The 1,153,433-nt window shown below is 38.9% G+C and overlaps 1 protein-coding gene, 2 long non-coding RNA genes and 3 pseudogenes across 4 annotated transcripts; 4 read left to right on the forward strand and 2 right to left on the reverse strand.

Moving 5' to 3' along the window:
• Positions 1–74,148: 74,148 nt before the first annotated feature.
• On the forward strand, positions 74,149–960,640 carry ADGRB3 (adhesion G protein-coupled receptor B3). 2 transcript variants are annotated; one of them, XM_024996868.2, is made up of 32 exons: positions 74,149–74,677; positions 76,115–76,280; positions 77,340–78,111; positions 416,321–416,431; positions 422,231–422,392; positions 428,659–428,823; positions 447,614–447,778; positions 448,251–448,415; positions 465,044–465,145; positions 465,482–465,588; positions 495,418–495,612; positions 515,482–515,550; positions 520,743–520,851; positions 557,922–558,071; positions 558,876–558,951; positions 579,936–580,038; positions 592,782–592,825; positions 790,360–790,486; positions 792,103–792,206; positions 796,493–796,595; positions 894,805–894,955; positions 897,560–897,629; positions 900,495–900,561; positions 903,075–903,160; positions 910,402–910,500; positions 910,818–910,989; positions 924,251–924,346; positions 926,116–926,155; positions 931,258–931,901; positions 942,869–942,904; positions 952,927–953,031; positions 959,859–960,640. In XM_024996868.2, the coding sequence occupies exons 3-32, from the start codon at positions 77,355–77,357 to the stop codon at positions 960,045–960,047; spliced, it is 4,569 nt and encodes a 1,522-aa protein (XP_024852636.1). In that variant the 5' UTR covers positions 74,149–74,677; positions 76,115–76,280; positions 77,340–77,354; the 3' UTR covers positions 960,048–960,640. The 2 variants fall into 2 exon arrangements, with proteins under 2 accessions (XP_024852636.1, XP_024852637.1); XM_024996869.2 differs by lacking the exon at positions 910,402–910,500 and having other exon boundaries at positions 74,369–74,677.
• Positions 147,587–159,719, reverse strand: LOC104969495 (uncharacterized). The gene is made up of 3 exons (XR_808609.4): positions 159,050–159,719; positions 153,890–154,061; positions 147,587–150,282 (listed from the first exon to the last, which is right to left on the reverse strand). It is a non-coding gene; the product is annotated as an uncharacterized lncRNA (long non-coding RNA).
• Positions 212,435–223,969, forward strand: LOC132346190 (cAMP-dependent protein kinase type I-alpha regulatory subunit-like; annotated as a pseudogene).
• LOC132346191 (large ribosomal subunit protein uL16-like) lies at positions 236,073–248,997 on the forward strand (annotated as a pseudogene).
• Positions 404,913–406,526, forward strand: LOC107132748 (elongation factor 1-alpha 1-like; annotated as a pseudogene).
• Positions 894,816–904,204, reverse strand: LOC132346192 (uncharacterized). The gene is made up of 3 exons (XR_009495947.1): positions 903,956–904,204; positions 901,445–901,546; positions 894,816–894,901 (listed from the first exon to the last, which is right to left on the reverse strand). It is a non-coding gene; the product is annotated as an uncharacterized lncRNA (long non-coding RNA).
• Positions 960,641–1,153,433: the final 192,793 nt, after the last annotated feature.

The following is a 1,153,433-nucleotide window of genomic DNA, read 5'->3' on the forward strand; positions in this document are numbered from 1 at the left end:
TGTGGGATTCACAAAGTAAAGGTCGAGTTCATCATAGCCTCACAAGCAGGAAAGGAAGACTTTAGGAAAAATAGAGATGAAAAGTAACAGAGGTGGGACTTGCCTGTTGGTCCAGTGGTTAACACTGAGCTTTCACTGCAGGGTTGTGAGTTTGATCCCTGTTCAGGGAACTAAGATCCCATATGCTTGCAGCATGGCCAAGAAATAAAAAGTAAATTAATTAATTAATTAAAACACAAAACAGTAACAGAGTCTGCTACTACCACTCACAAAAGGACCATGATATTAAAATGTTTAAAGAAAAAAAAAGTGAAAAGTTTACAAAGAAAACAAGTAAACTTTGGAATATTACATCAAGAAAAGAATTTACACAAAAAGCAGAATTGTAACAAACGTGTTAATGAAAGCTAAATGCGTAATGAAAGCATAACATAGATAGTCCTCTACTCATTGAACAACACACAACAAAACATAGATAGAAAACTGTTAGAAAAAAAAAAAATACTATATTTGAGAGGAATGCCCTTAGTGTATAAAACTAAAAATCCAGTAATCATTCTATGAGAGATCTAGTAGAAATATGAAGAAAAATAGGACTATAAGCAAAGTGAAAGTCATTCAGTCGTGTCTGACTCTTTGTGACACCATGGACTGTAGCCCTATACAACATAACAAATAAGGAAAAATGTTGATATATATATATATATTGATCTTCCCAAATATAAAATATGTCTTTAATTTTTCCACAAAACGTTATCAGAAAAATGGTTATAAACAGGAATACAAACAGCCTCAAATATAGTTTTTCCAAAACGTAAACTATATTTGTTAGAATTAAACGTTAATAACAAATATTTGCAGTTTATAAATTCACACACTTGAAAATTTTAAAATTCTCCTGAATTATAGGACTAGATAAGAAGATTCCTTTTAACTCCAAGTTTCCAGGGCTTTATAGATTGAAAAAATACTCTGATGAGTATATTATTAAGTTAATAAGGCCTAGTATTTTTAAATTAAGTGAAAGTATTTTTATTCATGTTTAAAATTAATAACCAATTTAATAAAGATGTTAAACACATATTTTGGATTTAATAAATCTCCTATAATCAATTGTGTATTGTATAAGCCCAACTTGTTTTATTCTAAACCATATTTTCTAATACATAAAAGAACCTATTTCTCCATATTAAATTTGTTTCAAAAATTGATGTTGACTAGAAGGTACCACACATGATGAAAAGGTAAATCAAATAAGATAAGAAAGATAAAGCCAATGTGACTATATCCTAATTGAGTTTTACATTAATGCTTAACTCAGATGAGAATGATAAAAAAAGTTATCTAGTCTTATCTTCACATCTAACACATTTAATCTTCCCTCTTAGATACTGAAGCTATGTTTCTCTCAGATATCTCTAAATTCCTAAATACAACCAATTTGACAAATGAACATGGCAAACCCTGTAACTACTAGAGGGCAGTAAAGTCTTGTTATGTGCCCAGAAGGATCGCCAGTACAATCAGTCCCTTGCAAAACCCACATGGGGTGACTGTATGATGCAACTTTCAGCTTTGTTTTCTGCCAAGTAGTAAGGTCCGAGAAATCAGTGTGGCTCTAATATTTGCACTTTAAACAAACTCAGTCATGTGATGCATCCCAATCGATAAACACTAATTAGCAAGTCAACCTTTGTAATTAGGTTACAAGTTGGTTAAAGTGATGTATTTCTTTTACATATCAGATATTAGCACTCTTCCTATAAAATTCTCTACTTAAATTGTTTTAGGACTTTAAAAAAAGTCATTTCAAATTTAAACAATTGTCTCATTTAAGATGTCATGGCAAATATTTACTATAAAATCATGTATCCAACAAACTTTTCAACATTTAAGTATTTATTGGAAAAAAATAGCCAGAACATACTTTTGGTGCTCTGAGGAATAAATATATATAAATGATATAGTTGCCTAGCAACACTCCCCAAAAAGGAAGATGAGAAATTTTGTATACTGTTTAGCCATTTTTAAAAAATGTTATTCCTGTCGTGCAGCATATTAGATCAGGCCGCCTTGTGAACAGGATTTTAACAGTGAGGAGATGTGACTGTGTTTAAGATTCCTTTTTCCAGTCACTAGTTCATTGTCAGCGGCAGCTACAGAGCAGCTTTATGTGCATTCAGAGACCGCCAGGAAATTAGTTCTGCATGACTGAGTCAGCACTGTAGCTCAGAGAACCAGGATCACCCATTTCTTTAAGCAATTGTTTATTCCTTGTTGTGATAACAATATTAAATATTATAGTTCTGGTTTACAGAATAGTCACACCATCCTATTTCATGTAAAAATTTAGCTGCCCCTTAAAGAGTGGCCCATACTATAGACTTCACTCAAGCTTAAATATAACTTGTCGAGTGCTTCTTTGTTTCCTGTTTCATTCCTAAGTCCTGGATGGTTGTTAATAGCTGATTTAGTGTCTTCAAATCTTCTTCTAAACTCTATGAGGCAAAGAAGCAAAATGTCAGTAAAATGAATTCAGAGAAAATGAACATCTAAAACCAGCAAAAGCTAAAATTAAACTGATATTTAAAATTAAGGCAAATGTTTTTGTTTCTATGGTTTTCACGGAAAAAAAATAGCATGGCATTAAGATTTTCCTCTCTGGACTAATTAGTCAGTAGGCTGCATCCCAAAGTAAATGTATACCATTAAATGTACTGCATTCCTGCCCATTCCTGTTCACCCAATCCCTTCCAAGTTTCCATCCAAATCACTCTCCAGCTCATTCCCTCTGTAACAAGGCAATACAAAACCTTCCTAGACCCAGTCCCACAGATCCGTCACTATTTCCTAATTAAGTTCTAAGTTGTTTATCCAAATAAGGCTTGGGACTTCCATGGCCGTCTGGTGGTTAAGGGCCCCCATTTTCACAGCAGGGGACACAAATTCAATCCTGATCAGGGAATGAAGATCACACCTAAGAACAAATAAATACATAAGGCTTTCCCATATTCTTGAAGATTGAGTAGGAATATTTTCATCATTATTACACATTTTGTATATGCCAGCATGAAAATAATTTCTATTTCTTTGATATATTTCTTAATCATATATTTTAAAAATATGGTATATAGTCTCAAAATATTATACACCCCCACAGGTACACATACATTCACACATGACTTTTTGAGTTTGGGCAGATTATCCTTGCCTGAATGTCACAGTATAACCTATTCAGAATTTAAGGCCTAAGAGTTTTCTGGGGGAATGTCTAGATATTTTAAGGCAGGATTCCTATTTTCTGTTCCTTGGTGTATACCGTATCTGTGCATGAAACTATAATCTAGAACATGGAAAAGAACTTCAATTCCACAGAAACTTGTTAGATGCTCACTCTATAACTTGAACTTTGCAATGATGAATACATGACCCAGTTCTTAACCTGATCTTTTCTCCTTTAACAACATGAAAGATATCTACCCATCTGTTACAATTTTTGGTTGAAAATATTAGATAAGATTATGTCAAATAAAATCAGCTTGTAGAATTTTGTAACAGCAAGAGCAGAACAGAATTTCTTCATAATAATATTTTTAAAATTGATCAAATTCCATTTTATGATGGAATGACAGGCTTCCTAATGCAGGAGAATCAAAACATGTCATATGTTGATTCTGTCTGGTCACTAACGCTAGCAAAAAAAAATGGGAAATCTGGTTACCTGAAACAGTTTGCTCTGACGTCAGAAATGGGATAGTCTCGGGAATAAATACTAACACATTAGCCCAAGAAGGATAGAAAAGTATTTCACTAGAATCAGTTGTTTAATTTGAGCTTTATAAAAGGCAGAGTAGCACAGAGTTATTCTGTAGCAATCATGAGACAAGTTGCAGCAAATACCAAACTAAGAAACTGAGAGAGTTTAGTTCAGTTCAGTTCAGTCATTCAGTCGTGTCCGACTCTTTGCGATCCCATGAATTGCAGCACGCCAGGCCTCTCTGTCCATCACCAACTCCCGGAGTTCACTCACACTCACATCCATCGAGTCAGTGATGCCATCCAGCCATCTCATCCTCTGTCGTCCCCTTCTCCTCCTGCCACCAATCCCTCTCAGCATCAGAGTCTTTTCCAATGAGTCAACTCTTCGCATGAGGTGACCAAAGTACTGGAGTTTCAGCTTTAGCATCATTCCTTCCAAAGAAATCCCAGGAATGATCTCCTTCAGAATGGACTGGTTGGATCTCCTTGCAGTCCAAGGGACTCTCAAGAGTCTTATCAAACACCACACTTCAAAAGCATCAGCTTCGGCACTCAGCCTTCTTCACAGTCCAACTCTCACATCCATACATGACCACTGGAAAAACCATAGCCTTGACTAGCCGGACCTTTGTTGGCAAAGTAATGTCTCTGCTTTTGAATATGCTGTCTAGGTTGGTCATAACTTTCCTTACAAGGAGTAAGCGTCTTTTAATTTCATGGCTGAAGTCACCATCTGCAGTGATTTTGGAGCCCAAATAAAAACAAAGTCTGACACTGTTTCCACTGTTTCCCCATCTATTTACTTTGAAGTGATGGGACCGGATGCCATGATCTTCATTTTCTGAATGTTGAGCTTTAAGCCAACTTTTTCACTCTCCACTTTCACTTTCATCAAGAGGCTTTTTAGTTCCTCTTCACTTTCTGCCATAAGGGTGGTGTCATCTGCATATCTGAGGTTATTGATGTTTCTCCCAGCAATCTTGATTCCAGCTTGTGTTTCTTCCAGTCCAGCATTTCTCATGATGCATAGAAGTTAAATAAGCAGGGTGACAATATACAGCCTTGACGTACTCCTTTTCCTATTTGGAACCAGTCTGTGGTTCCATGTCCAGTTCTAATTGTTGCTTCCTGACCTGCATACAGATTTCTCAAGAGGTAGGTCAGGTGGTCTGGTATTTCCATCTCTTTCAGAATTTCCCACAGTTTATTGTGATCCACACAGTCAAAGGCTTTAGCATAGTCAATGGCACAGTCAATAAAGAGAGAGTTTAGTATGCAACAATTAAAGTCACACCTGGAGACCAGGACACAAGAAAGGAGTAAAACCAATGCCAATAGGTTTTAGCAATGTGTGCTACTTTCTAAAGAGCTGATTCCTAATTTTTGGTTCTTGTTCTGAGAGTCCCTTAAAGCCTCTCTCCCAAATCTGCAAGAGAAGTTAAATTTTGAATAACTAAAGGGTGTCACAATTCATTTAGGAAAAATAATAAATTTTTTCACAAATATTACAGCTACCAGCCCATGCTAAGTCACTTCAGTCATGTCCGACTCTGTGCGACCCCATAGATGGCAGCCCACCAGGCTCCCCCGTCCCTGGGATTCTCCAGGCAAGAACACTGGCATGGGCTGCCATTTCCTTCTCCAATGCACGAAAGTGGAAAGTAAAAGTGAAGTCACTCAGTTGTGTCCGACTCTTAGCGACCCGATGGACTGCAGCCTACCAGGCTCCTCTGCCCATGGGAGTTTCCAGGCAAGAGTACTGGAGTGCTACCAGCCCATAGAAGAAACCAATTTAGAAAAATACCAATAGGTTGAATCCTCAGGGTTGTGAAGATAGTGTTAGGCTGTGTAAAAAGAAATAATTACAATCCATACCATTCCATATTTTGCCTAGAAAATATGAACATGAATGTAAAAATGAAAAGTGCAGGTAGAGGAGGGAATACTTCTGATGCTCTGTAACTCCTAAGACATGCATAGGTGACCCACAAAAGTCATCAGGGATGCCTTTAACTGGTAAGCACCAGTAGCCTGCACAAGGACTAGTCTGAGGGGGTGACTGTGGGCTGAAGTCCACCCTCGTTCAGCTCTTGAAGTCATGGGGCTGTGTTGGCCTGAAAGGAAGGGACACCTTTTTAATATATATTTTGTTCACCTCTGATGAGTCAGTGGAAGTATAATCCTTTGTTCACTCATGGAAAACACTGTTAATTTGTGTTTTCTTGGCACTTCCTGCCATTGCATAATAAACAGATACCAGTACTTTGTACTAAGGAACATCTTACATGTTTGCTGGCATTTACTATAAGAAAAGAAAGCACTGGTATTTCAGAGCAATCATAAAATGAGTTTTTGTCTTTTTGTAATTTAATTATTATATTCTTTTCACATAGATATTTTAAAAATTGTAAAGCAAAATCTCTATTTAGTTAACTCTGCTCTAACATAAATTTTAAAAAATTGTGTCTTTCTAACCATAAAAAATTGTTTCTATTTCATACCTTTATACATATGAAAATACTTTGATCTTTGCCTTTTAAAAGTTAATATTTTAATTTTTTAAAAAGTTATAAGAATGAAGATATTCATAATAGCTACAAAGTTTTATTTTCTGGGTGATATTTACTTAATTCTTGGAAAAGAAAAGTATCAATTAATGCATGCAGTTACATATCACCCACCAGTTGATACACTGAACACAAGGCATTATGCTAAGAACTGTTCAAAATTTAAACCTTAAAGTAACTCTAAGCCCATTAGATGCTGACAATCTGTCACCACAAGTAATCTCTACAAGGCAACAGTGTGACAAGACTTGCAAACATGTATTTACTTTCTAAAAACATAATCCCAATTATAAGATTTTAGAGCTCTGCTGAGAATGTAACAGTTCTAGAGATAAGAAGATGGGTATTTTATTGGGAGAATGGAAAAGGAAATGGTATAGGTAGTCTGCACAGGTGGGTAGATGTTTAAGAGTTGGAATTCTTAAAGAGAGAAGAGAAAATAAAAGATGAAAAAGTGAAGAGAAAATTAATCTTCACCTACAAAAGTAGGCCAGAAAGAAAAAAAAGGAAAATTGCTCTCTTTCTCACTTGATTGTCATTTTTAAATTTATTTATTTTTAAATGGAAGATAATCACTCCACGATATTGTATTGGCTCCTGACACAGACCAACAGGAATCAGTCACAGGACTACATATGTCCCTTCCCTCTTGAACGTCCTCCCCACCTCCCACCCCATCCCACCCCTCTAGGTTGTCACAGAGCACTGGATTTGAGCTCCCTGCATCACACAGCAAATTCCCACTGGCTATGTAATTTCACATAGGGTAATGTATATGCTTCAATGCTGCTCCCACCCTCTCCTTCCCCTGCCGTGTCCCCAAGTCTTCTCTATGTCAGTGTTTCCATTGCTACCCTGCAGATAGGTTCATCAGCAGCATGCTTCAAGATTCCATATATATGTTAGTATACAATGTTCATTGTTCACTTTTTTATTTACTTCACCCTGTATAATAGGCTCCAGTTTCATCCACCTTATTAAAACTGACTCAAATGTGTTATTTTTAATGGCTGAGTAACATTCCATTGTATATTTGTACCACAACTTCTTTATCCATTCATCTGTTGATAGACATATAGGCTGCTTCCATCTCCTAGCTATTGTAAATAGTGCCAAGATGAACACAGGGGTACGTGTCTTTTTCAATTATGGTTTTCTCAGGGTGTATGTCAAGCAGTGGTATTGGTGGGTGGTCATATGGTAGTTTTATTCCCAGTCTTTTAAGACATCTCCATGCTGTTCTCCATAGTGGCTGTAACAATTTACATTCCCACCAACAGTGCAAGAGGGTTCACTTTTCTCCACAACATCTTCAGCATTTATTGTTTGTAGATTTTTTGATGATGGCCATTCTGACCCATGTAAAGTGATACCTTACTGAAGTTTTGATTTCCATTTCTTTAATAATGAATAATGTTGAGCATCTTTTCATGTATTAGCCATCTGTATATCTTCTTTGGAGAAATGTCTATTTAGTTCTTCTGCCTACTTTTTGATTGGGTTGTTTGTTTTTCTTTTATTTAGCTGCATGAGCTGCTTGAATATTTTGGAGATTAACCCTTTGTCAGTTGTTTCATTTGCTAATATTTTCTCCCATTCTGAGGGTTGTCTTTCACCTTGTTCATAGTTTCCTTCATTGTGCAAAAGCTTTTAAGTTTAATTAGGTCCCATTTGTTTATTTTTCTATTTTATTTCCATTACTCTACGAGGTAGGTCATAGAGGATCTTCCTGTGATTTATGTAAAAGAGTGTTCTGCCTAAGTTTTCCTCTAAGAGTTTTATTATTTTTGGTCTTACAGTTAGATCTTTAATCTATTTTGAGTTTATTTTTGTGTATGATGCTAGTTCTAGTTTCATTCTTTTATGTGTCATTTTAACCTAATTGTTTCATTTCTAATCATTGCTCTCCACCAACATTTGTTAGAGGAAGGATCCACAGATATGGCTGATTTCCACTTTTATCCTGATCCTTCACTGTGCTTTGACTGAGGTGCCCACACAGACTTGACCAGCACTCAGGGACTCAGTCCTGCATCTCCTGTCTCTCTAGGGGCAAGACCTATTGATGGGACAATGCCTTGCCCAGTGTTACCTTCTGATTCTGACGATGGTCATTCCAGCCTTCAGATGACTTTCTTCAGAATGTAGGATGAAGAAGTCCACAAAATACTGTTCATAAAAGCAGTGAAATCTCACAGTGACAAAATCCCCATGAGCTGAGACCTCTAGGAAACTGTGTGTTTGTGAGAGCCTGTGTCTTGGCTCAGAACCATTCCTGTGGACCTTCCTGCCTCTTACAATATCGCACAATACAGTACTCTCTGTGTAGTAGCACAGTGCATATATTGCAGCTTCCTTAACAGCAGGAAAGCACAAACAAATATACAAGCAGGAAATGTACTGAAAAATTATGAACATATGAGACCATTTGGTCACTGCTAACTAAACAATGACAACAAAAACTAGACAGTATATAGATGTCACATGTTTGCTATTGTTTACTGGATAAGTCATGTTGGACTCTTTTGTGACCCCATGGACTGTAGCTTCCCAGGCTCCTCTGTCCTTGGACTTTCCCAGGCGAGAAAACCAGAGTGGGTTGCCATTTCCTTTTTCAGGAGATCTTGACCAGGGATCAACTCCATCTGTCCTGCATTGCAGGTGGACTTTTAACCACAGAGCCATCAGGGATGCCCATTGATGTTATACACTTATACATAAAAGCAGTGATTAACTAAATGGACAACTGCCATTTGAGGTGTGTTGAAAGTATATGCAATCAACAGAGGAATGGAAACAAAAGAAGATGTGATAACATACATACCATGGAATATTACTCAACCATAAAAAGAAATGAAATTGGGTCATTTGTGGAGATGTGGATGGACCTAGAGACTGTCATACAGTGTCAGAGAAAAGAACATACATACAATATATATATATATATATATACATATATATACATACACATATATATACAATATACATACAAAATATATACAATATGCATACTAATTAATGTGTATATTGTTGCATATATGCAGAATCTGAAAAAAATGGTATAGATTATCTTATTTACAAGTAGAAATAGAGACACAGACTACAGAACAGATGTATGGATACTAAGGAAGTGAAGAAGGCTTAGATGAGTTGGGACATTGGGATTGACATGTATACACTACTATGTATAAAATACATAACAATGAGAACCTACTATATAGCACGGGGACTCTTTCAAAAAAAGTCTTTTTTGAATTTGAAGTCTTATTTGAATTTGGTCAAAAAGAAATTAGTGGATTCAGTTATAGAATTTACCTGTCTAAAGACTATGTATTTTTTTAAATTTTATTTTTAAACTTTACAATATTGTATTGGTTTTGCCAAATATCAACATGAATCCGCCACAGGTATACATGTGTTCCCCATCTGAACCCTCCTCCCTCCTCCCTCCCCATACCATCCCTCTGGGTCATCCCAGTGCACCAGCCCCAAGCATCCAGTATCGTGCATCGAACCTGGACTGGAGACTCGTTTCATACATGATATTATACATGTTTCAATGCCATTCTCCCAAATCTTCCTACCCTCTCCCTCTCCCACAGAGTCCATAAGACTGTTCTATACATCAGTGTCTCTTTTGCTGTCTCGTATACAGGGTTATTGTTACCATCTTTCTAAATTCCATATATATGTGTTAGTATACTGTATTGGTGTTTTTCTTTCTGGCTTACTTCACTCTGTATAATAGGCTCCAGTTTCATCCATCTCATTAGAACTGATTCACAATGGAGTATTACTCAGCCATTAAAAAGACTATGTATTTTGGTAGGTCAGCTATGTATCTGTGCTTCATGAACAGTTATTTACTTTCTTGATTTATGTTTGTACACATTTATTACTTCAAATTGGAAATTTGGTTTTATAGATCTATAACAATAGAAACAAAAAAAATTACAATATAAATGAAGAATTTTAACAGATCTTCAATTGTGTAAGATTCTTAAAAGTTTCATGTTGATGTTTGACAGAAAATAGCAAACTTCTGTAAAGCAATTATCCTTCAATAAAAAATAAATAAATTTAAATACAAAAAATGTAAAAAAAACAAAAAAGGTTTTAGTTACATCTCCATCTTGACAGACCATAACTCATGTAGTTTATCCGTATTTTCTGGAACTAGGGACCCTATCCAGATCATGAGTTTCTTAGTTGTTTTTTTCCCCTCTTTAAGGTTTTCTAAATGTTCCAAATAAAAACTTTCCTTTCCCCAGCAGAGTCTTGATATTCCATCTGGAAATTCCTGTGAGTTTTCATCATTCACTGAATAAACTGTGGAAATAATTTTTTGTTTTGTCTTTGTAAGGGCACTAACAGATATGTGATAGACTCATAACCCATGAAGGTAATGGTGTGAAACTGCTCCAATGGGCTAGAAAACTAGAGATCACACTTCAACCCATATCTCTTGATGCTCACAAATGATATACTTTTTCTATTAGAGAGTAAAACTGTCTCTCAATGAATATTCCTTAGTTCACGCAAAAGAAACTAAGAATTTTGAAATTTTATATAAAAAAAAACCTTTTCAGTGTAACACTTTGTATGCAAAACTATTCAAATCTAAACATTGGGTGATGATAAACAAATCAGTGTTTATTCCAATCATAAAGTTTTCAGATGATGATCATAATAGCACTAGTTTAATACTTAAAAAGTCTCACTAGCACAATGCAATGTGTTTTATATATATTTCAACCCCTGTACCCCCAAACAAGCCAGCAAGGTTAGATTATCTACAGTGTCTCTATTTTAGATAACCTATAACATTACAATGTTTAAGTATCTTGCTCCAGATTGACTCAAAGTATTCCTCCTGATGAAATCTTATTTTGAATTGTATAATGTCTTTATATCACTTTTTAATGCCTTCATTGTAACTTTATTCTACTTGAAGCAAGTCTGATCATTGCTTCAATAAGCATGGACTTATTCCTTATACAACAAGAAATTGCCACCTTTTAAAATTACAAAATATTTTGACTTATGAGTATTGAATCAACTTTATTTTATGAGAGTTTAGCTGAAAACACTTACATGACAAACTCCACAGTGGATGTTTTCTGCATATCCAGGGAAAATCTGATTTCTTTCTCCCACTAGCAATTATAATTTAGTGCTTTATTTTCAAATTACTGTATCCAATAACTGCAATATTTCTTCTTGTTTTCAAACAGCCACATTTTGCTTTTAATTATTTATTTTCTAAGAGCTATCCTAGTAGCTATAATATCTGTGATCAAACTACTCTTTCACTCTCCCATGAGGTGGATTGCAGGCGCATATTGTATATATCAAAAAATTGCAGACTAGAAGAACACAACATACAGCATTTCTTTATGAGCCAGAACAATTCCAAGCAAGCGGGGATATTACAGTACATCTCTGTTTTTGTAGAGTCAGCTCTGAATATTTATTGGAAGGACTGATGCTGAAGGTGAAACTCCAATACTTTGGCCACCTGATGTGAAGAACTGACTCATTGAAAAAACCCTGACGCTGGGAAAGATTGAAGGCAGGAGGAGAAGGGGACGACAGAGGATGGGGTGGTTGGATGGTATCACAGACTTGATGGGCGTGAGTTTGAGCAAGCTCTGGGAGTTGGTGATGGACAGGGAAGCCTGTAGTGCTGCAGTCCATGGGGTCGCAAAGAGTCAAACATGACTGAGCAACTGAACTAATTACTCAAAGACTAACGTTAGTCTTTGCAGAGTTAAAAATATAAAGGCACTGACAATGCTTGAAACAAATGACAAAAAAGATGACTAGTTCAAAACTAAAAGTCCTTTACTGAAACAAATTCTTGTACTGTCACTTAGAGAAAAAGAAAGGAGAAAAAATTAATTAAAACTGGGGTGGGAGGGAGTAAGTATACAAAAGAATGGGTGAGAGAAGAAAAGATACTCTGTAAAGTGAATAAATTATTAGTAGAACATACATACTACTTCCTTAACCCTACATCAAGATCCAAAAAAAGTGTAGAAAGAAAGAAAAAAGGCATGAGAGGTTGTAGGGGTGATTAAGGAGCCTTTGTATGAAGCCTATATTTTTCAGCTACTAACTCTTGCTATGTCAAGAGAATAAGCAACTCAAATGTCTGGATGAGAAACGTTTGTAAAGTCAGTTACATAATAACAAGAACCATGTTTTTGAGTGAGACAAATCCGGGTTTGAAATGTTGACAACACTATCTCATAAATTATTTAAGCCTTCTGAAACCAATTTTCTTATCTTAAAATGGAGATGATAATATCTGCCTCCAGAATGATGTTGCAGATTGAATGATTAAATAGAAAGTGCCAAGGAAATTATAGTACAAAGGAACAGTGAAGCAAAGCTAGGATCCCTCACCATCTTGCTCCCCATGAGACAACCAATCCATCCTTTGCTGAAGAATTTTTTTCCCTGTGTTTACATCCCCTATGATAAGATACCAACTCTGATTTACTCTGCCCTTTCATAGGACTTTAGCCAGTATCCACTCATCGGCATAGAATAAATAAATAGAAGGAGTGAGAAGCATTAGAGTAAATCTATCTGATACACTTGAGTCATTGTAACTATTAGGATTTGAGGGAGATCTCCTAACATGACTTGCTGCAATATGTGAGGACAATACAAGCAGGTGACCAGGTGCGCTTCTGATGGTGATGTCAAGCAGGAGGTTTGAGATACCGCTGAGTGGACGACTCGGAGACAAGTTGAGGATTAGGAGTAAAGGCAAAAGGGGAAGCATGGCCACAAGTAGTCTGCGGTCATGGAAACAAAGTCAGGAATGAGTGTTTAATTGTTACTGTAATAATACGTGGTGGCTGCTGCTGCTAAGTCGCTTCAGTCGTGTCCGACTCTGTGCGACCCCATAGACGGCAGCCCACCAGGCTCCTCCTTCCCTGGGACTCTCCAGGCAAGAACGCTGGAGTGGATTGTCATGTCCTTCTCCAACGCATGAAAGTGAAAAGTGAAAGTGAAGTCGCTCAGTCGTGTCCGACTCTTCGTGACCCCATGGACTACAGCCTACCAGGCTCCTCCGTCCATCAGATTTTCCAAGCAAGAGTACTGGAGTGGGTTGCCATTGCCTTCTCCTAATACGTGGCAACACTGCAATTATAGAATTATACATACCATTACTCCCTCCAAAGGTGGATATTGTTTTTTGGGGTGGACAAACATCCATCATTGCTCCCAGGCCAAAAGCCAAAATGTGTGCATGAATGAACTATTTCTACACTAAAAACAAGGTCATGCATATCTATGGTTACCAGACATTAGAACATAAAAAGACAAGAAAAGGCAGAAATGAAAAATGCATACAGAAGAACGCATTTTAAATGATAATTTTAAAGGAGGAAAGGACAGTCAAAACTTAGAAATTCTGCTTTAAAACTACAGAGATTATTTGTAAGGCTGAGTGGCACATTCTATCTATAATGTTTAAATAAAGATTCATTTTTATCTCAGCAACACAACCTAGGAACTCTACATTTTGCTTTAGCCTATGCAGAACTGTGAAGAAAAGAGACGCTCCTCTCAAGTTTTCATTCTTAATTTGCATCTGAGTAATCAGTTCTTCTTTTTACTTCCTACCAAAATTTGGCCTTGTGATAAACAAATGTTGCTGAAATCCACCTAAGATGTCAGTCCTTAAGCAGCTTTGAGTTAAGGAGCAGGGCTCAGAGTCTGTTTTATTTCAAGTTTCTAGAAGAAGAGCTCAAGGCTGAGATTCCTATGCCAAAGATGGATGTCTCAAGGGCATGTTCTCAGAAGAGTGTGAATGCAGCTGCGTTAGGAAAGGGAAGAAGAGAAGTTGAGGGTGTGATTTCAGGGGAAGCCGATCCCACACATTTCACTGCAGAGTCTCTCTCCCTAAAGCAAGGGCTTTTGCAGCCCAGCACAGTCAGAAAACTTCCAGTCTCTTAACAAGTGCGTGTGTGCGTGCTAAGTTGCTTCAGTCTTCTCTGACTCTTTGCGACCCTATGGACCATAGCCCGCCAGGCTCCTCTGTCCATGGGATTTTCCCAGCAAGAATACTGGAGTGGGGTGTTGTGCCCTCCTCCAGGGGATCTTCCCCCTAGTAAGTAAGGCAGCTCCAGAGAAGGTTGCAGAAAGTAGAGCCCTTAGCAGCCCTTACAGCTGCAGTTAAAAGGGATCCTCAAGAATTCTGGGTTAGACACCAACAGTGTCATTGAGAGCCATTATGAAAATCATCTAAAATGTTATCAAAAGGGATCCTTATATAAATCTCCAAAAAATTAAAGTGATATAAGTTTTGAGAGACTTGGAAGTGAAGGAGAGCATGGGTGAGGGAGAAGCAGCATCTTTTCTGTATCCCTGAAGGCGTATTTACAGATTTTAACCCTGATTCCTCATCAATACAACAGTGCTATTTACTGAATACCTAGACGTCCAAACAAAAGGTGAAGTCTGCAGACATACCTTCATGGAGTAGTTTTTAGCATATATCTTCATGCAGGTATAGATATTATATCTCTTAAGAAAACAGATATTATTCCTGAACTTCCTAATTATCCTGAGAAACAAATGGAGCTAGTATTTATTAGTATTTCATAAAGAGGCAAACCAAGATTTAGAAAAGACACTGACAAATGCTCGTCACTCAACTCTTAAGTGTTGCTTTCAAAACCTGACCTCACATGGCCACAACTTCCATTTCAAAGCAAGTTTCAACTACCGATGAACCTATTTGTGGGGCAGGAACAGAGAAGCAAACGTAAAGAATAAACTTGTGGACACAGCGGGGGACGAGAGTGTGGAATGAACTGAGAGAGTAGCTTTGATGCATATACACTAGCATGAGTAAAACCAACAGCTAGTGGAAAGCTGCATGTAACACAGGGAGCTCAGCCTCCTGTCTGTGATGGTGGGATGGTGAGGGGAGGGAGGCTCAAGAAGGAGGGGCTATATGTACACATAAAGCTGAATCATGTTGTTGTACAGCAGAAACTAACACATTTAAAAGCAATTTGGACCAACCCACTTCCAAGGAGCCATGGCTGTGCGGGTATAGGAGGGCCTAGAGGAGCTATCCCACGTTGAAGGTCAGGAAGGGAGGCGGTGAGGAGATACCCCTCGTCCAAGGTAAGGAGCAGTGGCTGCGCTTTGCTGGCATAGCCATGAAGAGATACCCCACGCCCAAGGTAAGAGAAACCCAAGTAAGATGGTAGGTGTTGCAAGAGGGCATCAGAGGGCAGACACACTGAAACCATACTCACAGAAAACTAGTCAATCTAATCACACTAGGACCACAGTCTTGTCTAACTCAATGAAACTAAGCCATGCCCTTGGGGCAACCTAAGATGGGCGGGTCATGGTGGAGAAATCTGACAGAATGTGGTCCACTGGAGAAGGGAATGGCAAACCACTTCAGTATTCTTGCCTTGAGAACCCCATGAACAGTACGAAAAGGCAAAATGATAGGATACTGAAAGAGGAACTCCCCATGTCAGTAGGTGCCCAATATGCTACTGGAGATCAGTAGAGACATAACCTCAGAAAGAATGAAGGGATGAAGCCAAAGCAAAAACAATACCCAGCTGTGGATGTGACTGGTGATAGAAGCAAGGTCCGATGCTGTAAAGAGCAATATTGCATAGGAACCTGGAATGTCAGGTCCATGAATCAAGGCAAATTGGAAGTGGTCAAACAAGAGATGGCAAGAGTGAATGTCAACATTCTAGGAATCAGTGAACTAAAATGGACTGGAATGGGTAAATTTAACTCAGATGACCATTACATCTACTACTGCAGGCAGGAATCACTCAGAAGAAATGGAGTAGCCATCATGGTCAACAAAAGAGTCCGAAATGCAGTACTTGGATGCAATCTCAAAAACGACAGAATGATCTATGTTCGTTTCCAAGGCAAACCATTCAGTATTACAGTAATCCAAGTCTATGCCCCAACCAGTAATGCTGAAGAAGCTGAAGTTGACGGTTCTATGAAGACCTATAAGACCTTTTAGAATTAAAACTCAAAAAAGATGTCCTTTTCATTATAGGGGACTGGAAGGCAAAAGTAGGAAGTCAAGAAACTCCTGGAGTAACAGGCAAATTTGGCCTTGGAATACGGAATGAAGCAGGCAAAGACTAATAGAGTTTTGCCAAGAAAATGCACTGATCATAACAAACACCCTTTTCCAACAACACAAGAGAAGACTCTACACATGGACATCACCAGATGGTCAACACCGAAATCAGATTGATTATATTCTTTGCAGCCAAAGATGGAGAAGCTCTATACAGTCAACAAAAACAAGACCAGGAGCTGACTGTGGCTCAGATCATGAAATCGTTATTGCCAAATTCAGACTTAAATTGAAGAAAATAGGGGAAACCACTAGACCATTCAGGTATGACCTAAATCAAATCCCTTATGATTATACAGTGGAAGTGAGAAATAGATTTAAGGGCCTAGATCTGATAGATAGAGTGCCTGATGAATTATGGACAGAGGTTCCTGACATTGTACAGGAGACAGGGATCAAGACCATCCCCATGGAAAAGAAATGCAAAAAAGCAAAATGGCTGTCTGGGGAGGCCTTACAAATAGCTGTGAAAAGAAGAGAAGTGAAAAGCAAAGGAGCAAAGGAAAGATATAAGCATCTGAATGCAGAGTTCCAAAGAACAGCAAGAAGAGCTAAGAAAGCCTTCTTCAGCGATCAATGCAAAGAAATAGAGGAAAACAACAGAATGGGAAAGACTAGAGATCTCTTCAAGAAAATTAGAGATACCAAGGAAACATTTCATGCAAAGATGGGCTCGATAAAGGACAGAAATGGTATGGACCTAACAGAAGAAGATACTAAGAAGAAATGGCAAGAATACACAGAACAACTGTAGAAAAAAGATCTTCATGACCCAGATAATCACGATAGTGTGATCACTGACCTAGAGCCAGACATCCTGGAATGTGAAGTCAAGTGGGCCTTAGAAAACATCACTATGAACAAAGCTAGTGGAGGTGATGGAGTTCCAGTGGAGCTATGTCAAATCCTGAAAGATGATGCTGTGAAAGTGCTGCACTCAAAATGCCAGCAAATTTGGAAAACTTAGCAGTGGCCACAGGACTGGAAAAGGTCAGTTCTCATTCCAATCCCAAAGAAAGGCAATGCCAAAGAATTCTCAAACTACCACACAACTGCACTCATCTCACATGCTAGTAAAGTAATGCTCAAAATTCTCCATGCCAGGCTTCAGCAATACGTGAACTGTGAACTTCCTGATGTTCAAGTTGGTTTTAGAAAAGGCAGAGGAACCAGAGATCAAATTGCCAACATCCGCTGGATCATCAAAAAAGCAAGAGAGTTCCAGAAAAATATCTATTTCTGCTTTATTGACTATGCCAAAGCCTTTGACTGTGTGGATCACAATAAACTGTGGACAATTCTGAAAGAGATGGGAATACCAGATCACCTGACCTGCCTCTTGAGAAATCTGTGTGCAGGTCAGGAAGCCAACAGTTAGAAAAACACAGATGGAAGCCAACAGATGGAAAAACACACTGGTTCCAAATAGGAAAAGGAGTACGTCAAGGCTGTATATTGTCACCCTGTTTATTTAACTTATATGCAGAATACATCATGAGAAACGCTGAATGCAAGAAACACAAGCTGGAATCAAGATTGCCAGGAGAAATAACAATAACCTCAGATATGCAGATGACACCACCCTTATGGCAGAAAATGAAGAGGAACTAAAAAGCCTCTTGATGAAAGTGAAAGTGGAGAGTGAAAAAGTTGGCTTAAAGCTCAACATTCAGAAAACGAAGATCATGGCATCTGGTCCCATCACGTCATGGGAAATAGATGGGGAAACAGTGTCAGACTTCATTTTTTGGGGCTCCAAAATTACTGCAGATGGTGACTGCAGCCATGAAATTAAAAGACACTTACTGCTTGGAAGGAAAGCTATGACCAACCTAGACAGCATATTCAAAAGCAGAGACATTACTTTGCCAACAAAGGTTCATCTAGTCAAGGCTATGGTTTTTCCAGTGGTCACGTATGGATGTGAGAGTTGGACTGTGAAGAAGGCTGAGCGCCGAAGAATTGATGCTTTTGAACTGTGGTGTTGGAGAAGACTCTTGAGAGTCCCTTGGACTGCAAGGAGACCCAACCAGTCCATTCTGAAGGAGATCAGCCCTGGGATTTCTTTGGAAGGAATGATGCTAAAGCTGAAACTCCAGTACTTTGGCCACCTGATGCAAAGAATTGACTCATTGGAAAAGACTCTGATGCTGGGAGGGATTGGTGGCAGAAGGAGAAGGGGACGACAGAGGATGAGATGGCTGGATGGCATCACTGACTCGATGGACGTGAGTGTGAGTGAACTCCGGGAGTTGGTGATGGACAGGGAGGCCTGGTGTGCTGTGGTTCACGGGGTCGCAAAGAGTTGGACACAACTGAGCGACTGAACTGAACTGAACTAAAATACAATAAAATTTTTAAAAAATATGTTCCCTAACCATGCTTCCCTAACGATGCTATTGAAAATACATGTTCTGTTGTCTAAACATATCAAAGTTCATCCTTTCAGATAACACTTTGTAATAACTCTAGTGAAATAAAAAGGCAAAGCACCTAGACTCAAAGGAACAAGATTCATGATCTATATTTTTTTGTCACTTATTACTATATGATCATAGACAATTCATGCTGCAACTTTAGGTCTTCCACTGAAAAATTAAAGTTCAAAATAATACCTTTGCCCCAAGGTTGGTTGGGTTCTATCTGCAAGAGATACAGTATTTGAATGTTGCAAAATACTATAAGCTGTTATTATTATCATCAACATCATATGGAAAAGACCAGGTAATCTCTTGTCAGGGACAGTTATTTCCAGGTAACCATTGCAAAAAGCCCTTACAGCTACTATCTCTCAGGTTTTAAAATTACAAAATAATTTGACTCCAGACCGAGGTCTATATCAGCCAATATCTTGTCCAAGCTAACGACAGCAAAACCCTATACTTCTACCTCCTGGGGTTTAATGCCATTTTAATGTCAGTTACCCACGGAGGCCCAAAGCTTGTGCTGAACTTTCTTAATAACTTTCCCTCCCTCTTTTTGAGGTAAATGCATCATTTCCTGCCTAAGTAGCATAGTTTGATGGTGCCATTTAACTTTATTTTCCTGAAGAAAATCTTCACATTCTACTGTTTCAGTTTCCTGTGACCTCAATTATTTGTCAAAACTAATACAATTATGTAAAGTTTAAAAATAAAATAAAATTTAAAAAAAAAAAAAATAAAAAATAAAATTGTAAATGGAATTTGTATTCACAGTTTCTAGCCATAAAATATAGATACCAATAAAAGTTTTTCTTCAAAGGTTAAAGAATATATTCTGAGGCTTTAGAATGAATAAAACTAGCATCTTTATAATGCACGACTAGTATAAATTCCCTCATGACACTGAATTATAGATTTCAAAGACTAAGTTAGATAGTGCAATAGCGCCTGCTTAATTTCTCAAGCAGAGGATTAAGTTCTAGTTATAGCTGAACGTTTGTAGGTTTTGACTATTTAAACTCAATTTCCCACCCACTGACCCCAACCTCTGATAACCACAAATTTGATCTCATTTTCTAAGAGTTTGTTTCTGGTAGTATAATTGATCTATAACATTGTGTTATAACATAATGATTCTATATTTTTATATATTACAAAATGATCACCACAATAAGTCTAGTTAATATCTGCTGCTGCTGCTGCTAAGTCGCTTCAGTCATGTCCGACTCTGTGTGACCCCATAGACAGCAGCCCACCAGGCTCCGCCGTCCCTGGGATTCTCCAGGCAAGAACACTGGAGTGGGTTGCCATTTCCTTCTCCAATGCATGAAAGTGAAAAGTGAAAGTGGAGTCGCTCAGTCGCGACCCCATGGATTGCAGCCCACCAGGCTCCTCCGTCCATAGGATTTTCCAGGCAAGAGTACTGGAGTGGGTTGCCATTGCCTTCTCCCTGTCACCATAGAAAGATACTAAACGATTATTGACTATATTCCCCACAATGTTCAAATTGTCACATTCACAAGACATTTTAATTTAAATGCAGTATTCTATTAATAAGTAATATAAAGCAACCATATCTTAATTATTTTATCAAAGTAAAATATGTTTTGGCTTAAAAAATTAACAAAAGTAGTAACCAAATATCTGAATATAAGATAGCTGGTAGTAGAAGAAACGGAGAAGACAATGGCACCCCACTCCAGTACCTGGTGCGCTGCAGTCCATGGGGTCGCACAGAGTCTGACACAACTGAGCGTCTTCAATTTCACTTTTCACTTTCATGCATTGGAGAAGGAAATGGCGACCCACTCCAGTGTTCTTGCCTGGAGAATCCCAGGGATGGGGGAGCCTGGTGGCTGCCGTCTATGGGGTCGCACAGAGTCGGACATGACTGAAGCAACTTAGCAGCAGCAGCAGAAGAAGAAGAAAATATATTTCACACACACACGTAGCAATTGGCACTTGAAGAATATGCAGTTTCCCTATTGTTTTCCTTTTTTTTCTGAACTGGACCTAGCAGTGGGCGACCATGTGATAATGCAAATGGATACAGATACCCTAAGTGCCTGCCATCTTAAATTTTATGGTTATGAGTCAAACTGCAGTACAACACATAACTCAGCTTTAATGAAAGAAAGGAAAAAAGAAAGAAAAAAAGAAAGAGAAGCTTTCAGTGAGCTTAAATAATCATTTTGTCACAACATTTTAGTTGGTTGAATTCCCATTGGAGTAATGCCAAATATTGCAACAAAGGGACTAATTCTGTGAAAGATAATTGTTCTACAACGATCTTAAAATATTTAAAAGCTTATGCTACATTCCAAAGAAATGATTCTTCTAAATCAAGCATTTCTTCAAAATAGACAAAGTCACATATCTGCGATGGGAAACAGTTTTTGTTTGTTTTTTTTTACTAACTCTCAGAATTTATCCTTTTTCTGCTCTCCTCGTCCATACTTGAGAGGGAGGATTTAAGAGTGCAGTTACATTCGTGTGTTAAATTCTAAGAATAGCATATAAATATTCTGGTGATATTAAAATCTTTTTTCCTGATACTAGCTTTCCAGACCCCATGCTCATCCTGGTTTGAGGGGCGAATAGCACTGCACATTAGCCTAGAGCGATTCCTTTGATTTAGTTTGAAATCAGCAAGCAGAAAACAACAGGAATTCTATATGAAACTGGGCTTATACTGGTGTAGTAGTATTTTTTTAAGTATCATATCTAACTATGAGACAGAAAAAATAACACATTAGGTCAAACAGAGAATATTCATCTCTGTCCAATTAGTTTCAGCACAGGAGCTTATCTACCTGTGGTCATGGACTTGGGTAATTACTCTTTTTGTTTTTCTGACATTCTATGGTCAAACTATTGAGTGTATTTTGGCCTTGCTAAAGACCAAATTGACTCGTAACAAGAATAGCTTACTGGAACCACTATTTAATGATGTCATTGTTTCCATCACCAAGACACATTTTATCCTGTGAAATATCTGACAAATGTTGCTAATTGCTTTGCAGTTCTGAAGTAAATATCATTATATATTTTGATAATTTCCATAAATCAGTAGGAAAAAAATCATTTCAAATAAGGTAACAACTATTAACTCCTTCAGTTGCCTGGGTAAAATGAGGAAAGCATTAATTGTTCTAAATTGAGTCTAACAACATCCAAAGTAGAGTACCTGCTAAGAAGACACAAGCTGCTTGGTACTCTATGATGAAAGCTCGATGATTTTTTTCTGTGGCCAAGAAATTACTAATAACATTCATCCATCAAATTCTCCTTTAAACAGTGTTCATCACTGAAGAAAGGCAAATGCTCATAGCTATTAGTGGATATTGCCTATCCATGGAGGAAATTCCCCCTTTACTTAAGTAATAATACTGTCATTCTTTCAACTGGGACATGAAAATTTTAAATAATTTATGTACAGAATGCTCAGCATAGAAGTAACAGTCCACTCTGTTTCATACTTCTTTTGGGGGGAAATACAATTTAATATTAATCACAAATCCCTTCTTTAACTTCCTATTGGAGACCAATTCAAAACCTATGCTCAATAACAGTATCTCAATTGCCTTTGTGCAGTATGTTCCCCAGCATACACATTTCAGAAATTGATGTTCCATATATGAACCTTTAGTGATTTTAGAGCACAAAAACATAGGCTGCATGTAAATGTTTTTGAAAGATTGTGGCTTAACAATTCTTCCAAGCAGAATAATTCATATCTTAAAAATTCTTTATATTTAAGGATCCATTCGGGTTTATAAAAGCTATCAGACAATCACCTAGTCACAGCCATTTAATGTAAAGATGTGTTCATGCCACATTGTGTTACTGTAACAACAGAGGAGCTTTCTCTTATTTGGTGGTTTCATATCAATTATTAAGGTTCAATCACACGGTTGGTATGTGGGAGCAGGGCTTATAATTTTGATTAATTTTACTATCTTTTTATGCTTTTTGATTCCCTTCTATCCCTTGCTGCTGCTGCTGCTGCTAAGTCACTTCAGTTGTGTCCGACTCTGTGCGACCCCATAGACGGCAGCCGGCCAGGCTCCCCCGTCCCTGGGATTCTCCAGGCATGAACACTGGAGTGGGTTGCCATTTCCTTCTCCAATGCATGAAAGTGAAACGTTCTATCCCTTACTCTTCCTCAATCTCTCTGCCAAGGTAATCCTTTAATCTATCTGACTATGGTTTCTCAAGATGTATATTGTCATTTTGTGTGCTGCTATTTTTCACTTTCATAAGAGACTTGCTTGTGTGTTGTATAGCTAAGTCTTTCTCAGCTTTTTCACCCTTATCGTCATGGGGACTTTAGATCAGTTGTATCTAACTATGCGTCAAGTACATCTTTTTCACTCCATTAAAACGGAGATACAAGAACCGCTCACAGTTAACTTGGTACACATACACAATCCACCACGGAACTGTATAAAAGTTACTCTGGATCTTATGTTCAGGAAGGTAAATGATGACTAAGCAGTAGCACACTTTTCTCAAAAACAACTGCACCAAACTACAACTCCCCCAGAGCACACAAACACCAAAGGTTTTCATTTTGGGTTAGGCTGAGAGAGTTGTAGTGAAATTACAAGGTTTTTTTAACTTGGATTTATATGATTACAATAACTTTAAAATCTCTTCATAGACTAGTGAAGTTTGGGGTTTACTTTTCTGGTCATTACTTTTTCATAATCATTTGCTCATTTTCTGTTTTGCGTGCTTTCTTCATTTTAATATAAGAATAAATTGTATATTTCAGATATACAATATAATGTTATGTTGTATATAAAAATAACATTATATTTTGTTATGACAGTGTCTTCTTCCATTCTATGATCTGTGTGATGTCTTTCACATCACAAAAATTCTCAATTTTTACATAATTCCAATGGTCTTTTTTTAATATAATGTATGCTTCTGAAGATTGTTTAATATTTTCCCATACATTGACCACAAATATTGCATATATAGATCTTTAAACTATCCAGAGTCTTTTCATGAACAATTTTTCCTATAACATACAGTGTATACAATTTTCTCAAGAGTGGACAGGTATAAAAATGGGAATGCAACATTAAGAAAGTGACTGACAAGAAACTATACTCATGATGGGAAAAACAAGTTGGTGACAGAATAAATTTTTAACAAATTCACCTTCTAAAGAAAGTTTATTTTCAGATTTTTGCAGATGCATTCTAAAACAAAAACAAGGATAAAGACACTCGGCAAAGAACTATATATGAATTCAAACAGATTTCAGCCAGTACCATGTGACAATATTCCACAGAAAGCCGGCTGTTCATTAGAGTTACATATATATTTCTTGGTACTAGCAAGGAATTCAAACACTATGCTTCCCCTTCCACTAGGCTTTCCTATCTCACAGCTTTTAACTGACACGTACACTTAGTATAAAAGAGAAATTAATAATACTATATATATTCCCCTCCAGCAATTTGCTTTTCAAGCCTTTCTCCTAACAGTGAACAAAAATAGATTTTAAAAATTGTTAAATATGTTGACCTGAAACCAATAGACTACCAGATATTTCTCCATTAGGGATGCGTTTATTCATTCAGGATCAGCAGAGAATTGCAGTTCAGGGTCTGCAAACATGGAGTGAAAGTGAAAGTCCAAGACACTCAGTTGTACCTGACTCTCTGATCCCAAGGACTATACAGTCGGTGGAATTCTCCAGGCCAGAATACTGGGGTGGGTAGACGGGCCGTCTCCAGGGGATCTTCCCAACCCAGGGATCAAACCCAGGTCTCCCACATTGCAGGCGGATTCTTTACCAGCTGAGCCACAAGGGAAGCTCCTAATTTGCAAACATGGAGAATCACAAGCAAGTACCCTCAAAAATAGAGAAGAGAATAACTTTATAGACGGGAAAAGAAGCTGGGAGGATACAGTAAACAAAGACTCCTTGGTTTTTCATTGGCTGAGCCCTTGCCAGGAAAGAAGAGGAGCCTTTCTCCTTCCTGTTGGGTTTAGCTATCATCACAGGGTGTGAGAGCTCCCCCTGCTGGTCTCCCAATTCTAATTTAGGTTTCTGTGTATTGGTTTTATTATTTGAGGTTGGAATAATGGGTGAATATCAGTTTATCTCGAAAGGTAATAGACTATATATCTCATCATATTAAGCTTTCAATATTGACACCTAAGAACAACTTAAATTTCTTTAGAATAAAAGGAGCTAATGCTATATATATACAACCACAAACTCTTGATGGCATAAAAAGCAACCATACATCTGAAGATCTATTAATTAATATGCTCAATTTCCGTCCACTTCATTTTTTAAGTTTTTCATGAAGTTGGTTGATTCACAATGTTGTGCCAATCTCTGTTATACAGCAAAGTGATTCAGTTATATATGCATATCTATTCTTTTTAAATACTCTTTCCATATTGTTTATCATGGGATACTGAATATATTCCCCTTTGTTGTCCATTAGGAGCCTGTTCCCTATCCATTCTAAATGTGACAGTTTGCATCAACCAAACTCCCAGTCCATCCCTCTTTCTCCCCACCTCCCCCTTGATGCAGCAGAAAGCTCAGCTTTTCTGTGCACTGGTGTCAAATCAAATATCAGAGCAGAGTTTTAGGTGAAGGTAAAAGGATAGTTTTTTTTTTTTTTTTTTTTGCCAGGCAAAAGGGGACACAGCAAGCTCCTGCTTCAAAAAAAATACTATATGTCCTCAGTTGGAGAGGAGAGTGAGAAGTGATGGTTCGAATAAGTCATGATCAGTTCATGGATGTTCTTCTGATGGGTTGATGGTAAGGTAAATAGGAGTCAGCATCATCAACCTTCACGTTCCAGCTGGTATGGGTTCTGAAAGATGGTGGCAGCATACTATCATTAATCATTAACTTCTCCCACCTGGAGGAGGTTTCAGTATCAGGCTGCGCTATTGTTTCCTGACTGCTCCTCCCTGGTCTCCTATCCCCATCCTTCACCAATTAACAACTGCCTGAATCTCTGTTGGAACTTAGAGAAGGTCATGGAGGCTGAATAAAGCCTGTTTTCTATAATCAAAGGAAAAGGGGACATAGAAGGGCTTTGTGCCCAAGAGCTCCAAAGGGCCTTGCTCGGCATCACTGGCAACCACACACGTCTATTCTCTGTGTCTATGAGTCTGTTTCTGTTTTGTGGATAGGTTCATTTGTGCAAATTTTAGATTCCACATGTAAGTGATATCATTACGTTTGTCTCTCTGACTGCCTTTGTTTGATACGATAATCTCTAGTTGCACCGAGGATCTATGTTAAACTGACTCCACATAGGGGTCTCCTTACGGCTTCTCGATGTCTCCTCCACTCAACATGTTCTCATTCAGAGGCCTGAGATGAAGGGGGCAGTGGTGGAACAGCAAGCCCTATTGTGAGAACACAATCTAAATTTCACATGCATCATGACTACTCTAATCCAATGGTTACAGCAAGTCAGATGGCCAAACCTAGAGTCAAGGGTTACATTCAGCCTACCACGAGGCCAAGAAAAAACACATGGCCAAATACAGTACATACTGAGACAGGAAGTACAGTCTACCCAAAGGGGGAACAGAAGAGAGTCAAAATCTTCTGAATAATCCAGACTATTATAGAAATTCTTAAAGAGATGCCAGACCACCTGACCTGCCTCCTGAGAAATCTGTATGCAGGTCAAGAAGCAACAGTTAGAACTGGACATGGAACAATGGACTGGTTCCAAATTGGGAGAGTATGTCAAAGCTGTATATTGTCACCCTGCTTATTTAACTTATATGCAGAGTACCTAATCAGAAACACTGGGCTGGAGGAAGCACAAGCTGGAATCAATATTGCCAGGAGAAATAGCAATAACCTCATATATGCAGATGACACAACCCTTATAACAGAAAGTAAAGAAGAACTGAAGAGCCTATTGATGAAAATAAAACAGGAGGGTGAAAAAGTTGGCTTAAAGCTCAACATTCAGAAAACTAAGATCATGGCATCTCGTCCCATCACTTCATGGCAAATAGATGGGGAAAAATGGAAACCATGACAGACTTTATTTCCCTGGGCTCCAAAATCACTGCAGATGGTGACTGCAGCCATGAAATTAAAAGGTGCCAGCTCCTTGGATAAAAAGCTATGACAAACCTAGACAGCATATTAGAAAGCAGAGACATAACTCTGCCGACAAAAGTCCATCTAGCCAAAGCTATGGTTTTTCCAGTAGTCATGTATGGATATGAGAGTTGGACCATAAAGAAGACTGAACACTGAAAAATTGATGCTTTTGAACTGTGGTGTTGGAGAAGACTCTTGAGAGCCCCTTGGACAGCAACGAGATCAAATCAGTGCATCCTAAAGGAAATCAGTTCTAAATATTCATGAGAGGGACTGATGACAAAACTGAAGCTCCAATACTTTGGCCACCTGATGAGAAGAACTGACTCATTGGAAAAGACCCTGATGCTGGGAAGGACTGATGGCAGGAGGAGAAGGGGACGACTGAGGATGAAATGGTTGGATGACATCACCAACTCAATGGACATGAGTTTGAGTAAACTCCGGGTGTTGGTGATGGACAGGGAGGCCTGGCGTGCTGCAGTCCATGAGGTCACAAAGATTCAGATATGACTGAGCAGTTGAACTGAACTGAACTGATTATATATATTTTTATTAGAGTATAATTGATGTACAATACTACATCAATTGGGGTTTTCCTAGCAGCTCAGTTTCCAAACCACAACCAGCACTACATGAGTTACAGGCACAACATAGTTAATCATGATTTTTAAAGCTTGTATTCCATTTACAGTTACAACAAAATACTGGTTATATTCTATGTGTTGTACAATAATATGTCCTCATAGTTTATTTATTTATTAACTATTACAGATTTTTTTGAAACAGGTACTCAGAGATTTTATTCTTACATTCTTGCATGGTTAAGCAATGGGAAAAGAAAACACATTTTTATTACTGGTAATTTATAACATGCAACATGGTTCTTTAGCATAAGATAAGGAGCACGGTAATTATGTAGAAGGACCTTGTTTCAAGCTGCTCAGGCTGCCATGACAAAATACCATAAACGGGGTGGCTTAAACAACAGAAATTCATTTTCTCACAGTTCTCGAGGTTGGAAGTCTGAGATAATAACCCGACATTGTCAAGTCCTGCTGAGAGCCCTCACCCTGACATGGGGATGACCGCTCTTTCTCTGTGTCCTCACATGAAATAGGTGAATCAAACTCTCATCTCTTTCTCTTCTTGAAAGGACATTAATCCCATCATGAGGACTGAAGATGAGCACCTCATCTAAACCTAATTATCTTCCAAATACCATCACTTTGGCATTGGACTTGGAAATATGAACATGAACATGAGTCCCCATGCTCTGATCCCTGGAAAGGCCTCAAGCAGTCATATCACAATTGCAATGCACACATCCAGGGCCCATGTTTGCTTGCTATATGCCTTTCATCAGGAAAAAGGGAGTGGGGAAGGAATGCTGGAGAAAAGGCAGATTCCGGGACTGAACTGTGAATGGTGCAAAGTAAGATAAGCCAGAATATCATGCTACTATGCTGAGAGTAAGAGGATATGTCATAAGACAGAAGCCAGCTTGAAGGAGTTTCTATCCAAAAGACTTTGAACATCACAAATAATATTGACAGTAATGAAGCATCATACATGGAATGTGTGTGTGTGCTAACTGAGTCATTAGTGATAGTTAAAAATGCAATGGAAGGGTACGAGAAGAATGATGAATCATCATTGTAGAAGGAAGATGGATTAAAAATTACATTTTGTTATTGGTCAGTTGCTTAGTCTTGTCTGACTCTTTGTGACCCCATGGACTGCAGCATGCCAGGCTTCCCTACACTTCACTATCTCCCAGAATTTGCTCAAACTCATGTCCATTGAGTTGATGATGCCATCCAACTGTCTCATTCTCTGTCCTCTTCTCCTCCTGCCCTCAATCTTTCCCAGCATCAGGGTCTTTTCCAATGAGTAGGCTCTTCACATCAGGTGGCCAAAGTATTGGAGCTTTGGCTTCAGCATCAGTCCTTCCAAAATGCATTCAGGGTTGATTTCCTTTAAGATTGACTAATTTGATCTCCTTGTTGTCCAAGGAACTCTTAAGAGTCTTCTCCAGCACCACAGTTCAAAACCATCAATTCTTTAGCACTCAGTCTTCATTATGGAACAATTCTCTCATCTGTATGTGATTACTGGTAAAACCATAGCTTTAACTATATGAACCTTTCTTGGCAAAGTGATATCTGTTTTTTTAATGCACTGTCTAGTTTTGTAATAGCTTTTATTCCAAGGAGCAAGCATCATTTAATTTCATGACTGCAGTCACCATCCAGAGTGATTTTGGAGCCCATGAAAATAAAGTATATCACCATTTCCACTTTTTTCCCCTTCTATTTGCCATGAAATGATGGGACTGGATGCCATGATCTTCATTTTTTGAATGCTGAGTTTTAAGCCAGCTTTTTCACTCTCCTCTTTCACTGTCATTAAAAGGTTCTTTAGTCCCTTTTAGCTTTCTGCCATTAGGGTGATGTCATCTGCATATGTGAGGTTGCTGATATTTCTCCCAACAATCTTGATTCTAGCTTGTGCTTCATCCAGCCAGGCATTTTGCATGATGTAGTCTACATAGAAGTTAAAGAAACAGGGTGACAATATACAGACTTGACATATTCCTTTCCCAGTTTTAAACCAGTCCATTGTTCCATGTATGGTTCTAACTGTTGTTTCTTGACCTGCATATCAGGAGACATGTAAGGTGGTCTGGTATCCCCAACTTTTTAAGAATTTTCCACACTTTGTTGTGACCCACACAGTTAAAGGCTTTAGTATAGTCAACAAAGCAGTGGTAGATGTTTTTCTGGAATTCCCTTGCTTTTTCTATGATCCAACAGATGTGGCAATTTGATCTTTGGTTCCTTTGCCTTTTCTAAATCCTGCTTATACATCTGGAAGTTCTCATTTCACATATTGCTGAAGCCTAACTTGAAGGATTTTGAGCATTACCTTGCTAGCATGCAAAAATTACCTTTAGAAACCACAAAAATAATAAATGATGTACACAGGATTCATCAGTTGATACTAAAGCCATTATGTGAATGAGTATTGGGAATGAGATTTTCACATAGGTCTGAAAGTTTTTATATTTATATATTACTTGTTAATTAAAAAGTGAAAAGGACACCTTTGTAATGGAAAGCCTTCAAAATTAAAGATTTTCAATACAGAAAGAACACACAAATATTGTGTGCCTCTTGCTGTGATACACTGAGAAGGACACTACATATTTAATGTTATTTTCAAACCAATATTAAATCCAAATGTCCTAATAAGGTACTAATCAGACAAATTCAAATTGAGGGTCATTCTATAAAACAACTGGCCTGAAATGTTATTTTTTTAATGCCAACATCATGAAAGGCATTAAAAAAGGGGATGATAGCTCTTCTAAATAAAAGGAGACTTTACAACTAAAGACAGTGTTTTCAATTTAATTGGATTCTGGATATTTCTGAAGCTAAAAGAATACTGATAGAAAAATGAAAAATTTTCAAAATGAATTGTATGTTAGATGAGTGTGTCAATGTTAAATATTTCTTCTGGTTATTGTGATAGAGTTTCATAACTACAATTCCCATTGTTGCCAAGTATTGTATATCAAGTAAGACAAGTTTTATGAATTATAAACGTCTTGGCAATGTCTGAATATGATCAGTAAACAAGCAATTATTCGGAGCCTATTATGTACCAGGTCAACAATTGCCATGTAGGCATTGTGACAATCTCTGTGACTGACAGCTAAAAGGTTACCTAGGTAGGAAACAATAACCAATTACACACAGATGATATAACTCCCAAAACATCAAGTTTCAAGGTATAGACCTTCTCAAATTTTTTATGTACCTATTAGTTACCAAGGATCTCCTAAAAAGGCACACTCTGATTGCATAGACCTGTAGTAGGGCCTGATAGTCTTTGTTTCTAATTAGTTCTGGCCCTTCGATCACAATTTAAGTAGCCAGTATCGGATGTAAGTTATAGAAGAAAGAAATCTTTAGGAATTAGAGTAACTATCATTGGGTCTCTTAAAAACAAATTATAATTAAAGCTAACAGATTAATTCAATTTCTTTAAAATTCTTTGCCAATACAGTACAACTATTTGAAAAACGCAAAGCAATTTGACTTCCATTACTCATAGTTTGCATTTGTTAAAAGGTAAGAACTTTTAAACAAACAGCAGCCTCTCCTACACTTGCTTGAATTACATCCATTGGTAATATTTTAATGTTTGTAGTTGTATAAATTATTTGAGCTCAATGGTGGTATTTAGGCGTAAAATGTATTTTTTTTCTTTTTTTTAAGAAACCAATTAGAGTAACTAAAGAAGGTTTTGGAGAGGAAATGAATCTTGATAACTCTTTTTCAAAGTGAAGGAGCAGATGGAAAGGTAGAAAGATATTTATATTAGCATTATTAATTTGTTCATTCTTTATATTGTACATCTTCTCAGTAGCCAGCATGTAAAAGACTCTGCAGCAATGAAGACAGTATTTGAATTCATTTTAGCTTCTCTCACAGTTTCCTCTATAGAAGAGGAGCTCAGTGAATATATTTATTACACTCAATTTAATTTATGGCTAAGAAATAGCCAGAAAAAAAGAAATGGAGAGAGAAATTATCATAATGCAGTTATGGGCTGTAAAACGAATAGTCTGACTCAAGAGAAACATAACTGTGCCTGGGAAGATAGGGTGAAGAAAGATTCTGAACATCTTAAAGAAGTAGCAGAAAAGTATACATTTTTTTCTTCTTTTTTGTCACTTTATTTTTTAATTGAAGGATATTTGCTTTATAGAATTTTGTGGTTTTCTGTTATACATTTGATGTAGTTAAATTTCTATGAATAACATTATGAAATAACATTCTAAATATAATTTTTAACAGCAGTTTACCAACAAGAGATCTTGATTGGAGGAGAGTATAGTGGAGGCCTACTGGGAGCTCTTGCATAATCCAGAAAACCATCTCTCCTAATTTATCAATCTTCTCCTGGCTTCAAGATGTTCCTTTGCCAGTTTCTCTTTTGTCTGTATGGTCAGAGGTTGTGTGAGTTACTTTAATAATGCTAGGTCCCTGGTAAAGGTGAGACCCTGGTCATCTCTTCCTTTACTCATATCAAAGTTTTCATAGTCTGTCAGGAAGCATTTAACAGGAGGCTTCCTGTGTGCTGTTTTGGATCTGTCAGGAATTCTCTGTTCCGTATTAATTCCTGAATATTCAGGAATTAAGAAGAGAGGCAAGCCTCTCCCGGGGGCTGAGGAATCCAGGGATTTCCTTCATTACTTTTTCTACATGGTGATAAGTACCCTCTTCCTTCTTATGAACCATATGCTAAAAGCGATTATTTATAACCCTCTCTCTTTCATATGGATGACCTCATGTTTCCTTGATAACTTGTAAGTTTTGATTTTATCTCTGCTGAAAATAGCTATCTTGTAAGACAGTATAAATACCTACACAATGTTGAATAAAACACCTTTGCTCCATCAGAGCTTTGGTCCCCGAGTCTTTCTTTCTCTTTCTTTCTCTCTCTCTCTCAGGCTATTTTTTTGGAGCGCAGAGGCTCTCTGAGTTCACTTTCCTGCCCGGGCTTCTAAGACCCTCTTGAGAAGGTGCCCTGTGCTTTCACACCATCGAGAGGGTGCCTGAGGCCTTTGTGAACACAGCAAGCCCCGTGTTAGGGACTTTATTGGCTTTCTGCAAAAACCAAGGACTATCAACCTCTTTCTCTCACCTTTACTTTCTTATCGGTCAACTCGGGATCACTAGGTTCCGGTCCATTAAAGGACCTCAACAATAGTCACACCCAATTTTTTCTCAACTTTTTACAAAAGTTCTAAAAGTTGCTTTTAAAGCAACTTGATATCAAAGATAAGGCACTATGCTAATTATTTTAATCAGATTATTTCTTAAATCATTGAAAAAGTTCCAGGCCTTGAACGTGGGTCTCCTGCAATGCAGGCAGATTCTTTACCATCTAAGCCACCAGAGAAGCTCCAAAGTTCAATTAGCTAGGAAATTATTGATGTTAGCTTTTTAGTACATGGATGGAGGAGCCTGCTGGGCTGCAGTCCATGGGGTCGCTAAGAGTCGGACACGACTGAGCGACTTCACTTTCACTTTTCACTTTCATGCATTGGAGAAGGAAATGGCAACCCACTCCAGCGTTCTTGCCTGGAGAATCCCAGGGACGGGGGAGCCTGGTGGGCTGCTGTCTATGGAGTCGCACAGAGTCAGACACAACTGAAGTGACTTAGCAGCAGCAGCAGCATGCTAAATTGCTTCAGTTGTTTCCAACTCTTTGCAACCCCATAGATTGTAGCCCGCCAGGCTCAGCGTCCATGGGATTCTTCAGGCAAGAATATTAGAGTTGGTTGCCATTTCCTTTTCCAATGGATCTTCCCAACCCAGGGACTGAGCCTGCATTTCCTGTGTAGCCAGCGTTGTAGGCAGATTTTACCACTGAGCCACCAGGGAAGGTTGTTAGTACAAACATTTAAAAGTCTTTGTATGTTATACTTACTTCTGCTAGTAAATACTATTCCCATGTATATTGTGAATAATTTCTCCCTGCTCATGGCTTGCATTTTCATTTCCTTACTGCTATTGTATTGTTAAGAATACTTTATCCACTATTTTATCTATACCTAATACCAAGGCTATGATTCTTCCAGTGGTCATGTATGGACGTGAGAGTTGGACTGTGAAGAAAGCTGAGCACCGAAGAATTGATGCTTTTGAACTACAGTGTTGGAGAAGACTCTTGAGAGTCCCTTGGACTGCAAGGAGATCCAACCACTCTATTCTGAAGGAGATCAGTCCTGGGTGTTCTTTGGAAGGACTGATGCTAAAGCTAAAACTCCAGTACTTTGGCCACCTTGGGAAGAGTTGACTCATTGGAAAAGACTCTGATGCTGGGAGGGATTGGGGGCAGGAGGAGAAGGGGACGACAGAGGATGAGATGGCTAGATGGCATCACTGACTCGATGGACATGAGTTTGAGTGAACTCCAGGAGTTGGTGATGGACAGGGAGGCCTGATGTGCTGTGATTCATGGGGTCACCAAGAGTCAGACACGACTGAGTGACTGAACTGAACTGAACTGAATAAACTGTTGAAAATTGCCTAGATGTTTTAGAAAAGAGATCCAAAGTGTAATTTGAATCACCAGATTAAATCATATAATATGATTTATATATGTACAAAGTCATAATTATAAGGTTAAGCAATTTAAACACATTGATTCTTCCAAGAGACTCAAGGATATATAAATATTCAAAAATTGAAAATGTGGGATTTTGGTTATCTATTAGGAATCCATGAATAGTGCTGAAAGTATATGATAAGGAGTATTAATTATCCATTATGATGTAACAAATTACCACAAGTTTGGTGGCTTTACAAAACACAAATGTATCATCTCAGTTTCTTTGAATGTGAAGACTGTATACACGTTGGTTACTCTGTTCAGGATCTCGGGAAGCTGTACTGTAACTACAACCCAGGCTGCTACCTTATCTGATGTTCATGGTGCTCATCCAAGCTAACTGGTTGTTACAGAATTCAATGCCTCGCGGCTGTAGGACTGAGGTCCACACTCTTGGATGTCACTCGTGGTTCCTGACACATGACTTTCTCCCCAAGATGCCAGATCATTCACTTAAGGACAACAGAATCTCTTCCTGTTGGAATCTCTCTGACTTCTTCCATCTCTGGCTTCTACACTCTCTTTCAAAGGGCTCATTTGTGTCCAGTTTATCCAGGACAATCTCTTTTCTGATTAACTTAGTTGATTAGAAATCCCAATTTCATCTTCAAGATATTAATACTTTCATCTTGCCCCGTTACCTAATCTAATCATTGGAGTACTTTCTTATTATAACCACAGGTATCACCCACAATCAAAGATTTGGATTATCTTACAGGTAAGTGGAGGAGATGTGCATGCGAGGAGAAAATCAAATAATTAAATAATCAGATTAAAATAAAGATGCACATGTAAAATTCATCCTACTACGGGGAAAATATTCCCTGAATGTAAAAAGAGAAAAAAGGAAAAAAGAGAGAGACAGAAATCACACACACACAAAGAGGACAATAGATTTGTTTATAAAATACATTTGAAATATGTAAATTGAGACTAAAAAGACTTGAAAACTGAGGAAAATATGTTTACATTTATAATTTAATTGTTCATATGGAAACGTCTCTTACAAATTAATTCAAAAAAATAACCTTAGTGGAAAAATGGAATTTTATGAGCAAGAACCTTAACTCATAATACTAGCTGATATTGATATTGATTTTACTCAGCCACATTCTGTGCTAAGTACATGGCAGCAATTAATCTTCACAATGAGCTTATGATAAGATAATATTATTCCTGTTATGAGTTGCTTGCATCCCCTCCAAAAAGATGCTGGAGTGCTAACCCTGGTACTTTGTAATGTAAGTTTTTCTGGAGTTAGGGTCTTTAGAGAGGTAACCAGGTTAAAATGAAGTCATTAATGTGAGCCCTAATTCAATATGTCCAGTGGCATTACAAAATGAAAAAGCTTGATATAGAGGTAGATATACATAGAAGAAAGAATATGTGAAGAGACATTGAGAAGACAGCCATATATAATCCAGAAGAGAGGCCTCAAATGAATCTCCTTCACAACCTTCAAAAGGAATCAATACTGCTGACATTTTGATTTCAAATCTCTAACTTCAGAATTGTGAAAAGATAACTTTCTGTTTATAGGCCATCCAATTTGTGGTACTCTGGTACAGCAGCCTGAACAAAGTAATTCTTGCCTAGAGAATTCCATCAACAGAGGAGCCTGGCAGGCTACAGTCCATGGGGTTGCAAAGAGTCAGACAGCACAGAGTGACTAACACTTTAACTTTCAACAAAGTAATACATAAAAGAAAATATTGACTTTGGTTAACAACATGTCAAAGGAAATATAACCAATGATATCAGGGCTTGGTCTCAAACTCATCTCTCTCTTTGAGGCAGGCTGTATCCTTAACCATTCTACTACACTGAAGATATACAGTCAATACATGTTTAAAATAATTCTTACTAATGACGAAAAGTAAAATTTCTTAAAGAAACCATAATACATCTTACTTGTTTATCAATATAAAAATGTTTTTAGAAACAAATACTGCAGTGGGAGATGGCTTATTGAATTGTTCACTTTTACCAATTGTTATTTGGTATGCAAAGTAAACAAATTCATTTACGACATTTGATAATTTGGCAATATGTACAGAAATAATTACAAATTTTCATCTGTTTCACTCAAAAGGGATTTATCTTAAAATGTTGCTAGAAATGTGCAAAAAGTTTGATCATGGCGATATGGTTTATAGTATCAAAATAGTGGAAACTTTCAAAATTATCAACAATAAGAGAAAGTTTAAATGGATTATGGAGCACTCATATAATGTAATATTACATTGTCATTAAATGTAATCACGAAGATAATGTTTTCTAAAAGCAGCCAAACGCATATTCTTTTTTAAAAAGTTGTTAGACAAAAGTTTCAAATGTCATAACAAGGATTAAGAATGGGACATTAGCAAGATGACAGAACAGTTCTCTACCATCACTTCCCCGCCCCTGAGCAGAGCATCAGTTTTGACAATCATTCACAGATGAGAATGTCTTTCTGGGAGTTCAAGAGTCCAGTGAAGAAGTTCCAATGCATCACTGGAGCAAAAAGTCTGAGACAGAGGATTTGAGTATGGTAGGAAAACAAGTTCACTTTACCCACATCAGTCCTTTCTCCAAGTGTCCTAGGTCAGTGCCAAAAGAGAAGCCCTCTGCCCATGATTTCTCCCGTGGGGAGAAATGAGAATATTTGAGTGAGTGCCTGTAGCAGCACACTGCACAAAGACGCCATTCTTTCTTGCCCTACTCAGAATACTGAGGTGATCTGTAAAATTGAGGGATCAGGAGAAGTTAGAGCAGAGCAACCAGAGTTCAGGACTCATTAAAGCGATGCTCCTCACCAATTCACAATTCTTTTCTATCAGTCTGCTCATGGATTGCTTCCAAGAGCCAGGCCACAAGCCCCTGGGAACAACTTCTACACACTGGCATACATATATCCACAATGCCTCAGTGCTCTGCACGCCTCAGTGCCCTGCACATCTCTTCTACCATGGTCAGGTCCCCCAGCACATACTCCTGAGGACAGCACGTATAAGCTTTTCCAGGCAGCTGGTTAACACACACAGAAAGCCTCCCAACTCTGTGAAACTGGAAGAAGATTCACAAACTTGACCATTTCGAGGCACTGCCCAAGGGAAAACAAACTGGAAGTTCTAAAATCCTCTCACTTTGCAGGATCAAGGGAAGGCCCAAGAGAGAACAAGAAGTGCTGGAGCAGGCATATCCATCGATAAGGCCAAATAAAGCCTCAGAATCACTAGGTGAACCGCCTGAGGCAAGTATTTCTCTTCTAAAGCCAGTTGGTAAAGACTGGAGGACATGACTGCTTCTTTAATCACAAAGACAACAATGCAAGACTCCAGTGAACGTGAAGAGTCAAAGAAACATGACATCACCAAAGGAACAAAATAACTTTATAATAACTGACCTCAAAGAAATGGAGATCTACTAACTGCCTGAGGAAAAATTCAAATTGATTGCTTTAAGGAAGATCTGTGAGCTATAGGATAACACAGATGACTCAATAAAATCAGGAAAACAATACATGAACAAGATGAGAGGTTGAACAAAGAGACAGAAATCTTAAAAAAAAAAATAAGCAGAAAGAAATTCCGAAGCTGAAGAAAACACTGTAAGCAATGAAAAATAAAATAGACCATCACAGAAGACTTTTAGTGTTAGCTGCTCAACTGTGTCCAACTCTGTGATCCCATGGACTGTAGCCCACCAGGCTCCTCTGTCCCTGAAATTCTCCTATTAAGAATACTGGAATGGGTAGCCATTGCTTTTTCCAGGTGATCTTCCCAACCCAGAGATCGAACTTGGATATATGTATATGTATACGTATGTGTGTGTGTGTGTGTGTGTGTGTGTGTATATATATATATATATATATATCGAACTTGGATATATGTATATGTATATATATGTATCCAAGTTATATATATATATATATATACATATCACAGAAGCCTCAAAAGGTGAGGAGGAGATAGAAATGAACAGAAAGATTATGTAAAAAAATGATGGCTGGAAACTTCCCAAATCTGGAGAGAGATATGGTTGTCCAGGTGACTGAAGCTCCTAGGTCCAAAGCAGATTCAATCTAAGGAAGACTTCACAGAGACACATTATAAAAAAAGTACCAAAAATCAGAAAAATAGAGAATTTTGAAAGCAGCAAGGAAAAAGCAACAGCATGTACAAGGGAACCTCCCTAAGGCTACTGATGAGTTTCTCTACAGAAACCTTGCAGGCAAGGACAGAGTGGGCTAACAGATTTAAAGAACTGAAAGAAAAAGTTGCCAACCGAACATATTTTATCTGGCAAATCGAACTTTCAAAAATAAATCCAAGATAAAATTTTCCCAGACAAACAAAAACTGTGGGAGTTCATGACCACTATAGCCACCTTACAAGAAATGCTAAAACGAGTTCGTCAAGGCAAAATCATAACACGTGAGCATTTGAAAGTATAATATACACTTGTAAAAGTAAATGGTCAAATTCAAGTTAATAACATGACAGTAGTATGTAATTACTTAACTCTTGTAACAGGTTAAATATAAAAGTATTGAAAGTAACAATAGCTATGATAGTTTGTTAATGAATACACAATATAAAATGATGCAAATATAATATCAAAACATAACATGGAATGGGGGAAGTAAAAGGGTAGAGGTTTTGTTTGCAATAAAAGTTAAGTTGTGATTGGGTTAAAATAGAGTAGTGTAACAATACGATGTTTTATGTAAACTTCATGGTAACCACAAAGCAAAAGCCAACACTAAATGTACACAAGATAAAGGAATCAAAGCACACTGCTATAGAAAATCATCAAACCACAATGATAGCATAGAAAGAGAAAGTAACTATAAAACAGAAATAAAATAATTAACAAGATAGTAATAACAAGTAATCATCTGTTGGTAAATAGGTAAATAATAAATAATATAAGCTTTAAACATAGATGCATTAAGTTCTCCAATCAAATGATGAAGTGGATGAAAAAAATTCTTTTTAAAAGATTCAACATTATGCTGCCTACAAGAAACTCACTTTAGTTTTAAGGACAAATAGCCTGAAAGTGTAGGGATGGAAAAAGATTTTTCATACAAATGAAATCCAAAAGAAAACAGGTATAACTCTATTTATATCAGGCAAAATAGACTTTAAACATTATAACAAGAGACAAAGAAGATCATTATATAATGAAAAGCAGTCGATTCATCAAAAGAATATAAAAGTTGTAAATATATATGTATCCAACATTGTTATATCTAAATGTATTAAAGAAGCAATAACATTTTTCTTTTAAAATATTATTGGATTATAGTTGCTTTACAATGTTGTGCTAGTTTCTGCTGTGCAGCAAAGTGAATCCCTCATACGTATATACACAGTCCCTCCTTTTTTAATTTCCTTCTCATCTAGGTCACCACAGAGCACTGAGTAGCGTTTCCTGTGCTGCATAGTAGGTTCTCATCAGGTATCTATTTTTTTGTACATAGTAGTGTATATAGTGTATCTATATTGGGCTTCCCAGGTGGCACAGTGGTAAAGAATCCACCTGCCAATGCAGGAGATGTGAGAGATGTTGGTTTGATCCCTGGGCCAGGAAGATCCCATGGGGTGGAAATGGAAACCCACTCCAGTATTCTTTGACTGGAAAATTCCATAGACAGAGGAGCCTAGCAGGATACATGCAGTCCATGCAGTCACAAAGAGTTGGACATGACTGAGTGACTGAGCACACAAAATGTATATATGTCAATTCCAACTTCCCAATTCATCCCACCCTCCCTTCCTCCTTGGTGTCCATATGTTTGTTTTCTACATCTATGTCTCTATTTTCTGCTTTGTAAATAAGCTCATCTGTACCAGTTTTCTAGATTTCACATATATTCATTAACATATATTTGATTTTACTCTTTCTTACTTATGTCAGCCTGTGTGACAGTCTATAGATCCATCCACATCTCTACAAATGACCCAATTTTGTTCCTTTATATGACTAATATTCTACTGTATACATATATATGTGCTACATCTTCTGTATTCATTCCTCTGTCAATGAACATTAAGGTTTCTTCCGTGTCCTGGTGATTGTAAATAGTGCTGCAATAAATATTGGGATATATGTATCTTTTGGAATTATGGTTTTCTCTGGGTATATGCCCAAGAGTGGGATTGCTGCATCATATGGGAGTTCTGTTTTTAGTTTTTTAAGGAAGCTCCATACTGTTCTTTATAGTGGCAGCACCAATCAATATTTCTACGCCCTGTAAGAGGGTTCCCTTTCTCCACACCCTTCCAGCATTTATCGTTTGCAGATTTTTTGATCATGGCCATTATGACATGTGTGAGGTAATATTTGATTTGCATATCTATAATAATTAGGGATGTTGAGCATTTCTCATGTACCTCTTGACCATTTGTAAGTCTTCTATGGAGCAATGTCTATATTTCTACCCCTTTTTTGTTCATTTGTTTTTTGATATTCCGTTCCATGGACTGTTCAGAGGTTAAACCCTTGTCAGTTTTTTCATTTGCAAATATTTTCTCCCTTTCTGAGGGTTGTCTTTTCATCTCATTTAGGGTTTCCTTTGCTGTACAAAAGCTTTTAATATTCATTAGGTCACATTTGCTTATTTTTATTACTCTAGGAGGTGGATCAGAAAGGATCTCACTGCGATTTATGTCAAAGACTGTTCTGCCTATGTTTTTTGCTAAGTTTTATAGTGTCCAGCCTTAAATTTAAGTCTTTAATCCATTTTGAGTTTACTTTTGTGTATGGTGTTGGGAAGTGTTCTAATTTCATTCTTTTATATGTAGCTGTCAAGTTTTCCCAGCACCACTTATTGAAGAGACAGTCTGAAGAAACATTAACATTTCTGAAGGGAGATGTAGATATAAATGTAATAAAAGTAGGAGATTTCAATAACTCATATTTAACAATGAATGGATATTCCAGACAGAAAATCAATTAATAAACACTGGACTTTAAACTTGAGACCAAATGGATCTAACCTACATTTATAGAATATTGTATCCAAAAGCAGCAATATGCAAATTTGTCTCAACTTTACATGGAACTTTCTCTATGATAGATGGATCATATGTTAGGTCACAAACAAATCTTAAGAAATTCAAGAAGATTGAATTAATATCATGTATCTTTCCCAAAAACATTGGTGTGACACTAGAATAAAAGGCAAAAGGGAAATTAGAAAATTCACAAGTATGTAGACATTAAACAGTACAATCCTCAAAAAACAATAGATCAAAGATGAAGTCAAAAGGAAATTTTAAAAATATCTAGAAACAACCAAAATAGAAAAAAACATAAACAAAAAAGAAACACAATATACCAAAAGTTAAGGTATACATTAAAGAGTATCCTAAGAGAAAACATTACAGTAATAAATATCTACATTAATAACACCAAAAATGATGCCAAATAAACAACTTATCTTTACACCTAAAGGACCTATGAAAAGAACATACTAATGCCAAACTTAGCAGAAAGGAGACAACAAATATCAGAGCAGAAACAAATTAAATAGAGGCTAAAAATTAATGTAAATGATTAATGAAATTAAGAACTTGTTTTTTGAAGATATAAACAAAATTGGCAAAACTTTCAGTTCAATTCAGTCATTCAATCATGTCCAACTCTTTGCGACCCCATGGACTCCAGTATACCAGGCTTCCTCTGCACCACCAACTCCCAGAACTTGCTCAAACTCATGTCCATTGAGTCGGTGATGCCATCCAACCATCTCATTCTCTGTTGTCCCCTTCTTCTCCGGATTTCAATCTTTCCCAGCATCAGGGTCTTTTCCAATGAGTCAGTTCTTCACATCAGGTGGCCAAAGTATTGGAGTTTCAGCTTCACCATCAGTACTTCCAATGAATATTCAGAACTGATTTCCATTAGGATTGACTGGTTGGATCTCCTTGCAGTCCAAGGGAAAGACTCTCAAGAGTCTTTTCCAACACCACAGTTCAAAAGAATCAATTCTTTGGTGCTCAACTTTGTTTATAGTCCAGCTGTCACATCCATACATGACTACTGGAAAAATCATAGCTTTCACTAGATGGACCTTTGTTGGCAAAGTAATGTCTCTGCTTTTTAATATGCTCTCTAGGTTGGTCACAGTTTTTCTTCCAAGGAGCAAGTGTTTTTTTAATTTCAAGGCTGCAGTCAGCATCTGCAGTGATTTTGGAGCCCCCTAATATAGAGTCTGCCACTGTTTCCATAGTTACTCATCTATCTGTCACAAAATGATGCAGATGCCAGGATCTTTGTTGAGTTTGAAGCCAGTCTTTTCATTCTCCCCTTTCACTTTCACCAAGAGGCTCTTTAATTCTTCTTCTCTTTCTGGCATAAGGGTGGTGCCATCTGCGTATCTGAGGTTATTGATATTTCTCCAGGTAATCTTGATTCCAGCTTGTGTTTCACCCAGCCTGGCATTTTTCATGATGTACTCTGCATATAAGTTAAATAAGCAAGGTGACAATATAGAGCTTTGACATACTCCTTTCCCAATTTGGAACAAGTCTGTTATTCCGTGTCCAGTTTTAAGTGTTGCTTCTTGACCTACATATAGACTTTTCAGGAGGCAGGGAAGTATCTAGTATTCCCATGTCTTTAAGAATTTCCACAGTTTGTTGTGATTCATACAGCCAAAGGCTTTGGTGCAGTCAATAAGGCAGATGTAGATGTTTTTCTGGAACTCTCTTGCTTTATGATTATCCAACAGATGTTAGCAATTTGATCTCTGGTTCCTTGGCGTTTTCTAAATTAAGCTTGAACATCTGGAAATTCATAGTTCAGATACTGCTGAAGCCTGGCTTGGAGACTTTTGAGCATTACTTTGCTAGCATGTGAGATGAGTGAAATTGTGCAGTAGTTTGAACATTCTTTGGAATTGCCTTTCTTTGGGACTGGAATTAAAACCGACCTTTTCTAGCCCTGTGGCCACTGCTGAATTTTCCAAATTTGCTGGCATATTGATTGTAGCACTTTCACAGCATCATCTTTTAGGATTTGAAATAGCCCAACTGGAATTCCATCACCTCCACTAGCTTTGTTCGTAGTGATGTTTCCTAAGGCCCACTTGACTTTGCATTTCAGGATGTATGGCTCTAGGTGAATGATAACACCATCGTGGTTATCTTGGTCATGAAGATCTTTTTTTTGTATAATTCTTCTGTGTATTCTAGCCGCCTTATCTTAACATCTTCACCTTCTGTTAGGTCCATACCACATCTGTCCTTTATTGTGCCCATCTTTGCAAGAAATATTCCCTTATCTCTAATTTTCTTGAAGAGATCTCTAGTGTTTTCCATTCTTCTGTTTTCCTCTATTTCTTTGCATTAATCACCGAGGAAGGCTTTCTTATCTCTCCTTGCTATTCTTTGGAACTCTGCATTCAAATGGGTATATCCTTCCTTTTCTCCTTTGCCTTTATCTTCTCTTATTTTCTAAGCTATTTGTAAGGCCTCCTCAGACGATCCTTTTGCCTTTTTGCATTTCTTTTCCTTGGGGATTGTCTTGATCCCTGTCTCCTGTACAATGTCATGAACCTGCATCCATAGTTCTTCAGGCACTCTGTCTATCAGATCTAATCCCTTCAATCTATTTGTCACTTCCAGTGTATAATCATAAGGGATTTTATTTAGGTCATGCCTGAATGTTCTAATGGTTTTCCCCTACTTTTTTCAATTTCAGTCAGAATTTTGCAATAAGGAGTTCATGATCTGAGCCACAGTCAGCTCCACGTCTTGTCTTTTTCTGATTGTATAGAGCTTCTCCATCTTTGGCTGCAAAGAGTATAATCAATCTGATTTCAGTATTGACCATCTGGTGATGTCCATGTGTAGAATTTTCTCTTGTGTTGTTGCAAGAGGGTGTTTGGTATGACCAGTGTGTTTTCTTGGCAAAACTCTGCTAGCCTTTGCCCTGCTTCATTTGGTACTCCAAGGCCATATTTGCCTGTTACTCCAGGTATCTCTTGACTTCCTAGTTTTGCTTTCCAGTCCCCTATGATGAAAAGGACATCTTTTTTGGATGTTTGTTCTAGAAGGTCTTGTAGGTCTTCATAGAACCATTGAACTTCAGCTTCTTCAGCATTACTGCTTGGGCAAAATTTAGTGAAACTAATTAAGGGGGAAAAGAGAGAAGAATTAAAATAAAAATGAAGCAGGAGTTACAATAACTGACAATGTATAAATTCCAAGGATTATAAGAGACTACTATGAAAAATTATATGACACAAATTGTATAACCTAGAGAAAAACAGATAAGTTCCTAGGAACATACAACCACAAAGATTGAATCAATAAAAAATTGAGAATATGGACACTCCAATAGGGAGTATGGAAATTAAATCTGTAGTCATAATTCTCCTAACAAAGTAAAAAAGAAAAGCCTAGGACTAGTTGGCTTCACTGGTGAGGTCTACCAAATATTTAAGGAGGAAGTAATATCAATTCTTTTCAAACTCTTCCAAAAAATCTAAAGCAAGGAATATACTGATATTGAAGTCAGCCTAATACACTAAAGAAAAAAAAATTATTAATATCCCTATTTTATATAGATGCAAAAATTGTCAATAAAATACTAAGCAACTGAATTCAACAGAACATTAAAAGGATCATACATCATGATCAAGTGTTATTATCCCTGGACACAAGGATGAATCAATATAATGCAAATCAACAATGTGATCCACCACATTAAGAGAATAAAGGATAGAAATCCTATGATCATATCAAATAATAAAGAAAAGTATTTCACAAAATTCATCATCTTTGAATGATAAAACCTCTCAATAAATTGATTCAAAAGCAGTGCATCTCAACATAATAAAAGACATATGACAACTCACAGATAACATAACACTCAACTGTGAAAAGCTAAAAGCTTTTCCTCTACATTAGCAATAAGGCAAAGATGCTCATTCTTGCCAATTCTACTGAATACAGTACTCAAACTCCTAGCCAGAGTAATCAGACAAGAAATGTAAATAAAGATATCCAAATTATAAAGGAAGATGTAAAATTACTGGTTTGTAGATATGATCTTATATACAGAAAATCTTAAAAATCCAACAAATGAGTTAGAACAAAAAAATAAATTCAGTAATTTGAATGATTCAAAATAAATGTACAAAACTCTGTTGCATTTTAATGTACAACAATGTGCATCAGAGATTTAAAATAATCCAATTTTTAATAGCATTAAAAGGAATAAATATAACCAGGAAGGTGAAAGATCTGTACATTGAAGATTATAAGATGATGAAAGAAACTGAAGACCTCAATATATTGAAAAATATATCATATTCATGGAAGCATTAATCTTGTTAAGTTTATAATACCCCAAAACATCTGCAGATTCAACATACTCCTTATCAAAATCCCAGACATTTTTCACAGAAGCAGAAAAAAAAACCACCCTAAAATTCATATGGAATCAACAGAGACTCTAAAATCCCAAAATGATTTTGAGAAAGAAAGACAAAAATGTAGGCAGCACTCTTTCTGATTTCAAACGTTATTACAAAGCTGTAGTAATCAACACTGTGTGGCAGTGGCATAAAAACAAAACAATAAAAACACAGTCAACCCTGAAACAATGCCGTGACCAGGTGCTTTTTTCTCTCCATGCAACTGAGAATCGAAATATAATTTGTAGTTGGCTCCCAAATATCAGTTCCTCTATCCGCAGTGGACTGCGTAGTACTAAAGAATTTACTATTGGAAAAAACCCACATATAATTGAATTTGCCACAGTTCAAATCTTTGTTTGAAGGCCAACTATAGTCAGATTTAACGTGTCAAATTTTTTCAGTATATCCCACAGGTTATCTTACAAAGAAATAAAACTTAGATACAGTTTTAAATCCCTCTTATCACTATCCTTTACTTTTGGCCTCTTATTCAGAGTTAACCCTTACCTGGAAATTGCTGTTTGTTTTCTGACTGTGCTGTTTACCCTTTACCCTTATTATTCTTTGCTAGGTATTATATGATTTTGAAGTTTTACATAAATTGTTTTATAATGTAATGCTAGTTTCTCCCCTTTATTGCTTTGAAATTCAAAAAGGATATATCTTTACATCACTCACCTTATTAATGTATTTCAAAATATTTTTAAATAAAAATACAAAATATTATACACAGGATGATACAACTGTGTGAAGGTACTTAAATGTACTTACGCATAGGCAACAATGTGAATAATTATAAATACAAATTTTACCATATTTAGTTCTCAATATTTTATTCTTCAAACTGATCATAGTCTTAACAAAAATATGTTTCTTATTAAATGATATATATTATTTGTATACCATATCCATAATATGAACATACAAATTAAGGGACTTATTCATCTGTTAGTATTATGCAAGTGAGAATGGGGTCCAGAACTTTTAGTTTTTGCAAAGGACTTAATTTACAAGCCAAAGTGATTTAAACATATATGAGATCTGTATTGATGTATATTAAATAAAGTGAACTTGGAGCAAAAAATAATAATAATAATAATAATAGAGCATATTAGTCCACTAAAGAGAAAGAAAATATTTGAATAAGTATAACAAAGCAATGGGCTAACACAAAATGTAGCTTATATTTAAGAAAAATGACATTAAAAAATCTGAACTTTATAAATAAGGCAGTAAAATTCTTTAAAATTGTCAAGCCATGCACAGAGATTGGAATAAGAAAGTAAATGTATTTAATTATCATAGTAATTGCTAAAATGATGAAGTGAGTTCTATGACAAAAACTCAGACAGCTATTATTAGCACAGTAAAATCTATCACAATAACCAGAGGAGAGCCTCCAAGTGCTCAAAGAGTTTAAAAAGCAGCTGTTTGACCAGATGGCATCGCAGTGTCCTGGAATCCAGAATATTTCTATTTGTTTGTTTGAAACTTCAGTGTTGGTCTTCAGAGTTCCCTCTGACTCCATCTTCCATCAATAGCCTTCTGTTTGAGTACCTCGTCCCTAAGTTTGGGCTTCTGAAAAGTTGCATTCCCTACGGCAAACATATAACCTCGTACTGCCAGCTCCTGGGCACCGATACACGGGTTATGGAGTATGATTCCTGTTGTCTCGGTTTTCCCCCTCACATCATTTCTCCTCCTTGTAGAGTTCAGATATTTAAGTAATTATACACTGAAATAGCATCTATGTAATCACACCAAATAAAAATATAACTTAAGGCTTTTCACTGTTGAGACAGGTGTTTTAGACTAATAGTCACATGATGTTAAGGAGAAAATAAACCAGGATTTGGATTCAAAGAGTTGGATTTAGATTTGAGTGATTGCACATTTGTTTTCAATTAGATATATAAATTTGTATCATTAGTCAAACTTTGCATTTCAGTTTAGTCATTTATAGTAGGTTGGACAAATTTTTTCTGTAAAGGATCAGAAAGTAAATATTTTAGGTTTTGTGGGCTATTCTTCTCTGTCATGACTATTTAACTCAGTCTTTGTAGCTCCAAAGCAGCCGTTAAAATATGTAAATGATTGGACATGGCTGTTATCCAATTAAATTTTATTTACACAAACAAGTGGCTGGCCATATTTAGCCCACAGCCTGCAGTATGCCAACTCATGACATATGAAATGAGAATAAAAATACCAGTCTTTCACAGGGTTGACATAAATGATTTAATACATGGGAATGTATTCTAACATAGATGTAAATGTCTATACCTTTGCATGATGTTACTATCAATGATTTCACAACCTTAGAATTCATTCTATGAGATACTTGTATAATATGCTGAAACACCATAATATGACACCTAAGAATCCTCTGTCCATGGGGATTCTCCAGGCAAGAATACCACAGTGGGTGGCCACGAAGATCCTCCTCCAGGGGATCTTCCTAACCCAGGGATCAAACCCAGATCTTCCTCAGTAGAGACAGATTCTTTACCTTCTGAGCCACCAGGGAAGCCCCTTCAATCTGTAGCAAATAACTTTACACACTTCCATGAACAACTTGATTCTAAAATCTGTGCTACCGTCAGTTCAGTCACTCGGTCGTGTCTGACTCTGCAAGCCCCTGGGCTGCAGCACGCCAGGCCTCCCTGTCCATCACTAACTCCCAGAGTTTACTCAAATTCATGTCCATTGATTCAATGATGCCATCCAATCATCTCATCCTCTGTCATCCCCTTCTCCTCCTGCTTTCAATCTTCCCAGAATCAGGGTCTTTTCAAATGAGTCAGTTCTTCACATCAGGTGGTCAAAGAATTGGTGTTTCAGCTTCAGCCTCAGTCCTTCCAATGAACATATAGGACTGATTTCCTTTAGGATGGACTGGTTTGATCTCCTTGCTGTCCAAGGGGCTCTAAGAGTGTTCTCCAACACTGCAGTTCAAAAGCATCAGTTCTTTGGCACTCAGCTTTCTTTATAGTCCAATGCTCACATCCATACATGACTATGGAAAAACCATAGCTTTGACTAGATGGACCTTTGTTGGCAAAGTAATGTCTCTGCTTTTTAATATGCTGTCTAGGTTGGTCATAACCTTTCTTCGAAGGAGCAACTGTGTTTTAATTTCATGGCTGCAGTCACCATCTGCTGTGATTTTTGAGCCCGCCCCAAATAAAATTTGTCATTGTTTCCATTGTTTCCCCATCTATTCGCCATGAAGTGATGAGACCAGATGCCATGAACTTAGTTTTCTGAATGTTGAGCTTTAAGCCAACTTTTTCACTCTCCTCTTTCACTTTCATCAGGAGGCTCTTTATTTCTTCTTCACTTTCTGCCATAAGTGTGGTGTCATCTGCATATCTGAGGTTATTGATATTTCTCCTGGTAATCTTGATTCCAGCTTGTGCTTCATCCAGTCCAGCATTTCTGATGATGTAGTCTGCATACAAGTTAAATAAGCATGGTGACAATATACAGCCTTGATGTACTCAAATACTGAAATAAAAATCCTAAATTTAAAAATACTATCTTATATGTAAATTTTTGATGTTTTATCTTTGCAGAGTATATGTCTTAAACATTTGACTGTATTTTATTCAGCTGATTAATGAAAATGGAGGATTATAAAGGAGAGTAAGATTGACGGCATAAAATTAAGGATATATAATATAACCTACTTTATCCTGAATTACCTTAAAGAGATAGAACATTCTGAAATGGATTTCCATTGGGGTAGTAAGAGAGGATGCTATCCATTTAAATGAATTTTAATTCATTCTAAATTATAATTGAAACACAAAGCCCATGAGGTGACCGCATTAAAGAGTCGTTGTTGAGCAAGATAGAGCTTGATGGCAATTTTGCTGTCTGCTTGGGAATGCTGAACAGAGATAATGGGGCTTCTGCTAAAAAATCTGGGAAAGCACATTTTATGGACATCTCTAAGGAGCAGTTACACTAACTGAATTCAATTAAAAATTGGCTTGAAACCAGGCGGATATGAACTTAGCTAAGAGAATAAAGCTATGAGTTAAAAAAAAAAATTTTTTTTTAATCCAAGGCTTGGAGGCAACAGGGAGAGCATTGCACTTATTCATGTGGATGTTATCTAGAATGAGACTGTGTTGTTGGTATAATAGCAAATCTTTTTAATAAGCAAAGACCTTTATGAATTATTTCCAGGTTACTACTTCAAAAGCTAAACTAAGCAACTGACTATGAACCTAGCCAAAGGATTTAGTTAGAATATCACTAAAGTTATTTTCCTTTCTGATGACTATTTGGCAGATGCTAGACTTGCCTGAATCTTCTTCCATGATACCTTTAAAACCACCAATACTTTCTTAAGTTAACCATTTTGATATAATTTATTATCATGATTGATATATTTTTTCTATTTTATTGCTCCCTCTGTTAGCCTTGATAAACACACATACATACATATGCATAAGAAACAGTAATTCATGAAGACTATATCAAGAATATTATAATTCTATAATAAATATTTGAATAGATAATAAGAATCACAGATTATCTTTTTTTCTTAACATGAAACTTACTGCTAAATAATGCTTTGGACATTAAGAACTATGAAATGGAGACTCTGTGAGTGAGTTAGCGAGTGAAAGTCACTCAGTCGTGTCTGACTCTTTGCGACCCCATGGACTTAGTCCATGGACTTCTCCAGGCCTGAATACTGGAGAAGGGTAGCCTTTCCCTTCTCCAGGGGATCTTCCCAACGCAGGGATCAAACCCAGGTTTCCCACATTGCAGGCAGATTCTTTACCAGCTCTCCAGCTCCACAGTTCAAAAGCGTCAATTCTTTGGTGCTCAGCTTTCTTCACAGTCCAACTCTCACATCCATACATGACCACCAGAAAAACCATAGCCTTGACTAGACAGACCTTTGTTGGCAAAGTAATATCTCTGCTTTTCAACATATTATCTAGGTTGGTCATAACTTTCCTTCCAAGGAGTAAGTGTCTTTTAATTTCATGGCTGCAATCACCATCTGCAGTGATTTTGGAGCCCCAGAAAATAAAGTCTGACACTATTTCCACTGTTTCCCTATTTCCCATGAAGTGAAGGGACCAGATGCCATGATCTTAGTTTTCTGAATGTTGAGCTTTAAGCCAACTTTTACACTCTCCTCTTTCACTTTCAACAAGAGGCTTTTTAGTTCCTCTTCACTTTCTGCCATAAGGGTGGTGTCATCTGCATATCTGAGGTTATTGATATTTCTCCCGGCAATCTTGATTCCAGCTTCTGTTTCTTCCAGTCCAGCATTTCTCATGATGTACTCTGCATATAAGTTAAACAAACAGGGTGACAATATACAGCCTTGACGAACTCCTTTTCCTATTTGGAACCAGTCTGTTGTTGCATGTCCAGTTCTAACTGTTGCTTCTTGACCTGCATACAGATTTTTCAAGAGGCAGATCAGGTGGTCTGGTATTCGCATCTCTTTCTGAATTGTCCACAGTGTATTGAGATCCACACAGTCAAAGGCTTTGGCATAGTCAATAAAGCAGAAATAGATGTTTTCTGGAACTCTCTTGCTTCTTCCATGATCCAGAGGATGTTGGCAATTTGATCTCTGGTTCCTCTGCCTTTTCTAAAACCAGCTTGAACATCTGGAAGTTCACAGCTCACATACTGCTAAAGCCTGTCTTGGAGAATTTTGAGCATTACTTTACTAGCGTGTAAGATGAGTGCAATTGTGCAGTAGTTTGAGTATTCTTTGGCATTGCCTTTCTTTGGGATTGGAATGAAAACTGACCTTTTCCAGTCCTGTGGCCACTGCTGAGTTTTCCAAATTTGCTGGCATATTGAGTGCAGCACTTTCACAGCAGCATCTTTCAGGATTTAAAATAGCTCAGATGGAATGCCATCACCTCCACTAGCTTTGTTCATAGTGATGCTTTCTAAGGCCCACTTGACTTCACATTCTAGGATGTCTGGCTCTAGGTGAATGATCACACCACCGTGATTATCTAGGTCATGAAGCTCTTTTTTGTACAGTTCTTCTATGTATTCTTGCCACCTCTTCTTAATATCTTCTGCTTCTGTTAGGTCCATACCATTTCTGTCCTTTATCGAGCCTATCTTTGCATGAAATGTTCCCTTGGTATCTCTAATTTTCTTGAAGAGATCTCTAGTCTTTCCCATTCTGTTGTTTTCCTCTATTTCTTTGCACTGATCACTGAGGAAGACTTTTGTATCTCTCCTTGCTGTTCTTTGGAACTCTATATTGAGATGCTTATATCTTTCCTTTTCTGCTTCCCTTTTCATTTCTCTTCTTTTCATAGCTATTTGTAAGCCCTCCTCAGACAGCCATTTTGCTTTTTTGCATTTCTTCTCCATGGGGATGGTCTTGATCCCTGTTTCCTGTACAATGTCACGAACCTCCGTCCATAGTTCATCAGGCACTCTGTCTATCAGATCTAGGCCCTTAAATCTATTTCTCACTTCCACTGTATAATCATAAGGGATTTGATTTAGGTCATACCTGAATGGTCTAGTGATTTTCCCCACTTTCTTCAATTTAAGTCTGAATTTGGCAATAAGGACTTCATGATCTGAGCCACAGTCAGCTCCCAATCTTGTTTTTGTTGACTATATAGAGCTTTTCCATCTTTGGCTACAAAAAATATAATCAATCTGATTTTGGTGTTGACCATCTGGTGATGTCCACGTGTAGAGTCTTCTCTTGTGTTGTTGGAAGAGAATGTTTGCTATTACCAGTGCGTTCTCTTGGCAAAACTCTATTAGCCTTTGCCTGTTTCATTCCATACTCCAAGGCTCTATCATGTCCAGCTCTTTGCAACCCCATAGACTGTAGCTGGCCAGGCTCCTCTGTCCATGGGGATTCTCCAGGCAAGATACTGGAGTGGGTTTCCATGCCCTCATGAATGTGTAATGTCAAATTGTTTGTTGGGTGGTTTGCGATATATAAACACTTCACAGATGTGATATTGGGTTTTTGAAGTATTCTTTTAAGATATGAGGAGCCATAGAAGACTCCTAATGACATCTACTCTGGCTCTCTGTCTATCATCTGCTTATCATCCATCTGTCTGCATGTATATATATACATATCTATCTACCTGCCACCCATCTCTCATCTCTCTATCCATCACCTGTCTCTCACCTATCACTTTCTCTAGCCATTGTCATAGCAGAGCCTATGGTAACAAAGCTCAAGCTACCTTATTCACCAGATTACTTAAGCCAACTGGCTCTTTCTCGTTTCTAGCAGTTTATTCAAATATTCCCTTCTCATACATAGGTTTCAAGTGTTCTTTTATCTGATAACTATATCTCTTAGATAAATTTATAGCTAAACAAGCTGAGAAAAAGTGGAAATAAAATATCTGTGTTAAAAAGAAAGCATAAATTAAAATACTGAAAATAACAAACAGATGTTTTAGGAATTTAATAAAAAATGAGGTCTGTTAAACCTAAAATCTGTCTCCAGTCCATATTCCAACAGACATGAAACTACAAAGAAGAACAAAAGTCTTCTGCTGCAGTTTATTAGATCTGATATGCTATTCAGATCTCAATGTTAATTTTCTTTAGGTAACAAGGGAGACAACCTGATTCTAAAATTTATATTGCATTTTAGTGAAGCTCTGAAATCTTATGAACTCCACAATCAATGATATAAGAATTTAATGTCATGGTTACATGGTGATTATTTATGGAGAACCCACTCCAGTGTTCTTGCCTAGAGAATCCCAGGGACGGGGGAGCCTGGTGGGCTGCCATCTGTGGGGTCGCACAGAGTCGGACACGACTGAAGCGACTTAGCAGCAACAGCAGTAGCAGCAGCAGAAGGGTAAGAAGTATTTGCCTCACAATTTCTAAAACATTCTTTTCAAAAGTGCCCATGAGTATTTTTTTTATTTTCACATTAAAATAATTGATACATTTAACAATTTTTATCAAAACAAAATATTGGTGGTTATATCAATTAACACTTATACCCAGTAACTGCTTGAAAAGCATCACTATTTAGCAGTACATAACAGTGGGCACTTAACACCATCTAACATCTTCTAAAAGTCATACCTAAAAACAGCTAGAGTTTAATATTAAACTTTAATTCATATAAACTAAGTTTTAAATGATTATTAGAATGTACTTTTTACTGTAAGAACACTATGGAAATTTAATTTTCCAACCACTTGGGTTTTATTATGGAAGCACTCAATTATACTACCAAAGTCACATTCTCTGAAAGTTTTTCATGAGGTTATGAATAGCTTGATATTAGCTGGAAATGCTCATCTCAGACCAGAACTTTACTTTCATACCCGCTTTCAGCAAACTTTTTAATCACATAGATTGAAAAATATAAAAATTTAAAAATATGTCTTGAATCCATTCTTCTGCCACCTTGAAAATTAAGGTTTTATTAAATAATTAAATAATCAGAAATGAAAAGTAGGTTAAGAGTCCAGTATCATTTTCTTACCTGTAGAAGAATTTTAATAGATTTCTTGATATTTTATTTCTCTTATTTTCACAGATATAAAACTAAATTTAAGTTTAAAATGATAACATTGTTCCTGAATTATTATTCATTAGCCAAGTCTGATTATATAAAAATATTCAACATAAATAGGATATATCTGAATGCTGGTTTTATATGTCACTAATAATTAAATGGGCTTCCCAGGTGACTCAGTGGTAAAGAATCCACCTGCCAATTCATGAGACCGAAGAGATGCAGGTTCGATCCCTGGGTTAGGAAGATCCCCAGAGATGGAAATGGCAACCCACTCCAGTATTTCTGCCTAGAGAATTCCATGGACAGAAGAGCCTGGCGGGCTACAGTTTATGGGGTCACAAAGAGTCAGATATGACTGAGCGACTGAGCAAGCACACAGTAACTGAATACTATATCCATGTATGAAGACAGATTTATGTTTAGATATTTAGATCTATGAAACCTAATTTATATCCTATCATACAAGTAATATTTTTGAAAAGAATTTAAATATGTTTAGGATTTATTGATAATAATTCAGATGGCAAAGTTTATTACCTGAATGTTACCATCTCTAGAAAAATAATTCAAATATTTTTCTATATATGGATTTTATTTTGTTTTTCAAGGAAAAAATATATATAGCCAAATAATCTTAAATAATTATATTTTAACAGTGTGATGTTAGCTCAATTTAACTTTTCTCTGTCAAGTGCTTGGAATATTTGATACAACAAGCCCAGCCTATTGTCTAAAAAAATATAACTGAGGACTCATACAATATTCCAATGGGCCCCTTTTCCTGCCTAGTTGGTTTCAGCTCTGGTGTTCTGAGTCTAACCTCTCCTTGGCCCTGAGAACATGAAACTCTTGTTCTCAGACTTATATCACCACTGCTTGACTCAGCATGAGTGCATCAATATAGATGACTCAGAGTTATACAATGTGCTTGGAAATAGTGCTAATCATTACCATTTATTACAATAAGTTAAGTTAGTTAAGTTGCTCAGTCGTGTCGGACTCTTTACGATCCCATGGGCTGTAGCAGGCCTGGCTACTCAGTCCATGGAATTTTTCAGGCAAGGATAATGGAGTGGCTTGCCATTTCTTTCTCCAATTTATTATAATAGTAATTTATTACAATTATATAAGCCATAATTATAATAATTATGTATTCTTATAAATGAAGCCCTTCTCCTTTCCTCCACCATATTTAGCACTTCCCACGTCATCACTAATCTACAAGACAATGATGTGAAATAAGCGGTATTGTTTTAATAACTGATTTTTGAAAATACTAAGATTCAGATGTGCAGTGACTTGCCTGTGCCTAAACAGTCACTAGAAAGCCAAGTCAGAATTCAAACACTGGTCTGTCTCAAAACCTATACTATAGCACTAATGCATTTGGTTATCTTTGCCTTGTAGGTTATAATGATCTTTTTGATAATTTCAAATACAGCAAGTATATTTCAGGAACAAAGACATAATAAATATTCTTCTTAAATGGAAGCATTAAAAATTTATTAGTTTTAAGAATAGCCTTCTTCTACTTCCATGAATTCCATCAACAATTTTAATTAATTTCAAAGTGCACCATCAAAGCTCTCAGAGGTTACAAGATATTTATGCAACTCTCTGTCCAGGCTCAGTTAAAAGGGGTCACCAGATGGCTTCCTGCCATGTGAAGGTTGTCCACTATCCGGAGCTATAATGCAGGTTCCAGGGCAACAAGATAAGCAGTGCCTATATCCTAGCATCAAGTAAGAGAAAATAATATGGTATATTTTTTGTTCAAATAATCTTATATAATGAAAAAAAAAATCTACTTAGCAGAACTGGATGAATAATCATGTTTCACGAATTGAGATATAAATGTCAAAACAGAAATGATTTTGGAAATGGGAAGGAGTAAGAGGCCATGAATAACCATCTTCCCAACTCAACTCGGTTTTCGCCCAGCTGGGTAACGTTGGGCAGTTCACTGTTCAAACCTGTGTCTGTTTCCTCATCTGTAAAGTGAGGACCTTGAGCTATGCTGTTATTTCCCAAATTTGTCTGATCAAGTCAACAGTGGCCACAGGACTGAAAAGGTCAGTCTTCATTCCAATCCCAAAGAAAGGCAATGCCAAGGAAAGTTAAAACCACCACACAATTACACTCTTCACACGCGCTAGCAAAGTAATGCTCAAAATTCTAAGCTAGGCTTCAACAATATGTGATCCAAGAACTTCCAGATGTTCAAGCTGGATTCAGAAAAGGCAGAGGAACCAGAGATCAAATTGCCAACATCCACTGGATCATCAAAAAAGCAAGAGAATTCCAGAAAAACATCTACTTCTGCTTTATTGACTATGTCAAAGCCTTTGATCACAACAAACTGTGGAAAATTCTGAAAGAGATGGGAATACCAGACCACCTGACCTGTCTCCTGAGAAATCTGTATGCAGATCAATAAGCAACAGTTAGAACTGGACATGGAACAACGGACTGGTTCCAAATTGGGAAAGGAGTATGTCAAGGCTGTATACTGTCACTGTGCTTTTTTTAACTTCTATGTAGAGTACGTCATGTGAAATGCTGGGTTGGATGAAGCTCAAGCTTGAATCAAGATTGTGGGAGAAATATCAATAACCTCAGATATGCAGATAACACCACCCTTATGGCAGAAAGTGAAGAGGAACTCAAAAGCTTCTTGATGAAAGTGAAAGAGGAGAGTGAAAAGGTGGGCTTAAAATTCAACATTCAAAAAAAAAAAAATATCATGGCATCTTGTCCCATTGCTTCATGGCAAATAGATGGGGAAACAATGGAAACAGTGACAGACTTTATTTTCTTGGGCTTTGAAATCACTGTGGATGGTGACTGCAGCCATGAAATTAAAAGACACTTGCTCCTTGGAAGAAAAGCTATGACCAATTTAGACAGCATATTAAAAAGCAGAGACATTACTTTGCCAACAAAAGTCTGTCTAGTCAAAACTATGGTTTTTCCAGTAGTCATGTATGGATGTGAGAGTTGGACTATAAAGAAAACAGTTGTGTTAGAGAAGACTCTTGAGTGTCGCTTGAACTGCAAGGAGATCCAACCAGTCCACCCTAAAGGAAATCAATCCTGAATATTCATTGGAAGGACTGATGCTGAAGCTCCATTACATTGGCCACCTGATGAGAAGAACTGACTCACTGCAAAAGATCCTGATGGTGGGAATGATCGAAGACAGGAGAAGGGGATGACAGAGGATGAGACTGTTGGATGGCATTATACTGACTCAATGGACATGAGTTTGAGCAAGCTCCTGGAGTTGGTGATGGACAGGGAGGCCTGGCGTGCTGCAATCCATGGGGTCACAGAAAGTAGAATATGACTGAGTGACTGAGCTGAACTGAACTATCTGATCATAAGAATCACTTGAGTTTGAGGTCAAAAATTTAACTCTGTATAATCTAGAGAATCAGAATCCTTGAGGAAGGGTCTTAGGAATGTACATTTTAATGAAAACCCTCATTGACACTGATGATGGGGCAAGTTTCAGAAATACAGGAGTAAATTGTTTCTGGTGTTGCTTATACTTATGAAAATCCATAATCTATTTTATAATTCCATAGAGTTTTCTGTAGAAAAATGGAGAGTGGATAAACTGAAGGATTTATCGCTGCTAATACTTGTACTTAATCTAGATTCTCTTTATATTTTATAAATTAATTTCTTGAAGAAAACAAAATTGAGACTCAGTATATATTCTGTTGTTACTGGAGTTTCTGACATATGGACAGCATGAAATTTTGAGTAAAATAAAACAGAGTTGAATGTGTGAAGCATCAAATTCTTCCTATGTTTGACATGTTCAATAATTCAGAGGGTAATATACTCAATGAGGATACTTCATTTTTAGCCTATTAGAAAACTTAATATATTGGTAGGAATCTGCATTTTTATATCCTTTTGGAAGATTAAGTTGAGTTTTACTAGTTCTAATTCAGTGTGATTCAAGAAAGGCACAGAGAAAAAAGATTAATAAAATCCATGGTGTGTCTTATTCCCTTTCCTAAAAAGAAAATATGAAGATGCATTTAGATAGCTGATATCATATTCGTATTTTGTTTGTCTTTTTAAGTTGCTGAATAATTCCTTTATAGTTAGTGTTCTAAGGATTAACATGTCACCTGGGTGCCCTGCCTGCAATCTGGAAATTAAACTGCTGAGCAGACTCTGGGATGTAAAGAAATTCTTCCAGATGTTGACACTGAAAGCATCAATTAAGAAGGTTAGGTAGGTTTTGAAAAGAGAATTTTGGAAGGAGTTGTTTACCAATTTTTACCTTAGTAGAGCAACTAAGATCATAGAGAGACAGTGTTGATATGGAAATGGAAGATTTGCCTGAGACTTAAATTCCAAAAGCAAAATCAAAGAACAGCCTAGGTGAGGAAATGCGTTCTCTGTAAGTTGGAACTGTCAAATGCTATACAGTATTAAAATGCAGGTAATGCACAAGAGGTTTCAGTAAACAAATCTCGCTCCAAAAGACACTGAAATTTTTAATAGATCATTTTATCTTCCAGGAAAAATGTTTTTAAAGTATTAAGAAAATTCCAAAAAAGACTTAATGTACAGCACAGGAAACGATACTCAATATTTTGTAATAACCTATAAAGGAAAAGAATCTAAAAGGAATATCTAGATATTACACATATATGTATATGCACAAATGAATCATTACTCTGTACACCTGAAACTAACACAATATTGTAAATCAACAATACTTCAAGAGAAAAGGAAAAATGTATTAAGAAAGTAAATTGGCCCCAGTGGGTAATCTATGTAACTCTGGTTCAGTAAGGCCAAAATTAAATGAGACAGTCAGTTGCATCACTAGGACAAAATAAAATAAAATTTTCTAAGGATGAGAAAAAGATGACCACATAAAGAAAGATAAAAGAAACAAAATGTTCAAATGTGTAATAATAAAAAGTCTGAAGAAGATACTGCCTTCACAGCCCAGAATGCTTAATGATAATAGAGATAGAAGAAAAGCAGCATTATTAAATCTCTTCCTTGATTTTTATCTCCTACTAAAAAGAAAACGATCTTTCACCCTGAAAGTATGGTATGACAATATTTGAGTGAAATGATACTCAAGCAATCAAGAAAATATTCAAAGGACCCTTAAATCCTTTATATTGATTCAAATGTCCTAGTCTAGAAAAATTGCATCACAGTATAAAGAAGGAATAAGTGTTCAAATGAAAGCATTTTCAGTGATTTTTGAAGAATCCTGGAAAGTATTCCTCAGTGATCAATGCAAAGAAATAGAAGAAAATAATAGAATGGGGAAGACTGGAGATCTCTTCAAGAAAATTAGAGATACCAAGGGAACATTTCATGCAAAGATGGGCACAATAAAGGACAGAAATGGTATGGACCTAACAGAAGCAGAAAATATTAAGAAGAGGTGGCAAGAATACACAGAACTGTACAAAAAAGATCTTCATGGCAAATAGATGGGGAAACAATGGAAACAGTGAGAGACTATTTTCTTGAGCTCCAAAATCACTGCAGATGGTGACCACAGCCATGAAATTAAAAGACACTTGCTTCGTCAAAGAAAAGCTATTACCAACCTAGACAGCATATTAAAAAGCAGAGACATTACTTTGCCAACAAAGGTCTGTCTAGCCAAAGCTATGGTTTTCCCAGTAGTCATGTATGGATGTGAGAGTTGGCCTATAAGGAAAGCTGAGATGCTTTTGAACTGTGGTGTTGGAAAAGACTCACGAGAGTCCCTTGGACTGCAAGGAGATCCAACCAGTCCATCCTAAAGGAGATCAGTCCTGGGTGTTCATTGAAAGGACTGATGTTGAAGCTGAAACTCCAATATTTTGGCCACCTGATGAGAAGAGCTGACTCATTGGAAAAGACCCTGATGTTGGGAAAGATTGAAGGCGAGAAGAGAAGGGGACGACAGAGGATGAGATGGTTGGATGGCATCATCGACTGAATAGACATGAGTTTGAATGAGTTCCAGGAGTTGGTGATGGACAGGGAAGCCTGGCTTGCTGCAGTCCACAGGGTCACAAAGAGTTGGACATGACTGAGAGACTGAACTTTACTGAACAGGAAAGTAAAAATAGGCACAGGAAGAATACATCTTTAAATGGTACATATTGACTCTTAAAAGGGAAAAAGAACTAATTCCTAGAAATCATAGTTTAACAAATTCCGTATTGATCCCTGGAAAAATTATAGAATAAATTATTGAATAGGTGATTTGTATAGAAAATAAAATGATGACAAATAGAAACCAACCTAGATATACTAAGAAACAATATTGTTAATCTAAAGGTTACTTCTTAGGATGTTGCAGGAGAGGAATGTCATTAGAATAATGCCTATGCTTGTGACTACAAGATTTTTGGCATAATCTGGCATATTCTTGGAGGAAGGAAAGATAAGCATTGGTCGTTTGGTTAAAAAGCATTCCATAACAACTAAAAGAATGTCAGTTAGTTGGGTGGTGGTGGTGTTTGGTCACTAAGCTGTGTCTGACTCTTTTACAATCCCATGGACTGTAGCCCACCAGTCTCCTCTGTCTATGGAACTTCCCAGGCAATATTTCTGGAATGGGTTGCCATTTTCTTCTCCAGGGGATCTTCCCCATCCAGGGATCAGACCCTAGTCTCCTGTGTAGACAGGCGAATTCTTTACCACTGAGTCATCAGGGAAACCCTAGTTAGTGGACTAGCCAACAAACAATCATCAGGTGATCCTCATCAAAGCATAAGACAATATCCCTTCTTTCCAGAAATTTACATTCTAAAGGGGAGAAGCTTCTAGTGGTATCTTATTGGACACTCTATTTGAACTTGATCAATTTAACACAGTCCACTGACTTGATAAGCACATCAGATGTACAGATGTCACTGAGTGTGGAACGGTGTTGAATGATATTATCCACCCACAAGATGTCAATAAACAGAGTGGGCACCACGTATCACATATTCTTTAACACTCCTTCCACTAAGAGGTGATTAAGCCAAGACATTCCTCTTATCCATCCCCCACACCAGTTCCACAGGCACCTTGAATCCGGGCAGGCTTAGTGACTCTTTTGACTAGTAGAATTACGTTGGATGTAATGTTTTCAGATATAGGCCTTGAGATCCTGGCAGTTTTCTTTTCCTGTCTCAGGTAAGACCCCTGCAATGCTGCCTGGAAGACCGAGCAGCCTTGAGGGGGCCAATGCGAAGAGGCACTGACACCTTCTACCAAGGGCTCCTGCTGAGCCCTGATCTCCAGCCAACACTGAACGCCAGTTACTGAGCGCGCCATCGTGGAAGCAGCGTCTCTCGATACCGGCCAACAGTCCATCCCAGTGGGCACTGCAGGGCCCAGAGGAAAGACTTCCCGCCAGCCAAGCCCTCCTCAGACTGTCTTTATGAGGAAAAGAAGTGACTGTTATTAAGCCACATGTGGGCCCCCCTGCCTTCTCTCTCATAGAAACGCGCACACACATTTTATAAATACTCAATTGTATAAATAAAAACAAACACAAATGCATTGATCAAACTGTCACTTGAATATGAACCAGCAGTATGCAAATTTGCCCTTATCTAAATCATCATTCTTGCTACATATAATCATTGACAAATTTTATTGATTTTACCTCCAAATGTCTCTTCTCTCCATCTTCACTCAACCCACCATTGTCACGAAGTAGCCTCCTAAGTTGATTCCTCATGTCCATTCTTACCCTCCTCAAACTGCTCAAGTTGAGGTGAGAATGAGCTATTAAAAATGTAAACATGAATGACTTACTTCTCTGTTTACAATTCTTCAATCAATATTGCTATCGGATAAACACCTACTGATTTTTACCCTCATGTATATCAACAGCATCAACTGCCATGACCCTTTTCTTTGTTTGTTGTTTGTTTTTCACTCTCCACACTTTTATTTTCTTTTTCTGAACCTGTTCTGCTCCCACCCATCTCAGTGTATTTCCACCGTTTGTTCCCCTTGGCGAAGATGACTAGTCACCTCTCACTGTCCTTCAGCTCTCTGATTAAATGCCACTTCCTCAGAAAACTGTTCTCTGCCCACCAATACCTGATCGTATGCCCCCCTCCACCACCACACGTGCTTCTCACTTTTCAGAATGTGCTTTCTTTTTCCTCTGAGACATTCGATACATTTTCAACATATAATTAAGTGTGGCTAGTTATTCACTGGTTACCTCTACCAACAGAGACAATCATAGCAATGGTGGGACTCTTACCACCTCTGACTCCCAAACATGTTACAACATGCCTTAAGGGGAGTACCTGCTTAGTGATTATGTGTAAAATAGACCAATGATTGACTTGTTTCAGGATCTTTAAAGCCTTCTTCTCTGAAAATGGTAGAACATGAAATATTATTCATCCTGCAACTACAGAGGTTGGTTAAGTAGGTGCTCAGCAAATATTTATTCAATCAAACTGAATAAACAGCCTTATTATACATGGGAAAGTTAAAGTATGGAGCAATTTTTAAAATCAGGGCATCCAAGAAATGTGGCAAACTGAAATAAAGTCAACTGAAAGCAGCCATATAGATGGAGACAAGGCACATGAGAAGTGACTGCAAGAAATAAAGTCCAGGGAAGAAAGAACTCTAGCTGAGCTGTGACACATATATATGTTACACAGCTGTTAAAACAGAAAATACTCCAGTGGGCGCAGCTAATATCAACCTATGGGGTTTATCATGTTGCAAATTCCAACCAACTCATTCGCTTAATAAAGTAAGCCCCTCCATATGAACAATTTTCATTCTAGGAGCATGTTTGTAAGTCCAATCTATTTTTAAGTCCAACAAAGTTAGCCTAGGTACCCAACTAACACAATTGGCTATATAGCACTGTACTGTAGTAGGTTTACAATACTTTTCCCACAAATAACACATAAAAGCAAGTACAAAAAATAAAACATTTTTAATTTGACAGTACAGTACCTTGAAAAGTACAGTAGTACAGTACAACAGCTGTCATACAGGGACTGGCACCCAGTGAACAGGCAAGAAGAGATACCGACTAGAGGAGGGAGAGAAGGAAGGTATTGGAGCTGAAATATCCTCAGCACCAGAAGACGGAGAGCAAACTGCAAATTCACTCACGCCTGAGGTTGATGCACCGGTTCTGGTTCCTTGCTGGATTCAATTCTATCGACTCTCTTGGAAAAAAAAAAAAAAAGAGAGAGAGAGAGAGAGAGAATGATCCAGTAATGCCTGGGTTGTAGCTCCTTTTTTCTTATCATAGGTAACACGGTAGGCCTGGATTGCATTCTGAATGGCTGCTGCAACCTTTCTGTATTATTCTGTGTTCTGACCCTGTGCCTCAAAAACTAACAATACCCCATCAAATAAAGAAAACTATCTTGCCATTTCCTGCATCCTGAATCTCTTCAGTCACCTCTTCTTCCTCCTGTCCCTCTTTATCCTTTCTCTGGGCCTCCAATTTCATGGGGTCTTCATCAGTAAGCTCCTTGTGTGTACAGCAAGGAGTTCAATGAAGTTGTCCTCTTGCAGCTCTCACTGAGGCTGACTCTAACTTCTCGCTGAGGCTCACTGAGTTGCTGAAGACCTCTTTGGACTCCTCACCCACTTTCTCAAATCCATGAAAATCATGAATAACCTGTGGGCAAAGTTTCTTCCAAACCCCATTCACGGTGATGGCCATATCCTCACACCAAGCAATTTTTTTATGACCTTGATAGTTTTTCCAAAATTATCACAATGCTGTTCTTGATTTGTCGCTCACCTTTACTGCCTGACATAGAGTGTGATGTGAATAGTATTTCTTGAAAGTTGCTGTAACTCCCTGGTCCATAGGTGGGATGAGTAACATAGTATTCGGTGGCAAATATACTACTTTGATACTGGGATGAATATTGTCCATGAATGGAGAGTGGCCTGCAGCATTGTTAGGCAACAAAAGAATATTGAATGGGATGTCATTCTTCAAGAAATATTTCTCTACCTCCAGGATAAAGTGCTGGAAAAACAAGTCCTGGAAAATGGCCTGTGTAAACCTGACTTTGGGGTTACTCTTACACACAACAGGAAGAGAGCCCTTGGCTATGTTTTAAGGGCTCTTGGGTTCTCTGAATGATAAACTAAGAGAGGCTTTGGCTTCATATCATGGAAGCATTGCCACCAAGTGACAGAGTTAGCTTATCCTTTGCTGCTTCTAGCCTGGCATCAATGTTTCTTCCTTCTTGATATAACTTTGGTCTGGCATTCTCTTTCAGTATAGTCCTGCCTCATCCACATTAAATGCTTGCTCATGTAAATATGTGCCTTCATTAATAATTTCAGGAAGCATTTCAGGAAATTCCTCTGCAGCTCCCGAATCTGCATTTACCACCTTGCCACTCATTAAACTAAGTGAGATTTCAGCTTCATATCACTGTAAGCATCGCCACCAAACAACAGATTTAGCCTACTCTTTGCTGCTTTATAGCCTGGCATTAACCTCTCCTCTTCCCATTTGGTCGTATCTCATCTATACTAAAAACCTGCTCAGGTAAATATCCACTTTCATCAATAATTTCTTGAAGCAGTTCAGGAAATTCTCAGGCAGCTGCCAAATCCGCACTTGATTCCTCACCCCTGACTTTTACATTGTGAAGGTTGGCTCTATGCTTGAACAGATGAAACCAGCCACAGCTGGCATTAAAAGATGAGCCCTCTGATTCTTTGCTGTGTTTCTTCTTCATGTCTTTGTAAAGTTTTCCGGCTTTCTCTTGAATTGTCATTCAGCTATGTGAGACTCAGTGCTGACGCTGATCCTGCACCTATACACAGAGAAACTTCTCCATCGCCTCCATCACTTTTCCACACTTTTTCAATATTATTGCTGACATCATCAGCACAATAGGCTTCATATGTTCCATAATCTTGTCCTTGTTTTTTAGAATCACTAAACAATTCATGTTATAAGGAGTGACAGCTACCATCTTCTTTGCCTCACCCCACTCTATTATTTTCATTTTTTTTCCATTGTTATCATTTGGCAGTTCTTAACAGTACCAAGTACATACCATTGCTTTTACGCCTGCTTCCAGACATCCTGGGCATGAATTAAAGATGCTATACTACTGTACTTTATGTAGTACTATACAGTAAAATACACAAAATCACATGTGTATTGTCAATACATGACAATATACACCAGCCATATGGATTCACTTATGTGATCTGACATGAGAAGGCATGCTCTTATCTTTGAAAGTTCGAAGTATCATATAGGGAATTCACTGTATCTAGCAATCACTTACTATGTGCCTTGTGCTGTGTTAGGGAAGAGTATACAATCATGGAGTTTGTAGGCTACTAAAAAATCAAAGAACAATTAAATAATTAAGAATTGCTGTTGTTGTTATTCAGTCACCCAGTGGTGTCTGACTCTTTGTGACCCCATGGACTGTAGCACACCAGGCCTCCCTGTCCCTCACCATCTCCCAGAGTTTGCCCAAGTTCATGTTCATTGCATTGGTGATACCATCCAGGCATCTCATCCTCTGACACCCTCTTCTCCTTCCCCTCAATCTTTCCCAGCATCATGAACTTTTCCAATGAGTCATCTGTTCGCATCAGATGACAAAAATACTGAAGCTTCAGCTTCAACATCAGTCCTTCCAGTGAATATTCAGGGTTGATCTCCCTTAAGATTGACTGTTTTGATCTCCTTGATGCCCAAAGGACTTTCAGGAGTCTTCTCCAGCACCACAGTTCGAAGGCATCAATTCTTTGGCATTCTGCCTAAATTAGGAAATACTAAGAAACAGACAAATAAGTATCTTGGAAAGAATATAAAGTAAGAACCCATTGATTGGGTGATTAAAAAAAAAAAAAAAGCTTCTCTAAAGAGATGATTTTCAGATGAAACCTGAAGGATGAGAATAGGACAGGCTAATAAAATTTTGCCATACATCAAGGGATGGGAAGTCCATTCCTTATGCAGGGAGGCTATAAGGAATGGAAAAGCTTGGTGTCTTTGAGACACTGAAAGATTAAGTAGTGTGGGCAGCATAAGTAAGCACGATGAAAGGGAAACAGGAGTCACATGATGTGAGGTCTGTAGGCTGTGATTAAGGGTTTGGACTTATTTAATATATGTACGATGGAAAGCAACTAGGGTTTAAACAAAAAGACTATTTTAAATTATGTTTTAAAAGAACACATTTTGCCTTGAGCATAATTGATTGAAAGTGGATTAATGAAGAATATTTGATAGCAGGTAGAAGCTTACTACAGTCAACTGAGTAAAAATGACATGCTTTGGAAAATAAAAATGTAAGTGAAAGCAGAATTAGTTAGATTTGAGATACATGCCTTTGAAATGTTTTATGGGTTGAATATAGGCTTCCCAGATGGCACAAGGTAAAGAATCTCCCTGCCAATGGAGGAGACACAGATTCAATCCTGTATCAGGAAAATTCCCTGGAGTGGAATGGCAACCGACTTCAGTATTCTTACCTGGAAAATTCCATGGACTGTAGCCTGTCAGGCTCCTCTGCCCATGGGGTTAAACAGAATCTGACACAACTGAGTGACTGAGCATGCACACATGCATGGGTTAATTGCCCCTCAAAATTCATATGCTCTGTAAGACAAGGGAGCTCCCATCCAACCACATCTCTTTATCAATGAAGAATGCAGAAAGTTATCAGAGTTGATGTATTGAACTGAAGTTTTATGTTTTAACGATTAAGTAAAAAATGCAAAATATTCATCAGTTCAGTTCAGTTCAGTCACTCAGTTGTGTCCGACTCTTTGCGACCCCATGAACCACAGCACACCAGGCCTCCCTGTCCATCACCAACTCCCGGAGTCCACCCAAACCTATGTCCACTGAGTCCATGATGCCAGCCAACCATCTCATCCTCTGTCATCCCCTTCTCCTCCTGCCCTCAATCTTTCCCAGCAACATGGTCTTTTCAAATGAGTCAGCTCTTCGCATCAGGTAGCCAAACTATTGGAGTTTCAGCTTCAACATCAGTCCTTCCAATGAACACCCGGGACTGATTTCCTTTAGGATGGACTGGTTGGATCTCCTTGCAGTCCAAGGGACTCTCAAGAGTCTTTTCCAACACCACAGTTCAAGAGTCAATTCTTCAGTGCTCAGCTTTCTTTATAGTCCAACTCTCATATCCATACATGACCACTGGAAAAACCATAGCCTTGACTAGACAGATCTTTAATGACAAAGCAAAATATTCATATGGGGGTGTAATGGGAAAGTCAGCTTACAAGTCTTAAGTTATGATAGAGTAACAGCCCATAGAGTGAGGCCATGTGAACCCAGTGTATATACAGGGACATTAGGGTGCCCAAGGGTGTGGATTTCTTCACCAATGTTCTGCTGCATGGATGCTGGCTCAGGAAGGCAGTTTTACAGTACATTCAGCCAGGAAAATATAAGCAAGAGCTGAAGGTTTTAAATAAATTACTATAGTAATGGGTATGGAATCTATAGGGTTATGCATCAGTTATCTATTGTTACATAACAAGCTATCCCCAAACTTGAAAATGGAAGCAGCAGATACTTGGTGTCTTTTTTTTTAATAAATTAATTTATATATTTTAATTGAAGGCTAATTACTTTACAATATTGTAGTGGTTTTTGCCATACATTGACATGAATCAGCCACGGGCACACATGTGTTCCCCATCAAGAATCCCCCTTATACCTCCTTCCCCATCCCATACCTCAGGGTCATCCCAGTGCACCAGCCCTGAGCACCCTGTCTCATGCATCGAACCTAGACTGGCAATTCATTTCACATATGGTAATATATACGTTTCAACGCTACCCTCTCAAATCATCCCACCCTCGCCTTCTCCCATAGAGTCCAAAAGACTGTTCTTTACATCTGTGTCTCTTTTGCTGTCTCACATATAAGATCATCATTAACATCTCTCTAAATTCCATGTATATGCGTTAGTATACTGTATTGGTGTTTTTCTTTCTGACTTTTTTCACTCTGTATAATAGGCTCCAGTTTCATCCACCTCATTAGAACTGATTCAAATACATTCTTTTTAATAGCTGTGTAATAATGCATTGTGTATATGTACCACAGTTTTCTTATCCATTCATCTGCCAGTGGGCATCCAAGTTGCTTCCATGTCCTGGCTATTATAAATAGTGCTGTGATGAACATTGGGGTACCATGAGGTACCATCTCATGCCAGTCAGGATGGCTGCTATCAAAAAGTCTACAAACAATAAATGCTGGAGAGGGTGTGGAGAAAAAGGAACCCTCTTACACTGTTGGTGGGACTGCAAACTAGTACAGCCACTATGGAGAACAGTGTGGAGATTCCTTCAAAAATTGGAAATAGAACTGCCATACGACCCAGCAATCCCACTGCTGGGTATACACACCGAGGAAACCAGAATTGAACAAGGTATGTGTACCCTGATGTTCATCACACCACTGTTTACAATAGCCAGGACATGGAAGAAACCTAGATGCCCATCAGCAAACAAATGGATAAGAAAGCTGTGGTACATATAGAAAACTATAAAACACTGATAAAAGAAATCAAAGATGACACAAATAGATGGAGAAATATACCATGTTCATGGATTGGAAGAATCAATATAGTGAAAATGAGTATACTACCCAAAGCACTCTATAGATTCGATGTAATCCCTATCAAGCTACCAACAGTATTTTTCAGAGAACTAGAACAAATAATTTCACAGTTTGTATGGAGATACAAAAAACCTCAAATAGCCAAAGCAATCTTTAGAAAGAAGAATGGAACTCGAGGAATCAACCTGCCGGACTTCAGACTGTTCTACAAAGCTACAGTCATCAAGACAGTATGGTACTGGCACAAAGATAGAAAAACAGATCAATGGAACAAAATAGAAAGCCCAGAGATAAATCCACACACCTATGGACACCTTATCTTTGACAAAGGAGGAAAGAATATACAATGGAGGAAAGACAATCTCTTTAACAAGTGCTGGAAAAACTGGTCAACCACTTGTAAAAGAATCAAACTAGAACACTTTCTAACACCATACACAAAAATAAACTCAAAATGGATTAAAGATCTAAATGTAACACTATAAACTCCTAGAGGAAAACAAGGGCAAAACACTCTCTGACATAAATCACAGCAGGATTCTCTATGACTCACCTCCCAGAGTAATGGAAATAAAAGCAAAAATAAACAAACCGGACCTAATTAAACTTAAAAGCTTTTGCACAATGAAGGAAACTATAAGCAAGGTGAAAAGACAGCCTTCAGAATGGGAGAAAATAATAGCAAAATAAGCAACTGACAAAGAATTAATCTCAAAAATATACAAGCAGCTCCTGCAGCTCAATTCCAGAAATATAAATGACCCAATCAAAAATGGGCCAAAGAACTAAACAGAAATTTCTCCAAAGAAGACATACAGATGGCTAACAAACACATGAAAAGATGCTCAACATCACTCATTATCAGAGAAATGCAAATCAAAACCACAATGAGGTAGCATCTCATGCTGGTCAGAATGGCTGCCATCAAAAAGTCTACAAACAATAAACGCTGGAGAGGGTAAGGAGAAAAGGGAACCCTCTTACACTGTTGGTGGGAATGCAAACTAGTACAGCCACTATAGAGAACAGTGTGGAGATTCCTTCAAAAACTGGAAATAGAACTGCCATAGGACACAGCAATCCCACTGCTGGGCATATACATTGAAGAAACCAGAATTGAAAGAGATATGTGTACCCCAATATTCATAACAGCACTGTTTACAATAGCAAGGACATGGAAGCAACCTAGATGTCCATTGGTAGACAAACAGATAAGGAAGTTGTGGTACAGATACACGGTGGAGTATTACTCAGCTATAAAAAAGACCACATTTGAGTCAGTTTTAATGAGGCAGATGAAACTGGAGCCTATTATACAGAGTGAAGTAAGCCAAAAAGAGAAACACCAAAACAGTATATTAATGTATATATGTGGAATTTAGAAAGATGGCATTGATGACCCTATATGCAAGACAGCAAAAAAAAAAAAAAAAAAAAAACCACAGATGTAAAGAACAGACTTTTGGACTCTGGGAGAAGGTGAGGGTGGGATGATATGAGAGAATAACATTGAAACATGTATATCACCATAGGTAAAACAGATGACCAGTGCAAGTTCAAAGCATGAAGCAGGGCACCCAAAGCTGGTGCTCTGGGACAACCCAGAGGGATGGGGTAGGGAGGAGGAGGGACGAGGCTCAGGATAGGGGACACGTGTACACCCATGGCTGATTCATGATGATGTATGGCAAAAACCACCACAATATTGTAAAGTAATTAGCCTTCAATTAAAATAAATTATTTTTAAAAGGCTTTCTTAAATGAAAAATGCAAAGAAATAGAAGAAAATAATAGCATGGAAAAGACTAGAGATCTTTTCAAGAAAATTGGAAATACTAAGGGAAACTTTCATGCAAGGATGAGCACAATAAAGGATAGAAATGGTATGGTCAAAACAGAAGAGGAAGAGATTAAGAAGAGATGGCAAGAATACACCAAAGAACTATACAAAAAAGTTCTTAATGACCCAAATAACCATGACGGTGTGGTGATTCACCTGGAGTTGGACATCCTGGAGTGAAGTCAAGTGGGCTTAGAAAGCATTACTATGAACAAAGCTAGTGGAGGTGATGGAATTCCAGCTGAGCTATTTCAAATCCTACATATGATGCTGTTAATGTGCTCTACTCAATATGTCAGCAAATTTGAAGAACTCAGCAGTGGCCAAGGACGGGAAAAGGTCAGTTTTCATTTCAATCCCAAAGAACGGCAATGTCAAAGAATGTTCACACTGCTGTACAATCGCAGTCATTTCACATGCTAGCAAGATAATGCTCAAAATCCTTCAAGTTAGGCTTTAGATACCAACAATCCTGTGTTCATAGTAATTCTTCCTAAGCCCACTTGACTTCACACTCTAGAATGTCCGGGTATAGGTGAAAGGCCACATCATTGTGGTTATCTGGGTTACTTAAATGAAAATTACTTTATACATTAATCTGGCAGTTTGGAGGCAAGAGTACCATGAGTGCTTGCTCAGTCATGTCTGACTCTGTGACCCCATGCATGGACTGTAGCCCACTAGGCTCCTCTGTCCATGGAATTTTACAGGCAAGAATACTGGAGCGGGTTGCCATTTCCTTCTCCAGGGGATCTTCCCAGCCCAGGGACTGAAACTGTGTCTCTTGTGAAAGGCCACAGGAAGGCTGATGATTATTCTTTGAAACGGTGAATTTAAATTGCATTAAAGTACGAAATAGTCCAGTCTCAAGAGGGAGACAGGATACAGAGTCTCAACTGCTGCGCTCCTTTTTTGGGGTGGGAGCTGGAGTCTGTGTATCAGCAGTGCCGTTGCCTGGTAGAACTCTGCAGACGGGAGCAGGGTGGTTCTCCCTCGGCTTCTCTTGGGACTGTGCTGTGGTCAGGGGCCAGAGACCAGATTTCTCCATGTACCGTTCTTTTTGTGATTCTGGATTCTGACTCCCTGAGCAAATCAGACTAGCCTAGGGTTACTGGAGCCCGCCACTTGCTTGGCATATTTATCATCCACAAATCATCTGCTATAAATATACCTCAGCAGGATGATCATCAGGCCGGCTCTGTAGCCTGCAATTTATGAAGGTTATGGGAAACGGTGTGAAGGGTGAAGTGCTTTATTAAGGGTGGCTTTCTCCCTAACCCAGCCCCGCATTGCTCTGGAATATAAATGACCCTGGGAGTGAGTGCTCCTTTCCCTTCAGGATTAAGCCTTTTTAAATTGTTCCTTTTGGCTGTTATTCTTTTGTCACTGTTGTGAGACCCACAAGATTTTGAAAGAAACGACTAAATCACTATTCAAGATAATGTGAGAAAATGTGAGAAACCTCTAGTTGCAAAGTATATTTAAACCTCACATTGGTTCCTTTTTATGTACAAATCATATGCAACATTCTCCTTTTCTCCATTTATTTTGCATGCCATTAGTCTCTTTATTTTTCGCTTCTGGCAAAATAACAGAATTGACCAAAATGTCTTGCAAGTATCATAATCACAATCTCTGTGGAAGTTGAAATAAATGAAATGTGTGCTGCTTCTTTGTATTGTTAAATGCATTTTTTTTTTAAATTTTAAAAAATGTGTTTGCTGAAGACACAATGTTTTGGATTATGCCCCGGACATAAACCTTATTTTCCTTTCACATTCTCTTAAATGAATAAAAAATATTGAAACGAACCCAAAACGACACAAAACCAAAACGCCACCCAAGCAGCTCTCAGCAGTGAATTTTCCTGGAACACGGTTAAAGTCGGCTGGATGGGGAATGATTAACTGTTTCCCTTACAGAGTGTTATTCTGAACATTTGTCCCAAAAGAAAAAGCCTTAAAGAGGGTCACCCTATTAATATATATTAAGCAGTAAAGGACCAGTTTTAACATTTCAGACAACTCCTGTGAACAGATCGTGGACACCTTTCTGTTTTCACTACAATCCTCTTTTAAAAAACGATGTTCCCGGCTATCCAATCGACCCAGGGGTGAGGAACAACATGAGGAAGAAAAAAAAAAAAAAATGCAGAAGGACAGAAAATGATGGAAATGTGTTTTATTCAACTTCACCTGCCGCTCAAGCAACTCACCCAGAGGAAGACTCCACACGTTGTATGAATTACCCCAGCATGGTCTCTTCCCCTACATCAACGCACTATTTTATCACCTGTTTTGCAAAGCACCAACTGCGTTTACAAGTAGAGGCATACCCGGTAGGCAAATAACCTTTTGCTGCACGTACTGGAAGCTAGTTCATCAAATACTTGTCAGCCAACTGTCCAGGAGGCAAGAACACCAAGGTGGGGAGTGGCAGACATTTACCCCTCTTTCCCTGCTAAATCGAGAATCTGGTCGCTTCTCCTCCTCCAGTCCTTCCCTCCTTGTCACCCCCGTGCCCAAACTGTTACTAGGGAAACTCGAAAAAGAACTGGATGCATTACGAAAACAAAAGTTTCGACCCCATAGGCACGATCCCATCGCCATGCAGAAAGCAACGCAGACGCCCAACCTCGGTCGCCGTATCAGCCAGAACAAGTAAGATGTTAATTGCAGACTCGCAGAGGAAAAAAAAAAAAAAAAACTAGTACTGTTCCTCCCGGGTACGCGCGCCGTTTGCGGGGAGCGAGACCTGCCCCCTCCGCGGTGGGAGATCCATCCCTCCGAGTCCAGGTGCGGAAAAGAAAAGCTGCGACAGGTCGGCGCTAGGGAAAAAAAAGGAGAGAGAAAAGCGACCTAGTGCGGCAGTTTCGCCCCTAGCCCCGGGGGTCGCCTTCCCGCGCTCCTCAGCCCCGGCCTGGCCTCCCTGGGGCGATCAGTCCCCGCCGGCAGCGGCGCTGGGAACTGCAGGTGCACAGACCTCCCAGGCGCAGACAGCCGCGCTCCCGTGAAGTGCGGGCTGGAAGCAGCGGTGACGTGAGGGGCACCGCGGCCCGGGGGTTGGAGCGCCGCCCGCCGTCTCCCCGCGCGCGCCCCTCCCGCCGCCCGCGCCCCACCAGGCCGAGCTCCGTGCGGGCCCCGGGCCGCCTCCGGGCGCACCGCGCTTCACGCGCGCGCCGCCGAGCACACGCGGGGGCCCGGCGCGCGCCTGGGGGGCGCGCGCTCTCTCCGTCGCCGCCGAGCACACGCGGGGCCCGGCGCGCGCCTGGGGGGCCGCGCGTTCCGGCCGCCGCGCGCCCGGGAGAGCGAGCGTCGCGCGCGCACGCCCGACACAGAGCTTTACTATCTGGCTCCCCTCTCGCCTCCCTCCTCGCCCGGCATTCACACGGCTCTCCGACATCACCAGCATCCCCAGCCAAGGCTCTTTTTTTTTTTTTTCTTCCCCCCTCCTCTCCTCAGTACCTGCGGGCTGTGGGGCGGGAGGAGACGGAGGGGCGGGAGGAGAGCGGGGAGAGGGGAAGACAGGAGCCCCAGCCTCCCGAGGCGGCCGCGGGCGCCCGCGGAGTGAACCCGCCGCCCCGGCGCATCGGCCGCGCCGCCGCCTCTGCTCGGCGCGCTTCCTTGGCTTCCTGGCCGATTGCTTTGCTGGGGGGGCAGGTCTGGAAAAACAGCTCCAGTGGCTGTGAAGCCACTTCCTTTTTTTTTTTTTTTTAATTCCTTAGCGTCTGTCTTCGGGGGCTCTCCCCGCTCCCGCCGGCGCCTCGGTGGGAGGTTGGATTCACTTGGCTACGGCGTAGGCTCCGGGTTCCTGGGGGGCTTTTATTCCCCCAGCCCTCCCCTCTTTGATTCTCTCTCCCTCCACCCCCGATCCCCGCGTTCTTTTACTTCTCTTATGTGCGCGTTAAAAAAAAAAAAATCCATCCTGATTTTTTAAGCTTAGCCGGGGAAAGATGGGCTCCGGGGCTCGGGACCGAAGGGGCGTCTCTCCGTCACTGTTGCTGGGACGCGTGCCTGCGCTGCTGCCTTAGGCGCCCCGAGTGTTCCGAGAGGAAGGTAAGGACGGGGGTCCGGGGGTCACCTTCCCTCCGCCAGGGTCAGCCACCAGCTCCCCCCCCCCCCCGGGGTGGGGGAGTTGCGGAGGAAGGATCGGGAAAGGCAAGGCTGTTGCTGGCGGATGGAGGGGCTGCGAGCAGACCTGACGGTCTCCATTGACTTAAACGCCGCAGTTGAAAAGTTAGGCAAGTCTCGTTTTCCAGAGATGTGCTCCGTCAGGAGGGATAGGCTGAGAGACCTGGAACATCTGGCGGTTGTGTGTGATCGGGGTCATTTTGTGGGGGGAAATGTTAGGTTAAAAGGAAGTTAAGATAAGGGGAGGCCGTGGGTCTTCTATTGGGGGAGAAAGAAAAAAAAAAAATCAGTGGAGTGATGGCGCCGTCTATGTTCGACTAAACTAAAGTGTCACCCAGAAAATCAGTTTTGAGGGGAGCTAAACTAAACGCCAGTTTGCCTCTCAGCAGGAGACAAATAAATAAATAAATGGCATCCTTGAATCCTCGGTGGCCGGGTCCCTTACACACCCGCAACCCGGTTCTTTCTTTCTTAAAGAGAAAGATGTAATTGTTGGAAGTGGCCCTGCAGTCGGGGACTGGCGGGGGATGGGGGTGGTGGTGGGGGTGACAGAGTTCGGCGATCCCTTTGTGATTATGTAGAATAAAAGAAGACTCCGTACACGAAGGAGTATACCAGTGATCGAAATAAAGAGCGTTATATTGAGGGGGCTTTCTTGAGCAGGCTCGAAGAGTGAAATCAGAGCCTTTTATCCACTGTTTCTCATCCTTGATGAGCACAGCAATGCAGACATGCACTGTCAAATAGATGGAAGCAAAAGTACCGGGTTTCATTAGGAAAAGAAATACGACCTCTTTTTGAGTTAGTGATTATAAAATGAAGCCCCCTTTCATGGATGGAATTCCTAATTTAGACACTCACTGTCACATTGGCTCTCAACGCCTACACTCTATCCTGAAGAACACTGCGCAGACCTGCATTGCCTGCAAAGTGCTACAGCAGGGGGAAAAAGGGGGGATTATTTCTAGAATTTCCTATAACTTTCCCTATTTTTTAACCTTTACATCCTCTTTGGCTTTATTTTCTCAAGAAGAAAATGCATTATTCATTGAGCTGTATGTTTGAATCCGAGAACACTGTTTTGATAGTCCCAGCAATTCTGATGTTATTTTAAACTGCTGCTATATGGAGATTTAGAATTGGAGTTGTTTTTGCTTATATGAAGACATAGAATTGGAATCATGATCTGGGGATTGCAGATCTGTCTTCAGGGACTTCAAAACTGGATTTTGTGTGCATGCATTGGTGTGTGTTATGCAATGGGGAGGAAGAGGATTTTATCCTTTGGTTCAGAGAGGACCCAGGCAAAGACATGAAAACTCTTAACTATCTATATGTCTGTATGTCTGTCTCTGTTTACAGAACAGTGGAAGAGACTGCAGCCTAAAGACTTTTAAAATTAACTTGGCATCACTTTTCTCAGCTCAAAGGCTAAGCAAAAAAGCAGTGTCATTTATTCTAAGAAATAACTTCTTAAAGGTTAAAGCTGAAAAATATTCAAGTTACTTTTGGATAACAACTTACAGAGGTAAATATAACCAAGAATTACCGTATTATGTAAGACCAGGTTAAAAAAATAGAGGGGGGAAGGAAAAGAGCTTTGGAGCTGTTATTGGAGAGGTAGCAACAATTCAGTAATTGAAATCTGCTAGAAGAGACAATGCTAATTGTAAATGTTAAATTACAGTAGATAACTCTAGGTAAAATAGCCCTAATTAAAAAAAAAAAAAAAGACTGAAACCAGTTCAGTTCCTGTGGTTCTGGGATTATTCACTAGTAACGCCTTTGGAAACAGATACTAATACAATGGTCTACTTTATGTATCCCAGGAGGCATGTCACATTGAAATGACTGCCTTAAATCGTGGTTCTCAATTATGATGTCCGAAAGCTAGTCTTCCTTCTGTATCTGCCCTTTCTCGGGTGATAGTTTACAAATTCTATTAATCTACATGAATGCCTGTAGTTTTGCATAGGAATTTCCCATCAGTTCACATAGTGGCCCCTGCAAAGACTAGTAGGAGCATTTGGGTGATGGTGTTTCAGCTGCAACAAATTATCATTTGTGCTTTTTAAATTGAGGCTATCATTTGTCATACGTGCTTTTCACATTTAAAAGAAAAGAAATAATATGACGACAGCTGTTCCTAGATTATCAGATTTTGTGTGATGTTGTTTACTGCAGGCAGAGAGCTGAGGGGGAGAAAAGGTTTGTCTAGGTTGCTTAAAAATATCTCAAATTAAAATTTAGGTTGTTATATTTAAAAAGCTGAGTTTTCCTCTTCTTTCACTAGAATCATAATGCACTTGAAGGAAATCTTGGTAGATAAGAGCATTCCTATTAGTAATCTATTGAATATTATTTTAAAATTGAATGTAGAGAATTTGGCCATTGCGAAGGGCCACGTGAGGGCGCTGTTCACACAGCAACAGATAGTTTTATGGCATAAAAAAATTACCTGCCCTTTTTAAAAAAGGCTTTTTTACTGAAATCTTGGAAACAGCTGGCTGTAATATTGGAAGGAGTTTCTTTTTATCAATGCGCATAGACTCCTACTTGCATTTTACTTTCATTGCCATTTTTACAGGCCAAATGACATAGGATGAAGGCTGTTCGTAACCTGCTGATTTATATATTTTCCACCTATCTCCTGGTTATGTTTGGATTTAATGCTGCCCAAGACTTCTGGTGTTCAACTTTGGTGAAGGGAGTCATTTATGGATCGTATTCTGTAAGTGAAATGTTTCCCAAAAACTTTACAAACTGCACTTGGACGCTGGAAAATCCAGATCCAACCAAATATAGCATTTACCTGAAATTTTCCAAAAAGGACCTTAGCTGCTCTAACTTTTCCCTCCTGGCTTATCAGTTTGATCATTTTTCCCATGAAAAAATCAAGGATCTTTTAAGAAAGAATCATTCTATAATGCAACTCTGCGAATCCAAGAATGCTTTCGTTTTTCTACAGTATGACAAAAATTTTATTCAAATACGTCGGGTCTTTCCAACCGATTTCCCAGGATTACAGAAAAAAGGGGAAGAAGATCAGAAATCTTTTTTTGAGTTTTTGGTGTTGAACAAGGTGAGCCCGAGCCAGTTTGGTTGCCATGTGTTATGCACTTGGTTGGAGAGCTGCTTAAAGTCAGAAAATGGGAGAACGGAGTCCTGCGGGATCATGTATACAAAGTGCACCTGCCCTCAGCACTTGGGAGAGTGGGGGCTCGACGACCAGGCGCTGGTTTTGTTAAATAACGTGGTGTTGCCCCTGAATGAGCAGACCGAGGGCTGCCTGACCCAAGAGCTGCAAACCACCCAGGTCTGCAATCTTACCAGGGAGGCCAAGCGACCGCCCAAAGAAGGTAAGGTCAGCCGAGAGGGGTGCCTGGGTGGGGGCGGGGGGCGACAGGGCGGAAATGTGCTGTGTCCCACGCCGGCTGGATCCTTGCCACATCCCTGGGTCACCTCTGGTTTGATTTGTGGTCCTCACTGGTCTCTCAAGCTAGTTTCACTTTTCAAGGTTTTAGACGGGTGGCAGGGTGGGGTGGTGCTCAGCAACCTGCCCTTAGATGCCAGTGGGAGTGTTCAGGGGAAAATAGGTGCAAAAATGTGGAGTCAGTTTGATATGGAGGTGGGTGGCTGGGGAGGTGATGCTTTATTGCTTTCTTAGGCTGCAGCCCCTGAGGGAGATGGAGACACTCAGAGACCTGGGAGTGGATCTGTAGGCTTCTTGCTGGGGCTTCAGCCCACTGTCTCATCTGTGGCCCCTTTCTGGGTTGGAACTTGGGGTGTAGCTGAGAGGTGACACAGATTCAATGGCATGTCGATGTGAACCAAATTACTCCCCTACATGGGATGGCAAGGGTGCCCCTCCCCCAGAGACCCATCATTGTGTTAAAGATGCTTTGCACAGTAAGTCCGACACTGGCTCTGTGGTCAACGGAAGCCCACTGGAAGTACCGACTGTAAGGTTACAAATGAACACAGGCAGGTCCTGCAAGACCTGGTACCCTGTTAGCATGACTTTTGGTTCTGTCTTCTTAGTCCCCTCTTGAGCTTGTCAGAGCCGAGCTAGATGGAAAGCCATGCAGCGGAAATGCAGAAGAAAAGGGGAAAGTACAGGAGTGATTTATAGCTTCACCCAGACTAGTGGGGAAGCTGCCCCAGGATCTGAGACTGTGGATTACGTTTAATAAGGCTGGAAAGCTGGCACATTTTGAGAAAACGGCCTTCCCCTTTGGAAGATTAGGGGATGCATTCTGTTCATTTGAGGGCACGGCTGGTATCTAGCCTCTCTTGCTCCCCAACCCTGTACCCAGAGTGCATGTTGAATTTTTATGCAGGAAATGTTTTCTGATTGCCACAAAGATCTCTGTCTGTGGAAAGGGACAGCTAAGCTCCAGTCCCTCCTTGCTCTCCTCCCCCAACAGAAGTTGTCTTTGTGGCCAACATAAAATTGACACGTTGTTGGGAGAATTTTAAGAGTAGCCAAGGTTTTGTAAGGGGGTGGGGGGCAGTGGGGAAAGAGAGAGAAAACGGCTTAACCAGCAAAAAGCCTTGACTTTTCTGCTGAAAGCCTTTTGGGGGATGGGAATTATGGAAGAGGCATGGCACCCGGGGCAAAGAAGCCTTAGAAAATAAATTCAGACTAATGGCGCTGGGAGAAGGGTGAAAAAACCTTTAAGATTTCTACAGGTCAGTGTTTCCCTAACAGCTGTGACTGAAGAAAGCAAAGTGGTTTTAAATTACAGGAGTTCTTTTCTCTAGTAAAAATCCCAGAGAAGCACTTGCAACTGCAGGGATGGTATTTAACACCATTTAAAACCGATTAGTGTCCCTTAGAATAAGAAGCTATAGTACATGAGGAAAGTGTGATGTTGTAAGCTGGCTAATAAGACAATTAACACCAGAATCCAGGTTTTGCTTGTCTGTTCTATTGCTGTTGTAAGAAAATGGAGAAAATTTGTATCTTCAGTGGTTAAAATTTTATCATCAAACTGACTGCTGATGACAGTGGAAAAAGAATCTTGGTATATATACAACCTTTTTTGTGTGTGTGTGTGTGTGAATGGGAGCAAGTGACAAAAACAAAGTTGTTGTGTTCTCATGGAGTATGATTTTTAGAGATTTTGCTAGTCATGATCATGAGGTGTGGGTTAGGAAAGGGCTGAGATTTATAGAAGTTGGACTAGATGGCCATTCGTTTCAGTAAATGACTAAGAGTGATTTTAGACATTAGATGTTTGAATCCTGGGGGAGGCTGTACGCTTCTTTTGGCTAATTAGCTGGTGAAATGAGAAAGAAATGCCTCCATAGAGAAATCAGTGATTGTTTTAAAATTGTTAACATGTTAATAGAGCTGAAGAGGAAAAGTTTATATAATAGGGGAAGAATATGTGCTGTATCAGTAAAATTGCACAGCCTATATCCTTTGTCTTCTAAATTTGTACTCTTGAATTGCTTAGGTGTTCTGAGTCAGAAAGGTAAGGATAAGTCCTGATGACATAATTGTGGCTGATGCATTTGTAAGTAATTCCTATAAAATATGTATATAGTACTCCTTACTTCATTCAAAGAAGACCTTTCAGGCCATGTTACATTGTAGGAAAGGAATGTGAAAATCTGCAGATGCTTAATTTAGTCAAATTATGCAAAAAGTACATTAAATCTTAGTCAATACAAATGATATCTAAAATCTTACTGTTTCGAATAAACTACCACATAATGATATTCACAGGGCTTGAGGGCTATATGTAATAATTACATACAGTGGTGCTACTCATATCTAATTTAATTCCAAAATGTCTTCATTTTATTTGGTAACATGTAATCTCAACTTCTAAAATGGGGTTTTAAAAGTCCCACTTGTATATTACTTTATGATTTCTATTCTCTGTGAAAAGAGAATAAGGGGAATATTTACAAGTTCATCCTCCATGGTTTTTGCCTCCCATTTTATTTGCTGTTATCAGTACTGACTCAGAAGCCTTGAGTAGAAGTATTTTCCAGTGTACTATGTCACAGAGGTGGCACAAATTTGACAGAATGGTCTTTATGCTCAGTAGATACAGTTTCAGAATTTTTAATGTAATGCTGCTAGTGATGGTAAAGATATGCTGAATACTGAATATTTTGTATCTGTCCATTGGAGTTATCATATTTAGTCAGTATTTGAGAAAACTATGGGCTCTCAGCAATGGAATGTCAGTTTTGAGATAGGATTTCTACTAAGATATTTGTTAACAAACATTCATGTACTTAAGAATTTCATAACCAGAAAACAGTAAGAAGACTATTACTGTTTGAAATGACAACACTGACAATTACAGGTGTTATCTTGAATATATTATAAAAGGAAATTGTTAAATGATGCTTCATTAAAGTGTGAAATTTTATTATATTTAAATATTTTCTTATTTAAGATCATATTTCACATATTTGAGGGTGCCATGTGATTATAGAAACTTAGCTGTCATTTCCTAATTTTTATGTTTAATTTTGAAAGTCTAGTAAATTGGCAAAATGGACTCTCTTGATAATAATGTCGTCTTATTTCAGGCAGTTATTAAATAACTTTTTATGTACAGTCTATATACCTGTTTTTAAAAGAAAACTAAAGTAACATTGCTGTTTACCTGGCTTTCAGATGTGAGTAGGGGCAAGACTGGTATTTATTCATGAGGTCTTTAATATTTTTTATAGCTTTCTTTTACCACAGATGATCCTGGACTATATAGCTAAAGTATAAAAGATCACATATGATCTTATTTCTTACTACTTCACTTAAATAATTAAAACAGTTAAGAGAGAGAAATTGCATACCAGGGTGTCTAAATCATGTAATAAGCCTTAATGGAAGCTTTGTTTCCTACTTAACATCAATGGCGCTACTTATGTGCAGGGAGTTGGGATCCCTGTATAGATTCCAGGAAATCTGGACACACACACTTCCTTGTCTTTTCTTTCTGCCCCTGCTAATCCTTGATAATCATCCACCCAAAGGAAGTCTCACCATGTGCCTGTATAAAGTCTAGCCTGTATGTGTGTGTGTGTTTGAACTTGTAGGCACAAATCCAGAGCAATTTGTGTGTCTATTCATTTTCAGGTGTTTTCATTTCTTTCTACTTGTGGGGTTTTTTTGCCTCATCGCTCTTTTAGTCACTTTTCCCTTGCTTCTTTAGCCTCCTGGCTCTTACTTCCTTTGTGAATGCTGTGATCCCACACTGTATCAGGATGTACAGAGATCTCCTGAGTCAGTGGCATCTTGTCAGTTTGTCCTTCCCCTTGGTGGACCCATAGCCCTTTGCACACACTGTACTTCTGTTCCAGCATCTATCATATGGCATTGAAATTTCCATTTATTTTTCTGTCTTCCTCTGCTAGTCTTGTGAGGTCTTCAAGTGTACAAACTTGGTCTTCCAGTTGTCTAGCACAGTCTAAACAGAGCTTCAATAAAGATTGGTTGAAATGAATGTTAAATGAGCTAAACAAAATAAAAAATTTAAGGACTATACCAATAAATTGAGGTTAATACCATTTATAACATTTCCAGTACAATTAAGGTGTTATTTAGCCAGCTCCTTATCTCAAAGTACTGTTTAATAACATTTTTAAAAGCACAAGAAGAATGGAGTCATTGAGAAATAGTGTTAGTTCCATATGCATTTATTATAATAGATTAGTGATAAATATAGCTTTCTATATACAGCTGTCTACAAAAACAGTAGTAAGAAAATTTGCCAATTTTTACCTGTTTTTTTAATTTTCTTCATTTCTATCTACATTTTTTAGCAGTTTTTATCCAGAAATGACATTTTCCAAATCTTTTTTCCACAGTTTGAAGAGAAACATATGCAAAGTCTTTCCAAGAAAGAGGAATATTTGCATGTTGTTTAGAGCTTCTGTTACTTATTCCTGATTATGATCTATATGTATAGTAATAGTAGAATACTACTAAAATTTTAGGCCTGGCCAAGTAACAGGCCCTAATTTTTACTTTTGCCATTTTAGAATTTTGTCAAGCAATTTAGGGAGTGGCTCAGATATGTAGTATTAATGAAAACTCCATTATATGGCAACTTTTTTTGGAGGCAGTAAATTAAAAATATTAACAGAAAAATCTTGTGTACATATGTGTGTCATTCCGACTTCAGTGTTAGTTGCAGATAAACGTGCTACACATTAGTTTTCTTCAAAACCGAGATGGGAATTTCATTTACTTAGATTCCAACTTCATGTATTCCTATACTTCATTTCCTAATAGAAGTGATTTTCTTGTTAAACGAAATACTTTAATAAAATACAGGGTTCCTTAGAGTCAGTTTGACCTGTATTATCTACAAATACAGATCAAGTCATCTGGCCCTTGGATTTGAAATCACAGTTTCTTAAAAAATCAACATTTGTTACTTTTTTGAAATACCATCAGCTGGGTTTGAATCCACACCTTCACCTGAGAACCTGTTCTGTGTCCCCGCTTCCCTTCTTGGGTTGTTAGAAATGCTTATTCCCCAGGGTACCAGAGAACAGGATATGACATTATGTAGTTAAAAAAAAAAAAAATTATCCCAAAAAACTAATGAAATTAATGGCTTGGAATATTTTAGTTCCTGTCAGCTCTGTGGAAACTTTTATCAATTCAATTAACTAATACAGATCAGAGAGGTATTCAATTTTTCTAAGTGTGTCAGTTCATTGAAATGAAAGGTGTGTTTTGGTATGAGATGCCCTTGGGTCCTGAGAGTGACTCAGCCACCTCGTAGCATCCTTGACAAGGGACAGTGCTTCACTGGGCTTGACTGTACTGTAGTGAAGTGCTGAATTAGATGAGATTGCATATGGAAGACACTTGGTCTAATCCTCAAGTTTTGTTAGGCCCTCAATTCAGTTTTTGAAACCTCTATTTTATTCTTATCTTTTGTCTATAAATGATAGATGATTGATAATAACTAATGAAGTAGATTACCATATAATTATTTGAACTTGTTTAGGAATTTAGGGCATTTAACAAAGGGTCATTAGTTGACTGAATGTCTGTTTTGTATTATGTAAAGAAAAGGTCGCATCTGGATACCTTTGTGTTGATGGAGGCATGACTAATACATCAGATAGATCAAGCCAGTGAATGTGAGTCATCCCAGGGCTGGAAAGCTGTCCTCTGGATATCATTGCTGATCCTTTTTAAAGTCTGTAAAATCTAAATGTAAATCAAGGAGTTTCCAAGTGTTTTACTTTTTGCTGCATTATGCAAAGTTAAATTCATGTTTTGAGTTCTGTTTTGAAAAGGAATTATCCTGAAACAATTAAATCTATATTAAATCATTTGGAAAGAAGTAGAACATTTTTGGAATTTTTTTCACTGAATTGTGTTTAGTTGTTATAGACTAATGAGCCCTCAGAGTCCTCCAAAGGCTTACATATTCAGATATTGAAAACAAATGTAAAAATTTGTTAGAACTCATTTGAAGATTCTAATGTTTTCTTAAAGTTGAATTACAGAATGCCAACTATAAGACTGCATAAAATGTTCTGTGTTCAATTAAATGCTAAATGCTCTATTTTCAATTATCTTTCAACTGTCATTCAGGAATTTTGCTCATATGCAGAGAATGACCTAGCTAATACTTATTTATTAAAGGTTAATATATTTCTTCTTATTATTAATAAGATATTCTTAATAAAGTAATATGTTTCTAGTTTGCACAGAAAGTGCCATGAGTAACAAATGCATAGTAAATACATTAGTGTGGAGCTATTTCTCTCAAAAATAATTCCCTGAATAGGAATCTTTTCTGAAATTGGACATGTTTGCTGATATGCATTTTCCCCTTATGACACATCCCTTATGCTTAGAGCGTGTTATAAAATATGAAGGCAAAATGGTTACTGCTTAGTTTCTCCCATATTAAGTGAAATAATTTATCTGCTAACCTAATCTTGGATATTATATTCTCAAATTACTTCTAGACAACAAGATTCTTTAAAGACTGAGAATTGTTTGGGAAAACAGAGCAAACATGTGCATGGAAAAGACATTGAAACACTGATGGAACCAGATTACAGTGTTGAGGATGCAATTTACATGCACTTAGATATAATCAAAAGCATTAAACCAATTGTGGACCTAACCAGAGTCTACCTTGGTGAATTACTTTTTAGCAATGAATGGGTTAAAAAGATAGAAATGGCACACAGAAATATTTGCTTTCCTGGGTCAATGGTATAGAGTATCTATTTCATGACATTTCTACTGGTGTTCTTCCGTTTAAAAATAATTTTTAAAGTTTTGATTAAAAATTTATTAAAAATATCTATACCACATATATAAAGATAATTTGTTCTCTAATAACTATTTTTAAAGAGAAAACTTCAACTACGTATCACTTTTAAGAAAAGAAAGATGTGGAGTGTTTTGTTAAACATTTTATAAATTAAAAGAATGTAAGGAAACCCGACATTGAGAAATTGCTTTCCAGTTCACAGAGGTCTGTGGCACAGATTATTCTACTTGAGCAGTAACTGTGTGAGGCACCTATTATTTGCTCCATCAACATGGGCCGATTATACCTTAAAGACCATGGCTTTCCTTTCTCATCATTTTACTATAGACTGGTCCAAATGAAAAACTACAGAATTTTAGAGCTATGAGTTTCTTTCTGTTTCTGGAACACCTGAATCACAAATTCTCAGATTCATAAGGGCCTCTCAGCATCATCTCGTCCAAATCTTACCTGACTAGAAGAATTCCAATATGCAGATGTATCACGGGAATATTATTTCAACTGAACATAAGTGTTCTTGGAGTTTATATTTAATGCCATTTCTATAATGTAAAAGAGACACGGTCATTTAGGATGGTTGGATAGATCTAATTATTAAAAAAAAAAAATTACCTGGTATCCAGCCAGAACAATAATCAGAGTATATTGCTCTACTACTGAATATAGACTCGTCTTTACAAATCAGAACTTTCATTCATTAGGTTTTTTTTTTTTTTCTATGTGGTATATATTATTTAAACAAATGTGATGTAAATTTCAAAAATCTATTGATTTTCAGTCTAAGCACATTAAGTTTAAAGAGCAGTGTGTTTCAAGTGCAGAGCCTGTCTAGGTTTAGAAAGATGATTTACCAAGGTCTATCTTGGATTTTCGTTTTATTATCATTCTCTAGGGCAATCTGTGTTTTAAAGAAAATAACATGTTCTATTTTTTAGTTACCCCATTGCACATTGAGAAATGCTATTACAGGGGGAAACAGACCAGAACCCACTCCTGTTTTGAAGGTCACAGCCCCTGTAGGTGGGCTTCCCTGGATTCTCTGGAAACCCCTCTCTTCTCTCACTCTTGAGGCCCATGCCCTGATTCTCACCCTAGGACTGTACTCTGTCTCCCTGATTTCTCCAAGCTTTATCCATGCCTTACTCTCTTCTCACATTACTTTACTACAAGACATCGTCTGTTTCTTATTGGGACATTTACTGGTACAGGAGTATGTGATTTTGTTAACTCATTACGTTGAGCTTGGTCTGAAATCGTTCCTTTTAATGTGCTAAGTCTTATGTAATAATTAGCCATTTGCAGAGTTGCAGGTTGGCTAACCCTACTAATTGAAAGGATTGAGCTAGGCTTCCCTGGTGGCTCAGATGGGAAAGAATCCACCTGCAATGCAGGAGACCCGGGATTGTCACTGGTTCCAGAAGATCCCCTGCAGAGGGGAATGGCAACCCCCTCCAGTATTCTTCCCTGGAGAATTCCATGGACAGGGGAGCCTTGAAGGGCTACAATCCATGCGGTCGCAAAGAGTTGGGCATGAGTGAGCAACTTTCACTTCACTTCAAAGAGTTGAGCTAATCAAAGTAAAAACCAATTGGCCATTTTTTAAGAAGCTCAATTGACATGGTTTATTTTACACTTGATCCTAACTCAGGATCAGTATATGTTCATCTTCATAACTACATTGAGTTTAGGAACTCTTCCAATAGTCTTTCTATATGTACATGTTGACTTGTTGACTACTTAGCCTGTTTTAAAATCATGTAACATGTACATTCATATACAATTTTTCAGTGATGATGTGACCACAGAACATTTGAACTGGCCTGGGTATTCGAGGAAAGTTTTGTGAGTTGGTAATTTCAAGGCTCACATATAAAATGTAAAAAGCCCTGGCAGGTTAATATTTAGTTTTCATTTTATATCATTATAATAGTGGAAATATAAAATGAAAAAACAATTTCGGTTGCTAATGTAAGTATCCTTTTGCCTGTTGATTTCATTATACATCTCAAGTACATGTGTCCAACTCTTGATGATTCCATAGACTACAGCCCACCAGGCTCCTCTGTCCATGGAATTTTCCAGGCAAGAATACTGTAGTGGGTTGACATTTCCTACTCCAAGCAAAGACAAAAAAAAAAAAAAAAACAAGACTAATATAGAACTTTATTTTTTTTCTTTCATTTCATTGCAAAAAGAAACCAAGGCAGCTAAGTTTACCCTTATAATTTCATTAAGAAAATTACAGTTTTAACTCTTTCTGTGTTTAGGTTGCCTTTCACGTCACAGAAGAGTCTTGAGAAGGAAAAAGGAAAATAACTTCCAAAGAAACAAACGGACTAACCTTTATTTTTTTCTGACCTTCTGTTGATATACAGCTCTGATTTTTCTGAGTAGGTGATACATAACAAATATTTATTCTACAGTGAATGCTTTTGGAAGTATTTTTTTCTAATGTTGGCTCCTCATACTAATTGTAATGTGGAAAAGAGGGCACCTTGAGAAGATAGAAATCTGTTTACTTTATATAATCTTTCCACATAAATCTGGCAAATTTTCAACGATCTGCTTCTGTATCTGGGCTGAGAGATTTCAGTTTATTTTGGCTTCCCAGAGAGGTCAGCTTCCTTTACAGAAATGTCAGCTTGTGGTCGGCTCTCTTTGGCTGGCCTTGGTTTTTGTAACTTAGAGGGCAAACTATGTATATTTTTAAAGTGGTGCCTGAGATATTAACCAAATGCAGCCTTTTCAATCGGCTTTACTTCCAACTACAATGAAGTAAATGGCCATGAAGCATGGTTGCTGGTTCCATTTGTACCACTGAGAGCATTTTAATTGCCTTCCTTAGCTTGTGATATATTAACAGTCTGTTCTCTTAAAAATGTATGGCTTCCCTTTGTCTAGTGGTTTTCCTGGAATTTTCTTATGACCATATTTTGGTGTCCAGTTGGTGATAAAGGGCATAAGTGAATTCTAGGCAGTAATAAATATTACATAAACTTGCCACTGGTCTCTGCATCCCGAGGGGAGAGAAACCACAGTGATATGGCTGACTAGAAGTTAATCCATTAAGTAGCAAGAACTGATTAATGCAAAAGAAGTAAGTATGTATAGGATATGAATTAATACAGCTTTTTTCCCCCTTAGCAATGGAAATTTTTTCCAAATAAAAAGTCAATATATGAAAAAGTTTATTAAAAATAGGACTTCTTTGGTGAAGTGAGCAGGAAGCCCAGAGCTTGCCTTATCCACCTCCAGAGGTGAACCACCCCCTGTGTGTTTCACACCCCGTCCCCTACTGCCTGTCCTGTGAACACTTTCCTTGGGATCTCTCTTTCCTTGGGGTCAGTTTGTCCTGGGGCTGCATGTCGTGTTTCAGGACTAGTACCTGAATTGTCCATCTTTCTGTCTCATCATCTGGATTCTGAGCCTCTTCGCCTGAAGTTTCCGAACCTGCAAATTCGCTTATTGCAATCATACCTCTTGCTCATAGACTGGAGTTTACCCAGATAAATACGAATATTGTATTAGGATCCTTTTGGATCTTTATCTGATGAATAATTAGAAGCCCTCGTGTTAAATTGTTATAAATGTACTGTTTTTGGGTGTTACTCATTCTGATTCTCTTCCTGATTGTTTAGTTACTCCCCAAACTGTTCAGCTGCAGACTGTCAAACATCTTGAAGTAAACTAAAGTTATCAGGGCATAAAATTTTTTTGGAGGTCCTTTGTTCACCATGTTAGCATCTGTTCTATGGACATGAGTGGACACTGGAGTGTTATTAATGCTCTTCCAGTAGTGTCAGCCTTCCCTCTCTCTGGGCATGGGTCGTGACTGATTTCTGGACCAGCTGTGCCTGGATGGGATCATGTGACTGGTTCTGGCCAATGGGTGGTAAGCAGAAGTGTTACTGCTTGCTTCTGAGTTGGGTTATTTCATTGCTGGAGTAAGATCACCAGAGTGGTCTCTTTGCCTCTGGCAGGGGTACCTGTGCCAGAGAGAAGGGCCTCCCCAGGCAGCTTCTGTCCTTAAACATGTGAGCTGAGACGAGCCCCTTTCTGTGGCCTGAAGGCTGAGCCAGGAAGTTCTTTTTCTGTTTCGAGACACTGGGTATTCAGATTTGTCTTTGTTACTACAGCCTAACCTAGCATATTCTGGCTGATAACAAAATGTCCAGTTATGTAGGATTGGGGGACAGTGGCGTTAACTGATGGTTTTAAAAGGTGACGGGGCACACTGGTGACCTGTTGTGTAATTCAGGTGTGAAGATGTGGTGGCCAGACAGGTCTGTGATATTTTGTGGGGAGGATCTTGCCCACCTGAATATTCTACAGTGTACTCTGGTGTAGCTGAATTTCAATTTATTGTTAACGACACTCTGGACCTCATTTTAAGTATTAATTTATCAATATTTAATTGTCCTAGCCTAATTAAAAGAGTAAATTAATACAGGCATTGTATGTTTAGGCTTCCCTGGCGGCTCAGACGGTACAGTGTCTGCATACAATGCGGGAGACCAGGGTTCAGTCCCTGGGTCGGGAACATCTCCTGGAGAAGGAAATGGCAACCCATTGCAGTGCTCTTGCCTGGAAAATCCCATGGATGGAGGAGCCTGGTAGGCTACAGTCCATGGGGTCACAAAGAATCAGACACGACTGAGCGACTTCACTCACTGTTGTACGTTTAGATAACAAGAGACCATTCTTTTGACATACACTCAAAAGCTACTGGATTTTTATATATGTTCAAACTCACCCAGGTTAGCGAGGGTTCGTGGTCTTTTGCTGAGTCATGATTGTCAAAGAACTGAGTAGCAGACATTCCTTGTGGTCTGGTGGTTCTTACTGACAGGTGAAAACTTGGCCCGTTACCTGCCCTTCACCCTCCCTTCTTTATCTTCATTCCTCCTTCCCCCCTTCCTCTTTTTCTCCTTGGGTACTTCTTTTCCTTCCAGATACATAGGCCATGATATATATGTGTTCACCCAGATCTTGTACTGCAACAATTTGCACAGAATCTGTTATCAATATACATGTAGGTGTTTGTGGTAAACAAATATTTCTATGGGCGTTCAAGGGGAGCTTATAAACACTTAGTAAGCACTGCCTCATTAATCTTAACAATTTTCTTGTGAGGTTAATTATGTAGCGGTAATTAACCTCCCCTGTGAGTAGGTGGGCTTTTGCCATGTTGAGAAGTGTTTTTCCCTTCCAGGAGAGGTGGGAGGGAGCACTGGGCTGCTGTGAACTTTAAACGTGCCTCAGAATGCTACTTCGCAGGAGTGAATGTTGGTAGTACTCGGGAAAATCTTACTATACTGGCCTGAGCCTTGCATTATTTCCCTGACTCTCCTGTCCTCAAGTTTTCATTATAATATGCTCGTTACTTAGACACATTCCAAGACTCCGATGGGGGTATACAGAATACTAAGCAGCTGAGAAGTTTAAAAAAATTGAACACAAATATATTCTTTTTTCCATTTTATATTGTGTTCTGAAGAAAATTTAGGTATGCAGTGAATTATCAATTTTTTTCCCTTTCCCTGTATTTTATATCTGATCTTTGGGACACATACACATACATAGTCACTTATGTATGATCTGTGGCATTAAACACTCACAGGTATTATATGCAATGTGATTTGAAAAGATGAACATTTTTTCAATAGCTTGAGGATATATTCCCTGCTAAACTGTATTTACTAACTAAATATTTACTAGATATAAATCTAACTAGTCTCACTATTGAGAAGATCACAGGAATGGCAAAGAATAAAGATGCTTTTTGCAAGGTAAGCTTTAACATTTAAGTTGATATTTTGAAAATTCACTTGGAGCCTTTTTAATAAATACATTCAGATCAGTATTCTGTGGATCTTCTTAATTATCAGAAATTAATTTTTTTTTTTACTTAGGATTTAAGAGTAAAAATCGTTTGCCAAGCAGGTTTCTAAAAGTTGAAAACAAATGTCAATTCATAAACGTGTACACTTTTCCATTTCTGGGAAATTCACATGTATCATGTCATAACAAATTAACACTTTCAAATTCTCTTTAATCATTGATTATTTTCTTCCTTTGGAACTTGTTCCATATTAGATCCCACACATCTGATGGCCATTAATTTAGATATTTCCTTATAGAGCTTAATATAAAATGAAAATTGCTTCAAGTCAACATTTCATAGTGATTTAAGAGTCAGACTTCCTGGGTTCAAATCTCATTTTCTCAACTTCTAATGGAGAATATTACATATTTCTCTAAACCTCAGTTTCTTTGAGAGATTGAGGTAATTAACATAAAAAATTAACATGATTCCTGGACTGTTTAATAGAGGCTCAATACATATGAACTTCCATTAATTGGATGGTTTTGGAACCCTTTAGAAACCCTGCATAAGCTTTTTCTTTAGTGCAACAAATAAAACTTCGATTTGCAATAAAAAGTAATTCATTTAATTGACCTCCAAGAAACTAAAATGCCTTCTGGGTCATTCAGTCTGGAAAAACGCACTGTATCTTTAACCTTTCTTCCCTCTGAATCTTCACGTTCCTGAGAAAAGTAGTCTGAGTTAAGCTGCCATATCTCTTCTTCTTTCTTCCTCATTTCAGAAATGAATCACTCTGTTCCCCACATCATTTTCCTCTTAAAACAGACTAGCCAGTGATATTCACAGATTGTTTGACAAATGGTTATTGCCCCCAGATGATTTTTCTCTCAAAGGCCCGGGTCTACTCTAAATCAGAATCAGAAAGCGTTATGGACTGTATTTTGTCTGCCTAAGCAGCTTCAACTTCTGGGTATTTTCCTGAAAATATTTTTGTATCTTGGGTGAGTCCTTTCCTCATAACATTATGGTCTAAATGAATTCCCATTTTTTTGGTTAAGTCAAGTTAAAATCTGTATTCTGATTTCTTTCTCACTACTGGCATGCATGTTAAAAATGAAGCAAGCTGTAATTACCTCCTGGCCTGCATTGAATCCCTTTTTTCTTCTGAGCAGAGTCAGATCTCCTAGAAAAATATCTTGCTTGCTGCCTGCTTCTTAACATTTATTCTAAGGCTTACTGTAAGAAAATATCAATAAAATATAAATTCATACTATATTTTTCAAAAGATCATATCTTTTTACTTTCAGTTTTCTGAAACTTTTACTTTTGCCTTTATAAACAACAGAATTAGCAATGTGGCATTAGATACTAATATTTTTAACACTCTAGAATCCTTTGTATTTAGAAGAGCACTTAGAAGACTGAATAACTGCCTTTTGGATGAGATTTGCCATAACTTGAGGCAAGTCAGTCTGAGCTCCAGTTTACTCAGTTATAGAAAATAAAATTGGTTGAGTGAAACTCATAGGATTCTGTGGCAAGTAAAACTGTACCATATATGAAAGCCATTAAGAAAATGAACAGTGGCATCCAAAAATGTTATTGTTATTTATGGTATTAACTTGTAGATTTGATTAAATTCATTAGTTCATTGGCATATGTGCATATGAAATAACGGCCCTGTCCTGCAATAATAAATATCATAGATGGTTGGGTGGATTGTTGGACTTATTTGCAGATGAGACTGATTTGTCCTTGGGAAAACCCTGTTCCCTTGGCTCTTCTTTTTCTTTTCGATGTCAGTGGAAGCAGTGACAATTTGAGCTGCACGTTCAAACCTTTTAGTTTGATTCCCAGCCCTGCCTTCCGCCAGCTTGGTGACCTTTGGCAATTTGCTTCATATATGTAAATCACATTTTCTGTATCTGTGAAAGAGAGATCATCTCTATGCCATTTCTTTTTAAAAAATGTATTCTGTACCAAAAAAAAAAAAAAAAAACAAACCCCACTGTTAAGATAAATGCATGAAAAATGCAGAAGTGGTCAGTTTCTCTTAATGCTGGTTTTTAGGTAATCAAGCTTTAAGTTTTCAGCTGCCCATTGTAAGTTTGAGTTCAATTGTGTTCAGGTCTGGCTTTCCTGTTCTGTAGATGAAGGTCAGAAGTACACTGAATCACTTCATAATAAGCTTTCCACTCCATGTTGGTCAAAGAAATAGTCTGAAAATAAACACATCCTTTCTTCCCTTTTGTGTCAAGAGTTAGCATTGGAGGAGAATGAGTAGATGAATGCTTGCCCAAAACCTTATGCCCAGTGCCAAAAATACTGTGGGAGAAATTGGAGTTTTACAGAACTGCTTATTTTCTCAAGGGGAGAAGGCTACGTGTAAATAAGCAAAGATTTCTATGCCATCAAGTAATTGAAATTAAATGTATTAATCTTTGAGGAATACAAATTAGGTAAATTTTGCATCAAGGTGGATTTTGAAACAGAGTAAAATATGGAAAGAAACATGCGGAGAGAGCTTCATAATTTCTTGAAGTATTTTTGTATCCGTCCTGAAAAGACGGCAGTTTGGAATCTGTTTTCTCTAGGTCACAGCTGGGAATATTTCCAAGGTCAAATGTGATCTGGTAGCCAGACATGCAATTGTTCTGATGGCATCAAATTTACTAGGTAAAATGCCGACTTACAATAATTTATCAACTTGTAAAGAGTTTGGGCAAACCTAATACTTGGTAAACAGTTTTTAAAAACATTCAGTTTTGTGCTTTTGAACAAGTATAGCAAACTGAATCAGTAAAACTATATTCAGATTTTTTAAATGAACCTTAATACAGGTTTAACAAAGTATTTATTTTGACTCAGAGTTTCCTACACCAGGCATAGCACAACCTAACCACTAAATGTAAATTTTTCAGTTAGCCTGACTTCAGTAGGGGGTGTATACTTTAGAAATCCATTAATAGAAAGGTACCGTGCATAATGGATATTTTGAAGAGAATCCAAATGGAACAAAATAGTCCACCAAGCTTATATAATTTTTAACTTTGTTTTTTGTAAATTTTTTAATCTATTTGTGTGTTTATTTTCTAATTATAGTAGTAATGAATACTGTGTGTCCAGTATAATTTTAGATCTCAACTCTTTCAAGGTTCTAAGACTCCTGTGAGATGTGTATTGTTATTACTGCCTCCAGTTTCCAGATGAGGTGTCTGGGACACAGCAGGGCTGACTGAGTGACCTGCCAGGATCACACTGAGAAGGGCAATAGCTGAAATAATCCCTCTTTTAATCCTTACAATATACCTTCACTCTGTGCAGACGAATACAGTCTGACATTTTGAATAATTGCAAAGGTGCTTGACTCTTAGAATCCTTGAATTATAGGATGTTTTTAAAGAGTATAACATTTTATTTTAATTCCTCCAAAGTCCATTTCCTCCTGTGTTTGGGTAGCCTCTGATCTGCTAATGCTGCTAGCCCTCAGACTTTCCCAAGCTGTTGCCTGTGTCAGAGACTCCCTAGTAAAGGAGCTTTCTTCTCCAACCGAGTCCATTATTCACAGAACCCTTCAATCTCAACTCTCTCAGGAAACCTCAAGTGATGAAAATAGGAGTATTGATTTTGTCTTGCTCTGAGACATCCAATGCTTATGAAATCCTTTCTACTCATAAATATACAACTCTGAATGTTTATATTTGCAATCATCGACTCAGTGAACATGAGGTTGAGCGAACTCCAGGGAATAGTAAAGGCTTCCCCACAGGGAAGCCTGGTGGGCTGCAGTCCTTGGAGTTGCAGAGAGTCAGACACGATGAGGGACTGAGCAACAATAAAAATGTTCATTTAGATTTACGTATAATCTGTTTTAATAGTTTTCTATAAAATATGAATTTCTTAGGTTTCAAGTGTATGGTTGGTAAAAACTACAGCTTAATTACCTTGAACTTTACTTAGTACCATATTAACACAATGAGGTGCTTAATCTTTTCTGTAATTATGATCATAGAAGATCAAAATAAAATTAGAATGACAATTATCTTTTTTTGTATAATTTAATGATTTTAAGTTGGGAAGATGTCATTTATATTAGACAAAAATAGGTTATAGTTAGATTAAACGTCTCTAATACTAGAAAATACAGAATATTTATAAAAAAGAAACAAAGGTGAAAAGTTCAATTCCTTGCTCAGAGAATATTTGATCTTTGTCTTTAAATTAATTTTGATATGTTCTTTTGAAATTCTCAACTTTCATATGCTTGGGCATTGAAAATGAATACTATTCTACTAGGAAAAAGAATAAATCCTGATCCAGTCTGACTAAAATCATCCTCTGTGGAATTTTCTTAGCTGTGATAATATTCAAATACTGAAAATCAAGCTGATGCTAACTTTTCCTTCTGAATGGTAGTGATTCAGTGTCTTGGGGATTTAAGAGTTTCTTGAGAGGAAGTAATCAAAATAAAATTATTTTTCTTCTTAAAAAGAACAGCTATTCCATTTATTCTAAAAAGAGGAATTCACAGAGTTTATGTAGGTAAATGTCAGTCACAAAACAAAAAGGAAAAGATAACTGCAAAATAATTCTCTGAAAAGTTCAGACACATCAGAAGATTTAAGGTTGATTTCCATTTTCTTTTCATTTACCTTTTACCATTTATATTTCCCTGAGTTTCTTTCACACTTGTATGTGCTAGGAAAACATATTCCCCCATAACTTTTTATTCTGTTTCTTATTGAATTTTATAATATTATAGTCTTATTACAATATTAATATATCTTAAATCTTGTCAGCTCCAATACTAATTATTTTTATACTACATTATTTCAAAAAATATATTTAAATTACTTCTGAATTCTTATATCATGCAAATTTTGTAGCAGGACTTTAGGTGCATAATTAAAAATATTCTGCTGCTGCTGCTGCTAAGTCGCTTCAGTCATGTCCAACTCTGTGCGAACCCATAGACGGCAGCCCACCAGGCTCCAATGTCCCTGGGATTCTCCAGGCAAGAACACTGGAGTGGGTTGCCATTTCCTTCTCCATTGTATGAAAGTGAAAAGTGAAAGTGAAGTCGTTCAGTCATGTCTGACTCTTAGCGACCTCATGGACTGCAGCCCACCAGGCTCCTCCGTCCATGGGATTTTCCAGGCAAGGGTACTGGAGTGGGGTGCCATTGCCTTCTCTGCAGCATTTGGATAATTTAGCAGATTAAGAAAAAGAATTTAGAAAAACATTTCAGGGCAATTTGCTTGTTTTGAGCATCTGGTTAACAGCTGGAGTAATGAGAGTTAACGCAGCAGTGACCGTCTTTTACACTGATCTCCCATGCACTCACAAACACTAGGAAGTATTAAGTACTATTAATTCCTGCTTCCTTTTGCTATAGGGATTTGCTAAAAAAAAAGGGAAAAGATCCTTGGAGTTTTCCTTCCCTAAAACAATTTTTCAAAAATAAGATTATATGTAGTTTTTATATCATAGTTCACAAGTACGTAATTATTGACATATATATAGTATCTCAAGGTGGTCTGCTGAGTTGAATTATCTTATGTGCAAAATATCTGTTTTGAAACTTTACTTTCTAAGAAGTGTCTCTAGGTAAGGTTCCACATGTATTGAAAAGGGTAAACAGGTACTTACTGCATATATCATGTTCTTGGCCTCGAAATCAGAGCCATGCAATAGAAGTAGGGAGTACACTTAGTATATCACAGATGAGAAGAGTATTTAAGATTTTGCCACTGTTGAGAAGAAGCAAACACTGTAGGAGGTCAGAAAGGAAGGAGCAACATGGCCTTTGGGGATTTTCCTGGCGATGCAGTGGTTGAGATTGTCTTTCCACTTACGGGGGCACAGGTTCAGTCCCTGGATGGGGAGCTTGGGTCCTGCATGCCTGGAATGGAGTGGGTTGCCATTTCCTTCTCCAGGGGATCTTCCTGACTCAGGGATCGAACCCAGGTCTCCTGCATTGCAGGCAGAGTCTTTACTGTCTGAGCCACCAGGGAAGCCCCAAGGCAAAGATGAATCAAAACCAAAAAACAAAAAAATGGTGAAGACTCTATGATCAGTCTGAGAGATTTAAAATGGCATGAGGTGATACATTTTTCAAATAAAGTACCAGAGGGAAAGAAAAGGCTTGACTTTTGATGGTTGTGGCCCTGGGACAGGTTCATAATTTTCAAAGGGGACCTGGTTCAAGTTCAATCACAGTATGGTTCAAAAATGATGAGTCTGTGGTTTTGGCAGATAATTAAATTGGCCTTGTTCTGTGAAAAAGCAATTAGACTTTTATATTGTAGCTCAGTCACTTAATAGCTATGGTATTTACCACATAAATCAAGTAATCAGTTAATCTAAGAAGCTTAGAACGGTTCTTTGCATGTAATTTCTGCTTAATAATTTTGGTGAAAACAGTAAATAATTGGAGAAAGTACTCTAAGTTAATTTTCACAAGAATAATTTATTTCATATTATCAAAATTGGCAATAACTTAGAGAGCCAAGGTCAAGTCTAGAGTCTAGGGCAAGATCAGTGAAAGTCTTCAAGGGTTGCAAGGTGGTGAGAGGTAAAAAATGATGCTAAGGCATAGGTAAAAATAATTTTTGGTGAGGATTTTGAAGTTGTTATCATGGGACATTCATTACAGAAATTATGTTTTTTCCCAAAGCATTTTAAAATCTAATGTTTAAAATCAAAATGGTGCTATGCAAGGCGAAAAGAACTGAGAATAGTCAAAATATATTTCTTTTGTCATTTTTTTAATTTGTTTTTTAATTGGTGGAAAATTACTTTAAAATGCTGCGTGGGTTTCTGCTGTACAACAGTTGGGCAGAAGACCTTAACAGACAGTTCTCCGAAGAAAATATTCAGATGGCCAATAAACACATGAAAAGATACTCAACATCACTAATTATTAGAGAAATGCAAATCAAAATTTCAGTATTTCTTAAACACTATGTTTTAAGGGTCACTGAATTAAGTTAAAGGTTTTATTCTTGTGACACTATATAGAAATTGCAAAAGTACTGTTCAAATAATGTTAGTATGTAAAATCCATTCATTATAGAAAGTTTATCCTACAATGTGTCATATATAAAAATATCATTTTTAGTCTTGTTAAAAGTATATTATGCATAAACATTAATTTTATTACAAGGGAATCATGAAAATAGTGCTTGTTGCCTTTCTTTATTAGCACTTTTTCATAAAGTAAAAAAATCACTATTTTAGATCTACTAGTCACTTTAAGGGGAAAAATGTAAAGAGAAAAAAGTTAACACCTGGGATTCTAAGAATTGGTGTTATTTATATCATGAAAGAAGATGTTACAAGTTTTTTCCCACATATGATATAATCCTGTTTGTCAAACAAGAAATTTTTATTTTGATCATTTTATCAGTTTTCAACAAGTTATTCAAAATAATAAAAAACTAAAATGGATAAGAAAAAATTTAAACAATTTATATTTTCTTTTAACTTACCTCTGTTATTCCAATTTTTCAGAGCTTCATAAATATGAAGTATACTACTTAGATTCTAGGAAATAATTTTAATGATGTTTTTTAATACAATATAGTTTGTATTCATTACATAATTTATACCTAGAACTCTACCATTTCCCCATCAGTTTTGTGTTTTGAAACTCTGTTGAAAGTAGTTCTTGATTTTGGAATCACAATTTTTTTATTTTTAGAAATTAAAAACTTGATTTATCAAAAATTTGCACAGTAAATTATGCATACACGTATATCACATTTTCATATTTGAAGAAATCTTTATATTTTCGGAGTTTTCAATTTGAGGTTGGTAGAATTAAATTATCCAGCCAAACCTATGCAGCTACTCTTATGCTCCTTAAATTGCCTACGTTTGCTAAAATCTGCCAGTAATATCTGTATGTGTTCTGCCTGAGAGTTATTTTTGAAAGACACATTTTGCCTTTAAAGAAGATAGGATTTAGTGTTGCCTGCTTGAAATGTTTTCCTTCTTTCTTTGGAAGTTGTTAAAGGCTTTTGAATAGAAATAATTTTAAAATAGAAATTTCCAGCTATCAATGAGTGCATTGCCTTGATTTCAACCAGAATTAAATATAAAGAGCTGAACTGAGTCCTTGGCCTTCTGCTGTGCCTTCTTCATTTAGAAACTTCAGTATTAAGTGAAAGCCAGATGATTCAAGTGTTGCATTTTAGCATAGCACAGATTGTGATCTTTAGAGTTACATTATCTATATATTACAAGTAATCCAACTAAAACATCTGCACTGTGGCAGTTTCTTTGAAATTTAATTTTCACTAAAAGCATGAGAGTCAATAGGAAAATCACCCTGTCAGCAGAATTTGAACATAGAAGTTCCATTCATGGGATAAAAGGATTATTTGTAAATGGAGCAAAATATGCTGAGTGATATTTGTCATTTTGTTAATGATCAGGGTTCTCATTTGCCCTAATTTATTTTAATTCCCTTAGTGTGTTCTACATTTGAAAAAAAGAATAATCTTAATTACATTTTTTATATTTTACAATATCATCAGTTCATAAAGCTGATGGACCATCATTCTCAAAACTGTATTTATTTGAGCAGTATGAAAATATGTAAGATGTGTTTGGTGTTCAGAATAATATATCTTGTCCTCTTAGTGTTTTCATGTTGCTGCTGCTGCTGCTGCTGAGTCGCTTCAGTCGTGTCCGACTCTGTGAGACCCCATAGACGGCAGCCAACCAGGCTCCCCCGTCCCTGGGATTCTCCAGGCAACAACACTGGAATGAGAAAGTTGAGGCCCAGTGGTTCTGTGTGATAATTAATGTCGGACTCATTGGGCAGAACGCTGGTCTGCACCAGGGCAGTCCGTCTTCACCACTCCACACTTCACTGCCCCCAGATACTTGCTGAAAAGTTTCCTAGGAGGAGGACTAGTGATTGATTTTGGGGGTGGAGAGATTGTGGTTGCAAGCGAGTTATTGGAGCAGCATCAGAATTCACAGTCTTAGTAATTTTATTTTTAATGATTTTATTTAATCCTTAATAATTTTATTTAATTCCTTTTCAATGGTTGGTTGAGGGTCTGTCTTTCATTTTTTTGTGTTCAGATGCCTAGTGTGTGGATCAGATGAGATCATTTAAATCATTGGATCTCACACCAGGCCTCAGCTCAGCCCTCTGTCTCGGCCAGGACCCTCTAGGGAACTCTGTGTCCTGCTGGAGGGTGAGGAGTGAAGTATCACTCTGTCTCTACACTCCCCCACTTCGTGGTATTTGTAGTAGGCTCTCTGTGACTGGTGTTTGGGGTTTATGATGGTTTCTTTGATGAAAATGGAGTCAGTCTTGCCCTGTATATGTGTTTCATTGTGCTCATTGGGTTTCAGGGATTGAGGAAAGGTTTGGAAAAATGCAGCTCTCCTGCAGCCTTTAACTGTAGTCCAAAATATTTTTCTCAGAAGAATTTTCCCCGAATTAAAATTATAATATCTTAGTACAACTTGTATACCTCTGGAGGGAAAAAACAAACGAAAAAACGTAACAGTAGCTATAGCCCAAAACTGCGTTGAGGCTTAGCCAAGAACCATATGCTATAATGGGTTTCCCAGGTGGCTCAGTGGTAAAGAATCTGCCTTCCAATTCAGGAGACGCAGGTTCGATCCCTGGGTCTGGAAGATCCCCTGGAGAAGGGAATGGCTACAGACTCCAGTATTCTTGCCTAGAGAATCCCATGGACAGAGAAAGCTGTTGGGCTGTAGTCCATGGGGTCACAAAGAGTCAGATGTGACCGAGCATGCACACACGTACTCTAATAAATGCACAATAATGTTTAGCTGTCACCATCATCACCATCATTGTGATGATGGTTGGAACTTTTGGGGGCTAACATCATATGTCTGTTTTGTTTGAATTCACTTTAAATTCTGAATCAATTCAAATAAGTAACTGTAAATATTTTGAATGTAATACTTGATGAAATAATTCTAATAGTTCATCTTTAATCTTTGGAGTGGCAGTTAATGTCAATGGATAGATACATGAAGTATATTACATAAAGTGTAATTTGATATTATTATAAGCTGCAGCCATACTGATGTAAATTTATATCACAGAAGCATCAATATATTAGTGTCTAATTTCTGTATTCCCAAGTTTACTGGTTCAATATCTCTTGAAAGTTTATCTAACATTAACAGATGAATAGATGTATTCTAAGGTTTAATATCATTAATAATTATCATTTAATTATTGATAATTTATCTCACAATATATTTATAGGCTTTATTTATTCTCACCTTAAATGAGACACTTCTGTGAGTCTCATGTTCTTTGTTATTGACATGTTTCATAGATGAGTTCTAGAGTCATAGACTAACAGACCTGAATCTGCCTGGAGAAATGTTTTGATGTTTTAGCACAATGTTCAAAGCATTTTTTAGTTTAAATGCCTTCATCAGGGCATGGAGTCATGGTTCTTTTCACACTCAACAGCTTACCTACAGCCGTTTTATACATTTATGTTAGGTGTGTGACCACTGCCAAAATAGAGGTTTTGACTCCTACACCTATATTTTGGAGGTCACTTCCTACTTTAAAGATTTTGTGTATCTATGTGACTGTTCCTCTGTGGTAGAGAAGTGAACAAATAGGTCTTTATTTGTACCCATCTGCCCTGTTTGTTACAATTTTTGGTGGATACTTGTACCTGTCACAATTCTCTTGGGAAGAATAGCTGTTTCTCTTTTGGTCAGGGGCACCAGAAAGTGACATATTATGATTTTGTAAGTGCTCATTATCTTTCAGGCTATAAAGGTATTTCAAGGAAAAGAATGTGTTATTAATTCGCTATAAAAAAGTAACAACTGTAGATTTTATCTTAACATTATTAATTTTGCCATTAGTTATTTTCACTTTTCTTTTAATTTTTGAAGACTTGTGAATGCCAAAACTCTTTTTTGAAGTCCATAAGTATAATTACCCTAAGAAGAATGGTAAAATATCTTGATATAAAAGTCATGGAATTTTGTTAGGCTAAAGGTCAAAATAATGAGGTAATTTAAAAGGAAGTGTGGTTTATACTCTTTGGAAAAGAAGTTGTCATATGCAAATTAATGATCGATTATTTTTAGTATTCTGTAAATGTGAAGCTGACCCACTGCTGTTAGTAGTACTACCTGTAGAATTAAAGAGTGTTTATCTGGTTCTAGTGGATTATTTTATAGTCATTAATTACCTTGTAACAAATGACAGTATTCCGTATAGATATGATTTTTTTATTTTTACTTTGAGGGAAAGGTAATATAACTAAAACAGGAATATCAGACTTGGTTTTGTTAGCTGAGATCAAGTTATAGTTTGATTTATAATTCTAGAATGGCTTAAAAATTACTTAAATGGGGAATTTGTTAAGTTTTACAGTGATTATTTGCTCATTGTATGATGCAAACAAACATTTCATAGTACACATTTAAGGGGAATGTATCAAACTGCTTGGCGATTTCACACTTCTACTGAAATTGAATTTAAATGTGAAAATGCTAATTGATAGATCCTTATCTGCTCAAACAGCAGTGGTACCTCCTCTGTTTAACTCAAGGCAACAAACTCATAAAGCAAACTTCAGAAACTCTGACAATATGAATTTTGCATCTACCAATTGAGCTATGAGGGAAGCCCATGCAACCTTAGAGAATCAAACAATTCTTAGAATTAATATGTCTTCCAAATCAAATTTAAAAGAAATCAACTTGATAAAGAGTCCATTCACAATAGCAACAATAGCAAAATTTCATAATGTAACTACAGACAACCTTAATAAAAGTTTATTAGGAAAATTTGAAGAAAAAGTATACCACTTTGGAGAAAATACAATATTTTAAATGTAAAACTATGCTGTTTTCTTAGGTGATATAACTAAGAATTATGAAAATGTAAATTTTTCCAAAGTCAAATTACTAATCTGCTCGATTTTAAAATGTAAACTTTGCAAATGTTATTCTAATAACATTCTTCTTATTGAAAGAGCTCTGAAGAGAATTTAATTATCATGTAATTGTAAAGTTATAAGTAAAAAGTGTCTGTATTTACCCAACAATTTACATTTATCAGTGATATTTAATATAAAGCTCTAAAACCCTAATGTACTTAGAAATTTAACATTCAGTAAGAGAAGCACTGCCAACAAATACACATTCAATCAAAGATTCAACCTATAGTGTTGGAGGGCTAGGCTATTTGGAAAACTACAAATTTAAAATCTCCCCTCAAATCTTATGCTAATGGAAAAAAATGTATAGATGGAGTAAATAAGTCACTGTGTTAAATGTAAAAAAATAACTTCAAACTTTGTAAGAAAATATTTATATTTAATCTCAGGATATTTAATATTAGAAAACACATAGTAAATGCAAAGAAAATTTTAATAAAATTGGCCACCAAAAACTGAAAAAAAAAGGAAAAGAAAACTAATACATATCAGAATACGTTATAATCAAACTTAAAAGCCAAATTTCCAAATGGGAAAGATATTTTAAATATATAGATTAATGTCTTACTGCATAAGTAGCTCTCTTTTAAATCAAATTCTTGCTTTTCACTCTGCTTGGATAGCATTATTTTAAATTAATATAGAAAAAAAATACTGTAATGACAGAATAAAGGATATGAATAGAAAATAAAAAACTAAATCCTAATGGGCAGTAAATATATAAGAATACTGAACATCACTAGTAATGAATATGACTGATACAGTAATTAGGATGCCATTTAGGATACCAATTTTATAATCTGTCAAAAAAATGTTAAAGAAGATAATACTGATAATAACAGTGAAGTCATAGGTGCCTTTTCTTAGACTACTATTAGTGGAAAATATATAAAAGGGATTTTGGCAGTATGTACCAATAGATTTAAACCAATAATTTGTCATTGTAAGAATTTAGCTGAATTTTCACAGAACTCTTTCTGTAATAGTCTTCTGTATTTTTTATACTTGTCAGTACCTGGAAAAATTCATATGCCCAATAATAAATAGATGATTAATTCAGTTATATTTTATATGAATATGAATATTCAAATTCATGGTTTAGAAAATGTAATAATGGAAAAATGACCCATGATATAATGTTAAGTGAAAAAAGATAGAAAATTGTAACTATGATACCAGAGGTTGGTTTTAAATTATGGCTACATGTATAGACTATATAGAAACACACATAAATGTAGTTGTCTTCTACTAGGATTATGGATCAGTTTCATTTGCTTCCATGTGTTTCGTTTTTTTTTTTTTTTTTTCTTATGAGTACAAAGAGTATAGAAGAAGGTACTGTGTAGTAATGTTAAAACTTTCCAATCCCAGAAGACATACTTTGTTACTGAAATACATATATATTATGATAAAAGTTGCAATAAGTTCAGTTAAATAACTAGCAATTTAAGCATAAATGGCTTGAGAAGTTTCGATGGTTACACAGCTAACCTAAGGGTACAATAGCTCTCTTCAGATGTCTGGGCTGAGTTGGAGGAGGTAAGGTGGCTTTCCTACATCAGCTGATTGACCGCACTTTGACTCTCCCCCGTGTGCCCTCAGTCTCTCGTAGACTGGATCGCATTTCATCACAGCATGATTCTCAAGACCCCAAAAGAGCAATGGGGGAAGCTGAAGCCAAATGCGGCCTCTGTACCCTGCTTCTGCTGCTGCTGCTAAGTCGCTTCAGTCATGTCTGACTCTGTGCGACCCCATAGACGGCAGCCCAAGAGGCTACCCCGTCCCTGGGATTCTCCAGGCAAGAACACTGGAGTAGGTTGCCATTTCCTTCTCCAGTGCATGAAAGTGAAAAGTGAAAGTGAAGTCGCTCAGTCGTGTCCGACTCTTAGCAACCCCATGGACTACAGCCCACCAGGCCCTCTGTCCATGGCATTTTCCAGGCAAGAGTATTGGAGTAAGGTGCCATTGCCTTCTCCTCTGTACCCTGACTCCACATTAAATCTCCAGGACACAGTTTTGGGTAATGAAGTAGAAAAGAGTAGCTTTATTGCTTTACCAGGCAAAGGGGGCCCCGCGGGCTAATGCCCTAAAACTGTGGGTCCCCTCCTGGAGAGGGTATGGAGGAGTTTTATAGCAATGGTCCAAAGAGGAGGGAGTGATCAGCTTATGGACATGGTTCTGATTGGTTAGCAGTGAGGTAAGTTGGAGTCCTCATCCTCAACCTTCTGATTCCAATGGCTCGATGTCTGCATGCTTATGGGGAGCATACAGTTAGCTTCTCCCACCTGGTGGGGGCTTTAGTATCAGTGAAATTGCTCAAAGACATCTTTACATGTAGCCCTTGAGGGGGAACCAGCACCCTGCCGTAGTTCAGTTCAGTCGCTCAGTGGTGTCCGACTCTTTGCAACCGCATGGACTGCAGCACGCCAGGCCTCCCTATCCATCACCAACTCCCAGAGCTTATTCAAACTCAAGTCCATTGCGTCAGTGATGCCGTCTCATCCTCTGTCGTCCCCTTCCCTTCCCACCTTCAATCTTTCCCAGCATCAGGGTCTTTTCCAGTGTGTCAGGTCTTACCATCAGGTGGCCAAAGTATTGGAGTTTCAGCTTCACCATCAGTCCTTCCATTGAATATTCAGAACTGATTTCCTTTAAGATGAACTTGTTTGGTCTTGCAGTCCAAGGAACTCTCAAGGGTCTTCTCCAACATCACAGTTCAAAAGCATCAATTCTTAGGTGCTCAGCTTTCTTTATGGTCCAACTCTCACATCCATACATGACTACTGGAAAAACCATAGCTTTGACTAGACTAACCTTTATTGGCAAAGTAATGTCTCTGATTTTAATATGCTGTCTAGGTTGGTCATAGCTTTTCTTCCAAGGAGCAAGCTTTTAAATTCCTGGCTGCAGCCACCATCTGCAGTGACTTTGCAGCCCATAAAAATCAAGTCTGCCACTGTTTTCTACTGTTTGTCCATCTATTTGCCATGAAGTGATGGGACCGGATGCCATGATCTTAGTTTTCTGAATGTTGAGTTTTAAGGCAACTTTTTCACTCTCCTCTTTTATTTTCATCAAGAAGCTCTTTAGCTTCTCTTCACTTTCTGCCATAAGGGTGGTGGTATCTGCATATCTGAGGTTATTGATATTTCTCCTGGCAATCTTGATTCCAGCTTGTGCTTTATCTAGACCAGCATTTCGCATGATGTACTCTGCCTATAAGTTAAATAAGCAGGGTGACAATATACAGCCTTACGTACTCCTTTCCTAATTTGGAACCAGTCTGTTGTTTGATATCCAGTTCTATCTGCTGCTTCTTGACTTACATACAGATTTCTTAGGAGGCGGGTCAGGTAGTTTGGTATTCCCATCTCTTTAAGAATTTGTTGTTATCCACACAGTCAAAGGCTTTGGTGTAGTCAGTAAAGCAGAAGTAGATGATTTTCTGGAACTCTCTCACTTTTTTGATGGATGTTGGCGATTTGATCTCTGGTTCTTCTGCCTTTTCTAACTCCAGCTTGAACATTTGGAATTCATGATTCATATACTGCTGAATTCTGGCTTGGAGAATTTTGAGCATTTCTTTGCTAGCTTGTGAGATGAGTGCAATTGTGCGGTAGTTTGAACATCCTTTGGCATTGTCTTTCTTTGGGATTGGAATGAAAACTGATCTTTTCCAGTCCTGTGGCCACTTCTGAGTTTTCCAAATTTGTTGGCATATTGAGTGCAGCACTTTCACAGCATCATCTGTTTGAAATAGCTCAACTGGAATTCCATCACCTCCACTAGCTTTGTTGATAGTGATGCTTCCTAAGGCCCACTTGACTTCACATTCCAGGATGTCTGGCTCTAGGTGAGTGATCACACCATTATGGTTATCTGGGTCATGAAGATCTTTTTTCTATAGTTCTTCAGTTTATTCTTGTCACCTCTTCTTAATATCTTCTGCTTCTGCTAGGTCCATCCCATTTCTGTCCTTTATTTTGCCCATTTTTGCATGAAATATTCCCTTGGTATCTCTAATTTTCTTGAAGAGATCTTTAGTCTTTCCCATCCTGTTGTTTTCCTCTATTTCTTTGCATTAATCACGAGGAAGGCTTTCTTATCTCTCCTTTCTATTCTTTGGAACTCTGCATTTAAATGAGTGTAATATTCCTTTTCTCCTTTGCCTTTCACTTGTCTTCTTTTCTCAATTATTTGTAAGGCCTCCTCTGACAACCATTTTGCCTTTTTGCGTTTCTTTTCCATGTGGATGGTCTTGATCACTGCCTCCTGTACAATGTCATGAACCTCCATTCATAGTTCATCAGCACTGTCTATCAGATCTAGTCCCTTAAATCTATTTCTCACTTCTACTGTGTAATCATAAGGGATTTGATTTAGGTCATATCTGAATAGTCTAGTAGTTTTCCCTACTTTATTTAATTTCAGTCTGAATTTTGCAATAAGGAGTTCATGATCTGAGCCACAGTCAGCTCCCAGTCTTTTTTTTTTTTTTTGCTGATTGTGTAGAGCTTCTTCATCATTGGCTGCAAAGAATAATGGCACCCCACTCCAGTACTCTTGCCTGGAAAATCCCATGGATGGAGGAGCCTGGTGGGCTACAGTCCATGAGGTCACTAAGAGTCGGACACGACTGAGCGACTTCACTTTCAGTCTTTGCTTTCATGCATTGGAGAAGGAAATGGCAACCCACTCCAGTGTTCTTGCCTTGAGAATCCCAGGGACAGGGAAGCCTGGATGGGCTGCTGTCTATGGGGTCTCACAGAATCGGACACGACTGAAGCAACTTAGCAGCAGCAGCAGCAGCAGCAAAGAATATAATCAGTCTGATTTCAGAATTAACCATCTGGTGATGTCCATGCGCAGAGAAGGCAATGGCACCCAACTCCAGTACTCTTGCCTGGAAAATCCCATGGACAGAGGAGCCTGGTAGGCCGAAGTCCATGGGGTCGCTAAGAGTCAGGCACGACTGAGTGACTTCGCTTCCACTTTTCACTTTCATGCATTGGAGAAGGAAATGGCAACCCACTCCAGTGTTCTTGCCTGGAGAATCCCAGAGACAGAGGAGCCTGATGGGCTGCCGTCTATGGGGTCACACAGAGTCCAACACAACTGAAGCGACTTGGCAGCAGCAGCAGCAGCAGCAGCAGAAGCAGCAGATGTCCATGTGTAGAGTCTTCTCTTGTGTTGTTGGAAGAGGGTGTTTGCTATGACCATTGTGTTTTCTTGGAAAAACTCTATTAGCCTTTGCCCTGCTTCATTCTGCACTCCAAGTCCAAATTTTCATGTTACATAAGGTAGCTCTTGACTTCTTACTTTTGCATTCCAGTCTGCTATAATGAAAAGGATATCTTTTTTAGGTGTTAGTTCTAGAAGGTCTTGTAGGTCTTCACAGAACCATTCAACTTCAGCTTCTTCAGCATTACTGGTCAGGGCATAGACTTGGATTACTGTGATATTGAATGGTTTGCCTTGGAAATGAACAGAGATCATTCTGTCGTTTCTGAGTTTGCATCCAAGGCTGCGCTATTGTTTCCTTACTGTTCCTCCTTTTGTTTGGCATCCCCTCTGTTCTGTGATTAACAAGTATCTGAGCTTGCCTCTCGGAACTCAGGGGAAGGTCAATAAGGCTGAATGAAGCATATTGCTTATAATCAATAAATTGGGAACACAGAAAGGCTTGTGTGCCCACGACATTTTTATGCCTAGGATTCTAAGAAGCATGTTATTTCTGCCATATTTTATTTGTCAGAATAAGCATCTCATCGTGGGCAGCCCAGATCCATGAGTTAGGGAAACAGATGCTAGATGGGAGAAGCTGCGAGATAGTGTTCCTGTGTTTTTATCACCTGTGCTGTGTGATTTGCTTTGGCCAGTGGGGCGTTGAAAATGCTTGTAATTAGATCTAGCCTCCTGCAAATTTGAGACCATAGGAGACAGTATCCAGCCACGCTGGTGATCCCTCCGGTATTGAGCCTTCCCGGCCATCCCCACCATGGGCTCAGGTGTGTGACCATCCAGCTTAAGCTGGAACTGCCCGAGGTTCAGAAGAATCACACAGATGATCCAAATAATCTTGAGAAATTATAACTGTTTGTGTTTTTAAGCTGATAAATACTGTAGAGCATAAGCTAACTCAAGATAATCCCTTTGGTATGAGTAAGAGAATAGGAATTTACTGAATCAGATATTGGCTCAAAACTGTGCAGCAATTGCTAAAGCCATAATATGAAGCTTGATGCTGTCTCTCAGCAACGACCATTGAGGGACCAGGGCCCTGAAGGCAGATGTTCTCATGGGCATCCTTATCGCAGAGAGCACCTCTCTTTCAAATACTGTATACAGCTGTCTAATAATGTGAAACTAAATCAAACCAAAAACTCTACACATAGAAAAGTCTGAGAAATGTAGATTTTAGTACTCCAGAATCATAGTGCAGGAATTGATATGAGGAAGGTGTGATATTATAATTTATAATAAGAAACGTTCATTTTTTCTTAGACCCAGTTCCTGACACAGAGCTCCTAGTTCAGTTCAGTCCCTCAGTCGTGTCCCAACTCTTTGTGACTCTGGACTGTAGCACACCAAGCTTCCCTGTCTATAACCAACTCCTGGAGCTTATTCAAACTCCTGTCTGTCGACTTGGTGATGCCATCCAGTCATCTCATCCTCTGTCGTCCCCTTCTCCTCCCACCTTCAATCTTTCCCAGCATCAGGGTCTTTTTCAGTGAGTCAGTTCTTCATATCAGGCCAAAGTTTTGGAGTTTCAGTTTCAGCCTCAGTCCTTCCAGTGAATATTCAGGACTGATTTCCTTTAAGATGGACTGGTTGGATCTCCTTGCAGTCCAACAGACTCTCAAGAGTCTTCTCGAACACCACGGTTCAAAAGCATCAATTCTTCTGTGCTCAGCTTTCTTTATATCCCATTCATGCCTCATATCCATACATGACTACTGGAAAAACCATAGCTTTGATTAGATGGACTTTTGTCGGCAAAGTAATGTCTCTGCTTTTTAATGTGCTGTCTAGGTTGGTCATAGCTTTTCTTCCAAGGAGCAAGCATCTTATAATTTCATGGCTGCAGTCACCATGTGCAGTGATTTGGGATCCCTCCAAAATAAAGTCTGCCACTGTTTCCATTGTTTCCCCGTCGTATTTGCCATGAAATGATGGAATCGGATGCCATGATCTTAGTTTTCTGACTATTGAGTTTGAAGCCAACACTTTCACTCTCCTCTTTCACTTTTATCAAGAGGCTCTTTAGTTATTCTTCGCATTCTGCCATAAGGGTGGTATTATCTGCATATCTGAGGTTATTGATATTTCTCCCAGCAATCTTGATGTCAGCATGTGCTTCAACCAGCCTGGCATTTCACGTGATGTACTCTGCATATAAGTTAAATAAGCAGGGTGACAGTATACAGCCTTGATGTACTCCTTTCCCTATTTGGAACCAGTCTTTTGTTCCATGTCTAGTTCCCGCTGTTGCTTCTTGACTTGCATACAGATTTCTCAGGAGGTAGGTCGGGTGGTCTGGTATTCCCATCTCTTTCAGAATTTTCCACAGGTTTTTGTGATCCACACAGTCAAAGGCTTTGGTGTAGTTGATAAAGCAGATGTTTTTCTCAAACTCTCTTGGTTTTGCAGTGATCCAACAGATGTTGGCAATTTGATTCTGGTTCCTCTGCCTTTGCTAAATCCACCTTGAACATCTGGAAGTTCACAGTTCACGTACTGTTGAAGCCTGGCTTGGAGAATTTTGAGCATTACTTTGCTAACATGTGAGATTATTGCAATTATGCATTAGTTTGAGCATTCTTTGGCATTGCCTTTCTTTGAGATTGGAATGAAAACTGACCTTTTTCCAGTCCTGTGGCCACTGCTGAGTTTTCCAAAATTGCTGGCATATTGAGTACAAAACTTTCACAGCATTATCTTTTAGGATTTGAAATAACTCAAGTGGAATTTCATCACCTCCACTAGCTTTGTTTGTTGTGATGCTTCCTAAGGCCCACTGGACTTTGCGTTGCAGGATGCCTGGCTCTTTGTTAGTGATCATACCATTGTTATTATCTCGGTTGTGAAAATCTTTTTTGTATAGTTCTTCTGTGTATTCTTGTCACCTCTTCTTAATATCTTCTGCTTCTGTTAAGTCCCTACCATTCCTGTCCTTTTATTGAGCCCATCTTTGCATGAAATGTTCCCTTGGTATCCCTAATTTTCTTGAAGAGATCTCTAGTCTTTCCCATTCTATTGTTTTCCTCTATTTCTTTGCATTGATAACTGAGGAAGGCTTTTTTATCTCTCCTTGCTATTCTTTGGAACTCTGCATTCTAGTGGGTATCTCTTTCCTTTTCTCCTTTGCCTTTAGCTTCTCTTCTTTTCTTAGCTTTTTATAGGCCTCATCTGACAACCATTTTGCCTTTTTGCATTTCTTTTTCTTGGGAATTGGTATGGCTGTGTAATCTCTTTGGTTCTCTCTCGTTACAACAAAAATTTGAAGTGACGGATGTTAAAGCCCTCGGCGCGTCACAGCTCTCGGACAGTCTGTGTTATAGCTCTCGGGACAGATCAGTTTTATTTAGAAAATAAAGGAAAATACATCCTAGAGGCGTGAGGGTATGCCGATCCAAAGGATATGAAGAGATGAGAGCGAGAGGGGGAGAGAGAGAGAGCGCGAGCGAGCTAGCACGTGTGCTCACTGGAGAGAGATGCCCGGCCCTTTGGCTCTTCTTTTTATATGTCTTTCCCCCCTCTCTGGGCCTGCCTATGTAAATTGGGCTAGCTAGGAGTGCTGTTTGTTCTACCTGAGGTCTTCCCTCAGGTCCTTGGAGTGAGGACCTCCTCACTCCTTCCTTTGTTCTATTTTTGTGGGCTTTTCCCTTCTTTGTCTGTTAGCCACTGCCATTCTGGACTCCTTTTTCCTATTCTAACTGCCCAGCAGGGATGGTCTTGATCCCTGCCTCCTGTACAATGTCAGGAACCTCTATCCATAGTTCTTTAGGCGCTCTGTCTATCAGATCTATTCCCTTAAATCTATTTGTCTCTTTGACTATATAATCATAAGGGATTTGATTTAGGTCATACCTGAATGATCTAGTGGTTTTCCCTACTTTCTTCTATTTAAGTTGAATTTGGCAATAAGAAGTTCATGATCTGAGCCACAGTCAGCTCCCAGTCTTGTTTTTGCGGAGTTTATAGAGCTTTTCCTTGGGCATGAAGAGATATGCAGAGTACATCATGAGAAACGCTGGACTGGAAGAAACACAAGCTGGAATCAAGACTGCCGGGAGAAATATCAATAACCTCAGATATGCAGATGACACCACCCTTATGGCAGAAAGTGAAGAGGAACTCAAAAGCCTCTTGATGAAGGTGAAAGTGGAGAGTGAAAAAGTTGGCTTAAAGCTCAACATTCAGAAAACGAAGATCATGGCATCTGGTCCCATCACTTAATGGGAAATAGATGGGGAAACAGTGGAAACAGTGTCAGACTTTATTTTTCTGGGCTCCAAAATCACTGCAGATGGTGACTGCAGCCATGAAATTAAAAGATGCTTACTCCTTGGAAGGAAAGTTATGACCAACCTAGATGGCATATTCAAAAGCAGAGACATTACTTTGCCAACAAAGGTCCGTCTAGTCAAGGCTATGGTTTTTCCAGTGGTCATGTATGGATGTGAGAGTTGGACTGTGAAGAAGGCTGAGCACCAAAGAATTGATGCTTTTGAACTGTGGTGTTGGAGAAGACTCTTGAGAGTCCCTTGGACTGCAAGGAGATCCAACCAGTCCATTCTGAAGGAGATCAGCCCTGGGATTTCTTTGGAAGGGATGATGCTAAAGCTGAAACTCCAATACTTTGGCCACCTCATGTGAAGAGTTGACTCATTGGAAAAGACTCTGATGCTGGGAGGGATTGGGGGCAAGAGGAGAAGGGGAAGACAGAGGATGAGATGGCTGAATGGCATCACTGACTTGATGGACGTGAGTCTGAGTGAACTCCGGGAGTTGGTGATCAACAGGGAGGCCTGGCGAGCTGCGATTCATGGGGTCGCAAAGAGTCGGACATGACTGAGCGACTGATCTGATTTGATCTGATCTGATAGAGCTTTTCCACCTTTGGCTGCAAAGAATATAATCAATCTGATATTGCTATTGACCAACTGGTGATGTTGCCCTGTAGAGTCTTCTGTTGTGTTGTTAGAGCTCCTAAAACCCTTAGAATTTCTGTGATTAGAGCATGAAAAGATGTTTTTTTATGTTAATTAGATGACTCTTAGGTAACCTGAGGGGGCTGGTTGCCTGGAGAAAGTGTGATTGCAAGATTAGAAGTTTCTGTAGCCAACACCAGCCCCTTCCCCCAAACTCCCGCAGGGAAGATGAATCGCTCCCTGAGGGCAAGAGATTAGTTAATCAGGACTCTGAAGCCTCTTGAGAGAGAACCCCTTGGACAGCAAGGAGATCAAACCAGTAAATGGTAAAGGATATCATTGTTTATAAATGTCCTGAATATTCATTGGAAGGACTGATGCTGAAGCTGAAACTCCAATACTTTGGCCACCTGATGCGAAGAACTGACTCATTTGCAAAGCCCCTGATGCTGGAAAAGATTGAAGGTGGGAGGAGAAGGGGATGACAGAGGATGAGATGGTTGGATGACATCACCAACTCAATGGACATGAGTTTGCGTAAACGCTGGGAGTTGGTGATGGACAGGGAGGCCTGGTGTGCTGCCCTCTATGGGGTTGCAAGGACACGACTGAGCAACTGAACTGAACTGAACTGCGGACTATAGCACAGTAGAGAACCTCTCAGGTAGCTCTGCGGAATTGCTCCATAGAGGGGGTGGAGTTCCTGTGGAGGGGGCAGGGGTGGAAATCAGTGTTACATGTGATTTTGGTGAATAGGGTGCCTGCAGTCAACCACACATTTGGCAGAGGCTTGCTGCTAGTCACAAAGAGCCGATACCATCATTAATGATTTTAGTGCTTTTGTAGACATGAGAAGAGGCAAGAAGTTGGGCTCATAAAATATCCTGAAAATATCTAACTGTCTGAAGACCTTTTCTGCCAGTTTTTCCCAGAGCACAGAGTGCCTTACTCCGGACCTCCTCTCTCAAGTCCTTTCAGATGGTTTTGAAGGTCTGTGACTACAGTGGCCAGTGACTTCCTTCTTTAAGAACTAGATGGGGAGCAACAGTTTTTATCTGGCAGTTACAAACAGTTGGTATTGTCAGAGAAAATTTAACATTTTCTTCTGAAGCCATGATTGCAAAGCACGGGGTAGTGGGGAGTAAGATAAGCTCCATTGTCCTTTGTCTGATATGTTGACATTGCTTCATCTAAGCTTATGTCTCACTGGTAGTCAATTCAAAGAAGATGAGAAAGCAAAGGAGGTAAATAATAAATTATTGCTATGAAATTTAAATTCAGGCTTAAAGCCAGTAGCCAGAATAAAATGTAGTGAAAGAAACAGGTACACAGAAGATTTAAGATAGGCTTTCTAAAGGATCAAAAGCAAGGAAGGAAAAAAATAACTGCAACTGAGTTTAAAATCTAAAAATAGTAGTTAGAGCTGAGAAATAAAGTTGAGGGAAATAAATGCGATAATTCAAAGAAAAAATGAAACCAAAGTGAGGTAAGAGGCTAAAATGTGCCTATAAGATGCAGATAGTAGAGGCCCTGGGTGACGGAGCCCCTTACCTAGCTGGGGGTCCCTGCTTCTCCCTGACGGGAGCTTAGGAAAAGTCCTCTCTCTGTTATTTGGACCCTTTCTAATCACCCAATCCCCAGATATGTAGTGGTTGACAAACTCAGTGTTTCTGAATGTCACTTCTGCTCTTTGATGATTTTCTTTAGTTTTATTTTTTTCTGGTTAGATTTATCCTCATTTAACATGTATATAAAATTATAGAAAGGTCCATTCTCTTATCCAGCTCATCATTTTGTTTACCATTCACCCCCTCCCCAAAGCGCTTTACTTTCTTTGTCCCATTTTATCATTTATATATTTAAAAAAACTTAGTATTTGTTTATTCAAAATGTTTTGACCTACAGAGTACTTTCCTTTAAAATTATCTTCCAACATTTTGTTGTTTGTTTCCCAAAGGAAAGTGTGCCATTTTTATGGATGGTATTTTCTTTCTGGAATGCTAATACAGTAGTGAAACCGTAATAAAGCCAACTCACAGCCGAAGAACTGCGCTTTAAGCACCTACCTATGTTGTGAATCTCTTTCAAGCTACATTATTAGGCACTTGTTTTATTTTCTAATATTCCTGTAGTATTCTGTTCCCACAGAACAGACTGTAAAATCTCCCAGGACAAGTACAGTATCTTACTGCTTTTATGTTCTCCATAGCTCTTGGTACAGTGATGCGTACCATGTGCTTTTTAATGTATATTTGTTGAATTAATTATACATTTCTTCTGTGCATATAAGGAGTCAGGCAGCCAAGGATTTCCAGTCGAGTACTCCTGCGTTTAAATACAAATAGCTTTCTTAAAAGGATACTTTTTAAAAAATTCCGAGAGTCCCTAATTCAATTTGCAGAAAAAATGATGCAGTTACTCAGGACCCAACCATTTCAGAATATTGTTTGTTCTAAGTGAATTTTGCTGTTTGACTCCGGAAATATTAAATAAATCCTATTTAGTGCTCATCATTCCTTTTTTGGCAAAGAGCATACGTAAACAGCAAGTATGCCATACATTAATTTTTGGCAAGAATGTTTTCTTTATATGGCAACATTCTGTCCTTTTATTCAGACATTTGCATTTCTTAAGAGGTTCACAACAGATCAAAAACTGTATATAAAACTGAAAGTCTATTTTTTATATTGCATATAGATTTCTTTTCTTAACTGGTGAAATATTTGCTGTCCTCAGTGCATTTCTACTGGCTTTTGGTTCAATACAAATCTTTGATAACTCTGAGTTTTCTGAAGAATTACTTTCTGAAGTTATTTTCTTCTTGTCACTGCAGACACTAGCTCAGAATTTTTTATGGGATGTCACTTCTTTTCCCTTTTGTGTGTTTTCCCCACCTGAATGTTTCAGTGGAACATTCAGAATTTATTGATATACATAGAGTCATAGGAATTTAAAATGTAATTTCAAGTCATAATAGAGGGGACTACACAAAAAGATGCATCCAAATTTTTTGCTTAGTTATGTGAAAAAAAAAAAAAAAAAGTGATGCCATCAGGTGTATAACACTGAAAAAGTTAACAGTAGTGATGTGTGTGCTCAGTAGCTCAGTCGTGTCTGACTCACTGTGGCCCCATGGACCACCAGGCTCCCCTGTTTGTGGATGATCTTTCATTAATAAAATCATCATGGAAAATGCCATCTTGTCTCTCTAGGTCATGTTGAATCAAAAGAGAGACCAAAGTATCTTTGCCCCTGAATGAGGAACAAAAGCATTGCTTTGCGTTTTCTTCAGCAATTAAAAATATACCCTCATTCATTCACAGGCAGTTAGAATCTTCAGAACACAGGTCAGGGCTGTGCTCACCATGTATTTTGGTTGCTTTGCAGTGTCTCAAAAGTTAGTTTCATGTGGAGCTCTGAATTGTTCATTTTTCTGGAAAAAAAAATCAGAAGATTCAGAATCGCTTAACAGGCATTTCCACCAAGCATTGCTTGGAGCCTCATATCTGCTCCTTGTAGAAATGCCTCCCGCGTTTCATCACAGACTCACTGCTATCCTGGAAGTATAACCAGAAGTCCTGGGCAAGGCCACTACACACTGTAAGCTTTTGGATCTGTGAGCCCTGCTGTAGAACAGGTTAATAACAGGTGTATAGAATGAAAAATGGTGGTTAAAAAAACAGTTGCATTCATTTGGAATTTGGAATGTGGATGTGATCAGAAGAAAATTAGGTAGAGTGAAATATATGACATTGGGGAGTACATCCAGGTTTGGATCATTATTTTCAGGGTTCTTCCCTATTGAGTCTAATAGCCAGTTTCTCATCTACCTTTGTTAACATTTCTCATATGCTTGTACTTTAGTATGATTTTTTAATATTCAGGGTTGTCAGTAGGCTAACAATCTTAACACTCCATTAATTCCAGGATTCAGAAGATCAGAATATGTAAATTAAAACAATAATGCTAATAACAAATAAAACAAACATTATAATTATAATAAAAAACTTCAAAGGATGTTATTTTAAAGTCTCCAGTGACTTACCTGACAGATGTTTTAGTATTATGCACATAAATACAAGTGAATGACTTTTATAACCTCCTTTTCAATTTTATTCCAGTTTATTTATTGTTTAGATTTTCACCTTTTCTATGAATCATCTTGTGAATATTTATGCTGGGATTTCAGTATTCAACTGTATAGAAGGCACTTGCATAAAATTAAATATTTGTTAGATTACTATGAATATGTTTAAGTCTAGACCAAAAAAGAGACTGATAGTATGTTAATTGGATAATGTTTACTGTTGTAATAAATTAAAAAAATAAAAAATAAAAACTTTAAAAAAATAAAATGAACAAAGAAAAACAAACAAACAAACAGACTCCAAAGTTTTAGTAGCTGAACACACTAAAAATTTATTTCTTATTCACAGAACAGTTCAGTGAAGGTGTTCCTGTTTTGTGGGTGGCTTCCTTAGGGCTTCCCTGATGGCTCAGAGGTTAAAGCTTCTGCCTGCAATGCGGGAGACCTGGGTTCGATCCCTGGGTTGGGAAGATCCCCTGGAGAAGGAAATGGCAACCCACTCCAGTATTCTTGCCTGGAGAATCCCATGGACAGAGGAGCCTGGTGGGCTACAGTCCACGGGGTCGCAAAGAGTCGGACACGACTGAGCGACTTCACTCACTCACTTCCTTCAGGAGGTGATATTAGGATTCAGATTCCTTTATTGTGGCTCTGCACCCCATAGGGACATGGAGATTCTTGTACCCAAGCAGAGGAAAGGGAAAGTTTGTAAGTTTGTTATAGACTAGGAGTATCACTTCTGCTTACATTTTTATTGGCAGAAATAGTTACTTCTACCTTTGACTGTTCCTGTAACCTTCTGTTTGAAATCTCATTCTATACTGATCACAGTGGCTCTGATAAGCAAAGAGGTCAACATTATTGAGGAGAAACAAGTAAATAAAAAGCAACTTCAGGACACACTCAAAAGAAAGACATCATCAAAAGAAAAAAAAAACTGAATTCAGTTATTTGTCCTATAAGAAAATATTGAGAACGGTGAATGTTAACATTTAGTTTTCATAGGTATTTTGTTGGTAGATATATTTAGGAGGAAAATATAATGCAAGAAAAGGAGAAATCTTTACATATTTGTCTATCTTTCTTTTAAAGTCTTTATTGAATTTGTTACAGTATTGTTTCTGCCTTTTTATTTTTTGTCTGTGAGACAGGTGGGGTGTTAGCTCCCTGACCAGGGATCAAACCTGCACCCACTGCATTGGAAGGTGAAATTTTTTTTTTTTTAATTTTATTTTATTTTTAAACTTTACAATATTGTATTGGTTTTGCCAAATATCAAAATGAATCCACCACAGGTATACATGTGTTCCCCATCCTGAACCCTCCTCCCTCCTCCCTCCCTGGAAGGTGAAATTTTAACCACTAGACTGCCAGGGAAATTCCTTTTGATTTTCTTTTTAGAAAAGTCTGTTCATGTCCAAAACCCATGGTTTTATATTGGGTTATTTATTTTTGCTTTTGAGTTGTTTGAGTTCCTTATATATTTTGCTTATTGACTCCTTATCAGACATCTTAGTTTGCAGATATTTTCTCCTTTTCATTCTGTCAGTTTGCTTTGCGCTGCAGATTTTTAGGTTGGTGCAATCCCAGTTGCCTATTTTTGCTTTTGCTGCCTGTGTTTTTTAGTGTCATAGCTTAAAAAAAAAAAAAAAATCATTGCCCAGGCAAATGTCAAGAAGCTTTTTCCTTGTATTTTTTTTTCTGTGTTATGGTTTCAGGTCTTATATTTAAGACTATTTATGAGTTGAATTTCTATATAGTGGGAGATAAGAATAAAATTTCATTTTTCGGCAGGTGGCTGTGCAGTTTTCCCAACACTAGTTATTGGAGAGACTATTCTTTCCCTATTTTTCGTTCTTGGCGCCTTGTCTAGGAACAGTTGACTGTAGATGTATGTTGTTATTTCTGGGCTCTATATCCTGGTCCATTGGTCTCTGTCTTTATGCCAGTACCATATTGATTGGATTACTATAGCTGTGTAATGTATTTTGTATCATGCCTCCAGCTCTGTTGTTCCTCAAGATTGCTCTGGCTATTCTGGGTCTTTTGTGGATCCACATGAAGTTGAAGATTGTTTTTTTCTGTTTCTGTAAAGACTGTCATTTAGATTTTGATAAGGATTGCATTGAACCTGTAGACCACCACGTGTAGTATGGACATTTTAACAATACTAATTTTGTAATCCATGAAATGTTCAAACAGTTGAAAGACTAGTACACTGACAATTATAAAATACTAACGAAGGAGTTAAAGAAGACAGGGATAAATGTAAAGACATTAATTTGTTTGTTTCTTATTTAATTCCTTCAAATCTGGTTAAGTTTATTCCTAAATATTTTATGCTTATTGTTCACTACTATGAATGGAACTCGTTTTTAATTTCTTTTTAGATAGTTTGTTGGCAAGGATGTAGAGAAAAGGGAACCTTTTTGCACTGTTAGTAGGAATGTACATTAGTATAGCTATTATGGAAAACAGTACGGCAATTCTTCAGAAAATTAAAGATTAAACTTCCTATAATCCAGCATTCGCAATTCTGGGTATCTATCTAAAGTAAATGAAATTAGTATCTTGAAAAGATATCTGCATCATTATGTTAACTGCAGAAATATGTACAATATCCAGGATATGGAAACAGCCTAAATGTTTGTTGATAGATGAATATATAAGAAAATGTGAGATATATATATATATATATATGTGTGTGTGTGTGTGTGTGTATACTCAGTTGCTTCAGTCATGTCTGATTCTTTGTGACCCAGTGGACTGTAGCCTGCCAAGCTCCTCTGTCCATGGGATTCTACAGGCAAGAATATTGATGTGGGTTGCCATTTCCTTCTCTAGGGGATCTTCCTGACCCCCTGACCCAAGGATCAAACCTGCCTTTCCTGTGCCTCCTGTATTACAGATGAGTTCTTTACCTCTGAGCCACTGGGAAGCCCGCATATATGTATATCAGTTCAGTCGCTCAGTCGTGTCCGACTCTTAGCAACCCCATGAATTGCAGCTGCCAGGCCTCCCTGTCCATTACCAATTCCCAGAGTTCACTCAAATTCACATCCATTGAGTCGGTGATGCCATCCAGCCATCTCATCCTCTGTCATCCCCTTTTCCTCCTGCCCCCAATCCCTCCCAGCATCAGAGTCTTTTCCAATGAATCAACTCTTTGCATGAGGTGGCCAAAGTACTGGAGTTTCCGCTTTAGCATCATTCCTTCCAAAGAACACCCGGGGCTGATCTCCTTTGGAATGGACTGGTTGGATCTCCTTGCAGTCCAAGGGACTCTCAAGGGTCTTCTCCAACACCACAGTTCAAAAGCATCAATTCTTTGGTGCTTAGCTTTATTCACAGTCCAACTCTCACATCCATACATGTATATATTCAGCCTTAAAAAAGAAATAAATCTGCAATAACATGGATGGACTTGGATTTTGCTAAAGGAGATAGACCAAATAGAGACAAATATGTAAGATCTCACACATGAAATCCAAAAAAAAAAAAATATGGAGCATCTAAAAGCAGAGAGCAGAATGCTGGTTGCCAGATTCTAGGAGGTGGAAGTGGGGAGATTTTGGTCCCAGGGTACTATGTTTCGGTTATGTAATCTAAACATCTACTGTGCAGCATAGTAACTGCAGTTATTAATATGATTTTATTTATTTTCTGTGATTTGAAATTTTCTAGGGGGCTTGATCCTGTTTGTTCTCATCGCACACAAAGAATTTGTAACTATGTGAGGTGAAGGCTATGTTAACTATCTTGATGTGGCCATCATTTCACAAGGTATACATATGTGAAACAGTGATTCCCAAGCGGCTCAGTAGTAAAGATCTCACCTACAATGTAGGAGAGACAGGAGACACGGGTTCGATACCTGGAAGGTTTCCTGGAGGAAGAAATGGCAACTCATTCCAGTATTCTTGTTAGGAGAATCCATGAATAGAGGAGCCTGGCAGGTTGCAATCTGTGGGGTTGCAAAGAGCTGGACATGACTGAACACACATGTACACATATATGTACATACACATATATGTATCCATATATGAAAAAGGATATTCTATGCCTTGTGTGCCTGTGTGTTAGTTGCTCAGTCCTGTCTGACTCTGTGCAACCCATGGACTGTAGCCCACCAGGCTTCTCTGTCCGTGGGATTCTCCAGGCAAGAATACTGGAGTGGGTTGCCATGCCCTCCTCCAGGGGATCTTCCCAACCCAGGGATCAAACCCAGGTCTCCTGTATTGGAGGTGGGCTCTTTAGCATCTGAGCCCATTCTATGGGAAGCCCACTCTGTGCCTTAAATATATACACTTTTTATTTTATCAATTATACCACAATAAAGCTGGAAAAAATGAACTGGGAAACAGGAAAGAGAGAACAAAGAAGGAAGGATAGAAGCAGTAAAAATAGACCTCCACAAACCAAGCAGAGAGGAGAATGAAAGGCTGACAGCGGACAGGGTATAGGAAGGGAAGTTCTGGAGCGAGGGCCTGAGCACAGCCTCTGCTGTGTACCGTGGTAACAGGCTGTGGAGCATCCTGGACTGTGGAGATTCTATGTCTGAAACGCAGCCGAGTGCCTCATCTCCTTTCATCCTGAAGTCTTTAGGCCACTCTGAATGGAATCACAAGGCCACCCAACAGGGTAGAAATTAATTTCTAAGCCTGGGGATCTGGAGCCAGGAGGACTGAATGAAATCATTTAAAACTGGTCTCATAGTTAGTTTACCCTTCTCTTGAAGCATACATTCAGATACCTACTAACAGGTGAATACAAGTGAATAACATCAACAAAATATGAATATTTTATATACATATAACTTGTGTATATCTTATGTGGATTTATAGAATTCATATTTATAAAAATATATATAAATAAATAAAACTTGGCAATTAAGCTAGATATTGCTAAATTTATTTTCTATTTCAAAATTGTAGGGTTACCATCGAGAACTCAGAGCTTTTATCCCATAATTTAGATAGAATGTAAGGGATCAGTTTATCAGTAATATATGGACATAGCACACAGAGAGTGATTTCAATACAATGCTTTAAAATCAGCCAAAAAGGAAAGAGATTCTAGTTATGGAATAATGCTCCTGTTTTCTTATTTATTACCTTTGCAACTTTTCTTGCCTACACGTGATAGTTAAATGAGTTACATAGCTGCCCTTGAAATCTCTAAACCATTCCATGAAGTAATGCTATTTCAATCGTTACTGCTTTCTTAATCTGTTATCTAAATAAAGTTAAATTCTGTTCAAATTCTGTGACATTATTTTAACAGAAATTAAATATAAGTTGTCTGGGTGATAAAGTTGGAAACTTATTAGGACATTTTTAAAACTACTTTTTTGTTTTATTTTTTTTTTCTCTAAAACAAATTCTCTTTATGAATTGTGTCACTATTCTAAAACATAAAACTTTTCCAAAATCTTCTGAGATGTAATAAGTTAGTATCTTTAATACATTAGTTAAAGCAAAATTAGTTAATAAAGTTAGGATCTTTTAATAAACTTGAATTTCTAGCTATTCAGCCCTTTTGAAAGATACCTGGATATTTGCATGAAGGGAAAAAAGTTTCTAATCGGGCTGAAATGATCATCATAATCGCTGCTACTAAAGATTCTTTATCAGAGGAGCTTTTAAAGCTGTTTCAATGATTGATTGATTAACTTAATTTCTAAAAGTTCTAATAATATTGGTCATCTGATTTTTCAGATTAGAGGTAATGGAAAACTGTCATGCTAATAATGTCATGTAATGTGGCACGTATTATCTATATAGTATCTGAAATTTTCTAGTCACTCTACAGTTTAGGGCTAATGCTCTTTCCATAATTCTGAAGGGAAAATGAGCCATTCCAGAAGTAAGTGACTTCCTAAATCCCAAAGGTGGTGTCTGGACTTACAACCAAGGATTGTCTGTATCCAGAACCTGAACTCTTCCAATGACACCAGTGTATTCCCTAGTCTGAGAACAATGCTCACGTTACAATACAGTTCATTAGTGCATGGGCAAAATGCTGACGTGAAGTAAGAAATATCTATGGTATACTTGGTATGCATAGTTTTAAAAATGAAGAAATGCATTTCCAAAGGACTTTTTGTAGAAAATATTTTAAGTTGAATGCAATCTGTTGGCACTTAAATGAGAAAATTCCAATTAATTGGGACATTTATATTGATAAAAAAAAAAAGCACATTTCATGACTACTACATGTATAAGCACACTCAAGAACTCTCTCATGTTAAAGAATCTACCTGCCTATGCCAGAGCCACAAGAGATCTGGGTTAGATCCCTGGATTGGAAAGATCCCCTGGAAGAAGAAATGGCAACCCACTCCAATATTCTTGCTGGGATAATCCCATGGGCAGAAGAGCCTGGCAGGCTACAGTCCTTAGGGCTGCAAGAGTTGGACCCAGCTGGGCAGCTGAGCCTGCATAAAAAATAACTACACATTTTATCTACTACTACTACTAATTCACTTCAGTCGTGTCCAACTCTGTGTGACCCCATAGATGGCAGCCCACCAGGCTCCCCCATCCCTGGGATTCTCTAGGCAAGAACACTGGAGTGGGTTGCCATTTCCTTCTCCAATGCATGAAAGTGAAAAATGAAAGTGAAGTCACTCATTCGTGTCCGACTCTTAGTGACCCCATGGACTGCAGCCCAGGAGGCTCCTCCATCCATGGGATTTGCCAGGCAAGAGTACTGGAGTGGGGTGCCATTGCCTTCTCCGACACATTTTATCTAAGTATTTTAAAAAAACTTTCATGTTGTTACTATTCACTCTGTGTTAGTGTGGGTTCTTCAGAGCAACAGCACCATTAGTGTTTGTTTGCTCCTTCTATTATATATACATGTATGTATAGAGAGATTTGTTCTATTATATATTTTCATGTGTGTGTGTGTGTGCACGCGCGCATATGTATAAGGAATTGGTTCATATGGTTCGGAGGTTAAGTCCCAGGATGCATGGTCTACAAGCAGGAGAGCAGATGGTGTAAGTTCCAGTACCAGTCTGAGTCCTAGGGCAGGACAAGACTAGATAGTCAGGCAGAGTGAGATGTACTCTGCCTTTTCTTTCTATTCAGGCTTTCAGTGGATTGGGTGCAGCCCAACAACACTGAGGAGGACCAAGGCTTTTTACTCAATCTGTGTATTCAAATGTTAATCTCACCCAGCTACACCCTCAGGGACACACCCAGAACAATGTTTTTTCAAGTATTTGGTCACTCTGTGGTCTAGTCAAGGTTACACATAAAATTAACCATCAGAAACTTGTAGGAAAATTTGCATCAGGACTGACTTTTGAGTCATTATGGATCTAGTTATAGAACAGTATTAAACACTCAACATAGAAATATACTTAACTAGTTTTCAGAGTAAAGATGGTTACTATTCATCACTGCTTTCAATTAAAAATGACTTTCTCAAGATGTATTATTTCTCTTTTCTCCTTTTTCCCTTTTAAATGTGGTATCAGAGTATTCATTATAGAGCTGGACTAAATTCAGACTGCCCTTTAGGCAGGTTGTTTTGTCTTGTTCAGTCACTAAGTTGTGTCCAACTCTTTGCGACCGCCATGGACTGCAGCAAGCCAGGCTTACATGTTTGCATTATCTCCTGGAGTTTGCTCAAACTCATGTCTTTTTAGTCTGTGATGCGGACTCAATAATTTCGTGATTGCAATCACTGTCCACAGTGATTTTGGAGCCCAAGAAAATAAAGTCTGTCACTGTTTCCATTTTTTCCTCTTCTATTTGCAATGAAATGATAGGACCAGATGTCATGATCTTGGTTTTTTGAATGTTGAGCTATAAGCCAGCTTTTTCACTCTCCTCTTCACCTTCATCACGAGGCTCTTTATCCTCTTTGCTTTCTGCCATTAGGATGGTGTCATCTGCATATCTGAGATTATTGATATTTCCCCCAGCAATCTTGACTCCAGCTTGAGATTCATCCAGCCTGGCATTTCCCATGATGTACTCTGCATATGGAGAAGGCGATGGCACCCCACTCCAGTACTCTTGCCTGAAAAGTCCCATGGACGGAGGAGCATAGTGAATGAAGCAGAAGTAGATACTTTGCTGGAATTCCCTTGCATTTTTCAATGGTTCAACAGATATTGGCAATTTGGTCTCCGATTCCTCTGCCTTTTTAAAATCAGCTTGAACATCTGAAGTTCTCGGTTCGTGTACTGTTGAAACCTAGCTTGAAGGATTGCAGCATTACCTTGCTAGCTTGTGAAATGAGTTCAATTGTACAGTAGTTTGAGCATTCTTTAGCATTACCTGTTTTGGGATTGGAATGAAAACTGACCTTTTCCAGTCCTGTGGCCCTTGCTGAGTTTTCCAAATTTGCTGGCGTATTGAGCGCAGCACTTTAACAGCATCTTCTTTTATAATTTTAAATAACTCAGCTGGAAATCCATCACTTCCACTAGCTTTATTTGTAATGATGATTCCTAAGGCCCACCTGACTTCACTCTCCAGAATGTCTGACTATTGATTAGTGACCACACCACTGTGGTTATCCAGGTCATTAACACTTTTTTTGTATAGTTCTTCTGTGAAATCTTGCCACCTTTGCTTAATCTCTTCTGCTTCTGTTAGGTTCTTGCTGTTTCTATCTTTATTGTGCCCATCCTTGCATGAAATGTTCCCTTGGTATCTCCAGTTTTCTTAAAGAGGTCTCTAGTCTTCCCCATTCTATTGTTTTCCTTGATTGCTTTGCATTGTTCACTTAAGAAGGCTTTCTTATCTCTCCTTGTTATTCTTTGGATCTGTACATTCAGTTGGATATATCTTTCCCTCTCTCCTTTGCCTTTTACTTCTCTTCTTTTCCCAGCTATTTCTTTTTTTTTTTTTTAATTAATTTTATTCTATTCTCAAACTTTACATAATTGTATTAGTTCTGCCAAACATCAAAATGAATCCACCACGGGTATACATGCTATTTCTAAGGCTTCCTCAGACAACCACTTTGCCTTCTTGCATTTCTTGTTCTTGGGGATGGTTTTGGTCATTGTCTTATGTATAGTGTTATGGACCTCCTTCTGTAGTTCTTTATGCATTCTGTCTACCGGATCTAATCCCTGAATCTATTTGCCATCTTCACTATATAATCATAAGGAATTTGATTTAGGTCATACATGACAGACCTAGTGATTCACTGTACTTTCTTCAATTTAAGCCTGAATTTTGCAATAAGTATCTCATGATCTGCCTTTGTAGAGTTTCTCCATCATCAGCTGCAAAGAATATAATCAGTCTGGTTGCGATATTGACCACTTGGTGATGTACATGTGTAGAGTCATCTCCTGTGGAGTTGGAAAATGGTGCTTGCTATGACCAGTGTGTTCTCTTGGCAAAACTCTGTTAGCCTTTGCCCTGCTTCATTTTGTACTCCAAGGCCAAACATGCCTGTTATTCAAGGTATCTCTTGATTTCCTACTGTTTCACTCCATTCGTCCATGATGAAAAGGACATCTTTTTTTTTTTTTTTTTTTGGTGTTAATTCTAGAAGGTCTTGTAGGTCTTCATAGAACCATTCAACTTCAGCTTCTTTTTGTAGGTCTTCATAGAACCATTCAACTTCAGCTTCTTTTTTAGTGTTTGGGCATAGGCTTGGATTACTGTGATGTTGAATGGTTTGCCTTGGAAATAAATCGAGATCATTCTGTTGTGTTTGAGATTCCATCCAAGTACTGCATTTCAGACTCTTTTGTTGACTATGAGGGCTATGACTATCCATTTCTTCTAAGCGATTCTTGCCTACACAAGTGGATAGAATGATCATCTGAATCAAATTTACCCATTGCCATCCATCTTAGTTCACTTGTACCTAAAATGTTGATTTTCACTCTTGCCATCTCCTGCTTGACCATGTCCAATTTACCTTGATTCATAGACTCTAACAGTCCAGGTTCCTATGCAGTGTTGTTCTTTACAGCATCAGACATGCTTACACCACCAGACACATCCACAACTGAGTGTCATTTCTGCTTTGGCCCCTCCACTTCATTCTTTCTGGAGCTATTTCTCCATTCTTCCCCAGTAGCATATTGGCAGTAAGTAATAATAATTATAACAACAACCTTAGCAATCAGACTGCAGTTGGACTAGATACTAGGTTAGTGCACTGTAGAACTTTTTTCCATTTAATACAGGAGAGATTCTATAGCTATCCATTTCAGATTTAGATACTGTCAGATGTTTGCCCTAGTGTGACACGGTATTGAAGTGTTGGGTTCCAGGTAAGGAGGAAACAGGCATGAATAGTAAAGAAGGGCTTTTCGAGGCAGGCAGATCAAATACAAGCAGGTGTCTGGGAGATTTTGCTAGCCCAGCAAGGACAGTTCCTCTGTCAAGGCTTACCATGAAACCAAGGATCCAGGGATGAAACTGCTGGGCACTGTGCTTGGGGAACCAGGTATGGATGGGTGTCTTTCTATTCAGTGTGTGACAGGTAAAGTTCTCTTTCCTGAACCCAGATGTGGTACATATACTCTACTGGCTTTTGACCATCTTTCACAAGAATCTCGTAACAGTGATATTTCAGACACTTGGATGATCAAAGAATACTTAAAGTGTTCAATTAATGCAGCCTGTTATACTCAACATAATCTTATTTTTTGTTTTACTCCAAATTGGGAATATCCTTAAACATAAAACCTATTACATAAATGAAGATAACAATAAGGGTAGCCTGATGATAGAAATTAAGCCTAAGAAAATAAATTCAGAATAATAAATTACTTTAATATTTTTATTTATATTGTTAACTTTCAGTTGTGCCATATACTCTAAATTTAATGTCCACAAACAAAAAGGTAGTATAGAAGCTTTCCATAATATACCAAATAAAGATTCAGAAGTATTAATAAATTTTTTCAAAAAAGAACAAATAGTTATAATTCTTCAACAAATTTATTGATTCTCTGGTTTTAGTGGCATTGGGACATTTTACCATAGAAAGCAGAGGAAGAAACCATTAACAAAATAAAATATATTTGACTCCTCAAGATAAAATATTTTCAGTTCAGTTCAGTTCAGTCACTCAGTCGTGTCCGACTCTTTGCGACCCCATGAATTGCAGCACGCCAGGCCTCCCTGTCCATCACCATCTCCCGGAGTTCACTGAAACTCACGTCCGTCGAGTCGGTAATGCCATCCACCATCTCATCCTCTGTTGTCCCTCTTCCTCCTGCCCCCAATCCCTCCCAGCATCAGAGTCTTTTCCAATGAGTCAACTCTTTGCATGAGGTGGCCAAAGTACTGGAGTTTCAGCTTCAGCATCATTCCTTCCAAAGAACACCCAGGGCTGATCTCCTTTAGAAGGGACTGGTTGGATCTCCTTGCAGTCCAAGGGACTCTCAAGAGGCTTCTCCAACACCACAGTTCAAAAGCATCAATTCTTCAGCACTCAGCTGTCTTCTCAGTCCGACTCTCACATTCATACATGACCACTGGAAAAACCATAGCCTTGACTAGACAGACTTTTGTTGGCAAAGTAATGTCTCTGCTTTTGAATATGCTATCTAGGTTGGTCATAACTTTTCTTCCAAGAAGTAAGCATCTTTTAATTTCATGGTTGCAGTCACCATCTGCAGTGATTTTGGAGCCCCCCCCAAAAAAAGTCTGACACTGTTTCCACTGTTTTCCCATCTATTTCCCATGAAGTGATGAGACCGGATGCCATGATCTTTGTTTTCTGAATGTTGAGCTTTAAGCCAACTTTTTCACTTCCTTCTTTCACTTTCATCAAGAGGCTTTTGAGTTCCTCTTCATTTTCTGCCATAAGGGTGGTGTCATCTGCATATCTGAGGTTATTGATATTTCTCCCGGCAATCTTGATTCCAGCTTGTGCTTCTTCCAGCCCAGTGTTTCTCATGATGTACTCTGCATATAAGTTAAATAAACAGGGTGACAATATACAGCCTTGACGTACTCCTTTTCCTATTTGGAACCAATCTGTTGTTCCATGTCTAGTTCTAACTGTTGCTTCCTGACCTGCATATAGGTTTCTCAAGAGGCAGGTCAGGTGGTCTGGTATTCCCATCTCTTTCAGAATTTTCCACAGTTTATTGTGATCCACACAAAGGCTTTGGCATAGTCAATAAAGCAGAAATAGATGTTTTCCTGGAACTCTCTTGCTTTTTCCATGATCCAGCAGATGTTGGCAATTTGATCTCTGGTTCCTCTGCCTTTTCTAAAACCAGCTTGAACATCTGGAAGTTCACGGTTCATGTATTGCTGAAGCCTGGCTTGGAGAATTTTGAGCATTACTTTACTAGCGTGTGAAATGAGTGCAATTGTGCGGTAGTTTGAGCATTCTTTGGCATTGCCTTTCTTTGGGATTGGAATGAAAAGTGACCTTTTCCAGTCCTGTGGCCACTGTTGAGTTTTCCCAATTTGCTGGTATAGTGAGTGCAGCACTTTTCACAGCATCATCTTTCAGGATTTGAAAGAACTCTAACTGGAATCCCATCACCTCCACTAGCTTTGTTCATAGTGATGCTTTCTAAGGCCCACTTGACTTCACATTCCGTGTATACTAAATACCGTAAATAAAATAAATGACAGGTAACACATGAGTAGCTGATTCAGTGATTTTTGAAAGCCAAATAATTAAATATTTTAAAACAAAACTAATCAACGCTGGTCAGATTATGACTTAGGGTATACACGGCTAAAATTATGTAAGTTGGTTTACCTGTATAGTTTCAAACGAATTGGTTCGTTATTCTTTTTTCCATCATCTGTCTACAAAAATAACATGAGATGCTAGTAAATATTTTTATGATGGCAATATTTATAATAAGCTGTATTAGAAACATAGTCCTCAAACCTTGGGCAATAAATTATGACACGATATGAGGTAATACAGTCATAGAAAAAAATTATTTCAAAAACTTCTACTGACATGGTAAATTCTGTTTGTATAATTGCTATTAAATTTTAGCAAGCAAGTTAACAAAAATACATGTGTATTAAAAACAAGCAGGATAGTGATTATTTTAGATTGTGAAATTATGAGTATTTTTCCTTTACACATTCTATATTTTTAACGATTTCTGCAGTGAGTGTGCATTTCTTTTTATTGAGTAAATATTCATATTAAAAATAATGACTTACTGGGACTTCTCTGGTGGTCCAGTGGTTTAGAATCCACCTTTCAATACAGAGGATGCAGGTTTGATCCCTGGTTGGAAATGGGACGAGTGTTGACTGATCTCATACTATCAAGAAGAGCTGAAAAAATCTAGATTTTTCTGTGACTTTAAAATTTTGCAATATGTGGTGACACAGATGTGGGAGAAATCTAGCTCTGGAATGTGGGTTTGCAGGCTTTGTCTTGTTCTTTTTCCTTGTGTTTTACAATAATTTGTATTCTTCCAGTAGTTCCCTCATAGCTCTCATGTCTGCCTCCAGTTTTCTCTGTCACTCTGGATTTAATGTACTTGGTTTGTCTACCAGTCTGTCTTAGTTATTAATCTGGCTTGTTCTTGAGCCTCTGCAATGACTTTTTGCTTTGCAAATCTTACTTTTAATTACACTGCATTGTTTATTTCAGTTCATTTGAAGTCAGTTAGAAAAAAAGACAAAACTCAATCTGATTTTTTAATAGTAACCTTTTAGCTCAGGGAGAAAACAGGGACAAAAGATGTATATTTTAGACCTCCCAACACTTAAAAAATGCAGAATATGGCCCTTTCTTAAGATTTAATTCTGCATTGTATAATGGGGTCATTGAAATCTGAATTGAGATGTCTGGCCTACTTTTAATGAGGGCTTACTCTTTTAATATAGCCTTTATTAAGAGGGACTTGATTCCATTGGGAGGAAAATGAGAGCAATATGGTATAAATTGCAATTATGAAAGATTGTAATATGAATAAAAGGGTAATTTTTCAGAAAAATTTTGAGGACATGTTTAAAATAGTAGACAATCACACGTAAATAGACTTTCTTTTGGAGTAGAACTGATGCTATATACCATATAATTTAATTTTATGTTAATTCTTGTCATTAAAATAATCATAAAATGTCCTTTTGGAAATAATCTTTCTTTTAAAATAGGAGCCTATACTTTTGTGTATTTTAAAAATAAACAAATATGGAACCAGGGAATGTTTGGATTTGGTCTCACAGTTATGGAGTGGGGTGGGGTGATGTGCTCTGCAAAACAGAGAATGAAAATTTGTCAACAAAGAGATGGTGCTTCAGTCTCCACAAGACTCCTGATTCTCACACTTGCACAGCCTTCTGGGAAACTGAGCAGGAACTGAACCAGCTCAGACAAAAGACCTTCACACACTTGAACATGGAGCTTCAACTCTGGTGGAAAAGCTCGAAGTGCATCTTGTGAACCCCTTTGATTGGACACAAGCTGCAGTGACAGACCACTCATTCAGTGCTTTACTCCTCAGTGAGTTAAGGGAAACCTCTAATGTTACAAATCCAAATAAAAAGGAAGGGAACACAGAAAATGAAGACTTTCAGAGAGCAAAAGAAAGCTTCAGAAAAGCTATAAATTATTATCCTGAGAGAATGGAAGAATATATTGTTTCTCTATAATAATAATTTAAAAAATTGACAAATCTGAAAGTCTCTCAGAAATTAAAGATATGAGAAGCAAAATAGAAGTTCAAATATAAGGCAGTATAAAAATAAGATAATAGAAAGTAGGAAAAGTATAAAGATGGATAGTGAGAACTGAAAGAATCAAAAAGGTATGGGGTCTCTCTGTAAGAAACAATGGTTGATGGAAATTCCAAAAATAGAAAAATATCATGTGCAAAAAATACATAAATAGATAAGTATGTAATTGATTATTAGTTTTTTCAGAAATAAAGAGTACAGGACATGGTATCCAGATTTAGGCCCAATTTCCAAGGACAGTGATTTGAAGGATGTGGGTGATAAGTGCATCATTATTAACTTCTGAACATTGGGAATAAAAGCAAGATTTTAAAAATTTCCAGGGGAAAAAAAAAGCATAACAGAGAAACAACTGGCATATAAACAGTAGAGACAATAGAAAATTCAAGTGTTATTTCATTTTTAGTTAATAAACTATGGTCCACAATCCTGCTCTTCTGGCATATATCTGGAGAAATCTAAAATTCAAAAAGATACTTGCACCCCAGTGTTTATAGCAACACTGTTTACAGTAGCCAATAGACTGGAGCAACCTAGATGTCCACTGACAGATGAATGGATAAAGATGATGTGGTATTTAAATACAGTAGAATGTTACTCAGCCATGAAAAAAGGAATGAAATAATACCATTTGCAGCAACATGGGTGGACCAAAATATTATCACACTAAGCAAAATATGGTGAAAGGGGAGACTAGATAAAGCTGACTTACAACCCAACAGTCAAAAAACTCAGATCGTGGCATCTGGTCCCATCACTTCATGGCAAATAAATGGGGGAAAATGGAAATAGACTATTTTCTTGGGCAAAATCACTGCAGACAGTGACTGCAGCCATGAAATTAAAAGACTTGCTTGATCCTTGGAAGAAAATCTATGACAAACTTAGTCATCACTTTGCTGATAAAGGTGCCTATAGTCAAATCTATGGTTGTTCCAGTCATGCATGGATGTGAGAGTTGGAGCCTAAAGAAGGCTGAGTGCCGAAGATTTGATGCTTTTGAACTGTGGTGTTGGAGAAGACTGTTGAGAGTCCCTTGGACTTCAAGGAGATCCAGCCAGTCAATCCTAAAGGAAGTCAACCCAGAATACTCATTGGAAGGACTGATGTTGAAGCTGAAACTCCAATACTTTGGCCACCTGATGTGAAGAACTGACTCATTGGAAAAGACCCCAATGCTGGGAAAGATTGAAAGCAGGAAGAGAAGGGGTAGACAGAGGACAGGACGGATGGATGACATCACTGACTCGATGGACATGAGTTTAAGCGAACTCCAGGAGATGGTGAAGGACAGGGAAAGCTGGTGTGCTGCAGTCCATGGGGTCGCAGAGACTCAGATACGACTGAGTAACTGAATAACAACGACAAAATAAGTCAGACAGAGAAAGATAAATATCACATGATGGTGTTTATATGTCGAATCTTAAAAATACAAATGAATTTAGCAGAAACAAATCCAGAGACATAGAAAACTAACTTATTGTTATCAAAGGGGATGGGTGTGTGTGTATGAAATAAATTAGGAATTTTGGATTAACAGATACACCTACTATGTACTAATAGATAACCAATAAAGATTCACTGTTTAGCACAGGTAGCTCTACTTAATATTTTGTTTAAGGGAAAAGAATTTGAAAAAAATATGTATGTATAACTGAATCGCTTTTCTGTACACCCTGAACTAACACAACATTGTAAATCAACTATACTTCAATAAAAATAAATTTCTAAAAAAGATTTTAAAAATACATTCAAATAAACAGACAAAGAATTCTTTGTTATCAAGTGAATAAAAGAAGAATGTCACTTCATGGAGACATTCTCAACTGTGTATAAGATAAATTCCTTCAAATTTTTCAAGTGTAATGATTTTCCACTGAGAATTCTGTAGTCAACTAAGTGGTCAATCCCACATAATGCTTGCCTAAAGACACCCTAAGGCCAAGTATTTGAAAGAATTTGCCCTCCAGTATTCTTTCTCAGGAAGTTTCTAAGTGGTATACAGTGAAATGATATGTAAACCAAGAGAAAGGAAGATGTGGGATCCGTAAAATTGGAAATTTGTGGGGAGGTGAAGGGACTTCTGCAGAATTCAGATGTAACTAAAGATATAATTAGGATAGATGATGGTCTTCCTAGGTGGCACAGTGGTAAAGGATCTGCCTGCCAGTGTAGGAGATACAAGAGATGTGGGTTTGATCCCAGAGTTAGGAAGATCCCCTGGAGTAGGAAATGGCAACCTGCTCCAGTATTCTTACCTGGAAAATTCTATGAACAGAGGAGCCCGGAGGGCTACAGTCCATGGAGCTGCATAGAGTCACACACAACTGGGCACACACACATACACACAAGCATAAAGCTGATTTTCAAATAGCTGAGAATCCTGTGTACAAGGTGGAAATCTAACATTTCTGTGCTGCAATTTGCAGAGATAAAAATTTTTTTTAAAATTTTGGATGAAATGGATTATTGTGGAAGATTGTTCTATTTCTCTTTCTGAAGGTCTTCAAATGTAACATATGTCTTCAACCATGTATATTTGTAAAAACACATTGGATATTTATTATATACCACTTTGGCCACCTAATGTGAAGAGCTGAGTCATTGGAAAAGACTCTGATACTGGGAAAGATTGAAGGCGGGAGGAGAAGGGGACGACAGAGGATGAGATGGTTGGATGGCATCACTGACTCAATGGACATGAGTTTGAGTAAGCTCCAGGAGATGGTGAAGGACAGGGAGGCCTGGCGTGCTGCAGTCCATGGGCTTCCAAAGAGTAGGACACGATTGAGCGACTGAAGAACAACAAGGAACAACTGACTGTGTATCTTACCTTTCAGAGGAGAAGATGTTGAATACATATTAATAACTTAAACGTATATTATATAACTAGCAATTTGTTAAGTTCTGTGAGAGAGTGCTATGACTGCTAACAAATGTGCTTTAATATACTTCGATTTCACTTGTAAAATACCTGCAAGTCCCCAAGCATATTTTTCCCCTAAAAACTAGCATTTGTAAAGTGACCTTCTGAGGTGCAGTATTCACCATGGCATGCTAAGTTTAGTGTGTTCTTTTAGTTTAAGAACAGTGTAATTTTTCACCATTCCTGTCAAATACATTAGAAGGAGAAAAAGATAGTTATCTCTGTTTGGCCCTTGAGGAAGTTGAGTCAAGGGGAGATTGAGTAACTTGTCAAAGAAAATTAAGTCAGGAAAGCTGTGGCTCTTTAGATCCAGGCACCAGTCATAGGACCTTGTTGTCAGGCTTGGCTTTTGGATAGAGAAAGAACCTAAGAAATTCAACTGTAGCCCCATTATTTTGCAGATGATAACGTTTACATCAAGGAACTTGCCCGCTATCAGAAAAGTGCAGGAGCTGAATAGGTATGAAGGTGACTTCATCTTAAGGCTTTTGATCTCTTCTGTGACCTTATGCCACGATCAATAAGGTTAATTGTAGATTTCATCTAATTTTTGAAGATTTTACTTTCTCTTTAAATTTAAGTATTCCATTCTGTAAGAGAGAATAATTTTCTCTTCGTCCATCTATCGGGTGTAATTCTTGGTAGTCACCCAAGCCTGAAAAACTCAGTGGAGGTACAGCGCCTAAGATACCTACTCTGAGTCATGATGTTTATCTTTCTACTCCTGCTGGAATTTCTGTTAGAAGGAGGGCACCCACCTCACCCACTCCAGTTTGTTCTTCCCCAAATCCCAGGCTATTTCATATTCATTTAGGCTGACAGCTTAGCTTGTCCTTTGCACTGATTTTTGTTCAATCATAGGCTTCACAGTAAGATTGCAGAAATGCATCTTGTGTTTCTGTCTTGGTTTTCTTTGAGAGCTTGTCCTAAATTTATGTCTCTAATAACTCCCAACAAGTTATTCAAGTGGGTGTTGAATAGAGGGGTGCCCCAAATATAACATTCCATGTTTAATTTCATGGAATTTTTTAACTTAATTTTTCTCTCCTGGGTATTATATATTCATTCTTAAATTTTTTAAAAAATATAATCATTATTACTGATCTGAATTCTGTATTCCTTTATTAATGCACCATTGTGGATTAGACACTAATGCAAGGAAATATATACTTCCTCTTAACAAAAATACACATAATTTTTAATATTAAGAACAGGGACTTCCCTGGTGGTCCAGTGGCTAAGACTCTGAGCTCCCAATGCAGAGGGGCCTGGGTTCAATCCCTGGTCAGGAAACTAGATCCCACATGCTGTGACTAAGACCTGACACAGTCAGATAAATAAATATTAAAAAAAAAATATTAAGAACAATTTAATGTAATTGGTAATCTTAGCTTTACCATGGCAGGGAGAAATAAGAAACAGAACAAAATGGGTTTTGTGGCATCTGCATCCTTAATTAATTTTGAAATCTCTTTAAAAGAAAGACTAAGAAGCTACAGATATGAATGTGAATATTTGAGACAAGGAAACAAATTCATAAGAAAATGCAAATTTGAAAACTGATAAATGCCACAAATGTCATGAAATTTAGAACAATACTTTAATCATTTCAGAAGTTAAATGACTGAGATAGATTGAACACTTTTTCCAAAATTTTTGACTGCATGATTTTTAATCTCCTCTTCATAAGACACTGATTTTATATTTATCCCCCTGAGAAAAATAGAAACTTAATTCAATCTTCCCTCTAGCATGTATTTTATTATTGATAGCCAAGATGAATAAAACATGCAACTTTGCACAACGTCAGACGTGCTGTTTGTAGTACTGCTTCAGGTTTGTGCTCCGAAAACCCTGGGGTTATGATAAATTCTATTTCATACAATTCCCATCCATAAGAGAGTAAGTATGGTTGTTTATCAAGTTTATTGCTGATAGCAGAGAACTTCTGTTTTGACTAGGCATTGATGAGAACCAAATTCTCCACTTAGAGTTTTATAGGCCTGATGATTGGAATAATTTTCCACTGAAGTCATATCATGGTCTGTACAATTCCAAATCTTTTTTCTCCTCCACTACCCACGTCCTTCCATTGCTAGGCACGGTAGGAAATGCTTTTATTGTGATAAAACCTCTGTGTCACAATGCCTAGAAAGTAACCAGTAGGAGGATTCCAGGAATCCATTTCTACCTGAGGAAGGAAATGATAATATATTGATTATTCTGACTGCGTGCATAGATCCCAGAAGACTGAAAGTAAATGAATCCTTTAATTACCTTCATCATAGCTGGATCTCAGATTGCCTGTGGTCATTATATTATCACCCAGTATGATAGAGGCAAGACTGTCTTACCAAGAGACAGTGGTCTTAACTGATTGCCACTGAAGTATCTTATTTATGCAAATTTGACCCATTGGGATCCCATGGACTGTAGCCCTCCCGATTCCTCCATTCATGAAATTTCCCAGGCGAGAATATTGGAGTAGCTTGTCTTTTCCTACTCCAGAGATAGGCAGTAATGATTACATGTTAGTCACAAAATCCTAATTTACAATGGAGAATTGCTGTATAGCATCAGGAACTATACTCAATGTCTTATGTTAATAATAACCTATAATGGAAAAGAATTTGAAGAAGAACTATACGTGCATAACTAATCACTGCTGCTGTATACTTGAAGCTAACACAATATTGTAAATTAACTAAACTTCAATTTAAAGATAATGGAAAAAAAAAAAAAAAAAGATCCTGCAAAGAAAGGGACCCAAAAGCTGAAATTTTCTCTGGCCTCCGAAAGTTTGAAATCAGATTTGCAACCTACCTTTATAAATGGACTGTAGAACCTGATTGGAGTTTATTACTGAAGTCTAAGCTTTTTTCCAGTTTTCCTGGTGGCTCAGATGATAAAGAATATGCCTGCAATGTGGGAGACCTGGGTGTGATCCCTGGGTTGGGAAGATCCCCTGGAGAAAGGAATGATTACCCACTCTAGTATTCTTGCCTGGAAAATTCCATGGACAGAGGAGTCTGGTGGGCTAGAGTCCATGGGGTCACAAAGAGTCAGCCATGACTTAGCAGCTAACACAGAAACACAAGCTTTTTTCCACGATTATGTAATCCTTTTACTGATGATTTCCCATTGTCTTAATTGTTGCTTATTTTCTTCTATCACTTTGTGTGCAGACACAAAAGACACCCTCAGAGTTTTTTCCTGATGCAGTTTAAGGAAGGGAGGTATGGTCAGGGTTCAAGTTAAAGTGCCCAGTCTAGCACGGAGGGAAGTTGTCAACAACCACCCCAGGTCTGGTAGGGTCGATGATGGGAGTCCTAGCCCCAGAGCTTGGGAGGCGGAGGCCCCTAAGGGGGCAAAGGTGGATCACCTAGAACTGGAACCCGGACTTGCAGTCTCCTGTTGCTGCCCCCTGACTGGCTGCTGCAGTGGTCGGGGACCCTGTATGCTGCTGTTCACTGAGTACAAAGAGCAGAGAAGGGCAGGTAATGAAATGTTGGGGGGGACAAACCAGAATTAACCAGCATAGGTACCAAATACCCTACAATAAAGTAAGTCTCGAATAATGCACATTACTATTGGATTACCTGGGTACATGTCTATGTGAATTTTTAATATTACCAATAACTAAGCTCTCTTTACCATAATCGAGGGGCTTCCCACGTGGCCCAGAGTTAAAAAATCAGCCTGTGTGAGTGCAGGAATTCCATCCCTGAGTTGGGAAGATCCCCTAGTGTAGGAAATAGCAACCCAATCCCATATTCTTGCCTGGAAAATTCCATGGACAGAGGAGCCATAGGGTCACACAAGAGTCCGACACAACTGAGCACACACACATGCACACCACTAATTGAAACTCCATGAAAAAGAAAGCAAACTGTTATAGTTTTTATTTGGTTTATTTTGTTGCCTATTCTTTTTTTTTTTTTTTTTTTGATGATGGGGGCTAAAAGAAAAACATATAAAAAATTCATAGGTGGTATTGTTACCCAACCAAATTGGGTCCACTTGCCAGAGTGCCCAGTAAAGCCAGTCTACTGACATGGGCTTGTGGTGAAGGAAAGTGCAGCGTTTATTATAGGGTACCTGAAAAGGAGCTTGGGGTACCTGCTGCTGCTGCTAAGTCGTTTCAGTCGTGTCCAACTCTGTGCGACCCCATAGACGGCAGCCCACCAGGCTCCCCCATCCCTGGGATTCTCCAGACAAGAACACTGGAGTGGGTTGCCATTTCCTTCTCCAGTGCATGAAAGTGAAAAGTGAAAGTGAAGTCGCTCAGTCGTGTCCGACTCTTAGTGACCCCATGGACTGCAGCCCACCAGGCTCCTCCATCCATGGGATTTTCCAGGCAAGAGTACTGGAGTGGGGTGCTGTTGCCTTCTCCGTGGGGTACCTATTGCTCAAAAAATCCAAACTCTCTGATGGGGTTTCGCCAAAGCATATTTACAGGCCAGTTGAAGGAGGCTGGTTGCAGGGTATGTGATCAGCTATGCACAGTTTTCTGACTGTGTGAAGAATGCATATTTATCAAAGGGCGGTGAATTATATTTTAAGCACACAATGAATCCTTGTGCAAACACAGACCCCTGACATCCTCGCCAGCCTTCAGACAGCATTTTGATGGCCTCTTCTCATGTCCTTTGACATTCCTGGTGCTTATACTTACAGCTCCTGCACCATCAGCTTTCCAGGTGGCACAGTGGTAAAGAATCCTTTTGCCAATGCAGGAGATGCTAGAGATGCATGTTTGATCTCTGGGTGGGGAATATCCCTGGAGGAGGAAATGGCAATCCACTCCAGTATTCTTGCCTGGAAAATTCCATGGACAGAGGAACCTGGTGGGCTACAGTCCACAGCATTGCAAATGGTCGGACATGACTGAGGGTCTGACCTGTACCATCGACTTCCTAGAGATCACTCCTGAGTCCTTGTCCAGTGTGTTGATGAGGATGGGCTTTCGTGGGTGTGACAGAAACACCCTTCTCAGCCAGGGAGAGGCGGCCTTGCCTTTCCTCCCTGAGTTCCTGGATAGTGCAATCTGAGAAGTGAATAATTAGTGAGGGTACAAATCTTAGCCTTTATGTGCTACTGAGCTGCTGGGAGCAGTGTGTGGGGCTAACTGCAATTCTGGTGTGTGTGTGGGAGGTTTGTCCCCAAAAGGTTTGGAGATATTATAATGCCCCTTTGTTTGTGTGTTTTTGAAGCATGGAAACATAGCTTAACATATATTTAGGGGCTACAAGTTTCCTCCTCTAAAAATTTAAATCTTGAAAGGACTCCTTTTTGGGTGACATAATAATAGGTTTGCTGCCATCAGAATGAATGTTTGTGCCCACTGCTATGCTTTCCATAAACAAAATAAAATTCCTTTGTGTTTTAAATATACAGAAAAACTTAGAAGAAAAGTTTGCATTTCTAACCCCTGAATAATGTTAAATCATCGGTTCACTTGGGGTTATGGATGATGTAGATCTTTGATTTAGAAAAGCTTCAATTTGATTCACTTGACTGGTTTTCGGACATTGAGTTTGACCCCCAAGCCTAACTTTAATATTATGCGCTTGGATAGGAACTCCCTTGTGTAGGAATAAATACCTTTACACAGATTAAACTATTGATAACTCTATTTGGTATGTAGCATACAATGGGCACCTCAAATATGACAGTTCCCTTCTTTAATATTTTCACCATGTTTGATTATTTTATGTCTGTTTTCCTATTCATTTCATAAAGAAGCCACTCTGTGTTATGCTTTATTTTACTTTTTTCTTTCATCCTACTTGGTTACGTGGTGATCTTTCTTGCAGAACTGATTGTATGAGATCTGCCAGCATTCAGTGGGTATTCTGTGAGAGTTGTTCCACACGTAGATGTATTTTTGAGTATTTTTGGGAGAAGATAACCTCCACGTCCTTCTGTTCCACCATCTTAATCTCCACCTCTGGGTTATACTTTTCTTAACGAAAGGAATAAATTATTCAAACAATTAAAAAGAGTAGCAATAATCCTTTTATGAAATGAAGAGAATATTTTTTTCTAGACAAGTAGGTACTTTAAAAATGCCACATTATTTTACATCTTTTAAGGTCTTGATAAATATTTGCCAAAAATTCTTTTCACTGATTTTCATTCATTTATCATTGCTGTAGACTTTAGGACAAAGTAGATTAAAATACTCATAGGTTTAGATGTAATCATGTGCCCATCTTAGTTGTAGGGGTATCTGTTGAATACTTGAATGGATCTTAAAATGTAATGTGTTGTATAGAGGACATGACTGTTTTTCTTAAATACTGCCTGAATCGTGGTAGTCACTGTGGTGGTTTTCTCATCATGTTTGCTGTCTTCTCTCTGAAAATAGCTGCTGACTTTGCAGGCACCTAAGGCACAGCTGCAGGAACCTTCCAGAGCCTCGGAGCAAGGAACTTGAATTTGGTCAATTGATGGATGAATATTCAGTGTCTTGAGTTTTCTTCCTCTAGGGAAAATTTTAAAATTTATGTGTCTGTGACTCTCAGAAGCTTATATACACTGGTGGAAATTTCGTTACCTCCAACTATCTCAGTTAGTGGACTTCCCAGGCTGAAGACCGTATATTTAAATTTAATGTATTAAATATGCACCCACCCAAGTGTAACGGATTTGAAAAGCATCGATTCTTTGTTACTTTCATATTCAGCAGTCTTAGGTATGATGGCAGTCATTGGAAAGACATTAATATAATTTTCTTAAATTCATATTTCATGTCATTAATAAATTCATAAGTACATATTTTAAATTACAGATTATTTCAGCACATGGAGAGCTATAATAGGGTCTAATGTTAACAGGAAATAATAATAGCAAGCATTTAATAGCAAGCATTTATTAAAATGCCAATTTCTATGTCTGAGAGTGAGTACTATCCTAGGCCTTAATTAAAAGGACCAGAATTTATAAATATCTAAGTAAATTTTGCCCTCATTTAAAATACATATCTGGATTGCTTACAAATTTCAAATGCAGTATCTTTTTCTAACAGATACTAATGAATTCACTGAAAGAAGCTAGATCTTAATGCACAAATGATAGCATAAAGAGGATTGACAAAAAATTGCTATATGTACACAATTACACACCTGTGTATGTACACACTCATATATACTAAATCTATGATGTATTCCAATATTTAGACCACACTATAATTATGAAAGAAAGAGGATTTTAATATTTATTCCTAGAATAATTTCAAATATATTCCCTAGGAAACTTAAAATAGGGTAAACATTTCCTAATGTTTCAAGTAACTATGCAAAATCTCTTGAAATCAGTTTTTTTTAGAGTCCATTAACTTTGATGTCATTTAAAATGCTGTTTACATATGGAATAACTACTTTGATTATTCCCTAGGATGTTAATTTTGTGTTTAGAGTAATGAAATCTGCTTTCTTCCACATTTAAAATTGCAGAGGGAAAAAAAAAAAACGCAAAGAAGAGTACTACTGAAAGCTTGGATATTGAAAAAATGTGATCCATGCTTCTCAAATGCTGTTTATGCTACTAAACTTCTCAAGTGCTTTTTTTTTTTTTTAAAGAAGTTAGGAACTACATTGAAATGTTCCAGATGTTATACCATTTCTGGTTAGAAAATACCTGAAATATGCCAGAGGTTAAAGTTGTGCCGTAGCTACCCAAAAGCCCATGAAATACACATTCATCAGCAATGATCCTTAACTAATGTTGAAATCAAACTAGCAAGTGAAACCTTAGGGATATTTTGCGATGGTTTTTTGAGACCAATATATCTGTTGGAATTTATCAGACATTTCATTGCTCTATGTGTTACTAGAATTTGAAATTGACAGAATTTTGAAACTCAATATCATTGTTTTAAAAAGTTTGCCTTTTCACTCTCATTCCTCCTTTGAGATTTTAGAAAATGATTTTCCTTACTGCAAAGGGGGCTGTAAAGCGAAATGAAAGTGGATGCTACTCGTCCAGAGAGCGTTCCCTCCCTAAAAATGTCAACAATGAAATAATGTTTTCAAAAGGGCTCTTGAGATGACATATCTAAAACCACATACAGAAAAAAAAAAGCTGTTGGTTGGTTCTGTGACTGCTCAGCTTCATGGAATCAATTCAAGGAAATTCAGAAGCTGCAAACAGACAGCATGTTCAATTTTAAAGGTAACTGAGTTTAAGGAAGGAAATAATAGTGGGAAATTGCTGTAGATCAGATTTTTCTTAATAAAAATCTCCACTCTGTTGTGAGTTTAATGGGTGATATAGTTCATTGACCGCATTTTTCCTCATATGTCCCTATAATTCCAACTCTAGGGCTTCAGCTTATGAAAATGAATTGTGTAACAGAGAGAGTAAATGAAATGAATTACCAGGCTTGGGATTTGGCCATCTATTGAAACATACCCTGTATGTCATGAGTCTCATGAGAAGAACATTGCAGTATTTTACGGATAGTCTTCAACATTTAAGAAATTATTGAAAAGACAGTGCTAGAATCTTCCATATTTTATAATATTAATCAGTTAACTAGAACATAGCACAGTCACTCCTGATTCCTTAGGAACAGTTTTGGATTTGATTAAAATTAAGTAATGCATGATACCCTCTATTCTTTAGTGTTTTTTCCAATTATGTATATTGGTTTTTTTATTTTCATGTATATTTGTGCCTGTGAACTGCTAAAATAATTTTTTTTCCATCCTGAACTTATGATATCAGCAGGACTGGATGTTCTATACTAATCGACAAATTAGATGCACATTAATCACCAAGAACACATGGCACCTACCCCCAAATTTGGAAAGCATTCAAAAGTATCATTTGTGAATTTGGCACTGTTGACAAAATGGCCTTTTTTTTTTTTTGGACAAGGCATAATGCCAGGGGCCTGGTGAATTGACGTATTAAATCCTATTTGTAAGGAAGTATGAAGGGTATGAGTATCATTTCTCAACTTGGGTGGTAAGACATATAGACCCATTTGGAATCACCATCAATTAGAATGGCAGAAACCCAACTTCAGTGACTTTTTGATCCAGCCCTTGCCTCTCAGCTCCCTGAGATTTATCCAAGTTTGAGGTAAATGGTGTTAAGATATTGTTATGGAAGTGGGGTGGAGGGAAGATGTGTGTGGGGGCTTATCCGTCTTGTTTTTGGTCCTCTGCCTGCGCACACAGAGGTCTGCTGAGATGGCCGTCACGCCATATGGCCCTCGATTATGTTTCCCATAGATAACCTCAGGGACATGCTGTGTTTGTGTCAGATCAGCCTCTTCAGGTCTGGTGCCCTCTCCCTTTTCATAGTTGGCAGTCATTTGACTGCTCCCAAGCTACATCAGGGAAAGGAAGTACAGCCTTTGTGCTTTTCAAAATCCCGGCAATTGCCTACTTCCGCTGCATCCCTGGATCCCTGAATTGGAAACTTCTTCCTCTCCAGACCATGGTTTCTGCCTTTAGAGAATGCATCAGTCTTGTTAAACTCTCTTCTCCTCAATGTTGTGGGTACATCTGGGACTTCTATGTGCCCATGTGTTTAAACTTTCAAAAATTAAAATCAGGAATACTTGTTTTCTATGTTGGGTTATTTTCCATCTCCTGTTATCAGGCAGCAGGCATAGTATAGTCTGTTGTTCAGTTCAGTTCAGTCACTCAGTCATGTCTGACTCTGCAACCTCGTGGACTGCAGGACTCCAGACCTCCCTGTCCATCACCAACTCCCAGAGTTTACCCAAACTCATGTCCCTTGAGTCGGTGATGCCATCCGACTCAACCATCTCATCCTCTGTCATCCCCTCCTCCTCCCACCCTCAATCTTTCCCAGCATCAGGGTCTTTTCAAATGAGTCAGCTCTTCACATCAGGTGGCCAAAGTACTAGAGTTTCAGCTTCAGCATCAGTCCTTCCAAAGAACACCCAGGACTGATCTCCTTTAGGATGGACTGGTTGGATCTCCCTGCAGTCCAAGGGACTCTCAAGAGTCTTCTCCAACACCGTAGTTCAAAAGCATCAATTCTTCTGCACTCAGGTTTCTTTATAGTTCATACATGACCACTGGGAAAACCATAGCCTTGACTAGACAGACCTTTGTTGGCAAAGTAATGTCTCTGCTTTTTAATATGCCATCGAGGTTGGTCATAACTTTCCTTCCAAGGAGTAAGCGTCTTTTAATTTCATAGTCTGTCATGGTGCTGTCCATTCGATGTGCTCTGATGATCCTCTATCTGAGCCATCCAGTATGGCAGCCCCTGGCTACGTGTGCCTGTTGGTCGCTTGAAGTGTGCCCAGTGTGACTCAGAAACTGAAGTTTTAATTCTGCTTGGTTTTAATTTACAGGTAAATTGCCACATGTGGCCAGTGTCTAGCACAGGTAACTGCTGGAATGTGGAGAAATGACATAGCTTTTAAAGAAATGACTAGATTCCTAAATATCTTGCAGTCCTAAAATCATGTCTGGGACGTGCTATATGGCGTGTCAGATGTGAATTTGACTCATTGCGGCTGAGACTGCTTTTGCAAGAAAACCTTGTCTCTGTCTCTCAGTAGATAGTCACTCCTTGTGCTCCTCTGTCACTGATGGGTGCAGGCGGCTGGGAAGGGGAGCAGATGGGAACAAACCTAAACTTTCAGGGAAAGATCTCTTCTGACTGAATTCCCCATCGTTCATGAGACTCCTTTCCTTTATTTTCTAAGAAGGTTTCAGGATGTGAAAGAAAGCCTACAGATAGGTGTCCTCGGGTTGGGAACGGGTCCCCTGGATTGCATGCAATCTCTGTGTCTCTTGGTCTCCTAGACACTGGGACTGGAGAGGTCTGGTGTCTGGGCACGGCTTACCCCCCACTGCCAAAGTCCACAGCAGCTGGGACTCCCAGTCTGTTCTTGGTGGCTCTCACTGTTGGTCACCTCTGCTAGTCTGAGGGGATCAGACTGCTGGTGTCTTGGTCAGCATTGGTGAAGATCTCTGAGAGTCCAAATAGTCTCTGCATCATTTCCCAGAGTTTTGGATCCTATAGAAGCAAAAAACAGCCTGTAGCACATTAAATGCGGTGGGAGAAGGAGCCGCTGGCTCAGGTGTTCTTGGCATCTACACCTCTGGAATTCCTGTTGTGGCTTCTCTCAGCCCCTACGATATCTGGCTGAGGTCAAAGTGGTGGTCAGTTGATGGGGTCTGTTTATCTAAATCTCCTCTTCTCCTCTGGTGGCTTTCTCTTCGTCTTCCTACCTGGGTAGAACTTCTCTGAAATTCTGTTGTCAGTGGTTGATAGTAACCTGTCATGATCTGAATTAGCCAAGCTTGAGTCTTAATGTTGGGTTCTGCAACAATGTATGGAAAAACCTGAATGAACTTTTTGAGCAACCAATACTCAAAGGGAACTGCTAAAATTTATCATTTTCTCTTTAGGGAAAGCATTTTTTTTTTCTTTTTTCCACAAATTATTGTGTCACTGTGAAATAAGCTGTCTGTTTTTGAAATTAAAAGTAAATAGTTTTTCCTGCATTAGAAAAAGGACATATACAATGATATTAATAATGCAATCTCTGAATTTGTGGTTTGAAATATTTTATACTTTGCTATATTTTGAAGATTGACTTTTGTCACTTTTATATCCTAAAAAAAGAGAAAATCTAAAAGTGAAAGTTATGAAATTTTTTTCACCTCATTTAAAAGTAAAGCACAAACCACAACTGAATTAATGAAACAGGATAAAGAAGCTCCTGGAATTTGATATCTTATTGTTGTGACAAAAAGCAGATCTGAGCTTCATTTTAAAATGTTTAAAATGTTGAGAGTCAAATGTTTCACGTTACATGAAAAATTCTGAATCATAAACATGTAATTTTAGTCCTAATGATTATAAGTAATTAAGGGATAATTTCCAATCTGGCTCCAAAGAGTTGAACATTAAACAGTTTTAGAGATCATAAAGTGTATAGTCCCTTTGTTGAGAAAATTAGCCATTTGTTTGTACATTATAGAAGATTCATATAAAGCACATTTAGCCAAAATGTAGTTAACTGTACTTGAGCTTTAAAGTAAGTCTAGAAAACCCCAGATTGTTTTGAATAATTAAAGGACAGCTCATTCTCCTGTAAATCGGTGCCATCATAGTATGGTGCTTCTTATTTTGGAGAATTATCACCTGTCAGCTTAGTCAGTGGGAGAATAATAAAAAGGCTTCAGATGATGTAAAGAATCCTATGAAGATACACTCTGAGGGACTGAGCATGGGATGGATCAAGCCTGAGATCAAAATGTCCAACCATGATTTTATGTTAAGAAGAATACAGCTTTCAGTACTTAAACCTAAAAATTAATACTATTATTTTTGGTGGGACATCATTTTTACATTTATGTTGACACAGGTAAATTTCATAAAATTGCTGTTTCATTTTAATTAACCAGTTGTTTCATGGTTTATTTCAGAATGGACCTCTGAAAGTAAGGACTCTGTTATTTTTAAAGTTAAAAGATTTTACATAAAATCTGCTTTTTGTCATCTGCAATTGATATTCTTACTTATATTAATTCAGGTGTTAAATGACCAAGTTTTTCTCTTTAAGCATGCAAAATGGTGTTTAGTTACATTATTTGTGCTCTTAAAACACATGAAATGCCCTTCTATGCTGGTTTTCTTTTTTTCCTCTCATTTATCTTAATTTTAGGAGGCTCAGTCCCTCATAATAACATTCTTTGTTGTTGACCCATCTGTGGGTTTTTAAAATTATTATTATTTCTTAAGACTTTTATTTTTAGAGCAGTTTTAGATTTACAACAATTTGTAACAAATGTGCCCCTCTGGTGTGGGATATTCATAAAGGGGGTTATGCCTCTGAGAGAGAGACATGGAAATTTCCTACATTTCTACTGCCCTCAGGGGCATAACCCCCTTTATGAGTATCCCACACCAGAGGGGCACATTTGTTAAAACTGGTGAACCTACTTTGATGCATCATGTTCACCCAAAGTCCATAGTTTAGATTACAGTTCACTCATGGTGTCGTACATTTTTTGCTTAGACAAATGTGTAATGACAAGTATCCATTATTATTGTATCATGGCAATTATTTTTACTGCCCTAATAATCCTCTGTACTTCGTCTGTTCAAGTCTTCCCTGACCAGCCCTGGACATTGTTGTTTTTTTTTTTTGTACTGTCTTCATAGTTTTTCCCTTTCTAGGTGTCATATAATTGGGATTATAGAGCATATAGCCTTTTCTGATTAGCTTCTTTCTCTTAGTATGCATTTAAGTTTGTTTTATGTCTCATTTCTTTTTGTCATTGTTATTGTTTAGTTGCTAAGTCATGTCCGACTCTTTTGTGATCCCACTGACTATAGCCTGCCAGGAGCCTCTGTCCATGGGATTTCCCAGGCAGGAATACTGGAGTGGGTTGCCAGTTTCTTCTCAGGGGATCTTCCCGACTCAGGGATTGAACGCATGTCTCGTGCTCTGCAGGCGGATTCTTTACCGCTGAGCCACCAGTGCAGCCCTCATTGCTTTTTAGCCCTGAATAATATCCCAGTGTCTGGATGGACCACACTTTGTTTATCTGTTTATCTACTGGAGGACATCTTGGGTGCTTCCAAGCTTTGGCAATTAAGAATGAATCTGCTATAAATATCTGTGTGCAGGTTTTTGGATTGGCTCAAAATTTCAGCTCCTTTGGGTAAACACCAAGGAGTAGGATTATTGGACAGTGTGGTGGGACTATATTTAGGTTTTTAAGGAGCTGCCAAAGTGCTCTTCACTGTGGCGATACCATTTGCAGTCCCACCAGTAATGAGTGAGAGTTCCTGTTGCTCCATTCCTCACTAGCATTTGGTGGCGTCACTGTTCTGCATTTTGGCCATTCTAATAAAAGATACTGGTTATTTTATTAATAATTCCAATCATCCTAGTGGACTGACCTAGCTATTTGTTTAACAGACACTTTCATCATTTTCCATATTGCCCTGATTCCCAGACATGTTACTCTTCTTTGCTGTTGAATGTTTTCAAGTTCATGTAATGTGTAATCAGAGGAACTTGAGGTTGAGTTGTGGCTACACCAATTAATATTCAGATAATATTGTGGATGTTGTTTGTAAAGTAAACTTGAGTCTCTTCATCTGTAAAATTGGAATAATACCTACTGTTTAAGGTTATTATAAAGGTCAAATGGGTATATAGATTCACACACACATACATATATATAGATTACTAAGTGCAAGTTGTTATAGCTATTACACTTAAATTATAGTATAATATTATAATGATGACATAATTATAATTGTGTTGTGTTTATAACTAACCAGTGGAAAACTAATTATATTTTAATTTTACTGAATTGCCTTCCAGTGTAGAACAGTTTTGAACTTAAAGCTTTTATGTGATTGGAGGTGAGAAATACTGGAGAGGTCAACAAAACAGAAAAACCTAGTCGTATACAAAGTTGAAATGGGACATTAATCCTTTAAGAATGTGGTAGATTATAATACAAAGAATTGCTATTAATGAGAAAAGACCAATTGTAAAAAAGTTCATTTATACCATGGTGACTTAAATTTTTCACAAGAAATAGAAAACTCTGATTCATAGATAAGATTGTCTTATTAATCATTCTATTTTGTTTAATCATCTTAGATCATTTGTTATTTTATTTTTTCAATCTTCCTGTTTATTTCAATGATATTGAACATCATAGCATGAGATAGACATAGCTCAACATTTTACCTTTCTGAGGGTTAGCAATGGCCACAGGGGCATTAAACCGGTAATATAGAGAGAATGTGGTTATTAATAATGGCATAAAAGTGTGCTGGAGAGAGAGGCTGGTAGGAAAGCAAATAGCATTGGTATTTATTCCAGTCTGTGGATTAGGGAAAGGTCCATGGAGGATACGATGATGTGATCAGCCTTCGTGACTCTGGTAAAACAAAGCAGCAAGACGGACACAGGCATAGGAGTATATCTGGGCACATATATAGTTTGTGCTAAGCTTCCCAGGTGATTTTTATGCCTGTCTAGTGCAGTTCAACGTAGAAATCTCTAACTATTCTGTAGTTTTTTTCCCTCCAGAAGAACAAATGAATATTAACAATATTGTTTTAAAAGAAAAGATTTACCTATAATGAAATAATTTCCTTACACACTGTATTTTGGACCACAAATACTGAAGAATCGAGTTCCATAATATGAATGGACACAAGCTCTTCCCTCTTTAATACAGCTGGGGAAACTTATTCTTTGAATTAATGCTGTACAATTTGCAGACACTTCAGGCTAATTTTAGACTGATGTATCTATTTATGTAAATTATGGCTTGGGAGGGGCTTCCCTTGTGGCTCCGCTAATCTGCCTGCAATGTGGCAGACCTGGGTTTGATCCCTGGGTTGGGAAGATACCTTGGTGAAGGGAAAAGGCTACCCACTCCAGTTTTCTGTCCTGGAGAATGCCATGGACTGGAATTCCAGTACGGTCCATGGTGTTGCAAAGTGTCCAACATGACTGAGCGACTTTCACTTTCACTTTTCTCTCTCTTTTAACCACATCTTGGTTCTGAGTTCTTGATTGGCAGCTCATTTTTTTCCTGTGCTGTAAAAGCCACTTAAATTGGCTGTTCATTATTGTTCTGCCTAAAAAAAAAAAAAAAAAAGGGAAATCATAAGTTTCCCAGATCAAATGCCACAGACACATGACACCAGGAAAATTCACCTGTTCCACTTTCATCCGTTGTCCTAGTCACTCTTTAAAGATAGAGATGGTGTTCCTACACACTTGAGGTTTTTCAGTTCAGTTCAGTTGCTCAGTCGTGTCGGACTCTTTGCGACCCCATGAATTGCAGCACGCCAGGCCTCCCTGTCCATTACCAACTCCCAGAGTTCACCCAAACTCTTGTCCATTGAGTCGGTGATGCCATCCAGCCCAGGTTTTTAGTTTGTGTTAATTTTGTTCCAAACTGGAAGAAACGAAAGAGGCTGGGGAGGATTGATTCTGGTTTGTAAGCAGCTGTAAGTTGTCTTTCAATCTGCACAGTGTACTTTATATATAAGTATTTGAGTACATTTACTTGATTCATCCAATTATTTTTAAACTCCTTAAAGAATTGCTTGTTGAGAGGCAGCCTGTTGTGGGGATACTCAGTCCTTCCACCACTTCCCCCCACAACCCAGCCTAGCACAGGAATGGGCTAGGGAGGGACCTGAGGGCCAAAAGGGAACACTGATGAGCTTCTTTAGAGTTCAGTGTTAAGAGTCCTTTAATATTTCCAACCCATTAATGTGTATGAAGCTGAGAGACTCTAGCTCATCAGCCAAGGTAAAAGTATTAATATCATAAATTTCTCATGTTAATATTTTCGTCTTTTGGAACCACTTAGAGTGGTTTCTGTTTTCCTAACAGTGTTTCTGTTTTGGAAATTGTCTGATGCACTTGGCTGAAATATAAAATATGTAAGAATTCTGGGTACATTTATGTGTAGTTAGAACTGGCATACCATTTGTGTCCTTTTGACCATTATTTCACAGAGTACTTAGAATAGATGATTTTTTAAAAATATGTAAAGTTGAACTTGTAGCAGTATTATTGAAAGTGCCTTATAGTAACACCTGGATTTTAAAATTAATTCAAAGAATTGAATAAATGTAAAAAAGTCATTAGTGGGGATTCCTAGGTGTTTCAGTGGTAAAGAACCCACCTGCCAATGCAGGAGATGCAGTTATAATCCCTGGGTAGGGAAGATCCCCTGGAGAAGGAAATGGCAACCCATTCCAGTATTCTTGCCTAGAAAATCCCATGGACAGAGGAATCTGATAGGCTAGTCCACCGGATGGCAAAGAGTCAGACACAACTAAGCATATATACACACACACAATAAACCATTATGTTTATAATTTGATATTTTCAGTTTATTTTAAAAGGCATAAAAATGATATGGTTTGATAGTTGTTGGGAAAGATTGATAGGGCGTGATATTAATAAAGCAAGTATAGTAATGGTAGAGTTAAGGTACAGCTGCAGCTGTTTACTAGAAAAATCTTTCAAATTTGCTGTATGTTTGAAAAGTTCATGATAAAATTCTAGAAAAAAGTCAAATTTTGTAGATTCCAAACAAGTTCAGTTTTGACACTCAGAATCAATGATTTATGGTTCATAATCAATATTTTGTTCTCCTGGAAGAAAAGCAAAAGTGTTAGTCACTTAGTCATGTCCAACTCTTTGTAACCCCATGGACTGTAGCCCACTAGGCTCCTCTGCCCATGGGACTCTCCAGGCAAGAATACTGGAGTGGGTCACTATTCCCTTCTCCAGGGAGTCTTCCCGACCCAGGGATTGAACCCAGGTGTCCTGCGTGGCAGGCGAATTCTGTACTAAGTCACCAGTAATGCCCCTAATTAGCTAAAAGTTAATAAGAAAAGCATGCTTAAATACAATTTAAACAGTCTTTTTTATACACTACCACTGTTTTGTAGGACTTCAAATAACTGTAACTTTGAAATTTTGGGAGCATCATCATATATTCATCAAGGCCAGATTCATAATTGAAATGTAAGAAATTAACATTATTATTCATTTCACATAATTTCTCAGAGCAATTATGGCTATAACTGAGGACCTTTTTATCCATTCATCTGCTGGTGGACACTTGGGTTGTTTCCATGTTTGACTGTTGTGAATGATGCTGCATGAACATGGAAGTACAAATATCTTTTCACTAACCTGTTTTCATCCCATTTGGTTATATACCCAGAAGTGGTATTGCTGGATCGTAAGGTAGCTTTGTTTTTTTTTTTTTTAAGTTTTAAAATACCAGTCCTCAGTCTTCTAAATGAAATGTTTTATAGTTGCTTGAATTCTTGAAATATTTTATAATATGCATGTGGTACATTTTACAATGTATGAGTTTTATAGTCAGAAAAATTTAAGATATAAAAATGAAGGTGATGAGCACACACTACAGAGAGTTTAAAAATTAGAGGGAAATTGTAGTTCTGTTTAATTTTTTGAGGACTCGCCATACTGTTTTCTGTTTGTCTGCATTTAATTTACAGGTAGTCCCAAATTTTTTTTTAAATAAAATATAAGAAATATACCCCTGGAATACTGAGGTAAGTATGGCATCAAGTATTAAGGCTTATTAACCTCATGTATCATATATCTTTGTTGTTGTAAAAATTTTGCTCTGTTTTTAAATTTGGGGCATTTAGAGAATAATGTTAACCTGATTATCATTCTCAAGTGAGCTTTCAAGAGTTCATTAAAAGTTAAGATGAGAACAGCATGCTCTACGAAGCAGCTATTTTTAACAGAACCAAATTTGAATTCACCTACTTTAAAGCTTTTCACTCTTTTTAGAAAATATTTCCATCAATAATTTTTAGATTATATAAGTCTATTGAGGTCACAGTTTATAGACCCATCTCACAATGATCTGACATTTTTGCATCTTGGCTAAATTCATGAGAACCAAAATTCTTTCTCTTCAAGGGCAGTCCAAATAGAGAAGCAGAGTATATAGGTTTGCTTTAGATAACAAAGAAGCAAACAACCAAAGTCTCAGAATGTTCAGTTAATTGACAGTCCTCAACTGTATATATTTATGCTTTGATTTGCTAAAAATATTTTGCCATGTAGAAGCCTCCCTTTGTGGCAAAGGGCTCCTTTTAAAAGTGAAAGTTTTAAATTCCATTAAAAAATAAAATCCTATACTTGTAACAAGAAGTATACTTTTGTCTTGAATTTAAATGAAAAAAATAAAAACCAGTCACTGAAAGTTGTAACATCTTCTTAGTAATTTAGTGATATCACAGAATATCTTTTACATGTATTTATCAGTACTGGAAATTATTTTTGAGATCACAAATACATTTAAAAATAGTTACTGGGCTATATTTTTGAAATGTTATGGCTGGACCAGATCATGGATCTCTGGCTCCCTTTATCTGGAATGTGCTTGCTTTGTTCTGTGGTACCAGCTTAGAGTCACTTTTTCTTGGTCTGTCTCCTTGTCCTTGAAGGAAACCGTGGCTCATTTATGTTTTTTTTTTTTTTTTTTCTCCCAAGTAAGCACCCTGTAGTGCTTACTACCATGTTGACTCCTGTATTTTCTGCACTAGAACCTAAGCCCGATTTGGGCAGGTATTGTTTTATGCATGGCTCATTGGTCACTGTTTCCAGCCCTCTGAACACAGTAAGTGCTCAGTGACTTGGAATGCCCTCTCGTGTTCCAGAGGGCTGACTTACCCTCTGAAGCCTCCCTCTTCTCCAGGGTCATTTTGATGTCAAGCAGCATTGCAGTGGTCTCGAAAGAGAGAAAACTAGTATCAGGGTCTTCCTCTTTCTTTCTCCATAACATGTGTGTTTATTTGAAGAGCCATGGTGGAGTCTGGGTATATGACTCTACGTCTCTCTGAGTCTTCCAGGAAGCAGATGCATACGTGAAGTTTTCATGGAAGAAAGTTTAAGGAAGGGGTCATTTAGAGGTGGAAAGGGTTGAGTTGACCAACCTGAGATGGGAAGTGCTCACTCAGGGACTAAACTAGTATTAAAAGGGAAAAAAACTGGACAATACTTATGGCAGCAAAACCAGCTGTTATTCAGGAACTGTTGAAATAGAGGAAGAGGGTCCTCAGAACAAAGCTGGATTTAACTCTGAATGCAGCATGGACAATGGGGATTTATTGACCAGGGTGGGGTCAGTTGATGTAATATTACTAAGTGGAGGAAGGGGAATGTTTGGCTCAACTGACCCAACAAGATTTTTCCTGAAGGTGGGCTTGAGTGATCAGGTATCACCTAGGGGATCTAAGGATGAGGAACTTGGTCAGATATCGAGGTGATCAGATACTGAGGATGGGAAATTCTCCGTAAAGTGACTTAGCAGAATCTTTGCTACAATGGACAACACAGACATGGACGTGGAAGTCTAAAAGTCGAGGTCTAGTTGAGGTTTTGGAGGCATCTGGCCGAAGGAAAGCTGTTACCACCTGCAGACCTGAGAGGCAGAGGGAAGGTAATTGCAGGAAGCTGGGGCTTACAGGAGGCAACCACTGCCAGAATTCTGACCCAGTAAGGATGGGAGATTGGGGAGTGGAGAGTAGATAACCCTAGTTGGCCAACCCAACAGGAGGCCAGGCAGCGAGGAAGCCCAGGCATAGAGGTCATTCTCCGGAGTGAAAGCCAAGGAGAGGAGGACACAGGAGACTGGAGGGGTTTGTGGAGACGGATCAGGCATAGTTTGACTGGCTGATGCCCTTAGACAGATTGTTCATTGCCTTGAAAGCTATTTTCTTGTCAATAAAATGTGAACAGTAAGACCTAATTTGTAATTGCAAGGTTGAAAGAAAGAAAATATATAAGACACTTAGCATCAGTTCAGTTCAGTCTCTCAGTCGTGTCCGACTCTTTGCGACCCCATGGACTGCAGCACGCCAGGCCTCCCTGTCCATTACCAACTCCCGGAGTTCACCCAAACCCATGTCCATTGAGTCGGTGATGCTATCCAGCCATCTCATCCTCTGTCGTCCCCTTCTCCTCCTGCCTTCAATCTTTCCCAGCATCAGGGTCTTTTCAAATGAGTCAGCTCTTTGCATCAGGTAGCCAAAGTATTGGAGTTTCAGCTTCAACATCAGTCCTTCCAATGAACACCCAGGACTGATCTCCTTTAGGATGGACTGGTTGGATCTCCTTGCAGTCCAAGGGACTCTCAAGGGTCTTCTCCAACACCACAGTTCAAAAGCATCAATTCTCTGGTGCTCAGCTTTCTTTATAGTCCAACTCTCACTTAGCATAAGTCACTATAATTTCCTTGTTCTTGGTGTTCTGAGCATAGGCATATTTTGAATCTCTGAGCTTCTAAACTTTGAACTTCCCTCTGATTGGAGAGTTACCACATACTTCAAAAATATCAAGAATGGGCTGAAGTTAAAGGTACGGCAGTGTGGTGAACGCAGAAAAACAATTTAATTTGGTGAATTTAAACTTTTGCTTTACCTAGCCCGTGAGAAAGAGATGCTGATTGTGAACAAGGCAGGGGCTCTGTGTGTGTACAGAATAGATGTCCGTCTGTGAGTCTGTGTGGTTGGGGCTTTTGGATGGTGCTCTGAGCCAGGCTCAGGGTGTTCACATCCTGGATCTGCCACTCCTCTGTGACCTTCAGCAAGTTACTTAACATCTCTGTGTGCTTATTTCCACATCTTTGAAAATACGGGTAACGATGTTGTTTGTCATGGAATAAGATAAGATATACAAGTTCTGAGAACCAGTTCTGGGATGTAATAAATATTTATTTGATATTATTATTATTCCACAGATATGTAATTATTTTAATGCATACATGTTGTTATAGATCTACCCGTAAGTAATTCAGTTATAATTAAGCTTGTTTTGAATAAAGGATTTTGCTGACAATAACTATAAACAAATAAAGGTCTCTTTTTGTTTCTATATAGGCTATTTGAACTGATCATCTGATGGATTATATTGACATTAGCCTTGAAACAAAGCTGAAATAGAGTTTAAATTACATCTTTTTGGATTAATTGTGCTCTGTAGATATTTTTCTTCCTAGCATTGCATCTGTATTGTATATCCAAATGCCTTAAGAAACTCCTTTGGTTAAATATTTTTCTGTTAATGTGAAGTAAAATCATTTGTGTATTTATGCATGCATGTGTATATGTATGTATATGTGTGTGTATGTTTATAAGAGATGATATTCAGGTATATATAATTTGTTATTATAAAAAACTACACTCTGAAAATGAGTTTATATTTACCCTTATATCAGTTGTTTCTAGTTTACATGTTCAATTAATATAATCCAGTCAAATAGGCTAAAGATTAAAATATAATTTCATGTAAGTATGAGATGAAGTAATTATACTTATAAATTATTAAGAAATAACCTTTGTTCTTATTCAAAATAAATTTATCAAGTCATTATAATTGTATTAACTAATAAATGGGAGAATAAAGTTGGGTGAGTTAGTTTTAGGAGGACTTCTAGCAATATTACAATCTGTAAGAAATTATTCTGACCCCCACCCCCAGCCCCACTTGCACCCTGGTCAGAGTGATAACACCCAGTCAGTATAAGTTGCTAATTGGCCAGACAAGAAATTCAAGCAAGCTTTTATTGGGACCCCTGCTGCAGCAGTGAGTGAAAGTCACTCAGTCGTGTCTGACTCTTTGCTGTCCCAAGGACTGTAGCCCCCTGGCTCCTCTGTCCATGGAATTCTCCAGGCAAGAATACTGGAGTGGGTAGCCATTCCATGTTCCAGGGTATCCTCCCAACCCAGGGATTGAACCCAGGCCTCCGGCATTGCAAGTGGATTCTTTACCATCTGAGCCACCCAGCAGAAGGGCAGTAAAAATGAGTAGCAGGTTCCCTTGCCTTCACCCCAGGGTGAGGTGAGTGGGTTCCTTATAGGGTGAGGGTAGGAGTGTTTCCAGGGGTCAGTGGTGAGTGCAGAGCCAAATGCATAGTACCCTGCTTTCGCTCCCAATACCCTGATTCTGTCCCCGCTTTTCAGAAGTGACGGATTTTTTTCTTTTTGGACTATTTTGTATCTTGTTGCCCATAATTTGCTGGGACTGCACAAGCGCACAGTTATTTTTAGTCCCTTTTAGTTTCTTTGTGTTCTGTGGACTCAGGAGACTTTGTCCAGGTAGAGCACTGCAGTATCCCCAGTCCCCGGTCCCAGCCTGCCTCAAGAGCACTAGCCTGTTGTGCACACCTAAGAGAAAAACATTCCACCAACATTTCTGAAGGGCTCCGTTCATGGACACGTACAGTCCGTAAAATTAGCAGAAGTCTGGAACATCTCCCAGTGAGTTTTTAAAATACAAAAACTAAAGATACTTCTAATGAAAGAGTTCTGACTTTTGAAAGATCTTAACCACTGACACCTGTGCTGAATATTTTAAAAAATATTTTGAATTATTTCAAGAGTAACTAAAGAAAAGATAATGGCTGACTCTTGATAAATGTCAGATTTGAAGCTTCACTTGTTCTCATTTTTAAAATAGTTTTATCTTACAAAAAATTAAGCAAATGTTTCATAACTGGTGTGTTAACTTCTGAAAGTGAGCTTTTTTTTAAAAGATCTTGGCTCATATCAGTGCCTATTATCAATCTGTACCTAATTTTTTTACTTAATAGCAGCAAGAAAAAACTGTTCTGCCTCACTCAGGGGCACATACACTGCGGCTGGAATGAAAGGAAATGCATTTCTCAGGCACTCCTTGAGTGGGGATTTGTTTAAAATGTAGGTGGTTCTGCTTTAAAGCTCACTGCTCTGAACATTTTGAACCCTTTGCTTCATTAATCGCATTCATTCTGAAATACTTTTCAATTTAAAACAGGAGATAATTGTAATACCTTGAAGCAAATGAGATGTTATTTCAATAATTAAATCCAAAATGAGATGCCAACACATTAGCCCCGCTGCTGTGTCTGCCTGTTAATAGGGACTCGCATTCCCATTGGTCACAGTGATTCCTTTCTTTTCCAGTTGAGGTATATGTACTGCATACTAATTGTATTCTAATGTCTTTTATAAGAGGCAAAATGTGTGTGAAGCCCTATCACACTGTTTTAAATTAATCTAACTTTGCAAAAATTATAATAATTATATGACATGTTGCTTTCATCCCATGCAAATATGCATCAGATTTAAGAAAATAATTTTACATAACAATCAGGTTACTTGAATACTAAGTGCATGCTTTCTCACTAATGAATTTGTTGGTAGAATCAGGAGGCTTTTTATTAGCTTTGTCAAGCTGCAGAAACTTTCAGTGTTTAAAATGGGTCTCAGCATTTCGGCTGAGAGTACACAGCCTATGGACTTGGAGGGTGTGTGGTTGGCTATGCCAAAAGGAGAAAGCATCTATTTTCTCAAAATAGTGTGATATTTTGGAGGGGGTATATCATTTTCATCAGGGACACAGCTCCTATATTAAAATACTAAACTTGGATATGTTGTTTATATCAGACTACATAGGCAAACGGAAGTTTCTGTTTATAGAAGTGACCTAAATATGTGATTTTTCTTAAAGAACTATTAACACTTCTGGTAAATCGGTTTTCCTTTCGGTGAAGATTATTATGCTCTTTGTTTTCTAAGAAGCTAAAAACCACTTAGTTCTTCCTGCCCCTTATTTTAATGCTTGTTTATGCCCTATTATCTCAAATCTTACCTTAGTAATAATGAAAACCATAGTAAAAAATAACTGACACATTAACACTTACTGAATACTTCCTGAGTGATGGACTCTGTGCTTAATGCTTTGGAAGCTTACCGCCCCAGTCCTCACAAAAAAAACACATCAAAGGGATATTCTTATTATCTATATTTTCTAAGCAAAGAACCCAGGGCCAGTGGTGGTGGAGTCACTTACCTGATGTCCTGCAGCAAATGTGCACAGAGCTAGCCTGGCTCCAGGACTCCAGCTGTCAACTTCTCCATCTTCCTGAGCTGACAGGGGCGGGTGGATGCTGAGACAGCAGAATCAAAGATGGAGGTGGTGTTTTTTCAAAAGTGTTTCAAATGTAACCTTTAACCTACACTCTTGTCAGAAGAATCAGAGAACCCTCATCCCCTGCACGCCCTTCTTCTCCCCGATTCTCTTTGTGGATTCCATTTTTTTGCCCCCTGGCTCACCGCGTCCTGCCTGTTCTGTCTGCAGCACCTTTTATCCTGAGTGCTTCTGAGTCTCTGCTCTTGTTACTCCAGTTTGTTTTGAGTGTAGCATTCTAGCGATTAGCGCCATCTGTTATTTGGGTTTATCTGGCTCTTCTCCTGGTGGTGGATGTGCTTTTCCTTTTGTTTAAAGAAGAGTGGAGCTTTTGTTTCCCACGTGTACACCACTGTTACTATGTTTCTAGTTCAAGGCAGAATCTTCTTTCTTGCTGCCACAAGAAATTTGAAGGGCTGGCCTGGGAAGAGTGCTGGTGCACCGCCCTACCCCCGAAGGTGTGTCAGTAGGGATCTTCCCGGAGGCCAGCGGTGCCCATCCTTTTTGGGACCAGGGACTGGTTTCCTAGAAGGCAATTTTTCCAAGGACTGGGGGTGTGGGATGTTTTGGGGATGATTCAAGTACATTACAATATTGTGCTAATGATCTGTGTTTGCAGCCATTGCCTAGCACTAGCATCAACCCCCTCAGATCATCAGGGATTATAGTCTCATAAGGAGTGCACCACCTAGATCCCTCACGTGCCTGTGTGGTTCACAGTAGGGGTTCACACTACTAGGAGAATCTAATGCCTCCGTTGATCTGACAGAAGGCGGACCTCAGGCGGTAATGCAAGAGATGGTGAGCAACTGTATGTGCAGGTGAAGCTTCTCACCCTCACACCTCCGCGGTGGCCCAGTTCCTGACAGGCCCCAGCAGGGGCTGGGGACTCCCGTTGTAGGCCATTGTTTTACAGGAGCTGCTAATGATCAGAGGGCATCCCTGGCTTCCACCTTCCTTTCAGAGCCTTAGATTAGGGGATGGCTCTGCCGGCAGGCTTCCCATCCCTCCCCTACCTTAGGTTCAGCTGGCTGCACTTCGTGGAAATTGAACTCCCAGATGTGTGCACTGATCGTTTTAAATCTTCCTGAGGCCTCACCCCAGGAGAAGGCAATGACGCCTCACTCCAGTGCTCTTGCCTGGAAAATCCCATGGACGGAGGAGCCTGGTAGGCTGCAGTCCATGGGGTCGCTAAGAGTCAGACATGACTGAGCGACTTCACTTTCACTTTTCACTTTCATGCATTGGAGAAGGAAATGGCAAGCCACTCCAGTGTTCTTGCCTGGAGAATCCCAGGGATGGGGGAGCCTGGTGGGCTGCTGTCCATGGGGTCACACAGAGTCGGACACGACTGAAGTGACTTAGCAGCAGCAGCAGAGGCCTCACCCCAGTCTCCTGCAGTAGTTTGCTTTCTGGGACCTCCTTGTCTTTCCTCCTTCCCTTCCATTTCTTGAAATAAACGAAAGACTTTGGTGAGAAAGTTCACTGTTGTCTTTCCTGCTCTCCATTCTGACCCCTCACACTGCTGTGAATTAACCCCAGGATTCTCCATCTGTAGCTGTATATTCTTTGTTTCCCACCCAGGCCAGGTCTCTTCATCTTTGTGAATGAAGACAGTTGATATGATCATTATCTTTCCAGATCCCAGATCCACAACTCAGGGCCTTGTTTCCTTCCTTCCACCAAGGCTGTGAACTGCTTGCATTTCTGTCTCCTTCTTTTACACCTATTCAAGCGTTTTCTTTGTCTTGGACTCCTTTCCCCTCCAGAAGATTGGTAAACTGTTTATAATTTCAAATCCCTCTTTCACCAGGCAGTTTTTTTATAAACAACACAAGATGATTTCTATTTTACATGAGTTTTTATGGTTAGTTCATAGGAAAGCAAACAGAATTTACAAAATTAGTAAATAATGAGTATCATAGAGATGCATACCCTCTGAAGTCTTAATTCAAATTGAAATAAGAGCTAAGTGCGCTTTCTACTATTCCCCACGACTGACTTCCTGCACTGGTGCCTCTGCCAGCCTCTGGTTTTCATCTGGGGCTCAGCCAGCGTAGCAGCAAAGCCAATGAGATTTTGGCTCCAGCAGAATGAGGCTGACCTGGCTGTTGGGTCAGCTGTTAACCCTTCCTGTCCAGAGTGCTTGTGGCCCACTGCTGCTTTCATTCTCTGCAGCCTTTCTGATTAGTTCACAACCATGGCCCTAGTCACTACCCAACTTATATCTGCGCATATATATATCATCATGACATCACCCTAAGAAACATGCTTCTTGTCCCTTATTAGCATGAATGTTCTTTTTTCATGGTGAACTAAATGCTGGGAAAATACCTTACTTAATGAGATAGAGTTGGAAGGAGTGGCTTTTAAGGGAAATGTGATTTCTTGAGAAGGCGTATTTTTTGTTTGTTTTGTTAATTTTTATTTTTCTTTATGTAAGTGTAGTTGTCTTACAATAATACATTAGTTTGGAAAGGTGTAGTTTTTTATAATTGAAATAGAATTGATTTGTACTGTTGTATTAGTTTCTGCTGTACAGCAAAGTGAGTCAGTTATACATATACATACATCCACTCTTTTTTTACCTTCTTTTCCCATGTAGGCCATTACAGAGTATTGCATAGAGTTCCCTGTGCTATACAGGGGCTTCTTGTTTGTTATCTGTTTTATATATAGTAGTGTGTATATGTCTATCCCAGTCTTCCAATTTATTAATAACTTTAATGTGACTATATCGTAAAGATTTTGTCTGTCCTTGGCATAACTATTATGCTATGGAAACAAAAAAAATAACTCCGGGGTAAATGTCCTTTAAAAGTATGAATTAGACTTTCAAAAATAATTGAGGCCAAAATATTTTTAATACATTCATTGACTTTCTAAGTGCACAAGATTTTTTATGAAATAGAAGTCGAACAGAGGCTTAATTTATATGTGGAGTATCATTATTTTGCAACTTGTCGAGTTCAGCAGAGGTTAAAAAAAAATTTTTTTTTTTAAAGGTTTTAAAGAGGTAGCAATTTCTGGTGACTAGTGTTACTGAATTGAACTTGGATCTGCTCATTGGCTGTGTGGCAAGGCATAACATGGAGTTGTGGGGAAGGAAAGTACAGCATCTATTGAAGGGCACCAAGCAAGGAGAAGGACAGACACTGCTCAGTAGACCTGAACTCGCCAATGGGTTTCAGGGAAGGGTTTTTAATGGCAAGATTTGGGACAAGCGTTGCAGGTCTTAGACTTTCTTCAAAGTTATAATTTTTTAAATTGAATTATAGTTAATTCACAGTGTGTTGATTTCAGGTGTACAACAAAATGATTTAGTTATAAATACATATATATGGTATGTATACATATGATACATAAATATATATATATAAAATCTTTTCCAGATTCTTTTCCATTATAGGTTATTATAAGATACTGAATATAGTTTCCTGTGCTCTACAGTAGATCCTTGTTGTTTACCTGTTTTATGTGTATTAATGTTACCTATTAATGTCAAACTCCTAATTTACCCCTCCCCCCACTGCTATACTCTTTGGTAATCATAAATTTGTCGGTTGGTGATGAGGTAACAGGGTGGTGTTTCTGGTTTCAAACAGTCTGGAGTCTTATCTGCTTAGTGTTAACGTGTAATCAGCAACCTCCACCTGGGCTAGGGTCTTCGTTTCTGCAAAGGGACTCAAAGATTTGTCATCGGCAAGGCCTCTTAGGGTCTTGCTCAATTTCAAGGGCACAGCTATATTAGCAATTTTGGTCTTGATCTTCACCACAGGCATTTCAGTAGTTACTATTTAAAATTCATTTTTTAACTCGTACTTTTTTTGCATTTTAATAGCTCTACTTCTAACACTAGAATGCAAATGTGAATTTTTGCCTGGGGCGTATTCTATTTTACCAGTTCAAAATCACTAGGAATCTATATTCTTAATACTAGTACCGTGCATGACTCAGAATTTCAGGAGGAGAAGGAATATAGGGATAAAAATGAGAGGGCATGAAATAGAGTATTGTGAAAATGAGGATGGATAGAGACAAAGAGGTAGAAATATAGGAAGAAGGACTTGGGGAAAAGGAGAACTACAGAGACAAGAAGAAACAGAGAAAAACATGGAAGTTCAGTAAATTGTGATTTTGGTTGTTTAGACTAGTTGAATGGGTTTTGCTTTTTCCGATTTACATGGATAGTAATGAGTCTCAACTTTAATCACTTATTTGGAATAGTCACTTAATAATAGTTAAAAATACCGCTTTCTTCCTTGGAAGCAGTTTGCCAGCTTTAACTTTCAGAGTTCAAAATTTTTATGTTTTTAAATTAAATGTTATTGAATACTGATGGGTTTTGCTGAAGAATGAGAAAAAAATTTTTATGAATTAGTTTTGGAACTTTATAGATTTTGGTTATTGTATGAACTTAAATACCTTTGGGTTTCAAACACTGGCAGAATTTTTTTTTTAATTGTTCTTGTTTTTGGATTATTAAGGCTACCTTGTACCAAAAATAGCTGAAGGTTATATTTTGAATCAGCAGATACTTTGTACTTCTCAGCCTTTTCTTTCAAATCAAATTCAGTTTTACGGTCTAATTATAGATAACATGTGGTGTGAACAGCAATAACAAAACGACACCTTGATGGAAACAGAAAGGCTCAGAGGTAAATGGATTGGGCACTTTTCCACAGTTTTCAATTTTTGTGAACAAATCATTCAGAGAATGTTGTTCTGGGTCATAGAGCCAGATACTGTTCTACCTTCTCCCCCTGAAACACTGTGCCCTCATACCTGGGAGATTCCAGTTCCCTTTCCACTGGGTACCCTGGGAGTTCATGTTTTTTAATTATTAGGTATGTTTTATATGATAACCAGATCATTCCCAGACGGACTCCTGTATGCATTTTGTCCAGAGTGACTGCTCTGTTTCTGCCTTCCTGTCTTTCTATCTCTGCACCTTGTGTGTGTTTGTGTCTCTGTCTCTGACTATCTGTTGCTTTCTGGATCAAATAGAAACTTCTCATCTCTACTTTAGCATTTGCTTTGCCAACTTGACTTCTCCTTTCATTACCCGTTGTGAGTCTTCCATTGCCAGCCTTGTTGTTGAGAGATGGCCTGCTTTTGGCCCTTGTGCTATAAGCTACCAGCAGGCGTCTACAGTTGGAACAGTCCAAGGCTAACAAAGGCAACTGCTTTCTGTCTAGGTGTTCACGTATCTAACCGAAATTGAAGTTAAAATTGGGTTTTTACATCTAGAAAGTTGAAATTCATGTCTCTAATCCCAATAAAATTTGTCTATATCCATTTAATGCATTAAAACTTTTATATTATTATTTGCAGATATATAATATATATTATACATTGAAAATATGAATAATATGTTTTCAGTGGAAGGAACATTATGGAATGATTTCTGCTCATTAGTAGGGCAGTAACTACTTGCTAAGTGATGTCTAAAAGAGTATTCTTTGGTTACATAGAGTCTAAACATTTTGTACTTTTGTTCTTATTTATATTCTGTAAGCAGTTGCTTGGGAACATCTGTAAAATACTTGAGTGCCTGTGTGGTTTTAATCTATACTTAAGGCTCTAATTTCTGATACAGTCCTTCGAATTTGAAAAAGTTATTGTTTATGGTATATTATTTTCAAAAAAATTGAGCATTCATCAGTGCAGTCTAGGCAGCTTTTCTCTTTGATTCCAAAAGACAAGAAGATAGAAGAGAGGCTATATCCAAAACAATAAATAGAATTTCAATTATGGAAAGACCTTTTTGTCTAAAACTTATTAAACATGGTATTTTTCATTCTGTCCAAGTCATGTGGCACTGCTGTCAGTGTTTACACAAAAGTTTTATCACCAGTTGGTGGTTGTGGGATGTGATGCACAGGTGTGCACTAACCACACTTAGGTTCCTTTGTTTATTTTCCCTCGTACACATTCTGGAAAGTAGCAATGAAAAATAATGATCAGATAGGAAAACCCAGCTTGATGGAATGTTCGGTGTACCACAATACAGTTGGCATGTTGAGATATTGTCTGGAGGGTGTTTCAATTTAAAATGTACATGCAATCAGGATAAAGGGGAAAATACTGAAAAGTCTGTAAAATGGCAGGCTTATGGGAGATATATTTTGTAGTTTGATGTATGGCATGTCTGAGGAATAGCAATGAGTTATTTCTAAGCCATGGGGAACTATAAAAACATTGGTTTTTTGAATTTTAAAATGCCTTCTATTATACTGTAGTCAGTGTTTGAAGATATATAGACTTTGGAGTTAGATCTGAATTCTTTTCTGTTTCTTTGACAGTTCCAGCTATGTAATCCTTGGAAAGTAAGTTCTCAGGAATTACAAAATAAGGTTAATATGTAAAATATTATCTGGTTATATTAATAAGCTTAATATGACTCATGTCACATTTGAAATTGTAAGGAATCAAATGAGTTAAAGCATACAAAGTGTATTAGCAAAGTGTACAAAATTTTTATCATTAAACTTATGCGTTAAATAAATGATATTTATTTATGAAAAAAATGCAAGACCTTGAGGCTATTTCTTTCATGGCAAAGAGCAGGTAGGAGGGCAAAGCTGTAAACTGATAAAATAATTGGATGTGCTTTAATATTAATAAACCTTACATCCTCTGCATAGAAATGCATCAGAGACTTGAATGAATTACCAGGAATTGTAAATGTCTCTATAAGCCTCTAGTTGGTAGCTCTGCAGAATTTTTTATCCCAAGTTTGCTTTTCACTGTTTTTTATTTCTGTGTGTGTTTAGTTATATATATGTGTGCAATTTCATTGATTCTTCTTTAAAAATCTTTTTTTAACCTTTCTATTATCTTTAATGGTTGTTTTCCGTTTGCAGTTATTACACAACACTGGCTATATTCTCAGTGTTGTACAGTACATCCTTGAGCCGACTGTATTTTTATCCAGCTTCTGTGCCCATCTATGTAGGGGCGGCCTTGAAGAAGTAAGTTTACTGTTGTTTATCAAGCACCAACAATTTTGAAGACCTTTTCACTTGCTTTTTCTTGCTTAATTCTCACAATCATATTTTGCAGTCGATAATACTGGATTCTATTAAATAATTTAACAACTGAGGGGCTGGAGAAGGTCATGGGACTAATACGTGGTGTACCTGTGCTAGGGCCCTGCCTTTTCTCATGCATAGTCTTTCTGCCACTAATCCTTCCAGATGTATAAAGGAAGGACGGAAGTTTTTGGTAAATGTGTGGCACCTAGTATAACGTATTTTAGGCATTTCCCTCAGCGCTTTACGAGTATAGTGATAAATCTCACCAGGATCCTATAAATCAGCCATTTTATTCCTACTGGTCTCTATTAGGACAGTATTGGCTACATCTGACAAAACAAATGAACTCATGTGTTGTAAAAAAGAAGCTGTTTGACATATTAAGGCATCCAGAAGTAAAAGCAGAAATGACTAATGGTAGACAACGTGGAGATTAAGTACTCTTTCCTGGAATGTGTGTGTTGATGTGTGTGTTTTTTGGGGCTTGTTGACAGTTTAGGCATTATACCTTTATGAGCTCTTAGTGCCAAGCATAATCCCATCAGAATTGGCATTATCTAGATTAAATACAGGAACTCATAGGTACAACTAGGTCAAATGAGTTCAGGGTTACACAAATCATGATTGATAATTAGGGCATTCCAATTTGTCTTTCTGATTTTAAAATCTGTGCTTCTTCCAGTGACTATACCACCATTCTTCTATAACAATGCCTTGGAAACACCTGGAGTTAATCTAGTCATCTGCTTCCATTAAAGTGAAAAGTGAAGTTGCTCAGTTGAGTCTGACTTTTTGCAACCCCATGGACTGTAGCCTACCAGGCTCCTCTGTCCATGGAATTTTCCAGGCAAGAATACTGGAGTGGGTTGCCATTTCCTTCTCTAGGGGATTTTCCCGACCCAGGGATCAAGCCCAGGTCTCCTGCATTGCAGGCAGACGCTTTACCATCTGAGCCACCCTACCAGGGAAGCTTCATTAAGCTGTAGGGTAAATTTTCATTGTTTATTTTGTTTGAATATATAATATGTATTAATATACATGGAGAAGGAATTGGTAACCCACTCCAGTATTCTTGCCCTGAAAATCCCATGGACAGAGGATCCTGATAAGCTACAGTCCATGGGGTCACAAAAAGTTGGATATGACTTAGCAACTAAAACAAACAAACAACAAAAAAACTGAACAGTTCATACATGTACATATACACATAGGGCTTCCCTGATAGCTCAGTTGGTAAAGAATCTACCTGCCATGCAGGAGACCCTGGTTTGATTCCTGGGTCAGGAAGATCTCCTGGAGAAGGGATAGGCTACCCACTCTAGTATTCTTAGGGTTCCCTTGTAGCTCAGCTGGTAAAGAATCCACCTGCAATGCGGGAGATCTGGGTTTGATCCCTGGTTGGGAAGATTCCCCTAGAGAAGGGAAAGGCTACCCACTCCAGTATTCTGGCCTGGAGAATTCTATGGACTGTATAATCCATGGGGTCACAAAGAATCAGACACAACTGAGTGATTTTCACTTTCATACACACACACACATATATGTGTGTGTGTATACATATATATATTCAAAAGTACTGTATATGTAAGTACAGTCTAGTAGATTTGAAATATTATTCTATTTGATCAACTGCTTGAGCGACTTAGTATGTTCATGCTCATGAAAGAATCCCGGAGATATTAAAAATCCCCTTCAATTGTGGACCTGTGTTTTACTGGTCTTATAATGCAGACTGCATTTTCCATATTCATTTGGACATGCTAAAATTAGTGTCACAGCTTAATCTTGGTTTCTTTTCTAGAGGTGTAGTGGAACCACTGTGTACCAGCTCACAGAGCTGGCATTTCTTCCTGACTCCACTTTCAGTGACCTCATACTGGTGGCTTGAAATCACCCACTAGGAATATTTATACCACAGAAATTGGCAGACATTGCAAATCCAAGCTTCCTACTTCCTCACTTCCCAGGAGAACCAGATGTTAAACTTTTTCAAGCTCATCCCTGCTTTTAACTCTTGCTGGGGAGTCCGCTAGACTATTTGGGATGTTTGTGAAGAGTCTGCATCTAAGCAAAACAATTTACCCTCCTGTTTCCTAGAGATAAGCTCTGACTTTTGGAAGTGATTTACTTTCTCTGAGCCTGTAAACTTAAGATTCAAATGTTTTTCTTTATTATAGGATTAATTTTCTCATGTTCTTTATTTCCATGAAGAGACCTGGTGATAGGCTTTATTCACATCTCACTTAGGTGCTTATCTCTCTATGTGGTATATTCAGCAGTTTTCAAGTTCTTCCCATGAATGTTTTGTTTGAAAGGACCTTCTTTTTTAAAAAGTGCCACTGTGTTTTAGAACATATTTATAAATGCTTCAATTTGCCTGAACAGCCTTTCAATAAAGGACCATCTTTAAGGAAAGTTCTTAATTCTGCTGTATCAACAGTTTTAAATGTTAAGTATACATAGCTCCTAAGAAGGTCCTTATAGCAATAGATTTATACATAATTCACTGTATTTTATAATAATTTCAAATTTAGAGCCCCGGTTGCAGATGTTAGTTTCTCCAATTCAAATGAAAGCCTTTGCCTTAAAAATGATCGATTTTAGAATGCTACACCATCATAACAAATTTTGGTCTATAAATGTCTTAAATGTTCAAAATGATTAAAATGAATTTATTTTATAGAAAGTTTTCCTGAGGGGGTAAGATAAAACGAGTTTGAATGTAGATAAGCAAGGTGATGCTTTTACGGAAAAGTGATTCTACTTGGAAGATACCTAGGTCCAAGAGAGCTTTTGTACCAAGAGACGGCCGGAAGAAGTTGTTCTTTTTTTAAGGGATTTGATGGATTTTTATTGATTAGAGAGGTCTTCACATCACTAGCTATCTTTAATGAAGCTATGGAGTTCAACTGTATTTTTCTTACGATTTTGTGAATTAATAAAAAGCATAGTGTATTTCTGCCATGTACGATAAACTCCAGTAATGTTGTGTCGTGTACAATAAGCTCCAAGAATGTTTTATGGAAAAATTCCTTTGGACAAATCAGTTGATCAAGAACATGTGAGTAAGGGATGCAAGCGAGAGTCATTTTAAGGAGTTATTTCAGTTCAGAAAACTGAAACCTGGAACAGGGAATAGCTAAACTATAAAAATTCATCTGTAGAGTGGAGTGATATAGTACACACAGGCTCATGCAGTGAATTGAAATGAGTTAGCTCGAGGAGAGACTTCTTGAAACTCCTTTAAACAGTGAAGAGTAAACTGAATTTCATTGAAGGGAGGATGAAGGCTGGAAACAAGCTCAATAATAATTCTAAGACTCTTCAGCTTGTTTTCAATGTTCAGCCCATGTAAAATGTTAAAATTGTTCAGCCTGTGTTAAATGATTTAGGAATTGCAGTTAAAGATATTTTAATTAACCATGTATGTCAGTGGTTCTCACATGTAAAAAATGTGTCTCAGAATCAGCAGTGCTTGCTCAGAATAGAACTTTCTAAGCAGCACTACAAATCCACTAAATTGACATTTTGGGGGCTTGGGGCCATGACTATAAACTTTAATAAACAACAGAGATGATGCAGCTGAGCCATAGACCACTTAGAGAAATCCTGCTTCCTGTTGATGCTAGGAAAGAACGTCCTGGAATAGTCTTAGACAGCCTGATGGCCTCCTACTAGTATGTGTCCCAGTGCCTCTGTCAGCTCCAGTTACAGTGATCTGCCGCCAACTCATTGAGCAAGTCCTGTGCTGTTAAGCCTTTCTGCAAGTTGTTTCCTCCTCCTGAAATCCCCTTCTCTTCATATTTACTCACTGAGCTCATGTTCATCTTTCAAGACCATTTTGTATCTCCCCTCCTCTGGGAAATCTCCAGTTCATTCAATCAAAATTTGTCTCTCAACTCTAAGTTTCCTAAAGATACTGAACATGCAGTAGCATTTACCACAGTGTATCTTACATCTATATAGAATTGTATACCTATTATGTAAGTGCTTATCCATCAACTGGAGTCAGAGTTGGGAAAATGTGGTCTGTGGGCAATCTAGCCCATGCCTGGTTTATAAATTATATTTTATGAGAACATCAGTTCAGTTCAGTTCAGTCACTCAGTCGTGTCTGACTCTTTGTGACCCCATGAATTCCAGCATGCCAGGCCTCCCTGTCCATCACCAACTCCCGGATTTCATTCAAACTCATGTCCATCAAGTCGGTGATGCCATCTAGCCATCTCATCCTCTGTTGTCCCCTTCTCCTCCTGCCCCCTATCCCTCCCAGCATCAGGGTCTTTTCCAGTGAGTCAACTCTTCGCATGAGGTGGCTAAAGTATTGGAGTTTCAGCTTCAGCATCAGTCCTTCCAATGAACACCCAGGGCTGATCTCCTTCAGAATGGACCGGTGGATCTCCTTGTAGTCCAAGGGACTCTCAAGAGTCTTCTCCAACACCACAGTTCAAAAGCATCAATTCTTCGGTGCTCAGCTTTCTTCAGAGTCCAACTCTCACATCCATACATGACCACTGCAAAAACCATAGCATTGACTAGACGTACCTTTGTTGGCAAAGGAATGTCTCTGCTTTTGAATAAGCTATCTAGGTTGGTCATAACTTTCCTTCCAAGGAGTAAGCATCTTTTCATTTCATGGCTGCAGTCACCATCTGCAGTGATTTTGGAACCCCAAAATTAAAGTCTGACACTGTTTCCACTGTTTCCCTATCTATTTGCCGTGAAGTGATGGGACCAGATGCCATGATCTTCGTTTTCTGAATGTTGAGCTTTAAGCCAACTTTTTAACTCTCCTCTTTCACTTTCATCAAAAGGCTTTTTACTTCCTCTTCACTTTCTGCCAGAAGGGTAGTGTCATCTGCATATCTGAAGTTCCTGATATTTCTCCCAGCAATCTTTATTCCAGCTTGTGCTTCTTCCAGCCCAGCGTTTCTCATGGTGTACTCTGCATATAAGTTAAATAAGCAATGTGACAATATACAGCCTTGACATTCTCCTTTTCCTAGTTGGAACCAGTCTGTTGTTCCATGTCCAGTTCTAACTGTTGCTTCCTGACCTGCATATAGGTTTCTCAAGAGGCAGGTCAGGTGGTCTGGTATTCCCATCTCTTTCAGAATTTTCCACAGTTTATTGTGATCCACACAGTCACACAGCTTGGGCATAGTCAATAAAGCAGAAATAGATGTTTTTCTGGAACTCTCTTGCTTTTTCCATGATCCAGCAGATGTTGGCAATTTGATCTCTCGTTCCTCTGCCTTTTCTAAAACCAGCTTAAACATCTGTAAGTTCACGGTTCACGTATTTCTGAAGCCTGGATTGGAGAATTTTAAGCATCTCTTTACTAGCGTGTGAGATGAGTGCAATTGTGCAGTAGTTTGAGCATTCTTGGGCATTGCCTTTCTTTGGGAACATAGCTGTGCCCATTTGATGGCACATCATTTAAGACAGTAGAGCTGAGTAGTATCAACAGGGGCCAGTGGTCCTCAAAGTCAGGTAGTTACCACATGGTTTCTTAGAGTTTGGCAAACCCAGAGCAAGAATATGTGCTGTATTTGTATATAATACAGAATACTAATTATGTATTAGTGTTTAAGAGAATGTTTTGTAGAAATTTGCTATCCTGTGAGCTGTATAAAGGGTTTCCCAGGTGATTCAATGGTAAAGAATCTTGCCTGCTAATGCAGGAGCCACAGGAGACGTGAGTTCGATCCCTGGGTTGTGAAGATCCCCTGGAGGAGGAAATGACAACCCACTCCAGTATTCTTACTGGGATAATCCATGGGCAGAGGAGGCTGGAGGGCTACAGTCCATGGGGACTCAAAGAGTCAGACACGACTGAGCCACTGAGCATAGACACAGTCTGTATAAAATAATTGGTGAAAAGAATGAAGAAAGAGTTGGAAAATAAATTTATTATGGCAGCAAAGATAATACAGACTTAACGCCTTTTCCCATTCCTGCCTTACTTTGTGTCTGAGTCCCTGTCCTTGGTGTCATTCAGTGCTTCTGTCTCTCTGTGATGTTGGACAGTATTCTTTGTATGTGCTTCAAATTCATAGGCCCAAGTGGCTGTTGAGTACTTGCCATGTGATTAGTGTAACCTAATAACTGAATTTTAATTTAAGTTAATACACAGTTAATATATGATAGCTAGTTGAGGCATAGTGGACCGTGTAGGCAGAGGGAAAACATAGAGGTTTAAAAATAGTCCTGCCCAAAGACAAACTGCCTGCATAAGAGGGAGAGGGAGAGAAGAATTAACTGAAAATCGACAAGATAGCTCTTAAGCCTCTGTTATGATCCCTAGATGTATTTTGGCTACGAATTCTATGATTTGGATATTAAACAAAGAAATTGATTTCAGAAGTTAGACCACCACTCTTACAGATAAAAAGTCTTTAAGTTAGCATTTTTTTTTCTAGGGTTCTTCAGCATTTCCAGAACTGGCATGTTTCAAAGATGAAATGTGCCAAGATAGACACGAAAGAAGGATATTAGAGACACCTAAAGATTCACACATAAATTATATGTGTGAGTTTGTGTGCTTGTGCTAAGATTGCACGCACAGTAACCATAAGGCAAAGTGAGAAGGAGGTGGAGAGGCTGGCCCAGGGCTTGTGTGCATTGTCACTGGTGGTGAAGAAAGGGGGGCTCTCACACGTGTAGTTATCGTCTCTGCACTTGTGTTCACTGAACTTGAATTAAACTTCCCTGTGCCATGAATGCATTTAATGAGAACTGTGTAGGTGTGGAAAAGTACAAATTAAAGGATTGATCAAGCATATGTACCTGTTTCAGAGCCCTGTCCAGCACATGAAGAGAAGGGTGGAAGGGATGCTGTTCCTGATGTTACTTTGGAGAGTAAGCAGGGCAGTCAAACATCCACTGAATATTGTGTTTCACGGGGTTCTTAGAATTGTCATGTCAACCAGTGTAGACAAAGCTCACATTGGAAAAATGAGAATGATGTTTTCCTTTGTAGCAGTCATTTTCATGTCTTGGTCATTATAATATGGCGTTCAAGCTTTCTGAATGTTTTCTCTTCTTCAAATTAGGTGAGGCTTCTACCTGAATTTCCAACTCAATCTTAGTAGGTATCTACAGATGTAGATATACCTATATATAGATCTTTTACGTATTGCTGTTCCGTTCCTCGGTCATATCTGACTCTTTGCCATGCCATGGACTGCAGCACACCAGGCTTCTCTGTCCTTCATTGTCTCCCAGAGTTTGCTCAGACTCGAGTTCTTTGAGTTGATGATGCCATCCAACCACCTCATCCTCTGCCTCCCCTGTCTCCTCCTGCCCTTAATCTTTCCCAGCGTCAGGATCTTTTCCAATGAGTTGGCTTTTCAAATCACATAGCTAAAGTGTTGGAGCTTCAGCTTCAGCATCGGTCCTTCCAATAAATGTTCAGGGTTGATTTCCTTTAGGATTGACTGGTTTGATCTCCTTGCTGTCCAAGGGACTTTCAACAGTCTTCTCCAGCACCACAGTTTGAAAGTACGAGTCTTAGGTGCTCAGCCTTCGTTATAGTTCAGCTCTCACATGTATACATGACTACTCGAAAAACCATAGCTTTGACTGAAACCTTGTAGGCAAAGTAATGTCTCTGCTTTTTAATATGCTGCCTAGGTTCATCATAGCTTTTCTTTCAAGGAGCAAGCGTTTTTTAATTTCATGGCTGCAGTCATTGTCTGAATTGTTTTTTGAACACATTTGTATTTATCTATAACTAAGATCATGGCATCTGGTCCCATCACTTCATGGGAAATAGATGGGGAAACAGTGGCAGACTTTATTTTTGGGGGCTCCAAAATCACTGCAGATGGTGACTGCAACCATGAAATTAAAAGATGCTTGCTCCTTGGAAGAAAAGCTATGACCAACCTAGACAGCATATTAAAAAGCAGAGATACTACTTTGCCAAAAAAAGGTCCATCTAGTCAAGGCTGTGGTTTTTCCAGTAGTCATGTATGGATATGAGAGTTGGACTATAAAGAAAGCTGAGCACTGAAGAATTGATGGTTTTGAACTGTGGTGCTGGAGAATACTCTTGAGAGTCCCTTGGACTGCAAAGAGACCCAACCAGTCCATCCTAAAGGAAATCAGTCCTCGGTGTTCATTGGAAGGACTACTGTTTAAGCTGAAACTCCAATACTTTGGCCACCTGAGTCAGCAAAATGCTGACTCATTGGAAAAGACCCTGATGCTGGGAAAAATCAAAGGCGGGAGGAGAAGGGGACAACAGAGGATGAGATGGTTGGATGGCATCACCAACTCAATGGACATGAGTTTGGGTAAATTCCGAGAGTTGGTGATGGACAGGGAGGCCAGGCGTGCTGCGGTTCATGGGGTCGCAAAGAGTAGGACACAGCTGAGTGACTGAACTGAACTGATAGGTATCTCTATCACTGGGGCTTCCCAGGTGGTAATAGTGGTAAAGAACATGACTGCCAGTGTAGGAGACATAAGAGACATGGGTTCAATCCCTGGTTTGGGAAGATTCCCTGAAGAGGGCATGGCAACCCACTCCAGTATTCTTGCCTGGATAATCCCATTAACAGAGGAGCCTGGCAGGCTACAGTCCATAGGGTCGCAGAGAGTCAGACACAACTAAAGCAACTTCCCATGCAAGCATCTCTTATCATTTAATATGTATATTTAAAATATATGTATGTATGTATGTAAAATAAAGTGCTCTGGTCTCCTCTAAGTCATCCAAGTAAATCAGAAGGGAAGGCCGTACATAAATTGATCCATGAGCTCAAAGAGGTACCATCCCCTAATATTAGGTAAATTCTCCCTTTCCACTGTGAAACTGTTTAAATCAGAAAGAGAAGGACACATTGAATAAACATTTAGAAATATAGATTAAGCATCTCTTTAACTCATCATATTTATTAATGTGACTAACTATGCAATAAAATTTTATTATAATTTCTCCACTCATATTTTATGAAATAGCAATTTTTATATGCATCTTGTGCAGAGCTATGTGTTCGTTATCATCACCCAGGTTATTTTGTGAGTTATATAATGTAGATTGACAATATGATTGCTTCCTACCAAATTATTTGAAATACAGCACTCTTTGGATCTATGTATAATTTCAGTGCAAACCACAGCTATCAATTTGCATAGTGTAGGGATTTAAAAAATTGATCGTGAGATATATGTTCATAGGTACCCAGAATGTTATTACTATTCAAAGATGAAGTTATAGTGCCTTGAATAATGACTTGTGTTAAAATTTTTTCCCTTGTTTAATTTGTTTCTATCAGGTTCTTTCTGTGTTTCAAAGTCACTGCTTGACCTCATTTCAGGTTGGCGTGTGTTCCCAAACAGCTCTTTATTTTGAAAAAATAGTGATTAGAAATTGCCCTGTAATATGAGACAGTGTGTAATGTCTCAAATAGAAATCAATTCTTTCTTTCCTAAAAGATAATATAAGGAGTGACCCCACCTTGTCTATATTTAATTTTTGCATATGATGATGTTCATTCATAAATGAGCCAAGAAAACAAGCAAGCAGTTTTAAAAAGCAAGGAAAAATATCTTAGAAGCCCCAAGAAAGAAATTACTTGCAGAAAAGGCCCATAGGGCACCGTGCTTTTGGGGGGCAACCTGTGGTCTTTGGAGGGCTGTCTATGGTGACATTCATCTGGTGAATTTTTGCCTGTGGCTAAGGCTATACTCAAATAAGAGTGTTTGCAGATATTAAGCTTTCTGTTGTATAAACAACTTCTTTTGTTCAGATTTTATGCTCAACAAGCAAACTTCTAATAATTTGCTTCCCCGTGTAGTTTACTTGTAAAACCATAATATGAAGATGTGACTTGCAGAGAGCTACACTACATGTAGTCAGTCTCTGGATTGCTCCGACCCCATGGTTACCTTCAAGATGTTTTCCCAGCTTCAGCAGCTCTCTCTCCCCTGGCATCTTCCATTGATGTTAATACATTCAGTGAAGTTGCAGCCAAGGTCTGCCAGTCTTGGAGACATCTGACCCCTTTAAGATGACTTTCTATGACTTCTGTTGTATCTGCTCAGTGATGGTTTGACGGTTTAACTCTCAGAAGGCAATGTTATTTCCCAGTTGCACGAGGAGTCTGTAATCTCTGAAGATGAATGATGGTAAGTGGTGGTCTCGCTCAGATAAAAAATTACACAGCACACAGGAAAGTGAAGTCGCTCAGTCGTGTCTGACTCTTTACGACCCCATGGACTGTAACTACCAGGCTCCTCTGTCCAAGGGATTTTCCAGGCAATCCCTGGAGTACTGGAGTGGATTGCCATTTCCTTCTCCAGGGGATCTTCCCGACCCAGGGATCAAACCCAGGTCTTCCACATTGTAGACAGACGCTTTACTGTCTGAGCCACCAGGGAAGTCCTAGCAGTATACTTACACATAAGGAAGTCAAATGTTGTTGGTTTTTTAACTATTCCCAGGAGTGGGGGGCGGGGGTCGCTCACTTTTCATCAGTATATATGGACTGGATATTCCTTGAGCTAAGGTGAAGTGAAAGTGTGAGTCACTCAGTCATGTCCAACTCTTTATGACCCCATGGACTGTAGCCCACCAGGCTCTTCTGTCCATGGAATTTTCCAGTCTAGAATATTGGAGTGGGTTGCCATTCCCTTTTCCAGGGGATCTTTCCAACCCAGAGATTGATCGCAGATCTCTTGCATTGCAGGCAGATTTTTTCCCTCTGAGTCACTAGGGAGGCCATGGATACTCACTGGGGCTAAGACATATATAATTATAGGATTGCTGAGATAGAATATGACATAGTCTTAAGTGTAATTCACCTTACTAATTTATTCCAGGAACTATTTATTGAATACCTATTAAGTGCTAAATGAGGTGCTATATGGTGGATACCAAAAGAAGCCAATTTGCTCACTATCTGAAGCAATGATTCTCAACTGGAGAGCATTTTGCCTCCTAGAAAACAATTGGCAACGTTTGGAGAAATCTTTGAGTGTCACACCTGGGAGAAGTACTGACATTTGTTGTCATCTAGTGCCACTTAAGGATGTGCTAACCATTGTACAATGCAGAGGACAGCCCTCTACATCAAAAAGATATCCAGCCCAGTAGTGCCAAGGTTGAGAAACCTTGACCTGAATGTTAAAATGTAGTTAAGCTTCTGCATGTGAAGTATTCAGGAAATAGTGTAAGTGGAAAGGTTGTTTTTATCAGGTTGATTATTTTATATTTTTCTTACTATGTTCTGGTCCAATAAACACTGAAGTCTTGAAAAATACTTTCAAGAACTGTACAGATGTCCTGGAATCACATTTAAGAAGTTCAGATTTCATATACTGATTCTTTTTAGTCAGCATGGATTCCAAATTTCTGACTAGAAACAGATTTTAACTGCAAAATGAGGACTATGAAATTAAATTAGAGGTTCAGTGGACTTTTATTGACTTTTAGGAATGGCCAAAATATCGGTCAACTGTAGGTCAGTTCTCTAAATCTCAATAGCTCATTGTCCTGGGAAAAACTGTCTAATTTAATAATTCTTGCTCATGGTGAAAACAAGCTTTTCTACTTCCTGGATACCAACACGTCTTTAAACACATACACACGCACAAAATTGTAAATAACTATAAAATTTTGATTTGAACTTTTACATGTCAAAAGAAGAGAACTGATTACTGACTTTGTATGTCCTTTTGTTTTTTAGATTTATGATCATGGCAGATTCAGGCTAGAGCATATAACAAAGATGCACAGATTTTATTTAAAAGGTTAATTTTTTTTTTAACTCGCAGTTTTAAAAACTCACAGTTCTTTATGAGTTCTTAGGAAGAGTCTTTCCAATTTATCTCTATATTTTAACTTTGGTCATTGGGAAGAAACTATCCAGGAACCATTTTCTTTAGTTTATGGAGAAGGTGCCTAGGCAGTTTGTTAGTTGAGGGAGTACACACCACGGTTAGACATGGCCTGTACGCTAGACAGAAATACAGTCATTACAAGTGCTGCCACACAGCCGTGTGCAGCCGCTATACATCCCAGCACTGATGGTGCTACCTTAATGTGTAATAATCTGACTTACTGTTCAGTCACTAAGCTGTATCCAGTTCTTTGCAACCCCATGGACTGCAGCATGCCAGGCTTCCCTGTCCTTCACTCTCTCCCGAGGTTTGCTCAAATTCATGTCCATTGATTCGCTGATGCCATCCAAACATCTCATATGCCATCACTCCCTTCTCCTCTTTCCCTCAATCTTTAGTTTCCATGAATATATTTATATTTGTCAGATCTCCTGGTTGTGCTGCTGGAGTCAGAGAATCATGCCATCAATTGCTTTGGGGAGCTTAAGAAAGCTTCATAGATTAGGAAGGGGTTGGAGTATTCTAGGCAGAGGGATGTGACATTCAAGGAAAGTGTAATAGAATCATGCATCACAATTTCAAGAAGAGTAAAGTTGTGCCCCTCTACCCACTGGAGAAGCAGGAGGAAGCAAAATGGGGGCTCAGTCTAGAATCTGAAGGATGATATAGGATGCATTATCTTTCCAGGTGGCAAAGTGATAAAGAATCTGCCTGCCAACGCAGGAAATGCAAAGAGACACAGGTTCAATTCCTAGGTCCAGAAGATGCTCTGGAGTAGGAAATGGCAACCCACTCGAGTATTCTTGCCTGGAAAATTCCATGGACAGAGGAGCCTGGCAGGCTACAGTCCATGGGGCTGCAAAGAATCGGATGCAACTGAGCGACTGTGCACATACATAGGATGCAGTGAGAGTTTTAGGATTTACTTCATGGAGTTTAGAGTCCTAAATTTTTAAGGCAGTGGGAGTGGCATGATCAGATTTTTGTGTTAGAATGATAATTAAGGAGTTCAGTTGATGGGTTAGACGGGAGAAAAACTAGAATGATAGAAATTATTTAGGGGCTTATTGTAGCTATCCACATGCTGAAGATAAGTACAAAGTCAGGAGACAGTGCCCAGAAGGGGAGTTTTTCAACATTTTTGTCACAAATTGAAAGGAATTGGTGACCGACTAGATGTCAGAACTAAGAACAAGACAACTTGAGAATGATGCCGTAGATTTAGCTTGGGTGATGTGGAGGATGCGAACCAAAGACCTGTTTGCTAGATGGCAGGTTTTCAGTTGTTTGTGCAGCATTGTCTGTGTAGCATCCTAGAGATCAGTCCTGGGTGTTCATTGGAAAGACTGATGTTGAAGCTGAAACTCCAATCCTTTGGACACCTGATGCGAAGGGCTGACTCATTTGAAATGACCCTGATGCTGGGAGAGATTGAGGGCAGGAGGAGAAGGGGATGACAGAGGATAAGATGGTTGGATGGCATCATCGACTCAATGGACATGAGTTTGGGTGAACTCCAGGAGTTGGTGATGGACAGGGAGGCCTGGCGTGCTGCGGTTCATGGGGTTGCAAGGAGTCGGACACGACTGAGCAACTGAACTGAACTGAACTGTGCAGCATTTAGGGGGCAGTTGGGAGGATCTCTTAGGAGAGAGGACAGAGTGAGGGGCTCGGATCTGAGAATCATTAGTATCTCCAGATAGCAGTGCTGATGCTGAGGAGGGGTGAGTCTGTCGCCAGCACAGGGTGAGAAGAGGAAGATTTGACAGAAGTTTAAGGGGAAGGCTGACAGAAAGGACCTGAGAGTCTGAAAGTAAATTAATTAAGGAAATAGATTCCAGGAGTGTTGTCACAGACATCAAGATGGAAATAAAGGAAAACTAGAGGACGAATAGCAGTGCTAAATTTTGCAGAAGTCTAAGAAAATCAAGACTATGACAGAGGCCTATGGTTTTGGCAGCTAGAAGCTATTCATATTATTGACTATAAATATTTCCATAACATCTGTGGGTAAAAGGCAGATTGTTGAGTTAGTGTAAGTGTTAGAGGGATGCTGTCTAGATTAGATTTTCTCTAGTGAGGATCACTGGAGAGGGAAATGGCAACCCACTCCAGTGTTCTTGCCTGGAGAATCCTGTGGATGGAGGAGCCTGGTGGGCTGCTGTCCATGGGGTCGCACAGAGTCGCACACGACTGAAGCGACTTAGCATGCATGCATGCATTGGAGAAGGAAATGGCAACCCACTCCAGTGTTCTTGCCTGGAAAATCCTGTGGATGGAGGAGCCTGGTGGGCTGCCGTCTATGTGGTCGCACAGAGTTGAACACGACTGAAGCGACTTAGCAGCAACAGCAGCAATGAGGATTATTTGCTAGAAAGTTTTTTTCGTTGTTGTCATCTGTGCGAATATTTTTCACCCAAAGGTATGTACACCCACATAAAGACAAAAGAGGGATACAGAAAAAGACTTTATGGATTACCTTATCTACCTATTCAACTTAGAAGGAAATTAGAATGAAAAAGGTTAAGGGTCTTGTCCAGAATGTGCACAGTCAGTTGTAAAACCAATTCTGCAATCATCCTCTTGATTCCTGGTCTGGTATATTATCCATTACTCCGTGAACAGAAAGATAGAGGTCATTTCTATGCAGAGAAAAACAAATGAGCTGTGTCATTGCAGAAATGTTCTGCATGGTTTCCAGCCATCTGTTTTGAAGCTCAGTCTGGACTCCTAGGAATTGAGACTGCTGGGCTGAATTTAGATGGACCGTGTGGACAGGGCAAGGGAACTCTTGTACTTGAGGGGTTTGGCTATTTCAAGATACGGACTATGGAAGATACAAAATCTTTATGAGAAAATTCCTAGAGCTGTGGGATTTTTGAGGACTGCCTTTGACTTCTTGTTGTATATGATTCTGGACTTCTGTGTCTTCTCATTAGACCTGCTGTGCTTTTTATGTGTTAAAAATGGAGCAGAATGCATTGCTTTTAGCAGAAGAAACAGATAAAGCAGAGAGAGCATTGGGGTGGAATTCAGGAAAGCTGAATTCTGACCCCAGGTGTGGTACTTTGTGCCCGTGGACCCTTCACACTCTGTGGGCCTTAGTTATCTTGCTGCACTAGGTCAGCATTTGAAACAGATCTTTTGAAGTCCCTTGAAGACTTGTTTGGTACAACCCACATACCTGTTGGAGTTGTAATCTCTTCAACCAGAAATGCTCCCCCTAGGTTACCTTAGGTCCCGTTGTCATGTATCCAGGTAACGGCCTCTGTAGGGCTTGAGCTTGTGAACCCTGATGTCCAGTCCCCTTTCAGCTTGGATTTTCCATGATTCCTTATTACAGCGTTCAGAGTCCTGGAACTGTTGTCCAGGCTTGCTATTTGTTGCCCAAAATGCCCATAATGACAGAGTTGCAAACTCCTAGCAAACTGATTTAAGACTAGAAATGAAAAATCTTGATAAAGAATATGTGCATGCATGCATACTCAGTAACTTCAGTTGTGTCTGACTCTTTGGGACCCCTTGGACTGTAGCCCTGTAAACTCTTCTGTCCATGGGATTCTCCAGGCAGGAATACTGGAATGGGTGTCCATTCCCTTCTCCAGGGGATCTTCCCGACCCAGGGCTCAAACCTGGTTCTCCTACACTGCAGATGGATTCTTTACCACTGAGCCACTGGGGAAACCCCTGAAAAAAGAACAGATACATTTATTTGAATAACTGAATCATGTTTTGGTACACCTGAAATTAACACAACATTGTAAGTCAACTATACGCCAATAAAATAAAAATTTTAAAAAATCCTTTAGGTTAAAGAAGCATATATCATTTAATATAATTATCAAAGGTCATCAGAACGTTAAATTTGGACTTCCCTGGTTGTCCAGTGATTAAGAATTGGCTTGCCAATTCAAGGGACACAGATTCGTGCCCTCCTCTGGGAAGATTCCATATGCTGCTGCTGGGCAGCTAAGCCCACACTCCACAACTGCTGAAGCTATACACCCTAGATCCCCTGCTCCACAGCAAGGGGAAGCCACTAGAACGAGAAATACATGTTCTGTAGCTGCAGAGTAGTCCCTGCTCACCACAGCTAGAGAAAACCCACTCACAGCAATGAAGACCCGGTGCAGCCAAAGATAGATACATAATTTTTGAAAAAAAAAGAGCATTAAAGGTTATTAAAAAATGGTAACACAATGTAATCAGCAGGATGCTCTTTCCTAGTTGGATTGTTTTTAAAGAGACTTTCCAAATTATTTTCAATACTGTTCCATAAAATTAGGGAAAACAAACAAAAAAGAAGTACAGACAGAAATCTGTGGCGGTACATTGTAATTTAACCCTCTTTTCCCAAAACTCACTTTTTAGGCTAAGGAATGGTTTTTCATTGTAAGGAGTTACTACAATTCTGTGTCTTCTATCATTGGGACTTTCTCAGTTTACTTTTGAAGGGTCATAAGGTTTGTCTTACAAGGAACATTGGAGGTTTTAGTTCTCTAGACATTCCTTGGAAATAAAAAATCTAATGTGAAAAAGCTAGAAATTGATGCTAGGAATGGTTTCTGTGAATTCCCTTAAGTGTACTGCATCCAACTAGTTGACACATCTTTCTTGGTGATAAAATGGTTGTCATTTCAATCAGATGACAAAAAACAATTCTCCAAGTGAAGCTGAGCTCCTTCGCCAAGAGGACTGTTGAACTTTTAATAGTTTCTGAGAATGAAATAATCAGGCATGTATTTGTCAGAAGCTTAATATAAATTTTTTTCTTTTGATTTTATCTGGGCATTTTTATTGAATTTTACTTGATTTGATTTTTCCATCTCTTCTATGAGAATGGCTTTTTGCTTGTAAGTTTCACTCAAATTGACATTTTGATGGTTTAACACATTAATGAAATTTCTAGAAGATAGGCTGTGTTCTTTGAAAAATAAAATATTGACAGAGTACACCAAAGGGACATTTTAAAGTACATTTTGATTTCCTTTGCAGCTTGATAACATATTTGCTGCTGTCTGGTAGCTCCCAGAGCCGTACTTCCCACTCTGTGTCCAGATGATATTGGGTAATATTGTAGTACGTCTTTCTGTATCTGGATTTCTGTATGCAAATTGAGTGCTTGGCTGTCTATGAATACCACAAAGTCCTCCTCTCCCCGTCTAGCAATGTGGGACTGAAAAAAAAAAAAACAAAAAAACCTTTCTGAAACCATGAAGTCATCTTTTTCGCAGCCACTGAATTTCTAGACAATATAGAGTCTACTTTGCTTTTCAAAATATTTTGCTTTGCAAAAACACACAAATGCACAGAGATGAACACTTTCATAGCACTGTGTGCCAGGCATTCTTCTAAATTATGTATGTAATTCATGTCATTTGTTTTCGACAGCATCCCTAGGATATAGGGCCTGTTGTTGCCCCATTTCTCGGGTGAGGAAACTGAAGCTCAAGTTGGCACAGTCAGCAGGAGACAGAGCAGGAGTCAACAGGATCACTCGACCCCAGGGCCCCTGAACCTAATCACTAAACAGTGCTGTGCAGCTCTGACTTAAATGAGCAAAATAGTGTGTAGCTCCCAGTGAGACAAAAGAACTATCAGAAGTTTTTACTGAAACCAGAATTCCACAGTGTACTATTTTTTTTTCTTTTTTCCGTTAATAGACGTTGATGAACCTTTCTCCTTTCCACTAGGGAGAAACATACTAAGCTAAGCCACTCTCAGGTAGGCCAAGAACACATAGAGTAATTCAAACATTAAACTAGAAGTAAATTGAGAACATTTTTGCATTGTAATCAAGTTTTTTTTTTTTTTTTTTTAAAGCATTAATGGGGATATTAGTCTCCCCACGGGAATTCTTGTCCATCCACTTGGTTGCCTTGCCCCGGCCACACCCTTGGATAGCAGAGCTGCCCTGGAAGCTCCCCTTGTTAGAAGCGTTGGTGTTGCTGATGCTCAGTCTAGAGGTCAGTCCCTGGAACCTCTTGGACGAGTCATCCAGAAAATATAATGTCTCTTTGGAAAGTGTCATCTAGAACTTAAAATCCTTTCTAAATGCTCAATTCACCCTAGGAATCAGTATCGAGGTATTGATGAATCCATGAGCTTTTGTTATTTATTGTTAGGACCCTGTTTCTCCTAGGAACCTTGGTCATTTTAAGGAAACATACACCATCGGATTTCTCAACCAAGTAATCTCCAATGCAGAGCGCCCTATCCAGTGCTCGAGATTGGGGTGGACGCTGCAGATGAAAGCTGCATGTGGGGGGGTCTGAGTGACCATCATGAAGCCGAGCCTGGAGGGATGTCTCTGACTTCTGGAGACCCAGGGGCTTCTGTGCTCTGGGGCAGGCAGTGAAGGGCCCTGAGCTAGCTTATGCAGGCATAAGAGTCCCTGAGAATCTATTTCCCACACTGTTTACAGAATCAGGGCCAAAGTTTCCATTATTGTTCAACTGTAGTTCTTGCAATTACTGTTGCTGATATGGTAGCACTTTTCAGAGCAGTTAACATCAGTGCCATGCTGAGGGAAGCATAGTCAGATAATGGCTTTTCTCCTTGCTTTATTGATTCTCCATTTACAAATACACATTTTTTTCCTGTTTATTCTTATAGTATGGATCCCACTTCTAGAAGCCAAAAATCTATTGTGCCAAGTTATGAACTGGTAAAAGCCGTCTCCTTGGCTCTGGGAATATAAAAATGAATAAGAAATTGCCTTTGCCTTAGAGAAGTTTATAGTCTGGTAGCAGAAGGATGCTTGAAGAATAAAGCAATTGGTATTTGGAAATAAGACTGTATTCTATTCCATTTGTTTACTTGTCTCCTTCTGTGATTAAACAGTAAAGTTTGGGGAAATAGGGCCATTGTCTTATTTATCTTTATAAATGACTGGCACTTAAAATCTTTTCAAAGCTGAATCAGGTACATATCTAAATTCTTACATTCAATTAAATGTACAGTAGTAATGTTATACTTAAAAATTTAGTAGCTTTTTAACTGTAAACAATGAATCTTGATCTTGTACAAGTCATTCCCATTCCCTAGACTTCTGGAATGATCCATGATAAGAGGCTGATAACACATCAGGAAAGAGAATGAAATTAATCCCACAAGAGGAGTAGCATTTTGTTTCTATATATATGTCTGTGCTGCTGTATAGAATTTAAACACTCTAATGTCTCTTTCCTTTAGAAATTTGCATTTTAAGATGTTGGTGTTATGACACACATCTAGCACACATCCAATACAGAGGCACTGTGGAGCCAAAAGGAAGAAGGAAACATGGGCATCATTGTTCGTCAGGGTTGAAATGCTGCCCACCACCCAGAGGAATGCTACACACTGTTGCCTCTTGGCTGATGAAGGGCTGTGGCTATGCAGTCCTCTCTCGTTCTCCTGTCTTCTTCCTTTTGGTCCTTGTTGGGCTCTCACCTTTCTAGGAGGAGAGGTGGAAGGGAGGAGGTAATACTCAAGGGTAGATTCCATAATCTTCAACAGCTCAGTTACAAGGGGAAGTAGTAGTAGAAGATGCTAAAACTAATGGATTAAATGGGGCTTTTTAATTATATGTAGCTTTCCTTGATGCATGAGAGTCCTTGTTTTCGTTAGTCATGAGGCTGAGTTAGTTTTTTCCCTATTTGTTAATCCACAGATTGAGACAGCACACTGCTTTGATGTCAGTCACAGACCTGCAGGGTAATGTTCAGAAAGGAAGAAGAAAAATCTTAGTTAGTCACATAAACAAGGGAAAAACAAATCTTTAGGAAGAAATTAAGAAGGAATTAATGGTTTATCTGGATTACAGCCAAGTAAAAAGTAAGTCAGATGTGTTGTTTGAGCAAGTTTAAGAAAGTATCAGAAAGAAATACAAATGATGTAGATAGAAATCCTTCTTCCAAGTCTGCTAAAGATGAAAGAGACTTGATAATAATAGTGATGAAAGGATATACATATAAATAAGTGAATATTTGATTAGTAATCTCATAACTAATCTTTCTTTTTTCTTAAAAGAGTGTTTTCCCATAGATATCTTAATTCTTATGGTACCGACTTACTATCAGTCAACTATTTAGTGATTAAAATCACATGGCTTCACTAGGGTTTACATTATTTCTGTTTGAGTCTTCTATAAGGATTTATGCATTATGCTTCAAGGCAATAGCATCAGCTATAACGTACTTATACTTTAATGCATAACTTAAGTTGCATTTCAAGATGTCAAGATGAGTATAGACCAGTCACACAAAAAGAACTTCTGAAAAAAACAAAAGCCTAAAATTTAAAACTATGACATTACAATGTTATCTACAGTACCAATTCTTTTATTAAGCTTCAAGATCAAAACATAAATGTTTTGAAAAATGATATTCTTCAAGTAAATGTACTTTCTAATAATATGAAGTAACACTAATGATCAAACTCATGATATTTATGAACTTTTTGGCTTACTCATGTTTTAGTCAGAAGCATGTTTATCGCTTGCACTGACATATGCCTAAATTAAGTTGTTTTCATTTATAGTAAAACAATGAATAATATAATTTTAGTCACTTCTACAATGTAAAATTAGATTTAATTCCAAGAATGAAAAAGAAAAGAGATATATTTGGATATTACCAACTTACAGATGTGTGGATCATATTATCACTATATGCAGATATTGATCACTGTTTATAAAAGTAATAGACTTGAATAAATTAAATAGTGTTCATTGACAACTTAAATGCATATCAATATACCTTGCCATATGTGCATGCTGTTGCTGTTGCTGACTCTGTGCGACCCCATAGACAGCAGCCCACCAGGCTCCCCCGTCCCTGGGATTCTCCAGGCAAGAACACGAGTGGGTTGCCATTTCCTTCTCCAGTGCATGAAAGTGAAAAGTGAAAGTGAAGTCGCTCAGTCGTGTCCAACTCTTAGTGACCCACCAGGCTCCTCCGTCCATGGGATTCTCCAGGCAAGAGTACTGGAGTGGGGTGCCATTGCCTTCACCGATATGTGCATATATACTCATATCTATTCTGTACTTTCAAGTTGTTTTCTAAGACTTTATTTTTTAATAGTGTAAAAAAACATGCAGTACGAACTTCATGGTTATATTTAGCTTATCTCCTTATAGATGTATTTTGTAAATCAATTAATATGAGTATTAGGCCTTATAATAGTGAAATAATTCCTTATTACATAATTGATAATTTAAAAACAATTTACTAGTTTTAAAATTTTAATTGTTTTAAAGTATTTAAACACTGAACTATTTTTAAAGGAAGTTGTTTTGAGTTTTAACAATTAAATGAAATTCAGAGATGAATAAATACCGTCCTATCACATGTGGTGTGGGACTGGAGAGACAATGTGTGACAAGCAGACGGAGAAGAGGTCTGCAGGACTGGGGTCAGGGGGTCCAGGAGGATTCACAGTGTGTCTCTGAGTGGACGGGGTTCAGGCTGGAGTGCAGGAGCTCTGTGGGGGACAGGGCTGAAGCAGAGGCGAGATTCCACCCTCGTATCAGAGTCTTGGGGAACCTGGGCTGCCACCATATTGGGCTTCGCATGGTCCGTGGTGAGTCCCAGGCAAAGGTCTTACTTGAAAGAGCCCGGGGGAGTTCCTTGGTGGTACAGTGGATGGAACTCTGCCTGCCAACGCAGCGGATGTGGGTTCGATCCTTGGTCCAGGAAGATTCTGCATGCAGAGCACCTAAAAGCCCTTGTGTCACAACTGCTAAGCCTGTGTGCCACAACCAGTGAGGCCCACCTGCCCTGGAGCCCTTGCTCCACAACAGAAGCCACCACAATGAGAAGCTCATGCACCGTGAGGAAGAGTAGCCTCTGCTCACTGCATCTAGAGAAAGCCTGTGGGTAGTGACGAAGACCCAGTGAAACCAAGAATAAATAAATAGCCCAGATGTTTTTAATGTGCCATCAGGGTTAAGGAAAAGAATTGATAGTTTTCCAACTTTGGAGAGCATCAAAATCAGCCGGAGTAAAAGTTACAGGACCCCACCCCAGTGTTTCTGATCGGACCTGGGACTGGACCAAATTTATGTTTCTGATATCATCTCAGAAATACATGACTTGCTGTTAGTCTGGGTCCATAGTCTGAGAACCACTACTCGCCACCCTTATGAGAATTTTGCTTTGAAGGTGCGAGAGTGCTAATCAGTCAACAGAGAGGGAACTTTCTCAAATCCTTCATGGAAGAAGTGTATGTGCGTGCACGCTCAGTGGCTAAGTCATGTTCGACTCTTTGGGACCCCTGCAGACTGCAGTCTACCAGGCTCTTCTACCAATGGGATTTTCATGGAAGAAGGGGAGATCACAAATAGATATATAAATATGAACTTGAAAATAAAATGAGGTTCATAGAAATATTTAGTACCAGAAAACTAATTAAATAAGTTGTAGAGTGGGCAGAAGTTTCTCACAGGACTTGAGAAAGAAAGGACTATTAACGACAGCTTGTATCAGACGGATGTAGAATACAAATGGAGAGGACTAAAGAGGATGTCTTTAGTCCCTCTTCTTCCAGTGTGCTTCAGAGTGTTTCATTTTTAAACATTTCTTTCCCATTTTTGCTTTTTGAGCTCTGCGAACCTACAGATTATCTTCTGTCAAGTTCTTACTACCTATTCATAGCTAGGTATTCATATTGAAATTTAGCATCTTTCCCCTTTATCCTGACTGGAGTTTACTCATGCTGGGGATACCTTTGGAGAAAGTAATACTTAGCAAGGCTATAACTTATCAAGAATACCAAAGAAGTTAATGGTAATGGAGTTCTGAGGTTTTTGAAAATTCAGAGGGCAAAAGATCAAAATGCGTTGAGTGCTAGAGGTTCTGCCTGTTATCCAAAGATGTGGTTTCAGTCTTGTGAAAGGGAAATCACTCAGCCATGTCCAGCTCTTTGCGACCCTGTGGGCTGTAGCCTACCAGGCTACTCCGTCCACGGGATTCTCCAGGCAAGACTACTGGAGTGGGTTGCCATTTCCTTCTCCAGGGGATCTTCCCAACCCAGGGATCGAACCGAGGTCTCCTGCCTTGCAGGCAGATGCTTTACCCTCTGAGCCAACAGGGAAGCTTTGGGGATGTGCAAAAGGAGTAGATACAAGAAGACACTGAATTTGATATGAAATTTTGAAAGCACCATATGGATATTTAAATGCATATCAGGGTGATGGTAATGTAGAAGAAAAACGTGGATTCTATAAGAACATTCTGTAAGAACACTGAGGAGTGTCCCAGATACTGGAGGATGGTAATTAAAAATGGGAACAGGTGGATGTATACAGAGGACAAGGACATTCCGTGGAGAGGAGGCTCCTCAGCAGTCTACCCAGAGGCATGTTTATCACTGAAAGACCACCAGGGAAGACTGAGGAGGACGCTGGATTGCCCTTTTAACAAGACTTTTGGAAGAATAGTCAGCTTTTCAACTTGGAAATGTTTATAGGAATGATTTAGGAAGGAGAGTCCAGGATTTGGTTCAGATTAGGTCTGTTGATCAGGCCACATGAGAGGCCTCCTACTTCTTACCCTATTGATGGAGTTTAACCTGGGCTTCTTCTGGGACATCTGATACTTGACTGAGTGAAATGAAGTGATAAAATACAGAACTCACACAAGGTCAATACTGCTATGAAAATGGCTAATGCTAATGCTAAAGCTCAAGAAAAATCTCAAAAACTGTGATGATTATCTCACTGCCCACGGTACTCCTAATTACTGTTCTTAGTTTCCCATTGCAGGTAAAAACTGGAAAAAAAAAAAAAATCTGTATATCTGCATCCTCAATCTTGTTGACTCCTCACCTCATTCACAATAATGTGCTTAAACCATCTGGGACTCATTTCAGGTACTAAAAATTCATGGAGATTTTTTCTGCCTCATGGTCTTTACTGTTCTCTTTGCTTTGGATACCGTCGACTTCACCTCTTGCCTGAGACTGATGTATCTACCTAGGGTCACTGGTTATGAGCTCCATAACCATCTCTGTAACACACAACATACCTGGGAATATCTGCTCTGTTTTTTTTTTCACTTCTAGCCTGATACTTTCAGGAAATAATCTCTTCTATCTAATTTACTGCTCTACATGTCATGTTTAGTACACACATAGCATGTGATACAAAGTTACTTGAAAGAATGAATTCTAGAATTGAGGTTATTAATTAAACTATAAAATATATATAGTTAAATCTAAGATGTGTCTGACATGAAAAAAATAGGCTTACCCCAGTTTCTAAAAGCCTGCTGAGAATATCTAACACAATTTTGCTTTTCTATGACGGAGGGTACAATGACGATTTGTTAGCATCTGAGAAATTGATTAAATTGCCTTACAGTTATAGGTTGTGTAAAGGACAGGGAAGCCTGGCATGCTGCAGTGCATGGGATAGCAAAAAGTTGGATACGATTTGATGACTGAACAACAAATGTATATGATAGAGAAGAAAACAGGTAAACATAAGTTTACAAATTAAAAATAGAAATACATCTATTAATGTGGAAAGTACTGAGAAGGTTGTGATGGTTGAACAGTGTGATTTTGTCTATATTAAAATATATTGGAAAAAAATAAAGTACATTGGAAACTAAATTTTAGCTTAATTGAATTGATTATATAGAGTTTTTTCTTAACATGTTAAGCTTTGAAATTATGTAACAAAATTGGGAAGGAAAAATTCCACCTTCAAATTTATTCTCTGGGAAGGTTTCTAGCCTGGATACTAAGGGTTATCCTATCACCATGCCTTGCTTGAAACAGCTATTCAATGGAGGCTTAAGGCATTAGACTGGATTTAATTTATGGAGAAAAAGAACTAGATATTGCATAATCCCATATTAGGGGCAAACTCTGGAAACCTGTTTTTTGTCCTTCTGTCTTAAAATAGATGAATGCTTCAGTTTTGATGAAAGCATTTAAGTGAAAAGATTTAAAAATTTTTATAATAAAATGGCTACTGAATTCTCCTTTTCCTCTAAAAATATTTTACTACAATTATTGGCATTGAAATTTTTATTATGGATGGAGAATGCTTTGACTTTAAATAGCTTATCAATGTTTTATAACAAAATGAAACTAATTATATTTGATATCATGATAATAATGATTGCAAGAGTGATTATTGTCCTTATTATCAGTAACAGGAAGTTGAAAAATAATTAATAAAATTTTATAATATAGATCACTTTGAATATCTCCATGAAAATAAAAATATATTAAACTATGTTCATTTGAAAAGTAGTCCCAGAACCCAAAATCACTTACTGCTAATAGTTGTTGTATTGTCTGTCAGTCTGTCTTTTTAAAAGTATACTTGAGTTAGTCATGTATAGCATTTTAATGTCTCATATCTTTATATAAGAATATTTCCCTCAATAAGACATAATGGGCTTTCTTCTATGTAATAGGAAATGCTACATGTGGTTATGATACTCTAGCCTGTGAATACATCATAATTTGTTTAACTTAAAAAAAAATTACTGATGTTTTCCAACATTTCTTTATAATGTAACAATGACTGTTTCTATGCTTAAATCTTTATGTAAGTCTCAAGTTATTATTGGGAGAAGGCAATGGCACCCCACTCCAGTACTCTTGCCTGGAAAATCCCATGGACGGAGGAGCCTGATGGGCTGCAGTCCATGGGGTCACTAGGAGTTGGGGACGACTGAGTAACTTCACTTCCACTTTTCACTTTCATGCATTGGAGAAGGATATGGCAACCCACTCCAGTGTTCTTGCCTGGAGAATCCCAAGGACAGGAGAACCTGATGGGCTGCCGTCTATGGGGTTGCATACAGTCGGATACGACTAACGTGACTTAGCAGCAGCAGCAGCAAGTTATTATTCGGAGAAGGCAAAGGCACCCCACTCCAGTACTCTTGCCTGGAAAATCCCATGGACGGAGGAGCCTGGTAGGCTGCAGTCCATGGGATCACTAAGAGTCGGACACGACTGAGTGACTTCACTGTCTCTTTTCACTTTCATGTACTGGAGAAAGAAATGGTAACCCACTCCAGAGTTCTTGCCTGGAGAATCCCAGAGACGGGGGAGCCTGGTGGGCTGCCATCTATGTGGTCACACAGAGTCGGACACGACTGAAGCAACTTAGCAGCAGCAGCAGCAGCAGTTTATTATTGTTCATAACTGGAATTACTGTATTAGGAGTTATGAATAAAGTAGAAGAGTTGTTTCAAATAGGAACCAGCTCCCCCCATCCTTCATAGCACTGAGTATTTTGTAGCTTGTTTTTTAGTAGAAAAATACTATCAATACTATTTTTATCTATTTTATTATTAGTGATGTTCCATGTTTTCCCTATGTTTAAAAGTCAGTTGTATACTTTTTCACCAGGAAGAGAAAGTAAAAAAAAAAAAAAAAAAAGAATTAATAAACTTGTTTAAATTTGTATCCATCAAAACAAAAAGTACCTAGGAGTAAACTTAACTGAGGATTCCAGCTTGTGCTTCATCCAGCCCAGCCTTTCTCATGATGTCCTCTGCATATAAATTAAATAAGCAGGGTGATAATATACAGCTTTGACGTACTCCTTTCCCTATTTGGAACCAGTCTGTTGTTCCATGTCCAGTTCCAGCTATTGCTTCCTGACGTGCATACAGATTTATCAGGAGGCAGGTCAGGTGGTCTTGGGTTCCCATCTCTTTCAGAATTTTCCACTGGTTGTTGTGATCCACACAGTCAAAGGCTTTGCTGTAGTCAGTAAAGCAGAAATAGATGTTTTTCTGGAACTCTTTTGTTTTTTTGATGATCCAACTATTGTTGGGCAATTTGATCTCTGGTTCCTCTGCCTTATCTAAATCCATCTTGAACATCTGCAAGTTCACAGTTCAAGTACTGTTGAAGCCTGGCTTAGAGAATTTTGAGCATTACTTTGCTAGTGTGTGAGACGAGTGCAATTGTGCGGTAGTTTGAGCATTCTTTGGCATTGCCTTTCTTTGGGATTGGAATGAAAACTCACCTTTTCCAGTCCTATGGCCATTACTGAGTTTTCCAAATTTGCTGGCATACTCCGTGCAGCACTTTCACAGCATCATCTTTTAGGATTTGAAATAGCTCATGTGGGGTTCCATCACCTCCACTAGCTTTCTTTGTTGTGAGGGTTCCTAAGACCCACTCAACTTCCCATTCTAGGATATTTGGCTCTAGGTGAGTGATCACACCATCGTGATTATCTGGGTCATGAAGATCTTTTTTGTACAGTTCTTCTGTGTATTCTTGCCACCTCTTCTTAGTATCTTCTGCTTCTGTTAGGCCCATACCATTTCAGTCCTTTATCGAGCCCATCTTTGCATGAAATATTTCCTTGGTGTCTCTAATTTTCTTGAAGAGATCTCTAGTCTTTCCCGTTCTATTGTTTTCCTCTATTTCTTTGCACTGATCACTGAGAAAGGCTTTCTTGTGTCTCCCTCCTGTTCTTTGGATCTCTGCGTTCAAATGGGTACATCTTTCCTTTTCTCCTTTGTCTTTAACTTCTCTTCTTTTCTCAGCTATTTGTAAGGCCTCCTCAGACAACCATTTTGTCTTCTTTTCTTGGGGATGGTCTTGATCACTGTGTCTTGTACAGTGTCATGAACCTCCATCCGTAGTTCTTCAGGCACTCTGTCTATCAGAGCTAATCTGGCGTAAGATGGCAGAGTAGAAGGACGTGTGCTCATCTTCTCCTGAAAGAACTCCAAACCTACAACTCACTGCTGAACAACCATCTCTGTAGAATGTTGGATCCCACCGAAAAAAGATACCCCACATCCAAGGGCAAAGGAGAAGCCCCAGCAAGATTGTAGGAGGGGCAAAATCGCATTTAGATTCAAACCCTTTACCTGCCACAGATGCTCAGAAGGCTCAAACCAACCTTGTGTGCATAAGGACCCAGAGGCCCCACAGAGACTGAGCCAGAACTGTGTCTGAGTGTCTCCTGTGGGTTTACAGGTCAGCAATGGCCTGCCACAGGGGCAGGGGCTCTGGGTGCAGTAGACCTGGGTATGACATAAGCCCTCTTGGCTGCCATTAACCCCACCATACAGCTGCCAGAACTTACACAGGATGGGGAAACAGACTCTTGGATGGCACAAACAAAACCTTGTGTGCACCAGGACCCAGGAGAAAGGAACAGTGACCCAACAAGAGATGGACCCAGACTTGCCTGTGCGTGTCCAGGAGTCTCTGGTGGAGGCATGGGTGGCTGGTGGCTTGCTGCAGGGTTGGGGACACCGAGTGCCCCAGTGCATGCATGAGACCTTTTCAAGGAGGTTATCTTCATTACCATTACCTTTACGAACTACCATTATCTTCCTTACCTCCACCATAGTTTGGCCTCAGGTCAAACAACAGGGAGGGAACACAGGCCCACCCATCAACAGAAAATTGGATTAAGACCCAGATTCCCCCTCAGTCTCTCCCATCAGGAAGTTTCCATAAGCCTCTTATCCTTATCCATTAGAGGCCAGAGAGAATAAAAACCATAGTCACAGAAAACTAATGGATCTGATCACATGGACCACAGCCTTGTCTTAACTCAATGAAGCTATGATCATGCCCTTGTGTCTAGGGGCACCCAAGACAAACAGGTCATGGTGGAGAATTCTAAAAAAATGTGGTCCACTGGAGAAGGGAATGGCAAACCACTTCAGTATTCTTGCCTAGAGAACCCCATGAACAGTATAGAAATGTAAAAATATATAGCAGTGAAAGATGAGCCCCCCAGGTTGGTAGGTGCCCAATATGCTACTGGAGATCAGTGGAGAATTAACTCCAGAAAGAATGAAGAAACAGAGCCAAAGCAAAAACAACAGCCAGTTGTAGATGTAACTGATGATAGAAGTAAAGTCCAATGCTATAAAGAACAATATTGCATAGGAACCTGGAACGTGAGGTCCATGAGTCTAGGCAAATTGGAACTGTTCAAACAGGAGATGGCAAGAGTGAATGTTGGCATTTTAGGAATCAGTGAAGTAAAATGGACTGGAGTGGGTGAATTTAACTCAGATGACCATTATATCTACTACTGTGGGCAGGAATCCCTTAGAAGAAATGGAGTAGCCATCATAGTCAACAGAAGAGTCCGAAATGCAGTACTTGGATGCAATCTCAAAAACGACCGAAGGATCTCTGTTCGTTTCCAAGGCAAACCATTCAATATCCCAGTAATCCAAGCCTATGCCCCAACCAGTAATGCTGAAGAAGCTGAAGTTGAATGGTTCTATGAAGACCTACAAGACCTTTTAGAACTAACACCCAAAAAAGATGTCCTTTTCAGTATAGGGGACTGGAATGCAAAAGTAGGAAGTCAAGAAACACCTGGTGTAACAGGCAAATTTGGCCTTGGGATACAGAATGAAGCAGGGCAAAGGCTAATAGCATTTTGCCAAGAGAATGCACTGGTCATAGCAAACACCCTCTTCCAACAACACAAGAGAAGACTCTACACATGAACATCACCAGATGGTCAATACCAAAATCAGATTGATTATATTCTTTGCAGCCAAAGATAGGGAAGCTCTATACAGTCAGCAAAAACAAGACTGAGAGCTGACTGTAGCTTAGATCATGAAATCCTTATTGCCAAATTCAGACTGAAATTGAAGAAAGTAGGGAAAACCATGAGACCATTCAGGTATGACCTAAATCATATCCCTTAGGATTATACAGTAGATGTGACAGATAGATTTTGGGGTAGATGGTTATGAAATGGCAAGTGTAAAAACATGAAATAAGAGGATTGATGGTGATTTGAAGGGGAGTCAGCATGGCAATGGCACCCCACTCCAGTACTCTTGCCTGGAAAATTCCATGGGTGGAGGAGCCTGGTGTCCATGAGGTCGAGAAGAGTTGGACACGACTGAGCAACTTCACTTTCATTTTTCACTTTCATGCATTGGAGAAGGAAATGGCAAATCACTCCAGTGTTCTTGCCTGGAGAATCCCAGGGACGGGGGAGCCTGGTGGGCTGCCATCTATGGGGTCGCACAGAGTCGGACATGACTGAAGCAACTTAGCAGCAGCAGCAGCAGCAGCAGCAGCAGCTGCGTGGCGTGTATGACCTGAGTAGGGGAGGGAGTTGTCACAGGTGGAGTCTGAGTAATGAGTCCAGGACTTGTATCATCTTGCAGGTCCCGGTAGTGGGCCAGTAGAATGTGAATTCTCCAAGTATTTTGTGCAGAGAAGTGATGTAATCTGACAAACATTTTAATTGCATTGGCCCCTGAGCTAAGAACAGTTGAAGGACCACAGTGGAAGCCAAGAGACCAGCTGGAAAACTATTCCCATAACCCAGGACAGAACATGGTGATGGACTGAATGAGAGCAATAACTGTGGTAATAAGACATGGTGGAGACAGTGGGACGTTACGAGAGACTGACTATATTTAAAAGCAAAAGCCAGCAATTTCCTGAATGCTCAATATGGAATATAGAGGAAAGAGAGTAACCCATGAGGAAGGGCCTGAGGACTTTGGGATGAGCAGCTGTGAGAATGAAGTTGACCTTAATGAGATAAGGAAGCCCAGTCTTTGCAAGAAGATTCTATTTGGTTTGGGTCATAATAAATCTGGGAAACACATTTCACATTGTCTGTGTATAACAGAGGTCCCTGTGTACACTAGTCTGGAGTTTCACAAAGGTCCAAGTAGAGATGAAAATGTGGAAGTTGTCAGTGAATAAGTTCAGTCGCTCAGTCGTGTCCGACTCTTTGCAACCCCATGGACTACAGCACACCAGGCTTCCCTGACCATCACCAATTCCCAGAGTTTACTCAAACTCATGTCCATCGAGTCGGGAATGCCATCCAACCATCTCATCCTCTGTAATCCCCTTCTCCCACCTTCAATCTTTCCCAGCATCAGGGTCTTTTCAAATGAGTCAGTTCTTTGCATCCTGTGGCCAAAGTATTGGAGTTTCAGCTTTAGCATCAGTCCTTCCAATGAATACTCAGGACTGATTTCCTTTAGGATGCACTTGTTGGATCTCCTTGTAGTCCAAGGGACTCTCAATAGTCTTCTTCAACACCACAGTTTAAAAGCAGCAATTCTTTGGCACTCAGCTTTTTTTATAGTCCAACTCTCACATCTATACATGACTACTGGAAAAACCATAGCTTTGACTAGATGGACCTTTGTTGGCAAAGTAATGTCTCTGCTTTTTAATATGCTGTCTAGATTGGTCATTCTTCCAAGGAGCAAGCATCTTTTAATTTCTTGGCTGCAGTCACCACCTGCAGTGATTTTGGAGCCCAAAAAATAAAGTCTCTCACTGTTTCCATTGTTTCCCCTTCTATTTGCCATGAAGTGATGGGACCAGATGCCATGATCTTAGTTTTCTGAATGTTGAGCTTTAAGCCAACTTTTTCACTGTCCTCATTCACTTTTATCAATAGGCTCTTTAGTTCCTCTTTGTTTCTGCCATAAGGGTGGTGTCATCTGCATATCTGAGGTTATTGATATTTCTCCCGGCAATCTTGATTCTAGCTTGTACTTCATCCAGCCCAGCATTTTGCATGATGTACTCTGTATATAAGTTAAATAAGCAGGGTGACAGTATAGATGTACTCTGTATATAAGTTAAATAAGCAGGGTGACAGTGTACAGCCTTGACGTACTCCTTTTCCAATTTGGAACCAATCCATTTTTCCCTGTCCTATTCTAATGCTTACTTCTTGACCTGTATACAGGTTTCTCAGCAGGCAGGTAAGGTGGTCTGATACTCCTTCCCATCTCTTTAAGAATTTTCCACAGTTTGTTGTGATCCACACAGTCAAAGACTTTAGCATAGTCAGTGAAGCAGAAGTAGATGTTTTTCTGGAATTCTCTTGCTTTTACTGTGATTCAAGGGATGCTGGCAATTTGATCTCTGATTACTCTGCCTTTTCTAAATCCAGCTTGACTATCTGCATGTTCTCAGATCACATACTGTTGAAGCCTAGCTTGGAGAATTTTGAACATTACTTTGCTAGCATGTGAGATGAGTGCAATTTTGCAGGAGTTTGAACATTCTTTGACATTACCATGGCAATGCTGTTGCCATTGTCAGTGCATAGTTAAGATTAAAATTTAAAATGTAATTGTGTGGTGTTAAGAAGAAAATGACTCTAAATAGAGAAGAGCTGTGAGAACTATGAGCTGGGTCTGTCCAACGTTAACATTTGGAGATATTGCGAGGATACAGCCAAGGAGACAGGAAGTCTTCCTAAGATAGAAAACTAAGTGTGTACTGTGCTGTACTCAATCAAGAAAGAGAAAGGAATACAATGTACACCATGATTAATATCATTAACACTGTTGTATGTTGTATGTGAAAGTTTTTAATAGAGTAAATGACAAGTAAAATATAATTTTTGTTTAATTTCATATCTTTATGAGATGATGGATGGTCACTAAACTTATTGGGATAATCATTTCATGATCTATTTAAGTCAAATCATTATGCAGTACACCTTTACACAGTGTTATATATGTCAACTCTATCTCAGTAAAACCCAAAGAAAAAGTACTAAAAATATTACTTGAGCAGCATGAAACCATTCATGGGTGCTTTAGGTTCCAAGAAAATGGTGACGAACAAGACATAAATTATTGGCAGTAAACAGGCTGTGCGCCTCCATGGGGAAAAGAAAGAGAAGACCAGGGAATGGATGTGAGGTAACATTTCACATTCTGCTGTTGGTCAGTAAAATGAGGACAGTGACCAATGACCAGCGTTATGCTGGTCAATGAGGACCTCACTAAGTGTTTTTCTCTACCATGCAATTTTTTTAACCAAAGTGATTATTTAATATGTAGATTTTGTAATAGATAAAGAGGAAATGTTTTAACAATTATTTGTTACTTCATTCCTTTCAGGAAAAAATGAAATTTCTCTTTACAACCCAAGTATTACCTTACAATTAGGTGATTATCAGTTCAGTTCAGTTGCTCAGTTGTGCCGACTCTTTGCAACCCCACAGACCACAGCATGCCAGGCCTCCTGTCCATCACCAATTCCTGGAGTCTACCCAAACTCATGTCCATCAAGTCAGGGATGCCATCCAACCATCTCATCCTCTGTCATCCCCTTCTCCTCCTGCCTTCAATCTTTCCCAGCATCAGGGTCTTTTCAAATGAGTCAGTTCTTTGCATCAGGTGGCTGAAGTACTGGAGTTTCAGCTTCAGCACCAGTCCTTCCAATGAACACCAAGGACTGATCTCCTTTAGGATGGACTGGTTGGATCTCCTTGCAGTCCAAGGGACTCTCAAGAGTCTTCTCCAGCACCACCTTTCAAAAGCATCAATTCTTCAGTGCTCAGCCTTCTTCACAGTCCAACTCTCACATCCATACATGACCACAGGAAAAACCATGGCCTTGACTAGACGGACCTTTGTTGGCAAAGTAATGTCTCTGCTTTTGAATATGCTGTCTGGGTTGGTCATAACTTTCCTTCCAAGGAGTAAGCATCTTTTAAATTTCATGGCTGTTGTCACAATTTGCAGTGATTTTGGATCCCCCAAAAATAAATGCAGCCACTGTTTCCCCATCTATTTGCCATGAAGTGATGGGACCAGTTGCCATGATATTAGTTTTCTGAATGTTAAGCTTTAAGCCAACTTTTTCACTCTCCTCTTTCACTTTCATCAAGATGCTCTCTAGTTCTTCTTCACTTTCTGCCATAGGAGTGCTTATAGTATAGGTGATTATAGTAATTAAAAAAAATTGATTCAACTTGTAAGTGAATCCCAAATATTGTTTCTCCTTTTCAAATGTTACATAGCCAGTATATGCAACAGGAAGCGCCTTTATGACGTCTGGGGTGACACCCCTGAAAATGTCCCTTTTTCCTTCTTTGTTGCATATATTTTGAATGAGATGAATCATAGAAGGACAGAAATCTCCACTACCTGAGTGGATTAGCTTGAAGAATGAATAGGAAGAGAGTGATTGGAAGAACCAACTCCTTCTGGGCATTTTGTTGGGAAGGGACACTGAGCTAGATATTGGCAAAATATGTACCGTCATGCAGAAGTTTTGTTGTGATTTGTTTTTAAGGTGGGAGAAAGTTGAGCATGCTTTAGTATGCTGATCAGATTTTTCCTTAGAGAACAGTTTGGTGATATAATGAGTTAAGAGGATAAAAGCTTATTTTTAAATAGATGAGAGGAGAATGTATCCTGGTGTACAACTGGGGAGCCCTTCTTCAGTTAGGAGCTTGCAGGAGATGAAAGAACCCGAGTCTGTAGGTATGTGTGTATGTCGATGGTAGATACACAGATAAGAGCTGTTGGACTCTTTTTTGCTTATTTATAATTTGTGATTATAAACTCAGCTGCAAGTGAGGCAGGGAGATGTTGAAGTTCTAGGAAAAAAAGACATGATATGGTTTGTTGTCTGGGGATGTGAATTGTCCTTAACTCTGACTTATTTTTAAAAAATCATAGGACTAAAATACATAACATATGTTAACATATTCAAATTGTAGGTTAATTATTAATAGATCTCATGCCATACCTTGTTATTTGTTGGAGAGTTTAAAATATCAGTGGTCATTTTGTTTTGTTATATCCCCTGCTTGGTTTTAAATACAGTAATTCTCCTACATACGAACCTTCAAGTTCAGACTTTCAGAGATGAGAACATGCATTTGCATGTCTAATCATGTAAATTAGTTCACGTCTCTGGCATGCATTGTCACGTGTGTGTGCATCCTTTATAAGTGGCTGTGCTTTTGTGTACTTTATTGTGTATTACTGTATAGAGTACAATAGTACAGTATCTTTATTTCAAGCCCAGGATGTATGCAAGCAAGTGTAAAAGCAATGGTGATGTAGCTGGTACTGCTAAGAAGCTCTTGGAAACAAAAGTGAAAATGATTGAGAGAGTGTGAAACAAAAGATGGTAGTTGTTGCTTGTTCTTATAACATGAATCAGTCAACCACTGGCAAGATTCTAAAGAACAAGGACACAATCATGGAACATGTGAAGTCTGCTGCGCCAATGATGTTCACAATAATATAAAAGAAGCTTGGAGAAGTGACAGAAGAGATGGAGAAACTTTTCAGTGCATAGATGCAGGGTCAGCATCAGTCTCCAGTCCTACTCAGCTTAATGCTGATTCAAGAGAAATCTGAAAGCCTTCATGAAGACTTGAAGAAGAAACACGGTGAAGCATCAGAGCATCTTTTAATGCCAGCCATGGCTGGTTTCATCGGTTCAAGGCCAGGGCCAGCCTTCACAATGTAAAGGTAAATGGCAAGGCAGCGAGTGCAGATTTGGTAGCTGCCAGAGAGCGTCCTGAAACGCTTTGAGAAATTGCTGATGAAGGCACATATTTACCTGAGCAGGTTTCTAATGTGGCTGAGACAGGACTGTACTGGAAGAAGATACCAGACCGCTTACATCAGTAAGGAGGTAAAGTTGACGCCAGGCTGAAAACAGCAAAGGGTATGCTAACTGTATAGTTTAGTGACAAGGCTTCCACAATGTGAATCTGAAGCCTCTTTTAGTTTATCATTCAGAGAATCCAGGAGCCCTGAAAACATAGCCAAGGGCTCTCTTCTTGTTGTGGCAGAGTCACCCCAAAGCCGGGGTTATAAGAGCCATTTCCAGGATTTGTTTTTCTACCACTTTATCTTTAAGGTAGAGAAGGACTGCTTGGAGAAGGACACCCTGTTCAACACCGCTTTGCTGCTCAACGGTGCTCCGGGCTATCCCCCATCCATGGATGACTCATGCAAACGTCACAGCAGTGCGTCCGCCACAGAATACTATATTGCCTATCCAACCTGTGGTCCAGGGAGTTACAGTGACTTTGGAGATATATTATTCATGCCATGCTTTTTGTCAGGCAGTAAAGGTGAGTGATGAATCAGGAGCAACTTTGCAACAGCTTTGGAAGGGCTATGGGCTTCCCTGTGGCTCAGATGGTAAAGCGTCTGCATGCAATGCAGGAGACGTGGGTTTGATCCCTGGGTCGGGAAGATCCCGTGGAGAAGGCAATGGCAACCCACTCCAGTACTCTTGTCTGGAAAATCCCATGGTCAGAGGAACCTGATGGGTTACAGTCCATGGGGTCGCAAAGAGTCGGACGTGACTAAGTGGCTTTCACTTTCACTTGGAAGGACTATCACAACTACGAGGTGATAAAAACATTAACTTTGCTTGGCATCAGGTTATGGCCATCACCATGAATGGGGTTTGGGAGAAGCTTTGTCTGCAGTTTGTGCACGATTTTTGTGGATTTGAGAAGGTGGGTGAGGAGGCCAAAGAGGTCTTGAGCAACTCATGGAGCCTCAGCGAGAAGCTGGAGCCAGAACTGCAAGAGGAAGACTTCCCTGATCTCCTTCCTGTGCACCCAAGGAGCTTACTGATGAAGACCTGATGGAATTGGAGGCCCAGAGAAAAAATGAAGGGAGACAGGAGGAAGAAGAAGTGAGTGAAGAACTGAAGAGATTCAGGATGCAGGAAATGGCAGGGGGTGTTCTTTACTTGAAGAGGTGCTGTTAGTTTTTGAGGCAATGGACCTGAACACAGAACAGTACACGAAGGTCACAACAGCTGTGTCATCTATGACAAGGACAAAAAGAGCTGCTACCCAGGCATCATTGGATCATTTTTGCCAAAGGTTAGATAGAATTGAATCCAGCAAGGAACCAGAACTTGTGCTATCAATGTCAGGCATGAGTTGAATTGCAGCTTGCAATCGTAGTTGACAATCCTTCAGCTCTACCATCTCCCACTTCCTCTCCCTTCTTCAGTCGGTATCTCTTCTTGCCTGTTCACTCGATACCAGTCCCTGTATGCCAGCTGTTGTACTGTACTACTGTACTTTTCAAGGTGTGTACTGTAAGATTAAAAATATTTTATTTATTTATTTATTTATTTTTTAATGTATTAATTGTGTGAAAAGTGTTACAAACCTATTACAGTACAGTACTATTTAGCTGGTTGTGCTAGTTGGATACCTAGTCTAACTTTGTTGGACATGGGAACCAATTGGGTCTAGAAATGTGCTCTCGGAATAAAACACTTTTGTATGTAGGAGACTTACTATAGTTTTCTTTACTTTTATTCAACTTTTTGGACTACTGATAGCCAAAGTTTGTAGCTTGTTAAGGGAGATGCTGATTTAACATTTTCAAGTGAACAACAATATTCATCTACACAAGTACAACCATAGGAGACGAATTCCAATATCCAGGAGTAGGAGATCCTCACGCAGCTTGCTAACATCTCCATTTTATCAGATGTTGTACACTTGATGGGGCACGGATAATGGTTTCTGTTTCTACTGCTTTCTGCTGATCAATAAAGAATTCTTTTCAAAACAGATCTCAAGGTATATTGTAGTGAGTGGGAGTCTGTGCTACTTAAAATTATGTTGTTGTTTAGTCCCCAGGTTGTGCCCGACTGTTCATGACCCCACAGACTCTAGCACACCAGGCTTCCCTTTCCTCACCATCTCCTGGAGTTTTCCCAAGTTCGTGTCCATTGTATTGGTGATGCCATCCAACCATCTTATCCTCTCTTGCCATCTTCTCCTTTTGCCTTGAATCTTCCCTGGCATCACAGTCTTCTCCAGTGAGGTGGCTGTTCGCATCAGGTGGCCAAAGTATTGGAGCTTCAACATCAGTCCTTCGATGAATATTCAGGGTTATAGTTATATACAGTGTTAAATGTTTGGGCCAGCTTTTCACAGGGCTCTGGGTACACAAATCCGTAAAGTGATAAACAGAAAACAAATAGCAACAACAAACAAACATAAGCATTCTTATAATAGTTAGATAATAAAGACACCTTAAAAATCAACTTCTGTATGTTAAACCCAAACTCCTAATATATACACACTACTGTAAATCAGATAACCAACAAGGACTTACTGTATAGCATAGAGAAATCTACTCAATATTTTGTAATAATCTATAATGGGAAAGAATCTGAAAAAATTTCTATATATGTATGTATAACTGAATCACTCTGCTGTACACTGAGATGGTAAAGAAACTGTCTGCAGTAGAGGAGACCCGGGTTTGATCTCTGGGTTGGGAAGAGTCCCTGGAGAAGCGAATGACTACCCACTCCAGTATTCTTGCCTGGGAAATCCCATGGACAGAGGAGCCTGGCAGGCTATAGTCTGGAGTCGCAAAAAGTCAGACATGACTGAGTGACTAACACATTATAAATCAAGTATACCTCAATAAAAACATAAACAAAAACAAACAGGAAAAAAGAGATAAACTATCTTTTGAAGAAAGATGAAGAAGATCAATTAATGATGACCTAAAATAAAATAGTAAAATCTATAAAAAATCAACTTTTACCATTAACCTCAGGGAACCGTGGTCTTGTATGGACCCCAATGTCGGTGTCCATTTTTACATGAGCTTTTGTTTTAAAACCATGTATGCGATAGTTGCAGTGTTATCCTTTTACAAGATCATGTGTTATTAAAATGTACTAGTTACTTGTGTCTGTGAAGAACAGAAGTAATTTTTTTTAATATATAAAATTTAATTTGGAACACAACCTTGTCTTCCATTTCTCTTACACTCTTAACGAAGAGTGAGTTCTACAGTTCTACAGAACCTGAAGCATAGTTGGAGAGTATGCTGGTTGTTTTTTAGCCTTCCCAATCCATCAGGCAGCAATGATCTGAAGTTTAGCTGAAGGAATTGGAGAGCTGAACTGAATTGTCAGCAAAAATGAACTATTTTGGTTTTCTGAGAAATACTATTTTTATCTACATGATGCAGATTATGAAACTGAGGCAGAGGAGATAAAGGCAGCTTCACAAGGTCACACAGGTCACACAGCTAGCATGGAGTGGTGCTGGCATTTGAACACAAGCAGCCTGGCCTTCCTACACAGCATGGCATGTCCCTTTTTTGAAACCAGATCAAAAGGGCTACTGCAGCAAATTGGCTTCTTGAGGGAGCATTGTGAATTCATGTTGCTAATTCCTCAGAGCCTAAATATATTTGCTTTTGTTGCTGCTGCTGCTAAGTCACTTCAGCTGTGTCTGACTCTGTGCAACCCCGTAGACGGCAGCCCACGAGGCTCCTCTGCCCCTGGGATTCTCCAGGCAAGAACACTGCAATGGGCTGCCATTTCCTTCTCCAATGCACACATGCACACCTAGTCACTTCAGTCGTGTCCGACTGTACGTGACCTGGTAGACAGCAGCCCACCAGGCTCCTCCGTCCACAGGATTCTCTTGGCAAGAATACTGGAGTGGGTTGCCATGTCCTTCTCCTTCTGATGAAATGCTCTTTAAAAATCTTTCCCATCTTCTTTCCATTCTTTTCCTTATGGTATTTTACCTAAGTGTGTAAACTCTCCCATCATCATTCATGGGTGATACTGCTTTGGTAAGCAGGGCAACATGAAAAAGTTCATAAAGATTTTAAACAGATTCCTTTGTTGAAAGTTTAGTGACAGGGCTGAATACACATATATCTTGTATGAAGAATTTCACCTAACATGTGAAGAAAATAACACAGTAACACTGTCTCTGAAATAGGAGTTAAAAGTCAGTGATTTCTTTCCCTACTGTTGGCTTGCAACAGGCTTTTGGAGAAATCCTAGAAAATAAATTCCTTGGGTGTTTTTTTCCCAGTCTTAACACAGATCATTGCTAATGAGCAGCTTCTTCATGATGTAAAAGGGCTTCAGAGCCTTCCAATCGCAGGTGATATACATGTAACAATGAATCTGATGGTTTTCCTGCCTCTTCTGGGACCTGACTCTGACAGAGGGAGAAGAGAAAAATAAAAATACTATCTGTACACTTCCTTCTCAGAAATAGGGTTTCTTGTTTGAAAATTGAGTTGGTATAATGGAAATAACATAGGAAGAGGGGAACTGTTGTTTACTGTTGGAATTAGCATTAAGCATAGAATTTCAGATTTGCAAGATGAAAAAGTTCTAGAGCAGTTTCACAACCATGTGAATATACTTAACACTGCTGAACTGCATACTTAATAGAAGTTAAGATGGTCCATTCTGTGCTGTGTGTTTCTTAACCACATAAAAAATTGTACTCAATACTCTGTTATAACTTAAATGGGAAAAGAATTTGAAAAAGAATTGATACATATATATGTATAACTGAATCACTTTCTTGTATACCTGAAACTCACACAACATTGTGAATCAACTATACTCCAATATAAATTTTTAAAAAGATATCTTGGTTGCATCCAAGTTCTGATGATTATGAATAAAGCTGTTATAAACATCAAAAAAAGATAAAATATTTTTGTGAAGTTGAAAAAAATAAACTTTAAAAATCAGTATGTATTTGTATCCTACAGGATTTTTGTAAATCATATACATATATATATATATGTCATTTTTATATATGTGTATAAATACTTGTACATTTATATATACACATACACACATATATGTATATATACACCTATATATCTTACATCATATACTTATATCTCTGTATATTTTGAAATGAATTTAGAAAATCCCTATATATTATGTAAATATATAATATGAATATGTATATATGCAAATATACACACGTGAATATATAAATACAAACATATACACATGTGAATATATATATACACACAAATATACACACATGTGAATATATATATATACATAAATATATACATATACACACACATTTATCTAGTTAGTCTTTTCTTCCCAGTGAGAGTTTATTATTTCTTTGTGTTGCAGCTGGCCTTTTGCACTTGACAATATAATACAGCTCTCCTTCTATGTCTGTTTATTACAGTTTGTAAGAAAGATGATATTGATGATAGTGATGTCAGTTACTGACAGCATAGCATTTGTCAATCATTCCTCTAGTGATGGGTATATTTATTGTAAAGTCTTATTGTAGTCAACAATTCAGTACAAATTTTCTTACTGATGCATTCCTGTAAGGTGATTTTCAATCACAGATATGTATATTTATAATTTTTTTCTTTTTTTTTTAAAAAAAAGAAGTACTAAAAATTAACCTCCAAAAAACCTGAGAATATTTGGTATAACCTTGCCAATGTTGGATAATATCAATAAATAGTTAAATGAAACATAATGTAAATGTTTCCTAATGTAATTTTTAATGTATCATATGATTTGTGTATTATCTGGATACCTCTTGTTCATTTCCAACTTATGCCTTTTTATTATGATTGTTCAGTTCAGTTCAGTCGCTCAGTCCTGTCCGACTCTGTGACCCCATGGACTGCAGCACACCAGACCTCTCTGTCCAGCACCAACTCCTGGAGTTTACTCAAACTCATGTCCATTGAGTTGGTGATGCCATCCAACCATTTCATCCTCTGTCGTCCCCTTCTCCTCCCGCCTTCAATCTTTCCCAGCATCAGGGTATTTTCCAGGGACTCAGTTCTTCACATCAGGTGGCCAAAGTATTGGAGTTTCAGCTTCAGCATCAGTCCTTCCAGTGAACACCCAGGACTGATTCCTTTAGGATGGACTGGTTGGGTCTCCTTGCAGTCCAAGGGACTCTCAAGGGTCTTCTCCAACACCACAGTTCAAAAGCATCAATTCTTCGGTGCTCAGCTTTCTTTATAGTCCAACTCTTATATCCATACATGACCACTGGAAAAACCGTAGCCTTGACTAGACGGAGCTTTGTTAGCAAAGTAACGTCTCTGCTTTTTAATATGCTTTCTAGGTTGGTCGTAACCTTTCTTCTAAGGAGTAAGTGTCTTTTAATTTCATGGCTTCAGTCACCATCTGTAGTGATTTTGGAGCCCCCCAAAAATAGTCTCTCACTGTTTTCCATTGTTTCCCCATCTATTTCCCATGAAGTGATGGGACCAGATGCCATGATCTTAGTTTTCTGTACGTTGAGTTTTAAGCCAGCTTTTTCACTCTCCTCTTTCAGTTTCATCAAGATGCTCTTTAGTTCTTCTTTGCTTTTTGCCATAAGGGTGGTGTCATCTGAATATCTGAGGTTATTGATATTTCTCCTTGCAATCTTGATTCCAGTTTGTGCTTCATCCAGTCCAAGGGACTCTGAATTATGATAGTTACTGTCTCTTTATTAGTTTATAGGAACCCTTTATGTAACTTTATCTAGAAATGTTTATGGAAATGCTTGTGATCTTTATATAATCAATGAAATTGGAGTTTGCTTAATGGGACATGTGATACTCAGTTGTAATTAGAATTCTTTTTCTGGTATCTTAATACAGCTCACCCTACAGGGTCTTGGGACATGGATGTTTTCTCAGTGGCCCTCAGCCACTTTCTTTTGTGTGAAAATGTGCTCCCTTTTCACTCTTCCATTTCTAGTAGAGCATTTTATTATTTATCCCTGGGCTTTCTTCTATTTCCATTTGATTTCTTTAGTAATGTTTTTTTGACTTTCTCTAATCATTTTAAACACATTTTAATTTTATTTAATACCTTTGAAGATAATTTGACTTTCACATCCTCTAATATTCCACTCCATGCTGTTAGCCCAGTGGTCCAGTTGTTTTTCCCCATGGATTACTGAGCTTGCTCTGTCATTGGGCTGTTGTGTCTATTGGACAGAATATATGGGTCGTGAAAGCAGCAGGCTCCGAGTCATCTCACAGCGGCCATAAGTCACTGTCTTGTTACAGCAGCATGTACTAGGGTGGCTTACACAGGGCTCAGCTGGTCAGGACAGGAGGCAGGGAGGCCCATGGAAACAGGACATTAAATTACCTTCTGTGAATTAAATTATCCAGTCATATGTGATGCATGAATTTATATATTAATCTGTATTTTATATATGAAAAAATGCTTTTGGTGTAAAATAGCCTATTTAACTGAAGACTCTGGCCATGTGGACAGAAAATAGTCTTATGAGAATGTGAGCCTCTCCTTTGCTTCTCAGGGTAATGAATCATCCATACATGTGCAGTGAGCAGCAAAAGTAGTGAAGTCACTCAAAGGCAAGCATTTATATAACATGCATATTCAAGGCAGAGTTTGTGGTAATGGAGCAATTCATTAAGAATGTGTTGCTGCCTGATGACATGCTTTTTAATCAGTTGTTATTTTCATTCATTTGAACCTATGCATTTTCAAGTGACAGAAGGACTTTCCTAGAATCGACTCAGAAACTGATACACCATTTCCATATACTTTAGCATAATTCATCTAAGTACTATAAATGGAACCATTTTAGCCAATGGCATTTGCACATTTGGCAGTAGTCAGAGTAGGTAAGAATGTCAATTTTTAAAAAAATAAACGTGTGTAATGAAAGAATCTGTGAATAGTTCATGGGAGATTGTGAAACCTAGAAATAAAATTATCTAGCTGAGCGTTTTCTTGGCAACGAAATGCCCACAGTATTCAGATTATCATTTGGTAAAAATTGTCATTAGCAGTATTAGCATTTCGTTGGCAATACTGCATGCAAATTAGTCTAGTATTGTAACGTTGAATAAAATTGGTTGCAAATACGTGTATCATGATTAAGTTTTATGTCTGTGTGAATCTGTCCAGTAACACTGGACAGGCTGGCTGTCAGGAAAAAAGAAATACTGCTAACATTTGCAGCAATAGTACTTGCATAGTTGCAGAATATAAAGCATTCCAAGTCAAATTTTGTGACTACTGAAAAATAAGTCAGAATAGTCAACTTAGGGTAAAGCCTTTGATACCTGGTGTATGGTATTTCTAAACATCTGTAAGGATATTGATAAACATATATGATGGTATAGTAATATAAGCTTCTGAAGCACAATCATTTTCATAAACAATGAAACTTTATCAAAATTAAAGAATTGACTATAATAGTGTGCTCTAATTCTTGACTAATTGGTAACCCAATTAACAGACATAAAATATCTGTGGTAGCTAGAATATTTGATTGAATTTCCATTTTATGCCATGCTACTCACTGAAAAAAATTACATTAAAATTTCAGCATATGTATTATGAAACTGGCTTTACTGAAATTCAGCAATTAACATTGCTGCCATAAACATCACTATCCACATGTTTTGTGGTAAGAATAAAAACCATTGCTCTAAAAGGAAGTAGGGAGTTTCTGAATATTTTATATTGAAGTTCATATTAAACAAGGGTCTTTCATTAAATACGGAGGCTTGTGATCACTGAATTGCTATAAAAGGTTTTATATGTTTCTGAACTATACAATATTGAGTACACAGCTTCAGCACACGTGACTGAGGATCAGAGGAATTAGTGGAAGAAGGTCAATCAAAATAGGGCATATGTGTTATTTATTGCCACAAGAAGAATGCCTTTGCTTTCTTTGTTTTTTTTTCTTTTTGTTTTCTTTTCTTTGTTTGCTGCTGTTGTTGTTTAGCAGCTAAGTTGTGTCCCTCTCTTTTATAACCTGCCAGGCTTCTTTGTCCATGGCATTTCCCAGGCAAGAATGCTGGAGTGGGTTGCCATTTCCTTCTCCAGGGGATCTTCCCAACCCAGGGATCATACCCAAGTTTCCTGCATTGGCAGGCAGTTTCTTTACCACTGAGTCACCAGGAAAAACCCATTCCCATTGTTTACAGCCTATAAATAAATGAATGCATAGATTACATTAACCTTTATTTGTCTGTGTTATCAGATATAGTTCTTCTGTGTATTTGCACTGTAGCAGATATGTATGAACAGATACCTTGTCAATTAATTTTTAATTTTGTCTCTGCATAGAACTTTGGCCATAGCATTTTTTTCCTCTCTGGCATTTAACAATTTTCTTTGTTCTGGGAGACTTCCATTCACCTCTGCCTTTCTTTTTATAACCTGTTTTGTTAGTTTGGACCCATATTTAAAGAACCCTTGGAGTGTGTTTGCCTTGAAATATTTATAATGGATAATATAGGGATCTTGCAATCAGAATGCTGTATGGTATCTGTAAATAAATCATGAGGATGATTCATTGAGGCCTTCTTTCAGTGTATTTTCTTACCCACCATTGACAAAGGGAGAGACTGGTGGTGCAGGAGCTGACTAAAGGGAGGTATGGGTTGGTGGATGATGTGATAACATGGGCCAGAAAAATGTACAGTTTCAAAGCATGTAACTCAAGTTGTAGCCTTCAGCCTTTAGTGCCCGAACAGCCACTGTCTAAATTGCAGCAGGCCTGGCTGCAGGAAGTGGGGCCTTTATCAGGCTCCATTCCCCATGTATTTCTGGAAATTGGAGTTCTACCCTATCCCACCCATCTGCACTGGGTTACTGAGAGCTGACCCTTTCTTCTGGAAGCTTCTCTTGCCCCTCATGTTCAGCCTCTCTCTCCCGGGTGGCTGTTTCTCTCCTGGACAGCTTTCTCACCAAGCCCATGACTCAGTGCATAGCTGAATCCTAGCTCTGCTGTCTCACGTGACTTCCAGAAAGTGCCACATGGGCAAGAATGACTCCAACTCCAGGCTACATATCGCTGCTCTCAGGCTGCATAGGACAAGACTTGTCCCTTGCTGGGCACTCCTTGCTGAGTCTTCTTATATTTCAGAGGCCAGTTCATCCTCTGTCGATAAGACTGTCCTTACCCAGGTTGCCCCCAGTTTGTGCACACCCCGACCCCATGCCCACCCCCTGCTGCATTGACCTTAATCTGCCAAGCCTAAGCAGAGGAAAATAAGTCCCCATCTCACTTCCCTTTTGCCCAGTCACAGCTCTGCCTCCAAGTTAAATAAAATAAAATGATAAAACGGCAGACATGTAAATTCATGGAGAAAGGAAGAAACTTATTTAAAACATATTATTATGCAAAATGCCTGTCTCCTAGGTATTATAACACATTTACATAACCAAAAGGCTTATTAAAATTTCCCCCATATCAAGGAAGCATTTTGCAGTGAAATCATTTAAAGTACAACCTGTAGAGAAGTAGGAAAAGCTGATAGTTTTAAAAAGAAAAATACATCCTATCCGTAGTCCCCCATCTGTTTGCACTATGTGTGTGCTGAGTCCTTCAGTCATGTCCAGCTGTTTGCGACTCTATAGACCGTGGTCCGCCAGGCTCCTCCCACCATGGGATTCTCCAGGCAAGAATACCAGAGTGGGTTGCCATTTCCTTCTCCTGCAGATCTTCCTGAAACAGGGATCGAACCCACCTCTCTTATGTCTCCTGCATTGGCAGGAGGATTCTTTACCACATCTGTTTGTAGCTATTGTCAAAATTGGAGCCCATTCACTGCTAGAAAAAATCTGTTTCAAGTGCAGAGAGAATTTAAGGGAAAAGAGATATTGCAATTATTTTTTTAAGTAATATATATTCTATTATTGGGATTCCCTGGTGGCTCAGAGTGTAAAGCATCTGCCTGCAATGCGGGAGACCCGGGTTCGATCCCTGGGTTGGGAAGATCCCCTGGGGAAGGAAATGGCAACCCACTCCAGTACTCTTGCCCAGAAAATTCCATGGATGGAGGAGCCTGGTGGGCTACAGTCCATGGGGTCACAGAGTTGGACATGACTGTCTTCACATTCTATTATTAAGTATTGCTAATAAGTATATAAGTATGTATTAAGTGTATATTTATTGAGTACAAACTTTGTGTATGACACCACTGTAAATCCTCTGTGTGTGTAACATAAAGGCCCTAAGGATGTGATGTAGCGACATGAATAACTGGGTGCTAATTATGTATTTCCTATAATTCTGTGTTAATTCAATTATCATTAGCTGACTATTCATCTCACATCAGCCTATGCCAGAGAGCATAGAAAATTAATATTTATAACAAAAGTTCTAGCTTTCAGGAACCTATGTAATTGGATAAAAATGTGTACATGAAAAATTAAGGTGATCTGTAGGTAATATATAAATAAATCACAAGCTATGCATTATAAGTATTATAAGAAATTAAAACTGGCATAGGGAATTAACTTAATTAGGAATTTTAAGAGTTGACTTAGCCCAAAAAGGTTTTTTTGGCTAAAAAGGTTTTTTGGAATTTTAAGAATTGACTTAGCCTAAAAAAGGCTTTTCAGTTATAGTAGATTATTCCTGATATAGGAAGGTATAGGGAGTCTCAGAATATACAGTCTAAATAAAGAGAAATATATGAAATGGGAAGATAGGTCCAGTTGTCTGGCGCTCTTGAGCTTTGCAGGTCAAGTTCAAGATGCACCTCTGATGTTTTTGCCCCAAGAGTCAAGCATATGCTATACATGTGTGATTTACTGGTCTTGACTGATTAAATTATAGTGCAATGAGTAAATCTGGTATATACCTGCAAAACCTTTTAGTGATGGGAGAAACAAGAAGCCAATTAATAAACAATATTCATGCACCATCCATGATTTATGGGGAGAACAGAATCCATACACACAAATATCAATGATGCTCACCAAGTGGAGACAGGACGAGAGGGTGCTCCGCTGGCCACCGCCAGGACGGAAGAGAGCCCTGGCTCCTGGTGGCACCTCTGCTGAGGAGGAGCGCAGCTCCTGGGAACGTGAACTCTACGACCAGAAGCACACATCTAGGCCCTGTTCAAAGAGTCCATCATGTAGCTGTGCACTGCACGGCCCGAGAGGCCATGACATTCCTCAGGGAATACTTTGAGAGGTTGGAGAAGAAGGAGGCAAAACGGATCCAGAATCTGCAGAAAGCAAGCTCTTGTGCAGACTGAAGGAAGGATGAAGTCTCTCTCCCTCCAACCAACCCAGCGATGAGGGGCTGGGGGCAACAAGGTGCCATCTACGCTGAGGTCTACACTAAGCAAGATGCCACATCCTATGTTAGGAAGGTTGGACCAGAAGGTTACAAGACAATGACTGCTTTAGCTAAAGCTGTTGAAAAGAATGTGCTCTCTGCACATCTTGATGATAGTGAGAGAAGCAATCATTTTGATGCCGTGTTTCCAGTTTCCTTTATTGCTGGAGAGATTGTCATTCAGCAAGGTCGTGAAAGGAATAACTTCTTTGTGATTGATCAAGGAGAAATGGAAGTCTGTGTCAACAGTGAATGGGCAACCAGTGTCGGGGAAGGAAGGAGTGTTGGGGAAATTGCTTCGATCATGGAGCACCTAGAGCAGCTACCTTCAAGGCCCAGACAGATGTGAAGTTGTGGGGCATCGCCCCAAGACAACTCTAGAAGGATCCTATCGGGAAGTGTGCGAAGAAAGCTGAAGATGTATGAGGAGTCTTTTAGCAAGGGATCTATTTTAGCATTTCTGGACAAGTGGAAACATCTCAGGGTAGCTGATGCCATGGAACTGGTCCAGACTGAAGACAGCCAGAAGACTGGTGCAGGGAGAACCAGAAAAGTTCTTCTTTGTTTTAGAGGGTTCAGCTGCTATGCTGAGCCATCGGTCAGAAAATGGAGAATTTGTTGAAGTGGGAAGATTGTTTTGGCGAAATTGCTCTGCTGATGAGTTGTTCACCTGCTGCCACCCTGGATGCGTGTGGCTTGTTGAAGCGTGTCAGGCTGGACCTGCAGAGGTTGGAATGTGTTCTCAGCCTGAGTTCGGACGTGCTCAAGTGAAACCGCCAGCAGCACAGCAGTTTTGTGTCCCTGTCTGTCTGAAGTCTGCCTCCTGTGCCTCCCTGCCTGCCTCTCCCCATCCAGATTCTTAATGCAGATGGGCTCTGTCCCACTTTGCAGGGACAGGTGGCCTCTGGTATTGCAGCTTCTTGGTTTCCATTAAAGTTGGATTTACAGCACGGTTTTTATTTGGGAACATTAACTGAGTGTGCCTACAAAGTAAAATAAATAGGATGAGTTCTTTAGAGTCTTTGCCGTTCCTGCATCTCTGTGTGCAGAGTTAGTATCCACCCTGGGCCCTGCCGTCGACGCTTTCTGGTGAGATCAGACCCTGCACCACATGGGTTACCATAGACCCATGATGTAATAGTGCAGGATCTTTAAAGTGACTGAAGTTTCATATTATCATAAGCATATTTTAGACTGTGGCCATATATATGGCCATATTTGTACTTCTTTGTAGAATAAATGATGTCTCATTAAGCTCTGAGAATTAGGAAAAACACATGTAGAAAAATTTTAGCATAGTAGAAAGACATCTGCCTGTGTTTAAGGGCAGAAAAATGTGCAGTTTTTCTAATTATCAGATGGATATGACATGTTTGCTTTTTTTTTAACAAGAATTTTTATTTGTCAAACTAATTTGCCTGGTTTTGTTTTTATCTTGTTCTTAATGTTTCCTCTCCAATTCTAAAAGCATTTAAGGTGTGGCTGTCTATTCCTGTCTTTTGCTTTTCACACCAGATCATAAGCTGCAAATATTGGGTTCTGATTTAACTACATCTGACTCAGCTCATAAATTCTGATTACACCTGCATTTATCTAGTTAGTGCCAAATATCGATCATCAGATGCTGGACTCAGAATAAGAATTTGAGGTTTGCACTCTTGGTAGTTAACTTAGAGCTTTTGGTTAGTGTACATCCTTCAGTTGACTCTGGGATAATAATCTCATATGCTTTTTAAGCACTGATCCAGGAGCCAGGGTTTGCTGGGGAGAAACAGACAAAATGTGATAACAGAGAAAGGGAGGTGGGATTGCTAAAGGGAAATACGACAGGTGGACAGAGATCAGTGTTGGGGACTTTGTCCCCTAAATTCACTGGGGCAGGAGATTGGGGGAGAAGTTTTTACTTTGTTTTAACCTCCCCCTATCTTTTTACATCAACTAGGATTTATGGTGGGTTGGGGGCTCAGCTGGTAAAGAATCTGCCTGCAATGCAGGAGACCTGGGTTCGATCCTTGGGTTGGGAAGATCACCTGGAGAAGTATACCGGAGTATCCACTCCAGTATTCTGGCCTGGAGAGTTCCATGGACTGTATTGTCCATGGGGTCCCAAAGAGTTGGATGTGACTGAGCGACTTTCACTTTCACTTTCAGAATATGTCTGTGTTTCAAATTGGTCTAAAAGGCCATCCTGCTGAAAAGTTCTGCTTTCTTATCTACCATTTTATTTCTCTGGAAAACTTTTTATTGGGTAAACTTGTGTTTTGAGTCTTAACTGTATTTCAGTATTTCCCAGCCTTATCAACATTACATTAGTCTTTGTGCACCAATGATTTCCGTTTATTAGTGTTATTTTTAGACGAATGTCACAGTTCCATAATTTAGGCACTTTTATTTGCATTGTGGGGGGCTGCCCAGGTGGCTCAGAGATTAAAGCATCTGCCCACAATGCGGGAGACCTGGGTTTGATCCTTGGGTCAGGAAGATCCCCCTGGAGAAGGAAATGGCAACCCATTCTGGTATTCTTGCCTGGAGAATTCCAAAGAGAGAGGATACAGTCCACGGGGTCTCAAAGACTTGGACATGACTGAGCGACTGACACTAATGCTTTTGTATAATGTGTAGGGTTATATTTGGAAGTGACTGCAAGTGTTTTTTTCCATCTGTATGCAACTGACTCTGATTATTAATCTCCTCTCCTTACCCTTTCCCAGGTAACTTAAATCACAGATTTGAACAGATTTTTTTCACAGATTTGAACAATTTTTAGGTTATACTAAGTTTGGAGTTTTTTGCTCAGACACTCAGTCATGTCCAACTCTTTGCAACCCTGTGGACTGTAGCTCACCAGTCTCCTCTGTCATGGGATTTCTCAGGCAAGAATACTGGAGTGGGTTGCCATTTCCCAGGGGCTGAATCTGCATTTCTTAGTCTCCTGTACTGAGCTTCCCTGATAGCTCACACAGCAAAGTGTCTGCCTGCAATGCGGGAGACCTGGGTTTGATCCCCAGATCGGGAAGATCCTCTGGAGAAGGAAATGACAACCTACTCCAGTACTCTTGCCTGGAAAATTCCATGGATGGTGGAGCTGGGTAGGCTACAGTCCATCAGATTGCAAAGAGTTGGACAGGATTGAGAAACTTCACTGACTATATTGGCAGCAAATAGTTTACTACTAGCACCACCTCAAACTACCACACAATTGCACTCATCTCACACGCTAGTAAAGTCGTGCTCAAAATTCTCCAAGCCAGGCTTCAGCAATATGTGAACCGTGAACTTCCTGATGTTCAAGCTGGTTTTAGAAAAGGCAGAGGAACCAGAGATCAAATTGCCAACATCCGCTGGATCATGGAAAAAGCAAGAGTTCCAGAAAAACATCTATTTCTGCTTTATTGACTATGCCAAAGCCTTTGACTGTGTGGATCACAATAAACTGTGGAAAATTCTGAAAGAGATGGGAATACCAGACCACCTGACCTGCCTCTTGAGAAACCTGTATGCAGGTCAGGAAGCAACAATTAGAACTGGACATGGAACAGACTGGTTCCAAATAGGAAAAGGAGTATGTCAAGGCTGTGTATGGTCACCCTGCTTATTTAACTTATATGCAGAGTACATCATGAGAAACGCTGGGCTGGAGGAAGCACAAGCTGGAATCAAGATTGCCAGGAGAAATATTAATAACCTCAGATATGCAGATAACACCACCCTTATGGCAGAAAGTGAAGAGAAACTAAAGAGCCTCTTGATGAAAGTGAAAGAGGAGAGTTGAAAAGTTGGCTTAAAGCTCAATATTCAGAAAACGAAGATCATGGCATCTGGTCCCATCACTTCATGGGAAATAGATGGGGAAACAGTGCAAACAGTGTCAGACTTCATTTTTTTGGGCTCCAAAATCACGGCAGATGGTGACTGAAGCCATGAAATTAAAAGACACTTACTCCTTGGAAGGAAAGTTAGATAATAGCATATTCAAAAGCAGAGACATTACTTTGCCAACAAAGGTCTGTCTAGTTATGGCTGTGGTTTTTCCTGTGGTCATGTATGGATGTGAGAGTTGGACTGTGAAGAAAGCTGAGCGCCAAAAAATTGATGCTTTTAAACTGTGGAGTAGGAGAAGACTCTTGAGAGTCCCTTGGACTGCAAGAAGATCCAACCAGTCCATCCTAAAGGAGATCAGTCATGGGTGTTCATTGGAAGGAATGATGCTGAAGCTGAAACTCCAATACTTTGGCCACCTCATGCAGAGTTGACTCATTGGAAAAGACTCTGATGCTGGGAGGGATTGGAGGCAGGAGAAGGGGACGACAGAGGATGAGATGGCTGGATGGCATCACTGACTTGATGGATGTGAGTCTGAGTGAACTCCAGGAGTTGGTGATGGACAGGGAGGCCTGGCATGCTGCAATTCATGGGGTTGCAAAGAGTCGGACACAACTGAGTAACTGAACTGAACTGAGCACCACCTAGGAAGCCCAAGTTTGGAGTATAAATCTGGTGAAAATATTTTATTTACCTTTTGGTGTAGGGTAGAAAGCTACCTTATTACAAATTTTTTACTTTTCAAAATAATCTGTACTAAATGAGGATATTGTGATCTGTGTTTTACTTTCATTACTTTTTATATTTAAAAAATTAAAAATAAAAATTATTTTCTTATTAACTTAAAGTTTGATTTGATCTTTGCTTATATAGTAAAATTGTACTTAACTAAATTGTTTACAATGCCACCAACTTCCACAATTTGACATATTATGTTATCGTGATCATGATATTTAGATACATACAGTGCTGTTTAAACGAGTTTTGCTCTTAAGTTATTTGGCTTTGCCGTTTACTCCCTTGTAGTTTTAATCTAAGAAAATTTAGATATGAATTTAAAATGATCACATTTAAAGCTTTATCTTAGTGCAGTTTGAGTATGCATGAGAGATTACAATTGGCATCGTTTGTCTCAGCAGATATTTAAGGCTTTAGAAGTCATTATTTCTGGCCTGCTAAGTGAGTTTATGAGATCTACTTCTCTAGAAATTACAGTGGACAAAGGACCATTTTGTATTGTTTCCTGGCTACTCATCTGATTACACTGTGCGTGCTAATACACTCTCTTCTTTTTGTTATCGATTGTCTTAACAGTAGGTCAAGTAATAAAAAAGATTAAATAAGCAGATATGTATATTTAAAATATAAATAAAGAAAAAAAATCAGTCTAAAAAATAATCTCAGTAACCAACTGAAAGTAGGAGAGTGAATGTGAAGTTGTTTTTTCCTAACTGGGTGCGTTTTTAAGGTAGTATGTCATGGACAAAAGCAAAGCTTCCTGGTGCTGATTGGAGGGGCTGGCGTATCCCTAAGGCAACATATCAAATTTGGTTGGAGGTCTTAGAAGAGTACCAAGTTGGAACTTTTGGTTAGACTCTCAGGCAAGTTTTAAAAGCACAAGGTCATTTAAAAATGAGATTTAGAAATTAAATCACTTTAAATAGAAGGACTTTGGTATCCCGAGAAGGTATATTATTTGAGGTAACGGATGAAAATATGAAGTGAATATAAATCCAGAGGAGGTGTGAATTCTATAAAAGAGCAAGTCCCTAGAGGGAAAGCTTAGTGTCACATTGTGGTTTGGGTCCGTGACTTAGGAAGCAAGCTTTACTTTTCTCTGAAAGTCAGAGGTTAAAACCAGGGATAAAACATTACAAACTGCTTTCAGGTACAATTCATATTTGATCTTCATGTTAATCATGACTAAGGCAAAACAAACACTATTATCCCCGTGTTGGATTAGGAAATGCAGACATTTTTCATCTTCCCTGCCAGCCCTCTGCATAGCGGAAAAGAATCTTAAGGACCAAGAAGTCGGGGGTCAAGGGGCAGGGAATCTAAATTAAAGGTGATGACGGAGACCAGCTCTAACTGAGAAGGTAGGAGAAAGGGCTTGCCCTGCTGCTCCTTCTCACGGCAGGCTCTGCACAGGTCTGTACCATCCCCAGAGCTCCGTGTTTGGACTCACCACCCATGCTCCGTGTTTTGTCTTCTCTTCTTGGCACTTAACATAGTACTTTTCAGATGGTTCACAAATTTTTATGAATATGCAGTATTTTTACCAAGTCCAAGCTCCTACTGCTTGCCACACAACAGGCCAATAAATCGAGAGAGGAGTTATTGGGCCAAGAAATAGTGACTTTATTCAGACAGTCAGCAGACTGAGGAGACAGTGGACTAATATCCCAAAGAACGGTCTTCCCTGGCTGTGGATGCTAGTTGTTGCTTTTGTTTTGTTTTGTTTCTAATAGAACAAAGAGGTGGGAGGTAAGGAGGCAAAGCAAAAACAAGGTGGTAAGTGGTGGCGAATGTTTGCTGATTCCTGCTGACTCCAGAGGGGAAGTGTTAATTTCTTTTCTGCAGCCATTCACAGGTGGGCCTGGTCAGAATGTTTGCTGTGAGCTAAACAAAGATATTTAGGTTAATGCTCATTGCATAGGAGGCAGGGTTCCTGGAGGTAGCCCATTATGTATGCTTTAAGCTATAGACAACCTGCCTTTAGTGATTAACTTATAGTGAAAACAACAGAACACAAAGGTTAAAATAAAAGAAACAGACCCAACATGGAGTCAGATTTGTTCTTCCTTATTATGCAGTCTGCAAAGGGGGCCTGAGGAGTAAGAAGTGTATGAAATAGAAAATATGGGTCCTGAGCTCCAATAGCTCATAAGGAAATCTAAAGGAGACCCTCATCTAGGAGGGAGCTTCCGTGTGGAATGTTATGTGCTGGGAATAGGAGGAGGGCAGTTAGACAAACCAGCACTTGGGAAGTTTCATGACTGTAGACATGTAACACGTATGGGTGTTCACTGTGGGTGCAGAGCACTGATCTGTTTTCTTGATGGAAGGGCTGGGAGCCTGGATGAGAAACGAGGGCTGACCTCTCAGGCTGACATCACTAACGAGAACCTCCAGCCGCACAGATGAGGCCTTGAAGGTGTCACAGGACACGAGACAAGTCGGTGTGACAGCATCAAAGGTGCAGTCCTCAGAAGACAGGATGTGCATGCATTCAGGAGTTCATGTGTGCCGTGTGACTGCACATGCTTGTGGAACAGACCTACACGTTCCTTTGCATCTGATACAAGGTGCAGAGCTGGCTTGTGGGCACTAATGAGAGTGGATCTGAGGGCGGAGGGTCCTTAAGTGGACAAGTGAGTGGACAGCAAGTTCAAGCACATTGTGAGGATAGAGGGGGAGATTTCCTCGAGTTGTTCGCTGATATGATTATGTGTAAAGATGTACAAAATCACTGCAGGTGGTGACTGCAGCCATGAAATTAAAAGACGCTTACTCCTTGGAAGGAAAGTTATGACGAACCTAGATAGCATATTCAAAAGCAGAGATACTACGTTGCCAACAAAGGTCTGTCTAGTCATGGCTGTGGTTTTTCCAGTGGTCATGTATGGATGTGAGAGCTGGACTGTGAAGAAAGCTGAGTGCTGAAGAATTGATGCTTTTGAACTGTGGTGTTGGAGAAGACTCTTGAGAATCCCTTGGACTGCAAGGAGATCCAACCAGTCCATTCTGAAGGAGATCAGTCCTGGGTGTTCATTGAAAGGACTGATGCTGAAACTCCACTACTTTGGCCACCTCATGCGAAGAGTTGACTCATTGGAGAAGACTCTGATGCTGGGAGAGATTGGGGGCAGGAGGAGAAGGGGACGACAGGATGAGATGGCTGGATGGCATCACCGACTCGATGGACATGAGTCTGAGTGAACTCTGGGAGTTGGTGATGGACAGGGAGGCCTGGCATGCTGCAATTCACGGGGTCGCAAAGAGTCGGACACGACTGAGCGACTGAACTGAACTATGTACAAACACACTAACGGTTACAAAGGGGAAGTGAGGGGTAAATTAGGAGTTTGGGATTAACATATACACACTGTTATATATAAAATAGATAAATAATGAGGTCCTACTGATTAGAACGGGGAACCATATTCAATATCTTGTAATAACCTATAATGGAAAAGAATCTGAAAAAGAATAGATACATAGATATATATAACTGAATATCCCGGGTCTGGAAGATCCCCTGGAGGAGGAAATGGCAACCCAGTCCAGTATTCTTGCCTGGAAAATCCCGTGTGCAGAGGAGCCGGCCAGGCTACAGTCCATGGGGTCGCAAAGAGAGACTGAGAGACTGAGCACGCCTGTGCATAACTGAATCATGTTGCTGTGCACTGAAACTAGCAGGACACTGTAAATCAACTGTACTTCAATAAAATAAAATGAATTTAAAAATAATAAATAGATGCACATTATGGAAAAAATAAAAAAAAAAAAAACTGTGAAGGAAGGAGCAAGACAAATAAGACAGCGAATGTCCTGCCTTTGATGAGTTTCCCTGAAATGCGCCCTGGGGAGGGGGTTTGGCCAGTGTGTGGCAACTTGGGCCTCAGCAAACAGGAAGGATGTCTGTATTTTTTGATCTTGGAGAGAAGGGTGAGAAACCATAGGGTCACTGACTCAAATGGGGGGATTCTAGGAATGAGCTCACGATAGATGTGATGGTCCATCTCGGTCTCTCTTGGAGAATTAAATGCCGGGGTCCCCTGCCCTCACCTGCCCAGGATGCACAGACCTGAAAGGAGAAGGAAACGTCAGCAGGCAGCCCCGTGGGAGGTGGCCATTTGAAGATGAAAAAAGATGGCTGGAGTCTGAAGGGAACACAGAGCAGCCCAGATAAAGCTGAGCGCGCGGGAATTGAAGGAAGGAGGCAGAAACCACAAGAGTAAGAGGAGATTCAAAATCTTTATGATAGAAGAGAGGAGAGCAGGGGCTAAGCGCTTTGCTTGTCTGGAAGTGGGAAGGTTGCAGCCACAGGGGAAGTGTTTTTTCTGAAGAATTAACTGAGGGCATTTGCTTTGGAACATTGCCTCTTAAGACGTCCTGTTTTCTGATAAATGGTGTTTTGTTGTTTGTGTCAACCTTCTGCTGTAGACATCGTCCCTTTATTTAAATTTCCACTAAAATAAAATGCTTTTCGTATGTGAGCACATTCAAGGAAGGTAATTCTCAGGTAGGGTAAAAACCCCTCTACCTTTTCCCAGGCCCTGTTAGAAAGAGATTTTAGAAAACACTGATAGATGTGTGTTCCAAGTCTAGAGTTCTGGTTGATGGGCATGCTGGCTAACTCAGCTCTGGAAAATCTCTTCAGGTCAAATTAAGGGTAGGGGACAGAGTATTCCTGCTGAGGAGACAGCTGTATATAACTTTCATTTAAATGCCACCAATGAAAAAATTGCCCTGGTATAATTTAAAGCATTTGGTTAAGGGGAGAGTTACTTTATAATTAAATAACGCTGCTTCCTTCCTATCTACCCCATGGGTATGAGAGTTAAGAACTAAAACAATTTAATAGGATAATATTTCAAGTGCATACAGAGCACTTGCAGTCCAGGGGGAACAGTGGCCACAGAGGCAGCACCAAAAGCTGGGCTTGTGGAAGCAGGCGAATGCTCAGGTATGGACACAAAATGGGAACTCAGTGCTCAGGCTCATTGTTTAGGAAATCTGTTTGCTGGAGTGATGGTGGGTTGCATATTTACAAAACAGAAATAGACTCAGAGACATGGAAAGCAAACTTATGGTTCCTAAAAGGAAAAGGTGGGAGGGATAAATTAGGGGTTTGGGATTAATGTATACACACTGCTATATATAAAATAGATAATCAACAAGGATCTGCTATATAGCATGGGAATGCCACTCAATATCTTGTAATAACCTATCACAGAAAATAATCTACAAAATAATATGTGTGTGTATATATATATATATTGTTCAGTCTATGGATTCATTATTTTATACATATATATATATATATATATATGTATAAAATCTGGCTCAGATGGTAAAAAATATGCCTGCAGTGCAGAAGACCCAGATTCGATACTTGGGTTGAAAAGATCCCTTGGAGAAAGAAGTGGCAACCCACTCCAGTATTCTTGCCTGGAGAACCCTATAGACAGAGGAACCTTGTGGGCTATAGTCTTTGAGGTTGCAAAGAGTTGGACACAACTGAGAGACTAAAACACACATACACACACACATATATAAAGTGAAGTGAAAGTTGCTCAGTCGTGTCCGACTCGTTGTGACCCCATGGACTGTACAGTCCGTGTAATTCTCCAGGCCAGAATACTGGAGTGGGTAGCCTTTCCTTTCTCCAGGGGATCTTCCCAACCCAGGGATCAAACCCAGGTCTCCTGCATTGCAGGCAGATTCATTACTAGCTGAGCCACAAGAGAAGCCTATATATATATATATATATATATATATATATATATATATATATATATATATATATATACATACACACACACACATATATATATATATATTTATAAAACACATAAACTGAAATTTATTTTGCTATACACCTGAAACTAACACAACATTGTGAATCAACTATATTTCAATAAAAATAATTTAAAGTCTTTAAAAAAAAGGAAATCTGTTCGTTAGGATGTCGTGAAGGTGCTTGCTTTCCGGCAGGCCATATTCAGTACCAGACAAACCTCTCCAGGTCTGCACGGGCTACCCACGCTGCCCAGAAACCAGATGGGAGCTCAGGACAGTCTTGTTTCTCACACGTTTGTATCTAATGCTGGAAGAAGTTGCTACAAGGAACACTGACTGTTTATTCCCAAACCCCAGTCTTCTAATAGTTGCACACACACTGCTTCTGCGCGGAGGACACTTTTACTTTCAGGAGTGATTATGATTGTTTGGGTACAGTGTTCCTTGCAGTGTGATAATGGACATTTAATCACAGAACATGTGCTTTCCGTTTTGAGCTCCATTTCTCACGCCTGGGGCTGTCATTCTGTCCCCAGGATGGCTGGGACACACCTCCTGGCTCTTCTCCCGTCTTCATGCCTTCTGCACACTCCCGGATCCCTGCTACCCTGTGCTTTTAGAAACAACAAAGTGTTGAGAATGCCGTCAGCGCCCCTCCAATTTGGTCATAGATCTGTGTGTAGTCATCCTTCCCTGCCTTTCTGTTCTGTATCAGAAGGAGCACAACCTCTTCCAGAGCAGAATCTCAACCAGGACCCTGACCTGCCCAGATGTGTGAGCATCACCCGATTCCCCCATCATTGTGTTTTGTTCACCCTCTTCATCTTTGTATGGACTCTCTGTTTGTCTGTACTTTAAAAAAAAAAAATCATTCTTGGGCATTCTCTATTTGCTAAGTGGAACCTCTGAAGTTAGTGTCTGAATCTTGATATTTCCTGATCTCCATCTATTGATCTGACTGATTCTTAATCTAAGATTCTTTATCTACCTGACCACTGATTTGAAAATAAAATACCTAGAGTTTCTAAATCCTTGGGTTTCACCAGCTTATCTACCAGTGCTTTTATTCACATGCAGTTTCATTTCTCTAATTCTGTGCCCCTTCATTTCCCTATATGCTCCTCAAGTTTCAGCCTCGCTTTTTACAGCTCTTTTTCTGCGAACTCTAAAGATGCTTGAGAATTTCCTATTATAATAAGCAAAACCAAAAAAAAAAAAGAAAGAAAGAACTTTCTTTTAGTCTTGCTTTCAAGTCCCTCAAAATAATACCACGTCTCCTTATCTCTTGGAACTACTTGGAATCTTATCACCATTTTAGTCACGTACAGTCTGGTTGCCATGGTTACCACTCATGGCTATGCTCTCTGGTATTACCACTGACCTCTAAAGTTACTGATTTTGTTATTTGTTTACAATATTTATGCTACTGGCTGCTTGATTTCACTTGCAGCTTTGATGAGAAACTCCTTATTATGTGTTCCTGGTAATGTGTCCCTCTCCTAGCACTAACAGAAAATATCCTGGTGAAAGATTACATATGTGGGCTGTGGAGCTTTGCAGACTCACCTTTCCATTCTGGCCTCTGATTATACATGAATGTGACCCAAGGAGAGCTATTTAATTATTCTAAGGCTCATTCGTTCACGTAGCAGAGAAAAATTGTCCTTGCAAAATTGCTATCAAGATTAGAGGTAATGGATATTAACTCTTAGCAAGTTCTTGATACACATGAAGCACTCAGTAACTAGTCAGTCCAGGCATCGCCAGCAGCAGCAGCATCCCAGCATCCCTGTCAAACCACTATCATCACCACTGGCATTTTCAGCACCTTAGTTATTGGAGCACCAGTTTTCTCTCTTTCACTCGTTATCCCTTGTTTGCTGACAGGTGTCCACTTACAGGAACACAACTGTAACAAAATCAGTACTGAGAACTAATTTCATTGTATCACTTTTATTGTTAAAAAACTTTCAGTTGTAACTTATTTCCTCATACTGAATGAATGATTAAGTGTTCCTTCCATTGTGTGTATTCAGAACTGTTTTGAGCTTTATGACATACATGTTAGTTTGCTTGTGGGATTATGAGTCACTTATTTGTCTGTTTGAACACCCCTCTGCTGCTGCTGCTGTGTCGCTCCAGTTGTGGCCAACTCTGTGCAACCCCATAGACGGCAGCCCACCAGACTCCCCTGTCCCGGGGATTCTCCAGGCAAGAACACTGGAGTGGGTTGCCATCCCCTTCTCCAATGCATCAAAGTGAAAAGTGAAAGTGAAGTCGTTCAGTCGTGTCCGACTCTTCGTGAGTCCATGGACTGCAGCCTACCAGGCTCCTCCGCCCATGGGATTTTCCAGGCAAGAGTACTGGAGTGGGTTGCCATTGCCTTCTCCGGAACACCCCTCTACTAATCCTAAAAGCTGCTTAGGGTAACTACATTGATTCATTCATTTTGAGTTTCAACCAGTTTTTTTATCTCAAATGAGTGATTTCTGAGACTGACAGTTTTATATATACATACCTGCAAACATGCATAATTTCAAAGTTATTTAAATATACTAGGTACCCAGAATATGAAATCCTATGCTGTGAGCTGTTATGGCTTACAAAGCCAGAAAGATTATTCAGTTGAGAGAGGCTTCCCATGATAAAGTGTCAGCCTACCTTGACGTTTTCCTTACCAGCTGAGAAAATAACTAAATTACACACAATCTGGGTAATTTAAATATGTGTTTTTTTGATGGCTTGTGCCCTATTATTATTTATAATTATATAGAGTATATATCTATTCAATAAAAGCATTTATTTTCCATATATCTGAGACAAAATGAAAATGTAATCAATATATTCCAAAATATTTAATTTTCTATTTATTTATGAGTAGAAAAGATTTATATTATTACTCTGAACTTTTTTAAGATATTCTATTCAGTTCTTAAAAGATAATTCACCTATCTTTGCCTAAAAAAACATGTGCTCCTCATTAACTAGCGTTCTTGGCAAATCCTTTTTCTCCATTGTCTGTATTAGTTACAGTCTGGCCTCTTTTTATTTTTAGTGTAGTGTGTGAAACATTTGGCCACTGCTTTCCTTATTCCAGATTACTTTTACATTTCACTTTTGATGTGGCCTAATGTTATGTAAATGGTCCTTATAAAGTCTTTAAATCAAATTGATTCTTTTGTGTACAAGATATTTCCAAAATGCATATCCAGTATTTCTTAAACTCAAATACAGTTCAAACATAGATTATTGTATTAACAAAAATTTTCTCCATATGTAAAAACTTTTCTTTCCAGAAAAGTCAAAGAAACGAGGTCAATTGAGAGGTAAAAGACAAGGGTTATAGTTGAAGAAAATGAATGTTAATAGCACAAATTATTTCATTATATTACCATATATTATAAAATTTAGCCCAAGAAAATCCCATGAATGCTTGTTCATTAATTAAAGTAATGTCTTAATTTTTAAAAAAATTATTCCTTTACTACACTATGTGTACCATTGATTTCCTTCTAGTCAATGTCTTTTTAAGTTGGAAAATTCAATTTAATTATGTAATTAGCTAGTTAGTTCCATTTTTTTTTTATTAAATCTTGATTAAAAGCATAGGGCATAAGCAGAAGCAAGCAATTCAGTATACCTGAATATCATAATTTTTGTTTTTCTCAGTGTTTCATAATGAAGTCATTCATTAGTTGTAAATGATCCTGGCTCCATATGCCATCAAAGTTGAAGGGAAAAAATTAGGTATTTTAGTTATTTCTGAGAATGACTCTCTTTCTGACTCTCTCTCTCACTCTCTCACACACACACACACACACCTCAAGGACATTTTTCCCCTTGGGATGGTTGTCATATGCTTCAGTAATGGAGATTAAATTCCTAGTAGTTAGTTGGATAAATCTTTTCCTAACAGAGAAACTAAAATTCATTAAAAACTAATTAGGAATGTATAGGAGGTTAATTTTACATGTTCAGCCTTATTAGAATGAGATAAGTAATTCATAAAATATCAAAGGATTGCTTTCAAGAGAACTAAATAAAATGACACTACCAAGTATTGTTGCCTAAAAAAAAAAAAAATAATAGAAACTATAAAAGCAAGTCAAGGCAAACCTTCAGTCCAACTCATCTTACTTTTTGTCAGAAGGAAAACCACAAACATAACATACCCACAGCTCTATTAAATAGTGGCTTCTGGCAAAGAGTCTGTGAAGTAGCAGCTGCAGTGCAGGTGGGCTTGACTTTTTTATTGATTGCATTCCAGCGAGAGAAGACTGTGCCATTTGCCGTGATATTCCCCTCGTAAGACCTAACTGGGTATGAAATCTAACAGGATTTGGTGTCCGATTGGAGCCCGTGCGCTGATGCTGTAAGAGCAGCATATTCAGTTCCCTGAATACATTTGCCAGTTGCAGTTAGATGTATAATATAGAGGGGAAGCAAGGGAAACTATTCAAATGCTCTCATTTTTCTTTTTGCCAAACATAATTTTTAAAGTATATCAGCTTTTTTTTTTCACCTTGACTTCTAGCTAAATAGCTTGGGCTATTTCCATGTTGGGAAAAAAGAAGTCAGTTCACCAGGTTTCCTTTCCAGCAACCTCCCCCAGCGTTCTGGCTCCTGCCCGGTGGTCCTGAGGTTACTGCTCAGGGCAGCAAGTTCTGGGGAGGTTCCTGCAGCCAGCTCAGCTCCATGCCCTTCAGGGCAGGGCTCCCCTCCTCCCAGTTGGATTTGTGATTTTACACAGACACCGTAAACTTCCCTATTCAGTTCCATCTTTTGACTCAACCAGGACTTAGTTGGCACCTCCTGGGGGCAGGCTCTGTCTGCCCACAGTCTCTGGTGCTGGCTCCCTTGGGCCTGAATTGGACTCTGCATCCACTGATGTATCGTCTCCACATCTCCTGTGGTCTGGGCAGTCCTTCAGTATCCCTGGCAGCCCCTCTGAGTACCTGCAGGGGCGTTGCTTGGTTTTCTTTTCTTTTTTTTTAATTTTAGTTTTTATTTTATATTGAAGTATGGACAGAAGAGTACCTGGCAGGCTAGAGTCCAGGGGGTCGTCAAAGAGTTGGACACAACTTAGCGACTAAGTAACAACTGAGAAAGTGAAAGTCACTTAGTTGTGTCTGACTCTTAGTGACCCCCATGGACTGTAGCCCGCCAGGCTCCTCTGTCCATGGGATTCTCCAGGCCAGAATACTGGAGTGGGTAGCAAGTTCCCTTCTCCAGGGGATCTTCCCAACCCAGGATTGACCCCAGGTCTCCCACACTATCAGTGGTTTCCTTACCAGCTGAGCCACCAGGGAAGCCCAAGAATACTGGAGTGGGCAGCCTATCCCTTCTCCAGCAGATCTTCCCGACCCAGGAATCGAACCCGGGTCTCCTGCATTGCAGGCGGCTTCTTTACCAACTGAACTACCAGAGAAGCACAACAACAACAATAGCATAATGGGTTTACAATGTTGCCATTAGCTTCAGGGTACAGCAAAGGGATTCAGTTATGCATATAGATATATCCATTCTTTTCCAGATTCTTTTCCCATATAGATTATTAGAGAATATTGAGTAGGTGTTTTTTCAAGGCGTCCACAGCGTTACTAAGCTTCTGTGATCACATTGTGTATGGTTCAGCCATACATTTTCTGTTTTATTTTGTATATTAATTAATTAATTTTAATTGGAGGCTAATTACACTATTATACTGGTTTTTACCATACAGGGCACTCAAAGCTGGTGCACTGGGACAACCCTGAGGGATGGGATGGGGCGGGAGGTGGGAGAGTTCAGGATGGGGGACACATGTACACCCATGGCTGATTCATGTCAATGTATGGTCTGTTTTATTGTATAGACTGCAGTTGGTGTTAAGTAGCCTGTTTATTTTCTCCTTAATCTTCTTTTAGGTTCTGTTTTCTGGTGGGTGATCCAACTTGTCTTTCCTCAGATTAAGTCTTAAGTTTTTTAAATATGAAACTGCTAATCTATTTTACTGTCAGATTTTTCTCCTTATCATCATACTTGCCTGTCTTCCAAAATAGTAATGGAAAGATGGGAAATGTTTTTATGAGACCAGCTAGATAATATGTACGGAGAAGGCAATGGCACCCCACTCCAGTACTTTTGCCTACAAAATCCCATGGATGGAGGAGCCTGGTGGGCTGCAGTCCATGGGGTCGTTAAGAGTTGGGGACGACTGAGTAACTTCACTTCCACTTTTCACTTTCATGCATTGGAGAAGGATATGGCAACCCACTACAGTGTTCTTGCCTGGAGAATCCCAAGGACAGGAGAACCTGATGGGCTGCCGTCTATGGGGTCGCTAAGAGTCGGACATGACTGAGCCACTTCCTTTTCACTTTTCACTTTCATGCACTGGAGAAGGAAATGTCAACCCACTCCAGTGTTCTTGCCTGGAGAATCCCAGGGATGAGGAAGCCTGGTGGGCTGCCATCTATGGGGTCGCACAGAGTCGGACACGACTGAAGCGACTTAGCAGCAGCAGCAGCAGATAATATGTAAGTCAAGTTTGTGGTTACCTGAGAAGTACTGTATATGAACATTTTATTGCCTAATACTTTTGTATAAAAATGACCTATTTATTTCTTTGTTTTTCTGAAGTAGAGGTGATTTGCAGTTTTGTATAATTTCTACTATGCAGCAGAGTATTTGATTCAGGTATACGTACATATACACTCCTTTTCATGTTCTTTTTCATTATGGTTTTTCACGGGATGTTGCAGATAGTTCCCTGTGCTATAGAGTAAGGCCTTGTTGTTTATCCATTCTGTATATACTAGTGTGCATCCACTAATCACAGACTCCCAATCCAGCTCACCCACTCCTCTCCCCGTGGCAGCCACACGTCTGTTTTCTGTGCCTGTGAGCCTGTTTCCGTTTCAAAGATGAGTTCATTTGTGTCATATTTTAGATTCCACATGTGAGTGATGTGCAATATATCAAGTGGTATTTAAAGAAGGACAGATTTTTATTCTCATCATTCATCCAGTGATTTAAGCCATAGCACCACATTTAAAATCCACTTTAAGCTAAACTATGCAAATCTATTTAAATATCATAGAGAGATTTACCATGTCCCTTGCTGGTTAAACTGAGTGTTGTACGACTATCACTGCTCTCCAGACTACCCCGTTTTTGTGTGTGTGCTTAGTCGCTCCGTTGTGTTTGACTCTTTGTGACTCCATAGGCTGCATCCCACCAGGATTCTCTATCTACGGACTTTTCCAGGCAAGGATTCTGGAGGGGGTTGCCATTTCCTTCTCCAGGGGATCTTCCTGACCCAGGAAATCTGTGTGTCCCGAGTCTCCTGCACTGATGGTTGTATTTTTACCACTGCGCCTCCTGGGAAGCCGAACCCTACATATTATTGCAGCATTTTTATCTTTGCCCTCTTTCCCATTCTCCTCTCCTTTTTCTTTTTAATAACCTTCTCTCTACTTTTTTGCCATTCTTCCTTTTCTCTGTTTTTTTTTAGATTTATTTTTTAAGAACTTGTAAAAGTAACCTTGAAGTTTATATGGAAGAACAAACAAGTGAGAAATACATCTATGTTTTGTTTTAAAAAAAAAAGTAATAATAAGCAACTTGATCTCAGTGCTAAAACCTACTATGGCACAATAATTAAATTGGTATTATACAGATGAAGCCTAAGCTTCCGTCAAAATAAATCCACCGCATCATAAGCCCAAGTATGAGTACACATATAACAATAGACGTGGCCCCAAAATTGATGAATCAATGAATTGCTTAATAAGTAGGACTGGTAAATAACTATTTGAAAAGTAAACAGAAGTAAAAAAAAAAAGGTAAGAATGTATTTTAACCTTTCACCTAAACAAGAAAGCAATTAAATAAATTATAAACATATTTGCATATATTTAAAATGCAATATTATAAATGAAGTTAAATGATATTATCATATGATCACTGATACTTGGAATCCAAATAAAATGATCAAATAATTTGACTTACAGATATAAATAATAAAATAAGAATTATATTAACAATAATGATAGCACCTGTCCTTTTCTGAAACCTTATCAGAGTGTCAGAAACTATAATAAGTGGTTTACTTGTAATATCACATTTAATCCTCTGTGACTGTCACATTACAGTCTCTGTGTTTTCCAGGAGAGGGACACAGATCTTAGATTTCAGGTAACTCACTAAATTCTGTCATAATTTAAACTTTAGCCTAACTTTTTATGTTTCTATAAAACACTCCTGTATGTAGCTATTTAGGTTGTTTTACTTTATTAATATTATGACACTCAGATGAACTTTTTGATACACACACACAAACACATGTTTAAGAGAGTAATCTGCATTTAACTGTTGTATTTTAATGATTCATAGAAATGAACTACTTATTTTATTCTTTTGTGTCATATTGGTAGACTTTTATATTGCTTTTTTATGTTCCTTATTACAAAGAAACATTTTCATGTACCCACCTGTTAAGGATTTCTTCCTGCTGCAAGAATTACTGGATGTTGGGGATGCACATTTTAAATGTTAATGAGATTTTATTAGCAGTGATAGCAAGTATTTATGTCATATTTTTGGTTTTAATAGAAGTGCACCTGAGGATTGATTACTAAGGATCATTTCATGTTATTTACTTGTTTTGGAAAAAAAAAGTTATTTTTCCTTAGTTGTCTCTCTTCCTTTTTTAAAATAATATTTTTAGATATGAGCAGAAATTGGGCTTTATAAAATTTATGTGTATAATTGTTCTCCCATACAATTCTTATAATCAATATTTAATGTTCTTGCAAAGGCTTGCCTGCAAAATATCTTTCAGTTTTATTGAATAAAGTTCTAGAGCAAGTAAAAGTTAAAACATGTCAGCGTTTTAGAGAAAATCAAGATTCAGTTAGAAAAAAAGAAATACAAAATATGATAACTGAGCTGTAACATTGTAGGATGCCAAACAGATTAAGACCATTATTCAAAATGAAAAATAGTAAAGAAATATATATGACTCCTGACAAACAAGAATCAGAAAGGAAGATGATTTTACTAAGAGCAGGCAAAGCAGCAGCACTGGAAAAGGTCGAAGTAATCTTGCATGCTTCCTCAAGGAAGATGTAAGAAGCAAGGTGCTAGAGATGGAATCCCCTTAAAAACTTCCTTTAAAATTATGTTCCGAGACTTCCCTGGTTGTCCAGTGGTTAAGACTCTGTGCTTTCAATTCAGAAAGCATGGGTTATATCCCTGGTTGCGGAAGTAAGATGCCATATGCTGCACAGCATGGCCAAAACAATAAATAAAATTCTATTCCATTCTTTGCTTTAATAATGTTTTCCTGTATCAGAAAAAAAAAAAAGTTCTCTAAATAAATCCTGATGGGATTTTGATTAGAATAGAGTTCATTGATTAATTCATTTTTAAATATGTCAACATATTGCAATGCCTAATTTAACCATGTCTCCCTTTATTTTCTTAAATTTCCTTTCCAAAATGTATCACAGTTTGGTAAACTTTATCCCATTTTATTTTACAAAATTTTACTCCTCAACATTTCTCTACTAAAATTTCTATTTGATGAATGCTGGTTTAATGGAACACTACTAAATTTCACATGCTGACCTGATATCCAGCAACTTTTGAACTTTCTTATTCATTCTAAGAGTTTTTAGATTCTCTGGGCTCATATAATGATCATCAATTTAGTTCAGTTCAGTTGCTCAGCCGCGTCTGACTCTTTGTGACCCCATGAATCGCAGTACGCCAGGCCTCCCTGTCCATCACCAACTCCCGGAGTTCACTCAAACTCACATCCATCGAGTCAGTGATGCCATCCAGCCATCTCATCCTCTGTCGTCCCCTTGTCTTCCTGCCCCCAATCCCTCCCAGCATCAGAATCTTTTCCAATGAGTCAACTCTTCCCATGAGGTGGCCAAAGTATTGGAGTTTCAGCTTTAGCATCATTGCTTCCAAAGAACACCCAGGGCTGATCTCCTTTAGGATGGACTGGTTGGATCTCCTCGGAGTCCAAGGGACTCTCAAGAGTCTTCTCCAACACTACAGTTCAAAAGCATCAATTCTTAGGCGCTCAGCTTTCTTCACAGTCCAACTCTCACATCCTTACATGACCACTGGAAAAACCATAGCCTTGACTAGACGGACCTTTGTAGGCAAAGTAATGTCTCTGATTTTGAATATGCTATCTAGGTTGGTCATAAATTTTCTTCCAAGGAGTAAGCGTCTTTTAAATTTCATGGTTGTAATCACCATCTGCAGTGATTTTGGAGCCCAAAAAATAAAGTCTCACACTATTTCCACTGTTTCCCATCTATTTGCCATGAAGTGATGGGACCAGATGCCATGATCTTCATTTTCTGAATGTTGAGCTTTAAGCCAACTTTTTCACTCTCCTCTTTCACTTTCATCAAGAGGCTTTTGAGTTCCTCTTCACTTTCTGCCATAAGGGTGGTATCATCTGCATATCTGAGGTTATTGATATTTTTCCCGGCAATCTTGATTCCAGCTAGTGCTTCTTTCAGCCCAGCGTTTCTCATGATGTACTCTGCACAGAAGTTAAATAAGCAGGGTGACAATATACAGCCTTGACATACTCCTTTTCCTATTTGGAACCAGTCTGTTGTTCCATGTCCAGTTGTAACTGTTGCTTCCTGACCTGCATACAGGTTTCTCAAGAGGCAGGTCAGGTGATCTGGTATTCCATCTCTTTCAGAATTTTCTACAGTTTATTGTGATCCACACAGTCAAAGGCTTAATATATGTTTTCTGTAGAACATGTCAGTTTTGACTCTGCTCTGTGATTCTCATACCTTTTCTTTACTTTCGCCATAGTTTTGTCTTTCTGAGAGGGAGCTCTAGGACAGTGTTGAACAGCAGAAGTGATACCAGGCACTCATGCATTTATTCTTACTGAATACTAGTAAAGTTATACCAGTCAGAGATGATCTTTACTTTAGATTTGTCTTCTTGAGGAAGAGGGAGAACTATCTTTCATAGACTAAGGAAGTAACTTTCTACTCCTAGTTTTTTTTATGGTGCTTTTAGTCATGAATAGGCATTGCTGCTGCTGCTGCTGCTGCTAAGTCACTTCAGTCGTGTCTGACTCTGTGAGACCCCATAGACGGCAGCCCATCAGGCTCTGCTGTCCCTGAGATTCTCCAGGCAAGAACACTGGCGTGGGTTACCATTTCCTTCTCCAGTGCATTAAAGTGAAAAGTGAAAGTGAAGTCACTCAGTCGTGTCCAACTGTTCGCGACCCCATGGACCCCCAACTGTTCGCAGCCTACCAGGCTTCTCCGTCCATGGGATTTTCCAGGCAAGAGTACTGGAGTGGGGTGCCATTGCCTTCTCCAATGAATAGGCATTAAGGTTTATCAATTATATTTTCTTCATCTGTTTACTTTGATCATATCATTTATGTGATGAAATAACATTGGTAGATTTTCTAAATTTGGAGCATTATTGAAAAAAACTTTCTTGTCTATGATATATAAATATTTTAAATATATGACTGCAGTCGAAGGTTGGGTCAATCATGCTGCACAGTTCACGGTGTGTTATCAGTATCAACCCCTGCAAGGTTCTTGACCTTTTTAATTCATCTTTATAAGTTTGACAAGCTTATAATTTTCTTTACATGAGATGCCTTATATCATCCTAAGATCAAGTTATAGTAGTTTCATACATTTTGATAATATTGGATTTTTTCTATATTATGGAACAATGTGTATAAGGATTATCTGTTGAAATTACAGAAAAATAATTTTTGCAAAATGATTCTGGATGAGACACCTATTTTTATTCTTTGGTCAATTTCGGTAATTTGTGTATTTCTAAATATTAAGAAATTTCTAGAAACATATTGTTTCACTCATGTTTTCAAACATAGTGAATATTTTAATGATAACTTACATATTTTAAAATAAAAAGTTTATATAGAGACATATCTATTTTACACTTTTATATTATATGAGCTATTATGTTATTTTTGTTCAATTTTGTTAGATATATTTTGGGTTCTACTTCAAAATACAGGAAATTATTTTTATTGACCATATCAATTGTGTATGTTTTTGTTTTGTTTTCAGGTTCTATTTCATTTAATTACTTTTTCCCTCAGTCGTTTCTCTTCCTTACATGTCTTGTATTCTTTTAGATCTTATTCTATTGAATGCTCAGATTATTTATTTTCAGTTTTTTATGTTTTCTATTAAATGAGTTTTTGGCTAAACCTTTTCCTGGGGTTACTGTACTAGCTGCTTCCTATGTAGTATGAACTTTTCACAGGAGTATACACATATTGAGCACTGTTTTACAGAGTCTGCACCAGTTCATACACAATAGTTCTACGTATAGAAATGCATGGATTTTTGGTACTGCATTACTTCTAGACCTGGAATTATGGATTGGATAGACAATTTGCCACCTAATGAACAAAAATAACATTATTTTCCTTTGATGCAATTTCTAAGCCTTAGAAAAAGCTATTTTGAACATAATTGTATACTTACTTGATTTATGTTTTCTTGATTGTTTTAACGAACCATTTCCCTTAAAGACTACTGTTAACAAGTCCATGAAAGGATCCCAATCAGTAGTCATTTAAAAAATATTTTTATTATTTCTTGTCCAACTTCTCTTTAGATATTTCACTACTAGCTACAACCACTAATCCTACTTGAACAATCTCCAAAAGAGGTATATCAATAGAAAGTTGTCTATAGAAAAAAGTTATAGTTTATTCATGATGCAAATATGCAGTACTGTGAGTCATAAATACATAAATCAGCCACTGATGGAGAGATCAACTTGATGAAATCTGATTAAGGAACAATAATTCATTCATAACGCACTGGTTTATAATCCATGGTTCCCAACATAAATAGCTTCTCTAGGTTTCTCATGGACACTCTGACTACACATGGTCGTATTTTCCAATGCTGGATGAATTGCATTCTCTCTAATAGTCTATATTTTCTGAAACTCTAGGCTTTCTTTAAAATAAGTGCTTTATTAAAGGTTATTTATTTTTAGCTCCTTAATTGTATGTTTCTAGAAGCATAAATTATTTTACATCACTGATGTCAAAATAATCAATATGTTGGCCCATCTTTTAAGTTTTATGAATTAGAATAAATAACATTACAATACTGATTTAGCTACACTTTGGGAAGTTGCAGCTTAAAAGATTTTCAGGGGAAAAGTTGTGCATGATCTTTCCCTTTAAAATAATAGTGTAATAAAACTTTTTGTTGAAAAAATCTGCGGTTCTTTAAATTAAAAATTATTAAACTTAAAAATGTATACTATGCACCTGTATGATAAAAATCATGACTGTTACATTTTGTTTGTTAAGGTTATTTTCTAGGTTTTGACAATAAAGAAAAGGAACTGAAATTGTAAAGTGTTAGTAGATACAGCAGTTCCACTGTGAGGCTTAGGTTACGTTTTGAGGGAGGGGTGTTCCTATACCCTTCTGAGGTCTTTTGGCTAATCTAATAATCAGATTGACATAGATGGATTAAAGGGAGAAAAACGAATTTAATTTGTGTAAATGTGGAGGCCCTATAGGTAAGGGAGCTAAGGAGTGAATGCATCAGGTTGTTAATGTACCTTTTTCGACGAAGAATCAAGTAGTTCTGAATATTTGACGAAACTAAGAGGTCTTCCTTGGGATAGCAGATAAATGAAGAGGTAACACCGTTTGTTCAGACAGCTTTCAGGACCTTGAGTCCCCTCTCTCTGTCAATAAGGATGCCCTCCATCCACGGCCAAAGGTAGGGCACCTTCCCATGGGGGCTTTGTTTCCTGCTCTCATGGGGACAAAGGAGGGCCAGAGTGTTCTTTTTGTTCCAGCTGGCTCTCCTTTAATCTTGATTCAAAATAATCAATATGCCACTTTGGCACATTTGGGGGCAGCCTGTCCCGATCTGCAGCACATGTAACCTTGGACAAGAGAATCTGTATTAAAATATCATGCTTGGTGTATTTCATAATCTCTGCCTCACACTAAAACTCCTTTTTCTAGAGATAAAGCTGAATTTATCCTATAATACAGACAAAGCCTGTTTTATTATCTTTTAAAATAGTGTGTTTTTTACATGTTGAAGAAACCTTCACAACCCCGCATTTAGCAAGTCTGTCAGCACCGGTTTTCCAATAGCATCGTCTCACTTTGCATCTTTGTTGCATATTGGTAATTCTCATATTTCCAACATTTTTATTATTGGTTATGGCGATCCGTGATCAGTGATTCTTGTTGTTACTATGGTAATTGTTTTAGGGCATAACAATCTGTACCCATGTAAGATGGTGAATTTAAATGATAAACATCATGCCTGTTGTGACTGCTCCACTGACTATTTCCTGTCTCTCTCCCTGTCCTTGGGATACAACAATATTGTATTAGGACAATTAATCACCCTACAAGTGTTTAGTTGAGAGCAAGAGTCGCATGTCTGTCACTTTAAATCAAAAGCTAGAAATGATTCAGCTTAGTGAGGAAGACATGTTGTAAGCCAAGACTGGCCAAGAGCTACGCAGACCTCTTGTGCCAAACAGTTAGCCAAGTTTTGAATGTAAAGAAAAAGTCTTAAAGGAAGTTAAAAGTGTAACCCTAATGGACACACAAAGGATAAGAAAGCAAATTACCTTATTGCCAATATGGAGAAAGGTTTAGTGGTCTGGTTAGAAGATCAAATCAGCTACAACATTCCCTTAAGCCTAATCCAGAGCAAACTCTTTTTAATTCTATGAAGTCTAAGAGAGCTGAGGAAGTTGCAAAAGAAAAGTCTGAAGGTAGCAGAGGTCAGTTCCTAAGGCTGAAGGAAGGAAGCCATCTCCATAACACAGAAGTGTAAGGTGAAACAGCAAGTCACCCAGGAGATCTAGCTAAGATCATAAATGGAGGTGGTGACCCCAAACAACAGATTTTCTGTTTAGATGAAACAGTCTGATATTGGAAGGTGACGCCATCTAAAACTTTCATAGCGGGAGAAGAGAAGACACTGCCTAGCTTCAAAGCTTCAAAGAATAGGCTGACTCTCTTGTCAGGAGCTAATGCAGCTGGTATTTTAAGTTGAAGCCAGTGTTCACTCACCAATTCTGAAAATTCTGGGGCCCTTGAGAACTATGCCAACTCTACTCTGCCTGAACTCTGTTAATGTAACAAGTCTTCATGACAACACATCTGTTTACAATGTGGATTACTGAATATTTTAAGGCCACTGCTGAGACCTACTGCCCAGGAAAAAGATTCCTTTCAAAATGTTGCTGCTCATTGACAATGTACCTGGTCCCCAGGAGCTCCAACGGAGATGGACGAGAGGAATGTTTTCATGCTTGGAAACACAACATATATTCTATAGCCCATGGATCAAGGAGTCATTTTGACTTTCAGATTATGTTAAATAATGCATGTTTAAGGCTATAGCTACCTTAGACGGTGATTCCTCTAATATATTTGGGTAAAATCAATTGAAAACATTCTGGAAAGGATTCACCATTCTAGGTGCCATTAAAAAACATTTGTGATTCACAGGAAGAGGTCCAAATATCAACATTAACAGGGACTTCAGATTGATTTCAGTCCTCATGGATGACTCCCCTCATGGATGAGGGGTCCAAAGCTTCGTGGAGGAAGTCACTGAAGGTGTCATGGAAATGGAAAAAAACTAGAGTTAGAAGTGGAGCCTGAGGTGTTGACTAAATTGCTGCAATTTCATGGTAAAACTTCAACATTTGAGCAGTTGCTTCTTATGGATGAGCACAGAAAATGATTCCTAGTGAAGATGCTGTAAAGATTGCTGAAATGACAGCAAAGAATTTAGAATATTGCATCAATTTAGTTGATAAAGCATTGCCAGGGTTTGAGAGGATTGACTTCAAGGAACTTCTCCTGTATGTAAAATGCTATCAAACAGCACTGCTTGCTACAGAGAAATTCCTGAAAGGAAAAGATGCCGCAAACTTCATCACTGTCTCAGTTTAAGGAATTGTTGCAGCCATCCCACCATTCAGCATCCAGCCACCCTGATTGGTCAGCAGTCATCAACCTCAGGGCAAGACCCTGCACCAGCAACAAGATTGCAACTTGGTGAAGTCTCAGATGATGGTTAGCATTTTTTAGCAATAAAATACTTTAGCATTTGTATGCACAAAATACTTTAACATTTGGTATGCACATTGTCTTTTAGACATAATGCACACTTAATAGACTACAGCATAATGTAAGCATAAGTTTTATATGTACTGGGAAACCAAAAATTCACTGTGATTCACATTATTGCAATATCCACCGTATTGCAGTAGTGAGGAACCACTCCCCCAGTATCGCTGCTGCTGCTGCTGCTGCTGCTGCTAAGTCGCTTCAGTCCTGTCCGACTCTGTGCGACCCCATAGACGGCAGCCCACTAGGCTCCTCTGTCCCTGAGATTCTCCAGGCAAGAATACTGGAGTGGGGTGCCATTTCCTTCTCCAATGCATGAAAGTGAAAAGTGAAAGTGATGTCTCTCAGTCGTGTCCGACTCTTAGGGACCCCATGGACTGCAGCCCACCAGCCTCCTCCATTCATGGGATTTTCCAGGCAAAGAGTACTGGAGTGGGGTGCCATTGGCTAAGGTGTGCTTTTTCCCTTCCGCATGTTGCTGAAGATCTGGTGTCGCCATGGGCCGCCGCCCCGCCCGATGTTACTGGTACTGTAAGAACAAGTTGTACCCAAAGTCCCGCTTCTGCCGAGGTGTCCCTGATGCTGAGATCCGCATCTTCGAATTGGGGCATAAGAAGGCCGAACTGGATGAGTTCCCACTCTGTGGCCCACGGCGTCCGATGCGCATGAGCAGCTCTCCTCTGAAGCCCTGGAGGTTGCCCATATCTGTGCCATCCGTACATGGCGAAAAGCGGTGGTAAAGACGGTTTTCACATCCAACTGTGGCTCCACCTCTTCCAGGTTATCGGCATCAACAGGATGTTGCCTTGTGCTAGAGTTGATAGACTCCAGACAGATACGCGCAGTGTCTTTGGAAAGCCCCTGAGCACAGTGGCCAGGGTCCACATTGGCCAAATGATAATGCCCGCCTGCACCAGGCTGCAGAACAAAGATCATGTGATCCAAGCCCTCCGCCGGGCCGAGTTCAAGTTCCCGGGGCGCCAGAAGATCCACATCTGAGGATTTACTCAGTTTAATACAGATTAGTTTGAAAACATGGTGACAGAAAAGCTGCTCCTCCTGGTTGGCTGTGGGGTCAGATACATCCCTAATCATGGTCCCCTGGACAGATGCCGGCCCTGCATGCAGGAGAGCATCAGCACTGTCCCCTCCGTAATCATGCTCACCAATAAATGCTGTTTCCTGTCCAAATTTTTTTGGACAGGAAATAGCATTTCAAACATTGTTATCAGAACTTCATTTCCTAAACACTGCAAGAAAAAAATACTGTTATGTGTTATTTGTTTTCATAAAATTTAGAACTTAATTTTGAATATTTAATACTTTCAAGAACAATAAACTGAGATTATACTAGATCAAAATTCATATCAATATATTTCAAATGTATTGTGAACCTCCATGTTAGAGTACTTAATGTAGACTGAAATGTCTTTTATAAGTTTAATTATGCCATATATCAAGTGAATTTGTTTTGCAGCCACCCCACCCTTCAGCAGCCAACCACCCTGATTGGTCAGCAGTCATCAACCTCAGGGCAAGATCCTGCTCCAGCAATAAGATTGGAACTTGGTGAAGGCTCAGATGATGGTTAGCATTTTTTAGCAATAAAATGCTTTAACATTCATATGCACATCGTCTTTCAGACATAATGCACACTTAATAGACTACAGCATAATGTAGGGTTAGGGTTAGGGTTATATATATGTATATATATAAGGTGTGCTATATAGAAGAATGAGTAAAAATTTACCAAATAGACAAGAAAAGACAGATATTGCAAAAAGGCTGTCTTTATTATGATATTTGCTTTATTGTGGTGGTCAAGAACTGAGCCTGCACTAAATCTCTAAGGTATGCCTGTATTTCAGTTTATTTCTTAGCGACTGTGTGTAAATCTCCTTTAGTTTAGAGAAGATGAAGAAGAAAGATGTGTATTCATTGTCAGAACTTAAAAAGCATTTTTTCAAATAAAATATCTACAAGCACAAATGTCAATTTTTTGTTCCTATTCTGAATGCAACCCTTTGTTTATAAAACAAATTCACTTGATATATGGCATAATTAAACTTATAAAAGACATTTCAGTCTACATTAAGTACTCTAACATGGAGGTTCATAATATATTTGAAATATATTGATATGAATTTTGATCTAGTATAATCTCAGTTTATTGTTCTTGAAAGTATTAAATATTCAAAATTAAGTTCTAAATTTTATGAAAACAAATAACACATAACAGTATTTTTTTCTTGCTGTGTTTAGGAAATGAAGTTCTGATAACAGTGTTTGAAATAGATTTTATTAAAGAAATATAAAAGTATAGCTATCCATCAGGTAAGAAGTAATTTCTGAACTCTGTGTATTCTAAGTCTGGTTGCGGGAAGCCGAGAATTCACCCTTGAGAAAATGCCTAAAATTTTTAATGACTTCCTATTGAAATTAACTGAAGCTCATTCATTAAAAATATGGCATGGCATTTCTTTGTGCATTCAGTATTTTGAATTACTCTGGCTGTCTTCATTGTGAACAGACAACTACTGTCTTTATCATCCAAACAGAATGAGAAAAAGAAATCTGCATATTTTGTTTTCTGCTGTTTTATACACAAACCTCAGTAATTGGATTCTGAGACTTCATTCCCATTTTTATCCCAGGCTCTTATTGATTCTTTGGCCAGTAAGACAGGCACTCTGGAAGGAATACATTAAGGGAACAGCAACACTCACTGTCTGATAAGTGGTTGCCAGAATCACTGATATTGTATCACTTAGGTGATGCATGTCTCTGTCTCAGGTTCTAAGGTTGGGAGTGTGTAGACCCTCCTCTAATCACTCTATGCGTTATCTTTTGCCTTTCTGCCTCTCATTAGCATCTGCAATCTAGAATGTGTGCCAGAAAAAAAAAAAAAGGAACTAAAATTTTGATAGAACAGTTGGCAAACTTTATATATATTTTTTTACTTGATTCATAACTGCTAATACCACACCCATAAGCAATCTAGATGGAATAAGTAATTGTTTTCTCAGTGAGAGAACCTGTTACTCAGATGGGCTGTTGGTAATTGACAAGGAAGACTCATGTTTTGCTCTTCTGTTACTCAGACTTGCCCTCCTTGTTTTTCAAAAAGAATTTTGTTTTGGTCATTATTCACCTTAGTTTCTCAGAATTAACGTGTATTTGAAGATTATTCTAATGAAAATTCAGAAGACATTGGTTTATTTCTATGACATTGAACACATCAAATTTATGTAAATAGCTCAGAATTTTTTTTAAAATGCAAAGACATTTCTCCTCTATAAAATAAAAAAATAAATTCAAGTTTGAAAAATGCCATAATAACCTTGTGTAGACTATAATTCAAATAGTTTAAATTAGGGTTGAAGATGTTGAAGGAAACATGTAAATATGAAAGTATTAATTTTACCATAAGAGTAAGTTAGGCAATGAAGTTGATAGGCTGAATTCTAAGAATCGAGTGACATAGACTGCCAAGCAGCTTTTTAAAAAAGGCCCTCAAAGGGAGCAGCTATTAATTTATTTCTGGTTGGTGAATATGTGATATATATGAATATAATATGAGTATTTAATTAAAATTGTTTTGAATTATAAATAATCCTATCTTCATAAAATTATAAAACATCTTTAGAAAAAGAGTAAAATTCATTCACACCATTTTGAAAGTATAATGTAACATTATTCTTTGGGTCTCGTTTTATGATAACTAGAAAAATACTTACCAAATATCACCAACCTGTTAGTTGCTAATAAGAGAAAACTGAGTTCAGAGAAGTTGAGATGAGACGTGAGCCTACTGCTGGAACCTGCATACCGTGACCCCTGAGGACGGGTGTGGGGTGGGGGCCTCGGGGAGTCTTTCCTGAAGGCAGAGACGCCCAGCTTCATATCCTTGACTCATTGCTTTTACACTGGGGACTTCATTCAGCAAACATTTTTGCACGACTTCCTTATTAGGCACTGAAAAGCTAAATTGCCCCTGTTGGTGGTCATCTTACCATTGCTCTGCATTTGGAGAGGTGATCGTGCGGCTCGGCTGGAACAGCGCATTTCTTTCTCTTAGTCCACAGATGCCGAGTGAAAGCTCTTTTACACTGATCAAGTGAAGAACACGGCCATGAGCAGATTGTAATGAATTATCTTAAATATTTAACTTATACTTTTGCTATGTAAACTTTTACTTTAATTATCGAACTGTTTCAGTTTCCACATATCACATTTTGGTGACTTCAAAAACAGAATAAGCAGAGTGTGGAAAATATTTTCCCTTAAGGGATTGAAAAGTGAGCAGTCATAAAAATCAAATAACCAAGGTCTGTGTATGATTTGATTGAATTCACCATTTATTGAACATCTGTAACATGCTAAGACCATGCTGAGTATTGACGGATATATAAGTAAGACATGTGCCTATGCTTATATGTAGATTACATTCTAAACATTTATTTAAATCATTGGAATTAATGATTTAAATAAATGATTCATTTAAAAAGATTTAACTCAGAAATGGTCCGTATAAAGGTCCATATAATCAAAGCTATGGTTTTTCCAGTGGTTATGTATGGATGTGAGAGTTGGACCATAAAGAAGGCTGAGTGCTGAAGAATTGATACTTTTGAACTATGGTGTTGGAGAAGACTCTTGAGAGTCCCTTGGACTGCAAGGAGATCCAACCAGTCCATTCTGAAGGAGATCAGCCCTGGGATTTCTTTGGAAGGAATGATGCTGAAGCTGAAGTTCCAATACTTTGGCCACCTGATCCAAAGTGCCAGCTCATTGGAAAAGATCCTGATGCTGGGGAAGATAGAAGGCAGGAGGAGAAAGGCATGACAGAGGATGAGATGGTTGGATGGCATCACTGATTCAACGGACGTGAGTTTGAGCAAGCTTCGGGAGATGGTGAAGGACAGGGAAGCCTGGCGTGCTGCAGCCCATGAGGTTGCAAAGAGTCAGACATAACTGAGCGACTGAACAACAACTCAAAAAATAAAGAGATTTGTCATATATTTAAAGAGATTTAAATACAGCAGCTATTGTATTTTAATGCCTCTTGTGATAATAGCCATGTGCATCCATTCATCCAGAAAGTGTTGAGTGCCTACACTGGGTCTGAGTTCTGAGAATACAACAGTGAATGAAACAAAGTACAGGGACCGTACATTCTAACAAGGAGAGACAGATAAGGAGCAAGTAAACAGATTATTCATATCATGTAGTTTCCAGTGCCATGAAGCGAAATTTAATAGCAAAAGGAGATGGGGATGGTATGCTCTTGGTGTGCTTGGCTAGATAACATATGTAGGGAAGGGGTCTCCAAGCCCTTCAGCATCTGACTGGCAGGCAAAGGGAAGGTTGAAGCACAGACAAAAGTAAATGGAACTTGAAAGAGAAGAGGTTGTTTCGCAGGCACCGTGGATCAGATTGCCTGGGATCCTAAGTGCTTGGGTATAGAGTGTGGCCCTTCCGAGGGCCTGGAAAGTCTCTAACAGCTCTGCTTTTGCTCGCTTCTATTTATAAGTGGAGGGTTCCTGTGAGGAGAGCTCTACCAAGAAATGGAAAGTGTTCCATTTCACTTTGTGGGAGAAATCAGAGTTGTGAAAGCCCACTGAGGTGGATCAGTTAGGAGGGTGTAGTGACTCCCCAGGCAGTTGAGTAGTAAGGCCGTCACGGAGAGGGCTGAAACTGAGAGTCTCGCAGCTGGGTGTGTGCACAAGGGCACCGGAAGTGCGTCTGAGGTTTTGAGCCTGAACACAGGAAGGGGTTGTGAAACCATCAGGGGACTTTTGGAAAGTGGACACCGGAGCAGGTTTCTGGAAACGTGACAGATCATTTTCAGTGCAGATTTTTGAGGTAGTGATATGGCTCTTAACTTGAGGTACACAGGAATCCCTTGCAATTATGGGCTGGATTTTGTGAGAAAGTGTGGAATTCAGGATGCAAATTTGGAATTGAAGACGCTCAGCATAAAAAGAAATAGCTGGGACATGTGATTAAAAAAAAAAAGGAACAAAAGTGCCAGTAATGATTTACCATACAAGCAATCAATTCTGAGAGAAGCTATTGTGTCAGTTACTCTAATGGGAAAAGTCAAGACATTTAAAATATTAGAATAAAACTAAGGCAGCTCAGGGTAGTGTAGGCAAAGATAGCCCTATATTAGTAATTGTAATTACAGGCAAGACATAAGTAGCTATTCGTAGTTTATTAAAATTTGCATAAATTGTCTCATTCTTTCCACAATAGCAAGCTGTGGGTTCAGTATGACTTCTCATTTACCCGAGAAGGAAATTGAGGTTTGAAGAAACGGACCAATTTTCCCAAAGTTTCCCAGTTCATATGTGGCGGAGTTAGGACTTGTCCTCACACAACTGATGTCATTCTAAACACTGCCAGCTTCCTGAATTAGAACATATCAGCTAAACCAATACCAACCTGTCCAGTTCACAAACCTTGATAGAAGCCAGTATTAGTGCATAGTGAGGTAGCTTATTTCATTGATGTGTTCATTCATTCAACAAGCATTTGTTGAATATCCATGCTTTGGGCAGTGTACTAACTCTAGAGGTTTGAAAGCGTGTAAGATAGAAATTAAGATAGAAAGATAGAAATTAATCCTTTCCTGGTCTGCTTGGTGTTCAGTGAAATGTTCCGAGGAGTAAACAGGCAGTTATAAGGACTGTGTGGTCAGTTCTTTCCTGGAAAGTCCATGGTGCTTGTGAGTACTCATGAATAACCTGGAGCCCAGATTTGGAGGGTCAGGGAAGATTTCTCAGGGAAGGGGATATTGTTATAGAGCCAAATTTGGGTCCACTCTCCCGTGCACAATAAAGCCAGTCTACTGACACTGGGTTGTAGTGAAGAAAGTGTGGCATTTATTGCAGGCACCCAGCAAGGAGAACAGACAGCTAGTTCTCCAAACACCTGGATTCCCAGTTGGGCTTCCAGGAAGCATTTTAAAGGCCAAGTGAGGGAAGGGGTTGCAGGATATATATGATCTGCTCATGCCCAGCTGATGGTTGGTTGATGGTGAGGTAACAGAGTGGGGTCACAGGGGTTAACATCATCAGTCCTCTGGCTCTAACAAGTAGGGGGGCTACATGCTCCTGGTCAAGAAATTAAGTTCTTCTGTTTGGTGGGGGTCTTTGCATTTGTAAAACTTCTCAGAGGTGTGCATCAGACACTTTTATCTGTTTATTTGATAGAGGAGCTAAAGCAGGAGTTATGGGGGAGGAATCTGTCCTGGGAAGGCTCTGTGGGGTCCTGCTGGGTTAGACAGTGTCTAACCAGTGTCTTGTGGGCTGCCGTCTGTGGGTTCGCACAGTCGGACGCGACTGAAGCGACTTAGCAGCAGCAGCAGCAACCAGTGTCTTGGACAGCTGAGACCAGAAGTGTGATGTGACGAGTTGGGTTTATTAAAGAAGCAGCAAGACATAAAGATGGGAAGCCTAAGAGGGCTTAGGAACCTAAAGGGTTGGATGGTGAGCTGTCCACATGTGAACTCAAAGAGATAAGAAGGGAAGACAAAGTGGTGCCTTGACACCTAAACTACAGGTAAATTTATAAAACTGTATGTGATGGGTTCTCTCTAAAGAGAACTGAATGGTGTCTAATACATTTCAGGTTTCTTTTTTTTTTAAGTTTGTGAAGCCTATTGTTAAATTTTAACTTTTCTGGAAAATGACCTTGTATGAAATAAGGTATTCCTGAATAAGCGAGGTGTCCCTGTGATACCTTGTATTATCATCTGCTAAGTCATAGGTCATAAAAAAAGTAACCGAAGAAGGGTAGGGAACAGGACGAGAATTGGATTCAGAATTGTAATGATCTGCCTCTGTATTTTAATGCCTTTTTTCAGCAGATCAATATTGAACCTTCTGCTTTGTCACATTTCCTTTTTCTTGCGGGGTGGGGAGGCTGTAAAATCACTGAAGTTTTGATTAAACATCCTTGGTGTCAGTATTCTCAGGATCCCTTCCTGGAACAGGTGAATTTAGCTGTAACAACCTCAGATGGAATTAATTTCCCCCAATTTTGCTTTTGTAGTTATTTTGTAGCAGGTTTTTGGATGCTTTTAATTACAGGAAAAGGATTATGGAGACAGGACATGCAGTGGAATGTGGCCTTTTAACGTTGATTGCTATTTTCTTTTCCAATGATTATTCTGTTCAGAAAAAGGTCATGCTTCCAGGACACATTTGTTTCTCAGAAACGTTTCTGAAGATGTGAAATATAATAGGCATCCTGGGAATGTATCCCAATTGGCTCCCCAAATATGTTGTTTTGAAACATTTTTCACCCATGTGAAAGTTACGACAGCAACATTTTATCAACAAGTGTATTTATCATAGCAGTAAACACAATTCTAGGAGAAACCTGTTCAGGATTCAACAAATATATTCAGGCCCCTAAGCAAAATCCTGCTCTATAAATATGCCCTCCTCTTGTAAGGTTTTGGGAAGAGGAATTCTGGAAAGGAGCATATTTTTTATTTTGTAGGCAAGAGACATTTCAGTTTTTTAAGAGAGTAATTGGGCAGGAGACAGGGAAGTCTAGGGGGTGGGAAAGAAAGGCTCATGACTAACACGGCCTTGCCTGTAAAGCGGGACTAAGAACCTTTCTTATGAGGATTAAATGAGATAAATCCCACAAACCCTTATCCATGCCTCTCACAAGCTAATTGCTCAGGGGGAAGAAAAAATGTTTTTTTTTTTTTTTGCCTTCCTTCATCCATTTAAGCTCCAGCCTGCATTTTCTAGAGGCTTCTGACGTGGGGTGGGGGAGGGGGGTGAGGGAAGAGCAATAGGAGCCGAAAAGAGTGGGGACTGGCGGGGCTTTCGCGCCTTTCTGCATGTGTGTGACCTAAGGGGACACTACCCCGCTCCTGGGGCACAGACTGAGGCTGACCCTGCACCTCACAGGCCGTTTACGGGCCCCGGCCGCCGCAGGCCCCTGGAGAGGGCCACGGGGCGTGCTGGCCGACAGTGCCGGCCTTCCAGAAGCAGCAGTGAGCGTAAGGCCGGGCCTGCGGTCCTCTGCACACAGTGGCAGGAAGCCCCTGAACCTCATCCTCATCCTCATCCTCAGGCCCGAGATTAAACGACTTACTGTGTGTAAAGTACTCAGGACAGTTGCTGCCATGATGTGGGAACCGTTTCAAATAAAATAACAGTCACTGATCAAGGCTTGTCCCTGATGTCATCCATGACGGCAAAGATAGCAAGGCTCCTTTCTGTGCATCTCCTTGCTTTTTATCCACCCTGGTCACGGATTTCTCTCCTTAAGACACCGCTAATTATGACATAGACTTGGGGAGCTTCCTCTTCTGTTAACCTTAGTTCATTTTGAGCTAAGGCACCCTGGCCACCAAAATAATTTTTTTTTTCTTTTCTTCTTTTCCTTAAAAGAAACATCTAGCTGATTTATTATAAAAATGTTTTATTCATGTAGCATTTATTTAATAATAGATTTAGGTTTTTTTTTTTTTTTTTTTTTTAGTGGTGTGATAAATAAGAATTTGGAAATTAGGGTGGAATTGTAATGTCACTCCAGCATGACTGAGGCTCCCTTACATGCTTTAAGTACATGGTGAGCACAGGTTCAGTTAGGAGCCAGATGTTGGGCCAAACACAGACTCTGTTACCTTGATAGCTTATGCTTATCACACTACCTGCATTTATTGGCCATTTCACTGCTAATAGTCCCTCAATTTTAATTGGATACAAAAAATAAGGAGGTGAGGGACTAAGAAATGCCACTTTATTCCTGGCCGTAAAATCTAATAAGAGCCTTAGTGCAAAAAGTCCTGGTATAAACAAAAAAATGCTTTGCAAAATTAAGTCAGTGCTGCTCTTCTTAACCCTCTACTACAAATAAGTGAGAAGGGGTTAAATGTAATGATTTTTGAAAGTAGGCTATAGTTTCACCTGCCTGGAGTGGCTGACAAATAGATGACAGATGGGAACGCAAGCCATGGATGGAGTGGTTGACCTTTCTGGCTTCTTTTAAGCCCTTGATTCCAGAATTTGAATGCATAGATTCACATGCATTTATTCAGAAATATGTGCACCCAGACTACTTTCTGCTAAATGCAGACTCCCACTCTTAAACATTGGAGAGAGAAAGAAGCCTGTTAACTGACATTTGCAATTTCAGGATGGCACCGTGTGGGAGAAGGAACTGCCAATCATTTCTGCCAACATCACTCTGGAGGGGAGTCTAAAGGAAGCTAGCTTGGTCCAATTAAAAGAAGCAGTTATGAGTAATGGAAAGTAAACAAATCTAAGGAGAATGATACTGCTGATTATAATGGCTCCTCACAATGAAAGGCTGGAGTCTGTTGGGTAGAACTTTTGTTTCTAAAGCTATTCATCTACTTTGATTTTATTGAAGATTTTTATAGGAAATAATCAAAAAGAAATCATTAAGCTTCATTTCATAACTAAGTAAAACTCACAGTAGTGGAAAAATTAAAAGCTCTCTACAGAGCCTTAATTAGGTCAATTTTCTACAGGGCCTTTGGGTTAGGAAAAATATATAAAATGTTACATTGTGACCCATTTAGCTACTTGATTATAGATAATCTTTCCAAACAGCCAGCAGACCTACATTTTCTTTTGTTAAGATTGAATCTTTAGTATGTGAAATTTGCTTTTGTGATATGATGTAATTCAATTGTCATAAATGTAGGCTTTGATAAGCTTTGTTTTAATGCCTTCTGTATGTGCAGGGCAGATTAAACCATGCACTGTAATGGTGCACAAAAGTGTGTGTTGTCTCCAAAAACATAGTGGTAGAGTACTTTTACCATTGCTCATAGAGTTTGTGTTAAATTAATTAGCTTTAGTTCACTTGTGCAATGATGCAAATTACAAGTATCTGTAGAAATTAACATTTTGGTTGTTAATAACCTAAACAGAGAAATATGCCTGACTCAAAGTTCTGGGAGAAATATAAAAATACTTCTTTTTCCAAACAATTTCCCTCTCTAAATATCTCTACGCTTGGATCCTACAAGATAAATGTATATTAGGAAACGAAAGTACAAACTTATATTACCTACCACTGATAAACAGAATAAATAAATAATCCATGATAAGAGGCATAAGATCAAGGGAAAAGTGTTTCTGGACACGTGAAAAAATGGTGGCAAATGGCTACAAAAAGGAAACACAAACTTCTTTAATACTGGAAAGCTGCTGGTGGGAACAAAAGGAATAGGGAACAATTAAATAATCTCTTCCGGAAGTAAGAAAATGACTAAAGATAAGCATGATATGTTAACACCGATCCACAGAAAAGATTTTGAACCATCTGTCACAGGGGTTTACAGCTGACTTCAAGCTAAGAGTAGATGAAGATCCAGAAGACTCATGCACAGAAATGGATAATAGTTTGCTTCAAAAATACCCAATTGGAAGCTGAGGCTAAACATTGATTTAGCTGATGTCCATAGCATCCTGAAAAATGCTATCTTGATAAACAGGGTAATGCCAGACCACCTGGATCCAGTCAGCTTAGCATATCGTGAAGGCAACACACCCAGAGAGCCTGTCGGGTCCAGTGCCATGTTCAGTTTCTGCAGGTAGAAGCTGCGAGCGTGAGCCTGCCCATTCTTATCTGTGGAGCTGGCCCTTTAGCCCGTCATGGACATCACATCAGGCATTCTGAAGTAGATGCTATTTCATTAGCATCACTTACTGCCAGAGAGTGACACGGTCTTGGAGCAGAGCCAGGCTTCTGGCACGAGAGATGCGTTCGCTTCTGGACTGGATTCCCCAGGAATGGATGAGAACTGTCTTGTGCGGTCCTTGGTAAAGGTTGCTGTGAGAGACAGATGGAAAGGTTTCATTCACCCATGTGGCTGGGTAAAACTAGATTTTTTTAAAGAATCCCTTTATCACCACAGAAAGATAATTCCTTGCTGCTTGCTCATACGTGTGCCGGCGTTCTAACTTAGCGCTATGCAATATGTCGTCATAACACTTTCCAAAGGAAAAAGTTGAACCAGTTTGTAGCTATGAAGCAGAGGTATATTTAGGATACTAACCAAATCCAGATAGTGACTATAAGAACGTATTCTATGTTTCGTGGGTTTTGTTTTCAACTCTGTGTCATGTACCAGAAGTTTAGGTTAGTCATCAAAATATTTTTAATTCGGGGAATTCGCATGGTTTGCTTTTGTATTTTTACAGATCACTTGTGATGAGTTTGTACAAAACACCTACACTTCATTTTGTACTGAACCAAACTGTATACTTGTCAGTATTTCCCATCACAGAAAATACCAGAATTGCATACTTCTGTATCCAAAATACAACCACCACCACCATCACCCCCCCTTTTCCCTGATGCGGGACTGCCATCTGGTGGAACACAGAAGGCACTTCTGGTTTGGACTTTGTCAAAACTGTGTGATCATGATTGTTCAGGTTTCCAAAGAAAGAAAGAAAGAACCTGAAGTCACTCAGTGGTGTCTGACTCGTTGTGACCCCATGGACTGTAACCTACCAGGCTCCTCCGTCCATGGGATTTTCCAGTCAAGAGTACTGGAGTGGGTTGCCATTTCCTTCTCCAGGGCATCTTCCCAACCCAGGGATCGAACCCTGGTCTCCCGCATTGTAGGCAGACGCTTTACCATCTGAACCACCAGGCAAGTCTTAAGGACTGGCATAAAAAATGGGAGCCTTCCAATGTAGATGAGCCTGCAGTGAAGAAAGGAGACAGTGGTACAGATGAGAGCAGCTGAAACTATCTCTGAGGGCCTCAGTGGCTATGGTGGGGGCATGGGGACTGGTGAGAAGAGATCACATGCTCAACTTTACTATCAAGATTTTTAAAAATTTTTCTATATTGATCCACACACAGTGCATGTGGAAATACATTATATATGTGTTTGTGTGTTCGACAAGGCAAAGGCAATCCCAGTAGAAGCAAAGCACGCTTAAAGCTAGATAGAACAAAGTTACCTACTCCCTTTTCCCTTCCCACAAACATGCACCCCCCCCCCCGCCACCAAGGCCCACTCCCCGGAATCCCCACATTGGCCATGTGATGCTGCCTGAGCAACAGGGGGTCTCTGAAGCCGTGGAGGGTTCCCTTCTAGATGTGCATCCCACTGACTCTCAGGGATAATGTAGACATCGCACAAGAATTGCACTGACACATGGTGGAGGGCCAGGGGAGGGAATCCTCGACAGCACACGGCACACCCATCTTACACTAAAATCAGGATCTCTCATCAGGGCGGAGAAAGCGGAGACAGGGCCCAGGTATTTCTGAATAATAGGTCTACCTCCTACTGCCTAGTTTTCAGGAAGCAAACGGCATCTTGTGTGCCAAGCACTGTAACAAATACATCTGAGCTAATCACAGATACTAAACATAGAGTACTTGAGATAAAAAGGTTCCCAGCCAGACGGCAGCAACGATGCTGGATGTGGTGAACCCTCTGCAACTCTGTATCTGAGGAAGGGGATGAGAGGGAAACTGCTGGCTTCTCACTCTCCCTGCTTCTTGCCCAAGCTGTGCTGTGTGAGAAAGTAACATTTGGAAGGAGATAAAGCCCCAGGACAGACACTTTCATATCCTGTAGAGCAGTTTTCCCGAAGAGTATGGTTGTTTCTTTGAAAGTAATGTCTTTGAGGTTGAAGGGTTTCATTGTACAAAGAAAAGGATGCTGTAGCTTTTTCATCTGGAGGAAAGTCAGGATGGTTGTAAGAAATCACGTCACCATGTTTCCCATCGGAGCCGGACTCCAGGAATCCTTCCCAGTGACTGCGGGCATCTCTGGACCCAGGGCGGACCCTCCCTAAGAGTCTGTCCCCAAACATCCACATGGTTGAGAATGGAGCGGTGCTATTTGTCCAGATATTTTATTTTCCTAGGCCTCAAACAAATCTTCTGTATGAACCAAGAGGTAAATATCAGTGGGAAATGGTCAGAGCCTCACGTTTGACTGATAGGTTGGTGGTCTGTTTGACATTTTGAGAAGTGAGTTAGGGTATTTGGTGACAGGTTGTCCTTGGTTGTTCCTGGGGGAAGTGAGTAAACTTCAAACACAGGAGTTTAAATTACTTGAACCCCATGGCCAACTGAAGGATGGTTCATTAAAGAAGGTAGGACGTCTCCCGAATGATAAAAGACCTAAGGAGGAAAATGTGACAAAGTACCATGCTTAATGACTTGATGGTATGTGTTTGTGGAGTGATTCGAAAAATGCATAAGTAGCTTGGTTGTGTAGCAGAGTAAGAACTATATTTCTAATTTCATCCAGATAGTCCTTTTAATGCTGCAAACTTTGCACTTCAGATTTTAATGGATTTTTTCTTGTGTGATACTTTCCCCTTGGCATACAAAGAAGCTTAAACACACACACACACACAAACTTTTTATTTTGAATTAAATAGTTTTGGTTTTAAAAGAAGCTTTAAAAATAGTACAGAGTTCCAAGCTCCTTTAGTGATGACATCTTATATAATCAGAATATATTACCAAAACAAGGACAGTGACATTGGTACACTGCCATTAACTACAGACTTCATTTAGATTTCAGACTTATGCAGTTTAGAAAACATTATTTAGCATGTCTTAATGATTGTTTTTTAAATTATTTTATTGTGTTTCAGATAGCTGCTTAAACTAATATACCTTGGTTCAGAACTCAAAACTTTGCTTGAAAGCTGGACTTCCTGAGCAAATCTTTCCTATCTGCATTTATGTTTTGCCTTTGTTCTTGTGTTGTTCTCAAATAAGCAGATACTGTAACCTGACATTGCCTGAATTCTTGTGGAGTTTAATGAGATTGCTCATCTGCAAAATTAAGACTTGGAGCAAATCTCTAAGGTGGCTGTCTTCCAAATAATTCCTTGTCTTCCGCAAAACCATGGTTTTCACTGTTTCTATCAGTGTCTTCTGACTTATGAGCTCATAGGAGTTCTGCTATGCCAAACGCAGTTATCTCTTGGACTGCATCCTCCCCTTTATTCAACTGTGCAAATTATAAGCATGATGTCATTGGAAGCCACCAGTATCATTTGGAACATTGCCGCTATAGATCAGTGAAGCTAAGTTTTTCCTTTGCAACTGAAAACATCAAGAGCAAAATGTTACATTTGTGCAACGATTGATAGTTTCAGAATACTTTCATGGGCAGCCTTTTCCTGGATCCCACACAAGGACCTTGTGAAATAGGCTGAGTAAATATTTTATTATTTCCACTTAAGCTTTGTGGGCCCCTGAGACTAAATATCAGATCCATTCAGAAAAAAAAAAAAAAACTGGGTTCAGTTAGGAAGACATATATGTGCCACATAAATCAATAGAGGAAATTTAATATGGAGCATTTAAAATAGGATAGCTAAAATTAGATGGGAGAGCAACAAGAACACGAGGGGAAAGCGAAGCAAACAGGTTGGCAGGCACCAGAGACTGTCTGCCTTCCCTGCAGTGGCTAAAAGCCGAGATGGGGTAGCTGGTCCCAGGAAGCAGAGGTACTTTGTTAGACCATTGTCTCCCACCAGCCAAGATTGCTGCTGTGCTCAGTCGTTCCATTGTGTCTGAATCTTTGCAGATCCTATGGACCGTAGCCCACTAAGCTCCTCTGTTCATGGAATTCATGAGCAAGAATACTGGAGTAGGTTGCCATTTCCTACCCCAGGGGATCTTCCCGACCCAGGGATTGAACCCGTAACTCCTGCCATTCTCAGGTGGATTCTTTCCCACTGCACCACCCGGGAAGCTCAAGCTCAGCCGAAGCCTAAAGGCTGGTGAGGAAGGGAAATGGAGTTTCACACCCACAGGAATTCTAAGTGGAAGAAAGGAAGTGTGGGGAGCTGATCTCAGAGCACACGGGCCAAATAGTATTGGGCAGGTGTACTCATTCGTAAACAGAAACACCACATGTTGGCATGTTGCTCAGCTTGAAGGTCAGCAGTGAAGTGCACGTTATCTCTGCAGGGAAGAAATGGTTCCGTTTTGTAAGGGAGGGGGCACCGTATAAACAACAACTATCCTTATTCCTGCTGCCAACTTGTATTTACTATCCAGTTGTATTTACTATCCAACTTGTATTTACTACCCACTGAGTACCACTTATGTGCCAGGAACGATAATTAACTATTGAAATGCAGTTCCTTGTTTAACCCTTTGGGTTGTACTTATTATTCCCATTTTACAGATGATAAGACTGAGGCTTCCAGAGGTCAGATGCATTACTGAGGGTCACAACACAGCATAGCTGACATTCTGATCCAAACCTTCTAAACCTAAAATCCATGCTCCTTGGCCTACGCTACATTGCCTCCCTAAGTGTGATAAAATCAACTTCTAGGATTTTGTCTATGTTCAAGGTATAGGGTAGGTGCCAAAGAATAAGTGACCAGTTTGTCCCAGGGGGCAGGGGAGACTTCATAGGAGGCAGTGCACTCAAGTTGAACTTGGAGGGTTTCTCCAGGGGGACCAAGAGGCAGGGGCAGTCAGAGGCAGGGAGGGATGTTAGCCCCTGGCCCACTTTGCTTTAGATCTCCCCTGCCTGCAGTTAGGTGGCTGTTATGACATGTTCATATAATGCGTAGTCATTGTTCTGGCACTGGGTGAATGTCAGAGGAAATCCTGGAAAGACAGACTTGAGCCTAAGTGTTAGGCTAGTCAAGTAGAAATGCCACCAGCTCCATCTGACCACTGACTGTTCATTCCTCTCAATCATTGGAAATAGATGTTCTTGATAAGGTGTTGGTGATATTTGAATAGGCTTCTGCTAAGTGCTTGGTTGGGCTCTTTATTAACTTTGTTCAAAACTGAATTATCCCTCATTATTCTGTTATAATTATGCCATGTATTTATTTAAAGAAATTAAATTTCCATATAACTCCTCCAATTTTTCTGGGTATTGATTTCCTTTTATATCCACATACACATTTATTACTTCTCAGTAATGGACTTTGTGATGGATTTAATTTTTTTTCCTTTGGCAATTGTCTACATCTCAGAAATGTCACTTGTCAAGGATATCAATTTCTTCAGCAAATAGAAAGCTATTGAATACTTTTATATGAGCTTTAAACTTAGCTTCACCTGGTTTCCATTATGTTGCAAGGTGCTTTAGAGGTAGAAATGCATTTCTGGCCTGCTCACTACCACATGAGAAAAATGATTTTCCTAGCTTCTTTGATTTACTTCCTTGTAGGCACTCATTTGAGTTATACATCATCTATGTTATAATGTAGGCAGCTTCATATCAGCAAAGCAGAGAGAATTCTTAGTATTGAAATAGTGCATGTCCTTTTCTTGTTTTTTTTTTCCACAGAATTTAATAGTGTCCATTTTATTTATTTGAATGTCAAAGTTCTCTAGATATTAATAGCTGCCACATATTGTGATTAAAGTTGTTTAGGTGAGCAGAGAATGGAAGTGGCTGGATTTAATTATGGTCAATAACCACAGTTCTGGGGAATGCAAGACATTCTGATTCTCTTATACCCTCATCAGCACTATTTATTTAGTGAAATAATTCAGTATTAATGAGCTTATATTGGAATTGACTTGGCTCAGATGGTAAAGAATCTGCCTGCAATGCCAAGGACCGGGGTTCAGTTTCTGGGTCTGGAAGATCTCCTACACAAGGGAATGGCTACCCCCTCCAGTATTCTTGCCTGGAGAAGTCCATGGACAGAGGAGCAACAGTCCATGGGGTTGCAAAGAGTGGGACATGTCTGAGCAGCTAAGTCTTTCACTTTCACTTTTCATGCCTGATAAAAGGGAAAAAAAGAAAAACCTTGGCTCCTTAAATGACAGCTTATATCTCTACTGTCCCAGTTTCCTTGGTAATAGCTTCATCAAATGTTCAGTAGGCTTTACTTAAAGGAAAGAGTTAAAATTGTCAGTGTCATGATTCTAAAATGAACTTTCATTTCTGTCTTTTCCACGCTGTGTTCATATGCATATATATTCACAGAGTGATTCGTGACTGTGCAGGTAACAATTAGAAAGTGTTGCTTGGGGCTAGTGCACTGGGATGACCCAGAGGGATGGTATGGGGAGGGAGGAGGGAGGAGGGTTCAGGATGGGGAACACATGTATACCTGTGGTGGATTCATTTTGATGTTTGGCAAAACTAATACAATTATGTAAAGTTTAAAAATAAAATAAAATTTAAAAAAAAAAAAATAAAAGAATGGGACTAATGCTATATTAGCTGTGAATAAAGCCTGTTTTAGTGACTGCTAAAATAAAAAAAAAAAAAAAAAAGAAAGTGTTGATTTAAAAAGAGTGAAAATTCTGTGTACAAATTATAAATATATGCATATGAGTATGATGAATATTTACAATATAAAATATAAAGAAAGCTAGTTGATGCTCTGTTTTCCTTTTTTCATTCCTTTGTTTGATGTTGTTTCTATGGAAATTGCCTTAGAATTTAATTTCCTACTGGGAAAGACTGAATGCCATATAGTATAGACAGAGCCTCTGAGTTAGAAGACGAGCTGGCTGACTTTAAATGAGGAAACTGTGCCTCATTTTCCACATAAGAGTGTAATCACATTTATGACCTAAAATGGTTTTTTGAAGGTAAATATATATATATATATATTTTTATATTTAAAAAATGTGAGACTTTGATGAACAAAATATTCACATTACATTTTGGATTTTTTTAATATAGTTTAAACCACATCAATTAGAAGTCACTTAAATGTGATAATATAAGCCAAGGGTATTAAAATAATGTTTGTCAGCAAATCCAAATTATGGTTTGGAAAGCCAGAAAGACAAGTTCTAGGAATGAAAATCAAGAGTCCAAAGTCTGAAAAGTCAATGCAAAAGGGCTAGAAAAGCGGTCCACTGGAGCAGGGCCAGCATAACCTGTAGCTTGGCCAGAGAAAGAACCTGTGTTAAGAAAGAATTTGGTCTCTAGGCCCATCAGGTCCCTGCAAATACTGTCGTACAGAGTGAAGTAAATCAGAAAGAGAAAAGCAAATGTCGTATATTAATGTGTATGTGTGAAATCTAGAGGAATGGTATAGGTGATCTCATTTACAAAGCAGAAATAGAGGCCATGCATATGAACACCAAAGAAGGAAGGGGGTGGCGTAAGCTGGGAGAGCAGGGCTGACACATATACACTGCTCGGTATGAAATAGAAAACTGGTAAGGACCTGCTGTAGAGCACGGGGGACTCTACTCAATGCTCTGCGGTGACTTAGATGGGAAGAAAATCTAAAAATAGAAGGCATATATGTACACGTATAGCTGATTCTCTTTACTGTACAGTAGAAACTAACACAACCTTGGCTCAGACAGTAAAGCAACTATGCTCCAATTAAAAAAAAGAGAATTTGGTAGAAAGATGAACACTGTTTTCCTATTTTATCACCTCTAGACTTTAGAGTCTTGAGTAAAAGTGTTATATGGAGTATTCTGGAGTTTGAGTAAACATTATTTTACTAAAAAAAATTTTTTAAGGTAAGCGTATTTGTGAGAACCAGTGACTTTGTTCTACACTCTATAACACCTTGGCTGTTGGTGTGTTTTTTATTAATTTATTTTAATTGGAGGCTAATTACTTTACAATATTGTGTTGTTTTTGCCTTGCATTGACATGAATCAGCCATGGGTGTACATGTGTTCCCCATCCTGAACCCCTCTCCCACCTCCCTTCCCATCCCATCCCTCAGGGTCAGCCCAGAGCACTAGCTCTGAGCACCCTGTCTCATGCATCAAACCTGCACTGGCAATCTATTTCATATATGATAATATACATGGTTCAATGCTACTCTCTCAAATCATCCCACCCTTGCCTTCTCCCAGAGAGTCCAAAAGACTGTTCTTTACATCTGTGTCTTTTTAACTGTCTTGCATATTGGGTCATTGTTACCATCTTTCTAAATTCCATATATATGCGTTAGTATACTGTATTGGTGTTTTTCTTTCTGGCTTACTTCACTCTGTATAATAGGGTCCAGTTTCATCCACCTCATTAGAACTGATTCAAATGTATTCTTTTTAATGGCTGAGTAATACTCCATTGTGTATATGTACCACAGCTTTCTTATCCATTCTGATGGATGGACATCTAGGTTGCTGATGGACATCTAGGTTGCTTCCATGTCCTGGCTATTGTAAACAGTGCTGCAATGAATATTGGGGTATACGTGCCTCTTTAAATTCTGGTTTCCTTGGTGTATATGCCCAGCAGTGGGATTGCTGGATCATAAGGCAGTTCTATTTCCAGTTTTTTAAGGAATCTCCACACTGTTCTCCATAGTGGCTGTACTAGTTTGCATTCTCACCAACAGTGTAAGAGGGCTCCCTTTTCTCCGCACCCTCTCCAGCATTTATTGTTTGTAGACTTTTTGATGGCAGCCATTCTGACAGGCGTGAGATGGTAACTCATTGTGGTTTTGATTTTCATCTCTCTGATAATGAGTGATGCCGAGCTTGTTTTCATGTGCTTGTTAGCCATCTGTATGTCTTCTTTGGAGAAATGTGCTGATTGGCTGTGACTCTGTCTGCCCCCTTCTCTTCCTCTCTTCCTGAGAAGAGGGTGGACTTTGGCTTTGCTCATGATCCTTACAGTGGCCAGTGTGGCCCCTGTCCTGGGAGCTAGGATGCCCGGGATTGCTTCGGGGCTCTCAGTGCTAAGTTACAGTAAGTGCCTAGTCTCTTGTTTAATGGTGTAGAACCTGAGTAACCCTTGGTTTTCTTTCTCTGTGAGCTACACAGTGACGCTGTCCATAGTTCTGAAGCCCTCCACCCTCCCATATGAATTCTCCCATGTCTGTATCTGTGATGTCCTGGCAGCTTGGCTTCATTTGTTCTGCACAGTCAACATTTCCTCTCACTGTTTAAACCCCCTCAGCAGAAGCAGTTTACTGTAAACGTGTCTCACATTGAGCAGAAACAATGACACTTACATTCCGATGACACATTTTCTATCAACAATAAACAGCTCTTCCCTGTGCCCCTCCCCCTCCCCCTCGTGATAGCTGAGATGTATTCCAGGTGGAACGTCTCTGCTCCCTGTTCAGCTATATGCCTCCTTGTTATTTAGGAGCTAAATGGGCCCCGTGAAGCTGCAAGACCGGGATGAGGGAAGAAGGAGGAGATGCCATCATGTAATCCGTTGTGGGGCCCCATTGGCTCTTACCCTGGTTGATGGCTGCAGTCCTGCTCCAGGTACACTCTCCCCTACCTCATTAAGTAGAGTACTTATCACCCAGAGTGCTCACATTCAGAGAGCTGAGCAAAGGCCTGGGCTCCCCACTTCCTGACAAGGTCACTACCCACAGGCCGAGGAGACCCAGGAAAGAAACCCTCAGCAATGCAGTCATTTACTTCCAGGGAATGTATTTATTCCTGGTCATTTTAGGTAGTGACTGCTTTTCTTTTGTTTATTTTTCTGCCTCATTTTTCGTGATCAAGCATTTGAAATTATTTCTGGTAAATTTGTCCATGGAAAAAAAAATTGGCTTTATGATTCAATTCATTTTGGGATCCTTGTTAAATCTAAAAGAAGATCTCACGGGCACACAGCTGTGACAGAACAGAGGGAGGCGGTTGGAGCCTGCCTCGTGGGTCTTCCAGGCTCTTACTGCCCCTGCCGGCATCCCAGCCCCATAGGAGTTTAGGGTTTTGATCTTTAAAATTCGCTGTCTGTTGTTATAAATCTAGCAACCCACAGATCACACATCGTGTCTACATTCAGTGTTTTGCTAAGTAAAATTAGTCGGTATCTTTTGTATTCTGTGTGTGTGTGTGTCTATTTTTACATACTACAATTGACCCCTGAACAACATGGGTTTGGACTACATGGGTCCACTTCTAAGTGGATTTTTTTAAATAGCAAAGACGGCACTGCTACACAGGGTTGATTGAGTGCTGGGATGTGTAACCGTGGATACGGAGGAACCATGTATACAGAGGGCTGACTATATTTATATTCGGATTTTTGGCTACATGAAAGATGAGCACCACTAACCCCGGTGTTGTTCAAGGGTCAACTCTATTTACAACCATAGGTTGTTCCTTTATCTCCATAGTCCAGTGTGAATTGCTTTCTTAGCTCTATGCATGAATTTATTCTTAGGACAGTCATAATTTTCTTCAAGGTTATACTCTGTCCTTTAAAATTTAATTGGATACAAATATCACCCTTTTACCCACCAGTTTGTATTAGTTACAATCTCACTCATCATTGAAAACAGTCTTTCATGTTTTAAATCTGGAAACTGTTTGTAGTTTGTGTGTTATTTACTACCTTTGCATTCAGGACAGAGTGAATTTTTCCACTGCTGCTTTCTCAAGATGCGTGTAAACCTGTGTCATTCGGATTCTGTGTTAAAAAATCACAGTATGGGAATTGTATGTGAGAAGCAGTATTTCAGCTCAAATGTCCTGTTTTTTACTTTATCCAATATAACCAATCCAACATTGGAGGTCCTCCATGGTAAAAATCGCTTATGTATATTAGCAGATTTTATGTATCATTTAAATTTGGAAATGATTCAAAGCTCTAGCCAGAGTGAATAGGTGAATCAAAGTATAGTCCCTTAAGGGAGAGCTGTGTGATATTAATTCGTGTTTTGATACTATGTGTGTATTTATAGTAACATATAAACATAGATCAATGAAAATAAGAATTATGAAAGCTGTAGAGTCATTTTGAAATGCAAGCATTTATGTTTTACTCTTCTGCAGAATGAGATGCTACCTGGGAAAGAAACTGATGCTGTGGTAATAGCTCCAGCACATTGAGCTCAGAGCACATAGCAGTTTATATGCTCATCTATTTAATATTCACAACAACCCTGTAAAGCGAGTACTGTTCTTATTCCCACTTTACATATGAGGTAAGCCCTAAAGAAATTAAGTATTTCACCCAAGATACGGCAGTTAGCACATCCACCACCCAGTTGTCTATTTTAGTGGCTTTATTTCCTTTGTAGTTTTGAAGGCAGTGAGAGTTACAGTGAAGAACTATATGCCTGTTACGAATGTAAGGAAGTTCAGGAAGACCCTGAATCAGGGATTGGAAGCCCTGTCCAATAGATGCTCCTCCCGAAGAGGTCTGTGTGCAGGAAGGATCACAGAGGTGTTGGAGACCCATCACTTAAATCCAGCTTGAGTAAATCCTGTATTTGAGTGTTAACTCTGCTCAGATAATTTAAACGTTTAATACCAGGCACTGTTGGAGTCCTTAGATGGCATAATATTATATATCTTCCTTCAATTTCCATATGTCAACAAGAACATGCTCAATTGATTTTTCTGGGGAAGGTTATAAACTTTTCATAAAGTTTATGAAAAATATCATAAACTTTATTATTCTTGACCATCATTATTTTTGCCAACTTTGTAATTATGTAAAATATAGACTAAAGTCAAAAGTACCCAGGTGAAGCCAAGTGGCTAGGCCTTTCAGTAACATTTCCATGAACGTGAAAGTGAACATGCGTGTAGCATTGAGAACCTCAGTCCCTAAACCATCAGGTGAGCTCAGGGATGTTCACTGTTACCTGGGCTTTCGTGCACGTGCCCTGGGGACTCATCACTTCCACAGTCTTGACTTGTAACTGGTGTGGTGGGACTTACAACATCTTAAGACTTGTAACTGGTCCGTGGCATTTTGAAAAAAGAGAGATAAAAATAGGAAGTTAAAGTCTTCTTTTATAAACTAAAGGCAAATGAAATAGTCCTGAAGGAAAAAACATATGTATCTTGAGATAAAACACAGTATGTAGTATAGAAAGGCACAGAATGCTAAGGTAAATGAGATAGATTCCTTTAAAATACAGATCGATAAGACATTCTAGAAGCTAGAGGATGCTCTGAGAAACAGGAGCTGTTATATATTTCTTAAAATAATCAGCTGCAAGTATACAGTGATAGAAATGCAAATCTTAAGGTGCTCTTAGCTAGCTAGAGGTTAAATCAATGTTTTTCTTCAAATCAAAACATCAGAATTTTTCCTCAGTCAATTTTAATTTTTAAAGGTTGAATATTTATGGGGAATCTAAAAGCTGAAATTGTCGTAAGTCCTTGGGAAAAGGTTAAGCTAAGGAATAAGTAAACAGAAGATGCTTGTGAGTGAGCTTGAAGGTGTCCAAGAACACCTTGAATTAAAATGCAAAGCATCTGAAGAGAAAGTCTGTCTCTTTCTTTAGATTTCGAATAGAGTCCAAAAACTGTTAATAATTATTGCTTAAGAACAGTATTTTTTTCCCCTTTTTACCTGGCTGTGAACTAGACTGGCTTGAAGTCTTCATATTCAATGTGTGTTGATGATTTTATATAAAGTTGTAATCATGGGCTCCTAGAATTTCAGGTTCCATTTTTGTGAATCACTTCTGCTTTTGCTGCCAAGTGAAAATAAGCCTATGCTTAAGAATCATGCTTGTGAAAGGAGAAAAAAGCTTTTGAGCCAGGTAGATTTGTGTTCAGAACTTCCCCTTGCTACTTGGTTAGATTTCATAAGTTTTTGAATCTCATCATTCCTTACTTGTAATAATGATGATTATGTAGCATAAGGTCTGTCTAGTCAAAGCTATGGTTTTTCCAGTAGTCGTGTATGGATGTAAGAGTTGGACCATAAATAAGGCTGAGCACTGAAGAACTGATAATTTCAAGTTGTGGTGTGGGAGAAGACTCTTGAGATTGGATTGCAAGGAGATCAAACCAGTCAATCCTAAAGGAAATCAACCCTGAATATTCATTGAAAGGAATGTTGCTGAAACTGAAGCTCCAATACTTTGACCACCTGATGTGGAGAGCTGACTCATTGCAAAGACCCTAATGCTGGGAAAGATTGAGAGCAAGAGGAGAAGAGGGCAGCTGAGGATGAGATGGTTGGATGGCATCACTGACTCAATAGACATGAATTTGAGCAAATTCTGGGAGACAGTGGAGGACCTAGGAGCTGGTGTGCTCCGTACAGTCCATGGAGTTGCAAAGAGTTGGACAAAACTTAGTGACTGAACATATATGTATTCCCAGGTGGCACAATGGTAAAGAATCCATCTGCCAGTGCAGGAGATACAAGAGACACAGGTTCTATCCTTGGGTGGAGAAGATCCTCTGGAGTAGGAAATGGTATCCCACTCCAGTATTCTTACCTGGGAAATTCCGTGGATAGAGGAACCTAACAGGCTGCAGTCCAGGGGGTTGCAAAAAGTCAGACAACGACTGAAGGACTGAGCGTGCGTGCACACACACACACACAAACACGTGTATTTGTTCAGTCACCAAATTGTGTCTGATTCTTCATGACCCCATGGACTGCAGCACGCCAGGCTTCTCTGTCCCTCACCGTCTCCCAGAGTTTGCCCAAGTTCATGTCCATTGCATTGGAATATATATATATACAGACATACACATACATATATGTGTATACACACACACACACACACACACACACACTCATATATATATATGATACCATTTGGCATCCAGACAGAACTTCATTTCAGTCCAAGATATGCCATATTCCATTCTGTGTTTTACCATTTATCAGAATATTCTTTTTTTATACTCTATTGACTGGAGTCTGCAGAAATATCATTTGCCTCCAGTGTTGTTGTTGTTGAAGCACTGCATTCTTAGATTGCAAGTCTAGATCCTCTTCTGCCTGACAGCTGCTCCACTCTTTCCTCATATTCTGGGGTACAAGTGTTCCCATTTTCTTTCCTCTTCTTTCGAGGTGTCTAGATTTGTCCACTGTCTTTAGTCATTTTGCCACCAGTCTTTCCAAGTGATTTCTGGGAATGCCCTGTTTTCTCCAAAAGCCTAGCTGAAGCACTTTCTGAATGTGGATCTTCTGGGAATATGCTTGGCCCGTCTTGGAGGTTCACTCCATCCGTCTCTGCTTTCTCGGTGACAGTCCTACTATTATGGCCCCGATTCAGAGAACCGTGAAATGAAATGTTTGCTTCTATATCTTCTGATACAGTCAGTCCAGGCAATACCTTTGCCCATTTATAACAACTTAGGCATAATTCTTTTTGGAAATAAAATAAAGTAGAATGAGTTTGCCAGACCACAGGGTGCAGTTTCTTAGGTGCTTATAAACAGGTAGCCTCTGTGGAGAAAATTATTACAGGAGAACAAAACAGACACATTTTATGTATGCTCGTGTCCTGCTGTACGTTCTTCTTTGTAAACTACGAGAAAGGAATCTCACAGGTGATAAGAGCTACTTAAAAATATTTTCAGAGACACAAAGAGTATTTGTCTCCCTAATTTTCAAGGGTTTTTAGGGGATATATTCTATACCGAGAATGTCTGCCTGTCCTTATCTGAAGGCCTGTCTGGCAGCTGGAGTGAGACATTCTTAGAAAGGAATGAGCCGTGATGATGGCCGCTTATATCTGTCATTCCTGACTCCATTCTCTCCACACACGTGGCTTGGCTGTCTAGCATCTTCAAACACTGAGATAGAAGCTTCTGGTTATGGGGAGGAGGAGACAGATGTACAAACAGGCACATTGGGGAAAACAAACCACATTTAGAACCATTCCGTCCTTCCTAGAGCTGCAAGGGGAAGCTCTGTGGGGCTGCTCTCCCTTTGAGTCTCAGAAGGTGGAGATTGGCGTCAGGATACCATTTTCAGCAGAAGGAAAAAAGGGCGTCCTGCTGCTTCCAAAACATGGAAGCCATCCATCCACTGGTGGGAGGGCACCGGGTCCAGCTGTAAAACCCCTAGGAATCACATTCCTTTTCGACAGGTGTGGGGGTAGAGGTTCTGAGTGGTGGGCTTGACTTCTGTTTGTGAAGTCACTGACCTTGAGCTCAAGACTTCCAGGTCCTGCACTCGTGATATGGTCATCTCACTGGGTGTTCCTACCACTGTGGCTTCTAGGGGCAGGCGGCCCTCCTTTGGCCAAAGATGTTCCTAACATGTGTATTTCTCTTCAGTCTTGTTCCTTTCATCTCCGTTGGACTGTAGGCCTTAAGCTGAGAGCTGAAACCATATAATAGCATTTGATTTATCAGTGAGCCACTTAAAAGCATTTCGATTTGATGGGTTCTAACCTGTCACCAGTGGAGGTACCTCTGTGTTTTCTGTGCCCATCAGGCTTCCTTCCACCTACTCATCCTTTCTCAGTGTGACATTGCCATTGTTCCCTTTCTAGTTGTAAGCAGTTCTCTACAAGATGAACTTTTAAGATTAAAGAACATCTTTCCTGCTGCCCCTTCCTCAGCGACAGACTTGCTTTTCAAGTCAAGGCTGAACATTTTAAATAAAATTTAAAATAAACTCATTAAAATGGATGGTTTATTGAAAAACTGAACCTATACATGATATAAATTTTGCAGAAGTATATTTTCATTACATTTGGCAAATATGCATGCATTCACAAGCTTTCTATGCTTTGAGTCCGTTCTGTCTTCATGTAGAGGATTAAAAGATGAATAAAACATTGTCCCCACCCTCGAAGGACTCTGAGATGGGTAGGGAAACCAAATATTTAAGCTAGTGAATTGGAACCCTGAATGCAGAGTGCAGCAGTGGGAACACATTCAAAATGCAGAGAGGATGCTGATGAGACGGTGACTCAGCCTGGAGAGGAAGGAGAAGCTTCCTGGGGAAAGGAACTCAAAATTATGCTTTCAAAACTTTGAGCAAAGGAGTTTTTTAGGAGGAGCAAATTATTCTGAATAGGATCTTCCCAGCAGAAAGACATCTTGTAAAGATGTTGATGAGTGATGACAGGAGTGGATAAAGAAGATGTGGTATCTATATACAATGGAATATTACTCAGCCATAAAAAGGGAAAATGTGCCACTTGCAGAAACATGGATGGACCTAGATATTATCATACTAAATGAAGTAAGCCAGACAGAGAAAGACAGATACCATATGGTATCACTTATATGTAGATGCTTATATGCGGACCTGTCAAAAATTAAAGAAATATATATTGAACATTTAAATTTTATAGACAATATTATTAGGTATTGATCCAATACATAATATAAGCTTTTTTTAAAGGAGATAAATATAATAGGACTAATTAAGCAATTATCACCATGGATGGAGACAGAAAACATACTAAGTCAGAGAGGACGAGTATTGTATGATATCACTTATACGTAAAATCTAAGAAATGGGACAGCGATAGACTCACAGACACAGAAAACAAATCTACAGTTACTAAAGGGAAAAGGGATAAGAGAAAGGATAAATTAGGATATCCTAGCAGGAAGAATCCTGTGGACCGAGGAGCTTGGTGGGCTGCTGTCCATGGGGTTGCACAGAGTCGGACATGAATGAAGCGACTTAGCATGCATGCGTGCATTGGAGAAGGAAATGGCAACTCACTCCAGTGTTCTTGCCTGGAGAATCCCAGGGACGGGGGAGCCTGGTGGGCTGCCATCTATGGGGTCGCACAGAGTCGGACACGACTGAAGCGACTTAGCAGCAGCAGCAGCAGGAAATGGGATGAACAGATACAAACTACTATACATAAAACAAGTAAGTAACAAGAATTTACTGTGTGACACAGGAAATAATATTCAGTATCTTGTAATAACGTATAATGGAAAATAATCTGAAATTTTATTTGTGTGTGTGTGTGTATATATATATATATATATATATATATATAAGCTTCTCTGGTAGCTCAACTGGTAAAGAATCCACCTGTAATGCAGGAGACCCCAGTTCAATTCCTGGGTCAGGAAGTTCAGCTAGAGAAGGGATAGACTACCCACTCCAGTATTCTTGGACTTCCTTGGTGGCTCAGATGGTAAAGAATCTGCCTACAATGCAGGAAACCTGGTTTGATCCCTGGGTTGGGAAGATCCCCTGGAGAAGGGAATGGCTAGCCACTCCAGCATTCTGGCCTGGAGAAAGAAGTCCATGGACAGAGGAGCTTGGTGAGCTACTGTCTGTGGGGTTGCAAAGAGTTGGATGCAACTGAGCAGCTTTCACATGTGTGAAAGCTGCTTAGTTGCAACTATACACACACACACACACACACACACACACACACACAACAATCACTTTGCTATATGCCTGAAACTAACAATGCATTGTAAATCTACTATACTTAAATAAAAAAAAATTACATTGATGGGTGAAATGCCATAAATTGGTCAGGAATGGTTAAGTGCATTAGCCTTAAACTCCAACTGTGAAAGGACAACAGGCAGAGGTAGGGTCCTAGCAAGGCTGAGTGAACATCTTATATACCCACCTGACTGCTTTAACCTTACCCTCTGGGCTGTGGGAAGACAGGAGGGTTTAAGGCAAGAAAGGTAATTGAACAAACTTACATAATAGGGGCTTCCCAGGTGGCGCAGTCATAAAGAATCCTCCTACCAATGCAGGAGATGCAAGAGATGCAGGTTCGATCCCTGGGTCAGGAAGATCCCTGGAGTAGGAAATGGCGGCCCATGCCAGCATTCTTGCCTGGAAAATGCCATGGACAGAGGATCCTGGCAGGCTACAGTCCATGAGGTCTCAAAGAGTTGAACACGACTGAGTGATTAAGCACAGCACAAATGGAGGGGAAAGATGTGCCATTTTACATAAGGGAGACGAATTCAGACAGGGGTCCTCAACCCTGGGTTGTGGACCAGCAGTCGTCCTTGGTCTGTTAGGAACCAGGCCACATAGCGGGAGATGAGCCCTGGGCTAGCAAGAGAAGCTTTATCTGCTGCTCCCATTGTTGGCATTACTGTCTGAACCGCCACCCTGACCCCATCCTTGGAAAGAGTGTCTTCCACAAAGCCAATCCCTGCTGCCAAAATGGGTGGGGATCACTGAGTTAGGGAATGGTTATAAAATCCCAAAGCAGATAATAAAATATAAAACTCAAATACACATAAACTTCCAGCACAGCCACCATTCCACTAAGGCAGTGCTGTGGAGAAGGGAGAAGAAAAGTATTTAGGAAGAAAAATCTCCAGAAACTAGTGGCTCTTTGGATTTGAATAGTGAGAAAGACAGAGCCCAAGATTACTTTCAGGTTTCTGGTCCTGGAGGAAGACTAGGAAGTGGTACCACTCACCAAGACAGGGGGTGCGGAGTGAAGCAGTTGTAGAGGGAATAATTACCCGTGAATAAAACAAATACATCAAGTGTTTACTAAATGCTAGCGTTGCTATGTGCTGTTCATATAAAAAAAAATAATGAAAAGGCAAATTTCCTATTCTTAGTTTACAATCTGTAGACAAAACAGGTAGTGTGCAAAAAGAGTGTGTCATGTAATTCCAGGTGGTGGTTAGTGCCATAGAGAAATCTAAAGCAGGTGAGCCAATAGCAGCTGTAGGCTGGGAAGGCTGTTACAACAGTCTATGTGCAAGATGGTTAGAAAATCACTAAATACCTTCTCTCCATGGTGGTGGTATTTAATTGGAGAAATGTAGGAAGCAGAAAACAGCATGAAGGTCTGGAAGAGAGCACAGTGACTCCAAGCCCTGGGGAGCAGGACTGATTTCATCAGACTGTGGAGACAGCCAGTGTGGGGAACGGGTAAGCAGGTTTCAGAGAGGAAGTGGTCTTGCTGTCGAGAACAGTTGGGATTTTATGTCATTTGAAATGAAACCCTGAAGAGTTTGGCCATCAGAGTGACAAGATCTGAATTATGTCTTCAAAATATCAAGCTGTTGAGCACAGAGAACGGATAGTCGGAAGGTAATGTAGACGCAGAGAGAAAAGTTAGGAAGCGGTTTCAGCAGCTCAGGAGGATATCATGATGTCTTGGACTAGGGGGATGGTGAGCATTTGAGGAGTCTTTAGGTTCCGTATGTATTTCAGTGCATGGCTGTATGGATGGATAAGTTCCAATGTGAGGAAAAGGACCATTCGAGGAGGAATGCTAGATGGTTGAACTCAGCAGTTAAGGTGTGGGAAGAGTTTTGGCGGAATATGGAAGAGAGAAATGAGCAGTTCATTTTGGGGCCTGTGAAATCTGGGGTGCCTTTGGACATTCATGGAGAGATGTCGGGTCCATGGTTGGAACATGACACCAGGAGTGTTGAGCGAGTCCCAACTGTATGTGTGAACTTGTGAATCATCAGCCTGGATGTGAATGGAATCTTCTGGACTGGAGGACAGAGGGTGGAAGAGGGCGGGGGAAGTGAGCCTGGAAGCACACAGAAGTCAGAGAAGGTGCTGGCAGTGGGGGGTGGGGAGAAACACAGAGAGGATTGAGGCGTCTTACTGATGAATTTCAGTGATGAGAATATCACGGGAAAGAGGGTATGGATCAGTTATATCAATTGCTACTGACAGGTCAGATAATTAAATCTTGAGTTCCTGCAGAATTTTAAAAATTAGCTGAACTCTGCCTTTGAATGAGCTAGTTTAAAAATTTGTAATTATGATAGCATATATGCACTACTATATATAAACAGGTATATATCAAGACAGGGAACTATAGTCAATGTCTTGTAGTAACCTATAATAGAAAATAATCTGAAGAAGAATATGTGTGTGTGTATAAACATATATATATATATATATATATCTATCTCCTGACCCTGCTGTACACTTGAAACTAATATAACACTGTAAATTAACTATTACTTGGTAACTTAATAATAAAATAAGAAGTCATTTGGCTCTTTGGAGAAGGCAATGGCACCCCACTCCAGTACTCTTGCCTGTAAAATTCCATGGATAGAGGAACCTGGTGGGCTGCAATCCATGGGGTCGCTAAGAGTCAGACACGAGTTCATTTTTACTTTTCACTTTCATGCATTGGAGAAGGAAATGGCAACCCACTCCAGTGTTCTTGCTTGGAGAATCCCAGGGACAGGGGAGCCTGGTGGGCTGCCGTCTATGGGGTCGCACAGAGTCGGACACGACTGAAGGGACTTAGCAGCAGTAGCAGCATTTGGCTCTTACCCAAGAATATTTGGGAGAGTATTCCCTTGCTTTCCTGTGTCCTTACCATAGCTGTTTTGTGTTTGGTTTTCATTTTTAAGTTTAGAATTTCTCTTAGAAAAAATTATCACAGAAGATGTTAAAAATGAAAAAAAAAAACTACTTAAGAACAGTGCATGTAAAATTATTATACAAAAAGAAGAGTATCATTGATCCAGATGTGTACAAACCTCTGTGTTCGGAGCACAGGAAAGAGGGAAATGTGTCTAACAGGCAACTGGTGGGTAAGAAGGAGCAAGCAGCCGACTTCAGAGCACAGGGCTCCTGGGACCACGGAGACCTGCCTCCACTTCACCAGCTGCCTGGTGCAAACACTTGATTCTGAGACAGAAGGACTCTCTGTGCTACTGAGATAATAGCCAGAGTTCCTTTTGCTTTTCTTCAGCTCCCGCATGTGCTAAGTTGGGCTTCCCAGGTGGCCCTAATGGTAAAGAACCTGCCTGCCAAATGCAGGAGACATAAATGACGTGGGTTCCATCCCTGGGTCGGGAAGATCCCCTGGAGGAGGGCATGGCAACCCACTCCAGTGTTCTTGCCTGGAGAATCCCATGAACAGAGGAGCCTGGCGGGCTGTGGTCCATATTTTACTTGCTGTTACCCGTGTGCACGATGGTAAATCTCAGTCACCTTTGTCCTGTGTTATTTCTGGGCATTCAGAGAACATGAGTTCATCAGGTACTCTCTCCTTTACAGAAATGTTTCTCTCCCCTGCTTAGAGTCATGCTTTTCCCTGGAGGCTGTGTTAGCATCACTGTTCTTCAGTTTAGGACTTCAAACAGACTTCAGATTCAACAGAGTGTGTCTGTCCTGCCCTCCTCATGTTTGACCTCCCCAGTACCTCTCTGCCAAGAGCACAGTACTGGCGCCTTCCTTGTTAAGCCAAAGAAAGAGGTGCACATGGCATGGATAAATCCACTCTTCTCCAGTCCCCCTCGCCTGACAAATCTGTCCAGACATGTCTGAACTACAGCAGATAGAAAATGAAGCAGATAGGAAAAACAAATATGAATAGTATCTTCTCTTCTTAGGTAAGAAAAAGAAATAATCCAACTTATTTATCTTTCACTTGAAGAAATTGAAATCCAATAATGTTAACTGATGCATCTAAAGACACAAAGCCGAATTTTCTAGAACTCAGACATGTATCCAAGTTTCCAAACCTTGGGCTATTTCCTTTTCCAATAAAGCAAAAACACACAAATATACACAGAAATACCACAGTAATTGAATTTTGAATACGGTCTAACTGTTTCCATTGAGTAGATCGATTAATTTTACTGTACTCCTGGAAACAAGAGAACTATTTGGGAGACAAACATGGTGATAATTGGATGTATCATACTGCAGACTCAGAAAGAGAAGGACAATAATGCTTGGCTAATTTCTCTTTATGTTTCAAACTTCAAATTGTATCAACTTGTAATGGAGAAGCAATAGTTTTGAATAGATTTGCTTAGAGGATGGGAGACAATAAATATTGAAAAGGAGTATAAAATCTTGAATTTCTGAAGTTCATGAATCTTGTGTAGGGTAGCAGAGTATCACAATAATCATAGAGATGTGTATTTACAGAAACAACTGGTTAGGCGAAATATAAATCTAACTGAACTAATCATTTGGTTAAGGAATCAACTTTGTACAGATAATGTTAGAGATTTTCAAATTTATTTGTGTAAATAGCTGGGGACTAGATTTTGCTGCTAGGTGGTTATAAACTCGATCTCCACCAATCCTATCTGGGTTCCACATTCCTACTAGAGTTACCTTTTAAAAATCCTTTGTTTAACCAGTCCCTTTATGTAAAACTTTGTCCCTGTTTGCCGCAGAATGAATGTCAAACTTCTTTATATGGCATTAAAGAAGTCAGGGTCCTCTCCGTCTAACTGGACTTACCTTTCTAATGGTGTCACTGGCCCCTGTTACTCAGGTTTTTTCCTAGCCAAATCCTTTTCTTCTTTCTTTATATTATTCTACTACCTACCTTTCATTCACAGGTATGCCTGTTAATAGCTGCCTCCAAGTTATTTCGCATGTGTACACCGCACGCTTGCCTCCCGCCTCTCTTTCTCTTTCTCTCTCCTGTTGGAATGCTCTTCTAATTCGTCTTGACCAGCTGAAAGCCTCTGACGCCAAACACTCCTATCAGATGTCAACTTACCTGAGACTCCAGTGACTCCTTCTGGCCCCCGTTATAATTCGTCGACTCTTATTCACAGGACTTGCAGGTTATTCAGCTCTCCCTTTCCCTGTCCAAGCTTGCATTCTGCTTTCATTCTCTAAAGCGGCTGTTTCACAGGTACCACCTTTTTCAGCCCTGCTGCCCTGATGGCTCGTTCAGTGGACGACTCACTGAGAAACCCGCTGTGAGACGCGAGCCCCACTAACCTGTACCTGTGCCCAGCAGGTCCACGCACGCCTTCGCGCCGGTTCCCTCCTGCACTTCGCGGTGTCCCCTTCCAGATCACTGGCCTGTGCTCCCCCCGCACCCCTTTCCTTGTCCGGGACGTGGCCCTTTACTCTCCCATACCTTTGTACCTTCTTACCATTGGCCTCTTCTGTCAACCTGCACTATCCTGGTTTTTATTTTTGTTCATTTCAAACCACAGTGTTTCCGCCTGTTTCAGCTTCTTTCTCAAACAACTGCAGTGTTGCTTAGTACTTGCTTTTTATTTGATTACAAGTGTGTGGGAATACTAGTGGGTATCTATGAAAGTGAGAGTCACTCAGTCGTGTCCGAGTCTTTGCGACCCCATGGTCTACACAGTCCATTGAATTCTCCAGGCCAGGATACTGGAGTGGGCAGCCTTTCCCTCCTCCAGGGGATCTTCGCAACCCAGGGATCGAACCCAGGTCTCCCACACTGCAGGCAGATTCTTTACCAGCTGAGCCACAAGGGAAGCCCAAGAATCCTGGAGTGGGCATCTGTGACACCCCATCAGTTCTGTGTGTTCCTCCAGTCCACGCACTCGGACGTCAGTCACCCTGTACAGCTGCCATGCTTCTGAAGTCCAAACCCATGGCCTTTCTGACTTTGTTATCACTCTCTGCACATTTCGCCAACATTCTTTCATGAAATAGTACCCTCTTCCGGTTTGAAGAATATGGATTATCCACTCTCCTCTCCTACTTTTCTGATTTTTTTTCCTGTTTGTTAGGAGCTGAAAATATAGTTGGACACGCCATTCCTGAACTATCAGGTCCCGATTACCTACATAATGAATATCCTGGACTTTCTTAATCTTAATACAATCTAACTTTTGCACAGCCTTTTAGAACCACACCAGAAGGCTTCCAAAATATCACACACACTCATACCTTCCGGCCTTGGATAATGCTGTTGCTCTCTGTGTAGAATGCTGTTTCACACTTTTCAACTTGAGAAAGTCATGCTTATCTTGCAAATTATCTCCCAAATGTCACTCCCACTGTACCACCTGCCTTCTCTAATTATTACGTGGAAAATTAGTAACTGCCTCTGTTGCTTTTACACTTTTTAATGTGCATTACAAATTTTCGATAATAGTACATGTCTCATATTGAAAGTATTTTTAAAACTTTCTCTTTCCTATCATGCTATTTCCTCAGGTTAGGGTCTGTATTTACCTTTACATTCACAATGCTTAGCACACTGTAAGTGGTCACTAAATATTGATTTATTTAATGATAGTTTGTCTTCAATCAGAGCTCTTTGGTGAGGACAATTTTGCCATATTCCTCCAATTACGTATCTCTATAAAATAAATTGATGAAAGAGATTGGATAAAAAATAGTTTTTCTACAATTTAAGTGGTGAATTTGAAGTAATTAGGGACAAAGTGTTTGTTGTAATGACAACAACAGAATTAAATATTTTAAATTAGTATTTTAAAATATAATTTCTAAATTTTTAGTTTACAGTCCAATCATTCAAGTTCAGTTAATATTAACTGTAGCTCTTGTGTTTTTTTTTTTTTTTTTCCATCTTTCATGATTTACCTCTGACTATTCTCTGGTTTGTCATGTTCTGTTAAAATGTGTAGACCATAGTTCTGAAAAATGCCAGCTTAAAATGAATTTATACTGACTGTGTACTCTACAGAACAGAATGTGAACATTTTAGAAACTCTTACTCTCTCCCAAATGTTGATCATTCACCTGATAGCTATTTCTTTTCTCAGTGTAATTTTATTGGATTTACTGAATTAAATTGTCTTGTAATGATGGGACTGAATGGTTAAGAAAGCCTAATATGGGGCAACTTCCATCTTATTTTACCTTAACCCATGAAAGGGAAACTCCCACATTCTGAAATTCTCGCCTACTGCATCCTAGAGACCAGAGATAAAAGTTCAGATTATCTGTAGCCACTGAGGAGGTGTTTGGAGCTTACCTTCACCAACCAGGTCACATCTCAACTGCAGAAACCAAGTCTTACGTGACTGCATAAGGCAGTTACGTGCCAGAGCTCAGCAGAGGGGCTGTGATTATAGATGTGAATGAATGAATGATGATCATGGTAATTATTTTACCCACTTACATTCATTACATTTCCTATGTAGTTTTAGAATGTTTGCAAAATCAGTGTTCATGATTTGCTGAAATTAAAGTATTAAAGTTAAGATGGATTATTTTTTAACTCCTGAGGATTTGTTTTTGTCTTTAAACAAAAAATGCAGACCTTGTGGCATTTCCTTTAAGCATAATATGAATAAAATGTCCTCATGATTACAGTTGTTAACTTTCATCTGAACGCTTTGACTTATGTAATCACAGCCCATGTTCTTCTTCTTAGTCAGTAAGGACCTTACCTGTTTATCAGAGTTTCAGAATAATTAGGTTCTCAATGTATGAACTTAAGGATAGACATTTCATATTATAGATTATGTCTGGATTTATGCATCTGAGTTCAGATTTTTTAAAAAACTATTATACTAGTAACATTTAAAATATTAAGAAAAAGCCCTTACAATTTCAGAACCTATAAATCATTGGTATTACCTTTCAATAACACTACATTGTAATCTTAGCATATATACGGATTAGTGTTCTGTGTATTAATATATTGCCAAACAGAATTGTCTGCATTGTCAGAATCTTTTATATTATTATTCTAGTGGTTACACAGTAGTAACTGCTGCTGCTGCTAAGTCGCTTCAGTCGTGTCCGACTCTGTACGACCACATAGACAGCAGCCCACTAGGCTCCTCTGTCCCTGGGATTCTCCAGGCAAGAATACTGGAGTGGGTTGCCATTTCCTTCTCCAATTTATGAAAGTGAAAAGTGAAAGTGAAGTCGCTCAGTCGTGCCCAACTCTTAGCGACCCCATGGACTGCAGCCTACCAGGCTCCTCCGTCCATGGGATTTTCCAGGCAAGAGTACTGGAGTGGGTTGCCATTGCCTTCTCCGACATGGTAGTCTAGAGATCTGATATTCTAAAATTTACATAATATTCTCATTACTGTTTACTTACAAAATATTCAGGTTTATTGTAGAATTATAAATCAGCAAGCAACCTGAATTAAGAAGAAAAAGTACTTAGAATTTCACTTCCTGTAGACAATCACAATTAATATATTAGAATATATTTTGAATATTATATTTATATATCTAGTTAGTTTATTAAATATTCATACAAACAGGCACATAAATTTATATTATCTGTGTATTTTTTAATGTGACTATATAATATATAATAAGAATATACAAGTTATAATCAGAAATCTTATTGATAGTATATTATGACCAATTTTGCACTTATAAATCACAGTTATCTGCATAGTATTTCCTTTTTGGAATATGTTATTATACACTTAGAATATACTTTGTTGCATTGCAGTGGTTAAGTATCCATATCATTATGCAGTTGTCTTATTAGTTATTTAAAATAAATTCTAATATAGTTAAAGGTATGCATATTTTAAGGCTTTACTATCTGCACCAGAAAGGATTAAGAAAAGGTTATGTGAAGTTATATTTCTGACATCAAAGATGTAACACAGCTTAGCCTTTTTGAACATTTTAAAAGAACTCTTCTAGCATGAACTGTTAAATTTGCTTACACATGTTACAAAATATCTCAAATAAAACCCAGTTTTAGTTGTATATAAGGTTAGATAATGGTTATATTGGACTTTTTCTTACCAAATTGAAATAAATATTAATTTCTCTTAACACAACAGTGATTAGTGATGTAGTCTCTGCCATTTGAGCATAAATTCCGCAATAAAAATAAAGACATAGTAACCATGCCCAGGTAGTATTATCTCAGTTATCCATAAGCTGTAGACAGAGTTTTTCCAAATTAATTTTTAAACCTGTATTTCACTTAAGTAAGGACTCAGAAATAGTGAAACGTTTTAAAAAAAGCAACTAGAGCTTTTTGTCTAGGACACTGTGCCACTTTATAAGTGGAACCACTTACACAGCTCGGTGAGTTAAATGTATCATTAATTAATAGTTGAAAGAATTTCCAGGACTGAGAGTGAAAAAAACATATAAGTATGTAAATTTCAGCTTGCATTTCCTTTAACACCTAGTCATGAAAACTTTGTTGTACCTTAAGAAAGCTCTAAAATATTTGTAAAATTATTTCAGTAAGAATATTTCAAGGTCAGTTGGATCTGATTTTCTTTTCATCTCTGAGAAAAATGAAGCCATTACAGTTTTTTTAATTTAATAAAATTAAATCAGGCTTCCAGGGATTCCAGTATGGTAGTTTCTGACCTGGCATTTAGAAGTGTCAAAAGTCCAGCCAGATCAATCAAAGGGAGCAGTGCTTGTTTTGGTGATGTCATCTGTCACCTTGTCAGCTGGACACAAAGTCGAAATTGGGCTTCTGTTTCAGATAATACCTCTGAAGCTGGTTTCAGTCCCACGGCACTGTTATGTATATACGTCTGGCAAGAGAAAACCACCTTACTTCTCAAAACTTTTTGCTTGCTATCCCTAACTGTACATTGGCTACACTTAAGATTTTTTTTTTTAATCCATTTTCAATACTAGCAGATGGTTTCTTTCTTTTTTTTTTTTTCTTTCTCTGAACTGTTGCCCCAAAATACTGTATACTAGGAATGGATAAAATGGGATATATCAAGTTAGACTCCAGGTTCAATATTTGTATATTTCATAATTTCCCTCAGAATGCCTCACCATCCTTAGATACTCTACTAGGTAACTCACATAAAGTGCATTTTGTATACATTCAATGTGGATATCAGCTGGAAGGAAGAGGGCAGAGGAAAGGGCAAAAAGGAGGAAAGAGAAAAGACAAGGGGAGAGAGGAATAGAATGAATGCATAATGAATAAAAGAAGGTTCTTGCATAGCAGTTGTAGAGAATCAGCTACAGCAGTTTTTTTTTTTTTTTTTCCAAGTGTGGTTGGAGGACCACCTGCAACTGGGCTTGTTAGAAGCAGAGCTTCCTGAATGCTGGTTCATATCTGCAAAGTCAGCTCCCCTTGGGATGGGACTCAAGGACCTGTATTTTCCAGGAGCACCAAAGATGATCTTGTGCCCTCTAGAGTTTGAAATCTGTTGCACTAAAGTGTAAATAAAGTTAATTGAAAATTCTGACCTGTAACCTGATTTAGAAAGATGATATTGGCTTAGAAAAACTAGTCATATATTATGACTTGTTCTCAAGCATTAAGAACAGTGTAAATGCACAGAACCTGCTAAGAAAATAAATGTTCCATGGGGAATGCGTTGGAAAGCAGAAACTGATGAGCACTTATTCACCCTATATTGTTCACTCCTGTTAGAAGGCTCATCCTTGAAATGCAAGCAGGAGCATATTAGGATAGAATGACTATTTACCTACAGAGTGTTTTTCTTTCAAGTGAACCTAAATGATAAGTATAATTAATGTTTAAGTAACACAATAATTAAGGTGTAGGTATCTGAATTGCTGAAGCATACAAATTATTTGAAGAATTTGAATACCAAATGCTGTTTGCATGCCAACATGTTTACTATAAATCTATTGATGGTGAAATATAATTTGCCCAGGCAAATATTATAAATATCATCTAAATAACAGTTAGTGCTGATTGGTCATTGCTAATATGGATTTTTAAATTACAATATATTTGAGGGAATATTTTAATTATAACTTCTGACAACATAAGCTTATTTCTTTATACACTTTAAAAGTTTTTTTTCTCATCTAAGAAAAAAATAGCATAAAAAAATGAGAAATGAATTCACAGCCCCAAAGGTCAAATGCTAATTTTGGGTTTCCTTCATTTAAAAATAAATATTCCCAATATCAGTGTCAAAACTATTGATTATTAGTGAAAAATACATTTCCTATGGTGTTCTTTTTGACTTGTACATTTTAATCTCTGTTAAAAACATATTAGTCTCTGCTGCTTTTCCCTCCAATGTTTGAACCTGAATCACAACACAAGGATATTATGCAAATCAAGACAATTCTTTCCACAGCTCTGAAAATTTAATGTCAAAAAATACATATTTTAGCATACATAATTTAGTGAAAAGTTCATTTTTATCTTTTATGCAAAAGTGCTCTAAGCTTTGGAGTAAGAGAATTTTGTGGGTTCCTGGTTTTACCACATTTTTTTAGGAGTGTTTACTTCCTCATGGATGTCTAAAGATGTTAGCATCTGACTTTTTTTTCCCTGGAATTGTACCAGTTTCATTTTCATTCTGTTGTTATTGTTATTATTACCTCATGTTGGCGCATAAATGGAAAATTACTCAAAGGATCAGTGGTTGACATGCACCTAACTCCTGACCGATAATGCAGACTGTGCTTCCTGGGAGGAGTGAGCCATGTCATGCCCTTAGGGTAGGATGGAGTAATGTTGTCTGTAACTCAGCTTGTCCCATAAATGCTTCTGAAAACTATCACACTGTCAAAAACACCAGCCCATTTAGAATCACTGCCCTGAACACCACCAGCAATGACAAGACCTTTAGTTACTTACGGTGGACCCCTCCCGAACAAAACAGGCGCTCATCCCAAAATGACTGGGTTCTGCTTCGTGGGGCAGGTGGGGCTGTGAGAGTGGGGAGACTCATTTCTGGGTCACACTGTCACTAATGTTTTGATTCTGAGAAACGGGACGGATCTTGCCAGGCCTCCGTTTCCTCATTTTAGGGAAAGTGGTTTGAGATAGACAATTTTGAGAATTTTTCTTGGTTGCACAATACACCTGAGTTGATAAGAAAAGTGCAAAGTATGTGGTGGTGAGATAAACAATGATTAGATCATAATTAGGTTAAATGTGAATAAAAATTAAGAAAAGATAGAAAAATGTTATGAACATCTAAATATGAAACATGTTGGGGTAGAAAGAAAAGAGATAAGAGTGAGAACAATAGGAAAATGTATCACCAGAGTGTCTTTAAAAGTATAAAATGATAGACAGTGTTTGCTAGAGGGATCACGTTAATAAAAAAGAATAGCAGTGTATTTCTCCAAGCTTGTATGCAAGTAGATAGAAGACTAATGGAATGATATTTTAAAGTGTGTTTTTCAACACATACGCTTTAGGAATTTTAACTGTGTTTTTTAAAGTTATTTAACAAAAATAGCAATGTGGATTCATTTTGTATTTTCTCACCCTTTCTTTTTTATGGAAGTTATATTCAATATTAAAAACAAATTTCCAAAATCAATTAAAAACAAACAACTCCACTTAACCTCACATGGTCAATAATTTTTTTGATGTCAGAATATTCTGCTATATCCAATCTTGATACAATTTAACATCTAATTCTACTTCCATTCTTTTGAACTACACTCATATCTGTAAGATAACAATGATAAGAAAATTTTAATTCCTAGGCACTTGCATTTTCTGTGTGTTGGAAACCATTTGAGTTTTCTACATCTGTGTGTAAACAAACCAAAGTACTAAGTTTATGTATGGCATAAATCATGTGGATTTGACTAAGGCTTGTATTTCATGTTTTTTTATTATAAAACTTAAAAGTTTTTACTCTTATATCTCTCCATCATGCCAAATCAATTATTTTTTTTAGCAGTTACTTGTAAGCAGTTACTTACATCAGAATGGACCAGGTACTTTTCAAGATGTTGTGGGAGAAGTGTGATATGCTACAGATACAGAAATCGATGATGATGACAGACAGAATCACACATACACAAAGTAAAAAGAAAGGGAAAGTCACTCAGTCGTGTCCAACTCTTTGTGACCCGTGGGACTATGCAGTCCATGGAATTCTCCAGGCCAGAATCCTGGAGTGAGTAGTTGTTCCCTTCTCCAGGGGATCTTCCCAACCCAGCGAGTGAACCCAGGTCTCCTTCATTGCAGGTGGATTCTTTACCAGCTGAGCCACAAGGGGAGCCCATACACAAGACTGATCTGTTATTAAACATATAAATATTTTTGAGTGAGTGAGTCAATAAATAAGAATTTAGTGAAGATGGAATCATTTTCAGTTGTACTAAATAAAATATTTAATGGCAAAATTAGAAGTATTTGGCCAGTCAAACCTGGGATTTGAACAGGTGCCAAGAGCTGCAAAGGGAAAGGCATGAATAAAAGTAGGAGTATGCAATGTGTTAAGTGGGTTGAGGGCAAGAGGGGAAATGGATGACAGAAGATGAAATGGTTAGATAGCATCACTGACTCAATGGACATGCATTTGAGCAAACTCTGGGAGATAGTGGAGGACAGGGAAACATGGCATGCTGCAGTTCATGTGGTCGCAAAGAGTCGGACACAACAACTCAGAGTGGTTTGGGAGACACGGAGGAGATTAGCAAACGAACCTGGCTATTGCAGTGACCTCGTATGAGGGACGGTATATGTGTCTGGGACCGAGGTAGAAAAAGCCTTAAATGCCAGCTTAGTAGACTTGAAATTTATCCTGTGGGCAGAAGAAAGCCTTAGGGATAATAGAAATATTTACATTATTAAATATGATGAAGGTAGATTAGTCTGCCTGAATTCTTATTTCTGAATATCTATACAAGTCAGTGCCCTGTGTAGCACACGAAGGCTTATTCACATCACAAAGAGTCATTTGTTGGGTACTTAACGGTGAACGTTGCCTGCACCAAGGCACATACAACGATTGCTCCCCAGTGTTCTTTAAGAATTGAGCCTGCAGAATCTAAAGGTTCTTAGCGTCCTGAATACAGCACACAACATTTGTACACGCTGGGCTAAATTGTGCTATGTAGTGTCAGCTAAATATGTTAATCACAGTTATAATTAGGCTTCCAAAAATACCAGATAGTGGACCTAATATCACCTTGTAGCAGGTATATAGGCTCACATTAACCTAGCACATGAAGGAACCAGATGCTGGAAAGAATTTGACTTGCCATGAATTCAGTTCTGTTCAGTCGCTCAGTTGTGTCCGACTCTCTGTGACCCCATTGACCACAGCACGCCAGGCCTCCCTGTCCATCACCAACTCCTGGAGTTCACTCAAACTCATGTCCTTCGCGTCAGTGATGCCATCCAACCATCTCATCCTCTGTTGTCCCTTTCTCCTCCTGCCTTCAGTCTTTCCCAGCAGCAGGGTCTTTTCAAATGAGTCAGCTCTTTGCATCAGGTGGCCGAAGTATTGGCGTTTCAGCTTCAACATCAGTCCTTCCAATGAACATTCAGGACTGATTTCCTTTAGGATGGACTGGTTGGATCTCCTTGTAGTCCAAGGGACTTTCAAGAGTCTTCTCTAGCACCACAGTTCAAAATCAATTCCTCTGTGCTCAGCTTTCTTTATGGTCCAACTCTCACGTCCATACACGACCACTGGAAAAACCAGGGATGCTTTGTTTTATACCCTTTAGCCAACCCTTCAGTGTTACTCAGATGCTTTAAGTGTTCAATACAGAATTTAAGTCAGGACTGAAATTTCGATTCTTACTTTCTGTCTTTATTGTCTTCACAAACTAGATACTGAATCTCAAAAGATGAACCTTATATAGTTTGAAGCTTTATATAAGCTAATTATAGCATTGGCATTATTAGCCAACAGGCTAAATTTGTCAGTCAACTGAAATAGTCTAATTTTTTTGAAAAAGTAAAACAGCATTCTGTCTAATTTAATTGAGTTAGGAGATGCTTCTTATCAACTTCCCAAAATAAATATATATTTTCTTAGTGTACTTTTTGTTAATCCACAAAAAATATTAGTGCTTTCCACTTTCAATTTTCATGATACCCACATGTAACTTATGTGAGAATATATGCGTGTGTCATCCTTGCTTAAGATAATGGTTCCTTGAACACTCTTCTTGCATTATGAAACTCAGCCAAAGAAAATAATCACTGCCCTTAAACTTTTTTGCATATATAATTGCACAAAATAGACATATGTTAAAGATACACAGCCAAAAATCTTCCACAAAACTTTAATATTGCTTTACATATTTCCAAAAAATTGTAAGAATTTGGTTGATATATGTTATATCTGATGCTTTTTTAAAATGTCATAATATTACACATATTTATCACACTCACATTGATAGATTTATTTACCAGACTCAGAATTATTTTATGTAGTTTCTTTTAGTGCAGTATTAAGCTTTAAGCTGCAAATTATTCTCCTCAGAATAAAGAACTTCTAAAATCTTTTGCAGTTTCTCGGAAGTAGTAATGGTCCAATATGTCATAATTTTAAACTGTAAAAGTACTTTGGAACAAAATATTTTTAAAAAGAATATGATAATAAGAGGCAATTGCCTTTTGACATTACAATTTTTAAAAGTTAAGAAGCCTTTAAAGTAGGATCTATTCATGGTATTTCAGCTTCCTTTCCTATTTTTTGGAGCATATGTGCTTTTAGTTTTAAACTAGTTGTGATAAAACTGTGTGTCTTGAAAGGAAACCCTCAACAGTGTAGGCAGACAGGGGGAGGTGTCTTCCAACATCTTTTCTTCTTATTTTAGCTTTGAAAGTTCCTGAAGAACAAGGATCCATCCCTGGAAGAAGGCAAAGATCAAGTAATATTAAATGCAGTGCACACAGCCTCTTCATGAAAATATAGAAATTAGTTGATACAGGAAAATAAATGCTATTAATTGATTTTAAATTAGCAAACAAAGTTAAATTGACTTGGAATAACTAATTTAAGCACTCTTGAATATATTGAGATATATTTAAATTTGAAATAAACCTAGAAATATTTAGTTTAAAATAAGTATCCAACGCTTATTGGAATAAAAGTTATGATTATTTATTATTATGAAAATGATTAAGAATCTGCACTGAGTTATGACACTGTTAAATGGGGAGTTATTAGAAAACATAACAGTATTAATATCTAATTATATAAAATTGATTTGCAATTAGCTCTACAGGAGTGCAAAAGTAATTCCTGTAGTATTAATGACAACCAGATTAAAGAGGAAAGCTCTTTTTTTCTCCTAATTAGTTTGGTTTGCAAATTCTTATTGATGACACAAATACATCATTTATTTTCCTCTCAATGGGTATGGATTCCAAGCTACCTTTTCTATTGCAAGAAAGTTTCAGTTGTTTCTCCCTTGTTGGCCTTGAAGTTATTCATGAATTGCACAAAGGCTACAGTGAATGAGAAAACGAAAACAGACCCAAACCTAAATCCAGAAATGTTTGTAAGTTGCTTCTGACAGCGCTGACACTGCCTGTACCCGCTTTAGTCCTGTGTCCAATGCCCTTCCCTGTAGGCTGCCTTCCGGGGCTTGGGCATCAGCTCCAGCTCCCTGCAAGAGCACCCAGCCCACATCCCTCAGCCAGGCCTGCAGGCTTCTCACGATGCCCATGGCCCCGCCTAAACTGAAAGCTCTGTTGAATACCATCCTTCCATGTCCTTCTAGAGTTCTTGTTGGCAGCTCATTCCTCCGCTGTGAATTCACCAAGTGCTCTCCTCTCAAATATTATTGAGAAATACACAGAGGTGATTTCCTAACCCAAAGAGACTCGTTACGATAACTCCTGTAATTGTCACAACATACTTTTTATATCTTTTATAAAATATCCTTGTGTTCCATACATTCCTCCCTGCTAGACTAAACATTTCTGAACAGCAAAAACCTGTTTTCCTCATCTCTGTGTTCCTCGGAGGCTAACCCCACAGGAGCCCCAGGCTCTTGGCCACTGTGAACATTTTATATATATTTGTTGAATAAATGAGTGGAAGAAAAGACTCAGTAACTATCTTGATATAAATGCCAAGGATTTGTTTATTTAATCAACCATGAGATAACAAATGGTGAAAAGGTATTTATTCTTTCTACTTGCCCTTGTATGTGTAAGACCTGCGATGCTGTATTTCACCTTTGTTTCCTTTAAGGCATTACTTTTATTTTTCTAGCTAGTTTTTTCTCGCTATGCATCTCCAGCTGGTACCACTGTATAGTATAAAAAGAGTGTTGAATGTAGGCTGCTGCTGGAATGTGAAATGAAGACTGTTGAGTTAAAGCATACAAGTCTTGTGTGTAGAAAATATCTAGCAAAACACCTAGCAACACTCAAAATACCTCTGCAAAATGGGTCTTCTAATAATCCTTAAGATGGTTACAAGTTTCAGGTAAAATATTTATGCCAAGTTTCTGGGGTAGTGTCTAGCACCTGTGGGAAGCTTTCAGTGAACTAGCTGTGCACCATACTCTAGGTCTCCTTGGTTATCCCTTTTATACACGTGCGTGCATACTCGGTCCTGCCTGCGTCTTTGCGACCCTGTGGACTGAAGCCTGCCAGGCTCCTCTGTTCATGGGATTTTCCAGGCAAGAGTACTGGAGTGGTTTGCTCTTCCCTACTCCAGGAGATCTTCCCGACCCAGGGATCGAACCTGCGTCTCCTGCCTTGGTGGGTTCTTTACCTACTGTGCCACCTGGGAAGCCCCGTGTTATACGTAGGAGTTTGTATGTGTCAATTCCAATCTCCCAATTCATCCTGAATGCCTTCCCACCCCACCTTGGTATCCACATGTTTGTTCTCTACATCTCTGTCTCTATTTCCACTTTGAAAATAGGTTCATCTGTACCATTTTTTAGATTCCGAATATATGAATTAATATATATTTTATTTTCCCTTTCTGACTTACATCACTCTGTTTAACAGTCATTAAGTCCATCCATGTCTCTGCAAATGCAGTACAATTTGATTCCTTTTTATGGCTGCATAATAAAAGAGGGGTTATATGTATATATATATATGTGTGTATATATATATATATATATATATAGTTGATTCACATTGTTATACAACAGGAACTAACACAACATTGTGAAGAAAAATATACTTAAATAAAAACTTTAAAAAATAAAATTGTAGCTATGATTGTATTTCAAGCCAAGTGCATTTGTGAGTAGCAGAGAGTCAATTAAAAAGAGCTTATGATAGAACTTTGAAAAAAAAAAAAAGAATAATCTGGTTTCACCAGTTTTGTTGCCATCTCTACACAGAAGAACTGTACAAAAAAGATCTTCACAACCTAGGTAATCACGATGGTGTGATCACTGACCTAGAGCCAGACATCCTGGAATGTGAAGTCAAGTGGGCCTTAGAAAAAGCATCACTACGAACAAAGCTAGTGGAGGCGATGGAGTTCCAGTTGAGCTGTTTCAAATCCTGAAAGATAATGCTGTGAAAGTGCTGCACTCAATATGCCAGCAAATTTGGAAAACTCAGCAGTGGCCACAGGACTGGAAAAGGTCAGTTTTCATTCTAATCCCAAAGAAAGGTAATGCCAAAGAATGCTTAAACTACCGCACAATTGCACTCATCTCACACGCTAAAAAAGTAATGCTCAAAATTCTCCAAGCCAGGCTTCAGCAATGTGTGAACTGTGAACTTCCTGATGTTCAAGCTGGTTTTAGAAAAGGCAGAGGAACCAGAGATCAAATTGCCAACATCCACTGGATCATGGAAAAAGCAAGAGAGTTCCAAAAAACATCTATTTCTGCTTTATTGACTATGCCAAAGCCTTTGACTATGTGGATCACAATAAACTATGGAAAATTCTGAAAGAGATGGAAATACCAGACCACCTGACCTGCTTCTTGAGAAATCTGTATGCAGGTCAGGAAGCAACAGTTAGAACTGGACATGGAACAACAGACTGGTTCCAAATGGGAAAAGGCGTACGTCAAGGCTGTATATTGTCACCCTGCTTATTTAACTTACATGCAGAGTACATCATGAGAAACGCTGGACTGGAAGAAACACAAGCTGGAATCAAGATTGCCGGGAGAAATATCAATAATCTCAGATATGCAGATGACACCACCCTTATGGCAGAAAGTGAAGAGGAACTAAAAAGCCTCTTGATGAAAGTGGAGAGTGAAAAAGTTGGCTTAAAGCTCAACATTCAGAAAACGAAGATCATGGCATCCGGTCACATCACTTTATGGGAAATAGATGGGGAAACAGTGGAAACAGTATCAGACTTTATTTTTTTGGGCTGCAAAATAACTGCAGATGGTGACTGCAGCCATGAAATTAAAAGACACTTACTCCTTGGAAGGAAAGTTATGACTAACCTAGATAGCATATTGAAAAGCAGAGACATTCCTTTGCCAACAAAGGTTCGTCTAGTCAAGGCTATGGTTTTTCCAGTGGTCATGTGTGGATGTGAGAGTTGGACTGTGAAGAAGGCTGAGCGCCGAAGAATTGATGCTTTTGAACTGTGGTGTTGGAGAAGACTCTTGAGAGTCCCTTGGACTGCAAGGAGATCCAACCAGTCCATTTTGAAGGAGATCAGCCCTGGGATTTCTTTGGAAGGAATGATGCTAAAGCTGAAACTCCAGTACTTTGGCCACCTCATGCGAAGAGTTTACTCATTGGAAAAGACTCTGATGCTGGGAGGGATTGGGGGCAGGAGGAGAAGGGGACGACAAAGGATGAGATGGCTGGATGGCATCACTGACTCGATGGACGGGGGTCTGGGTGAACTCTGGGAGTTGGTGATGGACAGGGAGGCCTGGCGTGCTGCGATTCATGGGGTCGAGAAGAGTCGGACATGACTGCGCGACTGAACTGAACTGAACTGAACTGAACTGAACTGATGTGCTTATTTGGAGAAGGAAATGGCAACCTACTCCAGTGTCCTTTCGTGGAGAATCCACATGGATGGAGGAGCCTGGTGGGCTACCGTCTCTGGGGTTGCAAAAGAATTGGACACAACTGAGCGACTCAACAACAACCACCTGCTTATTACTGCAGAATGACTGTGGTGCTTGTCATTGAAATGTTTAGCATCATGATTTTATCTTTGGCTGGAGGTGAAAGGTGGTAGAAAAGAAAGTGAGTAACTGAGTTACTATTTTTTTGAGGAATCGAGTTGCTTTTCTACTAGCAACTGCGGCCCATTCCTCCTCCTTTGCTAAGTTTGGAGAGAAGGGCAAAGAATAGAACAAAGACTTTAGAGGGAGAAGAATGCAAATCTCAGGTCTGGTTCCCTGGGCCCTCAGCCTCTCCATCTGCACACCCTGGCTGCAGTGTGAGTGGAATTCCACACAAACCGCTTACTGGTTCACACATTTAATGTCACCAATGTTTTACGTAAAATCAGAAGCTGGTGCCCACTTCCCCGAATGAGAGGTGAAGGAGCGGGGGACACATAAACACCAAGACTTACGCACCCAGCACCCAGCATGGCACGGGGCAGGCGCTCCAGTGTTTCTCCCTCCTCTTTCCTCTCCCTGACCCTCTGCCCAAGCTGCGGTGATCTATGAATACACTACTGGAGAAATGAAACAGCTTGCTTTGGTGGGGAAGACTAAGGAGGAGAATTTAGAATTTGTGTAACTAGCCTGAAACCTTTTTTGGGAGAAGAAAACAAGTTCAAGTCCTGGCTTTCTCCCCCTAGCTCTGTGACCTTGGACCCTCAGATTTTTTTGGACCTCATTTTCTTCCCATAAAATGTCAGTTTACTAGTTGCAACTCTCATCATCTACCATTCCAGAATAAACAAACTGCTAGTCTTTGTATCCCCAACTGATAGACCCAAAGAAATGTTACACTATTTTGCCAAAACAAAATTTTGAAAGATGGAAAATTCGAGGACGAGAAGGTCTCTCCATTCTTTATTTAATCTTCCAGACTTTCTCTCTTTCAGATTCTTAAAGAAAGCCAGCTCTGCTAGGAAAGATGTATTTCAAATAAATCAACAGTGTTTCTATAAAAGTTTGATAAGTACATGTTTCAGTATATAAAACATTTGACTTAAAAGGAACAAAGCACATGGCAGATGCTTCTTTATCCTGGAATTTCACAGCTGTCATCTGTTACAGTAATGATGGTTGAATGAGTAGAGTATTGTTTATTTCACTAAAGAAATTATCCAGCCTTCAGAATATAAAGACTTCTTTCATTTTTCTCACCTTGATGTCTGAAAGCAATGGGACATACCTTGCTTCATGTGTAACTAGCTGCTTATTGTCAATTACATGCGCATGTCCATGGCACTCACCCACTCCTTTAAATCTGGCTTTCGCCAGCTTCACTCCATTGAAACCGATCATCCCCACTGCCACAGCCCTCTGGCTGCCTGAATGCTGCTTCTGCCGCTTCTCCTCCGTGTCTGCACTCCTGGCCTCCTTCCACTCAGCACACACAAACTTTCTCCTCTGCACACTGTGCACTTCCTCTCCACTCCTTGTCTCCTTTGTTACCCTGCCTTTCTCTTTCTTGCAATCAGATTGCATCCTCAGATGACTGCTCTCTCGATAACCTTCCTTCTTGGTATATTCACTCACGCCCATAAATTGAGTTTAGCCAGTCCCTCTAGGGCAATGTCTTCTGAATATCTACATGCAGTACTGACATCTCCCGTGTCTAAATAGCTGCTTCTGGGGATCTCTGCCAGGATGTACCACTGGACACCTCAACGCCCAAAGTCCCAATGCAAAACTCACTATATCCCCATAGAAATTGATTTCTCCTTCCTTTTTTTTACTTTGGCAATAGATAACAGCTTTGAAGTTACAAAGCAAACCTTACTTTCTCATTCCCTTTTGCTTCTTGTTTGCTTTGTGCTATGGAATTTTCCTCTTTGACTGGTTTTCAAAGTAATTACTTGTTTTTCCCCCCTGATGTTGCCTTCCATCTTTTATTATGTTTAGCCTGAGCTGTTGTAATAAAAACCGTTATAATTGGTTCCACATCATCTCTTTTCCTATCCTGGGCCATTCTGCATCTCTGCTAGGCTAGAAGATTCAGATTGATTGTATAATTTTCCTTCAGAGTAGCTTCCATGACCTTCTGCTTTGACTAGCATTCAAGGCCCTACACAGAAAAGCTGATCTACCTTGTACCCACTACTTGCCTTCATGTTGACTTAATTTAACCCAGTTACTTTTATTGTAGCTCTATATATCTCGACTTGTATCATTTTTCTCTCTTATAAAACTTCAAATACCTTAAGAGGTTGTAGTGAATGCTCTATAAATATTAATTGAACAAATAAATAATTGACTCTTCTAGTTATTTTTTTTTACCCCATCTTATGGCATCTATGTTATAGTGCTTTCAGATCAGATCAGATCAGTTGCTCAGTCGTGTCCAACTCTTTGCGACCCCATGAATCGCAGCACGCCAGGCCTCCCTGTCCATCACCAAGTCCCAGAGTTCACTGAGACTCACGTCCAATGAGTCAGTGATGCCATCCAGCCATCTCATCCTCTGTCGTCCCCTTCTCCTCTTGCCCCCAATCCCTCCCAGCATCACAGTCTTTTCCAATGAGTCAACTCTTCGCATGAGGTGGCCAAAGTACTGGAGTTTCAGCTTTAGCATCATTCCTTCCAAAGAAATCCCAGGGCTGATCTCCTTCAGAATGGACTGGTTGGATCTCCTTGCAGTCCAAGGGACTCTAAAGAGTCTTCTCCAACACCACAGTTCAAAAGCATCGGTTCTTAGGCGCTCAGCTTTCTTCACAGTCCAACTCTCACATCCATACATGACCACTGGAAAAACCATAGCCTTGACTAGACGAACCTTTGTTGGCAAAGGAATGTCTCTGCTTTTGAATATGCTGTCTAGGTTGGTCATAAGTTTCCTTCCAAGGAGTAAGAGTCTTTTAATTTCATGGCTGCAGTCACCATCTGTAGTGATTTTGGAGCCCCCCAAAATAAATTCTGACACTGTTTCCACTGTTTCCCCATCTATTTCCCATGAAGTGATGGGACCGGATGCCATGATCTTCGTTTTCTGAATGTTGAGCTTTAAGCCAACTTTTTCACTCTCCACTTTCATCAAGAGGCTTTTTAGTTCCTCCTCACTTTCTGCCATAAGGGTGGTGTCATCTGCATATCTGAGGTTACTGATATTTCTCCCGGCAATCTTGATTCCAGCTTGTGTTTCTTCCAGTCTAGCGTTTCTCATGATGTACTCTGCGTGTAAGTTAAATAAACAGGGTGACAACATACAGCCTTGACGAACTCCTTTTCCTCTTTGGAACCAGTCTGTTGTTCCATGTCCAGTTCTAACTGTTGCTTCCTGACATGCATACAGATTTCTCAAGAGGCAGATCAAGTGGTCTGGTATTCCCATCTCTTCCAGGATTTTCCACAGTTTATTGTGATCCACACAGTCAAAGGCTTTATGCTGTGTTTATTTGTTTTTGTTTTTTTAAATTTTATTATTATTATTATTATTATTATTATTACTTTACAATATTGTATTGGTTTTGCCATACATCAACATGAATCCACCATGGGTATACACGTGTTCCCCATCCTGAACCCCTCTCCTACCTCCCTCCCCATACCATCCCTCTGGGTCATCCCAGTGCACCAGCCCCAAGCTTCCTGTATCCTGCATCGAACCTGGACTGGCAATTCGTTTCTTATAAGATATTATACATGTTTTAATGCCATTCTCCCAGATCTGTGTTTATTTTTGTATTTATTTCATCCCCCCTTCAGTAGGTAAGCACCAAAAAGTCAGAGACTACATTTTACTTATTTTTCTAACCTTGCAATGGTTAGCCCAGTATAAAATGCTCTGAAATATTTATTAAATTGACTAAGCAATATTCATGCAAAACTTAGAATAAGGCTTAGAATAATAGATAAAATGTTATTACTTACATAAAATATTAGTCAATACTGTTGTCATATATTGGAAGTGGCCTCATTTTGGAGCTTGATATACATTTTTGATGGCATGAGTTAATGACCTCATCTGTTTACTATTTGTCTCTATAAAAATTTATTGTGATTGTTGTTCTTCAGTCTCTCTTTGAGACTCCATGGCCTGCAGCATGCCAGGCTCCCCTTTCCTTCTCTATCTCCTGGAGTTTGCTCAGATTCATGTCCATTGAGTCAGTGATGCTATCTAACCATGTCATCCTCTGTCATTCCCTTCTCCTCCTGCCTTCAATCTTTCCCAACATCAGGATCTTTCCCAGTGAGTCACTTCTTCGCATCAGGTGAAGAAAATATTTGAGCTTCAGTATCAGCCCATCCAAAGATTATTCAGGGGTGATCTCCTTTAGGATGGACTGGTCTGAGCTCCTTGCAGTCCAAGGGACTCTCAAGAGTCTTCTCCAACACCACAGTTCAAAGGCATCAATTTTTCAGTGCTCAGCCTTCTTCACGGTCCAACTATCACATCCATACATGACTATTGGAAAATCCATAGCTTTGGCTCTATGGATCTTTGTTAGCAAGTGATGTCTCTGCTTTTTAATACACTAAGTTTGTCATAACTTTTCTTCCAAGGAGCAAGCATCTTTTAATTTCATGGTTGCAGTCACCATCAGCAGTGATTTTGGAGCCCAAGAAAATAAAGTTCGTCACTATTTCCACTTTTCCCCCTTTTTTTGCCATGAAGTGATGGGACCAGATGCCATGATCTTAGTTTTCTGAATGTTGGGCTTTAACCCAACTTTTTCCTCTCTTCTATCACCTTCATCAACAGGCTCTTTAGTTCCTCTTGACTTGCTGCCGTTAGAGTGGTGTCATCTGCATATCTGAGGTAGTTGATTTTTCTCCCCTCAGTGTTGATTCCAGCTTGTGCTTCATCCAGCCCAGCATTCCACTGATGTACTCTGCATATAAGTTAAATAAGCAGGGTGACAGTATACAGCCTTGTCATACTTCTTTCCTGATTTTGAACCAGTCTGTTGTTCTATGTCGGTTCTAACTGTTGCTTCTTGACCTGCATACAGGTTTCTCAGGAGACAGGTCAGATGGTCTGGTATTCCCAGCTCTTTAAGAATTGTCTACAGTTTGTTGTGATCCACAAAGTCAAAGGCTTTGGCATAGTCAATGAAGTGGAAGTAGATGTTTTTCCTGGAATTTTCTTGCTTTCTCTGTGATCCAATGAATGTTGTCAATTTGATCTCTGGTTCCTTTGCCTTTTCTAAACCCAGCTTGTACATCTGGAAGTTCTTGGAAGCCCTTGTGTGGTTGATATGAACTATATATATATATATATATATATATATATATATAATCTGCTTCTTATTTTTAAAATCTTGATAAAATCCACTATTGTATAAATTGAGAAATCTTAGGCTAAGATTGATAATTTTAGTAAACTCAATTGATGGCAAAGCTGCAGTGTTTTATCTAAACTTTTGTTGCATTCATGAAATTATTTATAAATTTGTGACATGTATGTTATTAAGAAGCAAAATAATCTAGTTCCATAATGCAATTGGGTAATTGGAAAGATATTGGTATTACTAGTTAAAATGAAGATTGTACTTTGTATATGTGTCTTATACTCTTAAGACAAATATTAACCCATTTAATATTTTACCGCAATCCTAGATGCTCAGAACTATTATTGTTCATGTTAACAGATAGAGAACTCATAAGTACCAGGAGTTCATGTTAATTGTTCAACTTTAGAGAACTCGGGAATCTACCAAGTGTAACTTCAGATTCTGTGCTGTTAGGAAGTCGCTCTCCTGGGTCTGCCTAGGGATGTATGTGCCTGTGAGATGAGGAAAAGCACCGCTGATGGCCATAAGGAAATGAAGAGATGAGAGGCTGATCTCAAGTGTGTTCCTAATATATTAGGCACAATTTAACAGACAGCTTTTTATGTAACCAATTTCATCATCCCCAAATCTATGAATAATAAAGTTAAGGAGAAGGATAAAAAGAGAAGTTAGGGGTAAAAGAAATAATTATTTATAATTTGATGTATACAATTCTAGAATTTGTCAGGACACAGTGGCCATCAGCAGCCTGGTGAGATCTTTCTGATATTAGAGGATCTGGCTCCTTTTTGAGTACTTCCTTCTTTTCTGACATTTTGTTCCATTTGAAATACCTACTGTTTGCTATATTTGAGGTGCATTGTCAAATAAGAATAGTTTAAAATCTGTCTTCAAATAGAGTTATTGTGTCCTCTGAAAAGTAATATTCCTATTGTTTAGCAGTTTTTTCTTGTTAAAATTCAAAAGCTGCCATGCAAGGTCCATTTGATCTCTATTTGAACCAGATCCCCAAGGATGTGCCAAAGGAATAGCTTGTCATAGATAAACACAATTTTAACAGGTTCTGTGTAAAGTTTCAGTTTTAGAGCCTTGGACTGTACCTTAAGAAGCTCTATAAGTGATTTTGAGAAATATAAATTGTCATCCAAGCATTTTATGAGGCATTTCATTTTAGACCCTGAATTAAATGACCTTCTGCTCACTGGAGTTAGTAATAATTCAAAGAGGCTATGTTTCCACTAAGTGAAGAGTCTTTGGAAGCATCATTTCCTTTTACATTGGACAGGAAAGCTGTATTGGTTTCCAAGCTAAAGAATAAGTCATTCCACTTCTAGGAATCTGACTGGAAGAAATAAACATTAAGCACAAAATGTTTTAGACGCCAAAGTGATTGCTACTCTTAGATAATTCACGGCAACTAAAGAGGTTTCCTGAGGGGCAGAGGCAGGCAGGTTTCATTCGTCTGCTCGGTGGAATATCATGGAGCCACTAAAAAGCACTCTTAACGTTCATTGAAAGGTTTAGAGCACAAAATTCAATATGATCATGATTCTGAAAACCTGGGCATAGAGAAAAATGGAACAAGTCAAGAAGTACGGGTACTTTTCATACGTTTTTACACTTGGAAGTATTACTTTTATGCTGGAAAAGAAGATGGAAGAAGAATTTACCTCAAAAATATTACAGCAGTTCTCCTGCCTCTCTATTCCATGATTTATTTAAGCCGTCAGATGCTGAGGTAATATGGAAGGAAACATGTTTACCTTCTATGTTCTTGTTCTCTGTTTTTTTAAAGGCCTTCATTATAAATAATGATGGACATTTTTTTCTCTCATGGATATTATTTCCAGTTGTTTATGGGATGCTTTTTCTAAGAACTAGTCATATTTTGGTTAATAACCATGTCAGTGACTAGCAATCTTCATGTAAAACCATTCATGCTTGATGTTCTCTGTTTGATGATGTGAGGAAAAATTTGAAAAGATGTTTTGAATAAGGGGTCATGTCATAAAATAAGAAATGAATTTCTTTAACTAAGTCACCGTTGCTTCTATCATTAGAAGTTCCAAATGAGTTTCTCTTACTGGTAAACTTTCTTGGGTTTTATATTTTAAAAAACTCATAATGATTCCCTCATTGTTATATGACAATTTAGTGTGGTATTTGATTTTGTTATTTTCTTGGAAAAAAAGATTTTACTCCACTATCTTTAGATTTCTATCGTTTCTTTCTTGTCTAATAGTTATTCCTTCATAGGATTTTTTTTTACAGTTTTTTCCCTTTGTCCTAGTGTGTCAAAGTTTTAGCCTAGATGTGGAATTCTTTATAATTGTCTGACTTGCTGTGGACTTGAGTCTTCCTACATTTGAGGTTTCATGTCTTTCATTGTTTATGAGACTTTCATCCATTTTCACTTTGACTATGTCCCATCTTTCCTTGTACCAACCTTTGTGAAAGTCATACTAGAGCTGGGCAGGACGTACCTGTTCTCCATGTCTCCTAACCTTTCTTTATATTTCCATTTCTTTTGGTCTCTTCGAAGAATTCTGAGTTGCATCTTTAACTTCATTTCTAGTTCACTACTTTTCATATCATGATTAACCTACAGTTTACACCGTTCTCTGCATCCATCCAGTCCATTCTAAAGGAGATCAGCCCTGGGTGTTCTTTGGAAGGAACGATGCTAAAGCTGAAACTCCAGTACTTTGGCCACCTCATGTGAAGAGTTGACTCTTTGGAAAAGACTCTGATGCTGGGAGGGATTGGAGGCAGGAGGGAAAGGGGATGACAGAGGATGAAATGGCTGGATGGCATCACTGACTCCATGGACGTGGGTTTGGGTCAACTCTGGGAGTTGGTGATGGACAGGGAGGCCTGGCGTGCTGCAATTCATGGAGTCGCAAAGAGTCGGACATGACTGAGCGACTGAACTGAACTGCATCTTTATTTCAATGGCAGTTTTTCCTTTCTATAACTTTCTTTAAAGTCACCTTTATTGAGATATAATTTATATCAAATAAACTTGACAGATTTCAAGTATACAGTTATATATACATATATATTTATATATATATAAACATAATGAAAATCATTTTCATTGCTTATTTTTGTGTTTTTTTCTAACATTTTTCTGATGGCATCTTATTACCTTCACATATTTCATTCATTGTTTTGTGTGTTTTGCTTTTAAATGTGTTTTTTTAAGCAGTTTTTCCCCAATTAAAAATAAATTTTAAAATGTCCAGGTGATTGGTAAGTTAGTGCATATAACATATATTTAAGTGTATGTAACAGATATTTGAATAGTACTTCTGTATTAAGCCCTGGTCCAAGTATGTTACAAATATTAACTCACCCTCTTAATATTAGATGTATTTGTTTTGTGATGGACATCCAGTTGGTGCTATAGTCTGAACCTCTTGTGACCTAATTATGGTCAGATATTTATTTGGTTGTTTTTGATGAATTATGCTCATGGTGGCTTTACTGCTTGTGCACTGTGAGTATATAATTTTGCACATTTTCTCTGGTCAGTTGTCTGACATTTGCTGTGGAAGTGGTCTTTGAGGGATAGTTTACATTTTTTTTTTTTCCCTAGGCACTCCACAGGTATCCAAGATCACTTTAGAGTTCACATTGTGTAATACTTCAGATATCTATACAATATAGGATTTTCATATATATAATACAGGATTTTCAAATATATAAGGAAATACATACATATGTAATATATATTATAAGCAATAAAATAGAATAATGAAATTAATACATTTTTCACTCCCCATAGGTTAAGAAGCAGAATGACCACCACTTACAGTAACTTCTCAGCACTAACACTTCACACTGGTGGTGTTTCCTCCCTGTGTTTGTGCCAGCAGTTTTTCTCGCACAAGGAAATCTTTCATCTGTTTACATGTTCAGCAGGTAGTTACTGAATGCCCACTGTGTTCCAGATATGATCCTATGTGTTCCAAGCTCAGAAATTGAGCAAAGACATAGTGAGAAGATCTGCTGGGGTCCTTATAGTGCCCACATGGCAGTGGTGGCTTTACTGGAGCGAGCGGTGGAGGTGGAGAGGAGGGGCCAGCTTCTGGAGCTGTTTTTAAGGCACAGGGTACAGGATTGAAACTGAGCAGGCCCCGTGTTAGAAGGAAGCCCAGGAGACAGGTGTCCTGGAAGCGAGGGCAGTGGTGCATTGACAAGTGAACAAGCAGCTGAGGGTGTGACCTGACCTTAGTGTTCGAGCTGGAGGGGTGTTCCAGGCTGATCGCTGTGAGTGCAAGAGAGGAGAAGAAAGATTCTTTTAACAGAGCAAAACATGGGACCATTAGCTAGAGAGGGAAGTGGGGGTGAAAAAGGGTATTGCTTAGGTGGTGAAAATTCAGGTGGCATGTTTGTAGATGGAGAAAAGTGGAGAGAGAGAAAAATCGATGGTGCAGGAGAGAGCAGACACTTCCAGGACTCTGATCAGGAGTATACAGGAAGGTGTGGATACAGCACAGCCTGAGTGGAGGAGCCTGTGCTCAGGACCCAGAGTTTACATGGATGTTTGTTCCAAGGCATTTCACGGATGGATCCTTTGCTCATATAATCTATAATATTGTCAGAAACGGACATGTATTTTCACGAATGTAATGCGTCCTCTTTGAAGCCCTCCGTGTACTCCAGCCTCCTTCTCTGTTGTCCAACCACAGTGACCTTTCAGTCCCTGAGAGCCTCCTACTCGCCATGAACCTTGGCATGTCAGTTACATCTGCCTGCAAGGGCACCCACTCCAAGGCTTCATTCAGATCTTCAGAGCACTTTACGCAGATATAACCTTCTATGCAGTCCTGGGCTCATTGATTAACAACAGCCTTTACCATGAGGCTTTAATCCCATGAGGCTGGACCACATCTCTTAAAATGTTTAAAAAGCATAAGTGTATATTAAGTAGCAAACAGTGACATTTGTTATTTATTAGCAAGTATAGTATGAATGAAATACATTTTTGTTTTTTAAAAATGTACTTAATTTAGTCTGTTTTTTAACTTATACAAAGTACATGAGGCAGGTGCTTCCTGCTATTCAGTTTGGCTGCCTAGGAGGTATACAGATTAAGCTCATTATATTCATAATTGTACTTAGTTCTGAGCTTCCTGGATAACATATTTTAATGAGTAAAATGCAGTCTTAATAAGCCAGCAAGTTGTTTTACACTGGAAGAAGATGTTCCACCACTTTGTTCAAAGAAGAAAGAAAAGCATGCACCCTGCAAAAGTTATTTAGACATCCAAAAGTAAGCTTCAATTTAAGAACTTTTAATTGTGCTTCTGCAACTTAGAGATAGCCCTGCCTTAAATATGTAGAATGTTTTCCAACTGAAATAAAGCATTCACTGGCCTGTAAAAGTACACCTTTAGTGGAGTATGTTGATTCTGAGCTTAAAGTGTGTGCTGGCCTGCGGGAGCAAGTGGTTGAAAACGTGTTTATATTTAAACAAAAATTAAATCAGTGGCTTCACATTGATTCAAATGATATACAAACAACAAAATGAGGAATAAAACAGTGTAGCTAAAAGATTTTACTGATACCCCAAAATCAGGAGAATTTCAACAATAACTAAAACCTTAAGTGTTAAGTGAAGTCGCTCAGTCGTGTCCGACTCTTTGCGACCCCATGGACTTTAGCCTGCCAGGCTCCTCCGTCCATAGGATTTTCGAGGCAAGATACTGGAGTGCTGTTTCCTTCTCCAAGGGATCTTCCCAACCCAGGAATCAAACCCAGGTCTCCTGCATTGTAGGCAGATGCTTTTACCGTCTGAGCCACGAGGGAAGTCAGGAATCAAATAATAGTGTGGGTTCCGAGGCTTGCTCCTTGTGTGGTTATCAACAGAGGGTTAGACAGTACTCTTGCCTGGAAAATCCCATGGACACAGAAGTCTGGTAGGCTGCAGTCCATGGGGTCGCTAAGGGTCGAACACAACTGAAGCGACTTCACTTTCACTTTTCACTTTCATGCATTGGAGAAGGAAATGGCAGCCCACTCCGGTGTTCTTGCCTGGAGAATCCCAGGGACGGGGGATCCTGGTGGGCTGCCATCTCTGGGGTCGCACAGAGTTGGACACGACTGAAACGACTTAGCAGCAGCAGCAGCAGACAGTCAGACCTAATTCTGCAGCTGAAGTGGGGGCTGCACTGGTCTTCTCCGTGAGCTCACTGTGTGACTGGAGTTTGAGTTTACAAGATAGAAAGGGAAATTAAAAGTATTGAGTTCCACAGAAAGAGATTGCCTACTAGCTTAGCTGTATAACTTTTTAAAAATGAAGGATACCATGAACAAAATGAAAAGGACAACCTATTGAATGGGAGAAGCTATTTGTAAATATGACTGATATTTGGGATTATGATGCAACATATATAGATAGCTCATACAACTCAACATAAAAAAAGGAACTCACAGTTTATTTTAAAACGGGCAGAAGAACTGAATAGATCCTTTTCCAAGGAGGAATGTAGATGGTCAACAGGCAAATGAAAAGATTCTCAACATCACTAATCATCAGAGGAATGCAAATGAAAACCACAGTGAGCTATTAGCTCACATCTGTCAACATGGCTGTTATCAAAAAAACCCACACGTGTTGGCTCTGTGGATCTGGAGAACATAGAACTCCTATATGCTGTTGGTGGTATTGGTGTATCTGCTATGGAAAACAGTATGGAGGTTTCTCAAAAAATGGAAAATATAATTAACATATGATCTATCAATCCCATGCCCGAGTATATATCTGAATAAAACAAATACACTAAGTTGTAAAGATACAGACACCACAGTGTTTGTGGTAGCACTATGTACAACTGTCAAGGTATAGAAACAACCTAATTTCCATTAATAGGTGGGTGGATAAAGAAGATGCAGTATATATATGCAATAAAATATTCAACCATAAAAGAGAATTAAACAACACAGATGAACTTGGAGGGCATTATGCCCAGTAAAGTATTAATAAGTCACACAGAAAAAGGCAACTACTGTAGGATGCCATATATGTATAGAATCAAAAAGACAGGGCAAACTAAAGTGAAAGTCATTCAGTCATGTCCAACTCTTTGGGACTTCATAGACTATACACACCATGGAACTGTCCAGGCCGGAATACTGGAGTGGGTTGCCATGTTCTCCTCCAGGGAATCTTCCCACCATGGGGATTGACCCAGGTCTCTCGCATTGCAGGTGGATTCTTTACCATCTGAGTCACCAGGGAAGCCCAGAAATGCTGGAGTGGGTAGCCAATCCCTTCTCTACTAGATCTTTTCAGCCCAGGAATCGAACCAGGGTATCCTGCATTGCAGGCAGATTCTTTACCAGGTGAGCTACCAAGGAAGCAAAGCACTACAGAATTTAGACAGTCTTTCATTCAGTTAAAAAATGTTCCATCCCTAAATATGCAGCCCCAGGGTCCATGCTATCCCTTTCATTGATCCCTCACATAGCCTGCGTCTCAGGTAGAACAGGGAAGCTTTAATCCACGTTCCTTTTAAATAACTGCTCTAGTGTTGTTGTGGTGGTACCCAAGCAAAATTCAGTCCTGTCAGTTTCTGGCATATAAAATGAGTAGAGAAATGTATGACAAAAAGTCAAGAGAATGAAGGACTTGAGATAGGGTGAGGTGTTATATAAATTTAATACAATTCTATATTATTTTAGCATTAATAGAGGGAGGGGAGGAAAATTTGGTATTCTCCTTCAGTTCAGTTCAGTCGCTCAGTCATGTCCGATTCTTTGCAACCCCCTGGACTGGAGCACTATAGGCTTCCCTGTCCATCAACAACTCCGGAGTTTACTCAAACTCATGTCCATTGAGTCATTGATGCCATCCAACCATCTCATCCTCTGTCGTCCCCTTCTCCTCCTGCCTTCAATCTTTCCCAGCATTGGGGTCTTTTCAATGAGTCAGCTCTTTGCATGAGGTGGCCAAAGTATTGGAGGTTCAGCTTCAGCATCAGTCCTTCCAATGAACACCCAGGACTGATCTCCTTTAGGATGGACTGGTTGGATCTCCTTGCAGCCCAAGGGACTCTCAAGAGTCTTCTCCAACACCACAGTTCAAAAGCATCAATTCTTTGGCACTCAGCTTTCTTTTTTTTTTTTTTTTTAAATTTTATTTTATTTTGAAACTTTACATAATTGTATTAGTTTTGCCAAATATCAAAATGAATCTGCCACAGGTATACATGTGTTCCCCATCCTGGTCCCTCCCCCCTCCTCCCTCCCCATACCATCCCTCTGGGCCATCCCAGTGCACCAGCCCCAAGCATCCAGTATCGTGCGTCGAACCTGGACTGGCATCTCATTTCATACATGATATTTTACATGTTTCAATGTCATTCTCCCAAATCTTCCCACCCTCTCCCTCTCCCACAGAGTCCATAAGACTGATCTATACATCAGTGTCTCTTTTGCTGTCTCATAGCTTTCTTTATACTTCAACTCTCACATCCATACATGACTACTGGAAAAACTATAGCTTTGACTAGATGGACTTTATTGACAAAGTAATGTCTTTGCTTTTTAATAAGCTGTCTAGGTTGGTCATAACTTTCCTTCCAAGGAGTAAGCGTCTTTTAATTTCATGGCTACAGTCACCATCTGCAGTGATTTTGAAACCCCCCAAAATAAAGTCTGTCACTGTTTCCACTGTTTCCACATCTATTTGCCATGAAGTGATGGGACCAGTATTCTCCTTAATTTAGAACTAATTTAATATTTTAGAAAGAACATAAAAAAGACATGTCTACTTTCAAAAATGTATTAATTTTGTTCATTTGAGTGTTTTGGTGTGCCATGTGCTGGTTGCATTCTTTGACCTGTGTTGATTCAAAGTGAAGAATATCAACATGCCAAAATCATCATGCTTAGCAGTGCCTTCTTGTTAGAAGTTAATAAGTTGTGAGGAAGAGAAAATGCTAATTATTCAACGTGCATTTGTAGAACTGTATTAGTATCTAGTGTCCTGTGTTTGGGCTTCCCAGGTGGCACTAGTGGTAAATAACCTACCTGCCAATGCAGGAGACATAAGAGACAGGGCTTCAATCCCTGGGAAGATCCCCTTGAGCAGGAAATGGCAACCCCCTCCAGTATTCTTGCCTGGAGAGTCCCATGGACAGAGGAGCCTGGTGTGCTACAGTCCAAGTGTCCGAAAGAGTTGGATGTGACTGAATCAACTTAGCATGTCCTGTTTTTGATGAATATAAAACAGAAAGCATTTTTTATTGACAAATAAATACACTTAGTAACTTCAGGCACTTATTTTTTGGGGTCTGCTTTTGAATTGAAGTATAGTCAAAAGAGCTTACTTAGAAGTCAGATTTTTCAGGTTTTTATTAATTTTACCACATTCATATCTAAATGACTATCTCAAAACAGAAGTACTATTTTGCACATTGATTAGAGCAAGTTCTAAATGAAATTTGCTATTATTAGAAGATGAATTAATCTCATATGAAATAGAACATAATGACAAGAATGAATATTTGAAATAGTTACATCTGCTCTTTAGATATACTGAGTTTACAAAATTATCCATAGTGAGTATAATTATACCTTGATTAAGAAGCACAATAAACTACTAAGATCTTACTATCACAGCAGATGTAGTAAGAGCTGTCTGAACTTTCACCTTTGAACAGATTAGTGATATATGAGTCTGGTTTGAAGAAAAGTTTTGATTTCTTGTGAATCATAATTATGTCATAACCAGAGCCAGTTAACAGTCTCCGTTAACAAGTATTACTTTTGACGTTTTAAGATCTATGATGGTATAAGACCTGGAAATACCTTGCCTTTTCCTTTCCAGTGGGCAATGCTAGATAAAGGGGGGAAAAGCAGAAATACTCAAAGTAAGAAAAGGTTCATATTCATATTTGGAACTGATAATGGCAGCCAAATTTTTCTGTAACCTAGATCTTTCAATTCTATCCACAGAGGCAATGTCTGAAAGCAATCTATATTAATAGAACTTGGACTTCCTGTTCCAGCTTTCACATCTAGATGTTACTTGCTTTTAGAGACAACAGTGATGTCTTTTAGTTTGAATTAAAGCAACTGGTGTATAAAAATTTGGAAAAGCAAAGTGAATTCCATTCTTGAACTTTCTGTAATTTCATTGACAATTTTTATCCCTCAGTTCAGTTCAGTTTTTTTTTTTAATTAATTTTATTTTATTTTTAAACTTCACATAATTGTATTAGTTTTGCCAAATATCAAAATGAATCCGCCACAGGTATACATGTGTTCCCCATCCTGATCCCTCCTCCCACCTCCCTCCCCATACCATCCCTCTGGGTCGTCCCAGTGCACCAGCCCCAAGCATCCAGTATCATGCATCGAACCTAGACTGGCATCTCATTTCATACATGATATTTTATATGTTTCAATGCCATTCTCCCAAATCTTCCCACCCTCTCCCTCTCCCACAGAGTCCATAAGACTGTTCTATACATCAGTGTCTCTTTTGCTGTCTCGTACACAGGGTTATTGTTACCATCTTTCTAAATTCCATATATATGCGTTAGTATACTGTATTGGTGTTTTTCCTTCTGGCTTACTTCACTCTGTATAATAGGCTCCAGTTTCATCCACCTCATTAGAATTGATTCAAATGAATTCTTTTTAATGGCTGAGTAATACTCCATTGTGTATATGTACCACTGCTTTCTTATCCATTCATCTGCTGATGGACATCTAGGTTGCTTCCATGTCCTGGCTATTATAAACAGTGCTGTGATGAACATTGGGGTACACGTGTCTCTTTCCCTTCTGGTTTCCTCAGTGTGTATGCCCAGCAGTGGGATTGCTGGATTATAAGGCAGTTCTATTTCCAGTTTTTTAAGGAATCTCCACACTGTTCTCCATAGTGGCTGTACTAGTTTGCATTCCCACCAAGAGTGTAAGAGGATTCCCTTTTCTCCACACCCTCTCCAGCATTTATTATTTGTAGACTTTTGGATCGCAGCCATTCTGACTGGTGTGAAATGGTACCTCATAGTGGTCTTGATTTGCATTTCTCTGGTAATGAGTGATGTTGAGCATCTTTTCATGTGTTTGTTAGCCATCTGTATGTCTTCTTTGGAGAAATGTCTATTTAGATCTTTGGCCCATTTTTTGATTGGGTCATTTATTCTTCTGGAGTTGAGCTGTAGGAGTTGCTTGTATATTTTTGAGATTAGTTGTTTGTCGGTTGCTTCATTTGCTATTATTTTCTCCCATTCTGAAGGCTGTCTTTTCACCTTGCTAATAGTTTCCTTTGATGTGCAGAAGCTTTTAAGGTTAATTAGGTCCCATTTGTTTATTTTTGCTTTTATTTCCAATATTCTGGGAGGTGGGTCATAGAGGATCCTGCTGTGATGAATGTCAGAGAGTGTTTTGCCTATGTTCTCCTCTAGGAGTTTTATAGTTTCTGGTCTTACATTGAGATCTTTAATCCATTTTGAGTTTATTTTTGTGTATGGTGTTAGAAAGTGTTCTAGTTTCATTCTTTTACAAGCGGTTGACCAGATTTCCCAGCACCACTTGTTAAAGAGATTGTCTTTAATCCATTGTATATTCTTGCCTCCTTTGTCAAAGATAAGGTGTCCATATGTGCGTGGATTTATCTCTGGGCTTTCTATTTTGTTCCATTGATCAGTTCAGTTGCTCAGTCGTGTCCGACTCTTTGCGACCCCATGAGTTGCAGCATGCCAGGCCTCCCTGTCCATCACCAACTCCTGGAGTTTACTCAAACTTATGTCCATCGAGTTGGTGATGCCATCAAGCCATCTCATCCTCTGTCGTCCCCTTCTCCTCCTGCCCCCAATCCCTCCCAGCATCAGAGTCTTTTCCAGTGAGTCAACTCTTCGCGTGAGGTGGCCAAAGTACTGGAGTTTCAGCTTTAGCATCATTCCTTCCAAAGAACATCCAGGACCGATCTCCTTTAGAATGGACTGGTTGGATCTCCTTTTTGTGCCTAGGTGGCCAGTAATGATATACTTGAAAATACCATAGTCCTGAAAATGTCAGTAATGGACTGCCCAATCAAAAAAGGAGTATAGAGAAAGGACACACTTGGGAAAGTTGTAGAGACATGATAAGAACCACAGTGATGAACCAGCTGTGAGCATAGAGAGCAAAAATGGCACAGTGACCCCAAGGCTGCTTTCTCATTGAGGTGAATGATGAATGTTAAAATGGACAAGACAGAAGGAAAGCCTTGTTTCAGTGATTTTAGACGAGTTGACTTTGAAGCATTGCAAATTTGTGTGGAATATTTAGGTGAAAGGTCATTGAGCAGTTGAGAGCATGAGGGCAGAACCCAAGAGAGAGGACTGGGTTGTATTCATTAGATTACTCAAAACTATGATTTTCTGTCTATGGGACACAGCAGTCTGTCTTGTTAAGCTTTCAGAGTCCTTAAATAAGGTAATGAGTGAGATCTCCTGGAGACAGCCCATGGGGCTCTGGGGAGAAGATGGTCAAGTGTGCATCCCTGGGAAAGCTTTTAGTTGAGAAAGTCATCCAATGGTGGGAAGAGGACCAGGAGAGATGAAGTTGGGAAGTCAAGGGGGGATAGTGTTGAGAAGAGGGAAAAAGTCAAATGAAACGAAAAGTTGTACTTCAAAAATTAGGAAAAAATAACCTATACTTAAACTAATTATGTTGTAAATTATGTCCCCTGCCCCAAAGGAACTAGAAAAGGCAATGGCACCCCATTCCAGTACTCTTGCCTGGAAAATCCCATGGACGGAGGAGCCTGGTAGGCTGCAGTCAATGGGGTCGCTAAAAGTCGGACACAACTGAGCGACTTCACTTTGACTTTTCACTTTCATGCATTGAAGGAGGAAATGGCAACCCACTGCAATGTTCTTGCCTGGAGAATCCCATGGACAGAAGAGCCTGGTGGGCTGCCGTCTATGGGGTCTCACAGAGTCGGACACGACTGAAGCGACTTAGCAGCAGCAGCAGCCCCAAAGGAATATTTCCAACCATCCATCATTAGAATGCCAAGGCCTCTTACAGATCACTTTTGACTGTTCCTACTGTGATCTAAGCCCAGATGGACTGGAGAGTCAGTGATGACATTGCTAACAGGATCATGGGCAGTGACTGAATATGAACTTTGTGGCTACCTTTTCCTTGTTGGTGGCCTAATATTAAGGAGTTTAAATCAGAGCCTTTAATTTTAGTAACTTGTGCATACTTTAAAGTGTATAGTCTAAATTGGACTTAGTATCCAATGCTTGCTCCTTGCAAGAAAAACTATGAAAAACCTAGGCAACATATTAAAAAGCAGAGATATCAGTTTGCCAACAAAGGTCCATATAGGTAAAGCTTTGGTTTTTCCAGTAGTCATGTATGGATGTGACAGTTGGATCATAATGAAGGCTGAGCACCGAAGAATTGATGCTTTTGAACTGTGGTTCTGGAGAAGACTTTTGAGAGTCCCTTGGGTAGCAAGGAAGTCAAACCAGTCAGTCCTAAAGGAAATCTACCCTGAATGTTTCCCAGGTGATGCTGATGGTAAAGAACCTGCCTGCCAGTGCAGGAGACATAAGAGACCTGGGTTCAATCCCTGAGTTGGGAAGATCCCCTGGAAGACATCATGGCAACCCACTCCAGTATTCTTGCTTGGAAAATTCTGTGGACAGAGGAGACTGGCGGGTTATGATCTATAATGTGGGAACTGGACATGGAACAATGGAAAGTTCAAAATTGGGAAGGGAGTATGTCAAGGCTGTATATTGTCACCCTGCTTATTTAACTTATATGCAGAGTACATCATGGGAAATGCTGGGCTGGAGGAAGCACAAGCTGGAATCAAGATTGCCTGGAGAAATATCAATAACCTCAGATATGCAGATGAAACCACCCTTATGGCAGAAAGTGGAGAGGAACTAAAGTAAAGAGCCTATTGATGAAGGTGAAAGAGGAGAGTGAAAAAGCGGGCTTAAAACCTAGCATTTAAAAAACAAAGATCATGGTATCTAGTCCCATCACTTCATGGCAAGTAGATGGGGAAACAGTGGAAACAGTGTCAATCTTTATTTTCTTGGGCTCCAAAATCAATGTGGATGGCGACTGCAGATGTGAAATTAAAAGATGCTGGCTCCTTGGAAGAAAAGTTAGGAACAACCTAGACAGCATATTAAAAAGAAGAGACATTACTTTGCTGACAAAGATCTGTCTAGTCAAAGTGTGGTTTTTCCAGTAGTCATGTATGGATGTGAGAATTGGGCCATAAAGAAGGTTGAGTGCCAAAGAATTGATGCTTTTGAACTGTGGTGTTGGAGAAGACTCTTGAAAGTCCCTTGGACAGCAAGGAGATCCAACCAGTCAGTACTACAGGAAACCACTCCTGAATATTCATTGGAAGGACTAATTATGAAGCTGAAACTCCAATACTTTGGCCACCTGATGCAAAGAGTTGACTCATTTAAAAAGACCCTGATGCTGGAAAGATAGAAGCCAGGAGGAGAAGGCGACGACAGAGGATGAGATGGTTGGATGGCATCACCGACTTAATGAACATGGGTTTGAGCAAACTGTATGAGATGGTGAAGGACAGGGAGGCCTGGTGTGCTGTAGTCCATGGGGTCACAAAGAGTCAGACATGACTGAATGACTGAACAACAACAGAACCAATAGGATTGAATAGAATTAACATTAGAACCCTGAAAGTTATTTGTCCTAACAGTATTTGTAAAAAAAAAAAAAAAAGACTGAGGACATTCAGAAAGTATTTTATTTTATTTTAAAAATACTTATTTGTTTGGCTCTGCCAGGTCTTAGTTGAGGCATGTGGCATCTAGTTCCCTGACCAGGGATAGAACCCAGGCCCCCTACATTAGGAGTACAGAGTCTTAGACCACCAGGGAAGTCCCCAAAAAGCATTTTAAAATAATGGCGTTACATCTAAATCCAAGTGAATTATTAAAATAACTATTTATGATTCATGAATAAAGTATAAAAACATCAATAAATTATAATTGATTAAGCTACCATTTATTTAAAAGTCACTATCATTACAGTGTTTAATAAATATGCATAATATTTATACTTTATTTTGTAATCATTTAGGTATTTTACTTCTTCAGCCAATCTTTAATTTCCATGGTAAGAGGAGTCTTCTGACTCATCTCTGAGTTTCCCACATTGCTTTGCCTCCACACCCAAAGTCCAAAATTAGAGATACAGTAAAATATTTCTCAATGTATCATATCAACAAAATATCAGTACACATTAGTTACCTAATTGAATAAGATTAAGTTTTGCTCCTGAAACAGCAAATGAATTTAAAACGAAGCACAGTGAATGTTTTACAGTTTTAAAAATTAGCTTCTTCATTTTTCTTGTTACAACTTTGCCTAGTGATTCGATTGGTTAAAATGGTACTAATGCGACCAACCTAAGGTTTGAGTTCTGTGTGAAACTTTAACTCTTTGCTCAGAGACACAAATTAAGTCTTAGCCATGGTCATATTTGCATTATTGATTAAAAATAAAGGGGCAGTGCGTGGATAGAAGTGGAGAGACTATTTACAAATCCATTTATATAGCTGGAAAATGAATTCAAAGAATGCTGTCTTTTTGGTCAGTAGCACATTTGTTCTGAGGAGCAGCACCTTATCTTTGTTCTGCCTGATATCTGGATTTCCTGTATTGACAATCCTCCAGTATTGACCTGCTAGCATCTGCTTGCCATGTACCTTCCTGGGTACGGTTTCCAGCAGAGTGCTCAAAATTCATTCAGCCCACACCTAAGGAATATAAAGATGTCTCCTTATATTCCTTAAAACTTATAAAAATGTAAGTTTTAAGACGTGACTTTTAAAAAAGCATGTTTATTTCAAAGGCTTTTAATTTTAAACCAAAATAGCCATCTCCATTATGTACAGGAAAGGGTATATGTAGGCAATATAAAAATCTAAGATACTGTAATGTTTCTTGATCCAGTTCTATGTAACATTTCATGATGAATTAGTAAAAAAAATTTCAATTATTTTAAAAATGAAACAAGTTGATAGAATGCAAAACTTTTTATTAAAAATAATGTTAAGGAAGTGTACATAAACTAAAAAATTTAATGAGTATGGGGACAAAAACTTGAAAATATTATAGTTATTAAGTTTATTTTATTGGTATTTGAAGGCCTTTTACTGCCAAAGGATTACGATATATCAAGTCATTCACAGTGTGGTTTTGATCAAGTTCAAAAGTTGAAATCTAAGCATTGGACTAAAGTATTATTATATTTATGTTTTCAAGTAGATAAAAGAAAAATATTCATTATTATTTTAGCTAGTTAAGCATTTTTACATGAAAATGTATTTGAACTCAAAATTTTTATCATCTCTATTTTCCTGAAATCAGTATATCACTATGTAAATATTATTTAACTTACTAAAACAGAAGTTTATTAATATTATTGCAAATTTATTAAAAACGAAAAAATAACTAGTTTTTTGACAATTACTCTGCTAAAAGATTCATAACTTACACATGATTTAATTCTGGTATAGTTGGAAGAAAAGATATAGTTATTACATCAAAAACTTAAAGCAATTTTTTTTCTGGAATTATAAATTATTTTTAAAAATGAGAAAAAATGTTAATTTATTTGGTATTATAAGCAGTCAAGAGGGAAGACCTTTTCCTTTGCACCCGAGTGTAAGCTTCATGTGGGCACGATTTTTATCTTTTTTGATCTCTGCAGTACCCTCATCACCAAGGAAAGTGCTTATATACAAGCATTTAGTAAGAATCAATGAATAAATACAAACGACTCGGACAATCTGGGAACTGTCTCCTTTTTATAAATTAATATAATTGTGCCATACAAAGAAAAGTAACACGTAAACAGAGACTAATAAACGCTATCATTCTGTGCAGCTCTGTCTAGCTCCCTTCTGTAGCATACCCAGTCACAGGCTCTCACAGCAGGCTCTGACGTCCCCGGGTTCTGCTGCCTTTCATTCATAATGTAAAGGGGTCAGATTTCAACCAGGCTGAGGTGCAGATCAACACAAATAACCAACCCTGTATGAATAATCACGTGAACTTCAAAGTCTCTGGATTTGGGGCAAATAAATGGCACTGTGCTTAAGAGTTTGTGTTTGTCTATACATGAAATTTACTTTTAAAAATCAATAATACAAAGGTTTCAGGGTAGTCTGATGGTTCCATTCTGTAACTAGTGTATCTGATTTCAAAAGTTATAAAACACAGCACATTAAAAAAAATAGCCACCTTGCGTGGAGGAACAGAAATCTAGAGGATTGCAGCCAAGTTGAACTCCTTCAGGAGAATACTTCAGCCAGTGTTTCTGTGGTCTTTTATTTTCTGAGTTAAGTTTGCTGAATTTATTCATGGATACTCCATCTGTTCAGTGCGGAGGGACCGTAGAAGGATATATTTATGGGTGGCCTCTTGCTTCAATCTGATGAGTCACTAAAGCAAGAAAGTACTAACATCACGTCCGGAATCAGAAGGGCTTGTGAAATACTGTTTATAAAATGAAGTTCAAGATTCTGTTTTGAAGATCTGGGTCAGACCTCAAGCCTTTAAGATTTGGAGAAATCGGGCATAAATGTTATTTTTTCCCTCAAACTAAGCATTACTGTATGGTTAGATTGAAAATATTTCAGTTGAAAAAACCAACATCTAGGCCATATAAGGTTTTAAAAATATATTTATTTATATAATTTCAACCCTCAGAATATTTAGCATACCTAAAAGAAACTTCAAAAATTTTTGTCAACACTAGTTACAGAATGATATCATCAGACTACCTTACACCTTTTATATTTTTTATTTTTAAAAGTAAATTTTATGTTTAGATATACGTAAAATACTATGACCTTATACCAAGGGACTTCAAGATAAGATGCTTGCTGTTGGGTCTGCTAAAGTAAGGTGAGGTATGAGATGTTTTCCATGTACCTACGTGCTGCTTTCTGGGGACAGGGCTGGATCTTGCCAGGCTGCACAGAGCAGGCAGAAACACTGACTTACTATCACTGTCTGACACTAATTTTCTGATTCATCTTGAATTGATATCACTGGAATCAACTTAGGATGTTGCTTGGTGATTTGAAGTGATTGATCTTCCCATGGAGCTTATTTTTAGATAAAATATATGCAAATGATGTGCAGTGCTTCTTTGTTCTCTTATTTTCATAAGAAAGAAATGTGTGTTGTGTTTCTTTTTCAATTATCATAGGAAAAAAATAACTATCCTAAATGTAAATGAAAATTGTCTAAATGAGCTATTAAGAAACCAAATTACACCCCACATAGCATGAGGTATAATCCTATTACCATTTTTTTCTTTTTACTCTGGCTCTTCCAGCTCAAATTTTGTCTCCTGTTCTTTTTTTTCTTCTCTCCCATGTATTAGAGAGGTCATAAACTTCTGCGATTTCTTGGATTTCAAGGAGTCTTTTATAGTTTTTTTGTTTATTTTACAGCATAAGTTTCCTGCCATAGCTTCTTCATCTGTCTTTAGTTTTTCATGTCCTTTTCTTTGTTTTTCTTGTGGCATTTGTAAAATTTGATTTTGGTTGAGATCAATTTTCTTCTCAAATATTTCTCATCATTTGGTGGAGGTTTTTTCTTTTCTCCAGCCCAGCAATTTTGTAGTTATTGCGGTGGGGGAGGTGGGCTGGTGGGATATTATTAGCTCCTTCCTGCCGGGGCTGCACCTCTCCAGCCCCCACTGTGCAGGGAGAGCTCTCTGCTCTTGGCTAGTGGCGCTGTGGGCAGGCTCCCAGTGAGTCATTACATATCGCCCGTCCGGGGCATCTCACCTTGCTTTTCGCTAATGCACCGAAACACAGGTGCAGAGGTGACTTTTCTCCTCTGTGTGACCAGTCGAAGGCCTTCCTTGTGTTGGGAACTTGGGGTGTTGGAGTTGGCACAGATGAGTGTCTTCCCATCTGTGATGAGGGCTCAGGGATTTCCCTCCTATGTGTCTACCCACCTCTGTCTCCTCTCCAGATGAGGGATGCTGGGCTGGCCTGCGGGCTCTATGCTGTCTGAGAGCTGCAGGAGCAGGGACTCACTCTACCTCTTCCTTGGACCTGGACCAGTTTTTACTTCTCCAATTTGCTGCTCATCTTCCTAGATTGTGGTTCAGGACTGTGGCCATTTTCTAGCTTCACCAAGACACGTTTTTCTTGCCTGTATTTGTGTTCTTGTTGGTTTGTTTCAGAAAGCAGAGCCTTACTTCTTCATCTTTAACTGGACATTCCAGGTTACATTCACACATCGGGCCCTTGGCAATTCTTAGGAGTTACTTGCTGTAGGTGCTGATAGCTGTTTAGCCTCCTGGGGAAGAATTATTTTTCTCAGTCTCTTTTAAAGAATAACAATTAACAATGCATAATCTCTTTCCTCATCTCCATAGACCTTATTTCAAGAGTAAAATGTCTGTGAAAGAGGATGTGTGGAGTGAGTGAACACACAGATTTGCTGTGTTTAATTTCAATGTTCGTTTTCATTTGATTGTGAACTCGGGGTGTTCAAAGTCCATGTGTCTTAGAAAAAGGAAGCTTCTTTGTGAGGACCCTAATGTAGAGAACTTGAAAAAGTGTTTAGCTTTCCTCTCTGCAACTCTGCACTCACCAATCCAGCCACTGACCCTGCCACCTCACCAGCTCTTTCCTGCTCAGACCTTTGGACAGGAAGCAAATGCATGACTTCCTAGAATCATACACACCAGAAAACAGGAATGAGATGATAAACAAAAAGAGCTTTGTTCTGTAACTAACTTGCTGGCTATGAAGCTTTCCTGGGGTGTGGGAATTAATTACCAGTCTTGATTCTTAGGACCACTCCTTTTGTCATGTGATGCACCATGAGATGTGTGAGCATTAAAGAATGAATAAAGATGCTAATAAGTCAAACTATAATTTAAGCACCAAAGGTTGTAGAAGTCAGTAATAGTTGATATATTTTTGCCTTAAATTAACTTTTATATAATTAATCATTTTATATATAGCATGTGTATGCTATTTGTTGCAACTATTCGAATATTTTATGAAATAATATGGTAGAATTAATCTGTAATTTGTACAATGTAAGGTAGATAAGTGCCAGAATTTCTTTGAAGTGCATGTCCTTTAAAGATAGAAGGGTAACAATAAAAAGTTTCATTTGCTCTTCTTGAAGACTTGAAATAGGCTAAAAACTGAGTCATATCATTCGGGGATCGCTTATGGTCCTAGCCCAGGAAATAAATATGAGCTTAAAGATAGCCTTCCACAGCGGGATTATGCTCTTTCTCATTCGAAAAATTGCTTCGGTGACCTGGAGTCTGTTGCATGGCTTCTGAAGGCCCAGCTTTGTCTGAGTGGATTTTTCATTTAGAGCCACTCTTGCACTAGGACTCCCACTCATGCTCTTTAAGGAGGATGCTGCTGTCTGAGGATTTAACCAGGTTTAATAGCTATTTGTTTGGAGAAGGAAATGGCAACCCACTCCAGTATTCTTGCCTGGAGAATCCCAGGGACAGAGGAGCCTGATGGGCTGCCGTCTATGGGGTCGCACAGAGTCGGACACAACTGAAGTGACTTAACAGTAGCTATTTGTAGTAGCAACTACCAAACGGTATCTCAAGCTAACCTGTTGGATCTCCCGTCCATGTTAACCTCCAAGGCCATTCTGACAGTCATTGCTTTCATTCTGGATTTTGAATTTTCAAAACCTGTATTTTCACTTTTGTGTGAAAAAAAAAATTAGAGGGAAAAAGAAGCAGTCAGAAAAAGATGCATATATACAGAGAAATGCCAACCTGCATTATGAACTATGATAGGTAAAGGGATGCCAGGGTCTCTGCAGACTGTTACCCGTATGTCAGTCAGTCCGTCAGCCTGTCAGTCCGTAGATGCTGCAGTAAACCTGGTTTTCAGAACCTTCGTGTGTTATCAGGCTCATTTCCCCCAGTCCCCTCAAAACAGAGAAAGTGACGCCAGCTCTGTCGTGACAATTTCTTGTCAGAACGAGCAGCCTGCTCCATTCCTGGTCCCGTCTCTCCTTGTAGCTCATCTGTTTACCACACAAGATGCAGAAATGTAGTTCTGGGGGGCATATGCAGCAATTGGAGAAGGAAATGGCAACCTACTCCAGGATCCTTGCCTAGAAAATTCCACGGACAGAGGATCCTGGTGGGCTGTAGTCCATGGGGTTGCAAAGAGTCGGACACTACTGAGCGACTAACATAACACATAATGCATCAATTTGCCTCACTTTCTTTTTTGCTCTTAACAAAGTATTGAAGGAAACAAACATTAACAGCAACTTTAATTCCTGAACTCAACTGGATTTACTTCATTGTTCCCATTTCTCATTCCACCATTACCTCCTTTGGCAAATACTACCTATTCAGATTGGTTTTAACAGCAAACAACAATGTATTTCTTTGATTTGGTAAACTGTTTTGTTAAGAAAATTGTAGCATAGCCAAATGAGCTACTGAAATAGCTCATTCATTAAATAGGAATCAGGGTCCTAATTTTAGCGTCCTAGATCTGTTACTTATATGCTGACTTTTATGTAATTGGTTTCACCTCTCTACATCTGTTATCTTTTTTTTAATTTTATTTTTTAACTTTACAATATTGTGTTGGTTTTGCCATATATCAACATGAATCCGCCACAGGTATACACGTGTTCCCCATCCTGAACCCTCCTCCCTCCTCCCTCCCCGTACTATCCCTCTGGGTCGTCCCAGTGCACCAGCCCCAAACATCCAGTGTCATGCATCGAACCTGTTATCTTGATAAGCGAAGTGGAAAAGATGCTTCAACCAATTTAAAGGGCTATTTGGTGACGATTTCATGGGTTTGTGTGTGCTTGCTTTTTTAACCATACTATATTCTGAAATCTGTTTGAAACAGCTTAGAGAGATGTATAGAATTTGAACAGATAATTGTAACAAAAGTGTTAGTCACTCAGTTGTGTCCACCTCTTTGCGACCACATGGACTGTAGTCTGCCCGGTGCCTCTGTCCTTGGAATTCTCCAAACAAGAATATTGGAGTGGATTGCCATTTCCTTCTCCAGTGGATCTTCCCGACCCAGGGACTGAACCTGGTTCTCAGGCATTGCAAACAGACTCTTTACCATCTGAGCCATGCCTACGGAACAAAAATAAGTCAAGGTAAAGACTAGCATAAAAGTGGGTCTAAACGTACTGTCGGTTCTGAGAAGTCAACAGAAAAGGAAAGCGTAAATGGACACATGATCTCAGAGTCTCTCTCTCCCTTGCTGTGACGAGTTGTGAACAGAGTGGTGCAAATTAGAAATATGATCTTTATATCCATCTTATGATAGAAATACAAGACCCTCTTATGTCATTTTCTCATAGGAATTAGTCATCACCCTGCTTCTCAGGAACGTCGGGTGAAGTTGTATATATTAATCTGCCATCATTCCACCTTAGCACATTTGTGCCAAGTTTATCTGAAACCATGAACTTCAGAATGTATAGCTTCTTATATGGTAACTTGATTATGTAGCATGTCAGAGGCAGTGCCATCTAAAAGGTCAAATTTACCATTTATATGTGAACAGCAGTTACTGTCCTGAGGATGTTTGCTCTGTCATTCTTCCCAGTACCCAGGGATATAACTTTTGATGAGCTAATTTTAGACAGATGCTTCTAGAAGAAAGTTCGAATCCTTGTAGAATAAAGTTCGAATTTCCTGTTGGTGGTGTAGACTTTGTCTAGTAGTAGGCTTGCAATCCTGTTCCAAATTGGCCACTTTTAAAGCATGTGAAATCAAGAGGCATAACTGAAATGTAAAAGACAAGTTCAACAGGAACCAGAGGATGACATTTGCAAAAGAGAAGAAGAAAGAAGATAAGAAAAGAGGTATTAACAAAGTAAAAATTTAAGAACTTGAGTCAACTGAGAAATTAAGTCCAAAAAAGATCTCAAAATAAAATAGTTTTTAAAAATGAAAGAGCTAAAATTTAATAACTGTATTGTAAAATTAAATGATTTTGAACAGAATTGAAAAACATTTATACATTAAAAAGGACTAGGGCAATTAAAACATAAAACAACACAGTGATAACTATTAAAAAAACAACATTTTTAAAAAGCAATAAAGAGAGGTAAAAGGAAAAGCATAAATCTTCCAGGCTGGATATTCACTCCCCAGGGTCTCTTGACTTTATCTTGCTCTTTAGTAAATACTATATGAACAAAGGAATGTTATTATTCCCATTAACAACAACAAATACTTTCATCTAAAAAAAGGATGGAAAATGCTAATTTTTACTCTTAAGAAGTACTAACTAGGAAGACAGGTAGAAAGTCAAGTTTAACTCTTAAGAGTAAAAAGTCATAGAAACAACATAATGGCTACTGTTTTGCATTAATCCAAGCAACTAGCTGCCAAAGATGCCATTTTTATTTTTAAAGGGTCTTTTCTTTCTGACTCAAAACATTTTTTCTACCATGTTTTACATAATTCTACTAAAATATGCTTGTTTTTGTGGTTTATAGACTCACAGTTTTGAAATCAACAGGGAAAAGGAAAATTCTGAGGAATAAAATAATGTTAAAATGCTTTCGTTTGTTTTGCTGAAATTTATTTCACCCTAATAGTTATTACTCTTTCCATGATCAATGCTACCAAAATTTAATAAAATATAACAATTATTACACATACAATAACATTAAAAAGCTTTTTCTGAGTGATATTAGCATCCTGTGCATTGTCTGTTGAATTTTGAACATTGATTCTTCAAAGGCTAACCCAATTCTTTATGTATTTTCCTGGTAAATAAAAAGGCCATAACCTGACTTAATCTTTTTAGATGTAAAACAGAAGATTGTTCTCTAAGGTTGATTAATTTCTTAAAATATTAATGCTCTGTCAGGCTTGTTGTGGTGAATGAAATGTTTGAGTTTTTATCAGGCAGTTTTTGAAAAGGAATGATACTTGCTTTCATGTTTTGTAGGTGAAAAATGGTTCTTGAATCATGAAAAAGGGCTTTTGGAAAACATCAATGTCCTTAAATTAAATCTTTCCCAGTGGAGGTACTTTATGACATATTCTTGTTAATATCATTTTAGAATCTGTGTCTGGGGATTTTGCAGTAGAGTCTAAGGAATGACCAGAATACAGGCACTGGCAGCTAAATTGCACAGTTAAATTCAGACTTACAGTTTTTACAATGGTTTGATAAAATTTCAAATGATTTCTTCCTTAGAAGAGGAAATATCAAGGGATGAGTAGCTAAGCTGTAAACACATAGGGATTAAGCACCCACATTATCCAAGTCAAACCTGTCACTGATCTTCCATTAGGAGTCAGCTGCTGAAAATTAGCTGACATATTTGCTTCCATTTTTTAAAGAAAAAAAAGTTTGTTTTTGGCCATAATTATACATGCTTAAAGAATACAACCAATACTGAAAATCAAAGATGAAAAATTAAATTATACCACTCTAAAATAATCATTTTTAACATGAACTGACCACCAGCTCATCTTTCAATTCACCAGTTTCCTCTCTGTGCCAGAAATACAGCCAAACATCTGGGTGCATGGGTGATGGATAGATGGATAAAAACATGGAAATATTTTTATAACATGGGAAGCCTAGTATAAATAGTTTTTTAAGTTAAAAACTCAACTTTAGTTTCATTTAAGTTTCATAGAAGAAAAATACACTGATATGATATTGAAGGAAAATTTTAGTGTTCAGTAGATGATTCTGTGAACACTAAAATTTTTCTTCAATTTCATATCAGTGTATTTTTCTTCTATGAAACTCAAATGAAACTAAAGTTGAGTTTTTAACTTAAAAAACTATTTATACTAGGCTTCCCATGTTATAAAAATATTTCCATGTTTTTATCCATCTATCCATCCACCCATGCACCCAGATTCTGTGGAGAAGGCAATGGCAACACACTCCAGTGCTCTTGCCTGGAAAATCCCATGGATGGAGGAGCCTGGTGGGTTGTAGTTCATGGGGTCGCTAGGAGTTGGACACGACTGAGCGACTTCACTTTCACTTTTCACTTTCATGCATTGGAGAAGGCAATAGCAACCCACTCCAGTACTCTTGCCTGGAGAATCCCGGGGATGGGGGAGCCTGGTCGGCTGCTGTCTATGGGGTTGCACAGAGTCGGACACGACTGAAGCGCCTTAGCAGCAGCAGCAGCAGATGATTCTGTTGCAGGAACGGGGGACCCCCTTCCACGGCCCGAAATTGGGCTCTTGTCTAATACTTGAAATGAATTGTCTGAGGAGACACACGAGCTGACAAAGCAAAAGGCTTTATTGGGAAAGGACGCCTGGGTGGAGAGCAGGAGGGTAATCCAGGAGAATAGCTCTGCCATATGGCTTGCAGTCTTGGGTTTTATGGTGACAGGATTAGTCTCCTGGTTGTCTTTAGCCAGTCATTCTGACTCAGAGTCCTTCCTGGTGGGGCAGGCCTTGTTCAGCCAAGATGGACACCAGAGAGGAGGATTCTGGGAGGTGGTTGGACATGTGGTGTCTCCTTTTGACCTTTCTTGAACTCTTCTGGTTGGCGGAGGCTTATTAGTTCCCTGTTCCTTACCAGGACTACCTGTCATAAAGCAACTCATGCAAATGGCTGTGGGGTCTATCCAGGGTGGGCAGTTTCAGTCAGTGTGCTTCCCTTAACAATTCTACACTACAGTGTAGTACCAGTTAAAATATCCCTGTAAGGTTAAAGAGAGGGGGCAGAGGGAGTGGAGAGGAGGTCAGGGAAGGAGGAAAAGGCAAAGGAGAAGACAGGAGAGAAGGCAAAAGGAAGTGTACCCTTTTTAAGGTAGAGTCATTGTTTCCAAACTGTTGGGTTGGTCAAAAAGTGTGTTTGGGATTTTGCGTGAGCTGTTAAAGAAAACCTGAACAAACTTTTTGGCCAATCCAATATCTACTTCCATTTTAACTTTCTCAATGCTGTATTAAAAGATCAATCTATTCCCACTTGTTTTAACAAGGCATATTAACATATATATATACATATGTTAACAAGCATATAGCAGGTCGTTTTTACCTTTTTCATCTTTCGTTCCATAACCTCAGATCCATGGAGTGATCTGCGTGTAACTGGATTCGTTTCCCTCACCAGTACTTTTCCCATAGGTTTCCAGTTCTTCGCTGTTAATTTTCATTTATCTCCTAATTGGAAAAATTAATGGTCTACCTTTTATTGTCTGTTTCTTTTTTGCTTTCTCAACAAGGGCTTCTGAGCATGGCATTATCTCAATGTTTTCCCATTTAAGAATAGTGTCTGCCTACTGCCTATGCGATTTCCCTGGTGGCTCAGATGGTAAAGCATCTGTCTACAATGTGGGAGACCTGGGTTTGAGCCCTGGGTTGGGAAGATCTCCTGGAGAAGGAAATGGCAATCCACTCCAGTACTATTGCCTGGAAAATCCCGTGGACAGAGGATCCTGGTAGGCTACAGTCCATGGGGTCACAAAGAGTCACACACAACTGAGTGACTTAACTTTCACTGCCTTTTTACATAAATAATATTGTTACTGGTTATAGAATTCTCAGGTTTCACTTTTGTTACCCTAGAACATTGTAGACATTGCTTTACTACCTCTTGCATTGAAAGTTGGAAATATTTGCTGCCAGCATGAGGTTTAATAAGAAATTATTTAAGGGTGAATACAGGACTGTAGAGTCAGTCAGTTGACTGGGCCATGCTTTGGCCTTGACTATTCTGTATTAAATTTATTTGAAAGACAGTGTATTCTTTAATGTATAGATTCACTTCTTCATGGAAGGGACTATTTTATATTGCAGATTTGCTAAAATGCATGTTCTCTTGCATTGTGGGCATCTGGGCTTCCCTGGTGGTTCAAATGATAAAGAATCTGTCTGCAGTACAGGAGACCTGGGTTCTACCCGTGGGTTGGGAAGATCCCCTGGAGAAGGGAATGACAACCTACTATAGTATTCTTGCCTGGAGAATTCCATAGATAGGGGAGCCTGGTGGGCTACAGACCATGGGGTTGAAGAGTTGGACACCACTGAGCCATTAACACTTCCACTTTTTCAGTACTACACAAACATTGATCTTTATGTAAAATTCCCTTGCGAGTATAGTCTTGCTTCCATATTTGTTTTACTTTAATCATTTTAATTCCTTGCATTAAAAAAAGTCAGCATTCGCTATATAAACCTCATTGTTTCCTAAATATCAATTATTTGATCTTTAATCAGTTTTATTTCTACTGTTCTTAAGTTGTGTGTATTGTTATGTAGTGGTGGAATTGTGATTCTCGAATTGTATGATCAAGCTTTTTATAGACATTTAAATCTTATGTAGTCCATTCATCTCATCTTTGAGCTCATTTTTGCAGAATTCTCATTCTCAATGTTATTTTATATCATGAGATAATTATGAGGAATTTCATTTTGTTCCATGAGTTATTTTTCTTTGTTGTTACAAACTTGGTCCTTCTGTCTTTATTTGCCATATTGGGAATTCTACAGAGATGTTCTCTGCTCTGATAAAATATGTAGGACATGTTTACTCTCTTCCTACTATATCTGACTTCAGTTAAGTTTTCTTTCAGAGCTGCAGATCAAGGGCTATACCTTTGGTTTTCTTATCCCCTTATTTTAGTTATATGTATTTTAAAATTTTAAAAATATATATTCAATTTTAAAGATTGCTTCTCATTTGCAGTTACAACAAAATATTAGGTATATTCCCCATGCTGTACAATATATCCTTAAGCTCATCTTACACACAATAGCTTGTGACTCACACTTCCCCACTTCTGTATTGTGGTAACCACTGGTAATCCACTGATAAGCATCATTTTGTTCTCTGTGAGTCTGTCATCTTTTGTTGTTGTTTTATTCACTAGATTACAGTATTATTCCATTGTGTAAATATACAACTTCTTCCTTATCCATTCATCTGTTGATGGGTACTCAGGTTCTTTCCATACCTTCACAATTTTACGTAATGTTGCTTTGAACATAGGGGTGCATGTTTTTTGTTTTTGCTTTTTTTTTTCTAATTAGTTCTTTTTTTAAGACTACATTCTCAGAAGTAAAATTGCTAAGTCATATGGTAGTTTATTTTTAGTGTTTTGAGAAACCTACATGTTGTTTTTCACAATGGTTGTGCCAATTTACATTCCTACCAATAATGTAGGAAATTCCCTTTTCTACTCATCCTTGCTGACATTTTTGTGTGTGTGTGTTTTTTGTTTGTTTGTTTGATGACAGCCATTATGATAGGTGTGAGGTAATATTTCATTGTGGTTTTGATTTGCATTTCCCTGATAATTAGCATATGCCTGTTGATTTCATATGCCTGGTGGCCATCTGCATTTCCTCTTTGGAAAAATGTCTGTTCAGTTCTTCAGCCCATTTTTATTGGATTGTTTGGGTTTTTTGGATGCTGAATTATATGAGCTGTTCATATATTTTGGATATCAACCCATTATCAGTCATATCATTTGCAAATATTTTCTCCCATTCAGTAGGTTGTCTTTCCATTGTTTCAATGCTTTCCTTTGGTGTACAAAAGCTTTCAAGTTTAATTGGTTTAATTAGTTTCAAGTTTAATTCCTGCTTTTCTTTTCTTTTTTTGGAGTGAAAAGAATAACTTTGTTTTTATTTTTTCATTAATTATTTTATTTTAATTGGAGGGTAATTACTTTACATTATCATGATTTTTGCCATTCATCAGCCACAGGTATACATGTGTCCCCTAATCCTGAACCCTACTCCCGCTTCCCTCCTCACTCTATCCCTCTGGGTTTACTTTAGGAGATGGATCCAAAAAATATTGCTGCTATTTATTGCAAAGGGTATTCTGCCTGTTTTTCTCTAGGAGTTTTATAGTCTCACATTTAGGTCTTTAATTCATTTTTAATTTATTGTTGTACATGGTGTTAGAGAGTGTTCTAATTTCATTTTTACATGTAACTCTCCAGCTTTTTCAGTACCACTTACTGAAGAGACTGTCGTTTCTTTATATGTATTCTTGCCTTCTTTAATCTATTGAAAAATAGGCTAATTTTTAAAACCTGAGGTAATGACAGAGTGAGTGGAAGTGGGAGGGTGAGATGAGGTGGCCCACAGTCTTTGTTAGATTTTCTCTCCATCTGAAATGTTGTCAGTTATTCAGTATGGACTCACTATATCTAACTATGAATGAGGGCATATATGATTTTCAAAAAGTTAATCCTTGGACTTAAATCATCCCTCCAATAATTTCATACCTTCCAGAATCTTCACTTCTACTCCACTTTTCTAACTGTTAGTCGCTCAGTTGTGTTTGACTCTGTGACCCTATGGACTGTAGCCCACCAGGCTCCTCCGACCATGGGATTCTCCAGACAAGAATACTGGAGTGGGTTGCCATTCCCTTCTCCACCAGTCTTTCCAACCCAGGGATAGAACCCTGGTCTCCTGCATGGCAGGCAGATTCTTTACCTTTTGAGCTACAGGGTAGTCCTGAAGGGATGGCAGTTCAAGTTTGCTTCTCTGCAGATTAAGCACGTTTAGATCAAGGGTGTGTGTGACTCAGTGGTGACTCAGAGGCAGAGGAAGGTACCAGTGCTGATATCAGAACGACTCTCCAGAGGGCTTGTGCAGGGCTCATCTTACTCTTTCTCTCTCTCCCCACTGCCTTCTTCACCCCTTCCTTGTTTTCTTCATCTAAGCGTTCTCTCTCTCTCTGTTTTGCTTGCTAATTTTTGAAGATTATTGTATTATGTTGGCCTAGTTTCTTGTCTGGGTATGTTGGTTATTTTTTTCTTTGTATGACCCTTTGTTGTTCAATATTTGGTTTTGGTGAAGGGAATTCTAAAACTGAAGTTATTTTAGTGCTCTTAACCTTGAGGTCCCTATTTAGTATTTAATGTTTTGCAATACATCGTCAAATGATTCTCGCAACACCACATGTGATTTTTAATGGTCATTATATTTCAGAGACAATTATGCTACACAGACTGTGGCATTTTAAAATACCTGCCAGCTTCCCTGGCGTCTCAGTGGTAAAGAATCCACCTGCCAATACAGGAGACATGGGTTTGAACCCTGGTCCAGGAAGATCCCACATGCCATGGAGCAGCTAAGGCTGTGTGTCCTAACTATTGATCCTGTGCTCTACAGCCAAGGAACCACGTGTCACAACTACAGAAGCCAGAGAAGTCTGCACACCGAATGAAGGGTAGCCCCTGCTCACCACAACTAGTGAAAAGCCCACACGCAGCTACAAAGACCCAGCACAGCCAAAAATAAACTAATAGATAATTTTAAATAATAAGTAAAACACCTTGCATTAAAAAAAATAGTCCTTCATTAATGACAGGTTTATCATAGCGTATGTGGGTGATCCTCAAATATATGTTTGAATTTTTTTCCTCTGATAGGCAGGTAAAATGACTTTGCAGAGTTTCAGCATAGTACATACAAGTTGTACGAAATATGACTTTCATGGAGACAGTTTATACTCTTCTTAGTATTGTTGACTGATTCATAAAAACATAAGCTATTTATTTGCATTGTACAATGACCAAGTTTTCTTTTCTTACCTGAGCGAGGCAGAGCACATATATAAAATCTCTATTTATTATTCATTTTAACATTGATTATTATAATCTATTACAGTAGATTTTTAAGTCCTTTAGCATTAAGCCAGTGGTTACTATTCTACTTTTTAAATAAACTGATGGTTTGTATTTCTTGTTTTTTAAAAAAATGAAATTAAAAATCATATTCAAAGATCAGGGACTTACAAAAATGTTCCAATCACAAGTGTCTAGATTTATCAGCTATTTTGTTACAGCCTTAAACTCTATATTTGAAAAATCATATTTGTACTTCATGTGTATTATATTTAGTTAGTAAGGACTCTACAGATAAAAGTACTTTGTACAGGGATCTAGGAGTCTTTTAAGTAGTTAAATTAGTATATGTTGAACACATTAAGTTAGCCTAATATAGAAAATGAGATGGCTGGATGGCATCACTGACTCGATGGACGTGAGTCTGAGTGAACTCCGGGAGTTGGTGATGGACAGGGAGGCCTGGCGTGCTGCGATTCATGGGGTCGCAAAGAGTCAGACATGACTGAGTGACTGAACTGAACTGAACTGAATATAGAAAAATAGAATTACGGTAATGGATCTCTGATTAAAATGCTCAAATTATTTTATATTATTGGTAGAAAACTCTGTCAGTGTATACCCAATAACTTGTGTGTCTTTAAAGAGTTGTTGACAAAATGAGTTGTTGATAAACATTTGAGTTGTTGACAAAAAACTCATTAAGGTCATCTGAAATTGTTTTCTTTCAGAGGTAAATAAATGCATTTTGACTTGATTGGACATGTTCATCTAAAAAAAGATCCACCTTTTAGGATTTATGTCAACATCATTAGTGGCATCTTTTTAATGGTCTCCCTCTGCAAAAAAATGCTACCGAAGCATGATCTCGTGTCTTTTAAGTGCTAATTTTTTCTTTAACTAAAGCCTTGTAGCTTTCACTGATGCACATGGTGACAATGCAGACTGTCAGAGATGGGAGAACTAATTTAGCTGGAAATGAATTAATACCATCCTCCTCTCCCGTTAATTTTGTTAAAATTGTGTCTCAAGTAGAAAATGTTGGCTCTGAGTATGGAATAATGAGTTGCTTCTTAGACTCAATTGAGTAAAATGCCAGGAATGGAAACCATGTTACCTTTGTGACTAGAATATTAAATGAGGCACTGTGTGTAATCACTCAGCAACAAAAACGTCCTCAGTGCAGATGGGATCAGTTTGACCAGGATCAGTATTTACGTTCATCCCTGAAATCATGTATCCTTTGCTTTCTCTACCTTCTAGAGCCCAGATATTTTTTTCTCCTGAAACTGTAATTCATTAGTGTATATAATTTATCTTTACCCATGGGTAAACTTTTAATCTTTGCTGCAATCATGACAAGCCAAAGCAGAACAAATTATGATATATCTTTGTACAGTAATTTCTGACAGAATCACCCAGAGTAAATAAAAAGAAAAATGCATTTGGGAAAAATGCAATTAACTTATGTTATAATTGAGTAGAGATTTCATAACCTGTATTGTTTTCAGGTTTTGAATACCAATATTTTGAATACCAATATTTAATATTGGTATTAAATTTGAAATAAATTAGGGGTTTCATTCAATTGTTGGCAAAACACTCTATAACATTTTTCATTCTGTAGTGATTTTTATCTTTGTAAGTAAAAATACAAGCTGGATTTTGTTATTGGAGAAACAAAGAAATCAAGATGTTATTACACAGAGAAACATGCGGGCAGTGGGGACACTAACTAAAATCTGAAATATTTCTTTTAATATTTTGAGTAAAGAAACGTAATTAATAGCTCTGTGAGGAGAACAGCACTGCTATATTCTATGTTTGGGAATGTTCTCAGTATTTGTGAACCTGGAATCTGTTTTATGTCTTTATTTAACACTAACTGAAGAGATTGTTCTAACTTGGATTTGCAAAATACAAGGTAAATGACGTGAGAATGACTGAAATTACACGTGGAACATAATGTGTACAGTTTATTAGAGAGTTCACTGAAACATGAATAAGAATAGCATAGATTACAGACAGTAAAGCTGTGATGTTTACTTTCAGTCTTGCTGAAATCCTTAACCACGCGTGTGCAGAGGGAATTTTCTTCAACCTCATCCTTTACAGACCTTTTATTAATCATCCTGATTCTTAATTCTGTACCATCTGCTCGTTTCTTGCTGTGTTTGTTTTGTAGTGATCTATATAAGGACAGCTACTTCTTCCTATCAAGACGCATTCTAAAGGTTTTCTGTCCTGGTATGATGAAAGAGTCTATGGACACACACTCTGTCAACAGTCCCGCTATAGCACTTATTGTTATTGTTTCTTTCTCTTGAGCGATCTCTGCAGACCTCTGCCCGTGGCTGCTAGTTTTCTGGAAATAGATTTTTTGTCTATTTAGCTTTCATTTTTGCAAGTTCAAGAACTCAGTTTGTAGAGCTGGGCTGGGTGGTGCAGAGAGGATTCGCCCATCAGGAACTATTTTCACCCTGGCAAAGGGTTTGGCTATGCAGAAAAGTAATGTACTGTCTGTGCTAGGCTTTTGCAGATTTAGAGTCTCAACTGCCACCTCTTATCTGCTGTATATTCAACTTCTTTTGCTCCAGCTTTGAAGCTGGGGCGCATTTCTCTCTCTGTTGGTTGCTTTGCCTTTCTGATCTGAGCGTGACCCAGTTTCTGCCCTCCACCATCACATTCCCACAGATGCAGACTCAGGCTCTCCCCAGCTGGATGCATTTCTCCTTCAGGGCAGGATATCCGAGGAGGGCATCCTGGCTCTTGCTGAACTTGCCCTGGGAACCACTCCCTGTACCCTCCACCTGCATGTAGCTTCTCACTTCTCCTGTCTCTACCTGGGGAGCTAGACCCAAGCAGGGCAGCTTGGGTATAGAAGTTACCTGCTTCCAAACTTATTTTGACATAAAAACTTCCCTTGAGTCCCATGTCTTTTGCTTTGTGTTTCATAATTATTTCCTTTAAGAAAGTTTAGGTTTTCTGTTTAACTCTTTGACTCCTGCCTTTTAGTAGATACAAACTCTGAACATTTTTAAATATCTATAACCAAGGTGATTATGGACTAGGCTGTTTAAAGACAATAAGAACTCTAATTTTGAATACTTATAAGTAGCAGATATATGATCTCTTAGGTCGCTCAGTGGTAAAGAATCTGCCTTCTATGCAGGAGACATGGGTTTGATCCCTGAGTTGGGAAGGTCTTCTGCAGGAGAAAATGGCAACCCACTCCGGTATTCTTACCTGGGAAATCCCATGGACAGAGGAGCCTGGTGGACTACAGTCCATGGGGTCACAAGAGTTGGACACGACTTAGAGACTAAGCCCCCACTGCCAAAGAGCAGATATAGCTTTATGTGTCTTCAAATAGCTTCATGGCTACTATCTGAATGAGAGTCTGCCAGAACATAGGATGTGTGACCATAAAATTAAAATTTCAATACTTAAGTATAAAAGAAAAACAAAAAATAAAAAAAATCTGACAACTAAAAGCATTTATAATTTCTAGTTTAAAGCCTTTATATTATTAATGATTTCTTAAAATAAATGTACTATGCTAAAAGTGTATTGCCTTTCTATATGAGATGATCAGACATTTTTATTCTCCAATATGCACCATTATTAAACAAAATAATTTTGTAAGAGGGTGTTACATGATGACAAACTATTCTGCAAAGAGCAATGGAAAAATGATAACATTATAGGTTTCATTGTTTTACTAAATATTAAAAATGTACTTTATTAGTAACAAATATACAATGTTTCTTCAATATGGAGTATAGTTGATTGTTGATTAACAATGTTGTAATTATTTCAGCTGGACAGCAAAGGGACTCAGCCAACCTATACATGCATCTATTCTTCCCTAACCTTCCTTCCCATCCAGACTGCCACATAACATTGAGCAGAGTTCCCTATGCAGAGCACTGTTATTTTTGAACATACCATAGCACTGTAATTTTATTTCATTTTTTGAATGGCTAAAAAGGCTTCTTACTATAAGATAAGAGTGGGGTTCCCAGGGTATGTCTATGGCTGAGAAATAAAGCTCAGCATGTCAGTTGCTACTATTTCCTTTCCCCTGGTTTCTTTCAATGCCACCTCTTTAGATTTGGGAGTTTTACCTGATTTCTGTAGTTGGAACTTGACCTCTGGTAGCAAGGACTTAGCAAATGTAGAACCTAAGGAGCACTGATATTTCCTTCCATTGATGATAAGTCCATGGTCCATCTCTTTGCCAGGGTTCAACACAGAGCTAAAAGCTGGGACGCGGGAGCCTGTTTGTTTTGGAGAGCTCTGTCCACCAGGTGGTAAAACCTGTATGGGAATTTCAGGAAACAGAGCCTCGAATCAATCCAGTCAATGGACAGCCTCTGCCCGGAGCATGGCAAAGTGCTCCTCCACTGTGTAGCTTCACTCTGAACCAGAAGTCACGGCAAGGAGCCACACCCACCCTGTGGCCCGGCCTGACTCTGCGGGTTAGGGTTCTGATTTACATCTCTGAGAAATGTGGGTTTTAGGTTTCAGAAGAAGACCAGTCCATCCTAAAGGAGATCAGCCCTGGGTGTTCATTGGAAGGACTGATGCTGAAGCTGAGACTCCAGTACTTTGGCCACCTGATGTGAAGAGCTGACTCATTTGAAAAGACCCTGATGCTGGGAGGGATTGAGGGCAGGAAGAGAAGGGGGCGACAGAGGATGACGTGGCTGGGTGGCATCACTGACTCAATGGACATGAGTTTGGATGGACTCTGGGAGTTGGTGATGGACAGGGAGGCCTGGCGTGCTGCGGTTCGTGGGGTCACAAAGAGTCGGACACGACTGAGCGACTGAACTGAACTGAGAGCTTACTCTTCCATATCAAAAGCAAAACTCTCTGTTAATGCTCAAATATGACTTGATTTACAGGTTTGTAAGAAATTTCCACCTTTATATCAGGACAAAGTTTTACTACGGGTTTTAGAATGTTTGGCAAAAAAGTTACAGACAAACGAGCCTAATGGGAAATTATAAAATAAGAAAGACATTTAAAATGTTTCTGCTTGTCCAGTCAATGGATGCTTCCCAACATAGTTTGGAAGCTATTGTTCTATGCATTTCTCTCTTAAATCCCTATGAAGTGAAGAAGTGAAGTTGCTCAGTTGTCTCCGACTCTTTGTGACTCCATAGACTGCAGCCTACCAGGTGCCTCTGTCCATGGGATTTTTCAGGCAAGAATACTGGAGTGGGTTGCCATTTCCTTCTCCAGGAGATCTTCCCAACATAGGGATAAACCCAGGTCTCCCATGTTGTAGGCAGACGCTTTACTGTCTGAGACACCAGGGAAGTATAAATCCCCACAGGGGATGAATTTTTCCCTAGAAACCCACAGTAACCAGCCTCCTGCTAGTTACTCCCTGTGTGGCCCCCTCTTCAGTGAATCAGGACTGATTTGTGTGACCAATTAAATAAAGCAGAAATGACACTATATAATTGCCCAGGTGGTGCTAATGGTAAAGAGCCTTCCTGCCAATGCAGGAGACATAAGAAATCCGAGTTTGATCCCTGGGTCAGGAAGATTCCCTGCAGGAGGCATGGCAACTCACTCCAGTATTCTTGCCTGGAGAATCCCATGGACAGAGGAGCATGGCAGACTACAGTCCATAGGATCCCAAAGAATCAGACATAACTGAAGCCACTTAGCATACATGCTTGCATTTAGCCTGTTCAGTTCAGTCCAGTCACTCAGTCGTGTCCAACTCTTTGCGACCCCGTGAATCGGAGCACTCCAGGCCTCCTTGTCCATTGCCAACTCCCGGAGCTTACCCAAACTCACGTCCATCGAGTCGGTGATGCCATCCAGCCATCTCATCCTCCGTCGTCCCCTTCTCCTCCTGCCCCCAATCCCTCCCAGCATCAGGGTCTTTTCCAATGAGTCAACTCTTCACATGAGGTGGCCAAAGTATTGGAGTTTCAGCTTCAGCATCAGTCCTTCCAAAGAACACCCAGGACTGATCTCCTTTAGGATGGACTGGTTGGATCTCCTTGCAGCCCAAGGGACTCTCAAGAGTCTTCTCCAATACCATAGTTCAAAAGAGTCAATTCTTCGGTGCTCAGCTTTCTTCACAGTCCAACTCTCAAATCCATACATGACTACTGGAAAAACCATAGCATTGACTAGACAGACCTTTGTTGGCAAAGTAATGTCTCTGTAGACACCATGAATGAAATGGGAACAGTCAGTGTTTCATCCTGGTATTCAATAATATTGTGTATTATCCTGTACCAATAATAACAACTCAGGAGAAAGCAGATGAAACTGAGCAAGACCCTGTGTATTTACTGGCCAGCAAGCAGTACTAACTCTTTAGCAACATAACCTCCTTTCATTTTTAGCATGATTCCATGAAGACAGTATTATCACAACTCACAGCAGGGGGTTGGGGGGAGTGGGACACCAATGATAGAGAGATTGAGTAACTTGCTGCACATCATGGAAAGCATCAACAGGTGCCCGTGTCTGCCCCAGCTACCTTAGCCAAGCTCACCTGGCTTCTATGTGTTAAATTTCCCTCCCCATATTTCATCTCATCAAGAGACTCTTGATGAAGGTGAAAGAGGAGAGTGAAAAAGCTGGTTTAGAACTCAATATTAAAAAAATTAAGATCACGGCATCCCATCCCATCACTTCATGGCAAATCAAAGGGAAGGGGGAAAAATAGAAGCAGTGACAGACTTCATTTTCTTGGGCTCCAAAATCACTGTGGACAGTGACTGTAAACATGAAATTAAAAGACCCTTGCTCCTTGGAAGAAAAGCTATGCAAAATAGACAGCATAATAAAAAGCAGAAGCATTACTTTGCTAACATAGGTGCATATAGTCAAAACTATGGTTTTTCCAGTAGTCATGTATGGATGTGAGAATTGGACCATTAGAAGGCTGAGTGCCGAAGAATTGATGCTTTTGAACTGTGGTATTGGAGAAGACTCTTGAGAGTCCCTTGGACTACAAGGATACCCAACAAGTCAATCTTAAAGGAAATCAACTCTGAATATTCATTGGAAGGACTGATGCTGAAACCGAAGCTCCAATAGTTTGGCCACTTGAGCTGAAGAGCTGACTCATTGGAAAAGACTTTGATGATGGGAAAGATTGAAGGCAGGAGGAGAAGGGGGCGACAGACAATGAGATTGTTGGATGGCATATTTGACTCAGTGCACATGAGTTTGAGCAAACTCCTAGAAATAGTGGTGAACGGGGAAGCCTGGAGTACTACAGTCCATGGGGTCACAAAGAGTCAGACATGACTTGAGTGACTGAACAACAACCACTTTCCTTTATTTTTGCCTTTATTTTAAAGTGAAGTGAAAGTTTAAGTCACTCAGTCGTGTCTGACTCTTTGCAACCCCATGGACTATACATTCCATGGAATTCTCCAGGCCAGAATACTGGAGTGGGTAGCCTTTCCCTGCTCCGGGGATCTTCCCAACCCAAGGATCAAACCCAGGTCCCCTGAATCACAGGTGGATTCTTTACCAGCTGAGCCACAAAGGAAGTTTAAAAGACCTGTGGCAGATTCATTTTGATATATGGCAAAACCAATACAATATTGTAAAGTTAAATAAAATAAAATTTAAAAAAATTTAAAAAATAAATAAAGATAAAAAAAAAAAGACAAACATTTAAAATAAGCTTGTTCAGACAATAAGCATCCTTCTCCCTCCCCTTATCATTAAGGCCACCACTTCTTGGATGATCCACTCAGTGTTTACCTTCAAGTCTTTGTAGGGCATATTTGCATTGCTTCCTCTTGATTTGCAGGTTTAGAAATGATTTTGTAACTTTTCACTATAGAAGATTAGGATAGGTACCCTTTCCCTGCTTCATCATGAATGTGCACCCTCCCAAAATTCTTTATAGGATGGGTCATAATTCTGGTGTAGGTTAGTGTTAAATGTATACATTATTATGAGTATGTAGAAGCTGTTTACAGTGTGATTACTTTTCCTTATATTCACTACTTTTTGCCTTCCCTGAAGTTAATAATTATATAATTTTCATTTTTATTGCAATTTTGAAATTGTAAGTTTGGTGCATATTTTCTACCATTTTAATCTCCAAGTGTCTCCCAGTTGTCTACATTTTCCCACAAGACATTCTATAATGGACGTGCAAATAAATTAGTCCTTTTCTTTTCATTAATTGACACACTGTATTTGCCACCTATTTGGATTTTCAGAGAGATTTTATATACTCATAAATCCAATTTTATCAGTTTGGATGAGAAGAAATGATCACATGTATTCACTGAAAAGAAATGCATTAATAGAAATTCTCTCTTAGGTTAATGTAAAAAGATGTTTGCTATTAAAACTACCTTATATTTATAAAGTAAGAATGGTCTGTAATGTTTCTCATTGCATATTGACAAGTGTAAGGTAACTGAATATTTTAGCAATTAGAATAAGTTATAATGTCATTTTGGGGTAAAATGAATATATCTATTATAATGATTATGAATCCTAGTTACTGACATTCAATATAATTTTTAATCTTCCTTAAGTGTAATGCAATTAATTTACAATCTCAAGCATTTAAAAAAATCTCTATGTCCAAAAACATAAACATAAATGTGATGAACACATTTAAGAATGTACACAGGGACACATTAAGGTGAAATGCTCAGATGGAGAATGAACTTTTCTGAATAACTGAGTTTTTGAAATGCCTGATTATTGTTGTCTGTAAGCACAGAAATTAGCTTAACTGAGCCACTCCAAAACTGTATCATATTCAGCCCTGCCTTCTATAAAATAGCCCAGCCTTTTTTGAAAGTTCATAATGAACTTCATTAATCATTTTTCTTAATTACATTTACTTTCAGGCTACCAATGCTCATTATAATTCAGTAATTCTTCCTTTTTCATCTCCTGTTCTTTCTCACAATTGGTTGCTTCTCTTGAATTGTGGGCTTTATTCCATATCATCAAAATTATTTGGTCAGATTAAAAGCCAGTAGTATGGATATAAGGGCTCTAGTGTGAATAAAAGCTTAGTACCAGGGCTTGTAATACTTATTTGGACTGCCCAGAATTTATGGTTACTTAGTCCCTAAATACGATTTTATCTGTGTCTAGTTAACTTTGTTGTAAAAGTGGTGTATGTGTGTAGCAACTATCGGTTGCTACTTGGCCCCTAGACGCTGTCTCCTTCTACCGTAGTAGAACCTTCAGCTGAGCCCTGGCTACCAGGAAGGGACAGCCATGCACCTTAATTCTGGGCAAAGATGTGAAGGGAGAGGGTACCGTTTTCAGCCTTAAAGCAAGCTGCGTGCTTTTCTGCTTCTGTCTGCCCAGCTGCTTGGAACTCACAACTCCCCCACCGACGAGGAGAGTATGAGAGTCACACCATCCCTAAGGATAGTGGAGCAGAAAGCTGACAAAGATACCCCAAACTAAGGGCAAAGTATATGTCGTCTTTTTTCTTTAAGCCACTATTAGTTGGAGTCTTTTTGTGCTTCTGTTCGTAATCCTAATTAGTGCAACTGAAGGGTTAAGTGTGTAAAGATGGCTTCTCTGCTCAAGCTACTGGCCGGTTCATCTGTTCTGAGTGAAAACGCAGGAGATTTTATTTCAGTCTCATCTGCTCAGGCCCTGAGGTTTGAAACATTAGTTTTCTGAAGATAGTTGGTTGTCATTAGCTTATTAATTCGCTAGATGATAAATAAAGCAGGCACTGCGTGAATGAAGTGCTGTTTAGAGCAAGACTATTTTTCTTAGTCTTCTTAGGCTCTGACTCCAGTTGAAAAAGTAAACCTATACCCTAAGTTCTTTTTGATATTTGGCCTGTTGAATGATTCAAAGGACTGACAGATTGGCCTGCCTCCCATGAACCTTGGTCTGCAAAGTTACCTGTACCTCTGGTTTCAGCTGCCTCTTCAGATTTTGATTAAAAACTAGAACACAACAGAATACAGTAAAATAGAATGGAATAGAATAGAAGAGAGACCCAAAGTAACCTGACTCTTGCTGAAATCCCAGTTTCTAGAGACACTTAACCCAGCAGGAAATTAAAAATAAAATAAGTGGTTTTAAGTTCTTTAATCTTTTTAATTGCCCTCAGACCCTTTCCTGGCCCCTAACAACGTTTTGGAGATGTTGCTAGCTTTTCCTGTGAATTTGGTAATTAAAAGCGTGGTTCAGTTCTCAAACTTAAGTTTCATTTCTTTTCTTTCCGAAGCACAAACTTGGGCCCGACTGAGGAGCCTGGAGTGTTGTGGAAGGGATGGGCCTGGCTTTTCTTAGCCCATCTCACTCTGAGAGTTCACCTGCTCCTTGATGGGAGGAAACAGTGCTGGTGTCTTTTGGGAAGGTCCTGCAGGGCCTTCCTGCAGCTCAATTCCCTGGTGAGGCAGGGCGAGAGCCTTCTGGAACGTGACCCCACACCCCTCGTGGGGCACTGTCGCCCTCCAGCCACAGAGGCACCTGCATCCAGGGGATCAAGGCTCGTCCCGAGCGGGCTGCCAGCCAAGGACCCCGGTCCTTGACCTTCCGTGTCCACACGGACCATGGGCACCTTCCTTTGCCAGATGCTGAGCGTGACAGTCCTGCCCGTCCTGCCCCCTCCACTCACCCTACCTGCTGTCTCCCTCTGGTTTTCTTTTGTCCAAAGGGTCTGAGTCAGACGAGTAAATCTGGCCAGATTTGCTGGTCAGACAACAGCTACCTCCTCTCCACCGTGACTCCTTAGCAATAGCACCAGCTTTTCACAGGACCTCCCCACAGGCATTCCACCTCCCTTCTTCCCCTCTGTTTCCAGAATTGGGACAGGCGGGGTCCTGTTATCTCCCCCAGCTCCAGGCCCTCTCTTCAGAGAGAGGAGTTCCTCCCAGGTTTGGCACTGGTCGCCCTTCCCATGCTGTTGCTTCTAGGATGAGGTTCCTCTGTGGGGACCACATATCATTTTATGCAGAATATAATTTGTAAGCCAAAACCACAGAATTGGCTTCAGCAGTTATTCAGTAGCTTCACAACACACATTTAAAATACATGTTTATTTTCCCTTGCTCCCCAAATGCCTGCTTTGAAGGGAGCATAAAGTGCTGCTATGTTTAGGTTTATTTTAGAAAATCTAGTTAAGGAATTGTCATAACCTTGATAACTACTATTATCATTCTCTGAGATGTTTTGAATAAATATTATGATACACATTTGTGCAATATTTCTGTGTCGGCATATGCCAGATGTGAGATGACATGCAGCTTTGCAATCCAAAAATACAAACTCCTGGAAGGGCAGTAACCGCGAAGTGTTTTATATTCTGAATTTAACTATGGAGACAAGACTGGCAGATAGTGGGGGGTGTATGTGTGTGTGTGTGAGCACGCACGCATGCGTGCACATGCACACACATTTTAACTTCATCTCAGCATCCCATCCAGCTCTAAAACTCTTATGTTTTGGCTTTCCTGATGCCTCTCAAAGCAAAATGAATCATTTCCAGAAGATTCCAATGTAATGAGTTTAACCTCAAAGATTTTATCCTTCTCAGCAGTCAACTGGAAGCTAAAGCACATCAGAGAGAAGCTAATCACAAGATGCTTACATTTCAATTATTCTGCATTTATCATTGCAATTACTAATTCCATCTATCATTTCCTTGCTAAATATAGGAGTAGGAAAAACACCCTCACATTCATAGTCATTTCAGAAATGTGAGTAGCCTATAGTTGACATATAGAGTTCTTTATATATTTATCATTTTAACTATGATTAAAACTACAGTTAAAATTATTCAGAGAGATTTTCTGCAGTAGAAATTTTAAGGAGTACCCTTGGTTGCTTTTGAGTATGCCATATGCATACTTCAAATTTAGAGTGATAATTATATCTATAGAAGCTTAAATTTTCTAGACTGGAAACAAGGAGAGAAATCATGCAGGAAAATCAAAGATCAAATTGAGCATTTATGATGCACAGAGTAAAAGCTGACAGTAAAACCTAGTAAACAATGTTTGTATAGTCAAGTCAGCTAAATCATTCAATTTATGGATTCAATATAAAAGCAAAAGTTACATTTCTAATATACAGAAAATAGGAAAAAACATCTATGTTTTCAATTTATTTAGAGTTCTGAAATCACTCTTGCATATGGAAAATCATAAAGAGCTATTTTAAAATCCAGTTTTATGTAAGAGACATATACAGAGCTTTGAAAAAAAAAACAACAACAATATTCTTGTGCCGTATAAGGCAAGCCCATCTTCCTTGATGTAAGTACCCACAGGACTTTTACTGTATACATCCTGTGTCTGAAACCAGTGGTATCATTGCCTTGAGTTTCCCATGAGAAATAACCATTAAATATACCACCAAATGGTATCGTAGAGGGGGTTTGGGGGACTGACTCTGTGAAAAACCAACGGGTGACTCATAGGCAGCTTTCAACAGTAGCTGTGCTTGAGGGAGGGGATACATGTATACTCATGGCTGAGTCACATTGCTGTATGGCAGAAACCAACACAACGCTGTAAAGCAGTTATCCTCCAATTAAAAATAAATTTAAAAACCTTTTAAATATTTGGAAATTTCACATAGAAATCTTGATTCTCAGCTTGTTTTGAAAAGTCAAAACCAGCATGAAAACACAATGGGCTTGTGTAGCCATCCGGTGAAGCTGAGTCCACAGCTGAGCCCTGTCGGGGGATGTGTTCCCGTCAGGTTTACACAGTCCCTGTTATCCCCCTAACCTTGCAAACAGTAAATTCCAATATTGGGTACGTGTGCAACCATATCAGACTTATGTCATACTCAGTGGGACTCCACATTACCCTCTGGTCAGATTAGGTTTTATCACCCCGACATCTACCTGGAAGCAAGACGGAACATTTTTGTGGAGTAAATAGTACTTCGCTTGAGTTCATCTGTTTCTTCTTTTGACAAGGCCTGTGTCTTCCCATGGAGAAGGAAATGGCAACCCACCCCAATATTCTTGCCTGGAGAATTCTTTGGACAGAGGAGCCCAGTGGGCTACAGCCCATGGGGTCACAAAGAGTCAGACACAAATGAACGACTAAGCATGTGTCTTCCTAAGATCATCTCTGATGCCTAAATTTGCGCTAAGGTTTTATATAACAAATTATTTTCAATGATTATAAGTAATTTTTATAATTTTAATTACATTTGATAAATTCATTTTCTCTTCCTGTACTTTCCATATAAATAAAAGCTGTGTAAACCAAAGAGATAAATTAGGAATTTAGGATTAACATATATACACTACTATTTGTAAAACAGATTAAGAGTGACCTACTGTGTAGCACAGGGAACTGTATTCAGTCTACTACAACCTATACTGAAAAAGGATCTGAAAAGGAATTTATATATGTATATATATATATAACTGAATCACTATGCTGTGTACCTGAAACTGACATGACATTGTAAATCAACTGCAAAAAGTGGTTTTAAAAAGCTATAAATATCCTTACGTATGAGGCTCTGACACTTGGATAGTGGTTGGAAAGCTTACTATAATTCAGATAAGGCAATATGTACTGTATTTGTAGCAGTCAGTGCCTCCTGTCAGGTTGCAGGAAATGAGGGCCTCTTTGAAGCTAAGTGCATGCCAGGCTTAGGTACCATTTGTTGCCTGTGGAAATACTGGGAGCTAACTTAGCCACCTGTTACATACTTTAAATGATGCAATAGCTAAGTTGAATTACTGACAGGAAAAAAAATGGGGAAGGTGAAAACAATTGTCAGAAAGGTACGGTTTGAACAGAAGAAACAACTAGAAAAGGGATTAAAAAAAAATAAGTATATGAGATGAGCAAGAAATAGAAGAGCAATCAATTCTTTGCATCAAAAGTCTGTCATAATTTTTAAGCTTCATTTTTTTTATTCACCTACATATAGCTTTCCAAGTGTCCAGATTAGGCTTTGTTAGTGTTTACTGTTTTGAATACATCAAAAGTTTTGGTCACATTGAGGATGGATTCTTTATTAATTTGGTGGTTTAATTTTGTCATTGAATTAAGGATATACTTCTTGAAATTGAAAAAAAAAATAACTGTAGTCAAGCTGTGGTTTATGTGGCTATATTTGCTCTGTAACCCAAATATGGGTTGTAACCCAAAATATGACTTCCAATGGACTTTGTGATGCTTAGCTGCTCTGAACAAGAAAGACACATTGGTTCTGAATTGGTGACCCATTTGGAGACATTTTGCCAAGTTCCAGGACCACAGTTAGAATTTTAATGTATTTGATTCTTGACTGAGGAAGCTCAAATATTCTAGAATCAATTCACAACACACACAAACACAAGCACTACATATATATATATATATATATATATATATAATGAAAATTATATTGATATATGTATATATTCCTAAAGAAAGGGAATTAGGAGAGAAATGTATTGAGTATTTGGGTGTTTGGACTCATAAATGCACTTACCTAATGGCCACAGACTGATCCTTCTCTAGTTTCAACAAACCCACGACCACATGTTTCTCTGTGTCCTTAGCTCCTGGAAGACATGAAGGATTTTGGGAAATGGCATTGCTGGAAATCAAAAGAACTGAGTTAGCCCTTTACAAATGAAGAGTTTGCAGTGACTAAAATTATGAAAAATCCTTCAAGATGTCTTAAAATATATAGTATTAATATCTAGTATGATAAATGCATTAGCTTTGTTTAATTCTGAACCAGTCTCAGCAAAGAAAATGGATGCAAATCATTTCTGAAGAGCAGGTGAACACAGTCTGATTTAGGTTTGGCTACTCTGTGTAAGATTGTAGTTTGGATTACAGCTGTATTTCATGTGTTTTTCTCCCGGAAAGCTAATGAAAATCCTGTGGATGTAATGCCATTAATCCCTGGAGAAGAAATAACTGGGGCAACATTTAGGATAACAGATGTGGGTGCTGTAAGTACCAGTGATAAGACAAGAGTCAGTTCATCAGCAGGAAGGATTAAATAAGTGAAGCTGAGAAATGGGGCAGGCGGGTTCTGTCTGCCCTGAGGGCAATGTCATGATAACCCAATGCTTTCAGTTGTTATTTTCAATAACATTGAAGTAATAATACGGAAGATTTGACCTTCAATCTTTAACTCTAAATCCCAGCAGTGAAAAGCGTAAGATCTTACAAGATCTAAGTTTTTTCACCAAAGAAGCAGCATTCATAAAATATTCACTGTTAGGAAGGGGAGTGTGAAGGAGTCATAACTTCCTGATACTAGGAAATTTATTAAATATTCAAAATGCTGTATTACATTTCTCTAAAAAGTATTTAATAAAATTTAGCATGTATTCTTTCTTCATTCCAAGCTCATTAACATAACTCAGAAAATCCTAGATATTAAATGAAAGCTTAAATTATATTGGTTATTCAGCAGTATAAATGTAATGATTCCAGACTGAAGATCTCTGGGTGCTAACATACCACTCATCACAGTAGGTACAACTCTTGAGATTTCACTTTCAGAAATGCTGCCTGTGCATATGTTTTATGTCAGGTGACATTATTGTTAATGTCAGGGCTTTCTAATAGGATGGGATAATATTCTGTTTTATGTAGGTGCTTTTGACAAGAATGAAAATGTATGAACTCACATAAATATTACTACTGTAACTGTTTTCTTAAAACATAACCTTCTGGGAAATAACATGTTACAACCTTATGACATATTATTGCTCTTTCAGGTAGCACTCAAGTTTCTAAGCTTGACTCATGACTATAAATTTTTCAAATCTATGAGTTATGGATTATGGATTATTTCAATGTAGACTCTTAAATATGCTTTTTAAAATTCCTACCTCATGGAGCAGTTAGTCCGGATTACACCCAGCCTCTTAGAAAGTTAATAATAAATAAAAATTTGTCTGTGCCCTGAATTAGCTTTCTGTGCATTGGTATGTTAAGCTTCATATTTAGGCAAACTTGGAAATGTTCTTTATGTACCTAAAACAAAAACAACATGATTTTAGGAAGATTGAGAAGGCCAGTATTAATATTTTAGTCACATATATGTATACAGCCAGATCCTAGCAGAATTCCATACATGAGATTCAAATGAAGTCACAGTCCATTAATTATTAACATGATGACTATGTTATGTTACTAACATAACATTGATAAATATGTATTAAATAGCTTTTAGTGACTTTCATGGAATTTTTCATTAAATTGTTCAATTAATCAGTCCATCCATGCAACTGTGTCATGGCTTGGTGATCATGATTCACAGAGTACATGGGCTCTTCAGAAATGTGAATTAAAGAGTCATGAATAAAGTATGTTGATGATTGAACATTATTTTTAGTGGAGCCAGGGTGTTCGCTGAGAACAGTCTTGGTCCCATGATGCCTCATGTTGCCAGTAAGAGCCTGGGTGTTAGAATGGCTGGTCCTGAGGCAGAGCAGTGCCGTGATGACAAGTATCAATGTGGATACAGATGTTTTTTCTCCTTTCTCCAAAGCAAAACTGTTACCAAAAAAAATGGGCCTTAGCTCTCTTTCTTATCAGTACTTGCTTAAATCAGGTGACACTTTTGTTAGAGTTCAATGGGAAGCTTGAAAATGAGCCATTGCTCTTAAAACAAGTGGTTTCCCCCAGCTGATGACATGTTTTAGGACCACATCTAGCAGCAAGGGCACAGTCCACTTAGAACTATGAGAAAGAGCCCCCGTTTCCAGACATTCTTCTTCCTAATATATGCCTGTTATTTATTCAGATCTTATTTTGTTTCAGTCATTCTGCTGACACGACCTTCCTGTGGGTTACGGTATTATTATTGCTGTTTTAAGAATTAAGGAAATTGAGTATTTTGTTGGGATAACAGAAAAGAGGGATTTGAGTCTATGCCTTCTGGGTTTCAAAGGGTTAAAGTATTTTAGGTATTAGCTCTGTTGATACTATTTTAATCACGTTTAAGAAAAATTAGCTTATTTCAAGTAAATTATTTTGACGTCAATAAGTGAAAATTTTTCTGAGACTATTTTATTAGGCAAGCAATTATAATTTTTAAAAGAATAAAAATAGGAAGGGGGGAAATAAGAAAGTTTGCTAATAATGTATGTCATGTTTGCCCAAGAAAAGTGCAAGCACTATTATTGTCCATATGCTGTATGTGGAAAGTAATTTATCAATGTTTTCCATTAATATTCAGTGCTAAAGCATAAGCTCAACTGAAGCTTAGTAAAAGTTATTTTGGATACAAATTTTATATTTGAAAATTATCTCCATCCATATATGATATAGTTAAAAACTTAATTATTAAATATAAACAGTATATTTATTTATCCAATCAATCAATAAATGTGTATGGAGTGTACCAGAGCTTAGAGATTGAATGAACCAAGTGGACAGTCTCTGCCTTCAAGGAGCTTCCTGTCTCACGATGGCTGTCACATTCACACAATGACTCACAGCTAAAAAGACATCCAACCGAAAGGTGACCTGCTCTTTGGTGTCTTATTCCCTTGGTGCAGTCTGCAGAGCATTCTTTATGAGTTCTGAAGCTGAACGTATTATTCTACCAGGAGATGATCAATCCTTGATAAATAAACTTGTCTTAACTAAACTCATAAGACAGAGATATAAAAGCCAAAACAATATTTTATTGATTTCTAAAGGTGACTCTAGGTAATATCTTCATAGGTAGTGCCTGGGACTTGAAATTATTGGAGAAGATTTTGGTAAATAATCATACCAAATGTTTTTGATGGTGTCAACGGTTGTATATTAATATCACCAATCTATTGCTAGAATACATTTTTGCTAGCCAAAATTTTCCAGATAATGTTAGTCCTTATGAGAAATCATGAATAAACACTGCAAAATGTTTATTTAGCTTTGTTGTTTATTTTCATGTTTGATATAATTTAATTGTAAGTTTACACAATTTATTTTTCTAGGTTTTATTGAGTTATAATTGACATATACCGTTGTGTAAGAATACTGTGTTGTATTATCATTCTTCTTGTGGATTACCAAAAGCACCATTATAAAAACATTCCATAGGTTAACAGTTAAATTTCAGTACTGTCTTTCTCTGGATGTCAGCTGGGTTTGACCTGGGCATTCGTATTCTGCAAAATGTTTTCAGAGTGTCTTCAATATTTTTGCATATGGCTAAGGTTGCTTTTTATTGATGATTTTAACTAGTTTGCAAAAATGAATTTTTCTGACCTTTTCTGAAAATCTGAAATATCAATTTGTAACCGGCACCAGTAATGGGTCTCATTTATTTATAATGTAACCTTACATGTTTAATCAGAAAACATACTTCAAACTTTTTCATTTGTAAAATGACTTGCAAAGCATTAATTTTTAGTAGTAGTAGTAGTAGTAGTAATACTGTTTTGGTACATATTTAAGTCATTCTTTAAAATATTTTTTTCCTTTTTTTGGTAAGGCCATTGATAAAATACTCATTAATTAGTTAATATTTGACTTCTATATTTCTCTTCAGAAGCATTCATATAGATACATGTATGTGTAAGTTGGTACTTGGATATAATGAAGTGATTGGATTTCTGTGTATCTTAGGTAAAGAAAGATACTTTTTTGATTTCCAGACATTATTAGGCTGTGCCCAATTTTAACCTTTAGGTGGCAGCATTTGAGAACAGTTATATGTCTACATAGAAAGTTGCCACCATTGAGAAAAATATATTGAAGCATAATACATAAATTCAAAAGAAAGGATTAGGGATTCATTTATTATTTAAATTTTATTATTACTTAAAATTTATTATTTATTTAGATTCAAGACAATCCCTAAACAAGCCATAGCATAATCTCATAATTTGGAGATAAAAAAATATTTCCTGTCCACATAAGACTATTTTATCCCCATAAAAAGCCCTTCATTTTTTTTTTTAACTGATCTTCACTGATCATGATTTCATTGAAGGCAGCGGAGGGAAGGTGTTTCCACATGGAGATTCCTAAGTGGCCTTTGTTCCCAGCATAGCCCCAGTTTTAATGAATTTTACCTCATTACATGTATCTGAATATTCCTTCTGAAGAATTGAAGATAAAATGATATTTCCTTCCTTGCAATTCATTGGTTGACAAGCATTTTACATTGATATATAGTAAGAGAGGGACGGGGAAAATATAGTTTACAACTAATTTATAACAGTTCTTGTCATAGACCATCTTAGCTGTTAACTAGAATTATCATCACAAAGATAAATTGTTTTGCAAGATTGATAACTCAGTTAATCTATCACTCTAAACTTCCTTTCTTTTTAAAAAATTTGGATCAAGTAGTTTTATTTCACAATTCAAGTACCTGATCAAGATCAGAAGATCAAGATCAGAAGAAATGGCTATGATATTTAGTGGAATTTCAGTGTCTAATTTCACATAGGATCATGTCAACTGTTCCACGATAGCTATAATTCTCATTGCTATAACTTCTCATTATATTAAAACTCGAAATTTCTTTTATTTTACTCCTTTTAGATTTTAATATATTCAAGAGAATTTTTTAGAGTAACTTTTTTTTTTAATTTTAATTTTTTTAACACCAAAAACATTTTGTATTGGGGTATAGCCAATTAATAGTGTTGTGGTAGTTTCAGGCAAACAGGGAAGGGACTCAACCATAGATACACATGTATCCAGTCTCCACCAAAGCCCCTTCCCACCCAGGCTGGCACATAACATTGAACAGAGTTCTATGTACTATACAGTAGGTCTTTGTTGATTATCCATTTTAAATACAGCAGTGTGGACATGACCTACCCCAAATCCCTAACTATCCTTTGCCCCCAGCACCATAAATTTATTTTGTAAGTCTGTGAGTCTTTTTCTGGATTTTAAGTAAGTTCATTTGTATTCTTTATTTTCAGATTCCACTCATAAAGCATGTCATATATTTCTCCTTCTCTGCCCGACTTACTTCACTCAGTATGACTCTCTCTAGGTTCATCCATGACACTGCAGATGCATTGTTTCATTCATTTTAATGCCTGAGTAGTATTTCACTGTATGAATCTACCATATTGTCTTTATCCATTCCTCTGTAGAGTAACTTTTTAAATAATAGTTTTATATTCTTTGATCCTTGTGCTTATTTGAAAATGTTTCAATATTTTTATCCTAATTTAAGTTCAGAGGATTTTAAGTGCCTATTCTATTATAAGAGAGAGATAAAATTTCAAGGAACTTAATTAAAACTGTGTTTATATACAGCTGCCTGGTACAGAAGATTAAATAATGTGTATCTGTTTATTTTGTCTGTCTAAAAAAATTAAGTAATTTTGCCGAGGGTGTAGTGTTTGCAGTGATTTTGATGGATTGTTGAAAATTGCAAAAAAAAGTTACCTAGAATTATATAAAAATTTATAGACATAAGATAAACTATAGGAAGTCTTTCATGTTTTAGATTTTTTTTTTTTTCTGTGCTATTTATATTAAAGAAACTTTGGAAGATAACTAAAGAAGCAGATGTAGGATAATGGATAATCCTTTAATTACTTTTATGAGATGTTTGTAGTCTTGATAAATCCAGGGTACAAAAGTGTATAAATGTATGTATTCTGTGACCACCTCAGTTTTAGTCAGAATTCTTTCATTTGCATGAGTTACTTAAAATGGCTTCAACAAGAGAGAGGATTTGTTTATTTACTGACTGGGGCCAGTGCTCAGAAATCGGACTCTCCCTTCTCTCTCCTCTGATTGCCATTTGATTGGCTTCATTCTTAGTGAATCTCTTCCAGTTGGTGACAAAGCAGTTTTCCACCACTCTGGCTGGCATCCCTGGCAGAAAACACCCAAGCGTGCTTCTTCCCAGTGACCTCAGTGAAAGTTCCAGGGAGGTTTTCATTGTCTCAGCCTGAGATTCATTCCCATCCCTGAGCTTACCATTACCAGCAAGAAGTCTCTGATGGATGGGCCAGGATCCCAGGCCTCCATCCACTCCACAACCCGAGGAGGACAGTTAGCATCAGTGTTACCCAGACGACATGGACTAAAGCAGGAGTAAATTCGTTCCCCAGAGGAAATAGGAGAATTTTCACCTGGAGAATGGGTGTATAGGGGTATATATTGTATATAGCAGAGAAGTAAAAAAGTAGGTGTCTACCACGGCACCTATAAAATGAAATAACAGACTCTTTTATACCATCAGAGAGACAGAGACAGAGATGAGAGAGAGCCCTTCATTATGATCACATAGCCAGTATAAAAATCAAATATTGATGACTAAAGCCAGCTCCAAAAGCAAGACAGTTAGCTGAAGTCAAGCATAATTAGAGTACAATGCATGTTTGTATATATCATGCTATATTACTAAAATGCACAAATCTTAATAAAGTTCCACTGTACTTATATTAAACTTATGATTAGCAGTTTGTGGCAATTTTAACTAAATTTAATTGTTTAATTAAATTTAACAATTTAATATCTATTGGCATGCTAAAAGTTATGGTTCAGAATACTATTTTAAAAAATGTATACTCTGAGAATTCCATGCAAGTATTAATATAATTATTGTAAAAGGGGCATGATGGCAGAAGACCAGATCAGATCAGATCAGTAGCTCAGCCATGTCCGACTCTTTGCGACCCCATAAAATCACAGCACGCCAGGCCTCTCTGTCCATCACCAACTCCCGGAGTTCACTCAGACTCACGTCCATCGAGTCAGTGATGCCATCCAGCCATCTCATCCTCTGTCATCCCTTTGTCTTCCTGCCCCCAATCCCTCCCAGCATCAGAGTCTTTTCCAATGAGTCAACTCTTCGCATGAGGTGGCCAAAGTACTGGAGTTTCAGCTTTAGTATCATTCCTTCCAAAGAAATCCCAGAGCTGATCTCCTTCAGAATGGACTGGTTGGATCTCCTTGCAGTCCAAGGGATTCTCAAGAGTCTTCTCCAACACCACAGTTCAAAAGCATCAATTCTTCGGTGCTCAGCCTTCTTCACAGTCCAACTCTCACATCCATACATGACCACTGGAAAAACCATAGCCTTGACTAGACGAACCTTTGTTGGAAAAGGAATGTCTCTGCTTTTGAATATGCTATCTAGGTTGGTCATAACTTTCCTTCCAAAGAGTAAGTGTCTTTCAATTTCATGGCTGCAGTCACCGTCTGTAGTGATTTTGGAGCCCAGAAGAATAAAGTCTGACACTGTTTCCACTGTTTCCCCATCTATTTCCCATGAAGTGGTGGGACCGGATGCCATGATCTTCGTTTTCTGAATGTTGAGCTTTAAGCCAACTTTTTCACTCTCCACCTTCACTTTCATCAAGAGGCTTTTGAGTTCCTCTTCACTTTCTGCCATAAGGGTGGTGTCATCTGCATATCTGAGGTTATTGATATTTCTCCCGGCAATGGCAGAAGATAATATCCTCTAAATTGGTGAGGCTTAAAGTACAGTATTCAAATTCACTTTCATCTCCTTTAACTGTAATTGCTGTAGAGCTACATACAGTGTTTAGATTAAAACTCAGTTTCCTATTCAGCAAGATGGGATATAATAATGCAAGAATATATAGATAAAGATTAAATAAGATATGAGTTCAAAAAACTTATACACTGAACATTTTCCTTAATGGTAGTGACAGAGTTAACAGTTTTATGATAAAGTATATAAAAATTATTAGACTCACCTTTTAGAGTTTAAATCAGTTTAAAAAACAAAATTTTATATATGTATAATTAATATGTGTGTGTGCTAAGTCACTTCAGTTGTGTCTGACTCTGTGACCCTAATGGATTGAAGTTTACCAGGCTTCTCTGTCTATAGCATTCTCCAGGCAAGAATACTGGAGTGGATTGCCATTTCCTTCTCTAGGGGATCTTCCCAGGGATCGAACTCGTGTCTCTTATGTCTCCTGCATTGGCAGGTGGGTTATTTACCACTAATGCCTAATTATACATATATAAAATTAAGGACAGTAAAATTAATACTTAATAACAGTAAAATTAAGATCCAGTATATTCTTGAAATGTAAACCTGTCAGAACCTTTTTGGACTCATCTAAATTAAACAGTTTCTTTTTTGTAGCTGACTTGTTTAAAGTCAAGATTAGAAAGCAGCAGGTAAATAGATAGCCAATGGGAATTTGCTGTGTGGCTCAGGAAACTCAAACAGGGGCTCTGTATCAACCTAGAGGGGTGGGATGAGAGGGAGAGGGGGAGGTTCAAAAGGGAGGGGATATATGTATACCTATGGCTGATTCATGTTGAGGTTTGATGGAAAACGACAGAATTTTCTGTAAAGCAATTATCCTTCAATTAAAAAATAAATAATTTTTTTTAGAAAAGAAGAAGAGAGCAACAGGCAGAGTGGTGGAGAGAGGGGAAGAAGAGAAATTACATAGGGACACTACTGATGGGTGAACTTCTTACTCAGGGACCTCCGCATTCAGTCACTTGCTTCCTGTCATTATATTTCTGTCTCTATTTTCCAAATGTTAAAAGAACCTTGTGTCAATAGCCTTTGGTTTTCTGATGTACTTTAGAAATTTATGTGCTAAGAAATATCAGCAGGAAGATACTTCTTTCCTTAAAATGTGATCTGACTGGTAAAAATCTGTACTATACACTATGTAAATAGATAACAAGTCAATTGCAAACCAACTGAATGTGCAAATCTTAGTGCTGGTTCTGAAATCTCTTCAGACTAGTCATCATGATTTCAAAGTTTGTCTCAAAATTTGCAAGAGTCATGTGTTTATCAAAACTGACATATGAAACTCTAGTGAATGTTGAATTCTCATGCTTTAGGTATACTTCCTTTTTAGAGTTTTTGGTTCTTTACTGTTTCTAGCTTACTGTTTCATTTAAATTTCCTACATGCTAACTTTGGGTGATTGAAATAAAATTACAGTATATATAAAACAATTATTAGAAGAATAAATCAGAGAGTCAGTCTTTAAATGTGCATCTTTTCTGAATACAAACTGTGATCAGGCCTTGAAAAATTATAGCTCAGGCACCATCCGAGTCATCTTGGGATACTAGTTAATTCTTATGTTCAATAAAATTTAGGCCAATTGAGCCAAAGCGGACAGTGAGGCTTTTCACGTTTCCCACTGGCATGCTGACCCAGGCCAGTTGAATTCAAAGCATGTCTACATGACAGCATCACAGATTGTGAGATGCAAACTAGTTCCTATAAAACGGCCATGTACAGTTGTTGCACATTCATAACAGTAGTCAGCTATGATCAGACTGCTTGGAACTATATAAAGAGGAGATATTTCTAAGTCATGGGATATTGTTATATAACCAAAAGGTTTAGTACGCCAGAGGTCCTGACTTTTGACCTCCAGATTTACACGGCCGCTCCCTGGGATTAAGAGGAGGATATGACTGGGTTCTGGCTGGGACATTGACTCAGAAGGATGGGCCACCCCCACTGATAACAACTCCTGCAACTGAATTGAGTCTTGGCCGTAAGTTGTAGTGTTAAGATGGCCTGCATCATCCCTTCTTGTTTCTTGTACTATTACATAATGTTATCACTTTAAAAAGAGGACATTGAAAGTCAGTTTTTTCCCTTAAATTTCTTAAAAAAATTTATACAGTCAAAGCTTCCATTGCATTAAATTATCTTTGTTGCTACCCCATCCTCCAAAGCCACTCTTCCCACGCTATCTAACAACACTGTCATTTCAGGCTTGCTAGATAGATACCCTATCATGAGGGAAACACACTCTGCTAATTCATACTAGCTACCAAATCAATGCTTTTTGAAGAGTGTGCATTGTATAAAGAAGAAATTTAAAGAAGGCACCAGAAGGGACTTTGCAATTCAGAGAGAAGGCAGGGCATTTTTTACAGTATATTTACAGGAAAATGAAAGTCAAAAGAGCCATCATCCTCTGGAAAAATCTAATATTAGTTCATGCATATATTTATTCAACAAATATTGGCTACCTGTAATATTCTAGGCATTGTTGTTGATCTTTTTATTTTTAATCATAAAAATTTAGATCTTACCTTAAAAGGTAAAAAGACAAAGGACTATAAAGCTAATCAATAGTTCAATACTATCTTTGTCAAGTTTGTGAGACATTAACAAGAAGATGCATCAAAATACTAGTGGTGGTTATCTCTGAGGGGTTGATGATGAAAAGCAATTAATATTTTCTTACTTTATGCTTTTGTGTTCTTCCAGTTGTCTGCAATGAACACAGAATGTTTTGAAATTTCATTTAAATTAGAGAAAAATAAATGTAATTAATAATGAAAATAATTTTTTAAATAATGAAAAAAGACGTCTTTGTTGCTTATTTTCCTAACTTTTATTGGTTAGAAAATATGAGGAGTATCTGATTTCCCATTTTCATCAGGAAGGGCACTGATAGGGCTTGTAAGCTGGCACCCTACTGCCTGGGGACTGAGTTGGGGGAAAGTTGCCCACACTACTGTGGCCTCAGCTTTTAAAAGTTCTTTAAAAGGAGTCCTAAAAAGTATGCATTGGATATTTTTACATATTCGTTGTCAAATCCACAGTTTTATGACTAAAAAATACAAATTCTACCTCCTTGCTCTCTTTTCTCTACATGGCAGGGTGATTTCTCTCAAAAACCAACCTGGTTATCATTATTAAAATTATTAGATTTACCTTCTAGTAAATATGACCTTTTAGGAAAGAATTACCTATGTTAATTACCTAAATTACCTTCGTATTCGTGAAGATGCCTTTATTTCAATGATACTACCCAATATTCATGATTTCTATTGTTTTTGTGAAGATACATCAGAAGACACATACATTTGGCTTTTAATATCGGCTCCTTGTTTGTAGAACAAGTGTGTGCTATAGTGTGTACTGCAAGGCCCATCCTTACAGCCTCAGCTGAGATCTCATCTCTCCACTCAAATCCTGTTCCTTTGCATTCTGTTAGTTCCACTAATACAGCATCCTATCATTTGCACTAAGCACCCCACCTTTACCTGTCAAGGTCTTTCACGTTCACCAGGGTTCAACTTGCCATGATGCCTGCCTTGAGAAACGTATCCCTGACATCCCACAGTTCATGTATCAGAGCACCTAACACATATTATTCCAATTTCTCTGTTACTTCTTGGCAACATTTAGCAGTAGCAGTTACCAAGTCCAAAATTGTTCTTTTTGCACACAACAGGCCAATAAATCTGGAGATCAGTTGTAGGGCCTAGGAATAGCCAGAAGACCAAGGAGATGGTGGACTAGTGTCCCAAAGAACCAAATTACCCAGGTTAATTCACTCTTCTATTATACTACAAGGGGCTGGGAGTGGGTAGGCAGTAGCTGGTTATTGCAAACTTCTTGGTGTAGGAATCCTTTGTTCTTGCGATTGTCCCTGTAGGTCAGGCCACAATGTTCCTGTAAACAAACCTCCAAGACAAATATTATTCTCTGTTCTGAAACATTTTATCTTTATATGAATGGAAAAGTATTATACCTTTAAAGGTCAGAGCCTTAAGAATGGGCTATCCTTATGATCCAGCAATCCCACTGCTGGGCATACACACTGAGGAAACCAGAAGGGAAAGAGACACGTGTACCCCAATGTTCATCGCAGCACTGTTTATAATAGCCAGGACATGGAAGCAACCTAGATGTCCATCAGCAGATGAATGGATAAGAAAGCTGTGGTACATATACACAATAGTGTATTACTCAGCCATTAAAAAGAATTCATTTGAATCAGTTCTAATGAGGTGGATGAAACTGGAGCCTATTATACAGAGTGAAGTAAGCCAGAAGGAAAAACACCAATACAGTATACTAACGCATATATATGGAATTTAGAAAGATGATAACAATAACCCTGTGTACGAGACAGCAAAAGAGACACTGATGTATGGAACAGTCTTATGGACTCTGTGGGAGAGGGAGAGGGTGGGAAGATTTGGGAGAATGGCATTGAAACATGTAAAATATCATGTATGAAACGAGATGCCAGTCCAGGTTCAATGCATGATACTGGATGCTTGGGGCTAGTGCACTGGGACGACCCAGAGGGATGGTATGGGGAGGGAGGAGGGAGGAAGGTTCAGGATGGGGAGCACATGTATACCTGTGATGGATTCATTTTGATATTTGGCAAAACTAATACAATTATGTAAAGTTTAAAAATAAAATAAAAGAAAATAAAAAAAAAAGAAAAACTAAAAAAAAAAAGAATGGGCTATCCTGTGTATTTCAGGCTATAGGCAACATTCTTTTACAAAAGGTGCAGCGGTCAGGCAATAGAGTGCAAGGGTTAAAGTAAAAGGAACAGATCGAATATGGAGTCAGATTTGTTCTTCCCTATAACAGCTCCTTGAGGGCAAGGACAATGTTTGTTTTGTTCAGTGATTTGCACATTTGGGCACCAAGTAAGTGGTTGGCTAGTATATGTTGAATGGTGAACAATGACTCCTTCAGGAAATACTTCCTAAGTGAGCCTGGGTCCATAAGGCTCTATTCTATGACACATTTCTTTTCTTCATGAAGTTTTCCAGTTAGTGTGCCTAAGTGTTTGGGGATAAGTCATGACATAAATCTTATTAAAAGGCAACACTGCAGTCTGAACAAAGGGCTAGAAGATTTTAGTCTCAAAGGTTAGAGGTCATGGAATCTCTTGGAGATTAGAGTTCATTGTGGAACATTCTGATTTGTTTTGGAAAGTAGCACTCTTTTTTGATAGATAGGTTTTAATTAGCAATTTTGATAAATGAATAAAACAAGGATTTGCTTCCTTTATCTTGGTGTTTCAGTTTAAAATGGTAAAAATGATTATCATCTTCATCTGCTCCATCCTGGAATAAACAAAATATTTGATGTATATTTTTAAGTGTTACTATAATTATGGTTTTTATTTCACTAGACAAGTTACATCCTGATTTTATGTATGCAGGTCTGTGATTATGATAATCCATTCATAATTGCTTGTGTGAAATCTATGAATCCTTTTCCGTACACTATTGTATCCTCTTAAGTGTTGATAAACTGGATCCATTAAAAATCTTTAATGTTCTCTTACAGGTTATTTGACTTTGACTTAGAAATGTTACATTCCCATTAATTTCATAAATATTCCTCTAATGCTGTTTCTAAACCTGGGACATAATATGGATCTTATTTCCCAGAAAATTATGGATATTATCAGTAATTGCTCCATTACCACAAGGGAAAAGTATATTTAGATTGTAGAGTCCTGAGGTGTTTCAGAAAAATCTTTTGAAGTAGTGATTCAATATAGGTAATGCATGTAGTTTGCATGCAAATAATAGTTATTATTCTTTCATGTGTAACATTTAAGCCACAGGATACTGAAGTCTCATTTCCTGTTGGGAGTTTTCCATGTAAATGCGGTGCTGTTCTTCCATCTGAACAGCTGTAGGTTTCCATTTTATTGTATAAAATGAGCAGTAGAATGCTAATGCTGTGTTGTGATTTTAAAAAAATAGATTATTTCCAGCCTTAAAAGAATGTTGCCCTTCTTTCACATTGCATCACCTTATTCTATTCTGTGATAATATCCTTTATGTTCTCTCTCTGAATTGAATTTTCTCTGTAGATGGGCTTACCCCCTCTTTTCAGTGATCTGTAGGCTTCTCCCTTATCCTGTGACATAAGGAACTTCAATTATGCTTTTTGTTGTTATTCAGTCACAAAGTTGTGTCTGACTGTCTGCGATCCCATGGACCTCATGGACTATGCTAGTTTGTACAAATTACATCAGATGTTTTCTGTGGCAATATAGATTTCCTCCTCTTCATTGCTTTTACTGTAAACGTGTTTAAACAACACCTAAAAAGACTTTTTGAAATAATGGAATACCAAAGAGGCCCCCAAAATTTATTTCCTTGAAAGATTAATTTGGTAAGAAAGAATATAGTCCCATTAACTATTGCTTCTACTACTGGTTTTGTGAGTTAGGTGTGAAGAACCAGCCTTCAGAGCAGGAAAAATGTTCAGGATGGTAAATGTATCTTTCTGAGATGCTCCAAAACTGTTCATATAGAAAGGCATATGTGAGGAATCATTATCCTTAATTCTTACTTGACCATGTTATAATGTTTATCTTTATTTCAGGCAAATGATTAAAAGAAAGATCAAAACCCTTCTTCTCCAAGTAATAAGGGATAAAGAAATTAGATACGCTATAACCTGTACTTCTGATAAGCTGTCCCCAAGCTGCTTTCTAGAAGAATCACCATAGTATACAGATGGAAATAACTGATATCCATGATATCTTTAAAGATATCTTTAAAAATGTAGACATTTCATTTTTAAAAAATTGTTTTTGATTGGAGGATAATTACTTTACAGTATTGTGCTGGTTTCTGCCATATACCAACATGACCCAGCCATTGATATATGTATGTCCCCTCTCTCTTGAATCTCTCTCCCACCCCTCTAGCTTATCACAGAGCACTGGATTTGAGTTCCCTGTGTCATACAGTAAATTTCCATTGGCTGTCTCATATTACCTATAGTAATGTGTGTTTCCGTAGCACAGACATTGCATTTATTTAATTGCATTAGAATTAATGAGGCTTGTATTCAAATAAGAAGTCAAGCAAACTGCTTCGATCCATGTTCTGTCAATGGATATTTGTTCAGTGAGGTATTGAGAGAGTGGCAGAATTCAAAGAGGATTTGACTGGAACTCAAGTGCTGCATTTGAATCTCTTACTCAGTCTGGTTTTCATGGTCTCCAAAGTTCATCTAAGTCTAAGGCAGATGTAATTTTAGGAATCACACTAGCCTTTTCTATCCTCTGAGTACTTCCTTCCTGCCAGCGACCTTGCTGGGTGCAGGGATGAAGCAGTGGACAAGACAGACACAATTTCTGTGCTATGGGGCCCGGGATCCAGGAAGAGACACAGCACAGCGTCACAGAAATGAGCCGCTGCATGGACATTGCGACCAGTGCCACAGGGATGTCCTGAGACAATAGTGGGGTGACCCGAACTTGAGTGAGAGTTGGCACTTTCTCTGACAGCATAGAAATCTGAGCAATGAGACACCGCAGGGGGTAGAGGGAAGCAGAACCAGGCTCCAGGCAGAGCGGTGAAATCACCTAGAGATCCAGGACCTAGTCTGTGTCTAAGAAGACGAGTCTGTGGAGAGAGGACAGAGAGTATGTCATGGGATGGCTAAGGCCAGCTTAAGGCTTTCATTAAGTACAGGGGCAGCCCGAGAGGAACAGAGACGCTGGTGGTTTGCTTTGTGAAGATACGCCTTTTTGAAAAGGTGGGGTTCTCAAGGACATCCTTTCAGATGTGAAGAATTTAATCATCTGAAGATGTTTTTTCAAAGGCTTCCTTTCCCACCTGGGACTCCTCATACCCTATGTGAAGACCACTGTGCTGATCTCAGAGGGTTTGCAATCTCATTGAATAGAAAAGACTGGAACTTAGGGAATGGTAATTAATCATAACCAATTTAAAGCACAATTCAGGACAAGCATAGAGGAAGTATAATATGCAAGCCATGTACAATGCCTTAGTCAATTGAGCAGATAATGATGCCTCAGAGGCCTGCAGTGGTCAGGCATTTCTTTTGGGATCTTGAAAAACAGAATTTGAATGATATGAGTGGAGGACTTAGGACATCTCAGAGCTAATAGTAGTGGAGATTATAGAAGGGGGAATCAGAAGACGTTTTGAGATCACTGCAATTTGATGAAATAATCAGAAGTCAGGCAGTTTGACTGCAAATCATATCAAGTCATGACACAGATCACAGGACCCCTTGTAGGCTTTGGAGCAGGAGATGCTAAAATCAAATTGGTCAAAAGGATTCAGTGAAAACCTTAACAAATAGATTGGAAGGAAAAAATTGTCATCACATTTAGAAGCCTGGAGTCAGAATCCTGGCCTGCGTCAATAAAGCTTGAAGTGATGAATATGAAAATGGAAAGTAAGGAGAATTTTTGACAGATCAAATGAAAGTAACAATACAAGATGAGACAGGACTGGATAATTGTTTGGATATGGAACTCAGGGGAAAGTGAGGAGTCCAAGAAAGCAAAAATCTGCACCTTGTAAATTTGGGGAACGGTTTTGTCACTGTTTAACCCACTGGAGTGTTGGACACAATCTAGTTCAGTAAGTTAAGCAGAGCAGTGCTGTCCAATAAGATATAGAGCTTACCCATCACCTAGACACGTGGTCCAGTCCTAGCCTGCACCGCCACCCGATTGTGAGGATGGTAGGGAAGAGCCCTTGTACTGCTGCTGCTGTCAAATCCGGGTGTTCAGCCTCGCTAGTGTTAGTGGCTGGTGTCTACCTGCTTGGCGTCGTTGCCTGACAGTCTCTCTGCTTAACTAATGCTTTTCATAAACCAGAAGGACTGTGCTCATTGCTTAGTGGCTGTACTTGGTCCTCCATATGGTTTTCTCCCATTGGACATGGCTTAGGCCATGATAACCCTTAAGTGTGATAACCTTTCTCTTCCTGGAAAGTAAAATGGACCACTGGTCAGAAATATGGACTGTGTCACATACACACTGTCATTTCTCCTTTAGTAATAGCTTTCCAAAATCATAGTTGGAACTATCCACAGTTCCTTTCCAAACAATGAGTTTAACAGTTCATTGTTTAACATACTGTCTCCAACCAAAATATCTTGTTTATTTTTTAGGCAATTTTTCAAAGTGCCTTTAAATTTATTCTTTAAAAATTCATCCAGATTAAGCAAACTGAAACAGGAAAAAGAAATAGAATTGAAATCAGCTATCATCATACCATCCAGACATAACCACTGATTTGGGTTAGCTTATAGCTTCTGAATGCACATAAAATATCTTTTATTACAGAAATGTGATCATATTTTTTGTATTGAAAATGTAGTATTTGTATCTACTGTTGTGTGACCTGCTTTTCTCAAATCAAAATTAGCTGTTGAATGTCTTTTCAGTGAATAAATTGTAAGCATCATCATTCCTATAACCTGTGTTAAATTTTATTTCAGTACATTTCTAGTATGTTTTACATGGTTCTTAATATATTCTACTGTAAATGTTATCATAAAATGTTTACATACTCACATATAGAGAAAGGCACATGTATAGATACATATATATATATGTATATATATACACACACGTGTGCATGTATTCACACACTTGTCTGATTATTTCTTTGGAGTAAATTTCTAAAGAATATGCTACTTCAAAGTTGTACAATTTTAAGTCTTATCATACATATTTTCAAACTGTCTTACAGAAGTCATAATCCCCTGGGTAGAATATGTAAGTACTGATTTCCTCACTCTTTCAACAATAAAACCATAAGGAGTCTATTAGCTGAATAAATATATCTCAGGGTTTTAAGTTGCATTTGTAAGTTATTTGTAGGTGAGCATTATATTCTTCTGTTCATTGGTCATTAGTATTATTCCTTTTTGAACTGCCTGTTCTTATTCTTTGCCCATTTTCCACAAGAGTTAAAACCAATTTCTTAAATGTTTTTATGAGCATCAGCCAACACAACTAGCTTTAAAAGATTACTTAAATAATTAGATTTTTATTTCTATTCTTTTATTGCAAAAGAATGATTTTGTATTTTCCAGGTGTTAAGCACCTGGTATTGTTTAACATCAGTAGCTCTCATTTTCCTAAGCTCTTTATTCAATGTATGTTTTAATTAAAATGAAAAATGTGATATTTCCAACATATCTTATGTAGTTTATTTTACCATTCTCTTATGGGGATTGTCGTCACAAAAACACCTCAAACATATCAACAGAGATTTTTATGTAAAAGCCAAAATTTAAGTGGTAGCCCTGCACTGCCACTGAAGGTAGAACTTATATTCACCAGTATTTGAACAGCCAGCATAATGTGGAAAACTTCCAAGTTAGTTAGCGTGAGTAATCATAGAAATTGAAATCTTTGCTCCCCTACCTGGTGGGTGACAAGAACTAAGTTTTCCCTTTTCTCTCTGGCCCCCCTTTCCAAGAGCTCTGCTTCCTGCAGGACAGAAGAGGGCCTTTCTGTCTCTTACACAGAACTGTAGTTTCTTAAAGAAAATGTGTCCTGGTTAAAACTGAAGCTGTAGGTGGAAATTTGGGGGTAGAGGAACAGTGTGAGATTGACAGTGGGAGATCAGAATTTGATGGTGTTCGGGAACCAGTGAGGTGCAAAAAGAGGAGACAGAATAAGGGGTAGGAAGAAAATACTTTTGCAAAGCATGCATAACCACACTTCTCAAGTATGTGCAGGAGATTTGTGACAAAAGGAGGCTTGTTGTTGTTTACTCTCTCAGTTGTGTCTGACTCTTTGCGACCCCCATGGACTGCAGCATGCCAGGATTCCCTGTCCTTCACCATCTCCTAGAGTTTGTGCAAACTCATGTCCATTGAGTCGATGATGCCATCCAACCATCTCATCCTCTGTTGCCCTCTTCTCCTCCTTCTCTCAGTGTTTCTAAGCATCAGAGTCTTTACCAATGAGTTGGCTCTTTGCATCAAGTGGACAAAATATTAGAACTTCAGCATCAGTCCTTCTAATGAATATCCAGGTTTGATTTCCTTTAGGATGGGCTGGTTTGATCTTCTTGCAGTCCGAGGGACTCTCAAGAGTCTTCTCCAGCACCATAGTTTGAAAGCATCGGTTCTTCGGCGCTCAGCCTCATTTATGGTCCACCTCTCACATCTGTACATGGCCACTGGGAAAACCACAGCTTGGACTCTACAGACTTCTGTCGGCAAAGAGATATTTCTTCTTTTTAACATGCTAAGTTTTCCATAGCTTTTCTTCTAGTTCTTTTAATTTCATGGCTGCAGTCACTGTCCACAGTGATTTTGGAGTCTAAGAAAATAAAGTCTGTCACTGTTTCCATTTTTCCTGCATCAATTTGCCATAAAGTGATGGGACCAGATGCCATGATCTTAGCTTTTTGAGTGTTGAATTTTAAGCTAGCTTTTTCACTCTCCTCTTTCACCTTCATCAAAAAGCTCTTTACTTCCTCTTCACTTTCTGTCATTAGGGTGTTTGTCATCTGCGTATCTGAGGTTATTGATATTCCTCCTAGCACTCCTGATTTTGGCTTGTGTTTCATCCAGCCTGGCATTTCATATGATGTACTCTGAAGTGAAGTGAAGTGAAGTGAAAGTCTCTCAGTCACGTCCGACGCTTTGCAACCCCATAGACTATGCAGTCCATGGAATTCTCCAGGCCAGAATACTGGAGTGTATAGCCTGTCCCTTCTCCAGGGGATCTTCCAAACCCATGAATCGAACCCAGGTCTCCCGCATTGCAGGTGGATTCTTTACCATCTGAGCCACAAGGGAAGCCCAAGAATACTGGAGTGGGTAGCCTATCCCTTCTCCAGCGGATCTTCCTGACCCAGGAATCGAACCGGGGTCACTTGCATTACAGGTGGATTCTTTACCAACTGAGATATCAGGAATGTACTCTGAATGTAAGTTAAATAAGCAGGGTGACAATATACAGCCTTGACTTATTAATGCAGTTTAATAATTGTTTTCATGTGTTAATAAGATATGGTAATAGTATAAAATGATCCACTCAATAATTAACAGTTTAATCCATTCAGGAACATAGATTTCCTGATTATGGAACAGGTAGAAATCATGTAGATTTGCACTGTCCAAAGATTAAATCATTTTGTTCTCCTTATTTATTCAGTTTGTGTTTGTCAGGTGTCAAACACACATTTTGGCTGTCAGATACATGATAAAGAATAAAGCTTCTGACCTCTACCTGCATTCTAAGTGGAAAGTCAGTAACAAGCAGACTGATAAATTGTTACAAAAGATAATGAAGGGTGATGATAAGAGCTGTGAAGAAAAATTTACACAGTAAGGAGTTAGAGAGGAACTGAGGTTCTTAGTATTGTGTGGACGTCAGTGATGGTCACTTGGAGGAACTGGCAGTGGAGCTCGTCCTGGGAGGACTCTGCAGGTTTCTGGATTGAAGAGCATCGAAGTCTGAGTGAAGAGCACATGGGGAGGTGTGGAAACAGGAGTGTGCATGTTCAGAGATTGGAAACTTTTTATTACTCCCTTAATTTCTTATCAAATTAATGTTTCACATTTAACTTGAAATCCATTAATGGGCCCAAATGAATAAATATAAAGTAGTAAACATAAAAATTATATTCAATAATGTATGTTCTTTTAGGTATATATATATTTTAATGTTAGAAATGACTAAAGGAAAGACTGGTAAGGTAGATATCAGGAGAAGATATGCTTAAATAGGATAGGCAAAATAGTGGGACAAAAGTAGGATTAGTGTATAAATTTTAACAAAAATGCTTTGGTGACATGACTAATGACCTGTAGTGACTAAATAAATCAACATTATTCTGCTTATCCAAATATTGAAATTGAGACTTTATTTCAACTTCATATTTTGATTTCCATGCCTAATTTAAGTTATAATAACAACAAAAAGTAGCATATTGGAACAATAAGTCTTATAAAGTTGTATCCACATTGGATTCCTGGATTTTGATGGACAGTTAATTGACCTGAGACTATGAGTTTATCCAGTAGTACCGAACAGAACCAGGTATATGATATCTGCCTTCGAGTCTATACTTTGGTGCTCCAGCTGTCAACAAATAAATATCCCTAGCATCTAAATGAGCAGTGCTGATGGCATTAATAGTATTTGCAAGATTAACCTAACATCATGGAGCAAACTTCCCATATTCTTTTGTATCTATCTGTCAGTCTGTCCATCTGTCTACATGTGTGTGCATGCATGCTCAGTCATGCAGGACTCTTTGCTACCCCATGGACTCCTCTAGCTCCTCTGTCTATGGAATTTTCCAGGGAAGAATACCAGAGCAGGTTGCCATTTCCTACCAAGGGGATCTTCCTGACCCAGGGATTGAACCCGCAACCCTGGCATCTCCTGCATTGGCAGGTGGATTCTTTACCACTAGCACCAGCTGGGAAGCTCATTTACACATGACCATCAGCTAATTATGAATTTCAAAATTGTCCAAGTGAATTCTTTGAAGGAATATGCAAATAATAAAACTTCAGTGATATTTTCTGTATGTGTTACGATGTAAATGATGAAGGTATTTGTTCTTTAAATCCTTTCTTTCAGTAAAGTCCTAAGGAAACAATAAGACACTTGGTTCATCAAGATGTCAGCATATCTTGATGCATATCAGTGCTGCTTATCGACACTATACTTGAGCAATTTTTACAAGGATGTTAGACTTTTTTGATACCGGTATAAACCAAGGCAGAGTATTGCTTGAGAGCCACAATGAAATATGAATGTGGAGGTGTGTGTATATTCTACTTAATTCTGTGCAATGGGTGCTAGATGTTGCCTCAGATATGTCTACACTATTCTTGAGCTTAGAAATTATCAAACATAGTATATTAATAAACTCTGTAATGGTGAGTGAAAATTTTTAAATTCAAGAAAAAGACATTAAAATTTTACTGGAGATTAAACAGAGTAAATATCAGGTTTTTAATCTAAAGAATGAATTCAGAGAGCAAGTAGCATTTGTTATACGATGGATCTTAAAGGCGAGTTTGGATAGTCATAAGTGGAGGGGAGATGTTCAGTGGATAGAAAAGGGATTGAGTGAATGGAGTCTGAGGGTGGAATGCAGGGGACAAGTTCCTGCAACAGGAAACAAGCTGTTGAAAAGAGGTCAAAACAGTAGTAAAATTGGAAATCTAACATTATTTTCAAAGCTGTACTGGAAGAAGAGTATGTATCTTTGAGCAAGGAGTTCTTTTAATTCAAGAAGATTAATCTTCCAATGCTGATTTGTAATGAATTTTATTAGGGAAATTTTAAATTAGCCCAGGCAGCAATTAATTAGGCAATATTGGAAATGAGAAGTATGTAAGAGAAATCATGAAAGTAGATTATGTATGATTGAATGGCTGCCTGAGAAAGGGATGCAGAACACTTGCATCTGGTGACTAGGAAATTGGTAGTGCCATTAATAAAATAGATCAGGAGGAGTTAGTAGTCATGGGGAAAAATATGATTATGGACATCTTTCCAAGTGGCTCAGTGGTAAAGAATCCACCTGCCAATATAGGAGACCCAGGTTCGATGCCTGGGTCAGGAAGATATCCTTTAGAAGGAAATGGCAACCCACTCCAATATTCTTGCCTGGAAGATCCCATGGACAGAGGAGCCTGCCAGGCTACAGTCCACGGGGTGCCAAAGACTTGGACATGACTTAGCAACTAAACAACAGCAAATGGACATCTTGAATTTACACTGCCATCATAGAAGCTCTAGGAAGCTCACAATAGGCTGTTGGAAAGCTGTGTCTGGAACAGAGAAGAGAAGAGGAAAGAGCTGATGAGGCAGGAGGCATAGGAAGGGGCATGGAAGTGGAAGAGTGGGGAAGTAGGGAGTGAGGTGGGGACTTCCAGAGGGATCTTACCACCGGCAGGTTCCATGGAAGGTGGAGAGCTGAGGATGGAGCCTGGGAAGACGTGGATGCAGTCCCCGAATGTCACTGCCCAGAGAAGGTCCTGCAGTCATGGGAGTGTTCTCCATCTGTGCCGTCCAGGTTGGTGGCCAGCATGTGCCAAATGAGGACCCGAGCTTTAAATCTTAGTTTAGTTCATTCAGTCGCTCAGTCGTGTCCAACTCTGCAATCCCATGGACTGCAGCATGCCAGGCCTCCCTGTCCATCACTAACTCCAAGGAGCTTACTCAAACACATGTCCATTGAGACAGTGATACCACCCAACCATCTCATCCTCTGTCTCCCCCTTCTCCTTCTGCCTTCAACCTTTACCAGCATCAGGGTCTTTTCCAATGAGTCAGTTCTTAGCATCAGGTGACCAAAGTATTGGAATTTCAACTTCAGCATCAGTCCTTCCAATGAATATTCAGGACTGATTTCCTTTAGGATGGACTGGCTGGATCTCCTTGCAGTCCAAGGGACTCTCAAGAGTCTTCCCCAACACCACAGTTCAAAAGCATCAGTTCTTTGGTGCTCAGCTTTCTTTATAGTCCAACTCTGACATCCATACATGACTACTGGAAAAACCATAGCTTTGATTAGACAGACCTTTGTTGGCAAAGAAGTCTCTGCTTTTTAATAAACTGTCTAGGTTGGTCATAACTTTTCTTACAAGGAGTAACTGTCTTTTAATTTCATGGCTGCAGTCACCATCTGCAGTGATTTTGGAGCCCCCCAAAATAAAGTCTGACACTGTTTGCACTGTTTCCCCATCTATTTCCCATGAAGTGATGGGACTGGATCTCATGATCTTTGTTTTCTGAATGTTGAGCTTTAAGCCAACTTTTTCACTCTCCTCTTTCACTTTCATCAAGAGGCTTTTTAGTTCTTCACTTTCTGCCATAAGGGTGGTGTCATCTGCATATCTGAGGTATGCAGGTATTGATATTTCTCCCAGCAATCTTGGTTTCAGCTTGTGCTTCATCCAGCCTGGCATTTCTCATGATGTACTCTGCAGAGAAGTTAAATAAGCAGAGTGACAATATACAGCCTTGACGTACGCCTTTTCCTATTTGGAACTAGTCTGTTGTTCCATGTCCAGTTCTAACTGTTGCTTCTTGACTTGCATACAGATTTCTCAGGAGACGGGTCAGGTAGTCTGGTATTCCCATCTCTTGAAGAATTTTCCACAGTTTATTGTGATCCACAGTCAAAGGCTTTGGCATAGTCAATAAAGCAGTAGTATATGTTTTTCTGGAACTCTCTTGCTTTTTCGATGATCCAGTGAATTTAGTTTCAGTTAGTTTAAACTTAAGTATAACAGCCACATGTGGTTGATGGTTGCTGCATTGATAAGTATTTCTGAGGCTTCTCCCCCACTATTGTCTCACTGCAATCACATTTCCACTCAGCCACCAAGTGACACTCCAAATATATAAAGTGTAATGTGTCCTTTCCCTGCTTAAAATTCCCCAAAGGCTCTTCAGTGTCTGGAGTAAGATCCAAGCTACTGCATCATGGCTGCAAGGAGAAATCTATGATTTCGGCTTCCTCGCCAAAGCCCCAACCCCATCAGCTCTCTGGCGCAGATTGAAACTTTCCAGGCCTGGCCTGTGTTCTCATTTCTCGAATGCCTACCCCTTCCTCATCCTCCATTTCCTCCTGTCCTTTCTGGTGTCACTTCTCGGTATTTCAGGTCTCTACGTAGGTGTTACTTCCTTTATGCCACTGGTCAAAATTGGTATTCAATAATCTATATATTCGGAGAAGGCAATGGCACCCCACTCCAGTACTCTTGCCTGGAAAATCCCATGGATGGAGGAGCCTAGAAGGCTGCAGTCCATGGAGTCGCTGAGGGTCAGACACGACTGAGCGACTTCACTTTCACTTTTCACTTTGATGCATTGGAGAAGGGGATGGCAACCCACTCCAGTGTTCTTGCCTGGAGAATCCCAGGGACGGGGAGCCTGGTGGGCTGCCGTCAATGGGATCGCACAGAGTCGGACACGACTGAAGTGATTTAGCAGCAGTAGCAATCTATATATTTCCCTCACCCTCCTCACTGGACTATAAACTCTGAGGGCAGATGTTCTGTTTCTCAAACCTCTCAGAACACCTGGCACATAGTGTGTGTGCAACAAATATTGGACCATTGTTGATCAAGTACCGACAAGGATTGCCTGACAAAGACTATGCAACTGCAAGCAAGTTTCTGTAAATAACTTCTTGTTGCTGTGGAATGAGCCCATCTCGGCAGACAAATGCTCAGAGCAACTTACACAGACAGTTTGTTAAATTGTGTACCTGTAAAGTCCATTAAAAAGAAGAAACTAAGATAATAATGTATTGAATGATACAATTTGAGTAGTACTTCATGTCGAATAAGATGGTATATTCATAAAAGCCTCAAGTCTGGAATTCCCAGCCTCTCAGTTTCTTCCTACCCCAGAGGAAGATTTTATTTCTTAGCTACCCCTCCAATGCCTATTTCTGATCTATTCTTTAGACATCTACGATCCTTGAAAGCACTTCTACATTTTCTCAGGGTATTTTTTTTTTTAATTTGTCAGTAATAATGGAAGGTAGACATTGCTTTTATTACCAATTAGAAAACAAAATGAAATAAAACCTTTGGGTCCCAGATTGGCAGTTTGTTAGAGAAAGATCTGTTTTGGCTTGAAAATGCATGAGAAATAAGGACCAATTTATCGCTCAGACAAGAGTTGTTTACCTTCATTGTATGAGTGAAATAAAGTGCTACCCTGTTGAACTGCTTCTACTACTTAAGTAACCAGAGAATTATACTGTTAATAAAATTTTATTTCACTAGGAATGAAATTGATGGTACATTTTTTCTGTTTTTAAAGACCTTTGTCTAAGTCAAATGTAAAGAAATTATGTATATGAAAGCTAGTATTTTTCCTTAGTACTTAAAATGATGGTTCATATCTATGGATTTAAAAGAAGAAGAAATCCCCCTCCAGGGCAAGCAGCTCTTCCCTACCCCCCACCTGTTATGCTTCCTGTTTCATTGCTATGAATGTTTTAAAAATACAAAAGGAAAAGGACAGTGAAAGAAGAAGGAAATAAAGGAGAAAACAGAAGTTTAACTGAATATGCTAGTATGAACATTTTATCTCAAAAGAATATGTTTACTGAATTCTAATTTTATTTCCAAATCTAAGTTAAAAGTTAAATCCTGTGTATTTAATTTTTATGCTGATGTGTAGTGTTTATAAATAGGGAAGTCTCTGGGAAATAAAGTTGGATTTAAAAAACGCCTTCTAATTCTAACTTTGTGTGCATGCAAAGTTGATTAGGTGCTCAGTCATGTGCACCTCTTTGCGACCCTTTGAACTGTGACCTGCCAGTCTGTGTCCATGGGATTTTTCAGGCAAGAATACTGGAATGGGTTGCCATTTCCTTCTCCAGGAGATTTTCCCAACCCTGGAATGGAACCTGTGTCTCCTGTGTGTCCTGCAGTGTAGGTGGATTCCTTACCCACTGAGACATCAGAACTCTATTCAAAAACTTAAATATCTTCCTTCATCTGAAACTTAGACCCACACCCAAATAGGTAACTCCAGAAGTTTGAAAAGCATACAATTTTGTTTGAAAAGCATAAAATTTCCTTATATTGGTATAAACAATATACCAAACTGAACTGACAGTTCAGTTCAGTCTGTCTGACTGTTTGTGACCCCATGGACTGCAGCACGCCAGGCCTCCCTGTCCATCGCCAACTCCCAGAGTTTACCCAAACCCATGTCCATTGAATCGGTGATGCCATCCAACCATCTCATCCTCTGTCAACCCCTTCTCCTCCTGCCCACAATCTTTCTCAGCATCAGGGTCTTTTCAAATGAGTCAGTTCTTTGCATCAGGTATTGCGATGCGAAATACCAAAGTATTGGAGTTTCAGCCTCAGCATCATTCCTTCCAATGAACACCCAGGACTGGTCTCCTTTAGGATGGACTGGTTGGATCTCCTTGCAGTCCAAGGGACTCTCAAGAGTCTTTGCTAATACCACAGTTCAAAAGCATCAATTCTTTGGCACTTAGCTTTCTTCATAGTCCAACTCTCACATCCATACATGACTACTGGAAAAACCATAGCTTTGACTAGATGGACCTGTGTTGGCAAAGTAATGTTTCTTTTTAATATGCTGTCTAGGTTGGTCATAAGTTTTCTTCCAAGGATCAAGCGTCTTTAAGTATAAATAAAATATGTGATTTTTAAATGACATATTTTAGTAATATAAAATTAAGCCTAAGTATAAAAAATATTCCAATAAACGTGTCCCCAAATTGAAGACACTCTTATGAATAATATTGTAAAATAGCCTTTCATTTGAAATCTTTTTCTAATTCCTTCATTTTCCCCGTGGATTTAACATAGTTACTGCATGACCCATTACTTACCAGGTAGTGCCTATTAAATTAGATAATCATGAAACTTCCCCCCATAGGAATATGGTACATTTTGGTAATGTCCTACATTAAAAAATGAAAGCAAAATGGGTCTCTGTTTTAGAATTCTGAATGATAACTTGGGACATAAAAATGGGACATACTTTATGAGCTTCGTAATATTTTTCTGATGTAACAGTTAACTTCTAGAATGTCTCTTCTGGGGAAGGATTCTCTGTGCTGCATGAGTTACAAATTTTGTATCATTATTTTCTTGCTACAGTGTGCCTCCTTAGGTAGAGAATTTGAGTAAATAAAAGGCAGATGACTTTCAAGTGGTGAGAATTACAACATGAGCCCTCAAAAGACTCATGTGTTTCCTTTATCTTCCTCCCTTGCCCAAAGGGGCATGTCAGAAAGTAGATAATTACCTTGTGAACTCATGTTATATACACAGATGGATTGGTTAGTATGAAAAAATTGCATTAATAGCTTGTGAAATGCAGATGAGGTAATTATTTAGATCACTCCATCAAAACACTAACTCATTCTGATCTCAAAAATTTAAATGAGTCTGAGGAACATGTGGTGTACCCCAGTCATTTTGGCATAAACATTTCACTTCAAATCATAAGAGTTAAAATAGAAGCTTAATTTGTTACTTCAAATAGCAATTAATTCAACTGCTATGTGAATTAACATGCTTCTTATTTCAGTGTTTTATTGTGTAAATAATTAGATGGAAGTCCATCATCATTTGGTGAATCCTAACGGAGTTCATCTTTAGTTTATCAAAAAGGATCATTTTGGAAATAAACAACAACACTGTTGTCAAACCCTGGGTCTCATAGGTAAAGGGAGTTAGTGGGAAAAATAACTGAAGTGACATTAAACATAGTTTTTAAACACAGGAAACAAAAACTCTAGAAGATATTCCCTTCTGAAACATACAATAATCATTAGCATAATAGTCCTTTCCCAGATGTAGCTGTACTTACATCCCCGTTTTCTTAATTCAGAAAATATTTCATTGACTTCACAAGCTGATTCTGCTGAGACTGATTTTCTTCCTAAGTTCAATATGTGCAGACTACACTTCCTGTTTAAATATTTGTAATTAGTCACACTGATTTGAAATATAATGTCTTTTGCATTTGAACTTTTCTTTGTTTTATTTTTGCAAGTTCTATGGAATGTGTATTTAGTGTCCAGGATTTTGCAAATTTTTGTGATGTTTAAGAAGGCATCTTTATTAGTCTGGGGTTCTAGAATGTACCAGAAGGATGAAATTGAACAAATCTGTCTGTGATCTACCCCATAGATCTGCCATGTGTTCTATAGGAGGGGAGGAGTGTTTGTTGCACTAGGTCATTTAAGAGGATTAAACTGAATTTCTCATATAGAAAATACTCCATTTCTCTAAACATTTATCAAGTCTTAAGATATTGGTAGAGAATGAATGTATTACACAGTATGCCAGATATTCAGATTACTGTTTCGCAGTATCTCCTGGTGAATAGAGTAACCAAGAAACTTGTTACAACCACAACATATCCAAGACCCACAGCAGGTAAGTGAGATCTGAACACATTGGGGGTGGAGTGGTAGCCAGGAATGTTGTGATGCCATTTCTTTGCTGAATGGTCATCAGTGTATATATTCTTGAAGAAACAGTTTATATTATAATAAAACTGTACTACATTAGCAGACAAAAAAAAAGCTATATAAAGAATCAAAATAATACCTTTAAAAACAAAATATGTCATCTGTTATTAAAGGGAATTTATGGAGTTGAGCCAGAGAAGGTGATGGCACCCCGCTCCAGGACTCTTGCCTGGAAAATCCCATGGATGGAGGAGCCTGGTAGGCTGCAGTCCATGGGGTCGCAAAGAGTTGGACACGACTAAGTGACTTCACTTTCACTTTTCACTTTCATGCATTAGAGAAGGAAATGGCAACCCACTCCCTTGTTCTTGCCTGGAGAATCCCAGGGATGGGGGAGCCTGATGGCCTGCTGTCTATGGGGTTGCACAGAGTTGGACACAACTGAAGCGACTTAGCAGCTTAGCATGGAGTTGAGAAAAATGAAAACAGCAGTAAATCTTTATATGGGCAGCAGTTTCAGAGGGAACTTAAAGTTCTGGTATAAAGATACGAGTCAGAAATAAGATTAGGACAGCCTTTCTGTGGATTGAAAAGATTAATGGAACTGGAAGCTTCTTTTAAGGGGAACATAAAGTCCTAATGATGGGTAAGAGAAGGATAAGGATTCAGGTTCAAGTAACCCTTGAAAGCTATAATTCCCTTAGAAATGGTTGACCTGGCAGCTAATAATCACAAAGGGTTTTGAAAAATATATGAAAGAACTGGAGAATTTAAAATTGTTTTTTAAAGTACTTTATATCTTGATATGCACTTTATAGAAGGAAGACCAGATGAAAAATCCACATTACCCTGGGACCATGGTCAGAGATTACCATAAAATGATGTAGAAAATTCTCTTTTCAAAAATTCTTTATGTGTATGTATAAAATATTTACATATTTTATATTTTAATGGATAAAATATGCAAATTAATATGATATATAACAGTAAGCCGGTGGCATTAATAAAATAAATCCAGACAATTCATTGGCCTTTAAAGAAAAAGACTGTCCATAGAGATCAGAGAGAGAAAGAAACAAAGAAACTACTTTTTAAACAGTTGCAATTCTAAAGTTATGGAGCAAGCAGAAAATTATGACATGAATTTCCCTTTAGTCAAGAACCAATTCTTCTCTTTTTAATTGACTATAACTTCTCCCAGCTGTCATCCTGCCTTAATTAATCCTACTTGCAAAGGTAAAATCTTGTAGGTGTGAAGTTTTGCAGACACAAACCTATTTCTTGCGTGGAAAGCATAAAATATATGGGGAAAGGAGATAATCAGTAAAGGGAATGATAACGTATATGAAGATTGAATATCTGATGTTTTATTAAGAATTTTAAAGAAAAATGATGTTCTAAATTGTCACCTGATCCCATCTGATCATCAGAGATAAAAATACCTGTCTGCTGGGCTAGGCACCTTGGTTTTGTTGCTGCCCTCAACAATAAGGAAAACGGTTTCTAACACATGATTTGTGGAATCAGAGCCAATAGCTTTAAATAAACAAATGAACAAGGCAAAAAAAATGATTTAACTGAAAGTCAGTAAATCTCCTGGTCCCCTGGCCTCACCCAGCTTCTGCTACAGGTACCTCACCTAGATTCCCAGATCAACCTTTGACTTAAATTTTTCTCCCAGCTTCTTTGACGTTTTAGATTTTAATCTCAGCTCTGCTTTTCCCAGGTTAGGACACATTTAGCAATAAGCCCACCAAGTGATCTCAACTGGTGTGTGTTGCTGGTGGAAGCATGGTTAAATACTGTAAAGAAAGGATTGCAGAGGAAAAGGAGTGAAGATAATGTCATTGGACACATTGGCACTTGATATTTAACATATCTACTACAAGAAATTTAGAGAAACACATTATAGCAAAGTCCCAGAGTATTTGTTTTGAGAGAAAAGTTACTTTGGGCTCTTATTTTAAAAAGAGTAACGATAACCCTGTATGAGATAGCAGAAGAGGCACAGATGTACAGAACAGTCTTTTGGACTCTGTGGGAGAGGGAGAGGGTGGGATAATTTGGGAGAATGGCATTGAAACATGCATAATATCATATATGAAATGAATCGCCAGTCCAGGTTCCATGCAGGATACAGGATGCTTGGGGCTGGTGCACTGGGATGACCCAGAGGGATGGTACGAGGAGGGAGGGGGGTTCAGGATGGGGAACACGTGTACACCTGTGGCGGATTCATGTTGATGTATGGCAAAACCAATACAATATTGTAAAGTAATAAAGCCTCCAATTAAAATAAATAAATTTATTTAAAAAATAAAAATAAAAAGAGTAGAGCTAGAGTGTGACTCCCTACTCCTTAGGTGTGGATGGCACATAGTGATTTTCTTCCAGAGCACAGTATGAAAAGCAGAGGGGAATAACTTCGTGATGGAGATGAAGAACTAGTCAGCACTGCCCCAGACGGTGGCCACGGTCAGTTCCAGCAGTGACCAGGCACTTTCATGGCCTGGACCCTTGGTATGATGTTTTGAGAATGGTGCTTCACCTCCGACCTTCCTCCCCAAGTTCTGTAACTCCAGTCTAATTGTAAGAAAAATATCAGGCAAATGCTAATTGAGAAGCATTCTATAAAATACCTGACAAGAACTCTTCAGAGCTGTTAATGTCATCAACAACAAGGAAAGTCTGTGAAACTATCTTAACAACAGGACCCTTAGGAGATTTGACGTATAAAACAAATGTGGTGTCCTGGTTAGGATTTTGGGACAGATGTTAAAAAAGACGTTAAAAATCTAAGGCAATCTGAGAAACATGGACTTATTAATGATGTTATAGACAGACTAATAATGTTATAGATAATGTATTAATAACAACATCGGTTTACTAGTGGTCCCAGATGTGCCATAGTAATGAAAGATTTTAATGGCAGAGCAAACTGGGTCTGTGGGGGTAAGAACCCTGTGTTCTGTCTCCCCAACTTTTCTGTAAAAATAAGACTACTCTAAAAATATTTATTTAAGAAATTAGTTGACAGTTACCTACAACTTAATATTAAAAGCCTTTTGGAAAAAAAAAATTGTGTGCAGCAAAATTCCCTAGATAAATGCATCTGCCATTCTTATATCATTAGGAAGCAAACTGTAGGCCAAATGTAAAAAAAAAAAAAAAAAAGTAAAATGTAAATGTAAAAAAAATTAAATATAACAATAATAGGATCAAATATGTCTCAGAAAAATATTTTCCTAAATTTAAATCTGTTACAAGGGCTTCCCTGGTGGCTCAGTTGGTAAAGAATGCACCTGCAATGCAAGAGCCCTGGGTTTGATCCCCTGGTTGGGAACATCCCTTGGAGAAGGGCATGGTAACCCACTCCAGTATTCTTGCCTGGAGAATCCCCATGACCAGAGGAGCCTGGCGGGCTACAGTCCAGGGGATTGCAAAGATTGGACAGGACTGAGCAACTAAGCACAGGGCAACACATGATCTTAGAAAGGAGAAGTTATAAATGATTCCCTTTTAAATGAATTGTATGTTTATATTTTATAATTATATAGTTGTAAGTATAATTTATATATTTATAATTTAATTTTTGTGAAAAATTCTATTTTTAAACCTTTGACTAAAAAATGTGAAACATTTGTAACACTATTTAAAATACACTGTTTAAAGACTCCAGTGAATTAATAATTTTAAATCAAGAGTTCAACAGATGACTTAGAAGACATGAACACTATGCTGAGGGTAAACAGCAAAAAATGAAACTTGATATTTTGTCTTGAAAGTAATAAAGGAAATGTAAAAGGTGAAACATTGAACACAGTGCCTGGCATACAATGGTTTGGTCAATTTTAAAAATGTATAATAATTACCAATAAGAAGGCAGTAAAATGAATATGCTCATGTATTGTTTGGTGGCAGTGAAAAAACTTGATGGTAGTGTGAAAATAATAACTCAAAGTCATTAGCTATTACCTTCAGCCCTGTAATCCCGTTTCTGAGGATGTTCTTAAGTGTATTTGATACTTACTGCTATATAACCAGAAGTACAAGTCAAGTGAGATCCACAGATCATGGCTAAATTCTTGACTAGGTTATCAGGGACTTGGGAGAAATGTACCTGAAAAATTGATCACAACGTCAGGGGAAGAGGTACATGGATAGACCTCTCAAAATAGACGAGTCTGAAGATATGTGTTTCTCACTGCAAGGCTCACTAAAGGGTGAACTCAGAGGAGATGAATTTTAATAAAGAAGTGGATAGAATGGCTCGTTCTGTGAACTTCAGTCTCCATCCCCAGCCATTCCTTTCCTTGCCAAAGTGCCTTATGACTAAAGTGGCCACGGTGACAAGGAATGAGGTTGTGCGTGGGCTCAGCAACATGGGCCTCCACACACTAACAGTGTGTGCACCTGGCTGCCAGCAGTAGAGACCAGCGCTGAGGCTACAATGTGCCAGGATTCCTCAGAAGGATTACCAGTGGAAACACATCCATCATGGAAGAGGCAGCACTTATTGTTCCTAGAACAGACACAAGGCTCCTGCCAACACTGTCATCTGTGGATTTATTTATTTGTTTATCCACTGTTACATGCAGAAGGAAATGACAGTATTCTAGACTGGAAAATCCCATGGACAGAGGAATCTGGCGGGCTACAGTCCATGATATGGCAAGAGTTGGGCTTGACTTAGCGACTAAACCACCACCACCACCATCCACTGCTATGACATTCCAAAGGACAAAACTTGGAAGGCAAGTCACAAAAGGCAATGCAGTGTATTGAATTAGAATGATAGTATTATGGTTAAGTGCTTTTTTTTCCTTCACAAATATTTAACATTTTAAAAATATTTTAAATATTTTATAAAATGAGAGAAGTGGTACCATATTGATAATGCATGCATGCTAAGTCATTTAAGTCTTGTCTGACCCTCTAAGACCCTATGGACTGCAGCCCGCCAGGCTCCTCTGTCCCCGGGGTTCCCTAGGCAAGAATACTGGAGTGGGTTGGCATGCTTTCCTCCAGGGGATCTTCCCGACCCAGGGGTTGAACCTGTGTCTCTTTGCCTCCTGCATTGGCAAGTGGGTTCTTTACCACTAGCCACCACCTGGGAAGCCCACTCTATTGATAATATTTAATATTAGCTTGAAGGAACTGCCAGCCCACTCCAGTAGTCTTGTCTGGAAAATACCATGGACGGAGGAGCCTGGTAGGCTACAGTCCATTGAGTTGCAAAGAGTCAAACATGACTGAGCAACTTCACTTTCCTTTATATGTCCTAAGGGTAAGAAACATATTATCCTTAATGCATGAGTTTAGCATAAGAACTGTCATAAAGTGGACATGATGGAGTAAAGATGATTCTCAACACACCTTTTATCTCCCATGGTATCAGGATTTTAGTAACTTATCCTGGTGTATATAGAATCCATATTTTGTACCACATGTTTTCTATCTATATTGTGAAGCCAGTCTCCAAGTAATTAGGCGTTATTCATTTTGCCACCTCTGATTCAAAATGACAGGAAGAGCCACGTGTACTTTGGATATTTTATTTTATTCACTGAATAGTGTGTCTATTATTATACCAAAAACTGTACTGACAACAGAGAGTTTATTCCCTCAACCTCTGTAGAACACTAAATCAAACCATCTGTAGTAATTATTTTTCTGTCTAGAATATGATTGTTAACATATGGCAGTGTCAAATTATTTTAATTTATCTTTTGTTAAGCAAGAAATAAATAGCATGTCATGTCTTAAGTAGCCTAGAGACTCTTTGTTTTATTCACTGTGAAAAAGTCAAATAATTTTGCCCACTGTCCTTCTACATACTACACCAGAAAAAAATTCAGAAATGTCCCTAAACTTACATGTAGAATAAAATAAAGAAAAAGTTAGCAAATAAGATGCTGTTGATTGACTTTCAGCACCAAATTGTGATTTATATACTTGTTTGTATGATAATATTGAAAAAAACAATGAAAAATCCTAGAATCTTGCTTAGGTAAGGCATCAGATGGACTCACTATATTATTTGCTATAAATGTGAAAGAAATTCCAAATATAATTATATGCTTCTTTTCCCATATGGCTGATGAACTGAAGAAACGTTCCACCTAGTGATCTTGGTGCTGGAACTCTCAACCTCTGTGTGACTGAGTATAATGAAGGACTTAGACAACATGATTTCAGTCTCTCTGACCGCATTATTTTTTATTTCCTTGGGCTACAAAATCACTGCAGACAGTGACTGCAACCATTAAATTAAAAGACACAAACTCTTTGGAAGGAAAACTATGACGAACCTAGACAATGAATTAAAAAGCAGAGACATCACTTTGCCAACAAAGGTCCATCTAGTCAAAGCTATGGTTTTTCCAGTAGACATGTATGGATGTGAGAGTTGGACCATAAAGAAGACTGAGCACCAAATAAATGATGCTTTTGAATCGTGGTGTTGGAGAAGACTTGAGTCCTTTGGACTGCAAGGAGATCAAACCAGTCCATCCTAAAGGAAATCAATGTTGAATATTCATTGGAAGGACTGATGCTGAGGCTGAAGTTCCAATACTTTGGCCACCTGATGTGAAGAACTGACTAATTTGAAAAGACCCTGATGCTGAGAAAGATTGAGAGCAGGAGGAAAATAGGGTAAAAAAGGATGAGATGGTTGGATAGCATCACTGATGAATGGACGTGAGTTTGATCAAACTCCAGGAGATAATGAAGGACAGGGAAGCCTGGCATCCTGCAGTCCATGGGGTCACAAAGATTCAGACACGACTTAGCAACTGAACGACAACAACTGGCCTCGTGTAATATGCTTTCAGTGTACTTTTACATTGTTTAATATCAGGGAGTAGTCCTTTGCAAGATCTCTGCTGCCTGTGGAGGCTCTCTGAATATGGAATGTAGAAACAAGCATCAATCCATATGGGGCTTCCCAGGTGGCATTAGTGGGAAAGAATCCGCCTGCCAATGCAGGAGATGTAAGAGACATGCATTTGGTCCCTGGGTTGGGAAGATCCCCTGGAGGAGGGCATGGCAACCCACTGCAGTATTTTTGCCTGGAGAGTCCCATGGGCAGAGGAGCCTGGCAGGGTACAGTCCATAGGGTCTCAAAGAGTTGAACACGACTGAAGCAGCTTTTGTATAGCACATCAATCCATATGTTCTGATATGTATTTATGATTATACAGTTTTTAAATTTGGACTTCTTTATAAATTCAGGGCATATAATTTAATCTGGGATAAAGATTAAGAAAAACTAATTGGCCCATGATTTCCAATTCTGACGAGCTTCCTATAAATAGGCCCAGTGATCCAACATTAAAATGGTCTTTGTGGAAAGGAGATAAATTGTCTGGGGAAAGAACAACTTTCGAAGTAACAGTCAGTGGTAAAAGATGACAGTACATAACAGATCTAATATTCTGAAGTTAAACAGCTTCAAGGTTATAATAGAATGATGATGACATTTAAGAGTACTGTGTCTCTAAATATCTTATTACTTAAAATTGAGAAATAGCCAAGATGGTCTATGTTGTAATGAACAGCTATCATAAAAGTACTGAACACATGTCTTTTTATTAATTTTTAATTGGAGGATAATTTTATTAGAAATTTATAATATTTTCTTGGTTTATAATATTTTTATATTATTGTTTTAAAATACTTTATAATATTTTTTGGCTTTATAGTATTTTGTTGGTTTTTGCCATACAACAGTGGGAACTGCCCGTGAGTATACTTATATCCCTTCCCTCTTGAGCCTCCCTTCCACCCCACCCCATCCTACCCTTCTAGGTCATCACAGTGTACCAGGCTGAGCTCCTTGTGTTAGACAGCAGCTTCCTGCTAGCAATCTGTTTTACACATGGTAATGTATATATTTCAGTGCTACTCTCTCAATTTGTTCCATCCTCTCCTTCCCCTGCTGTGTCTGCAAATCCGTTCTCTACATCTGCATCTCCATTCCTGCCCTGCAAGAAGTTTCATCAGTGCCATTTAAAAAGACTCCATATATATGCATTAACATACAATATTTGTTTTTCTCTATCTGACTTACTTCACTCTGCATAACAGGCTCTAGATTCATCCAGCTCAGTTCAACTGACTCAAATTCATTTCTTTTTATGGCTGAGTAATAGTCCACTGTATAAATGTACCACATCTTCTTTACCCATTTATCTGTTGATGGTTGCTTCCATGTCTTAGTAAATAGTGTTGCAATGAACATTGGGGTACATGTGCATTTTTAAATTACTGTTTTCTCAGAGTGTATGCCAAGTAGGGGGATTGCTGGGTCACATGGTAGTTTTATTCCTAGCTTTTTAAGGAATCTCCTTACTGTTTTTCATCTTCAGTTCAGTTCAGTCACTCAGTCACGTCCGACTCTTCGTGACCCCATGAATCGCAGCACGCCAGGCCTCCCTGTCCATCACCAACTCCCGGAGATCACTGAGACTCACGTCCATGGAGTCAGTGATGCCATCCAGCCATCTCATCCTCTGTCGTCCACTTCTCCTCCTGCCCCCAATCCCTCCCAGCATCAGAGTCTTTTCCAATGAATCAACTCTTAGCATGAGGTGGCCAAAGTACTGGAGTTTTAGCTTCAGCATCATTCCCTCCAAAGAAATCCCAGGGCTGATCTCCTTCAGAATGGACTGGTTGGATCTCCTTGCAGTCCAAGGGACTCTCAAGAGTCTTCTCCAACATCACAGTTCAAAAGCATCAATTCTTCGGCGCTCAGCCTTCTTCACAGTCCAACTCTCACATCCATACATGACCACAGGAAAAACCATAGCCTTGACTAGACAGACCTTTGTTGGCAAAGTAATGTCTCTGCTTTTGAATATGCTATCTAGGTTGGTCATAACTTTCCTTCCAAGGAGTAAGTGTCTTTTAATTTCAAGGCTGCAGTCACCATCTGTGGTGATTTTGGAGCCAAAAAATAAATTCTGACACTGTTTCCAACTGTTTCCCCATCTATTTCCCATGAAGTGATGGGACCAGATGCCATGATCTTCGTTTTCTGAATGTTGAGTTTTAAGCCAATTTTTTCACTCTCCTTTTTCACTTTCATCAAGAGACTTTTTAGTTACTCTTCACTTTCTGCCATAAGGATGGTGTCATCTGCATATCTGAGGTTATTGATATTTCTCCCGGCAATCTTGATTCCAGCTTGTACTTCTTCCAGTCCACCGTTTCTCATGATGTACTCTGCATGTAAGTTAAATAAGCAGGGTGATAATCATGGTTGTATCAATTTACATTCCCACCAACAGTGCAAGAGGGTTCCCTTTTCTCCACATCCTCTCCAGCATTTATTTTTGTAGATTTTTTGATGATGGCTATTCTGACCTGTGTAAAGTGATACCTCAATTGTAGTTTTGACTTGCATTTCTCTAATAATGAGTGATGAGCGTTTTTTCATGTTTTTGTTGGTTATCTGTATGTTTTCTTTTTTTTTTTTTTTTTTTTTTTTTTTTTTTTTTTTTTTTTTTAATTTTATTTTATTTTTAAACTTTACATAATTGTATTAGTTTTGCCAAACATCAAAATGAATCCACCACAGGTATACATGTGTTCTTTGTATAATGAGTGGATCAGATCAGATCAGATCAGTTGCTCAGTCATGTCCGACTCTTTGTGACCCCATGAATTGCAGCACGCCAGGCCTCCCTGTCCATCACCAACTCCCGGAGTTCACTCAGACTCACGTCCATCCAGTCAGTGATGCCATCCAGCCATCTCATCCTCTGTCATCCCCTTCTCCTCTTGCCCTCAATCCCTCCCAGCATCAGAGTCTTTTCCAATGAGTCAACTCTTCACATGAGGTGGCCAAAATACTGGAGTTTCAGCTTTAGCATCATTCCTTCCAAAGAAATCCCAGGGCTGATCTCCTTCAGAATGGACTGGTTGGATCTCCTTGCAGTCCAAGGGACTCTCAAGAGTCTTCTCCAACATCACAGTTCAAAAGCATCAATTCTTCGGCGCTCAGCCTTCTTCACAGTCCAACTCTCACATCCATACATGACCACAGGAAAAACCATAGCCTTGACTAGACAGACCTTTGTTGGCAAAGTAATGTCTCTGCTTTTGAATATGCTATCTAGGTTGGTCATAACTTTCCTTCCAAGGAGTAAGTGTCTTTTAATTTCATGGCTGCAGTCACCATCTGCAGTGATTTTGGAGCCCAGAAAAACAAGAGTGCCAATTTGATCTTCATATTTTAAAAACATTATAACCTATCCAACACATACTTATTTGCTTCATTATGTATTTATTATTCTAGAGATCAGACTTAATCATTATAAAAGAATTAACCACCCAATGCCTACTAGTATTTTTTAATGGAAGTCCTACTTAATTAAGATACCTGCAAGTATAGGGCTGCTATCTGAAACTTGATAAAATGATAATACTGCCTATAATACTGATAACAATTACAATAATTATAACACCCTAGAAGCCATAACTAAATCTCACTCAGTTATTCAATCTGAAGAAATTCTAGTAATCTCCCAAGGCCCTTTTGATGAATCAAACCAAATAATTTAGTTACAGCTTTTAGCACAAGTTGGTATCAAGATTTCTGGGAGAAATATCAATAACCTCAGATATACAGATGACACCACCCTTACGGCAGAAAGTGAAGAAGAACTAAAGAGCCTCTTGATGAAAGTGAAAGAGGAGAGTGAAAAAGTTGGCTTAAAGCTCAACATTCAGAAAACGAAGATCATGGCATCTGGTCCCATCATTTCATGGCAAATAGATGGGGAAACAGTGGAAACAGTGTTTGACTTTATTTTGGGGGGGCTCCAGAATCACTGCAGATGGTGACTGCAGCCATGAAATTAAAAGACACTTACTCCTTGGAAGAGAAAGTTATGACCAACCCAGATAGCATATTAAAAAGCAGAGACATTACTTTATCAACAAAGGTCCATCTAATCAAGGTTATGGTTTTTCCAGTGGTCATGTATGGATGTGAGAGTTGGACTGTGAAGAAAGCTGAGCTCAGAAGAATGGATGCTTTTGAAGTGTGGTGTTGGAGAAGACTCTTGAGAGTCCCTTGGACTGCAAGGAGATCCAACCAGTCCATCCTAAAGGAGATCAGTCCTGGGTGTTCATTGGAAGGACTGATGTTGAGGCTGAAACTCCAATACTTTGGCCACCTCGTGAGAAGATTTGACTCATTGGAAAAGACCCTGATGCTGGGAAAGATTGAGGGCAGGAGGAGAAGGGGACAACAGACGAGGAGATGGTCATATGGCATCACGGACTCAATGGACATGGTTTTGGGTGGACTCCGGGAGTTGGTGATGGACTGGGAGGCCTGGCATGCTGCAGTTCATGGAGTCGCAAAGAGTCGGACACAACTGAGCAACTGAACTGAACTGAACTACCAGGTTCAGTCTGAAAGGCAGGCATTAGGTTTGAGTTATAAAATGGAATAGCCACATCATATGTAGGTATGAGATTTCAGGTCTAGATGCTAACATGTTAAAAAAATAATTTTTTTATGTAAACTTGTTTTAAAATGTGTTAATTTCTGTGTATAGCAAAGTAATTCATATATTCTTATATATATATGAATTATTGACATGGGTGAGCGACTGAGTACATGCACCTAGTAGCTACAGTCATGTCCAACTCTTTGGGACTCTATGGACTAATAGCTCTCTAGGCTCCTCTGTCCATGGGGATTCTCCAGGCAAAAATACTGGAATGAATTGCCCTGCCCTCCTCCAAGGGATCTTCCTGACCCAGGGGTCGAACCGCGTATCTTATGTCTCCTGCTACATTGTCAGGCGGGTTCTTTACCACTAGTGCTACATAGTGTGTATATATATATATATATATATATAGTTATGGTTGTTGTTCGGTCGCTAAGTCCTCTCTGCTTCTTTGAAACCCCATGAACTGCCCTATGCCAGTCTTCCCTGTCCTTCACTATCTCCCAGAATTTGCTGAAACTCGTATCCATTGAGTTAGTGACGCCATTCGACCATCTCATTCTCTGACGCCCCCTTCTCCTCTTGCCCTCAATATTTCCCAGCATCAGGGTGTTTTCCATCGAGTCAGCTCTTTGCATCAGTTAGCCGAAGGACTGGAGCTTCAGCATCAGTCCTTCCAATGAATATTCAGGGTTGATTTCCTTTAGAACTGACTGGTTTGATCTCCTTGCAGTCCAAGGACTCTCTCATCAGTTCTTCAGCTTGCAGCTTTATGGTTTAACTCTCACATCCATATGTGACTACTGGAAAAACCATAGCCTTGACTAGACGGACCTTTGTGGGCAAAGTGATGTCTCTGCTTTTTAATACACTGTCTAGGTTTTCTGTAGCTATTCTTCCAAGGAGCAAGCGTCTTTTAATTTCTTGGCTGCAGTTACTGTCCTCATTGATTTTGAGGGCCACATAAATGAAATCTGACACTGTTTCCACTTTTTCCCATCTGTTTGCTATGAAGTGATAGAACTGGATGTTGTGATCTTTGTTTCTTGAGTGTTGTGGTTTAATCCAGCTTTTTCACTTTCCTCTTTGATCTTCATCAACTTGATGAAGTTTCTGCCTCTTCACTTTCTGCCATTAAAGCTGTGTCATCTGCAAATTAGAGGTTGATATTTTTCCTGGCAATCCATTCCAGCTTGTGATTTATCTAGCCCAGTGTTTTGCACAATGTGTTCTGCATATAAGTTAAATAAGCAAAGTGACAATATACAGCCTTGACATACTCCTTTCCCAATTTTGAACCTGTCTATTATTCCATGTAAGGTTCTAACTGTTGTCCTGCATATAGGTTTCTCAGGAGGCAGGTAAGGTGGTCTGGTATTCCCATCTCATTAAGAATATTCCACAGTTCTTTGTGATCCACACAGTCAAAGGCTTTAGCATGGTCAATGAAACAGAAGCAGATGATTTTTTGAAATGCCTTTGCTTTTTCTGTGATCCAGCATATGTTGGCAATATGGTCTCTGGTTCCTCTGCCTTTTCTAAATCAAGCTTATACATTTTTGAAGTTCTTGGTTCAAGTATTATTGAAGCCTAGCTTGAAGGATTTAGTGTATAATCTTGCTAGCATGTGAAATAAGTGCAGTTGTGTAGTAATTTAATATATATATAATATGTGTGTATATATGCACATACATGTATTCTTTTTCATTATGGCTTATAACAGGTTACTGAATATAGTTTCCTGTGCTATACAGTAAGACCTTGCTGTTTCCATTCTATACACTACTATGTACTACTCTACATCTGCTAATCCCATACTCCCAATCCATCCTTCCCACAACCCCCTTCCCTTTGGCAATCACAAGTTCTAACAGGTAAAATTAATTAGTGAAACTGGTAAGAAAGAAGAAAGGCATTTAGGAACTGCTAGAGACATTAGGCTTAAAGCTCAACATTCAGAAAACTAAGATCATGGCATCTGGTCCCATCACTTCATGGGAAATAGATGTGGAAACAGTGAAAACAGTGTCAGACTTTATTTTGGGGGGCTCCAAAATCACTACACATGGTGATTGCAGCCATGAAGTTAAAAGACACTTACTCCTTGGAAGGAAAGTTATGACCAACCTAGATAGCATATTCAAAAGCAGAGACATTACTTTGCCCACAAAGGTCCGTCTAGTCAAGGCTATGGTTTTTCCAGTGGTCATGTATGGATGTGAGAGTTGGACTGTGAAGAAAGCTGAGCGCCAAAGAATTGATGCCTTTGAACTGTGGTGTTGGAGAAGACTCTTGAGAGTCCCTTGGACTGCAAGGAGATCCAACCAGTCCATTCTGAAGGAGATCAGTCCTGGGTGTTTTTGGAAGCAATGATCCTGAAGCTGAAACTCCAGTACTTTGGCCGCCACATGCGAAGAGTTCACTCATTGGAAAAGACTCTGATGCTAGGAGGGATAGGGGGCAGGAGGAGAAGGGGACGACAGAGGATGAGATGGCTGGATGGCATCATCGACTCAATGGACATGAGTCTGAGTGAACTCTGGGGGTTGGTGATGGACAGGGAGGCCTGGCGTGCTGCGATTTACGGGGTCACAAAGAGTCGGACATGGCTGAGTCACTGAACTGAACTGAACTGAGAGACACTAGGGACTGGAAAAGGCTATATTTAGTCTAAAGATTTTCTTTTTTCATAGAACAAGGTTTAATTGCCAGATATCAGATGTATAGGTAGAAGTCAGAAATACAGATTTCATGTGAAATTGTTAAGGCATGTTTTAAACCAAACAAAATCATTTTGTAAACAGTGTGTGGTGCTGATAAATGATTTTCAGGAGCCAATGATTCTTTGGATGTAGAGATGGGCTGCAGAATCACCAGGCACTTGTTACAAATCCTTGTTCCTGGGGCTCCCCAACATAAATTCAATAGATTTGACTTAGGCACTGAGAGGCATTTAAAAAACTATAACAGATATTTCACTGGCAATGTAACCTTTTAAAAACATGGTGTAAGTTTATTTCTTCTAAACATTTGAAAATGAAAGGAGATAGAGCAAAATTTAAGTCGTAGGACGTTTTAGACAGATATGCTGGGAGTGTCACATTCTTCTATGTGAGCTCACGTTTCTGGTTTAGTGATTTCAGTATCACACAATCTCTGATAAAGCACATATCAACCTAGTTTAATTAAACATTAAGAAAAGTACCCACAGGGAACTCTACTCAATATTTTATAAAAGAATCTAAAAAAGAGTGGCTATATGTGTATGTTTGATTCACTTTGCTGTAATTTGAAATTATCAGAATATTGTAGTCAACTGTACTCCACTAAAAATGTTTTAAAAGTGCCAAAATAGGCATGAAAATATTCATTTTGAAAATCATATTTTGCAAAGAACTGTGTGAGGATGTCCATATAAGTACACCTATGCTAGAAACAAAATAATGTGTGTAACCACGTCTGTGGAAGTGACACAGGGCTCAGTGGAACCAGAATTTCTTTCTACTTTCACTGGAGAAATGAGTTGGTCTCACTGGAAAGAAATACCCACATCATTGGTGAAATGAGGGGAGTGATGTAGAAATGAAGAGTGAATCTGCACCATGGCCTCCTTGTCTGAGAACCTCCCTCTTCAGTTAAGTTCCCTAAAGCTCAGCTTTTAGATGTTTCCTGTATGTACCTACAGTCCAGAGCCACCTCCAGCTTACAATTAATTGCCTGTGAGGTGCTCAATGTCCCATTCTTTTATGCAGATTTACAAAGATTAGAACCTTTCTGAGTTTTCCTGTACTTGACCTTTTTTTACGTAATCCGTGGACTGTTTTTCAAAAGCTGTTCAGTGACAGTTTTTAAATGCTATTATCCTAGTGAATCATTGAATATTAGTATTTTTTTTGTAAAATTTTTATTGTAACATTTATTGTAAAAACCCCAACAGTACAAGAATATATTGATCACATACCTTGATATTTCTCCATCTGATCTCGATACAAAGAAGTCACCAATGTAACAGTTGGTGTGATTCTTTAGAGACATTTATACGTGCTCACAAGCACACACACGAGTGCACTCAGGTTTTAGTGAAGTTTTGAATAAATGGAATCAGGTGCAAATTATCTGACACTATTCACTTCACAGTGTACTTTGGAGGTCCTTCCAAGTCCATACACATGCATCTACTAAATGGTTCATGGCTTGCAGAATAGTCTGTATTTTAGCTGAATCCTAATTTCACCCTTGCTTACTGATGGACATTTAGGATGTTTTCATGGAAAAACTTCCAACCATGGGTGTCCAAAACCCCTCTGTTGTGATTTTCTGTTTTGTCCATTTCTCTCACAATTCTCTTTCAAATACTGAAAGTAGTCCTCAGAGTCATCTCTTCTTCAAGCCTACAACCTGATGAAGTGTTGTGATTTCCATCGCTTCAGTGATGTTAGGACACTTAAGAACGTAGATCTTTCTTTTCTTCTAGTTTAAAGTAAGGCATGTTTATCACATTGTTGATGTTACATGAGAATTGAATTTTGCTCCATTTGTGAAGAGGGACATGACCACGGTGTGTAGCTGCCAACTTTAGCTCATACTGGTTGACAGTGTAATGAAGAAGAATGTATGTTTAGGTTGTTGTTGCTGTTTCCTATATCTTAGTTATTAAAATCTGGCCAGTGTACTGCATCATTATACTTTATAATTATATCTTTAGTAATAGTCCCAAATAATAGGTCCATGCCATGTTGTGTTTTTAGAGCTCCATTCCTAAAAGTGGACAGCATATGATTTAGGATACTAATAAGGGCCCCTCTTACTAGTCCTTGTGTGCTCAGTCGCTTCAGTTTTGTCTGACTCTGTGACCCTGTGAACTGTACCTTGTGAGGCTCCTCTGTCTGTAAGATTTTCCTGGCAAGAACACTGAAGTGGGTTGCCTTGCCCTCCTCCAGGGGATCTATCTGAACCAGCAATCGAACCTGTGTTTCCTGTGTCTCCTGCATTGCAGGCAGATTCTTTACTGCTGAACCACCAGGGAAACCCTTGTTAGTCCTTGCTGCTAAGTCACTTCAGTCGTGTCTGACTCTGTGCGACCCCATAGACGGCAGTCCACCAGGCTCCCCCGTCCCTGGGATTCTCCAGGCAAGAACACTGGAGTGGGTTGCCATTTCCTTCTCCAATGCATGAAGGTGAAAAGTGAAAGTGAAGTCGCTCAGTCGTGTCCGACTCTTAGCAACCCCATGGACTGCAGCCTACTAGGCTCCTCCGTCTGTGGGATTTTCCAGGCAAGAGTACTGGGGTGGGTTGCCATCGCCTTCTCCGTTGTTAGTCCTTAAGCTTGTGTTATTAATGCTACTCTTACCCTTTCTGACAGCTGACCTAAACTCCACAAAGCCTCTTCCCAAGACTTTGACATTAAGAATAATGAATAAGTTCATCCTGTTTCTTACTCCATGAGATCTCATAATTTACTGTCCATAAGGATTGAGCAAAAACACTTCCTTTATTATGGACTTAAGCTGTAAGGCTACTTGGGAATGGATACGTTTGTAGCAAAATATGCTGTGATCTCTTTTAATCACTAAGCAGTGAGGCCTCCAGCAGGCTTCTTGTTCTGCTTGGCTGGTCAAGCAAATAATTACAGGTGTCCCACTTCAGAGACACCTGCTGCAGGCTGGTCCATGACCTCCATCCCCCACGTCATCACTGCTCAGCTCAGAGAGGGATGGAGAGCCTCCCCGTGGCTCCTGGCTTCACAGCAGTTCTTTGATTGTCTTCAATCTGGAAATGAGTTTTATAAATTAGGTTAAAAAGTTTCCCAAATATTCAGACTCTATTCTTTCCTCTGGCTGTTGTCCCAATTTCTTCCTTTCTTTTCACGGTTATAGAAGGCACAAACTTGACCAGTCTCCATTTTCTCCCTACCTACCCTCCTTAAATACATGAATTTAGTTTTCCTCTGTATATTCTAGAGAAATTGTGCTGAAAGCAAATTTTTTTCAAATGCTCTCTTCCTGACTTTTAGAAATAACATACAGTCATTGTGGATCACTTGGAAAAGACAGTTGATTATGAAGATACACAAAAATTGTTTATAATGTCACAGAGTAGATATAGGCATATTTTTGTCCTTGGGGTTTTTTGTTTAAGTTTTTTGTTTGTTTGTTTTTGTACTGTGCTTATAAATATAGCAAGATCATTTTCCTTTGCCACTAAAATTTCTTGGAAATAGTTTTTACTTGCTACATTAATTTCATTAATTACTAATTCCTTAGTTTCTAATTGCTCAGTTTTAGAAATTAACAAAAATTTGATCATAATGTTTGACAACATCTCCAATATTTTTGATCAGGTATATTCAGAAAAATGGGATTTCCCAGTCAATACACAATATTGACAGTATTAATGTTCCTGATAAAAATTGCCACATTGCTAAAGACAAAGGTAGAAATAATTTGGATTCCAATAGCATTCTTTGAGTGCTCATTTTGTGAAATGAGCTTTTAAAAGGATTGTCTAACATTTAATTTTTGCTAATCTAATACATTAAAATAACTTTTTGTTCTTACAGTTTATTGTATCTAGGTTGCTAATGGAGTCAGCATGTGTATTAGTTATTATCATTTTTTGTCTGTTAATTGTGTATTCATATAATAGCACCACAATTATGTTCACTGGTTTGTTGCCAAACCTTAGGTTATATTGATTATGTTTATGATAAACAAAATATTGTGTTCAGAAAGTCTTTTACAATAAAATCTATTATGTCCATGTATATTTGCCTTTGTAATCTCCACTTTATCTTTTTCCTCCCTTTTTCTTACCTCCATTCTCTTCATCCTTCCACTTAACTCTGAGATATTAGGCATGTCTATTCATCTTTATAAGCCTCTCAGGAATAATATACAGAGGGTAATTGTAAGGAATAAATATGTCATATTATCATACTATGAAGCACTATGTCTAGCACACTCTATAATTCTGATTGACGTTTGTAGTTTTGTTTCAGATAGCCTCTGCATATTTATTGTTAAATTAACTACTTGGGTTATAATTTATTTTTAGTATATTTTAAAAAATATTTCTACTTTATTATTTTTATTGTAGTAAGGCTATTTATTATTTTGGATATTTTTATCACATATGCAGACATAATGAAATCTTATTAATTCTACTAGTTTTAAAATTGGTCTTTCTAGGTAAAGAATTTTGTCTGCAAATAAAGACAGTTTTTTTTCCCATTATTTTGTGGTGTATAAATGTTTTGAGTCTAGTTGTGCTGATTCTATTAATACTTCCAAACCAGTGCAAAAAAGCAGAGACATTACTTGGCCAACAAAGGTCTGTCAAGTCAAGGCTGTGGTTTTCCCTGTGGTCATGTATGGATGTGAGAGTTGGACTGTGAAGAAAGCTGAGCGCTGAAGAATTGACGCTTTTGAACTGTGGTGTTGGAGAAGACTCTTAGACCACAAGGAGATCCAACCAGTCCATTCTAAAGGAGATTAGTCCTGGGTGTTCATTGGAAGGACTGATGTTGAAGCTGGAACTCCAACACTTTGGCCACCTGATGCGAAGAGCTGACTCATTTGAAAAGACCCTGATGCTGGGAAAGGTTGAGGGCAGGAGGAAAAGGGGACAACAGAGGATGAGATGGTTAGATGGCATCACCGACTCGATGGACATAGGTTTGGGTGAACTCTGGGAGTTGGTGATGGACAGGGAGGCCTGGGGTACTGCCTTTCATGGGGTCGGAAAGAGTCGGACACAACTGAGCGATTAAACTGAACTGAATGCAAAGTAGTCATTGTTATTATAAGCATCCTTGTTTTGTGCTTTTTACTTATGAGGGTGTCTCTAGAGTCTCATTTCTAAGTATGACGGAACAATTGACTTGATGTTTTTTTAGTTATTTTTCCTTATCTGAAGACTCTCAGTTTTGACTGAAATAGCACAACAAAACAAAACCACACTATGTGAGAGCTGTGAGCTTTAGTTCTATTCAGGGACCTTACTGAGGACTATAGCCTGGGAGACAGCTGGTCAATAACTTAGAGGAGCTGTTCCTCCAGAGCTAAGGGGAGAGACCAGTGTCTATATGATCTTGGAGAAGAAGGCACGTGAAGCCAAGCATACATCACAGGGAAGGATTAGTGCTGGCCATGCTGCTGATGCTGCTGCTGAGTTGCTTCAGTCGTGTCTGACTCTGTGCGACCCCCATAGACGGCAGCCCACCAGGCTCCCCAGTCCCTGGGATTTTCCAGGCAAGAACACTGGAATGGGTTGCCATTTCCTTCTCCAATGCATAAAAGTGAAGAATGAAAGTGAAAAGCGAAAGTGAAGTCGCTCAGTCGTGTCTGACCCTTAGTGATCCCATGGACTGCAGCCCACCAGGCTCCTCTGTCCATGGGATTTTCCAGGCAAGAGGACTGGAGTGGGGTGCCATCGCCTTCTCCGACTGCTGGCCATGAGTAACAGGTATCTCAGTTAATAGTTTCAGTGCTCCTCTAGGTATCAGAAGATGCAAGCCTAGGGCTCACCTGATTTTTTTCCTGAGAAATACATCCTAACTATCTAGGGGTCTGTTTTTTCAAAGTACAGAGAACCTCATCTGTTTTTTATCCTGAATTCCTTTCCAGGTGCACTGTGTCACTGCCTTGGTGACATTAGCCAACTGCCTTGGCTAATGACTTGATCATTGGAGAACTGGAGGGTGGGCAACAGTCTTTGTTTTATACTAGTTTTAAAAGAATTTTAATTACAAGAAGTTGATGAATTTTAGGCTTTTCTAGATCTGTTTCAGTTATACGTTTTCTCAAATGTTTTCCAACATTGATGCATAATTAATTCTTCAAATGGACCCTACCCAGTTATGAGAGATTTTTCCACTCATGTACCATTAATTTCATCCTAGTGTTTTATTTAGGGTTTTCACATAAATTATTTTGCTTCACACTTTTTATTTTTAACCATATTTGTTATATGTTACTACCTTTGTTACCCTAACTTTATAAAACAAATTAGATAGTTTTAAATGTTTTGCAAGTTCTGTAACATTTTGTCTATATTAGGAAATAATTTCGTTATAAAAATTTAAAAGCTACCTCTTCCCATTGTATATGAAGCTGGTCCTTATTGGCATATAGTCCTTTAACAACATTTTCTGTCCTCCTTGTTTATTGGACAATTAAACATTTTTCCTGCTTCTTGAATTAACATTGCTAAATTTTTCTGAAAATTATTAATTTCAATGAAATTGTAATGTTAATATTTACAAATATCATAGTCTCCTTAATATTAAAACCAATGTTAGTTATCTCTTCCCCTTTTAATTTATTCATATTTTATTTATTCACTGCATTCATTAGAATCACAAAAAGAGATTGAGTTTCTATTATTGATCAGTATTCAATTCTAATATTTCTGTTTCTTATCAAGTTATTTTTCTTTTACCTTTTTTGGAAATTATTTGATTCTTAAAGATCACCAGTGATTATCTAATATTCAAATCCAGTAACCTTCTCAACTCCCTTTCATTAATTGAAGGCTGGGCTTCCCTGGATGAAACACCCTCTTAAGTTCTGTCTCCTTTCGCTGTTTCTCATAATCTTATTTCAATGTTCCACTTTCCTCTTCCAAACCCCAATGTGGGTTCTCTCCAAAAGCAGCTTCTGGTCCTTCTTTGCTTTGTAGACCTCACCCAACCTTTATCACAGCAAAAAGTCAATAAACCTATATCCTCATATTGACTTCCTTAGTTCATCTGCTAGCATTTCCACTAAGAAGTTTCACTCTCACCTTAAGCTCAAAGTGAAGTCATAAAATTCTCAGAAGTACTTCCGTGTTGTGACTTCCTGATTGCTGACTGTACCATTTCCATTCCTTCTAAATCTTATCCTTAAACCCTGAGGTTATCCAGATCCTCATTCCCCTCCTTCAGCTGCAAAATCTAATACACTCTGCATTTGTGGTTGATGTGGTCTCTAGAAGCATCTTCCACTGGTACTTCCTCCTCTTTATCTGAGAGCACCCAGCTGATAAGAGAGCCTGATGATTTAAGTGAATGTCCAATCAGGAGAGGTTTCAGTCACCCCTAAATTTATTAGTGACTCTCCAGAGGCCTCTTTTTCTCCTTTTGGAAAAAAAAAATTGTCAATACTCTTACCTTGGGATGACTTTCAATTGTAAATCTGTCCTTGTGTCTGTGGGAGATATTGGAGATTTTAATTCAGTGAATGTATTCTCAACAGTGAAATCTTTGCACTGTTAATTTGCCTCTGGTACAAGTTCTCAAGAAAACCTCATACCATCTTATTACACATGCCTCTCCCCAAAAGAGCATTTAAAATTTGGAAATAATGGTGGTAAGAATTTTTTGGTGGTGGAATAGGGATAAACATAATATTTTTTCTGACATCTTTATCATAATGAACTTGAATTGCTTTTACTCAGGGGATGGATACTGTGCCCTCTGTTTTAGTTTAATACTTTAGAGAAAAAAACACAGGCTTTGAACATAGTCACACCTGATTTTGAATGACCACTCTGTATAGTGCAAGTGATACTATTACATTATCATTTGATTTCTCATCTCTACATGGGTGAGGGGGTCATAATTCTTAAATATAAAAGAGGTAACAAATTCCATCTTTCCACCAAAGGGTAGTGACATAGTAAATGCCAAAGAAATGTAGGTATCCTCATTTAAGCACCAGAGAAAGAAAACATTGACACATGTATGTGGACTCTGAAGTTAATTTCATATAATCATTTTATGGTAACTGTGTTAATGTATTTATTGATATCACTTACTGGCTGGTCTTAGGGTAGGACCAAAATGCTTCTGTCTACAGTTTTCCAGACAATCTGTTCCAGGAAGCCTGAAGATTACCTTTTATGGAAGCAGTAGGAGATTTTGACCTCAAAACCTGTGGTCAAGACAGTCAACCATGAAGCTACTTTAAATCTGTAAGGCAGTAAATTCACTGAGATTCTCTGGATACCAGCAAAACGTGTTCTCCATCTTCAGAGGAGGCTGCAAGAGAAGGTGGTTTATGTTGATTCAGTGAAGTTTCCAAACCTAATTCAGCAGTGTTACAAAAGTGGCATGAGAATTGATGGAGAATTTCTACTTAATCTGAGGATTTAACTTCACTAATTTCAATGGTGTTTGCAAAAAAAAAAAAAAAAAAGGTTTATGGCTAGTAATTACTTTTTTAGCTGGTGATGTCTTTTCATTTGCAAATGTGTTTCTGGGAATGTTTGAATGTTGGCTTTTTGGAAAATGGCTTTATTTGCTGCACAAAGGTCATTCTTAAATGTCAAACATCATTTGGTAGTTGTTCATGTTTCATGTTTTTTAATGTCTGAAAGAATATTTTTTTCAGACTTGTTTTTGAGGTTAACCTAGTGTTTTGAGGTAGTGGGAAATTCTGGTTCTCTGAAACCATAGGGTATGAAAAGAACATAGAGCATTGTCACAAGTGAAAAATCAAGTTCTTGTGTGGCTCAGTCCTGACCTTTACAAGTGATTAACAGATTGCTTGTCTGGTAAAAGAGTTCAGTTCTTTCTCAGCCATTTACTAAGAAGAATTGAGTACTGTTGTGAGAATTTAATTCTTGTATTAAAATTGGAGTCAGAAAAACTTTACAGTCTGTAGAGGAACCAAAACTAAAGCCTTTCCACTCTCAGTAACTTAAAGATTGAATATATAAATTCCTCTCATTTTTTAATGTGCCTCTTCCAGAGTGAATCTAATGTGGCCTAGTACTCACACTTCTAAATTCTTCATTGAAAATATAAATGCTTCTCTTTATTCATACTTAAAAAAGAAAATTTTGTTAGACACAAATTAAAATGACTAATATTGTGAAGGGTGAAAATTTTAGGAAAGGAGCAGTATGATATGTTACTTACTATTAAAATATTTCCATTATCCAAACATGTTAATGACACTATAAGATTACACTTTTGGGGAGGCATCTTAATATTAATTCACAAAGTGAAACTGTTAATTTGACATATTTTCCTTCCCATGGTGTATCATGGAAAATCCACAAAGCAATTGGAAGGGATCTGCAGCTGAGATTATAAAAGCTCTGAGCAAACATTAGCCTGATTATGTATTCCACCATGATTAACACCATGAAACCACATATTCCAACTTAGGAAAATAAGCCATTCAAAGTGCAAGGATATCAAATTAATTTTAAGTTAGAAAGGGTTTATATTAACTATATGGCCTTATACTTGAGAGCCTGCTGTGGTCATCGATTATATGTGACTTTTTTAATCCCAGACCCCAAACACCTTCAACTGTATAATGATGGACAAGTCAAGTAATCTCTTGATACTTCATCATTTCAATATCTAAAAGGGAACTAGAACTTAACTCATGATAGCACTTAAATAGAGTAGCTAACTTGTTGGAAAGAATTTGAACAATATGGCAGAATGATCTGATGTGGATGGACCCCAGCCCTAATGAAAACTCATAGAAATGCTGAATAAATGTGGGATAACAAACATGAGCCATCCTGAAAAAAAAAAAAATATATATATATATATATATATATATATATATATATAGGTATCCATAAAATACAGCAGCAATAATAAAAAGACAAAAGTGAGGTATAGGGTCAGTTGGCGCTTTTGAGTGTTTTGGGTCATTATAAGCTCTAGATGGTTAAGAATTTATGACTTCAATGTTGCTGCATGGAGAGGAGAGTATGCTCAGCCAGCATAGGCTCGGGGAAAAAAAAAACAACTGTGTAAAGCTGGAGGCCTCACTGAATTCCCTTTTCTATCAAAGGGAGTTTAGAGAAATTTTATTCAATAGCTGCAGGAAAGAGTGAGAAAGAAGCTTGCCTTCCTCAAGAGCCTTGGTGGGAAGAAAAAAGGTACCTCCACCCCAACAAAAGAAGCAAACACTAGCACAGGCCATGCAAGTATATGATGCATGGTTTTGTGATATATCAACCTACAGCCAAGAAATTTATGGCTGTGAAGGATATTTTTACAGTGAGGATTATATGAGTTTCATGGAGGGGGAAAGTGCTGTGCAAGATGAGCCCTCAGTAGAAATAACACAGAATCATACAAAATAAAATACAGGAGAAAGCAAAAACCATGCAGGAGAATCAGCAGATGTAATGCAAGGAGCACACTCTGAATGAGAAAACACACAAGCAAAATCTTTAAATAGGCCACAAAACAGATATGTTTAAAGTGATTTTTCTAAAAGAATAGAAATAATAAAGAAGAAATACAGAGCAACATAACAGAAAATAGATTTAGAGGATGTCACCCAGAGCGCAGTAAGATTAAGATCATGATACTCAATAATAATAGCTTTCTCTCCTTTCTCTGTTTTTCCTCTCTGTCAACATTGCAACATACTTTGCAGTCACTTACAAGGCACATGATACAGTGATGGACAAGACAGAAAAGACTCCTAGTCTTATGAAGCTCACATTTTAGTGGATTGTTGGATACAGTTATTAAACAAAACAGAAACAAACACAATACAGATAATGATAAGTTCAGTGAAGAATTAAAATCAGGTCTTAGAGAATGACTGTATTTGTATTTGGTGATCAAGGAGAACCTCTTGGAAAATGGTGAGATTTTAACTAAGAATTACAAACTGGAAAAGGTCAGTTTTCATTCCAATCACAAACAAAGGCAGTGCCAAAGAATGTTCAAACATTCTACTATTCTGTATGACTCTACTGCACAATTGCACTCATCTCACACGCTAGCAAAGTGATGCTCAAAGTTTTCCAAGCCAGGCTTCAACAATGTGTGAACCATGAACTTCCAGATGTTAAGCTGGATTTGGAAAAGGTAGAGGAACCAGAGATCAGATTGCCAACATCAGTTGGATCATTGAAAAAGTGAGAGAATTTCAGAAAAACATCTACTACTGACTTACTGACTATGACAAAGCCTTTATTGTATGGATCATAACACACTGTGGAAAATTCTTCAAGAGACTGGAATATCAGACCACCTGACCTGCCTCCTGAGAAATCTGTATGCCAGTCAAGAAGCAACAATTAGAACTGGAGGTTAGAAAAAGAAGTTAGAACTGGACATGGAAAAACAGACTGGTTCCAAATCGGGAAAGGAGTATGTCAAGGCTGTATATTGTCACCCTGTTTATTTAACTTATATGCAGAATATATCATGTGAAATGCTGGGCTGGATGAAGCACAAAATGGAATCAAGATTGCTGGAAGAAATATCAATAACCTCAGATATGCACAGGACGCCACTCTTATGGCAGAAAGCGAAGAAGAACTAAAAAGCCTCTTAATGAAAATGAAAGAGGAGAGTGAAAAAGCTGACTTAAAAACTCAACATTCAAAAAATGAAGATCTTGGCATCCAGTCCTATCACTTCATGGTAAATAGATGGGGAAACTATGGTAATAGTGACAGACTTTGTTTTTTTTTGGTCTCCAAAATCACTGCAGATGAAATTAAGCCATGAAATTAAGAGATGCTTGCTCCTTGGAAGAAAAGCTATGATGAATCTAGACAGCATATTAAAAAGCAGAGGCATTACTTTGCTGACAAAGGTCCATCTAGTCAAAGCTATGGTTTTCCAGTAGTCATGTATGGATGATGAGAATTGGACTATAAAGAAAACTGAGTGCCAAATAATTGACGCTTTTGAAGTGTGGTGTTAGAGAAGACTCTTGAGAGTCCCTTGGACTGCAAGGAGATCCAACCAGTCCATTCTAAAGGAAATCAGTCCTGAATATTCATTGGAAGGACTGATGCTAAAGCTGAAACTCCAAAACTTTGGCCACCTGATGTGAAGAACTGACTCACTGAAAAAGATCCTGATGCTGGAAAAGGTTGAAGGCAGGAGGAGAAGAGGGTGACAGAGGATGAGATGGTTGAGTGGCATCATCGACTCCATGGACATGAGTTTGAACAAGCTCTCGGAGTTTGTGATGGACAGGGAAGCCTGGCATGCTGCAGTCCATGGGTTTGCAAAGAGTTGGACACGACTGAGTGACTGAACTGAACTGAAGAATGACAAGAATGAAACAACCATGAAAAGATCAGAAAAGTTTCCCAATTAAAGAAATCAGTATATGTTTTAGGCAATAAAAGGTCAATATGGCTGGAACATGGTTAATCATAGGGAGAAGAATGTGAGATGGTTTTTTGAGATGTAGGCTGGGCAGATTACACAGGCCTATTAGTAAGACCCAGAGTAAGGAGTTTAGATATTATTCTAAGAGTTGGAAAGATATGAAATGAACTTAGAGAGGAGGTTTACATTATCTGTTTTACCTTTTAAAAGGTCTGCCTTTCTGCCATGAGGAGACTGCATGGTGAGCAGAAGTGGCGGTGGAGAAGAGGCAGTTAGACAGTCATTGCAATGGTCCCAGTGCGAGAAGCTAGTCGGATGTGTACCTGTGTGGTGATGGTGGCGCTCAAGAGACCTTGACAAGTTTGGAACATGGTTTGGATGGACACAGGACAGTTGAAAAATTGACAGAATACATGACGTTTCACATGTTTCAATGCCATTCTCCCAAATCTTCCTACCCTCTCCCTCTCCCACAGAGTCCATAAGACTGTTCTATACATCAGTGTCTCTTTTGCTGTCTCGTATACAGGGTTATCGTTACCATCTTTCTAAATTCCATATATATGCGTTAGTATACTGTATTGGTGTTTTTCCTTCTGGCTTACTTCACTCTGTATAATAGGCTCCAGTTTCATCCACCTCATTAGAACTGATTCAAATGTATTCTTTTTAATGGCTGAGTAATACTCCATTGTGTATATGTACCACAGCTTTCTTATCCATTCATCTGCTGATGGGCATCTTGTTGCGGAATGGGGAGAATCATAGATTCTAGGAATCAGAGATACATTCCTGTAGAGAACTGACTAGTCACACCACTAGTTAAGCTCCTCTGCTAGTCAACACTTTGGTACTTCATGTGGACACTCACTCCTTTTTATGGACTCTGAGTTGTCAGAAAATTCTTCCTATGGATTTGACCCTTTCCCCTGTATTCTTTCTTATTTGTTCACTTATTTTTAATCCTTCTGCACATGGATTTACAAATATTCAAAGAAAATCACTGTTTCTTCCTGAATTTTTTCCCAAGTTAAGTATACACAGTTTTTTTTTTTAATTATTATAAGAATCTATTTTTATCACATTTGGAGCCCTATAGTTCTATAGTGAAGTTAGATGGTTTCTCTTCTCTAAAGCACCTTATCCATTAGTTCTCTAAAGCACCTTATCCATTAGGCACTCAAAATTTATTTCCAAAATGAGACTATAATTTTTGAGAAAATTCTCACTGTTTTTTGACACTCTGAGCACTATTCTTTCCACATATTATACTTTACCAGTATTTCCCTTTTAAAAACACTAATGGCCACATCTGAATATAAAGTGGACCAAAAGTTCTGAATTCTATACTTTAAAAAATGCAACAAAAGTTTAAATTGAGATTTGGCACAGCTATTTTACAATGTTGACTCATCAGACTTTAGTCATCAAAAACCCCAGTATATTCACTTTAAAATAACTTGTTACGCCAGGTGTATGCCAGCCTAGAAGACATATCCTGATATAGACTTCTGGCAAAGGAATAATAACTTATATAATACATAGATTTGAAGAGATATTATAATTAATTGGAAAACATTTAAAAACTTAAAGCTACAGCACTAAGATGACATTGTTTTTCCTTCTGAGAAGCAAAATTTTAATTACATCTCCCACTTAAGTCTTGTTGGAGCAGTTTGCAATAATTAGCTAATCAGAACTATTGTGCTCTGTGAAGGTTGGGGTCAGGGAAGAAGAAAAAGCCCAAAACCAAAATCAGAAAGAATTTAGCACATAAGAGATGCCATCCTTAATTCCCTTTGCCAATCCTTGGCCACTTGGCCACTTAGCCACCAGTTCAGTAGAACCCAGCAATGACTAGTAAATAACTTTAGATTCCCTTCTATATCAGGGTGGTGTTTGCATTTGGTACAGAAAGTACAAAATCAGCTGAGAGACTGTGTATAATGGATATTATAGCATGAGCCATATATAAGAGCCCAATATAAGAATGTCAGGTTGTAATCCTAAAGTTACCATCAATATGTTTCCAAATTCTCCATCCTTTCAAATGCTAGCTTTAGTGTAATTTTTAAGCAAACACGTGGCTTGATCTTCTGCCTAATTTGCAGCTATAAATTTATTATACTCTCGATATCCCGAGGGATGTTTTGAGGGAGGGGTTATGTGTGTTCCTGCCTGTTCAATCTTAGATGTATTTAGGCCATTGCTTTGTATTTTGTAGGTGGGGCTGTTCTTTATTCTGCCCCTTGCCAACCTCAGTGTGAAATCAATCTTTAATTTCTGTAACACCTCTTTTTAAATATTACAAATATAAGGTATATGCTTTTAATAAAAGTTAGTTGTAGTGTAGAAGGATTTTATTTCACAGTATATACCTTTATACTTAAATATCACTGTTATTAAAATTGCTTCTGATATTATTTCCATGTGGAATCTCACAGTTTCCTCCTGCGGTCTCAGTTTTCAAGCATTTTCTGGATGGTTCTCCCCTTACTCTTTAATCCTCTTTTTAACCTCACCTCCTTCCTCTGTTTTACTCAGGAAGCCTCACCTTGTCTCCCTGGGAGCCTCAGTAAAGTTCAAATTATTACTTGTTAATATGCAAACTAATCTCTCTCTTTTATCACTGTCAGTTTTCCAGATTTCACCTTAGGGCTTATCTTTACGTAATCAAACTGGTTCATCAAGAAATTTTTGATAACTCTAAGAAAATTTTCTGCATTATTTCTAGTCAACTTTTATTTTATTTTGCTCTTTATTTATTCATGAATGATTTATCCTGAGCACCATACGTTTATTTAAAAATAAATTTGGAATGCATGTCTAGGACCAGCTCTCACCAAGGTGGTAATAAGCTTGTTTTCATATATCCTAACTGTATCACTATAACTAGGAGGCACTATAGTGTGGGTGGCCTCAAGATGTAGATCAGCCTACAGGAGTGGGAGACTGATGGTTGTTTTTCCAAAAGTGATACCAGAGTCTGTAGGAATGGGTGGAATTTCTCAAGGAGAGAATGTTGAGGGGAAGACTTAGCTTTAGAGGATGAAGATTCACTAAGGCAGTGAAGGAAACAAAGCAGTCAGGAGGAGGAATAAAATCAAATCGTCAGCTTTGCAAACCAAGGGGGATGAACATTTTAGGAAAAGTTGTGCGATGGGGCAGAGTGGGAGGGTGTCAAATGCTGGAGGAATCAAGATGAATGTGACAGTTTCTGAGGCAATTGCCTTTCCAGAAAGCGGTTTCATTCAGGGAAGGAGGCTTGAAGTCAGATTGCCTGACATTATTGGACGAGGGGAGAGTGGAGAATCAGAGGACACTCTTTTGAAAGGTTTATGTAAGTAGGAGAGAGAATTCTTCAGAGAATGACATGGAAAGTAATATGGTTTGCACTTAACTTTAATAGTCAGAAGTCAGGATTCAGTTTTCTCAGAGGATGCTCTTAAGGGATACAGAGAGGCTGGAATGCAAGCAAAGGGCAGCTTGCAGCACCTTCAAACCTCCACACCAGATATGGACAGAAACCAAGAAAAGGGGAAGTTGGCTTAAGAGAGAATTGCTGAGTATGCTCAGTTAAAGGGCTGGTCCTTGTATGGAAAGGGAACAGAGTTCCAAGTAAGCTGAGTGAGAAAGACCCATATCTAGACATGCACTGGTAAAATTTCAGAACTCCAATGATAAAAGGAAAAATCTCCAAAGAAACTTCCAGAAAGAAAAGCAGATTCTCTTGTATGTGTTACTGTCTTAGTCGTGTCCAACTCTTTGCGACCCCGTGGACTGTAGCCCACCAGGCTCCTCTGTCCATGGAATTCTCCAGGCGAGAGTACTAGAGTGGGGTGCCATTTTACCAGTAGACATCTCACAGGCGACAATGGATACCCGCATTCTGTGTACAAGTTATCGTCAGTGTTCACTGAGGAAAAGCGATACTCAACCTCGGGAATTCCTGGTGCTCCAGTGGTTAGGATTTGGTGCTTTTCACTTCCAGGGTCCGGGTTCAATCCCTGCCTCAGGAACTAAGATAAAAATCCTTGACCTTAAGTTTCTAGGTCTAGTAAAACCAGCATTCAAATGTGACAGCCAGATGGGTCAATGTTAGACCATTCTCTGTTAAAAGAGGTACTTGAACAGAATTAAGCAAATCTAAGAAAGGAAATCAACACAGAAACTGATACTGAGAGTTAGATTAAGTTGAGACTAATGAGAGTTAGATTAAGTTGAGACTAATAGTCAAGTCTAATTATTGAAGAATGATGTACAATAATTTGAAAATGAATATGGAAAATAATGATACATGAGTATCAAGACAGAGGAGCATGGATGACACATTAAAATTCTTGTCTTGGTTTGGGAAAGAGTACAAACACTAATTAACTATAGATATTGATTTAAAGCTTTATTTAAGTACATGTGATAAAATTGGTGAACACCAATAATTTAAGGATATCTAAATAAAAACTATTACAGTGAAAATTGCTATCAATCCAAAAGAATTAAATAGGGGGAAAATGAAAAAACAAGAAAATTTGCTAAGTAAAAAATTTAAGATATAAGAAATAAGTCCAGTATTATGATAAATATGATAAATTAAGATGATTTTATTTCCTACTAAAAGGAAGAGGATCAATGTGATTTTTAAAATACAGCTATACATGTTTTATGTAAGATATATGCTTAAAGCAAAATGATACTGAAGAGTAGAAAACATATGGAAAAAGATGTAGCAGACAAAGGTGTTAACAAAGCAGCAGTAACAGTATTAATATCAAGCAAAATTGGACAAGGAGAAGCACTACTCAGGTTGAAGAGAGATGTATGTTGAGAGATAGTAGACCAAAAAAAATCTAACATTTTCCCTCCCTGAACTATGAGTTGTGAAGTATTTTGGGGAGGGGAGGTGACATCAAAACTGTGTCTATGGCTCCTTCCTCTGAGAGCAAACCTTTGATGGCTGCATAAATGTAAATGTATGACCCCGTGAAAATAGAGAGGCATGCTATAATGAAGCTATATTTATGTCTTCTTGGGTAGTTTACAAAAATAAAAGCATTTAAGAGGTATAATATAACAATAGTGAATGGAATGAGGAAACAAGCATTTTCGCATAGTGCACATAAAGACTAGATCCATGTATAACAAAATCAATTAAAATTGAAAGGAAAGAAAGCTCTGGGATAATAGAAGAGAAGCCAAGGAGACCACAGCATGATTTTGGACATGGTAACCTGGCTTTTGTGTCGAGTTTTCATCTCAGTGATCTCTTAATCATCCTCCATCAAATGATACGGATGAAATATTACTTAAATTCCCTTTATCTGCAGCAGTTTATGAATGAAACAATGATTTTAAAAGTTATGAATCTGACTAATGTATTTTTGACCACTTATAATGAAGCTGTCCAAGGACTGGCTAATAAATTTAATATTTATGTAAGACTTATAAGCCTTGTATCTCATACTAGGAATAACTATAAAATTTTCTCTCACAAAAACAAATTCTTGTCTGTTAAGTTCATGTCTGTGTATCACCAGTGTCTAGAGTCCTGACTGGATTATAATAAGTGCAAATTTAATGTTTATTAAATGAATGGAATGTATTAGTGCTCAGAAGCCTTTGAAAACATATTGTCTTCTAAAGAAAAAAAAAAAAATCCCTCTCCAATGAGGATGCTGGCTACAGCTTTCCAAACTGCATAATCTGAAGCCTCACATGCAAAGTAAACCTTGCTTTAGTGCTCAGACATTCATCCAGGGAGAAAGGAGAAGCCCCAACAAGACTGTGGGAGGGGTGAAATCAGGTATCCAGTCAAACCCCATACGCACCAGAGACACTTGGAGGGCTCAACAAAACCTTGTATGCACCAGGACCCAGGGACCCCATAAGAGACTGAGCCAGACCTGCCTTTGAGTGTCTCCTGTGGAGGCACAGGTCAGCAGTGGCCTGCCACAGGGACAGGGGCTCTGGCTGCAGCAGACCTGGGAGGTGTGGCGTGTGGCCTAAGTCCTCCTGGAGGAGGTTGCCATTAGCCCCACTTTAGAGTGACCAAGCAGATGACCCACAAACTGAAGAACAATTGTACCAGAGAAGTTCTCACACTGTTGTGAAAGTTCTAGGGCCCACAACAGATTTCCCAACCTGGGGATCTGGCAAAGGGACTGAGAACCCCCAGGGAATTTGACTTTGAAGGCCAATGGGATTTGATTACAGAAGTCCTACAGGACTGCTGCTGCTGCTGCTAAGTCGAGTCCGACTCTGTGCGACCCCATAGACGGCAGCCCAACAGGCTCCTCCATCCATGGGATTCTCCAGGCAAGAGTACTGGAGTGGGGTGCCATTGCCTTCTCCACGTGCAGGACTGGGGAAGCAGAATCTTGGAAAGCACAAACAAAACCTTGTGTGCACCAGGACCCAGGAGAAAGGAGCAGTGACCCCACAAGAGACTGAGCCAGACTTGCCTGTGAGCATCCAGGAGTCTGTGGCAGAGGTGTGGGTCAACAGTGGGATACTGTGGGGTCAGGGGTACTTAATACAACAGTCCTGGTCTAAGTCCTTTCGAAGGAGCTGCCATTACCACCATTACCTCTACCATAGTTTGGCCTGAGGCCAAACTACAAGAAGGGAACACAGCCCCACCCATCAACAGAAAATTGGATTAAAGATTTATTGAGCATGGCCCTGCTCATCAGAGCAAGACCCAGATTCCCCCACAGCCAGTACCTCCTATCAGGAAGCTTCCACAAGTCTCTTATACTTATCCATCAAAGGGCAGATGAATGGAAACCACAGTTACAGAAAATTAACCAAACTGATCACTTGGATCACAGCCTTGTCTAACTCAATGAAACCATGAGCCTCACTGTATAAGGCCACCCAAGATGGATGGGTCATGGTGGAGAGTTCTGACAAAATGTGGTCCACTGGAGAAGGGAATGGCAAACCATTTAAGTATTCTTTCTTTAAGAACACTGTGGACAGTATGAAAAGGCAAAAAGTTATCAAATGGAAAGATGAACTCCCCAGGACAGTAGGTGCCCAATATGCTACTGGAGAAGAGTGGAGAAATAGCTCCAGAAAGAAGGAAGGGGCTGAGTCAAAGCAAGAACAGAGCCCAGTTGTGGATGTGACTGAAGATGGAAGTAAAGTCTGATGCTGTAAAGAACAATATTGCATAGGAACCTGGAATGTTAGGTCCATGAGTCAAGGTAAGTTGGAGGTGGTCGAACAGGAGATGGCAAGAGTGAACATTGACACTTTAGGTATCAATGAACTAAAACGGAGTGGAATGGGCGAATTTAATTCAGATGACCATTATATCTACTACTGTGGGCAAGAAGCCTTTAGAAGAAAAGGAGTAGCCATCATAGTCAGCAAAAGAGTCTGAAATGCAATACTTCGGTGCAATCTGCAAAACGACAGAATGATCTCTGTTTGATTCCAAGGCAAACCATTCAGTATCACAGTAATCCAAGTCTATGCCCCAACTACTAATGCTGAAGAAACTGAAGGTGAAAGGTTCTATGAAGAACTAGAAGACCTTCTAGAACTAACACCAAAAAAGATGTCCTGTTCATCCTAGGGCACTGGAATACAAAAGTAGGAAGTCAAGAGATACCTGGAGAAACTAGCAAGTTTGACCTTGGAGTACAGAATGAATCAGGGCAAAGGGTAACAGAATTTTGCCAAGAGAACACACTGCACATAGCAAACACCTCTTCCAACAACACAAGAGATGACTCTACACATGGACATCATCAGATGGTCAATACCAAAATCAGGTTGATTATATCATTTGCAGCCAAAGATGGAGAAGCTGTACAGTCAGAAAAAACAAGACTGGAAGCTGACTTGGCTCAGATCATGAACTGCTTATTGCAAAATTCAGACTTAAATGAAGAAATTAGGGAAAACCACTGGACCAATTCAGGTATGACCTAAACCAAATCCCTTAATGATTATACAGTGGAAGTGAGAAATAGATTCAAGGGATTAGATCTGATAGACAGAGTGTGCCTAAAGAACTATGGACAGAGGTTTGTGGCATTGTACAGGAGGCAGTGATCAAGACCATGCATAAGAAAAAGAAAGGCAAAAAAGCAAAATGGTTGTCTGAGGAGGCCTACAAATAGCTGTGAAAAGAAAAGAAGTGAAAGGCAAAGGACAAAAGGAACTATATACCCATTTGAATGCAGAGTTCCAAAAAATAGCAAGGAGAGAGAAGAGAGCCTTCCTCAGTGATCAATGCAAAGAAATAGAGGAAAACAATAGAATGGGAAAGACTAGAGATCACTTCAAGAAAATGAGAGATACCAAGGGAACATTTCATGTAAAGATGAGCACAAAAAAGTACAGAAATGGTATGGCGCTAACAGAAGCAGAAGATATTAAGAAGAGGTGCTAAGAATACACAGAAGAACTATAGAAAAAAGATCTTCACGACCCAGATAATCATGATGGTGTGATCACTCACCTAGAGCCAGACTTCTTTGCAAAGTCAAGTGGGCCTTAGGAAGCATCACTACGAACAAAGCTAGTGGACGTGATGGAATTCCAGTGGAGCTATTCCAAATCCTGAAAGATGATGCTGTGAAAGTGCTGCACTCAATATGCCAGCAAATTTGGAAAACTCAACAGTGGTCACGGGACTGGAAAAGGTCAGTTTTCATTCCAATCACAAAGAAAGGCAATGCCAAAGAACGCTCAAACTACTGCACAATTGCACTCATCTCACAAAGTAGCAAAGTAATGCTCAAAATTCTCCAAGCCAGGCTTAAACAATACATGAACCATGAACCTCCAGATGTTCAAGCTGGTTTTAGAAAAGGCAGAGGAACCAGAGACCAACAACCAGAGACCAGGAACCAAATTGCCAACATCTGCTGGATCATCGAAAAAGCAATAGAGTTCCAAAGAAACATCTATTTCTGCTTTGTTGACTATGCCAAAGCCTTTGACTCTGTGGATCACAATAAATTGTGGAAAATTCTGAAAGAGATGGGAATACCAGACCACCTGATCTGCCTCTTGAGAAAACTGTATGCAGATCAAGAAGCAGCTGTTAGAACTGGACATGAAACAAAAGACTGGTTCCAAATAAGGAAAGGAGTACATCAAGGCTATATATTGTCACCCTGCTTATTTAACTTATATACAGGGTACATCATGAGAAATGCTGGACTGGAAGAAGCACAAGCTGGAATCAAGATTGCTGGGAGAAATATCAATAACCTCAGATATGCAGATGACACCACCCTTATGGCATAAAGTGAAGAAGAACTAAACAGCCTCTTGATAAAAGTGAAAGGGGCAGGTGAAAAAGTTGGCTTAAAACTCAACATTCAGAAAACTAAGATCATGGCATCCAGTCCCATCCCCTCATGGCAAATAGATGAGAAACAATGGAAACAGTGACAGACTTTATTTTCTTGGGCTCCAAAATCACTGCAGATGGTGATTGCAGCCATGAAATTAAAAGATGCTTGCTTCTTGGAAGAAAATCTATGACCAACCTAGACAGCATATTAAAAAGCAGAGATACTACTTTGCCAACAGTGGTCTGTCTAGTCAAGGCTATGGTTTTTCCAGTAGTCATGTATGGATGTGAGAGTTGGACCATAAAGAAAGCTGAGTGCCAAAGAATTGATGCTTTTGAACTGTGGTATTGGAGAAGACTCTTGAGAGTCCCTTGGACTGCAAGGAGATCCAACCAGTCCATCCTAAAGGAAATCAGTCCTGAATCTTCACTGGAAGAACTGATGCTGAAGCTGAAGCTTCAATACTTTGGTCACCTTATGCAAAGAATTGACTAATTAGAAAAGTCCTGCTTTTTCGCAATGGGTTTGCCACCAGGACACAGGTGTCGTGAAAACCACCATTAAACCTAAGCCAAAATGGGAAAGGAGAAGACCCACATCAACATCGTTGTCATTGGGCACATAGATTCAGGGAGGTCTACCACGACTGGCCATCTGATCTACAAATGTGGCGGGATCGACAAGAGAACAATTGAGAAGTTCGAGAAGGAGGCTGCTGAGCTGGGAAAGGGCTCCTTCAAATATGCCTGGGTCTTGGGCAAACTTCAAGCTGAACGTGAGCGTGGTATCACCATTGATATCTCCTGGTGGAAATTTGAGACCAGCAAGTACTATGTTACCATCATTGATGCCCCAGGACACAGAGACTTCATCAAAAACATGATTACAGGCACATCCCAGGCTGACTGTGCTGTCCTGATTGTTGCTGCTGGTGTTGGTAAATTTGAAGCCGGCATCTCCAAGAACGGGCAGACCCGTGAGCATGCCCTTCTGGCTTCCACCCTGGGTGTGAAACAACTATTGATGGCGTTAACAAAATGGATTCCACTGAGCCACCCTATAGCCAGAAGAGATATGAGGAAATTGTTAAGGAAGTCAGCACCTACATTAAGAAAATCGGCTACAACCCCGACACAGTAACATCTGTGCCAGTTTCTGGCTGGAATGGTGACAACACGCTGGAGCCAAGTGCTAATATGCCATGGTTCAAGGGATGGAAAGTCACCCGTGAGGACGGCAATGCCAGTGGAACCACCCTGCTTGAAGCTCTGGATTGCATCCTGCCACCAACTCACCCAACTGACGAACCCTTGCGTTTGCCTCTCCAGGATGTCTATAAAATTGGTGGTATTGGTACTGTCCCTGTGGGTCGTGTGGAGACTGGTGTTCTCAAACCTGGCATGGTGGTCATCTTTGCTCCCGTCAATGTAACAACTGAAGTGAAGTCTGTAGAAATGCACCATGAAGCATTGAGTGAAGCCCTTCCTGGGGACAATGTGGGCTTCAATGTCGAGAACGTGTTTATGGAAGATGTCCGTCGTGGCAGTGTGGCTGGTGACAGCAAAAATGACCCACCCGTGGAAGCTGCTGGCTTCACAGCTCAGGTGATTATTTTGAACCATCCAGGCCAAATCAGTGCTGGATATGCACCTGTGCTGGATTGTCACACAGCTCACATTGCTTGCAAGTTTGCTGAGCTGAAGGAGAAGATTGATCGTCGTTTTGGGAAAAAGCTGGAAGATGGCCCTAATTTCTTGAAATTTGGTGATACTGCCATCGTTGATATGGTTCCTGGCAAGCCCGTGTGTGTCGAGAGCTTCTCTGATTATCCTCCCCTGGGCCGTTTTGCTGTGCATGACATGAGACAGACAGTCGCTGTGGGTGTCATCAAAGCAGTGGACAAGAAGGCAGCTGAAGCTGGCAAGGTCACCAAGTCTGCCCAGAAAGCTCAGAAGGCTAAATGAGTATTATCCCCAATACCTGCCACCCCAGTCTTAATCAGTGGTGGAAGAACGGTCTCAGAACTGTTTGTCTCAATTGGCCATTTAAGTTTAAGAGTAAAAGACTGATTAATGATAACAATGCATCGTAAAACCTTCAGAAGGAAAGGAGAATGTTTTTGTGGACCATATGTTTTGTGTGTGGCAGTTTAAGTTATTTTTAAAATCAGTACTTTTTAATGAAAACAACTTGACCAAAAACCTGTCACAGAATTTGAGACCCATTAAAAAAGTTTAATGAGAAAAAAAAAAAGAAAAGTCCCTGACGTTGGGAAAGATTGAATTCAGGAGAAGGGGACAACAGAGGATGAGATGGTTGAATGGCTTTACCGACTTGATTTACATGAATTTCAGCAAACTCTGGGAGATGGTGAGGAAGAGAGAAGCCTGGTGTCCTGGAGTCCATGGGGTTGCAAATAGTCAGATAAGACTGAGCCATTGAACCTCATTCACCCAGGGACCTGTTCTGTTACAGTCCAGGATTTTTGACTTCCTTAAAGGAATTTGTTAGAGGCCAGACAAGAAATTCAGGCAAACTTTATGGGGGCCCCTGCTGAGTCAGAGGGTTGGGAAAAGAAACAACAGTTTCCCTGCTTGCTCAGAAGGCGGGTCGGGGAGTCAGCTTTTTCCTTATATGGGGTGAGGGAAGGGGTGTGTAGAGGAGTCCACCCACAGAGGGGCTTAGGTGCTTTGCCCACCCCTTAGGTGCTGCTGAGTGCAGGGGCATATATGGTACCCTGCTTTTGCTTCTGATACCTGGTTTTTGCTCCAGTCTCTTCAAAAGTGGCAGTTGGGTTTTTCCACCTCTTTGTATCTTTGGGGTCCAGAATTTGCCTTAAATGTGCATGCACACAGTTACTTTTAGTCCCATACAGTTTCTTTGTGTTTTGTTACCCAAGAGAGGTGCATCCAGGTGTAGCATTGCAGCAAAGCATTCCAGGCCCCAGGCTTGTCTCCATTCCACACTGAGTGACTTGAGCAAAGGTATAGAAGCAGCTACAGCTCCATGTTTTCCTTAGACTCTGGGGCCTGTTTTTTCTGAGCACCCCAGGCAAACTTGGCACAGCCTCTAGGCCTCTGGGTCTGCTGAGAGATGGCCCACAGGTCCATTTGCCAACTTTTGACCTGAGAAAATGATGCAGTTTTAGTGCTTCAGAAGACCTCAGAAACCTGTTCTAGAATCCCCTTTTGCAAGAGGAGGAAGCAGGTTAAGAGAAGCTCAGGTGTGATGCTTAACAGAAGCTGCTTCTGCTGGTTGACCATTCACTTGTCCACTGCGACATTAAGTTGCAGCTTCCACCTGAGTTTCAGTGGTCTTCCTTCTCTGGAAGTATATGAAGCACTTCTTTGATGCTGCAAATTGTTTTTAGTTCTCTTTTTGAATGCCTCTTGGGCTTCAATACTGATAAGGACAACCTATGGAAACAAGTTTGAATATATGTTAATTGATTATAAGGATAGTTTTTATCCTAGAAAAATTCTGAAAATATCATTCACATGTGTTCACATATCCCTTAAAAATAAGCTGTGTTAAGGGATTAGTAAAGATAGTATTATATTATTTTTAGAAATAATTATAAACACTCTATGTACATCTTAATCATTTTCATTAAATAAGTCAGTTTTATTATTTCGGTAACTATGTATACAATAATGCTTTAAACTAAAATGTAATAAAATGTAGAACTATAGCAGTAGATAAATGGTAAAACGTGAATAGAACTATTTACTTAAAAAATAGATTATGTAGGAACAAAATAGGTCAAAAAGTGTAAATGTCAGAGGAAATGCTCTTTTCTTACTTCCAGATACAACCTTGAGATCATGTGAATCAAGTGAATGTAATTAAGTGCAATAAAGATGTTTCTGAATTATCAGTGCTTATGAAAAAAAAAAAAAAAACAGTCATTTCATGGAATACCCACTATGTATATATATTGAACTGTTTTGGTCAAACAACCACTTACCTAATCTTTTAACTTTCAGTTGTAATGTTGAATGCACTAATTCTTTTCATGGAGTATCTTATTAAATTATTTCTTTCAGTAAATATGCATAGGGTGATATTTCTTTCAGTTAAACTATTCTGTGCTCTACTGTTAGAGTGGGCTTCCCTGGTAGCTCAGCAGTAAAGAACCCTCCCACAGTGCAGGAGACGCAGGAGACTCGGTGGTTGGATACCTCAGTTGGGAAGGTCCCCTGGGGGAGGGAATGACAACCTACTCCAATAATCTTCCCTGGAGAATCCTGTGGACAGACGAGCCTGGCAGGCTGTAGTCCATAGGGTGGCAAAGAGTCGGACACGACTGAAGCGACTGATCACACATGCACGTATATTGTCATAGTAAATGAGATTGAACTTCAGCAAGTTGATAAGTCCCAAATGGATATGAGCTTTAATTAAAAAATCATAAAAGGGAGGAGGGAGGAAGGTTCAGGATGGGGAACACATGTATACCTGTGGCAGATTCATTTTGATATATGGCAAAACCAATACAATATTGTAAAGTTAAATAAAATAAAATTTAAAAAAAAGAAAAACCATAAAAAAATCTTAAAGGTTCTTAAACATTTTAAACAAATACATAATATATAGATTATATAATATGTATAATATATAAGTATGTACATAAAGGTAGCATCTATCAAAAATATTATACTAAAATGTGTGACTTTTATAAACATAAACTTTTCTATAAAACACTTTTCCTGTAAGCTTTTGGAGCATTGAAATGCACTCTAATTGCCGATGATTTGGACCCCAAAGATGTACTCAGCCTGCAGTAAGCTGGGGCTGGCCAGCGTTCTGTGTGTCCTTCTGGTTCTTATCTAATGGGGGTACCCCATCTATCTGCTCCTCTACCCTTAGGAGCTGCCAGAAACCTGTCCGTCGAACCTGACCCTCTGCCCAATCACAGATGGTTGTATGTGGACAATTGCAGCCACTCTTCATAGTTTATGCTGCCTCTAATTCTTTTTCCCTACAGTCTGCTCTCCATTCTTCAGTTACCATAATCTACCTAAATGCAAATCAAACCATGATTTCTCACTCATTGCCTCTAAAATCCTACAAGAGTTTCTCGTTTTATTAGATAGAGATACTTTCCAGGGTTCTTCATAAGGCCCGAAAAAGGCTTTCTGTGTGCCTGATTCCCTGTCATGTCAGAGAGGTTGGCAGAAAGCCAGTCAGCCCTGTTATTGTTAGGAAAATACAGAAATGGTTCATCCAGGGACAGCCCAGTTCACTTTCTTTTCATTCAGATTCCCTAAGATCTTATTGGGTCACATTAGCAATAAGATTCATTTTACCGTATGAGGGGTTTAGTTCCCTACAAAGGTGCTGGAACTCACAGCATAGCATCTTATTTTGCCACTGCTGTGCTAAAATGTTAAATTCTGATGCAGGTCAACAAGAAGAGATGAATACTACTAGTTTGATATTGGAAGTAGAATTGCTTTTATTATTTATGTGTTTCTATATTTATTTTAAGCCTTACTATGGCTCAGATGGTAAAGAGTCTCCCTGCAATGCGGGAGACCCGGATTCTATCCCTGGATCGGGAAGATCCCACTGGAGAGGGAAATGGCAGTCCACTCCAGGATTCTTGCCTGGAAAACCCTGTGGATGGAGGAGCCTGGCAGGCTACAGTCAATGGAGTCACAAAGAGTCAAACACAGCTGAGCAACTAACACACACACTATATTTATTTTACTCATCTCCAACAAATATTTTTCAAGCAAATCACTCCTGATAGTTTATAAAAATTCAACTTATCTTAGAAAGAGATGAGATCATAAAATGCAATTGGATAATATATACTAACTAAATATTAACAAATAATTCCGACATTGATGATTTCTTACATGGAATTGTGTACCCAATTTACTAACATTTCCCAGAAGTCAGAGTTAGTATAAAAATAATGATGCAAAGGTTTATACCCCAAATGTCCTGGAATCATTCTAGATAAGATGCTTTATAATATAATTTTTGAATACATGTTTGAGAAGAGATTTAAAAAATCTATTATTATATGTAATTATTTTTCAAAGCTTGTATTTGGAAATACAGTAAATTAAAATATATCATTGTTGTCTAAGTATCGATACTAAATATATTTGACAATTGTTTCTATAAAATAGTTTGGGTTTTGTAATTTAAAAACTTAAAACACCTGATCATTTTTAGTTTTTCTATGGACATACTAACAGCATACCCTTTGATTATACTATCTTTTATCCAATTTAGAAGTGCTGTAAAATCACCCATTTACTTAACAGAGAAATGGCCAATGTTGAAAAGTATCATTTCTGTGGTAGTATTTTCAAAAGCAAGATTCTATTTTTATAATAAACAGCATCTTGGTTCCTATAACCAAGTATCTGATTATGGCAATGAAACCAAGAAGTAATTTGAAGGAAAGGATATCAAGTAATCTTTTAATTTTTAATAATGGATTGCTCAGATTTCTAGTGTTTCTTAATAGAAATTAATTTATTTTAGACATTAGCGTTAATTTTGTGATCCTCTAAAAATGTATTTTACTTAAATATTTCCTGATATTTATTATGTAATGGTCATTCTTGAATTAATTCTTTGGAAATTGTCATTTATTCACTTAGTCTATTCCTGTTTGGTTCTTTGGGGAAATTAAAGTATTAGTATGTTTAAAATTGGGGCTTCCCCGATGACTCAGTGATGACTGAGTGATGACTCACTGACTCAGTGATGACTCCTGCAGTGTAGGAGAGGCAGGAGATATGGATTCAATCCTTGGGTCAGAAAGATCCCCTGGAGGAGGAAGTAGCAATCCACAGGAGTATTCTTACCTGAAAAATCCTATGGTCAGAGGACCCTCTCGGGCTATACAGTCCAAAGGGTTGCACACAATAGGACTCGACTGAGTGACTGAACAACAACATTTATAACTAACAGTAAAAGGTTTTTCGTAACCGGTGTCCTTTAGAATTTCAACTAATGATGCCTAATCTTAAAATTCCTTGTTTCCAATGGTTCATGTAAGTTCTAGAAATGTCTTTGATGATACAGACTACAAAAGATAATAGTCTTTTCCTCAATCATCTATTTGTTTCCATAAATCACCTGCTTGTACAAGCACTCAACAAATACTTGGTGAGGGAGAGAATTCAATTTTTAAGTCTAATCACATTAAATGTTTTTAAAAAAAATCTCAGAAAACAGAAGGATATTATAATGACTGATAATCTGGCTCCTTGTCACTACCTAGAGAACTCCAAGCAATCTTATGCACACAAAAGAATTTGCATGAAAAAGAACTCTGCCAACTCTATTTCCAATAAGTGTAAAAATAATAAATTCAATAACATGTAAGTGTAGCTAATTACTTCAATTAAGATAAGTAATTTATGTACTTGAAAGGCTCAGGCCATGTTTAGTGGCTTTTCTTGGGTGTGAAAGTATCAGAGACTATTTCTTACTTATCTTTGTAATTTTAATACTTAACATAGTAAATAATTGACAAAAATTAAGTGGTATTTTAAAACATTAAGCTTTGTTTTAGGACACTGAGATTTAAATCCTAAATAAAATAGTACTTTAATTATTTTCATAACTTGAGTATATTTATACATTAAAATATATAGTAAATGCTGTTGACAAAAGAAATGTTGACCGTCATAATCATGCATACCTAACATTTAAGTACTTTATAAGAATTTTATTTTTCACCCATTGAACTGTTCACCAAAGAATATTAGAGAAATGATTTTCAGCATCTAAAAATTTGCATTTTGAAGAAGCAATTCATAGAATAAAATTTATTTATAGAATAAATGTTGAACCCTAGCTATGCAAAGCAGGAGGTGATTTTAAATCTCATAAGGTGTACTTCCTTCTCATAGAAGTTTATAATCTAGTTGGGGGAATAAGGCACCTAATCTAATAATTGAAAATCCATTATTGACATAAAACAGACAGAAGCTAAGGCATACGGAAGCTGATGCTGATTGGTTGGTTAGTTCATGGTGGTGGTGCCATTGGGGGTGGGACTTGCAGTGGCTTTGTTGCAGGCATGCCTGGAGAAAAAGATGTTTCAGGTGAGGAAATTAAGAGAAAGGGTGTATTGGCCTGACTATTTCCATGACCAAAAGTCGTGCAATGGGGTGTAGCATAAAAGTACAGCATAACTTTGAGAGTTTCTTGAGAAGCAATAGTGAGCTAGAATAGTTTCTGTGGAAAGGTGAGCGAAAGCTATCTGACAACATGAAGTTAATATTTATATTGCAAGCTAGATGGCAGTAACAACTGTTATCAAATAATCTGATGTTCTACTTGTCCATACATTGAAGAATAAACACATGGTAAAATAATGAATTATGTGTGTGTTAACTTATTGATGATTTCACTTTATTATAACCCTTGATTTCCAGAAAAAAATTCATAACTGAAAATTGAACACCAAGAGTCAGTTTACGAGTGTATTTGTTTCTTAGTCATCTACTTATAAGTCCTGGGTGGGGGAATAAAAGACATAAAACTATATTTAAAGCAACAAATTTGTATCTAACTTCCAGAGGCTACTGCTTTTTTTTGAAGTGCAGCGAAAGAGTTTGTATGAGAAAATGTGCCTAAACATGGAAGCCATATGAGTTTTATACATGAACACAGTTGTTTATTGACCCCTTCATTGATAGTATCAGTATAAAGATATAGGAAATAACCCTGTATTTTCATAAGCCATATACCATATGTATATACACAATATTATGCTATACATGACTTCATCTGATTCCATAACTTGCTTTTCATTGCTTTCACCAAAGCAGATCATCTTTTTATTTGGCTATGCTATTTTCTCATGTAACTAATGTAGTATATGACCTTTGAATCATTTGAATATGGATCAACAATCATGAAGAACTTACTTATTCAGAAAGTATAACACTCTAAAGGTTTACCTTCTCTCATACTCACCAAGTAAGAGAATAATAGCAAACATAATAGCTTGTTATTTTTAAAGTTTGGATGATTTAATTGGCCTTTATTTTCATAAGAAGTCAAGAAGATAATATCATCTTGAAAGAGAATACCGATATTTGAAAGTATCCCATTGTGAGATATGGATGGAGCCATAACGTTTGTTGTTAAACCTCACCATTGATAATAACACTTAAACAAAGATGTTTATTTTTTTGCAAACACTCGGCACATAAACATTAGCAAGAGAAAGTCATTTAATTAGATAAGAGTTTACAAATGTCACTTACAAATTGGGATTATTTTAGGTCTGAAACAGTCAGTCTAGAACATTAAAAAAAATACCACCATAGTGTTGCTTTTCCATCTGAGAAAAATAAATAAATGGCTAACATGTCATCTGTCTTATAAGGAATTTGGTTACATCAATACTTCTTAATAGTTTTAATTTTTAAAGTAATTTTAGATAAGTTGTTTTGATGGCAATAATAAAAATTTCATTTAAAGTTTTGGTTGTATAAAAATTATGTAATAATGTCCATATATGATTGAAGACTTTTTTAAATACTATGACCCATGATAAGGCATCAGCACTAATATTTTATAACATTGGTGATTAATAAGTAGAAGTGACTAGATTGAAGAATATAGAAATCTAATTTGTAGTATAAATATATTCAGGAGACTTCAATTACATTCCAGCTAATAATATGACATATTCACTGAAATAACTAATGCCTATTTTAAAAAAATAAGTAAACTCATGTTTAAACTTCAGAATTATTAAAAATTGAATATGATACTTTTAAAATGATCTCAGCAGTGTCAGCTTATATCCTCAGACTCCTAAATTTCAGCATCATCGTCCCTGTACAGTAAACTGTTTTTTCTTAGAAAACAAATTGCAGGCTATTATCATACTGCCACTGAGTTGAAGAATTGCCTTTTCTAAAGCAGGTAATAAAGTTACCTAGTAGTTAGGATGTTGTAGGCATGGGATAATTTCTTTCGCTGTCCTTCACTCTACGGGTGCCCAAACTGCCTTAGTCTAGGTGTCCGAGCCTCCAGATTATTTTCGTGAACCTGTACTCTGATTCAGATGCCCTAAGTGAAAGACACACACACATACACAATTTAAATGATAAATTCAAGGGGACAGAAGGTAAAGCATACTGTTAATAAAAATTACTACTCCATTTCCTTTGCTATTTCAGATCCAGAGAAATTTCAGTTATATATAATATTTTAAAATATTGGGTAGTGCATGAATCTAGATATAAATTTTCAAAGTAGTCACTTTCCAAAATCATTAAATGATATGTGATTAGATGCTTCTTATTAGTAGAATGAAGCATGATTTAGGCAGAACCTACAGTGCACATAAACAAATGCACTGAAAGGTCATTGGCAGCAATGGGAAACAGTGATGGATTTTACAAGATTCAACCAACTGACTTTTTATGAAAATTTCAGTTTCCTGCCTTGGATTCTATCTAAACTGACAAAAACACACATTTAAATTTCTCAAATTTCTCATGGGATGTTCACTTGTGTAGAGTGTCTGGCAAGGATTTCTGATAAATCAATCTGTCAGGTGCCATACTTTTAATATTTATGAGGAAAGCTGCCAGGCTGGACAAAACACATGCTAATGTTTTCTCTTCACACAAAAGATCAGAGCTGTGCATACAAAAATGCACTGCTTAATTGCACAAAGTACACCGTAGTATTTTAGCAGAAGATTATTTAAAGATGGATGGGAAAAGCCAAAACAATAAGCTGGTGAAATTACCCATTCCTAAATGTTGACATTATTAGTTCTAGCAATAGAGCTGCACAATCATTAGAACGTATTTTACCCAATCATCTGTGTCATGTAGAAAAGACCTGGTCTTAAAGGCCCAGCAATTTTCTTGTAACATTGAGCACCACTGACCTCTGGCCTTCAGCAATGCCCTCCCAACACCTGCACTCCGGTGAGCCAGAACAAAACATGCCATTCATGAGGCTTTGTTTTTATTAAAATTATTTTTAGTGGCTCAGCGGTAAAGAATCTGCCTGCCAATGCAGGAGACGCCCGTTCAATCCCTGGGTCAGGAAGATCCCACGGTGGGGGGAAATAGCAACCCACTCCAGTATTCTTGACTGGGAATATCCCATGGACAGAGGAGCCTGGAAGGCTACAAAAATTATTTTATAGTAGCAGTGAAAAGTATGGAACTCTTACAGAGTTCTAAGTGTATAGATTAAAAATATATATTATGTGGAATCTATTCTTTTGTTCAGCTTATTTTTTTCTCTCCCCCATCTGTCTCTGAGTTATGCCCAGATTTTTCTTCCTTTCTTAGGAGGTATACATTGAAAGGATTGAATGAAAAAACCTGGAGTCATTCTCATTCTTAAACATAACGTTTAAAAGTGCTTAGAAAAGAAATGAAGAATTATGTGGGGACAAGGCAGGAGAAGATGAGAATTATTTAAGCTACCATTTTCTATAATCTTTGGAGGACACCAAGGTCAACTTCATCTTTGGAAAAACAGTTCATCAAGTGAATGTTTGCCGTAGGTGAGCTAGGTTACAGGATTACTCACTCCACAAGAAAGTGCTGAAAAAACCTGTGGGGGTGATCACTCTTCGGCAAAGCAGCAACCGCTTTGCAGTCAGGATTCTCTGAAGAACAAGTTAGCACTGTGGTTGTATTTTTTCTGATGCATTGCTTCAAAACATGATCAGACAAGAATACACTACTTCTGTTGATTAAGCTGACTTAAAACCCAATGTTTCATTTCACTGACTGTTATTATTGTCTCTTGAAATCTTGCTCTTGTTTATAGATTTTTTTTTGACTGGAGTTTAGAAATATTCCAAGCAGATGAGCCTAGAAAATTTAGAATCATGGAATGAATCAGTAACTTCTAGATCTGTGTAGGAACATATTGCATGAGACAGTGATGTGATTTGTGAGAAATGTCTACACACGAGCTTTCATATACCTTTATTCTGTCTTTAGAATTTGGAATGATGGGAGATCATACAATTAAAAGTCAGCGACCTCGATCTGTTCATGAAAAAAGGGTCCCTCAGGAACAAGCTGATGCTGCTAAATTTATGGCACAAACTGGTAATACGTTAGTTACATTTTTCTATTTATTGTTGTTAATTTAATGAAACCACTGCATGTTTTCATAATCTTTTGCTGCACATTTGTCAGTTTTTGGAGCTGATATTTTTTTTGAGCCATTTTTTTTTTTTTGTCACCAGTTAAAGTCCATAAATGAAGTAGCTGTGAATTGAAAGTGCACAAAAATGTATAAGATTTATTTTGCTTTCAGCGTGAGACATTTAGGATTTACATATTATTACTTATGTTAATTAACTAATTAAAATGTATTATTAAACTTTTACAGAAAGTCAACAAAGTTATTTCATCAACAAATGATTATTTTGACTTTTCAGAATTAAAACTTGAAGTAGGACTTTAGATGATGAAATTTAATGTTTAATATGTTTAATATTTTTTTCAAATGTCTTGCATCATCTAACTATTAATTGATTGTTAAAATGTATAGCAATTAGAAATTTTTTTAGAATTTAATATTTTTAATTTGAAGAGTTTTCTTATATGAGCTAAATAATAAAAAGTTGACAGTCTTTATTCATAGCTGTAAAACACTCCTAGTAATTTAATATCAATAGAATAACTTTTTTGGTTTATAACATTTTAATTTTAAATAAATCAGATTATTCTTAAATACATCCCCTCCAAATATAGATACATTCCTCTTTTGGCTCATCATAATAAGTGGGCTATAGTTCCACCTCTTTGTACTGCATGTAGAATGTTCTTAGATGAAAATATGACTAAACTGTATTGTGACTATTTTCAGCCATCACTTTTATTTCAGGAAATTGCAAACTAACAGTTTTATCTATGTCTTCACAAAGTCTTATATGTCCCAATCTAGACGATGTGTTTTACTATTTTTACAGAAGTTTCAAGTACATGATCAACTTTTGACATAACATTCAGAGAAATTTTGATGAAATTCTCTTGAAAAATGAATATGCCCTTTAGTTCATATATTCTTCAGATAATTTTATTCAGAACACTGGATTTGTATCTACAGCTTAAAAACTGCAAATATTCTTAATGAATTGTGCTCTTAGTAATGGGTTAGTAGTCGTAGACTTGAATATATTAGTGGCAAATAGGTCAATGAATTCTCAGAACAGAAAGAACATTTAGAATAAATTCTACAATTAAGAACATATTTTTAGCTTTGTAAAACTACATGTTACAGCCAAATCCAGAAATGAAGAAAGTTTGCTTATCTGGATTGCTTTTTGTGTAGCTTCTTGTTTAAGAAGAGCTTATTTATGTTTTTACTGTTTGATTGTGCAAAAGCAAAAGTGCATGACTAGGTTTTGGCAAATTTTCAAATTTCTAAATGTATTTTTCTCCCTTACAGGGATCAACAATTCAACTACTGACCAGAGATTAGGGAGTGTTTGTCTCTAAATAAAGCATAGAGCATGGGCTGACTACTCAGCCTTCTAAGATTAGAGGTGTCTTGACTTTTTGCAAAAGAAGTGGCAGACACTGGCTTACTAAAATTCCTAAAACTATGGTCACTTATTAATAAAATGAAGAACCATAGTTTTAATTTTCCAAGAATGTAGCACAAGTTTTTTATATAAACTTAATTTTTGGATTTGCCTGACACATACCAAGAGAATTCAGAGTTTTCAGCCAAAAACCTTTTTGCAAAGTCAAATCACAAGGAACATTATGTTTTCTTAGTGATTTATTACTAATTTCTGTTTTAATTTACTCATTATTTTCCAAGCATTGTTTTGTATCTACTATATAGTAACACATGATTTGGTAAAATAGATGAAATGCTTATTAAATAGATACATGAAGAGCTTTAAAACTGTTTCTCCATGCTGTGAACAATAAGTTGGAAATGTCAATAAACTTCAGAATTAAACTTCTGAAAATATTGATGAAATGCTTGATTTGATAGCTAGTATATATTTCTAATTTCATTTTAATCCAAAGATAAGCAACTATAAATACAGGTATAAGACTGATTTTAAGTTTAAATTACTATAATACTGATAAAAGACTAGAAAACTGCATTTTAGTTTTTAAAATGCATAATTTGACACTCACAGTTGTAAAGCTAAACGGAGAGGGTTTTTTCCCCTTAAATATTTTTTGAGTTATACTTTCTCTAGATGTTTAGGTAGTTGGAATAAATACAGCTGAGTATCACACAATAAAATTTTATGAAAGTTAACTTTTATTTATAAAACATCTATTTCACCAAATAAAACTTTTCTATTTATAAAACAAAATAAATGAGTGTTACATATAAACAATGATAATCATTTGCTAACATTAATTTAAAAACAAAGAATAATAAAATAGATGTAAAGCTGAATAATAAAATACAATATATTTGTATATTAGTCCTGAGGGAAAACAAAGCAGCAGCTATCAGACCTTAAAATTTAAGAGTTCCTTTCAAAATGAGTAACCTGGCCTCTTCAACCAGTCTGATCAGTCAACCCTTTTTATGAAATAATAATTAAGTGGCAATTTTTTTAGAAGAGTAATATTTAGTAAGGTTGTATTACTTTATCAAACTAACTCGATCATTTTAGTCAATTAGGTAATTGAGATAGGTTAGTTTGGGCATACATGTACAATGTTCGAATGAAATGAAATGCTGTGATAAGATATATAGACATCTAAATTAAATGCCAACAAAATGGCTTAAGCCATTTTAATTATACTCACTGATGCTTTTTTAACGTCATAGTTATAAAATGATCTTATAAAAATGTTTAGGAAACTAGTCTTTTATTCCAGTGGAGAAAATAGAATACATTAATACGTTGCATGTTATTTAAGACAGAAAAATAAAATTGTAAATATATTTCTAATTTCATAATTTTTACATACTAGCAACATTTTATATTAATCTTTTGTTTATAGCTTAAAATGCACTCATACATTATCTCATTTAATTCTCACAAATAGGTTTTGAGGTAGATATGTTACACATCTGACTGAGAGATTCAGAAAAATAAAGTAACTTTCTCCAGGTCTCAGAGCTAATATGCATTAGATTTCCATCAAACACAGGTCTTCTGACTCTACGTGCAGTGCTTTCTAGTTTCCTTTCATGTTTTATGTCAGAATAAAGGGCCTTAAAAGTTCCGTAGATACTGAATCCTTCTACACCATGTGTAATGTGCCTTCAGTTACAAGTTAAGGAACCAAATTATAGTAGTTTGTGCTCTCTCCAAAGACACATATATTAAAAAGAGTATACATTGTGTTATACTTTACTATTTTAATATCAGTGCATTTTTTATAAAATAATTTTGCTGGAAAGTGTTTCTCACAAAGCCCCAAGACTAGAACAGCCTTCATGCCCTTCTGGGATGAGGCCATGGGCAGAATGGAAAATGTAACTACTGCATGGAAGTATTACTTGAAATTATAGATGGAGATATAACAAGGTCATTTTTATAGGTTGACCAATATTTTAATGGCAAGGTTTGATTAGTAATTTGAAAGCCCATATATATGTTTTCCATTTATTTATTTTGGTTTCGATCAGCAAAAGGAACCATCAGTTTGAGAGAGTGAATTAGCCAATTCTGAAGAATAATTATCAGTCCCTCCAACCTAGGCATCACTGTCTAGCTTTTTCAACAACATTGTAGCTTCATACATACAGAAGCAACCTAAATTTTCAATATTTGTACAAAAATGCCCTTAAAAGTAGTTTGTGATCCTGATTCATTGCTCACTTAAATTAAAACATTTTTTCCTGCCATCATAACAATGCAATGCTTTTGTGGAAAAATAGAACTAATTGTATTCATAACTTTTATCATTTACTTATTATAGAATTCACAATGTTCAAAGTTTTCTGGCTTTTAATTAATAATATTCAACCATGATATTTCTACTTCACTTAGTCTTATCATAAACACCAGTTCAACTATCACAAGAAAAAAAAATTTCATTATATTTTCCCCAAATTTAAGTTTAAATTTTGATTACTATATACATATATATGCATGTATATATACATGTGTAGATATTTTTAACCATTGTTATATTATTTGGTTTCTAAAATAATGATTTCAACCTTGATAGAGTATTCTTTAATGTAAATGCATAAACTATTAGTCATAGCTTTAAATATTATTCAAATGTCATTCAATAACATTTTACGGACTAGTAATATATAAATTGGTAGAGGCAAAAAATACTGGAATAATCAAGGGTGGTGATTAGAGTATGACCAAGACAAACATTGATCACAACACTGAAAAGATGTCCTACTTAATATAAACTGTCATCCCAGTTACCACTGTACCCTATGACATACATCCAGTTATAAATGCATTCTATTATTTATACCTCGGGTGCATAATGCAGACCAATATAAGAACAAATGTTTCTACTACATACAAAGTGTGGGTGGTGGACCCATGCTTGTCTGTGACCTAATTGTCCTGGGCCTTGAGATAAGACGCTTACAACAGAATGTAACTAGAACTACTTTATCAAATGCGCGTTTTATTTCAGCTGATTCTCTTTTTCTTGAAAAAAATAACTTCTCAGTGAAGAAATCAGAACATTGAGTTACATTCTGATCCAATCTCCTTCTGTCCTAAAGTCCCCGCCTGTGGATCAGCTGCCTTGAGTTACACTGCAAATCATTTCTAAGTCATTTACTAACCTTTCCACAGAAGGTGGACACATGGATTATCACATTCTATCCTTTGAATTCTATTCCCAAGGCAAATTCTAAGTGAAACCTATAAAATATAAATTGCTCCTTGGTTTATATAATCAGTGATACAAAGCTTTCAGAAACACTTTGCCAAATGATGGAAAAGTACTTTTCAACAAAGTCTAAATTTAACTAGTATCTTCCAGTAGGTAAATGGCCTGACTTTGTATTTGGAGAAAAGCAACTACAACTTTTCCAACCAGTTTTCAAAAATCTATTCTGAACACCATGACCAGAATATAATTATCAATAGGAGCTCTTGGGATTGTCTTAGAAATTCTTGATTTTACATCTCCTTGGGACGTGACTTTGGATAATAATAGAAGGGAGACATAGTTTCAGGGTGATACCTACTCCAAGAAAATTAATGAATTCAGACATTCAATGACTTTTAAAACCCTAGTTTTTAGTAAAAACTAGTTCCAGGTTAAATTAACAGAAATCATAGAGAAATTTTCCTTTATTTCAATTAAAATTCATTTTGAGGAAAATTGTGAGCAGAACATTTTAAAACAAATTATCACAAATGAATAACTGTTATAGGATGAAAAACTAGGAATTGAACTAGGAATAAATTATAGATAAGTGTCAATGTTCAACACAATAAAAATTAGATATGCCCAAACTCCCAGGGCCCTACCTAATTCAGCATTAGAAAGGAGATTATGCAACAAAGAATTGGGGAAGGATGCATCAATATATGCCTGCTCATCAAAGCCAGAGTAAGTTTAGCCATGCATTTTGCTTTCTCTTCCAAGCAAGTACAGAGCCTTAGACTGGTTTGAAAAGAATCGCTCCAACAATCATTCATTCCTTGTTGAAAAACACCGACTGGTCCATTCATAGCATCCATGGCCCAGTGGATTTGTGAAGCAGAGTCTTGCTAACAAGGTTATAGCTAACGTGAACCTTGCATCAGTGTCATAGGATCTCTATTTACATTTCTTTTTCTCTGAAATGTTTTTGTATGGCTTTGATGTACTGTCATGTTTTTACATTGAAATTATCCTTGCATGTCATAATGTCACTGTGGTATAATGCTTACTAGATGAATATTCAAGACGGTATTTCATGTTTGTTTGTTGTCTTGCTCACAGGTGAATCTGGCGTGGAAGAGTGGTCCCAGTGGAGCACATGCTCAGTTACTTGTGGTCAGGGGTCGCAGGTGCGAACCAGAACTTGTGTATCACCTTACGGGACACACTGCAGCGGCCCATTAAGAGAATCAAGGGTTTGCAATAACACTGCCCTCTGTCCAGGTAGTGTTAGCAGCAACTACAACTGTGGATGTTATTGAATTGTGTCATGCTACGCATTTGGAACAATGTGTTATTTTCATATGAACTGGGTATAGACATTTTAATAAGAGTGAATAAGTGTAATTTGTTTTCAGCTGTGAAATTTTATTATGTATGTGCTGCTTTCTGCTTTCAGAGCAGTCAAGCAATTATATAAGTGACTCCCTACCCACTTGAAACTATAAGCTTGATATTTCTGTATCTGTTTCTCATGGTATTTAAGGTTCAAAGTCTTATTTTAAAAGGTGAAAAAGTCCAATTGAATGTTGGATGAACAGTGAAATTTGCCAGCATCCTGGAATGTGATCAGTAGGCACTGTTTAGGCAGTGGTTAATGCAGCAATACAACCTTTAAGGGAGTCAGCTATTTTCCTACCACTTATTTAACCCATCAGAAAAAAAGTGCCCCTGACCAAAGGACTTTCTGTTAGTTTATTTTATTCAAGTGACTGCCCTCATCAAAGCCATCCTCTGCTTTGTAAACTTAAAGTCACTAATGGAAAAAGATGGTCTTCTTTATAGCATAATAGCTTACCCACTTAGGATCCGATTTTTCCATGTTGCTTCATTTTTTGGCAGGCAGTGCATATATGCATATTATGAGCATTTCTTCTTCTCAGAACTCTGACTTTCCTGTAAAATGAGTACCAACAGGATTCTTTCAAGAAGTCCAAAGCACATAATCCTGTGAATCTCCAGGTTTATACTTATGCTCAGCCATCTGACGGATGGGTGATGCAAACTCATTATTCCCTGCAGTTGACAATGGACTTGCATTCACAGCCCATCTAGATCCTCTGGAGTGAGACAGGCACAAGGAAAGGGCTGGGCACTGCGCTGCCTTTCATCTGGTGAAGTGTGCTTAAGGCTTCTGGAGAGTTCCACTTCCAGAGAAGGCTGATTCTGCAGTTGCTAAAAGCAAAAGTACAAAGTGGGTGGCCCAGGGCAGGGATAGTCCGGATTTCCCAGAAGGGGCAAGGGCAACCCATTCAAAAACAAGTTGGAGGAGGAGTTATTTAATAGGGACAGAGTTTTGATTTGCAGAATGAAAATTTTTTGGAGACTTGTTTCCCAACAATATGGATATACTTAATACTGCTGAATTGTATACTTAGAAAGGATCCGAAGATAAATTTTCCGTTTGGTATATTTTTATCACAATAAAAGGAAAGACACACTGGTAAAAATAAAAAGGGAAGAAAGTGGTGAGCAGTCCTGAAGAAGGAATGCTTTGGTGAGCTGGGAGATCCCTTTGTCAGGGGCTTGGAAGGCACATAGCAGTAGAATTAAAAAATAAACAGTGGGACTTCCCTGGCGATCCAGTGGTTAAGACTCCACATTTCCACTGCAGGGGCCAGTGGATTTGATGCCTGGTCACCGAACTAAAATCCCACAGGCCCCACTATGCAGCCAAAAACAAAAAGTAAAAAATAACTAAACAGAGCAGAACAACAGGAAAAAGAATAGATATATACATAACACACATATATAACTGAACCACTTTGCTGTACACCTGCAACACTGTAAATCAACTCTACTTCAATTAAAAAAAAAAGATAAACAGGGCAGAAATCTATGAGGAATGGCAGGAAAAGAGCAATAATTCCACTAAAAACAAGAAAAGTCAGTGAGCATCAGACTAGATGAGAAGGAACATCAAATGAAAATTACAAAGTGAGGGAAAAATGCTTAAGGAAGTTGTGGATGGGGAAGACAAAAAAAAAAAAAAAGACAAAACAGGAGTCACAGAGCAAAGTGGACTCTAATACACATTAGGCAAGAGCAGAAAAGCAAATAGTAAGGAGATGGGCATTTCTAAATTTTGTAGGTAAAAGGACCTCATGAAAAATGCTAGTGGATTTCTGCTGAGTGTGTGTTAAGTGCACAGTGCACTGTCTGGACTAGTACTTAAATCCGGCCCCTACTTAACAGTGTTTACATTAAGGGCTCTGTACTGGACAAGGAGAGAACTGTCAAGAGAGATTTAGGTTGTACTTGACCTATACACTTACCTTGCCAGCATCCTTTTGAAGAGTCAAGATCCTTTCAATGTACAGGAATAAAATCTAATGGCTAACAGATCCCTAAGTGCAGGTCTGAGTGGGGCTGAGGAGTTCCCCACAGTTCTCTGTTCAGAGCTTACTTTCCAGATACTAGCCATAAACACTCACCTGGTTGGCAAATGAAAACCTCCATCTTCCTGCCAGACGATGTTGATTCACCCATCCCTGGGCATGGAGACCATCTGTCGTGGGACCAGCATGTTCTCCCTTTCACTCTGTGTCTCAGGTCCAGAAAACAATAATATTCTATGATGGTCAAGTTTGTCCTCATTTTCTTAAACCTCCTACCGTGATGCCTACTGAAGAAGTACATGCTAATTATTGGTTCCTCTTCACCTCCACATACATAGAGGTTTGTCTGTCTAAATAGTAAGGATGATAAGAAATCTGTATCTTTTAATCATCTAACCACTGTTATAGTTCTGATATTGAATCAAAGATCTTGACAAGAGTTTTGTTGATTTCTTTTTAATTTTCCAAACATGAAGAATAACTTAGCAACTTTATTATTTTTTGAATGTACAATAATTATCCCACTACAGGAAACTGATACATTTCAGATGGTGATTGTGCTTGTTATGAAATATTTTGTGTTCAACATTTTGTTCACTTATTTGCCATGCTGGTAAATATGTATGTCTTTATACAACATACAATGAAAACACTAAAAAAAAAAAAAAGATGAATTTAAAATCTGAGATAGTACTTTGAATAGTGTAAATATTTTTTCTGAAATAATAGCTTATTCCCAAGAAGAAAGTTACCTCAGAAATAAATAACCTACTTGTCACCCTGTGTATAAAGAAGTGCATTTGCCATTTAGTTAATGAAAATGACACACAGAAAAATTGAATGTTAAATGTCACTTTTCACAAAATGTATGGAATGATAGAACTAGAGCTTATATTTATTTGTGCTATTAAAGGTTAATCAATAGTGTTATATATTAGTTACCATTCACCCATATTATTCACATTTAAAGAGTTTTTTAAAATTAAACTGCATAATAATTTGTTATTTCTAATATGAATCCTAAAATATCCAGCCTTTTACAAAATTTTTGCCTTGACATCATAGTTTCTTAGAAACTTTTATTGCTTAGAGAAGAAAATGCTAGAGATAAACAGAAAGTAAATTGAGAAAATTAGAGAGCTATGTGAGATTGTGTATGTACTGACCTGGTTTTGGCAACCCACTCCAATTTCTTGACTGGAAAATCCCATGGATGGAGGAGCCTGGTGGGCTACAGTCCATGAGGTAGCAAAGAGTCAAATATGACTGGGCAACTTTCTTTCTTTTTTCTGACTTACAGTTTTATGATCTCTTCCAGGGTTTCTGAAACCTTGGTACTATCAACATTTTGATGTGGATAAATCTTTATTGTGGGGAGCTGGCCTGAAGGTGCAGGGATGTCTGGCAGCATCCCTGACGCCTACCCTTCAGATGCCAGGAGACTTCCTTCTTCCCCTGAGGCTGTGACAACCAAATATGTCTCTGATGTTCCCAGATGTTCCCTGGGGAGGCAATGTTGCCTCTGGTTGAGAACTACTAATCTACTCTATATGTACTGCAGTATTTTAGAATAAATGTTTATTTAGGCTAAGGAGTGGTTTTGAATTTTTTTTAAGGTCATATTTTCATATCCATTTATTTTCTTAAGAAAAAAAAAGAAAACTTTCACTTAGAGTTATCTTATACATCCCAATCTAAATTACAACATAATTTGTATACTTATTTCAAAATCTGGTAGTAATATAATTTGCATATTGTATATTCTTCATTTCATCTCTAGATAGAATAGAGATGAAATAGAAATATTACAGCTGGTATCTAAAGAGGAAACTATAAAAATAGATTGATTTGATTTGCATCTAGGCATATTTTTCAAATGCACTAGATCACTTTTCATACTTTTCTAAAAAGAAAAGTTTATATAATGAATTCCCATTAAAATTAAAATATTTAACCTTTATCCTAAATCTTATGAAGAGAATGTATAAAATTTATAAAAAAAAAATTGTGCCCTAATTTCCTAATTCAATAGTATCATAAAAATTATTGATAATTTTATGTCCTTTTCAAATAAAAAGTATTTTTGCTTTTTAAAAATGATGTGGAGGAGTCACGAAATTTCACCATGAAACAATAAAGACTTAAAAAGTAGGAGGTAAGATTACTTTTCAGAGGATTCTAGCTTCATAATTTAACTAAGTCATCAAGATTAATTAACATTTCAGTAAGATTTTGGAGAAAAACCTGGCAGTTTAGCAGCTTTTTCTTCTGAGATTGTTCACTGCTTTTGGAACAATGCAGTTTGATAGAAGAGAAAACGAACAGAACGAGAAATAAAAATACTATATAGCCTATTAACATCTTATACAGAAAATAAAGGAGAAATGGTGTTTTTTAAATGGAGAAACTTGATAACTAAACATAAATGCAAAAATTGTTTAAAGGTATGCATTTTACATAACTAAATGTTTGTATATGTTACTTTAAAATATTTTGCTATAATTAATCATATATTCCCATATGTAAATATAGGTATTTGTATATTTTTTTCCTTAGACTTTAAATATAAACTTACTATTTATTCTTATGCCAATATATACAAATTATTTTTGGTGTTCCTAAACTTAAATGGGAAAAATACATATTAATTTCTCTCTCTCTTTTTCTATACAGTGTGTTTGAAATATATTTGCCAGCTAGTTTCACAGTATCTTAAAGAATATTTCATTGACTATTGCCTAAATTTGGCTAATTTTTCCAATAGTTGAACACATTTTCACAAGTTGGGGCAAATAAATAGTATAAATAGAAGAGACTGCCTTATAATTAAGGGTATTGTATCTGTGTTTTTAAAATAACTTGGTCAGCAGATACGTGAAGAAGATTCTAGATGTACTATATTTACTTGAATAACTCTTCTGTTACTTCTACTTGCCCTGACCAATGTTGAAAAGAAAATGAGCATCTTTTTTTTGTTGTTGTTATTTAAGTATAAATTTCTACTCCCCCTACTCATGTCTGTAGGTGTTATATCAAGCATTTGCTCATGGACTTCCAAGAGTAAGATAGAGTTTCAATATCAAGACAAGAACTTTTGACCAGAAGAGCACATTTTGCCTGGTTTATTTTGATTTGTATTATCCATGGGGTGGATATAATACATGTATTATCCATGGAGTGCTACTGCTTACTGCCCCAAATGTTAAAAACTGGGATGGAACTGGTGATTTGACAGTTCAAGAAAGGGACCTAAACTTTTAACCCTAATGGCCTTTTGGCAAAAGTTATCAATATTTATGTGAAGTGTTTATTATGGAGGAACACAAATTATGTTAGTATTTCCAGTCAAGTTTGAATTCATCATGATGGCATATTTGAAGTACTGATGTATTGATAGTTATATGAAGCATAATCTTAATTAAATCATTTGTTTTTTCAAGAAGTTTTACTTAGTAGGAGAATTACCAGTGTCATTTAGTTATTAGAAGAGGAAAGGTGTCTTCTGGTTTCCTGGCTATTAGAAATAGGTCTTCATATTTGCCCCTCATGTTAAACCTAGGGAAAGAGGGGACTCTTAGCAAATAAATAGAAATTTGAAATTTACCTCTTATTCAAAAAACAGTGACTTTAAACACCCACAGATTTTAAATGGCAAAAATACATTTTATAAAATGTGAAGTCTGTTTAAAATATGTACCTTCAATGCTCTGACATCAAAAAATTTATTAATCAAATTTATTAATCCTGAAACTTTTTAAATGTTGAAAAAATTAAGTTGACCCTCTCTATTTAAACTCAGCTTTAACTCCAGAAGGTTACTCTAAGAAATTTAGTTAGTTTTACATAGATGTGAAGTAACTCATGACTGTTTTACCATGACATAGAGAGGTACATTTCCATTAAAAAAAAATAATAAACTATATGACATAAGTAATTGTTCAAATACAAAGGTACATGCAAGTTTATATTATTTTAATGATTTTTGAGTTAACTTACATCTTGTGGCAAATAAGAGTAATTCAAATGAATTTTTAAAATACCTTCATACTTGTCTATTTGATGAGTTTTTTTTTCTTAGTTATGTATTTAAAAAAGTAATCTTTGACTTTGCGTCTCGGTTTCTGTTGTTGAAGCTTCTTTGCTTTATTGCAGTCCATGGAGTCTGGGAGGAGTGGTCTCCGTGGAGTCTGTGCTCATTCACCTGTGGTCGAGGCCAGAGAACCAGAACGCGGTCGTGCACTCCGCCCCAGTATGGGGGGAGGCCGTGCGAAGGGCCGGAGACACATCATAAGCCATGTAATATCGCCCTCTGCCCAGGTGAGCCTGTTCTGCATTTGGTGAGCTTTGTGTTTCTGATCTTTGTATATGGTCCCCAGTATACCTAAGAGATTTTAAGAGTACAACCTTCATTTAGCCGCATTGGAAAATGAGCCTTTTCTTTATTGATTCTTGCTTAAATAAAGCCAGCTACCTTCCTTGATTCTATTGTATGCAGTTGTATATATTAATATTTCATTAATTTTGAAGTATTAATAATTAATACTGTGTACCAGGGGATGCTTACCTTTATTGAAATTCTATAAATATGCATATTAATGATTCCCACTAAGACTTTTATCCTACACATGGATTTCTCTCCTGGAAAAATTATAAGACTTCCCAAAGACTTGAATGGACTGTTGCTTCCACATTGTAAATAGAGAGTCTGGTGTAGAGATGGCCCTTCAATAAGAGGATTATAGACATTTGCTAGAAAATCAGACTTTCTGCATTCACTGCTAGATATTCAAAATGGTTAGATCATAAGTGATATATAATCCTGATATGATTATGAGGACTGTAAAATCTGTTCTTCAAGTGTATTTACATTTTTTTCTTTTCCTTTAAAATGTTTCAATTCTGTTTTACCTTTTGATAATTTCCACCATTGCTCCAGAGAAAAGTCTTCCTAATGCTGTTATTTAGGATGCTGAAACATTCACACATAAAACAAATACCTACAAAATGAAAACGACTGATCTCTAGCTTGAAGGGGTTTGCAATTTATGGGAGAAAATGAACACAAACAATGATAGAATCTCCCAGGAAAGCAAAGATACTTCTTAGAAGAAGACACAGGTATGAGTAGCAAATGGAAAAGTCTAACAAAAATGTGCAGACCAGTATTAATAAGCAGCATCTTCCGTTTGGGAGAGTTTCTCACTGACCCATGCACTCACATATTCTCCATGCAATAAACAGCTGGGATCCCAGTAGTGAACTCCAGACACATTACTTAACTCACATTGAGTCCCATTTGCCCTCTAAATTCCCCACATTAATATCTTATCTTATAATACAATGTTTTAAAGTTCTTCTGGAAATTTTAAGAATCTAAAATATCTGAGGACTATGAAAAACACTCAAAATGCAGAGAAGAAACAGTCATCTAACAAGCTTAATTGTACTCTTTTAATTCGGACGAAGACTAGGGTTCCTACACTTGGGAGTATACATGTAAATATGTAGCAGTTATACTGAGTAATATACTTTTTACTTTTAGAATTTTATGAATCCTATGAATTGCGAATATAACTGTATGATTCAGTATTCAGGTATTATGAATACTAAGGTGTCAAAATCATGATTCCTTATTTTCAAATCATTCCCAGAAAATCTATTTAAGTTCTTTTGTCTATCTCTATGTAAATATACAGATAGGCACACCAGACATATGCATGTATATTTATGCTCTGACTTTTCCCCAAAGATTTAACTTATGCACATTTTAGAATTTTTTTCTAACAACTAAGCTGTGATATTTACAGGTAGTCAGAGTTCACTCATTTTTCTATGGAATGTGAAAAAAATAGACAACACTTGGAAGTAAAGAATAATAGCTAACTATGGAATATCTTTGGATATATTTGTTTTTAATTAATTCTTTACCTCAGTTGATCCCCATAAGTACAAAGATAAAATGGCACCGATCAATAAAAGGTTGTCAGCCGGGTTTTTCATAGTCCATTTTCCATTAATTTATCTAGACATGAAAAGCTTAGATATGAGTACACAGAGCTGCTAAGTTGTTAGAATTCAGATAAGAAAATGCATTTTTCTAAGCTGATCCAGTTATGACTTAGAGGTGTTCAGTCATAATTCCACAGATGGTAGCTTTGCCCCACTGGCTCCTCTGCAGGAACATACACCATGTATCACTCACGTAGTAACCATGTGTGTTTTCAAGCTACTAGTGTTTTACCTGTATTATACTATCACTGAAATCACTCTAAGATCATTACAGTTGGATATCCAGACATATAAGAAGAAGTAGAACTAATTATGACTAATTTCAGGGATCTTCACTGAATATAAAGCATTATTAACTATCAACTAGATGTAAAACACTGCTGAGAATAATGTAGAATCCCTGATCTCTAGAAATTTGCAGTCTCTTCTGAGAATTTAGAAACACGCATGTGAAAAATGAAAGTGAAAGTCACGCAGTCATGTCTGACTCTTTGCCACCCCACTATACAGTCCATGAAATTCTCCAGGCCAGAATACTGGAGAGCCCCTTCTCCAGGGGATCTTCCCAACCCAGGGATTGAACCAAGGTCTCCTGCATTACAGGTGGATTCTTTATCAACTGAGCCACAAGGGAAACCCAGGCATGTGAAAAATAGAATGCAATTCTGAAAAACACAAATAAATGCTCTAGTCTTAATAAAAGATAGCAATTTGAATATTAAGTGATTTCAACCTACATTTCTTATAGCCATCCTACCTGAGATTCCTAAGATATCCTCTTAAAGAAAAAAACCATTATAAGAAATGTGACCGTGATGAAGAGTGTGGGTAAGACCCACACTTGGTTCTCCTTGGTTAGGCTGACATGGGCCACAGAGCAGAAGAAAGCAGGGGAAACATTCACAACAAAAAATTGCGTCTCTGGTCACCACTTCTGCAAGATTTGATCGTGCAAGTTCTGATCATGGGCAGTGATGTTTTAGTGTAGGGTCATGTGAGAACAGCCTCCCAGCTTTTAAGAAACACATTTTGCTCTGTATATTTCTGGCCGACTGCCCCCAGCCAACACCAGTCACTGTTTAGATATAGTACACAAATCAGTTACTAATGACTCAAACTAGGAAATACCAGATCTAACTTTTCCTTCCTTCCTTCTCTCCTCGTATGGCAAGGAGGCAAGTGATTTACCTTTGCTCAAAAGGAATGGGAGAAAGTTGGACATTGACTAAGGAAAGTATCAGATAAGAATAGGATGTCATGTATTATCAGTAGGAAATCAAGATTGCTGGGAGAAATATCAATAACCTCAGATATGCAGATGACACCACCCTATGACAGAAAGCAAAGAACTAAAGAGCCTCTTGATGAAGCTGAAAGAGGAGAGTGAAAAGTTGGCTTACAACTCAACATTCAGAAAACTAACATCATGGTACCCAGTCCCATCACTTTATGGCAAATAGATGGGGAAACAATGGAAACAGTGGCTGACTTTATTTTTGGGGCTCCAAAATCACTGTAGATGGTGACTGCAGCCATGAAATTGAAAGATGCTTGCTCTTTGGAAGAAAAATTATGACCAACCTAGACAGCATATTAAAAAGCTGAGACATTACTTTGCCAACAAAGGTCCATCTAGTCAAAGCTATGGTTTTTCTAGTAGTCATGTATGGATGTGAGAGGTGAACTATAAAGAAAGCTGAGCGCTGAAGAACTGATGCTTTTGAACTGTGGTGTTGGAGAAGACTCTTCAGAGTCCCTTGGACTGCAAGGAGACCCAACCAGTCCATCATAAAGGAAATCAATCTTGAATATTCATTGGAAAGACTGATGCTGAAGCTGAAACTCCTATACTTTGGCCACCTAATTTTGAAGAACTAACTCATTGGAAAAGACTCTGATGCTGTGAAAGACTGAAGGCAGGAGGAGAAGGGGATGACAGAGGATGAGATGATTGGATGGCATCACCGACCCTATGGACATGAGTTTGAGTAAGCTCCAGGAATTGCTGATGGCCAAGGAAGCCTGGCATACTGCAGTCCATGGGGTCACAAAGAATCAGACACGACTGAGTGACTGAACTGAACTGATCAGAATTTGCATAGATCAAACACATTTCATCATTTAGTGTGAACAACACTCTTCATTCCTACATAGCATCCACTTCATTATGGGGATGATATGTGTTTCTTCCTGGTGGAGGACACAGTAACCCACTCCAGTATTCTTGCCTGGAGAACATGGACAGAGGAGCCTGGTGGGCTACAATCCATAGGGTCGCAGAGTCAGACACAACTGAAGTGACTTAGCACAGCAAATGTGTTTCTTCGGGGCTTCCCAGGCGGTGCAAGTGGTAAAGAACCCACCTGCTAGTGCAGGAGACATAAGAAACATAGGTTTGATCCCTGGCTTGGGAAGATATCCTGGATGAGGGCATGGCAACCCACTCCAGTTTCTGGCGTGGAGAATCCCCATAGATAGAGGAGCCTCTTTTCTCATCTACAGTACCAATCACGTGTCATACTATGGAAGGATGTATGTATGTATCTGTGTGTCCAGTGGTCTTTGTGATCTGTTTCTATTACCTCACCATACCCAGAATTTCTGGAAGTCCAACCTGTGCTTTCTGTTTTCTCTGAATTTTCATTGCAGTCACTAATTGAGCATCAAGTTCACAATGATATTAGTTGATACATTTGACAACAAAGAAGTGCTCTTGTATTTCCTGTTTATCTCTCTGTGCAACTTTATTCCTGGTTGTATCCAATTATTAAGTGGATTCTTTCCACCTATACATATCCAAATTTCTAATGCTCATCCAGATGTTTTGTAGGGCATTTCTGTTCTTACTTAAAAATACATTAATGTGTTGTAGTGGAAAGATCTTTGGTTTTTGCAAGCGAAAACATATTTGAATTTAGATATCACATTTCACATCTGTGTTGCTCCTCTGGTCTTAGTTTCTTCAGCTGCACATTGAGGACAGAATAGTAACACCCTCTTCATGAGAAGGCCACATGAGATGCTTTAAAGGAGAGAACTTGGTAGTTAACAAACTAGCAAATGCTGTTAATAAATATTAGTAGTATTATCATGTCAGTGCGCTCCAGTGAGAGTCCATCAGGATGACACTTGTCGTTGAACAAGTTGGGTTTGTCACTCTCCACAGTGAGGGGGAATTAACATAGGGAACTGCAGGGCATCTTAGTAAGAGGGTGTTGTTGTTGCAGTTTAGTCACCAAGTCCTGTCCAACTCTTTTGCGATCCCATAGACTGTAGCCCACCAGGCTCCTCTGTCCATGGGATTTCCCAGGCAAGAGTACTGGAGTGGGTTACCATTTCCTTCTCCAGGGGATCTTCCTGACCCAGGGATCAAACCCAAGTCTCCTGCATTGGCTGAGAGATTCTTTACCTCTGAGGTACCAGGGAAGCCCAAGAGGGTATTAGGAAAGACTTAACCAATGGTTTGGGCTTGTGGTGGGTGATTTCACAGAAAGTTTATTAAAGTAGGACTTTGCTTCACACTTGATGGTGTCAGGGTGAGAGGGGCAACTCTAGGATTTAGTATCTTAGTAAATATCTAGGACAAGTGAAGACCAGCTGAGTTGGTGTGTCACTCAGCTGAGAGAGGAGAACGCACCTCCTCTCTCAGAATGTGTGTTCTGAGAATTGTGTGTTCCACTGGGACCTGTCTTTGTCCCTGAAGTGGTTTTGGTTTACTTCATTTTGATCACAGTCTCCAAGTGACCTTGTCTGGTATTCATGTGCTGCGATGGTTTTAGGTCCAACAAGAGATAACACATCATTATGACACCAGGGAGGCTGCCAATAGCACTGAAGTTTGGCTAAGTTCGTCAGGCCCCTGCCTGGGTGTCCCCTAGATGGTGACCCCTCCTCCATGGTGACTTCAGAGGTTTCTGTTGTTAGTGATTTTGATTAATATTCATCTGGAGAAAATTAACAGACATTATGAAATGTTTGCATTTCCCAGGTAGGCCCTCCCTTAACATTATATAGATGTGTATCTGCAAAATAAAATCTACCTTATCTTTTCCAAAATTAAATTATTTGGGGAAAATAAATGTTTAAGTGTTTACTTCAAAGTCTCAAGGTTCATTATAATTTCTTTCATAGTATTTGGCTTTATATTAATAGTAATAATTATTTCCCTTTGTCCAAAGTTGAAGACTGGAGGAACAAGTGATTCAAGTTTGGCCCTACTTGTTTCTGTCTTAACAATTCTCCTTCTGATATATATTTATGAAGTAGAGGACAAATAATATCGAAGATAGGCAGGGGTAAATAATATGTAAGTGACAGATGGGAGACTGAAATAAGGAATTATTGACAAGTTTTCATTTATCTATAAGAACTATGTCTGAATGAATGAATATGGTTCAGTAGTCTGGAATCCACAAGACATGGATGAAGGTTTCATCCCAGTCCTTAATTGTAAATATTTACTTTGGCAACTTCTTCCTCTTTTCTGTTCCCCACTTTCATTTGTAAAGTAGAGCCAGTATTCATTACCCTTCATATTTTAGGAATGTTCTATGAGTATAAAATAACAAAGTTGAGGGTATTTATCATGATTTAGAAAGGACTGTCCATGGTGTCGCTAAGAGTCGGGAACGACTGAGCGACTTGACTTTCACTTTTCACTTTCACGCATTGGAGAAGGAAATGGCAACCCACTCCAGTGTTCTTGTCTGGAGAATCCCACAGGTGGGGAAGCCTGGTGGGCTGCCGTCTCTGGGGTTGCACAGAGTCGGACACGACTGAAGCGACTTAGCAGTAGCAGCAGCATTACTTGAAAAGTGAGGGATTTGGTGAAATAAACTCAGGATATTATGATAGTTTTTGAGCTTTGCTTCTTATGGACAGTCTTAACCAGATACTCAAAAGAGATTCTTTGGGCAGGATTTTTCTAAGAAGTAGGTACGTAAGTGTCAGTCTATGGGACTGAGCAGTCCTGCATTTGAGAAATCCATTCCTTAGGATCCAGAACCTTTCTAGAGAGATCTGATTTGGTTGTACTTTCCAGATACATTTGCAGACTCTTATAAACTCCAAGAAGAAAGAAAGAACCACCCGATGGTAGGTCCTGAGGAATGGAGCTGGACCCAAATGTCTGTTACCATGAGCACGAGGCTTCAGTCTCCTGCGGTGCTAGTATTTTCATTCTTCAGCATCTGTGAGAGGGTGACCTCCCACTGTCCCTCTGCAGGGAGCTCCTGGGGAGACAGTGAGTGGAAAGGTGCGGAGACTTGGCCCTATCTGACTCAGGACCTGAGAGGTCCCTGATCTCTCAGCATGAGGATGTTATAATTTACAACACAAATGATACCTCATTAACCTGGTCTTTAATTAATTTGTAGTTTATAATCTTAACCTTCTGGTCTATTATGTGGTGATTGTATTCATTTTGTGTCATTTCAGATGTTTAAGCACTATTCTGGTGATGTTTCGGTGCTTAGCTTATGAAATTTTTTAAAAAAATCATTATGTCTGTGTTAATTCTGGATTGTTTTCATTTACTATTTAATATTTTTCTCATTTAAACTTTATCTTAACTTAATCTTACTTTTTTAAATCCTTACTCTTACCATGATAATTTGGTAAGACTATCCTTAATTCTATTTTTTTAAAGCATATTTCATTTTGATGTCTCCTCTCTTGTCATTTATATAAAAATGGCAGATAGGAAACATAAGTTTAAGCTCTTCAACATATGGTTCTTCCATATTTCAGTCTTGTATTCCAAAGGAGTCTTTCCCATTTTCTGGGTAACTTTCAATTCAATAAAAATCAAGGCTCTCCAACTTTGCCATTCCTAAGTCAGATAGCCTAAAAGGCAGCTTTTGTCCCCCAACTCTTCCCTATCAGTAACTTAATCAGCCAGCAATAATCAACCCAGAACAGTTGTTGAAATGATGGTTTTCGTGTCCAAAATACTCATGACTTTAACTTGTGTTTATTGTTATCCAACCAGTTCTAGAATGTCACTAGTTATTCTCAAGATGAGAAAATAGACTGAAGCATAGTATTTTCATTAACATGTATCATAGTCACTGGGAACTATATTCAATATCCTTGAATAAACCATAATGGAAAAGAATATAATAAAGTATGTATATCTGTGTATAACTGAATCACTTTGGTGTAAGAAGAAAGCACAACAGTTAAATCAATTGTGCTTCAATAAAAATTTTAAAGTTATAAAGTAAAATAAAATATATCATAGGAACTAACTCCCTGCATATGGGAGACAGATTTTTCTTCCAAGTGAACACAACTGCAGAAGGAAGCTTATATAACAAAGTAAAACCCAGGAATCTAACAATTTAAACATGGTAATTTTAATTTTTCTGTGTCCAGAAAATGTCTCATGTGTCACATTACTGAAAAAAAAAACTTTGTGTCTGCAGAGTGGCTCTGTTTTATAAGGAAGTACTGCTGTGAAGGTAGGACTGGCTGATCTTAGCATCTTCCCAGATTTAAAATATGGCCTCCCATTCTCCATCCTTAGATGCCTCTGTGCAATGGTTCACAGGTGATAGGCATTTGGAGTTTTTAAATTGAAAAATGACAATGAAAAAGCCCAACTGCAAATGCTGATGATAGAAATGAAGAGAAAATGAAAAGCCCAAGAAAATGTTGGCTCTTCACAGAAGAAATTATGCCTTATAATGTGATGTCAAATGGTGTTCCATGAAAGAAAAAATAAGAAGAAAAGAGGGAGGGAGGAAATTTGGGAGAGACAACTTTAAACAAAGTTTATTCAATGCAGGATTCCCTGGGTTATGTCTATAATGGCACTGCAGGTTCAACATGTTCCAGATAAACATTTTTATTTCAGGGCTATATGCCTGCTGACCTGTTTGAAAGTTCCTCTAACCCAGTTCAGTAACAGGTCCTACCATTTACCCCTGTCTGGGCTGTAGTCTAGTCCACTAACATCTGCCACACCAATTCCTGCCCCTGTGCAACCCAGTCTGCACAAATCCACAAAATAGAAGGGCTCAAATATGAATGACGCCACGTCTCTTCACAACTATCAAGTCCTCTCGTGGCGTTTCAGCTTTTTGGTCCTGTACCTGCTGGACCCCCCAAGATCTGTCTTCTGTTGCCCTCAGGACCCACCTCCTGCTGTGTCGCCCTCTTCATGAGCCCCAGACTCATCTCTTTCCTGAAATGCACAAAGCCTTCCTGCCCCCAACCCCACCTTGGGTGGAGCCCTCCATGGAGCTCAGGTCTCTGGCTCCTCCTAGTGATGGGAACTCAGCTCTTCTGTGGTCATTCTGCCTTCAGAACTCTTCCGGATGAGACTGTTGTTTCTCCTTTGTTTCCTTGTTTACCGTCATCTGTCTCCACCACAGCCGCTCAGACTGTGGGTTACAGGAGGGCAGAGCGTAGTGCGTCTTCATCAGCACAGTTGTCCATGAGTCTAGGAGAAGGAGGCCAGTCACAGTGTGGATTCTTTTTTTTTTTTTTTTTGGTCCAACTTTTTTTTTTTTTTTTTAAACTTTACATAATTGTATTAGTTTTGCCAAATATCGAAATGAATCCGCCACAGGTATACATGTGTTCCCCATCCTGAACCCTCCTCCCTCCTCCCTCCCCACACCATCCCTCTGGGTCGTCCCAGTGCACTAGCCCCAAGCATCCAGTATTGTGCACAGTGTGGATTCTAAGGAGGGCATCCACAGCCTGCAAGATCAGTTTTGGAATGTCTGCATGCATGCCTGCGTGCTAAGTCGCTTCAGGCATGTCTGACTCTATGCGACCCCGTGGACTGCAGTCCACCAGGCTCCTCTGTCCATAGGATTCTGCAGGCAAGAATACTAGAGTAGGTTCCCATTTCCTTCTCCAGGGGATCCGCCCCATCCAGGGATTGAACCCAGGCCACTGTGTCTCCTGCATTGGCAGGTGGATTTTGGACCATGAGTGCCAGCTTGGAAGCCTGTTTTGGATTGTTTCAGTTCAGTTCAGTTGCTCAGTCGTGTCTGACTCTTTGCAACCCAATGAATCTCAGCACGCCAGGCCTTCCTGTCCATCACCAACCCCGGAGTTCACCCAGACTCATGTGCATCGAGTTGGTGATACCATCCAGCCATCTCATCCTCTATTGTCCCCTTCTCCTCCTGCCCCCAATCCCTCCCAGCATCAGAGTCTTTTCCAATGAGTCAACTCTTCGCATGAGGTGGCCAAAGTATTGGAGTTTCAGCCTCAGCATCAGCCCTTCCAATGAACACCCAGGACTGGTCTCCTTTAGGGTGGACTGGGTGGATCTCCTTGCAGTCCAAGGGACTCGCAAGAATCTTCTCCAGCACCGCAGTTCAAAAGCATAAATTCTTTGGTGCTCAGCTTTCTCCACAGTCCAACTCTCACATCCATACATGACCACTGGAAAAACCATAGCCTTGACTAGACAGACCTTAGCGGGCAAAGTAATGTCTCTGCTTTTGAATATGCTATCTAGGTTGGTCATAACTTTCCTTCCAAGGAGTAAGTGTCTTTTAATTTCTTTGCTGCAATCACCATCTGCAGTGATTTTGGAGCCCCAAAAAATAAAGTCTGACTCTGTTTCCACTGTTTCCCCATCCATTTCCCATGAAGTGATGCGACCGGATGCCATGATCTTCGTTTTCTGAATGTTGAGCTTTAAGCCAACTTTTTCACTCTCCACTTTCACTTTCATCAAGAGGCTTTTTAGTTCCTCTTCACTTTCTGCCATAAGGGTGGTGTCATCTGCATATCTGAGGTTATTGATATTTCTCCCAGCAATCTTGATTCCAGCTTGTGTTTCTTCCAGCCCAGCGTTTCTCATGATGTACTCTGCATATAAATTAAATAAGCAGGATGACAATATGCAGCCTTGACGTACTCCTTTTCCTGTTCGGAACCAGTCTGTTGGATTATTTACATTTCCCCAAATCATCAGGAAGACTTTTCTGACAGAACGACAAGATCCTAATTAGGTTGCAATAGGCACAGATTTTTGAGAAGGAAATGGCAACCCACTCCAGTGTTCTTGCCTGGAGAATCCTGTGGGCAGGGGAAAATGATGGGCTGCTGTCCATGGGGTCACACAGAGTTGGACATGACTGAAGCGACTTGCAGCAGCAGCAGCAAGCACAGATTTCTAGAAAGAAAGCTTTGAGGTGTTTTCACACTCATGGGTTTGCAGAGTCTGGGGTTGTCCCTGTAAGTGTGTAGGACAGTCCCACCTGAGTAGGTGGAGATGGGGTGGGGAGTGCTTTGATGGTCTCTGGTCTGAGCTCGCCCGGGTGAAGAGCAAACCTAAATGCAGCTGGGAGAGGCAGCATCAGCCCTGCTTCGGATTCTCCAGCAAGCATCAGATAAGAAGAAAAAAGTCTCTTCGTGGCTTGTGTGGTACTTAGCTAAGTGGTTATGAAACAAAAACCTAAGGTGTATCATATGATAATTGGTTTTCAAGTATCTCACCATTTATCCCTGAAGTGTAATGTACAGGTCGGATTGGGAAATGCTTAAATGTCCAAAACAGAGCTCTTAATTTCCACCTCTCAGAAACCAACTTTTTTTTTTCATTTAGTGAAATAACACTACCATTTCAGAAAGACGTTTCTTTTTTTCTTCTTGGTTCAGATATTTTCATGATATTGTGATACTCTTTTCTTAAAAAAAGTTTTATTGGAGTATAGTTGATTTAGTTTACTTCAGGAGTACAGCAAGTAGTTCAGTTATATGTACATATGTACCAGTGTTTTTTCAGATTCTTCCGTCTTGTCCGTTATTATTGTGGTTGTTGTTTCCTCACTAAGTCATGCCCAACTCTTTTGTGACCCTGTGAACTGTAGCCTGCCAGGCTCCTCTGACCATGGGATTTCCCAGGCAAGAAAACTGAAGCAGGTTGCCATTTCCTACTCCAGGACATCTTCCTGACTCAGAGAACTAACCCACATTGTGTCTCATGTCTCCTGCATTGGCAGACAGATTCATACCACTGTGCCACCAGGAGAGTATAGTTTCCTTTGCTATACAGTAGGTACTTCTTGCTTATCTGTTTTATATATAATAGTTCAGTTCAGTCGCTCAGTCGTGTCTGACTCTTTGCGACCCCATGAATCCCAGCACGCCAGGCCTCCCTGTCCATCACCAACTCCCGGAGTTCACTCAGACTCACGTCCATCGAGTCAGTGATGCCATCCAGCCATCTCATCCTCTGTCGTCCCCTTCTCCTCCTGCCCCCAATCCCTCCCAGCATCAGAGTCTTTTCCAAGGAGTCAACTCTTCCCATGAGGTGGCCAAAGTAGTGGAGTTTCAGCTTTAGCATCATTCCTTCCAAAGATATCTCAGGGCTAATCTCCTTCAGAATGGACTGGTTGGATCTCCTTGCAGTCCAAGGGACTCTCAAGAGTCTTCTCCAACACCACAGTTCAAAAGCATCAATTCTTCGGCGCTCAGCTTTCTTTATAGTCCAACTCTCACATCCATACATGACCACTGGAAAACCATAGCTTTGCCTATATGGACCTTTATCAGCAAAGTCATGTCTCTGCTTTTTAACACACTGACTAGGTTTGTCATTGCTTTTCTTCCAAGGAGTTTGTGTCTTTAATGGCTGCAATCACCATCTGCAGTGATTTTGGAGGACAAGAAAATAAATAAAGTCTGTCACTGTTTGCATTGTTTCCCCATCTATTTGCCGTGAAGTGATAGGACTGGATTCCAGATTCCATGATCTTCATTTTTTGAATGCTGAGTTTTAAGCCAGCTTTTTCACTCTCTTCTTTTACCTTCATCAAGGGGTTCTTTAGTTCCTCTTCACTTTCTGCCATAAGGGTGGTGTCATCTGCATATGTGAGGTTATTGATATTTCTCCCGCCAATCTTGATTCCAACTTGTGCTTCATCCATCCTGGCATTTTGCATGATGTACTCTACATATAAGGTAAATGAGCAGGGTGACAATATAAGCCTTGACATACTTCTTTCCCAATTTTGAACCAGTCCATTTTTCCATGTACAGTTGTAATTGTTGCTTCTTGACCTGCACACAGGAGACAGGTAAGGTGGTCTGGTATTCCTATCTCTAAGAAATTCCTCAGTTTGTTGTGATCTACACAGTCAAAGATTTTAGCATTGTGAATGAAGCAGATTTTTTTTTTTTAATTCTCTAGCTTTTTTGGTGATCCAACAGATATTTGCAATTTGATCTCTGGTTCCTCTTCCTTTTCTAAATCTAGCTTGTACATCTAGAAGTTCTCAATTCAAATACTGTTTAAGCCTAACTTGAAGGATTTTGAGCATTCCTTTGCTAGCCAGTGAAATGGGTGCAATTGTGCAGTAGTTTAAACATTCTTTGGCATTGCCCTTCTTTGGAATTGGAATGAAAAGTGACCTTTTCCGCCACCTTAGAACATAATCAATGATTTTTTTTTTTAATTCCAAGATGACAAAATAAATGTTCCACACTTGACACTAAAAGAAATTCTTTTGTATACAATTGGTCAATTATCTAATTCTTTAAATTAAATTCACATACCCCTCTCTTTCTAACTTCTTAATTGTCCATTTTCCCACTGGAAATGGGAATTTGACTTAACACACTATATAACACATTAAGGGAATATTGGTCTTTTCTTCTTTTTAAGAAAGTATATAATCAGTTACTTTGTCACAGCCATTCTGTCATAATGGACAGGGAATATTCACAAAAAGAGACTTCTAGTTCTCAGTGTAAAATAAAACATCGAAAACTTACACTTGATACATTTTCATTATTATTTGTTTTCTGTAACTGACTTATAAACAAAACTTCCTGTAAAGTGTATGTTTTGCTGATGTTTATAGTGGTGTCAAAGTTCAAAATTCCCTCAAATATCTAATTTAACTCGTTCTTGAACTCCAGCCACAACATAAAATGTGTACTTTTACAGAAAGACTGAGATAATATTACAAATGTATGGATTAAAAATGTTTAAAAAAAATTTTACAATGATTATGCAGTCTTTCAGAAAAACTTCTCATGAGCAAAACACTTCACAAATAATCTGTTTTTCTAATACGTCTAATATGTCTTCAGCAAGATACTTTCTCTCCTCACCCATAATATAGCCCCCTGCTGAATTATCTACTCTTTGTCTATCTCACTCATTCCTAAATGTACATCTTCTTAGCTGTAGACACTTACCCTCTCTTCTTTGTAGTGAGTGTACAACTGTTACATTCCTAAAAACTACTAAATTTTTTACTTTAAAGCAGAATTCTTAAGGATAGCAGATATTCCTTTATTCTAGTCACTTAGCACTAAACTGATTGGTATCACTTAATTCATCTTTGTTTCTGTGTTGCTTTCTGAATGTTCTCAGTAAGTTGAATACCTGTACATTTTTTGGCCAAATAGGTGGTATCTACAGTGCAGGTATGAATCTTATTTTTTAAAAACCTCTCTCCTCTGAATGCAGACTTAATAAGTGTTATCTTAGAAAAGCAAACTTCTGAAATGGAAAACACACTCATCTTCAAAGCCAGCATCTAGAGGAAATGGATTCACTAGACTTCTTTTTTGTCTGGCAAATGGATTATATAGTCAATAAGACTGTGTCAGGTGCTAAAAGTGAGATGCTTAATGACATGAATGGGATGATTAAATTGGCCTTTTATGATTTTTTAAATCACACAGTACCACTAGATACATATTAAATAACTTTCTTTTTAATAGCTCCCTGCACAATCTGAAATTAGGTTGAAAGTACTCATTCCTATTCTGCCAGGGTGGGTCTTCACAGAAGCATTAGTTTATAACTTCGGATTTATGAAATAGATGAAAAGCAATGGAATGACATTGGAAAAAAGTGGACAGTAATATCCTGGTGCATTTTTAACACTTATATGCTAGTTATTGCCTTCAGGTAAATATTTTGCCTGGTTCCTTTGCTCACTTTTCATTTGTGGCCTATGGGATTATACCTTTATGAACGCTTCTCCTTTGTCTAAACCATCCAAATCTTACCATAGTAGTCTAACACAGTTACCCCCTAGTAGATGTGATGAGTTTTCTGAGTGTTTTTATTGTTGTGTTAAATTGGTATTGCTTTTCATTATTTATTTACTTATTTGTGTGCATAGAGTAATTCCTTTGGTGAGTTCTAAAAGATTTTTGAGGGGTTGGAATTCAAATTCTAGTATTTCTTGTAACACCTATCAGTGTCTGGTGACTGAAAGATTCTCAGTAGTCATTTGAATTAGTGAATAAATAAATGCATCTCAATTTGAACTTCCAAAGAAAGGCTCAGCCATCTGTATTCTATCCCAGCCTGGACACCTGGGTAGTCCCCTTGGCCCTCTCTCTGCTCAGGGCCCTTCCCTCGCGTCCCTGATCTCCCCAGGATGCCACCCTGGCAGGTTTCCTCCTCCAGCTCAGACCCTCCTCTGCTTTCCTGCACCAGATACGATCCGAGTCCCGTTGAAATTCTCCAATGGCTGCTTAACGATCGGAGCAAAGAGCTAAAATCCTTAACATGGTTACAAAAAGTTTGAAATCTGGCCCCTGTCTCTTCCCTGACCTCCCTGGTAGTTATTCACCTGGCTGTCTGGGTGATGCTCACAATGCCCCTTATTCAGTCCCGCCTAGCACCTCTGTATCTTCATGGAATAAGCGCTTTCTTAGGGACTTCCTATTATCCTTCAAGTGCACTTGAAAACTTGCTTTGTCAGGGAAGACTCCCAAGACCCTGAAAACTCTTGTCTCACTCTGTCTTGAAATCATCCTTTGCAGCAATGCTATAGAATTAACTTATATGGCATGTAACTAACTGTTCAACTTGTTCTGGGGAGTCCTTTTCTAAAATATGAGCTCTGTAATTATCATTATTTATTATATTCATTGCTACCTGTCCCCATCTCCAAAATCAAGGTCTTGTCTTTTTAAGTGGTCAATAAATATATTTGAAGAAATAAATCAATAAATGAAATAATAGACACATAAAAGTAAATAGAAATGAAGAATGAGGTAATAGTTGTTTTGAGGGTAATAGCATCTAATTGGATTCATGTAGAGTGTCTTGGTTGGCCTTCATCTTCAAGGTTGGTTTCACCTTCTATAGGCACACCTCAGAAATATCACAGGTTCAGTTCGAGATCACCTCAATAAAGGGAATATCACAATCAAGTAAGTCATACCAATTTTTTGGTTCCCCAGTGCACCTAAAAATTATGTTTACATTATACTGTATTCTCTTAAGTGTGTCATAATAACATTATGTCTTAAAAACAATGTACGTACCTTAATTTTAAAATACTTTATTGCTAAAAAATGCCAACCACCATCTGAGCCTTCAGGAAATTGTAATCTTTTTGTTGGTAGAGGGTCTTGCCCACATGTTGGTGGCTCCTGACTGGTCAAGGTGGTTGTTGTTGAGGGCTCAGATGGAAGTGGATTTCTTAAAATGAGACAGAAAAGTTCCCACGTTGGCTGATTCTTCATTTCATGAAATATTTTTCTGTAGCATGTAATCCTGTTTGATAGCATTTTGCCTATAATAAAACTACATTCAAGATTGATGTCAGTCCTCTCAAACTTCTATTCTGCTTTATCAACTTCGTTTATGTCATATTCTAAATCCTTTGTTGTCATTCAATAATCTTCACAGCATCTTCACCAGGAGTAGATTCCACTTCAAGAAACTTTCTTTACTTATATATAACAACTAGTTCCTCAACCCTGCAAATTTTATCATGAAATTGCAGTAATTCAGTCACATCTTGGGAGAAGGCAATGGAAACCCACTCCAGTATTCTTGCCTGGAAAATCCCATGGACAGAGGAGCCTGGTAGGCTGCAGTCCATGGGGTCGCTAAGAGTTGGACATGACTGAGCGACTTCCCTTTCACTTTTCACTTTCATGCATTGGAGAAGGAAATGGAAACCCGCTCCAGTGTTCTTGCCTGGAGAATCCCAGGGACAGGGGAGCCTAATGGGCTGCCGTCTATGGGGTCGCACAGAGTCGGACACGGCTGAAGCAACTTAGCAGTAGCAGCAGCAGTCACATCTTAATGCTCCACGTATAATTCCAATTCTCTTGCTGTTTCCACATCTGCAGTTACTTCCTCCACTTAAGTCTCAAACCCCTTCAAGTCAATGAAGATTGCAGTCAGTTTCCTGTAAACTTCTGTTAGTGTTTGGAGCACTTCCTGTGAATCATGAATATTCTTAATGGCATCTAGAATCGTGAATCCTTTCCAGAAGGTTTCTTCTTCACTGCCCAGATCCATCAGAGGAATCACTATATCTGGTGCCTATAGGCTTACAAAATGTGTTTCTTAAATAATAGGACTTAAAGGTCAAAATATCTCCTTGATCTCCATCCATAAGAATGGACATTATGTTAGCGGGCATGAAAAAGCAACATTAGTCTCATTGTCTCCATCAGAGTTCTTGGGTAACCAAGTGCATTGTCAATAAGCAGTAATGTTTTGAAAAAAATTCTTTTTTCTGAGCAGTAGGTCAACAGTGGGCTTAAAATATTCAGTAAACCATGTTGTAAACAGATGTCCTGTCATGCAGGCTTTGTTGTTCCATTAATAGAACACAGAGAGAGAAGATTTAGCATACTTTAAGGGCCCTAGGATTTTCAGAATGGTGAATGAGAACTGGCTTCAAGTTTAAAGCTACATTAGCCCCTAACAAGAGTGTCAGCATGTCCTTTGAAGTATTGAATCTGGGCATTTACTTCTCCTCTCCAAATATGAAAGTCTTAGACAGCATCTTCTTCCAGTCAAAGGCTATTTGTATACAGTGAAAATCTGTTGTTTAGGGTAGCCACCCTCATGAATTATCTGAGCCACATCTTCTGGATAACTAGCTTCAGCTTCTACATCAGCACTTGTTGCTGCACCTTGCACTTTGATGTTAGGGAGACAGCTTCTTTACTTCAACTTCATGAGCCCGTCTCTGCCGGCTTCAGACTTTTCATCTGCAGCTTCCTCACCTCTCTCAGCCCTCATAGAATGGAAGGGAGTTTGGGCTTCCCTGGTGGCTCAGAGGGTAAAGTGTCTGCCTGCAATGTGGGAGACCTGGGTTCAATCCCAGGATCGGGACGATCCCCTGGAGAAGGAAATGGCAACCCACTCCAGTACTCTCGCCTGGAAAATTCCATGGACAAAGGAGCCTGGTAGGCTACAGTCCAAGGGGTCACAGAGAGTCAGACACGACTGGGCAACTTCACTTCAGGGCCCTGTTATGTCTGGATGAGACTTCTGCATATGGGAATGGTATGGTGGTGTGGATCTTCTCTCCAGACCAGTCAAACTTTCTCTGTATAAGCAGGAAGGCTTTGTTCATTCCAGTGTGCACAAGAGTAGCACATTTAATTTCCTTTAAGAGTTTCCTTTACATCCGCAACTTGGCTGACTGTCACGAGGTCTGACTTTTGGCCTGCCTCAGCTTTCAACACACCTTCCTTACTGAGCTTATTAATTTCTGGGATTTGATTTCAAGTGAGAAATGTATGACTCTTCCTTTCACTTGAATGCTTAGAGGCCTTTGAAAGTGAAAGTGAAGTCACTCAGTCGTGTCCAACTCTTTGCGACCCCGTGGACTGTAGCCTACCAGGCTCCTCCGTCCATGGGATCCTCCAGGCAAGAGTACTGGAGTGGGTTGCCATTTCCTTCTGCAAATTGGCCTGATTTCATTACTGTTGGGTCTCAGAGAATAGGGAGACTCAAAGAGAGGGAGAGAGATGAGGGATCAGCTGCCGGGTGGAGCAGTCAGAACACATTCAAAACACTTATCTGTTGAGTTCCCTGTCTTGTATGTGCCTGGTGCCCCAAGGCAGTGACAACATTCACATCAAAGATCACTGATCATAGACCACCATAACAAATATAATAATCATAAAAAGTTTGAATTATTGTCAGAGTTACTAAAAATGTGGCACAGGAAGCAAATGTCGTTGGAAAAAGGGCACTGATACACTTGCTGTACACAAGGTCACTAAAGAATTTAATTTGTCACAAGTGCAGCATCTGAAAAATGCAGTAAAGACCTGTGTCTACTTTGTGTACAGCCTTGTCTCCTGGAAACCTCCTCATACCATCTCTGCTTCTGCCTTGCAGTCGATGGACAGTGGCAGGAGTGGAGCTCCTGGAGCCAGTGCTCGGCGACCTGCTCGAATGGGACCCAGCAGAGGAGCCGGCTGTGCACTGCAGCTGCACACGGGGGCTCGGAGTGCAGGGGGCCTTGGGCAGAGAGCAGAGAGTGTTACAACCCCGAGTGCACAGGTGAGGCCTGAGGATTGCATTTTAAGGATGCCTGCCATTAAGTTCTGTGACAGAGCCATGCAGGACAGTCATGGGATAAACGATCATTATACATTTCTACTCAATGAAGCCAATTGTACCAAAACTCATTCTACTGTATGTTGTATTAAGAAGGCAACAAAATTCAGCAGCTTCTTAAATTAGATGAAATTAATTAGATTATACTAAATATTGATGTAAATCGATGAAGTCTAGAGCTGCACTTGTACTCTTTTAAAACTCAGTGTCCATTTGTCCAGATCCTGACAAACCTATAGAAGCTTCTGTTCATCACAGTGCTCTAAATTTGGCCAGAAAGTCAAATATTTGTGTATACGTTATTTGTGGTGGTAGACTAATGAAAACTGAACAATCGTGGTCCTCAGATTTTTGAATACCTAAAGCGGTTAGCACTGCACTTCTGCTGTTGACCATGGTGGTGTGTTTCTTTCAGCCAATGGGCAGTGGAATCAATGGGGTCATTGGAGTGGCTGCTCCAGGTCCTGTGATGGAGGCTGGGAGAGAAGGATGAGGACCTGCCAGGGCGCGGCCGTGACCGGGCAGCCTTGCGAAGGGACAGGCGAGGAAGTGCGAAGATGCAGTGAGCAGCGCTGTCCTGGTGAGTGCGCTCAGTGTCCCCGGGGACATACACTGGTCCCTCAAAAAAAAAAAAAAAAGATGAAAAATATTGCCGTTGGTTAAAGATAATGTTTCCTCAGTTAAAGTATTGGTGTTGATAAATGGTGATTCCCTTCTTTCCCTAATGTATGAAGTTTCCTCTGTTTCTGTGTCATAGACTGTTTTCTGTATGTTTTTAAATTGTTTGCTGCAAAATGAGTAGGCATATTGAACAATAACATGGGTAGACATGTTTAAAATTACTAATAGTTTGGGGTATCATTTTTGTAACTATCTTTATGAAATATTGTTTACTGAGAGAACAAGTTGCCTTAGATTATTTAGTAGAAAATAGATACGTGAGAAAATACAAATATAAGACTGAAACTCAGAAACTTGTAAATTTCACTGTTAATCCTCCTGATGTGTGACCTTGGACACCTCGGTTTACCTGCCCCATTCTCACTGTGAAAGGAAATCCCTATGAGGAACTCACTTTAAAATGACAGCATCAGGTCTTAATTCATAGAGAAAACCTGGAAGTATTGCTACATTAGAGGATTTTACACATAAGCATAGCATACAGGAAAGGTCAGAAATTGACCATATTATCAATCACATATATCTGAAAGTTCATGTGGAACAGAGACTCTTTCCTATGAGTGTGTATATTTCATAAAACACTGTTAATACTCAAGACTCAATAAATAAGTGAAAATTAGGATTTTAGAATGATATCATTGGCAAAATTTTGTAAACATGACAGAAAAGCTAATAGCATGGAATTTTAAGATTTCATTGCTGTGTATAAAACTCTGAACTTAGAGATTCGAAGACCCAATTAGAGTTGATGTTGCCATTGTTAATTGTGGGCAAGCTCGCCAACTCTGGCTGTCTGGTCCTGCTGAGTGTGATGACTGCACCTGTTTGAGATTTCTTTTCAGACAACTATGGATTTCTGTCTCTTATCTAACATGACTACTTCAATTTAGAAAAAACTCAATGAATTCTAAGAGTTATCTGGGATCAAAACTTTCTTTTTCTCCATATTTAGAATTCTAAAGACTTTTCATGGTTCAGAGATAATAGCAACAGAAACTAGACTCTGAGGGCAACAATAAGTCAGTTGTGTTCTTTGTAGAGCTTTAAAAAATCTAAAATTAGTTTTGTTCATTCTTAAAGCCATATGAATCCTGAATGATAAGAAGTAACCAGCATGGAGGATTCTGTTGAGAAGGATATCTACACAAATTAGCACTGTGAAATTTCTCCTGTGCGTCATAAAAATTAAGAAGCATTAAACAAAGGCATTTATTTTGCCCTGGGAGAAATTTCACTGGAACAGTAAGCATAATTAAATAAGACCCTTTTTAATATTTGAAGTTATCTAAACTAGTCTGAGCATGCCAAGGTTCTTAACCAGTCCTTTAACACTGACTTTCATCTGCAAATACAGATAGAAGATGGTGCTGCTTGTAACCAGATTTATAAAGATTGCCACCTGCTGTTTGGAAAACATTTTACATACCTATTTACAAAAAAAGATATTACACCTTGTTTGCTAGGCTTATTTGCTGGCTTTCATGATTTCGGGGAGATTGAAAAATTATATAAAAATGTAAACACTTTTTAGATTATATAAATATATACTTTTGACATTAACCTTGATACTTTCATTTTTCTCTATTCAAAACTATGATTTAAATCATCTCCAAGTATGTAACTAACATTTTTTAATTAAAATGAATTATTGAGTTAGCTAAACAGTTCACAAATTAATGCTTGTACAGGGGTAAAAAGATAATCATATGGACCAAGCTTTTGAAAATATATCCTTATCTTTCACCTTCATACAAATCACACTGTCCATTAACATGGGACTATAATGTGACTAATTTCAACAATACTTCTGCCTCTGTATAGAAATTTTATCAAAATAAAAGTAGGTTTCTTTTATTATTTATCCTTTAACTTTTCCATGCACATCAATGTCATCTCCAGATTATTTTTTTCAAAAAGGCAGGGATAATAAATAACTTAGTTTTCCACAGTGGACTTTATTTATACGATATACTGGCTTTTCAACTCAGAGCAGTTGTTTCTGTATGGTCAGTATATATTCCTTTTATAATTAGGAGCCTAGGTTTTCTAATTTCTTCCACTAGATTGCTCCTAATTTGCACACTGGCAATATAAATTGAGAAAGCTTTCAAATTATCTTAACAGTTGCTAAGTCATTTTTTCTCGTTTTGTCAAAGCTGAAGGTTTCTCTTGAAATAATTTGATTTTTCTAGTGCTATTTATAGTATTGTTCATTCTTAATTTTATTCATCTTGCTGGAAACAAATTAGTATTTATTTTTATGCTTAACTTAATTTGGATACAAAACAAATTAATCAAGTTTGCCAAGAGACCCTCTGTTGTCAAGAAAGTAAAGTATAATATATGCACATCTCTGGGTAATTAATGAAAATAACGATTAATTATCTGGATTTAATCAAAAGTTCTTATGACATCTACTAAAAATGGAAAATATGAAATATTTTCCTAACAAGATTAGGATATTTCTTTCCTGGTAAATAGATAAACAAAAAGTATTAAAAAGAGCATCATCAATGTCCCTGTCTTCATAAGAAAGAGAACGAGAAAACTATTATTATTTTAAAAACTACTGCTAGTTAAGAAATAAAAGAGCTACAGGGGAGATAATTAAGTTGCCCAAATTTTAAATTGATCAAACTCACCAAATAATGATTTTACTGATCTCAGTCTCGTTATATACCCAAGCTTTTTGGCTTAAACTAGTGGAATAATTTTGTTATATTGCTACAATGTGAAAACGTACTATTTTTAGTCTTTTGTTTGGTTGTTTTTTTCTCCCCCAATTTTCCCCTGGATTCACCTGTGTTAGCCTAGGCTTCACAAGGCCTCTCTGCTCTGTTCCAGGGAAGGGCTTGCTCTACCCAGAGCCCAGTTCTAGGATCCATGAATCTTTAGTCAGTGGTTGCTAAATTGGAACTTGGAACCTGCCATTCACAGGCAGATGTTACACTTAATTTATATACAAAATGTTCTTCTTGGAGTCACCATTGCTTTGTCTACAAATGATGAGCAAAGCTTGCAGGTGGAATGTGCTGAGAAAATCTTTGTAATAGCAACTTAAACAGAGATGGAGCAGTTATTGTGATTCTGAACTCTAGATATTCAGAGCCACTTATTTGGTTTCTGACTAACTTTCTTTTAGTAGGAAGAAAATATCACCATACTTGCATTTTTTGAGTTTTTATTTTCTCTGAGTGCCTCTCTGAATTGTCCAGAGCTGTGCTCCTCAAACTTTAGTTGACAAATCCCTTTTAAAATTGCATCAAGCATGATACAAGATGCTCGGGGCTGATGCACTAGGATGACCCAGAGGGATGGTATGGGGAGGGAGGTGGGAGGGGGTTTCAGGATGGGGAACACGTGTACACCTGTGGTGGATTCATGTCAATATATGGCAAACCAATACAATATTGTAAAGTAATTAGACTCCAATTAAAATAAATAAATTTATATTAAAACAAAAAAAGAAAAACAGAAATTCTTAAAAAAAAATTGCATCAAAAAACACTTAGTAATAAACCTGACCTAGGAGGTGAAAAAATATGCTAAGAACTATAAAATATTAATAAAGGAAATTGCAGATGATTCAAAGAAATGGAAAGATATCCCATGCTCTTAGACTGGAAGAATTAATATTGTTAAATGACCATACTACCCAAAGCGCTCTATAGATTTAATGCATTCCTATCAAATTACCATGGCATTTTTTCACAGGACTAGAACAAATAATCCTAAAATGTATATGGGACTTTAAAAGACCCAGAATTGCCAAAGCAATCCTGAGTAAAAATTTAAAAACAGGTGGCATAACCCTCCTAGAATTCAGATAATACTACAAGTCCACAGTAATCAAAACAACATGATATAGACACAAAAACAGACATATGGATCAATGGAACAGAATAGAGAGCCTGGAAATAAACCCATACACCTATGGACAATTAGTATTCAACAAAGGAGGCAAGGGCTTAATTTCAAAAATGTTCAAACAGCTTATACAACTCAATAACAAAAAAATACAACCCAATCAGAAAATGAGCAGAAGACTTAAATAGATGTTTCTTCAAAGAAGACATACAGATGGCCAGCAGGCATATGACAAGATGCTCAACATCACTAATTATTAAAGAAATGCAAATCAAAGCTACAGTGAGATACCACCTTACACCAAAATGGCCATAGTTAAAAATACTATTACTAAAAATAACAAATGGTGGAGAGGGTGTGAAGAAGGGAGGACCCTTCCACATTGTTGGTGGGAATGTAAATTGGTGCACCCACTGTGGAAAACAGTACAGAGGTTCCTCAAAACAAATAAAAATAGAGCTACCACATGATCCAGCAATCCTACTCCTGTGCATATATCCAAACAAAGCTATAATTCAAAAAGATACATGCACCTCAAACTTTAGTGGACAGAATAATCACCCAGAGAGTTTGTTAAGATGGAGATTCATGGGCCGGTCCTGTCCCAAGGTTCTGATTCAGTAGGTCTGGTCTAGGCCTGGGAATCTGCATTTCTAACAAGCTCCCAGGTGTTGGTGGCAATGCTGCGGATGACCCAGTAGGCTGCACTGGCCTTGAGTATAAGTAAGTAAATACAAGTGACAAAACTAGCAAAGAATGGAAAATGGTTCTCACCCTCAGCCACACTGTTGCAAGTTGCAATATCCCCTTAATAAGATTGCAGGATTTTATTGTATTCACACTTCGTAAGTAAGGAGGGATTATTTCTGAAATCTGCTCATAACAAAAATACAGGTAATGCATTTCACATTCCCTTACCCAACTCTTGTTTCAACCAAAATAAAAGAGAAACATAGGGCAATTAGCCAGCTGTTGTGGACAAGGAAGAATGGTTTATGCAGAGCACATGGTTGTACAGTCCTGGTGCAGGAAGAACTGGGGTGTCACCGGAACCCGTTTGAGGTGAATTGTGTGCCTCAAGGACACATATCCTCTGTAGCAGAGGTGCTTTTTCACTGCCTGTCTCCATGCTCAGAGCTACTCTGTGCACACACATACAGCTGTGTAATATCTGGATCAGGGAAGTATCAGGAAGGAGGATGGAGTCTGGCCTCATATCGACTTACATTCTCCTCCATTCCCAGGGGGAGGACTGGGGATTAATTAATCACTATCAATACAAATATTGTGTCCTTGTTAGAGACAAGTTTAACAAGTTAAAAAGTCAGACTTCTAAGTGGTATAGGCTGAAAGAGCTGTTTGATGGACTGAGGTCTACTACCTCCTCACAGAGCGATTTCTCTCAGCCTTATTTTCCCCATGATCACAGAGACGAAAATAACTGCAGCCACTTTGAAGGTTGTTATGAGAGTTATTTGAATTAAAAATATTTAATGCACTTGGAAGACTGCCTGATTCATAGGGGTGTGTAAATATTGCTGTTGTCACGGTGTATCAGCTTGAGACTGATAATAGTCATTCTCCATATAAGGAAGGCTCTTAAGAAACATATTTGATAAATACCCATCTTCTTCCCTCATACCTTAGCAGCACCATGAAGTCTTCATATGTGTTGGTTCCGCTGCTGAATTAGAGCAGTGTGAGCACAAAGGCAGAATCGATCTCATTTACCTCTGCACCCCCAGGATAGGGGGTTCCTGAAACATTAGAGTTAGAGAGTTGGCAGCAAGTCAGATTTGAAATGTGGGGTCATGCATCATGCATATTTTTTCTTCTGTTTTCTGCATGCAGCTCTGCAGTGTAGAATCAATTTCTCTTTAATGCTGAAATTCTAGCATAAGTGGGGAAAACTAATTTTCCACATCAAATTGATTTAAGTCCTGTATAATTTTTGCTATTTTTAAGAGACAGAAAATCAGTTTGAATAGACAGATTAACAGCTAATCACTAGGTAATTGCTACCTTGTTTTAAGGGAGCATGCTAACTGTGTACTTGTGCCTTCAAGTACAGTTGTATCTTACAGATGGGTTTTTATATCTTTACACTAGTGAGAGTAAACAGTGGGATTTTTCAGCTGATAAAACGGAGTCGTGGTTCCATTTTGCTGAGGCATAAAAAAGCAAATGGTTCACATTGCTACACAATAATATGTTTTTTATTTTGAGCACAGAACCGTGGCCTGAACTAATTATATATCTCATAATTTACAAAATGCACACAGGTAGCATTAAACAGAAAAAAAAAATAACACAAATCTCTATTTCCAGCTTTTCTTTCTCTCCTGCACTTTAGTTTAATGCACCAGCCAGCTTTTTGATGCCAGGATGTGCTTAGGTAACTCCACATCAAAACTATTTTCAGCATCTCTCCTAAGCCGCATCCTCCCTGTGTTCTGTAACTCAGGGCAGAGCACACCAGACATTCTTCCCGGAAACCCGAGTTCCATCTTTGCTCTCTCTCTTGTCCTCACCTCCCACATGAGCTGTGGAGCAGAGCCTGCCATCCTCCTAAGGGGGTTGGAATCCACCCACTTCCCTGGCCACTTCCTGTGATCCCCCAGCCCTACTTCCCTGGTTACCCCATTTCAATTGTCACAGGCGTGCCTGACTTCAGTGTCTCTCTCCCTCGACCCACTCTCCAAACTGCCTGGACGGCTTTCAAAACATGACAATACGTGTCCCTCCCCTTAAATTCAAAGCCCTCTTTTAGCTCTTCATCTCACCCTGTCCCCCTCCTGCAGTAACCCCTCTCTGACCATCCCCAGTTCTCCTTGCCATCCTGAAAGGTTCCCCAAGATTTGGATGGGCCAGGCTCTTCCTTCCCCGCTGATCCTGCTGCACAGGGTTCCCGAGGACTTCCCCATCCTCACTGGCTGGCACTTCCTTGTCCTTCACACTTCCACTTGATCATCCTTCAGGAAGTCCTCCCCTGATGTGCTCCTAGAGCAGCCCAGACTCCCCAAATCATAGTGGGCGCCCAGCTGCATTGCAGTTTCTCGCTCTTCACTATCATGGAGTTGAGAAGCCCTGACTGTTCTTGTTTGGTTTTGTGTGTGTGCAGTATTTATCAAGGAGACTGGGGCATGATAGAGGCTCAAATATTTATAGAATGAATGAGTTCCATACCTGCCACTGAGGCGACCCCAGAAAGATTCTCACTCTTGGGAACTTCATCAACCTAAGATGGAAGAAAAATAAAATGTCATTTTACTGTCTACACTGTTCTGCTTTAGGTATGAGCCGCAATATAACTATTTTCTGAACTAATTTTTTTTAAAGATTTAATCTTCAAAGATGTCAAATAACTTTTGATGAAATATTTAAAACAGCTGAGGGATTCGACATTCCTTCTAAAAAGCTGAGAATCCTGGACCAGTTTGCAACTTTGAATCTCTGATTCCCCTGGCATCTTCCTTTCTTATCACTTGTGTACTGAGTAGAAACTCAGTACAAAAAGCATGATGAATGCTAAGCTTCATGAATTTGCAGGGCAGAGAACAAAGTTTGTTGACTTCTCTGGGTTTATAAAGTTACTGTGATTTTTTTTTTTGTTTTTGAATTGGCTGAAGTACCCCCTTGTGATTGTCATAGGCAAATGGGAATTAGTACTTACTTGAGTGGTGTGGTTGGAAAAATAGCTTTTTAATCAGCTTTTTCTTTAACCAGTTAGACTATATGCAGATCATATCAGAGGATTCTGAATAGGGTCCCCGGGACTCTTACCAAGTCAGGCACAGCCATACAAGATCAATTTTTGTAATTATCCAGTACCATGGAAACCCATTTTGGCTAATTTTTAGGAAAAGTGTAGTAACTAACTGCTCACTCTTATTGGTTCTAAATGAAATTTATTATTTACTACTGACCTATTTCACACACACACATACACAGAGTCCTCAGTACTTTGCAAAATCATCTGTATTCTCTGTCATCTTAGGCACTGGAGTAATGGGAAAATAGACCTTTTGAGCATATTTGGTAGCTTTGGGTTAAAAATACCTGTGTGTGTGTAGTCGTGAAAGTGAAAGTCGATCAGTAGTTTCCGACTCTTTGTGACCCCATGGACTACAGAGTCCATGGAATTCTCCAGGCCAGAATACTGGAGTGGGTAGCCTTTCCCTTCTCCAGGGGATCGTCCCAACCCAGGGATCGAACCCAGATCTCCTGCTTTGCAGGCAGATTGTTTACCAGCTGAGCCACAAGAGAAGCCCAAGAATACTGGAGTGGGTAGCCTATCCCTACTCCAGCGGATCTTCCAGACCCAGGAATCAAACTGGGGTCCCCTGCATTGCAGGCGGATTCTTTACCAACTGAGCTACCAGGGAGTAGTTTTCCACTATCTTTTAGCAGACCTGTAAATGCTATGTGTCCTAAGGATGAAACAAAAATCCTTTTCCTCATGGTGCTCACATTCTACCAGGAGGAGGCAAAAAATAATATATAAAGCAGAAAATCATGCAGATGTATGTGGTTAGGAGTGTCTTGAAGAACACAAGGGCAGAGGAAGGACTGGATATGTAGGGCAGGCAGGCAGGCTGTCTCTGAGAAGACAGGTTACAGAGGAGCTTGAAGGCAGTGGAGAGGAGCCAGGAGGAGGTTTAGGGAAGGAAGCTGGGCGGTGTCCTGGGCAGAAAGAAGAGGTGCACAGGCTCTAGAGTGGGGTCCTCCTGAAGTGGAGAAGTCTCCAGGGGGCAGTGAGAGTGGAAGCGGAGGAGCTGAAGAAGGAGCAAGGCTGTAGAGCCTTGTAACTGATGCTCCTTAAATCGCTCAGTGTTGCACTTTTATGGAGAGAAGTTTCCCCCAAGTAATGTACCTTTTTAAAAAATTGAGCACTGATCCTAGCCCACCTTGATTTTGAACTTCATCAGTTCCAGGTGTGAGCTGGGTAACTGTTTCACCCTGTTGGCCCACTCTTGCCATCTAGTGGGGAAAGTGAAAGTCTTCAGGCAAGAATACTGGAGTGGGTAGCCTTTCCCTTCTCCAGGGGATCTTCCCAACCGAGGGATCGAACCCAGGTCTCTCACTTTGCAGGCAGATTCTTTACCATCTGAGCTATCGGTGGGTACTTGTAATTGCCAGATTTTCTTACTCCCAAGGTGGACTGGGGCAGGACGCTCTTGGGAATAACAATGGATGTGAGAAACTTTCAGAAACCTTACCTGGAAATGAAGAAATCAGGGTGCAGATGGCTCTATCATTGACTTATGTCAAGACTGAATCAGGAAAGAAAACTGAAAGCTATAGCATCAAGTTTCATGAAATGTATTTCAAATTTCATCAATGGAACAGATGAAAATTTGGGTTTGAAAATAGTAAAAAGGTATAAGTGAAGTGAAAGATTACAAAGGAAGAGTTAATTAGGTGATGTTGAGCAGAAGCTGGGTATATAGATAAGCAAAAAGAATAGTCAAACGTCATGATAATGTTAGATTGATCACTGCTATAGCTTTCTTAAAATAGATGCATTCTGTGCATTTTAACACATAATTTTCCTTTTCATGTTCTATAGTAGTTTGGGTTGACATTTACAGAAACACAATTATCATCTGTTACTGTATTGTCCAGGATGGTAGATATTAAAATTTTAACTTACATTAATAAAAATTAGATATATTTAAAACTCAGTTCTCAGTCTTACTTGCCAAACTCCAAGTGCTCAGTGGCCACATTGACTAGAAGCCACCATACTGGACAGTGAAATTCTCCTTTATCATTGCGGAAAGTTCTACTGTATGACACTAGTCTTATATTGTTTCCTCAGTAAAACTGATTTACTCAACAAACATATTTTGAATCTTTACTACATGCTAGACATCATAACAGTTCATTACAGCAGGTGAAAGATAAATAAAACATAATTAGTCTCCTGAAAGGCAAAATTTTGGAGTTGAGAAGGTTTACAAATGTAACCAGATGCTTTCCGTCCATTGTGAGAAGAGCTATAATACTTGCACATCCAGTGATTGAGGTACTGAGGAGGCTTCCCAGAGGATCCACAGTTTAAGATGTGTTTTAAAGATAAACAGGAATATTAACAAAAATCAAGGAGGGACGTGAGTATTTTAAGTGGAGGATATAGCTTCTGCAAAGTCAAGGAAATGTGAATTTGTATGGAGTATCTGGAGGATTACGATTCTATGTGGCTGGCTGGTTCATGGGAGAATAAATATGAATTGCAATTGGAGAATGGGTTAGGGCTTGCTGGAAGGGCCTTTTCTGTCACAGCCAGAACAGTTATTTTTATCCTGTCAGATGACTGGAAAACCATGGAAAATTTCATGCAGCACGTTATGGGATTACTCTCTATTTTAGAGATTACTTTATTGATGTGGTATAAAAATTGGATTGAACATTCATGTCAATGTATGGCAAAAACTACTACAATAGTATAAAGTAAATAGCCTCCAATTAAAATGAATTTTAAAAAAAAGAAAAAAAATTGCATTGAAGAGGAAAGATGCTAAAGAATAGAAGCACTTTATATCCTGCATCTTACATGTAATAAATACATCTATATTTGGAATAAAAAATAAATTCACCTCTCTGAGCATGTTTTCCCATTTGATCAATGCAGCTAATAGTCTCTATCCTATAAAGTTGTTGAGGAAATTAAATGAGTCCATTCATGTAAGACGGTTAGTAAGGGCTCAATAATGTTACTGTTATTAATAGTTTGAAATTGTCTAAGGAAAGCTTTTAACATAAGGAAAATGTAAGGGGTCGATTATTCTGCAAAAATGCAGTGAATGAGACAGGGAGAAAGAATGGTACAAATGCTTGAGAGAAAAGAGCCTTCTAACATCTTAAAGAAAGTGTTTCCAGGTAGGAGGGAGATGTCAAAGGAACAAGTGCCATGCATAAGGTTCTGAGAGTGATGACCAAGGTGAGTGTGTTGGGTTTGGCTGTTAGGAGATCATTGGTGGGTGAGGACAGGGCATTTATGAATATGGGGCTGGTGAAGGTTGGATCAACGGCTAAACCACCCAAACAAAGATTCCATGACTCAGAGACAGATGCCTGCGGGTTTTAATGAGAATCTAGATTATATATATATGTTATACACACACATATAAACTCAATATGAGGGAGATTATTAAGGTAGCAGAGAAGATGTGCATGAGTCTGAGTTCCAGAATCAGTCCTGCTGATACCTCTACCAGTCCCATCACTTAGACAAGCCTCTTCTTTGGGGGCCTTGGTGCCCCAACCATAAAGAACAAGGAGATAGATTAGGTGCTCTTCAGTGTAACTCTCAGTTCTAAATGCCCACATTTAAACCACTCATCTCAGTGAATTATTATTTCAAGAAAGTATTATTTCAAGATGACAAATAAAGTGCATTCTTAATCTACTAACAACTCTAATAGGTCCTAACGATCTCCTAAACTCCGAAGTAGAATTAGTATCTAGATTCAGTTCAGTTCAGTCACTCAGTCGTGTCTGACTGTCTGCGACCCCATGAACCGCAGCATGCCAGACCTCCCTGTCCATCACCAACTCCCAGAGTCCACCCAAACCCATGTCCATCGAGTCAGTGATGCCATCCAACCATCTTATCCTCTGCCGGCCCCTTCTCCTCCTACTCTCAATCTTTCCCAGCACCAAGGTCTTTTCAAATGAGTCAGCTGTTCACATTAGGTGGCCAAAGTATTGGAGTTTCAGCGTCAACATCAGTCCCACCAATGAACACCCAGGACTGATCTCCCTTAGGATGGACTGGTTGGATCTCCTTGCAGTTCAAGGGACTCTCAAGAGTCTTCTCCAACACCACGGTTCAAAACATCAATTCTTCAGTGCTGTTTTCTTTGCAGTCCAACTCGCACATCTATACATGACCACTGGAAAAACCATAGCCTTGACTAGATGGACCTTTGTTGACAAAGTAATGTCTCTGCTTTTTAATATGCTGTCTAGGTTGGTCATAACTTTCCTTCCAGAGAGTAAGCGTTTTTTAATTTCATGGCTGCAGTCACCATCTGCAGTGATTTTGGAGCCCAAAAAAATAAAGTCAGCCACTCTTTCCCCATCTGTTTGCCATGAAGTGATGGGACCAGATGCCATGGATGGTCTTAGTTTCTGAATGTTGAGCTTTAAGCCAAATTTTTCACTCTCCACTTTGACTTTCATCAAGAGGCTTTTGAGTTCCTCTTCACTTTCTGCCATAAGGGTGGTGTCATCTGCATATCTGAGGTTATTGATATTTCTCCCAGCAATCTTGATTCCAGCTTGTGCTTCCTCCAGTCCAGCATTTCTCATGATGTACTCTGCATATAAGTTAAATAAGCAGGGTGATAATATACAGCCTTGACGAACTCCTTTTCCTATTTGGAACCAGTCTGTTGTTCCATGTCCAGTTCTAACCGTTACTTCCTGACCTGCATACAGTTTTCTCAATAGTTTATTGTGAATGACTTATATAGTATATTGTCCCCAGAACAAGAAATTTCTCACAGGTATCGCACTCATATATAGGCATTCATGTATTCATTCAACATTGGACGCCATCTCTGTGCCAGACACACCTTTATGTGTAAGATAGAAAGGACCTAACATCCCAGGCAAGTTGTGAGGATAAATATATGAACATATAAATGTCAGTGCTGTGTGGGAGCAGAACAGTAGGTGTGTCTGGAAAAGTGGCAATTGCTCTTTCTAGGAGTAAGGTGTCAGGTTTAGTACAACATATGCTTTTTTTCTTTCACAGATTCTATCATTTCTAGTATGCATCTGTTATTCTTGAAATTCCCTTTATCTTTCTTGGCTTAGTAATCAAATTGAGCTTTTGAAGGAAAAGAAAATAATTCATTTATTTTTATATGATGTAGTGTGATTGCCATTATTGCTCTTATATGAAGAAAAACAAAGTTATATGTTTTGTCCTTTATGTTTATTTACTGTTGACACCTACAGTTAATAATTCTGATATGACTTTCAGTTTATTAGAAATCATTTTATTTTGTAACATCCCAGAACTTTATGAATAATGATGAATATTGGAAAGACTATTTATACATCTGAATATGATATAATGTTCAGTTTTTAGGTGTATTGCGGATACTCTTCATGACAGTAATTGTCCCGCTGTTCACACCGTTCACTGAACTCACAGTAGGCAAGGCGCGAGCTAAGAGGCTGGAAGAAAATGCGAGGAACTGTAGGAACTGCAGACACATTTATTCTCTCCCAGCTGGAATAGCAGCCTTAGCAACAGACATAACATAATACAACATAACCACACAGAACCCTTCCGGGCTTTTCTAGGTGAAGCATATACAGGTGAACATAAAGTAGCTCGTGACCAAGTGGTAACTCGTGATGCACATGCGCAGTGCTTTAAGCGAGCTCAGCTGTAGCCTAAACCTCCTGACGCACATGCGCACTGCTATAAAGGCTCTCAGCGGTTATAAATGGATCTCATTATAAAACATGGGGCAAAAGAGCCTGACCACACCATCTTGGCTTATTTGCCCTCTCCCCACAGTCCACCTCTTTAAGCTCCCTCACCTTACATTCTACATGCAGTCCATCTTCTGTGATATTCCCTTGGTGAGTGACACTGACCCTTGGATTTACCTCTTGGAGCAGCATTAGCTACAACAACAAACAGTTACATCCCCAATACATAGCAAAACCCAATGCCAGGTATCGCCTGGAACTCATGTTGTAGTCCTTGCCCTCATGGGGCTAGAAAACCACCTACCATATGTGGAGTGCCTTTATCTTGCCTGGCCAAGTCCAGTCCACCATCTGTCCTTGTGAAATTGCAGGAACGCCTCCAAAGGGGCAACTCTACCCCATGGGTTTTTTTTATTAAGGACTCAGAAAACCCCACAGGCGCCAGGCCTACCACTTCGAGGAGGGCATTCACAGCTCACCCACAAGATTCCAAATGCTTTCACAGTGTTGTAAATCTGCAAGAGTGTCAGAGGTTAGTAGCACATCATGGACACAGCCTTTATACACTGTTGTGGGGAGAGACTTTCCAGCCTCTTAGCTCACGCCTTGCTTTCAGCAGTGTGAACAGAGCGACAGTTGGCGGCCCCAACAGGATTAGCGATAGAGCTGTTCTACTGAATCTACAGCATGGAACACACAGCCTAAATTTACATTATACACCATAGGACACAGCCCTTAAGGTATGCCTCGGCACAAATCAGCCCACGTTGGCATCTGCATACCTGATGGAAGCCCTGCTAGCTCAGGCCCCCTTCAGGGTCTTCACACTTGCAAAATGGCGTCTGGCACGCCATCCCTCTACTGCTCCCAACCTAGCCACTATGGAGGTCACCTCGTAGATGGGACCCCCCACACAGGGTGCAGGAACAGCAGTCAGGGATCCAGAAGTGGTCAGCGGGCACTGTTCAAAATGGCGTCTGGCATGCCATCCCTCTTCTCCCAAGCTAGTCACCATAGAGTTCACCTCATAGATGGGGCGCCCCACACAGGCTGCGGGAATAGCAGTCAGGGATCCAGAAGAGGTAAATGGGCACTGTTCAAATGGCGTCTGGAGTGCCGCCAGTAAAACGCTCATCATCTGGACCTCAGGCATCTGGGTTACATATCCACTGCCTCATGCCCAGGTTTCTCACCACTTGGGTCAACACGGCATAGTTACACCGTTTACTTCCGGTATGCTGGGGCTCTCCCACGTTCACCCACAAGGTGCAGATGGCAGTGTTAATCCATTCCATGAGGGTGTGCACTAGGTTAGGTGCCCCCTGCGTGAGCCGCGAGCCGCCTAGCATTCTGCTGTCTCGACGAGGGGTGAATGGTGATAGATGCCAGCCATTCTGCCCCATCCCCAGAACACAGGATACTGTCCACCTGTGTCCCAACGTCTCAAGAGCCATACTGCCAAGGGTTCCCCTCGCCTTTGCCGAAATGGTGTACCAAGTCGACCAACTCCGCCTGAGTATATGGTCAGTATGTTGTGAACTCAGTCACATCTGGGGCCCCTTGAGGATGCCCACCCCGGGCCATAGGCTGCTCATGTTTCACCTTCTGCTGCACAACAGGCCTTGTTGCCAAGTGGGATCCATGGTCTCATAGCATTAATTATCACCATCACTTTACCGCCTTGCTGTCAGAGATGCTGGGTTCTTCAGGGCCACCAGGTTCTTGCTCTAACGCCAATATATGTTGCTCTAGTTCTTCCAAGTGACTGCACATTGCACACCGATGCAGCCTCATGGGGAGTACTATCCATATTCACCTGCAGGGTAGTCAAGAAAATGTGTCCCACGGTGCCAGCAGCAGCCTTTGCTGCCTTGTTCACCTTTTCAGTGCTATCCGGTGAACTGTCCACTGCCTCCCAGTCTTCTACTGGAACCCATGCCGAAAGGATCGTGGCCACATGGTAGACATGCTAAGTGGGGGCTGCTGGCTCCCTCCAGCCAGTGGAGTCTCCAGCTCTTCTACCTGCTGGATATCCTGCCGCCTCTTCTGTGGAGCCTCAGGCTCCTCTTCCAGCTGGGTTTCCTGTTGACTACATCAATTGTATTGTTGATCCTGTTCATGACATCATCTCACTGTTCACACTGTTCACTGAACCCATGGTAGGCAAGACGTGAGCTAAGAGGCTGGAAGAAAATGCGAGGATCCATAGGAACTGCAGACACGTTTATTCTCTCCTGACTGACACGACAGCCACAGCAGCAGACATACATAACACAGCATAACCACACACAACCCTTCTGGGCTTTTCCAGGTGAAGCATATACAGGCAAACCTCACAAAGTAGCCCGTGACTGAGCGGGTAACTCGTGACGTGCATGGGCAGTGCTATAAAGGAGCTCAACTGTTACATAGTCATTATTTACAAAACGTGGAGTGAGAGAGCCTGAGCACGCCATCTTGGTTAGTTTGCTCTCTTCCCTACAATCAGATCAGATCAGATCAGATCAGTCGCTCAGTCGTGTCTGACTCTTTGCGACCCCATGAATCCCAGCACGCCAGGCCTCCCTGTCCATCACCAACTCCCGGAGTTCACTCAGACTCATGTCCATCAAGTCAGTGATCCCACCCAGCCATCTCATCCTCTGTCGTCCCCTTCTCCTCCTGCCCCCAATCCTTTCCAGCATCAGAGTCTTTTCCAATGAGTCAACTCTTTGCATGAGGTGGCCAAAGTACTGGAGTTTCAGCTTTACTATCATTCCTTCCAAAGAAATCCCAGGGCTGATCTCCTTTAGAATGGACTGGTTGGATCTCCTTGCAGTCTAAGGGACTCTCAAGAGTCTTCTCCAACACCACAGTTCAAAAGCATCAATTCTTCAGCGCTCAGCCTTCTTCACAGTCCAACTCTCACATCCATACATGACCACAGGAAAAACCATAGCCTTGACTAGTCAAATGACTTTTTTTTTTTTTTTTTAAGCCTAAGCTTTCTTTGGAAAGTGCTTTTTTCCTGTGAGGATTTTGTAGGGAATGAAATGAAGGCTAGTGGTGTTTTGTTTCTGAAGACATCTCTAACATTTCAATAAACACCACACTTAAATTAAGAGAGCTCTCTTCAGTCAGAGAGCTGCATTTCAGGATTGTTTATTGCCAGCATTTAAAAAATAAACACCACGGGTGTTAAAGTCCCTTTGTTTTAAATTGCAGCACCTTATGAAATATGCCCAGAGGATTATCTGATGTCGATGGTGTGGAAGAGGACTCCGGCAGGCGACTTTGCCTTCAATCAGTGCCCAATGAATGCCACAGGTAATATAGGATGACCCTCAAACCCAGACAATGACCACCCACCAACAGCAGCCTGCTGTGTTCTTCTGTTGTGTTTTGTCCTATATCTAAAACTAAGTCTGTCTAATAAGCAGTTAATAAAGCAATTTTAGTAAAGGATTTCCTAAGTGGAGCCTATGAAGAGATCTGGAAAATTTTGCTGATTCAATGGTTTCTCAGTGTGAGTAATATGCATTGTGAAAATAATCAAAGGAACAATCTACTTGCATGTTTAGAGCGTGAAAATGTACAAACCCAGGTTTTCAGCCTGCCTCCAAGCCTCCCTGTCGTAAAGCTCTCTGTTTTTGTGACTCGCAGGCACCGCTAGCAGACGCTGCTCGCTCAGTCTTCACGGAGTGGCCTTCTGGGAACAGCCGAGCTTTGCAAGATGCATATCAAATGAGTACAGACACTTGCAGCATTCAGTAGGTGCAAAGCCAGCTTTAGTACTTGCTCTGTTTAATTCCTGTTAATGATCTCTGTGTGAGAGTTTAGTCTGCTGCTATATAGTCAAATTGATAAAATCTCTGAAAATAACACCTGAAGTAAAAAAGTCTGTGCTAAAAAGCTAACTTTTATAAATCAGTGCTAAACTGTTGTATTTCAAGGGTTTGGGATTTTATGGATCCTGCTTGGATCCTGCTATTTAAATGAATAGATTCCTTGTCTATTGGGGAAAAAGTCCTGAATAAAATCTGTTACTTGGGTTTATCTATATGAGTTAAACTATATATCATGACTGGCACAAATCAGTTACCTAGTGCATAAGACTTATTTCAAAATACCATACATTTTAAAATTAAAATTAAATTCTTTAATATTTTAGTACTCAGGAAATAATAAAGCTGTGTCATATAGGTATCAAAAATTTCACTGCATTTTGACATTAAGACACCAAAAACAAAACAAAAAGACAGTGTTATTTTATCAGAGAAAATTGGTTGCTCACAAAAGATGACATGGGACAAATTTCCAGAAATAGCCCCTCTCCTCCCACACATCATTGAATTATTCAGAATATGCTGTATGAATATTTTGAGCACAGTTAAGTGTTGCTAGGTTTTTTACTAGTGCAAGTCATTGTCATTTTCGGAGACTGTTGTCATTCAGCCTGACAGTCGAGAAAGCTTCCTATGTGAACACACATTACGGGGCTCAGAACCAAGTACAAGGTGGAGCCTTGGAGAACCCAACATTGGAGGGGTGCTGTGCAGTTAAGAGCCCTGAAGTTTTGTTGTGCTTATATTTTCTTTCATTTTCTTACTGTTGTTCACAAGTAAACATAATTTAAAAAAACCAAAAACTAAAGAACGTTCTCATTCGTGGATGGAGAAATAGCTTGTAGAACCCTTGTTAATGAAGTGAATGTATTTGACTCATTATCAGAAAACCAAAAAAGCACATTTTTAAGATATCTGAAAACCAAATGCTGTTTAGTATGTTTACTTTCCAAATCAATAATCAAACTGATGATTTATTTGGCTACCTAGAGCCTTATTTCTGTTGTTGTGTGTATATACATTTATGTATACACCTATTATGTATACACCTACATGGGCTTCCCTGGTGGCTCGGATGGTAAAGAATTTGCCTGCAATGTGGGAGACCTAGGTTCAGTTCCTGGGTTGGGAAGATCCCCTGGAGGAGGGCATGGTAACCCACTCCTGTATTCTTGCCTGGAGAATCCTCATGGATAGAGGAGCCAGGCGGGCTACAGTACATGGGGTTGTAAAGAGTCAAACATGACTGAGCCACTAAGCACAGCACACATATGTGTATATACATACATGATATTATATATATACACATTAATACAATTATACACAAATACATATATTTAATAATATATACTTATGTGCATATAAGTATTTGGTGATATTCAACCTCACTGAGCTTTACTTGTGTCAAAATTAAAATGTTTCAGAATTAAGTATAACCAAGGACTTTCTTATGAATTTAATTTTTTTTAATTTTATTTTATTTTTAAACTTTATAATATTGTATTGGTTCTGCCATATATCGAAATGAATCCCCACAGGCATACATCCTGTTCCCCATCCTGAGCCCTCCTCCATCCTCCCTCCCCATACCATCCCTCTGGGTCATCCCAGTGCACCAGCCCCAAGCATCCAGTATCGTGCATCGAATCTGGACTGGCAACTCGTTTCATATACGATATTATACATATTTCAATGCCATTCTCCCAAATCATCCTACCCTCTCCCTCTCCCACAGAGTCCAAAAGACTCTTCTATACATCGGTGTCTCTTTTGCTGTCTCGTGGGTTATCATTACCATCTTTTTAAATTCCATATATATGTGTTAGTATACTATATTGGTGTTTTTCTTTCTGGCTTACTTCACTCTGTATAATAGGCTCCAGTTTCATCCACCTTATTAGAACTGATTCAAATGTATTCTTTTTAATGTCTGAATGATACTCCATTGTGTATATGTACCACAGCTTTCTTATCCATTCATCTGCTGATGGACATCTAGGGTGCTTCCATGTCCTGGCTATTATAAACAGTGCTGCAATGAACACTGGGGTACACGTGTCTCTTTCAATTCTGGTTTCCTCAGTGTGTATGCCCAGCAGTGGGATTGCTGGATCATAAGGCAGTTCTATTTCCATTTTTTTAAGGAATCTCCACACTGTTCTCCATAGTGGCTGTACTAGTTTGCATTCCCACCAACAGTGTAAGAGGGTTCCCTTTTCTCCACATCCTCTCCCGCATTTATTGCTTGTAGACTTTTGGATCGCAGCCATTCTGACTGGCGTGAAATGGTACCTCATAGTGGTTTTGATTTGCATTTCTCTGATAATGAGTGATGTTGAGCATCTTTTCATGTGTTTGTTAGCCATCTGTATGTCTTCTTTGGAGAAATGTCTATTTAGTTCTTTGGCCTATTTTTTGATTGGGTCATTTATTTTTCTGGAATTGAGCTGTAGGAGTTGCTTATATATTTTTGAGATTAGTTGTTTGTCGGTTGCTTCATTTGCTATTATTTTCTCCCATTCTGAAGGCTGTCTTTTCACCTTGCTTATAGTTTCCTTTGTTGTGCAGAAGCTTTTAAGTTTAATTAGGTCCCATTTGTTTATTTTTGCTTTTATTTCCAATATTCTGGGAGGTGGGTCGTAGAGGATCCTGCTGTGATGTATGTCGGAGAGTGTTTTGCCTATGTTCTCCTCTAGGAGTTTTATAGTTTCTGGTCTTACATTTAGATCTTCAATCCATTTTGAGTTTATTTTTGTGTATGGTGTTAGAAAGTGGTCTAGTTTCATTCTTTTACAAGCGGTTGACCAGTTTTCCCAGCACCACTTGTTAAAGAGATTGTCTTTAATCCATTGTATATTCTTGCCTCCTTTGTCAAAGATAAGGTGTCCATATGTGCATGGATTAATCTCCGGGCTTTCTATTTTGTTCCATTGATCTATATTTCTGTCTTTGTGCCAGTACCATATTGTCTTGATGACTATGGCTTTGTAGTAGAGCCTAAAGTCAGGCAGGTTGATTCCTCCAGTTCCATTCTTCTTTCTCAGGATAGCTTTGGCTATTCGAGGTTTTTTGTATTTCCATACAAATTGTGAATTTAATTTTAAATGAATTTTATTTTCTCATAATTTTAGACATGATACTTTGTCTACTTAATCTTAATATTCATGTTTAGTTCTTATTTATTCTTGGTAATAAATGAGAATAATTGTATTGATTAAGTAAATCGTAGATCAAGCCTTATAAATTTGTTAAGAATGAATAATATCACTTGGTGTAAAATGTTTGCTTTTTAAATTCATCATTTTATATAATAATACTTAAATGTACTTGCCTTCTGTGAGTGCAGGTCATCTGCTAATGGAGAGAAATAGAAACTCACTGTGAAATAGGAGAGATGGTCTCATGTTGTGAGTCACGTAGAAATCATTCAGTTAGTGATTGGACAGCCCATGTGTCTGTGCCCTTGCTCACTTGCAGGCAGAAATCAAGTGCATGCTTTTGCAGAATAAGAAATAGCCTCAGGGCATTCAGCTCCCACAGACGACCAAAGCAAACTGCGCTGGGCACTTTCACAGATTAATTCCAGTCCCCACCACCGTCTGCAATATGGGCATCCCTGCCTTAGTCACATGGAAAGAAATTGAAGATCCTGGGAGCAGTCCAGCTAAGTGAGGCAAGAGTGAAAGCTGCATCCCAGGTGTAATTGTTCCAAAGCTTAACCTTCTTTCTGGAAGTCATGCTCCCTTCTGAGTCTTTGATTTGAAATCCTCTGCCCTAGAATCTGGTGCTATAGGCACCATTTTCTGATTGCATGTCCTTTGGAAAAGTCATGTGATCTCACTCAAGTCTTGGTTTGCTATGCAAGATGAAATTGATAGCATCGTCTTAGCATCTCTGGAGGTTTTGAGTAAGAGTAGATGAAATACTGTATGTGAGATGTTTGCAATGTGCTATGTAACTATGAGGTATTAATATCTACAGGTACAGAAAATGCGTTGAGTTAAAAAAATTAAGAGTAAAATTTTAGAGCTTAAGTTAACTTGAAATGTACATGTGAAAAAATTCTGGACAAATACAGATGAATGGATAGATAGAAAGGCAGGCAGGTGGATAATTGAATGGATAGATAGGTGGATAGGATTGATGTTATATGTATTTTTGCACATGAATTTGGTTTATATGCACATACAGAAACACACATACAGTTATACATGCATACAAACACTCATCTAGTACTTGCCTGGGGACCATGGTCTTCTCCTTTACAAATTCAGGGAAGTATAGCATTGAAGGATGCCTTAAAGAGTGTTTACCTAATACGTGGAGCTCATCATATGTACTCTCAAAGGTCATTTGGAGATGGGAATTAAATCCTTTTCTTTGCATGCTTGTACGCTTATGGCTTCACATACTTTGAGTAACAAAGCTACGTAGTACTTCAATGTAGAATAGTTCTAATTCCCCAAACTTCTGAAATTACTTTTGATGATTCTGCACCTTCTCTTCTAGTAGAGTTTGTTGGTTCACAATTTAATGTCCTATTTCTCTTGGGGTGTTTAATTTCTTGCTGCTCTACATCTGTGAAACTCATTAAATGTTAATTGTCACCCACTGCAGAAACTTATTTAAAATAAGTAGACCTGTATTTTCCAACTTTTCACATATAGATCACAATATATGTACACATACATAGATTACAATATTTTATGTACCTATTTTATAAAGTTATATGAAGACTAAGTTTGAAATGACATATTGTCAACAAACATTAGTTGAGTGCATTCTTTGACCTCTTATAAACCAGTTGAGGTAAAAAGGGATCATTAATTAGTTAAATATAGGAACTTACTCATCTGTCATATTGAACATTTATTGAATTCTTTGAGGACAGAAATCATTTCTATTAAGCTTTATTTTTCTAGTGTTCAACAGAGTGCTAAATGTGTTCTAGATATTCCATAAATGACTGCACCTTTTCTTATCAGAAAGGGGATGTGCCAGCTGGAGAGTTCTAAGAAGGTGATACACAAAATTTCATGTTTGTGAATTTTAACCACATGAAATTAATAGGATTATCCCTCACCTGCAATTTTCCTAGTCCAAAACCATCTAGAAATGTGGAGGGCTTTACAATTTTACTTTATGAAATAATTTGGTCATTGAAGAAGAATTTCAATAAGCTCAACTTCATGAAGTCTTTTGGAAACTTTGTAAGATACAAAACTGAACACTGTGATCCAAGTGCTGCTTATTAAAAAAGTGACAAATGAACACATTTTAAAAAGTGAGAATAAAGGAATAGAGTGTTTAATGTAGTGGGAGTTTTGTACAATTCAGGGTTTTTTTTTCCATATTGTAATATTTAATTTCATACTCTGGGATATTTTTTGAATTTTTTGAATTTATACCCAGCAAGAAAGAAATAACTTCAGAACCTATTGAGAACTAGGTACAGGGGCCAGGGACATTAAGAATACATTAAGTTTTTTTTTTAAACTTATTAAATGATTTGGAGAAAATGGGTGATATTGTGGGCTAAGTGGGCCAGTTCCCCACCCCCCAAATTAAACAGATCGTTTAGTCTTTCTTACAACTGAACAATCAAGATGACTCTTTCTCTCTCTTCCTCTCTATTTCTCTCTCTCATTCTCTCCCTCTCACTCTGTTTTATTCACATTCGAGTTCATACTTACACACCTGAAATGGCAGATGACATAGAACTAGCAGCTCTAGAACAAAAGGAGTTGAATCAGACATGCCAATGCCATCTCATAAATTCATCAGGCAGAAAAGTCACTTCTTCCATGGAGAGGAGTGTGTGATGGGGGACTGAAAAAGCTCACAGATATTCCTCTATATTCACAGAAATGGAAAGAATTGGTATAAATGTTTCCTTTAAAGTCATTCTGCCTTATAACCTCTGCTTTCTATTTTTCAAGCTGTCATTTAACAGTGAATAAATACAGAGGCTGGAGCAATAATCTGTCTAGTCACGAAAAGGTTGACTTTGTGGGAAGGGATGTCAAGGATCTTGATTTGTGGTTTAAGGACTTTGTTTATTCTGTTTTGCTCTACATTTATGACTGTTTATTAGGAGAGAGAGAATGATGGAGATGGATGGAATGGGAAGTCAGGGGAGATAGAGCACGACAGAGGCAGGGAGGCTGAGGGGGAGAATGGACTTGCTGGATCTCGAGGGTCCAGTGGAAGGAAGGTGGGAGATTCACCCAACAGTGCTGACACTCTGTTCACTAGTCCCTCAGTTTATTACACACGATAAGCACACAACACAGAGTTGTGAAAACAGAAGTTCAGTTCAGTCGCTCAGTTGTGTCCAAATCTTTGTGAACCACGGACTGCGGCCTGCCAAGCTTCCCTGTGATCACCAACTCCTGGAGCTTGCACAGACTCATGTTCATTGAGTGGTTGATGCCATCCAACCATCTCATCCTCTGTTGTTCCCTTCTCCTCCTGCCTTCAATCTTTCCCAGCATCAGGGTCTTTCAGATGAGTCAGCTCTTCACATCAGGTGGCCAAAGTATTAGAGTTTCAGCATCAGTCCCACCAATGAACACCCAGGACTGATCTCCTTTAGGATGGACTGGTTGGATCTCCTTGCAGTCCGAGGTACTCTAAAAAGTCTTCTTCAACACCACAGTTCAAAAGCATCAATTCTTCGGCCCTCAGCTTTCCTGATAGTCCGACTCTCACATCCATACATGACTACTGGAAAAACCATAGCTTTGATTAGACAGACCTTTGTTGGCAAAGTAATGTCTCTGCTTTTTAATATGCTGTCATTTAACAGTGAGTAAATACAGGTTTGTCATAGCTTTTCTTCCAAGAAGCAAGTGTATTTTAATTTCATGGCTGCAGTCAGCATCTTCAGTGATTTTGGAGCCCAAGAAAATAAAGTCTGTCACCCTTTCCATTGTTTCCCCATCTATTTGCTATGAAGTGATGGGACCACATGCCATGATCTTCATTTTTTTTTTTTCAATGTTCATCAAAGATCATTTATTTCATAAAGGGGTAATTTTTTACCCCTGGGATATCATATTAATAAATAGAGGGATAATATTTTCCTGAAGTACTGATCTTCATTTTTTGAATGTTGAGTTTTAAGTCAGCTTTTTCACTCTCTTTCACTGTCATCAAGAGGCTCTTTACTTCCTCCTCACTTTCTGCCATAAGGGTGGTGTCATCTGCATATCTGAAATTATTTGTATTTCTCCCAGCAATCTTGATTCCAGTTTGTGCTTCATCCAGCTTGGCATTTCTCATGATGTATTCTGCATAGAAGTTAAATAAGCAGGGTGACGGTATACAGCCTTACGTACTCCTTTCCCAATTTGGAACCAGTCTGTTTTCCATGTCTGGTTTTAACTGTTGCTTCTAGACCTGTATACATATTTCTCAGGACGGAGGTATGGTGGTCTGGTATTACCATCTCTTGAAGAATTTCCACAGTTTGTTGTGATCCACACAGTCAACAGCTTTAGCGTAGTCAGTGAAGTGGAAGTAGATGTTTTTCTGGAACTCTCTTGCTTTTTTGATGATCCAGCGGATGTTGGCAATTTGATCTCTGGTTCCTCTGCCTTTTCCAAATCTTGAACATCTGGAATTTCTCGGTTCACATACCGTTGAAGCCTGGCTTGGAGAATTTTGAGCATTACTTTGCTAGAATGTGAGATGAGTGCAATTGTGCAGGAGTTTGAACATTCTTTGGCATTGCCTTTCTTTGGGATTGGAATGAAAACTGACCTTTTCCAGTCCTGTGGCCACTGCTGAGTTTTCCAAATTTGCTGGCATATTGAGTGCAGCACCATCATCTTTTAGGATTTGAAATAGCTCACCTGGAGTTCCATCACCTCCACTGGCTTTGTTCGTAGTGATGCTTCCTAAGGCCCACTTGACTTCACGTTCCAGGATGTCTGGCTCTAGGTGAGTGATCACACCATCGTTTTTCTTGCCACTCTTCTTAATATCTTCTGCTTCTGTTAGGTCCATACCATTTCTGTCCTTTATTGAGCCCATTTCTTGAAGTGTCTTTAGTCTTTACCATTCTGTTGTTTTACTCTATTTCTTTGCATTGATCACTGAGGAAGGCTTTCTTATTTCTCCTTGCTACTCTTTGGAACTCTGCATTCAGGTGGATATATCTTTCCTTTTCTCTTTTGCCTTTAGTGTCTCTTCTTTTCTCATCTATTTGTAAGGCCTCCTCAGACAACCATTTTGCCTTTTGGCATTTCTCCTTTTGGGGATGGTTTTGGTCACTGCCTCCTGTACAATGTCACAAACTTCCGTGTCTGTCTATCAGATCTAATCCCTTGAATCTATTTGTTACTTCCACTTTATAATCGTAAGGGATTTGGTTTGGGTCATACCTGAATGGTCTCCCGGTTTACCCTATCTTCTTCAATTTAAGTCTGAATTTGGCAATAAGGAGTTCATTGTCTGGGCCATAGTCAGCTTCTGGTCTTGTTTTTGCTCATTTTTGGAGCTTCTCCATCTTCAGCTGCAAAGAATGTATTCAGTCTGATTTTGGTTTTTACCATCTGGTGATGTTCATTTTTAGAGTCTTGTGTTGTTGGGAGAGGGTGTTTGCTATGACCAGTGCATTATCTTGGCAAAACTCTGTTAGTCTTTGCCCTGCTTCATTTTGTACTTCAAGACCAAAAACTTGCCTGTTAGTCCAGAAATCTCTTGGGTTCCTGCTTTCACATCCAGTCCACTATGATGAAAAGGACATCCATTTTTTATGTTAGTTCTAGAAGGTCTTTTAGGTCTTCTTAGAACCATTCAGCTTCTTCAGCATTAGTGCTTGGGGCGTAGACTTGGATTACTGTGATATTGAATGGTTTGCCTTGGAAACAGACATCATTCTGTCGTTTTTGATAATGCACCCAAATAGTGCATTTTTGGCTGTTTTGTTGATTATGAGGGCTACTCCATTTCTTCTAAGAGATTCTTCCTCACAGTAGTAGATGTAATGGTCATCTGAATTAAATTGTGCCCATTCTGGTCCATTTTAGTCCACTAATTCCTCAAATGTGAAAATAGAAAGGGGGTAACAAATCTCTCCTGGAAAAGTCCACGAAGAAGGCAATGATCTCTGGTCTGGCACAGGTCTTGGACAGTGTGAATTGGGAGTCACTGTGAATTGGAAGTTGCCATCTGCCCAGCAGGAACATCTCTCAGGTCCTCGACGGAAGAGTGTTAATTCACATCACTCAACTTAGTGGACTCCTTTTTTTTATTTTAATTTTTACCATGTTGTGTTGATTTCTGCCATACAGCTCAAAACAGCCATAATTATGCATCCATCCCCTCCCTCCAGAGCCTCCCTCCCCTCCCCTTCTTCCATCCCTTCAGCTCATCACAGAGTGCTAGTCTGGGCTCCCTGTGCTACACCGCAACTTCTCACCAGCTATGCCTATTAAATCTGATAGTGTATGTACGTATGTATGTTGATGCTACTCTCTCCATTCGTCCCACTCTTTCCCTCCACACTGTGTTCAAAAGTCTGTTCTCTGCATCTGTGTCTCCATTCCTTCCCTGAAAATAGGTTCATCAATACCATTTTTCTAGATTCCATATGTATGTGTTAATATCTTATATTTGTTTTTAGTGGTCTCTTTTTAAGGAGTATTGGTTACTCCAGGAAAAGGGGTCTTGCCAGTTGCTCCCTCTCTTCCAGTGAAGTACATTACCCATTAATCTTCTGATGTAAAGTAACAGTCTTTATCACTCCAAGATGATCACAGTCCTGTAGAGGACGTTTCAAAACTACTAGTGTAGAAGTTCACACTGGCCACTGATTCATTTTGAGCTTCTCATCATGTCTTTTTTGTTGTTGTTCTTATGGTTTATTTTATTACACAATTAATCTACTGCATTTGCACAGTATTTGCATAAATTAGTAACTATTTATGATCATCTTTTGCTCCACTGAGTCTTTTTTTTTAAATTTTATTTTATTTTTAAACTTTACAATATTGTATTGGTTTTGCCAAATATCGAAATGAATCCGCCACAGGTATACATGTGTTCCCCATCCTGAACTCTCCTCCCTCCTCCCTCCCCATACCATTCCTTGGTAGCTTGAATCCTTCCATTTCATAGAAGCTGAGTAGGAGTCATAATACAAAAGAAATCACATCATAACATTTGCTTTATATAAATATATTTTCCCTGCCTTCCAGGTGAATTTTGCTCCATTGCAACACAACTTCTTACATATCACACTTTGTTGGTTACCACCTCATTGCACAAATATCCATAACATTGCCTAAAAAAGAACAATACATTTTATGACTACAGCTTATTTACAGTAAAAGAAGAAAACACTAGGTACCATAGTTTTGTTTACATTTGCTTATTTTTTTTTTTTTGAGTGAGTAATTTTGGGACAAATAACCTCATGCTATTGTCTAGCCTGGAGAAGGCAATGGCAACCCACTCCAGTACTCTGTCCTGGAAGATCGGCTGCAGTCCATGGGGTCGTGAAGAGTCAGACATGACTGAGTGACTTCACTTTCACTTTTCACTTTCATGCATTGGAGAAGGAAATGGCAACCCACTCCAGTGTTCTTGCCTGGAGAATCCCAGGGACGGGGGAGCCTGGTGGGCTGCTGTCTATGGGGTCACACAGAGTCGGACACAACTGAAGCAACTTAGCAGCAGTAGCAGCATGGTCTAGCCAACCAGGGGAACTAGCCTGATTTTAATTTTTGAATATTCACTAATTAAATAAAGGTGAGTGAGCCTGAGAGAACAAGAATTTGTTCTGCCAGTATTTTGTTTTGTTTTGTTTGCAGTATTATGTGGCTGGAACACAGCAAACAATGGGGGTAATTCTGGGGGAAGTTAGATCAATAGCTTTTTAATCCTGGCTGAACATTGCAACCATGTGGGAGTTCTTAAAAAAATACCAATGGGAAGTTCACTCAAGGCCAATAACATGGAGTTATTACCAGTCTACAGAATACACTCAGTAGCTGTATGTTATTATTATTACTAATTACATTAATTTGGCATTCATATAAATGTATTTCTATTTACATGTATAAAAAATGGATGTTCACATTATTTCTCTCCTTTTAAGTACTCAGGACATAGCATGTGACTGCCTTTCTATTTTTGATGCCAAGTTTCAAGAAGTTTCAAGTTTCTGCCAAGTTTGTCGGAGTCCTCACTTCCAGAGCTCAGATAATTATTGCATAATCCAACAATGCCAAGGAAAAGTTGAAAAACATTCCTACCTTTAAAATGGACAGAAGGCTTTTAATTTTATTCAAGGCCACATGTTAAGGTTTTGTTATCTGAGTTCAACTTCACAATCCCAAAATTTTTAACATGAGATCTTGAATAAAATTATGAGTTTCCTGAGTGTTCATCAAATGATAATAGTTAACATTTATTGAATGGTATCTGCCCTGAGGGAGCTGACTGGAAAAAAAAAATCAGAAGGAAGATGTTAATTAAATCTTGTTATTTTAAGCAATTCATATGTCAAAGTTTACAATGTATTTCAAGGACAAGATAGAGAATATTTTAGGCTTTGTATTCCATATGGTCTCTGTTCTAAATACTCAACTCTGGTTTTGTAGCATAAGAACAACCATAGACAATTAGTGAACGTGGCTAAGTTCCAGTAAAACTCTTACAAAAACAGGCAATGTGCTGGCTTTGGCCCACAGGCTGTATGTAGTTCACTAACTCCTGGTCTGTAGTATACATTTTAAGTTTTTTATTTTTCTTTTGTAACATTTCAATTCTATGAGAATTCTCCATCAAAGGATAGACAGATTTTATTTTTTCTTCTTTTCTTCTCTATTTTTAAAAGATTTTAACCAATCATTTTACATTTCTTATCAGCAAAATCTATTATTTGAATAATCTGTGAAGGCCTTGTTTTATTTCATCAGTCATATAGTCTGTCATATCTAATCATTTTTTATTAAATCTCAGGCATTGTGTAAAACAAATGTAGGATTTGGGGACAATATTGAGGTCAACCAAAAAGCATTCCTGTTTTCTTTGGTTATTCAAATATAATGAGGAACTGAAATTTTAATGCAGCCAAGGATTGATCTGGGTCAAGAAGTTTCTCAGTTTTCTTAAGACTGTATCCCCTTAGTCTCGTTTCTCCACTGTGTGTGTTATATACTTTAGACAGAGAGCTTATGTGTGGCCATCCCATCAGCCCTGAGAAACTGTAGAAGATTCAGCTCTACCCTTCAGAGGGTCCAAGCTTTCTGTCCAGGCAACTTCAAATGCATCAGATATCATGAGTGGAGACAACTGGTTGCTTAAAGCTGGACTCCTTCTTCAGATCTAGGGGAAAAAGGCATACTTAAGGATGGAGAAAACTACAGTCCACCTTTTAAAAGTGTTTATCCTTACTCCTCAGCTCCCTACACATTCCAAAGATACAGCAAATGTTTCATTGGGAAAAATCCCAGTTAGACTTTTTAGGGGCCCTCCAATTCCCATTATAGCGCTCCAGCCCTGAGCAATCAAAAAGCATTAGTTTCTTTTCTACCCTACAGAGCCTCTGCCTGGGCTGCACCTGCCCCTCATTTCTTGCCAAAATTTAGCAGAGATTCCAAAGTGGGGAGAAAACTGGCTGAAATTGTTTTCCTATCTCAAAAAGGATCTCTTCTTTCTGGAAATGTAACTTATCTCTTCCATAACTTTCTGAAGCTCTAAAGAAAATGATTTTTATAATCTATCAATATTTTTTTCTAGTTATAGTGGCAAATACATTGGCCGTACAGGAATATACACTCTGTATATATTCTATACTCTACTAAAATAATAATTTGTCACTGTATTATATTAATAAAATATAAAAATATTTTAGGCACATATGATAGTGTTTCCTAGGAAATAGTAAGGGAGTATATTAAATAGATGTATAATTAAATATATCTAAAGTTATACTTTATTTCCTCTTTTCTAAAAACTTATAACATATTACTGATCATATCTATAAATCCCAGGAGAATTTGAAGCTTCGTCCCAGTTATGAATTTAGTGGCTTGATGAAGAAATGTTAGAGTTAGTCTTTAGGGATTGAAATCTACTGACTTGAAATTTATCCACGGAATGATTTAGTAGAATAAACCTGTACAGAACAGCCTGTTTAGGCTGATGCCAAAGGAAAATATTGTAAAGGAAAGCCTACTCTATTATTTGTCCATCCATCCATTCAACTACCCAATAAGTTATTCTACAAATACACATTGAACTTTATTGAGGTGCAGCACAGTGTAAGGATGCAACATGAGTGTGACACACACAACAAATACAAAATAAAGTAGACCAGAAAAGAGAGAAAATGATTCCAAACGACAAGATGTCAGGAACTGAACTTAACCAAGTGCCAACATAGGGAATAAAGTTTGGGGACTGACTGGGATAAGAAAGGCGTTATGTATCATTGAGAAAATGACATTACAACTGTGACTTGAAAGATGAGGTAGATTCAGATATACTAAGAGTGCAGAGAATGAGTTTTTCAGGGCATGAGCATATTCTACTGCGGACAGTGTCCATGGAATTTTCTAGACAATACTGGAGTTCCAGTCTCCTATTCCAAGGCATCTTCCCGACCCAGGGATCGAACCTGTATCTCTTCCCTCTCCTGCATTGGCAGGTGGACTCTTTACCAGTGTGCCACCTGGGCAGCCCTCTGTTGAGAATAGCACGTGGGAAAACCTTGAGGTCTTTAAGGAAGTGGAACTTGATCCAGTAGCCAGCGGTAGTGAGCAAGAAGAGAGTGCCATGAGATGAAGTTGGAGAACTAGGTAGGGAAAAAATTATTTTTTTCTATGCCTTAAAGACCTTTGCTGAGAGTATGGATTTTATTCTAAGGGCAGTGGAAGCCATTGACAGTAAGGAGGGATGTGATTCAATAATGAAAGAGGGTCGTAGGGCTCTTGAAGATAGGCTGAAGGAGCAGGACGGCAAGCTATGGAGCTCACTGCAAAATCCAGAAGAGTGAGGATGGTGCCCTTTATTAAGGCTGAGTGAGCACATGCAACTGACGCTGTGTCCTTTTCTGAAACGAGAAGGCAGGGTGATAAACCTTATGGATAGTTTGAAACAAGTAGGTTTAGGGGTTGCCACAGGTTACATGAAGAACTCAGGGTACAGCTGGCCAGAAGAGACGTGACTTTTCTCCAGCAAACTTGAGTTTCTGGGATTCAAGTGCAGTGAATGCTTGTGGTAGAACTAACATGTTTTCCCAAAACTGCAAGTAGAAGCAGCACCTGGGAGCTTGTTAGAAATACAGACTCTTAGACCCGCACTTTGTACCAGACCCGCACTTTGAAAATTTGCCTTTGTGATTCATATAAACATTAAAATTTAAGATGCACTGTAGTAGATTTTGCCTAGGGTTGCAGTTGTAGTAGATGAATTCAGAGAAGTGAGTTCTGGCTGGCTCTGTACCATCGCAAGACATGCTATGTGAAGTGATCCCTAGAAGCACATGGAAGGATCGTACTTCTTCACTCCCTTGAAGTTAGGCATACACATGTGACTAGTTCCAGCCAACTGCTTGTATGTGGAGGTGCCTTTGTTATTCCAGGCCTGAGAATGTCCTTGCCAGTGCAAACTCCTTCATCCTCTGTCATGCCAAGCCCTGGAGTGACTAGGATAAACAGAGCCTCTCTGATGATCTGAGTTGAGTATGTAGTGTGACTGAGAAATAGATTGCTTTGCTTTTAGGCACTGAGGTTTTGGAGTTGTTGTCACAGCATAACCTGTCCCATTCTGACTCATGCAGTGTCTCTAGAACTAGGAAACTCCAGTAACAGAAACAGAATTGAAAAAGCCTCCAGGAAGGAAGATCAGTTACTGCCCTGCGTCCCACTGGGCAGGTCTCTGAAAGTCTAGGTCCCCGCCTGTGACCGCTAAAGTGCTTTCAGCTCATGCACAGGCCCTAGTGCTAGCTCAGAATATAATAATCATTCTAGATTTGTTTGGTGTTAAGAAATTTCACCTACCAGTAGCCTTTGCCCAGGAATGGTGCTTCTTCATTTTCACTAGAAATTAAGACTATTAATTTTTTTTTTCACAAGTAGATAAGTTTATTGTACTCTTATTCTTACTTTGTAAATGTCCAGGTTTTATGGAGTAATAAAAGCCTCTTGATGAAAGTGAAAGAGGAGAGTGAAAAAGTTGGCTTAAAGCTCAACATCCAGAAAACGAAGATCATGGCATCTGGTCCCATCACTTCATGGGAAATAGATGGGGAAACAGTGGAAACAGTGTCAGAGTGTATTTTGGGGGGCTTCAAAATCACTGCAGATGGTGATTGCAGCCATGAAATTAAAAGATGCTTACTCCTTGGAAGGAAAGTTATGACCAACCTAGATAGCATATTCAAAAGCAGAGACATTACTTTGCCCACAAAGGTCCATCTAGTCAAGGCTATGGTTTTTCCAGTGGTCATGTATGATGTGAGAGTTGGACTATGAAGAAAGCTGAGCACCGAAGAATTGATGCTTTTGAACTGTGGTGTTGGAGAAGACTCTTGAGAGTCCCTTGGACTGCAGGGAGATCTAACCAATCCATTCTAAAGGAGATCAGTCCTGGGTGTTCTTTGGAAGGAAAGATGCTAAAGCTAAAACTCCAGTACTTTGGCCACCTCATGCGAAGAGTTGACTCATTGGAAAAGACTCTGATGCTGGGAGGGATTGGGGGCAGGAGAAGAAGGGGATGACAGAGGATGAGATGGCTGGATGGCATCACCGACTCTATGGACGTGAGTCTGAGTGAACTCCGGGAGTTGGTGCTGGACAGGGAGGCCTGGCTTGCTGCAATTCATGGGGTCGCAAAGAGTCGGGCATGACTGAGTGACTGAACTGAACTGAACTGAGGCAATGGATATATACCTGGCTCCGTTTTCAAGACTCAGTTTGTTCTCATAATAGTACCTTGCAATCTTCAAATTCATGGCATCTTCTCTCTCATTTCAGAAATTCCTGGGGCAAGAAATTGGGGTCAAATACTGTCCATCCTGAGTTCTGGGCAGTACATTTTTAATTTATGCAGGGAAATATTTAGCTAAATCTCCCCATCATGTTGTCATTAAACAATTTTCTCTTAAAATTTGAACTCCTAGGCCTAAGATGATTATGTGTTTTTGTATCAAATATAGAGCAACTTAAGAAGTATTCACATAACTAAAACAAAAGAGCTGCCCTCTTTTTTATGCAGGATGATCTCTATCTTTCCTGGAGACATCAGATAGATCTGTAAACCACTTAAGACCACCATCTAGGGAGTGATTTTTGTCTTAAAAGTGGGCAGTTATGAACTGAAGCAAAAAGTACATATTTAGACCGTTGCTTTAGGAAAAGAAGTTTCTTCTATAATTATCTTTTAATTGAAGCCACTTAGAGCTGCAAAAACCTTTAATATACCTTACAGATGGACTGTAGGAGTTGATGCTGAAAATAATATATAAATATATGATTTTAAAGTGTGTCATTTGCACAGAGCAACTACGATAAACCTTTTTTTAGGATTCACACAATAGAGGCAACTGTGACTGCCAGAAGGAGGCATAAAGTGAAAAGAATAAGGTTATTTCAGGAACACAGCTACTCCTTAAACCATGACCCTCATCACATCTCTCTACATAAATAGCAAGGAGGCTTAATCCAGAACTATAAAAAGCTACCGTCTTTAGACTTCAGGTTTTTTGTTTGTATGTTTTCCCTTCACTGCTGCTCTTGTCAACACTATTAAATGTGAATGACACAGAAACTTTTAAGGATTGTCCTTTGGAGCAAAATTGTACACAAAGTACTGCAATGTGTGCAGATATAATCACTGATAATAGTAACTTTATAAGAAATGTTAAAATTATAGCTATTTCTAAACTACTTCTGTGACTAAATGAAGAGAATTGAAAAATACAGGCCAAGGGAAATGAAGCCTTCATGTACCCATGTGGGCTCTTTCTCTCCACTTGAATAAAACTACAAACATCTTTCATGAGTTGAGTTGAGTTCGGTCGCTCAGTCATGTCCGACTCTCTGCAACCCCAGGGACTTCAGCACGCCAGGCCTCCCTGTCCATCACCAACTCCCAGAGTTTATCCAAACTCATGTCTATTGATTCAGTCGGTGATGCCATCCAACCATCTCATCCTCTGTTGCCCCTTCTAATAACACCTTCAATCTTTCCCAGCATCAGTGTCTTTTCCAATGAGTCAGTTCTTCACATCAGGTGGCCAATTTATTGGAGTTTCAGCTTCAGCATCAGTCCTTCCAATGAATATTCAGGACTGATCTCCTTTAGCATGGACTGCTTGGATCTCCTTGCAGTCCAAGGGACTCTCAAGAGTCTTCTCCAACTCCACAGTTCAAGAACATCAATTCTTCAGCGCTCAGCTTTCTTTATAGTCCAACGCTCACATCCATACATGACTACTGGAAAAACCATAGCCTTGACTAGATAGACCTTTGTTGTCAAAGCAATATCTCTACTTTTAAATATGCTGTCTAGGTTAGTCATAACTTTCCTCCAAGGAGCAAGCATCTTTTAATTTCATGGCTGCAGTCAGCATCTGCAATGATTTTGGAGCCCCAAAAAATAAAGTCTGACACTGTTTCCATTGTTTCCCCATCTATTTGCCATGAAGTGATGGGACCGGATGCCATGATCTTAGTTTTCTGAATGTTGAGTTTTAAGCCAACTTTTTCACTCTCTACTTTCACTTTCATCAAGAGGCTCTTTAGTTCTTCACTTTCTGCCATAAGGGTGGTGTCATCTGCATATCTGAGATTATTGATATTTCTCCCAGTAACCTTGATTCCAGCTTGTGCTTCATCCAATCTGGCATTTCTCATGATGTACTGTGCATAGAAGTTAAATAAGCAGGGTGACAGTATACAGCCTTGACATACTCCTTTTCCTTTTTGGAACCAGTCTGTTCCATGTCCAGTTCTAACTGTTGCTTCTTGACCTGCATACAGATTTCTCAGGAGGCAAGTCAAGTGGTCTGGTATTCCCATCTCTTGAAGAATTTTCTAGAGTTTTTGTGGTCCACACAGTCAAGGGCTTTGGCATAGCCAATAAAACAGAAGTTGATGTTTCTCTGGAATTCTATTGCTTGTTCGATGATCCAATGGATGTTTGCAATTTGTTCTCTGTTTCCCCTGCCGTTTCTAAATCCAGCTTGAACATCTGGAAGTTCACCATTCATGTACTGTTGAAGCCTGGCTTGGAGAATTTTGGGCATTACTTTACTAGCATGTGAGATTAGTGCAATGGTGTGGTAGTTTGAGCATTCTTTGGCGTTGCCTTTTTTGGGATTGGAATGAAAACTGACCTTTTCCAGTCCTAAGGCCACTGCTGAGTTTTCCAATTTTGCTGGCATATTGAGTGCAGCACTTTCACAGCATCATCTTTTAGGATTTGAAATAGCTCAACTGGAATTCCATCACCTCCACTAGCTTTGTTCATAGTGATGCTTCCTAAGGCCCACTTGACTTCTCATTCCTGGATGTCTGGCTCTAGGTGAGTAATCACACCAGTCACATACAATCACAATGACCCAATGATTATCTGGGTCATTAAGTTCTTTTTTGTACAGTTCTTCTGTATATTCTTGCCACCTCTTCTTAATATCTTCTGCTTCTGTTAGGTCCATACCATTTCTGTCCTTTATTAGGCACATCTTTGCATGAAATGTTCCCATGGTTCTCTAATTTTCTTAAAGAGATCTCTAGTCTTTCCTGTTCTATTGTTTTCCTCTACTTCTTCGCATTGATCACTGAGGAAGGCTTTGTCTCCCCTTGCTATTCTTTGGAACTCTGCATTCAAATGACTGTATCTTTCCTTTTCTCCTTTGCCTTTCCTGTCTCTTCTTTCCTCAGCTGTTTGTAAGGCCTCCTCAGACAGCCACTTTGGCTTTATGAATTTCCTTTTCTTAGGGATGGTCTTAATCACTGCCTCCTGTACAATATCACAAACCTCTGTCCATAGTTCTTCAGGCACTCTGTCTATCAGATCTAATCCCTTGAATCTATTTGCCACTTCCACTATATAATCTTAAGGGATTTGATTAAGGACATACCTGAATGGTCTAGTGGTTTTCCCTACTTTCTTCAGTTTAAGTCTGAATTTGGCAATAAGGAGTTCATGATCTGAGCCACAGTCAGCTCCCGGTCTTGTTTTTGCTGACTGTATAGAGCTTCTCCATCTTTGGCTGCAAAGAATATAATCAGTCTGATTTCAGTATTGACCATCTGGTGATGTATATGTGTAGAGTCTTCTCTTGTGTTGTTGGAAGAGGGTGTTTGCTATGACCAGTGCATTCTCTTGGCAAAACTGTATTAGCCTTTGCCCGGCTTCACTCTGTACTCCAAGGCCAAATTTGCCTGTTACTCCAGGTATTTCTTGACTTCCTACTTTTGCATTCCAGTCCCCAGTAATGAAAATGTCATCTTTTTTGGGTGTTAGTTCTAGAAGGCCTTTTAGGTTTTCATAGGACTGTTCAAATTCAGCTTCTTCAGCATTACTTGTCGAGGCATAGACTTGCATTACTTTGATATTAAATGGTTTGCCTAGGAAAAGAACAGAGATCATTTTGTCATTTTTGAGATTGCATCCAAGTACTGCCTTTCAGACTCTTGCTGACAATGATGGCTACTCCATTTCTTCTAAGGGGTTCCTGCCTACAGTAGTAGATATAATGGTCATCTGAGTTAAATTCACCCATTCTAGTCCATCTTAGTTTGCTGATTCATAGAATGCCGACGTTCACTCTTGCCATCTCCTGTTTGCTGCTGCTGCTAAGTCACTTCAGTCGTGTCTGACTCTGTGCGACCCCATAGACCGCAGCCCACCAGACTCCCCCGTCCCTGGGATTCTCCAGGCAAGAACACTGGAGTGGGTTGCCATTTCCTTCTCCAATGCAAGAAAGTGAAAAGTGAAAGTGAAGTCGCTCAGTCATGTACGACTGTTTGCGACCCCATGGACTGCAGCCTACCAGGCTCCTCTGTCCATGGGATTTTCCAGGCAAGAGTACTGGAGTGGGGCACCATCACCTTCTCCAATCTTCTGTTTGACCACTTCCAATTTGCCTTGATTCATGGACCTAACATTCCAGGTTCCTATGCAAGATTGCTCTTTACAGCATCAGACCTTGCTTCCATCACCATTCCCAACCACAACTGGGTGTTGATTTTGCTTTGCCTCTGTCTCTTCATTCTTTCTGGAGTTGTTTCTCCACTGATCTCCAGTAGCATATTCGGCACCTACCAACCTGAGGAGTTCATCTTTCAGTGTCCTATCTTTTTGCCTTTTCATACTGTTCATGGGGTTCTCAAGGCACGAGTACTGAAGTGGTTTGCCATTCCCTTCTCCAGTGGACCACGTTTTATCAGAACTCTCCACCATGACCTTTCAGTCTTGGGTGGCCCTACCTGGCATGGTTCACTGAGTTAGACAAGGTTGTGGTCTATGTGATCAGATTGGTTAGTTTTCTGTGATTGTGGTTTTCATTCTGTCTGCCCTCTGATGGAGAAGGATAAGAGACTTAGGGAAGCTTTTGATGGGAGGGACTAATTGAGGGGAAAATTGGGTCTTGTTCTAATGGGTGGGGCCAGGCTGAGAAAATCTTTAATCCAATTTTCTGTTAAAGGGTGGGGCTGTGTTCCCTCCCTGTTATTTGACCTAAGGCCAAACTATGGTGGAGATAATGAGGATAATGGTGACTTCATTCAGAAGGTCCCAGTCAGTGCCCCCAACCCTGCACCAGGCCACCGCAGCCCACGCCTCCACTGGAGACTGCTGGATACTCACAGGCAAGTCTGGGTCAGTCTCTTGTGGGGTCACTGCTCCTTTCTCCTGGGTCCTGGTGCACAAAGTTCTGTTGGTGCCCTCCAGGAGTCTGTTTCCCAGTCCTGTGTAAGTTCTGGTGGCTCTATGGCAGGGTTAATGGCGACCTCCTCCATCAGGTGGATTATGCCATACCCACGTCTGCGGCACCCAGATCCCCTGCCCCTGCAGCAGACCACTGCTGACCTGTATCTCCTCAAAAGACACTCAGACATAGTCTGTCTCAGTCTCTGTGTGATCTCTGGGTCCTGGTGCACACAAGCTATGTTTGAGCCCTCTGAGTGTCTCTGGCAGGTGTGGGGTTTGATCCTAACGTGATTTCGCCCCTCCTACCATCTTGCTGGGGCTTCTCCTTTGCCCTTGGATGTGGGGTATCTCCTCAAAGGCACTCCAGTGCCACGCAGGTGCTGCTCCAGCACCATGCAGCTGCCACTCCAATATCTATAAAATCTTTTATAGAGATTGGTAAATGACTTTAGGAACACCTCCACACTGCATTTCAAATTAACGACCACTACTTAATAATTGACAGCATCTCAGCAGCCTGGAAAGTTGCTTGCCAAGCCTCTTTATTTTTATATTCTTTTTTCATATGAAAAAGATTTAGTGTCAAAACAAGCATGTTTGAGGATAACTTCTAAATATTAAAGCATTTTAACAGTTTCTAACAAAAGTGTTGTATAAAACCTGAGTTAATGTGTAATGGTTAAGTGTATGGACCCTGGAATCCAACTGCCTAAGCTCAAATCTTGGGACAGTTTACGAGCTGTGTGTTCCTCAGGAAGGCATCTCACCACAGCATGTCTGTGTTAAATATGGGTAATTACAGCACCTCCAATTGTTTTAAAACTCAAATGAGATAAATCAGGTAAAATGCTTAGTCCCATGTTTGCCATAAAATAGGCACTTAATAAATGCTATTATATTTTGTGGTAATTGTTGCTATTATTTTTCAAAAGGTTTCCAACTGTAGAAATTTAATAACTGTAGAAATTTAAAATTTGCCTACTTATATTAATTGAATAGCTCTTAAAAGGCAGTTCTGTCAGGAAATGTAAATGTTCCCTAATTATCACATACTTCTTTGTTTTGAATAATCATGGACAGCTATGTTTTTACATTGTCTACTTTTGAAGATCACAGTTACAGAAGGAAAAAAGAAAATTCTTCTATGGTTTTGGTTTCATTTAACAAGCACTTTGAGAAGATACCTTTGTGCCTCAGACAATGTGCTGGAAATTACAGGGTAAACAAATTGAAAAAGAAACTACAGGCCCTTTGGAGTTTACAGTCTAATAGAATGGATGAGATAAGAACACAAACACTATAATATTGTAAGATAGAGCAAGATCACTTCTATGAGGTTTGAAAGTACAGATCATATCATGATTGCAGTTATCTGAAAAGAATTCAGGAAGGAGAAAAGAAAGATAACAAATTAACAAAAGGATTTGGAGAAAACATTTAAAGTCATAGAAGCACATAATTCAGGGAGTAACAGCAGAATCCCTGGGCTTTCTTTGGGAATGGTGAGTAGTTTATTCTATTTGGCATTAGGGACCCACGGCAGTAGAGGAACAGTGGGGTAGACCAACATAATACTTCACAGATCATGCTGAGGTTCTGCATAAACTACATCAAGACTGTTTTTAAAAGGTGCATGATAACTGAGCTCAAAAGAAAGACAGAAATATTTAGATATCAGGAGTGAAGGAAAAGAAGAAATGAATGCGAGAGTCATAGGAGGAAGTTAATACTTCCTGGGAGCAGCCTGGGAGGATTTCTGATTATGCATGAGTCCTGGGTACTGGAAGTTGAGTTTCTAAAGCTTTGTTAGATCTGGTGACAAGAGCACCTTCCACATGAGTCATGGCCTGCACAAGGCTAAGTTGTGGAACAAGCTGAACCAAGCTCCCTGCAACAAGCTGGCACTATCTTGACTGCTCTGGCTTCATGGATGAAACAAACTCTATAGGTCTATGATGGGTCTAAAAAAATTAAGTTTATACAAGATTTTAGGAAGAAGAGGGAAGAAATTACCTTTCAGAAACTGAAAGGCTAGCTGAACTATAAATAGAAGGAATTAACATGGAGATTAACATAAAGTGATACAGTATCATTGAATTGCCTGAGGCCCTCACCCTCAGGCTAGTCCCTAACAACTCTTTCACAAACCAACAGCATGAAGGTCCTGAAAGATAAACACACCTCAATGAATATGAGTTGACAATAATTTCAAATATCATGAGGGAGAGTTAGCAAACACAAGAATCAAGGGAATCAGTGATGCAAGTAGAAATATTAGAAAATATGAAAGAAATGATCATGTATTTGTTGAAAATAATTTGAGCAATAAAAGAACAGAAGGCACAGTTAAAAAATGCAACACTGTGAAAAAAATGATCTAGAACTTCTATAAGTGGAAAATAATGTCACTGAAACGAATGAGCAGAATAAAGAACCAGTTAGATATAGTTGAAGAAAGAATTAGTGATTAGAAGTTAGTTTGGAAAAAGATCACGCAGAAGCCAGAATAGATACAGAAATGAAAAGAGTGATAGAGAACTTAGAAAAATAAGAGTAAAATGAGACAGTTTAGTGTACATTTAATAGAAATGTATATAATGTAACGGAAATGTGATCCAGAAGTAGAGTACATAGAGATGCATTATGAATTAGTACTTAAGAATTTTCCAATGTGGAAGACAGATAATATATTCGGATTTAAAAGAATTGTGAATAAATATATGCAAGTCCATAGTAACTTAATCTGTATTGTGCTAAAAACAAAATGAAAAATACTAAAAACTACCATTAAGAAAAGACTGGTAATCTACAAAAGATCAACTGTGTAACTTGCAACGAGAGAGACACGGAATCACATTATAAAAATGCTAAAAGGGAAATAAAAACATTCTCACATAAAAGATCAATTGAAAATGAGTATAATTTTTATATAAAGTACATCAGAGATTGAATGAGTTACCATTCATAGAACCTTAATAAACGATTAGAAAAAAGGAAAATATGCTCTGAAAGAAGAAGAGAATTAAAGAATAGGTGGTTGAGAAGCAGTAGTGAATAAATAGATTAAATATATTGCTGGTTTTAAAAGTCAACAATAATAAAAGTAAAGACTAGTATGAAGAGTTCAAAATTAAAGTGGATTGAATTATTAATGAGCAATAAAGATGTAAAGACTGAAACGATAACTCACTGGATAGAAATAATAGATTAGGGTTGGATGAATAAACTGAGACAGATAAAAGATTGGAATTGTTGGTTAGGATTATGTTTGTTTGGCCTTGTAAGTTAAATAATAAAGGGCATATTTGATTTAATATGAAAATGGATGGATTTTTTGGTGGACTTTTTTTTTTTTTTCCCCCAGAAGAGAAGCAACTTGTTCAGAGATGTGAAAGGTAGGATAATTAGCTTGGGGAAAGACTCACTCAGTTAAACCAGTTAGGAGAGTATTGTTAAGAGTGTGATGATAGGCCTTGAAGCCTGTACCAGATTCCATCTTGCCCACAGGTAAGAGGGATGGATATAAGAAACATAACATAGCTAGTATTTAGAGAAGTTAGAAATTGAAGATAAGAAGGGAAAACAGTCGCTGTATCCATTTTTAATCTCTTTGTATTAGCCCACCCTAGCAACTGAAGATATTTGGTTGTTTTAGCAGATAAATCAATGATTCATTAATTTGTTTGTTTTGGGCTCTGCTGGATCTTTCTTGCTGTACAGACTTTGCTCTCTAGTTAAGGCAAGTGGAGGCTGATCTCTAGTCATGGTGTGAGAGCCTCTCATCATGGCGGCTCCTCTTTGCTGTGGAGCAGGGATTCCAGGGCACATGGGCTTCAGTCGTTGGAGCAGGTGGGCTCAGTAGTTGCGGCTCCTGGATTCTAGCGCACAGACTTAGTGGTTGCTGTGAATCATGTGGGATCTTCCCGGATCAGGGACCTGACCCATGTCTCCCGCATTGGCAGGCAGATTCTTTACCACTGAGCCAACTGGGAAGCCCTTGGACGACATTTAAATCCAGGTTTGATGATTCCAACTGTTCTTTAAACCTAGTGTGCTCCTAAGATTTTCAGAGAGAATGCTTAGAAGGTAATCGTTGAGTTTAATTTTCAGCTTAAAGAATTGTGGGATTCAAGTCAAATTTCATACTTCTGATTTTGATTTTGAAGACAAACAAAGATTAGTTCAAAGGAAATAGCAAGATGAGGGGTGTGTGTGTGTGTGTTTCTCAGTTATGTTTGACTCTTGCGACCCTATGGACTGTAGCCCACCAAATTCCTCTGTCCATGGGATTCTCCAGGCAAAAATACTGGGGTAGGTTGCCATGCCTTTCTCCAAACAAGATAAGTTATTGGTATATAAATAAGGTACCAAAGTCAGGCTATATTTTGAGAGAAGGAAAGACTGGAAAAGAATGAAGACTGAAGAATGGGTGGGATTCAAAATCATTGAGGTTTAACCAAAGGATTATATCATGGAGATGAGAACAGAAGATGCAAATGAGGAACAGTATGAAACAAAGAAAGATGAGGTGAGCAAACCCACTTTGAACTCTATTTCTTCATGATCCAGAAAAGAGAAAAAAGTCCAGGAGATAAACATGGATTCATCACTCTGGAAAAAAGTGGTGAAAGGGTAGGCCCGAGGTAGGAACTCTTGTGTTATGGAAGGAAGGTCAAGAAACTGTAATTGTTTTTCACCTAAATACATTCTGAATGTGTCTTACCCAAATACCCTTTATATCCTTTAAAAACGCTACCAGTAGCCTATGCTACTGGGTACCAATATTACAAGGTATTTGTTCTGAATGCCTTCCATATATAGACAATGCCAGGAAGGATGCTAATTAGTATCAGTTGTGAGAGCTGGTTTGTGGTCTGGTCATCTGTCTCAAAGATCAAGACTGAGAACAGCTCATTCTACATAAGCCTGCTAAGCAGCTGTCAGCTGGCAATGACTAATTTCTACTGACTGGGCCAAATTTGGTGCTGACCCAGACATGAAAGTCTGCCTTTCCTAGCTCTGATTAGTTGAGACATCCGAAGCTCTCTCTATTATTTTTATTGCAAACAGAAAACATGTCTGAATGGTGCATTCCCCAAGATTCAAGTCAATGTTGTGATGCTTTTGTCTGAGGGGAAGGATGCATTATGTCCATATGAATCACACTCTCACCAGTATAGGTGCTCATGCTCAGTTGCTCAGCCGTGTCTGACTCTTTGTGCCTCCATGGACCATAGTCCACCAGGCTCCTCCATGAATGTAGCTTTCTAGGCAAGAATACTGGGGTGGGTTGCCATTTCCTCCTCCAGGGCATAGGAGGGGATTGACAAAATAATAGATGGGCAGCTGAGTTGAATAGTCAGATGTTTACCTTGGCAATCATTGCTACCCCACGTTCCTAGTGGAGAACTGTCTAAGTGTTCCTTGGCTTTGAGCATCTCAGCTGTGATTTGTACTGCGAGCACCAAACTGAGAACTGAGGTCTGCAAAATTATTTAGGGTAGACTTTATTAACTTCATTTTTCTTTACCATTTCACACTGTACCTACTGAAGCAGATACTTTTGAGTCCAAGAGCTGCACTGTCTCTGCAGGTCAGGGAGTTTATTTATCTTATGCTCTCTGATACCAGTGTTTTCTATGGACTATGCTGTGGGACAGCTTAGGACAACTTTCCAAGTGTGCCTAACTTAATCCCATAGAAATTAAAACACACTTGGTGCTTGGAAGAAAAGCTATGACAAACCTAGATAGCATATTAAAAAACAGAGATATCCATTTGCCAAAGAAGGTCCATCTAGTCAAAGCTATGGTTTTTCCAGTAGTCATATACAGACGTGAGAATTAAACCATGAAGAAGGCTGAGTACCAAAGAATTGATGCATTTGAATTGTGATGCTGGAGAGACTCTTGAGAGTTCCTGGGACTGTAAGGAGTTCAAACTAGTCAATCATAAAGGAAAACAACCCTGAATATTCATTAAAAGGACTGATGCTAAAACTGAAGCTCCAGGACTTTTGCCAACTCATTGGGAAAAATCAAAACCTGATGCTGGGGAAAATGAAGGTAAAAGGAGAAGAGGGCAGCAGAAGATGAGATGGTTAGACAGCATCCTGGACTCAATGGGCATGAATTTGAGGAAACTTCTGGAGATAGTAGAAGACAGAGAAGCCTGGCGTGCTACGGTCCATGGGGTCACAAAGAGTTAGACACAACTTAGCGGTTGAACAACAACTTAATCCCAAAAACTTAATGAGCTTAGGAGGAATCATTCAATAATTCATTTACTAATTTGTCCAACATATTAAGTCCACTAGGTACTGAGAGTATAACTGTAAACATAATACACAAGAATCTCTTCTTTCACATGGCTTCTGTTCTAATGTGGGAAGCAGAAAAATAAATGAGACATAAGATCTCAATGAGACATTAGATCTAGCACAATGGTAGGCTAAGGTTAAGCACAAAGAAGGTAAGATATTTTTTGAAAAGCTAAATTAATACCTAAGTAAAAAGAAAAAAAGGTAAGATAATTGAGAATGATAAGGATGCCTTTTAGATAGGAAGTCAGGTAAGACTTCTGTGAGGAAATGACAAGAACACATGTGGATCTCTGTGGGAAGACTGTTCCAGACAAAAGGAAAAGCAGGGTGAAGACCCTGAGACAAGCATGTACTTAAAATTGAGGACGATGAAAAAGACCAGAGTGACCAGAACACAGTGAATCAGAGGACAAGTGTGAGTCTCCAGGAACTAGATCTCTTAGGCATGCAGATCACGATGAACTAGCTGCTTTTCTGTATGCTATAGCTGTGCTGACTATGGAGGCTTGTGTGGGTTTATTTTAATTAAAAATATATATGTTTTTAAAACTTGAAACCGTATAGGCATATTTTTCAAGACTGAGAAGAGACATGACAAACTGAGTCTCCGATGACTTCAATTATATAAATAGTAAGTTGAAATGTTTAAATAAAAACCTAGGCAACCCTGGCTTTAAAGCCCATTCTATCGTATTCCATCATAAAGATATAGTCGGAATATCATAGCTGAGTTCACTCTAGCATACTTTTATTGTTCTATATTCTAAGGCTATGAACAAGGCAGAAAGCCTACCCTTAAAGTTCAGAAAGACTACTGGGACAGAAGACATATAAGCAAATTATTATATTTAATTCAGTGTGATAGAGTAGCTGATGGATGTATGAGTTAAGACCACACAGAAGGAGCTGATTAACTCAGTTCAGATATTTAGAAGAACCAGGACTATCTGAGTGGTAAAAAAAAAAAAAAGAGAGAGAGAGAGAGGAATGGGTGGCATATCCAGTGCAAACAATATGACATTATGGCACACGTAACCTGAATAGAAAATTTCTGAGTTATCACTAGTTTAGAGGCAGGCCTGGAGTTCAACCTGGTAGCACATATCTTCATAGTACCCCAGTCTGCTTCTACTGGGGGATCAGCGTTCTTTCTGATTGGCCAACACAGTGTCTGCATCTTAGATTAAGTATCACTCCATAACGACGAGCATTGAGACCACAGAGATAAGCAACTGCTGGATCATTGCTGGACCATCCATTCTCTGGGTCAGGTGTTGATGGCTGGCACTGAGGGGAGACCAGGAGAGGAATAAGAAAATGGGAAGAAATAAACTCCATTAACATGTTATGTTTTTAATGTAACACAAATAACAGAGCATGTCTCTGAAGATTTTTATTTTCCCAAAATATGTTTAGAGTTTTAGAGGCTAAGGAAAATTTAAATGTCTGAAGTGTCAAGGAAGCACCTAAAAATGCATTTTAAAGAAAATTCCTAACTCCAAAATTAATTCAGATTGATTGCTGTACCTCAAAGGATTTGTTAACACTTTTCTTAATGGGAAATTGATGGTTATAGTATTATACTTGAACCTTTCTAGGCCAGTCTTTCTCTGCTGTGTTAGTTCCTAAGTATTTCATGATCTTTTGATAAGTTAACGTTATCACAAATTTAGCAATGGGATGATAAAGATTAACCTTCTATTAAATAAGTAAACATATACCTTGCTATGAGTGTATCCTTGCTAGTGTATCTATTAAATAAGTAAATTTATCCTTGCTATACTTTTACTGTAACATTCTTCCGTGTGATAAGATGCTTTTCTTCCCTTGGACTGGATGATAAGCAAATATGAAAACTGACAGTGTATTTCTCTGGTCATCAAACTAATTTAAGTCTTGCACCTCAATGATTCATTCTGCTGCTGAAAACCTAGCTGAGAGATTTTTATTTTGTTGTTGTTTATTCCTTTTTAAAATAAAGCTAAATTAATCTAGTGTTCAGTCATGTTCATCATAGTAGACTTCTAAAGTTTAACTAAATGTCTATCTTAAGCTAAATGTTATTGTGAAAACTTTTTTTGCTGCTACATAAAGATGTGTTTACTTTAAGAAGTAAGGCAAAAGTCATTAAACTCAGCTTCTTAAATACAAAAGGATATTTTGACGTGTTTATAGTCTCCCGTCTCTGCTCACACCTCAGTGAACAACCTCCCATGTTTACCATGTGCAAAGCTATTTTTTGTTTTTATTTCAGTTAAAACCCTAAATTAATACATGCTTCCTGCGAAACGCTAAATTATGTTTTCTGAAAACTAGAAAAGGCAAGTCCATCAAGCCTGCCAAAATGTGGACACAGATTCTGGCAGTTTTTCCTTGCTAGGGTGGGAAACATTCAACTTAGTTTTGAAACCTTCCCAAGGTTTGCAGTGCTATTGGAAAGTCAGCTCTTTAGTTTTAAACACATTTGTCTGATGAAGCTATGTGGGGAAACAGTAATGAAGATTCTGATGTTTATTCTGTTCTGTTGACCATCACAGATCAAAGAACACCTTGCAAAGGGGCAAAGAATGCTGGCGGGTGATGGGATGTCCCAGGTCACCAAGACACTGCTGGATTTAACTCAGAGGAAAAACTTCTATGCAGGCGATCTTCTGATGTCGGTTGAAATCCTCAGGAATGTGACCAACACCTTTAAAAGGGCAAGTTACATCCCTGCCTCTGATGGCGTCCAGGTAAGGGAGGCAATTCCATGAAGGAATACCAAGTGACCTTGGGATCACTTATGGGCCTGAGAAGCTGGTACAGCCACCTTGGAGGATTCCTGGTCTGGAGCGGGGTGTGCTCCCTCCTGTTGGGGAAGAATCCAAGCTGTGTGCGGTATGAGCTGTGGAAGTGACCCCAATTCCTTAGTCATTCTACCCTTCAGTGTCCCCAACAAACATAATGCACCTCAAGGAGAGAGCGAGTAAGAATGTGTGTGAAGTGATTTGAGCCATCGGCTAAAAGACACTATAGTAAATTCAAGGTTGTAGCATGGATCTTTTATTCCCACACTTAATAACACCATCTTGCCATAGGAGACTATTAAAAGTACATTAAGCATAATGAAAGCACATTGACTATAGCATGCAAAGAAGACATGGTTTAAGTTTTGTTCGGAGTTTTGTTATTAGAAGGGGGAAGGCCATACTTAATTTTGTGGAATTATTGCCTGAAAATGCCGGGCGAGTAGAGAATTGTCCTGGATAGGAAAATAAGTTCAGTAACTCCTCAACAGCCTGTTTGTCTTGTTATGGCAAACTTCTAGAACGGCATGATTTTTTTCCCATAGTACAGTTTAAGTACTCATCCAATTTTAGAATTGTCTTTGCCATTAAGACCAAGCTTGTTGAATGGCAAACAAAGCATATTTGATGCAACACTAGTTTGGATTTCAGCTTAAGTTTTCTTGTGCTGTAGGCTAGATGTACTCCTGCCAAGAATACTGAGTTGGTTTTTGAGTTAGTTTTTGTGTTTCCAGCATAATGTTCTTCTGTATCTCTGCATGAAGTTCATTAACATAAAAGTTTGGCAAAACTCCCACATCAGGTAATTTTCTTTCAGCCCACTCTTCCTTTGGGAGTTTTATTTGCATTTCACTTAGAAAATGCAGAGGGTGGGCTTTTTCAGGGATTTTGTTTGTTGTTTTGCTTTGTTTTGCTTTGTTTTGACCAGAGATTGAAGGGAAAGAGGAATAGAATGCTTTTTGGTATCACGGAATTATTCATAAATAATACCTGTGCCCTAATTTGTATAGAGATTCATATAGTACTTAAATTATATAAATATTCTGTTCATAGTAGCTGCAATAAGAATTAGAGGGGCTGTGGTATATATAATATTATATTACCTGTGTCCAGGAATACATTTCTAACTGTAAAAATGCATTACAGGGAGGAAGAGTAGAAGATACTGTCATTTGAACATTTCGATTCTTTTTTTTTTTTTGGCTGCACTGCAGTGCTTGCAGGAACTTAGTTCCACGACCAAAGATTAAACCCAGGCCCCTGCAGTGAAAGTACTTGTTCCTAACACACTGGACTAACAGGGAACTCCCAAAACTTTTATTACTTTGTTGTTATTCGGTGGCTAAGTCATGGACTGGAGCACACCAGGCTTCCCTGTCCTTAACTGTCTCCCAGAGTTTGCTCAAACTCATGTCCATTGAGTCAGTGATGCCATCCAACCATCTCATCCTCTGTTGCCCCCTTCTTCTCCTGCTCTCAATCTTTCCCAGCATCAGGGTCTTTTCCAATGAGATGCAGTTTGATCCCTGGGTCAGGAAGATCTGGAGAAAGCAATGGCTACCCATTCTACTATTGTTGTCTGGAGAATTCCATGGACAGAGGAGGCTGGCGGGCTACAGTTCATGGGGTTGCATAGAGTCAGACATGACTAATCAATTAACACTTTACTGCTTTACAAAGAATGAAAGTTTTCCAGTTTTAATAATGTAATAAAGTAAGCCAAGTACAACTTTTCTCCTTAGTTCTGAAATACTTCTATCCATTAGCGTTTACATTGTAAAAATTACATGTGAACTCCTTCACGTAAGGTACAAGTTGTTATTTCAAAACACGTCAGATTCTTGTATTTACAAAGGAAACATCAGGCAGAAAGCTGTACTCATTGAGCTCTTGGGCCTCTCTGTACTGTCAAGAATGTAGGACTTTAAGGTTTTAATCGTACTTAAATTACAATTACTAGGTTGTGTTGGGGTCATGTTGTGAATGAACTTCTCATTGGAGGGCACGGACTCCGTGAATGATTAGTGTAACCAGAGGCTTTGTCATGGACATCAGCTGGTTTGACTTAAATAGAGCAATGTGATTGTGTTATTTTATCTTGATCAGAAACACCTTGCTGATTTTCTGTCCTACTCGGTAGTTAGTCCTCGGCATGCACACAAAATCTCAGCAGGTGCTGTTCTGGTCATTTCTCACATAAAGGAGCTGCATTTTTCTACTCTGCTGTCTTGACTGGTGTCTTTCCAGGGACCTGGAAGCCTTCTTCTTCTGGAAGTCCTTCTTCATCTCTGCCTGTCCCACTCCAGGTGAAGTTGCTGCAAGTCTTTCTGAAGGCCAGTCCTGCAAGCCCCAGACTTGATCTGAAAATGACCTTTCTCATCTCTAAAATCCCAGGGGACTTTGCACCTCTTTTATTCTACCTTCCACAAACCATTTTGCACAAACCTTTTGGATGTATTTGTTGTCTTTACTTGATGACAGCCTTACCCAGCACCTCTAAGCCTTTACTCCCTGGGGCTCAGGGCACTTGTGATTGGCTGGGCTCATCAGACTTCATATGACGTAAACTAAATTCATCGTAAGTGCCATGTTCTCTTGCATTTTCACCTTGGTAGAATTACTGGTCCTTAGGCTGCTCCTGTAATATCATCTGGACTTTTCCCTTCTCTTCCTTTCCTTATGGGCAGCCGATCCTGTGCCTCTTCCATCTGTCTTTCCTGTTTTCCCACTGCTGTATCCTAACTTTGCCTTCTTTCAGTGACCCCAGCCTGCATTAGTTCCATGGCCTTTTTCCTTCCATACTCCCTCAGATCTCTCCCTACATCCCTACTCATCATGTCCGCTGTCCTGGTTGTTTAGTTGCTAGGTCAGGTCCGACTCTTTGCCACTCCGTGGAATGTAGCCGGCTAGGCTCCTCTGTCCATAGAATTTCCCAGGCAAGAATACTGGAGTGGGTTGCCGTTTCCTTCTCCAGGGATCTTCTCAACCCACAGATTGAACCTGAATCTCCTGCATTGGCAGGCGGATTCTTTTCTGCAGATCCACCAGGGTAGCCCCATTGGCTATCCTAGGATGGCCATGATTATGTCATGATTAAGTCAGAACCCTTCACCTGGGCTCCAAGGTTGCCTGAAAGACAACCCAAAGCCTGTGTCTTGCCTTCTAGTGTATCCACGGTACCTGGATAACCTATCTCTCCAGCCATGAGCATGGACCACTCTCTCCCTTCACAAGTTCAGTTCAGATCAGATCAGTCGCTCAGTCGTGTCTGACTCTTTGCGACCCTATGAATTGCAGCACGCCAGGCCTCCCTGTCCATCACCAACTCCCGGAGTTCATTCAAACTCACGTCCATTGAGTCGGTGATGCCATCCAGCCATCTCATCCTCTGTCATCCCCTTCTCCTCCTGCCCCCAATCCCTCCCAGTATCAGAGTCTTTTCCAATGAGTCAACTCTTCACATGAGGTGGCCAAAGTACTGGAGTTTCAGCTTTAGCATCATTCCTTCCAAAGAACATCCAGGGCTGATCTCCTTCAGAATGGACAGGTTGGATCTCCTTGCAGTCCAAGGGACTCTCAAGAGTCTTCTCCAACACCACAGTTCAAAAGCATCAATTCTTCGGTGCTCAGCTTTCTTCACAGTCCAACTCTCACATCCATACATGACCACTGGAAAAACCATAGCCTTGACTAGATGGACCTGACCTAGAGCTAAATCAAGCACTTCCTGCCTCCTGGATGTGCTGTGTTTCTTGGCTCCAGGCCTTAGCTTTCTGTTTGCTTTCAGACTGGCTTAGTGTCTCTCCATCTTCTAAATTAATCTCTCAGTACTCAGCCTCTGCATGCCAGAAACACGTTTCCTCCTGTATCTCTTTACATCCTGAGTTATTAGCAGTCATGTGTGAATCTTTGCAAAAGAAAAAATAGTCCTGATCAATCTTTGGATCCTAGCCTAGCTCCAAGTCCCCCTCATCCGAATAGGATTTAGCAGATTCTTTACTATACAATGTGTGTAACAAATATTTGTTGAATTCACAGCAAAATTAATAATTATATAGACACCACTGAATTTTTATCCTTTTTTTTTTAACTGGGGAAAGAGCGAAGACCAAAGAGATGTTAAGTAAAACTGTTTAGAGAGAATACGTTCTTTTAAGTGTAGTTCTGTGCAAGGCTTTTTATGTGTAATGCCTGCTGCTGCTGCTGCTGCTAAGTTGCTTCAGTCGTGTCCAACTCTGTGCGACCCCATAGACGGCAGCCCACCAGGCTCCCCCATCCCTGGGATTCTCCAGGCAAGAACACTGGAGTGGGTTGCCGTTTCCTTCTCCAATGCATGAAAGTGAAAAGTGAAAGCGAAGTCGCTCAGTCGTGTCCGACCCTCGACCCTCAGCGAACCCATGGACTGCAGCCTTCCAGGCTCCTCCATCCATGGCATTTTCTAGGCAAGAGTACTGGAGTTGGGTGCCGTTGCCTTCTCCGTGTAAAATGCCTAGTTAATGCTAGATTCAGTAAAAGAGTAACACATTGATCAATCTTCTATCTCCATTGATACATTGATGAAAGTGAGATAGAATAGCCACAGTCTGTTGAAATTAGGGGAAAAATAAGGTGTGCCTTTATTTCTTGGAAGTATAGAGCATAGTAGTAGTTTTATTTTGGGTATCTGGTTAGTATAAAATTATTCCAAAAGCCTTTTCCCTTCAGGCATATTCTTTCCAAACCCTGGGGTTTGGCCTTATGTCCATATTTCCGCTCTTATTGGTTCTCTGCTGTAGTTTGGTCTTCCTGTTTCTAATCTGATGCAGATTCCTTCAAGATGCAGATCAAAAAGCATTTCTAGTCCAAAAATCTTCTCTTCAGATCTCAGGCAGAATTCAGTGTTTTCCTAATTGTCTTGCCTTTTGAAACCTTGTAAATACCCAATGGACAGAGAATCCTGGCAGGCTACAGTCCATTGGGTCACAAAGAATCTTTTTGTTGGTACTAAGATACAACTTAGTGCCGAAAAAACAACAAAGTACTCCTATTAGAGCAGGTGTTTCACATAACAGTGAAATTATTTGTTTCCAGGCCTCTTTTCAGCAGTAAATTTTAAACTTGTTGAGAAGACAATTAGGTCCCTGGGGCTTAATCTGGCACTGGGAGCATAGTAGACATGCAAATATTTGTTCAAGTAATTAGTGAATGTGAATAATATAGTAATATTTGAGGAATTTGCTTTACAAAAAGAAAAGTACCCTAAGCCTCCAATTAAGAGAAAGAAAGAAAAAAAGAGATTTATCCGTTTACTTGTTTTTTCACCCCTGGGATAATTCATACCGAGTTGCATAATCAGTGGAAGTTGAGTTTACACCACCCACGCCTGGAACTATGGAACTTACAAAGTTGAATCAGACATGCAAATTGAAATTTGTCCAATAATTATGTTGATGTTTTCAGACACATTGCTTAATCTTTATGTACCTTATTTCTTCATATCTAAAGAATAAATAGTAGTAGAGTCTATTCCATTAATCATGGCAGTTATATTCTATAAGTGAAAGAATACTGAATCATTTACTAGCCGGGAAAATACAGGATGGATTCCTACAAGAATCTGGTAGTATAATTTAATCAACCAATTAATACATGACTTTGTTTGACTTATTTATGTATATATAACAATATGTATGTTATTATCATATATTCATTATTATATATTTGTTTATATAAAACATTATTATTGTTACATATCATGCTTGAACAAAGCTTACCTAATACATATATTTTCTCTCTAAGGCATACCAGAGCTTTCTTGAATTTAGGAATGCTAGATAATCCTCCAACACTATGCTGGGTGCCATTTTCAACAGTGATATTACCATCAAAAAGCACAAAATATATGGGGGAAAAAAACCTGGGCATTAAATCGACCATGAAACACACTTGTTTACAGTATGTGGGCTGCATGGTCCTGTGACCTGAGCGGGGTGCATGTACATGGGGTGACTCAAACTCACCACGCTATGCATGTTCTTGAAGCTATGAACTTTGATTTGTGAGTTAGAAGTTAATTTTAGTGAGTAATTGAACTTGCAAATATGAAATCCATGAATAACGAAGCCCAGTGATATCTGTTTTTCAGGGTTGTTGAGAGGCTTAGAAAAAATGCAGATTATACATGTAACAACCCATTTGTGAATCATGTGGCAGATAGCAGGTTCTCTGTAATGCCATTAGTACTGGTGTTGTAGCTCTTAACGCCTTGCTCTCAGGCTGCTTACAATATTTCTAAAGGAAAAGATAATTTAGGAATGAGGCTAGGCCAGTAATGAGGAAGAGAGATTACAGTGTCTCCCTTCCAGGAGCTCTCAAAACATAGAGTCTGAACTGCAGCAATAAAAAAAGAACCTTAGGCTTTGAGATAGAATTTGGAGAAGAAAGCTAGGGCAGAAACAATCATCAAACTCCAGTAAAAGGTGTAAAAATTGGGACTCCCCTGGCAGTCCAGTGGTTAAGACTCAATGCTTCGAATGCAGGTGACATGGGTTGAATCCCTCATATGGGCACCAAGATCCCACTAGCCACAGGGTGTGGCCAAAAAGTTTATTAAAAAAAAAGAAAAAAGAAAAGACATAGTAATGGTATGCATGTGACACATTCAAAAGACCAAGTTTTGTAAAAAATGAGATTCATACTGGAAAACATCGGTCATAAAGGCAGGAGAACCGAGGTTAGAGAAGAGTTTGGATGTGATTCTCTATAAACAAAGTACTAAACCTGAGTGCTGTTTCTGAAAGGTGGTCTGGCTGAGGTAGAGAAGGGGGATCCGTGAGTCGAGGAAGACTTGGCCACATCACTGATTTAGAGGTTCGGAGAAAAGAAGGCAAGCATGTTTCAGCAATAGTGGATCAGAAAAGGAGGCAAGATCCGCTTAATGGAATGAAAGGCAGGCCTCTGAGATGGCTTATCATTGGAAGTAAAGAAAGAAAAATTGGAAAAAATACACACATGGAGTATCCACAGAGACTCCTCATGTACAATGGCCCTCAAACTTGATGAATATGAGGACTTGTCTCTTTTCAAGCATCTTTTAGTTCCCTGATGAAACTTCTGTTGGCCCAACTCAGTGTTTTCCAAATGTTTTTGACTGTGACCGACTGTAAGACACACAGTTAACATCAATATATAGCTGAAAAATAGACTTTTACAAAACATTTACCTATTCTGTAGGTAATGCACTCTTGCATTTTCTGTTCTTGTCTATCATGTTATGAAACGTTGATTAGGACCCTCAAACAGGTTCCCCGCTCAATGTTTGAAAATCATTTGTTTGCCTGACATACTCCTGAGGCTTGAAAATTCATTTTTCCAATAACTTAGATTAAATAGGAGGCCGAAAACTTCCACTTCCAATTTGTTTCTTAAATGCAAACCATCTTCTTAGGAAAATTCTCAGAATTAGGAGGTCAAGAAATCACATCAAGGGCTCCCTTGATGACTCAGTGGTAAAGACGCTGCCTGTCAGTGCAGGGGATAGGGTTCATCCCTGGTCCAGAAGACACCACATACTGCAGAGCAACTAACCCATGCTCTAGAGCCTGAGAGCTGCAACTCCTGAGCCCAAGCAGCAGAGAACAAGAGAAGAAATCTGTGCTTCACAACAGGGGAAGCCGCCACAATGGAAAGCTGAAGTCCACACACCGCAATGAAGAGTAGCCCCTCCTCACTGCACCTAGAAAAAGCCCCAGTGCGGCACGGAAGATCCAACACAACAAAAAGAAAGAAATTAAATTCTCAATAGAGCTGATGATTTTGGATAAGGTAAGCATCTTCTCTCCTAAAACACTTGATGAGAAAGAAGGTACGTTGGATCTTTCTCATGTACCCATCAAGAAGTAGGCGAGGATCCTTAAGTAGCATTTCTGTTCTGCTTTCATTTCCCTTTTGTTTTCTGTGTACAAAAGAGTGGATTGACAGATGGGGATGCATCTATGACTGTGATCATCCAAGGCCCTCATGTAATGATTAGCCTAATTTTCTTGACCAAATACAATCTAGTAAGTACTCTTTCAGAGAAGGCAACCAGGAGGATTAATAATTTCCTGTAATTAATTAATAACTACAATATTTCCTATAGTTAATTATTTCCTATAATTAATAATAATAATAATTAGTATAAATTAATAATTTCCTGGGGATGTAGGGAAGTAGTAGAGGATGATGACTCAGAGAGCTTGCTCTGTAGGCAGAGTCCTGAGCTTCTGGTCATGGCTCTTCTACTTGTCCCCTGTCTGATGCTGGACAGGTGACTGGATGCTGGTACCCATGTATAGTGCTGATGTGAGGGTTAAATTACTGTCTAAAAGTTACATAGCACCTCACTTCGGTTCAGTTCAGTCGCTCAGTCATGTCTGACTCTTTGTGACCCCATGGACTGCAGCACACCAAGCCTCCCTGTCCAACTCCCGGAGTTTACTCAAACTCGTGTCCATCCAGTTGGTGATAGCATCCAACCATCTCATCCTCTGTTGTCCCCTTCTTCTCCTGCCTTCAGTCTTTCCCAGCATCGGGGTCTTTTCAGATGAGTCAGTTCTTCACATCAGGTGGCCAAAGTATTGGAGTTTCAGCTTCAACATCAGTCCTTCCAGTGAATCTTCAGGACTGATTTCCTTTAGGATGGACTGGTTGGATCTCCTTGCAGTCCAAGGGACTCTCAAGAGTCTTCTCCAACACCACAGTTGAAAAGCATCAATGCTTCAGCACTCAGCTTTCTTTATAGTCCAACTCTCACAACCATACATGACTACTGGAAAAACCATAGCCTTGACTAGACAGACCTTGTTGGCAAAGTTAACGTCTCTGCTTTTTAATATGCTGTCTAGATTGGTCATAACTTTTCTCCCAAAGAGTTAGCATCTTTTAATTTCGCACATGGCACACAGTAAAAGGTCAAGAAACCTGCCGACCCTTATGATTGGGGAAGGTGAGATTCTGACGGAGCAAACACCTGAAGCATCTCTGGACCACACGTGTCTGCTGCTGCTGCAGACGTATATTTTGCTGTCTCTCCTGGGAACAAAGGAAGGTCAGGTGTTCCTCACAGCACTACCTAAGCAAGAATGGGTAACTGGATTTTTTTCTTTTCTTTCCCTACTCTTAACACAGGAGAAAGGCAGGGAATATGTCAAGAAGCATGGGAGTCTGACAAGAAGAATTAGTCCGAAAGGCTGACACCACAAGACCATTTCATAGTTAACCAGCAAGTGGATGAGAGGATGGCTTGAATCAGTAGCCAGGATTCCTGGCCCTGTGAGAGCCAGTTTGAGTCCAGCTGACAATCAGTCTGAGTCACAACAGATGCTGTTTTCAATGCTTGAAGCCTGAAAAGGTTCCCTATTTTTTCTCCAGGGTAGAGAGAAGTTATGCAACTCAAAGCTATCTCTAGATAGTGTTGAGGGTGTTCCCCTGTTATAAAGAAGGAAAGAAGAAATTCAGTGCTGAATACCTGCCTTCAGTGAGGGAGATATTAAGGAACGCATCTTGCTTCACCCATCAACACGAGTAAAACCTACTGTGCACAGAATTTGGGAGATGGCTGCAAGCTGAGAGGAACTCAGGAAAGTTGGGTGTTTGTGGAATGCCACTTATCAACTGGTACCTGTCATGTGGTATACATGAACGGCTTTGGTGGAGCTCAAGAAAAAATGATGAGGCATCTGATAAGCAGTCTTGCCCTTTTGGAACCCCTCGTTATTTCCTTCAGATGCAAGAAAACATTGGCATTTGCACAAGCACAGTGTACAGATAGTCTTTTCTTGTGGTTTCATTTATTATCAAATTTTCCTCTTAAGAAATTATCAGGGAATGTGTCAGGTCACGGGGCTACCGTAATAAATACCATGAACTGGGTGTTGCATCGTGGTTCTGCAGCAACAGAAGTGTGTTGCATCGCAGTTCTGCAGGCTGGAAGGCCAGGGTCAGGGTGTGGGCACGTGTGCTTCCCCGAGGCCTCTCTCCTCAGCGTGTAGTGGCTGCCTTTTCCCTGTGGCCTCCCAGGGCTCTCGTCCCTGCGTGCATCGCCCCTGATGTTGCTGTGTGTTCTCAGTGCCTCTTCTCACAAGCATGCCTGTCAGGCTGGGTCAGGACCCAACCTTATTTTCACTTAATCACCTGTTCAAAGGCCCTGTCTTCAAATACAGTTGCCTTCTGACGTTTGGAGGGTTGAAAGCTTCAGGGTAAGGATCAGGAGGCAGACCAGTTTGAGCCCACCACAGGGAATCTTGCAGGACTGGGAGAGTTCCCGTTTAGGCCAGAGAGGTGTGTGCCATGCATCCTCCCAGGTGACCAAGACGGCAGCCTGAAGTCTCTCTGGATGCTTGCCTTGCTGCAGGCTTGGCCTGTCTCATCTGGATCAGTTTCCCCAGGGAAGAGTCTTCTCTCCTTCCCCGCCTCCTCTGTCACCTCCCTCACCTGGTCCTCTTCCTGTCTGCTTTATCTCCAGTGTTTGCACCCTGATTTTATCCCATTTGGCTCTATGCCTGGTAATTTTATTTTTCTGCGAAAGGCTCCAGATTTCCACTAGGGCTCAGGACACACAGATTCTGAGCTTTAGGCTTATGGGGTGGTGGAGGCTGGACACGTGCTCTGAGCTCCACCCTGGAGCCTGAGCTCCGCTGCAGCGGAGCTGCCAGCTGGCCCAGGCACGCCCCGCAGGGTCTGCCGTGTGTGCGTGGGGCTGCCGTGTGTGCGTGGGGCTGCCGTGTGCACATGGGGCTGCCCGTCCTTGAGGGGCCTGAGCCTGGGCCTGGCATTGCTGCCGTCTGCCTCCTAGGCACCTCTCCCCCTGATTAAGAGGGTATCACCAGCATCGCCCCATTGCCTTGTACCCTGATTAAGGGGGGCATCACCAGCATCGCCACATTGCCTTGTCCCCTGATTAAGGGGGGCATCGCCACATTGCCTCGTCCCCTGATTAAGGGGGCATCACCAGCATCGCCACATCGCCTTGTCCCCCTAATGAAGCCACCGCCCCCGGCCTTCGTGGACGACACAGGCTCCTTCCGGGACCCCTCATTTTCTTTCTCACTTTCCTGTCCCCTGTTTGCCACTGTTAGATTTTGTGTTTTCCTGAAACTTGTGTGACAAGACTCTGGTGGGATCTGGGCCCCTCTGAACTAACCCCTGCCTCTCTCGCATCCTGTATTAACAGTCTTCCTCCTCCACCCCTCAGCTCCTACTGAAGGTCGCACGGCTGCGTCTGCTTCCCTTCTGTCTCTTGAACGCCTCAGGTTGCCCGCCTGCCTGTCGTTTCCCGGCACCGTCCTGAGCCTGCCCCTGGTCGATGGCCCCTTCCTCACCCCGTTTTCAGCTCACACCTCATCTCCTCAGAAAGGTCTTTCCTACTGGCTCTTCAACCTAATGCAGACTTTCACATGCACACACATACAGACACTGTACACACACATCCAACCATGTGTACACATACACATTCATACACACAGACACACATATACACAAACACCCACACATGCACACTCATATACACACACAGACAACATATACACAAACATCCACACATACACACTCATACACACAGACACACATATACACACATATACACAAACACCCACACATACTCATACACACTCATGTACACATACTCATACACACACAGACACACATATACACAAATACCCACACATCCACATTCACAGACACACATGCACACAAACACCCACACTTACACACTCCTATACACAGAGACACACATATACACAAACACCCACACATTCACATTCACAGACACACATATACACAAACACCCACACATACACACTCATACACATACTAACGCACACATACAGGCACACATATACACAAACACCCACGCATCCACATTCACAGACACACATATACACAAACACCCACACATACACACTTTTATACACAAACATCCACACATAAACACTCATACACAGAGACACACATATACACAAACACCCACACATACACATTCATACACACACAGATACACATATATACATTTATACACAAAAACCCACACATACACACCAGGTGGTGCTAGAGGTAAAGAACCCGGCTGCCAGTGCAGAAGACAGAAGAGACACGGGTTCAGTCCCTGAGTCAGGAAGATCCCCTGGAGGAGGAAATGGCAACCCACTCCAGCATTCTTGCCTGGAGACTCCCACGAACACAGGAGTCTGAGTGGTTACAGTCCATGGACTCACAAAAGAGTCAGAAACATGGAGGCGACTTAGCACAGCACACGCCCTCACCATCCACACACACATACACACATGTACGTAAGCATGCACACGCATACCCCTCCCCGGCCCAGTGACTCCCTGGCCCCATACACTACTTTATTTTTGTATCATCGCCTTAAGTCATGTTTTAGATGATTACTTACTCCTAAGTTTACTTTCCTTACACAGTACCGTGTAAGGTCCACGAGGGCAGGACCTGTGAGTGTCTTGCTCACTGTTGTTTTCCCAGCACTCAGAATTGGGACAAGTACATAGCAGGTATGCAGGAAGTATTCTGGAAAAAGCACATGCACTTCTGCTTCACAAGTGTCCCCTGCGTCTTTCCGCACGCCCATCCCACGTCCATTGTCCCCTTACACCCTCATAGCCTCTCCCTTGGGCTATAAACTCTCCCAGGGACATTCCTCTCTCCAGCCTTCTTACTCCCCAAAGCCCCGGCTTTGCTACCTGCAGTGGATTTTTCTCTCTCTCCTGATGCCCTTCTGCTGCTAAACAAGGCAGCTCTCACTCCACCAGGGATGGGCAATGATGTAGTGTGGGGTGAGGCCTACAGTATTGGACAAAGAGCAAGCTGTGTGTGAGAGAGGTGGCTCCTTCCTGGGAAAGAATCAGGGCCACACATCCTCTTCTGTATTCGCCAGGTGACTGGATCTCTGCATGCCGCCATATTCTCTTCCATCATGTGGAATGCTGGTGCCCATGTATAGTGCTGATGTGAGGGTTAAATCACTGTCTAAAAGTTATATAGCACCTCAGTTCAGTTCAGTCGCTCAGTCGTGTCTGACTCTTTGTGACCCCATGGACTGCAGCACACCAGGCCTCCCTGTCCATCACCAACTCCGGGAGTTTACTCAAACTCATGTCCATCGAGTCGGTGATGGCATCCAACCATCTCATCCTGTGTCGTCCCCTTCTTCTCCTGCCTTCAATCTTTCCCAGCATCAGGATCTTTTCAGATGAGCCAGTTCTTAGCATCAGGTAGCCAAAGTATTGGAGTTTCAGCTTCAACATCAGTCCTTCCAATGAATGTTCAGGACTGATTTCCTTTAGGATGGACTGGTTGGGTCTCCTTGCAGTTGAAGGGACTCTCAGGAGTCTTCTCCAACACCACAGTCCAAAAGCATCAATGCTTCAGCACTCAGCTTTCTTTATAGTCCAACTCTCACATCCATACATGACTACTGGAAAAACCATAGCTTTGACTAGACAGACCTTTGTTGGCAAAGTAATGTCTCTGCTTATTAATATGCTGTCTAGGTTGGTCATAACTTTTCTTAAGTGTCTTTTAATTTCATGGCTGCAGTCACCATCTGCAGTGATTTTGGAGCCCAAAAGTGGGTGTCTGTGCTCATGATGGCCTTGAGACTTAAAATGACATTTTCAAAGAATTTGTATAGTTGATTTACAATATTGTGTTAGTTTCAGGTATACAGCAAAGTGATTCAATTATACATACATACTTACTCATTTTTTTTCAGATTCTTTTCCCTTGTAGATTATTACAGGATATTGACTAGAACTCCCTCTGCTATACAGTAGGTCCTTGTTGGTTATCCAGGGATTGAACCTGAGTCTCCTACATTGCAGGCAGATTCTTTACCCTCTGAGCCACAAGAGAAGCCCAGCTTATAAATAGTAGTGTGTAGGTGTTTTTTTGTTAATGCGTACATGTGAAATCTAGAAAAATGATATAGATGATCTCATTTGCAAAGGAGAAATAGAGATATAGCTGTAGAAAATAAACTTATGGATACCAAGTGGGAGGTGGGAAGAATTGGGAGATCGGGATTGACATATATATAATATTGATATTATGGATAAAATAAACTAATGAGAACAGACTGTATAGCACAGGGAGCTCTAGTCAGTGCTCTGTTGTAACTTAAATTGGAAGGGAATACAAGGAAGGGGGTATATATGTATATGTGTGGGTGATTCACTCTGTTGTACAGCAGAAATTAACACAACATTTTAAAGCAACTATGTTCCAAGAAAAATTAATTTTAAAATGCCATTGAAATAGGAAGAGTTTGGTCCTATATTTAATCAGGAAAACCAGCTTCCTTACTTGAAAAACTAAGCACTCTTATCTCCTTCCCTGGACATACAAACATACAAGAGCCCTGTGTATAGAGCAGAGGACGGTGTTGAAAAGGAGGCAGCACATTGGGGAAGGGACCATTTATCCACGATCTTTATTCCACCAGTGCTCATCCCAGGGTCTTCTACATAGTAGGAATGAAGCCAGTCAAGTTGAAATATTTGAGTATTTATATTTTCCTATGCCTTGTGCTGTATGCTAGGGGCATGAGAGTGAGCAAAATAGAAATAATCTGAACTAAATGATAGGCTGGTCAAGAAAGAGCCCTACACCGATCATCACATAAATGCATCATAATTAAGAAATGTGATAAACCACACAAAAAACCTACACAGTACAATTGCAGCCCATCATGTTTGCTGCCCTGTATGTGGTGCTTATGACTGCTTGCTGCCTGCCTGACGTTAGGGTAAAGGAGCTCTTACCTGTTTCTGGGTGAGCTCATGGTGGTTTTGCTGGGGTGCTCATGCCTGGCTGCAGAGACTGTCATACTGATTCTCCAGGTTTTGGGGAACACCAGCTCACAGAACAGAGAATAAGGAGCCCTTCTAGTAGATAGGACCCCTTCCTTCACATCACATTCTTGTAGGTGATTACTTCCATATACTGGCTATTTCCTTCTTCCATGAATTTTTTGCCAGTCATGAAGGATGACAGTACTGGTAAGTGAAAGATAAAAATGGTCACTAATCAGAAATAAATAAATAAATAAAGAGTCTATGCAGACCTCATGTGCTTTAGGGGGTGGTGGTCATCTGAAAGCATTTTTGAGGAAATGGCATGTAAATCTATGTGTGGAGGGCAAGGGAAAAGAAAAAAGAAAAAAACGGCTCTTTGAATAAACAAACAGAAAAATGGTTGAAGAAAGGGAGCCACATTGTTTGGATCCAGAAGCTGGGTAGAATCGTGTTTGAGATGCTCTGAGTAGTCTGCTGAGCCTGGAGTAGAGAGAGTTGGGGGCAGGATAGCTCAAGAGGGGGTGAAGAGGCAGGAAGGGGCTGGATCACACTTGACCTGCATCTGCTGTCTGGACTGGGGATACACGACTATCCTGAGGTGTTTATCTCAATCCTAGTGGAGTGTCCCTGTGTCCCTGCTTGTCTTTGAAGCTTTCCTTACAATCCCCTTATATTTCTAGTCGGATCACCACAATCCATGAAAGCATTCCATTCTTCTAACTAACTCTTACTCCTTGGGGCCTGTCTCTGCATCTTGGTGCCCAGGCATTTGCTGCTGGATTGAAGGGAGGAGAACATGCTTCCTGTGGCTCAGATATCTCAGATTAGGAGCCTCATCTATAGCTCTCTTTCTCTAACGAATTCAGTTAAAGGCATGTGCTGAGATGTGCCTCAGTATATTTATAGAAAATCATAGATTGTCCCTAAGAAATTTGTCAAGTGGAAGCCAGACAGGCACAGAGCAAAGAATTTGTTAGTTACTGCTTTCCATGAAAGTGAGTGTCCTTTTAGTCTCCTGTGGCTAAACCTAGGACTTGCACTTTGAATGTGGCAGGGACATTGGCGCTTCTCTTTGTGACGTGCATTCCTTGTGCTGATTTTCAGAATACTTCCTGCCCAGGACAAGCAGAGTCCTGCCTCCTGAACTCAGTGCCCACGCTGTTTGGCACAGGGCCTGCCACGCAGCAGGTGTCTCACCATCACAGCTCTGAAACCCCTCCCAGGGGAGAGCAGGAAGGAGAGTTTTCTGCTGAACAAATCACGGGCCATAATGTGGCTGTAAATACAAATCACGCAGCCAGTCATAAAAATGATAGCACCAAGGGAATAAAATCATAAAGCTTCCATATATCGAGAACTTAGCTTGTGTCCGATTACTGTGTGGAGAACGAGCTCTGAGCTTCACAAGCGCTCTCCCCAGCAGCTGTTGGCATCCCTGCCTTACAGAGAAGGCAAGTGGTGGTGGGCCACATAAGCCCACAACCACACAAATAATATAAGTAATGGGGGTATTTTAAACTAGGTCAGCTAGTTCAAGCTCCAAACTCAGACTCTGCCAAGGACTCTCAATTTTCAAATTGGTGTAAGTCATTGAGATCAGAGCTTGATCAAAACCAAACAGAAACCCACTGTCGGACGAAGTTCCGGGGCTAAGAGACTTGATCCATAATTCATCAAAAGAGTGATCTGACCACAGTTAGCAGCGCTCCTAAAAAAACTACAAGGAGTGCATCTGCTGCTGTGGAAGTTTCTTTATATTTTTCTCAAAAATTCAATTCAGTGACCTAAATGTTATGAGTCCCCTCTTCAGAATTCTGTTCTGTTTGGTTTTGCCTTGTTCTCTCACACTGGTCTTTAGCAGAGGTCAAGGTGAATTGATGTATTGAAATACATTTTTCCATATTTATTTTTTTAATTAAGGTATACTTGATTTATAATGTTGTGTTGGTTTGTGCTGTACAACAACATGAATCAGCCGTAAATAATTAAGTAAGTGTTAGTCGCTTAGTCATGCCCAACTCTTTGCGACCCCATGGACTGCAGCCCACCAGCTCCTCTGTCCATGAGATTTTCCAGGCAAGGATGCTGGAGTGGGTTGCCATTTCCTTCTCCAGGGGATCTTCCCAACTCAGGGATCGAACCTGTGTCTCCTGCACTGCAGGCAGATTCTTTACCGACTGAGCTACAAGAATCCTCCATATGTGTACATATATCCCCACTATTATGGACTTCCCTTCACTTCCCTTTCCCACCCATCTAGGTCATCACAGAGCTCAGAGTTGATTCCTGTATTAGACAGCAGGTTCCCACTTGCTGTTTTATATTTTACACCTGGTAGTGTATATATGTCAACACCACTCTCTCAACTCATTCTCCCTTTCCCTTCCTGCATTCACATATCCATTCTCTATGTCTGTCTCTCCCCAATTTTCCAGATTCCATACATATACCTCTTCCCCAGTGTCTGTGAGACAGATTAGAGCAGGGTCAACTCCAAGGAATGATGCTTGAGTCTTGGAGAAATGCAGGTATACTGACTTTATAACTCTGTTATTTCGTATTAACCACCTGCTGTGAAAAAGGCATTGCATGTGAGGAAGATACACTAAGAAACAGGAAAAGTCCAGTATCCCCATAAATGCCTACCCATCCCCTCACCTGGGATGTTCTGACTTAGCCCCTGTGACCTTAGCTGCTGCTGCTGCTGCTGCTGCTGCTGCTGCTAAGTCGATTCAGTCGTGTTCGACTCTGTGCGACCCCATAGACGGCAGCCCACCAGGCTCCTCAGTCCCTGGGATTCTCCAGGCAAGAACACTGGAGTGGGTTGCCATTTCCTTCTACAATGCATGAAAGTGAAAAGTCCTGTGACCTGCATGGCCCCACAACTGGCCATTTCCAAACCTAAGCCACAGGAAGATGGAATGAGAGCTTTATTCTGTGCTATTTCTCCTCGCCGATAGAGTCAAGTACTATTTACTGGCCTTGGAGAGTGGTCCAACAGCCTTTCATAGACTCTCTGCTTGCTTGAACGTATATTTTAAAAATCTGTGTTTTTTACATTATGCTCTCTGGTGATTTTGAAAAACCTAACTCTGGATGTATCATTTTGATCAAGGAATCACGTGTGCTCGCACTGGCCTTGGCGTACATCACGGAGTCGCTGACCCTCTGTTAGTAAAACACGCTCTGTGAAATGCTTTCCCAGAAATGGAGATGCATTTGCACAAATTGCTTCCCATTCGCGTGGCACCCTCGTTAGGAGCGGCATGAATTTTGTGTGAGAGCTGGCAGGGGCTCGGTCGTGGACCTCAGCTCTGCTCACTGGTGTGAACAGGGATACAGTCTGCAACTTTTGTCTCATTAGCATCACATCCCCTGCTGAGTTCACCAGCCACAGGCAATCTGAGAACTCTGAAGGTTAATTCTTTCTGCTCCTATGTAGAGTTACAGCTCAATGGACAAAGCTCTTAAAATGTTATCACTCCAACCAGGACATTTTAAGTGGAAAAAATAGCTGGTAGTACAAAAAGGTTAAATGAATTAGAAAACCAGTCTCACACAGCCTTGCCCGTTGTTTTTTTTTTTTTTTTTTTTCTTTCCCCAGAGTTGCATAAAATATTCTGTAACTTTTATTGAGGCTGTGACTCAAAACATGTTTCAACCATGTGATTGCCAGGAACTATTAAAATAAATAGCACAAATAGGGCAATTAAATATAGATACTAACAGATTCAGAGCACAGGAGGAAATGGAGCAGCTTTGTTTTCCTTCTAAAAACACCCAGGTCAATTAATTTAGAATTCGAATAAAGGCCTGTTTTGAAAAGCCAGCTGGAGAGGGAGGAGGGCTAAGGAGGTAAAAAAGTTCTGGCTCTCACCCCCCACCCCACAAAGGGAGACCTGCCCCAAGCGAATGTATTGAGTGGATCAGTGAGGCAGTGTTCCTGCTAACTCCAGGCAGACTAGTTGGAAGAGGTGGGCTCCAAGGACAGCAGCGGGGACCACCATCCGTGTCGCTTTACACAGACGTCGCAGGTTCACTGTACACTTCCTGGGCCTCCCGTGACCCCTGTCACTGGCACCCTGGGTTTCCTCTCCTGGCCCCTGTGTTTTGAGGACAGAGAGAGGATGAGAGGACGGGGAGGTCCATCCTTGGTAACCACCCCTTGTGTAGGTGCCAGGCATTAACACCACCCATGTGGGTGTATGACACAGAAAGTGAACCCTGCAAGGTGCCTGCCTGCCTGGAAAGGGGACGCTGAAACTGGCGGTGAGCACTCCCAGGACACAGTGCTGTCAGTGGGTTTCCAATGGGTCATCAGGGACGTGGGGAAGGGCAAAGATTTGGAACATCCCCAGGACCACGTGACCATTCCTTTCTTGGTTCTGACTTGCTGCAAGGGACAGGGGAATCAAAAGCAAGGATTTGAAAATAGCCAAGATTTACTGAGTGCTTGTTGAAAAGTTGCATGCCATCTTTACAATATGTAGTTGTAACCGTTAAAATAATATAGCCAGCAAAAAGGGCAGAGCCCGGGTCCACCGAGGAAGGCTTCACTCATCAGCTGTGCCTTCACTGTCATGCCCTTCGACACAGCCATGTGAGAGGCGAACGTGGGTCCCAGGGAAGTGGGCCACTTGAATAAGACACACACGGGGCTGTCTTACAGGTGCTCGCAAAGAGGGCTTCTTTGTAAGGAATAATCATATGGTGGCATGAGACAGCAGAATCAGGGACAAATGACTGTGAGAGAAAAGAACTGTTGTACCTATTCTGCTATCTTCCGAGGTGGATATATATGTAGGAAGGTCACTGGAAATCCCAGGATCTTGAGGGATCCTCAGAGATCTTCCAGGATAGTATGTTGGTATCATCGAGCAATATGGCAGTGTTTAGACCTTCAGCGCATTATCAGTCCAAATAGATGTTGTCAGCAAGTATGCTCCCTCATGTAACATTAAATCTTTTTTTCTAATTTAATTTACAGAACTTCTTTCAAATAGTTAGCAACCTTCTCGATGAAGACAACAAGGAAAAATGGGAAGATGCACAGCAGGTAAGACCAGGTTATTTCAGAACTTAAAGTGAAAGTGGCTAAATCAAGCTTCTTAATCTGTGAAAAAAGGAACGGCTTGCTATTCCAAGAGCATAAAATGAAAAATTTAAGTCATTCTAGATTATTTCATACTAAATTTAGAGAAAACAAGTAAGCTCCTTTATCATGACAATCTATGGAATAAATGATATTTAAAATGTGAAAAAATGGTGTAGGTTTAATATCTAACTTTAAGGTATTAACAGATAATGACTATGCAGCTCAGCCATCATTTTCTTTCCTGTCTACAGACTATAGGGAAAAACAACAAATCTAAAAGGAGATATTGCAAACTAAACTGTGGGGTACTAACTAGTTACATCATTTGTATTTACTGCAATGTTACGTGTAATCTGAATTATGTATACAGATGTCTGTTTTGATTCAATGCCAAGAGTTGTAAAAATGAATTCTTAGTAAAAAAAAAAATGTATTCTGCTTTTTTCTCTTTCTGCTAAGCGTTAAACTGTAGCAAATAGCCTTACTGGTTTAGTTATTATTTTTAATATAAATTTATTTATTTTAATTGGAGGCTAATTACTTTACAATATTGTATTGGTTTTGCCATACATCAACATGAATTCGCCACGGGTGTACATGTGTTCCTCATCCTGAACCACCCTCCCACCTTCCTCACCATAACATCCCTCTGGGTCATCCCGGTGCACCAGCCCCGAGCATCCTGTATCATGCATCAAACCTGGACTGGCGATTCATTTCACATATGATATTATACGTGTTTCGATGCCATTCTCCCAAATCATCCCACCCTCTCCCTCTCCCACAGAGTCAAAAAGACTGTTCTATACATATGTGTCTCTTTTGCTATCTCGCATACAGGGTTATTGTTACCATCTTTCTAGTTATTATTTGAAAAATGCCATTTGTGCCATACTGACTGACGCGTGGTTAATAATATTTTTTCTTAAACACAAAAAAAGTGGGTTAGAAGTTAACAAAGGGAGAATAAGCATATTTTTATAAACCCTGTGGAAATTTAACTTAACTGAATGTTAAATGGCTTTAAGTTTTCTTTTGATACTTGATCCTTGTTAAAAAATCCAAGACAGCAGTGCAGTATTGAAACTGAGAGTATTTACTGAGGTTCAGGGAGCTCCTCTTCTCTCTGCTCTTCCTTTTGTGATCATGCTCTGGGCCTTCAGCAGTAAAGCTCACTATGTCTGTTATCATAGGAACTCTAAAAATAGTCCCGCATGGTCCACCTCATTATCAGGTACACGTGCTGTGCTTCTGGCTATAGCAAGAAAAAAATAAAAAAATCACTGCTTAGTCTAAGACCCTAAATCTATCTTTTCCTACTACTTTGAATTATATACTTGCCCTTGGCTTCCTTCTAGAGGAGAACCTCCTTCACTCACTGTGAGAAAACGGTGTCTCTCAGTAGAACACACTGCAAAGGCTGAGTGCATCAGAATTCTGGTCACTATTCACTATGGATATATTTAGATCAAATGAATACTACCCTATTTAAAACAAGACTATAATTCATCAGATGGTATTATTTACTATGAGATCCCAACTTGAACAATCAGTGAACATTGGCAGAACTTTTTGTCAATGGAAAATCCTACATTCATAATCTCCCTATTTACTTGTGATTGTGAGTTAGCTATATTCTTATCTTTTAAATATATTTTCAGTAGTTATTATCTTTAATGCTTCTTTGAAACAACTATTTGAAATAAATCAACTATTTTGTAGCAGTGTTGTCATAAATGTACCCACGTAATAAAAGACTCTTCAGGTTTTTGACACTAAGGGTGAACTCTTTGAAAATAAGAGCTGTTTAAAATCTACAGAGAGAATCGTTTATCTATTTTAGAGGAATAGCTCAATAAAACATAGGTCTGGGTGCACCTGGAAAACTAGCAGCATAAAATGGTGAATATTGAAGTCAGAAGGGTTTTGCCATCAAGAATTCACACTTTTGGACAACAAACTGTCATTCCAGAATTTTTTTATGGCACATCAGCCCCAGTTATGAAGGACCAAATTATGTTTCGCTAAAGCATCCTACCAAAACCACAGTATATGTGTTAGTCACGCAGTCATGTCCAACTCTTTGCGCTGTAACCTGCAAGGCTCCTCTGTCTATGAATTCTCCAGACAAGAATATTGGAGTGGCTTGCTATTCCCTTCTCCAGGGGATCTTCACAACCAAGGGATCGAACCTACATCTCTTTCATGCAGGTGGATTCTTTACTATCTGAGCCACCAGGGAAGCCCAAAATCTCAGGATCCTAAAGTAGGGGAAAAAGGCTGCATTTCACATAGCACTGTTTTATAGACTAAGATCGTAGTTGGAATGGACGGGTCATTTTCAATCATAATATTGTGACTGGCATTTCTTAGTTATACTGAAAGCTCGTGTGTCTCTACAGGAGTGTGCAAACTGTGACCATTGGTCCAAATCCAGCCTGACACCTATTTTGTAAATAGTTTGGGAGCATAGTCACAGGATCTATGGCCGCTCTGGTACAGCAAGGACACAGCTGGGTGTTGGAACAACAGACACCCCATGAGCCACAGAGCTATTCTCTGACCCTTTACGGAAAAAAAAAAAAATATATATATATATATATATATATATATCAGCCCTTGTTCTATGATATTTGAAATCTGCTTGGAAAATATAAACAAAACAAAATCTGCTACAAACAAAATCTGCCTCCACCCTAGAAAACCTCTCCCCAAAGGTAGATGACAAAGAAAGCAGTTTTATTACTGAACAGGCATTAAGCCAGAATGTGGTGTGTATCACTGACAGTTCACTAAGAGATATAGAGTAACTTCACCCTTTCAAACATCCAAACAGGATGCAAGTCATTACACTCTGTCCTCAAGATAAACAGTAACTAGTTCTTGCTTAAGAGGACTTGATAACACCATTTGTCACAGGCAGTTCATCCTAAATTCACTTGATAATTGGGATTACCATCTTGTTACTTAATTGACTTAAAAAAAAAAAAAAAATGCTTCCCTGGTGGCTCAGAGGTTAAAGCGTCTGCCTGCAATGCGGGAGACCTGGGTTCGATCCCTGGGTCGGGAAGGTCCCCTGGAGAAGGAAATGGCAACCCACTCCAGTATTCTTGCCTGGAGAATCCCATGGACGGAGGAGCCTGGTAGGCTACAGTCCACGGGATCACACAGAGTTGGACACGACTGAGCGACTTCACTTCACTTCTTCAAAGAAAAAATAAGCTCTTGTATCTTAATGCCTGCAGACAGTTTTGCAACTCTGAATTAGGATCCTCCCCACCCCCGACAGCAATGCAAGATAGAGTCCTGCCTTCCTTGATGACCACTTTCCACTGAGAGACATCCCTGGTTCTTTAAGTTGGGAAGAAGCTATTTAGCTTTCAAAAATGTTTACATACATTTCAAAGAAGACATAGAGAGGATTTAACAGTTACTTATTTTCTTATAATCCAGTGCTTTTGGCCATCTGAGGTAAAGAGCTGACCCACTGGAAAAGATCCTGATGCTGGGAAACACTGAAGGCAAAGAAGAGGGCAACAGAGGATGAGATGGTTAGATAGCAGCACGGATTCAATGGACATGAACTTGATCAAGCCCCGGGAAATAGTAAAGGACAGGGAAGCCTGGTGTGCTGCAGCCCATGGGGTTGCAAAGTGTCAGACACAATTTAGCAACTGAACAACATTTTCTAAAGTAAATGCCCCTAAGAAAAGGGAGGGGAGCAAGGGGTTAATTACAGAGGGAGTCTCTTCTCTATTTTCAACAGGGAGAATTAAGCCTCTTCTATTTAATGTGTATTTACACATATTACACATACTCATAGACACATACACCTACACAAAAACAGAAGGAAAAATACAGTAGCAGGAGGAAGTTTGGAGTTGATGGAAATGTCCTGTACATTTTTGGAATGAACTGTCAAAATTCATAGTTTATGACTAACTGTAGGAATGAAATAGCATTTCTCCCCAAATCTTTCCATAATTAAAAAAATTACAGCTATCTATGGCATACATTTTGAACTATCAGCCATTGTTCTTGTCCTCAGCTATATGTAAGTCTATGATGCATTTGAAGTGTCTGATTTTTGGATTGGTGCAGCCACAGCTCCTGTAAAATATACATACAGTTCTACTGGCCACCCTGCCCAACATGTCTTTCTGCTAATCAGAGTATGTCCTCCCCTTCTGCACAAGCTTTTGCAAATAGGAAGCCACTAAGACTCTCTAATCCACTTAACTTTTTTATGGCTAGAAGCTGCAGTGAAGCTGAATGACTAAAAGAAATGAACCTAACTTCAAAAGACTTTCTGCTTTAATATGGTTATATAATGAGGGCTGAATTCTTCAGCATGATGGGTTACACATGCTAAAATTCATGTGTCTTTTTAAATGGACCTCACATTCCACTCGTTATGAGCTATTGCCAGAATCAGGTCATCTGTTAGCAAACACACATCTGTTTCCAGTGTTGTGAAGTGTCTGGTGTTGGGTATCTTGTGTATGTACATGTAAGATGCCTACACTAGAGCTGTTTTTATCTTGCAAGTATTGCCAACATTATTATTGATACAGTAGCTATTATAATTATTAGAAATGTGTCTCTCCCAAGATAGTTATTTTGCAGTGAATGTCACAGTATGTAAATATTTATGATATTGATAATTCTTTTTTTTTTCTCTCAGTGTTCATCATGTAGATCCTAAGTAAAAAAAAAAAAAGAAAAGAAAATGTAAAAAGCCCTCAAATTTCAGTGGTTGTTCTATGTTGTAATTAAGTGAGGAAAGGAGCCCATCAAAAGTGAAGACATGCTACTTCTAAGTGTACAATGTGTTAGGTTTCTGAGTCTCTTAGATTTATGAAGTGTCAATCATGGTATCATATCATCTCCAGAGTTCTTGCTGTGTGATGTTTGTTATCATTCTCAACTACTAGTGCAAGAAATACAAATATTAGATGGTTTAAAATATTAATAAATAAAATTAATAAACATAAATTTAAGAAGTAAACAAAAATTACAGCTTTGCTAGTTGTAGAAACATGTTCAAATAAATCAGAGCTGATTTATTATTTCATTGTGTCATTTTTTAACTCATTATGTTTTCTGTTATGTAGATTTGTTTTATTCCATCTAACCTTTGCTTATTTTTGTAGATTTATCCAGGCTCGATAGAGTTAATGCAGGTGATTGAAGATTTTATACACATTGTTGGAATGGGGATGATGGACTTTCAGAATTCATACTTAATGACTGGAAATGTAGGTAAGAAATAGGATGTTTTCCCAAAATCTTACTGAAATTTAAAAAAATCATTGCAGGTATCTGAGCCATATGTTTCTAAGTGTCATATCCAGTGCTCATATCTTTGAGTATTGTGGCTAATGTATTATGGATACTTCGTGTCTGGTTTTTCGATGGGCCAAACAACATGTGTGTTATACCCACATACACACACACACACTTGCACGTGTATGTGTGTATGTATACATTTACATAGGCCTACTTGTATTTATCTGCACAGAAATATACCAAGCATTTATTACTGTCCAATCTCATGTTGAAAATATACAGTATATGCTATGTGATTATATAAAAAATAAACCTTCGTGGGCTTCTGAACACTGTTCTCAAAGATGCGGAGCCACTTTCTTGCTAAGTGTCCCAAGGGAGTGCTCAGTCTCCATGGGGGTGGGACGACATTTGAGAGACCTTTAGGGGTCATTATCACGGTGCTGCTGCCGCTGAAGTTTTCTTGAGTGAGTCCTTGGACACCGTGTGTCTCTCGGATCCCTCTGTAGTAGATCCGTAATGTTAGCATAGGTGAAACGGAAGCGTCTTTCCTTCTTTAGCCGCCTGTAACACTGTCTCTCATAAGGGGACATTACACAGAGAAGCAAAGCCACAGGTCCGTTGGCTGCTGTTGCCTCCAGCAGTTATGTTAACTGAATGGCATATTTCTCTTTGTGGTTAAAAGAAAAACTGCAAGAACAAAGAAATATTCTTCCTAAATAGTATATGCATTGAGCAAATACAGGTTTATAGTTCTGTTTCTTTTTTTTGTAATTGGAGACTAATTACTTTACAATATTGTAGTGGGTTTTTTTTTTTTTTTTTTTAACTTTAAAATATTGTATTGGTTTTGCCATATATCAACATGAATCTGCCACAGGTATACACATGTTCCCCATCCTGAACCCTCCTCCCTCCTCTCTCCCCATACCATCCCTCTGGGTCGTCCCAGTGCACCAGCCCCAAGCATCCAGTATTGTACATGGAACCTGGATTGGAGGGAGAGGGTGGGATGATTTGGGAGAATGGCATTTAAACATGAAGTGGTTTTTGCCATACACTGACATGAATCAGCCATGGGAGAACATGTGTTCCTCATCCTGAGCGCCCCACCCACCTTCCTCCCCATCCCATCCCTCTGGGTCATCCCAGTGCACCAGCCCTGGGCACCCTGTCTCATGCATCAAACCTGGACTGGCAGTCTGTTTCACATATGATAATTTACATGTTTCAGTGCTATTCTCTCAAATCATCCCACCCTCGCCTTCTCCCACAGAGTCCGAAAGACTGTTCTATACATTTGTGTCTCCTTTGCTGTCTTTCATATAGGGTTATCATTACCATCTTTCTAAATTCCATATATATGCGTTAGTATACTGTATTGATGTTTTTCCTTCTGGCTTACTTCACTCTGTATAATCGGCTCCAGTTTCATCCACCTCATTAGAACTGATTCAAATGTATTCTTTTTAATGGCTGAGTAATATTCCATTGTGTATATGTACCACAGCTTTCTTATCCATTTGTCTACTGGTGGACATCTAAGTTGCTTCCCTGTCCTGGCTATTGTAAAGATTCCTTAAAAAACTGGAAATAGAACTGCCATATGACCCAGCAATCCCACTGCTGGGCATATACATAGAGGAAACCAGAATTGAAAGAGACACGTGTACCCAAGTGTTCATCGCAGCACTGTTTACAGTTTTGTTTCTTTAAAGATTCCTCTCATGATGTTACTGGGACTCTCGTTTTCTTTCATTTGTCATGTTTTTGCAGTCTTCACATAAAGACCCTTAACTGTAGGTAATGATGAGCTTAAATCCAGATATCTTACCTCACATTCGTATTTACAGGCTATGTAAGTTTTAGTTTGCAGATCAGAAAGAGGCCTAACTTGGTAGAGGGATTAACCAGGGGAGTTCAACTGTTATAGAACATAACTTCCTTATGGTTATGGTGTGGTGGTTCATTCTATACTTGAGTCCTTTAGAACTACAGGGACTCATTTGACTCTGAGATATCATCCAGCAGGGTAGCCTCAACTTGTAACAGGTAATGGATGGCTGACTACCGGGAGTATTCTTCAGTTGATAAGAACCTGTGTACTGGAGTACTCAAAGGTCTGGAGAGGGTTCCCTGCCCTTAGGCCATCTTTATGCAGCTCGAGGTCTTATGAGTTAGAAAGAAACTGAAAGTGTTAGTTGCTCAGTCGCGCCCGACTCTGCGATACCTTGGACTGTAGCCCACCAGGTTCCTCTGTCCATAGGATTTTCCAGGCAAGAGTACTGGAGTGGGTTGACATTTCCTCCTCCAGGGGATCCTCCCGACCCTGGAATCGAACCTGGGCTTAGACTTATGTCTTCTGAGTTAGACTTATGTCTTAGTCCACTTCCTGGAGGTGGTGGAGACCCCAGACTTCTCCCCAGTGTGCATGTCTAGCATCTTGTTCTGGTTCAGGGATGAAGGGAGCAGTCTTTGCTATGGGCAATGAGAAAAAAAAAAATGACTGAAAATAGTATCTTTTCAGTAGGACGGATTCAGAAATCAGAGAAAATTCAAATTAAATATCCATTCAAATTTGTCTGGGCAAAGAGAGGAAAGGTAATGTCTCTGGGGAAAGGGGGTGCCATGTTGGGCTGTGAATTTGGGGCAAATGAAAGGAAAACCCTTGAGAGATTTTGGGGTTGCTGATCACTCAAGATGGAACCACTCATCTAAGGGACTATGAATTTTGAGGGGAGGAAGGAACCAGGAAGTGTGCTATGCAAAATTGGACAATTTGCAAAATAATTTACAAAGGAAAAAAAAAAAACTAAAGGGTAAAAGCAAAGAGCTATTGTTTTCTTGATTTTTGTAAATGTTAACATCTAATTCTAAAATGCATTACTGGCTAAAAGTTTCGGATCAAAACATGGCACCGATTCAGAATGTGTTTGGAAGAAAACTTTAAAAAACAGAGCCAGTCTCAGAGTGTAGTAACTAGGCTGTTTGAATAGTAGCATGTCAAATTCCCTGTGTTACTTGTATTATTTACAACAAAAATTCCAAAAATAGACATCAATTGCAGATGTTTATTCCTCTTTACCTTTCTTTTGACTTCCCAAATAGATTTTTGAAAACTATGTGTATTTTTTTTTATTAAAATTAAGCTTTACCTAGATTCACCTACTTCCTTTATAATTATTAAAGAAGTATATTAAGCATGGTAACTCAAAGCAGTTTAATGTTGCAAATAAAACCAATATCGTCCTATATTGCCTTCAGCCTTGTGTAAGGACAGTGTGGTTGTCTGGCCTTCTGCTCGCTTATGCAGCACTGACTGTCCGTATAAGAAAAGGTTATGTCCTGTGCATAAATATCCCCCAGTTATTACACTAGCCAGAAGAGATTTTATTCATTATTATTGTTCCAAATACTAGCACAGGAACTCACTTACTGTTGTTTGATGACCAGAAGAAGGTTATCCTCAATAATATTTAAGATTTTTCCAAAGAATATCCATATATTAGTGAGAATTCTCCAGAGAAACAGAATCAGTAGGATGTATATAGATACATGGAAATTGATTTATCTGGGGAGACTGGTTCATGCAATTTTAGAGGTTGAGAAGTTCTGAGATCTTTCTATGCAAGCTGGAGGCCAGGAAAGATGACGGTGTTGTTCTAGTCCAAACCTGAAGGCTTGAGAGCCAAGAAAGCCAATGGTGTAAGTCCCAGTTTGAATTTAGAGACCTGGGAATCAGGAGTGCTGGATTCTAAGGGTAAGAGATGATGAATGTCCCCGCTTAAACAGAAAGCACATTCTCCCTTCCTCTGCCTTTTTGTTCTATTCAGGACCTCAGTGGATGGTATGATGCCCACCTGCATTGGTAAGGGAGATCTATACTTAGTCTGCTGATTCAAATACTAGTCTGTTTAAGAAATACACTCACAGACACACCTAGAAATGTTGTTTGACCAGCCACCTGGGCATCCCTTATCCCAGTCAAGTTGACACATAAAATTAGCCATCACAACCCAGTTATATCAAGCTGGAGGATACCAATAATAATTACTTACTATTCATATTCTTCATGTTATCATATTTGATACTAGTATATATATAAAACATGACTATACTGTCTTGTCAGGTATGTCCAATGTTTTAGGACAAGGACACCCAGAGAGAATAATTTGCAGTGACAAATTGTGAAATGTGTGAGTTAGCATTCATTTTATATCCTAAGTCCAAATATTAGTTATCCAACATGGAACTTACACATACATGCCTGCAGGCCTCCAAACACACACACAGCATGTTAGTGAAAAATAAAGTAGTAACTAATAAAGTTTGCTATTCCTTCTGGCTATTCTTGTTTAGTGTGTTAGAGTAAGACTCCACAAAGAATTTTAAAAGATCATCATGTTTTCAGAGATTACAATTTTTTTTAAATAAAGCCAGTATGCACAGCCTCCTCACTTTTCCGGGAATAGAGATAAACTCTTGAGAAAAAAAAAAAAAGAGTTGAATAACCACATATAAAAGAAAGACCATATGATTAAGAGTCTCAGAACCTTGCTGATAGCTTAGTTTATTTCAAGTTTAAATATAGGTTCAGTATTTCTGTTTTTCCTGGTTCCTGGTTTAGGTAGAATGGTTTAGGAGCAGAGATGGTGGTGTTAGGATCACATACATAGCAAATGGAATAGCTGAGATGATGAAAAAGAAGCTCTGAAAGAAACTAGCAGGGTGGAGCCGATACTGCCTGTGGGAGCAACACTTGTTTATCAGGATAAAATTTCCTGCAATCGATTAAGATGGCAGGAAAATGACTGACATGTCTTAGAAAGATTTAGACTTTCTTCGGAAATAATTCACATGAAAACTTTTGAAGCTCCTTTTATCTGAAAAGTGTCCCTACCTGTATCAATGTTTGATAACTGAGATGCTCTTACATGCTAAAAGTCTATGAACTTTTTCGTATAAATGTAGCATGTTCATTGTGGGAGGGAACAGGTCCATTGCCCTGATCACTTTCTCAAAAGACTTGTGACCTCAAGAAGTTTATTAACATAAGACTTGGGAAAAATATTCTATGAACAAAGATGTTAAACAAGCCAATGAATTTATAAGATAATTGAATATTTTTTGTATGTTTTGTGTGAGTATGACATTCAAATAGACAAATGATAAGTTGTAGTGAATAAAATTTAGTGAGCACATAGTAAACACTATTAAATAGCTTATATAATTACTGAATAAATCAATGAATATGAAACATTGATGTCAACAGAGAGACTTAAATTTCAGTATGCCTTAGTTTATCAAACTGTTGTATTCTAAATATACTGTATATGTTCTAAATATACTGAATAGGAAGTGATTGACTTTTTTTGAGTAAAAGTCTGAATTTTTAAATATATTTTTAAAAATATTGTCAGTTACCTCAGTGTGGCTATATCTTACTGTTATTTGCATTAAAGTTATTTTTGGTCAAGAAAAATATGCCTTGAAGAGTTTAAACTGACTTCTTACCCTTTCTCTTCAAACATTTTCTCCTCTCTTCCTTTCAGCCCCATGTTTCATCACTTTCCTGAAATGCCTCTCAGAAAACCTTCTGGAATCTCCCTATTGTCAAATCAAACCTCTTCTCATACTTCAGCCTCAGGTCCCCTGTGACTTGTTAACCATTCTCTCTTGAAACTGTCCATTCTTTTAGCATTTGCATATTTATTATAGTAGAAAATAGAATTTGGGGATGAAAGTCAAACTCATGACTCAAAACTATTTAGAATTCTTGGAGGCAGTAGCATAAAGCCAGTCACTGAGCAGGAGATGTGACGTTGTTTGCAGTCCCAGACAGAACAGGGCATGTGCAGTCTCACCTGACCAGAGTGAGAGGGCAAGTGTATGCATTCCAGCTGCTCTCAGTTCAGTTCAGCCACTCAGCCGTGTCCGACTCTTTGCGCCCCCATGAATCGCAGCATGCCAGGCCTCCCTGTCCACCACCAACTCCCAGAGTTCAGCCAAATCCATGTCCATCGAGTCAGTGATGCCATGCAGCCATCTCATCCTCTGTCGTCCCCTTCTCCTCCTGCCCCCAATCCCTCCCAGCATCAGATTCTTTTCCAATGAGTCAAGTCTTTGCATGAGGTGGCCAAAGTATTGGAGTTTCAGTTTCAGCATCAGTCCTTCCAGTGAACACCCAAGACTGATCTCCTTTAGGATAGACTGGTTGGATCTCCTTGCAGTCCAAGGGACTCTCAAGAGTCTTCTCCAACACCACAGTTCAAAAGCATCAATTCTTTGATGCTCAGCTTTCTTCACAGTCCAACTCTCACATCCATACGTGGCCACTGGAAAAACCATAGCCTTGACTAGATGGACCTTTGTGGGCAAAGTAATGTCTCTGCTTTTGAATATGCTATCTAGGTTGGTCATAACTTTCCTTCCAAGGAGTAAGCGTCTTTTAATTTCATGGCTGTAATCACCATCTGCAGTGATTTTGGAGCCCCCCAAAATAAAGTCTGACACTGTTTCCACTGTTTCCCCATCTATTTGCCATGAAGTGGTGGGACCGGATGCCATGATCTTAGTTTTCTGAATGTTGAGCTTTAAGCCAATGTTTTCATTCTCCTCTTCCACTTTCATCAAGAGGCTCTTTAGTTCCTCTTCCCTTTCTGCATGCTCTAGATTTGCATAAAGTCACTGCAGAATGTTTTATAGTTTTCTGTTATATTTTTAGTCATTTCCATAACCACTTCAAGGAACACCTTGTGTTTGCCTTATTTATTGGTAAGAATACCCTATTCTTTAGAAATTGCTTGTTTTAATTTTGGACTTAAAACCTGAATTGTGGTCACCAAACTGAATTCAATAATCAGTGATGTGAGGCATGCTGCGGTCTACTGACTGTGTTCAATTAAAAACAATAAGAATTTATCTCTTAAGCAAAGCCTTTCCTCAGTGATTCACGTCATTAAAATGTATGAATGATCTTACAAGGATATTGCAGTCTAGTTGTGCACCTAAAAGGATTTCATAGATGAATAAAATACCACGTATACATTGGTATGTGGTGTCATGTAAACCAAACATTACAGAGATTCATTCCTGGAGATGCTGTTCCATGCAAAGAACTGGAAATTTTTCTTAAGAAAGAATCATTTAGAGTACACTGTGAAGGATGGCTGGATTGTTGACAGGGCAGCAGTCGGAGGGACAGTGAGTGGCAAGGAGGTGGTGACATTCCAGAATGTTCTTCTAGCAAAAACAGAATAGAGTTCTCAAAGTTGAGATAGCGTTTATAGGCTAAGTAGTCTATTTTGATAAAGACGCCCATTTACAGAAGTGAAAGAAATGAGACTAAGTTGGAGAGGCATGCTGAGACCTGGTGTAAGACAGTTTCTGGTTCTGAAGAGCGTAGGGAGCTCCTTAGGCTTGGCCAGATGCGAGAGTTGTGCCCCGGAGAGACACCAGTTACATCAGCAATAGAATTTGTTGAAATTGAGAATGACTTGAAGACTAGAAGGTTTTTTATAATATATTTTAAAATAATATTTTATAATATCTACATGCAGGAGATAATTAAGAGTTGGTGATAGAAAAGAACCCAAAACATGGTCACCAGTTTGAGACTCTGAAGGTAGAAACAATGGCATTCCATAACTGAACAAGGTGTCATAAAGAAGGAAGGAACTGGGATCTTATTCATTCAACAAGTATCTGAGAGCGTCTTTCACATATTAATGTTTAAATGCAAATGTACCTCTCCAGTGAAAAATAAAATGTGGTCTTGTTACCAGTTTTAGGAGGGTCAAAGAGGATCCTCCTTTGTCGATGTTAGCTCTTGGTAAGAACGCAAAGAATCTGAGGTCTTACATGTGGCAAAAACAAGTTTATTAAGGAAAGAAGAGAAAGAACACCTCAAGGGAGAGGTAGGCCAAGCCAAGACAGGCACTGGCTTCAGAAGGATGAGGTATGGGGGTTTTCAAGAGAGGGCTTTTACATATTCATCTAGGCAGGTGTGGACTGACCGTTTGGATTGACAGTTGCAAGCTACATAACAACAGGCTCTATTGTGCATGCTTTTCCCATAATTCAGTCTGTTATATAAGGTATATGTATATATAGAATATTTATGAATGCTTAATGGGCTCCTGGCTGTCCAAGGTCACTGGAGAACACAGCAGCGATCAAGGGCACACGTCCAGATGTTGGAGAAGCCCCTGTGGTTAGATTGTATCCATTGTGTGCCTAGGGCGCCTGTGCCTGAGTTGGAACAGTCTCTGGTTATTTTGTAGCGTATCTGTGAGCTCTCCTGGGCTGCACTGGGACCTGTCTGAGATGGGGTTTAAAGATCAGCTTGAATCTGCAAGGCTACCCCTCCTTGCTCATGCCTAACTTTCTACTTAACAGTCTTAGGCTTTGGTAGAGAAGTAATAGTTATGATATACGCTTGGTAGTCAACTGCAGAGAAGTGATAGTTGAGGCCAAAGAAGCTTTTTCAATTCTCAGAACAGAAAGAGGGTAAGAAGGAAGGTGATGCCTGTGTGTGCGTGTGTGTGCTGAGTTGCTTCAGGCATGGCCGACTCTTCGCAACCCTATGGAGAGTAGGCCTTGGTCCTACTTGGTCCATGGGATTCTCCAGAAAAGCAGTACTACTGACTATGTGTGGTGATGGATGTTAACTATACTTGTTGTGGTCATCATTTCACTAAATATAAAAATATTGAATCATTATGTTGTGCACTTGAAACTAATGTTATATTTCAATTATATCCAAATAAAAAAAATATCTCTATGTATGACTATGGAGAGATCTCTAGAATATATTCTCACCTGGAAAAGTAGGTATAGTAATAAACCAGGTTAAGAAATATACTATATGGTCAGATAAGATTTACACATTATACTGGAAGGAAATCATGTAAGTTATTGAACAGCAATCAATGTCAACAGGGAAAATAAAAAACCAAAGAATGGTTGCTGGTGTCAGAATAAGAATAGTCAGAGACAGACAGTATAAAATGTTCCAGAATAAGACAGTAGAAAATCAATGTCATGTAATTAATAGGAGACAGAGAACATGTCAAAATGAATACTGTAGTTAATATGAATTACTAATAAAGTTCAGAACAGTAGACTTAAGAAACATCTTGCATGATAGCTGATGGTGTAACATAAAAGTTTTATAGGAAAAGTGCATGCCCAATGAACAAGATCTATATTTCCAAGCTCTTTAGCTTGGAAATGGATTCACCCTTAACATTCTGATACAATTATCTCTAAGGATTTACTTTGCACAGATCAATGTTGCTTACTGCTGTCTCACAGCTGTTCCTTCAAAACTATTCAAAGTTGGTAATATCAAATAAAAAAGGAATATTATTAGGCTAAAAAAGTTTCAAAATATATCTTATAATTATTAGCTTTAATAAGGAATTTCAGAAGTCACTCCTATATACACCCTGCTGCTGCTGCTGAGTCGCTTCAGTCGTGTCCGACTCTGTGCGACCCCATGGACGGCAGCCCACCAGGATCCCCTGTCCCTGGGATTCTCCAGGCAAGAACACTGGAGTAGGTTGCCATTTCCTTCTTCAATGCATGAAAGTGAAAAGTGAAAGTGAAGTCGCTCAGTCGTGTCCGACTCCTAGCCACCCCATGGACTGCAGCCTATCAGGCTTCTCCATCCATAGGATTTTCCAGGCAAGAGTACTGGAGTGGGGTGCCATCATCTTCTCCGATATACACCCTAAGACATAGAATATTCTGGAAAGTATAGTTTCCATTTTCCCTTGTTAATCCAGTAAGGCCAATGCCTTTAAAATATTAACGTTAAAACACTTTTCTTTGCCAAGCTAGATATTGCTGTCTGTTCTTGGTTTAGAAATATAAGACACTGGGCTTTTCATAATGAACATTCACACTTGATATTTTCTGGAATCGAATCCAAATTCAATCTCAAGAATGGCATAATACAATTTTGGCATCTCCTTTCTCTCCACAACGCTGTCTCATCAACATCACATCTATGTTCCTTCTTACACTCACAGGTAAGTTTAATCATTTCTTTAGTAGAATATCTTGTTCTTCCATTGAGAAACCTACCTTCAGTCTGATGATGTAATTATAAAAATAAAGTGGCTTCTCTTTCTAGGTTTATTTTCCTATCCCTGCTTCCATTCATTGTTTGTACATCTCCATCACTTGCTTAGCTTTCTTTCTTTGAAAAAAACAGACGCCTGTAGTCAGTTGACATCAAGCCTGAAAAATACATAATTTAACATCTTTTTGGTTGTTTATCTGTAGCACCTGATGTTGGTTAAGTCAGCGAGACTTGAGTCTGAAAGCGTCAGATTCTACCTCATCTGCCTGGCTCACTATACTTTTTCCTGCTAGACATGTGAAGCATGTGGTATGTGTTTCTTTAGGTCAGAAAGAACAAACTAAAAATACTTGTCTTTTTTTTTTTAATGATACTAACACACCAGTTTCCTTGGGAAAATAGATAGTTCAAACATTGTTTTTAAAACTATGGTTTGGAACGCTATGCAGCATTGAGTTCTTTGAATAATTTCTTGTTTAGTAGGAATTACCTTATTGCATTTTCTATGACCAATTATTCCAAATGGTTGGCGGTGAGTGTCTGGGGAGGCTGCTGAGAAAAGGTCATACCTGATGCTTCTAGTGGCAGGAAAGACCTACTCCTCCTGGGGATATCATGCTCTCCTTTCAACCCAACTGAAACCCCTTCAGATGCTCTCTAGTGTCAGTATACTAGTCTGGTAATAACTCGTGGATGTAATTGGTGTTAAGAGAGCGTCAGGTTCTGTTCTAGGTTCTGGGGATTTCTCAGTGAACAGACCAGATGAAGCTGTTGTTCTGTGGAACCTGTGTTTTGTAGCAGAGACAGAGGTCAATCAAGCACCATCTAACATGCCCAGTGATACTAAGTGATATGAAGACAAGTAAAAGGGGAGAGCGGAGGGGGTGGATGGTGGAGAAGTGCTAATTGAACAGAGATGCCCTGAGTGTGTGAGACATGGTGACCTGTGGTGACAGACTTTTCCAGCAGAAGCAATAAGTACAGAGGCCCTGATGTGTCCTTGTGCTCGACATCTGAGAGGCCTGAAGGAGGCCAGTGATGGTGGGGTGGCTGACAGAGGGGCCGTGGAGGAGCTGAAGTCAGAAAGGGGCTGAGGACCAGACCATTGGAGGGCTTTTGACTGTAAGTCTGAACTAGATGCAAAACCACTGAAGAATCTGAGCCGAAAAACCAGACCAGATTGATGCCTGTCCTGAAAGGACCCTTCTGACTTATGGAGACAGTCGAGGTTATGAATGGACATGTGGAGATGGGAGGGTAATTATTGTAATAGGCCAGGCAAGAGAGCTCTATGGTTTGGACCCAATGCCAGTGGAAATAACACAAGAAGTCAGATGCTGGAGGTATTTCAATGGTTGATCTAAATGTCCTGACAGTTAGGGTGTGAAAGAGACAGTCAAGGAAATGTCTCCATTATGTCTCCAAGAACCCAACAACAAAAATAAGACAAGTTGATTTCCAAATCTGTATACTATAAACAAACATCTAAAACTTACTTCAGTGACCATGTAAATGTCTCTACAGTTTAGGATCCAAAAAAAAATTGTTTGGTTTATTTTTTCCTAAATCCTTTTCATTTTATAGTTGACATATAACATTGTATCAGTTATAGGTATACAACATAATGATTTGATATATGTATTATGAAATGATTAAGATAATCATTTCAGTTAACATTCATGACCACAGTTGCAATTTGTGTGTGTGTGTGAGATGAGAACTTTTAGGATCCACTCTCTTAGCAAATTTACATATATAATAGAGGTTGTTTAGTCACCATGCTGTTTCTTTTTTACGTACTCTTGCTTCCTGAGGCCGACACAAATACTTGCCCTTACAGCTTAAGGCAGCTTTACCCGTTGAAGCCATCAGTATTCTGTCATTGTTACAACCTCTGAATCCTTGGTCAAAATCTAGAATGAAACTGTTCCTTAAGATGACTTTTTAAAGCTGTCAGATTGAGTTGCCAGTTAACATATTTAATAAATTCCACCTTTCCTACCATTTTTGTATTTTTCTCTTTATAAAGTCATGGGAGCTCAAGAATGAAAGAACACTTATGAATCAACTAAGTCCAGCCATAAACTTGTCAGTCCATCTTCAAGTACTTTGTAATTTTTTAAAATTTTTTGGAATATAAAAAATAAGTAGGTTTATTATCTGAGTTGGAAAGGTCTTTGCAAGGCACTTTTTTTCTCTCCAATTAAAAAAATATTATTTTCTACTAGTAATACTGTCATAATTATAACCCTGGACCTTAACACAGAAAACTCTTACCATGTGATTGTGTTTCAAATTAACAGTAGATCTATATTCTTTTATAAGTTAACTGGGGTTAAAATAGTTATCAGATCAGATCAGATCAGATCAGTCTCTCAGTCGTGTCTGACTCTTTGCGACCCCATGAATCGCAGCACGCCAGGCCTCCCTGTCCAGCACCAACTCCCAGAGTTTACTGAGACTCACGTCCATCGAGTCAGTGATGCCATCCAGCCATCTCACCCTCTGTCGTCCCCTTCTCCTCCTGCCCCCAATCCCTCCCAGCATCAGGGTGTTTTCCAGTGAGTCAACTCTTCACATGAGGTGGCCAAAGTACTGGAGTTTCAGCTTCAGCATCATTCCCTCCAAAGAAATCCCAGGGCTGATCTCCTTCAGAATGGACTGGTTGGATCTCCTTGCAGTCCAAGGGACTCTCAAGAGTCTTATCCAACACCACAGTTCAAAGGCATCAATTCTTCAGTGCTCAGCCTTCTTCATAGTCCAACTCGAACATCCATACATGACCACAGGAAAAACCATAGCCTTGACTAGATGGACCTTTGTTGGCAAAGTAATGTCTCTGCTTTTGAATATGCTGTCTAGGTTGGACATAACTTTCCTTCCAAGGAGTAAGCGTCTTTTAATTTCATGGCTGCAGTCACCATCTGCAGTGATTTTGGAGCCCAGAAAAATAAAGTCTGACACTGCTTCCCCATCTATTTGCCATGAGGTGGTGGGACCGGATGCCGTGATCTGCGTTTTCTGAACATATAATAATAGTCACATAGTTGCAGGTCTATCTGTCTGTTTATCCGTTTTGTACATCCATACTCATGAAGTCATTTTAAAATAATGCTTCTTGTCCCTGAGAAAACTCAAGCTAGAAAACCTTGTTAATAACTATTCTTTCTCATTTCAAGTAACCCAGATATCCTAACGTTTTCTCCAGTGTCCCTGTGCTGTGCCAGCTCTTCGCTCTCATCCTAACTACTGCTGCTAAGTCACTTCAGTCGTGTCCGACTCTGTGTGACCACACAGACGGCAGCCCACTAGGGTTACCCCCGTCCCTGGGATTCTCCAGGCAAGAACACTGGAGTGGGTTGCCATTTCCTTCTCCAATGCATGAAAGGGAAAAGTGAAAGTGAAGTCGCTCAGTCATGTCCAACTCTCAGCGACCCCATGGACTACAGCCTACCAGGCTCCTCCGTCCATGGGATTTTCCAGGCAAGAGTACTGGAGTGGGGTGCCATTGCCTTCTCAGGAATCCTAACTACTGCCATGCTATAAATCTCTCATGCGGTCTCCTGATCTTAATAGCATTTGTTACTTAATAGCCTTTTTTACAAAAGTAACACTTGCTGTTCAGTGGCTAAGTCCTGTGCAGCTCTTTGCGACACCATGGACTGCAACACGAAAGGCTTCTCTGTCCTTCACTCTCTGCCTTAGTTTGCTCAAACTCATGTCCATTGAGTTGGTGATGCCATCCAACCATCTCATCCTCTGTCACCCCTTCTCCTCCTGCCTTCAATCTTTCCCAGCATCAGGGTCCTTTCCAATGAGTCAGCTCTTCATATCAGGTGGCCAAAGTATTGGAGCTTCCGCTTCAGCATCAGTCCTTCCAGTGTATATTCACGGTTGATTTCCTTTGATTGACTCCTTTCCTTTAAGATTGACTCTTTGATCTCCTTGTTGTCCAAGGGACTCTCAAGAGTCTTCTCCAACACCACAATTCAAAAGTATCAATTCTTTAGTGCTCAGCTTTCTTTATATTACAACTCTCATATCCATGCATGACTACTGGAAAAACCATAGCTTTTACTATATGGGCTTTTGTCGTAGAAGTGATGTCTCTGCTTTTTAATACACTGTCTCAGTTTGTCATACCTATTCTTTATCTTGGTTTAATTTACCATTAAGAAAGAATAGAATCTTTTCTATTATGGATGATATTGAATATAGCTACCTGTGATATATAGTAGGACCTTGCTGTTTATCCATCCTATATATGATAGTTTGTATGTACTAATCCCAAACTCCCAAACCATCCCTTCCCTACTCCAAAAGACTATTAACAAGAATGTATATGAAACGAATCACCAGTCCAGGTTCGATGCACGATACTGGATGCTTGGGGCTGGTGCACTGGGACGACACAGAGAGATGGTACGGGGAGGGAGGAGGGAGGAAGGTTCAGGATGGGGAACACGTGTATACCTGTGGCAGATTCATGTTGATACATGGCAAAACCAATACAATATTTTAAAGTTAAAAAAAAAAAAGAATGTATATATTCAAAAAGAAAGAATAGAGAGTCAGCATGTTGCTACTTTGGCATGTCTCCTTTCATATAATACCTTATATATACATTATGTGACCACATATTTTAATGAAAACTCCCTAGCCATAAAGCGACTGTTATTCTAAGGAACTCTTTTCAGTGGTGCCATTTGAGTACAATACATAGGAAAATGTTTTTGTTTGTTTGTTTCTACTTTTATTCCTCAGGCTTTCCAGGAAATGTTTTGGTAAAGCATCCTTAGTATTAGAGTGTTTGCCAAATTAACTCTTTCACAAATGCTCCCAATGCAACCTTGCTGCCAGAGCGTTAAGGGCACCCACGCAGTGTGATCTCATCAGTGCTTCCTGTTCAGAGTGGATGCATTTTTATCCCTTGGCATCTTAGTAATTGAAAGTTAAGGATTGGTTGGATTATGTTGCTCAGCCAACCACGTTCTAACCTTCTTCTCTTATATAAAGAACTTCACTGTAGCCTTTGATATGACTCTAGGGGAATCTTACTCATAGAGTCTCTATTACACATCAAAGTAAAATGAGCTCTAATGTTTGTATTCTTTTATTGTATCGTTTTTCATATATTTCTATTTTATTAGAAAATTCAAAATTGTTTTTCTGACCAATTGCACATTTTAAAGGATGCTTGAATAATGCTTTTTTTCTGAATCTTTTATAACATATCTTGGCTGGGGAAAAATTCGTAAGCTTATTTGTCATTCATTCATTCTCCATCCCTTCAGTAACTGTCCAGGAGAGAATGCCCAGATAAAGACCAAATCTTTGGCCTAGTCCTGTCATTTCTTTTGGATTTTTGTATGTACTGGGAAAATGCTCATTGTCTGAAAAAATCTAATGAGGTCACACAAAGCTCAGTTGGAAATGTACAACGTATAGGATCACAGGGATGCTCAGCAGTGTAGAAGCAGGAACAGGAAAAGCAGAGGACAAACTGGCTTCTAGCATCACTGTGTGTGTCTGTGAAAGAAGAGTTTAAAGCTTAAAGGATGGTTTGTGTTATATATTAGATTTCACATGTGACATCATGCAATATTTGTTTTGTCTGACTTTGCTTAGTGTGATCATCTCTAATAGAAAATATGAATATATAAGTGTAAATTTATGTATATACATATATATGCATACATATATATGTAGAACTGAGTCACTTTATTGTACAGAAGAAATTAATACAGCATTGTAAATCAACTATACTTCAATAAATTCTGTCTTAAAAAAGTTGAAAGTATGAAAGGCATGTTACAGGAATGATGAAGAAGTGTTTCCTAGGGCTACATCTTTGTCTATTAGACACGGATGGTAAAAGCTGCCCTGAGATAGAAAGCCACAGTTTCAGAAATTAAGATATCTGGTGAGAACGAGACTGAGATTTCTTGGGTTTCACACGTGTTGGCACATAGACCTAACCACAGACATTCTGGATTTGAATTTTAACTGTTCTCGGTAAGGAACATGAGTTTTAGCAGAAAAGTTGCTGTCCCTTTTGTGGCCTCTGGAAGCTGTGAAGAGCTTTGCCCAAAGGGATCAGTGCTTTGCTTCAGTCTATCAGCTGGACATCAAGGGGAAGATTCCAGTCAGGGAAGGGCTTTCAGATTAGCACAGGCCCATGCTGGAGACGGAATCGCTTCCTAGTGCCCTGAGACACTGCCTCTAAAAGAGGGACATGTGCACACTGCTGTATGTAAAATAGGTAACCAACAAGGACCTGCTGTAGAGCACAGGGAACTCTGCTCAACATTCGGCAATAACTAAATGGGAAAGAATTTGAAAAAGAATATATATAATGATGCTGGAATGATAGGACTTCTCAATCTGACTTCATTCTTCTGTTTGAAACAGTAACGTCAGAGTCTGATAGGCTCATTTATAGACTGGACTAGAAATAGAAAACCTAAAGCTAACTAAAAGCAACATTTGTGTATGTCTGGTCTCTATTGGTTTATGCAGTAAGGATTTGGAATCACTAAATTTGTCACACACAGGCCATCTTTCTTATTTTGCTGTTCAACTGAATTAGAAGGATGTTACTATGAGTTTGTGTGAATATGAAAAACAGTCCTATTTTAACTGTCTCTGTGGAAATAATTGCTTATCTCTATGGCAATACTGGTTTGCCTCTACAACAATAACCAGTGAAAAGAAGTGCTAATTCCTTTTATCATTTAAAATTTTTTTTCTTTTTATGGTTTCACCTTTGCAAATATTTTACTTGATCAGACCAAGAATTATTTACTAAATTGTTCCTCGTCTCCATTGTTTCCTTCACTGAATTCCAGAAATATAAGTAAAAATGTTGTCATCTGAGTCTGACAGAAAACTCTAACCCAAATTAAAGACTGATGCTCTTTATTTCAGTGAATGCTGGGATGCTATTTTGTACCTAGAAAGACTTGCTGGCTTTGGAGCCTGACCAGCTGCAAATGTTGGCTGTGTTACAATTAGCTGAACTTCTCTGTGCCATTTCATCTCCAAACCCCTCAGGGTGCTCCTTTCAAAAGTAGAAGTAACGGTCTCTTTCCTGAAGAGTTACAGTAAAAATTAAAGATATGTAGATATAGACACAGATACACACACATCTATATATATACATATATGTACACACACATATATACACATCATCTGGCTGATGGAATGTGGGACTTTGGTTAGGTCACTCCATTCCCATAGGCACAGTCTTCCCTTCTAGGGAGCTTCTAAAGTTCCTACCTACTCTCTCTTTTTTTTTTTTTTAATTTATTTTTATTTAAAGGATAATTGCTCTACAACCTATTTACTCTTTAAGACTCTATGTTTTTGATTGTTGTTCTGTTTGCTTTATGAACACGTTTTGGAATATAATTGCTTAACAGTGTTGTGTTAGTTCCTTTAAGAACTAAATCTGCCATATGACCCAGCAACCTCACTGCTTGGGCATATACCCTCAGAGAGCCACAGTACATAAGCACACATGTACCCCGGTGTTCATTGCATACTACTTACAATAGCCAGGACGCGAAAACAACCTAAATGTCCACTGAGAGATGAATGGTTGTAGTTGTTTTTAATCTCAAGAGTACATATACTGTTTATTTCACAAGGCAACCAGATCCTATATTTACAGGTTTATGCAATAACTAAATCTGGAAAGTCACTAGAGTTGTGTCTGTGTGTTTGGAAGTGCGTTAGTTCCAGGGCTGTCTTCTGTAGTAGGATGCCACTAATGATCCACAAACATTTCAGTGGTACTTGCACTTCGCTATCTTAAGAAGCTCCTCTCTTCCATGTATTTATTTCTCATTAGTCAAATCCTAGCTCTTGTAAATGATTTAGAGAGGCAAATCTCTTCAGCTTTAATTTTATAATTTCTGTCCCTTAACATGTAATACGTCACCTGTTGTTTGCAAAAATGTATAAACCAACTCTGTAGATGCATTAAATAATTCTGCAGTGTTAAATCCTCCTGCATTCATAAGTGAATTAGTTCTCATTTATTCTTAAATGATATCTTTGAATAGTCAAAAACTACTTTTTTGCATTAGTTATTCACTTAAATTTTTCATGTGAAGAACTTTAACTTTAGAAATGTAAGTAATGACATGTGGCTAGTTTAATGTGTTCCCTTTAATTTTATCTTCTGTTTTTGTGTGTGGCTTATGAATATGAGAGAGCAGATGTGAAGGAATGTGCTTGTGTGTATATGTTCTAAGATATTCTGAGCTTAGGAGAAAATTAGTGTTTTTTTCCTTTAAAGTTACATCAAACACTAAAGATACTTTTAAAAAAAAGTTACACTGACTTGAAAATGCAATAGTCACAGGCTTTGAAAACCTTTCTATGCTGAACAGTATTTTGTTCAAATTGTAGCTGATAACCACAAAGTAGGATGTTATAATAGGGACTTAACAATTCATAAAGGAATGATTTATAGTGGACAATAGCTTATATATCCAAATATATGTTCTAAAATGAAATAAAGTTGATACATAGAAATTATTAAAAGGGAAATATAGTTAAGATGAAGACACTTACACATTTTCTTTGCCACTACAAAACATTTTAATTATCAACTTTGATATCCATTTGAGTTACTTTATTATTTTTAGAATTATGAACCTTCCTCCTTTTGAAGCATCTGGTCTTCATTATTTGAGAACATTAATCTCTACCTCCTTTTTTTCTAGACAATCTCCGTTTGCGTTCCCCAGACTCATTGCCTAATTAATTCTCTTTTAAATTTCCCTAACTCCTTCATTTTTTTTTCTTTTACATTCCCTAAAATACATTAGTGTTTATTAAAGAGGATAATCATCCTTAAAACTTATTCTAAGACTCCTTAATATTTCAAAAATATCATAGTGTATTAAAGTATATAATATTTACTTCTAAAATATCTATTAATTGCAAAGTAAATATATTATTGAGCAGTATAATTTAGACTGCATAGGTGAAGCAAAACTGTAATTGGTTTGTATGCTGTTTTTAATAACATAGATTATTGTAGTGAAATAGAGCACTCAGTCTCAGAGTGTACATTTTTATTTGTGCATGCATGCAAATGGGGAATAAAAGTACATTGTTGTTTAGGGATTATTTTTGGGTTTTTGATTTCACGATCCAAAAACCAAAATGTTTTTTTGGAGCTTGAAGAGAAAGAAATGATGTTCACAAATATAGAACTTATGTATTCATTTAAAAAGAAATAACTTTAATGGAGTATATTGGTGTACAACATTATATTAGTTTCAAATGTACATCAAAGTGATTCAGTTACACATATATATATAACATACATATGCTTTATATATATATATATATATATGCACACATTGTAAATATGTATATTCCCATCAACAGTGTAGGAGGGTTCCCTTTTCTCCACAGCCTTTCCAGCATTTATTGTAGTTTCTTTCTATATAAGAGTTATTTTCTTCTAAAATTTTGGATCTTCCACAGTATTTTACACAAGGTACAGAATGGTTGAAGTGAAGGATAGAAGGAAATTGGCATATGTCATGTCCTACCGTGTATAAAAAATGAGCTGTCTTTGGCTTTGCTTGATCTTAGCCAAAAGGTTGCTATGTGATAACTCTCTTTGGCTTAATCCTCATGAAAGGTTATTTATTTTTTACAGATGGTCAAAAGCAAGAGCAATTAAATGACTTGCCAAAGATCACAAAGTAATTGGAAAACCATGTGTATTTGTCTTCACAGCCCAAAGATATCACATTAAACTCCAGTGCATGCTAGTGAGCCTTTGGAACACCTCATTCATTAAAAACATGGAGAGTTGTGTCAAAACTACTAGATGTTATGATCCTGGTACACAGCAGTAAAATGGAAACTTCCTTTCCTTTTGGAGCTTATAGTCTACTGTGGGAGGCAGATAATATATGAATCAATGTAAAACTGAATAGTATTTACCTGTTAATGTGCTGTGTGTTCAGTTTTGTCCAACTCTTTGCCATCCCATGGACTGTAGCCGACCAGGCTCCCCTGTCCATGGAATTCCCCAGGCAAGAATACTGGAGTGGGTTGCTATTTCCTTCTCCAGGTTACCTGTTAATAGAGCCATAAAAAATAAATAAGTTATATTGCCGGGAGCCATCTCCCGGCATATTGCATATCGAGTGCAGCACTTTCACAGCATAATCTTTCAGGATCTGGAATAGCTCAACTGGAATTCTATCACTGCAGGGAGCCAGCGTGAGGAACTCCGCCCATGGCAAAGGTCATGAGGAAGGAGGCTTGGCATACGCAAAGGCAGGATCGAGCCTCAGGAGTCCCCCTGGAAATTGTCGAGCATCTACCCCCAAAACCAGAGTCTGCCTACTTTCCGCTTTGTGCTCTCACCTACACCTCTGACTTTACAGGGGGCTGTCCCCCACTACCTCTCTCTGAAAAAAAGAGTTAACTTACAGCTCCAGTTAATAAAGTTCCTGGGTGTGATAGTGTTTCAACCTACAGACTCCTTTGGAAATCCTCTAGCCTGCCTGAATAGGTTTTTCCGGCCACATGTGATTACTCAGAGCCTCCCAACTGTGAGAGGCATGAGATGTTCTAAACTGCCTAAATACAGATTCCTTTGAGCAGTTAAAAGATTGATTAGAAATTGTATTGGTGAAGGGTTTTTCACTTGTTGGGCCAATGTTTGCTGCTAAGTCTCCATATCCCTTACCTGCTGTGTCCCTGGCAGTGTATTGATTAATATAATTGGTGTAAGTAGTAGCTTTAATGTTTGTAACCTGGGACCCTTGAGTTAACTCTTCTTCTTGTTATAGCCACCACACCTTTGGCCTATAGGAATGCAACTTTAATGCTTTTGGAGGGTGGCGCTTGACTAATCACCTTTAGAGAAAAATAAGTTTTCTGAAGAAAGAGTCTTAAAATGTTAACAGGCCTCCAGGCCAGAATATGATGCAAATCACCTAAACTTTTGCATATGATAAGTTTGCAGGAAGAAAGCCTGACTTACTGCATGACTCTACCCCTTCCCCCATTATCCTCTATGCATAACTTAAGGTATAAAAACTACTTTGGAAAATAAAGTGCGGGCCTTGTTCATGGAAACTTGGTCTCCCCATGTCGTTCTTTCTCTCACCTTCTGGCTGAATTATTCAGCCTCTTTTCTCCCCTGAATTTCCTCACTGATCTATCCTTTTTTCAGCCTCTTTTCTCCACTGAATTTCCTCACTGAGCTATCCTTATTTCAGCCTCTTTTCTCCACTGAATTTCCTCACTGAGCTATCCTTATTTAACCACTCTTTATATCCTTAATTAACGTTTAATTAAGCAGTTGTTTCCTGATCCTCGCCGACGCCGTCCCCTCTTCAAATTCCCTGGATCCACCGGGGCTGGACCCCGGCATTATATGATAGAGAGCAAATGGGGGAGTTGAACCTCTTTAGATGGGGTGGTTCAGGTAGACTGAGCTAAGGAAAGCACAATTTAGCAGAGATTCAAGGATAAGAGTAGAAAGAATCTTCTAGGTGGAGAGGAAGAGCCCTGTGGTGGAGAGGAAAAACAGTGTGCAGCCAACCAGGGGGAGCAGTGGATGGTGCTTTAGTCATGACTCACAAACAGGCAGGCACCAGCTACATGAAGACCTTCGGGTAGGTGTGGGTTTACTCTAAAAGCACTGGGAGCCATTACTCCCAGTATGAGAACAACACGGTCTCATTTACATTTTTCTTTCTTTTAAAAAAATTCTATTTATTTTAGTTGGAGGCTAAATATGTTAAAATATTACAATTTTTAGTGGGTTTTGCCATACACTGACATGAATCAGCCACGGGTGCATATGTGTCCTCCATCCTAAACCCCGTCCCTCTGGGTTGTCCCAGTGCACCGGCTTTGAGTGCCCTGCTTCATGTATCAAACTTGGACTGGTCATGTGTTTCACATATAATATACATGTTTCAATGCTATTCTCTCAAATCATCCCACCCTCACCTTCTCCCACAGAGTCCAAAAGACTGTTCTATACATCAGTGTCTCTTTTGCTGTCTCGCATATAGGGTTATCATTACCATCTTTCTAAATTCCATATATATGCATTAGTATACTGTATTGGTGTTTTTCTTTCTGAGTTACTTAACTCTGTTTAATAGGCTCCAGTTTCATCCACCTCATTAGAACAGATTCAAATGCATTCTTTTTAACAGCTGAGTAATATTCCATTGTGTATATGTACCACAGCTTTCTTATCCATTCATCTGCTGATGGACATCTAAGTTGCTTCCATGTCCGGGCTATTATAAACAGTGCTGCAATGAACATTGGGATACATGTGTCTCTTTCATTTCTGGTTTCCTCAGTATGTATGCCCAGCATTGGGATTGCTGTCTCCTATGGCAGTTCTAATTCCAGTTTTTGAAGGAATCTCCACACTGTTCTCCAAAGTAGCTGTACTAGTTTGCATTCCCACCAACATTGCAAGATGGCTCCCTTTTCTCTGCACCCTCTCCAGCATTTATTGTTTGTAGACTTTTTTTTTCTTTTTTTTTTTTTAATTTTATTTTATTTTTAAACTTTACATAATAGAAGTCATTCTGTCCTGCGTGAGATGGTACTTCATTGTGGTTTTGATTTGCATTTCTCTGATAATGAGTGATGTTGAGCATCTTTTCATGTGTTTGTTAGCCATCTGTTTGTCTTCTTTGGAGAAATGTCTGTTTAGTTCTTTGGCCCATTTTTTGATTCAGTTCAGTTCAGTTCAGTTCAGTCACTCAGTCGCGTCTGACTCCTTGTGACCCCATGAATTGCAGCACGCCAAGCCTCCCTGTCCATCACCAACTCCCAGAGTTCCCTCAGACTCATGTCCATCGAGTCAGTGATGCCATCCAGCCATCTCATCCTCTGTCATCCCCTTCTCCTCCTGCACCCAATCCCTCCCAGATCAAAGTCTTTTCCAGTGAGTCAACTCTTCACATGAGGTGGCCAAAGTACTGGAGTTTCAGCTTCAGCATCATTCCTTCCAAAGAAATCCCAGGGCTAATCTCCTTCAGAATGGACTGGTTGGATCTCCTTGCAGTCCAAGGGACTCTCAAGAGTCCTCTCCAACACCACAGTTCAAAAGCATCAATTCTTCAGCACTCAGCTTTCTTCACAGTCCAACTCTCACATCCTTACATGACCACTGGAAAAACCATAGCCTTGACTAGACAGATCTTTGTTGGCAAAGTAATGTCTCTGCTTTTGAATATGCTATCTAGGTTGGTCATAACTTTCCTTCCAAGGAGTAAGTGTCTTTTAATTTCATGGCTGCAGTCACCATCTGCAGTGATTTTGGAGCCCCCAAAAATAAAGTCTGACACTGTTTCCACTGTTTCCCCATCTATTTCCCATGAAGTGGTGGGACCGGATGCCATGATCTTCGTTTTCTGAATGTTGAGCTTTAAGCCAACTTTTTCACTCTCCACTTTTACTTTCATCAAGAGGCTCTTTAGTTCCTCTTCACTTTCTGCCATAAGGGTGGTGTCATCTGCATATCTGAGGATATCTTATTGATATTGATATAAGAAATATCTTATTAATATTTCTCCCGGCAATCCTGATTCCAGCTTTTGATTAGGTCTTTCATTTTTCTAGTATTGAGCTGCATGAGCTGCTTGTATATTTTTGAGATGAATTCTTTGTCAGTTGCTTTGTTTGCTATTACTTTCTCCCATTTCAAAGGCTGTCTTCTCATCTTGCTTATAGTTTCCTTCATTGTGCAAAAGCTTTTAAATTTAATTAGGTCCCATTTGTTTATTATTTTTTTTAGTTCTATTTTTGTTGTTGTTGTTTATTTTTATTTTTTTATTATTTAACTTTACAATATTGTATTGGTTTTGCCATATATCAACATGAATCCACCACAGGAGAGGGTGGGATGATTTGGGAGAATGGCATTGAAACATATATAATACCATTTGTTTATTTTTTATTTCCATTACTCTGAGAGGTGGGTCATAGAGGATCTTGCTGTGATTTATGTCAGAGTGTTTTGCCTCTGTTTTCCTCTAGGAGTTTTATACTTTCTGGTCTATCTTTAATCCATTTTGAGTTTATTTTTGTGCATGGTGTTAGAAAGTGTTCTAGTTTCATTCTTTTACAGGTGGTTGACCAGTTTTCCCAGCACTGCTTGTTAAAGAGATTGTCTTTTCTCCATTGTATATTTTTGCTTCCTTTGTTAAAGATAAGGTGTCCATATGAGCATGGATTTATCTCTGGGTTTTCTATTTTGTTCCATTGATCTATATTTCTGTCTTTGGTCCAGTACCATACTGTCTTGATGACTGTAGCTTTGTAGTATAGTCTGAAGTCAGGCACCTTGATTCCTCCAGTTCCATTCTTCTTTCTCAAGATTGCTTTGACTAGTCGAAGTTTTTTTCCTTACAAATTATGAATTTATTTTTTCTAGTTGTGTGAAAAATTACCATTGGTAGCTTGATAGGGATTGCATTGAATCTATAGATTGCTTTGGTTAGTATACTCATTTTCACTATATTGATTCTTCCAATCCATGAACATGGTATATTTCTCCATCTGTGTCATCTTTGATTTCTTCTGTCAGTGTTTTATGGTTTTCTATATATACATTTTTTGTTTCTTTAGATAGATTTATTCCTAAGTATTTTATTCCCTTATCACAATGGTTATTGGGATAGTTTCCTTAATTTCTCTATTTTCTCATGATTAGTTTATAGGAATGCAAGGGATTCCTGTGTGTTAATTTTATATCCTGCAACTTTACTTTATTCATTGATTAGCTCTAGTAATTTTCTGGTGGTATCTTTAGGCTTTTCTATGTAGATGATCATGTCATCTGCAAACAGTGAGAGTTTTACAGGTGACATTCTGGAGGCTTCAAGAGGGATCTGGAATGGAAACAGAGGGAAGAGAGGTGATAAGACACTTGTTAGAGATAATATTGAGAGGAGGTGTTGCTTTATGGTTTTAGGAAGTGAAGGAAAACTGGAACAACCCTTAGGTTTTTATTTGAATATCTGAGTACCTGGCAGCACCTTCTGTGGAGACGAAATGCTTGGTGGCAGAAAATCTAGAGTTTTGATCCAAAACACTGTTTACGAAATGAAAGAGCCACTATGTTAGTCACATCAGATATTTTTTCTTCTATAGTTAAATACAGTGTTTTCTTACATGACCATTCATTTATGAATTGTCTGTGGCACCTTCCACATCTTACTAGAAGAGTTGGGTAGTTGCAACGTAAGTTTGCTGGCCCTCAAAGCTGAAAATATTTACTTATTTGGCCCTGTCTAAAAAACTGATTAGCTCTGCAGTAGAGCATGGCTGGAACCTATGGTTCTCATTTTTCTAAACCAGTGGTGCTTTTCAATAATCTTTATAAAGGCTTTATCTCCTTATAAAGCCAGTCTGTCATTGTTAAGGGTTTCCCAGGTAGCACTCGTTCTGAAGAACCCAACTGCCAATGTAGGAGACATAAGAGATGCAGGTTCGATCCCTGGGTTGGGAAGATCCCCTCAAGGAAGGCAAGGCAACACACTCCAGTATTCTTGCCTGGAGAATTCCATGGACAGAGGAACCTGGAAGGCTATAGTCCATGGGGTTGCACAGAGTCAGACACGACTGAAGCAACTTATCACACGTCATTATTATTCACAGCTACTTTACTATTGTGGTTTGTTTATTTTTTCTTTTTTTGCTCTCCATTTATTTTTGGTATCTTTCCTTGTTTGCTTCTCTTTACCCTCTAAGAGTGAATCTTTCCTATACACATTGCAGCCTCTTTTCTGCCATCTCCTTGATGTCTGCAGAGAAGCCACCTGACCACCGAAGCTTCCTGTACTTAGGAAAGGTCCCTACCCACTCACCATTCTCCCGAAGATCACTTACTGTTACTGACATTTGGTCTGGTTTTGCTTGTCTGTACCCTGTCTGTCTCTCCTCTGATACCATGCTGGTCACATGAGGGCAGGGGCTTGGATTGTTTTGTTCACTGGTGTATTTCCTTTGCCCAGAACTGTGCTTGGCATGTGATAGATATTCAGTTAATATCTGTTGAATGAATTAATCTGTTCATTGTATTCTCTCTTTGGGGAAACTTATCCATGTTTACATTATCAACTATTACTTCTTACTAGAAGACATCCAGTTCATATCTCCAAGTACTAAATTTGATCATGCTGTAGATCTCAGGTCACTTAGTCCAAAATTTCATTTTCAACCTTTTCTTTGATTACTTGTCTACTTAAACCTTTATACTCTATTAAAAATGTTACTCTTTTTCAAGGGCATTGTAGTTTCCCCACCTTATACCCAGACACTGATGTTCTGATGCTCCTGGACATCTTGGCTCTCTTCCAGGCTTTGAGTCTGCACTGGCTCTTTCTTCTTCCTCTCACTTATGCTCATCCATCAGATCTCAGCTCATGTTCTACCACTTCAAAGAGGCCATCTTTGGCAAACTGATCACATGCCACCTCATCGGTTCTTTCTTTCATACCACCTGTCACACCTCAAATCATCCAAATTGTTTCTTCACTTACCAAATGTGTGTTTCCCACTAGACTGCAAGTTTGTTAAAGGCAAAGACTCAGCATCTCTTGCTCACTTGCTAGTTCCTCAGTGGTGGGACAGTTCCTGGAATACTCTCAGGGCTCAACAGAAGTTTGCTAGAGGAATGAATTTCCAGAGAGAACTCCAGTCCACAATGATCATTCACTTTTGAAGTCTTGGCACTTGGCAATGCTGTTACTGTTCTGGGGATGGATGATTCACTATCTTGGGAAGCCCTGGGATTCTGGACTTCAGTTGCTGTTTCCTGCCTATATGGGTGCCTGATTCTTACTCCCCTAGTAAGGTTTAAATACCCATAGATCTCAAAACAACACATCACACAGGCATACACACACAATGATGCATACACAAGCACGCCTATTTCTCTGCTCTTGGTTTATTATCATCTGAAGGTCCTTCCTCTGCAAGAATACTGCTCTTCATTTCACAGGTTCAGAGAAGAGAGAAAATTTATTTCGTAAAGCATTTTCTTTATCGATTTGGCTTTAAAATTCATGTATACATGCAAAAATTTTCTGCATATCATATTTTATTTTCTATTTATGTTAGGAATGAAATAATGAACTACTTGTGTAGAGAAGATCACCATTTATAAGTGCCTCTTTATAAAAGTACACAAAACATACCCTTTTTAAAAACTGAAATAGAACTGGTATGATCAGCTTAAAATTTCCCTTATTAAATTTTGCATAGCATAGAAAGAAAACGGCAGTCAGAACATGCAATAGTTAACAGAAAAAGTACAGAAATTAAGATGCTTTTACAATATATTTCTTTTTAAAGAAAGATTATAATATTTAATAATAGCTTCTCCAACATTTGTCTATAACAGGGGTAGGCAAACCTTCTCTGTAAAGGGCCAGGTACTAAATATTTAAGGTTTCGTGGACAGTACAGTCTCTGCTATAACTGTCCAAGTGTATTACTGTGGCCTGAGAGCAGCCGTAGGCTCACGTGGATGAATGATGTGGCTGTATCCCAATAAAGCTTAATTTGTGAACACTGAGATTTAAATTTTATTTAATTTTTATGTGCCAAGAAATACGATTCTTCTTTTGATTATTTCAACTACTTAAATGTCTGAAAACTATTTTTAGCTCACAGATCATACACAAATAGGTGCGAGGTCAGATCCAGCCTGTGGGCTGTAGTCTGCCAGCCCCTAGTTAAGAGAGTTCAGCTTGAACAAGGTGATGTGTTTGTCTGGCTGGGGGTGACCATGTGTATCAGCAGGAATACATGCTGAGTAGTAGTATCTGAGAGGAAGCTGAGGGGAGCCTCTGCAGAGATCCCTGAAGTTCAGCCAGAAGTTCAAAAGCAGAAATCAGAAAAGTGCCCTGCAGTGCAGAGACTTCCAGGCTTTGAAATGGCTAATGGATTAAAAAATAGAATCTGAAGCTGATAATGCACAATTAATTTACAAGTTTTTTTTATTTTAATGCCACAAAGGAATATACAAAACGGTTAAAGTTTCAATATATATACAGCAGGTCATTAGAAAGTAGCATGTTGAATACGATCTTTGACTTGCCACTTTCTCAGCTGCCTGTTGAGTTTGTCTATTTCTAAATATCAGAGGGTCCTGCATTCTCTCGTCAAACAAGTCAGTGAACTCTCTAATAGGAAGGATGTTTCTCACCTAAATCTGTGTGTGCTGCTCTGGGATGTGGGGTTGTTACTCCCTGTAGCAGGGATGGTGGAGGCCGAACTGATCGATGCTCTCAGTGCTCAGCACCCTCTCCTTGCAGACGCCCCGCCCACCAGCTCTGTTTCCTAGGAAACGGAAGCTGCAGTCTGCTCCAGGGTTGCCTGTTCTTTCCCCAAGACCCTTAACGCTCCAGTCCCAGCCTTTGGAAAGGAGACAGCATAAATGAGGGAAGTTGGATGGGGAGAAGGGAAACCAAAAAATCTGTCCGTTTGAATGTCTGTTTCCTATAAACACTGTTGAAGAAACCTGAAATGTGATTGTTCATAAAGATATTAGAACATGAAGATTATGATGGATGAATTAAACTATGTGTGTGTATAGTTTATGCTTTTTTGCTAACCACGGTTCTTGCATCCCCTTTTGCTAACCACGGTTCTATAATGATATCTAGTTTTGATCTTCTGTTGGGCAAATAAGATTGTTTTATTTCCTCTAATTGAATCATTATGTCTGTCTTTTGTATTTAGCACAAAAATATTAGAGTAAGGCAAAGTAAATTTGCTGTTATGCGTTAGGTACAAACTGCACCACACAGCGCAAGATCCTGTGCTTCTGAGTAGGCAAGCCGAGATTTGAATCATAATGTGACCACTTAGAGCCCTCTTCCTCATTTAAACTGAAAGCACAGATAATAACAATACGGATACTGATAACACCAGTACCTCTTATGGTTGTTTTAAATATTAAATAGTGTATCATGTTTAAGGCATCTGAGCCAAGTACTATACTAGGAACAGGGCCTAACACAGAGGAACTACATAATAAATATTAATGCATGCTGTATCAGTTAAGGAACAGTGGCAAGTGCCAAGACCATGGCAAGCATGCAATAAAAGTCAGCTGTCCTTCCCTTCTCTCCCAAATACCCTCAGTGTTTTGCAAGCCACTCAGCATTGCCAAAGAAGTATAAAAGCAATGGCTTCTTAAGCTGCTAAGTGCCACAGAAGTCACATTACATTTAGGCTCTGCTCAGCTCCCATGTGCTTGCTATGGGCTCCTGAGCAAAACTGAGTCACGTTCTTTTTTCTTAATTTATTTTATTGAAGTACCATTGATTTTTCAGTCTTGTATTAATTTCTGCCATATAAAAGGTGATCCAGTTATACATATATATATATATACATTTTCTTTTCATATTTTTTCCATTATGGTTGCTACTGATGCTAAGTCACTTCAGTCATGTCTGACTCTGTGCGACCCCACAGACAGCAACCCACCAGGCTCCCCCGTCCCTGGGATTCTCCAGGCAAGAACACTGGAGTGGGTTGCCATTTCCTTCTCCAATGCATGAAAGGGAAAAGTGAAAGTGAAGTTGCTCAGTCGTGTCCGACTCTTAGCAACCCCGTGGACTGCAGCCTACCAGGCTCCTCCGTCCATGGGATTTTCCAGGCAAGAATACTGGAGTGGGATGCCATTGTTGAGTTGCTTTCTAACACACTTAGGCAATGCACCATTCCCTCCGTCCCAAGTATTATGTATGGGACTTTGAAACTGTGCGGGTAACCATCCAGTAATGTTGAGTGATGTTTTCCACAAGCACTTTCATTTGGATAACTGGCCAGTTTTCTAATACTAGTGAGTCAGGATCCAGTTTGTAAGTTGTCCCGTCTTAATTGACATGAAATACAGTGTGAATTTTAAATATATTGGAAGCATCAGTAGTAGAAGGCAGTGAGAAAGACAGCTTTTAGGGCATCCCGTAAAGAGGTTCTGTATGCCCCTCCGCTTGTGTTTAAGATTATGACGTGCCTTCCCTGGGGAGTTTCCTCTACTCATTACAGGACCTGGGTCATTGAATTTAGCACTTAGGTCACTGCCTAAAAGTAGTGCTTTTGAAGTTCTTTGTGCAGGCAATGGCCATGACTGCAACAGAAATACCGAATTTGTCATCCACAACATAGTCATTTCCCTTCTCAATGGAGGAGATAGATTTTTAATGTGACTGATCTTGGGTAACCAAATAACCAGAGAAGGCAGTGCCTTGCCTCTGTCAGAAGCTACTAGAATAAAGGAAAGAAGGAAGGGAGACAGAAAGGGATGAGTGGAGGAGGGAAGGAAGGAAAAGGATGAATTTAAAGGGAACTGTTAGTCACTCCTGAGGTGGTACATTAAAGTTGATGCATTAAAGTACTGAAGAATGACCTGTATTTATTTTAAGTGCACTTCCTGCCTTTGGTCTGAATATATTCGACATTAAGTTTTGACTATGTAATTTCATGCCTAAGGTCACTGAAGGACAACCAAAAAGGAATGTTTAATGCAAAATTCAAATGCTTTATCATCCTATGGATGTACGATGAGGTGGTTCCCTAGTTCCCTTGGAAGTAATTATGAGGAAACCTACTAGAATAGCCAACAGTTCCCTAGGACCACTCGTGCTTCAGGTACTGATTCAGCCCCCAGCTCTCACTGCTTGACATATAGTTATTTCATCCTCCAACATTCCAATGAGATAGATAATATTATTATTCCCATGGTACAGAAGAGGAAATGGAGGCACAGAGGGGTTAGACAATTTGCCCTGGGTCACACAGCATGTAAAATGAACTTGAATTTATCTTCTAAAATGAGACTTTTGAGATAGGTGGTGTTAGGTGATAGGTGGTGTTAATCATAATCGTATAAAATAACAGAAATGAACTGGGACTGGCCCTAAAAGTTCAGGACATCATAGTTAGCCTAAAACACCCAGAATTTGAATCCAGGCCCAGATCCAGAGTCTACACTTACCTGACTCTAGTAAACTGCCCCTTTCCTCCGCTGGCTCTCATTTGCCCATTCTGTTCATTCCTGCAGCCTTTATCTGTGCATTTCAGTCCCTAGCATTTCTTTCCAGGGGCCTTATTTTTTCTCATTGTGTATTTTTTTCAGTTGAACTATAGTTGATTTATAATGTTGTGTTAGTGTCAGGTATACAACCAAGTAATTCATATATGTGTGTGTGTATATATGTATATAATTTTTCAGATTCTTTACCCTTATAGGTCTTTGCTGTTTATCTAGTTCATATATATGTATTTGTGATCCCATGAACTGTTGCCCACCAGACTCTTCTGTCCATGGTATTTTCCTGGCAAGAAACTGGAGTGGGTTGCCATTTCCTCTTCCTAGGGATCCTCCCCCCCCAGGGATCAAACTCATGTCTCCTGTGTCTTCTGTATTGGCAGGCAGAGTCTTTACTATTGAGCCATCTAGGCAGACCCCTGTTTTATATGTTCAGTTCAGTTCAGTTCAGTCACTCAGTCATGTCCGACTCTTTGCAACGCCATGAATTGCAGCAAGCCAAGCCTCCCTGTCCATCACCAACTCCCGGAGTTCACTCAAACTCACGTCCATCGAGTCGGTGATGCCACCCAGCCATCTCATCCTCTATCATCCCCTTCTCCTGCCCCCAATCCCTCCCAGCATCAGAATCTTTTCCAATGAGTCAACTCTTCACATGAGGTGGCCAAAGTACTGCAGTTTGAGCTTCAGCGTCATTCCTTCCAAAGAACACCCAGGACCGATCTCCTTTAGGATGGACTGGTTGGATATCCTTGCAGTCCAAGGGACCCTCAAGAGTCTTCTCCAACACCACAGTTCAAAAGCATCAATTCTTTAGTGCTCAGCTTTCTTCACAGTCCAACTTTCACATCAATACATGACCACTGGAAAAACCATAGCCTTGACCAGACGTACCTTTGTTGGTAAATGCTATCTAGGTTGGTCAAAACTTTCCTTCCAAGGAGTAAGCGTCTTTTAATTTCATGGCTGCAGTTACCATCTGCAGTGATTTTGGAGCCCAGAAAAATAAAGTCTGACACTGTTTCCACTGTTTCCCCATCTATTTCCCATGAAGTGATGGGACTGGATGCCATGATCTTAGTTTTCTAAATGTTGAGCTTTAAGCCAAATTTTCATTCTCCTCTTTCACTTTCATCAAGAGGCTCTTTAGTTCCTCTTCACTTTCTGCCATAAGGGTGGTGGTCATCTGTATCTCTGAGGTTATTGATATTTCTCCCGGCAATCTTGATTCCAGCTTGTGCTTCCTCCAGCCCAGTGTTTCTTATGATGTACTCTGCATATAAGTTAAAGAAGCAGGGTGACAATATACAACCTTGACATACTGCTTTTCCTATTTGGAACCAGTCTGTTGTTCCATGTCCAGTTCTAACTGTTGCTTCCTGACGTGCATATAGGTTTCTCAAGAGGCAGGTCAGGTGGTCTGGTATTCCCATCTCTTTCAGAATTTTCCACAGTTTATTGTGATCCACACAGTCAAAGGCTTTGGCATAGTCAATAAAGCAGAAATAGATGTTTTTCTGGAACTCTCTTGCTTTTTCCATGATCCAGCGGATGTTGGCAATTTGATCTCTGGTTCCTCTGCCTTTTCTAAAACCAGCTTGAACATCTGGAAGTTCACGGTTCACGTATTGCTAAAGCCTGGCTTGGAGAATTTTGAGCATTACTTTACTGGCGTGTGAGATGAGTGCAATTGTGTGGTAGTTTGAGCATTCTTTGGCATTGCCTTTCTTTGGGATTGGAATGAAAACTGACCTTTTCCAGTCCTGTGGCCACTGCTGAGTTTTCCAAATTTGGTGGCATATTGATGTGTATATGTTAAGCCCAAGCTCCTAATTTATTCCTTATTTTTTATCTTATTCATAATGCAGCTGATTCAACTTGTAGTGGACCATACACATTACAAGGATGAATCAGACAGAATCCCCATTGTCCAGGACCTCAGTCAATAAGGACAAAGGGCTAAAACATCATGATTTTTCTCAGGAACAAGTTAGAGGCACCCTGTCTGCTTTGATGAAGCAAAGGAGAACTCAGTGGTTACAAAAAAAAAAAAAAAAACAGAAGAATGACTCATGTGCTTTTAGATCCTTTGTATAAATTCCCTTATGCTTTCTGATGGCCAAAAGTCTATACCAAACCTGAACCCTCTGAGAGCTTGGCCAGTAACAGACATAGTGCTCCCAGAGGGTTTTATGCTGTATTCCAAATGCAGAAGGAAAGCAGTGAACATGCAGAATGAAAGGCAGCTGGGTTTGCTCCAAGGTTTATCCATGGTGAGTCACCTATTTTTGTTACATGAGAAATAAGTTCTAGTGTTGTAATGAAGACACGATACAGTGAATTTAGGCTAATTCTTGGAGCATTCAAGACTCGCCTATGTGTTCAGGGACATTATGTCCTTTGAGATTTTTTTCTAACCACTTTAGTCTTCTGTAAGAAAGATATTTTCTCAGTTTTTGAGGAAAGACACTATATTATTTGAATCCTCACGACTGGATTTTATGCAGCAACTTATGGAAGCAAAGCATGCAGGTTGTGCCCTCACGCTCTGCACTGATGCTCTTTGTCAGCACTAGACACGTATATACTCTAGACATGTCTTAAGACATCATACAATGTCATGTTAATTTCAGGTATACAACACTGTGAGTCAAATATATATTAGTATATACATATATATATATATATCTTTTTCAGATTATTTTCCTTATCAGTTATTATAAAATATTGAATATAGCTCCCTGTGCTATACAGTAGGTCCTTGTAGAGTATCTGTTAGTATTTTATGCCTGTTCATCCCAACTGCCTAGTTTATCCTTCCCCCAACTCTCTCCCCTTTGATAACTGTCACTTTGTTTTCTATGTCGGTGAATCTATTTCTGGTTTGTAAAAGTAAGTTAATTTGTGTTATTTTTTAGAGTCCACATTTAGGTGGTATCATGCAGTATTTGTCTTTGTCTGACTTAATATGATGGTCTTCAGGTCCATCCATGTTGCTGCAATGGCATTATTTTATCCTTTTCTATAGCTGAGTAATATTGCCTTGTACAAATGTACCACGCTTTCTTTATCCATGGGCATATAAGATGTTTCCGGGTCTTGACTGTTGTGAATAGTGCGGCTGTGAACACTGGGGTGCATGTATCTTTTCAAACTATGGTTTTCTCTGGATATATATAAGGCATTTGTTTTTAATCTTACCTCTTTTGAGCTCCCTAGTTCCCTAAAGACTAATTGCATTTAAATTTTACATGAAGGTTTTAGAGAAACTGAGTGAAGAAGGGAAGGAATTGAGGACTGGGTTGGTCCAAGTGTCTGTTACAGGGACTGAAAGCAGGAAAAAATAAAAGCCGTCTTTAAATCATTTTTGTTGTATGGAAATAGGCTTTCTTGTTAATCACGGCACCATCATAAAGAACGACAGTGTCACCTTAAGCATCTTCCTACGTAGGTTTAAGGTAAAAATGTGCACATTTAAATGCTGCCTATTTTAAAGAACTTGTATACTGGTAATTGAGGCTGTATTTGAATCTTGTCAGTCTATGAAGTCATATCTCTTTTTATCATGTATTTATTTAAAATGCCATCTTACTTTATGAACTGCATTTCTATAAAATTAATGCATACATGTTTGTTTTTATACACTTCCTATGTGCATTACTGCACAATTTAAAGGACTTCCTACAGAAGTTAGATAAGTGATTCTAAGTGGTTTTTGTATTCCTTTAGTCTAGAATCAGTAGTCAATTAAATCTATATGGTTGTCATTTAACACCCAGTGTACCTCCAACTGAAGAATGAATGCACTTCATAAAGTGAGATGCATGCATGTATAATTACCTCATTTTTATATATTTAAGAGTAATGTATTGAACCCGCATTTGTTTAGGATAAAGTGATATACAATTGATACAGAATAAGCTTCTTCCATATGACATCTATTTCTCTTTGATTGTTTATTTTTTCTGTTTTATTTTCTTTTCAATGTATATAGAAGCCATAGGAATTAATAGACTTCAGAATCCAACAGTTTATCTCTTGTTTTCCTTTAAAATAGAAACCAGAAATCAGAAAAGGCTTTATTATTTTTCATCAGTTTTTAGACCAACGAAGTGAAATAAATTTCCTCTCAACACCAAGACAACCAAAGTTAGAATCAAGGAATTTGGAAGTAGATGCACTTAGCTTTGCATGTTGAATGAGGCCTGGAAGACCCTTAAGAAAGAGCATGCTGCCAGTGTGCTGATCTGTTCATCTACATGCACTGGAGTGTTTGGACCCTTTAGGACAGATAAACTGGGTTGACTTCTGGAGCATAAAGACTATGTTGTTTGAATTATTAAAGAGACTAAAATAATTAGAGATGCTATCCCAAAATAGCATTTCACATCCATAACAATTTATGTTACCCGGCACCCTTTTCCTTCAACATTTAGTTACAAAATCCTTTTTTAACATTATTATGTCAAATTACAGGCCAAATGAAATTCTATTCTGTTCTGATAATGGATGTGTATAATAGTCTGAAAGAGCTTTCATAAAGTATAGTAATATATAACCAATTTAATTTGCAACTAAGCCAGTGGTGAAGTAATATATTTATACAACTAATATTGTTAAATTCATAATTTTCATTCTCTCTTGTTTAAATTACAAGTTTCTTTCAAATGAAATACATTTATGAGGAGCCTAATGGTTTCTTACTACGGCTTTTCTGTTGTGATAGCTTTTAGGGTTTCCCCACTATCTTTCCATTTAAATCATACATAGGACATCTGAAACTTTAATGTTAAGTCAAGTATGGACCTAAGTAAAATTTACAAATTAAGTAATCATTGAAAATATATATAATCAATAAGTGCTTGAGTATTTACTATCATAGTTTTATTACATATAGTTATATATTGATGTATATATATATATATATATATATATATATATATATATGTATAATAAAATATATATTAAGTCATAGCTCAGTTGGTAAAGAATCTGCCTACCATACAGAAGACCTGGGTTCAATTCCTTGGTTGGGAAGATCCCCTGGAGAAAGAAATGGCAACCCACTCCAGTATTCTTGCCTGAAGAATCCTATGGACAGAGGAGCCTGGCAGGGTCACAAGAGTCAGACACAACTTAGCGACTAAACCACCACCAACAACCAACCAAGGCATTACCAAACATATTATTCATTGAGTAAACACAGAATTCTTTTTTCACATATTTATTACATTTATTACCTTCAATTATGGATGTACATTTTAAGAACTGTTTGTTATTGCTCTTCTACTTGTTAAATAATTCTGCATATTATATTGTCTCTGTGGTTTTGGCATTGGTGCTTGGTTATTTGAATCTGACAGTTCTGTCTCCCAGAGCAATATGCTTGTTTTTCATGTTCATGATACCCAATCCAATCCGTGAAATAATTGTTCCAATGGCAATGTTCAGAGGTGAGCACAGAAAACTTGTTCTGAAGACAAAGTAAAGATTTAAATGAAAATGTCAGTCTGTGAGTTGAGTGTGTTAATCAAAATATTTAACAAAAAATACGGCATGGGCTTCTAACCATTAGAATGGAGGCCCATCCTAAACAACCAGTATGTCTGCACGTTTTGTGCTCTGAATGTGCACCACTGAAGATCATTGTATGATCTCCGCTGAGAGCAACAGAAACCAAATTAATAAGAAAAACAGTCACAGCCTTAATGAGCATCATCTAATATGGAGGAATAAGTATGTATGTTTTATAGCTCTGATAAACATAATTTGGACTAGAAATTTTCTTTTGACTATACTGAAAGGTTTAATTTGGTCAATTTTGATAACACTGAAAGATTTTAGTTAACATCATTACTTCTTTTTTAACAGTGGCTAGCATTCAGAAGCTTCCTGCAGCCTCTGTTCTAACAGACATCAACTTCCCAATGAAAGGAAGGAAGGGGATGGTTGACTGGGCAAGAAACTCAGAAGACAGGGTGGTCATTCCAAAAAGCATCTTCACTCCTGTGTCATCAAAAGGTAAATATGTGAAGCGATTTAGGCCTTGAGCAAAAAATATACGAGTTCAATACTACACTAGCAATTTAGTCTGTAATCATGATCTTAAGGTCATTTTGTTACTATAGAAAACTCAATTTGGTGTCACCTAAAATCTTAATTTACTTGAGTAAAAGATCTATTAAAATGTTAAAAAAAAAAAAATACAAGTGCATATTGTAGACCTGCTGATGACATGGTCAGATTTTCAGTGTTGACAGTCTCACCCCAGTGTAAAGCATGTGGCACACTATTTTAAATTCAGGTATTGAAATAGGTTGTGTTTTCTATTCCATTAAAAATAAATTATTTCTGCCTCACTTAAAAAAATTGATACATAAAACCAAATCTCAGAAAAGAATTGAGTTTTAAGAACATCTTAGGTAGCCTCTTAAACTGAATGACCCTTTTCAGTAGTGACAGTGGGGTCTCAATCCTTACCTTGGAGGTCTGACATTTTAACTGAGAGCTCCAAAGAGCATAGGCTGTCTCCCCACATCACCTGGAATTTAAGCTCTTTTGCTATAACTACAGTCACTTCTTGTCTCAGCTTGAAGGAAGGTTACTTCATGACACAAAACCCACTGAAAACATGTCTTCTGGGTCATGATTAACACATACAGTGTGTGGGCTCAATTGCCCGGCACGGTTAAGAAAGCATTTCTTATTCCTGACTTTGCATTGGTAAATACTGGAATCCCCTTGTAATTAGGAGATTAAAAGTTTTATAGGACATTGTCTTTTTCTTGCTGTTTTGCTAATATGTTTAAATTTTATTCTTTCTAGAATTAGATGAATCATCGGTCTTTGTTCTTGGAGCAGTCCTGTACAAAAACTTAGATCTAATTTTGCCCACTCTGAGGTAAGCTACAAAGTAATAAGCTGTTGTAATCTCTGTAAATTATTCCAGAAATGTGATTATAGCTCATTCTATGAAAATAGTCAAACAAGCTTTGGTAATACAAAGGGCTTTTCTTAAATGAAATAGAAAATACCAATTTAATGAACAGCTTATTAGCATATCATGGCATTGCAAAACAAGTAGGAAAGACAATTTTAGTTCCTGATTATAGCCCTGTAATTCTGACTTGCCTTGACTGAGGGAAAAAACGTAAGAAAAAGAAAACCTCAAGGCTCTATAATAGAATGGGTCATTTTAAAATTAATCTGTCTTCTTGCTTTATTTGTACTTAATGTTACTGTTCACCAGCATGACATGAAATTAAAGCAGTGTCATGATGGCTGAGAACACACGTTTTGTTCACTGGCACAAGATCTCAATTTGCTTCTAAATAAATATCCAATTACAGTTACATTAAGAAAGAATGCTGTTGTTCAATTAGAGGAGTAATTTTGGAAGAAATCCATTGATTTCTTTCCTCCCAGACATTAAAAAGAAACAATTACAAATAGTAATTCTACCAACATTAATTTATTTGTTCTGCTGTCTTAACTGGTTTATCAGATCGGTAAAGAATCCGCCTGCAATGCAGGAGACCCCGGTTTGATTCGTTGGTCTGGAAGATCCGCTGGCGAAGGGATAGCCTACCCACTCCAGTATTCTTGGGCTGCTCTTGTGGCTCAGCTGGTAAAGAATCCACCAGCAATGCGGGAGACCTGGGTTCAATCCCTGGGTTGGGAAGATATCCTGGAGAAGGGAAAGGCTACCCACTCTAGTATTCAAGCCTGGAGAATCCCATGGACTGAGTCGCAAAGAGTTGGACACAACTGAACGAATTTCACTTTCACTTCACTTTCACAGAAAAAAAAGAAAGAAAAACATGGGCTCCCCAGGTGGTGCAGTGGTAAAGAATTCGCCTGCTATGTAGGAGATGCAAGAGACGCGGGCTCAGTCCCTGGGTCAGGAAGATCCCCTGGAGGAGGGCACAGCAACCCACTCCAGTAATCTTGCCTGGACAATCCCCATGGACAGAGGAGCCTGGTGGGCTACAGTCCACGGGGTCGCAAAGAGTCTGACAGGACTCAACTACTGAGCACTTACGTACACGGAAAGCAAGGTGTCCATCTGTCTGGATGATGCTGTCCTCACTCTTGATGATCTGTTTCCTCCAGCAGAGCTCGCAGTGAAGAACTGAGACAAAACTGTATTTTAGTTAAATACAGCCCCAGGGCTGTGAGCACTTCCTCACTCCCATCTGAGTAAAGCGCTAAGTTTTTCAAGGGGAGAGACTGCAAATTGATGTGTACATTATACCAGGGGTATAACAAATGGGCTAATAAATAAAAACAATTAGAGTTCAGTCCAGTAGGAAAAGACCTCCCAAGAAAGAAACAACAGTTGCAGTGACTGCAAGATTATTTGGAGAAAATCTATGTGGAGCAAATTGATAGAGTTGGTGTGTCATCCAAGGGGAGGTTTCAACCACAGAGACAACTCAGAAATCTAGCTTTCTTTAACTCTGTTCCTCTCTGGATGGAAATTGGGCTTCCTGAATTTAGATAGGTTTGTGGTTTGTTTGGTTCTGCTAATACCTTCTCAAAGCTAATTCTTTCACTTTCAGTTTTTCCACGGGTTTTATTAAAACACATTGGTCTGCACAGTTACTCACAGCTAAAACTAATTTGGAGTTACACTGCGTCTATCTCTGTGTATTATATTTATTTGAGAAAGTTAAAAGATACTCAAAGTTAGCCCCTTATTTCCATTGGCAGTTTGTGTAAACCTAATCTTGCAAGAATTCTAGATTAGGCACTAACTCAAAATCAGATGATCTGGGTTTTAATTTCAATTGAACATAACAAGAAATTTATAAGCTTTTCAGTCACTCAGTCATCATCTGCTTCAGTTCAACTTTAAAATAGAAGCACCTTTACGTGCAACATTCATTCTGTTTGCTGCAGAGGGACATAGTGAATGCAAATGAAATACTCAGTGTGTAATGCTTTAGACTGTGAATTAGTTTCACTGCTACGTGTCAAACAGAGCTGCATTATGGTTGATCTTATTTTGAATAACACCATAGAACTCGCTTACCTACACAAAGTCAGATCAGTCTTAATTCACTTCAGTTCAGTCACTCAGTTGTGTCCTACTCTTTGCGACCCCATAAATCACAGCACGCCATGCCTCCCTGTCCATCACCAACTCCAGGAGTTCACTCAGACTCACGTCCATTGAGTTGGTGATGCCGTCCAGCCATCTCATCCTCTGTCATCCCCTTCTCCTCCTGCCCCCAATCCCTCCCAGCATCAAAGTCTTTTCCAATGAGTCAAGTCTTCGCATGAGGTGGCCAAAGTAATGGAGTTTCAACTTCAGCATCATTCCCTCCAAAGAAATCCCAGGGCTGATCACCTTCAGAATGGACTGGTTGGATCTCCTTGCAGTCCAAGGACTCTCAAGAGTCTTCTCCAACACCACAGTTCAAAAGCATCATTTCTTCAGCGCTCAGCTTTCTTCACAGTCCAACTCTCACATCTAAGTTTTAGTCTAAGTTTCATAAATTCACAGAGTGAAGAGAATTGGAAATTTATCTAGGGGTATGAGTTTGAGTGAACTCCAGGAGTTGGTGATGGACAGGGAGGCCTGGGGTGCTGTGGTTCATGGGGTCGCAAAGAGTCAGATACGACTGAGCGACTGAACTGAACTGAGCTGAACTGAATAGGCCTTTTTGTAAAAAAAAAAAACAAAAAAACTTTCAACATTTTTTACATCATGGCAGAAGCAGTGATCACTTGTGGGAGGATTAATGGCTACATTGTGGGCAGTTTAATGCATAAACTGAAAAAGTCCAGAACTGTACTCCATTGGTACGACCTGTGACAGAGATTCAGATTAGCCTCTGGGCAAGTCACTGACTGTGTGTAAATCATTCAGTTGAACTCAAAGGTTCTTTTTAACTTCAAAAATTCCTTGTCTTTATTTCAGTAAAATTGTAGAATTTTAGCATTCTGGCACATTTATTTGAAGTTCTTAATAACCTTTATATAAGAATTGTGACTATGTACACCCACTTACTGCTGCTGCTGCTAAGTCGCTTCAGTTGTGTCCGACTCTGTGCGACCCCATAGACGGCAGCCCACCAGGCTCCGCCGTCCCCGGGATTCTCCAGGCAAGAACACTGGAGTGGGTTGCCATTTCCTTCTCCAACACCCACTTACACTTCCTAAGGATAAAGTAACTAGGTAAACGACTATAGGAAGACAATATTCACCTTTCGCTTCATTAGAAATAATGACCATAGAATGCTTAGGATATAAAGTTTGTTTAAGCACTGTTTGAAAGGTGAAATATTAGCATTTCCTCCTCATTTTCTTTCATTTCACACTGTACAATGATGAACCACTAAGTTTTGTTTGTTTTTTTCTTTCCAAAAAATTGTTTCAGAAAGTCTAGTGAGTAGAAGAAGCCTTTCAGAAGACAAGAGTGATGCCTTTGTTACATAGTCACTCGACAAATATTCACTATGCAACATCCCTCCTCACCCAACTGTCTTAATTCTTTTAAGTCTCCTCTATTCTCAGAACTCCCAGAACAGTGCATTATATTTATTATTATAAATAATAAATGCATAAGAAATGTTTACTGGAATAATTGTCTTTGATAAAATATTCTATATAAAAAGCCAGTTTTTTAAAAATTGAGGTACAAAGAAGTTTAGTGTTTATGCTGCTGTTCAGTCACCCAGTCGTGTCCAAGTCTCGGTAACCCTATGGACTGCAGCACCCAGGCCCCCCGTCCCTCACCATATCCCAGTCGTGTCCAAGTCTCGGTAACCCTATGGACTGCAGCACCCAGGCCCCCCGTCCCTCACCATCTCCCAGTCGTGTCCAAGTCTCTGTAACCCTATGGACTGCAGCACCCAGGCCCCCCGTCCCTCACCATCTCCCAGTCGTGTCCAAGTCTCTGTAACCCTATGGACTGCAGCACCCAGGCCCCCTGTCCCTCACCATCTCCCAGTCGTGTCCAAGTCTCGGTAACCCTATGGACTGCAGCACCCAGGTCCCCCGCACCTCACCATCTCCCAGTCGTGTCCAAGTCTTTGTGACCCCATGGACTGCAGCACCCAGGCCCCCCGTCCCTCACCATCTCCCAGTCGTGTCCAAGTCTCTGTAACCCTATGGACTGCAGCACCCAGGCCCCCCGTCCCTCACCATCTCCCAGTCGTGTCCAAGTCTCTGTAACCCTATGGACTGCAGCACCCAGGCCCCCCGTCCCTCACCATCTCCCAGTCGTGTCCAAGTCTCTGTAACCCTATGGACTGCAGCACCCAGGTCCCCCGCACCTCACCATCTCCCAGTCGTGTCCAAGTCTTTGTGACCCCATGGACTGCAGCACCCAGGCCCCCTGTCCCTCACCATCTCCCAGAGTTTGCCCCAGTTCATGTCCTTTGCATCAGTGATGCCATCCAGCCGTCTCATCCTCTGATGCCTGCTTCTCCTTCTACCCTCAACCTTTTCCAACAGCAGGGTCTTTTCCAGTGAGTCAGCTGTTTGCATCCAATGAGTCGGCTGTTTACACGAAAATATTGGAGCTTCAGTTTCAGCATGAGTCCTTCCAAAGAGTATTCAGGGTTGATCTCCCTTAAGATTGACTCCCTTAAGTTCAAGGGACTTTCAGGAGTCTTTTCCCACACCACAGTTTGAAGGCATCAATTCTTTGGCTTTTTGCCTTCTTTTTATACTATTAAAATATTTTAGGAACAAAGGAATAAAATACATATATTTTGTTGCTTCACTGTAAAATTTGACTATGCGATCTGAATCCAAGAGAAAAAGACATATCTTCTTATTCAACATGAAAATACACAAATTTACTCTGTATGTTTAGTTATTATTTATCAGATATTCATGACACATTTTCTTCTGTGATCATTTTACTAATAATTATCTGTTGAATATTTTGAAGCCAATTTTCCCATACACGGAATAATGTCAGGCTTGCTGTTAAATCTCCAGGAGTTTTGTATTTTAATACAGTATTTTTAAAACAATACTTTGCATAATTGCCCTGGTGCAGACCAAGAACTTGATAATGTTTCGAATAGATATCATTTAGAATTTTGCCTTAATATAAAGATAGCAATAACTGCATGTTGACTCTTTCATTTAGATATTTGTTTTTCCTCTCTTGCCCTAATATACCTTCAACTCTTCTTCAAACTGCAACCTCAATTTTACTGTTGGATTGTTTTTCCTTTTACAATTAAGTGGATTCAGATTGTGACTTTATCTGAAGGAAATGTGCTCTACTCAAGTCCAAACTAAGTGAGGGCTATTCTCAGCCTCCCAGTTGTATTCTTCAGAATAATATCTCACAGTAAAAAGCATAGAGCCAGTGCCACAGGCCCTTTAAAAGTTAGTTCTGTCCACAATCTGATTCTGCCAATAGAGGAACTGAGCCCAAGATGTTGTGTCCTGAAGGTGGGTGGATTCTAATCCATCTCAAGTCTTTGGTTTTCCAAAACCATTATCTTTCACTCTCTTGCTGCCTCTGGATACTCACATATCTATTTCTTTGAGTAGTACAGATTTCTACATTCCTTTGGATACATGTGTATCTTCTGCAGAAAAACTTGAAAGGCCCAGGGGGAGGTAGCCATGCATGGGTACCTCAAAGTGCTAGGGGTCAATTTGGTGGCCCCAGCCAAGGCTATTAACACCAAGGGCTGGACTCTTCCTACCCCTCATGACCACTTTTGAGACTGATCGCTAAAAGCTGACCAGCAAAGGTCAGGGATCCTTTGAGGGTGCTGAGAGCATCCACACAGGCTCTATGCACATTAGGGAACTAATAACCACCCACAGTTCTTACCCTGTTGAGGGTTTAACTGTAGTACATTTTAGTAGGACAATTTGGTAAATCCAGGAGCCTGTAAAAATGCATGATTATCTAATAGAAATTATCTCTAAGGAAGAAAAGTATATCCAAGCATGCATTCAAGCCAAAAAGTTCAAGAAACAGTTGTAATCAACCCATTTTCTAATTCATCTAATAAAGCCAAGTTCCAGCTATATAGGAAAATTACAATACTTTTGAGTATGGGAGTAATGTGTACTTTTCCTCATAGGATGTATAGATGTGCTGTGCTGTGGTTAGTCGCTCAGTCATGTCTGACTCTTTGTGACCCCATAGACTGTAGCTCATGAGGCTCCTCTATCCATGGGATTCTCCAGGCGAGAATACTGGAGTGGGTTGCCATGTCCTCCTCCAGATGGAAGACGTAGTCCTGCTTTAAAAAAAAGAAAAAATGTGCATAAATGAAGCTATTAATATTCATTATAAAGGACCTAATTAAAATTATATGCAAATTACACTATAGTATTAAAGTGCTAGAAAAAATATGGATAAACCAAACTAACTAACATTTTCATTAGCCAGTAACATGAGAACTATTTTTTCAAAAAGGAAAAAAACATTTCAATAATGCAAAATCACATAAATTTGCTGTCAAGTACACCAACATAAAAGATAAATGATGCTAACTTTTATCATATTTAGGAAATAGAGCCCATTTAACTGAACCGAACTGAACTGAGTTCCTAATATTCTAGGAATTAAAAGCAAACAAGAATAGCAATGAACCAGAAAATAGTGTAAATAATAGAAAAACAAAAACATAATCACATTTATACCAATACATCTTGAACGTAATCGATCTGAAATACTGAGTTGCACCAAGAACATGTTTTCTTCAGTTTGAGGACCAGATTTTGAACTTTGCCTCTTCATTCTGAGCTTGCAATGAAATATTGTAGTTTGTAGTAGTCTGTATCTTTTAATAATGTCCTATGGTAAGGACATTAGAAATTAAAATTATCCATGGGGTAACAAATTTATATGGCTAATGCTATAAATTATTGTAATATTACAAAGTCAGTATATTATTTTTTTTTAATGAGTTTAATTTGGGCACACTGTTTTAAAGTTAATTTAAACCTCTGATCCCTTAGCTTCGTTGTGGATCTAGGTGTTACCTAATTTGAAATTGTCATTTGTTTTCCAAGTTCTAAGTTAGCCCAACAACTTTTAGCAGCCATCAGCTGATTTTAGTATTAAGCATAAGTGAGACTATCACACTAAGTAAAATAAGTCAGAGACAAACATCATATGATATCACTTATATTTGGAATATAAAAAAGTGATAGGGATGAACTTATTTAGAAAACAGAAACAGACTTACAGGCATAGAAAACAAATATATAGTAACCAAAGAGGAAAGGGGAAGAGAAATAAATTAGGAGTTTGGGATTAAGACATACGCACTACGTCATATAAAGTAAATAATCAGCAAGGACCTACTATATAACACAGGGAGATATACAATGTACTCTGTACTAATCTATATGGGAAAAGAATCTGAAAATTAATTGGTGTATTTATATGTATAACTGAATCACTGTGCTGTATACCTGACCTAACACAACATTGTAAATGTAGCTATACTTCAATATAAAACTATTTTTTTTTTAAAGTAAATGTATTTAGCTTAATGATTTCGATGCAGTCTCCATTTCCTGGAATATATGAAATCACCTATTTTATTTTGGTTTTATTTTAATTGAAAAGCTCATTTAAAACAATTATGAAAGCTTTCAGGTTAGAAGCTGCACGAACTATACTTTTAAAAATAGAAAGAGGCTACAGTAATTTTAATATGTTTACTGCCGGGGTCCAGCCCCAGTGGATCCAGGGAATTCGAAGCGGGGAAAGCCTCGGCGAGGATCAGGAAACAATTGCTTAATTAAACGTTAATTAAGGATATAAACAGTGGTTGAATAAGGATAGCTCAGTGAGGAAATGCAGTGGAGAAAAGAGGCTGAATAATTCAGCCAGAAGGTGAGAGAAAGAACGACATGGGGAGACCAAGCTTCGGTGAACAAGGCCTGCACTTTATTTTCCAAAGTAGTTTTTATACCTTAAGTTGCGCATAGGGGATAATGGGGGAAGGGGTAGAGTCAGCAATAAGCTAGGCTTTCTTCATATGCAAAGGTTTAGGTGATTTACATCATCTTCTGGCCCGGAGGCCTGTTAACATTTTAAGACCCTTTCTTCAGAAAACTTATTTTTCTCTAAAGGTGATTAGTCAGGCGCCACACTCCAAAAGCATTAGATAAAGTTGCATTCCTATAGGGCAAAGGTGTGGTGGGCTATAACAAGAAAAAGAATTAACTCAAGGGTCCAAGGTTACAAACATTAAAGCTACTGCTTACATTCCTATACACCAATTATATTAATCAATACACTGCCAGGGACACAGTAGGTAAGGGAAACTTAGCAGCAAACATTGGCCCAACAAGTGAAAAACCCTTCACCAATACAATTTCTAATCAATCTTTTAACTGCTCAAAGGAATCTGTATTTAGACAGTTTAGAACATCTCATGCCTCTCACGGTTGGGAGGCTGTGAACAATCACATGTGGCCAGAAGAACCTATTCAGGAGAGAGATGGTGGTGGGGGACAGCCCCCGTAAAGTCAGAGGTGTAGGTGAGAGCACAAAGCAGTAAAGTAGGCAGACTCTGGTTTTGGGGGTAGATGCTCGAGAATTTCCAGGGGGACTCCTGAGGCTCGATCCCACCTTTGCGTATGCCAAGCCTCCTTCCTCATGACCTTTGCCACGGGCGGAGTTCCTCATTAACTCCTTTTTACTGTACCTTATCTGGCTATATGTTATTTGCACAATTAGTTCCACAATCCCTTCTACTGATATTTGTTTTGTAACACTGCATTACATTGTTTTAGTGCTAAGTCACTTCAGTTGTGTCTGACTCTTTGTGACCCCATAGGCTGTAGCCCACCGGGTTCCTCTGTCCATAGGATGCTCCAGGCCAGAATACTGGAGTGGCTTGCCATTCCCTCCTCCAGGGGATCTTCCCGACCCAGGATCAAATCTACCTCTCTTATATATCCTGCATTGGCAGGGGAGTTCTTTACCACTAGTGTCACCTGGAAAGCCCAAAATGTAGTAAAAAACACACAATATTTACCATCTTAACCACTGTAAAGTGTACAGAATAGTAGTGTTGACTCTATGATGCGTATTGTGCAACAGATTTCTAGAATTTTTTCACTTTGCATATTTCTTAAACAGCAACTCCCCTTTGACCTCCTCCTCCTAACCCCTAAAACCATGATTCTACTTTCTGCTTCTGAAAATTTGACTATTTTAGATAACCTTGTATAAGTGAAATCATACAGTATCTGTCTTTTTGTTACTGGCTTATTTCACTTGGCATGATGTCCTCAAAGCTTATCCATGTTGTAAAATAGGACAGAATTTCCTTCTTTTTTAAGACTGGATAATGTTCCATCATCTGTATTAACTTACTTTCTTTATCCATTCATCTGTCAATAGACATTTGGGTTGCCTCCACCTCTTGGCTACTGTGAATAGTAATGCAGTGAACATGGATGTATCAATATCTATTCAGGATCCTGTTTTCAGTTTTTTAGGATATATAACTAGGAGTGGGAGTTCTAGATCATATGGTAATTAAACTTTTGAATTTTGAAGAATCTGTGTACTGTTTTGCATAGGAGCTACACCATTTCACGTTCTCACCAACAGTGCAGAAGGCTTCCAGTTTCTCCACAACCTATTCACCACTTATGATTTTCTGTTTTGTTGACAGTGGCCATCCTAATGGATGTGAAGTGATATTTCCTTGTGATTTTGATTTGCCTCTCCATGATAATTAGTGATGGTTGAGTACCTTTGCATATACTTATTGGCCTTTCACATATAACCTTCATAGAGATAATTAAGTCTCTTTCCATTTCTCAGTCTTATTCTTTGTTTTCACTTTAGAATTTATTTAAATATTCTCAATAATAATCATTTATCATATATATAGCTTCTAAATATTCTGTCTTATTACATACTTGACTTTTCACTCTGACAGTTATTTCCTTTACGATACTATTTTTAAGTCTGGTGTAGTATCATATGTCTATTTTAACTTTTACTGCCTGTACTTTTGGTGTCATATCAGAAATCACTGCTAAATTCAATGTCATAAAGCTCTTCTATGTTTTAATCTAGGAGTTTATTGTTTCAAATTTTATGGTCAGCCTTGTCAAGAATAATTAGTCCATATATGTGAGGGTTTATTTCTAGGCTCTCTATTCTATTCAACTGATGTTTATATGTTCTATCTTCTGTCTTTATGCCAGTGCCATACTGTTTTGACTTACTATAACCTTGTAACATGTTTTGAAATCAAGAAGTATAGTACCTCCAGCTTTCATATTCTTTGTAAAGATTGTTTTGACTATTCAGAATCTTTTCAGATTCCATATGAATTTTAGAATTTTTTTTCTATTTCTACAAAAAGGTCATTAGGATTTTGATATGGGTTGCATTGATCTGTGGATTGCTTTGGGCATTATGGAAATTTTAACAATATTATGTCTTTCTGTTCATAAAAACAGGATGTCTTTCCATTTGCTCCTATCGTCTTTAATTTCTTTCAACAATGTTTTTTGGTTTTCAGCATACAATTCTTCACTTCCTTGGTTAAGTTTATTCCTAAGTATTTTATTCTCTTTGATGCTGTTTCAAATGTGATTGCTTTCCTAATTTCCTTTTAGGATTATTCATTGTGGGTGTTGTTGTTTAGTTTGCTAATTTGTGTCCAACTCTTTTGTGACCCCATAAACTGTAGCCTGCCAGGCTCCTCTGTCCATGGGATTTCCCAGGGAAAAATACTAGAGTGGGTTGCAATTTCCTTCTCCAGGGGATCTTCCCAACCCAGGGATCCTGAATTGGCAGGTGGATTCTTTACCACTAAGATACCAGGAAACCCCCATTGTTAGTGTACATAACTGCAACTGATTTTTGTGTGTTAATTTTACATCTTATACCTTGCTCATGTGTTTATTAGTTCTAAGAGGATTTTTGTGGAATCTTTAGGGTATTCTACATGTTAAGATCATTTCATATGCAAAGTGAGATAAATTTGTTTCTTCCTTTCCAATTTGGTTGCTTTTTGTTTCTTTTACTTGCCTGATTGTTAGGCTATTACAGAACCCCTACCTGTTAACAATTCTAGGTTTAGCTTGAATAGAAGTGACAATATATTGCATGTTTGCTTTCTTCATCAACTTACAGTGAACAATTTTAGTTTTTCACCATTGGGAATGATGTTAGCTGAGGGCTTTTCAAATAGCCTTTATTATGTTGAGGTACATTCCTTCTAAACCATAATTGGGTGAACTTTTTTTTTTTAAGGTTTACATTGATTTTCCTTTTTATTTTTTTTTAATTTTTAAAATTTTTTATTAAATTAATTCATTTACTTTAATTGGAGGCTAATTACTTTATAATACTGTAGTGATTTTGCCATGCATTGACATGAATCAGCCATGGGAAGTACATGTGTTCCCCATCCTGAATCCCCCTCCCACCTCCCACCCCATCTCATCCCTCTGGGTCATCCCAGTGCACCAGCCCCGAGCACCCTGTATCATGCATCGAACCTGGACTGGTGATCTGTTTCACATATGATAATATACATGTTTCAATGCTATTCTCTCAAAACATCTCACCCTCACCTTCTCTCACAGAGTCCAAAAGACTGTTCTATACATCTGTTTCTCTTTTGCTGTCTCACATATAGGGTCATCATTACCATCTTTATAAATTCCATATATATGCATTAGTATACTGTATTGGTGTTTTTCTTTCTAACTTACTTGATTCTGTATAAAAGGCTCCAGTTTCATCCACCTCTAATGAACTGATTCAAATGCATTCTTTTTAATGGCTGAGTAATATTCCATTGTGTATATGTACCAGAGCTTTCTTATCCATTTGTCTGCCAATAAACATCAAGATTGCTTCCATGTCCTGGCTATTATAAACAGTGCTGCGATGAACATTGGGGTACACGTGTCTCTTTCAATTCTGGTTTCCTTGGTGTGTATGCCCAGCATTGGGATTGCTGGGTCATATGGCAGTTCTATTTCCAGTTTTTTATCATGATACAGTATTGAAATTTTCAACTGAATTTTCTGCGTCAGTTGAGATGATCATGTAGTTTTTGTTCTTTCAATTATTGTTGTTGTACGGTCACTCAGTCATGTCCTACTCTGCAATCCCATGGACTGCAGCACACCAGGCTTCCTTTTCCTTCACCATCTCAGAACTTGCTCAAACTCATGTCCATTGAGTTGGTGATGCTGTACAACTATCTCTTCTCTGTCGTCCTTCTCCAGCTGCCCTCAATCTTTCCTAGCATCAGGGTGTTTTCTAATCAGTCAACTCTTTGCATCAGGTGGCTAAAGTACTGGAGCTTCAGTTTCAGCATCAGTCCTTCCAATGAATATTTAGGACTAATTTCCTTTAGGATGGACTGGTTTGATCTCCTGCTTTCCAAGGGACTCTCAAGAGTCTTCTCCAGCACCATAGTTGGAAGGCATCAGTTCTTTCCTCAGCCTTTTTTATTGTCCTGCTCTTACATCCATACATGACTACTGGAAAATCATAGCTTTGACTGTATGGACTTTTGTGGGCCAGATAATGTCTCTGCTTTTTAATATGCTGTCTAGGTTTGTCATAACTTTTCTTCCAAGGACCAAGCATCTTTTAATTTCACAGCTGCAGTCACCATCAACTTGATTTTGAAACCAAAGAAAATAAAGTCTGTCATTGTTTCCATTGTTTCCCCATCTATTTTCCATGAAGTGATGGGACCAGATGCCATGATCCTAGTTTTCTGAATGTTGAGTTTTGAGCCAACTTTTTCACCCTCCTCTTTCACTTTCATCAAGAGGCTCATTAATTCCTCTTCACTTTCTGCCTTAAGGGTGGTATCATCTGCATATCTGAGGTTATGATATTTCTCCTGGAAATCTTGATTCTAGCTTGTGATTCATCCAGCCTGACATTGCTCATGATGTACTCTGCATATAAGTTAAATAAGCAGGGTGATAATATACAGACTTGACATACTCCTTTTGCAATTTTGAACCAGTCCATTGTTCCATATCTGGTTCTAACTGTTGCTTCTTGACCTGCATAAAGATTTCTCAGGAGGTGGGTAAGGTGGGCTGGTGTTCGCATCTGTTTAAGAATTTTCCACAGTTTGTTGTGATCCACACAGTCAAAGGCTTTGGCGTAGTCAGTAGAACAGAAGTTGATATTTTTCTGGAATTCTCTTGTTTTTTTTCTTTGATACAATGGATGTTGGCAATTTGATCTCTGGTTCCTCTGCCTTTTGTAAATCTAGCTTGAACATCTGGAAGTTCTTGGTTCACGTACTGTTGAAGCCTGGCTTGGAGAATTTTGAGCATTACTTTGCTAGCATGTGAGATGAGTGCAATTGTGCAGGAGTTTGAACATTCTTTGGCATTGCCTTTCTTTGGAATTGGAATGAAAACCGCCTTTTTCAAGTTCTGTGGCCACTGCTGAGTTTTCCAGATTTGCTGGCATATTGAGTACAGCACTTTCACAGCATCATCTTTTAGAATTTCAAATAGCTCAGCTGTAATTCTATCACCTCCACTAGCTTTGTTTGTAGTGATGCTTTCTAAGGCCCACTTAATTCACATTCCAGTATGTGTGGCTCTAGGTGTGATTACACCATCATGGAAATCTGGATCATTAAGGTCTCTTTTGTATAGTTCTTCTATGTATTCTTGCTACCTCTTAATATCTTCTGCTTCTGTTAGGTCCATACCATTTCTGTGCTTTATTGTGCCATCTTTGCATGAAATGTTCCCTTGGTATCTCTAATCTCTTTGAAGGGATCTCTAGTCTTTCCCATTCTATTGTTTTTCTCTGTTTCTTTGCATTGATTACGGAGGAAGGCTTTCTTACATCTCCTGCTGTTCTGTGAAACTCTGTATTCAAATGGGTATGTATTTCCTTTTCTCCTTTGCCTTTTGCCCTTCTTCTTTACTCAGCACTTTGTAAGACCTCCTCAAACAACCGTTTTGCCTTTTTTCGTTTCTTTTTCTTGGGAATGGTTTTGATCACAGCCTCTTGTACAGTGTTATGAACATCTGTCCATAGTTCTGTCAGATCTAATCCTTTGAATCTATTTGTCACTTTCACTGTATAATCGAAAGGGATTTGATTTAGGTCATGCCTGAATGGTCTAGTTGTTTTCCCTATTTTCTTCAATTGAAGTCTGAATTTTGTAATAACGAGTTCATGATCTGAGCCACAGTCAGCTCCCAGTCTTATTTTTGCTGACTGTATAGAGCTTCTCCATCCTCAGCTGCAAAGAATATAATCAATCTGATTTCAGTATTGACCATCTGGTGATGTCCATGTGTAGAGTTTTCTCTTGTGTTGTTGGAAGAGGGTGTTTTCTATGACCAGTGCGTTCTCTTGGCAAAACTCTGTTAGCCTTTGGCCTGCTTCGTTTCATACTCCCAACACCAAAGTTACCTGTTACTCCATGTGTCTCTTGACTTTCCTACTTTTGCATTCCAATCCCCTATGATGAAAAGGACATCTTCTTTTGGTGTTAGTTGTAGAAGGTCTTGTAGGTCTTCATAGAACCATTGAACTTCATCTTCTTTGACTTTATTGGTTTGGGCATAGCCTTGTATCACTGTGATGTTGAATGGTTTGCCTTGGAAACAGAGATTATTCTGTCATTTTTGAGACTGCACCCAAATACTGCATTTCAGACTCTTGTTGACTACAAGGGCCACTCCATTTCTTCTAAGGGCTTCTTGCCCACAGTAGTAGATTTAATTTTCATCTGAATTAAATTCACCCATTCTGGTCCATTTTAGTTCACTGATTCCTAAAATGTCGATGTTCACATTTGTCATCTCCTGTTTGACCACTTCCAATGTACCCTGATTCATGGACCTAACATTCCACGTTCCTATGCAATATTGTTCTTTACAGCATCAGACTTTACTTCCATCACCAGTCACATCCACAACTGGGTGTTGTTTTGCTTTGGCTCTGTTTCTTCATTCTTTCTGGTGTTATTTCTCCACTCTTCTCCAGTAGCATATTAGGCACCTACTGACCTGGGGAGTTCCTCTTTCAGTGTCATATCCTTTTACCTTTTCATATTGTTGGGTGAGTGGTTTAATTTCCTCGATTCTGTTGCACTGCAACAAAGATTTGAAATGGTGGACCACTGTTACAGCTTTTTTATGGCTCAGAGCTTTATTCGGCAAACAAAGGATAGTACGTCTCCAAGGCTTGAGGGCGGGTCAACCCCAAAGGAGAGGCCTCAACCTGACTTGGCTCCCTCTGTTATAAGTTTGTTTTTCCTTCCCCTTCTCTTGCTCTATGCAAATTAGGGTTAGCCAGGAAGGGGCTGTGTTTGTTTCATCTGGGTTTTTAATTTCAGTTCATGGATTTTCTTTTGTTCCCTTTTCACATGCTTTTCCCTGTGTCTTTTAGCTACCGCCATTTTGGATTCCTTTTTCCTATTCTAACTACCTACCAATACTGTTCATGGGGTTCTCAAGGGAAGAATACTGAAGTGGTTTGGCATTCCATTCTCGAGTGGACCATGCTTTGTCAGAACTCTCCACCATGACCTGTTCATTTTGGGTGGCCCTACATAGCATGGCTCATAGTTGCTTTGAGTTAGAAATGCCGTGATCGATGTGATCAGTTTGGTTACTTTTCTGTGACTGTGGTTTTCATTCTGTCTGCCCTTTGAAGGATAAGGATAAGAGGCTTGTGGAAACTTCCTGATGGGAGGGACTGGCTATTGGGTAATCTGGGTCTTGCTCTGATCTGGGGTGAGGGGGCGGGGGAGTCATGCTCAGTAAATTTTTAGTCCAATTTTCTGTTGATTGGCAGGGCTGTGTTCCCTACCGGGAGTTAGGCCTGAGACCAAACTATGATAGGTGACCTCCTTCAAAAGGATTTATGCCAGCACTCCCCACAACCCCCAGGACTGTTGTATTCAGGGCCCCTGACCCTATGGCAGGCCACTGTCAGCCCACGCCTCCACCAGAGACTCCTGGATGCTCACAGGCAAGTCTGGCTCAGTCTCTTGTGGGGTCACTGCTCCTTTCTCCTTGGTCCTGGTGCACAGGTTTTATTTGTGCTCTCCAAGAGTCTGTTTCCCCAGTCCTGTGGGAGTTCTATAATCAAATTCCACTGGCCTCCAAAGTCAAATTCCCTGGGGGTTCTCAGTCCCTTGGCCAGATCCCCAGGTTGGGGAATCTGTTGTGGGCCCTAGAACTTTTACAATAGTGTGAGAACTTCTTTTTAGGTACATACATTATAATTGTTATATATCCTCCTGGTGAATTGACCCTTTTATCATTAACTAATGTTCTTTGTCTCTTATTATAGTTTTTGCTTAAAGTCTGTTTTGTCTCTTATAGTTTTTGCTTAAAGTCTGTTTTGTGAATAGAAATATATCCATTCTTGCTCTCTGTTGGTTACCATCTCTAAGGAGTATCATTTTGCATCTTTAACTTCAGCCTGTCTATGACCTTATACCTAAAGTGAGTCTCTTGTAAAGAGCTGCACTGCATTTTGTTCTCACTTTTTACTCTCTTTAAGATATGTTTCATGTACCATCTGCACTTTAAGCCTTTTTAATAATGTGAAGAATAACTTGAGCCTTCTTTGAATAAAGAACTCTACACATTTTAAAATGTTTCAGGTTCTGACTAGCACAAATCTCAAGGACAAGAAAGAACTTTATTACTTTAGTCATGAAATCCATTTAGCGGTAAGATCTGCTTTTCCAGCAGTGAATACAAATGTGAACCCAGCCAGGAGGCATTAGTAGATCACAAAGTCTGACATGACACACGAGGAGCCAGCTATTCACTTACGCAAACTAGAATAAGTTGATGGAATAAATTAATTTTGTACACTGCATATTTTTTAAAAGCAACTATTGAATAATGTGTATTTGCTTGCTTTTCCTTCACTAAATATTTGGATACTGTGATACTGACATTATTTTTTAAAACTTGGTCAAAAGTTTAATATTTTTTTGGTATATTATCAGTGTCATTCAAATATGTGTTATCACTAAAATGTGCCAAACGTAATGTACTCAGGATACATAAATGCTGGATACTAATATTGTCCTCCTTGAACTAAAATCTTATGGGAGGAGACATGCATAGTATCAGTGGATGCTGTGATAGAGCTAGTACATATTAATGACGCAAAGTGAAGGGGGTGCTCACATAAGTGTGATGAGACCATCCAACTGCATAAATACATTAATGCATATCCCTTCCCAAATGTATTCTAAATAAAGTTATTATACATATGAACACATAGTTTCTCTCCCTGCTACACATACACAGTTTAGTTCAGTCGCTCAGTTCTGTCCGACTCTTTGTGACCCCATGAACCGCAGCACGCCAGGCCTCCCTGTCCATCACTAACTCCCAGAGTTTACTCAAACTCATGTCCATTGAGTTGGTGATGTCATCCAATGATCTCAGCCCCTGTTGTCCCCTTCTCCTCCTGCCCTCAATCTTTCCCAGCATCAGAGTCTTTTCAAATGAGTCAGCTCTTCACATCAGGTGGCCAAAGTATTGGAGTTTCAGCTTCAGCATCAGTCCTTCCAATGAACACCCAGGACTGATCTCCTTTAGGATGGACTGGTTGGATCTCCTTGCAGTCCAAGGGACTCACAAGAGTCTTCTTCAACACCACAGTTCAAAAGCATCAATTCTTCGGTGCTCAGCTTTCTTTATAGTCCAACTCTCACATCCATACATGACCACTGGAAAAATCATAGCCTTGACTAGACAGACCTTTGTTGGCAAAGTAATGTCTCTGCTTTTTAATATGCTGTCTAGGTTGGTCATAACTTCCCTTCCAAGGAGCAAGCGGTTTTTAATTTCATGACTGCAGTCAGCATCTGCAGTGATTTTGGAGCCCAAGAAAGTCAAGTCAGCCACTGTTTCTACTGTTTCCCCATCTGTTTGCTATGAAGTGATGGGGCCAGATGCCACGATCTTAGTTTTCTGAATGTTGAGGTCTAATCCAACTTTTCACTCTCTTCTTTCACTTTCATCAAGAGGCTTTTTAGTTCTTCTTCACTTTCTGACATAAGGGTAGTGTCATCTGCATATCTGAGATTATTGATATTTCTCCTGGCAATCTTGAGTCCAGCTTGTGCTTCATCCAGCCCAGCGTTTCTCATGATGTACTCTGCATATAAGTTAACCCTAACACATACACACATACTTACCAAAAACCATAGGTGGAATTAATCTTCTAGGAACCTTCTCCACCAGGCTGATTGAGCAACAGACTAAATACCCTACAGAAGTTAGCTTCTCTAAGCCACTTGGTTCTCTACAGCTCAGTTTCCTGAGGCTAAAATCTCCACAAGCCGAAAGACAAAGAGAACTTCATAAATATCTTGACATTATTTGGAATCCTCACATCTGTATATTCCAATAAATTATTCACTTATACATGTTCTAAAATAATACAGTTTCTGTATAATATCATTTTAACAGTTGTTAAAATTAACATTTTATAATCTTTTGGTTTTATTTATAGCAGGAATACAGGATTATAAACAAGACCAGAATAAAGCAGTAGACTGAATTTGAGTAATGTGTAAATATTTTTGTTTCAGGTAAACTCCCTGAACTGAAATATATTCATTCCTGAGAAGGAAACTTGTGTCTGTGTCCTAGGACTGTCCTGTGGGAGAAATCTCCATATTTTATTTTATTTTTGTTCTTATTGGTGGTGATACCCGAGTATTTTCCCCAACTCCAAGTGTTTTATACACACACACACATGCACACACAGACACACACACAAATATGTATGATGAGATATATATGTATATATTGTTTCTGGGAATCCTGTCAGATCTTCTAATATAATTAATCACCTAGCATCAACTCACAATTAATTCCATCTACTCTCATTTGGTCCCCTGATCACTTCTGCTCATGAAAAAACAGGAAAAAGTCAGTTTGCAAAGGAAGTTTGGCGTTTAGAGCTTGCTTTTATATCCTTCTCAATATATCTTATCTTCAGTTGGCTCATTAATATTAAATGAAATAAATAACAGTGAACCAGCCTTCTTTGTTTGCAAACACACTCCTCTAAAGAATATTAAAAACAATTTTTTTTTTTTTTTTTTTACTATTTGTTGTTAGACTGGATACAATGAAACTTCCTGAGTGTTTAAGAATTTTCTTATTTGACATTGCTAAATACATGAGAGATGGGTTAAAATGTTATCCCACTCAGAATTTGTTTATAGTCTCTCTGCTACTAAATATTCTACTAAATATTCCTCCAAGTGTAGTATACTTGGGTTTTTTTTTCTGGTGAAATCTTGTGGCAAAGATTATCTCATTAGAGAAATGATTTTCACAAAGAATGTGAGGTTCAACATGATTCTACAATATTGGAATTATATGACTTTGATGATACAGACATTTTAGAAAACCATATGGCAGTAACTTAAAAAATTAAACATGCTTTTACCACATGAGCAAGCAATTCTAATCATACTCAAGAATGTGAAAATATGTGTCATCCAGAATGTATGCATACCAGTTATTCATAATAGGCAAATATGGAATAGCTACTCAAAATCATAAAAGCTAAAAATCAGAAGCATCCTAAATGTTGCTCATTGAAATGATGAGTAGATCAGAAATTGCATGTCATGAAATGCTACTTAGCTATAAAGAGAAACAGGATGGATGCATCTCAGAATCATTATGGTATGTGAATTAAATCAAACACACATGTGTATGTACTGTATGATTTTATTTAAATGAAATTCTCAAAAGGCATAATTATAATGACAACCTGTCTGTGGTTTCCTGGAACCATGGAGATGGGAAAGGATCAAGTATAAAGAGTCTTAAGGAAACTGGAGGGTTGTCTGGATTTGCTGGTACAGTTACTGAAAGCTTTTGACTACTGACTTAAAACTGATGAATTTTATTAACTATAAATATTGCCTTAAACAACAAAAAAAGATGGAAAAATTAAGTGAGTTTGTCTTGATACCTGTTATGAGTTCCCCAGAATAGTAAATGATCTATGGAAGAGCAGGTGCTTTATTTCAAATCAAGAAGGAAGGAATATATACATCTTCAAATAGCTCAAATATAATAAAATCTTTAAATTTCTATATAATAGAAGGTGTAAAACACTTTATACCTGTTGGATAAAAACATGTGCAAGAAACATCTGGTTTGGTTTTATAGGTTTATACTTATAGGTATTTTTTTGTAGCTTATAAATATAATTGTTTTGAAAACTTCTTTGTGAGTGAACTATATTGGTGAGATATTTCAAAATGCAAATGTGTTCCTTATATCTAGCATATTGAGATAAAGAAGTGGCCTGAAAATATCTTTTATTGAAATAAATGATGGTCAGTAATTAACAACATTTATTGATATTTAAATTCTACTTGTTTTCATTCTACACTACTTACCAGTCATTCATCTTAATGAATTTTGAAAAAGTTTAAAAAAATGCAAAGACAGCACTTTGCAAGAAAAGTATCTGGTCTCCTGGATAGCAAAACTGTTAAGTCCACCTTGAGATAAATGGATTATATTCATTTAAAGATCGCCTGAAGGTTTGAATTCACAATGCATCTATCTCACAGGTGAATCAGATTTAAGTAATCGAAAGCTTGTCGGTACTATTGCTTTTCTATCTTTCCTGCATTTAAAATGATAACAGTCAGCAATAGCTTTTTCCCTCTAAAGCTTTCTAGTTCCAGGTAGGGTATATTTATAACAAGAAATCAACTATATCTTTCCATGAATACTGCTTCAAGGATCATGTTTTAAATCTGTTCGTGTAGTTTCTATGTCTTTGCCTAGATACATTTATTAAAAGTGTCATCACAACATGTACTGAGCATATGAATTAATATTCCTTTTCAATCCTTTCTCCTTTTAATCATAATTATTCTGTTTCAGAAATTATACTGTCGTCAATTCCAAAATCATCGTGGTCACCATAAGGCCTGAACCCAAAACAACGGATTCATTCCTGGAGATAGAGCTAGCTCATTTGGCTAATGTAAGTATCATTCATTTAGCTTTGAGTTTCTTATAGAATTGACCTTTTAAAGAGGTTAATAGTCATTCTGTGGACTAATAAGACCAGAACACATTTTCTAAACTCTTCAGAGTTGCAAATGAATTTCTCTCTTATGAAGATATGTGTTATATAGAAACAACATGACATATTATCCTATGTTTTTGTTCATAATAGAACTCTCAGTTTCTCCAATATAGTACTTAATAGTTTGTCAGTGCCTACATCTTTATTGGGCTCTAAGCTAGGCAATGGGGGATGTCAAGATGAGAACCAGTCTCGCCACCTGGTGAGAAAGACTACGATGTAAGATGCATGCAGCAGCAGAAGCTACAGACATAATACAAAGGGGAGTGCTGTCCTGCAGGGTACCCCAGGGTTGGAGAGTGGGTGGAGTGGCTTTTTAATGTTCTACACTCAGGATCAGAGGAGGCTCCTTGTAACAAGAATTCATCCAAATGCAAATGAAATTCTTCAGACCTTGTTTAGGCCATAGACGGAAATTTAAACCATATACTTATCCTTTATACATTCACCTCAGATACCTAACTCATTGATTTAAGGGGCAAAGAAGGTGATTCCTATTAAGGCTTTCTTAATTATGCTTTTACAATACTTGTGTTCAAGTAAGACAATCTCCTATGTTGCACATACATAGTTCTTTTTTTTTTATTACTCCTTGCAAATTTTCTATGAACTTGGCTTTTAAGTACGGTTAATGAAAGCACAGAGTGATTGTCATTTTCCCAAAGTGAATGACATAATGGAATTTATTCCCACATCCTTTAGTTATAAAACCTGTACTTTTCCTAGTATTTTATAATTTCTGATATTAAAGAACTCAGATACATTTTATTAAAAAATGACAATCATCTTTCCTATAAACCAGTTTTTAAAAAGCTGTTCTGGCTTCTTAGATTGTTTAATGTAAACCTCACATCTCTCAGCACTGATTTTTAAACATTATGATTAATATTTTAACTATCAGGTCTTTTCGCACTTTTGCCAAAATGTGTCCATACTGGTTCTAACTTTGACAATGTGTCTTATTTCTATTATATGTACTTCTTCATAACTTATAATGGCTCTAATACCACTACTGAACTGAAAACTAAGAGATACTTTCAACATTACTTTTGAATAAGGAAATTGTTCCTTTGCTTGTTCCACATGTATTATAAAATATTTGTTTACATATTTGTTTGTGTATATATTTTTATCATGGTAATGTCTATTGAGTTATAAGCATCGGTGAAGAATATTAAGAGATATTAATTGCCTACATTGCTCCCTTTTTCTTAGGGAGAAAACACTTCTCTAAATGAGCATTCACAAAACTTTCCAAAATAAAGGTTAAATCACTATTGAGAATTCAAAGAACATGTTAATTAAATGGTATTTTTCTCATAAATTGAAGAAAGATTAACTGTAAAATAGTGTTGATAAAACAGTCTCATTATTTCAATTGAATAGAACTGTTTGAAATGAACATATGTAAACTTTTTTCAGTCACACTTTTCTGGCAGCATATTTTGTCAATTCAATTTCAAAGAGATACAGCACATCTAAAAAGTTATTTTCTATGTATGGAAACTAGAGTATATGGTCAATACGTTTTATGAAGCCCTAGCTAGATTCTGGAGTGGCACTGAGTCAGAGTATAAGCAGGATGAGCTGATTACCAAGTGACTGCAAATTGGTTCTTTCAGTGTTTTGACTGAGTTGACCAGATTCCCAAAACAATACTATCCCACCGCCAAAGGCCTGGATCTGAGATAATATAGACAAATCTGTTACACAGAAGGGCTGAGGGAGAAGAGAAGTTTACTCTGGAGAAGAAATGCCTCGGGGCATTCCTGGGTCAGAGCAGCACCCACCTATGTGTGTCCTTGAAGGCCACCTGACTCCAGGCCACACAGTGGAGGTGCTCTTGCTGCTTCATCGCTTGTCTTTCCTTCACTTTATAAATCCCTCCCTCACACACCTCTTCACGCTCTGCTGCTTGAAGTCTCCGTGCCTGTTGTATTTATACTCACCGTGCAGATGAGACTGTCTCAAAGACTTTATTGTTCCCTGAGGGAAGGAATATATGACTGGTTTATTGAATGTCTTATAAAGTATCTTCTGACTTTGTTATATTTTCATTGAAGAGGTAGTCAGAAGAGCCTACGCTAGCATAAAGTATTCTTCACTAAAATGTGAAGAAAAGATGTATCTCAAACATGAAGTTAAAGTGGATTACAGCAAACACAAATTTCATTATAACTATATTGACACAGATACATTATCACTGGTGTTGCCTTCAAAGTTGACCTGTTTCAAATATGACATCTTGCTAATATCAACACTGTCTACTTTCACCTGTTTTCTTATAGCAAATGTATCTGCTGCACTTTACTAAGCTCAGAAGAGAATAATGACTAACAAATTGTATCTGTTCCATATACCATGTGCAGAAAAAGGAAGAATGAAAATTAATAGTTCTAATGAGTCTAGGGAAAAGCCTGTTAGTGTTTGTTTAAAAAAAAAAAAAATGTTTTTTTTTTTTTTGTTGTTGTTTTTTTTAAAAACAGGCTTTTTAACAAATAGCATTTAAAGCATGTTGTGTATAATGAGACCCTTGGGAACTGGTAGGACTAGGTAAAAGAACATAGAATCTTGAAATTGCATACTGTATTCAGCAAAGCCATTTGCAGTTTTAACCAGCTCATAAGTCATTAAAGAGTAAGATACTATTTTTAGTTCAGTTTTCTAGGCTCATGACTTTATTATTATAATTTGCAGAGTCCAGTTTTGTGGTCTTTAGTGCTTGAACGCAGAAATTGCTTCATTATTAGAAATACCAAATTTGCTTTTCTGAGAAAAGTAATTTTGTTTTCCATGTTATATTACTTAAGTATTATTAGACTCCATAATGTGCAAGGAAAGTTAATACATTTATTGAAAGTAATTATTGAGACCTAAATAAGGGGAGTTGAGCGGGTCTGTAAGTACACACATAAGGAAACACACACACACACACATACACCCACCAATAGGATTCCTTGGTCCTGACTGATCTGGGCCTGCTGACTGTCCAAGATATATAACATCCTTATCTTTAAAGATGAGTTTGAAGAACTTTAGTTATCTTGTGCTCTATCAGCTTTGCGAGCCTGTAGTCCCCTTTTTCCAAACAAAATGTCTTAATAGAGTTCCATTTCTGTAGATGGGTAGATTGGCCCACACTAGCCTGCAGTCTCTGCAGTCAGTTTTTCTCTTTCCTTTTCTTTCTTTCCCTGAGTAACAGCTTTCATAGTCTAGGTAGGGTGAACCTGCTATCTTTCAGTATTAAGAAAAATCTACTGGGTTTATTTGTAGTTCTCAAATTGATCATATTTACAAATGATCTCATGGGAATCAGGCTTGTAGGTTTTATTCTCTTTGCCATATTGCTTGAATACTAATAGGATCTACCTAACAAATTAAGGAGTTTGTTTTATGTTTATAAACTAAAATTAGTCATGAGTCATGGCTTTGTAAATCATAGTGGAAAACACAATGGAAAACTAATGAATATGCTTTTTCTATTAAGAAGCATGAGAAACAATAAAGAGAAATCCCCACGTTCGTTAGTGGATATTTTCATGAATAGCACAGGCCAATAACAATCCAAGGAATTAAAAATCACTTGGCAAAGCTTAAAGAATAAGTTCAGTCTATGCGATTGTAATTTCCACAGAAGGATATTTGTATCCCTTTACTTTTTAAGTTACTTTCTACCCTAGCTTGTGTCCAGTTGGAAGAGATTTCTGATGTTTTGCCTGCTCAAAACTCTTGGTAGTTTTAATGGGAGAGTCTTGAAATGCTAACTAGACAAGCAGATTGATGGTTCTGCCAGCGGCTAAAATTGAGATAGAAATTATTCTCTAGCTACAGTTTTTTTGGTTATATCCTAAATTCCTAAACTTGAGTAAGCATGCTTCCCACTTACATCTCAAATTCAGTTTATTTTTATTCATAATACAACATTGTTATTCTTCAAAAAGTTTTAGACTAATTATGCTATTGTTGGAGCAGTTTCAGTTGAGTCAGGCATTTGGGGCGTATGAGTTATAATGGTCCTTGTCGTATCTACTCAGTTATGCTGTTGTAGTGTGACAGCAATCGTAGACAGTATGTAAAAATGGATGTGGTTCTGTTACAACAATATATGATTTACCAAAGTAGGTAGCAAGCCAGATTCAGTCCCTGGACTGCATATATTATCACCCCCTGTATGGTAAAGAGAGTGTGCCCCCACCAGGATGCCCACATCCTAGCCCTCATAACTTGAATATATTATAGGTCAGAAGGGAATTTGCAGATGTGATTAAGGGTAAGAACACTGAGATGGGGCAAATATCCCAAATTATGTGAGTCGGTCTAATTCACATTAACCATTAAAACTGGAAAGCCTTTCCCAGCTATGGTCAGAGAGATGCAAGGTAATAAGGACTCAACCTGCCATCGCTGACTTTGAAGATGAAGGAGTAGGACCGAAAGCCAAGGAATATGGGCAGACTCTAAAAGCTAAAAACAACCCCTGGTTGTCAACAAAGAAGAAAGCACGGACCTCAGTCCTACAACTACAGGAGCTCAATTATGCTGAGACTTGGATGAAGCTAGATGCAGATTCATCCTCATATCCAGAAAGGACTCCAATCCTGTTAGCATTCCAGCCTTGTGAATCTCTTGAGCAGAAATCCAGCTAAGTTCACAAAGACTCCTGACACAGAAAAACTGTGAGATAATAAATTTGTGTTGCTCTATGCTGCTAAGAGTGTTAATTTGTAGTAGCAGCAGTAGAAAACTAATAACCTGTATTTGCATTGGAACATTGCAAAATCAAGTTTTTATTATGAAAATAATATATGTGTGTACCTTAACAGATAAACTACAATAATAATCATATATTTCTCAGTGAAAGTCAGTCAGCAACTACAGATTACATTTCGGCTTGCTGATTATCATGCCAGACAATGAGAATGGCCACTGTAAGCTGGTAGTGGGATGTTAGGGAAAATTGGAGGATGTCAGGAGCAACTCTGACATTTGTAGATGTATTGTGCTCTTAAAGCAGCTGAAGAAATTTCTCTGCTGGCAGCTGATACATTGAAACTGTCCAAAACAGTCCATCCAGCTCTTGTCTCTGCCAGGACCCCATGAAAATACTACTGGGACACAGTGTTACATCGTTTTGGATTTAAAGGAAGAAGGAAAAGCTGTATACTATATCTATACGGAATCTAGTTCACAGTCACATATGAAGAAGACTAAGACATATATGTGGAGACAATGATTTTCTTTGAAAGATATACATGTAAATAATTTCTGATACTGGTTCTACTTTTACTACTTCCTCTATTTCAATAAAAAAAATATGTGTCAGGAAATAATGTACATTCTGTGATTGGTGATATAGCTAAGGAATCAGAGAAGCAAGCTGTTATCACATCCACAAAATCAGTGTCATCTGGGTAATGTGGATTCCTGAGTACCTAGATAGCAGAAGCATGCCCTCCCCATGTACTAACTGAACAGCTGCCAGCTTCTGGAGGACATGACTTGTCCTGATAGAACCATATTCTGCATTTCTCACTTCACTGCCCTATATACCATTCTGCTTTACCTAAAGACAGCTCTTTTCCTTCTTCTTGATTTAGCTAATATTCTCAATGCTTTGCTTTCTATAAAACTCATGCAAATAAATGGAAAAATTCTATGTCTCCATGTCCTTTTAAGCAATAACACAGTGCTGCATTCTCAGTGAAGTTCTTTGGGCTCCAGGTGTATCTCAGCCACCCTATCAAAAAAGGAGAGTTAGACCCAGATATAGATGTTTTTAAGTATCATTTAAAAATACTAAAATATTCTTGAAAACCTTAAGAAGTGTGGAGAACATGCAACAAACGATTTCCTGTTATTAAGCTGCATATTATTTTCAATGGCATCATCCCCTTAGGTGGTGTATTATACTTTCAGGGATTATAAAGATGTTTACTTGTTAAAAGATATACAGAAAGGGCTCCAGAAAGGGCTTCCGCTCACTGATCCGTTTTGGTGACCTGTCAGAGATATGAGTGTGGAAAGATTTACCTCCACTAGAATTCTGCTTCCCTTAGAATGCATTCCTGAGCATTTTAAGATGTCGCTCTTCTCAAGAAGTATTTGAATTATAGGCAAGATATAAACTAGTCTTTGGTGGGTCAGATCAGGTGTTTTGGGAATGTTCTTAGGAATTCCCAAACTTTGTTTGTGCAGTTATTTAACAATTACAATTAAAAGTGGGATGGAAGTGGAGGATAAGCTTAGCAAAATCCAGGTCTTTTTAATGTAATGCCTTTACATATAAAATTTCAGAAATAGAGGCTTTGTAATGTCAGTTGAACAGTCTATCTCCTCTCCATATATACAAGAACTCAACGCGCTCAATCATGGGAAGATGCGACAGAAGAACTTGCCCTGGAACATATGACCCAGAGCCCTGGAAATGTTGGAACAGTGTTAAGAAGGTCACTGCCCTTCTCCACGTCCTTAGAAGCGTTGTCTACAAGCTTGCTTTTCCTCTACAGATGAGAGGACATTTTTGTTTCAAGAGGGCTATGAAAGGTACAGGAAAGTTAAAAGGTTTCCAGATTAGGAATTTACTGTGAAATATGAGATCTAAACATTTGAACACTTCAAAGAAAAGCAGAGTGAAGTAGCCATGTTATCTCTGGTGTGTGTCTGTGTGTGCGTGCATGCATGCATGCTCAGTCGTCACTTCAGTCATGTCCGGCTCTTTTGCAGCCCCCAGTGGACTGTAGCCCATCAGGCTGCTCTGTCCATGAGATTATCCCAGCAAGGATACTGGAGTGGGTTGCTTTTTCCTTTCCAGGGGCTCTTCCTGACCCAGGAATCGAACTGAACCTGTATCTCCTGTGGCTACTGCATTGGCAGGCAGATTCTTTACCACTTGAGCCAGCTGGGAAGCCCCTCTTTTGTGTCCATGATTCTACAAATGTAATGTGGATTAAAAATTATGAGGAGTGGAAGAAGTAGTTGTAAGAATGCCTCCTCCTAGGTTAAGCCCCAATCTCAAAGTTCCTGAAGCCAAAGAACCTACCATTTTAATCAGCATCCCAGGTGATTCTAGAGTAAGTCCAGAGAAAACACCTTGAAAACATTAAGGTAACAAGAACATAATTAAGATTTCATGTGAATTGAATTTATTCAGAACTTAAAAACTCCAAGGAAAACTTGAAGTAACTTGGTCAAAATTCATGTTTATTATGACTATTATCTTTTCTGTAAACAAGCTCCTTCAGGTATTTATTCAAATATCATCTTATTGGTTCAGTTCAGTTCAGTCGCTCAGTCATGTCTGACTCTTTGGAACCCCATGGACTGCAGCACGCCAGGCCTCCCTGTCCATCACCAACTCCCCGAGCTTACTCAAAACTCGTCCATTGAGTCAGTGATGCCATCCAACCATCTCATCCTCTGTTGTCCCCTTCTCCTCCCGCCTTCATTCTTTCCCAGCATCAGGGTCTTTTCAAATGAGTCAACTCTTCGCATCAGGTGGCCAAAGTATTGGAGTTTCAGCTTCAACATTAGTCCTTCCAATGAATATTCAGGACTGATTTCCTTTAGGATGGACTGGTTGGGTCTCCTTGCAGTTCAAGGGACTCCCAAGAGTCTTCTCCAACACCACAGTTCAAAAGCATCAATTCTTTGGCTCTCAGCTTTCTTTATAGTCCAATTCTCACATCCATACATGACTACTGGAAAAACCATAGCCTTGACTAGATGGACCTTTGTTGGCAAGCCTTATTGGTTAAGCCTTCTCAATATACAAAATTGCAATCCATTCACTTCCCAGTCTTTCCTACTCAGTGTAATCTACTTTTCAACACAGCACGTATTGCCCCCTAGCATATTATGTATTTCCTTGGGTTTTTCTTTGTCTCTCTCCCTGCCCCCTTCATTATAGCTAAGTCTGTGAGGCAAAGGCTTTGTTTTGTTCAATGCTGTGTCCCCAGTGCCTCCAAGTTATCTGGAATGTAACAGATATTTGCTAAGCGATTTTTGCATGAGTCGATGAACTTGTTCATCATCTTAGCTCTCTCCTGACTTATTTTTGTGAGAGTGATTTACCATTGTGAGATGTACTGAAAATATTACGTAGGTGAAAAAAAACGACTTGGATGAGAGTTTTCAAAAAGAAAAGGAAGTCATTAATAAATGTCATTCTAGGGTAATTCTACGGGGTAGTGCTAGAAAAGATGTCTAAATTCCCCTTTTTACAAACAAGAAACTAGGGAAGTTATGTAAGACCAAAGGAAAAGAGGACCATGTATGGAAACACATAGACAAAGCCAGTGATGTATTATACTGTTAAATAGATATACAGATAGCCCCTCATTCATGATTTTTCACCTTTTGATGGTGGGATGTGATACGCATTCAGTAGGAACCACACTTAGGATTTTGAATTTCAATCTTTTTCTGGGCTAGAGAAATGCAGTTACTCCCTTGTGATGCTGGGCAGTGGTCCACAGCTCCCAACCAGCCACACAATCGTGAGGGTGGGCAATTGTGATACAGCCATTCTGTACCCATAAAACCATCTTGATTTTACTTTCAGTACAGCAGGCTTTGCATGAGATGATTTTGCCCAAATTTTGGCTAATGTGTTGTGAGCACATTTAAGGTAGACTAGGTTAAGCAATGATGTTCGACAGGTTAGGTGTATGAAATACGTTGTCAATTTAACAGTATTTTCAACTTGCAATGGGTTTATCAGAATGTAACCTGCTCATCATCAGTCAAGGATGCTCTGTATTGATTTGCTTGATGTTGAGACAGAGGAAAGAAGTAAAATAAAATATCAAAGACTATTAAAGATAGTACAAATGATATGTTTAGAACATCTATGGTAACTAGAAAATGTGACCCTTGGTACACTTTTCAAATGCTTGAAACTGGGTGAGTGGTAATGTTTAACTCAACTGTACTGTTCAACTTTACAGTTTTGAATGGAGTCAGGAGACACTTTTTTGGCCAAAAACTTATTTTTAAAGAACAGCATATTCTTTCTAAAAAGTTTTCAAACATATTCAGTCTTAATATTTTAAGTATCAATTATATTGACTGCTCTATAGATTAATTTCTAGTCCATTTAGCTCATTTACCAGACAATCTTTGTTTTTTTAGTTTCATGAATTTCTTAAATCCCCTTCTGTGAGTTAGTTCACAGCCTGTTTTCCCCTTGCTTCTGCCATTATATTATGTTCCTCCGTTCTGTCAAGCTCACCATTTCCTGTTATTGATTTTCCATAAATTCCTCATAACAGATCTTACAGCAGAGTGCCTTTGAGAAAAGTATCTTAAAATTATAACAAATATTTTACAAGTGGTTTCTTGTAGCCAGTTTTTTTTTTTCCATGTATAGAATTCATTCATCATTGATTTTGCTTTGTTTACCATCTCACATTCTTTTTTTTTTTTTTTTTTGGTCTTCATGTTCATAACTTTAATAACCAAATATGCATTCCAATATTTATTCTCTTTTTCTTCCATAGTAATAGCCTCCAATTAAAATAAATAAATTTAAATTTAAAAAAAATTGGGGTGCTATAACCATCTCACATTCTTATTCCTTAAGTTACTGGTCTGTCGAGGTACTAAGATCCTCTAATCTGCTTGTTCTGCATATTTCTGTAAACTTCAGATGTTTATGTAATTGACCTCAGCCCACGGCCCCACAGGGTGACTGTTCTGGAATGAACATTCACAGAGGTGTATCTGTCTTTTGTGTAGGTCCCAGAATGTACAGTAAAAAGCAAGACGGAGCGGTGCATATCAGAACCTATAATATTTCTCATGTGGATTGTTTCTAAATTTTCGAAAGGACAGAGAGAGAGAAAAGCATGAGCTCTAAGCAGTTAGAGTGAGGAAGGTAGGGATGAAACTAAGATTTGACAGAGGTATGGGTAAGAGTAGAAAAGGCATTTCTCACCTTCATACTTTCATCCTAAGTGAAAATTAATTTTCTTAGAGGGGTAAAACAGAAAGAAATATCTAAACAATTAAGCTTATATTCTATTTCTTTTCTAACTTTCTTGTAACCTGTTATGAATTATAATTATGAAATATTAATCCTATCATCAGTATCCTGTGCTGTTTTATATAGAGATTGACCTTAATCTCACTTGTCCATTCCTAAAGAAACAAGCTCAATACAGAGGACCTGTAATTTCAAGGTTTTATGCTTATTGCCTATATCTAGTGTACACACGCCCATGCCCTTCATTGTCATATTCCAAGGATAATTTTTCTATAAATTGCCTTGAGTTCTTTTGAATAGAACTCTAGATATATATAAAATAACTTTATGATACAATATTGTATTTCTGCTGAGGACTTGTTAGGAAGTCAGAAGCTGTGTCAGAATTTCAGGTAAAACTAGAAAGGGTCTCATAGGACAGAGAAAGAAACAAATTTGAGATGCCATCACCTCTTCATTTCATGAACATCTACATATCTCTGCCTCACGTAGTGACTAGATAAGGACCCACTTCTTCCATGGAACTTGCTGTAACACAGGCCATGATGCTCTGTCCATCATTTGTCCCCTAAAAAATAAATTATGACTAGCTATATTTCTTTTGAGCATGTCTCTATTGTTATATGAACATTCCACATGTTCCTCATCAATCTCTATAAGACTATACCCCATTTCAAGGAAGGGAATGTTTTTATGCTCTGAGAGCATGGTTTATAGGTATGAGTGTCTTATTAGAAGAAAGATATCTTAGAGATCTGGTCTATGAGGGATTCTGAAGAATGGTAACAGTGCTAACATATGGGAGTTAGTCAAATCCCAATTAAAATGCTAATAAAATTGGGATCAGTTCAGTTTGGTCACTCAGTCATGTCCGACTCTTTGCGACCCCATGGACTGCAGCACGCCAGGCTTCCCTGTCCATCACCAACTCCTAGAGGTTACTCAAACTCATGTCCATTGAGTTGGTGATGCCATCCAACCAGCTCATCCTCTGTCATCCCCTTCTCCTCCCACCTTCAGTCTTTCACAGCATCAGGGTCTTTTCCATTGAGTCAGTTCTTCACATCAGGAGGCCAAAGTATTGGAGTTTCAGCTTCAGCATCAGTCCTCTCAAGGAATATTCAGGACTGATTTCCTTTAGGATGGACTGGTTGGATTCCTTGCAGTCCAAGGGATAGATTTCACCAACTTTAGAATAATGAGCCAAAGTTTTTTTTTTTTTTTTTCTTTTTCTAATATAATTCTAGAATGAACATAGTGAATAGTACTTAGAGAGGCAATGTTTCCCAAAGAACTTGCCTAGATTTTGAAGATATTGCTTTGCCAGATCTACCCCAGTAATTATCTATTTGAAAACAAGACTGAGGGCAAGTTCATAGCTGGCAATCACTGAAGGAGCTTGTCCACCTGCGGGAAGGTGCCTGTAGTCTGTTTCAGGACTGGAACTTTCACCTGTCTTGGCTTATTCATCATTTTGATATCAGTGACTTGTTGGATGAGCCCATAGATGTGATGCGTCTTCATCCTGCAGTGACCCAAAGTTTAGAAGAAGTAGTGAGTGTGTGGGATGTCAATATCAGGATTTAGAAATCTTTCCTGAGAGAATACAATGTGTCAAGCTCAGGAGAAAACTACCAAAATATCCCATACACTGTTGGTGTGGGTTATTAGGATTAGGCCACCTATACTGGAGAGGCAAAGTTCCGCTTTGTTCTGTGCATGCCGCTCAGGTGGATGTTTTCCTAGGCACACCGTAAAGTAAGCACTCCAGAAGATGAGTGTCATGGAGAATGAGAGAACTTGAAAGCAGCAGAGTATGTTTAATAGAAAAGACAAGAGGATCTGTGGATAGCTAAAGATATCACAGAGAAGAATTACTAGGCTAGTTTCAAAGGGAACGATAAGGCCCCATGAATGTGACAGAAAAACCAAAAGTAAAACATTCCATCAATCAGAGCTCTTCAAAACTGTGTGCCCGGTGGATTATCCAATGTGGAAAACTCATTGTGTCATCCTGAAGGTCATCGTGGCTACTCAGTACATAATTATTAAACTAAATAAAAATTTAGCATGTTTCCCCCATAGCTTTATTAGATGTGGTTCTATAGAACTATGCTCTGTTGGTTAAGAAAATATTGCAAGTCCACAGACTCTCTGGAAATGCTCTTGTCTTTTAGAAGCTACACCCCTGGAAACGGAATAGGACATGGCAAGGAGGGTGCCTAATACAGAATGTTTTACTGTGATTTAACTACTACAAGTATTTCTTAAAGGAAATAATCCAGAAGTTAGTATTTTAGAGAAAAAAATCAAATAGAAATCATAAAAGTATAAACCATGTTGTATATGAAAATAAAGTATAAATATAAAAGTATAGACTGTGTTGTAAATTAAACTTTCATTTATAATTTTAAAAAATGAAATATGGGTTATGATATTTGGAATAGATGTAAGTTTTCTTGAGTAGAATTTCATTAAATGAGCCATTAAAACTATGAGGAAGGACATGCAAATTTTTATGCAAAACAGAGGTGGAATCTTTAAAGTATCTTACTGCGAGACAAGAAATGTGCCATTCCGTTTGCATTTCACGGAATACTTCAGTTTTTTAATACACCTACTCAAGATAATTTATTCTTTTTCTTCTTACTTTTAGGGTACTTTGAATCCCTATTGTGTGTTATGGGATGACTCAAAAACGTAAGTGACAGATGTTTCCTTACATTACTTTGGACTAAATATTCAAAGCACGTTAAGTTATTTCAGCTGCCTTCTAGTCCACAGGAATATGATAAGTTAGTGGGATAGAGTTACACTCATTGAGAAGAGTCTCCTTTTTGAAGGTGCAAGACAGCATGATGAATGTGTTTGTGTGTGTGATGATGCCATCAGGTTATATCCCAAGATAGGACTGCATTACCTCATGTGTAAGGCACATTGCAATGTGAATTCCATGAGGTTTTGAAAAAAGCTCTACTGTTTTAAAATTATAGTAGCTCAAATGCTATTTCAACATTTTGCCCTAGTGATTCTGCTTAGCATTGCAGAATAAAATAGCAATCTCTATGGTCATTTAGCCAATACATTACTTGCATAACCTTGAATCTATTATCAGAGTAATGCAATATTTATATGGCCCTTCAAAGTGTTTTCTTATGAAAATGTTGAGTGACATTTAATTTTCTTTTTCTATATTTTATGAATTCAGGAAGACAAAAGAAAATAATTTCAATAAATAAGGATGAATCATTCTTTCATGTATTGCTTTGTTTGTACAAGTACTTGCAATATATCTGGTCAAAATCATCTTAATCTCATTGGTAATGCTATGAGATTTTAAGGTCTCAAAGAGCAGAAAAATCCATGATTAAGGCTTAATTAGACTCCCATACTTTAAGTACTTGTGTGCATTTTTTTCAGTGTAGTAGCCAGATTATACAATCTTCTTTTTCTTTGTTTTGCATGGAGGAGAAATTAATGTCAATCAATCTCAAAAAGTAGTACCACGTGTATGCTGTCAGTTAACACACCACATTCTATGTATTCTAAGAATTTTCCCAGTGTTCTCCCCGCTTAATTGGATGTGTATTCAGGGTTTTATGATGTTGCTTGTCTCCTATTTGTAGTTATTGGAGAGTTTAGAAGAGGGATGTTCTTAGATTTCTAGGTAAAAAACAAACCTATTGGAAATGTGCTAATTCTTAGGAGAGTGATGCAGGTTAAAATAGTGGGTGAAAAATCAATGATATGAATCATGTTTTTTCTTTCCTTTTTTCTTTTCAGTGGTATGAATCATGTTTGTTTGTTTTTTTTCTTTAGAGTCAGATATTCTAGGATCCTCTTTTCCTAGGAACCTTAGTACATAAAGAGAGTCTCAACTTGCCCTGGTAATAACATGAGTTGGATGCTCTCATTGATGTGATTTTTTTTTTTTTTTTTTTTTTTGCTTTTTAAAACCACATGAAGAAATCTACTGTAGTAAAATTTCTGCAAGATTTCCTCTTTACCAGTAGCCAGAGAAGATGTTCATAGTATATTCTAAGTCACTGTTTAGTATGTTGTATAGCCAAGGGGAATATAAAAGTCTACCAAAAAAAAACTAATTGTTTTCTACTCAAGAAAAGCATGCCATCTTACACACATGATTATAGGCATTTGCATATCTCCATGAATAATAACCAACTTTTGTTTAGTTTCATTATCTTTTTAGTGGATAGAATATGTTTCTATATTGATCCAAGTAGGAGAATGCATTGGTTATTCCAAAAGATCTTTGGGACTTACAGGAATATTATAGAAAACATGGCATTCCCTTATTTTTTGTTTCTCTTGGTTTGTTTTCTCAGTTTTTCTAAGGTGTTAAGTTTAATTTATGGAACTATTGGTGCTTGAGGTCAGCACTGAGTTTACAAATCAATCACATTTTACTTTCTCTAACATCTGCTGACTCTTATCCATCACAAAGAACATGTCTTGGTTTTACAAACCTCAACTTTGTAGTTGTCCTTGAAGAAAACTATTCAGTGAGAGGTGTGTTTAGCTGCCTTTCAAATCATCTTATCTCCAGAGATCAGTGCAGTTCATATTTCCTTGATGTATCTGAAGAATGATCAAAAATCTTTCCTCTGTGACAGAAATTCCATCCTGTCATACTTTTTAACAGACTGCTTCATCATTAAATTGTTTTTCTGGGTGAATTTGAAACAATGAAGGTTAAGACAAATTTTTGTTTGTTTTTTCACATCTGTTCTTCTATTTTGATAATGTTCACATACACAATAGTTTTATCGATGCAGTTATGTTAATTTTGAGTATAAGACACCAAGCATAGTTAATAATGAAGAGATATGGCTCATTTTTTTAATCAGAAAAGCATTGATCTAAATGATGCTTTCAAGACTGCAGTAGCACAGTTGAAATTAGAATTCATTTTTTAAATTTTGGTGTAGTAATCAGATTACCTTAAATTTTTATTAAGAAGTATTTGACATGTAACGTTATGGTAGTATCAGGTATGAAACGTAATGATACCATATTTGTTTACACTGCTAAGTGACCATCATCAAAACTCTAGTTACTATCTGTCAGCAATGTTGTTTTGTTTTTTAGTCACTAAGTAATGTGTGACTCTTTTGTGACCCCATAGAAGGTAGCCCACCAGGCTCCTCTGTCCATGGAATTTCCCAAGCAAGAATACTGGAGTGGGTTGCAATTTCTTTCTCCAGGGGATCTTCCATGCCCAGGAATCGAACCCATGTCTCCTGCTTAGAAATATATTCTTTATCTCCAAGCCATCTGGGAAGCCATCTGTCACCATTATATAGTTGCAAACTTTTTTTTCTTATGATGAGAAAGTGGGATGAAGAAAGTAGGGAAAACCACTAGACCACTCAGGTATGACCTAAATCAAAATCCTTATGATTATACAATGGAAGTGAGAAATAGATTCAAGGGATTAGATCTGATAGACAGAGTGCCTGAAGAACTATGGATGGAGGTTTGTGACATTGTATAGGAGGCAGTTATCAACAACATCCCTAAGAAAAAGAAATGCGAAAAGGCAAAGTGGTTGTCTGAGGAGGCCTTACAAATAGCTGAGAAAAGGAGAAGCTAAAGGCAAAGGAGAAAAGGAAAGATATACCCATTTGAATGCAGAGTTCCAAGGAATAGCAAGGAGAGATAAGAAAGCCTTCCTCAGTGATCAATGCAAAGAAATACAGGAAAACAATAGAATGGGAAAGACCAGAGATCTCCTCAAGAAAATTAGAGACACCAAGGGAACATTTTATGCAAAGATGAGCACAATAAAGGATAGAAATGGTATGGACCTAACAGAAGCAGAAGATATTAAGAAGAGATGGCAAGACTACACAGAAGAACTATACAAAAAATATCTTTATGACCCAGATAACCATGATGCTGTGATCATTCACCTAGATAGAGGCAGACATCCTGGAATGGAAGTCAAGTGGGCCTTAGGAAGCATCACTATGAACAAAGCTAGTGGAGGTGATGGAATTCCATTGAGCTCTTTCAAATTCTAAAAGATGATGCTGTGAAAGTGCTGCACTCAATATGCCAGCAAATTTGGAAAACTCAGCAGTGGCCACAGGACTGGAAAAGGTCAGTTTTCATTCAAATCCCTAAGAAAGGCAATGCCAAAGAATGTTGAAACTACCACTCAATTGCACTCATCCCACACACTAGCAAAGTAATTCTCAAAATCCTCCAAGCCAGGCTTCAACAGTACATGAACCATGAACTTCCAGATGTTCGAGCTGGATTTAGAAAAGGCAGAGGAACCAGAGATCAAATTGCCAACATCTGCTGAATCATCGAAAAAGCAAGAGAGTTCCAAAAAGCATTTACTTTTGCCTTATTGGCTATGCTAAAGCCTTTGACTGTGTGGATCACAACAGACTGGAAAATTCTTAAAGAGATGGGAATACCAGTCCACCTTACCTGCCTCCTGAGAAATCTGTTTTCAGGTCAAGATGCCACAGTTAGAACAGGACGTGAAAAAACAGACTGGTTCCAAATAGGAAAATGAATACGTCAGTGCTGTATAACTCTGCTTATCTAACTTATATGCAGAGTACATCATGCAAAATGCCAGGCTGGATGAAGCACAAGCTGGAATCAAGATTGCTTGGAGAAATATCAATAACCTCAATTACGCAGATGACAACCCCCTTATGGCAGAAAGTAAAGAAGAACTAAAGAGCCTCTTGATGAAAGTGAAAGAGGAGAGTGAAAAAGTTGGCTTAAAACTCATCATTCAGAAAACTAAGATCACAGCATCCGGTCGCATCACTTCATGGCAAATAGATGGGGAAACAATGTAAACAGTGACAGACTGTTTTCTGGGGCTGCAAAATCACTGAAGATGGTGACTACAGCCATGAAATTAAAAGGCACTTGCTTCTTTGTGGCTGACCCAAGGAATAACTTGAAAATACTTTGCTCACATCACAAAAAGGCTTATTTTAGTTACAAAAACGTTTGTTTTTACACTTGTGTGATTAATAATTTGCACATTTTTGGTACTACTCCAAATTTGGATTTTGGGGTATTGAATCTTGTGTTGATGACATTCCCTAGAAAATCCATAAGTCTTCCTTTCATCTGAAGCTATAATATTTATCCTGTTCTCAGCAACACCATTTGTTGCTAACAGGTCTGTGAAATATTATGTTTGTTCTCAGAAAATGTTTTAGAGATTCGTTTTTTTCTTTATTTTATTTCAGTTGATTTATAGTATATTAGTTTCAGTAGTACAGCATAGTGATACAACATTTTGTGACTGTACTCAATTAAAATTGATTCCCTGGTGGCTCAGAGGTTAAAGTGTCTGCCTGGAATGTAGGAGACCCGGGTTCAATCCCTGGGTTGGGAAGATCCCCTAGAGAAGGAAATGGCAACCCACTCCAGTACTATTGCTTGGAGAATCCCATGGAGGGAGGAGCCTGGTCAGCTACAGTCCATGGGGTCAGGAACAGTCGGACACAACTGAACGACTTCACTTTCACTTTCAATTAAAATTTATTATAAAATAATGGCAGTATTTCCCTGTACTGTACAAAATGTTCTTGTTACTTATTATTTTGTACACAATAGTTTGTGTCTCTTAATCTTGTACCCCAATTTTGTAGTCCTCTCATCCCTCTTCTCACTGGTAACTACTAGTTCTCTGTATCTGTGAGTCTCAGTCATATGCATATAATTGGATTTTTTTTTTATATTTCATATATAAATGAAAACAGAGTTGTTTGACTAATTTCACTAAGCATAATGCCTTCTAAGTTCCACTCACATTGTTGCAAATGGCAAATGTCCTTTTTCATGGCTGAGTAATATTTCAGTATTTCATTGTTCACATCTTTATCCATTCATCTGTCAATGAACTTGTTGCAGTTGTTTAGTTGCTAAGTCATGTCCAATTCTTTGCAACCCAAAGGACTGTATCCCACCAGGATCCTCTGTCCATGCAATTTCCCAGGCAAGAATACTGGGGTGGGTTTCCATTTTCTTCTCCAGGGGATCTTCCCAACCCAGGAATCAAACCTGTGTCTCCTACACTGGCAGGCAGACTCTTTACCACTGAACCATCAGGGAGGCCCTTGATGTGTATGTAGGTTGCTTCTATGTCTCAGCTATTATTTATATTGTTGCTATGAACATTTGTGGTGCAAGTATCTTCAAATTAGTATTTGGGGCTTTTTTTTTTTTTTTTTATATATACCTAGGAGTGAAATTGTGGGATCATGTGGTAGTCTTATTTTTAGATTTTGGAGGAACTTCCATACTGTTTTCCATAGTTTCTATACCACCTTACATTTCTACAACAGTGTGCTAGGATTCCCTTTTCTTTACATTCTTACCAGTATTTGTTATTTGTAGACTTTTTGATGATAACCATTTTGAGAGGTGTGAGGTGATGATACCATATTTTAGTTTCGATTTTCATTTTTCTAATAAATAGTGATGTTATGTGCCTGTTGGCCATCTATTTTTTTTTTTTTTAAATGTCTATCCAGGTCTTCTACTCATTTTTAAATTGTTAGCTTTTAAAAATAGAATTGTGTGAGTTATTTATATACTTTAGAAATGGACACCTTATCGGTCACATCACTTGCAAATATGTTCTCCCGTTCCATAGGTTGTCATTTTGTTTTGTCAGTGGTTTCCTTTCCTGTGCAAACACATTTAAGGTTGATTATTAATAGATTACATTTATTTATTTTCCTTTTTGTTTCTTTTTCCTTAGTAGACAGATCAAAAAAAATATTGCTATAATTTATGTCAGAGTGTTATACCTGTGTTCTTTTCCAGGAGTTCTATGGCTTCAGACCTTATAGTTGGGTCTTAATGCATTGTGAGATTATTTTTGTACATAGTATGATAAAATGTTCTAGTTTCATATTTTTACACTTAGCTGTCAGGCTTTCAAAGGAGGAGTTATTGAAGCAACTGTCTTTCCTCCACTGTATATTTTTCATTCTTTTGTTGTGTATTAATTGACCATATGTTCCTGAGTTTGTTTCTTCTGTTCCATTAATCTGCATGTTTATTTTTGTGTAAGTATCAGGCTGTTTTGACTACTGTAGGTTTGTATTATTATCTGAATTCAGGGACCATGATAACTTTAGCTTTGTTGTTTTCTCTCAAGATTCCTTTGGCAATTCAGGATTTTTTTTGTTGTTGTTGTTTAATATGAATTTTAGGATTATTTCTTCTAGTTCTGTGAAAAATTTGATTTTGGTAGGTATGACATTTAATCTGTAGATTTCATTGGATACTGTGGCAATTTTAACAATACTTCCAATCCAAGAACATGAAGTATACTTCCATTTCTTTGTATCATCTTTATTTTCCTTAATCAATATATTGTAGTTTTCAGAGTCTAGGTGCTAAATTTATTTCTTTTTGAGGATAATTTAAATGAAATTATTTTACTGCTTCCTCTTTTAAATAGTTTACTATAGCCTTCTATCCTGCAGCTTTACTGAATTTGTTTATTAATGCTTATAGATTTTTTGGTGGAAACATTAGGGCTTTCTATGTATATCATCATAACATCAGCAAATAGTTGACAGCTTTACCTCTTTTCTTCCAATTTACATGTCTCTTATTTCCTTTTCTTGTCTCATGAAGTAATTAGGATTTCTGGTACTGTGTTAAATAGATATTGTAAGAGTAGGCATCCTTCTCTTATTCCTAATTTTAGGGGAAAGGCTTTTCATCACTGAGTGTTACCTGTGGATTTACCGTAATTTGCCCTTATTATGTTGAGATATGCTCCCTCTATATCCACTCTGAGTTTTTATCATGAATGGATTCTGAAGTTTGTCAAATGATTTTTCTGTGTCCATTGAAATAATCATGTAATTTTTACCCTTCTTTTTGTTGATGTTGTCTATCACATGGGTTAATTTGTGAATATTGAACTGTCCTATGATCCTTGAATAAATCCAAAATTGATCATGGTGTGCCATACTTTTTATATATTGTTGAATTTGGCTTACTAATATTTTGCTTTTACATCTATATTCATTGCAGGTATTACTCTTTAAGTTTCTGCTTTTGTAGTATCTTTGCCTGGTTTTGATATGAAGTGGACGGAGAAGCCTGGTAGGCTGCAGTCCATGGGGTCGCTAAGAGTTGGGCACGACTGAGTGACTTCACTTTCACTGTTCACTTTCATGCATTGGAGAAGGAAATGGCAACCCACTCCAGTATTCTTGCCTGGAGAATCCCAGGGACAGAGGAGCCTAGTGGGCTGCCATCTATGGGGTCGCACAGAGTTGGACACGACTGAAGTGACTTACCAGCAGCAGCAGCAGCATAGAATGAATTGGAGAGTGTTCTGTGCTCTTCAGTTTTTCTGGAATACTTTAAGCAGGATAAGTATTAGTTTTTCTTTATATGTGTGGTAGAATTCACCTGTGAAGATGTCCAGATCTAGATTTTTGTTTGCTGGGAATGTTTTTTTAACTGCAAATTTAATTTCATTATTGGTAATTGGTCTGTGCAAATTGTCTGTTTCTTCTTGTTTCATTCTTGGTAAGTGTTTGTCTCTGGAAATTTGTTCATCCCTTCTATGTTGTCCAATTTGTTGGTGTATGTTCTCATAATTTTTGTATTTTTGTAATATTGGTTACTCTTCCTCTTTTATATCTTACTTTGTTTGATTCCTTTCTCATTTCTTCTTGGTGAGATAGCTAAAAATTTCTCATTTTTTAAATCCTTTTAAGAAACCAACTCTTGGATTCGTTTATTTTTATTTCTTCTTTCTTCTTTTTTGTCTCTATTTTTTTTAATTCTTCTCTGATTCTTAAATTTTTATTCTTTTCTGCTGACTTTGGGCTTTATTTGTTCTTATTTTTCTACTTCTTTTAAGTGGTAGGTTAGGTTATTTATTTGAGGGATTTTTGTTTGTTTCTTGAGGTAGGTGTTTTTGTTTTTTTTTTTTTTTTTTTCTTTTTTGTTTTCTGTCAAATATCAACCTGAATCAGCGATAGGTGTACCTTATGTCCCCTCTCTACTGAACCTCCCTCCTATCTCCCTCCCCATCCCACCCTTCTAGGTTGATACGGAGCCACTGTTTGAGTTCTGAGTTCACACCTTCTTGATATGTGCGTGGTATCAGTGTTCAGTTATGTGATTGATTTTTGAATATTTTTTTTTTTATACATGACATTTCACATGTTTCAATGCCATTCTCCCAAATCTTCCCACCCTCTCCCTCTCCCACAGAGTCCATAAGCCTGTTCTATACATCAGTGTCTCTTTTGCTATCTCGTATACAGGGTTATCGTTACCATCTTTCTAAATTCCATATATATGCGTTAGTATACTGTATTGGTGTTTTTCCTTCTGGCTTACTTCACTCTGTATAATAGGCTCCAGTTTCATCCACCTCATTAGAACTGATTCAAATGTATTCTTTTTAATGGCTGAGTAATACTCCATTGTGTATATGTACCATAGCTTTCTTATCCATTCATCTGCTGATGGACATCTAGGTTGCTTCCATGTCCTGGCTATTATAAACAGTGCTGCGATGAACATTGGGGTACACGTGTCTTTTTCCCTTCTGGTTTCCTCAGTGTGTATGCCCAGCAGTGGGATTGCTGGATCATAAGGCAGTTCTATTTCCAGTTTTTTAAGGAATCTCCACAGTATTCTCCATAGTGGCTGTACTAGTTTGCATTCCCACCAACAGTGTAAGAGGGTTCCCTTTTCTCCACACCCTCTCCAGCATTTATTATTTGTAGACTTTTGGATCGCAGCCATTCTGACTGGTGTGAAATGGTATCTCATAGTGGTTTTGATTTGCATTTCTCTGATAATGAGTGATGTTGAGCATCTTTTCATGTGTTTGTTAGCCATCTGTATGTCTTCTTTGGAGAAATGTCTATTTAGATCTTTGGCCCATTTTTTGATTGGGTCATTTATTTTTCTGGAGTTGAGCTGTAGGAGTTGCTTGTATATTTTTGAGATTAGTTGTTTGTCAGTTGCTTCATTTGCTATTATTTTCTCCCATTCTGAAGGCTGTCTTTTCACCTTGCTAATAGTTTCCTTTGATGTGCAGAAGCTTTTAAGTTTAATTAGGTCCCATTTGTTTATTTTTGCTTTTATTTCCAATATTCTGGGAGGTGGGTCATAGAGGATCCTGCTGTGATGTATGTCAGAGAGTGTTTTGCCTATGTTCTCCTCTAGGAGTTTTATGTTTCTGGTCTTACGTTGAGATCTTTAATCCATTTTGAGTTTATTTTTGTATATGGTGTTAGAAAGTGTTCTAGTTTCATTCTTTTACAAGTGGTTGACCAGATTTCCCAGCACCACTTGTTAAAGAGATTGTCTTTAATCCATTGTATATTCTTGCCTCCTTTGTCAAAGATAAGGTGTCCATATGTGCGTGGATTTATCTCTGGGCTTTCTATTTTGTTCCATTGATCTATATTTCTGTCTTTGTGCCAGTACCATACTGTCTTGATAACTGTGGCTTTGTAGTAGAGCCTGAAGTCAGGTAGGTTGATTCCTCCAGTTCCATTTTTCTTTCTCAAAATCGCTTTGGCTATTTGAGGTTTTTTGTATTTCCATACAAATTGTGAAATTATTTGTTCTAGCTCTGTGAAGAATACTGTTGGTAGCTTGATAGGGATTGCATTGAATCTATAAATTCTTTGGGTAGTATACTCATTTTCACTATATTGATTCTTCCAATCCATGAACATGGTATATTTCTCCATCTATTAGTGTCCTCTTTGATTTCTTTCACCAGTGTTTTATAGTTTTCTATATATAGGTCTTTAGTTTCTTTAGGTAGATATATTCCTAAGTATTTTATTCTTTTCGTTGCAATGGTGAATGGAATTGTTTCCTTAATTTCTCTTTCTGTTTTCTCATTATTAGTGTATAGGAATGCAAGGGATTTCTGTGTGTTGATTTTATATCCTGCAACTTTACTATAATCATTGATTAGTTCTAGTAATTTTCTGGTGGAGTCTTTAGGGTTTTCTATGTAGAGGATCATGTCATCTGCAAATAGTGAGAGTTTTACTTCTTCTTTTCCAATTTGGATTCCTTTTATTTCTTCTTCTGCTCTGATTGCTGTGGCCAAAACTTCCAAAACTATGTTGAATAGTAATGGTGAAAGTGAGCACCCTTGTCTTATTCCTGACTTTAGAGGAAATGCTTTCAATTTTTCACCATTGAGGATAATGTTTGCTGTGGGTTTGTCATATATAGCTTTTATTATGTTGAGGTATGTTCCTTCTATTCCTGTTTTCTGGAGAGTTTTTATCATAAATGGGTGTTGAATTTTGTCAAAGGCTTTCTCTGCATCTATTGAGATAATCATATGGTTTTTGTTTTTCAATTTGTTAATGTGGTGTATTACATTGATTGATTTGCAGATATTGAAGAATCCTTGCATCCCTGGGATAAAGCCCACTTGGTCATGGTGTATGATCTTTTTAATGTGTTGTTGGATTCTGATTGCTAGAATTTTGTTTAGGATTTTTGCATCTATATTCATCAGTGATATTGGCCTGTAGTTTTCTTTTTTTGTGGGATCTTTGTCAGGTTTTGGTATTAGGGTGATGGTGGCCTCATAGAATGAGTTTGGAAGTTTACCTTCCTCTGCAATTTTCTGGAAGAGTTTGAGCAGGATAGGTGTTAGCTCTTGTCTAAACTTTTGGTAGAATTCAGCTGTGAAGCCGTCTGGACCTGGGCTTTTGTTTGCTGGAAGATTTTTGATTACAGTTTCAATTTCCCTGCTTGTGATGGGTCTGTTAAGGTTTTCTATTTCTTCCTGGTCGAGTTTTGGAAAGTTGTACTTTTCTAAGAATTTGTCCATTTCTTCCTCGTTGTCCATTTTATTGGCATATAATTGTTGATAATAGTCTCTTATGATCCTTTGTATTTCTGTGTTGTCTGTTGTGATCTCTCCATTTTCATTTCTAATTTTATTGATTTGATTTTTCTCCCTTTGTTTCTTGATGAGTCTGGCTAATGGTTTATCAATTTTATTTATCCTTTCAAAGAACCAGCTTTTCGCTTTGTTGATTTTTGCTATGGTCTCTTTTGTTTCTTTTGCATTTATTTCTGCTCTAATTTTTAAGATTTCTTTCCTTCTACTAACCCTGGGGTTCTTCATTTCTTCCTTTTCTAGTTGCTTTAGGTGTAGAGTTAGGTTATTTATTTGACTTTTTTCTTGTTTCTTGAGGTGTGCCTGTATTGCTATGAACTTTCCCCTTAGGACTGCTTTTACTGTGTCCCACAGGTTTTGGGTTGTTGTGTTTTCATTTTCATTCATTTCTATGCAAATTTTGATTTCTTTTTTGATTTCTTCTGTGATTTGTTGGTTATTCAGCAGGGTGTTGTTCATCCTCCATATGTTGGAATTTTTAATAGTTTTTCTCCTGTAATTGAGATCTAATCTTACTGCATTGTGGTCAGAAAAGATGCTTGGAATGATTTCTATTTTTTTGAATTTACCAAGGCTAGCTTTATGGCCCAGGATGTGATCTATCCTGGAGAAGGTTCCATGTGCGCTTGAGAAAAAGGTGAAATTCATTGTTTTGGGATGAAATGTCCTATAGATATCAATTAGGTCTAACTGGTCTATTGTATCGTTTAAAGTTTGTGTTTCCTTGTTAATTTTCTGTTTAGTTGATCTATCCATAGGTGTGAGTGGGGTATTAAAGTCTCCCACTATTATTGTGTTATTGTTAATTTCTCCTTTCATACTTGTTAGCATTTGTCTTACATACTGCAGTGCTCCCGTGTTGGGTGCATATATATTTATAATTGTTATATCTTCTTCTTGGATTGATCCTTTGATCATTATGTAGTGACCTTCTTTGTCTCTTTTCACAGCCTTTGTTTTAAAGTCTATTTTATCTGATATGAGTATTGCTACTCCTGCTTTCTTTTGGTCCCTATTTGCATGGAAAATCTTTTTCCAGCCCTTCACTTTCAGTCTGTATGTGTCCCCTGTTTTGAGATGGGTCTCTTGTAGACAACATATGTAGGGGTCTTGTTTTTGTATCCATTCAGCCAGTCTTTGTCTTTTGGTTGGGGCATTCAACCCATTTACGTTTAAGGTAATTACTGATAAGTATGATCCCGTTGCCATTTACTTTATTGTTTGGGGTTCGAATTTATACACCATTTTTGTGTTTCCTGTCTAGAGAATATCCTTTAGTATTTGTTGGAAAGCTGGTTTGGTGGTGCAGAATTCTCTCAGCTTTTGCTTGTCTGAGAAGCTTTTGATTTCTCCTTCATACTTAAATGAGATCCTTGCTGGGTACAATAATCTGGGCTGTAGGTTATTTTCTTTCATCATTTTAAGTATGTCTTGCCATTCCCTCCTGGCTTGAAGAGTTTCTATTGAAAGATCAGCTGTTATCCTTATGGGAATTCCCTTGTGTGTTATTTGTTGTTTTTCCCTTGCTGCTTTTAATATTTGTTCTTTGTGTTTGATCTTTGTTAATTTGATTAATATGTGTCTTGGGGTGTTTCGCCTTGGGTTTATCCTGTTTGGGATTCTCTGGGTTTCTTGGACTTGGGTGATTATTTCCTTCCCCAGTTTAGGGAAGTTTTCAACTATTATCTCCACAAGTATTTTCTCATGGTCTTTCTTTTTGTCTTCTTCTTCTGGAACTCCTATGATTCGAATGTTGTAGCGTTTAATATTGTCCTGGAGGTCTCTGAGATTGTCCTCATTTCTTTTAATTCATTTTTCTTTTATTCTCTCTGATTCATTTATTTCTACCATTCTATCTTCTAATTCACTAATCCTATCTTCTGCCTCTGTTATTCTACTATTTGTTGCCTCCAGAGTGTTTTTAATTTCATTTATTGCATTATTCATTATATATTGACTCTTTTTTATTTCTTCTAGGTCCTTGTTAAACCTTTCTTGCATCTTCTCAATCCTTGTCTCCAAGCTATTTATCTGTGATTCCATTTTAATTTCAAGATTTTGGATCAATTTCACTATCATTATTTGGAATTCTTTATCAGATAGATTCCCTATCTCTTCCTCTTTTGTTTGGTTTGGTGGGCATTTATCCTGTTCCTTTATCTGCTGGCTATTCCTCTGTCTCTTCATCTTGTTTAAATTGCTGAGTTTGGGGTGTCCTTTCTGTATTCTGGCAGTTTGTGGAGTTCTCTTTATTGTGGCTTTTCCTCACTGTGTGTGGGTTTGTACAGGTGGCTTGTCAAGGTTTCCTGGTTAGGGAAGCTTGTGTCGGTGTTCTGATGGGTGGAGCTGTATTTCTTCTCTTTGTTCAGTCGCGCTGTGGGGAGGGAGGGAGGGATGCTGCAAACAAATAACACTGGCGTGCGCTCGCACTGCCTCAGCCACACTGGGTCTGCCCCCGCTCACACTGCTCAGGCTCTAGGTTGTTCCGCCGGGAACAATCTGAGGCTGGCCCTGGGTTGCATGTACCTCCCAGGTCCAAGCCGCTCAGGTTCAGGCATTCGGGTAGTCCTCAGAGGCGCAGACTCAGTTGGGCCTGAGTTTTGTGCTCTTCCCAGGTCCGAGCAGCTCAAGTGATGAGGTGTTTGGTGAGCGCCAATGCTGCGACTTATCGCCTCCCCGCCACTCGGTTATTTGGGTGTAAAACCGGTGCACCTTCTCAGGCAGATGTTAACCGTCCAGACCCCCAAAAAGTTTTAGTTAGCAAAGAAGCCTGCTTACAGTTTTATAGATAATGTCTCTCTGGGGCTGCGATTGCCCGCTTCCGGCTCTGGCTGCCTGTCACCGGAGGGGGAAGGTCTGCAGCCGGCTATCTCTGTTCAATTCTTTGTTCCGTGCGCGGGCCTGGCAGTCTTAGGTTAGGGCTGGCTTTTCGCGTGGTAGATATCCCACAGTCTGGTTTGCTAGCCCAAATTATTTCGCTCAGATAGTGCTCAGGGTATTCAGGCCAGATTCTTACTCTAAGCGATGCAGCCCGCGCTGCGCCTCCCTGCCCAGCCCCCGCTTGCTAATGGCACGTGCAGGCGTCTGCGCTGCTTCTCCGCTGGGGGAGTTACCGTAGGACTCGCAATCTTCGAGTTTTAATTGTTTATTTATTTTTTCTTCCTGTTATGTTGCCCTCTGTGCTTCCAAAGCTCGGCACAGATTCGGCAGTGAGAAGGTTTCCTGGTGTTTGGAAACTTCTCTCTTTTTAAGACTCCCTTCCCGGGACGGAACTCCATCCCTCCCTCTTTTGTCTCTTTTTTTGTCTTTTATATTTTTTCCTACCTCCTTTCGAAGAGTTGGATTGCTTTTCTGGGTGCCTGATGTCCTCTGCCGGCATTCAGAAGTTGTTTTGTGGAATTTACTCGACGTTTAAATGCTGTTTTGATGAATTTGTGGGGGAGAAAGTGTTCTCCCCGTCCTACTCCTCCGCCATCTTGGCTCCTCCCACCTGTTTTTGTTATTTAGTAGCTAAGACATATCTGACTCTTTTGTGACCCTCTGAACTGAAGCCTGCCAGGCTTCTCTATCCATGGGATTTTCCAGACAAGAATACTAGCGTGGATTACCATTTCCTTCTGCATTGGCAGGCAGATTCTTTAGTGCTGAGCTACCAAATAAGCCCCTGAGGAAGGCCAACTATGAAGTTCCCTCTTAGAATTGCTTTTGGGCATGCCATATTTTTGGGAAACCATGTTTCCATTTTCATTTGTCTCTGCATGTTTTCTGATTTCACCTTTGATTTCTTCATTGAACCACTGCTTTTTTAGTAGCATGTTGTTTGATCTCCGTATTTCCATTCTTTCCTACTTTTCTTTCTGTAGTCAAATTCTAGTTTTGTATTATTTTCTTTGGGGAAAAGACACTTAATGTAATTTCTATACACTCTAATTTTTTTGTATAATTATTTTTTATTGAAGGATAATTGCTTTATAGAACTTTGCTGCTTCCTGTCAAACCTCAACATGAATCAGACATAGGTATACCTATATCCCCTCCCTTTTGAACCTCCCCCCATCTCCCTACCCATCCCACCCCTCTAGGTTGATACAGAGCCCCTCTTTGAGTTTCCTGAGCCATACAACAAATTCCCGTTGGCTATCTATTTTACATATGGTAATATGTACTCTTTCCATACATCTCACCCTCCCCTCCCCTCTGCCCGTGTCCATAAGTCTATTCTCTGTGTCTTTTTCTCCACTGTTGCCCTGTAAATAAATTCTTCAGCACCATCTTTCTAGATTCTGTATATATGTGTTAGAATATGGTATTTATCTTTCTCTTTCTGACTCACTTCACTCTGTATAGTTTTTTGAGACTTGTTTCGTGGTCTAACATGGTCTGTTTTGGAGAATATTCCATGTACACTTGAGAAGAATGTGTATGCTGCTGGTTCTGGTTGTAAAGTCCTATACATATCTATTAAGTTCAATTGGTCTGTTGTGTCATTTAAGACCATTGTTACCTTATTGATTTTCTACCTGGATGACCTGTCTGTCCATTGATGGCACTGGGGTGCTAAAGTCCCCTATTTTTATTGTACTATTGTAAATTTCTCTCTTTAAGTCTATTAATATTTGCTTTTTATATTTAGCTGTGCCTGTGTTGTGTGCATATATGCTAATGAATGTAACCTTGTCTTTTATTGATCACTTTATTCTTATATAATGCTCTTCTTTGTCTGTTTTGAGTTTCTAAAAGTATTTTATCTTTATAAGATATGAGTACAGCTATTCTTATTTAAATCATTTCCATTTGCATGAAATACATTTTTCCATCTTCTCACTTTCATCCTGTATATTTCTTCAGATTTCAGGTGAGTCTCTTGTAAGCAGCATATAGATGGGTCTTGTCTTTTTAACCCAATCAACCACCTTATGTATTCTGATTAGAGCAATGTCTGTTGAAATTTATGTAATTATTGGTAACTATTTACGTATCGCCATGTATTACGTGTTTCTGACTATTTTTCTTTTTTCACTGCTCTTTTATTCATTTTAATTTCTTCCTTTATGGATTAATGATTTTCTGTTGTGGTATGCTTTTTTTTTTTTTTTTTTTCTCCTATAGTTCCTGTATATCTATTGTACATTTTTTGATTTGTGGTTACCATGAAGTTCATATATGTTGTCTTATAACTGTATCTACTTGTTTTAAACAGGTAGTCCTTACCTGTCCTTCGAGTTCAAACACATTCTAAAAGATCTACATTTTTAACTCCCTTCCCTCACATTTTGTCTACATGTTTTACTTCTTCATGTTTATCCCTATACTGATTATTATTGTTATAGTTGCTTTTATTCTTTATTTCTATACATCTTTGTACTAGCTTATTTAAGTGGTTGAACCTCAGCCTTTATCATATACTTACTTTTACAGCAGGATTTTTCCTCTCTTATATATATATACATATATATATGTATATATATATTTACTTTGTGCTATAACCTTTTCTTTAGCACTTATAAAAGACCCTTTAACATTTCTTTGAGGTAGGTTTACTATTGATAACAACTTTTAAGTTGTGCTTGAATGAGAGGTATTTTTTTAACACTCCTTCAATTCTAAATGATAATCTTGCTGGGTAAATTATCCTAGGTTACAAGTATTTCCCTTTAAGCAACGCTTTTTGGGTTGCAACATTTTTGAAAAATCAGCTTGTGGCCTTATGGGGGTTACCTTCTGTATGGTTCTTTGTTTTACTCTTCCTGCCTCTATAATTCTCTGTAACTTTTGCCATTTTAATTATGATATGTCTTGATCTGGGCCTGTTGCAGTTTATGCTCTTTGAGACACTCTGTGATTTCTATGCCTGGATATCTGTTTGATTCCTCAGCTCTGGAAAATTTTTACCCATAATTTCATGGAATACATTTTTGGCAGTCACACTCCCACAACCCCCCCCACCCCCGCCCCCCCGCCTGTTGGTCGATCCTCTCCTTCTGGGGCTCCTATAATACAAATATTGGTATGCTTAGTGTTGCCCTCAGTTCAGTCCAGTCGCTCAGTCGTGTCCAACTCTTTGTGACCCCATGAATCATAGCATACCAGGCCTCCCTGTCCAACACCAACTCCCAGAGTTCACGCAAACACACGTCCATTGAGTTGGTGATGCCATCCAGCCATCTCATCCTCTGTTGTCCTCTTTTTCTCCTGCCCCCAATCCCTCCCAGCATCAGAGTCTTTTCCAGTGAGCCAACTCTTCGCATGAAATGGTCAAAGTACTGGAGTTTCAGCTTCAGCATCATTCCTTCCAAACAATGCCCAGGACCAATCTCCTTTAGAATGGACTGGTTGGATCTCCTTGCAGTCCAAGGGACTCTCAAGAGTCTTCTCCAACACCACAGTTCAAAAGCATAAATTCTTCAGCACTCAGCTTACTTCACAGTCCAACTCTCACATCCATACATGACCACTGGAAAAACCATAGCCTTGACTAGATGGACCTTTGTTGGCAAAGTAATATCTCTGCTTTTCAATATGCTATCTAGGTTGGTCATAACTTTTCTTCTAAGGAGTAAGCATCTTTTAATTTCATGGCTGCAGTCACCATCTGCAGTGATTTTGGAGCCCAAAAAAATAAAGTCTGACACTGTTTCCACTGTTTCCCCATCTATTTCCCATGAAATGATGGGACCAGATGCCATGATCTTCCATTTTCTGAATGTTGAGTTGTAAGCCAACTTTTTCATTCTCCTCTTTCACTTTCATCAAGAGGCTTTTGAGTTCCTCTTCACTTTCTGCCATAAAGGCGGTGTCATCTGCATATCTGAGGTTATTGATATTTCTCCCGGCAAACTTGATTCCAGCTTGTGCTTCTTGCAGCCCAGCGTTTCTCATGATGTACTCTGCATATATGTTAAATAAGCTGGGTGACAGTATACAGCCTTGAGGTAATCCTTTTCCTATTTGGAACCAGTCTGTTGTTCGATGTCCAGTTCTAACTGTTGCTTCCTGACCTGCATATAGGTTTCTCAAGAGGCAGGTCAGGTGGTCTGGTATTCCCATCTCTTTCAGAATTTTCCACAAGTTATTGTGATCCACACAGTCAAAGGCTTTGGCATAGTCAATAAAGGAGAAATAGATGTTTTTCTGGAACTCTCTTGCTTTTTCCATGATCCAGTGGATGTTGGCAATTTGATCTCTGGTTCCCTCTGCCTTTTCTAAATTCAGCTTGAACATCTGGAAGTTCAAGGTTCATGTATTGCTGAAGCCTGGCTTGGAGAATTTTGAGCATTACTTTACTAGTGTGTGAGATGAGTGCAATTGTGCGGTAGTTTGAGCATTCTTTGGCATTGCCTTTCTTTGGGATTGGAATGAAAACTGACCTTTTCCAGTCTTCTGGCCACTGCTGAGTTTTCCACATTTGCTGGCATATTGAGTGCAGTACTTTCACAGCATCATCTTTCAGGATTTGAACTAGCTCAACTGGAATTCCATCACCTCCACTAGCTTTGTTCATAGTGATGCTTTCTAAGGCCCACTTGACTTCACATTCCAGGATGTCTGGCTCTAGGTGAGTGATCATACCATTATGATTATCTTGGTCATGAAGATCTTTTTTGTACAGTTCTTCTATGTATTCTTGCCACCTCTTGTTAATATCTTCTGCTTCCGTTAGGTCCATAACATTTCTGTCCTTTTCGAGCCCATCTTTGCATGAAATGTTCCCTTGGTATCTCTAATTTTCTTGAAGAGATCTCTAGTGTTTCCCATTCTATTGTTTTCCTCTATTTCTTTGTATTGATCGCTAAGGAAGGCTTTCTTAACTCTACTTGCTATTCTTTGGAACTCTGCATTCAGATGCTTATATCTTTCCTTTTCTCCTTTGCTTTTCACTTCTCTTCTTTTTACAGCTATTTGTAAGGCCTCCCCAGACAGCCATTGTGCTTTTTTGCATTTCTTTTCCATGGGGATGGTCTTGATCCCTATCTCCTGTACAATGTCACGAACTTTAGTCCATAGTTCATCAGGCACTCTATCTATCAGATCTAGTCCCTTAAATCTATTTCTCACTTTCACTGTATAATCTTAAGGGATTTGATTTAGGTCATACTTGGATGGTCTAGTGGTTTTCCCTACTTTCTTCAATTTAAGTCTGAATTTGGCAATAAGGAGCTCATGATCTGAGCCACAGTCAGCTCCCAGTCTTGTTTTTGCTGACTGTATAGAGCTTCTCCATCTTTGGCTACAAAGAATATAATCAATTTGATTTCAGTGTTGACCACCTGGTGATGTCCATGTGCAGAGTCTTCTCTTGTGTTGTTGGAAAAGGGTGTTTGCTATGACCAGTGTATTCTCTTGGAAAAACTCTATTAGCCTTTGGCCTGCTTCATTCCATTTTTCAAGGCCAAATTTGCCTGTTACTCCAGGTGTTTCTTGACTTCCTATTTTTGCATTCCAGTCCCCTATAAAGAAAAGGACATCTTTTTTGGGAGTTAGTTGTAAAAGGTCTTGTAGGTCTTCATAGAACTGTTCAACTTCAGTTTCTTCAGCATTACTGGTTGGGGCATAGACTTGGATTACTCTGATATTGAATGGTTTGCCTTGGAAATGAACAGAGATCATTCTGTCGTTTTTGAGATTGCATTCAAGTGCTGCATTTCAGACTCTTCTGTTGACTATGATGGCTACTCCATTTCTTCTAAGGGATTCCTGCCCACAGTCGTAGATATAATAGTCATCTGAGTTAAATTCACCCATTCCAGTCCATTTTAGTTCGCTGATTCCTAGAATGTCGACATTCACTCTTGCCATCTCCTGTTTGACTACTTCCAATTTGCCTTGATTCATGAACCTGACATTCCAGGTTCCTATGCAATATTGCTCTTTACAGCATCGGACCTTGCTTCTATCACCAGTCACATCCACAACTGGGTATTGTTGTTGCTTTGGCTCCATCCCTTCATTCTTTCTGGAGTTATTTCTCCACTGATCTCCAGTAGCATATTGGGCCCCTACTTACCTGGGGAGTTCCTCTTTCAGTATCCTATCATTTTGCCTTTTCATACTGTTCATGGGGTTCTCAAGGCAAGAATACTAAAGTGGTTTGCCATTCCCTTGTCCAGTGGACCACATTCTGTCAGCCCTCTCCACCATGACCCGCCCGTCTTGGGTGGCCCCACAGGGCATGGATTAGTTTCATTGAGTTAGACGAGGCTGTGTTCCTAGTGTGATTAGATTGACTAGTTTTCTATGATTATGGTTTCAGTGGACATGGAGTATCTCTTTATGGCTGCTCCAGCAAAGCGCAGCTGTTGCTCCTTACCTTGGATGAGGGGTATCTCCTCACCGCTGCCCCTCCTAACCTTGAATGTGGAGTCTTAGAGGTCCCTTAAACTGTTGTCAGTTATCTTTTCTCTTATTTGGTTCTTATTTGGTGATTCACATCATTATGTCTTCCAGTTCATGTAAGTGTGTTTCTATATTACTTAGTCTGCTAATACTGTCTAATGTGATTTTCATTTTAGTTATCATATTCTTAAGTTCTGATTAGTTCTTGTTCATATTTTCTAGTTCCTTGTTATAATTTCACTGTGTTAATCTATTATTTTCCCTAATTCAGCTATCATTCCTAATGCTTTGAACTCTTCATCTGATAAATTTTTAACTTCTGTGTTCCCTGCCCCCCGCCACCCACTCTCTTCTGTCCCCATCCTGCCTGATTATATAGGAATCTTTCTTACAGCCTTGGTGGTGCAGGAGCCTTTCTGCCAGTTTCAGTAAGAATCGCTCCACATGTAGATGTCTTTTTGATGTGTTCCTGGAAGGTGAGTTCCACACTTTCCTAGTCGCCAATCGTGATCTCCCTCTCCAGAGTTTTAATTGCATGACTTTTCATTGTAACTTATTAATGATTGATAAACAAGTTCATAAATCAATTTATAACTTATTTTCTTGCCTCATAGTTGAAGCCAAAAGCTTTTGTAGACTAGACTTTTACTTCTCTACATTTCAAATTGATTTATTGGAGTTGCAAGCTGCAATAGTCACATCTTGACTGAGACTGACACTGGCTTGTTTTATCTCAAAATCATGTAATTGAAGTGTTCTTCTCTTTTACTTTTGCTATCCTTATTTCTTAATACCCATGAAATCTTTCTCTCTTATTCATATTGTAAGCCATCATTTCATTGATCTCACAGTATGATTCCTAGAAAATATAAAACTAACACTTTAGCCAAATCCCATCATTCCAGGGAGCTTGTTATCCCTGTTCTTGATCTTCAGGTGACAAACATACCTGTGTTGTTAGGGAAACATATACTGTCAGGAAATATACTTTAATAAAGATATGCTAGCTCTTAGAAGTTCAAAGCAATTATATAAAACATTGCTACTATTGGATAACCAACCTTTGTTGTTGTTGTTCAGTCTCCAAGTCATGACCAACTCCATGACCCAGTGGACTGCAGCATGTCAGGCTTCTGTGTCCCTCATCATCTCCCAGAGTTTGCCCAAGTTCGTGTCCATCCAATTGGTGATACCACTGAGCCATCACATCCTCTATCACACTCTTCCTCCTGCCTTCTCAGCGTCAGAGTCTTTTCCATTGAGTCAGCGATTCACATCAGGTGGCCAAAGTATTGGAGCTTCAGCTTCAGCATCAGTCCTTCAAAAGTGTATTCAGGGTTGATTCCTTTAAGATTGACTGGTTTGATCTTGTTTCCAAGGGATACTCAAGAGTCTTCTCCAACACCACAAATTGAAAGCATCAATTCTTCAGTGCTCTACCTTGTTTATTGTCCAACTTTCACGTCTGTACGTCACTACTGGAAAGACCATAGCCTCGACTGTACAGACCTTTGTCAGCAAAGTGATGTCTTTGCTTTTTTAGCACATTGTCTAGGTTTCTCGTAGCTTTCCTGCCTAGAAGTAATTGTCTTCTAATTTCATGGCTGCAGTAACCATCTGCAGTGATTTTACAGCCCAAGAAGAGGAAATCTGTTACTGCTTCCACTTTATCCCTTTCTATTTGCCATGAAGAGATGGGACAGGATGCCATGATCTTAGCTTTTTAAATAGAGTGTTAAACCAGCTTTTTCACTCTCTTCCTTAACCCTCATCAAGAGACTCTTTAGTTCCTCTTCATTTTCTGCCATTAGAATGATATCATCCACATATCTGAGGCTGTTGATATTTCTCCCGGCAATCTTGATTCCAGCTTGTAACTCATCCAGCCCAGCATTTCACAGGATGTATTCTGTGTATAAGTTAAATACACTGGATGACCATAAACAGCCTTGTCATACTTCTTAGTTGTTGTTCCATGTAAGTTGTTCCATGTAAGGTTCTAACTATTGCTTCTTGACCTGCATGCAGGTTTCTCAAGAGACAGGTAAAATGGTCTGGTATTCCCATCTCTTTAAGAGTTTTCCACAGTTTATTATCATCCACAAAGTCAAAGGCTTTAGCATAGTCCTTGAAACAGAGATAGATGTTTACCTAGAATTCCCTTGCTTTTTCTATGATCCAGCGAATGTTGACAATTTGATCTCTGGTTCCTCTGCCTTTTCTAAATCCAGCTTGAACATCTAGAAGTTCTCAGTTCAAGTAATGCTGAAGCCTAGCTTGGAGGATTTTGCATAATCTTACTAACATGGTAGATAAATGCAATTATCTGGTGGCGTGAACATTGGTTAGTACTGCCCTTCCTGGGAACTGTGATGAGGGTTGACCTTTACTAGTCCTGTGGTCACTGCTGGGTTTTCCAAATTTGCTGACATATTGTTTGCAACACTTTAATAGCATCATCTTTTAAGATTTTAAATAGCTCTGCTGGAATTCTGTCACCTCCACTAGCTTAATTGGCATCAGTGCTTCCTAAGCCCCACTTGACTTCACACTCCAGAATGTCTGGCTCTAAATGAGAGACTATTTTTGTGCAGTTCTTCTGTGAATTCTTTCCATCTTTTCTTGATCTCATCTGATTCTAGTAGGTCTTTATTATTTCTGTCCTTTATTGTGCCCATCTTCAGATGAAATGGTCCTTTGATATTTCTAATTTTCTTGAAGAGATCTCTAGTCTTTCTGATTGTCTAAGGAGGCTTTAAAAATAACAGTGGAAAGAAGAGAAGTGAAAAGTAAGGGAGGAAAGGAATAGTATGCCAAACTAAATGCAGAGTTCCAGAAAATAGCAGGAGAGACAAGAAGGCCTTCTTCAACCAACCTTTATCCTCTGAATAATAACTGAATGATAAGGCATAGTTTATGTGCTCTACTCAAATTGCTGTCTTTGAACTGACAGATAGACTTGGGAAAAACTGATAAAGGCAGAACTTAATAATAGCAATGGCTTACAAGTATTATAAGGGAACCAAAGGAAGAACGAAGAGATCTTATTGGAGAAAATTTATAAAATATTTAAGAAAGAAAAGAGATCAATTATACTTCAAAATCCAACCAACAGACAAACAAAATTATACAAGAAAGGCATCAGATTTGTGGTTACCAAAGGCAGGAGTGAAGAGAAGGTGAATTGAATGAAGGCAGTCAAAAGATACAACATTGCCAGTTATAAGGTAAATAAATTCCAGGGATATAATGTAGAATGTGATCAATGTAATTAACATTGCTAGATGTTATTATGAAAGTTGCTAAGAGTTCAAATCCTAAGAGTTCTCATCACAAGGGAAAAATTATTTTCTATTTATTTAGTTTTGTACCTGTATGAGATGATGGGTGTTCACCAGACTTACTGTGATAATTATTTCATGATGTATGAAAGCTAAATGATTATGCTGTACACCTTAAACTTATATAGTGCTGCATGTCAATTGTATGTCAGTAAAACTGGAAGAAAAAAAGAACAGGAACTGCTATGTAAAACAGTAAATGTATGCTCTTCTTGTTATGGTAAAAGGGAAGCATCTTTTACAGACTTGCAGCTATCTAACTGAAACATTTTCTTCAGAAGCAATGAAAAAAAGAAAATCTATTTTCAAAATATTCTGCATACTTACAGTCGTGATTCCAGTACATCAGTACTTCTAGAATTTCTTTTACAATTAACCAGAGACAGGATTTTAAAACTATTTAGCTTCAAGAAGCATTTTTACTCTTTTGAATAGATTTATCTTTGAAAACTAGTTAAAATTTAACTGAGTACCTCATAAAGTCAGTACTTTGGAAAGAAATTACATGAGTATAAAATAAATGTCTGACATTCAGTATTCCAAATTGACTTTGTTATTCACAATTTCTAATATGTCCAATGTAAGTCCTAGGTGTCAGTTTGTTAAATTTTATTGGACAGTGTCTGAGTACATGTCTGCTTCTCTGCAGTTAGAATTGGAAGAAATAGCTAGTTCTGAATGGCGCTTGATGTAATTCTGCCTCAGTTGATATATTCAGGGCCCATATGGATCACCTATAGAAGCAGTTATATTACCAGTGTTTGTGTCTTAAGATGTCCGGATTTCATGGAATTTACCATTTTCTGTTCAGATTCAACGATCAGTTCTCAAGTAAAATAAAACCAATGTGCTTTTTCCCCTTAAATATTCACATGGTAACATAAATAAGATTATTAGATGCTTACATTATCAAAATATGAGTTTTATAAATTAAAATTTAACCAATCTCTAAAAAACTAAATATATTACTGTGGTCAATAACAACCATGCCCAAAGTCATAATAGTTACTGGTGTTCAGATTTATAATTGATTAAGCTTTTGCCTCTGTTCACAAAACACAAATACTATTCTAAAAGCACTGCAAAAAGCAATAGAAAAAGCTTATTTTCTGAGAAACTACCAATATAATTAAAGATTCATTGGTATGAAATTAAGTGATGCTTTCTTTACTTTTGCTTTTCTTAGACTGTACATTACTTTTTGAAGTTCCATGTATCCACAGATGTGTGTTTTTTTATAAACCCATTATAATTTAAAATTATATTTTTCACCTTTATTTAGGGTTTTTTTCCTGTTTCATCCTTTATAATAAAAAAAATTAGAAGGTTTTAAATTACATCATAAGCTCTAAGCAATTTAATCTAGTTTCCTAAAGCATATTTTTGGATTTGTTAGTGTATAAAGTATCATTTTTAACTGATAAAATTTACATGTTTATCTAATACTATTAACAACCCATTATGTCCATTATTGTGAGATGTAAAGTTCAAGATACATTGCATTTGCCTTTAATATGCATTCTGAGGACTAATAAGTTCAGTTCAGTTACTCAGTCATGTCTGAATCTTTGCGACCCCATGGACTGTGGCACACCAGGCTTCCCTGTCCATCACAAACTGCCAAAGCGTGCTCAAACTTGTGTCTGTCAGATCAGTGATGCCACCTAACCATCTAATACTCTGTCATCCCCTTCTCCTCATGCCTTCAGTCTTTCCCAGCATCAGGGTCTTTTCGAAGGAGTCAGTTCTTCACTCAGGTGGCCAAAGTATCAGCTTCAGCATCAGTTCCTCCAATGACTATTCAGAATAATTTCCTTTAGGACTGACCGGTCTGATATCCTTCCAGACCAACAGACTCTCAAGAGTCTTCTCCAACACCAAAGTTCAAAACAATCAATTCTTCAATGCCTAGCCTTCATTATGGTCCAACTCTCACATCCATATATGACTACTAGAAAAACCACAGCTTTGATCTTTGGATCTTTGTCAGCAAAGTAATGTCTCTGCTTTTTAATATGCTGTCTAGGTTGGTCATAAGTTTTCTTCCAAGAAGCAAACATCTTTTAATTTCATAGCTGCAATCACTATCTGCAGTGATTTTGGAGCCCAAGAAAATAAAGTCTGTCACTGTTTCTGTTGTTTCCCCATCTATTTGCCATGAAGTGATGGGACTGGATACCATGATCTTAGTTTTCTGAATGTTGAGTTTTAAGCCAACTTTTTCACTCTCCTCTTTCACTTTCATCAAGAGGCTCTTTAGTTCCTCTTTGCTTTCTGCCAAAAGAGCAGTGTCATCTGCATATCTGAGGTTATTGATATTTCTCCTGGCAATATTGATTCCAGCTTGTGCTTCATCCAGCCCAGCATTTTGCATGATGTACTCTGCATATAAATTAAATAAGCAGGGTGACAATATACAACCTTGACATAATCCTTTTCCTATTTGGAACCAGTCCATTGTTCCATGTCTGGCTTTTACTGTTTCTCTTTGACCTACATACAGATTTCTCAGGAGGTTGCTAAGGTGGTATGGTATTCTCGTCTCTTGAAGAATTTTCCACGGTTTGTTGAGATCCATGCAGTCAAAGGCTTTAGTATGGTCAATGAAGCAGAAGTAGATGCTTTCCTGGAATACTCTTGATTTTCCTATGATCCAACAGATGATGTCCATATGATCTCTGGTTCCCCTGCCTTTTCTAAATGCAGTTTGAACATCTAGAAGTTCTCAGTTCACATAATTTTGAAGCCTAGCTTGAAGAATTTTTTAAAAAATTAATTTATTTATTTTAATTGGAGGCCTATTACTTTATAATATTGTGGTGCTTTTTGCCATACATTCACATGAATCAGCCATGGGTGTACATGTGTCCCCCATCCCAAACCCCTCTCCCACCTCCCTCCCTATCCCATCCCTCTGAGTTTTCCCAGTGCATTGGCTTTTAGTGTCCTGTTTCATGCATAGAACTTGGACTGGTCATCTATTTCACATATGGTAATATACATGTTTCAATGCTATTCTCTCAAATCATCCCACCCTCACCTTCTTCCACAGAGTCCAAAAGTCTGTTCATTATATGTGTCTCTTTAGCTGTCTCACGTATAGAGTCATTGTTACCATCTTTATAAATTCCATATACATGCAGTAGTATACTGTATTGATGTTTCTCTTTCTGATTTACTTCACTCTGTACAATAGGCTCCAGTTTCGTCCACCTCATTAGAATTGACTCAAACGTGTTCTTTTTTTATAGCTGAGTAATATTCCATTCTGTATGTATACCACAACTTTCTTATCCATTCGTCTGCCAATGGACATCTAGGTTGCTTCCATGGCCTGGCTACTGTAAACAGTGCTGCAATGAAGATTAGGGTACATGTGTCTCTTTCAATTCTGGTTTTCTCAGTGTGTATGCCCAGCAGTGGTATTGCTGGGTCGTATGGCAGTTCTACTTCCAGTTTTTTAAGAAATCTCCACACTGTTCTCCATAGTGACTATACTAGTTTTCATTCCCACAGACAGTATAAGAGGGTTACCTTTTCTAGACACCCTTTCCAGTATTTATTGCTTGTAGACTTTTGGATAGCAGTCATTTGACCAGTGTGAGATGGTACCTCATTGGAGTTTTGATTTGGATTTCTCTGATAATGAGTGATGTTGAGCATCTTTTCATGTGTTTATTAGACATCTGTCTGTCTTCTTCAGAGAAAGGTCTGTTTAGTTCTTTGGCCCATTTTTTGATTGGGTATTTCATTTTTCTAGTATTGAGCTGCATGAGCTGCTTGTATATTTTTGAGATGAATTATTTGTCAGTTGCTTTGTTTGCTATTATTTTCTCCCATTTCAAAGGCTGTCTTTTCACCTTGCTTATAGTTTCCTTCATTGTGTAAAAGCTTTTAAGGTTAATTGGTTCCCATTTGTTTATTTTTGCTTTTATTTCCATTACTCTGGGAGGTGGGTCATAGAGGATCTTGCTGTGATTTATGTCAGAGGGTGTTTTGCCTCTGTTTTCCTCTAGGAGTTTTATAGTTTCTGGTCCTACATTTAGATCTTTAATCCATTTTAAGTTTATTTTTGTGTATGGAGATAGAAAGTGTTCTAATTTCATTCTTTTACAGGTGGTTGACCAGTTTTCCCAGCACCACTTGTTAAAGAGATTGTCTTTTCTCCATTGTATATTTTTGCCTGCTTTGTCAAAGATAAGGTGTCCATAGGTGTGTGGATTTATCTCTGGGTTTTCTATTTTGTTCCATTGATCTATATTTCTGTCTTTGTGCCAGTACCATACTGTCTTGTTGACCGTTGCTTTTTAGTGTAATCTGAAGTCAGGCAGCTTGATTCCTCCAGTTCCATTCTTCTTTCTCAAGATTGCTTTGGCTATTTGAGGTTTTTTGTGTTTCCATACAAATTGTGAAATTATATGTTCTAGTTCTGTGAAAAATTACCGTTGGTAGCTGGATAGGGATTGCATTGAATCTGTAGATTGCTTTGGGTTGTATACTCATTTTCACTATATTGATTCTTCTGATCCATGAACATGGTATATTTCTCCATCTATTTGTGTCATCTTTGAATTCTATCAGTGTTTTACAGTTTTCTATCTTTAGGTCTTTTGGTTCTTCAGGTAGATTTATTCCTAAGTATTTTATTCTTTTCATCACAATGGTGAATGAGATTGTTTCCTTTATTGCTTTCTGTTTTCTCATTACTAGTGTATAGGGATGCACGGGATTTCCGTGTGTTAATTTTATATCCTGCAACTCTATTATATTCATTGATTAGTAATTTTCTGGTGGAGTCTTTATGGTTTTCTATGTAGAGAATCATGTCATCTACAAACAGTGCGAGTTTTACTTCTTCTTTCCAATCTGGGTTACTTTTATTTCTTTTTCTTCTCTGACTGCTGTGGCTAAAACTTCCAACACTATGTTGAATAGTAGTGGTGAGAGTGGGCACCCTTGTCTTGTTCCTGACTTGAGGGGAAATGCTTTCAATTTTTCACCATTGAGGATAATGTTTGCTGTGGGTTTATCATATATGGCTTTTATTATGTTGAGATATATCTGTTTTCTGGTGAGTTTTTATCATAAATGGGATTTTGAATTTTGTCAAAGGCTTTCTCTGCATCTATCGAAATAATTATATGGTTTTTATCTTTCAATTTGTTAATGTGCTGTAGCACATTGATTGATTTGCCAATATTGAAGAATTGTTGTATCCCTGGGATAAAGCCCACTTGGTCATGATGTATGATCTTTTTAATATGTTGTTGGATTCTGTTTGATAGAATTTTGTTGAGGATTTTTGCATCTATGTTCATCAGTGATATTGGCCTGTAGTTTTATTTTCTGGGGGCGTCTTTGTCAGGTTTTGGTATTAGGGTGATGGTGGCCTCATAGAATGAGTGTGGGAGTTCACCTTCCTCTGCAATTTTCTGGAAGAGTTTGAGTAGGATAGGTGTTAGCTCTTCTCTAAATTTTTGGTAGAATTCACCTGTGAAACCATCTGTTCCTGGGCTTTTGTTTGTTGGAAGATTTTTTATTACAGTTTCAATTTCCATGCTTGTGACAGGTCTGTTAAGATTTTCTGTTCTTCCTAGTTCTATTTTGGAAGGTTATACCTTTCTAAGAATTTGTCCATTTCTTCCAAGTTGTCCATTTTATTGGCATGTAGTTGATGATAGTAGTCTCTTATGATTCTTTGCATTTGTGTGTTGTCTGTTGTGATTTTTCCATTTTTATTTCTAGTTATGTTCATTTGATTCTTCTCCCTTTTTTTCTTGATGAGTCTGGCTATTGGTTTGTCTATTTTATTTATATTCTCAAAGAACCAGCTTTTAGTCTTTTTTTAATTTTTGCTATAGTCTCCTTTCTTTCTTTTTTTATTTATCCCTGCTCTAATTTTTATGATTTCTTTCCTTCTACTAACCCTTGGGTTCTTCATTTCTTCTTTTTCTAGTTGCTTTAGGTGTAGATTTAGACTATTTATTTGATTTTTCTCTTGTTTCTTGAGGTAAGCTTGTATTGCTATGAACCTTCCCCTTAGCACTGCTTTTACTGAATCCCATAGGTTTTGGGTTGTCCTGTTTTCATTTTCATTTGTTTCTACCCATATTTTTATTTCCTTTTTTATTTCTTCCAAGATTTGTTGGTTATTCAGAAGCGTGTTGTTTAGCCTCCATATGTTTTTATCTTTAATAGTTTTTTTTCCTGTAGTTGACATCTAATCTTACCACATTGTGATCAGCAAAGATGCTTGAAATGATTTTGTTTTTTTTGTATTTACCAAGGCTAGATTTAAAGCCCAAGATGTGATCTATCCTGGAGAATGTTCTCTGTGCACTTGAGAAAAAGGTGAAATTCATTGTTTGGGGGTGAAATGTCTTATAGATATCAATTAGGTCTAACTGGTCCCTTGTATCTTTTAAGGTTTGTGTTTCCTTGCTAATTTCCTGTTTGGTTGATCTATCTATAGGTGTGAGTCGGGTATTAAAGTCTCCCACTATTATTGTGTTATTGTTAATTTCCCCTTTCATACTTGTTAGCATTTGCCTTATGTCCTGAGGTACTCCTATGTTGGGTACATATATATGTATAATTGTTGTATCTTCTTATATTGATCCTTTGATCATTATGTAATGCCCTTCTTTGTCTCTTTTCTCAGCCTTTATTTAAAAGTCTAGTTTATCTGATATGAGTATTGTTACTTCTGCTTTCTTTGGGTCTCCATTTGCATGAAATATCTTTTTCCAGTCCTTCACTTTCAGTCTGTATATGTCCCTTGGTTTGAGGTGAGTCTCTTGTAGATAGCATATACAGGGGTCTTGTTTTTGTATCCATTCAGCCAGTCTTTGTCTTTTGGTTGGATCCTGTTGCCATTTACTTTGTTGTTTTGGATTCAGGTTTATAAATCTTTGCTGTGTTTCCTGTCTAGAGAAGATCCTTTAGCATATGTTGAAGAGCTGATTTGATGGTGCTGAATTCTCTCAGCTTCTGCTTGTCTGTAAAGCTTTTTATTTCTCCTTTATATTTGAATGAGATCCTTGCTTGGTATAGTAATCTGGTTTTTCTCTTTCATCATTTAAGTATGTCCTGCCATTCCCTTCTGGTTGAAGACATTTTATTGAAAGGAGATCCCCTTGTTTGTTATTTGTTGCTTTTCTCTTGCTGCTTTTAATATTTGCTCTTTGTGTTTTATCTTCGTTAGTTTGATTAATTTGTGTACTAGTGTGTTTCACCTTGTAAATGTCCTAAACATTTATCCTGTTTGGGACTCTCTGAGCGTTTTGTACTTGGGTGGCTATCTCCTTCCCCGTTTTAGGGATGTTTTCAACTATTATTGCCTAAAGTATTTTCTCATGCCCTTTCTTTTTGTCTTTTTCTTCTGATTTCTATGATTCAAATGTTGAGGTATTTAACATTGTCTCAGAGGTCTCTGAGGTTGTCCTTATTTCTTTTAATTCTTTTTTCCTCTCTGCTTCATTTATTTCTAGCATTCCATCTTTCACCTCACTTATCCTATCTTCTGCCTCAGTTATTCTTCTGTTGGTTCCCTCCAGAGTGCTTTTGTTCTCACTTACTGCATTATTCATTATTGATTGACTCTTCTTTATTTCTTCTAGGTCCTTGTTAAATATTTCTTGCATCTTCTCAGTCCTTGTCTCTAGTCTATTTATCTGTAACTCCGTTTTGTTTTCAGGATTTTGGGTCATCTGTACTATCATTATTCTGAATTCTTTTTCACGTAGACTCCCTATCTCCTCCTCTTTTTTATGGTTTGCTGGGCATTTATCGTGTTCCTTTACCTGATGAATGTTTCTCTGCCTTTTCATTTTGTTTAGATTGCTGTGTTTAGGGTGCCCTTTCTGTAGGCTGGAACTTCGTAAGCTTGAGGTTCCTCCTTATTGTGGAGCCTGCTCCCTGTGGGTGGGGTTGGACGAGTGACTTGTCAAGGTTTCCTGTTTAGAGGAGCTTGCATCTATGTTCTGGTGGGTGGAACTGGATCTCTTCCTCTGAAGTGCAATGAACTGTCCAGTAGTGAGTTTTGGGGTATCTATGGGTTTGGCATGGCTTTGGGCAGCCCAGTCTTTTTAATGCTCAATTCTGTGTTCCTGCTTTGGTGGAGAATTAGCATGGTATGTCTTGCTCTGGAACTTGTTGGCTCTTGGGTGGAGCTTGGTTTCAGTGTAAGTTTGGAGTTTTTTGAGTGAGCTCTTGACTATTAATGTTCCCTGGAATCAGGAGTTCTCTGATGTTCCCAGACCTTCATCTGGCTTTCAGACTTATTCTTAAAATAGCCTCAAGACTTCTCCATCCGTACAGCACAGATGTTAAAACATCTAGGTTAATGGTGAAACAATTCTCCACAGCCAGGGATACGCAGAGAGGTTCACAGAGTTATATGAAGAAGAGAAGAGGAAGGTGGGAGATAGAGGTGAACAGGAGGAGAAGCTATGCTAAGTCACTTCAGTCATTTCCAACTCTGTGCGACCCCATAGACAGCAGCCCACCAGGCTCCCCCATCCCTAGGATTCTCCAGGCAAGAACACTGGAGTGGGCTGCCATTTCCTTCTCCAATGCATGAAAGTGAAAAGTGAAAGTGAAGTCATTCAGTCATGTCTGACTCTTAGCGACCCCATGCATTGCAGCCTAACAGGCTCCTCCGTCCATGGGATTTTCCAAGCAAGAGGTACTGGAGTGGGGTGCCATTGCCTTCTCTGAGGAGGAGAAGAGGGGGAATCAAAAGGGGAGAGAGCGATTTAGCCAGTTATCAATTCCCTATGTGTTCTCAACAACCCAGAACATGCAGAAAGGTTCACAGAGTTAAGTAGAGAAGAGAAGGGGGAGGGAGGAAATAGAGGTAACCTGGGGGAAGAAGGGAGAGTTAAAAGGCAAGACAGCAATCAAGCCAGTAATATCACCCCTAAGTGAAAATGGATATTGAGGATTAGATTCTTAAAGGTACAAAATTGATAACAAATACCAAAAAGCAAAGATTAAAAATCTAGAGTAGAGGTTAGACTCTCAAAAAAAAAAAAAACTATTAAAAATACAAAACAAAATCGCAAAAATTATAAAATAAATATAGATGAAATTTTCCTTAAAAATAGGGTCTTTTTTTTTTCAAGGTAATAGTAGGTTATAAAAATGAAAATTAAAGGAGTAATAAAGAACTTAAAGTTAAAAATCATTAAAAAGTTTGATAATAGTAAAAATAAACCTAGGAATTTCTCTGGAGCTGTTGTGGGCAGTGTGGGGTCAGTTCGGTTTCATATAGTTCCTTGTTCTAGCTTATACTTGTTCTCAAGGTCTATAGTGAAAGTGACTCAGTCGTGTCTGACTCTTTGTGACCCCATGGACTATACAGTCCATGGAATTCTCCAGATCAGAATACTGGAGTGGGTACCGTTCCCTTCTCCAGGGGATCTTCAAGGTCTATAGGCCCCTTTCAGTGCTTAGTCAATGTTAACTACAGGGTTTTAATCTGTTGCAGCTGTCACTTGCAGAGTGTTTCCCTCTGTTTATTTTGGCTTCCTCTGTTTGCAGGTCTCTTCAGTGTCTAACTTCCACCCTGACACAAGGGGGCGAAGGTGGTCATTTATTTAGGCTCACTTGTTCAGTTGTGTTGTGGGGAGGGAGGAACACTGCAAACAAATATGACTGGCATGTGTGGAGAGTGCTTGCAATTTGTGGACCACCCTGGGTTTGCCCCAGCTCACAGCCGTGTATGCTTTCCAGGGTCTACACTGCTCAGGCTCCAGGGTGCTCTACAGGGCACTGTTGAAAGCAGGCCCTGTGTTTCATGCACTTCCCAGGTCTAAGCTGCTCAGGTTCAGATTCTCAGGTACTCTGCAAGGGCACAGACTCGGTTGGGTGTGCATTTTGTGCCCTTCACAGGTCTGAGCAGCTCAGGTGACTAGGTGCTTGGCAAGTGCACTGTCCCTGGCAGACAGTGGGTCTTAATCACGTCCCTGGTCCTGGCCGCTCGATTTCCTGGGTGCGCCGCTAGAGTACCATCTCAAGTGTGCCAGGTGCCTCCTCTGGGGAGCTAATCTCAGGCTGTGACCCTCCTGGCAGATGTCAGCTGTCCAGGATATCAGGAAGACGTGGTTAGCAACTGGGAGCCTGCTCACAGTTTGGTGGAGGATGCTGGTCTCTGGGGCCGAGATTGCCCTCTGCCTTCCACTCTGGCTGTTGCATGCCAGTTCATGATCTGAGCCACAATCAGCTTGTTTTTGCTGACTGTATAGAGCTTCTCCATCTTTGTCTGCAACGAATATAATCAGTCTGATTTTGGTATTGACCATCTGGTGGTGTTCACATGTAGAGTCGTGTCTCGTGTTGTTGGTAGAGGGTGTTTGCTATGTGCAGTGCATTCTCTTGGCAAAACTCTGTTAGCCTTTGCCCTGGTTCACTTTGTTCTCCAAGACCAAACCTGCCTGTTACTTCCAGGTATCTCTTGACTTCCTACTTTTGCATTCCAGTCACCTGTGATAAAAAGAACATCCTTTTTTTTTTTTTTGGTCTTAGTTCTAGAAGGTCTTTTAGGTCTTCATAGAACCATTCATGGAGAAGGAAATGGCAACCCACTCCAGTACTCTTCCTGGAAAATCCCATGGATGGAGGAGCCTGGTAGGCTGCAGTCCATGGGGTCGCGAAGAGTAGGACACGACTGAGTGACTTCACTTTCACTTTTCACTTTCATGCATTGGAGAAGGAAATGGCAACCTACTCCAGTGTTCTTGCCTGGAGACTCCCAGAGAGGGAGGAGCCTGGTGGGCTGCCGTCTATCTGGTAGCAGAGTTGGACACAACTGAAGCGACTTAGCAGCAGCAGCAGAACCGTTCAACTTCAGCTTCTTCAGCATTAGTGGTTGTGGCATTGACTTGGATTACTGTGATATTGAATGGTTTGTCTTGGAAACAAACAGATCATTCCATTGTTTTTGAAATTGCATCCAAGTACTGCATTTTGGAATCTTTTGACTATGAGGGCTACTCCATTTCTTCTAAGGGGTTCTTGCCCATAGTAGTAGATATAATGGTCATCTGAATTAAATTTGTCCATTTTGGCGAATTAGAAGAGATCTCTAATCTTTCCCATTCCATTGTTTTTCTCTATTTCTTTGCATTGATTACATAGGAAGTCTTTCTTATCTCTCCTTGGTATCCTTTGTAACTCTGCATCCAGATGAGTATGTCTTTCCTTTTCTCCTTTGCCTTTTGCCCTTCTTTACTCAGGTATTTGTAAGGCTTCTTCAGACAACCATTTTGTCTTTTTGCATTTCTTCTCCTTAAGGATACCTTTCATCACTACCTCCTGTACAATGTTATGAACCTCTGCCACAGTTCTTCAGGTATTCTGTCTATCAGGACTGATATTGGGAGTGAAATCACACCACATATTCTTCATTGTAATCCTTGATGCTCTAAAGTGCGGGTTGGCAAAGTATACTGGGGCCTCTCAGGTGGTGCTGGTGGTAAAGAATCCATTTGCCAATTCAGGAGACACAACAGACTTGGGCTGGATCCCTGAGTTAGGAAGATCCTCTCCAGTAGGAAATGGCATCCTTCTCCAGTATTCCTTCCTGGAAAATTCCATGGACAGAGGAGCCAGGTGGACTCAGTCCATTCGGTCACAAAGAGTCAGACACACAACTGAACACGCACAGGACAAGTTCAAGAAAGTATGGCCTGCAGCGTGTAGGATCAACCCAGACTGATAGCCGTTTCAGTATAGTTTTATTGGAACGCAGCCACGTCTGTTTGTTTACATATTGTTTATGGCTGTTTTTGTCTTGCATCTGTTGCCTTGAGTCATTGCAATGGAAATCATGTGGCCCACAAGTCCTAAAATATTTACTATCTAATCCTTTAAAAAAAAAAAAAATTGCCAACTCCTGCCCCCAAAAATGTTCTCCAGCATTTTTCATGTCTTGGCACACATAAAAAATAATTACTCAACACATTGGGACAAACAAATGAAATGTTTGCGAGCTGAGTCAGGTTAAGGTGCCCAAGGGTGAGGGGACCATTACTTTATTAATCCTGGAGAATTCTCCATCATTGTTGATTTCAAATACATATTCACCTATAATGTTTCATTGTATCTAGAGCTTTTGATAATGTTTTTTCCTGTTTTCCTTGTATCAAAACTCTCTTCCTGATCTTCTGCTCTGGTTTCTTTTTTCTCTCAGTAATGTATTTTGGGGAAAAAATTATCTTAACAATTTAGTTTACTATCTCTATCTTCACTTCTGTCTAAATTGTTATTTGTTTATCCACAGAGTTTTGATTTTAAGTTATTGCCATTTTTCATTTCTAGAATTTCCATTTTTATCTTTTAGATTACTTTTTAGATTTTCCTAGCTTATTCAGTTATTTTTAAACTTATGTTTTATTTATTTTAACTTAGTAAGTACAGTTTCATAATTGGTGATTAGTGATTTCTGTATTCGAATTTTCGTGGGTCTATTCTGTTTTTTTTTTTTTTTCTCTTAATTTTTACTCATAGGACCTTATTTCCAAATGTGCTAGGTTATATTATGCTATCTGTTCTTAAAATATTATTTGTGAGGATTGATGCCTATTATTAAGGTATCATCTTCCAAGGATGATTTGTTTTTGCCTCTTCTGAGCACTTGGTGATAATACTAACCAGGATTTCAATTCAGTCTTGAGGTTACCTGATTTATCCAGGTAATGTCAACACAAGCTCCGATTCTACACGAGGGCTGGATCATTGTCACATTTTTTTCCTCATGTATCCCAGCATTTCTATTAGTATTCACATGGAAGGACTGATCTGAAAAAGAACTTATTGCTGGAAATTGGAACTCTAAATCAATGCCTTATCACACCTATAATCCCTGAACAGCTCACCTTATCCCCTTGTATGTTTGTTGGGAAGCACTGCCTGAAGTATTTTCTGTCTGCTCTTGATAACTCTATATTTTCTGCCTCATTATAGCAATTTAATATTTCCTTAGAGTTGAGTATCTAGAGGACTGGAAGTGTGTCTTATTCACCTTTTTAGATTTTATGCATAGAAAAAAAGATTTGCAAATAGTGCTGAGTAAATTCATTAATTAATATGATAAATCTTTCTTGAGACCCTGTTATTTGTTCTGATGCTCAAGGTGCCTGACACATGTATTAGTGAACAGACAAAAATACCTGAATCATGGAACTTAAATGGGAGGATGGGTGAAGTAGGGGGTGATAAGAACATAATCTATAAATAAATTATATAGTGTGTTAAAAGGTAAAAATGTCATGGTGGCTTTTATCAAGATAAGAGAATAGAGCATGTCATTTAATTCAGTTGATTTGTTTCTATTCCTTTGACTTACTCCAAGATGCCACCATTTGTTATATAATATTTATTTAACAAGTTTCCAAGGTAGCACTTCAGCATCTATCCCTGATAGATTGATATTACCTGATAGATATTGATATCTATAGATTGATATCCCTGATAGATATTACCTGAATAGCTGTGATATCGATGAATGTCCTTTCTTCATCTACACTCTGTCTTTGGTCTGAATGTCTGTCCCTCTGGCCCCACCACAGTCGTTATCCCAACTATACATTGTGTAATGCCTTAGAAGCAGTAGACATAAGCTATTAAATTTAAATATTTTCTGAAATTGAAACAGTTGAAAATTTTTCAAAAATTACTAAAGGGGCAGAATCAATTCATTTTATACTTTCCACTAAAATTTAGAAATGAAAAACTCCTTGACTTTATCCATAGGCATTCTGGATCCAAAATATTGCAAATGATTTCTAGATTTACAATTTTCTACAGTCAATTATTTATTATATGAATAATGATCTCAAAAGACTGCAATTGTGTGTGTGTGTGTGCGCAGCAGTTTTATTACAGTACGAAAAGGAACACAGAAAGCTTCTGACACAGACATCAGAAGGGGGTGGAAAGTGCCCCCCCTCGCTAGTCTTTTCAAGGGCTCATATATGCTTTTTTCAGACCCACTCGAAAGACTACAATTTTTGAAGGAAGAATATTGCACAATGCATGTGTGCTCAGTTGCGTCTGACTCTGCGACCCCATGGACTGTAGCCCTCTAGGTTCCTCTGTCCAAGGAATTTTCCAGGCAAGAATACTGAAGTGGGTTGCCATTGCCTACTCCAAATATTGTGCAATATTCCTCTTTAAAGTTCGTTGAAAGTATTATAGCCATGAGGGGCTCTCAGTTTATCTGGAAAGCTGTCTACCTATTTGAGGATATGAAACTGAAAATTAACTTCAACTTTTTAGTCAATAATTTAGGAAAAATATGATAATAAAATTAAATATTTCTAAAACCCAGATGATTAAAAAGTTAAAATGAGCATAATGTTGATTATTGCATAGGATCATGAGAATCAACAGAAAAACTGCTCTAACATGCTTGGCTCGGTAACTTAAATGTGGCAGAAGCTCAGTAAAGTTTTGTGGAGGGGTGGGTGAGCTGTTTGGTCTACTGGTTAGTTAGTGGGCTATTCTGGCAGGGAAGGATAACTATGCATACTCCCATGTCTCAACATTGGGCCTCATGTATCTGGAAAAATAGTCTTTTAAAATGTCAAGATACCTTGGGTAGGATTATAGGACAGAAAGTGAAAAAAAAAAAAAAAAATAGCCTGAATGAAGTAAAACCAAGCAATGCTGCCCAGAGACTTGTCTGTACCATGGAAACTCTCGTTGGTGTTTGTACCTGCTCTGCCCCTTACCCATAGCTCCTTCTTTTCCCAGCCATCCTCACAGTCACTGAAGTCAGTTTTCAAAGTATTTACTTAAACTAAATGTTTTAAAAATCAATAATAGCAAAATTGGTAATTCATCCAACATTTCTCTCCAATTTATACTGCTATTACAGGCCCTGGGATGATTCCAGGAATTACTTTTGACAGGATTTTAAAAATTAGGTTTAAGTATTAGGTTTAAATTAGGTTAAAATATTCCTGGGATTAACAGGGTGCTGGCTGGTAAGGACAGACCACTACTGAACCTCTTTTAATTCACCAATGTCGGTGGTTCTGTTTCTGAAAAGGTCCAGGTTTAAATTACCAGTTATCTGTGTTAGATAATTTTAGAACCCCACTTTTTTCCCAGCTGTTTGCATGACGTAAGCAAAATTTTCCCCAACTTATATATCCTATAAACAACAGGCTGGACATTTCTTAATTTGCTATTTAATTAAAAAAATTTAAGTCTCAGAACTGTTCACTTGTACCATAGTTAGTAATTGTTTGCCAACTTCTGTGTTAAAGACATTCAGTAATTAAAGATAGGTAATGTCATCTCTCCTTAGACCCCATTAACCCAGACACTCAGTATATATCTGTTAATATCTTTAAAATTTTAAAATAATATTCTCTTCCAAATTATCTGAAATATAGGTGTGAGTGAACATTAGGGAATGTGAGATCAAGGTATGGAAAATAATTTTCAGATTTGATAATAAATACACAGTTGTTGATTGAACTGTGGGGAACACTGAGGAGAAACAACAGGATAAGAACATGTGTAGTAGTTATGATTTTCATTAAAAAGTTAAACCTACTCTAATCATTTTTATTTGTTTGATATAATGGACATAAGTATACTTAAGAGGTATAAATCAAGGAACAACTATGACCACAATAGTTTAAAATTTTTATTTGGAGTCAAATTGGAGTTTTTATTGAAGTTGCCTTACCTTGAAAAGACGGAAAACAAAAGAACTCATTTAAAAATATGTGTAAATGTGGCCTATAGAAAGGAAAGCAATTTGGAAATATATAATAGACAAGGTTAATATCTTAAATATAAGATTAAACACTGTATTAGGAATATAAAATACAAAGAAGATTTTCTGGACGCTCTGTGCTTTCTACAAAGCAGCTGTTTTTGTATGTCTTGTTGTTATGTGATCGCTTTTTAACACTGTTTATACTACTGGGCTTTGGCAAGAACTGGACGAGTTTCACTGCCCTGCATTGTCATAAGTGTTATAAGAGCACTCTTCTAAGGGGGCTTACTCAGAAGGCTAAGTCAAAGTGGGTGGTATTGTTCCATCTCACTAGTCGGAGTGGTTGTAGTCTTTAAAAGTGTGGTTTAGGTTACTAGGTTTTATGAAACCATATTTGAGAATCTAGTTAGGTTTTGAAACCCGGTGCTGGGCTTTTTTGGGGTGTAATGGAGAGTGGGAAGAGAAGAATAACAGTAGCATTGAAGGAAGTCTTCCAATAGAGTACATTTTAAACTATTTCCATAAAAAAAAATAAATAAATAAACTATTTCCAGGATCATAGTGGCGACCACTTAGAGAATCACTATCTGTGGATTCCTGTGTGTTTGAAACATGCAACTAAGCAGATTTTAAAGTTTTATTAATCCAGCAGGGCACCCCCCCAACACACACACACAAAAGTGTTCTAGTAGCAAGGAAAATTTTGCACACTGCTGAGCTATTTTACTAGAGACATAATTGTAATGTAACTTGTAGTCTCAATAAAATAATACTTACCAAATTCTACAACCAGTAAGCTCCTTTTGGGGAATCATACACATATATGGGCCCTTTAAAACTTGAAACTTGAGCCTGTACTAAAACTGAAGTCAGAGAACAGGCCTAGTCTTCCTCCATATCTGCTGCCTACAGAGGGAACCTGATTTAGGTTCTTCAGTTTTTGTCAACTTAAAAGTCTCAGGACAAGACAGCTGAGGTAGAATTCTACAAGGTAGAATTTAACGTGACTTTTCTAAATCCATTACCATACACGGTCTCACCTTAGAAACACGTGGAAAATAGACTATCTGGTTTCTAAATAGCTGTTACATACTGAACTGATGCTGGGAAAATAAAACAAACTATGTAAACTGTATAGATAGAGTTGGAAAGCAACTTATGGACAATTAGCCTATGTTGCAGCTAAAGAAATATAACACCTCTGAAATGACCTCAGACCATGCATGAGTGTAGGTCACAGCTGAGCAGCTCTCCTTTGAGTAATCACTGTAATTAAAAGGCATTTATGCCTCAGCTAAATGTAGGTCTGATCCTGACAGATCTTTTCAACCTGCTCTGTGTACAGATGACAAATTCCTGAAAGGTAAGATACCTTTCAAAAACTAAGGACAAGAAAGTACATTTTCTACAGTTTCATTCACTTTCTTAGGAGACCTCGCCTCATCCCTGGTTTCTGAGAATCCCATTATCATACCATTGCAGCTTTTTCAGCACCTAGAACAGTTCCTAGACAGAGAAGGCATTTAACTGAAGTGTTCAATTTTATAGTAAATTTGTGCAGGTTATTCCTTTGTCTAAATAGATATGTTAAACAATGTAAGTTTTATGACATATAAATAATAAAATATTATTTCAGTGTTGATAGATCATCTAGCTCAATATAGCAGTCTTATCTATTCCTAAAAGTTAAAATGTTCTCATTCTTTTTTCCCTTCAAGAGAGAAATGCATTCTCTTTTGCCACAGAAAATACAACACTTTGTATTCAGTGTTCATGGGAAGAATTCATAATTCAGACTCTTATTTTCACACTGCCTTTCAACAACACCTACACCACCCAGAATAATAATGTGCTAAGCTGCTGTGGCTGCAAAGCATTTCAATAAAAGAAGGAAATTATTTTCATAATTACTGATAAGTTCTTAATTTGTTCTGCTAAATGGTAAATCAACCACAGTTGGTGAAAGAAATGATTCTTATGTTTTGATATTACAGGTTTAGAAAAGGAGGCTTACAGTTGTCTTGAAATGCCAGGGAGTGATATGTTCACTTTATGGAGACAAAGGGTTAATTAATGGAAACTCTCTCAAGTCCTAAATATCAAGCATTGTATTGCTCTCTGAAGTTTACAATGCTCAGTTAAGTCATCTGCGATTTCTATTTGAAATTTCATACTTTCTGTTGAAAGTAAGGGATTTAAAAAAAAAAAACAAATAGCACTATAAGATGCTAACAGGACAGAAATCAGTTAAAACTATCATTAAACGTATCAAAAATTATTAACACAGGGTATTTATTGAGATGCACCCTGAACTTAAGCACAATCATTAACTTTATAAAGAAAGTGGAATATTACAGTTTTTTCTGATATATGTCAATTAGGTACTCAATAAATGGACATCAAAAGGAATTTTTGTTGAAAGAATCAATGAATGAACAGTTAGATCATTTTTGTCTGAACCCGTATCTCCCATGCAGTATACCTGGGAATATCGGAAACTTTTCTGAGCCTCTATTGTGAGCATTAATTAAATTAATGATTTACTGACACCTCATTTGTCCTAGTTAAAGATTTATGGTTACTTGAAGAGGCACTTTGCAGTCGTGTTCATTTAAGCTACATCTTTCTAGAATGCACCTCACTTCCTCCTGTCTGCTCAGGGATGTGATCCAGGCTGTGATAGTGCTGAGCCCTAGAGCACTCTCTCTCCCAACATACAGCTTCTCTCCATCTGGACTATGGGATGTGTAGTGGTGTCTCAGACTCTACCCATGAGACACTGGGAGCCCTCCCCGCCCCCCGACCCTGAAGTCGCTCAGTCATGTCCAACTCTTTGCAACTCCATGGACTGTAGCCCACGAGGCTCCTCTGTCCATGGGATTTTCCAAGCAAGAGTACTAGAGTGGATTGCCATTTCCTTCTCCAGGGGATCTTCCCAACCCAGGGATCGAACCCAGGTTTCCAGCATTGGAGGCAGACGCTTTAACCTCTGAGCCACAAGGGGAGCCCTCCACTCCTCGTTAATTGTGATAAACAAAAATATCTCCAATTCAGTTCAGTCTCTCAGTTGTGTCCGACTCTTTGCGACCCCATGGACTGCAGCATGCCAGGCTTCCCTGTCCATCACCAATTCCCGGAGTTTGCTCAAACTCATGTCCATTGAGTCAGTGATGCCATCCAAACATCTCATCCTCTGTCATCCCCTTCTTCTCCCGCCTTCAATCTTTCCCAGCATCAGGGTCTTTACAATGAGTCAGTTTTTTGCATCAGTGTCCAAAGTATAGGAGTTTCTGCTTTAGCATCAGTCCTTCCAATGAATATTCAGGACTGATTTCCTTTAGGGTGGACCAGTTGGATCTCCTTGCAGTCCAAGGGACTCTCAAGAGTCTTCTCCAATACCACAGTTCAAAAGCATCAATTCTTTGACAATCAGCTTTCTTTATAATCCAACTCTCACATCCAGACGTGACTACTGGAAAAACCATAACTTTGACCAGACAGACATTTGTTGGCAAATCAATGTCTCTGCTTTTAAATATGCTGTCTAGGTTGATCATAGCTTTTCTTCCTAGGAGCAAGTGTCTTTTAAATTCATGGCTGCAGTCACTATCTGCAGTGATTTTGGAGCCCCCCAAAATAAAGTCTCTCGCTGTTTCCCTTGTTTCCCCATCTATTTGCCATGAAGTGATGGGACCAGATGCCATGGTCTTAGTTTTCTGAATGTTGAGTTTTAAGCCAGCTTTTTCACTGTCCTCTTTCACCTTCATCCAGAGATTCTTTTAATTCCTCTCTGTTTTCTGCCATAAGGGTGGTGTCATCTGCATATCTGAGGTTATTGATATTTATCTTGGCAATCTTTGTCTCAGCTTTTATTTCATCCAGGCCAGCATTTCTCATGATGTACTCTGCATATAAGTTAAATAAGCAGGGTGACAATATACAGCCTTGACGTACTCCTTTCCCAACTGGAACCAGTCTGTTGTTCCATGTCCAGTTCTAACTCTTGCTTCTTGACCTGCATACAGATTTCTCAGGAGGCAGGTCAGGTGGTCTCGTATTCCCATATCTTTAAGAATTTTCCACTGTTTGTTGTGATCCAGACAGTCAAAGCCTTTGGTGTAGTCAACAAAGCAAAAGTAGATGTTTTTATGGAACTCTTTTGCTTTTTTGATGATCCAGTGGATGTTGGCAATTTGATCTCTGGTTCCTCTGCCTTTTCCTAAATCCAGCTTGAACATCCGGAAGTTCACAGTTTACATACTGTTGATGCCTGGCTTGGAGAATTTTGAGCATTACTTTTCTAGCTTGTGAGATGAGTGCAACTGTGCCGTAGTTTGAGTATTCTTTGGCATTGCCTTTCTTTGGGATTGGAATGAAAACAGAACTTTTCCAGTCCTGTGGCCATTGCTGAGTTTTCTAAATTTCCTGGCATATTGAGTGCAGCACTTTCAGAGCATCATCTTTTAGGATTTGAAATAACTCAACTAGAATCCCATCACCTCCACTGGCTTTGTTTGTAGGGCTACTTCCTAAGGCCCACTTGACTTCACATGTTGCCAAGTGCTCCCAAGGATGGGGAGGTGCAGAATCATTTCTGGTTGAGAACCATTGATATTAGAGAACTTTTGTTAAAAACACAGATTTTGCCCCAACTCATATCTACTGAATCATGTACCCTTCCTTCAAGAAGTTATCATTAGTGATGAAAACAGAAAAGTGAACACATGGATACATTTTTAAGCAGAATTGTGCATACAGAACCTGTAGGATTCTGAGATCCAGGGATGATCTCTCAGAGGGTGTGATGCCTGAATTGTTTCCTGAATTAAGTAGGGAAGTGTTGAGTGAGGAGCAGAGGAAGGAAGTTTACAACACAGAGTCAGCAACATGTATAAGGGTGTGGATGGTGATGTTGGAGCATCCAGCCTCTCAGGGATGCTTGGAGCCTAAGTACAGGAGATAAACAGATCAAGAATTAAGGGTGGTCAGAAAAAGAGAGGGGAGAGCTGTGTTTGCCTTGTGACAGAGTTAGGACTTTTTCTTGAAAGGTACAGAAAATCACACGCAAAAAATGTTTAAACCAGAGAAATATACAAAGAAACCTTCCTTTTTTTTTAAAGTTAGATAGTGATGGAGAAAGAACCTGGACCAGAGGAACCAAGATAGCAGGCAGGAAACTTTTTCAGAGCCCCATAGAACTCCAGGTGAGACAGGAAGGAGTTTGGACAGCAGAAGGGGATGAGGAGGTGTGGACAGGTAGGAGGAGTGCCTGTGACTGAAAACCAACAGGACCTGGTGACCACCTGGACACAGGGCAGAGGGACGGAGAACAGTGGAGGATGCTTCTAAGCTTGGGTCTATGCCTCAGAGGGTCTGAGGGTCTATGCCTCACCTTCTCTCTGAGGACCATTGTTCTCTCATGGAGGGAAGTATAATTGATATGTTTTACTTTGACATCCAAATTGATGATTCTGTCATACTCTAATAATTATTTAAATGATTGTTAAATCATATTATTAAATGATTTAATAAATCATTAAATATAATTAAATGATTTAATAAATAAATCATGTTATTAAATATTAAATTATTTAAATGACCTAATAATTATTTAAATTATTAAAGACGAAGATTTTTCTTTTCAAAACTCTTTTTATTAGTTGTTACTGTGTTTGCTAACAAAGGTGCTAGTACTGGTGTTTATTAGTCTAGACTATGTTCTGATTGAGCATAAACCCCAAATTAGTTAGTAGACTAACTCACAGATGCTAATGTTGAGCATTTGGATGTATAAACCCAAGTTAAGTTGGTACCCAGAAGAGGAAAGATTGAAATACTCAGCAGATACTGAAAGCAATGTACCCTTCTGTGTTTTTAACATGGTTATCAGATGTTGGCTTTCACTATTCCTTCAAATACACTTTCTTTATGATATATCAATCAGATATTCATGGTTGACTATATAGCACATAAGATCATAGTTTCTTTTTTAAGTAAATGGCTTACATACATTGAAAAATCTAAATTTCTAGTCAGATAATGTGGCTTAGGGGCTCTATCTGGATACCTGCCCATTTGCATAGAAATCACCAAAGCCTGGATCTCTCCTGTGTGAGGCAGAAAACTAGAGAATTTCAAGATGCAGGTATCAACACACTTTTAGGAGGGCTTACAATGATGCAGATCCCAAGCCGCCTCTGACATGAGTGAGCTACATGAAGCAAACCAAAGCTGCAGGTGTCTCAGAAGGCATCAGCCCAGCCTTATATTCAGGCTTTTGTTAAGCACAGGGATGTTTCATTACTCATTCCCTCTTTAGTGTGTATGCCTTTGTTCTAATTATCCAAGTCAGAATTAATAAACTCTGTGTTTTTGAATGACCTGTGGTTTTCTGCAGGTTACTTTTCAAATATGGCACTCACTCTGTTCTAACAATCAAGAAAATCTGGATTAAATGCCAAGAATAAGCAGAACAGTAGATGTACTGAATTGGTTTTGCAATTTCTAATTTAAAAAAAAAAAGGCAGTAAGAGGGGGTTCAGGATGGGGAACACATGTTCACTCATGGCAGATTCAAGTCAATGTATGGCAAAACCAGTACAATATTGTAAAGTAAAATTTAAAAAAAAAAAAAAAAAAGGCAGTAAGAGTGCAAAGTTTGGTCATGGAAGGCTTTCAGCAAAGAGTTCTGAATTAAATTTTATGAAGGTTGAGTGTTGCCCTGCAGAAGCACAGGGGCGAGGTCCTTGGGAGGCATGGTTGACAATAGCTTATATGTGACATTGGGGGTTGGGTAGTCATTAAGTTTGCTCAGAGTCACAGCCAACATATTGAACTAGTGAAAACGATGATAGTTAAGATGATCAGTCAGAGAAGACTGATTAATGAGTAAATTTAAAGTCCAGGCTAACAAAATAGGTTTTAGCAGTAAGATTTTTTGTTTACCAAAATGTTTTAATAGCTTTGACTGTCTGGAAAAAAAGTGTCATACTTTAGTATTGTTTTCACTTTTTAGTTAATGAATTCTGGGCTGATGAAAGAAAAAGTGGTTCCCCAAACCTGGCAAACAGATGCCCACTGCAATTTATTACTTTAATATTTCAATAACCTGGGATGGTACACCCTCCACACCCCCATCTCCCCACAAACTTTCCCTTGTTTGTACTGTTATATTGAGTATTTTTTTTTTCCTTTTCTATATGTCCCATATGACACTAGTTGAGACAATTTATTTTTTAATACTGTGTAGACATAGAACCGGAGAAGGCAATGGCACCCCACTCCAGTACTTTCGCCTAGAAAATCCCATGGATGGAGGAGCCTGGTAGGCTGCAGTCCATGGGGTCGCTAGAGTTGGACATGACTGAATGACTTCACTCTCACTTTTCACTTTCATGCATTGGAGAAGGAAATGGCAACCCACTCCAGTGTTCTTGCTTGGAGAATCCCAGGGACGGGGGAGCCTGGTGGGCTGCGCTCTATGGGGTCGCACAGAGTCGGACACGACTGAAGCGACTTAGCAGCAGCAGCAGCAGGAGCAGACATAGAACAGATATAAATAATGAACAATAGTATACAATAAAGATCAGGATACCTAGAACACCTCTAAAGATTATTTTTTAAAAAAATCAACATTTGTATTCATTGTTTTGTCTGACTTTTCTGTGACTGACTGCACCTTTTAGTGGAATTTTCCATTTCTTTCTGGAAATTTGCATTTTTATTTTTTAAAATTACTTTTATTGAAGTATAGGTGATTTACATTGGTTAGTTTCTGTTGTACAGCAGGGAGAATTAGATATTCACTCTTTTTTTAAGATTTCCTTCCCATTAGGTTACCATAAAGCATTGAATAGAGTTCCCTGTGCTATACACTGCTGCTGCTGCTAAGTCACTTCAGTCGTGTCCGACTCTGTGCAACCCCATAGACAGCAGCCCACCAGGCTCCCCCGTCCCTGGGATTCTCCAGGCAAGAACACTGGAGTGGGTTGCCATTTCCTTCTCCAATGCATGAAAGTGAAAAGTGAAAGTGAAGTCGCTCAGTTGTGTCCAACTCTTTGCAACCCCATGGACTGCAGCCCACCAGGCTCCTCCATCCATGGGATTTTCCAGGCAAGCATACTGGGATGGGGTGCCACACAGCTCCTGTCTATTAGTTATCTATTTTAAACATAGTATCAATAGTGTATATATGTTAATCCCAATCTTTTAATTCATTGCACACCCCTTCCCCAACTTGGTAACTTTTAAGTTTGTTTTCTATGTCTGTAACTCTATTTCTGTTTTGCAAATAACTTCATTTGTACCCTTTTTCTAGATTCCACATATAAGCGATATTATATATTTGTCTTCCTTTGTATGGCTTACTTCACTTTATATGATAATCTCTAGCTCCATCCATACTGCTTTGAGTGACATTATTTCATTCCTTTTAATGGCTGAATAATATTTCATTGTATACACGTACCACATCTTCATTGTCTCTGGAACTTTCTAAAGACCTTATCTGAAGTATTTCTAATGTAACAAAATCTAGAAAGTCTGTCTAGGTCATAAGTTAACATCTTAGGCTTCCTAACTTTTCACTGTAAACTGCTATAGTCAGACGTTTAATTTTTTTTTTTTTTTTTTAATGTGACAATGCCTCACATCAGGACATAAAACCAACACAAATCCTGGAGCTCTGTGAGCTTGCTTTAATTTCTGATGATGGTCTTCTGCTCAGAAAAGAGGAGAACTTCTTCTACTTCCGTGGTCATCACCTATTATATCTATTCTATGCATCTATACACACACACAGATTTCCCCTAGACTAAGAGGAGCATTAGCTATTATGGTAACTATTTGATGCCACTAAAATGCTTATAATTTATTAAAACCCTAAATATTAGCTTTCCCACCGCCTTAAGTACATTTAAATCTGATACTTTCCTAAGCTCAAGCCATATAACTTTGCTTATTGTTTGTGCTTAACTTTCTCCTTTGTAAAAATCTTTCTCTGGTCATTTCTGTTCATATGACTTTGTTGTCATAGCTCCTACCCAGTTTTGAAAGTCACTGGTACACTCTGTTCAAACATATTAAATCTCATCTTTGCCATAGAAGAGGGTAATACCTTTCTGATCTCTGTAAGAGCCTCATTTAATCTGAGGGAACCGTTCAGAGACCCAGAGGTTCTGTTCTGTGTTTTAACCACACTGCATTTCAAATGACATGTTTAGTGAAATGCAAGATCTCTCAGGAATCCAAATGGAATTTGCATTGAGTCAAAGAAACTCACAAGCTCTCTCTGTGAACCGTTTGAATTTTTGCAGTATATAAATAATGATGTCCTCAAGTATTAGATTAAAAGAGGACACTAAGAATGCAATTTCACTTTAAAAGCTTTAACTAGTAATAGGAGGTAAATATTACATTCTATTTCCTTTTATCTTTGAGAATGTTGAATAATTTTTAAAGATAGGTCATGTGGGATTCACCACATCATGATATTAGAATATCTATGATTTGGGTTAAGCTCTATAGAATGGTAAAATTAATAAGAATAATATAAATGATTCTGTGGATTTAAACATTTCAAATGAACGACAATATTACTCAATGAACAGCTTTAGGTCAAATGATTTGACTTAAAGAATGCATTTTTTTTTAATAATTGCTAGGTCATGAATGAAATAACTAATGTTTTGCTGAAAACGTTTTGCATTTTTTTCGTGATCCCTAGAATTGTTCAATAAGAAGCATTTCCTATGGAAATCAATGTAATATACCTAACCCATCCTGTCTATGTGCTTGAAACAGTTTGTCCCTGAGATGTAAGTATGTATCTCATAGGCTGCTACATATACTATGAAGTATTTTGAAACTGTTTCCCAGAATTATTTTAATACACAATTACATTCACTGTAGCTAAAAATTATAGTCTTCCCTCCAAAGAACCTAGAAAACAGATTTAAACATTTATGAGTTATTTTGAATGAAGTAGTTGTAATAATCCATATAAAAATAAAAAGCATAATTATGTTAGCAAATGAAACATATTTTGTGGCCTCATTTACACAGCTGGTTCATTTAGGTAAAACAGGTTATTTTCTTGAACTGCCAAATGAATGAATTCTGACTTGAATAAACTACTCCTACTTTCTCAGTTATTTTCCCCCAGCCTTTTATTTTATTCTGTGTTGTTCACACACATGAACCCACAAGTCAAACTTTAATTAAATTAGGAATACAGCTTTACCTGAGTTTTACTACTTTAAGTACCAGAATCATGACTAAAATGAACCACCAAGTTCAAGTGTTATTCACTTGGGACTCTAGGAAAACTGCACAAGAATTTTTTTAAGAATGAGTGAAGCGCATCATGAGATACCTTCCCATCATGAGATACATAATCATACTTATGAGGTATTAGCTTGGGACATTACTGGCTCCCAACAAATAACTATTAGTTTCTTATTTTACTAGATTAAAATCCAAATAAAATTGTACATTATTATGATAAGAACATTAAAGAAAGGATAATTTTCATATAAAATGATAACTTTAAATTGTTAATGAAAAAAGTGAAGTACATTTATTTAGGACAGAAGGTCACTATGCTGTCTTATATTTTTCTCATTTAATCTCATTTCAGTGAAAACTTCATTGGTGCACTTCATTAGGGCACTTCACCAGTGCCCTCGCTAAGAACCAGTTTTGGGGAATCTGTAACTAACTTAATTTTAAATTCCTACATCTATAAAAATATTGTGTGCAGTTTCGATATTAGCATCAATTCCGGAGGTTCACAGCTGAGGGTGTGAAGGTCCACCCAGTGGACCTCTGACAATGTCACACAGGAGTAGGGTGCACTGGCATCTACTTACTGGGTAGAGGACAGAGATGCTGCTGAATACCCTGCAATCCACAAGAGAGTCCCCGATGGGGAAGAATTATCTAGTCTAAAAGGCAATAATGACAGGATTCTGAACCCTTGTTATAGTTTAACTCAAGGTGCTGGTGATACCATAGAGTCAAACTGCCAAAGAGAGTGACAGCTTCTATTCTGGCAGAACCTAAATTTCTTTGCTTTCAGATTCTACTAAAACTTACATCTAGTTCTGATTTCCTTATATCAGTATATGGCAAGTATAGACCTTTAGCAGAAAGTCTCAAGTTTCAGTAAAACTTTCATCCTTAGTTTCCAAGGGTGGCCCTGCTTCTTTCCAACATGTTCCCCAAAAGGGTGACCTTCTTCATTTTTCATTTTGCTGTACTTCCTACCACTTGGTGCTCATTCATTCAGTTCAGTTCAGTTCAGTTGCTCAGTCGTGTCTGACTCTTTGCGACCCCATGAATCACAGCACACCAGGCCTCCCTGTCCATCACCAACTCCCAGAGTTCACCCAGACTCACGTCCATCGAGTCACTGATGCCATCCAGCCATCTCATCCTCTGTCGTCCCCTTTTCCTCCTGCCCCCAATCCCTCCCAGAGTCTTTTCCAATGAGTCAACTCTTTGCAAGAGGTGGCCAAAGTACTGGAGTTTCAGCTTTAGCATCAGTCCTTACAAAGAAATCCCAGGGCTGATCTCCTTCAGAATGGACTGGTTGGATCTCCTTGCAGTCCAAGGGACTCTCAAGAGTCTTCTCCAACACCACACTTCAAAAGCATCAATTCTTCAGTGCTCAGCCTTCTTCACAGTCCAACTCTCACTTCCATACATGACCACAGGAAAAACCATAGCCTTAACTAGAAGGACCTTTGTTGGCAAAGTAATGTCTCTGCTTTTGAATATGCTATCTAGGTTGGTCATAACTTTGCTTCCAAGGAGTAAACATCTTTTAATTTCATGGCTGCAATCACCATCTGCAGTGATTTTCGAGCCCCCAAAAATAAAGTCTGACACTGTTTCCACTGTTTCCCCATGCACTCTGAACACATTTGTGCTTCCAATGGGGATTTGAGATAAAAATACATTTCCTTCATTCCCCCAAGGCAGAAATGCAGTCTTCATAACCATTAGATGCAAGGCCATACTCTGAGTGAGACCATCCAAGGGCTGGTCTGCTTAACTAGTCCTTGCCCAGTATCATGTAAGCTGAACTAAGTAAATCATCAACCACAGAGATCTACACATGACATATGGAATATCTTAGTCCTTTGTTTCTTTATGTGAATATTTGTGGCTCTTGAATTAATATCTATAAAGAACAAGGAAGGAAAAAATGCAGTCATTCCAAATGAAGATAATTCTTCTAGAGTCAATTTTATCAACTTTGTTATTGGATTTAGACACATAAGTCATTTACCTGAATAAATTAAGAAAGAGTATCTCCTATAAAAAAATAAACAACTACTGATCTCCCTCTAGATATCATTTTAACTTTTATTAGAAATAATCATTTGCAGAGGAATATGTGTGGATGATTTTCGCTCCACTGTGGTGCAGAATTCCCTGTAAATCATTCTTTTTACATCTATAATTCTTAAATGTATCTCATATGTTAATGTTTTCCTTCAATCTTTCTTATTTTGGGGGTCGATTGCTTTTGTCCTTTATATTCTGTGAAAAAAACACATATTCATTATTCACTGGAAGGGCTGTAACTGGATGTAGAATAGCTAGAAAATAAAAACAAACAACAAATTTGTTTCAGTCCATAAAGTGTTCACTGAGAAAATAATGTCTTCATAATAAATCTCAAAAAGTTATTTGTATACTGAGGCACGGATAACCTCCAACAAATAACTGTGTATTTTATGCTTCCGCTTATTCTGTTGTACAGTTAAGAGGTATATCCAATTTACTGCAGTGTATATTATGTCCTTTGTACGTGGAGTGATAACCAGAGAAACAGTGATATTCACAGCTATGAATGTCAGCATCTAACATGAATGAAGAAAAATGCCTGCTTTTCTAAACTAATATTGTGTGTGTGTGACTTAGATTCCTAAGTAAAGTTGCTTTCATTTTAAGGAAGGAAGGAAGAGGAAAGAAAGGCAAAAGCTAAATTATCCAATTTTTTAATAACTGGGGAGCTTTTACTCAAATAAAACAGTTGCCTTTCTCCTAAAATAAATGCTTTGTGGTGTATGGGCCAGGGGAACATAAACAGATGTCTCCTTGATTACACTGGTTTCTAATTTCAAGTAACATAAGGCCTTGATACTATTCCAATTGCTTGAACTTTTTCAGAAGATATCTTAAAAATTGGTATCATAATTTCAGAGATAAATACTGTTAAATATCAGAAGACTTTAAGATCAATTTCCTTCTTAGAAAAAGTGTATATTTAATGGAAGGAAAAAAAAGAGAGAGAGAAGGAAGGAGGGAGGAAGAGAGAAGGAGGCTTGTGAAGTCCCAGCTGCAGACCTAGGCGAGCACCCCCAAAGTGTAGAAACCACTGATATGCTCTCAAAGTTGGCGAAGAAGACAGAGTAGTTTCTAAATTCAAAATGAGATTTCATCTCCTACTTTGTTTGGGTAGATTAAGGACAGCTTGGATATGATCACTTTTAACAGTGCCCTTCAAGAAATCTAAAATGCTTACAGCGTGAAAAATTTTACTTGAATAATTTGGTTCACTGAGGGTTATACATATAGGCGTATGGATTATAGCTCTTTACAGCAAAATTAATTTTTGTGTATTTTTTTCTTAAAACAACTTTATTCGCTTGTTTTGAAGTGCAAATGTTGGATACCGTCAGTATCACAAAGGTATGCTACAGAAAAATGGGCTAGAGAGGGAAACACAGGAGTTGGAGGTGAACTGAGCCTTGGGTCTTCATGCTGTTTATAGCTTTCTTTCAACAGATTATGAAAGAATAGACTCAAACTTCTATTTACCATACTTCCAAGAAACATTTATATGGTACTTCCTAGGTGCAGGATACTTTTCTAAATGTTTCTTGTATATAAATATGTTTAATCTCATAAAGCCTGATAAAGTAGTACCATCTCCATTTTATACAATAGAAAATGAAGCACAGAGAATTAAAAAGCCGTTACAATATCACTAAGCTAGTGAGGATAGAATGGGATTTGAACCCAGACAACCTACTCCAGCACGAATATTATATTTTCTCCTGATATACCATATTAAGACTCTCCATCTTGAAAACACTTAAGTACAAAGTTTTCCCAGTCAGTCAACTTGAAGCCTTCCCATTAGCATCATTTAATTTGCTGGAGTGAACTATATAAAGTGATCCCAAACATTAAGAGATGCACCTGTCCTGAAATTTTTACAAATAAGGTTAAATAAGTCAGTATAGTGAGCACCTTAGAATAAACCTCCAAAGATATTACAAATAATGTGTGTTTTTGTATATGTTTCATGTTTTACATGTACATCTGAATTTCCCTGCAAGAAATCCAAACTTGTGTCTATGATGTGTTTTAGGTTTTAAGAAATAGCCATCTGAATACATGGTGTTAGGGATCAGAGGTCTCCGGCTCCATGACTGAGGCCGAGTTCCTGGGCTAACAGGAGCGGAGGGGCTCACCTAAGTATAAGGTGGTATTAAGTTACGGATCACTGAATAGTGGGACGAATAAGGTAGCCTGGTGGAGCCCAAAGGGAAAAGAGAGCTTCTATAATTTTGCACTGATTACTTGGTAGAAAAGACACTACCTGGTGCCACATCTGATTTACGGAACAGATTGGACTGGTAATGAGAGTCCAGATATAGCTGACCTCTTTCAAAGAAACTTGTAACCTTTTTTGATATACTTTGTGTCGGTTCATGAATAAATTATCACTATGCAGTTTTTCATTTTATACTGAAGCTTATTCTTATGTTTAAATGTATTCAAATTTCTCCATAAGAATAGACAACCCATAGAACCCAAAGTGTAATTCATTTCATTCTTCTATTGTTCTTTTCCTCTTGTATTTTTTACTTTAAAAAAAAGCATTATTTATATTGTATATTTGTTCTCATGACAAAAATTCCAACAGGGAAAATATGCTCAGACTGAATTCATTTCCATGGTATTCTCAAAATGGAAATTACAAAGTGCTCAGATATTGTCTTCAAAACAACTAACAAATTAAAAAGCTGCTGACCTCTGTAAGGGAAATGGCCCAATTCATTTTTGAGCATAAAATATGAAATTCAGGTAAACTGATCTTTAGAAGAGTTCAAGTATTTCTGGTATACTAAAATTATATTTCATTCAGTTGAAATAAATAAGTCATAACTATGAAAGTGTTACATTATTTATTGAAATGGAATTTAGATCATGCCAGTATGTCAAGGGAACTTCCCAGTGGCTAAGCAGTAAAGAATCCAACTGCAATGCAGGAGACATGGGTCTGATCCCTGGGTCAGGAAGATCCCCTGGAGGAGGAAATGGCTCCAGTATTCTTACAGGGAAAATCCCATGGACATACGAGCCTGGTGGGCTACATTCCATAGGGTTGCAAAGAGTCAGACACGACAGAGAGACTGAACACACACACACACAGAGTATGTCAAGAGAAGCTAATTTTTGTTAAACAAAGTAGGCATCAAGAAAACTTTTATATAGCTCTGCTTAGATGACTACATTAAACGAGTTATTTTTATAGATTTAATTATACACAACATAACTAGAGTGTGCCCCTTGTCAATCAAGTAAAAAAGCCCTTACCTTCTGTCTCCATAATCACGTTTTCTTAATACATGGTGAAGAAAAAAAAAATCTCATTTAGCAATGAACCCTTGGATATTTACTAATTATGACAAATCTATGGCATTTCTCCAACTTTTAAAAGTGTTTTCTGAGCTCCTAAAATGGATTAAAGATTTTAAAGTCTTTCCTATAGCTGCCATCCTTAGTTCCACCCTATAATGAACTGTGAAAATCATGAAGAAGAAAATTGCATGGATCTTCTTACATTTGCACTCAGAAAAGCTCTTTGTCATCTATAGTTCCAAGTGAACTTCTGAAATGTATTTATAATTACAAAGAAGTGTGTATTAAGGCAGAAGTATTTGTGTTTAACAATCGCCAAGTGGTAACAGGGGGAGAACTTGTGGGCAAACTAATTAACAATTAGGACCTATCTCTCAAGGTGTTCGTGAGTCCTGTTATTAATATTTAAATTACACCTGAAAATGCATGCACTGGATAATAATGTTATGAAATTGAAATTTTTATTTGTATCTGATATTCCCTGAAACTTCATATTTTGTTAAAGGTCTAAGACAGAACATAAATTTTGCTTGTTGTTAAATTTTAGTTTGAGATTTTTTGGTTTGTTTTTATTAGATTTCTTGAAGCCTTTGATATAAAAATCTATGAACATAATAAAATTATTGTGTGAAGAATATTCTTCCCTTTTCTATAATATAATAAAGAAAATACATGGCAACTCCTAACCAAACACATTTGTAATAAGGTACTAAAAGGTAACACTGAAAACATAATATTTATTTCAGTACAACTTCCCTAGTAACTCAATAAGTCAATATATTTTTTTAATCTACCCATTTTCTGGTAATTTACTTTCCTGGAAATTTCTACAAAAATTTATATTTAAACAAGTTATTTATTGCCTGCTCAAAGAATTTTATGCAAATATGTATATTCTGTTTTATTATCCATCCATTTTTATCTAAAAGATATTTTTCTTTTAAAATACCGTCTTCACAGTCTCCTAATTCCTCCCACCCTTCCCCTATCCCCCTTGGTATCCATAATTTGTTCCCTATGTCTGTGTCTCTATTTCTGCTTCGCAAATAGGATCATCTATACCATTTAGATTCCATATATATGCATTAATAATACAATATGGGATTGACATATGTACACTATTGATGCTAGATATAAAGTACATAACTAATGAGAACATACTGTCTAGCACAGGGAACTCTATTTAATGCTCTGTGGTGACCTGAATGAGAAAGAAATCTGCCAAAAAGGAGAAATATGTATATGTATGATGGACTCACTTTGCTGTACAGTAGGAACTAACACAACATTGTAAAGCAACTATACTCCAATACAATTAATTTTAAAAAATGAAAATAAAGTACCTTCTTATTGGGAGAAGCACAATATCACAACAGATGAGTTTTCTATGGTTTTGGTAACATTTGGAAGGTGAATTTGCTTTAATGCTGTGGTTTATAGCAAATGGCTTAAGAACTGATCCTTAAATAAGTGAAGTAGGAAGCCAGTTGATACTAATAGCAGTGATAAATGGACTGGCTGTATGCTGCTCCTGCTAAGTCGCTTCAGTCGTGTCCGACTCTGTGCGACCCCTGAGACGGCAGCCCACCAGGCTCCCCCGTCCCTGGGATTCTCCAGGCAAGAACACTGGAGTGGGTCGCCATTTCCTTCTCCAGTGCATGAAAGTGAAAAGTGAAAGTGAAGTCGCTCAGTCGTGTCGGACTCCTAGCGACCCCATGGACTGCAGCCTACCAGGCTCCTCTGTCCATGGGAGTTTCCAGGCAAGAGTACTGGGAATGGCTGTATAGTTGGTATAATTTCTACACTCTGGATTGCAAGAAATGTCTCACCTAAAGCTCACATCTCCATGTATGTGTCTCAGCATAGTAGCTAAAATAATCTAAGGTTGATTTTACCATCCGTCGGCCTCTTGCCATGAGCTGATTTTCCTTCCTACATGGCAGATCAGTTTGCAGAAAATCATACACTTTTAATATATGTTTTTTCTTCACTAATTTTTTTTCCCTCAGTTGTTAAAATACTATGAAATCAATAAATACAGAATGAAGCAAACTTCAGTAGAGAACATGGAAATAGTCTTGTTTAAGTAAAACACAGGTAACTGTGATTCTAAGAAGGTTTTTTCTTAACCAGGCTATGAGAACCAAACACATCTGTAAAAGTTAAGTTTTGTGTCAAAAATAGCAATAAGCTGAAGGACATTATTTCATAGCAGTATTATCAAATCTGATAATGATTTTGTTTCATTTTTACATATGTTGACGTTGTTTACATTTCACATTTTGGCATTTGCCATGGTCCTCATCACCTGGCTGAGGTGTGCCCATCTAGCCGTGCAGTTTCAGTCATACGGTTGTAAAAAGGTGTAAATTACATTTAATTGGATGGTGGTATGCAGAGCCTGACAGGCGGAGGTAGAGTCATAGTTCTGCCACCTGTTACTTTTATTGGGCCTTATTTTTCCTGTCCCAGCAGCACCAAAAATGTGAGAAAATGCGTTTGTATTTCCCCCTCCCTCCCAAGAGGAAGTCAGTCACTGCTTGAAGGGTATCTAAGTCAGTGAAAGCTTTTGTTCCTCAGTCAGCTTTTTTCAGTTATCGTCGCTGGTCAGATCTATTTGTTCCCCAGGAGAATTCAATGGATTCAGCTGTTTTCCAAAGGCTTTAGTGGTATTCTATATTGGAAAGCCAGAAAAGGGACTTTCCTCGAGGGACTCGGGTAGTTCGAAAGAATCTGCCTGCCCGTGCAGGAGATACAAGAGACGTGGGTTTGGTCCCTCGGTCAGAAAGATCCTCTGGAGCAGGAAAGGCCAATCCTCTCCAATATTTCTTGCTTGGAAAATTCCATAGACAGAGGAGTCTTGTGGGCTATAGTCCATGGGGTTGCGAAGAGTCGGACACAACTGAGCACACACCAGCGTGACTGGAAAACGTTCATCATGAATTATCTGTTCACACTGAACTGTGCAGTAGTATAAGAATGACTGGCATGCCAACGGCCACGGAAAAGAGGAACCGAGTGGTCTGCAGAGCCGAAGGAGGTCACGTCAGGATTTCAGTGTGCTTTGGCAACCCACTCCAGCATTCTTGCCTGGAGAATCCCAGGGACGGAGGAGGGCTGCCGTCTACGGGGTTGCACAGAGTCGGACACGACTGAGGTGACATAGCAGCAGCAGCAGAGTGCCCCAAGAAGGATCCTTACCCTGTATCTGTGGCCTCTGCGTGTGGCCAGGATAAAAACTTCCTATTAGAAAGAAACAAGTGGAAGCAGTTTAGATGCAATCATGTGAACTCATGTGAACATAAATCTGGCCCGATTCTCCAGTCTCTCAAAACTTGTATTACTTCCTCAAGGATCTTCACGCTACTATTATTCATGAATCTGTTCAATAATTACCTTCATCAAAGAATGTCTAAATAAATCTTTGATGCTCTTCATAAATAGCAAAGCAATAGAATATGACTAATCTTTGTTAACCTTCTACAGGAAAATTACATGGTGTCTTGAAGTGTTTTTTTCTTATTAACTAGGCTCTTTAAAATAGTAAAAACCTTAAATACATTTCTGCTTAGGTATGAGTTTTTTAAAAAGCAAGAGTTTTTAAAATCCAGCTTTCTTAAAATTGATGTTTCTTTTTAAAGTACACTGAATGTGTATAAAAAGATCACATTCAAACCTACATTATTTTAGTCTATCACATTAAATATACATTAGAATCCTTGAAAATTATTCACTTAACCAATATTCATTGTATCTAATGTGTGCAAAGCATTATGCAGGAGTAAAAGAGTTTTCCTTCTTACTTACGCCCATCTTAGATTATATTAGCTTTGTCATTGTGAGAAGTGAACCAAGAGTGTGTGGATTACTAGCAGTTACAAAATACATACTTTTTTTTTTTTTAATATCATAGAGCTAAAAAGCATTAGCCGAGGAAGAAGACACTGGCTTGATTGTGTAGACTAAGGTGCAAAAAGTTGGCTTAAAGCTCAGCATTCAGAAAACTAAGATCATGGCATCTGGTCCCATCACTTCATGGCAAATAGATGGAGAAACAGTGGAAACAGTGACAGGCTTTATATTGGGGGGCTCCAAAATCACTGCAGATGGTGACTGCAGCCATGAAATTAAAAGACACTTACTCCTTGGAGGAAAAGTTATGACCAACCTAGACAGTGTATTAAAAAGCAGAGACATTACTTTGCCAAAAGAGGTCCATCTATTCAAGGCTATGGTTTTTCTAGTAGTCATATATGGATGTAAGAGTTGGAGAATAAAGAAAGCTGAGCACCGAAGAACTGAATCTTTTGAACTGTGGTGTTGGAGAAGTCTCTTGAGAGTCCCTTGGACTGCAAGGAGATCCATCCAGTCCATCCTAAAGGAATTCAGTCCTGAATATTCATTGAAAGGACTGATGCTGAAGCTGAAACTCCAATACTTTGGCCACCTGATGCAAAGAACTGACCCATTTGAAAACACCCTGATGCTGGGAAAGATTAAGGGCAGGAGGAGAAGGGGACGACAGAACATCAGATGGTTGGATGGCATCACTGACTCAATGGACATGAGTTTGAATAAACTCCAGGAGTTGGTGATGGACAGAGAGGCCTGGCATGCTGCAGTCCCTGGGATCACAAAGAGTCAGACACGACTGAGCAACTGAACTGAACTGAAATGAACTGAACTTAACTGAAGGAGTAAATCAGTGGAAAAGACTAGGAATCTTAGCTCCAGATCACAGAGGCTGTTATATCTCCTTCTTTTAGGAAGGACTGTAAATGCCAAACCTGGCCAAGAGATTCCCTGACCTTGTGATTCTTATACACCTGAGATTGGGTACAGTGAGTGTAGGAAAACTGAGCATGTACCTAGAGTATCAGATCAGCATGTTAGCATGTGTGGCAGGGACATGAAGTCAAATGAACTTGAGTTCTAATGTGAGCTCCATCTGTAGCTGGTGAACTTCTCATTTTTTTTTGAGTCTTGTATTTGAAATGAGGATATGAAGGTCTCTGCAATGGATTTGAAGAGATGGAAATCAAATAGCATATGCAAAACAACTAAACTTTTGAGAATACAGCATAGAAATGAGAAAGACATGCCCTCAACGTCTGATGTGTGTGTATGAGAGAGAGACTGATGGACAGACAGAGGTGGGAGATTGTGTTAAGGGCAGGGACAGTAAAGACAAGATGAGAGGGGAGAAGAGAATGCAGTGGAGGTCACAATTTAGTTTGGGGAAATCCAAGGGTCTTTTTGAGGACATAAAGTCAAACTGAGGCCTGATGATAGGTAAGAGTTATCCTGGGAGGGATTTGGTAGAGTGCAGGTAGGACTTCAGGCAGGAAAGGGTTTGTTAACCTCAGCAATCAGAGATGCTAGCTGTGTGTGTGGTGGGGATGGAGTGTGGTGGGGAAGAAATTGGGCCTCATTTGGAGCTGATTGCATAATATATGTTCTGAGCTGGGAAACTCAGTAAAGATTAAATGTTGTGGTAGGGGTGCTGTGGGTCATTATGAAGCCACAGGAAACATCTTGGGCACACAGGCTGCACAGCACCTCCTGGTTGGCAGTGTCCAAGGGTGATGGAAGGCCGCTGGAGGGCATTCACTTAGAGGGTGACACATTGGATCTGTGCTTTAATAAAATGACCCACCATAGACGCCTGTGTATAAGATTCTGGGATTTTATTTCTCTTTGCATAAACAAAGTAAGAGCCAGTTTAATGACATGATTTAGCCAAGGATGGATTTCTTCTATTTCATTAATGAAACAGTCAAGAAGAAGAAGTGTCTTTTGTGTTTTAGAGGGGTGGAGAAGTCATTTTCTGCTGACAACTGTTTGGGTATGCTTCCAAAATCAGTGGCCGAAGGCCAGTGAGAATCAATATTGTCTCCAGCCCTACCCATCCCAGCCCCTCAGTTTCCTTTGTATTTCAGTATGTGACTGTGCTAGACATGAGATAACTCAATAAAGTGAATAATAAAGTAGTTACAGCTAATGTTGATTACCAAAAAGCATACTATTGGGTGTCATATTCATTATCTAATTCTCGAATTGTGAGGTAAGTATTATTAGCCTTATTTAACAGAGGAGAACATTGAGCTTTCTCAGGATTAGCTGACTTGCCCAACCAGCAAGGGAAGAGTTGAGCTTCATTCCAGATTGTCTGATGGCAAATTCCCTGCTCCAGTTCCCTGAATTGGGGATGGCAGGTGAGTGACTTTCAGAGGTCTGTTTTGGTGATCTAGTAGGGGAAAGAAGGTGATAAGATTAACTAGTATTTGCTAGGCTTAGTGTACCTGCTGCTGCTGCTGCTGCTAAGACGCTTCAGTCGTGTCCGACTCTGTGCGACCCCATAGACGGCAGCCCAGCAGGCTTCCCCATCCCTGGGATTCTCCAAGCAAGAACACTGGGGTGGGTTGCCATTTCCTTCTCCAGTGCATGAAAGTGAAAAGTGAAAGTGAAAACTTGTACACAGAATCGACCTTAGAAACTAAACTAGATTGGTGTACCTAGTCTAGTTTCTAAGGGCGATTCTGTGTGCGAGTTCGCTGTCTTAAGGTGTTATTGTTACTGTTGTTTAGAATAGCCGTGGTACGTTCAAAATGGAAATGGCACAGTGATACTATGATGGCCTTCTTTTTCAAAAAATCATATGAACTGTTGCTACTTATTTTAGGCTATGGTATGCACTCTAGAATAGCTCCCATGCTAAACAATGAGATTAAAACATTCCACATATTGAGCTGAAGATGGAATATGCCCATATTTTGGATATATATCCCTAGTAGCAGTGAATAATTTATAATGGCCAAGTCAGTCTGTGTTGAAAATGGAAAAAAAGTGATTATAATTTTTTTTAAACTTTATTGATTTACGGGCTTTGAAAGGTTGTTGCTTAACCACGGAAAGACGCTGGGATTCTTGGCCTTCAGAGGAGAAGAATTCAATCTGGAGCCAGAGACAAGGCTTGATCGCTCAGGGCTTTTGTGTAATAAAGCTTTATTAAATTATAAAGGAGATAGAGAAAGCTTCTGACATAGACATCAGAAGAGGGTAGAAAGAGTACCCCCTTGCTAGTGTTAGCAATGGAGTTATATGCTTTCCAATGAATCTAAAGAATGTCTGGAGGTTGTAAAGACCTCACCAGACTTACTCCCATAATTTACATTTTAAGATAACAGGGTTAGCCAGAAGGTTTAATCCAGAGACTGTCCTCAGGCAGGATGCATTATTGTTATATAATCCTAAGGAATGTAGAGGGAAAAAAAGTTTGTCCTTTTTTCCTCCTTGAGAGTTCCAGACCCCTCTCCCCTTGGGGACCCCTAGACTTCTTATCAGCCTGCCTAGGAAATGACTCTCTCAGCTTCCCAGGTGGCTCAGTAGTAAAGAATCTGTCTTCCAATGCTGGAGACACAGGTTTGATCCCTGGGTCGAGAAGAAGGATCCCCTGGAGAAGGAAATGGCAACCCACTCCAGTATTCTTGCCTGAGGAATCCCTTGGACAGAGAAGCCTCGCAGGCTATAGTCCATGAGGTCACAAAAGAGTCGACACAACTTAGCAACTAAACAACAATATAGTTGATTTACAATGTCTTATTTGTAGCAAAGTGACTCAGTCATATATGCTGCTGCTGCTTCAGGACTTCAGTCATGTCTGACTCTGTGCGACCCCATAGACAGCAGCCCACTAGGCTCCTCTGTCCCTGGGATTCTCCAGGCAAGGATACTGGAGTGGGTTGCCATTTCCTTCTCCAATGCATGAAAGTAAAAAATGAAAGGGAAGTCGCTCAGTCATGTCCGACTCTTAGCAACCCCATGGACTGCAGCCTACCAGGCACCTTGTCCATGGGATTTTCCAGGCAAGAGTACTGGGGTGAAGTGCCATTGCCTTCTCCACAGTCATATATATATATATACACACACACCCACACACGCACACACATTATTTTTATTTTCTTTTTCATTATGGTTTGTCACAGAATATTGAACATAGTACCCTGTGCTGTGACTTAGTTAAGTCACCATAATTTACATAGGAAATTGCTATAGAACTTACAATAAAGAAGTTTAAAAATACCTTGTGTTGATGAAATCTTATTATCATAGAATTTATTTTGATACCAAGTATGTAATCATGTCCAGAGAAGGCAATGGCACCCCATTCCAATACACTTGCTTGGAAAATCCCATGGACGGAGGAGCCTGGTGGGCTGCAGTCCATGGGGTCGCTAGGAGTCGGACATGACTGAGCGACTTCCCTTTCACTTTTTACTTTCATGCATTGGAGAAGGAAATGGCAACCCACTCCAGTATCCTTGCCTGGAGAATCCCAGGGACGGGGGAGCCTGGTGGGCTGCTATCTCTGGCGTCACACAGAGTCGGACACGACTGAAGTGACTTAGCATAGCATAGCATAGCATGTAATCATGTCACTAACACTTTTCTTTAAACAACTCTTTCATCCTTATCATTTCCCTTCTTCTTATTAAAATGGTAGAAGATAAGTTTTTAAAGTTACAGTAATTTTAAAACCCCATTTATTTTGTATAATAATACAAAAGCCATCAAAAGTGGTAAACAATAAACATTTACTACCCAATTTTCAGGCCGTTGATAGCACCAGGGGTATACAAAGAAAGCAGAAAAATTAACAACCTTCCTAATGTTGATACTTGTTATCTTCAGTGTACATACGATGAACATTTTGAAATCTTGCTCTTAAGCTTCTCTGTGGAATATGCATCATTAAACTTTCCATTTGTGGGACATTCAACCTCACAGAAATTGAATATATTTAGCAAAATTTTCTTGAAAATACATTATGTTTTTTATCATTATTCAGGGTATCAAATGGATTTGGTTTCTCTTTGATGATTTAATATCTTTAGAAAATAATATTATTTTTAGGAAATAATATTGTAGTATAAAGAGACTCTCTTTTATCAACAAATAGGATGTTCTCCACACAGAAGCATTATTAGAATCATATCTCACTTAGGCACATTACGGTCACTTAGGGACCTTCCAGATACACATGCTGGGGCTAAAATACATTAAGTGCTGCTTTGCTGCCCAGCATGTGCTCTCACTCTTTCTGGGACGAATATCGCACTGTCCTTAGGAAAACCACTCATTCCACCAGATAAAGCCACAGGTTTTGTGTCAGTTTGACCTCATTCCTGACCAAGGCAATGGTATATGCTGACTAGCCTGAATCAAAGCTAACTGACTGATGGGGTGTGGGTATTGGACCGAGCGTTGTTTGTAAAACTGCACCTCGTGGCTTTTTCTGCAACAATGTGCCTCCCTTTTCTGTGACCTGAATAAGATGGAATGGAGCCCAGGTTGCTGCCTGCAACCGTCCTGTGACCTCGGGAAGCCAGCATTGGGATAAAACTGCCATGTAGGAAACAGTATGGAGAAAAGGGAAGAATGTGAGTATATCCTTGGTAACATCGTGAGTGTCTGCCTCAGGCCACCCCTGCACTTTCCATTAACAGTGGATTCTTCAGCTAAATAGCTCAACGTGCTTGACCCTTTGTTTACTCAGTTTGGGTTGAGTTTTCTGTGACATGAAACCAAGATAATTGCAGCTGATGCAGTGAAGAGTTTTTAATGAAAATGGCATTTCACTTCCGGCTTGTGAACAAAAGAAGAAACAGAACCACTGAGCACATAAGAAGCATCAGTTTCAAAACCTGTCTGTGACAGCTTCGATGACAGAGTCACCTTCCACCTGGGTGACCTCTTGGTTTGCACTGGGGAGTGGGTCCCTTGCAGTGGCCACGGAGTAACCAGTTCTAGATCCCAGGGCCTTGGGACTCTCTCAGAACCAGCAGTGATCTCATCGTTTGGCTTGGGTGTCTCCTGATTATAGATGGGCTCTGTGATGTTTAGGAAATAGAGTAAGGTACCAGAACCAACACAATAAAAAGTGCAGGGGTTCAAGCAAGGAAGAAGTTACCTTGTCTGTTCCTAAGAGTCTGTGAATGGGCAGGCAGGCCAGAGCGAGTAGCTGCCTCAGTCCAGGAGTTCACCTGAGGACCACTCCCAAACTGGGGGTACCACTTTGTCGTCCTTGGCTTGCCTTCCGTCTCTGCACCAAAGACCGAAACTCCATTTAACCCAGCAGAATAGCAGAAAGGGAAAGAAAAGAGGTAGATGGTAAACACTTTCCTCTATGGAATGTGATGGAGCTGTTGGTCTGATTGCTTCCTCTCTGACCATCGCATCCCACTGACCAGACCAAAACTCACTCAAAACCACGTGTCCCACCAGGTAGCCATAAGGCTGAGAACTGTAGTCTCTGGCTAAAACCTTCTAGGACTCTAATACTAAAGAAATGAGAGCACTGGTAACAATTTAAGTATGGAGCTCCTTCATATTTTTCCATGTTTCCATAACATTAATACCATAAAATATTCGTCTTATTCATGTACATATCTGTATACCCATATCTATGTGTATATTACATGTATCATGCATTTAGCATTCACATACATATATGCACGCTTCCAGTTACTTCCCAGAGAAATATTTTTCTAATACTTATGTGATTTTACAAACTAACAAAAATTCAAGTTCTAAAAAAGCTAAGATAAGTAAAAGTTATAATTAATAACTGCAATAGAATGCATAACTCCAGTTTCTTTATAATTCTGAGTAAATTAAACGAGAAAGCAAGTTTTCACTTCAATAGATTGTAAATATTTACACAAAATGACTAAATATGTTTACATATTACCTAGTTCTGAAGTTTATATTAACTGTTGCAACATTTCCTGGCATGAAAATGAGAGGGTAAACTTACATGATTAAGGCCATTAGTCAATTATTTTGTTCTGCTAAGTGATGTATTCAAAGTCTTTTTCTGAGCGACAGTGAACTTAGTTTTTATCTGTACAGCTTTTCCTAATATTGTTTTGCAGTCTCAAATAATTCAATGACTGTTACTTTAGATCTGATTTAGATAGTCATTAATCATGTCACCTGAGTCAGCCTGGGTATTGAAATTTATGGAGCAAGGAAGCTCTTTCAAGTGCATCTTAAAACAGACGGTTGCATTACTTGGTCTCATAGGCCCCTAGTATAACACTAGCATATAAATCCTGCAGATTTCTGGTGCCTAGGAGAGTGACGGGCCCAAACAGTGACATTTTGGAAGGAAAAATGGAGCCTCCCAATAACACCTCAACATGGCTTTCTTTTTTTCTTTTTGAACCACTACTCCTTGGGTTCAAGGGATTGTCCCCTGTCCCAGGCTTTGTCCTAAGTATTTCACTTTAATCCTTATGACAGGCTTTGCATGCTTAGTCATGTCTGATGCTTTGCGACCCCATAGTCTGTAGCCTGTGAGGCTCCTCTGTCCATGGAATTCTCCAGGCAAGAATACTGGAGTGGGTTGCCATTTCCTTCTCCAGGATCAACAACCCTTAGGTGAGGACTAGTAGCATCGTTTCACAGGTAGAGACCCTGAGGCTTGGAAAAGTGATGAGCTCATTCAAGACCATGGTTTTGCTCTCCTTTCTCTGGCTCCAAAATCCTTGAATATTACCCAGCTCTTACTACATCTAAGTCAAGGTGGGTGTGGATATGTCAGTCAGGGTTCTCCAGAAGAACAGAACCAATAGGATGTTGACAGATACACTGGAACAGAGAGAGAGACTTCAGGTGTGCGGGGTTTCCTTCAGAAACCACAGGTCCTGTAGAGGGCAGAAGAGGCCCCAGTGGGTGGGGCTGGTTGCTTCTGTGATGAGACCAAACAAGCTATAGGAGGGAACAGGAGAAAACGGGGATTGTGAATCATGGTTTCACTGATTGCGGTAAAAGCTAGAGACGGTTTTTTGTCCCAGGTAGTATGAGGAAGGGGGGGTTTCTGAGAGCTATAGTATTCCTTAGGGGTAACATCTCTAGAGTGAAATAAAGGTATAATGCCATTTGCAGTAACATGGATGAACCTAGGGGCTGTCATAATGAGTGAAGTAGTTCAGATAGGGAAATATCACATGATATTGCTTTCCATCCAGATTCTATCATATGATATGTGTAATCTGAAACTATGGACCTCTGCTCAATACTTTGCAATGACCTATATGAGAAAGGAATGTAAAAAAAGAGGGGGTATAGGTATGACTGATTCACTCTGCTGTACGCCTGAAACTAACACAACATTATAAATCAACTAGACCCCAACAAAATGTAATTTGAAAATAAATGGACAATTAAAGAAACAAACTTTGTTGCCAGGGCAAATAAGCAAACAAATAAGGGAATATGGTTTTCAGAAGACAGCTTTCATTAACAGACAGACGGTTGTTGGGCAGGTGGCAGAACTCCTCGGGCGCATTACGGCAGCAGGCAGGCCGGTTGCTCTAACGTGCCTGGCTGATGTGCAGCTGCATTACTGCTTCAAGGGGCACTGAGGGCCTGGACCTCGACTGATACGCTCCTGGCCAGCTGGCCCTGCACTCCAGCTGGGCTGTGCTGACCTCATAAGTCAAAGCCATTGGTCAAAGCCTCCTCCGCCTCCAACTATTGTTGTTGTTCAGTCACTAAATCGTGTCCTACTCTTTGCAACCCCATGAACTACAGCACACCAGGCTTCCCTGTCCTTCACCATCTCCCAGAGTTTGCTCAAACTCATGTCCATTGTGGCAGTGATACTATCCAACCATCTCATCCTCTGTTTCCTCCTTCTCCTTTTGCCCTCCATCTTTCCGAGCATCAGGGGCTTTTTCAATGAGTTACCTCTTTCCATCAGGTGGCCAAAGTACTGGAGCTTTAGCTTCAGCATCAATGCTTCTAATGATATCAGGGTGATTTCCTTTAGGATTGATTTCTTTGATCTCCTTGCTGTCCAAGGGATTCTCAAGAGTCTTCTCCAACACCACAATTTGAAGCATCGGTTCTTCAGCACTCAATCTTTATGATTCAGCTCTCACATCCATAAACGACTCCTGGAAAAGCCATACCTTTGAATATTTGGACATCTGTTGGCAAAGTGATATCTCTGCTTTTTAAGGCACTGTCTAGGTTTGTCCTAGCTTTTCTTCCTAAGAGCAAATGTCTTCATTTCATGGCTGCAGTCACCAAACACAGTGATTTTGGAGCCCAGGAAAATAAAATCAGTCAGTTTCCACCTTTTCCCCATCTATTTGCTATGAAGTGATGGGACCAGATGCCATGATCTTAGGTTTTTGAATGTTGAGTTTTAAGCCAGCTTTTTCACTCTCCTCCGCCCTCATCAAGAGGTTCTTTAATTCCTCTTTGCTTTCTACCATTAAAGTGGGTATCATCTACATATCTGAGTTTGTTGGTATTTTTCCTAGCAATCTTGATTCCAGCTTGTGCTTCATGCTGCCCGGCATTTAGTATGAGGTACTCTGCATCTAAGTTAAATAAGCAGGGTGACAATATACAGCCTTGACATCCTCTTCCCATTTTTGAACAAGTCCATTGTTCTGTGTCCAGTTCTGACTGTTGTTTCTTGTCCTGCATACAGGTTTCTAAGGAGACAAGTAAGGTGGTCTAGCATTGCCACGTCTTGAAGAATTTTCCAGTTTGTTGTGATCCACACAGTGAAACTCTTTAGTGTAGATGAAAAAGTAGATTTTTTTAAAAATTCCCTTGCCTTTTCTGTGATCTAACAGATTGGCACTTTGATCTCTGATTCCTCTGCCTTTTCTAAATCTCCTTCCTCATTTCCAACTATTATTTGTTTCTTATTCCAAAAGCAATATATATTGTCTGAAAGAACCTGGAAAAAATCCAGACAAAAAATTTCCTGTAGTCCCATCACCTATGCTGATGCACAGTCTCAAAACTTCTAAATTTAGCCAGAATGTTACTATAGATCTGGCTATGGATACAAGGAGAATATAGTTACAAAAATGGATTTGTGCTTTATATACAGTTTTATGCCCTGCTTTCTCAATTATTTGTACCATTAATATAGTTCCATGACAATAGATATATTTCTACAACTGTTGGTAGGGGTGTGTAGAATTCCATTATATTTGTAGTCTCCAGTACTGTTGAACTGTATAATCCCTTGATAAAGTGCAGATATGTTATTCCTCCAGAGCATACATTCCTGATGTTTTTCTGATTCCCAGACCATCAGGCATAGATTAATTTCTCTTTCTGTCTTTAGAAAGCAGGAAAGAGAAAAGATACACCTCTGTCGTCTAAATCATCATCTCTAATAAGTAATATCACAGCCATATTACAGTAAGCCAAACTCTCACTGGCAATATAGGTAATACTTCAGGAATAAACATTAGTTTAAAATTTAATTATCTCAAACAGTTCCAAAATAAGAGTGATAAATCAAGAACAACTTGCTTTTCAGATTTTTTTTTTTTAATTATCATCTCGAGCTTTACGGCAGCAGGCTTCAAACCCAAGACAAGTTTTCAATGCCCTGTAACAGTTGTCTTCCTGTGTCCGAGTATGATGTGTTTCATTGAATTGTATGAAAATTAAGTTCAGGAACTTATGATGTAGTTGTCATGAAAGAGTGCACCGTCCCGTCACGCAGGCCCCTTCACTACTGCCTATTTCAGGAATTACTGATGTCGTCAGTGCAAAGCTGAATCATTCATTTCTAGAATACCTCTCTTGACATGTAAAGATAACAGCATTGTCTGATTGCAACATCCAGATTTTCCTTTCCTATTTTTCTGACTTTTCTACCAATATATGCATTTTACAAAGTCACAGAGTAGCAGGATAATGAATAATCTGGGCCCAAGTCTATGTGATTATAGCAAGAATTACTTTGAACAGGTAGTCAGGGGCACCTGACATCTAGCTGTGGCTTGGTCATCAATCACACTGAGAAAGCAGTTGGCTCCCACTTTCATTATGTGTAAAATGAAACAGTTGAACTAAACGAGCATTGAGAACCTTCCAGGTAGTATGATTCACCCATTTGGAGGCCAGAAGCTTCTTCTGCCTCAAGCACTGGTGACTGAATACTGGACCTGGGATTCTTTTCTGGTCAGAGCCAAACTACCAGGAAACTGTTCACTTTCCCAAGGTTAGCATGTGATATTAAGTGGCTTACTGAATCCACCGGCTGAGTTCCTAGAAGAGATCGTCAAAGACTCAGCACAGAACTTAGCCAGCCATCTGGGTTAAGTGATGCTTCTAATATGATCAAGAAGCTGCCTGCAGGAAAGTCAGACACCAGTCTGTACCACAGACTGCATGCCTGGCACCTGGTGCACTTCTTCCCCTCACTTCTAAATTCAGCCCTCCTATGAGGGCGAGTGACTGATGAAACCTGAGTGACTCTCAGCTCTGCCTGCAGGCCTCTCCGACATGTTTCATTTCAGGTCTCCAGCCGCTGCAGGAGAAGGTATCACCCCAGACTGAAGGATGGATTCGTTGTTTAGGGAGTCAGACTACAGTCCCAGATGTTCTCAATACCTGATTGGTACCAGAAACCCATAGACCACTGTTTTATCAAAAAATATGCCTGAATATGTGGATATACTTATTTTACATGGGAATATATTACCATACAAAGTTTTCAAAGTGATTATGTAATAATCAAGTTTATATTTGGTCTGTCTATAATAAAACTGTTTTTTTGTGACAATATTTTAATGTTGTTTTTGCCTTGAAATGAAGAGCATATGATAAATAGGCCCTAAAGTAATATGAATTGAGCTTTAATTTGCTCATATTTTATTCTGCTCAAAAAGAATTAGAGCTGCTGCTGTAATGGACATATTCTGATACTTTAGATTATAGACTTCTCAAAACTGGCATTTGTTATTAATAGTAGTTTGAGTCTACATACCCCTATACAGATGCCTTTTTGCCAGTTAATCACTGTCACGGGAAAACTCTGATTTACGTAGAAGTCACAAATTATTGATAATTTTATTTTCTCTGTCTAGCTGAGCTAAAAAACTTATTTCAGAGAGAATATTGATGAGGGCTGATTCTAGAGCAGATTGTTGGCATGGAATTTATCAATCTAATGACATGTTAGGTGAATAGGAATTCCTTCCTATTGTGTATAGGAATGTATACACATAGGAATTCCTTCTGAAATTCATTCATTTCATTAAACAATATTTATTTATGCCTGATTCGTGTGAGACCCTAGTCAGGATTTGGAACATAGCGGTAAGCAAGACAGACAAAGATTTCAGTCCTCCCCGAGCACTGACTCTAACACGGGTAGAGAGGCAATAAGAAACCTCATGCACAAGCAGACTGGGTTATAGAAGGCAACACACGATGTGGAGAAGCTAAAAGGGTGGGGGGCAAAGGAGCAGTGGGACACGGGTGGGGATCATGGGGCGGTGAGGTCAGCATAGCCCTCATGGAGATGGCCGAGTGGAGCAGACGCAAAGGCAGTGAGGAAATGTATTCCTGTGGTCATCTGGAGCAGAGCGTTTCAGCCAGGGGGGCCCTGGGATAAAAGGTATTAAGTATGAATGCAGCAGGCTTGCCCAAGCAGAGCAAGGAGCCCCGGGCGGCAGGAGTGCACCTCGGGGAGACCAACCGGAGGCGGGGTTCAGGGACTCTGAAGGCCATGTCATGCAGGGCCTCCCAGGCCATCACAGGGGCTCAGGGCTTGGCTCTGGGAAAATGTCATGGCCTAAAGCACAAGAGTGATATAGACTTCCATTTTAAATGCATCTTGCTGGAGCTACTGTGTTTACAACAGGCTGTGGGTGGTATCAGCAGAGAGGCCAAATGTGAAGCCGTCTCAGTGACCTGGGTGTCCCTATCTGGACGGTAGCAGCAGAAACCATAGGATGTTTGAAAGACTGGATTCACAGTACGTGGGCTGAAGGGGATTCCAGAATGACCTCAGAGGCTGGGGTCAGAAATATGAACCAAAGGCATTGCCATTAAGCAGGATGGAGAAAGTGACACATGGACTGGGTTTGTGGGATGGGAACAGGACCTTGAATCCAGAAGGTGGGAGGTTATGTTTTGTCTACTGCAGTGCTTCTCAAAGTGTGGTCCCTGGACTGGCAGCAGAAGCGTCACCTAGGAACCTGTTAGAGACTCATACTCTTGAACTCCAGCTTAAACCTTCTCAATGGGAGACTTGAGCCGTGGCACTCAGTGGTCTGTGTGATATCCAGCCCTCCAGGAGATTCTGATGCTTTCTCAAGTTTGAGAAACACTGTGTGTTGTTGACAAGGACCCTGCGCCACTGTCACAGAATGGGAACACCATGGGTTCTGAAGTTAGAAGACCTGGGTTAAAATCCCACCTGACTTGGGCAAGATGGTCTCTCCACCTGAGTCTTAATTTCTCTATCACTAAAGGGTAGATCGGAGAAGGCAATGGCACCCCACTCCAGTACTTTTGCCTAGAAAATCCCATGGACAGAGGAGCCTGGTGGGCTGCAGGCCATGGGGTCGCTAGAGTCAGACACGACTGAGCGACTTCACTTTAACTTTTCACTTTCATGCATTGGAGAAGGAAATGGCAACCCACTCCAGTGTTCTTGCCTGGAGAATCCCAGGGACGGGGAAGCCTGTGGGCTGCCATCTGTGGGGTCGCACAGAGTCTGACACGACTGAAGAAACTTAGCAGCAGTAACAGTAAAGGGTAGATGGGCTTCCCTTGTGGCTTAGCTGGTAAACGATCTGTCTGCAAGGCAGGAGACCTGGGTTTGGTCCCTGGGTTGAGAAGATCCCCTGCAGAAGGGCAGGGCTACCCACTCCAGTATTCTGGCCTGGAGAATTCCATGGGGTTGCAAAGAGTCAGACACGACTGAGCGACTTTCACTTCACTTCATTCAAGGGTAGATACTGATATCTGCGCCACTGGATTGCTATCAGAAACCTAATAAAACAAGGTAGGCTAACAACCCTATGCATCTTCAAAGAATTAGGAAGGGAGACAAGAGGCTGGGAATGGGGAGGTATAATTCAGTTCAGTTCAGTTCAGTTCAGTCACTCAGTCATGTCCGACTCTTTGCAATCCCATAAATCGCAGCACACCAGGCCTCCCTGTCCATCACCAACTCCCAGAGTTCACTCAAACTCATGTCCATCGAATCAGTGATGCCATCCAGCCATCTTGTCCTCTGTCGTCCCCTTCTCCTCCTGCCCCCATCCCTCCCAGCATCATAGTCTTTTCCAGTGAGTCAACTCTTCACGTGAGGTGGCCAAAATACTGGAGTTTCAGCTTTAGCATCATTCCTTCCAAAGAAATCCCAGGGCTGATCTCCTTCAGAATGGACTGGTTGGATCTCCTTGCAGTCCAAGGGACTCTCAAGAGTCTTCTCCAACACCACACTTCCAAAGCATCAATTCTTCGGTGCTCAGCCTTCTTCACAGTCCAACTCACATCCATACATGACCACAGGAAAAACCATAGCCTTAACTAGAAGGACCTTTGTTGGCAAAGTAATGTCTCTGCTTTTTAATATGCTATCTAGGTTGGTCATAACTGGTATAGTACTTTTCACTAATATCCTCTTGCTTTCAAGAAGAAATAGTAATGATTACATGGAAGATCAGAATTTTTCTTGAAACTTTGCTAGATTTTAACACTCAAGTAAAAATGATTGCTTAACAAATCTCAGATTGATGATGCTACTTGTGTGACTCAATAGAAAGAAGAATTGGTTGAATTAATATGGGAAGAAAATAGAAGTCTGTATTTTTACTACAAAATAGAAACACCTACTTCAATATGAATTGGCTTCTCTAAGTGTATGTGCTTATCTTTTAGCATCTGTTTACATTTAGTTTGCAAACTTGAGGTTTACTTTTCTACTTTTCTAGACAATGCAGGGTATGACGTCTATGAATTTTACAGAAGTCTTCATATAAATTAAAAATAAAGAGAGATGTAGTCTTGGAACCACTTTTTTCCAGGAAAACTCATTCTTCTTTCATTTTGTTATAAAATACTCAGGTTATCTGCTAAAACCAAGTCTACATGGTGGTAAAGCAATGTTTTAAAGTTTGAAAGACTTGTCATATAGCATGAGTTTTTATATTTGAAGTCACTAACATATGGGATCGCAAAGAGTCGGACACGACTGAGTGACTGAACTGAACTGAACATATTCTTGCCATGGCAGCTGACCAGACTGATTACCGGACAGAAGTGTCACCTCATAGTTGGTTATGCTAATCTTAATTAATCTAGGGTTTTGATTGATGAGCTGTTATGGTCTGCATAGAAATGAATAAATTTTCAGAACATAGACTAACATCACTAGTCTGGGAAATTAAGAATTAACTACCACTTTTTATTTTTATATATTCAGTAGACAGTGAAGGTAATAGATATTAGATAATAGTGTTAAAAAGTTTTGTTTTACACAAGTATAATTTAAGTCAATACTTACCTGCCTGGTTTGGAAACTTTTATTTTCTGCCTCTGGAATTCTCTAATAGTATGCTTGCAATGTGTTCAACATTCATTCAGAAAAAGAATGTTGAACATCTCATGTATCTCTGTTACTGCTCTGGATACCTGGGAGCCCAGCAATGAACTAAACTGGGAACTAAATAGACACACGTCTGGAAGTTATATTCCAGTGTATGCAGGCAGACGATAAGTAAGATCAGTAGGTTTTATAATAGGCTGTATGTGCTGTGTAATACATCCTATGAAGGAAAATTAAACAAGGAGAAGAATATTAATAATAGAGAGGTAAGGCAAAGGTAATTCTACATACAGAGCCTGGGGAAGGAATCTCTGAGAAGGTGACATTTGAGTCTAGACCTCATGGGTGTGAAGGAGTGAGCCTGGTACATATTTGAAGAAGAGACTTCTCAGAGGAGGGACTGCAAAGTCCTGGAATCGGAGCAGATCTCGGAGCAGCAAGTTGGCCAGTATGATCAGAGACGGGGATTGAGATTTCAGAGATGGGGACAAGATGCAAAATATAAAGAGCCCTGTGGGCCTTTGTCAGGTCTGAAATACCTGGTGTGAAATAGGAACTCGAGAGTTTTGGCAGAGGGCTTACACGACCTGGCTTCCATCCAAGGATCTCTTTCTTTTGTATTTTCATTTGACCGAGAACTTGCCTGGAAATAAGCTTCTGGGGTTAAGTCATTCTCCCATAAACTCTGAAGTCACAGTTGCTCCAAACCATGTATCATCACGTGGGAGCTCTGGTTTGTTGTCTTTAGTGGATGAGACTTCCATCTCCCTGTCATGTTTAGCGTTTCTCAGTATCTTTATATTTTACATAGAGTTTGTGCCCAGGTAGGGGTTTTAGTTCTTTTTTTTTCTTTTGGCCTCCAAAAGTTGTTCTCATGTAGCTAAAGATTCTAATCTTTCAATTCTATGAAAATTTCTTGGATTATTTTCTCTTCATTATCTCATCCTTTCTAACATTCCTAAAAAAAAGGATGATGGATTTTCTAGCTCTTCCTATGTCTGCTAACTTTTCTTTGCTATAATTTCCACATATTTATCTGTTTCTACACCACAGACTGCCAGTTAGAATTTTCGTCTTTGTCACTTACTCGCTCTATGACCTTGGGCTAGTTACTTAATCTCCGTGTTGTCTGTGACTCTCCATCTATAACACGAGAATAATAACCATGATACTTGCCTTGTAGGAATGTTGTTTGGTATGAATTAATTCATAGAAAATGATAAATTAATGTTAGCTCTTTATCTTCAGTGTTCGGTAACTTCATTCTATCATTGAGAAGTTCCTGTTATTTTTTTTGAAAAATTCAAGCAATTATGATTTCAATTTGCAAGGATATTTTCTCTCTTTTTGACTCATTCTTTCTACATAGAAGCCTATCCTTTTTCTCTGTATGCAATATGCTATCAAATCCCCCTGGAGAAAACAATTAGAAAAATGGGAAGTTATTTTCTTCCCCAGATTGTTTCTATTTCCTCAAGAGTCTGCCAATCTATGTGTATTCCTTAGTATTTTTTTTTTCATTTTGCCATGAGTTTTCTTCACATGCCTTGAAGTGCTCAGTTGTCAGTCCATATTAATGGAAGTACTCAGTTGTCAGTCCGTATTAATGGAAGAAAGACAAAGGTTTATCTTGTATACAGATATCTGACACAGGGGAATCCTCTGGATAGTCTCCCTTGGCTGGGAAGACTCCTTTCAGGGTGTCCATTACCAGCAGACTGTAGCAGGAAGGCAGGCTTCCTCCAAGGGCCGGGGGAGGACAAGCAGGCAGACCAAGCGAGCAGCTGCCCTCTGACATCCCTCTTGGAGGGGCTCCCTTTCCCTGTTTGAGCCCTCCATCTGCACCACTTGTGGGAACCCAGATTCCCCTTTGCCTCCACTCTGTTCTTGCTCCAGCTTTCAAACCCCGTCTCGGAGCCCTCCCCAGGCAGATCAATCAGTTTCCTTGGGGACTTCTCAGAGGGTAACTAGATCATTCCATGTGTATCTAAATAGGAAGAGGGACCTGACCAGTCCCTCTTGATTTAATTTCTCCTGTGACTCTGAGAGCTGCCCAGAGCATCTCTGAAAACAACAAGGCTCACCTCTTACCTTGAAGGCAGCTGGTTCTGCTGGTTCCCCTTCCAGTCTCATCCCATCTGCACCCGTGGTGTCAGAACTCCTACCTGGACTTCAGGACCTGTGCTCAGAGTATATCTGATGTCATTTCAGTGAATGGGGGAGACCGCACAATGATGAAAAGCTTGCACTGTATCCCACAGTTGGGTACACAAGGCAAGTCCACATCTTTTAACCTGCACTCCGCAGCCTGGGTTTCAGAATCGGGACCGTGAGTGGCAGAGGTCTGCGGCTAACATAGTAGTTTGTAGCACAAGGGGGTCAGATCATCAAGAGCTTCCCTTCCTCCTCTTCCCATACAGTTTGACCTTTCACCTCTAAGATGAGCTTCCCTGATTACACAGTGGGATCTCCAAGCTGAGAACAATAGCGGTTACTTCTTCAGCTCCAAAATCAGAGAACCTTAATCCCCTCAGACCAGACTCCCTTCTTCCACAGGTGAAGTAAGGCAGGGTGGTTTCACTGGAGTTTGTTGCTGTTGCTGCTAAGTCGCTTCAGTCGTATCTGACTCTGTGCGACCACATGGACGGCAGCCCACCAGGCTTACTCATCCCTGGGATTCTCCAGGCAAGAACACTGGAGTGGGTTGCCATTTCCTTCTCCAGTGCATGAAAGTGAAGTCACTCAGTCGTGTCCGACTCTTCGCGACCCCATGGACTGCAGCCTACCAGGCTCCTCCGCCCATGGGATTTCCCAGGCAAGAGTACTGGAGTGGGGTGCCATCTCCTTCTTCTGGAGTTTGCTGCTAGGAAGATATTAATCCTAGGATAGAGCACAGGAAAGTGAGATGGTGTCAGAGGCTGGAGAGAGGAGAAGAAATTTTGAGAACAGTGTGTGAAGAGAAGTGAGACATTTAGTCTTCCCTGTTCCCACCTGTGGATGTGAAATCCTGAAAGCGAATTTCAGGATTTCAACTCAAAGGAAGTTTAGCCACCTATTCCCTGGCTAGAATGGACCTCGCCTGTTAATCCACTCTCCTAACACCACCAGCAGACTGTAGAGAGATGGGAGATACATGAGATCAGGAGACTGTAGATGGTCACTTAGCTGGGTGCCCCAAAGCCATCAAATGAGCCACCCTGGAGTCAGAAGCTGGATGCACTCACAGGGCCAAGGAAATGAGGACTGGCCAACAGAGAAGTGGCCCAAACCAGACTCACAGCCTGTCACCAATTTGTTTATAGGCTCCTTTTGTGAAAACATTCCTTGGACTTTTCTGATACATATTTACATCAAGCTTGAGTAGGAGGAAAGGGAATTTGGGGAGAGACTTGAATGAGAAAGAGATCCTGGAAATGTTTGAATATGACTATATTCACCCGAAGGACACTGTTTTAATCTGTAAGTGACTGAGGAAACTGTAGGGCTGGAGAAAAGACAGGGCCCATGTTAGAGAAAACCAAGAACAATTCTAACATAAACACATAAAGAGTTTCATGTTTACCCATAGCTTAATGTTAACTATATAACTTTTGAGCTCTTCATACCTAGTAATGTACATTATAGTAGGGTGCTTTACAAATATTATCTGATAAAATGCCTAATTTATCACTAAGTAAACAGTAATTATGCTTCAGTGCTAAGAGGTAAAATATTCCACGTGTCTCCCTCTGAGATTGGGTTTAGGTACCACCATGGCGGTTCATCAATGTCCCAGCAACCTCTGAGGCCCAAACGTGGTTATCACACAGACTCATCAAAAGTCACTCACAGCATGCCCAAAGTCATCTGCCTCAGACCTTTACAAACTGAAGAGTAGGTTAGAAACAGATTTCTTCCCATTCTCAATCCTAAATTCCAAAGCTTAAAAGTAGTGTTAAAACATTCACTTCAGACTCACTAAGACACATTTTGTTTATTATTATTTCTGTTTAGACTTCGAATCAGGTTCTGCATTAACGTATTTTAGGCAAATCAGTAAATATGAATTGATTCAGCACTAGAGGGAAAATGATAACACAGTGCTGCTGGTATCATTTCCTGCTTGACATCTTCATATTAACGATTAATCCATGTATTGGCTGACATGAATTTGAAACAAAGCAAATTTTACGACTCTTGCCTTTGAATTGAGTTATTTGTCATTGAAGATGGTATTCCTAAATTGCAATTTTCAAACTGGATTCTTTGCCATCTGTTGTATGAAGAGTGCATGGCGGTCTGCAAATCTCTGATTCAAAATTAGGTGTTTCTATCATGACAGTTCCTAAGCTGTGTTCTATCTCTTTATGAGTCTATTTCTGATCTCTGACTCCTGTTAAAATTGATCCTGTACAAGTCAGTCTGACCCATACACTACATAAAATTGTTTTTGAGGTCTGAAGCCTCAATACCAGATAATGTCTAAATCTGCCATTAAATTTTGCTTTGTGCTATCTGTCCCACAGTAATTACTACCACCTTCATCATCATATTCAAGTCTTGATAGGCAGTGATGCTTTGAAAATGCTAAGAGAAAATGTGTTTTATAAATCACATAGTGTATTTCTTTTGGAAATTAACTACTGATCAGTTCAGTTCAGTCGCTCAGTTGTGTCCAACTCTTTGCCACCCCATGGATTGCAGCCCGCCAGGCCTCCCTGTCAATCACCAACTCCTGGAGTTTACTCAAACTCACGTCCATCAAGTCAGTGATGCCATCCAACCATCTCATCTTCTGTCGTCCCCTTTTCCTCCCACTTTCAGTCTAACTACTGATACTTACACCTAAATGGAAACTTCTATAATTTTTGTTTTCTTCTTTATCCTAAAAGAAAAAACTATGCTGTTTTATATTTATGTCACTTATGTGTGGCTTCCTAGTTTCTCATTCTCGAACGTGAGTAAACTCTGAGTCTTAGACAGTTTCCCAGGTATCTTCAAATACATGAAGTCAGTTATTGTGATCCTTTCTTATTGTGATGGTTATTATGATGGTCTAGTTATTTCTAGGTTTGAAACTACAAATGTAGCTTCTAATCTGGTTTCTACTTAATCACTGTGTGATTTGTGACATATCACTTAGCCTTCTGTGTCTCCGTTCGCTCTGTTATAAAATGGAGGGTATAATATCAACCAATTAATGTGTATTTATATTTTAAAAAGCAACCTTTTTTCCTTTATTTGTTTGCATTACAGATCATATTTTATTCCAGAATATATTAACCTCATATTTAGGTGTGATTTCTTATTCCAAAATTTTTTGATACTGTGAACACCTTGGTATCAGCTTCTACCAACAGAAAAATGTTAAAATTTTGCTCCAGATGTGTTCCAGTGCCTGGGAATTGGCGTGAGGTGAGGGCAAGATTACAGCCAAGGTAACAGTGTTTCTTCTGGCATGGTTTTTCAACACAGGTGCCTTTGAGTGTCTCCTTCATACTCACACCTAAAGAGGCACTAGAGCTGTCTCCCCACAGAAAAAAGAAATCAAATGCTAAGCATCAGCATAATGTGTTCACATATGGACAGATTCTCCATTAGCAAAAAACCCAGGTATTCTGTTTCCAGTGAGACATTGTAGCTAGGCTGCACCCAATCTGTGAAAAGCACAAGCTGCCTGTGAACACTTTGTGTGCTTATTATCAGTATTTAAGACACATCTGCTTATCCTCACTGTCACCTGTCTGCTCCTAAGAAAAAGTATCTGAGGGCTACCCTTTATTTGAAAGTCAAATGTATTTCTGTGTCTTTGCTACATCAATTTTACTTAAAAGACTTAATTCTCCAAAGCCAAAATGACAAAATCCACAGCTTAGAGTCATTTATTAAAATTTAAACCCTTGATTTAAATGAAGAAAGCTGTTAGGGGATCCTGTAGTCCGTGATTTGAAGACAATTATTTATTCTGCAGGGATAATAGTGATAATTTAAAATGTTCCCTCTTTGCCTTTAATAGATAGTAACTATAATCATAGAATTTCTTCTAAAGTCTTTTTCTGCTTTTTGGCAAACTACATAGCAGATATAAACCTACCTCTTCCCCAAAGAGAAAAAAAAAAAGAAAAGCTCCAAGAATCATTGATCCAGGCTTGAAGCCAAGCAATCTATTTTTAGTACTTTCTCAACAAGCCACACAATAAAAATGTAAATGGAATGGAGCTACTTGCTTCTCTCACCTTTTTTCAGTGTGCAAGTTTGATGCTGTTTAAATTGTTTATTTTCAGACTATCTTCAAAGAACGTAGTTCCTCCAGTTTGGGGGCCTTACTGCCCCAGTTTGACATTAATCATAATTCCACAATTCTTACTGCTTTACAATACTCAACTTTCATCAAAAGGAGAAAGGGGCAGCAGAGGATGAGGTGGTTAGATGGCATCACTGACTGACTCAGTGGACATAATTTGAGCAAATTCCAGGCGATAATGACGGACAGGGAAGCCAGGCATACTGCAGTTCATGCGGTCGCAGAGTCAGATGCTACTTAGCAACTCAACAACACAACTTGACATTCATAAAATCTAAGGATAAACTTGAGGTATCTTCCTACTCTGGGTTGCTGTCAATTGGGTCACTTCTAAGTCTCCCCCCACCCCAGTATATTGAAATATACCTGATACATAAGGTCATGTAATTTGAAGATATACAGAGTGTTGATTTGATACAGATATACTGCAATACAATTACCACTGTAGTGTTAGCTAACACCTCCATCACATTGTATAATTACCTTTTTATTGTTATAAGAACATTTTAGATCTAATCTCTCAGCAACTTTCTAGTATATAGTACAGTATTATCTTTAATCGTAATGCTGTGCATAGATCCCCCAGAACGAATTAGTCTTCTAATCAGAAATTTGTACTGTTTGACTAGTATCACCCCATTTCTCTCACCTCCCATCATGGTAACCACCAATCTACTCTCCGTTTATATGAGCTCATCTCTCTTAGATACCAATGATCTCATATAGTATTTCTCTTTCTGTGATTTATTTCACTTAGCATTATGCACTCAAGGGCCATCCATGTTGTCACAAGTGACAGAATTTTGTTATTTCTCATGACTGAATAATACTTTATATCATCTTTATCCATTCTCCTTTTGATGGACACTTAAGTTGCTTCCCTCTCTTGAATAATGATGCAATGAACTTAGAAGACCAGTTCTTTTCTCCATGTAGTGCTTGTTTCAGCCAGCCTCCTCCTAGGCTAGATAATTTAGCTTTCTGGGACATCAGTAGATTATAAATTCCCCATGAACATGAACTACATTTGAATCCTGTGTGTACCAAGAGACTAAAACAGTACACAGAGTATGTGAGGAAAGATAGCGTGTATATGCTGACTGTATGTCAGGTACTGTTCTGCTCTGTTTTCATGCATTAATTTACTTAATCTTCACAACTTAATGAAATAGGTGTTATTATTATTATCATTACAGTTGAGTTAATCTGAAATGTTGTTGTTTAGTCACTAAGTTGAGTCTGACTCTTTGTGACCCCATGGTCTGTAGCCCACCAGACTCCTCCATCCATGGGATTTCCCAGGCAAGCATACTGGAGTGGGTTGCCATTTCCTTCCCCAGGGGATTTTCCCGGCCCAGGGATCGAACCTGAATCTCCTGCACTGACAGACAGATTCTTTACCGCTGAGCCACAAGGGAAGCCCTGATCTGAAATACACTAGGTGATTTGGCCAAAGCCACACAGCTAGTATGTAAGGTAACAAAAATTTGAAACTAGGCAACTCTTGAGTTCTACCTTCTACCTTCTAACTTATACTTCCACTACTTCAACTAGTGGAAGTAGGAATTCAGAGTATATGTGTGCAATTAAATAAACTCCTCTGGAACCTAATAGAACTTTTAATGAAAGTCAAACACTTATGTCCAACTCTTTGTGATTTTATGGACTGTAGCCTGCCCGGTTCCTCTGTCCATGGAATATCCAGGCAAGAATACTGGCATGAGTTGCTATTCCCTTCTCCAGGGGATCTTCCTGGCCCAGGGATGAAACCCAGGTCTCCTGCATTGCAGGCAGATTCTTTACCAGCTGGGCCACTAGATTGTAGATGATGCAGACAGGCTAAAAACAAAAGTGAAAGAGAAAAAGGTAATGTATGGAAGTTGGAGGGTAGCACTGCAAAAAGAATAAGGAGTACTGGGGGATAGGGGAAAGGAATATTGGAAGAAGAGAAAACTAAACAGGAAAAGTGAGAAATCAGTGTCGGTGGGACTGGAACCTCAATTTATTCTTAAACAGCTACACACTTGTTACATTATTGCTACCTGAGTTACACCCACCATAATCGCTCAGACTCCCAATCTTGGCCCCATGTCAGTCAATATCAGACAACAGTTCATGTGAGATGCTAGGAAAATTGTCTCACTGAACAATGGCCTTTTATTATTCACTGAGTCTTTATATTCTATAAAATCAGAAAAAGAAATGTTTGCTAAGGATCCTTTTCAGTGCAGAAACGCAGTCTATCCTCAACTTGAATACCTTTTCCAGACTCTGTCTAAATACAGGGTTCCCTTCCCAGTAAGTGAAGTGAAAGTGAAGTTGCTCAGTCGTGTCCGACTCTTTGCTACCCCATAGACTGTAGCCTACAGGCTTCTCCATCCATGGGATTTTTCAGGCAAGAGTACCAGAGTGGGTTCCCATTTCCTTTTCCAGGGGATCTTCCCAACCCAGGGATTGAACCCTGGTCTCCTGCATTGCAGGCAGACGCTTTACCCTCTGAGCCACCAGGGAAGCCCAGTAAGTAATCTACTCTAATTATGTAACCAGTTTTTGTAGAGATCAGTTGGCCTGAAAGATGATGAGAAATCCCTGGTTATCATTCTTGCTGTGTGTCATCTTGACTACCTGGGCCTGCGGGGTTCACAACTCAAATTTATTCAACGCTCATGTGCCCTCTGACATGCTCACATCACCCACTGACACCAACACCCTGCCAAAGAAGCAGAGGGTGCTTCCTGAATGGGCTTAGTAGATTTAGAAGTGTCCTATACCCTTGACTTCTTTTTCTCCTTCTTTTTATTTCTTTTAGATAATTTGAACCTTTGTAATCCCTTTTTGCCGTACCTCTGGTTTTAGTAATTGTACGTTCTTTTCATTTAATGGTTGCCCATTATTTGTAAATTACAAACTTGATTTAATAGAATCTATTGTGTTCAGTATCTCAGCCCTTTCCCAGAACATTACAAAGACTTGTAATGTTAACTCCTGCCACACGATCCTGACTTACTCATTATTTTTTTCTAGACTTTTATATCTACCTTATGTTTATATGTTCCAAATATAGCCATTGTTATTTTTCTTTTAAAAGTCATGCTTAGTAAAATTACTTACATCTGATTAACAAATTCTTTACTCATTATTTCCTTCTAAATTTACTCCTTCCTTCTGTATCACTTTCTTCTTGAGATACATTCTTCACTAGATATTCCACCAAGAAGACTGAGAGACCTCTCTCCGTCTATTTCTGGAACATGTTTTTATTCTTTGTTCAATAGCAAAAGATACAAGATATAGTTTTTTGCTAATTTTCCCTCAATTTATAATTATATTTTTATGAAAATCTCCAGATGAGAATTAAGAATCATTAAAATAGAAGATATTCTGAGAAGAAGCCATGCATTTCAAGTGTTGGAAGATAGCCGTTAATTATTTCAAAGTTAAAACCTAATGTAAATTAGCTCAAAATCAGAAAAAAGAAGAGTGTTTAACTCAATAGCTTTTCAGCATAAGACATTTAATTAAAAACCATGGCATTATCATGGAGGTCAAATAGTAGAGTACTGAAAGTTAATATTGGAAATTATATTTAAAATAGAGTAGAGAGACGACACTGAATATTCTCATTATGTCTAGCACCAAATGGTATTGAAAAAAGTAGCTTTAAATTTGAATACAAGTTCACAGTGTGTGTAATAGCAATAAGTATAGTGCCATGTGGGTCTTAGCAGTTAAAGCACAAAAATTTAAAATGGGACTATTTGAAAAGTCATTCACACATATGCTTTATTTTTTATTTTATCTTTGAGTGTAGTTGATTTGCGATGTTATGTTAGTTTCAGGTGTACATCAAAGTGATTCACTTATCCATATACATGTATCTATCCTTTCATACATGTATCTATTCTTTTCCCATATAGGTTATTACAGAATATTGAATAGAATTCCCTGTGCTATACAGTAGGCCCTTGTTGTTTATCTATTTTATATATAGTAGTATATATATGTTAATGCCAAACTCCTAATTTAACCCCCTGCACAGCACCTTTCTCCTTTGATAACCATAGAAACCAAATTTGTTTTCTATGTCTGTGAGTCATTTCTGTTTTGTGTATAAGTTAATTCTATATTTTTAAAGATTCTGCATACAGGTGATATCATAGGGTATTTCTCTTTCTCTGTTTGACTTCATAAATTATGATAAGCTCAAGGTCTATCCATGTTGCTACAGATGGCATTGTTTTATTCTTTTTGTGGGTGAGTAATATTCCATCGTATATACGTACCACACCTTCTTTATCCATTCATTTTTTGATGGACAGTTATGTTGTTTCCATATCTTGGCTGTTGTTAATGGTGCTGCAATGATCATTGGGGTGTATGTATCTTTTAATTATATATCCACTTTTGTCTGGGTATATGCCCAGGAGTGTGATTGCTGGATCATATGGCAGGTCTATTTTTAGTTTTCAAAGGAAGCTCCATACTGTTGTCCATAGGGGTTGGACAAGTTTATAGCTCCACTAGCAGTATAGGAGGGTTCTCTTTCCTCCACACCTTCTTCAGTGTTTTTTGTTTGTAGGCTTCTTGGTTATGGTCATTCTGACCACAATGAGGTGAGACCTCATTGTACATTGACTTTGATTTCTGTAGTGATCAGCAATGTAAGCATCTTTTTATGTGCTTTCTAGCCATCTGTATGTCTTCCTTGTAGAAATATCTATTTATAAAATAATCTTGTGCCCATTTTTGATTGGGTTGTTTGTTTTTTCAATATTGAGCTGTATGAACTTCTTTTTATATTTTGGAGGTTAATTCCTTGTCAGTCCCATTATTTGCAAATATTTTCTCCCATTCTGTAAGTTGCCTTTTTGTTTTGTTTATGGTTTTCTTTGCTGTGCAAAGGCTTCCCTGATAGCTCAGGTGCTGTGCAAAAGCTTTTGAGTTTAATTAGGTTCCATTTGTTTATGTTTTTATTTTCATTACTCTAGAAAGTGGATCAAAAAAGATCATGTGATTTATGTCAAACAGTGTTCTGCCTGTATTTTCCTCTAAGAGTTTTATAGCATCTAGCATTATGCTTAGATCTTTAATTCATTTTGAGTTTAGTTCTGTGTTTAGAGTTAGAGAATGTTCTAATGTCATTATTTACATGTAGCTGTGCATTTTTCTAGCACCATTTATTGAAGAGGCTGTCTTTTTTCCAATGCATATTTTTGGCTCCTTTGTCATAGATTAATTGACCATAATTGCATGGCCTTATTTCTAAGCTTTATATTCCTATTCCTTTGCTCAGTAAGTCTCTCTTTGTGCCAGTGCCACACTTTTTTGATTATTGTAGCTTTATAGGGTAGTTTAAAGTCAAGGAGTTTGATTCCTCCAGCTCCATTTTGCTTGTTCAAAACTGCTTTGGGTGTTCGGGGTCTTTTGTATTTCCATACAAATTCTAATATATTTTTCTAAATCTGCCAAAAAACTGGCATTGGTAACCTGATAGGGATTGCATTGAATTAGTAGATTGCCTTGAGTAGTATAGTCATTTTCACAATATTAATTCTTCCGATCCAAGAACATAGTGTATCATCCCATCTGTTTGTGTCATCTTTGATTTCTCTCATTAGAATCTTATAGTTTGTGAAGTACAGGTCTTTTGCCTCCTTTTAGGTAGGTTTATTCCTAGGCATTGGAGAAGGCAATGGCACCCCACTCCAGTACTCTTGCCTGGAAAATCCCATGGAGGGAGGAGCCTGGTAGGCTGCAGTCCATGGTGTCGCTAAGAGTCGGACACGACTGAGCAACTTCCTTTTCACTTTTCACTTTCATGCATTGGAGAAGGAAATGGCAACCCACTCCAGTGTTCTTGCCTGGACAATCCCAGGGACGGGGGAGCCTGGTAGGCTGCCGTCTATGTGATCGCACAGGGTCGGACACGACTGAAGCGACTTAGCAACAGCAGCAGCATTCCTAGGCATAGTTACTTTTGATGTGATGATAAATGGGATTGTTTCCTAATTTCTCTTTCTGATCTTTCATTGTTAGTGTAGAGAAATGCAACAGATTTGTATCTGTTAATTTTGTATCCTACAACTTTACCAGATTCATTGATGAGCTCTAGTAGGTTTCTGGTAGCATCTTTAGAATTTTTATCTATAATATCATGTCATCGAAAACAGTAACAGTTTATTTTCCAATTGGATTTCATTTATTTCTTTTTCTTCTCTGATTGTTGTGGCTAGGACTTTCAAAAGTATCTTGAATAAAAGTGGTGAGAGTGCACATCTTTGTCTTTTTAGTGATCTTAGAGGAAATGATTTCAACATTTCAGCATTGAATATGATGTTAGCTGTGGGTTTGTCATATAGGGCCTTTATTATGTTGAGGTATGCTCCCCCTATACCCACTTTCTGGAGAGTTTTATTCATAAATGGGTGTTGAATTTTGTCAAAGGCTTTTCTGCATTTACTAAGATGATCATATGATTTTTATTCTTCAGTTTGTTAGTGGGGTGTCCTCACATTTATTGATTTGCATATATTGAAGACTCTTTGTATCCCTGGAATAAATCCCACTTGATCAGGGTGTATGATCCTTTTAATGTATCGTTAGATTAGTTTGCTAGTATCATGTTGAGAATTTTTGTGTCTATGTTCATGAATGATATTGGCCTGTAATTTTGTTTATGTGTGTGTGTGGTGATATTGTTTGGTTTTGGTATCAGGGTGATGGTCATCTCATGGATTGAGTTTGAGAGTGTTTTTTCAACTGCAGTGTTTTGGAATTTTTTGAAATTGAGGATAGGTGTTTTGGAACAGAAGGATAGGTGTTAACTCTTCTCTAAATATTTGATAGAATTCAACAGTGAAGCCATCAGGCCCTGAACATTTGTTTGTTGGGAGTTTTAAAATTACAGATTCAAGAGAAAAAGGAACCCTCTTATACTGTTGGTGGGAATGCAAACTAGTACAGCCATTATGGAGAACAGTGTGGAGATTTCTTAAAAAACTGGAAATAGAGCTGCCATATGACCCAGCAATCCCACTGCTGGGCATACACACCGAGGAATCAGAATTGAAAGAGACATGTGTACCCCAGTGTTCATCACTGCACTGTTTACAATAGGTAGGACATGGAAGCAACCTAGATGCCCATTGGCAGCTGAATGGATAAGAAAGCTGTGGTACATATACACAATGGAATATTACTCAGCCATTAAAGAGAATACATTTGAATCAGTTCTAATGAGGTGGATGAAACTGGAGCCTATTATACAGAGTGAAGTAAGTCAGAAAGAAAAACACCAATACAGTATATTAATGCATATATATGAAATTTAGAAAGATGGTAATGATGACCCTATATGTGAGACAGCAAAAGAGACACAGATATAAATAAGAGACTTTTGGACTCTCTAGGAGAAAGCAAGGGAGGGATGATGTGAGAGAATAGCATTGAAACATGTATATTACCATATGTGAAATAGATGACCAGTCCAAGTTTGATGCGTGAAACAGGGCACTCAAAGCCGGTGCACTGGGACAACCCTGAGGGATGGGGTAGGGAGGGAGGTGGTTGGGGGCTTCAGGATGGGGGACACATGTGCACCCGTGGCTGATTCATGTCAATGTATGTCAAAACCACTACAATATTGTAAAGTAACTACCCTCCAATTAAAATAAATTAATTACTTAAAAAAATAAAATCACAGATTCAACTTCAGTACTTGTATTTGGTCTGTTCATATTTTCTATTTCTTTCTGATTCAGTCTTGGGAGATTGTACCTTCAAAAATGTGTTTCTTCTAGTTTGTCCATTTTGTTGGTATATAGTTGCTTTTAGTATCTTTTATGATCCTTTGTATTTCTGTGGTGTCAGATGTAACTTCTCCTTTTTCATATCTGATTTTATTGATTTGAGTCTTCTCACTTTTTGTCTTGATGAATCTCACTAAAGGTCTATCAATTTTATTTCTTTTCAAAGAATCAGCTTTTAGTTTCATTGATCCTTTCTATTTTCTTTATCTCTATTTATTTCTGCTCTGATCTTTATTATTTCTCTCCTTATACTACTAACCTTGGGTTTGCTAGTTCCTTCTCTCCTTGCTTTAAGTGTAAATTTAGGTTGTTTATCTGTGATTTTTCTTAGTTCTTGAGGTAAGACTGTATTGCTAAATATTTCCCTCTGTATCCCATAGGTTTGAGATTGTCATGCTTTCATTTTCATTTGTCTCTAGATACTTTTTAAATTTCTTCTTTTATTTCTTAGATCTCATCAGCTGTTTAGTAGCATATTGTTTAACCTCCACATTTGTGTTTTTTAGTTTTTTTTTTTTTTTCCTTGTAGTTGATTTCTAATCTCATACACAGTGTTGTGTTCAAAAAAGAATTTACCAAGGCTTGTTTTGTGTCCCAGAAAATGGTGAATCCTGGAGAATGTTCCATGTGCACTTAAGAAGAATGTGTATTTTATTGCTTTTGGATGGAATGCTCTATAAATATCAATTAAGTCCATCTGCTGTAATGCGTGATTTAATGCCTGTGTTCCCCGATTGATTTTCTGTCTGAATGATCTGTCCATTGATGAAAGTCCCTCAATATTACTGTGTTACTGATTTTTTCCCTTGTATTGTTATTAGCATTTTCCTTAAATATTAAGGTGATTGTATATTGGGTGCATATATAATTGTTATAGCTCTTTTTTGGATTAATTCTTTGATCATTATGTACTGCCCTTTGTTTCACAAAAGTCTTTACTTTAAAGTCTATTTTGTCTGATATAAGTATTACTACTTCAGCTTTCTTTTGATTTCTCTTTCCATGGAATATCTTTCTCCATGCCCTTACTTTCAGTCTGTATATGTTTCTAGGTCTGAAGTGGGTCTCTGGTAGACAGCACATGAATGGGTTTGTTTTTGTATGCATCCAACAAGTGCATATCTTTTGGGTGGAGCATTTAAGCCATTTACATTTAAGGAAAATATTGATATGTATGTTCCTATTGCCATTTTATTGATTTTGGGGATTTGTTTTTGAAGGTCTTTTTTCTTCCCTTCCTCTTTTTTTTTTTTTTTTTTTTGTTATTTTCTCCTGTGATAGGATGGCTATCTTTAATGTTGAGTTTGTAATCCTTTCTTTTTTTGTATATATCTTTTGTAGATTTTTGGTTTTCAGTTACCATGAAGTTTTGATATAGTATAGTAGTAACTATATATATATATATATACATACACACAAGATTGTTTTAAATTGCTGGTCTGTCTATAGTAACTATACTATACACACACACACACACACAAGATTGCTTTAACTTGCTGCTCTTAATTTTGGATGTATTTTTAATATCCTGCATTTATGCTCTCCTCATGATTGCCAGTTTTGATATCATATTTCTGTGTGGATGATTTCATACCTTTGCTGTATATTTTGATTTTACTTTAAAGATTACAAATTTCCCATCTGTAATCTTATAGTTTCTAGTCACAGCTTTTTATTTTCTACCTAGAGACATTCATTTAGCATTTGTAGTGAAGCTAGTTTGGTGGTGCTGAATTCTCTTAGCTTATGCTTGTCTATAAACCTCTGGTTTCTCCACCGAATCTGAATGAGAGCTTTTCTGAGTAGAGTATTCTTGATGATAGGTTTTTGCCTTTCATCCCTTTGAATATACTGTGCCACTCCCTTCTGGCCTGCAGAGTTTCTGCTGAAAAATCAGTTGATAATGTTATGTGGATTCCCTTTGTGTTATTTGTGGTTTTCCCCTTTTTATTTTTAATATTTTTTCTTTGTCTTTAACTTTTGTCGATTTAATTACCTTAGGTCTCAGTGTGTGCCTCATTGTGTTTATCCTGTTTGGCAGGAGTCTCCAACCCCCAGCCCATGGACCAGTATTGGTCTATGCATTTCTACCTGAACCATCCCCCGTCCCCATCTTTGGAAAAATTGTCTTCCACAAAACTGGTGCCAAAAAGGTTGGGGAGCTTGTGAGTCTTTATGGGACTTTCTGCACTTCCTGGGCTTAGGTGACTGTTTCATTTCCCATGCTACGGAAGTTTCCGGCTATTATCTCTTCAAATATTTTCTCAAGTCCTTTCTCTCAACTCCTTATAAGAGGCCTCTAAAATGTGAATGTTGGTGCTTTTAATGTTGTCCCAGAGGTCTCTTATACTCTCCTCATTTTTTTTTTCATTCTTTTTTCTTTTTCTGTTCTGCAGTAATGGTTTCCACCCTTATGTCTTCCAGCTCACGTATTCATTCTTCAGCCTCATTTATTCTGCTAGTCCTTCTAGAGTATTTTTCATTTCAGTTACTGTATTATTCAGTTTTGTTTGTTCTTTAAATCTTCTCTTGGTCAAATATTTCTTGTATCTTCTCAGTCTGTGGCTCCATTCTTTTTCTGAGACCTTGGATCATCTTTAGTACTACTTTGAATTATTTTTTCAGGAAAATTGCCTATCTCCACTTCACTTGGTTTATTCTTCTTGAGTTTTATCTTGTTCCTTTTTTGGGAACATGTTTCTCTGCCATCTCATTTTTTCTAACATCTGTGTTTGCAAGCTGTGTTCTGCAGGCTGTAGGACTGTAGTTCTTCTTGCTTATGCTGTCTGCCCTCAAGTGAGTGAGTCTGGTCCAGAGGCTTGTGCAGTATTCCTGGTGGAGAGACTGGTGCCTTCCCAGTGGTGGGTAGAACCGGGTTTTGTCCTTCAGTTGGGCAGGGCTATGTAAAGGGGTATGTCTGGAGGTAGCTGTGGGCTCAGGAATACTTTGAGCAGCCCTGAGTTGTTGACAGCTTGGGCTGTGCTTCTCCCTCTTATGTTTGGCCTGAGGCATCACAGCCTTGGAGCCTTCAGGCCACTGGGTTGGGCCAGATCTAGTTTTCAAGAGGGTGGCTTCTAGGAGGACTCATACTAAAGAGCACCAGTACCTCACCACAAGTGTCCTTGTCCCCACCAGTGGGCCGCAGTTGCTTGCCCTCCCCCACCTCCCCAGGAGACCCCCTAGGACCAACAGGTAGGTCAAGCCCAGGTTTCTATAAAATCACTGCCTTTTCCCCCTGGATTTTATTGTGCATAAGACCTTGTGTGTGTCCTCCAAGGGTGGAGTTTTTATTTCCTCCAGTAATGTGGAATTCCTGTGATCAAACCCTACCAGCCTTCCATGCCAAGTACTCTGAGGGGCTCCTCTTCCTGGTGCCAGAGCCCCAGCCTGGGGAGCCTGACGTGGAGCATGGATCTCTAACTCCTTTGGGAGAACCTCTGTAATGTCATTATTTTCCAGCTTCGGGAATGCACACCAGGGGATGTGCAGTTTGGTTATATTGCATATGCCTCTTCTGCTGTCTTCCTGTGGCTTCTTCCTTGTCTTCGGATGTAGAATATCTTTTTGGGTAGGTCCTAGTCTTTTTTTGTCAATGGTTCTTCAGGAGTTAGTTGTGATTTTGGTGTTTTCATGAGAGGAAAGAAAAAGTTGGTTCTCAGTTGTGTCCAAGTGTTTGCTACTCCATGGACTATAGCCCACCAGGCTCCTCTTTCATGAGAAGAGGTGAGCTCAATCCTTCTACTCCACTATTTTATCTCCAACTCATGCATATCCTTCAAATAAACATTCTCCCTACAGACCGTCTTCTCCCTTCACATACTGGTATCACTATTTATGTTCTCTACTCTTCCCTGTATATTCAAGTCCTACTTTCCATTGAGGGGTCAGGCTTAGTCCCACTTGTTCTGAAAACTTTTCCTCATCACCATAAAATTCTATATCTTTTAGAGCACTTGTGGTTTATTCTGGTCACCAGACACTACATTGTTGACAGATAGCTTTGTGAGTCTTATTTGCCAACTGAATTGTGAGAACACAATTGAAATTCAAGACCGTTTTGCTTCTCTTTAACTATCGTGTCTCTTCCTGTGTCATGTCCCACATATGATTTCTATTGCATTTTTTAAAGTATAGTAGTAAACATTAACAACTTTGAAAAGAGAGGACAGGAGGATACAGGTTGATAAAAAGGACATTTTCTGCCCTAATGAACATAGTAAAGTGGCTTCTCTTATTGAGGGGGCATCTCTATATGCATAACTAATATAATGGGAGAATAATTAACTTAAGAGCATATATGAACAGATGGACAATAAGGAAATACAAGCTAGTTATCATAAGAATTTTAAGAGTAGCATTTCCATAGAATACATTTAGTCAGACAAGGTGGATTACATATATTTTAATGTGTATGTTTCTAAATATAAACTGCACCTTTGGCATACAAACAATCCTGTTGACAATGTTGTTTTTGGTTTTCTCGAAAGATCATATTTTTTTTACAGTGTATTCTGAGGGGTATAAATTTCAACACATTGAGAACTTTATTTAAGAGGAGACTTAAAGTACTTAGCAAATTAAAGGGTCATCAACAGATGTCAAAATAGGAACTGCTGCTACTGCTGCTAAGTTGCTTCAGTCGTGTCCGACTCTCTGCAACCCCATAGACGGAAGCCCACCAGGCTCCCCCGTCCCTGGGATTCTCCAGGCAAGCAAAATAGGAAGGAGCTTTGTAAATTCCAAATAAGTAGCAAAACTGGTTATGCTAAGTTAGAGATTTTTTTTGTCCATTATGGGCTTATCTTCTGGTTTCTTCCAGAAGTAGCCTAAGTTATGTAAGTACTATTAAGCAAAAATAACAGCTACATTTTATATGGAGAGGATTTGATAAATTATATCAGGTCTTTTTAAGTGAAGTATATTCAGATTTTTACCTTCTGATATCGATTTCAATAAGGCCCATAAAAATGTCCTTTATCAGCTAATTTAATGCCAGTAAAAGTGTAGTTATTTTTCCAACAATTCTCTTCATTCAACCTAATAAATGTTCTGTCATATTAAGCAAGGAGAAAGAATTAATTTCTACATACAAATTTTGTAAATACAGATTACCTGGTATTTATGTTTCTATGTCATTAAAAAAAAAAAATGTCCTTGCACAGAAAAATCCAGCAAGTTAAAGCATCTTAATTACTAGGAATTTGCAGTATCTTGTGTCTAAATGATACCAAAGGACCAATTTCGAGTCTGACTTGGAAAATTCAGCAACTTGTAGTTTTTGACTTACGGTTATCAAAATCTGCCTCAGGATAAAAAGGCCCATAATAACCAAGAAAAGAGGTGATAGGGACAATTAAGAGAAGAAAAATATGCCAAATGTTGAATTTGGTAAAGTCATAACAGGTTAGTCTGCAGCAATAAACCAAATGTAAAACAGAAAACTTTCCCTCTACAAGAAATTCCCTGTGTAATTGAGATGAAATACAAGGAAATATACCAAGACATAACTTTGATTTAGTCTTCACTGAAGAGGGAAGAAAATCACAGGGAGCAAAACTGAATAATAACTGTGATATGCCTTTCCTAGCATATTCTTTAATGAAAAGAAACAATTTCAGAAATATGCTCTTAGTTAGCATAGTATACATATATGTGTATGTATGCATATATGGAGGCTTCCCTGGTGGCTCAGTGGTAAAGAATCCACCTGCCAAGCTGAAGACACAGGTTTGATCCCTGAGATGGGGAGATCCCTGGAGAAGGAAATGGCACCCCACTACAGTACAATGGCACCCCACTCCAGTACTCCTGCATAGAAAATCCCATGGACGGAGGAGCCTGGTGGGCTGCAGTCCATGGGGTCGCTAAAGAGTCAGACACGACTGAGCAACTTCACTTTCACTTTTCACTTTCATCCATTGAAGGAAATGGCAACCCACTCCAGTGTTCTTGCCTGGAGAATCCCAGGGACAGGGGAGCCTGGTGGGCTGCCGTCTATGGGGTCACACAGAGTCGGACACGACTGAAGTGACTTAGCAGCAGCAGCAGTATTCTTGCCTGGGGAATCCCATGGACAGAGGAGCCTAGAGGTGTTGCAAAGAATCAGACATAACTGAGCATACACAAGGGTTACATATATATTTAAATGTTTGTGTATTGTATCCACATGTGTGCATGTGTGTCTGTATACAAGTGTGTGAATGCATATAAAAATATATCTGCATTATTGTAAATATGATGTAAACTACTGTTGCTATAAAAAAATGACAGTAAGCGCCCTGTGTATGAACAAGTTCAGTTCCAAGAATCCATTTGTAAGCCAATTTGTTCATAAGTCCAATGAAGTTAGCCTAGGTGCCCAATTAACACAATCAGCTATATAGTACCATGTAATAATAGGTTTATGATACTTTTCACACAAATAATATAGTAAAAAACAAACAGAAAACAAATAAACATTTTAAACCTACAGTTCAGCACATCTAGAGCTCAGTTGGTAAAGAATCTGCCTGCAGTGCAGGACACTGGGTTGGGAATACCCCTGGAGAAAGGAAGCAGCGATCCGGTCTAGTGTTCTTGCCTGGAAAATCCCATGGACGGAAGAGCCTGGTGGGCTACTACAGTCCATGGGGTCGCAAGAATGGGACATGACTTAGCAACTAAACCAGCACCACAGTACCTTAAAAAGTACAGCAGTGCCGTACAACAGCTGACATACAAGGGGACGTTCACATTTTTGGAAGTTCACAATTGAAAGTTCATATGAGGGAGACTTACTGTAGAACATAAGAAAAATCATCATGAGTAAAGAATTGTATTTTTCCCCATTCCCATATTCTGTAAGTAACAATCATCATAAAATAATTTCTGGGGAAAAAGACTTATAACCCACGATTGTTGTTGTTCAGTTGCTAAGTCGTGTCCGACTCTTTGCAACCCCATGAACTGGATTATATATCTATAGTTGCCCTCAAATTAGGAATATGTATCTAACATCTAGTTTTCTCTATGAGTGTATCACTTACAATTGCAAATAAGTCCTTCTTTATGTAGTGGCCGGTCCACAGGAAATACTTACAATGCTTTTCACTACAGAATATGCATCCTACTCTTTTGAAAGTAATTTCCTTCTTTTATTTAATATTTAATATTAAACTTTCTGTAGACTTCTATAGGTCAATAAATTTGGAATTCCACAAGCCCATCTATTTTCTTTTAAAAATTCCCTTCATAACTGTATTCCTTTTGGTTTTACCCTACCTACTATCCTTTTCTATCTTCATAATGAAGAATTCTTCAGTCTTTAACTTTTTTGTTTGATTATTTTGGTTCCTCTTTGAATTGTCTTTATTTATTTTAATACCCAGACTACATTTAGAACCTTTAGATTTAGAACCTTTCATTTAGAACTACATTTAGAACTTCAAGTAACAGCCTATTTTGTTTTTATGTAAACCTAGAGGAAATTATTTATCTCTCTACTTTGAATAATGCCCAACTCTTTGTGATGTTTTATGGTTGTATAATAAACATACTATCTAATATGAAAAGATAATATCTTCTGTAGGGCCAGTGATTCCAATTCCTCACAGAACAGATTTCAATTCCTCACTATTAGTTTCCTTCTATTTATATATATATATATGTATGTATATGTATATTTTACACATATATATGGAATCTATAAAAGTGGTACTGAAGAATTTATTTACAGGGCAGCAGTGGAAAAACAGACGTAGAGAATAGACTTATGGACAAGCAGAGAAGGGAGGAGAAGGTGAGATGTATGAAAGAGTAACATGGGAATTTTCATTACCTTATGTAAAATAGATAGCCAATGGGAATTTGCTGTATGTCTCAGGAAACTCAAACAGGGGCTCTGTATCAACCTAGAGGGGTGCGATGGGGAAGGAGAGGGGCTGCTGCTGCTGCTAAGTCGCTTCAGTCGTGTCCGACTCTGTGCAACCCCATAGACGGCAGCCCACCAGGCTCCCCTGTCCCTGGGATTCTCCAGGCAAGAATACTGGAGTGGGTTGCCATTTCCTTCTCCAGTGCATGAAAGTGAAAAGTGAAAGTGAAGTCACTCAGTCGTGCCTGACTCTTATCGACCCCATGGACTGGAGCCTACCAGGCTCCTCCGTCCATGGGATTTTCCAGGCAAGAGTACTGGAGTTGGGTGAGGGGAGGGAAGTTCAAAAGGGATGGGATATATGTGTACCTATGGTCGATTCATGTTGAGGTTTGACAGAAAACAACAAAATTCTGTAAAGCAATTCATTTCAGTTCAGTGGCTCAGTAGTGTTGACAAATGTCTGAATACTTTTCCTTTGTCTCTATACAGACTTGTTTTTCTCTCAGTTATGTTACTCTTTGCCCAGTAAGTTCTATGTAGTAGTTTTATCCTTTTCTAAGACACCATCATTTCATAAAATGCTAAAGTGAATCAATGAACATATATTTCCTCTGGTTAGTTATCTAGTTTATATGATCAGTTATGCTATGGTAAGTTAAAACAAACACACAAATAAATATCAGAGACTTAAAGGAACAGCTTCTCAAATAATAAGCTGTTATTATAATAATAATTCAAATAAAAGAATCCCTTAATTTACCATGGCTCAAACCCAGTAGGGAGAAGGCAATGGCACCCCACTCCAGTACTCTTGCCTGGAAAATCCCATGGGCAGAGGAGCCTGGTAGGCTGCAGTCCATGGGGTCACGAAGGGTTGGACACAACTGAGTGACTTGACTTTCACTTTTCACTTTTATGCGTTGGAGAAGGAAATGGCAACCCACTCCAGTGTTCTTGCCTGGAGAATCCCAGGGACGGGGGAGCCTGGTTGGCTGCCGTCTATGGGGTCGCACAGAGTCAGACATGACTGAAGCAACTTAGCAGCAGCAGCAGACCCAATAGATCCCTTTCCCCTTCTGTTGAAAGTTCATGTGGTGAAGACAAATGAAGAGGCTAACAGGATGACCGTCCTCCAGCCAGTCATGCAGCAACGCAGGGGAGGATGTTTTTCCACCGGCAACGTATCTGCAGAAGCTGCTTTGGTGCAAGAGAAAGTGGAGAATAACAGGGAAGAACAAGCATGGGAGGTTTTAATGACCCAGGCCTGAAAGTGGTACCCACCACTTCTAGGTACATTTTATTGGTGAAAACTGTATCAAACCTAAATAAAGTACACAAACATACAATATACATACAAGTGCACAAACAAAAACAATGATAAATATAATATAAAGTAACATCATAACATGATGTATGAGAGATAATGACAAAATAATGACCATACCCAGCTACAAGGAAGAAGCTAGAAATTTATGGTATACTATGTTCCTTTTACTGAACCAAAGTTGGATTCATTTGCCAGCATGCTCAGTGAAGCCAATCTAGTGATACCAGGTCTTGGTGAAGTAAAGCACAGCATTTTCTGTGGGCACCAGGGACAGAGTGCAGGTAGCTAGTGCTTAAAAGGCTCAAACTCCCCAAAGGCTTTCAAGGAAAGGTTTTTAAAGACAAGGTGAGGCAAACTGTTGTGAGATGTGTGGTCAGCTTTTGGACGTTCTTCTGATTGGTTGGTGGTGAGGTAATCAGGAGTCAACATCATCAACCTTCTATTTCTGGACAGTCTGGGGGCAGTATTCAGTTCATTTCTCCCACCTGATGGAGGTTTCACAATCTGCAAAGCAACTCAAGGACATGGCTCAGAATATCTGTAGCCCTTGAGGAGAAACTAAAGGTCCTTAACTTTGTTCAGTGGCTGAAGCTATTATGATTCTGTCTTAATCTGACTGTTTTCCTTTCTGCACGTCTCACTTCTCTGATTAAATTGATTCTTTGACTAAAGCTTTTCTACAGACAGAAGGCTGGCAGAGGACATGTGGGTGGGAAAGGGGGTCTGTCCTGGGAAGTCCCTATAGGGTCCTAATTGGTTCCATCCCCACGAAGGTGAAAGAAAGAAAGAAAAGCTTTTTGGAAGCTAGCTGGCAGTCTCTGTCACATCTGCTTTGTTCAGCGACACTGTCTCAGCATCAGGAAAGGCGCAGTTGGAAGACACTAGCTGTGGGCACTTTGTGTATAACTACTTCAGGGTTCTCCTTGTGTCTCCATGTGTCTGTGTGTATTCAGCTGCCAACTCCAGAGCTGTTTAGGGCTCAGGTGTAGCTCTCTAATTGTCCTTACCTGGTGCCATAATGGCATCATCATGGCTTACTGAAAAACTTATTCAGTGGCAGCCAGTGTTCACACATAAATGTGCCCAAGTGAGAGTGAGATTTAAAGTTTGCCTTAACGACCCCCCACTTCCACACACTCTTCTACAACTTACTTGATTATTTCATAAGTCCTTTCCTTGGAGAAAAGAGGCTGGCTCTCTGGTGGTTAAAGTGAATTACAGTATACTATGAATTCTTTTTTAACTGATGGTTGCTATTTTTTTTCTTCCTTGAATTCCAAATTAATGAGATTTATTAAAATTAAGTTTATAAAATGCTAAGCTAATGAATTATAATGAGGAATAAGAATATTCTTTTGTAAAGTTGCCATTAAGACTGAAAGAGAGAGCTCTGTGATTAAGTTCACATTGTAATTCAAGTGACTAAGGAAAGCAAAGGTTATAAGAGGCAAAATGTTCACGGAGAAAAATTGCTTTACGCCCATCAGAAGACTCTAGAGGAAAATATTACTTTAATTTAAAATTAACCAGTGCATGGCGCTGTGCAGAACAAGCAGACCTTGATTTGTGAGTTTACAAGTCCAGGAATTTCTACTTGAAAACCGAGCAGTACTGAGAAAGATGACTCATCATGGGACAAGGGCCCCTCGTGTCTCGTGTGGTCATGAAAGCAGGTACCTTACCAGGTTCAGCCTCTCAGAATATCGTGACTGTCATGATTTTGGAACTGTTCAACCCCTTTTTCATGCCTCTTTCACCTCAGCCTCTCCCCACAGCAGATGCTTGGTTTCCCGGGCAGCTGGGCTTCCCCAAGGAGTGTCCTGCAAGCTTCCTCCACTCACCCATGCCCCCTGGCCCCTCGGTCATTGCCCCTCTGCCCGGTGGCAGCACCACAAAGACTTGTTTCTGCGGCAGGTCCAATGCCCAAAATGACAGTGCCATCCACTGACATTAGGCCTGGTCCTTCTGTGCCCTGTTCTTTACTATGTCGAGAGTACCTGCTGACTCGGAATTTCAGGGCATTCTGCTTTCACTGAGGCATTTTATTGTGGGTGTATCTTCATTGTAACTCAGCTATGACCCATCTGTTAGATATGGTCGTCTTGAAGAACTGTTTTGATTTGTAACTTACTTAATGATGAAATGATTTATATTCATAAACTGTATGTGGAAATATGTGAGCAAAGATCATTATAGCTACCATTGTTTACTTTTATGTTCCATTCAGTTATTGAAGTATGTTACCTAAGTTAATCCTCTCAAAAATGGTTTCTGCATTTTTATATTTGTATGCTTGTTTTACAGATGAGAAGACAAGTTTTCAAAGTTGTGTAAGTTGCACAAGCTCACCCAGTACTAACTAAGAGACAAGCCTAGATCACAGGATTGTCTAGGACCAATGCCCATTGTGTTAATAACAACTAGTATATCTTGACTTCAATTACATATTTTCACTTTACTCTCAATATGAAGTGAGCAAACTAGAAATTTTTTATATTTTGAAGGAAACAAAGATCACTTCATCTAAAGCAATTTTTTAACTGAGACCCACAGAAATGAACGGAGAAGGCAATGGCACCCCACTCCAGTACTCTTGCCTGGAAAATCCCATGGATGGAGGACCCTGGTAGGCTGCAGTCCATGGGGTCACTAAGAGTCGGACACGACTGAGCGATTTCACTTTAACTTTTCACTTTCATGCACTAGAGAAGGAAATGGCAACCCACTCCAGTGTTCTTGCCTGGAGAATCCCAGGGATGGGGGAGCCTGGTGGCTGCCATCTATGGGGTCGCACAGAGTCGGAAACAACTGAAGCGACTTAGCAGTAGCAGTAAGCACAGAAATGAAATGCCCCCCTTTTACCAGAAGTCAGCCACACAGCACAGACGAGAACTAGAATGAATATTCTTGCTGCTATGACATGTTACCTCCTGTACTATAACCTAGATGACTCAGTGAATATGCCATTTTAGAATCTGATCTCTTTCAAACCTTGTCCTTTCGGATTCTTAGTGGAAATATTCTTAAGCTTCATAGCAACATACTAATTGGTAATATTATATCATTAATTTTATACTCTGAATTCAAGAGCCTCATAAATAAGATTAAATAGGATAATTCATGAAAATAGTAACTGGACTCAGACTTTTAAGTAGAGCATCGAGGAAAACAAATATGCAATCCTACTTGACCACATCCCAGATTAGAGCATGTACATACTCCAACAGAAAGAGACCCACTGAGAAAGACACTCTCAGCAGAGGCCCCCACAGAAGGGGATGCACCCACACCAAGAACCAGCGCTGCTGCTCATCTGCCTTTGTTGTCATGAGCTAGGAAAGTCTCCAGCTTCCTCCAAGTCAAGACTGATCACTGTGAGCTTTATGAGAATGCTGCTTGTCACTATCAGCAGTGCGCTGAGCAATCTTTTTTTCATCCACAGTGATTGACTTGTGTGATTCTGTCCTTCTGATCAAGGACATTCGTTTTTAAGACAGCTGGCCAGGGTTTGGGATGCATTCTACAGCTGTGACGGGGCCAAGGTACATGCCCACATGGGATGGAACTCACGCTCTCAACTTAATTAGCTTTAAACCTAACACACTGAGCCAAACGGCCATGGAGCATTCCCCAGAAAGCTCTGCACATCTACGCATGCCACTCATTCTTAACTGTAGACAAGACAAATGCACTCTGCACATACAAACCACTGTCATATGTCCTGTAAACAGTTTTTGAGACCAGTCTGAGTTAAGTCCAGGAGAGAAAATGTAGGGATAGATCAATCTAACTTAGATCAATCTAACTATTTGAAATCTCCTCATGGGACATGATCTGATTAAAAACTTTCAATAAGTTAGGAGGTACTTGCCAAAAGCAAGATCAAAGCATAATGTTAGAGAATTCCTTCTCCCCTCAATACTTTGTTACTGTGATTGTTCAGCTTAGGTTGCTGATTCTAAATTCATCGATACTGACCTTCAAATCTTGAGGCTCCTTGAAGCTAAGACACACACCTTCCTGAACCTCTCTCAGACGCTCAGACAGCATATGTGGTCTAATTAGAATTTAGCTTTTGACTGATAACATGTGGGTAAATCTCATCTGCTCTGAGTTTTTATTTCATCGTCTTAAAGGACTCAGGTTTGCTCACAGCTCAGATACCCCAATTTCTCAATTTCTAAAGCTTTACAACTACATTTTCCTTCATCCTGTTTTGAGTTGACAAAGTATCTCACAGACTATTCACTGAAATATTAAGTCTAGTCTGTGCTATGACCCTCAAGGCTGTACATGAACCCCTCTCTGTTATGTCCTCTTCTTCCTGGTTTCCTACTTCTCTCTTCCTTGTTCTCCATGTCTCTCTGGCCTCCTTGGTTCTGCCATGCACACTGGTACCTTCCAGAGCAACCTTTGCCCTGACTGGATGGTTTTCCCTTTGGATGCTGTAGGACCTGCTCTCCCATTTCTGTTAGCAGTTTCTCACACATCACCTTCTCAGGGAGACGTTCTCTGCCACCCTTCGGAAATATGAATCTCTGCCCCAGCACCGGGTCCTTATCTCCCTTCTTTCACTTTCTGTATTCTTCTTACCATTTACTGTCCAAATACTGGATTATTTTTCTTAATTATTTTGTTTATTACTTGTTCCTGCCCTCATGCAAGCTCTATTAGGGGAGGAATTTGTGTCTGTCTTATTAATATTTATAGCTACATTTAAACCAGTGCCTGGTATGGAACAGGTACTCATTAAGTGTTTGCTGAATGAATGAATGCAGCTAATCTCTGTCTAGGGGCCCTTGTTCATATATTTCTGATACTGTGAATGGTTTGGCTAGTTGTTTACATTATGTATTTGGAAGGGCCCAACCAAAGTGAGCAAATTTTCTTTTTCATTTTTAAAGCTGGCCTTCTGGGGTGAGGAGAGAGTAATTGTACTTCTTTTCAAGCTCTAAATCTTATTTTTATGTGTCAAAAATACAGGCATTATTCCACGCTTAATTCTTCAAAATGGATTTATCGGTGGAGCCATTACTTTTTGTAGCTTCCACAGCTACCACCAGAGAGAAATCTTGGAAACATAGAGTTTAAATTCATGTCCCAAATGTGACTCTCCTGAATGCAAATTGAGTGTGAATTTATTAGAAACCATTAGTGGGATAAATGTCCTCCTATTATGTAAATCTGTATCTTTAATCTGAAATGTAGAAAGTGAATTGCTTTCCAGAATACCTGATCTGTGATTCTGTAATTAGGTGAACAGGTGGTTCATTACAGGTGCAGTTAGTGACTTGCCCCTGATCACAAAAACGAATAGCTAATTCTGTATGTCCCAAGTCACTCAGAGAGGAAGTTGTGTTGGCTACACAGTTTTTCAAGCTACAAGTGTTAAGTGCCTGAATTCAGAAGCAGAATTCAGTATTCGTTTTGTTTTATAGATATCAAAGTTGACCCTTCACAACTGAGACACAGTTATTTTCAGTGACACATTTACATTTATTTTATATAGTATTCTACAATAGTATCTACTTTAATATCTAGACAGGTTGTGAGCAAGTAGAGAAATTGAGTTTATGTGTTTAATATTATATTGTAATAACATATGTAAAGTCTTAGTAAATTTTAAAGGGGATCATTTATGTATCTCTGGCTGAACCAAGGGTCCTGGAGTTGCACTGAGACAATTTATGATCACACTTATTTTCTAATATATATTTTAGCTGTAGTTTTGAGGAAAAGACAATAAAACAAATTCAGGTGCTGAGTTTAGAGTCATAATCAACAATATGTAGCCCTAGAAGTGAAATCTGCATACAGAGTCCTCCCAGATACTGAAAGAAGTATGTCTAAAAAATAAAAAACCAAGAAACCCAGCACAGAATTGGATCTTCAATTATAAGCTCTATGAAAAGGTAAAAACTTTACAAAAGCCAGAAAGGGTAGCATAGAGACAGAGATCCACCTGTGGTGGGAGACAGTTGTCCTTCAAGACTCTACCTTCCTCCTGCTTCTATACACAAAACATTGTGGTTCAGGAAATCATATAGGGTATTTTGTCAAGGTTGACAGCAGATGGAATAATATGGAGAAGGGGAAGTTGAGGATTTTTTTTAAAGCCTGAGAAGGAATATAGAAAAGCAGGCTGAAAGGTAAATGGAGGGAACAATCAAGAAGAGAGGAGGTGGCACTTTGCATCCAAAAGTTGTGATTGTCTTTCACAGAAATGGAAAGCTCTTTCAGTGGTGTAGAACACAGTATCTTTGTCCTCAAGAAGGATTAGTCAAGTCATGCCTCTATGAAAATAGGGAAATTTCAAATGGACTCTAACAGACAAATGTCATTTGACTTATCTCAGACCCCCACCCCAAGAAAAGTCCAACGTTGGAGTTTGGTAAGAAGACACATGCACCCCAGTGCTCACAGCCACACCACTCACAACAGCCGAGACATGGAAGCACCCTGTGTCCATCCACAGAAGAGCGGACAGAGAAGGTGTGGTGCATACACACAGTGGAGAATTACTCAGGTTTGAAAAGGGACAGAGAAGCCGTGGTGCCTACACACAGTGGAGAATTACTCAGGCATGAAAAGGGACAGAGAAGCTGTAGTGCATACACACAGTGGAGAATTACTCAGGCATGAAAAGGAATGAAATTGAGTCATTTGTAGAGACATAGATGTCATATAGAATGAAATAACTCAAAGCAAAACAGGTATCGTGTAATAACGCATATATGTGAAATCTAGAAAAATTATATAAATGAACCTATTTGCAGGGCAGTAATGGAGATGCAGGTATGAGAAAAGGCATGTAGACACAGCAGGGGAAGAAGAGAGTGGGATGAATTGAGAGAGCAACATTGACGTATGTCCAGTACCATGTGCAAAATAGATAGCTGGTGGAACCTGGTGTAACGCACAGGAAGCTCAGCTCAGTGCTCTGTGATGACCGAGATGGGTGGGATGGGGGGGCTGAATGGGAGGGAGGCTCAAGGGATAAGGGCTATATGTATTCATAGAGCTGATTCACTCTGTTGTCCAACCAGAACTGACACAGTATTGTAAAGCAGCTATGCTCCAATAAAAAAATAATAATAATAATAAGCTGCAATACAGACATAGTGAAAGTAGGCCTTACCAAATGTTAGTAAAGCAAATTGAGCTGTAATGACCTACTGACGACCCTCACTACTGCATCCACACATCAAAACTGGACTCTTTGTTTATTCGTTGTCTGCCTAATAGATCAATGTTGGGGTTTAAGGACAGTTCCTACTCTCTCTGTGACGGTGAGAGACCTGCATTTATAATCCACAGGCGCAGTAAGACACGTGATTTGACCCGTGGTCTTTGGATTTTGAATCTTTCTTCCATTTCTCCACCATACTATTTTCTCTTTCTCTGGTTCCCCTCTTGCTCCTTAAATAATAAGCAGGCTCCTCAGTGTGGTTTAGGATGCCTTTGTGGTCCAGCGTCAGCTCCATCCTCCTCTCTCTTCCTGCTGCACCTGCCTCAGCCTCCCAGCAGTCAACTAGCTGTTATTTCCACAACAGTCATGCTGACTCACACTTTTCTCCCTGCTGTTCTGTCTGCTGTCAGTGGCTCTCTCCATATACTTTATCTGTTCTTGGCAAATTCAGGTCACACCTTCAGTCTGTCCCTCTGCTTGCTCAGAGCAACTTACATTGTTTTTGTTGTTGTTTAGTCGCTAAGTCATGTCTGACTCTTTTGTGACCCCATGGGCTGTAGCCCACTAGGCTCTGTCCATGGGATTTCCCAGGCAAAATAATGGAGTGGGTTGTCATTTGCTTCTCCAGGGGATCTTTGTGACCCAGGGACCGAACCCACATCACCTGTTTGGCAGGTGGATTCTTTACCACTGAGCCACCTGTGAAGGTTCCAGAGCTTATACCGACCACTAATTTAGCTCACAGCAAGTGGTAAGGAGCTTCTGTGTTATCAGCAGTCTCCAACCTAGAGGGCAGGTCTAAATGTCAAAAGACCCTTCAACTCAATTTCCTGAGGACTCACTTTAGATGCTCATTGTCTGCTAAGCTGGAGTGAACGGTGCACGTGAGCTGACCAACAGTCTCCATCCATCCATCCATTTATCCACTCATTCCAACAACAGGTATTGAATTTCATCGTGTTTATCAAGGCCCTTGCTCCTTGCTGAGATGGCATATTCTTATAAGTAAAGAACGCCTAGTGTAAAGGTTTTAAAATTGTAGTAGCTTTGACAATTTCAAAGTGATAAAGAGAACAGAGAACATTGAAAGTGCATTTCGCTGGCATCTGGTTACTTAAGTAGTTCTGAAACTCTTAATAGTCTTTACAAGTGTTCTAAATCTAGAGCTAATTTATTAAGTTGGATTTGAGAGCTAATTCTCATGTAGCTAATACCCTAATGTGACAAACTGTCTCCTATGGAAGGATGTGTCCAATATATTTAAGAAGAAGGAAGAAAGAAAGCAATTGAATACCTCACTCCTTGGCAGCATTCCCCTTGCAGACACATTCCCCCAAATCCTACCTCCATTAACTTTAAGGCAATAGAAACCTCTACATTTTGGTGCTGGCCACCAGATAGGTGGTGTGGGCTCTTTCTATCTGACAAAATAAAAATAACAGTTCACTATGTTTTGAGTTCAAGAAATCAAATTCCAAAAAAATATAAATTTGACATTAAGCCATCATGTATTAATATCTCAGTGTACATACTTTTTGCCCTGTACCAAGGTACATTATAAATTCTATATTATTATAAAGTTGAAGCCAATAGTATCTTTAAAGGATTGTTCGATGCAGGAGTAAATTGAGTCATCACTAGTAGGGAGTTGAGAGCAGCCATCAGTCCCAATCAGTATAATGCTGGCATTTCATAAGGGAGCCTTTTCTGAAGCACGAAGAGAAGTGAAAGTGTCGCTCAGTCGTGTCTGACTCTTTGCGACCCCATGGACCGTAGCCCGCCAGTCTCCTCTGTCCATTGGATTCTCCAGGCAAGAATACTGGAGTGGGTTGCCATGACCACCTCCGGGGGATCTTCCTGATCCAGGGATCGAACCCTGGTCGCCTGTGTTACAGGCAGATTCTTTACCAGATTCTGAGCCATGGTAGCTAAGTACAAATAATCACAATGAGTTAAAAATTTTTCATAAACCAATCTGTATCTAAAAACTGCAAAACTTTCAACTGCTCTGAGAAGAGAAAGACATAATTAAGATGGAGAATAGTTTTTTCTTCATTCAGAAGCTGCAAATGAGAGAAATGGCATGATAGTAGTTATTTGAATACTGAAATAGGACCAAAACCTCAAGGCAAATTCGTCCTTTTCACTAATTTGGCAATATGACACTATCTATGTCCTTGGGTTTTTTATTAATATTTAATGAAAGTCAAAAATAAACAAAAATATAAAGATAATTTGGGGATACATTCATATTTTTATGTATGTTGATTGATTTAATTTAAAAATATGTAATTGAGAATTTATTCTCAATTAAGTCTCCAAATATTGTAATTATCTTTCACAGTAATGAGAAGCTCCTTTTCAACAAGGTATTATTATTCAAGGTGTTGGTTTAAAAATGGACACTGTCTGTGTCCTCAAGTTAATGAACAAGATGATTTGGGAAAGCTTCTGTGAAGGGAGAGGCAGGATAGCGTGATGCAGAATGGCTGAGTTAGCAGAGAGGCTGGGGGAGAGGGCAGGGCTGAGACAGCAGGTCAGAACAAGCCACTGTGGGTAGTGACACATTAGGTAAGAGAATGGTTTTCTCTGGCATCAGATCATGTGTCTCTAGGACATTGCAAGGGTTTTGGATATTTTCTACAAGCAATGAGAAGTCACATGGGCCCTTTAGCTAAAGGAACAACACGATCAGTTGGTTTTTTTCCTTCTGTGAAGATACTTGTGTGTGTGTGTACTGTGTGCATGTGTGCATTTTTATTATTACTGAAGTATGCTGACTTACGTGTTTCAGGTAGACAACATCGAGGTTCACCATTTTTTAATGTTATACTCCATTTATTGTTACTATAAAATATTGGTGACATTTCTCTATTGAACAATATGTTCCTGTCTCTTATTTATTTTACACACAGTACTTTGTACCTCTTAATTCCCCACCTCTTTACTGCCCTCCCCCATCCTTCCCTACACTGGTAACCACTAGTTTGTGCTCTATGAGTCTATTTCTTTATTATATTCATAAGTTTGTTTTCCTAGGTTCTATATATAAGTGATATCATACAGTATTTGTATTTCTCTCTCTGACTTGTTTCACTTAGAAAAATGCCTTCCAAGTCTATCCATGTTGACCAAATGGCAAAATTGCATACTTTTTTATAGTTGAGTAATGCTGCATTAGCACATCGTCTTTATCCATTCATCTGTTGATAGACACTTAGATTGCTTTGGTATTTTGACTATTGCAAATAGTGCTGCTATGAACATAGGGGTGCATGTATCTTTTCGAATTATGATTCTGTTTGGATACATGCCCTGGAGTGGGACTGCTGGATCACGTGGTGGTTCTGGTTTTATATTTCTGAAACTACTGTTCTCTGTAGTGGCTGTACCAATTTATGTTCCCACCAACAGTGTAGGAGGGTTTCCTATTCTCCACATCATCACCAGCAGGAACTCTTCAGCTAAAGACGCAACATGATAGGTTTAATTTCAAAAGATCCCTTAGGTTGCTGTGTGGACAACAGAGAGACAGAAGTGGAAATATCAGAAAGACCAGTGTTGCTAAGAAACTAAAGGCTGATTTTCAACTTTTGTCAAACTTACTCCTGTTAATAATTGTCAATTCTATTGCTGAATATTTAATAAGGAAGTGATCTTAGAGGTCACGTTTCTTTCCTCACTTTACAAATGAATAAATAAAGCCCAAGAATGTTAGGTGGCACAACTTACTTCCTGATCAAGTTGTGGCATCATCATGTCTATTCGTTATCACTAGATAACCAACGGAGAAGACAGTGGCACCCCACTCCAGTACTCTTGCCTGGAAAATCCCATGGACGGAGGAGCCTGGTGGGCTTCAGTCCATAGGGTCGTGAAGAGTTGGACATGACTGAGCGACTTCACTTTCACTTTTCACCTTCATGCATTGGAGAAGGAAATGGAAACCCACTCCAGTGTTCTTGCCTGGAGATCCCAGGGACGGGGGAGCCTGGTGGGCTGCTGTCTATGGGGTCGCACAGAGTCGAACACGACTGAAGCGACTTAGCAACAGGTAACCAACCTGTCTTCCAGGAGGCCTCAGCTTCAGATCAGAGCAGATACCAGGTCTCCTCCAGCCACTGAGGAAGTAGCCCAACATAGTGGTCAAGTTGCCCACTCTGGGTCCATTCTATTCTTCACATCCTGCCTTGCACTTTTATTAGCTGTGTAAGAGGGGGAAGGTTACTTAACTTTACTGGGCCTCTGTTTCCTTGTCTATAAGCAGAGAGGATAGAAGCAAAACTCTACTTAATAGAGTTGGTATGAAAATTGCATGAGTTGAAATTTATAAAATGCTAAGAACAGTACTTGATATACACTGTTAAATGGTCACAAAAAATATTAAAAGGTAGGCCACAGAAGTACAGATGTGTGAAATATTGCAAGCACCAGGCACCAAGGCCCTGGAGTGCATGGATGTGTAGGAGCTTGTATACTCCCTGAGGGAGTTTGGGAGGGGGTGGGCAGCAAGGAGAGGAAGGGATATTGTACATTGCTCAAAGCAACTACTGTACTTTATGATGCCATTTCTGAGAGAATCCCCTATTGGCTTCCTACCCAGCAGCAATTTCCTTTCCTTTTTTTTTTTTTTTTTGGTGGAGCTCATGTCTAACAACAAAAGCTCAAATGCCATACATGTTCTTTCTCCGATTTCATTTCTGGGTTTGACCATCTGATTCTGGTAAGGGATTGCAGGCAAGAGTGTGTGTGTGTGTAGCTGAGGAGGAGGAGGCTCAAGCTTCTGTTAACAAATTTTCTCTCTGATAAAAAAAGAGACACTGATGTATAGAACAGTCTTTTGGACTCTGGGAGCAGGAGAGGGTTTGTTGATTTGGGAGAATGGCATTGAAACATGTATAATATATATGAAACTAGTCGCCAGTCCAGGTTCGATGCACGATACTGGATGCTTGGGGCTGGTGCACTGGGATGACCCCAAGGGATGGTATGGGGAGGGAGGAGGGAGGAAGGTTCAGGATGGGGAACACGTGTATACCTGTGGTGGATTCATGTTGATATTTGGCAAAACCAATACAATATTGTAAAGTTAAAAAATAAAATATATTTAAAAAATAAAAAAAAGAGAGAAAGATAAATCCTCCTGATAAGATTCTCTTTTCCCATCCATGCATGGTTTTGAATGTTTATGAATTAGGGATCAATGGTTGGAGTGGTGGCAGCCACCTTGTGACCATGAGGAAAGCCCATGTATATCAAAGAATAACTGAAGTCCTGCAATCACTGAACTGCTGAATTCTTCAACCAGAGAACTACCTATATCTGAAGTTATTTCTAAGTGCAATTTATTAACAAATTTCTCTTGTCTGGACCTCTTTCGACTAGTTTTTTTTTTTTTTTTTTTTTTTTTACTTGGAGTAGAATCATCCTGTCTGAAATACTCTCCAAAAGCATTCATTTTTTTCAGCAAATAGTAATTGAACCTCTTTAATGCCATCTTATACTTAATTTTATCATACAAGTAAAATAGGTATGAAGATTTATGATGCTTTTCTTATTCACTATTTAAGTCTATGATTCCTCTGTATTATATTATAAATAATTTGAAGACATGGGTTGTTTTCTTCATTTCTTCCTCCCCTTTCCCTCCATAACACCTAATAAAATTCCTTGGGTACTAAATGATATTGATTAATGTTTATTGAATTGTTTGAATAGCTTTGGATAATTGAATCTGCTTTCTCCCATCTCTAATTCCATATAACCGAAGATGATTAAACCTAGATTGAAAAACACACATTACATTAAGTATTAATTTTCTCACCCTCAGCTAAAGTTCAGTCAAAGAAAGCAATATAAACAAGGCTTGAGCAGTTTCAGGAAGAGAGTAAATAGATGAGTATTGTTCTAATTGAAAGACATTACAACTAAGAATTATGCTTCACTTATAAATAAAGTTTTATAAAAGTAGGGAAAGAAAAAGAAAATTTATTTTGAGTTTACCTTACTAATAAGCTTTTCTTATTGATACCACTCATTGGAGGATCTTATGAGGAAAGAAATATTCCTATCTATAGGTTTTTCAACATTACTAAACTGTCAGGACAGCTTTCTCTGAAAACTGCTTGAAGACATCATTTTTTTTCATTTGCTTCCACTCAGCTTTTTCTCATCTACTTCAAAGTGAACATAAGAGCACTTTCCAGAGTGAGCTGGTTTTCTCCCAACACCAAAGTAAATAATACAGTAATACAGACTATAATATCATTTGATTATCACAATTTTTCAGTCTTTTCGAAGATCTGAATAAGTCAGAACCAAACTCCTAATTCCAGTTTTCTTACATTATTCATCTCCTCTTATTTCTCTCATGCTCCAAGCCCCCTCATCTTGTGAAATTATTCCCTGTTTGCAAGTGAAGGAAACTGAGGAAATATGGCTTTAGTCTAAAGTCTAGAGTTCCAAAATATCCTTTAGTCTTCGACAGAGAATTTGAAATGTAGATGCCCATAAGTAACTATAAATCAACTCCCTCTGATGTATCTCTTTCACTGTTCCTGAAATTCTTTCCATAACTTTTTGACCCACTTTTGTTTCATATCCTAATAAAAGCCTTCCATCATTTAGTAGAACTTAGAGGTTCTAAAGTAAAAATGAATGGCCTTCCTTTACATGCCACCAGCATTTTAACCATGGTCATAATCTTATGTACAGACTATAACTGATTTTTTTAAGTTTTTGTGTTTTATTTTCTTACCTTAAGTCTTAGTAGTGTTGATTATATTTAACAACATGTTCAAAAAAACATGGAATAAAGGCTTATTATATGCCAATTCGGAGAAGGCAATGGCACCCCACTCCAGTACTTTTGCCTGGAAGATCCCGTGGAAGGAGAAGCCCGGTAGGCTGCAGTCCATGGGGTCACTAGAGTTGGACACAACTGAGTGACTTCACTTTCACTTTTCACTTTCATGCATTGGAGAAGGAAATGGCAACCCACTCCAGTGTTCTTGCCTGGAGAATCCCAGGGATGGGTGAGCCTGGTAGGCTGCCATCTATGGGATCGCACAGAGTCGGACACAACTAAAGCGACTTAGCAGCATTAGCATATGCCAGTTATCTGGAATAGAAAGGTGGATATAAATGAACTCCAGCTCGATGGGCTCTTGCTATAGTTGGGGAGAGAAATGAACAAGCAGGTCCAGCTGGTTGCCGAGCAGATAGTAGATGTTTGCTATGTAGATGTCTAGGAAGGACAGGAGGCAGGGAGAAAGGGCTGTATTTGAGTAGACATGTTTGTTTTCAGAGTCCCAAGGATATCATCTGTATTCATTCTCTTAATAACCTCAGCCACTCTTGTGGTTTTAAACACTGTATATTATTAAGTAACAGATGACTACTGGATTTATATCTGTATCATCAATTGTTCCTCTGAATGTCTCTGTATATCTGATTTCTACTCGGACATTTCTTTGGTAGCTACTGTGCTTCACAAATTTCACATTACAAACCCATAGCTTTGAACTTTTCCCTCAAACCTACAATTTACACATTCTCCTCTATGTCAGTAAAAGCCAATTCTATTGTTCAAGTTGCTCAAACCAGAAAAGTTGACCCTTTTTCTTTCCCACTCCATATCAAATCATTTAGTAATTACTATCAGCTGTCTTTAAAATGTATCCAGAATTTGATGATTTCTTATGAATCCCACTGCTGTCATCATGACCCAAGCTTCCATGATCTTTGAAGGACCCAAGCTTCCTTGATCCAGATTACTGAAATAGGTTTCTACCTACTCTGACTGTGCTTCTCGCTTTTGCCCTTATCCGTTAAGTCTCAACACGTCAGCCTAAGTGATCTACTGAACTGTACGTTAAACTGAGCCATCTCCTCTGCTCAACACCCTTCCACAGCCTCCCATCCCAAGCAGAGAAAACCCAGAATTCCTTACAATATGTTATGTGACCCTTCTTGGCGTCTGTCTTTCTCTCTCTGTCCTCCTCTCCTGCTATCTGTTCCTTAAGTCCAGTTGCTCAGGTCTCCTTTGTGTTTTCCCAACGTGGCAGGCATCTCTACCTCAGGACTTTTGCACATGACTTGCTTATTTCTAACCATGGAAATCCTTTACCCACCCAAGCCAGAAAATGCCTCCCTTACCTACATCAGGAATCTGTTCCAATGTTATATTTTAGTATCAGCCTTCCAAGTTATTATTTTTAACACCCTCCCTCCACCACCACCACCAGATCATTTATATACTTTCGCTGATTTACTGTATGCTATTTTAAAATAATCATCCAGAATAACTATTTGTTTTTCACATATTTCCTTTCAGGCTGTCTCCCCCAATACCCAACTAGAATGTAAGCTTTAAAGGAATAATTTTTGTTTGTTGGTTTGTGTACTTTTCTTCCCGTGCTAAATTTATAATATCTGGAATATCTCCAGGCAAACAATAAGCTTTCAATAAACATAAATGAATGAGCACATACTTTGCCATCAAGAGGGAAGGGGCCTCAGGACTTGAGAGAATACAGGAAGCTCACAGAACGGTCAGTGCATGTTCTGGGAGGCTCCATGTGCAAAGGCTACGGTCAGACTCCTGCCGGGTCATCACTCTAAGTTATCCTCGTGATCTTAGGCACGTTACTTTTCTCTATGAAACGTATTTTGCCCATATAAAGGGTCTTGTGGGCTTTGCTAAGGATTTTAGGCTTTCTCCTGTAATGCAGTGGTTCCACATTGAAAGCACATTAGAATCACTTGGAGGACTTGTGAAAACACTGATTGCTGAGCTCTGCCCCCATAACTTTTGGTTCAGTAGGTGTGCAGTAGATCCTTGAATTTGCATATCTAACAAGTGTCAGGATATATTCATTAACTATGGCTGCATGACAAACCATCTCGAAACTGACTGGCTGAAAACAGCAAACGTATATTATCTCAGATTTGTGGATGAAGAATTCAGTGAGGATTGCAATCAAGTGTCAGCTAGTGCTGTGGTCTTATTGGAAAGGAAAGCTTGACTGGATGACTTGCTTTTCTTTCAAGACTTCCTTCTCATTTTGCTTTTTTTTTTTTTTTTTTTTTGCATTTGGACTAAAGTTGCTTTACAATGTTATATTAGCTTCAGGTGTACAATGTAGTGATGCAGTATTTTTGTAGATTGTTATAGGTTATCACAAGCTTCCCAGGTAGTACTAGTGGTGAACAACCTGCCTGCCAATACAGGAGACTTGAGAAACGCAGGTTCAATCCCTGGGTGGGGAAGATCCCCTGGAGGAAGGCAGAGCAAACCACTCCAGTATTCTTGCCAGGAGAATCCGAAGGACAGAGAAGCCTGGCAGGCTATGGTACGTAGTGTTGCAGAAAGTCAGACACGACTAAATTCTGGCACACACACGTAAGTTATTACAAGATAACATGTGCTGTACGGTGTAACCTTGTTGCTTACCTATTTTATACATAGTAGTTTGTATCTGTTTGGAAGTGACAAATAGATTCAAGGGATTAGATCTGATAGACAGAGTGCCTGAAGAACTATGGACAGAGGTTCATGACATTATACAGGAAGCAGTGATCCAGACCATCCCAAAGAAAAAGAAATGCAAAAAGGCAAAATGGTTGTCTGAGGAGGCCTTACAAATAGCTGAGAAAAGAAGAGAAATGAAAGGCTAAGGAGAAAAAAGAAAGGTATATTCATTTGAATGAGAGTTCCAAAGAATAGCAAGGAGAGATAAGAAAGTCTTCTGCAGTAATCATTGTAAAGAAATAGAGAAAAACAATAGAATGGGAAAGACTAGAAATCTCTTCAAGAAAATCAGAGATACCAAGGGAACATTTCATGCAAAGATGGGCACAATAAAGGACAGAAATGGTATGGACTTAACAGAAGCAAAAGATATTAAGAAGAGATGGCAAGAATACACAGAAGAACTGTACAAAAAAGAACTTTATGACCCAGATAATCATGGAGGTGCGATCATTCACCTAGAGCCAGACATCCTGGAATGCAAAGTCAAGTGGGCCTTAGGAAGCATAACTATGAACAAAGCTAGTTGAGGTGATGGAATTCTAGTTGAGCTATTTCAAATCCTGAAAGATGATGCTGTGAAAGTGCTACACTCAATATATCAGCAAATTTGGAAAATTCAGCAGTGGCCACAGGACTGGAAAAGATCAATTTTCATTCCAGTCCCAAAGAAAGGCAATGCCAAAAAATGCTCAAACTACCTCACAATTGCACTCATCTCACACACTAGCAAAGTAATGCTCAAAATTCTCCAAGCCAGGCTTCAACCGGAGAAGGCAATGGCACCCCACTCCAGTACTCTTGACTGGAAAATACCATGGACAGAGGAGCCTGGTAGGCTGCAGTCCGTGGGGTCGCTAAGAGTCGGACACAACTGAGCGACTTCACTTTCACTTTTCACTTTCATGCATTGGGGAAGGAAATGGCAACCCACTCCAGTGTTCTTGCCTGGAGAATCCCAGGGGTGGGAGAGCCTGGTGGGCTGCCGTCTATGGGGTCGCACAGAGTCAGACACGACTGAAGCGACTTAGCAGCAGCAGCAGCAGCAGGCTTCAACAGTATGTGAACTGTGAATTTCCAGATGTTCAAGCTGGATTTAGAAAAGGCAGAGGAACCAGAAATCAAATTGCCAACATCTGCTGGATCATAGAAAAAGCAAGTTCATTTCAGCTCAGTTGCTCAGTCATGTCCGACTCTTTGCAACCCCATGAATCGTAGCACACCCGGTTGTCCATCACCAACCCCTGGAGTTCACCCAAACTCATGTCCATTTAGTCGGTGATGCCATCCAACCATCTCATCCTCTGTCGTCCCCTTCTCCGCCTGCCCTCAATCTTTCGCAGCATCAGGGTGTTTTCAGTTGAGTCAGCTCTTCGCATCAGGTGGCCAAAGTATTGGAGTTTCAGCTTCAACATCAGTCCTTCCAATGAACACCCAGGACTGATCTCCTTTAGGATGGACTGGTTGGATCTCCTTGCAGTCCAAGGGACTCTCAAGAGTCTTCTTCAATACCACAGTTCAAAAGCATCAATTCTTTGGCACTCAGCTTTCATTAGAGTCCAGCTCTCACATCTATACATGACTGCTGGAAAAACAGTAGCCTTTACTAGACAGACTGTTGTTGGCAAAGTAATGTCTCTGCTTTTTAATATGCTGTCTAGGTTGGTCATAACTTTCCTTTCAAAAATTAGCTTCTTTTAATTTCATGGCTGTAGTCACCATCTGAAGTGATTTTGGAGAGTTCCAGAAGAACATCTTCTTCTGTTTTATTGACTATACCAAAGCCTTTGACTGTGGATCACAATAAACTGTGGAAAATTCTTAAAGAGATGGGAATACCAGACCACCTGACCTTCCTCCTAAGAAATCTGTATGCAGGTCAAGAAGCAACAGTTAGAACTTGACGTGGAACAACAGACGGGTTCCAAATCAGGAAAGGAGTACATCAAGGCTGTATATTGTCACCATGCTTATTTAAATTATATGCAGAGTACATCATGAGAAATGCTGGGCTGGAAGAAGCACAGGCTGGAATCAAGATTGCTGGGATAAATATCAATAACCTCAGATATGCAGATGACACCACCCTTATGGCATAAAGTGAAGAAGAACTAAAGAGCCTCTTGATGAAAGTGAAAGAGGAGGGTGAACAAGTTGGCTTAAAACTCTGCATTCAGAAAACTAAGATCATGGCATCTGTTCCCATCATTTCATGGAAAATAGATGGGGAAACAGTAGAAACAGTGACTTTATATTTTGGGACTCCAAAATCACTGCAGATGGTGACTGCAGCCATGAAATGAAAAGTTAATACCAACCTAGCCACCATAATAAAAATCAGAGACATTACTTTGCCAACAAAGGTTCATCTAGTCAAAGGTATGGTTTTTCCAGTAGTCATGTATGGATTTGAGAGTTGGACTATAAATAATGCTGAGCCCTGAAGAATTGATGCTTTTGAAGTGTGGTGTTGGAGAAGACTCTTGAGAGTCCCTTGGATTCCAAGGAGATCCATCCAGACCATCCTAAAGGAAATCAGTCCTGAATATTCATTGGAAGGACTGATGCTGAAGCTGAAACTCTCCAATACTTTGGCCACCTGATGCAAAAAGCTGACTCATTTGAAAAGATCCTGATGCTGGGAATGATTGAAGGCAGGAAGAGAAGGGGATAACAGAGGATGAGATGGTTGGGTGGCCTCACCAACTCTATGGACATAAATTTGAGTAAGCTCCGGAAGTTTGTGATCAACAGGGAGGCCTGGCGTGCTGCAGTCCATGGGGTCGCAAAGAGTCAGACACAACTGAGCGACTGAACTGAACTCAACTGAGTTTGTACCTGTTAACCCTACCCCTAATTTGTCCCTTCTTCTTTCACTCTTCCTTTTGTAACAACAAATTTGTTTTCTCTTTCTGTGAATCTGTTTGTTTTGCTTATACATTATGTATTGTTTAAATCTCCCACTTATAAGTGATATCCAGTATTTGTCTGACTTATTTCACTAAGAATAATACATTATAGGTCTATCTACATTGTTGCAAATAGCAGAATTTCATCCTTTTCATGGTCACGTAACATTCCATTGTTCATTTCTTAACCCATTCACCTGCTGATGGGCAATTAGGTAGCTTCCATGTCTTATCTGCTATAAATAATGCTGGTGTGAACATTGGCGTGCATGTATCTTTTCAAATCAGTGCTTTAATATTTTTGGATATATACTTAGGAGTCAAATTGCTGGATCATGTGGTGTTCTGTTTTTGGTTTTGTTTTGTTTTGTTTTGTTTTGAGGAAACTTTCTATTGTTTTCCATAATGGATGCACCAATTTACATCCTCACCAAGAGTATACAGAGATTCCCTTTTCTCCATGTCTTCTCCAACATTTGTTATTTGTAGACTTTTTGATGATAGCAATTCTGACAGGTGTGAGATCATATCTTACTGTTATTTTCATTTGCATTTCTCTAATAATGAGCAGTGTTGGCCATCTGTATGTCTCCTTTGGAAAAATATCTTTTCTGGGGTCTTAGGCCAATTATTTGATTGCATTGTGCGTTATTTAGATTTCCTTTCATTCTTCATCATGTAGACTCTCCACAGAACACCTCACAGTATGGCAACTGGCTTTCTTCAGAGCCAGCAAATGGGAGAGCAGCCCCAAGGTAAAAGCCACTGTGTTTTCTAACCTAATCTTGGAAGTGGCATCCCGTTATATCCGCCATATTCTGTTTGCTAGAAATAAGTCACTCGATCCAGCCATACTCAGTGGAAGGCTGTGAACACCAGGAGGTGAGAGATTTTGGTGGCCAAGGTGATTATGGTTGTGCTGGTCTAGAGGCAATATTCTAAGAACCATTGCTGTAAATAATTTTAAGCTAGTGAGTGACAGGGAAGCATGCCACGTGACGAAGAGGTGAAGGAAGAGGTGAGACTTCTGAAAGCTACTTCAATAATTTACATGATGAGTTTTATTTGTGTATAATTAACCTTCTTTTTTGTTTTGAAAATTAGCTCTTTTTAATCAACATATTTAATAATTATGCCTCCAAGTTTTGGTCTAAACTTCCTCTATAAATGAGATATTTGAAAACAACTTTCAAGATTATATAAAAAGATTTGTGTGGAGTTATATTCCATTAAGGGTTTCAGTACACTTTTGTCCCCTTATTTACCATTAAGCATGTATTTAAATCTAGAGAGGCTTCAACCTAGACTATCAGAAAAGGTACTTTAAGTTTGACCACTAACAGCATTCCAAGATAAAGGCAATTGATGGTTTTAAATACATAAGTACAGACATTGAACACATCTCTGTCTCTCTGAAAGCTTAGAGTAGGGTGTGAATTAGGAATATATTCAAGGACACAATGACTGTTAAATTTGCTAAGAAAATGGACATAAAAAAGTGGAACAACATTTCATAAAATAAAGGGAAAGTGATTTTAATTTACAAGTAGAAATAAGTGGCTTTCAAAGTGTGAGAAATTCATAAGTAGACTTGAATGTTATTTTAATAACATTATTTTTGCATGGGAATACATGATGTTCTAATTTTTTTTTTTTGAAAGCTCAGCAGTTTGATGAGACTCTGCACCAAGAAACTATCCTATAAGCTGAGGTGAGCAGCCTGCCTCATCCCATCAGTAATGCCCAATGTTGAGACATTCAGTAGTTTCACGGCAGCAGGGGGCAGGTTAGCCCCTCTGGCTGAGGATTCAGTTTCTTTGGCTTGCTTATTTGCTTCAGTCTGTTCTCACCTCCTAGACATTGATTTTGGCTGACATTTAGTTCACCGTGTTCTCAATTTTTTTTTTTTTTTAAACCATCTCCAAAAGAGAGACAGGAGCAGAGACGCCCTAACCATTACCCATCATGTCAGCACAAGACAGGTTCAGGTAATCTGTTCTGCAGACAGCGGCCCGAGCGTAAGGGAGCGTTTTCTTTAGCATTACTTCAGACTTAGCAAAAATAAATAGAAGAGTTAGCTCTTGTCAGAAAATATTTCAAAGACCCGATTTTTTTTTAACCAAGCAACGTTTCTTACCTCCCCTGAAACCAAGTACTCCCCATGTTGCCATGAGATGGATAATTAATGCTCAATAAAGTACAAATGGACATAAGTTTGAAAAGGTCAAGTATTATTCAGAAAATCACCAAGTGAAACCATGCAAACCGTACGAAAAAAATTAAAAGAGGGAGAGACAAGATGCATTTTTTAGTTTGGCCTTATAGATGCTAATCAACTCACTTAGGAAATAGTAGAACCACTCCTGTAAAGCAACCCTAAGCCCAGGTAAGATAGATTCCCATCACCTGAGGGTAGATTAAGGGGCTGGTTGAATTGTAAATATTGCATAACCCTTTCAATAAAAGTGAGAGAGTATTCCATTATTTGAGTAAGTAAGTAAGCTTAAGAGCAAATATTGCATTATTTGAGCCATTTCTAGTTTCACCCCCGATTTCTTCTAATGTTTCCTAAAGTCTAGACCAGTATTTCTAAGTGCTTAATGAGACAACTGACAGGTATGAACGTGTTCCTTCTTCAGTATTACCTGTCTCACTTAAAGGCAGAATCATCCACATGTGGTTGTGAGATCTTTGAGGGTAGAAGTTATGTCTAATTCAGTTCTATATCTCTTATATTTTTTTTCCCCAAAGTAGAAAGGAGGCATGCAGATGTAATCACATATCCAGCCATTGAAATGATTTCATGATATACCTGAAGAAATGAATTCATTATTTTTTTATAACTTGCAAATTTTAGGTTAGGGAAAGATATTTTTCTCAAAGCAAAACACTGCCCCGAAAGGATAGGAAGGCAAGTATGGGCACCAGCTAGGAAGCTTGTGTTGTTGTTGTTGTTCAGTCACTAAATGTCTGATTCTTTGTGACCTCCTGGATTTCAGCACACCAGTCTCCCCTGTCCTTCCCCAACTCCTGGAGTTTGCTCAGAATCATGTCCATTGGGTCAGTGATGCCACTTAACCATCTCATCCTCTGTCCAGAGAAGGCAATGGCACCCCACTCCAGTACTCTTGACTGGAAAATCCCATGGACAGAGGAGCCTGGTAGGCTGCAGTCCATGGGGTTGCTGAGGGTAGGACAGGACTGAGTGACTTCACTTTCACTTTTCACTTTCATGCATTGGAGAAGGAAATGGCAACCCACTCCAGTGTTCTTGCCTGGAGAATCTCAGGGACGGGGGAGCCTGGTGGGCTGCCATCTATGGGGTCGCACAGAGTTGGACATGACTGAAGCGACTTAGCAGCAGCAGCAGCAGCATCCTCTGTCGTCCCCTTCTTCTCTTGCCTTCAATCTTTGCCAGTATCAAGGTCTTTTCAAATAAGTCAGCTCTTTGCATCAGGTAGCTAAAGTATTGGAGCTTCAGATTCAGCATCAGTCCTTCCAATGAATATTCCATGTTGATATCGTTTAGGACTGATTGGTTTGATCAGTCAAACCAAGGGACTCTCAAGAGTCTTCTCCAGCACCACAGTTCAAAAGCATCAATTCTTCAGTTCTGTCTTCTTTATGGTCCAACTTTCACATCTGTACATGATTACTGGAAAAACTATGGTTTTGACTATACAAATCTTCATCAGCAAAGTAATGTCTCTACTTTTGTATATGCTTTCTAGGTTTGCCATAGCTTTCCTTCCAAGGAACAAGTATCTTTTTATTTCATGGCTGAAGCTTCAGTTTGCAGTGACTTTGGAGCCCAAGAAAAGAAAATCTGTGACTGTTTCTACTTTTCTCCCTTCTATGGGCCATAGCTTCATTGAGATTCAAGCCCCATCACCACGATAAGGCTATAATCCATGAAGGGGGGATGTATTTATTGTTGGGAAAGATGGCCCTCAGAACAGGTCACCACACAGGGATAAATTGAGATATTTATTCCATGAAACAGGCATTAATCAAGCATTTCCTGTGGGCAAGTCATTGTTAGAAAACAGAGGATTAAGACATAGTCCCTGAACTCTGGAAATGTCTATCTAAGGGTTAGGCATAGCACCTATCACAGTAATAATTAGGTGATTTTCTGTTGTCTGTTTCTTCTTTTAGTTTCAAAGCTCTGTGAGGACTAGGATCTTCTATTGTAGCAGCTAGCACAGTGACTGGACTATCTAAGGCATTCATAGGTTCTTGCAGAATGGATGCGTCCTTCTAAAACCAAGGGAACTTGGCCATCTTCTCTGGGGCATGCCCACTGTCTCCTCCCACAGGCCCTCATCTCTGCCTGGACCCTTCAGAGGCTCTCACTCATCCCTCAAATCTCTAACCAGACTTCTTCCTCGCTGCCAGTAGAGGGGCCTTTCTAAAACCATGTGTGATCCTGCTTAAAAATCTTAATTTTATCTTCAGCAGGTAACAGTGGTCCTTCACTTTGGTCATGCAAACCCTTTTGAATGCTGATGAAAGCCAAGTATCATTTTCCCACTTAAATGCATTTACAACACAAGACATTGTACCTAATTTCTAGGTGGCTGTGATCTTCCTGAAACCCATCTCCTACACCTGATAGAGGTCTAGGAATTTTACCTTAAGAATTCCAAGATAAAATGCAAACTGTTTAGTAGGACACAAGCTGTTTAGATGTCCCTTCTATGCCATCAGGCACGACCCTCTGCCCCAGCAGTCATACCCCCAAGCTCACCTCGCACACAGCCTTACCATGGTCTCCTAGACTCCACGTGTCTTCCTTGGATTGGTGTTGTCATCTTGTAATCCCTTCACTTATCTGCTAGGCGAACCTTAATCACCCTTCACAAACAAGCTTGCATTTCACCTCTTCCAGGAAGTCTCCTTCAATGGGCCCTAATAAAAGTCATCTCTTGTTTCTTTGAGTTACCTCTGGTCCTTTCACATAGCTCTGCAGTTCCCTGTCTTACTATTATAACTGTCATATTCATAATTATCTTTACTCACATGCCAGTTCTCTAAACTTTAGAAGTATTGCTAATAGTATTCATAATAATGGCTAATATTTATTCCAGGCTTGTAATTGCATAAGGCTCTGTTCTAACAGATTCTTTACTATTTGAGCCACCAGGGAAGCCCTATATATAAATATATAGATGCATACATACATATAACAATTTAAACCTCACAAAAATGTATGAGGTAGGTATTATATGTATGTATATTTTATAGTTGAAAGAAAAACCAGGCACAGAGAAGTTAAATTTTAATTCCTTGAGTCAAGAAGTTTATCTGAAAAGCTTATTAGAATGAACTGAATTAAAAAGCAGTATTAGGGATACCAGCAAATTGCTGAAATGATACTTACAATAGCTGCCATTTGCTGAGTACCAAATACTTTCAGTGCACTTAGAAGTTTACCTTATGTCATCAGTAATATTAATCATCTTTCAGCAAGGCACACTTTAGTTTCTGCCTGTAGCAGTGTGGGGAGAACACCCTCTGTTAACCCTTTGACAGAGTGTTTCCTATGCGATCTGAATATGGAAGAAGTGAACCTTGGGAAGACTAGGAGAGCCTGGTCTGTGGACAAATAATGATGAAAATGGAAGGTTCTGTAGCTTAGAGCTTCACTTGTGTCTGACTCTTTGCAACCCTGTGGACTGTAGCCCGCCAGGCTCCTCTGTCCACGGGATTCTCCAGGCAAGAATACTGGAGTGGGTTGCCATGCCCTCCTCCAGGGGATCTCCCCAGATCAGGGATCCAACCCATGTCTGGTGCATTAGCAGGCAGATGCTTTACCACTGAGTTACCTGGAAAGCCCCTGTGTGTGTGTATACTTGTTATTAAATATTTAATGGAATTATTCATCCACTTCCTTCTTTATGTGCTGTGCTAGGTAGCTTCAGTCATATTGGACTTTACGAGACCCTGTGGACTCTAGCCTGCCAGGTTCCTCTCTCTATGGGATTCTCCAGGCGAGAAGACTGGAGTAGGTTGCCATGCCCTCCTCCAGGGGGTCTTCCTGACCCAGGGATAGAACCCGCCCCTCTTAGGTTTCCTGCATAGGCGAGGGAGTTCTTTAGCACTCTCACCACCTGGTAGCTTGGAGAAGGGATGTTGAATAGGGAAGATCAATTGACCTCTCAGATTCCCACAGTAAAGAGGACCTCGGTGTGCGCACATGGTCTTACTCTGAGCTTTATAGGTTCACAAACTTGAATATTAATACTTCTAGGGGTCATCAGTTTTTAGAAGATTTGTTCAACTTAAAATTCATCACAAACCAATATATTAATACATAAATTAAAGTGATACTTTATTAATTCATCATTCATTCCCTGATGTATACATTCACAAGAAGTTACATCATAACTAAAAAATTACCAGGAGCACATAATTTCCCGACAAATGTTGAGTCCCTCTGTGTGCCACTCACTGCACTGAGGACTACAACAGTGATCAAAAGAGGCAAAGATCTGCGCTCACAGATACTAAATCCTGGGGTTGCATTACATGCTGTATACCTGTTCTTCCATCTGCATTATAGGGACATCCCCATCTTGTGCTGGTGTGATGACAGGGAACCGTCTGGTGAGCAGTACAGTCAGCTCTCAGTCAGCGTTTGCTCCTGACTGCCTGCTCCATCGAGGCTCTGTCACTGATCACAGATCCACGTGAGATTTAAGAAATTCTTTCTTGTCAGTTTACCTATGACAAAGGAGGCAAGAATATACAATGGAAAGGAGACAGTCTTTTCAATAAGTGGTGCTGGGAAAACTGGACAGCTGTGTGTAAGAGAATGAGATTATAGCATTCTCTAACACCATACACAAAAAATGAACTCAAAATGGATTAAAGACCTAAATGTAAGACTGGAAATCATAAAACTCCTAGAGGAAAACATAGGCAATACACTCTTTGACATAAATCAAAGCAGTTTTTTTTTTTTTTTGAGCAGCCTCCTAAAGTAAAGATAAAAGCAAGAGTAAACAAATGGGACCTAATTAAACTTAAAAGCTTTTGCACAGCAAAGGAAACAATCTACAAAATGAAAAGATAATCTACACTCAGGGAGAAAATATTTTCAAACAATTTGACCAATAAAGGATTAATATCTAAAGTGGCTCAGACGTTAAAGAATCTGCCTGTAATGCCGGATACCCAGATTTGATCCCTGGGTCGGGAAGATCCCCTGGAGAAGGGAATGGCAACCCGCTCCAGTATTCTTGCCTGGAAGATTCCATAGACAGAGGAGCCTGGTGGACTAATAGAACATGGGGTCGCAAAGAGGCAGACATGACTGAGCGACTAACTTTCACTTCACCTTCATACATTTCAATATCAGAAAACAACCTAATTAGAAAATTGCAGAAGAGCTGAATAGACATTTATCCAAAGAGGAAATGCAGACAGCCAATAGGCATGTGAAAGGATGCTCAACATTACTAACCATCAGGGAAATGCAGATCAAAACTACAGTGAGACATTACAAGTTGCTGTAAAACAAAGCAAGCTCAACCTGATGCTCTGTGACCCCTAGAGGCGGGGTGTGAGGGGGCGGGAGAGAGGTTCAAGAGGGAGGAGATGTGTGCATACTTACGGCTGATTCATGTTGTTGTACTGCAGAAACCAACACAACATTGTAAACCAATTATCCTCCAATTAAAAATAAATTTTGTACCACAGCTTTCTTATCCATTCATCTGCTGATGGACATCTAGGTTGCTTCCATGTCCTGGTTATTATAAACAGTGCTGCGATGAACATTGGGATACACGTGTCTCTTTCCTTTCTGGTTTCCTCGGTGTGTATGCCCAGCAGTGGGATTGCTGGGTCGTATGGCAGTTCTATTTCCAGTTTTTTAAGGGATCTCCACACTGTTCTCCATAGTGGCTGTACTAGTTTGCATTCCCACCAACAGTGTAAGAGGGTTCCTTTTTCTCCACATCCTCTCCAGCATTTATTGCTTGTAGACTTTTGGATCGCAGCCATTCTGACTGGCGTGAAATGGTACCTCAGTGTGGTTTTAATTTGTATTTCTCTGATAATGAGTGATGTTGAGCATCTTTTCATGTGTTTGTTAGCCATCTATATGTCTTCTTTGGAGAAACGTCTATTTAGTTCTTTTGCCCATTTTTTGGTTGGGTCATTTATTTTTCTGGAATTGAGCTTCAGGAGTTGCTTGTATATTTTTGAGATTAGTTGTTTGTCGCTTGCTTCATTTGCTATTATTTTCTCCCATTCTGAAGGCTGTCTTTTTACCTTGCTTATAGTTTCTTTTGTTGTGCAGAAGCTTTTAATTTTAATTAGATCCCTTTTGTTTATTTTTGCTTTTATTTCCAGTATTCTGGGAGGTGGGTCATAGAGGATCCTGCTGTGATGTATGTTGGAGAGTGTTTTGCCTATGTTCTCCTCTAGGAGTTTTATAGTTTCTGGTCTTATGTTTAGATCTTTAATCCATTTTGAGTTTATTTTTGTATAAGGTGTTAGAAAGTGTTCTAGTTTAATTCTTTTAGAAGTGGTTGACCACTTTTCCCAGCACCACTTGTTAAAGAGATTGTCTTTTCTCCACTGTATATTCTTGCCTCCTTTGTCAAAGATAAGGTGTCCATAGGTGCGTGGGTTTATCTCTGGGCTTTCTATTTTGTTCCATTGATCTATATTTCTGTCTTTGTGCCAGTACCATACTGTCTTGATGAAAGCTGTGGTACATATACACAATGGAGTATTACTCAGCCATTAAAAAGAATACATTTGAATCAGTTCTAATGAGGTGGATGAAAGTGGAGCCAATTATACAGAGTGAAGTAAGCCAGAAAGAAAAACACCAATACAGTGTACTAATGCACATACATGGAATTTAGAAAGATGGTAATGACAACCCTGTATCCAAGACAGCAAAAGAGACACAGATGTATAGAACAGTCTTTTGGACTCTGTGGGAGAGGGAGGGGGCGATAATTTGGGAGAATGGCATTAAAACATGTGTAATATCATATAATAAACAAATCACCAGTCCAGGTTCGATGCAGGATACAGGAAGCTTGGGGCTGGTACACTGGGATGACCCAGAGGGATGGTATTGGGAGGGAGGTGGGAGAGGGGTTCAGGATGGGGAACACGTGTACACCTGTGGCGGATTCATGCTGATGTATGACAAAACCAATACAATATTGTAAAGTAAAAACATAATATAATAAATTTTTTTAATTTAAAAAAATAAATACATTTTAAAAAGAACAGAAATAACAAACATTGACACAAATGTGGAAAAATGGGAATCCTAGTACACTATTGGTGGGAATGTAAATTTATGCAGCCACTGTGGAAAACACTGGAGATTTCTCAAAAAACTAAAAATAGAACTGCCATACAATCCAGCAATTCTACTCTAGGGAATATATCCAAAAAAAAAACAAAACCAAAACAAACACAGTAATTCAGAAAGATTTGTGTACCCCCAATGTAGCATTATTTATTATAGCCAAGATATGGAAGCAAACTAGGTGTCCGTGTGTGTATGTGTGTGTGTGTATATACATATATACACACACACACACACACACACAATGAATATTACCCAGCCACACAAAGAATAAAATTTTGCCATTTGCAACAACGTGGATAGATTTGGAGGTTATTTTGCTAAGTGAAATAAGTTAAAGAAAGACAAATAATGCATGTTATCTCTTACATGTGGAATCTAAAAAATACAACAAACTAGTGAATAAAATACAAAAAAGTAGCAAACTTACAAATACAGAAAACAAAACTAGTAGTTATCAGTGGGGAAAGCAGAAGAGGAGAAGGGAATTAAGAGATATAAAGTACTATGTATGAAATAAGCTATAAGGATATTATAGGGCACAATATGGGGAGTACACTAATATTTTATAATAACTATCAATGAGTAAAACCTTTAAAAATTGTGAATAAGTCCATTGCATACTGAAGGCAATGGCACCCCACTCCAATACTCTTGCATGGAAAATCCCATGGATGGAGGGGCCTGGTGGGCTGCGGTCCATGGGGTTGCTAGGAGTCCGACACAACTGAGCGACTTCACTTTCACTTTTCACTTTCATGCATTGGAGAAGGAAATGGCAACCCACTCCAGTGTTCTTGCCTGGAGAATCCAAGGGACGGGGGAGCCTGGTGGGCTGCCGTCTATGGGGTCGCACAGAGTCAGACACGACTGAAGCGACTTAGCAGCAGCAGCAGCAGCAAGAGTACCGACAAATTGATGCTTTTCAACTGTGGTGTTGGAGAAGACTCTTGAGAGTCCCTTGGACTGCAAGGAGATACAACCAGTCCATCCTAAAGGATATCAGTCCTGAATATTCATTGGAAGGACTGATGCTAAAGTTGAAATTCCAATACTTTGGCCACCTGATGCGAAGAACTGACTCATTGAAAAAGACCCTGATGCTGGGAAAGGTTGAAGGCAGGAGGAGATGGTGAGGACAGAAGATGAGATGGTTGGATGGCATCACCGACTCGATGGACATGAGTTTCAGTAAACTCTGGGAGTTGGTGATGGACAAGGAGGCCTGGCGTTCTGCAGTCCATGGGGTCACAAAGAGTCAGACATGACTGAGCAACTGAACTGAACTGAATACCTGTAACTTGTATAGTGTTATACATCTTGTACATATTGTATAGCTGCATGTCAATAAAATATATATACTAAAAAAAGAAATTCTTTCTTGAGGGATGCTTATTTTAACAATTAGTTTATACTCAAGTCTTGATCTGATGACATTCTCTCTTTTTTTTTTTTGGCATACCTTCTCTGTTCTGTTGCATATTTATTTAGAGTTTAACTGTCAGAGAGGCGGAAACCTTACTTCCTTCTTTCCAAGTTTTTCATACTTGGTTGCTGGGGCTATGCATTACCTACAGAGCAGCTCGAGTACAACTGTGCTCTGTACATGTTTGCAAATTGGCAAATAGATAATTGTGTTTCTAGCTTATAATCAGAGAGAATGAATTGGAAGTGTAGCTTTGGGCCAAGTCAGGAGGATCTGAGGACCAGTATGAGTAGGAACTTCAGTCTGTATTTGGTAGAAAGTCATTGCTGGTTTTAGAAAACAAATGACACAACGCGATACGGATTTTTAGAAGATACCGATTTCAGGACAAAAACTCAGATATACAAGACATACGTTTTCTTTTTCTAAAGCTAATTGTCCTTTCTGTTTCATGCCTCCATCTTTCCAGTGTGTAAAACTCAATCCCAGTTTGTTTAGGATTGTTGACTGTTTTTTTTCCCTGGATTTCTTTCCAAACATCTAGATTTAGTAATTTGGGCTTTTCTGGTTTCCTCTGATTTTAAATAAGCTCTTCCAAGCTAGGAGGAGAATACATCTCCTCAGATTTGTTTGTGAACAGAAGGGACATGGGCCATATTCCTGAAGAAAGTCCAATGCAGTAACCAGAGCCCAGGGTTCTTCTGTCCCAGGAGGTCCAAAGGCTGCACCATGTAAATGCTGGGCAGCCTGGACAGGAGCTGGGCAGAGGGTCTAAGGTGGTCTCCAGAGTTCTTAGTTGCCAGTGCAAGGGGTTGGGGTGCCTAGTACTGACAGGGTTCAAGTTTGAAGCCAACCTCAATGAGGTCCTCACAGCAGCAGAGTTTTTGTTGTGTGCCCAAGAAGGGTCAGAGAAATAACTGGTAGGGAGTTGGATTGGAATCACCTTGCAGTCCAGAGTGCAGGACAATGCATGATCTGCTCGCATTAAAGATTACTTTTATCCCTGGAGCAGGGATGCAAAATCAAGACTCATATTACAAGTCAATTCTTAGAAAATTCTGGAAGTTTGACATTGTCTGTACCTCACTATGTGGCCTGAAACTCTGACTTGATGCACACTTTAGAATCAAATAAACTAAAACCAAGTGACCATCAGGGAAAGATGTTTAATCAATGGAATGTTATAGCACAGTACCAACTAGGAAAGAACAGGGCAAAAGCCAAGTTTGATTTCACCAATTAAAATGCAGTGTCAGACTAAGACGACTATCGTTATCAGAATAATTAAATGTGGAAGTAAAAGCAGAATTCTAGCATGGATGAGCAAAATCTATGGAGATGCAACAAATGAAGTTAAATGACTATTTAATGTTGGGGCATACTAATTACCCAAATTTTCACCATCTGAATACCCAAGTTATGGTGATGATGATAGCGAACCATGGGTTGCTTAAAGGAAAATGTTCCTCAATAAAGTCATGTTCTATGAAATTGGTCCCCATTGAAACAACCTGCCCATTTCACAGCAGCATCTATCTGCACCAGGACAGTCAGATCCTTTTAATAAGTCAGTCTCTCATTGGTTATTACATATTAAATATCTAACTTAAAATTTAATTTTGATGCAAATCAATCACAAACTGAAATTTCAAATTTTGCAAGAACTGATTTCATGAAGTTTTTGTGAGCAAAGTTGCAGAATTGCTTATATCATACCAGAATTATTAACAGAATGTCTTTTGCTCTATCTTAATTTTCTGTTTGAAAAATCAGTCTACAGTGGTTATAAGAAGTGATACATTGATTATAAATTAAATTTATTTAAAAAGCATATCACTAATTATTTTACTGTAAGATAATATCTCAACTTGATGTTTTTGTTTTGTGATATTTAGCATGAAAATTTGATATGTTTCAAAGGAATTCAGTTTCACTGGCTTTTTCTAATATTGTAATGTATACCTACAGTAGTGAATAAACTTCCATCTAAGTTTATGCAGGAAAAAAGACAGTTCTTTTGTAGACATTCTATCCAGGGTACAAATATACCTTAAAAGGAAGGAAATACTATTGTAGGAGAAACAAGATCAGATGGATGGACTGGTAAAAATTGTTCACTTACCATAAATCTTCATTATACAGTTTTACAGCTGACTACTAGAAATGCAGATTCTTTTGAGATGTCACCCACATTTAGCAACTATCTAGGTTTCTTAGGGGCTTCCCTGGTAGCTCAGCTGGTAAAGAGTCTGCCCGCAATGCAGGAGACCCCGGTTCAATTCTTGGGTTGGGAAGATCCCCTGAAGAAGAGAGAGGCTACTCACTCCAGTATTCTGGCCAGGAGAATCCCAGGGACTGCATAGTCTATGGGGTCGCAAAGAGTCAGACTGGACTGAGTGACTTTTGCTTTCAGGTTTCTTGGCATGTACAGTGTGCTCAATGTGTCTACTATAGTTTACCTACCCTTATTTTCTTTGCCTGTTTCTCTTATTTATTTTAAATTTATGTTGTACAATGCTGTAAGCTATCTCAAAACATGTGTGCTATAAATGAAAAAAAAAAAAAAATCAAATACAATAGGTATTAAGGACCTTACCAGTTGTATCTGCTACAAATGGTAGTTTTGAACTTAAATATAAAGATTTGGGGAAAATACAATGAGGATAATATTTTAGAACTATTGGTTTCCAATTTAAAGCTCTGGGAGGTTCAACCTTGTCTAATGCAGTGTGGCTCATGAACTTTTTCCTGGCAGCTATGGCCTGCTTAGATGATAGTTTACAGCCTGACCTTGGGCTGCATCCTTCTCACGGCTTCTATTCTGTCTTAGCAGCCTTGGGGTCCCTGACTGACTAAGTGCAGAAAAATTTAGAATTGGTTAGAAGGCTCTCTGGTGCACTTCTGAAACCTGATAATTCTATGAGAAAGTCAGTTCAAGAAGACCATTCAGGCTTCAGGGAACACAGCAATTTCTAAGTACCATTGATGAGCAAAAGTTGACCCAAAGGAGAAGCTTTGGATGGATTTTCTTTACCTTGCTCTTAAGGGGCCCAGAACATTTTTACTATTATTTTAGACTGAATTGCTTTGAGACACTCAAAAGTAATTTTCCAAATTTTTATAACAAGGCCAAGTATATGATTTCTTTCCCTTGAACCATTTTCAGTCTAAGTGTATGTGAAAAATAGGGCATTTGGCTGAAAATCTGAATCTGTATGCTCCATATAATGTGGATTCTTAACTGCATACTTTTAGCTTTCATAGCAAGTGCTTTTCCTTTAAGCCACATAACTAGTACTTTATCACTTTCAAATCCCTCGAGGCCCTTGCTTTTTGTTAGCATCACTCTCGCCTTTCTTCAAGTGTGGGCTTCCCTCCTGGCTCAGACGGTAAAGAACCTTCCTGTAATGCAGGAGAGCCGGGTTTGATCCCTGGATCGGGGAGATCCCCTAGAGAAGGGAATGGCTACCCACTCCAGTATTAATCCCATGGACAGAGGAGCCTGGCAGGCTACAGTCCACGGGGTCACCAAAAGTCAGCCATGACTGAGCCACTAACACTTTCACTGCTTTTCTTCAAGAGTAGGACTCTCAGTAGCTTCCCTGGTGATTCAGTGGTTAAGAATCCACTTGCCAGTGCAGGGTACATAGATTTGATCCCTGCATACCCCACATGCCGTGGGGCGGCTAAGCGCATGCGTCACAGCTGCCGAGCCCAACCTCTGGAGTTCATGAGCGCAAGTGCGGCAGCCCGTGTGCCTAAGGAAGGGATTAAAGGGGCGATACAAAGGAGAATCCCAGGGACGGGGGAGCCTGGTGGGCTGCCGTCTATGGGGCCGCACAGACTCGGACACGACTGAAGTGACTCAGCAGCAGCAGCAGCAGCAACAAATGTTTAGAAGCCAAACTTTTGCCCGGAAAAGAAAACATGATGTCTATATAGGTGCTGAACCATGTAAACAATCCACTGTAATAGATAGCAAGTGGTGTTCCCTGCCATAACCTGCACAGGTAAATTGGATGGTAGTCAGAGAAAGGGAAGAAAGTTGGAAAGGTATCACAGTACCACTTTCTGGAAGACATGGCCTTGGTGCAAAGAGCTTGAAAAGGGAGTAGGGAGTGGGTTTTAGGTATGGAATTAGAGCCTGTCAGCTGCAAGTAGCTCACGTTTGCTTGAAGGTAGAGGAAGTCCAGGTGGAAGGCTCAAGTAAGACAGGGTCTTAGAAGACAATTGAAAACCTTTTTGATAAATGCTAATTGAAATATAATATGAGCCACCATCACCTGCTCCGTGGACCAGAATCTGAGCAAACTCTGGGAGATATTAAAGGACAGGGGAGCCTGGTGCCCCTGCAGCCCATGGAGTTGCAAAGAGTTGGACACGACTGAGCAACACAACATGAGCCCCCTATGTAACTTAACATTTTCTAGTAACTACATTCAAAAGTAAAATTAATTTTAATTATAACTTTCATTTAACCTAATAGATCTAAACTTGTAATAGTTAACACACAATCAATGTAAAATTTATTGAGGAGATATTTAGTTACATTGTTTTTCACCCTAAGTCTTTGAAAGCCAGTATGTAGCTTACACTCAAAACACATATCAATTCCTGCAATCACATGTGGCTGGTGGCTCTCATATTAAACAATGTAGTTCTTGAGAGGATTTTAATTAATGAGGACAAGAAATAAATATATAAATCGAATAAAAATAAAAGATAACACACATTTTTGCTCATCATGTATATATTGTGTGATATGTTGAGAAATACATGCAGCTTCCAAAATGGCCTGCTCACCGTCTTGTCCTGCTCTGGGTAACTGTTCTCATTGTTCAGCTGCCAGCCACAGTCCATTTGCTTACAGCCTTGGTAATTCAACATCTGGTTCTATAGAAAAGTGCAGAAGACTTAGTCCCATGCTAACGCGTTCAGTCGTTTCCCCTGGATATAGTTGTTGGTTGTGACTGCTGAGGTTGGAGGAGATATTTCCTGGGATGGAGAAGAAAGGCGCTTCCTGTGTCTGTTGAGAAAGCAGCCCGGGTGCATGCCTCGCTCTCTCCCCCCACTCTGTTTCTCTCTCAATGTGAACAACAGGATTTTAAGCAGCTGTGGATAAAACGTAGAGAGAAGCCTTGCTTGCCTCAAGAAGCCTGGTCTAACTCTGTATCCCATGTGAGAGATTGCAACCCTGGATCCAGTTTCTTCTTTTTCGTTAGTTATGGACAAGTTTTGTTTTTTGTTTTTTGTTTTTTTTTCCAGAAGGGAGTGAATTTATTAAGAGCAAAGAGCAGAGATAAAATGGGCCCTGAAAATACAGTCGGCCAACCTCCTGACAGACCAGGGGAAGCTGACCATTTTCATGGGTTAATAGCCAATTTTTATAGTGTCAAGACAAAGAAAATTCAAGCTGGAAGTTTGGTTTTAAGTGACTGGTTGGGACACTATAGGGTATTTACTGCAGTGGTCATCTTAATTGGGAGTCAGGAAGGTTGTTAGTGATGATTAGGGGGCTTTTAGCAAGGTTACAAAGACAAGTTGATGTTTGATTCTGGCACATGGCCACACAGAATTAACACTACATTTCCGGGTCCTCTTTGAAGAGACATGTGACCATGTGACTCAGTTTGGCCAGTGAGCTGCAAGAACGTCCCCTGTGACTTCTTGGAGGTCTCGTACTTCATAGCTTGATTATAGCTGCCTTCTGGACTGTGATGTGCCCTTGAGGTTGGAGGCTGTATGCTGAGGATAGCAGAGCAGAAAGCATGGAGCTTGGGCTCCTGATGCGATCATGGGACCTCCAAATCACTCTTAACTGCCTAAGCCTCCGTATCACTTTTAACCACATTCCTTTTACAGGAGAGGGGATATACATCCATTTTCCTTTAACCACTGATATTTCGAGTCTTTTCCATTATAGGACAGCTCCACCTCTGTTTAGCCATGCCCTTCCTCTGGCGGGCAGCAGTGGCCCACACAAACGTGATCCACTTTGGGGGAAAGAAAGATAATAAGTGAACAAGCTCAAGAGAGACTTAACAGCAGAGAAAGGCTGCTCAGTACAGTTAGGGAGATCTCCATGGGAGCAGTGGTTTGCAGGGCGATGGGGAGCCCACCACAGGAGAGAGAAGACAGCGTAAGAGTGCCTGGAATGCATGGACCATATCTAGTCCTCCAGGTCAGGAAAGCTATTCAGATTCTTTCCTAAGGAAACCAGGAAGCCACTGAGTAATCTTTTAAACAGGAGAATAAGTGATCTAGTTTTTAAATTAACTTTTTATTTACTTATAATTTATACTTTGATGGATCATTTAGTGGATAAGACAGGAGTAAGAAAACTATGTGTAGGAGAAAGTGAAGAATAGCTACATCTTGGACTAAGATGGAAATGGCAGAGATGAAGATGAATACATGTATCTTCTTTTTTTGAGTCTTATTTAATTTTTTTAATGTTTATTTATCTATTTGGCTGTGCCAGCTCTTAACTGAGGCGCATGAGATCTTTGATCTTAGTTATGGCACACGGATCTTCAGTTGCAACATGTGAACTCATAGTGGCTATGTGTGGGATCTAGTTCCCTGACCAAGGACTGAACCTGGGCCCTCTGATTTGGGAGTATGGAGTCTTAGGCATTGGGTTACCAAGGAAAACCCTATTTACTTATTTTTATATTTTTTTTCTTTTATTTTTTTATTGAAATTTAGCTTATTTACAATAATGTGTTAGTTTCAGATGAAAAGGAATGTGATCCAATTATATATATGTAACTATTCTTTTTAGATTTTTTTCCCTTAGAGGTTATTACAAGCTATTGAGTTATAGTTTGAGATATTGTAGTTCCCTTATAAACTACAGGTTACTACAGATACAGTTCCCTGTGCTATCCAGTAGGTCCTTATAGGTTTTCATTTTATATATGGTTTTTTGTCTATATGGGCTTCCCTGGTAGCTCAGCTGGTGAAGAGCCTGCCTGTAGTGCATGAGACCCTGGTTTGATTCCCAGGTGGGGAAGATCCCCTGGAGAAGGAATAGGCTACCCACTCCAGTATTATTGGTTTTCCCTGGTGGCTCAGATGGTAAAGAATCCACCTGCAATGCGGGAGACCTGGGTCCAATCCCTGGGTTGGGAAGATCCCCTGGAGGAGGGCATGGCAATCCACTCCAGTGTTCTTGCCTGGAGAATCCCTGTGGACAGAGGAGCCTGGTGGGCTACAGTCCATGGGGTCGCAAAGACTTGGACACGACTGACTGACTATCACAGCACAGCACAGCATAGTTTGCCTATATAGTAGTGTGCCTATGCTAATCCCACACTCTAATTTATCCACCACCCCTTTGGTAACCATAAGTTTATGGACACATATGTTTTCATACAATGAAAGTATTGGGTAAATGGAAGAGATATTCCAATAGTTCATTAATCTTATAGGATTGATTTTTTTTTTCTAAGTCATTACTATTCATTATTACCTAACAGAGAGTAGGACCTGGAAGGAGCAGCAGAAATACTGAAAAAATAATTGGAAGTAGATTTAAAAAAAGGTCATAGAGTGGAACAGTGTGTGAATCCTCACTACTAGGAGAAAACCTCAGGATGGGGGGCAAATGAAACAATGCTGGGAGCACCCCTGAGGGTTTTGTGGCCAGGAGGAGAAAAGAGGATAAAGCAGAAAGTGCGGGTGGATTGTGGTGTTGGAGAAGACTCTTGAGAATCCCTTGGACTGCAAGGAGATCCAACCAGTCCATCCTAAAGGAGATCAGTCCTGGGTGTTCATTGGAAGGACCGATGCTGAAGCTGAAACTCCAATACTTTGGCCACCTGATGCGAAGAGCTGACTCATTGGAAAAAACCCTGATGCTGGGAAAGATTGAAGACAGGAGGAGAAGGGGACGACAGAGGATAAGATGATTGGGTGGCATCACCGACTCAATGGACATGGGTTTGGGTGGACTCTGGGAGTTGGTGATGGACAGGGAGGCCTTGTGTGCTGCAGCTCATGGGGTCACAAAGAGTCGGACACAACTGAGCGACTGAACTGACTGAACTGAGGGTGGACACGGGAGAAGGGGCATTTGTTCACTTCCATGTTTTATCTAAGCCCTTCTCACAGAAAATACTTTAGCTGGTAGGCTGCAGAATCCAGACAACTGAAGAAAAGGATTTTCTGTCATTTACTGGAAAATAAATAATATGTAAAACTCTCATTATTTTAAATGAAATGGTTCATTTAGGTTTATTGATGTTTTATTTATGATGTATATCCTCCTTCGTTACTCTTCCTTTATAATATATCTCTTTAACAGATAAGACTACATTTTGACAGTCACACAGGTTGAATTCGTAAACTCAGTTTTTGGTTTAAATAACTTTAAGCTTTTAAAGGTATTGAAAATACATTATAAAAATATCTAAGATGCAAAGATGTGTAGAGTTGAAAATACTCTTAATTTCATTATCTAGAGGCTAAATTCCCTCAGAAGTTTTTGAAGAGTTTTATACAATTGAGGGACTTCTCTGGTAGCTCAGCTGGTAAAGAATCTGCCTCCAATTCAGGAGGCCTCAGTTAGATTCCTGGGTCAGGAATATCCCCTGGAGAAGGGATTGGCTACCCACTCCAGTATTCATGGGCTTCCCTGATGACTCAGACAGTAAAGAATCCACCTGCAGTGTGAGAGACCTGGGTTCAATCCCTGGATTGGGAAGATCCCCTGGAGGAGGGAAAGGCTACCCACTCCAGTATTCTTGCCTGGAGACTCCCCACGGACAGAGTAGCCTGGCAGGCTACAGTCCATGGGGTCACAAAGAGTCAGGCATGACTGAGCGACTAAGCACACAGCATATACAAGATCATACCATTTTTTCCTTTACTTCTATTATTATCAAATAAATATACTTTTAATATTTAAATAGTTTACATGTAAATATGGTTTTAAATATTTCAGTAAGGAAATATATTTCACAAAATATTTTAGTTTGAATATTTTAGTAAATATTTTAGTTGAATGGTTATGGCATAATTCTCTTATCACTTCCTAAAACTTGAATATTTAAATTATTTTCAGTCTTTCTCTGTAATAAATAATATTGAGGTGCTAACTTTCTGTATAAACCTCTGTCTTCAAGATTATTTCCTTAGGTTTGATTCGCAAAAGAAGAATTACTGCAAACATGTGGGCTCTGTTAAGCCTCTCCTGGGATTGACTCTGTGTTCTTCCTTCCTTTTTAAGTCTGGCCAATAGAGAATGAATTCTTGTAAACCCTGCTTCTTCCCTGAGCCTCAAGTCAAAGCCACCTCTTTATTTACCTTGCCACAGGTCCAGTAGAGATCTGAAAGACAAGGGTGTCATCATTGTTTAGCTGTCTCTTTTCTCTCCTCCCTAATTCTTCCTTGTCTCACTCAAATCAGTCCTATATGTACACTGATCTCAGACTAACCTTTCTCAGATATGTCTCTGAAACCATTTATCTCTCAAAAAACTCTCAGTGGCTCAGCACCAACTATTTAACTGAATGCAAACACCTCATCCTGACAGTCAAAGGCAGAGGGGCTCCTGGTGGATTTTCCAGTGTTTCTTTCCAGTCTCCTGTATACGTAGGCAGGTTCCGGTCTGTACGTGGAACATGGCCTATACATCATGCTTCTGTCAAGAACTGTAATGCATCCAAGATTCCCTCCCAGTTGCAGAAATAAGGTGGCCTACTATAGCTTCATAAGTGCTGGTGGGCTCCATGAGACTTTGGAAGAGAAACAAAGGAAACCTGACTTTTCAGTGCAGAAAAATTGCGGAGTGTCAGCATTTTGGGGGCTAACTCCTCAAGCCCCACTTCATACGGGTCGGCACAGAGAGTGGGACAGTAAAGGTGGGTTGTGTTCCAGGAGAGGCACCAACCCTGAGCTTAGGAAGCTTCAGTAGTTTACACTGAAGAGGGGGAATCCCCACCCCTTGCTCCAAAGTGGGATTCTGTCTCTATCTTGGAACAGATTCCAGAAAAAATTGCCATCAGTGATTTGCTCCCAATGTATGCAGAAATGTGACAGACATATGGAGAATTGCACTCACCCCCAAAATTTACAGATTCCTCCTTCTGCCTAGGATGCCATCTTCTGACTCATTGTTTTATTAATAATTATCCATCTGTGTGTGTGCTCACTCATGTCTGACTGTGACCCCAGAGACCATAGCCCACCAGGCTTCTCTGTCCATGGAATTTACCAGGCAAGAATACTGGAGTGGATTGCCATTTCCTACTCCAAATTATCCATCTGCAAATATCATTTAAACTATTTCCTTTAAAACTGCCTTCATGTATTCAGAAATATATTTTCCCTCTTTTGAATGTCCAGAGCACTATCTTTGCATCTCTTCTATTTTATTACATGTACATTTTACTATAGTTCTTTAGCCAAGTAGATTTTTATAGTCAAAAATATTGATGATTTCTCTTGTTTAAGGGTATTCTTAGTGGGCATTGTGTTTCCATTAATACCTAGAGAAGATATACAATAAACAATTCAATTCTACAAAATTCCATGATTCCAGTAAGAGGATATTCATGGCAGAAATTGGCTCACAGATTTCCAAACTCAGTAATTTTGACTTGGAAATACAGAAATAATTGTGTTTGGTAGGAAGCAATCCCAGGGGCGGGAGAGCCTGGTGGGCTGACGTCTATGGGGCCACACAGAGTCGGACACAACTGAAGTGACTTAGCAGCAGCAGCAGCAGCAGCAGGGACATAAGATGAAAAGATAGACCCACATGGACACACACATAAGATAAGAGGGGTCTTGAGGCATGTAAGATGGAAATGTGAGCAATTCAAAACCATGAGTAAGCATAAATTATGACATAGAGAAAAATTGCAAAGTAGCATCTGAAGAAACCAGGTATGGAGGGGAGATGAGCATGGAGTTGCATGCAGAAACAGAAATCTAGCCGAGGAAAGCTAAGCTAAGACGCATCTGCTGAGGCTCCTAGGCTACCCTGGATTCTTAGCTATGGACCTTTCGCTTATTTGTGTGATGTTCTTGATTCTTCACTATTTGGGTCACTTTGTCCCAGTTGGCCTGGGACTCTTCAGTTGGCTGAGAGCCATTTCCCCCTTGTTCTTCGCATAAGCACCATTATCCTTTCCATTATCTGAGGCAATCTGCATGGGTCCCTGCTCCTGTCCCTTGAAAGAGCCTAACATAGAAATGAATTGGATATAATGCACCAGTGGTGTGTTGATACATGTCCAACAACTAACTCTTCAGAGAAAAAGGAACTCATTGGTAGCCTTTATCAATTTCCATGGTATAAATACTGCTACCATGACTTCTTTCAAGCTACCAACATAATGTTATGTAACAGCCCAGAATGAGGAAGAGGTGTGCGTGATCAGTTCTCGTGAGCCTGAAGGAGCTGATCCCAGCGCAGCACTGGATCAAACGTTCAACCTTGGCATATAGATCTTGTTCTTCTAATCCTTCATTATAAAATTCAGCTGCCTCTGAGTTATCACTTTAAAACATGACATTTCTGTTACATGAATGTTGCCCTCCCAAATTCCCACTATTTTATACCAATTAATTTATAAGGCAGTTTAAGTTTCCTTTGTATTTCAGGGGATACACAATATGTTTATATTTTTCCATAACCTTGTGCACTCTATTTTTTGCCATAGATTTTGTTTCAGTTTGAAATCACTGAGTGTATTTTGCATTGTTCCATTGTAAAAACTGCTTGACTTACTTTCAAATTGAACGTCTTCAAATGAAACAGGAAAACCTGTAAGTACTTCAGTCTTAAAATTGTCCTACACCATACATGGTGATTTGAAATTATTGTGGTACTTTCCTTTTCATTATAAGTGCCTCTTTATAAGCAGTAGGGACTCTGAACTTATGAAGTAGAAAATAATTTAAAATTATTGGAGTGCTTTGGAGTTTTAGAAGACCTTCATTCTTTCAAATTGGAATTCCAATTTGTGAAGTGCTCCAGTAAGTTTAAATTGCTGAATGCTGTAGACTCAAAATTCTGGTACAGAGCTCCTTACCAAAGAAGTATTATACATTAAAAATCCTTCAGCTACTTCTCAGAGGACACGGTCACATTACTAATTTCTTTTCTTCCTCAATCTGCAATTAAGAACTTACATGATATGTGTGAAAAATAAACATAGATCCAAATTTTAATCTTAAATGTTAACTCACATCCTTAAATTCTGATCCTTTGAGATATAGAGGTTTGTATTTCTGAAATACTACAGGCTTCCCAGGCAGCTCAGAATCTGCTTGCCAATGCAGGAGATGTGGGTTCGTTCCCTGGGTTGGGAAGTTTGCCTGCAGGAGGAAATGGCAAACCCCCCAGTATTCTTGCCTGGGAAACGACAGAGGAGCCTGACGGGCTATCGTCCATGGGGGCCCAAAAGAACTGAACACGACTGAGCACTTGCTGGAGGAGGATGAAACACTATAGATTTGAAGAGATAGGAATGAAAACAAACTTCACAGGTCTGAACAAACTCATTTTATGGAAGTAAACATCCTCATATTATTTCTTGCACCTTATGAATATAGATAATGTAAAAAATTGTGCCTTCCACCCTCCATGCTGCTATGATAAAATTATTATGAAAATTAATTAACATGGCCATCTTGTTCCCGTTGAAATAAAAATAAATTCAATAAAAGCTGGTGCAATAACTCTAGAAAATGTTAGGGTATGTAGACAAAAGGGAGTAATACTATTTTACTCTTCATAAATCAAATAACAATTGAGGCTGCTGGCCGTGACAGTTTGTCCATAAAGAAATGGATGCAGCAGTTTCAAGGCACTCTTGAATCCTAATAACCTTAACAAACCATGATTGAAACCAGTGACTCTGTGTAGGTCCATCCATTACAAAGAAACGGGTCCCTATGCGCCAGCTTTCAGTGTCATGTTCATCATTTGTTTGTATCTGTCCTACGTGCTCTAAGAAACAGGAAAATGAATGTGGCAGTTTGACTTTTCTCATATGACTTGGAAAAATGCAAATGTAATCTTTCTTTCCTCCATCCCAAATAAAAATGACTGTTGCCATCGTAGCTTCCACCACCATCAAGAAAAATTGTAACAAATTAAAAATAATGTACAAGAAAAAAAAAAAAACCTATACCAAATACATCATTAATCCAGTGTACCTTAGTTATACATGGAGTTTTGTAATTTTCTGTCACATATAGAATTTACCATCCTAAAATATTCATCAAGTTCAAAGAAGCATTATTTTTATGTTTAACGTTATAAACTGGCCTGACATTGTTGCCTTACTGGAAGAATTTGACCTTTCAAGATATATTTCTATCTTATTGATTTCTTTTAAAAAAAATGCATACATGGATCTGTAGAAAGGATAAAAAATGCTTTCATATGAACCCAGAAGAACAATTGCTGATGGAAGAGAAAACAATGTAAATGAAAATGTTTTGAGAAATACCCTTGTCATTCTAAATCAACAATTTACATGGGGTGTATTTTTTGGGGTACTTGAAGAATCAGTCAGTCAGTTCAGTTGCTCAGTCATGTCCAACTCTTTGCGACCCCAGGGACTACAGCACGCCAGGCCTCCCTGTCCATTACCAACTCCCGGAGCTTACTCAAATTCATGTCCATCGAGTCGGGGATGCCATCCAACCATCTCATCCTCTGCCTTCCCTTTCTCCTCCTACCTTCAATCTTTCCCAGCATCAGGCTTTTTTCAAATGAGTTAGCTCTTCTCATCAGATAGCCAAAGTATTGGAGTTTCAGCTTCAGCATCAGTCCTTCCAATGAATAGTCAGGACTGATTTCCTTTAGGATGGACTGGTTGGATCTCCTTGAAGTCCAAGGGATTCTCAAGAGTCTTCTCCAACACCACAGTTCAAAAGCATCAATTCTTCAATGCTCAGCTTTCTTTATAGTCCAACTCTCACATCCATACATGACTACTGGAAACACCATAGCTTTGACTAGATGGACCTTTGTGGGCAAAGTAATGTCTCTGCTTGTTAATAAACTGTCTAGGTTGGTCATAACTTTTCTTCCAAGGAGCAAGCATCTTTTAATTTCACGGCTACAGTCACCATCTGCAATGATTTTGGAGCCCAAGAAAATAAAGTCTGTCACTGTTTCCAGTTTCCCCATCTATTTACCATGAAGTGATGGGACCAGATGCCATTGAAGGATACTTGAGATTTAATTTTTAAATGTATGATTTGGAAGTTTTAAATTATTTTCTTCATACACAGTCTAGCAAAAAGATTGTTTTCTGAATCACAGTCATTCTTTTAAATTAAGCACAGGAGCCATTCACACACTACACACTCATAGACTTGAAGCACTCACATTCTCACTTCATTGTTTTATTTTTTAATATTACATAAATTCTCTTATTTTTTCTAAATTGGATTTAGCCCCCAAATGCTTCTTTAGAGGAAAACAACATGTATGGGAAAACAGGGCAAAAAATATATTGTATAGCCATTTTGGAAGTTGGGTGTAATGAAAATTCAAGAATCTATGATTATACTATACATGTAACCTGCCTCATCTAACTCTAGTATTAACAAAATGCAGAACAGAGAAGAATACAGCATGAAAACTCTTCTTATAGATTCACAGATTTTTATTCACTGGTGTATTGTTTGAAAGTTTGGACTGTACCTCTCCTTGGCCACAGGACTGGTAGGAGAGTGTATAAACCCTCCCACGTCATTCATGAAAGAAAAACTGCTATGTAGCTAAGGCATCAGGTTAAACTGATCCAGGAACATTTTCAGCACAGTGCAGAACAGAACATGGTATAATGATACAAGCACCAGAGCCTTCTCTCTCAGAATTTCTCCTTGCGTTTTATCTCCCTCTGTTCTGTCTATACCCCCTGAATAGTGAAGAGTTTCCTGAACTCTTAACTCATTCTTATTGTTTCTTTTACAAGAAGCATATGTTGATCTTATTTCATGAGGCTCTATTTAGGGCTCTATTCCTGTAACTGAAAGAAATAAAATATGTCTGTGCCTTATCTTTCAAAGGCAGAACCTACTTACCATTGACTCTTAGGATGCAAAGAATACAGATGAGTTCTGTATGATCTGAGAAGCAATTAGCATATTGTGAACTCCCAAATGTTAAATGACAGCCCTACACAAGAATCTGGCAGCTGATGCCTTTTGGACTTATATTTCCAAAAAAAATATATATATATATATATATATATATATATATATATATATATATATCTTTGTGTAAGAAATGCCTTTATTAGTAACAAACACATCAAGTCATAATAGCCCAGAAGGACCAAAGTGATCAAACAGAGAAAGGAAATCAGAATACTAGATTTTAAAATACACAGAGTAAATCTCTGTGTGTGTGTGAATGTGCATGCATGTGTGTTGATAAGGGGAGAAGGTAATCACTTAGCCTTGTCAGAGGTTTCTTCTACAGAGGGAGTTGGGGAAAGCCTGTTCAGAAGGATAAAGGAAGCTGGGTGTGATGCTCCATTGGGCATTCAAGTCATTCTTCAAATGAGTGACCTAATAAAACAGCAACAAAACGATTGTCAACTGAAATTACATGACTCATGTAGTATCGACGTTTAGGCAGTCATGTGCCATCAATAACATTTTCATATTGCGACTTCACGTCCCCTTTGAAGCTGATACCTGATGAGTTTGGTTTCCTGGAACTTAGCCAGTTTCAAAGCAGAATGAAAATCACTTTTCACACAAATCAAAGAAGAGCATTGTCTAGGGAGATGTTCTGCGTGTAGGCATTCCCACAAGCCCACCTGTCTATGAAGCTTGCACAGCTTTGCAGAACAGGCTCTTGAGAGGAGAGCACAGCAGATGTGAAAGGGAAAAGCTGTGAGAGACCCGGAATGAGCCAGCCTGGCCGCTCACCAAGCTCCTTGTGCCAGAACAGTGTTGACATCAGCAAAAAGCAAGGAGGCTGGAGGCTGTGGACTCCCTTTAGTTTGGGGTCATTCAGAAAATGAATTGTTCTATGGCTTGTCCAAGTGATGACCAAAGTGCTGGTAAACCAAAGGAACTCAGACTGGTTCTTTTCAACAGTCCTGTTGAGAAGTGATTTCTTTTGTAAGACTCCCGTCTTTCTCTGCGTCTGTTCTCAGGAAGGCTAAGTGATCAATATTGCCTTGTTCTGGCTGTGGCTGCAGAAGGGAGTGAGGTCCAGATTCAGTGAATTATTATTTTCCTAAAACTGTAAGGCTTTTTTTTTTTTTTTCTTGTTTTTTGCTTTCTACCCTGATAGAACAAGGAGCATTCTCCATGAAATGCCTTCTACTATAGATCTCCCTGGTGGTCCAGTGGGTCAGACTCTGCACTTCCACTACAGGGGGCCCAAGTTCAATCCCTGGCTGGGGAACTAAGACTGCATGCTTCAAGGAGTAGCCAAAAAAAAAAAAATGCCTTGTACTCTGGGGATTACTATCCATGAAATATTTGAAGGCCATTTTCATTATGTCTCTCTCCCAGAGTCTCTTTTTATGATTCATGATGTTTCACAACAGGTACATTTTGGGGTGCCATTGTATGTCCAAATCATATTAAAAACAAAAATCGTAAAACTCATTTAAAATTATCTATGTGGTCAAGATTAAGCATTTTTAATTTTTAAAAAAAAATATAACAAAGTTTATTTGAAAGGTGCACTTCTGAATAAACCATTTGCCTCCATTTATCTTTACTGAACTTCACAAATAAGTGAAATTTAATTTTAAATGCTTCTTCATACATAATATAATTAAGTACATATAGTAAGATAAAAATAATATCACAAATGTTCTGTGGTTTTTTATGGTAAAAGGTAAATTGTTGAATTTAATGGGACAGGAATAATGTCTGTATTTTTCCTCATGGTCACTCATGAAATGATGCCCATTGAAGTTAATAGCATTTGTTCTGGAGAACTGTGTGTACTTTTTTTTTTTTTATTTTCAATTAGAGGATAATTGCTTTATAATGTTGTGTTTATTTTTGCCCTGTGTGTACTTTAGAAACACATAGCAATAGAAGAATAAATATAGTTCCACAATGGGGGATAATACAGGAATGCCAGAAACTGTCAAATTTATCAAGAACATCTTTTCTCTCATGAAGTCACAAGACTTGAATAGTTCATTATTGACCACCAGAGGGTCAGTCCCTTTGGGAAATATTCACCTAAAAATTATTGGTCCAACTATGTTTTAATGCTTGCCTTTATACCAGCACTTTTTATGTATAGAATTCTCTCTACTGTTTGTCCACAATGGAGTTGTTTCATATTAAAGATTTTTCATCAGCAATGAAAGATTTCAGGATTTATCTTGACTTAGCACAAGAAAAGTCATAAACATCTATTATTATTGCTTTGTTAGAAATGTTGTGGAATTATTAAAGTGACTAGCACCAGAGTAGCTCATATTAATATTCACATTAATTTCTGTGGAAAAGAATTCTGTCTGGTAAAAATACCATTTTATTCAATATGAGTCTCCCTAGGGAATCTCTCAGAATTATAAATAGACACATCTATTATAATTTAGGCCAATTTCTGCTAAAGTGAGTCAGCAGTTGACCTTAGACTGCTCATCAATAAAATTCTGGTCTCTTTACTTTGTAAGATACATACAACTTATTTAATCTTATTTACTAATGGCATCTAATCCTATTTTAAGATAGAGAGGTCCTTTGCAGAATATAATCATAATAGTGTTTTATATTTGTATGGTGCTTTTTGCATTTACAGAATGTTTTCATATACTTGATTGCATGTAATTCTCTCAACAAATATTGCTACTCCCTTGAAATGAAATACTACTGGCCTCCAAATATTAAGAATTTTATATCTATTTATATAGTCAGTAGTGGTGAAACTAAGACAAGAATCTAGGCTTCCTGCTGCTGCTGCTGCTGCTGCTAAGTCACTTCAGTCGTGTCCGACTCTGTGCGACCCCGTAGATGGCAGCCCACCAGGCTCCCCCGTCCCTGGGATTCTCCAGGCAAGAACACTGGAGTGGGTTGCCATTTCCTAGGCTTCCTACTCCTAGTTAAATGTTTTTTCCACCCCACCTTGTTGCCTGGAAAGTAAGCTCCATGCACTCTTGGGACCACTGTGAGTGAATATTTCCTTATCTAAGTCTATAGTTGGAAACTTAAAACTAGGTTGTGAGGATCAGGGAAGGGCAACTTGACAGGCATGGTCCTGGCATCCTAATAATCCTCAGCTTTCATCTGAGCCTCAGGAATTCTGACCTGCAAGTCCTCTCTCATCTATAGTAGGAAACAGTGAAATGATTCTAAAACTTGAAGTCTTTCAATGATTGGTTTTTCTTATTTCAAAGAAGACCAAGCTGGGTTATCCATTTCTTTGTGTCTGTAGTGCTGATTCTCACTTATGAGATCTTGCTTATATTTTGAAATTTTTTTCTGTTTCCTTCATAGTCATTTATTCATTTTTATTAAAGAGAGATTTTCAAGAGCTTGTTATATTCTGCACTAATGTTGGTAGGACTGAAGCAACTATGAACAAGACAGACATGTTCCCAACCCACTGAGAGCTTTTGTCTACAGATGCTTATAACTTTTCACTGCCAACTGCAAGGTTTTTCTTGCAAATTCATTATTTTGGGGAGGAAACATCCTTGGCTAAGCTATTATTTCCCTGGAACTTAAATGGGGAATTGATGCTAATGATCATCCTTTTTGTTATGTTTCAATATCATGAGTTCAAGCAAACCATGAAGTTAAGCTACCTTAAACTAGATTTCTTCTCACTTTTAAATCAAGACTTGAATTGACTCTTCAAGGTTATTGTGAGACCCATTCTGCCTGCTCCTACCTTCTGCATTCCTTGAATAGGCCATTTGCTCCCCCTGACTCAGCAACCCCACTTCTGTGGCTCCCTCTTCTCCCAGAGTAGGCCAGAGTGTGATGAAGCAGCTTGATGGCAAGATGGGAGGTACATACCAGCAAGAAAAAAAAAAAAAAAAACCTGAAATGAATTAAGTATTCTCTTACTTCATGACCCTTAAACTTTGTTGTCCTGAAAAGGAGAACTTTATGAAGGAATAGCTCAGATGGTGGATGCAGGTGCACTTCGGTATGTGTACTTTTTTCTCAGTTCTGTCTTCTCAGCTCAATCACATACAGCATCAGGAGAGATAGAGACAATTGGAAACAGTGAGATGCTGGTTACCTTTCCTGCCACTGTGAGACCACATGGAAGAGCACCACCCCAAGGGAGCATCCTTTGGAAAAGAGAACCCGAGCTTGGTGGAATATTGGACTGTGGGATACCTGAGCTGGTCCGCAGACCAGCTGTGTGACCTTTGTAAAACTATTTGACCCTTTGGATCTTGCTTTTCTACCCTGGAAATCAAATAATGACCTACTTTGAGCATGTCATAGATTTGTTCTGTAAATTAAGGAATGAGAAGGTCTATGTGAACTACGAAATATAGCATAAATTAAGATGACACTATTTCAGAACTTGACCCATGGGAAACCTGGGTGAAGTCTGGTTGGGAAAAATAAAGCCAGTGAACGAGATCAATCTGTAGTGTGTTCTGGTCCTTTACCCCTGGTGCTCACTGTCCTTCCAGCTCCCAGTACCTCCCTTATCCGTCTCCTCCATCCACTGTATTCATTGCATTTTCAGAATGTTTTCTTCTCCCTGTCTTTCTCTTCCTTCTCACTCTCTCTGTAAATCTTCAAGCCAACAAATTCCACTTTAGAATTTCTCTCCTTCTTGCTTCTCCATTTACCTGAGGACTCGCTATGTGAGTGAAGTCGCTCAGTCATGTCTGACTGTTTGCAACCCCATGGACTGTAGCCCACCAGGCTCCTCCGTCCATGGAATTTTCCAGGCAAGAACACTGGAGTGGGCTGCCATTTCCTCCTCCAGGGGATCTTCCTGACCCAGCGATTGAACTCAGGTCTCCTGCTTTGCAGACAGAGACTTTATTGTCTGAGCCCCCAGGGAAGCCCCGAGGACTTGCTGTAAATGTCTACAAGAGAAGAAATGCGGATTCCCTTTTAATTCTTTGACATATAAGGCATATGACTGATGGTTAAGAAAAGGGAAGGAAGCTTCATCCAAACCCAAGTTTGGTGGGAACGAGCATCTCCATGCAGACCTGCATTGAGAGCGTGGGGCTGCACGTGACAGGACTTGGTACTCCGTCCTGTCTCCCATGGGGACCCAGGGCGATGGGGATGCTGGCTGGGTTGGACCACTGCTGAGGAGGCCTTTCTCTCTGGGCCCGGATGCTGTCACTACATCCTCTCCAGGTGTTCCAGAATGAAGATAGGCAGGCTTTCTTAATACCTATCTGGTTCCTTCTTAGTAAGGGCATGGTTTGGCAGCTTAAGGCAAAGACATGAAGTAGCATTGAGTTCCACCCTCTTGCCCCAAATAGATTTTGGTTGTGTGAGAAGGAGTGTGAGTGTGAGAGGTATTAGCTTCTAGATTTGGTTCTACTTTTTAAGAGCCGGCTTCAGTTCAGTTCAGTCTCTCAGTCATGTCCGACTCTTTGCGACCCCATGAATCGCAGCACGCCAGGCCTCCCTGTCCATCACCAGCTCCTGGAGTTCACTCACACTCACGTCCATCGAGTTGGTGATGCCATCCAGCCATCTCATCCTCTGTCATCCCCTTCTCCTCCTGCCCCCAATCCCTCCCAGCATCAGAGTCTTTTCCAATGAGTCAACTCTTCACATGAGGTGGCCAAAGTACTGGAGTTTCAGCTTTAGCATCATTCCTTCCGAAGAACACCCAGGACTGATCTCCTTCAGAATGATCTGGTTGGATCTCCTTGCAGTCCAAGGGACTCTCAAGAGTCTTCTCCAACACCACAGTTCAAAAGCATCAATTCTTCGGCACTTGGCTTTCTTCACAGTCCATCTCTCGCATCCATACATGACCACTGGAAAAACCATAGCCTTGACTAGATGAACCTTTGTTGGCAAAGTAATGTCTCTGCTTTTGAATATGCTATCTAGGTTGGTCATAACTCTTCTTTCAAAGAGGAAGCATCTTTTAATTTCATGGCTTCAGTAATGGTGATCAACTCTCTTAATCCCTAGGTAGGGTAACCCCTCAACCATACGAGAGGTATTTGGGTGCTCATAAATAGAACTTCACTGTTCTTAGAGTCTGCATGCATGTTGAGTCATTTCAGTCGTGTCCAACTCTTTGTGACCCCATAAACTGTAGCCCTCCAGGCTCCTCTGTCCATGGGATTCTCCAGACAAGAACATTGGAGTGGGTTGCCATTTCCTCCTCCAGGGGATCTTCCAGACCCAGGGATCAAACCTACATCTCTTTACCTCTCTTGCATTGGCAGGCGTATTGTTTATCACTTGTGCCACCTGGGTAGCCCCTCTTAGAGTCTATAGAGCTTGATATTTAAGAGCAGAGCCTCTGGGGCTACACTGCCTGGTTCTGGGACCAACTTGGTGCTTATTTTCTGTGTGACCTTAGGCATTTAGTTTCTCTTATCTCTGAACAGGGAGTTGTAATAATAATACATAATAGCAATCATATAATGAGTAATCGTAATAATGCACTAACAAGATTATGAGACTTTAACATGCTTTTATGTGTAAAGTGCTGGGACCACCACCTGTTAATGTTAAATGTTAGCTGTTAATGTTTCTCATTCATCCGGTGGACAAACGCTTGGATTCCATTGCAGAGATGGGTGCTTCTTTATAGGGAGAACTTGGTGCTGGCAGGCACCTTGGCCCCACTCTGCTTGAGTGGTGGAGAGAGAGACATCTCGATGTCCTAGGAATCAAGGGGCAAGCCTCCCCTCTTATACCTGCTTTTCACTGCATCCTTAGAAACATCCACTGGATCATCAAAAAAATAAGAAAGTTCCAGAAAAACATCTATTCCTGCTTTACTGACTATGCCAAAGCCTTTGACTATGTGGATCACAATAAACTGTGGAAAATTCTGAAAGAGATGGGAATACCAGACCACCTCACCGGCCTCTTGAGAAATCTGTATGCAGGTCAGGAAGCAACAGTTAGAACTGGACATGGAACAACAGACTGGTTCCAAATAGGAAAAGGAGTACATCAAGGCTGTATATTGTCACCCTGCTTATTTAACTTCTATGCAGTGTACATCATAAGAAACACTGGGCTGGAGGAAGCACAAGCTGGAATCAAGATTGCTGGGAGAAATATCAATAACCTCACATGTGCAGATGACACCACCCTTATGGCAGAAAGTGAAGAAGAACTAAAGAGCCTCTTGATGAAAGTGAAAGAGGAGGGTGAACATGTTGGCTTAAAGCTCAACATTCAGAAAACTAAGATCATGGCATCTGGTCCCATCACTTCATGGCAAATAAATGGGGAAACAGTGGAAACAGTGGCTGACTTTATTTTTCTGGGCTCCAAAATCACTGCAGATAGTGACTGCAGCCATGAAATTAAAAGACACTTACTCTTTGGAAGGAAAGTTATGACCAACCTAGATAGCATATTCAAAAGCAGAGACATTACTTTGCCAACAAAGGTCCGTCTAATTAAGGCTATGGTTTTTCCAGTGGTCATGTATGGATGTGAGAGTTGGACTATAAAGAAAGCTAAATGCTGAAGAATTGATGCTTTTGAACTGTGGTGTTGAAGAAGACTCTTGAGAGTCCCTTGGACTGCAAGGAGATCCAACCAGTCCATCCTAAAGGAGATCAGTCCTGGATGTTCATTGGAAGGGGTGATGCTGAAGCTGAAACTCCAATACTTTGGCCACCTCATGCAAAGAGCTGGCTCATTTGAAAAGACCCTGATGCTGGGAAAGACTGAGGACAGGAGGAGAAGGGGACAACAGAGGATGAGATGGTTTGAGGCATTACTGACTCAATGGACATGGGTTTGGGTGGACTCTGGGAGTTGGTGATGGACAGGGAGGCCTAGCATGCTGCAGTTCATGGGGTCGCAAAGAGTCGGACATGACTGAACGACTGAACTGAACTGAACTTGGAAACATCAGACTTTTTCAGTTTTCAGTTTTGTTAGTGGAACCTTTTCAAAACTGTACAAATGGCAAACTGTACTCCTCAAAATTTAAGAGACTGGCTGGTCTTCATACAGCGTGAAGCAGCTGAAAGCCCAGATCTTACCTGTCTTTCTCTCATTCTTCTTTCCACCCCTTCTTCATGCTTCTTGGACCCAGGGAAGTCAGATTTGCACCAATTGGTTTCTGTTTGGAGCAATTAGTGCACAAAGAGATTTTCCATACACAAGGCCAGACAAGGCTGCACTGTGCCAATACTGGCTGAACATACAGTCCCTGTCTTTCTCCCCGGCCTTGACCATTTTTCTAAACACCAGTCTAAACGACTCCCTTTTTTAAATGCTTTGTGAAAGTATAAACATGTCACAGGGTCTTATTTATCTTGAGAAATTTGGAGTTTAGGAAACAGCTATTGATTTCAAAGGAAAAATGAATATTCTTCTGATAAAAGTTGCACACTGCCCAGAGAATCTCAAGTCACTGCTAAACAGAAGTTTCCCTTTTTAGGACACGTATAGTGTAAGCACCAGCATGTAAACTCCTAATTGCGTAGCAAAGATCTTCTCCGTTGCTAATGTTGTGGGAACTAAAGTCCTCACTCTCATTCCAGGTAATAATAGATCCATCATGTCAATCTTCATAAAATGTCACACAGCTTAAGTCTGTTGCTGGTGTTTGTTAGATCCGCCCTCACAGAATGACGCGAGCTGGGTGGCTCAAACATGCGGACACTTGTTTTCTGAGTTCCAGGTGCTGCAAGCCTGAGATCCAGGTGTAAGCAGATTTGGTTCCTCCTCCAGTAGACAGTCCCATCTCTCACTGCCTCTTCTTGTGGCCTTTTCAGTGTGTCCTTCACTCCTCCTGTAAGGCCTCTGCTTCTGTTGGATCAGGGACTCACCATAAGGGCTTCATTTTCACTTAGTCACCTATTGAAAGTCTTTCTTTCCAAATAAAACCCTGAGACACTTGGGTTTGGGACTTCAACATATGAATTTGGAGAGTAAAAGATTCAGTCCATAACATTTGCATGATGGACGAGCAGAGCAAATGAGGTTTCTGTGGTTCCCTTGTTTTTGTTTAAAAAGATACTCTAGATTTACTGTGAGGGTCATTTTGCAATATATACAAATATTGCCATTGCATTGTATCCCTGAGAAAAATATGATATCATAGGTCAATGATACATCAATAAAAACAAATTAACACGATTAAACTAATTAAAGTTTAGGTGGGCATACTATTTTATATTTAGCTGGATAGATTTCCTAGAGGAAAAAAGGGACATGCATAAGAGAGTTCCTCTAGTGAATAGTTAAAACACAAGATTAAGGATTTGTTTGTTTAATTCTTACACAGCTTTAGGTGCCAAGTTCTGTTCTGAGTACCTCACAAACACTAACTCCTGCGAACTATCCCCGATACAGACATGTGAGGTGGTGCCACTGATCAATGACAACCCTCTACATGTAGTAAAATCCAAACATTTTATTTTGGCATATAAAATTCTCATTGTCTGCACCCTAGTCATGGGGAAGGCTTTGCCACAAGCGAAATTCTTCATACATATTTGCTATCCCTTCTGCCTTTTCTCTTTAAAAAAGAGAAATCCTTGGTTTTTCACGAATGGTTATTTTTTATCTAATGAAAGGCAGTAAGGGAGAATGAAAGAGGCACAGACTCTAGGATCAGACGGACCTGCACTTGAATGCAGGCAAATATTTTATCTCTCAGAGCTCCAGTATTTCAACTGCAACAGAGAGACTACTACTGTCCTGCTGGGTTGCTATGAGAACTTGAAATAATTGCTCTTTACCCTCGCTCTTTTGTCATACTGTTAATATTAATACTTTATACACTGGGGTCCTTTGAATGCAAGACAGAAGATAAAAGATGACAATTATGATAGTTGGTCTTGGTGTAAATTGAACTTTTACTGGTCAACTTAATATTAATTCTCTATTTTCATATTCAATGATGGTATTATTCAACTAGTTTATTTGCTACTTTTTCAAATCAAAAATATATTAGCATTTTTATTTTTAAATGTATATATTTTCAGTTCAGTCACTCAGTCATGTCCAACTCTTTGCGACCCCATGGACTGCAGCATGCCAGGCTTCCCTGTCCATCACCAATTCCAGTATTGGTTGTTACATACCAACTCATGTATTTTACAAATGGTTATTGCTTATAATGTTGCATATATATGCATATTACATTGAGTAACTAGATTTAAGTTTGGTCTAAATTTTGAAAGCAATGTGCTTTATTTTTTTAAACTACTTTATTGAGGTATGATTGACATAGACAAAAAACTGCACATATTGAATGTAGACAACTTGATGATTTTGGAGATAAGTATAAACCTTTAAAACCATCACCATAATCCATGCCATAAAAATATCCATCACCTCCAAAAGTTCTTACCAACATCTTATTTATTATTCTTGTGTGTAGAATAAGAGTAGTTAACAGAAGTTCTTTCTTCTTATGAACATTATTCTAAGGATTTTTTTTACACTTGGATTTTTCAGTTACCCACTTATACACTTAAATGAAAAACTTGAATTCTGGGCTTTAGGATAAGAAAATATGCATAAACACATGTATCCTTGGACATGCTATTTCATGGAAAAAGAATAACTGTGGTATATTAGATGCTCAGTGTAAATCTCCACTGATTTTTACAAATTTACATTTCCACTCACCTGCTCTAAATGTAGGACTCCTGATCCTCTTGTCTCATCTAATTGAGGATCCTTAGTTGAGGCACCAAAAAAGTTTGGAGTTAGGTATAAATTAAACCTTCATATTATAATGGCATCAAGTGTGGGTGTTCTATTGACTTGGGTATAATGCCAACCAAAGGTGGGAGGCTAGGCAGTTGAAAGGCTGGGAGGAAATAAGAGAATCCAAAATAAAGAAGGATTCACACAGTATTTTGGAAAGAAATTAATCTCATGTGCACAAAGCCTTTCCTCCCTTTGCTCACATCCACCCACCCCATCTTCCATTGCCTAATTCAAAACTTTCCCCTTCTGATTCCCTAACATTCTTACTCTTCCCTAATCACTGTTTTGTCTTTTCATAGTCTTTTATTCTTATATATTTGTATGAATAGTTGTAAATTTGTCACATAGGATGCTATTTTCTGCTTCCATGTTTCTGAACCTCTTAACAGTGGCATGTACTATAGGTATGCAGTTTATTAATTCATTGCTATCTGACATAACAAATCATTAATTTTAATCAGTCTTCTCCACCAGAGTATAAGCTCTGTAAGAGCAAGGCTTTATCAGTATTGTTCATTGCTATGTCCAGAATCTAGAGAAATGCCTGGAAAAACTGGTTCTCAAGCACCTTCAGGGAACCAGTTACTGTTTAGGGTGCTGGTAACTACAGAGATCAATAAGCTGACAGGGCCCCTACTCCCCTGAGTTTGTATTCTAGTGTAGAAAAATGAGAGTGAACACACACTGTTATTACTTAGTGGTATACAGGAAAAGCGCTTGTAATGGGGTGTGACTTTGTAATGTCGTGATAGGTGGAGTGGTGTTTAGATAAGGCAATGAGGTAGGACTCTGGACTCTGGGAAGAAGTGACTTTTGAGCAGATGCTTGAATGAAGTGAGCACCTGCGCACTGGGGAGTTTACTTCAGCTCTGACAAAGGCACAAGCAACTAACTAGAAAGGCTCTGAAACCGGAATAGATTTGGCTTAAAAGAAAAAATTCAAATAAGAGAGCACCAGGGAAAGTTGTGAGACAAGTCTGGAGTGATTAACAGGGTAGGATTACATAGGGCCTGTTGTCTAGAAGGAGTTTAGATTTTGAGAGTACTTTGAATCCACTGAATGAATGAATAAATACAGTGTGATCCAAGTACATTTACTTTAGAGCAGTTACCAAAATACCACTTTATGCATGCTAATCATACCCTAAAAACGAAAGAAGTCTGATCATTTTATAAGAATCTGGACTCAAGATCTGGACTCATTGGAGCAAATGATGAGAACCCTCAAGCAACTAAGTATGTAACTGAAGACAGATCCAGTGTTGGTTCTGCCAGAATACTAAGGCTACCCATGGATGTGAAGCAGAAATACCCCGGCAGCAATGAGTATGTCAGTAAATATCTCTGCAGGGGAGAGACTTGCACCAAAAACTTTTTTCCTCTCACTTTTTTTTCCATTGATTAGTCCATCTCTGCCAATGCTTGCTTAGGTGCTACATTACTATTCTAGAGAAGAAGATTTCTTAGTAGAGAAACTGCATTCCAAGTATTTTAGCTAAAAGGGAATATATACAGAAGTTAACCACACAGACTCTGGAATCAGCCTGTTTATTAAGTCAGATGAATGGTCTTGGGCAAATTAAATTGTCAATGCCACACTTTCTGCATTGGTGAAAGTTAAAGTGTTGCTCACTCAGTCTTTTCCACCTCTTTGAGACTCCATGGAGTGTAGCCCGCCAGGCTTCTCTGTCCATGAGATTTCCCAGGCAAGAATAACAGAGTGGATTGCCGTTTCCTTCTCCAGGAATCTTCCCGAGTGAGATATGGAACTCAGGTCACCTGCATTGCAGGCGAATTCTTTACCATCTGAACCACCAGCTGGGGATAATAATAGCAAAATATTATTGTGCTGATTAAATAATTCATGTAAAGCCCTTAATAGTGTTCCTGGTATGAGGTTATTGTTCTATAAACATTAACCTTTCTTATTAAAACCAGGAAAAGATAATGTTTTTCCTGATGTTCAGCCTTACCAAGGTAACTCCTCTGATATTCTAAAAGCTAAGTTTGGATCCGAGTCTTTGTAGGAGAGGAAGGATCAGCCTGTTCTCAGGTTCAGTGGTTCGGGACAAAGCATTACCATGATAGAAGCCATGACCATTCTCAGAAACTGTACAGATGACTTGCAGAGTATGTGAAATTATAAAAGCAACTCAAGCTTGGAACCCGAAAATACTGGACTTGGTCCTTATCAGTGACCTGCTTTATTGTTGATCTTGTAAAGGTTATCTGACCTTTCTATTCTCCTTGTTCTTGGCTGTAAAGTGAGGGCAAAAATAACATCTCTCTTGCAAGGCTTTTATATGAAGTCAAAGTGAGCGTTTTCATCAGTGTCCTTGGAAATCTTTATAACCTTATTCAAATGTTAGTTATTTTGTTATTAAAGTGTTTGACCATTTCTATATTGATCAAAAGACAGTTTAAGATGAAAAGGTATATAGCCAATCAGTCCTGGCATTTGCTTTCTTTGTTTTCATTGAAATATAATAGACTTACAATAGTGTACTAGTTTCAGGCATCCAACATAGTGATTCAATATTTTCGTACTTTACAAATGAATATCACAGTAAGTCTAGCTACTGTTTGTCATTATACAAGTTACTACAGTATTACTGACAATATTCCTATGTTTTGACTTATTTGTTTTATAACTGGAAGTTTGTGCCTCTTAATTCATAGCCCACACTCCCTTCCCTTCTGGCAACTATCTGTGTGTTCTCTGTATTTATAAGTTGGTCTCTCTTTTGTTTGTTCGTTGGTTTTGTTCTTTGGGTTTTTTGTTTGTTTGTTTTTTGTTTTTTTTTTTTTTACATTCAACGTAGAAGTGAAATTGTGAAGTAATTGTCACTCTCTGTCTGACTTACTCTACTTAATGTAAGTCCAAACATGTTATCACAACTGGCTAGATTTTATTCTTTTCTACGGCTGAATAATATTATATTGTATATAGGTCACCACGTCTTCATGTTGTCAGAACTGGCAAGATTTTATCCTTTTCTATGGCTGAATAATTTCTATTGCATATAATTTACCACATCTTCATTATCTACTCATCCATCGATGGGCACAATTTTATCTTTTCAAAGAGCCAGCTCTTGGTTTTGTTGATCTTCTCTTTTGTTATCTTATGTCTATTTCATTTATTCTCACTCTGATCTTTATTATTTGTCTCCTTCTACTTTGTTCTCTCTCTGGTTCCATTAGATGGAAGGTGAGGTTATTATTTTTTTTTTTGAGACTTTTCTCATTCCCTGAGGTAAACTTAAATCACTATAAACTTCCTTCTTAACAAGTGCTTTTGCCTTGTCCAATAGATTTTTGATCGTGTTTTCATTTTCATTTGTATTATTTAATTTCTACTTTGATTTCTTCAGTGGCCTCTTGGTTATTTAGCAGCATATTGTTTGGTCTTCGAATGTTTGTTATTTGCACTTTTTTTTTTCCTTAAGTTGATTTCTAGTCTCATGTGGTCAGAAAAGATACCTGATATGATTTCAGTCTTATAGATGTACTGAGCCTTGTGTTCTGGTCTAGAATGTGATGTATCCTGGAGAATGTTCTTGGCGCACTTAAGGAGAATGTATGCTCTCCTGCTTCAGGATAGAATGTTTTATATATATCCATTAAGTTCATGGAGTCTAATGTGTCCTTTAAGGCCAAAGTTTGGTTATTTTCTGTCTGGATGATCTGTCCATTGATGAAAGTGGGGTGTTAAAATCCAATACTATCATTGTGTTGCTGTCAGTTTCTCCCCTTATGTCTGTTAACATTTGCTTTATGCATTTAGGTGTTCCTGTGTTGGCTGCATATCCGTTTACAGTTGTTAAACCTTCTTGTTGGATTGATCCCTTCATCGTTATGCATTGGTCTCTGTTTTCTGTTACAGTGTTTGTTTCTTGTTATAGTCTTTGTTTTAAAGTCTGTTTTGTCTGATATAAAAACTATCGCTACCCCACTTTTCTCTTCATTTTCATTTACATAGAATACCTTTCCCATTTATCCGTTTGTTCACTTTCAGTCTATATGTGTCTTTAGATGTGAAGTAAGTGTCCTGTAAATAGCATATGTGAGTCTTGTTTCTTTATTTATGTAGCAACGCTGTGTATTTTGATTGGAACATTTAGTCCAGTTATATTTAAAGTAATTATCGATAGGTACATACTTACTGTCTTTTTATTCACTTTTTTCTGATGGTTATTGTAGTTTCCTTTGTTCTTTTTTCTTCTCTTTCCTCTTGTGATTTGATTACTATCTTTGTTGTTAATGTTTTGCATCTTTTTGTTTTGTGAATCCCTTTACTACTTATTGAGGGATTGGGGGCAGGAGGAGAAGGGGAGGACAGAGGATGAGATGGCTGGATGGCATCACTGACTCGATGGACGTGAGTCTGAGTGAACTCCGGGAATTGGTGATGGACAGGGAGGCCTGGCGTGCTGCGATTCATGGGGTCGCAAAGAGTCGGACACGACTGAGCAACTGATCTGATCTTACTACTTACTGTGTGTATAGATGATTTTATTACTTTTGTCTTTCTTGCTTTCCTACCAGTTCTGTAAGTGCATGATCTACCACCTTTACTGTACATTTGCTTTTAGCAACTGAAAAATCCTTTCATAATTTTTATATTTCTAGTTGTTATTATTTATTTTCTACTTTGATAAACCCCTTTATAATTTTTTGGTAATGCTGGTTTAGTTGTACTGAATTCTTTTAGCTTCTGTTTTTCTTTCCTTCAAATATGACTGATAGCCTTGCCAGGTAGGGTATTCATGGCTGTGTTTCCTGTTCATCACTTTAAATATATCATGCCACCCTCTTCTGTCCCTTGGACTGCAAGGAGATCCAACCAGTTCATCCTAAAGGAAATGAGTCCTGAATATTCACTGGAAGGACTGATGCCGAAGCTGAAGCTCCAATACTTCAGCCACCTGATGCAAAGAGCTGACTCACTGGAAAAGGCCCTGATGCTGGGGAAGATTGAAGGCAGGAGGAGAAGGGGACGACAGAGGATGAGATGGTTGGGTGGCATCACCGACTCAATGGACATGAGTTTGGGTAAACTCCGGAAGTTGGTGATGGGCAGGGAAGCCTCATGTACTGCAGTCCATGGGGTTGCAAAGAGTTGAACACGACTGAGCAACTGAACTGAACTGCACTCTGTCCTATAAAGTTTCTGCTGAAATGTCAGCTGATAACATTATGGGAGTAGCCTTGTATGTATTAATAACTAGTTACTTTTATCTTTCTGCATTTAATCTTTTTCCTCCTTTAATCTTTATTTTTCATTTTTAATTAATTATAATTAACATTCATAATTAATTGTAGTGTTTCTTCATGTCCTGTTTGGGTTTATCTTATTTGGGGTATTCTTTTCTTCGTGTGACTGGTATTTGTTTCTTTTTCTATGTTAGGATATTTATCAGCTATTATGTTATTAAATAAATTACCTTCTCCTTTCTCTCTTCTTCTTCTGGGATCCCTGTAATGCAAATGTTAGTGTGCTTGAAATGGTCCCAGTGGTCTCTTAAACTATTTTCATTTTTTTCATTCTTTTTTCTTTACTCAATTTATCTTAGATGATTTCCATTACTCTGTCTTCCAGTTAATTCTTCCACTCCTTTGTGTCATCTAATCAACTGTTGATTCCTTCTAGTATATTTTTTATTTCAGTTATTGTATTTTTCAGTCTCTGTTTGGTTATTCTTTATATTTTCTAACTCTCTGTTAAAAATTCTCACTGTATTCATTCATTCTTCTAAGTTTGTTGGGCATCTTTATGATCATTACTTGAACTCTTTATCATGCAGATTACTTATCTCCACTTCACTTAGGTCTTCTGGAGTTTTGTCTTGTTCTTTCCTTCAGAACATGTTACTCTTTCTCCTCATTTTGCCTGATTTTCTGGGTCTATTTCTATGTATGAGGTAGCTTGGTTACATTTCTCAACCTAGAGAAGTGGCCCTTTGGAGGAGACATCTGATGGGGCCCAGAAGCACCCTCCCCTCTGGTTACCAGATCTGTGCTCTAGGGATGCCCCTCATGTTGGCTGCCAGGGCCCTTCTGTTGGTGGTACTGACTACTGTGGGTGCACTGGGAGCCTGGATCTTCCCCTGGCCCAGTTGGTTGCCAGAGCGTCTTGTGCAGTACCTGCCAGCTCACTGATTAATGGGGCTGAGTCTCACGGAAGCTGACTGTAGGGCCAGCGGGGCATGGGCTGGCTCTGGCCTGCTGGAGGGAGTACTATAGACTGATGAGAGGTCTCCAGAATGGTCTTTTCTAGTATCAGTGTCCTCATGCTCCCAGAAAAAGCTCCCAGAAATGACTGCCACTAGGATCGTTGTTTCCAGAAGGAGTCTCTCTTGCCTCCTGGCTTTCAGGAAGGCTCTCCAATGCCAGAGAATGCGTCTGATCCAGGCTTCTTTCAAGCAGTGGAACTTGGGGCATGTGAAATTTTCCTTTTGCCCTTTAAGAGCAGAGTCACAGTTTCCCACCGCCTTCTGGCTCTCTTGAATGTATGCTTCACTGACCTTCAAAGCCTGACGTCCTGGGGCTCCCCTTCCTGGTGCTGGACCTCTGAGCTGGGGAGCCCAGTGGAAGCCTTGAGTCCCTCACTCCTCAGGGCTCTTCACTGTGATTCCCCTCCCACTGGCCAGTCATCTGCTGCCAGGAGCATGAGTCTTGACTACACCATGCCTCCCTCTGCTCCTCCTGCCCTTCTTGTGTTCTTCCTCCTTTATGTCTTTCAGTTCAGTTCAATTCAGCCGCTCAGTCATGTCCGACTCTTTGCGACCCCATGAATCAAGCATGCCAGGCCTCCCTGTCTATCACCAACTCCCGGAGTTCATTCAAACTCATGTCCATCGAGTCGGTGATGCCATCCAGCCATCTCATCCTCTGTCGTCCCCTTCTCCTCCTGCCCCCAGTCCCTCCCAGCATCAGAGTCTTTTCCAATGAGTCAACTCTTCACATGAGGTGGCCAAAGTACTGGAGTTTCAGCTTTAGCATCATTCCTTCCAAAGAAATCCCAGGGCTGATCTCCTTCAGAATGGACTGGTTGGATCTCCTTGCAGTCCAAGGGACTCTCAAGAGTCTTCTCCAACACCACAGTTTAAAAGCATCAATTCTTCGGTGCTCAGCTTTCTTCACAGACCAACTCTCACATCCATACATGATCACTGGAAAAACCATAGCCTTGACTAGACGAACCTTTATTGGCAAAGTAATGTCTCTGCTTTTGAATATGCTATCTAGGTTGGTCATAACTTTTCTTCCAAAGAGTAAGTGTCTTTTAATTTCATGGCTGCAGTCAGCATCTGCAGTGATTTTGGAGCCCCAAAAAATAAAGTCTGACACTGTTTCCACTGTTTCCCCATCTATTTCCCATGAAGTGATGGGACCGGATGCCATGATCTTAGTTTTCTGAATGTTGAGCTTTAAGCCAGCTTTTTCACTCTCCTCATTCACTTTCATCAAGAGGCTTTTTAGTTCCTCTTCGCTTTATGCCATAAGGGTGGTGTCGTCTGCACATATGAGGTTATTGATATTTCTCCTGGCAATCTTGATTCCAGTTTTTGCTTCCTCCAGCCCAGCATTTCTCATGATGTACTCTGCATAGAAGTTATATAAGCAGGGTGTCAATATACAGCCTTGACGTACTCCTTTTCCTATTTGAAACCAGTCTGTTGTTCCATGTCCAGTTCTAACTGTTGCTTCCTGACCTGCATAGAGATTTCTCAAGAGGCAGGTCAGGTGGTCTGGTATTCCCATCTCTTTCTGAATTTTCCATAGTTTATTGTGATCCACACAGTCAAAGGCTTTGGCATAGTCAATAAAGCAGAAATAGATGTTTTTCTGGAACTCTCTTGCTTTTTCCATGATCCAGCGGATGCTGGCAATTTGATCTCTGGTTCTTCTGCCTGTTCTTAAACCAGCTTGAACAGCTGGAAGTTCACGGTTCACATATTGCTGAAGCCTGGCTTGGAGAATTTTGAGCGTTACTTTACTAGCGTGTGAGATAAGTGCAATTGTGCAGTAGTTTGAACATTCTTTGGCATTGCCTTTCTTTGGAATTGGAATGAAAACTGACCTTTTCCAGTCCTGTGGCCATGGGAAATATTTCCTGGTAGTCTTCAGAACCTTCTCATAGAGAATTGTTCTGCAAATAGTTGTAATTTTGGTGTGCCTCTGGGAGGAGATGAGCTTAGGGCCTACTCTGCCGTCTTGGCCTTACCCCCTGGTATTTGCTTTCTGAAATATAAATGAAGTGTTGTTTTTATATTTAAATTGCTAAAACTGGATGTCACCAGTTTTCTGCTCTATGCATACTGCTTTTTTTTTCTTTTTTAACCCAGAAATTAATTTTTAATTAGAAAAATTAAAAGAGAAAACTCACTTGGGCCTGGTATTCTCATGTTCAAAGTGTTGGTTTACAATATGAAGTTTGAAGAAACTGGGAAGGAGAAACCAAGGAATAAGAATGTGCCTGCATTTCATGAAAACAACTATTTTTGTAGTGATCAGTTGAAGACAATCTCTAGATACCCTATCCTTGACATTAGTTTGGCAAGCATGTAGCACAGATGTGGCAGAGAGAACATTAAGGCTAATTTTATAACATCAATCTGTTGTCATCAGTATACAAATGAAGTTAAACCCACGTTGACAGACCAAATTACTAAAGAGAGACATGTGTGGAGTAGAAAGGAGCAGAGGTCTGAGAACAGAAACTCTGATGACACCTGAAAAAAAAAAAAAAAGTTGTGTCACAGTCTAAGCTCCCAAAAAGATGCTAAATGCAATTTTTATCCAATGGAAAATTCTGATTCAAGATAGAATGTTTCTGTTCAAAATGGAAACCTAAGCATCTGTAGAAAAGCAAGTGGCCATTGTGATATAAGAAGAGCAGCTGAAGGTGGATCTATGGCAGCCTCTGAAAGACTGCTTCGCTGTATCTCCTGGGAGATCTCCCAAATCTGCAAGCAGGTGGCTTTGGGAAAACTAGAAGAAGCCAGTTCCTATATGCCCAAAGTGAAATTTTTAAAGTGGTTGGAGATGAAGAAATGGAAGAGAAGTTTTGCTAAGCCAAAGCTAGAACCCAGTACCTGTGTAGTTTCCAAAGGACTGAGAGCATGCTTTCCTATAGTTATTGATTTGTTGAAGAAATGAGAAATATATACATTTGTTTACATGATGTAAGATGACAAAAATGCTTCACAGAGCATGCCTCTTTGTAGCTTTAACACAGAGATCACTGCTTTGCCTCCACTGAGTCTTTCCTTACAGGACTTTGCCCCATAAATCACTCTATTTCTTCACACACTTCCACATTCTTTCCCTCTGAAGAAATACGTGAACAATAAATAGCACCTTCATTGTTTCTCAGTTATTTTAAAACATTTCCCTGGCTCCTCGTGAACTAACACCCCATTTCTGAAAGGGCTTTACTGAGCAGTGTTCCCAAGATGGTCTTATGCCTGCTGCCTTCCCACTGTCCCCACACTGGCTGGATCTCACTTCCTCCTCTGACTCCTTAGAGTGCCCAGCTCCCGGGACCTGGTCTCAGCTGTTTCTTTCTGAACCCTCCTCTGGGACATGTAAGAACTGTTGACTACTGGGCCTTGAAATTCTCTGCTGCCTTTTCCCAGCCTCCTTTGTGTCTGTATCTATGTGTGTGTCTCTTGCCCCATTCGTAGTATTTTGTCTCTGATCTTTCCTCCTCCTTATTTTCTCTGATTGCTGCAATTTTTGTTTTGTTTTGTTTTCTAACTCCTTTAAGTGTCTGTGTTCTGGAGTTCTGTTCTTGGCTTCGTTCTCTTCTATACATCTTTCCTTTATTGATTTAGACTATCAAAAGTAGACCCTTTTACCTTCTTTATATGCTGTGTTCTTAACTCCATCACTGTCAGCATTACCATACTCTTGTCCACTCTGGATTATAGCTACACAGATAACATCAGCTTCAGGTCCCCCTATTCTGTATCTCTCTTTCCGTGAGATTCCTTACATACCAGAATTCCTGCTTGGAGCCTATTCTTTCCCCAAACAGACTATTTCAACCACCTCATAATATTCCCACCTCTCCCAAATCCAATGACTCTATTTCTGTTTTGTAAAGTGGTTCATTTGTATCCTTTTTTGGATTTCATGTATAAGCATTATCATGTGATATTTATCCTTCTTTATCTGGCTTACTTTACTCATGACAACCTCTTGGTTCATCCATGTTGCTGCAAATGGCATAAATTTGTTCTTTTTATGGTTGACTAGTTATGACCAACCTAGATAGCATATTAAAAAGCAGAGACATTAATTTGCCAACAAAGGTCTGTCTATTCAAGGCTATGGTTTTTCCAGTGGTTATGTATGGATGTGAGAATTGGACTATGAAGAAAGCTGAGTGTTGAAGAATTTATATTTTTGAACTGTGGTGTTGGAGAAGACTCTTGAGAGTTCCTTGGACTGCAAGGAGATCCAACCAGTCCATCCTAAAGGAGATCAGTCCTGGGTGTTCATTGGAAGGACTGATGCTGAAGCTGAAACTCCAATACTTGGGCCACCTGATGTGAAGAGCTGACTCATTTGAAAAGACCCAGATGCTGGGAAAGATTGAGGGCAGGAGGAGAAGGGGACGACAGAGAATGAGATGGCTGGATGGCATCACTGACTTGATGGACGTGAGTTTGGGTAAACTCCAGGAGTTGGTGATGGACAGGAAGGCCTCGCATGCTGCACTTTATGGGGTCGCAAAGAGTCGGATACGACTGAGTGACTGAACTGAACTGAATTGATATTCCAATGTATATATGTATCATATTTTTTCTATCCATTACTCTACTGATGAACATTTAGGTTGCTTCCATGCCTTGGCTATTGTAAATAGTTCTGCAATGAACATTGGGGTGCATGTATTTTTTCATATTATGGTTTTCTCCAAGTATGCCCAGGACCAATATGTCTTCTATTGTCTTCTTTTAATTTAAAATTACACAAATGAAGTATCCAGAAATATGACACTACCATCATAATCAAATATCTTTTCCATGTAAAAGGCTGAATTCTATTATATGTTTGTATGTTGTATGTTGTTTTGAATACAAACATATTCTTTGTGTGTTGAACTCTGTTCAGAGTATGCCAGCAGGACATGACTCTGACATTCCAGCCTGGTTTACCAGGATGAGGCCAGGTTCATGAGGGTTCTCTATTCAGAAGTTAAATTTGGGCTTGTTTTGAGGATATATTGCTTATGTTAACTCACATGTTTCATCTAGTGAGGCCATGTTTTATTTATAAATATCCTAATATTTATGGGAAAGCTATCTCATGAAATTGATGCTTTTGAGTCATCTGCTTTTCAATATTAGAAATTCTGAGACTGAACTAATGTCTAATTGCAAAGTTTTCTATAGTTTCTAGGACATATCCCAAGAACTTCCATACTTTTTCCATCTCCTGAAGTGGATTCTGATTTTGTTTTTGTCTTTTGCATCTAGAACAATAACACTTAACCAGTTGCATTATTTCACTTAAGTTCTACAACATTCCAATCCATACTTTCCATTCCATTTATTTATATAGGTAGATAGATAAATCCTTTCTCTGCTTGTCTCAAAATCCTATAAGCCAAAATTTATACTTGCAATATCAATAGACTTTTTATTAGGCAGAGTTGAAAGCATTCTATGTACTGAAATAATAAAGTGAATTTTACTAGTTGAGATTTCATATAATATTTAAAACTAAGGTAGTCTCCAACTGATAGGTAAAGGTTGAGGGCATAGATAGCTGAATTTTTATAAACCCCATTTCTTACAACTAATTGAATTAAGAAAAAGCTACATATGAGAGCAGAGGCATTTGAGAAATCAGATACTTTATTGACAGCCACCAGAAGTACTTACTTGTTTAACTTTGCTGGTTGAAAAAATTATACATTCCACAGAAACCTGAGGTGTTGTAGAAGAAAACCTTTCTCTGGCAGAGCCTGCAGAATGTGATAAAATGCTTTGACGGTATGTTGGAGTTACATGACCTTCAATGAAAATAGCCAAGTAATAAATTAGTCTTCCCAGCTGCTAGTGAATAATCATAACAGCCAATAGTATGTGAAAACTAACACCATGACAGATAGTAATCATGTAATGTAACATATTGATCCCAAGTGCTGAAGGATATGAGTGCAGAGGCCTGAAAGGAGCTCAGTTAAGAAAACATGTATTTCATCAAAAATTTCTTGTGAAATTAGCACTGTGTTATGCAAAGACATTGTGGAAACCGTTTTAAGTCATGCTCTAATCTGGGAGGATACAAGGGCATTGTCTGGTGCCGTGGTTTTACTGTTACTGTCTTTGAGTAGATTTTGAACAACTATACTTTGCTCAACATCATTTATCAGCAAAAGGAGGCATTGTTAGGACTGAGTGGAGACCTTGACTTTAGGGTCAAAACAATGACAGAGCCCTTTCTCTTGTCTTTGCTTTTAGTTTTTTCAATATTCTGTCTTCATCCTTCCCTTTATTCTACCCATGATTAAGTATACTAGGATTGCATACATATTGGGAGTTATAGGAGTTACTGGAGTTGGTGGAAGTCATGTCCTTCTCCTTTGAAACCTCTCAGTGTTGACCAGTCGTCTAAAAGGTGGCCAGTCTTAGAAATGTGGCCTTTAAGTTACTTCAGCAACTAACCCCTGATCACTTCTCCAGGGACAGTGCTTTCTACTTCCAGTGCTTGCATTGTTCTCTAAGACCCCTACCTCCTCATGTCTCACACATCTTTCTTCTAACCTAGCAGTCATATCAGTATTGTTACACACAACTCTGCGTAAACTGAACATTATGCCTCTTCTGAAGACCTGGAAATCTCTTTTGGTGAGATGTATCCATTTCAATCTCATGGTTTAATTGTCTTCAGTTCACTGCCAAAATTTTGTATATGAGAAATTCCAGTGATCCCTCTGGTCTTAGGTACAGAGGCTAAGAGGATTGCTACTAATTTTATATATATGTTGCCTCTGGTGGTTTTTCATTTGAGAAATTTCTCAGTTACCTTTACAATGATTAACGGTTCTGATCGGAGAAACAGAACTCTCATATTTTTTAACATTCCAAAGCTGTGCCCCAAACATATTCAGTTGAAATAAATGGTGTTGGACCAACTGGCTGGCTGACCAGTAGTGCACTGAGAACGAGCCTGTCCTTTATCTTGGATACATTAACTTAAACTTCCAAAGCCTCTCTGCATCTTATCTTGGCTCTCAAGCCTGAATATTCTGTGTGCAATACAAAAGCCCAGAGCCCTCAAAATATTTTCCCTTTCCCATGAGGCAAAAATATTTTCACTGGACATTATATTTTTTAGTTGGCACTTAAATCATATTTTTTTCCTGTAATACTAATGAAAATGGTTAAATTCTTATTTATGAAAAGCTCAAAATATTTAAAGATCTGAACAATGTATTCATAAGAAATTGAGCTATATATATGCATGTATATGTGTATATGTATGATAAATGGATGTCTAGTCAAGGCTATGGTTTTTCCTGTTGTCATGTATGGATGTGAGAGTTGGACTGTGAAGAAAGCTGAGCGCCAAAGAATTGATGCTTTTGAACTGTGGTGTTGGAGAAGACTCTTGAGAGTCCCTTGGACTGCAAGGAGATCCAACCAGTCCATTTTGAAGGAGATCAGCCCTGGGATTTCTTTGGAAGGAATGATGCTAAAGCTGAAACTCCAGTACTTTGGCCACCTCATGTGAAGAGTTTACTCATTGGAAAAGACTGTGATGCTGGGAGGGATTGGGGGCAGGAGGAGAAGGGGACGACAGAGGATGAGATGGCTGGATGGCATCACCGACTCAATGGACGTGAGTCTGAGTGAACTCCGGGAGTTGGTGATGGACAGGGAGGCCTGGCGTGCTGCGATTCATGGGGTCGCAAAGAGTCGGACACGACTGAGCGACTGATCTGATCTGATCTGTGTGCTCTCTGCTGTTGAATTAAGTGTTCTAAGGAAACTGATAAGAACTGGGTTCATGAAATTCATCTGCTTGGTCTATTTTTTTCTCTAGTTTATGTCTATTATTTTTGCAAAACAACTAAAAAATCAGAAGACTTACCCTGCAGTTGCCACCGTTAGTTGTTTTTTCCTTGAGCAAGACTTTTAACCTCCCTGACCCCTAGTTTCTAAGGCTGTAAAATTATGGGATTGTTGTAAATTACCACCAGTTTCTTTTACAGTTCTGGTACTAATGGACAAAGTTAAGAACATCTAAAAGTAGACAGTAAATATCATGTACTTTATAGAATTTTCAATTTCTAAAAATTACGATGTGCTTGTTAACATGTACCTAATATAATATTCAGCAAAATCTAGTATAATAAAGCTGAATTCATTTTATTTTATGTTTTCATATCATATGTTCAAATATTTTCTTCATTTAAAACATCCCTCAAGTTAACGGAAATAATTTGTGTAATTGTTACAGCAAACCCAGCTAGAAATAGGCCTTAATGAAACATCATTGTATAATGGGTGATTGCTTAGTGCACTTACTATAAAAACACTGAATCAAATAGTTAGCTAATGTCCACTCCATGCAAGAAAGCTTTATTTAACTCACACCATCTGGGGTCCTCATTGTTACAACATTTCTCTTCTCTCTAAGATTTTAGGAGGTTCTCAGATGCTCCAGAGGCTCTTCTTGCCTGGGTTCTTACGTAAAATATTTTCAGTAATACAGTCTACCCGTATTTGATATTTTAACTGTTACCCTTGTTCTCCCCTTTTTCTGTGATAAATAGCCAATTTCCTTTTGCGCTGGAACACAATATTAAGGTTTAAAAACAAACAACAACAACAATTCTACATGTCCCAGCCTCACTTTCACCTAAATATGAACACATTCTAGTCAAGAAGACACAAGCAGAAGTGATGTATGTGACTCTGAGGAAATATCCTTCAGGAAAGAGAGAAAATTCTGATTCCACTTATTTTTTCATGCTGACTGCAACAGAGATGGTCTGCTTGGGGCTGGATCAGGCACCTTTGTGTTGAACCAGAGGTCACACATGATGAAGTAATGAAAAAGAAGGGATTGGGGTCCCTGACATAGCCCTGGGTAACCTTCCATCAGTTTGTAAGTGAAAAGGAATATTATCTGGGGTTTTCTGCCAAACCTAATCCTGTAAGTTTATAATATATGTATACATTTTTAGTTCATCTAAGTGCTAGGTACTGCCAAAACATTTTCCTGGATTATGTTATTTAATGTGTAATAACAACCCTGCGAGGTAGGCATATCGTAAACAATGTGATGACTGTGTTAAAGAGGCCAGTCTCACCCACGTAGAAGCCTGGACCCTCTCTGTCAGTGACTGGGTCCCTACCCTGCTCTTGTTGTTGTTAATCGCTCAGTTCAGTTCAGTTCAGTTCAGTCTCTCAGTCATGTCCGACTCTTAGCGACCCCATGAGTCGCAGCACGCCAGGCCTCCCTGTCCATCACCAACTCCCGGAGTTCACTCAGACTCACGTCCATCGAGTCAGTGATGCCATCCAGCCATCTCATCCTCTGTCGTCCCCTTCTCCTCCTGCCCCCAATCCCTCCCAGCATCACAGTCTTTTCCAGTGAGTCAACTCTTCACGTGAGTGGCCAAAGTATTAGAGTTTCAGCTTTAGCATCATTCCTTCCAAAGAAATCCCAGGGCTGATCTCCTTCAGAATGGACTGGTTGGATCTCCTTGCAGTCCAAGGGACTCTCAAGAGTCTTCTCCAACACCACAGTTCAAAAGCATCAATTCTTCAGCGCTCAGCTTTCTTCACAGTCCAACTCTCATATCCATACATGACCACAGGAAAAATCATAGCCTTGACTAGACGGACCTTTGTTGGCAAAGTAATGTCTCTGCTTTTGAATATGCTATCTAGGTTGGTCATAACTTTTCTTCCAAGGAGTAAGCATCTTTTAATTTCATGGCTGCAGTCACCATTTGCAATGATTTTGGAGCCCAGAAAAATAAAGTCTGACACTGTTTCCACTGTTTCCCCATCTATTTCCCATGAAGTGATGGGACTGGATGCCATGATCTTCGTTTTCTGAATGTTGAGCTTTAAGCCAACTTTTTCACTCTCCACTTTCACTTTCATCAAGAGACTTTTGAGTTCCTCTTCACTTTCTGCCATAAGGGTGGTGTCATCTGCATATCTGAGGTTATTGATATTTCTCCTGACAATCTTGATTCCAGCTTGTGTTTCTTCCAGTCCAGCGTTTCTCATGATGTACTCTGCATAGAAGTTAAATAAGCAGGGTGACAATATACAGCCTTGATGTACTCCTTTTCCTATTTGGTGTCCAACCTCTTGCAACCCCATGGACTCCAGCACGCCAGGCTTCCCTGTCCTTCACTATCTCCCAGAGCTTTCTCAAACTCATGTCCATTGAGTCAGTGATGCCATCCAACCCTCTCACCCTCTGTCGTCCCTGTCTCCTCCGGCCTCCAATCTTTCCCAGCATCAGGGTCTTTTCAAATGAGTTGGCACTTTGCATCCGGTGGCCAAAATATTGGAGCTTCTGCTTCAGCATCAGTCCTTCCAATGAATGTTTAGGGTTGATTCCCTTTAGGATTGACTGGTTTGATCTCCTTGCTGTCCAAGGCACTCTCAAAGAGTCTTCTCCAACACCACAATTTGAAAGCATCAATTCTTTGGCACTCAGCCTTCTTTATGGTCCAACTCTCAGATCCATACATGACTATGAAAAACCCATAGATTTGACTAGATGGACCTTTGTCAGCAAAGTGATTTCTCTGCTTTTTAACATGCTCTCTAGGTTTGCCATAGCTTTTCCAAAGAGCACGTGTCTTTTAATTTAATACCCGGCTCTGTATGTATCATTTTAATTTCATACCCGGCTCTGTATGTATCATTATACTAAATATTTATCAATTTATAGTATCATCTTCTTCCTACTCAAATGTATGGTCAGGAATGTTTCTTTGTTCATTACCATATCCTCAGAATCTACAGCTGAGCCTGGAGCAATATTTGTTGCTTATACAAGTACATGACTTTAAAAGCCAAATACTTAGCCACCAAATTATATCACATCCCATCTTGTGATTTTGTGAGACCAATTCTCTATGCATTACAACTTGGCTGCACATGTTACATATCTCAGCATTTTTTGATTTGGGGATACATGTTCAGAAATTACATAATCTAGAGAGATGTATCAAGAGAAGTAGAGAGAAACCCAAGACCATCATTTATTATTCTATTTAGTGGAGTTATTTTTATTCTTAGATATAAGAGAAGTTTAATATTTTTGACTTGTATAAATTCTGATGTAGGAGAACAATTAATTTCTAATATTAACATAGTAAACTTGCATAAAATCAAATAAATTCGAAGTAACCACACTGAGAACAATAAAACATCTTAAAAAGAAAATGAAAACTCATCCTACTTGTTGCTTATTTGCCTGTGAAATGTGCTTGATGTTGGCCTTTTCCAGTATTGCCCTCCAGTTATTTTGCTGAATAGGTGAAAGCATAAATCACATGTAGCTACATTTAAAAATTTAAGTCAATGCATTGAATTCCTCAGCCTGAAATGGAAGAAATGCTAGAGTTTGTATTTAGGAGTAATTCAGACCACACTATTCTGAATTCTCACTTTATGTGGAGCAATGAATTTTTCAAAAAGTGGCCTAACAAGAGAGGGCTAATTTACAACTGTTTCCATAAAAGTTTTATTTGAAGAAGGGGAAAAAGGAAGACTCCCCAGTAGAAATTGAAGCCCTTTTATTCCTCCAAACTAATGAACATTTGTAAAATTACACTCCTTGACTGTGCTTCTCCTTGATTTGTTAGGCAGAATATTTGAAATATTTAATTGGCTAGTTATCCATATTTCAGATCCCATTGCAGACAATGAAAGTACTAGTTTGATAAGAAAACTTAATGATTGGAAAAGAAGAATGGGCAGTGTTTGACTGAGGGTCTTTGCAAGTAACCTTTATCTGCAAGACTGAACCAGTGTTTCATCTTACTGGTTTTAGAAATATCTCATTGACCTGTGGCCCTGAGATGCCTCTTTGCAGCAATAGATCGGTGGTAGGAGGTAGCAGACATTATTTTAGTTTTAAATTTATAAAGGAGAGGAAAAAATTATATTATCTTGTGTAACAGAGTTGACATATAACTTGACAAAAATGTACCTTAGTGTGATGAAATAATGTTCCACTTTAATCCAGGAATCTAATGAGATACCTGAGTAGCTACAAGTTATAGGTAAGCATTGATTTCATAGAGAAATCACTTTATATTGTGATGAATGTGAATATTTAGCACAAGATTAAAATGAACATATGTAAATAAATTAGGCTGTTTGTTCATATCTCCCATTCTCTTTTTAAAAAGCTCTCAAATGCTTACAATTTTCTTCCCTATATACTCATTCTAGGAATGAGAACAGTCCAACAAACCAGAGAGTCATTTTGCTTTTAACTCTCATATTGCATTTACTTATGGGTAACACTGGAGAAGGCAATGGCAGCCCTCTCCAGTTCTCTTGCCTGGAAAATCCCATGGATGGAGGAGCCTGGTAGGCTGCAGTCCATGGGGTCGCTAAGAGTCAGACACGACTGAGTGACTTCACTTTCACTTTTCACTTTCATGCATTGGAGAAGGAAATGGCAACCCACTCCAGTGTTCCTGCCTGGAGAATCCCAGGGACGGGGAAGCCTGGTGGGCTGTGGTCTCTGGGGTCGCACAGAGTCGGACACTACTAAAGTGACTTAGCAGCAGCAGCATGGGTGACATTCCTCTGTCTGGTTTCCAGGAAGCCTTGTTCCAAATTCATCGTTGTGAATGGGAGGCAGGTGTGTGCATTGTTTCACCAACCTTGACTGGCAATCTCTAAACACCTTTACACAAATACAGGATTATTTTTGTGTTTGTTTTTAAAAGTTAACATTTACCATATATTGACTTTGGGATAAAGAAACTGTTTACCTAAAATAAATAGACTGCCAAATATTTCTCCAACAAAGATGAATTTATTCAGGATCAGCAGCATATTGCAATTCAGGGTGTGCCACCACGGTGAGACATATGCAAGTTCCCTCTTGACAAGAGAAAGAAACCCTTTTATAGAGGGAAAAGGAAGGTCGGAGGGCTGGAATGAACAAATCGTCCATGGCTTTGCATTGGCTGAGTCCTTGCCAGGAAAGAAAAGACTTTCTCTTTCCTGTGGGACTCTCATATCATCACAAAGAATGAGAGTTCCTCTTCTAGTCTACCCCTCTATTTAAGTCAGGTTTCAGTTTGTTAATTTTTTATAGCATCGTCAAACAGAACATTCTGTAGCTGCCCAGCATGGTTCCTTACATTTCATGGCATTTTTTGAACAAAAAGTAGTTCATATTGAAAAAAAAGTATTTCATATTTATCATAAGGCTTAATTTAGACCCCATTCCTAGCAAAAGTATAAGATTTGTTGTTTCAGTGGTTTTGAAGTATGTAGTTAATTTCTCAGTATTTACCACTTGATATGTTCCAAGCTATTTATTGTGGCTCCAAGTAGAATGATACAGTTTCTGATACTAAGGACCTGAAAGCTGAGTAGGGGTGAAACAGGCTTCAGTAAACAATGACTGTACAGCATGTGATTTGCTATAAATGCTCTCCAGACGTGGAGGGTCCCAGCATCCTTGAAGTGAGAGGTCAAGGAATGTTCCCAGAGGAGATGTCATCTGACCAACGCAGAGGGGAGAAGGAAGGACAGCATTAGCAAAGACATAGAGACGTGCATGCTCACAGTGGATGTGAAAATCTTCAGTTCCCTTTTTCGTGCCAGTTGTCAGTTGGGGCTAGTATTGCATTGGATTGTTAGCTTGATAATAAATGACCATGTCTTGTACCTGATATGGGTACAAGATCAGGTACTGTTCTCAGCAGCCCTTGAACACTGTCGACAGACTGCTTGACTAGATACTGAGTTCCTCCTGATTCAGATCTATTTTATTTTCATGCTAGGCCAAAGAGACTACGTTTATATTGTTGAGCCATGGATTCTATTCCAGAGCTCCACCCTATTTGTGGAAGGAATTTCTGGCAAAGATCAACCTAAAAAGTGACTGAAACGACAGCCAGATTGGTGACTTGACTTCCAAATCTGTTGAGGTTTAAAATTAAGACAAATACTCTCCGGTGAGCCTTAAGGATGACTGTGGGGCATGCTAGGTGTTAAGAAGGAAATAAGCTTCCTTTCCCTATAAATGTTGCCCTGGAATCATCCATGTTTTAATTTCAAAAAGAGAAGCATACATGTCTCAAAAGAAAGTATATCACCTCAACGATGTTTCTTAATTACAAATGGAAAAAGTGGAGAAATCTGGTAGATGCAACCTGAACCAAGTGATTGGAGTTAACTTCACCAGTAATAAGACCTATATACGTCATGTACTTTTCTGAAGCGGTGTACCAAGTTGGACAAAACATCACTTCTGTGACATTCCTGTCAAAAATGCACAGCCTCAACCTACTGTTTAGAAAATGCACACACATCTAAATTGAGGGACATTCTGAAAAGTCAGTGGGCAGTACTCTCCACAGTGGTCAGGATCACAAAGACAAAGGGTGAGAACGGACACAGACCAAAGACGAGGGAGACAGGATAACTAAATGCAGGGCTGAACCCTGGACGGGATGGCCCATCCCAGGAAGGACACTGGGGTACGAGTGCTGAGTGTTGAATAAGCTTTGCAGACCAGTATGTTCTGGTAGCATAGAAATAGTGCGTTCTAATGTTAATTTCATGATTCAGGTTAATTTCATGTGGTTGTGTCGGATGAACCTGTTAGGCAAAGCTGGGTGAAGGATAAACAGGAATTCTATGGGAAAAAAAGAAGTCTGTGTACTGTTTTGCAACTTTTTATGTCTAAAATTGTTTCAAAATAAAATGCTAAAGAGAGAGAACAAATAAACTATGATCCTTCCCATTTCTTGTTATTCTTAGTCCTGGCTTCAAGGGTTTCCTGGGTGGTTTGGTGGTAAAGAATCTACCTGCAAGTGCAGCAGACACAGGTTCGATCCCTGGGTCAGGAAGATTCCCTGGAGGAGGAAATGGCATGTGTGTGTATGCATGCGTGTGTGTGTGTGTGTGTGTGTGTGGGCATATATATATATATATATATATATATATATATATTGTTCAACTTTTTAACCTTATAAAATGTGCATTGCTTTCAAAAGTTGGGCATTTTCTTTTCAGGAAAATACTGACTAAACTCAAGCTTTTTTTGCTTGAACAAAGGATTATAAAACCTACAAGAGACCTAATATATTCTCTCATTAAACATTTTAAAGACTTATGGAAAAAAAAGTACAAAAAAGCAAAAAATCATAATAGGATTTATTAGTGGTGGTTTTTATTACTGATTTAAAGACCTCCTCCCACAATTAAAACAAAATTTTTGTCATTTCTTATTAGAGGAGACGTGTGGGTAGCTGTCTTTTATAACACACTGAAATAAATTTCTTAGGTCCCAATAATATTCAAGCAGAATGTTGCCTACACATTAATTCTTTTTCACAGTTGACCTAGATTGTTAAAATAAATTTAAATCTCCCGAACTGATTTATCTGTCTTGACTTTCTAGAATACAAAGATTATATGCAAAATATTCTACTGGCAAAGGAGATTATATTAGAAATAAATGTATATTCTGCCCATCATATTTTTAAGCTGTTGCTAAATATTGACCTTCAGTTCAGTTCAGTCACTCAGTCATGTCTGACTCTTTGCAACCCCATGAATTGCAGCATGCCAGGCCTCCCTGTCCATCACCAACTCCCGGAGTTCACTCAGACTCACATCCATCGAGTCAGTGATGCCATCCAGCCATCTCATCCTCCGTCGTCCCCTTCTCCTCCTGCCCCCAATCCCTCCCAGCATCAGAGTATTTTCCAGTGAGTCAACTCTTCGCATGAGGTGGCCAAAGTACTGGAGTTTCAGCCTTAGCATCATTCCTTCCAAAGAACACCCAAGACTGATCTCCTTCAGAATGGACTGGTTGGATCTCCTTGCAGTCCATGGGACTCTCAACAGTCTTCTCCAACACCACAGTTCAAAAGCATCAATTCTTCGGTGCTCAGCTTTCTTCACAGTCCAACTCTCACATCCATACCTGACTACTGGAAAAACCATAGCCTTGACTAGACGGACCTTTGTTGGCAAAGTAATGTCTCTGCTTTTGAATATGCTATCTAGGTTGGTCATAACTTTCCTTCCAAGGAGTAAGCGTCTTTTAATTTCATGGCTGCAGTCACCATCTGCAGTGATTTTGGAGCCCCCCAAAATAAAGTCTGACACTGTTTCCACTGTTTCCCCATCTATTTCCCATGAAGTGGTGGGACCGGATGCCGTGATCTTAGTTTTCTGAATGTTGAGCTTTAAGCCAATTTTTTCACTCTCCTTAAGGTATTATAGTGATTTTGGTGACAGAGTATCTTTCTCATCTTCCCCAAAGTCTTGTAAATGCCTGACAATAGTGGACACTTCATTTAAGTGGATGGATGGATGGGAGGCCTTAGGCCAAAGAATTGGCTTGATTGAGATGCGCTAATGGGTCTAAACAGAACTACTTGACATCCTCAAAGACTACTGCCTGGGTCATTTGCATTTGAATACCCAGAAGTAGTGAGAAAATTTGCTTCCTCTGTTTCAAGATCAAGGTTCCAATCACAAGGCTAAGTGATTTGAAGGGATTTTAACACCTTGTTGAGGGAAGAGCAGGGCTTGTTGGGGTTATGGTGGTGCAGCTCCCCTCCATCATGCAAGCCTGCTGCAGCGGTCCAGAGAGAGGCACAGAGATGAGTGAGCTTTGCCAACACTGTGTGCGATGCCTGGTGAGCCCAGGGCTGCGTGAATGTCCACCATGAAAGACCAGAGGACAGGAAAACCTTGGGATATGGAGTACTCTGAGCAAAGGAATTACAAGCACATATAAACGGAGACCCCTGTGGGTGCCCATTCTGTGTCAATAGAAAAATAACCTAGAAAGCCCTAGAAGGGTTCCACGGAATCCCAAGGTATAAAGAATCTGTGTGGACAGAATAACTAGGAAGAGTCCACCTGAAAGTCCTAAAAGTGACTGTGTTTAGATTTCGGGCCCGGGGGATCACAGGGGCTTTGATGTTTAGTGGTCTTCAGTGGGATGATGGAATCAGCTGTCAGTCAACAGAGAAACTGCAGATCATCAGGTTTAGAGTTGGGACAGCACAGGACAGCCAGCCTCACAAGGAAGCCGCAGCCTGTTTTGTCCTGGAACCAGGAAGGGCCTCATGAAAAGGCCAAAGCATCAAGGAGCAGTCCTTCCTGGAACAAGAGGGATATGTAAATCTTCATATCTCCTTGCAGCCACTCTGGATCCAGTCCAGCCAGCCCTCAGCTTCTCTGAGTCCCAAGTGGCTATAGATACTGTGTCCAAAAGGGTCTTTCCAAAGACTTGGCCCTCATCAACACAGACAAAGCCTCTGAGACTCTGCATGATTTCTGGAGGCAGCCTGCAAAGGCTTGTCAGCAAGGTGTCCAAGGCCAGTCTGCGACAGTGGCTGGTCTCCTCACCCCTACTGTCTTAGAGACATCTGTTCAGTGATTGCAGTTAAAACTTAGGGGAAAAAGTTTCTATGAAGCAATAGAGTGCACACAGAATAAAACTGGGAAAACCCAGCCTTGAACATCTCTTTTTTTTCCTGTCGCTTACTCCTGAATGTGACAGTCATAGATTACCTCCAGCCAGTAACATGGGCTGGTGAGGAGGGCTGTGTGATGCAGCAGGAAGGCAGTGGTTTGTTCACGGTGGCCTGGCAGAAAGACAAAGGAGTCAGGGTGTCACGCAGCATCCGTGAGCTGCATGAATGGATCTCAGCATTGGCCCCGCAGGGCCTTCGATTAGGCTGAAAGAGGCCTGGCAACGTGGGCAATTTGGCGTTAGCATGTTTCCTCCTTTGTGCTGCTGGGTTGATTCAAAAACCAATTTGTTCCTCGTCACAGCTCCCTTGGCCATGGGGTGGGAGAGAGTTCTCTGTCCTTGAGTCTTCCCTGAGGAGTATCTGAAAGTGAGATTTGAATCTGGGAGAATTAAGAGTAATTAATTTTAAAAATTCAAAGGCTAAGCCCTTTTCCCCATGTGCCCCTTTGCAGCTACATAGCTTAGTTAGTTAGTGATAGTCGCTCAGTCGTGTCTGACTCTTTGCGACCCCATGGACTGTAGCCCACCAGGCTCCTCTGTCCATGGGATTCTCCAGGCAAGAATACCGGAGTGGTGGCCATTCCCTTCTCCACAGGATCTTCCTGACCCAGGGATCGAACCCTCATTTCCTGCATACAGGCAGATTCTTTGCCAACTGAGCCACCAGGGAAGCCCTGGAGTACATAGGTATTTAGTTTCAAATAGGGATTCAAGGCCTCTGATAACTAGGAGATGGTCTGAGACACTTCTTTTTGCACTTAACTTCAATATCTTTTGGTGTGCTTATAAAAACCTTATCTCCTTCTAAAAAAAACTCTAGGTCTTTCAAATATTATATTGCAAAAGAAGCAGCCATTGTTAAATTAATATGAACTCTTCTGTCCAAAATGGTCCATAAGTATTTGTCCTTGAATGTTTGAACCCATTAACATCAAGACTGAGTCTTGTACAAATGGGGGTTGCTCTTATTTTAAATAACAGTCCATTCTCAGAATCCATTAGTAATATTTTTCCATCTCTAAAGCCCCATTTGTGCTAACATTCTGTTTATACCGCAGCCCTGGGTAGTTGGCTTCCCGGTGTAGATGGATGAACAAGACTCTATTTAATCTGTATTTTGGCTCTGAGTAGCAGTGAACAGTTCTTATAAGATATGGAAGAAAGTGAACTCAGAAGGATATGAATAAATAAGTTACCATAAGATGTCTGTACTCAGAACCTGAAAGAAATTATACTGAACTCCTGGGATATAGACATGGGATTCCAAAAGCAAGTTCTCCCTCTCCTTCGTCTTCTTCTGGGCTTGACTTTCCATAGAGAATCTGTTGCCTTCAGAGGAGGCTTTGTTTGGCAAGACTGGTAGCAAAAGTAGCCTAATTAAGTGAGGACAACTCTGGAAGGGGAGGAGGTAGCCCTCAGCAGGTACAGTTGGAGTCTACAGGAATTTGCAAGGTCACCCAAAACAGATTTTCTGTACATTTACTAGGTCCTTAAATATTTTCCCAAACCGATTCATGGAATACCATTACTCTTACTTGGAAGTGACAGTATTTCTATCAGCATTTGTCTCATGTGTCCAGAAACCACCTTACTAATGTAAAACTACTGTTCCAGACTGTGTTTATTATACTGTCTAGGGCTGTGTTTGAACCTGTGTCTGTCCCTCTGCATGACCACAGTTAAACCCTAGAACATGAAGATACATATAATGGCCTGAGTTAGAGAAGTTTTAATATAGGTAATTTGTTTCTTTGTTTTAGAATTGCAGTGTTGGAAATTGTACAAAGTGAATTTTATGTGCCATTCTGAGAATGAGCAGTCTTCATACCAGTCTTCCCAACTGCATCCTCAATAGGAACAATTCTGCTTTCCTGGAATCTCCTATGTATCCTAGATAGTTGGCTACAAAAATTGGTAGTTTGTCTTGTGGAGCATTATGTTGAAGTTCTCTTTGGAGAACTTGGAATCTTCTTCTCCAGATGATATTTCTTCAGTGGCAGATACCATGTGACAACTATTCTTCATAAAATCAGTCAACTAAATATGGCAGACATTTCTATACTTTAAGTTTTTATTTATTTATTTAATTTTTAATATCCTTGACTGTGGTTTAAAGGAAAAAAGGAAAGCTAAAGGGTACAATGAACACACCTGGAGTCTGCAACTTGGCTAAAAGATTATGTAACTCATGGGTAAAATGTGCACAGTGTCCTTGGTTTTATGCCTGAATCAGGAAGCAAAATTTAAAGCAGTGGTTGAACTGCTTCGATATCTATGTGCATTATTAACGTTCACATCTTTAGAGATAACTAGAGCTATGCTTTCTTGTCACTAAGAAATAAATGTTAAAATTCCCTGAGATTCTGCAGCCTTTATCTAATAAGAATATTAATATAACAAATATTGTGTTATACGTGTAACATGCATTATAGTTATGGGTCTGCAGTAGTCAGAAATGAGACAGGAAGACAGGAGATGCAACCCGAATTTTATATTAGTGATGTTGTATTAATTATGACAGAGAAGGCTTTCCTATTATAGGCTTCATTTTTCAGATGCTTGAAACTTTCCCACAGGAATTTTTCTCATGACGTTTTTTTGCATAGTAATGAAAACAGGAGATTGGTTTTTAATGTTTTTGAAAGATTTTATCTAGGAGTAAAAGTGTTTTTTTAGAACATTTTTAAGTTACTTTGTATTCTGAAACCTCAAACCAAATAGATTTTTAGTGACCTTCAAACTTATCTCCAATGAAGAATTTTATTGCCTTTCATGTGTGAGGCAAAGTTTGATTTACAAATAATTAAATTACAAGCATCACCCAATGCTTCCTCTTCAAGTTGCCGGGTTTCCAAATAGCAGTTGCCCAGTACACTTTGCAAATGAAGGGAACTGCATTTAGTTGGTCAGTAACTGAAAATTAGCCACTTCTCAAATGTGTGTGGTAGATACAGTTTTTGTACCTATTAAAAAAGAAGCTAAGCTGAAGACTAGTTGTTGGATTCTGACATGGCCCCTTTGAATATAAGTGAGCTCTGCTGACAAAGAAGAGAGCAGTATCAAGCTAAAACAGTGGCCTGTATGATCTACTTTTGTTTAAAAATCTCACAAAGATAGAATCACTGCACCCTCTGAGCTCAACAGATTGAGTTCCACTCAGGGGACAAATGGTTGAGATCCAAAACACGAAAGGTCTCAACTGCTCATTAAAATGTTAATTATGCAATGGAGGGTTCAGGGCTTGTCCTTCAACCATGAATTTTCACATCTCAACCTATTAATGTTAAAGAAACCATAGTACCAGCAGAATCACAGCATAAGAGAAAGATAGTACACACTTATTAAACTATGTGCATTTAAGTATGTATACATTTAAGTATATTTCTTTAAATGCCAATCTTTGGAGAAATGAATTCATGCACTTCTTCCCCTTTATCACCAGTTCACTCACCACACCATTACAGACTCTAACTGGGTTACAGAGTTTTGAAATTTTCTTAACTGGGGGTGCGAGTGGACAGGCTACATGTTTGTCTTCACTTTATACAATGTGTACCTTTCAGTCTCTGCAATCTCTATAACCTATACTCTGCAGAGCACAAAAAAGGCATTAAAGCATTTTATATAAATTTACAAATGAGTGAGGTTAAAGAAGAATTTCATATTCTCTAAATTACAAAAGTCAGTATTTTATGGTGTTTAAATCAGCACTGAAAAAGCCTTAATCTCACCTACCCATGAATTCATAAAATACCATTCTTTCACATTTTATGTCAGAATTTAAAAATCAACTTACATATTAAGCATCATTAAGCACTGAACTTTAAAAAGCCACATTACATGATTCATACAAAGCCACTCCTGCCTCTTTACTGTCCTTTTCGCTTGTGCTATGACCGAGAAATTAAGCACGGGCTTCCATCGCTTCTCTCTGGTCACGTTGACACACAGTCAGGAGTGGTCAGCTTGGCAAATGCCTGGCCAGGTGGGTGATCCAGGATGTTTTGGGAACAACGCTTTCCCTGCGAACTGTGGTCAGAAGTAGAAGTCTTCTATCCTAGCACCCTTTTGTTTTGTGAGGGGTGGGTAATCTATGGCCTTGCACAAAAGAGATCTATCTTCAAATTCCCATAAAGCCAGAATTTTGTAGATATTACTACATTTTTGTAATTTTACACATTCTTCTTCTTGACCATACTTATGAGGGCATTTGTTTTAAATATTCATAATTTCCAGAGAGACTAGTTTCAGTAGGAGGTTTCCATTAATAATTTCTTGGCAGTGTTTAGGAGATAGAAAGATCACATCCTTTGCATTTCATTTAAGGATTTGACATGGCTTCTTTCCCTGGTTGTACATACATATTTTGTCTTGATGTTTCATTAGCCACCCGAGACTTAAAAACAATATGTAATTTAGCTATTGGCTGTGTGATTCTGTAATCACAAAGAGATTTGCTAATTCAGGGTTCTGTTTTCTTAAGGTCTTTACAGTATCAAAAAATTCATGAAAAATCAGATCATATCATCTCTTTTCTTCTTCATAGAGGACGTTAATGACTTTACTTCTTTTAACTTTTGGTCTTCCAAACCAGGACTCTGAAGCCTGGAAATGTTATGACGCCATGACAAGAACAATAATCCTTAATCAATAATCTTGTTCATCTCACGTGACTCCTCTGATATGGTTTTCTTGTTGGTAAAATGATACATGTCCTCATTGTGATGATACAACATTTATATAAAGCGTTTAGCTTTCAGAAAAGTATTTTTGTTCCCATTAATAATGCTTGGGCAATATAACCACTAAATAAATGGCTCAGTGGTAAAGAATCTACCTGCAGTACAGGAGATGCAGGAGACATGGGTTCAATCCCTGGGTCAAGAAGATCCCCTGGAGGAGGGCACAGCAACCCACTCTAGTATTCTTGCTGGGAAGACCCCGAGGACAAAGGAGTCTAGCAAGCTATGGTCCCTGGGGTCACAAAGAGCTGGACACAACTGAAGAGACCGAGGACAAGAATGTCTGTTATCTTCTTTGTTTTCAGCAGCAATCCCCAAAAGGTAGATAGAACATACAATTGTTTAACTTTATCAGTGAGGATCAGTTCAGTTCAGTCGCTCAGTCGTGTCCTACTCTTTGCGACCCCGTGAATCGCAGCACGCCAGGCCTCCCTGTCCATCACCAACTCCCAGAGTACTGAGTCCCAATTTAGGCTAAGAATTTCCTCCAGATAATAAGACTATGGTGGTGCTGAAATCAGAAACCATGATTCCTGTTGCCACATCTGTGACTTTAAAAAACAAAAACAATGCAACTATGAAGGACAAGGACATTGATTTTCCCATTAAGTCTATAAATGATACAGAAGGGAGGAAAACTGGCAAGCTCTTTTGAAACTGGTCATAAGTAAATTCTAAGTGTAATCTTAATTAGAAGGGGAAAAGAACGGATGAAAAGAATATTTACTGAAGCCATTATTACAAAGTTTGGTTTGGTATAAGAACTCATCTCTGTCATCAAGTAGGCATAAAACGTTTGCAGCTTGGTTTTCATTGAGTGAGATTTTTCACTTTAAACACTGCAATGCTGAGATATTGATTTGTTTGTAAAGAATTCAATAGTTGCAAATGAGTGGAATTGGGGGCTGATGCAAAATTAGTGTGTTGGTTGAATAAATGTATGACCAGAAACCAATGGCAACCCACTGTAGTATTCTTGCCTGGAAAATCCCACGGACAGAGGAACCGGGTAGACCACAGTCCATGGGGTCACAAAAAAATCGGACACTACTGAGCAACTTCACTTTCACTTTTCAGGAACCACTTGGTTGAGGTTAACCAATTATTTTCTTAGTTTATATTTTAATCAAATTCAGTTTTTTCAGAGACTAGGTAATTTCATGGACACATGTTTGTACATATTAATAATTTGTTCTGCCACTCCAGTAATTTCTATTTCCCCTCTACTAATATCCAGGTTCCCTAATTGCACGTAATACCATGGGGAAGTAAGCAGAGAAACAGTCCGCCAATATGCAGGGCTCCCTTTCTCAGAGTTCTGAGAATATTGTACCACCCAGATAGTCACTTTGACTATATATATATATATATATATATATATATATATATATATATGTTCAGTGAATTCTCATTTTTTTTTCATTTTTTGTGTAGGCAGTCAATGATGAATCATAATTTTTGATGTATGATTAACCGAATAATTAAAATTTCGGTTTCTTAGAAATGATAATTCTAGTGTTAAAAAAAAGATTTCTAGCTTTGTCCCAGAATTAATGCATCAGAATTTTGAGTGAATTAAGCTCCCACTCATAAGTGGTGCTTCAGTTTCATGTCTCAACTGTAAATTTTTGAGAACTGCTCTTCCAATTTGGATTAACATTGTAGGCATGTGCTCCAGTTTTTAACTTGGAAACCAGCTGACCTGTGACCCAGTGCCAAAAAGCATGACTAGACCAGGTTACAGCCAAACCATGTCATAATTATAATCTCAAATAGAATATGATAAAAAATTTATGTAATATAAATAGCTGCCTTAGATGCTTACTCAGTGATTCTGCTGTGGAATTTTTTTTTTTTTAAACCGGGATTTCCACATATAGAAGACTATTGTACCTTTCACAGTGTTTTATGAACTGTTTTTGGTTGATAATTTGTTAACAGTATGGTGATTTGACTTCAAGGTGCTAGGAACTCTAAGAACTCTCTACACTTATCATCTCATCCCAAAATATGTAGCATAAATTTCCAGGATAAACAGCAGACCTTCACTTGCAAGCGTAGGACTGCATGCTCTCTTATAAGTTGTCTCTTTTTTACTGCATGTTCTGCAAAATAGTAATAACTGGATGTTCTGGCTAAAGCTTCAAGATGACCATTGTAAGTCAGTGGTTAAATATCAATTTGCAAACTCTGCTTTATCACTATAAATCTGGATAGATTATTTATCTAACTTTAGCAAAAGTTTACATAATATTACACCTCCTTGGTAAATAGTGAAAAGTAATAAAACTAAATATTGGTTTATGAGCCCAGTCATTATTAATTCAATTCATTGTGCCATAATGCTACTTTAGTTTAAGAGAAAATATTTATATACTACAAAATGACTTGAGAATAAAAGACTTAGATAATCCATTTAATATTGAAACTCTTATATTCCTGAGTCACACATTAATATGTGTACATATTGAAAGCTATATATATTTTTTTTTTCTTAAAGTTGTCCTTTTAGCTTTCTGGTAAGGGGACTATTTTGGTTCAAATTATAAAAGTACTTACAGATAAATATTCATTTTTTACAAGTAAAGACTATGAAAGAATTAATCTTATGGTAATAATATATTAGCTTCCTCTTATTTCAGATAATTTTTTGAATTACAAAAGAATTTTTTTATTATAGAGGTAATATAGTAATGGGAGAAATACAAAGGTACAAAAAATATAAAGAAGCAATAAATAATACTTATAATTCAATATCCTGAAGCAACTACTGTAATTAATTTGTCAAATATACATTTAGTCTTTTTTATATGTGTATTTTACATATTTGGAACTAATCCTCTGCAAAAAGAAACAAAAGCCATTAGAATCAGGAAAAGAGCAATTTAGATGGATACACAGGACTGCTTTGTGTCCAGATTATCTGAGAACTAGTGGGTAAAGGAACTTATGTTTAAATCTGCTCTATTTTATTTCAGTTATACTCCTGTTTCACGGTTGTACACTCAGTTGTTGCAGATTATATCAGACTAAAAACTGGTTACTAGCCTAGATAAACAGTTTTGTTTTTTGAGGGAGGCAAATATCCAAATACAATGAATTGTTTTGTGATTTTGAGATTAACTCACCCTCAGTGGTTCAAGAAATGTTTATTTTAGAAAGAAATGCAGAAAAAAATCATTTCTAGGAGCTTTCTGCACCCACACCCTAGAATGACTTTGGAAATCTTTTTTAAATTAGTTATAGATAGAACTAAATTGTCTTTTTGCTATTTTAGTAGACATACCATAAATAATTTATCAATAAACTAAAATATATTAAAGCAAGCCCCTTTAAGTTCCATTCAAAATTAGAACTCCATATCCCTCAAATGGCCTCACTCGCTCACTTTTTTCTTCTGTCCATTGCTTCTACTCTCGACTCTTTTTTTTTTTTCTTTTAAATTTGTCTAAACAAATTTTGGGGAAATTTCTGAGGACAAAAAAGGCTTAAAATGATATCAATGAGATTTTATTCTTGAATGTTCTTTCATTTTATTGACAGGAATAATGCTTTTCCCTGTGGAGGTTCAGTAGTTTTGTTTTGTTTTTTTCCTTCTTCCTTTCTAATCCCAACACTGAATCAAATTATGGAACCTCTATTTCAACAAATTGTGGAACGTGTTGGTTCCTGGTGGCTCAAACAGTAAAGAATCCGCCTATAATGTAGGAGACCTGGGTTCAAGTCCCCAGTTGGGAAAATCCCTTGGAGAAGAGAATGACCCACTCCAGTATTCTTTCCTGGAGAATTCCATGGACAGAGGAACCTGGCGGGCTACAGTTCATGGGTTCTCAAATAGTTGGACACGACTGAACGACTATTTCACCGTTGCTACATCCTATCAGAATCATCTCTCAACTGTTAAGGTCTGTGTTGGAAGACATTAGGAGATTTATTCCTGCCTCAAAGTAAAAACATAATTGATAAAATTTTATGTTTATATGTTGACTCGCATGCAATCTTTTTTCTTCTATTGCTAAACTCTTTGATATCACAGGCTTCCTTTTTTAACTTCCAGAAATCTAGTCTCCATCTGAGCCCTCTGCTAAAATCATTCTCTAAAATGTTCTTAATGGCCTCTGTGCCCACAGTGACCATTCTCAACACAATTCTTTTTATTCTCTTAAGTTATTTGCCCTTTCCAGTCACTTTTTCATGAAACCCTTCTCACATGTTTTCTGTGAGATTTTTAAAAATTAATTTAATTAAATTAATTCAGAAGTACAGACATACAGATGATACCACTCTAATGGCAGAAAGAGGAACTAAAGAACCTCTTGATGAGGGTGAAAAAGGAGAGTGAAAAAGCTGGCCTAAAACTCAACATTCAATAAACTAAGATGATGGCATCTGGTCCCATCACTTCATGGCAAATAGATGGGGGAAAAGTGGAAACAGTGAGAGATTTTATTTTCCTGGGCTCCAAAATCACTGCAGACAGTAACTGCAGCCACGAAATTAAAAGACATTTACTGTTTGGAAGAAAAGCTATGATAAACCTAGACAGCATATTACAAAGCAGAGGTATCACTTTCTGACAAAAGGTCCATCTAGTCAAAGTTATGGTTTTTCCAGTAGGCATGGTAAGATGTGAGAGCAGGACCTTAAAGAAGACTGAGTGCCGAAGAATTCATGCTTTTGAACTGTGGTGCTGGAGAAGATTCGTGAGGGACCCTTAGTCAGCAAGGAGCTCAAATGGGTCAATCCTAACAGAAATCAGTCCTGAATATTCATTGAAAGGACTGATGTTGAAGCTGAAGCTCCAGTACTTTGTCCACCTGATGCGAAGAGCCGACTCATTGAGAAAGCTTTAATGCTTGGAAAAAATTGAGGGCAGGAGAAAAAGGGGGCAACAGAGGATGAGATGGTTGGATGGCATCACTGACACAATGGACATGAGTTTGAGCATACTCCAGGAGATTGTGAAATTCAAGGAAGCCTGGCATGCTTCAGTCCATGGGGTCACAACAAATTTGACACAACTTAGTGACTGAACAACAGCAAGGAGTACCATTGCTTTACAGTGTGGTATTAATTTCTGCTGTACAGCAAAGTGAATGAGTTAGACATATACATATGTCCACTCTTTTTTAGATTATTTTCTCATATAGGCCCCTTCAGAGTCTTAAGGAACGAGTTCCCTGTGCTATACAGTAGGTCTTTGTTATCTGTTTCATATACTGTAGTGTGTAAATGTCAACCTGAAATTCCCAATATATTCCTCCCTTTCTCCCCCTTGATAATCTTGTTTGCTTTCTACATCTGTGACTCTATTTCTGTTTTGTAAGTAAGTTTATTTGTACCATTAATATTCCACATACAAGCAATACAGTATGATATTTCTCTTTCTCCATCTGAATCACTTCACTAGTATGATGATCTGAGACTTCAGTTCCCAAAACGGTGCCCTTTCTGAGTATCCCCTTGAATGTTCCTAGCTCAAGCTGTGCACTCCCCTGTCTTCCCCTCGCTGAGAGAACTGAGGGTTGGGAATCTGCTCTGAAGGTATACAGGCTCAGGCTTAGCTCCTGGTGTACATCTGCACCAGCTGGATGGCATTAAGAATGTCACCATCTCTTGGTGACATTTATTTATTTTAAACATATGTAATAAGGACAAAGGTAGGCCTCCATGGTTACGTGGATCCTAGGCAGATGGAGATATCCAGGTACCTTCCAACTGTAGGCTTTTTTCTGTCTCCAGGGTCCTCATGGTCCTGAATGGAGGCACTAAGTCTCTTTGTCAATATTATCAACCTTGATATTTCATTTTAGGTTTTTTTGTAAATGTGTTTAAAGTATCCACCACAGCACCTAACATTGAATAGACACTCAATAAATGTTAGCTGTTATTTTCATTAGCATGATTATTTTTATTTGCCTATTGACTAATTAATGATGACATCTTGCATATTTTAACCTTTCGTTATTAATACATCATGGTGAAGATGTTTATACATATTTATAAGCCAGTAGATTGATTCCCTTAATGGTGTTACTTCCCATACTCCTTTCTATTCTCAGTGCTTCCAGTTTACAAAACAACAAAAAAGATACTACTATACCTTTTTTAATTGTTTTTCTTTTTGCTCTGGATTTGTAAGAGTTCCTTATATATTTTACATATTAACTCCTTATCATTATGTGGCTCAAGAGTATTTTTTCCCATTCCGTTGGCTGCCACTTCACTCTCTTGCTTCCTTTGTTAAGTAGAATTTTTTTTTTTTTTTTTGGTTTATATCATCTACTTGTCATTTTTTTTTGCTTTTGTTGCTTATACTTTGGAAATGGTGGTTGCCAGCAGCTGGGAGAGGAGGAAATGGAGAGTTTCTGTTCTGTGGGGTAAAGTTTCAGTTATCCAAGATAATTATGTGCCAGAGATCTGAGTATGACATTCTGGCTATTGTCAGCTGTGTATTCTGTGCCTCGCATGTCGACTGTTCTTACCACAGTTTTAAAATTAAGTAGGTAAATGAACAGATGCCATTACTGGAAATAAAACTGGTGCTACCATTCTTGCAAATGATATTCAGTCACCCTCAAGAGCAACATATTCTTGATTTTAGTGTGTATTTTATGACAAAATGGCAATGACACTACACCTGCAAAATAATTACCACTGAAGCTCTCAAGCTCCAGAAGGCAAAGTGGAAATCTGTATGGCCATAAAATAATCTAGCACAGTGTTTGAATGTCTTTGAAGATTAATAATATTTGTTGAGAAATGAAGTGATGAGGTCAGAAAGTCCAGCTGCTCTAGGTCAAAATCTACACCAGGTATTCATTCAACAAATATTTATTGAGCACTTGCTATGTGTCAAGCTCTGTTTAGGATCTAAGAAGACAAATGAATGTATAGATATCACTATTCTCTGCAACTTTGCATTCTAGTAAGCAAAGACAGGAAAAAGTGAATTAAAAAGTGCATACATAAATGTGTTAGATGTAGTAAGTGCTACAGGCAAGAGTCGATCAATAATAAGGTCAAGAGCAGGGCATGTAGGAAAGTATTGGGTAACACATCATTTCCTGTATAACAAACCACCTCAAATCTTAGTGGCTTTGTTTCATGTCGTTCGTAATTCCATGATTCAGCTCTTTGACTGAGTTAAGCTGGTTGGTTCTTCTGCAGTTTCATCTGGTGTCACTCACGAGGCTACAGTAGACTAACAGCTCTACTTAGGGGTGGATGACCTAACATGGGCTCACTCGCATACCTGGTGGTTGGTGCTGCTTCACCCTCAGTGGAGCTAGCCTGTGCCACCCCACAGGAAAGCAGACTTTCAGGATGATGAGGCTGGAAACCGTAAGACCTTTTGAGCCCTCAGCTCAAACAGATCACTTTCACTGCATTTTTTCTGACCAATTCAAGCCACAGGCTTACCACGATTCACAGCAAGAGGAAGGAAAACCTCCATCTCTTGATGAGAAGAACTGTATAGGAGTTGAGCTAGTTTTAGCCTACTACAAAGGAGGAGTTACTATGTTAAATTGGATAGTCAGTGACATCTCTGGAAGGATGACATAAAGGCAGAGACCTCTGGGATGTGAGAGAACATCAGCAACATGACAGTCTTTGAGGAATGCATTGTGAGCCCTGAGAATTCACAGCACAAAAATGCCATGGTGAGGAAACAACAAGCTTACAGGCTTTATCTTTCACTCCATGTGAGGTGAGAAGAACCATTGAGAGGATCTTGAACAGAGCAACAAAAGTTCACATATGTGTCAATAGGATCTCTGGTTGCTGTGTTGAAATTGAACTTGAGGGTTCAATAAGGTTCAGCAAGGAAGGAACAGGGAGCCCAATAATAATATTTATCTGGAGAGAAAATGATAGTGCCTTAAATTAGAAGGGCAGTACTGGAAGAATTTTCTGGAACAATTTGTAAAACTAATCAGATAGAAAACATTCTTGGATTGTATAGTCTTCCCAACCAGAAGGTCGACTTTCCTAGGAAAGAAAATGTTAGATTTTTTTTTTTTGTATGTGTCTTCCACTTTGGTATTTGAAAAACACTCACTGGCTAGTGAAGACTTAGGCCTTACTGCTGGATTGAGCATAATCATTGCAGGATGCCAAATCTTTCAGAATTTATCAACAGATGATGTTTAACGACCTTAAGCAAATAGATAAGCCTATTAAGATTCATTGATACTCTTCAGATTGCATTTCTACGATACGCTGAAGGACAGCAGATGATTTAGAGCTAAGACATTCTGTCTGGGTCCAAAAGTATTAAAAATCCATCCCTTGAAATATAAATGATTGTTAAATTAACTGAACAAAAAATTGTCATTAAGTCCTTACTAAGTGAAAAGTGGTAGTTCAGTGATTCAAATTCATACAGGATAGAGTTCTCAAAAGCACTAACATTTTATTGTGGCATGGAGAGTGTTAATTTTATAAATAAAGTAAGGTGAATTTATCAACTAATGTTCTAGTGTTGGACAGAAAGCATGAATAGGCACAGAGAAGTGCTGGGAAGATCTAAGTGTAGGGTGTTCCTGGAACTAGTTCATATCTAGGTGGAACATTCTTCAAGAGATGGGAATATCAGACCACCTGACCTGCTTCCTAAGAAATCTGTGTGCAGATCAAGAAGCAACAGTTAGAACTGGACGTGGAACAACAGACTGGTTCCAAAACGGGAAAGGAGTATGTCAAGGCTGTATATTGTCACTGTGCTTATTTAACTTATATGCAGAGTACATCACGAGAGATGCTGGACTGGATGAAGCAAGCACAAACTGGAATCAAGATTGCCGGGAGAAATATCAATAACCTCAGATATGCAGACGACACCACACTTATGGCAGAAAGTGAAGAAGAACTAAAGAGCCTCTTGAAAGTGAAAGAGGAGAGTGAAAAAGTTGGCTTAAAGCTCAACATTCAGAAAACTAAGATCATGGCATCTGATCCCATCACTTCATGGCAAATAGATGGGGAAACAATGGAAACAGTGAGAGACTTTATTTTAGGGGGCTCCAAAATCACTGCAGATGGTGACTGCGGCCATGAAATTAAAAGATGATTACTCCTTGGAAGAAAAGTTATGACCAACCTAGACAGCATATTCAAAAGCAGAGACATTGCTTTGCCAACAAAGGTCTGTCTAGTCAAAGCTATGGTTTTTCCAGTAGTCATGTACGGATGTGAGAGTTGGACTATAAAGCTGAGTGCCGAAGAATTGATGCTTTTGAACTATGGTGTTGGAGAAGACTCTTGAGAGTCCCTTGGACTGCAAGAAGATCAAACCAGTCAATCCTAAAGGAAATCATTCCTGAGTATTCATTGGAAGGAGTGATGCTGAAGCTGAAACTCCAGTACTTTGGCCACTTGATGCAAAGAACTGACGCCTTGGAAAAGACCCTGATGCTGGGAAAGAGTGAATGCAGGAGGAGAAGGGGACAACAGGGGATGAAATGGTTGGATGTCATCACCGACTCAATGGACATGAGTTTGAGTAAGCTCCAGGAGTTGGTGGACAGGGAAGCCTGGCGTACTGCAGTCCATGGTGTTGAAAAGAGTCAGACATGACTGAGCGATTGAACTGAACTGAGGTGAAACATTGGGATTCTGGTGGTATTTAAGGTGTAGAGGAGTCACTACTCATTTCAGGTTCCTTAGTGGATGATAAGTGCTCTTCCTTCTTGTTGCAAAGTACTCACTCCTAAATTTCATGACAGTGAATGAAATATTAATGTTTTTTGTTGTTTTTATTCATTTTGCAGTAAAAATGATTTATATATGTATGTGTATACTAGTATATAATACTGTATGCAGCCATTATGATAATTTATGAAATCTTAAATCATCTCCTACTGAACCTAAATACAGAAGATATTACTTTTAGAAAGAAAAGGAGCTTATTACTTTTACTTAGTATCATGTTTTCAGTATTTTGAATTTCAACTTTTATATCATCCAAAACTATAAATGACCTCACTAGAGATGAAAGATGCTTTATGTCATGAAAAACTGGTATAAAATAGTGTTTGTGACACATCATAGTATATTTCGCTTAAAAAACAAGATGAACACAACAGTTTTATAATCTGTGTTTAGCTAAATTCATCCACTGATAAATCATACTTGGTAAAAACCACTACACAAGGGCCATGTTATTTGCAAGTGTAGATAACATGACATGCAGACCTTATACTTCATAGGACTGTTCATTAATTCTGTTTTAAAACAGATTACATCTAAAATTTAGTATTGAGAAAAATCTCTAGGAATGAGAAAGACAGCCTTGTGTGTCACTCAGTGCCTTCCACAAGCTTCCTAGATTCACTGCGCTTCACTTTCCTCATCTGTAAAATCTCTAGGAATGAGAAAGACAGCCTTGTGTCTCACTCTGTGCCTTCCACAAGCTTCCTAGATTCACTGCGCTTCACTTTCCTCATCTGTAAAAGTAAGTGTTTGGTGAAAGATCAGGGCTTCTCAACCCTGACTGCACACTAGAATCATCTGGGGAAAAGAAATAATTCCAGGCCCCACCTCAGACTTTAATTTTTAAAGGTCTCCAGATGGCTTTAGTATACAATAAGTGGTGAAAACCAATGGGCTAGGTGATCACTAAGGTTACTTCTCACAAAACTTCCTAATTTTATGATTCATTGTATTCTGGCATAGTAATGGTTGCTAGAGATAACAAATCTCTCAGTATTTCCAATGTCCTGGAAACTAGATTGCCCTTAAAGACTGTTTCTGCTCAAAATTGAGAACATTTCCTTATCTGTACTCCAAAATTTCTGTATTATGAGAATAATTTATACAAAGAGACATATATATATTATTCATTTGAGTGTAGCATATACATTAAAAGTGATACAGATTCACCTAATTCTTAGACATTAATGACCGTTCTGATCGGGAAGCACGTTCCTTCAGTGCACATACATTTTAAGGACAGTGTACTCAGAAGCTATGTATTAATTTTTTCAGTTCAGTTCAGTTCAGTTGCTCAGTTGTGTCTGACTCTTTGCGACCCCATAAATTGAAGCATGCCAGTTGAAGTGATATTGTAGCTATTTTGATTTTGAATAAACTGACTGTCAACATCCTGAGATTTTATAATAAATCTCCTAAAGTGTGTCACTTATTCATGATAAACACTTTACATATTGATATACCATGAAGCAGTATAAACAGTTTATAAAAGACTGATCTGAGAGGAATATTTAGCTGTATTGGTATTTCAAAAGATACAAGTTTGTTTTCTTGACACAGTTTTGAAATGTGTCACTGTGAGTTATTGCTGTCAAGTTTTTTACTAACAACTTTTCATTGGAGTGAATGGATAATCTTTTTCTTTAATTGTAAATGCTAAATAATATAATTGTTTGCTATATTACTTAGTTCTCCCATGAAATCAAGAACCCAACAATGAATTCAGAGCCAAAGAAATATCATATAAACTCTTAGCAAATTGGGAAAGGCCTCAAATAAATAGTAAGCTGGGAAGTAATAGATTTGGGGTCTTGTATTTTCACAGAATTCTGTGCTTGTGAGTATGTATTTTCGAGTACTTGTGACAGGCAGACTCTGTTCTTCTTTTATCCAGCCTAATAATAGGAAGAAGGAAAATAGGTATAGATGACAGCTAATGGCTAACATGGGTGAATGTAGGTGTAGCCAACAAAGAATGTGCTGGTTATATGAAATTTCTGCAGGCCTAGTTATTTTTGAAAACTATTTGAAAAAAAATTAGTGTCCAGAAAAGACACTATGAAAAAAAAAAAGATGTGATTTTTCAGTATCACAATTTTGTGTTTGTTTCTGACGTCCTCGGTCTGTTAGTCTTATTATATCTTTAATGTTCATACATATTTCATTGTATTTGCTTGCCCCATTGATGACAAGGTACACTTAATAACTAAAAATAATTCACAGTTATACCATTAATCATGGCATGCAAATCTCTGAAATTAGAAGAATAATGTGACTGCTGGAATAGTCCACGTGTTTTAAAACCTTGTTCTGTGCAGACTAAGGAAGCCGTTTTGCTTCACATTATCTCTACCACCATAACAGTTTGTTTTATAAGGTCTCCCTGAAATCAATCAGATACATGTGCCATGCTTTCAAAGAATTTTGTACAGTTGGAATAGCTATGAACTGTTTGGAAATACGGTGACATATATGGTTTTTGTAATAATAGTAATGTGTATGCTAGTGATTTTATAATATCAAGAGGTTTTATGAAACAATATAAAATTTAACATCTGATGGCATCACACTTATTATTACCCAACTCTTGGAAGTGACCAAGTATAGAAGTTGCTAGTTACCCCTCACCTATCAAAATTTTCACTCCTACCCATCATCATATTCTGGTGTTCTGCCATCAGATGCATTATTTGTGTTTTATGACTTGTGTTAAACTGAAGAGAACACATCAAACTGTACTCAGTCACTTTTATTATCTTAGTTTAATCAGATAAAGTCAACAAAGGGATAATAATTCCAAAGAAAACTAAGGACAGAGGTTATGTAACCTTAAGAGGGGACCCATCAAAAGGGGCCCAGTGAGATTAGAAACATTTCATGCTTGGGGGGAATGAAAGATTAAAAAATGGAAACCAGTGTCACTTACTTCCCAGTTTTGCCTGGGGCTGGATCAGGTCAGCACTACATCATTGTACAGAGCAAAGTAAATTGACCTACTTTTCTAAAGATGTCATATAAAATTTACATGATCTTCAAAGTATGGCAACATTGTATTGAACATAGACTATATCTGACAGTCAAAGGTTAGTGATAGCTAACATTTTTTGAGTAAACAAGCTTTTGCTACCTAAATATAAACATGCCACTTTGTCTCTTATGAGGCCTTATTTGCAGTAAAGTTTTTTTCCTGGTTAAGACTTTGTTTTGGTTTATTGGTCATAGCTACATAATGTGAAAAGTGTAAGTATTGGACTGCATCTTGAGAGTAGAAATACTGCTTTCCAGGATGAATAAGCTGCTATCCAGGATGAATAATGCAATGTTATGCTTTAAAAATTGTCAGATTCTCTTAAATGTATCATTCTTCTTTAAACTTTAATCTACTGAGATAAACATTTTTTATTTGGCCTTAACTGTTTGTCACAAGAAGATAGACATAAGAGACAGTCAATTATATATATATATGGTTCTATGACATCATGAGAAAGAAAAGAGACCTACCAAATTTTTAACTGACTCATATTAGCTGGCTAATACTTAGAAGTACTCGGGTAAACTTAGTTATAATTTTTATGTGCCTCTTCCCAAATATAGTCTATAGTTTCTCTTTAAAAAAAGTTGTAACTAACAGTATTTTGAGTCATGAATATTAATGATATCAAGTCAATATTAAAATAAAATTAATGAATGTTAAACAGATATTGCATCTAAATACCAAAATAGGGATAGTGTGAATTATATTCTACAACTCAACCTGGAGGTCCAGCTATCACAGTGAAACCTCTGTCATTGAAATAGACTGCATTCGTATTTAGCCCAATAGCTTTAGGCATTCGTAGATATAGAGTAGGTGAAATAAAAAGTACCTTATCAAAATTAACATCAAGCCATGTGTTCTGCTTCTGGAGTTTTAGAGTCATTTTTAACATAGATAGTAACTTGGTTTGAAATTTAAGCACACATATACACACAGGTTTGCTAATCGGAGAGTTTCCATGCCTAAGGGAGGGGAGGTGACAATTGGTGCATTCAGTGTATAACACGTGTAATGATAATCAAGTTGATTGGTTGAACTCCATAGCTTTTTTTTTTTTTTTCTTCCTCTTCTTGTGGAGTAGTTCAGTCGGGGGTGGATTCTCCCCCATCTTTAACCCCCTCAAGAAGGCGTAGGTTGATACCATTTTTATTGTTCTGCTGGGGTGGGAAATAAACCATATGCTTTAGAATTTTGAATGGCTACACCAAAGGGAACATTGAAGCAGGCCCTCTTTCCCCTTTCCTACCAGACTTTGAGGTGGAGTTATTCTGCTATATGTTGTAGCAGACTCCAGGTTAGCTTAACGCTTAATGCCCCACCCCGGGAAGAGAGGTGGGTGGGGATGGGGGGAGCAATGTCAAGGGCTTCAGAGGAGCTCGGGCTGAGTGAAGTGTGGAGTGGGAAGCTTCTGTCTGAGACCCACCCCTCCCCTGGATACCAGGCAAAGGCAATGAGAGTCGGAACCAGCTGATGCCGCTGCTGCTGCTGCTGCTGCTTCCCATTTCCAGGGTGAAATTTTCACAGCAGCTAATTCTAAGGGGAGGGGAAAAAAAAAATCCCTAACCAACAGCGGAGAAGATTCTATCACCCAACACGAGCTATCTAACCTTTTAGGCAGGCTTTTCAGAGAAATCCTCGTTTTAAAAGCCAACATTCACGATCCAAAAATACGGGACGGGAATCAGAGCTGGTATGAAATGTGAAAAGCCTCTTTACACTCTGAGTGTTTGAAACGATCCGATGAGCATAGGAAGTGGCTGCCAGCGCTCTGGCGGCTGCTCGTGCCGCCGCCGCTGCCGCCTTTCCTCGCAGAGGGCTGGACAGAGTCAGTCCCGGTTTCAGCACCTCCGGCGCTGGACAGCTCTCTGCACGCTGCACCGCCGCCCGCCTGCTTCCTCCAAACACTCTCGCTTTGCCTTACTGGAGATGCATCTAAATTACGTCCTATTCAACAACAAGTAGATTTTTTTTTTTCCTTTTTCCTGTACGGGAATTACAGTAGACGATTCTCTCAATTAAACTGCATTTGCTTCTTTACGGAATTGGCCGTCAGGCGTATTTATCCCGATCTTCCCCCCACACTTTGCAGGAACGATTCTTTGGGAACGTGGTCCACCCAGGGATGTAAAACTGTGCTTACCGATGCATCCCATACGAAATGCTTATGTGATCGTCTCTCTACCTTCGCCATTTTGGCTCAGCAACCTAGAGAAATAGTAAGTAACAAAGGGAAAACACGGCTTTAATGCAAAGGCAGGGACGTTGTGGAGAGTGTTTCTCCAGGGAACTGCATTTTAAATGGGGAAATGGAAAATGTTGCAGGGTGGCAAAATTGGGTTCATCTCCTCCTTAGCTACAGTGGCTTGGTGAAATGAATTCTAGTTGGTGTGCTATAACAAAATTCTACTCAATTTTATGTCTTCTAACTTGAAATTTCTGCAGTGTAGTTTTAAGTATGTAGTCCAATCATATTGCTAATATGCTGCAAACTTTCAAATAAAAATAATTGTCAGCTTAACCTTTATTTTAGAACTCGAAATCTGTTCTGGGGGATTTGTAAGGATACTGTTAGTAGTAGAATGAAGACCCCAGACACTATAGCCAAACACATTGCATATCTGCATTGGATATTTTCAGTACAGGTTTTCTGGGATGTCCTTGGGTATTTATTTTTAAAACATTAAATGAAGTTTTTGTGAAAGTATGGACTATCAGAAACTGTAAAATCATTCCTTAGAAGTATATAGGTTTGCAAAACTAGTTTCTGAAACAGGCAGCTATATAAACTGTCTGAAAGAAAAACAATATCCTCATCAAAGGTATTTTGAAAAATTATTTCAGAAATTGAAATGGTAAGATATAATTATTAAGATAAATGTGACTTTCTGTCTAAATCTGGCCTAAATATGCATCACTCTTACTTATTTTGATAACCAAAAATATCTATAAAATTCATTGTACATATCTAAGATTTGGAACACACTTGATCTTAAAGTATATTTCTTTAAACTTCTAATACTAAAAATATGAAAAAACAGTAGATTTTACTAGTTAGTACCATGTTAGTGTCTGAAGAAAGAAATCTCTCAAATCAGTGACTGCTTGTGATCTTTATACATTTTTTAAAAAACATAAGGTTTTACTTTTCAAGGTCATATATTTAGAGAATGATATTGACTGTGAAAATTAACTCTATATTTTGTTCACAGAAAAAAGAATCACAAAATATATTCTAGGTCTTATATCTGAAATTTGATTTTCCTCTATATTCTAGGAGGCCAAGCTACTGAAATTAAATGAGAGGATACTTGACTTAAAGCAAAGTTGTCAAAAGTCAGAAAGTTTGAACATTTTTAAATATCTAGTTACCAGATTTGTATAACATAATGGATTGTAAATAGGAGGATCAAGGTACATTTCGCTAAAAGCACATATTGTAAAATAACTGAACTGTTGTAAGTTGAAGAAAAATGAATACTGCTTCAAATATCAGCTAGAGAAAATTTAACACGTTAATGCTGACCAAGTTGTAACTTCAGTGATTTATTTTAGAAAGCAATAAGTGGGTATATGCCACAATCAAGCACTGAAAACTCTTAAGGCCTTCATTACTTCCCAGTGGGAGAGAGGGAGTAGCTAGAATTAGTCGTTTTAGGGGTTGAGAATATGTGAACAGAGTGGTTACTGGATAATTATCTGGTTACTATAACAACTATATTGGCTATTTTTGAGTGTTAGGATAGTTTGGTTGAGTTTAGAAGTTATTTTAATTTATTTTAAAAATCCTCTTTCTCTCTCTCTTTTTTGTGTGCTTCTTTTGTTTAATCTGCAGATCATGGAATCCTCCAGTACACCTTCAGTTACCCTAATCGTAGGCAGTGGCCTTTCTTGCTTGGCCTTGGTCACCCTAGCAGTTGTCTATGCAGCGTTATGGAGGTATGTAATCAGTTAACACACTTCAAATGGAATGCTGTTATTCAGAGTTAAATCAGAGAATATGATAACTGCTATATGTCTCATGTTTTCTTGATTTACTGAAAAAAGTACCTTTAAAACAGCTATAATTGCTTTGCTTGAACTATAATAAATGAACTCAAAAGTGCTAAGTAAGTGTTTACTTAATTTTCTTCTCTATATTTTCCTATGATAAGAAAATAAGCGAAGCATACACACACACACACTCAATTCAAATGATGGTAGTCTTCAACAAGTTGCTTATCCCCAAGTATTCTTAATACCTAAAATTCAGTCAATGTGTGGTTTATACTTATCCCAACTGCTATTGAGTTTGAGAGTTTAATTGATGCGGTCAAATTAATTTCTCTGTTATAGAAATATGGTCTACAAATTCTTGTTTTAAACACATAAAGTCAATGTGTCCCAGACAATGAGTAAAATCTTCTATAATATTAATATATTAACATAATAAATACCATAAAGCTTTAGAAAAGGTTTCTTGGTTGAATGTTTCCAATAAGTCAGATTTTGACAAACTGATTAAAAGAAGTCAGAAAAAATACATAGACAAGAGGAAGTGATTGAAAAATACTGTTCCATAATATATGAAACTGCATCTGCTTGATATTATGTGAAAATATAGTATTTTCCTAAGATTTTTCTTATTCTATTAATGAGAATATTAGACTTGTAAGGCTTATTATGTCTACTGACATATTGTTAGCTAGTATGTAACAAAACTTCCCAATAAATTTTTAAATGTTAAACATTTTTATATCCATTTTTATTAGTTAAAAATATTCTAAAAACAGTTGCTATATTAATAACTAGATAATTGTATATTATTGTTTGAATACTTGAAATATTAAAATTGCAAAGATTGCCAGCCCTAGTATTTTACTTATCTTTCACTTAATACAAAAAAAAATTCTATCCAAAAATTAATTATAATTTATTAAAGAAAAGTCATTTGATTGACATCTATTTTTCAAAAAAAAGTTTTTTGTTACATTTTTTACTCTTTTGAAGACAAAAGTTAATTGTCCAGGATAGTATATTGTCAAAGATATTAAAATTTTTATGCTTCATACAAAACTAAAGTATGTATACATTCTTGGTCTGTTGGTGTAGATATGTAACAGAAGTTCTGCCTTCCCATGAAGGGTAGTGAAATGCTAAGAAAGACAATCTAATAATCTATGATCAGTCTTATGAAACGAAAGAGATGCTTGGTCTAGGCATAGCATAGTAGACAGTAGAATCCTGGGTTCAGGGCTCAGTCAATCAGGCATTGTCCTGATAATATAAGAGCAAGACAGGCAAAGACTGGAAAGAAGCCTTTCTCTCCCATAGTTGCCTAAAAGGTTCTTCTAAGGAAATGAGGCAGTGTTTACAGGCCAGGATACTAGGTAATGGTATCACAGTTCATCAATAGCATCATAATTCATATTCACTGAGATATTCAGGACTAAGTTCCATTTCTCATTACATGGAGTTCAGTCACCAGTTTCACCTTTTCTTCACACCTCAACACATATGGCTAATGCTAGCACAAACACTGCTGGTGTAAATGATATAAAAAGTTTATCCAAGAAGTATGGGATTAATTAGTCCCTAGTAAAGTTTTCTGTAGTACAGAAAATCCAGGAAAATCACCTATTGTAAGAGTTTTCCAGGAATTACCAGCTGAAAGTATCTACCCAATTTTGACATGACACTTAGAAGTATAAAAGACAGTACCCAGAAACAACATAAATTTGAATTCCTAACAGTTAGTGGCCATCAGCTCATTGTCTACAGGTAGAAGAATTGAAGTAATATTAATAATTTGATAGAAGTTTCAAGATTCAAAAACTATTGATATTAAGTGACTCTTATAGCATGAATGCTCAGGATCCAGCTGCCTTTTTTTTAATTAAGAGATTTATAATTTTTGCTTTCCTAATATATAAAATGTGTGAACATCAGAATTATTTTATATATAATTACTACTTTGAAATGTGTTGATGTCTCACATAGCTTATTAGAAATGTTCATCAAAAAATGAATCCACTGTGACGTTCTCTCCACCTATAAATATATTCTGTGGAGTTATGTTATTACATCAAAGAGCAACTGAGCATGTCTTTCAGCCCATATATTGAAATGATGCATTCACAAATTTTGTTTAAAACATAAAACATTTTTATAAAAAGTTTTCAAAGTTGAGATAACTAATAAAATTTTAAGGCAACAATACTACAAAGGAAATGAAAATGGAAAAACTCTGCAGGTTGGTCAGTCTAGGTCCTTATTACCCTGATTCTTCTATTTACTGACTAAATAATATCAATGAAAACTTTTAAATAACATCTATGTACTTGTGGTGTCATGGAAGCCTTTCATATCACATAAAGGGTCAGTTTGTGCAGTCCTTAAACTTTTTGTGATACATATCCCACCCACAAAATAAGAAGCAACTTAACATTTGATGATGTTTTCAGTATCCCAGTGTGTGGTTTATTATATTTTTAGATATTGATAATGCAGGGACAAGATTAAGCTACTCTTGAGCCCATTTTTATTTTTTAATTGAGAGTCAACTTAGGCTCCTTCTATGTTCTGTGAAGAAAGGAAGTTTCTCTTATGTTAAAAATTGCTTTTTATATTTTATTGTTACTCTTGTTTCTGTTCTGCACTCTTTTCTGAACTATGTGGTGGAATGTAGGGCCTCTGCCTTCATATTCCTCACAGCAGAGAGAAAGAACTTTGATAGATTTTACTTTCTAAAGTGTCTCCTGCTCTCTCGCACCCGCATGTAACCTGCACAGGGAAGCCCATGCCTGCTGTGGACAGTGATTTCATGTTCTAATACAAATCGAACAGTCTCAAATACACAGCAAGAACAAATACATCTTTTTTTTTTTTTTTTAACTGGCACTCAGTGATTTGCCACTGGGTACAGGAAAGCGAAATAGCTACTACCCTGTTAGGGTAAACAGCTGGTAGAATATTTGATTCTGAGCAGTTTTCTCCATGAATTACATTCTTGATGCACTTAAAAATTATGTGACAGACCGTATATAAACTCTTCTTCATAAGGGTAAAATATGGCTGCTGCTAAGTCGCTTCAGTCATGTCAGACTCTGTGCAACCCCATAGACAGCAGCCCACCAGGCTCCCCCGTCCCTGGGATTCTCCAGGCAAGAATACTGGAGTGGGTTGCCATTTCCTTCTCCAATGCATGAAAGTGAAAAGTCAAAGTGAAGTCTCTCAGTCGTGTCCGACTCTTCGCAACCCCATGGACTGCAGCCCACGAGGCTCCTCCGTCCATGGGATTTTCCAGGCAAGAGTACTGGAGTGGGGTGCCAGACGCCAAGTAATTTTCTAGCCTAATGATGAATAATTTGTGGACGGGGTTAGTTTTTAGCAATAAAGATTCCTTTTCTTTTTTCTTGGTTTGGAACAATTACTCAGGAAAAGAAAAATGTTAAGAGTAACAACCTAAGTACTTAAAAAAACTTGAGACAGTGACGTAGTGGATGAAAATATGGTTTCATGAAAGTGAAAGGGATCTTTAGCAATAAAGATTCCTTTTCTTTTTTCTTGATTTCTGGAACAATTACTCAGGAAAAGAAAAATGTAAAGAGTAACAACCTAAGTACTTAAAAAACTTGAGATAATAACGTAGTGGATGCAAATGTGGTTTCATGAAAATAATGGCATCTTTCTAGTAAATGGTGTGGGGCTGGGGGGATATTTCAGAATTTGTGTGGATTTTTTTTCTTTTTGGTTCTAGAGTTTCACCCATTGATGAGTCTGCTGACAATTAGCATATTATATATACATATATAGTAAAAGTTCTTATACTAATTTACATAGTTCAAAGAAATTTTTTATTTCTAGTAAAAAAATTGTGTGGTGATAACAGAGGTACAACTTAGCCTCTGTCAGAAATGCCATGTTGTCTACAGTAAGGTCTAAAGAAAAGAAAATTTAAAGGTCTTTTGGATATCACATGTCACTATAAAATTGAGTTTCAAAGAATAATCTTTCTTTTTTTAAATTAATTTATTTATATTAATTGGAGCCTAATCGTTTTACAATATTGTGGTGGGTTTTGCCATAGTCTTTCTTAAAAATGATTGGTTTTTATATGTTTTCTCATGTAAAGCCTGCAGCTTAGTGTATCTTTTTCTGGATGAGTTCCGCCAATTTGTGTAATAGAGAATTTTTCATCTTTCCTTTGAACTTTAAAGTCGGGCACTCTTTCTCTCTCTGGTTAGGTACATCCGCTCTGAGAGGTCCATAATTCTAATTAACTTCTGCCTGTCTATCATCTCATCCAACATCCTCATCCTGGTTGGACAAACTCAGACACATAATAAGGTATGGTTGGTGATGATTTTGATTCTCTTTCTGTGTTTATGTTGTGACCTAAAGTTGCTTATTGATAATCTAAATGTTTTTTCTTAATAAAATGGGGAATTTCTGACAAAATTATTTTTAAAAGTAAAAATATCTTGTTCTGAATAAAAGTATTATGTATTCCAGTGTAGAAATACATGCTTTTGACTTAATTTCTTGGGGATTGAGAGGCTGTTTATAATAGTAGAAATATGTGTTTATTAAACATTATATCAAAGCTCTATGAGTTCAAAACTTTGAAACATCAAAAGCACGAATTTTTAATTCATTATCCTAATTGTAATAAGATTTCCTGTGTTTTGGCCTAATTGATTAACATTTTGATTCCTAAATTCAGATGTAAATTGCTAACAAGTGTAACATAGCTCTCGAAAATCCACTAAAAAGCTTTTTTAGACAATAATCGAAGAGAACATTAGGTGAAAATGACTCTACATGTTATGCCCTTCAAAAAAATTTAACCAAAAAGTAGTTTTACACTTAAACAGTATTGTAGTTCTTTAACTGAATAATCATTTTCAGCAGAATGTAAAAATGTATGACTTGAGTTAAATAACTGTGTGTTTTGAGGAATGATTGTCAGTCTTTTTACAATATGACTTTGAAATACATTCCAAGAAACCACTAATAGAAATCTTAAATTAAATGGCCATAATCTCAAAGAAATTATGTTGAAAAATGCTTTGATAATATTTGTCAATTTGGGCCTGTTCTTAATTTTTTTCAAATACTAAGGTCAATAATTGAATTTTTTCCCTATACCCTGTTATTCTTGGAACATCCAATATACTTTTCAATTGGTTCTTTTAATATATTAGGTATTTGTAGGACAGATATCAACATCAGAAAATTATAGATAGTTTTATTATTTTACTAAACTTGCACTCCTCAGAATCTGATTCCCACCCAAAGGATCTGATTTTGGGTCTTGAGAGTCCTGGAAAACTACTTAGATGATTCTGATGAAGATTTGTTTTGACCTGTATTCTGTCTGGGCTGCAGGAAGACTGGAAGACAGTGAAGGGTCAGACAAACAAAACAGGGAACAGCAGTAAGCGTCCAGAAAGGGGCCCTGCAGAAGTAAAAGGCGCATCCACCTTTCATGTATCTGAGTGCCTAGGGTTTGTTCCCCCTGCCCCATTTCTTTCCTTTGATGAGATAAGAAAATGCAAAGTTTATTAAAATATATTTCAGGTCTCCCTTCTGACTGTTAAACATAAGTTTGCAAAGAAAGGCACCGGAAAAGGAAAGTCAGACAGAAAGGCCAGAGTGAGGAAGGTGCAGTTGAAACTGAGAGGAGAAAGAAGTGTGAGAAGCAGCCAGCCAAGGGGACGCTGGGCGCCACAGGGCAGTGGGGTGGGCTCAAACTAGCTGGGAAGGAAAGGAGAGAGGGGCAGTGAGGGGGAAGGGTGCGGGTGTGGCGTGGGAGACACCCGCCCCCCAGGGGCCTGGAAGTCAAGTAGGGTGAAAGTCCTCAGTCGTGCCCGACTCTGCGAGTCCATGGAATTCTCCAGGCCAGAATGCTGGAGTGGGTAGCCTTTCCCTTTTCCAGGGGATCCTCCCAACCCAGGGATTGAACCCAGGTCTCCCACATTCCGGGCGGATTCTTTACCAGCTGAGCCACCAGGGAAGCCCAAGAATACTGAGCAGGCAATCATCGCCCACATCACCCCTGTTCTTACTGTTCCCTGAGCAGGATCTTAGAAGAACTCCTATACTTGTTCTCACCTGGTCATAATTCTTTTAACTCTTCATCTTTGAACCTCCCTGCAAAAGGAGAGTTTCCCTCTGAAGCAGAAGTCACCTACTGGATCTGGGCACCAGAAAAAGTTGAGCTAGAGTTAGCTTTAGCTGGTGGTTGAAGTTGGTTTTTTTTCCCCACCAGAGCCTCCCTTTCTGTCATGTTTTACCCTCCAAACACTCTTATTTCCCAACATAATGGTCTTCCTTAGGAAATATGCTGTAAAAACTGTTTTATACTATGTGCCAAAGTTTTTACAAGTTCTGAGCCAAATGGTTTGACTAGTAGAATTTCCCACGAGGTGTTCTACATGTTGTAATGGCTATTGTCTATGTCTTTTGGATCATTGCTGTACAATACATAGACAATGTTGGCCACACATGCCTGCTACCTATCTGATAGTGATATGTTAGTGGCCACTTTAAAATCAGTAAAAATAAATAAGCTAAATCAATTTTAATAATGTGTTTAACTCAGTATATCCAAAAGATAACCATTTTAACATATAAGTAACATTTTTAGATGTTAATACAATATTTTAAAACATTTTTTAATGAAGTGTTCAGAATCTGATTTGTATTTTATACTTATAGTACATCTCAGTTTGAACCCGGTGAATTTCAAGTGCTCAGTGGCTACATGTAGCAAGTGAGTGCTATGTTGGATAGGTCTAAATCATAGTAATACTTAGAAACTAGAGTAGTCTTGAGAAATTCCATTCTACTTGCCCATTTGGGCTTTTCCAGTTTCTCAATGTCCTGTTTTTTGGTTTTTAGTTAGAATGTCTTTTGGATATCTGTGATTATTATAACATCAAAGGCAAAATAAGACAAGTCTAATTTTACTTTTCATTTCTGATTATGCAGCATGACTGACATTGGGCTTGGTTTTAAAAAAAAAAAAGTCAGCATAGTTTTGTTTTTGCAGAATAGGTTCTATGTGGTTTTGGGATCCTGGTGGTTCTGTTCCAGACAGACTGTGCTGACTTCTGCTCCTACAGTTGTTTGTGCTTGTGGGGAGGAGCGGGTGGTAAGTGGTGGTGATGATGAAGAAAATGAAAAATTATGGGGTTTTTTCTCATGCTATGTTAATTTTGCTTTATTAAGTCTGAGTAAATGGTCTTCTTAGCTTAGGATAATCCACTATGGAGTGACTTTGAAAGAAAAATGTAACCCACTAGGATTTTATTCGTAATCACTCTCAACAAAATCAGGTTTCCAGGGGAAATAATTGTATATTTGATTATGATACACGTGCTGAATTCAATTTAATCGACCTCACTTTATTTTTTATGTGAAATAGCAGTTTGTGAAAAGCTATACCTGCTTCACTGTTGTGAGATCAATGATTAAAAAAAAAGAAAACTTGCAAAATGAAATATCTGTATGAACTTATGATCTGTATAAACTTCAAAAGAATATTTTTAAAAAGTAATATATGATCAGTGAGTACAGTGTATTTTTTAGGTTGTGTGTAGGATCCCATCACTGCCCTGGGCATTTTGTAATTGATCAAATTCCTATCTTTTATTTCCCTGATAAGCTCTGACTAATGCTTTACCATTCCATACTTGGAAACATCTGAGAGGATTTCTTGATGAACAGGTTCTTTGGTATTGCCTCTGAGAGGTATCATGGGTAGTTTGTGTTGAAACTGGTATTTGATGCTGAGGTCCAGAATAGTTTTGAAGTGTCAGACTGTGATTTTTCTCTAAATTGCTTTCCGAATTATAATTGATTCAATTATCTCACTACTGAGTATCTCTGCCTTCTTTTGAGTTGGGATAGAAACAAGCTGAAATGATCCATTGTTTAAAATATGATGTATTCAAATCTTTGAACTATAGATTCAATTGCTGGCAGCAGAGAGAGGAATCAAATGCAATTTCTTATATCTCTTCTTAAAATGCAGTGATAAAATGTAATTATAACTGACTTCGTTGTATTTCAGGTTATCTCATAAAATGTCACTGCCCTTTGATTTCTTTGTGCATTTTAAATTTCAACCAGGATGTTCTTTTATCACTCAAATGTTGTTTATTTTTAGAATTTCCTTTGTACTTTAAAGTATGCAAATGTTTTCTGTTGAGCCATGTAGATTATTTTGGACCTAGTATTTTGGAAACATATTTTCAGAGAATAGTTTTTTTATCACAAAAATGTATACCTATCTTTTTCTAGAACACTTTGAGATGATTTATCATATTAACCATTTCATAGCATTCTTTTCGGAGAAGGCAATGGCACCCCACTCCAGTACTTTTGCCTGGAGAATCCCATGAATGGAGGAGCCTGGTAGGCTGCAGTCCATGGGGTCACTAAGAGTCGGACTCGACTGAGTGACTTCACTTTCACTTTTCACTTTCATGCACTGGAGAAGGAAATGGCAACTCACTCCAGTGTTCTTGCCTGGAGAATCCCAGGGACGGGGGAGCCTGGTGGGCTGCCGTCTATGGGGTCGCACAGAGTCGGACACGACTGAAGTGACTTAGCAGCAGCAGCAACATTCTTTTTACTGATGGAAGCCAAAATTAGCAAAATTGTTATTTTGGTTATATAGTAGTGAACACCCAAGAAGATTCTGAGAGAGCTTCTCCCCACAACCAAAAACTCAGTACCAGGTTATAATGAAAGCAAGCCAAGTCTAATTTCAATCAGACAGTCAGGTATTTATTAGATAAACATTTATTAGCAAATCAAGAGCAAAACCTGTTCTGTAAACATAGTGAAATTGTGGGTCTCTGTCATTTTAGATACTTTGATCACATATTATAAGCACACTCCCTTGAGGTGGACAGAGCAACACTCTAGAAGCAGGCATCTGTGCCTTTAGTCAGCATCTTTCCATCAGGAATCCTCCTAACCCAGTGTCTGGACTCAGTACACCTGGGGATAAAACTATGGGCCTCGTCTCTAAAAGGTACAGGATATAGGCACCAATGGAATCTTCCATTCAGTCCATTTAGATTAAGACATGTTTAGCTATAATATCTCATCTGCATATGTCGACTACCTTTATGTTCACCAAAGGGAAGCCACTGATACATCCACCATAATAATTGCCTAGACACTAGTTCATCAGTAAAAATCAATCTTTTGTATTTAGCTCATAATTGAAGTGTTGACTGTGGATAGATCTACCCAAATCAAAAGGTCTTTCAGCTGACTCTGCTAGACTCTGGAGTATGACCCTTTCAAATACAAGGTCAGCTGAACACCTTGTTCTGTGCATTCCTAGACAGCTCCTAGAATTAAAGATTAAAATAATAGGCACCAATATAGTATCATACCAAGAACACCAACGCGTTATAAAATAAATTACAGACATCCTGAATAGACATCCTTATTCTAAAAAATAATAGTTAAATGTAAGAGGGTGAAGATACATACTAACTTTAATCCCAGGAGATCTAGGAGACTTAGCAAAAGTTCTCATTGACAGGTCAAGGGAAACTTCACAAATTATTTCAGATATGCAGACACATCTTTATCACTCTTTGGAAGGAATTTCTCTCATAGTTCTTTATGTTTGGGCCACTGAATTACATAATAAGCCGCGTCTTTTAATTCAGTCTTGCGAAAAATACAAAAACTGTGTTGGAGCAGTTTTTAAAAGTCACAAACTGTACACAGTTTTCTTCCTACATTTGGTGCTTACTTCACCTTTATCAATGTTGTCATATTTTTGTTATATAGTTTGTGTAGAGATAATCAGTAAAACTGAGCCAAACTAGAAGGCTGTGATTATTTTAATGGAAGATGTCTTTGAATTGTCAGAATTGTGTTCTTCTAAAATAAAGTCTTGAATTTTAGCACTTTCATTGGTTGAAGCGCTCCCTAATTCAGCCATTTCTCCCGTGGCCGCCTTTTGCCAGAGACCCACATTCTTCACGCGTTTACTTCCGTGCTTGGCCTCTGAATGTATACGTGTTCAGCTTCTGGGGAGGAATATTGACTGTGTGTTTTCATCCACCAATCTGTCTCTCCTGCTACCCTCTGAAACAGTCTGCCCATCCTTAGGTCAGAGCTCTCCAGGTTTCCCTGGAGACATCCATCTCTTTGGGGTAAAAGTAAAGATCAGGCATTTTAAGCCAGAGGGACCCAAGCACGCTACCTCTCCTGCTTTCTATTTCTGTGATCTTGCGCTCGATACACCTTACCTTCTTCTCAGTATCTCCCTTATGGTATTTCTGTCAAGGTTACATGACAGTATACATGAGGCACTTTGTAAGACTCCTTAAACGGTTGCTGTGATCCTAGTGATGGTGACGATGATGACTCGTGGACATACATCGGAGCTTCATATAGCCTTGTGTCAAATTTTCTGTTCACCACTGAATTCCCCTGTTTTGTCTCCACCCCACACTCAAACACATTATATAGAAATGTATGTGTTTTATACAATATAAACTGTATGTGTTTTCTGTCCTCTCCAACCCAGCTACATGTGTTGGAACTCTTGAGAGTTATCTCCTTCTCCCTCACTTGGTAAATCGAATAAACCAGGCCTGGGCCAGGTGTACCCTCACCTATTTCTCAAATCCAGATGTTTGCCTCCATCAGCTACGAATCACTTTCACTAGTCTACTGCTTCCAGCGTCATTAACCCCACTCTTTACCTTGTAACACAGGTCATGGAGCTAAAAGTGAAATCTGACCACTCCACTCCCTTGGACAAATATTTGTTATTGTCTCACTTACTACAGAAGTGATTTTCAAACTCTGCTGAGACACAAGAAATGAGCATGTTTTATTTATCTATGAAGGTTTCTAGTCACTGATTTTCTTGCATTAATATGTTGGGGCTCAGGAATAAATTGTATTCAGAAATAGCTCTGCAGTTTATCAAACTTGAGAAATGCTAAACATGACCTAGGCTGACCTTTCCATTTTTGCTCTACTTTATTGACTTTTGTTTTATCACAGTAGCAATACCAATCTACTTATAGTTCATCAGAATCATGGAGGTAGCTTATTTCTTGCTTCCCCCCCTACTTGGAACACTGTTACTCCCCTGCACCCCATCCGATTTCCAAAACATCTTCCTCTGACTCGTACTCATCCTTTGATACTCTTCCTCCTGCGGGAAGTCCTTCACTGTCCTCCACAGTTAGGTTCACCAGCTCTGAGACTCTGTGATTCCTGGTGCAAGACTGCTATCTTGTACTCTATTACCTGTTTCCAGCCAGGTTATCCACTTCTTACGGCAAGGCTGGGTTATATTCATTCTTAAATTCACTGACAACGTAGGACCTAAGTACAGCAAATATCTAATAGACCTTTATTGAATGAATGAGTAAATGCATTTATTTGAATTCATCAGTTAGGCTTGTATCTATGGAGCTAATAGCTGCGGTTAGTTTTACGAGGATCAGGGTCCCTGACTCTAGACAGAATCTAGGCCAACATGGTGAACAAGACTATTTTATTAAGGCCCGATTTAAGCTCCAAGTGATTGATGACTTACTTTAAAGGCAATCTGGTTTCTGGGTTTTAGTTAAAGAAACTCTGAAAGCCCACAAATGTGAATATTCTCACTTGAGAAGTCATGTAAAATAATGTTTTCATCCTTCAAAAGAAATGTGCTTTTTCATAATTTCACTCATAGAAGTCACTTCCTGCCAAGAATGTCCCAAATGCCAGTCTATTTTGTCTCAAATTTGTTTGTGATCTCTGTGGCTGAGGTCAAAGCTTCTTATTTAGATTTTTTTAAATCCCATTTATTGACTTGCTATGATGTTTGTAAAAGGATTTGGATGTAGTAAGCTTACATGTGATTCATTTGAGTCCATTTTGAGATATCTTACTCACTCTACCAGGATTCTCCTGGGCTCCTGAAAACCATTAGACCATGGAACTGAAGAGTAGGTTAGTTTCCTGATTTCCTCTGGCTCCTGGCAGTCAGGTTTATTGTATCCTGTTGGTGTGGGGCTCACAGAATGGAGGCAGTGGGATTAGAGAGACTCTCTTGACCCACTTCAACCTTCTTATCCCCTGACTCTATGGTTCCAGTTTTGTGTGTTATGAGCCAAGGATCACATTGTCGAAGTCAACTTCAACACAGAGCAAAAGATCAATGTGAAGAATGGGTTTGGAACAAGCACCGGAGATGAAAGAGGAATAATTTGACAATAAGGAGTGACTCAAATGGTTGCAGTATCAGAAAGCAGATTATCTTGAAGGACAAGGAAGCCAGTTTGGACATTCAATTTGTGTTCTTGGGTCAGTCTCCAGAGCTGGACAAAACTCCCCAAGAAATAATCAGGGAGACTTGTGTGCTGGCAGGGCTTTGGAGAGTGTCAAACATACTCCAGCTATTTCTGCTCATTTATTCTTAGGCAGTTGTACAGAAATATTTTCCAGATAACCTAGAAACTCCTCAGATTGGCCAATCACTGGTGTCTATCCCAGCCATCCCACCTTAGACCTGGCTTTCATGATTTCTAGTTCTAGAATGCTAGAACATTCTTCCTGCTTTGGTCTGCTCACTTAGCCTTTGTTTGTATTAACATATTACTATGCAAAAGTTCCTAAATGTAAAGGAAAAGCAAGCACCCACCCGATTAAGTCTTTCTCCTAACTCTACAGTGGGTCTGTAGGACTCATGAGGTTAACCCCACATTCTGAACATTACACACATTCAGAGCTGCTTCTAGTATGCAAACTGGATTTGTAGGACATAAAAAAGGGCACTCTTTCTGGGCTGATGAGTTATGAAAGCCCTCATGTCTCTCCAGGCTGAGATGGCCTCCAGCAGAGCATCTGGCCTCCTACATCTGCTCTCTGGCCCACTCTGCAGGCCCATTTCTGTGCTTCCCGGAGCATCCTAGCCCATGTGCACTGGACCCATCCTTGCCTCTGTGCTTACTCTTCACTTTGCCTGATAAAACTCCTACCACCCTCTGGAAGTTGGTAAATCATCCTTGTGTAGCCCTGCAACACCTCCATAGCATGTGGTGGAAAGTAAGTGAACATATTAGTCACTCAGTCATGCCTGTCTCTTTGTGCCCAGCTCCTCTGTCCATAGCGTTCTCCAGGCAAAAATACTGGAGTAGTATCCCTTCTCCAGGGCATCTTCCTGACCTACGGATTGAACCCAGGTCTCCTGCACTGCAGGCATATTCTTTACCTTCTGAGTCACCAGGGAAGCCCTAGCATGTGGTATATACATACCTCTGTATTTAGCACCAACAACATTATTCTATAACTTTCATTTACTGATCGACTTTGCCCACTCACCGTGAGACCACTAGTATTAGTACTTGTTTAAACGTGGTATGGAATCAATAAATGTTGAATGAATGAAGCTGTGGCTCTATCTATGAAATGAGGGGTCACATAACAGCAGTAAAGTCACTTGTACATTGGGGGACTTATTTGGAATAATTTCAGCCTAGATCAGTTTTTATGTTTTTGTTGTTTTATGATGAGAGAAAGAGCTTGAGAAAAATACTAAAGGCTTGTTCTGAGACCTTTCTTTGATAAGAGATGATTAGTTGAATCATATTTTAAGGACCTTGTGGCTCAACAGTAGGGCATCTGACTCCAGGTACCCTGGAGTCATCTGTTTTCTGTTCAATTTTTAATTTGTTTTTGATAAATTTGGGTTTTTTGGGTTTTTTTTTTTGTTTGTTTTTGGAGGGGGAGACATATCATGGCTGATAATACTGGGTTGTATATTCTTTTGATATACTAGCCTTGCATACATGGAAAATAAATAATTTGGGAGTTCCCTGACATTCTGAATCTCATCTACTTTTTGGTTTAAAGGTCATATGATTTACAATAAGCAATGCCAAGTTCTCCAGTGATTAGAGCATGGCAAGGCAGTAGGAAAGAGATTGTGATTAAGTCTCAAATAATCTTAGAAATGACTTGGTTCCACATTCCTACAGTGTCCTCTCTCCAAAGAGAGCTAAAATATTTTGCAAAATATTGGGGCAGCTTATAGTACTATGGTTTGCTGTCAATTTTTTTTTTTTTTTTTTTTTGGTGCTTACTTGGAAATTTTTTTTATTTAAGTATGGTTGATATACACCATTAGGAAAGTTTCAAGCATTCAACATACTGATTCACAATTTTTGAAGATTATTCTCCATTTACAGTTATTATAAAATATTGGCTATATTCCCCGTGTGGTATAATGTATCCTTGTAGTTAAGTTTATACATTGCAGTTTGTACCTTCAAGTGCTCTACCCTTTTTTTGCCCCCCGTTCATTCCTTCTCTCTAGTAGTAACCTCTAGTTTGTTTTCTACATCTGTGACTCTGCTTCTATTTTGTTATAGTCATTGGTTTATTTTATTCTTTAGATTCCACATATAAGTGATATCATATAGTATTTGTCTTTCTCTGTGTAACATTTCACTTAGCATAATATGCTAAGTCCATCCATGTTATTGCAAATGGTATTATTTCATTCTTTTTATGGCTTTTTCATTATTTCATTCTTTTGTAATTGTGTGTGTGTAATTATGTGTGTGTGTATAGATATACACACACATATACACATATACATATATATACATATATATATATATATACACACACACTGCATCTTCCTAGGTTAGTCGTCTGTTGACGAGCACTGGGGTTGCTTCCATACCTTGGCTATTAGAAATAGTGCTGCTCTGAACATTGTGGTACTTGTATCTTTTCTCCAGATATGCCCATTGAGTGGAATTGCTGGATCATATGGTAACTCTATTTTTAGTTTTCTGAGGGACCTGTATACTGCTCTGCATAGTGGCTGCAGCAATTTGCATTCCCACCAACCATGTGCAAGGATTCCTTTCCTCCCATCCTTGGCAACATTTGTTATTTATGGTTTTTAAATGATGACCGTAAGTCAGATTTTAACTTGATGCTGAGTTATCTAAGAGAGAATTTGAGATGTTGAATGATTTTCCAAGAGTACGACAAAAGGTTAAAGATTGTCTGTTTTTTATCTCCTAGAATCAAACCAGCAGATGAATAACAAGTTTATCCCAATGTATGATTTTTTCACTTTCCCTCTTCTTGGTACATAACGTGAAATGGTCAGAAATTTGTCTAATGTCAACACGAGAACTGTGTTGTATCTTTATGACTGATAATGTTTATGAGAATTCTGAATACATCCCAAAGTACTAAAAAAATGACCCCTTAAAATGAACCATTTTAAATCACATTCTCACAAAAGTGAAAGTCCCTTGAGATAAGATGATAACAAATTTTTCAGTATTCTGTTATGCTAACTCTGTGTCCAAAGAGAACTCCTTTCATAAATAATTCAGAATCTAATTCAAAGGTTTGTAAGTCTGGAAGGTAAAGGGCCATGTGATAAATATTTGGGACTTTGTGAGCCATGTACCCTCCACCACAACTCTTAGCATAGCTGTTGTAGCTCAAAAACTACATCAACATGTGCATTAGGACATGGATGTGGTGGATTCGGCATGAAGTCATCGTTTGCTGACTGTGGGCAATTTGGGTTTTCTAGAAGCATCTACCGTACAAGTGAATGGAAGAACTACAATGTCAGCTGAGGCTAATCCATTTTTAGGCTGATACTTTTATGTAAAAATGACCTTCAGTTCTGAATCTCCACCTGCAGAACTAGAACAGGAGAGTTTTGACAGTTTTTGAAAAGGTTTCTGCAGAGATAAAGGAGGGGAAAGCACTTTGAATTCCTTCTTTGGAGCAATGACTAAACCCAGAGTTTCTTCACATATGGTGACTATTGGTTACCAGTATATACAAAATTAGAATGAAATGTGAATCAAATCACTCTCAACCAACCAGGACCTTTTATGAATTGAAGAAGCTGAAAGCAGCTAACAGTCGCCCGTGCATCAGGCAACAAAGCTAGCTTTTTGTAAAAGAAAGCTTCTTACAGTACAGCAATAAGTAGTAAAGCCCCTTTTAAAGAGTGTCTCTTATCTGACAGTCTTGGGCATAAAGGTAACAGCTGACGCAGGAAGGAGGGATGGCAGAGTCCAGCTAATCCCACTGAATTCAACCATAAATGGCCTTTTTCACCTCCCAGCCTCTGGTCCTCACTCTAGCCTAAAAATTGAATAATTATTATGTATATTAGATCATAAGCATTACTATAGCAAAACTTAGAACTAAAGCACAAGCACTAATGCCTCTTACCAGAAAAACATGAATGCATTTGAAGATTAAACTTCTTTTGTGATGCTAGTTGGCTCATTTAAAATCTTAAGCCTTAAAAAAATGAATTAGGCATATGACTGAGTTGCATTTAGGTCCTAACTATGAAATTTAAGATTTATGACATTCAAAATGCATAAATTAAAATATTTATAGTTATCTAGGCTGCTAGCAAACTAAAAAATTAAAGTTTCAACTATAATGTAAAGAAGAAATCATTAGCTTAAGCAGTAGAACTGTATGATAAAATGATCATTTTAATAACATAATATTAAATTATATGTGAAATTAAATTTCAATTCGCAAATATTCATGATGAGGACCTGGATATATGTTCTATGTCAAACTATAATACACGTAGTTCTTGCATATCTCTATAGATGTGTCTGTGGTAGATGACCCATAGGACTATAAAGAATTTTGAATGAATCTTATGGGTGTCTATTTTACATTCTTATTGTTAATTAAATTCTATTTGTATTTTAAAATGATTTTTCCTAATAGAAAAGAATGACGTATATTACTTTTACAACATCTAAATTGGTTCTGGTTTTCTGCTTTTTTTACTGAAACAGATACTTACTTTTGTTTCTTTTTATTAAAAATAAAAGCATCTGTTTCTCTGTTTAGAAACTTTTATTATGTATTTTCGTAATTTCTGAAAGAAAGCTACAAAATAAATCCTGTATACCAAAGGAAGAGCACCTTTTGTAAGATGAAATTGCTGTGAAACAAATTCCCTCCAATTTAATGGCCCTACAACAAAGAATTATTTGCCATCCTCCCAGTTTCTGAGTAACAAATTTGGGCATGACGTAAGTGGGCCGGCTTTCCCTGATAGCTCAGTTGGTAAAGAATCTGCCTGCAATGCAGGAGACCCAGTTCAATTCCTGGGTCGGGAATATCCCCTGGAGAAGAGACAGGCCACTCCAGTATTCTGGCCTGGAGAATTCCATCGACTGTATAGTCCATGGGGTCCCAAAGAGTCAGACACGACTAAGTGACTTTCACTTTCACTCAGTGGGCCACTGTGCTCAGCCTCTGTCCTGGGGCTGCAGTCAGACATGAGAGCCTCGGTCATCTGGAGGTTGCCTGGCTGGAGGACATGCTGTGAGTTGGCTCGTCCCTGCAGGTGGAGTGGAAGCTTCCTTCATCCTCAGTCTTCAAGCTCTGTCACACACTGGCTCTGTGTCTTTTGTCCAGTTGCTTAACCGTTCTCCACACACCAGCCTCATGATGTTATAAAGTTGTAGATCAGACTGTGACACTTGTCTGCTTTAAATGCTTTGGCTAAGAAGTGACGCTTCTCTTCCAGTACTGACCCAGTGGCCCGCAGGCCACTCACAGGCCTTCACCTCTGTATACGGGGCCTGCCCTTGCTCTCTTGCCGTCTTGGGGCTGGGTCCCTACCCTTCTCTCGGCCTCTCACTCCTGGACCAGCTGAGCGAACCGACAGAGGGCTACAGCTCACATCTAACCTGTTCAGAGACCTTCCCTAGAATGCCACTCCTCGACCCAGAACACTCTCACGTTTTCTTCTCGCTCATTTATTTTTTTCCTTCACTGTAGTACAGTTGCTCAATGCCCTTTTGAAGGAGCTCATTATTTTTCTTCATCATAATCACTATGACTGGTCATCTTATCTTTCCGTAAGAAGGCAGGGGACATCGTTTACTGTGTAATCAGTGCCAGCATAGCGCCTGCGACACAATAGCAGACACTTCTCGAATGTTCCTCAATGGATGGAAAGGAGGTCTAGCACTCCCTTCTAGAGTTGGGGATGGGACGTTATAGGGATCAAATAAAATGACACCTGAGACAATGTCTGGCAAACAGCGAGCTTTTACTTGAGGTGCAGTGTACATACAGGGGAAGGTACAGTGAATGATGGAATGGGCGTTACTACCGACATGCATCAAGTAAGCAACACCACAGTCAAGACTGGAAACATTCCCCCCACCTGGAACGCTCTCTGCCTGCCTCCAACCACCTCTGCCAGAGGCCGCCATTGGTCTGGTTTCTGTCATCACACCTCAGTTTTGTCTGTTTTGAAAGTTCATGTAAATGGAATCTAAGAATGAGTGCCTTCCATTCAGCCCTTTTCCACTCGTCTCAGTGTCTCTGAGCTGCACGTTGTGTGTGTGAGGAGTTAGTTCTTTTATGTTGCTGAGTGTTATTCCATTGTGTGACTGTACCACGATTTTTTAACCCATTCTCCAATTAAGAGACATTTGGATTATTTCCAGCTTTAGTTTTTTTTTTGTTTTTTTTTAATAAAGCTGCTTTAAATTTCCTATAAAAGCTTACGGACAGACAAGAATTTTCATTTCTCTTGGTTAAATAGCTAGGAATAGAATTGCTGGGTTAAAAAGAAGTAAAGTGTTTTTTTTTTTCAATTTTATTGAAGTATATTTTATTTACAAGGCTGTGTTAATTTCAGGTGTGCAGCAAAGTTAATACATGTATCCATTTTTTCAGATTATTTTCTCATATAGTTTACCACAGAATATTGATAAATTAGAGTTTTCTTTTTTAACAAAACAAAACTGCAGAACAGTTTTTAAAAATTGTTGTACCGTTTCACACTGCACCAGCAGTCACGATAGTTCGTATTCACCCTTGTGAACATTTAAATTTACATCTTAATAAGTAGTAGCTTATTAAGAGCTTTTAGCTCTTTTTCATGTGCTTTTATGCCATTTTAGAGCCACTTCTGTGAAGTCTCTAAGTATTTTCCTTCCTTTTAAAAATTGGATTGTCTTTTTATTATTGCTTTGTATGGAGAAGGCAATGGCACCCCACTCCAGTACTCTTGCCTGGAAAATCCCATGGATGGAGGAGCCTGGCAGGCTGCAGTCCATGGGGTCGCAAAGAGTCGGACACGACTGCATGACTTCACTTTCACTTTTCACTTTCATGCACTGGAGAAGGAAATGGCAACCCACTCCAGTGTTCTTGCCTGGAGAATCCCAGGGACAGGGGAGCCTAGGGTCCCAAGAGTCGGATATGACTGAGCGACTAACATTTTCACCATCACTTCCTGATGGTTCAGACAGTAAAGAATCTGCCTGCAATGCAGGAGACCTGGGTATATTTTTTCACATATATGATAGATATATAGATGCATATTATTTTATCTCAGTCTGTGGCTTGCCTTTGTATTTTACTAATGGCATCTTTTGCTAAGTTAAGTAGCTTTTAATGTTGTAAAGTCTAGTTTATCACATTTTTCTTTCATAGTTATTATTTTGTGAGTATTCTGTAAGAGATCCTTGTTTACTTCTCTAGGTCATAACGATATTCTTCTAAATTATCTTCTATGAACTTTATAGTCATAGCTTTTATATAGGTCTTTGGTACAACAAAATAATGTTTTTGTATTATTTTGTACATATAGGGGTTGGAGTCCAGCTTTATTCTGTATGGATACCCAACTGTCTGGCACCGTCTGTTGAAAGGACTTTTCTTTTCCCTTTGAATTACTTTGGTACCCTTGTAGAAAATAAAATTATAGTAAGTCTGGAAATCAAAGTTTGAGTTCCCGAATTTCATTCCTTTTCAAGATTGTTTGTCTCATCTAGATCCTTTCCTAGATTTGCCTAATCCAGAAACTTTAAATATCCAAATACACTTTAGAATCAACATGTCAATTTCAACAACAACAAAAAAGCTTGTCGTTTTGCTGGCATTGCACTGATGCTACTGGTTAATGTAGGAAAGAACCGGTATCTGCTTTCAATGACTGTTATTAAATTAGTAGCAGTGGGTATGGATTGACTTCATGAGGCAGATTCATTGGGATTTTTTGACCAGTTGGATAGGATGTTGAGAAAGAAATTAGAGTTATAAACTGCAGTTTTGTTTTGGCTCTGATGTAATGTTCCTGTTTCAGCGGGAGAAACATTTGAGAGGAACATAGGTCCATCGGGGGATCTGTGTCCTGCTCTAGGGAAAATATTCTTCTCCAACCAATTTTCCCCTTGCTTTTGTTCTTTAATCCTTCACTCTTTGGGGACTTTTCGCTTGATTACTTCCTACATATGTTTTCTTTAAAATGTGGAGCATTTTCCTTCCAAGATGGCATCTGTTTTCATCAAAACATATGCAATTACAGACTGAATTTATCTTCTTTACATTTCCTGAGCTTGTTAATTACCAGCTTTTGATCTAAGATCAAAAGTTCACAGACCACTTTGTCTTTAGGCATGAAGGCCTGTCTCTTGATACCTTTTATGACTAGGCACAAAAAGTCTTTGCAGAGAATTAGAGAGTGTTCCCCTCCAGCGAGTGAGAGGCACAGTTTTGCACGGGAGCAAAGCAGTTCTCAGATTGAGGGGAAGAAAAGAGCATAATAAACAGAATCGGTGCCAAGCAGACCACCACCTTTCACTTCATTTCCAATGAATGAGAATAAGCTTAAAAATCCAGTAAGTGACTGTTCTGTCTGGAGACCATTGATGTTTTAAATTTCACTGACTGGGTTTTTTATTTGAAGTGTAGGTAATATTTTGCTATCTGACTTCCTTTAAATTGCTCAGCATCCACATATTTGAAAATAGCCACTCTTTCTCTATTAATGCAAACATAATTAATGTTGTTATTCAAAAGGTAAAATAAGACAGTTACCCATGTATCATTAATAGGGCTTGCTCCTTCTTTCCTAATAAAGTGCAACCATGAGTGTGCCTGTTTTTTCCCAAATACTAGAAAGGACCTTGTGGAGTATAAATTGTGTTTTACAATGAGAAAGCCTTTTCTATTTTCCCCTCAGAGGCTGTTTCAGAGATACAAAAATAGGAATATGTAGCATAGCTATTTCTATGTTATCATTTTTCCTTTTGCTTTCTATATGGTCAAGAAAAAGTGATGCATTTTCTTTGATCATTAAATCCTACAGCTAAAAAACTCATAGTTATTTCCCAGATTTTCTTTGTTGAATATTTTTTGTTATTCAATAAGGACATATGTTTTTTTTCCCCTGAAATGTGCGAAGATTCCATCTTGCACTCATTTGCATCAATGGCAGTCCTGCATCCAGCAGTCCTCTCATTTGGGGGTTTATTAACTATTGGTTGTAAGTAAAAAAGAAATGCCATCTGAAGTAAACAAAATACTGTTTACTTATTTTCACGACTTGCAAGCAGTGATAAACTCGATTGAAAACAAATGACAAAAATGCATTCCAAAGATGGGGGAAAAGTTAATTATTTTCCATTTTTGTCTGCTGATTATATTCAAGATTGAGTTGACTGGTCTGCTTTTGTGTCTCCAAAGGAGATGGTGTGATTTTTGTGAGCAAAGTGCATTTTCAGCATGCATTCTCCCCTGGATACCCACGTGTAATTTCTTGTGGTGATAATAGAGCTCAGCTATGCACGTCAATTGTAGAAGGAAATGGCAACCCACTCTAGTGTTCTTGCCTGGAGAATCCCAGGGACCGGGGAGCCTGGTGAGCTGCTGTCTATGGGGTCACACAGAGTCGGACACAACTGAAGTGACTTAGCAGTAGCAGCATGCACATCAAGGGAAAATGAGATTCTTTGGGGATTCACGCAATGCAACTCAAACAGTATCCTTAACGCCTGTTGGCAAATCTATCCATTTGTAGAGATGTGGTGATTAGCTTACAGTGGAGATTGCTGGAGTGTGTTTATGCCTCTTCCTCAGCCTCCAGTCAAGTCCAGCCATGAAGAGTATCCGATCTGAGCCTCCAGGGCCCATTTGTTGGAAAAGCGGAGAATTTGAATGAAATCTCCATAGCTAGCAACATAAAGAAAATGCTCAGACTCCATTTTCAGAAATGGAATTGTATTCACAAGGAAGGAGAGAAAAGAGACAACTACTTCTGCTGGTAGAGAGAATTCTAAGATCAGTAAAGAACTTCTTGAGGATTACAGAACAACTACCAAGTTTCAGAGTTGAAAATATTGTTAATAGAGAAGAGTTTCTTTTTTATATTTTTAAATATAAAGAGTAATCCCATCCAGCCATGCTTATTTCTTATTCTTGGAACTTTAAGGGAACATGAATAAGATATAATTTTGGAGTCCTTTTCATAGAATGCTAGTTAAAGGAACAGGCTTCCCAGGTGGCACTACTGGTAAAGAATCCACCTGCCAATGAAGGAGAAGCAAGAGGCATGAGTTCGATCCCTGGATCTGGAAGATCCTCTGAAGGAGGAAATGGCAACCCACTCCAGTGTTTTTGCTGAGAGAATCCCATGGATAGAGGAGCTGGTGGGCTGTGGTCCATGGGATCGTAAAAGAATCAGACACAACTGAGTCAGAAAAAAAATCAGACACAACTGAGGCTGAGCCACAAAAGGGACAACTTGTCAACATACAGAATGTCTGCATGTTCAATCCACAGGTATATAGAAATGAAAAAGGTTGAGAATTATGCTGTGCTAAGTTATTTCAGTCGTGTCCGACTCTGTGTGACCCCATAGACGGCAGCCCACCAGGCTCCCCCGTCCCTGGGATTCTCCAGGCAAGAACACTGGAGTGGGTTGCCATTTCCTTCTCCAATGCATGAAAGGGAAAAGTGAAAGTGAAGTCGCTCAGTCGTGTCCGACTCTTAGCGACCCCATGGACTGCAGCCTAACAGGCTCCTCCGTCCATGGGATTTTCCAAGCAAGAGTACTGGAGTGGGGTGCCATTGCCTTCTCCGTGAGAATTATGCAGAGTATGAAAATATTAAAGTAAATGCATTCAATAAAGTGAATATTATAAAGTCAATAAAAAATAGGTTACCTTTATATGTCAAAAATATTAGATTTCACAACCATTTTTCAAAGACTAAACAGTATATAGTCCAGGGTCCCAATGTAGAAATTATTAAATTGTCATAATGGGATAAGCATTTAAAAGATGATTTATAAAGGGAAATATGTTTTTTAAACTTTTATATTGAAGTATAGTTGATTAACAGTTATGTTAGTTTCAGATATACAGCAAAGAGATTCGGTTTTATATATCTACACGTATCTATTACTTTCTCAAATTCTTTTCCTTTTTCGGCTATCACAGAATTTTGAGCAGAGTTTCCTGTGCTATGCAGTAAGTCTTCGTTGATTATCCATTTAAAATATACTAGAATGTACATGTCAGTTGCAAAGAACCGAAGTGCGTATATTAGGGAACTACCGAGACAGCAGTGGCGGTCAACTCCGGTGAAGGAGCTCAGGCACTTAGAACCACATGGAGGGTCTTCACTGTCCCTGAATCCTCCCCAGACTTGGCCCTCAAGAATGTCATGAATAGACTGAAAATACCCTGCAGGTGGTTCTGATGAGCATCCTGGTTCAGAATTACTAGTCTCAAGAGTTTGTATAAGAAAGGGGAAAAGTGGGTAAGAAATGCAAAGCTGAAGTTCTGCTGTTAGTACTTCTCCAGTGTTGGTCAATTCTGTGTAATCTTCTACTGACCTCAGCTTTACCATGTGTCAGATAAGGATAAGAATATGTCCCAGCAATGTCATGAAGATTAATATTAACTCTTTGACCTTCCTGGAGAAAACACTAGGTATTAAGACAAAGGAATTTGGCAAAGCCAAAAATATCATAGCATTTCAAATTTGCTTAATAAGAAAGTGAGTCAGTACTTGCACAGAAAATTAATGCAAATTCTAAGCTCCAAGCAAATTAGACTCTACAATAGCTGGGCCTACATGGAGAATAATTTTAAGTAAAAGATAGACGTCTTCAATGACTAACCTTGTTGCAGCCAACTTTGGCAGCCCTCTGACTACATTTATTAATATTTCTCCTGTGCCTGTGTTCAGGGAAATATGTTTAGTTTCACCTTGAAAAGTTTAACAAGAATATATTGGTAGATTTTTCTTCCTACTTATCTGTTTTCAATAATGTCCAAATATGTAAATATTATATACACATATAAATATTATATATGCTTCTGAAATCAGATATAAGAAGGCATTGAATATAGCAGAGAATAAAAATAAGTTCTAGAATTTTTTAAGCTGGGTAATCCTTCGCTTTTAGGTTATGATAATCCATATTTTCCTGACTATAAAATTATAGTTGGCAATTGGAGAAAAGTTAACTAGAAGTTAAAAAAACTTAATCTTTCTAAACTCAAATTCTTGAGAACAGAAACCATCTCTTCCTTGGGATACCTTGTATAAAGTCTATTTTTAAATATAATATTCATGAATGTATGTATGTATGTGTGCTGTACTTTGTGCTGAGTTATAGGATTTTTTTTTTTTCTTCTTGGTAATTATATTACAGAGGGAGAGAGGATGTGAGGGAGGAACATATGAAAAGTTAAACTTAAAAATAAACTTTAAAGTATCTTTTTCTTTTAATACATAGCAAACCAGACTGGATTAGTGCAGATTTGAGGGGAATTGTTTGGTGTTTAAGGGGCTTCCCAGGTGGCTCAGTGATGAAGAATCTGGCTGCCAATGCAGGAGACACAGGTTTGATCCCTGAGTTGGGAAGATTCCTTGGAATAGTAAATGGCAACCCATTCCAGTATTCTTGCCTGGAAAATTCCATAGACAGAGAAGTCTGGTGGGCTATAGTCCATCATGTCTGTGTTTTTATATAGTGAGGCCATTTACCTCCATATGTTTCACCAGGCTTTCTCTAAGGAGTGACCTGACTCATTGGGAGCAGAAATAAGTCTTTTAGCTTTGTCTTACTTAGTATTAGACCTCCTTCCAGACGTCCTTTCACAGTAAGCTTGGCACAGCAAAAAGGGGTCCCAGTCCCAAATCTTAACCCTGTCACTCATCAAGAGATGATCTTAGGCAAGTCTAGCTCATCTCAACAGCAGTTTGCCTAACAGCAAAATGGAAATGTGTGGGTATATGTTTGGTGAAGGTTGGATGGCCAGGATGAAAGCAGGGTTGGACTCTGCTTGGAGGGGTTAAATGGAACCTGCCTTTCATTTCCTTATGGCTCTAAGAGTCTAGGATTCCTGCCTAGAAGCAAAAATGATTTTTTGTCTAACATTTTTATTGTGATTTCTATAAACTCCATCTTAGACTGTTTTATTCATATATTCTAATTTCCCTGTGTCCTGGTATTAAAATGTGGACGTTAGTAGTTGCTATTTCATTTTCCTAACAACTTGGTCATGATATATCAGCATACTAGAGATGAAAATTATTTTATTTCTTATACATCTGAATCAGTTCCTAAATCTAAAATTTATTTAGGAATATTGTCTACCTACATATGGACCAAATCTGCCCTATTCTCTTAAACAAAAATCTTTCCTAATGGTATTTGTCAGTAAATACAGTGAAGGACAAAATTGTATCTTAAAGTCATAGCAGTTCACTTGATTTTGGTGATTTTGCATTATCTTCACATTCTTCTACAACAGACGTTTGTATTTGAATAATAATATGCAGATGCAGTACTGAATAGAAAATTGTCTATTTTTAAAGGAAAATAGTAGCAGCAAAGCTAATCTATAGCTGTGGCCTTTCCTAATGAGTGTTGCTGGGAAACTTTTCAAAACCTTGCAGGGAAATGCATGTTTTTGTAACGCAAAGGTCTCAAGCTGTTAGAACAGATAGAATTTCAGAAATTCCATGAGTTCAGCTTGCATTAGATTTTTTGGTTTTATTCAGTTCATTTCAGTTCAGTCGCTCAGTTGTGTCCAACTCTTTGTGACCCCATGGACTGCAGCATGCCAGGCTTCCCTGTACATCACCAGCACCCAGAGTCTACTCAAACTTATGTCCATAGAGTCGATGATGCCATCCAACCATCTCATCCTCTGTCGTCCCCTTCTCCTCCCATATTCAATCTTTCCCAGCATCAGGGTCTTTTCAAGTGAGTCAGTTCTTCCCATCAGGTAGCCAAAGTAATTGGAGTTTGAGCTTCAGCATGAATCCTTCCAAGGATATTCAGGACTGATTTCCTTTAGTATGAACTGGTTGTATCTCCTTGAGTCCAAGGGACTCTCAAGAGTCTTCTCCAACACTACAGTTCAAGAGCATCAATTCTTTGTTGCTCAGCTTTCTTTATAGTCCAACTCTCAAATCCATACATGACTACTGGAAAAACCAAAGCTTTGACTAGACGGACCTTTTTTGGCAAAGTAATGTCTCTGCTTTTTAATATGCTGTCTAGTTTGGTCAAAATTTTACTACCAAGGAGCAAGTGTCTTTTAATTTCATGGCTGTAGTCAACATCTGCAGTGATTTTGGAGCCCAAAAAAATAAAGTCTCTCACTGTTTCCATTGTTTCCTCATCTATTTGCCATGAAGTGATGGGACCAGATGCCATGGTCTTAGTTTTCTGAATGTTGAGTTTTAAGCCAGGCTTTTCACTCTCCTCTTTCACTTTCATCAAAAGGCTCTTTAGTTCTTTTTCTCTCTCTGCCATAAGTGTGGTTTTGTCTGCATACCTGAGGTTATTGATATTTCTCCCAGAAATCTTGATCCCAGATTGTGCTTCATACAGTCCAACATTTCTCATAATGTACTCTGCATATTAGTTAAATAAGCAGGATGACAGTATACAGCCTTAATGTACTCCTTTCTCAATTTGAAACCAGTTGGTTGTTCCATGTCCAATTGTAACTGTTGCTTCTTGACCTGCATAAAATTTCTCAGGAGGCAGATTAGGTGGTCTGGTATTCCCATCTCTTTAAGAATTTTCCACAGTTTCTTGAGATCCACACATTCAAAGGCTTTGGCATAGTCAGTAAAGCAGAAGTAGATGTTTTTCTGAAGTTTCTGTTGCTTTTTCAATGATCCAACAGATGTTGGCAATTTGATCTCTGGTTCCTCTGCCTTTCTGAATCCAGCTTGAACATCTGGAAGTTCACAGTTCACATAATGTTGATGCATGGCTTGGAGAATTTTGAACATTACTTGCTAGCATGTGAGATGAGTGCAATTTTGCAGTAGTTTGAACATTCTTTGTCATTGCCTTTCTTTGGGATTGAAATGAAAACTGACCTTTTCTAGTCCCTTGGCCACTGCTGAGTTTCCAAATTTGCTGGCATACTGAGTGCAGCACATCCCTTATGATTTGAAATAACTCAACTGGAATTCCATCCCCTCTACTAGCTTTGTTTGTAGTGATGCTTCCTAAGGCCCACTTGTCTTCACATTCCAGGATGTCTGGCTCTAGGTGAGCGTGAGTGATCACACCATCGTGATTTTCTCAGTCATGAAGATCTTTCTTGTCTAGTTCTTCTGTGTATTCTTGCCACCTCTTCTTAATATCTTCTGCTTCTGTTAGGTCCATACCATTTCTCTCCTTTATTGAGCCCATCTTTGCATGAAATGTTCCCTTGGTACCTCTAATTGTCTTGAAGGGATCTCTAGTCTTTCCCATTCTATTGTTTTCCTCTATTTCTTTGCATTGATCACTGAGGAAGGCTTTCTTATCTCTCCTTGCTATTCTTGGGAACTCTGCATTCAAATGGGTATATCTTTCCATTTCTCCTTTGCCTTTCACTTCCCTTCTTTTCACAGCTATTTGTAGGCCTCCTCAGACAGTCATTTTGCCTTTTTTGCATTTCTTTTTCTTGGGGATGGTCTTGATCACTGCCTCCTGTCCAATTCCATGAACCTCCATCCATAATTTTTCAGGTGCTCTATCAGATCTAATCTTTTGAATCTATTTGTCACTTCCACTGTATAATCGTAAGGGATTTGATTTAGGTCATGCCTGAATGGTCTAGTGGTTTTCCCTACTTTCTTCTATTTAAGTCTGAATTTGGCAATAAGGAGTTCATGATCTGAGCCACAGTCAGCTCCTGGTCTTGTTTTTGCTGACTGTATAGAGCTTCTCAATCTTTGGCTGCAAGAATATAATCAATCTGATTTTGGTATTGACCATCTGGTGATGTCCATGTGTAGAGTCTTCTCTTGTGTTTTTGGAAGAGGGTGTTTACTATGACCAGTGCATTCTCTTGACAAAACTGTTAGCATTTGCCCTGCTTCATTCTGTACTCCAAGGCCAAATTTGCCTGTTACTCCAGGTGTTTCTTGACTTCCTACTTTTGCATCCCAGTCCCCTATAATGAAAAGGACATCTTTTTTGAGGTGTTAATTCTAGACGATCTTTCAATCTTCATAGAACTGTTCAACTACAGCTTCTTCAGCATTACTGGTCGAGGCATAGATTTGGATTACTGTGATATTGATTGGTTTGCCTTGGAAACAAACAGAGATCATTCTGTTGTTTTTGAGATTGCATCCAAGTACTGCATTTTGGACTCTTTTTTTTAGGTTATATTAGCAGAAATGAAAAACTTTTAATATATTCCTTTGGAATCAAAGTTCATCTAGAATGAAGAACTATCAGTTGTATGGATCTGAAAATAACTTTGACCTCAAAATATAGATTCAGTGCCTGCTGAATCCATCCATGGACTTCTCTAGGCAAGAATACTGGAGTGGGCTGCCATTCCCTTCTCTAGGGGATCTTCCTGACCCTGGGATTGAACCTGCAATGAGGGTCTCCCTCATTGCAGGCAGATTCTTTATTGTCTGAGCTGCCAGGATAACTCCAACTATTATATAAATAGGCCAATTTCTATATGTTTATTTCATCTTTTAGAAAATTGTGGAGTCTCAGTTAAATCATTCAAATGTTTTATTCAAGAACCTTTTTATACTTCTGTTCAGATGTCATGTAAAATGACAAAACCCTGAAAGAATAAACACATGCATATGTGTGAATCCATGTTTCATGCCATGGAATGATTTTCCAAGTCATTATATATAATGATGTTTTATACTGGTCATTAATGATAGGTTTATATTTCATGCAAGCATGCTAAGTCTGTTCAGTCCTGTCCAACTGTTTGAGACCCTGTGGACTGAAACCTGCCGAGTTCCTCTATCCTGGATTCCCCAGGCAGGAATACTGGAGTGGGTTGCCATGCCTTCCTCCAGGGGATCTTCCTGACTTTGGGATTGAGCCCACGTTTTTTACATCTCTGGCATGGCAAATAGGTTCTTTACCACTAGCATCACCTGGAAAGCCCAGTTTTAGATTATGTAGAATTTATTTGAATCACTAATATTGAAAATTGCCGATGAAGGCCAAAGCATTCTAATAGTTTTTTGAAATTTAATTTATTTAAACTGGAGGATTGCTTTCTAATATTGCATTGGTTTCAAATAAAGGAAGATTTTATAGTACAGTCAAACATGACCAGAATTGAAAGAACCCAAGATTAACTGAGAATTCCTTACGTACATTGGCATTTATTTGTTAGTGTTAGAAAAATATAGTGTCAATGAATGTTTATCACACAATTGAGATTAGAGGGTCTGTATTAATAGATTATAAGCATTTATAGTCAGTGTTAGCATGCCTTGTCTTCAAAGGCATTCCATATCTCCTAGGAATACATAGGGGGAAAAGTAACTTGTAGGAGGAAAGGTAACACAATTTGTTATAGAGGATCAGACATAACCAGTCCTTTCTGGTCGGTAATTATCACACTTTGGATGGGGTCCAAGATACATGAATTCTGGTGAATAGAAGAGAGTGCTCTTCTTTAGAATTTCATTGTGGGTCGTAGAACTACCTTAAAGAAACATGGATAATTTCATTATTGTATTAATTCTTGAATCTTCATTTTATTTCATTTTTTCCCTAGACATATATAAATTTTTGGTACCTTAGAAACCAGAAGTCTTCAGTAGAAAAGATAAGCAGACTTAAAAGCATATGAATGATGAGCTTTGTTTTTTATTTCAAGGAGGAGAACTTTTATATATTTTTTTTTTCATTTTTGTTCTTTTTAATACCAGTTCTTTCCTTACACAAATGATATTCTCTGTGGGTGATCAGGATGTTTTCATGACATGTTCTTTTTAATTGCTTCTAACTATCTTTCCAAAAAAAATTATCACTTATTGGCAGGTCATCAGTTTTTCTCATCAGTCTCACATGAAAATTCCAACAATTGTTTTAAGTAAATCTGAGGCTGTTTTAAGTGTATCTGAGACTTTACACATAGCATTTTCTAAATACACATGTCAAATTTCCCCCAAAGGGAGCCATTTGGTTGACTGAAAAGGTTTCAAGAAGTATAATGAATCTATTTATTAAAAAGTAGAGTCTAAAGTTAGAGTTAATTGCAAGTATCATTTATCTTCAGTGGAAAGTAGCTCTTGGGAAGCTATGGACATCACTTTTCTGGGACTTTCTTCAGTTCACTATAAGACAAGGGAAGGAAGCGGCTCTGTCTTTACGCAGTAATGTGTCACTGATTCAGTGAGTATTCTTTATGCTACTATTGATGCCTGTAGGTGACACAAATCCTCATTCTCATGCATCTGCTGAATTTAAGACTGATGTTATTTAGTTGCTAAGTCATGCCTTGCTCTTGGGAACCACATGGACCCCGGTAGCCTGCCAGGCTTCTCTGTCCATGTGATTTCCCAGGCAAGAATACTGGAGTGGGTTACTATTTCCTTCTCCAGGGGATTTTCCCAACCCTAGGATCAAAACCTGTGTCTCCTGCATTGGCAGACAGATTCTTTACAACTGAGCCACCAGGGAATTTAAGATATTTAAGATAGATATTTAAGGTAGGTATTTAAGATAGATGTGGGCTTCCCTGGTAGCTCAGATGGTAAAGAATCTGCTTGCAATGCGGGAGACCCAGGTTTGAACCCTGGGTCAGGAAGATCCCCTGGAGAAGGGAATGGCAACCCACTCCAGTATTCTTGCCTGGAGAATTCCATGAACAGAGGCTACAGTCCATGGGGTCGCAAAGAGTTGGACACAACTGAGTGACTAACACTTAAGATTGATAATTATGTTTCCAAAAAACTTCAAGTTTTTCTTTCCAAGATCATGATGACGAGAAGGGAGACTTTTGCACAGTGGCCCCTAAAGGACTTTTGCATTTTGACACAGGGTGATCGCATGAGTCCTGGGTTGAGCCAGTTTCTCTTAAGCAGCATTCTCAGGTCCTCTCAGTGCAGCCCGTTCTAGACCCCACACGATCCAGCGGAGATACTTGCTTTGTGGTCGCCTATATGTCAGTCTTGTGTACGTTACCTTTATGTTTAGCTGCTGCTGCTGCTGCTAAGTCGCTTCAGGCGTGTCCAACTCTGTGCGACCCCATAGACGGCAGCGCACCAGGCTCCCCCGTCCCTGGGCTTCTCCAGGCAAGAACATAGTTAAGGCTAAATTCAAGAACTGCAGCCCTCAAAGTTCCAAGTTCATGTTAAAATGTGGACAGGTCACTTGTCTGCTTTTTAATTAATTTGAAGCTTCATGGGAAAGTGAGGTTCCGGGCATATTGAATGGTAAAGGAAGTAGATGTGATGTCTCACAGGAATTTACATACAGTTGCCCATTGAACAATATGGGTTGAACTGCCTGAGTCCACTTATAAAGCAATTTTTTTCAGTAGTAAATAGTGTAGTACTACTCCATGCACAGTCAGATGAACCTGCAGATGAAGAATCCCCAGTATGGAGGAACTGTGCATTCAGAGGGCTGACTGTAAGTTGTATGGAGGTTTGGGGCAGTGAGGCAGCTTAGTACCCCACACTCCCACATCATCAAGGGTTAACTGTAATGCCTTAATAATTAACTTTGCTCAAATCACCGCACTTTACAAATGAGTAAGCAGAGAGGTAGATAGTTGATCAAAGCAAATAATCAGCAACAGAAACAGAAAAAAAAAAAACCTCCTCTTCCTCCATTTGCATGCGGACCAGGTGAACCTCACTTAGATATCTGCTGTGTAAATAAAATATTTCTCCCACTCCATTGATGTCCTTATGTTTCATAGCAGCCAGTTTAACTCTGAAGTCAAAACTGAAGGCTCAGGAACAACATCCTTGGACACAGAAATGTGCTCATCAGGAATGGACATATCATTATTCACTGCTATCGTTATTCGCTGCTTCTCCCCATTTTCTAAATCAAATCTAAGACAGATATTATGCAAAAACTATATCCAATTAAAATTTCTTGGAAAAACCAATTTACAAAGTGAGGAGAAAATCTCTCTAGGGAAATTTATTTTACTTGTAGTACAAAAGTTAAATTACAAGTGGTACATCTGTGATCCATAGACTAAGGAAATTTAGACCTGGAAACCGCCATGGCTATTTCAAGCCCAGCGGGGCTTTGCTTTCGTGCGTTAAAAACTCTCAGTGTGATCAGTCTTAACTTGAACTGTCAGTCTGAAAAATATGTTCTTTCTCACTTCTGTTTTTATTACTGTATCTTCTTAGTATATCTTTCACCTTTTTAATTTTCTGTCCTTCTTTGTCCTAAGACCATCTTTCTCCCTAGACAGGCGTGTCTTCCCTCTTCCCTTTCTTTGGGATTTATACAATAACTTGAATATTTTGCTACAAAACCCATTTGGTGCTACATTCTCTATCGCAGATTGCTGCATGAACTCTTACTAGCATCTTTTCTCTAGATCTTCTCTCAAAAGTGCCTGTTAATGGCAGGCATCACAGCTCGCCTTATACACTCACCAAGCTATCCTGTAGGATATAAAATAACAACAATGGACTGAGATGAGAGTTCTTTCCAACATGAAAACGAAACATCGTTTCCTAGTTGCCAGAAAAATATCCACTTGTTTGTAACCTAGAGGTCCAAAGGCATTCTCAACTTTTTATTCATTTTTTGTGTTCTATTGATGCACTAAATTTCTGGAAATTCAATCGTGAGTTTCAAGAAACATGGTTCCTTTGGTTTCTCTCTTTGTAAGATCACTATCCAAAATATAATTAGCCTTCTTACTCCCTCATTCTCCCTCTTTCTATTTCTTGCTGAAGTCCAAATAATAGCCTTTCAGCAGGAACAAATAAACTGAAACATTGCCTTCCACAGTGGTTCTCAGCTCTGGTTGCTCCTTGGAGTTAACTCACTGAGCTTTCTAAAGCTGGGAGTCCTGGGACTGATCCATGAAGTTGTCTAAATTAGAGCCTGTGGGGCTGAGATCAGGGAATGAGGGCCGTACAAAGCATCACAAGTGTTGCTGCTCTGCAGCCAGGGGGGCACATAGTTTATTAACAGACCCTATAAGGTTACACGCATGATTGACACGGATGGGATAGTCAGTTATCTATAGAGCAGAGAGCCACACATAGCATCCCTCACCACCTACCCAGCCTCCACAAGGAAAATCTTCATTAGCATGACTGAAAATTCTCTCACATTTCATTCCTCCAACAACCCCCATTTTCCAGGTGGAAAAAACTGCCTAACATGATGTATTTCTTTAAAAGAAAATCTGTAAATTTTATTATTAAAATTTAACCTACTTATGAAAACATCTCTACATTTAACCCCGATTTAGATGAATATTACCAAATTACTCGTTCCAAAAATAAATAATTTTGACCAAATGTTTTTAAAACTCCCAAATATGATTTCTCTAGTCCAAGATCTCAAAAAACCTGAGCTTAGTGGTTAATTTTAAAAATAGAAATTGCTCCTAGTCACTTCCTTTCTTTCTGTTTTCTGCAAATGCTATCTCCACATGTGTCCTGAAGCACATTTTCAATTAGCTTAACCCAAATCTGTGATGGACTGAAGTAAACGGATTGCCCTCCCTTTTGGAAATAACCTGCTTTTCTACAGAAGACAAATGACTCCTTCAAGGCAAATACAGCTTGTTTACCCCAGTCCCTGCTTCATTCCATGGCCTATTATTTACATGCTTAGTAACTGAAAAAAATTACATTTAAAAAAAAATGTACATAAAAAAATATTTCAAGTTGCTTTAATTTTTCAAAAAATATATTAAGAAAAAGAGAGTTTACAGAAACAGTTTCTTGAAAGAGTAGTACTTTTATGTCAATAAGTTTTATGTTTATATTTTTCTGCCTGATAATTTCAAAAAGAGAGGAAATTGAAAAGGAAAATATGGTTCAGAGCTACTGACTGACTTGAAATATTTACTGGATAGATAAAGAATATAATTAGATATTTGTGTGTGTCAAAGGGCTGTGAATGGTGTTCCTTGTTTTGTGTTGACTGTAATGGTAAAAAAAAGAAAGCAGAATCTGAGTGTGTTTGCATGTTTGCTTGTTTTTAATTCAAGGGTACTTATTTTCGTTTTTCAGTTCTATGTACTCTTTGCAACAGTGGGGGAACAGCCCAGAGTCTCTGGGAGCATTACTGAGATATAAATGGAACATCCCTCCTTGAGGGCCAGTGCACATTATTTTCTCTGGAGATCTTGGCACAATAGGCTAATCTCTGTCTACAAAAGATTTATTGTGACAGACAGAACGTAAGAGTCATTTGTACTTGTCCAGGTATTAATCTGTTCACCAGTTTCAATGTCACATTTTATTCAACAGCAAGCTAGTCAATAATCTTTTCCCATTAAACTATTTGTAAGAGCCACATTTTATTTATATATGTATACATGCATAAATTATATATAATCATATAACCTGAAATATCAAATAAAATGCTTATTTTATGTAGAAGCCACTGGACACTTAAAAACTATTGCTGTAATAAAATCAATGTTGTTTAACACAATTGAAAACTTGATTTTAGTTCCATTTACTATTCAGTGAGATTTAGGTTAAGCAATTTGCACTAGGTCTGGAACTCAGGTCATCCTGCACTAAGCACTGATGCTCACCGCCTGGCCACCGAGCAGTGAATCTGTCTGCCAGCAGGGTTGGCAGTGTTGCCGTCACCTTTTGATGACTGTAAAATCTTGAGAGTAGCTCTGAGAATTATGGCCTGAGGATAATAATGTTACTTTTGTGTAATGGTTGATTCATCAGTAAATAAATCCTGATTCACTATTGTTGTCTGTTTCTGATTTGTATTAAAATACTCAGGAATGTAGAGTATTTATTTACAAACCAAAAAGCATAATCAAGTCTCTCAATTTGTAAAATATGAAGATGTGAAGATTCCCTTTTTTGAAAATAACTGACCCTGGAAAGCATTTAGAATGTTTTTAGATCGATGTGTGGTTGTGTTATTTTTTTCAACTTTTTGAGTCTTATTAAAAATCAGACAACAAGAATTTGAATAGTCCAGTGATAGCAGTTGGATAAGTAGCTGAAGATTTGTTATATAATTTTCATGTTTTTAAATGTGAGAGTCTATTTTTATATTTTCCTGATGTCCAATTGTAATATTTAAATCCAAGTTCTGAATAGAATTATTTGAAAGCCAAAGTAATGAACGTATCTTAGTTTCTTGAGTGTTGAACTAAGCACCGACAGTCCGCAACTACAGTTTTGAATTTCTATTTGTCCGCTTTAAGATGATGTGAAAGCCATGTGCAATCAGTAGAAACTGTACTTTGCATTTTGATCTTTTCGTGGGCTGGTGCTGTGCAGTCCTGTCATCTCTTACAATGCTGGGCAGCTCCCAGTCAGTCCCAAGATCATGAGGGTGAACAGTTGATTCGCTGACAACCATTATGTACTCAGACAGCTGTTCTGTTTTTCACTTTCAGTACAGTATTCAAAAATCACACAAGATATTTCACACTTTATTATACAATAGGCTTCATGTTAGATGATTTTGCACAGCTATAGGCTGATGTAAGTATCTGAACACAGTGCAAGGTAGGCTAGGCTAAGCTATAATGGCTGGTAGGTGAGGTGGATTAGATGCATTTTGACTTACGGTATTTTCAACTTATGATGGGTTTCTCAGGAGGTAACGCCATCATAAACTGAAGAAGAGCTATACTCTCAAAGAGCCTGCTTCTTTTTGGTTAAGTAGGAAGTCCAAGTCAGGCCCAGTGTATTACATTAAATGGTTATGACATTATATCCAGTTGAATTTATTACTGTTCCTATTAGACTTCTCTCTAAGCCATCACCATTTTGACAAGATGACCCCACAGTTTAGAGCAGCCAGAGGACGGGTTTGCTCTCAGACACCCAGGGCATCATGGGCGTCCATGCCAACTGCTGACATGTCCTGTCCTGGAGGTGCTGTGCTCTTTATTACTCAGTCTTTGTGACCTCTTTTTCTGAGCTCTAAACCAGCTCTTTAGATAGAAACTCTCTGTTGATTTTCTGAGCAATCTATGGAATGATTTAACTTTGCTCTTCCGTCATACGTGATCTCTCTTTGTTCATTAGAGTAAAACCTATTGTTACCTTAACATTAGCGCTGATTTCCCTGCATTGGTGATGGTTTAGTTGCTAAGTCATGTCCCACTCTCATGACCCCATAGCCTGTAGCCTGCCAGGCTCCTTCATGTATCTCATAGGCAAGAATACTGGAGTAGGTTGCCATTTCCTTCTCCAGGGGATCTTCCAGGCCCAGGGATCAAACCCAGGTCTCCTGCATTGTAGGTAGTCTCCTGCATTGCAGGCAGATTTCTTTACCAACTGAGCCACCAGAGAAACCCTTGGACTGGCAGAGGGTCGGCTGGTTAGTTAACAGAGCGCTCTACAGAGCACACAAGGGCTGACATGGTGGGGTTGTCACTGAAGCTGTCTGAGTCTTGATGTTTTCATTTCTAAAAGGAGATGAACAGATGGTCAAAAGGTTCTTTTGGTTCAAATATTTCAAATGTGCAGTTGGTCTGCTACTCCTGCTACTTATAATCATCATCACCATAAGCATTGTTATTACACCCAATATGTATTCAGCATTTACTTTCTGTGACATACGATGCTAAGCATTTTCATAAATCATCACATTCTGTCCTCCAACTATCCATTCAAATAGGTTCTTTCACTGCCCCCCTTTTATAAATAAACATGCTGAAACATACAAACGTTAATAATCTTTCCCAAGGTCATACAGCTGTTCAGACAGAACCAAGTATTAAGCTTAAGTTTGTGGAACTCCAGAAACAGCTGAACAGTTGTCTAGCTACAGCAGAACACCAAGGTGCTGGTTAGATTATACAGAGAAAAATGCAGCATTGAAAATTGTCTTCATCAAATGCAGGTATTCCTTGAGATTTCATTTGAAGAGGATTAAAAAAAAAATATTAAAAAGATCCATCATGTAAAAATGTCTTTAAATGTAAAAAAATTCATCTTAAAAGTGATAGTTGTTCCTGTAATTTGAAATAAGCTGATGTGTACATTTTGACAAAGTAGTTTACACTTATAATCATTCATTCAACATTAGTTATATTTCAAGTGGTTCTCCTTTATCAGAATTTGAATTGCATAAATGCACAGCTATCAAATAGGTTTATATTTCTTTAGCTTGCATTAGCTTTGACATTTCTAAAATAGCCAATACTAGCATTAAATCATTTATATCTCCAAACAAATCCAGAATTTTCATTATTGCTGTGCTTACAGGAATAATCATTTTGTAGTATTGTGTGATTTTTATGGGAAAGGACTAAGAAATGGTCCAAGAAGTAAAATTTATATCACTAAAATGTTTCATTTAGTTACTATATCATATCCTTGGTACTTTACATTTATTAAATAGGATTCTCTATATAATAACTTTCTTCTGAAATTTACAAAGAACTGATGTGTTTTAGAAGCTACATCACACTTCAATGTCCTATAGAATCCTTTCTCTAAATACTAGAAGTAGCATGTAAAATTAAAGGTTTGAGAGCAATTTTGTTAATTAAGGGACAGTATTTTAGAATGCAAAGGTATAAAAGACACTGTTTCTTTTCTATACACCTCGGTTCATCAGAGTTGTATGCTTGATTGTGGCAGCTTTTGGAGTCTGTGATGGGCCTGCTACTCTTAATGAGCACGGTTCCTCCACTGTGGCTGACGTTTTGATATTAGACTTCCAGCAGTGAATTCTTGTCAAAGTTGGGTTTTAGATCACCAGGCTTTTCAGATTAGAATTTCAGGTACATAATGTCAAATACATTCACCAGTTAAATGAATTAATGGTAAAGGAGCACTCTGTTGGCTACACAGCGACAAGAAGAAAGGCTGACACAGAGAAAAGTCTCTTTCTTGGCTTTAGATCAGTTGACAGCAATCTCCTTCAAATGCTAAGTGATCATAAAGGCATGCGTAATTTGCCTTAAATCAGAAAAGCTACAAATTGTGTCATTAATGGAAGAATTCTTCAGTATTGTCGTAAAAACTGAAAGAGCATCCTTTACCCATAAGAGAGGTATTAAATGTGAGAAAGTATTAATATGAAATAAAATTGAATAATAAGGAAAGGGTGATCACAGTAAACATGTGTTTAGATTTGGTTACCATAGGGTAAGAATCAAGGGGGTCAGTTGGTAGACGACCAGATGGCTGTATAAAAAGTATTTTAAAGGTTCTGTCTTTTGTGTTGGGTGACTCGGTCATGAGTACATGCTACATTACTAATACATTCATGAATGCATGGATCAAGGAATGAAAAGAGAGAACCACACAGTGATGAGACTGTTTTGTAGACCACAGATTAAGATTAAGCCAAGAGGTCCAAAAAGTTAAGTAAATTTTTTAATGTATTCATCCAGATTCTTTTTCTGTTTATAAATAATATTTGGGGTAGAATATAAGTCAACAAGATAGCATCAGCTTTCCCTTAATTCTGTAGCAGTATGGCATTTTATTCTGAAATTTAGTTTTCTATTTAAAGCCAAAGCATCATGTAAAATATATTATCTAACTTATTTCAGATCAGAAAGGATGTAAATGAATTCATCTCTCTCCCCCACCATGCCTCTCCCACCCTGTGTCTCTCTCTTCCCCACCCTTCACCCCTTCTCCTTACTATGGCTGAATATCTCTGCTCTGTTTGAAAGCTCAGGTAAATCCACATCCTTCAAATATAGGGATAAAATATTATAATTAGGGTTTCAGATTCATAAGAAAGCCTTTTTGTTTCAGCCTTGTTATTTGGTCTCGCTTTCTTAAATATGAATTCATTCCCCACTTAGCACAGCGTAGTAAGAAAATCCGAATCTTTCCTTGTTTATTAGCAAAATTGCAGCATTTCTTATTGTTGCAGATACCACACATCTCTTTTTATCTGAAAGGTGAAAAGTGACTCACAAAAATATTTCTGAACAAATTAAGAATAAAAAGAAGTAAAGAAAAATCGATATAAACCAAAAGCAATCATGCCCATGTGTGTGCACACATGCGTGGGCATGCATACACACACACACACACACACACACATACACACATACACACACACACATCCTGGCCAGTAGATAGGTACAGGAAAATCTTTTCCAAATAGTTGTAGAAATTTCCATCTGAATTTGGAACATGTGTTGAGAATTATTATTTTAGCTCTCCTTTCTCTCAGGTGCTAAGTGTGCAGAAACAAGTGGATTTACTTCCTGCCCTGGAGGAGACAGGCTGGTCAGCAGATAATTAGGACACAGTATGGCTGTTTTCTAGCTCAAAAGAGAAGATAGGAAGTCAATCTGCATAGCACAAGTGGGAGTGGGGAGGAGATAGACGTTAGGGAACACTCCACGCAGGGCATGGTATCTGGCAAAGGACTCGGCATATCAAAGGGGCTTCCCTGGTGGCTCAGGCTGTAAAGAATTTGCCTGCAATACAGGAGACCTGGGTTCAATCCCCAAGTCAGAAGGATCTCCTGAAGAAAGGAATGGGCTACCCACTCCAGTATTCTTGCCTGGAGAATTTCATAGACAAAGGAGCCTAGAGGGCTACAGTTGATGGGGTGGCAAAGAGTCGGACACAACGGAACGACTAACACTTTCACCCGGTATATATCCATGGCAATTTGCCTGACAAGAAAGAAAGGCAGGGTGGGTAAACAGTAAACACTCCCCAGCATCAAAGTGCAGTCAGGACCCAGAGCGTGTGTTGGAGGGAAGGAGGGGAGCCAGGTTTACATGATCCCTGTGTCGTGGTACATATGTAGGGGAGAAGTGAACTCGAGAGAAACCAAGCTCGCTGCAGTATGTGGCAGGAACTTGAGTCAAGAGAGAGCAGAGACGGGTAAGGAAAGGGTGGCCTGTGCCACAGAAGGTGAGAGATGAGCCCCAGGCTGAGTGGCTAGAGGGGTGGGTACCTGGGGAGCAGAGGAGTGGACGGAAAGATTCACCATCAGCCTGGACCCTCACCTGTTCCCCTGCATCTGGTATAATCTGGGCACAGAACAGATAAATTTCAGTCATTTCATAAGTCAGGTTTCCCCTTTATTATATTCCTGATAATTATTTGCTTTATTACCTTTAAAAAAAATTTTTTTTCCGTCAAAACCCACTTCTGTGCCTCACATGCATAGTCGCTCAGTTGTGTCCAACTCTTTGCAACCCCATGGACTCTAGCCTGCCAGGCTCCTCTGTCCACAAAATCTTGCAGGCAAGAATACCGGAGTGGGTTTCCATGCCCTTCTCCAGGGGATCTTCCCAACCCAGGGATTGAACCCAGGTCTCCTGGATTGCAGGCAGATTCTTTTCCATCTGAGCCACCAGGGTTCTGCTAATTCAAGTTTCAGTTTACCTATGGGAACATGTATAAAACCCATTTACCACATTCAGTTCTCTCTAAAAGAAAAGGAGGCCACTTAGAATTGCAATTTGATTGACCACATCCAGCATGATGAGAAAGGTAAATGCTTGCAGTTTAGAAAATTGGAAAATTTAGTTTCATGTGGGTTTTATTATACACCTGGAAATCCTTCATCTGGGCCATTTGTGTTACCCAAGAATCTGAAGACTCAGGCCAGCAGCTGGGGTCAGTGTGTAGAAGACAGAATTTGGCAGTGAGTGGGTGTAGGGGCAAACAGCCTCAGAAGCCGTTTCTTCCCTTGGTTTTGGTCATTATCTTTGGTGCCCCATTTTGGAAGTGTTGCATGTTAAACACTTAAAAATAATACGATGACTTTCAAGGGTTTTTTGTGTCACTCTGTGCAATCACTAATGCTGAGGAAAATCAAGACAGCCTTGGGTAGTTGTGGAAGGTTTTACAGAGACTTCAGATATGACACGGTTCTGTTTCTGGTGAAGGACAGGGTCATGGTCCATGGACCTTTATCTCCATATGGACTGTGATTATGGAAAACCATGTCTTCCTGGGGTAAATTCACATCACTCACCTACTACCCAGTGACACAGATGATGATGCATTAAATTAGAATAGGAAGGACAGCTCTGGATTCTAAGCTGTGTCTGTGGGAGTCAGCTAGGAGGAGTGATGCTGGTGGGTCTCTTTAGACATTGGAGTAAAATTGTGAATAGAGACATCCCAGGTTCTCAAATTTCTATTTAAACCTAAAGGGAGCTGAAATGGGCATTTTGAGCAAAACAAGGTGAAGGAGATGAAAACATTATCCGTACCCTGAAATGTTCACAGTTCCAAGTTGCATTTTAAAATGTCTTCGAAGAAAGAAACAAAAATCAATGTTTGTGATGCTGGAACACAAACCTTTTACCTCTGGGAAAACTCTCTGGGTTCTAAGCCAAACCAATTTTGTGAGATTTTACCCTTCCATCCCCAGGTCATGCGCAGCTAAATGTTTTTACCTGACTTGCAATGTTCATTCCAAGAAGCAAAGAACTGTGGAGCTAAATCCAACTGGACAGATGAGGTGGCGCTCTGAAAGAAGTCAATCAGGCAAAAGAAAGGGGAATGCTTTTTGCATCATCTTACTGAGCAGGGTTCCCAGGTGGTGCTAGTGGTAAAGAATCTGCCTGCCAATTCAAGTAGATGTAAGAGACCCAGGTTTAATCCCTGGGTCAGGAAGATCCCCTGGAAAAGGAAATGGCAGCCCATTCCAGTATTCTGGATAATCCCATGGACAGAGTAGACTGTCGGGCTGCAGTCCATAGGATCGCACAGTCAGACATGACTGAAGCCACGTAGCACTCACTGAGGAGGGTCTGGAAAGAGCCACAGTAAAACATCAGTGGAACCCTTCACTGAGGAATGAAACCAATTCTTAGAAATGTATCACTGTGCTACTCCTCCCCACTTAGATTCTGCATTCAGTGGACTCCCTAATTAGATCTCACACAGTCCTCTTTGATTTGGAGGAGAGTTGTTCTTCTTGACAGAGAAGGTGAATACTGTGGGCTGTCATGGGCTTATAGAGACTAACCATCCTATGCTTCTAGTAGGCAAGCCAGTGCTGCAGTGTATACCTGGCATGCCAAGAACGTTGAGATCTGACCAATATTGCCTCTTTCCAGAATCCTACTGACCGCTACATGGAATAGATCAAATTCAAAATCCTTGTTCAAAATCTCAAATGTTTCAGATCTTGAGTTGTCGCTACTTTATAGCTTTCTCATCTGTCTTTACTTCAACTGCAATTCTTTAGGGAAAAAATGCTCAGGAGACTTAAATTTGCATGATAAATAAAAAGGGAGAGGGGGAGGAAGCCATATTATTATATAAGTAATGATAATTCCTCGTTGGTCCAGAAATCCCAACAGTAGCCTCTGTGTAGTGTGCTTTTTAAACTTCAGTTTCTTAGGGTTGGGGGAAGGAGGGGAAGGATCTGAGTTTGTGGTCTGTATGATCTAGATACCACTGTGAAACACAGTCAGAAAATCTCTTCCTATAAAATATATGCCATGATACATCCCTTCATTTATCTTTGATATATTGTGGTTAAAGAAGACCTTAAAGATAAAAAATGATAATTGTAAGTCAAATAGTGTCCAGGGCTGGATGAAACTCTACAAAATTCAGCAGATGTGCAGACATTTTATCGGCACATGCGATTATATTAAAATACTTATTTATAGTGACCTCTGAGTGTTTTGAGGTTAATGGAATAATTTCTCCTGAGTTTCAGTGGTCAATGCTTGATGGAGGAAAGAAGAATACAAAAAAAATGAGATAAGCATATTCAATACATATGCTATAAAATTTCTTTTAGTATCATTTCACCAAATCCAAGTAAATAAGTCCTAGCCATTCTTTCTTCCTTTTTACTCGAACTGCAACATCTTCGTGGTAATCAAGTGTTAGTTATGGCCTTTTGCATGGCCCTGAATTGTATTACATTATAAAATATCCCTTCATTCAAATTTTATATCCCACTGAACATTCTCGTAAAGTAAAAATTGTAGACAGAACATAGAAAAAGATAATGGTGATTTGGAAAAGGATTCCCCTAGATTTCTATCGCATCTGGTATTCACCTTATTTCCATAAAATATCTTCATTTATACTTAGGAGGGAGAGTGGACACCATCAGGAAAACTAGAATCATTTTAAGTACGTCCACAAATGACATGAAAAGCTAGAAATTAGCAAAGGGCCAAATGGAGGAGAAGAAAAGAAATAAGCTGTCTTATTAAATCAGGGTTGTGATCAGGTGGCATTCAAAGAAGTTTAAAAAAGAAGCTAGTAAACAACCTCTCAGGCATATATTAGTTCACATTTGAGTTAATCCAAAATAAAAATACTCCAAGGCAGGTGGAGAGGAAGGGAGTATCTGTTAAAGAGGAAGATGGTTGAATTATTGTCAAAGCTTTGTTTTTTTGAATTTTATTGAAGTAGGGTTGATTTACAATGTTGTGTTAATTTCTTCTGTACAGCAAAGTGACTCAGTTATATGACTCAATATATGAATATTATTTTTCATATTTTTCCATATGGTTTATCGCAGGATATGGAATACAGCTCTCCATGCTATACAGTAGGACCTTGTTACTTATCCATCCTATGTATATAGTAGTCTGCGTCTGCTAATCCCCAGCTCCCAGTCCCTCCCTCCCTCACCTTCCTCCCTTGGCAACCACAGGTTTCTGTGGGTTCATTTCTGTTTTGTTGTTGACCATTGTTGCTGTATTTTAGAATCCATATATAAGTGATGCGATATGGTATTTGTCTTTCTCCTCTGACTTACCTCACTTAGTATGACAGTCTCTAGGTCTATCTATGTTACTGCAAACGGCATTATTTCCTTCTTTTTGATGGCTGAGTTATCGTCCATAGTATATCTTCAATAGTATATATATCACAGCTTCTTTATCCACTCATCTGTCAGTGGACATTTAGGTTGCTTCCATGTCTTTGATACTGTGAATAGTGCTTATGAACATAAGGGTGCATGTATCTTTTCAAAGCATAGTTTTGTCTGGATGTATGCCCAGAAGTGGGATTTCTGGATCATATGGCAACTTCATTTTTAGTGTCTTAAGGAACCTCCATAGTGGCTTCACAAATTTATATTTCCACAAACAGTATAGGAGAGTTCCTTTTCTCCACAACTGCCAGTATTTGTTATTTGTAGACATTTTAATAATGACCAAAGTTTTTTTTTTTTTTTCCTCTAAATACATGGCTTGAATTTTTTTTTTATTTTATTTTATTTTTAATTTTTTTTAACATACATCATATTATGTGACCGATTCTATGAAGACCTACAATACCTTCTAGAACTAGCACCAAAAGAAGATGTCCTTTTCATCATAGGAGATTGGAATGCAAAAGTAGGAAGTCAAAAGATACCCAAATGACAGTCAAGTTTTGCCTTGGAGTACAAAATGAAGCAGGGCAACATTTAACAGAACTTTGTAAAGAGATTACACTGGTCATAGCAAACACCCTTTTGCAACAACAGAAGAGACAACTCTACAAATGGACATCCCCAAATGGTGAGCACTAAAATGAGACAGATTATATAATATTCTTGCACATGAAAGTGGAGAAGCTCCACACTCACTGTGGCTCATCATGATTTCCTTTTTGAAATATTCAGGTTTAAATTGAAGAAAATAGGGAAAATTACTAGGACGTTTAGGTATGACCTAAAATAAATTCCTTATGATTATACAGTGGAGGTGACAAATAGATGATTCCAGTAGGCAGAGTGCCTGAAGAACTATGGATGGAGGTTAATAACATTGTATCAGTATCAGTTCAGTAACTCAGTCATGTCTGAATCTTTGTGACTGCATGGACTGCAACATGCCAGGCTTCCCTGTATATCACCAAGTCATGGAGCTTACCCAAACTCATGTCCATTGAGTCAGTGATGTCATGCAACCATCTCATCTGTTGTCCCCTTCTCCTCCTGGCTTCAATCTTTCCCAGCATCAGGATCTTTTCCAAAGAGTTGGCACTTGGCGTCAGGTGGCCAAAGTTTTGGAGCTTCAGCTTCAGCATTGGTCCTTCCAGTGAATATTCAGGACTGATTTCTTTTACGATTGACTGGTTTGAACTCCTTGCAGTCCAAGAGACTCTCAAAAGTCTTCTCCAACACCACAGTTCAAAAACATTAATTCTTCGGTGCTCAGCTTTCTTTATGGTTCAATTCTCACATCCACACATGACTACCGGACACACCTTTGTTGGCAAAGTAATGTCTCTGCTTTTTAATATGCTTTCTAGGTTTGCATTAGCTTTTCTTCTAAGAAGCAAGCTTCTTTTAATTTCATGGCTGAAGTCACCATCTGCAGTGATTTTGGAGCCCAAGAAAATAAAGTCTGTCACTGTTTCCATTGTTTCCCCTTCTATTTGCCATGAAGTGATGGAACTGGATGCCATGATCTTAGTTTTTTGAATGCTGAGTTTTAAGCCAGCTTTTTCACTCTCCTTTCATCAAAAGATTCTTTAGTTCCTCTCCGCTTTCTACCATAAGGGTGGTGTCATCTGCATATCTGAGGTTATTGCTATTTCTCCCGGCAATCTTGATTCCATCTTATGCCTCATCCAACCTGGCATCTCACATGACGTACTCTTCATATAAGTTAAATAAGCAGTCTGTTGTTCCATGTCCAATTCTAACTGTTGTTTCTTGGCATCCATACAGATTTCCCAGGAGGCAGTTCAGGTGGTCTGGTATTCCCATCTCTTTAAGAATTTTCCACAGTTTGTTGTGATCCACACAGTCAAAGTTGTTGGTGTAGACAATAAAGTAGAAGTAAATGTTTTTCTGGAACTCTCTTGCTTTTTTGATGATCCAATGGATGTTGGCCATTGATCTTTTGTTACTCTGCCATTTCTAATTCCAACTTGAACTTCTGGAAGTTCTCAGTTCCCATACTGTTGAAGCTTAGCTTGGATAATTTTGAGCATTAGTTTGCTATCATGTGAGATGAGTGCAATTGTGCAGTAATTTGAACATTCTTTGGCATTGCCTTTCTTTGGGATTGGAATGACAACTGACCTTTTCCAGTCCCGTGGTCACTGCTGAGTTTTCCAAATTTGCTGATATATTGAGTACAGTGTTTGAAGAGCATCATCTTTTAGATTTAAAATAGCTCAGCTGGAATTAGATCACCACCACTAGCTTTGTTTGTAGTGATGCCTCCTAAGGCCCACTTGACTTTGCATTCCAGTATGTCTGGCTCTTGGTGAGTGACCACACTATCGTGGTTATCTGGGTCATCAGTATCTTTTTTATATGGTTCTTCTGTGTTTTCTTGCCACCTCTTCTTAATATCTTCTGCTTCTGTTAGGTCCATACCATTTCTGTCCTTTATTGAGCCCATCTTTGCATGAAATGTTCCCTTGGTATCTCTAATTGTCCTGAAGGGATCTCTAGTCTTTCCCATTCTATTGTTTTCCTTTATTTCTTTGCACTGATCACTGAGGAACGCTTTCTTATCTCTCCTTGCTATTCTTTGGAACTCTGCATTCAAGTGGGTATATTTTTCCTTTTCTACTTTGCCTTTTGCATCTCTTCTTTTGTCATCTATTTGTAAGGCCTCCTCAGACAACCATTTTGCCTTTTTGCATTTCTTTTTCTTGGGGATGGTCTTGATCCCTGCCTCCTGTACATTGTTGTAAACCTCTGCCCATAGTTCTTCAGGCACTAAGAAGTTCCTCAGTGAGTTCTGATGAACACACAGTTCTTCAGACCTAATCTTTTGAATCTATTTGTCACTTCTACTGTATAATCGTAAGGGATTTGATTTAGGTCATACTTGAAAGGTCTAGTGGTTTTCCCTACTTTCTTCAACTAAAGTCTGAATTTTGCAATAGAGTTCATGATCTGAGCAACAGTTAGCTCCCAGTCTTGTTTTTGCTTACTGTATAGAGCTTCATAACATTGTATAGGAGGCAAAACATCCCAAAGAAAATCATCCCAAATAAATAGAAATGCAAGAAGGCAGAGTAATTGTCCATGGTTTCCCAGGTGGCTCAGTGGTAAAGAATTCAGCTTTCAATGAGGAATACACAGGAGACACAGGCTCAATCCCTAGGTCGAGAACATCCCCTGGAGGAGGAATTAGCAACTCACTCCAGTATTCTTTCCTGTAGAATCCCACAGAGGGAAGAGCCTTGCAGGCTACAGTCCTTAGGGTCCCAAAGAATTAGACATGACTAGGACTCACACACTGCTAAAGTGGTTGAGGAGGCTTTACAAATAGCTGAGAAAAGAAGAGAAGCAAAAGATGAGGGAGAAAGGGAAAGATATACTTAACTGAATGCAGAGTTCCAGAAAATAGCAAGGAGAAATAATAGTCTTAAGTGAACAGTGCAAAGAAATTGAGGGAAAAATAGAGTGGAAAAAACTATAGATCTCTTCAGAAAAATTCAAGATATCAAGGGACCATTTCATGCAAATATGGGCACAATAAAGGACAGATACTGTAAGGGCTTAACAGAAGCAGAAGATATTAAGAAGAGGTGGCAAGAAAACACAGAAGAACCATACAAAAAATATGTGAATGACCCAGATAACCACGATGGTGTGATCACTCACCTAGAGCCAGACATCCTGGAGTGCAAAGTCAAATGGGCCTTAAGAAGCATCACTACAAACGAAGCTAGTGTCGGTGATGGAATTCTACCTGAGCTATATCAAATCCTAAAAGATGATGCTGTTCAAGTGCTGCACTCAATATATCAGCAAATTTGAACAACTCAGCAGTGGTCTCATAACTGGAAAAGGTCAGTTATCATTCCAATCCCAAAGAAGGACAATGCCACAGATTGTTCAAATTATCATACAACTGTGTTCACTTTACATGCTAGCAAGATTTTGCTCAAAATCCTTCAAGCTAGGCTTCAGTAGTACCTGAACCTAGAGCTTTTAGATGGACAAGCTGGGTTTAGAAAAGGCAAAGGAACCAGAGATTGAATTGCCAAACATTCATTGGATCATGGAGAAAGCAAGGGAGTTCCAGGAAAATTTCTATGTCTTCTTCATTGATTATGCTGGGGCCTTTGACTGTGTGGATCACAACAAACTGTGGAATATTCTTAAAGGAATGGGGACACCAGAGCACCTTACCTGTCTCATGAGAAACCTGTACGCAGGTCAAGAAGCAACAGTAAGAGCCTTACATTGAAGAACTGACTGGTCCAAAATTGGAAAAGGAGTACAACAAGGCCGTATAGATGCAGAGTCCATCGTGTGAGATGCTGCACTGGATGAGTCACAGGCCAGAATCAAGATTGCCGGAGAAATATCAACAAGCTCAGATAGGCAGATGGTATCACCCTAATGGCAGAAAGTGAAGAGGAACTTAAGAGCCCCTTGAGGAGGATGAAAGAGGAGAGTGAAAAAGCTGACTTGAAACTCAACATTAAATGAAAACTAAGATCATGGCATCTGGTCCCATCCCTTCATGACAAATAGAAGGGGAAAGAGTGGAAGCTGTGACAGATTTTCTTTTCTTGGGCTCTAAAATCACTATGGACGGTGACTGCAGCCATGAAATTAAAAGATGCTTGCTCCTTGGCATGAAAGCTATGACACACCTAGACAGCATTTGTCATAAAAAGAAGAGACATTAAAAACCAGAGACATGACTTTGCTGATGAAGATCCCTGTAGTCAAAGCTATAGTTTTTCAAGTAGTCTTTTCAAGTATGAATGTGAGAATTGGATCATAAAGAAGGCTGAATGCCAAAGAACTGATGGTTTCGAATTGCGGTGTTGGAGAAGACTCTTGAGAGTCCCTTGGACTGCTAGGAGATCAAACCAGTCAATCCTAAAGGAGATCAACCCTGAATATTCATTGGAAGGACTGTTGTTGGAGCTAAGCTCCAATATTTTGGCTATCTAATGCAAAGGGAGGACTTATTGGAAAAACCCTGATGCTGGGAAAGATGAAAGCCAAAGGAGAAGGCAGCAGAGGATGAAATGGTTAGATAGCATCACTGACTCAGTGGACAAGAGTTTGAGCAAACTCCAGGAAATAGTGGAGGGCAGAGGAGCCTGGCGTGCTACAATCTGTGTATGAGGTGGCAAAGCATTGAACATGAGTTAGTGACTGAACAGCAACCACAGATTATATTTAACCTTTCTTCTTCTGGAGCCCATAGAAGACTTTCCAGGATCTTTTTATCAGCCACTAGTGGGGAATCAATAGGGCTCTTCTGAGGATGAATTCATTGCTCATATGCAGATGATGTGAATTAGTTCACCTCACTGCTTTCCCCTCATCATCTATCCGCCTAAGGACCTTCTGGCCTTCTGGCGTCTTCTTATTTATAGGATGCTTTAGGAACACAAAATCATTACTATAGTCTTAAACCCCTGCTCCATCTGTGCACCCAGAATGGATTTTGGAACACTGTTCTTAACTGGTCGCACTGTTCCTCTCGTGAGCTGAATGGATCATTGTCCTTCATGTCCAGTATCGGCATAAACACATTTTATGCACTTATGGAGAGAGAACATCAGATTGTATGGCCTGTCATGGAGCTGGCTCAGTTCAAGTGGGACTGTGGATTTGGAGTGTAAGCTTTTCCAAAGGACTTCATAGGGGTTTGTCACTGTCATCTCAGAAACTGCCACAGTATGAGTTTTGGGTAGGACGGTAGTCGTGCTTTAGACTTGTGGTCTGCTAATGATGACTTCCAGGGGGCTAATGCGCCTCTCACCCATGATTGCCACCATCATCATCCCCATCATTATCATTAGGAAACAGAAGAAATGATGATTAAGAACAAAGCCAGCGGTCTGGCTCACTGGCTGCACCAGTGAGACCTGGGGCAACTTATTGGTCACCCTTTCTGTAGTTTCAGGAGCTGTAAAAAGAAGGTGATTATAGAACTCACCTGTAGTAGTGTTAAGTACTAAATGAAATAATTCAATGAAGTGCTTAAATCATATCTGGAATGTGGCAGGAATTTATTTGATGGATGTTAATGATCACTGTTATGGCTGTTTATCATGTAACATGAATAATGTTCTATCCTTGGAGACATTCATGCTACATTTTACTAGTATCCTGCTCTGCACACACTATGTCATTTTTTCTTATTAAGGGTTGACAAAGCTGTTTTTGAGGGAAAATAAGATGTTTCTTCAAATAATTGGGTTTTGCAATACGAAATTCGTAACCACTTTCACAGAATTCCAATGTCAATGCACCATGCAGACACTGTGGAAAAATGGCTGATGTTTAACATTTTCCAACCCTGTGGAATTCTGGAAAGGCAGTTTTATATATTCATGCATTAAAATTATTCATACCTTATGATCAGTTGCATTTATGATAAAGCAAGTAACTTCACTGTAACTTCTTCATTTCAAGGTCTTAGAAAAGAGTTAACCATCACACATTTGAATTAGTAAACTTTGATAAATTCTTCATGATGCAAAACAGTAGAATATTAGTGATGAATTAATTTGTTTTGACAATTGGTGTATTACACTTCCTGTGTTATCTCATGAATTATGTTCCTTTCATTGTTTGATACCTTGTATTGCTCTTTGGGCTTCCCTGGTGGCTCAGCAGTAAAGAATCTGCCTGCAATACAGGAGGTTCAGGAGATGTGGGTTAGATCCCTGGGTCAGGAAGAGCCCCTGGAGGAAGTCATGTAAAACCCACTCCAGTATTCTTTCCTGGAGAGCCCAAGGACAGAGGAGCCCAGTGGGCTACAGACCATATGGTCGCAGAGCCGGACAGGACCAGGACTGAAATGACTCAGCATGCACACATGCATGCACTGTTCTGTACCTCATCCAATCTTTTTTTTTGCGGAATAGTACTTAGCTAATCATAAGCATAAATTTAATAAATCCTGTATCAACCTTCTTGCATCTATAATTCTTTTGGACTTAAGATATGACAACCAGATTTACAAAAATTAGTAAACATGTGTTCATAGTCAGCTATGAGAGCTAACTCAGCATTCCAGTGAAGAGTGTGGGTTCCAGGTTCAAACTCCTGTATCTTTGCTTTCCTACTCTGATTTGGTCTCAATTTCCTCATCTGTAAAGTAGGGGTACTACTACTGTTTGTCTTAGAGAGTTATTGGAGGATTAAAGATAATCAAAGAGATATATAAAATACCTAGCAGTCCCTGGCATGGAGAAAAGTACTCACTGTATTTAAACTCTCACTAATAGCACATTTAGATATGATCCCAAAGTAAGGAACTTCATGGAATTCTTAGGAAAGAAAATGAAAGCATTTTATTTCAGTGTTCTGATTTTCACAGTCCTATAACAAGAATTCTATTCCAAGAATTCACTTCTCACTTCCCTTCCTTGATTCCTCGATACCTCACATGCCATTTAAAATATATGTGTATATTTATCTAGCTGTTTCTCAAATAATGTCCCCTTGCCTACATTTAAAATTTGACTCTGCTTCTGATCTTTTGGTGTGTGTGTATGTATGTGTATATATATTTATTTATTTATTTATTTCTGTACTTCCAAGGGCAACTGATTTTGAAATTTGTGATAAAAGGGCTTCATCCTGACATTACCGATGTCAATGTTAGTACCTGCTAACATAACCAATTCAGTTGGAATATGAACCCCTTTGACCACATAGTAAAATTGCAATGCCTATAGAATGCAGCCCTCTTAAAGGAAAGATGCTAAGTTTTTCCTGTGCCCAGAATTAAAGGGCAGCATGTGAGGTTGAGAAGGATCTGTTCACTTGCATTAAACTGAAACCACCTTTGTGTCTCATCTTCTTACACTTGGCAGCCAGTACTCCCACTTTGTATCTTGTCCTTCCACAAAACCTCCAAGGAGGAAAAAATATATTAGAGAAAAGCCCCTTGCTGCTTGAGTCACCAGCCTCCCATGGTTGTGGGGTGTCTGTGCCCCTGGTTCCTGGCCAGACCCCCTAGAGATGAGCAGGAGATGCCTTCTTTGGGGCCAGCTGATGGCCAGAGAAGGAGCAGGGGCAAGATGTGGGACTTTTAAAAGTAAGCATTCCTGGTTTTCACTTTGGCTCTCTATTCTGCTTCTGCAGAGCAATAGTCTTCCTTGTAATAGGAGGCCAAGGCCAGATCACCTATGGATCTCAATGGGCAAAGCCACAAAACACTTCACATTTGTAGCTCACAAATCTTAAAGCCTTTCCTGACCTCGCCAGGTAGAACTGACCCTTCAGCTCTCATCTGGGGTCCCATCCCACTGAGGAACCAAAATCAGTGCTGTACAGATGTTCGTTTCTCTGTGTCTTCCTGAGAGGCAGTATTGTGTTACAAAATTGAGGACTCTGGCCTCAGAATGCCTGGTTTTGGATCCCCGGCTCCGTCACCCCTGGCTATGTGACCTTGGGCATGTGTTTTCACCTCTCTAGGCCCAATTACCTTGTCTGTCTATCTATCCATCTGTCTGTCTGTCCGTCCGTCCGTTTACCTATCTACCTATCCATCTACCTATCTCTAATGGGAATAATATCTATCTAATATTAATGTGAAGATGAAATGACTTTATATGTGACAAGCACTTAGAAGAGTGCCTGGCACACAGTAAGTGCCAGCCAAGGATCTGTGTTACTTTCTTGGAAAGCAGCAGATTTTAATCAATCTCTCTCATCCCAAGAAACCAGCATGATGACTGGCACACAATGAGTATCAGACTTGGTTCTCAAAGACAAAGCTATCCGCGAACTCCAAACAGCAAACGCCCCAGCAGGCTTCAACGGCAAAATAAAATTGCATGTTTCTGTGACTACCAGAAAAAAAGCCCAAAATCTATAAGAAAGAAAATGGGGAAAAAACAAAGGGTAGGGGGGAGAAAAAGAATTCTCTGTAAAAAGAAACAGAATCTCAGTGGGATCTCCTTTCTATCAAACTAAAATGTCCTAGTAACTGGCGTATCTGAATCCCCTCCTGAAATACAGCAGCAGGCCAATTAATTAATATGAAGCTCAGTGGAAAGGACAATGCTACCTGGAGAACTAAGCAATTCAGGCAGCCTTGCAGCATTTAATTAAGCTACAGACCAAGGAAGAGCATTGATAGTAATTTAGAGCATCCTCGGCCAGTGAAGCGTGGGCTCCAAGGCAGGCCTTCTCCAGTCTGCTTTTCACTTGTCTGGCGCTCTCTGCTCACCCATAGGGACCAACAGCATCTACTACCAGGCTCTGGTACCCACTTACAAAGGGATATGGGCTTCCCCGGTGGCTCAGAGGTAAAGTATCTGCCTGCCAATGCAGGAAACATGGGTTGGATGCCTGGGACGGGATAATCCCCTGGAGGAGGAAATGGCAACCCACTCCAGTATTCTTGCCTGAGAAATCCCATGGACAGAAGAGCCTAGCAGGCTAATCCATAGGGTCCCAAAGAGTCAGGCATGACTTAGCAATTAAACAACAGTGAACCCACTTTCAGACACATATACTGATTCTCAGAGCGTGAGTGCTTTGACTCGCTTTCCAAGAAACAGGTAATAGAGCATGTGGGGACTAAGGAAGGAAACTGGTAAAAGAGTGTCTTGAAAGTGTGGCACCCACAGTGAATGTGTTGTGGCTGTGAGCACTTCACATAGAAGAGCTGTCACCAGCATGGAGGTGTCTCCCCTCTGCAGACCCCAGAGGCCCAACTCAGGCTGGGAAGGATTCATGCCCCTGTAGGCTTCCTTGGTGGCTCAGTGGTAAAAATCCAGCCTGCCAACGCAGGAGACACAGGAGATGCAGGTTTGATCCCTGGGTCGGGAAAATCCGCTTGAGAAGGAAATGGCAACCCACTCCAGTATACTTTCCTGGAGAATCCCATGGCCAGAGAAGCCTGGTGGGCTACAGTCCAAGGGGTCACAAGAAGTCAGACATGGCTTAGCAACAACAAGCCCCTGTAGCACCTTCTCAGAGTACCCGTGCTGCTCAGCTCCAAGCTCCGCTAAACGGGAACCACCCGTGGCCCTCCAGAATTGCTTTGGATGAGAGAGCAGGTCCAGGGAAGGCCAGATAAAGGGGGCCACAGAGAAAGGCTCATTTTAGGAGAATCCACTCCTTTTTTATTAAAGTGTACAGCAAGCATTCAGTTACACACACACACACACACACACATATACATACGTATATATATTCTTTTTCAGTTTCTTTCCCATTATAGATTACTACAAGATGTTGAGTATAGGTCCCTGTGCTATATAGTAGGTCCTGTTGTTTTCCTCTTTTACGTATAGTAGTGTTTATCTGTTAATCCCAAACTCCTAATTTATCTCCATTTTCTCCTACCATTCCCTTTGGTGACCATAAGTTTGCTTTTGAAATCTGTTTTGATTTCAAAAATGAGTTTCTGTTTTGCAACTATTTTCATTTTTATCATTTTTTAGATTCCACATATAAGAGAGATCGTATGGTATTTGTCTTCCTCTGTCTGATTTACTTCACTTACTAGAATAATCTCTAGGTCCATCCACGTTGCTACAAATGGCATCATTTCACTCTTTTCGTGGCTGAGTAATAGTTGATATGTGCCACATCTTCCTTATCCATTCATCTGTCGATGAACACTTAGGTTGTTTCCATGACTTGGTTCTTGTAAATAGTGCTCCTGTGAAAAATTGAGGTGCGTGTATCTTTTCAAATTATGCTTTTCTCTGGATATATGCCCAGGAATGTGATTGCTAGATCATGTGGTAGCTCTATTTTTAGTTTTTTAAAGAACCTCCATGCTGTCTCCATAGTGGCTGCACCAATTTACATTCCCACCCACAGTGTGGGAGGGTTCCTTTTGGGAGAATCCACTCTTAGACAAATACAAAAGCCTTGCCCTGTGTTGGATGCCAAATAAAGCTACATGATGGAAAGCTATGACCAAGGGTGAAATGTGTTGTGTTCTGCATGGCAGATCATACCCCTGAAACAAAACATAAATTCCCTGATGGTGAGGATAAGCTAGCCTCCTTGTGAATTTATTCAGGTCCCTATCCAGATGTGTTATTGGGAAAAGTAGAGCTCAATAGGGGCTCACTGAGGGGACTTGCCTTCAGCAAGCAGGGCTCACAAGGCGTCAAGGGCAGTTCACAGCATGGATCCACCAAGACCCTGCCTGACCAGGAACTCGGAGACTTAGGATGGCGATCCATCTCTCCCAGCCCCCCAGCAGGGTCCTGCTTCCACTTCCCCTTCAGTTTTCCCAAAAAAAGGGCACCAGATGAGAATCACTTGGAAAAGGGGACAGATGTCAGTATCTGACTTAAAAAGTGGCTTAAACATAGAAATACACCCACTGTTTTAGGAAGCTGTGAGATGCTTGATACTTATTCCCAGAACCAAATAAAGAGATGGTCTTTGTGAGAATAAAAGGATAATAGACATGAGATTCTAGAGCAATGAAAGAGTCCCAGCCTACATAAAGCCTCACATAATATGTAAAAGGATTAACAGTGGGAAAATATGTAAAAGAATTAATAATGGGATTATTGAGGTTTAAACTGCCCAGTATTTATCAGATGACCATAAGCTGCATAAACTAAATCTGACTTTATGAGGTGGAAGCTTTAGTAAGTAATTATGTTAATATTTCCCAACCACTAGATTAGAACCATATAAGAGAGAGAAAATTGAACACAGCACAGTATCTGCCCTTAAGTAGCTTAAAATACAGAACCAAAGTGATATTGCAATTCAAAGCATCTTAAGATACATGGAAGCTGGGTGGTTCAGGTAAAATTCCGTGAGCCAGCAAAGAAAGGGTAGACAAAAAATAAATATATTGAGGTAGATGAATGAGGAAAATGTGCAAAGGAGAAAAACAAGGCAGGAAGAGAGCTATGGTTAGCAGTCTGGTGGCTGTTTCAGACACAGGGTGTCAGAAATGGGACAAAGGGAGATGCACCTGGAAAAATTATTGGAACTTTACTCTCTAGAAGATTGCCAAAGGGACTGGGAGACATATTAAAAGATATATCTTTTTTGCTTTTGCCTGGTAACAGGGTAGTGACACAATTAGAAAATGCTTTGAGCAAGAGATGAGACTGTAATGAAAATCAAGATTGATCTGCCAATGATATCAGTGAAGAGCTGGCAAGTCCTGGTGCTTAGACAATGCATGCTTCAGCCTTCTCTTCAGGGGTCAGAGCATGAATATCATGCCACCCAGCCACTTGTGTAACAACTGCCGTGTCTGTGCAGACAGACAAGGTGCAGCAGGAAGCAGGGCTTCTCCAGCCCACAAGGGAGGACCCGCCAGAGAAGCTGTACCTTGTATTGGTTTCTTATGGTGGAGCCTATATTCAGACAGAGCATGACTGTTTGAATTTGGGCAGGTTACAGAGCTCTTCACACCTCAGTTTCCTTCTGTTCAGAAAGTTTTGCACATTGGTTGGCATATGGAGAAAAGTCAGTAGCTAGCAGCTATGTAGTTCCTACTTGTAGCAGCTATGACTACAAGTAGGAACTATAGACAGTAAATTTACATTGGGTCCATGAATATCCTTTTCAGTAAACCAGTGTTTACTGAACTCTCAGTGTTTACTGCACTCTCCTTAATTTGATACAGATTCCAAGAGATTCTCAGATATCCCAAAGAAGTCTCAATTCAAGTGGGTAAGGCCTTCACGTTTTGAAGTGTGACATTAGTAGACCAAGCAAGCATATTCAGGCAGAGTGGTGTCAAGCAACAGCTGAACTTCACATATATTCCCCTACTAAAATCCAGAGCAGGATACACTTCCTAGAATCTGTAATCTCTTCCCTGAAAAGAAAAATAACAGTGACTCATCAGCTATTGGTTTATTCCACAAAAAGGGGCTCTGGAATGATGATGCTTCTACCCAAGACTACTTTTGCTTCTATTATCCATAGGTGACAAAGAAGCTCTAATCCCCTTTGTTCTTAAGATTTCTCTTTGGAGCCTGTCCAGCAGAGCAGAACTGAAGGTCCATCTGCCCTCTCATGAGCTGGCAGTGCTGGCCTGACATAGAGTCCTGAGATCTCCTTGGCTGCCCTCATTCTGCTCCCACTTTCCACCTCTTTTCTCTGGCCACTGCCTTTAGGCATATAATTTATGCAAAGTCATCATATTTTTCCACTACATGTGTAGTCCAGCTTTTCTTTGCACTCTATTGGGTAATGAAAATAATTGATCCTTGTTGTATTCTTGGTAAAGGTCAGAGAATAGAATCATATCAGCTGACTTGAACTGCTTAACTAGCAGCATCATGATTCCCACCCGGGCAACTTGAGAGGGCTGCAGACTGTCAGAATGAAGACAGCTTACCCAGCTAAGACCCGAGTCGGCATCATATGAAATTGGGCAAAGAGTCCTGGTTATGGCTTTTCAACATCTGTCCCGTTCTCTGAATCTTTCTAAAGGAGAAGAAATTCAAACTGAAGTGGAACTTTCTCTTGGCATTGTGTATCTTGCCTTCAAAAGTAACTTGGGTTTATTTAGATTTATTTGAACTTTGCCACTTAACTTGACTAAAGGGGCTTCCTGAAATGTCTAGTCATGGGTATGTACCAATATTTAGTGTGACTTAGTTTACCCTTAATCATTAAAAACATGGAGAAAAGAAAAAAAGATTATTATTAAGGCTTTGTGATAGGTGTGTAAAACCAATCGAGAGAATGGAGAATTATAAGAAAAACACTAAGGAAATAAAAAGTTGGATTTGATAAATGAAATTGGCAAGAAATTGCTTAGAAAAAAGCATTAAGAATATAGTTACTCGCTGAAAATGAAAAAAAATGATTAAAATTGACAATAAAAAAATTAACACCTTGGGGAGTAATAAAATACTCACAGAAAGTTTTACAATTTATGGGTTCTTCATTTAGGTCTGTTTGCTCAAGAGGCATAAATGTTAAAATATTCCATGGAGATTGAGAGAGTGGTACCATTTTCCAATATTAAGAAGCCTAAAGAGAAATTCTGCCAAAGGAAACAGAAGTGACTTTGCTTCTAGAGAGTGAGTGGTGAGGGAAGAGAACGTGAACCTCCTCTCATAAGTTCATTTGTGGCCTGGCTCCTTCACCTGCATCCCCATAGACCCGTCTTCCTGCAAAAGCCTCAACACAGCCCTGCTTCCACACAGTCCTCCACCCCACTCACTCCCCAATCTTTTTTTTTTTTTTTTTCAATTGAAATGTAGTTGATTTACAATGCTGTGTTAGTTTAAAGTGTTCAGCAAAGTGATTCAGTTTATATATATGAACTGAATATATAAATTTTTCAGGTTCTTTTCTCTTATAGATTATTTAAAAATACTGAGACTAGTCCCCTGTGCTATACAGTAAGTCCTTGTTGGTTTTATTTATAGTAGTGTATATATTATTAATCCCAAATGCCTAGTTTAGCCCTCTCCCATTTTTCTCCCTTTTTAACCATAAGTTGTTGTTTTTTTTTTTAATGTGTATGAGTCTTTTTCTGTTTTGTAAATAAGTTCATTTGTATCACTTTTTAGATTGCACATATAAGTGATATCATATTGTCTTTTTCTGACCAACTTACTTCACTCAATATGATAATTTCTAGGTCCATGTTGTCACAGATACCAAGGTTTCATTCTTTTTTGTGTTGAGTTCGATTGTATATATGTTCCACATCTTCTTTATCGACTCCCTTGTCAGCGAGCACTTGGGTTATTAAAGTGGGACTTCGATGTGATGGTCTCCTCCCCAGAAGCACCGGTGACGGCACCTTCCAGCCTCTCTCTGTGCTTTGAGACTCTGCATCACCGTCCACACCTCCCCTATCCAGCCTTGCCTCTTACCTCTTTTTTACATGAACCTTCTCCTGGACTTGGGCCTGTTTGCCTGCCTGTTATCTTGAGGCAGACACCAGCTTAGTTCTACCACCAACACTGGCCTCCCCAAGCAAATCAAGAGCTTTACATTGATTAAATTCTTCCCTGATGAAAGGAGGCAAAGGAATCATGCTTCTGCTTCCTTATACAGCTTCTGCCCAAACTCGGTTTCTCACCTCTGAATCATGGGCCTCCCTGTTAGCCTGGCCCACTCTTGTTCCACTGATGCTTCTACAAGACAGGCTGCTAAAAAAAAAGGAGGGGGATAGATAAATAAACAAACAAAAAAAGGTTTCCAAGGAAAGGCTGACATTGGCTAGCTTTTCCTGACAGTCCTCATTCTTAATCATGATTTTTCTGGTTCTAGACACCTTTCAGAAATATACCCTTCATTTATAAACCTTATATTTTCCCATCTCTCTTTAACATTTGCCTGATCTCACTGTCCCTCATACACTTTACATCTTTTTTCCTTTCTCTTAATCCTTTGCTTTAATATCTCCTCACCTACTTGTTTATCCTAATTCCTCCACGATTAATGCTGGGCATCTTCCTTCCTCCTTGTCACAAGGGCTCACTTCTGATGGCACTGTGGGAACCCCAAGCTGAAAAGGAGATGCTGCTGACCTGTGCCTTTTTAGCTGCTGTCACCACGGCCGTGTGTGCCAGACACCCCCAGTGCAGGGGACTGGGCTGTCAGGTGAGGTAGAATGATCCAGAGAAGGGGTTGCCAGAGAGCACCCTTGGATCCAAGTGGAGGAGGCAGTTGTTGTCCCTACAAGCATTAAACCAGGAGAAATTGTGTTGGAGCCTTTTCAAAACTGAAATGTGTATAAATGCTTTGTTTTCAAAGCCCTAGTATTTAAATCCACCATGGAATCCATTTTACTGTTCGTTTGGGAGTAACTTATTATAAGCAAAAGGAATCAATCAGAAATATAACTCAAAAAAGGGAGGTAGAATTGAGCTCCTGTAAAATCTTCACAGTCTTCTCTGGAATTAAATGACCATATAATACCTGTTCTATTACATACATAGTGTTAGTGGCCAACTCTGTTAACCTCTCTGATGAGGTTAAAGTTGGCATGACTAACATTCTGCTCATTTTTCTTTAACTTACTGTTTATCAAGCCCATGTAACACACAGGTTCTGTGAAATCTGTTCAATCATTACACATGAGCAACCATTTCAAAGTCTGCAGCTTTAGATCCTATACCCACATCACAGAATGTTTTATTCATAATATATGAACATTAGGTGCGCTCAAAGAAAAATTAAAATGCTTTGAAGGCTGTAGGTTTTGAGTATGTGGGTGTGTACGGTACATGTGTTGGTGAGAGGTGTATATGGTGTGTGTGTGTGTGTGTGTGTGAGATACAGGGTGTGGGGGAGTTGTGTGGTGTGTGAGTGTGGGGGCATGTGTTGGTTTGTGTGGTTTGAGGTGTGTGTGATACTTGTGGGATGTGTGGGATGTGGAGGTTGTGTGGTATGTGAGGTGTGTGTGTGGTGTGTACTGTGTGTGATATGAGCTATGTGTGTGGTATGAGATTATGTATGTGGTGTGTGTGGTGTGTGGGGGATGTGTGTGGTACGCGTGGTTTGAGGTGTGTGTGGGATTTGTGGGGTTTTCAGTGTGTGTGGTATGAGACTTTGTGTGGTGTGTGTGGTATGAGTGGTATGTGTGGGAGGGGTGTGTATATGGTGTGTGTGGAGTGTGCGTGGTATGTGGTGTGTGGTATGAGGCACATATGTGGGGGTGTGGTGTGTATGTAGTTTGACGTGTGCATGGTATGTGTAGTATGAGGCATGTGGGGGGCTGTGGTGTGTATGTTTTGACGTGTGTGTGGTGTGTGTGGTATGAGGCATGTGTGTGGGTGTGTGGTGTGTGTGTATGGTGTGTCTGTGGTGTGTGTGGAGTGTCTGTAGTGTGTGGGGGGTGTTGTGTGTGTGGTATGAGGCACATGTGTGGGGGTGTGGTGTGTGTGGTTTGACGTGTGTGTGGTGTCTGTGGTATGAGGCATGTGTGTGGGGGTGTGGTGTGTGTGTGTGGTGTGTGTGGTGTGACATGTGTGTGGTGTGTGTGTGGTATGAGGCATGTGGGGGTGTGGTGTGTGCGGTATGTGGTGTGTGTAGTATGAGGCCTGTGTGTGGGGGTGTGGTGTGTGTACGTGGTGTGTCTGTGGTGTGTGTGATGTGTCTGTAGTGTGTGTGGTATGAGGCATGTGTGTGGGGGTGTGGTGTGTGTACGTAGTATGTCTGTAGTGTGTGTGGGGGTATAGTGTGTGTGTGGTGTGTCTGTAGTGAGTGTGGTTTGATGTGTGTGTGGTGTGTCTGTGGTGTGTGTGATGTGTCTGTAGTGTGTGTGGTATGAGGCATGTGTGTCGGGGTGTGGTGTGTGTACGTAGTATGTCTGTAGTGTGTGTGGGGGTATAGTGTGTGTGTGGTGTGTCTGTGGTGAGTGTGGTTTGATGTGTGTGTGGTGTGTCTGTGGTGTGTGTGGTATGAGGCATATGTGTGGGGGGGTGAGTGGTATGTGTGGTATGAGGCATGTGTGTGTGCTATGTGGTGTGTGTGGTATAAGGCATGTGTGTGGGGGGTGTGGTTTGTGGTGTGTGGTGTGTCTGTAGCGTGTGTGGGGGTGTGGGCTGTGTGTGTGGTGTGTGTGTGTGTGTGGTGTGTCTGTAACGTGTGTGGGGGTGCGGTGTGTCTGTGGTGAGTGTGGTTTGACGTGTGTGTGGCGCGCGTGTGCAGGCTCTTTCTGGCAAGGCTGTGCTGTGTCCTCACTGACTGAGCGTGCCGTGTCTGCCCCTGGACACTTGACCCAGAGTAGAGAGGACACTGGGTGAGGAGGGGCCACAAGCTCTCCAGTCTCCAAGTGGATTAAAGTTTCCTCTGAGCAGAGGCGATAATGGGAACATTTTCACATGTGGATTCTGTTTAAAAAATGAAATAAGTTGCGTCAGCACTCACCACCATTTTTTGTGGAAGAAACTATTGCAGTAGGAAAGAAAAATGAGGTGATTATGTGGTGGGCATCGAGCCAAGTACCTTCACAAATGTTGATTTATTGAAACTCCACAACAACCCAGTGTCAGTGTAATTGCCCCATTTTTTCCCTCCTGAGGAGACTGAGGCTCATAAAGGCCAAGGTCACAGAGGGAATACATGTGAGAGTCAAGACTTAATCCTGTCACCAGGACCCCAACCCCACACTCTCTTCTACTGTACACTCCTCTCTGAATATAAACTTGCCTCAGTCTGTCCTCCAATAAACCAAATTGTGGTCTTGTGGATCAAAGTAAATTGTATGATTGCCTGAATTTCTGTGTAAATCTGTAATTGCGAAACCCAAAAGTATATCTCCAAAAGTCTCAGTGCAATCATTTTGTTTTCTAATGTCTAGGGTAAGTTATTTTAAAACACATGGCAACTTTCAGAAACAGCATTTAAAAAAAAAAAAAAAAGGTGGATATTTGAATTCTCCATGTGCAGCAATCCAACGTGGTTTCTGACCGTACCTTTTACATTGCGACTGAAAACGTTTGCTTTCCTTCAGGTTCACTGTGACCATTCTCTACAGGCTGAAATGAACTTTCCCTCAAATCTTCTTCCATTATTACATCTTGATGGATCGGCTTAAGGTTCAACAGTCTAATGACAATTCTTGCAGATCTATCTTCCCGAGGGAGTCATTAGCTTCAACACTGGTGTACTTTCTGGGCAACTTTGTGGTTTTCCCTTTCCCACTGTGGTTGTTCATTTATTTGTTTGAAATTAAAGACCTGCTTCACAATTTTTGTTGATAATGATGGCACCCCTGTACATGGGATGTTAGAAAAAAATGTCTTCTACCGAGTTACTTTTCTTATTGTGTCGAGGCACCATGGTTGGTACAAGCAGAGCCATCTCTCCTGCAGTCGAACCCACTCTGTTTGACCTCCTCCTCATCTCCATGGCCCCCGTCCCTATGCACACCCCTGCTCCCAAAGCAAACCGCCTCCAGCATACCTTCATTCCCTTTGTGGTCTGTTTGCAGCCTCCCCAAACAACAACCAAAGGAAAAAGCAAGTAGCTAATGAAATACTAAAATAGCTTGAGAGAACTATCTGTCCTATGGCCCCCAAGTAAGACGAGGACACTCCACCATTGACTTCCCTCCCAAGACAGAGCCCAGTTTTCTCCCCAAGAGTGTGACATCAATTGTGTGAATTTTAAACCAATCACTGAGGAAGGAGGGAATCAGATCCTGCCAGCTGTTAGAGCCTCAGCTGCCACAATCATCACAGCCTAAGTCACCTGAATATACCTCCAGGCACCAGAGCCCCCACAGAGCTGCCACTCCTTAGACAAGGGTGGGCTTCAGTCAAGGCCCAAATTGTCAAAACCGCTAAAATTCCATCTTAGCACTTTTATATTGCTCTGACCAAAAGGAAAAAGAAAAGGGTGGGGGGGATGTTTTTCACTGCCTGTTCCCCTTCATAATTCCCATAAGAATAGATTTGTTTCAAGCTTTGTAGCTCTGCCTCAGACTTCTTTGCAGCTGTATCTCCCAGCCACCCGTTTGCACAGCCTGTTGTGATTCACTGATACTTACATGCACATGGCACCAAATAGAGTTTCTGCCAGGTGTGCATGGTCTTGACGCCCCTTCCCCCAGGCCTCAGCATAGGATCTGCGACAAATGCAGGTGTGCCTTTCTATCCCATAACCTCCCCCATCACTCCCAGCCATGCACTGTTGGCTACACTGCAAATAGGGCTTTGCAGCCCAAGCCCAGAGCAAGGTCTGGCCTTCAGGTATGCTTCTGTCTGTAACAAATTGCCCTGCGTCTTGTGCACCTCGTTTACAGAAGGTCAGCAGCTGCGTGATGCATAGTTGTGCAAGATACGGCCATTGCAGAATGACTTCATCTTCTTGGTTAACAGGAAAGAAGCCTGTTAAAACCCCACGGAAACACTGAATTTTCTTAGTAGGCACTTTAATTGTCACCAGTTATTAATGCTCACACACCTCAGAACCAGAGTTGTGGCTGCAAGTCAACGACTCAGTTCCAGTTGCTAAATTCAGAGGATGAATTGTGTGGAAGATTATCAGAGTGAAAAGTGTGTGATGGGGCAAAATCATTAATATAACTGAGTGATTACAGATCCTTTCCCAGGGGAAAATCAGACAGGAACAGGCCATTGAAATAGAAAATAGAATCCTGGAGGAGCCTGGCACAAGATTTGAGCTTTGTGGCTAAAAATAGCAAGGTTAATTACAGAAGGGAGTGACAGAAACAGGAAAGCAGCAATCACACCCAGCAGAAGTGCTGCAGTGGTGGTTCTAAAATACTTAGTAACAAGGTTGGTGGTGGAGCTGTCAAAACATTAACCCTTGAAGGCAGGAGATGCAGAGGAAAAACCCCGGGAGACAGGTAGGACACCTCAAGCATAGGTCACTAGTGGCTTCAATTCACGTTTTGCTTGTCCTACAGATACAGATAACTACTTCCTGACTTGAGTAAGTTTTTAATTCTATTCATCGGTGTACAACTAACGCTCCTTAAATTCAAAAGTATGTGATGTTCAAATACACTTATGTAGCTCTATCTCCTTTTTACTCTCTGGCAAGCATTAGTGTTATAATAAAAACAGAATCTTTATCTCAAACAAATAAGTAAATACATTTCATAGCAAAATCTAAAACCCTAGCTAAGGGATTTTCTAGCCATTATGTGTTTACCATATATAACAGTGCCACAGGCAAAATCCTGTGACACTCATTAAGGAAGTAATATAATTTTGTCAAAGATATGGTAAAGTTAACGTTAACATGAAAATATCTAAAGCAAGCTCCTAAAAAAGCTGACCTTTACTCAAAATACATTTTCTAAACATCTAGTATTCTAAGCCAAAGTTTATGACCTTTACTGGAATGATAGCAGATATTCCATTTATGTTAAGCTTTCACTTTAGTCGAAACTGATTGTATAGACAGAAAAAGCTTTGACTGAAACATTAAGATTAGCAATGAGAAATAAAATATTGAACACTGGAAATGGATTTCTAAGGAAACTTGGTCATCCTGTTCTTAACGTTTCTCACATTTTTGTGAGAATGTCTTCATTTACTTTTCTGGAAAATAGAATTGAAGGCTATTTTAGCCTGTGGGTATGTGTCTTCCTTGTGATAAACCTCAGAATTCTATCAATGATCTCTATTATGAATGTGATTCTTACCATCATAGATATTAGTAACCATCATTTGAGTGTGTCTGCTACATAACAGATGTGTGCTTACATGCATGGATTATAACTTGTCACTAAATAGGTGGATGTTATTAACCCTATTTGAAGGAGTAGAGAACAATGGCTAAAGGAGTTTTAGTATTTCATTGAAAGATATATAATGCCCACTATTAAGCAGCAGAACTAGGATTCAAACATAGAAATACATAGTTTTCCCCCAAAGACTCTGCTGCTTCTTATTTCACATTTCCTTTATTATTATTATGAATTCAGCTTCCTTAGTACCATCAGAATTAAATAACTGCATTTATTTTTTAATATTCAGAATGGAGTGACTCACACTATTTTCCATATTTTTCTAACATGAAGCCCAGTTTACAGAATTCCCCAATTTTGTATAGATTGTGGTTTCTTCAATGAGGTAAGCCTATAGCAATCCCTAACCTAATGGCAAACATTTCCTAGAGATAGTGGAAATAGAATGAAAGCTTCTTATTAAGAGAGGTTGCAGATTGTTCCCGAGGTCACCCCAGCTCTCTCCCTTGTTTAGAAAACAATATAGAAGGCATAGTATATGTATATGTGTGTCTGAGTGTGTGTGTGTGTGTGTGTGTACATATATATGTATATGTACAGTTCTTTTTGTCTATTGAAGCATAGTTGATTTATAATATTACATTAATTTCAGGTACACAGCATAGTAGTTCAGTATTTTTACAGGTTATACTCCATTAAATTATTATTATAAGATTATGGCTATAATTTCCTGTGTTGTATTAATATAATATATCCTTCTTGCTTATCTATTTTATACACAGTAGTTTATATCTCTTAATCTTGTACTCCTATCTTGCCCTTTCCTGCTTTCTCCACTGCTAGTAACCAGTAGTTTTTTTTCTCTGACTTTGTTTCTGTTTTGCTACATACAGTTTATTTTTTAGATACCCCATATAAGTGATTTCTTCTCTGATTTTGTCCTTGACCTATTGTTTTTTAGTGGCATGTTTAGTCTGCAGATGTTTGCTCTGCTCCTCTTTTTTTCTGTAATTGAGTTCGAGTTTCCTACCATTGTAGCCAGAGAAAAAATGCTTGATTAAATTTCTCGAATTTGTTGAGATTTGTTTTGTGGCCTAGCATGTGATCTCTCCTGGAGACTGCTCCAATGTAGACTTGAAAAGAGTGTGTACATAGTATCCATTTTGGTCTCAGAAGGTTTCTGAAGCAGATCAAGGAGTCTTGAACAGAATGCATTAGTTTATTTGCTTGGTTTGTGGGATATCCTTTGTCAGCTCTCACTTCCATTCCTCCACCCTGGTTCCACTCTATTCTGTTCCAGATCCCAGGGAACTGCACTTGTCACACTCCACTGCCTCCTGCCTCCTGGGCAGGCTGGCTCGTGGGACACTCTGGAGGAGGATTAGAGAGAGGAGGTGGTGAGAAGACAGTCTTTCTCTGCTTACAGTGGCTGCACTGCCTCTGGGATTCTGGTTCGCATTGGGCTGTCCCATTTCCCACCCAGCAGCCCTCACATGTGTTCAGCTCCCACTGGAAGGCTCCAGCACTGGTCTTTGGCCAGCCTGTCCCAGCATTTGCAGGACCCACGGTGAGGCTGCAAAAGGATGCCCCCAAATATGTAAAATAATCAAAAGTTATATGAAGCAAATACAAGCTCAAAGCATTTCCCACTTCCCTGTTTGACAAATACACCTGAATGATGACAGATTTAAAAATAAAATCATTTTCTTGGGAATCCACAGGATAAATACCTTTTTCCCTTGCTCCTTAGGGTGGGGCATTTACTTCCCACACACTGCAGCTTATGTCTGTCATTCCTCTTCTCCACATCTAGGATCTCTGAGAATCCCGTAAGTGGAGATTTTGCCTTAATCTAGCCAATCCAATCCAAGAATTATCTGCCCACAGGTGTCCACTAATCCCCTAATCACATTGACACTGACGCTTTATGTTCCTCGGAGGAACCTAGAGCTGGAAGGCCAGGTTCAGGTTCAGAACTCTCAGGCCGCGAGCTTGCGACCCACCCCCTCTCCTGCCTCTCTTGGTTCCTGTCCACACGGTGAGGAGCTTCAAGTGCACTTACATGGATACTGCAGACCCCACGCTCACCCTGCCAAACATTACCAGCAACTCGTCTCCTGAGAATAACCGCATGCTCTTGGCTCCAGGTATCTGTGCCATCTGAGAGAGAACAGACCCAGGAAAAAGACCCTTCCAGCCCTAGAGGAAAGCTTTGTCCATTCAGATGAGAAGGCCAAGACCTAGGACATGGTCTAGGAAGGGGCAGAGCTTGTTCTCTGGGAAGGTATGTCTTCTTGACTCAGAGGTCTTTTTTTTTTCTCTCTCTCTGGAAGGTAGGAAACTTCCCTCCAGCTAGGAAGAAATATCACTGGGGAGGAGCAGAGAGAGGCGTTCTAACGTGAAGAGCCCAGAGCAGCTTTCACTTTGCCCAGGTCTAAGGGTTTGAGGAGTCCCCTGAGTATAGTGATGATGGAAGCTTCCCACACATGTCCCATCTGGGTCACATCACTGTCCTCTGCTGGTCTCCTCAGCTCGTCTCACCCATGTTTGACTAGTCCCCTGTATTGAATTACTTCTATTTGCAACACCTAGAAAGTTTTCTGTTTTCCTGACTGTACTATCATTGATATAGCTCATTGAAAAGCTTTTTAAAAAGTATAGATTGCAGTGATCTTTCCTGTGCACAGTTGGTCATTCTGTGCATGCATCTGAACTAAAGAGAACAGGCCCCCTGATAGAGTCAGAGATATAAAATGTTTTCTGACAATTGAAATCTTTTACCAACACATGCACATTTCATAATTCATATTTCAGAAGGCGTTATATATTTAGATGTACCTAAATTTGCTGTGCAGTTACAAGGTAAATAGGACAGATGGAGAAAAATAGAAGTGGGATATTTCAGCATGCCAGGCAGAGGGGTGGGGAAGTGGTAGTGATTCAACTAAATGCTGCCTCTTACCTAATATAGAGCCTTTGATGGTGAGCAGCAGCCTTTGGGTTCTCTGCAACTCGCTCTGACACTTCCCACATTGGCCCTCTTTCACGTGTCATTCTACTGGGGCAGTGCACTGCTAGTTCTTAAAATAAGACCTACACATATGGTACTTATATAATGGAAATAAAACCTGTGCAGTGGGGTCTGGAAATGTTCACATTTGTTCTCTTGATAACGCTTCAGGAGATATGCTGCCTGAGTTACATAATGATTTAGTTCCTAGATTTGTTGTTCTTTGTTTTTTCCTGGAAGGCACAAGAATTTGACATATATCTGACTTGTGACCTTTTTTTTTTTTTTTTTTACTAAAGAATAAGATTGTATATTTTAAAAAATCCTAATTTGAGTGCCAAAACTTCTATTCTGTATTCTATGTCACCATATCCACATCATCACTGGGAACATAGTTACTGATAAAAATCACGATCTGTTTTTCCTGTACTGTTTCTCCTCTTCTGTGCCTTTGCTCATAACCCTTTCTCACTGCATCATGCATGCTCTGGCTGACCCGGCAGACACTGCCAAGACTTGACAATAGAGGTAAAAGGAAAGTAATCAGCTTGACTGCTGGATGATACTAAAAACTGCAGCCAATTTTCAATTATCCATGTTAGGAGATGAAAAGATCTTTGAAATCAAGACCTAATCTATAAATAACAAACAACAATAGAAACAAAACAACTAGAGCTGCATGTGATCAATAGTCACAGACTTTTCCTGTTCTTTTTAGTCAGGATTTCTGAAGTAGTCATCAGAGCCTTGTGGTTGAGAAACAGATCGAGCCGTAGGTCAGGACTGAGGCAGGTAAAACTGGCCTGAGGAAATTGGCCTTAATTTTTAGGTGACTAGTAATCCTGCTCCCCCCACCGTCTCCAAACTGAACTTCCTCTCCTGGACACACAGGCAGATCAGAGAGAGGGCCTGCGTTTTCTCACCAGAGGGCTGAGCGATCTGAGAGTGGGCAACCTGCGCCCAAGGCTGAGAGAAGGCATACCATATGGGAACAATAATGTTTAACCCTTTAAACCACTCAGCAGAGAGAGAAGAGAGGTGATTGCAATCATCACCACGGTTACTCTTCCGTCCTGGGAGAAGACGCTTCCTCATGCAAACACCAGGGCAGGGAGCAGAGCTCCGTAACACTTGTATCTGAACTATTAAGCATGTGATAGTCGCTCAGTCATGCCCGACTCGTTGTGACCCCATGGACAGCAGGGATTTCCCAGGCAAAGACACTGGAATGGGTTGCCATTTCCTTCTCCCTGAACTGTTAAAGATATGCAATATTCTACCTTTACTGTTGACAGTACTAGACCGTTCTTCAAAGAATCAAAGAAGGAAAATCAATAATGTATAAGCTATACAATCAACTGCAAAATCATGAAGAGTTGTGTGCTTGTATTTATTTTCTCCAGTTGTTTGTCCTATTCCAAATGTTGGCCAGAAGTCATGTTGACATCTTGGTGGGGGATCAGACAATGTGTTTCCTATTGGACGGACTAGTAGCATCATGTTTGCATATATAGAGTGTTAATGATATCTTCCAGCTAGTCTGAGTTGCTGTGTTACCCTCACTACTTCTGTTGAAATTTAAGCCAACTGATAAATTGTGCTTTGTTGGTGACTCCCACCAAACATGGAACCGCCTGTCATAATATCCATGTTAACTAAGTTGAATTGTCAAAGTGAGATGGGGTTATTATTGTTAATAGCTGTAATAAGTACAATCGACAGAATTGCACTACACATTTCAAGAAATTAAATGAACTCATGAAGATTAATCATGTTAAATAACCAGCATAGATGTTTATTTCCTATAATAATGTTACAAACAAGAGACTCAGCATTATTTCCAGTCTCATCATTATTTTCTTACTTATTTTATTTCTTCTTGCTAACCCCACTTCTCCCAAATGCACATTTTGGGACATGGCAATATTTTTCAAGCTTTAATAGGAATTTATGTCTTTCTTAAAAATAATTAGATCCCTCAACATGTCAGAGAAATATGAGACAGAGTATCTTTTAGCTCAAGTAACATTCCAGCACAGAAGGTGATGAAAATTTATTATCTGAAAATTACTCCGTGTCAAGTGAATGGTCATATTCTCACTTGAATTCCTCAAAAACAGATGGCCACTCTCAAAGTAAAGAAAATAACTCCCCTTACTTACCAAGCTTAAAAAAAAAAAAAAAAAAAAAACTTGAATTGTGTTTTCCTCATACCTGTCCTATCCTCCTTCTTCATAAGGAAGAGGAGACCAAGATATGATACTTGATGGTACCCTCAAGAGAATAGTCTGATGCCACCTTGCAACTTGTCCTCAATTTCATGGGACCTCATGGCTCATTAGACCCCATACTAGTATTATAATTGACCCATTCATATACACTCTTCATTGTGAAAATTTGTGACCTTTTAAAAAGTTGTTTTGAGGATATCAAGTGCATGTCCACAGAGTGAAATCAGAGTTTGGTTATATAATGCATGTGTGCATGCTACATCACTTTAGTCATGTCTGACTTTTTGCAACCCTGTGGACTGCAGCTGGCCAGGCACCTCCCTCTGTGGGATTCTCTATGCAAGTATATTGGAGTGGACTGCCATGACCTCTTCCAGGGGATCTTCCCAACCAGAGGATTGAACCCACGTCTCTTACGTCTCCTGCATTGGCAGGCAGGTTCTTTACCACTAGCACCACCTGGGAAACCTGGTTATCACAGGCTTAGATTATTGTCTTGCCACATTGAAACAACATTTGGCACAACTCCCATCTTTTTTGTGTCTTTACTCGGATCAACCTGATTGATGCACATCTGAATCAACCATAGAAACTACAAATTTGGTCAACAACACTTGGTACTTTTAGTTTTGTGGTGATGATAGTGGAGATCATGGCTGTCCCCAGTAGAGATTATGGAGATTATTTGTCAATATGTTCAGTTCAGTTCAGTCACTCAGTCATGTCCCATTCTTTGCAACCCTGTGAACTGCAGCATGCCAGGCCTCCCTGTCCATCACCAACTTCTGGAGTTTACCCAAACTCATGTCCATTGAGTTGTGATGCCATCCATCCGTCTCATCCTCTGTCGTCCCCTTCTCTTCCTGCCCTCAGTCTTTCCCAGCATCAGGGTCTTTTCAAAAGAGTCAGCTCTTTGCATCAAGTGGCCAAAGTATTGGAGTTTCAGCTTCAACATCAGTCCTTCTGATGAACACCCAGGACTGATTTCCTTTAGGATGAACTGGTTGGATCTCCTTGCAGTCCAAGGGACTCTCAAGAGTCTTCTCCAACACCAGAGTTCAAAAGCATCAATTTTTCACTGCTCAAGTTTCTTTATAGTCCAACTCTCACATCCATACATGACTACTGGAAAAACCTTGACTACATGGACCTTTGTTGACAAAGTAATGTCTCTGCTTTTTAATATGCTGTCTAGGTTGGTCGTAACTTTCCTTCCAAGGAGTAAGTGTCTTTTAATTTCATGGTTGCAGTCACCACCTGCAGTATTTTTTGAGCCCAAAAAAATAAAGTCTGACACTGTTCCCACTGTTTCCCCATGTTTCATGTTGCAATGAAGTGATGGGACCAGATGCCATGATCTTCGTTTTCTGAATGTTGAGCTTTAAGCCAACTTTCTCACTCTCCTCTTTCACTTTCATCAAGAGGCTCTTTAGTTCTTCTTCACTTTCTGCTATAAGGGTGGTGTTATCTGCATATCTGAGGTTATTGATATTTCTCCCGGCAATCTTGATTCCAGCCTGTGCTTCATCCAGTCCAGCGTTTCTCATTATGTGACACTGACAGAACCAATATAATCCAGCACAATAAATACTAAGGAAATTTGACTCTGTAAATTCCTGCCTGCTTTTTATTAATAAAATACTATAGATCACTTTTTAAAGTTTTTGGAAAACTCTACCTCAAGAAAACTCTATTTGAGGATACTTTTTAAGGTTAAGTTACTTAAAGTTCATTCATTTCCTATCACTAGGGTGTGAGGAAGGCAAAGAAAAGCTCTGACATCTCCCCTCACCCACAGCAATCAGGTGGCTAAAGCTGGTACAGAGAGAGGGACAATGGATGTTGGGTTTGGCCTTAAATGAGAGGAGAACTGCACGTTTGCAAGAGGTTCGTGTATCCTATAAGATGGACTCAGAAGGAAGGGCACCAGCTGGTGTTCAGGAGAAAGAGCCAAGCAAATGAACAGGAGGGGTCCTTTCTGAGTTGCACTTGAAATAGGCATTTTAGTTTTGCTTATTTATGACACTGTTTTTAACAGGAAAGATACATTCCAAGTAAATTTCTGTCACTTTACTTTTGTTTTTAATGTGTATCCTTCCTGCCATTAGTTTTGGCCTTCCATAGAGAGAGCTCATGGTTTAAACCCTGTTCCTCCACTTATTAAGTATGTTTAGTTTTGTTCCTTGGTCTCGGGAAGATTCTGTGAGTTGAGGCCACTCAGGAGTTACGGTGAGTCATATGAAACCATATACAAGGCAGTCCATGGCACTAAGTCTCTTCCTCTTGTAAATTAAAATAAATTTAAAAAAAAAAAAAGAAAGAAAGAAATGCACTGGACAATCATTAAAAATGTCAAGGAAGACTTTTTATGGAAATAGAGGAAAAAGACACTTGCAACGGGACAAAGAGATTGACTCAACTCTGCTGAATCAAAAAGTGAGAGGATTATTGAACACTGGGGTTAGTGACTGGAGAAGCCCTGGGGGATGGTGGGGAAGGTTAATTGTTCTTCGCACAGAGACTGGGAGCAAGTGCTGCCTTCCTGACATGGCTCCCTGGTCCTTGAGAAAGACATCCTGAGTGGCAGAAAAGATTTACATGTCCAGGGGTCAGAGAAACAGTTGCAATTCCAAGTTTCTTAAAGTGAATGCTCTAAGGAAAGGGAAATGGGCCTCCTGCAGTGAGAGAAAGTCTGTCTGACATTGAGTCGAGGATGGGGTGGGAAGACCTTGGTGATCCTTCTCACCATGGGTATCCTGGGCACCTCACACTCAGCGTTTTTCCATCTCACAAAGTTGTGGCTTTTATTCACTTCCTTTCACATCATCTGATTCTTTTGGAGTGCATTTTTTCTTCAGCTTTTCCTGGTTGTTTTGTTTTGTTGACTTTCAGTCTAGGTCTTCTGTCCTACGCAATAAAAAGTATTATTTTTAAAATGATCTGTAAAACTGACTTATCTCTAGATGACCTTTGTTTCGTGGGAGGCCTAGGAATAACAGCTTTTATTTTTCGAGACTTTGGTGTTTGCTTTAGTCATAAACTGGAACCACATCATCAGCTTAATTATAATCTATGAATTGTGCTTCTTCTCTGAAGGACATTGTCCTTGACCTCGACACACTTTTCTTCACACTGTGATTGTTCTCAAGGTTCAAATGCTGCTATAGCCCCACTGTAGACTTTTAATTTTATATGATTTTGACTTTTCTATTTTTTTTTCCATTCAATAATATTCTTCTAATTAAAACATTTTAGACAAATCGTAAGTTTAAAGAAAAGGGGTTTATACACTTCTAATTTCCAAGTTTAACCACATTTTTACCACTTTCATAACTGAATAGCAAAGCAACTCAAACTTTTAATCCTTGGGTTATTAGTGTTGTAGGTTTTCTTCTCAAAATTTTATTTAGTGCATTATTAAATCTTCGTAGAAAACCTCCTTTGTTTTCTCCAGACTTTGAGTCAAAACAAAAATATATCATCCATGTGGCTTGAACATATTAAGTAAATTTAATCCTCTGATATTAGGATTTCAAAGAATTTTTTTTTTTTTTTAATCAAATGTTCTGTCTTCTCCCTGGGACAGTCTGTTTCTGAGACTCTTTTCCTACTCACATGGGAGTGTAAGTACAGCTCCTGGAGCTTAAAATGAAATAATTAATAGATATCTTAGATGCTGCAACTGTCTTTTTTCTGTTTTAACTGCAGGTCTTCCTTGACTTAAAATGGGCTTATGTCCTGAAAAGCCCATCATACATTGAAAATATTGTAACTGGAGGTGCATTTAATACACCGAAACTACCGACCATCGTCGTTTAGCCCAGCCGAATTTACACATGCTCAGACATTTATAACAGCTGAGCAAAACCATGTAAAGAAAAGTCTGTTTTATAATAAAGTGCTGAGAATCTCATGTAATTTCTGGAATACTGTACTGAAATGAAAAGCAGAATGGCTGTCTGGGTACAGAATAGTTGTCAATGTATCAGTTGTTCACCTTCGTGACCTTGGGTCTCACTGGGAGCTGTGGATCTCTGCCCCTGCCCAGCATCATGGAAGAGGATCAGACCACATGCCCCTAGCCCAGAAAAAGATCAAAACCAAACTTTGAAGTAAGGTTCAAAGTGAAGTGACTACTGTCATTTTCATGCCATCATAAAGTTTAAAAATTGTAAATTGAACCATAAGTCTGGAACCAGCTGGCTGTTGATTTGAAATCTTAGCTACTATAAACTCAAGTGAAAGTTAATTTTTTTTCTTCTTTGGTAGTTATATTTTGTCAGTCTTTGTATGTCCAAACAGTTGTTTCTTATACTATTCCATTTTTTGCCATACTGAATGCTACAGTTGACTATTCAGAAGTTGGTAATGAATTATACTCCTATTTTAGCTTGCTGCATATTTGGAGGTATAGTATTTCTTTGTTTTTCTCAGTTTATCTGCCTCTAGAGTAAGGGTAGCTCTTTCTATCAGCATTGTCAGTTTTGAAGGCATGTACTAGTCTATTTTCTAAAATGGTTTTCAAATGAAGTATTCTAGCTAATAGCATGTTCTGGTGTGTAAGCCTGTTGTGTACCATACATTAATCATAATTTTCAAATACTTCAGAGGAAGTATAGTCATATAAGAGCATGGCCTAAGGAGTTCTGTGCGTCTGGATTTGAATCTCAACATGGATCATTACATTTACTGGACTTTGAGCATGTTGATTAACCTGTCTGACCTCACTATCCCCATCTGTATATGATAATAGTAATAACAAGTGGTAATACTTCCTTGAAGGACCATTGTAAAGTCTAAGCCCAGAGTAGCCATTCAAAATGAAATAAAATAAAACTAAAACAAAGACATTTAATGAATATACAATATTCCTAAATTATACCTATTCCAAATATATCTGATCCTAAGAGAAAGTAACATCCTTTATTCCATTACGACTGAGTGACTGAACTGAACTGAACTGATTATTAACTACAAGATGTTCAAATTGTGACCACTCCAGAGTCTGCTTTTTTCCTGGTTGATAGAGATGACTGGCTGATAGAAGATGAGTTACTTTTCTGTTTGAATGATCAGGTCATCTTTTATTTCTCTTCGCTTGTAGCCCTTCTGCTGAAAAGGAGAGGCTCCCAGGTCATTTTAATCTTTCTTCTAGAATTCAGGTTAGATTTACACTTTTCTACACATAAGTTCCATCATAGTTACGCTGGGCCCATCAAGTTTGCGTGTATCAGAGTGTGTGAAGCGGTGGGAGAGTAAAACAGAGTCAACCAGCCCACACAGGGACCAGACGTAGGGTTGTGGTCACATTTGTGGAGCTGCAGGTGAATAGTCCACCTGACCTCAGAGTAATCTCTATCAGGCTTTTTCTTTGACCACAGAGCTTTTTCCTGCTCTTCAATTCCTCATATAGTCTGTTTTCATTGATCCTAAATATTTTTTGCTGTTTGAATGGGGATTGGTAAATCACCATGAATTTTCTTTTATTCCATAGAAATCAGGAGTGTGTCAGTAATCACCCAGCACCATCATAGTATTATCTCCGTAAGCTCAGTGATGTCTTGATGTATTGTCATCCAGCATATAGTTTCTTTGTAAAAGCAAGACCAATAACACTTATCTTTCATTTTGCCTTTATCCAAAGTCACCAGTCTTTGTCAAACATAGAACATAAAATGCTGCCTCTTCTCAGTTATGAGAAAGCTAAGAATATCTTCTCATCATGAATTCATCAACTGAGAACCTGTATGCTAGACTCAGGAACATATAGAGAAGGGAACTAGAGATAGAGCTGCTTCAGGAGGTTTGCATCCAGGGAGAAAAGCCAGGCACCTTAGCAGCTAGAAACAGAGAAGCATGAAGAGAGAAGGGGCTCATTCATTCAGTGATTCACTCACTCACTCACTCATTCTTTCAGCAACTGGGGGTCTTTATTTCTTAACACAGGTTAGGCTTGATTCTAGGCTAATCATGATGAACAGCAATAAAGTTACAGCAAACAGAAGCTCCCTCTTTGGTCCTGTCATCTTAATGTGTATGTGGCTAGGGGTGGACAGAAAATTAAAGCTATGATAACACAGTGGTGCTTATCCTGGAGGACGGGGCCTGGGAACATAGAAAGACAGGTGGTAGACTTGGGAGATCCAGCGAGGTTTCCCAGTTTCCCATCTCATTCATTCCTACTCACTGTGAGATTGTAGCTTCTTGCTATAGCTCTGTCACGTTGTAGGGCAGTGCTACCCATCCTTCTGCTTACTCTGTGCTTTGTTCTCAAGGTGTTGTATAGGTTATATTTGTAAATATACCTCTTTTATGCCACTGACAACTTTCTTGCTTTCCTAGTTGTGCTCTTGCTCTAGTTTCAAGCTGGAGTTCTAAGCCCAGTCTCATTGCATTCTCAGCAATCGCTCCTTTTCACTGATTGTATTTGATTCCAAAAATCTCTTAATGTCATTATCTTCTGTAAACTTATCATATTGAAGAACCAATTACATGGAAACTGATTAAAAATGTAGTTAAATTTCTTACGGATTTCAGAGTCACACTTGTGCTAAGTGCTACATTTTAAGCAAAGCTAAGAGATGTCTTCATGCTTGAGTAATCCACATTAAAAATAAGTCAGGTTAAAAAAGTATCAAGTATCAATCTCTGGTTTTTGAATAATCTGAACACTGATACATTTTGAGTTCCTGCAGCATCTTATTTAAACTAATAGCTTAAGGGGGCTTGCATTGTAACCACATCTTCTGGATGGCTCTTCTTCACCCTTCCCTGACCCTTTTGGAAATTCTCTACTTGTCCTAGTTCTGCCTTGATATGCTAAAGCAAGTAAGAACTTTTTTCCCTTATGAACCTACCAAGTTCTGGGTTGGAGATGTGTAATAAAGATCACATACCCAGCTGCTCTAATCCATTACAATAGTCCAACCCAACTGGTCACCTCACTAGAAGAACTCGGGTCACTGGTCCTGCAGATGGGGGAATAGTTGAGGTATGTGGCTGCACAAACGTTATTCTCTTTGCCGCAGAGAACCCAGTCTCAAATATGTTGGTAAAATATTCATCCCAAATTATGAACTAAATTTGAAACTACGTGTAAATTCTGGTGGCAGTATCACACTAGGAAAAATATGAAGCCTAGGAATCTTGACTTCCATCTGCTAGAAAGGCAGGGAGTAACAAGGTGAGAATTTTGCTTAGCAAGAAGTTTTAGATGTCTAGGATCTGCTCCAGTGTATAAATGTTAGAAGATATTGGTCATTTCCAACTGAAACAAATCCAGGAAAGCAAATGAGATCTGGAATAAATAAAAAACCATGGCTTTGAATCCTCACTTAGCCTCTACTGTGTGACTTTGGGAAAGTCACTCAGTTTCATTGGTCATGTTTTATTTTTTAACAAAAATAAAAATTATAGTAATTATATCTTCTTTTCTTTGAAGTGAAAGAATCAAAGGAGATGTTGTTGTTCAGTTGCTAAGTCGTGTCCGACTCTTTGCGTTCCCATGGACTGGAGCAAGCCAGGATTCCCTGTCTTTCACCATCCCCCAGAGTTTGGTCAAATTCATGTCCATTGAGTCAGTGATACTTTCCAAACACCTCATCCTCTGTTGCTCCCTTCTCCTCCTGCCCTCAATCTTTCCCAGCTTCAGGGTCTTTTCCAATGAGTTGTCCCTTTGCATCAGGTGGCCAAAGTACTGGAGCTTCAGCTTCAGCATCAGTCCTTCCAATGAATATTCAGGGTTGATTTCCTTTAGGATTGATTGATTTGATATCCTTGCTTTCCAAGGGGCTTTCAAGAGTCTTCTCCAATACTACAATTCAAAAGCATCAAATTCTTCAGTGCTCAACCTTCTTTATGGACCAACTCTTACATCTGTACATGAATATAGATACTGGGTTTTAATGTACTATATAAAGCCTACCAAACTTCACAAATATAATTTATTGCTAAGTAAAGAGAGATTTACTGGAGTCAAGAATGATATGATTCAGAGTACATTAAATGGGGTGCAAATATTTGGATTTACTTCAGTGCTTGGCAAGTTTGTGAAATTCGTTCTAACTGGTTCACAGAGTGCATTAAATGCAATATATAGTATTTTATAAATTAAGAGCATGGTAATATAAGTCTTTCTTTTACATATTGATACCACATATCATTAAAAGATGCTTGCTACTTGGAAGAAAAGCTATGACAAACCTAGACAGTGTTTTAAAAAGCAGAGACGTTACTTTGCCAACAAAAGTCTTCGTAGTTAAAGCTGTGGTTTTTCCACTAGTCATGAGTGGATGTGAGACGATAAAGAAAGCTGAAGTCAAAGAATTTATGCTTTTGAACTGTGGTGTTGAAGAAGACTCTTGAGACCCCCTTGGACCTCTAGGAGATCAAACCAGGCAATCCTAAAGGAAATCAGTCCTGAATATTCATTGGAAGGACTGATGCTGAAGCTGAAGCTCCAGTACTTTGGCCACCTGATGCAAAGGGACGACTCATTGGAAAAGACCCTGATGCTGGGAAAGATTGAAGGCAGGAGGAGAAGGGGATGGCAGAGGGTGGATGGTTGGATGGCATCACCGACTCAATGGACATTAGTTTGAGCAAGCTTTGGGTGTTGGTAAAGGACAGGGAAGCCTGGAGTGCTGCAGTGCATGGGGTCACAAAGAGTCAGACATGACTGAGCAACTGAACAGTGACAACCAAATGTAACATTGAGACTTAAATTTGGCTCTAAGTTATGGGAAAACCCAAAACAAGAGTGATTTAAAAGATATAAAAGTTTATTCCATATTTAATATAAGTATAGGCAGCTCCTTGTCATTAGGAACCAAATTCCTTCAGACTATTTTCTGTCATACCAACTATTTTCTGTCATTGCAACTTCCTTCCAATGCCTAAGCTGGCTGCTCCAACTTTAGCCATGATGTAAACCTTCCATCTTACAACAAAAAGGAAAAGGGAAAAAAAAAGACATTTTCCACACTTTCCATACTATTTTCCCACAGTACTTTTATGTATCTTCCGTTGGCAAGAATCATAACCTTAAGATTATAAGATTAATCATATAACCTTAAAACAAAGGATTGAAAAATTCAGTCTTTATTCTGGAGCCTCACTTGCCCACATGTGTTATTGTTGTTTTGTTTTGTTTTTGAGATTCTGTTATGAAAGCAAGGAATGAACAAGTATCAAAGGAAGCTTATCATCCCCACAAAGTAATAATAGGTAACTCCTCACACTTAATCACCACCAAGGAACAGATTAAATATTCAGACCAATAATTTTAAAATTATTGATAACAGAACTATTTTCTTAACTTTTTAATATTGCAAATAATTAGTAGATAAAATCTATGGGTCAGATATTCCACTGAACATTTAAAAAAATGAAAAATCCCTGATCCTTAGAAGCTGCTGCTGCTGCTGCTAAGTCGCTTTAGTCATGTTCGACTCTGTGCGACCCCATAGACGGCAGCCCACTAGGCTCCTCTGTCCCTGGGATTCTCCAGGCAAGAGTACTGGAGTGGGTTGCCATTTCCTTCTCCAATGCATGAAAGTGAAAAGTGAGAGTGAAGTCGCTCAGTCGTGCCTGACTCTAAGCAACCCCATGTACTGCAGCCTACCGGGCTCCTCCACCCATGGGATTTTCCAGGCAAGAGTACTAGAGTGGGGTGCCATTGCCTTCTCCCCTTATAAGCTATAATCTATGAAATTGCCATAAAAATATGTTTCCAGAAGATCATGCAATAATAAACAAGACAAAATTATTTTCAATTCATACGTGTTATGTTATTCTGAGATACAATCATTATTTGCTACAGTCATGGATTAAATGGGATCCTAGAAACCTGAAAGAATGTGTATTCCTCTGAAAATGCTTCATTTACTACAAGAGAATATTTCAAGCACTGAGAGCCTGTAATTCAGAACTGAATATGAATCATAATCTGATTTCTCTTAGAAACATACACTTGGCGACTCATTTTGAATTGAATAAGATAAATAAGTAGGTACTTAGAAAAGACAGATATTATTTATGTAATATTATCTGGATTTGAAATGATATCATTATTTATATATTTGGTTTCTTGGAGTTGAGTTGATTCTGCAGCAAAGCTCTCTTCTTGAGGAATCCTGGCATTAAGACATTGTAGTCAAAGGAGGAGGACAGGTTGCCGGATGTAACTGCGTTTTCTTTCTTCTCTCTTTCTTCCTCCAATACTAACTTTGCTGCCACGCCTCTCCTCAGAAGGCAAAAATGCATGCAGCAGAATAGGAGGCGGCAAGGTCGGAGGTGGGGTGAGAGGAGCAGTTTTCACCCTCTCAGAATGAGGGGAATGAAATTATAGCTCTCCAGAGGAGACTGGGAACACATTTCAACTCCTCCTCCCCTCCTCACACTCTCCCCCTCAGCCTTGAGCCTGTATCTCGCTCATTTGTGTTCTTGCTTGCCAGTAAAAATACAGGGAGTTTCTCAGCTCATCCACATTACTTTAAACTGTGTAATTTAAAGTCATGATATAAGAATAAAGGACTATACTTAAAATATTTAGTGAGACCTATTTTTGACTTAATGGCCTTTTGAATTTTGCTTCTCTTCCTGTTGACACTTTTTTGCTTTTCTGGTTTTACATAAAAAATTTAAATATGATAAAAAGCAAATGGTATAGGTATGACACGTCATATTAAAACCAAAGGAGCTTAATAACAAAACTTGGGCCAACCCAGAAACATTGTGATTCAGCTGTCACCATTTCTAAACAAAGTGTGAGGCTATTATGTAATATGCTGCTAATTTTTAATGCCCAGAAAATAAAGCAAAATAATGTTTTTACTTCCTTTTTTTTCAATCAACTTTTTGCTAATATCATTTGAGCTCCAGATTTAAAAGTGAATTGTCCTCATAAAATTTAGCTATTATTCTGTATTGGCAAAAGAAATTAAGTGATTTTAAGAATGTGTTTTATTCGCACAAAAAAAAACCCAACAACTTAAATTCAGTACTTGAAGTGTCCTTACCCTCTTGATCTTGCTCCTTTTAGAAATCCTTCTAAATACACACATAGGTAATAACTACTTGCAGGTGTGTGTTATACTTAAATAATTTGTATGTTTATGTTCTTCTATAAAATGCTTATAACTTGCCTAATACAAGATTTTGCATACACTGGATCCTCAAGAAATATTTGACCCTAAATTCCTCAACAGCAAAGCCTATTAAGACATGCTAAAGAAAAAGAAAAGATTACCTTGGTTTTGTCTGGGCTAAACTATTCTTTCCTAATATATGAGTGTGTTCCATAAATACTAGTCATTTCTTGTAAAAGTAATGGTACTAGAAATAGTTTGTTCTGCCAGCTGTTATTTTTGTCCAGTCTGGACTACAGCACTCTGACCATAGTTGTCTGTCCCACATGCTGAGAAGCTGAGAACTGAGCCTGGTAGGGTTCTGAACTTTCAAAAGTAATTGTTTATTAAAAGATAAGAAGCAGCTTGAGACACATCTTCATCCTGCTTCAGAATGAGGGGTTTGATACAGTGTGATTTCAGAATACCCCAGCCCGTGGACTGAAATCTCTATTTGCTCCTGGCAGTAGTGTGAGTTGTTTCCATGGAGCTGGGTTCAGTCTTCTGAGGGCACGGCAGCAAGGGGAGGGGAATGAGAAGTTCAAGGGGGAGGAAACGGAAGCTTGTGTGTACTGGGTGGTCCATGGAAGATGGAACCCAATAAAATACCCAGAAAGAAGCCTTTGCAGGGGGCTGGAATTCTTGTTTCATAGTTGGACAGGGGTCTACGCTCTAGGTCTTTGGTTTTCTGGTGGTGATGAGCAGATAAATGCATGGTCATTCAGCTGGATAGAGGCTTCAGAGCTGTCTAGCAATTCCATGTTATCTCACTCTCCAGTTTTCAATAGAGAGAATTAGACTCTTTGAATGTACTCAAACCTCTGACCTCCTTCCTACTTCTGTAACTTCAGCAACTGTTTCAACCCCTCCTCCAGAAAGAACCCACCAGCCATCACAGAGAGGAATGATCTTACCTTCCCACCACAAATATGCCACCTTATCTACATTTCACTCAGTCTTTCTCTTCCCTGTTTTAAACCAGGACCTTCTCAAAGGTTTGTTCTCATGTGCTTCAGATTGCATTTCTGTCGAATTTTTTCCCAAACTTGATGTAATCAGTTTTCTGTCACTCCAGATTCACAATTGCTCTCTCTATTGGATTCTTCACATAACATTCACACATAATTTAGTATTTCTGATTGTGAAAATAAATCTTGTCTTCATACTCCCTTTGAACAAATATGAAAGTACTGAGAACTACACCTCATCTTTCCTCTTTGTACCTGCCCGGGATATCCTAAGACCTTTCCTTGATTAATTTGTTGAGGGGAGGGGACAGGGACATCTTGCTGACGTTACTCTGGAGCTGCTGAAGGAGCTGGAGGTGCAGCCAGCAGAAGGGTGCTCTCTCCAGGGAGAGCTCACTCCATCACTAGGAGTTCAGGAGAGAGTGCATAGTGGCCCTAGCTAAGGTTGGAGAAAGAAGTCAGTGGAGTCATGTTATTTCATGTATTCAAATTTTTGTTGTTGTTCCATCACTAGCTTGTGTCTGACTGTCTGTGGCCCCATGGATGGTAGCATACCAGTCTCTTCTTTTCTGCACTGTTTCCTGGAGTTCACTCAAATTCATGTCCATTGAATCAGCAATGCTATCTCACCATCTCACCCTCTGCTGCCGCCTTCTCCTCCTGCCTTCAATCTTTCCCAGCATCAGGGTCTTTTCCAATGAGTTGGCTCTTTGTATCAGGTGACCAAAGTGTTAGAGCTCCAGCTTCAGAATCAGTCCTTCCAGTGAGTAATCGGGGTTGATTTCCTTTAGGGTTGACTGGTTTGATCTCCTTGCTGCCCAAGGGACTCTCAAGAGTCTTCTCTAGCACCACAGTTCAAAGGTATCAATTCTGTACTCATACTTCTTTATGGTACAACTCTCACATTGGTACATGACTTCTGGAAAAACCATAGCTTTGATTATATGGGCCTTTGTTAGCAAAGTGATGTCTCTGCTTTTTAATATACTGTCTGGTTTTGTCATAGCTTTTTTTTCCTAAGAAGCAAGTGTCTTTTAATCTTATGGCTGGAGTCACCATCCACAGTGATTTCAGGATCCCAAGAAAATAAAATCTGTCACTTTCTCACCTTCTATTTGCCATGAAGTGATGGGACTGGATGACATGATCTTTGTCTTTTTTTTTTTAATATTGAGTTTTAAATCCACTTTTTCACTTTCCTCTTTCACCCTCATAAAGAGCTTCTTTAGTTCCTCTTCAATTTCTGCCATCATAATGATACTATCTGCATATCTGAGGTTGTTGATATTTCTCCTGTCAATCTTGATTCCAGCTTGATTCATCCACCTTGGCAGTTTGCATGATATACTCTGCATAGAAGTTAAATAAGCAGGGTGATAATATATATTCTTGTTGTGTTCCTTTCCCAATTATGAAACAGTCAGCTGTTCTAACTATTGCTTTTTGACCTGCATACACGTTTCTCAGATGGTCTGATGTTGCCATCTCTTTAAGAATTTTCCAGTTTCTTTTAATCTGCACAATTAAAGGCTTTAGCTTAATCGATGAAGCAGAAGTAGATGTTTTTCTGGAATTCTCTTGCTTGTTCTATGATCCAACCCATGTTACAATTTGATCTCTGGTTCCTCTGCCTTTTCTAAATCCATCTTGTACATCTGGAAGTTCTCCGTTCATGTACTGTTGAAACCCAGTTTGAAAAATATTGAGCATAACTTCATTAGCATGTGAAATGAGCACAATGACACAGTAGTTGAACATTCTTTGTCATTGCCCTTCTTTGAGATTGGAATGAAAACACCTTTTCCAGTCCTGTGACTTCTGCTGAGTTTTCTAAATATGCTGACATATTGATTGCAGCACTTGAACAGCATCATCTTTTAGGATTTAAATAGTCCAGCCAGAATTCCATCACCCCCACTAGCTTTTTTTTTTTTTTTTTTTTTTGTAGCAACATGTCCTAAGGCCCACTTAACTTTGCACTCCAGGATATCTGGCTCTAGGTGAGTAACCACACCATCATGGATATCTGGGTCATTAAGACCTTTTTTGTATAGTTCTGTGTATTCTTGCCACCTCTTCTTAATCTCTTCTGCTTCTGTTAGGTCCATACCATTTCTGTCCTTTATTGTGCCCATCCTTGCATGAAGTGCTACCTTGATATCTTTCTTGAAGAGATCTCTAGTCTTTCCCATTCTATTGGTTTCCTCTATTTTTTAGCATTGTACGTTGAAGAAGGCCTTGTTATCTCTCCTTGCTATTCCCTGGACCTCCTAAATCAAATCCCTTTGGATTATACTATGGCGGTGACAAATAGATTCAAGGGATTAGATCTGGTAGACAGAGTGCCTGAAGAACTATGGTTGGAGGTTCATGACATTGTACAGGAGACAGGGAGAAAGACCATCCCCAAGAAAAAGAAATGTAAGAAGGCAAAGTGGTTGTATGAGGATGCTTTAAAAATAGCTGAGGAGAAAAAAAAAAAAAAAAAGGCAAGCAAGAAAGGGAAGATATTCCCAATTGAATGTATTCAAAGAGGAATGGGTAATTGGTTGGATGTGGTATTATGAGGATGATACCTAGATTTCTACCTGAGCATGAGGGTGTTGTGTCACTGATAGCAAACACAGAAAGAGAAGCTAACTAGAGAGGAAGGGTAAAAGGGTTTGTTTTTAGACATACTGGACTTGCAATATCTGGAGCTGGATGGCTCAGAGATAAGGAAATAGATATCTAAAAGGCGAGCACAAATGGAGCCATGCAATCAATCTCAAGGTCAAAACTGGTTCTGTGGAGAATTGGGATTTCTGTAACTCATCATTCCCAGAGTCCCATAACTGGCTGAGTGAACTGCGCAACTTACCTGTGGGGGCTGTTGTTCAGCATCAGGCCTCTTCCCTTAGGTATTTGCAGAGTGTGGCTTCCTCCTCAGTACCACGAAGGATGGCGTTACTCTGCTTGTTTGTTTTTTTTTTTTTCCACACTGTTCATTGTTAGGTGCTTGATTCTCTTTTCATAAGAGGTTCTATAAAGAAGTATATCAGTTCTAATGGCATTATAAATTAAAACATGAATGCATAGCAGAGGGGTCCATTATTGTTAGTCTTTCTAGAATTTTAGGAACCAACTAAGACTAGATAAGTTACTGTAATGGGTTGAGAATTCTCATGGATAGTCATTGTCACTAATCCTTTTTAGAACTCACAAAGAGCTAAGCACTTTGCATCTATTATATGTAATTTTATGAACCTATGTACTGGATATTTCACCTCTATCTGACAGATGAAAGATTGAAGCTATGAGAGGTTGAGTAATTGGTGCAAGGTCACATGTTTGGAGCCATTGACTATATTGGAGGCACATTGGAATCATAAAGGGGGCCTTAGCAATTCTAAAATGGAGAGGTTACACCCCAGACTGATTATATCAGAGTCTTAGGGAATAGCACTAATAGATGCATATTTTTTTCAGAGCTCCCTAGGAGATAACTCTGTCCACTCAAGGTTCATAAATACTAGCCTGCTTACAAAATCTGGGACCCTTTCACATCATGGTGTCTCTGGATCAAAAATTGTTTTCAGTCCACATTGAAATAGTCTCATAACACAAAATAGACTGTTGACTAAACTTGATAAACAGTAAATAAATAAATGTCTTCTTGATATTAAAAATATTTTCTTGTCATTGTCCTCTGCCTTCCAAGTCATCGAAGAAATGTCTTCAAAACATAGAAACCTTAGCAACAAGGCTATAGGGTTTTATTTGCTCTGCTATTATACACTGAAGGCAACTTTACACTCGAGTTACTATTACCCCTTTTTGAGCAACTGTATATGGTGCTTGCTTACACCAGAGGATGCAAACTCACTGATGAATGATTTCCTCTACAGATACAGAATATAATGTGAGTTATTTTTAAGAGACTGTAATAGAGATTGTAACACATTTTGAAGATTTCAAGTTATTAGTAAGGCTTTAGATGAACTCTTGGCCTTATATAGTAAGTGGCCTAATTAAATTTTATTTTGAATAAAATTTTTATTTCCTAAGCCTGGAGATAACAGTATATAATGAAGCATCTGCTGTGTGTGATGTACAAATGTTTGGATTCCCAACGGACATGTTTCAAAGAACCGGATTTCTGTGTTATTTGTGACAAACTTTCCAAGGTCTGCAAATTATGAGCATATTTTTTGCAAGATCCATATTTTTGACATCTGTGGAATACACTTGTGTCTCTGACATCTATCTAGCATTTATTTTCTTTTTAATAGTACTGCTTTATTTTAAAATGAAATTATATAAATCTAGGAAATAAGAGTTACCATTGTTTTGGGTATTCATGTTTAGCAAATGTTGATATGGTTCCTTTACTCATTAACTGGAGAAGGAAATGGCAACCCACTTTAGTATTCTTGCCTGGAGAATCCCAGGGACGGAGGACCCTGGTGGGCTGCCATCTATGGGGTCACATGCATGCATTGGAGAAGGAAGTGGCAACCCACTCCAGTATTCTTGCCTGGAGAATCCCATGGATGGAGGAGCCTGGTGGGCTGCCGTCTGTGGGGTCACATGCATGCACTGGAGGAGGAAATGGCAACCCACTCCAGTATTCTTGCCTGGAGAATCCCAAGGACGGAGGAGCCTGGAGGGCTGCTGTCTATGGGATCACACAGAGTCGGACACGACTGAGCGACTTAGCAGCAGCAGCAGTAGTCATCAACTATTGCATATCATACATATCTATTTAGCAATTTCTTCTGTTAGCAATGTCTTCTGTTCTTCAATGTTTTGTCAGAGAAGATGAATCAGAGAGATAATAATATAATGTTTCCTCATCATAGTTTTGTGCCACTGGTTTTGAGTGAGTATTACAACTTTTAATGGTGAGCCAAGAGTTTCCAAGAGAGAACTGAAGTCCATCACATCTCTTCTGTTGATATTTTCCATTGCATCCAAGAAGAACAATGCATAATCTAAGTATTTGGGCCTATGAGAGACATTCTTCTCTTATTTACAAGTGACATTGCTGTTGATGTAGCACATCAAGGCAACTATAGAGTGAGGGAGGTCAAATAAAGTGACATTAACAGAAAGTTTCTGATTGAATCCTTAATACAATAAAATTTTCATTTAACTGTGTGAAATGATGATGTTTAAGGCCATAGTGCTTACTGGTTTTTTTGATTCATCCCATTCAATATTTGCATGTGTGTCAATGAAATCTGTATAAGAATTATGCTTTTATAAAACAGCTTTATTGAGATCTAATTGATAAATAAAGCACTGTACATACTTAATGTGCACAATATGATGAGTTTAAAGATACACAAATACTCATGATACCATCAGCACCATCAAGGTAGTGGATACACCCTACGCTTTCGAAAGTTGCCTGTGTCCCTTTGTTGTTGTTTTCTTTAATAGAGGACTTAATGTGAAATCTACTCTCTCAGCAATTTTTTTCTTTTTATTAAAATATAGCTGATTTACATTACTATATTAGTTTCAGGTGTACGATATGCTAATGCAATCTTTTTATAGATGACACTCCACTTAAAAATACTGGCTGGATTCTCAGTGCTGTACAATATGTCCTTGTAGTTTGACTAAGTTTGTAGCTTGCCGAACTCTTAATCCCCAGCTTCTGCCCCAACACTATCCCCACTTTTAATCACAAGATTGTTCTCTATATATGTGAATCTGTTTGTGTTTTGTTTTATATATTCTTTATTTTGTAGATTCCACACATAAGTAGTAATATACATTATTTGTCTTTACCTATCTGACATTTCACTAAGCATGATACCCCAGGTCCATCCATATTATAGCAAGTGGCAACATTTCATATGCTTTTATGGCTGAGTAGTATTTATCCATTCATCTGTTGATGGACACTTAGATTGCTTCCATATCTTGGCTATTGTAGATAATGCTGCAGGGAATATTGGGGTGCATGTATCTTTCAGAATTAGTGTTTTCATCTTCTTTGACATATACTCAGGAGTGGAATTGGTGAATCATAGGGCAGCTCTACTTTAGGTTTTTGAGAGACTGCCATATTATTTTCCACAATGGCTGCACCAATTTACATTCCCACCAACAGTATCCTGGGGTTCCCTCTTCTACATCCTCACCAAAGTTTGTTACTGAAAAGTTATACTTTTAAATGGTGCATTTTTCTGTTTGAGTTGATAGTGATTTGAACAGTGAGGGCAAATCATATAATATCATCTTGTTAGTTTCTAGTAACATCTGTTTATTTAAAACCTATACACTTATTTCAAAAAGAATTTTTGGTGGCTTGAAATGATACGGTAACACCATATTTATATTTATAAATATTATTGAAATCAGGTTCTTTGCAACACAAGGCAGTGTATTGCATGAAAAGATGCCATGCTTCTTCACCTGCTACCTGTGCAGCTACAGACACCACCTCCTGGGGCTTCATGTACTCATTATAAATATTGACCTGGTCCCGTCTATGGGATCACACGGAGTTGGACATGACTGAAGTGACTTAGCAGCAGCAGCATTGCTGTAAAATTAATGTTTAAGATCGAGGAGATTCTTGACGAGTTAGTTTTCTCTTCATCTTTTACAATGTAGTAAAACATCTTTAAGTAAGTCTGTTTTGCCAATTAGCACCTAGAATTTTATTGTGTACTTACTGTATGTGTGGTTATTTATTTCCTTTTATAAATCCCTTTTTATTCATAATCTTATTTCACCCTGACAATAATCCATTTTAGCCTAAGAACTACCACTTTCTGAATACTATAAACAGGAAATTATTAGTGTAGCCTCTAAAGAACTGTCTTTGAAAATCATGATGGTAATGAGCTGTAGCAATATTCATATGGAAAGAGTTATAGGTGCATCCAAAAATTATATTGTATGTGTCTTGTACATGTTTTATTGCATGGTAATAGCAAAATATACTGGAGAAGGCGATGGCACCCCACTCCAGTACTCTTGCCTGGAAAATCCCATGGATGGAGGAGCCTGGTAGGCTGCAGTCCATGGGGTCACAAAGAGTCGGACATGACTGAGCAACTTCACTTTCACTTTTCACTTTCATACACTGGAGAAGGAAATGGCAGCCCACTCCAGTGTTCTTGCCTGGAGAATCCCAGGGACGGGGGAGCCTGGTGGGCTGCCGTCTATGGGGTCTCACAGAGTCAGACACGACTAAAGCGACTTAGCAGCAGCAACAGCAGCAAAATATACATATTTATAATTCATTTATTATGGACAATTCCGTATGTGAATATAGGAAAGTTAAAACAATTCAAACAAGAATTTGTTTATATTAAGGATTATTTCACTTTGTCTAAGATTGCTAAGGTATTGTGATAACTGCAATAATTCTTGATTTTTCCATAAATACTGCAATTGAAGTATACAGATATTGATAGTGTTTGAGAGTTTATAAGTATTTTACTGGAATGCTTCATCTTAATATTCTGTTTTTCATGTTTGTAACAAAATCAGGTTTATCTGCATTCTCTATTCCATGGGTGTTTTATTATATCATGTATCTCTCATCAAAAGCATTTTCTCTTTAGCTTTTTGAAGCATTTATAAAATAATTTTCTAAGATTACTTTTCAGAGTTAACACCCTTCTCTCTGATTTATTTGAATGCTGAAAATAAGGTAAACACAGTATTTTGTGCTTAGAATTTTTGAAGATCTGCCAAATGAAGAGAGTAAATAATTATATTTCACACTTTGAAAAATTCATCACTGTAATAATGTAAAATATTTCTCAAGTTGGAATTAAAGAATCATTAAGGTTTGAAATAAATTAGTAAAACAGACATCTTTGATAAACCTAGTAAGAAGTAACAAACAGATATGCAATCTTAGAAATAAACAAATGGTATTTCTTAAAACTTATGAGAACTTTATATACAATCAGATAGTAAGACATTGGAAAATATGTATGAAATGGATAATTTGTTGTTTAGTCACTAAGTCATGTCCAACTTTTTAGTGACCCCATGGACTGAAGCCTGCCAGGCTCCTCTGTCCATAGGATTTCACAAGCAAGAATACTGGAGTGAATTGATGTTTCTTACTCCAAGGAAACTTCTTGACCGAGGGATCAAACCTACATCTTTTGTGCCTCCTGCATTCTCAGGTGGATTCTTTACTACTGAGCCACCAGGGAAGTCCCAATAATTTACTGGGAAAACATAAATGTCCAAAGTTAATTAAGAACTAAATTAGTTCAAGAAAAAGTATCCTGATAAAATCTTTCATTAGAGAGTATTCATAGTTCTGTAGAATTTTAGAGCTAGGGAAGCCTTTAAGGGTCATATAGTAAAGACATTCTTACAAGTGAGAATGTTGAGGTCCAGAGTTTTTGTGGCAAACTAAAAAGAAATTTCATTCATGAGCTTTGGAAATTAGGAAGTTGTGGGTGATTCTTGTGGAAGGGCAATTCAGGGCTGATGCTGGATGATAGGAAGAAAATGCGTGAGCTGGTCATAAATTGATAAACAGATTAACCTTTCAAGAAATTTGACAGTTGGAAAGAGAGAAAACAACCCAATGAGAACCAGTGCAAAAAAAGTCAATAAAAAGAAGGTTGATTGATTAGTTTGTTGGTTGAAGATAAATATTTTAACAGATTTGTAGGCTAAGAGATTATGTTTATAAGCATATAGGAGCTAATTAAAGGGAAAGAGTATAGAGTTGACCAAATGTAAGTTCCAGAGTGGTTACTGTATATCAAGCTCTTCACATAGATCATATTAATTTAATCTTTGCAACAATCCTACAGTGTAGGTGCTGTCAGTATCCTCGTTTTTACAGTCAACGAAGCAGTGTGTGAACCTTTGTCTTAGCTCTATTATGTCAGCTCTGGAAAGGAGGAGCGTGTAGAGGAAGTTAAGGGTCCCATGGAATATGAAGAGTGTCAGTACTATTTGTGGTCTGTACCTCATCAGCAATGTTGAAGGCAAACTCATCTGATATAAGAGTTAGGAGGGAAATTGAGGCCTGAAAAGAATGAAAAAACTGAGGATTAGGCTATTAATGAGCAAAAAATACCATCTAAAAGCAGTGCAGTTATGGTAGTTGAGGAAGTGCACAAACTCTGGGGGCTTCCCTGCAGGCTCACATGGTAAAGAATCTGCCTACAATGCAAGAGACTGGGGTTTGATCCCTGGGTCGGGAAGGACCCCTGGAGAAGGGTGCCAGGGTCCAGCCCTAGTCGATCCAGGGAATTCAAAGGGGAGACAGCTTCGGCGATCAGGATATGATAGAATTAAAGATATAAAGAGTGGCTAAATAGGGATAGCTCATTGAAGAAATTCAGTGAAGAAAAGAGGCTGAATAACTTGGTTTACATGGAAAGCCAATAAAACTCCAAGACAAGGAGTTTGCCGAGCCTCCTTCCTCATGACCTATGCCACGGGCAGAGTTCCTCACGCTGGCTCCCAACAGAAGGGAATGGCTATCCATTCCAGTATTCTTGCTTGGAGTATTCCATGGACAGAGGAGCCTGGCAGGTTACAGCTCATGGGTCCACAAAGAGTCAGACACAACTGAGCGATTTTCACAAGCTCTGGAGTCAGTGTTAACCCCTCCTCCTTATTTAGTAACCGTGAGACATTGGCCAAGTTATTTAGTGTCTCTAAAGCATCATATGCTTGGTGGGGGTAGTGATCATCTGACTACATGTTACTCTGTTTTATGCCTTTAGGAAAACCTCTATCCTGCTTTATTCTTCATTTTAGACTTCTAGACAATTCTCTGTATCTGGTTTTCTCCATGACTTAAAAGTGACTTGCCAACTTAAAAAAATTTTGATGGGAATTGCACTGAGCATATTTATCAATTTGGAGAAGATTGACATTTACATGACATTGAAGCTCCCAATTCATGTACATATTTTCCATCTACTTATGTCTTGTTTCACTTCAGTTCAGTCACTCTGTCATGTCCAACCCTTTGCGACCCCATGAATTGCAGCACACGTGATCTCCCTGTCTGTCACCAACTCCTGGAGTACACTCAACTCATGTCCATCGAGTCAGTAATGCCACCCAGCCATCTCATCCTCTGTCATCCCCTTCTCCTCCTGCCCCCAGTCCCTCCCAGCATCAGGGTCTTTTCCAGTGAGTCAACTCTTCGCATGAGGTGGCCAAAGTATTAGAGTTTCAGCTTTAGCATCAGTCCTGCCAATGAACACCCAGGACTGATCTCCTTTAGAATGGACTGGTTGGATCTCCATGCAGTTCAAGGGACTCTCAAGAGTCTTCTCCAACACCACAGTTCAAAAGCATCAATTCTTCAGCGCTCAGCTTTCTTTATAGTCCAACTCTAACATCCATACAAGATCACTGGAAAAACCATAGCCTTGACTAGATGGACCTTTGTTGGCAAAGTAATGTCTCTGCTTTTGAATATGCTATCTAGGTTGGTCATAACTTTCCTTCCAAGGAGTAGGTGTCTTTTAATTTCATGGCTGCAATCACCATCGGCAGTGATTTTGGAGCCCAAGAAAATAAAGTCTGGCACTGTTTCCCCACCTATTTCCCATGAAGTAATGGGACCAGATGCCATGATCTTAGTTTTCTGAATGTTGAGCTTTAAGCCAACTTTTTCACTCTCCACTTTCACTTTCATCAAGAGGCTTTTGAGTTCCTCTTCACTTTCTGCCATAAGGGTGGTGTCATCTGCATATCTGAGGTTATTGATATTTCTCCCGGCAATCTTGATTCCAGATTGTGCTTCTTCCAGCCCAGCGTTTCTCATGATGTACTCTGCATAGAAGTTAAATAAACAGGGTGACAATATACAGCCTTGATGTACTCCTTTCCCTATTTGGAACCAGTCTGTTGTTCCATGCCCACTTCTTACTGTTGCTTACTGACCTGCATATAGGTTTCTCAAGAGGCAGGTCAGGTGGTCTGATATTCCCACTCTCAGAATTTTCCACAGTTCATTGTGGTCCACACAGTCAAAGGCTTTGGCATAGTCAATAAAGCAGAAATAGATGTTTTTCTGGAACTGTCTTGCTTTTTCGAGGATTCAGTGGATGTTGGTAATTTGATCTCTGGTTCCTCTGCCTTTTCTAAAACCAGCTTGAACATCTGGAAGTTCATGGTTCACGTATTGCTGAAGCCTGGCTTGGAGAATTTTGAGCATTTCTTACTAGCCTCTGAGATGAGTGCAATTGTGCAGTAGTTTGAGCATTCTTTGATCTCTGTTTGTTTCCAAGGCAAACCATTCAGTATCAGTAATCCAAGCCTATGCCCCAACCAGTAACACAGAAGAAGTTGAAGTTGAACGGTTCTATGAAGACTTACAAGACCTTTTAGAACTAACACCCAAAAAAGATGTCCTTTTCATTAAAGGGGACAGGAATGCAAAAGTAGGAAGTCAAGAAACACCTGGGGTAACAGGCAAATTTGGCCTTGGAGTATGGAAAGAAGCAGGGCAAAGGCTAATAGAGTTTTGCTAGGAAAATGCACTGGTTATAGCAAACACCCTCCTTCAACAACATAAGAGAAGACTCTACACATGGATATCACCAGATGGTCAACCCCGAAATCAGATTGATTATATTCTTTGCACCCAAAAATGGAGAAGCTCTATACAGTCAGCAAAAACAAGACCAGGAGCTGACTGTGGCTCAGATCATGAACTCCTTATTGCCAAATTCAGACTGAAATTGAAGAAAGTAGGGAAAACCACTAGACCATTCTGGTATGACCTAAATCAAATCTCTTATGATTATTCAGTGGAAGTGAGAAATAGATTTAAGGGACTAGATCTGATATAGAGAGTGCCTGATGAACTATGGATGGAGGTTCAGGACATTGTACAGGAGACAGGGATCAAGACCATCCCCATGGAAAAGAAATGCAGAAAAGCAAAATGGCTGTCTGGGGAGGCCTTACAAATAGCTGTGAAAAGAAGAAAAGTGAAAAGCAAAGGAGAAAAGGAAAGATATAAGCATCTGAATGCAGAGTTCCAAAGAATAGCAAGGACAGATAAGAAAGCCTTCCTCAGCGATCAATGCAAAGAAATAGAGGAAAACAATAGAATGGGAAAGACCAGAGATCTCTTCAAGAAAATTAGAGATACCAAGGGAACATTTCTTGCAAAGATGGGCTCAATAAAGGACAGAAATGGTATGGACCTAACAGAAGCAGAAGATATTAAGAAGAGGTGGCTAGAATGCACAGGAGAACTGTACAAAAAGGATCTTCACGACCAAGATAATCACGATGGTGTGATCACTGACCTAGAGCCAGACATCCTGGAATGTGAAGTCAAGTGGGCCTTAGGAAGTATCACTACGAACAAAGCTAGCAGAAGTGATGGAATTACAGTTGAGCTATTTCAAATCCTAAAAGATGATGCTATGAAAGTGCTGCACTCAATACACCAGCAAATTTGGAAAACTCAGCAGTGGCCACAGGACTGGCAAAGGTCAGTTTTAATTCCAATCCCAAAGAAAGGCAATGCCAAAGAATGCTCAAACTACCGCACAATTGCCCTCATCTCACACACTAGTAATGTCTTGTTTTATGTTCTTCTATTAAATTTTATAGTTTTCTATAAACCTCCTGTACATTTTGTTAAATGTATTTGAGGTGTTTTATAGTTGTTAATAAGGAATTTTTCTTTCATCTGATAATCTTTCCCTAGTGATTTTAGTTTTTGGTGCAATATCTTTTCTCAGCTTCTGAATGACTTAATCTGTTTTAGAAGTTTTTATTTTTTGGTTGCCCCTATTATCTCTCCTCACTCCTCACTTTTTTTTTTCTTTGCTGGCTTTGTTTTTCTTTCTCTCATGTTGGAAGATAACCTCAGCTATCTGATTCTTCTTCTCTGTTATATTTATATATATAAAAGCAAGGTCCTCAAAAGTGACCTGAAGCTCTGTACTAGGGTAGATAGACTTTTTGAAAGGTTGTGTAGTATGTTAATCAAGGATGAGCCAGAGTATGAAGACTTTTCCCCTTTGGGGGAGAAATTTAACCTCTGACCTGCTGGCAATTTGAGAGTAGAAATGAAGGAAAATTAGAGTGAGGAGCCAATAGTTAATGCATACATTTGTATCTGCCTTGTACCCCTAATGAAACTGGTGTCTGAGTTCAGAACCCAGCCACTGAATTTTCCAGAAACTAAACCTCACTGTGACTATACTAGGCTGCCCTGAGCTGGAAGGAAACAGTTTCAGCTCTTCTGTATGTAGAGTTTTCAGCCAACCTGGCTCTTTTTCAGTCCCATGCAAAACTAGGTCCTCCTTCTGCTTCTGGAGGAGTAAAGTGTTATCTAAAAGCATTAAACCCACAGAAGGTCTTCAGAGTGAATTGGCTCCATTACAATCATAATTTCCACCCCCACTGTCTACCCCTAAGCACTTAGGATGTAACTCTCTCTGCCACTCTAAGTCAGTCACCCCTTCTTCCCTCAGCATCTTCTGAATGTCAGCACTCCTATCTACAGCCTATTTTCTTTTTTCCTGGGGCTTGAAACTTTGTCATTTCAACATGGCTTGGGAAGGAGAAGAGATATGAATCTTTCATGATTCATTATAAATTTTATATTACATTTTCCGGTAGACATTGTTGGTGCATTAGGAAGTTAGTTTTGTGTATTGATCTCACTGTACAATACAATTTTTGTATGCTGATCTTATTTCCAGCCACATTCTTGATTCTACTTATTGTTTCCATTACTTAAAAAAAAATGGATCTTCTTGTGTTTTCTAGTAAGGAGATATATTTATAGAATAATGACAATATTATTTCTTCCTTTCGTATTGCTTTCTCTTGTATTGTTTTGGTGAGGACCTCGTATAACAATTTAGAATAGTTGAGGTGATGTTGGCCATACTGCTTTTATTTGTGATGGGAATGCTTCTGATATTTCACTGTTAAATACAATTTTAATCATAAGTTTTGGAGAGATAACATTTATGAAGTACGAATGTTCTCCTTTATTTCTAATATATAATGAAGCTATTTTAAGTGATAACTGGAATTTTATCAAATTCTTTCACATTTCTTGATATGATCACTTGTCTTCATTAATGTTAATATAATAAATTATATTGAGGTCATTTTTAATATTGAAATCGTCCTGTTTTAGTAAACACACTTTTACTTGATAGTGATTTATTATCTTTTTTCTGTATTTGTAGATTTTATCTTTTATTTAATACTTTCACATTTATGTAGAAAAATGAAAGAATCAAAGCTTATAGTTTTCTTGTTCATTTTGGTGTCATTGTTATACCAGCCTTGTCAAATGAGTCAGGTACATCTAATCTTTTTATTTTTTTTGACCTGGTAATATTTTATAAAATGGGGCTTATATATACATTTGTTAGAATTTGCCTGTAAAATTTTCTGCAATTTTTATCATTTTTGAAGATTTCTTTTATTACTTTTTATTAACTTTCCATTTTATCTAAGATTAATTTTTTATCTCAGTCCTATTTAGATCATTTATGTTTTCCTTGAAGAATGTCCATCTTACATAGGTTTTCAATTTTATATATACAGTGCCTGCTGTTTTTATGATAATTTTAAAAAGTTTTTATATTCTCAATGTTACTTATTTTTCATTCTCCTCTACCCTCAAAAAAAATCACAATAGCCAAAGATTTAGCTGCTTTATCAGCCTCTCAAATCAGCTTAGATTTTATGGATCAATTTTACTGTCTTTAAGAGTTTTCGTTTGTAATTTCTGCTTTTGCCTTTGTTAAATTTCTTCTGATTTAAGTGGCCTATTTATTTTCATTTTGTATTGTTTTCTATCTAAGGCTTTTATACCCTGAGTACTGTCATACCAAAATTGCACAAGTTTTTCTTTTGTTTTTCAGTTCTAGTTTGTAATTTGGATATTAATTTCTCTTTAAATCATTAGTTATTAAAAGTTTCCCCCTTAAGATGTACAGAATTTTAATGTTGATTTCTAAATTAATTGTACTATAGTTTGTGAAAATGTTCTATGTGTTATCAAACTTCTTAAGTTTATCTTATTCTCCTTTCTGTCCTAGGACTAGTTAACTTATGTAAATATTCTATTTGTATTTTAAAGAATTGTACATGCTCTGTTTCTTATCTACAATATTTAAAAAAGATTAATCACTTTTATGATCATCATAGAATTCCATATTACTATTTTTCTCCACATTTTCCATGACTTTCTGAGAGCTACAGGTTGTCTTTCATTTTAAACTTAGTTTGACATTTATCCTTGCCGTTTTCTAAGTATTTTTGTATATTTGTTCCATATACTTTGGAAAATTTTTATGAGTTTCATAGAAATATGTTACTTTGGAAACTTCTTTATGGCTTGCTCCTTTTGTCAGTATGAAAACTCCTTCATCTCTTTTAATGCTCTTTTCAATATTAACATTGTGACATCTGATTTTTGCATATTAGCATTTGCTTAATATAGCTCTTTCATCTCTTTATTCTCAGTCTTCCTATGTCATTGCATTTGAGGTCTCTTATAAATTCATTACTGGATTTTTTTTATCTGGGATAAAAATTCTTAACTTTTAACTAGTGACTTTAAAGCATTCCCACTTATTGTGATTTCTGTAATTGGAAATTTCTGTATCATCATTTGATTTTTCTGTTTATTGTATTTTCTAGTTGTCCTTTTGCTTGCCTTTAATTGGACTGATAAATTTTTCTTAGTTCTATTTTTCTACTCTTTTGCAAATATATTATTTGTTTCTGTTTTTTGTGGTAACCTTAACATTATTAACATAGATGTTCAAACATCCTTTTCTAATCTAGAGTTAATCAGTATCTGAAATATTCCTGCAAATAAGACTGAGTTTATTTTTGGATATAAATTGAGTTTTATATCCAAGTGGCTATGTTATCAATATATATTTTATTGTTTAATAAGCATTTGTTTAGACTTAATATATTTTAATATTGATATTCATGAGACTAGCTTTTGTCTCATTCTGCACTTCTAGATTTCTTATTATTATTGGTTTATGTTCTCTAGCAATTCTTAAGGTAATAACTTCAAAGTTCCTTACCATTCTAAAAATGTCTTTATTTCTACCTCTCCTTGAATAATAGTTTTGCTATGTGTTGAATTCAACAAAGTTATTTTCCCATAAAATATTGAAGATAGTCTTTTGTCTTCTTGTATCCTGGGTGGCTCACAAAGAGTCCAATGTCAGTTTGATTCTTATTCTTTTGTAAGTGATCTTTCTTTTGATTTTGACAGGTTTTAAGATTTTCTCTTTATTCTTAATGTTCACAAATTTCATTGCAATATATCTTAGGGTGTGTGTACGTGTGTGTGTGTTAGCTATCTTTCAGCTAAAGAATCTTTAATGTTATTGAGAAATTTCCCCATAAGATTTCTTTAAATGCTCCATTTTCCCAGAATTCCCTTTTTCTTCCCTCTGAAAATACTTTTAAACAGATGTTGAACTTCTGTGCCATCCATATATCTTAAATCTCCTACTTTCCATGTCTTAATCTCTGCTCCTAATGGGTAGCTTTAACCCTGGTATTCATCCTACTTTCATTGGCTTTCTGTTTTTCAGGGACTCCTTGTAGTAGCTAGTCTACCACTGTTTACATATTTTTCTTTCCAGTTATTTTATGAAACATTTTCTATCATTCCTATGGATTTGGGATGAAGAGTGTATGTGAAGTCTATAGGTATAAACCACCACCAGTTTGCCAATTTAAGTACTTTTTCAAGTTTTCTGGTATTTGTCAGCAACACTCGTCATTTGTAGAAGGGGACCACACTGAGGTTTGGCGAGGAGTCGAAGAATTGACTGAAGAGCTGGAGGAGCTAGTGAGTCTTGTGTTCAGAGTGGTGAGCTGTGAACTCCCAGCTGTGGTGGAGCTTAGAGCAGACACGCAGGCTGAATAAGAAGACAATGTGAGAGCAGAGGTCACCTTAGTGTGTCTGGGTAGGAAGAGGTGAGCAGATGGCATGATATCAACACTTACATAAAAGGAACATCAACGTTTGACTTAAAAAGTGAAAAAATCCCAGTACTGCAGGATCCAAAGGATGGTTGATCTCTGTGGGTTACCGAGATGGGACTTAGGTTCTACGGGAGAAGAAATTTAAAAATCCTGAACACCAAACTTAGAATAGCCACTTTGTGGAAACTGATGTAACAAATGTGCAAATAACAGACTTTACTTGAAGACTGCTGTTTGTAAAAGTTGTACTTTAAAAGACAACTTAGCGAATGTATCAGTAGAAAGATCAATGTGTGTTTCGTGAAGTGCAGTATCTGACTTTATACTGACCCTTCATATGATAATGAAGCAGAATGTAGCTCCTTCTCTCTCCCGGCATCATAGGTTTTTGCTGCACGCTTGACTTTAGACCTCTCAGTTCACATATACACTTTGCTTAGATTGAGACAGCTTAACTCCATACTTGGAGCACTTTCTAGTCATTTATGAATATTCACCTGACCTGACCATAGTAGAATACATCCACCCATAGGGTCTTACTTCTCCTGTTACCATTTATTCCCCCTACATGTTGTGGCCATATCTTTGTCCAGAGAGGCATGAATTATTAAAATATGAATGTCAATAGCCCCAAATTATTTTTGTTATTAGTATGTCAATTTGTATCAGAATTAAAGGAAGTCCCAAAGTAATCAACATAATATAGAGATAGCAAATTAAAAGTCTCTATATTGAGATATTGAGCATTTTATTATTTCTTACAAAATTTCCATGCATCTAGCACTTAGCCTTTAAATAATTCAGCATTTTTACATTGTTTTAGATAACCCTGTATTGATAGTTTATAAACCAATAAACACAAGCTACTGAGGTGAGACAAAAGGATGGAAAGAAATGACAGGTGAATTAGAATATGTAACTAGTTCAGGAATTGAATGGAAAAGTTATCTTTGAAGTTCAAATCTGCAAGAGACTGCAGATCAGGAATGAGCAAAGTAATCAGCCTGCTGATGTTTAAACTTCAAACTTGGAAAAAGTCTCAGTGTCTCAAGTACAGAAGGAATCAGAGTTGGGTAAATCTCCTACTCCTGTTTCTGGCTGAAACAGGAGTAAACTGATGAGGAAGAGGATGCTGGAAATCCATGACTTTCTCAGACTGAAAATTATTAGTTTTATAAGAATAAACTTAAGCACCAAGTATATTTAAGTACCACGTGAGATAAGGAACCCCATGCTGAAAACTGATAACACCATTTTTTTGTTCTACTTAAAATAATGACTGTGGTTGTAATCGGTTAAGCACTTGCTGAGTGCCTACTATAGTCCTACTCAGCATCTGTATATTATCCCTCCTCATTAAAACAACCTGATGAGATAAACATGATCAAGGTCTTTCTGTAGGATAAGAAGGACTGAACATCTGGTGAATTTTGAAAGAATTAAAAATATGAATAATTTGGGCTAAGGTATTTAAGACAGTGGATCAGAGTGGAGGGAAAAGGGTGGGATTGTATTAATACTTTTAATTCTTTGTTAGGAGTTTTTAGTGATCTTTTTTGTAGCTCCATGTTTTCCTTTTTTCAATTTTTGGAAATAACCAAGACTGAAACTGACAAAGGAAAGTTTACAAAGACTTGCATTTTAGCAAGATTTACACAAAAAATTATACTAGTAATGAAGTAAGTAGCAGCCCTTACCCAAATGAAGCTGCTCGTCTTTGCACATGAGTCATAAGTAACTAATGGTGACACATTTAATTGATTAAGTTACACAAAGAAACATATCCGTGAAATCACGGCTGTGTACTGCCTGTGGCTAGTTTTTCAAAATGATCTGATTATGACACACCTTATAATATAATAACACAGAGTGATGTATAATAACACAGAGCAAAGTATTAAGTAAGTATCTTCCCAGGTGATGCAATGGTAGAATCCACCTACCAAGGCAGGAGACACAAAGAGACAGAGGTTTGATCCCTGGGTTGGGAAGATCCCCTAGAGAAGGAAATGGCAACCCAGTCCAGTATTCTTGTCTGGAAAATTTCATGGATAGAGGAGCCTAGTGGGCTTCCTATATATATCTCAGTAACCCTCCACCCCTTTGAAGAAGGCAATGGCACCCCACTCCAGTACTCTTGCCTGGAAAATCCCATGGATGGAGGAGCCTGGTGGGCTGCAGTCCATGGGGTTGCGAAGAGTTGGACACAACTGAGTGACTTCACTTTCACTTTTTCACTTTCATGCATTGGAGAAGGAAATGGCAACCTACTCCAGTGTTCTTGCCTAGAGAATCCCAGGGACAGCAGAGCCTGGTGGGCTGCTGTCTATGGGGTCGCACAGAGTCGGACACGACTGAAGTGACTTAGCAGCAGTGGGCTACAGTCCATGGCAATGCAAAGAGTTGGACGTGACTGACGACTGTGTACACACACACAATGTATTAAGTACTTTAAAATACATATGTTATTTTTGTTCTAGGCTATTAGCCAAACCTCCTTTTGTACTTTGCTCTTATACTTTGAATATCACATTGTATAAAAGCAAAGTAATTTTTTTCTTTTGAGAGACTGTGGTGATATAATCTGAACATCAGCAGATAAAACAGCAAAGCATTATTGGTTTAAAAGGAGGGATGAACAGTGTAGCCAAAAGAATTATGCAAGATGTCTGTAACTTATATTAAACCAGAGAAAGGACCATTCCCATAATTATGATTCAAGAAAAAAAATCAAGGAAAGTAGTAACTTGAATCTCCCTTGAGTTTAAATTTACATTCAGGCTTCTTCTCATAAAAAATTGAGCACACAAATGACATTAGAACTTTTATTCTGTAAGATAGTGTACAGCTGAAAGACTCCAGGTTTTCTAATTTCTGTAAACAATTACTCTGTCACAAAGAAGAAGTAGATATTTGAAGTAAAAGCAATGAGTTGGAGATTAACAACCCTCTGAAAGACACATGATCCCCCCCGTGTTGAGTTGAGTCTTTTCTGTTTCCACAGAGCATCTGTACGACCACCACAGCATTTCTGCACTTTTTCTTCCTGGCTTCATTCTGTTGGGTTTTGACTGAAGCGTGGCAATCATATATGGCTGTAACTGGAAAAATTAGAACACGGCTTATAAGGAAACGCTTTTTGTGCCTTGGATGGGGTAAGCGTATTGCTATTCTCTTTTATGCTCTTGTTAAAATGACTTTGAACACTGCTGTAATGAATGAAGTTGGAAACTGTGATTATCCCCAGGCTACTTTTCTTTGTGTCTAATTCAGTATGTCGAAGTGGAAATATAGGATGTTAGTCATATTGGAACATTCTTTGAGGTTGTGGAACTTTAAAAAGAGTGAATACTGGATGGCCACACAGCTGGTCAGTTGGTAATCAATAGTGCTCACATGGTAGTAAATGAGATGTAAGGTATCTACAGGCAAGAAATCAAAAGTATTCTCTACTATAGGTTCTGAAAATGCAAAATGTCTTAAGAAGTTCAGTTCAGTGCAAAGTTCAGAAAGCTTTAAAGTGTCTATTTCAAGAGAGCTATTCACGACACAAGAGAAAGTCATCTAGACCATGAATGAAACCACATGGCTAGTCTATGGAGTTCTCAAAGGAAGCACAAAAATTGCTGACAGGCTGAGGATGAATTAATTTTTCATTAGTAAAAGTTCCTCTCACAGTGCCGTATGAAATGGGAATCTGGAGGACCTATACATTTCAAGGGGCCAATTCTAAAGTTTAACTGAAATTAATGAATTCATTTAGTTTAATTAGAATTAATTAATTAAAGAACTAGTTTTAGAAAAAGCTCAGGATTTTTTCACGTTTGCCTTTGAGTTTCAAAAGACTTGCACTAAAAATAAATGAGGAAATTTGGACCAAAGATATAACAAATGAATGCTAGAGGTAGCCTAAAGAATCACAAATAAGTGGACTTATTACCATGTCAGAATAATCCATGCTAGAAAAACACAAGACCAGGAGCACCAAGGTTATCCATCAGATTTCAGCCAAGGGCTGTTGTGTCTGCACAGGCAAGGGGGAAAGCCATTAAGAAGAGACTGGAGAATGCAATATTCTTACACTGTGTTACAATTTTTGTTTGAATTTCATGATAAAGACCATCTAAAGCTGGAATGGTATTGAATCAGGCTTTGACTAGATCCAAGAACTACAGTATGTAGGGAAATGAAGACTTCCCTTGAAGTATAAAGAAGAGCAATTTACAGGAACCTTAGCTAAATTATTTAACATCATTACCAAAGGTGATCTTGAGGAGAAGGGTGTACAGCTTTACAGGGTCTCCAGGTTTACAACTCATATTAAACTATTCTGGGTAGTGAAAAAGCTAAACCAATGGTTCTAGACTGTGAGGAAGTCTGAGAGTAGGCAGAATAGTGGCATATGAGTTTCATGATGGCAAAGTGCAACATAATAATTTAGAAAAAAGTTAATCTAAATTATATGGAATGAAGACTGTTAGCTTTTCAGCTTAGGACCCAGAAGAGGATATTTTTTCTGACAAACTTGGTCTAGTCAATCAAAAAAGTCACCTATATTGAAAAGAAGAAGGACAAGAAGGAAGAAAAGAAAAAGGGAAGAAGAGATATTTTACATATGTGTGTGTGCACATGCATGCACATGTGTATATATACACATGTATAAATATACATACACACATATATACTTTATATATTACATATCACACATATATATATGCACACACACAGACCAGTATTTGTTTAAAAAAAAAGTTGTGTCCCTTGGAGTTCCCATAATTTAAACCTCGTGAAGGGGTATGGTATCATGTGAAAATTTCCAGAAGAAAATAGCCAGAATAAGGAAAAATGATAGGAGGGAAAATGATGAGTGGAGGGGACACAGGTAGATGATCAGAAGATGAACTTTTCAATCGGAAAAAAACAAGCATGGGCTTCCTGAAAAAAAAGCATGGTCTTCTAGAACTTAAAAAAAAAGTTAGCAACTTAGGTCAGACTGAATCCCACTCACCAAACACAGGGAGTTTCTGTTGAACTTGAGCAAGGTAAGCATGATTCGTAGAAGCATAAAGTAAAAGATGTCGGGTCAGAGTTGCTGCAGGGATGCTGGCACTTGAATGCCAAGAGGGACTAAGGCATGGAGTGTTACCTACCTAGAGGTTCATGAAGAAAAATTGGCATAAATCTCTGACCTTCATTCAGGATTGTGAAAAGAGGATGAGTGGGAAGCCTAAAGATCCTCAGGGCCTTTAACCTTGTTCCTACATTCTTGTTAGTATAAGTAAATCATAAAGAGTTAAATGATGAGATATATTTTTTTCTGTCTTATTATAAGTACAGCTTGATGTGGATCAATATGAGGTCAACTGTACATTCCACTTCTGTGATATTCCATCACCCCAAAACATCCATTTCTTTTTTTTGCCTTTCTGATTTTATAACTATAAATTCCTTTATAGGAATGTAAACCCCTAGGGAAAAAATAACTTAAAAAGATATACTAAATCTCTGTTATGAGTTTCTTTTAAACCCATGTCAAATGCAGTGGTAACCTAGCAACATCAGAGAAATGCACTGACTTAAAAACCCAGCTATCACGCTCATATTTTTGTACTTGGAAAAAATTTTATAATATTTTATGAAGTGATCCATCCATAGGTAGTCCTCCAGTTTCGGTGTTCCGGGTCTGTCCTGGCTTTGCTTGAACCTGTGTGCACAGTGGCGGAAGCTGAATGTGAAATGTGACAATGCTTTTCTTGCAGGTTTACCAGCGTTAGTGGTGGCCACATCCGTAGGCTTCACCAGGACAAAAGGATATGGCACTGATCACTAGTAAGTCCGTCCACGGTGATAAATCTTATTTATAATTAAGTAAACTGTCAAATATGCTTCATTAGTCTTGGCTGGCACTGCTGATGGCTTGTACTCTGTCACTGAGTCATTAACGGTGGTTGAAGTCACATTACGAGGAATGATGTAAGGTTTCTTAAATGCACAAAAGTTCGGCATTAAATGCTGCAGGGCTGTTCAGAATTCTTTTAATTTCCCATTTCTTTGGAACACCAGAGTCTTAATTTCTTTCTTTCTTTGAAATTAATTTTTGTTGGAGTATAGCTGATTTACAATGTTCTGTTAGTTTCTGCTATACAGCAAGTGAATCAGTTATATATATATATATATATATATATATATATATATATATATATACACATTTCCACTCTTTTTTTAGATTGTATTCCCATATAGGTCATTCCAGTATTAATGGTTAAGTAGAATCATAATTTGTAAAATATTTCTATATTTACATTGCATGTTCCATCTCAGATGCATTTTTAAAGACCTCGATAAATCTTGACACGTTTACACTTTAAAATAGGACTCTGATCTGAGCTTCTGATTTCACAGATGATAATATATACTGGCAGCAACCATATTTTGTCATGTTACTTCAAGTTTTGTTGCTGTATTAGGGAGATACGTATTCAAATTCAAAGCCCAGGGGATCAGTAGACCACATTATAGAATGCCTGGGCTACAGAAGAAACTAGAAGGGAGTAAAAGGGGGATGTGGTACCAGCCTACCCTAATCAGACCTGTAAAACTGAGAACATTCTGTGGGAGAATTTGTCAAGTTTATATTTAATATTTCAAATGTAAAGCAGTACAGTCTCATATTTTGCTTCATCTGCTCTTTAAAGTAGAGGAGACAGCTGAGAAATGGGGAGAAGGATGGCATCTTGTTAGAAGTGTAAGTCTTAAAAGGAGGTGTCCTGTTTCATTGTCTTCAGGTTTGAGATAGGAATTGGGGCTTATTAGGCCCTTGGTGGGTTCATCTAAGTGGGAAGTGTGCCAAGAGACACCACTGGACTTGCCATCCCAAGGAAACTTCCAAAGAATTGCAAGAACTCACATCATCAGAGCGCTTGTTTCTCTCATACAACCTACAGGATGAGCTGAGAGCGTATACTGTAGAGCTGTCTTCCTATAGCACCGTTGCCTTTAATCTGTTATTTTTCAAAATAGCATGACTCTTTTTGAAAGCCACTGTGGTGGGGATATGGAAAGAAGTAGGATTATAGATGGCAGAGTTCCAGCTCTCAAGGAGTGTATTTGAAAATGAATGCAGTACAAGCAGGAGAGTACCAATTTGAAGATGAATTTACACAAAACTGCAGAAGTTTAGTGGCAGTCTTGGAGATGCCAGACTGAAGTGTTCTATCATACCTAAGGGCTTTTCCTCCAGGTGGTTTTTGTTTTTTTTTTTTAATAGACATTACATTGTTGATCTCAAAGTGGGAAAGTAGAATTTTATCAATTGCTGTTATGACCAAGGAGCAATAACTAGATGCAGACTTTGAAAACACACACACACACACACACACACTGATTTACATGGTAGCATGCACTATTAAATGTATATAATCCTGTGAGTTATCAAATGCATGAATCATGGAACCACCACCACAGCCAATATAAAAAAGTTCTTAGAAGAGGAGAGATGAGTATTGTTAAGTGTTCTTTTTAATAAGATTGTTTATTTTGTCTGTGCTGGGTCTTTGTTGCTGCACGGGCTTTTCTCCGGTGGCGGTGAGCAGGGGCTCATCTCGAGTTGTGATGCTTCTCACTGAGAGGTTTCTCTTGTTCTGTAACGTGGGCTCTAGGGAGCAATGGCTTCAGTAGTTTCAGCATGTGGGGTCAACAGTTGCAGTGCCTGGGCTCTTGAGGACAGGCTTGATAGTGGTGGCCCACAGACTTGGTGGCACTGTGGCCTGTGCGATCTTCCTGGGTCAGGGATCAAACCTGTGTCTCCTGCATTGGCAGGTGGACTCTTTACCACTGAGCCATCAAGGAAGCCCCAGGTATTGTTTATTGTTGATTGTTGTTCATTTTGGAGGCAGCATGCTGATTCAGGGGACTGAGAACTAATATGAAAGGGTCAGAGGTTAAGGAGAGGTGCATGAAGTGGTAGACACAACTCTGCATCTGGAAGACCTCTTGACAGTCCTTTGATGTGACAGAATGAGCATTTGTACCTAAATGTTTACTGTCTTTGTCCATGAAAACCTGCAACTCTTGGGGAATCTATTAATTGAAACAAACACAGCTATACTTATTTTCATTCAAAAGCTTATCTTTAGTGATTTTTTAGCAGTCTGGGAAAAAGTAAAATTGGAAGAAAGAAAAAAAAAAACATACAAAATGTAGATTTTCTGTTCCCTGCAATGATGGCTTTTAAACCAATATCTTCCACTATCTCAATGGCCTCAAGGAAGAACAGGTAAATGGCACATATAAGTCTCTAAAAACACACTGTTTCTGCTTCAGAGTATACTTGAAAAATTCCATAATGGATATAAAGCAGCATTTTGCATAACTTAATAGTTACATTTGTACTGAAAGTCACTGTAAAAATCTTACTGCAACAGTAATTTGTCTAAAATGTTTTAACTGCCTGACAGTAAAGCCTCATAATCAAAGTTTCTTGTCTGTGAGAGGTATGTGGTATTTGCTACTCACGAAGTGCGCTAATTTTAGCTTTTTTCCATATCTTCCTTGTATTTTTTAAAAAAACTATGAACCCTTGAAATATGCCAGAATTCCAAGACTAAGCACATAGTCCAAACTGTTTGTGTCACACGTTAGTGATCTAATACGTGTCACTAATTGGTGTTAGTTTTTATCTGATGTTCTTTCCAGTTGCTGGCTCTCTCTTGAAGGAGGTCTGCTCTACGCCTTTGTGGGACCTGCAGCCGCTGTTGTCCTGGTAAACACCAAAATCAGCTTAATTGTTTTTCTTAACAAAGAAAGTCTACTTTGCTTCCATTAGAGTGACACTTTCGTCTTGATTGTGCAGAAATTTTAAAGTTTGATGAATCGTTACTTAAATTTTAATGTTGATGTCTACCCAGCACTTTATCACACTAAAATATTCTTATTTTGAAGCCTGAAGAATATTAAGCATGAGAGTATGGGATTTCTCTTTCAGGAATTTCACATTTGTGAAGAAGTTTGAGTAAGTTTTGGTAAATTCTTCCTTGTTAACATATAGAATTTCCTCATTTATTATTATTTCCCCTTTACACTATTACACCTTTATACTTTTGTAATATGATCTACATAATTATTCAGATCTCTTAATTTGGTGTCTGGGGCTGACACCAAATATCAACAAGAAAATGTATGTTCATGTGTCAAAGTTTCTCCTCCTCACTGCTGCAGATGTTTTGAACTGGACATTTCTTTGTTGTGGGGCTGTCCTGTGTGTTTATCAGCACCACTGGCATCTACCTGCTAAATAGCAATGGTACCCTTCAAGTTGTAATAATCAGAAAATGTCTCCAGAGATTTTGCAATGTTCACTGAGGGTACAAATCACCCCCCTCTAGTTGAGAACCCCTACCATATTTATGCATGAAGTTTTACAAATTTTTCTTTTTTGAATCACAAAATAATTCCTTTGCATGTTTATTTATAGGAACATGAAAATTTTCCACAAACTTGCCTTTCCTCTGTGTCTCTGAATTTATTGATTACAGATCTTTCTTATGTAATAAATCTTTGAAAAATGTCAGAGAAAAAAGAAACAATCTGAATTAAATACAAAGATGCATTTCACTGTACAATCAGATTTCTAACTGAAAAGTTACCTTTTCGATTCTTGAACAAATCATTCAATAAGTTGGAAGCTGGAGATATCTTTCTTAATAGTTCTATGTGCTTTTCTTTCTTTAAAGTTTGTTCTTCCTCCTCTACATTATAAAAGGGAGCAGAAATTGTTGGTGATTTACAAGAAAATCTAGGCATGAGTGTTAGAAGAGCATAGGAAAACTAAAACTATCAGACATAGTTCTATCCACTGCATTGAATTTTTATTTAATCAACTGAATTATTTCCCTAGGTATCTAGATTAATATACATATAACCCTAAAGTGAAGAAACAATGAGTATGTGTGTAATTGAAAGACAAAAGGTCTTTGGAGTGGTGATGAATTCTCTCATGTTTAAATTATAGATTAATAGAATCCACAGAATACAGTTTTTTAGTTCAAATATAGATATACGAAGATGAGTCAGTCTTTCGCTTGATCAAATGGTATCTTGTTAAGAAGCTGTGAAGAGGAGCCCCTTCTAAGTCTTTACCTAACAGTTTCTTTGGATCTTCTTTACACCAGTAATTAAGCAGACTCTAGCTTTATATTCCATCTGCTAGAAGTATATTGGAAAAGTAGAAGTTTCTTTTTTATGAACCAGTCATCCTGCTTCATTTAAAACAGATTTTTCGCAAGCTACTAGTTGCAATGTACAGGCTTCACCATTTGCAATGGGTGTTACACCAAGATTCCTTTGACTGTGGAGGGTAAGGAACAGGAAGGCAAAAAGGAGAAAATATTTTTCCTTGATTATCTTGGTTTCAGCATTGTACTGGATTCCTTTATCAGGAAGTGCCAGAAGGTTAGAGAACCCAGCGCACTTATAATAAAGCCGCTACAACTAGACCGCAGCTCTCTCTGCAGCATTTTACAATTTGACTTGAGAAAGATGAATATGTCTGATTTCATCTCAGCTGTGTTATGCAAGAGACCTTTTAAATGGATAGAAGAGTCTTAGAGATGCTGAGACTGGTTCAATAGAGCACATTATAAAAATGAGTGTAAGTGTCCATCTGAAAGGTTGCTGGTGAATTGAATAGGCTTTCCCCTTTGTCCAGAAAAGCAAGGTGCATTAAAATGCCCCCAGTCTCATGGGAGAAAATAGTTGCACAGCATGAAGGATAGAGTCATTCTGTTCTCCCAGTTCCGGGCAATGACAAACCTTAGCACCTCTGCCTGGCAGGACTTACCCTGGCTGCACGTTGCAAGACATAATCTTCTGATACCCAGACACAGTGTAAAGCTCATTAGTCCATTTGTTTTATTCAAGGATGAGTCAGAGAAAAGAATGCTAGATTGGCATAATATGGCAATTTAAAAGTTAGCCTGTGCAATATTAATTTCCTCAGTGTTAACTGCAAAGCATGGACAGTAAATGGGCTGAATGTACTTTAGAACATTAAAGTAACCCACCTAGCCAACTCACGAGAATCCTTTAAGAGATGGACACTGACACTACTGGTAAATTGCCCTATTTTCCTGTATGCACTTATGAAATGTTTGAGAAGGGCTTCCTGTCACTACCATTGTGAGTACATAATTCTGCCAAGGTTGTGAATGGATAAAAGTGGGTTCTTGAGAAAAATCAGGGACCTGATTCCCTTCAACCTTTGTTTCTGTCTGACAGGTCAACATGGTGATTGGCATTTTGGTATTTAATAAACTTGTTTCAAGAGATGGGATCCTAGATAAAAAGCTCAAACACAGAGCCGGGTAAGCTGCAATTGGTGGATTTTGAAGGGTCTTTACAGCACGTCCCACACACCAGTCCCAGATCACTGCCTGCATTTGACTGGGCCTTGGATTTTGTTCTTGAAAAACCGGTGTGTATGGTGGACTATGCCATTCCAGCTTCCAATGGGCTATTCTTAAGAGGTGTCAGCAAAATCTGAAAATAATTAAAAAGTCCATTAAGAAAATCTGGATTTGTTTGTGTGTATTGCCTGTTTGTAAGATAAGAAGGTTAAATATTAAGGCTAGACTTGAATAATTGTTCTTGGGTGAGAGTTTCAAAGACCTCCTAGTTTTGGTCACAAAGGAGGGTAGATTGAACCTAATTTCAGCATGGGACACAACAGAATAAGGACAAGCAAACCTTAGTAGGGCAAAAATATTGCCTTTTATTTGTTCATTGTATATATCAGAAAAATTCTTCACTCGAAATAGTCAGGAAACACTAGTTTTATCATACATTCATTTTTATGACATTTTCACTATAACTTGCTAGAAAGTTACTCATAATTTTCACTTGTACATTTTAACCACTTATAAAATTTTGCAAAGTATGTCCTTTAATTTTACTGTTATTATAATATCACCATATCTAATGACTTAATAACATTTCATAAGCAGGTTGATAGCAGCTTTTAAAAGTTATATCATTAACTCATAAATTTGTAAAACCTTGAATTAAATAGTAATGTCTTTGAATTTCCCTTTGTATCTTTTCTTATAAAATGTTTATAGGTTTCTCCTTTCTGTTTAACTGTACCCCCATTCAAAGCTTACCTCAGATGTTCTCATTTCTTTAATAATCTGTGGTATCCTTAATGGTCATAGTATTTTATCACTGGCTGGTGGGAATTTTAAGTCATTTATGTGTTTATAATCTATGTAATAATAGACAAGATAGGTTGGGCATTTTCCCCTATTAAAAGATTAGGTTTAATGGCTTTCAGTGTGAAGTTGGATATCATTCAAATCAAACATTAGAACTGCAATGATGTAATAAACACATAATTGGTGGTTCCTTTCTGAGGGGGAATCACTTCCCATCTGGAGACCCCTTTCACTTCAGATAAGTCTCTTAAAGCAACTTTAAACAGGCAGACTTGAGCTTGGATAGACACTGAGCTTCCTATGCCATTTAAATTTGAAACTTTCACACTATTAATCGATAGTCTGATGTATGGTTAGAATTGAAGCAACAGCTACTTCAGTTATTTCTGCCTAGGTTAATCATGTTAGAATAAATTGTTCATACTGGGTACTGGATATAGAAACTCATTTCTGCCACTAGTGATGTAAAGTTGTATAATTACTTGCTGAAATTGAGGGTGGAGTGGGTTAGTGGTTAAGATAAAGCTTGGAGGTAAAAGAGAAAATCATGCTCAGTATTTAGCTCTGCAATTTCTTAGCTTTGTGTGTCTTTAGGCGTGTTATTTCATCTTTCTGAAGCTCAATCTTCTTACCTATAAAATGGGGGTAATAACTCTTGCCTTATGATAAAAGTATATGGGAAAAAAAAGTGTGTAAAGCATTCACTAGAGTATCTAGCAAATAGCAAGCAAGCACTCACTCAGCATTGGTGACTCTTGTTATGATGGGTGACATGAAGAAGCAAAGCTGGACAGTTTGTTTGCAAAGGACCCTGAACTTCTGCCAAGCAAGCACCCATGATTCCACCATTCATGACACTGAGGTCAGAAAAAAGAGATGAGATTATCAGAATAAGCATAATGCTAGGGATTTATTAAAGTCAGTCAATATTGTTTTTCTCATTTGATTGTTTTATATGTAATATGCAGTTTGATTCATGTAACTCTTTGTAAGGCATAACATAGGTTTAGGAGAAATGACATTATCCTTATGAATGTAGAAAGTATCCATTTCAGTCTACATATTAATTTTAAAATACCTGTTTCTAAAAATGTCAGAGAAGTTGCATCTATTTTACTGGGAAAACTGAGTCAAACAGTTTTTTTTTTCCTTGTTGAAAGGCCACTACTGGAGAAATACAAATGCAGCAGAATGTTGGTTACTGTCCACAGCAGAAAAAGACTATTAATAAATTAATGATTCTAGGCTTAATTTTTTTTTATAATAGAAAATGCTATTTTAGCTTAAAGATTGAAATTTGCTCTCTATTCCAATGTGTGACTGAATGAATTTTTCATACCTGAACATTTGCAGCTAATTTTTAGTTCCCAGAGAAGCAGTGAGACCAATAACACAGACTTCAGTGAAGAACATAATCAGAATTATCTAAAGAAACATTAGTAAAGAAGCTAACTGATTAATTTAATTGATACTCTAATTGTAAATATAGACCATTTCAGGTTATTAGAATATATATACATATGCATATGTGTATGTATATATTTGAAACATTATAATTTGGAATCAAATATAGTACCAACATATTCTATTATATCAACATATTCCTCCTCCCATTTTACCTACTTCTTAATCTCCTTTCTTCTTTTCATCATCAATTATTAGAAACTGACAAGCAAATAGTTTATGCTCAATAAAGATTAATAAAAGAATGGGTGAATGCATATTAAAACAATAATACAATAATTTGACAAGTTTTGTAATACCCAAACTAGAATAATGTTTTCTAATACATAAAGGATAGTTAGTTACCAAGGGGGAATTTACTGCAAATGTCAACATATCATATATAAAGTGATATTTGGAAAAGAGTGAAAATAAGATAAAATGACGTGTCTTTTTAGAGCATCTCAAATAAGATATTTCATTTTCTTCTTTTTTCCTACAATGAAACTTTCTTATCTACTATTATGAAGCATATAATGTGAAGAATATTGGTATAGGCATTCTTCTGGGAGCAGATGCAAACACACTGGCCACTGAAGCATTCCTGAGCCAAACTGGGTAGACTGTTATTAGTTATTATTTGGAAAAGTCTGGATACTTGTGGCTAGTACCTTTGCCCTAAGTTGAATCAGTAAAGTGAATAGTTTAGAATCATATTCTCTACCCCCACATCTAACTCAGAGTTTTGATCTTTCTCATGGGGTCTACTGATTAATCTGCTTACTTAATAAATTTCAGATTTATCATCTTACCAAAGTTCAATTCACCAATGAAGGCACCTCTTTAAAAGAAACCAGACATTCTAAATTATGAGGCCCTTGTCACTTTCTCTGTTCTCCCATTTTTAGTTTAAATATGGTCCACCACAATATTAGTTTTTTAAAAAACTACTGGGAAAACCTGATCAGTTCAGTTCAATCCAACTCTTTATGACCCCATGGACTGCAGCATACCAGGCCTCCCTGTTCATCACCAACGTCCGGAATTTACTCAAACTCATGTCCATTGAGTCGGTGATGCCATCCTACCATCTCATCCTCTGTCGTCCCCTTCTCCTCCTGTCTTCAATCTTTCCCAGCATCACGGTCTTTTCAAATGAGTCAGTTCTTCACATCAGGTGGCCAACATATTAGACTTTCAGCTTCTACATCAGTCCTTCTAATGAATATTCAGGACTGATTTCCTTTAGGATAGACTGGTTGCTCTCCTTGCAGTCCAAGGGACTCTCAAGAGTCTTCTCCAGCACCACAGTTCAAAAGCATCAATTCTTTGGCGCTCAGCTTTCTTTATAGTGCAACTCTCATATCCATACATGACTACTGGAAAAACCAAAACTTTGACTAGATGGACCTTTGTTGGCAAAGTAATGTCTCTGCTCTTTTAATATGCTGTCTGCTGCTGCTGCTAAGTCGCTTCAGTCGTGTCCGACTCTGTGAGACCCCATAGATAGCAGCCCATCAGGCTCCTCCGTCCTTGGGATTCTCCAGGCAAGAACACTGGAGTGGGATGCCATTTCCTTCTCCAATGCATGAAAGTGAAAAGTGAAAGTGAAGTCACTCAGTCATGTCCAACTCTTAACGACCCCATGGACTGCAGCCCACCAGCCCCCTCCGATCATGGGATTTTCCAGGCAAAAGTGCTAGAGTGGGGTGCCATTGCCTTCTCCAGATATGCTGTCTAGGTTGGTCATAACTTTTCTTCCAAGGAGCAAGCGTCTTTTAATTTCATGGCGGCAGTCACCATCTGCAGTGATTTTGGAGCCCCCAAAAAATATCTGTCACTGTTTCCACTGTTTCCCCATATATTTGCCATGAAGTGATGGGACCAGATGCCATGATCTCAATTTTCTGAATGTGAGTTTTAAGCTAACATTTTCACTCTCCTCTTTAACTTTCATCAAGAGGCTCTTTAGTTCTTCTCTTTCAGCCATAATTTTGGTGTCATCTGCATATCTGAGGTTATTGATATTTCTCCCGGCAATCTTGATTCCAGCTTGTGCTTCATTCAGTCCAGCTTTTCTCATGATGTACTCTGCATATAAGTTAAATAAGCTGGGTGACAATATACAGCCTTGACATACCCCTTCCCCAATTTGGAACTAGTCCATAGTTCCATGTCCAGTTCTAATTGTTGCTTCTTAACCTGCATACAGATTCCTCAGGAGGCATGTCAGGTGGTCTGGTATTCCCATGTCTTGAAGAATTTTCCACAGTGTGCTGTGATCCACATAGTCAAAGGCTTTGGCATAGTCAATAAAGTAGAAGTAGATGTTCTTATGGAACTCTCTCACTTTTTTATGATACAACAGATGTTGGCAATTTGATCTCTGGTTCCTCTGCCTTTTCTGAATCCAGCTTAAATATCTGTAAGTTCTTGGTTCACATACTACTGAAACCTCACTGGGAGAATTTTGAGCATTACTTTGCTATCGTGTGAGATGAGTGCAATTGTGTGGTAGTTTGAACATTCTTTGGCATTGCCTTTCTTTGGAATTGGAATGAAAACTGACCTTTTTCAGTTCTTTGGCCACTGCTGAGTTTTCCAAATTTGCTGGCATATTGAGTGCAGCACTTTCACAGCATCACCTTTTAGGATTTGATATAGTTCAACTGACATTCCATCACCTCCACTAGCTGTGTTCATAGTGATGCTTCCTAAGGCCCACTTGACCGCCCTCCAGGATGTCTGGCTCTAGGTGAGTAATCACACCATCATAGTTATCTGGGTCATGAAAATCTTCTGTGTTTTCTTGCCACCTCTTCTTAATATCTTCTGCTTCTGTTAGGTCCATACCATTTCTGTCTTTTATTCTGCCCATCTTTGCATGAAATGTTCCCTTGGTATCTCTAATTTCCTTGAAGAAATCTCTAGTCTTTCCCATTCTATTGTTTTCCTCTACTTCTTTGTATTGATCACTTAGAAAGGCTTTCTTATCTCTCCTGCTATTCTTTGGAACTCTGCATTAAATGGGTATATCTTTCCTTTTCTCCTTTGTCTTTCACTTCTCTTCTCTTCTCAGCTATTTGTAAGGCCTCCTCAGACAACCATTTTGCCTTTTTGCATTTCTTTTTCTTGGGGATGGTCTAGATCACTGCCTCCTCATGGTTTCCTCTGTCCATCGTTCTTCAGGCACTCTGTCTATCATATGTAGTCCCTTGATTCTATTTGTCACTTCCACTGTATAATCATAAAGGATTTGATTTAGATCATACCTGAATGGTTTAGTGGTTTTCCCTACTTTCTTCAATTGAAGTCTGGATTTGGCAATAAGGAGTTCATGATCTGAGCCACAGTCAGCTCCAAGTCTTGTTTTTGCTGACTGTATGGAGCTTCTCCATCTTCGGCTGCAGAGAATGTAATAAGTCTGATTTCAGTGTTGACCACCCAGTGATGTCCGTGTTTAGAGTCATCTCTTGTGTTATTGGAAGAGGGTGTTTGCTATGACCAGTGTGTTCTCTTGGCAAAACTCTGTTAGCTTTTGCCCTGCTTCATTCTGTACTCCAAGGCCAAATTTGCCTGTTACTCCAGGTATCTGTTGACTTCGTACTTTTGTGTTCCAGTCCCCTATGATGAAAAGGACATCTTCTTTTGCTGTTAGGTTTAGAAGGTCTTGTAGATCTTCATAGGACCATTCAACTTCAGCTTCTTTGGCATTACTGGTCAGGGTATAGACTTGGATTACTGTGATATTGAATGGTTTGCCTTGGAAATTAACAGAGATCATTCTGTCATTTTTGAGACTGCACCCAAGTACAGAATTTTGGACTCTTTTGTTGACTGTGAGAGCCATTCCATTTCTTCTAAGGGATTCTTGCCCACAGTAGTAGATAAAATGGTCATCTGAATTAAATTCACCCATTCCAATACATTTTAGTTCACTGATTCCTAAAATGTCAAAATATAGGGAAAGCCTGTATTTTACACATAAACATCACATGGTAATGGATGAGAGACCACAGAAAATTATTTCAAGGTGTTTTGAAGTTTGATTCAAATAATTCCATTTTCGTTTCTCCTAAGAGGGTAAGGTTCTGTTAAACCTTTCGTTTAAAAAATACTCTTTTCTAAAGAAATATATGTCAAGTTTTTCTACATCGTGTGACTTGCTTCTATGAGATAGTAGATTGAATCTGAATTTGCCTGCAGAATCCTCTAGACTTGAATATACCATTTAAAAACTATTAGGTTTATGTCTGTGACAAAATGTTCAGAAAGAACATTTTGAACTTAGTGACTATATTAAATGTGTCTTATTAAAGCTAAGCTACCACTCTATTTATTAGCAACTAATACTTCATCAAATTTATCAATCTCTCTATTCAGATCATCCTAAAATATAGGCAGTACATTGATGCTAAATGAAATTTCAAAATGTAAATATGTTGGGTTAAAGGCTACATCTTCCTCATAGGACTAAAAGCCATGTATCTCCTTATGTTGGAGTTCTGAGATACCTGTGTGTATTTCAGAAGGTTTTAGTTGATATTATGTTCCTCCTGTAAATGACATTGAAAATCTTTGAAACTAGGAATCCTTACCTGTTTGATTATCAAGGTTCTGAATAAAGGGTTTTCACTGTATTTCCACACAAATACATGCTTATGTTTAACTCAGTGTATTGGGCAACTTTGACCTGTAGATACAAGGGCCATTTATGGTATAAATGATTGAAATATGCTTTACATGTAACAAAGACCCATATTATTAAGAGGTAAATGTTACAAAAATACTGTGTAGTATAAATGCATCTTTAAACACAACCGAGAGAATTCCTCTTTGATAAATATGCTTTTCTGCATGAAATCATATTTAAAAGCTAACTTATAGCAGCAACTTTTTTTGGTGACAATTCAATATTTTGTTCTTTTTGTGGGTGTTCTGTTTGTTTGCAGTCAGATGAGTGAGCCTCATAGCGGTTTGACGCTCAAATGTGCCAAGTGTGGAGTAGTTTCAACAACAGCTTTATCAGCCACCACCGCCAGTAACGCCATGTTAGTCCCAATCATTTACATCTTCTTGCTACAAATCTTTTACCATGCATGTGAGAAAATGCTATGATGGAAAATAAATCATATTCACTAATATTAGAACTAAGATCATACTTAAATGTTTGTAATTTGCAACTGTTTTTATAACTATTGTGGGATTGCTTATCAAAAAATAAGTAAAACTGTGGAATCTTATATGCTTTGTGGCTTCCAAGTTAATATATTGGTGCCACATACAAGAATGCTTTGTTGAATGGGGATTAGGTTATGGCCTGAGGTGGACGTGCAGCTACATAACGTCCCTTCTTCTCTTCCAACAGGGCATCTCTCTGGAGCTCCTGTGTGGTGTTGCCCCTTCTGGCTCTGACATGGATGTCTGCAGTTCTGGCCATGACAGACAAACGCTCCATCCTGTTTCAGATACTTTTTGCCGTGTTTGATTCATTACAAGGCTTTGTGATAGTCATGGTCCACTGCATTCTTCGAAGAGAGGTGAGAAAGATCATTCTTGCAGGAATGAAGAATGATACTTAGAAGAGTATTTTCCGTGTTAATAAATAGGATCTTTTCTTTTAATAACTGGATCTTGAGATTAAAGCTGGTCTCCTCTAAAGACAATTGTTGGAGAGTCAATGTTAAAGGAAAAGGTTAAGGGAAAGGGGACTCTTTGGACTCTGAAAATGACAGATTAAAACAAATGGGATGAAGCAAGGGAAAACACCAGCAGAGGTGCCAAGAGAGGCTATGATGCAATCACAGGTATAGATAAGAGGGTGGGCAGCCTATTGGTAAAAAATAATATGATGTTGTTTCTTAAAGCTGTTCCCTAACTTGTGCTTCTACACACAGCGTAACCCCATTCCTCATACTTAACTAATTTTGTTTTAGGTAGAAAATGTTGAAGATGAATGAGCAATTCTTTTGTCTCTGTACTAAGGTGTGGTTAAGGTTACTCAAAAGGGATGCTTTTGATATGGATTTGATGTTTAGAAAACACACACACACCACCCCCCCCAAAAAAAATGGCCACAGTGGAGCATGATGGACAGTCCCCAAGGACTGTAGGTCTATAATCACAGCATTTTTCCAGGTTCTGGTGAGGTTTGCTGATAGCACTGACAGAAGGAAGTCATCCTTCATGAACTGAGACTGACATGCACCAAATCTATCCAGATGAGTGATGGAGTTCACACTTAAATTATTTAGGGATAAAATATTGTTTTCCAACTGGTGCAAAAATTATTCTGAGTGCTTGCAAGCACCGACAGTGTTTACAAGGTTTCTGAGTCATTTTAGCATTTACTCTGGGGATGGTGGTGACTAAAACACAGAGTGACACAGTGCCATGCTAGTAATTTTGAGAAGGTGGTATCCGCTGTCATTTTGTATTATCTAGCTTGCATGAGAACTTTATTATGATGTGCATATTGCAGAATGACACATGTGCATCTGACTACACATCCCATAGCTTCTTCAGTGATGTGTGAAGGTAAGCAAAGGTTTTAACCTCATTTACCAGATGAGGAGAACAACGTTTCTGAGTTCCTTTAGTATAATACAGATGTCAGCCATAAACCCACAAGTGTATTCCAAGAACACTGTATGATGAAAAACAAGGAAAACAGAAGAATGACTTCACATTGCAAGGGGAAAGGGAATTCCATCATTTAAAAGATCTGATCTAGCTCACCGTTGCCAGGACATCACAAATTACTACCTAGAATATCAGCATTAAAAACCTTTTAAGTGTTGAATTTTTCATAGGCCAAAGTTGCATAAAAATGTTCTTCTCCGACCATAACTATTGAAAGGTTGTTGCTGAACCATGAAAAGATGCCGGGAGTCTTGGCCTCCAGAGGAGAAGAATTTAATCCGGGGCCAGAGACAAGGCTTGATCACTCAGAGCTTTTGTGTAATAAAGTTTTACTAAAGTATAAAGGAGATAGAGAAAGCTTCTGACATAGGCATCAGAAGGGGGCAGAAAGAGTACCCCCTTGCTAGTGTTAGCAATGGAGTTATATACCTTTTAATTTGTTATTACAATGAATCAAAAGAATGTCTCAAGTTTGTGAAAATTTTACCAGACCCACTCCCACAATTTACATTTTAGGATAACAAGATTAGAATTTAACAATAGAAAGATCCTGGCAGACCCACTCCCATAATACATTCTAAGGTATCAGGATTAGTCAGGTTTTCAGGAAGGAGAAACTGTCCTCCAGCCCAATACATTGTTGTTCTATAATCCCTAGTACAGTTTGGATTTCCCTGGTGGCTCAGACGGTAAAGCATCTGCCTACAGTGCGGGAGACCTGGGTTCAATCCCTGGGTTGGGAAGATCTCCTGGAGAAGGGAATTCCAGTATTCTTGCCTGGAAAATTCCATGGACAGAGAAGCCTGGTAGTCTACAGTCCATGCGGTCACGAAGAGTCAGACACGACTGAACTTTCCTCAGTACAGTTTAAACTGAGTTGTGTAATTGACTAAGACTAAGGAATATAGAGGGGAAAAAACATTTGTCCTTCTCTCCTCCTTCAGAATTCCAGACCCCTATTTCCACTTCACGGAGAAGGCACCCCACTCCAGTACTCTTGCCTGGAAAATCCCATGGATGGAGGAGCCTGGTAGGCTGCAGTCCATGGGGTCGCTAAGAGTCGGACATGACTGAGTGACTTTGCTTTCACTTTTCACTTTCATGCATTGGAGAAGGAAATGACAACCCACTCCAGTGTTCTTGCCTGGAGAATCCCAGGGACGGGGGAGCCTGGTGGCTGCCGTCTGTGGGGTCACACAGAGTCGGACACGACTGAAGTGACTTAGCATAGCATAGCATAGCATAGCATTTCCACTTCGAGAGCCCCAGACCCCTTTCTCTTCCTTGGGGACCCTGGACTTCTTATCAGTCTGCCTAGGAATTGACTCGCTCACTATCCTGAGAGTCTTCTGTGTTAACATTATCTCTAAAATGTTTATGTAACAAAATTGTTCTAAGTGTGTGGACACGATACTTTTTTGATTGATGATTCAGGATGAACAATGTGGGCTGTAAGGAAGATACATGATTTATCTGCATAAGATTTTCAGAAGATATTAATACTTTAGGTGTTAAAGAGGAGAAAATGTCCCATCTCTAAATTAAGTCTTTATTTTTCTTCAAGAATAAGCTCTCTAAAAAGCCTTAGGCTATGATCAAAATATTCAGGTTTTAAAGTGACAGATATTTTGTTGGCTGATTATCAAATTTGTGCTGCTTACATGAAGAAAAATACTTGGCACAAAAATTCAGTTCCACCAGAACTTTTCCATACTTGCTAATTGGATTAAAAATTATCAAAAACATGAATTAAGAGTTCAGTTTCAGTCGCTCAATCATGTCCGACTCTTTGCGACCCCATGGACTGCAGCATGCTAGGCATCCCTGTCCATCACCAACTCCCAGAGTTTACTCAAACTCATGTCTATTGAGTCAGTGATGCCATCCAAGCATCTCATCCTCAGTCATCCCCTTCTCTTCCCACCTTCAGTCTTTCCCAGCATCAGGGTCTTTTCCAAGGAGTCAGTTCTTCACATCAGGTGGCCAAAGTACTGGAGTTTCAGCTTCAGCATCAGTCCTTCCAATGAATATTCAGGACTGATTTCCTTTAGGATGAACTGGTTGGATCTCTTAAGAGGGACTCTCTTAAGAGTAATTAAATTAAATCATATAGAAATGCTTGTTAAATACGTGTCTGTAAATATATATTTTCTGTATTAATAGGAAGCAAAATATGGATTTTTGGCCCTGTTGTTCCATTTTCAATGATTAGTTCAAATTGAATAATTTTATCATTGATAAATTAATAACAGAGTGTCATGTCTCTCATTTTAACACTGAAATCATAAATTGCGTATTCGGTAGTTTTGCATTAACCCTTAAAAATACCCTGTAACATTGCTAAAATACACAGAGAAGAAATACAAGTCTCTTTCAGAATTCTTCAGTGGAAATTGTTACTGAAAAACCAAGAGCCTCTTAAATTTTGCAAATTCCAAAGAATGCATCATAAGGGTATCTTACTGAATTCATAGAAGGTTTTTTTTCTTTTGACCTTCTAAATGTAAACTGCCAGACACTAGCGATGGGTCTATCTGGCTGTGTGTGGACACACAGCCCTAGCATTAACCACGGTCCAGGAGAACAAGGCACCTTTCCATGTCCTTAGTGTCTCCTGCGAACAAACATTTCATAAAAACACACCAGAGCAGATGAACTCAATAGCTACCTGTAAAATATTGGGTAATGACTCAGATCTATCACTCTACTTGATAATCTGATAGGAGTTTTTTATCTACTGATTTTTTTCACTTTAAAACATTTCCTTCACAACAATTCAAAATAATTTGTATGTACTCTTTGTTTTTTTATTTCTTTAAAATTTATGGTGTCCTTGCTATGTGCCAGCATCTATGCTAGATGTTTATATTTTATTTTTTAATTAATTTATTTGTTTGACTGTGTCACATGGCTTATAAGGTCTTAGTTCCCCAACTAGCCGTCAAACCTGGACCCTTAGCAGTGAAAGCACAGAGTCCTAACCACTGGACAGCCAGGGAATTCCCTGGACTTCTTTTGTAAAAGTATATAGTAAGAAAGGACAACAGTAGTTGCCTAGAGCTGGGGTGGGGGTTGGTAGAAAATAAGGGATGACTGTCAATGGGTATTGGGTTTATTTTGGGGGTGATGAAAAGATTTTCAAATTGGATTCTAGGTTAGTTACTAAAAGCCTTTATACACCTTACATGGGTGACCTTTATGATATGTAAATCCCATCCCAATAAAGCTGTTTTAAAAAACAAACAAGAAAAGTATATGAGCAAACTAAGGAATATTTCCTTCAATTTAGAGAGAGGCTGGATACAAATAAACATATTTCTGTTTCTGTGTATTTTGGTACATGCTAACATAATTTGGTTGTCTTTAGTCTTTAATGTTTCATCCAATTCAAAAGGCTTTCCCCGTGTTTATTTCTGCAGTCTTCTCTGAAGCAGGTGGGTGTGCATAGGGGAGGAAGGGAGCTTTGCAGGTTAAGAAGGAGAAAAGAAATAAAATACTGTAAAACACTGGCATTTTAAATGTTAAGGGGGGGGGGGTTCTCTTCATTCATTTTTAAAGCACCACTGCTTTCAATGGATCAAATTTTTCTAAACTATTACAAGTCAAGAAAGAAAGGAGAAAGGATCATTCTGGTATGATCTCAACTTAATTATATTTCACTTTTCTAAAAAAATAAATCAGATTGATTATTTGCTTAGTAATTGGTTGTGACTCCAGACAGAGATCTTAATATTTAAATTTCATAACATGTATATTCTTGAAGTATGGCTTCTTCTGAAGCCCCTTTCTCTTTTAAATTGCTTTAGCAGATGTCTCTGACAAAAGAGAAAATGCAAAGAGGGAATGAGAATTTTTAAAAAATTAAACCATCTGATCACAACACATGACTTTCAGAAACCTACATCTTGAAAGCTAATGTGTCATACCTAATAAGGATAAGGATCTAATAGAAAATAATGATATACTAGAAAATAGAAAATGTAGGTGTTTCCTTCATTTACCCGTCATTTTTTTCCATCTTAAGTGTTTTTTATTAATCTCTATTGGAGTAGAGCTGTTTTACAATGTTGTGTTAGTTTTTGATGTACAACAAAGTGAATCAGCTGTATGTTTACATGTATGCCCTCTTTTTTGGATTCCCTTCCCATTTAGGTCGCCACAGAGCACGGAGGAGAGTTCCGTGTGCTTTCTTGATTAGAATTCATTTGCATTAAGCACATAACGACATACCCACTGTTTACTATTCTCTGCATTGCTATGGAAAGTCTAACTACCCCAGAGCCATGAACGCTTTGAAATAGTTCCGGTTGCTAGGAAACCGCTTCCCTGGTGCTGCACATTCTTCTCATGGCTGCTGTCTCTGGCTGTGCCTGGATCTGAGACAGTCGTACAGCTTGATGGCAGAGGGGGAAAATAACAAGACTGTGGTACGAAATAAGCTACAATAAAACCCTCTCGCTGAAAGGAAGGGGGAACAGAGAGTGCCTAAATGGATCATTTTGTCGTGTCGGTGTGTGAGGACACTGGGGCGGCTCCGAAGCTTCAGTGGCAGGGCCAAGCTCGTCTCTCTTCTTTCCCTGCTGCTGGCAGGAGGGCTGGGCTGTACCAGATGAGGTCCCAGAAGCTTCATCCAAACCTGGGAAGCGATTTTGTAGCAAATGCTTAAAATAAACATGAACAGGGTTTTCTTTCTTTCTGAATCTCCCACTCCCTTCCAGTCCCGCCTCCTTTTTTTTGTGAAATTCCCATTTTGACTTATTATTTTCATAAAAACACACATGAGCAAAGTTATTTACAAGCATATAACAGTGAATATACAAGGCAGACAAGCCACCTTAACTATCTCAGTTAAAACAAATATTCTCTCCCAAATATATTATTTTTTAAAAAAATGAAACCAGTAATGGTACTTAATGGCAATTTGAAAAGAGGTGTATTGTACATAATATAGTTCAGATGGAGAGTTGCATGACTCTCCCAGATTGATTTGCAGGGAAATTTGGTAGGACCCATGTACCACAGAAGAAGGTACATCTTAGTCCTCAGTGGAAAGAGGGCAGGGGCTTCAGTGGTCTTGGAAGATGAGGGGGTGGGTGATAGAAGACTTCAGAACCTGTGGGGGTCCTGAGGAAGAAAGTGAAAGTTTCACGTGGAGGAAAATGGAGAGAGGGCCATGGGCGTATGGCTTCTTAGAAATGAAGCTTGTGGTGAGTTGCAGAGAGTTGCTTCTCCTCTGAGACCTCCTGGGGCCCATGGAGGCATAAAGCAAGTGATGGCATGATCCTGGAAAACAGGATGATTTTTTTTTTTTTTTTTTTTGATGGCTCTGACCGTGGCGCCTAGAGAAAAACAGAACCGTTGACATTTAAGGGTGCAGCACTAAGTGGTGTTTTAGAGCTTTCTCTTGATGGTGAGCAAAGGCCTTGAAAAGAGGCCACTGTATGTCACAAGGAAGAGATTTCAGAAAATGAGTGAGTAGCCCAGGGTGGGGAGGGTCAGGGTTCTTGCTTGGAGGGAAGTTGGGTTAAAGAGAGTGAGGTGAGTTGCTAAGAGCTTCATCTTTGTCAGGTTGAATTGAAGCTTCCAAAAAAAAAAATTCATTTAAAGATTTATTTTGTTTGTCTAGTTTTTAATAAGACAGAATGTGTGTCTGGAAATGGGAGAATGGCTAAAGGTACCACAATAAAGCTGGATTTTAGTTGGAACAAAGGGTAGGAAACACAGAGATGCCTTTAAATAGGCACGTGTACAGGAGCAGGCAAGGACCACGTATAGCCCTATATGCTTCTCCCAGATATCACCAGCCTCCCTGCACTCAGGAGTCATGCCGTTTCTTAGTCAATAGACTGTTAGTCTTATCTTTCCTTCCAAGTTCAGCTTTTCTGATTGGAGCATAATTTCAGTTCTGTCATGAATATTTCTGTCCATCTTGATCCACATTGTGGTTCTCCAACTCCATACAGGGAGCTTTGCAAGAGGGTGAAACCAGGTTGACTCATAGGATATAGCATCAGTGAACAAGTTAAGACACAGAGAGGTAATGGCAGAGATTGGCAAACTCTGGCGTGTCTGCCAGGTAGCATCCAGCCACGGCTTTCTAGCTCCCTTCTCTCTCCTTTCAGACCGCAGAGCCCCAGCTTGCAACAGTGTTAAACTGGTGAGGAGAAGTTGAGTACATCTGGAATAAAGGTTTAAGATAAATGTAAGAAGAGGTCACGAATAAAGCTTTTGTTTTCTGCCTTGACATGGACAGCAGGGGGCTCAAAGTATCTTCCGGGAAGGCGTGGGTGGAGGTGTCTGGTGTGTGACTCCCTTTCCTTCTTTTCTCATCCTGTGCTAAAGAAATGCTGTTACACTTTTTCAGATCACACATGTGAAATGTTATCGAGGGCAGCTTCTGTGACCCTTAAATCTGATACAAGGAAACGTAAAACTCTGCAACAATTTTGAGACTAAGTGACAATCCCTTGAGTGTTAGAGAATTCCAATAGAAAGTCATTAGGACTGAAATCTGGGACCAAAGTCCATATTTTTCCTTCAACATATAGGAAATGATTAACCATGTTTGTTCATTTCCTTTCCTATCAGAGAGGTCAAATAATACTTTAATTATGTGTAGTTATTCATGGTGCTTCTGTGAACTGGTATAATACACATGAAACTGACAACACTCATTCATTTACTGGTGAAATGATATGAAATTTAATGTAATTTAAAAGCCATTTGTTCAACTATGAATCAATAGAAACAATAGTTGATATTAGATTCAGAAAGAAAAAAAAAAAGTTAAGCTCTTCTCCTAGTCTAACAATCTCAAATAAACGATCCTCGGAAATTAGAAAGTAAGGGAGACAACCCGGAGGTAAAGCTGTCTTCTTAAAAGGTGAAGATTTGGGGCCTGTAGCTAAATACAGAGCCAGTCTCCAGCAGTGCAGCTCTCTCCCGGAGCTCCCTCTAAATTGCAGCTCCGCCAAGCATTGCTCCGCGTTCTTCCCCAGCAGACTCTAAATCTGGCACTGACTTTCATCGTGGCATTGCCCGCTGTCTTCAGAGCAAGACCCAGCAGAAATGCTCTTGCTAGCTGCTGCTGAGATGAACTGAGTCAGTGTCCCCAGGGGAGGGGCAGGAGCGAGATACACCCTGCAGACCTCCGAACGCTGTTCTTTCCCAGGAACCCATACACAGGAAAAGGGGGGATAGCTTTCTCAGGAGATCTTAGAGCCGCCCCCAGAAAGATTTGGCCAAGGTAACTTTGGTTGTGCCTGACGGGTCGTCTCAGAAGACACCTGATAGCTTGCTGTGGTCACCTCACTATATATTTGAAGATGTTTCTTGACACTTCTTTTTTTATTTCACAACATGATGTCAGCTTTCTGTAAAGTCTCCTAAATATTCCAAGGCTATTCACATATCTCTTCTTTGCTACACCACTGATGCTTTTTAACCCTCTGTCTGGCTGTCAATTAAGGTGAAATATCTGTGGCAGAGTATTATAAAAATAAGACGTTTTGAAATCTAGATATTAACTGTGCCACAATTTGTGTTAAATAATTATTCTAGACAGTTTTGTTTAAGAATTATATTTACTGGTCCTACATAAGTTTAAAAATTGATTGTTATTGGAAGAACTCAGAGGTATAATGATTTTAGTATCTAAAAAGAACCTTTAAATTGGTACCTAAAGTAAGTGACTTGTTTTCCACAGATAGTCAACTTAAGGAGTGAAGTGAAGTTAAAGTCATTCAGTCATGTCAGACTCTGTGCGACCCCATGGACTGAAGCCCGCTCTGTCCATGGGATTCTCCAGGCAAGAATACTGGAGTGGGTTGCCATTCCCTTCTTCAGGGGATCTTTCCGACCCAGGGATCAAACCTGGGTCTCCTGCATTGGCAGGTGGATTCTCTACCATCTGAGCCACGAGGGAGGACTCTGCTTAAATAGTGAATATGAATCTTCTAACAATTCTTTTTCTTCCATCTTAATCATGAGGCAGGAAAAGCGTAAGGACTATTGTTGTCCAGTCTTATAAATATGACTTTTGACACAAAACTTTAATTTCAGCATGCAGTAGTCATATCTGAATTCTGTCTTATGTTTGTTTTTATGCTTTCTCCTTGTTTGGAATTAAAGTCCTCAGAGACTTGTTTTTTTTTTTTTTTTTTAACTTTTAGTTGTTCTTCACAAAAACAATTTAAATTAACTCACCAAAGATAAAAGTCTCTTTGCTTACTTGATAGAATATTCATTTAATTATCAAAATGTTTCCAAATAACTACAGATGCATCTTCCAAGTACTGTCTTGCTTGAAACATCCTTTTCTGTGATAAAAGTATGTGGTGTGAGATATAGTCTAATAATTCTTCCCTGTCAGTATTCAATAAATATTTAAGGTTAGCTCATCTAGCTTGCCTGAATGCAATCTTAAGATTTTTTTTTTAAATCAGAGGAATTTCTGCTACCAATCTTTCTGAATTAAAAGGAATAGAGGCACTAAAAGTGTCAGAGAATTCAACACTTAAATCATGGCATTTATTGATATATGACCATTAAAATAACCTTGAATTTACTGCAGAATTTTTATGCTTTTCTGTTCTATATTTCTTGTGACTAGCATTGACTGACTCATGCAGCTGACATCATTCTCCAGGATAGACATACCCTTAATCCATTGTCATATTTGAAAGTTTGGTGGTTTAAGGTATCGAGTTTTTGTATGTGTGTTATGAAAAAGAGATTTCTTTTATATTTCCTTCAAGCAATCAGAGGGTGGATTTTGAAGAGAAATTTAGAGGAGTTGCTTTTCCATATTTCATTGTCAGACAAAAATATCTTTGACAGCTGCACTTCAAAGACCTAAGAGTAGCTGGTGAAGAAGAGTTAAATTAACGTTTTTGTTTTACCAGGGGCCACTTTCATATTTTATATATGCTGGTGTTTAGAAGCAGACTTGAAAAACATTTGTGTGACCAGCCCCTGGAAGGCAACATTTCTAACATACTGCTTATCTTCCTTTATAAACTGTTCTTCTTTAACAGTTGCCTTGGGGCACAAACAAAAAATTAGCAAGTACCTATTTTTCTGACATTAGTACTTAGAATTTTTCTTCTACAAACATATGCTTTCTTAGTGCTCTCCCCCAAATGCAAATTTTTGTGAAACAGAAACACAGATCATCTAACAGTAGACTCATTACCCTAGTGTTTAATGATCTTTTTTGATTATTAATTGTGTCTTTTTGTGACCTACAGCTATGACTTCTTAATCTAAGAAGTATTTGCTTCTAAAGAGTCTAGTTTGTCCACATGATGTCTCCTTCAAAGGAGAAGCTGGATGATTTATTTCCCAATGTTTATCCAGATCTTCAGGAAAACACGTTCAGGCTAAATCTCACTGAGCCTAAACTTCTGTTGATGTGTCTGAAAGAGACTCTGGGAAATTGCCTCACCTGGTTGTGTGAGGCAATTCCCTGTTCTTTTTTTTCCAGAAAATTCCAGATTTAGAAATATTAGAATATGTGTGCATGCTAAGCCGCTGCAGTCGTGTCTGACTCTGTGCGATCCTATGGACTGTAGCCCGCCAGGCTCCCCTGTCCATAGGATTCCCCAGGCAAGAATACTGGAGTGTGTTGACATTCCCTCCTCCAGGGGATCTTCCCAACGCAGGGACCAAACCAGTGTCTCTTATGTCTCCTGCATTGGCAGGTCAGTTCTTTACCGCTAGGGCCACCTAAAAAACCTCTCAGAATATACACACTACTATATATAAAATATTAATAGATGAACAAGGACCTACTGTATAGCACAGAGAACTATACTCAATATCTTGTAATAATCTATAATGGAAAAGAACCTGAAAAAGTATGTATAAATATGGGCTTCCCTGGTGGTTCAGACAGTAAAGAATCTGCCTGCAATACTAGAGACCCAGGTTCAATTCCTGGATTGGGAGTATCCCCTGGAGAAGGAAATGTCAACCCACTCCAGTATTCTTGCCTGCAGAATTCCTTGGGCAGAGAATCCTTTCAGGCTACTATCCATGGGGTCGCAAAGAGTCGGACACGACTGAGTGACTAACACACACGTATACACATATGTATGTATAACTGAATCACCCCACAATACACCTGAAACTAACCCAGCATTGTAAATGAACTGTACTTCAATTAAAAATGGTTGAAAAAAGAAAAGTTAGAATCAGAGAGTGAAAGAGAGGTCAGAGGATGTGGAGCCCAGCCCCACCTCTCTTAATTCATAGCTATAGTGGTTACATTGGCTTCCCAGATAGGGCAGTGGTAAAGAATCTACCTGCCAATGCAGCAGATGTAAGTTTGAAACATACCTATGAAATCATAGCTGGTACTGCCAGTGACTCAGATTGCTTTTCAAAATGATTTGATTAGCACACACCTTAGAATATAATCGCTAAGTCGTGTCTGATTCTTGCAACCCCATGGACTGTAAACTGCCAGGCTTCTCTGTCCATGGCATTCTCCCAGTGAGAATACTGGAGTGGGTTGCCATGCCTTCCTCCAGGGGATCTTCCTGACCCAGGAATCAAACCCGGGTTTCCTGCATTGCAGGCAGAGTCTTTACTAACTGAACTATTAGGGAAGCCTTATAACATAATAACACAGAGCAATGTATTAAGTAAGCATGTATTAAATAAGCAGTGTATTAAGTACAACCTGGGAAGAACAGGTTGTACAGTGGTAAAGAATCAGCCTGGCAATGCAGGAGACACAAAGAGACAGGGGCTTGATCCCTGGGTCGGGAAGATCCCTTGGAGGAAGAAATGGCAACCCACTCCGGTATTCTTGCCTGGACAATTCCATGGATAGAGGAGCCTAGTGGGCCACAGTCCATGGGGGTCACAGAGAACTGGACACAATTGAGTGACTGAGCACACCACAGTGGTTGCATCACCAGGATCAGAACCTGAGGGGCGAAATCCATGTGGGTGGAGCTCTCATGATGGAGCTCAGCCAGGGCTCAGTGGTGACTAAGCTTCATATCACTTTCCAAGTCTTGCCATTTGGGAAGGAGGCTGCTAACAATTTACGAAATGGATGAGAGAAGCTGAAAACAACTTAATAGGCTTAGAGTTTTTCATGGCCAATAGATAAGTTCTGCACATCTCAAAAACAAAACCATGATAGGATATTTTATTCCAGTGCTTCTCAAAACTGGACATCATTATGTGTTTCCCTGGGTGGTCTCTACCATGTACTTCGGGAAAGTAGAATGCCACATCATCTGTGCTTTGTTTTGTAACCCCAAAAGACAGATCATAATAAACAAGGAGGAAATATTAATGGTATGAGGTTGGAAAAGCCAGATGTTCATAAAATGACCTTGCCCTTGACTCAGCCTATGCTCACGCCCACCCATCGTTAGGGACCTGGTGAGTCACAGGAGCTAGCGGACTGGCTGGCCAGGGGGCGCCAGGGGATCAGAGTAGCTGTTGGTTGATTTGTGGGTTTGCTTTCATCTATTCAGGTTTACCCACATGGTGTTTAATGTCGGCTTTAAGGATCTTCATTTCCTGTCGATGTGTTTGCTCTTTGCTCAGAATCCAGTTGTAAATCAGTCTGGTCTTGCTAAAGTGCTTTTTCTTTTCTTCTTCTTTTTTTTTATGACGCTCAACCAGAAACAGTCATTTTTGTTATCTTTTTGTGTCGTTGTTTATAAGTTTGTTTGTTTTGGACATCAGGGCATATAGTACTTGAAGGGAGACAAGAAAGGTTCTCCCCAGTATGTCTTACATAAGGCAAAAAAAGGAAACTCCCAAATCAATTTTGGCCAACAGATCATCTCGATTTTTCACAGTGTTTAAAGCCATTATGAAGATGATGCCATACCAAATAGTAAATCCCCCCTTGAAAGACAGGCATATTGTTTGTAGCAATGGAAATAAGCCTGCCCTCTGGCAAGAATGATTAGTATTGAGCGAGACACAGCCATAGGCACAGCTCAGGAGTCCCCAGCACCTCCGTCTATGATGATGGCAAGTGATGAATTCTCTGGTCATAGAAAACAGCAAACAAAATGTGTGTGAGATCATGAAAATAGCAATAACGGTTTTCTCAGTCAATTGCCAATATAGACAGTGTTTGGTAATTACCAAGAGAGATGAAAATGAACGTTTGTCCTTTTTTCACAGGTTCAGGATGCATTTAGATGTCGATTGAGAAACTGTCAGGACCCAATCAATGCTGATTCTTCCAGTTCATTTCCCAACGGGCATGCTCAAATCATGGTGAGCTTTAACTTCCCCTCTGAGTGTTGATTCAGTCATGGTTTCTCAAGGGAATAAACAATTGTTCTTACTAGTAAAATAGTGTCAGATTTCTCTTGAGTTGGACTGTAGTTCAGTCACAGACTTGGAGCTTCAATACCAGATGATGGTTGCGTCCGGACTGGGTGGGAGTCCTGGATGTGTTACTGGCAGACTGGTGTGTTGAGTGTGGGGTTTCTGGGCAACACCGGGGGGGTATGTTCATCCTCACACAGAATTAGGGTTAGCAGTATATCTGTAGGATCATGTTTGTTTACAGATCAAAACATGCTGCACCTGCAGTTCTGGCCTGAAAGCCAGACCTGCCGTGGTCCTCACCTTGCCTGCCCTTCAAACTCCTCAGAGGAGCTGCACTCCAGACCAAGGAAACAAGGATCCCTGGGGTGGGACCTGGCCTGGGGGGAGACCCACGACAAAGACCACCACCCTAAAAGCAGGAAGGGCAAACATGCTCCCAGCAGAACGGTCAACCACTGTGCCTGAGTTCTGACTGCTGTTCGGATAAGGGATACTTTACACATACTCACTTCCATATATTTTAGAAATGAAGTGAGCTTTAAGCTATGTCATTAACAGCAAGGCTTAATAGAGTTTTCTTCATAATATACCTGATTTATTATCAATGTGTTTGTATTAGGCAACACAAAAATAGCCTAAATGATATGCTAGTAACTAAAGCAGGAGAAAGAGTAATTTCTTTTTAAAAATAAAGAGATAAATACTGATATCTTGAATCTAAATATTGATTAAAACAGGCTACTATAATTTCACCATTAAAAGTGAACTAATCAAATAGTGACAGTCAATCCTAAAGAAAATCAACCCTGATTATTCATTGGAAGGACTAATGCTGAAGATGAAGCCCCAATATTTTGGCCACCTGATGTGAAGCGCTGACTCATTGGAAAAGACCCTGATGCTGGGAATGATTAAGGGCAGAAGGAGAAGAGGGTGACAGAGGATGAGATGGTTGGGTGGCATCACTGACTCAATGGACATGAGTTTGAGCAAACTCCAGCAGATAGTGAAGCAGGGAAGCCTGGCATGCTGAAGTTTATGGGGTTGCAAAGAATTGTACACAACTTAGTGACTGAACAGCAACAACTATGTGTTTACAATAAAAGTTTGGAGAAAATATGAGGATGGAACTAAACTCTAACAGGCTCTGGGCCAGATTAATATTGTTTAATCTTCAACTTTAATCCGTAAACCCTAAGGCTTTTGTCAGATTTGCATAAAAGGGGATCATCAGAAAACCCTAGTTTGATTTTAAGGGTTTGACAAAGCTATATTATAAGATATTACATTATTAACAATATATTCAAAGTGAATTTTTTTAAATGTAAATAACAAGGACATTTATTTACATATCTTCACAATATTTCACATTCTAGTATTTTCATTGTGGAATTGAAATTCCTTAATTAATTTCATTAAGGAATTGCCTTAAAATTCTGTTCTTTCATATCTGGTATTAGAGGACCATAGGTACAATATTGCCTTATTAAAACTGTACAACATATTTCCAACTGATTTTATCCAACATATGGTTGCTAGAAAATACTCTTGAAAGCATTTGATTATTCCTTGAGAAAATTCCTTTGCACAAAGTATTAACAATATTCTGGTACTGCCTAGTCAGATATTTGTTAACGTCAGATACTCTGGTCAGTATAAGCTTGAGCTCTTCATTAAATGATGATTCTATGTCTTATTATTTCTTGTTACAGACAGACTTTGAAAAGGATGTAGACATTGCTTGTCGATCAGGTAAGAATATTTGAATTTTGAAAATGCAATCATTAGATGTTGAATCACTTTTATGTTTTTTGGGTTTTTTTTTTTGTTTGTTTTAAAGAAAGTGCTGTAGTTTACACATCATATATTCCTATAGATGAGCAAATTGAGTCACCTGGAATCATTGTAATAGCAAATGTGGGAGAGGAGGAGGGAATGAGAGAGAGAGAATATGAATGGGGAATGGGAGGAGGTGAAAATGGTTGACTGGGAGCACAGATCACAGGAAAGCACTGACTTGGAGATGGAAGCCTTCTATCCACCTCTCACTGGTTGTCAGGTGCAAGTCCAGTCAGTTTGGTGTCTCTCTGTGCCTCAGGTTCATCATCCATGTAGGAAGGATGAAACACCACTGTGTGTGTGTGTGTGTGTGTGTGTGTGTGTGTGTGTGTGTGTGTGTGTACTATAGGTTTATTGCTGTATTTGCAGAGGGGACCACGACAGAGCATGCACACGCCCTGCTTAGAGACCTGGGTCCTGTGACCATGTCCCCAGTAGCTGTCCTCCAGCCTGTCAGTTCAGTTCAGTCGCTCAGTCGTGTCAGACTCTTTGCCACCCCATGGACTGCAGCACACCAGGCCTCTCTGTCCATCACCAATTCCCGGAGCCTACTCAAACCCATGTCCTTTAAGTCAGTGATGCATGCCATCCAACCATCTCATCCTTTGTTGTCCCCTTCTTCTGCTTTCAATCTTTCCCAGCATCAAGGTCCTTTCCAGTGAGTCAGTTCTTCGCATCAGGCGGGCAAAGTACTGGAGTTTCAGCTTCATCAGTCCTTCCAATGAACATTCAGGACTGATTTCCTTTAGAATGGACTTGTTGGATCTCCTTGCTGTCCAAGGGACTCTCAAGAGTCTTCTGCAACACCACAGTTCAAAAGCATTGAATCTTCACTCCTCAGCTTTCTATATAGTCCAACTCTCACATCCATACATGACTACTGGAAAAACCATAGCTTTGACTAGATGGACCTTTGTTTGCAAAGTAATGTCTTTGCTTTTTAACATGCTGTCTAGGTCAGTCATAACTTTCCTTCCAAGGAGTAAGCATCTTTCTAGTTCATGGCTGCAGTCACCATCTGCAGTGATTTTGGAGCCCAAAAAAATAAAGTCTGACACTGTTTGCACTGTTTCTCCATCTGTTTCCCATGAAGTGATGGGACCAGATGCCATGATCTTAGTTTTCTGAATGTTGAGCTTTAAGCCAACTTTTTCACTTTCCTCTTTCACTTTCACCAAGAGGCTCTTTAATTCTTCTTCACTTTCTGCCATAAAGGGGGCATCATCTGCATATCTGAGGTTATTGATATTTCTCCCAGCAATCTTGATTCCAGCTTGTGCTTCATCCAGCCCAGCATTTCTCATGATGTACTCTGCATAGAAGTTAAATAAGCAGGGTGACAATATATAGCCTGTGAATACCACCAAAAGCAGATGAATAATGCCTCTTTATACTGGGAAAAAATATACTTTCTTTTATTTTTTGTTCATTTGTTCTAATGGCACCTTTGAGAATAACAGTGAATATCCACATAACCTTCATCCAGATATTTGAAAGCAAATACTATTTAGCCCAATCCAGGTCTTTTTTTTTTTTTTTTTTTTAAGATTAAGCAAACTGTGTTCCTTCACTCATTGCTCAGCATTCTCCCAGGCAGACATCGTGCCCCCTGGGGTCAGTCATTTAAAATTATGGTACCCAAATTTTAAGTATGGTGCCCATTTTAGCCAGCACTTATCACAGTTGGCTCTTTTCCTTATATTAATGTTGTGTGCATTCACATCTGATTTCATAGCAGCTGGTAAAATAATAATCCCAAGACTTTTTGTAGTAGCTGTCAGGGATTTCCTAGGCTATGATTATGTAAAGGTTCTGCTTTTTTTCTTTTTCCCTTAAAGAAAAACTAGCCTTTGCATTTATCTCTATTTGCTATTATCTTACTAGTTATAAGTTACCATTCTATCCATTTGAAATTGTTCGGCCATTGAAACTTTGATAAGAATGCCTTCTAAATAAGTCTTCTTCCAAACTTTACAAATAAAGGAATGATACTCATCTTGTTCTCTTTTGTTAAAATATGCATTTCCCCAGATTCATTGCATCCAGAGATTTAGTATTCTTAATATTAGGCCAGTACCATTATTTTATTAGAAAAAAAAATCTTTTAATGTTTTCACTTTCGGTCTGTGCCCTTTTTTAGCTGAGCTTATCAAGAACTTGCTCTTGTGTTTTTCTGAAGATTTCCTTCCACGTTGTATATTCAGTGTCAAAGCCTCAATTCCTGGTCTCTGAGTAATCTTTCTCCAAGTTTTGTTGAAATTTCCTTTCCCAAAGAGTGGCACGTATCTGATTATGCAAAATATTCAAGTGCTTTTTGCTTTGTTTTGGTTTTGTTTGCATTTTGCCTTTCACTACTTGATTTATTTCTCTCAAAAGTCTCATCACTTCAACATCGTGTCTGTATGTGTAGGTGGTGTCAATTTGTTTATGTTGTGTGTTCAGAATTTGGATATCTACATTTTGAGCATGTCAAAGGAATAGTTACATTTCTCATATAGAGTCAACACTGCTTCATAAGATGAATTGTATTTCCCCAAATATTTGATATACAAATTTTCAGTAAAGATGGCTGTATCACTGCACTGATAAAAGTGTGCTACTATAACTACAAATTATATTTATACAAACTAAATATATGTTATACAAATGCAGATTGAAATTGAAAGTGTTAGTCACTCAGTTGTGTCCAACTCTTTGTGACCCCATGGAGTGTAGCCCACCTGGCTCCTCTGTCCATGGGATTTCCTAGGCAGGAATACTGGAGTGGATTGCCATTTCCTTTTCCAGGAGATCTTCCTGACCCAGGGATTGAACCTGGGTATCCTTGACTGCAGGCAGATTCTTTACTGAGACACCAGGGAAATGCAGATTATGCAATCAATATCCAGTACCAAGATTTAATTGTAGTTTATGATATATCACAAAAGTAAAAACTTATCTATATGTACTTAATAAAATATAATAGGTCCCCATAACTAGCCTTTAAATTATATTGCTATAAATTTTGGATTAATATTTGCTTACAGTTTAAGATTTAAAGATTCTTGCCAGAATTTGGAATTATTTTAAGGGCTACTTTTTGGAATATTACTAAATGCATTAATTTAACGTAGTTTATCTCTGAATATTTTTATGTAAATTGCTCCTGACAATCCCAATTCAGTACATTAAGATGTTGAGAAATAATTTTTTAATGGAATTATCCTTATTCTTAAATAGAATAGTTAAATTTAAAAAGTCACACCAAATTATGGGTTACTAAAAATATGCAATGTAGAGTAGATTTAACATCTTTGTTTGGTTTTTTGCTTTTTTCTGCTCTTTTAAAAAAACTTTTATTGGACTATAATTGAATAACATCTTTAATATATAAAAAGAAAGAGAAACCTAGTGCAAAATTAAATACAGTAACTCTAAGATAAGAGATATTACGTGAATGATACCTGTCTTGAAATAATTTGAAAGCGTCTCTTCTTTGTAATAGGGAAAGACATTCATAATTTTCTATTTTCAACCCTTGCTTTAGTGCATAATAATTAAGATGCTATTTGAAAACTTGATAATGATGGGTAACCCTGAATATGTCTGAGACTTCTCACAAGGAGATAATAAACCAAATACTTTAGTTGCTGCTATGTCGCTTCAGCTGTGTCCGACTCTGTGTGACCCCATAGACGGCAGCCCACCAGGCTCCTCTGTCCATGGGATTCTCCAGGCAAGAACACTGGAGTGGGTTGCCATTTCCTTCTCCAATGCATGAAAGTGAAAAGTCAAAGTGAGTCGCTTAGTCGTGTCCGACTCCTAGCGACCCCATGGACTGCAGCCCACCAGGCTCCTCCGTCCATGGGATTTTCCAGGCAAGAGTACTGGAGTGGGGTGCCATTGCCTTCTCCATACCTAGCAAAGCAATCAGTGAAAAGGGCTCTGCCCGTTGATAAGGCAGCGCTGGGAGCCCCTGTTGAACCAATGTGCACACAGTGCTGGTCTGTCTGTTTTCAACACGACCATTACCAAGAATATTTCTTCAGAATGTCATTCTCTTAGACTTTGAAACTGATAGCTGTTCACAACTAAGCAGGCTTCAAGTCATTCTGCCTCCATGACACATAAAGTATGGCTTCCTTCTTTATAGAGAGGCAGAAAAGAAAAACTAAAATATATTTTAATAAATAATTCTGAACTACTCTGTTGATGGTTTTTTCTTTGATGTGGTTTATGTTTTCATTTTGTTCTCTTTCTTGCTACAAGCTATTGTGCATTTTTAACTTTTCTAAGCCAGTATTTCACAGTCTTAAACTGGAAGTTTTAGAGACTCATACAGTTTTTTCTGCTTAAAGTCAGTTGGCACTTTTAATACCCGCTCATGAGCATTGGGGCATATGGATGAATTGATCTTGTAAAAAGAAAAGACCTTGCTTTTCATGGGACTGAAAATGATAAATACACCTGAACCCTGTATCTACTTGACCATATGGACTTCATAGATAAATACTCCTTAGTTTTCAACATGCATACATTTTGAAGGTATTTCTGACACAGTGGGATGAAATTCTCATTGATTACCTCTTTCAAGAAGTATTTTAATGAGTAGAACTTGTAGAATACTGCAGAGGGGAACCCTTTAAGAAAAAGTCAAACTCTTGTGAATATATTCATAATTTTATAAAGCCCTTTGCAGTACACTGATGGAGAAAATTTCTCAGGGAACCTTCCTTTCCTGTGAAAGTAAGGCAGAGTTATTTAAGGTTAGGGCACTGAGATTTTTGCAAATCTTTTTATCAGTTTTCAGATATGCTTTAGCCACCTGAGATCTATCATATCAGAATCAGAGCATATCAGAATCAATATAGAAAGATTCAGTTATCTGGACCAGGTACAAAAAATAGAAATGTAATTTTTGATAATTTTTATTTTATTAAGGAAAATGTTTAGTAAAACGAGGAACAACAGAATATAGTAATAAACGATAAGCATGCATTAACTTTCTTTTATTGCTTTTATGTTCTGATTCACAGTTCTTCATAAGGATATTGGTCCCTGCCGAGCAGCAACAATAACAGGCACCCTTTCCAGGATTTCTCTGAATGATGATGAAGAAGAAAAAGGAACAAACACTGAAGCACTTAGCTATTCAACATTGCCTGGAAACGTCATTTCCAAAGTCATTATTCAGCAGCCCACAGGTCTACACATGCCCATGGGTATGAATGAGCTAGGCAATCAATGTTTGAAAAAAGAGAACAGTGAATTGCGGAGAACTGTGTACTTATGTACGGATGATAATTTGAGAGGGGCGGATATGGACATCGTCCATCCTCAAGAGAGAATGATGGAGAGTGACTATATTGTGATGCCCAGAAGTTCTGTAAATACCCAGCCATCAATGAAAGAAGAAAGCAAAATGAATATCGGCATGGAAACCCTGCCCCACGAAAGGTTATTGCACTACAAAGTGAATCCTGAATTCAACATGAATCCTCCTGTCATGGACCAGTTCAATATGAACTTAGAGCAACATCTCGCACCCCAGGAACATATGCAGAATTTGCCCTTTGAGCCTCGCACAGCTGTGAAGAACTTCATGGCCTCTGAGTTGGATGAAAATGCAGGATTATCAAGAAGTGAAACTGGATCAACGATATCGATGAGTTCTTTAGAAGTAAGCAATGGACCAAGTCTTCCCTTAATATTTGAAAGACAGATAGGCTGATAGACAGTCTGACTGATAGATTCATAGACTGATAGATAAATAAGTGGACAGATCAATAAATAGATTGATAGAGCAATAGAGAGACTGGTAGATAGACTGACTGATAGATGAGAGATATAGATAGCTAGATAAACTGAGTCACGGGGCACTGCACTGGGGAGAAGTGCAGCACCCTTAGCTTTAGCTTTTGCGTGTTTATATTGCTATGTTGGGATTAAAATTCTGTGTTTTTCCAGTAGAGCATCAGAATCCCCTTTCTCAAGACTATATTTTTTTAAAGAAACCCTCTTTATTTTAAAAAGATACTTATATGTAATAATTTTGTCATAATGGGAACCAATAAGAGCATTCCTGAACAAACAGAAGATCCTCCTGACGTTTCTCAGGTACCAGAGGTTTTTGATGGTTAAAGTAGTTTCTGGATGACATTGAAGACTTTAACCAAGGTCTGGACTTTTTGTTTGAGGGCAGCTCTTGAAATAACAAAATTGAAATGTCTCAATGAGGTCTACCATTACACTGATTATTATAAACGTATGATTACCATAGATTGATATCTTTCAGAATAAGTATATTGCTTTTAGCTCTTGAAGAATTATGACCACTAAATGTTTTGGTCTTAAATTGTGAACTCTTGGGAGGCATATAAATTAAGCAGGCCAAGAGACAGGACCCTGAGGTCCAACCACATGATTTTTGCAATAAAGCAAGCTCCCCTCAGCTTCTTTCTTACCCACAAAGTGATGCAAAGAGTAGTCAACAGGTATCAATATTGCTCATATTTTATAACAATTAATCAAGTAATATCTAAGTCAAATAAGACAACTCATGTATAATAGTCTTTGATAGACACCCTGTTGCTATTTTGTATGTGACTTTTATATTCTTTACCTTAAAATTTTTCTATAAACCCACTATTGATATGGGCTTCCCTGGTGGCTCAGTGGTAAAGAATACACCTGCAGTGCAGGAGACATAAGTTTATTCCTTGGGTCAGAAAGATCTCCTGGAGAAGGAAATGGCAACCCACTCCTGTATTCTTGCCACGAACAGAGGAGTCTGGTGGGCTGCAGTCCACAGTGTCACAAAGGAGTTGGTTATGACTTAGCAACTAAACAACAACAACATTACTGATATATTGCATATGTTCAGTATACAGTGCAATACATGCCTTATTTTATATGCATTGCCAATTGTTTTAACATAACAGATTATCTCACAATACGTTATAATTGGTTGCCTGCTCTTTCTATCAGATGTTTGCTGATAATCTTAGGTTCTAGTGTTCAAAAGTGCCCAGAGCAAATTACCCCTCCCTTCTCCCCACAAAGCTGTGCCTTGTACTATGTCAAGATGAAGAGAGATCCTGAAAGTTTATAGTAACTTGTGTGGTATAATTTTGAGGTTCTTCCCAACTGAGTTGAGGGAATTCTAGACCAAAATAGGCATGCAGACAAGATCTAGGATAAATCCCTAAATTCTAAATCAGTGTTAAACAAAAGACAGTTTCTGAGGAAAATCATTCCTTGGAACCATAGGCATAGGGGCAGTGAGTCCAAGTTGAGTCCTGAGTGGCTGGAGCTCCCTCAAGACAAAAACAGGCCATCATTCTGAACTAGCAGAAGGGCTACTGTGTCTGTCTCGAACTTGCACATCCCCGACAGTCGCAGGTCTATGACAATAATGACCACGTAAACACAAACTACATAACATTTATTCAAAGTCAGAAAAGTTTCTCAAAGAATTTCAGTGATTATGAATATAAGAACATAATACCATAAATAATCATAATGACCATATGAGGTTTTTCTACATAGAATGACTCTTTAAAATGTGCTAGAGGGATTAGAATGGAAACATTACAATATTTTGCTTGTTCTAAAAATGTTTTATGTCTAAAAACCTTTCTGGGTTTGATATTGTATAGATTGTGTATGCTTGAACAATAGACTGGATTTCCAAGTGCTGCTTTGTTCCATGGTAATTTTTCCAAATCTCTGTATTAAATATAAGCATCATGTATAAGTATGATTCAGCCAAAAGCTCTGCATTTAAATGACTTAGAAATCACAAGGCTCACATCTTGAAAAGGAAGAAAATTCAGGATTCAGAATGAAAATTCAGTTTTTCATTTTCATTCTTTCAAAGAGTTTAATAGTGAGTAATTGCTTAGGGTGACCATTTTAGGAGGCAGCTGAATATATAGATGTGGGAATGAATAATAAAATTAGCATTTATATAGCATCTTTCATTAGCTGATCATCAAATCACCTTAAAATATGAATTAATTAATCTTCACAACACCTCTGTACAATGCATAAGTTTTTCTAATCCTTGAAGTAAAGTCATTTGTTCAAGGTTACCATGCAAGTGCACAGAGAGTATAGGACCTGAATCTTTCTATCCTCACCAATTTTACACTGACTCAAAGAGACAGTCATGTGCCTGAATGTTAACATGAGAATCACTTTATAAAGTTCATTTAACCCAGGTCAGACACTTGGTCATATGGAATAATGACATGGAATGGATGAAGCGTAGATGTGTACAGCTAGCCAAGTTTGGGAGCAGGACTATGGCCGTGAAGGTCCAGTCTGGTGTGACTTCCTCTGTGGGCAGAGTGAGTGGTTAACTGCCACAATGTCTGTAGCCAACCATCAGGGAAGATGATATTCTGACACTAGAGGAGAAGCGGAAAGATGCCTAGAGCATCAACATGGAGCGTGGGGAGCAGCAGTAGCCAGGAGGTGTCTTGAGACCTTGACAAGTCTGACCTGAGCAAGACCTGATATCTTGAGCATAGGAAGACAGAAGGGAGCGGCCCTCTGGCTGACATGAGGCCCTGGCGCAGTCTGAGTCTTCCTGGAGTGAGAAAGGAGGGCCCAGCCGCAGGGGCCTCTTGCCCAGGAAGCTGGGGCAGCAGAGGACAGCCAGATGCCACCAGAGCTTCTCAAGGGTGTCATGAAAAGATGTTCACAGTGATTCAGAAAGTCGCCTCCAGAGGAGTGGGTGTTCGCAATTTGCCGAGGTGGGAAGTGGTGGGGGGAAGAAAGAAGAGGGTGGAAGCTGCCAGTGCTGCACAGAATACAGTGTTGCTGAGGAAAAGTGCAGGCGAGGAACAGCAAGAGGCAAAGGAGAGAAAACAAAGCCAAAGAGTGGGTGGAAGTGTTTATTCAAGTAAGCAGGAGGCACCAAAGCGAGAGGGTGGCTCCCCAACCCCAAGACTGTGCCCGCAGAACAGGCTCCGACCTCCGGGGGAGCCTGTGCAGCTAACCCCCGATTATTCCGAGTAGAAAGTTTCATAAATGCATCAAGTTGTGTTTTTTCGTTCTCTTTTGTTTTTGGCATAAAAGTACATCCAACTTCTCTCCCCTCTTAATACTCTCTGGTTTCTTTCTTTCACGAAATATGTTAGCTGCCATTTTCCAAACTGTATCCATTCCCAGAACGGACTTGTTAAGCAAGTCTGAAAATTTTTAGATTTCCACAATTATGGATTCATTGCAATATGCCCATGGTAGAATTTCTCATGATGGCTTCAGGCCTGGATATCATCTAGTTGCTTTCCTTAAAGCTAAGAAAGATGAGGTTGTTATTAGGATTTAAGTCCTTTCCTTTCAGTTAAGGAACAAAATGTGTCGAGTGAATGGTGTGTATATAGACAACTACAAGGCCCTGTGAAGCAAGTGAGGGAAAAGGAGGATCTGTGTTCTCAAGCCACTGAGGACTGTGAGATATAGTTTAAACCTTGGGCTGTGGTTCCACTTATTTATTTTTTTTAATTATAGATATATCTGTATAAGAAGATAGGTCAGTATTTGTTGGGACTCATGGCCACACCACTCTTTACTCTGTGTCTGGTAGCTGGTATATCTAAATAGGACATATTTCCTCACTCAAAAGTCTTCTCAACTTGGATGTGGCTCCAAGTCAAGAGACCCCCGTGCCCCTGGGTCTCTTGGGGGTTGATGCAGGCTTCTGGCTAGGTGAGAGGGCTGGCCACGAGGAAACTGTGAGGCTGGAGGCTGGTCAGAACAGGGAAGCCAAGGTGTTTCTCCTCGCTCTGCTTTGGGCAGCACCTGCGTCTTTATCTGCAGTTCTGTGGTGCCTCCAGCCTTGGCTAGATGCCTCAGCCCCCGGGGTCAGGTCGCTGTGCCATCTCCCTTGTCTGTCCCTGTGGGAGGGGAGCACTAGCTTCTTCTCCTGTGAATCCCTGCGTTCCTCTGTGGCCCCTTATGTGGCTTCTCGGCTCCTCCATCACTTGGATTCCTGTGAAACGCTTTGCTCCAGTGTCAGCACTTAAGTGGTTTCTCTTATTCTCCTGACATATCTGGCCTAAGCTTTTCTTGTAACTAAACAGAATTAGATAGTCAATCGCACAATTGCTGTTTTAAACAAAGTTTTGCTGCTCCAGGTTTTCTGAGTATTCAGGTATAAATTTAACCATGTATCTCAAAACACGCTCAGCCAAATCTCTGTCTGTTTCTAAGTGCATAAAAAGGGACAGCATTCTGTGCTAACTTTTTATATGCCAATTTTCCTCTGGACATGAATTCTGGAGATCTCAATATAATGGCTTTGAAAGGTAAAACATTTTAGCTATAATGTCACATCACAGGTGCCTCCCTTATGGCTGCGGTGAACATCAAATTGGATAATGTGTGTGAAAAATCCTTTGAAAATTGTAAAGAGCACTTTAGATGTAAGGTGGTGTGATTATTATTTGATTACCATTATACCTTGAATATTGCTGCAGAAACTTGATTGCTATAATTAAGTCAATATTCAAGATATTAGACAAAGTATTATGGCCATGCTTGGGAACTAGAGACTCCGTCACTAACAGAAACAATTATAGAACTGACCATTGGGCAGAAGCATCTTTTTATTATGTAAACTTTTTTCCCTCATGTAGCTGTGGTGAAAGAAAGCCTTTTCCTTCAGTGTTTTGTTTTTGCTGCTGGGTTAGGGGATTTTGTCTTTTATGCAGGCACACAAAATTAGGCAAGCAAAATTAGCTCTAATAAGTCATCTTTCAAAATGGATGATTCTCAAGTTTCATTTACTCAGATATTTTGAATGGATATGACATCAAAGCTTTCTCACTTGAGTGAGTCCATTGCTCAGTCTGTAATGGAAACTTTTAATGGCAGTCATATTGGCATTTATTAGTCCATGGAATTTATTCCTCACTGTGAATCTTCTAGGATCTTGTCCAGCTTAATCTGCAAAGACACAGACAATGAAGTATTCCCTTTGAGAAATTATTTATCATTCTACAAGACTTCACTGTGCAGAGACACCTCTGTGCACATCCTATTCCCCTGAGTAGCCCCATATTGGTGGGCATTCTCTTACTCAGAGTTCATCCTAAAGAATGTTTCCTTCTATTAGTGATAGGCCTGCATTCCTCTAAATGGTCTTGATCCACTTGGCTGTCAGCTGATCTATTCAAAATGGTTTTCTTTGTGTATATAGTCCACCTGCTTATACAAATTCTCCTGGAGTCTTCCTGAGAAAAATAAAACCAGAAAAACAAGTCACATTGTTTTGAATTTGTTTGGCTTCCATAGTGTAGCTCCTTCAATCTTTCAGCTAATTTTGTGAATGTCTACTACTGTGCCAGGCTAGGCTAAGGTGCTTGAGATATAAAAGTGGTCAAAACAGATGTGGATCCTGCCCCTTTGGTGAATAAACCCTAAGGAAGAGATAGAAGGTGAACTGTTAACAAATGAATAATCTGAAAGTGTGCTGTGCTGGGCAATAACCGTGGAATGTGTGAGAGAGGCTTCTTTAGATGAGGAGAACTGAGAAGACTTCCAAACCTCCATTGAAAAGTGAAGTTAAGAAGGAACATGGTTTGTGAGGTGCTAAGGGATCAGGTGATGTTTCAAGAAAAAGAAACTGCAAGTGAAGAGGCTCTGAGGTAGGAAAGAGCTTGGAATGTTCTCATAGGGTTAAGTTCAGTTCAGTCGCTCAGTCGTGTCTGACTCTTTGCGACCCCATGAATCGCAGCACACCAGGCCTCCCTGTCCATCACCAACTCCCGGAGTTCACTCAGACTCACGTCCATCGAGTCAGTGATGCCATCTCATCCTCTGTCGTCCCCTTCTCTGCCTGCCCCCAATCCCTCCCAGCATCAGAGTCTTTTCCAATGAGTCAACTCTTCGCATGAGGTGGCCAAAGTACTGGAGTTTCAGCTTCAGCATAATTCCCTCCAAAGAAATCCCATAGGGTTAGAAGACTTGTGAAGTGAGGGGCAAGCTTCTTATAGAGTTGGAGTAGGAAGAAGAGACGAGACTTTTTAGAGCCTTGTAAAAGAAGAGAAGCAAATGAGACAGATAAGCATTTCTCATGGTCATTTCTCCATCCGTTCATCTATCACTTTGATAGTGTGGAAGAGAGGATTAGGATCCAGTGGCAATGGGAGAAGGTGTAGAACAGAAAATTGGAGGACAGTTAGGAGACCACTGAGGTCATCCAGATGAGAGATAAGGATGCCTTTGACTATGGAGGAGAAGCAGAGGTGGAGAAGATTGGGCAGATCAAGATGTGTTTTGTGTTCACATGATGAACAGATGGCACTGCTGGCGGATGAACAGTGATGCCAAAGAGCGTCACTCGACGAACTAGATACGCAACATTTCCTGTGATGGGAAGACCTGGGAATAAGGTGTTTGCAACTTAAGAGATGGTATTTAAAACCATGGGAGTGGATGAGTTCATCCAAAAGAGAATATGTGAAAAAAAGACAACTATGCAACTCAACATTTAAAAGCAGGGTGATGAGAAAGAGCCAGCGATGGAGACTTGGCTGAGCTGCAGTACATAAGAGGGAGGAAAAGAAAATAAATGGAAAAGCTGAGACAAATGAGTGCTTTAATGAGGAAGTGATTAACTCTCAAAAGCTTCTGAGAGTCCAGTAAGATGAGAGAAAAATAACCTTGGAAATTGACCAGATGGATCTCTTCTGAGACCTCAATAAGAAGAATGTTAATGGAATATTGAGGACAGAATACAAGTTGGGATGAGTTCTAAGTGGGAAATTAAGAAAAGGAAAGAGCATAGAAGAAACATCATCTACTATGGCAAAAAGGATAAATTATATCAAGTTATTTGGGAACTTGGGGCCATAGAGAGAGGGATATTTTTATCTTCATAAAATATGTTGGCACCATCCTGACTTTTCAGTCTCTGGGTCGGGAAGATTCCCTGGAGTAAGAAATAGGAACCTACTCCAGTGTTCTTGCCTGGAAAATCCCATGGACAGAAGAGTTTGGCAGGCTACAGGCCATCTGGTTGCAAAGAATCAAGACATGACTGAGTATGCATGCAGCCACATCCTGACTTATTTTAAATTATATGTAGCATTTCTTCAATTATCAACTTATCAGAAAAGTTGTTTTGACTTGATCACTTTTCTTTATTGATTCTCATCTTTTAAACGTGTAGCGGTTATTTCTAACCACTTTCCTACCTTATAGTAGCACTCAGAGAGCTCAGAGGTATGTTTGAATAAGCATGTAAGGCAGTCACAGTTTCCACAGACTTCAGTGCTTTGAAAGATTCTTCCACACACTGCAAAACAGACTGAGAGATGGTGAGTGTTATCATGAGGAAGTGAAGAACAGAAGTTAACATTGTGGTCCTTCCATTCCATCACAGATTTTCCAATGCAAATACTTCCTTAGGATAAAATTGATTTTGCAGCGGGAGACCCATTGTGGAGTGAAGTCTGCCACTGTGTTGTTGCATCTTGGCTCATAAACTAGCCCATGTTAGAATCACTTTATCACTTTTTTCTCTTTTAAAATATAATTGACATGTAGCAGTTCATATGCTTGATTCTGCTTCAGGCTTGCAAAGCATTTCAGGCTCCTGCTGTCATCCTGGGGTTGACTGGATCCTACAATGTTATTCTTGCTGAGTTCCAGGTAAAGTCAGCAAACTATCACATGAATCTTGGTTATGAACCATCTTGGCTGTGAACCTTGCACCATGGGATAGTCACTGGGCAACAGTGGAGGAAAAAACACAGGATTTTGCGGTCAGAGAGCTGAGTGGGAATCCTAGCTCACACGATTACTACCCTGGTGAAGCAGGCGGGTTATTTGAACTCCTCCGGTCCTCAGTTTTCCTCATTCATAAACCCGGAAAATGCATAATTCTTTCCTAACCAACCTACAGGCCAGCTAGCATGTTCTAATGTGAAAGCACTTTATAAAAGGTTGAAACACATGGTCAGTATTACACATATTTTATTACCCTTGGACTCTAAAAATCTGCCATATTTTTTCAACTCTTTAATTTCAAGTCTTCACTGCTGGATTTTCCAGCCTACCTACCCCCGTCCACCCAACTATCTTTTGAGAAGTCTGCTTCATGTGCTCATTTCTTAGCCTAATCCCTTACATTATAATGTGATATTAATGAAATGAAACAGAGAGAAACTTATTTATGGGCGTATATCCATTTTATTTTCCATATTTCACAGCCACATAACCGGCACCTGCTCTCGCAGGGACAACCCCTCTCTGCTGCTCCTCTGGGTTCCCATCTTGGGATGGTTCCCATCTTGGGCCTGAAATCTAAGGTCTACAGCAATATGTATCCATCCGCATTTCCGGTTCTTAGGCAACACATCGTTGCATTCAGAAACAAGAGAGCAGCATATGGCTGTTAGGATCTTTGCAACAGAGAAGCCCTCAGCCCATGCAGTGGACAGGCCTCTTTGCTGGATAACTGAACCTTTTCCATCAGGTCTCACTATTTAATTTTCAAATGAAACCCAAAGCGCGTGACTAATGTTCTGTAGTAATTGCTTAACACTAAGTGTTTCCATGCTTGAATTTTGCTGTATTAGTAAAGAAATTTGCTTAATGTACAGTTGCAAAAGTGTCCTGGTGAGTCACAGTGCCGAGAAGGCAAAGCGCCCAAGAACAGGAGGGATGCCCTGACCTTTGGTCTAACATCTCAGAGCAAAGCAGGATGCAGGGCGCTGAGGCCTGGCTCATACATCATGGGCAGCTGATAACAGCGGCAGGGGGTGGCCAAGGAAGCCTGGGTTACACGGCTTTCCCCACACACCTCTCCTTCCAGGATGCCCCCAGAACTGGGACATGAAGCAGAGTGGGGTCAGCAGGGTGACTTTCCTTTAAATAAAGCAGTTCCTTCTCTGCCTCTCTTTGACCGTACTGAAGGATTTGATTCTCAAGTCTTAAGCAGCTCCACCAAAATCAAATTATTTCAGAACTTGTAAACCTTTTTTTTTTTTTTTTAAACATAATCTTTCTTTGGGTGTATCACCTTCTGTTTACTGCAACATGCTTTGGAAAGTTGGTTAGGGAAGGTTCAGGGTCTATAGGGACAATTTTAACTCTGGCTGCAGAAATTTAGTCGTATTTTCCAATGAACTGCATTAGTTCCTTTCTTTCTCTCCTAATATTCAACAGTTACAAGAATCTCTCCATTATCTTGGACATGACTCCCTCAGGTTATTGAACTTCACACTATAGCTATTTGGATAGGAAAAGAGGAAAGGAAAAAAAAAAAAAACAGAAGAAGTTTTATATATCTTCCCTACTGCCTGTATAGTTCATCTTTTTAATATTTATTAATTTCCTCTGTTTTTCATTCCTACTTTCTCAAACAAACAAACAAAAAAAAGCCTGTATTGGAAACTTTTGAACACCAATAATTTGGTAGACATTGTCTATATTTATCAGATAGCTCCTTCTATACCTAATAATTCTACGAATTCAGTGAATGATTTAGAGAAGATGTTAAGAATACCTGCCCTATACTAATATTAAATAATCACATTAATTTCATTTTAACCGTTTCCTGATTTTATCAAGACATTTATCTGTAACTAGATTCAGGAAGTGTTTAACAGATTCTGAGGCTGCTGCTGCTGCTAAGTCACTTCAGTCATGTCCGACTCTGTGCGACCCCATAGACACAACCCACCAGGCTCCCCTGTCCCTGGGATTCTCCAGGCAAGAACACCGGAGTGGGTTGCAATTTCCTTCTCCAATGCATGAAAGTGAAAAGTGAAAATGAAGTCGCTCAGTTGTGTCTAACTCTTAGCGACCCCATGGACTGCAGCCTACCAGGCTCCTCCGTCCATGGGACTCTCCAGGCAAGAGTACTGGAGTGGGGTGCCACTGCCTTCTCCGGATTCTGAGGCATAGTGAGGTATTTATGTCTACATCTGTGTTCTACTGGGGTGCAGACTGTTACTTGTTTTATTGCGCTGTGCTTAGTCGCTCAGTTGTGTACAGCTCTTTGCAACCCCATGGACTGCATCCTGTCAGGCTCCTCTGTCTGTGGGAAATCTGCAGGCAAGAAAAATAAGAGCAAATACTTTCATGCCTAGCTCTGAGAAAGATTGTGCTGTCAAGGAAGATTACCAAGCACGGAGAAATTTGTGGATGAGACCCATAGAGAATTTTGGCATGTAGACAGAAGGTTAGGTAGAATTTGGTAGAAATGAAGGTTGAGGGGGTGATGGCTGGAAAGTGTTGAGATGACTGGATGCCTTTCCTCCACAGCTTTGAATCCTTTGTGTCTGTAAAGTAGGTTTGCTGTAGCAGGCCTAAAGTCTCCTTCAAGATTGAACTTTTTAAGTGAATTTCCCCTTAAAAATTTCTCTGTATTGAAAAAAAAAAAATAGACTGGAGGCCAAGATAAGGAATATATTATAAATTTATATTCTCCAATTTTAAAGGAAATCCAAAGTGAAAATGGAATAATGTGGATGGCATAGTTTGAGATCATAAAAATGTTGAGATTCTTTTGTGAAGGAAGTGTTTATATCACAAAGAAACAGGATTATCTTATTGAAAATAATCATTTTTATTTTAATACTAAATATAACTTTTTTGGTTTTTCTCTTTTTAAAAAATATCTAACAGAGAAGAAAATCACGATATTCAGACCTTGACTTTGAGGTAAGTGTCTAAGAATTATTTTTGTTTTAACTTTAATTATTTGAATTTGGAATTGGTGTATAATTACTTAAGCATATTACTCTGTGCAGCTATGTAAGAGTTCTACGTTTTTTAATTAAAACGAGAAGTCATGTTTTTCATTAAAATCCATAATGTATAACTAGTTTTAGAGAAAAAATGTAAGTTCTGATTGCTTTAAATGTGTGCTGAGTCTGAGATATTACATACAATTAAAGATTCCATTTCATAATGCTAAGACATGTGGGCTATTTATGGTGAGAGTTGAATCTGGTCAATTTGTTTAAATCCCTCAGTTTGTTGGGAAGTAGGAATTTTGGTTTCTTGATATTCTACATATTTTTCATATTTAAAATGGTCATGTTTGTTCTACTTCAGTGATGATGTGAAGAGCACCGGTGAGGGGTCTTTGGCTGGGTAGCTAGGTTTCCTTGGGACTGACTTGCCAGACTCAGGCTCCTTGTGGTACATTCCAGACTCGTTTTTCCAATAGCAAGTGTTGTTTCAACATGCTCCTCTGTTTGGTAAATGCTTTTTCACAGATATAAACAAGATGAAGATGTTCATTTTCCGATTTGCATTGAATTTATATTGATGCTGTAATATTGATGCTAGAAATTACTGAAATCATACCATTTGAGCAGCTTGTGCTAAGCACAAAATTAATGATGTTTGAGCATCACATAAAATGCACTTATGCATCTTGATAATTGGATATGATTCATAGCCTGCTGACATAATTGGATATAAAGCATTATCAATTTTTCCAGCATATTTGTACTGTTGTGATGCCTACATAGAACTTAATACTCTTAGCTGATATCCTAAAATTTTAGAAGCCTCCCAGAACATGGAAATTCATAATTCCATCATTTCATTTACGTAGATGAATATTGTAACCCAGCAATGCATATCAAGTGTCAAAAGGGAGACAGAAGTTTCTGTTTACAACAGTGGTGAGCAAGCCCAGAGTTTACCTTGAATAGAGTCTAAGGAGAATTAGATTTTTTAAAGACATATTTTAGTAGAATTTGTACAAGATACAAAATAGTGATGATGAGTCTGACCTCAATGATGATATGGCACATTTTAGTAATGATGTGGCTCAATTGCATCAATATTAAACTGGCACAGGACAGATATTTCATTATAGCCTAAATTTTAAGATATAAGTATCAAGACTGTAAATTCAAAGAGAAAATAAGCAAAACTCTTCACTTTTAGATTCTTTAGTACCTTTTAAGGAACAGATATTTTAGGGTTTTTTCCTATTAATTCTTCAGGTAGCCAAAAGAGAGGATCATCCTGTATATGTATATGTTCCTGATATATGTATACGTGTGTATATATTTATACATATATATGTGTGTGTGTGTGTATACACATATTCCTGAAAGCAGTTAGTTATTAGTAGGGGGAAGGGAAGAAGTGAGATTAACCCACTAGGCATCACTGATAAAATACAGTAAAAATCTAGATCTAAAATTAAGCCTCAGTGCAACCAACTAAAGTTATGTAATTGCCAGCACTGAAAAGAAATCTGTGTCCTTTGGAAAATTAGAAAAACTGTTCTTTTTAAAAATTTTCTCTGTGGCAACTGGTAACAGACTCCTTAAGCTGACCTTTCTTCCTGTGCTTTGGATTCCAACATATAACCAGGGTATTATGAAAACATCTGCTGATAACAAAAAGTTGCAACACTGCAACTCTGGATATTTTCTTGTGCTCTTTAATTACTTTGGTTCTTGCATGACTTCTGTTGGTGTCAGGTTTTGCCAGAAAATGTCTTTGATTCATGATTTGAATGGTTTAATACTACTCCCCTTAGTATATGTGCAACTATAATTATATAACAGATGTTTCATGGACTGTGTTCAGAGAAATTGTTGCTGCATTTAAATGATGATGAATTTTAATACAATCTATCTGTTCTCTATGGATAGTCCTTGAGGATGAGTCCAAGTTGTCTCCTCCCTGTTTTAATTCAGGCTGGATAAATTAAACAATGTTGATGTCAAACTTTCTGATAACACCCACCTGAGCCTGCTAGTTTTACCACACAATGGCCAACTCAGACATTTAAACCACTGCCAGACAAACTTGGCCTCCTGGATACCTAAAAGCATCTTCCCTTCAGGTGAAGGCCTCGCTCACTCCCCAGAATCCACACATGATAACAACATTCTCTTAACTCACATATCCAAAAACCCTGTGGGTAAGTGTCGTACATGGGAGGAGCCGTTTCATAGTGCCGATCTCCAAGACAGCATTGAGCAAAGAACATGGCAAGTAAATTGGTCATAAAATTGTGGAATATAGATTCTTACTTTCTAGAAAGTATACAGAAATTACTGTAGTATTGACCCTATGTTTTGTGACCAAACTGTCTATTGAGTTTGTATTCCCAACTCTAAGCAGAGAGGTGGTACAGTGCATACGTAACCCTCCAGTAAGTGTTTGTCGAGTGAGTGATGAAAATTTGAATTTTTAATCTGATCCACTTTAATAAAACATGGTCAAACACTATATCTGATTTGGAGCAGAGAGCAATATAGAAAATGGACCACAGTGGAGGCAACACCTCAAAGATGATAGCCACATTAGACTTCGAAGATACCATGTCATGTATAATTCAAGGAGCTAGTAATGTCAGATAGAAATCCCCAGAGCGGGAAAAGGCATGGAGGTTGCCCTTGCATGTTTAATGAGCAAGGATCACGTCAAAATTCACTGTAACCTGGGTCGTATGGAAGACAAGAACAGACCGAGGAGGTGGTTTATAAACCGTCTAGTGAAGGGCTTGTATACCTTAGGAACAATTTTTACCTAATTCATTGCTAAAAGTCCCTGAGTTTTTTCTGTTGTATTTTGTTTTGTTTACTTTTAATGAGGAATTTTTTTAGTTCTGATTTGGGCTATGGAAAGATGAATGTGGCAGTAATAGGAAGGAGAGATGGTAGTGTGGTGAGGGAGGAAGCTGAAATATAAACTAGGGAGTGACTAGACTAGGAAAGAAGAAACGAGCATCCACCTCCTAGAGGTGTTGGAAAGCGGAAGTGAAGCTGCTCGGTCGTGTACGACTCTTTGTGATTCCATGGACTGTAGCCCACCAGGCTCCTCCATCCACAGGATTTTCCAGGCAAGGGTACTAGAGTGGACTGCCATTTCCTTCTCCAGGGGATCTTCCTGACCTGGGGATCGAACCCGAGTCTCCCACATTGCAGGCAGATGCTTTACCCTCTGAGCCACCAGGGAAGCCCAGGAGGGCAGAGGTGGTAGGCTAAAAGGACACTGAAGAGTCAAGGTCAAAGGGCAAGGAAGCCAAAGAAAGACAGCTCTGCAGGTCTGAGCCTGAGCTTCTGCTAGTACCACAAACAGATCCAGGGAAGCCAAGGAGACATTTAGCTAGGATGAATTGTATTTTAATACTTGGGGGATAAAGGTGCCTCTTATTATGTGAAATTAAAAATATTTGGCAGGTGGTTTAAACTGTCTGTCTTGGATTGAGGACAAAGCTCAAAGAATTCTTAGGAATACAAACTTCCTTCCTGAAACTGTAATATATATTTTTATCATTTCCATGTTAAAAATACATGGAGAGAGGTGTCTTTTGTGTATCTTCTCTTGCAAAAATGTGGGGATAAACCTTGTCACATTCTTCCATGGGAACCATGCAGCCTCTTAAACACACCTTAGAATGTTCCTTTGAAGTTCCTGGTGAGCCCCCACACCCAGTCAATCCACGCTTCTCCCACTTGGCAGAGGGGACAAGGCAGCACAGACCCAGGGTAATTGTGACCTGTCTTGGTGGGCACTTGATTTTATTGGACGATTTGGGGGAACATAGTCAAGTAAGATAAAATATTATTTTATACTAATTTTATATCATTTATGAACACAGCTAAGCTGTGATACAAAAGAAAATATTTATATATTTCTAAATTGAAAGCATGATTTCTTACAAATGTCTTATTCACAAAAGACCCCTTCGTGCTTTGACCCAACCCCTAGCCGTGTGTGCCTTTTGTTATGCAATCAGTATATTTTGGGGGGAAAAGTTTGTGCACTGAAAACTTGGCTATATCCTTCTCTTCTAGCTTACTAAATTTAAACTACTGTTGCAAAATTATTTATCTGTAGCTAGTATACTCTGAGTGACAGCAATTGTCACTCAGATATATTTATATGTATGTATATATATATACACACGTATGCATGTATGTATATATATGTGTGTGTGTATATATATACACACCTCTTTCATTTTTTTGTCTGGTTTCTTTTAAGCCCTGGGTACATATTTATTCAGATAGAAACATATTTGACACTGTAATGCCAGGCATTTCAAGGGTCAACAGATTCTGTCTTATGGGTACACTGGGACTCTGACCAAAGAAAGGTACTTAAATCATCCCCTTCCCACAATATGACTTTGAGAATCAAGTTTAATTCCTGTAGTATGTGTTGTTACCTTCACATGAGTTTTAACACCACTGCAGACTAGTATTCAACAGCCCACGCTGAATTAATGGCAATCCACTCCAGTACTCTTGCCTGGAGAATCCTGTGGACAGAGGAGCCTGGAGAGCAGCTGTCCATGGGGTTGCACAGAGTCAGACACAACTGAAGCGACTTTGCATGCATGCATGCATTGGAGAGGGAAATGGCAACCCACTCCAGTGTTCTTGCCTGGAGAATCCCAGGGACGGGGGAGCCTGGTGGGCGGCCGTCTAGGGGTCACAGAGTCAGACATGACTGAAGCAACTTAGCAGCAGCAGCAAGAGCTGAATTAAAGACTCACATTCAAAGCAGCAAGAAGAAGAAAAATAACCCTAATTTTATACTAATTATATGGACAATGGCAGAAGAGCTCTATAAGGCCAAGCGGTGTCTAATTCCTAACAGCACACGATTTCCCAGCCCCATAGTCTAAAGTTTATAGTTGGGAGATTCTCCAACTTTTTCTAACCACTTCCTTCCATTTCTAAAAAATTAATATATGCAGTGGTAATACCTATCTTATCTGTAATTCAAACTTAAAGAGATTCCAACTCTATAATTCTAGACTCTGAATTTGGAAGAGAAAACCTTCAAACAGAAGGAGAGAAGGCGAGGTTGGTGATGGCCTTCTGTGTCTGTCTACCTATGTGTCTATGACACCTCATTCATTTAATTTATTCCGTACCTGTCTGTGGAGCACCAGCTGAATGCCAAGCACTGTGCTGGGTGTCAGGGATTCAAAGTCACTGCCCACAAGATGTTCAGAGAACAAGATGAGCAGAATAGCCTTCAAGCCAAAATTGCAGTGCTTGCTATGAGACCATTGCAGGGTGATTGATATCCACAGAGTTCATGAGCTCTCAACAGAAGCCCTCTCATCCACCCTCAATGTTTTAATCTCCTTTTCATCTGAAAAATGAGATGGCATCATCACAAACTTGGATAGTCTGATAAAGGATGCTCCCTGAATCCATGGGGTCCACCTAAGACAGCAGCATGCAGAGAGAATTCACTTGGATTCAGGATTCAGCTTCCTACCACCTGTGTGAGCTGCAAGCTTTACTGACCTCTCAAGTTAAATCTCCTAATCAGTCAAGTGAGGTAATGACCACTACCTCCCAGTGTTATTGTGAGGATTAGGAAAGATAATACAGCCACCTTTTCTTAAGTGGCTCTTACCTGTGTGCTCCAGTGATAAGTGATTTAGAACCCTTTTTAAATCTTCAAAGCAATCTTACAAGGTTATTCTGACAACTGAAACTCTGGCTTAAGGAGATTTGAGTTTTTTGTCTTTTACCATACAACTGGAAAGCCATGGAACTAAGATCCAAATCCAAGCTTGTCCAGATCTAAAACTACTAGCTTTGACAAGCATTTAATCAAGGAGACTGCCTGGAATATAATAGGACCTCAAGACATGAAGTTTATTTACATCCTAATTTTTCTCAAATATCTGAAATTTCATGAAAGTGCTTGACAGCATATCAATTCCCCCCTAATTTCAACAATTAAAAGGCCACAAAGACTACCTTCCTTGAGTTACAAAGATATAAATGAAGGATAAAAGTCCTATTAAAAAAGCTATTTGGGAGACACTACATTTGTGCAGTTAGGTGGCTGGTCCTTTTAGAATGGGATAGCAGCACCGCTTTGAAAAAAGGCTGAGTGATAGTAATCTAAGTGAAAGTGAGCTTTGTCTAGTATTTGTCTTTATTGCAAAAGATGCCTGTAATATTTGACAGGCATTATAACTGAAGGAACTGATTTTTATGTGGTGTTGCCAATTAGAATATATTTGACTATTTAAATACTCCACTTATTTAAGTTGCAGTTTTGTCACTGAAATCAATTTCTTTGCAAAAGAAATGAAAAAGAATGAAAAAGGTAAATGGATAAACACTAAGGTCAGTAAAAGTCCAGAAAGAAAAAAAAAAACAAAAAACCCCAAGAAAAACAGCAAAAAAGCAAAATTCAGAAAGAGCCATCAAAATGGATCAGTAAGATTTATAAGTATGAAACTCTATTTAGGTAATGAAAATCATCAAAGGTGTAATTGCTTCAAATAATTAAATATTTAAGCAAATAAATAAGGTGAATCTCATATCACCTGTGACAACTAAAACTTCAGCTTAAGTTTTTATCCCAGAACATCACTGGGTTAGAAACCACCCACTATTCACTGTGATGCTGGCTGTCCAATGGATCTTTCCCCACTAAAAAAGCGGAAAGACATACTTGAGTCTTTGAACAAGATGATCATGCCTGGAAGGTCACACTGAGACTCACGCGCTGTCCCTTGGCAACCATAATGTGGTACTCTTCTCGGAACCAGTAGGCCATCACTGCTATGGTGATTTCAGGCCATGACAAGGTGGCAGTTTCAAACTAGGCTGATGATCTGGTTTGAGGATGTTTTTGCAGTTATCTTTCTAGGTAGGAAGGGGCCCAGATTTCAGCATCTAAATTTTTCATTTGATTTTATATTCATTTCAGGGTCCTTGAGCTTTATTGTTCAGAGTAGTTTTATGAGCTTCTGGAGAACATCATAAACTACTCTTTGGTTACATCAGATTGGTGCCCACCATGTACACAAGAATGTCATAACCATCCAACTCTTCAAAATCCACCCGGTTCAGAAAAAGGTGCTCCTCATTCCATCAGAGCATATGATTTAAAAACTCCTGTCAGTATCCTCCTTTCCATGGAATATATTTGACACTTGGCTTTATTAAACATGATTTATCTGTTAGAGATATCTGGTTGCAAGAGACAGAGTGACTTTGACTGATAGACAAAAGAGAAATTTGTTAGAAGGATACGTAAAAATTCACCTCTCAGGAGGGGATGGTCAGGACCTTGATTGGCAGTTTCCCAATACAAAGTCAGACCCCTCTCATGAGATAAAACATGAGTGGAAAGAGACAGCCTAGACCAACTCAGCACAGAGCCACCTCAGAGCGGGCAAGTGATACCAATAACATCAACCATCTTAGAAGAGAATGAGTCCTCTTCAGAAAGGAATCATCTCCCTGAGGAAAGGGGCTTGGGGCATAAGATTAAAAATTGCAGTAGGAATTCTCTTTTATAAAACAGAAGAAAGAAAACAAACAAAATGCAGGAATAACTGATTTGAGAATTTAACCTAAAAATGAATATGTAGGACTTCCCTGGCCATCCAGTGGTTAAGACTCCATGCTTCCAGTGCAGGGGATGTGGCTTCAATCCCTGGTCAGGAAACTAAGATACCACGTGCCATGTAGCATGGCCAAATTAAAAAAAAAAAAAAAATTAAATATGTAAATATTTTGGAATCTGAGTCACTTGGATTTCTCTTAGCAAATTCCCCAATCACTTACTCCTATAACAGCATGTCTTGTTTTTCCTCACCATAGTCTAATTAAACTATGTGATTGAAGTGTGTCCCCCATTATAGTGCAAGCTATAAAAGGGCAGCGACTCTACCAGATTTTGCACAGTATTGTTACTCCAGTGTCTAGCTCAGTATGTGATGTCATGAATATGTATTAGCTGACAGAATGAATCTCTTTAGAGAAATGTCGTTACTATGACATCACTCCTACTGCGCCCTAACACAAAATAACTGTGTGATAAGATTCATTATCAGGAAAAGCACTATATGGTAGTTCAAGCCGAAGTCAATATACTGACAACTATAGTTTTTTTGTTTTGTTTTGTTTTAAAGCACTCATTGTGACTCAGACCCATAATTTAGACAGTGTCTTAGGACCAGCTGCTGCCTGGGAATATTTGTGTCCCTCAGGATAGAATGTATGGCGTTGTTTGCCAGCTACTTGGTCCTCAGAATCCCTCCATTGCGTTGCTTTTGCAAATCCTCGCCTCACAGCAATCTGCATCAGCCATCACTAGTCAAGTGGTGTATGCCCAGTGTTTCTCTGTAAATCCTACAGATCTGTTTCTTGTATTCTCCCCAGAACTGAAGAGAAGTTAATCACCCTGCAGCTTCATGCTGTGTTTATGCTCCTTTCATGAGTGATGATGCCATGTTCCCATCCTCCCCACCTGATTCATCAACAGCAAACTCCTAGAACTCAGAGGAGCCAAGGTGGAAATAATCTAGTAGAGCAACACTTAAAACAGCCGAATTTCTCTCGTATTAAAGTCGGCTAGTGAAAAAAGAAAAATTAGCTCAACAAAGCATTGCCTAAACACAGATTCATTAAATATAAGAAATTAAAGTTGGCGTAAGAGAGAACAAGCCTTTTTCAAATGTTAAAGATACCATTTGCATTTTTCTTTTGCCTTTTTTTGTTCTCCAGGAGATAAAGTTTTCTACAAATGTGTCTTTTGAGAACAAAATTGGGCATTATAAATCTTTCCCCAAAGTTGCATTTCTTTTTCAAAACACATTCTTAGTTTTGAAAATATTTGGTAATTAAAACAATAGACCAAATGTTCAAATCATAGCTCAGACATGAATATGGTATACCTACGCAGTCTGCAAGAGCAAATGGTGAGTTATGAAGCCCGTGCTTAAAAAGACTATAAAATCTTACATAAACATGAAGGCATAATCTTGGAGAACCACCAAAACTTTGATATTTTAAACTTTCAAATATCACAATTGAGGAAGGTATTTTCTCCTTTAAAATAACACTTTTAAATACAGGGGAACTTTTACCCATCCCTCCTTTGTTAGTGCTCTTTTAAATGCTCTGTAATAGAAAAAGATTCAGCTCATGATACTTCCCCCAAGGTCGTTTTTATTTCGGACTCTATTTGTTGAGTTGTGATGAAGTTGGAAGAAAGGATATAATTGGGGATGACGAGTATTAATGTATTTGTATCTATGGTTTTAGAAGCTCATCAACCACACAATTTATGCTCTGAATTCTAATTCTTAAGATTCTGTACCATTTTGTAAACAAATATATGAAACCTATGGGTCAGATTTTCCTTCTGTGAAGCTCAATCATTATTCACAGGGAAAGTGTAAGATTTTTAGTACAGCGTTATATTTCAGACACTTTATTGCTTTGAGTTAGCCTTAATTGGCATAGCCTGGGACTTTGCTCCCTCTTTAGTAGAGCCAGCCAAGATTTTAGTGTTCATAGAAATGAAACATAAAAAGTAATATTTCCCATGACAAACACTGAGAGACCCTGGTGCTTTACAGTCTGAAATTTTTAAACATTCTTTATATTGTAGCAATTTTTGTAAAACAGCTTTAACTTTAAATGATGAAAATCTTACACAGAAATGACTGCTACATTTTTATTCACCCACAAGAGAAAACTATTTTTTGCTAATCTTGTAAGTGGAAGAAAAAGCCAATTCTTCATGTCCTGGAAGTGCTGACTATAAGACAAGGGCTTGGTGCAGCTCATTTGCCTTTGTGGCATCTTCTGGGACCTCCTAGTACCTGCAAAACTTGATTTCCCTTATTAGTGTAATAAAATATTAAATCTCTTTTTTTAATGCATAAATCAGATTAGAAATGTGAGCCATCATACTTTCTTTTGCAGAAGGTTATGCATACAAGGAAGAGGCACATGGAGCTGTTTCAGGAACTCAATCAGAAATTTCAAACTTTGGACAGATTTCGGGATATACCAAATACAAGCAGTCTGGTGAGTGTACATCACTTCATTGGTGCTGATGCTGTCTTGGGAATACAAGAATGGAAAATAGAAAGAAAAAAAAAATCCCCCAGTGTACTCAGAGGCAAATTAGGAATAACAGAATTTTAAAGTTTTTTGTTCATAGTTCAAATGTTCTCAAGTATAAGGGCTAATTAGAATGAGTTTTATATATATATAAAAATGTGCTGGATTCACCTGGCCTTTTTATTATCAGAGCTAAAAGCCAGTTAATTCAAATTTCCAAAGAGTTGATTAAATATTTTCATTTGAATGCCTGGCATTTTAAAGTCATAACATGTAATGTATATAACCTATATAATATAAATAAGATGTATTATAAATATATAACATATAGATAATAAGCACACCTATCTGTAGAGAGAGAGTTATTACCTGAAACTCGAGAGGTAGGTTTTCCCCCAGAGTTTCAGGATACGCATCAGTGCTGGGGGCTTTGATCGTTAGTTTTGACCACTCTCTTCACTTGGTCCTTCTAACTATAATCCTAGCATAGGACTTAATCAAAGACAATGGTATTTGGCAACTACTGTGTGCATGGCACGGTCAGAGCTCCAGAGAAGGCTATGCCATTATTTGTGAGAGCACTGGATCATGGGTCTAGAAATCAGTATGATGGCTCAACAAGATATTTCAGTTTTATGATAGTGCAAAAGCAATGTGCATTCAGAAGAAGTCACACTTTACATTTTGAGTGTTGGTGTGTTCCTTGGCTAGTGATGTGTGGTCCAGTATTCTTCCATGATGCTGGGCAGGGACAGAGATCCACAGCTCCCAGTCAGCCCTGAGACCACAAGGATGAACAGCCACACGTTGACAACCGTTCTGTACCCAGACAGCCACCCTGTTTTCCACTTTCAGTGCAGTGTTCCATAAATTACATGAGATGGTGAAGGACAGGGAAGCCTAGCGTGCCGCAGTCCCTGGGCTCGCAAAGAGTTGGATATGACTTTGTGACCGAACAACAACAAAGCCTGGCTAAGCTATGGTGGTCAGTAGATTAGGTGTACTGAATGCACTTTGAGCGTATGTTATTTTCAACTATGATGAGATTCATGGGAATGAACTTACCATTCATCCATGGTAAGTTGCGGAAGACCTGTAGTAGAAAGCTCAGCCAAGAAGTATCTGAGCTTCAGCAAGTTACCCAGCTCGATTTCTGAAGCTCAGTTTTCTCCTAAACTGAGCATAGAAAGTAGTCTGATAATGTGCCCCTTGAATCTTCACACTTGCCAAAGCGGGAGGGGCCTTACCAGCCACTAGCTAACTCTCTGACTCAGCTCTGAGAATTAGAGCTGGGATGGCCCACCCTCTGACCCTCTTCTCTCCAAGTGTGGCACTTTTTCTCAGCTTCACCCTGGCTGGCTGTCCTCCTCCCAGCCTCTGGTGTTCTGAAATACACATCCTCTGAGGTGTTTCTGGTCACCTTCTCATGCTAGTAATTCTTTCATACATGTATGAGTCTTAGTCCTGGCTTTCTAATTAATGCTATTCACTTATCAAGAGGAAGCATTTATGTGTCTCTGTGTTTTGCTTGTATTCCTCTTAGTACTAAAAAGCATGATGGCCATACACAGTAAGTTATCAATAAATGGCCACTCTTGATTTCTTACATGTCAAATAGTTTAATCTGCATTTGTTAAATGAAATATTGTAGACTTTAACTCGTCACTGGTCTCTAAACAGTTTGTGTATATCAATCTATTTCCTGCATACAGCAAGAATCATGCATTATGTGGAATCATCAACACGAAGCATACAGAGAACACTATATGTAGGTTCTTTCTCATCTGCCCACCCCCAGCACCACCAAATATTAGACTGTCAATTTTTAGTTAGCAGGAAAATGAAAATTGCACCATTGAAATTAGCTCTAAACTCATTAGCTATTCATTTTGAAATCCTGAAAGCTAACATTGAAATGAATTGAAGAAAGTTCTTGTTTTCTTTTTAAAAGGAGAAGGTTATGCTTACAAATTTGAAAGACTTATGCAACAGATACAGCTGGCTGACTGCTATAATATGATTGTAATTTCCCCTTGTATGGTCTGGGTATTAAATCATTAATGGCACAAATATCTGTATCTCAGTTTCCTGACAACCAAAATAGCATCCTAATTACAGCACATCTCTGCAGCAGCCTGCCTCTTCTAGAAAAGATTTATAAATATTTATCATTTGGGAGGTTAGGAGTGGGGAGGATAGTTGTCATTGCTGCTTCACTATTGTCCTAAATACATGTGAACAGAGGGAAAAAACATCCTTATTCCGTTTTGATTAATAAGGAACATGTGAGTGAATTTATTATCCTATAATTCATAGTGGCATGTTGCTAATGAAACAGTGCCTAATTGGGTGGAGAAAGAGATTTTCAAAACACAAACCTCAATAAAGTCTGTTTCCTTTTTTTTTCTGGCTACTAACTCACAACACCTGCCTTTCAATGCAAATGACTGTAATTATGTAGAATCTGGGGAATAAAAGGGAAACCAGAAGACCTCTCTATCTATCTCCCTGCCTCTAGGCAGGAGAGCACCTGAATCTCCTCCAAGGAATAGGTGTGGTTAACAGCCCCATCAACGTACAGAATAGGCATAGGGGTCTTTCGCTTTCCCCCCAGAAAAAAAGGTTGGAAGAAGGAAAGAAAGAAGAGAGGGAAGGAAGAAAAGATCAGTGAAGGGGGAAAAGAAGGATGGATGGAGGCGGGGAGGGACTTACCCACCTGTCTTACTTATCTGTCTGCCCTGGCAAGGAAATTTGGGGAAACAAACAGGCATGTTTCAGGTGGCTCTGAATTCTCCTATTCTATGAATGTTCTCTTTCTATTTATACAGCCTAAGACCACATTAGCATTTTTGGAAGCCTTATGCATGTTGGCTTATATTGAGTTTATAGTTTATTAGTCCTTTATCACACGTGCTTCAGTTTAAGTACATCTCCATTCTACACTTGAGCTCAAAAACAAACAAACAAATGAATGTAATACAACTGCATCAATTCAGGAACTTATTCTAACTGAATTTTGTATCAAGATTCAGGCCTCCATTGAAAGCTTTCCTGGTCCAGGTGGCTGTCCCTGTTGAATTCAGTAACCCCCATAGGCTGTTCCAGGGGTGATCGTTCCTTGGACCATTGAACAGGTCACAGTCTCTCCATGACAGTCCATCACCCTCCGACCACAGAGGAAGATGGGTGGCCCCCATCCCCCGCTTCCCGCTTCCCGCTCTGCTTGCTGGCTGTGGTGGTCTTCTCCACGCAAGGGTATCCACACGCTTTTGAGCCGTGGTGGGAACCGCAGCTCCGCAGGGAGTGCTGTAGGATGCCAGAGGAGATGAACCTCATTCATTAATGTATTCCTAACTCAGAAATTCAATCAGCTGTGTATAGGCAACAATACTCTTTGAAATTAGAAACAAGACATCCTGACAAAGTTTAAAATTAGCCTTTTTATTTCCTGTATCCGCAGTACTGGATCTTTAAAATATAAAAGGAAAATCACACTTATTCTAAACATGAAGAAACACTTAATTATATTTATTATAGTTGCTTTACAATGTTGTTAGTTTCTGCTGTACAGAAAAGTGAATCAGCTATGCACACACACACACACACACATATCTATCCCCTCTTTTTCAGATTTCCTTCCCACGTAGGTCACCACAGAACACTGAGTGGAGTCCCCTTTCCTATACAGTAGGCTCTCACTGGTTATTTTATACATAATATCAATAGTGTATGTATGTCACTTCTAATCTCCCAGTTCTTTCTACCCTCCCTTCCACTGTGGCATCCATATGTTTCTTCTCTACATTTGTGTCTCTTTTTCTGTTTTGCAAATAAGATCATATATACCATTTTTCTAGATTCTACACATATGCATTAATATACAATATTTGTGGAAGTCATGTTTAAAGCAAATGAACTAGCACTTTACATATTTTGACTTCTTTTATGATTGAACTAATTAGCTCTCTGTCAAACTTAGGATTCCCTTAAAGCTCCTTGAGACAACCCTCCTCCAAGATGGATAAATCCACTCCATGGCTTGATTCAGCAGAATTTCTGCCCTTGAACCCTTCCATTGATGACTGATTGTTCTGATCCCTATAGTGCCCCCGAAGGCCCAACCATTCCTCATTGCCTACAAAATAAATTCCAAATTGAGAAGTAGCCTGGCAGACAAAGCCTCTTATGATCTGACTTTCATCTTTGCTTGATTTTTTTTTCTAATATTCTTTTTCACTACAACTGAAATAAATTGGTCTGTGTTCTGAGAGGCCCCATTTCTACGCTGTCTGGATTTGAACTTAGTACACATACTTTTCCAGCCACCTGACCTCCAGCCACTCATATGTCTTCCTGACAAAGCGCATTCTTCTCTGCCAGGCCTAAAGTCATTTTCCTCAAAAAGGTCTCTGTGCTCTCCACAAAAGGAAGCTGTATTTCCACCCTCCTCCAAACTCCCACAGTACTTTTTCTGGATTGTAGGTGTGTTTATATCTATATATTTTATACCTCCACTTAACTATTGACACCCTTATAACAAGTATAATTACTATCTAGTGAGTATTTATTGAAATCAAATATTATGCTCAGCTTCTCCACATTTTTTTTTTAATCTTTGCAACCCTTAAAGTAGGTGATGAGCTGCACCTTTTGCTAAATCCTTTGGCCCAAAAGACAAAGCATACCTGTTTTGCAGATGTTAAAGTTGAGGTTCAGAGAGATGGAGTCAGTTGTTCCAGGTCACATTCATATGGAATGGAGCAACTGGAATTTGGACCTGTGTGTACTGAGCTCTAAATCTGTGTTCCCTCATGGACCATGTGCTTTTCTATATTTGATGTATCACCTTTCTCTCCCAAGTGCCTAATATGATGCCAGCATAGAGCAGTTGATAAATAAACAAGGATTGAAAGGAAGCAAAGAGGGAGAAAGGGAAAGAAAAGAGAGAGAGAAGGGTAGAGTTCTAGGACTATAATTCATGAGATATTAGGGTATTTGACTAAATCAGAATCAGCCCTGTGTACATGCCTTAAAGTTATACATTTTATTAAATCTTCACTATTAGCTATTTTTTTTCTTGTATGTCCTCATGATTAAGGCTAACAAGTGCTGAAAATAGCTAACATATTGAGAATTTTAATAATGTAATTTCTACTTATACGCATATATATGGAATCTAGAAAGATGGGACTGATGAACCTATTTGCTGGGCAGCAATGGAGATGCAAATATAGAGAACATACTTGTGGACACAGTGGGGGAAGGAGAAGGTGAGGTGAATCGAGAGAATACAATGGAAATATACGCATTACCATATATAAAACAGATAACCAGTGGGAATTTGCTGTATGATGCAAGAAGCTCAGACCGGTGCTCCATGATGACCTAGAGGGGTGGGATGGGGTGGGAGGTTCTAGAGGGAGGTTTAAGAGGAAGGGGACATATGTATACCTATGGCTGATTCATGCCGATATATGGCAGAAACCAACACAATATTGTAAAGCAATTATCCTCCAGTTAAAAATAAATCAAATTTTAAAAAAAGAAAAATAATCTAGTTATAAATATTTCTATAAGCTGTGTCTTTTGACTATACTGGAGAATGATGTTTAATCTACTGAGTGGAATCCAAACAATTATTCAGTTACATGTTTTCTATTCCCCCTGCTAATTGATTGTAGTTAGTAGAAGGCCAGAATTTGTGTGTGGAGGGGTAAGGAACGGATTCAACAACCATGAACTGTTTTCTTCTTCCTAAGGAGATTTCAGTCATGATTGTCTTCTTGTCTTTGATATTACTCAGTGTAGTAAATCCTGTTCAAAGCCCCTCACTTTATAGAAATCTTTAAATGACATTTTTTGTAGTATTTATTTATTTAATATAAACCTATTTATTTTAATTAGAGGCTAATTACTTTACAATATATTGGCTACTACAGTAAAGCAATTTTACTGCTAACTTCTAGCCAATATCAGGATATAAAAACCACAAATGATGTCTGTTCATACATTTCTCAAGCACCTACAACATCGAAGTTCTTGGCAGAGTTATAATTAGGCAGATCTTAAATCTTAGGTAATTAGAGGGAGTGGACTATGAAACTTCAGAAGAAATAGCTTATAGACATTTCTTTTTAAACCCTTATATTGCCGGATATGTCTTCCAAAAAGCTGTGCTCTTTGAAAGGATTTTTGGTAGTGTGTCATGCAAGTGTATAGGAAATTGTGAAGAATATACAGCAGAAAAAAATAGATCCCACGTAGCAGTTTCATATTCTAAAACGGGTAATTTCTTGAAGAAAAACTAAGCAAAGATAGAGATCTAAAATTTTATTTTATAAAATAAGGCTAGTTTGGGTTATAGTTTTTAATATTACACAACATTCCTTATGACATAGCCTCAATTTGCTTTAATCTCACCAAAGATTCTGCCAAAATATGTAAGTGTTCTACATTTTGTGTAAATGCTCCTTCCTACTTGAACCTATAGCCATCCTGACACTTTACAAGATGCTCCCAAACAAAACATTATCTACATTGCCTGTTATATTACTATTCATTTCCTTTGATTGCTGGAACATTTTAGGGTAACTCAAAGAAGGTGTTCATCAGTTTGTTCAATGAAAGAAAACTGAAATCAAAACCATTTCCTGCAGCTGGCCACAATTTCCAATCATCTCTGAATCACATAAACTGGATTAAGCTCAAAACAGGCTCTCTTCCTGGAGATTTCAACTAGCGGCCATCCAAGTCATCAAATAAATGATTCCCTTCCCCTCTCTTCTTGACAGGAAAACCCAGCACCAAACAAGAATCCATGGGACACTTTCAAAAACCCCAGTGAATACCAACATTACACCACAATCAATGTCTTAGACACAGAGGCAAAAGATGCTTTGGAACTGAGACCAGCAGAGTGGGAGAAATGTCTGAGTTTGCCTCTGGATGTGCAGGAGGGGGACTTTCAAACAGAAGTTTAACAGAATCAAAATGGACTGCGCTGGAGACAAAATGTATTTGCACTGACGCTTAAGACTTGGGAAGCCTGACATTTCTCTCCAGACAATGCGACTCTCCTACGTCAGCATCTCCACGTGCCAAATGTCAGTGATGTTTGCTTTGGTAACTTCTCCCTGGTCAGGCAAGTGGAGAGAGGCCCAGGTGTACAGTCCTGACTGCCCTGTGTTGTAAGTACCCGTGGTTATAGATAAACCTCAAGCAACGATTCATGTTGTAACCGCTTCATATGGTTTAGTTTTCAAAAAACTTCACCATGAAGCACAATGTACATATTTATGCAGTTTTTAAAGTTTATAACAGTCTGTTTGGCCATTACTACACTTTTTACTTTATAATATAAAAGCAAAGTTTTTGTCATTAAATGAATGTTTGTTGAGCTACATTCTTCATTGCTTTAAATGCAATAAAGTAATAATCTCACTTTTATATGAATAATATATTTCACATCTTTATTATTGCAGTTTTCTCTAGAAAGCTCTGAGTAGCTTTCTCTGCTGCAGCTGTGTATAAAATATTTAAAATGTTGTATGGTGTAAATAAACTTTTGTCTACATATCAGTTTTTTAGTGCATTTTATTTTGGATTTGTTGAACAGAAATTTACATATTTATAAAGTTTTTTTTTCATTACAGATATTGAAAATGTATTCATGGTTTTAATAGCATACCGTTATTACTCCTTTGAGGCTAATGATTTCTCCAATGTAATAGTAGGTTTGTATAGTGCTTCTGTATTTTCTACTCAAACACCCTGTGGAACAATGTACCATGTAAATGGGGCTTGTCAGAAATCTGCTGGCATCATATTCTTACATAAATATCATGTTTTTTCTATCTCGTGGCAAAAAAAAAAAAAAAGAAAAGCTAGTAGAAAATAGTAAGTTACCGTACAAAAAAAATAATACAGAGACAGTGTTTGCTATAAGTAATGAAGCTCACTGCATGTTCCACAAAAGAAACTACTTGTACTACTGTTCTTCACAGCATATGGGAAGATGAACTTGGGATTTAAAAAAAACTCGTATCTGTACATCCTCTAGCAGAAGGAAAAGGGAGTGGATGTACTTGGCAGATGCTTTATCTGATGTGAAGAGTCTGAGATGAGCCAACTGCAGAAGCCTCCCTGGTGTTCTGTCTGGCTTTGGAGCTGCACAGCAATGCCCCCCACCCTGCAAAGCGGCACCAGAGGAACCTGGGAGCCCTGGGGTGGGGAGGATTCGGGCAATTTCCTCATCCTTTCAGGAGATGAGGAGATTGTGCTTTATAGTCTGAGGGAAAAATAAAGGGAGTGGGGAGGATATTGGGGGCTTCAAAACTTCTCGGATGTTTATTTAGATTAGCTTGCTGGTTAAGCCTGCACTCCGTGGTCTTCTGTGGTGGGCTCCTTCTACCAGTGACCAGGGGACCCCAGCCCACGGGCCACGAGGCAGACGCCAAGGTGCTTCAATCTCAGGCGCGCCTCTGAGCCGAGCCTTAAAACCCAACTCCTGTCAGACACCCTTCCTGTACTCCAGGTGTGAGAAGTATATTTTTAATCAGATTTTAAAAATAAAATGACATCATTATGCTAAAAAGCATATAATATAACAAAGGACTGTTTTTTAATAAAATAAACGATGCTAATTACAATGTAACTGTAATATTTAATGCTTATTAAATTTATCAGGTGACTTTATGGTGACAAGAATAATATTTAGTAATTTCTCTCACTTTCTCTATTATGTATAAACACACATATGCATGTGTGCATATATACATGTATATATATACACCTATACATAGGTGTATATATACACCTATATATATACATATATATACATGTATGTATATAAAATCCATAACACTCTGCTCCATCTTAGTACCCTCTAGAGGGAATGAAATTCATATACACAGTTCTCAATTCCAAACTGTGAAATCTTGATGGAAAATAAAAAACCACAAGTATAGGTTTGAAAATTCTATATGTTTAAAACATAAATTCAATATATTAGACTAATATTTCTTCTAAAATCATAATATTCAAGGGCATAAAACAAAAACTTACTTTTTTTCACCATTTTTCCCTAGTTCTGATAACTCTAAATACTAGAGTAATACATGAAACCTAACCAAAAATTGCATACTTAAAAATGTTAGGGTAAATGTTTTGGTTACTCTAAGAAGGATGTGAAGTCTTGGGGTGCTTTTGTTTGTTTTTTAATCTGTAAGAAGAAAATCCAAATCAGTCAGTATCACGGAATCATGATTTTAAGGCCGCCCTCTTGCAGTCCGTGCCTTCTGAGTGTGCACTGTACATACATACATGGACTCAGGCACAGTGCTGAGTACAGCGGTCCCCTGACAATCTGAACATGTCCCTCAAAGCTCACTCAGCACCTGCCAGGGTCCTGGTGCCCTTGGGCCGGACAGTCCCTGCCTCATGACCAGATTTGACTTATGGGGCTTCCCTGGTGGCTCAGATGGTATAGATTCTGCCTGCAATGCAGGAGACCAGGGTTTGATCGCTGGGTGGGGAAGATCCCCTGGAGAAGGAAATGCCTACCCACTCCAGCATTCTTGCCTGGAAGATTCCTGGACAGAGGAGCCTGGCAGGCTACAGACCATATGGTCACAAAGAGTTGGACACGGCTGAGCGACTAACACTTTCAAGTTACACCTTATATTTCATCCTCATAAACTTTTTCATGATTTACCAAACTAGAAAATAATTTCTCCTGTGAACTCTTATGGCATTGCTTCTGTACCTCTCCTAGGACTTTTAAGATCTAGATCTTCTACCTTGTTACTTATACACATTTCTGATATTCTCTGATGGACTGTAAGTGCCTGGAGGGCAGGATTCATGTCTGATGCATTTTTGTACCTCATAAGGGATCTACCACAATAATGTGCACACAATAAACATGTGTTGAATTATTTGTGGAATTTATTTTAGTATTGCTTACAGTTATACATATCAAGTCACATGTCCCCAAAAGTTTACTGAACAATCACTATGTGTATATTTCTGTAAGTCTATACTCTGTTTAGGGTTCTGTCCCTGGCCCAGGAAGATTCCACATGCTGCGGAGGAACTAAGCCCATGTTAACTACTGAGCCCGCTCTCCAGAGCCCACAGCCGCAACTACTGAACCTGTGTGCCACAACTACTGAAGTCCTTGAACCTAGAGCATGCACTCTGCAACAAGAGAAGCCACCACAATGAGAAGCCCTCCCATCACAATGAAGAGGAGTCCCCGTTCGCTGCAACTAGAGAAAGCCCGCAGGCAGCAGTGCAGACCTAGTGCAACCAAAAATAAAGAAATAAAAATAAATATGAGATCGCATGTGAAACAAGTATTTATATTATTTAAATATTAATAAGCTCCTATAACCCCCATGTTATCATTTTGTCCTTCAGATTACCACATGGGAAAGAATTACTTATCCAAGATGCAGCTCAGAAGCAGCTGACCACCTTAGCAGGTGACATAAGATCACCATAAATATATACAACCCAATATTAGGGCCCAGGTCTTCTGACTTCTGCTCTGGGACCTCTCCTATGATGCCATAATGTTTCTAGTTTTTTTCTTCTAGATTAATAAGTTCCCAAATCAAATAATGATAAGTGGAGATATTTTTCAGGCGAGTCACAGAGGCAGAGAACTGAAAACATGCGTTAGGTGCCCTGGGATGCTGAGACTGGGAGCTTCTGGGAGTAGAAAAGCATGGCTGATCCAAAATAACAGGTGGTCTTAAAAGATTTGGATCTAAAATCCATTGTGTGGTTCTACTTGCACCTGCTTGACTTCTCAAACCCACTTGAAATGTATTTAGTTTTCCTCGCGTTGTGTTATTACCTGAACACATGCAACAGAGTTAGAAGAGAGAATCCAACCTGAGTTTTCAGACTGGATTCAGACATTTGGTAAAAATACACAGTCACAAGAACTTTTTTTTTAAAAGGTGCAGTCAATAAGCCATTGTTTCAGAAAATTCAGCTTGTAAATTTTGAATCATTCTCAGCTTCTTAGAAAACTTCATTAGTTTTAAATTTTCCAGAGATATCTATGTCAAAATTAATTCATGAAATTCTATCACGTTGGAGCACTTCATTGAAGAACGTAGGACAAACATGTCTCTAGCGTGTCAATCTACACAGAGTTTTAAGTGATGAAAAAAATCACTTTGCCCTCCTGAGATACTTCTGTAGTTACCTGTAACTGGTGTGGTACAACAGAAAAGAGGTTTAATAAGAGAACCAGAAGAACATAGAGACTGAAGAACTTTTGGCAACTGATGAAAATGGCAGTCATATTATCGGTGTCATAAAACAAGTCCAGATGTAGGTACGGAGTACCTCTGTTTATAAAAACTATTGCAGTAGGGCCGAGAACTGCTGACATAGGGAGAACACTCCACCTGTGAGACTCAGAGCATCCCAAACATCATGCAGGAGGGAAGATTGAGCAAGACAAGAAAGAACTGGGTCAGAGAGTGGGATGAGCGGATGGGGGGACAAGGCAACTGAACAGGGGGTGTCTTTCTTGGTGGCCAGACAATTCTGGGACAGACAGACAGGTAGGGGAGGTTGTTCCATCTTCCACGTTTAATCTCCTGCACATGCTCATGCTCATGGTCAGTCGTGTCCGACTCTTTGCGACCCCACGGACTGTAGCCCACCAGGCTCCTTTCCCCATGGAATTTCCCAGGCAAAAATGCAGGAGTGAAGTGACATTTCCTACTCTGGGGTATCTTTTTGACCTAGGTATCAAACCCATGTCTCTTGCATCTCCTGCTTTGGTAGGCAGATTCTTTACCACTAGAACCACCTGTTAATCTCATAGTTGTTTAAACTCAAGGATGGGCTAAAGTTCAGCTTGACTCCTTGTATCTTTCCACCATACAGCTTGCTGGTCTTGAGGTGTTGGTTTAGAAATACTAAACTTTCTAAAATGCAAAAAAAAAAAAAGGCACTTTGGTTTGTAAATCAGATAGAGCTGGGATATGGGTACAGATGAGGAGGTACCTTTTCCCTTGACACAGGCTCCTGGTGATGCTAGGTTCCTGAACCCCCTCCCTCCAGACTGGGAGATGGAGGGGTCACCTTCCTGCACTTTCATAGACTTGGTGCAGGTGCTTGAGAAATATATTCCTGGCCTGTAAAACCTGCAAGAAGCTTTTTAAAATACCTACATCTCACAGAGGCAGAGAATTTACAATTCCAGTTCAGTACAGTAGCTCAGTCATGTCCAACTCTTTGTGACCCCATGAACCGCAGCACACCAGGCCTCCTGGAGTCCACCCAAACCCATGTCCATTGAGTCGGTGATGCCATCCAACCATCTTGTCCTCCATCATCCCCTTCTCCTCCTGCCCTCAATCTTTCCCAGCATCAGGGAGTCAAATGAGTCAGCTCTGCACAGGTGGAATTCCAAGTTCTCTCTAATAAGAGACAAGGCAGGTCAAGGACCTAGAGTCCAGGAGAATCCTGTCTGAAGTTTGGTCAAGTGAGGGGAAGGTTAAGATCTTCCTGGTCACAGGTAAACTCACTGACACCTGAAAACTAACTAAACTGTTAAGATATCCGCAAGCTTAATCCACTAGTGTTCATCACCTCAAAGCATCAAGCACTTCTCATCCCTCCCAAAGACAGCAATTCATCTTGAAAATGACTCTTCTGGCGGCAACCACCAATGTCAGAGGCCTCAAGCCCTCTTGAGGAGAGTCTGCTTAGAGCTTCCTCCTCACCAAAGCCACTAAACTCCAGGAAGAGGAGCCAGCTCACTTTTAATAATCAATTCTCCATGAAAGAGTCACAAAGATTATTGTGTCAACTTCTGAAATGAATGCCTGGCGTCACCCAGTAGCTCTCTTTTTCTCCCTGTCAAATCTAGAATTGCAGTCCTCAAACGCATAGAGAATTTTACATAGAGACTAAAAGGTAATTTTATGTAGTAATTGTATTGTGCTTTATTCTGAAGTGAATTTGGGATAGTTTATAAAATATATATACATTAATCTATTTATTCAACAAATAGTTGAGTCCATTGCAGACTAGATACTAACATAGCATCTAAGAAGTGGTGATTCAACAGTGAACAAAACACGATCCCTATTTTCAGGGACTTAGTATCTTTGGGAACAGACAGACCGAGAAAGAGAATTACAATAATTTGATGGATTTATGCTATCGAACTCTTGGGAAAGACACGGATACATAAGTAAAAAACATGAGGAAAGACAATCAAGGTGATACAGAGGCTAACAACACTTAAAATATATGCCTCAAGGTTCTAGACTCTTCTCTGGGACTACAAACAAGTGACAGCTCTGAGCTCCCTAGCAACCTGTGCAAATATAGAAACTGCAATTCCTTCTGTAGTTCACAGTGCCCCTAAGATAAAAGCCAACATCTCCTCTGTAAACAGAAAAGGCCAAGAGGTGTTTCTCATGAACCCTCATGCTGCAGGTGAATTCTATATAAATAACACCCTTATATATTTCCTGAACATTATAGACATAATTCTCACATCCCCCCACCTTTTGTCTTTATGCAAACCCTGTTTTATTTTAAATGTACACATATGTATATGCATGCATGCTCAGTTGTGTCCAACTCTTTGTGACCTTGTGAACTGTAGCCTACCAGGCTTCCCTGTCCATGGGATTCTCCAGGCAAGAATATTGGAATCGGTTGCCATTTCCTTCTCCAGGGGAATCGTCCCCACCCAAGGATCAAACCCATGTCTCCTCTGTCTCCTGCTTTGGTAGGAAGATTCTTTACCCCTGTGCCACCTGGAAAGCCCAATATACATATATAGGAGATCATGAAAATATGTTTTATTTTTTACAAAAGTTTTAAATATTACACTCCATTGACAGTTATTACAAAATATCAGCTATCTTCCCCTTGTTGTACAGTACATCCTTGAGCCTGTCTTAACCCCAATAGTTTGTGCCTCCCACTCCCCTACCCCTATACTGCTGTCCCCGCTTCCCTCTCGCTACTGGTAACCACTGGTTTGTTCTCTATATCTATGGGTTTGCTTCTTTTTTGTTATATCACTAGTTTGTTGTACTTTTTAGATTCTACACATAAGCAATATCATAGACTATTTGTCTTTCTGTGTCTGACATGTCTCTTCTTAAAGGATAATGTGATGATTAATTTATTTCTCAATTTGACTAGACCATGATATTTGGCCAAACACCAGTCATGATGAAGGTATATTTTGAAAAAGATCAACATTCCAACCAATAAGACTTTGATTAAAGCAGATTACCCTCCATAATGTGGGTTGGCCTTATGAAATCGGGGGAAGCCTTCAGAGATCAAGACTGAGGCTCCCCAACAGAGGGAATATTCTTCCCTTAGATGGCTTCAGAACTAGAGCTGTAACACCAGCTCTTCCACAAGTCTCCAGCTGCTGCCTGCTCTGCAGATTCAGACTCACTAGCCCTCTCCATCACCTGAATCAATTTCTCAAATCTCTCTTAAAAAAAAAATTATACCCACAGACACATACACACATCCTATTGGTTCTCTTCCTTTAGAGAATCCTAATACACGTAAATAGTTAAGACTTAAGTACAATCACTAAAACCAGTTTCTCACAGTCAGAACATTGTTCTGCAAGCACAAAGCTTCCCCATTATCTGGTTGAATAAAAAAAAAAAAATGGAGAACATTATTCTACTTTCAAAAATCACCCATGAAGATGACTTTCCAAACACCAAGATTTTGGTAATAATCTTAAGTTCTTTCTGAATGCTTGTGAATACTTTATGCATAAATATTCATTTAATCCTCAAGCCTAAGAGGCGTGTTCTATCATTATTCCCATTTGGGATCCGTAACTCCTCCAACACACACAAGGCAGCAAATGGCAGAGCCGGGACACGTCCTCAGAGTTTGACCCCAGAGACTAAGCTCCCAATTATTCTGCTGAAAACCCCAGAGACTAAGCTCCCAATTATTCTGCTGAAAACTCACTGGCAAGTGTTTGGAATGAATAAAGGACAGACCTGCAGAATCAAGCAGAGACATGGGCATCCAGAGGACCTCTCCTCTTCTACGCAGAAAATGCTAAGGAAGAACCACCAGAAATCTCCCCAGCACACAAAACTGGGTCTGGTTCTGCACAAGCTGAGAGAGCGAGTCCCCAGGGTTTACCTCAAAATGAGCTTCGCTTAGAGAGTGTTATCAAGTTACTAAAGCAGATCATATCTATTTATCCATCTATCTATATATATAGACATATATATATATACACACACATATACTCATGGGGCTTCCCAGGTGGCACTAGTGGCAAATAACCTGCTTGCCAATGCAGGAGACATAAGAGACATGGGTTTGATCCCTGGGTTGGGACAATCCCCTGGAGCAGGAAATGGCAGCCCACTCCAGTATTCTAGCCTAGAGAATTCCATAGACAGAGGAGCCTGCTGGGCCATAGTCCATGGGGTCAGAAAGAGTCGGGCATGACTTAGTGACTAAACAACAACATATATATTCTTTTGTTGCCTAAACTTCCTAGGGACCTAAGGATCAGGAAAGCAGAGTAAAGAACAAAAGGAGGGATTTCCCTGGTGGTCCAGTGTCGAGACTCTGCACTGCCTCTGTAGGGGGCTCAGGTTGATCCTTGGTCAGAGAAACTAAAATCCCACAGACAACACAGCAAGACCAAAAGATAAAAGTTCAGGAAAACAAGAAAGAACAAAGTGAACTCCTGGCAAGGCCTCTTCATCTCTGAGTCCAGCCATCTCATCATCTCAACAGACAGACTCCCTTTAAAAAGAGAGATGATCCCACAGAACACTCTGAGCAAATGCCCTCCCCGCTGAAGCCACCACGAAGATGATTTTTCTTACCTCTTAGTTTTGGATCTTGGAGTATAGCCGCCTTTTGGGCACCTTTCCCTTTCCTCTTCACTTCCAGGGTTCCTTAGACTCAAGCTCCAGGCAGATCAGCCGTATCAAATGGCCCAGCCCATGGAAGATTTTGGATCAAGCCCTTTCTTTGCACAATTTCACTCTTGGTCATTTATCAGACAGGTGAAAAGTGCATTCACTTTTCTTCCCAGGGCCTGGAGCAAATATAAAGCACACCCTTTCACGCTGTGAACCGAGGCTCTCCCATCCAAATCATGGTTCCCCAGTTTCCCTAGCTGCGTCCTCAGTGGCTGGGAAGCCCATTTGCCAGGTGCTTCTGAAACTGTCCAGAACTGAGTGACAGAGTCCGACTGAGCCAGGGTGAGGCAGCAGCCTCAATGTGGGTCAGGTTCTCTCCTCTGGCCATGGAAAAGCCTCAGGGAAGAGACCACCTCTGTCCCTGATAAGTGTGGTAGCAAATTAGAGACGACTTCACAGAAAACCATCCTGGGGGCCTCCTGAGCAGGCCTCAGGCATTTGTCCTCAGCATGGTTCCTGGGACTGAGCTGATCATTTACCCTGTAAAAAAACTGTATCAGACTCTTCAAAATATTAATACTTGAATTGTAAGGAGGAATGTAGCTTTTAAAAATAATTTTTATGTTATCAAAAGGCCATCATATTCTAGAGATTATTTTGTATCTTGATTTTTAAAGGTAATTGTGTATGTGCTATTTTGGAGCAGCCAAGAAATGGTAAGTAAGCACATAGCATCCAGATTTCTCAGGAGCCCAAGCAGAGACCCTTTCTAAGTGTTTACCTGATGTGTTTCCTGAGAGGCAGCAGACCACATCTTCCTGTCGCCATCAACATCACAAAGACCATGTGATTGTATAGCCAGATGCTAGCCCTTGTCCATAATTTCCAATGCTTCACTTCATTGCAGCTGTGCAGAGACCTTTCTGACCCCATCTGAATTAGTGTAATTAACTTCCAATGTTATAATTCTAGCATGGTAGGTTTTGTTTCCCCCTCCGCCCCCCCCCCCAAAAATTTATTATTTGACATTCAAAGAGAAAACTCTCTAAAAATGACTTCATCATTAAAAGAAATCATCTTGCTTCTTTTAAATATGCATCCAAGAAAAGCCAGTAGGCATTCACAGGCATCTATCTAGTCACAGATCAAAATCTTGCAAAATTGCGTAGTCTGACCAGAGCCTCCTCAAAAATGGTGAAGAAGCTTAAACAAGCCAGTCTACTTCCTGTTCGCAACCACAAATGCAGGAATACAGGTCATGTAGAAATGACTCCTTTTTCTTCTAAGTTTCAAGTAATATAAGCCTGTTGGAAGGGAGGAAAGTGTTAGTTGCTCAGTCGTGTCTGACTCTTTGCAACCCCATAGACTGCAGCCCACCAGGCTCCACTGTGCATGGAATCCTCCAGGCAAGAATACTGGAGTGGGTTGCCATTCCCTTCTCCAAGAGATGTTTCCGACCCAGGGATGGAATCAAGGTCTCCTGCATTGCCAACAAATTCTTTACCATCTGAGCCACCAGTGAAGCCCCTAGATAAGCCTAGATGTTTTGAATTTTTGTATATCAAAGTTTTCCTGCTATTCAAAAATGTATAAAAAGCTTTTTTCAGAAGGCCTCAAAAATGTAAACTAGAGACTGAATATTGCTTTGCCACTTTGCCTGGTGACCTGTGTTTTCCAGCAACACATGGATTCAAAACATGACCGTTAACTTTAGGGGCTGGTGGAGGAAGATGGGGGAAATGGAAGAGGCAGAGGGAGGTAGGAAAACAGGGAGAGAGATGAGAACTGAGAGCTAAGCTGGGAGAAATAGAAGAGGCAAATGTAGAAAGCATTTTGGGATGAGCAAACAAACATGATTTTCTCTGCTAGCCCAGAGCATGAAGACTCACAGGAATCAAACAGAATCTAGTCCTTGTGAAACGCTGCACAAAAGGAAAGGCAAGAAGCACTGTTAGTGTCCTGAAGGCAAAGCGCAGGGGAGGAAGGGACGAAACAAGGAGGTAACGGAATGCGGAGGACACACCGAGACACTGAACGGGATAGTCAGCGACAGATCCTTTGTAAGGACTGGTGTCCAGGGAACTTCCAGCTGTGGGCGAGCTGTGGCTGGGAACAAGAAATAAAGCATCTTAATTGCTTTTCCAATACAGATATTTTACCTCCGTGTCTAGAGAAAATTGGTTCTCTAGTAAATGGTATAAACTCACTGGGGAAACGTACTTATGGCACCACAGAAATATTGTATCTAGAAACTAATGCTTGAATGTCTTCCATCTGCTTGAAGTCCATTTTTATATTTTTCCAAAGTACCGATCAAGATTAAGAATAAAGTTTCTTACCTTCAAGAGTTCATTCAGTCTAAACTCTTGACTGGGTTACAAAAGTAAACACCAGTATTCCCTGTGGCCCAGAGGAACAAATGTTCTGATTTCTTGTGTGTAAGACATGAAAAGAGTCCATTGGACAGGAAAATATGTGGCTGAGGAGAAACAGAATAGGAACAGGAAAACAGGAGGGGCCATGTGTACATGGACATGATCGCTTTCTATTCATGTAAAAAATGGGATGGCAAATTAGATCTACTAATAGTTATACTACCCAAGGGAGGGTGTGCTGAATCTGAGGATGTTTCAGAATCTGTTCTCCAAAGAAGGATTTGACACATTCAATTTATAAACACTGCTGCTGCTGCTATTCAGTCATTAAGTCATGTCCGACTCTTTATGACCCCATGCACGGCAGCACACCAGTCTTCCCCGTCCATCACTGTATCCCGGAATTTTCTCAAACTCATGCCCATTGAGTCAGTGATGCCATCCAGCCATCTCATCCTCTGTCTTCCTCTTCTCCTCCTACCTTCAACCTTCCTGAGCATCAGAGTCTTTTCCAATGAGTCGACTCTTCATATCAGGTGGCCAAAGTATCGGAGTTTCAGCATCAGTTGTTCCAATGAATATTCAGGGTTGATTTCCTTTAAATTGATGCTTTGATCTCTTTGCAGTCCAAGGGCTTCTCAAGAGTCTTCTAGAGTGCTGGAATTTGAAAGCATCAATTCTTCAGTGCTCAGCCTTCTTTCTGGTCCAACTCTCACATCCATACATTACTACTGCAGTTTGGTTCAGTTGCTCAGTCAGGTCCAATGCTTTGCGACTCCATGGACTGCACCACAACAGGCTTCCCTGTCCTTCACCAACTCCTGGATCTTGCTCAAACTCATGTCTATCCAGTCGGTAATGCCATCCAACCATCTCACCCTCTGTTGTCCCCTTTTCCTTCTGCCTTCAATCTTTCCCAGAATTAAGTCTTTTCCAAGGGGTCAGTTCTTCCCATTAGATGGCCAAAGTATTGGAGCTTCAGCATCAGTCCTTCCAATGAATATTCAGGAATGATTTCCTTGAAGACTGACTGGCTGGATCACCTTGCAGTCCAAGGGACTCTCAAGAGTCTTCTCCAACACCACAGTTCAAAAGCATCAGTTCTTTGGCACTCAGCTTTCTTTATGGTCCAACTCTCACATCTATACATGACTACTGGAAAAAAATATAGCTTTGACTAGACAGACCTTTGCTGGCAAAGTAATGACTCTTCTTTTTAACATGCTGTCTATGTTGGTCATAGCGTTTCTTCCAAGGAGTGAGTGTCTTTTAATTTCATTACTGCAGTCACCATCTGCAGTGATTTTGGAGCCCCCCCAAAATAGTCTCACTGTTTCCATTGTTTCAATACCTATTCACCATGAAGTAATGGGACCAGATGCCATGATCTTCATTTTCTGAATGTTGAGTTTTAAATCAACATTTTCACTCTCCTCTTTCAGTTTCATCAAGAGGCTCTTTATTTCTTCTCCCCTTTCTGCCATAAGGGTTGTGTCATCTGTGTATCTCAGGTTATTGATATTTCTCCTGGCAATCTTGATGCCAAATTGTGCTTCATTCAGCCTAGTATGTCACATGATATACTCTGCATATAAGTTAAATAAGCAGTGTGACAATATACAGCCTTGTCATACTCCTTTCCCAATTTGGAACCAGTCCATTGTTCCATGTCTGGTTCTAACTCTTGCTTCTTGACCTGCACACAGATTTCTCAGGAGGCAGGTAAAGTGTTCTGGTATACACATTTCTTTAAGAATTTTCCACAGTTTGTTATGTCCACACAGTCAAAGGCTTTGGCGTAGTTAATAAAGCAGAAGTAGATGTTTTTCTGGAACTCTCTTGCTTTTTCTGTGATCCAGTGGATGTTGGCAATTTGATCTCTGGTTCCTCTGCCTTTCCTAAATCCAGTTTGAACATCTGGAAGTTCACAGTTCATGTACTATTGAAGTCTGGCTTGGAGAATTTTGAGCATTACTTTGCTAGTGTGTGAGATAAGTGCAATTGTGTGGTATAGTTTGAGCATTCTTTATTATTACTTTTCTCTGGGATGGGAATGAAAACTTACCTTTTCTAGTCCTGTGGCCACTGCTGAGTTTTCCATATTTGCTGGTATATTGAGTGCAGCACTTCCATAGCATCTTCTTTTAGGATTTGAAATAGCTTAACTGGAATTCCATCACCTCCACTAGCTTTTATTTTAGTGATGCTTCCTAAGGCCCACGTGACTTCGCATTCCAGGATATCTTGCTCTAGGTGAGTGATCACACCGTTGTGGTGATCTGCATCATGAAAATCTTTTCTGCATAGTTCTTCTGTGTATTCTTGCTACCCCTGCTTAATATGCTCTGCTTCTGTTAGGTCCATACCATTTCTGTCCTTTATTGAGCCCATCTTTGCATGAAATGTTCCCTTGGTATCTCTAATTTTCTTAAAGAGATCTCTAGTCTTTCCCATTCTATTGTTTTCCTTTATTTCTTTGCATTGATCACTGAGGAAGCCTTTCTTTTTGTTTTAATAATCTAGTTTTTATTTATTTTTTTAATTTTATTTTTCAACTTCACAATATTGTATTGGTTCTTATCTCTCCTGCTATTCTTTGGAACTCTGCAGTCAAATGTGTATATCTTTCCTTTTCTCCTTTGCCTTTTGCTTCTCTTCTTTTCTCAGCTATTTGTAAGACTTCCTCAGACAACCATTTTTTCTTTTTATATTTCTTTTTCTTGGGGATGGTCTTGATCACTGCCTCCTGTAGAATATCATGAACCTCTGTCCATAGTTCTTCAGGCACACTGTTAGATCTAATCCCTTGAATCTGTCTGTCACTTTCACTGTTTAATTGTAAGGAATTTGATTTAGGTCATACTTGAATGGTCTAGTGGTTTTCTATACTTTCTTCAATTTAAGTCTGAATTTGGCAATAAGGAGTTCATGATCTGAGCCACAGTCAGCTCCCGGTCTTGTTTTTGCTGACTGTATACAGCTTCTCCATCTTTGCCTGCAAAGAATATAATCAATCTGATTTCAGTATTTCAGTATTGACCATCTGGTGATGTCCATGTGTAGAGTCTTCTCTTGTATTGTTGGAAGATGGTGTTTGCTTTGACCAGTGTGTTCTCTTGGCAAAACTCTATTAGCCTTTGTCCTGCTTCATTCTGTACACCAAGGCCAAATTTGCCTGTTACTCCAGGTATCTGTTGACTTCCTACTTTTGCATTCCAGTCCCCTATGATGAAACGACGTATTTTTTAGGTGTTAGTTCTAAAAGGTCTTGTAGGTCTTCATAGAACCATTCAACTTCAGCTTCTTTGGCATTACTGGATTGGGCATAGACTTGAATTACTGAATGGTTTGCCTTGGAAATGAACAGAGATCATTCTGTTGTTTTTGAGGTTGTATCCAAGCACTGCATTTCAGACTCCTTTTTTTTACTATCATGGCTACTCTATTTCTTCTAAGGGATTCTTGCCCACAGGAGTAGATATAATGGTAATCTGAATTAAATCAGCCCATTCTATTCATATATGGATCATTTTGAACAAAGTGATATCTCTACTTTTTCATATGCTGTCTAGATTTGTCATAGTTTTTCTTCCAAGGAACAAGAGTCTTTTAATTTCATGGCTGCAGGCACTGTTGACAGGGGTTTTAGAACCCAAGAAAATAAACACTCTAATGAATCATTTTATCAAAACACATAGAGATCATATTGAGGAAATTCATGTCATTAAAGAAGCCATGTGATTTTTTATTCCATTGCAGAAGTTTCTGGAATATAAATTTTCTTCATGGACTATGCCATCTCATTACCAGCCCATGGCTTATAAGTAGTATAAAAGTACCCCTTGTTTTTGCCTTGGGAGAGAAGTTCATAGGACATGCCTCAGTTTACTATTTGATAAGGCCCTTGGAAGTTTATACATTTTTTTCCTTTACTGAATTTTTGTTTTTAATGAAAGTGAAACTATGAATGCTCCCAAACTGGACTGCAAACACTTTAAGAGCATCATCACACACTAGCACATTACAGGAAACAACACTGAGCCCATTGCTGTTTTGTAACATAATCTGGTTACATAATCTTACTGGAGAAGTGATGTGGAAATGTTGTGTTTCTTTGGAGAGAGTAAAAGGCTGTTGAAAATACAAGATAAGACTGTGCACATACCCACTAGCAGCAATGATTTACTCCTTTTCCTGAGAATAAAGAAATCTTTTTCTTTTCTGACAAGGATAACAAATGCATTTAGAAACTAAGTTATTAAAAAGCAGATTATCAGGTAGCCAACTCATTTCCTGATGTGATCAACAAGCTGAAAGGGTGCTTGGGGACATCGGCTGGGAAGGATTGGAAGTGACAGAATGCCACGACTCACCAATACTGCTTGGTGACAGGGAGCACAGACCCTGTGAGGTGTGCTTGTTTATTTCCTCTGCCTTATCTCTAAAAGGCCTGTTCTCCATTTGATTACAAGTTGAATCTGGCTTCTCAAATCAATTCTTCTAACACAAAGTGATCGTGTTCACTTAAGTAATTGCTTTCTACATAGTCTGTTCCTGATGAGTTGAGCCCTGCATAACCTGTCTTGCCAAGCTCTGAGGCTCAAAGGCAGCCATCATCAACTTCTCCCCAAACCTGAATCTCACCTTGTCCACCACACCACGTCCAGGAACATTCTAGAAAAGCTCCTCCACCTCAGTGACTGACTCCAGGCTCTCCGGACATAATGGAATATTTGCAAATAGCACAGCAATCATGTTTTGTTGACCTTTGAGCTTGATGGACAGGGAAGCCTGGCGTGCTGCGATTCATGAGGTCACAAAGAGTCGGACATGACTGAGCAACTGAGCTGAACTCAACTGAACTGAGCTTGATCTGTTATTTCTAAAAACAAACACAAGGATTTCTTAGAAAAAGAACATTGTACAGAAAGAAAAAAGTTCTGCCAGTGTTGATTTGAAATTCCACCCATGGGCAGGCTTCCTGGACCTTGATCTGCTCAAGGAATGCAGAGAATTCCCTTCAGCCACTTAATGTCCAACAATGAGAGCTAGTGCTGCCCTTAAAAATGTTATCGAACTACAGATTTTTCTAAAAGACTTTTTAGAACAGGATTGAAAAATCTTTTCACAGATTTTTCTGTTGGCAAATTGCTTCCAATCAAATGATTAAAATTAGTTTCACAGAGATGGTTTTACCACCATTTGATGATCAGCGTAACCTCCAATTGAATTCTTCAATTTCCAGAAGAAAAAAAAGAAAGGTTTCATTAAAATCCCCAAACACTGATTGCACAACTTAATGTAGAACAAAAATTTGCCATAGCAAGTACCTCACTCTCCCCCTGATCATTGCCCAAGTATTTCAAGTAAAATAAGAAGGAAAACACACTGACCAGCAAACTGTTTCTGAAGCATCACCTACTACAGAAAGGGAGATGTTTAAGAAAATTTAAAGGTTAAAAAAAGGTTCTGATCTCTGCTTTGCTTTAGCCGTGGAGCTGACCCTCACCTGTGTTCTGGGAGTTTGACCCACCTGGAACCATACAAACCCCGGAGCTGTGGCTGCCAGAGTGATGAGGCTTGTATCATGATTCTGCCACATACAGAAATCTTCAGGTTTCTTAAAATTAAAACAATTCCTCTTATACTTAAACCATCTCAAAGTACCTGTTCCTTAGTGCATCACCAGAGGAGAGCTGGCATGTCAGGTTCTCGGGGTACTAGGACAGGCTGCAGGGGTGTGAGGAGTGGACACCCAGTCCTGGGTCCTTCATACACACTGGCTCCCAATTCTTCTTATTCTCAGGACCTCTTAAAAATTCTTGACCATTCCCCAAATCGTTTCTTTATTAAAATATCTGAACTATGCAGATTAGAAATCTAATGTGATCACTTCAAATGATATTTATTTATTTAAAAATAACAATAATATTTTATTATTGGCCCAATGGTTAAAACTCTGTGCTTCTAATGTAGGGGGCACAGGTTTGATCCCTGGTCAGGGAACTAAGATTCTGCATATCCTGTGGCAAAAAGTAAAATTAAAAAAAAATAATAAATCCATAACCTGTTAGCATGTCACATATTTTAGAAATAATCTATTTTCCAAAACTGAATAAAATTTAATGAGAAGAATAGCAGTATTTCAGATATTTTGCAGATATCTTGAATGCCTGGATGAAGAGAAGACTGCTGGATTCTAAGATCTGTTCTGTATTCCTTCAGTGCACCCATTCAGTGTGTTCTGACACATGGCTTTTGTTGAAGTAGATGAAAAACATCAAGGCCACAAAGGTGTGTGATTGGAAAAGGAAAGAGTCTTTTCCGATTATTCTGGATATTCTCCTTTGATACTATACCAAAACTCAGCAGCAAGAGTATCTTAAAAATTAGTTTAATGTGGAATCTGAAATCATAGCTGTAAATCTTTCATATTCTCTTACATTAAATGCCTTGGTCTGTCTTGTACTTTGAATGTATCTTGCACACTGAATGGTTTTGTAATATCATACTCTGATCATTTAGAAAATATTGGACAAGTTATGAAGTTCTTCCTAATGTTAAAACACTTCATTTGGAGGGAGGAGCTAAGATGGCGGAGGAGTAAGATGGGGAGAACACTTTCTCCCCCACAAATTCATCAAAAGAACATTTAAACGCCGAGGAAATTCCACAAAACAACTTCTGAATGTCGGCAGAGGACATCAGGCACCCAGAAAAGCAACCCAAGTCTTCGAAAGGAGGTAGGAAAAAATATAAAAGACAAAAAAAGAGACAAAAGAGGGAGGGACAGAGTTCCATCCTGGGAAGGGAGTCTTATAAAGAGAGAAGTTTCCAAACACCAGGAAACCTTCTCACTGCCGAATCTGTGCCGAGCCTTGGAAGCACAGAGGGCAACATAACAGGGAGGAAAAATAAATAAACAATTAAAACCCTCAGATTGCAAGTCCTATGGTAACTCCCCCAGCGGAGAAGCAGCGCAGACGCCTGCACACGCCACTAGCAAGCGGGGGCTGGGCAAGGAGATGCGGTGCGGGCTGCATCGCTTAGAGTAAGGATCTGGCCTGAATACCCTGAGCGCTATCTGAGCGAAATAATTTGGGCTAGCAAACCAGACTGTGGGATATCTACCACATGAAAAGCCAGCCCTAACCTAAGACACCGCCAGACCTGTGCAGGGAACAAAGGACTGAACAGAGATAGCCGGCTGCAGACCATCCCCCCTCCAGTGACAGGCAGCCAGAGCCGGAAGGGGGCAATTGCAGCTCCAGACATTATCTATAAAACTGTAAGCAGGCTTCTTTGCTAACCAAAACTTCTTGGGAGTCTGGACGGTCAACATCTGCCTGAAAAGGTGCACCGGTTTTACACCCAGATAACCAAGTGGCGGGGAGGCGATAAGTCGCAGCAATCACACTCGCCAAACACCTCATCACCTGAGCTGCTCGGACCTGGGAAGGGCACAAAACGCAGGCCCAACCAAGTCTGGGCCTCTGAGGACTACCTGAGTGCCTGAACATGAGCGGCTTGGACCTGGGAGGTGCAGGCAGCCCAGGGCCGGCCACGGATGGTTCCTGGTGGAGCAACCTAGAGCCGGAGCAGTGTGGGCAGGGAGGCTATACGCGCCGTGAGTGGGGGCAGACCCAGTGTGGCTGAGGCACTGCGAGCACACGCCAGTGTTATTTGTTTGCAGCATCCCTCCCTACCTCCCCACAGCGCAACTGAACAAGTGAGCCTTAAAAAAAAAAAAAAAGTGTCCTCCACCATCCCCTTTGTGTCAGGGCGGAAACCAGACACTGAAGAGACCAGCAAACAGAAGAAGCTATAACAGAGGGAACCGCCTTGGAAGCTACAGGCAATAGATTAAAACCCTGTGGTTAGTATGGACTACATAGGAAGGGGCCTATAGATCTTGAGAAATATAAGTCAGACCAAGAAACTAGCCAAAAATGAACTGAACCCACAATACTCACAACAAAACCAGAGAAAGTCCTAGATATATTTTTACGATCATTCTTTCTTTTTTTTTAATTAAAAAAAAATTTTTAATCCTCTATTATTCCTTTAATTTTCACTTTTATAACCTATTACTTTGCAAAAAAAAACAAACCCTATTTTTTTAAGCAAACTTCATATATATATTTTTTATAATTTTTTTGACCTTGTTCTTTTTTTTTTCTTCTTTTCTTTAACATTGTATTTTTTTTAATTTTATTTTATTTTTAAACTTTACATAATTGTATTAGTTTTGCCAAATATCAAAATGAATCTGCCACAGGTATACATGTATTTTTGAAATTCCAAACTCTACTCTAGATTTTTAATTTTAGATTTTTGGTATTTGTTATCAATTTTGTACCTATAGTTTTTTTTATAATTTCTGTGACTTTTCTTTTTTCTCTGTTTCTTTCTCTTCTTCTTTTATATAATATTGTATATCTGAAATTCCAAACTCTACTCTAGATTTTTAATTTATGCTTTTTGGTATTTGTTATCAATTTTGTACCTGTATTTTCTTTATAATTTTTGCAACTTTGTTTTTGTTTGTTTGTTTTTTTCTCTTTTTCTTCTTCTTTTTTTTTAACATTGTATTTTTGAAATTCCAAACTCTAGATTTTTAATTTTTGCTTTTATGTATTTGTTACCAATTTTGTACCTTTAAGAACCCAATCTTCAGTACCTATTTTCACTAGGGAGCGAGATTACTGGCTTGACTGCTCTCTCTCCCTTTGGACTCTCCTTTTTCTCCACCAGGTCGCCTGTGTCTCCTCCCTAACCCCTCTCTACTCTACCCAACTCTGTGAGTTTCTGTGTGTTCCAGACGGTGAAGAACACTTAGGGAACTGATTACTGGCTGGATCTGTCTCCCTCCTTTTCATTCCCCCCTTTTATCCTCCTGGCCACCTCTGTCTCCTTCCTCCTTCTTCTCTTCTCTGTATAATTCCATGAACATCTCTGAGTGGTCCAGTTGTGGAGTGCACATAAGGAAGTGATTACTTGCTAGCCCACTCTGTCCTCTATTGATTCCACCTCATCTCATTCAGGTCACCTCTAACTCCCTCCTCCCTCTTCTCTTCTCCATGTAATGCTGTGAACCTCTCTGGGTGACCCTCACGGTAGAGAAACTTTTCATCTTTAATGTAGATGTTTTATCAATGGTGCTGTATAGAAGGAGAAGTTTTGAAACTACTGTAAAAATAAGACCGGTTACTGGAAGCAGGAGGCTTAAGTCCAAACCCTGACTCCAGGGAACTCCTGACTCCAAGGAACATTAATTGACAGGAGCTTATCAAATGCCTCCATACTGACACTGAAACCAAGCACCACACAAGGGCCAACAAGTCCAGGGCAAGACATACCAAGCAAATTCTCCAGCAACAAAGGAACACAGCCCTGAGCTCCAAGATACAGGCTGCCCAAAGTCACCCCAAAACCATAGACATCTCATAACTCATTACTGGACACTTCATTGCACTCCAGAGAGAAGAAATACAGCTCCACCCACCAGAACACCGACACAAGCTTCCCTAACCAAGAAACCTTGACAAGCCACCTGTACAAACCCACACAGAGCGAGGAAACGCCACAATAAAGAGAACCCCACAAACTGCCAGAATACAGAAAGGACACCCCAAACTCAGCAATTTAAACAAGATGAAGAGACAGAGGAATACCCAGCAGGTAAAGGAACAGGATAAATGCCCACCAAACCAAACAAAAGAGGAAGAGATAGGGAATCTACCTGATAAAGAATTCTGAATAATGATAGTGAAATTGATCCAAAATCTTGAAATCAAAATGGAATCAGAGATAAAGAGCCTGGAGACAAGGATTGAGAAGCTGCAAGAAAGGTTTAACAAGGACCTAGAAGAAATAAAAAAGAGTCAATATATAATGAATAATGCAATAAATGAAATTAAAAACACTCTGGAGGCAACAAATAGTAGAATAACAGAGGCAGAAGATAGGATTAGTGAATTAGAAGATAGAATGGTAGAAATAAATGAATCAGAGAGGATAAAAGAAAAACGAATTAAAATAAATGAGGACAATCTCAGAGACCTCCAGGACAATATTAAATGCTACAACATTCGAATCATAGGGGTCCCAGAAGAAGAAGACAAAAGAAAGACCATGAGAAAATACTTGAGGAGATAATAGTGGAAAACTTCCCTAAAATGGGGAAGGAAATAATCACCCAAGTCCAAGAAACCCAGAGAATCCCAAACAGGATAAACCCAAGGCGAAACACCCCAAGACACATATTAATCAAATTAACAAAGATCAAACACAAAGAACAAATATTAAAAGCAGCAAGGGAAAAACAACAAATAACACACAAGGGAATTCCCATAAGGATAACAGCTGATCTTTCAATAGAAACTCTTCAAGCCAGGAGGGAATGGCAAGACATACTTAAAATGATGAAAGAAAATAACCTACAGCCCAGATTACTGTACCCAGCAAGGATCTCATTCAAGTATGAAGGAGAAATCAAAAGCTTTTCAGACAAGCAAAAGCTGAGAGAATTCAGCACCACCAAACTAGCTCTCCAACAAATACTAAAGGATATTCTCTAGACAGGAAACACAAAAATGGTGTATAAACTCGAACCCAAAACAATAAAGTAAATGGCAACGGGATCATACTTATCAGTAATTACCTTAAACGTAAATGGGTTGAATGCCCCAACCAAAAGACAAAGACTGGCTGAATGGATACAAAAACAAGACCCCTACATATGTTGTCTACAAGAGACCCACCTCAAAACAGGGGACACATACAGACTGAAAGTGAAGGGCTGGAAAAAGATTTTCCATGCAAATAGGGACCAAAAGAAAGCAGGAGTAGCAATACTCATATCAGATAAAATAGACTTTAAAACAAAGGCTGTGAAAAGAGACAAAGAAGGTCACTACATAATGATCAAAGGATCAATCCAAGAAGAAGATATAACAATTATAAATATATATGCACCCAACACGGGAGCACCGCAATATGAAAGACAAATGCTAACAAGTATGAAAGGAGAAATTAACAATAACACAATAATAGTGGGAGACTTTAATACCCCACTCACACCTATGGATAGATCAACTAAACAGAAAATTAACAAGGAAACACAAACTTTAAAAGATACAATAGACCAGTTAGACCTAATTGATATCTATAGGACATTTCATCCCAAAACAATGAATTTCACCTTTTTCTCAAGCGCACATGGAACCTTCTCCAGGATAGATCACATACTGGGCCATAAATCTAGCCTTGGTAAATTCAAAAAAATACAAATCATTCCAAGCATCTTTTCTGACCACAATGCAGTAAGATTAGATCTCAATTACAGGAGAAAAACTATTAAAAATTCCAACATATGGAGGCTGAACAACACGCTGCTGAATAACCAGCGAATCACAGAAGAAATCAAAAAAGAAATCAAAATTTGCATAGAAACGAACAAAAATGAAAACACAACAACCCAAAACCTGTGGGACACTGTAAAAGCAGTCCTAAGGGGAAAGTTCATAGCAATACAGGCACAGCTCAAGAAACAAGAAAAAAGTCAAATAAATAACCTAACTCTACACCTAAAGCATCTAGAAAAGGAAGAAATGAAGAACCCCAGGGTTAGTAGAAGGAAAGAAATCTTAAAAATTAGGGCAGAAATAAATGCAAAAGAAACAAAAGAGACCAGAGCAAAAATCAACAAAGCCAAAAGCTGGTTCTTTGAAAGGATAAATAAAATTGACAAACCATTAGCCAGACTCATCAAGAAACAAAGGGAGAAAAATCAAATCAATAAAATTAGAAATGAAAATGGAGAGATCACAACAGACAACACAGAAATACAAAGGATCATAAGAGACTACTATCAACAATTATATGCCATAAAATGGACAACGTGGAAGAAATGGACAAATTCTTAGAAAAGTACAACTTTCCAAAACTGGACCAGGAAGAAATAGAAAATCCTAACAGACCCATCACAAGCATGCAGATTGAAACTGTAATCAAAAATCTTCCAGCAAACAAAAGCCCAGGTCCAGACAGCTTCACAGCTGAATTATACCAAAAATTTAGAGAAGAGCTGACACCTATCCTGCTCAAACTCTTCCAGAAAATTGCAGAGGAAGGTAAACTTCCAAACTCATTCTATGAGGCCACCATCACCCTAATACCAAAACCTGACAAAGATGCCACAAAAAAAGAAAAGTACAGGCCAATATCACTGATGAACATAGATGCAAAAATCCTTAACAAAATTCTAGCAATCAGAATCCAACAACACATTAAAAAGATCATACACCATGACCAAGTGGGCTTTATTCCAGGGATGCAAGGATTCTTCAATATCTGCAAATCAATCAATGTAATACACCACATTAACAAACTGAAAAATAAAAACCATATGATTATCTCAATAGATGCAGAGAAAGCCTTTGACAAAATTCAACATCCATTTATGATAAAAAAAAAAAACTCTCCAGAAAGCAGGAATAGAAGGAACATACCTCAACATAATAAAAGCTATATATGACAAACCCACAGCAAACATTATCCTCAATGGAGAAAAATTGAAAGCATTTCCTCTAAAGTCAGGAACAAGACAAGGGTGCCCACTTTCACCATTACTATTCAACATAGTTTTGGACGTTATGGCCACAGCAATCAGAGCAGAAAAAGAAATAAAAGGAATCCAAATTGGAAAAGAAGAAGTAAAACTCTCACTGTTTGCAGATGACATGATCCTCTACATAGAAAACCCTAAGGACTCCACCAGAAACTTACTAGAACTAATCAATGACTATAGTAAAGTTGCAGGATATAAAATCAACACACAGAAATCCCTTGCATTCCTATACACTAATAATGAGAAAACAGAAAGAGAAATTAAGGAAACAATTCCATTCACCATTGCAATGGAGAGAATAAAATACTTAGGAATATATCTACCTAAAGAAACTAAAGACCTATATATAGAAAACTATAAAACACTGGTGAAAGAAATCAAATAGGACACTAATAGATGGAGAAATATACCATGTTCATGGATTGGAAGAATCAATGTAGTGAAAATGAGTATACTACCCAAAGCAATTTATAGATTCAATGCAATTCCTATCAAGCTACCAATGGTATTCTTCACAGAGCTAGAACAAATTATTTCACAATTTGTATGGAAATACAAAAAACCTCGAATAGCCAAAGCTATTTTGAGAAAGAAGAATGGAACTGGAGGAATCAACCTGCCTGACTTCAGGCTCTATTACAAAGCCACAGTTATCAAGACAGTATGGTACTGGCACAAAGACAGAAATATAGATCAATGGAACAAAATAGAAAGCCCAGAGATAAATCCACGCACATATGGACACCTTATCTTTGACAAAGGAGGCAAGAATATACAATGGATTAAAGACAATCTCTTTAACAAGTGGTGCTGGGAAAACTGGTCAACCACTTGTAAAAGAATGAAACTGGAACACTTTCTAACACCATACACAAAATAAAAATAAAAAATAAAAAAAATAAACTCAAAATGGTTAAAGATCTCAATGTAAGACCAGAAACTATAAAACTCCTAGAGGAGAACATAGGCAAAACACTCTCAGACATACATCACAGCAGGACCCTCTATGACCCACCTCCCAGAATATTGGAAATAAAAGCAAAAATAAATGAATGGGACCTAATTAAACTTAAAAGCTTCTACACAACAAAGGAAACTATTAGCAAGGTGAAAAGGCAGCCTTCAGAATGGGAGAAAATAATAGCAAATGAAGCAACTGACAAACACCTAATCTCAAAAATATACAAGCAACTCCTACAGCTCAACTCCAGAAAAATAAACGACTCAATCAAAAAATGGGCTAAAGAACTAAATAGACATTTCTCCAAAGAAGACATACAGATGGCTAACAAACACATGAAAAGATGCTCAACATCACTCATGATCAGAGAAATGCAAATCAAAACCACTATGAGGTACCATTTCACCCCAGTCAGAATGGCTGTGATCCAAAAGTCAACAAGCAATAAATGCTGGAGACGGTGTGGAGAAAAGGGAACCCTCTTACACTGTTGGTGGGAATGCAAACTAGTACAGTCACTATGGAGAACAGTGTGGAGATTCCTTAAAAAACTGGAAATAGAACTGCCTTATGATCCAGCAATCCCACTTCTGGGCATACACACTGAGGAAACCAGAAGGGAAAGAGACACGTGTGCCCCGATGTTCATCGCAGCACTGTTTATAATAGCCAGGACATGGAAGCAACCTAGATGTCCATCAGCAGATGAATGGATAAGAAAGCAGTGGTACATATACATAATGGAGTATTACTCAGCCATTAAAAAGAATACATTTGAATCAGTTCTAATGAGGTGGACCAAACTGGAACCTATTATACAGAGTGAAGTAAGCCAGAAAGAAAAACACCAATACAGTATACTAACGCATATATATTGAATTTAGAAAGATGGTAACAATAACCCTGTGTATGAGACAGCAAAAGAGACACTGATGTATAGATCAGTCTTATGGACTCTGTGGGAGAGGGAGAGGGGGAGAAGATTTTGGAGAATAGCCTTGAAACATGTATAATATCATGTATGAAATGAGTCACCAGTCCAGGTTCAATGCACGATACTGGATGCTTGGGGCTGGTGCTCTTGGACGACCCAGAGGGATGGTATGGGGAGGGAGGAGGGAGGAGTGAGGAGGGTTCAGGATGGGGAACATATGTATACCTGTGGTGGATTCATTTCAATATTTGGCCAAACTAATACAATATTGTAAAGTTTAAAAATAAAATTTATTAAAAAATAAAACACTTCATTTATATACTATCAAAAAATCACATTTATTCATATCACCTTCAGTCTTTAAGTTTGGGGAAGCTATAAAGTTTGTCGTGGCAGACTTGAGTTTTTCAGAATTCTAGTTTTCACTTGAACACTAAAATTTTACCATTGGCAACAAATACTGTCAGTCGGTTTCCTTGAAGTGGCAGGCTCATTTTGTTCAGTTTCAAGAAAATGTCTCCCAAATGCCCAAGGGTAGCTATTTGTAATTCATTCTTTCAAGTAAACATGTTACTTTCCAAATCAAGTAGATCATTCAGTTTATATCGCAGTTGCAAGTGAGTTACAGGTTAGTACTTTGGGATTCCGTCCTACACAACAGTAAAAGAACATGTGCTCAGGGTCAAGATTTAACACAGTTAATTTTTACAGATTCACGAATGCCATTCTCATGTGAAACTGGCTTTGTGGACTTTTTGCTTTTACTTATTTTTGTTTTGTTTTTCTACTAAGAATGCCTTGCAGGTTAGAAAAACAGAATTAAGCTAAAAATCACTAGAATTTTTATTGCTGTTGCATTTACATCTTCAATATACAAATATCAACCTAGTGGGAAAGGCAAATAACATCTTGGTGTTAGAGCAGTTTTGTCTCTTGGACATCCTGAAAGGATCTTGGGAACCCTCAGGGTATAGGAACCACGCAAAGAGAAACCACTGAAGTAGCAAACCCTCCACAGAAATAAAATGATAAAATGTACCACATAGTTCAACTGTGAAGAGCACTTTCATGGTTTTAATAATGAAGTCATTGATATAGATCTAAATAAATTACAACATAACTATATTGGGAAAGGGGAGGGGGTGAAATGTATGTTGGTGGTGGGTATGGGTAGGCGAGTTAAAAAAAGTGAAAGTATTAGTCCTGTCTGACTCTGTGACCCCATGGACTGTAGCCTGCCAGGCTCCTCTGTCCATGGGATTTTCCAGGCAAGAGTACTGGAGTGGGTTGCCATTCCCTTCTCTAGGGGATCTTCCTGACCCAAGGATTGAACCCTGGTTTCCTGCATTGCAGGCAGATTCTTTACCATCTGAGTCACTGGGGAAGCCCCTGAAAGAGTTAAACTCTGGCATCTAAAATGGAGGGTAAAGAAATAACCATTTAAAACCTAAAAATCAAAATTAACCAGATTATTATTTTACAGTACCTGCTCAATTACCAAGGAAACTGCTCCAAAAGTTGTAAGTTGCTGTTCCAACTTGGACTGCTCTCCAAGGTTTCGCCTCCCTCGCATGTCTGTTCTCATCCCTTCCTCTGCCTTCTGCTGGTTTGGTTCCAGCTGCACTGCCTTCCTAGTTTCCCTTGTTCGCACCAGCTCTGCTGCCTGATTTGTTTTGCTGCCTTGTCTGGTCTGCATGGGCCACACCTCACCCATATATCTACCTGCAGGCTAACCTCTCACTTTGGCCATCTGATGCGAAGAACTCACTCATTGAAAAAGCCCCTGATGCTGGGAGGGATTGGGGGCAGGAGGAGAAGGGGATGGCAGAGGATGAGATGGCTGGATGGCATCACCAACTCGATGGGCATGAGTTTGAGTGAACTCCGGGAATTGGTGATGGACAGTGAGGCCTGGTGTGCTGCGATTCATGGGGTCGCAGAGTCAGACACGACTGAACGACTGAGCTGAACTGATCCTCTCACCCCCTCAACTCTTCCTCAGTGAGGCTTGTCTTGGAGTTCTAGCCTCACCTCCCCCCCCATACTCAGAGTCCCCTCTGCTTGCTGTTTTCTCCCCCACAGCTCTGCCCACCACGGCACATCCTATATAATTTGCTTGCTTGCCACTGGTATTATTTTTCATCTGTGCCTTCCCTGTCTGAAAGAATAGAAGTCCCATGCTGGCAGGGGGTTTCAACTCTTGCATACTAATATATCTGGAGAAAGTTCAAACTCTGCCTCGGGAAGATCCCCTGGAGGAGGAAATGACAACCTCCTCTAGTATTCTCACCTGGGAAATTTGATGGACAGAGGAGCCTGGTGGGCTATAGCTCACAGGGTTGCAAAGAATCAGACACAGCTGAGTGACTGACCTCTATGACCGATGTATCCAGAGCACCTGGAGTGTTACATGGCTTGCAGGAAGTGCTCACACATAGTGCTTGAATGGGGAGCAGAAGAGTGAGGTATACAGGGAAGAGTCTACAGGTTCTCACAAGAAGATTACAGAACCGTTTGGCATTTGAGTGTGTGTCGGTATGACTTTTTAAAAAGTGCTTATTGAAACATAGATGATTTCTAATGTGCTAGTTTCAGATAAGCAACAAAATGGTTTGTATATATATTAGATTGTTTTCCTTTATAGATTATTACAAGATATTGAGTCTATGCATCACAGTAGGTCCTAGTTGTTTATCTAATATACAGTAGTGTGTTTCTGTTAATCCTAAACTCCTAATTTAGCCTTTCCTCTTGGTAACCATCAGTTTATTTTCTATGTCTGTGAATCTATTTCTGTTTATAAATAAGTTGTTTGTATCACTTTTAATTTTTTTTCAAGTTTTTTAATTGCAGAAACATCGTTTTACAATGTTGTGCTAGTTTCTGCTGTACCACAGTGTGGATGAGCTGTAAGTACACATACATCCCCTCCCTCTCAGGTCTCGCTCTGGGTCATCGCAGAGCACTGAGCTAAGCTCCCTGTGCTACCGAGCAGCCTCTTACTAGCCGTCTTGCACATGGTAGTGTACACACATCAAATCTACTCCCTCGATTCAGCCTTCTCTTTCATTCCCGCACTGTGCCCACAAGTCCATTCTCCACATCTGTGTCTCTATTCCTGCCCTGCAAACAGCACTAATTTTCTAGATTCTATCCATACATGTTAATATACAATATTTGTTGTTCTCTTTTTGACTTACTTCACTCTGTATGACAGACCCACATGACTACATATGACCCAATTTCATTCCTTTTTATGGCTGAATAATTGTATGTATGTACCACATCTTCTTTATCCATTCATCTGTTATATCTGATACATCCATTCATGTATCATGTTTTAGATTCCACATATAAGTGATGTCATATGATATGTGTCTTTCTCTGTATGGCTTACTTCACTTAGTATAATAATCTCTAGGTGTATCCGTGCTGCTGCAGATGATGCTATTCCATTCCTTTTATGGCTTAGTAGTATTCCACTGTGCATATATATGTATATATTATACATCTATAAAATATATAAAACCTAAGCTTCATTTGTAGTCCATTGTATTCCACTGTATACAGCATTCATTGTATATATACACACACACACACACACATACATATACACACACATATATATACCACATCTTCTTTATCCATCAGTCAATGGACACTTAGGTTGTTTCCATGTCTTGCCTACTGTAAATAATTCCACTATTGAGTATGGAGTACATGTATTTTTTTGAATTATATTTTTTTCTGGACATATGTCTGGGAGGGGGATTGCTGAATCATATGGTAATTCTATTTGTAGTTTTTCAATGAACATCTGTGCTGTTCTCCATAGTGGATACCCCAATTTACATTCCCACCAACAGTGTAGGAAGGTTTCCTTCTCTCCACACCTTCTCCAAAATTTATTGTTTATAGCCGTTTTGATGTTGGCCAAACTGACCAGTGTGAGATAATATGTCATTGCTGCTTTGATTTGCACTTCTCTAATAATTAGCAATATGAAGCATTTTTCATGTGCCTGTTGGCCATATGTATGTCTTCTTTGGAGAAATGTGTACATATGAGTTTAATAAAAGCTAAGAGGCAAATTTATAGGAAGAAATAGAAACTAAAATTACATCAGAAGTGGGAAAAAAACATAGAGCATGGATGTGGGAGCTGTGGGTGAAAGAATGAGAAAGGACAGGAGAGGAGCTGAAGAGAGGAATCTGGAGGGTGGAGAAAGACAGAGAGGACTGGGCTGGAGCAGCCCGAAAGTTGCAGCCGGAGGGAGCCTGGCTGGGAACTCCCCCTGGGATCAGAGCAGAGGCCACGGCAGGGCCTGTGGCTCTCACAGTGACCCCCCTTCCTGGGTGATGGCTCCCACACACACAGGGTATGCACTGAATTTCATGCTCCCACTTGGCCAAATGCTCTTGTAGGGAAAATCCTGCACCAACCATCCTCAGCTGCTTCAAAAGGCAGAGTCCTGGAGGAGTCTGTAATAGGGGACCCATCCTTTTCATCACCCAGTATTCTTGCCTGGAGAATTCCATGGACAGAGAAAAGCCTGGTGGGTTACAGTCCATGGGGGTCACAAAAAGCTGGACACCATGCAGCAACTATCACTTTCACTTCTCATCATTCACACGCCCCTGCAATGAGTGTCCAGTACCTCTGGCCCATGAAGGGCCCAGCTCCCATCTAGAACAAAACTTAGGAAAGGGGAGGGCAAGGAAGGATGACATGACCCAACTCAGAACCATACTTGTTTTAACAGAAGACAGATCCTGAAAACAGGGCCTGAAATTGAGAAGGTACAGGATCAATACCAATGGGCAAAAATGGCACAGAAAGCAGAGATTGGTGATGAAGATAAGTGAAGTGTCTGGTGTCAGGTGCATTCCAGTTTTAACAGAAAGCAAGGAATCTGAGAACAGGAAGCAAAAGGGACAGAAAGAGAGGCAGAAAAGGGGCACAGAAGGAGACCAAAATCATCTCAATCTGGCTTAGAGTCAGCTGTGTTTACCATCAGACTCCTGTGGACAAGTATGAACCACAGGTAGACACCCAGCCCCATCTAAACGTCCACTCCCAGTGCTGCCCACTGGCTTGGAGATTGCCTTAAACTCCTGCATATCAGCCAAAAGCAGCATAGGTCTTACAGAATGTGTTCTCATCATTATGAAGGATTTACTAGAGCAGTCCATGCATCCAACAAGCAGATATTGAATGCCCACTATGAGCTGGGAGCTGTTCTAAGGACTGATGACACAGTGGAGAAAACAAATATGGTGCCAGACCTTGGGGAGCTTGCAGTCTCATGTTGGAGACGGCTGTTGAAAAGGAATTCCTAAAACAAGCTTCATGAAAAAGGGAAAGGCTAGTATCAGTGCCCTGAGAGCAAAGAAAAGCAGGATTCGACCTTGTTGCAGACTCCAAGAGCATGTTCGTAGTGATGATGGAGCAGTGATGTGACGCTGAAGAGCTGGTTCCTGTGACTTGGGTGGAGGCCGAAGACAGAGAGAGCAGTGTGTGCAACGTTTCTGTGCTCAAGGGTAAACCAGAATGAAATATCCAGAGGAGGACGTGTGCTGAAGAATACATAAGCATTCAGGATGCTTTTGAGCCTCCACTAAATGGAGTGTGGTTAAGTGATGCTGTGGAACTATGTCTTTAAATCCAAGAGAAAATGGGGAAAGCTTTGGAGTATTTTAAACATGAGAGTGATTGTCTTCTGATTTGTCTTTTGAAGGCATTACTCTGGACATGACATAGAGACAAGCTAGGTAGGGGTAGACGTGAAAAACACATTAGGAAGTGGCAGAGTAAGTGAAAGGTGACTGTCACGTGGCTGAAAAGACAGAGAAGAGTGATTGGATTTAAGGGAGTAAGATCAACAGAACTTAGGGTTGGGAGAAAGAGGAAGGTGCAGAGATGCTTCCTTACATCTAGATTCTGCAGCCACATGGATGGTGGTGGCAGTCACTGGATAGATGACACCTGAAGAAGGTCGTAAAGTAGAGTGATGAGTGAGGGTCTGGAGAGTTTAATTGGCAGCTTAGTTAATTTTAGATGTCTCTGGGGACCGTCAACAGAAGAGGGGTCCTCAGTCTGCAACACAGTGGAAAGACTTGCATTGCAGGGACACTGTGTGAAAATTCAGCCATGGAGGTCCTGAACCTGTGAACTAGATGTCAGCCCCAGAGTTGAGGGACATGAGAACTCAGGAACTGTGACCTCTAATGCAATGAGGAAGGAAAGGGAGAAACGCTGAGTGTCAGAGACAGAACAGCTGAAGCGAGCTGAGTCAACAGTCAGATGCACGCTGTGCTTCCCACATGGCAACTTCATGCGACGGAATAAATGCCAGCATAGGTTTCCATGTTTCTGTGTTTCTACATAGGGAAGGTCTGGAGTTCCCTAGCGACACAGGAGAACCCCTAGGTGAGAGTTAAAGTTGCTCTTCTCTAATGATTTGCTCTCCAGTGTTTACCATATCCAAACAGGAGCTTACCCATCACATACAGTCCATCGTGAGAATCTTAATATAAATATCAAGGGACTCTCACTCACCCTTAACATCCCTGACTCCCATGAGGGGCTGTGAGAAAAGCTGAGAATGACACATCCAATGATGAGCTAAGATGCATCCTTGAAGCTGCATGTCTTATGGAAAGGAGAATAAGACTACAAAAAAAAAAAAAAAAAATGCACTCAGGAGGGTCTTCCCTGGTGGCTCAGATGGTAAAGAATCTGCCTGCAATGAGGGCCTGGAGAATTCCATGGGGTCGCAAAGAGTTGGACACGACTGAGCGACTTTCACTTTACTTCACTTGACAAGGATAAGGTGACTTTAGGAACAACAATATACCAAAGACAGCTGATTGCCTGCCAGGAATTCCCTTTCCTTTTTTTTCTTAAATAAAATCTAGATTTTTAAATGGTTACAGTATTATCTGGTCAAAGGGTTATGTGTCCCAAACCTCTTCGCAGCTGTGTGGACATGTGATGTGAGGAGAAGTTACTATATTACCTGGGGCTCCTAGAAAGCCCCAGGAAAAGGACAGGTTGCCCATGGCTCCTTTCTGCTGATTGTAATACAAGTGTGAAGCTGCATCAGGGACTGTGAAACCAAATCCAAAGAGTAAAAGGAGCAGCTGGAGATGCTGCAGGGACCCCAGGTCCCTGACAACTTGAACACCCAGAAGAGTTGTTGCTGCTACTGGACTTCTCTGACTTGTAAGGAAGACAAAGGTCCAGGTAGTTTAAGCGTTGTTTTGATGGGCTTTGAGTGTATGCATTTACACTTGCTAGTAACGGTCTTAAGAAGATCCTGAGAAAAAATTACAGCAGAGGTAAAATCCTGGTGAGACTTTAAGGGTGAGGAGAAGAGGTGGAACTTGATAGTTTGACAAAATAATGTTCTAAAAGAACATTAAGTGAAACAGATTTAGAGAAGGACTCTATGCTCTAAAATACAATGTTAGAGTATTAGATTTAACATAAGTGGATCAAATAACTTTCCCACTGTTGTTGCTGTTGTTCAGTGGCTCAGTTGTGTCCAACTCTTTACGACCCCATGGACTGCAGCACGCCAGGCTTCCCTGTCCCTCACCACCTCCTGAAATTTGTACAAGTTCATGTCCATTGCATCAGTGATGTCATCCAGCCATCTCATCCTCTGGTGCCCTCTTCTCCTTCTGCCCTCAGTCTTTCCCAGCATCAGGGACTTTTCCAATGAGTTGTCTGTTCACATCAGATGACCAAAATACTGGAGCTTCATCACCAGTCCTTCCAACAAGTATTCAGGGTTGATTTCCCTTAAGATTGACTGGTTTGATCTCCTTGCTGTCCAAGGGACTTTCAGAAGTCTTTTCCAACACCACATTTTGAAGGCATCAATTCTCTGGCATTCTGCATTCTTCTTTGTTTAAGCTTTCACAACAGCATGTGACCATTGGGAAAACCATAACTTTGACTATACAGACCATTACATGTAACTTTTGCATTATATGTTTTTCATAGAGTTTAAGATCATCTCATTTCTCCCCAACATTTTCTAGCATAGAGTTAAAAGATAACTTCTAAGATTAATATGAAGTTTCAGGATGTAGATTTCATAAGAGAGGCAAGAGGGCTTCCCTGATAGCTCAGTTGATAAAGAATCTGCCTGCAATGCAGAGACCCCAGTTTGGTTCCTGAGTCTGGAAGATCTGCTGGAGAAGGGATAGGCTATCCACTCCAGTATTCTTGGGCTTCCCTTGTGGTTCAGTTGGTAAAGAATCCACCTGCAATGTGGGAGACCTGGGTTGGGAAGATCCCCTGGAGAAGGGAAAGCCTACCCGCTCCAGTATTCTGGCCTGGAGAATTCCACGGACTGTATAGTCCATGGGGTCGCAAAGAGGACTGAGTGAGTTTCACTTTCACTTTTCATTTTTAGGAGAGGCAAGAAGATGGTGATAGAGCACCAACCCTCTGCATGGACACAAGCCTCAGGGAACAGATGGATGGTGCAGAGAAATGCTGAACTCAGTGCTTCTGAGTGTATTCAGGATGTGGCTGGCAAGATGAGCAAGAGTCGCAGGAGTTCCAAAAACCATACATCAGTGTGCTTAGTATCTGTCTCCACAGAATTCTGGAACAGGTTATTAAGTGAATGGCTTTATGATAATTTCAGAGAAAAAGAAGTGGAACTGACGATTCTCAAGAATCAGAGTAAAAAACCGCACGCTCCTCTTTAGGTGCGTGTGATTGTTTACCAGGGCCCCTCAGACCTCTACAGTCTGCTCAGCAGGATGTCCATGCACACTTCTGCCTTTATCTATCACTCGAGGGTAGCAAAGAAAATGGTGAAACCCCACAAGTACAGAAGAGAGTAAAACATTTTAATAAATCATGCAGGGATTTATGTCAGGCCATATATGGCAAATGTCAGGCCAGTGGGGGTAACACAATTTGATTACAATTGGGAATTCATCTGTTTCTGGAAAAAGGGAGGAGGAATACTTTCTTTATTCTCTATTCAGTATTCCTTAGCTCCTTGTTACTCCCCTAGGGAATGAATACCAAGCTCCCAAGGGCAAAATAAAGAGGAAGTAGTCAAGACAGAGGGGTGAGGAGAGACCAGTCATGCGGGAAAGCAAGCCCAGGAGTGAGTAACAGCTGAAAGCATGTCTCTAGCATAAGGCATGTGACATAAAGAACCTCTGAATGCAATACTGGCTCTGTTCTGATTGAAATCTGAGCAGTTACAGACCAATTGCTCAATGCTGGTGTTGAGCACTTTCTGGTGTGGGACAAAGACAGCAGGGAATATAGAATAGGATCAGTAGAACCCAGAGGAAAAGAAATAATTACCTCTGCCCCATTTGACTGAAGACTTTCACCAGTTTCATAACAAAAAAAAAAACATCTAGTCTTGGATGTAGCTGAGTGCCAAGCTTTGCTATTTAGAGATTTCCCATCACTGGGTTGAACTTCACCGTGTTTAGTTCTCCTTTCCTAGCGTGGGGGCTGCTATTTTCAACTCCTCCTTCTAGTCTCCTCTTAACATCCTAAAGAAAGACCCCCTGTAGGTGATGTTATAGGCGCTCACATCTGTATAAGCTGTAAGAGTCTGCTGTCCGGACTGAGCAGGACAGGTAATGGGGGAAGACGTCCAGGCACTGATTTTCTAGGCTCGTCCGGTCCACGCTGGGCCCTCTGAGCCCATGGGTAGTCACCTCCTCCCCGTCCTGAACGCCTGACTGCTGTCTGTCTGCCTTTGCTGACACAGACTCCCAAGACAACAGGACTGAAGCCCCTGTGTTTCCCAGCCCCGGCCGCTGCCTTGGTCTGTGGTCGCTCACCTTCACCGGTCCCACCCACCCTCACTGAGGCCCGCGGGGTCCGCACCACTCTCTGCCCCGCACCACTCTCTGCCTGCATTCCCCACCCCGCTTCCGTGGGCCACCAGGCCATGTGGATTTCACCTGCAAAACCCTCTTGCATCAGTCAGCTCCATCATCTCCTCTCCCTTTGCCACTGCCCCGGTTCGGTCCTCTACCCATTCCTGTCTGCAGTTACCTTTCTAAACCAATGCCTGATTATTCCACAGCCATGCTTTAGAAAACCTTCCGCGGCGCCACTCTGCCCACTGGAGGGAGCCCAGCTCTTCAGCAAAGCTCTAAGGCAGGAGGAGAAGGGGACGACAGAGGATGAGATGGCTGGATGGCATCACCGACTCAGTGGACATGAGTTTGAGTAAACTCCGGGAGTTGGTGATGGACAGGGAGGCCTGGCGTGCTGCAGTCTGTGGGGTCGCAAAAAGTTGGACACGACTGAGCGACTAAACTGAACTGAACTAAAGCCCTGAAAAATCGAGTTCTGCTTTTCTAGCCTCATCTCCTACCCTCTCCTTCCCTCCCTGCTTCTCTCTCCCTCCTCTCACACAGACGCGCGCGCGCACACACACACACACACACTCCTTCCATCGACTCTAATCACCTAGGGCTAAGTTTTCTGAATATAAGTAACAAGCCTTTACCCTCAGAGCCCCAGCACAGGACTGTCCCTGTGGGTTTGAAGTTACTGTACTCTTGTCTATAAACAGCACCAGCATCAGGAACAATTCTCCTGATTCCCTGGCCCAGCTCTAACATCACCACCACCAAGAAGTCCTCCCTGACTCCTGAAGGCTATATTCATAGATGTCTCGTTCACATGTCCACAGCACTTTTAAAAATCTGATTTCTATTGGAGTCTAGTTGATTGATAATATTGTGTTAGTTTCAGGTGTACAGCAAAGTGAATCCATTATACATATACACACATGCATTCCTTTTTAGATTTTATTCCCATTCAGGTCATTGCAGAGTATTGAGTAGAGTAGGGAACTCTACTCTGATTGCAGTGATGGCTTGGTTCTTTCCTGAGTGCCTGCAGTGGACCAGGGCTGTTCAGAGCCTCAGGGATGCAGACTTAGAAGGAATAATACAGTTGAGGTTGTTGGGTGCCGGTATTGGTGGTTGGACAGGACACTCCAGGAGGGTCACTCACAGCGTGAGGAGGGCTTTGCGGGTGAGGGGGTGGGAGAAAGAGAGAAGGGTTTGCAGTGGCTTGGGTCTTTGACCTAATGTCCTGGCACATTTAATATTTTATCAGTGGCTTTGACAAAGACAGAGAAGACACAGCAAAGAAGTCAGCAGATGATACAAAACAGAGGAAATGCCTAAGACAACAGACCAAGAATAAAATATACGCCAGTTGGTTTGATGTCCAAGCTAACATAATGGAATATACACGGATCATTGAAGGTATGTCTCTGCGTGCTCAGCTGTGTCTGACTCTTTGCAACCCCATGGACTAAGCGTGTCAGGCTCCTCTGTCCATGGACTTTTCCAGGCAAGAATACTGGAGCAGGTTGCCATTTCCTACTCCAGAGGATCTTCTCAACCCAGGGATTGAACCCATGCCTCTCGTGTCTCCTGCATTGGCAGGCAGATTCCTTACCACTGATCCACCTGGTCACTTCATATTAAAAACCCTGCACAACGCAGGTGTTCTGGGGGGACTGGGGGCTGGCTTAATAGCAATTTATGTAAATTAGACTTGGTTGAATAGCTGATATCTACAGATTATAGATTTTGTTCCAAGCACAGCACTAAATACTTTATATGCAGTGTCACAGCCATAGTACTCCCATCTTAATTTTACAGATGAGGAGGCTGAGGTGCAAAATGTTTAGTCTAAGGTCATATAGGTAGAAAAAATGAACCTAAGATTTCAAATCAAGCTTCTCACTCGGGGGCTGTACAAGCAATGACTGGGCAGAGCTGTCTGGCATGAGTGATGCTAAGCCAGTTGTAGGATGTGGCTAATTTAAATAGCAAATGCAAAATTGGGTTGTATTCATAGAAATATACTGTCCAGATCAAAGGAGGTGATTTTCAGCTGTAGCTGATTTCTCACTGATCAATTCAAATGTGATTGCTGTTTAGTATTGGAACTGCATTTTAGAAAGAACATGGACAAAGCAGAAAGCACTCAGAGGAAGTTGATTCAGAACATACATGTCCTGAAATTCAGATATTTGACTAAAAGCTCGAAGCTCTGAAGATAGTTAGCTTGGAGAAAAGAAAAGTCACAGCAAATGTATCAGTTTTCTCAATTGTTTAAGAAGAACCAATCACACAGGAGAGGGCTGTACTTATTGGTATTGCTGTAATAGGCAAAATCAGGACCAAAGATGAAAATGAAGATGCATTTCAATGTAATTAAAACAGTCACAGTATTTATAGTGGTGGAGCAGTTCTCCTCATAAATTTGTGTGCTCCCCATGGCAGGGAGATTCAAGGGAAATTTAATTGAGGACAGGCAGGGCCGTGCAGACAGGGTTTCTGTATTACATGGAATGTTACACAAAATGGCTCCCTAAATTCCAGTCCAGTCTACCCACTCTAAGGTTTGTTTTTCAGAGTCCAATTTGAAAATGCTACAGTTAAGTAGAGGTGTTACATAGCAGGTTTTTCACACAGGGCTGGCAAAGAGCAGATGCTCCATAATTATGCCTTCAGAGGTCTGGTTGTGGATGATATTTGTTTGTGTTCAGAAACTTTCCATGGCCAACAAAACATGTCACTATGTTTCTGTAAATGAGAATGTGGTAATTTAAAACACAATCTTAAAACCCCATGCTATTCCTCCAACCCAGAGGCAGAGTCTGCATCTCTAGCCTGGGAATCTGTGCAGGCTGCTGGCTGCCTCGGCCAACAGTGCTCAGTAGGGGTGATACCATGTGACACTCGGGGCAGGGCCATAAAGGGACTGCGAGCCTCAGCTGTGTGCTTGGAGGCCTGTGTTTAGAATCTCGAGTGCCCATGTGAGCTGGAGTGCCCTGCGGCCCCCATGCCTTGAGGAAACAAGCCACGTGGAGAGGCCACATCGTGGGCACACCAGGCCTGGTGTGGGTCTTTGACCCCCAGCATAGTCATGCGAGTGAAAGAGCCTCGAAACAAGCCAGTGCCCCCCAACCCTTGAGTTCCCCCAGTTGCCGTCCCAGACGAGGAGCAGGGACAAACCACCCTTGCTGTGCCCTTTCCAAGTCCTGACCCACAGAATCTCTGACCACCATCCACGGTAATGGATTTGAACCACTGCATTTTGAGTTGTTTGTTACACAGCAGTGATGACTGGGACAGAGCAACACTTGATTTTATAAACAAAATTTCTGGGCCTGTGTGGGAGGAAAAGTCAATTACTACAGTAAGCATGCCATGAATACAGTAGTCAGGAAGTGCTGATGGCGTATGGGAGGGGACAGTCCACTGTGGCATCTGGCTTAATACAGACCTCTCCATACGCAAGAAAACCTGCTTAGAAGTAATCCCCATTACTGGGATAAATAAGCTATATTCTTCATTCATTCATTTCACACTGGGTGACTCTGATTTTCCACGGGGTAACCTGGATATTACAAAGAAACTGGAGTTAGTTTGTGCAAATTCTTAAATAGCTCACGCTTTTCTCCTTTAGCCTGCCACTGACTGGCTACCACATACCTTTAGGAGCTTCTGTACTTAAACATTCCCTCTGGAAAACCTTTGGTAATCAGAAGCTAGATGCTCTGGCAGTAATAAAAAAAACCAAACTGATGGTATTTGAAACATCTCATTTTAGATCAGGGTTAGGAAACCACCAAAAAAAAAATCAGACCTTTCTCGTAAGCAGTCAAAATTCCAGCACCGAAGTCGTCCATGGCTTTTCTCTAATAGATGCGTTGAGCTCTGTTTCCATAGGAGCAGTCAGTGGGGAGACACCATCCAAGGCGGACACAGGGTTTCCTCCCAATTAGAATATTGACTCTGCAGATCCCTGAATAATCGCTCTTTGCACAAGAGATCATCAAGGCTCCAGGGCCACTTCATTGCTGCTTGCTTCATTATTTTACTGGGGAATGAAATAGACTCAATAGAAGGTAATTATATTACTGGCTTTGGTGCTCCAAAGAAAGAGATCAGTATTACATGTGTTCCTTCCTAATCCCCTAACTCTTCTCAAGACTTTTTAAAAGATAATTGCCTGTAATTCAGAAAGTTCATGAGTTAATTTACTTAAGACCCCAGAAACACACATAAGACCCAAGGAAGACCTTGAGACATTCTCTATGATCTTTTCCCTAATAGGATTATTGAGGACAAGATGATTGTAAAGATGCTGTGCTGAAATGATATGAAAAAATTTTTTTCAGTTTGCATATGTCTGCACAAAGCAGGAATGAAACAATGTATTGGTACTAAGCAATGCATGTTTTAGCATTTTTTATTATAAAAGGTTTACATGTTTGTGATTCTTTTTTAAAAGGCATAAATGTTTATGGTAAACAGCAAAACACAGCCCCCTACTCACCTTTCAGTGCACCCTAAAAAATTTCTCCAAAAATAACTGCTGTAAAGGCATATAAACATTTTATGTATTCTGTTTCTCTTTATATTGTCTTCTTCAAATTTTGTCTTAACAATGCATTTTGAATATATTTCCTGCAAAAATGTATATTTTTAGGTTGTAGGTATGTGTATGTATATTAATATATAGATACATAGTGAATAATACTGAAAGTCACTCAGTCATGTCTGACTCTTTGCGACCCCATGGGCTGTATAGTCCATGGAATTCTCTAGGCCAGAATACTGGAGTGGGTAGCCTTTCCCTTCTCCAGGGGATCTTGCCAACCAAGGATCGAACCCAGGTCTCCTGCATGGCAGGTGGATTCTTTACCAGCTGAGCCACAAGGGGAAGCCCATATATACACATACATACATGTAATACACACAAACACATATACACACATATGTACATGCAACACACACATATACATATATATGTATATGTAAAATAGATTCTTTGTACTTCATTTTATGGTTATACAATAATTATGTCACTGCTGCTGTTGCTGCTAAGTCGCTTCAGTCGTGTCTGACTCTGTGCGACCCCACAGATGGCAGCTCACCAGGCACCCCCGTCCCTGGGATTCTCTAGGCAAGAACACTGGAGTGGGTTGCCATTTCCTTCTCCAATGCATGAAAGTGAAAGTGAAGTTGCTCAGTCGTGTCTGACTCTTAGCGACCCCATGGACTGCAGCCTGCCAGGCTCCTCCGTCCATGGGATTTTCCAGGTAAGAGTACTGGAGTGGGGTGCCATCGCTAGTACCCTATTAATAGACAATTAAGTTATCAAATTTTTGTTCTTATTATCAGTACTTTATTGAGGATCTTTGAACTTATATGTTTTTAAGAATCAGAAACACATTCTAAGATAAATTCCAGTTAGGCCAGAAGGTATATGTATTTTTAAAATACTCTAGTTGTGTTATGTGTGTTATATCCATGAGGTTAAAAATATTAACTTCAAGAGAGCAAAACATGAATTTAATTTTATTTGTTGTAAGACAGAATTTATAATCAATGATTTACTTCCAAAATATGGGGCATCTTAAGGTGAATTTTTCTTTTCCCCTAAAACAAAAGAGGTTTTAATTCCCTGCTTGAACGTTTTACAAAAGGATTGTCATGCACAATAAACTCTATATTTATTTCAAAGAAATACATTTTAAATGATGCTTCATGTTTACATGTTTCACAAACTTCAGAGAATGAACGCCATTTGTGAAACAGTTTAGAAAAGAAACCCTTCATAGTAATTATTTGGACGATAAGAAAACATAAAATCTCATCCCCATTGGATGAAAATGTGCACTGCTAAGTCAGATGGCTGATACTGCTGGACAATTGGGGCAGACACGTCATAGCTATGATTGCATATAAAGCAGCACACGGAACACGGAGCTCCACCTGCTCAGATATTCAACAGTCATTTCACGGTTGCTATAGTCAAAGATAAATTTTCCTGGACATGCCTAGTCATGCATGCATCAGATAAGGCTCACGGCCAAAATAAACTGCACTTCAGTGTAAGATGGACAGCCAAAGGCCGTGGTAGGTCCCTGTTCCATCTTGATCTTTTTCAAATCCTAATCTACTTCCTTCATCTCCAGGCTTTCTCTCTCTCACTCCCGCTCTCTCTCAATTAATATAGGGTTTCCTTAAGAAAAGTTTCTAACTGTATTATAGATGGTGCATTTTGTATATACATGATATATACATATATATTTCTTTCTTTAAATGTGAATATTTAATCACTCCCTTTCGCTTCAGGGGCTTTGGTCTCACTGTCAGAATTGCTAAACAGGAAGGTACAGACAGCCTGCGATGACTCCCTTGTCAATCTCAGTGGGCATGAGCAGTCGCTGGAGCCTGCAGTATCAGTTGCTAGGCAACATGTTCATCTGCTGAACCTGATATTTCAATTCAGCAGCAGTAAACGTCTGTTATGTTACGGTCTTTCAGAACCACCTTCATTACATAATATCTACCGTTCTAATAAAGGAGTTTCAAATGCTGAGGGGTGTGAGGGTAGCAAGGAAAATCAGTGCAGCTGTGGCACTGAGATAATGTCAGATGAGACTTTCTGGGTATAAAAAGTATAAAATGATGACATATTTAACACTCAGTCATTCCTGGCAGAGCATTAAGGAACCATCATTCTGGGGCCATTTCCTTGATGATATCAAATCAACTTGTTATCAATCTACAAAAGTTTCTAACTTCACTCTCATGAAGGCCAAACAGCACAGGCCTAGAAAAATAAGAATATTAATGTTCTGTATATAATAAATGATGCTAGTATATCTAGCCAAGTATTTGTCCAAAGGAAAATTCTTAGGAACAGACTTTATGGATTTATATTGAAGCCTGCAAAGAAGCAGCCATGCAAGCATTTCAAGTTACCAATCTTGCTGGAACATTTTCCTAAATAGATGTCTGAGATTCTATGACCCTCACTGGAATGATTTCAAATTGTAGACTTTATCCTTGAGTTTTACAGGAAACAAATAATTATTATAATAAGATAGTTCAAAGCAGTTTTGTTAACTTAGCCACTCTGTGTCCAAGTTTTCCTTATTTATAAAATAGAAGGGTACTAATTAGAATATGTTTGGATATGGTAGCAAGAACAACAATGAAATCCCCAAGTAACAGTATCTTGAAGAAGACAGAAAGTTATTTTTCTCCCACATTACAATTTCCTAAGAGTCCCAAGCTGAGATAGTGTCTTCTGTTTTTCGGCTTCCCAGCTTCAGCTTCCAACTTCCGTCTCCTGGTCTGAAATGCATCTGGCCAGTAGGGAGGCTGAAGGAGCCGTACATGCCTCCCCTCAAGACACTCTTGGGCACTCCTCCTGTCTACACCCCATGGGACTGAACCTGGTCACACCCAACTGCAAGGAAAACTGGGAAACCTGGTTGTCAATTGAGAAGATATGTGCCTGTCCAGCTACAATGCAGGATAGCTTTTATTAAGCAAAAGCAGAAACATGGATATTAGGAGACAACCAGCTCTCTCTGCCACACGAAGAACCAAATGCAACCCTCAGCAGTGCTGTAAAATAGAACTAATGAAGTCTTAAACTAAGATCATAGCATCTGATCCCATCACTTCATGGCAAAGAGAAGGGGAAAAAGTGGAAGCAGTAACAGATTTTATTTTCTTGGGCTCCAAAATCACTGCTGATGGTGAATGCAGCCATGAAATTAAAGGACACTTCTCCTTGGAAGAACTGCTATGACAAACCTAGTTCAGTTCAGTTCAGTCACTGAGTTGTGTCCGACTCTTTGTCACCCCATGGACAGCCGCATGCCAGGCCCCCCTGTCGTCATCAACTCCCAGAGCTTGTCAAACTCATGTCCATTGAGTTGGTGATGCCATCCAAACATCTCATCCTCTGTCATCGCCTTCTCCTCCTACCTTCAATCCTATTAAACATATTAAAAGATCCATATAGGAAAGTTATGTCCAACCTAGATAGCATATTCAAAAGCAGAGACCTTACTTTGCCAACAAAGGTCTGTCTAGTTAAGGCTATGGTTTTTCCAGTGGTCATGTATGGAGTGAGAGTTGGACTGTGAAGAAGGCTGAGCACTGAAGAATTGATACTTTTGAACTGTGGTGTTGGAGAAGACACTTGAGAGTCCCTTGGACTGCAAGGAGATCCAACCAGTCCATTCGGAAGGAGATCAGCCCTGGGATTTCTTTGGAAGGAATGATGCTAAAGCTGAAACTCCAGTACTTTGGCCACCTCATGCGAGGAGTTGACTTCATTGGAAAAGACTCTGATGCTGGGAGGGATTGAGGGCAGGAGGAGAAGGGGACAACAGAGGATGAGATGGCTGGATGGCATCACTGACTCGATGGACATGAGTTTGAGTGAACTCCGGGAGTTGGTAATGGACAGGGAGGCCTGGCATGCTGTGATTCATGGGGTCGCAAAGAGTCAGACACGACTGAGCAACTGAACTGAACTGATAGTCAAGGCTATGGTTTTTCCAGTTGTCATGTATGGATATGAGAATTGGACCATAAAGAAGGCTGAATCCTGAAGAATTGATGCTTTTGAATTGTGGTGCTGGAAAAAAAAAACTTTTGAGAATCCCTTGGACTGCAGGGAGAATCAAACCAGTCTGTCTTAAAGGAAATCAACTCTGAATATTCATTGGAAGGACTGATGCAGAAGTTACAATAATTTGGTTGCTTGATGCGAAGAGCCAGCACACTGGAAAAGACTCTGATGCTGGGAAGATTGAAGGCGGGAGGAGAAGGGGACGACGGGATGAGATGGTTGGATGGCATCACCGACTCAATGGACATGGGTATGAACCAACTTCAGGAGACTGTGAAGGGCAGGGAAGCCTGGTGTGCTGCAGTCCATGGGGTCTCAAAGAGTTGGACACTGCTTAGTAACTAGACGACAACAACAACAAACTGTAAAAACAACGTGTTTCTCATGAGTTTTACTTATACCCCAGGAATGGAATAAGACAGAGACAATAACTTTAAAAAAATGGATCCGCTCTCTTACCTCACTTCTTTCAAAAATGATCCAAGACCCTGAAGATACTGGGCTTGGATAGCAAACGGCAATTTGGGGTGACAAGTATGCTAATTCTCTTGAGTATGGTTGCCTCACTTGTGAATGTATACACCAAACCTTAACCAACTATACACCTTAAATATGTGCAGTTTGTTATATGCCAGTTATCCTACAATGAAGTTTTTTTTTTTTAAGAAATCATAAAATATGAGCAAAAATATAGTTAACTAAATGTCATGGCTTTTCTTAGTGAAATAATTGCAAAGATGGTTAACTCAAAGAAGTCAAGGTGGTGTTCTCATCAATAAAGTTCCCCAGTGATGAATAAAAACCAGATACATGACCCCTTGCTAAACAAGTATATGGAAAAAAATAGGAAGAAGATTTTAGCTGGAAATGGATCACTGAGAACCCTGAGCAAAACTAGGTTTATTCAGTAATTCAGTGTGTGTGTGTGTGTGTGTGTGTGTGTGTGTGTGTTCATGATCTCTCCTGAGTCTCCAACATGAGAACCTGCCACATTCAGATGGGGATCAAGGTAATTGTGATTCCCCCATTGCTCAGTGGTAGAGAATCCGCCTGCGATGCAGAAGACACACGAGACCCGGGTTCGATCTCTGGGTGGGGAAGATCCCCTGGAGAAGGGCATGGAGACCCACTACAGTGTTCTTGCCTGGAGAATTCCATGGACAGAGGATCTTGGCAGAATACAGTCCACAAGGCTGCAACAAGTCAGACACGACTGAAGCAACTGAGCATCAGCAGGAAGCACAGACCTTTTACCAAAAAAAGCAAAACCAGGAGAATGCACTTTCTTTTGGAACAGGAGTCAGAACCTTCAGGCAGCAGACAATTGGCAAAAACAGGAGTGAATAGCAAATGTGCTTTATTTTTCTATGATGATAAATGGGAGAAGGAGAAAGAGAGGGAACCCAGACCTTCCTGTTCACCATACCTCCAGTAAAAACGTGCATCTGTAAAGGATGGCAAACTGACTGGTCCCTTTGCCCGTCTCAGTTTTTCTTATTAATTCTCATCTCTACATATTTTATATTCATCCATTCAAACATATTTGAGCACCAACTTTTCACGTGCCAAACATTTTGTTAAGTGCTGGGGATAAAATTAAATAAATAAATGCAACCCTGAAGAAGCTCACAACGTGGGAAAAGAGAGGCAGGCATAAAATCTCTCCAGCTCAGCTTATCCATGTATTTCTGAATCTTTGCGGTGCCTTTGTAAAAATATGTATTTACTATGTATTTTAAGCAAGCCCAGAGAAATAAGTGGTAGAGAAGCAGCTGAAGACTGTTTTCTGCCCCAGAACCAGGAATCCTCTCATCTGCACATCATTGGGAGTTATTTTAGAATATCAAATTGGGTGGACTTGGCCTCTGCATATCTTTGGCATCTTTCTTTCCATAATATGATAATATAAATGGAAGAAGACAGATTGAAGGGCATTGAGTCATGCATACATTTCAAAAGTAAAAGAAAATAAAAACTAGAAATTTTATATTAGAGTCAGGAAAATACTGAGATTTTATGTTAAGGAATGATCCTTAGCAATACAAGTGTTTTATTTTACCCTTCACATTATTGTTTTCTGTGTTGCTTTATCCTTCATCTTATGTTAATAAAGAGATATGAAATCAGATTTACTGTATGAAATGACCTGTCCATAATACTATCACATCTTTTCAAATACAAACCTATCTTTTTTTCAGAGGGGCTAAGAAATCTCAGAAGGGGATGAGCTCAGGATGGACATTCTCTGTGTCTTAGTTGAGCAGCATGTCTTGGATCTGTTACATTTGGATGAGAGATGAACATGTGGGTTTATGAAGTGTGGTGGAGGCCAACTGATCTCTAGGAGAATGTTTAAATCACAATGGTAACAACACTCTAGGTGAAGATAGTCTTGCTTTGCAGCCAATGTATAGCCAGCCCAAGATTACATAATGTTAATTGGCTAAAGTGACTTATATAGAAAGGGTGATTCATAATTTGAATTTTGTATATCTCCTTACCCTTTTGTTCCATGTCATAGACATTTTTCTAAACTTTTTGTAAGCCATCATTCAGTTGGTGCTTTGCAATGCCTTTATAACCTGTTGGGTGAACATTTCATTTTCATTTTAAAACTTCCTTGACTTATCACGGTGTATTTTAAATACTTTGTCTTTGCAGAACATTCAACATAGGCTGGAGGAGGTTCTTCAACACATCACACTTTTCTGATTGAGGAAGGCAATTGATTGTTGGTAATTACTGAATGGTTACCCCCCACCCCCGACCCCAGATAAGGCAAGTGTGAAAGTGAAAGTGTTAGTCACTCAGTCATGTCCAACTCTTTGCAACCCCATGGTCTGTCCATGGAATTCTCTAGGCAAGAATACTGGAGTGGATTGCTATTTCCTTCTCCAGGGTATCTTCCCCACCCAGGGATCAAACCCAGGTCTCCCACATTGCAGAGAGAGTCTTTATCTCTGAGCTACCAGGGAAGCCCCCCACCTCCAGATAAGGCAAGCTTCCCCCTAAATCTCTCCCACCCTTTCCCTACCCCCAGATTTTCACATATGCGTATGAGTTTAAATAACATAATAGATCTTTCTTAAGTACAAAGAATGTCTTACTGAATAGCAATACTAGTGGAGCATGTGCGTGCGTGCTAAGTCACCTTAGTCATGTCTGACTCTTTGTGACCCCATGGACTGTAGCCCTCCAGGCTCCTCTGTCCATGGGATTCTCCAGGTGAGAATACTGGAGTGGGTCTCCATGCCCTCCTCCAGGGGAACTTCCCTACCCAGGATCAAATCCAAGTCGCTTATGTTTCCTGCATTGCCAGGCAGATTCTTTCTTTGCCCCTAACACTACCGGGGAAGTCCCTCAGTTCAATTCAGTTGCTCAGTCGTGTCCTACTCTTTGCGGCTCATGGACTGCAACACGCCAGGCCTCCCTGTCCATCACCTACTAAAACTCATGTCCATTGAGTTGGTAATGCCATCCAACCATCTCATCCACTGTTGTCCCCTTCTCCTCCTGCCTTCAATCTTTCCCAGCATCAGGGTCTTTTCCAATGTTCTTCACATCAGGTGGCCAAAGTATTGGAGTTTCAGCTTCAGCATCAGTCCTTCCAATGAATATTCAGGACTGAATTCCTTTAGGATCTCCTTGCAGTCCAAGGGACTCTCAAGACTCCAAAGATTCTTCTCCAATACCAAAAATAATGGATCAAAAGCATCAATTCTCCAGCACTCGGCTTTCTTTATAGTCCAACTCTCACATCCATACATGACTACTGGAAAAACAAAAGCTTTGACTAGACAGACTTTGTTGGTAAAGTAATGCCTCTTCTTTTTAATATGCTGTCTAGGTTGGTCATAGCTTTTCTTCCAGCGAGCAAGGGTCTTTTAATTTCATGGCTGCAATCACCATCTGCAGTGATTTTGGAGCCCCCAAAAATAAAGTCTATCACTGTTTCCATTGTTTCCCCATGTATTTGCCATGAAGTGATGGGACTGGATGCCATGATCTTAGTTTTCTGACTGTTGAGTTTTATGCCAACTTTTTCACTCTCCTCTTACACTTTCATCAAGAAGCTCTTTAATTCTTCTTTGTTTTCTGCCATAATTGTGTCATCTGCATATCTGAGGTTGTTGATATTTCTCTTAGCAATCTTGATTCCAGCTTGTGCGTTATCCACCAGCATTTCATAGGATGTGCTCTGCATATAATTTAAATAAGCAGAGTGACAATATACAGTCATGATATACTCCTTTCCCGATTTGGAACCAGTCTATTTGTTGGAGATATGTCTCTGGGACTTGGAAATTGTGAGCCTGAAAGAACAACACTTGGACAGTCTCTGCAAGGACTGACAAGTTTATTTCTGCAGTCAAGCCTTTTTATAGGAGTAAGGAACAAAGAGCCTAGAGCATAGAGTCAGCAGAACACATACAAGGCTAGGATATAATCAGTAAAAGATACTTCAAGGAACAGCGCATTCTTAATGACCCATGTATTTATCTATGACCCATTTTCTCAAGCAATGTCTTTAATGTTTAACTGTTAAATCTAGGTGCCGAGCATAGCCAAAGGCAGCAATCAGTACACAATGCCTGGGTACTTCTGGCCCTTCACCATTTTCCCCATGGACTTTCTCCTTCAAGGCTATTTTGCACTGTGCCTCCCAACACTATTGTTCCATGTCCAGTTCTAACTCTTGCTTCTGGACCTGCATACAGATTTCTCAGGAGGCAGGCTTACCTGGTATTCCTATCTGGTATTTCCACAGTTTGTTGTGGAAATACAGTCAAAGGCTTTGGCGTAGTCAATAAAACAAAAGTAGATGTTTTCTGGAATTGTCTTGCATTTTCGATAATCCAACAGATGTTGGCAATTTGATCTCTGGTTCCTCTGCCTTTTCTAAATCGAGCTTGAACATCTGGAAGTTCACAGTTCATGTACTGTTGAAGTCTGGCTTGGAGAATTTTGAGCATTACTTTGCTAGTGTGTGGGATGAGTGCAATTGTATGGTAGTTTGAACATTCTTTGGCATTGCCTTTCCTTGGGATTGGCTTGAAAATGGACCTTTTCCAGCCCTGTGGCCACAGCTGAGATTTTCATATTTGCTGGTACATTGAGTGCAGCAGTTTAACAGCATCATTTTAAAGAATTTGAAATAGCTCAAGTGGAATTCTAACACCTCCACTAGCTTTGTTCATAGTGATGCTTCCTAAGGCCCACTTGACTTCACATTCCAGGATGTCTGGCTCTAGGTGAGTGATCACACCATCATGGTTATCTGGATCATGAAGATCTTTTTTGTATAGTTCTTCTGTGTATTCTTACCACCTCTTTTTAATATCTTTTGCTTCTGTTTGTCCATACCATTTCTGTCCTTTATTTTGTGCTTATCTTTGCATGAAATGTTCCCTTTGTATCTCTAATTTTTTTGAAGAGATCTCTAGCCTTTCCCATTCTACTGTTTTCCTCTATTTCTTTGCATTGATCACTGAGGAAGCCTTTCTTATATTTCCTTGCTATTCTGTGGAACTCTGCATTCAAATGTATACCTTTCCTTTTCTCCTTTGTCTTTTGCTCCTCTTCTTTTCTCAGCTATTTGTAAGGTCTCATCAGACAACCATTTTGCCTTTTTTCATTTCTTTTTCTTGGGAAGCCCCTAGTGGAATGCTATCAAGGTTAAATCATAATAAATAATAACAATCTATTCAGAGCTGTTAATCTCCTGCACTAACATGTGTCAAGCAAAATGATTGCATGTTGTATTACCTGGACTAGCACAAGTGTAACCTTTATGGAGCATTACATATTATATCATAAATATTAGAAACTGAATGGCTGTTGTAAGTCATACCTTCTTGTCCCACTCCTCTGGTGTGGTAGCCTAAGGAAGTTTGTTATGTGCTCCATTACCCAGCAGGGGCGCTGTAGGGAGCTCTCACACAATTCACTCATCATTTTCAGGCTCCCAGGGACTCAAATTTCAAACTTCTACTTTAGCCCTTTTGGAAGCTGATAAAGCAAGAAAGATTGGTCTTTTTTTGGAGAGAACGTCATCCCCCTTGTAGAACTGGGGACAAGGCTGTCAAAATATCGAGGGCTCCTTGCTGACAGTTTGTCTAGCTCTACAAACCAGGGAAGTTAAAATTGGAGTCTCATATGTATCTCCACAGTCAGCCAGCTTTTTTGGAAGCTCCAGCGTCTTGCCAGGTAGCCCAGGATGGCTGTCTAAAGTCTCAGACCTCACCAGCAGAGGGAGTGCATGGGAATAAGGGGTCTTCAGAAGGCTGCCAGGACATAATTATTATTAGTGCCTCCTTTTACTTTCTAATGTTTCCTAGTTTGGAACATGAATTATATCATTCCCTTATAAATAGAAGAAAGAAAGCTGTTGACCTCACCCCATGTGTCCAAGCCTCAGTATGTTGGCAAAACAGGTATTCAGGTGCAAGAGCATATCCAAAGGGTCCTGCTTCCTGTAAAATTTGCTGAGTGACACCTGCTTTTGCACTTCCATCTGAATGGTGTAACTTTCTCATGTGTGTAGAAAGATGGTGATCATTTTCACATGCACTGTCTAGAAATATGAAGACCAATCATATTGTGGATTCTTGATAGATTGCTATTCACCTGAGAATGTAATCTCCTTGAGGACAGGGCACTATACTGTGAATACCTAGAATAGCCCATGGAATAGGGCAAGTGCTCAATAAAAACTTCCTGAATAAATGATTCCTGAAATCAGTGCTACCTTTCAGGACTCTCTAGTGGACCATGTTACATATGAATATAATATAAAAAAAAAACACATTTCTTTCACCTAATTATTACTCCTTAATTGAAATGCCACATCGACTGTGTTCAAGAAATCAAGCGTCTTTTTTTCTAGTCTTCTTTTTCACTCTTTCTGGTAAGTCTTTGTCTATAAATAATGAGATTTTGAAAGAACCAATTGATTGGAGCAACACCGTTTTTCATCACAAACAGAGATTGCCTAGAATTAAATATGAAGACTTGTCCCTTTCCCTGCATTGACTCACTTGTTAGAACTAACACCAATGATCTTTTTCCAGATGATGAGGGAAAATTCTGGTAACAAAATAAGAAACCTGTTAGTGATCTCATTCATTTTTATTTACTAAGATTTCAGTTTACTATCTTTGCAAGGTGCAGCGCTGTAACCTAAATGTACGTGTGTTTCTTTAGAAAAAAGTGGAAATTCAAATCAGAATGTAATTTATCTAGCTAGATGTTGATGTCTTGTTCTCCTTTCCAGAAGTTTATGTACCATTTACTTTCCCATCATGTTCATCTCATGTAAATCTTCTAAGGGTAGTACATATCAAAAAAAGTAATTTTTCATTTAGAATATCTTTCCAGAATTAAAAATGTCTGGAGGATCATAGAAAGATCTAGTATAGGTCTTATCTATGCATGATGATGATAATCACCCAAACTACACATCAGGGTCAAAGTCAGTGGGGTCTGTCTTCGAAGTACATCCTCCTCTATAATTCTCAGCCAGGAACATGGGTCATCTTCTTTATAAAGGTCTGGTCGCAAAGACCAAGGGGCAGCCCAGCAGAAGAATGTGAATAACTATATCAGTCTGGAATTTTTCTATTCCATGGGACAGGAACCCAGCTGGAGCTTAGGAAGTAAGACAAACAAATGAATCCTCAGAATCCGAGGAACAGCTGAACACACAAACTCCTGCAAAGGCAGAGATGCATGAAGCCTCAGGAACTTTTGGGGCCAGGAATCCCGATGGAAGCCTCAGGACACACTCCATTTCTAACCCTAGTTTTCTGCTTATCAGCTTCATTCTTCTTTCTCACTATCAGGGGTTTTTCTCCATGTGGAGAGGAAATGTGACATCTTTGTCAGGAAATGGGTTACAGTGACTTGATCCAGGAAATTCACACACACACACACACACCCTCATTGAGTATCTCAATAACTGTTATCCATAAGGAAGGCAAACTAGAATGTAGTTCTCCATATAGATAACTTTCTATAAACAAAAATGTAGTTGGTAAAGAAGTTGTAGTCATTCATATTAGTTAAGGAGGGATGTTTGGTATTTTGTATGCTTTTTTTTTTATCCCATTTATGACGGTCTTAGAATGACGTTTTCTGATATTGATGTTCTTTGACATGGTTTATGTCCAACAAGAGACCAGCATGGCCTTGCTGTGAGAGTCAGACTAGCTTATATGCAAAGCCCTGTTGTGGAGTGTTTTTGGATCTTAGGGGCTACCTTTTTTTTCTTTCTCAAGACTTGTAAACTAGATATCAATGGAGATGTTGACAGTCACTGATGGTTGGGAAATAGCCAAACTGCAGAGGACAGAGTTTTTGCATAAACAGTGAGTAAACAGACATATGCAAATTTATTAAAAAAGGCCTTAAAGGAAAAAAATGACCTTGAAGTAAAAGGTGAAAAAAAATAATGGCTTGACAATATCCATAGGCAGATGGACAGGAGCCAGTGAAAAAATATTTAATATGTACAAGGTGCCTGAGGGAGTGAGGGAATGGAATAAAGAATTCACTTGTTCTGGGGTGAAGGTGAAGAATATGATGAACAGATGCAGAAAGCTTGAGATAAAGAAAATCTGTAAATAAGTCATGTCATGAATCTCAGTCTTGATATGCAATCAGTTATAAAGAGCAAAGAGAATAAGAGTGAAGTTGAAGATGGAAGAGACCAGAAAAGCACCATGCTCAGGATGCCATAAGAGATGCATCCAGTGGTCATTTAAAGAGTTACTGAACGCAAGTGTGGGTCCCACTGAGATTAAGTCATAGGAATTGGTGGTGGGACTGGCTATGTCTTGACTCTAAGTGGTGATGATGTTGACATCGTGGTTCCACACTGGGTAACAATAATTTATCTAGCACAGGGTGGGGGAGGGGGAGGGTGGCAGAAGGTACAATCTGTTTGTAGGACATATATTAAGTTAACCTTTAAAATGAATTCCAATATACAGTGTTCAGTTCAGTTCAGTTCAGTTCAGTCGCTCAGTCATGTCCGACTCTTTGTGGCCCCATGAATCGCAGCACACCAGGCCTCCCTGTCCATCACCAGCTCCCAGAGTTCACTCAAACTCATATCCATCGAGTCAGTGATGCCATCCAGCCATCTCATCCTCTGTCGTCTCTTTCTCCTCCTGCCCCCAATCCCTCCCAGCATCAGGGTCTTTTCCAATGAGTCAACTCTTCACATGAGGTGGCCAAAGTACTGGAGTTTCAGCTTTAGCATCAGTCCTTCCAATGGACACCCAGGACTGATCTCCTTTAGAATGGACTGGTTGGATCTCCTTGCAGTCCAAGGGACTCTCAAGAGTCTTCTCCAATACCACAGTTCAAAAGCATCAATTCTTCGGTGCTCAGCTTTCATCACAGTCCAACTTTCACATCCATATGTGACCACTGGAAAAACCATAGCCTTGACTAGACGGACCTTTGTTGGCAAAGTAATGTCTCTGTTTTTGAATATGCTAGGTTGGTCATAACTTTCCTTCCAAGGAGTAAGTGTCTTTTAATTTCATGGCTGAAATCACCATTTGCAGTGATTTTGGAGCCCCCAAAAATAAAACCTGCCACTGTTTCCACTGTTTTCCTATCTATTTGCCATGAAGTGATGGGACCAGATGCCATGATCTTAGTTTTCTGAATGTTGAGCTTTAGGCCAGTGTAGCTGCAAACAAATACTGTTTGATTCCACTTATACAAGGTACATAAAACAGTCTAATCCATAGAGTCAGAAAGTACATTGGTAGATGCCAGGGACTGGGAAGTGGGGTATGGGGATGGGGACCTAGTGTTTAATCGGGATAGAGTTTCAGTTCAGGAAAGTGAAAAATTTGGGATATGGATGGTGGTGAGAGTTGCACAGCAATGTGTGTGTACTTAGTGCCACTGAACTGTACAGTTAAATATGGCTAAGATTATACATTCTATATTATTTGACTTTTACCACAATTAAAAAATTTTTTAAAGACTGATAGTATTGATATTCTAATAACTGAAATATCTTGACAAAGTTGATTCCTCCTATTATTCTTTTGAAATGGTACCCGAATTACATTTGAGGAGCAAATTCTGTTCCTTCTTGGTCCTAGTGTGCTCAAAATCCTACGATGCTAAAACTTCCATGTTTTGATCTGCAAGATATTTATCTGATACAAGTTTAATGAGATTCAGTAAATAGTAGAAATGTTTAAATATATAAGTACCCTAATAACAAGAATTTCATATTAACCCATCATATCAGCTTTCATGATTAAGTGTTATTATTCAGTGTCTTCAAACATAGGCTAGGAAAGAAGAAATAGGTTGTTGTTCTGTCACTCAGTCATGTCTGACTCTGTGACCCCATGAACTGCAGCATGTCAGTCTTTCCTGTCCTTCACCATCTCCTGGAGTTTGCTCAAACTCAGGTCTGTTGAGTCGGTGATGCCTTCCAACCATCTCATCCTCTGTTGTTCCCTTCTCCACCTGCCTTCAATCTTTCCCAGCACCAGGGTCTTTTTCAGTGTGGTAGCTCTTCCCATCAGATGGCTAAAGTATTGGAGCTTCAGCATTAGTGCTTCCACTGAATATTCAGGGTTGGTTTCCTTTAGGATTGACTGGTTTGATCTCCTTGCAGTCCAAGGGACTCTCAATAGTCTTCTCCAACACCACAGTTTGGAAACATTATTTCTTTGGCACTCAGCCTTCTCTATGGACCAACTCTCACATTCATACATGAATAATAGAAAAACCATAGCTTTGACTATATAGACCTTCTCTGGCAAAGTAATATCTCTGCTTTTTAATATGTTGTCTAGGTTTGTCACAGCTTTTCTTCCAAGGAGCAAGTGTCTTTAAAATCATGGCTGCAGTTACCATCAACAGTGGAACCCAAATAAAGTCTGTCACTGTTTCCATTGCTTCCCCACCTATTTGCCATGAAGTGATGGGACTGGATGCCATGATCTTAGTTTTTTGAACGCTGGGTTTCTTTTTTTTTAATTTCCTGCATTTAAATTTATTTTTTTATTTTTAAAACTTATTTATTTATTTTAATAGGAGGCTAATTACTTTACAATATTGTGGTGGCTTTCACCATACATTGGCAGGAATCAGCCACAAGTGTACATGTGTCTCCCCATCCTGAGCCCTCCACCCACCTCCGTCCCCATCCAACCCTTTTTGGTGTCCCAGAGCACCTGCATTGCATACCCTGTTTCATGCATCGAATTTTCTCTGGTTATCTATTTTCAATGTGGTAATATACATATTTCAATGCTATTCTCTCATATCGTCCCACCCTTGCCTTCTCCCACAAAGTCCAAAGTCTGTTCTTTATATCTGTGTCTCTTTTGCTGCCTTGCATATAGGATCATTGTCATCATCTTTCTAGATTCCATATATATGCAGTAGTATACTGTACTGGTGTTTCTCTTTCTGAAACACTTCACTCTGTATCATAGGTTCGAGTTTCATCCACCTCATTAGAACTGACTCAAATGGGTTCCTTTTTTAATAGCTGAGTAATATTCCATTGTGTATATGTATCACAACTTCCTTATCCATTCATCTGTCAATGGACATTTAGGCTGCTTTCATGTCCTAGCTATTGTAAAGAGTGCTGCAATGGACACTGGGGTACATGTGTCTCTTTCAATTCTGGTTTCCTCAGTTTGTATGTTCAACAGTGGGATTGATGGGTCGGTCATATGGCAGTTCTATTTCCAGTTTTTTAAGGAATCTCCACAATGTTCTCCATAGTGGCTGTACTAGTTTGCATTCCCACCAACAGTGTAAGAGGGTTTGCTTTTCTCCACACCTGTTTCTTACAAGTCATCCATTTTATTGGCATATAATTGCTCATAGTAGTCTCTTATGATCTTTTGTCTTTCTCTGTTGTCTTTTGTGATTTCTCCATTTTAATTTCTAATTTTATTGATTTGATTTTTCTCCCTTTGTTTCTTGATGAGTCTGGCTAATGGTTTGTCTATTTTATTTATCTTCTCAAAGAACCAGCTTTTAGTTTTGTTGATTTTTGCTTTGGTCTCCTTTGTTTCTTTTTTATTTCTGCTCTGATTTTTATGATTTCTTTCATTCTACTAACTTTGGGGTTCTTCATTACTTCCTTTTCTAGTTGCTTTAGGAGTAAGGTTAGGTTCTTTGATGTTTCTCTTGTTTCTTGAGGTAGGCCTGTATTACTACGAACCTCCCTCTTGGTGCTGTTTTTACTGGATACCATATGTTTTGGGTTGTGTTTTCATTTTCATTTGTTTCCATGAATATATTGATTTCCTTTTTGCTTTCTTCTGTGACCTGTTGTTTATTCAGAAGCTTGTTGTTTAGCTTCCATATGTTTGTATTTTTAATAGTTCTTTTTTTTTTTTTTTTTTTTGTAGTTGGCATCTAATCTTACCGCATTGTGATCAGAAAAGATGCTTGAAATGATTTCAATTTTTAAAAATTTACCAAGGCTAGATTTATGGTCCAGGATGTAATCTATCCTGGGGAATGTTCCATGTGCACTTGAGAAAAAGATGAATTACATTGTTTTGGGGTAAAATGCCCTATATCAATTAGTTCTAAATGGCCTATTGTATCATTTAGAGCTTGTGTTTTCTTGCTAATTTTCTGTTTGGTTGATCTATCTATAGGTGTGAGTTGGGTATTAAAGTCCCCCACTATTATTGTGTTACTATTAATTTCCCCTTTCATACTTGTTTGCATTTGCCTTACATATTGATGTCCTCCTATGTTGGGTGCATATATATTTATAATTTTTATATCTTTTTTGATAGATCCTTTGATCATTATGTAGTGTCCTTCTTTGTCCCCTCTCACAGTCTTTATTTCAAAGTCTATTTTATCTGATATGAATGTTGCTACTCCTGCTTTCTTTTGGTCCACTTTACATGAAATATCTTTTTTCCAGCTCTTCACTTTCAGTCTGTATGTGTCTCTTGATTTGAGGTGGGTCTCTTGTAGATAGCGTATAAAGGGGTCTTGTTTTTGCACCCATTTAGCCAGTCTTTATCTTTTGGTTGGAGCATTTAACCCATTTACATCTAAGGTAATTATTGATAAATATGATCCCATTACCATTTACTTTGTTGTTTTTGGTTCATTTTTTATAAACCTTTACTTTGTTTCCTGTCTAGAGAAGATCCTTTAGCATTTGCTGAAGAATTGGTTTGGTGGTGCTGAATTCTCTCAGCTTTTGTTTGTCTGTAAAGCTTTTGATTTCTCCTTAATATCTGAATGAGATCCTTGCTGGTTAGAGTAATCATGGTTGTAGGTTTTTCTCTCTCATCATTTTAAGTATGTCCTGCAATTCCCTTCTGGCCTGAAGAGTTTCTATTGAAAGATCAGCTGTTATCCTTATGGGGATCCCCTTGTGTGTTATTTGTTGCTTTTCTCTTGCTACTTTGAATATTTGCTCTTTGTGTTAGATCTTTGTTAGTTTGATTAATATGTGTCTTGGGGTGTTTCACCTTGGGTTTATCCTCTTTGGGACTTTCTGGATTTCTTGGGCTTGGGTGGCTATCTCCTTCCCCATATTAAGGAAATTTTAATTTATTTATATTTATTTATTTATTTTTATTTATTTATTTCCTCAAGTATTTTCCCAAGCCCTTTCTTTTTGTCTTCTTCTTTTGGGACTCCTATGATTCTAGTGTTGCGGTGTTTAACGTTGTCTCAGAAGTCTCTGAGGTTGTCTTCATTTATTTAAATTCTCTTTTTTTCCCTCTCTGCTTCATTTATTTCCACTATTCTCTCTTCCACTCCACTTATCCTCTCTTTTGCCTCAGTTATTCTACTGTTGGTTCCCTCCAGAGTGCTTTTGATCTCAGTTATTGTATCATTCATTATTCATTGATTCTTCTTTATTTCTTATAGATCCTTGTTAAACATTTCTTGCACCTTCTCAATCCTTATCTCTAGTCTATTTATCTGTAACTCCATTTTGTTTTGAAGATTTTGGATCATCTTCACTATCATTATTCTGAATTCCTTTTCAGGTAGACTTTCCATCTCTTCTTTTGTTTGGTTTGGTGTTTTTTTTTGTTTGTTTGTTTTTTGTTTGTTTGTTTTTATATCATGTTCCTTTACCTGCATTTTGTTTAGGTTGCTGTCTTTGGGGTGTCCTTTCTGCAGGATGGAAGTTTGTGGTTCCCCTTAATTGTGGAGTCTGCTCCCTGTGGATGGGGTTGGACTAATGGCTTGTCAAGGTTCCCCAGTTTGTATTCTGTTGGTTAGAGCTGGATCTCTTCTCTCTGGAGTGCAAAAAAGTGTCCAGTGGTGAATTTGGGCATGTCTATGGGTTTGGTATGGCTTTGGGCAGTCCGTCTTTTAATGGTCAGGGTTGTGCTCCTGTTTTGCTGGAGAATTAGTGTGGTGTGTCTTGCACTGGATCTTGTTCGCTCTTGGGTGGAGCTTGGTTCAGTGTAGGTGTGGAGACTTTGGGGTGAACTCGTGTCTATTAATGTTCCCTGGAGTCAGGAGTTCTCTGATGTTTTGGAGTTAACTCTCTTGCTTCTGGCTTTTGGTCTTTCTCTTACAGTAGCTTCAAGACTTCTCCATCCATATAGCATAGAAGATAAAACCCCTAGGTTATTGGTGAAACAATTCTCCACAGCCAGGAACACCAAGAGAGATTCACAGTTACACAGAGAAGAGAAGAGGGAAGAGGGAGATAGATGTAACCTGGAGGAGAAAGTGAAATGAAGTGAAGTCACTCAGTCGTGTCTGACTCTTTGCGACCCCATGTACCAGACCCCAGCCTACCAGGTTCCTCCATCCATGGGATTTTCAAGACAAGAATACTGGAGCGGTTTGCCATTTCCTTCTCCAGGCGATCTTCCTGACCCAGGGACTGAACCCGGGTCTCCCACATTGTAGGCAGACGTGTTACCATCTGTGCCACCAGGGAAGTCTGGAGGAGAAAAGGGAGAGTCAAAAGGGAAGAGAGCAATCTAGCCAGTAATCAAATCCTTAAGTTAAAATGGATACTGAAGATTAGATTCTTAGAGGTACAAAATTTATAGCAAATATTGAAAAACAAAGATTAAAAACCTAGAATAGAGTTTAGACTCTCAAAAATACAATATAAAAATATAAAAGATAATCACAAAAGTTTTAAAAAATATGTATGGAATTTGTTTTTTTAAAGTAGGTTTTTTGAAAAGCTTAAAAATGAAAGTTAAAGGAGTTATAAATAACTAAAATGTTTTTAAAAAAATTAAAAAGTGATCATAGGCTGGATGTGAGTTTGAGTGAACTCAGGGAGTTGGTGATGGACAGGGAGGCCTGGCGTGCTGTGATTCATGGGGTCGCAAAGAGTCGGACACGACTGAGCAACTGAACTGAACTGAACTGAATAATAAAAATATATCTAGGGATTTCTCTGGAGCTGTTGTGGGCAGTGTGGGGTCAGGTCAGTGTCAGATAGTCCCTTGTTCTGGCTTGTACTTGTTCTCAAGGTCTATAGGTGCCCATCAAATACACAGTCTCCAGTATTAAATGCAGGGTTTTAATCTGTTGCACTTGTAACTTCTACAGCAGTCCCCACTTTGTTTATTTTGGCTTCCTCTGTTTGCAAGTCTCTTCAGTGTCTAATTTCTGCCCTGAGACAAGAGGGCAAAGGTGGCCACTCATTTAGTCTCACTTGTTCAGTTGTGTTGTGGGGCAGGAGGGACAGTGCAAACAAATAATGCTGGCGTGTGTGGGGAGTACTCACAGTGGAAGACCATGCCACACCCCAAGGCAACGTGTGCTTCCCGGGTCTACACTGCTTAGGCTCCAGGGTGCACTGCAAGGGCACTGTTCCAAGTCGTCCCTGCATTTCATGCACTTCCCAGGTCTAAGCTGCTCAGGGTCTCAGGTGCTCTGCAAGGGCATAGACCTGGATGTGCTGTGTGTTTTGTGCCCTTCCCAGGTCTGAGCAGCTCAGGCGTCCAGGTGCTTGGAGAGTGCACTGTCCCAGGTGAGACGTGTGTCGTAATCACCTCCCCAGTCTGGGTCACTCGAATTCCCGGGGTGTGTCCTGAGAGCACAGTTCTAGATGTGTCTCCTCTGGAGAGCTGGTCTCAGCCTGTGACACTCCTGGCAAGGGTCAACCGTCCAGCATCCCGGGAAGACATGATTAGCAACTGGGAGCCTGCTCACAGTTTGTGGAAGATGAGGTCTCTGAGGCTGAGACTGCAGCAGCCCCTTGCCTTCTGGCTCTGGCTGTCACTCACCTGCCTTTCTGCCTCCAGGGAGGGAGGGCCCTGTATGCAACTGGCTTGCTCTCCTTAGGTATTTGCTCTATCCTTTGTTCTGTGAGTGTGCCAGGGGTCACTGTGCATCATTGGAGCCTTTCGCAGGAAAGCTTTTTTTCTTTTTTTTGTCTTTCTGGCAATCTCATCATTTTGGTTGCTATCTCACATTAGTTCCCTCAGATTGTCCTCAGGGCAATCAGGCCTGATCCTTACCCTAAGGACCGATGATGCAGCCCACGCCTGCCTGCCCACCCCCAACTCACTGATATTTGACGTGAGCATCTGGGCCACTTCTCCTTCTCTGCTTGTATTTGCAGTTAGGTGTGTATTCTGTGGGTTTTCTTTTTTTTTTTTTTTCCTCTCCTGGTTATGTTGCCCTCTGAGACTCCAAAACTCCCCACAGACAAGCCTGTGAGAGGGTTTCATACTGTGAGGAAACTTCTCCTCCTTCACGACTCCCTCCCTAGGATCAGTCTCCATCCCTAAATCTTTTGTCACTGTTTTTCTCTTTTATATTTTGTCCTACCTCCTTTTGAAGAGATTGGGCTGCCTTTCTGGGCTCCCAGTGTCCTCTGCCAGGGTTCAGAATTTGTTTTGTGAAAGTTGGTCAGCATTTGAATGATCTTTTGATGAATTTGTGGGGGAGAAACTGGTCTTCCCATCCTATTCCTCTGCCATCTTGAATGCTGAGTTTTAAACCAGCTTTTTCATTCTCCTCTTTCACCTTCACTGAGATGCTTTTTTAGTTCCTCTTCATTTTCTGCCATAAGGGTTGTGTCATCTGCATATCTGAGATTATTTGTATTTCTCCCAACAATAGTAATTCCATCTTGCAATTCATCCAGTCCAGCATTCTGTATGATGTACTCTGCATATAAGTTAAATAAGCAGGGTGACAATATACAGGCTTGATGTACTCCTTTCCTGATTTGGAACCAGTCTGTTGTTCTGTGTCCAGTTCTACCTGTTGCTTCTTGACCTGCATACAGGTTTCTCAGGAGGCAGGTAAGGTTGTCTGATATTCTCATTTCTTTAAGAATTTTCCACAGTTTGTTGTGATCCACACATTCAAAAGCTTTATAATAGTCAATGAAGCAAAAATAGATGTTTTTCTGAAATTCTCTTGCTTTTTTATGATCCAAAGGATGTTGGTAATTTGATCTCTGGTTCCTCTGCTTTTCCACATAAAGAATAATATTGCTTATGAACTTGGAATGTTAGGTCCTTGAACAAAGCTAAATTGGAAGTGGTCAAACAGGAGATGGCAGGTATGAACATCAACATTTTAGGAATCAGTGAACCAAAATGGACAGGAATGAGTGAATTTAATTCAGATGACCATTGTATCTACTACTGTGGACAAGAATCCATTAGAAGAAATGCAGTAACCCTCATAGTCAACAAAAGAGTACAAAATGCAGTATTTTATTTCAATTCTTTTCCAAGGCAAACCATTCAGTGTCACAGTAATCCAAGTCTATGTCCCAACCACTAATGCTGAAGAAGCAGAAGTTGAACAGTTCTATGAAGACCCACAAGATCTTCTAGAACTAACACTAAAAAAATGTGTCCTTTTCATCATAGGGGACTGGAATGCAAAAGTAGGAACTCAAAAGATATCTGGAGTAACAGGCAAATTTAGCCTTGGAGTACAAAATGAAGCAGGGCAGAGGCTAACAGAGTTAGGTGAAAAAAACGCACTGGTCATAGCAAACATCTCTTACAACAACACAAGAGAGACAGTACACATACACATCACCAGATGGTAAGTACAGAGACCAGATTGATTCTATTCTTTGCAGCCAAAGATGGAGAAGTTCTATACAGTCAGCAAAAACAAGACTGGCAGCTGACTGTGGCTCAGATCATGAACTCCTTATTGCCAAATTCAGACATGAATTGAAGAAAGTAGGGAAAACTGATAAGCCATTATGTATCAGCTCAGTTCAGTTGCTCAGTCATGTCTGACTCTTTGTGACCCCATGGTCTGCAGCACACCAGGCCTTCCCGTCCATCACCAACTCCCGGAGCTTGCTCCAACTCATTTCCATTGAGTTAGTGATGCTATCCAACCATTACATCCTCTGTCATCCCCTTCTCTTCCTGCCTTCAATGTTTCTCAGCATCAGGGTCTTTTCCAAAGAGTCAGTCCCTCGCATCAGGTGGCCAAAGTATTGGAGCTTCAGCTTTAGCATCAGTCCTTCCAATGAATATTCAGGACTGATTTCCTTTAGGATGGACTGGTTTGATCATCTTACAGTCCAAGGGACTCTCAAGAGTCTTCTCCAATACCAAAATCAATTGATCAAAAGCATCAATTCTTCAATGCTCAGCTTTCTTTAGAGTTCAACTTTCATATCCATACATGACTACTGGAAAAACCATAGCTTTGACTAGATGGACATTTATTGGGAAAGTAATGTCTCTGCTTTTTAATACGCTGCCTAGGTTTTTCATAACTTTTCTTCCAAGGAGCAAGTGTCTTTTAATTTCATGGCTGCAGTCTCCCTCTGCAGTGATTTGGAGCCCCAAAAATAAAGTCTGTCACTGTTTCCATTGCTTCCCTATCTATCTATTTGCCATGAATTGATGTGACCAGATACCATGATCTTAGTTTTCTGAATGTTGAGTTCTAAGCTGGCTTTTTCACTCTCCTCTTTCACTTTCATCAAGAGGCTTTTTAGTTCCTCTTTGCTTTCTGCCAAAAGGGTGGTGTCATCTGCATATCTGAGGTTATTGATATTTCTCCTGACAATCTGGATCCCAGCTTGTGCTTCATACCATTCAGGTATGACCTAAATCAAATCTCTTAACAATTGTACAGTGGAAGTGACAAATAGATTCAAGGGGTTAGGTCTGATAGACAGAGTGCCTGAATGACTATGGACAGAGGTATGTAACATTGTTCAGGAGGCAGTGATAAAAAGTATCCCCAGTAAAAAAGAAATACAAAAAACCAAAATGCTTGTCTGAGGAAGCCTTGCAAATAGCTGAGGAAAGAAGAGAAGATAAAGGCAAAGGAGAAAAGGAAAGATATACCCATCTGAATGCAGTGTTACAAAGAATAGCAAGGAGAGATAAGAAAGCCTTCCTATGTGAACAAGAAATAGATGGAGATTAAGATGACAGGACTTGACATGGGCCCACTTAATTCTCGTTAAGTCAGTCTTTTAATATCCTTTATCAAATGACCACATTGCTTATGCTAACATACAAAACTGTTAGTGTTAGTAGCTCAGTCCTGTCCAACTCTTTTTGACCCCATGGACTGAAACCTGCCAGGCTTCTCCACCCATGGGATTTTCCAGGCAAGAATGGACCTTCTCAACCCAGGGATCAAATCTGTGCCTGCATTGCAGGCAGACTCTTTATGGTCTGAGCCCTGAGGGAAGCTAACAAAGAAAAAGAGATGTTAAATAAAGCAGATTTTCTGTTTTGCTAGTGGTTAGAGAAATATATCAGGTCTTAGATCACACATGCATTAAATTGATTTGTTTTTCTTTCTTTTCCATTTATAAACTATGTTGTATGATAGATGTTGAATGGCAAATGACATTAGTCAAGTCTAAAAATCTAATGTTTATTACTGAGAATTCAGCCCAGGAGAGATTTTAAAACTTGCCTATCTCCATACATTTTAAGCTTTGAGTTCTATCTTGCTTTTCAAATCTCTTAATCTGAAAAGTGAACTCTCCTGGGTAGAAATGAGGCTTTCAAAATTTGAAACGAATACTTAAACTTTGACAGAGAAGGTCCAAATTTCCTCAATAATCCAAAGAGCTTTCTTAACCCAAGTTTTGAAAACCTGGACCTACCTAACATCAAAGAATAAGTTCGTCCTTGTAAATGTAACTGACATCTTTTATTTGTGTCTCATAGTAGATTTGATTATTAAAGTAATAATGGTTAACTACTATGCTTTATGAAAAATATTAAAACCCAGTTATAACTTGAAATTGTCCTCATCAGAACTCTAAAAAGCTCCAAATGAAGGTGTAGTGGTTTTAATAGTTTCTGGATAGGCTATGAGGTCTTGTTATTTTATGGATGCCAGGGCACAAGTGAGTAAGAGGGGTAGGATAACTTCTATCTTATCTCAGCCTCTAAGTAAAAATAGTCTTCCCACACTGCCAACATCTATGGCAATCTCATACATTTAAAACTGTTCTGACCTTTCCTTGAAGTTTTTTTCCTTGAAATTCTTACTTACTTTCAGTTGTGTTAATTTTAGCTGGCAAGATTAAATTCACTGGAGTCTGAGAGGGGTGATTTTTATTTAACTGCTCCAAGGAAAGGGACTATGACTCCGTGGAGATTTCTGTGGGACCCATTTGGACCATTGTCTCAGTGCACAGCAGCTGAGATGGAGGATTAATTGTCCTGCTCTCAGAGCAATGGCTTAAAAAATTGCATTAGTTGAGTAGAATATTCCTTTGAAAGGCACAGATGTATGTTAAAATAAAAATAACCCCACACACCAGCATTTCATTTAAGGAGAGACTTTATTCAGAAGGATTATTGCAAGAGAGAAGACTAAGAGCTACTGTGGTAGGGAGGATGTCCCCACTGTCGGATCTGCTAACCAGAGGGGGCCTGCTCCAGGAAAGTGGATGGATGTCAAGATGGGCTGGACACGGCAGTGAGAGGACAGTAGGTCGGAGGAGGCGTTACTGGGGGTGGGCCTACTCTTGGGGAGGACCTGATGCAGGCTGTTGTTACTGTTTAGTCTCTAAGTCATGTCCGACTCCTTGCGACCCCATGCACTGCAGTATGCCAGGCTTCCTTGTCCTTCACTATCTCCCAGAGTTTTCTCAAACTCATGTCCAGTGAGTTGGTGATGCCATCCAACCATCTCATCCTCTATTGCTTCCTTCTCCTCCTGCCCACAATCTTTCCCAGCATCGGGGTCTTTTCTAATAAGTTGGCTCTTCGCATCAGGTGGCCAAAGAACTGGGGCTTCAGCTTTAGCAACAGTCCTTCCAATGAATATTCAGGGTTGATTTCCTTTTAGGATTGACTGGTTTGATCTCCTTGCAATCCAAGGGACTCTCAAGAGTCTTCTCCAGCATCACAATGCAAAAGTATCAGTTCTTCAGTGCTCAGCCTTCTTTATCCATACATGACTACTGGAAAAACCATAGCTGTGACTGTATGGACTTTTGTCGGCAAAGTAATGTCTCTGCTTTTTAATATGCTGTCTAGGTTTGTCATAGCTTTCCTTCCAAGGAACAAGGGTCTTTTAATTTCATGGCTGCAGTCACTGTCAGCTGATGGTGAACCAAAGTTCAAGGGCCTGGGGGAAGGAGAGAAACCTAACCAAATTTGATCAAATCAGATTCATGGGCATTTTGCTTCAATTAGTAGAGACAAAGCAGGTTAGCCAATCATTTACGAGGCAGAGTGAGAATTTGGAAGGTCTTTGTCTGTCTAATCATAGGTAAACAAAGGCAGTATCCCTGAACTATATACTGAAGGCATACAGGGAAGAGTGAGTCTTTTCACTTAGTTTCCCAAACACAAAAAGCTGGAGGTTAAGCTATCTTGACCACAGCTGTTTCCCAGGATCTTTTGGGGAAAGTTCAACATTGTCAACAGATACATGTAATAATCAGTGGGGTTTTTTCCCCTCTATTGTACGTAGCCAGAACAAACTTCACAGGAGCTTCTCTTACTCTGTGGTAACCAGAATCCTAACCTGGCCTCCCAAGATCCCGGCTTGTCTGTGCAAGCACTGTGTGTATCCCCTCCCCTTGTGAATGGATAAGACTGAATGTGGGAGATCTCATTCCCAGGGTTATGTTACTTTATTTGGCAAAAAAGATTCTTACAGTGGTCATGAAGGTCCATAATCAATTTGCATCTTCCCTCCATCAGAAAGAATGCAAGAAATCTTCCTGTCAATCACATTTTAGCATATCAGTCAGTTCAGCCCCTCAGTCGTGTCTGACTCTTTGCAACCCCATCAACTGTAGCACACCAGGCCTCCCTATCCATCACCAACACCCGGAGCTTGCTCAAACTCATGTCCATTGAGTCAGTGATGCCATCCAACCATCTCATCCTCTGTCGTCCCCTTCTCCTCCTGCCTTCAATCTTTCTCAGCATCAGGGTCTTTTCCAATGAGTCAGCTCTTTGCATATCTCCCTGCTAAGTTTCTGTATCTTTTTCTTGCTCTGCAGAGTATGGGCAGCTCAACATAAACACTCATCTTGTGCTGTACGAGATTAAATTGGAACTAAAAAGTTGAAAACAGAGCAAACACTTTGCTTCACCCAGCAGTGAGAAGTTCCACTCTGCACTGCCATTGAGTCTTTTGCATCACTGAGCCTCACTTTAAAAATGAGTGAGATATGTTTCTTAAGTTCTTAAGTATGGAGTTACCAAAAATGGGAAATAAAAGGCACTCGCTGAGTGGGAACAGCTGGTCGATTGTGGGTCCTTCAACACCTTCTTTTCAGGCTCTGTGTTTCTGGGCAAGTTCTAAACTTCTCTGTGTCTCCTTTCTTGTCTGCAAAGTAGGAACAATGATACTGTACTCTTGTGAGGTTATAAGGATTGATAAAATAAGCTGTTTCTTTGTATAATATCTATATGGCTTAACTAGCAGAATAACTGCTTGTTGTAATTACACAAAAAAAGGCATTCATAAATAAGCAATAAAAGATTTTAGTTTTGTGGTTTGTGTTAATTTCCCCCCTTGATTTGAATGCACTCTTAGTGTAAAATTCCTGATGTTTTGCTATTGTTTTCTCTATTGTTGCCATTGGTTGTTTGTATTGGTTACCTTGGGATTTTATTTTGTTTTACTTCATTGCTTTCATTCTGTTTTTTATTTCCAGTAGAGATGTAAAGGTAAAGATTTTAGAGAGTTAGACGTTTACTTTCATACCATTTTCACTCACAAAATGCTTTTATTCAAGAGAAAGAATGGCATGGTGTGTTTAGAGGCAACAATGATAAACAAAAGAATCTGTCAGGCTGAGTGGACTTTAGTCTGAGGTTAAAAAATAGAACAAGTGTTACAGTAGGGCAGAATGGATTTGAGTGGCTTTGAATGCCTTGGCCATTGGGGCAAAGTTGTCAGAATTGTTCTTGTAACTGCGATTTCGACTGACTTGAGAGCAGAAAGGCAAAAAATGAAATAAAATTTGAAGAAAAAATTTTCCTTAAAGACCAGAAAAACATTCACTCTTAATTCAACTTGCTGATAATGCTTCTCTTTTTTCCTAGGGGGGGCTGTAACCTAGGAAGCCTTCTCAAGTGAATTTATGAGTTCCAATTTGGTTTCCACTGGCTACATTAGATTTGCTGCTCAATTAAAAACATTGTCTGCCCATTCCACTATCAAAATGAACACAAGAGCAACTGTATAAATGTTAAATGTTAGAAAAATGTTTGGAATTTGTATTTGGTATTAAATAAGAGCTACTACAAGCTGGCTCATGCCTGGACAACCAAGAGCTTCAGAAAACACTCTTTTAGAAAGATAGATCTATGGTCTTAAAGTGTAGACACTGAAATCCCTTTATCATTGAAGGTTCTCAATTAATCAGAGAATTGAAACTGTATTGCAAAAGGGAGTTTGGATATTAAAAAAAGCCAGCATCATGTTTTCTTTGGATATCCAGATGTATGAGGGGGAAACAAAAAGACTGTCAGAGGTACACAGAGGAGGAAGGCATGGAGCTATTCCTCAGGGGCTTGTCTGCTGTCACCCCTCGAATAAAGGACTTCTCCTTCAGGGCCCAACCCGGGGCCGTGCTCAGGACAGACCCTCTATTTGCCTTCACTCACTCACTCACTGTAAGTCACTTCAGTCGTGTGCGACTCTGTGCGACGCTATGATTATTTGCTACATCTGTGATTACATTAATAAAAGGAGTCCAGTGTTAGCTCATAATCAATGGGAATATTTATGAGATTTGTTGTCAAATCCCATTTGGATGTGTGTGTGTGACAATACATATGAAGTTCTGGCTACAGAGGCTCCAATCCAGGCATTTCATCCCAGCCTTTCCTCAGCACAGATGAGATACGGGTGTAGGCGGGCAGAATAATTAATTCACTGCAGATGACAAAACCCTGACCGCAACGTATGCTCAAGTTTATTGTCTATGCAGGTAACTTTAGTTATTATTATGCATTTTCAGAGCACTTTATAATTAAGCTTCAGATGAAACTCTCTATGGAAATGACTCATCTTACAGAACTAGATTTCTATTTGTTTTTTTTCTTTTCTTTTTCTCATGATATTTTAGTTTCCCCTACCTGTATTTTATGACATTCCCCACTGCTATAAACTATGCTCCTACTTCATTTTTCAGCCTTTACATTAATTTGACTCCTTATTCAGATTCCTTAATAAAAATGCTAATTATGATCATATCTAATAGTGACTGGGAAGGCACTCCACCACTTCCTTCCTCCCTCCAGCTGGACCCACTCACATCCATCATAAGGGTTTGGTTTGTCAGCCAGATTGCAGTATTCCCAGCTGCCCTTTCTCCAAGCCCGCTAAACCCATTTTGGGAAATAAATCCAATTCACAAGACACTCTATCAATTATTCCAGAAAACCTCAGATGCAGAGGCACATTCTGTGTATTTTCTAACGCAATATCTTTGGGAGAGAACCAAAGCTGAAGATGAAACCGAATTTATTCTTACCTGTTCTCACAGTATTTTACTTATTGCTCCTACATGTACAATTAGAGCTTCTTTGGTCACTCAGCCATATCCGACTCTTTGTGATGCTATGGGCTGTAGCCCTCCAGGCAAGAGTACTGGAATGGGTTGCCATGCCTTCCTCCAGGGGATCTTCCCGACCCACAGATCGAACCCACGTGGCTTATGTCTCATGCATTGGCAGGCAGGTTCTTTACCACTAGCACCATTTTTCTATAATTATCTCACGTAATGTTAACTTCATGTGTTTACCTTTCTTTCAGTTCAGTGCAGTCACTCAGTCGTGTCTGACTCTCTGCAACCCCATAGACTGCAGTACGCCAGGCTTCCCTGTCCATCACCAACTTCAGGAGCTTACTCAAACTCATGTCCATCAAGTCAGTGATGTCATCCAACCATCTCATCCTCTGTCATCCCCTCTCCTCCTGCCTTCAACCTTTGCCAGCATAAGTGTCTTTTCCAATGAGTCAGGTGGCCAAAGTATTGGAGCTGCAGCTTCAGCATCAGTCCTTCCAATGAATATTCAATGATTTCCTTTAAGTTTGACTGGATTGATCTCCTTGCAGTCCAAGGGACTCTCAAGAGTCTTCTTCAACAGAGAAGCATCAATTTTTCAGGACTCAACTTTCTTTACAGTCCAACTCTCATATCCATACATGACTACTGGAAAAACCATAGCTTTGACTAGATGGACCTTTGTTGGCAAAGTAATGTCTCTGCTTCTTATTATGCTGTCTAGTTTTGTCAAAGCTTTTCTTCCAAGGCACAGTAGTAGTGTTAGTCACTCAGTCGTGTCCAACTCTTTGCAACCCCATGGACTGTGGCCCACCAGGCTCCTCTGTCCATGGGGTTCTTTAGGCAAGAATATTGGAGTGGATTGCCATTCCCTTCTCCAGAGGCTCTTTCTGACCCAGGATTGAACTCAGGTCTTCTTCATTGCAGGCAGATTCTTTACCTTCTGAACTATAGTCAGTGCCTTTTAATTTCATGGCTGCAGTCACCATCTGCAGTGATTTTGAAGCCCAAGAAAATAAAGTTTCCTCTGCCTTTTCTAAATCCAGCTTGAACATCTAGAAGTTCTCAGTTCATGTACTGTTGAAGCCTAGCTTGGAGAGTTTTGAGCATTACCTTGCTGTCATGTGAGATGAGTGCAATTGTGTGGTAGTTTGAAAATTCTTTGGCTTTGCCTTTCTTTGGAACTAGAATGAAAACTGACCTTTTCCAGTCCTGTGGCCACTGTTGAGTTTTCCATATTTGCTGGCATATTGAGCACAGCACTTTAGTAGCATTAGTAGATTTGAAATAGCTCAGCTGAAATTCCATCACCCCAACTAGCTTTGTTCATAGTGATGCTTCCTAAGGCCCACTTGACTTCACATTCCACAATATCTGGCTGTGGGTGAGTGATCACACCATCATGGTTATCTGGGTCATTAAGATCTTCTTTTTATAGCTCTCTGTGTATTCCCGCCACCTCTTCTTAATATCTTCTACTTCTGTTAAGTCCATACTATTTCTGTACTTTATTTTGCCTGCCTTTCATGAAGCTGCAAATAATTGTATGCTTCATGGAATTCTTGCATTTTATCATCTCCAAAACTGATTCACAAAATGCATCAAAATCAGGATCTGGTATCTTGAGTGTTAAATATTCTTGAGTATACTCATTACTTTCCTGAAAGCTATTTTGACAAATTCTTTCCTATTCTAAAATAAGTTTTAAATGTTTTTGCTAATTGATTTAATGACCACAAGTCATTTTTAAAAAGTCTTCTTATTCACTACACAATATTTGCCTTATTTATTAGAAATTATTCTTCTTTCAAATTTTATTTTAATTATTCAGATAGTATGTTAGCCATTTAATTTTTTTTAAATGTTCTATTTTGGTATAATATAAAGACCCCAGAAAAAGCATTCACTGTACTACAAAGGAAAAGACAAGAAGAAAATGTTAGTGTAAGCCACTTCCTTCAATACCAGGGGGCCCTGTGGGAAACTCCTGTCTTGTTGAAATAAGAGTAAAGATGGGCACAATAAAGGACAGAAATGGTATGGACCTAACAGAAGCAGAAGATACTAAGAAGAGGTGGCAAGAATACACAGAAGAACTGTACATAAAAGATCTTCATGACCCAGATAATCATGATGATGTGATCACTCACCTAGAGCCAGACATCTTGGAATGTGACGTCAAGTGTGCTTTAGGAAGCATCGCTACAAAACAGAGGTAGTGGAGGTGATAGAATTCCAGCTGAGCTATTTAAAATCCTAAAAGTTGATGCTGTTATAGTGCTGTATTCAATATGCCAGCAAATATGGAAAGCTCATCAGTGGCAATTTCAAAGAAGGGCAATACCAATGAGTGTTCAAACTACTGCACAATTCCACGCATTTCACACACTAGCAAAGTAAGGTTCAAAATTCTCCAAGCCAGGCTTCAACAGTGAACTATGAACTTCCAGATGTTCAAGCTGGATTTAGAAAATGCAGAGGAACCAGAGATCAAACTGCAAACATCCGTTGGATCACAGAATAAGCAAGAGAATTCCAGAAAAAAACAGCTACTTCTGCTTTATTGACTACATCCAAAACTTTTGACTATGTGGATCACAACAAGCTGTGGAACATTCTTAAAGAGATGAGAATACCAGCCCATCTTATCTGTCTCTTGAGAAACCTGTATGAATTTCAGGAAGATACAGTTAGAACTGGATTTGGAATAATGGACTGGTCCTATATTGGGAAAGGAGTATGTCAAGGCTGTATATTGTCATCTGTTTATTTAACTGATATTCAGAGTACATTATGCAAAATGCCAGGCTGGATGAAGCAGAAGCTGTCATCAAGATTCCAGGAGAAATACCAATAACCTCAGATATGCAGATGACACTACCCTAATGGCAAAAAGCAAAGAAGAAATAAAGAGCCTCTTGATGAAGGTGAAAGAGGAGAGTGAAAAAGCTGGCTTTAATCTCAACATTCAAAAAATGAAGATCACTGCAGCTGGTCCCATCACTTCCTGGCAAATAGATGGGAAAACAATGAAAACAGTGACAGACTTTATTTTCTTGGGCTCCAAAATCACTTCAGATTGTGACTGCAGCCATGAAATTAAAAGATGCTTGTGCCTTGGAAGGAAAGGTATGACTAACTTAGACAGCATATTAAAAAGCAGAGATTTTACTTTGCCAGTGAAAAGCCATCTAGTCAAAACTATGGTTTTTCCAGTAGTCATGTATGGATGTGAGATTTGGACCAAAAATGAAGCTGAGTGCAGACAAACTGATGCTTTTGAACTGCGGTGTTGATGAAGACTCCTGAGAGTCCATTGGACTGCAAGGAGATCAAACCAGTTAATCATAAAAAAAAAAATCATTCCTGAATATTTATTAGATCTGATGCTGAAGCTGAAGCTCCAATACTTTGGCCACCTGATACAATCAACCAACTCATTAGAAAAGGCACTTATGCTGGGAAAGATTGAAGGCAGGAGGAGAAGTGGACGAAAGAGGATGAGGGGGTTGAATGGTGTCACTGACTCAATGGACATGAGTTTGAGCAAGCTCCAGGAGATGGTGAAAGACAGGGAAGCTCGTTGTGCTGCCATTGGATTGCAAAGAGTCGGACACAACTGAGCTACTGTACAACAACCAGTTTACTTATGATGTTCAGAACCACTCCACATTTTTTCCAATTTTCCTCATTTCCTTCTGATTACACAGAGATGAGCAGCTCTTTTCCCTTTCTACAATTCTGCCAACACTTACTAAGTCACTTCAGTTGTGTCTGACTCTTTGCAACCCCATGGGCTGCAGCACACCAGGCTTCCCTGTCCATCACCATCTTCCAGAGGTTGCACAAACTCATGTTCATCGAGTTGGTGATGCCATCCAACCATCTCGTCCTCTGTCATCTGTTTCTCCTACTGCCTTCAGTCTTTCCCAGCATCAGGATCTTTTCCAATGAGTCAGCTCTTCACATCAGGTGGCCAAAGTATTGGAGCTTCAGCTTCAGCAGTAGTCTTTCCAAAGAATATTCAGGACTGATTTCCTTTAGGATAGATTAGTTGGTTCTCCTTGCAGTCCAAGGGACTCTCAAGAGTCTTCTCCATCATCACATTTCAAAAGTTTCACATATGTGACAGCTCATTCACACAACTGAGTCTTTAGGATTACCAAAGTGATTTGTTAGTGAATTCACAACTTTAGATTCGACAGTTCAGAAGAGTCCTGTCCCTAGAAATACAGAAGTGGCTCTAGTTTTCCAAACAGAGCTGTGTCTTCTCTCACCTAAGTTTTGAGGATGTAACTCTGATCCAGGACTTGCCATTCTCACTTTGTAAGAACTTTAGTTACCACAGTTTCGTTTAAAAAGCAGCAGACCCCAACCACACAGTTCAAGTTCCAGTTACCTTGTTGTCATCACTGTGAGCAAATGCATGAAGCACTCACTTGGCTGCCAGCTGCCATCCACAAATCACCTAGTAAATAAGAGACCACAGGTGTGCTTCATGATCATGACCAGTCATGTCGCTTCTTTCAAAGCCTGCCATTGTAGAGCCCATTCAGTTCACAAGTAGGAAAGCACATGCTTGTGTTGCCTCCTCGTCTCCCATTCTAGGTTATTAGTAGTAGGTTCTACTACTGAAATTTCTCATTAGTAGAGGAGTTTTCATGTAAATAGTTCTCAAATTATGAAAATCATTGACTTTACTGCTGTTAATGAGGTGAATGAGCCTATAGATGACATGATATTTCGGGCTATATATGCATCAGGGTTGGAGAAGCAAATGGCAACCTGCTCCAGCATTCTTGCCTTGGAAATCCCATGGACAGAGGAGTGTGGTGGGCTACAGTCCATAGAATCATAGAGAGTTGGACATGACTGAGCATACATGCATGCATACACGCATCACGGTAGTTGCAGTAACATCATGCCATCCCTTTTGTTCCTGCAGTGGTGTCTCCAGGTGAATCCATAAGACATCCAGCTCCTTTCATGTGACTTCTTCCAAAAATGGATCCTCAAAGAGGGAACTGATCAGCACAAATGGAGGAGCAGGAAAGAAACCAGAAGTGATTACATGGGGAGAGATATTTGACTGGAACTCACATGGCGTCTCACTGACTGTGGGGATGTTGGCACAGCTACCACTGAGGAGGCTCCAGACCTGCAGCCAGAAAGCCTGGTGGAGGTGAGGCTATTGATAGACAGGAGGAAATGGTGGTGAGGCAAAGAAGGATGATGTCTCAGAGGAAGTGATGCTGGCAAAATGTCTTACCAAAAGAATCCTTGGAGATATTTCACAGCATTGAAAGAATACAAATGGGAAGTTGATCCAGACCTAAAAAGGAATGTGATAATTGGCCAGGGCAGGTGTGCAACAAGAGTAACGGCATCACTGTTTAAGCTACCCTTGAAAAGTTTTTTTTTATATAAATAAACACTTTCTAACATTTTAAATAGCAGTATATTAAGCAAATATTAGTTTTAGTCTTTAAAAACAGCTCCTTCTGCACTTAAGACCAAAAGTAACAAATTTTAATGACAATTTCTAATAGTCACAGAGCAATCATAAGTTTTCTCAGCTGTGATTAAGATTTCCATGCATGGTGTCAGCTTGCACAGCCATTTAATATTCTTGCACAGCAGTGCAAAGTAAGAATGACTTGTAATAACAGTTTTAAAAAAATCAACACCGATAGCTAAAAGGGGCCTGTAGTTTTCCAAACTGGGGAGAGAAGAAAGAGGTTTATTCACTCACTGTGCTTTAACTATATTGTTCCTATGGACATTTGTTTTAATATTTCAGTGCAAAATGCCATATTCCAAGTTTAATTCCCCACATTTTTTCCACAAAGCTTAATCTAAATGCAGTGCAGGTTCGGATTTTCTTCCTTCCTGTACAGAACTCAAGCAGCTCACACTCCTGGTAACAAAGTTGTGTATTGTTCTCACATGAGTGCAGTTGCCTCCATCACCCAGGAAACCAAAGATGTGATTCTAAAAGGAGCTCTTGACAGCTTAGGACTGAGTTCCATGGGATGCTGGCACTGAATTGTGCCAAAAGAGCTCTGTGTACACAAGTTTGAGCCCCACTGTGGCTGTGGAAAGTTGGAAGAATTTTAGCTGACTTGAGCAGAAAAGAAAGCTCCGAGAGAGTGGATGGGATCTTTTTCTTAAATTTTCAGATTGTCTGAATTAAACTTGCCACTCAAAGTATGAACACAGATTGTCTCTTGTTTATTCAGGGACTCATAATGGCCCAAAGAGCAAATGGTTGCCAAAGGGACAGAGTGACTAGAACAGATTGAGAAGTTCTTGTCCTGCAATGCTTTTTATCCCTGAGAATGTTATTGGAACCCTGACACATTTTCCCCTACCGACAGCATTATATGCAATAAGCACACCAACCCACTGAAACCTATTCAACCCAAAGTGCCCCTCAAATGTGATGCTAATTGCTATGTGGCAGTAACCTTCATTTTTCTAAAGGTTATTTTACTCAATATGCTCACAACAAGGCATATAGCCAGAACCTAAGAAGCGCCTAAAAAATCTACAGAAACCATCTTTAAATTCTATTTTGCTTAGCAAACCTGAAAAGTAAAAGTGAAAAAGTCACTCAGTCATTAAATAATAAGGTTCAAAATATTAAACATGGTAATCTGTGGGTGTTCAAATCACAAAAGTTTTTTTTTATTGTATATCTAGCAAACCTGAGACATTTCTGTACTCATCTGTATGAATGTGTGTAATGTTAATTATTAACACAATATGATCATACTACGCATTTTGCTTTGAAACCTGATTTTCCTCACTTAACATATGAGAGATAACATAGCAAGAAGCATGTATCTATGTTATAATCACTAATGGTTTTATTCATTGTGTCAATGAAGCACAACTTGGCAAGGGTCAGTCTCATTAACTGTAGCCTAGGTGGCACAGAAGAACACATACATGACCTGGAAGACAGAATAATGGAAATCACCCAATCAGAACAGAAGAAAGAAAAATTTTCAGAATTGAAAGCAGTTTCAGGGACCTCTGAGACAACATTAGTCATACCAACATTTGGATTATAAGATCCCCAAAGAACATAAAAGGGACCAAAGAGCATTTGACGAAATTATGGCTGAAACCCTCTGAACCTGAAGAAGGAAACTGATATCCAGGTACAGGAAGCACAGATGATTCCAAACAGGATGAACCCAAACAGATCCCCACCAAGGCTTTTCATAATTAAAGTGGCAAATTGAAAAATAAAGAGAGAATGTTAAAGGCAGAAAGAGAAAAAAAAATTAAAAATAAGAGTCAGTTACAAGGGAACCCACGACCATAATACTAAGACTTTTCTGCAGAAATGTTGCAGGTCAGAAGGCAGCAGCATAATACATTCACTCCTGAAAGAGAAAGCCTGCAAACTAGGATACCTTACCCAGCATAATTATCATTTAAAATAGGAGGAGAGAGAAGGAAATTCTCAGACAAGCGGAAACCAAAAGAATTCATCAATACTAAACCTATCCTGAAAGAAACATTAAAGGGTCTTCTTGAGATAGAAAACAAAAGGTTACTACAAAAAGGAAGAAGTTATAGGAGAGGAAAAATCCACTAGGAAAAGCAAATGTATAGTAAAGGCTGTGGATCATTCATTTAAATAAGCCATGACAAGGTTAAAAGACAAAAACTGTAAAATCAGCTACAATTGTATAACTACAATATAGTGAAGGGATAAGCATGAATATATAAAATATAACATTAAGATACAAAAATATGTGAAAGGAGAGTAAAAAATGATCTTTATAATATGCTTTTTCTTCTTTTTTTAATTCATTTTATTTATTTTTTTACTTTTTTCATTGAAGGATAATTGCTTTACAGAATTTTGTGATTTTCTGTCATACGTCAACAAGAATTAGCCATAGGTACACCCATGTCCCCTCCCTCCTGAACATCCTTCCCATCTCCTTCCAATCCCACCCTTCTAGATTATCACAGAGCCCCTGCTTGAGTTCCCTGAGTCACACAGCAAATACCCATTGGCTATCTATTTTACAAATGGCCTTGTAAGTTTCCATGTTACGTTAAATGACAGTTTAAAAGGAGTAGATACAGTTAGATAACACATATGAAGCCCATGCTAACCACAAATCAAAAACTGCAAATACAAATAGACACACAAAAACTAGAGAGAAAGAAATGCAAGCAAACTAGAGAAAATCATCAAACCACAAGGAAAGACACAAAAAGAAGAAAAGGACAGAAAAGAACTACAAAAACAAGTAGCAACATGGCAATAAGTATATACTTAACAATAACCACTTTAAATGTTAATGGCTAGTGTTTTTCTTTTTGTACTATAAATATGCACATTTGTATATCATTGAATATCTATCTTCACATATTTCTTTCCTTTGCATAAATTTTTAGAATTATTGATAAAATGTTAAGTCTAAGAATGCTGTAGTTATAGTGATATTCATGCGCAGCTTCACAAATGACTTCTAGAAAGGTTGTATTATCCTACATTTCAACACACTGTGTGTTTGCCCAGTCTCCACACTGCTGTCAACCAACCTTGTAAACATTATAAACTTGCTAACTTGACAGTTATGTAATGGCAACTCCTGTGTTTTCAGCGGCATCTTTCACTATTGTTGAGATGGGACATTTCCCACATGCTTCTAATCCATTTATACTTATCCATTTATACTTCTTCATTTACCAAGTTTTCCCCTGCTCTTTGCCTCCTTTTCTGTTTGAAATGTGACTTTTTAATTGATACTTTTATAATATTGGGTTGGCCAAAAAGTTTGTTCAAGTTTTTTCAAAAGCCTGAACGAAATTTTTGGTCAGTCCAATAAAACCAGTAACATATATATGCTACCAATACTTTTCCTTTTTTTATACTTTGTATTTACACTTGAGGGGTTATTAATTTTATAATAAAAACATTTTTATCCATGAAATCTTTCACTTTTTAAAGACTTGCTTATACGTTTAGTGCCATGTTGAGAATAGCCTTCCCCACCTTGAGATAATACAAATATTACCTACATTTTGTGTAATCTTCCATGATTTACTTTAAATATTTTATAATAATATTTTATAATTTTATAGAAAAATTACATATTTTTTCCTTTACATATTTTTACCTGATATAAGGTGTCAGGTAGAAATCTACAGTCTTCTGGACTCTGTGGGAGAGAGAGAGGGTGGGATGATTAGGGAGAATGACAATGAAACATGTATCAGATCAGATCAGATCAGTCGCTCAGTCGTGTCCGACTCTTTGTGACCCCATGAATTGCAGCACGCCAGGCCTCCCTGTCCATCACCAACTCCCGGAGTTCACTGAGACTCACGTCCATTGAGTCAGTGATGCCATCCAGCCATCTCATCCTCTGTTGTCCCCTTCTCCTCCTGCCCCCAATCCCTCCCAGCATCAGAGTCTTTTCCAATGAGTCAACTCTTTGCATGAGGTGGCCAAAGTACTGGAGTTTCAGCTTTAGCATCATTCCTTCCAAAGAAATCCTAGGGCTGATCCCCTTCAGAATGGACTGGTTGGATCTCCTTGCAGTCCAAGGGACTCTCAAGAGTCTTCTTCAGCACCACAGTTCAAAAGCATCAATTCTTCGGCGCTCAGCCTTCTTAACAGTCCAACTCTCACATGCATACATGACCACAGGAAAAACCATAGCCTTGACTAGACGAACCTTTGTTGGCAAAGTGATGTCTCTGCTTTTGAATATGCTATCTAGGTTGGTCATAACTTTCCTTCCAAGGAGTAAGCATCTTTTAATTTCATGGCTGCAGTCACTGTCTGCAGTGATTTTGGAGCCCAGAAAAATAAAGTCTGACACTGTTTCCACTGTTTCCCCATCTATTTCCCATGAAGTGGTGGGACCAGATGCCATGATCTTCATTTTCTGAATGTTGAGCTTTATAATATCATATAATTTTTTTTTTGCCAAACAGTGGTTTGTATACAATCTATTAATATCATACAATTAAATTTTTATTCAGAGATTGTAATTTTTTAGTTCTAGGATTTCCATTTGGTTCATTTTCCTGAAATTTCTTAATTCCTTCTCATTACTTCCATATTTTCCATGTAGATTTTCTAACAGTTTAATCATGCTAATTTTATCGTCTGGGTGATCTGTTGTTCTGTTTCTGTTAACCATATTTTCCTCTTGACTATGAATTACAACTTCTGTTTTATCATAGGCCTAGAGATTTTTTTATTGTATGAAATCAGAAGATGTTTGCTTCTTGGCAGGAACGCTGACAAACCTAGGCAGTGTGCTGAAAAGCAGAGGCATTACTCTGCTGACAAAGGTCCATCTAGTCAAAGCTATGGTCTTCCCAGTGGTCGTGTACAGTTGTGACAGCTGGACCATAAAGAAGGCAGAGCGCTGAAGAATTGATGCCTTTGAACTATGGTTCTGGAGAATACCTTTGAGAGTCCCTTGGACAGCAAGGAGATTAAATCATTCAATCTTAAGGGAAATCAACCCTGAACACTCAATGGAAGGACTGATGCTGAAGTTGAAACTTCAATATTTTGTTCATCTGATGAGAACAGCTGACTCATCAGGAAAGTCCCTGATGCTGGGAAAGACTGAGGACAGAAGGAGATTAAGGTGTTAGAGGATGAGATGGCTGGATGACATCACCTATGCAATGGACATGAACTTGAGACGGTGGGGAACAGAGAGTCCTGGCGTGCTACAGTCCATGGGGTTGCAAAGAGTTGGACATGACTGGATGACTGGACAACAACAACAAAGACTGGTAGGTGGTAAACTGCGGAACTTTTAAACAGCAATTATCTTGGGGAGTTTTAATTTGTTTTGTTTCTTTCTCCAGTTAAACGCAATCAAACCTAGTATTACCTAATACATTATGCTTATTTGGGTTTATTTCTGAGCTGTTCCCTCCTGCTGATTTATTTGTGCACTTGGCTTCCAGTAAAAAACTGTTTTCTTCCTCTGAAAAGTATTGAGGCTTTTTTCCCCCGCTGAAAACAATTAAATTGATCAGGCTTTGCTAAATAAAGCAGGTCCATTCGATTTCTGCCCTTACTCCTGAGACATGGGTCTCATTCCTAAACATTGCTTTCTGGATTCCATGGAAAACCTGGGATGTTTCCCAAACACCATTAAACTGATGGGAATCAAACTTCAAACTCTATCTCTCCAGCATCAGGGTAGCTGCGAAAATTTCTGAACTGCTTGTTTTTGTTTTTTTTTCAGCCTTCCAACTGCTGTTTTTCCCCTGGGGCATGCTGGCATCTTCCAAACATGTGCAGTTCTGGAGCTAAGCAAGAATTTGAGAAATTAGTCCACAAATTTGGAGGCTCATCCTTGTGTCTCTTTCTCTTCTGGGATTTCCTCCCATTCATTCCTGGTGCCATGGCCACACCTACTTGCCCAGAGACATGGGAAATGTAGTCTTCATTTCAGGTGCTGTGCATCCAGCTAACCCATATCATCTTCAAATTTTAATTACATTTTAACATATATTGTCTATCAAGGTAAAAAGTAAACCATGTTTATTGACAACCACATGTAAAGTGAAAGGTTAGTATATTTTTAGTATATTTTTACCTCGTTTCTTCCCATCTCCAAGATTTTGTTGAAATAATCTGTCCTTAAAAGAAAAAAAAAACAATAATGAGAAGAATACAGCATCATTTCTCTATTATTTCAGCAAATAAAATCATAACATGCTTATAATCAAGAGGAAATATCAAACAGAAATTTAGAAAGCTTATACAAGATAGTTTACCTTCAAAAATATCAAAGTCATGAAAATAAGGTAGACTAGGATTTCTTCTAGACTGAAGGAAGCTAGAGAGATGTCACAACTGAATATAATCTGTGGTCCTGAATGGAACCTTTTGCTATAAGAACATTGTTAGAACAATCGCAAAACTTGAATTTGGGAGAAGGGTATTCCAGAATTCGTGATGCTATTCAGGCAACTCTTCTGAGAGTTGGAAATTATTTAAAATGTTTTAAAAAATAAATTAAATGAAAAATTCTAGATTTTCATTATTATTATTTTCTTTTTGGATATTACTTATATTCTAATTCAGTACATTTTATGTTTGGCTTTTTAAGCTATGTTAACAATTTTAGGCTTACATTTTTTCCATTTCTAATTTATAATTAATGTTCCCCTATGTGCAATAACTTCAGAAGAGGTGAGCAGTTAAAATACTTTTTGAGCCATTGTTTGTCTGCTACTGCAGTGAAGAGTGGCTTTCCAGGTAGTAAAGCTTTTTTGCCACAATTGCTGACATTTCTTCTTCCTCTTCTAGTGTTTAGTGTCAGAAGAGAAATATGACAAAACTGATATTTTTGCCTTGTATAAGATTTTTTGACTGGATATTTGAAGACTTTCCCTTTTATGTTTGAAATTCAATTTACTAGACTATGTCTCGTCATTAATTTTGCTTGGTATTTTATGACCCCTTTAATATGAAGACTGTCTTTTTAAAACCTCTGGAAATAATATCATATATATTTACATATATAAATGATATACATAGGTTAATATATATGTATACATTATTTGTGGCAGTGTTTCCCTGAATTTTTATATCATCAAAATCACTCCATGTTCTTATTTTGAAAGACAGATATCAGATCAGATCAGATCAGTCACTCAGTCGTGTCCGACTCTTTGCAACCCCATGAATTGCAGCACCCCAGGCCTCCCTGTCCATCACCAACTCCCGGAGTTCACTCAGACTCACGTCCATTGAGTCAGTGATGCCATCCAGCCATCTCATCCCCTGTCATCCCCTTCTCCTCCTGCCCCCAATCCCCTCCAGCATCAGAGTCTTTTCCAATGAGTCAACTCTTCGCATGAGGTGGCCAAAGTACTGGAGTTTCAGCCTCAGCATCATTCCTTCCAAAGAAATCCCAGGGCTGATCTCCTTCAGAATGGACTGGTTGGATCTCCTTGCCATCCAAGGGACTCTCAAGAGTCTTCTCCAACACCACAGTTCAAAAGCATCAATTCTTCGGCACTCAGTCCAACTCTCACATCCATACATGACCACAGGAAAAACCATAGCCTTGACCTCAGTCCAATCCCCAACATATTCAACTAGCATCTCTGAAGACAGGGCTCAGGACACAGCATTTTAAATGTGTCCAGGTGCCCATCACACTCATTTACATTAGGGAAATGTTTTGGTATTTTTCATTATGCCTATATTTGATTTTCTGTATCTATCCTCCACATTCTTTGTACCCTAGTCCTTTATTTATTAATTTATTTTCTTTATCTTCTCTGAGATCTTCCTGTGCTGCTTTTCTAGTTCACTGATCCAGGTTTTGATGGTCTCTAATCTGCTGTTCGGGCTTCCCTGGTGGCTCAGAGGGTAAAGCGTCTGCCTGCAATGCAGGGGACCTGGGTTCGATCCCTGGGTCAGGAAGATCCCCTGGAGAAGGAAATGGCAACCCACTACAGTACACTTGCCTGGAAAATCACATGAATGGAGAAGCCTGGTAGACTACAGTCCGTGGGATCGCTTTGCGAGTTGGACACGCTGTTCAGTGACTGCTTTTTCAAATTCAGTAATCAAAAGTCATCTGAAATAAAGCTGTCCCACTTTCTAATTCTTCTGTTTATATGAACGCAAGACCACCTTGAGTCCTGTTGAAGAGACACATTAGATTTATTTAAAACTTGGTCATTTTTATTGAAGAGGTCAGTTCTGCAGGGGCTGTTTTGTCTGACTTGATTTCTTCCTTTGAACAACTGAATCCTTTCCTATGTACCAGTATATACCGTGATTTTATTGTGCTTAAAATCCATGGAGTGATGGACTCATCCATTGTTAGAGAGGATACGCCTATGTGTTTATGCAGACCAAGAGGGAAAGAGAAACACACATGCTTTCTATAGCTTTTGTTTGCATAGTGTTTGTTGTAATTACTCAATGAAACAACAAACAAGAACACACCTCACTTGGCTTCACTTGGAATGGATCTTCCTTTGAAAAGGATGGCTACCTTCCCAGAGAGCGTAGAGATTCTTAACAAAAAGTATCAAGGAAATAATAGTTTGCAACTATTCCTTATTGGAGATGGAAGAAAACAGAGATAGTAGCAAAGCTTCTCTGTGTATATCTTTTTAAAAACCTTTTTATTTTATATTGGAGTATAGCTGATTAACAGTGTTGTGACGGTTTCAAGTGGACTGTGGAGGGACTCAGCCATACCACATACAGGTATTCAATCTTCCCTTGGACTGCAAGGAGATCAAACCAGTTGATCCTAATGGAAATCAGTCCTGAATATTCACTGGAAGGACTGTTGCTGAAGCTGAAACTCCAATACTTTGGCCACCTGATTTAAAGAGCCGACTCATTGGAAAAGACCCTAATGCTGGCAAAGTTTGAGGGCAGGAGGAGAAGGAGATGACAGAGGATGAGATGGTTGGATGGCATCACCGACTTAGTAGACATGAGTTAGAGCAAACTCTGGGAGATAGTGAAGGACAGAGAAGCCTGGTGTGTTGCAGTTTATGGAGGTGCAAAGAGATGGACACAACTTAGTGACTGAACCACAGCACTCTCCCCCACACTCCCCTCCCATCCAGGCTGCCAAATAACCTTGAGCAGAGTTCCCTATGTTTCTATGTATATATTTATATTAGTTTTAATTTTTGAAATATATGAAAGCATTATTCATTCAAAATCTAAATAAAAATGGTACAAAAATGTAAAGGAAGGTGGTATGCAATCACTCAATTCTAGTTTGTTTAGATTTTTTAAAGGAAAACCGATTTTTAAATATGAGTTTCTGAAAATTCCAATGGGATTTTTCTAATGTGTTAGCTCTTTATTAAAGTAATTATGTCCATTGGTATTTGCACTACTCTATTAAGAAGCTCAGTTTCAGATAAGCAACATGGTTAGGCAGAGGAAAATCAGAAAACGTGATCAATAAACTTAGAGCATAACAAGTGTACCAATTCCTGGCACCATGTTTCCTAAAGAAAGACTTTTAATATAAATGTTTTATTATCACACATACCAAGTCTCACACATGATGGAATTTTCAAATAGCCACATATATTCTTAAAGAAAAACCTCCATGGATGGTAAAGTGAAATACTGAGACATAAAGTCCTATCCTGGCTCCAAACTGTATATATTAAAGGAATATTGATCTTAAAACACTAGTACAGTAAATAATTGAAGCTTTAGCCTGCACTGCCTCTGGCATTGTTCAAAGTTTTGTCTTCATAACGCTCTCCACGTAGGCAGTTAAAGAGTCAAACCCATTAGCTCTTTATAGAGATCAACTTTGTCAACGTAGACAGTTTTCTTTAAGCACAGATCTCTTTCTTAAGTCTGATTACTTGCTCTGACATAGTTATGACAAAATGCACCATATTATCTGAACACCCATATATAGTAGCTATAAACACCTGCCTCCAAGATGAATGCAGGTGCGGAAGTGGCACAGTTCTCTTATGCCTCTGGTTTTTCTGTTATGCACGTTAGTCTGAAGTCAAGAACAGAGTATTCATTGGAGGAATGGCAGGACATGAATTCACTGCTATTAATTGCCTTACCACTAAAAACACCAACACTTTTCTCCTTTGAAAGACAAATCAAAAATAGTCTCCATTTTATAAAAGACTTCTTCAGAAGATGATATTTAAAAAAATCGGAACATAGGCAATTACAGTTCTGCAGAAGAAATAGTTATAGCTTCTCCTTGTGAAAATATTTGCAGATATAATTTGAAATCAACTTAGAGTGAAAATAATGGGAGTATATTGGTCAATAGAAGGCATGAACAATGTTTCACCTTATTTAGCATAAAACAAAAATAGTCCTTTTGGTGATGGAGCTTGCTTGAGATGATCTTTTTTTGGAATGAGTAGCAGGCTGGAGATAGAGAGGCTGAAACAAGACACCCATCGGGGTATCTGGCCCATAGCAACGTAACATGCGTTCATTGAATCAGAATCAGGGTCTGGATCCGTCATCAATCATCTCTTTGTGATCTTGGATGTTAAACTCTCTAACACACAGCATTCTCAGCTACCATGGTGCATGCCTCCCAGAATAACATGTTATAGTGTATACAAACATTTGCGTTGTTTAGAGGCAACATATTATCACAACAGTTTACTATCTGCTTTACTAAGAAATTATTGTCTTATTTTGAGATAACAGAGGCCATATTGCAATAAGCCCAGTGTTCAGTTATTTGCTTAAATTTACATGCTTGTGTGTAAAAACATTAAAATAATTGATAGGATTCCACTATTATGTAGATAGATGAAAAATAAATTGAATTCTGCAGTTTTCCCTTTGTTTCAACAGGATTCTCAAGCTCCAGGTAACAAAGGGCTTCCAGGAGTCAGTTTAGCCCTGCTAGCACCTAAGCAGACAGAAGCAGAATGGGAGCGAGGGTCTCTGCTGGGATCTAGCTGTTCCTGGGATGGGGTCTTTGGATCCTAAACACACACACAAAGCTGAGCCCCTTCTCTTTATCCAACACCACCCCACACTTTGCTTTGATTTTCATAGTTTCCCAGATCCTACCCATGGCTGCCATCCACACCTCTTCTGAGCCCCAGTTTTCCTGAATCAGGCCCTGGTGCTCGGCCCTACTCCCTGCCAAATGTCCTCCTAGCAAAATTCAGACTCTATTCTCTTGCTCACCCTCCCCGCTGTCCATCCATCCATGCCCAGACAATGGGCAAAGATGTGACTCAGCCTAAACTAACCTGAGAACGATACATCACTGCTTGTCTAACTTCTCATTAATTGACCCAATAATCATCTCAAACTCACTCAAACTCAAAGGCCCTTGAATCCATCCATTGACAAAATTGAAGCAACCAGAAGAGAGCTTCCAGCCCCTTTCTGCATCTGCACCCATGGGTTCTGCCTTCTCATTTAGGAACAAGCTATCCCTGCCTCCATCCAAAGCCAGGACATCCACCTGAACTCCATCTCCTCTTTCCTTCTTGAGGGCATGGTTTTAGAAATTCTCTTCTGTGTGTCCTGCATCAGTACATTTTCTCTGCTTGTCTGGTAGCACTAAAATGCACTATTATTCCTCCCATACTGAAAAATTAAGGATTTTCTTTGTCTACCTGTTGTCAGATAACACCATACTACTCTGCTCTCCTAGAGCAAAATTCCTTGACAGCACCATCCACACTGCCTCCAACTGCCCTCCGATTATCTCTCAATGTATTCCAGTGTGTCTTTTATGCCCAAACCACTCTTATCTTGCTCACTTGTAACATCCACATTGCCAGTTTCTCATCCACCCCCTCCTCAGCTGGTGGGCATTTGACATGGGTGTGTACCCTCTCCTGGATACACTCGGCAACTCTCCAGTGGAATGTCATCTGTCATCTAGGATGAGAAAACCCAGAAACCCTTCCGCATTCTTTCAAAATATATCCAGGCTTTGACTATTCTCTCCATTCCACTTCTCCTGCTGCTGCTGCTGCTAAGTCACTTCAGTCATGTCTGACTCTGTGTGACCCCATAGACGGCAGCCCACCAGGCTCCTCTGTCCCTGGGATTCTCCAGGCAAGAATACTGGAGTGGGTTGCTGTTTCCTTCTCCAATGCATGCATGCATGCATGCTAAGTTGCTTCAGTTGTGTCTGACTCTGTGCGACCCTATGGACAGCAGCCCAGCAGGCTCTCCATCCACAGGATTCTCCAGGCAATACTGGAGTGGGTTGCCATTTCCTTCTCCACCCCACTCCACTGCTGACATCCAACTCGAGCCATCATCACCTCCCTCTTGGATTTTTGTGATGACCTCCTAAAAGGGTCATACCACCCTGCCACATTACAATCTGTTTTCAATGTCAGCTTAAGCAATTCCTCTAAAATGAAGTCAGATGATGTCTCTATTCAAAATCTTCTGTGGTTTCCAGTCTTACTCAATGTAAAACCAGAGGGTTTAAAGTCATTTGCAAGTGCCTACAGGATGTGATTGCCAATTTTACCACCTAAGACACCCCCACATCTGTTCTACTCCAACATATGAACTGCATAGTTTTTCTCAAACATATTGCCCAGCAGAAATCCTCTCCCTTTATGGTGCCCCTTTCTTCTGATAGCTCACTTCCACCTCCAGTTTTCTGTGGGTTTATCTGCTTGGAGGAACCCACAAACATGCAGAACCCCAGCTTCAAGTGAATCTCCAGGTGTGATTCAAGCCACTAGTTTCTGTGGTGTAGCAGGGGATGGAATGGTGCTCAGTAGGCCAATCTGGTTAATATGCCACAGGAATGGAAAATCGACTAGAGGTTAGTGGAGAGAAAATGTGGAAATTAGTCATAATGTAGTCTACATCAATGCAAGAAAATATAGAGGCTGCCTTTGGGCACAAAAATCAATAAAGTAGCGTATTTACATTAAAATCAATAACATTAATTACACATGATAATTTGAATAGTATTGTACATAAATCTTACATGAATCATACAAACAGAATACTAGATGTAGTAGATCCTTTATACAATATATATGCTGCCTCACCACTTACCGAAGTGAAACATAAAATTTCCATTTCAAAATCTCACACAATTTTAATAACTTTTTCTGGTGAGATCTTTTAATGTGGTTACTTCTGGGTGTGAAAAAAGAATTCCTAATGACTGACTCCATGCTATGTGCCCAGCGAGAAAGAAATTCCAAGAACTTGGTGTCTCTATTCATAAGACTATTCTTGATTCTGCTTTAAATGAAGAGCTTTTGGTTGTTCAAAATAAAGCACAATAAGAGTACATTAAATGAAAGTGGGCAACAGATATTACCCTTTTCTTCATGGCAAGCGTAATAGTTCAATAATTCTAGGATCCAAGAGTAGCACTGAAGTCCTGACTCTGCTATGAAGTCCTTATGTTCTGCTGTGGCTGCATTTCTTCTCCACCATCACACTGGTCCTTTCAGATTCCAGTCCATCACTGAGGGAACTGCCAACCCAGCTCAGAAATGCTTCATTACTGGATTATTCCCAGGATTTTCACAGCACTTTCCTTGGAAATCGGTTTGCTGCTCTGTTCAATATTTTCTATACATTCCAGACAAGCATCGTTCACAATGCTCTATCTCAAATTTATTTCATGCATTCTTTTCCCTGGAACCAGTAGAAATAATTTAAGTAAATTTCTCCGTTATTTTCTATGGGATAGGATGGCAGCCCCTTTGGCTGTACTTTCATCCTAAAAGCTATTTTATTTTTCTAATATTTGTAGTGTCTTAAACACAGTTGAATGAATACATGTTGATGTTAATAATGGGGGAAATCGAAGAAACTTGCTTTGGTGGCTTCACTGAAGAAAATAAATAAAAATGACAAATTCTCAGTTTAACAAGTAATGCTCCCAGGAGCTTTTGCTACCTTTTTGCCTGTTAATTACAGCTGCTGATGAATGTTAAAGAAAATAATTGATAAACATTTATTATGCATACTCTAAATAGACATTTTGGACAAGGAAATGCAGATAGTAGGGATTATATTTGTTGCTAATTAGCAATGAAGGGAGAGAAATAAACCCTGGTGGGGGTAGTGATTTAGGAGATAAGAAACATTTCTGCTTTTGAAGGCTCTGAAAGGTACGTATCTGGAAGAAGAGGATTCTAAGCCCAAGGAATGTAGTGACCGGAGAGTTGTCTAGAAGTTAGGGTGAAAGTTGTTCAGGAGGTGATAATCAGAGAGGCGATTTTTGACTGAAACTGTGATTGATGTATCAGTTTAGCAGATTAGAACTGGAAATTCAATTTAAATTCTCATCTGAGTCCTGAGTATAAAGCTGAGGGATTTAGACATCATATTTAGACATTTATAAATCGAGGTCATAAACTGGTGGTCTGAAGGTTTTAACGGCAGCAAATGTTTTCCACTTGACCTCACTTGATGGTTTCTGAGTTTGTAAATCCTTCTCTGAATCCTGGAGAGCCATTTAAAGCATTTTCATAAAAGAGTAACACATGGATTATTGTAGTTTCAGAAGAGGAGTCTGATTGTGGTGTTCAATAAGAACTAGAAAGTAGATAAATTGGAATGAAGGAAATTTACTAGGAGGTGTCAATGGCAATTTAAGGAAGAAATGATAAAAGCCTGAACCCACATCAGAGTGTTGACAGAAAGAACAGGGGAATTCCTGATAGCAGTCCCTTTAGTCTCTTACAAATAGTGATAGAACATCTAATACAGTGGTCAAAAGTCTCTGCCCTAAGAGAGCATATAATTTACTGTGGGAGACAGGCTGTAATCAAATAATACAAATAATTACAAAATTGTCAATATTGTAAGTACTTCAAAGTGTAGAACATGCTTATAGTTGGGAGATTTAACCAAGTAAGATTAGTGAGGCAAATTTCAATTAACACCTGAAGTTAGATCTGAAGGATCAGCTGGAATCAGATACACAGAGCTGTTAAAAGGGTAGAAGATAGAGCCAATGAAATATCCCGCAGTGGGAAAAGCATAGCAAGCAATAAAAACCGAGGGAAGGTCAGTGTGACCCAGTGAAGACAGGGGCACACCCACTCATGGAGGGGCCAGACCATGCAAGTGCTCATGAAGGATACTGGACTTAACCATAAGCAAAACTGGAATTTGATTTGAATTTTTGGATGCAGTTGGGGGATAGCTGCATTTTAAAAGAATATGCTGGCTGTGGCAAGGGGAAATGAATTACAGGAAGGCATGCAAAAGGATTTAAGCCCAAATACTGCTTTAAACAGAGAGAGAACACATGGGTGAAATAAGATATTTAAGCATTTCATAGAATGTATTTCACAAAACACCAATGCAAAATGTCCTAAGGGGAAACTGTCCCACGGTTCTGTAACTTTGAAAAATGGTCCATATTATATTCCCTTTGTAGAAATCTGCAGTGAATGTAGCATATTAAAGATTAGTGCTGTGAAAGAATCCAGCTAGAAAATAAAACAAAGTCTGTTTACGTTTGCAAGACCCAAAATATCACAATTGTATCTAACTTTGAAACTTGTTGCACATAGAATAACCTCTTAGGAAATATAGATGTGGACTGTTTTCCTATAGACACAGAACCGGATTTTAGTCAATGGATCTGACAAGTTTTTCATATTGATATTATAAAGAAATATTTTTCTACTTCTATTTTTAAGAATATATATAATATTGATGAGAGAAAAATGAGAATAAAATTTAGTCCATTAGGCTGCTGTGCTGTGCTCAGTCACTCAGTCTGTCCAACTCTTTGCGATCCCATGGACTCTAGCTCACCAGGCTCCTCTGTCCATGGGAGTCTCCAGGCAAGAACACTGAAGTGGGTTGCCATGCCCTCCTCCAGGGGATCTTCCCAACCCAGGGATCTAATCCAGGTCTCCTTCATTGCAGGCGGATTCTTTACCTTCAGAGCCACCAGGAAAGACCAAGAATACTGGAGTGGGTAATCGATCCCTTCTTCAGGGGAACTTCCCCAGCCAGGAATCTAACTGGAATCTCCTGCTTTGCAGGCAAATTCTTTACCAGTTAAGCTACTAAGGAAACCCCCTCCACTATGCTGCTGCTGCTAAGTCGCTTCAGTTGTGTCTGACTCTGAGCAACCCCATAAATGGCAGCCCACCAGGCTGCCCCATCCCTGGGATTCTCCAACCAAGAACACTGGAGTGGGTTGCCATTTCCTTCTCCAATGCATGAAAGTGAAAAGTGAAAGTGAAGTCGCTCAGTCATGTCTGACTCTTAGCAACCCCATGGACTGCAGCCTACCAGGCTCCTCCATCCATGGGACTTTCTGGGCAAGAGTACTGGAGTTGGTTGTCATTTCCTTCTCCAATGCATACTGAGCTATATAAAAATGAAATAATTGCAGAAGTATAAGAAAATTGAATAATAGTGATGGGTTTACTTCTAAGGAATGATTGTGTGGGGGGGAAGTAATTTTAAATAACACATTTAAAAACTAAATTATTACAAAAATAAATAAAAATTTAAAACTCAATTATTGCACGCTCATAAAAACAAGCAATGGAAGTTCAGGCAACGTCGAGCCATGCCTCCTTCAATTTATGCCCTGCTCAGCACCCTCCTGTGCTGAATCACACTACTGGTGACCAACAGCACACAGTGGAAGTTGCTATAAATTTCAAGGTGAAGTTATAACAGGCACTGCAACTTCCACCTTAGGCATTTGGGTTCTAAGATGGTTGCTTACTCTGGGGGGAAGCCAGTGACTGTGCCATGAGGACACTCAAGCTGCCTGCTGAAGAAACCTGCATGGAAGGAGCCAGCATTAAAGTGCCAGCTGAGTGAGCCCCGACCCTATGCATGCTTTGATAATACTGCAGCTCCTGCTGGCATCTGATCGCCACTTCCTGCAATCCTCAAGAGAGAACTTACCCTATAGAGCCCTTTTCAAATCCCTGACCTACAAAAACCATGAAAGATAAAAGATTATGTAATATAGAAGAAGATTTGTGTTCTAGTATGAGTTTATCACTAAAGGGAGATTGCCTATAGCCTTAAAATGGCCCATCTCTGCAAACCCTTCCTCCTCGGTAATAAGCATGAGCTAGAATACCTTGTTAAGTTCACAGGAAACATCCTGACCAGGCCCACCTGTCAATGGCTGCTGGAAGGATGCAATAAACACATTTCTTCCAGAGATTGACTGGAATCAGAAAATGTTTGACTTTACTCCCTCCTCTTTTAGTATAAAAGGAGCTTCCATTCTAACTCAGGCAAGATGGCTCTTTGGGACATGAGTCCACCATCTTCTTGGTCTGCTGACTTTCCAAATAAAGTCTGTATTCCTTGACCCAGTAACTCATCTGTTGTTTTACTGGCCTGTGGTGTGGGGAGTAGAACAAACTTGAATTCAGTAAAAATTATTATCATTTTATATCTACTAAACTTTGGGGTGTTTTGAAAGCAGTAACAATAATTTAATATCTGAATTGCTTTAAATGATACTTTCTTATAAATGCAAATCACAGAGCTATACTTTGCCAAATAAGTGTTAATTCTTATAGAAGCATTTTATTTGCCTTCCAACTTAGCTTATACTATGCTCTTCAGAAACAAAGCTCCATAGATTCACCTGATCATCTGCAGGAAAATAATTTAAGACCTCATTATATAGCTCATAGGGACTGAGAGATAACACCTGCTAATGTATAAATTAGCAATGCTAATGTATAACCCTTCCTCTTTAATGGAGGCATATTGTCACAGAAGTGCGTTTTTAGAAGACTGTTAAATCTTGAATAGGATAACCTTTTCTGATGATGAAAATGATTTAAAGTCTTTGAAAACTCTGCTAGCCATTGTGAATGGAGTGAAAATTTTCACAAGGTGAAGAGACTGAATCTCATACTTTGCAAGGTCTTTCCCTTAATAACATTCACCAAACTGTTTCCAGTCCTAAATTCTATATCCCTTACTCAATTAAGGATAATAACAAGTCTAGGGTAGAGTCTAACTCATTTCCACAATCTTGACACTTCACTTTATTAGTTCCTATTTTCTTCTTCACTTCTTACCTGATGCTTCTAACAGAGAAAAAAGGGTTTGGGGTTTTTTTTTTTTTTTTCCTTCTTCTTTTTTACCCACTCCCAACCACTTTAGGAAGTCTTATTTGAATAAGAACACTGACCCAAATCAGACATTCCAGCAAAATATGAGAAAGCATAGCTACTGACAATCTATAAGTAAAACCAGCCTTTGAATAATTGAAATTTGACTACCCTAAAGTATGTGGTTTAATAAATTATGTACATTTTACAATTACATGGTGAATGTGAAAAAAATTGGTAATGATATACTGTCTCCCCACCGCACTCCCCTAAAAAACAACCCCCAAAGGTAGAAAGCTTGGTCTATTTTAAAGATAAGCATAATTACTTCTAAACCCTAACATTTTGTTGGTAGTTACATTATGATCTCCAAGCCAGGCTTCAATAGTACCTGAACGAAGACTTCCAGATGTTCAAGCTGGATTTAGAAAAGCCAGAGGAACCAGAGATCAAATCGCCAACATCCATGGGATCATAGAAAAAGCAAGAAAATTCCAGAAAAACATCTGCTTAATTGACTATGCTAAAGCCTTTGACTGTGTGGATCACAACAAACTGTGGAAAATTCTTGAAGAGATGGAAATACCATCACCTTACCTGCCTCCTAATAATGACCTCCTATTCAGATCAAGAACCAACAATTAGAAGTGGACATGGAACAACGGACAGGTTCAAAATTGGGAAGGGGATATATCAAGGCTGTATATTGTCACCCGGCTTATTTAACTTATATGCAGATATCATGTGAAATGCCAGGCTGGATGAAGCACAAGCTGTAATCATGATTGCTGGGAGAAGTATCAATAAACTCAGATATACAGATGACACCACCGTTATGGCAGAAAATGAAGAGGAATTAAAGAACCTCTTGAAAGTGAAAGAGGAGAGTGAAAAAGCTGGCTTAACACTCAACATTGAAAAAACTAAAATTGTAGCATCCAGTCACCTCATAGCAAATAGATGGGGAAACAATGGAAACAGTGACAAACTTTATTTTCTTGGGCTCCAAAATCCCTGCAGATGGTGAAATTAAAAGATACTTGTGCCTTGGAAGAAAAGCTATGACCAATCTAGACAGCATATTAAAAAGCAGAGACATTACTTTGCCGACAAAGGTCTGTCTAGCCAAAACTATGGTTTTTCTAGTATGTATGGATGTGAGAGTTGGACTATAAAGAAAGCTGAGTGCAGAAGAACTAAGGCTTATGAACTGTGGTTTTGGAGAAGACTCTTGAGAGTCCCTTGGACAGCAAGGAGATCAAACAAGTCAATCCTAAAGAAAATCAGTCCTGACTAGTCATTGGAAGGACTGATGCTGAAGCTGAAGCTCCAATACTTTGGTCACCTAATGCAAAGAGCTGACTCATTGGAAAAGACCCTGATGCTGGGAAAGGTTGAAGGCAGGAGGAGCAGGGGATGGCAGAGGATGAAATGGTTGGATGTCACCACTGTCTCCATGGACATAAGTTTGAGCAAGCTCTGGGAGTTGGTGATGGACAGGAAAGCCTGGAGTGCTGCAGTTCATGGGATCACAAGGAGTTGGACATGACTGAGGGACTGAATTGAACGGAAAAGTAGGTTCAGTTTTATGCATCTTAAAATCATCTTAACTAAGCAACTCTGTGAAAATTTTATATTGGGCCTAAGGTTGAAAAAACAGAGTTTTGTATATTTTTAATTATAAAAAAGATATTCTACTTGGTCCTAAGTTTGAAAAAATACAAAATTTGATATAATTTTTAATTATAAAAAAGATATTGAACTTCCAGTGTCAGCTCTGACATGTGAAGAGCTTGATAGTTGCTCTGATTCTTACAACAAGAAAAAAGCCAAACAACCTGAAAATTAGTAACTTTTCCTGGACCCATTACGGGTTTGAGGTCACAGAGCAAACCACCACCTCAAGATCTGGAGAAATAAGGTGAATATAGAAAATCACAGAAGAGACCAATTCACTTGGAGCAGAAGCAGCTGAAACCATAAATTGGTAGAAGCAGTTAAATGGTAATTCTGGTGAGTTGCTGGAGGCTGAGTGTGGACTAACTTGAAGAGAAGAATACCTGACACAAGTTTACAAATTTTACTTCCAGGAACCCCAGCAGGTTCTCACAGGGAAGATTCAAAGAAAACACTCTTACATTTCTGAGAAAGGAGGAGGAAAGTAACCATTCTGAAATACATTCTGAGTTTTCCCCCATAACAAAGGGCTGCTCCTTAAGGAAAAAGACTTTATAAGCTCCTTATCCTACTTGGAAGAAGGGCACGCCCCAACTCCAGTCTCCTCTACCCTTCCTGTCTTACCTGAGGGGAGAGAAAAGAGTCAGGGACACTTGTGAAGGACACATGTCCACTGGAAGCCTGAGGTTTAATCACAACATTATAGACCTTCTCCCCTCCCTCAAACCTACCACCTCAGCAAAGCTCCAGTGAATAAAACAGTGGTTCACAAGCAAAGGAGCTACAAGCAACAGACTCTTTTTAGGAGAAGTTCTTAAGGAAACAAACAAAAGAGGAAGGGGATGGGACAAAACCAAGGATATTAGAGGAAACTGAAGACTTTGGAGCCTGCAACTACAGCAAAAGTTAAAGCCCAACACCTGACCTGCTTAACGTAAAACCATAGTAAATTACCTGATACATTATGTTTGACTGTCAACAAAAAATTATAAGCTATACTAAGAAACAAAAAACAGAATAAAGAGACAAAAATTAGAACCAAACTCAAATATGACAGATTTTGTAATTATCAGATAACTTATTCAATGTTAGGATAATTACTATGCTGAAGACTAACTAGGAAAAAACTAGAAAATATGCAAGAACACATGGGCAAGGTAAGCAGAGAGATAGAAACTCTAAGAACTTATCAAAAGTAAATACCAAAAATCAGAAGCACTGTAACAAAAATGCAGAATGCTTTTGATGGGCTTATCAGTAGATTGAACATGGCAGGGGAAAGAATCTTTGAGCTTAAAAATATGTCAATAGAAACTTCCAAAACAGAAATGCAAAGATAAAAAAAGAATGAAAGAACAGAACATTCAAGAACTGTGGGTCACTTTAAAAAGGTATAGCATACACTATTATCATAAGGAAATATCAGAATATCAGAAGGAAAAGAAAGAAAGAAGCAGAGGAAAAATAAGAAAGAAATGACTTGTGTTGTCCTTCAGTTTTGTTTGATTCTTTGCGACCCCATGGACTTTAGCCTACCAGGCTCCCCTGCCCATGGAATTCTCCAGGCAAGCATACTGGAGTGGCTAGCCATTCCCTTTTCCAGGGAATCCTTCCCAGTCAGGGATTGAACCTGGGTATCCTGCAGTGCAATCAGATTATTTACTGTCTGAGCAATGAGAATTTTCCAGCATTAGTAATACCAAACCACTGATGCAGGAATCTCAGAGAACACGAAGCAAGGTAAAATAAACAAACCTAGATTTTTCATATTCAAATGGCAGGAAACCAAAGACAAAGAGAAAATCTTAAAACAAGTCAAAAGTCAAGATGTCGGGAGAAATAATTATAGTGAAACAATGATATGAACTATCTTGAACTTCTTGTCAGAAAATATGTATCAAGGGGAGAGTAGAATGCAAAATCTACTGTTTTGAAAGGAAGAGATAAAGCCTTTCTGAAACAAATAAAAACTGCCTATGAAAAATGTTAAAGGAAGTTCTTCCTGAAGGAAGAAAATAATATAGGTCAGGAAATATGGATCTACATAAAGAAAGGAAGAGCATAAAAGAAGGTAAAAATCTTTTAGATTTTTAATTTTTATTATTATTAATTGATCTAATCAATAACTGTTCAAAATAATAGTACAGAGTGATAATAGTCTATGGATAAGTGAAATGGGCAGCAATGTAGTATGGGATAGGAGGGAGAAGTTGGGGATATTCTACTATAAGTTACCTGTGCTAACCTGAAGTGTTAAAACTGTATTTGAAAGTTGACTTAGATGAGTTGTATATATGTACACTGAAAATTGTAAGGCAGCCACTGAATTTTTTTAATATAATTGATGTGGTAAGACAGGAGAAAAATGGACTCATAAAATGCTCAATCCAAACTAGATACGGCAGAAAATAAGGAGAAGGAAATGGAATCCACTCCAGTATTCTTGCCCGGAGAATCCCATGGACAGAGGAGCGTGGCAGGCTATAGTCCATGGGGTTGCAAGAGTTGGACATGACTTAGTGACTAAACCACCACAAGGAAAGAAAGAAAACTAATATAACAAAGAGACAACAGTTACAAGTGTGGTAAATAATAATTCTATTATATCCATAATCAAATTATACTTTGTCTAAATACAAAATGTGAGTAGTCTAAATACACCAATTTAAAGACAGAGACTGGCAGAGTAGACTTTTAAAAAAATGATCCAACTATCTGTTGTCTACAAGAAACCCACTTATGTTAAGCAATATGTTGAAAGTAAAAATAAACTATGCTAACACTAATCAAAAGAAAGCTTGAGTAGCTATATTAATTTCAGACTAAGCCAACCTCAGAACAAAGAAAATAACCGAGGATATAAAGAGACATTAACATAAAGACAATAACATAAAGAAAACCTAATGGTCCTAAATGCAGATAAACCTAACAGCAGAGCATCAAAATACATGAGAAAATGTCTGCTAGAACTTCAAGGAAAAATAGAAAAATCTACTATTACGATTGGAGATTTCAACATCCTTCTTTCAGTAATCAACAGATGAAGCAGGCAAAAAATCAGTAAGGATATAGTTGAACTTAATAGCACTTTCTATCTCTAGATGTGTTCATAATTGACATTTATAGAATAGTCCATCAAAGAAGAGAAGAATATATATTCTTCTCAAACTGATATGAAATATGGCTAAAGACAAGCAATGTTCTGGGCCATAATTATACCATAAGAAATTTAAGAGAATAGAAATCATTCAAATATGTTCTAGAACCTCAAGGCAATTAAATTAGAAATCAATAACATAAGCTTTATTCTATGATCCAACGGATGTTGGCAATTTGACCTCTGGTTCCTCTGGCTTTTCTAAATCCAGCTTGAACATCTGGAATTTCACAGTTCATGTACTGCTGAAGCCTGGCTTGGAGAATTTTGAGCATTACTTTGCTAGTGTGTGAGATGAGTGCAATTGTGTGGTAGTTTGAACATTCTTTGGGATTATCCTTCTTTGGGATTGGAATGAAAACTGACATTTTCCAGTCCTGTGGTGACTGCTGAGTTTTCCTGATTTGCTGGCATTTGAGTGCAGCACTTTCACAGCATCATCTTTTAGGATTTGAAATAGCTCATCTGGTATTCCATCACCTCCACTAGCTTTGTTCGTGGTGATGCTTCCTAAGGCCCACTTGACTTCGCATTCCAGGATGTCTGGCTCTAGGTAATGATCACACCATTGTGGTTATCTGGATCATGAAGAATTTTTTGTACAGTTCTTCTATATATTCTTGCCACCTCTTCTTTATATCTTCTGCTTCTGTTAGGTCCATGCCATTTCTGTTCTTTATTGTGCCCTTCTTTGCATGAAATATTCCCTTGGTATCTCTAATTTTCTTGAAGCAATGTCTAGTCTTTCCCATTCTATTGTTTTCCTCTATTTCTTTGCATTGATCACTGAAGAAGGCTGTCTTATCTCTCCTTGCTATTCTTTGAAACTCTGCATGCAAATGGATATAATCTTTCCTCTTCTCCTTTCCCTTCCCTTCTTTTCCCTTCTCTTCTTTTCTCAGCTATTGTAAGGCCTCTTCAGACAATCATTTTGCCTTTTTGCATTTCTTTTTCTTGGGAATGGTCTTGATCACTGCCTCCTGTACAATGTCTTGAACCTCTGTTCATAGTTCTTCAGGTACTCTGTCAATCAGATCTAACCCCTTGAATCTATTTGTCACTTCCACTGTTTAATTGTAAGGGATTTGATTTAGGTCATATCTGAATGGTCTAGTGGTTTTCCCTACTTTCTTCAATTTAAGTCTGAATTTGGCAATAAGGAGTTCATGATCTGAGCCACAGTCCACTCCAGGTCTTGTTTTTGCTGACTGTATAGAGCTTCTCCATCTTTGGGTGCAAAGAATATAATCAATCTGATTTCGATGTTGACCATCTGGTGATGTCCATGTGTAGAGCCTTCTATTGTGTTGTTGGAAAGAGGGTGTTTTCACTTGCCAGCGATCTCTTGGCAAAACTCTGTTATCCTTTGCCCTGTTTCATTTTGTACTCCAAGGCCAAATTTGCCTGCTACTCCAAATATCTCTTGACTTCCTATTTCTGCGTTCCAGTCCCATATAATGAAAAAGACATCTTTTGTGGGTGTTAGTTCTAGAAGGTCTTGTAAGTCTTCATAGAACTGTCCAATTTCAGCTTCTTCAGCATTAGTGGTTGGGGCATAGACTTGGGTTACTGCGTGGAAAATTCTTCAAGATGGGAATACCAGACCACTTTACCTGCCTCATGAGAAATCTGTATGCAGGTCAGAAAGCAACAGTTAGAACAGGACATGGAACAACAGACTGGTTCCAAATTGGAAAGGAGTATATCAAGGCTGTATATTGTCACCCTGCTTATTTAACTTATATGTAGAGTACATCATGAGAAATGCCAGGCTGGATGAAGCACAAGCTGGATCAAGATTATGGGGAGAAATATCAATAACCTCAGATACGCAGATGACACCACCCATATGGCAGAAAGTGAAGAGGAAATAAAGAGTATCTTGATGAAAACGAAAGAGGAGAGTGAAAAAGCTGGCTTAAAACTCAACATTCAGAAAACTAAGATCATGGCATCAGTCCCATCACTCCATGGCTAATAGATAGAAAAACAATGGAAACTTACAGACTTTATTTTCTTAGGCTTCAAAATCACTGCAAATGGTGACTGCAGCTTTGAAATTAAAAGATGCTTGTGCTTTGCAAGAAAAGTTATGACCAACCCAGACAGCATATTAAAAAGCAGAGAGATTACTTTGCCAACAAAAGTCTGTCTAGTCAAAGCTACGGTTTTTCCAATAGTCATGTATGGATGTGAGAGTTGGACTATAAAGAAAGCTGAGCACCAAAGAATTGAAGCTTTTGAACTGTGGTGTTAGAGAAGACTCTTGAGAGTCCCTTGGACTGCAAGGAGAACAAACCAATGAGTGCTAAAGGAAATCAGTGCTGAATATTCATTGGAAGGACTGATGCTGAATCTCCAATACTTTGGCCAGCTGATGCGAAGAACTGACTTATTGGAAAAGACTGATGCTGGGAAAGATTGAAGGCAGGAGGAGTAGGGGATAACATTGGATGAGATGGTCGGTTGGCATCACTGACTCAATGGACATGAGTTTGAAGAAGCTCCGGGAGTTGGTGATGTACAGGGAAGTCTGGTATGCTGTATTCTATGGGGTGGACAGGGAGGCCTGGCGTGCTGCGATTCATGGGGTCGCAAAGAGTCGGACACGACTGAGTGACTAAACTGAACTGAACTGAACTGATTTGGTTGCAAAGAATGGGATACGACTGAACGACTGAACTAACTGAACATAAAGCTTGAAAATCCAAAAATGTTTGTAAACTAAATAACACACTAATAAGTAACACGTAGGTCAAAGAAATGTCTCAAAAGAAATTTTTACAAATTTTGAACTTAAGTGACAAAATAGAACATCAAAATTTGTGAAATACAGAAAATCAGTGCTTAGAAGAAAATGTATAGCGTTAAATGTAAGTATTAGAAAAGAAGAATGATCTAAACATTTATAATCTTTCTAAACTTGTATGAGAGGGAAGAATAATTTAAACTAAAAACAAACAGAAGAGAAGAAATAATTAGCAGAGAAATTTGTAAAACTGAAAATTATTTTTTTTTTTTCATTTTTTTAAAATTTTATTTTATTTTTAAACTTTACATAATTGTATTAGTTTTGCCAAATATCAAAATGAATCCGCCACAGGTATACACGTGCTCCCCATCCTGAACCCTCCTCCCTCCTCCCTCCCCACACCATCCCTCTGGGTCGTCCCAGTGCACCAGCCCCAAGCATCCAGTATCGTGCATCGAACCTGGACTGGCATCTCGAAAATTATTTTAAAAATCGACAAAATCAAAAGCTGGTTCTTTGAAGTGCTCAATAAAATTCATAAATCTCTAGCCAGACTAGCCAAGAAAATAAAAGAGAAAAGATGTAAATTACTAATAATAAAAATATAAAATATTAATCACTTCTGAGCCCATGGACATTAAAGGGAAGTAAAATATTATAAACAGCATCATGCCCCTGAATTTGATAACTCAGATTAAATAGGCCAATTCTATTAAAGACAAAAATTACCATCCCTCTAGGTAGTCCCAGTGCACCAGCCCCAAGCTTCCAGTGTCGTGCATCGAACCTGGACTGGCAACTCATTTCATATATGATATTATACATGTTTCAATGCCATTCTCCCAAATCATCCCACCCTCTCCCTCTCCCACAGAGTCCAAAAGACTGTTCTATACATCAGTGTCTCTTTTGCTGTCTCATACACAGGGTTATCGTTACCATCTTTCTAAATTCCATATATATATATGCGTTAGTATACTGTATTGGTGTTTTTCTTTCTGGCTTACTTCACTCTGTATAATAGGCTCCAGTTTCATTCACCTCATTAGAACTGATTCAAATGTATTCTTTTTAATGGATGGTACAGGGAGGGAGGAGGGAGGAGGGTTCAGGATGGGGAACACGTGTATACCTGTGGCAGATTCATGTTGATATATGATAAAACCAATACAATATATTGTAAAGTTAAAAAAAATAATAATAATATAAATAAATAAATAAAAGCATAAAAAAATTACCAGAAAACACATAAGGAAAAAGAAAAACTTCAATTATTTCATATCTATTTAAGAAGTTGAATCAAATACCAGGACCAGATGGTTTCACTGATAAATTTTATAAACATTTAAGGAAGAAATGTCTTTCAGGCTCTTCTGGAAAATAGAAGCAAAAGAAATGCTTCCTAACTATTCTGTAAGAGTAGCATTACTCTAATAGAAAAAAAGGAAAAGAAAGAAAGAAATAAGAAAACTGAAACCCATAACTTGTATGAAGAAGTGAATTTGCTCAGTAGTGTATGACTCTTTGCAACCCATGGACTGTAGCTTACCAGGCTCCTCCGTCCATGGAATACAGGCAGGAGTGTTGGTGTGGTTTGCCATTTCCTTCTCCAGGGGAACTTCCTGACCCAGGGATCAAACCTGGGTCTCCCACATGGCAGGCAGATGCTTTACCCATTGAGCCACCATATGTAAAAATCCTCAAAAAATATTACCAAATAATATCCAACAATGTATATAAAAATTATACAACAAAGACCAAGTGAGATTTATTCCAGCCAGACATGAGTGTTTCAGCATTCAAACATCAATCAATGTGATTTAACATATTACCAGGATAAAGTAGAAAAAACAAGATAATATCAACTGATACAAAAATGTATTTGACAAAATATCACTTCTGGTCACAATAAAAACTCTCAGCAAGCTAAGAATAGAGGGGAGTTTCTTCAACCCAAACTAAAGACATCTACAAAAAAGCCCTACAGGTAACATCATACTTACAATGAGAAATCGGATGTTATCTCCTTAAAATGGGGAGAAGGAATGGTCTCTCATCATTTCTATTCAAACTGTGCTGAAAGTCCTAGCCATTGCAAAGAGACAAAAAAAAAGGAAATACAGTATATACTGATCAGGAACACAGAAAAACACTGCCCCTCCCCACCTTTTTTAATGACATGATTGTCTATGTAGAAAATCCCAAGAATTGACAACAAAACCCTTGTAATGCAGATGACACCACCCTTATGGCAGAAAGTGAAGAGGAACTCAAAAGCCTCTTGATGAAAGTGAAAGAGGAGAGTGAAAAATTGCCTTAAAGCTGAACATTCAGAAAACTAAGATCATGGCATCTGGTCCCATCACTTCATGGGAAATAGGTGGGGAAACAGTGGAAACAGTGTCAGACTTTATTTTTGGGGGCTCCAAGATCACTGCAGATTGTGATTGCAGCCATGAAATTAAAAAGACGCTTACTCCTTGGAAGGAAAGTTATGACCAACCTAGATAGCATATTCAAAAGCAGAGACATTACTTTGCCAACAAAAGTCCGTCTAGTCAAGGCTATGGTTTTTCCAGTGGTCATGTATGGACGTGAGAGTTGGACTGTGAAGAAGGCTGAGCCCCAAAGAATTGATGCTTTTGAACTGTGGTGTTGGAGAAGACTCTTGAGAGTCCCTTGGACTGCAAGGAGATCCAACCAGTCCATTCTAAAGATCAGTCCTGGGTGTTCTTTGGAAGGACAGATTCTAAAGCTGAAACTCCAGTACTTTGGCCACCTCATGCGAAGAGTTGACTCATTGGAAAAGACTCTGTTGCTGGGAGGGATTGTGGGCAGGAGAAGAAGGGGACGACAGAGGATGAGATGGCTGTATGGCATCACTGACTCGATGGACATGAGTTTGAGCGAACTCTGGGAGTTGGGGATGGACAGGGAGGCCTGGTGTGCTGCAATTCATGGAGTTGCAGAGTCAGACACGACTGAGTGACTAAACTGAACTGAACTGAATTATAGAAATGTTGTTGGAGTTAGAAAGTGTTCTAGTTTCATTTTTTTACAAGTGGTTGACCAGTTTTCCCAGCACCACTTGTTAAAGAGATTGTCTTTAATCCATTGTATATTCTTGCCTCCTTTGTCAAAGATAAGGTGTCCATATGTGTGTGGATTTATCTCTGGGCTTTCTATTTTGTTCCATTGATCCATATTTCTGTCTTTGTGCCAGTACCATACTGTCTTGATAACTGTGGCTTTGTAATAGAGCCTGAAGTAAGGTAGGTTGATTCCTCCAGTTCCATTCTTTTTCAAGATAGCTTTGGCTATTCAAGGTTTTTTGTATTTCCATACAAATTGTGAAATTATTTGTTCTAGTTCTGTGAAGAATACTTTCTAACACTTTCTAACACCATACACAAAAATAAACTCAAAATGGATTAAAGATCTCAACGTAAGACCAGAAACTATAAAACTCCTAGAGGAGAACATAGGCAAAACACTTTCCGACATACATCACAGCAGGATCCTCTATGACCCACCTCCCAGAATATTGGAAATAAAAGCAAAAATAAACAAATGGGACCTAATTAAACTTAAAAGCTTCTGCACAACAAAGGAAACTATTAGCAAGATGAAAAGGCAGCCTTCAGAATGGGAGAAAATAATAGCAAATGAAACAACTGACAAACAACTAATCTCAAAAATATATAAGCAACTCCTACAGCTCAATTCCAGAAAAATAAATGACCCAATCAAAAAATGGGCCAAAAACTAAATAGACGTTTCTCCAAAGAAGACATACAGATGGCTAACAAACACATGAAAAGATGCTCAATATCACTCATTATCAGAGAAATGCAAATCAAAACCACTATGAGGTACCATTTCACACCAGTCAGAATGCCTGTGATCCAAAAGTCTACAAGCAATAAATGCTGGAGAGGGTGTGGAGAAAAGGGAACCCTCTTACACTGTTGGTGGGAATGCAAAGTAGTACAGCCACTATGGAGAACAGTGTGGAGATTCCTTAAAAAACTGGAAATAGAACTGCCTTATGATCCAGCAATCCCACTGCTGGGCATACACACTGAGGAAACCAGAAGGGAAAGAGACATGTGTACCCCAGTGTTCATCGCAGCACTGTTTATGATAGCCAGGACATGGAAGCAACCTAGATGTCCATCAGCAGATGAATGGATAAGAAAGCAGTGGTACATATATGCAATGGAGTATTACTCAGCCATTAAAAAGAATACATTTGAATCAGTTCTAGTGAGGTGGACGAAACTGGAGCCTATTATACAGAGTGAAGTAAGCCAGAAAGGAAAACACCAATACAGTATACTAATGCATATATATGGAATTTAGAAAGATGGTAACAATAACCCTGTGTATGAGACAGCAAAAGAGACACTGATTTATAGATCAGTCTTATGGACTCTGTGGGAGAGGGAGAGGGTGGGGAGATTTGGGAGAATGGCATTGAAACATGTATAATATCATGTATGAAACGAGTTGCCAGTCCAGGTTCGATGCACGATACTGGATGCTTGGGGCTGGTGCACTGGGACGACCCAGAGGGAGGGTATGGGGAGGGAGGAGGGAGGAGGGTTCAGGATGGGGAACACAGGTATACCTGTGGCTGATTCATTTTGATATTTGGCAAAACTAATACAATATTGTAAATTTTAAAAATAAAATAAAATTTAAAAAAAAGAAATGTTGTTGGATACAAGGCTTATCTACAAAAGTTGGTTGCTTTCCTGTATATTAGAAATGAAAAATTGGAATTTAAAATAATACTACCATTCACATTAATAACCCCCAAATTAAGTACATAAGACTAAATCTAACAAAACTTACAAGATTTGTATACTTGTATAAAGCTGCAAAACTTCCATGAGAGACAGGAAAGAAAATCTAAAAATGGGCAGGAGATCTAAATAGACATTTCTCTGAAGAAGACATACAGATGGTTAATAAACACATGAAAATATGCTCAACATTGCTCATTACTAGAGAAATACAAATCAAAACTACAATGAAGAATCATCTTACACTGGTCAGAATGGCCATCATTAAAGACTCTACAAGTAATAAATGCTGAAGAGGGTGTGAAGAAAAGGGAACTCTCTTGCATTGTTGGTGGGAATGTAAATTGATACAGCCACTGTGGAGAACAGTAAGGAATCTCCATACTAGGAATAGAGCTTCCATGTGACCCAACAATCTAATTACTGGGCATATACTCTGAGAAAACCATAACTTAAAGAGACACATATACCCCAATTTTCATTGCAGCATTATTTACAATAGCTAGGGCATGGAAGCAACATAGATGTCAATGAACAGTTGAATGGATAAAGAAGCTATGGTATATATACAATGGAATATTACTCAGCCATAAAAAAGAAGGAATTTGAGTCAGTCCTAATGAGGTGGATGAACCTAGAGCCTATTACACAGAGTGAAGTAAGTCAGAAAGGGGAAAACAAATATCATATATGAACACATATATGGAATCTATAAAGATGGTACTGCAAATAGGTTTATTTGCATAACAGAATTCTGGACACATTGGGGGAAGGAGAGGGTGGGATGAACTGAGAGCGTAGCATGGAAACATACATTACATTATGTAAAATAGATAGCCAGTGGGAATTTGCTATATGACATAGGGAGATCAACCCAGTGATCTGTGACAACCTAGATGGGTGGGGTTGGGTGGGAGATGGGAGGGAGGTTCAAGAATTAAGGTTGATGTTCTGTCCCTAAGTCCTGCCTGACTCTTGGCAACCCCATGGACAGCAGTGTGCCAGGCTTTCCTGTCCCTCACTATCTCCGGGAGTTTGCTCAAACCCACGTTTATTGAGTCAGTGATGCTATCCAACCATCTCATCCTCTGTAGCCTGATCATTCTGCCTTCAATCTTCCCTAGCATCAGGGTCTTTTCCAATGAGTTGTCTCATCTCATCAGATGGCCAAAATACTGAAGCTTCAGCTTCAGCATCAGTCCTACCAATGAATATTCAGTGTTGATTTCCTTTTGGTGCTCAGGCTTCTTTATGTCCAACTTTCACATCCTTACGTGACTAATGAAAAAAACATAGCTTTGACTATATGGACCTTTGTTGACAAAATGATGTCTCTTCTTTTTGACATGTTCTCTAGGTTTGTGATAGATTTTCTTCCAAGGAGCAAGTATCTTTTAATTCCATGACCACAGTCACCATCTACAGTGATTTTGGAGCCCAAGAAAATAAAATCTATCACTGTTTCCACTTTTTACCCTTCTCTTTGCTATGAAGTGATGGGACCAGATGCCATGATCTTAGGTTTTTGAGTTTTAAGCCAGTTTTTTCACTCTCCTCTTTGATCCTTATCAAGAGGTTCATTAGTTCCTCTTCACTTCCTGCCATTAAAGTGGTATTATTTGTATATCTGAAGAAATATTTGTTGATATTTCTCCCAGCTTGTGATTGCAGCTTGTGATTCACCCAGCCCAGCATTTTGTGTGATGTACTCTGCGTATAAGTTAAGTAAGTAGGGTGAAAAACATACAGCCTTGCTGTACTCCGTTTCCATTTTGGAACCAGTCTGTTGCTCCATGTCTGGTTCTAACTGTTCCTTCTTGACCTGCATAAAAGTTTCTTGGGAGACAGGTAAGATTGTCTGGTATCCAATCTCTTTAAGAAATGTCCACAATTTGTTGTGATCCACAAAGTCAAAGAGGGAGGGAATATGTATATACCTCTGGCAGATTCATGTTGATGTATGGCAGAAGCCAACACAATATTGGAAAGCAATTATTCTCCAATTAAAAATAAGTAAACTATTCAAAAAAGAAAATGGGAAGAGATTCCTGAACTTTTTACAAAAGTGAATATCCAAAATGCCAGTGAATATATGAAAAGATGTTCAATTTTATCAGTCATCACAGAAATGAAAACTTCAGGTGTGTGGAGATTTAATCACATACCTACCATGATGGTGAAAAGGAAAATAAACTAGCAAAGAATAATGCAATGTAGTTGTTGGTGGGAATGTAGAGCAATCAGAATATTCACACAGTACTCTTGTGGAGTAAATTAGTACTGCTGCTGCTGCTGCTGCGTCACTTCAGTCGTGTCTGACTCTGTGTGACCCCATAGACGGCAGCCCACCAGGCTCCCCCGTCCCTGGGATTCTCCAGGCAAGAACACTGGAGTGGGTTGCCATTTCCTTCTCCAATGCATGAAAGTGAAAAGTGAAAGTGAAGCCGCTCAGTCGTGTCCGACTCATTGCGATCTCATGGACTGCAGCCCATCAGGCTCCTCCGTCTATGGGATTTTCCAGGCAAGAGTACTGGGGTGGGTTGCTATTGCATAAATTAGTACAACCACTTTTAAATTTCACTGACTGAATTTCACTGACTATTAAAGCTGCCCGTGCTGAGAGGAGGAAGTTAAAGCAACTGCGTTTCAATCCATTCACTGCCCCTTACCAAGGAGAACTCTTGGGAGAAAGGCTCTTGAGGTCATCCGGTCTAATCTCCTTTATAATAAGACCTCCATATAAATAGGCTAATGATATCTGGGAGAAGAGATCTTAAATCTGATATGCCCTTGGTAGGATACCCTAGTTAAGGGTTACCTATAGAAAAAGAACCCAAGATACACGAGCCATGGCCCTCTGGAGAATCTCACCTAAGCAACATAGCTCTGTGGCTTCACAGTTTAAACGCTCCCAACATTTGAGGCGACCCTGCAAATGTAATGGAGTTCTCATCTGTTATGCTGGGCCAGTGGGATGTGTTGGGCAAGGGAAGACAGGTCCTAAGAAGCAATCCTTGATGCTCTGACCTCTCTCTCCTCTTTTGGAAATTGTCAGTCATCTTCCAATGAAAATTATTTAGTAAAGTTTGCTTTAGGGATAAGATCTCTGTCATTTATGTGACCTTCACTTAATAGTTCCTTCCTGTGTGCTAGCTTATACAATCAGACACAATAATTCCACTCACAGGTAAATGCCAAACAGAAATCACTCAGACATTCAGCTAAGGCCCAGGAGTTTACATTCATAGCATCATTCTTAATCCAAAATGCCTATAAAATATCCAAATGCTTATAAAGAAGAATGGACAAAATATGATATGTTGACAGAATGAAATGCTATTCAGCAACTAATAACTTTACATAAATTAGTGTGAGTGAATCTCAGAAACATGATGTTGACTAAATTAAACTAGACTCCAGAGTTCTGTGTGTTTCTAACAGCACAACAGACAAAATTAATCTAAGATGCTAAAAGTCAGCTCTTGTTACCTTCTTGGTGGCCAGCAGAACCGAAGAGCATGAGGGGACTTCAGGTAATGTTTTATTTCTTGATCAAAGTGCTTGTAACTTCAATTTCTTAAGAATTTATTGAGCTGTATGCTTATGACTTGTGAACCACAGGAAGAAAGGATCTACTGGTGGGAGTAATACCCATAAATGGGTTAAGGGTTAAGAGATGGTTAGGAAAAATTTAGGAATTTTTACTGGATATTGCCATAGAATTCTCCCACTGCTGCCTCTTTGAGAAGCTTCTGAAGAGATTTATATAACTTTCAATTGTTTACAAAGTCAAATCATTTACCTATTCATTTTATTTTTTTCTAAGTGACTCAATTTTATTTTATTAGTTTTTTCTTAGTGGCTCTATTTTATTTTTTTATTATTATTTTTAAATATTTTAAATATATTTTAATTGGAGGCTAATTACTTTACAATATTGTATTGGTTTTGCCACAAATTGACATGAATCCCCCACGGGCGTACATGTGTTCCCCATCCTGAACCCCCCTCCCACCTGCCTCCCCATCCCATCCCTCTGGGTCATCCCAGAGCACCAGCCCCAAGCATCCTGTATCATGCATTGAACCTGGATCACTGATTAGTTTCACATATGCTAATACATATGTTTCAATGCCACTCTCCCAAATCATCCCACCCTCACCCTCTCCCACAGAGTCCAAAAGACTGTTCTATACATCTGTGTCTCTTTTGCTGTCTTGCATACAGGGTTATTGTTACCATCTTTCTAAATTCTATATATATGCATTAGTATACTGTATTGGTGTTTTTCTTTCTGGCTTACTTCATATTGTATAATAGGCTCCAGTTTCATCCACCTCATTAGAACTGATTCAAATGTATTCTTTTTAATGGCTGAGTAATACTCCATTGTGTATATGTACCACTGCTTTCTTATCCATTCATCTGCTGATGGACATCTAGGTTGCTTCCATGTCCTGGCTATTATAAACAGTGCTGTGATGAACATTGGGGCACACATGTCTCTTTCAATTCTGGTTTCCTCGGTGTGTATGCCCAGCAGGGGGATTGTTGGGTCATATGGCAGTTCTAATTCCAGTTTTTTAAGGAATCTCCACACTGTTCTCCATAGTGACTGTACTAGCTTGAATTCGCACCAACAGTGTAAGAGGGTTCTTTCTCCACACCCTCTCCAGCATTTATTGCTTGTAGACTTTTGGATCGCAGCCATTCTGACTGGCGTGAAATGGTACCTCATTGTGATTTTAATTTGCATTTCTCTGATAATGAGTGATATTGAGCATCTTTTCATGTACTTGTTAGCCATCTGTATGTCTTCTTTAGAGAAATGTCTGTTTAGTTCTTTGGCCCATTTTTTGATTGGGTCGTTTATTTTTCTGGAATTGAGCTGCAGGAGTTGCTTGTTTATTTTTGAGATTAATTCTTTGTCAGTTGTTTCATTTGCTATTATTTTCTCCCATTCTGAAGGCTGTCTTTTCACCTTGCTTATATTTTTCTTTGTTGTGCAGAAGCTTTTAATTAGGTCCCATTTGTTATTTTAAAGTGACAAAATGTGGAAATAAGTAATGAGATGGGAATAACATACTAGTTTATAATTGAAAAGAAAGAAAACTTTTCCCAAGATATAAATGAAAAAAGTTTTTGAGATTGCAAGTCATGTAATTGTTATTTCTAAAATCCTTTATGTTTTGACTTTAAGAAAATATCCAAATTTATACTGTCATTTTTTATTCCATATTATTAGTGAATATTCAACTTTTAAACTATTTTCAGTATCTGCTAAGAACCTTCAAACATTATTGCTATATTAATAATTCAAAATATATGTTCCTGCCTTCTGAAATGATGACAGTGGTGGCAATGATGATGATAATAATTGTGAGAACAATAGATGTATCTTAAGCCACTAACCTATAAGATATTGTGCTAAAACCTTCTAATACAAAGGTTTTAAATAGTAATCCAATATAATTCAGGGATATATAAATTTGAATGGAAAAAATACATCTTTATTTTCACTAGCCTTTAACATAAACTTGGAATTTCTTTCAACAGAAGTTTAGCAATTATTTCAATAGAAATCGCAAATATTTTCATCACACTTACAACAGATACTTTGAAATATTTACACTCATTACTTCATTGAAATTATGAATTATTAGACTTGTCATCAGGTCTCTATTTAATTTGTAAAGAATCATGAATATTACTATGGCACACAATCTTTCATATTTGCTAACTATTTCAAAATGATTTATTTTAATTCTATATGTATTATGTTATGAATTGAAAAATCTTATCTTCAATTGCACCAAAGGGTTCCATGGCACCTAAAGGTTAAGAACACTTAAAATGTCTCATTTAATTTTACTACCTTATGACATTGATAATATTATCATCTTCATTTCTGAAGTAAGGAAAATGACACATGGAAAGTTCAATAACTTTCCATGAGTTCACAAGATTAATAAATCTTAGGAGATAAAATTAAAGCCTAAATTCATTTATCTTCAGGACCTGTCCTCTTGACCACTGGTCTATGTAGCTTGTTAGGAATTTAAATCTTAGTACAGTGACTTTCAAACTGTTGGGTCTACAAACCCCTGGGGCAAAGCAGTAGAGACAAAATATCAGGCAGAACAATGCTTTGCTGATATTTTGAAGTTTCATTTAAATGTTTGGTTTTGAAACTTATGCTCTGTACTATTAAAAAAAAAAAAAGTCTTAAATCATTGCCTTAAAAATAACATAAAAATACACAAATATTAGTCACAAGTGAAGATTTTTAAAAATCACATACAAGACAGATATTTTTGTTATCAGCCAATTCACTCATCCAAGGCCCCAAATAAATCATTTTACTGAGTAATTTGATCCCTCAAAATCTTAATCTGAGAACCAGCTGGGTTTTTACAGTTTTGATGGAACATCTCCAGTCTTGATCTCTCAAAGTCAATGATAGAACAAGAAAAGAATCCTGTACTTCCCAAGGTTGCATCCACCCCATCCAACCCCAAACCCAAGACCCTAAGTACTACATTTTTTCAAATAAAACTTTCGATGAATTGGCAGACTTATCCAGGCTTAAAATATCTGATGATTGAAAACAGGCTAGCCTTGGTTGTGTTTATATATATAAATATATATATTTATTTAACACATATATACTTATATGTGTTATATACATAAATATATATATATATTTAATATACAGTCATTCAACCTCATTTTAATTTTATTTTTGTTGTTAAATTAAGCTTCTTGGCTTGATTACTTCCTGTGAGATTTCTGTGAGTTCTCTGGAATGATTTCAAGATTATACATAAGGCAGATTAACTTCATGAAGACCTATTGTACATTTGGAAATGGTACCATATTCAATTGGATGTTCCAGGTGGTAAAGAATCTGCCCTCCAGTGCAGGAATTGCATTTGATGTGGGTTCAAGCCCTCGGTTGAAAATATCAACCTGGATAGGGAAGATCTCCTGGAGTAGGAAATATCAACCCACTCCAGTATTCTTACCTGGAGAATTACATGGAGAGAGGAGCCTGGTGGGCTACAGTCCATGGCATCACAAAGAGTTGGACAGGACTAAGCATGCATGCATGCACCATGTTCAATTATGAGGGCTTGTAATGAGGTAAGAAAAATGAGTATATGTTAAAAGCACTGAAACTTTCCTTTCAGGATATTATTCCAGTTCAGAAGGAGTAGATAGGTAAAGATAAAAAAAAGATTTATCCCTTGTGTGATGGGTATAAATACAGGGGCTGACTAGGTCAAACTTGAGGGGGAAAAAAACAAAAAACCACCAACCCAGCATTACTGTTTTTGCCATTAAACATATCCAAGTGACCAACAGGGATGCCATTCAGCACTATTAACTCTCTCAGTAAGTATTAAGCTGCTCTTTGAACATGATATCCCAATACCCCAGGATATAAAGAAATGAATTAAAAATAACTTGGGAAACAGAAACTGCTGGATGACAGAATAAATATGATAAGATTGGAGGAAGATAGGCCATAGTTTACCCAAAAGTCTTGTGAGTGATGCAGAGCATTTCTATCTCACCTCATACCAGTCAGAATGGCTATCACATACAATTCCACAAATAAAAGCTGGAGAAGGTGTGGAGAGAAGGGAACCCTCCTACACTGTTGATGGGAATGTAAATTGGTACAGCAACTATGAATAACAGTATAGAGTTTCCTTAAAAAACTAAAAATAGAGCTACCACATAACCCTGCAAACACACTTCTGGGCATATATCTGGAGAAAAACATGATTTAAAAAGATAAAATATAGTAAAATTGCAGGATATAAAATTAATACACAGGAATCTCTTGCATTTATATACACTAACAATGAAAAAAGAAAACAGGAAAATAAATTAAGGAAACAATCCCATTCACCACTGCAATGAAAAGAATAGAATTCTCAGAAATAAATTTACCTAAAGAAACAAAAGACCTATATATAGAAAACTATAAAACACTAATGAAATAATCAAAGAGGACACAAATAGATGGAGAAATATATCATGTCTATGGATTAGAAGAATTAATATAGTGAAAATGAGTATACTACCCAAAACAATCTATAGATGCAATGCAATCCCTATCAAGCTACCGACAGTATTTTTCACAAAACTAGAACAAATAATTTCACAATTTGTGTGGAAATACAAAAAACCTCGAATAGTAAAAGCTATCTTGAGAAAGAGGAATGGAACTGGAGGAATCAACCTACCTGACTTCAGGCTCTACTACAAAGCCACAGTTATCAAGACAGTATGGTACTGGCACAAAGACAGAAATACAGATCAATGGAACAAAATAGAAAGCCCAGAGATAAATCCTCACACTTATGGACACCTTATCTTTGACAAAGGAGGCAAGAATATACAATGGAGAAAAGACAATCTCTTTAACAAGTGGTGCTGGGAAAACTGGTCAAATGGAAAAGAATGAAACTAGAACACTTTCTAATGCCATACACAAAAATAAATTCAAAATGGATTAAAGATCTAAATGTAAGACTAGAAACTATAAAACTCTTAGAGGGAAACATAGGCAGGACATCTCTGTTATAAATCACAGGAAGATCCTCTATGACCCACCTCACAGAGTAATGGAAATAAGAACAAAAATAAATAAATGGGACCTAATTAAACTTAAAAGGCTTTTGCACAATAAAGGAAACTATAAGCAAGGTGAAAAGACAGCCTTCAGAATGGGAGAAAATAATAGCAAATGAAACAATTGACAAAGAATTAGTCTCCAAAATATACAAGCAGACCATGCAGCTCAATACCAGAAAAACAAACAACCCAATCAAAAAGTGGGCCAAAGAACTAAACAGACATTTCTCCAAAGAAGACATACAAATAGCTAATAAACACATGAAAAGATGCTCAACATCACTCATTATTAGAGAAATGTAAATAAAAACCAAAATGAGGTATCATCTCACACTAGTCACAATGGTTGCCATCAAAAAGTCTACAAACAATAAATGCTGGAGAGGGTGTGGAAAAAAGGGAACCCACTTACACTGTTGGTGGGACTGGAAACTGGTACAGCCACTAAGGAGAATAGTGTGGAGATTCCCAAAGGAAAAAAAAAAAACCAACAACAACTGGAAATAAAACTGCCATATGACCCAGCAATCCCACTATTGGGCATACACACTAAGGAAACCAGAATTGAAAGAGACATGTGTACGCCAATGTTCATTGCAGCATTGTTTACAATAGCTAGGACATGGAAGCAACCTAAATGTCCATTGGCAGATGAATGGATAAGAAAGCTGTGGTACATATATACAATGGAATATTATTAAGCTATTTAAAAAAGCACATTTGAGTCAGTTTTAATGAGGTGGATGAAACTGGAGCCTATTATTCGGAGTGAAGTAAGTCAGTAAGAGAAACACCAATACAATATGTCCTGGTTGTTCATTGAAAGGGCTGATGTTGAAGCTGAAACTCCAATACTTTGGCCACCTGATGCGAAGAGCTTACTCATTTGAAAAGATCCTGATCCTGGGAAAGATTGAGGGCAGGAGGAGAAGGGGACGACAGAGGATGACATGGTTGGATGGCATCACCGACTCAAAGGACATGGGTTTGGATAGACTCCAGGAGTTGGTGATGGACAGGGAGGCCTGGTATCCTGCGGTTCATGGGTTGCAAAGAGTCAGACACAACTGAGCAACTGAAATGAACTGAACTGAAAATCACTGCAGATGGTGACTGCAGCCATGAAATTAAAAGACATTTGCTTCTTGGAAGAAAAGTTATGACCAACATATACAACATATTAAAAAGCAGAGACATTACCTTGCCAACAAAGGTCCATCTAGTCACAGCTATGATTTTTCCAGTAGTCATGCATGGATGTGAGAGTTGAACTATAAAGAAAGCTGAGCGCCAAAGAATTGATGCTTTTCATAATTGCTTTTTGTGTTGAAGAATACTCTTGAGAGTTCCCTGGACTGCAAAGTGATGCAACCAGTCTATCCTAAAGGAAGTAAGTCCTGAATATTCATTGGAAAGACTGATGCTGAAGCTGAAACTCCAATACTTTGGCCACCTGATAGGAAGAACTGACTCATTTGATAAAACCCTGATGTTGGGAAAGATTGAAAGCGGGAGGAGAAGGGGATGACAGAGGATGAGCTGGTTGGATGGCATCACCAGCTCAATGAACATGAGTTTGAGCAAACTCCAGGAGTTGGTGATGAACAGGGAAGCCTGGCATGTTTCAGTCCATGGGTTTGCAAAGTGTCGGACACGACTGAGTGACTGAACTGAACTGATGATACACCAAACTTCCTTCTTTGAAATAGACCCCCTTTCTGTGCTGCGGTGGCCCCAGAACCTACAAGTGTGTTAATAGGCTAATTCTCAATATGTATGTTAAAAGAACGAATAATATATAAGTCACTCAAAATGACTTATCTCCTGAGCATTCATACAGGATATGCACACTGCTGTCAATCAGATGCAAATATTACATAGAGCTATATGTGGGGCAGTCTATGCACATGGCAACATTAGCAGGAAGTCTTCTGTGCAGAGACTTAGACCCCTGTTAGGGAAAGGGCACTTCTATAACAAGATAAGCTTTGCATTTGCTATTTGCTGAAATAAATGATATATATTTTTTTCTTTATAGGAGGAAACCATCACAGATAAATAAATGCAAGAAGGAAAGATAAGAATAACAATAGCAATCGTTATTGAGTTTTTAAGCAAGTGTTTTGTGTATATTATCTAATCCAAATTATTTCTCACTACCATATAAAGTCTGTGTTCTTATTGGCTCCATTATACAGGTGAGGGTGCCAAGTATCAGGTAGTGAAGGTTTTCTGGGTCACAGAAAATGTGGACCCTGCTCTGGAGCCCAGACTTTTAACTACTGTGTTGCATATAAAAGAATGAAGTCACATATTTATTGTTAATAATGTTATTCATTAATATAATTATTATTATTAATGATGATGCATGCTAAGTGGCTTCAGTTGTGTCCAACTCTGTGTGACCCTGTGGACTGTTGCCTGCCAGGCTCCTCTGTCCATGGATTTCTTCAGGCAAGAATACTGGAGTGGGTTGCCATGCCCTCCTCCAGGGGATCTTCCCAACATAGGGATCAAACCCACGTCTCTTAAGTCTCCTGCATTGGCAGGAGGGTTCTCTTACCACTATTGCTTCCTGGGAAGCCCATTAATGATTATAGCTTCTTGTATATTTTGAGTGCTTCCTATGTATCAGGCACTGCACTAAATGCTTTACATATTTTATTTAATCCATACGATTTTATGAGGTTGGTTCAGTCATGTTTCCCACTTCACAGAGGAACACACTGAGACTTAGGTTCTGCAATCCACACGCATTTCCCAGACAGTGATGAAGCAGGCACAGGATGAGCCAGGCTAACTCAAGGGCCCACTCACTTAATTACTACGACAGAGACCAATCCCTCCCAGAAAGTGGCTTTACAGATCAAACTACATAGTGATAGAGAGAAAGGCACCATGTGAGCATTTAAACCCAACTGTGTTTTCCAACCCATCTAAAGCAATGTGAACTCTCTGAAACTTCCATTTGAATGGAGACTTTCCCCTGCAATTGAAAGAAAGTGATTTGAGGCTGTTAAATAGAGTTCTATCTGATATGGAATTCACTGTTGCACAGAGACTGTTGTTGCTGAGGTCTGAAATCTAGGTTAGAACAGTAACCACAAGTCCCTTCATGGAGTGGTATGGATGGCCTTGGGCAGATACCTGTCAAAAGAAGACACAGGTGTTCTTCTCATAGCATGTATCCATGCAGTCATGTCAAAAGATATTGAAGTGAGGAGACCAAATGACACCATCCACACAGCATGAAAAGATGTTTTTTTTATGTTGTGTTCTGTGTCTATTACTGTTTACAAATAACTAAATTTTAAAAAGCTTCTCTGTGCCTTGATTGCAGCATCTGTCAGGGAGATAATAGTAACTACCCCTCAGGGTTGATGTAAGGATTTAAATGAGATAATGAGATAGTGGGCTTCCCAGATGTCACAGTGGAAAAGATCCACCTGCAATTCAGGAGACATGGGTTCAATCCCTGGGTCTGGAAGATCCCTGGAGGAGGGCATGGCAACCCACTCCAGTATTCTTGCCTGGAAAAATCCCATGAACAGAAGAGCCTGGTTGGCTACAGTCCATGGGGTTGCAAAGAGTCAGACACAGCTGAACAAACACACATGCACACACGGAGGCACACAATGAGCGAGGATTTTTTTAGGTGCTTTTACAGGACCAGACACAGAGTGAACACCTAGTAAATTGTTTTTACAAATATGGACACTTACCATAATCCAGCCCAATAATTATAATAATTATACCACTGATTATCATATGCACTACAAAACCATGAGGTCCTGCCCATTGAGGAAAGGAAACCAGGAAGAAAATGATTCTGTGGAGGGGAGAGAACCACAGGCATTGTAAAGAAGTTAGAGAGGAAAAGAATGCGATTCGGAAGAAAAGAAACAATCTCAAGTTAAAAGCGACTGTGAGTTTTGGTCCGCAGAGGGTAAGGATGCATCTTCTGAAAAATTATGAGGAAACAATATTTAATGAAACACCTTGGCACTAGCTGTAGCATCTCATTACCACCCCTGGGAGGAAAAGCAAAATAAGGTGGTTAAAATTCTCTTGAGGGCTGACTGTGAAGCGTGCCATCTTCCTGGAGTATTGTCTTGGAGGAAGCAAAGTGATCCCTGTTCACCTCAAATGGCTATGTATGGACTGATGTCTCGACACCTCCCGGGTCACTCAGTCATGTCTGACTCTTTGCGACCCCATGGACTGTAGCCTACCACGCTCCTCTGTCCATGGGATTTTCCAGGCAAGAGTACTGGAGTGGGTTGCCATTTCCTTCTCCAGAGGATCTTCCCAACCCAGGGATTGAACCTGGGTCTTCCACATTGTAGGCAGACGCTTTACCATCTGAGCTACCATGGAAGTCCAATATTGATGAAAGGAGGAGCTAATTGCAGTGGTTTTAAACTATCCCCTTGATGCCCAACAACTGTTATAGATGGTATTCTCCTTCACAGTATTGGGAAGATTCATCTGGATAATTGCAGACTCAAAGTTCAGGGGAAAGCTTATCTGGCAGAGAGCAGAAGATGGCAGTGAGGAGGCACCCAGTGACCATCCCTGAGGAGCCTCACTGCCCACAAGGTTGGCTGTCTTACTTTCCTTGAAAAGTACCATGATTTCATGGGGACTGTTGATGGGGGAGACTTTGCATGTGTGGAGTCAGTAGATAAATATACTGTGTGCTAAATTTTTCTGTGAACTTAAGACTACTCTAAAAAATAAAGTCTACATTTTAAAGGGTATGTGGAAATTATAGCAAAGGTATTCAGATGTTATACAAAATTTATTGGAGGATACACAAAGATTTTTTGAAAAATCAAATGGCCAGAAGTTTCCATAAAATTTGAGGTGGAGAACAAAACACGAGTTAAAATCTTCATCTTGTGCCTCTTCCTACCCACCATGTGTGTGTACTAAGTCACTTCAGTTGTGTCCAACTCTTTGGGATGTTATAGACTGTAGCCCGCCAGGCTCCTCTGTCCATGGGGTTCTCCAGGCAAGAATACTGGAGTGGGTTGTCATGCCCTCCTCCAGGGGATCTTCCCAACCCAGGGATCAAACCTGTGTGTCTTACATCTCTGCATTGGCAGGCAAGTTCTTTTTTTTACCACTAGCACCATCTCTTATCCACCATGTGCATTTGTGCTAAATCACTTCAGTCATATCTGACTCTGCAACCCTATGGACCAACTGTAGCCTGCCAGGCTCCTCTGTCCATGGGATTCTCTAGGCAAAAATACTGGAGTGGGTTGCCATACCCTTCTCCAGAGGATCTTCCTGACCCAGGGATAGAACCAGTATCTCTTAGTCTGCTGCATTGGCAGGTAGGTTCTTTACCACTATCATCACCTGGGAAGCCCCCCTACCCACTGTAGAGTAAAAAAAATTTTTTTGATATTAATCCACGTGTTTCTACAGAACCTTATGCCTTTCAGACTTTGCAAGGGTTCTTTTGAAGACTGTTCTTACATGCCTTCCTACCCACCTTGGTGACTCTACGCAATGAGGCTTTAACTTCTCAAAACAATATGGACAAAGGTTGTAAATTATACCACAATAGTGTCAGCTGTCAGAGTCTCTCCTACTACTTACATGGTTTTCTATGTAGGGTGGTCGGGCGTGTGCATGCTTAGTTGCTCAGTCGTGTCCGACTCTTCGTGACAACCTGGACTGTAGGCCACCATCTCCTCTGTCCATGGTATTTTCCAGACTGAGTGGAAAATTTCCTCTTCCAGGGAAGCAACTGGAGTCACAAATAAGGTTTTTCATGTCGTCTTCCAGCTGATGGTCATGGTGGTAAATGAGGTGGTTAATTTTATGTCAGCTTGTCTGCACCATGGTGTTCTAATATTTGATCAAACATTATACTGGATGTTTCTGTGAGGGTGTATTTTAGGTAAGATTAACATTTAAGTTGGTGGATTAATTTTGACTAAAACAGATTGCTTTCCATAATGTGAGTGAAATTTATCCAATCAGTTAAGGTCTGAATACAACAAAAACTGGCCTCCCCTGAGCAAAGAATTCTGCAAGCAAGTGGCCTTTGGACTTGGACTGCAACAATGACGCTTCCTTAGATCTTTAACCTGCCAGCCTACCTTGGAGGCTTTGGACTTGTCAGGCTTTCTAATCCTGTGAGCCAATTAAAAAAAAAAAAAAAAGCTCTTTATATTAATATATTTGCATCCTATTTATTCTGTTCCTCTGGAGAGAGCCCAAATACAGTAAAAAAAAAAAAAAAAAACACAAATTATATTATAATGAAGTAAAAATATAATACATCTGACCCTCAAACATTTCATCCCCCTTCTGATGCCCATGCCAGAAGATTTCTCTGTCCCTATTTATACTCTAATAAAACTCTGCTACAGAAAAGCTCTTTAGTGATCAAGCCTGGTCCCTAGTCCTGAAGCTAACTCTTCTTCTTTGGAGATTATGAATCCGACACCGTTCACCGTAAGCTATTATCTAGGGGGCTCGTCTAGGATCTTCAGGACAAGCTAAGAACACTCAAGAGCTCTAGCCTCTCTGCTTTCTCAGTAAACACATTTTCTGCTTTACTTTACCAACTCTACAGTGTGTCTGTGTGTGTGAATGATTAAAAACCTATGGACAAACTGTGGGGACAGAACTTTCCTTTCTCGGTCAAATTTTCCTGGTCTCTGTGAACATTTCGTAATTGTGTGGGGAATTAGAACTACTAACCTAATCTGCGGGTCATAGACTTTCAAGGGACTTGTGATCCATGCCATTACTGTGTACTTTTACTTAGACCCCAAGCTTGGTAGGCACAGGGAACCCAGAGTTGCTAGGAGCACGTTCAGGAACGAGTTGGAACTCGAGGTCCAGCAGCATAGCTCTCTCAGCTGCTTCCATACGGGGCCAGAGTCCTAAAAGCAAGTCCTTGTCATAGCTGTGCTTCCAAACTATATGGATGGAAGTACTGCTCGTGACCATGAAGTTTTTGAGGACACAGATTGGGAACTGCAGAATCTGGTCCGATTGGAAATATAATGGGCTTCTTCATTTGGTAGTGCTAGCTCTTAGCAGACCAAATAAAGCTCTCCAGTGCCTTTGGTCTCAACTCCTTAGATATTCCTTTGTGGAATCTGTGGAAATGAACTGGAAGGATTGGTGCTACTAGCTTGAGGACAAAAGTCACTTTTTCCTCACTGGCCAACCCTTTGAAACCTCTTTTACTATTATATAACTGCTAAAGAATCCACCTGCAATGCAGGAGACCTGGGTTCTATCCTTGAGTTGGGAAGACCCTCTGGAGAAGGAAAAGGCTACCCACTCCAGTATTCTGGCCTGGAGAATTCCATGGACTGTGTAGTTCTTGGGGTCACAAAGTCAGACACAACTGAGCAACTTTCATTTTCACTTTTAAACAACAAAGTGATTAGGGGCACCAACTCTTTGCATGTAACTCTGTATCTGTGGTTCTACATCTATGGATTTCAACCTTTTGCAAATTGTGTAGTACTGTAGTATATAATTATAAAAAAAAATCATGATTATGTGCCCCTACACACTTCAAACTCCTATTGTTCAAGGGTCAACTGTATGCATGTCTTTGATAAAAGCTATGACATTAGAAGATGGACTTTTTCTAAGGAATGGATTGCTTTGCATAAAGTACAGGTAATACATGATCCATAGGAAATTCATTGGCTTCAATAGGAGAACATTAAATGGCTAAAAGATAAAAGAAAATATATATACATACATTCACCCAAATGCATTTTTATTGTTTTCTTAATTAACATTTTATTGAATTTTCTAATGGTCCTGTCTGGTTTTAATTTTTATTCATTATCTGGAACATATAGAAGGAAGGAAAATTGGTATTAATCCAGCTTTAACTGCCCATTTCACTCAAGCTCCTAATTTTAGCTTATAGGTAACTGTTTTTCAATCCTCTCTACCCTTATTCTCTTTCTTCTTTCTGTATTACCATTTCACAGCTACCTTTTTAAATAAGTGTATTGACACTGTGTGACACTTCAACTTCTCAATTTTTCATACATCGTATCCCAAGTTCAGTGGAAGAATTACTGTGAAACTAATGATTCTTAACTTCTAGAGGCCCTCACTCTCATAGGTCAGTTTCAAAGCCTTTGGAGGAGCCCTAGCAACAATTTTGTGACATTTGGAAAACTATTATTTCATAGCATCCTTTTCCCTTAAAAAGAATTCCTAGAATTATATTAAACTTGTGTGCTATGTGCTCAGTCACTCAGTCATGTCCAACTCTTTTTCACCCTGTGGGATTCTCCAGGCAAGAATACTGGAGTGGGTTGCCACAAACAATGGAATACTACTCAGCCATAAAAAATGATGAAATAACACCACTTGCAGCAACGTGGATGGACTTAGAGATTATCATACTAAGTGAAGTAAGTCAGAGAAAGACTGATATGATATCACTTATATGTGGAATCTAAAAAAAAATGATACAAATTAACTTACATACAAAATAGCAACAGACTCACAGACATAGAAAACAAACTTACGGCTACCAAGGGAGAAAGGCAGGATAGGAAATAAGTTAGAAGATTGATATACACTACTACATATAAAATAGATGAGTAACAAAGATTTACTGTATAGCACAGAGAACTATATTTAATATTTTATAAGCTATAATGAAAAAACATCCAAAAATTATATATATTCATTATATAATATATATAACTAAATTACAATTCTATACACCTAAAACTAATACAATATTGTAAATCAACTACTGTTGTTGTTGTGCAGTTGCTAAGTCGTGTCTGACTCTTTGCAACCCCATGGACTGCAGCACACCAGGCTTCCTTGTCCTCCACTATTTCCTGGACTTTGCTCAAACTCATGTCCATTGAGTCAGTGATGCCATCCAAACATCTCATCCTCTGTCGCCCTCTTCTCTTCCGGCCCTCAATCTTTCCCAGAAGGAGAAGTTCCTCATCCTGTGGCAAATCATGAAATGTTCATTGTCATGTGAGTCTAGATTTTAGATAAGTATCACAGTTATGAGGTTGACATAGTGACTACGGGACTTTACTGGTCCCAAGAGGCTTAGAAACAATTGCATTGAGTAAACATGAAAATGGCCTGAACAGAGGAAAGCACATGATCCTCAAGGAAGCCTAAAAGGATACTACCCACATTCAGCTCTTGTATACAAGCTGAGAGACACACTCATGAGATTACAACTTTGGCAACATGGAGGAAGAGGTGCTGCCAAACTCATAGCTAAACCATTGGATTAATGTTGCTTTATCTTAATTAAATGTTGTTTTAACTTAATTTGACTTATTGTTATAACCCTGCACTAAGTGTTGCTGCCCTGTCTGTCCAGTATTTCCAGTAGTAGTAGAAAAAGAAACACGCCAGCCCGGCAATATTCCATGAAATTAATTACAAGGGGAAATTTGCTAAATTGTGCTCTAAATGTGAATGATTTTCCTATACTTGCTGGTTGGATTTTATGGTTAGTTTTTAAGTTGGTTGGAGCAATTGTAATACCTTTTTAAGAAAACAAATTCCTGAATGAAGCCTCTAAACAGAATCTACTGATTTAATAAAAATATATTAATGAACAATTGATCTTGTTCATGACCACTAATAAGTGATCACTTTGTCAGTCTTGACAATGGGATGTCCCAGTTACAACCAAAAATGTATGGTTAATATTTCCTTTGTTCCATATTACTAATTCTGGATTTTGCAACATATCAGTTACATATCTGGCTAATAATCTTGCTGAGGGATTATTGTCCATATATCATAGAACCTGAAAACAATTACCCCTTCATCTTGAAATATAATGATATGAATTTTTAAATGCTCTAAAAGACCTTATCTTTCAAGTGTTTGTGTAAATGGTTAAACTTCCTCATGCACAATGATTTTCACTTTACTGTGAACATAACCGTACATGTACTCTTAATGAGCAATTCATTTACATCGGTAGATGTAATCACCTGTTTCATCACCCAAAACAAATGTCAAATTCCTGGAGTAGGTTTCTCCCCCAAGGCTAAAGATGTTTCTCATATATCATGTAATAAACTGAGAATGCCTGTGAGTACTTAGCAGTAACTCTACTCAGGGAGATCAAACCTGGAGGGCTAGGACAGTGGTGATTAAAGCAGAGTAGGACCTGTATCATTATGTAAGTGCCGTAGTTAGATCTAGACTTCATTGTCTTTTTATTTGTTTGTCTGTCTCCTTGGTTATTAGCACTCAGAGACTTAGCTGTACAGGAGCTTCTCAAGGGAAGAGGAATGAGAATCTTGAGTTTTCTATGCATCCCTGGTAATGACTCATCGTTTGACTTTGAACTAAGGTTCACACTAATACAGTCTTCTACTCTGTCAAGATTACCGCACTATAGGAAAAATTATTTTTATTTACTTCTCCAGAGGGCTACAATTTTTAATTAATGCTTCTGAAGAGCATTTAACCTCCTTGAACATGTGCTAGCTTCTGCATAATGATCTCTATTTTTGGCTTGGTCATATTTTTAAAATTGCTTTTAAAATTGCTTTCCTGGCAGATAATACAATGATATTAGGTAAGTTACAATTAAAAGAAGACACTCATTTTTAATGTTAAACTACATTACGCTGCACATAAGTTAAGGATGTACCGTGACCTTCAGCAAAAATGAAACAGAAACCTAAGAATGCCAACCATTTGACAAGGAACTATGACTATCTCCTTGGCATTTCTGCAAAGCATGGATCTCTGTGACCTGAATTTTATTATTACCAAACCAATAACAAACAATTGGATTCCAAAATAGTTTTAAATGCAAATAACTACCACTGTTAAATAAAATCTGTCATGAGTTTTACTCTATAATTCAAGTATTAGTGCTTCTCCATAAGGATTTGAGAACAGAAATAACTTTCTTATCCCCCAATGCATGATATGGGCATTGTTTATGAAGATAATGCCTCCATTTAAACCCATCCTTTTAAATGGTTGCTTTCTCTGTTATTATGCCTTCTCTATCTTTTTTCATCACAAGGGCTCTATCTGTCTCAAATAATTTTCTCTTTTATCTCTAGACCTCACTTTTATCTTCTTCACATTTTGTTTTCTTAAGTAGTTTTTCCCTTATCACTTCTTACATATTATGGGAAACAACTACAAACATATTAAAAATGAGACATACTTTCAGTTTTAATTCTAATAGTTATATAAATAATAAAAAAATTAATATAAAAATACTTTTCAATTGCCTATTTCAACTAGATTATACCTGCAATATACTAGTCCCACTCTGTTAGTTAAGTATGCGAATGGTTTTCTTTATAGTTTTTTCAGGTTATGTTCAATTATGAAATACATACTAAATATATAGAAAATACAGATACAAAATAAGGGAGAAATATCATGCACTTGCTTCCCCAGACTAGAAAATATTAATATTCTACCATAACCTACAAATCCAATAATATTGCTCCTTTCTGAGAAGTAGCCACAATTGTAAAGTTGTTTTGTAGCCTTCTCACATACCTATGTATGTAGCTTTCCCATTGTAGGGGGAGAGCAAATTAGTCAAAATGGCGTGTTCAGGCCCTCTTACTCCATGTTTTGTAAATAATGACTACGTAACAGCTGAAATCACTTATAGCACTGTGCGTGCACATCAGGAGGTTCTTGCTTGGTCACGAGGTACTTGCTCAGTCACGAGCTGCTTTGTGTGGTATGCCTGTAAGAGCTTCATCAAAGGGCCCTGGCTGCTACAGCATTAGGGCCACATTAGAGTGGTATCATGGTTATGTTATATGAGGCTATGTCATGGCTATTTTACTGCTACATTATGGTTATGTTGTGGCTACTGCTATGGCTGCTGCATCAGCCAGGAGAGAGGCTGTGTTTTGGCTGCCATGCCGGCCAGAAGAGAATAAACAAGCCTGCAGTTCCCATGGCTCCTCAAATCTCTTTCCAGCCTCCTAGCTCGTGTCTTGCCTACCCTGGGTTCAGCGAACAGTATGGACAGTGTGAACAACTGTGGGACAATTGGTGTCACAAACAGGATGGCAAGCAATACACACATGCATGCATTTCCATAAACAAAACAGAGAAGAGGTATACAAAATATATCTGTGTATCAAATCCAGCCATGGCCTGTTACGTATGACCATGAGTTAGAATAGTTTTTATATTTTTAAAGCGTTGAAAACAATTAGCATACATGCAACAAAGACTATATATATTCACTAAAATATTTACTGTTTGGCCCTTTACAGAAAAGTTTATTGATCTCTGATATAGAGGACTAATTTGCATCTTTAAAATATATATATACATGATGTCATATTAAAGATGGCCTCTGTGACTTCTGTTTTTTAAACTCACATTGTTTTTAAAAATTATCAATATGGATATCTGTAGACATTTTATACTTTCAAATTATTGCATAAATACTGAAAAAGCCACAATTTATTGTGTAATGCCCCTGTGTACATTTTTTTCTGCCCAATTTTTCATCATCAAAGATACATCTGGAAATATATACCATCATACACATCTTCTTGTATATATGTGGGAGGTTTTCTGCATTGTGTGTTCCTGAAAGTGGAATTACAGGTGATGAGAACTGCACATCTTCAGCTTTGCTTAACTGACAATTACTATTCAAAGTTACTTCATTTAAAGGGACAATTCCATTTACCATTGCATCAAAAAGGATAAAATACCTAGGCAGAAACCTACCTAGGAAAGTATTATACCCATGGTCAGAAAACTATTAGATGCTGATGAAAGAAACTGAAGACAATTTCCTGACAGTCCAGCAATTAAGACTCCACAATTCCTCTGCCAGGGGCATAGGTTCAGTGTCTGGTTGGGGAGCTCATATCCTGCCAGCCACATGGTGGACCAAAAACAAAACCAAAAAAAATTGAAGATGACACAAACAGATGGTAAGATGCACTGTTTTAGGGTTCAAAGAGTCAATACTGTTGAAATGACTGTACTGTACAAGGGATCTACAATTTCAATGCAAATCACCAATGGCATTTTTCACAGAACTAGAATACAAAATTTTTAAATGTTTATGGAAACACAAAAGAACCTGAACCACCAAAACAATCTTGAGAAAGAAGAATCAAGCTAGAGGAATCATGTTATCTGACTTCAGACGACACTACAAAGCTACAGTGATCAAAACGGATGGTACTGGCACAAAAACAGACATATAGATCATTGAACAGGATAGAAAGTTCAGAAATAAACCCACACCTGTGACCAACTAGTCTAAAACAAAGGAGGAAAGAACAGACAGTATCTCCAATAAATGGTGCTGGGAAACCATGGCAATACATGTTAAAGAATGAGAGTTAAGAATGAAATTAGAACATTCTATAACACCATATGTAAAAATAAACAATATGCCTTAAAGACCTGAATACTATAAAATTCCTAGAGAAAAACATTGCCAGAATACTCTTTGACACTGCACCAATATTTTTTTTTGATCCATCTCCTAAAACAAAGGAAACAAAAGCAAAAGTAAACAAATGGCACCTAATTAAATGTAAAAGCTTTTTCACAGCGAAAGAAACCATTGACAAATGAAAATACAGTCTGTTGAAAGGGAGAAGATATTAGCAAATGGTATGATTGATAAACAGTTAACATCAAACATACATAAACAAACAACTCAGCAACAAGCAAACAAACAACCTGGGTATTTGAAAATGGGCAGAAAAACTGAGTAGATATTTTTCCAACAAGCATATGCAGATGGCCAACAGGCACATTAAAAGATGTTCAGCATCACTAATCATCAGATAAATGAAAATCAAAACCACAGTGAGACACCACCTCACATCTGTCAGAATGACTATCATCAAAAAGAAGACAAACAACAAATACTGACAAGGATGTGGAGAACAAGGAACCCTCCAACACTGTTGGTAGGAATGCAAATTGGTTCAGCCACTGTGGAAAAAAATGTGGAGGCTTCTCAAAAAACTAAAAATAGAACTGCCATATGACCCAGTAATCCCACTAGGGTATTTATCTGAAAAAAACAAGAACACCTATTCAAAAAGATACATGTACCTCAGTGTTTATAGCAGCAATATTTAGAATTGTAAACATATGGAAGCAACCTAGATTGCTTCATCAACAGATGAATGGATAAAAAAGATAGAATATAATATTAAAATATTAGAATAGATTATAATAGAATATATTATATATTCTATTATATAGAATATAATATTATATATTAATATATATTAGAATATAATATTCTAATAGAATATAATATTATATATCATATTATATATATTATATTATATATTCAATATATATTATATATAATATAATTTTATATTGTCAAATATATTATATATAATATAATGCATACATTATACATATAATATATTAATATATATTAATAATATGGTATTTATAATATACATTATAATATTATAATATATTATATGTTATTTTCTATTATAATATTATTATATATATATTAAAATATTATATTATAATATTATGCTATGCTATGTTAAGTCACTTCAGTCATGTCCAACTCTGTGCGACCCCATAGACGGCAGACCACCAGGCTCCCTGGTCCCTGGGATTCTCCAGGCAAGAACACTGGAGTGGGTTGCCATTACTTCTCTAATGCGTGAAAGTGAAAAGTGAAAGTGAAGTCACTCAGTCGTGTCCGATTCCTAGAGACACCATGGACTGCAGCCTACCAGGCTCCTCCATCATTGGGATTTCCCAGGCATATATATTATATATTAACATATATCTTTATATATTTATATATATATATTGTATAATATATATGAATAGAAAAACATCTATTTCTGCTTTATTGACTATGCCAAAGCCTTTGACTGTGTGGATCACAATGAACTGTGGAAAATTCTGAAAGAGATGGGAATACCAGACCACCTGATCTGCCTCTTGAGAAATTTGTATACAGGTCAGGAAGCAACAGTTAGAACTGGACATGGAACAACAGACTGGTTCCAAATAGGAAAAGGAGTACGTCAAGGCTGTATATTGTCACCCTGCTTATTTAACTTATATGCAGAGTACATCATGAGAAACGCTGGACTGGAAGAAACACAAGCTGGAATCAAGATTGCCAGGAGAAATATCAATAACCTCAGATATGTGGATGACACCACCCTTATGGCAGAAAGTGAAGAGGAACTCAAAAGCCTCTTGATGAAAGTGAAAGTGGAGAGTGAAAAAGTTGGCTTAAAGCTCAACATTCAGAAAATGAAGATCATGGCGTCCGGTCCCACCACTTCATGGGAAATAGATGGGGAAACAGTGTCAGACTTTATTTTTCTGGGCTCCAAAATCACTACAGATGGTGACTGCAGCCATGAAATTAAAAGACGCTTACTCCTTGGAAGGAAAGTTATGACCAACCTAGATAGCATATTCAAAAGCAGAGACATTACTTTGCCAACAAAGGTTCGTCTAGTCAAGGCTATGGTTTTTCCAGTGGTCATGTATGGATGTGAGAGTTGGACTGTAAAGAAGGCTGAGCGCCGAAGAATTGACGCTTTTGAACTGTGGTGTTGGAGAAGACTCTTGAGAGTCCCTTGGACTGCAAGGAGATCCGACCAGTCCATTCTGAAGGAGATCAGCCCTGGTATTTCCTTGGAAGAAATGATGCTAAAGCTGAAACTCCAGTACTTTGGCCACCTCATGCGAAGAGTTGACTCATTGGAAAAGACTCTGATGCTGGGAGGGATTGGGGGCAGGAGGAAAAGGGGACGACAGAGGATGAGATGGCTGGATGGCATCACTGACTCGATGGACGTGAGTCTCAGTGAACTCTGGGAGTTGGTGATGGACAGGGAGGCCTGGCCTGCTGCAATTCATGGGGTCACAAAGAGTCAGACACGACTGAGCGACTGATCTGATCTGATCTGATATATAATATATATTTAATATATATATATGTATTATATATAAAAAATATAAATAACATATATATATTTGTGTATATATTACTATAAATATATAATATGAATATATTAGATAAATATATATAATTATATATTTTATATAACATATTTAGTTTATAGATATATGAAATATTTATATAATATACAATATAATATATAATATTATATATGTGTATATACACATATATAAAATGTATTTTTATATATTTAATATATATATAAATATATAAGTATGAATATATATAATATATTATAATATAATATATATTTTACATTAATACATATTTATATATTTATATTTATATTAATATATAATATTTACATATACATATGATATATATAATATACATATTATAAAATATATATCACATATATATTATATATTATAATGATATATATTAATATATTATATATTGTATTATTTACATATTATATATCTTATATATTATATATCTATTATATATAATTATATATTGTATGTTAATATATTAATATATATTATATAGGATATATAATATTTATACTATATATATGCTATGTATAATATATAAGTTATATACATTTATATGTTATATATATATTATAATTATAATATATGTATTGTAATTATTATGTATATTCTAAAATATATATTATAACATATATTATATATAATATATAATATTTTATTATATTATTATAATTATAATATATGTTATAATATATAAATAATATATACACAATATATATAATACATATTATTATAACATTTAATGTATATATAATATAGAATATATATAATTTATATTTATGTTTTCTTTATTTCTATATTTTTTATTTTATATATTATTTATATATTTTTAAATATATATAAAATGTATAAAATATATATTAAATATACTAGATATATAATATGTAATATTAATATAACAATAATGTATATTATATACATTATATGATAATATTAATATATTATGTATTATATAATATGTTATTTATATATTAATTAATTATAATTAATATATAATTGATGTATAATATATTATTATTATATAATATATAATATTAATACCCAATATTTTATTACAATATTATATTTATAATATTATATATCATATTATATTCTATTATATAATATATAATATATATAATATTCTATATTTTATATAGATATAATATTATATATTCCATTATGTGTATTTTTATTCCATTGTGTGTATATATATGTATACATATACACAGTACATCTTCTTCATTCGATTGTTTATGTGTGTGTGTGTGTGTATGGAATATCATGGAATGTTGCTTAGCCATAAAAAAGAATGACATTTTGTTTGTAGCCACATGGATGGAGTTGCAGGGTATTATGAAGAGAAAGACAAATATTGAATGTGGAATCTAGAAAGTACAACAAAAGTAGTAAACCAAACAAAAATGAAACAGACCCATAGATATAGAGAAGAAATTAGTGCTTACCAGTGGGGAGAGGAGAGGGGAGTGGGCAAGCACAGCAGGAGTTTCTTTTAAGATTATCATGGGATTATATGAAATCATGTATGTGAACCTTTTGAAAATTGTAAAGCACTACAGAATTTAAGGAATTTGTCATTCAATAAGAAATACATTAAAAAAAAATCTTGGATTTCCCTGGTGGTGCAGTGAATAAGAATTCATCCGCCAATGCAAGGGACATGGGTTTGATCCCTGGTCTTGGAAGATTCCACATGTCACAGGGCAACTAAGTCCATGCACCATAACTACTAAGCCTGTGAGCCACCACTACTGAGTCTGTGTGCAGCAACTGCTGAAGAACATACGCCTAGAGCCTGTGCTCTGCAACAAGAGAAGCCCCTGCAATGAGAAGCCCATGCAATAAAGCCCACCGCAATAAAGGATACACCCGCTCACCACCACAAGGGAAAGCCCACAAAGAAACAAAGGCCCAGCACAGCCAAAATAAATCAGTGACAGTTTTTTGAGTTCTAAAGCATCTTCATTGATTACATTCTCATCAGCAATGCATGATTGCTATCCTTACCATACCTTTTTGGTAACCACTTGAAGTTTTGTTAGTGGTAACCACGTGTTTTATGTACATTTTCCTGATTACCAGTGCACCAATTTTACTGATTCTCAGCTCCAAGTCCACCCTTTTTATCCTACTCTATGGGACTGGAGCAGCACCCTCTAAATTTTCATCCTTCTATGGCTCTATCTGTAGAGGACCCTGGAAGGAGTGTAAAGCCACAGCAAGAGGAAGGGATGTCCCTCCCTCAGGGCAGTGTGCTTTTCTTATCTACCACAGCAGCCAGCACACTGGTGTGAAAGAGTCCTGATGGTGTGTACTCACTTCAGTGGCCTGTGTGGCCTGACTCCAGCCTACTCTTCCCCTTAGGCAAGTGTCTCAGCTGCCTGGCTGGACACTCTTATAGGCCAGTTCTAGTCCAGAAAATGTCTTCCTGTTGGTAACTTTACAGAGAAGGGAGACAGAGTAGCCTAAGTTCATTTCTTGTTCATTTTCCCTCAGCCTGGAGGTGGTAGCTGCTTTCTTCATTAGTAACTTCTATGCCCTTAGAGTCCTTTCTAACTTCTGTTATCAGTTAACCACTTTAAGAGTTAAATTTTTGTTTTAAAATCTCTGTATTCAAATGTTTGGTATAAATAATGTCTCCTGACTGTACAATGACTGATGTTGAACTTATTTTCAACCCTCAGTTACTGGTTTTTCAGTATTCTTCTCTGAATCATAGGTATGTAGCTAGCTAACTAGCTAGATAACAGATATATGTGTTCCTATTCTTAAGGGAAGGTAGATGTTCCTTATATATTTGGGAAACTTATCTTTCATTAGATCTATAGTTTACAAATATCTTCACCAAAGCTATAACTTATTTTCATATTCAATGATGTCTTTTGACATAGAGAAATTGATAAATATTTTCATTTATGATTTGTGCACGTTGTATTTTATTTAAGAAGCTCTTCATTATTTGTATGTCACAAAAAATTGTCAAACAAAAGTTTTAGAATTTATTTTTTTATATTTGATGCTTTATTATACCTGCAATTTTGAGGTAAAGAGAGTATAAGTTGAAAATGAAATCCTATCGTTTTTCATATGTAGTGATTTTTTTCCAGCACCATATATTAGTTTCTCAGTTAATTTATAATGAAAACTCAGCATTTAACAAGTTTTTATAAACATAAGTCTCAAGTCTTACGTGCATAAGATTTCACTGGTGGCTCAGACGGTAAAGCGTCTGTCTACGATGCGGGAGACCTGGGTTCCATCCCTGGGTCAGGAAGATCCGCTGGACGAGGAAATGGCAATCCACTCCAGTACTGTTGCCTGGAAAATCCCATGGACTGAGGAGCCTGGTAGGCTACAGTCCATGGGGTCGCAAAGAGTCGGACATGACTGAGTGACTTCACTTTCCTTTCCTTATGTTTTCTTTAATCTGAAAGAAATAAACAATCCTCATCCTTCTTCTCTTTTAAAATTGTCTTGGCTAAAGATGTGGAATCCTAAAAGATGATGTTGTTAAGATGCTGTACTCAATATGTCAGCAAATTTAGAAAACTCAGCAGTGGCCAGAAGACTGGAAAAGGTCAGTTTTCATTCCAGTCCCACATAAGGGCAATGCCAAAGAATGTTCAAACTACTGCACAATTGCACTCATTTCACATGCTAGCAAGGTAATGTTCAAAATCCTTCAAGTTAGGCTTCAGCAGTTCATGAACCAAGAGCCTCCAATGTACAGGCTGGATTTAGAAAAGGCAGAGGAACAAGAGATCAAATTGCCACATCTGCTGGATCATAGAAAAAGCAAGAGAATTCCAGAAAAATATCTATTTCTTCTTTATTGACTATGCTAAAGCCTTTGATTGTATGGGTTACAACAAACTGTGGAAAATTCTTAAAGAGTTGGGAATACAAGACCACCTTACCTGCCTCCTGCAAAACCTGTATCCAGATCAAGAAGCAACAGTTAGAGTCAGACATGGAACAACAAACTGGTTTAAAATTGGGAAAGGAGTACGTCAAGGCTGGCTGTATATTAACACCCTGCTTATTTAACTTATATACAGAGTACATCATGCAAAATACCAGGCTGGATGAAGCTCAAGCTGGAATCAAGATTGCCAGGATATATATCAATATCCCTAGATATGCAGATGACCCTACCCTAATGGCAGAAAGTGAAGAGGAACTAAAGAACCTCTTGATGAAGGTGAAAGAGAAGAGTGAAAAAGCTGATTTGAAACTCAACATTCGAAATACTAAGATCATGGCATCTGGTCCCATCACTTCATGGCAAATAGAAGGGAAAAAGTGGAAGCAGTGACAGATTTTATTTTCTTGGGCTCCAAAATCACTGTGGACAGTGACCACAGCCATCAAATTACAAGATGCTTGCTTCTTGGAAAGAAAGCAAGAAAGAAAGCTATGACAAACATAGATAGTGTATCAAAAAGGCAGAGACATCACTTGGCAAACAAAGATACACACAGTCAAAGCTATCATTTTTTCCAGTAGTCATGTACAGATATGAGAGCTGGACAATAAAGAAGGCTGAGCACCAAAGAATCTATGCTTTTGAAATGTGCTGGGAAGACTCACGAGAGTCCCTTGGATTGCAAGGAGATCAAATCAGTCAATCCTAAAGGAAATCAACCCTGAATGTCAATGGAAGGACTGATGCTGAAGCTGAAGTTCAAACACTTCGGCCACCTGATATGAAGAGCTGACTCATTGGAAAGACCCTGATATTGGGAAAGATTGAAAGCAAAAGGAAAAGGGGGTGGCATAGGGTGAGATAGTTAGATAGCATCACTGACTCAGTGGGCATGAATTTGAGCAAACTCTTGGAGATAGTGGAGGACACAGGAGCCTGGTGTGCAAGAGTCAGAAATGCTTAGTGACTGAACAACAACAACAAAAAGTGAAACCAGGGGGAACATGGTATTTCTCTCTATTTATTAAGGTCTATCATCAGTAAAGGTTTAAGATTTTCTCTATAATAGATCCAAATGACTTGCTATATTTACCCCTAGATACTGTGACCATAATTAAAGAAGGAGGCTGTAAAACTGAGGCAGCCCCAATACCTTGGTAGCTACATAAGCAATCAAAACCTCAGATTCAGCACACTGGAGTCTGAGAAAATCAAACAATAAAAACCAATCACAGTCAACTGCTGCTGCTGCTAAGTCACTTCAGTCGTGTCCAACTCTGTGCAACCCCATAGACAGCAGCCCACCAGGCTCCCCTGTCCCTGGGATTCTCCAGGTAAGAACACTGGAGTGGGTTGCCATTTCCTTCTCCAATGCATGAAAGTGAAAAGTGAAAGTGAAATCGTTCAGTTGTGTCTGACTCTTAGCGACCCCATGGACTGTAGCCTACCAGTCTCCTCCATCCATGGGATTTTCCAGGCAAGAGTACTGGAGTGGGGTGCCATTGCCCTCTCCGACAGCCAACTAGACTTTCCCAAATAAGGTAACTGCTTAAGCTACAGTCAGTCAAACAATTTTCTGGCTTGACTTCCATATTTTCTCTGTAAAAATCTCTTCCCTAGCTCCTGGTGTTAGAATACTCTTAACCACTTCTGGTTTGGTGCTGGTGGTGGTTGCTGGTTTAGTCACCAAGTCAGGTCCAGCTCTTGTGACACCCTGGACTATAGCCTACCAGGCTCCTCTGTCCATGGGATTTTCTAGGCAAGAATACTGAAGTGGGTAGCCATTTCCTTCTTGAGGGGATATTCCTGACCCAGGAATTGGAACCTGTGTCTCTTGCATTGGCAGGTGGATTCTTTACCAACTGTGCCACCAGGGAAAGCCAAGCTTCCTAGCTCAAACTGATGTATGCTGAAATAACTCTTGAAAAGTTTAATGTGCTTCAGTTTATATTTTAATTTTACTACCTAGGGCTTTTTCGTATATCAAAATAACTTCTAACATTACACATTCTAACTGGTTTTGATGGTATATAGAAATGCATTTGATTTCTTGTGGTGATTTCTGTCCCTAGTAATAAGGAGGCTGCCTGCCAATGCAGGCGAGGTAAGAGATGCTGGTTCAGTCCCTGGGTCGGGAAGTTCCCCTGGAGAAGTAAATGGCAACCTACTCCTGTATTCTTGCCTGGAGAATCCCATGGACAAAGGAGCCTGGTGTGCTACAGTCCATGGGGTTGCAAAGAGTCCGACACAACTGAAGCGATTTAGCGTGAATGCACACAGTGATTTCTGTATTCAGCCAACTTGTCGCACTCATTTCCCAGTTGTAATAGTTTGTATATTCTCTTGGATTTTCTAGGCAGTTAATCACATCATCTATAACATTTTTCTTTACATTTTATTTCACATAGAATAGTGGAACATTCCTAAAGACCAAGGTATTTAATCATCAAATGAGATTTACTATTAAGCATCTTCTCTAAAAAGAAAAGTTTCCTCCAGAAGTGACGTTTAACAGCAATGAGAGCCCTCGTGTGGACACAAGTCAAGTAAATCTCACTTATAGTTTGGTTTTTAAAACAGATCAGTAAAGACATTAGCTGATTTAATAAACTTTGTCAGTTGTTAGTTAAGCTGAAATTTTAAATTAAATTTTAAGTTAACTTAAAGCTAACTTTAAGTTAAATTTTAAGCTAAATTTTCAGTTAAGCTGAAATAAACTTAATTTACCTGTGTTTTAACAGAGTAGCAGTTTGCTGTGGCATTGGCTGTGTGCCCTTAATCAAAGATATAGAAAAGAATTACTTTTTCTTTCCTTATCAGTGTCTCTAAACTTGTATCTAAAGCAACTAAATAAAGCTTTCTAAGGTAACTATTCAGACCAAAACAACAATAATAAATAGAAATAAGCAATAAAGACAAAAATCAGCTTCCCTAGTAACAAAAAATGGAAATTAAAATATCATTTTTATCCACTTAAAATTGATACAAGTTTCTGGTTTTGGAGTTTGTGTGGATTTTTAAGGAGTTAGAAGAGTAAGAGGGATTTTTTTTTTTTTTAGTATATTTGGGTTTTTGTAAAAGGAAGTCTCAAAGATTTCCTATGGGAGTATAGGTTGGTGAGTAACAACGATATTTACAAAGAGTCTTTAAAAACATAAATACCATTGGATTAAATAATTTCCCCTCTTCTATGGCTGATTCATGTTGATGTTTGGTAGAAACCAACACAATACTATAAAGCAGTTATCCTTCAATTAAAAATAAATACATTTAAATAAAGCATTTCCTCTATTTTAAAGAAAGAGTCAGATCTGTGGTAAATATGGAGTAAAAAGAGGAGTGGGTGTTATTTATAATGACAAAATGACATCTCTAACAAAAAGGTATTTGTTAAATAAATTATGATCCATTCACTTGACAAAATACTATCTAGCCATTTTAAATCATATCCTAAAAGGCTATTTCATGAACTAGAAGTAATTTTCCTAACATAATTCTAATGCTTTAAAAATCATGTGTAGAACATATCAATTTGAATCAAAATCTATGTACATAAGAAAATAGCTTTTATTTGTGTATAAATTTAATCTTAACAACAATTTTATGAAAATCCTGTTGTTATCATTTTATAGGTAGAAAAGCCAAAGCTTAGGGAGATTAAGTTATTCACTTAAAATTGGACGGTAAGAGGCAAAACTGGACACACATACACACATTTATGCCAGAAAATAACATGTAGTTCTAAGCAGTGGGAGTGTGCATCATTTTTGTTTCATATTTGTGCATATTTTTTGTTCTCCAAATATCCCCAAATGAGCAGTTATTAGTAAATCCCATAAATTGTATAACTATAAAGATGAATATTAATGTTTCTTGTAAGAGTTGAAGGAAAAGAGCCTAGTTAATCATTGGTATTGCAAAAGCATATCCCTCTTCACATAAATTTTTTTACCAAATTCCAGACACTTAGCACAGACTCTCTGTATTGATTTACATTTTCCTGTCCAAATTGTTTCTGTGAAAACAAAAATCAAAAGTCGTAAGCCATTCCAAAGCAGCAGCTTTATTCCCACTGTCAGTTACAGGTGATGTTGGGAGCAATTTTCCACCCCTTACAACCTGAAAATAACCATCAGGCTGCAGCTCTGCCTGTGTTCACTCCTTACCCTTAGTCAGAAAGCAGTAAGTTCTATAAGGAAAAATACTGCCCCATTAAACAAATTGTCATCATTGAAAAGCAATCATTCTTTTTTAATTTTTCCCATGAGGTTATCTTAATAACTCATTCATAACAGGTATTTCCCAGGAACATCTAGTTCATAGACTAAAACTGTTAAACAATATGAATCTGGTACAAATAGCACAGGATGAATGTTTCTAATCCATAAAGGGGTCCATATTTCTTAAAAATATGCACACAACAAAGATCACTGCAAGCTACTGTCAACTGTTGGTGGAAAAGTAACTTACTCCTACCTTTTCAGGGCTTCCCACTCCTCCATAAGCAACTTTTCATGTTACAAGCTATCTTTCATCACACCAAAGGAAGCAAAGTAAGCCTGACAAACTCAAATTTGATTTGTGAGACCAAAGTTTTGAGAGAAATAATGACTAATTGGCATTTTATACAATCATCATTTTAACATCACTTGACAATTATTTCTTAATGAAGGAAATGAATTCATTTAACTGCTTTTCCTTCAACATGGGCTTGGCAGGAGGATTTCCAAAGAGATTTGCAATTAACTTTATGCTAAATATAAATTCTTGTTGCTACGGGGACTCTACAATCCTACACATTACTTTGGTGCCCACAGGATGGCTCATTTGCTCGAGTGACCTAAACCCCAAACCACCTCAGTTCTTGTTCTTACATTTATTGCTTTCTAGTCAACCAGCATTTGTTTATGATATAGACTTACTGACAGAATTATCATTGAGGTCAAACATAAATTTGTATCATTAAGTGTAGAGTGAAAAGAAAATGCTACTGAAAACATTTACCAAAACTCAGCACCTGAAGAAATTTGAAATAATTTACACCGGCAACCAGTGCTTTTAAACTTAGTATATTTTGTCTTTTCACTCCAATACCAGTCTTTTCATTAATGAACCATTTCAAGAAGAGAATAACAGTCATGAAAAAGAAAATAAATATATAGTTGCATATCAATAACTTGATTTGGGGTAGTTATATTTTCCAAAACACAGTTGCATTTCATTTTCTTATAGAAGTTAGGATTAAGATTTGCTATAGTCATCACAGTGTATTCATTAACTTTATTTAGCTATTGCCATGTTATAACTAATTACTCCAAAATTTAGTGGCTTCAAGTGACAAAATTCATTATCTCTCTGTTCCTGAAGGTCAGAAAACTAGATGAAACTTAGCTACTTTTCCTACTTTAGGGTCTCTCACAGGCTCTAATCAAGGTGTTGGCCAGGCTGCCCACCTGGAGAAGAATCTACTTCCAAGCTTATTTGTGAGTTTGACAAAAGGAATTAATTCCTTCTGGGTTTTGCACTGAGAGTCTTCCTTCCTGGTTGTTGGCAGACACATTTGGCTTCTTGGCATGAACTCTTTAATGCAGTAACTTGTTTTATCAAAGTGAGAAATCCAAGAATGCAAGAGAGAACTTTCTAGCAGGAGATAACATCTCACCATGATATCCAGCAGAGTCTTTGGTGATAAAATCATGGAAGTGACATCCTATCACTTTAATACATTCTGCTTTTTGAGGCCCAAGTCACTAGGTTCCGTCCATACTCAAAAGAGGGGATTAAGCAAAGGCGTGAACACTATCTTAGAAATCTGCCCACCATGAAGTTGTGAATTAAAAAATGCTCAGATTGAGATGTATTATGAAGATGAGCAGAAAAAGTGACCCTAAAATATGCCTCTCAGGAAAAGATTTCTGTGTTTTGTTTTGTTTTTTTTTTTAGCCTCCTCTTTAACTGCCTAAAAAAGTTTACACAGGGAGCCTAGACCAGGAACTATTACCAGAGCTATTACCAAAGATAACTTTTTATGTAAGAAAGACATCTGTCTTGCTGATCTGCTCATGATGCCATTGCTGTTCACACTGTTCATTGAACCCAGGGAAGGCAAGGGGCGAGCTAAGAGGCTGGAAGAAGACTCGAGGACCCGTAGGAACTGCAGACATGTTTATTCTCTCAGGACAACAGCCATGGCATAAACAAACACAGCACAACCTCTGGCCTGGCTAGCACAGTGGCCATAACAGTCTTCTTTCCTGGCTGACGCAGCAGTCATAGCAGCAGACACGCTATATTCTCTCCTCTCGCGGCTGACCAATGGACACAGTCGTGGGGCAGCAGTAATGACACCACTTTTTGGGGTGGAGCTCATATAACAAAGGAGCAGGCAATGGCACCCCAGTCCAGTACTCTTACCCAGAGAATCCCAGGGACGGCGGAACCTGGTGGGCTGCGGTCTACGGGGGTTGCACAGAGTCGGACACGACTGAAGTGACTTAGCAGCAGCAGCATATAACAAAAGTAACTTTGTTGTAAAAATTACTTTTGTTATAAAAGTAATTTTGCCTGATTCCATGTGAGTACCTCGTGATGCACATGCGCAGTGCTATAAATGATCTCAGCTGTTACATAGTCCTTATTTACAAAACGTGAGGCGTGAAAGCCTGACCAAGCCATCTTGGCTAATTTTCTCTCTCCCCACAACACCTGATGAGAAACATCTGTTTAGTGATCGTCTCACCTTCCACTTCCTGTGAATTGTCTTTCTCCCTTTTGAACACCCAGACACCTACCCCTTGTCTGTAGCTCATGATGGTGTGTGTACATATGGTAAGTTCCTTTAGTCGTGTCTGAGTCTTTGCGACCCGATAGATTGTAGCCCGCCAAGATCCTCTGTCTGTGGATTTTCCAGGTAAGAATGCTGGAGGGGGTTGCCATGACCTCCTCCAGAGGATCTTCCTGATCCAGGTATTGAACCTGTGTCTCCTGTAATTCCTGCATGGCCGGTGGATTCTTTACCACTGAGACACCAGGGAAGCCCCAGGATGATATATAAACCACAATTAATTGTCTGAGAGTCTCCTATCTTTCGAGTTCCCACATTTACAAAATTAAATTTACTTCTCCCCTCCCCGTCCCCGTTAATGTGTCTTGTTACTTTTATTCAATTACTAAGTCATGTCTGACTCTTTGTGACCCCATGAATCACAGCATGCCAGGCTTTCCTGTCCTGCACTATCTCCTGGAGTTTGCTCAGATTCATGTCCATTGAGTCGGTGATGCCATCCAACCATCTCATCCTCTGTCGTTCCCTTCTCTCCTGCCCTCAATCTTTTCCAAGGTCTTTTCCAATGAGTCTTATGTCAATTTAATCATTCAGTTCAGTTCAGTCGCTCAGTCGTGTCCGACTCTTTGCGACCCCATGAATCGCAGCATGCGAGGCCTCCCTGTCCATCACCAACTCCTGGAGTTCACCCAAACTCACGTGTATTGAGTTGGTGATGCCATCCAGCCATCTCATTGTCTGTCGTCCCCTTCTCTTCCTGCCCCCAATCCCTCCCAGCATCAGGGTCTTTTCCAATGAGTCAACTCTTCGCATAAGGTGGCCAAAGTATTGCTGCTAAGTCACTTCAGTCATGTCCGACTCTGTGAGACCCCAGACAGCAGCCCACCAGGCTCACCCGTCCCTAGGCAAGAACACTGGAGTGGGTTGCCATTTCCTTCTCCAATGCATGAAAGTGAAAAGTGAAAGTGAAGTCGCTCAATCGTGTCTGACTCCTAGTGACCCCATGGACTGCAGGCCACCAGGCTCCTCTGTCCATGGGATTTTCCAGGCAAGAGTACTGGAGTAGGTTGCCATTGCCTTCTCCGGGGCCAAAGTATTAGACCAACCAAATAATCTAGAAAGAAAGAAGGGAAAATTTTTCTTCACCTACAATTATAGACACATCTCATTTTATTGCACTTCACTTTATGGTGCTTTACAGATACTGTGCTTTTCACAAATTGAAAGTTTGCAGCAAATCTTCATGGAGCAATTCTATTGGCACCAGCTTTCCAGCAGCATTTGCTCACTTTGTATTTCTGGTAATGTAGACAATATCTCAAACTTTCTTATTCTTATTATATTTATCATGGTGATATGTGATCAGTGATCTTTGATGTTACTACTGCAATTGTTTGTGGTTCCATGAACAGTGCCCATGTGAGATGGCAAATTTAATCAGTAAATGTTGCCTGTGTTCTGGCTGCCCTACTCCCAAGTTAGCCCTCCCACCCAGCTCATTTCTCCTTGGAGCCCCCTGTTCCCTTGTTCAGTATTGAGACAACAATACTGAAATTAGGCCAATTAATAACCCTATACTTGAAAACCCCATGTTTTCGAGTGAAAGGAAAAGGAACACATCTCTTACTTTAAATCAAAGCCAGAAATGATTAATTTTAGTGAAGAAGGCAGGTCAAAAGCCAAAACAGAATGCTAGGTCTCTTGTGCCAAACAACCAAGGAATGAATGCAGAGGAAAGGTTCTGGAAAAAAGGTAAAGGTGCTACTCCAGTGAACATATGAATGACAAGACAGGGAAATAGCCATATTGCTGAGATAGAGAAAATTTTAGTGTCTGGATGGAAGACCAGAACAGCTAACGTAGTCCTGTAAGCCAAAGCCTGATCCAAAGCCAGGCCCTAACTCCCTTTCTCTAAAGGCTGAGAAAGGTGAGGAAATGATGGAAGAAAATTTTGGAGCGAGCAGATGTTGGTTCAGTTCAGTTTAGTTCAGATGCTCAGTCATGTCCAGCTCTTTGCGACCCCATGGACTGTAGCACGCCAGGCTCCCCTGTCCATCGCCAACACCCGGAGCTTGCTCAAACTCATGTCCATTGAGTTGGTGATGCCAACCAACCATCTTATCCTCTGTCATCTGCTTCTCCTCCTGCCTTCAGTCTTTCCCAGCATCAGGTTCTTTTCCAAGGAGTCAGTTCTTCTCATTAGGTGGCCAAAGTATTGGAGTTTCAGCTTCAGCATCAGTCCTTCCAATGAATATTTAGGACTGATTTCCTTTCAGATTGACTGATTTCATCCCCTGGTAGTCCATGGCACTCTCAAAAACCTTCTCCAAAACCACAGTTCAAAAGCATCAATTCTTAGGCACTCAGCTTTATTTATAGTCCAGCTGTCACATCCATATATGACTACTGGAAAAACCATAGTCTTTGACTATGATGGACCTTTGTCTAGATGGACTAGATGACCTTTGTCGGCGAAGTAATGCCTCTGCTTTTTAATATGCCATCTAGGTTGGTCATAGCTTTCCTTCCAAGTAGCAAGTGTCTTTTAATTTCATGACTGAAGTCACCATCTGCAGTGATTTTGGAGCCCAAGAAAATAAAGTTTGTCACCGTTTCGATTGTTTCCCATCTATTTGCCATGAAGTGATTATACCGGATGCCATGATCTTCGTTTTTTGAATGTTGAGTTTTAAGCCAGCTTTTTCATTCTCCTCTGTCACTTTCATCAAAAGGGTCTTTAGTTCTTCACTCTCTGCCATAAGGGTGATATCATCTGCATTTCTGAGGTTATTGATTTTCTCCTGGAAGTCTTGATTCCAGCTTGTGCTTCATCCAGCCCAGCATTTCACATGATGCATTCTGCATATAATTTAAATAAATAAGATGACAATATATAGCCTTGAGGTACTCCTTTCCTTATTTGAAGCCAGTCTGTTGTTCCATGTCTGGTTCTACCTGTTGTTTTTTGACCTGCATATGGATTTCTCAGTAGGCAGATAAAGTGGTCTGGTATTCCCATCTCTTGAAGAATTTTCCAGTTTGTTGTGATCCACAAGGTCAAAGGCTTTGGCATAGTCAATAAAGCAAAAGTAGTTATTTTTCTGGAACTCTCTTACTTTTTCAATGATACAACAGACGTTGGCAATATGATCTCTGATTCCTCTGCCTTTTCTAAATCCAGCCTGAACATCTGGAAGTTCATGGTTCACATACTGTTGAAGCCTGGCTTGGAGAATTTTGAGCATTCTTTTGCTCACGTGTGAGATGAGTGCAATTGTGTGGTAGTTTCAGCATTCTTTGGCATTGCCATTATTTGGAATTGGAACGAAAACTGACCTTTTCCAGTCTTGTGGCCACTTCTGAGTTTCCCAAATTTGCTGGCATATTGAGTGCACCACTTTCACAGCATCATCTTTTAGGATTTGAAATAGCTCAACTGGAATTCCATCACCTTCACTACATTTGTTCCTAGTGATGTTTGGTAAGGCCCTCTTGACTCCACATTCATGTGTGGCTCTAGGTGAGTGATCACACCATCGTGGTTATCTGGGTCATGAAAATTCTTTTTTTTATAGTTCTTCTGTGTATTCTTGCCACCTCTTCTTAATATCTTCTGCTTCTGTTAGGTCCATACAATTTCTTTCCTTTTTGTGCCCATCTTTGCATGAAATGTTCTCTTGGTATCTCTGATTTTCTTGAAGAGATCTCTATTCTTTCCCATCTAGTTGTTTTCCTGTATTTCTTTGCATTGATCACTGAGGAAGGCTTTCTTATCTCTCCTTGCTATTGTTTGGAGTTCTGTATTCAAATGGATATATCTTTCCTTTTCTCCTTTGCCTTTCCCTTCTCTTCTTTTCTCAGCTATTTGCAAGGCCTCCTCAGACAACCATTTTGCCTTTTTGCATTTCTTTTCCTTGGGGATGGCCATGATTACTGCCTCCTGTACAATGTCATGAATCCGTCCATAGTTCTTCAGGCACTCTGTCTATCAGATCTAATCCCTTGAATCTATTTGTCACTTTCACTATTTTTTTTATAAAGGATTTGATTTAGGTCATTCCTGAATGAATCTAGTGGTTTTCCCTACTTTCTTCAGTTTAAGTCTGAATTGTATAATAAAGGAGTTCATGATCTGAGCCACAGTCAGCTCCTGGTCTTGTTTTTGCTTACTGTATAGAGCTTCTCCATCTTTGGCTGCAAAAAATGTAATCAATCTGTTTTCAGTATTGATCATCTGGTGATGTCCATATGTGGAGTCATCTCTTGTGTTGTTAGAAGAGGATGTTTGCTATGACCGGTGTGTTCTCTTGGAAAAACTCTGTTAGCCTTTTCCCTGCTTCATTTTGTATTCCAATCCCATATTTGCCTGTTATGCCAGGTACCTCTTGACTTTCTACTTTTGCATTTCTTGTCCCTATGATGAAAAGGGCATCTTTTTTGGGTACTAGTTCTAGAAAGTTTTGTAGGTCTTCACAGAACCATTCAACTTCAGCTTCTTCAGCATTAGTGGTTGGGATATAGACTTGGATTACTGTGATACTGTATGTTTGTCTTGGAAGTGAACAGAGGTCATTCTGTCATTTTTGAGATTGCACCCTAGTGCTACATTTTGGATTCATTTTTTGAATCAAGATAGTGGAGTAGAAGGATGTGCACTCATCTTCTCTGTGAGAACTCCAAAATTACAACTCACTGCTGAACAACCACTGACAGGAGAATGTTGGATCCCACACACACAAAAGATATCCCAAGTCCAGGGGCAAAGGAGAAGCCCCAGCAAGAGGGTAGGAGGGGCAAAATCCTGTTCAGAATTAAATCCCATACCTGCCAGAGATGTTCAGAGGGCTCAAACAAAACTTTGTGCTCACCAGGACCCAGAGACCCTACAGAGACAAAGCCAGACCTGCCTTTGAGGGTCTGAGTGTCTCTTGCAGAGATGCCAGTCAGCTGTGGCCTGCCACAGGGACAGAGGCTCTAGGTGTAGTAGACCTAAGTCACACAGAGTGTGGTGTAAGCCCTCTTGGAGGAGGTTGCCATTAACCCCACCATAGAGTTGCTGAACAGATGACCCACAAACTGCAGAACAATTATACCAAATAAATTCTCCCACTGTTAAGAAACTTTTAGGACCCACAACAAATTTACCAATTTGGAGATCTGGAAAAGAGACTGAGAACTCCCAAGGAATTTGACTTTGGAGGCCAGTGGGATTTGATTACTGAACTTTCACAGGACTGGGGAAACAGGCTTTTGGAGAGCAAAAACAAAACTGTGTGCACCAGGACCCAGGAGAAAGGAGCAGTGACCTCACAAGAGGCTAACCTAGACTTGCCAGTCAGTGTCCAGGAGTCTCCAGCAGAGGCATAGATTGGCAGTGGCCTGCTGCAGGGTTGGGGCACTAAGTATGGCAGTGCATGCATGGGACCTTTTGAAGGAGGTCTCCATTATCTTCACTGCCTCCACAATAGTTTGGTCTCAGGTCAAACAACAGGGAGGGAACACAGCCCCAACCATCAACAGAAAGTTGGATTAAAATTTACTGAGCATGGCCCCATCCAATAGAACAAGACCCAGTTTCCCCCCCAGTCTCTCCCATCAGGAAGCTTCCATAAGCCTCTTATCCTTCTCCATCAGAGAGCAGACAGAATGAAAACCACAATCACAGAGAACTAGCCAAACTGATCACATGGACCACAGCCTGTCTAACCCAATGAAACTATGAGCCATGCCATGTAGGGCCACCCAAGATGGATGCGTCATGGTAGAGAGTTCTGACAAAACATGGTCCACTGGCGAAGGGAATGACAAACCACTTCAGTTTTCTTGCCTTAAGAACCCCAGGAACAGTATGAAAAAGCAAAAAGATGTTGGTTAATGAAGTTTAAAGAAAGTGCAAGGTGAAGTAACAAGTTCCAATGTAGAAACTTCAGCAAGTCATCCAGAAGATGTAGCTAAGAGAATTTACAAAGGTGACTACACAGACAACAGATTTTCAATGTAGATGAAACTGCTTTCCACTAGAAGAAAATGTCATCAAGGACTTGTAGCTATGAAGAAGGAGTTGATGATTGGCTGTAAAGCTTCAAAGGACAGGCTGACTGTCCTGTTAGGTACTAATGTGACTTTAACTTGGAGCCAGTGCTCATTTATCATACAAAAATTCTACAGCCCTTAAGAATTACGCTAAGTCCACTCTGCCCATGCTCTATTTATGGAGCAACAAAGCCAAGATGATGGCATATCCATCTACAATATGGTTTACTGAATATTTTAAGTCTACTGCTTCTCAGAAAAGATTTCTTTTAAAATATTCCTGCTCATTGATAATGCACCTGTTCACCCAAGAGCTCTGATGGAGATGGACAATGAGAATTTTTTTTTTATATATTTAGAGTTGTTTTACTTTTTTAATTACTTTACAATATTGTATTGGTTTTGCCATACATCAACGTGAGTCTGCCACAGGTATACACGTGTTCCCCATCATGAACCCCCCTCCATCCTCCCTCCCTGTACCATCCCTCTGGGTTGTCTCAGTGCACCAGCCCCAAGCATCCAGTATCATGCATTGAACCTGGACTGGCAATTCGTTTTTATGCCAGCTAGCACACCTCCGATTGGCAGCCCATGGATCAAGGAGTCATTTTGAATTTCAAGTCTTATGATTTAAGATATGCATTTCATGAAGCTATAACTGTCACATATAATGATTCCTCTGATGGATCTGGGAAAAATAAATTTAAAACCTTCTGGAAAGGATTCACCGTTCTAGATGCCATTAAGAACATTCATGGTCAAAGTATCAACTTTAACAAAAGTTTGAAAAAATTGATTTCAACCTTTGAGGGAGTTTAAGACCTCAGTGGAGGATGTAACTGCAGATGTGGTGGAAAGAGCAAGAGAACTTAGAAATGGAGTCTGAAGATGCTACTGAATTGCTGCAATCTCATTACAAAACTTTAATGGATAAAGAGTTGCTTCTTATGGATGAGAAAAGAAAGTGGTTCCTTGAGAGGGAATCTACTCCTGGTGGAGATGCTGTGAAGATTATTGAAATGATGACAAAGGATTTAGATTACCATATAAACTTAGCTGATAAGACACTAGCAGGGTTTGAGAGGACTGACTTCAATTTTGAAAGATGTTCTAATGTAGGTAAAATATTATCTAACAGTATTGCATACTACAGAGAAATTGCTCATAAAAGACAGAATCAACCAATGTGACAAACCTCACTGTTGTCTTATTTTAAGAAATTGCTGCAGCTACCCTAAATTTCTAAGGGATTCCTGCCCACAGTAGTAGATATAATGGTAATCTGAGTTAAATTCACCCACTCCAGTCCATTTTAGTTTGCTGATTCCTAGAATGTCGACATTCACTCTTGCCATCTCCTGTTTGACTACTTCCAATTTGCCTTGGTTCATGGATCTAACATTCCAGGTTCCTATGCAATATTGTTCTTTATTGCATAAAGAAGCATCAGACCTTGCTTCTATCACCAGTCACATCCACAACTGGGTATTGTTTTTGCTTTGGTTCCATCCCTTCATTCTTTCTGGAGTTATTTCTCCACTGATTTACAGCAACATATTGGGCACCTACTGACTTGGGGAGTTCCTCTTTCAGTATCCTATCATTTTGCCTTTTCATACTGTTCATGGGGTTCTCAAGGCAACAATACTCAAGTGGTTTGCCATTCCCTTCTCCAGTGGACCACATTCTGTCAGACCTCTCCACCATGACCTGCCCATCTTGGGGGGGCCCCACACGGCGTGGCTTAGTTTCATTGAGTTAAACAAGGCTGTGGTCCATGTGATTAGATTGACTAGTTTTCTGTGATTATGGTTTGTGTGTCTGCCCTCTGATGCCTCTCGCAACACCTATCATCTTATTTGGGTTTCTCTTACATTGGATGTAGGGTATTTCTTCAGGGCTGTGCCAGCAAAGCGCAGCTGCTGCTCCTCACCTTGGACGAGGGGTATCTCCTGACAGCTGCCCCTCCTGACCTTGAACCCTCCTGTGCCCACACAGCCACTGCTCCTTGGGGTAGCTCTTCCTGGCCACTGCCCCTGACCTCGGGCATGGGGTAGCTCCTCCCGGCCACCACTCCTGACCTCAGACGTGGGGTAACTCCTCTAGGCCACCGCCCCGACCTCGGACGTGGTGTAGCTCCTCTTGGCCACGCTTCTGTGTGGTCAGTTGCCCTTCTGCTGCACGGTTCTTCGCAGCCAGCACGCTTCTGCCACACACTACTGTGGGCAGGAATCCCTTAGAAGAAATGGAGTGACCATCATGGTCAACAAAAGAGTCTGAGTGTCAACAAAGAGTGCTTGGATGCAACCTCAAAAACGACAGAATGATCTCTGTTGATTTCCAAGGCAAACCATTCAATATCACAGTAATCTAAGTCTATGCCCCAACCAGTAACACTGAGGAAGCTGAAGTTGAACGGTTCTATGAAGACCTACAAGACCTTTTAGAACTAACACCCAAAAAAGATGTCCTTTTCATTATAGGGGACTGGAATGTAAAAGTAGGAAGTCAAGAAACACCTGAAGTAACAAGCAAATTTGGCCTTAGAGTACAGAATGAAGCAGGGCAAAGACTCATAGAGTTTTGCCAAGAGAACGCACTGGTCATAGCACATACCCTCTTCCAACAACACAAGAGAAGACTCTACACATGGACATCACCAGATGGTCAACACCAAAATCAGATTGATTATATTCTTTGAAGCCAAAGATGGATAAGCTCTATACAGTCAGCAAAAACAAAAACCGGGAGCTGACTGGGGCTCAGATCATGAACACCATATTGCCAAATTAAAACTTAAATTGAATAAAGTAGGGAAAACCACCAGACCATTCAGGTATAACCTAAATCAAGTCCCTTATGATTATACAGTGGAAGTGATTTAAGGGACTAGATCTGACAGACAGAGTGCCTGATGAACTATGGATGGAGGTTTGTGACATTGTACAGGAGACAGAGATCAAGACAATCTCCATGGAAAAGAAATGCAAAAAAGCAAAATGGCTGTCTGGGGAGGCCTTACAAATAGCTGTGAAAAGAAGAGAAGCTAAAAACAAAGATAAAAGAAAAGATAAAAGCATCTGAGCACAGAGTGCCAAAGAATAGCAAGAAGAGATAAGAAAGCCTTCCTCAGCGATCAATGCAAAGAAATAGAGGAAAACAACAGAATGGGAAAGACTAGAGATCTCTTCAAGAAAATTAGAGATACCAAGGGAATATTTCATGCAAGGATGGGCTCCATAAAGGACAGAAATGGTATGGACCCAGCAGAAGCAGAAGATATTAAGAAGAGGTGGCAAGAATACACAGAAGAACTGTACAAAAAAGATCTTCACAACCAAGATAATCACGATGCTGTGATCACTGACCTAGACCCAGACATCCTGGAATGTGAAGTCAAGTGGGCCTTAGAAAGCATCACTATGAACAAAGCTAGTGGAGGTGATGGAATTCCAGTTGAGCTATTTCAAATCTTGGAAGATGATGCTATGAAAGTGCTGCACTCAATATGCCAGCGAATTTGGAAAACTCAGCAGTGGCCACAGGACTGGAAAAGGTCAGTTTTCATTCCAATCCCAAAGAAAGGCAATGCCAAAGAATGCTCAAACTACTGCACCATTGTACTCATCTCGCACGCTAGTAAAGTAATGCTCAAAATTCTCCAAGCCAGGCTTCAGCAATACGTGAACTGTGAACTTCCAGATGTTCAAGCTGGTTTCAGAAAAGGCAGAGGAACCAGAGATCAAATTGGCAACATCCGCTGGATCATGGAAAAAGTAAGAGAGTTCCAGAAGAACATCTATTTCTGCTTTACTGACTATGCCAAATCCTTTGAATGTGTGGATCACAATAAAGTGTGGAAAATTCTGAAAGAGATGGGCATACCAGACCACCTGACCTGCCTCTTGAGAAACCTATATGCAGGTCAGGAAGCAACAGTTAGAACTGGACATGGAACAACAGACTGATTGCAAATAGGAAAAGGAGTACGTCAAGACTGTATATTGTCACCCTGCTTATTTAACTTCTATGCAGAATATGTCATGAGAAACGCTGGGCTGGAAGAAGCACAAGCTGGAATCAAGATTCCCGGAAGAAATATCAAAAACCTCAGATATGCAGATGACACTGCCCTTATGGCAGAAAGTGAAGAGGAACTAAAAAGCCTCTTTATGAAAGTGAAAGAAGAGAGTGAAAAATTTGGCTTATAGCTCAATATTCAGAAAACTAATATCGTGCAATCCAGTCCCATCTCTTCATGGGAAATAGATGGGGAAACAGTGGAAACAGTGTCAGACTTCATTTTTTTGGGCTCCAAAATCACTGCAGATGGTGATTTCAGCCATGAAATTAAAAGACATTTACTCCTGGAAGAAAAGTTATGACCAACCTAGATAGCATATTGAAAAGCAGAGACATTACTTTGCCAACAAAGGTCCATCTAGTCAAGGGTATGGTTTTTCCAGTGGTCATACCAGAGTGAGAGTTGGACTGTGAAGGAAGCTGAACACCGAAGAACTGATGCTTTTGAACTGTGGTGTTGGAGAAGACTCTTGAGAGTCCCTTGGACTGCAAGGAGATCCAGCCAGTCCATTCTAAAGGAGATCAGTCCTGGTGTTCTTTGGAAGGACTGATGCTAAAGCTGAAACTCCAGTACTTTGGCCACCTGATGCAAAGAGTTGACTCATTGGAAAAGACTCTGATGCTGGGAGAGATGTGGGCCAGAGGAGAAGGGGACGACGGAGAATGAGTTTGCTGGATATCATCACCAACTCGATGGACAAGAGGTTGGGTGAACTCCGGGTGTTGGTGGTGGACAGGGAGGCCTGGCGTGCTGTGATTCATGGGGTCGCAAAGAGTCGGACATGACTGAGCAAACGAACTGAACTGAACCCTGAATTTCAGCAACCACAACCCTGATCAATCAGCAACCACCAACATCAAAGCATGACCCTCCATCAACAAAAAGATTCTTATTCTCTAAAAGCTTAGATGATGGTTACTGTTCTTTCACAATAAAATATTTTTTAATCAAGGTATGTAAGTTGTTTTTTTAGACATAATGTTAAAATCTTAAAGGATGGTTAATATTTTTGCAAAATAAAGTAGTTTTAAGATATGTGCATTGTTTTTTAAACATAAAGCTACTACACACTTAATAGACTAGAGTGTAAACATAATTTTTATATACCCTCCAAAATTTGTGTGGATAATTTTACTGCAATATTTGCTTTGTTCTGGTGGTCTGGAACTAAGCTTGCAATAACGCAAAGATATTTGTACATACTTTGTACAAGTCAATTCCAGTTCAGTCGCTTAGTCGTGTCTGACTCATTGCAACTCCATGAACCGCAGCACGCCAGGCCTCCCTGTCCATCACCAACTCCCGGAGTCTACCCAAACCCATGTCCATTGAGCTGGTGATGCCATCCAATCATCTCATCCCCTTCTCCTCCTGCCCTCAATCTTTCCCAGCATCAGGGTCTTTTCCAAGAAGTCAGCTCTTCGCATCAGGTGGCCAAAGTATTGGAGTTTCAGCTTTAGCATCAGTCCTTCCAATGAACACCCAGGACTGATCTCCTTTACGATAGACTGTTTGGATCTCCTTACAGTTCAAGGGACTCTCAAGAGTCTGCTCCAACATCACAGTTCAAAAGCATCAATTCTTCAGCGCTCAGCTTTCTTTATAGTCCAACTCTCACATCCATACATGAGCACTGGAAAAACCATAGCCTTGACTAGATGGACCTTTGTTGACAAAGTAATGTCTCTGCTTTTTAATATGCTGTCTATGTTGGTCATAACTTTCCTTTCAAGGAGTAAGCGTTTTTTAATTTCATGGCTGCAATCATCATCTGCAGTGATTTTGGAGCCCCAACAATAAAGTTAGCCACTATTTCTCCTGTTTCCCCATCTATTTGCCATGAAGTGATGGGACTGGATCCATGATCTTAGTTTTCTGAATGTTGAGTGTTAATCCAGTTTTTTCACTCTCCTCTTTCACTTTCATCATGAGGCTTTTTTAATTTTTTTCATCCTTTTTATTTTTTAAATTGTGAAAGTATGATAACACATTTACAGGAGATTTGAAAAATATGGGAAAAATGTACATATAGTTTCACCTATATATTTTTAGTAGATTTGTCTATTATTATTATTATTTAGTAGATTTATCTATTTATTTTTTTAGATTTATCTATTTTAAAGTAGATAAATTAAGATTTTTATTTGGAGTTCCAGCATCAAACTCTCAAAAATTAATGGAATGGATAGGCAAAAATGTAGAAGAATATAGTAGACCTGAAAAACACTATGAACCAATTCAAAATAATTAAGTGTGAAAGTGAAAGTCACTCAGTTGTGTCTGACTCTTTGCGACCCCATGGACTATACAATCTGTGGAATTCTCCAGGCCAGAATACTGGAGTGGGTAGCCTTTCCCTTCTCCAGGGGATCTTCCCAACCCAAGGATTGAACCCAGGCCTCCAGCATTGCAGGCGGATTCTTTACCAGCTGAACCACTAGGTAAGCCCAAGAATACTGGAGTGGGTAGCCTATTGCTTCTCCAGTGGATCTTCCTGACCCAGGACTCGAACCAGGGTCTCCTGCATTGCAAGCGAATTCTTTACCAGCTGAGTTTCGGAGGTTTAGTCAGTAAGTCCTGTCTGCCGCTTGTGACCTCATGGACTGTAGCCCGCCAGGCTCCAATGTCCATGAGATTTTCCAGGCAAGAATACTGGAGTGGGTTGCCATTTCCTTCCCCAGGGGATCTTCCCAACCCAGGGGTCGAAACCTGGTCTCCTGCACTGCAGGCAGGTTCTTTACCAACTGAGATATCAGGGAAGTCTCAAAATAATTAACATTTATACAATTTTTACACAACTACAGGATATGAATTCTATTCGTTTCCAGAGACTATGAGCCAGAAGACACTGGAATACATCCAGGGACATAAAACAAGGTGCAAAAATGTCATGGTCTAAACATATTGAAATCATAGAGTCTGTTCTCTTATCACTGTGGAATTATGTTAGAAATCAGTATGAAGAGATTTTTGAGAATAACCCACCAATTTTCAAGTGCAAGTGACCTTTACCAAGAAAGATCTTTGATTTAGCTATTGAAAGTCTCAATAAAGTTAAAAGGCTGAAAAGATAGAGTGTGATCGCCAAGAAGAAAGCATTTAAATGAGGAATTAATATCAAAGTGAGAAATTAACATCAAAGATACTTAACAAACCTCATATATTTGGAAATTAAATGTCCACTTTTAAATGAAAAATGTATCAAAGACCTTAACAAGGAAAATTAGAACATATTTGTAACAGAATAAAAATAAAAAGAACAGTTATCAGATTTTATTGCATGCACCTGCAGCTGCTCCAATTACTATGTGGAATCTTGAATAAGGTATGAGAACAAATAAGGGCACTAGCATTAAATTTTGTGAAATTTGAAAAAATCTCTGGTTAATAATACTGTATCACATGTTAATATCCTGTTTTTTTTTTCTTTTTCTTTTTTTTTTCACAGCAGAGTATTCTTTATATTCTCAGAACTGGATTAGAAGTTTCAAGTCTTGTTCAATTAAAAAAATGACTAAGGTAATAAGCTTTCTAGAATTTTGGCAGTAATAGTAGATGCCAGAATAAATGGAAATATATCAAAGTTTTGAGTGAATATAAATTAGAGATATAACATTCTATTCATACTTAGTCAAACACATGAAATAAAAATATAATTTTTAACTAGGCAAAAATTCACAAGTCTTCTAAAATATATATTTTATATACTATATACAAAAGAGTTTTTACTATAGTAGATAAAGACTTGAGGAAGAACAACAAGAAAAAAGAGACAGAGAAATTGGAAAATGTAAGCTAAATGAAATGAGAGAACTGAATATACCAGAAATAGTGAAACAAACTAAATAGAAGTAAAAGATCATCATCCAGTCCAGTTATTTTTAGACATGGCAGCTCATTAAAATCACATCTGAAGCTTTGGATAAAAAAAATAATACCTGGACATTTGCATTTTTCAAACAACTCCAAGGTAATTCTAATATACATCTAGATTTTAAAAGGTGATTACACATTTTTTTTTCAAATTAAATGATATTTTTAGTGATATAAAACTCTATTTCTTTTTTTTTATTTTATTTAATTTTTAAACTTTACAATATTGTATTGGTTTTGCCAAATATCGAAATGAATCTGCCACAGGTATATATGTGTTCCCTATCCTGAACCCACCTCCCTCCTCCCTCCCCATGCCATCCCTCTGGGTCGTCCCAGTGCACCAGCCCCAAGCATCCAGTATCGTGCATCGAACCTGGACTGGCGACTCATTCCATATATGATATTATATGTATTTCAATGTCATTCTCCCAAATCATCCCACCCTCTCCCTCTCCCACAGAGTCCAAAAGACTGTTCTATACATCAGTGTCTCTTTTGCTGTCTCGTATACAGGGTTATTGTTACCATTCTTCTAAATTCCATATATATGCATTAGTATACTGTATTGGTGTTTTTCTTTCTGGCTTACTTCACTCTGTATAATAGGCTCCAGTTTCGTCCACCTCATTAGAACTGATTCAAATGTATTCTTTTTAGTGGCTGAGTAATACTCCATTGTGTATATGTACCACTGCTTTCTTATCCATTCATCTGCTGATGGACATCTAGGTTGCTTCCATGTCCTGGCTATTATAAACAGTGCTGTGATGAACATTGGGGTACACGCGTCTCTTTCCCTTCTGGTTTCCTCAGTGTGTATGCCCAGCAGTGGGATTGCTGGATCATAAGGCAGTTCTATTTCCAGTTTTTGAAGGAATCACCACACTGTTCTCCATAGTGGCTGTACTAGTTTGCATTCCCACCAACAGTGTAAGAGGGTTCCCTTCTCTCCACACCCTCTCCAGCATTTATTGCTTGTAGACTTTTGGATTGCAGCCATTCTGACTGGGGTGAAATGGTACCTCATAGTGGTTTTGATTTGCATTTCTCTGATAATGAGTGATGTTGAGCATCTTTTCATGTGTTTGTTAGCCATCTGTATGTCATCTTTGGAGAAATGTCTATTTAGTTCTTTGGCCCATTTTTTGATTGGGTCATTTATTTTTCTGGAATTGAGCTGTAGGAGTTGCTTGTATATTTTTGAGATTAGTTGTTTGTCAGTTGCTTCATTTGCTATTATTTTCTCCCATTCTGAAGGCTGTCTTTTAACCTTGCTTATAGTTTCCTTTGTTGTGCAGAAGCTTTTAAGGTTAATTAGGTCCCATTTGTTTATTTTTGCTTTTATTTCCAATATTCTTGGAGGTGGGTCATAGAGGATCCTGCTGTGATGTATGTCGGAGAGTGTTTTGCCTATGTTCTCCTCTAGGAGTTTTATAGTTTCTGGTCTTATGTTTAGATCTTTAATCCATTTTGAGTTTATTTTTGTGTATGGTGTTAGAAGGTGCTCTAGTTTCATTCTTTTACAAGTGGTTGACCAGTTTTCCTAGCACCACTTATTAAAGAGATTGTCTTTAATCCATTGTATATTCTTGCCTCCTTTGTCAAAGATAAGGTGTCCATATGTGCGTGGATTTATCTCTGGGCTTTCTATTTTGTTCCATTGATCTGTATTTCTGTCTTTGTGCCAGTACCATACTGTCTTGATAACTGTGGCTTTGTAGTAGAGCCTGAAGTCAGGTAGGTTGATTCCTCCAGTTCCATTCCTCTTTCTCAAGATAGCTTTGACTATTCGAGGTTTTTTGTATTTCCATACAAATTGTGAAATTATTTGTTCTAGTTCTGTGAAGAATACCGTTGGTAGCTTGATAGGGATTGCATTGAATCTATAAATTGTTTTGGGTAGTATACTTATTTTCACTATATTGATTCTTCCAATCCATGAACATGGTATATTTCTCCATCTATTAGTGTCCTCTTTGATTTCTTTCACCAGTGTTTTATAGTTTTCTATATATAGGTCTTTATTTTCTTTAGGTAGATATATTCCTAAGTATTTTATTCTTTCCGTTGCAATGGTGAATGGAATTGTTTCCTTAATTTATCTTTTTGTTTTCTCATTATTAGTGTATAGGAATGCAAGGGATTTCTGTGTGTTGATTTTATATCCTTCAACTTTACTATAATCATTGATTAGTTCTAGTAAGTTTCTGGTGGTGTCTTCAGGGTTTTCTATGTAGAGGATCATGTCATCTGCAAACAGTAAGAGTTTTACTTTTCTTTTCCAATCTGGATTCCTTTGATTTCTTTTTCTGCTCTGATTGCTGTGGCCAAAACTTCCAAAACTATGTTGAATAGTAATGGTGAAAGTGGGCACCCTTGTCTTGTTCCTGATTTTAGAGGAAATGCTTTCAATTTTTCACCATTGAGCATAATTTTTGCTGTGGGTTTGTCATATATAGCTTTTATTATGTTGAGGTATGTTCCTTCTATTCCTGCTTTCTGGAGAGGTTTTATCATAAATGGATGTTGAATTTTGTCAAAGGTAATGTGGTGTATTACATTGATTGATTTGTGGACATTGAAGAATCCTTGCATCCCTGGGATAAAGCCCACTTGGTCATGGTGTATGATCTTTTTAATTTGTTGGATTCTGATTGCTAGAATTTTGTTAAGGATTTTTGCATCTATGTTCATCAGTGATATTGGCCTGTAGTTTTCTTTTTTTGTGGGATCTTTGTCAGGTTTTGGTATTAGGGTGATGGTGGCCTCATAGAATGAGTTTGGAAGTTTACCTTCCTCTGCAATTTTCTGGAAGAGTTTGAGCAGGATATGTGTTAGCTCTTATCTAAATTTTTGGTAGAATTCAGCTGTGAAGCCGTCTGGACCTGGGCTTTTGTTTGCTGGAAGATTTTTTATTACAGTTTCAATCTGCATGCTTGTGATGGGTCTGTTAAGATTTTCTATTTTTCTTGGTCCAGTTTTGCAAAGTTGTACATTACTAAGAATTCGTCCATTTCTTCCACATTGTCCATTTTATTGGCACATAATTATTGATAGTAGTCTCTTATGATCCTTTGTATTTCTGTGTTGTCTGTTGTGATCTCTCCATTTTCATTTCTAATTTTATTGATTTGATTTTTCTCCCTTTGTTTCTTGATGAGTCTGGCTAGTGGTTTGTCAATTTTATTTATCCTTTCAAAGAACCAGCTTTTGGCTTTGTTGATTTTTGCTATGATCTCTTTTGTTTCTTTTGCATTTATTTCTGCCCTAATTTTTAAGATTTCTTTCCTTCTACTGACCCTGGGGTTCTTCATTTCTTCCTTTTCTAGTTGCTTTAGGTGTAGAGTTAGATTATTTATTTGACTTTTTTCTTGTTTCTTGAGGTATGCCTGTATTGCTATGAACTTTCCCCTTAGCACTGCTTTTACAGTGTCCCACAGGTTTTGGGTTGTTGTGTTTTCATTTTCGTTCGTTTCTATGCAAATTTTGATTTCTTTTTTGATTTCTTCTGTGATTCGTTGGTTATTCAGCAGCGTGTTGTTCAGCCTCCATATGTTGGATTTTTAATAGTTTTTCTCCTGTAATTGAGATCTAATCTTACTGCATTGTGGTCAGAAAAGATGCTTGGAATGATTTCAATTTTTTTGAATATAACAAGGCTAGATTTATGGCCCAGGATGTGATCTATCCTGGAGAAGGTTCCATGTGCACTTGAGAAAAAGGTGAAATTCATTGTTTTGGGATGAAATGTCGTATAGGTATCAATTAGGTCTAACTGGTCTATTGCATTGTCTAAGGTTTGTGTTTCCTTGTTAATTTTCTGTTTAGTTGATCTATCCATAGGTGTGAGTGGGGTATTAAAGTCTCGCACTATTATTGTGTTATTGCTAATTTCTCCTTTCATACTTGTCAGCATCTGTCTTACATATTGCGGTGCTCCCGTGTTGGGTACATATATATTTATAATTGTTATATCTTCCTCTGGATTGATCCTTTGATCATTATGTAGTGACCGTTTTTATTTGACCAATAATGACACAATGGCGCCATCTCTGTTTCCCCCAGTCCTGTGGAAGTCCTGCAGTCAAATCCCACTGGCCTTCAAAGTCAGATTGCCTGAGGATTCCCAGTCCCTTTGCAAGCTCCCCAGGCTGGGGGTCAGGTGTGACATGGGGATCAGCACCTTCACAACAGTGGGAGAACTTCTTGGTATTACTGTTCTCTAGTTTGTGGGTCACCTGCCAGGTGGGGATAGGATTTGACTTTACCATGATTGTCCCCTCTTGCCATCTCACTGTGGCTTCTCCTTTGTCTTTGGATGTGGGGTGCCTATTTTTGATGGGTTCCAGCATCCTCCTGTCAATGGTTGTTCAACAGCTAGTTGTGATTTTGGTGCGCTCACAGGAAGAAATGAGCACATGTCTTTATAGTCCATCATCTTGAACCAAATTTTTTTCTTTTTCTTTTTTTTAACCAAGGCCTTATGAATTTTTAATCTCCATTTTAAAAGTAATTTTGGGCGCTTCCCTCATGGTCCAATGGGTAAGCCTCTGTGCTCCCAATTCAGGGGGCCCAGATCTGTTCCTTGATCAGGTAACTAAGATCCCACATGCCACATCTAAGCCCACACACTGCAACTGCTGAGACCACTGCAACTAGCAAAGCCTACACAACAAAGGGCCCGAGCTCTGCAACAAAGACCCTGCTCAGATGAAATAAATGATGAATTTTAAAAAGTAACTTTCCTCAAAGGTATATAATCATTCCAAGGTATTAAACGTACACACAGATGACAGAGAGATTTAAAATATAGAAGTTCCAAGACAGGAGCAGAATATTGTATGGCATTTCTTTAAATTTTTTAAAAAAGTGATGCTTAGGACAGAGATAGAAACCATCTGATTTTCATAACTGCTTCCCTCTGCCCAACTTTCTGGATTTATCAAATGGTTCAAGGTGTGTAGTCACACTGGGCTTTATCCCCACCATTGCTCCATCATAATTGCTTCCTGAATTCTGCACCGTTTTATACTCCTGAGTATAAGTGTGTGATGTGAGTGAGGTGAGGGAGAGGCTGTAGGAGAGTCTTTTTTATTTTTTTAACCACTTCTTCAGATTTTGCTTAAAGCACCAGTTCTTTATTTAGACAAAATTTATGGCACAAAACTCTGCTCATCTTTCAATCAGTACTTTTGAATTGCCTAGGTGTCCAGCATCCCAGCAAGCCTAGTGAGCAGTTAAAAACTATAGATGTGGTCCTTGCTCTTTAAACTGGTTTTGGGGAATAAGCAACATACAGCTGAGACCAGCAGAAAATAATTTAAGGCCAATATAAAATTAAATGTAGAACACTGGGTTATAAACCAGCAAAAGTGTGGTTAAAATACTAGGGGGTTGAAATCCATTCATTCAAAATAAACACATTGTGACAGGGTATACACGCCGAAGAAAACTGTAGCAATACCTCCTATAACACATCTTCTTCTAGAATATTGCTACTCCCTATCAAGAGGCCACATTTCTGCTCCCTCCCCTTGGACCCGAGTAGGCTTCTGAGACTGCCTCAACCAATGGAGAAGGGACTCATGTGACTTCTGAGGCAAGGTCATAAAAGTCCCCGGTGCCCTCACCTTCTTTTCTTGGGATGTTTGCTCTTGGAAATCAGTTATTCCCTGTGAGAAACCCAAGCAGAACGTGGAGAGACCCTCATAGAAGGAAGCGAGGCTTTCCCCTCCTTGCTCAGTCTACTCTTCCGACCAGTTGCCCCCAACAACTTGCCATCAGTGTTCCATCCATGAGCTTGGTTGCAGACCCTTCAGCCCTGCGCTGAGCCACCCCTAGTGACACAAAGTGGACCCATCCCAACAGCTATGCCGACATTGCAGATTTGTGAGCAAAATCAATATTGTTGTTTGAAGCTACAAAATTTGGACTGGTTTCTTTCTCAGCAGTAGATACATGAAATACCACATAATACCAAACTTCACTCATATTCAGCTAGGCTTCCATCAATAGAAAAAGGGATGGAGTTACATCAAAACCCTGAAGAACGAACATGAGTCACAACCTGTCTTAATTAGGCACAATCACACAAATAGTAACGGTTAATAGTATGCCATTTATAGTTACTCATATGTTAAGTGATTTTATAAATACTGTGCAACAGAATAAGTTTGCACATTCAGAAAATATTGCCCTCTAGATTTGTCAAGATTCATGTTTGCCAAATGGGGGTAGGTCTTAAATGTTCTTTCTGGAGTTATTTCTCCACTGATCTCCAGAAGCATATTGGGCACCTACACAGTTGTGGATGTGACTGGTGATTGAGGCAATGTCCGATGCTGTAAAGAGCAATATTGCATAGGAACCTAGAATGTTAGGTCCATGAATCAAGACAAATTGGAAGTGGTCAAACAAGATGGCAAGTGAATGTCGACATTCTAGGAATCAGCGAACTAAAATGGACTGGAATGGGTGAATTTAACTCAGATGACCATTATATCTACTACTGTGGGCAGGAATCCCTTAGAAGAAATGGAGTGACCATCATGGTCAACAAGAGTCCAAAATGCAGTACTTGGATGCAATCTCAAAAACGACAGAATGATCTCTGTTCATTTCCAAGGCAAACCATTCAATATCACAGTTATCCAAGTCTATGCCCCAACCAGTAACACTGAATAAGCTGAAGTTGAATGGTTCTATGAAAACCTGCAAGACCTTTGAGAACTAACACCCAAAAAAGATGTCCTTTTCATTATAGGGGACTGGAATGCAAAAGTAGGAAGTCAAGAAACACCTGGAGTAACAGGCAAATTTGGCCTTGGAGTACGGAATGAAGCAGGGCAAAGGCTAATAGAGTTTTGCCAAGAGAACACACTGCTCATAGCAAACACACTCTTCCAACAACACAAGAGAAGACTCTACACATGGACATCACCAGATGGTCAACACCAAAATCAAATTGATTATATTCTTTGCAGCCAAAGATGGAGAAGCTCTATACAGTCAGCAAAAACATGACCAGGAGATGACTGTGGCTCAGATCATGAACTCCTTATTGCCAAATTCAGACTGAAATTGAAGAAAGTAGGGAAAACCACTAGACCATTCAGGGATGACCTAAATCAAATCCCTTATGACTATACAGTGGAAGTGAGAAATAGATTTAAGGGACTAGATCTGACAGACAGAGTGCCTGATGAACTATGGATGGAGGTTTGGGACATTGTACAGGAGACAGAGATCAAGACCATCTCCATGGAAAAGAAATGCAAAAAAGCAAAATGGCTGTCTGGGGAGGCCTTACAAATAGCTGTGAAAAGAAGAGAAAATCAAATTAGAAAAGGAAAGATATAAGCATCTGAATGCAGAGTTCCAAAGAATAGCAAGAAGAGATAAGAAAGCCTTCTTCAGTGATCAACGCAAAGAAATAGAGGAAAACAACAGAATGGGAAAGATTAGAGATCTCTTCAAGAAAATTAGAGATATCAAGGGAATATTTCATGCAAGGATGGGCTCCATATAGGACAGAAATGGTATGGACCCAGCAGAAGCAGAAGATATTAAGAAGAGGTGGCAAGAATACACAGAAGAACTTACAAAAAAGATCTTCATGACCAAGATAATCATGATAGTGTGATCACTGACCTAGAGCCAGACATCCTGGAATGTGAAGTCAAGTGGGCCTAAGAAAGCATCACTATGAACAAAGCTAGTGGAGGTGATGGAATTCCAGTTGAGCTATTTTAAACCCTGGAAGATGATGCTATGAAAGTGCTGCACTCAATATGCCAGCAAATTTGGAAAACTTAGCAGTGGCCACAGGACTGGAAAAGGTCAGTTTTCATTCCAGTCCCAAAGAAAGGCAATGCCAAAGAATGCTCAAACTACCGCACAATTGCACTCATCTCACATGCTAGTAAAGTAATGCTCAAAATTCTCCAAGCCAGGCTTCAGCAATACGTGAACTGTGAACTTTCAGGTGTTCAAGCTGGTTTTAGAAAAGGCAGAGGAACCAGAGATCAAATTGCCAACATCCGCTGGATCATGGAAAAAGCAAGAGAGTACCAGAAAAACATCTATTTCTGCTTTATTGACTATGCCAAAGCCTTTGACTGTGTGGATCACAATAAACTGTGGAAAATTCTGAAAGAGATGGGAATACCAGACCACCTGACCTGCTTCTTGAGAAACCTGTATGCAGGTCAGGAAGCAACAGTTAGAACTGGACATGGAACAACAGACTGGTTCCAAATAGGAAAAGGATTACCTCAAGGCTGTATATTGTCACCCTGCTTATTTAACTTATATGTAAAGTACATCATGAGAAACGCTGGGCTGGAAGAAGCACAAGGTGGAATCAAGGTGCCAGAAGAAATATCAATAACCTCAAATATGCAGATGACACCACCCTTATGGCAGAAAGTGAAGAACTAAAAAGCCTCTTGATGAAAGTGAAAGAGGAGAGTGAAAATGTTGGCTTAAAGCTGAATATTCATAAAACTAAGATCATGGCATTTGGTCCCATCACTTCATGGGAAATAGATGGGGAAACAGTGGAAACAGTGTCACTTTTTTTTAGTGGGGGGGGGGGGCTCCAAAATCACTGCAGATGGTGAGTGCAGCCATGAAATTAAAAGACGCTTACTCCTTGGAAGGAAAGTTATGACCAACCTAGACAGCATATTAAAAAGCAGAGATATGACTTTGCCAACATAGGTCCGTCTAGTCAAGGCTATGATTTTTCCAGTAGTCATGTATGGATGTGAGAGTTGGACTACAAAGAAAGCTGAGCCCTGAATAATTGATGCTTTTGAAGTGTGGTGTTGGAGAAGACTCTTGAGAGTCCCTTGGACTGCAAGGAGATCCAACCAGTCCATCCTAAAGGAGATCAGTCCTGGACGTTCATTGGAAGGACTGGTTCTAAAGCTGAAATTCCAATACTTTGGCCACCTCATGGGGAGAGTTGATTCATTGGAAAAGACCCTGATGCTCGGAGGGATTGGGGGCAGGAGGAGAAGGGGACGACAGAGGATGAGATGGCTGGATTCCATCACTGATTCAATGGACGTGAGTCTGAGTGAACTCCGGGAGTTGGTGGTGGACAGGGAGGCCTGGTGCTGTGATTCGTTGGGTTGCAAAGAGCCGGACACGACTCAGTGACTGAACTTGAATGTTCACAACATCCATCTTGCTTAACAAAAGGAATAGATTTTTTGAGCTCTAAGTGTTTAGAGAAGGGAGACATGAATGCCAGTTGGGTAGTCAATGAATGCATCCTAAAGGAGGTGAAACTTGGACTTTGTGTTAAAGAGAGGGCTGCATTTGGACCAGCCGTGTGAAGTGTGTACCAAGTAAGGGGAACACCATGCACAGTTGCATGGAGTGAGACACGGGCCCCCAGTCTTTTCCAGAACAGCTTCTCTAGAAGAGCAAGAAAACCTGAAGAAAAGGTGAATGAAAACAAGAGACGAGATTGCTTACAAAACTAAAATGCAGGCTCATTTAGCACTGGTTTTAAATCTGCATAAGAGTTCCAATAATTGCTGTCAATTTGCCTGTTGTATTTATACACATTACTTAAGAATTTAAATAAATCTCTTTTAATGAATTTTCTCCCTCTGTCCTTCTTAGGGCTTCCCTGTGGCTCAGTTGGTAAATAATCCACCTGCAATGTGTGAGACCTGGGTTCAATCCCTCTGTTGGGAAGATCTCCTGGATAAGGGAAAGGTTACCCACTCCAATATTCTGGCATGGAGAATTCCATGGACTCTATAATCCATGGGGTTGCAAAGAGTTGGACATGACTGAGCAATTTTCACTCCTGTGAGATGTACAAAAATGTGCTTTTTAGTAAAAGGGAGTTAACGATTTTTTTTTCTCAAACAGCTCCTCAAAATTTAAAAAATATATATTGATTATGTTCATGTCTCTAAAGTCAAATCCGTGTTTCTGTAACAGGAAGATCCTAATGATTTCCATTAAGTTCTTAATTGTCCCAGGCTTCCTTATTGATCCTGATGGCTTGAGTCAAAATCATTGATTATTCTGTGCATCAGTTGATGGGAAGCTTTGGAGCTGAAGGAGGATAGCCCCAGTTTTTTCTTTTCTTTTCTTTTTTACAGTCAACCTACCTCTGTCCCCTACCCCCATTTCAGAATCCTATTTCTAGTATCAAGATGGACATTCCCACACTTCTGTATTCACATATTCAGTCATTTACCCAGTAACTCCTAAGTCCTAGGCACTTGTCCAGTCACTACTGTCTGGGACCAAGTCTCTGAAACAAAGACTTATTGTCCTCTAGGAACATGTGTCCACTTCCAAATTCTTTGAGGTTGCCTGATAAATAGCTCTCCTCTTACGGTTCAAATTCTGGATCCAATAAGATCAATTTGTTGCAGGTCAGAAAGCAAGCAGGTAAATCTGGGTCAAAGGATGCATTTTACATCTGAAGGCAAATGAAATAAATAAAATTACCTTGTCTTAACCAGAATAGTTTGCTTTATTATGTGCTGATTACATCCCCAGTTTGGTGGGAGCAAACTGGAGTGTACCGCTAGCTTCTAAGAGCAAAGAGAATAGAAGAGATAGAGCCACACATGCCCAGTTTCTCTTTCCAGAGCTCCAAACCAAGACTGTTGAGAAAGATCAGAAATCTAGAGAATTGCTTTCTAGAGAATTGCTTACACATAGACTGAGTCAGCAAATTATGGTCCACAGACCAAATTTGTCCCATCACATGTTTTTCTACAGCCCACAAACTAAAAATACGTTGTCTATTTTTTAATGATTGAAAAAACATTAATATAAAAGTAATATCTTGTGGGGGAGTTGGTTCATGATGGCAGAGTGGAAGGGCATGGGCTCATCTCCTGCAAGGACACTAAAACTGCAACTAATTGTTTACAAGCATTGACAGGAGGATGCTAGAACACACCAAAAAAAGATACATTGTGTCCAAAGACAAAAGATAAGCTGCAATGAGATGATAGGAGGTGCATAATCATGATAAAATCAAATCTCATACTCACTGGGTCGGCAACACACAAACTGGAGAACAAGAAAACCAAAGAAGTTCTCCCACTGTTGTGAAGGTTCTGATCCCTGTGTCAGATTTCCCTGCCTGGGAATCTGGCAAAGGGAATAGGAATCCTCGTGGACTCTGTCTTTTAAGACCAGCAAGATTCGATTGCAGGACTTCCACAAGACTTTTCACAGGGGAAACAGAGACTCTACTTTTGGAGGGCACAAACAAAATCTTGCACACATCAGAGCCCAGGGGAAAGGAGCAGTGACCCCACAGGAGACTAAACCAGATCGATCTGCTAGTGTTGGAGGGTCTCCTGTGTAGGTGTGGGTTAGCAGGGGCTCACTGCCAATGGCAGCAGTAGTCCTGGGAGGTACTCTTCCGCATAAGCCTTCTTGGTGTTCACCATTAACCCCACCACAGAGCCTACAGATTCTGGGGCTGGGTTGCCTCAGGCCAAATCAAGAGACAATTGGATTAAAGTTTTAGTGAACTCAGCCTTGCCCACCAGAGCAAGACCTAGTTTTTCACACCACCAGTCCCTCCTATCAGAAAGTTTACAGAAGCCGCCTAGCCTCATCCACCAGAGGGCAAACAGAAGAAGCAAGAAAATCTACAGTCCTGCAGTGGCCAGAAAGAAAACCACATCACAAAAAGTTAAGCAAAATGAAAATGCAGAGCATTGTGTCCTAGATGAAGGGACAAGTTGAAATTCCAGAAAAACAACTAAATGAAATGGAGATAGGCAACCTTCAAGAAAAATTCAGAATAATGATATTGAAGATCATCCATGATCTTGGAAAAAGGATGGAGAAGATGCAAGAAATATTTACCAAAGACATACAAGAACTAAAGGACAGAGATGAACAATACATTGGAAGGAATCAATAGCAGAATAACTGAGGCTGAAGAACAGACATGAGACAGAGAAGACAGAATGGTAGAAATCAGTGCCCCAAGACAGGATATAGAAAAAAGAATGAAAAAATGAAGAGACCTCTGGAGCAGCATTAAACATGCCAACATTTGCATGATAGGGGGCCCAGAAGGAGAAAAAAGAGATAAAAGGCCCAAGAAAATATTTGAAGAGATAATAGCTGAAAATTTCCCTAACATAGGAAAGGAAACAGTCAACCAAGTCCAGGAAGCAGAGAGAGTCCCAGGCAGGATAAACCCAAGGAGGAAAACACTGAGACACATAGTAATCAAACGGATAAAAATTAAAGACAAAGATAAAATAGTAAAAGCAACAAAGGAAAATGACAATACACAAGGGAACTCCCGTAAGGTTATCAGATGATTTCTCAACAGAAACTCTACAAACCAGAAGAGAATGGCACAAAATATTTAAAGTGATGAAAGGGAAGGACCTACAACCAAGAATACCCAGCAAGACTCTCATTCAGATTTGACAGAAAAATCAAAAGCTTTACAGACAAGCATAAGTTTAGAGATTTCAGCACCATAAAACCAGTTTTACAACAAATGCTAAAGCTAATTCTCTAGGCAGGAAACACCAGAGAAGGAAAAGACAAAAAAATAAACCTAAAACAATTAAGAAAATGGTAATAGGATCATAAATATTGATAATTACTTTAAATATAAATGGATTAAATGCACCAACCAAAAGATATAGACTGGCTGTGTGGGTGAAAACATGTGCATGTAAGCACTTCTACTTATCACATCACTCTATTTAAGTCCCCAAATTATAAGTAGTTATTTTACACTGTTAGGTTAATCAGGTCTCCATTATGACTTGCAACTGTAATTATCTTCTATATTTTGTCTGGCTATTGATTGTGAAAACTGATTAAGTATTATTTACTATTGTGATTATGTAACTTGTATTTTTAATACTACTGTTGTATGATGATTGGTCAAGAGAAAATAATAGAATTCTTTATCACTAAAACTACCATTTAATAGAAAAGCTTGTAATCAGTTTTTAAAATCCAGATGCACAATAGAATTATCTTGGAATTTTTTGAAAAACACAAATGCCCAGATATTGTTTTTTCCTGCAAAGCTCCAGATATGATTCTGGTGAATAGCTATGTTTAATAACAACTGAACCATATGATGATCTTTTACTTCTGTCTAGTTTGTCTCACTTTTTATATTTCATATTCAGTGGTCCCATTTCATTTAGTTTATGCTTGCCAGTTTTCTGTCTCTTTTTTTGTTGTTCTTTCTCAGGCCTTTATTAAGGATAGTAATAAAGCTTTTGTGTGTATATACATATAAAATATGCATAATATATATTCTAGAAAATGTATGAATTTTTCCTAGCTAAAGAATTATGATATGTTGATTCCACTGTTTGACTAAATATGAATAGAATGCTGTATCTCTAATATATATTCACATAAAACTTTGATATAGTTCCATTTATTCTAGCAATACTGTTACTGCTAAAAGTCTAGAAAGTTTATTATTTTAGAGACTTTTTAAAAAAATTGAATGAGGCTTGAAACTTCTAACTCAATTCTGAGAATATAAAGAAATACTCTGCTGTTAAAAGAAATTAACCTGTAATGCAGTATTATTAACTAAAGTACAGATTTTGTTCAAATTTCACAAACTTTTATGTGTGTCCATTATTTGTTTTCATATCTTATTCAAAATTCTACACTGTATTTAGTTGCATTGAGCAGTTTCAGTTGCATGCAATAAATTCTGATAAATTCTCCTTTCATTTTTATTTTGTTACAAATATTTTCTAATTTTCCTTGTTAAGGGTTCTTACAAACACCCATCATTTAGAAGTGAAGATTTAATTTCCAAAAATATGGGATTTTAAAGTATGTTTGATATTAATTTCTCACTCTGATATTAATTTTTCATTTAAATGCTTTTTTCTCTGTGATCACCCCCTGTGTCTTTTCAGTCTTCTAACTTTATTGAGGCTTTCAATGATTAAGTCAAAGATCTCTCTTGGTAAAGGTCACATTGCCCTTGAAAATATGTAGGTTATTCTAAGATATCTTTTGATATCAATTTCTAACATAATTCCACAGTGATAAGAGAACAAATTCTGTATGATTTCAAGACGTTTAGATCATGACAACTTTTCCCCTTGTTTTATGTTCTTGGATGGGTTTCAGTGTCTCTTGGTTTAAAGTCTATGGAAACTTGAATAGAATTTGTATCTTCCAGTTGTGTGGAAATTGTATAAAATCTTAATTACGTTAAATTGCTTCATAGTGCTTTTCAGGTCTACTCTATCCTACTTTTTTTGGACTATTTATTCTACAAATTTTTGAGAGTTTGATATTGAAACTTCAACTAAAATCTTAATTCATCTCCTTAAAAATAATTGTAATATATAGTCAAGCTTTCTGTTTTCCAAGTCTCCTGTAAATGTGTTATCGTACTTTCTTAATTTAAAAACTAAAAAAGAAACTAAATAAAAAATAATATTCTGTGACCCTTGAACACTATAGAATGCTCAAATTTCAGAGTTTATATACACAGTTTTATTGTAACACAACCACGCCCATTTGTCTACATCTACTGTCACTGCAAGGGGGCAGAGTTGACTGTGACAGACACTATATGGCATGGAAAGCCTAAAACATTTTCTATTTGGCCCTTTGCAGAAGAAGTTTGCTGACCCTTGACAAAGAGGGGAAAAATCTGAGTGGGGAAGAATCATTCTTCCTGACATTTTTACTGAAGGTGGAATCTCCCTCTGTTTCTGTCTTTGATGTGGGACCAAACTCTCTGAAAATCTGGTGAAAATCTGGTAGGCATTTCATGATTTTCCTTAATCACCTTATCTAACTCATCATCAGTTGTTGTTTTTTTTTTTTCCCCCTTTTCTTCCACTTTTCCTGCAAGATTCATATCTTCACAATTAGACAAACTGCTGCAGGGGCAGCACTTTTCCAATTAGACATCTTAATTCCACTATCTCCTTCATCTTTTGGAATTGAAAATAACTTTAGAGACTTTCTATTCAATCTCTTCATTTGAAAAATGAGGACACTGTTACTCTCTGAGGCAAAACTTGTTATTCAGCCACTCTGTTTTGTCTGGCTGTTTGTGACCCCATGGACTGTAGCACTCTAGACTTCTCTGTCCACTATATCCAAGAGTTTGCTCAAACTCATGTCCATTGAGTTCAGTGATGCCTCCCAACCATCTCATCCTCTGTTGCCCCCTTCTCCTCCTGCCCTAATCCTTTCCAAGTATCAGGGTCTCTTCCAAGAAGCTGAGGCTCTTCAAATCAGGTGGCCAAAATATTGGAACTTCAGCTCCAGCACCAGTCGTTCCAGTGACTATTCAGGGTTCATTTCCTTTAGGATTGACTATTCTGATCTCCTTGTTGTCCAAGGAGCTCTCAAGAGTCTTCAGTACCACAGTTCAAAAGCATCAATTGTTCAGCACTCAGCCTTCTTTATGGTCCAACTCGCACATCTGTACATGAATATTGGAAAAACCATAGCCTTCCCTATATGGACTTTTGTCAGCAGAGTGATGTCTCTACTTTTTAATACACTGTCTAGGTTTGTCATACTTTTTCTCCCCAGGAGTAAGCGTCTTTTAACTTCATGGCTGCAGTCACCATCCACAGTGATTTTGGAGCCCCAAAATAAAGTCTGTCACTTTTTCCATTTTCCCCCATCTATTTTTGCCGTGAGGTATAGGCCTAGATGACATGATCTTAGTTTTTTGAATATTGAGTTCCAAATCAGCTTTTTCACTCCCCTCTTTCATTTTCATCAAGAGACTCTTTAGTTCCTCTTTGCTTTCTGCCATTAGGGTGGTGCCATCTGCATATCTGAAGTTATTGATATTTATCCTGGCAATCCTGATTCCATCTTGTGCTTCATTCATCCCAGCATTTCATATGATGTACTCTGCATATAATTTAAATAAACAGAGTGTCAATATACAGCCTTGATGTACTCCTTTACCAATTTTGAGCCAGCTTGCTATTTCATGTCTGGTTTTAACTGTTGCTTCTTGACCTGAATACAGGTTTTTCAGGAGGCTGGTAGGGTGGTCTGGGTATTCCTATCTCTTAAAGAGTTGTCAAAAGTTTGTTGTGACCCACACAGTCAAAGGCTTTAGCATACTCAGTGAAGCAGAGGTAGATTTTTTTTTCTGGAATTCCCTTGCTTTTTCTATGAGCCATCAGATGTTGGCAATTTGATTTATAGTTCCTCTGCTTGAACATCTGGAAGTTCTCAGATCATGTACTGTTGAAGCCTAGAAAAAAGGATTTGAGCACTTCCTTGCTGGCATGTGAAATAAGTGTAGTTGTGTGGTAGTTTGAACATTCTTTGGCATTGCCCTTCTTTGGGATTGGAATGAAGACTGACATTTTCCAGTCCTGTGGACACTGCTAAGTTTTCCAAATTTGCTGACATATTGAGTGCGGCACTTTAACAGCATCATCTTTTCAGATTTGAAATAGCTCACCTGGAATTTATCACCTCCGCTAGCTCTGTTTGTATTAATACTTCTTATGGTCCACTTGACTGTTACACTCCTGGATGTCTGGCTCTATGTGAATGATCACCTCAGTGTGATTATCCAGGCTGTTAAGACCATTTTTTTGGGTACAGTTCTGTGTATTTTTGCCACTCTTCTTACTATTTTCTTCTTCTGTTAAGTCCATACTGGCAAAATAACTTCCTTAAATTTGCACATCTAAACCAATAGACTAGGACTGGACTCCAGGTCTCCAAATAATATCCAAATTATTATTGGATATTATTGGATACTCCAAATCTCTCCAGAGATCCTTCCACCATGGCAAGTTCTTTGTTCATATTGTCCTGTACACAGCGTTTCCAAGAAAAGTTTATAATCTAGACCAGGAATAAAATTAAAAAAAAAAAACAAAAACATATAGTACATTGGCCAAGTTTTGCTCTCCTCCTGCTTTTTGGAAACTGAGCTTTTTGAGACCTCAGCCACAGTGATTTTCTAACCTATTGTCTATGGCTGCTTTTGCATTACTGTCTGTGGCAGAGTTGAGAAGTTACATCAGAAACTCACATAGCCTGAAATATTTGCTCTCTAGTCCTTGAGAGAAGACATTTGCAGAGTCCTGATCTAGAATCACTCTAAATACTCCACTTTACTCCACATTATTCCCTGTGGCACTGATGTCTAGTTTATTCTTATTGATGCCTATATTTATTTCTACTTTTAACACAAAGAAAATTTTCTTTTCTTTTTTTTTCATGTGCTTGTCATGCTAAGCACATGCTAGCCTGAAATGAAGACCACATTTTTTAGTTTCCCTGGTGTCCCAATGAAATCTATGAGAATCCAGTGGACTTCTGTGTGCAATTTCCAGCAATTGTCCTCAAAGGAAGAAAGTGTCTTTAAAAATGAAAGTCTCTTTTTTGTTTCTTTACCTCCTCCCTTCCAGCTAGAATGATGCCAATATGACTGGAAAATCTAGCTTGCACAACCAGAGCCACAAGATAGAAAGATTCTGGGTTTTGGTGTCAGAGTGTTTCCACCACCCTCATATCGCATAGCTCTGGGATTTTACGTGAGAGACACATGCAATTCTATTTTAAACAAAGCCCTCCAATAATTAGGATTTCTCCACACTTATAACTCATCCCAAGTGATACACTTTGTAAGAGGAAATTTCTCTTGCAGACGAGCCAGTGATTTTAGAACTTGCTGAATCAGCCATGCCCACTCCCACATCTCCATATTTTTGCTCATGCTGGACTGGTCCTTCACTCCTGTCCATCTGACCACATTGTATGAACTAGTCAAAGCAGTTGATTTTCTAGCCACATCCTGAGGTATTTTTCTTCTCTTTTCCTGTTTAAGAGTAAGTACAATGAATTTGGGCAACTGAGATTATACACTGCATTACATTCTTTGAGTAAAGTGTTTTGAACTTTTGTGCTCAATGATGACATAGCCTTATGAAAGATTGGGATTATTTTTGTTGTTGTTGTTTAATCTTTATTTCCAGGGTCCCCATACATAACCTCAGGTTGTTTGGTGGATTTGTTTGAATAAATATTGGCAAAAGTAGTCATACATACTCATGAGCTCACAAGCTCTCATTCTTTAAACACTGGATGTCTCCCAACACCTGAATCATAATGTACAAACTATCCAAATGAAAATCTGTCCCAGAATAAGTCATTTGAAAATGTATGTGATGGACATTTAGGCAGAGTTGTATGCTGTCTAGTAGCAGCATCATGAGAAAATGAACATCACCTTGAGGGATAATAAACTGGCCAGATGTGCCACGTTCTCACTGAAGTGAGTAAGTCAATTCTATGTTCAAGTTCTTCCCTTTATTTATGAGATGCTCTGAAGCCCTGGAAGCTATACAGCCATACCTTCTGCCAAGGTGATTGCACATGAAACAGATATATTTAAATGCTGGAACAAAAAGCTACTCAGGTACTGTTTATATTTGTCCCAGCTCATGAAGAAAATAGAAAGTACTGACTTGTGAAGGACTTGAATAGCAGAGCTCAAATGTTTCCTGAGCCAAGACACGGGCAGCTTGTTCCCTGTGGAACTACGGAAGGTAGGTTAAAGCTTGTTTATCTACAAGGAATAGGGCCGTTCATGAAAAACCCAGCCTGCAGTTCTTAAATGGTGATGTGTAGTCTGTCTCTTCATATTAATTGACAGCAGAGCCCTTAGAACATTCTTACAAATGAATTGATTTCAGTGCCAGACAAAAGCCTACCTACATATAAGTGCCAGGAGCTGCTGAAGGTAGAAGTGAGTGAAAACCACATGAACCCTGATTTCTGCATACATGAAAGCTGCTTGCTCCCAATTCTCTTCATTCACCATTTAGGGTAGCCCAAAGGCCAGCCTCCTGGGGAGACAGACAGTCGCCTATCTGTAGAGGGAGTGAAATTATGGAAGAAGCAGCAGTTTGTCAGATGGCTCAGGAACAGAACAACTCTCTAGTCTTTTGTTTATTGTAGTGAAAGTGTTCCTGTCCAGATCCCCAAAGCCTTCTTCTCCAGGTTGAACTGAACATTTTGTTCAAATTGTCTTGATTTCTTCATTAGTTGTTGCTTTCTTGAAGTTCTTGTCAGAAGTTCTCTTTTTCTTAAAGAGAATATGTCATTAAGTTGTGACTTAATGTCAAGTCATTAAGTTATGACCTAATGACATATGTCATTAAGTTATGCCATTAAGTTATGACTGTTTGCACTGTTTCTGCCAACTTTGAGACAGAAATCATACTCCTTTATCTGGCTTCTCACTTTCAGCCCAGATCTGCCTACTTTAGAAAATTAGAAAAGCCAGAAGCCCACAGAGCATTCTGAGACCTCAGCACCAATGGAACAGGAACAAAAGTTACACACTGCCTTTTATTTTTAAGGTAGCAGTTCTTCTTAGGTGCCTTAAGTCACGTGTACACTTCAGCTCCCATCCATTCCTCAATACCCTATTATAGACCACTCTCCATATTTCCACTCCCACCTTTGTCAGGGACTTCTCCAGCTGTAAAACTTATCTTATTCACTGTAAATATTCTTCCTTACTTCATGAGTCCTCCCTTCACTGATTATGTTAGGAAAATATAATTAAAAACCAAATCTTTTCCCAACCCAGAAAACCTTCCCACAGAGGAAGAGGAGAAAAGAAACAGCCTCCTTATGGAATAAGCATTAAACCAGAGTGTGATGTGCATCACAGGCAGTCCACAAACAGGTACAAAGACAGAAATCTCACCCTTTATACCTCAGTGCAGATACAGCATGCTCCATGTGTGTGTAGGATGAACAATGACTAGTGCTTAAGTAAGAGGGCTTGACAGCACCGTCTGTTACACAGACTTCATCCTGGCTCAACTGATTATTGGGGTGACCATTTGTATTAGCTAATTGGCTTTATCCAGGGGAAAAATAATCTCCTCATCTCTTTGTGACAGGAGGCAATTTTGCAGCTTGGAGGCAGGCACCCTCAAAATTAGTCTCCAGCCTTCCCACAGAGATGGAGAGCCTGGGCATATGACTCTTGATGTTTACATTTCAAAGGATGGGTCTTGAGAAAGTCATTCCTGTGTCATAAAGCTGACCAAAAGCCTATCTAGCACTCAAAAGGATTTACAAAATCTTACAGAATGGAGAAAGAGCTTACTAAAGTAAGTGCTCTAAATAAATTAGAGAGGGGATGTCTCTTTTCTTATTTTCTGCAGAGAGAATTGGGCTTCTTATTTTAAATTTGTCATGACAATTATACCTTAACATTAATCTCCTTGTTCTAACTAATGCAGTCATGGGTAATGAGGGAGGAGAAGTATGAAGGCCACTTATGGAAAAGCTCCAAAAAGGAGACTGTAGAGAGGAAACCCCTTCATGGATCACATCCTTGTCATGGCAAAGAGGCTGGCTTGACTCAATGAAGCTATGAGTCATGCCATGCAGGGCCACTTGAGATGGGCAGGTCAAATAAAGTCCTTTATGATTACACAGTAGAAGTGACCAATAGATTCAAGGGATAAGATCTGGTAGACAGAGTGCCTGAAAAAATATGGGCAGAGATTCGTAACACTGTGCAGGAGGCAGTGACCAAAAGCATCCCAAAGAAATGCAAGAGGGCAAAGTGTTTGTCTGAGGAGGCCTTGAGAATAACTGAGAAGAAGAGAAGCAAAAGGCAAGGGAGAAAGGTAAAGATATACACAATTGAATGCAGAGTTCCAGTGAATAGCAAGGAGAAATAAATAAGCTTTCTTTAATTAACAATGCAAGAAATAGAGGAAAACAATAGAATGGGTAAGACTAAAGCTGTCTTCAAGAAAATTGGAGATATCAAGGGAACATTTCACTCAGTGATGTACATACTAAAGGGAAAAAATGGTAAACACCTAACAAAGGCAAAAGAGATTAAGAAAAAGTAGAAAAAATACACAGAACTATACAAAAAAGGTCTTAATGACCTGGATAATCATGATGATGTGATCATAGAGTCTGAAGTCAAGTGGAAACATTATTATGAGCAAAGATAGTGGAGGTGACAGAATTCCAGCTGAGCTATTTAAAATCCTAAAAGATGATGCTGTTAGAGTGTTGCACTCAATATGTCAGCAAATTTGAAAAACTCGGCAGTGGCCACAGGACTGGAAAAGATCAGTTTTCATTCCAATCCCAAAGAAGGACAATGTCAAAGAATTTTCAAACTACCATGCAATTGAACACATTTCACATGCTAGCAAGGTTATGCTCAAAATCCTTCAAGCTAGGCTTCAGCAATATGTGAACTGAGAACTCCAGGATGTATAAGCTATATTCAGAAAAAAACAGAGGAACCATAGATCAAATTGCTCACATTCATTAGATCATGGAGAAAGCAAGGGAGTTCCAGAAATACACCTACTTCTGCTTCATTGACTACACTAACGCCTTTGACTGTGTGAATCACAAGAAATAGTGGGAAATTCTTAGAGATGGGAGTACCAGGCCATCTTACCTGTCTCCTGAGAAACCTGCATGCAGGTCAGGAAAAAACAACTATACCAGACATGGAAAAATGGACTGGTTTAAAATTGGGAAAGGAGTACAAAAAGACTGTATATAGTCACCCTGTTTATTTACCTTCTATGCAGAGTACATCCTGCAAAATGCCAGGCTGGATGAATCACAAGGTGGAATCAAGATTGCCAGGAGAAATATCAACAACCTCAGATATGCAGATGATACCAATCTAATGGTAGAAAATGAAGAGAAACTAAAGAACCTATTGATGAGGATGAGTGAAGAGAAGAGTGAAACATCTGGTTTGAAAATCAACATAAAAAAAAAAACTAAGATCATGGCATCCAGTCCCATCACAGCATGGCAAATAGAAAGGGAAAAAGTGGAAGCAGTGACAGGTTTTTATTTTCTTGGGCTCCAAAATAACTGCAGACAGTGACCGCTGCCATGAAATTGCAAGATGCTTACTCCTCAGAAGGAAAGCTATGACAAACTCTGACAGCATATCAAGAAGCAGAGTTATCACTTTGTAGACAAAGGTCCATCTAATCAAAGCTATGGTTTTTCCAGTAGTCATGTCCTGATGTGAGAGTTGTACCATAAAGAAGGTTGAGCACTAAAGAATTAATGCTTTAGAATTTTGATGCTGGAGAAGCCTTTTGAGAATCCCTTGGACTGCAAAGAGATCAAAATAGTCAATTCTAAAAGAAATCAACCCTGAATATTCATTGGAAAGACTGATGCTGATGCTGGAGCTCCAAGAGGCCACATGATGCAAAAAGCTGACTCATTGGTAAAGATCCTGATGCTCAGAAAGATTGAAGGCAAAAGAAGAGGGTGGCTTAGGATGAGGCTATTAGATAGCATCACTGACTCAGTGGACATGAATTTAAGCAAACTCTGGGAGACAGTGGAGGACACAGGAACCTGGTATGCTACAATCCATGAGACTGCAAGGAGTCAGATACAACTTAGCAATTAAACAACAACAACAACAAAGGGAGGTACCAAGGAGAAAAGAAGCATAGACCTTGCTCTTGGGCAGGAGGAAAATATGGTTCTTAAATGCAGTTCAGAAACACTGATTGTCACTGATGGATGAAGTATCAGGTGGGCTCTTGGGACCCACCACAGACATTTGCACTCAGTAAGTTTCAGGAACTTAAATTTAGGGTTCAAAACATACAATTAAAGAAAAATTTCTTGAAGAGATCAATATGGCAGTGTAGGAGGATGGCAAGCTCATCTCCCTCAACAAACATATCAGAAATACATCTCCATCTAGAGATGGAGCAATGCTCAATGATAGCAAACTGGAGACTGGGAGAAAGACTCCTGTACAATCAAGGCTGTAAGAAAGATTCAAACAGATCCAGGTAAGGAGGGAGAAGTGACAAGGTCAGGACCCATGGCTCTGGGAGCACGGGAAGGAGCTCAGAGGGAAAGGGTTATCACACACCTGAGGACCACCTGGAGAGTGAGTGGTTGGAGCCACGTGTTGGAAACCAAGTCCTGGGATCCAATACCAGGGAAGAGGAGTCCACTCAGCTGGTTAAAATCCAATGGGACTGATATAGACCTGTAAGAAAACACAAAGGTCCATCTAGTCAAAGCTATGGGTTTTCCAGTAGTCATGTATGGATGTGAGAGTTGGACTATGAAGAAAGCTGAACACTGAAGAATTGATGCTTTTGAACTGTGGTGTTGAAGACTCTTGAGAACCCCTTGGACTGCAAGGAGATCCAACCAGTCCATCCTAAAGGACATCAGTCCTGAATGTTCATTGGAAGGACTGAAGCTGAAGCTGAAACTCCAATACTTTGGCCACCTGATGCGAAGAACTGACTCATTTGAAAAGACCCTGATGCTGGGAAAGACTGAAGGTGGGAGGAGAAGCAGATGACAGAGGATAAGATGGCTGGATGACATCACCGACTCAATGGACATGAGTTTGAGTAAACTCTGGCAGTTGGTGATGGACAGGGAGGCCTGGCATGCTGCATCCATGGTGTTGCAAAGAGTCTGACATGACTGAGCAACTGAACTGAACAAAATAGCAAGAAGTACATGCCTATCAATATCACTTTAAATGTCAGTTGAGTAAATGCTCCAAACAAAAGACATAGGGTGGATGATTTATTTAAAAACTCTATATGGTACTTACAATAGACTCACTTCAGAGCTAAAGACACACACAGACTAAAAGTGAATGAAAGGAAAGTTATTCCATGCAAATGGAAAATACAACAAAAACATGGATAGTTATACTAATATCCAATGAAGTAGACTTTAAAAGAAAGCCTATAACAAAGAAGGGTATTTATTATATATGGATAAAGACATAAAAAGAAGAAGATATTATACTTATCAACATATAGGCACCCAATACTGGAGGTCCTAAATATATAAAGCAAGCAGTAGCAGATGTTAAGAGAGAAATGTACAATAAAACAATTATCGTCTGGAACTTTAATGTACCACTGACATCAATGACAGATCATCCAGAAAGAAAATCAATAAGGAAATATTGGTCTAAAATGACACAATAGGCAAGTTGCACTTAGATATCTACAGGATTCCACCTAAAAACAGCAGAATACACATTTTTTTTCTCAGCATGTTCTCTGAGATAGATCACATGTTAAGCCACAAAACAAGTCTCAACAAATTTAAGAGGATATAAATTGTATTAGCATTTTTTCTGAAGACAGAAGCACTAAAATAGAAATTATTAAAAATTATAGGGAAAGACATATAACACATGGAGACTAAACAACATTCTACCAAAAAACCAAATGGTCAAAGAAGAATTCAAAGAGGAAATTTTAAAAAATACCTTGAGAGAAATGAAAATGGAAACACCACTGTCCAAAATGTATGAAGTGAAGCAAAAGCTTCTAAGAGAGAAGTTTACAACAATACATCAAGAAATAAGAAAAATATCATAAAGCAACCTAACCTACTATTTAAAGGGATTAGAAAAATGAAGAATAACCAAAGCCCAAAGTAAACAGAAGGAAGGAATTAATAAAAATTAGAAAACAATTAAAATAGAGACAAAATTAGAAATGATCACTGAAACCGAAAAAGTTTTTTTGCAAAGATAAAGAAAATTGATCAACCTTTATCCAGGGTCACCAAGAAGAAAATAGAGATGTCCCAAATAAACAAAATAAGTGAAAGAGGAGAAATAACAATTGATACCATAGAGGTATCCAAAACCATAAGAGAATACTGCTAGTTTGCTTCAGTCGTGTCTGACTGTGTGTGACCCATAGACGGCAGCCCACCAGGCTCCCCTGTCCCTGGGATTCTCCAGGCAAGAACACTGGAGTGGGTTGCCATTTCCTTCTCCAATGCATGAAAGTGAAAAGTGAAAGTGAAGTCACTCAGTCGAGTCTGATTCTTAGCAACCCCATGGACTGCAGCCCACCAGGCTCCTCCATCCATGGGGTTTTCCAGGCAAGAGTACTGGAGTGGGGTGTCATTGCCTTCTCCAAAGAGAATACTATAAACAGTTATATGTAAACAAATTAAATAATACAGAGGACATGGACACATTTCTAGAAACATACAACCTTGCAAGATGGAATCAAGAGGGAAATAGACAGTCTGAACAGATCTGTCACTAGTGATGATATTGAAGTTGTGACCAAAAAAAATCCCAGCAAACAAAAGTCCAAGACTGGACTGCTTCACAAGGGAATGCTACCAAATATTTAAGAAGAACTAATATCTATTCCAATAAAATAAAGAGGATAGAACACTCCTTAATTCACTTAATATTAGAAAACTGATTTAAAATAGGCAGAAGACCTTTAATAGATATTCCGCCCCGCCTAAAAAACTATGTAGGTGACTGACAGGCACATGAAAAAATGCACAACATTGCTAATCATCAGGGAAATACACAGTGAGATATGACCTCACATCTGTTAAAATGGCTATCATCAAAAAGTCTACAAATAACAAACATTGATGAGGATGTGGTACAAAGGGATCTTTAGTACATTGACATGAATCCCAGTGTTCATAGCAGCATTATTTACAATAGCTGAGCTATGGAAACAACTTAAGTGTTCATCAACAGAGGAATTAATAAAATAGGTGCATTATATATTTGTATGCTGTAATAATACTCAGGATAAAAAGAAATAAAATTTTGCCATTTGCAACAACATGAATGGACGTAGAGGGTGTTATGCTTAGTGAAATGTCAGACATAGAAGAAAAAAAACACTGTATGTTTTCACTTACATGTAGAATCTAAGAAATGAAATGAATGAATATAACAAAATAGAAATGGACTGAGATGTAGAGAACAAATTAGTAATTACCAGTTGGGAGAGGTAAGGTGGTGGGGGCGGGGCAAGATTGGTATAGGAAATTGAGAGATACAAGCTACTATGGATAAAATAAGTAACAAAGATATATTGTACAGCACAGGGATATATAACCATTAATTTATAATAACTTTATATGGAGTATAATCAATAAAATATTGAATCATTAAATTGTATACCTGAAACTAATACTGTAAGTCAATGATACTTCAATAAAATTTACTTATTGCTTAATCAATTAGCAGCAGAAGAGATGAAAACCTTTTCCAAATGATATTTATATGCAGCCAGGTATAAGAACAATTGCCTTGGGGTTAAAACAGCATGAGCGTTTCTCTCATCTTTCCCTTGAGTCTATCCTACAGAGTTTGTCCTAAGATCTTGGAGAAACCAAGATATAAATAAATAAAATATGTAATACTAGTAGCATATTAAAAAGATAAATAAGCAAAGGCCATTCCGAAATTTGAACATTTTAAAAACAGAATTTAAAAATATTTTTCCTACCATAGAATATAGAGCATTTTTAGATTCCACGTATGAGGGATACCATACTGTATTTGCAGAGACACAATAGAATGGTGGTTACCAGGGACTGGGAGTGGAGGAACTGGGGAAATATTGGTCAAAGGGTATAAACTTGCAGTTAGAAGATAAATATGTTCTGAAGATCTAGCGCACAGCACTGTGATTGTATCTAACAACTTCAAAGTTTCTAAGAAACTAGACCTAAATGTTTTTATCACACACAAAAAAGACAGGACAATGATGGGATATGATGTGGTGTTAGCCGGTGCTACAGTGGTTGCTGCAACATGATATGTAAATGTATTGATTCCACACATCATATACTGTAAACTTACATGATATTCTACATCAATTATTACCGGGGTCCAGCCCCAGCAGGATTCAGGGGTTTCAAAGGGGAGACAGCTTCGGCGATCAGGGTACAATAGAATTAAAGATATAAAGAGTGGTTAAATAAGGATAGTGCAGCAAAGACATTTAGTGAAGAAAAGAGGCTGAATACCTTGGTTTACATGGAAAGCCAATAAAATTCCAAGACAAGGAATTTGCGTCACCTACGTAGGCCGCAGGCATCCTCCCGTTCTCCCGAAGGAATGGAGACACTAAGGCCTCCCTGGTCAGATCTTAGAAGCCCAGGCAAAATTAGTAGGCTTGATGAGCCTCCATGCTCCAGATGGGAATTCAGCCAGAAGGTGAGAGAAAGGACGACATGGAGAGACCAAGCTTCGGTGAACAAGGCCCTCACTTTATTTTCCAAAGTAGTTTTTATACCTTAAGTTGTGCATAGAGGATAATGGGGGAAGGGGTAGAGTCAGCAGTAAGCCAGGCTTTCTTCCTGCAAACTAATCATATGCAAAAGTTTAGGTGATTTACATCATCTTCTGGCCAGGAGGCCTGTTAACATTTTATGATCCTTTCTTCAGAAAACTTATTTTTATCTAAAGGTGATTATTCTAAAGTCAGGCGCCACCCTCCGAAAGCATTAGATAAAGTTGCATTCCTATAGGGCAAAGTTGTGGTGGGCTATAACAAGAAAAGAATTAACTCAAAGGTCCAAGGTTACAAACATTAAAGCTATTACTTACATTTCTATACACCAATTATATTAATCAATACACTCCCAGGGACACAGTAGGTAAGGGATATGGAAACTTAGCAGCAAACATTGGCCCAACAAGTGAAAAACCCTTCACCAATACAATTTCTAATCAATCTTTTAACTGCTCAAAGGAATCTGTATTTAGAAAGTTTAGAACATCTCATGCCTCTCACGGTTGGGAGGCTGTGAACAATCACATGTGGCTGGAAGAACCTGTTCAGGCAGGCTAGAGGACTTCCAAAGGAGTTTGTAGGTTGAAACATTCTTGTCACGCCTAGGAACTTTATTAACTGAAGCTGTAAGTTAACTCTTTTTCAGAGAGAGGTGGTGGGGGACAGCCCCCCATAAAGTCAGAGGTGTAGGTGAGAGCACAAAGTAGTAAAGTAGGCAGACTCTGGTTTTGGGGGAAGATGCTCGAGAATTTCCAGGGGGACTCCTGAGGCTCGATCCCACCTTTGCATATGCTGAGCCTCCTTCCTCATGACCTTTGCCACGGGCGGAGGGAGTTCCTCACGCTGGCTCCCGGCAAATTATATTTCAATAAAAAACAATAGAGAGCTCTTCCCACAGGTGATTTCTGCTCCCCTTCTGTATGTCATGGGGTCTGAGGTGTGGATGTCAGCCAAGGCCCTGGGGCTTCAGAGGAGGCAGACACAGAGTCTGCCTCTGTCCAAACACAGAGGTCTCTAATAGTCACAAGAAAAGGATGCTTCCAGGAGGTGGGAAAGACTTGAGGGAAGGAGACATGGGTGGAAACTCAGATCAGCTACCATTACCCTCAACCTCATTCTCTTGATTGCCTTCATCCAGACTTTCATTTGTTCAAGTGCAGATTTTTTGAATTTTATTTTTTATGTGTTTATTATTTTTTGGCCTCACTGTACAGCTTGTGGGATCTTAGTTCCCCAACCAAGAATTGAACCCACACCCCCTGTAGTGGAAGCATGGGCCACTAGGGAACCACTGAACCACCAGGGAAGTCCCCAGACCGTTAGATGTATGATGAAAAGCCAAAGGTGAAGGCATCGTTTCTTCTGACAGTTAACTGACAGCAATAATTAAGGACAAAGATCGGTTGAAGGCTGCATTTTCTGAGTACCATTTGGACCTTTGGAGGCTGATAAAATATCAATTTCTCAGCCCCTGTATTTAGACTACAAAGTCTACAAAAGATGTTTTCGAGAGTTCCTGGTAGGGAAGCAGCACTGTTCAGTAACAGTGTTCTGTCTCAGAAACAGATGGTCTAGCAGTAGGATCTTGAGCACAGTGGGATGGGTGGAGAGACGCAGCAGTGAGATAAGAGTGCACAGGGATGCTTTTATAAAGCAATATGATTTAATAAACATCACAGGGGAAAAGCAAAAGGACCTAATAAAAGGATTTAAATTCAAGACGGACTGGGATCAGAGATGACATTAAACATAAGTGCTTTTTGAAGCCCACTATAGGTAATATGAGCCTTTTATAATCTTACCCACCAACCAGAACCATATCCATCCAAAAACCTCAAAACTGGAGTAAATACCAATTCATATCGCTGGAGTCATGAAAAAAAAAAAATGGGAGTGACTCCTATTCTCAGACGAAATTCAGCCTTTTCTGATAATTAGTAGATACCCGATTTCTCCAACAACATCACATTGAGCAAACAGGCTACTGAAAATGTACTTGTAAAGATGCCGTAAGAAATACTGCTATGGTTGAGCACCACCAGTGTGCCAGGCGAGAGGCGAAGTATCCTGCACAGGTTGTCTCAGAAATGCTCAGAGTAATTATAAGAATTAGGTATCATTTACATTTTACGAATACAGAGTCTAAATTTCTGAGGAATTCATTGCTCAGACTTATGCAATGAGAGATGGTGGGGGCAAAACTGAATGTGGGGAGATTTTTTCACCCTGGTTTCTAGTATCAATTCTGTGGACTGTGTGTCCTCTAGGCTTCTACTCTAGAAACTGATTCTAAATGGTCATGAGACAGAGGAGCTCTTATTAATCCTTTTCTTCTCTGACATGCTGACCCTGATGACTTTAATCACCCAATTATCTTCAAAAGGGCAGTCTCACATTCTTATTGCCAGTGGTCTCCTGAATCAGTGGTCTCTGAGCTTAATGTTCCTGTATGTCCATAATTTTTTGACAATGCAATACCAATACATGTATATTTATTGATCATTTTATACTAATATATTAACTGTTACATACATTGTGACAGTTGTCCAAATATACAATATTTTACCTTGAGATTAAATTAAAATTTTCAAGGTAATAATTTTCAGTACTTTTAAGTTTTATTTACCAAAACTGCCCAACTATATTGAGTACAATATGATTAAATATAATGCCTTATTTTTTAAACTCTTGGCTTAGTATCTTGTTATGATTAATTAGATTCCAGGTCAGTTTCTAAGTTCAGTTTATTTTGATATCTACATGAGGCATTTTCCATTAGGCCCTGGCCATCATTAAAAGCAAATACTCAACTGTTAAATATGTTTTTCCTTGATCTCATCTGACTGTGCTCAAAACTCATTAGACAGTATAGCTTGTTTTTAACAAGGGGTTTCAAATACCAAATAAAATGAAATATTTTTATAAAATTTCAGTTCGGTTCAGTTCAGTCACTCAGTCATGTCTGACTCTTTGTGACCCCTTGAATCACAGCATGCCAGGCCTCCCTGTCCATCACCAACTCCCGGAGTTCACTCAAACTCATGTCCATTGAGTAGGTGATGCCATCCAACCATCTGATTCTCTGTCATCCCCTTCTCCTCCTGCCCCCAAACCCTCCAAGCATCAAGGTCTTTTCCAATGCGTCAGCTCTTCGCATGAGGTGCCCAAAGTATTGGAGTTTCAGCTTCAACACTAGTCCTTCCAGGGAATACCCAGGACTGATCTATCTCCTTCAGGATGGACTAGTTGGATCTCCTTGCAGTCCAAGGGACTCTCAAGAGTCTTCTCCAACAGCACACTTCAAAAGCATCAATTCTTCAGTGCTCAGCTTTATTTGCAGTCCAACTTTCACATCCATACATGACCACTGGAGAAACCATAGCTTTGACTAGACAGACCTTTGTTGACAAAGTAATGTCTCTGCTTTTTAATATGCTGTCTAGGTTGGTCATAACTTTCCTTCCAAGGAGTAAGCGTCTTTTAATTTCATGGCTGCAGTCACCATCTGCAGTGATTTTGGAGCCCAAGAAAATAAAGTCAGGCACTGTTTCCACTGTTTCCCCATCTATTTCCCATGAAGTGATGGGACCAGATGCCATGATCTTCATTTTCTGAATGTTGAGCTTTAAGCCAACTTTTTCAGTCTCCTCTTTCATTTTCATCAGGAGGCTCTTTAGTTCTTCTTCACTTTCTGCCATAAGGGTGGTGTCATCTGCATATCTGAGGTTATTGATATTTCTCCCGGCAATCTTGATTCCAGCTTGTGCTTCATCCAGCCCAGGGTTTCTCATGATGTACTCTGCATAGAAGTTAAATAAGCAGAGTGACAATACACAGCCTTGACGTCCTCCTTTTCCTATTTGGAACCAGTCTGTTGTTCCATGTCCAGTTCTAACTGTTGCTTCCTGACCTGCATATAGGTTTCTCAAGAGGCAGGTCAGGTGGTCTGGTATTCCCATCTCTTTCAGAATTTTCCGCAGTTTCTTGTGATCCACACAGTCACAGGCTTTGGCATAGTCAATAAAGCAGAAATAGATGTTTTTCTGGAACTGTCTTGCTTTTTCCATGATCCAGTGGATGTTGGCAATTTGATCTCTGGTTCCTCTGTCTTTTCTAAAACCAGCTTGAACATCTGGAAGTTCACAGTTCACATATTGCTGAAGCCTGGCTTGGAGAATTTTGAGCATTACTTTACTAGTGTGTGAGATGAGTGCAATGGTGTGGTAGTTTGAGCATTCTTTGGCATTGCCTTTCTTTGGGATTGGAATGAAAACTGACCTTTTCCAGTCCTGTGGCCACTGCTGAGTTTTCCAAATTTGCTGACATATTGAGTGCAGCACTTTCACAGCATCATCTTCAAGGATTTGAAATAGCTCAACTGTAATTCCATCACTTCCACTAGCTTTGTTCATAGTGATGGTTCCTAAGGCCAACTTGACTTCACATTCCAGGATGTCTGGCTCTAGGTGAGTGATCACACCATCGTGATTATCTGGGTCGTGAAGATCTTTTCTGTATTTAGAATATTCTCTTTCCAAATTTCTTAGATGTGTATGGGGAAAAGAAAAATGGGTGTGGGGTACATGTGAGTGTATAAGTGTATGTATATATGTGTATGTCAATGGCACAGGTTGCTCAATGATTGAAAGACATCCAGATGTTCACTTTGAATATACTTTCTCTATAGTTCACAAGGCAGTTATTTTCTCACTTAATGTTATTACAAAACTTCATGTATATACCTATATGGAATCTAGAAAGACAATACTAATGATCCTATGTCCAGTAAAAGAGACACAAACATAAAGAACAGAATTTTGGACACAGTGGGAAAAGGAGAGAGTGGGATGATTTGAGAGAATAATACTGAAACATGTACATTACCAGATGTAAAATAGACAGCCATGGGAGTTTGATGTATGCTGTAGGGAACCCAAAGCCGGAGCTCTGTGACAACCTGAAGGGGTAGAGGGGGAGGGGGAGGGGGTTCAGGAGGGTGTGGACACAGGTATGCCTATGGCTGATTCATGTTGATGGCAGAGGCCATCACAAAGTTGTGAGGCAATTATACTCCAATTAAAAAAAAGAAAACTTAATGTGGATAATGTGAATGCATTTGGTAGACTCTATTAGATCTGAGCAGACTGTCACTGTTTCTAACCACGGAGTGTGGCTGACACAGAGCTCCAGCCACAAGTGTTACTCTGACAGTTTCTCGTGTGCATGGGTGCTTATGTTATAGATATCATTTTCAAACTGTAATCTCCATACTAATATTTTAAGCCTCTTTTCTGTTCCCTGAGGTATATTTATTAAACTCCATAATAGGCTTGGTAAATCCATTTATCCAATAATGTTACTGTGTGGCAAGGCCCTGATTAGACTTGTGAGGGGCCACTGTCAGCCCAGTCTCAGTGCAAAATTAAACTCTACATGCAGGGAATCTTACTTACTATGTATAATCAATCCTATTAAAAAAAAAAAAAAAAAAAACAGAAGGACAACCCAGGAACCCCAGTGCCCATCCATGATGACATTTAGTAAATTTTAATTCTTTTCATAAAAAAAATTAAAAATAAATTTAATCAGAGATTCTTATATTTTCTCCATGCACCATAAGTGGTGCCCAACCCCTTCCTGGAGATTGCTGAGTGGACAACTCTAACTTAGATGCCCTATTGACACTCTAAACAGTTTACCCAAAACAGAATTTCTCTTTTTTATATTCTGCCACAAACCAAAATGCTCCCCTTTCCTGTGTTCCTATCTTTAAATATTAAAAGAAAATGCTCCAAATCACAGATAGAGAGAACAAATGTATGGATACCAAGGGGAAAAGTGGGTGGGATGAGTTGGGAAACTGAGATTGGCATATATACACTACCAATCCTGTGTATAAAATAGATCATTAATGAGAACTTATTGTATAGAACAGGGAACTCTACTCAATGCTCTGTGGTGACATAAATGGGAAAGAAATCCCCCCCAAATAGAGGATATGTATATGCATGTGTGTGTGCTCAGTGGCTTCAGTTCAACTCTGTGCGACCCCATGACCTGTCCATGGGATTCTCCAGGCAAGAATGCTGGAGTGGATTGCCATGCCCTCCTCCAGGGCAATATTTATATGTGTATAGCTCATTAATTTTGCTGTACAGTAGAAACTAACACAACATTGTGAAGTAACTAGATGCTAAATCACTTCAGTCATGGCCTCCTTTTTGCGACCCTATGGACCACCAGGCTTCTCTGTCCAAGGGATTCTCCAGGCAAGAAATCTGAAGAGGGTTGCCATGCCCTCCTCCATGGGATCTTCCCAACCCAGGGATTATGTCTCCTGCATTGGCAGGTGGGTTCTTTATCATCATTGCTACCTGGGAAGCCCCCAAAAGTAACAACATTCTGAAGAAAGAAGAAGTTGTGCAGTTTCCTAAGTCTCATATATTCATTAATAAGTAATTATGGTTTTGTAAGAATAAAATTTCAAAGAACAGTTTTCTCTCCAAAGGAAAAAAAAAAGGAAACATCTGTTAGTACTTACGAGGTGCCAGTATTGTGTCAGAAAATACAATGCAAATCCAACCCAAAATGTCAAAATTCTTAATCTACAATGCACTTTTATAAACTGATAATAAAAAGTGATGATTTTTTAGAAATTAATGAAATGAGATTTGACTTCATTAGTAATCACATAAGCACAACTTAAAAAAGAGAGGTCACTTTTTATCAGTCAAGTTACACAAGGTATTTTAAATGGCTGTACTCTGTACTAGTGGTGAAGAGAATGCTCTTTATAGAAGACCATTTGACAGAATTTGTCAAGGACTTTAGAAATGTTTGTACTGCTTTAAAATATGATTAACTATGTCATTTTCATAAATTTATTCTAAAGAAATAATCATAAATGTACAGAAAGATTGATTTAAAATTAGCCTAGTAAAAAGTGGGAGACAATTATATATTCAACAGTTGGAGATTAGGTAAATGAATCACAGTGACTCTAAATGACAGACAACTGTGTGATTATTAAAATTAGATTTTGGAACAAAATTTAATGATATAACTGTAAGTGAAAAAAAGACAGGATATAAAAAGATATAGAGTAAATAAAGTTTTGTAAAAAATTTTCTTAAAAAATAAGAATGGAGGGAAAAATTTTTAACAATGTAGGTCTCTTTGTGATGGAGTTATTAGTGGTTTCTACATAAATTTTTTATGCTCTTTCATATTCTGACAAATTTCTACAATGAATATATGTATTACACAGGTATATGTTATGCACACACCATACACACATACAAATTCTATTCAATATAGACATTTCTAAAACTTGAGATATATTTGCATATTCTCTTATGCAGCCAAATCAAATCCTGTATACATGTATACTTATGCATATACAGGATTTGATTTGGCAGCTCACCATAGAAAATCCTAATACATTGCCTAAGCAAGACAAAGGTTTTTCTCTCACTTGACTGAGGTCTGAAGGTAGGGAGTCTGGAGTCTGGCAGGTCCAGGCTACCGGTGGCCAGGGCTCTTCATATGTTTTTGTTCTACAAGTAGAACATGCGCTCCTTGCTTGGGGTCACCTTACCGTCCATTCCATCTGTTTTCCTGGCAGGAAGAGGGATGAAAGAAGGTGGGCAAAGGGCCCGCCTCATAGCAAGGTAAGCCCTGTGAGGAGCCTGCTGGGAGTCCTGCCCAGTAACACTGGCCACTGGGTCTGCAGGCTGTGACCAGGAGCCTTTACCTAATACACATCACAGCTTGGAGGAAATGCAGGGTTATTCCCTAAGGAAGTAGGAAAGATGGCATTTGAATAGGCAATTAGTGGACTGTACTACACTGATAAAAAAAAAAAACAAAAAAACTGCCTTTTAAATCTTTCTGTAAAGTATGATGATGGCAGAACAACAAAAAGAACCTACATGAGAAAAAAATGGAGGTGAAAAGAGGAGATGCAGATAAAACTAAAGGATCACCGAGATGAAAGATTACTTTGACTCTTTAGAGGGGAAAGAGAGGACTCAGCAATGCATTCAAATATCAGCAAAGCTAAATTTCTAACATACCTGTACCACTTTCCAAAAATAAATTCAAAGGAAAATAAACTGAAAAGGAGAGAGAAATCTGAAGGTCTATGACATTCTCTCTTGCTTATCTCTTTCCGGGATTCCTAGGAATTGAAATCAATCTTGGGAAGAGAGTACATACACAAAAATTAGGATGGGGAGGGAGGTGGGAGGGGGGTTCAGGATGGGGAACACGTGTACACCCGTGGCAGATTCATGTTGATGTATGGCAAAACCAATACAATATTTTAAAGTAATTAGCCTCCAATTAAAATAAATAAATTTATATTAAAAACAAAAATTAGAGTCTGGTTTCTTCATTTCTCCCTGTGTAAAATAGAGAAGGCCAGAATTCCTATAATGTATAATTTGTATCTTAAAAATATCAGTGCAATCAGTCTCCTACCCCATGGAGTTAACATTTCTATACAATGCTTGCTATTAAACACATTTCTTGCTTTTCATATGAATTTGCTGATAAATATGCTGCTGCTGCTGCTGCTAAGTCACTTCAGTCATGTTTGACTCTGTGTGACCACATAGACGGCAGCCCACCAGGCTCCCCCATCCCTGGGATTCTCCAGGCAAGAACACTGGAGTGGGTTGCCATTTCCTTCTCCAGTGCATGAAAGTGAAAAGTGAAAGTGAAGTCACTCAGTCGTGATCAAGTCTTAGCGACCCCATGGACTGCAGCCCACCAGGCTCCTCCGTCCGTGGAATTTTCCAGGCAAGAATACTGGAGTCGGGTGCCATCGCCTTCTCCCTGATAAATATGAATAATATATATATCTTTATATGTAATTTTCAATATTTATATGTAAATAATAGATATGTAATTTTCTGTATTTGGGCTTCCCTGGTGGCTCAGACGGTAAAGCATCTGCATGCAATGCAGGAGACCAGGGTTCGATCCCTGGGTCAGGAAGATCCCTTGGAGAAGGAAATGGCAACCCATTCCAGTACTCTTGCCTGGAAAATTCCATGGACTGAGGAGCCTGGTAGGCTACAGTCCATGGGGTCGCAAAAAGTTGGACATGACTGAGTGACTTCACTTTCTGTATTTACATATAAATATAGAAAATTACATATAAAAATATATGTATTATATGTATATATATAATTTTTCTAGCCATAATGAGCTATTTTCACAATGACATATTATGAAATTATCAAAGGAAAGGATTTTGACTTTATCTTGAAGTTAAAAGTTGAACTTTATATCAGGCACATGATGCTAGAAAAGTTGGTGCACAGAGAGTAACAGAAAGCCTTAAAACTAAATAAACACAAAGGATCATCCCAGTTTATCAGTTATGTAGTTGAAAAGGTCACAAGAAAAAAAATTCCTACATAAATTGTAGATTAGCTAACAGAAAGATATTAGCATTTCTGAGTTAACAGAATGGTCAAAACTCCAGAGAGAATTTGACGACTGGGTCTAAAATGGAACTACAATGCTTATTCTGGAGAGAACCATTAGAAGACGCTCAACATTGAAACATGGAGGTCTTCTATCTCTTCCGAGATGAAATTGAGTATATGACAGTGACATTGCCTTCCATGCCACCCCAGTGGTCTGTATTTTCACTTCGTTGTTTTTTTTTTTAACTTGATAAATGTGAGATTGTGTGTCTATTGGCATAGAGCCTGTCTTGCAAAAAAAACAGTAATATCTATAAATACCTACTGACACTTCCACAATCAATAGACATTTCCATGATGCTTCCCTAAAAGTGATGGCCCTTCCTGTTCTAAGGCCTAAGGTCTATGATAACACCCAATCCCACCAGAAAGCTGCTTTTTTGATGCTAAGCAATAGGATGTTGATAATCACAAGAATTTAATTTCCCCACTTAATGTCAGTAGTAAATTTGGTTAAGGCAGGACAACACCATTATCAATGAACAGCTAGCAGATCATTGAACGGGTACTAAATTATGCCATGGGATCTTCCAATTTATTATCACTGCATTCTACTGACTCATTTATCTGTGGCACCAGAAAGCTCCTAAATTCTGAATCCTTCTTACTTGATCATTCAGAATCAAGAAGCTGAACAGCATTTATCAGAAGTCTCCCGGGATGCTTTCCAGTATTGGGAATTTTACCAAGAGAATATAACCTCTGATGTCTAGAAACTTTCCTTGTGAAAACAAAGCCTTGTTAAAATGTTAAAAAGAAGTTTAACAGCTGCTTGTTGTATATTGTTCTTTGTCACACATTGTCCTAAATGTGTCATAACAACCCAGCATAGCTGGCACAATTATCTTCATTAGATAAGGCAGTGGGCCCAGTAATACAAAACTAATCATACGTGATACCAGTTTCAAATATAACTCAAATAAAAACAGTGGCCTGGACCCACATAGAGCAGAAAGGGCCAAATTTTCTAAGCACAGCACAACTACAGTACGTTAATTTTAAAATATGATATTTAAATATATTTGCAACATAAATATGAATATATTTTATAAATATATGCAAAAACCAAATGAAAGCACAAATACCTTAAACTGAAAAAAGTCCACATTGGCTTCATTTAATCAACTAGGTTAGGACAAAATTTTCCTAGTCAAGGCTCAATAAATAATAACTTCTATTAATATTATTATTATTAAAGTAGTGAGCTTTGTGAGGGGTGGGGTGGCTTCTTCAGGGTCTCAGCAGTAATCTGCCTGCAATGAAGAAGCCACAGGAGATGTTGGTTTGATCTCTGGGTCAAGAAGATCCCCTGGAGGAGGGTATGGCAACCCACTCTAGTATTCTTGCCTGGAGAATCCCATGAACAGAGGATCCTGGTGGGTTATAGTCCATGGGGTCATAAAGAGTCAGACATGACTTAGCACACGTGGACAGTGAACTTTAGGATAATTGAATAATATGAGGAGTGTGGGTTCTCTGATTGGTTATCACCCCAAATCTCAGATCCATAATAAATGCCCTTTCCTTCCCAGCTGATACTAGACATCTAGAAGTAATCCAACCAGAATACCACTCCAAAATGGGTAAAAAATTAAAATCAATTCTTTCTTTACTGTGATACAGGCAGATACTACAACACCAGCTGTTAATGCACGAAGATCCTTGCCTCCTTCAGTCTAATGCTGGACTAATTTTCCCAAACCTGGGAATATATCCCCAGCCTAGCTAACTCTGGCCTGCACGTCTCCCTGGATGAGTCTTTGCTGTCTTTTCTGTAATGTAGCAACTCTGCATGGTTGAAGAGTTAACACTAATCATAAATGAAGTGTCAGGGAGGAAATAGAAGAGCATAGATGTCAGCTCACGTGGGATTAGCTCTATTCTTTCCGGATCTGAGAGCAGCTTTACTCAACACAAAAATCTTCAGGATACAAAATAAAGCAACTATTGATGCTTTTGAACTGTGGTGTTGAAGAAGACTCTTGAGAGTCCCTTGGACTGCAAGGACATCCAACCAGTCCATTCTGAAGGAGATCAGCCCTGGGATTTCTTTGGAAGGAATGATGCTAAAGCTGAAACTCCAGTACTTTGGCCATCTCATGTGAAGAGTTGACTCATTGGAAAAGACTCTGATGCTGGGAGGGATTGGGGTCAGGAGGAGAAGGGAACGACAGAG

This window comes from Bos taurus, chromosome 9, assembly GCF_002263795.3.
Source record: "Bos taurus isolate L1 Dominette 01449 registration number 42190680 breed Hereford chromosome 9, ARS-UCD2.0, whole genome shotgun sequence".
Lineage (NCBI taxonomy): Eukaryota > Metazoa > Chordata > Mammalia > Artiodactyla > Bovidae > Bos > Bos taurus.

Bases quoted from the DNA above. Each gene is read 5' to 3' on its own strand.
- ADGRB3 (XM_024996868.2), top strand. From the start codon at position 77,355: ATGAAGGCTGTTCGTAACCTGCTGATTTATATATTTTCCACCTATCTC. The intron at 448,416-465,043 runs GTGAGTGCGCTC...TTTAAATTGCAG, and splicing joins CAGTGAGCAGCGCTGTCCTG to CACCTTATGAAATATGCCCA. The intron at 580,039-592,781 runs GTAAGTATCATT...TCTTACTTTTAG, and splicing joins AGCTAGCTCATTTGGCTAAT to GGTACTTTGAATCCCTATTG.